At 38.8% G+C, this 1,153,433-nt stretch overlaps 1 protein-coding gene, 1 long non-coding RNA gene, 1 other non-coding gene and 1 pseudogene across 5 annotated transcripts; 2 read left to right on the top strand and 2 right to left on the bottom strand.

Moving 5' to 3' along the window:
- The first annotated feature begins 116,753 nt into the window (after nt 1–116,753).
- On the top strand, nt 116,754–117,524 carry LOC135971892 (glutathione S-transferase P pseudogene; annotated as a pseudogene).
- Nucleotides 117,525–202,770: 85,246 nt separating this feature from the next.
- AGBL1 (AGBL carboxypeptidase 1) lies at nt 202,771–1,150,552 on the bottom strand. Of its 3 annotated transcripts, none has more exons than XM_065548375.1 (23): nt 1,150,149–1,150,552; nt 1,087,075–1,087,138; nt 1,085,300–1,085,446; nt 1,075,031–1,075,162; nt 1,070,799–1,070,892; nt 1,001,074–1,001,111; nt 978,420–978,628; nt 969,311–969,476; nt 968,306–968,373; nt 963,453–963,569; nt 961,488–962,068; nt 959,898–959,981; nt 959,268–959,354; nt 956,291–956,439; nt 954,660–954,747; nt 946,584–946,728; nt 930,767–930,920; nt 816,521–816,701; nt 687,595–687,724; nt 660,382–660,513; nt 651,949–652,125; nt 538,321–538,484; nt 202,771–202,882 (listed from the first exon to the last, which is right to left on the bottom strand). In XM_065548375.1, exons 1-23 carry the CDS (start codon nt 1,150,197–1,150,199, stop codon nt 202,786–202,788), a joined length of 3,255 nt encoding a protein of 1,084 aa, XP_065404447.1. In that variant the 5' UTR covers nt 1,150,200–1,150,552; the 3' UTR covers nt 202,771–202,785. The 3 variants fall into 3 exon arrangements, with proteins under 3 accessions (XP_065404447.1, XP_015308829.3, XP_015308830.3); XM_015453343.4 differs by lacking the exon at nt 202,771–202,882 and adding an exon at nt 299,155–301,779; XM_015453344.4 differs by lacking the exons at nt 202,771–202,882; nt 1,150,149–1,150,552 and adding exons at nt 299,155–301,779; nt 1,124,512–1,124,658.
- LOC135971890 (uncharacterized) lies at nt 263,314–276,062 on the bottom strand. The gene is made up of 3 exons (XR_010588248.2): nt 275,974–276,062; nt 273,745–273,855; nt 263,314–263,463 (listed from the first exon to the last, which is right to left on the bottom strand). It is a non-coding gene; the product is annotated as an uncharacterized lncRNA (long non-coding RNA).
- On the top strand, nt 1,056,457–1,056,527 carry LOC123574979 (small nucleolar RNA SNORD74). The gene has a single exon (XR_006700152.1). It is a non-coding gene; the product is annotated as a small nucleolar RNA SNORD74 (small nucleolar RNA).
- Nucleotides 1,150,553–1,153,433: the final 2,881 nt, after the last annotated feature.

Genomic DNA, 1,153,433 nt, shown 5'->3' with positions numbered 1-1,153,433 from the left:
TCAGATTTTAAAAATATTCCTAATAAATTATTATTAAAATACTTCTACTCTGGCACTTACTTCATTGTATCACAATTAATTATTTCTATCTGTCACAAACTAAATATGAAGTGGATATTCCCTTGAGTAAAAAGCCAAGTTCTTAGTTTTCATTTTACCATTCTTTCTTAGCACATTGTCTGGAATACAGTGTGTGCTTAGCAAATATTTGTTAAGGGTAACTGATTTTAACTCAATTCAGGTAAAAACAGCAAAGGTATGAGGTTTGAGTAAGAACAGTCTGACTTTTGGCTGGAAGCGGTGGCTCACACCTGTAATCCCAGCACTCTAGGAGGCCAAGGTGGGTGGATCACCTGAAGTCAGGAGGTCAAGACCAGCCTGGCCAACATGGTGAAACCTCATCTCTACTGAAAATACAAAAATTAGCTGGGTGTGGTGGTGTGTGCCTGTAATCCCAGCTGCTCAGGAGGCTGACACAGGAGAATTGTTTGAACCCAGGAGGCAGGGATTGTTGTGAGCGGAGACGGTACCACCGCACTCCAGCCTGGGCAACAGAGTAAGACTCCATCTTCAAAATTAAAAAAAAAAAAAAGGAATAGTCTGACTTTTGTGAGTAAATGGATCTTAAGGTATCATCCCAATTAAAAGAATTAGATTAAAAGGTAAAATGATTGACATGTTTAACTCACTTTAGGGAGTACTTTTATTCCAAATAATGAGTTTTTTAACTAAATAGCATAATACTCAGGACTATCCTAGGAGGGATGGCTTTTATGCAGACTCCTCTAGTGTTCTGTGTCCAGCCCAAAGAGCTGGCCCCATTTTTCTCTACTGATACTCCGCAGCAACTCATTTTTAGGACTGTGACTAAATGAAATCAGTTGCCCAAGCAACAAACTACTGGAAACCCGACGTTATCAGCTTTGTAAATGATTCTAATCTTACAAATGTCAGTCAATGTTGCATCACAGCTGGGTTTGAGAGAGGCTCTGATATCTTTTAGTCTCATCTCATGAAACTGATTGAAGATGGAAGTTTGAATCAGACCCCTACAAAGACTGCCTTCACATTCTTTAAAAGTAGAAAATATTTCAATATTTAGCATAGTCTTACTGTAGACTATAGGATGTTATGAACAGGCTGAGAAAGTGAGTCATGCCTACTGTCCTCCAAGTACTAATGAGTATGAGTAATATGATTCCAGAAAGTAACATTTTCTGAGTGCCATTCTAAGCCCAACCTAGTAAAGGACACATGCATCTACTTTACCATACCTAAACCTCAGAACAATACAAATAAGAGCATATCTGTAATCCCCCATGTTTCAGATGAGGAAATTAAGCTGATAGTGATTAAGTAACTTGCCTAAGCTCCCATCACTAGAAAATTTGAACTTAGGTTTGTTTGATGCTAAAGTTTACTCTAACTTGGTTTATGCTCAAGTCAGAACAAGGCAATAATTAGAATGTTTAAGCCAGGGAACTGTAATGGTAGGTCCAGGGCCCATCTGCTCCATGTCTCCTGCAGTTTCTCTGGAAGCAGCTTTGCACCTGAGTGTTGAAGGATCCATCTGGGACTCCAGAAGTCATATCTTCTAATCTTCCCCAGTGAACTGAGTGAGGCTTTGGCAGATGGTGATTTCTATGCCTCTGCTACAGGTGATTGCACTGACAAGGTTCCTTTACAGAACCATGCCAAGCCAATGCCAGGCGCTGCCATATGCAGACCTCCAGCCTTTCAGCTCTGTGCTCATCAACTTATCCAAAGAGCCATTTGGAGAACAGGCCAGTGGAAAGACTTGGAGCCCTGACTAAATGCACTCCAGTTACAGGTCTGTCTTCCACCTGTCAGTTTGCATTCAGACAAGGATGATAATCTGATTAGGTGAATTGGGAATTATCAAGATTCACTCCCTCTCCATATTTCCACATAACAGACAGATCTAGAGATTGCTGGTAACCAGTGAAGCACATGTCGAATGGCCGATTAAATTCCCCAGGCTTCGTTTGACTTCTCAAATTGAAAATCTAATCCTCAATTTCTCCTCACTGGTTAAATCAGCATAAATCTCTCTTGGCATGTGACCTACTCTGACCTAGGAAAAAGCTCCTTCAAATCCCCTATTATTAGCCTTGATCTTATATGATCCAAGGTCTTTCATTAATTTTCAGGGTGGCAGATGTAAGTCACTCAGTCCCTAAGAACACAATTCAGGGTCTGGAAGGACAATAATGGAATATCAGGGATATTTAGACCAGGAAGCCTAATCTTTTGAAGTTGACAAAGAAGGAAATTCTCTTGCTTTCCCAAAAAATGACTCTTAGGGCTGCTGTCAAAGAAACAGCATTAAGCAGTCTTTGATTTAAGGTAGGAAGACATTTCCTCCATTATGACCTCACAAAAGTCAAAAATTATTGCATCAATGTTTAAGCAGTCATGAGGCCATCAGGACGTTACAGACATTGACCATGCCTCATGTTCACAGTGTCATTTCTCTGGACTTTTCCTGAGTTCTCCCAGTTAGAGAGCAAAAGGTCTTTCTGATTTCTGATCAACATGAGTCAACATGGCTCAAAAACTAAAATAGTTTCCCAGAGCCCCCAAGTTATATACTATGTCAGCAAAGGTAAATTTTCAGTGAAGTTAATGAAGGATAAATTTCAGCATCCTCACCTGCATGAGTTACTTCTGAAACCCTAGGAGGGGGCCTGTGATGCTTTAACTTGATTATATATTTTCACAAAATTTGCAAAATTAAACAATCTAACCACAATCAATTAAAACAATCATAGTGTTCTACTCTGATGCTACCCTCCATAATACTTTCTCTCTTGTTGCATGGTACTGGAGTGGCTGCAGGCATGTTGGGACTCAGCTAAGTTTAGGTTGAGTTTAATGAGATATATTTATGTGATTTGTGGTTATGTATATAGCCAGGTGACTGTTAGCCAGCTTCTAATAGGAATGGCTTCTGGGAACCCCTCTCCTGTTCACTATGTTGACTCATGCAATATTGTGGCAGAAAGTTGTGGGACCAGGGATGATATTAAAATATAATCCCAAAGTGTTCAACACCAAAATATATGGTAAAGAAAGAGAAACACGGTTGATATTTAGAGAACCGGAAGCTAGTCTGTGGAAAATTCTTCCAATCATCATGTATGTAAAGCCATGGTTGAAATGAGGTTCTTTTCCATACTTAGTCAAAACAAAAGTTCCCTCTTGTCAAGAACATAATTAATAATATAGCACATACATTTATAAACTCATCAGAAATAAGTTTTGTGATTGCTTGATAATCCAATTGATAAAAATAAGTTAATCATTTGAACACATTGGAAAATAAACATAATGTTCTTGTTAATATGACATGAAATACTGACGTGGACAAAATAATATAAAACTTATACCATTATAATTAGAATATCAATAATAATTAGGACAAAATGGATAGTGATTTGCAGCAATTGAAAAAAATATTTCAGATGATTTATTATATAAGAAAACTTGAAATTCCCTAAAATCTTATAGTTTGTATGTGACAGAATCCTGACTGTCTTCTCAAGTTTGACAATAATCTACATTTTAACAATAATGTCTTTTTACAAACAATAATGATTTGTAAGTCTCAAAAAAAATTCTGGACTATAAAAAATTTAAAACAAAAACAAATTGTGATCAACTACCAGATGATATGTCAATTCTATTCCATCTTTAGAATAAAATGATACCAAAACAGTGTCTCATGACAAGTCAAATGAATAGGCAACAAAAAAGCATTATATAAAATATTAAAAGTATTTTTTTATATTTAGATTTTGTAAGGTCTGTGACATTTGTCAGTCCTTTACAATTTATACTTGTTATTTATTTTCAATTTCTTAACAAATAATTACTTTCTATCTCTTTCTTTTTATGATTTTGTACTCATTTCTTAAAAAGCACATCCCAAATTGTATGAGCCTCAGGCTACATGAAACCTGGATCCACCAGTTGAAAGTTGATAAAAACCCAACTCAACATAGACAAAAAAAAAAAGTATGAAAAATCAAACACGGCTAGATCCAGCATCTCAAATGATGCTATTATTAATATATCACAGTCTTATACTTTTAATTGCTTTCTTTTTTTCCCCCCTTCTAGGTTAGTTCCATGCTCAGTCCAGCAGTGACAGACTCTCCTCATCCTCACTGTGCTCCCAACACTTTTGACCAAAGTCCTGTGTGTACCAGCTAATAAGTCTATCCATGAACAAATGCCAGGGAACTGAAAGACTTTAATTGGCCAGAGGTATCACAAGTGCTAACCCCTCACCTGCTATATGAACATCCTGGAATAAGAAGGTGAGAAAATTAATTCCCTGAAGAAAACCAGGGAACTGTTATTAACAGAAGAATAAATGGAAGCTGGTTTAGCAAAACAGCAGAGCTCCATGACACATGCATATTTTCTTCCATATATTTTATTAAGACCTTCTTAAGTCTCCAAGTATCCATAAAAAGAAGCATATACCTGGCCAAAGAATGAAAATGAAGAAAGAAAAAGCATGATATTTGTCTTCAAAACTTGTGTCTATACTTTAACGGATTTTAAAATCATAATTTTAAGGCGTAGTTGTGCTTAAATATAAGTGCTAGATCTGGAAGGGAAACAATAGGACCCAAGATTCAACATGAATATTGTTTGACATGCACTAGGACTTCACTTATATTTGGGCACGACATGACCTACCATTATTGGACATCTGACAAGTGCCAATAGTCTGGTAGTCTCCTCTGGTGCTAATTTATGCATGCATTTCTAATCTTCACAGCCACCAAAAATGTATTTTTATGTATACTGTAAGGGTGAAAAATGTGACCCCCATCAGATTACCTAAATAGTTGAAGATCACCAAGATTGTATGTAGAAGAGCCAGTATTCAAACTTCCTAATGAATACTTTTTGTATATCATGCTACCTCTAAAGTATTTAACCATACTTCAAACCTAAAGCATTTTATTTATGCCTTTGTATGGTTGTATGTTATAGAAGAAATCTTGCTAGAACATACCAGATTATAATCCTCTTCCTTAAAACATACAGATTCTCCATTTTCAGCTCGAATACACTGCAAATGTGGGATAGAGTCCATCTCCTAAAGAACTAGTAGTCTTGCTAGATCAGTTTCATCAAAGCCCCTGGTGTTGGCAGCAGGTGTCATATCAGGTTAATATGACAGAGAGCCTTTGTAGGCTTTGATGTGCTAGAAAGAAAGGCCAGCACATTCTGGAAGTTACCAGGCATGCTTAGTCTCTATGCTGTAGCCTTCAGTTTGGGCAGATATTTGTGCAAGCTTACTCTGCTTTCAAAGACTTTATTAGAAATGTCTTGAGTTTCTATGACACTTTACCTTCTGTGAAGCAAATTTAAATAAGTTAAAGTTGAGAGAGAAGAAATTCAGCTTCTCTGTTCCCCAAAAAGTCTAGCAAGGAAGAAATCAGAGCAAGTGTAAGTAAGCCTGTATAAGTCATAGTAGGACTTCTAGGTCTTTCAGGCAGGCTTAGCCCTTCTCAGACCCTATCTGGCGCCCATCACAGGAATGTGAAGCACTTATCCTGGGCTCTTCCAGTGAAAGGGGAACTAGCTCTGCAGCATAAGGCAGTCCTGTTCCAAAATGGCAGGCTCAATCATTAGAGTTTACCCTCAACCACTCTAGAGGAAGGAGGCTTCACATAAGGGAGCGGATAGTGTCAAACTATCAAGGGGAAGATGTGAGAATCCCAAACTCTGCAAAAAAAAAAAAAGTGTGTGGCCAGGGGGGACCTCGAATAGCAGTGATGGTGGGTGGTACAGTTCCAAGAGCTTTGAAGGGCATATAACACATATCTTGCAAGAGTGTATTTTTCAATGAAGCTGACTTGAAATGGTCTCTGGCAACGACTTACATGGTGTGACTCTGGGAAATGTGTGAGGCATAGCTTTTCCAAGACAGGAGTGTTTAGACTTTAAGAGGGGCAGCAAACCCTGTAGCTACCTTTCCCCACCTTTCCCCACTTCCATAGGCGAGTCCCACAGACACAGATAACTTAAAACTTAATGAAGATTTACAAGAGTTATTAAAAAATAAATGTGTTGTTATGAAGAATGTTAATAAAGTGACTTATCTGTGAATATCAGATTAAATAGAATACCTATAAATTTGAGAAAAAGGAGAAACCTCGCATGCTTGGTAAAAACAGATGACCTCATCTACTGGTGTATTGTAGTGACCACTGAGGGCAGAAACAGTCTGTGCTTGGATATTACACTTAGATCCCTTAATCCATTTTTATCAGCACTTACATCTGTTTTCCTCCAGAGAAGCTAATCAGAATGATTTGAGAGGTGTTTAAATAATTTCTCATGGACAATGATGAGAAATAGAGCCACTACAATCAAGGAAGATTTTATCATTTGTCTCTGTCTTGGGTTTCTTCACACATCAACACTTTTCTTTCTGGTCATGGATATATTAGGATGTGAGCCTAGCATGGCTGTGACCATCAAGCACACTTTTAAATTTTATTTAAAAGGTTCATATATTGCATTATAAAGATGACTTTATTATTATTATTATTATTATTATTAATTATTTTGAGACGGAGTCTTGCTCTGTCGCCCAGGCTGGAGTATAGTGGCGTGATCTGGGCTCACTGCAACCTCTGCCTCCTGGATTCAAGTGCTTCTTCTGCCTCAGCTTCCCGAGTAGCTGGGATTACAGGTGTGCACCACCATGCCTGGCTAATTTTTGTACTTTTAGTAGAGACGAGGTTTCCCCATATTGCCCAGGCTGGTCTCGAACTCCTGACCTCAGGAGTTTCCCCATGTTGGTCAGGCTGGTCTTGAACTCCTGACCTCAGCCTCCCAAAGTGCTAGGATCATAGGCGTGGGCCACCGTGCCCTGCCCCAAAGATGACTTTAAAGTTAAAAATATATATACAGAATCATCTGAGACCACAATAAAAGAAAATGATACTTAAAGACAAAGCCAGAGTACACGCCGAGAACAAACCCCAATGGAAACTACAGATTTTGTGTGAGAATGAAAAGTCAATGTGGTTTCATTAGTTGTAACGAATGTTCCACTGTGGTGGGAAATGTTGAACATGGGGGGATGGTGCTTGTGTAGGGGGCAGAGGGGCTATGGGAAAGCTTTGCACCTTCTGTTCCATGTTGCATCAACCTAAAACTACACAAACAAGTGAAGTCTATTTTTTTACAAAAGCTGTTAAACAACAACATGTATTCAACTAGTTTTTAAACTTATTTTCTTGAATCTGCATAGGCAATAAAGACCTACAATTCCTGAATATATTCCTGAGTATATCAGTGATGAAATCATTACATATTAAAATTTATAGAGTTCACTGAAAGCCATAGACAGAAATAAGTTCATGGCCTCAAAGATTTTCATTACTATTAAAAACATGACAAAAATTAAATGAATATCATACATTCAACTAAAGAAGTTAAAAAAATCAAAATATAATCAAAGGGTTAAGAAATTCATAAATATAATAGTAGAAATTGGTAATTTAGAAGAAAAAAATTAAATATTTTCTTTAAAAAAATGAAATGGAATCAAAAAACCACTGCACCAATGAGTTTGTATTTTTGATTCATCTCACAACTAGCTGATGGAAGCCTTACAGCAATTTTTTTTTTAAATATATGAAGTATTTTGTGGACCCATACATATCTGAAAATAGCTGCTTCTTGTAATCATACATGAAAATAAAATGTTAGCTGGGAACAGAATTCTTCAATAGCAACAATTTCTCTCTTAAAGTTTAATAGATATTTATTAGCAGCTGACATTGCTATAAACAAAAGTCAAATGCTGGTTTCATTTTTTTCTTTTTTAAAACAATATTTCACTGCTTTATCCTTGCAATATTTTTTAACTGATGCTTTAAGTTTTCTTATTTTGTTTTTCAGTAATTTTAGATCATGAAGCAATAGTTCTTTTTTTGTTTAATAATATTTTCTTCTGCTAGCTTTTTGGTGATTACTTTTGTTCAGTTGTTCTAGATCCTTCTTGAGGATGTCACTTATTAATACATGAGTATTTATGTCCTGTCATTCTTAATATTTCTTTAAAAAAATAGTAAGTGACTAGTAGATGCTCAAGAAACAACAGTGAACAACATACAAAGGATTTCTAACTTTCGGCGCATACAATCTAAGATAAAAAATAAATGAATGAAATAAACATAAATATGTAAACTGTTTAGTCCTACAGCCATTTATTTTCTTTTGTCTTTTTAGTTTTGGTTATTTCCCCCCTCCATTCTTAAATCTCTAGTTTATCATCTACATTACTGCCTGAAGTTTCCACTGTGTTAATTTTATTCTTTACAGTTCTGCACTTCAATATATCTTTTAATTATATTTTTAAAATTTTCACTTACTATTTAAAACCTTCCTGTAGACTTCTTTTTTCTTGCAAATTGTATCTCAACCAAATCTCATCTTCATGCTGCTATCACATAATTCATGATTTTTGGCCTTTATCAAAAGCACCAACAAATGCATTCTAAAATAGTTTTCCATAATTTTTTCATAAATATGATTTTGTTCCAAATTTTTCAGGACATTTACCCTCGTAATGTTACAGAATCTTTACCTCAATTTTATTTTGTTTCAGTTTACCTGTCTTCATTAAAGAGAGATCTCCTTAGATCTAATAGTGTGCATTTTCTCATTTTGATCCATTTTTTCTGTCAATCTAAGGATTTCCTAAATGTCCTTGCGAGTACAAGTACGAGCATATGTGTGTGTCACCTAAACAGACTACTAAAATCTTAGAGACATTAATCTAACAGTACTATTGGAGTAAGGCAGGGCAATCTGCAGCCATCTCCATCTGTTCTTTTGCAAAACAAGGTGTATAAAGTTACAATCCACAGCTCCCTACTCCCACTGCTCTCCTTTCCTCTGTCCTGACCTATGCAGGGCAATGTGCCCTTGCCTATTCCCTTAAACACCCCATGTCTTTCATACAAAATGGACATAGAGGTAGACATGGTAATGGCAACTTTATGTGGAGGATGATGACATGATGGGGGTGTGACTTCCAGGGCTCCTGTTTGCTGGCACAGATACCAAGTTATCTGAGACTGCGGTTCCAGGAAGAGTAGGTGCAAACCATGGCTTACCTCTCGAGTCACTGGCTGTGTGGCTGTTTAAATGGACTGGGCTTAAGCAGGAATTTTTGAACTAATCTGTGCTCTGGTACTGTAAACAGGAGTAACTTCTGCTGCAGTGTAAGAATTTTCTGATTACTGTCTTAGTGCCTTAGGATGCTGTGAGGTAGTTTTTTGTCATATGGAATTTGAAGGGAAGGTAGGAAAAGCCAAACACTATGCCATAATTGCCATCTAGATACTGGGTTGGTTCCTTCCTTCCTCCCTTCTTCCCTTCCTTCCTTCCTTCCTTCCTTCCTTCCTTCCTTCCTTCCTTCCTTCCTTCCTTCCTTCCTTCCTTCCTCTCTCTCTCTTCTCTCTCTTTCTGTTTTCCTTTTTGTATTTCATTCTCAAGGTAATGCTGTATTTGTTTTCTCAACCTTTCTATGTCAAACGCGTGATAGGAAAGGTTTCCCAAGCTTGGGGTAAATACCTGGTGGTCTTCAAGTTCTTCTTTCCATTACAGCAGTGGTCACTACATCGACCAAGTGGAGCAATGATTTGTAAGACTTTGGAAACCAGAGAGCATGACAAAGTCAATGAGGCATTATCAAGGAAGATACATTCCATGTGCAGATACATTTTAGAGCACAAGTTATCAAGGATGGTCCCAAGACCAGCAGCATCAACATTCCCATATAACTTGTTAGAAAAGCAAATTATCCAGCCCTACCCTAGAACTACAGAATCAGAAACCCTGGGGCTGGGGCCCAGTAATCTGTAAGCCCCCGAGGTGATTCTGACACTTGCGAAATTTTAAGATCTGAGGTTTCAGGTTTCCCAGAGGTTGGTTAAGGAGTACAAAATTGTAGCTAGACAGGGGGAATACATTCTGGCATTATATAGCACGGTAGGCTGACTAGAGTTAGCAATAATCTATTATATATTTTCAAATAGCTAGCAGAGAGGATTTTGAATGTTCCCAACATGAAGATGAGAATTGTTTGAAGTGATGGATATGCTAATTACCCTGATTTGTTCATTACACACTATATGAAGGTATTGGAACATTATACTGTACCCCATAAATATGTACAATTGTTATGTGTCAATGAATTTTTTTTTTTTAATTGAGAATCATTGACTTAGTGAATAAACCATGTTGTAGTCAGTTCACTGAGAGAATGGGCTCTCAGTGCAGCATATATTCTATCATCCTGACAATTGAACTGAGAACAAATTATAATAAAAGTAGCAGGTAGTTTCATTGTTTATTTATTCACTCATTCAACTTCTGCATCCAGCCATGCACCCAGTGCTGAGAAAACCATGCAAGATCTCCCAGTCTGGTATTAGATGAAAACAAATATAAACTCCTAAATTATAAAGTAGTTTGGTAAGCCCAGTCCAGGAAAGAATGCCATGACATCACTCAAATTGGCTTTGAGGATATAGGGAAGACTTCCTAGAGATGAGCATATCTGAGAAAGCAGATATGGGTAGAAAAAAGTCAAGGATCATGCAAGTTAAGGTGAAATGAGGAGCAAATGGGGTTAAGTGAAATTTCTAGAAGAACAAGTTGTGGAAATGTGATACCAATGCCAAGAGAGGTCACATTAATAGGTGCAATGGATTGCAGAGTCAAAGAGAGATGGGAATGGGGTGGTATCCAAGGTTAAGAATAAGAGTCATGACTCCAATCAAAGTGCAGGGAAGAGTCAGGTGAGTGATCCTGGCAAGTTGTCTTGGCAGTAAGAGCCCACTTAGTCTGTTCTTAAAATGGCAGTTGGATGTGACATCTCCAGAACCATGTCATGAGATCTGATACCCTGGTCCAACTCCGAGCCCTCCAGTAGGTGGAATCTTCTCTAGGAACAGAGAAATTGTGAAAATTTGCAGTGTGTCAGGGAATTTGGCAGTAGAAACTGGAATCTTACATTTGATGTATGGTGTCATTATAGATTCCAATGTATGAAATTTGGGATCAGGCTATTTTTGATATAAGGGCCTAGCATAGCTTGAAGTATAAATTAACTCTTCCTTGAAGCCAAATTTTTTGAAACTTGGTGAGCAATAAACTTGAACTTGTCAGATGCATTGGGATTTTTAAAATGCACTTCTTTAACTGAAGAGTTATATGGCAATCGAAATGGCAGAAGATGCTGATGCCAGTGCCAAGAGGGCAGGGAATATAAAAGAAGCTGGAGTCTATAATTCTGACATATGGGTTGTAGGGAATTGGGGGAAAAGAAAGCTCAAAATCTGAAGTATTGGACCAGAGAGTTTACATATGTTGAAGTCTCTGCAGAACTAAATGTAACAGCTCTGGGAGGTATCAGGAGAAAATGAACCTGTCTTGAATGTCAGGCATTATTCTAGAAACGTTTCCATCTGCCGGGCCATTTAATCTTTACTCAACAAGGTTAGAGGCAGGGATTTGCATCACAACATTCAGTCGAGAGAATGGATGATCCAAAAGATTTGGTAATTCACCCAGACTCTCACATCGCTAAAAGAAGGCAGATCCAAGATTGGAGCCCAGCCCTTCAGGGCACCAATATCTTTCTCCTACTGAGTCCCACCAGGATCTCTTTCAGGAGACCGTGTCTTCTCTTGCCTTCTCCAAGAGCTCCAGCCTGCCGAAAGGGCCCCTGAGTGTCTCTGTTGATGTGGTTTGGGAGCCTGAGTAGCAGGCTTTAGTAGTTTCACAAAATACATCTGAATCAGGTTTCAGTGATTCAAGTAGAATGAGGCCAGATTTATGAAGTTAAGAAACATTAAATCCTTCTTTTCCTGGGGTTCAGGGAGAAGAAAGGTCTTCTTGCTGCCAACCAAAAAAAAAAAAAGTGTTTTCTTATTTCTCCAAGGCTGCATTTGGAAGCTCATGCTTCCAAGATATAGGAAACACAGATGAGCAAAGTTTCAAAGTTCTCACCACGTGGAGAGAGCAGACTCAGCAGTCATCCAGGGCCCACCTCACTCTGAATGGGCAAGTTTCCCAGGCCCTGAAGCAACATCTGGAATTGGACATACAGGTAAGGGGAATCATCAGAGGAGGGGGCATTCGTTCAATCAGACGTTCATTCATTCAACCAATATTTGTTTTGGCAGGTTCGTAAACCAGAGTAAATGTAGCCAAAGTCTCCATTCTACTGCAAGCCCAGAAGTTCCATAAAGCTGGTCAGGGGCTAATATCATAAGACTGATGAGGCATAAGCTTAGGCTGAGGAAGTGGGAAGTGGGGAAATAGGAAGGCAAGTCCGTCCAGGCAGTTGGGCAGATTCAGGACCTGGTAGGGTAGCCAAGGAGAATCAGGAATGCAAAGGAGACATAATGGTCGGGGCAGGGGCAGGAGCAGGGGCAGGGAGAAGCCAATAATGAGCTTGAGGTGTAGATGCAAGAAAGGGGTAGAGTCTGAGCTGAAGACTTTCTGAAGCCCAAAGGCTGGATTCTTCACGTATTTCTGGCCCAGGACCCACACATTTCTCAGTACATATGCAAAGCGGATCCCATAGGCAAAGACAAGTACAGTCTCCTGAATGATGTAGGTTGGGGAAAAGAAAGGAGCAGTGAGCCAAACAGTTTTAGCAGCTCTGTAGGCAGCTTGGGCTTTGGAAGGTGCAAACTCATTGTTCTCTTGCATGGTGAAATGCAGATACACCATCCCACAACATCCAAACCAACACACCAGGGTTTTGTGAAGTCTGGTCTAATCCATACTAGGGCTCAAAAAGATTAACAGGTTTATATTGCATGAGGTAAGCCCTGCTGAAAAATCCTGCCTGCTAACACATCCTAAACTCAAACACTTCCCATTGGGACCAGCTTTCTTTTGAAAGTAAAAATCCGACTGTCCATTTTCACGAGGGGAAAAACAAAGATTTAAAAGCAAACCCCAACCTTGAAGGTTTATTTTAAAAATTTACCAGGCCAGAGAGAATGGCTTTTCACCTATTCATTCTTATCCAGGGTTTGAAAATTAGGAGCATTTCTATGTGTGAGTTGCAAGTAAAAATTTCACTACATTCTAGGAATTACACAAAACTTACAGCTCCTGTGTAATTAATACAAATTATAAATAAATGCAAGTACATATCCCTTCAGATTAAGCTAATTGGGATGGTGGCTGCTTCTGCATCTGGCAAGGGTCCCAGCAGTGTTGGTCAAATAGAAAGACCACAAGTACAGTGCTCAGAGATGGCTGAGTTGGAATAATCTCTGGCCCACCAAGCATTAAATACCTACCATCATGTCTGATCCATGGTGGTACCCACTAAGTTTAAATCTCCCTCCTTTAACTTCATACTCTATTTGGGTTGCCTCTTCACTCCATCTCTCTCTCCAAGGAGGATGTTTATTTTTGAGTTTGTTTGTTTTTGAGGCAGAGTCTCACTCCATCGCCCATGCTGGAGTGCAGTGGCGCTATCATGGCTCACTGCAGCCTCGACCTCCCCAGGCTCAGGTGATCCTCCCACCTCAGCCTAAAGGGTAGCTGGGACTACAGGCATGCACCACCATACCTGGCTAATTTTTTATATTTTTTGTAGAGGTGGGGTTTCTCATGTTGCCCAGGCTGGCTGGAACTTCTGGGTTCAAGCAATCCACATGCCTCAGCCTCCTAAAGTACTAGGATTATAGGTGTGAACCACTGCACCTGGCCAGGATATGTGATAGGTTCCTTCCCCCAACCACCCCCACCTGGCCTTTCCTAGTTCACAGTGCATACCTGAAGGCAAGGCTCAAGGAATTGTAACAAAGCTCAGAGAAGCCAGGCTTCAAGGCTCAGTGGGAATCCCAAGTCTTACACTACACAGCACCTCCAGAAGCCAATTTGTCCAGCACACCCTTGCACACAATGAAACATAACAAGATAATGCCCCACACAATGTCTATCACCTTTCCTCCTCTTCTCTGCCTGCCTTCCCCAACCACCTGGCATTCTCCCTATCAGGCACCTTTGTTGACCCAGTGTGGGAACCTTCTCAGGGCCCTTCCTCCACTCCCTTATCTCCTGTAATAGGAAGGACTCCAGAAAGCAGTTAAATGGACTGGCAGGATGAAGAGGCTCTGCCTCATGATAGAGCACCCAAACCAGGGGCTGCTTTCCTGCCCCAGCCTTGCCTAGCGGTTAGGAGCACACAGACTACTGAGTCACCTCATACATTGTTTCAAATGAGTTTTTCTTTCCTGTTAATATACCATGGAAGGAGGAAGGGTAAGGGGAAGGATGTTGAACAAAGAGAGACAGGGTTGAGAGGAAAGGGCTCGGGGAGCTGGAGGGAGGGAACATAAAGGGATAGGATTTAGATGCCCACTCTGCGGTGGCAATCAATTTCAACTGTAATAATAAGAATGCAGAAGGGAAAAAGCGACATGCCAGAAGTGACAAAATGGAAATGAATCCTTATTACCTTGCTGATGAGAAAGCCACAGCTGCTGCCACTGCCTCATCACTTGGCAAGGGGGCATCTCATCCCAGTGTTTATCATGTGGGTCTGGGCAAAGAAGAGGAGAAGAGAGAAACATGTGCAATGTTACACTGCAGAGCAGGGAAACTCAGCCACATGGTCACTAGCGGTCTCAGAGGCTCTCAGCAAGTCACTCCCAACCTCTACTCCAATCAGCAAGCCCCTACCTCTGGCTGCGGGGAAGGTGCCTTGATTCACCCAACCGAACCATTTGAGCCCTCAGAGGTGTATTTGGCTTTCAGTTCTCCAGCAGAAACACCTGTAATCTCCAAACACCTGAGCATGGCAAGGGTGCAGGCAATGAATTGGTGCAACAAATGCCCTGCACATAAGCTTGTGTCTGGAGCTGGTGGTGACAGTAGAGGCCATGGCACATTGCAACAGGCAGCTCAGAAGACTCCTTGTTGTCCCACAGACCACACTGCTCAGCAAAGTTTAGGGAAAGATATATTTTGCCTTTGGCACCCATTACTCTTTAGTTTGTCATTCAGAGCCTCTCCATTAACTGACTCCAACCCATTGCATTCACTTTGTTAAGCTCTCTGCCAGATTCTAGCCTTATTGGACTACTAACCATTCCTAGAACATGCCTGTGCTTCCTGTATGCATTGGTTTCCAGATCCCCCTCTGGCTATTCTGCCCTTTCTTCCTGCTTTTATTGTCTGAGTGTTAGCATTCTTAAAGACAGGTGCAATGGTTGGTAATGTCTTCTCCATTATGTAAATCTCCTTTCTACCTGATTTATATTGTTTTATCAACTTTACTATTTCATATACTGGACAAGAGTTATTTGTACAGAGTTATTTGTACAGTTATTTGTACAATCTAATTTGAACCATTAGACTTTAGAAAGATAAACATTTCTGTCTGGTGCAGTGATTAATAGAGAGCTATCCACATAGTGGGTTCTCACTGTCTTATTTTTGTTTTGTGTTTGATGTGTGAATGAGAAGAGGAAAGAGGAAGGTTAATAACTTTTTCCCCCTCATAGCCATTGCTAAGATTTCTTTTCCTCCAGTTCCTAACCCTCCATGGATCCTTGGAATGTCAGCTGTTGTTGATTTCAGACTTGCTGACAGACTCAGCCTGCAGCCTTTCCGGTTTTAGCTGGTGCTTCCTTCCATGAGTTCCTGGATGAAGTGTGTGCTGGCAGGAATCATAAGTGTCGTGACACTTATAATTGTACCTTAAAATGGACACTAGACCCTGTTTGCTTGTATATTTCAATAGTTTGATTCCCTTTAGAGCAGGCCCACTTTCCTGCTGACCCTGACCCTTTGGACACATCCTAGTTGTTGTGTAAGGCTTCTTCCCTCCTTGCATCAACATTTGTTCTACCTATAATAAGGGCCACCTCCTATATGAATATGGTCAAATGTGGAAGAAATCTGTGTCTAAGATGTTATCCCTGCCTTTTAGGATATGCACTACAGAGTACATATCCAACAGTTGTCAAGATCTCTCAGGATGAACACATGGCAATGACAGTTTTATCTCAACAGCAAATGTTGGACCAGCCAAGACAAAATTGCTGTTATGGACCAAATGTGTGTGTCTCCCAAAGTTCATATCCTGAAATTCCAATGCCCAATGTGATGATGTTAGGAAATGGTGTGTTGAGGAAGTAATTAGGTAATGAGGTGGGGTCCTCATAAATCAGATTAGTGCTCTAATAGGAGAAAAGAGACAGCTTCCTTCTTCTTTCTGCTTTCCACCATGTGAGGATATAAGAAGGCCTACAAACCGGGAAGAGGGCTCTTACCAGAACCCAGCCATGCTGGAACCATGATCTCAGACTTCCCAGCTTCCAGAACTGTGAGAAATAAATGTTTGTTGTTGAAGACACACAGTGTATGGTATTTTTGTTGTAGCAGCCTGAACTGACTAAGACAGAAGACCACTTGCTTGCGGGCACTGAAGTTCTTCCTAATACGTCTCTCTGAACATGTGGTTCACATCTAGTTGGCAGTACTTTAGTTTTCAGCTGGCACCTAGGCAAGAAATTAAACACTATGGAATCATGTACAGATAACTACTTCCCTTTCAATTATCTTTAATTCTTCTGACTATAACAAAGAGAAAGACTCAGTTTGGTGCTAGATGTGAACATCATCAGAAACTTACTAATATTACCTTTTAACAAAAATAGAATAAGCCTGAGATCTGCAGCCTTTGAGATCACCACTCTCTGGCCAGAATTTAATAATAATGGCTTATTTTTATAGTCTTGACTTATATAATTACCTTTCATTTAAAGAAGGCGATTTTGGTTTTCCACTCATGTACTACTGATAACGATATGTAACAGTTCTTGAATGTTCATCATATACAGGGCACTGATGTGTTTGTCATGTTTGGCTCTAACCTTCATGGCAATCCTTTTAGTTTGGTGCTATTATTATTCCTTTTATATGAGGAAACAGAGGCATAGAGAGGCAAAGTAAGTTACCTGAGATCACATAGCTAGTTAAGTAATGGACATAGGATTTGAACCCAGTATGTGCTCTTAGTCACTATTATTGCTTCTGGTAATGATATAAAATGCCTTTTTGGAGCAAAGTTATTTAAGTAAAACTAAATGTTAAAGGAACTTAAATATTAAATAATAATAAATAATCCTGAGGGTAGAATATAAACACTTAGACTTTTGGAAGCTCAGAATTAGAGTTATTCCCTTATGGTCTACACAGTGAGTGCCCCTTCTTTGGCTTGTAACAAGCCAGATAAGGGAAGAGATTGAGCAGAGACTGGGTGGCCAGCTGTCCAGATTTCCTTTACAGAGTAGACTGGGTGGGGAGATTTTTCTTAACCTTGTATGGGGTAGTAGAAGCTTGTGGGCTCTGAAGTAAACCAGACTTGGCCATAAACCCTAATTTTTCTACTGTGGACCTTGTGCAGTTTTCTGGGTCTTTTTTTAATTTCAACTTTCTAATCTGAAAGTATGAAAATAATCACACATCAGAGGATTGTTGTGGCAGAATAGGGTGGCATACACAAAACCACTAGTAGAGGACATAGCCTAAACGAGATTTCTAACAAAGATCTGTTTCTCACCCCATGATTTTTTTTTAATTGTGACAGATGCCAGGATGTGCTCAGAGATACTGGTGTGACCAGATTCACAGTGTCAGAAGTATTTCTGAACTGGGAATTTAAAATATGTGTGAATATTGCTGTTTAGTCTTCAACTTCTAATAAACCACTAGATCCTACCCAAACCCCACCCCATTTCCCATAGTAGACTCTTAACATATTTGGCAAAAGTCTTTGGGTAGAAGCCTGCATATTGAAGACGTACAAAAGTCATATTCCTTGCAGCACTAGCAATGACCAACGTGTCCAGCCTGCACACAGAGGATGGTGAAAAGACTCAAGGACCACCTGCAGCAAAGTCTGAAAAACATTTTTCATCACCACCTGAAGAGCTTCTTTTTTTATTCTTTTTCTTCAAAAAAAAAGTTTATAAGAATTGACCCTAAATAATTTCAGTAAATACTGAACAGTAACAAAAATAAGGATTTTATTGCTGGGAAAGGAGAGAGATTCTGTCCTGCAGAAACTTGGTTTAATTGGGGAGAACAAAAAGTAACCATGCAATGAATCAATTCAATTGAAAAAAAAATAGACTCCTACCGTTCAGTGCCTAGAACTATGCCTGGTATACAGCAGAAATTCGATATTTGCTGAATGAATGAATGAATGAATGAATGAATGAATGAATGAGTGAGTGAATCTTAAGGTCAGAACTAAGCCTGGTATACAGAAGAAATTCAGTATTTGCTGAATGAATGAATGGATGAAACTTAAGGTCAGAACTATGCCTGGTGTACAGCAGAAATTTAGAATTTGCTGAATGAATGGATGAATGAATCTTGAGGTCAGAAAACTTGCTTATGGTTGGAGCGTAAACATGAGCTTGCTTCCCCTGGCCACACTTCCATGCTCATTCAGCACCTGGTACCTTAGCTTCTTTCTTTGTTGACATTTGTGTCATTATAGTGAAGGCCCCTTAGCAGGGAATGTGTTTTTCATGTCTATATGTCCTAGAGCCTGGCACAGAGAAGACACTTAATAAAAGTTCTTTGAATTAATTTTGATATGAGCCCCACTTCCTGGCATGATTTTCTTCTAAACCTGGTACATCATGCATTAGAAACATGGGGTGAAAGCACCTGGTGCTTACAGATCCTACTAAATTGACTATCCAGCACAGGTATGGAATAAAATGATTGAGGTCATTTTAATAAAACTTCAGTTTTACCCTCTGGTTATTTTGCAACCAGCTCTGTAGGGTTATATTATCCTTAATCAGCTTATAAATCAGTTTCAGTAAGTTCCTAAATTTTGTATTATGTGCCACAAGAATTTGACCTTGACTTGACAACACTGGTTGTGTTGATTAAAATCCAGGCCAAAAACTTCTACTCAGGCCAGGTTTGAATCTGTCTTTCTCATAATGACATCCTCAGTTTTATGCAGTTTTGTTAAATTTAAAAAATGCTTCCTATGAATGGATCATGGATTTACACCAAACTAAATTTGTAACTGAGGAAGAAAATATGATATTATGATCTCATCATCTGGTGGAAATATTTCTAAGAAAGAGGAAGATGGGAGGAGATGAAAAGCCAACTAGAGGGAATTAACCTCAACTATGTCTGAGTTTCTCCGCTGGGGGCTTTACATATGTGGAAGCTTAATATCCTCACTACAACACTACAAGGCCTGTGTTATTAGCCCCTTTCACATAGGAGAAAGCTGTGTTCCAAAAAGAGATTTCGGTCAGCCCACGGTTATGCAAAATTGACAGAGCTCAGGATTTCAAAACCACTACTGAGTTCCCAAAAGCCAAAGGTCTTTCCACTGGTAAATGAAAACAGGCCAGGGAAAACCAAACTGATTTAGCTGTCTCTGTAGAAAATGGATTATGAAGAGAACATCTTCCATGAATATCCACAGAAATAACTCTCATTATCAGAGGAAGCCATTGAATACGTACATCTTCATCAGTGTGCTGCGATGAGACTAGGGCATCTGAGGATGGTCCGAAATGAGGACGACTCAGGCCAACTCTGGTGAGGGTTTAGAATATAAGTATTTTCAATAGGGTCGTTTATTGTTGTTTGATTTGGCTTGGTAATTTTGCTTAAAAGTATATAAACATTAAAAGAAATGAATTAACATTACAGAAAGAGAGACACATACTTTTTTTTTTTTTTTTTTTTTTGAGACCGAGTCTTGCTCTATCACCCAGGCTGGAGTGCAGTGGCACGATCTTGGCTTACTGCAGCCTCTGCCTCCCGGGTTCAAGCAGTTCTCCTGCCTCAGCCTCCCAAGTAGCTGGGACTACAGGTGCATGCCACCATGCCCAGCTACTTTTTTTTATTTTTAGTAGAGACAGCGTTTCACCATGTTGGCCAGGATGGTCTTGATCTCCTGACCTTGTGACCTGCCGGCCTTGGCCTCCCAAAGTGCTGGGATTGCAGGCATGAGCCACCGTGCCCAGCCAAGCACATACTTTTAAATGCTGCAAGGCTTCTTTTGTTTTTAGTGGTATAAGTGCAAACTTCTCACAGCTTGCAAGGACTTTTCACTTTCTGGCCCCAATTCCCCTTCAGCTATTTCTCTTCCGCAGCATATGCTCAGCTAAACAGCTGGACTTGCAGTTCATCCAATCCTCTTTCTCTCTCTGTGTCTCTCTTTGAGAACAGCTTTCCTGAGGTATAATTTATAATAAAGCACACATATTTAAAACAGACAATTTGATAAGTTTTGACATCTGTATACCCCTGTGAAACCGTCACAGAGAGTGAACATACCAATTATCCTGAAAAGTCTCCTCCTGTTCCATATTCTTGCCTTCTGCCTGTCCTTCTATCCCACACCGAGAAACCACTGGTCTGCTGGTTGTCACTATAGATTAGCTTGAGTTTCCTAGAGTTTTATATAAATTATGCATTTGCACACCTTCATTGTCTGGCTTCTTTCACTCAGCATAATTAGTTTTGGATTCATCCATGTCATTTTGTGTATCAGTGTATCATCCGTTTTTATTGCTGATAGTATTCCCTTGTATAGATATACTATTATTTATTAATCTATTCCCCAGTTGCTTTAAATTCTGGAAAATTACAGATGAGGCTGCTTAGGAACATTTGTTGACACGTCTATGGACACATTCTTTCATTTCTCTTGACTCAACATCTAGGAGTGGAATCACTGGATCCACTCCTAGATGTATATAGATTTATGGTAGATGTATATAGATTTATGTTCATTTTTTTCTGGCTTAAAAAATGCAAATATATTGTCTCAGTTTGGGAGGCTGAAAGTTTAGAGATCAAGGTGTCAGGAGTATTGATTCCTTCAGAAGGAGTCAGAGAGTGCTCTGGTGTCTCTTCTAATAAAGACACCAATCCTATTGGATCAGTGTCCTACCCTTACAATCTCATTTAAACTTGATTACTTCCTTATAAGTCTCATCTCCAAATGCAGCCATACTGAGGATTAAGGATTCTACATATGAATTTTGAGAGGCACAAACTCTCAGCCCACAACACCAGTGTTTTTTAAATTTTGTAGATTGTTCTTTTGGTGTACTATTTGAAAAATTATTTCCTAACGCAAGGTCACAAAAGTTTCCTTCTGTATTTTATTATTTTAGATTTTACGTTTAGGTCTATGATCCATTTTGATTTAATTTTCATATCTCTGTGAGGTATGTATTGAAGTTCGCTTTTTTATGTGGATATCTGATTGTGCCAGCACCATTTATTAAAGAGTATTCCTTCCTCATTGAATTGCGCAACTTTGGCAACTTTGTTGAAAATCAGTTGTCCATATATGTGTTGCTTTATTTCTGTTCCATAAACTGATTTCTCTAGCTTTATATTGATACCAGACTCTGTTTAGATAGTTTTATAACTCCTGAAATCTGGTCATACTAGTCCTTCAAATTCGTTCTTTTTCAAAGTTATTTTAGCTATTTTAAAATCTATGCATACCCATAAATTCAGACTAAGACTTTCAATTTCTACTCCTCCCACACCAAAGTAAAACATTAATGGGTAATGATTCTGACTCATAAATGCTATATATATATCACAATGTATTTAAGTTGTCTCTGAAGTCTGTCAGCAATGTCATAATTTTAGTGTATATGCCGTATATTTTTGTTAGATTTATCTCTAAATATTTTATATTTTTAAATGTGAATGGTATTTTTAAAAATTTCAATTTCAGATTTTTTGTGTTTTATTGAAACATGATTGACTTTTGTACATTGATCTTGTATTATGCAGCCTTGCTCAACTCAAATATGGGTTCTAACAGTGATTTTGAAGGTTCTACTATATTTTCTACATAGACAATCATGTTATCTGTAAGTAAAGAAAATTTCATATGCTTCTTTCCAGTCTGGGTACATTTTATTATTTTTCTTGCCTTATTATACTATATGTTACCTACAATTAAATGTTGAGTAGAAAGTTTGAGAGCAACCATTCTTGTCTTGTTTTCAATAAAATATTCAGTCTTGCACTATTTTGTATGATGCTACCTATGTATTTGTTTGTTTGTTTATTTATTAAATGTCCATTATCATACTGAGGAAGTTTCTTTCTATTTCTGGTTTTCTGAGAGTTGTTGTTGTATTTTGTAAAATCAGGAATTTCTCATTTTCTTTTCTCTTAATTTCTCATACTCTTTCTTGCCCAGAATTTACTGAGATAATCAGTTGCCTTTTTTTTTAGTTTATGAACATGGAAAAGTGCATTGATTAATATTTGAACATTAAACCAGACCTTACATTCCTGGCATACATCCTCACTTGATCATGATATACTATTATTTTTATATATTGTTGTGTTGATCTACTGAAATTTTCTTTAAAACACTTTTTATTTGTGTAGATGAGAAATACCAATCTGAAGTGTTATCTTCTTGTAAGGTTTTTGTCTGGTTTGAGTGTCGGAGCAATAGTGGCCTCATGGAATTAGTTGGTAAGGATTTCTTCAGTTTTCTAGAAGAGCTTACATAGAATTGGTATTATTTTATCTTCAAATGTTTGGTAGAATTTATCACTGAAGCCACCTGAGACTGGGGTATTCCTCAAGGGAAGAATGAGAGGAAGGAGAGAAAAGATGTATTTAACTACACATCCAATTGTTTTTAAATGATATAAGGCAATTTATATTATTTACTTTTTCTTGAATGTGCTTAGGTAATTTGTGTCTTTTATGGGATCTATCCATGTCATCTAAGTTGTCAAATTAATTTGTAAGTTTATAAAATATTTTCTTATTATCCTTTTAACATCTGTAGAAACTGTAGTGATGCCAGCACTCTCATTTATGATATTGTTAATTTGTGTTCTTTCATATTTTCCTGATTAGGCTGGCCACAGTTATATCAATAGTCTGATCTCTCTCTCTCTCTCTCTCTCTCTCTCTCTTTAAATATATCATTTGTCTGCATTGATTTCCTCTATCTTTTTCTGTTTTCTATTTCAATTATTTCTGTTTTTTTATTATTTCCTTATTTACACTTATTTGGAATTAACTTGCTTCTATTTTTCTGATTTCTTAAAATAGAAACTGAGATAATTGATTACGAATATTTTCTTTTTTACTAATAAAGTCATGTAGTGCTATACATTTTTCATAAGCACTGTTGTGTTTTCAGTTTTTATTCATAAAAAAATACTTTATTTTCTCTTTTGCTGTCTGTAGCCCAAGAGTTATTAATAAATATTTTATTTGATTTTCACATATTTGAGAATTTCTCAGAAACTTTTGTTAATTATATCTAATTAAATTCTATTACAGTGTGTATACTAAATTCTTTTCGGTGTATTAAGATATTTTATGATCTAGAGTATGATCTATATTTGTAAGTGACCTCTGTATGCTTCAAAATAATATGTATTCTGCTGTTGTTGGGTGTAATGTTCTATAAATGACAATTAAATTAGTTGATAGTGTTATTCAAATCTGTATCCTTACTTAGTTTTCTGTCTATTGGTCTATTAAATATTAAGAGAGGATGTTGAAATCTTTGAGAATAAACTGTAGATTTGCCTTTTTTCTTTGAAATTCTAAAAAGATTTAGGATGATTATATACTCTTGATGAATTAATACATTCATCATTATGAATGACTCCTTTGCCTATGGTAATATTCAGTGCTATAAAATCAACTTTCTCTAGGCCAGGTGCAGTGGCTCATGCCTGTAATCTCAGAACTTTGGGAGGCCAAGGTGGCAGGATCACTTGGGCCTGCGAGTTTAAGACCAGCCTGGGCAACATAGTGAGACCCTGTTTCTAATAAATAAAAAAAGAGCAGAGCATGGTGGCTCTTCCCTTTTGTCCCAGCTACTTGGAAGCTGAGGTGGGAGGATCACTTGAGTCCAAGAGGTCAAGGCTGTAGTGAACCACACACTCCAGAGCCTGAGCAACAGAGTGAGGTCCTATCTCAAAAAAAGAAAAATAAAATATTGACTTTGGTATAATATAGACATTCCATTTTTCTGGACCAGAATTAGCATTATATGTTTTATCATCCTTTTGTTTTTCATCTATTTGTGTTTTTATATTTAAAGTGTATTCCTTTTAAGAAGCATATAACTGATACATTCTTTTATATAAAAATAAAATCTGACAATGTCCACCTTTTAATTGGGATTTTACCCTATTCACCCTTAATGTGATCATTGATAAAGTTAAGTTTAATTTTATCATCTTGCTATTTGAATTACATTTGCCTTATCTGTTCCTTGTTCTGTTTTGGTCTTTTTTTTGTATTATTTTCTAGTATTAGGTTTTTTGGTTAATTCATGGCTACAACTCTTGATTTTGTTATTTTAATGATTTCTTTAGAATATACTGTATGTGTGTGTGTGTGTGTGTATACACACACACACATATTTAACTTGTAACTTCCTACTTTCAAGTGATATTATACCACTTGATATATAATAAAATAACCTTACAATGGCATACTTCCATTTTATCTCTCCTGGCCTTGGGATATTGTTGTCTAGCATTTTACATATATGTGTGTGGATGTGGGTGTGTGTGTGTGTTTGCATTTTAAATACCATATTATTATTTTAATTTGAGCAGACAATGTAAAACATATATATTAACATTTTTTGAAAATATATTTTCTCTTTACCCATGTAGTTACCATTTCTAGTGTTCTTCATTTTTTGCAGCAATCCATATTTAATCTGCTATTATTTCTCTTCTGCTTGAAGAAATCTCTTTAACACTTTTTATGTTGAGAGTCAGTTGGTGTTGAATTCTCTCAGATTTTGTATGTCTGAAAAAGTCTTTATTTGCCTTCAGTTTTGAAAACTATTTTCATTGGATATAAAATTCTAGACTGACAGTTTTTTTATTTCTTTTAATACTTTAAACAATATTGCTTCATTCTCCTCTGCAGTGTTTTTGAAGATAAATTAGCTCTCATTCTTTTCCTTGTTCTTCTTTGTTTTCTCTGCCCGCTATGAAACTTTTCTCTTCATATTGGTTTTGAGCAATTTCACTATGATGCATATGCATATCTTTATTTTTCTTGTGCTTCTAGTTTGTTGAATTTCTTGGGTCTGTGGTTTATAGTTTTTACCAAGTTTGAAATTTTTCACCCATTTTCTTTAAATACCTCCCCCAGTCTGCTCTGTGAGGGACTCCAATTGCCCTGTATTAAGCCGTGTAAAGTTGTCCCATTGTTCAATAACTACTTTTATTATGATGTCTTATCTTATATCTGCCACTTCTTATCCAGTGTATTTTTCATTTCATGCATTTTAGTTTTCATATCTAGAAATCTAGTTTAAATATTTTTAAAAATATATTTTTATGTTTAAGTTTTAGCTTATGTGGAATATAATTATTATAACTATTTGTGTTCCAAGTCTAACAGTTGTTTCTCTTTGGCATCAATTTTGATTTATTGATTTTTTCTCCCCATTATGCACCATATTTTCCTGCATTATGCCTGATTAGCATTTGTTTGGATGCAAGACATTATGAATTTTGCTTTATTGGGTGCTGGGTATTTTTATGTTCCTATAAATATTCTTCAGCTTTCTTCAGAAGAGATAAAGTTACTTGGACATAGTTTAGTCCTTTAGAACTTGTTTTTAAGATTTGTTGATAATGGCCAGAATGGAATTTAGTGTAGAGCTAGCTATTTTCCACTACTAATACAAGATTCTTCTGAATATTCCAAATAATGCTCGATGAAATAAAAGGCTTTCTAGTCTGCATATTTCTGGCTCTGTGGGAGCAGTCAGTACTGCTCCCTCTAATTTATTTAGGTAGTGATATTCCCGGCCTTGGTTAGTTTTTTTACACGCATGTGCTAACCAGTACTCTGCTGCTTCCTTAAGGAGACACTCTGCATATCTCTGTAGTTCTTTCTTTCTGGGCATCACTCTCCTCTCTGGTACTCTTTCCAGTGAACTCAACCCACATTAGCAACCCTGGACTCTCAACTGTGACTCCTCAATATGGAGTCTATATGTCTCTGCCTTGTTGTCCCCTCCCTTTGCTAAAATAGTTCAAGGTCATAAACTGAGGCAATTGCATAGTTTTTCTCATTTGTTTCTCATTTCTCAGGGATCACTGTCCTTTGTTGCTTGAGGGCCAGTGTCTTGCAAATTATAATTTCATATATTTTTCCAGGTATTTTGGTTGCTTCAGGTAGGAAGTATATCTAGCACCTAGCCAGAAGTGGAAGTCCCCCTCTGATTCTCTTTTGTTTCTGCCTTTTGCACAATCTATTGGCTTTACCTGAAATAGTGTTTCCTCCATTCTTGCTATCATTTACACATATTTTGGATCTTTATTTAGTCATTTCTTCTCCTGGGTGATTTCCCAGGCTACCTTTTCTTAGTGCTCCTAGAGCACCTGAGGCCTACCCTTCCTTAACACCAATAATATTGAATATAATTGTCAGTTCTTAGTATCTTATATTCTACTAGACTAGGGGCATCTTGAAGGCATAATGAGAATGAGAATTACTTTCTTTTCACCATTACACCCTCTGGTCCTTGCACTGAACTTTGCATATATTCTTCAATATTTTTGAAACTGCAAATAAATAAATGGGCTAACTCTTGATTGATTCCAACACAATACATAAAACAGAGAAAATAAAAGAGACACATTTTGCTAAGGATATTTTACTTATATAAATTTGGCCATACATTAGAATATTTGTATTTCCAGATATGAGGTGTGCATTCTCTAGCATGTTTTCAGACTTGCCAATCCCACACTAAGGTACAAGGATTGATGTGTGCCCAAGAGATTGCCTACTAAATTGTCAAAAGCAAGAGTAATTCAACAAGTCTGTGGATTGCTCCTTAGAAGAACTGACTAGTCTATTGATGGCTGTAGGACTTCCACATACCCAGAGAGTTAGAAATCAGAAACCCAAGCATACGCACTCTGAAGAACTATGTTAGTTTCCCGTTGCTTTGTTCAGTGACAAGATGACAAAGGGAATGAGAGATGTGGGGAGAAACAGTCTGATATAAACTGAAGGAAGGAAAAGAGGAAGCATCAAGATAGCATCAAAAATGAGATGCAAAACAATTCCTGTTGAGAGTCATCTCTCCAACATCAAGAAAAGTTATATAGACAAGGGATTACAACCTGGCTCCAAAACAGTATAGAAGTTTGGGATTTCTCTCTGGATAGCAAACACATAAACCATCAAGGCTTACTACCTGTGCAATGCAGAGCTCCTAAAGTATACTTGTAAAGAATTACCAGGTATCTAGTGAATATGACCCCAATTGTGAAGAATATATGGACTCAAAAGGCGACAGTCCAAATTTTAGTAGTTTTTGTTAAACAGAGCCCCAAACCCTGTTTCCCTGCATTTTTCAACCACTAGTAGTGGCATTTTTTTTCTCTTGGATCTATAGAGTATTTATGCTATTTTCTTTATATGACTACTTTCAGTGTTGTTCTAGAGCCAACTTACACCCACTTGTATGAGCCAATCTTCACAGTGCCATGTTAAGTGCCTTCACATTGGCAGTTGGAAATTAGCCATGATGAAAGTATCCACACCATAGAAATCAGGTACACAAGTCAGGGCTCTCTCCACAGAGAGTCAATTGTTAAACATTTATCAGCATACCACTGACTACATTTTAAATATTTCTTGACAATGACGGTTTTAAGAATGACAACCTCAGGATCACCTGCCCACATTGAGCTGAGCTCTGTATTGCAGGACAGCTGACACCTTCAGCCTGTGTTCTCCAGGCTTCTATGCCAGTGAATGTCTGGCTTGATTTGGTCATTTGCAGACACTGAAGAGAGACTGGGGTAGCCAACAGAAGGAAGACAGATCTTTCTACCCCCTTGTTTCTGTCTGTGTCCCTTGCAGTGTCTACATCTCTTCTTTGGTTTCAGCTTCTGACAGTGAGACCTACCATGGAGCCAGCTTCTGAAATAATCCTAGTCTTCTAGCTGTAGCATCACCACTCCCTCCCTCTATTCCCTCTGGTCTAAGAGAGTGGTAGTTCCTGCTATTGCTAATGTCTGAATTGCTATCTTCTATTAGGCTTCTAAGCTGCTTCATCACCTGTGTAAATTCTGCATTAAATTCATTCTGCTTAAATATTCACATGGCATCTGAATCCCAGTTAGGTCCTGACTAATATAGTGCTTGAGTAATTGGCCAAAGTTCACATGGCAATTAGTTAAGCTTGGATTTCAAGCCTTATGTTTGACTGTGGAAACTCTGCTATATACAGTACTGTGATACTTCCTTCTAATCTTGTCCTGGTTTTCAGATTCTTTATTCAGGCTGTCCCCTATGGCCTACTAAGAATGAATAATTAAAACTCCAGGTAAGTCCTTCAGGCAAAGGTCCTGGAGAAATGTCCTTACTGATGTCCACATGGAAAGCTTTCAGTTATTCATCTCTGTTTCAAATTGGAAAACAATGAAGATTAGATGAACTTTCCAAAGCTCTTTTCCTATAGGAGTATATAATCTTGCTGTGTCTAAAAGCAGTGCTATTTTATGTTTTTGGCCACAAATACAGACTTAATGTGGTATATAATAAAACATAATAAAATATCTGACATATTATAAGCTCACGCTCCTCTGTTATATTTGTGGTTGAACTAGAACTATGTTATATGGTTACCAGGGAATAAGAAAACACTACAGACACTTGCACTTGGTCATCAATACCCTGTTTTTCTGATCCCTTGTAACTCACCCTTCTTAGCTTTCTTTGGTCAAAATTGTGCCCAGCTTTCTTGTCTATTCTGTTGACAGGTGCAGACTCTATCACTGTCTCCAGTTCTGCCAAATCCATGATAGTTATCATCTACGTTGTTTTGCCCCATCAGATGCTCTGCTGATGAATATAAAGACAGTCCCCTGAGAAACCAGGGTTTTAAATTCCTGCTATGAGACGTCTATGTGTGTCCCTGTGACAAATTTGATTTTGCCCTCTTCTTGTTTTTGTTTCTACAGGGTTTATTGGAGTTCAGGGTGGTAGGGTTGTTGCTGAGCCAGTGGGTGGAAATATTGTTCTCAACAACAACAACAACAACAACAAAAATGTAGGTATTATGTGCCAGTACCATCCACCCCTGCATTAGAAGGTTTCATCAAAGAGGCTTATTTCACAAGGTACTATTTTTCCTTTCATAGCATTTGCCACAAATGCATTTTATTTATTCATTGATTCCTTGTTGTTTCTCTCCCTTCACACTGTTAACTCATGAGGACAGAGTTTATTTTCTCCACCTCTGTATATAGGAGAGTGTCTGGCATAGTAGGGAGGCCAGAGATATTTGTTGCTTGAACAAAAGTAAATGTGTAAGCTGAGTGAACAGATGGCTGCAGGTCAAACATTATACAATATTGAACACCTTCTCTCTGTGCACTTCTGAGCCCTCCCCACCTTTCCTCAGACAGGAATGAGAAGCATAGGCAGTCCCAAGCAAGTCTTCAGCCATAGTTTGATCTCTGCCGTATACTAAGCCATGTTGCTTCTGACTTTTCTTTGGGAGCCCTTATGATTCATGAATTCTAGATGAAATGAAATCTGGAAAAAGAGGATTGTTTTTACATTTTAGAGGTAGAACAAATGAAAAAGGAAAAATATTCTGTATTTGGAATAAACAATGATAGCAACAATGGTGGTATCTCATTCGCCCTGGGTTTAGATCAATTGTTAATCACTTATAAGCTGTGTAACCTAAGACAAGACATTTAGCTGCTCCAACTTCCATTCTTTTTCTCACATGTAAAATGTCAGTGATAATTGTACCTTCTTTTACTAATTCATGCATTTCTGAGGGATTTAAAGGTGGATTTTCCAGGCATGTTCTCCCTCCCAAATGACCCCTTTTTTCCCTCACCTTTGTCTCTTTTCTCACAAAAGCTCCAGGTTTCTAATACATTGCCCTCACCCAACTTACAAGAAATGTCACTTTCTTTCAATGATGGGAGTGACTGGTGATTGATTTACGTCCTTCCCAGGGTAATTTATATTTTTAAATTGGACAAAGGGATACAGTTTCAATGGTGGAATTTCAGGCTGGGTTATAAACTCATTGGGAAGTTGTTTGTGTCCTGGGAGCATACATACAGTCTCTCAAATTAAATCACAAATAGCTGCCTTTCTCATCTGTATCTAAGGCCAAGTCTGCTCAGTTGATCAACCTCTGAACATGTGACATAGCAGTCACCAAAGGTGCTATTGATATGGTCTGACATACACTGCAAATGTTTCCTGAATAGATAAAGTACAGGGCATGTGATATGAGTTCTCAATAAATAATAACCCATGTCCTTCATGGGGCACAGGGTCCCATTGTCCAATCTGGCTGCTTGAACAGTAAACTTGAAGAAAGTTATAACTCGTAAGAAAAGCAAAATAATCTAAGGTTAGACTATAGGCCTCAGATGACAGCTAAGGGCAGAGCTTTTCCAAGAAAGGATTATTCATAGATTAATAATTGATTTAGGATTCCAACTGTAACACCTCAGATAATTTATTCAAGTTTATGTAATTTAAGGTCTGGAAAGCACATTATTGATTGTATTGTTTACAATCGTCTCGACTTTGCTGTGGTATCACATTCACCCTCCAATCTAGGTGACTTAATAGTATAAGCTGTTTTTTCTTTAAATAAAGTTATTTTTGTTTATATTTAAGGTATATGACATGCTGTTTTAAGCTACACATATACTACAGTGGAACAAATTAATATGCCCATTATCTCATACATTTACCCATCACTGTCCTCCATGTCAAAAGCAGCAATAATCTGGTCATTTAGCAAACATCCAACACAATACACTGTTTTGAACTATAGTCATCATATTATAAGTTAGATTTTTCAGCTTGTTTGTTCTATATATTTGCTGCCTTTTATCCTTTAAACTGCAACTCCCCATTTTCTCCCCCAACTGTGGCCCTAGTCAGGATTCTCTATATTCTCTATCTGTGTATATTTGACTTTTTTTCTCCCTTTCCTTTTCTGTTCTTTCTTTCTTTTTTAAGATACCACATATTAGTGAGGTCATGCAATATTTTTTCTTTCTGTGATTTGCTTATTTAAGTTAGCACAATGTCCTTCAGGTCCATTTATGTTGGGGCAAATGTCAGCATCTCCACCCTTTTTAAGGCTGAATAATATTCCGTTGTATATCTGTACCATAGTTTCTTTATCCATTCTTTGACTGATGGACAACTAGGTTGTTTCCATATCTTGACTATTGTGAATTTTGATGCATTGTGGGTAAGTTTATGAGATGGCGATTTCATTTCTTTTGGATATGTACCCAGAAGGGAATTGCTGGATCATAGGTACTTCTGCTCTTAATTTATTTTAGAAATCTCCACACACTTTTCCGTTGGCCACACCAAGCTACGTTTCAAACAGTGTACAGGGGTTTCCTTTTCTCTACATCCTTGCCAAAACTTTATATCTGTTCTTTTTTTGACAATAGCTATTCTAACAAGTGTGATGTTGTAGCTTGTAGTGGTTTGATTTACATTTCTCTGATAATTAGTGATATTGAAAACCTTTTCATGTACCCATTGGCCATTTTTATGGCGTCTTTAGAAAAATACATATTCAAGCCAATTGCCCACTTTTTAATCAGGTTATGTGTTTTCTTAATATTGGGTTTTATGAGTTTTTATAAATCCTGAGTATTAATCCATTATCTGATATATGGTTTTCAAATATTATTTTCCAATACATGGGTTGCCTTTTCATTTCATTCTTTACTTTGCTGTGCAGAAACTTTTTAGTTTAATGTGGTTCTATTTATTTATTTTTGCTTTTATAGCCTGAGATTTTGGTGTTGTAGCCAGGAAATCATTGCCAAGGCCAATGTCAAGGAGATTTCCCTGTACGTTTTCTTCAAGGAGTTTTATGGTTCCAGGTTTTATGTTTAAGTCTTTTATCCAACCTGAGTTGAGTTTTATGTATGGAGAAAGTTTCCGTTTACATTTTGCATGTAAAATCTAGTTGTTGCAGCATCATTTATTGAAGAGACTATGTTTTCCTCATTGTGTTTTTCTATGCCCTTGTCAAAAATTAATTGGCCATATATGTTTAAATGTACTTCTGGATCTCTATTCTCTTCCATAGTCTATGTGTCTGTTTTTGCTATTGTTTTGATTACTATAGCTTTGTGACATAATTTTAATTAGGAAGTGTGATGTCTTAAACTTTGTATCATTTCTATTTTCCTTCAGAATTTCATTAGCCATTTGGAGTCTTTTGTGGTTCCATATGACTTTTAGGATTGTTTTTTCTATTTCTATGAAGAATGCCATTGGAATTTTGATAGGCATTGCATGGAATCTACATATTATTTCAGGTGCTACAGACATTTTAACAATATTCCTTTAATACACAAACATGGAATATATTTTGATTTATATTTGTCCTTTTTAATTTATTTCATCAATATTTTCTAGTTTTCAGTGTACAGGTCTTTCACCTCCTTGGTTAAATTTATTCTGAAGTATATTATTTTTTGATGCTGTTGTAAATGGGATTGTTTTCTTGATTTTTTGGCTACATTGTCATTTGTATATAGAAATGCCATGGATTTTTGTATGTTGACTCTATATTCTGCAATGTTACTGCATTTATTTATCAGATCTAACATAACAGTTTATTTTGGTTGAGGCTTTGGGGGTTTTCTAGATATAGGATTGTGTAATATTATCTGAGAAAGATAATTTTACCTCTTCCATTCTGTTTTGGATACCTTTTATTTATTTTTCTTGTCTAATTTCCCTTCATGGTATTTTAGTACTCTGTAGACTAGAAGTTCAAGAATAGGCCTTCCTGTCTTGTTTCAGACCTTATAGGACAAGTTTTCAGTTTTCTCTATGATTATCATGTTAGCTGTTTTTCATAAATGGTCTATATTATGTTAACAAACTGTTTTGGTCCATCTAGTGTCACTATAAAGGAATAGCTAAGTCTAGGTATTTATGAAGAACAGAGATTTATTTGTCTCATGGGTCTCGGGCTGTACAAGAAGCATGGTGCCAGTATCTCCATCCGGTGAGGGCCTCAAGCTGCTTCCAATCATAGTAGAAGGGGAAGCGGAGCCAGTGTGTGCAGAGATCACATGACAACAGAGGAAAAACAGAGAGAGAAGGGAGAGGTACCAGGTTATTTATAAAAAACACCTCATAGGGGAATTTACAGAGCGAGAACTCATTCACCCCCTCCTCAAAGGAGGATATTAATCTATTTTTGAGGAATCTGCCCCTGTGACCCAAACACCTCCCATTACGGCCCCACCTCCAACACTGGAATCAAATTCAGCATGAGGTTTGGGAGAACAAACATCCAAACTATAGCAGAAACTATCTATACCCAATGTTTTAAGAGTTTTCACCAAGAAAGTATGTGGAGTTTTGTCAAATGTTTTTCTAAATCAATTTGATATCATCATTTGATTTATGTCTTTCAGTCTATTAATGTGATTGATTTATGTTTGTTAAGCCAGTCTTGCCTGAAAGGGCTACATTCTACTTGATCATGATGTATAATCTTTTTTAATGTGTTGTTGAATTCAATTTGCTGATTTTTTATTGAGGACTTTTGCAACAATGTTCATCAGAGGTATTGGCCTAGTTTTCTTTTCTTCTGGTACCTTTGTCTGGGCCTAAAATATCAAGGTGATTTGTTTCTCACAACATATGTTAGAAAGTATTCCTTACAGCTTTATTTTTTGAAGGAGTTTGAGAAGTATTGATATTAATTATTTTTTGAAAGTTTGGTAGAATTCAGCTGTAAAGCCATCTGGTCCTGGGTCTTTCTTTGTTGGAAGGTTTTTAAATTACGACTTCAATCTGCTTGTCATTCATCTGTTCTGGTTTAAGATTTATTTCTTACTATGTTATTACCTATTGTGGATTAGCAGGGCCTCTGTTCCATGTAGTTACCCAGAAGCCCAGGCAAACATATTCAAAATGCACAGCTTTGCCTTGGAAGTGACAGATGTCACATGTGCTCATGGATTACCTCCCAGAATTAGTTACATGGCCTTCTTGACTACAAGGGGGGCGAGTAAGAAGGAGAATTGAACCAGCTATTAATTGTAGTATCTTCCTTAGATATCATCTAGTTAGTGTTTTTTAACCCATTTGGGACCATGAACTTATTACATGTCTCATGAAAATTACGGGCCAGCTACACAGAAAAATGTAGATGATTATATACAACTTTTGTATTGAATTTCATTGAGTTTATGGATCCTACTACAACTCAGCCAGGAGGTCACTACCAGAAGTGTGGTGGAGCTGTCTTATAGTGGACAACAGGAGTCTGTTGTAAAATTGTTAAGAATTTTGCAAGACAATTGATGTGTTGCTAGCTCGAAATAGCCACAGTGGGAATATTGACACAATGGAAATTGGCAAATGCTACCAAATCAGCTCTGCCTAGTACTTCTTTTTCTGGAAAATTGGTTGCTAAATATTTCCAGTAACACCAATGCCACGAATGACCTCCACTTGTTTGCATCTAAGCAACTCCTCCTGTAGATCAAAGATCTCAGATACACATATTACATGTCTATTCTGCTTGACTGGTAAGCAATTTATTGAAGCATTGTCTTGGGAAGGAATCTGAGATATCAAAGTGTACTAGCATCAGATAGCAATATCTCACTTAGACATTAGAGTCCAGAGTGGCAGCAAAAGTGTGTAGTAATTCTTTCTTTTTTAAAACAATGGCCTTATTATACATATAGAGGTACTAAATCCCAACAGGATTAAATGAAATGACCTGCTTCAGCTCAATTAATGTTGTCAACAACTCTGGATTTCTATACTGTATGCAACCCTGTCTCTGAATCAGAACTGAACAACTAGTTTCAGGAGACAGTGATTTGAGATGGTTATCACTCCTCTACTGAGTTTTATTGTCTTGGCCTTTGAATGTCATAGCTTTTTCTGTGGGTGTGCATTATTTCTAGTACCATTTAGCTGAGAAGCATTGAGGTAAGTCCTCTTCTGGGAGAAGAGATTGTGTTTGATATAACCTGGACATCTGAGATTTCCATCTGAACTGGAGATTAGATTTGGAGATCAAAGAACAGGGCCAAATCATTCTTTAAATTCGTAAGCACCTGTTGGCATGACAACCCCTTGGCACTAGCCAACAAATTAGGGGTGATCCATTTTATCACCTATGCACTTTAAATTAATTAAATACATTAACCTTGAGTGTTTGCATTTTTCTAATGCACAATTATAAAACATACACGAAAAGATTAAAGTTGAAGGAATAATTTTAGCTAGAGACCGGTTAAGGCAGTGCCCTGTACATGGCTCCCAGATTATCTAAAATGAGGCAGCCATGGATGCTTCTTATGTGTGGCAACATGATTCCCAAAGTAGTTAACATACCAGTGGGAATGACCTTCTCATACATTGGGGTACACATGTGTCAGCCATTCTGGGTGCCCAATTGAAGGCACACTAAATTAGTCTCCTCCCACTGTTTACCTGGTGTGCTCCTAATTGAACTATGACCATCAGAGCACACAAGAAAGGACCATAAAGGCATAAAGGCATTGTTGCATTGATTAATGATAGTCATCTACGAAGTGTCAAGTCATTACTGCTTGAACAACACAGGACACAGTACCTGCCCTCCAGCAGCTCATAACCTGTGGATGATGTCCTTGTTCTACATGCAGAGAGATGGGGAAACCGTGATCTACTCTGGTCCCCAGGATTCCCAGTCTCCCTGCAACAGATGGCCCATGTCCCAGACAAAGAGGATCTTGCTACTCCTCTTATTTTACATCCTAGAAGGAGCAAGTATGGGAGAGTTAAAGAATGGTGTTGCAATGTCTTCATTCTTCAGAAAAATTAGAGGGGAAATAATCTTCCCAAGAATGCACAGCTACTTTATTTTACACAAGTCAATGCAAACACCCAGTTTTCCCAGCTTCTAGTCCAGTGTGCTAATCAGTGGCATTTTAAACAGAGTTGAAATTATCTAAAATTTTGTTAAAAAAAAAATGGCACACTTATGCCAATTTTCATACTACTCATTTACAATCAAATAATCACTTTGTTTATAAGAAATGTGTTTTTTTCCTGATGATTTCTATTTGTTATTGTTGATTCAACTGCTTTGCATTTATGTTTTTGACTTGGCCGTCTTTTTCTTTAATATTCTGGTTTCTACTAGTTATTACCATGAAAGAAATTAGGACAGAGACTGAAAGAATAATTAACAGCAAATGCACATTCATGCTTATGATATTTTTATTTTTCAAGGAATTTTCCACTCTCATTTCCTCAGTTCATTTTCAAGCAACTTTATGATGCAGATTGACTATTACGATGTGACCCATTTTAGATTTCATTTAAGTGGGCACAGGAAAGTTAGGTAGCATTCACAGCATCACGCAAGCATTTAGTAACCAAGCAATGACTAGGACCAGTTTTCATGGCTTCCAGTCCAATGTTCTTTCTATGATACAAAGGCATAATATCTGCTCTAATATCTGAGTTATACCACCAGCTGAAATATTTAAATGCAGGTTCCCAGAAGAGGTCATTAAAGTCATAAACAATAATAATAAAATCTCCTTTTGTTATTTAGAAATATGTTTATAAAATTCACTTCCTACTTATTTGGGGCTCTTTTTTTTGTGGAAAGAAATCTTTTTTATTTTTTTAATTTTTTTTAATTTTTTAAAATTATTATTATACTTTAAGTTCTAGGGTAAATGTGCATAACGTGCAGGTTTGTGACATATGTATACTTGTACCATGTTGGTGTGCTGCACCCATCAACTCGTCAGCACCCATCAACTCGTCATTTACATCAGGTATAACTCCCAATGCAATCCCTCCCCCCTCCCCGCTCCCCATGATAGGCCCTGGTGTGTGATGTTCCACTTCCTGAGTCCAAGTGATCTCCTTGTTCGGTTCCCACCTATGAGTGAGAATATGTGGTGTTTGGTTTTCTGTTCTTGCCATAGTTTGCTGAGCATGATGGTTTCCAGCTGCATCGATGTCCCTACAAAGGACACAAACTCATCCTTTTTTATGGCTGCATAGTATTCCATGCTGTATATGTGCCACATTTTCTTAATCCAGTCTGTCACTGATGGACATTTGGGTTGATTCCAAGTCTTTGCTATTGTGAATAGTGCCGCAATAAACATACGTGTGCATGTGTCTTTATAGCAGCATGATTTATAATCCTTTGGGTATATATCCAGTAATGGGATGGCTGGGTCATATGGTACTTCTAGTTCCAGATCCTTGAGGAATCGCCATACTGTTTTCCATAATGGTTGAACTAGTTTACAATCCCACCAACAGTGTAAAAGTGTTCCTATTTCTCCACATCCTCTCCAGCACCTGTTGTTTCCTGACTTTTGAATGATTGCCATTCTAACTGGTGTGAGATGGTATCTCATTGTGGTTTTGATTTGCATTTCTCTGATGGCAAGTGATGATGAGCATTTTTTCATGTGTCTGTTGGCGTATGAATGTCTTCTTTTGAGAAATGTCTGTTCATATCCTTTGCCCACTTTTTGATGGGGTTGTTTGTTTTTTTCTAGTAAATTTGTTTGAGTTCTTTGTAGGTTCTGGATATTAGCCCTTTGTCAGATGAGTAGATTGCAAAAATTTCCTCCCATTCTGTAGGTTGCCTGTTCACTCTAATGGTAGTTTCTTTTGCTGTGCAGAAGCTCTTTAGTTTAATTAGATCCCATTGTCAATTTTGGCTTTTGTTGCCGTTGCTTTTGGTGTTTTAAACATGAAGTCCTTGCCCATGCCTATGTCCTGAATGGTATTTCCTAGGTTTTCTTCTAGGGTTTTTATGGTATTAGGTCTAACATTTAAGTCTCTAATCCATCTTGAATTAATTTTCGTATAAGGAGTAAGGAAAGGATCCAGTTTCAGCTTTCTACTTATGGCTGGCCAATTTTCCCAGCACCATTTATTAAATAGGGAATCCTTTTCCCATTTCTTGTTTTTCTCAGGTTTGCCAAAGATCAGATGGCTGTAGATGTGTGGTATTATTTCTGAGGACTCTGTTCTGTTCCATTGGTCTATATCTCTGTTTTGGTACCAGTACCATGCTGTTTTGGTTACTGTAGACTTGTAGTATAGTTTGAAGTCAGGTAGTGTGATGCCTCCAGATTTGTTCTTTTGACTTAGGATTGTCTTGGCAATGTGGGCTCTTTTTTGGTTCCATATGAACTTTAAAGCAGTTTTTTCCAATTCTGTGAAGAAACTCATTGGTAGCTTGATGGGGATGGCATTGAATCTATAAATTACCTTGGGCAGTATGGCCGTTTTCACGATGTTGATTCTTCCTATCCATGAGCATGGTATGTTCTTCCATTTGTTTGTGTCCTCTTTTATTTCACTGAGCAGTGGTTTGTAGTTCTCCTTGAAGAGATCCTTTACATCCCTTGTAAGTTGGATTCCTAGGTATTTTATTCTCTTTGAAGCAATTGTAAATGGAAGTTCATTCCTGATTTGGCTCTCTGTTTGTCTGTTACTGGTGTATAAGAATGCTTGTGATTTTTGCACATTAATTTTGTATCCTGAGACTTTGCTGAAATTTCTTATCAGCTTAAGGAGATTTTGGGCTGAGATGATTGGGTTTTCTAAATATACAATCATGTCATCTGCAAACAGGGACAATTTGACTTCTTCTTTTCCTAACTGAATACTCTTTATTTCTTTCTCTTACCTGATTGCCCTAGCCAGAACTTCCAACACTATGTTGAATAGGAGTGGTGAGAGATGGCATCCCTGTCTTGTGGCAGTTTTCAAAGGGAATGCCCCCAGTTTTTGCCCATTCAGTATAATATTGGCTGTGGGTTTGTCATAAATAACTCTTATGATTTTGAGATACGTTCCATCAATACCGAATTTATTGAGAGTTGTTAGCATGAAGGGCTGTTGAATTTTGTCAAAGGCCTTTTCTGCATCTATTGAGATAATCATGTGGTTTATATGCTGGATTACGTTTATTGATTTGCGTATGTTGAACCAGCCTTGCATCCCAGGGATGAAGGCCACTTGATCATGGTGGATAAGCTTTTTGATGTGCTGCTGTATCAGGTTTGCCAGTATTTTATTGAGGGTTTTTGCATCAATGTTCATCAGGGATATTAGTCTAAAATTCTCTTTTTTGTTGTTGTGTCTCTGCCAGGCTTTGGTATCTGGATGATGTTGGCCTCATAAAATGAGTTAGGGAGGCTTCCCTCTTTTTCTATTGATTGGAACAGTTTCAGAAGGAATGGTACCAGCTCCTCCTTGTACCTCTGGTAGAATTCAGCTGTGAATCCATCTGGTCCTGGACTTTTTTTCATTGGTAGGCTATTAATTATTGCCTCAATTTCAGAGCCTGCTATTGGTCTATTCAGGGATTCAGCTTCTTCCTGGTTTAGTCTTGGGAGAGTGTAAGTGTCCAGGAAATTATCCATTTCTTCTAGGATTTCTAGTTTATTTGTGTAGAGGTGTTTATAGTATTCTCTGATGGTAGTTTGTATTTCTATGGGGTCGGTGGTGATATTCCCTTTATCATTTTTTATTGTGTCTATTTGATTCTTCTCTGTTTTCTTCTTTATTAGTCTTGCTAGTGGTCTATCAGTTTTGTTGATCTTTTCAAAAAACCAACTCCTGGATTCATTGATTTTTTGGAGGGTTTTTTGTGTCTCTATCTCCTTCAGTTCTGTTCTGATCTTAGTTATTTCTTGCCTTCTGCTAGCTTTTGAATGTGTTTGCTCTTGCTTCTCTAGTTCTTTTAATTGTGATGTTAGAGTGTCAATTTTAGATCTTTCCAGCTTTCTTTTATGGGCATTTAGTGCTGTAAATTTCCCTCTACACACTGCTTTAAATGTGTCCCAGAGATTCTGGTATGTTGTATCTTTGTTCTCATTGGTTTCAAAGAACATCTTTATTTCTGCCTTCATTTCATTATGTACCCAGTAGTCATTCAGGAGCAGGTTATTCAGTTTCCATGTAGTTGAGCGGTTTTGATTGAGTTTCTTAGTCCTGAGTTCTAGTTTGATTGCACTGTGGTCTGAGAGACAGTTTGTTATAATTTCTGTTCTTGTACATTTGCTGAGGAGTGCTTTACTTCCAACTATGTGGTCAATTTTGGAATAAGTGTGATGTGGTGCTGAGAAGAATGCATATTCTGTTGATTTGTGGTGGAGAGTTCTGTAGATGTCTATTACGTCTGCTTGCTGTAGAGATGAGTTCAATTCCTGGATATCCTTGTTAACTTTCTGTCTCGTTGATCTGTCTAATGTTGACAGTGGGGTGTTGAAGTCTCCCATTATTGTTGTATGGGAGTCTAAGTCTCTTTGTAAGTCTCCAAGGACTTGCTTTATGAATCTGGGTGCTCCTGTATTGGGTGCATATATATTTAGGATAGTTAGCTCTTCCTGTTCAATTGATCCCTTTACCATTATGTAATGGCCTTCTTTATCTCTTTTGATCTTTGATGGTTTAAAGTCTGTTTTATCAGAGACTAGTATTGCAACCCCTGCTTTTTTTTGTTCTCCATTTGCTTGGTAGATCTTCCTCCATCCCTTTATTTTGAGCCTATGTATGTCTCTGCATGTGAGATGGGTCTCCTGAATACAGCAGACTGATGGGTCTTGACTCTTTATCCAGTTTGCCATTCTGTGTCTTTTAATTGGAGCATTTAGTCCATTTACATTTAAGGTTAAGATTGTTATGTGTGAACTTGATCCTGCCATTATGATATTAACTGGTTATTTTGCTCGTTAGTTGATGCAGTTTCTTCCTAGCCTCAATGGTCTTTACATTTTGGCATGTTTTTGCAATGGCTGGTACCAGTTGTTCCTTTCCAAGTTTAGTGCTTCCTTCAGGGTCTCTTGTAAGGCAGGCCTGATGGTGACAAAATCTCTAAGCATTTGCTTATCTGTAAAGGATTTTATTTCTCCTTCACTTATGAAACTTAGTTTGGCTGGATATGAAATTCTGGGTTTAAAATTCTTTTCTTTAAGAATGTTGAATATTGGCCCCAACTCTCTTCTGGCTTGTAGAGTTTCTGCCAAGAGATTTGCTGTTAGTCTGATGGGCTTCCCTTTGTGGGTAACCCGACCTTTCTCTCTGGCTGCCCTTAAGATTTTTTTCCTTCATTTCAACTTTGGTGAATCTGGCAATTATGTGTCTTGGAGTTGCTCTTCTCAAGGAGTATCTTTGTGGCGTTCTCTGTATTTCCTGGATTTGAATGTTGGCCTGCCCTACTAGGTTGGGGAAGTTCTCCTGGATGATATCCTGAAGAGTGTTTTCCAACTTGGTTCCATTTTCCCCCTCACTTTCAGGCACCCCAATCAGACGTAGATTTGGTCTTTTTACATAATCCCATACTTCTTGCAGGCTTTGTTCATTTCTTTTTCTTCTTTTTTCTTTAGATTTCTCTTCTCGCTTCATTTCATTCATTTGATCCTCAATCGCTGATACTCTTTCTTCCAGTTGATCGAGTCGGTTACTGAAGCTTGTGCATCTGTCACGTATTTCTCGTGTCATGGTTTTCATGTCTGTCCGTTCTTTTATGGCCTTCTCTGCATTAATTATTCTAGTTATCAATTCTTCCACTCTTTTTTCAAGATTTTTAGTTTCTTTGCACTGGGTACGTAATTCCTCCTTTAGCTCTGAGAAGTTTGATGGACTGAAGCCTTCTTCTCTCATCTCGTCATTCTCCATCCAGCTTTGATCCGTTGCTGGCAATGAGCTGCGTTCCTTTGCAGGGGGAGATGCACTCTTATTTTTTGAATTTCCAGCTTTTCTGCCCTGCTTTTTCCCCATCTTTGTGGTTTTATCTGCCTCTGGTCTTTGATGATGGTGACGTACTGATGGGGTTTTGGTGTGGGTGTCCCTCCTGTTTGTTAGTGTTCCTTCTAACAGTCAGGACCCTCAGCTGTAGGTCTGTTGGAGATTGCTTGAGGTCCGCTTCAGACCCTGTTTGCCTGGGTATCAGCAGCAGAGGCTACAGAAGATTGAATATTGCTGAACAGCGAGTATACCTGTCTGATTCTTGCTTTGGAAGCTTCCTCTCAGGGGTGTACTCCACCGTGTGAGGTGTGGGGTGTTGGTCTGCCCCCAGTGGGGGATGTCTCCCAGTTAGGCTACTCAAGGGTCAGGGACCCACTTGAGCAGGCAGTCTGTCTGTTCTCAGATCTCAACCTCCATGTTGGGAGATCCACTGCTCTCTTCAAAGCTGTCAGACAGAGTTGTTTGCATCTGCAGGGGTTTCTGCTGCTTTTTGTTGTTGTTGTTGTTGTTGTTGTTGTTGTTTAGCTGTGCCCTGTCCCCAGAAGTGGAGTCTCAGTTGAAAATGCAGAAATCACCTGTCTTCTGTGTTGCTCGCGCTGGGAGCTGGAGACTGGAGCTGTTCCTATTCGGCCATCTTGCTCCGCGCCCCTGGGCATTTTCAACATTGGGCTCAAAGGTAAGAATCTGACAATATGCGTCAAAGAGTTCACATTGCAAAATCATGCACTTTTTTTTTTTCCATAGAAGTTTATCTCAAGTTCTCATTCATAATATGACTATTTAAACATTCTATGCATATTTCTAATCAGTTGCCAAACCTAGAACAGATTAGGATTGAATGGAGGATGGGAGTGGGAAAAGGTAGGTAGAGTGATTACACTGCAGCAATGACTGTGAGAACAGTACATGATAAGTGGGAAGGTAACAGCAAGGGGGAGAATTTTTAAAATTTGGGAAGAAAACGAAACTGAAAGAAGGTAGTTCCTCTCCAAATAGCTAGTAGCCTGGCTCCATTTTCTGAACCTTGTTAGATCCTCCAATCCTACAGATAACACTGAACCATTAAGAGCAGTTTCATTTAAGTTCATTAAGATTAATAAAACACAGGGAGGTAGATTGTCACCTGTCGTAGAAAAGTTTCAATCCCACTTACTCAAGACTAAACCAAAACAAATATGTTTGTGTGTGTGTGTGTATGTACGCGTGTGTATATATTTGATGCTTTATGGAGTATAAGCAAATGAAACCAGTGTGTCTTTTGCTTTTGTTGCTTTTTAATTAGGAGGCAGAGGAATAAACTTCTGTTACCTGGAATTTCCCCCTATGTGGAAAACATCCTTTGCCTGCAATGGCAGATACATAAGGCATTAGTATCTGTTCTATTCTATATTCTCAAAGGCTACTTTATCTCCCAGGATACAAGGAGATGGAACCACAGAGCCTGAGAACTTTGCCCTCCTGTCAGAGTTGGAACCATCACTGTCACAGTGCACACATCTGGTGCTTTATGCCCAAATACAGATTGGTCATTGTCTGTGGTATTTCCCAGAGCAGAGGATGACATTGCCAGCTGGTCCTGTAAGAGCAGAGAGCCCGGAGGCTAGGGGCATAGGGCAGAAGGAAGGAGCAGTTCAGAGGGTCACTGCATGACGCCAAGGCCCTTAGGAGCCTGGCAGCCATCAGGGTAATTCGGAGAGTGCAGTCCTGAGGTTGACTGCCACAAACGGTGACTTCCCACTTGGGCTTGCTCAAAAGAGGACTTACTGGGTATTTTTGCTCTTTTTTTTTTTTTTTTAATTATACTGTAAGTTCTAGGGTACATGTGCATAACGTGGAGGTTTGTGACATATGTATACTTGTGCCATGTTGGCGTGCTACACCCATCAACTCATCAGCACCCATCAACTCGTCATTTACATCAGGTATAACTCCCAATGCAATCCCTCCTCCCTCCCCGCTCCCCATAATAGGCCCCGGTGTGTGATGTTCCCCTTCCCAAGTCCAAGTGATCTCATTGTTCAACTCCTACCTATGAGTGTGAACATGCGGTGTTTGGTTTTCTGTTCTTGCGATAGTCTGCTGAGAATGATGGTTTCCAGCTGCATCCATGTCCCTACAAAGGACACAAACTCATCCTTTTTTGTGTCTGCATAGTATTCCATGGTGTATATGTGCCACATTTTCTTAATCCAGTCTGTCATTGATGGACATTTGGGTTGATTCCAAGTCTTTGCTATTGTGAATAGTGGTGCAATGAACATACGTGTGCATGTGTCTTTATAGCAGCATGATTTCTAATCCGTATTTTTGCTCTTCTGGTTGCTATTTGTGGTTGCATTAACTTCAATATGCCTACCTACCACAACCTTGTTTCTGGGATTATTAACCACCAGTGGCCACTTGGGGTACTACAGTAATTGCGCTAGCTGCAATCACTGCAGATCTTTGCCCGTCTAGTTTCTTCTTGGTACTCCAGGTTGATCCCAAACACTATTTATTAGAAGAGACTGATCCTGATGATGCTACCTAATACTGCCTTCACCTTGCAGCCCAAACAATGTCCTAAGTCCTTGATGCTCTATGTTTTTTTCAAAATAGCATTTGAAATTATCTTATTGTTTATATACTTCTTTACTGTTTCTCTCTTCTTCCATTAAGATAGAACCTGTCTGTTCTGTTCACTGCTGCACCACTGTGCAAAACACTGCTTAGGACACAGCAGGTACTTGATAAGCACATGTAGGAAAATGATGAATGAATAAATGGCTACATTAGGATTACTGTTGTTTTTCTCACCAAGTTTCTTTTAATTAACATTTGTAGAGTACAAGACATTGAGGATGCCACTGTGAGTCACAGGGAGGCTACGGGACTGTCCCAGTTCATGCAGCTTCCTTGCTGTGTGCGGGTCCATCTTAGGACGACAAAAACAACTATCTGATACAAGAAGTCCTGGTAATGTCAGTGACATGCATGGGGACCTCTTGTCTTTAGTGAACACTATTTGTACTTCATCATCTGTGCACGGGTCTTTGATGGAACAACAGAAGAGACAAGGCTCATCTGACTGATCCAAGGAGCTAGGAAACCCAGGACTTATCTTTAGATCTCACCTCACCTGCCTGAGCAAGGAGGTGAGAATGGGATGTAAGGAGTCAGCTCTAGTGGCCTAAAGAATCATCTAACAGGGAAAGCTGAACGTATGGACATTATGGGGTCTTCTGCAACCCAGAAGTACAGGGCAAGATGTCCAGAATCTGGATCCTGTCTCTGACCTTATCCCCTTTTTTCAGTTATTCTCAACAGTCACTTTTTTGCTTGTAAGTGTAGAGATGCTCACCTTACTCATAACACAATCTAAAGATCTCCCATGACCTCTCTGACCTGCAGGATGTCCCTCTAATGCCTCTCTTACCCTTCCCTTCTCTTGAGCTTTGCTGGACATTCCCAGTATCCTCTCCTCCCTGAGCACTGCCTGGCTCACTCCTTCATTGAACTTTCACTTTGACTCAAGTTACCATGTTTTCAGAGATATTCGCATACACTTCACAAATATTTCTACTTATGATGGTTTTTTGTGTATCAACTTGACACGGCAAAGGGATGTCTAGATAGCTGGTAAACCATTGTTTCTGGTTATGTTTGTGAGGGTGTTTCTGGAAGACATTAGCATTTGAATGACTAGACAGAGCACTGAAGATCCACCCTCACCAGTGCGGGTGACCATCATCTAATCCCTTGAGGGCTGGAATAGAACAACAACAACAGAAAGAAACCAGAGCAAATTTATTCTCTCTGTTTGACTCAGAAACTCTGTCTCCTCCAGCTTGAGGATACTGGTGCTCCTGGTTCTCAGGCCTTTGAACCCAAATCAGTGGGGCTTACAACATTGGCTGCCCTGGGTTTTGGACCTTTGGATATAGGCTGAATTATGCCAATGGCTTTCCTGGTTCTCCACTTGGGGATGGCAGATCATGGGACTTCTTGGCCTCCATAATTAAGTGAGCCAATTCCCAAGCTGAAGAGTAAAATTCAATAGAAAAACTTGACTTTTGCACCATTTTCTTTTGGCAGCTATTCTCAGACATAATCTCATTTTATCCTCTTTCTTCAACAAATTCCTCCTCTGATGTTGCTGAATACTTATTTTCACAATTATACTGTAGAGAAAGGAGTCACCTCAGAGCATCCATTCAGCCAATCTTTATTCTTCACTTTTTTCATTCCCAGGTCAAACCTTCAATCTATTCTCTGATTCAGTTCAGAGGAAGGTAGGCATGTGTTTACCTGCAGCTGAGAGTTAAGCAGGAAGCAGGGCAGTGAACTGCCTCCCTGTTGTTACACCTAAGCTCTTTCTGCACTGGGTACTATATGGAATGATTCATTTAAATTAGTATTTTGCCGTGGTATTGACGGACATCTACACCATTAGTGTGCTCAACCATGACACAGAACTAATTTATATATAACTATTTATATATAACTTGATGGTGTGTTCTTCCAACCTCCTTGCTCAGCAGAAAATTTTAGGCTAATTCTTCTTAGTTCCACTTTGGTGTTAAAGGAAGTCTTGGGAATTCCACTAGTGCTACCACCTCCAAAGAAGATATTCAAGACCAAGTTTATGTTTCTACATGAGTGGGTGAGGGCTTACATTGGTCCAAACCATCATATTTGTGGTTATTCATGGAAGAAGGGTTTGCTGGGGTTGGTGGTCAGTTACATCCCCAAGAGCAGAGTTGAACATCATTTCAAACTGGACACTTCGTGAGTAATGGGCTTCCCACTGTTGGTGGATAAGCTCCTCTGGAGGGCAACGGGGGGAACCATCTGTAGTGAGACAGCTTCCTAATCATTGTCATTCTTTCCCCAGAGATGGAGGTTTATCTTGTCCTTATACTCTTATCTCCCCAGTCTCTGTGCATCTACATGTCTCCTTCTTTGGCCTCTGTCATTTATCAGTCTCTGCAAATGGAGGCTTGTATCTTCCTATCTAAAGCAGTTTGCAGAGTATTTGTCATTGTTTCCACAGTGAGTCACTACCCACTGTCTATATGGAGAATAGAAGGAATGAACCCTTAGAGTATAATTGAAATAATTTCATGGGTGTTGGGGACAAGCTGTTTGATACTGAAGAATACTTTATATGAATAATTTTAGTAATGGAAGATGTTGTTCTCAGAGTCAAAATTAGAGTGGTTTAGACTCTAATGAGCCTAACAAAGTGACATTACTGTGAAGCCCTGTCCAGTACAGTAGGATCCCATCTAATACTGAGTTCATGGAAAGCTCTCAACAGATGAAGGCATCACGCCAATTGGTCAAGTCAAGAAACACTACCTGGAGAATTACTGTTTACCTGGAATTGTTTGTGTTTGAAGAGATTATTTGAAACATAATATAGAACCAGACATGATGGTCCACACCTATAAACTCAGCTACTCAGGAGGCTGAACCAGAAGGATCCTGTAAGCCCAAAAGTTTGAGGATGTAGTGCACCCTACTATGCCATGAGTAGTTCCATGACCTGACACCTTTGCTTTCTGAGTTCAATGTTCATAAACTTTGTTTCATAAATACAATTACTAAAAATGTTGTATATAATTGTTGTTATGGTATGTATATGGGATATGTATGAAATATAAATGAATTTCACGTTTAGATTTGTGTCTCATCCCCAAGATATCTCATTATATATATGCAAATATTTCAAAATTCAAAAACATCCAAAACCCATAACACTTCTGGTCCCACGTATTTCAGATAAGGGATATTTAACCTGTATTTCATTTAGACAATGGGTACTACTTTAAGACACCTGAAAAATCCCTCAATTAATTTACATGTTAGGTTTCTTCTAAATCTATAAGTCTGTTATAAACCCTCTCTGGTTTATATAGACTAGAGGCTAGGCTGGTCAAACGAGGTACTTTAAAGACATAAGACTAACAGGCTATCACTATCAGAGTTCTATGTCAGCAATGGTGCAGAACTAGAGGGCACTTTCTTTGGAAGAAGCTTAGGAGTTTGTCCATTGTCTAGAATCTAGCATTTTAATGCTCTAGTTTAGAAAGCACATTATACGTGTTAGCCTTGATGCCACATGGGAATATAGCAAGAGTGAGAAAGTACACAGATGGTGGGAGGTGTAAAATACTTTGTGAAGACCTGGTGATTTGAACTTCATTTCCACTCCAGAGAAATCAAGGGCCAGTGTCATTATCATTTCCTTAGGGAAGATGCAGATGCATTTATTTTTGTAATAAATTAGATGATTTCATTGCATCCTGCAAAGTCAAAGGACTTACTTTCAAATTCATTTTATCACATGAAAAAGCAGACTATTGATTAATTATACAACCAGTAAGGCTATTTTCCCTAAACCAAACACAAAATTCCTTCAGCACTGATAACACGGTTTTCAACTCAACTCTATTTCACTAACTATTTGAGCACTTATCATGTGCAAAGAGCTGTTTGTTTCCAAGCTTGGTCCTAGCGAAGGGATTGTTAGAAGTTGCAGAGACTGTCATCTGGAAATGGTAGGCAGTGGAAAGCTACAGGAAATGGGAAGTGGGGAAAAGCCTTACACCTCACAAGAGGAGCAAGACAACCCAAGTTGTATGCCCACAACCACAGCAAATTCAGCACTCAAGCCTGAGGGTAGTTGTCAGTATTTCAAAGTCAGGCAAAGGTAGGGTGAGCATGAGCAAAGACCATGTCCCTGTGAATTATGAGATAACAGACATCTTTGCAAAGATTTTGTATTTCAGGCAAAATTCCCCCATAAAAAGTAATATTTTGGATGGATACATAGACACTAAGAAGCCCCCCAAGGAAAAGAGGAGCTGATAACAGCTTGGGTACAACCAGTAGATATTAAAGAAGAGCTACTTGTCACAAATGATCAAGCCAGTGCCTATCACAACCTGTGAGCTCTTTCACTACTTGGTGTAAACACCTCTGAGACTTGAGAAAGGGACTTTTGTTCTATTTCCTGACAATTTATTTTCCTACTGTTTTCAGGAAAAGAGGTGAGTAGACTGCCATCACCTGGCTATTCAAGAATTGTTAGGGGCTAGGGCAGGAGGTGGGAGAACTGGAGAGAGGCATGGTCTTTGCCTTGAAGGAGTTGGCGGACAATTAGAGATAAGATACTGTTGTCCAAATAACTACCTACGTATAGACTAGTCAAAGAGAGGACTTGTGCAGAAGTTTAAGAAACCTTCCCCTGAAGACTGAAGATGAATGTAACAGAAAGAGTTGAAAGAAAGGGCACAGAGATGGGGGAATAACATGAGCAAATATAGTAGGGAAAAAAAAAAAAAAAGCAGACCCTTCAAAGCTTCAATGTGAGGTTTATGAAATTAGGTAGGAAAGGTGGCAGGTAGGTGGCGGTGTTCCAGGTCCTGCTTCCCTATGACCTCCTCCTCATGCCAACATGACCCTTACTTCTCACCAAAGCCATGTGTGGGTAGAAAGCCCACCAAACTAAAAAGAAGAAAGTGCAATCAAAATGAGCCTCAGAGACTGTGAGCTCACAGGTGGCCCCAAACTGCAAGAGTAGTCTGACCAAAAACACTTCCTCCACACTTACCCTTATAGTCAGTCCCTTACTTTTGTGGCTCCAGACTCAGACAAGGCTTCATTTTTTATTGGAATTTCATTACAGGAAGTAACGAGGGGACTGCATACTAACCCAGTACCAGGAACTACCCACAGTCCTTTAGCACATTATTATTACAGATTTTCTGTTTGTTTGTTTTAATACATGCACATGACCTACACACCATTTCAAGAAGTGCTTGTGGTCATCAAGAGAGGAGGTGGCTTGTGCCACATCAGGTAGGTAGAGAAAAATGACCTGTAACACTCAGATCACAGCAGATAAGGAGACTGAGGAGAAGATAAACCTTCTCATTGGACATTTCAAAGCCTCTCTAAAATGGATGCTTCTGACATATATTTTTTGAATGTTAAGTGAAACATTTAGAATATAGAAGTAGGTAACAGTGTTAGGGGTCTTTTTATAGTTATTATTTTTAATTTTTAGAAAGTGAAGGTTTGTTGATGATAGAAGTGCTGCTTTCTTCATTAGTAGTAGTCCTATCACCCCACTCAGCCAAGTGGAAAACCCCTCCTTCTTTCTGTGACTTCTTATGCCACCAACATGAGGCTGCATTTTTATATCCACTCTTTAGCCTTATGATGGAAACTGAAAGCTAATAGTAGTTTGAGGCTAGACTTTAGAGGACCTCAAATGTTATGGTAAGGGCATTGGGTGTTATTTAATGAGCCCTTAGAAAACATCACAGAAGGAAGAGTTAAATAACCAAAGATGTCTTTAAGGAAGATAGCTGCAACAGTTAAAGAGAATGAACTGGATGGTAAACTGGAAGCTCTTGCAAGTGGAGGCCATGCTAGGAGCTGTGATCTGATCCAGGTGAGACAACAAAAAATTAGCTGTACTGGGGGCATTGCAATGAAAAGAGAGCATAGATGCTGCCAGTTTCTAGATTTACAGCAACCTTGACATGCAATACTAGAAATAGACACCAGCTTCCCTGCACTGCTGCAGACATTATTAATAAAATATAAATAGTAATAAAAATAATAGCTAGTAATTACTGAGTACTTACTATGTATCAGGCATCATACTGAATCCTTTATATTTATTAGCTTATAGAATGAATAAACTTCTCAACAACACTCCCAAGCAGGCCTATTATTATCCTGCTTTGTAGGGTAGGTAAGGATTTTGATGCTTCATGATGCTAAGTAACTTGCTCAAGTATTAGCATCAGGTAAGCAGAAGAACTAGGCACCAAACATAGGTCTGTAGGACTTTATAGTTAATGCCCTTCATAAAAGATTGCCCGTCTTCTCTACTGCATAAAGCAATTGCCTGCCACACCCAAAGAAAATGGTAGGAAACGTGTCTCTCTTGCAATGCTGTGATTCATTTCCATTTTGGATAAGAAGGAGTAGAAAGGAGATTCTAGGAGAAGACTTTGGCTTAGAATGAGGGTTAGAGAAAAAGTCATTTGTTAAATTAAAATTTTAAAATATATCTTAATATGTGAATTGAGAAAATGGAAAAGAAAAGGGGCAATGCCTGCCATGCGCAAGAAGGAATATTTTAGGGCAATATACCAGTGTGTGCCAAAGAAAGGTAAATTGAAGGGAGGAACAGAAGAACTCCATAATTAGGTTTCCAATTCACTGAGTTTGCACCACACATCCTTGAGCATGTCTTTACTGAAGGGATTGTAAAAGACAGACAAGGTGGTTGGGCTTTTGAAGCCTGTATGTTGGGAAAACTTTGTTACTGGATGAGAGACTGATGTTAGACAAAAGTGACATGTCAATAATGGGGGAGGTGAGTGGGTGGAAATTGATGCCTCATGGTAAACCCTGATGTTTTGAAACTCTTGGATTAGATTACTGGCTCCATTTACTGATCTTAATGGTGAGTAGAAGGAATTGGTATGAAATTTAAAAAGAAATTTACAATTGAGGGTCGCTTTGGAAGCACCCAGGTAACAGGTTTTGTTCTGTTTTTGAGACAGGGTCTTCCATGTTGCCCAGGCTGGTCTCAAACTCCTGGACTCAAGCAATCCTCCCACCTTGGCCTCCCAAAGTGCTGAGATTACAGGTGTGAGACACTATGCCCAGCCCGAGTAACGGGATTTTGTGCAAACAAATCAGTAACCAACTGGGGTGAGTTCAAGTTGATGACTTTAGCAGATTCTGTTATGTGGACCTTGGAATTTATTGGAAGATGGAAATGTGGCATCCTCAGAGTGTTTTCCAAGGGACTGTCTCATGCTAAATGCACTATTTAAAGCTTCACGTTTCCCTGGAAGATATTTAGTGTGCATTTGACTTCCATTTAGGAATAAATAATTATTTACAAAAAGTTTTCCCCTAATAAGAGCTTTGATTATTTAGAGAAGGTTTGTCCTTTTTGTGATAAAAATGCTTATTGCAGTGCTTTAAATTAGATGCAAAGCATCCTCATTAACACAGCCTGTCTGGTAAATAACATGTCTTAGGGAAATTGTCTTATTAAATAATAATTAGAGCCCTTGCTCAATAGAACGTTAGAATCCTAGTTTCATAAATCAGACCCCCTTTGCCATTCATTCTTTTATTTTTTGTCTGTATACCTGTAAAACTAGTAATGTAAGAGAATAACAAAAATAAATCCAAGTGAAGTGAATTCTTCTTGGTTCTAAGCTTTGCTTTGGTAGTTATCTTTGCAGTTTGAGTTCCTCCTTGGTGTAATGGCAGAACAAAGCAAAAACTTCTTCGGTTATTTTTATTTTTATTACTTTTAGAGACAGGGTCTCTCTCTCTGGAATCTATGCTGGAATGCAATGGCAGCATCATAGCACACTGTAATCTTGACCTCCTGGGCTCAGGCAATACTGCCACCTTAGCCTCCCAAGTAACGGGGACTACAGGTGTCCACTGACACTCCTAGATAGTTTTTTAAAAATGTTTTTGTAGCGACAGGGTCTCACTATGTTTCCTAGGCTGTTCTAAAACTCCTAGCCTCAAGTGATTCTGCCTTGTTAGCCTCCCAAAATGTTATGATTATAGGCAGTAGCCACCATGCCCAGCCTGGATCTTTATTGGTACTTACTGTATTAGTTTTTCATGCTGCTATGAAGAAATACCCGAGACTGGGCAATTTATAAAGAAAAAGAGGTTTAATGGACCCACAGTTCCGCATGGCTGGGGAGGCCTCACAATCAAGGTAGAAGGCAAAGGAGGAGCAAAGGCACATCTTATGTGCCTGCAGGCAAGAGACTGTGTTCAGGGGAACTGCCCTTTATGAAATCATCAGATCTCATGAGATATATTCATTATCATCAGAAAATCATTGGGTAAAACCACTCCCATGATTCAATTCGCTCCTACTGGGTCCCTCCCATGACACATGGGGATTATGAAAGCTACAATTCAAGATGAGATTTGGGTGGAGACACAAACAAACCATATGATTCTGCCCCAGCCCCTCCCAAATCTAATGTTCTCACAATTCAAAACACAACTATGCCCTTCCAACAGTCCCCCAAAGTCTTAACTCATTCCAGCATTAACTCAAAAGTCCAAGTCCAAAGTCTCAACTGAGACAAGGCAAGTCTCTTCCACCTAGGCGCCTGTAAAATCAAAAGCAAGTTAGTTATTTCCTAGATACAATGGAGGTACAGGCATTGGGTAAATACACCTGTTCAAAATAGGAGAAATTGGCAAAAACAAAGGGGCCACAGTCTCCATGCAAGTCCAAAGTCCAATAGGGCAGTCATTAAACCTTAAAGTTCCAATATGATCTCCTTTGACTCCATGTCTCATATCCAGGGCATGTTGATGCAAGAAGTAGGCTCCCATGGCCTTGTGCAGCTCCACCTCTATGGCTTTGCAGGGTACAGCACCCCTCCTCCCAACTGCTTTCACAGCTAGCATTGAGTGCCTGTGACTTTTCCAGGTGCACAGTCCAAGCTCTCAGTGGATCTGCCATTCGTGAATCTGGAGAACAGTGTCCCTTTTCTCACAGTTCCGCTAGGCAGTGTCCCATTGGGGACTATATTGGGGCTCCAGCTCCACATTTCCCTTCTGCATTGCCCTAGCAGAGGTTCTCCATAAGGGCCACACCCCTGAAGCAAACTTCTGCTTGGACATCCAGGCATTTCCGTACATCCTCTGAAATCTAGATGGAGGTTCCCAAACCTCAATTCTTGATTTCTGTGCACCTGCAGGCTCAACATCACGTGGAACCTGCCAAGGCTGGGGCTTGCACCCTCTAAAGCCACTGCCTGAGTTGTTCTTTGGCCCATTTCAGCCATGGCTAGAGCAGCTGGGATGCAGGGCACCAAGTCCCTAGGCTGCTCACAGCAGGGGAGCCCTGGGCCCTGTTCCATGAAGCCATTTTTTTTCTCCTAGGCCTCCAGGTCTGTGGTGGGAGAGGCTGTTGTGAAGGTCTCTGATATGCCCTGGAGACATTTTCCCCATTTTCTTGGTGATTAACATTCGGCTCCTTGTTACTTATGTAAATTTTTGCTGCCAAGTTGAATTTCTCCCCAGAAATGTGGTTAACTTTTCTATCACATCATCAGGCTGCAGATTTTCCAAACTTTTATGCTCTGCTTCCTCTTGGATACTCTGCCACTTAGAAATCCCTTCTGCCAGGCACCCTAATCATCTCTCTGAAGTTCAAGGTTTCACAGATATATAGGGCAGGGGCAAAATGTCTCCAGTCTTTACTTTACTCCAGTTCCCAATAAGTTCTTCATCTCCATCTGAGACCACCTCAGCCTGGACTTTATTGTCCATGTCACTATAAGCATTTTGGCCAAAGCTATTCAACAACTCTCTAGGTTCCAAACTTTCCCACATTTTCCTGTCTTCTGAACCTTCCAAACTGTTCCAATCTCTGCCTCTTACAAAGTTGCTTCCACATTTCTGAGTATCCTTATAGTGGTAGCACACTCCCAGTGCCAATTTACTGAATTAGTCCATTTTCACACCGGCATGAAGAAATACCCAAGATTGGGTAATTCAAAAAGAAAAAAGGTTTAATGGACTCAGTGTCGTGTAACCTCACAATCATGGCAGAAGGCAAAGGAGGAGAAAAGGCACATTTTACATGGAGGCAGGCAAGAGAGTGTGTGCAGGGGAACTGCCCTTTATAAAACTATCATATCTCATGATACTTATTCACTATCATGAGAACAGCCTGGGAAAAACCCAGCCCTCTGATTCAATTACCTCCCACTAGGTCCCTCCCACAACACGTGGGGATTATGGGACCTGCAATTCAACAAGAGATTTGGGTGGGGATACATCTAAACCATATTAGGTACTATGCATGGAAATGTTCTTCAGGTGTAGATGACTTTAGCCTTCATTTAGTTCAGCTTTCTATTTATATAAGGCTGTGTTATGTAATTTCTCCAATTCACAATTATGCATTGTTTGGTTATTTGCATTCAGTACAACTCTATTACAACTTTGTGCTATTTGCACTATTGTCAGACTGGTCAAATTAGCAAAAAGCTCCTGCTTATTTTGAGCCAAAATGAGACTGCTTAAATTCTATTTACTAATCCTAAGTTTAAGGATTACTCTTATGTCTGGAGTAAGTCTTATACCACGGTTCCCTTGATGTGTTCCAGGACAGTGCTTCACACATCTGCAGGAAACTCTGCTATAGCCCTTTAGTCCATTGTAAATGTAGCAGCTTCCTTCATTCATTCTTTACATGATTCATTTTCAAACATTTTTTTGTGTGTGTGCTTCTATGGGGTAGCATGGGAGAGGCAAGAGAACCAAAACCCTCCTCTCATCCTTCAATTTTTAGTGGAAATTAGAAATTCTTCCACTTCTAACACCTAAATAGATAGGTAAATAAGATAATTTCAGAGAGAGAAATGTAAAATGAAGACCAGCCTGAACAACGTGGTGAAACCGCATCTCTATTAAAAATACGAAAAAATCAGCCTGGCATGATGGCACACGCCTATAATTCCAGCTACTCAGGAGGCTGAGGCAGGAGAATCGCTTGAACCTGGGAGGTGGAGGTTGCACTGAGCCGAGATTGTGCCATTGCACTCCAGCCTAGGCAACAGAGTGAGACTCTGTCTCAAAAAAAAAAGAAAGAAAGAAAGAAAGAAAGAAAGAAAGAAAGAAAGAAAGAAAGAAAGAAAGAAAGAAAGAAAGAAAGAAAGAAAGCTGAAGGAAAAGTAAAATAGGTTAAGATAATAGAGGGTGATGAGGAATGGGGAGTCAGGTGGTTAATTTTGATAATGTTGTTAGAAGAGTGCTCTGAAGAAGTCTCATTTATGTTTAAATCTAAATTCCAAAAGGAATTCACCCAAAAGGGTAGATTCCAAAACTACCAAATTTATAAGGCAGAACCTTACAATTAAAAGGAGTAGAGATAAAAATGCCCTAAGCAGAAATAGCATAAACACAATTGGATGACTGGGGGCAAACCTTCCTCTGAACCAATTCTACTTTTTCCATATTGCTCTTAAATGGTGGGGCTCAGAACTGGAAAAAATGGAATAGGTGAGCTCTGATCAGTGCACATCACAGGTGTCTCCATAGTCTCAACTGTCAAGGTTGCATTTAGTAACCTATGACACCGCAGACTTGTTTAAGCTTCTGACAGCTTTGATATTGAGAACCCACATGAACTACCTACCCTTCAAGACCATGTCCTCACACCTGTATTCATAAAATCTATAAAATTTTAATGTAAATGTAGAATTCCCATATTTTTCATTTTATTTAATTCTATTTTGGTTTATATAGAGTGTAACAACCTTGAGGCATTTTGAACTCTGTTTTGGTCACCACTGTAATCTAGCCATCCAACAGTAATTTGTTAAACACATTGTATGTGCTTCTATTAAACACTTACGTGAAGATGTTCACCAAAACAAGACTGAAGGTTGAGTCCCCACAGCCGTCCTCCAGAAAACGTTTTCTCCATGTTCAGAACCACCAATACATCATAGGATGGATATAGAACCAATTTTATTTTCACATAAATAATACAATATCTTAGTCTTAATTCAGCATGTTTTTGTATGTCATGAGAGATTATGTCCAATGCATTCATGAAGTTGAGATAAAATAGCTTTAGCACTATTTTATTAACTAAGTAACTAAACTGAAAGAAAGGAAAAATAAGCAAAAAGGAAAGAAAGAAAGAGAGTGGGAGGAAGGAAGCGATGGAGGGAAGAAAGAGAGATGGATGGAAAAAAAGAGAAGGAAAGGAAAGGAAAGGGAAGGGAAGGGAAGGGAAGGGAAGGGAGGAAAGGAGGAAGTGAGGAAGGGAGGGAAGGAAGAGAAGGAAGGGAGGAAGGAGGGAAACCTTGACTAAATTTGACACAACGATCTACCTAGTCACCTGTGTTGTTTTATGTAATCTTGTTTTCAATGTCCCTGAGCTACCTGCATCATAAGAGTCTGGAGAATTTTGACATGGTGGACATTGCCTTACCTGTTTTTGCTGAGGAGGTAGAATGCTCATGTTCTTCTCCCTGATCATTGCAGGACTGATTCATTTTCATCCTTCAGCTTTCAGCATTGATCTCACCTCCTCGAAGATGACATATCTGATCCCTCTGTCTAAAGTAAGCCCCATTCACAATATCATTTTATTCTTTCTCCAAACATTGTTATGGATATACCATAATTAATAATGACATATATTTGTTTATTTGACTTTTATTCTCTCTTCTACCAAACAGTAAGCTTCAGTAGGGTTGCCTGGTGCTTAGTTAGGTCACCGCTGGAACCTCATTTCCTGGCATGGTCAAATGAATTAATGAACAAATGAAGGCACATGTAAATGTAAGAATAAGATATTAATTAAAACTTGAGTTTTATAAGTAGGCAGACCTGAGGTAAAATTCTGGCATAACCATTTACTAGCTATATTCCTTTTGGAAAGTCACTTAGCCTCAGAGATTCCTCCTCCTATAAAAAAGATTGTTCTGAGATAAAGAATGTGGAAATGACTGCTATGTGGTAGGTTCTTACTGAATGCTAGTTTTCTTCTCTCTCTTTCTCTCTCTCTCTCTCTCTCTCTCTCTCTCTCTCTCTCTCTCTCTGGACACAGTCTTGCTCTGTCATCCAGGCTGGAGTGCAGTGGTGCAATCTCAGCTCACTGCAACTTCCGCCTCCCAGATTCAAGTGATTCTTCTGCCTCAGCCTCCGTAGTAGCTGGGATTACATGTGCCTGCCACCACGCCCGGCTAATATATATATATATATTTGTATTTTTAGTAGAGATGAGGTTTCACCATGTGGGCCAAGCTGGTCTCAAGCCTCTGACCTCAGGTGATCCACCCTCCTCAGCCTCCCAAAATGTTGAGATTTACAGGCATGAGCCACCATGCAGGACCCTTGTTACCCATTTCTGTAAGCTTTTAGCACTTCTCACATTCTTCCTGCATTCTCAAAGATTATCGACATTGTCTCTAACTTGCCTGAAGGTTTTTATCAATAGCACTAAATTCTACTTGGGTGTTTTTCATTTTAAGTTTTCAACTTCCTCACATGATTCTTTCACTTGCATATCCTTATAGGATGTTTTCTTTTAATTTTCTAGTTGGAGTCCCATTTCTTCTCCAGAAGCAATCTTTACCCCCTCTACGTTATCAAACATCATAATTTTCTAGGTAAGTAACTTAGATACTCAGGTCATATTTACATATTAGATATCAAAGATATATTTGTTGATGAGTAAACTGGCTAATCAGGGCCTTACTCTTGGTAACTCTGTCTTCCATCCCCACAGAGTAGAATTCTTCTATAACATGGAGGTTTCTTTGGTTTTGAGAAACTCTTAAATTCTTAGAATTAAGAAAGGATCTTAGTAGACAAATCAAAAAGAAAACGGCTAAGAAACCTTAGTGAAAAAAGTCAAGAATATATCCCATACATCCAGATCTTAGGCCAGTTCTCTTTCTCGTAAGATTAAGAACCAGCATTTGATAAGTAATACTACCATGTGCTGAGTAACTAATTCATTTAATTTTCACAATAACCCTAGGCAGAAAGCAAACAACATTATCATCTCCATATAGAAACAAGCTAATCACGATTGGTTAACTTGTCTAATTTCTCACTACAGAGTGCTTGTCTGACTTTGTTGTGACTAAACATGGAATTGTGTTGCTTCCTTTAGTTCACCTTAATGGCAGAGAAAAGATGACGTCAAGAAAATATAGCCTGCATTGAATCACTTTCCCTTTACTGGGTTCTAAAGAACAGGAATTCTTAATGGATTCCAAGCATCCTTGAAGAAAAATTCAGCAGCCAAGAAGAATCTACACTACTCTGTTTCTAGAATACTATAAATGGGGTATAATTGAAAGATTATCATGAAATCCTTGTCTAAGCCAATGTCTAGAAGGGTTTTTCCAATTTTATCTTCTAGAATTTTTATAGTTTCACATCTTAGGTTTAAGCCTTTAATCCATCTTGAGTTGATTTTTGTATAAGGTGAGAGATGAGGATCCAATTCCATTCTCCTACGTGTGGCTAGCCAATTAACCCAGCACCATTTGTTGAAAAGGGTGTCCTTTCCCCACTTAAAGTTTTTGTTTGCTTTGTCAAAGATCAGCTGGCTGTAAGTATTTGGGTTTATTTCTGGATTCTTTATTCCATTCCACCAGTCTGGATTTCATGACCAAGAACCCAAAAGAAAATGCAATAAAAACAAAGATAAATAGCTGGGACCAAATTAAACTAAAGAACTTTGAATGGCAAAAGGAACAGTCAGCAGAGTAAACAGAAAACCCACAGAGTGGGAGAAAATCGTCACAATCTATACATCTGACAAGGGACTGATATCCAGACTCTACAACAAACTCAAACAAGTCAGTAAGAAAAAAGCAAACAATCCCATCAGAAAGTGAGCTAAGGATTTCATGACCCTCAATCTTTCAGTTATGCCCCATGTATAGTATTCTAAAAACAGAGTAGTGTAGAAAATTGAATAGACAATTTTCAGAGGAAGATATACAAATGACCAATAAATATATGAAAAAATGCTCAGCATCACTAATGATCAGGGAAATGCAAATCAAAACCACAATGTGGTAGTGGTAGTAACCACTACCTTACTCCTACAATAATGACCATAATAAAAAAAATCAAAAAACAGTAGATATTGGCTTGGATGAGGTGAACAGGGAACACTTCTACACTGCTAGTGGGAATGTAAACTAGTACAGCCACTATGGAAAACAGTGTGGAGATACCTTGAATAATTACAAGTAGAACTACCATTTGATCCAGCAATCCCACTACTGGGTATCTACCCAGAGGAAAAGAAGTCATTACTCGAAAAAGATACTTGTACATGCATGTTTATGGCAGCACAATTCACAAGTGCAAAATTGTGGAACTAACCCAAATGCCCATCAATCAATGAGTGGATAAAGAAACTGTGGTATGCATATACGATGGAATACTACTCAGCCATAAAAATGAATGAATCAACAGCATTTGTAGTGAACTGGATGAGACGGAGACTCTTATTCTAAGTGAAATAACTCAGGAATGGAAAACCAAACGTTGTATGTTCTCACTGATATGTGGGAGCTAAGCTATGAGGATGCAAAGGCATAAGAATGATACAATGGAGTTTGGGGATTGAGGGGAAGAATGGGAGAGGGGCGAGGGATAAAAGACTACAAATATGGCCCAGTGTATACTACTGGGGTGATGGATGCACCAAAATCTCACAGATCACCACTAAAGAACTTACTCATGTAACCAAATACCACCTGTATCCCAGTAACTTATCAAAAAATAAAATGAAATAAAAAGAAAGGTCGAGGGGAATCAGAGGTAAGAGGTACACATGAAATTGACTTCCATGGCCATATTTTCCATTGGAGCTTTTGGTAAAGCTGCCCGATGACAATCTGGTATTTATGAATTTCCTCCCCTAAAAAAAACCCCAAAACTAAGGTGTTCTTAAGGTTAACAGATCTATTGGCACACCCCCAGCCCCCATGAAATGATTTTACTATACTGTTGTAAAACTATGACTGGGAAGTTTCACGATTTCCTCTAATATAAAAGTACCAGGGAAAGGTTAAGATGAACAAACTGTACAACTTAGTATTTCTTAATTGTAATTAATTGAGGCCTGTGATTCAATCTATTATGGATATCATTTTTAAACACATGCTATGTACCAGGCATGATATTAAATATTTCATGTATACTAACTTTATTCCATGAAGCATTCTACAAGGGGTTTATTATTCACATTTTACAAATGATGAAAATGGCTCTAAAGGCTGGGCACGGTGGCTCACGCCTGTAACCCCAGCACTTTGGGAGGTTGAGGTGGGAGGGCTGCTTGAACCCAGAAGAACTGCTTGGGCCTGGGAGGTCAAGGCTGCAGTGAGCAGTAGGTAAAGTGGTAATTGTGTCACTGTACTTCAACCTGGGCAACAGAGCAAGACTGTTTCGAAAATGGAAAAAAAAGATAAGAAGAAGAAAGATAAGAAGAAGAAGAAGGTAGCTCAGAAAAATCTATTGGATTTGCCAAGACCAGATTGCAAAGCCAAGACCCAGGATGCCTGCCTCCACAGTTTCTTCCACTATCCTTCTTATAGCTGGTATCAGTGTCAATATTGTTAGCAAAGTCCTATTAGCAGAAAAGTAATTAGGCTCCTGAAAGGGAATATGAACAAATGGAGAGAGCTGTAACTGGGGACTCAAGGGAACCATGAGGAAGTAGTGCGCAAAATTTTAGAGGAGAGGGCATAAGGAAGTGGAAAGGTAGGAAAATGGAATACTTCTAAGACCAATTTCCATCTTCTATTATTGACTTTCTCTTTCTGTGCAGTGTCTCCTGTGAAGCTTAAGGTAGCAGCACACTGCAACCAGGAATCTCTATGAACATGAAAAAGAATAATATTGCCTCTTCTGAGCACAGTGGCTGAAACAGAATTACTGACTAAAATTCAAAGTGATAAGTGATCCTATCTTGGCAATGCTTTTGAGATTTCCCTTTCATCTTTCAACACTAGAGCTGGGCATTATCACCTTCCAGTTGTTTTCCAGCTGTTTCCCTTGGATCTTAGGGGACCACAAAAGACAAAATTGGAGGCCGAAGGGCAATGCTTAGGCCATAATGCCACCTAAACATCAACAGATCTTAATTTATATTTTGTTAGGAAATCATTTGAAAAAAAGTAGTTATTCTATTTAGAAAATAAAAAATAAAGAAGGAAAAAAGTTACTTTTGTATTTTATGGGATAGCAGTCTTAGGCTCAAAGAAACTGTAAATAGTTGAAAAATTAGGTTGCCTTGAATATGAGAGTGAAATTTAGACAGTAGATCTTCGTACACCCACATCAATGCTAATTCCACATATTAAAAAAATTTATTTTTCAGTATTTAAAATACTTCTTAAAATTTAACATAATATTTTTTAGTATTGCATCAAATATTAAAATCAGTTTTCTACAGCATCCCTAAACAATGACACTTCATGTCATATTGCAAACCTACAGAAACTGTCTTTGACCAATTGAAGCTGGCTTCTTGGAAAAGACCTGAACTCATACAGTATTTTGATTGTAATTGGTTGAGACCCATCCTGCTGCTGAGTGAATTTGTTCAATCCTCTCATTTTCAGAGGAACTGCTACAAAAATCATTTTTTCTCTTGGTCATTGTTTTTCACATTGTGTATGCTTCTTTGATTTATTCTATCCCAGGCAAAGGGACAGACTAATGCTTCTGCCTAGGCTGTTCTGATTGGTTGCTTTGTGATATCATAGAGAAAGCCCTAAGGACCAATTCTGATCATGCACGTTTGAACTAATTTAAAATGCCACTGTTATTGCATTTAGTCATTATTTTTATTGAGGTATAATATGCAAACAGCAAAGTTCACAGATTTTAGTGTATGGCTCAATAAATGTTTACATATAAATGTAATTATGTAACCAACAACCCAGATAAAATAAGATCATCTCCAGCACCCAGAAGGTTTTCAGTCTGCTTCAGAGTCAATAACTGCCCTCTGCTATGAAGTAACCAATTTTTTATTTCTATCATCATACATTTATTTTGCCTGTTATCAGTTTATTAGAATCATGGAATATGTGCTCTGTTGTGTCTATCTTTTTTCATTCATCATTATCTCTGTGAAATTTATCCATGTTATTGCATGTATCAATAAACTGTCTCTTTCTATTATCGCTGAATAGGTAACATTCCACTGAATGATTAAAAGATAATTTGTTTTTCTATCTTCATGTTGATGGGCATGTAACTTGTTTCTAGTTTGGGGCTCTTATAAATAAAATTATTATGAACATCCTTAAATGTATGTTTTGGTGGGCTTATGCACTCATTGTTTCTTGGTAATATACCTAAAAGTAAAATTAATGAGTCATAGTTTAAGCTACTGTTTGACTGGAGTAGATACTGCTTAATAGTTTTCCAAAGTATTTTAACCATTTTACATTGAACCACATACTTTTCAATATGTATTTTTATTTTGCATTATAGCTGTTTTATTTTTATTTTTTCTTTTTAATTTTAGAGACTGGGTCTCTTTTAATTTTAGAGACTGCACTCCCAGGCTGGAGTGCAGGGGTTATTCACAGGCATGATCATTGTGCTCATAATGCACTGACATGCTGGAACTCCTGGGCTCAAGCAATCCTCCTGCCTCAGCCTCCAGAGTGCCTGGAACTACAGGTATACACCATGGTGCCCAGCTTTCTGCACTGTAGTTTTGATTTTATTTTTATTTTTTTGAGACCGTGTCTTACTCTGTCACCCAGACTGGAGTGCAGTGGTGCAAGCATAGTTCACTGCAGCCTCGACAACCTGAGCTCAAGTGATCCTCCCATCTCAGCCTCCTGAGTAGCTGGGAGTACAAGCAAGCATCAAGATACCCAGCTAATTTTTTTTTTTTTTTAATATAGAGATGAAGTCTTACTTATGTTGTCCAGGCTGGTTTTGAACTCCTGGGCTCAAGCAATCCTCCTGCCATAGTCTCTCAAAGTGCTGGGATTAGAAGTGTGAGCCACCAAGCCTGGCTTGTAATGTAGTTTTGATTTGCATTTCCTTAATGGCTGATGGTTTGAACTCCTCTACATATGCTTATTGACCATTTGAACACTTTCTTTTGCTAATTGCCCATTAAATTATTTTGTCCATTTTTTTATGGGCATTTTATCTTTTTATTATATTCTTTATTCTAGTCTCTTATGGAATATATGTACTGGAACTATCTCCTCCCAGTTTACGGCTTGCCTTTTTAAATTTTTAATGAAATCTTTGGATAATTCGAAGTTTTAAATATTATTGAAGTGCAATTAATCAATTATGGGCTTAAAGTTAATGCTTTTTCTGCTGCGTTTAACAAAATTTCTCTACTTAACACACAAAGAGTCTCCAATGTTTTCTTCAATGTTTAGGTCTATAAATTATCCTGAACAGTTGATTATATGATTTCTCTATTGTATAATGTAGTGGTCAAGTTTCATTATTTTTTTCATATTAGTATCCAATTGCCCCATATTATTTATTGAAAAGACCACCATTTATTCACAAAATTGCACTGGTACATCTACTGCAAAGCAGGTGACTGAATATGTGTGAGTCTGTTTCTAGACTTTCTGTTCCATTGGGAGATTTGTCTTTACTTGCACTAATACATCCCTGTGTTAATAGTTACAGTATTTCAGTAGTATTTCACAGTCTCAGTCCCCAAGCTTTGTTTTCTTCTTTGCAATTGTCCATTTATCCTATGTCGTTTGCATTTTTATGAATTGCACCTTTAGAATTACATCGCCAATTTATATACCTCCATGCATATATGGTCTGTGGTATTGATTGGAATTATATTAATTTTAGAGATCTATTTGGGAAAAATAGAAATCTTAACAACATTCAGGGTTCCAATCCATAAAAACAATTTATCTCTTTGCCTTTTTAATTCATCACAGCAATATTTTTAAATGTTAAATTAAATACCTTGCCCATATTTTGTTGGATTTACTTCTAGATATTTAAAATTTGATGCTATAATAAACAGTATTAAAATATGTCCTACAGAAAACCAAACACCCTGCATGTTCTCACTCATAAGTGGGAGTTGAACAATGAGAACACATGGACACAGGGAGGGGAACATCACACACCCAGGCCTCTCAGGGGTGGGAGGAAAGGGGAGGGAGAGCATTAGGACAAATACCTAATGCATGCAGGGTTTAAAACCTAGATGACGGGTTGATAGGTGCACCAAACCACCATGGCACATGGATACCTATGTGACAAACCTACATGTTCTGTACATGTATCCCAGAACTTAAAGTAAAATTAAAACTATGTATATGTTCTAACTAGTTCATTGCTAATGTATGCAAAGGCACTTTCTCTTTGCCTTTGGTGTTCAGAAGTTTGACCATAAAATTATTTGGTATGATGTTCTTTACCTTTATTCTGCTTGATATCTGTTGATTTTTTTGAGAATAAGTATAATTTTCATAATTAAAAAATTATTAGTAATTCTCTCCTTAAATATTATTCTGCTCTCTTTCTTTCCCTTCTGAGACTCCAAAATACACATTGTCAGACCTTTTCAGTATGTCCCACATATGTCTTCTGCTCTGTTCTTATTTTTCAATCCTTTTTTTCTCTACCGCACTTTATTCTTCTTTTCAAATTATTTTAATATATTATCACATTTGCTCCTTATGTCAATCTTGAAGGGTGAATAGGCAGATGTCACTATTCCTTTTTTACAGGTGAGGACACTGAGGAGTGAGAAATGTAACCAGTATGCTGATCACCGCGCATCAGATTAATTATTGAGCTGGGAACTTTTAACTTAGTATGCTGTCCAATAGACCAAACCTCGTTAGAATAAATTCTAAACTCCTAAGCAAAAAAACATCAGAAGGGTCCTCAATTAAGAAGCAATTCCCTTCAAGATGTAATTATTTGAGCAGTATTTATCCCATGATAAAATCTCAAAATTTCCTTTATCAATAGAAATACAAAGTGGCTCTTCTATATACCACATCAATGCCAGGAGATTCAGAGATTATAATCACAGTAACTAATTTTATACTACAGAATGGTGTTAGGACACGATGGTTCATTACATAGTATTGCATTCCTCAGGTGACAGCTTTTTTCATAACTAAGTCTTGGGTTTGAACAAGTCTCTCCCTATCCCTCCCTTCCCCCTACCCTTCCCAGCCTCTACTATCCTCTGTTCTAATTTTTACTTTTATGAAATCAACCATTTTTTAGCTTCCACATATGAATGAGAATATGTGGTGTTCAGTTTTCTGTCCCTAGTTTATCTCATTTAATGTCCTCCAGTTCCATTCGTGTTGCTGCAAATGACAGGGCTTCCACCTTTATTATGGCTGAACAGTCTTCCTACCATGTACATATACCACAATTTAAAATCCATTCATCTGTTGTACACTTAGGTTGATTCCAAATCATGACTATTATGAATAATGCTGCATTAAACATAGGGCTGCAGATGTCTCTTTGATATACTGATTTTCTTTCCTTTGGATAAATTCTTAGTAGCTGGATTACTGGATTATGCAGTAGTTTTATTAATACTTTACTGAGGGACTTCTATCATGTTCTTCATAGTAGCTGTACTAGTTTAAGTTTACATCCCCACCAATGTAAATAAGAGTTTCCTTTTCCCTGCATCCTTGCCAGCATTTGTTATTTTTTTGTCTTTCATATAGTAGCCATCTTTACTGGGATGAGATGATACCTCATTTTGGTTTTAATTTGCATTTCTCTGATGATTAGTATTTAAAATATATTTGTTGGCCATTTATATGTCTTCTTTTGGGAAATGTCTGTTCAGATCATTTGCCTATATTTAAATCAGACTTTTTGTTTTCTTCCTGTTTTGATGTTTGAGCTCCTTGTATATTCTGCATATTAATTCTCAGTCAGATGAGTAGTTTGCAAATATTTTCTCCCACTCTGTAGGTTAGCTTTTCACTCTGTTGATAGTCTCCATTACTGTGTAGAAGCTTTGTAGTTTAATATAATCCCTTTTGTTTATTTTTGCTTTTGTTGCCTGTGCTTTTGAGGTTTTATTCATAAAACATTTTTCCAGACCAGTGTCCTGAAGCATTTCACCTATGTTTTCTTCTATCTCTACTACACTTTCAATATTTTCAATTGATCTGCCTTCATGTTCACTGATGCTGTCTTCTATTGTATCCAGTAGATGTTAAACTCATCTGTGGTAGATTGAATGCAAACATGGTCTCAAGTTTCCACTCCTCCACGCGTTTATATCCTTTGCAACGCAATTTGGAAGTTTCTTTTTTCAAGAAATTGAGTCTGTTTTCCTATACTTCCATCTGGATTGGCATCTCACAGTTGTTAAATTAGCAAATGCCTTGAGGGGGAGACCATGTGTTTGTGTAACTTACCTAGGCAGTCACAATCTTACAGTATTTTCTTCATCTTAGAAGACATAATATTGTAAGCCTTTTTGATTATGTGGGAGATTTCATTCTGTCTTTTGGAAGACAGATGATATTCCCAGTATCCCATCCCACCAAAATTCAACGACTTACCCATGAGAAAAACTGACCATGTTTTGGGACTCTTTTGGCTTTCAGTCCATTAAACCAGTGCCATACAACCACCATGATTCCCACTAGTTTCTTTCCTCCCAGTAGCATCTGTTTATCCTGATCTGGCTTATACCCAGAATTAGAAAATGACCCTGGGGAGGTAAACATTTGGTGATCTGCTCACCAAAATAGAACTCTTCCCTTTCTTTAATTTTAGTTGATCTAGTTTCTGTTGCTTCAATAGCTCTCCAATGCATTTTGAAATGTGTTTTGCAATTTATCTTTTTTTCCTTTAGTCATTGCAATGGAAACATCGGTCTGTTCTGACCTTTTGCATGTTACCTGAAATGAGCTAAAAATGCAATTTTTAGAAAGAAATGTCAAAGCTTGGGGGGAGACAATCTTAGGAAGAACATAAAGAATAATTATTACAGTATGCTTATAATGTGACCCTGTAGACTTCAGGGCATTGGGAGAATGCATTTTTCAAAGAAAGCAAGTAAGGATTAGGTTAGCTCTAACACTACGTAATTTCATTTAATGGTGGGTGCTGCTATACATTTTTGATGAGATAGTCTCATCCCCATTAAGCTTTTCAGATTCCATCTCCCTGTCAGTCCTGCCTTTTGCACTATCCATTTTGCCTCCAAAACCATTCCTTTCTGAGCTTTGTGGAAATGCATCCCTATGAGTCATATGTTTAGATTTTCTCAATTCAGAGAGAGCGCCAGTTTAATTTATAGTTGGTTTTCAACTTTGTTCATATGGCTGGTTCATTTCACCAGTTTGACACTCTTTGTCTACATAAATAATAGCTTAAAACATCATGGCTAATTTCTCAGTTTTAAAAACCACCTGGCGAAACAATCACTATCCTTTGTGTGGATATGCCTTCTTAGGGCATAACACAGGCTTGTGTTCTAATAGTTGGTTCTGTGGAGTAGGAAAGTGACTTCTACTTTCAGGTAGGATATGGAAGGTCATAATCAACCACTGTTCCCTCTTTTACAGATTAGAAAATTGAGACACAGTAAAAGTCCTCAAATAATATTCCATTGGAATCTAATTTTTTAAAGAAATATTTATATGTGGAAATTATAACTTTAAGTCTAGAAAATTGTCTCAGAGATAGGAAATTTATCTCAGTTAATAAGTGCCAGAACTGCTATTTACAACCAGGACTATAGGACCCCAATCTTGCTCTTTCTATTATGCTAGGAGAGGTTTTCAAGTTGACAAAAGACAAAATCAGGTTCCAATAGCACATCTTGCTACTCTAAGACCAGTATACTTTATTCCATCTTGCACTGGCTTCTAAGAATGCATTTCACTATTCTTAGATGACAAATTTTCCAGGTGTCAGCAGAGGCAAAAGACTGGAAAAAAAGTGAAGAAGATAGTTGTTGATAGCATCTATTTCTGATGCCTGTGAATTATCTGTTCCATGCAAAAAGGAAAAAAAAAAAAAAAAAAAGAAGAAGAAGAAGAAGCAGGATTTGCAACACCAGGACTTTCTGATTAGCACTCTAGCCAAAAGGCAGTACCATCTGACATTGTGCAAACATGCTCCATCTGTCCAATGTTTGGATAGGCATGGAATGGGAGAGGAAGCAGAGGAAGTTATCTCAGATGTAAGTAATGGCTGAGCTGTCTGGCAGAGTCATCCCTGAACTACAGTCACTGCTGCTGGGCCAGCCTGATTGATTGATTTCAAAGTTTGCTTTGCACAAGGCTTTTTCTAAGCCACACTATTTCAATTTCAAAGCCTATATAAGAAAAGAGGATGAGAGAAAGTGGAGGAAAAAAAGAGATGTCCTAAAGGCCCCAAGAAAATTAGAAATAGTCATACCTTCTGGACAACATAAAATAAGCATCATAATCAACATCTAAAGTAGGAAATGCTAGGGCTGAAGATACCAGCCAGGGACCTCCCTGAAGCCTGAGAAGGCTTGAGCTTCCATAAGGAAATGGACAAAATTGCTCTGCAAAGTGCACCCCAGATCAATATTTCATTATCAATCTGTTATTGTTTGTAAGAATTTCCACTTCAGACTCCTAACGGCAGTCAGTAAATCTTACTGATCAGTGCAGTCCTCTGAATGAGGGCAATTTTTCACCAATCATCTTTCTCAGATTTGGTAAAATGGGTAGCAATTCGTGTTCCTTCTCTGGTTCCCAGCCTATAAGTAAGCAAGCTCCTTTTGATTATCACAGGCCACTCACTACCTTTTGGCTTTCACACAAAGTCCATAAATGTTGATGTCCACACACTGTGACATTTTTAAGTAGAAAAGTCAAATAGTAGTACCTGGTACACCAGGTGTCAAAAAATCTAAAAGTAGAAAGAGATATTTAAAGTCATCTAATGTATCTTTTAAATTATTCATTCATTGATTTGTTAAATAATTATTGTTTTCTGCTATTTGTCATGTACTGTGCCAGGGACTGGAAATTTAGCAATAAATGAAAGAGGTAACTTATATGAATAATTTACATTAACAATACAGATTTGGGAAATGATTGGGCTATAAATTGGGTGGATACCTGATTAAATAGTTACTTTTTGGGAAGACATTACAATTGAGTAGAGAGAGACTTGCATGAACAGCAGGAGCCAACCACATTAATAAACAAGGGACATATTCCAAATGGAAGGAAATAGAAAGGTAAGTCTCAAAGTCAAGAAAGAGCTTAGTTTTGTCAAGGACAGATAGATCAACATGCCTGGAAATATTTATTCCATGATGTCTCTGGTTTTTATTTATAATTTAAAAATATAAAGAATTTATTTTTACTAAGATACTAAAATCCAGGACTATCTAAAACAAAAGGCCACTGTGAAAAGAGAATGTATTATTCCAAATACTTATTAGGGCCTTTGAATATCTCAAGGAGAGTGAGATATTCAAAGAAATCTTTGCTTTTTGAGGGCAGCTGCTTTTCCTGGTGAGCTCGTTGTGTTAACATGGAAAGTACCACCAAAGTGATGGATGCACAAAGCAGTGGACGGGGCACTTTTAAAAGTCTCTGCTAATCAGGGAAAAGTGTACTTACATCTTATCAGTACTCAACCTTTTTTTTCTTCTTTTTTTTTTTTTTTTTTTTTTTTTTTGAGACGGAGTCTCGCCTGTTGCCAGGCTGGAATGCAGTGGCGTGATCTCGGCTCACTGCAACCTCAGCCTTCTGGATTCAAGCAGTTCTTCTGCCTCAGACTCCCAAGTAGCTGGGACTACAGGCATGTGCCACCAGGTCCAGCTAATTTTTGTATATTTAGTAGAGACATGGTTTCACCATGTTGGCCAGGATGGTCTCGGTCTCTTGCCCTCATGATCCACCCACCTTGGCCTCCCAAAGTACTGGGATTACAGGCTTGAGCCATCGCACCTGACCCTCATTACTCATTCTTAAAACTCATTATATATCTGCCATGTGCCAGATCTTATTAAGCCCTCAACATATTGCGATGAATAAAAATGGTCAGGGCCATCATGAAGCTCATTCTAGTCACAACTGTCCAAACTGCACCATGCATCATTTTTGAAAGGTAAGAAAACTCCTTTAGTTTTGTAAATATTCCTAGAGTTCTTGGGCCATAGCAAATACTTCAAATTATTCAAAAGTTGTTAACCACTAAAACAGTAGGTAGGAGAGAACTGTGGCCATACCAGCCCTACCCCTCACAGAAAGAAAAGTCTCCATGGCTGGAGATGCTTCTGCTGCTCAGCTTCCAAGGCCAACAATTGACAACCCAATTTCTAACACAGAAAAATGAGTCCAAGGCATTTATATGACCATGCCCAAACTGAGTAAGTCGAAGGGATATGACACCTTTCACCATGTGTGAGTCATGATGTCCTGATATTTAGAATCATCATAATAAACCTGTATTAGGTATTTTTGTGACATTTACCAAAAAAGAGGACTCAGAAAATTTTAATGGTCTGTTCCTGGGAATAACACAGAAGAAAAAAAAGAAAAAGAAAAAAGCTCATTAAAAAAATTATTTATTGCAGAAGGTGAAACATTCCTCATAAAGTTAATAAAAAGAAACTGCTAGGTTTTTATCAAAAGGATGAGCTTTGAGTAGAACCATAGCTAAGCATTATCTAGCTTGCCCTATGAGCCCACTTTTTAAAATAGCTGCTTACTGCTTAAAAGTCACATAGTCCCTGTCACAAGGTCTTAACTTCCCTTAATTGCTTCTACAGATAACATCTTTAACATTAAGAAATCTCAAGTTTTCCATTTGAGAAATCTTCTGGATTCTACATTCCAGTGGTTCCACTGAAGCCAGTAGGGCTGAACACCCCACCTACGAACCAACTCAGCACAAGAACGTAGGTTCTACATTCTTATAATTTCATTCTCCATGCCCTAATCAATCAGTGATCCCAATTCCTCAGCCCACTATTCTCCAAAATTTCCTTAAATATCCCCATCCAAAACCCCTCAGGGAAGCAGATTTGAAGTTCCCTTCAGTTCCCTTCTTTGGTTGCCCTATGATTATTAAACTATTTCTCTACTGCACCCCTCGCTGTTTCAGTGTATTGGTCTGTTATCATGCTATAAGCCATCAGACCTGGTGGTCCTATAACAGTTGAAGGCCATTTTTGATAAAATACACAAAAATTGGCATTGCAAATATATAGCAAAGATGCTAATGGTGGTTTGTAATATGCTTAACATTTTTATGTTGTTTGATTTTTATTGTTTTTTACAAGTGGCAGGAGTCAAAGCTGTTTGTCCTTCTGGAAGTTTCTATATTAGAGTTAATTATAAATGAGTCAGTCTTTTCCTTGAATTTGACATTTTGGGGAACAAGAATTGTACTGTTTGTAGTCCTGAATCGTTAATAATTAGCATAGTGACGACGAATAATGAAAAATAGATGGCTACTGCATGAATGAATGAATGATTGGATGCATGAATACATGTGGTGACCCAAGCCTTGAAGTTTATTGGTTATTACTGTAGATCTAGCCTCAATGGAAGTTCTGTGTCTTGTATCCTTGCTTTAAATTTTTAGTAAGGTCTTCATAGATTCTTAGCAAAGGTTAAAAAAAATTAGAAAAAGGAGATGAAAGGGTAAAATACATGCTATCATATTTCTTTCAGGTTACACTATGTTTTCAAGACCCATGCCTCTTTCTCAAAGCACTGAGCATGTTTCAACTTTCCAAGTCGTTAGTAATAGGAAAGAGGCAGGAGAAAATGCAAATCAGCTCTTGGCTTTCTAAAGGAAAGAGGTCTTTGATTTGCACATTGTTTCAATTCTTTGATTATCAAATTCTAAATAATGCCTGAAATAGCAGCTCAGAACTAAGCTTCATTCTGACCAGCAGCCCAGACAAGGTGGTCATTGAACCAGACACCACTGCAGCCATGTGCAGAACCATTTAGAATGAAGGTAGGTTGAGCCAAGCCTGTAATCACCTAGCTTTACAAAGAGGAAACTTCACTTGAAACACACATTGCTTCCTGTGTGCCAGCTATTTATTCCTTTTGTTTTCAACCAGCCAGCAAATCAGAAGAATTAAGGGGATTAAAAAGCAGAGGAACTCATGACTTTATGCATCAAAATGGGGATAGTGTTGAATGAAACCATTTCTGGGCAATGCCACTGCATAGAAATGGACTGTGGAAAGCAGCCCAAGGTGAAGAAATACCTCAAGTTTGTCCCCTCCTTCCACTTTTGCTCAATACATAATGCAAGACCAGATCCGTTTCAGGATGAAAGCCCAGAAGAGATGCTAGTCAAGTCCACTTAGGTTTAGCAATCTGCAGGGTCTCTGCTGCAGAGGGTGTGGAGAGGTGCATTGCTGGCAGGCATGCAACTTGGTACAACAGTTTTGGAAAGCATTTTGGCAATATTATTAAGAGCCTTAAAAGTCCTTTGATCCATTAAATCCACTTTGGAAAGCAATCCTGAAGAATTAGCTCATAATTCACATAAAAGCTTGTGTGCATGAATGTAGATCAAAGCTTATCCATAATACAAAAATATAGAAAATAATTTAAATATTTGCCAAGTGAGAGAATATTTAGAAAATTTGTTAAAATAATATTTAACCCTTAAGATTATGTTTGCATAAAAATAGGTAGTGAACCATGTACAATTGAAAAAATATGTGGAATTCAAAGATGAGCTAGTAAAATTTGATTGTTTATTAGTATGGGAACACTATAATCTATGTAATAGAAAACATCAAGTACCTTAATGTTAAACACTTTATTATTTGCATGAATTACTGAATGCCTCTTTGTTAATGTTAAAATCAAGGTAGCTAAGCAATCAAATTATTTGGTGTTTGTGGTTTGTCCTAAATTGTGTCCAGAAAATGTGCAAGGGAAAATTTTTGGTATTGGGCATAGATTAAGTAGAAAGAGGACATGGAATTTATGTCATCTCCCAGCATGTGTGTGTGTGTGGGGGGGGGGGGGTGTATCTGGTGTAGTATGTGTGTCTGTCTCTGTGTTTTGTCTGATAGTGTTAAATGAAATTGTGCACATTTGATTTAAAAAAGAGCTTGGAGAATCCTAAGCTGAGACTATTTTCGTCTGATTTTTGCTAATGTGTAAGCATGGGCAGCCTGAAATAGTAAACCACTGGGGCGTGCTACCTATCATTAGAGGACTTGGCTCTTGCACTTTCTAGAAGGTGTTGAGGTATGATATTTAATATTTCTTAAGTTTCCTTTTGTCTTTAAAAAAATAAAGGCTAGGCTGGGTGCAGTGGGTCACGGCTGTAATCCCAGCGCTTTGGGTGGCCGAGGCAGATGGATCACCTGAGGTCAGGAGTTCAAGACCAGCCTGGCCAACATGGTGAAACCCCATCTCTACTAAAAATACAAAAAATTAGCTTGGTGTGGTGGCGTGTGCCTGTAGTCCCAGCTACCCAGGAGGCTGAAGCAGGAGAATCGCTTGATCCCAGGAAGCGGAGGTTATGGTGAGCTGAGATTGTACCACTGCACTCCAGCCTTGGCAACAAAGCAAGACTCCATCAAACGAAAGAAAAAGAAAAAGAAAAAGAAAAGAAAAGAGAAGAGAAGAGAAGAGAAGAGACGAGAAGAGAAGAGAAGAGAAGAGAAGAGAAGAGAAGAGAAGAGAAGAGAAGAAAAGAAAAAAGGGAGGGGAGGGGAGGGGAAGGGAAGGGAAGGAGGGAGGAAGGGAAGGAAGGAAGGAAGGAAGGAAGGAAGGAAGGAAGGAAGGAAGGAAGGAAGGAAGGAAGGAAGGAGAAGGGGAAGGGGAAGAGGAAGGGAGGAGGGAGGGAAGGAAAGGGAAGGAAAGAAAGGAAAGGAAAGGAAAAAAGAAAATAAAAATAAGGGCCAATAATATATAACCTTGCATAACCCATTAGTTTTGGGGATCCAAGGAATATGTGGAAGAATTTCACAAACTTAATAATTCTAAGGCTGCATTTTAAAAAACCATTTCAGTTTGAAGTGACAGAGATGAAGAAACTTTAAAAAATTAATCACAATACCTGTATTCAACTTAAAAATAAATAATTTATGTCAACACTCAAAATATATAGTGTAAAATCCTATCAACTGTGCCATCAATTACTTCACTTGGTTTGAAAATCAATATCTACATGATGTCCACATACTACATTTGACTGCTAAGTCTCTTGAGTGTCTTTTAATCTATAAAATTGCCCCTCTCAGTCTCTGTCTATTTTATTCTTTTGTTTTCTCTCTCTCTTGCTCCTTTCACCACCATCCTCGAACATTTCTTTGTTGAAAAAACTAAGTCCTCTTTCCTGTCATGTTTCTCACATTCTGAATTTGGCCATATGGTGTCATACAGCATGTTCTTCTATCCTCTGTAAACACTGAGCCTTGACGAAGACCTAATGAGATTCATGTTTGATTTTTTTTCCTCAAAAATACTTGCCTACACTTCATTGCTTTAATAGTCATGTATTATCTTGTTGCCTCTCTTTTATGATGTTAATATTTATCAATAGGTTCAGGAGTTGTCAATTCAATTTGTCCATTTTTAAGTTCTCCATTAGCCTTTCATCAACTAGTTTTAGTAGCCACTAAGGATTATTGTCTAGATTTATAATTATATTAATAGATGGCAAAATGATGATATCCTTCCATTCTTTCTGCTCTTGTCAGCTGTGGAATTTTTCTATAAAGAAAATCTTGTACTTGTCTACGATTAAATTACTCTGAAACCTAATTGGCATGGGAAAGGCAGGATAAATGCATGTGTTCCCCTGCCCCCACTTTTTTGCTACCAGTTTTAAAAATACTGAATTTGTGCCTTGAAAATTTCCTCAAGTGATCAGTGAGATGTATTTTTGTGTCATTATGAACTCAGAAATGATGAACTTGAATCTTTTATATCCAAATTTATTTTTGATGCTCAAATTGTTTATTCTTTTTCAGGGGAGGTCTTTCAGAATGATGCCTATGTCCTTTTATGGCATAACCCCAATATGCATTAAAACTTTATTTTCTGGTAAATATGATCTTTTATGATTCTTTTTGTAAAGATTTCCATGATGTGGACATCATGTAGATATTGATTTACAAACCAAGTAAAGCTCATTTCCTGTCCTGGATCTGGAATAAATCATTTTACCAAAAATTATTGGTTCCTTTTAGTGAAAAATAGTATTCTGAAATTAATTTTCAATTTTCAAATCTTATTATTGCTATTGGATATTGTTATCATTGTAGACCATTTTACCAGACAAAGTTGGTAAAAAGTAATTTATTTTTGTAAGGACAAAATACATTATATGTTCATAAGAAAATTTCCTATTTGAATTTAAGATAGCATTAATTTATTTGATTTTATAGTTTCTCCTCTTTCTTTGCATTACAAATCTTAAATTGAAATATTTTTAAGTAATTACACAGTTCCTTTATGTTAAAATTATGTATCTATATGTATCTAGTTATAGAAACAATAGCATTGTTACAAAAAATACTAGAGTTCTATAATTAGTATTTAATATTACTAAATTCTAGTTACTCATAAAGCTTGGATAATCGAATAATATTTTTAGGCCAGCAAATTTATATAAAGTTAGAATAATTTGCTTTATTTTGTTTTTGATTTTTAGGCATCACTTTTATTTTATTTTGACTTAAATTTATTTTATAATTTTGAAATCATTTACATATTGCCAGAGAAACACCTGTCACACAAGGTAGAGTGAGATAACTCCAACTTTTATTCCATCCTCTTTACTCTTTTCCATCCCTTCTCCCATATATAATAATTCTTATTAAATTATCTTCATCTGTATCTATCTATCTATATCTATATCTCACACACTACAAGCAGTTGAAGAAAATATTACTGAATTGGAAAAGTAGTATGAGGAAGTTATCCAAACATACTATATGGATGGTAGATATATAAAAAAAGAACATTTATATCCTTAAATTTTTATTTTAGAAAGCAAGAAAGATTGAGAAATAGTGAGCTAAAACTTCTATTGGGGAAGCTAGAAAATAAAACCAGAGTAAACACAAAGAAAATTATAAAAGGAAAGCTATAATAAAGTTAGAAAACAGGCATTTGCAAAGTAAAACACAGAGAAACCATAGAGATAATTAAGAAACCCAAAATTGTTTACAAAAAAACTAAAGCAAAGCAACAGAAAAACAATACTTCCTGGAAAACAAGTAAAGGTCTAGAAATGTTTATAGAGCAGAGGGGACTACGGAGATGAGACAATTAAACTCAATGTATCCTGGATAGAATACTGAAACATAGAAAGAGCATTATGGGAAAACTAATTACTATAAATCCAAATAAAGTGTAAAGTTTTAGTTGAGCAATGTATCAAAGTTTGATCATTAGTTGTGACTAATGTACCATAATAAGGTAAGATATTATCAATATGGGAAAGTGGGTGAAGTGTCTATGAGATCTCTCTGTACTATATTTGAATCTTTTCTATAAATCTAAAACTATGCTAAAATTAAAATTATATTTTAGTAAATAATTATTGTGTGTGTATATATATACACACACACACATATATGTGTGTATGTGTGTGTGTGTATATATATATATTCTCTATCTGTAGGATAGGTATGTTGGAGGCCCTCAAGACAACCTCCATGTTCAGAGATCTTCTAGAAGAATGAAGTGTACTCAACATATAATTGTACTCACAGCTAAGATTTATTGCATTGATAAAGTAATAATATACCTGGATCATGAAGGAAAGAGACACAAGTGGAGTCTGGAGGAGTCCAGGGGCAGACTTCCTCATGCTTTCTCTCTCCCACATATAGCTTTCTTTTGTCCCACAGAGATTTCTTTTGTGTGTTATGGTTGTGTCCGGAGTAGCTTACTCAGTGCCCAGTTTCTGGGGATTGCTTTTGCAGTTACCCTTTTCCTAGCATGTACCAACATTCCAGACACCCATAAGGAAAGCAAGTATTCATCATAAACCATATTGTCTGCGCAGTCTATAAACAGTGAACCACTTTTATCAGTTATGGAAAATTTCATTTCAGTGTAGAGAACTATTTACCAGCCAGGTTCTCAGACACCAGCCAAGGGCAAAACTTGGATGGCGGCATTTCTAAAAATTGCATTCTTAGGTTTGCTATATTAATTCTTTTCTGCACAGTAAGGCACAAATTTTTAGTTTTGTTTTGTTGTTGCAAATATGTTTCTACATATATTAAGCTGAGTTTCTTAACTTAGTACTTTATATTTGTGATGGTTAATTTTATATTTCAAATGCCTAGGCTATGGTACCCAGCTGTTTGATCAAACACCAGTTTAGATGTTGCTGTGAAGGTTTATTTATTTTTTTTTATTTTTTATTTTTTAGATGTGATTAACATTTATACAAGTAGACTTTGAGTAAAGCTCATTACCCACCATAATGCTGGTTGTTATCCAATCAGTTCAGTGCCTTCAGAGAAAAGACTGAGCTCCACACACCCACCCTACAAAGAGGAAGGAATTCTGACTCCAGATTGCCTTCAACTCATGACTATAACACATACTTTTGCCTGGGTCTCCAGCCTGCCAGCCTACCAGCCTGCCCTGCAGACTTCAAACTTGCCAGACCCCACAATCACATGATCCAATTGCAATTGTTTTAAATCTCTTTCTGTCTCTGTCTCTCTCTCTCTCTTTCTTTCTCTCTCTCTGTATACACACACACACACACACACACACACACACACACACACACACACAGATATGCATATATATATATATGCATTCTTTTTGTTGTTGGTGTTTAGTTGCTTATAATTCCATTTAGTGAAGATATCATAGTTTACTTCACCAGTTTCCATAATCGAAATCTGGGTAGTTTTAAATTCAATCATTTGATCATCACAGTGTTTCAATGAATAATCCTATCTTATGTTATTTAATATTCTTGTCTATCACTATGTTTCAAGTAGATTCCTAGAAGTGAGATTACTGCATCATATGATTTCCCTTGGCATTTGTCAAGCACATTAAAAATTACTATAATGAATGACCTCACTTACCCTTGGGCATTATTTATTCTTTAGGTCATCCTTTGAATCCAGAACATAAATCATTTTGTATATTTCAAATGTGCCATTGTACATTTTAAAGGTTCATATGTGAAAATAAGAAAACATTAAATAAAAGATAAGTTGTATCTCAAAATGTATGGGTTAATTAAGGTAGGTAGGGTGTGGAAACATATTGGTTTGAAATGGAAGGTGTGTGCATGGAGAAGCAATAAGATCAGAATTCTAGTTTAACTGCAGGCAAAAGTATGGATCTGTAAAGAGAAACCATACTTTTTGGGAAAATGAGGTCAAGGAAAGTTAAGCTGAGAGACAGTTTAAAACAACTCCTTGAAAAATGATAAACAAAATGCATCTTCTGCTTCAAATTAATGTGTGTATACAAAATAATTGTCTCTACCAGAGTAACTAAAATATAATTGGATTTTAGATATCCTATATTTTTTATGTTAATTTATTCACCAAGAAGATAATTGAAGCAGGAACTGCAGAAATGAGTACTTTGTCCCCCAGGTGCCCTGATGACTTCAGGCTGATGGAACGTATGTGAAGAACATGAGTCTTTGGGAAAGAGCGGGTTTGGAGGGCAGGAGAGAGATTAGGGAATGGAGACCATGCAGACAGATTTTTCTCAGGCCCATGTCCTGGGGGTATATTCAGGAAACATGTCCTATTTTAGAGATATTTTATAGATACTATTCAGGAGAGTTACTGGCCTAAGACTACATTGAAAAGTATTTTAAGCAGTAACACTGAAATAGATCCACAGATCCCATGGGAAAAATAACCTCTTAAGAAATCAAAAGAGTGGGCTGCGCGCAGTGGCTCATGCCTGTAATGCTAACACTTTGGGAGGCTGAGGCTTGTGGATCCCCTAAGGTCAGAAGTTCGAGACCAGCCTGGTCAACAGGGTGAAACCCCGTCTCTACTAAAAATACAAAAAAAAAATTAGCTGGATGTGGTGGCACATACCTGTAATCCCAGCTACTTAGGAGGCTGAGGCAGGAGAATCACTTGAAACCAGGAGGCGGAGTTTGCAGTGAGCCAAGATGGCGCCACTGCACTCCAACATGAGTGACAGAGTGAGACGCTCTCTCAAAAGAAAAAAAAAAAAGAAAGAAAGAAAAGAAATCAAAAGAATAGTAAAATGTCACCAAGCTAAGTCATGAAGTTAAGGACCATGACTGCTTTTGTTCATGGTTATATTCTCAGTGCCTAACACAAAATAGATATTCAGGACAATTGAGTCAAAAGAATGAAGAAATGAATTAATTTAAAATATACTAGAAAATAGAACTATAGGTTTTATAAGAGGCTGATCCTTAGCTTAACATCTTGCTGAGTAACTCATAGACTTGGCACACATTAGCATCTTCATAAGCATTCTATGAGTGAATATTCACCTCCATCTCCATTTTCTTCCAAGGAGCTGATCATTCTGGTGTAAGTCTGTGGGCTCATTTCCTGAGTGTGGCTGACTTTCTGTTTTATAAGGGCCACCATGCTATATCCTTTCAAACCTTTTTGAGACACAGCTTTCCCCTCCTCAGCAACCACCTTCTTCAGCTACATTCAAGAACACCCACAGAAAAGCCTTTGGCTGTGAGGAATCATTTGTTAATCAGCACAGGAACCAGAGGAACAGAGTAAGAAATACACGCAGAGGGAAATGGTGTTCATCTTCTCAGCGTTTTCCAGTCTTGGTCCCTGCAGTCTTTGTACTCCCTTTCTCAGATGGGATCTCAATATTCCAGTGGTTTCCAATCATCCTTGTATCTCAGATGGCTTTCACCAAACCTCTCTTCTCCTGCACTGTCCTCTACAGCTTGGAGTCAAGCTTACATAGAATAACTCTTTTTACCAAGTGTCCTCTTTCCAGCATAGTCCCCAAAGTACAATGAGAATGAAGCAGCAGGTGAGCACTGTCATTCACTTACCTGGCCTGACTTGTATTTTACATTTGTGGAGACCTCCAGGCTGAATAACCCCCATCTCCTGACTCGCCACCCAACTTCCCGTGTCTTCAGAAGTGAATGTTTTGTGCCATTTTAAGAATTCCTTCTTTTTTCTTTTGGTTTCTCTTCTCGCTTCATTTCATTCATTTGATCCTCTATCGCTGATACTCTTTCTTCCAGTTGATCGAGTCGGTTACTGAAGCTTGTGCATTTGTCACATATTTCTCGTGTCAGTATACATATGTAACAAACCTGCACATTATGCACATGTACCCTAGAACTTAAAGTATAATAATAATAAATAAATTAAAAAAAAAGAATTCCTCTGACAAGTTAGAATTAACAATAAAACTATTTTAAAATAACCTGCTTAAAAGCTAGTGCCTGAGTTTTCCTATGTTATAATGTCAGTTTAACATGCTATGTAGTTGACTTGAAATTCAAGCATTCAAGTCAAAAAAGCCCATATTTAAGAATAAGATAGAGCCAAGTATTCAATTTATGAATTAATCGGCTTCCTGTTCCAAAACCCTTTTAGTGATCATGCTAGTTTCCCTTCAACTTTGCCTCTTTTACACTTTAATTCTTATTCCAGGCTCTCTACCTTTCTCATTCCACATCAGTTCTTTTGGTATTTTATCCACATCATTCTTTTATGGTCAGTTAAGTGCCAATGACAGTCAAATGTACCCTCCTGAGCTTGGACTGCTTCTAAAAGTTCCTGGCCTACAAGTATGTGTATCTAAATGCCACAAGCGTTCCAATACTGAACACAAAATATCCACCTGGCAACCATGATCCTCCTCCAGGATTCCTTATCTTGGTAAATGACAAAAACAGCTTTGTAAGTCAGATATCTAGGGCTCATCCTTGTAAATGTATTTTCCCTTCCTCCCCACCCATATCCCATCTACAAGGAAGTCCAATCAGTTTTGCCACCTAAATGCTTCTTGAACCCATCCATTTGTCACCATCTCTTTCTTAGCATCCTACACAAAATGACTGTCTCCACCTAGACTATGGCAATAAGCTCCTAACTCCTCTATCCATGGCCATTCTGCTCTCCCATTCAGTCTATCCTCTGTGCTGTAGCAAAGGACATCTATTTTTTTTAATTAGATTTTAAAAAAATCTACGGGATACATGTGCAGGTTTGTCACAGGGATATATTGTGTGAATGTTTCACCCAAATAGTGAATATAGTACCCAATAGGGAGCTTTTTGACCTTTGTCCACTTTCTTCTCTCCTCTCTTTTGGGACCTCTGGTGTTCTATTGTTCCCATCTTTATGTCCATGTGTACCCAATGTTTAGTTCCCGCATACAAGTGAGAGCATGCAGTATTTGGTTTTCTGTTGGTTTTCACTTAGGATAATGGCCTCCAACTGCATCCATGTTGCTGCAAAGGACATCATTTCAGGGTTTTTTATGGACATGTAGTACTCCATGGTGTATATGTACCACATTTTGTTTATCCAACCCTCCATTCATGGGCAGTTGGAAGCCACGTTTTTGCTATTTTAAATAGTGCTGCAATAAACATGCAAATGCAGATGTCTCTTTGGTAGGCCAAAGGGATCCTCTTAGGCACAAATTTTTAGGCACGAATTGCTTTATGACTTGTCTCTCAACTCTACTTTAAAAATAAAACTTCGGCCGGGCACGGTGGCTCAAGCCTGTAATCCCAGCACTTTGGGAGGCCGAGACGGGCAGATAACGAGGTCAGGAGATCGAGACCATCCTGGCGAACATGGTGAAACCCCGTCTCTACTAAAAAATACAAAAAAACTAGCCGGGCGAGGTGGCGGGCTCCTGTAGTCCCAGCTACTTGGGAGGCTAAGACAGGAGAATGGTGTGAACCCGGGAGGCGGAGCTTGCAGTGAGCTGAGATCCCGCCACTGCACTCCAGCCTGGGCGACAGAGCAAGACTCCGTTTCAAAAAAAAAAATAAAAAAATAAAAAATTAAAAAATTAAAAAAAACTTCAAAAACTCCAAACCCATCTTTTAATTTTTTTTTTTTTTGCATTTAAAATAAAGACCAAGGCATATTCTACTCCCTGCCTCTGTCTCCAGTTTCCCTTTATTATTTGTCCTCCCTGCATCCCTTGTACTCTTTACATTATGTTTTGTTTCATTGTTTGATTGTTTGGATTTCTTTTTCCTGTTGTGTTCTTTTCAGCCACAGGACCTTTGTACATGCTATTCCTTATTACGTTGAAATTTTTTCTATGTTCTCTTGTCTAGGCTAACTAAAGACCCTACTTACTTCCTCGCTTCTTGTAGATGAAAAGTGATTTAATGTACATCATAATGTTATGTATATTATGAGCTATGATGATCATTACAGCACTATTTTACATAGTAAAAAATGGAAAACATAAATATGTCCTCACATTGGAATAATTAAAGAAGTTGTATAACCTATGTTGGAGTATCATGCATCAATTTCAACATGCTTTTAAAATTTCAATAAACTTGTTTTTCTAAATTAATCTTATTGTGTGTATTTGAGATTTACATCATGATGTCATGAGATACATATAGACAGTAAAAATGGTTACTACAATGAAGCAAATTAGCATAACTGCCATCTTACATTTTTACTTTTCTAGGGACAAGAGCATTTAAAATCTGCTTACTTAACAAAAATCCTTAATACAATATAATTTTATTAACTATAGTAATCATGTTGCACATTAGATCTCTAGACTTGATCCTATATACCTGCCTGTTAGTATTCTCTGACCTACACCCACCCTGGTCCAGCCCCTGCCCCAGTACTCATTCTCTATGTGCATATATGTGACCATTTTTTAAGATTTCAAATATAAGTGAGATCACTATGCAATATTTTTCTTTCTGTGTCTGGCTTATTTCACTTAACACAAAATATGCTTATAAAGTAAGATGGAAAAATAATAATACATAATTATATTTTCTATGAAATTTTAATTTTCTTAAAATCAAACAAATATGTATGTTTTTATATGTGTTTGTGCATTTATGCACACAGATAAAAAGCCTACACATATATTCACAAGTACATAAATGGAAATGTCTTGGAGGTGAAATCATAGTGGATATTTCTCTTCTTCACATTTTTGTTTTCTATATTTTGTACGTTGCATATGGTATTGCTTTAGCTGTTCTAAGCATTAACGTTGAAATTGTAAAATGTAAAGCAATGTTTTAAGAGATCAGTGACACACACGTTAGATCTGGAAAGAATGGTGTCAGAAAGTCCCTCCGACTTATTCACACTAGGGTAAGAAGGATGGTGGGATCTCATGGCAGGCTGGGCAAGTGCAAATGCTGTGTCAGGAGTGTGGTTGTTGTCCTGATCTCCATCCAGCACACGTTTTGATAATGACACCAGGAAACCTTCTCTGGGCCATCCTGAACATGTAAAAATGACTGGCCATTAAAAACATGACAAGTAAAAAGAAAGTTGGAGACTACCACTTGGTTCTTTTCTGCTTTTGGGCCAAACTCTGCATTTGCTTCTCTTAGCCCTATGATCCAATAAACCATTACTCTATCAGACGTGAAACCTCCTCTCCTCTGAAACTGGATTTAAAAAATCAGGATTATGTGTTATGTTTTTCTGGAGTCTTGGACAGGCTTTGTAAAATTAGAGGAAAGGGAGATGGAGGGAGGAAGGGAGAGAGAGACGAAGAAAGAGAGAATCTCCTTTTATAATCGTTGCTCCACTTTAAGACCAAAATGAGTCATAAAGGTTTTGGAAAACTGTACAAATATTTTAACAAACAACACTGGTTTTTAAAAAATCCAGAGGTGTTATAAGCACTTGTCAGGAAGTGAGCCAAGGTGGATCCTCAGCATGGCCCACTGAGCAGCCAGTGTACATCTTATTGCCTCACACAGCCAGAGACACATGAGTTTGAAATCTGACCCCTCTAGACACTTGGTGACTTTGGACAAGTTACTTAAATGCATTTATCTATGCCTCAGTTTCTCTATCGTACTTACTTTGTGGGGTTGTTATATATAATAGAAATGCTGTATGCAACATACCTAACAGACAGAGTACTTAATCATAATTATTTTTATCAAAGGACTTTTAATGCGAACTTGAATGTTTCGTAGTTTGGACTGGATATTGCTGGAAGTAGGAAATAGTGACATTCTGGTAGTCATGAGGTATTATAATCTCAAACCTATGAACCATCAACAATTATCAAGAGTTCTGTTGGACTTATGAGAGAGTTTAGGTCTCTTAGTTTATGGAAAGTTATCTGAAAGATGTGTAGTTTATGCATCTGGTTGTTTAAAATTCATCCTTTTGTTAAGCTGGACAACAGAGAAGCATTTTGTGTCTTCCTCTCCCTCACCCTTTTGATTCCCCACCATCCACCCTTACCACATAGAATGCTTTATTTTTTTCTTTTTATGAGCCAGCTTAGTCTTACTCTGTTGCCCAGGCTGGAGTGCAGTGGCATTATCATAGCTCACTACCACCTTGAACTCCTGAGCTCAAGGGACCCTGCCTCCTAAGCCTCCCAAAGAGAATAGTTAGGACTACGGGCATGTAGCACCATGCCTGGCTAATGTTTCTCTCTCTCTCTCTTTTTTTTTTTTTTTTTAAAGAAACAAGATCTTCCTATCTTGCCTAGGCTGGTCTCGAACTCCTGGCTTTAAGCAATCCTCCTGCCTTGGATTTCTAAAGCCTTGAGATTACAGGTGTGAGGCACTGTGCCTGGCCAAAATGCCTTTAAGTGAAGCACTATTTGCCATTATGACAAACGCTCATGTGGAGGAATATTAAAATAAGCATTCTTATAAAAGTTGTGTTTTTTGCAAAAGTTTGTGGAAAACCGTGTCTACAACAATCCATGATATGTTCTCCTTATTTCTCTCCAGCCCCAAGACCAGCAGCAGTCATGCTCCTCCTGATCAGCAGGTTTGTTTTTAGCTTGTAGAAATGCTGAGGCATATAATTCCTTGTTTTTCCTCTTTTTCTTGCTATTATAAAACACTTTCAACATTCTAGAAAGAGTGTTAGGCATTTGCTAAGCATTTTGTGTATTTACCTCCATCCTCTATTCCTCATATCCTTTATGAATATACTCTATCACTTTATATATCCTATATCCTCATATTCCTCATATTGTCTAGGCATAGACTCCATTGTGTGCTTATCCTAGGATCATCTCACTTTTCCTTCTGCCGTAATTTCTTTAGTTAAATTACACTTTTTTTCTGTGCCTTTATGTAAAGCACCTGAAAGCATTTTTGGAAGAAATGTTGTGAAGAAAGAAGAAAGAAATATAGAGAGGGCAGAAATACGGAAGGAATGAAGCAAGACAAGAAAGAAAAGCATGGAATATATTAATAAACAAAAGCCAATGAATAAATAATAAACAAATACAACCCTTCAAGGTAAGTATCATGGGGAAACTGTGTCTACTAAAATCATATATGTGGCAGAGCTGTAATAAAAATATTTTGATTATAATCAATCAACAATTAGGAAATAAATGTTCAAGAAATACATTATTTGTGGAATGTAAGGGTCATTATCATGGAAAATGGATTTCCAGCAAGGCAATGCATCTTTCCTAAGTGAGTGAATAGCAAAGCTTCAGAACTTAGACCTTTCAATAATTAGTTAAGACTTTTTAGGCTCAGCAAAAGCAATTCTTAGTATTGTACTCTGCTGTGGTATCAGAGTTTGTGAATGTCCCATCTTTTCCCTTAACCTTGAGTAAGTACGGAGAGTAGGGAGTGAGGGTGCTGTGACTGTCTGCAGGGCCCTTCACCATCCTGAAAGCCTGCAACCAGTTTGATGCTCTAACAGAGGGTAAAAAAGCCAGCTTGCAAGCAAGCAAATAAAAGATACTAGATCAAAAAGATCTTTTTAAAGGCAGTACATACACCAGCCCCAGGGTATTTCAAATATTTATAATTCTCTACATATTTAATCTTTAAGAGTTCTTGAGACGCTATGTTCAGAATCTGATGCTAACATACCCAGCTCAGTGCTGATATTATCAAAGTCATTGAAGGAACATAGGAGAGAGATGAAGGAAATATATGAAAAAGACAAAATAATCAAAACTCCTAAGGCTGTCCACAGGACTAGAGTCATAGAATGACAAAATTGAAAAAGACCTCGTAAATCTCATCCCTCCCTTTCAGAAAAGTAACACTAAGGCATAGAGAAATTTCCCAGCATGTTCGTATTACTCAGAACTGGATATATTTGGGGGAAAGAAACTTGGTGCTTTCAAATGAGATGAGCAAACAGCGATTCACAAGAAATGCAGAATATTATTTATAATTCCACAGGTCAGAAATGTGACAATTATGACATAAGTTAGGCTGGCCCATACTTTAGCCAATGGGGTAAAATATTAGCTACATAAGTTGACAATTCCAGCTATCAATCAGTTCATATTTATTAAGGGTTTTTCTCTGAGCCACACTAGAAGGAAAAGAAGAAAGTTAGGAGAAGCCCAGGATAAGGACATTGTCTCTGGCTTCAGAGAACATCCACTTTGATTGGGAAGATGAGGAAATCACAGAAAAATATGATGATTCAGGATTATCCAGCAGTATGTAGGCTGTGTAGCTTTCATGTCCATGCTACAGTTTCTCTTGTCCAGCCCTGAATTTTTTGAAGGCATTAATCTCTTCTATGAAGCTCTAGAGGTGCTCATCCAATATCTGTTACATTTGTTGACTGCCAACTCATTTTCCCAATGAAGCTCATTCCATTTAAGAACATTCCAATCATTCCACAAAGTATGCATAATTCAAAACATCGAATTGTACATGATAAATATATACAAGCTTTTCTGTCAATTATAGAGATTTAAAAAGAACATTCTAAATGATAAAAATGTCACATTTATTTTTACCCTGGACTCCTTTCAATTTTCTTTTTCTTTTTTCTCTCTTTTTTTTTTTTTTTTTTTTTTTTGAGACTGTTTTTGTCTCCCAGGCTAGGGTGTAGTGGCATAATCACAGCTCACTGCAGCCTTGACCTCCCAGGGCTCAGGTGATCTTCCCACCTCAGCCTCCCAAGTGGCTGGGAATACAGGTGTGCAACACCATACCCAGCTAATTTTTCTATTTTTTGGAGAGACAGGGTTTTGCCATGTTGACCAGGCTGGTCCCGAACTCCTGGGCTCAAGTCATCTACCCACCTCAGCTTCCCAAAGTGCTGGGATTATAGGCTTGAGGATAGGAAAACTCTGATTCTCCTTCTATTCCACAATCATTGGATATTTTAAGATACTCATTGTGGCTTTCTTCTACCAGACCCTGAGTTCCTTCAATCACTTCTCACATAACATGGATCCAGGTCCCCCCAACTACCTGAGTGCTCTCTAGACCTCAACCCAACATTCCAAGTGTGATTTCACTGGCTCAGAATCAGTGGGATGATTGCCTCTTGTTCTGCAAAGTCTATGCTATTTCTATTCTTTTTGCCTAAGATTGCATTAATATTTTGGCATCTACATCACATAGTTGACTCATACTGAGCTTAAAGTCAATTAAAACCCCTGCATCTTTTTCACATGTGTTATTGATAAATTCCCCCCAATTATTCATGTCTGCAATTGTTAGTGGTTTTCATTTTTAAATTTACATTTGTCCCTGTTAAATTTCACCATGTTACATTTAGCTCATTGTTGCAGCTTTTGGAACATTTTTTTTTGGACTAATTTTTAGCTCTTTTTCCCAGCTCTGTGTCACGCATAGGTTGATTTGGCCATATGCACCATCCAAGTTAAGAACAAAGTTATTAATTAATCTTAGGCCAAAGCCAGGATTCAAGATTGAAATTCTTTTAAGGTAGAACCTATTCATTAGCTATAAGTCTTTGGGTCTTGTCAGTAAAAGTGGATTTGAATGTGAGGCATCCTGAGATTGGATAGCAGTGATCATAGATGAGAATTTCCTTGGAACCATTGATGACATGAAACCAAGCAAATCTATGTCATGCTTTAAGATATATTGTTGTTGTTTGTTTGTTTAAGAGAGAATCCTCTAATGATAATTCATAATACAGGCCAGGTTTCAGCTTTTTTGGGAATGGTAACCGGCAAGAATGATAAGGATTCAGTGTAGCAAATTAGAGTTGGAGAGGAACTACAGTTATTGATGGAGAGTGGTTAAAATAAATATAAAAATGTAAAGAAAGAGGGATAGATAAAGCCCATATGGGAAATCCTGAAGAGTCTACATAATACTCAGGATTAATCTTTGGGACTGTGGCTCCTGAATCCAGAAGGCAGTGCAGTGTCAATTACCACCAGATGATGTGGCTGAATATATCTCTTGTCTCTAGGGATAAAGTTGCAATTGGACCTATAGTTAGGATCCATTAGATCCAGATGTGAACAGCTGGGGAAGCCACCAAAAAGACAGCTCAATCAGAAACAAATTCTCTATACTTAATTAACATATAATTCCACATTTTCTATATGTTTTAATAGAAACGAATTATAAGGAACCTAGTGAAACCTATATATATAATATATAAATATACATATTTAATATATAAACATATATATATATATAAACTTAGATTTTCATAGCTCTGATCTACAAACTTATCAGTTTTATTAAGGAGGAGTGGAAGAAGGTTGTATAATATTAGTTTTTCTTTATTTATTTTTTTCAATGAACTTTGTGACCCAAAACAAACCATTGAATTTCTATGAACTTCAGTTTTCTTATCTGTCAAGGGGGCCTAAAATGATCTACTTTGCAGTATTTAGTAAAGATCAAAACCACAAATCATAGTCAGCAGGCACATCATGGTCACTCAACTCATGATAGCTCTTACAAAAGAAAAACGGGAGGGGGAAGATCATAAAAATGGAAAAATCAAAGATCGCTATGATTTCAAGACTGAATGACTAAAAGAATGAATTAAAAATTATGTAAGAGAATTGTTTTCAAAAGTCCTCCTAAAGCCAAATTTTTACCAGCCATTGATGTAACAAGAACCTTCTAAAAAACGATGTTCAATCCAATCCCCCCGTAGGGTTCCTTTTTGGTAACACTTAACCGTAATTATATGTCACTGTGTATACTTGAAAGAGTTATCCGTAGATTTCTTTAAGAATATTCTGAATTTGGGCTTTCCACCCATCTACACTGACCTTCACCCCTTCATTTTAAATCAGTGAGGCTTCACTGTGTTCAAAGCATCCCACGTCCTCTCTTTTTCTGTCGCATGCTAGAGCTAGGGAGAGCGTGAGCACAGGCCCCGCTGGTCCCAGGGCAGAAAGCCGGCAAGGGAAAGGCATCTTCAGGGCCTCCAATAATTCTTCGTCTGCTCTTTTAGTGTTCTGGGATCTGTGTGATAAAGGATGGCGCCTGTGTGGGCCGTACCCCTTGCTGCCTTCCTAATGATGAATAACCTGGCTCAGATTAATAATTAAAAGTGCACCGGGGAGTCATTCGTACGATGAGTCGAGGTTTGCCTTGTTCCTACCCTTTCGAAGCGATGTGCAGAGCTCAACTGTGCGAAGGAAGAAAAAGGACAGAAAGTGCGCTTTGGTGATTAATGCGGAACTAGTGTCCAGGCGAGGAGCTTTCCTGCCACTGTGATTTCCTCTGCAGTCTTGCTATGTTAAGCGGGGCGCAAGGCCACACCCTCTCCACTCTGGTGCCACCCTACTCTTTCGCATCGTCCAGGCTCCATTGAGTTTAAAATGAAATTACGAATCACTGCAACGATAGCCCCACTACTGCATTTTAAGTACTTGGCACTCCTTATACTGTTGCTGAGATGCCCATGCTAATGTCTTACAAAAGCACATAAATTAGTGAAGACTTGCAGGTTCCTCAAGTCATGCAGTCCTCCAGGGTCGCCTTGCTGCTTGGCTTTCCAGTCTGGCGAGTCTAAATACACTACTGCCTTCCTGACCCAGAATCCTTCTTCCAGTCTGGAATATGATTGGTAAGCCAGGCTTACTGGCTGATAAACGCAACTGACAGTCTGGATTGCAGGGCAGCATAGACCTATGGGAAAGGCCACACTCATATTAAAACATGTCAGAAAGGAATGGGCTTGGGTGGGGTGGGCGGGAGGCAGCACCGAGTAAGCCGAGTCCTTTTTCGGACTAGAAGGATTAGTCTGTGACTTTTCTGTGGTGTTCTGGAAGGTACAGCTTTGGCGAAAGGGGCACAGCTTGGGACCCGAGATGGGGCTATAACTCCTCCTTCCTCCAGATGGTTTTCTGTGCCATCCCTGCAAGCAACAACCAAGGAAGAGAACCCCTGTTAGCAGGGCTCCATTGGTGTGCTGGAGCAGTTGCAGCTCTATCACAGTATTTCCCATTCACTCCGAGCCAGCGCTCTGTGAGGCAGCCAAGTGGAGCTGCCCACTTTGCTCTACCCACTCATTTGACTTATTAGCAAGGTGGTAATTATTTTGGGAAAAGATGAAGAGCAACGAGGGGGAAGCAAAGGAAGCAATTTGTTGGCGATGGGATGACAGCCTCCAACCACCTCAGCGAAGGTGACTAGGAGAGAGGGGAGGAGGAAGGGGAGGAAGGTGGACAGTAATCAGCAAATCTGCAATTGTGCCTGAACATCTTGTGTTCCTTTTTGGAAACTTGCTTACAGAGAATGGCCTCTACAATCAGGCCATCCGCCCACTCATCCTTATGAAACAGTTACCCAAGCAAGGCCCAAAGGGGCCCCTTTTAATAAGGAGAGTGCACTTGCTTCTTATGGGGTGTTTTTGGGGACGGTTATAGCTGCCTATTGCTTTTAACTAACGTAATGGTGTCTCTTTCAAGAAAGTTAAAGCTAAGTGTGTGTTAAATTTAAGAAAGCCTGTGTAGTCTTGTCCACCAGCCAGGGCAAGTTATTCAAAATGAGAAACGGCCTTCACAGGGTCATTCAAAAATATTTGCTGAAGACCTATTATGCCCTGGGCACTGTCCTAGATGCTGTGACACAGCAGTCAAGCTAGCAGATACTCCTGGACCATTTACATTCTTGTATTAGTGTAGAAAATAAATAAGTGAATAAATATTTTAGATAGTAAAAAACAATGTGAGTGATTAAGGGGTGTGTGTATTTTCAGTTGTGTGCTAAGTAAACAGCTCTGTGAGTAGATGGTGGCAGGAGGGCAAATCACAGGCCATGTGGAGTTGCTTACATTTTATTCCAAGAAAATGGGAAACTATTGAAGGGTCTTAATCAAAAAGATGGCATGGTCTGGCTCATGTTTTCAAAACATACCTCTAAATGCTGAATGGAGAATACATCAAATAGGGGCAAGAGAGAATGTGTAGTAAATGGGGGAGAGGGCTGGCTGTTGAGCTAGGCAACAGATACATAAAGTCTGGCACTCAAAACAAAACAGGTGGATTACAAAGGAGGTGTCTCCACAGCTTAGAGGTGCTAGGACTAAACAGCTGCTGTACATGCCTGTTTCACATTGGCCATTGGCTGTGCACTCTAACGTAAATGCTGCTTTACTTATTGCCTACCAGGCTCTGTGAGGTTGGAACCCTCATTTTATAGACGGGGACTCAAAGAAATAAAGTGACTTGTTTTTCATCCCATCTAATAATAGGTAGTAGAAACAGGATTTGGACCTAGGAGTCACATCTGAAATTCATGTCATCCCCATTATATCTCACTATCTCTAGCCTGGGGAGCTTAGATGCTCATGTTACCAGGCACCAGAATGGACTGTAAGCACAGGGCTCTAGTCTGAGTTACTGTCTCCTAAATCTAGGATAGTTCTTGGCAAATAACAGGCATCTAAAAATGTGTCTGAGTACACAAATGGCTGAATAGACAAATGAAGTTCTCAGGTATTAAATTCAATTGCTTAAACAACAACAACAACAACAACAAATATCTTTTTCTGCATGCAGGAAATATTGGTCCCCATAACCAGGCTGAGTCTGAAATGCGAGTTGACTAATACCAGATCTTTACGAGGAGAGATGCAGAAATGGGAAAGAGGGCAGAGACTGTATCATTCAAGGATGATATTATTTCATCATATATCCTTCAATTTGTTCTAAATATTACTATTCTATCCAAGCAGAAGTATGTAATTTACTCAGAATTCTGAATCTTCTAAAAATATATACCCTTGAGAAATGTAGCTTGGACAGTTTCTTTGGAAAATCTACTATTCATTAATCCATATAAATTCATTCATACATTTGTTAATTCAATAAGTATTTTTAAGCATTATACAAATACAAGATAATTGATATTTTGACTGACTCATGAGAACACAGGGCTGAGCATTGAGGATCCAAAGGGACACATATTCACAGGAGTCTTTGATGTCTTGGAGTATAGTGTGAGATAGGAAAAAAAAAATGTATGGGTAGCAAGAGGATTGTCTAAACCTAGTCCAGAATGATGGAAAGTCCTTATCTGTTGATGGTTATTTTTAGCTTGCAGTGATCATTGCCCAAAGTCTAAGGGTCAGTGCTTTCTTTCGTGTTTTCCAGATGGTTCTCAGGGTGTCAGAGAGAAAACGGTCAGATGGCCCTCCTAAGGATGAATGTGCTGACTATACAGTTTCCTCACTACTCTTTTACTTGTATGAACTTCTTCCCAAGTCCACTATAAATCCTTTAGTAAAAGCACCAGATCTTCATGTGTTTATTACTGATCATGTTTATCACAGTTAAATATTTACTGACACGAACGAAACGTCAACTAGGATGCCTCCTTATGCCTAAAAATTTAGTGAGATTGGCTTGAAACCCCATTTACACATCCTCTCGAGGTTCAAAGCCCATCCATCTCATTATTTTATTTTTTAATTCCTGGAAAGCTTAAATTAAATCCTGCTTGTTTTCTTGCTTGTGATCCCTTCAGTAAGCCATATTGTTTCAGACAAGAAACCTGTATCTTTACTAATTTTCCCAGAAGAAGATCTAACCTCCCATATAAATAAACAAGACTGCAGAAGACTTTTTGAAGGAGCTGAAAAGAGAGTTTAGAGAGGGGGCAAGGGGAGAAATATTTGCCCAGACAAAGCAAGCAAAGCAGTAGAATTTTGTGATAGTCTTTTTCTCCAAAAGTGCTTTTTGTTTTCTCTGTCATTTGGAGTTCCTCTCTTAGCCCTTTGCCCTCGAGGTCTGCTATGCTACCACCGACTGATCGCTTACTCTTCTTCCTGGCTATCCTCTACTCTTCTACATCCTTCCAGGGTAACAGACGAACTTACTTTCTGCATCTTACTTAACGTAGCTTGCCTGCTTCTCTGTGACTCTTGCCACATCCTACATACAGGCTTTTGCAATCTGGTTCTATACCAAGTGTTCAACAAGATACTGTTTCAACCAAAGACATTGTGTCTCGCCCTCACAGGAAATCAGGTGTTATCTATCAAAGTACTTGTTGGATTAACATGGAGGTAGGTTCTTTGGGAGTGGCTCCAACCACCCCCTCTACCTCCACCTCTTGTGTTTCTGTCCCTTTATGTTCCAGTCATAATGAATTATCTGCAGCCGGTGCTCATTGGCACTTCCATATCATTGCACATTCTTGTTTCAAAGCCTGGGAACGTCAGCATCTACTTTGTATAGATAAATCCTGCTTAATTTTTAAATCAGCTTAAAAGTGGCCTGCTTTAAAAAGATTTTTCCATCACTGAGCAATGTCATAGCCCCCCTCCCCTCAAAAATTGGGGTATTTCTGTCACATCTGTGTTAACTTCTGCAATTGGCCTTATTGTTTATATTTTAACAGTTTGACCACTATCTTCTGATCTCTGCACCCTATATCCACACACTGTATGTATAATTCATACAACTTAACTAGCTGCTAAATGAACAAAAGAATAAGTGAATTAACTGACAAATAAATCAATGATGTCATCAATGACTATTTCTTTCATTGTTTCTATAACAATATCTATATTTTTAGATGAAATAAAAATGAGAACACAACACGTATAACATTTTTTTGTTTTTCTTGGATTTTAAGTTTTTTTGAATTGCCACAGCTTTAACAGCAACTGGATCCTTTGATTGCAAACACTATGATGTGTTTTGGCCCTTGAATCCTATATATTATGGCATATGCAAAAAAGTCATAATTTCAAGATGATAATTTGAATGGAAACAGATGGTATTTCAGTAGTGGCACACATAGATTCTTGCATCTTGCAGGTCATGTTCCCCACCCCCCTTGGGAAAATATTAAATTTGCCATGTTTCATTCCCCACCTCCCTGTCTCCACCCCTCTGGCCATATGTTTCATAATGAGGGCACTTAAAATATCATAGAATTGGCCTGTCCTCATGATATTTAAAATGTGAAATGTGACAATATCTTAAACACATTTCAAACACATGGCTGCAAAGAAGGAGGAAAAAGAAGCAATGAAAAAAGTTCACACCAAGTTATTTTGAGGGAAGGTCGGCTAGGAGGGAAGGGGTATCACGTTAGGGATTTCAGATAGAAAAACTGGCTGCTCTGCCATAATGCATGAAAGATGGTATTTGATGAACGTGTGATCGATGTTTCTGAGAAACAGACCATCAGTCAGAAAATATATATTTTAATTTATAGAAGCAAAGGGGCTGGGCCACCCAAAGAGTTTGGCTATCTGTTCTCTAGTCTGGAGAGCAGGCGAGAGAAAGGTCACCCATCTGCTTCCCTGGGTGTAATTCTGCTTTGTTGGGATCATCTGCCTGCAGGCCAGCCACGGACGAAACTTGGCTGGGCTTAGCTGTGTTGGCAGCAGGTGAAATATCAGATGGGAAGACAATAAATAATAAATGGGCCCATTTTTCATATTTGGATAGAGGGAAATGTTAATCGAGTTAGCGAAAGTTTAGATCCCTTGTTTCAAACAGCTAGGCTTTGATTAGTTTAAGATTGACCATTCAGTCTCCAAAGGCCTTGGTATTTCTCTCCGCCAGAATGCAAGGAAAAGCTGACCATATTCAAGGGTCTGTATATCTCAGTTCCGTTTAGAGGTTCAGCATGTACAGGCCCATCTGGTCTTTTAATTCTCACTTGTCCTTAGAGTGAGCTTGGTAGATATGAGATCTGCTCTCTTTCCACACTGCCTGCTTCTGAAAAACAAAAACTTATCCTACTCATGCTTCCACAGGTGTGTGAGTACTCCAGGAATGCACAGTGATCTGCAGTGAACACATATGTTAAAAAGAATAACAAAATGCACAATAATTCTAGAAATCAAACATAAAACATTAAAGAAATGTCAAGGCTTTTAGTAGGCCTTTTTACCTACACCTCCAGATCCTTGGGAATATTTTTTTAGCCTTTTCTGTCATCATTCCACTTGGGAAATTGTGGCAGATGGATACGGGGGAGCATCCTTCTATAAAAGCACTGGCTGGTCTATCAGGCTTAGAAAAGCAAATAACTGCTCACTTCATCTCATTTCTTTCCCTTTAAATATCTGTAGTACAAAAGTCATGTGATGCTTCCTGTATTCAAGGAATGGCATTCATTCAGAATTGGAATTTTGTAATGGATAGATAAGATCTCAAGTGGAATCAGAGGAATATCTCTTGGACATCCAACAGACTAGTGGTTTGTGGAACCAGTGCTGGCTACTGTGTTCAGAGAAATGAATTCCTTTGGTGGCAATGGAATATTTAGTGAAGTATGCTGCAGTTGATCATGAGCACTGATTGCAAATGTGGAACCTGAAAAACATCTGCACATGTACCTCTTTCCATGTGTCCTTTACACTGATGCCAGAGTGATTCCAATCTGACCACGGCAGATTATGATCACAAATGGCTTCCTTCGGTGGCTCTTCATTGCCTATCAAATAAAACTTTAACTCTTTTGCTTTGCTTTCACCATCTCAGTAACGCGTTCTTATCTTCGTCACTCTACTCAACACAGCTATCTCCAAATTCTATCCTCCAAAGTGCTTGCTCTACTTTACCACCTGCCTTTTCCATTTATTCCTCCCAGAGGACCCTCTAATACTGATTTTACTTATTACCATCCTAGAGGCCTCCAAAGACCACTTCAAAGAAGTCTTTTCTGATCTTTCCCTCCCGCAATGCCTTGATCTTCTCAGAAAGTTTTCAGTGCTGTAGGAATGACCACCGTATAATGCCTTGAGTTAGAAACATTTGGTCAGTTCGTTGATCTCCCCAGGTACATTGAAAACTCTAGGGAGGCAGAGACCTTTCGTTTTGAAATGTCCCAGTGCTTAGTGGAGTGTGTGTGTTTCTTTGTTCTTTTGTTTTGTTTTGTTTTGTTTTATTCTATTTTGTTTAGTCAGGGTCTCATTCTGTGGCCCAGGCTGGAGTGAAATGGCACAATCATAGATCACCGAAACCTGGAACCCCAGAAGGGCTCAAGCAATTCTCCTGCCTCATCCTCCTGGGTAGCTAGGGCTACAGGCACTCACCACCACACCTGGCTAAATTTTATTTTTTATTTTTGTACTTTTAGTTTTTGTAGAGATGTATTGCCTAGGCTATTGAAGTGTTTTGAATATAGTAGATGCTTAATAAATATTTGTTAAGTGAATTAGTGGATTTTAATTTTGTAAAGAAAATGATATAAACTTCCATGATGTTTATTAATGTTCTAAGCAACATGCTATCAACTACAGAATGAATTGTTTGCTTTTAAATGCTTCCTGGAAAAGAGATTAATTTCTCTGGTTAAATTAACTTGCATAGCTGATAGGTGAGATTCCAGATACAGGAAAGAAAACTAGTATAAGCTCATAAATTTAACATTCTGAATAACAAATGTTGCTTTTTGGAAGAGATATACCAGATTACAGCCAGGTTCAAGCCCTGTATCACAGATATCTATCAGGAACAATATAGTTTCACCATGACAACTGCAGAAGGCAGTTCTGGCCTCCTTTCCTAGGTTGGATTGAGGACTAGTTTCCAAGAGGCATCAAATTGAATTTCATATGTAGAATTCAACTGGCAGGTTAAAAGGGTTTGTAGATCTAATTTGATGTGTAGAATTCAACTGGCAGGTTAGAAGGGCTTGGTTTTCCTGTGAGGTAACCACATAGTAACCACATAATAGCTGATAGGTGAGAAAGGTGTTAGTGAAAGGCACTGAAAACAAAGTACAGACAATCTCATTTCCAGTATTCCAAGGCAGCAGGAGAGGTGTGGATTGAGGTTAATTCACAGCCGATGATGCAACTAAATAAAAATAAACAGATGTGATGAGTGACTGTTGATTGAAAGCAATTTTTAAAAATTAAAGTTCATATGTTTATTCAGATTAGCTTTGACCTAATGCCCTATTTCTATCCACCCAGGACACCACAAGATGCTTTGCCGTGTCTTCATAGTCCTCTCTTGGCTGTGGCAGTTTCTCAGATGTTTTTGATGACCTTGACAGTTTTGAGAATTAATGGTCAGGTATTTGGTAAAGTGTCCCTCCTTTGGGATTTGTCTAATGTTTTGTAGGCTGAGGTTACGTTTTTGGGGAAGAAGACTCACAGAGGTAAAGTACCATTTTCCTCCCATTACACCAAGGGTTTATACTATCTGCATGGCTTAACATTGTTGATGCTAACCGTAATCATCCGACTGGGAATGTTTGTCAGGTTTCTCCACTGTGAAGTTACTGTGTTATATTGCTTTCCACACAGTACTCTTTGGAAGAAAATTACTGTGCACAACCCACATGTAAAGTGTGAGGAGTTATGATTCACCTCCTTGAAGGTAGAGTATCTACATAAATTATTTTGTATTCTTCTACAGGAGTGATTTGTCTGTTCTCCACTATTTATCTAATCATTTATGTATTTGTTCAATCATTTATTTATATCAGTATTAACTCATGTATAATTACTTTATAATTTAGGTTATCCAATACTACTTTATTTTCTTACTCAAATTGTTCTAGCTTTGGGCAATGGGACCTCTTTCCATTCTTCTCTGTATACCTTTGATGTCTCCCTCCATTGCATATGCATATTTAACTTTTTTTTCAGCAGTTCCTTACTTTCTGGTACTACAAAATGGTCCAGGTTCATTTTGTATATTTCCAGCCCTGGCCCTAGAACTGAGACGGGATTGTTCCCTTGACCCCATTCGCGGGTAGGAACTGGAGTGACTCATTTCATTCCGCCCATCACTGGCCGCTCCTCATAGGAGGGACTGTGCGGGCGAGTTAATGTGGGAACCAGAACGAACAAACGCTGGGGCTGACTTGTTGCTCCTCTCTGGAAGGAGCAGGCTTTGTGCCGGCCCCACAGCAGCATCAGTCAGTGGCAACAAGGATACTTACCATCCAGAGATCTTGGTTTCTATGCCATTCTCCGATCAAAGGAATGGGAGCTCCTTGGAGAAATTGGCTAATTCTGATACAGAAGGGCTGGGCTCCCGACTAAACCCCACCCTTAAGCGTGGAACCGTGGCCCTAAGTGAAAACAGTTAACCCTGTTTTTCTACCCAAATGTTGCCTTTTTGGCTCGCCCCTATCCTGTGCCCATAAAAGACTTCAGGTGGTAGAGCAACGCAAGCAGCTGAGCATCAAGGCTACAAGTGACTGCGAGGTGAGCAGAGAAGCTTCTGAGCAGCATCCAAACGTGTTAGAACCAATGCTCTTTCACCTCTGCCATCCGGGGACAGCCAAGTGCCAACCAGCTCAGTGGAGGGTCAGAGTGGCAGCCCCATGCTCTCTCGGCACCCAGGTTTTTGTCTAGCGTCCAGGAAGAATTAAGTCACAAGAACCATTTGAAAGGTGATGAATTTGAAAGATTTTATTGAGCAGTGGGTGACTCTCAGCAGAAAGGGAGGCTGGAAAGCGGATGGGAAGGTGATCATTCCCTGAAGCCTGGCCATCCCCTGCTGGGTGCCTCCCAGAAACTGCACCATCTGAAGTTAGCAGTGTCTATCCGTAATCTCCGATGCTTCTCTGCTCACCACTCAGTCACTTGAGGCCTTGATGCTCAGCTGCTTGCGTTGCTCTACCACCTGAAGTCTTTTATGGGCACAGGATAGGGGCGAGCCAAAAAGGCAACATTTGGATAGGAAAACAGGGTTAACTGTTTTCACTTAGGGCCACGGTTCCACGCTTAAGGGTGGGTTTTAGCTGGGAGCCCAGCCCTTCTGTATCAGAATTAGCCAATTTCTCCAAGGAGCTCCCATTCCTTTGACTGGAGAACAGCATAGAAACCAAGATCTCTGGATGGTAAGTATCCTTGTTGCCAGTGAGTAAGGCCCTCTCAGTAGGCAAAACAAGGAAACGTAGACGTGTATGCTAACCTGTGTGTATATATAAATACCTATAAATATTTCAATGCATAACCATCTCCATTATGCTAAGCTAATTATGAGCTCATACTGATGTGTCCAGCTCAAATATATTATCATCTGGGTCATTCTAGTCTTATCCCCTTGTTTGTCTGTAACTACCATTCCCATAGTGAGAACCCTGCCTTACATAATCTGCCATCCATTTATATGATTGTTCAATGCCAGTATTTTGTATAGCGCTTTCAGAATTATTAACCCATATTGCCATGAGAAACAGCTTTATTAATTAGATTACATTGCTGTGTAAAAGTTATTTTGCCTTTAGTTTTACAGACCCTGCACATTTCCAAAATTACTTAGATTAACACCTTTTCCTGAACCTCATTTGGTGAGGTTGTTTCATATATCTGTAATACAATTCGATTATTTTACCAGAGTCTGCCTTCCATTCTAGAATCCTCCAACAACCTAAATGCCTTTATACACACACACACACACAAAATATATCCATATTTACTTTGCATACTTTAAGATTTACTCATTGCTATATCTCTTGCAACTATTGATCAATTACCATCTTTATTGATTTGTCTTTTGCATGATGTCATATAATTGAAATTATACGTAGTTCAGACTGGCTTTTTTCACTTAGCAACATGCAGTTGAAGTTCAATCTTTTTGGTGTGGTTTTGATAGCTCACGTCACTATATTACTGACTAGTATTCCAGTCTATAAATGTACCACAATTTAATTATCCATTCACTTATTGAAGAATGTCCTTTTTTTCAGTGTTTTTTTGTTGTTGTTTTTTTGGTTTTTTTTTTTTTTTTTGTCATTATGAATATGGCTTCTATACCCATTCATGTGCAGGTATTATATAAATATATGTTTTCTTATATTTATAGAAACTAGGTAAATAGGTGTACAATTGCTGAATACTATGGTAAGGCTATGTTTAACTTTGAAAGAAACTGCTAAACTGTCTTCCAAAGTAGCCGTATCATTTTGCATTTGGATTAACAATGGTCCCTGCTGCTCTGCATCCTCTCTAGTATTTGGTACTGCATTTTTCTTAAGCCATTCTGCTAGGTATGCAGTGGTATCTTATTGTTCTTTTAATCTATGTTTCCCAAAGTACAAATTATATCAAGCAGCTTTTCATGTGTTTATTTGCCATATGTGTATTTTCTCTGGTGAAGTATTAATTCAGATCTTTAACCTATTTCCCAAAATGAGAATTATTTTTCTTACTAAGTTTTGATAGTTTTTATGTCTTTGTATATTTTGGATACAAGTCATTTATCAGACGTGTGTTATGTAAATATTTCTCCTAGTCTGTACCTTGTCGTTTTACTCTTTTAACAGTGTCTTTCCTAGAGCAAAAGTTTTAATTTTAATAAAGTACAACTTATCAATTTTTTTCATGAATCATACTATTTGTATTTTATTTGAACACTTATCACCAAACCCAATATAATTTGGGATTTTTCTCATGTTTCCTTAAATAAATTTTATAATTTTGTATCTCACATTTAGGTCTATCATCCTTTTAGAGTTTACTTTTTTGTAAGGTGTAAGGTTTTTTCTTTTTTCATTTTCTTTTTTTCTCTTTTTCTTTGTTTTCTTTCTTTTTGCATGGGGACATCCAATTGTCCTAGCATCCTTTGTTATAAATATTATACTTTCTTCATTGAATTTACTTTGTTACATCATCAAAGATTAGTTTACTATATTCACACGGATCTATTTTTGGGCCTCTTTGTTCTCTTCAAACTACCTGGCAATTTTTTCCCCAATAGTACTTCTTAATTCCTATAGTTTTATAGTAAGTCTTGAAAAACTGGTTCATACAAGTTTTACATGTTTCTTCTTCAGTATTTCATTGGTTATTCTATGTCTTTTGTTTCTCCATATAAACTTTAAAACTAGGTTGTTGACACTTACAAAATAACTTGCTGAGATTTTGACTAGGGTTGCATTGAAGCTATCAATAAAAAATACAGGCTACATATTTTAATATTGAGTCTTTCAATCCACGCATATGGACTCTCTATTTAGACACTCTTTGATTGTTTTCATCTGTATTTTGTCATTTTTCTGCATATAGATTCTGTACATATGTTTTAGATTTGCATGTAAGGGTTTATTTTGGGAGGAGGAGTTTTATTGTAAATGGTACTTATGAAAAAAATAACATTTTGTATTAACCTTGAAGCCTGCAGTCTTGTTATTCTCACTTACTGGTTTCAAAAGTATTAATGTAGATTCTTAGAGATTTTCTAGAGTGACAGTGTTGCCACTGGTAAATAAGGCATTTTTATTTCTTCCTTTTCAATTGGTATACCTTTTATAATTATTATTCCTATCGTTGACTAACTGGAATTTAAATATTTTGAACAATATTGGTAAGAGATGACCTCTTTGCTTTGTTCTCAATTTTAGGGCAAAAACTTCTGGTGTCTTATTAAGTATGAGGTTAGTAACTGGTTTTTGACTTGTCCATCAAGTTAAAGTAGTTTCCCTTTATTCCTAGTTTGCTGATAATTTTTATCATGAATGAGTATGGAATTTTCTAAAATGCTTTTTCAATGTCAACTGATAGAATCATATGATGTTTCTTCCTTAACCTGTTGATACGACAGATTACATCGATGTATTTTCTAATGTTGAATCACTTTTACATATCTGGAGAAAAATTTCATGTTACCATGGTGCATAACTTTTTTCAGACATTGTTGAATTTGATTTGCTAATTTTTAAAGAGATTTTTGTGTTTATGTATATGATAGATATTGTAGCTTCTCTTCCTCCTCCTCCTCCTCCTGGTTTCGGTTTAAGGGTAATGCTAGCCTCGTAGAATGGGTTAGAAAAAGGTTTTCTCTGCTTTTATTTTCTGCAAAAGATTGTGGAGAATTAGAATTATTTTTCCCATATGTTGATAGAACTCCCCAGTGAAACAAGATGGATGTAGTGCTTTCACTTATGTGCAAGTTTTTATAAATTTGCATTATTCAAGGAATTGGTTTATTCCACCTGTGTTATCAAAATTTTGCTAATATATTTATTTATGGTATTTTTATAGTATCCTTTCAGTGTCAATGAGCTCAGTTTGTATAACCTCTCTAATTTATGATATGAATAATTTGTCTTCTCTTTCTTAATTGATTAGCCCAGCCTGATGTTTACCAATTTTACTCGTCTTCTCAAAAATTAGCTGTTAGGTTTTTTTAATTTTCACCATTCTTTTACTGTTTTCAATTTAATTGGTTACTGTTCTATTTTTTTTTATCTGCTTGCCTTATGCTTAAATTTTCTTCTCTAGTTTTCTAACATGGCAGCTTAGAGGTATTGATTTTAGATCTCCTATATGTTTTAATACAGGCATTTAATGCTACAAACGTCCTTGTTAGCAATATTTTTCCTGGATCACATAACCTTTGATAATTCAAATTTTAATTTTTTGATTGATGCATAATATTTGCACTTATTTATAGCATACATGTGATATTTTGTTACATGCATAGACTGGGTAATAATCACATCAGGATATTTAGGGTATCCATCACCTCAAGTATTTACCATTTCTGTGTTGGCAATATCTCAAGTCCTCTCTTCTAGGTATTTTGAAATATATAATACATTGTTGTTAATTATAGTCACAATACTCTGCTATCAAACATTAGAACTTATTTATTCTATCTAATTGTATATTTGTACCCATTAACAAACTTCTCTTTATAACCACACCAACCCACACATCCCCCACCAGCCTCAATATCTATCATTCTACTTTCTACCTTTATAAGATCAAATATTTTAGCTTTCACATATGAGTAAGAACATGCAATATTTGTCTTTCAGTGTCTGATTTATTTCACTTAACATAATGCCTCCAGTTTTGTCCATGTTGCTGCAAATGACATTATTTCATTCTTTACTATGATTAAATAGTGTTCCATTGTGTCTATATGCCATGTTTTCTTTGTCCATTCATCCATTGATGAACGCTTAGATTGATTTTATATCTTTGCTATTGAGAATAGTGCTATAATAAACATGGGGGTGGAAACGTCACTTTGATAAACTGATTTCCTTTTCTTTGAATAAATACACAGTAGTGGGGTTGCTGGATTACATGGTAGTTCTATTTTTACATTTTTGAGAAATCTTCACGCTTTTTTCTGTAGTGGCTATGCTAATTTACATTCCCACCAAAAGTATACAAGAGTTGCTTTTTCTCTACATCCTCTCCAACATCTGTTATTTTTTGTCATTTTAGTAATAGCAATTCTAACTGAGGTAAGATTGTATCTTATCATGGTTTTGATTTGCATTTTCCTAATGATTAGTTATGTTGAGCATGTTTTACATACTTGTTGGCCACTTGTATTTCTGATTTTCTGACATATCTATTCATGCCCTTTGCCCACCTTTTAGTGAGATTGGGTTTTTTGTTTGTTTGTTTTGTTTTTTACTGTTAGGTTGCTCAAGTTCCTTGTGTACTGTGAATATTATTCTCTTGTCAGAGGAAAAACTTACAAATATTTTCTCTCATTCAAAAGGTTGTCTCTTTGTCTCTTTACTCTGTTGATTGTTTCCTTTGCTTTGCAGTGTTCCAAGTACCAGAAAGCTGTCCTTTCTCCAATGCATGTTCCTGGGGCTTTTGTTGAAAATCACTTGGCTGTAAATATGTGGATTTATTTTTGGGTTTTCTATTTAGTTCAGGCTGGTCTTGAATTCCTGGGCTGGAGCAACCCTGCCCCTCCACTGGCCTCTCAAAGTGCTGGGATTACAGGCATGAGCCACCACACCAAACCCTTGTAATATATTTTGAAGTCAGATACTGTGATGACTCCAGTTTTCTTCTTTTTACTTAGGATTGCTTTGGTTCTTTGGGCCCTTTTTTAATTCCATACACATTTCAGAATTGTTTTTTCTATTTTTGGGAAAAATGACATTGGTATTTTGATGAGATTGCATTGAAACTGTAGATTGCTTTGGGTACTATGGCTATTTTAGCAGTATTAGTTCTTCCAATCCATGAGCATGGGATGTCTTTTTGTTTGTATCCTCTTCAATTTCTTTCATCAGTGTTTTGCATTTTTATTTGTGGAAATCTTTCACCTCCTTGGTTAAATGTATTTTAAGATACTTTATATTTGTAGCTATTATAAATGGTCTTGTTTTCTTGATTTGTTTTTCTCTACTAGTTTATTATTGGTATGTATAAATGAAAAATAAATTCAGTAAAGTTAAAAAATATAAAACCATATGACAAATAAAAATTTCTGTTAATAAATTTTTCATATGATCTTATATTTTGCAACTTTACTGAATTTATAAGATCTATGTTTTATTTTTTCTGGTGGAGTCTTTAGCTTTTTCTAGATATAAGATCATATTATCTGTAAAGAGGGACAATTTGACTTCCTTTTTTCCAATTTAAATGCCTCTTATTTTTTTATCTTGTTTTATTTCTCTAACTAGGACTTCTAGTGCTATTTTGAGTAGAAGTGGTGAAAGTTAGTATCCTTGTCTTCTTCCAGTTCTTTAAGACTTTCAGCTTTTTCCCATTCAGTATGATGTTAGTTGTGGGTTTGTCATATATAGCCTATATTATGTTGAGGTATGTTTCTTCCATGCCTAATTTGTTAAGAGTTTTTATTATGAAAGAATTCTAAATTTTATCAAATGCTTTTTCTGGATCTTTTGAGATGATTACCTTTTTTGTTCTTCATTGTGTTGAGGTAATGTATCACATTTATCGATATTTATTAGTGTACATTAGACCATCCTTCCATCCCATGTATAGAACTCACTTGATTATGGTGTATTACCTTTTGGATGTACTGTTGAGTTCTGTTTGCTAGTGTTTTGTTAAGCTCATTTGCATCTATAGTGGCCTATATTTTTCTTTATTTGTTGCATTCTTGTCTGCTTTTGGTATCAGAATGATGATGACCTCGTCTCATAGATGTAGTTAGAGATAATTTCTTTTTTTTTTTTTTTTTTTTTTTGGAGAGGGAATAGTTTGAGAATAATTGATATTAATTGATATTAGTTCTTTTCTGTAAATTTAGTAGAATTCAGCAATGAAGCCATCCAGTCATGGGCTTTTCTTTGTTGGGATTTATTTTTTATTAGTGATTCAGTATCATTACTTCATTTTTGTCTCTTCGGATTTTCTGTTGCCTCCTGATTCAATCTTAGTAGGTTGAATGTGTCCAGGAATATGTTTAGTTCCTCTAGGTTTTCCAGTTAGTTAGCATACAGTTGTTGCTAATAGTCTCTGGTGATCTTTTGTATTTCTATGGTATCAGTTGAAATGTCTCCTTTTTTATTTCTGATTTTATTTGGTTTTCTTCTTGGTTAGTCTAGCTAGCAGTTTATCACTTTGTACCAACTTCTAATTTCATTGATCCTTTGTATTTTTAGTCTCCATTATGTTTAGGACTTCTCTGATCTTTATTATTTCTTTTCTTCTACTAATTTTGAATTTGGTGCTTTATTGCTTTTCTTATTTCTTGAGGTAGATCATGAGATTGTTTACTTGAAATCTTTCCACCTTTTGTTGTAGGCATTTATTGCTATAAATTTCCCTCTTATTGTTTTTGCTGTATGTCATAGATTTTGGAATCTTGTGTTTTAATTTTTGTTTCAAAATTTTTTTTTGATTTGCTTCATTGACCCACTGGTCACTTAGTAACATCTTGTTTACTTTCCATGAATTTGTACAGTTTTCTATGGTCTTATTGTTATTTATTTCTACTTTTATTCCATTGTAGTCTGAGAAGATACTTGATATAATTTTGATTTCTTAAAAAATTGTTGAGACCTGTTTTATAATCTAACATATAGTCTATTGTAGAGAATTTTCTATGTGCTGATGGGAAGAATGTGTATTGTGTGGCTGTTTAATAAAATGTTCTCTAAATGTCTGTTAAATCTGTTTGATCTAAAGTGCAGTTTACATCCAATGATTCTTTGTTAATTTTCTTTCAAAAATGTTCTGTGTAATGCTGAGGGTGGTGTGCTAAAGATTCCAATTGTATTGCATTGCTCTCCCTTTAGAAATAGTAATATTTGCTTTATATATCTAGGTGCTCCTGTACTGGATGCATATATTAGAATTGTTATACTTTCTTGCTGAATTGGTCCCTTTATCATCGTATAATGACATTCTTTGTTTCTTTTTACTGTTTTTAACTTTAAATATGTTGTATCTATTATAAGTATAGTGGCTTTTGGTCACTTTTGGGTTCCATTTGCATGGAGTATCTTTCTTGGTCCTTTTTACCTTCAGTTTTTATGTATCTTTATTAGTGAAGTCAGTTTCTTGTGAACAGCATATAGTTGGTTCACACTTTTTATATTCATTCAGCCATTCTATATCTTTTAAGTGGAAAGTTTAATCTATTCATATTCAAGATTATTATTGATATGTTAAGGCTTATTCCTGTCATTTCATTAACTGTTTTTTTTATTGTTTTGTATATCCTTTGTTCCTTTTATTCTATCTTATTGTCATTGTGGTTTGGTGGCTTTCTGTAGTGGTAATATTTGAATTCTTTCTCTTTTTCATTTGTGTGGTTGCTTGACTAGTGGGTTTTATGCTTGTGTGTGTTTTCATGATGGTAAGTATTGCTTTTTTTCTTTGTGGTATAGGACTCTCTTAAGCATTGTTTGTAGGTCTGGTATAGTGGTAATGGATTTCCTCAGCTATTGCTTATCTGATAAATACTTTATTTTCCCCTCATTTATAAAGGTTAACCTTGTTGGGTGTACTATTTTTGGTTGGCATTGTTTTGTTTGTTTCAGCATTTTGAATGTATCAACCCATTCTTTCCTGGCCTGTGAGGTTTCTACTGAGAAATTTATGGTTTGTCATATGGGGATTATCTTACAAGTGACTAGATGCTTTTTTTCTTGCTGTTTTAGAATTTTGTCTTTATCTCTGACTTTCGACTGTTTGACTGCTCCATGCAGTGAGGAAGACCTTTCCAGGTTGTATCATTTTGAGGATTTCTGGGCTCCCTGTATCTGTATGCCTAAATCTCTTGGTATGCTTGGGAAATTTTCAGCTATTATTTTCTTAAATAGATTTTCCTTTGGTCTTTTCTGCACTTTCTAGAACACTAAGAATTCAAATATTTGGGCACTTTATGGTGTCCCATGTGTCATGCTGGTTTTGTTCATTCTCTTTTATTAGTTTTCTTTATTTTTGTGTGACTGTTATTTCAAAAGCCTTATTTTAAAGTTCTGAAATTTTTTTCTACTAATTGATCTAGTTTATTGTCAAAGCCTTGAATGTATATTTTATTTCATTCATTGAATTCTTTACTTCCAGGATTTCTGTTTGGTTCTTGTTTATGGTGTCTTATCTCTTTGGTAAGTTTCTCATTTATATTGTGTATTACTTTTCTGATTTCTTTTTATTGTATATTTATGTTTTTATCTAAATGAGCTTTTTAAGTATCATTATTTTGAATTTTTGTGGCATTTTATAAATTGCTTTTTCATTAGAATCTGTTGCTGTAGAATTATTGCATTTTCTTGCAGATGCCATATTTCCTGGCCTTTTCGTGTTCCCTATATCCTTACATTGACATCTGCGCATCTAATGTAACAGTCATGTCTAAGTTTTTGGATCTACTTTCATAGGGGAAAACATTTTCCTGAAGATACATCTATGACATTGGTGGATTAGGGCACTTTGGCTTTGGTTCTGGGTGCAAGCAGTAACATTGTCTTCATATATTTTCCTCAGCTATAAACAGTGTCAGTGATATCTGTGATTTCGCCGGTAGCTTAGGGTGCAGTTATCATTGGAGACTGTGGTGAAGTTTTGCTGAGGATGGAGAAGCTAGGTAAGCCAGTGCTCAGGCCCCAGTGAGGATGGGGAAGCTAGGTAAGCCAGTGCTTAGGTGGCAGTGGCAGACTAAACATGCTAGTCTTTTGGTCTGAGGGTAGCATATGCTGGTATCAGTGTTAGTGGTTGTAGGTTGGCCAGTTCTTAGGCCTCCAGGTACCTTGCTTGAGTGTCAGCTGTGACATGAATAGGTCAGATTGGTGAACAGGTTCTCAGATCCTTGGGAAATAGGCTTGGTGTGGTTGATGGCAACAGCAATGATAGGGCAAACATTTGGCTCCCAAGCTGTATGCACTGGTGTTAGTGATGGTTTCAACAGGCTAAGTGGGTTAGTATAGTATCTGTGGATAGCTCAACAATTCCAGTAGTATATATGGGTATTGGTTGTGGTGGGCAGGAATGAGGTGATCTTCAGGTTCCCCCTCGGATGGAGGCAGCAGTGGTGGTGGTAGATGGGGGAGCCTCTCTGCAGGACACATGCAAGTCCCCTGTGGAGCTGCTACTCTGGAAGGTAAGGTTTCTGTCAGTGGCAGCAGTGTCACCGGGGCTGGTGTCACTGCCAGTAGCTTGCACTTCATCTATAGCAGCAGCATCCAGCAGCAGTGGTGGCTGCAGGCAAAGGATGTCAGTTGGACTTCAGGAATGTAAAGATGCAGGGGCTGTTGAGCCCAGGGCAGGATATAGTCTTGTGTGGGCTGGGCTCTCAAAATGGCACTGCAGTGTAGCTACTTAAGTCTCAGCAGGTGTTTAAGACTCAACATGAGCTTCCTCTCTGAAGTAATGTTTCCAGGCAACTACCTGTGTTAGTCTCAGGGCCTGCGAGCGTCAAGGGGCTCTCCTATGGCTAAAATTGCAGGAGTCCATGGTGGGAATTTAGACTAATGGGAGTCTTTCACTTACACTTTCCCCACATTGAGGAGCCTCTCCAGGTTCCCGGCTGATCTTGGCTGAGCAGGCTGCCTAGCTTCCCTCTCCTTCCTTGCCTTAGGTATTTTCTGACACTTTTCTGTTGAATTTCAGTATTCTCTCTTAAATGATACATTCAAAGTGTGATTATCTACTCACTATTTTGATTTTTCTTCATAGAGGATGCGAGTGTCAAATGTCCCTAGTCAGCCATCTTGAAACCCCTTCTGAATTTTTATTTTCATTCTGTCCAAAATATATTTTAATTTTTCTTGAGAAATATATTTTTGATCTGTGTGTTAATAAGTATATTGTTTTGGGGCGGAGCAAGATGGCCGAATAGGAACAGCTCCAGTCTCCAGCTCCCAGCGGGAGCAACACAAAAGACAGGTGATTTCTGCATTATCAACGGAGGTACTGGGTTCATCTCACTGGGGAGTGCCAGACAATCGGTGCTGGTCAGCTGTTGCAGCCCGACCAGTGAGAGCTGAAGGAGGACAAGGAATCGCCTCACCTGGGAAGTGCAAGGGGGAAGGGAATCCCTTTTCCTAGCCAGGGGAACTGAGACACACAACACCTGGAAAATCGGGTAACTCCCACCCCAATACTGCGCTTTAAGCAAACGGGCACACCAGGAGATTATATCCCACACCTGGCCGGGAAGGTCCCATGCCCACGGAGCCTTCCTCATTGCTAGCACAGCAGTCTGCGATCTAACCGCGAGGCAGCAGCAAGGCTGGGGGAGGGGCACCCGCCATTGCTGAGGCTTAAGTAGGTAAACAAAGCCCTGGGAAGATCAAACTGGGTGGAGCTCACAGCAGCTCAAGGAGGCCTGCCGGTCTCTGTAGACTCCACCTCTGGGGACAGGCCACAGCTAAACAACAACAACAACAACAAAAAGCAGCAGAAACCTCTGCAGACGCAAGCAACTCTGTCTGACAGCTTTGAAGACAGCGGTGGATCTCCCAACATGGAGGTTGAGAGCTGAGAACGGACAGACTGCCTGCTCAAGTGGGTCCGTGACCCCTGAGTAGCCTAACTGGGAGACATCCTCCACTAGGGGCAGACCGACACCCCACACCTCACACAGTGGAGTACACCCCTGAGAGGAAGCTTCCAAAGCAAGAATCAGACAGGTACACTCGCTGTTCAGCAGTATTCTATCTTCTGCAGCCTCTGCTGCTGACACGCAGGCAAACAGGGTCTGGAGTGGACCTCAAGCAATCTCCAACAGACTTACAGCTGAGAGTCCTGACTGTTAGAAGGAATACTAACAAACAGGAAGGACACCCACACCAAAACCACACCAGTACGTCACGATCATCAAAGACCAGAGGCAGATAAAACCACAAAGACGGGGAAAAAGCAGGGCAGAAAAGCTGGAAATTCAAAAAAGAAGAGCACATCTCCCTCTGCAAAGGAACGCAGCTCATCGCCAGCAACGGATCAAAGCTGGATGGAGAATGACTTTGATGAGATGAGAGAAGTAGGCTTCAGTCCATCAAACTTCTCAGAGCTAAAGGAGGAATTACGTACCCAGTGCAAAGAAACTAAAAATCTTGAAAAAAGAGTGGAAGAATTGATAACCAGAATAATTAATGCAGAGAAGGCCATAAACGAACGGACAGAGATGAAAACCATGACACGAGAAATAAGTGACAAATGCACAAGCTTCAGTAACCAACTTGATCAACTGGAAGAAAGAGTATCAGCGATTGAGGATCAAATGAATGAAATGAAACAAGAAGAGAAATCTAAAGAAAAAAGAAGAAAACGAAATGAACAAAGCCTGCAAGAAGTATGGGATTATGTAAAAAGACCAAATCTACGTCTGATTGGGGTGCCTGAAAGTGAGGGGGAAAATGGAACCAAGTTGGAAAACACTCTTCAGGATATCATCCAGGAGAACTTCCCCAACCTAGTAGGGCAGGCCAAATTCAAATTCAGGAAATACACAGAACGCCACAAAGATACTCCTCGAGAAGAGCAACTCCAAGACACATAATTGCCAGATTCACCAAAGTTAAAATGAAGGAAAAAATCTTAAGGGCAGCCAGAGAGAAAGGTCGGGTTACCCACAAAGGGAAGCCCATCAGACTAACAGCAGATCTCTCGGCAGAAACTCTCCAAGCCAGAAGAGAGTGGGGGCCAATATTCAACATTCTTAAAGAAAATAATTTTCAATCCAGAATTTCATATCCAGCCAAACTAAGTTTCATAAGTGAAGGAGAAATAAAATCCTTTACAGATAAGCAAATGCTTAGAGATTTTGTCACCACCAGGCCTGCCTTACAAGAGACACTGAAGGAAGCACTAAACTTGGAAAGGAACAATCGGTACCAGCCATTGCAAAAACATGCCAAAATGTAAAGACCATTGAGGCTAGGAAGAAACTGCATCAACTAATGAGCAAAATAACCAGTTAATATCATAATGGCAGGATCAAGTTCACACATAACAATATTAACCTTAAATGTAAATGGACTAAATGCTCCAATTAAAAGACACAGACTGGCAAACAGGATAAAGAGTCAAGACCCATCAGTCTGCACCACATCATACTTATTTCAAAATTGACCACATAATTGGAAGTAAAGCACTTCTCAGCAAATGCACAAGAACAGAAATTATAACAAACTGTCTCTCAGACCACAGTGCAATCAAACTAGAACTCAGGACTAAGAAACTCAATCAAAACCGCTCAACTACATGGAAACTGAATAACCTGATCCTGAATGACTACTGGGTACACAACGAAATGAAGGCAGAAATAAAGATATCTTTGAAACCAATGAGAACAAAGATACAACATACCAGAATCTCTGGGACACATTTAAAGCAGTGTGTAGAGGGAAATTTATAGCACTAAATGCCCACAAGAGAAAGCTGGAAAAGATCTAAAATTGACACTCTAACATCACAATTAAAAGAACTACAGAAGCAAGAGCAAACACATTCAAAAGCTAGCAGAAGGCAAGAAATAACTAAGATCAGAGCAGAACTGAAGGAGATAGAGACACAAAAACCCTCCAAAAAATCAATGAATCCAGGAGCTGGTTTTTTGAAAAGATCAACAAAATTGATAGACTGCTAGCAAGACTAATAAAGAAGAAAAGAGAGAAGAATCAAATACATGCAATAAAAAATGATAAAGGGTATATCACCACCTACCCCACAGAAATACATACTACCATCAGAGAATACTATAAACACCTCTATGCAAATAAACTAGAAAATCTAGAAGAAATGGATAATTTCCTGGACACTTACACTCTTCCAAGACTAAACCAGGAAGAAGCTGAATCCTTGAATAGACCAATAGCAGGCTCTGAAATTCAGGCAATAATTAATAGCCTACCAACCAAAAAAAGTCCAGGACCAGATGGATTCACAGCTGAATTCTACCAGAGGTACAAGGAGGAGCTGGTACCATTCCTTCTGAAACTATTCCAATCAATAGAAAAAGAGGGAATCCTCCCTAACTCATTTTATGAGGCCAACATCATCCAGATACCAAAGCCTGGCAGAGACACAACAAAAAAAGAGAATTTTAGACCAATATCCCTGATAAACATCGATGCAAAAATCCTCAATAAAATACTGGCAAACCGGATCCAGCAGCACATCAAAAAGCTTATCCACCATGATCAAGTGGCCTTCATCCCTGGGATGCAAGTCTGGTTCAACATACGCAAATCAATAAACGTAATCCAGCATATAAACAGAACCAAAGACAAAAACCACGTGATTATCTCAATAGATGCAGAAAAAGCCTTTGACAAAATTCAACAGCCTTTTGTGCTAAAAACTCTCAATAAATTTGGTATTGATGGAACGTACCTCAAAATCATAAGAGCTATTTATGACAAACCCAGAGCCAATATCATACTGAATGGGCAAAAACTGGAAAAATTCCCTTTGAAAACTAGCACAAGACAGGGATGCCCTCTCTCACCACTCCTATTCAGCATAGTGTTGGAAGTTCTGGCTAGGGCAATCAGGCAAGAGAAAGAAATCAAGGGTATTCAGTTAGGAAAAGAAGAAGTCAAACTGTCCCTGTTTGCAGATGGCATGATTGTATATTTAGAAAACCCCATTATCTCAGCCCAAAATCTCCTTAAGCTGATAAGCAACTTCAGCAAAGTCTCAGGATACAAAATTAATGTGCAAAAATCACAAGCATTCTTATACACCAGTAACAGACAAACAGAGAGCCAAATCATGAATGAACTTCCATTCACAATTGCTTCAAAGAGAATAAAATACCTAGGAATCCAACTTACAAGGGATGTAAAGGACCTCTTCAAGGAGAACTACAAACCACTGCTCAGTGAAATAAAAGAGGACATAAACAAATGGAAGAACATACCATGCTCATGGATAGGAAGAATCAATATCGTGAAAATGGTCATACTGCCCAAGGTAATTTATAGATTCAATGCATCCCCATCAAGCTACTAATGAGTTTCTTCACAGAATTGGAAAAAAACTGCTTTAAAGTTCATATGGAACCAAAAAAGAGCCCGTATCTCCAAGACGATCCTAAGTCAAAAGAACAAAGCTGGAGGCATCAGGCTACCTGACTTCAAACTATACTACAAGGCTACAGTAACCAAAACAGCATGGTACTGGTACCAAAACAGAGATATAGACCAATGGAACAGAACAGAGTCCTCAGAAATAATACCACACATCTACAGCCATCTGATCTTTGACAAACCTGAGAGAAACAAGAAATGGGGAAGGGATTCCCTATTTAATAAATGGTGTTGGGAAAATTGGCTAGCCATAAGTAGAAAGCTGAAACTGGATCCTTTCCTTACTCCTTATACGAAAATTAATTCCAGATGGATTAGAGACTTAAATGTTAGACCTAATACCATAAAAACCCTAGAAGAAAACCTAGGGAATACCATTCAGGACATAGGCATGGGCAAGGACTTCATGTCTAAAACACCAAAAGCAACGGCAACAAAAGCCAAAATTGACAAATGGGATCTGATTAAACTAAAGAGCTTCTGCACAGCAAAAGAAACTACCATCAGAGTGAACAGGCAACCTACAGAATGGGAGAAAATTTTTGCAATCTACTCATCTGACAAAGGGCTAATATCCAGAACCTACAAAGAACTCAAACAAATTTACAAGAAAAAAACCAACAACCCCATCAAAAAGTGGGCAAGGGATATGAATAGACATTTCTCAAAAGAAGACATTCATACAGCCAACAGACATATGAAAAAATTCTCATCATCGCTGGCCATCAGAGAAATGCAAATCAAAACCACAATGAGATACCATCTCACACCAGTTAGAATGGCAATCGTTAAAAAGTCAGGAAACAACAGGTGCTGGAGAGGATGTGGAGAAATAGGAACACTTTTACACTGTTGGTGGGATTGTAAACTAGTTCAACCGTTATGGAAAACAGTATGGCGATTCCTCAAGGATCTAGAACTAGAAGTACCATATGACCCAGCCATCCCATTACTAGGTATATACCCAAAGGATTATAAATCATGCTGCTATATAGACACATGCACACGTATGTTTATTGCGGCACTATTCACAATAGCAAAGACTTGGCATCAACCCAAATGTCCGTCAGTGACATACTGGATTAAGAAAATGTGGCACATATACAGCATGGAATACTATGCAGCCATAAAAAAGGATGAGTTTGTGTCCTTTGTAGGGACACGGATGCAGCTGGAAACCATCATTCTCAGCAAACTATGGCAAGAACAGAAAACCAAACACCGCATGTTCTCACTCATAGGTGGGAACTGAACAATGAGATCACTTGGACTCGGGAAGGGGAACATCACACACCAGGGCCTATCACGGGGGTGGAGGGGGAGGGGGGAGGGATTGCATTGGGAGTTATACCTGATGTAAATGACGAGTTGATGGGTACTGACGAGTTGATGGGTGCAGCACACCAACATGGCAGAAATATACATATGTAACAAACCTGCACGTTATGCACATGTACCCTAGAACTTAAAGTATAATAATAATAATTAAAAAAAAGAAGTATATTGTTTCACTCTTGAATATTTGGTAATTTTCGGGTTTCTTTTTGTTAATTTTTAGTTTTATTCTATTATGGTCTGAGAACATATTTTGCATGATTTCAATTATTTTATATGTTAGTGGTATCTTATGGCCAAGAATGTGGTCTATTTTGGTAAGTGTTTCATATGAACTTGTGAAAAACGTGTATTCTGGTGGTTTTAGATGGATTGTTCTTTAAATGTCAATGGGATCAAGTTGGTTGATAGTGCTGTTTAGGTCATCTATGTCTTTACTGATTTTCTACCTGGTTGATACATCAATTACTAATAAACTCTGTTGAAGTCTCTGACTACAATTGTGGATTTGCCTACTATTAAGTTTTTTCAGTTTTTGCTTAATATGCTTTGTTTAGGATATACACTTTCACATTGTTATTCTTTTAAAGAACTGACACATTTATACAGTGTTTCTTCTTTTTTCCTGACAATCATCCTTGCTTTGAAACCTGCTTTGTCTGAAATTATCAAAGCTCCTTCAGCTTCCTTTTAATTAGTGTTAGCATGGTATATCTTTTTCTGTTTCTTTATTTTTAACTTACAGGATTAGTTTATTATGTTAGTTTTCTATAGATTACATAGTTTGGTTTTAATTTTTTATTCATTCTGATAAATCTTTGTCTTTAAATTAGTAAAGTTATACTATTTACATTTAAAGATATTATTGATATTCTTGGTTTTTATTCATTGAATTTTTCTTTGTTTCTTATTTTGCTTCATTTTTCTGCTTTTCTGGTTTTAATGGAGCTTTTTATATTTCCTCTCTTAACATATCAGTTGTATTTGTGTTTTAAAATATTATTGGGTGCCTAGAGTTTTCTGTACAGTTATAACTAATATAATTTCACTTCAAACAATACTATATTGCTTTCAGACGTAGTACCTTAGAGCATATTCTCCCCAAATTCTCCCTTCCTACCTTGTGACATTGTTTTTATTCACCTCATTTATTCATGTGCTATATTCACCCAATATATTGATTCTATTATTACTTTGTATAGTAATCATTTAGATAAACTAAGAATAAAAATGATAATTTTCCTTTAATTTCATTTATACTTCCTTTTATGCTTTTTTCCTTTACAAATATCTAAATTATTTACATATAACATTTTTTCACTGACTTAAAAATGTCTTTTAAGAATTTCACTGCATATGGAGTTTCGTCGTCGCCGCGGCCTCGTGCGCCATCATGCCGCCCTACACCGTGGTCTACTTCCCAGTTCGAGGCCGCTGCGCGGCCCTGCACATGCTGCTGGCAGACCAGGGCCAGAGCTGGAAGGAGGAGGTGGTGACAATGGAGACCTGGCAAGAGGGCCCTCTCAAAGCCTCCTGCCTGTATGGGCAGCTCCCCAAGTTCCAGGACGGAGACCTCACCCTGTACCAGTCCAATACCTTCCTGCGTCACCTGGGCCGCACTCTTGGGCTCTATGGGAAGGACCAGCGGGAGGCAGACCTGGTGGACATGGTGAATGACGGCGTGGAGGACCTCCGCTGCAAATACGTCTCCCTCATCTACACCAACTACGAGGCAGGCAAGGATGACTATGTGAAGGCACTGCCCGGGCAACTGAAGCTTTTTGAGACCCTGCTGTCCCAGAACCAGGGAGGCAAGACCTTCATTGTGGGAGACCAGATCTCCTTCGCTGACTACAACCTGCTGGACTTGCTGCTGATCCATGAGGTCCTGGCCCCCGGCTGCCTGGATGCATTCCCCCTGCTCTCGGCATATGTGGCGCGCCTCAGTGCCCGGCCCAAGCTCAAGGCTTTCCTGGCCTCCCCTGAGCACGTGAACCTCCCCATCAATGGCAACGGGAAACAGTGAGGGCTGGGGGGACTCTGAGCGGGAGGCAGGGGCTGCTTGCCTCCCTTTCTCCAGGACCAATACAATTTCTAAGAGAAAAAAAAAAAAAAAAAAGAATTTCACTGCATATAACTCTAGGTTGATTTTTTTCCTTTCAACTATTCAGATATTTTACCAACTCTCTTCTTGCTTGCATGATTTCTGATGAGGAGTCTGTCATAACTCTTGTTCTATTCTTATTTCTCTATAAATAAAGTCTCCTATTCTCTCTCTCCCCTTCTCTCTTTCTCAAAAATTTCTTATTGTCTCTGCTTCTTAAAATTTAAATATGGTATGTCTGTGTGTGTGTGTGTGCGTGCGTGTGCGTGTGCGTGTGCACATGTTTTGGTAATGTATCTGCTTGTTATTCTCTGAGATTTTGTTTAGTCTATTTCATTAATTCTGGAGAGTTGTCAGCCATTATTATTTCAAATATGTCTCCTCTTCATCTCTTATTCTTTTTATCCTTTTATCCTAATTACATACATGTTACATTTTTTTTAATTGCTCCAGAGTTCTTGAAATTTTGTCCCTCCTCTATCCCCAACATACACTCGTTTTCTTTGTGTTTAAGTTTGGGAAATTTTTATTCGCCAGTCTTCCAGCTCTGATGCTTTCCTCAGTCATTTATAGTCAATGGATGACCCCATCAAAGACATTGTTCATATTTGTTATAGCTTTTTTTTATTTCTAGCATTTATTTTTTATTATTTTTTAGTTTTTCTATTTATCTCTCTCTATTACCTATATGTTGTTACATATTATCTACTTTTATGTCTGGTATAGCCCTTAACAATTCAACTGTAGTCATTTTCAATTCCCTGGCTGCTAATTTTATCATTTTGTCATATCCAAATCTGGTTCTAATTATTGCTTTGTTTCTTCAAATGGTGTTCATTCTTGCCTTTATGCATGCCTTGTAATTTCGTTAGAAATTATTGTATCAGGTAATAGGAACTGAAATAAATAGAAATATAATGTGAGGATATTTGTTTATCTGATTAGGATGTGGCCTCTCTTTGAGGTTTGTTATAGCTATAGGTACCAGAGGCTTCAAGTTGCTATAGCATCCTTGTTTTAATTCCCTTTCAACTTTGGGTGTCCCTAAGTCGTTCTAGTCAAAGTTTGTGTCTTGTATTTCTTTCAGACATAATCAATGTATTTATAAGGTAGTCTTTTTTCAGTCATGTTTGTGGGATGGGGAGTGTTCTATAATCTTCCTATTAAATCACAGTCTTTAGTGGGCTTGCATATCGGCGCTGTGTTCTCCACAGTTGTTTCTCCAGTGGTACAGCTTGTTCTCAACAGTCCCTAATTCTTTCCTTGACTGGAATGTTCTCCATCCTTTTCCTTGATATTCTGACTTCTGTTGGATATCCTGTCCCTTTAGGAGAATTGGGAAGACTGAATGGTACTGAATGAAAGAAATTTTCTTTCTTGTAGAAGCTTCTGGCAAAGACTTACCCTTGGAGAGTGGGATTTGCTTATATAGAAGGTTATGAGTATATTTCACAATGATTATTTTTCGCCTTTCTCTGTTAGTAAAAAGTAAGGATATTTATCAAATCTTCACCATAAAAACTGGTCGGAGTTTCTGGGGATAAAGCCCATGAAAATTTGGGACCCCCTCCAAAAAAAAATGATTTTCAATAGTTTCTGTCACTTTGTCTACACTCAGTCTCCTGCAATTCATCAAATTTAATATGTATTTCTATGGGAGGTCAAGACCACCCCCAGTTTTAATGATTTAGTAAGATGACACATAGAACTCAGTCCATAATCATACAGTTATAATTTTCTATAGTAAAATGATACAAAGCAAAAGTATCAAGGGCAAAAAATGTATAGGATAAAGTCTGGTGGAAAACAGGCTCAAGCTCCCCAGAGTCCTCTCCCAGAGGAAGCACACAGCCTGCTATTAATTCCTACAGCAATGAGTTGTGACAATGCATATTAAATGTTACCTACCAGGAAAGCTTATTAGATACTCAGTGCCCAAAATTTTTATTGAGGTCATCCTCTGCATAGCACATACCAAAATTCCAGACTCCCAGAAGAAAATAGGTGTTTAGAATAAACTGCCTGGTTTGTACAAACAGTTTAGGCAAAGTGAGCCCTGTTATTAGGCCTGGGAATGGTAGTAACTCCCCTGAAATCCAAGTTTCCAAACATCAGCCAAGAGCCAACCTTTCCAGCAGGTGTTTCTTTTTTTATTTTTATTTTTCACTTTAAGTTCTGGGATACATGTACAGAACATGCAGGTTTGTTACATAGGTATACATGTACCATGGTGGTTTGCTACACCTATCAACCCATCATCTAAGCCCGCATACATTAGGTATTTGCCTAATGCTCTCTATCCCCTTGCCCCACACCCCCTGACAGACCCCAGTGTGTGATTTTTCCCTTCCTGTGTCCATGTGTTCTCATTGTTCAACTCCCACTTATGAGTGAGAACATGCGGTGTTTAATTTTCTGTTCCTGTGTTAGTTTCTAAGAATGATGACTTCCAGCTTCATCCATGTCCATCTGGCAAGTCCTTCTAAGGACAGCATGTACAGACCTGCTATGTTGAGTCAGGTGCATCACGTTTCTCCCAGTTTATGGCTCCAGAGTCTTCTGCTACAGGGAAACAGATTTCAGTGGCTGTATCTCTCCAGATGTACCTGTCTCACCTGGATTTCAGGGTAGTAACTTATCCTGCAACCTCAGTGTTTTAAAAGGTCCAAGAGAAGTCATTGCCTTTTCTTTATTCTAGGAATTTCTTATTGAAAGAATGACAGTGATGAATTCTATGCTCTTTATATGTCAGAATTGAAATAAGAAAGCCCAAGGGGCAATTTTAATATCGCAAATTCCTTTGGGAAAGTTTTTATCTAAGTCTAGTGTAGTTTTAGTAACAATAAACAAGCCTTTCTCTTATTCCTGGAGAAAAAAGAAAGAAGAAGAAAAATAAAGAAAACAATGTCCAGAGGGTAGGTGTGTGTGGGGGTTAGGGGATGGGGAGGATGGCTGGGAGGGTGAGTGGTTGGGTGCAGCCAAATAGCAATACCCATCAACTCTGCAAAAATTTTGAGGGTTTGGAGCAATAACTCTCAACTGTATACATACTGAAATATTAGGGGTGAATATTTGTAGGATACTGTCGTTTGAGCCCCATCCAAGACCAATTAAATAAAAATCTTTGTGACAGAACTCAGGCAATGGTATTTTTAAAATATCAACTAAAAACACTGCTAAAAGAAATAAAATATGACTCAAACAAATGGAAAAAAATTCCATACTCATGGATTGAAAGAATCAATATTATTAAAATGTCCATACTGCCCAAAACAATCTGCAGATTCAACACTATTTCTATCAAACTACCAACATCATTTTCCACAGAATTAGAAAAAAAAACTGTTCTAAAATTCATATGGAACGAAGAAAAGAGACTGAACAGCGAAAAAAAATTCTAAGCAATAGGAACAAAGCCATAGGCATCACATTACCTGACTTTCAACCATATTAGGCCATAGTAATCAAAATGGCATGGTACTGATACAAAAACAGATGCATAGACCAATAGAACAGAATAGAGGATCCAGAAATAAAGCCACACACCTACAGTCATCTGATCTTTGACAAAGTTGACAAGAATAAGGAATAAGGAATATTTAATAAATGATGGTGGGATAGCTGGCAAGCCATATGCAGATGGATTTAAGATTTAAATACGGCCAGGTGCGGTGGCTCACACCTGTAATCCCAGCATTTTGGGAGGCCAAGGCGGGTGCATCATGAGGTCAGGTATTCAAGACCAGCCTGGACAACATATTCTACTAAAAATACCATCTCTACTAAACATCTCTACTAAAAATACCAAAAATTAGCTGGGCGTGGTGTAATCCTGTAATCCCAGCTACTCAGGAGACTGAGGCAGGAGAATCGCTTGAACCCAGGAGGCAGAGGTTGCAGTGAGCCGAGATCACACCACTGCACTCCAGCCCGGGTCACAGTGCGAGAGTCCATCTTAAAAAAATAAATAAATAAATAAATAAATAAATAAATAAATAAATAAAGAGATATAAGACTACAAACTATAAAAATACTGGAAAACCTGGGAAACAGCATTCTGACACAGGTCTTGAGAAAGAATTTATGGCTAAGTCCTCAAAAGCAATTGCAAGAAAAACAAAAATAGACAAATGGAACCTAATTAAACTAAAGAGCTTCTGCACAGCAAAAGAAACTACCAACAGAGTAAACAGACAACATACAGAATGGGGGAAAATATTCACAAACTATGCATCTGACAAAGGGAAAGGGCTGAGAAACTACCTGCTGGGCACTATGCTCACTACTTGGGTGACAGGATCATTCATATCCCAAACCTCAGTCACACAACATGCCCATGTAAAAACCTGCACAATGTACCCCTGAACCTAAAATAAAAGTTGAAATTTAAGAAGCAAAAGAATCATGGAAATAAAGGGAGCATTAGCAAGCTTGAGATGGCTGGATTAAATCCATAGAGTGGAGCTTAAGTATATAACAGATTTCTATACCTGAGAGCATGTGATTTGGGCAGATTAGTTGCATGTATATATGCTAGTGAAAGGATATTGTCCAACCCAGCTTTTAGGAAGTAATCCTAAAGAAACAACATTAAAAAAGAGATATGTATTAAGTGATATATACAAAAATGTTTACTGTAATTGTGATAGATAACACTCTTGTCCCAAATTTTTCACCCTTCTCGGTATCCATGCTTTTTACTATGTCATCTTGGGGTTTTTCTTTAGAAAAGTTGGAGTACACTTTGAGCTTGGTCATATGATTTGCTTTGGATAATGTTTTTATGGGCAGCTGTAATGTCACCAAGGATTCAGAATGTGCTTGAGAAGTCAAGCTTGTTCCTGCTGTTGCCATAAAATATCATACCCCAGATAGCCTAAAGTTTCATGGAAGAAGAGAGCCACATGGAGGAAATCCTGAATTGCCAATTTATACAGGGAACCACAGCTGCCATGGCTGAGCAGTAGATCCACGAATATAAAGATTATTATTTTAAGACACTGAGTTTTGTAGTGGTTTGTTACTGAACATTATTTTCACAATAGCTGACTGATGCAATAGTACAATTTACAATATCAAAAATTCAGAAACAACTTAAATGTTCCATAATAGGATCGACTAAGTGAAATATGGCATATGCATGCCATGGATATGTAGTTACTAAAAATAATGTTATAGAAAAATATTCACTGACCTGGAAAATCCCATTAGATACTTGATAAATGAATATATAGCTATCAAATGCTGTATATAGTATGCTTTTTTGGTAGAAAATATGAATAGATTTCTATATATATCTATACATTTATACATAATAACTTTAAATTTTTGCATAAGAAAGATTTAAAAACTAAAGACCAAAATATTAAAAGTGGTTATTTCACAATATTGAAATAATAGTTTCTTTCTAGCTTTATACTCTTCTGTTTTCCAAATTTTAGAAATGTAAATAAGGACAAAGGGAGATTTAACATTACTAAGTATTCCAGACAGCTGCAGATTTCCCTTCCATATTACAAATTTCGAGCTGGTCTCGCTGCATGCTAACATGATTGGAAACATCTGAGAGAGTGTCTGCACATCTCAGTCAGTGTTTGTAAAATCTGAATGAATGAGAATCTGAATGAGGATGCGTAGTTTATTGGTGTCAATAAATGTTTTCATCATCACAGTATATCATTTGTAATTTGTATCAACTCTTCCTTCTTGATTCAGGGTGAAACTTTCTGCAAAACAGTATTGCTGATACAATAGGCATTTAGTGTCTCTTTGAGTGTATGAATGGGTGGTTGAAAGATTGAGTCAATGATGGAATGAATGTCAGGTGGATGAGAGATTATAAGCAAAACAGCAAAAAACCCTTGTCCACTTCCACTTGTTTGGCAAGGAGACCAGGCGAGAGGCAGGACCAACTGCAACTGGGGTTAAATCTATTTTTTAGTGTATAAAAGATGACTCTATACACTGTATCTGTGTGAGTGTCACCATGGTTTTGTTCTTATTCATAACCCAGTAGTCTTTTTTCTAAACTTGTTAACCTCTGTGTTTCAAAAATACATTTAACATGGGTAAATGACTTCAATAATACATTGGCAAGATTCTTTAAATCTTTGTGCCACCAAAGAACAAGGGCTTTCAGAATAGTGAATGTCTTCTTTAAATGCATGCCTGAATATGAATAGGTTTGGTGTAAAGCTTTGGGATTAGATCTATATGTCATATAAAATAAAACGAATAACCCAGGAACTGACAACAAAATCTTTCTATATCCAGAAATGTGCCCACATTATGACTAGGAGTAATCTGAGTTTGAGCTGCACCATAATTTTAACTCAGGACCTCAAACAATCATAATCATATAGTCTTCCCTTAATGAAAATATTAGCTAATGCTGACAAAAGAAACCACCTCATTTCAGAGTGATATGTATGTAGTAAACAGTACATTTAGATGTATTTGTATATATTTCAGTTTCATTACACATTTCAGCTCTTCCTTACTGTGTGATTCAGGAAGGCTATCTTAGTGCATTTGTACTATTATGACAAAAAATATCCTAGTCTTGGTAATTTATAAGAACAGGCCAGGTGCAGTGCCTCACACCTGTAATCCCAGCACTTTAGGAGGTTGAAGCAGGAGGATCACTGGAGACCAAAAGTTTGAGACTAGCCTGGACAACATAGTGAGACCTTGTCTCTGCAAAAAAATTTAAAAACTAGCCAAGTGTGGTGGTGTGCGCCCATAGCCTCAGCTACTTGGGAGGCTGAGGTGGGAGGATTGCTTGAGTCTAGTAGGCTGAGGCTGCAGTGAGCTGGGACTGCACCACTGCACTTCAGCCTGGGCAAAGGAGCGAGATCATGTCTCAAAAAATAAAAATAAAGAAACGTATTCTTCACAGTACTAGATGTTGATAAAACTAGAGGCACAGTACTAGAGGCTGGCTTCTCCAAGATCAGGACATCAGTAAGTTCAGTGTTTGGTGAGAGCCTGGTTTCTGCTTTCAAGATGGCACCTTGTTGCTACATCCTCTGGAGGGGACTAATGCTGTGTCCTCACATGGCGGAAGGGATGGACAGGCAAAAAGGGTCCCACAATAGTTCCTTCCAGTTCTTTTATAAGACAGTGATGAATTCCTGTGGGCTTTAAGACTATATGATTATGATTGTTTGAGGTCCTGAGTTAAGATTATGGAGCAGCTCAAACTCAGATTACTCCTAGTCATAAATGACAGAGCCCTCAGGAATTCATCACTTCCCCAAAGGCCCTAACTCTTAATATTACCACAGTAAGTATTAAATTTCAACAAGGATTTTGGAGGGGGCACATTGAAACCATAGCACTCTCTGACATTTCTGAGGTTACCTGTACATAGAACTATGGAAAGCTCTGAATGAGATAGAGATGAAGAAGCCTAGTCATGTTCCACAAGGTAGAAAATGCACTCACCAGTTTGGACAACTCAATTTATGTAAACTCTTCTCTACATATGACACTAACAGTACCTAGTTACTGTGAGAATAAGTGAGGTTAGTCATACACAGTGCCTGGCATGGGTATTTGGTACATATTAAGCACTCAAGAATTATTAGAGTCCTCCCTGCTTCTTTCTCTTTTAATGTTATTTTCCTCTGTCTTCTATTCGTTCTGTCTCTCTATGTTCTCCTTATTTTTCCATCTCATGTGCTAGGAATTGCTGATTCAGTGCAGATGTTTGTGACAGGATATACCCCACTGCATTAGACCCAGTTTCTCTCTTGCTTCAGCATACATCTACCTGCTTTGAGTGAACATGTTCTGATTCTAAGTTTGAAAGATAATGGTGGCAATTCTTGACATCAGATTCTTCCAGATTCAAGTCAGATGGAAATAGAGAGATTTTAAGGTCTCAGCAAAAATTAAATTGTATCTCACATGCTTTGATTGAATCAGAATTTTATCTCAGCAGGGTGAATGTTCTGCAATTGATTGGCTTAAGTCTGGGTCACACACTCCAATCCCGGAGTCAAGTGTCAGGACTCCACTTAAATCACAACCTGCAAGTGGGTTGAATTGATGCTGAGAGGCTTAAATGAACACATTTAACTTACACAGTATTTTATTTTATTACCAGCCTTAGAGTCTTCCCATTCATACAGCAACAGCTCCTCAGGTAATGTATAGGAGGCATGGACTGGTTTATATCAAAAGGATTAGGAGAAGTTTTAGCCTCAGGATACCATTCCATAGGCTTTTATTTTTTAGAAAAAAAAATGTCATTAGGAAAAAAAAAGTCATTAGGAACTCTATCGAATATTGCAATATCTTCACCAGTCTTTTCCCAATTTGACTCTTTCCTATTGTTTAAATTACCCAATTATTCCATAATTAAAGAAGGAGACCAGGAAAGAGCTTTTTCTGTTTTATTTTCTGTGTCTTACCTTCTTCTTTGACATTCCACCATCTATAGCATCACCAACCTGAGCCTGAGTCTCCAACTATTGAAGAATATTTGGTGCCAATATTCTTGTGCCATACTTTTTATGTGTTTAGATGTATTCCCAAATGCCTAATGGCAGCCATTAAGCTTCAAATTTATTTGTATCTCACATGCTTTGATTGAATCAGAATTGAGATTTGATTGAGAAAGATTTTTTGAGGCAAGAGGCATACAATCCTGTAAATAAGTAATGTAGAAGGAGAAATGCACACACACACACACGTTACCATGTGTGCCAAGAAACATGGTATCTAGGGATAGGATGGTAGTTTGTACATATTCATGATTAGAACCTAAGAGTAAAAGAGAGGAAAAATAGATTATAAAGCTTTCTTTTTAGCACTATGCTTCAATTCCATTAGAGTTTTAATATCAACAAAGTATTTCACCAAACACTGTTATGAATTTGGCCCACCTATTCCTGCTGCTCAGATATGGGAGCTGAAGCTTAGAGAAATTTGGTGTCCTTCTCACTTATTCACTGAGGACTCAGTAGACCTGGCCTCCATTTGCAGTGTGGGTAGACATCACCCTTACAACACACACACACACACACACACACACACACACACACACACAACTACAAACAAAATTACTTGGATGAAACTACAATTTTTAATGAAACAGTTCCTATATGTAATTGATTCTATTAATTCAGTTTACAAATCAATTCATTTTGTTAAAAACAAGCCATAAAATTGACTGAACCTTTCACTTTTCCACCGGTCTGATGACTGCATATACAATATAAGCACAAACACCTCCGTGTGTGGTTTCAGGGATAATAGACTAACAAGAAACAGGAAGGAAAGGCAGAAAAAAAATAAAAAGTAAAGGAAGACCAATGCCAAGGAGTGAATATAAAGGGGAGCAGAGAGGAATGCCAGTCTACAAAGGACACAGCCTGTTGAGCAACCAGAATTGAGATGCGTTGAGAGAAGCTGTCAGAGTAAGCTGATGGGACGACTGACACTCTGGGAGCTCTTACTATGATCCAATAACTAACTGTTATAAGGTCATTACATGACCTTATGAATTTATTTAGCTCTCCCCTGACCTGAGGAGGCAGGTACTGTTACTATTATCACATTTGCAAAAATGAGAAAGCTGAGGGACTAACAGGTTAAATAACTTGCCCAAAGTCATAAGGTGGTAATAGATGAGAAGAGTTTGTGACTCCAGACAGCACATGGTGTGGTCCTGAGCACTGCTTGTCACAGTGACTGGGAATGAACCTAGAGGGGTGCACAGAAGCCACGGGGCAGTGAGGCATTGTGAACAGGGATAGTGTTTAGCGCAAGACATGCCCAGTATATGTTGTATGTGCACGGAGGGGATTCAGGTGATTAACAGTGGTAGAATAAAATGTGCAGGTAGATGAAAAATGGACTCAGCATAAAATGCACAAGGGGCAGGGAGAATGGGGAAGTCAGGAGAGAAGAAAGAAAAATACATGAGTTATTAAGGTAGCCAAAGCCTTGAGCTGGACTGAAATGCCAGCCAGTTGCACAGGGGCCAGAGCCAGCCAACCATAGGCCCGTCCTCAGAAGTGGCCACTGTCTTTATAGCCGGGACCACGGAAGTGTGGTGGTTCCAAGGAGTTGATAACGTCTGCAGAGCTAAGCACTGTATACAACAAAGAGTAGACCCTCAATCAAAGTTAGCCCTTTGCTCCCAGTATTACTCTCAATACCTACTATGTACTAAGTACATACTACAGGTTAGATAGTGGTGATACTAAAGAAGGCCTTATAAACTAGGGTTTGGAGTCAGGCAGTTTTGAGTTTGAATCCCACTTCTGTCACTTAATGTTCATTGGATCTTTGACAAATGTTCTTATTTGCATTTCTCTTTTCTCTGAATTGTACCTAGTAGTAATTAGCATGGTGCTCATGGCATTGTGATGGCTCAGAAGTGGTTAGGTGTTGAAGATATTTTGACATTATTACCAGTCAAAGTATTAATTGCATCCCTTGTAGATGATGGAGCTCACAGTTTAACAGGAATGAGAAACACGTAAACAATGGATGCTCTGGTGAACACAGGCATGACCTTGAGAAAACAATGCACTCCTCCGCCCGCCTCCCCCACCCCCCAGATTGGAGACTACCTCCTCATTTTCAGGAAACTGCCCTTGGGGGTATCAACAAGGTCAAGGTGACAATTCAGCTGTCTCAGCAAAGCCTGAAAAATAATAGAAAGATTCCACTGCAGCATTTAAAATTGACTAGTAAAAGTATACAGGAAAATGGCAAGGTTGCATTGTATGTTTAAATATAAATTTCATCAGAAGCCTGGGAAATATTTCTGAGGTTTAGAATTCAGGCCACACACCTGAAAGCAAACCTTTGTCAAACCAAGAACTCCCTTACAAAGCAGTTCTTCACATTATTTGGCATTCGTTTGTCACATAGTAATTATCCTATTAATCCAAATTAAACCCTTATCTTAGGCTCTTTATCCAAAGTGTGAATATAACAATCAGTTGGGGGGTGGGGTGCGTGCTAAAAAGGAGGAGGATTTTAGAATCATGCCTTGTCATGAGAGCAGACATTGTATTTTTTTGGCAGCAAGAAAGAAATATACTTTTAACTTATACAGTGGAAGAACTAAGACGCATGAATGTAGTTAAGAAATATGATAAATTATAGGTTTTTAAAGGTCTTCAAAGTTCATATAGTGATCTTCAGGGAGATTATAAAATCACAAGCAGTCTCAGTTAGTGGGCACACCAGATACTTCTGGCACTTTATATCCCAAAGATTTCTATTTATGTAACCAAAGAGCCCTATAAAAGACCGTCACTTAATACAGGATCCCATCCCACTGATCCAACGGGCAGCAGCAGTGAGATCCTAGGGTAGGACTTCCCAAATGCCACTGAGGAGCCCTGCGCAGCTGCTTTGTAAGAACACCCTCGAAACCTCGATGACGGGTTGATAGGTGCAGCAAACCACCATGGCCCATGTATACCCATGTACCAAAACTGCATGTTCTGCACATATATCCCAGACCTTAAAGTAAAAAAATAAAAAATAAAAAGAACACACTGAAGAGCCTGCTAAGAGACATATTCTTCTGCTCCACTTTAGAAGATTCTATTCAACAGATCTGGAGCATGGTTTCAGGATCTGGAGATTTTATCAAGCTCTCCATGTGATACCGATAGCTAAGAGTGGAAAATTACTGTCAAATGCAAAGTGCAAATCACACCTGATAGAATCTCCTGGGCTGTTACATAAAATACAGATCTCCAGGCCACACTCCAGACTCATTGTATCTGAATCTCTGAGTTCTGAGCCCAAATGCTGTTTCTACTACCTGCAGATGAGTCTTAACCTCTGGTGTAGTATGAGCTTATGCATCAGTGCTCAATGTCTCTAAATCCATTTTCTAACAATATCAGTCAGTTCAGAACTGGAGGCAGCTTTGAGTTTTAATTCACCTGTTTTACCTACTAGACCTGTGACTCTGGATCAGTTCCATAACCAAGAAAACTCTCTGGTGACTCATCTGTGAAATAAGCACAGCTTATTGTGAGGATTAAAAAGTAGTGAGTATAAAATCTCTAGTAAACTGTCTGGCAGGTAGTGAGTATTGAATATTTATTTCTCACCAACATGACTTTATTTATATTTTCAACATAAATTCACACATTTGAGTAAGTCTAAAATAGAACATTTTGGTGGAGGAATTATGATCAGAACAAAAATAAGGTCACATTTTGCTTTTGCTAAAAAAAGAAAAATGAAAAAAAACCCCACCAATTTCTGATGAGGTTGAAATGAAACTAGTACATGTACACCACCATAGGCAAGGGTAAATTGACAAGTCTTTTGGAAATTTGATGTGTTTTTAAAATTATAAAAATGCTCAGATATTCTGACTTAACCATTTTCCTCCTGGAAAATTTTCTAACGAAATTGTCCCCAAAGATGGAAAACACTATTTTGATAAAGATGTTCACTTCAGTATGTCCAACAAGACATTTAAGACCAGGTACATTCATTTAGATGTAATATCATGAAGCTTCTAAAAGCAATAGTATATATTATACAGCAACAAATAAAAGTACCCACACTGTAATGAGAGAAAATCAGAGCATAAAATTGTATCTATTCTATGATTATGAGTTTAAAGTATTTATGTATAGAAGACATGAAAAATGAATAAGTGACTACAGGTCTGAGATATGATTTTTTTTAATTTAATACTATTACTATTATAATGCTGCTGCATGTTTAATGACTACTTTAAAATATTGCTCATCCTTTTTATTATTTAGCAGAAAAAGACAGCATCCACAGAGGCTTCTGACATAAAGCCACCTTGAATATCTCTGACAATTAAAGAAGAATCTCATTTGTATTATAGGCCCCCCTGGTTAATCACCAAGCCCTAAGCAGAAGGAGATCAGGCTCAGTGATAGGAAAACAAAAAGGGTAACCCAACAAGGGCATGCCAAGCTGGACACAGGAATATGAGCTAAACTCAGAATGGATGTCCAAATTTAGGACTGGAAGGGAATGTTGGTCCACAGGATGGCTGCCCCTGGAGGGCGTCAGAGGTATGGATGCCTCTGTGGGTTTGTTAGGTCCTGAGGCATGGGAAAAGCAGTGGAAGTACATTTTTCACATATACTGAGTGGAGTCTGAGACAAGAGCTGAGCTGAGTGTTAGCTGGGATGCCCTAGAGAAGGGATTGGTTCTCTTTTCCTATGCTCATTCTCTTCTCCATATCCCTATGTGCTCCGATGCCATGCCTGATTCTATGGGTGCAGTTTTGACCCTATTATATTGTTGGTGTATTCATTTGCTAGGGCTACACTTTGCTTAAGAAACAGAATTTCGTTTTCACACAATTCTGGTAGCTGGACATCCAAGATCAAGATTTCAACAGGGTTGGCTTCCTCTGAGGCCTCTCTCCCTGTCTTGTAGATAATTGTCTTCCCCTCCCTATGTCCTCATATAGTCTTTTCGCTTTACTTGTCTGTGTCTAAATCTCCTTCTCTGTTAAGGATGCCAGTCAGATTGGATCAGGGACCACCCTAATGATCTTATTATAACTTATGTGCTTCTTTAAAGACTCTCTCCAAATATAGTCACATCCTGAGGTACTGGGGCCCAGGGCTTCAACATATGGATTTTGCAGACGGCACAATTCACCCCACAACAATTGCTATGCTTTAGCTCAGAACATGGAAAGGGTCCCTGGAGAACCAGGTAACAAGTCACATGTGCAATACAAGGTGTGCATGGGCAGAGAGACTCTGTGTGTTGAGAAGAATCTTGGAGATTAAACTTGACCTAATCTTGGAAATTACTTGATCTTCACTTTATGGAATAGGGGGAGATTTGGGTGGGTTAGGTGGGTTACCTGGGACTAAAGCAGGCAAGTTCACCTTCGTCTTTGGAGCCTCTTGGTCTTTTTGAGACACCATGCAAGTTATCACTTTTTTTTTCCCTCCTTCTCTTCCCTGGACTTCACCTTCTTCCCTTGAAGTAATCACAGCTAATTGTGTCCCAAGCCTGAGTCCACAGATACACTAGCCTTGACAGAGGGGGATTCTGAGTCAGGGTCAGAGGCTATATGAGTCTCCCTTTCCCCTTCTGAGATGTAGTTCTGTCGGATCCAATTGCAGGACAAGAATAAAAAGGCTCCATCCTATTGCAGCTGAGACTTTTTATCTGCAGGCTTCTGGAACAGGAGGAGTAGGAAAAATGGTTCCCATCAGAGGACTCTACCTCCCCACCAAGGAAGAGGAAAACCCCAGCCAAGATGATTCCTGATGCTGAAAAACAGTTGGGCTTTCGATCTATTTCTCTGTGCCTCCCTCTCTTTCTCACCTCTTCCCCTCCAACAGTGGCCTCCTTCCCATTCCTCAGACATGCCAGACACCATGTTCTCTCCAAGGACCTTTGCAGTGACTGCTCCCTGTTTGTGATGATCTTCAGATCTTCAAGTATTCACATAGCAGCTTCCTTCAAGTTCTCTCACTGAAGCCTACCCTGATCATCCTATTTAAAACTGCAAGCCACTACACCCCCCAGTCCTACACCTATTACCACCTATGTCTTTTCTTTTTCTCTATAGTAATTGTCACTTTCTAATATATTCTTTTTTTATTTTTATTTTTTTAATTTATTTATTATTATTATACTTTAAGTTATAGGGTACATGTGCATAACGTGCAGGTTTGTTACATATGTATACTTGTGCCTTGTTGCTGTGCTGCACCCATCAACTCGTCATTTACATCAGGTATAACTCCCAATGCAATCCCTCCCCCCTCCCCCCTCCCCCTTCCCCCCTCCCCCCTCCCCATGATAGGCCCCGGTGTGTGATGTTCCCCTTCCTGAGTCCGAGTGATCTCATTGTTCAGTTCCCACCTATGAGTGAGAACATGCGGTGTTTGGTTTTCTGTTCTTGTGATAGTTTGCTAAGAATGATGGTTTCCAGCTGCATCCATGTCCCTACAAAGGACACAAACTCATCCTTTTTGATGGCTGCATAGTATTCCATGGTGTATATGTGCCACATTTTCTTAATCCAATCTGTCACTGATGGACATTTGGGTTGATTCCAAGTCTTTGCTATTGTGAATAGTGCCGCAATAAACATACGTGTGCATGTGTCTTTATAGCAGCATAATTTATAATCCTTTGGGTATATACCCAGTAATGGGATGGCTGGGTCATATGGTACATCTAGTTCTAGATCCTTGAGGAATCGCCATACTGTTTTCCATAATGGTTGAACTAGTTTACAATCCCACCAACAGTGTAAAAGTGTTCCTATTTCTCCACATCCTCTCCAGCACCTGTTGTTTCCTGACTTTTTAATGATCTTAATTTATTTACTTATTAGGTTTTTGTTTATTGTCTTTCACCCTCCACTAAAACACACACAAGTCAATTTTTTTTTTTTTTTTTAAGAATAACAAATTCCAAGAACTAAGAAGGCACTCAAGAAATAGCTATTGAATGGATGAATGATTGTCTTCTACCCACAGTTTGGGGTGACTAAGCATTCTCGTCTCTAGCCAACTTAAGTCTCCCAGTAAGGAGATTAAGAGACAGGGAGAAGGAGGGAAAAGGATGTTGGCTATCCCTCTGTGTACTGGTTTGGAGAAGCATAAAAACGTCAATTCTAATTATATAATAATAATAGTGGAAGGATCTTATGGTTATTGAAAATCTATTTGGCTGCACTCAATTCAATAGTTATATCATACAACAATTCCACTTTAAAGATCCAAAAATTCAAGTTCAGAAAAAAAAATAGGTCACTGTTTTAAATAAGACAGAAAGTAAAATAAATCAAATTAACAATAAAATACAGATCGCCCTGGATCCCACATTCATTGCTTTTGGTACACCATCACTACAGTCCTTTGTTTAGTGATACACCAGGACATATTCATTTCCCTCTGTTTTCCTAGAGGGCATATTTGTCATGAGAGAAAATTAGTTCCCTAAAGATTCTGAGTGAGACATTGCCTGACCTCAACTTTATGGCTGCCTGAGTATCAAACCAAGGCCCCCTCTTACCTAGTGGATTCCCATTTCAGTGTTACAATACATGTGGGTATTGATTAACTTGGGAGTGTGTCCTCTAGCATTTGTTACCTGCATTAAAGTACTGTCTTATATGACTGATGGAATTTTATAAAGCAATAATGATTCAATGTTTTCTTTACAATAGCATCACTACAACTGGTTTGTTTTTCCATATTCTTTCTTAAGTGGAATAAAAATGGATAGAGTCACAATTACCTTGCCCAGAATTGCCAGATACACCAAAGGAATGCGCATGTTCATGATGGGTTGGGTCTGCTCAGCCAGTGGCTGCTCACATGAGATCTGTACATCCGGGCTGGGACTGGTCTTCTTGAGTCACACATGTCTGCAGGAGGTATTAATGTTCACATCACAAACGCAGAGTGATAGAATATCTCTGTTTTTCCTAAAGTGTATATAAAGATATGCTATAAACTCCCATTTTAAAAAGCACAAAACTTTAACCTCAATAGATTTAGGGAGACTTAGTCAACTGGCCTATGTCTTAGGTATTATGGGGGAGCAGTAATGAGACACCAAGCTTTGCTGGGTATGAGGGTGAAATAGATCTTCAATTATCCATCTGTGCACATCAAGGCTCCTCATTCTGAAAGCAGGCATCAAGGCCCCTTCATGTTCACTGCCATCCTCATCTGTGATGCTCAATCATACATGTCAGTTTGACTGGACTAAGGAATGCCCAGATAGCTGGTAAAACATTACTTCTTGGTGTGTCTGTGAGGATCTCTAGAGACATTAGCAATGGAATCAACAGACTGAATAAAGATGATATCCTCCACCATGTGGACCAGCATCATCCATTCTGAGGGTCAGAATAGAATAAAAGACCAAGGAAGGACAAATTTGCTCTTTGCTTGAACTGGGACATCTAAATTTACCTACCCTCAGACATCAAAGCTCCTAATTCTTGGGTCTGTAAACTTGGAGTGAGACTTCCCCCTCATATATATATATATATGAGAGGGAGAGAAGATAAATAGGTAGGTAGGTAGGTAGGTAGGTAGTTAGGTAGGTAGGTAGATATATAGATAGATGAGAGAGAGAAGATGGATGGATGAATGGATGGAAGATAGATGGATGAGAGAGAGTAGATGGATGGATAGATAGATATAGATAGATAGATAACTATTCTATTGGTTCTATTTCTCTAGAGAACTTTGACTAATACATCATCCATTTTGTCATTTTTCTCTTTTTGGAATTTCAGAGTATCCTACTGCCTTTGTGTACCTGGGTACACCAAGAACTCTCCGTTCCTATTAAGAGCTCATGGAAACCTGAAACAACCCAGGAGACAAGGGCCAAGTCTTCTCTCACAAATCTATGGGGTGCTAAACCTCAGTCTAGAATTCAGGATATAGGGTATCTTATCCAGGACTCATAATCATCCAAGTCCTCCCTTTGGTCTCCTGACTCTCTTCTCCATACCACCCATGGACTTTTTATCTAATCTAGAAATGAGGTTGCTTGAATTTTTGTCTCTTCATCCCAACCTACCACTGATAGCCTGAGGTTTGTGCCTCCAATTCTTTGTGGCTCAGAATTTTGAAGATTAAAGCTTCTGTTCCTTAACTCCCAAAGCATACCCCTTCAATTTCCATCTTGATACTCAAAAGACTAGAACTGACTTTTTTGTTTTCTGGGCTCTGTGGTAAATAATCTAACCTGAGGCAGTAGATCCTTCATTGTCTCTTTTGAATGGAGAAGAACGATGAAGTTAAAAAAATTACCTAACATAAAAACTTACTGTCAAAATAGTATCTTGCTAGACATCTTAACTGATGAGGGAAGCATGTGGTCAGACTCATCAAAAACCAGTGTTGCTAAATGAGAATTATGAGCTGATAGGCATCATCTCTATTGCACAGGACAGATAAATGAGAATTCTCAGAATTCTCAGGATCTTCAGCTGCAGTTGCCTCCTGGCAGGTTTCTGTGTGTCAGGGACTGGAAGCTTTTTAAAAAATTTTCATCATTTTCTAAATAATCTGTCAGATATTGGGTGCCCTAGTCCAGTGCTTCTCAAACTCTAACATACATGCAAATCACTTAGGATGGTCAAAATGCAGATTCAGATTCAGTGGGTCTGCAGGGAAGCCTGAGACTATGCATTCCTAAAGAGCTCCCAGGGGCTGTTGATGGTGCAGGTTCATGGACCAAACTTTGAGTACAAAGTAGTAAGCTGATTTCATCTGCAACTTACTCATATGAACCCTATACTCCAAGCCTGCAGAATACCCATAATTTTAAAATTATGTTTTGTCTATGTTGTTTGTCCTCTGTCTAAAAGAGCTACCCAGATTAGCTGCTTGTTTCTGTCTTTGTGGTTGTCAATCCTCAGGCCATGCTCTCCTGATCCCTTGCTTCATCCATGTCCTACACGGGGGGTTTGATACAATTGTCATGTCATAACACATCATGCTGCACTCTAAATTTAGCTTTTTTTCTTGTGCAACACATTATGAGTTCATTAAATACAGGGATTGTGTGTGTCCTTTCTCATTACCTAATACAGTATGTGGCTTAAACCAGATATTAGTGATTGCTTGAATGGATGACTAAATGAATGAAGCTTAATGTTTGACAGGTGAGCAATGGCACAAATTATATGAACCACATATAGCTATATGCATAGGGGGGAAAAACCCTCCCAACCTCATATTCTGACAAGGACAGATGATCAAGTCTGTGTGTAGATTGGTAGGCCTGTTTCAGAAGAGGGGCCAAAGACATTGAGATTTTATTCTGTCACTAATGAGATGAATTAATCTCTAGGACTATCTGTGTAAAGCGATTCATTCACCTTATACCTCCAGCACTCTGGGTTGGGAGCAGGGCAACCAGGAAGAGGGGAAGAGAAAGATTTCTCCTGTTCCTCAAGGCTCCAAGGGAAACCTCATTGCATAGTGGAGATCACAAGGGGAGGCCCGTGGCGATTATTACCTTTTGAAGATGGTAGATTCATTTCTGCAAAAGCCAATTTCAGGTTTGTTCCCATTAATCCCCTGCTTGACGAGAACGGCGGGGTGTACTGCTAATGCTTTCTGGTTGCTTTTGGGCTGATGTGAAGTGCATGTGATAATTAGCTAACTAAATTAGTTCTGTTCTGTTCTCATTACTTTTTATATAAAGTGGTTTCGTAGGGATGGATTTTTACAACAATGTCTGGTCTAATTTCTCATTATCACCATTGGTTAAAAAAACCTGATAACATTCTTCTCCCCATTTTCAAGGAAATCTCTTGTACTCACCACTCTTGGTGATTTTCAAACATTCTTATGTGTGTATGGCCTACTACATACGAAAAACACTAAAATCCTGGAATTGTCTCTGTCCTCTGTCTTTTCTTTGGGTTCACAGGACTGGCCTTACTGTTGGATTTCATACTGAATATTCACAGGTCAGTGGTGATTTTCCTCATGGCTCTAAATGCAGAGAGAAGCACAGGATTTTCTGCTACTGCAAGCACAAGGACTTTCCACCCCAACATGTTAACATCCCAGATGTATGACATGAGCCACTCCCTGGGACTTGCCCATCTGTTCTAAGTCTCAGCCACCTGGTGATTATGTAGAAAGAGCAGAATGCATGGGGCTTTTTGTCCTGACATGGCCATTAGGTTTTAGGGCCTTACAAATCCCTGCATATACAACCTGCTCTGCAGAGCTCCCTGTAGGGTTTTTGATAGTGCATTATGTTGAGTTTCTTGAAATTAGTTGAATTTGTACCTCCTTCTTAGAGGTAGTTTCTTATTTTTGAACAAATCAATTCTGGACAGTCTTATATGTAGAAAAATTCTCAGATAATATTGTGAATTCAATTACATGACTTTGCCTATTTGGGACTCAGCTACTGCATCGGCTACATAAGATGTGCTCTAGGGTTAATTTTCCTAAATGTGATGTGGATGTTTTTAAATGATATACCAAGATTTAGTTCTCATACTAATTGGGTTACTATGGTATAACTTTTTAAAAGATGACCATAGATCCTGTGATACTCTTCCCAGGGACAGATGGGGTCTAATTTAGCTTCCTGTGCCTGGGCTGGCCTAAGTGAATTGCTTTACCAAGAGTGGTGAGCGGCATACTAAGACTTTTTTTTTTTTTTTTTTTTTTTGAGACAGTGTCTCACTCTGTCACCCAGGCTTGAGTGCAGTGGTGCTATCTCAGTTCACTTCAACTTCTGTCTCCCAGGTTCAAGCGATTCTCCTGCCTCAGCCTCCCGAGTAACTGGGATTACAGGCCTGAGCCACCACGCCTGGCTAATTTTTTGTATTTTCAGTAGAGACAAGTTGTCACCATGCTGGTAAGGCTGGTTTTGAACTTCTGACATCAAGTTATCCGCCTGCCTTAGCCTCCTGAAGTTCTGGGATTACAGGCATGAGCCACCATGCCTGGCCCATATACTGAGACTTCTGAGGGCAGGTCATAAGAAACCTTATAGCTCAGTCTGGAGGATAACAGCCACCATATAAAGGGTCTGACAAGCTTCCCACTGCCATGCTGTAAGGAATCTCAGGTTTCATGTGGACAGGACACATGGAAGGAGGAAGAGAGAGACAGACAGAGAGAGAGAGAGAGAGAGAGAGACTCAGCTAGGCTCCTGCTAATTAAAACATCTTAGCTCAGGTGCTACACGTGAGAATAATGATGCCATTTTGGATGTCCTGCTCAGTAGAGTTTTCAGATGACTACAGGCCCAGCTATGCAAAAGAAAGCCCAAGCAAAAACCTTCTAGTTGACCCCAGTCAACCCACAAAGCCATGAAAGGCCATAGTAAAGTATTTCTTTTTTAGTCACTAAGTTTTGGATGATTTGTTTAGTAGCAACATAGAATGTACAAACAAATAACTCAGTATTCTCATCTATAAAATACAGATACTAATGCCTATCTCCTGTGAACACTCAAATTTAAGTATAAATAGGTAAATCCCTTAGCACATTACCTGCAGGAGGAGATTCTTAATAATTCTCACTTCCCCTTCCTTTCCAGTTCTAATCATTTATAAATTTGTGATAAATTTTTGTAGGTCTGTATTTGCCTTCCAAAGTTCACTTGTCTGAAACATTCTCAGAAAGACAAAACACTTATAACCATCAATTTATTTCATCAGTCACTAGTTTCAATAATAGCTGAATCTTAGCCATCCAGAAACACCAAAGAAATAATAATCTGGATAGTTAAGTTTTATGGAGAATTCAGCATACATTTTTCATAATTTTCAAAAATTTATTTTAAAAATCCTAATTTAGATGTAAATCTTGTTAACATCTATTATACTTTTTTATACTATTAAAATACCAATACACTCAACATGATGTTAATGTTCACTGGTCACTTAGTCACTGGGATAAACACTAGTTATTATATTTTATTGTCATCTAATTATTACATAACCATTTGTGTGTACATTACAGATCCCTGGTTGCTATCTTTTTATTTTTTCTTGTTTAGTGAGTTCTTACCCACGCCTTTCTGCTAATAGGTTAGCTGTCACATCCTGGAACTGACAATATAATTGTTTCTGGGAAACTTCTCAGATACTACCTGGGCCACTGGCCAGAATATAGATGTGTGCCTTTAGGTCAGGTGTCCACTCATGGTCTGTCAGCTGTTGCATGTTTGGGTGACGAGACAGAAAACATAATGACTACCGGGGGGAAAATGCTACAGAAATACAAGACAATCACCTGGAGGTCCTGGGAGGCACAGCCTGATATGTAGACCACCTGAGGGTTCATGGAAGTCTACCTAATATCTAATAAGCTGTAGCAGTAAGGTATTGCTCTTACTGCTCCCATATTAACCTGGTCTGTAGAATTTAATTTCCTGATTTACTGTCTGCTTTTTCTGATGAGATGGTGGCTCTTCTTGTAACTTCAAATCATCCATTTGCTGCCTTGACAATTTTTCAGGTCCTTACCAATCCCAGTCCCTTCTTTTTGGGGTTTGGACTTCGTCCAACTAGCTGCTGTTTGGGGCCTGAATTCACATTAAGAAATAGTGCCTGGATCCAAAATGCCACCATCATAGAGTATTATTCCCTGGAGATTAATAAGAAGAAAGAAACAAAATCAAGCCTTGAATAACAGTGCAGTTCAGAATGAGCCAAAGGTCATCTCCCTCTGGACAGTACTGCACATTTATTAGCATTACCCCAATAACTGTAATGATGATTGCTAATATTCTGAGAGCAACTCAGCATGTCCCATGCATCATACTAAACTTAATCTTATGAGCTGGATATTACTATTATGCATGCTCCATAGAGAGGAAATAAAGGGCAGAGAACTTGAGAGAATTCCCCAAAACTACAGAGTGAGCAAGAAGGAGAGGCTGAATCCAAAGCCAGGCAGGGAGTGTGCTCCCTTACCCACTGCACCCCAGTGCCTCTTGCAGTGCTAACCCAGGCCTGGCCTTGGCAGCCTTACTTTTCTTACTTTTGCAGCTCAGTGAAGACCGTCTGGAATGCATCGTGGCACAGACTGTGTGTGTTATCACATTGTCTAGTGACCATTTTGGGGCTATCTTCATTCAGATTGTGCATCAGCCTAATTAGAGAAGCAGTGACGACTTACTGAAGAAATTAGCAACTCTCGCTACCCAATGAGATCCATTACAATTTTCCTGTCCAACGTTGGCTGGATTACATGAGTTTAATATTTCATATTCCTTAAAGAATTGCATCTTGGGAACATATCTCAAAAATTCCATATTGCTTGACTATATTGTTCTTGTTCTACCCTACTTTGAAATTTAATTCCTGATGGGAAAGAGCATAAATTTTTGTTACTGCTACCTAGAAACATAATATTGTTTCTTCATCATAACCATAAATCTTTCTCATCTTTCATTCTCCTTAAATTTAAGTGGAAATTATTTGATAGATTAGAAAAGTCTATAAATGGCATTCAGACATACTGCTTTTTTATAATTAATTTCTATTTAATTTTTTAGCCTATGTTTTTAACAAGAGCTCTTTGTCAAGGTCTTAATTAAGCTTTAACTGTTTCAATGTCTTTTTTATTTCTTATCAATAGGGTATTTAAAATTTTTCCTAGTCATGTCATGTTTAGCTGTGATCTATCCTTTACTGCAGTAATAAATAGACAAACCAGCCTGTATTTCTAGTTTTCATTTATTGAAGCAGTTAGTAACTCAGCTTCTCAGAGGATCCGAATGTATCCCTAGGGGAATTCAGTTTGCCTCTTTGTTGTACATATGACATTTGTAGAAACCCTGGTCTAATAACTTTATTATACAAGTAAAAATAAAAAGATAAAAATGTTGATGGCCTTAACAGTGTGACTTTAGAGCCAAGGATCCTCTAATTTTTTTCTCCTGTGGGTTCTAAAAAATAACAAATAATAAGATTATTGTTGGTTTTGAACTTCAGACACCCTAATTAAGATGGTGGAAAAACTTCCCTTGGAACATCCAGTTCTACCCCCACAGCTACTAAAGAGATCACAGACAAAAGGAGTGTCAAGGCCTTTTAAAAATGTTTATTTCCTTTCTCAAACTCCATTACCCAGAGAAAAACAATAAATAGCAACTACAATGAGTAACAGGGAGGTGGGAAGACAGGATAAATGATGCATAGTCATGCACCATGTAACAACGTGTGGGGGAATGATGGAGCACAGATATGATAGTGATACCATTGGATCATAATGAAACATATCTAACAACTTGATATATGGCACTTGACATTGGCATTTCAGATCAAATAGGATAAATAATTAATATTCAGTATAAATAAAAATGTATACATCATCTGGGTTTCTGTAACTGTACTCTATAATGTTTGGACAACAACAAAATTGCCTAATGACACATTTCTTAAAATGTATCCCCATCCTTAAGTGATGCATAACTGTATATATTTTGAAAGTCTTAACTCTAAAAATAAGAGGCACAGTTGAAAATGTGGCAAATAAAAAGTCACTTTCTAGAACCCAAAGACAGGTAAGGAAATTTCTCATTGAATTTTCAAGTTGAAGGAATCAGCCTAAATTCCCATTAATGAGAGACTGGCTAAAGAAAATGTGATACATATATACTGTGGAATACTATGCAGCCATAAAAAGGAATGAGGTCATGTCCTTTGCAGGGACATGGGTGGAGTTGGAAGCCATTATCCTCAGCAACCTGAGGAACAGAAAACCAAACACTGCATGTTCTCACTTATAAGTGAATGATGAAAAGTTATAAGTGAAAGCCGAATGATGAGAACACATGGACACAGAGCGGGGATTAACACACACTGAGTATCTGTTGTGGGAAGGAGAGCATCAGGAAGAATAGCTAATGGATACTGGGCTCAATACCTGGGTGATGGGATGATCTGTGCAGTAAACCGCCATGGCACACATTTACCTATGTAACAAACCTGCACATCCTGCACATGTACCCCTGAACTTAAATGTTGAAGAAAAAAAGAAAAAGAAGTCAGAAAAGCAATCCATTTTGAAGTGGGTGTGTTTAGGATTCTTACCCCCTCATTTGGTATAGTCTGATGGGCCAAAACCTGAACCATTAATCTCAGCTTACTAGATGAGAGCCCTATGCTTGCCCATAGGTCTGTGTGTTTTTCCTGTACTTTGGTACCAATGACTGGAGATGGTTTTACTTGGCATTACAGGTTGCCACTTAAGGCTAAATTATACTTGTCCTAACCCACTCCATCCTAACTAACCACTACCTTGGAAGTGGGGCCAATGAGATTCTTCAGCACTGACTGTTAATCTTTCCTCTAGTTCCTCTGCTGGAGAGGTATAGCCTAGTTCTTTCCATTTCCTCCTGTAGCATCAGGTATATTCCATACACTATTTTACCTTTCAATAGTATGCTATACTAATTATATCTGACTATTCCATAAGTCATGACAACAAAAAGGTCATTCCTTAATCTTTACTGTTTCCTATGTTCTCACTGTTTAGTCTGGATCAGCTGGTCAGCTTGAGTTAAAAGGGTTGGAGGAATTCAGAATAATTTTTTCCTTGACCAGCCTTCCCAGGGACAATTAGAATATGTTTCCATATGATGCTGTGGGAACGATAAGTGGCAGGGCTGGTGAAGGAATATTGTAGGAAATCAGCAGGAGGGCAGAAAATATCTACAGATCAAAGCAGTAGTCCCAGAGAAGCATCAAGAGATACAGATCATCCTGAACTAGGACCACGACAAATCACATACATGTACTTGAAGCACCATAGGATTCTATTCTAAGAGAGGGAAATAGGGCTCATGTGAATATTTGCTGAGATGTGCCAGGCAAAATAGGACTTGCTCCCAATTCATACTATGAGGCCAGTATTAGACTGATGCCAAAACCAGAGAAAGATGTCACAAGGAAACAACAGGAAATATCACTTATGAATATGGACCCAAAACCCTCAACAAAATACCAGCAAAATGAATTAGAAACAGATTAAAAGGATTATGCACTGTGACCAAGAAGGATTTATCCTAGGATTACAAGGCTGGTTTAATACCCAAAAATCAATACTATGTTTATAGCATGAAGAGCAAAACCTACATGATCATCTCAATAGATAGTGAAAAATTATTTCACAGAATTCAATACCCTTTCATAACAGAAAAAAAAGAGTCAACAAACTAGAAATAGAAGAAAATAAGGGAGAAACTGGATACTTTTCCCTTAAGCTTGAAAATGAGGCAGATACATCTTCTCTAACCACTCCTATTAAACATGGCACTGAAGGTTCTCACGAGCGTAATTAGACGATCCAAATAATAATAATATTAATAATAGACATCCCAATGGAAAACAAGGAAGTAAAACTATCACTATTTGCGGATAAAAAATCTTGTACATAATTTTGTTAAGCCAAAGACAGACTATTAGCAGTAATAAGTGAGTTCAGCAGGGTTATAGGATAAGCTAACAATATTCAGTATTTTTATACCTTAGCCATCAAGAATCTGAAAATAAAACTAAGATGCAATTCCACTTACATTTAAATTTCCCCTAAATTAAAATGCAAAATAAAATACTTAGGAATAAATTTAACCAAAGACATGTAATAATTAATTATATACGGAAAATTACAAAGCAATTGTTACAATTTCAAGGAGACAGGAATAAATGAAAAGTTACCCCTTGCCATGGATCAGAATATTTCATGTTGTTAAAATAGCAGTAACACCTAAATTGATGTACAAATTTAATGCAGTGCCTATCAAAATCCCAGCAGCCTTATTTTCTTCTAGAATTGACAAGATGATCATACAAGTTATATGGAAATGCCAGGGACTGTAAATACCCAAATCGATATTGAAAACAAGGAACATAATTGAAAGACTCCAATACTTGATTTCAAATATGCCCCCCAACACGTACACATACAGTGGAATATTTCTATGACACAAATAGAATGGAATCATGTCTTTTGCAGCAACATGGATGGAACTGAGGCCACTATCTTAAGTGAAATAACTCAGAAACAGAAAGTCAAATTCTGCATGTTCTCATTTATAAGTGGGAGCTAAATAATGTATATATGTGCATGGAGAGAGTGTAGTACTGGACATTGAAGACAGAAAAGTGGGAGAGTGGGAAGAGGGTGAGAGATGAGAAATTACTTAGTGGGTACAATGTCCATTATTTGTGTGATGGTTATACTAAAAGCCCACACTTCAGAGCTAAGTAATATATCCATGTAACCAAACTGCACTTGTACCCCTTAAATTTATATGATCTTTCAAAAAGGTATTTCTAGTCTCACCAAGGATTTCTGCATTGCTAAATCCAGTGAGAAACATTAAGGTAGTCTCTTTCCTGCTATTTCAGCAGCACTTAAGGCCAGTTGATCCCTCTTCCTTCTTGTGTAAACTCTCCTGCCTCGATTTCTGCCACAGTCCAGAGTTCGCATTGCTCCTTTCCCTTCCTGTTTGCATGCTTAGCCTCCTCTACTGAGGAATTAAGTGTTGATGTCCCTCAAGATTTGACCTTAGGTTTGCTTCTCTTCGGGCTCTGTCCTTTATAAAAGTTGGTAAAGATGTGGCTTGCCTATTGGTCCAAACACTAAATACATAATCATTTCATACCCACAGTAGCTGTGTAAGGTAGAGCATTCAGGCAAAACCCACACATGTCCAAGGCCATGTGCTAGGTTTGTAACTCAGGCAGTCCAAAGGCTGGCAAAAGCACTGTCCTACCTCTGGATGATTTCACCTGCTTCCCTTACTTCACATCATATCTGTAGGCTGATAACCCAATGTCTTATCTCCATCCCTTCTCTTTCACTCAGTTAACTGCTAGTCAGTCACCAGGTCTTATCTCAAATGTTACTTTTCCATAACTCCCAAACTAGGGGATCTCCTGTTATGTTTTCTCATTTCCTTAATGATGCTTAGAAGTATTGTTATTTTACAGATATAGGTTTATGCATTTAATTAATAACCCTCCCTCTGATCCACAAGAGAATAAATTCCATAAGGGTAGAGTCCAAGCTACTTTTGATACTGTTTACAGCAGTATTCAGGACAAAGTAAGCATGGCATAATAATTTAGTAAGTGAAGGAATGCATGTGTGAATAACTAGTCAAACAGACCTTTGTTGATACCCTATTTCTTCACTGCTGCTGACGGGACTTTAAGTAAGCAATTGACTCTCCTACTCCAGTATTCCGTATCTGTAAAAGGGGGATCACAATATTCCAAGCCATGCAGGTTTTCTGTAAGGATTACATAAGGTAATATATTTTAAAAGCTTCCAGCATAGTTCCTGGAATATAGTAAACGCTCAGCGTTCTGACAACCTGTAGTACAAGAGTTTCATCTTAGAACAACATCCAGAGAAGGACAGGATTTGCCCAACATCCCATAGCTTGTGGCAAAGGCTGGATTGCATTTTAATCACCTTCAAGCCTTTGTTAACTCATTGTTCATCTGTGTGACATACTCAAATTTCCATTTTGGCAAGATTACTCTTGTTGCTCTGTGTGTGTGTGTGTGTGTGTGTGTGTGTGTGTGTGTGTGTGTGTGTGTGTGTGTGTTGGGCAACAGCCACCTTTCCTTTCTCAGACCATAGCTTTAACAGCACTTTCTTATGATAGTGGAGTCTGATGCCCTCACAACTCCATAACCCCTAAATCCCCTGGTAGGAAGAATTACAGGATTCAAATGCCTTCATTTGTAAAGTAGGGGGAACATTACAATTCTAAACTCACTGTACTGCCCCTTAAATCCAGTCAGATGATTTCCAGTGAATTGCTGCTATATAAGATGAAACATTATCTTTGTGTTATATTATTATTATTCTACCAAGACATTCAAGCCTCTGAAATGCATTTTGGAAATGCCTTAGGGTACATGCCGTTTGGTAAAAGGCATTGCTTCTGCACTGATACTTGTGTGCAGTGGTTTAGTCAACCGCTTGTTTTTGCGCCCCTCACAACAAGGGCTTCTGAACTCAGGGATGTTTAACAGGAATCTGAAATAATCAGAAAACAATGAGAGAGGTCCACAAGGGAGCAGCTTTGGCAGGGAGGAAGGGAGTCCGTAATTCACAATTCCTAGTTCCTGTGACAAAAGCAGCCACCTGACTGACAGCCTGGGAAGAGAGCCTTTTTCAGCCTCGTTCCCTGGGCTTCACGCCTTGCCTCTCCATTTGCTCCTGTTCTCTAGCTGCAAAAGGGAGAAGAATATGTGCTCTGAGTTGCAGAAAGGGGTTTGAGGAAGCTTTTCCACCAGTGCTGAAAGCTGCTCACAATTACAATTATCAGTCATGAAACCTGCTTAACTGAGTGAAACCAGATAACCAATTCTCATTTCTTTGCACAAGTAGGATTTTTCAGGCACAGGTCAGGCTTTTCTCTCTTATTCTATTTTTAAAGGGAAAGGAGCAAGATGCTTAATTCAATCAAGGGTCAGTATTATGGACTGAATAGTTGTACTCCCTTTCCTGCCCTGCAAATTCATGTTAGAAACACTAACTCCAATGTGATGGTCTTTGGAGATGGGGCCTGTAAGAAGTAAGTAGACCTATGATGGGATTAGTGCCCCTATAAGGAGAGATGTCAGAGAGAGAGAGAGAGAGAGAGAGAGAGAGAGAGAGAGAGAGATTTCCATGATCATGATCCCAGGAAAGGCCACTTGAGGAAACAGCCATAAAGCAGATGTCTACAAGCCAAAAGAGAGTCCTTAACAACAATTGAATCAATAGGCATTTTGACCTTGGACCGCAGAACCATACAAAATAAATTGTTGCTTAAACCAGCTAGTCTATGGTATTTTCTTTCTATCTTCTTTTTTTTTTTTTTTTTTTTTTTTTGAGATGGAGTCTCACTCTGTCATCCAAGCTGGAGTGCAGTGACACTATCTTGACTCGCTGCAACCTCTGCCTCCAGGGTTCAAGCAATTCTCCTGCCCCAGCCTCCCAAGTAGCTGGAATTACAGGTGCCTGCCACTATTCTCGGCTAATTTTTGTATTTTTAGTAGAGACAGAGTTTTGCCATGTTGGCCAAGCTGGTCCCGAACTCCTGACCTCAGGTGATCTGCCTGCCTCAGCCTCCCAAAGTGCTGGGATTACAGGCGTGAGCCACCGTGCCTGGTCATATATGGCATTTTCTTATGGCAACCTGAGATAACAAAAGACAGTCGGGGCCACCACGCAATGAAACGGGTATCAAAAGATGCCACTTTTGTGACTTCTAGGAAGCTATGGCTACTTGGTGTGTCAGGTTCAAGTTTTTTTTTTTTTGTCACCTACAGTGTATGCCTAGAGTCAGAAGAGCAGTTTTTCTTTAGTTAGCATTTCTCTCAGTAGGATTCTGCCTTGCTTTCCAAGCACTCTTGATTCAAAGTCCCCCTGGCCTTGTTAATAGCATCAGACTGCAACAGGGGCTGGCACAGTTCAACATTGATTTTGCCCTTTCTAACCCACTGAAGGTGGTAACTTTTGTTATTATTAATTCTGGCCTCCCTGTCATTCAGGTCACCCTGGGAACAGAAGCTTGGAGCACATGGACAAGTGGACTGAATATTCCCTTAGTTGCTTGTGGTTAATTCCTGAGTCCATCCTTAGACTCAGCTCTCTAAGGCTGTCAGGCCAGTTGGAGCTAAAATTCCCTCAGTATATACGTAGGGGTTTTGTGGGCTTTTTCGTTTGTTTGTTTTTCAAAAATAATTACATAATTCTCTTATTTTCTTAAACCTGGGACCTTGAGGAAACCTCAGCAGCTAAAATTTGTCAGCAATGAGAATTAAAGATCCACATCCAAAGTCAGAATAGCCAGATAACTCAGACCTCATTTACCCACTCCAGAACTCAAGGCTTACTGTCTTTAAAATGAAATGATTAAATAGTCTTATACTTAATATATGTATGCTTTCTCTAAAATAAGTGTGACTCTACACATTTTCCAGGCTGTCTATGCTGTATGACTTGGAAAGGGATTTTTGTATACATGCTTTCTCCAAAGCATAGAACCAGCAGCATCAACATCACCTGGAAATTTGTTAGAAATTACTTAACTCTGAGGACCACTGTTCCATCTTAGCCATACTTTTTTCACTAATCCTATTTTTAAGCGCCTTTACCAATACCAAAAGTATGAAGCCAGATAGTGAAGCCTCATCCTCTTACTGAAGTGACTGGCACAGGTTGGTTCAAATTGTCTGAAAGCTTATGACTTTTGATCCCTAATTGGTGAACAAGATACCTATGTATGCATAAGAAATGTGCCTTTTCCTTTTTTCAATTTCTTCATTTATGCCTCAGTAGAGTTTCATCATTTGCTTCCAACACACACTGAACATTTTTCCAGTTTATTCCTAGACAATTTATCTCTTTTGTTGCTGTTGTAAATGAGATCTTTCCCGCATTTGATTTTCTAACTTTGCTGTTTGTGTCTAGGAAGCTATTTAATTTTACATATTAATTTTTTAACCAGCCGATCTATAAAATTATCTTACCATTAAAACAGTTATAGGTGGGGCACCGTGGCTCACACCTGTAATCCCAGCACTTTGGGAGGCCGAGGCGGGTGGATCACAAGGTCAGGAGATCGAGACCATCCTGGCTAACATGGTGAAACCCCGTCTCTACTAAAAATACAAAAAATTAGCTGGACTTGGTAGTGGGCACCTGTAGTCCCAGCTACTCGGGAGGCTGAGGCAGGAGAATGGTGTGAACCCAGGAGGCAGAGCTTGCAGTGAGCTGAGATGGCGCCACTGCACTCCAGCCTGGGCGACAGAGCGAGACTCCGTCTCAAAAACAAAAACAAAAACGATTCTTCAGCTGATTCTCTTTCCAAGTATACAATCTTATCATGTGCAAATAATAATACATTTACGTAAAAAAAAAGTGCAATATTGATGATAAAATATGACAATAACAAGGTCAAATAGATGATAAAAATAAAAATAGATTTTTACTAACTTTTTTCCAATGCAGATAATACATAAAAGGTCCAAAGAAAATTTACAAATTCCCTAGGAAAATATATGTATTCTGATAGAAAATACCAGGCAAAAGCTACAAACAAGTCACAAAAGAATGTACTCAGATTGCCATCAAACATGAGACACTCCAATTAATAACAAGAGAGAAATGTGAATTTAAATTGTGAGATGTCTATTTATAATCATCAGACTGACGAAATTTAAGAGGAATAGCAGCATTGTGTCTTGTGTAGGATGCAGGTAATAGGCTTTGCTATATTCACTGCAGGGATGTGGATTGCTTCTGCTTTTGAGGAAAGCAATCTGGCGGCATCCATCAAATTTAAAACCATGTATTCTTCATTCTAGCCATTTTAATCCTAGGAATCACTTTCATTAAAATAAAGCACTAGTACTATAGTCAGATGTTGTGTTGTACCACCCAGATCTCCCCTCAGGACTGAGTCGCTAATGCCCCAGGTGTCAGGAGTGTTGTATCATCTTCAATTAGAGAAGCAGACCTGCTATGGTTGACACAAAACAAAGAATATATTATAGAGACAAGACGTGACATGGTGGTGGGAAGTAGTGGAGATGTCTGACCCTACATCTTCACTGGCGTGAAGTCACTGTAGGTCAGCCAGACCATCAGTCAGAAAGGAAAGCTGGGCATGGACAAAGGAAGAACACACTGAAACTGGGACAATGAACTGCAGTGCATGAAGACTAACTGGAGCCCAAGTCTCTCACCACCCCCAACCTCAATGCCACGGGAGACTTTCAGGAGCAACTGGTACCATTCACCACAGATGTGCATACTCACGCGCACAGGGTCAGAGAAGCCAAAAGAGTAGATGTGGTGGGAGTTGGGGAAATTATAGGCCCATCCATTAATCAGTCAGGTGAGCTAGCAGATTAGTGAAAAGGCGCAAAGCTGTGTCTGGCATCCTGTACCGATTTTTTTTTAAATTTATTTATCTGTTTAATTTTGAGACAAAGTCTCACTCTGTTGCCCAGGCTGGAATGCAATGGCACGATCTCAGCTCACTGCAACCTCCACCTCCCAGGTTCAATGTCTCAGCCTTTTGCGTAGCGGGGATTACAGGTGTGTGCCACCACACCCAGCTAATTTTTAAAATTTAATTTTATTATTGTTATTATTATTTGTGTGTTTAGTAGAGATGAGGCTTCACCATGTTGACCAGGCTGATCTCGAACTCCTAACCTCAAGTGATCCACCCACCTTGGCTTCCCAAAGTGATGGGATTACAGGCGTGAGCCATACCACCCGGCCTGTAACAACTTCTAGACATAGCAAAACAGCAGTAACTTTACCTCTGCCTTCGGTTATCTCCCACCACTTTCCGTTTTGTCCAAAAGGAACCTACAGCAATACAGCGAAGGGGATTCTGGGAAATGTAGTTCCAGCCTAGCTAAGATGATAAGGAAAAACACTCTGCAATCACTCAGCCAAGTTGCTCTCCAGGAATTACCCTAGGTCAAAGTAAGCTGCCCCATCCAAGGCTGTGCCCCCTCTCTGGGGACAGCAACCACTGCGGAGGTACAGAGGCTTAGCCTTCTTGCATCAGTTGGGACAACTGCCAGCACCTGATTTCAGAGCCACCCAGACTCCTCAAGGCCTCTGATACAACTGTATTGCAATTCAGCGGCTCTTTCTGCACAATCCTGGTCCTCTCACCCCTCATAGATGTTCTTCCTGGGAATTCCTCCCCAAAAGCCTCCTGCAGCAACTCTCAGAAACTCAGAATTCGTTTCCCAACTTACTACAAGTATATATGGATATCTTATGATACATTGTTTGTGGTAACAAAATGAGTAGACAATGTGAATTTCAATTATTGGCTGAATATATTAGGTATCTACATCATAGACTACGTGCCAGAAAGAATATGTAGTAGTTGCTCACTCAGGTCTCCCTTTTGAAGTGCTCATAGGGAAACGCACTTCCTCAGATCTGGGTGAGAGCTCGCAGTGCCCGCAGGGGCCTCGCAGCATCTCCCAATCTCATCAGTGTGGCTGTGACTTGGAGCAAAAACTCCCCAGGACTAATCTGTGGTGTATTTTGATTTCTAATTTGAGGTTTTGTTTTTTTTTTTTTTTTTGGAGACGGAGTCTCACTCTGTTGCCCAAGGGGGAGTGCTGTGGTGCAATCTCAGCTCACTTCAACCTCCGAAGTTCTGTCTTCAGGGTGCGAGCGACTCTCATGTCTCAGCCTTTCAAGTACCTGGGATTACAGGCATGTGCCACCTATGCCCATCTATTTTTTTTGTAATTTTAGTGAAACAGGGTTTCTCCATGTTGCCCAGGCTGGATTTGAACTCCTGACCTTGGTCTTCCAAAGTGCTGGGATTACAGGCGTGAGCCACTGCATCCAGCCTCCCTTTTTTACTTTTTAGTTAAAATGTGATTTTTAGAGTTTCCACTATTTTTTCTAACTTTTAATTCACTAATTTCTGCTTTTATTTAAATTCTCCCTACTCACCTTCAATTTATTTTGTGTTCCTTGAAAGTATAATTTTCACTTTTTTCTAATTTAGTAAACATGAATGACTTTTTTTTTAGTTTAGTTTTAGTTACAATCTATTGATTTCCTGGGAGTTATTTCATAATTCCTGATTAATGTTGTAAAATGTTGGTTTCGATTTTTTTTAACACAATAGAGGGATTTTTAAAGTTTCTAGATTGGAGGCTTTTTAATTTTTTATTTCTATGTTGGGAATTATTTAATAGTTTTTATACAAATTATTTTTTAAAATATGATCTATATTACTTTTATTTGAGAATTATTGAAAGATTTCTATTGCCTAATATATGGTCAGTGTTTCCAAATGCCCCATAGGTATTTAAAAACAAGTTACCTTCTGGGTATACAGTAGGGAAATGTTCAAGAACACATTATTGAGCGTACTTTTTAAATTGCATTTAAAAATCTCTGTTATAACTTGGATTAGTCATGCAATGCAAGAGAAGTTAAACTCTGCTAGTTACCATGTTTCTATTTTTTCTCCTTTTATTGCCCACAATTCTTGGTTATGCATTTTAATGTTTTATTTGATGCATGACGACCACATGAACACTTAGATATGTATGCGTCTCTAACTTTTATTATTATACAGATCCTTTAGTCATTTAAATTTTTGTCATAGATTTAACTTAAATATCAATGTTGTGGGCCATGATTTATTTTTTGTTTGTGTTTGTCTGATGTGATTTTGTTCTATCTTTTCACTTTCAAACTTCTGAGTCAATTTCAGATATGTCTCATATATATGGCATATAGTTAGGTTTTATTATCTGATATAATCTGAGTCTTTTTCTTTTAATAGGTTAGTTTATCCCACTGACATTTGTTGCTATAACAGATATTTTTGTTCTGAATTCTGTCATTTGTGTTATTCCATTTGTTTTTAATGTTTCCTATAGTATCTGTCATTAGCTCGATGGTTTGTGTTTTCTTTTGCTTTGTATGTATGATTTGGGTTTTAGTTTTGATAGTCTGTAATGTTTATAGACTCTATTTCTTATTTCATTGGCTTTAGTGCTACCTTTATTACTAACATTGCCCTTAAAATATATAAGGTCTAATCTATCACTTTCAAATTGTATCAAATAAAAAAACAGGAAAGCAATATTTTTACATGTTCTTTCAATATCTCCTTACATATGCCACCACATTTTTGTAATTATGATATAATCTTTAAATTATCAAGATTAAAGACATTTATATTTTGCTGTTAAAATGGCCACATTTGTCCACAGTTATACATTTAAACAAAATTAAATTTACCAACTTTCACCTCACAGCTTTTCTGACCCTAAGCTTCTTATTTTGTTTAATGATTTGTTTGATGGAATGTTAAACTCACTCCTCATTCTGAACCAATTCTCTCCACTCCTGAGCCTTCCATATTTTCCATTTTCTGCAGGTTAGAAGCCAAAATTCTTAGAATTATATTAAGTCCCTCCATGTACTTGTTTCTGCTTGCTTTTCTAGCTTTATCCCTCATCAATTCCTGCCTCCAAGTTTTCGTTTTATTTGTGGAGCTGCTTATAGTTTATATATGTATCATACAATTTTATGTTCCCGGACCTATAGTCACATTGCCAAACACTTAACTCTTCCTGCCTTATTTTATGCTAATTCTAATTTATTCATAGACACTAAGGTCAGAATTTATATTTCAAGTAAAAATTTATGACTGTATAACTTGAACATAGAAAGTTACAAATCCTGAGTGCGCAGCTTGGTGAATTTTTACATATAGATATACAAAATCACACCTCCGTATCCAGATGAGGGAACAGAAATTAATCTGCAGGCCAGAAGCGCTGTTTATGCACCCATAGTCACTATCTCCTTCACCCAAAGAACCACTCTGCTGATTTCTTGACATTAGTTATTTTTGCATGTAAGTCTACATGCATGGAAAAATATTGTATGAGTAATTTCGTGTTTGATTTCACAGGCCCTGCAGTTTTTGGTCACTTCCTTGATCCAGTTTTGGTCACCTCTGTAGCCCCAACCTCTCAAGTCTTACCAGCTCCCATCTGTCCCTTCAGCCCTGTCGGCCTTTTTTGTTCTAGATGCCCCCAGCCTGGCCAGTCCAGGTCATCTCTGAAGACTTGATGGCCTCCTCAGTCAGGATCCACTGGCCCTGATCACTTAGGGAAGAGAAGCAAAGCCATAGCAATAGAAGACCAAGAAAGGGAGAGATATAGAATCATTTTATTAAGAAGCCAAAAATTACGAAGGGAGAAAAAAGGAAGAGAACATCTAGGGCATTCCTATTTTTAGGTATTGAGATTTTCAAAAAATAGGCACACAACTAAATACATATTTGTCAAAGAAAATATGTGGGTTCTAGTAAACTTTTCTATGTTTCTATCTATTTTTAGACAAATTATACATTATTATTATTATTATTATTATTATTATTTGAGATGAAGTTTTTTGCTCTTGTCCCCCAGGCTGGAGTGCAATGACGCGACCTTGGCTCACTGCAACCTCTGTCTCCTGTGTTCAAGTGATTCTCCAGCTTCAGCCTCTCTAGTAGCTGGGATTACAAGCACCCGCCACCATGCCTGGCTAATTTTTGTATTTTTTGTTTGTTTGTTTTTGGTAGAGACGGAGTTTCACCATGTTGGCCAGGCTGGTCTCAAACTCTTGATCTTAGGTGATCTGCCAGCCTTAGCCTCTCAAAGTGCTGGGATTGCTGGCAAATTATATATTATTTGAAGTCCATGTCTGATGACTTAAATATATGCATCATCTGCAGATAGGTTTATTTTTTTTATTTCTTATTTTGGTCCTTTTTCTTGGAATTCCCGATAATTTTTAAAAGAATGTCATGTGCCAAGTACGCAAAGATGCCATGCCCTCTGCATATAAAGTCTCTGGATGACATTTGCTTATTTTAGAGAATATTTTCTTCTGGTTATTATTTGTAGTTAGATTAGTAGTAGATCACCAGTCTTGTATTGCGACAACTTAAGGCTGATTTTAGGCTTGGTAAGACATAGGCCATGTCCAGTTGACTCCCCTAATCTGCCAGGAGTCCCTACATAAAATTATGGGATGCTTATCAGGGTCTCTTCACCTTCAAGTGCTCTGAATTATAATGTTTATCTCTCTCATACCATAAGGTGGCTGATAGCTCAACTCCTGTTAGCCCCTTATGACCTACTTTCTACTTGGCTTCTCCACCTCTCTGACAGCACAAAATACACATCAGAGAATTTATCAAGAGGAAAAGTTGGTCTCACTTCTCTTCCCTTCTATTTGGGATCTTGGGTACACAAGAAATAAGGTCTATACACTCCAATTTCTTCTTTTTTTTTTTTCCCTGTGAGACTGCCCAAAGCTCTGCCTTGTTTTTAACTTGGTTATCAGCTGGCGCAACTGTTTCTAACTAGGTTCTTAGACTCGCCACAAATCTTGTTAATGATTCAATAAGTTACTAAAGTACTAAAGTGAAAAAGTAGAGTAGAATGTCATACTTACCTCAATACCTTTCCTTGGGGACTTTGGCATTTTATATCCTGCCTGCCTTGGTAGATATTTAAGGTCTTTACCTAGATTTTTTTCTGTAATATATGTTATCCAGTTTTGTAGTTGTTCTCATGGGAAGGATTGGTCAGCTATGTGCTAGTACATCATAGGCATAAGCAGAATTCAGGAAGTAGTTTTAAAGCAAGACAACTGCTAACTCTCTCCACACTTCTCCCAGATTCATTTTGAAATGACCAAATATGAAAATAAGAGTCACTTGCAATAGTGTTCAACACTATACATGTATATAGTTCCCATGCCTGAGATCTTGACATTGATCGATACAGTAGATACCTGTCTACTGGATGGAAAGAAGGGCTCATCCAGAGTGTCCTTTTATCCAAAGACAGATTTCCCAAATCTGAAATAAGGAGCTGCAGATGATATAATCACAAGTCTCCGATAAAATCCATTAATTTAGGAAAGGTTAAGAGCTTGATTTGAGGGTGTTCAGTGGTGAAAATAGGCAACACATTTAAATCCTAACAATGATCTAGGACAACAAAATTATATTTTTGCATGTCTGACTCCATCACTAGAGGGTAAGCTTCCCGAGGGCAAAAAAGGGGCATAATTTTTCTTCTCCAAAACCAATTTTTCAGGAAATGTTGGTTAAATTGTGTACTGTAATGACCCCCTCAATGCTTAATTTAGAATTTGCTTTGTTCACTCATTTATTCATTTATTATTATTTTTTTTTTAGCAATTCAATGCATATTGGGAATGAGCACCCTCCCTTAGGGACATGGCAAGGAACACAGAAGCTAGGGCCTAGGCTTTGTGGGACTTACTATCTAATCACATTTCCACTCAAACACTGATTGTTTGGGGATTGTGATCTCTTATTCCTTGATGATAAAGACCATATGCCTAAATTATAGAAAAAAAAAAAAAATAGGAAACTAGAGAGAAAGAAAATGGAGATGAAAGTCATTTGTTATTTTTTTCATCTGAATTTGACCAAGGTAATGCCTCCTGCTATGTTCCTTCATGCATTCTCTTATAGATACAAACACTTATTCACAGATATTTTCACATATGTAAAATAAATAGTTTTATACCATATATACTAGCTTTTTAAAATCCTATCAGAGTATCTTGAATAACTTTCTACCTGTTTCCTTTATATTTTCAACTATTATATACATATATAATGGTCCACAGAGTGACAACATAACCCACCCACCACAAAGTTTAAGAAAAAAATTAAAATATTTGCCTTTTACTTCATATACTTCTCTCCACTGTATTCTTGTGTCTACCTTTCCCTTCCTGCACCATGAGGCATACCCAAAGATAACCATTATCCTGATTTTTCTGTTCATCATTTATTTGCATTTTCTTTACTTACTAAATACTTATGCATGCCTCTATGTTGTATAATTAAGTGTATTTGTAAATTTTATAGAAAATCACATTTCTGAGATACTTTTTTGCTTCTCATAATTATAGTTGTAGGATTTATCTCTAGGGAATCATGTACATCTAGTTTTTTTTATTTTAACTTTAATATAGTATACCACTATTTAGTATAGGTTTTATCACTGTCTTCTTAAACATTTAGGGTTATTTTCTCTAATTGTTCACATTTCACTCAAATGGGTGAAATGAACATTCTAATTCATGCTTTCTTAGGTACCTATGTAAGAGTTATAGCCTGAAAGTAAAATTGCTAGTTAAAGGGTTCATGCAATTTCAGCTTAAATAAATATTGCCAAATGTTTCTCTAAAGTAGTTACACCAATTAAAATTCTTAATTTCAATTTACAAGTGTATATGTTGCTACACATCTTTGCCAATACTTAGCATTATCAGGCTTTATACTTTTTAACAATTCTACGGCTATGGAATCTGAAATTTCATCATGGCCTAAATTTGCAAATCTTTCCTGACAAGTGAGGGTGAATATTTATATTGATTGGTCATTTCAGTTTACCCTTCTAAACTGTTTATTTCTTCGGCCTATATTTTAATTGAATTATTTCTGTTTAACTTACTTTAGGGATAATTTTGTACATTTTGCACACTAACTCTTTGTTATCTAAATGCAATACAACTTTGATGTATTTGCAGGTTTTATATATATTTTTGCTATTTTCATTATCTGAAGTTTTAATTTCTTCATAATAATACTGATTAAATTTTTCCCTTATGGTTTATGAAAACTTTGATTAAAAGGTGCCTGTCTAGATATTATTTTTGAAGTTTAAAGTTTGGCTGTTCACTTTGAGGTCAATATTTCATCTGAAAATAGTTTTCTTTGTGGCATAGAAGTAGAGTGTTTTCCCTGTAGAGATAGTTGCCACAACATTGCTAATTACAAGTGTGTGATTTCTTTTTCAATATCTGTCATATATCAATTTTCTATAGATATTTTACATTTGTATCTAAGATCTTATTCTGTTTGTTCATTCTATTTTTCTATCCTTGTGTCAAGACTATATTGTCGTAGTTACCCTAGCTTCTAATAATTCTTGGTGTTTCTTATAATATGTCTTTCTTTATTCTCAGTTAACTAGGTCATTTAAGAATTTTGCTCTTTGAGGCATATTTTAGAATACACTTTCCAATTCCATTATAAAATTGTTTTGAGATTTTGAGCTGAAATGTTTAAAATTTTTATATTAATTTTTAAAAATTCAATGTTTTATATCATTTCTGTATCCATAGCATGACCATATGAATTATCATTAAGTATATAAGAGATATGTATAAATGTGAAATGTTTATGTATTGCTTAACAAGCATTATTATATTGGCAAAACCATAAAATAATTCTCTTCCCAGTTTCAAAAATTAAGCTCTTCCAAAGAAAAAAAAAGTAACATTTAACTGTGTAAAAAAAGACAAAATGAAAAATTATCTTGTGCACTTGATTATTAAAATATAACATAAGCAGAATAATTATTCTTAAGACATTTATAAATTTCATCAATTTTTAGTTCTGTCTCTAATAATCTGACATTTTTCTAAATAATTTTTGATATGTCTTTATTATTTTTAATTTTTCATAAATTGACCTCAAGTGCATTTTATAATTAGTAAACTTGAACTTGCTGACACCTTAAACCTACTCTATTCTGTATATTTTCCCTTCCTTTAAAAAAAATCTTTATAAACCCATCCAGTAAGTTGCTATATGATTATTTTCAATTTTTTTTTAACCAATTTTAAAAACCATGAAATCATACATTTTTAATGTTATTTCATTTTAGAGTAGGATAAATGTATCTACTTAAAAATAGAAATTCCACCAAAAATATTTTTCACAGAAGTCAGGATGTTTGAAAACACAGTTATAGAAATTTGACATTTAATCTGGTATGCCATTTTAACTCTTTTTATTTAATTTATTTAAGACCTTTTTAGCTTTGTGGTGCATGAAGTTTATTTATGTAAGGCACACATACAGAGAAGTTTAAAAATTCCAATTGTGTAGTTATGGTAACTAGCATCATATTAAAAAGGAAAAAATCATTGTGCTCTAAAAGCTCCCCACCATCATGCCCTCTTCCAGTGATTACACCATCCTCCACAAAAGACACCACTGCTCTCATTGCTAACACTATTAATTAGTTTGGCCTGCTTGTGTACTTTATATTAATGGTATTATATGGAATGTAGTTTTTCATGTCTGGCTTCTTTTATTTGATACTATGTTTGTAAAATTCAATCATATTTTGGAGAATAGCTGTAGTTCATTTATTTTCATGGCTAAACATTTTATTTTGTATATGTAGGTTATATTTTATTCTGTATCATAGTGATTTTCAATTTCAAGCTATTGTAAATAGTGGTGCTATATACATTCTATTATGCATCTTTTTTATTTTTTTGAAATGGGGTCTTTCTATTTTGCCCTGGTTGGTCTTGAACTCCTGGGCTCAAGTGATCCTTGTGCCCCAGCCTCCTGAGTAGCTGGGGTTAATTACAGGTATGTTCCACCATTCCCAGCTACACATCTTTTGATGAACTTATAAACACATTTCTATTGGATATACAGGTAGGATTTGTACTTCTATTCCATAGAGTGTACATGTGTTCTCTTTTATGAGAATCCCAATTGGCCCACATTTTTACAAACCCTCGTTGTTTTCAGTCATTTTTACCTTTAGCCTTTCCAGTGGAGAGTAGTGGTATTGTGTTGTATTTTAAACTTGAACACCATTCATAACTATTGAGGTCAAGTACCTCTGTATACATTTGTTAACATTTTGTTGATATTCATTCATGAAATATTTGTTCATACTTTTTGTTGTTGGTTTGTTTGTTTGCATGGTTTTTTGGCCAAATCTTCTACTGGTGGTCTGCCTTTTGGTTATTGATTTGTAGGAATTATTCCATTGTATTGAATACAAATCTTTGTCAGAATTTTTTTCCCAGATGTGTGACGTGTCTTTTTCCTCTGTTACTAGTGACTTTTAATGAACGAAGATTTTAAGTTTTACTCATAAGTAGAAAAACACTTCGTATTTTAATTGAGAGAACATTTGCTCTGTAGATACTGGTATTTCTATTGAGCTCAGAAAATAATGTTCTAGAACGAAGATACTAACTTCGATATTTTTCATGTTTGTAGGTATAAATATTTCAGCCTAACTATGTAAACTTGTAAAATAATTTACCTGATTCTGTGGCATGTCTTGGATTCTAAGATGATATTATGTGCAAGGTTAGAATTTTCATTGTCTTGTTGTGGCTGCTATTCTCACGCTCACCCATTGCTTTGATGGGCATGAATTTCCATGTCCCCTTTTGTGTTCAAATTTTGTTTTCAATAACTACATTTAATTAACAGCGTCAGCTACTGAATAGTTTGACATTCCATTTGTTAATTACTTTAAATAAAGATTTCCAACTAAATCTACACAAGATACAATTAAATTGAGAAGAATATTTTATTTTAAAAAATGTCCAATAACATCGTAAGCCATGGTGTTTCATTTCCCAAATAGTTTTTCAAAAGCTCAAGTATTTGTAAGCTTTGGTGATAAGTAGCAAAGAAACAGTGCTACTTGCATGGGCCCGGTAATCTTGTTTTGCCGATTTCTTCCCTTTGGAATGGCTGCATTTACTCCCATTGTAACCAGGAAGTAACTTGCTTTTGATTTTTTCAGGCTCATAGGCAGAAGGGACTTGCCTGTCTCAGGTAAGAGTTTGGAAAGTGGACTTTTGGGTTATTTCTGAAATGAATTTAGACTTTGGGGGACTGTTGGGAAGGCACGATCGGTTGTGAAATGTAAGGACATAAGATTTGGAGGGTCTAGGGGAGGAATCATATGGTTTGGCTCTGTGTCCCCATCCAAATCTCATCTTGAATTGTACTCCCATAATTCCCATATGTTGTGGGAGGGACCTGGTGGGAGATAATTTGAATCATGGGGGCGGTTTCCCCCATACTATTCTCATGGTAGTGAATAAGTCTCATGAGATCTAATGGTTTCCATAAGTGGTTTCACTTTTGTATCCTTCTCATTTTCTCTTGCCATTGCCATGTAAGAAGTGCCTTTCACCTCCCACCATGATTCTTAGGCCTTCTCAGCAATATGTAACTGGAAGTCCAATTAAACCTCTTTTCCTTCCCAGTTTCAGGTATGTCTTAATCAATAGCATGAAAACGGACTAATATATTAACTAAGACAAAAAGAGAGAAGACAGTTATTACAAATATCAGGAATGACATATGTAACACTGCTATAAATACTACAGACATTAAGTGGATAATAAGGAAATAATATAACTTTATATATGCCTGTAAATTGACAACTTGTATGAAATAAACCAATTCCTTCAAATACATAAACTTTCTAGCTCACTCACAACACATAAACAGAACAGATCTATTTCTGCTAAATAAATTGAACTTGAAATTGGAAAAAATTTAACAAAAAATTTTTTTTCCAGATAGCTTCATTGGCAAACTGTATCAAATATTTAATTAAGAAGAAATAACAGTTGTACACCAATACTTCAAGAAAACAGAAAAGGTTAAAAAAAGTCCCAACTCACATTATTATGCCAGTATTACCATGAGGCCAAAACAGTACAAACACAGTCTAAGAAAAGAAAGTTAACAAGCAGTATTCTTCACGAACGTAGATGTCAAAGTTCGCCACAAAATATTAGTAAATAAAGTCCAAAAATATATGATGAAGTAGGGTTTATCCTGGGAATGTAAGCCTGATTGAACATACAAAAATTAATCAGTTGTAGCTTATTTATTATTTGTGCCTGGAAAGTATGTTTCTTCTCTTATTTTTGAGATCAATAAAAGGTTATATAAATTGAGAGACTTTCCAGAGTCTTGAGAGATAAAGAGGAATGTTTTCTCTAAACTTCTCACCCAATTAATATAGTAGTATTCTGCAAACTTACTACAAAGGGCAAATGATATTTTTAGAAGACATTTAAAAACAATTATAATAAGAACTAGAAGTACTACATGTACAGAAAAAAGAGAGATAGAGTAACATTAATGAAAATTTGTATTTTTCATTTAAAATATTTAAATATTTAAATCTGTATTATTTAAAAATATTTTCAAATAATAGTATTCAATTTGAAACTGGTACATTAATAGACTTCTATAGTAAAGGAAGTCCATCAATTCTTCAAAGCTATTCCACATCTCAGTTTTCTTTGCAGTTGATTCATAGTATTCACAGATAGCTTTTCTCTCTCTAGATATATTTTGGTTTTTGTTGTGGTGGTGGTGGTGGTGCTAGTGGCGAATAGACAAAATGTGTTGTCTTTATTGTAGCAATTTGACAGCATCTTCAAACTGCCTTTAAAATAAATCCAATCTCTTACAACAAACATTATTTTTAGGCCATTTCATTTCCTTTTTTAAGTTGGGCTAATTTTTATGTTTTAAGACTGCTTTATATTTGAAGTCTGATTATTTATTTTCATTGCACTTGTGATATAACTGCATTGTGCTTTGATTCTAAGTCTGGTTCTTTTTGGTTCTTTCTTGGATTCTTTTTTCCTTTGATAATGAGTTATCTCAAGATATTTTTCTCAAACAATAAGTACATGGGAATTTTTTTAAAGTTCTAGCACATTTGAACATATTTTAAATTTTCATTTACATTTGATTTGTATTTCTAATAGATGTAGCATCCTAACTTCAAAATTATTTTCCCTCAAAATCTATTTGCCTCAAAATATTAAAAATATCAATTGATTGTCATTTGACATAGAGTGTTGCTGAAGAGAAGTCTAAGTTCTTTGCCATTTTTTCCTTTGTCAAGAATAATATTTTGTTTTGTTTTGCTTCCTGTTTTTCTTTCCAACTTTTATTTTAGCTTCACAGGGTACATGTGCAGGTTTGTTACACAGGTAAATTTCATGTCACAGGGGTTTGGTGTACAGATAATTTTGTCACCCAGATAATCAGCATAATACCCAATAGGTAGTTTTTTTAATCCTTACTCTCCCCCAACCCTCTACCGCAAGTAAGCCTTGATTTATATTATTTCCTTCTTTATGCCTGTGTATATTCAATGTTTAGCTTCTGCTTATAAATGAGAACATACAGTATTTGGTTTTCTCTTCCTGTATTAATTCACTTAGGATAATGGCCTCCAGCTCCAACCATATTGCTGCAAAGGACCCAATTGTTTTATGGCTGTGTAGTATTCCATGGTGCACATGTACCATATTTTCTTTATCCAATCAACCATTGATGGGAATCTAGGTGGATTCCCTGTCTTTGTGACTGTAAACAGTGCTGCAATGAACATATGTGTGCATATGTCTTTATGGTAGAATGATTTATATTATTTGTGGTATATACTCAGTAATGTGATTGCTGGGTGGAATGGTAGTTCTATTTTGGGTCTTTTGAGAAACTCCAAACTGCTTTCCACAGTGGCTGGACTAATTTACATTCCCACTAGCAGTGTATAAGTGTTCCCTTTTCTCTGCAAGCTCACCAACATCTGTTTTTTTTTTTAACTTTTTAATAATAGATATTTTGACTGGTGAGAGATGGCAACTCATGGTTTTGAGTTGCATTTTCTTAATTATCAGTGATATTGAACATATTTTCATATGCTTATTGGCCATATGTATGTGTTCTTTTGAGAAATGTCTGTCATGTCTTTTGCCATTTTGCCACAAAATGGGGTTGTTTTTTGCTTGTTGGTTTGAGTTCCTTATAGATTCTGGATATTAGATCTCTGTTGAATGCATAGTTTACAAATATTTTCTTCCATTCTGTACGTTGTCTGTTTACTCTATTGATAGTTTCCTTTGCTGTGCAAAAGCTCTTTAGTTTAATTAGGTCCTACTTGTCAATTTTTGTTTAGAGTCTTTGTCATGAAGTCTTTGCTGGGGCCAATGTCCTGAATGGTATTTCCTAGGTTTTCTTCTAGAGTTTTTATAGTTTTAGGTTTTATATTTAAGTCATTAATCTGTCTCAAGTTGGTTTTTTATATGGTGAAAGGTTTAGTTTCAATCTTCTGCAAATGGCTAGCCAGTTATCCCCACACCATTTATTGAATAGGGAGTCCTTTCCTCATTGCTTGCTATTGTTAGTTTTGTTGAAGATTAGATGGTTTTAGGTGTGCTGCCTTACTTATGGGTTCTGTAAACTGTTCCACTGATCTATGGGTCTGTTTTTGTACCAGTACCATGTTATTTTAGTTATTGTAGTCTTATAGTATAGTTTGAAGTCAGGTAGTGTGATGCCTCCAGGCTTAATCTTTTTGCTTAGGATTTCTTTGACTATTCAGGCTCTCTTTTGGTTCCAAATGAATTTTACAACAGTTTTTTTCTTTCAAATTCCATGAAAAAATGATGTTAGTAGTTTGGTAGGAGTAGCACTGAATCTGTAAACTGCTTTGGGCAGTACAGCTATTTTAACAATACTGATTCTTTCTATTCATGAGCATGGAATACTTTTCCATTTGTTTGTGTCATCTCCAATTTCTTTCAGCAATGTTTTGTAATTCTCATTGCAGAGATCATTCACCTCCTTGGTTGGCTGTGTTCCTCGGTATTTTCTTCTTATTTGTGGCTATTGTGAGTGGGATCACAGTCTTGATTTGGCTTTCAGCTTGGATGTTGTTGGTGTACAGAAATTCTGCGGAGTTTTGTACATTAATTTTGTATCCTGAAACTTTGCCGAAGATGTTGATCAGATCTAGGAGCCTCTGGGCAAAGAATATGGTGTTTTCTAGGTATAGAATTACATTGTCTGCAAAGATAGTTTGGCTTCCTCTCTTTCTATTTGGATGCCTTTCATTTCTTTCTCTTGCCTGATTGCTCTGGCCAGGACTTCTAGTACTATGTTGAATAGAAGTGGTGAGAATGGGCATCCTTATCTCGTTCCAATTCTCAAGGGAAATGCTTCCAGCTTTTGCCTATTCAGTATGGTGTCACCTGTGGTTTTGTCGTAGAGAGTTATTATTTTGATGTATGTTCCTTCAATGCCTAGTTTGTTGAGGGCTTCTTTTTTTTCTTTTTTTGAGACGGAGTCTCGCTCTGTCACCCAGGCTGGAGTGCAGTGGCGTCATCTCGGCTCACTGCAAGCTCAGCCTCCCGGGTTCACGCCATTCTCCTTCTCAGCCTCCCGAGTAGCTAAGACTACAGGTGCCCGCTAATTTTTTGTATTTTTAGTAGAAACAGGGTTTCACCGTGTTAGCCAGGATGGTCTCAATCTCCTGACCTCGTGATCCGCCCATGTCGGCCTCCCAAAGTTCTGGGATTACAGGCGTGAGCCACTGCTCCTGGTCATTGAGGGCTTTTAACATGAAGGTTGTTGAATTTTATCACAAGCCTTCTCTTTATCTATTGAGACAATCATGTGGTTTTCGTTTTTAGTTCTGTTTATGTGATGAATCGCATTTATTGATCTGCATTTGTTGAACCAACCTTGCATCCCAGGAATAAAGCTTACTTGATCATAGTCAATTAGCTTTTTGATATTCTGCTGGATTTGGTTTGCCAGTATTGTGTTGATAATTTTTACATCGATTTTTACTTAGATAATTACATTTTTATTTTTCTCTGATTATTACTTTCCATAACATGATGTTAAATCACATTTTAAAATAATTAGCTCTTTGATCCTTCTGATTAAAAATTTTATTTAAAGGTCTGTTCTGTTACCTGAAAAATTTATTTACTTTCAAGTTCAGATGTTCTGCTGACTTCTAATGGTCGTGTGTGTGTGTGTGTGTGTGTGTGTTTATGCACCTGCATGTTGTTGGTTTTCTTTAAGTGCCAAATGATCTGACTTGTTATTGTTGCTATACAGAAAAACTATTTACTTTTAAATATTTACTATGTATGTAACCCAATTGTAAAATTATCACTATTTATAATAGATGTTTTCAGTTTTCTCCTTTTGATTTAGGTAAAATTGTCATTATCTGTGAAGAATTATCTTTTAAAATATTCCTTATTTTAATTAGTATTATTATTTTTATTCATTTTTATTGTATTGGTTGTAACTACCAGAAAAAATTTAAGTATAGTATTATAATATATTTAATGATACTTATTATATAGATAATACATAACATTTCATATATCATAGCATATGTAGTTCTTCTAGAATGTAATTATATTGATATCAGCTAATGGTTTTGAAATCATGTAAAGTTAGTGTACTTCACTTGACAGTTTGCTCAAAGCTTACATTTTATGTTCTTAAATGTAAAAAATTATTATAAAATTTTTTGAAATTATTTTCAACATCTATTAATATTTTTTCTTCTTTGCTTATTAAAGTGACTAATTATGTTAATATATCCTTTTGTTGAAATAGCCTCACATTCCTTTCTATACTTTATGCACTTAGACGTTATTATTTTAACATGCTGGTTTCGTTTATTAAAACATTTTGCATTTCTATTCTTGAAAAATGAGTCAATTTTCTTGACCTATCTTTCTGATTCATTATGAAAATTATACTTGATTTATAAATTTAATTGAGAAGAAATGTGCTCCTTTCCACAATGCAGAAAAATGTAGAGAGCATGAGTGTTACCTGTTTCTCACTGATTTTATAGAATTTAAAGCTCTCTGGACCCACAGTTTTAGTGGAAATCCTTAACAGCATACTAGATTTATTTCCCCATTTAATACATTTATTAAATTATCTCTTCTATTTTAAGACAAAGCATAGAAAATAACCCATTCCATATAGATTTTCCAATGTATTTGTCGAAATGTATAGAGTATTCTTTTAAATCTGTCCCATGTTTGTGCCCTCTTGTTTAAGGATGGATTTTTGTATTTTTAGTTTTCTGAATTCTGAATTTTGCTTGATTACCTTTAAAAAAACTTTGACTATTATTAGAGTTTACTCAGAAAACTAGTTCTTGTATAAATTTATCATTTTTTCAATTCTCTAATATATTAATTTCTAGTGTTATCTTTGATTTATCATACATATTATCATCAAATAATATGCATCTTTGCAGGAGAGGAGGCAGTTTGTATTTGAAAAATTTATTTTCTTTTTATAGTTCAATAACTAACATATTTGAGACAATGAGTATGCTTCTAAAGACACGTTTTTTCTGCCTTAAGTGTTCACGTTTTTATTATTCTAATTGGCATTAATATCTAAGGCTGTAACTAGACATATTACATTGTCTTTGATTCTGGAATTATTTAGTGTACTGTTTTTATCTTCTTTCTTTTCAACTTAAAAATGAGTCTATATTTTGTAAGTATTATTACTTGTTTTTTATTATAGAGTTATGTCAGTCCCATCTTCTGTAATATATCTACCTTCTCATTTGCCAATATTATGCCATAGTCCTTTTACTTAGCTGCTGTTATGATGTTTATCAGTAAAATCATATCCTGAGTTCTCAGAGTTATTTCTAGTGTGATATAATCTGAGCAGGGAGATATCCAGCTTATGATATTAGTATCTAAATCAAGATACTCAGGAGAAAATGTAGGATTTTTAAACAGCTCCTGAATTTAGAGGCCAAACTCTAAATAAGATCCCATAAGATTCCATTTGTTTAAAAAAAATCTTTTGCTCTCCTTACTGCAAAAGTAAACCACAATTCAATTAACTTTTCAAATATCAAGCCATTTGGACTAGAATTAATAATGTGGTATATTAGGATAAATAAGTTCTGACAAGAATTCTGTTCTTTAATCCTTCAAAACAAGTAAATAATCAGAAGGGGGAAATGAAGCTTAGCAGAGGCTGATAGGAATTTTTGAACATATCACAAATACAAGGAAAGTCTATAGTGTTTCAAGTTACTCTCTATTGATTTTTCTTTTGTCCTTTCCATCAGAGAAGGCTCATGTTCATCACGATGTGCTCTAGACTTGGAATAGGATGTCCCTGACAGCTGCTAGCAGGGATCCTGGGATGCGTCAGAAGATATCCAATTTCCTTTGAAACTGGACATTCTAAAGAGAAGTTGCTGTTGTTTTGGATATTAAAAGCACAAATGCAAAAACAGTCCAAATTACTTAAGGTCTTACTAGTGTGGGAGGATATATCTGTGAGAAGAGCCTCAAAACATGCATGACTTTGGCCATAGAACGTGACTTTAGCCTTCACCAGGTTAATATGTGAAAAGTCAGGCCCTCAATTCTTTTCTCTAGATTGCCAAAAATCCTATATTATCTTATATTTGTTTCCAAGGAGTCACAACTGACCTTTCTTCTCAACTTTTAGCAACTGTTTCTACTCTATTTCCCATCACTATATTTTTGTTTGTGTTTATATTTAGGCACTTGGTCCATATGTGAATGTTTCTTTTATTATTTATGAATGCATCTCTTCATACCTAGATAATGTCAGTTCTTGCTCTAATATTCATTACCATTTTCAGAAGCCTCCATGTCTTTCTTCTGCAGCAGCACGGAGTATGCTTAACTATTCAGAATCACAGAAAAACTCCATTCAAATAGAACTAAGAGACCATGATTTTGTCCATCATCTTACAGGTACAACGTTAGAGCATGACCTTCATAAGTTCACACACAGTTTATCTGTAAAAGATATACGAGTGGAATCTAAGTTTCCTGAATTTAGTCCTGTGTACTTTCATCTACAACAGTCATTTTCTAACTTTTTAAAGGCTCAGAACACTTTACATGATATATGCCATTGAGTTAATAATATAAAAGAGGAGCTAACTTAAGAATGCTGAGGATCTAGACCCTATCTATTCCACCGCCCCACCTCTTCCCCTTCAGCAGGTCATGAAGCAACCCTGCAAACACATAATTTGAGAACCACTGCTATGAAAAAGAAAAAAAAATAGAGAACAGAAAAGACAACTGGGAGTGTCAGAGCCCCAGGGAGGCAGCCAACGGTGTAGGAAAATAATTTATATTTTAAATAAAACAGTCAAGGCAAACCACAAAGAGATGGTGACATTTGAGCAATAACTTAAAGGAAATAAGGGAGCAATGCATGTGGACATCAGGGTAAAGAACATTCCTGGTAGAAGGAACAGCCATTGCAAACTCCTGGGCATGTCCAAGGCCCAGTGAGAAGGTGCATTTGGAAATACAAGAGAGGAAGGTTTCATCTGCTAGCCAGCCAGGTTAAATCAGAGAGCCCTGAGGAGACTTCTGGTAACATGTGTTGCAGCTAGACCATCTTTTGTATCATTGCTATAACAAGCACTCTCAACCTTCTTATAGGACAAAAACTTCTAATTTGAACCTTCTTAAGTGTGGGTTTGTGTGCATGTGTGTTTAAGCCATTCATATATATTTTTATATATACGCACACATACACATATATAGGAAGCTTGCCAAAGAGCTTGTTCTAGAAGATATCACTAACTGTTACTATTTGTAGACATCTTATTACACCTATTTGATACAGCATCTATCATACTGAGAACATGGAGCTACCTGGGCAAAAACATTACATGCATATGGGGTATAACATAGCCACATCTAAGCAAGTGCTTCTGTAGAACAGTCCATCATAATTAAGTGAGTTGTCTTGGAGTCTGAGAAGGCATGTGGTTTCTTTGACCAGAGATTCAGGGAGACCTTTCCCAAGAAGTAAGCTTTATCAAGCTATTCAATATTCCATGAAACATTGTGTTCTAGTCAAAGTGCCCAGTGTCCCTCGACCACTTCATTTCTTTTCCCATGAGGTCTACTCTGCCCAGAATGCTTTTCCTCTGGCCTTTCTTTCATTATCACAAAGACTACCTGGGAAGTATCTGTTCATCCTCCAGGAAGAAGTTCTTATCATCTATTCTGCAGCAAGCAGAGCCTGTGGCTTCTTTCTCTTTGCTCCTTCAGCATTCTACTCCCGGCCTCCTTTGTAACACAAGTTGCATTTCATCATTGCTGTGTATATTTGCACAGGTCTTTGCCTTTTACCACATTGTGAGCTCCTTAAGGACACATAATGACAATTGATTTATTTCTGCATCGACAGACTGGACCCAGTATCTAATGCACAGTAGACTCTTAATAAATGTATATTTAACACATGTGTAAATGAGTTCTACAAGTTCAAATCTATTATGTCGGTACACATGCGAACTAACATTTAGAACATCTATGGACAAAATTTCCATGTTGAAAATCAAGAAGCTGAACTCTGATATCAGTAACACTTTATATGAAGTTTTTCACTGGGATTAAAAACATATATCATTTTATGGTGCTTCACTTTATTGTTCTTCACTGATGCTGCTTTTTTTTATTTTTACCAACTGAAGGTTTGTGGCAACCCCACATCAAGCAACTCTATCGGCACCATTTTTCCAACAACATGAGTTCACTTCTTGTCTGTGTCATATTTTGATAATTCTTGTAATATTTCAAATTTATTATTATTACTATTATAACTGTTATAGTGGTCTGTGATCAGTGATCTCTGCTATTATTATTATGGTTTGGGGCACCATCAATCATGCCCACGTAAGATGACAGACTTAATCGATTAATGTTGAGTGTGTTCTGATGGCTCCACCAACCAGTCATTTCCCCTTCTCTCTCCCTCCACCAGCAAAAAGATTACAACTTGCTGAAGGCTTAGATAGTCTTTAGCATTTTTCAGCAATAAAGTATTTTTAATTAAGAAATGTACATTATTTAGGCATAATGCTATTGTACACTTAATAGGCTACATTTATATGTACTGGGAAACCAAAAAGTTCCTGTGACTTGCTACATTAACATATTCACTTTATTGCGGTGGTCTGGAAACAAACCCACAATATCTCAAAAGTATGCCCGTGTGTATAAAGCAAACCTTACTGGGTCTCACCCAACATGAACTGGATTTGCACTGAACCATTTTTTATTATGCAGGTAACACGTCCTGGTAACAAAAATAATCATTCCCATTCAGAAGATGAGATTTCTATATCCGTGAAATAAAATACCTTAAAAAAGATGCGCCGATTCCTTTAATTATTCCACACATGTTTACTGAGCTTCAAGCACTGTGTTAGATACATCAGTGAAATAAAAGACCAAAACCTCTGTCCTTATAGAGCTTGCATTCCATTAGTAGTTAATAAAAAATAATTCATTGATTTAGCAATACAGCAGAAACAGGAGGATCAGTAATACAAGGGATTCTGGAGCAGGTTTGAGTATTAATAGGGTTGTCTGGGTGGGCCTAATTAAGAGAGGTAAGCTTTGAACAAAGATTTAAAGGAGTAGAGACCTCATAAGAGACCTCAGCCCAGCAGGATCACCTCTGAACTGGAATTTCCTGTAGCAAGGACCCCAAGAAATCAACCTGAATAGCTGAGCAAACCCAACAAACATTCCTGGCACCATTTGTTAAGTTCTAGTACCAGTAGCCTGCAGAAATGGCATCCATAAAATATTCTAATAGGATAGCCATCTCCAAGATGAATCTGGTCTATGCATTTTAAAGATAAAATGTTTCCATCACCATGGTGCTTTGAAATTATTTTTAAAGAGCAAGGAAATGGGCCAGTTTGGATGTGTTTAAAATGGAACATGTTTACATCACCTTATATGTTACTCACCCTTTAACAGTGTATTCTGTGGCTATACCAGGGGTACAGTTGTGTCCCCACCACCTTGTGGAATAAATGGGCTAAATAAATGCTGCTGGTAAAAGGCTCAGTGATGATAGATTCATGGCAAGTTCCCTGGAGGTAGCTGTGCTTAAGATCGGCTGATGTTTCCTTACTTTGCCAGTGCCTATCAGACTTTGCCATTTGAAGAAAATTGACTAGGGCAGAGCTATCATTATTATTAATATTATTTTATTCTTGCCAGAAACTGCCATTTCAAAGTGTGTTCTTTTCTGGACTGAAAAACAAAATAATGAGCCTGTATTTTTATTTCCTGGGAGGCCACATTCATTTGCATTCATTTACAGTTTAGACTCTCCAGGTCCTATAATTTGCACAATGCTTCTAGAGCCAGGCATATAATCACAGCAGGGTAGAAGCGAGTCCCCAAAGTTTAGATATTGCAAGATGCCTAGGTTGTGCTTATGCTGGCTCAGGGGTCCTAGTGCTTTCAGCACCATATCCATGTATGTATGGGTGGAGACATTTTATAGAGAGAGATTTGTGTCCTAGCTATTGTGCTAAATCTCTGATGGGTCTGAGCCTGTCTGCTGATAAGTCTGTTTGCACAGGCCAAGCACCATAAATGCTCTCTGTTGAAGAATCAATCAGGTCCCTGACTTGTCATTTTCTTTCTTTTGTGGTTGTAACACCAACTTGCATGTATACAGCACTGTTAGGTAAGTGGTCCCTGGGACAAACCTGATTAGTGATAAAGAGTGACTTTGTGACAAGACACTATTTCTAGTGTTTGACCCCATCTACTCTTAAGCATCCAGACTTCTAGCCCACCTAACTCTAGGAACCTGCAAGGGAATCTCATAGATATTTCCAGCCTTCCAGCTGCTATGTTTCATGTTATTCTCTTCCCTGCTATTTCCTGTCATGATTTATATCAGCTGCTTAAACCATCAGAGCATCCACAACAGACAGGGCTGGTTTCTGTTCTGGTTTCCTATTGCTACCTAACAAACACACTAAAACTTAGTGGCTTAAAACAATGACCATTTTATTTGCCCATGATTCTAGTTTGTGAGCTGGGCTCAGCTGGTCTTGCCAGTGATCACTCGTGTGACTGCATTCAGCTGGCAGGTCGTTTGGGAGCTGGGATGCCAGTAAGGCTGGGCATCTTCCTCTGTTCCTCTAATCTCAGAGCTTCTCCCATTCCATATGAAGTGTCCACTTTGTATCTCCATGTGCTCTCAACAGTGGTATGACTGGACTTCTTAGAAGACTCAAGATTGCCAAGAGCACAAAATAGTGGCTTCTAGGCATTCATAAGACTTAGACCCAGGACTAGCACAGCGTCACTTCCAACACATTCTATTTGTTAAAACAAATCGCAGGCTGAGAACAGATTCCAGAGAAGGGTCAGGATTAGGGTGAGGCAAATAAGGTGCCTTGGACACATCTCTAAGCGGATCCGTGTATGTGGATCTCACTTATATTCTGTGCCATAGGCACCTAGCTGGTCTCACTCTAGTCCAGGTCCTGCTGAAGAAAAAGGGACAAGGGCATGAATCTCAGCAGCCAGGATTTATTGGGGACCATCAAGGTGACAATATAACATAATCTGGTTCAAAATGATTCACATTCTTTCCAGATGAACAATGTTCTCACTCCCCACCCCACAAAAGCCGAAAAGTATGACCCTATTTTAACGTTATGCTTGGGCTTGAGGTCTAGGATATTGTCTTCTAAATCAGACCCAGCGTGGATGAGGTTCATTGTCTGTTTTTCCTCAGGGTCAACCAAGTGAGTATACATCTTCTCAATCTGAGGGCCTGTAAAGTTATCTTACACACCCTAGGGTATAACACAGAAGTAGACATAGAAGTAGAATAACTGCAATGGACATGAACATGCAAAAAGTAGTTTAAAAAATAAAGATGCATTTCAGTCACTGGTTTGCAGAAATTCTATAATCTACCAGGGCACATATCATCAATTGTTTATTCCAGGTCAAAAAATATTCCTTGATTAAGGCTCAATTTTAGTCCTTGGAAAATGTGTGTGTGTGTGTGTGTGTGTGTGTGTGTGTGTGTGTGTTGGCTCTGCTCTTTGCATCATCCTTTTAAAATCAAATTGGCATGTGTTTTGTACCTAAGTGGTTTTCTCATCCTACTGCCTGTCTGTAGGTGTCCAGAAGCCTGTTATTATTTTGAACTGTCCTTGGTCTTTTTAGTTCAAGCTGCTAGTGCTTCCATCAATATAATTATATTTACAAACTTTGTAGGTTTTCTATGAGTCATATCAGTGTTTACTTCATCAGACAAAAACCACACCTTCAATTATCTTCAAAAGAAGTCACGCTCCACTTGGGGCTGCTGTGATATAATGCCCTTCAGATTCTTAGAAGTCTTTTGGCCTAACTGAGTTCATAAGGCACCCCATTAAACTCTTCTGAGATCCTATCACAGGATTTACAGTTGCATTTCTCATTTGATATTGACCTGACCCTGAGGCCATCTTTTATTGACAGAACCCTAGATTTGGTCCTTGCCCTGAGGCTAATTCTTATTTTGAGAATCTTTATTTGCTGGAGAAGCTAGGTATGAGAAAGTGTTTAATTTTCCATACTATCACATTCAAATTTGGGTTTTCTTTTCTCTAGCTTCTAATAATACTTGAAAACTGAACAGCTTATCTCTTAGTTCATCTCTATCTGTATATTATGAAACAGACAAACACAACTGGTGCTCATACCATTCAGCCTAGACATATCCTTAGCTAGAGGTACAAACTCACTGAGTAAATTTTCTGTTTTCTAAGTCCATGGTCCCCAATCTTTTTGGCACCAGGGACTGATTTCATGAAAGACAATTTTTCCATGGACGGAGTGGTGGCGGGGATGTAGTTTTGAGGTGAAACTGTTCCACCTCAGATTCTTACACATTAGATTCTCATAAGAAGCTTGCAACCTGGATCCCTCACATGTGCAATTCACAATAGGCTTTGTGCTCCTATGAGAATCTAATGCCCTGGCTGATTTGATAGGAGGCAGAGCTCAGGCAGGAATGCTTGCTTGCCCTCTGCTCACCTCCTGCTGTGTGGCCCAGTTCCTAACAGGCCACAGACCAGTACCAGTCCACAGCCTGGGGGTCAGGGATCCCTGTTCTAAGTCACCTAAGATGACAGTGTTTCCAAATATTCTGCCATTACATAACATGAATCATCTTTCCTCCAACCTTTATTTACAATTTTGTACTAGTTCATTTTCTGTTACTTATAACGGAATACCTAAAACTGGGTAATATGTAAAGAAAAGAAATATATTTCTTATAGTTACAGAGGCTGAGAATTCTGAGACTGAGAGACTGCATTGAGTGAGAGTCTTCTTGTTGATTGGGACTGTCTGAAGAATCCAAAGGCAGCACAGGATGTCACATGATGGGGGGCCGACTGTACTATCTCAGGTCTCTCTTTCTCTTCTTATGAAGCTACCAGTTTGTCTCCCATGATAACCCATTAATCCATAAGTGGATTAATGAGGTCAGGACCCTCACGATACAATCACATCTTAAAAGATTCCACTTTTCAATACAGCCACATTGGGGATTAAGCTTCCAACACAGGAAATCTGGGAGACACATTCAAACCATAGCAAATTTACTCATGCCTTTCTAGCACCCAGTCACAGGCTTCTTATTGCCCTTTAGGTACCTATTCTCCACTAAATCCCAATGGCAATGTCACATATATTCGATATTTGTTATGGCAGCACCTCATGTATAGGTACCAATTTAAGTTTTAGTTATCTATTACTGCATACCAGAGAACTACAAAACATAGTGACTTAAAACAACACCAGTTTACTTTCTCATACCCTGTGCATCAGAAATTTCCACAGGGTTCACTTTGGCAATTCTATTATTTTATAAGGTTTTGGCTTGAGTCATTCACTTGACTACAGTCAGCTAGTGTCTGGGCTAGTGTAAAGATACAAGAAGGCATTTGGATAGCTAATTTCTCCAGCACCATGTTTGATTCTATTCTCTATCTAATTGCATTGGCACCTTTGTCACACTCAATAAACGATATTGTTTTATTGATCTAAGTGTTTATATTTTAACAATACCATACTGTTAAAGTTGGTTTCTTATAGACAGCACTATAGCAGTGACTTTTTCATATCCAGTCTGATAATCTCAATATTTTGATTAAAGTGTTTAAACTCTTTACATTTAATGTAAATATTAATATGGCTAGATTTCAATTGGTTATCATGCTATTTCTTTTTTATTCTCTCATCATTTATAATATAGTCTTTTTCTCCTCTTTTATTGAATAATTTTGTGTTACTTGAATATATTTTTCTATTCCAACTTACGCCCACTCTTGGCTTATTAGATTTATCTGATTTTTAATTTAATTTTATAGTTATTGCTCTGTGGTTTAAAATGTCCATTTTTAACTTATTGCATGCTACCTGTAAAAATATTATACAACATCCTATAGCGTGTAAGAAACATACGACACTATGCTTCCATATTTCCCACCTGACCTTTGTACTATTGTTAGCATACCTTTCATTTCTATATGTTAGGAACCTCATGATATATAGTTATTATTTTTACTTTAGATGTTAAAATATTATTTAAATAAATTTTGTAAACATGAAATAGACTTTTATGTCGACCCACATACTATCATTTCTAACACTCTATTGTTTTCTATATCCAAGTTTTCATGTGGTATAATTTTTCTTTGGTATGAAGAACTGCTCTAAACATTTCTTGACTACAGGACTGCTGGTAATGCTTATTGTCAGAAAAAATCATCATTTCATGTTCATTTTTGAAGAATATTTTCATTATCTACAGAATTTTATCTTTGCAATTACTTTTCCTTCCAATACAGAAAGGCTGCTGGTCCTTTATCATCTGGTTTGCTTTGTTTCTGACATGATGCCTACATTCATTTTTATTTTTGTTTTCCTACACATAATATGGTGTTTCCCCCTCCTAGCTGTTTTTATTTTCTTTTTATTACTGACTTAAGACATTTGGTAATGATTTGCTTTGGTGTCACATTTTTTTTCATTTTTCTTCCTCAGGATTTGTCAGGCTTCTTGAATAAAGAAATACATACTTTTCACAGATTTGAAATTTTTAAATAATTTCTCTAATATTTTCCTGTTCATTCTGCTGCTTTTCTAAGAATCCAATTAAGCATGTTAGACCTCAATAATGTCTGCAGTTCACTGCTGTTGTGTCCAGTTTTTCAGTGTTTCTTCCCTCTGTGCACTTCAGTTTACTCTGTTCTGTTTTCAAGTAGACTGGTCTTTTTCTCTGCAGTGTTTATTTTTTGCTAATTCCATCTCTTGCTGAACTTTTAATTTCAGATAACATTTTTAAGTTCTGGAGTTTTAACAAAAATGTTGTTCACTTGTTTACTCAAAATTTCCTTCTTATTCTCCTCTTAATTTTTGAACATATAACAACATTTTAAAAGTGCTTACATGCTATTTCAATCATCAGTTGTGTTTAAATCCGTTTCTGTTGACTGATTTTTCCTCTGGTAATAATAGTTCACATTTCCCTGCCTCTTCACTCATCCAATATTTTTTATTTGATGTCTAGTATTATGAATGTTACGTTGTTGAGTATTTGGATTTTGTCGTCTACCTTTAAGGAGCATTGCAGTTTGTTTTGACAGTTAAATTTCTTGTGGATCAGCTTGTCCTTTCCAAGGCTTGTGTTTAACCTTTGTTAATGTGGATTTGGATTAGCTTTTGTTCCAAGGCTAGTTTAGTCTCACTGCTTCAGTAACCTACTTGAATCTCTACTGAATGTGTTCAGAATTCAATGTCTCTCACTGTATTCATCAGTTTTCAAACTGCTATAAAGAAATACCCAAGACTGGGTAATTTATAAAGGAAAGAGGTTTTAATTGACTCACAGTTTCACACAGCTGGGGAGGTCTCAGGAAACTTACAACCGTGGCAGAAGGCAAAAGGGGAGCAGGCACCTTCTTTACAAGGTGGCAGGAAAAGAGAATGCAAGCAAAGGAGGAACTGTCAAACACTCATACACCCAACAGATCTCGTGAGAACTCACTGGCTGTCATGAGAATGGCATGGAGGAATCCACCCCCATGATCTAATCACCCCTCCCTCCCCTATCAGGTCCCTCAACACAGTTTGGGAAGAGAGTTGGGTGGGGACACAGGGCCAACCCATATCACTCACTGTGGCTATTAGAAACTTCAATGTCTCCCAGCCCTGAAGAAATCTGGAAATTGTTAGCACATAGTTTTCTGGCAATTGTTCTTTTTAGGTTTCATAGAAGATTACTCTTTCCCTGTAGAGAATAATATTTAGCCAGAGACTCAAAAGGGCCCCTGCAGTTTTCTGTAGCTCTCCCTATGAGTAATAACTTGCTCTCTGGTGCTTTACTTTCACCTATTCTAGTTACCCCCGGCTTCACAAGATTCTTTCTCTGTCTTCTCTTGTCAGCAAAACCTCCAGGCTCTGATTAAATTTCCTCTTCCTTTGCTATGGTCAAGAAATGGACTCTAGGCAGAAAACTGGGATAATTATTTAGACCTGCTCCTTAATCTCCATTTTCTTAGGGATCACAGTTTTATCCTACCTGTTGTCCAATGTCTGAAAAATATATGTGTGTATAGATGCATGTATGTATGCATATGTATGCAGTGTGCCATTTTAAGTTTTTTCTCATTGCCATCTGTGTGTATTTTAAAAGATATTTTCTGAGTGGTTCCAGTAGGAATTACAATTAACATCACAAATGCGCAACAAATTAATCTGAATGATACAAATATAGATTCAAAGTTTTGATAAAAACTATGCTTGTATACAGCTCCTCCCTCCCCCTAATTTATGTTATTTTTGTGGCAAGTTGCATCTTTATATAGGATGTATCCATTAACATAGATTTATATTGTTTTATGCATTTAAATCATATAAAAAATAAAGCTATCAAAAACTAAAAATACAATAATGTCAGCTTTTATCCTTATGTGATTATCTTTACCAATATTTATCGTTTATGCATATAGCTTTGATTTTCTGTCTGATATTCTTTAATTTAAGCCAAAGTACTCTAATTAGGATTTCTTGCAGGGCAGATCTACCAGCAATGAACTCCTTTAGCTTTTGTTTATCTGAGAATAAGATTTTTGAATGTGTAGATAGTTTTTTAATCAAATTTTAGAGTTTCTTCAAATATTCTTTTCTCTCCTATTTCCCTTTCGTCTCCTTCTGTGATTCTCATTATGTGTATGTTTTTATGCCTAATGGTGTCCAGAAAATCCTTAGGCTCGGTTCATTTTTCTTCATTTCTATTTTTCTTCTGTTCCTCAGACTGAGTATTTTAAATTGTTCTACCCTCATTTTCTCTGATTATCTTTTCTGTTTGCTCTAATCTGCTATTAGTATCCTTTAGTGAGTTTTTACTTCAGTTATTATATCTTCAGCTTTAAAATTTCTGTTTTTTTATAATTTCTATCTCTTTGTATTTTTTATTTATTCGTATGTAATTATTCTGGTTTCCTTTAGCTCTTTAAGGTGTTGAATTACAGTTATTTTTCTAGTAAATTAATGCCCACTTTCTCAGGAATCATGCCTATAAATTTCTTCTGTGAATAGACAACACTTTCTTGTTTTGTTTTATGCTTCGTCATTTTTGTTGAAAACAGACATTTTTAATATTAGAGTGTGATAACTCTGGAAATCAGACTTTTCCCCTTCCTCTGCAATTGTATTAGTTGCTTGTTGTAGGCTGTAGCCATTTGTTTAATAATTTTGCAGAACTAATTTTGTATTGTATATTCTTCTTCATGTGTGATCTCCAAAGTCTCTGTTCATTTAGTTTGTATTCAGCAAGTATTTTGGCAGATACTTCCTTACATGCCAGGAACGTCAACCTTCAAAATAAGAAAATAATTGACAAAAAAAGAGGAGGAAACATAAATTTTGATAATAATAATACATTTATCCTGGCCTTTGCAAGATAGGAACAGCTCAGCCTTCCAACATCAGATTAATTTCACTTTATTCTGCAAAAAGAATGTACTATTCTCTGACTTCTGTCTTCCATGTTTTGAAGCTTATGTTTGAAGCTATTACTTTGTGTTAATGATTCTTAGTTCACAATCTTAAAAACAAAACAGACTGAAAATCTGTGTCTTTTATGGCAAAGAAAGAAACAAGTGGTGTTGTATTTATTACCCTTTCAAAAGGAATAGCCAATGTACTATTTGCAGATTGGCTATGTGCCGGGTCACTCCTTCGATGTTTAGCCTTAGTTTTCACTTCCTGCTTGTTCCAAGCCTAGAGATTAGCCCTAAGTGAAAGCTTAGGGTTTTCCCAGGTTTTTTCTGAGCACGTATCATGTCATGGACATATGTGCACCTTTCTAAATCCTTCGGTATACACAGGTGTTTTTGAGTAGCCTACCTTCCCAAAGAATCTCTCTTCTGAGGTTTTTCACTCATGCTTTGGGTATTCTCCTGTATGCTTCAGCCATAATCTTTTGCCCCAGGTGACTGTGGCTTGTTCAGTTGATTTACAATGTTCTCAAGGATTGCATGCTGTTTTTCCACCCTGTGTGAGTTCCAGATTAGACAAAACAATCACTAGCAACTTGTGTCAGTTCTTCCAGCAGCCCCCAGACAGATTAGAACAAACAAAATTCTTTCCAAATGAGGTGTGTAATACTCCCTCCAGAATCAGGAAATGAGGTTCTGGGAAAGTGGGCTGCTGTCTTCAAAATCACTGCCAAACTGGAGAAGGGGTAGAGCAAGGGTAAGTAAAAATGCTACGTAACTTTTCTACGATTTTTAAATGGCCTTTTTCTTGATTCAGCGTTTGCTTGGTTATTATAATTCTTTTATTGATTTCCAGGGTTCTGACAGTTGATTCTGACAATTTTGCTTGATTTTTCTGTTTCTGTTTGAAGAATAAATTGTTAGAGTTGCCTACTCCCCCACTTTTCCTGACATCATCTCTATTTTTAATTATTTGTTTTCTGGACATTATAGTAGACAACAAAAGAGAAATAGAGATGAAATACAGAACAAAATCCCTGCAATTCTTTCCTGCTCCCGGAATGCACTTTGCAATGGGCAACAACATGAACTTTTACAAATTCAAAGGTGAAATCCAGGTAAAGGTGTCCTGAAGGGATTTGTGGTCATGCTGTTGCTAGACTTGAGTACTTTCGTTCCTTTTACATATCTCCATTCTAATGAGAAGACCCTACCTTTTCATAATTAGTGTGCCAATCTTAGCAACAGAAAGAAGACTAAAAATAATTTTGTCCCTGCAGTGTAGCAATGTGCCCAATAAATGTATTTGTTTGGATCCTCAGACAATTAATTTTGGCATTATGTGTTCATTATTCATCCATTGATTAATTTACTCAATATATAAACTCTCTCTCTCTATATATATATATATAATCTATATATATTTGTATATATGTATCTACATGTGACTCGGGGCTGTTGCATTGGACAGCATAGATCTAGCTGGTTTCTTGAGCTGTTATTTTGGGCATTACCAAGTGGTACAGTGAGAAAAATTAATGTTTTATACTTAAAATAATTTGTTTCTATACTATACTACATATGATACAATCTGTAGTGTAAACTGCACAGTTCTTGAACACACACATATATATATATGTGTTGTCATTTAAGTGTATATCATTTTATTCATTAGTGGTATGCATAAATGGAAAAAAAAATCCCTGACCTCATGGAGCTTATATTTTAGTGGTGGAAGAATTTTTAAAGTATGTAAATAAATAGACTTAATAAATGCATATTACAAATATATATTATATAATATGCAAATATAGGCTATATAGAATTTTAGTTTTTAAACCATATAGTAAGGTTAGAAGATTTTGGTAGTGATGCCAATGAGAAAGGGTTATAATTTTAAGAGAATGATGAGATTAATCTTTATGGAGAGGTGACGTTTAAGAAATATATCAAATATGGTAAAGGAAGTAAGCAAAGAGTGGTTCAGATAAAGATTCAGTCAATGCAAAGGCTTCAAAGTGGGACTTGACATACGAACCACAAGAAAGGTATTGTGTGGAGTGAGCAAGGAGAGGCATAGTGAGAAATAATCAGAAGGATTTTTAGAAGCCAGATGCTGTTGGCCACTATGAGTCATTTTAAAGACCTTAGCTATCTCACACTTCACACTTTGGTTAAGTGATCTCTCACTCAGGAATCATTAGAATATTTTGAAAAGGGGAGTGATATGATTTGACTTAGGTTTTAAAAGAATCGTTATAGCTACTGAGTCAAGAATAATCTCTGGGGTAAAAAGGACATAAACATGAATTTTCTGTATCTCCTTCCCACTAAATTATCCCGTCACCTTGTCCTGCTGCACCTTTCCGGGGTTTCTAAAGAGGAATTACATGCCGTGATATGACATATTTAAGTTTTATATCCAATTCTCCTAAATTCTGATCAACAAGTTCCATTGGTCTAGTTTTCAAGACAGTGAACATCAATGTCATTTTATGGCCTATTGTCTTCCCAGTCCAGCATGGACAAGATTCATTGTCCTTTTCCTTGATGCAGTCCGATTCACAGTGTCTCTGCACTTCCAGTGCCTATTTTCATTATTAGTTACGATTCTTTCACTTGCAAAACAACTTAATAAAGAATTGTTTTATATTTACAGTCATATTTCACCAAAACCAAGGGCAGAAATGAAGCCAAGCTCCGGAGAGTGCTGGAATCCGTAAAGCCACTGGGAATGCACCCAATCTTTTAAGAAAGTGAATATGATTGACCCAGCTTGCATCAGGTCTATCTTGATTAAACAGTTGTGTCCAACTGGACAGTCACATTGTACGAGGGTAGCCATAAGGGGCCCCCTTGTGGAAGGAGGTGAGATATTTTCAGAAAACATAAAATGGTTCAAGAACTGTGCAGTTTATACTATAGATTATATCATATATAGTATAGTATAGAAACAACTTATTTTAAGTATAAAATATTAATATTTCTGACTGTACCACTTGGTAAATGCCCAAAATAACAGCTCAAGAAACAGCTAGATCTGTGCTGTCCAATGCAATACTCCCTAGCCACATGTAGCTATTGAACACACTTGAGATGAGACTAGTCCAAATCAAGATGGACAAATAGTACAAAATACACATTTGATTATGAAGACCAAGTACAAAAACAGAACATAAAATGTCTCAATATTTTTTATTAACTACATGTCTGGATACACTGCATAAAATAAAATGTATCCTTGATATATATATACATATATTTTTTTACTTTTTTAATGTGGCTACTAGAACATTTAAAATTACATATTTGACTCACATTATATTTCCATTGGACAACACTGAGCTAGATTCATAACACATTTTAACACTCAATGAACAGCATATAAAATATATGCAAATATGTTGAGATGTATACATGATATATAAGTCAATGCTCTTTTAAGTTTCCCTTGGAATCCCTTAATCATATTCATGCATTCGTCTCCAGCTTCTGTGAACTTTGCTTCTAATGACTTGTATCTGCAATGCTCTTCACATAACTTCCTCTTGGCTAGGAGAGCCACCTTTTCCTGCATGCCTTAGAGCTCACACCCCTCCGGGGCAGATTGTAGCCAGTGACTGACTTATAGATCAAGAATGCCCAGCTCCTGTGCTTTGAGTTTTGATGAACTGTGAGGTGCAAACTATACTCCAGAGTTCCCCACAGGATCAGCTAGAGATTAGACTTTGCCTGAAATCGCACCCTTGTTAACTTCTTCCCCTTCCCTGTCTTACTTTCTCAATTCTTTTACCACTTTATCCTGGGAGTGGTACCTTAAACTATTTAGGTTGGTGCAGAAATAATTGTGGTTTTTGCCACTAACAGTGAAGGCAAAACTCCAATTACTTTTGCAACAACCCAGTACTTGCACATGAATCTTTATCTCAGGCTTTGCTTCTGGAGAACTAAAACAGGCACTTGGTAATTTTCTTTAAGTGGCAGCTTGGACAGATTTTTGTAATAAGGCTATGATTCCTGATGAGCCATATTCTCTCCCATGCTGCAAAGAGTGTTTCCTCGGAGGCACAGAGTCCACAGAAATCTACAAATGCAGAGTTTTAATCAATATCTCAGTTTTCAAAGAAGGAAAAATAATAAATGGATATGGCACTGAAGGACAGTGTGTAATTGTGAAAGTCTTTTCTTTGGTTACTGATAAAAGTAATTTTATTCCAGAGAAGACCAAATTTATCTCAAAAATCTCCTTTGGCTCAGAGGAGAGTATGTTTGGATTGTTCCTTAAAAGTCATGTGGAGACATGTATAAGGCATGAGTGGTGTGCAATGGTACATCTTTGAGCAATTAGCTAAGTACCCTAGGACTTGCCAGGACTATCTGTCAGATTAAATATGGAACAATGCCCAGCTTCAACTCTGGCAAAAATAAAACAAAGAAAAAAAAAAACACACACACACACACAAAGAGGTTAAAAACAATGTAATAAACCATGCTAAACTAAGTACAAAAAAATGGAAAGTATTGAAAAAGAATAAACTTTAGTAAAGAGGCTGAAGGGCAAAAAGAAAAAAATACAACAAATATTAAAAGTCTATTTCTTTTCCCATGTTAAAGAAAATGTTATTTGACATGAAGATCACATTTTTTATTTGCACTTAACACTGGTCTGTGTTATCTTAATACAATAAGGGAGCCACATATTTATTCCTTTTGCTGTAAATGTATATTTTCCATGAGAAATATCTCTCTAAAATTCTGTTAATATGTCTCCTTTTTCCAATTTTGTCATTGACTAATCTTCCATTTTGTAATTTTGGTTACATCAGGGTATCAAAGATGTTGGTTTTAAAAACTGAGAGAAAAAAAGAGACAAAATATCAGTGATTTCAGGATATGTTTGAAAAGTTGCCTTCTTCCATACACAAAGCTGACACATAAAAAGATAAGGGAAGGTTGAATTTGTTCTGGCTTACAGAAAGCCCAAGGTATTGTAGTCAGAATTGAAGAAGTAGGCAAATATGTTTGCCTAAAAATGAAAAATGCTTTTTTTAAATAACAGCAAATATTTGCCTTCAGTTGAGAGCAAATCGATGTCACTCATCTCTGAAGGAGTGTTGGTTGTATTGGAAATATCAGGACCTACGATGCCACCTCTGTCATTCCTCAGCTCAGCAGCAACATCCTACCAGAGCATAGACTTGTATGGACTGAGTGAGAGGCTGTGGCTTGTTTCGAGTAGAGTAATAGAGTTCAAATACACTGATAATTGGGAAAAACAGACCCAGTGAAGGCATTGGGATAGTTTTTCAATGGAGAAAAAAGTGGATTTTATTCATAAGAAAGTAGCAAATTGGTAAATTTGCCCAATATAGTTAGCAAGGCAATATCACAAATAAATTTATTTAGAAAAAGATGGGGGAAAGTGCTCAAGGAAGCTTAACGTGTGTCCTTAAACCACCAGGAATAATTTTGCTGGTCTTACTTGCAATTACATTGTTTTCTCTACTCTTTCCTTAGTTATTTGCCATGTTGGCAAAACTCACTTTGATTATTCTTATATGTTAAACATCAATGATTTTGTTAGTGATGTAATCTACGGCCAAGCACAGAGTTGTACGTAGAATGAGAGAATAGAATAATAAAATCTGCTTTTATTACTACTTTTCAATAAGAAATACTTATCTGTTCAAGCTATCCCAGTAGAAATAAAAATTATATCTAAGAATTTGGTTCTTATAACCATTGGGTATTTAAATATTTATATTTAAAGTTGAGTTTCACTCAGTCTTAAGGATAGAATTGGCTGCTATTTTTTATTTTTAATCTCTTCTATTAATTAACCTTGTGTGCATATGTCTACCATAAGATTTCTGAATCCTTGCATAGTATGCTAAAATGTAATGGGTTACAGTAGACACACAAAGTAATAGTGGTAATAGTGACTTCAACTACAGCTATGAATGAGCTGTTTAGTATAAGCAATTTTTCCAGATACCTGAAGTTTAGTTCAAGTATCCAACATTTTAATTGTAATAATCTTGCTTAGATGTATTTCAAAAATATAGATAGTTCTTTCATTTATCCTTGGGCAAAAAGAATCAATGAAATTTCACTTTTACTTCATTATTCAGAATTTTCTTTATATATCTTAATTAATATCCTAGGAGCCATCGAGGGATGAAGGATTGTTTGCCTTTACAACAAAATACCCAGAACTGTTACGCATTTTTGTTTTGTGGCTTTTGTGTGTGCATGTGTTTGCATGTATACATGTGTGTGTGCATGTGCGTCTTATACTATGTCTCCCTCCATTTATTAGCTATTGTGAGTTATGAAATCAGATATTTGAGGGCAAAGAGTATATTCTAGAGAAATACAAACATAGAAAAACATTAAATTTCTTGTTTCCCTACAGATTTTTTGACATTAAAAAATAAATATTCTCTAAACCTTAGTTTCCTCATTATAAAGTGGACATATAACTATAGTCATCTTATAGGGTTTGTAGGAGGACAAAATAAGAAATTATACATAAGTATCAAAGAAGGGGTAGTGGTCATTACTATTCCTAATGTTGCTGTCATTATTATTATTATTATTATTATTATTAATAGAGTGCTGGTCCTTTGAAGGAGAATCTAAGAACAATGCAAAGAATTAAGTATTAGCATATCAAAGCATGCATGAACTAGGGACATTGTGCTTGGTGGTTAGATTCACTTTCTTCTTGATTACTAGTTTTGGTCTGTGTTTAAGTTGATGGATGCTCCGGAAAGTGATCCCTGGATAAATGAGTTGTATCAGTATTACGTAAAGGATATTGAGACCCTGATGCTAAAAAAACACTTATGGCTCTTTGAACTGAGAAAAAGAGGCACTATTTCAAATATGGAAGCTGCCTTGGTAAGAGACATTTTAGTGCTTGAGTAGAAAACTACCTATGTGAAGTACCTTTGCAATTCTTTCATTCATTTAGTTAATGTATATTTATTGAGTGTTAGTTCTGTCCTGTTCTAGGTTCAGAGAACTATGAACCAAATAGGTGGAGTCTATCTTTATGAAGATTGTCTGTCCTTATGTTTTTTTTATGGAGGGAGATATACTAGGTAAGGGAGTGCAGGGATGATGAAGCAACATTTTCCGTAAGACATGCACAACATCTTACAGGTTTCAGATATTTCCTCACATAGCCAGGAGGAACTGGGCACATGGCATGAACTTCAACACATGCTCATTTGAAGGGAGCCTCATCAAGTGTCTCAAACTCAGAGAAGGAATAAGAAGTATATTAATTATTATGCTTGAAGCTGTGTAACTTCTGGTTTGTGCCACATGTTTAGCAAATTGACCTTTTAGAGATATGAAATTCATTTTCCTCATCTACAGATTATAAACAATTATACTTAAATTTAGATTAGAGATGCAAGAGATATTCCTACTCTTCAACCAGAATGTGAGAATGTGAGGGCATGAATTCTTATTTACTGCTTTATTCCCATTACACTGAATAGGACCTGATACCTAGAAAATTCTCAATTTTTTTTTTAATGAATGGATGATTTAAAAATATAAAGTCGTTAGGTAAATTCCAAGAATTAATATTATTGATATTATCATTACTACACTTAAAGTATTATTGTTTACACATGAAATTAATCTTTAAAAGTTCTATATGAAATTTTCCACTTGAATAAATTTAATTCAACTCACAACCACGTTTGAGTCTATATGGATCAGATATCCTATTTTGATACAGATACAAAAGCAAACAGGAAATACAATGCCTCTGCCTGCATTATAGTTGTATTATAATAGAGCTTACAAAATATTTCCATTATTTTTCCAATAGAAAGACATTCTCATCGAGAAATCTCACAGCTTACTGAACTGAATTTTATAAGGTTGATCAATAAGCAAATGGCACTGAGATTTCTCACTTTCCAGTTAATATTGAAACAGAAGTTATTAGAGAAAATGGAGACATTCCTCTTTTTTTCTTTTGACCATCCATTTATATATTTTTTAATTTTTTTATTTTATTTTAAGTTTGGGGTATGTGCACAGGATGTGCAGGTTTGTTACATAGGTTAACATGTGCAATGGTGGTTTGCTGCACAGATAATCCCATTACTTAGGGATTAAGCCCAGCAGCCATTAGTTATTCTTTCTGGGGCTTGCCCTCCCATCACCCACATCCCCGAGAGGCCCCAGTGTGTGTTGTTCCCCCTGATGTGTCCATGTGTTCTCAAAGTTCAACTCCCACTTGTAAGTGAGAACATGTGGTGTTTGGCTTTCTGTTCCTGCATTAGTTTGCTGAGGATAATGGCTTCCAACTCCATTCGTGTCTGTGCAAATGACATAATCTCCTTCCGTTTTATGACTGCATAGTGTTCCATGGTGTATATGTACCACATTTTCTTTCTCCAATATATCATCGATGGGCATTTAGGTTGATTCCATGTCTTTGCTATTGTGAATAGTGCTGCCATGAACATAAACATGCATGTATCTTTACAATAGAAGGATGTATATGATACAGATACATCTATATAATATACATCTATATAATGTATTATATAATACATAATACATCTATATAATAGAATGATTTATATGCCTCTGGGTGATGGGATTGCTCGGTCAAATGTTATTTCTGCCTCTGTCTTTGAGGAATCACCACACTGTCTTCCAAAGTGTTTTAACTAATTTACATTCCACCAACAGTGTAAAAGCACTTCTTTTTTTTCTGCAATCTTGCCAGCATCTGTTGTTTTTTAACTTTTTGATAATACCCATTCTAACTGATGTGAGATGATATCTCATTGTGGTTTTGATTTCCATTTATCTAATGATCAGTGATGTTGAGCTATTTTTCATATGTTTGTTAGCCACATGTATGTCTTTTTATTTACTTTTTTTATTTTTATATGTTATTGAGGAACAGGTGGTATTTGATTATATGAGTAAGTTCTTTGGTGGTGATTTGTGAGATTTTGGTGCACCCATCACCCAAGCAGTATGCACTGCACCCTGTTTGTAGTCTTTTATCTCTCACCCCCTTCCCACCCTTTTCCCCTGAGTCTCCAAAGTCCATTGTGTCATTTTTATGTTTTTGCATCCTCATAGCTTAACTTCCGCTTATGAATGTGAACATATGATGTTTGGTTTTCCATTCCTGAGCTACTTCACTTCGAAACATAATCCCCAATCTCCTCCAGGTTGCTGTGAATACCATTAATTCATTCGTTTTTATGACTGAGTAGTATTCCATCATGTATATAAACCACAGTTTCTTTATCCACTTATCAATTGATGGGCATTTGAGTTGGGTCCACATTTTTGCAATTGCAAATTGTGCTGCTATAAGCATGCAAGTGCAAGTATCTTTTTTGTATAATGACTTCTTTTCCTCTGGGTAGATTACCAGTAGTGGGATTGCTGGATCAAATGGTAGCTCTACTTTTAGTTCTTTAAGGAATTTTCACACTGTTTTTCATAGTGATTGTACTAGTTTACATTCCCACCAGCAGTGTAGAAGTGTTCCCTGTTCACCACATCCATGCCAACATCTACTATTTTTTTGATTTTTTGATTATGACCATTCTTGCAGGAGTAAAGTGACATCGTATTGTGGTTTTGATTTGCACTTCCCTGATCATTAGTCATGTTGAGCATTTTTTCCTATTTGTTGGCCATTTGCATATCTTCTTTTGAGAATTGTTTATTCATGTCCTTAGCCCACATTTTTATGGGATTGTTTGTTTTTTTCTTGTTGATTTGTTTGAGTTCATTGTAGATTCTGGATATTAGTCCTTTGATGTAAGGACTGTTAGATGTACAGATCGTGAAGATTTTTTCCTACTCTGTGGGTTGTCTGTTTACTCTGCTACTGTTCCTTTTGCCATGCAAAAGCTCTTTAGTTTAACTAAGTCCCAGCAATTTATCTTTGTTATTATTGCATTTGTGTTTGTGTTCTTGGTCATAAAATCCTTCCCTAAACCAATGTCTATAAGAGTTTTTCCAATGTTATCTTCTAGAATTTTAATTTTTAGGTCTTAGATTTAAGCCCTTAATCAATCTTGAGTTAATTTGTGTATAAGGTGACAGATGAGGATCCAGTTTCATTCTCCTACGTGTGGCTAGCCAATTGTCCCAGCACCATTTGTTGAAAAGAGTGTCTTTCCCCATTTTATGTTTTTGTTTGCTTTGTTGATGACCAGTTAGTTGTAAGTATCTGGGTTCATTTCTGGGTTCTCTACTCTGTCTCATTAGTCTATGTGCCTATTTTTATACCAGTACCATGCTGTCTTGGTAACTATGGCCTTATAGTATAGTTTGAAATCAGGTAGTGGGATGCCTCCAGATTTGTTCTCTTTGCTTAGTCTTGCTTTGCTTGCTTTGGCTATTTGGACTCTTTTTTGGTTCCATATGAATTTTAGATTTTTTTTTTTTACTAATTTTGTGAAGAATGATGGTGGTATCTTGATGGGTATTGCACTGAATTTGTAGATTGCTTTTGGTAGTATGGTCATTTTCACAATATTGATTCTACCCATCCATGAGAATGGGATGTGTTTCCATTTGTTTGTGTTATATATGATTTATTTCAGCAATGTCTCACAGTTTTCCTTGTAGAGGTCTTTGACTTCCTTGGTTAGGCATATTCCTAAGTTTTTTCATTTTTGTTTTTTGTTTTTGTTTGGCAACTATTGTAAAAGGGGTTGAGTTCTTGATTTAATTTTCAGCTTGGTAACTGTTGGTGTATAGAAGAGATACTGATTTGTGTACATTAATTTTGTATCTGGAAACTTTGCTGAATTCTTTTATCAGTTCTAAGAGCTTTCTGAAGGAGTCTTTAGGGTTTTCTAGGTAAACAATCATATCATCAGCAAACAGCAAAAGTTTGACTCCCTCTTTACCAATTTGGATGCCCTTTATTTCTTTCTCTTATCTAATTTCTCTGGCTAGGATGTCCAGTACTATGTTGAAGAGGAGTGATGAGAGTGGCCATCATTGACTTGTTCCAGTTCTCAGAGGGAATGCTTTCAACTTTTCCCCATTCAGCATTATATTGGCTGTGGGTTTGTCATAAATGGCTTTTGTTATATTGAGGTATGTCCCTCGTATATCAATTTTGCTGAGAGTTTTAATCATAAAGGGATGCCGGATTTTGTCAAATGCTTTTTCTGCATCTATCAAGATGATCATGTGCTTTTTGGTTTTATTTCTGTTTATGTGGTATATCACATTTATTGACTTGCCTATGTGAAACCATCCATGCATCCTTTGAATGAAACCCACTTGTCATGGTGAATTATCTTTTTGATATGTTGTTGGATTCAGTTAACTAGTATTTTGTTGAGGATTTTAGCATCTGTGTTCATCAGGGATATTGGTCTGTAGTTTTCTTTTTTGGTTAGGTCCTGGTTTTGGTATTAGGGTGATACTGGCTTCATAGAATGATTTAGGGAAGGTTCTCTCTTTCTCTATCTTGTGGAATAGTGTCAATAGGATTGGTATCAATTATTCTTTGAATGTCTAGTAGAATTCTGCTGTGAATACGTCTGGGAATCTGTCTGGTCCTGAACTTTTTTTGCTGGTAATTTTTAAATTACAATTTCAATCTTGCTGCTTGTTATTGGCCTGTTTAGGGTATCTAATTTTTCCTGAGTTATGCTAGGAGGGTTGTATCTTTCCAGGAATTTATCCATTTCTTCTAGGTTTTCTAATTTATGCATGTAAAGATGTTCATAGTAGCTTTGAATGATCTTTTCTATTTCTGTGGTGTCGGTTGTAATAGCTCCTGTTTTGTTTCTTATTGAACTTATTTGGATTTTCTCTCTTCTTTTCTGGGTTAATCTTGCTAATGGTCTATCAATTTTATTTATCTTTTCAAAGAACCAAATTTTTGTCTCATTTATCTTTTATATTTTTGTTGTTTTTGTTTGTTTCATTTACTTCTGCTCTGATATTGGTTATTTCATTTCTTCTTCTGGGTTTGGGTTTGGTTTGTTCTTCTTTCAGTAGTTACTTGAGGTGTGAACTTAGATTGTCTGTTTGTGCTCTTTTAGACTTTTTGATGTAGGCATTTAGGGCTATGAAACTTCCTCTTAGCACCACCTTTGCTGTGTCCCAGAGGTTTTGATAGGTTGTGTCACTATTGCTGTTCAGTTCAAAGAATTTTTTAATTTTCATTTTGATTTCATGTTTGACCCAATGATCATTCAGGAGCAGGTTATTTAATATCCATGTATTTGCATGGTTTTAAAGATTCCTTTTGGAGTTAATTTCCAGTTTTATTACACTGTGGTCTGAGAGAGTGCTTGATATAATTTCAATTTTCTTAAATTTATTGAAGCTTATTTTGTGGTCTATCATATGATCTATCTTGAAGGTCCATGTGCTGTTTAATAGAATATATATTCTGTAGTTGTTGGATGGAATGTTAAGTATATATGTATCTGTTAAGTCCATTTGTTCTAGGGTATAGATTAAATCCATTATTTCTTTGTTGACTTTTGTCTTGATGACCTGACTAGTGATGTCAGTGGAGTATTAAAATCCCCCACTATTATTGTGTTGCTGTCTATCTCATTTCTTAGGTCTATTAGTAATTGTTTCATAAATTTGGGAGCTCCAGTTTTAGGTGCATATAATTTAGGATTGAGATATTTCCCTGCTGGAAAAGACCTTTTATCATTACATAATGTCCTCCTTTGTCTTTTTTAACCACTGTTGCTTTAAAGTTTGTTTTTTCTTAAAATAACTGTAGCTACTCCTATTCACTTTTGCTCTCCATTTGCATGATGTGTCTTTTTCCACCTCTTTACCTTAAGTGTGTGTGAGTCCTTATGTGTTAAATGAGTCTCTTGAGGGCAGCAGATAGTTGATTGGTGAATTCTTATTCATTCTGTAATTCTGTATCTTTAAGTAGAGCATTTAGGTAATTTACATTCAATGTTAATATTGAAATGTGAGGTACTATTCCATTCATCATGCTATTTGTTGCCTGTTTACCTTGGTTTTTCATTCGTCTTATATAACCTGATGACAATGTGCCTAAGTGATGATCTTTTGTGATGAATTTCCCAGGTGTTCTTTGACTTCTTGTATTCGGATGTCTAGGTCTCTAGCAAGGCCAGAGAAGTTTTCTTCAATTATTTCCCCAAATATGTTTTCTAAACTTTTAGATATCTCTTCTTCCTCAGGAACACTGATTATTCTTAAGTTGGTCATTTAATATAATCTCAGACTTCTTGGAGGCTTTGTTCATATTTTCTTATTCTTTTTTCTTTGTCTTCATTGGATTGGGTTAATTCAAAGACCTCTCTGATTAGCTTAATAGCTAATGTCCTGAATTCTTTTTCAGGTAAATAAGGGAGTTCCTCTTGGTTTGGGTCCATTGCTGGTGAGCTAGTGTGATTTTTGGGGAGTGTTAAATAACTTTGTGTTGTCATATTACCAGAGGTGGTTTTTTGGTTCCTTCTCATTTGGGTAGGCTCTGGCAGAGGGAAGGTCTAGGGCTGAACACTGTTGTTCAGATTCTTTTTGTCCCATTCAGATTTTTTTGTCCCATGGGGTGTTCCCTTGATGTAGTACTCTCCCCCTTTTACTATGGATGTGGCTTCCTGAGAGCCTAGCTATAGCGATTGTTATCTTTCTTCTGGATCTAGCCACCCAGGAAGTCTACCAGGCTCTAGGCCTATACTGGGGGTTTTCTGCACAGAGTCCTCTGATGTGAACCATCTGTGGGTCTCTCAGCCGTGGTTACCAACACAGTATTTGGCATGTCTCCCAGGTCCTTCTGGAGCAATTTGTCTCCTTCGTGGATCTGTGGGTCCTCTCAGGTTTCCTGATTTGTTCCTGCAGTGATTCTGGAGCAGAAATTCGTAATGCAAGCCTCCACATGCTGCTCTGTCTGTCCAAGTTAGAGCTGCAATCTAGTCCTGCCTCCTGTCTGCCATTATTCCCTAGGAGTTGAAAACATATGTCTTCTTTTGAGAAGTGTCTGTTCATGTGCTTTGCTCATGTTTTAATGGAGTTGTATGTTTTTTTCTAGTAAATTTGCTTAAGTTCCTTATACACTCTGGATATTAGGCCTTACCCACATGAATAGATTGCAAAAATTTTCTCCATTTTGTAGGTTGTCTGTTATCACTCTGTTATCACTCTGATGAGAGTTTCTTTTGTTGTGCAGAAGTTCTTTAGTTAGATTCCATATGTCAATTTTTGTTTCTGTTGCAATTGTATTTGTGCTTTTGTCATGAAATCTTTGCTCATGCCTATTCTTTAAACCATCTTGAGTTAATGTTTGTATATGGCATAAGGAAGAGGTCCAGTTTTAATTTTCTGCATATGGCTAGTCACTTCTTCCACCACCATTTATTAAATAGGGAATCCTTTCCCCATTGCTTGATTTGACAGGTTTTTCAAAGATCAGATGGTTGTAGGTCTTATTTCTGAGTTCTCTATTCTGTTCCATTGGTTTATATGTCTGTTCTTTTACCAGTACCATGCTGTTTTGGTTACTGTTTGGTTTGTAGTATACTTTGAAGCCAGGCAGCAAAATGCCTTCAGCTTTGTTCTTTTTGCTTAGGATTGTCTTGGCTATATGGGCTCTTTTTTGGTTTCATATGAATTTTAAAATAGTTTTTTTTTTTCCAATTCTGTGAAGAATATCAATGGTAGTTTAATGGGAATAGCATTGAATCTATACATTACTTTGGGCAATATGGCCATTTTCACATATTGAGTCTTCTTATCCATGAGCATGGAATGTTTTTCTGTTTGTTTATGTCCTCTCTGATTTCTTCAAGCAGTGGTTTGTAGTTCTCCTTAAAAAAATCTTTCACATCTCTTGTTAGCTGTATTCCTCAGTATTTTGTCCTTTTGGTAGCAATTGTGAATGAGAATTCATTCATGATTTGACTCTCTGCTTGCCTGTTTTTAGTGCACAGGAATGCTAGCAATTTTTGCACATTTATTTTATATCCCCAGACTTTGCTGAAGTTACTTATTAGCTTAAGAAGCTTTTGGGTGGAGACAATGGAGTTTTCTAGATATAGGATCATGATATCTGCAAACAAAGATAATTTGACTTCCTCTCTTCTTATTTAAATACTCTTTAGTTCTTTCTCTTGCCTGATTGCCCTGGCCAGAATATCCAGTACTGTGTTGAATAGGAGTGGTAAAAGAGGACACCCTTTTCTTGTGCTGGTTTCCAGGGGAATGCTTTCAGCTTTTGCCTATTCAGTGTGATATTGGCTGTGGGTTTGTTATATATGGCTCTTATTATTTTGAGGTAAGTTCTTTCAATAACTAGTTTATTGAGAGTTTTTAACATAAGGGGATGCTGAATTTTATCAAAGGCCTTGTCTGCATCTAATGAAATAATCATGTGGTTTTCGTCTTTTGTTCTGTTTATGTCATCAGTGACATTCAGTATAAATGGTACCAGCTCTTCTTTGTACCTCTGGTAGAATTCAGCTGTAAATTCTTCTGGTCCTGGGCTTCTCTTGATTGGTAGGCTATCTATTACTCCTTCAATATCAGAACTTATTATTGGTCTCTTCAGGGATTCAATTTCTTCCTGGTTCAATCTTGGGTGAGTGTGTGTGTCCAGGAATTTATTCATTTTATCTAGATTTTCTAGTTTATATGCATAGAGGTGTTTATAGTATTCTCTGATGGCTGTTTGTATTTCTGTGGGGTCAGTGGTGATAACCTCCTTATCATTTCTGATTTCTTTGATTCTTCTCTTTTTTCTTCTTTATTAGTCTAGCTAGTGACATATCTATTTTATTACTTTTTTCCACAAACAGGCTCCTGGATTTGTTGATTTTTGAATTTTGAGGGTTTCTGTCTCCATCAGTTCAGCTCTGATCTCAGTTATTTATTGTCTTTTGCAAGGTTTGGGATTTGTTTGCTCTTGATCCTCTTGTTCTTTTAGTTCTGATGTTAGTTGTTAACTTGAGACCTTTCTAGTTTTTTAATGTGGGCCTTTAGTGCTATAAATTTCCCTCTTAGCATTGCTTTAGCTGCATCCCAGAGATTCTGGTACATTGGCTCTTTATTCTCATTAGTTTCAAAGAATTTCTTGATTTCTGCCTTAAGTTGATTGTTTACCCAAGAGTCATTCAGGAGTAGGTTGTTCAATTTCCATGTAGTTACATAGTTTTGAGTGAATTTCTTAATCTTGTATTCTAATTTGATTGCATTGTGGTCTGACAGACTGTTTGTTATGACTTCAGTTCTTTTGCATTTGCTGAGGAGTGTTTTACTTCCAATTATTGATAAATTTTAGAGTAAGTGCAATGTGGAGATGAGAAGAATGTATATTCTGTTGTTTTGGGTGGAGAGTTCTGTAGATATCTATCAGGTCCACTTGATCCAGAGCTGAGTTCAGGTTCTGAGTATCTTTGTTAATTTTCTTCCTTGATGATCTGTCTAATAATGTCAGTGGGGTGTTAAAGTCAACCACTATTTTTGTGTGAAAGTCTAAGTCTTTTTGTAGGTCACTAAGAACTTGCTTTATGAATTTGGGTGCTCATGTATTGGGTGCATATAGATTTAGGATAGCTAGTTCTTGTTGAATTGAATGCTTTACCATTATGTAATGTCCTTATTTGTCTTTTTTTCTTTTTCTTTTTTTTTAATCTTTGTTGGTTTAAAGTCTCTTTTGTCGGAAACAAGGATTGCAATCCCTGCTTTTCTCTGTTTTCCATTTGGTAAACTTTCTTCCATACCTTTATTCTGAGCCTATGTGTTTATTTGCATGTGAGAAGAGTCTCTTGAAGACAACATACCAATGGGTCTTGCCTCATTATCCAGCTTACAATTCTGTGTCTTTTAATTGGGACATTTTGCCTATTTACATTTAAGCTTTGTATTGTTATATGTGAATTTGATCCTGTCATCGTAATGCTAGCTAGTTATTTTACAGACTTGTTTATGTGGTTGCTTCATAGTGTCACTGGTCTGTGTACTTCAGTGTGCTTTTGTAATGACTGGTAACAATTTTGCTTTCCATATTTAGTGCTTCCTTCAGGAGCTCTTACAACGCAGGCCTGGTAGTGATGAATTCCCCCAGCATTTGCTTGTCCAAAGCAGATTTTATACTTCCTTTTCTTATAAAGCTTAGTTTGACCAGATATAAAATTCTGGGTTGGAAATACTTTTTTAAAGAATGTTGAATATTGGCCCCTAATATCTTCTGACTTGTAGAATTTCTTCTGAGAAGTCCACTGTTAGTCTGATGGGCTTCCCTTTGTAGGTGACCTGGCATTTCTCTGGCTGCTCTTAATATTTTTTCTTTCATTTTGACCTTAGAGAATCTGATAATTATGCATCTTGGGGTTGATCTTCTCAAGGAATAACTTACTTGAGCTCTCTGCAGGTCCAGAATTTGAATGTTGGTCTGTCTTGCTAGGTTGAAGTAGTTCTGAATGATATCCTGAAGTATATTTTCCAATTTGGTTCCATCCTACTCATCTCGTTCAGGTACCCCAATCCATTGTAGGTACAGTGTCTTTACATAACCCCATATTTCTCAGAGGTTTTGTTCATTCCTTTTCATTCTTTTATTCTATTCTTATCTGCCTGTCTTATTTTAGAAAGATATTCGAGCTCTGAGATTCTGCTATTGATACTTGTGATTGCATTGTAAATTTCTTGTGTTATGTTTTTCAGCTCCATTAAGTTGGTTATATTCATCTGAAAACTGACTGTCCTGGCTATCAGCTTTTGTCTTGTTTTATGATGATTCTTAGTTTCTTTACATTGGGTTACAACATGCTCCTTTAGCTCAGCAAAGTTCATTATTACCCACCTTCTGAAACCTAATTCTGTCAATTTAGCCATCTCAGCCTCAGTCCAGTTCTGTGCTCTTCCTGGAGAGATGTTGTAGTAATTTTGAGGAGATAAGGCACTCTGGCTTTTTGAGTTTTCAGGGTTTTTGTGTTGATTCTTTCTCATCTTTGTGGGGTTAACTACCTTCCATCTTTGAAGCTGCTGACCCTGGAATGCGGTTTTTGTTGTTTTCTGTTTGTCTGTTTTTCTTTTAACAGTCAAGCTACTCTACTGTAGGACTGCTGCAGTTTGCTAGGGGTTCACTGCAGACCCTAGTTGCCTTGTTTTTTCGTGTGCCTTGAAGTATTATCAGTGAAGGCTGCAAACCAGCAAAAATTGTAGCCTGCTTCTTCCTCTGGAAGCTCAGTCCCAGGGAAGTACTGACATGTTGCCAGCCCAAATTGCACCTAAAGGAGGTGGCTGGAGACCTCTGTTGAGGAGTCTCATCCAGTCTGGAGGAATGGGATCAGGGACCTGCTTTAAGAAGCAGTCTGGCTGTTTTTCGGTAGCAGAGCTGTGCTGTGTTGTGGGGGACCCTTCCTCATCTGGGCTGTCTGGACTCTCCAGAGCTGCCAGGCTGGAACAACTGAATCAACCAGACCACAGAATAGCAGCCACCCCTCTCACCAGGAACTTGGTCCTTCTCAGGCAGACTCCAGCCTATTGCCACTGGCTGGCTAGAATTCTAAGCCAGTAGGTCTTATCTTGTGAGGTGTTTTGGAAGTGTGTCCTGCAGAATGATGCTGCTCAGTTCCCTGGACTTAGCTCCCCTCCTAGGGGTATGTAGGGATAGATCTCTCACCTTGCCAGAAATTCTGGGTCCAGAGTATAAAAACTCCTGGGTCTTTGTGTGTGACCCAGCAGCTGCTCTGCAGGGACTTCACACAGCTCTCTGTATCAGACCCAAGGCCCTGGGGGTATGGGCTTAGAAGGGGACCTCTGATCTGCTGGCTGCAAAGATCTGTGGGAGAAGTGTGATTTCCCAGGTGGGGTCACACAATCACTCACCACTTCCCTTGTCTGGGGGTGGTGGTTTCTTTGGCATTATGCCACTCCTAGGTAGGCCATCACCCCATCCTGCTTCTCTTCATTCTCTGTGGGTCGAGATGTTTGCCTAGTCAGTCCAATGTGAGAACCTGGATATTTCAGTTGAAGGTGCTGAATTCACTCACCATTTTCATTTCTCTCCATGAGTGTTGCAGACTGTAGCTGCTTTTAACTGGCTGTCTTGGCCCAGTCCAAGGCTTTCTTTTATAATGTCCTCAGTTTATAGATGAGAAAATAAAAGCCTGAGAGATGACTATTTTGTTGAGACTTCCTTTGTTGGGAACACCTTTCCACCTCTTCTCAGCCTAGCAAGCCCCCACTCATTCTTCAAGGCACAGCTCAAATGTCCCTTTGTCTGAGAAGATCATCCCTAACTCCTCCAGGATGAGTCAGTTGCTAAGCCTGCACTTAATTCTTGTCTCTATTATAGCAATCAGAACAATGATCTGAAATATGGCTGAACCATAAAAATCACCTGGGACACATTAAAAATCCCAATTCCTGGGCCTTGTCAGTCCTAAAGGGTCAGATTCTCCTTAAGGGTTACCTGAGAGTTTGTGTTTTAAATAAGAATCAGAGGGGACTCTCATGATCATGTGATATAGAAAGCATTAAATTAAACTAGCATTCAGCTAGGATGGTTCTGGTTGCAAGTAAGTAAAAATTTATTTCAGACTGGGTTAAGCAATGAAGTAATTTATTAGCTCAGATAACATTAAGTCCACAGGCAGAGCAAGAAGTCTTCAGTTTGCTTAAACCAGCTGCTTATTTGTATCACCTAGGACACAGTATCCTTCCCATGCTCTACTCTGTAGTTGGCAGATTTAACATCATTCTAAGGTAGTGTACTTAAGGGCATTAGATGACCTCTTCAGCCCAAGAGGGCATTTTTCCCATAAGTGTTTAAAATTATTCCTAATGTTTTAATTTTCAATTTAGCTTAGACTTAAAGCTCGATCCCTGAATTCATCAATAGCAGGGGTCTGGGGTGGTGGAATGAAGGACAAAATAACTGTAATTGGCTAAGAATAATCAACTATGGTAAATAAGCCATAAAATGCTTTAGGAGATAAATAGATTTATTTATGTACATCTGGTTCCCTCCACTAAACCAGTTTTAACTGAAGTCAAGAATCATGTTGTATGTATTTTTATATCTGTAACTCTTAGCACAGTAGGCACTCAGTGTTTACTGAATGACTGTTGTAATGAATCACATAGCTTGGTGGAGCTGAACTGGTAGACCCAAGTGGTTTGACTCCCATATCCTTGTCCTTACCTATACACATGGTATATTAGTCAGGGTTTTCCATAGAATAAGCCAATAAGATAGATAGAAAAATAGATAGATAGATAGACAGACAGATTAGATAGATAGATAGATAGATAGATAGATAGATAGATAGATAGACAGACAGACAGACAGAAAGAAAGATAAGGGACTTATTAGGGGAATTGGCTCCCATGATTTTGGAAGCTGAGATGTCTCATCACAGGCTGTCTGCAAGGTAGAGAACCAGGGAAGCCAGTAACAGGGCTTAGAAAAAGTCCAAAGGCCTGAGAACTAAAGAAACTGATGGTGTAATTCTCAGTCCAACACCAAAGACTTGAGAGGCCTGGGAGGCTAAGGGTGTAAGTTTCAGAGTTCAAAGCTTGAAGAACCTGGATTTCTGATGTCCAAGGACAGGAGAAGAAGAGTGTCCCTTTCCTGAAGAGAGAAAGAGAAAATTGATGCTTTTTCCACCTGTTTGTTCCATCAGGGCCCCAAGCTGATTGAATCATGTCCATTCACATTGAGCACAAATCTTCCCCACTCAGTCCACCAACTCACATAACAATCTTCTCTTAAAATACCCTCAGAAGTACACCCAGAAACAATGCTTCACCGGCCATCTAGGCAGCCCTCTATTCAGTGAAGTCTAAACCTAACATTAATCATCAAGTATGGTTACAGAGAGGAGTTTCTTTAAGCAAGCTTCTAATGTAGGCAAAGTAGGGACATAGAAATAGTATTCAGGGCAGGCCTCCTTGTTCAGTTATTCCCCCACTAAGCCTGGCAGTACATGTGATAAAAGAACTTCTCCATTTAAAATGTTCAGGAATAAAATTCATTGAAATATCAGGGTACTCATCTGTACCTCTTCCTTCTGATTCTGCCTTTGCAACGGACTTTATAATCACGTATGTGTTAATCCGAACACTTCTTAAGAGGTAATCATAATAACTCGCCTAGATCTAATGTTGTAGAGAAACATTTTATGGCCGTAGGATACATTTTCCCAAGTTATTAAAGCCCAATTACATCATGTTTTCTTCCAAGGAATGCCAAGTACTTGAGGGACAATATTGCAGTCACTCTCACTCGTGTCTTGGAAATAATTACACAGATATAGCAGATAAAGTCCTCTGCCCTTCCTCTCAATGAAATGGAAAATTGTACTTACTTGCCTAAGATCACACAATAGAATTAAGAGAGGGAAAAATTGGGATGATAATGCAATTTTTCTCTTTTGCGTTAGCTAATACACATAGCCTTCTTTATGAAAACATTAGACCTATATATTGTGCTTTTGATTAAGAAACTATCATACTGAGTGGTCAAGGGAGGTAATGAAACTTAAGACTTTCTAAATAAAATTCCTGGGCTATATTATGATTCATATCACAATTGTTAGCCTTAAACCAAGCAGTGTGTTGGAATTAATACAAGCAATAATAATAATAGGTTTATTATTTATTATTATTGATTATAATTTGGGTACATTAAAGGTATTTTTTGATAATTCATATCAACCCTATAAGTTGGACTCTATTTTGCTTTTTAGAGATCTGATACTCAGAGACTACTAAGATGTAGAACGATGTACAGCTAGGAAGGGGTAGCTCCCAGCATCAAATCAAGTGTGTCTATGTTCAAAGCCTATGACTTCTCTGCTACCCCATGCTGCTCTGGAATAGATGAGCTGGGAATTCAGCATAACTCCACTTTGTTAAATTTAAACAAGTCATTAATGTCTCACTGAGTGAACTTATTTAAATGAGGACAATATTTTCCCCTCCAAATTCTGCAGTCGGGTAACCTCATGTAACTCTTCTAGAAGGCATGCGTAAAATGAGGGGCAAGCCCTTGTAACCAACTGGACCCAGATCAAGTGTCTAATAATTGTCACAAGATCACCTGCATGGGTCTTGGAACCCTTCCTACTTATTTATTCAACCAGAATAAATCTTCAAGAGTCTTGTAAAAAATAAAAAATTAAAATTAAAAAAAACTTCAAAAACAAAATAAAAAATAGTTTATTCTTTTGCTCTAATGAGGTTAGGTATTTTTAACATTGTTAAAAATATTTGAGTCACCTCTAAACAGCAGCAATTTCAGCTTTAGTTGCTGAAAATAAACCAGGACCCCAGTAAGCACACAGCTTTAAAGCTCCATAAAGCCCTGGACTTGGGATGTGCTCAATGCCAATGGAAAATTCAATGAAAAATAACAGAGACCAGGGCTGGCTTCGTTTCATCTAGCCTCCCTGTCTTGCCAGACCTTTCAGATAACAGAGCAGGCATATTTAAATTTGAAAGTTTTTTATGATTATTTAATAAAATGAGGATGAAGTAAGCAAATAACTGTTGAGAAGTAACATTTAATTTCCAAGAGTGCCCTGAGAGACATATCATGGAGTGAAGCCATTGCAATTACTTGGAAATTGATTGTCAGAAATGTTAAACTGATTCAGGCTACAGGAAAATACTCAACAGTATTATGAAGTAGATATCAGTAGCCCTGGTCAGAAAATAAGCATTGTTGCAACTGCATCAAGGACAAGGTTGAAGATTTGAAATTCCAAGTCAAAAACAAAACATTGAGCCAATTATCTCTCAACTCAGAAACTTACAGCATCAAAGAGCAAAGCTGGAAAGAGATTTTTGAGATGTCCTCAAGGGCAATCATCTCTCTCTAGGTAAGGATATATCTCAGCCATACGGAACTGATGGATTTTGATGGGTATTTAATTTCCGGTTTCACTTTTTATTTAGCTTCTAGCTCCCTATCTAGTTTGCTGTACTGCTCCAGATGCCAAAAATAATTTTTTTTATTGACCACACTGGACATATTTAGGATGGGATTTAAAAGTGGCTCCTCCTCCATTTAGCACCAATACTATAATGGAGAAAAGGGCAGGATACAGCCCAGATCACAATCAGTATTCCTTCCCTTACCACTCAATTCCCCATCATTCTATTTGCATCAGTGGTACATAAGTTCCTCTCACCAGCTGACTGTGAACATTTCCTTCTAGTAAAATGATTGTGTCTTAGTTAATGTTGTATCTTTACCCTTTTCCCCACTGAACCATACATTCAGTAATTGAGGTTAAATATATTTTCTTAAACATTTACAAGTATAATCCTTTGTATTTTACCCTCCAATGTAGGAAAGTACCCCAGAAAAAAAATATGGAAATGAGAAAAATGAAGGAATTAGCTTTATGTTACTACATTCTTGTTGGTTTTTTTTTTTTTTTTTTTTTTTTTTTAACCTTGCTTGGGTGGAATAATGAGCAGATAAGCAAGTGTGTTTGTGTGTGTGTGTATAAATTTGTGTATACACATACACACACATATACACACAAAAGTACTATAAGAAACTAACATGAAGGGTCACCTTTATGTTAGTTTAGCACAGCAATTTAGCACAGCATACCTGAGCCTATTCTCCTTCTCAGCATTTATATTTCTAAATAGTTATCTCTATTAAGAATTAGAGATAGTAGCCTCCTTTTATAAACCTCAACAGAGGAAAAATAAATTGGCTATTTTTTTCTTAGGTTTCATGGTGAGATAGCTCTATGGAAAGTAAATGGAATACGTACCAGCTTGTTCTCATCTTCAAAACTTTGATGACTCTTTTTATATATTTTCTGCAAAGTAATTAAAGTCCAATTAATTGGAAAAATATACACAATGGGCATTCTGAATATAATATCTCCAATGTAAGCAACTTTTATTATCTTAAACAAGTAGCTAAGCCAATGTTGCAAGTTTAAATTTTGACCTCCTAAGCAAATATCTCAGAAAATACACTCTTGCACTTTGTTGACTACAAAATAAACTCCTCTCCAGTGGAAAGCTATCTCACCTCCTTTGGGAATCCATTACAGTGCAGTCAGTTTGGGTAGCATGCTGGTATATCCCTTTTTCCTATAATGACTGTACCCACAAACATGCTGAAAATGCAATATTTTTAAATGGACAGTAGAAGCTGACCACTGACAGGAATGCAAGGGGAATATTTTAGTGACATACAGAATTACCAAGTAATTTATCTGTTCTTTAAATTTGGACATTCACTTCCTAAGTGTACATAAATTTAGCTGTTGTTACACAATGTTCCCCATCTCCCCCCATTCATATTCTACTTGTAAATAAGGCTGGCTTCTATTACCATTTCATATTCTCAATGAATCAACACAGTGAAGGTTTGTTTTCTATTTACTCCCTAGTCCAAATTTAGATCGTGTGGGAGTGGGCCTCTTCTCTGTGCGGCCATTCAGGGACTCAGGCTCCTCCCATGTGGTAATCTCCTTTAATACAGTTAGGGGTTGTCCTGACATCACCTAGCTGGCAGATGGGAAGAAGGGAGTGCAAAGACAAGGCAGGTTCTTATGTAACTTCTGCCACTGAACTGCAAGTGACAAATCACTTTCATTCATTATCTATGGCAAGAACTGCTGACATGGTCTCTCATATATATGAGAGAAGTTCACAAAATTTAGTTTATCTGCACTTACAAGAAGAGAAAAAATTGGTTTGGTGAACATTTAGCCAGACTCTGCTGCATTTTCTAGGCTTTGTCTCTGTTTGATCTTTGTATCTTTTGATAGATGTATTAGTCAGGATTTTCCAGAGACAGAATCAATAGGATAGGTGGATAGATAGATGAACAGATAGGTAGGTGGGTAGGTAAGTAGGTAGGCAGACAGATAGATGACAGATAGATTGATAGATAGATAGGAGATTTATTAGGGGCTTGGCTTATGTCATTATGGAGGTTGAGGAGTCCCGTGATAGGCTATTTTCAAGCTGGAGAACCAGGGCAGCTGTAGCATAGCTTAGTCCAAGTCCCAAAGCCTCAGAACCAGGAAAGGCAATGGTGTAATTCTCAGTCTAAGGCTGAAGGCCTGAGAACCCAGGATGGGGAGCAGGAGGGTGGTGCAAGTTGTGAAGTTCAAAGGCCAGAGAACCTGTAGTTGTGTGGTCCAAAGGCAGGAGAAAAAGAGTGTCCCAGCTCTAGCAGAAAGAGTGAATTCACCTTTCTTTTGCCTTTTTCTTCTGCATGAGCCCTTAGCTGATTGGATGCACCCATCCATGTTGGGTGGTGTATTAGTTCATTTTCACCCTACTGATAAAGACATACCTGAGACTGGGCCATTCACAAAAGAGAGGGGTTTAATGGATTTACAGTTCCACATGGCTGGGGTGGCCTGACAATCATGGCAGAAGGCAAGGAGGAGCAAGTCACATCTTACATGGAGGGCAGTAGGTGAAGAGAGTTTGTGCAGGGAAACTCCTTATAAAAGCATCAGGTCTCATGAAACTTATTCACTATCATGAGACCAGCATGGGAAATACCTGCCCCCATAATTCAATTGTCTCCCACTGGGTTCCTCCCACAACACATACAAATTCATGATGAGATGTGGGTGGGGACACAGCCAAACCATATCATTCCGCCCCAGCACCTCCCAAATCTTATGTCCTCACATTTCAAAACTAATCATGCCTTCCCAACAGTCCCCCAAAGTCTTAACTCATTTCAGCATTAACTCAATAGTGCACAGTCCAAAGTTTCATCCAAGACAAGGCAAGTCCCTTCCACATATGAGCCTGTAAAATCAAAAGCAAGTTAGTTATTTCCTAGATACAATAGCGATGTAAGCATTGGGTAAATACAGCCATTTGAAATGAGAGAAATTGGCCACAATGAAGGAGCTACAGGCCCCATGCAAGGCCAAAATCCAGCGGGGCAGTCAAATCTTAAAGCTCTAGAATGAGCTCCTTTGACACCATGTCTCACATCTAGGTCACTCTGATGCAAGAAGTGGGCTCCCATGGCCTTGGGAAGCTCTGTCCCTGTGGCTTCACAGGGTAGAGCCTCCCTCCCAGCTGCTTTCATGGGCTGGCATTGAGTGTCTGTGGCTTTTCCAGGTGCACAGGGCAAGCTGTCAGTGGTTTTATCATTCTGGGGGCTGGAGTCCGGTGGGCCTCTTCTCACAGCTCCACTAAGCAGTACCCCAGTGAGGACTCTGTATGAGGGCTCCAATCCCACATTTCTCTTCTGCACTGCCCTAGCAGAGGTTCTCCATGAGGCCCTGCCCCTGCAGCGAACTTCTGCCTGGGAATCCAGGCATTTCCATACATTATCTGAAATCTAGGCAGAGGTTCCCAAAGCTCAATTCTTAACTTCTGTGCACCCACAGGCTCAACACCATGTGAAAGCTGCCAAGGCCTGGGGCTTCCACCCTCTGAAGCAATAGCCTGAGCTGTACATTGGCCCCTTTTAGTCATGGCTGGAGTAGGTGGAATGCAGGGCACTGAGTCCCAAGACTGCACATAGCACAGGGACCCTGTACTGGGCCCATGAAACCATTTTTTCCTCCTAAAGTACCTCTGTACCTGTGATGGGAGGGGCTGCTCCAGAGGTCTCTGACATGCTCTGGAGACATTTTCCCCATTGTCTTGGTGATTAACATTCAGCTCCTTGTTACTTATGCAAATTTCCATAGACGGCTTGAATTTTTCCTCAGAAAATAGCATTTTCTTTTCTATCGCATTGTCAGGCTGCAAATTTTCCAAACTTTTGTGCTGTTTCCCTTTCAAAACTGAATGCTTTTAACAGCACCCAAGTCATCTCTTGAATGCTTTGCTGCTTAGAAATTTCTTCTGCCAGATACCCTAAATCATCTCTTTGAAGTTATTGTTCCACAAATCTCTAGGGCAGGGGCAAAGTGCCATCAATCTCTTAGCTAAAACATAACAACAGTCATCTTTGCTCCAGTTCCCATGAAGTTCCTCCTCCCCATCTGAGATCACCTCAGCCTGGATTTCATTGTCCATATCATTATCAGCATTTTGGTCAAAGCCATTCAACAAGTCTCCAGGGAGTTTAAACTTTCCCATATTTTTCTGTCCTCTTCTGAGTCCCCAAACTGTTCCAACCCATGCCTGTCACCAAGTTCCAAATTTGCTTCCAAATGTTGGGTATCTACAGCAGTGTTCCACTTTATTGGTACCAATTTACTGTATTGGCCTATTTTCATACTGCTGATAACATCATACCTGAGACTGGAAAGAAAAAGGTTTAATGGACTTACAGTTCCACATGGCCGGGGAAGCCTCACAATCATGGCAGAAGGCAAGGAGGAACAAGTCATGTCTTACATGGATGGTGGCAGTCAAAGAAAGCTTGAGCAGGGAAACTCCTTCTTATTAAACCATCAGGTCTCAAAAGACATATTCATGGTCATGAGAACAGCATGGGAAAGACCTGCCCCCATGATTCAATCACCTCCCACTGGATCCCTCCCACAACACATGGGAATTCTAGAGGAGATCTGGGTGGGGACAGAGCCCAACCATATCAGGTAGAAGCAGATCTTCCTTACCCAGTCTACTAATTCAAATGCCAATCTCTTCTGGAAGCACTCTCACAGACGTACTTAGAAATAATGCTTTACCAGCTTTCTGCATATTTCTTAATCCAGTCAAGTTGACACCTAAAATTAACCATCACATCTTCCCTCCTTCACTCACCAGACAAACCTATCTTGAGCAACGAATAATCCAAATTTTCTTCTTTATGATTTCCATTATTTCTCCTTATAAAGGCTGCAGAGATTTAGTTTCAGATTCAACAAATATCATTCAGAGTCCACTATCATGGCAGATTGTTACAAGGAATTGCCATATACATTAGGCTATTTAATATAGAAACAAGCATTGTAATGCCAGCTTTAAGATGAGAAATCTGAGGCCCAGGAACTGACTAAACATACACAGAGGTAATCCATACAGTCAGCATTCCCATTTGCTCCTGTGATGGAGTCACTTATATATCTAACTGAACTGATTCTTCCACCAGCAAACATTTTATATCTTTTTGGTGCCCAGTTATTTTCTTTTATTATTATTATTATTATTATTATACTTTAAGTTCTAGGATACATGTGCACAATGTGCAGGTTTGTTACATATGTATACATGTGCCATGTTGGTGTGCTGCACCCATTAGCTGGTCATTTACATTAGGTATATCTCCTAATGCTATCCCTTCTCCCTCTGCCCACTCCACAATAGGCCCCAGTGTGTGATGTTCCCCTTCCTGTGTCCAAGTGTTCTCATTGTTCAATTCCCACCTATGAGTGAGAACATGCAGTGTTTGGTTTTTTTGTCCTTCCGATAGTTTGCTGAGAATGATGGTTTCCAACTTCATGTCCCTACAAAGGACATGAATGCATCCTTTTTTATGGCTGCATAGTATTCCATGGTGTATATGTGCCACGTTTTCTTAATCCAGTCTATCACTGATGGACATTGGGGTTGGTTCCAAGTCTTTGCTATTGTGAATAGAGCCACAATACATATACATGTGCATGTGTCTTTATAGCAGCATGATTTATAATTTTTTGGGTATATACCCAGTAATGGGATTGCTGGGTTAAAAGGTATTTCTAGTTCTAGATCCTTGAGGAATGGTCACACTGTCTTCCACAATGGTTGAACTAGTTTACAGTGCCACCAATAGTGTAAAAGTGTTCCTATTTCTCCACATCCTCTCCAGCACCTGTTGTTTTCTGATTTTTTAATGATTGCCATTCTAACTGTTGTGAGATGGTATATCACTGTGGTTTTGACTTGCACTTCTCTGATGGCCAGTGATGATGAGCATTTTTTCATGTGTCTGTTGACTGCATAAATGTCTTCTTTTGAGAAATGTCTGTTCATATCCTTTGCCCACTTTTTGATGGGGTTGTTTGGTTTTCTTCTTGTAAATTTGTTTGAGTTCTTTATAGATTCTGGATATTAGCCCTTTGTTAGATGAGTAGATTGCAAAAATTTTCTCCCATTCGGTAGGTTGCCTGTTTACTCTGATGGTAGTTTCTTTTGCTGTGCAGAAGCTCTTTGGTTTAATTAGGTCCCATTCGTCAATTTTGGCTTTTGTTGCCATTGCTTTTGGTGTTTTGGACATGAAGTCCTTGCCCATGCCTATGTCCTGAATGGTATTACCTAGGTTTTCTTCTAGGGTTTTTATGGTTTTAGGTCTAACATTTAAGTCTTTAATCCACCTTGAATTAATTTTTGTATAAATTGTAAGGAAGGGATCCAGTTTCAGCTTTCCACATATGGCTAGCCAGTTTTCCCAGCACCATTTATTAAATAGGGAATCCTTTCCTCATTTCTTGCTGAAGTTGCTTATCAGGGTTGTCAAAGATCAGATGGTTGTAGATGTGTGGTATTATTTCTGAGGGCTCTGTTTTGTTCCATTGGTCTATATCTCTGTTTTGGTACCAGTACCATGCTGTTTTGGTTACTGTAACCTTGTAGTATAGTTTGAAGTCAGGTAGCATGATGCCTTCAGCTTTGTTCTTTTGGCTTAGGATTGACTTGGCAATGTGGGCTCTTTTTTGGTTCCATATAAACTTTAAAGTAGTTTTTTCAAATTCTGTGAAGAAAGCTTGATGGGGATGGCATTGAATCTATAAATTACCTTGGGCAGTATGGCCATTTTCACGATATTGATTCTTCCTATCCATGAGCATGGAATGTTCTTCCATTTGTTTGTGTCCTCCTTTATTTCATTGAGCAGTGGTTTGCAGTTCTCTTGGAAGAAGTCCTTCATATCCCTTGTAAGTAAGATTCCTAGGTATTTTATTCTCTTTGTAGCAATTGTGAATGGGAGTTCACTCGTGATTTGGCTCTGTGTTTGTTATTGGTGTATAAGAATGCTTGTAATTTTTACACATTGATTTTCTACCCTGAGACTTTGCTGAAGTTGCTTATCAGCTTAAGGAAATTTTGGGTTGAGATGATCGGGTTTTCTAAATATACAATCATGTCATCTGCAAACAGGGACAGTTTGACTTCCTCTTTTCCTAATTGAACACCCTTTATTTCTTTCTCTTGCCTGATTGCCCTGGCCAGAACTTCCAACACTACGTTGAATAGGTGTGGTGAGAGAGGGCATCCCTGTCTTCTGCCAGTTTTCAAAGGGAATGCTTCCAGTTTTTGCCCCTTCAGTATGATATTGGCTGTGGGTTTGTCATAAATAGCTCTTATGATTTTGAGATACGTTCCATCAATACCAAATTTATTGAGAGTTTTTAGCATGAAGGGCTGTTGAATTTTGTGAAAGGCCTTTTCTGCATCTATTGAGATAATCATGTGGTTTTTGTGTTTGGTTCTGTTTATATGCTGGATTATGTTAATTGATTTGCGAATGTTGAACCAGCCTTGCATCCCAGGGATGAAGCTGACTTGATCATGGTGGATAAGCTTTTTGATGTGCTGCTGGATTTGGTTTGCCACTATTTTATTGAGGATTTTTGCATCAATGTTCATCAGGGATATGGTCTAAAATTCTCTTTTTTTATTGTGTCTCTGCCAGGCTTTGGTATCAGGATGATGCTGGTCTCATAAAATGAGTTAGGGAGGATTCCCTCTTTATCTATTGATTGGAATAGTTTCAGAAGGAACGGTACCAGCTCCTCCCTGTACCTCTGGTAGAATTCTTCTGTGAATCCATCTGGTCCTGGACTTTTTTTGGTTGGTAGGCTATTAATTATTGCCTCAATTTCAGAACCTATTGTTGGTCTATTCAGGGATTCAACTTCTTCCTGGTTTAGTCTTGAGAAGGTGCATGTGTCCAGGAATTTATCCATTTCTTCTAGATTTCTACTTTATTTGCATAGAGGTGTTTATAGTATTCTCTTATGGTAGGTTGTATTTCTGTGGGGTCGGTGGTGATATCCCCTTTATCATTTTTTATTGCATCTATTTGATTCTTCTCTCTTTTCTTCTTTAGTAGTCTTGCTAGAGGTCCATCAATTTTGTTGATCTTTTCAAAAAACCAGCTCCTGGATTCATTGATTTTTTTTAAGGGTTTTTTGTGTCTCTATCTCCTTCAGTTCTGCTCTGATCTTAGTTATTTCTTGCCTTCTGCCAGCTTTTGAATGTATTTGTCCTTGCTTCTCTAGTTTTTTTAATTGTGATGTTAGGGTATCAATTTTAGATCTTTCCTGCTTTCTCTTGTGGGCATTTAGTGCTATAAATTTCCCTCTACACACTGCTTTAAATGTGTCCCAGAGATTCTGGTATGTTGTGTCTTTGTTCTCATTGGTTTCAAAGAACATCTTTATTTTTGCCTTCATTTCTTTATGTACCCAGTAGTCATTCAGGAGCAGATTGTTCAGTTTCCATGTAGTTGAGCGGTTTTGAGTAAGTTTCTTAATCCTGAGTTCTAGTTTGATTGCACTGTGGTCTGAGAGACAGTTTGTTATAATTTCTGTCCTTTTACATTTACTGAGGGGTGCTTTACTTCCAACTATGTGGTCAATTTTGGAATAAGTGCGATGTGGTGCTGAGAAGAATGTATATTCTGTTGATTTGGAGTGGAGAGTTCTGTAGATGTCTATTAGGTCCATTTGGTGCAGAGCTGAGTTCAATTCCTGGATATCCTTGTTAACTTTCTGTTTCGTTGATCTGTCTAATGTTGACAGTGGAGTGTTAAAGTCTCCCATTATTATTGTGTGAGAGTCTACGTCTCTTTGTAGGTCTCTAAGGACTTGCTTTATTATCTGGGTGCTCCTGTATTGGGTGCTTATATATTTAGGATAGTTCGCTCTTCTTGTTGAATTGATCCCTTTACTATTATATAATGGCCTTCTTTGTCTCTTTTGATCTTTGTTGGTTTGAAGTCTGTTTTATCAGAGACTAGGATTGCAACCCCTGCCTTTTTTTGTTTCCATTTGCTTGGTAGATCTTCTTCCATCCCTTTATTTTGAGCTTATGTGTGTCTCTGCATGTGAGGTGGGTCTCCTGAATACAGCACACTGATGGGTCTTGACTCTTTATCCAATTTTCCAGTCTGTGTCTTTGAATTGGAGCATTTAGCCCATTTACATTTAAGGTTAATATTGTTATGTGTGAATTTGATCCTGTCGTTATGATGTTAGCTGGTTATTTTGCTCATTAGTTGATGCAGTTTCTTCCTAGATCGATGGTCTTTACAATTTGGCATGTTTTTGCAGTGGCTGCTACTGGTTGTTCCTTTCCATATTTAGTGCTTCCTTCAGGAGCTCTTGTAGAGCAGGCCTGGTGGTGACAAAATCCCTCAGCATTTGCTTGTCTGTAAAGATTTTTATTTCTCCTTCACTTAGGAAGCTTAGTTTGGCTGGATATGAAATTCCGGGGTGAAAATTCTTTTCTTTAAAAATGTTGAATATTGGCCCCTACCCTCTTCTGGCTTGTAGAGTTTCTGCCGAGAGATCCGCTGTTAGTCTGATGGGCTTCCCTTTGTGGGTAACCCAACTTTTTCTCAGCTGCCCTTAACATTTTTTCCTTCATTTCAACTTTGGTGAATCTGACAATTATGTGTCTTGGAGTTGCTCCTCTAGAGGAGTATCTTTGTGGTGTTCTCTGTATTTCCTGAATTTGAATGTTGGCCTGCCTCCCTAGGTTGGGGAAGTTATCCTGGATAATATCCTGCAGAGTGTTTTCCAACTTGGTTCCATTCTCCCCGTCACTTTCAGGTATACCAGTCAGACGTAGATTTGGTCTTTTCACATAGTCCCATATTTCTTGGAGGCTTTGTTCATTTCTTTTTACTCTTTTTTCTGTAAACTTCTCTTCTCGTTTCATTTCATTTATTTGATCTTCAATCACTGATACACTTTCAGTTGATCGAATTGGCTACTGAAGTTTGTGCATTCATCACGTAGTTCTCGTGCCATAGTTTTCAGCTTCATCAGGTCATTTAAGGACTTATCTGCACTGGTTATTCTAGTTAGCCATTCATCTAATCTTTTTTCAAGGGTCTTAGCTTCTTTGCGATGGGTTCAAACTTCCTCCTTTAGCTTGGAGATGATTGGTCATCTGAAGCTTTCTTCTCTCAACTCGTCAAAGTCATTCTCTGTCCAGCTTTGTTCCATTGCTGGTGTGGAGCTGCATTCCTTTGGACGTCCTTTGGACGGTGCTCTGATTTTTAGAATTTTCAGCTTTTCTGCTGTTTTTTCCCTATCTGTGTGGTTTTATCTACCTTTGCTCTTTGATGATGGTGACGTACAGATAAGGTTTTGGTGTGGATGTCCTTTCTGTTTGTTAGTTTTCCTCCTAACAGTCAGGACCCTCAGCTGCAGGTCTGTTGGAGTTTGCTGGAGGTCTACTTCAGACCCTGTTTGCCTGGGTTTCAGCAGTGGAGCCTGCAGAACAGCGAATATTGCTGAACAGCAAATGTTACTGCCTGATCATTCCTCTGGAAGTTTCGTCTCAGAGGGGCTCCCAGCCATGTGAAGTGTCAGTCTGCCCCTACTGGGGGGGTGCCTCTCAGTTAGGCTACTCGGGGGTCAGGGACCCACTTGAGGAGGCAGTCTGTCTGTTCTCAGATCTCAAACTCCACGCTGGGAGAACCACTACTCTCTTCAAAGCTGTCTGCAGACATTTAAGTCTGCAGAGGTTTCTGCTGCCTTTTATTCAGCTATGCCTGCCCCCAGAAGTGGAGTCTACAGAGGCAGGCAGACCTCCTTGAGCTGCAGTGGGCTCCACCCAGTTCGAGCTTCCCGGATGCTTTATTTACCTACTCAAGCTTCAGCAATGGCGGTTGCCCCTGCTCCAGCCTTGCTGCCGTGTTGCAGTTCGATCTCAGACTGCTGTGCTAGCAATGAGCAAGGCTTCATGGGCATGGGACCCTCTGAGCCAGGCGTGGGATATAATTTCCTGGTGTGCCGTTTGCTAAGACCATTGGAAAAGCACAGTATTAGGGTGGGAGTGACCCAATTTTCCAGGTGCTATCTGTCACAGCTTCCCTTGGCTAGGAAAGGGAATTCCCTGACCCCTTGTGCTTCCTGTGTGAGGTGATGCCTCGCCCTGCTTCGGTTCATGCTCGGTGGGCTGCACCCACTGTCCTACACCCACTGTCCAACAAGCCCCAGTGAGATGAACCCAGTACCTCAGTTGGAAATGCAGAAATCACCCATCTTCTGCATTGCTCACACTGGAAGCTGTAGACTGGAGCTGTTCCTATTCTGCCATCTTGGAACCATCCTGGTGCCCAGTTATTTTCTTAATTCCTTTCTCCTTTATATTCTCCCTCCCAACTTGTTAACTAGTTATCTCTCAACTGAAACACCTCATCCTCTCTGTGTTCTTATCCATGTCCATTATGAATAAGACTCATGCTAGCAACACATTTGTATCAAGGAAAAGTATGTTGCTTTGTAAATAAATTAGAAATACCAATATTAAACTGGTGATGTCAATTTTAAAGGTCATACGAAAGTCCAGAGTACCCACAAATTTTCTATTAAAATTGATTTTCTTGAGGAAAGAGTTGAGCTAAAAGCAATGTATTTTTCCATCTTAGTGGGGTTTATTTTTCTGCTATATCTAATATGGATCATTTTAAGAGTCCAGTATTTTTTTAGTTTCATTGCAAACATGTAGTATTTCAGCTGCATTATGGTTATATAAATATATGTGTGTATACATATATGTGTGTGTGTGTGTATATATGTGTGTATGTGTGTGTATATATATGTGTGTGTGTGTATGTGTATGTGTATATATATATAACTAGCGTAAGTACCTGGTCTTGATGTAAAACATTTCTTTCCTGGGAAAAATGTACTATGTATTTTAAATGATTACCAAACAAGTTTTCTTCAGTGGTTTGTTTAAAAAGACATAATTCCTGTGATTCTTTTTTGAACCCTTTCTATAACTTCACTTGATTTTTACCCAATACAAGAGAATTTAAACTAATTTTCTACCTTCTTTGGAGTATTATCCAGATAGAGCATGACTTAATGTTTTCCTGCTTTGTTTTACTTTCTGCTGCATTTTGGGGATAGCAAAACCCATCCTACTTAAAGCTCAACCCCCTGTCTCACTCCCCACCCATGAAACAGGACCCATGTCAGATCCTTTCCTTTTCTCTCATTCCATTCTTCTCAGGTTGTAGTCCAGTTTTAAAATCTTGGCTCCATATCACCATGGGCAGGTTGAGCTAACTAACTTGTCAGAAGAGTTTTTTTCTGTATCTGTGCAATTTAGAGTCATGACTATATCGCAACCAAAGCCTTAGTTTGCAGAATGATTGTTATGACCAAATGAGATTCTGCATATCAGCTGCCCATTCCCTTGATGAGTACTGGGCATGCACTCCACAAATGTGGCCTTTATTGCCATATAACAAATTAACAAACTTAGTGGAGAAAATAAGGTGTGATTATTATTTTCAATTTCTCTAAGTCAGAGTCTAGGCATGACTTATCTGGGGACTCTATATCAGAATCTAAGAACCTACAATTGAGGCGTCAACCAGGGCTGCAGCCTCATGTAAGGCTCAGCTAGGAAACTATCCACTCCCAATTGATGTGTCTGCTGGCAAAATTCAGTTCTTCAAGGACTGGTTGGATTGAAGGCCTTAGTTTCTAGATGGCTGCTGGCTAGCAGCTGCCCTCAATTTAATGCCCCTTGGATCTCTCCAGATGGCAACTTGCCTTACTAAAACCATCAAACGAGAGAGTCAATTGAGAGAATCTACTTGAAATACAAATGTTACCGTCTTCGGTTACAATCACTGAAGTGGTATACTATCACCTTTGCTATATTTTATTACATAACAGCAAGTCACTAGACTAGATCATACTCAAGGGGAGGGAATTACACAAAGCAAATATATCAAGAAGGTGGAAATTCTTATGAGGTCATCACAGAAGCTGCCTACCACAATCCCCAATCCTATGTGTTCCTAAGACATCATAGAAGTTCAATCTACCATATATACATAGCTCAATGTGTTACACATCTAGTTCACTTACACAGACCATACAAAGTATAAGAAAGGAAATATATAAAATACAAAAATAGGCAAAATGTGTGTGTGTGTGTGTGTGGCTTCTACAAGTTTAGTCAATATATTGGGTTTTTAGTATATAAGGAGTTATGAAATATGTCTTCCTCTCATGAAAGAATGCACAGTTCAGGTGTTTATATTAGGTTTTCCATTAAGTCTCTTTAAAAAAGGAGCAGAAATATTAAGAATGTGGGCTTTACAAACACGCTTAATGGTTCTTTCTGTGTAATTTAATAATCAGATGTTGGGAACCCAGGAGGAAAAACAAAAAGAAACCTAGCAAGCCAATGCATCATGAAATCATAGACTCTAAGCCTAGAAGACACAGTCTATCAAGTGATCCATCAATATCTATTGTGCTTTTTTCTGTTTTCAAAGCCTATCCTAGTTGCCAAAGTCCAAAGTCTAAAGGGGAAAAAAGCCACAATTGAAAAGGAGCTTGATAAACTGAAGCTGAGAATTAATTTAGTCTTCAATTATTTTGACATGTAAACAAATGTTGAAGCAGTCTCCTTAGGGCCAGGGAAATTTGAAAGGATACTTCAGGGAGAGAGATGGAAAAAATGAAAACACAAAAGTGAAAGGATGCAGGGAAGAGAGGGCACTGCAGGAGGCCGCCAGGACCTGGTGGCTGTAATTAGGGAAGTTGACCATGCATTTGGTTATCTCTGAGACACAATGTATGGAAATAAGAGACCAGCATGCACAGTTAGACTCTAGAGTGTCATGGGACCAGGAAATATGATTAGACCACATACAAATCATTTAAGTTCAGAAGAAGGTTAGTGGATGAGGGACTAGATTTATTTAAAGATGCATAATTGAACAAATACAGATCAAAACAACAGGAAAGGGAAAAAATGCTATTTCTCTTTTTTTTTCTTTCTTATTTTTTGTTTTTAACTGTAGCATTATAGAGATGGTTAAGATTCTAGAAAAATAAGTTTTATAATGGATATTTTCTGTGATGGTCTCTTAAGCAAATTTTAAAGCAAATATACATTGGAGTATTAAAAGGGAGCAAAACAAAATCTATGAGTTTTGTCATTGTTTTTAATGGTGATGAACTCAAAGTTTTCTCATTTTGGTTTAAATAAAAATTTTTAAAGTGTAAGCAATAGCATTGCTATTGAATTGTAAATGATTCTTATCAGTCAAAACCATGCTTTAGGCTTTCAGGTAAAAGACGGCAAACAGATCTAGTGTGTTTATATTTTGTTCATTCCAAAGCCTATTGAAATGACAGAGAATATGTAATAACAAAATAAATCAAAGCCAGCAATTCTACTCCTAAATTCTAGGTACATGCTTTGAGACAAGGTCTTGCTCTGTTGCCCAGGCTGGAGTACAGTGGCACCTTCCTGGCTCACTACAGCTTTGACCTCCCGGTTCAGGTGATCCTCCCACCTCATGAGAACAAATAAAGCATGGTTACATGCAAGAACATGGGTGAATCTCCAAACACAGATTAAAGAAGCAATGCACAAAGTGTACTTTGAGCTATGCAAAGAGACATGAGCATCCCCAAAATGCTCAGGATACTGTAGAATCCTGCTTACATAAAGTGCAAAACAGGCAAATTTAATACGGTGCTAGAGGTCAGGATAGTTGACTTCCTTGGGAGGGGGGCTTAGTATCTGGAAAGGTGCGGGGGGTGGGTTTCTGGAATTCCTGGCAAGAATCTGCTGCTTGATCTGGGAGATAGTTACACAAGAATACTCTTTAAAAATTAATCAAGTTATAGCCTCACAATATGTTCACCTTTCTGTATGTATAGACTTCAATAAAAAGTTGGATATATGAACAAATGAGTAAATGAATAAAAACTCCATAGCAGGGCTAGGAGGCTGGGAGGGGTGTCATCAGCCCACATGATCATTATGGGGTTTGTGAAAAATGCAAAGCCAATGGGAACAGGGTAAATAGTGATAAAATACAATGAAGAAGCTGAGAAAATTGCAAACTCATCCAGGTAAAGAAGAGTATCTCTAAAAAGTGATTTTTTCCATTAGTGTTTTGAATAATTTCAGAATGATAGGCAGTGGTGTCATAAAATTAGAACCCAGAGGCTGGGGAAAATGTACTCCTGTTGCAAAGACTGATCAATGCAGATTCTTATTTACAAATATGAAAAGACGACTAAAAATTCTCAAACATTTGAGGCAATCCACCCTTGTGAGAAAAAGCATCAAACCAAACATAGAACATTCAAATCCAGGAGGAAAAATTGTTAAAATTAAAAACTGAAATCTTAATGTAACAGACAATAATTAATATATCAGAGACATTGGTGGCAAAATGCTGCCTCTCAGGTCAGGTGAATTTTCTACCACTGTATTTTCAAATATTTTCTTTTTTCTCCTCTGTGCCTTCCTTCTGGAAATAACCTTCAGAGCTTTTTGAACTTTTGACACATTTGTATGTCTCCTAAAAGGCTTTCACCTCAGAAGTTTCACTGGCGTAAAATTGTATCTATTTGATTGAGAGCTGTGGGCTCTGTAACTTAGACACGTTGGTTAACTTCTATGTGCCTTAGTACCCTTATGTTTGTTTGTTTATTTATTTATTTATTTTTGAGACGGGGCCTCACTCTGTCACTCACCCTGGAGTACAGTAGTGCCAACCTGGCTCTCTACAGCCTTGATCTCCCACACTCAGGTGATCCTCAGACCTCAGCCTCCTAATAATTGGGATTACAGGCATGCACCACCATGCTTGTCTAGTTTTCAAATTTTTTGTAGAGATGGAGTCTCTCTATGTTGGTCTCAAACTCCTGGGCTCAAGCGATCTTCCCACCTTGACCTCCCAAAATTCTGGGATTACAGGTGTGAGCCACAGTCTAGTACCCTTATTTCAAAAGCACAATTTACTATCTACCACATAGGATTAGAGTATGGATTAAAGGAAATAATGTAACACGGTTTCTATCATCGTGCCTGGCCAAAGAAACATAAAGCCAGCTCAGTACCAACATAGCTCTATGCTTGGTAAACACCAGGTTTTAAAAAATAGTTCATTATAGCCTCATATTTTAATGTATGGTTCAAATATTTTACTTCACCCTACAGTATCTGTTTCTTTCGACCATTATAAGGTTGAGAAATAAAATGAAATTAAATCTTACGTATACTTTATATTCTAAAGTCAGCTTGTAAGATGACTAATTGGAACGTTTAAATTTACCCTTGGAAAGCCTTTTACTGCCTTATAAAATATAGAAGGGTATGTTTGATTTTTAAATACAACTTTGAATGCAACATTTCTTTAAGCATTTTTTTTCCCTCTGATCCTCATTGAATTCTTCAAGCCCTTTTATGATAAAGAAGCAAACTGATCTACTTGCCTAGAAATAAATGTATCACTTTGTCACTGTCTGGGAAATTTGTAAAATCATTAACCTATTTTCCATGACCACCAACCATTGCAGAATTGCCTCTTTCCATGGCTTGAGGGACAGTGGTATGCTGGAGAGTCTTTTAGTTATTTCCTCTTTTTTCTCTCTCTCTTTTCTAACTATTCATAATTGAATAGCTACCCAGTTGGCATCTAACGCTATGGACAGTCCATGGCCTGCTGTGTCCATCTGACCCCATTCTGGGTCATAGAGAGAGCACAGGCCAGGATATATATACAGATATTCCCTTGCTGTTTAGGCTTTTCAAAGTTGTTCAAATGAAATTCTGTGCTCTAATTTCTGAGGGCCATCTCAATTCTAAGGCTGGGCTATCCATAAGCATTCCAATCTACTGCTTTGAATTTGAAAGACATATTTCCCACCAAAACTCACTTCCTGGTTACTTTCTTTCCTGCGAGAAGGTTCCTCATTCGGTGGTCTCCATGGGACTGAAGTTCAGTTCTTCTTCAGAACCTGTGTCATAGAATGAATGTAATGTCTAATGAAGCGTCGTGACGCCGAATGAAAATGTCACATCGCGGTTTGGCAGGATGGGAAAGGGTCCCCTGTAGAACTCAGATTTGGATGAATATCTCTAATTCCTCTTATCCCTACCCCTCGAGAGGAGTCCTGGTTTCCGCCAAGAGCTCTCAGTAAAGAAGGGTCTGAAGAGCTATCCTTGCAAAGCAGGCCAGTGCTAATAAAATGACAAAAAGCATACTAAGAAGGGGATCTGACATTTGAAGTGGAGATTCATTGAAATCTGGCTTCAGGCAAAGGAAACTGTTAGATTTAGATAGATTTGCTTCTTTCCCTGCCCTTGGAGTGAGCTGTTATTGAAGAACAACATACATAAAGAAAAGTTCACATAGCACAAATCATAAGTGTGAAACTCACTGAACTTCAACCAATGGAGCATACTCATATAACCAACCACGTGAGAAAGACAACACCAACCCCGCCCCTCAGAAACCTCCCTCAGACTCCCTGCCAGTGACTACCTCACCCATAACTGCTTTCATATTTGTGACAGCAGAAGTAACAGGTATATTTGCTTTTGAAACTTTGTTCAGCTGCCTATTCATAATACAGCCTAGGAAAACTGGGTTAACGTGTTGGTTTCCATATCAGCCGTGTGGGAGATATTAATTCTTATATTATTGCCTATCACAGTGTCTGGTGTGTAGCTGGTATTCAATAGAAGTTTCGAATATAGGGCTAAAAGGAAAACAAGAGTTGATGTAGAAAATACCTTAGGAATAAACTGGGGTTCCAAGGAGAAAAGTAAGGATCCGGCTGCTTAGGACAGTATGTATTAAGTGAACTGTCTCTGATCAGTCACAAATTTAATTTGTAGCAGTTTATTATGCTTTCCTTTTATATTACTGTTAGAGGACAATATTGATACTCTGAAACTATTTATGTCAAATATTATATCACCTTTGCTTTTTATTTTAGGATAATAAAGGAGAAATGACAAATATTGGTCTAAATGGGAAGTGTTGATTCCAGTTAGATTGAGGACCTCTGCTTTATTCAAATTTCTCTTCCACACACTCACCACACTTGAGACATTTTGGGGATGCTCACGTCTCTTTGCATAGCTCAAGTCATTCCTGCCATTTAAAACAGTCACCCACAAGGAAACTATGACTTGATAATGATAGCTTTGAAAAACCAAGCTAGGAACTGAAGTTATCTTTTAGTATGCACCAGATAGCCATTGTGTCATATTTAGCAGTTTAGGCATTTTTGATATTGAGTAGGCTTAGCATTAGGCATGGAGATGAAAATAATTACAAAAAAAAAAAAAATCCAGACTTCCTTGCAATCCTGGTTGGCAAGAAACACTCAGACTCAGGGAAACAGCAGCCCTGAACCCATGGCCATCTGTCCATTTATGGCAGTGCACCCTGATGAAGGAGGCGACACTTAAGCTAAATGCAGTGCCAATACCTAGCCAATAAGACTGCAATTAGGAAGGGATTCTGGTTCCAGCGAATAGCTGGTCACTGAGAAATAATTTTAGTAATGTATCTAGTACTGTGTTCAGTGCAATAGATCAAACTATGTGGCTTACTAGAGATGGAGCGTGCAATTCTAAAGATTTCAAGTTAAATGGGAATGTATTTTTTCATTAACTAAACATTTGCTAAGTATCTTATACAGTTCGGATGTTTCCCTCCAAACCTCATGTTGAAATGTAATCCCCAATGTTGGAGCTGAGGCTTGGTGGGAGGCGTTTTTGTCATGGGGGCAGATTCCTCATGAATGGCTTGGTGTCCTCCCGGCAGTAATGAGTGAGCTCTCGCTCTGAGAGCACATGAGATCTGGTGGTTTAAAAGAGTGTGCCATGTGCTCCATCCCCTTGTTCACTCTTGCCATGTGACACGCCTTCTCCTACTACCCCTTCTGCCATGAGTAGAGGTTCCTTGAGGCTTCACCAGAAGCCAAGCAGAGGCCAGCACCATGCTTCCTGTACAGCCTGTAGAACTAGGAGCCAATTAAACCTCTTTTCCTTATAAACTGTCTGGCCTCAGGTATTCCTTTACAGCAGCACAAAAGCAGACCAACAGTATCTACTATGTACCTGGTATAGGGAAGATACAGAGAAAGACAAAGTTGACAGCCTTAGTCTATCCCCAGCTAATACAACCTTTTCAGGAAAAGCTTGATTCCAAGTCCTTGGAAGAAGTAAAGCTGAGGTTGAGATTTTGGGCATCCTTGGTGATTACTGAGGGAATTTCTATTGACCAGAATGTGTGAGGAAACCATACACAGTGCTGTGGCCTAAAGGCAGAGAGAACTGACACAAGTGCTCATAGGCAGGCATCCGTGTCCCTCTCTACCTGTGTATAACAGACAGTATTCACATCCAGGCTCAAATCCTAATTCCTCCTCAGAGCCCTCCCTGGTCCCTCAGTTAAGTCATTCTCCTTTCTCTGAAATTATCTAATTGTCTAGATCATCCTTATGGATTTTATCCTGCATTGCTTTGGTTTGTAATGACATGTAGGTATCTTATTACGCTATCTTTAATGTGAACTCCTGCAGAGCAAGCGGCATTTGTTATAACACTGTTTACTCCCTCACAACACAGCACCTGCCATTGTTCTCTACCCATGACAGGTGTTTTGTAAGTATTTGTATGTTGATTAATCTGAAGCACCAACGCTTGGATTTGTCTGTTTTACATTCTGACCTAGTCCTTTCTGAATACTTAGACTTGATTTTTCAGCCTATCAACCAGTTATCTCTGGGTACCAAAAATCATAATTATACACCAAGATCCAGGTATCTGGCTCTCCAATATATGCTCTCTATGACTTTGAAAAATTCTTAATTTTGTATACAACATATATTGCATCATATATTAGAATACATAAAATCACATAAAATATGTGATATTGTATGCAATTATATACATTAGAAATAGTAATAACATAATATAAATATATGCACATGTACACACATATGTGTACACATATAGTATATTATATATGACATATGAATATTTTTATGCATACATATATGTAAATAGGTATGTATGAAGTTTTGTAAATGTACAAACACACAATATTTTCTTTTGTACTTTCTGCTTTCACTCAATCTCTCATATTTTGGTTTCCTAAGCAATTTGCAAACCAAAACAAAAATAACTAAACATAAAACTGAAATGAATAAAAAGTACTTAAGGGGCCTGAAGAACTTCACTTTTGGGGAAATGATGGAAATGGGCAAATGTATGTAAGCAGTTCAGATGCTGAGTGAATTTTAGAGACATATGGTTGACAGTTTTATGCAAGGAAAAATGAGTTGGTATTCTGTGCCATCACACTAAGAATGCGCAGAGCTTCATTTCAACAAACAAACAAATGAACAAAAAATAAGAAGAAAAAGACTTTTGTATCATTTAGCCAGAGAAAATTCAGATCCAGTATTAAGGACTGATCATGGGAGAAGATAGCAAGAATGCTAGACACTCTACTTCTTTCTCTTTTTTGTCTATTATAAAAAACTACATTGCAGCTCTCAGGATCAGAGAGCCTAGGTACTCTTTTAAAATGTAATGCTAACAGTAACAAAAGAATAAATTACATAATCCTACCCCTCCTTCACTATTACCAATAACAGAATCCTCTTGTATCCACAGCCAGGGTGGAGATTTCTATCCTAAGAAACACACCCTAGAATCATAGCCAGGTAAAGCATTCATGCTATTCTAAAGTGAGGCCCCAGACAGCCTGTAAACCTCCCGCTTCTGAGTTTCCGTATGCCAAGGACTCTCCCTCCCTGTCCTTGCTCCTGGTGACCTTGAACCACCTTCAGAGGTAGACCTTGTTTGATGTTCCTGGCCTCCAATCTAACTCCCTGAGACTCTTCAAACATGTGCAGGTATTTTACCTCTCTGTACCTCAGTTTCTCCATATAAAATGGTGGTAATAATAGTATCTACCTGTTGAAGCTGTAAAATGGGTACATATTTATAAAGCTCTTAGAAGAGTGCCTGGCAGATAGTAAGTGCTATAAAAGTATTTGTTGTCAGTATGGATATTCTCCATTTGTCCAGAATCCAAACCTTTTTTTTTTTTTTTTTGAGATGGAATCTCGCTCCATTGCCCAGGCTGGAGTGCAGTGGCATGATCTCGGCTCACTGCAACCTCTGCCCCCCGGGTTCAAGCAGTTCTCCTATCTTAGCCTCTCTTCCAGGTAGCTGGGACTACAGGCACCTGCAACCACACCCAGCTAATTTTTGTATTTTTAGTAGAGACAGGGTTTCACCTTGTTGGTCAGGCTGGTCTCAAACTCCTGACCTCAGGTGATCCACCTGCCTCGGCCTCCCAAAGTGCTGGGATTACAGGAGTGAGCCACGGTGCCCGGCCCCAAACTTTTCTTACTTGACCAAGCCCCTATCCTCTCTCATCTGGAGTTACACAAGAGCCCTCTAACCATTAGTTTGCTTGTAATTTTGCTCTCTTATACACTATCTTCCACAAATAAGCCAGAGGATCCTATTAAAAAATAAGTCATGCTCTCCGAGTTTTATCTGCTTCAGAATAAAACTCCAAAGTTCTAGCCATGGCCCCCAAGACCCTGGAATGAAGCATCTGATTATTTAGAACTTGTCTGGTCAGACATGCTGCTGTGTTTTTGACTTTGTAGAACCCCACTCACACTGTTACTTGCCATCCCTTCACCATTCTGACCAACTTATTTTTGCAACAGGGCCTTTGCACTTGCCAATTCCATTGCCTGGAGAGTGCTTCCTGCATGTGTCCATATAGCTCATTTTCTCACTTCCTTCTGATGCCTACCTAAATGTCATTTTGATCAGATAGAACATTCTTAAACATATTCTTTAAAATAGTAGCTACCAATCTCTATCTTGTTCCATTTTTATTCAAAACATTGTCATATGTCATATTATTTATTTACTTAGTTTTAAAAAATATAATAAAAACTTTATCACTATTCTTACTTTAATCATTGCTACATACTTCTCAGATGCTAGCAGAACACCCAGCACAAAGTGGGCAATTAATAAACAAATTTAATGTTGGCCTAATTTTAGAAAACATTTTAATCATTTCCCATCTTAGCAGATTAAAAGGGGGAATCCTTATTATCTCTTAAAGAGAAGGGGAAAAAAGCAGTTGAAAAAATTTAGCAATTATTTAATAATAATAATAATAAAACACTTATACACAGACTAGAAGGAAACGCTACTAACCTAATGAAGATGATCTACCAAAAATCCATCAGACTTTACAGTAAAAGCTTAGAAGCAATGATTTAAAAATCATAAATGAGGGCTGGGTGTGGTGGCTCATGCCTGTAATCCCAGCACTTTGGGAGGCTAAGTTAAGAGGATAACTTGAGGTCCAAAGCTGGAGACCAGCCCAGGCAACATAGTGAAACCCTATCTCTATAAGAAATAAAAACTAGACTTGGTGGCAAACACGTGTAGTCCCAGCTACTTGAGAGGCTGAAGCAGGAGGATCATTTGAAGCAGGAGGATCAAAGCTGCAGTTAGCTATGTTCACACCATTGCACTCCAGCGTGGGCAATAGAGCAAGACTCTGATCTTAAAAATAAAAGGGAGGGAGGAAGGAAATCAGAGACAAATAAGTATATTGGCAATCACCATTTTCACTCAATATTTTATTCAAAGTCCTAGCCATTAAAGTAAGAAGAATAAAATGAATAAATACTTGTAATAAATGGGACAAAAAAATACCCTGTCAATTCTGGGATGATATTAATATTCATGTAAAAGAAGCACGGGAATCCATAATCAAACTACTAAAATTAATCATCGAAATGTATCACTTGATTTCTAAACATAAGACCAAAATTTGAAATAAAGTGAGTTCTTATACACTAGCAATACACAGTTACAAAGTATAATTTGAACATACTATTTGCATTGCCAAAATATTAAGAACTGAATAACTTTGAGATAAATCTGACAACAGAAATACAAAGAGAAGGTGATAAATCCTTATGTAATAGCATTAAGAAAGGTAAAAGCAAATTGTTTTTTAATAGGTCTCCACACAATTATAAAAATATACTTCTCAAATCTATAAAATGTAATATCATTGCAGTGTACCTCAAAATGATATGAATAGGTATTTTAAAGAATAGAAACAGGAATCAACAACAGGCAAGACATTTACCAATTAAACCTTGGTGTATATTTACCAACAGAACCACAAAGGGATCCACCAAACTGAGATCAACATCTACTGGCAGATGGTAAGTACTGAATTGTATGCATACGGAACAACCAGTAAGCGTATTCATTTGTGTGAATGTAATTTGCTACAACTAGTTTGGAAAAGAAGTTGGCATTGTCTTACAAAGCTGAAGGGTAGGTTGTTTTTTTGTTGTTGGCCTGCAGGTTTACTTTCTCTTTGTCTAGTCCCAGGGTAGTCACATGCAGGGTATTTTATCCAGCAATCCCCCCCCCAAGAATGTACAGTCAGGAAACTAACATACTCACTGGGAGACATGCAGAAGAAGGTTCCTCTTGAAAAAGTTTGTAATGGCAAAAAAGTGGTAAGCAAACCAAATATGCTTTGATAGGAAATTGGATGATTTTAATCTGTAATGTTCACAGAAATGAATGGCACAGATTGGTGAAAATAAACCACAGTGTCACATATTATTACAGATGGATTTTAAAAACGTTATTGAGTGGGAAAAACAAATTTTAATAGGATATATATATAGTAGGATACCAGCAACATAAGGCCAGAAACATATAAATATTTGTAATATATTTCTTATTAAAATATACATAATGTGTGTTAAAATATAGGGTGGTCCAAGAATCTGAAAAAATTAAGAGTGATTATCATTGTCAGGAATGTGTGGTACCGTAGTTATGAATAAAGGAGAGGAAACACGATTATATCATTGGATGCAGAGAAAACATTTGATAAATTCCAACACCTATTAATGATAGAAACTATTAACAAAATAGTAAAAGAAATGGAAAGGAAACTTTCTCAACCTGATAAAACTATTTACAAACAACCAAATTTCACCACTTTTGTTTAATAATGTAAAAGGAGGACTTGACCAGTGCAGTAAGTCGAGCAAATAAATGAAAGGCATACGATTTGGAAATAAACTCTTATTTGTAGTTGATAAATCATGAATATAGAAAATTCTAAAACATCTACCTAAAAGGTTTTTAGAAGTTTTTAGAACTACTAGATACACTTATGTATGCAAAACAATATACAAAAATCAATTGTCTTTTTATATACTAACAATAACAATTGTAAATTTAATGCAGTAACACCGTTGACAACGAGGTCAACAAAACAGAAAACACTTAAATATAAATTTAACAAAATAGGTACAAGATTTGGACACCGCAAATTACCAAGCATTAATAAAATAAATTAAACACAAATAAATGAAGAGATGTACAATGTTCATCTATTGAACATTAATATTATTAAGGTATCTGTTCTCTCAAACTGATCTATAGATTCGACACAAGCCCAGTCTCAAGCGCAGCAGACATACTACTCCTCTACATCTTCCTCCCCTTTTTCCTCCTCCTCGTTCTTCTTTTTGCTATTGTTATTATTACTATCATTTTTGTAGAAATGGATAAGCTGATTCTAAGATGTATATGACATGAAAAGGCTATATAACGACTACAACAAGTTTGAAAAAGAAGTTGAAAGACTATCTGACTTCAAAATGTATTATAAAGTAGTCAAGAAAGTACAGTAGTGTGTGTGTATATGTGTGTGTAGATATATATGTATATAGTTATAACAAGCTGGGAGTCCAGAAATAGATACCCACATATCAATTGTTTTCATAAATTTTACCTAGACAACAGAATAAATAAACGTTTTTTTATTTGATTCTTTACAGATGGTACTCTAACAATTGGTATCCTGGCCGGGTGCGGTGGCTCACGCCTGTGATCCTAGCACTTTGGGAGGCCGAAGCGGGTGGATCACCTGAGGTCAGGGTTTCGAGACGAGCCTGGCCAACATGGTGAAACCCCTTCTCTACTAAAAATACAAAAATTAGCTGGGTGTGGTGGTGGTTGCCTATAATCCCAGATACTTGGGAGTCTGAGACAGGAGAATGGCTTGAAACCGGGGGACAGAGGTTGCAGTGAGCCAGGATCCTGCCAGTTCACTCCTGCCTGGGCAAAAGAGGGAAACTCTGTCTCAAAAAAAAAAAAAAAAAAAAAAAAAAATTGATATCCATATGAAAAAAAGATAAACTTTGACAATTCACATTGCATACAAAAGTGAACTCAAAATGGAACATGGGACTAAATACAAAAGCTAAAACTATAAAACTCTTAGAAATAAATATGGAAATATTTATAGTTTAGATACAACAGCAACAATATAAACCATAAAAGAAAATGTTAATAAGTTGGACTTCATTACATTAAAATCATTTTTCCTTTGAATACCACCACTGGGACAATGAGAAGGTAAGTCACAGAGTGGAAGAAAATATTGGCACAACACTTATCTGATAAAAAAAAAAACTGGAACAAAAAATTTTTACAAATCCTAAATGAGAACACAAACAATGCAAAATGGGTAAAATCTTGAATTGACACATCACCAAAGAAGTTTTAAGGATGGCAAATAAGCATATGAAAAGCTGCTTAGCAGCATTAGTCATCAGGGGAAAGCAAATTAAAATCATAATACGATGTCACTGCATACACATTACCATGCTAAAATTAAAAAAGCTGATGATGCCAAATGCTGATGAGATATAAAGCAACTGAAATTCTCATACATTGCTGGTAGGGGCATAAAATGATACAACTATGAGGAAATCATTAGGCAGTTCCTGATTAAGTTAAACATAACCTACCGTATGAACCAGACATTTCATTACCAGATATTTACCCAAAAGGAATGAAAATAGATGCCTGCACAAAGCATTGTACATGAATGTCCATAGAGGTTTTATTCACAATAAGCAAAAACCAGATATAATCCAAATTCCCATCACTAAGAGAATGGAAAAACACAATGTAGCATATCTACACAATGTAATACTATTTTGCAATAAAATTAGGATACTACTAAAACATGCAACCGCATAGATGGATCTCCATGAATGAATCATTATGCTGAGTAAAAGAAGTCAAAAATAAAAACTTTATGTTTCAATTTATAAATTGAAAAACCTAGAAAATGCAAACTGACCTATTTTGACAGAAGGCAGATCATCAGTTGTCTGTGACCAGCCAGGAGTGAAGGCAGGGATGGAAGTATTTTGTATATATTGTGGTGGCGGTTTAACTAGTGTTTGTATCTGTCAAAACTCATTGCATTGTGAACTGTAAATGGATTTTTTTTTTAATGACACCATTAAAATAAAAAAGCAAGCCACTAACTGGGAAAAGTATTGCACCTCTATGTACATGAGAGAGGTCTTGTCTCCCAACTATATGAAGGACATTTTTAACTCAATCATAAAAAGAAAACAGACTGGGTGCGGTGGCTCATGCCTATAATCCCAGCACTTTGGGAGGCTGAGGTGAGTGGATCATGAGGTCAGGTGTTCAAGACCAGCCTGGCCAAGATGGTGAAACCCCATCTCTACTAAAAATACAAAAATTACCCAGGTGCAGTGGCAGGCACCTGCAATCCCAGCTACTCGGGAGGCTGAGGCAGGAGAATCGCTCGAACTCTGGTGGCGGAGGTTGTAGTCAGCCGAGATCATGCCACTGCACTCCAGCCTGGGTGACAGAGTGAGACTCCGTCTCAAAAAAAAAAAAAAAAAAAAAAAAAAAAGGAAAAAAAAAGGGAAAAGAAAAAGAAATCAATCTACTTTGAAAAAATTGACAAAATATGTCAATAGACACATTTCCAAGAAGATATATGAATGACCAATAAGTATATAAAAAGATATTGAACATCATTAGTCCTCAATAAATATCTATTTAAATAATAGTAGCTAAAATTAAAACTTTGAACTAAGCCTACCTAATGAATGTGGATTATCTGAAACATCCCTACATTTCTGGTGGGAATGTACATGAGTACTAACACATTGGGAATGTTTTAAAGTTAAACATAGGACTTACCATACAACCCAACAATTTCTCCTGGGGTACTTACCCAAGAGAAATAAAATGATATGCCCATATAAAGCATATGCCTATATTTATGTATAAATATTTTAGGATCCAAATTAATAAGAAACAATTCAATTGTCCAGCAACAGAAGAGTGGGTATGCAAACTGTTGCATACAGTGGAATACTAATCAGAACCCAAAAAGAACTACCTATGTACACAACAACATGGATAAATCTCAAAGCACTATATTGCACAAAACAAGCCAGAGACACCAAGTACTTTTGTATAATGTATGATTATATTTATATAACATTCTAGAACACTCAAGACTAACCTATATTGACAGCTGATACTGGTTGTTTGAGGCTGGGGATTAGGAAAGAGACTACTTGCAAAAGAACGCATGGGAACTTTTTGGAGGTAACAAGCTGTGTTCTCTGTCTTGATTATGGGCATATATACTTGTCAAAAGATATCAAACCATATACTTAAAATGTATGCACTTATTGCACATAATTACATCTGAGTAAAGCTGAGTTTTTAAAAATTCAAAAGAGGGGTTATCATAGTCAGGAAAGACAAAAGAACATCCAGAGACCTTCAGAGGTGTTGTGATATTTCATCACCAGGTAATAATGTAAGTGTTTGGCATAAGGATTTTTGTTTTATTATATTTCAAGCCTTATATACTCATCATATATGTTCTTTGTGCAAATGAAATATTTCATAATAAGAAACAGATTAGCCATGGTCTGGGAGATGACAGTAGCCATGCATATAAGTGACAAAGATTAATATACCAATTATAATAGAAAATCTTGCAAATCAATAAGAAAAAATAAACACTGCAGTAAATATTAAGCAAGATATGTTAGTAAGCAATTTGAAGAAGAGGAAATATGAAGATCAATATACATACAAAAAGAAGGTCAACTCAATAGTAATCATGGAAATACTAATTAAAACCATAGTAAGACACCAATTATCACAACCAAAACAAAACAAAAACAAAACAAAAAAAGGTGTGATAATAGTAAATTATGACGAAAAATGGAAATTTAAATGTGTAGAACCACTCTGAAAAGCAAATTCCAGCCAACTAAAAAATGGGCATATTCTGATCTAGACAAACTCTCTCACAGGTTCTCAAGAATATACAGCTGATCCTTGAACAGCATGAAGATCAGGGGTGCCACTTCCCATTTGGTTAAAAATGCTTGTATAACTTTTGACTCCTCAGAAACTTAACTACTCATAGCCTACTGTTGACCTTTGTCCCAAGGCAACTTTCATTTTTCTGGGCCTACAAGCTGGCTTAACAGGGAGATACTTTGGTCATAGGCATTCAAAGAAAAAACTATTTAAATCAAGCAAGGACCATCATTTCAAACTCAAAAAAAGGTGCAACTGTATTAAAAGTTTCAAAAGCATCCTGCATTTCTGTGATGAATAACAATCAAAATCTATGTCAAAGGTTTACACTAGAACTATGTAAAAAACACAAGTCAAGGAGAGAAACCAAGCAGATACACGGACAAAGATCATGACTCATACAATAGTGACAAAGAGCTGAGAAACATATAAAGACATTTCTTATAAGTAATTAATGAAATTCGAATTAAACAAAAATTAGCTTTTCTGTCCATCAAACAGGCAAAGTTTGAAAAACAATGACCATGGTGTTGCACAGACTGCAGTAAGAATGAGACTCTACGATGCAACTAATGAGAACGAAAATTGATAAATTATTTCTGAAAGCACATGATTAAAATATACTAATAAATTTAAAATATTCATACATTCTGTTTAAATAATTAATATTGTGGAATATTCACTAAGGAGATAGTAAGAGATGTGAACAAAAGTACACTTATAAGAATGTCTTTGTAATCCCAGCACTTTAGGAGGCTGAAGTGGGTGTTATCACCTGAGGTCAGGAGTTCGAGACAAGCCTGACCAGTATGGTGAAACTCCATTTCTACTGAAAATACAAAGTTAGCTAGGCATGGCAGCATGTGCCTGTAGTCCCAGCTACTCAGGAGTCTGAGACAAGAGAATTGCTTGGACCCGGGGCAGTCGTGAGCCGAGATCACACCACTGCACTCCAGCCTGGGCGACAGAGCAAGACTCTGTCTCAAAAAAAAAAAAAAAAAAAAAAAAAAAAAAGGGGGTGTTTTTGAAGCACTATTCATAATATTTAGTAGCTAAAGCTTCAATGATCATGAAATTAATTATATTCATATAATCATTGTGGTTTTAAAATAATATATAATTTGAGCTTTTAAAATATTGAGAGACATGAATGAGAACTCCATATTTAATGAAAAAACATGATGCAAGACTCTCTTTAGTATGATATCATTATTGTGTGTGACTGGTGGAATCTATGTTTTTGTCCATTTATGAGACAAATGAAGGAGGCATATTTTCTCAGAAATTTCTCTAATATCTCTGCTGCAGCCCACAACGTAGGAGAGAAGTTTACGATTTCCTCAGAGGAGGAATGGAAGTTACTTTTTAAGTATCATTGACAGAGGATTAGACTTCCCAGGTAAGATGCTTTCACAGAATTCTCTGAGCCGTTTGCCACTCACGAATTCTGCAACCCCTTTGCAGTATGAATCTGACTCTGACATTCATATACACAACAGCCAATGCTATTTTTTGGAATACTCCCCCAGGTGGCAAAATCTCCCATTCAAATAGAACATTAAATATAGTTTAAAATCACAATAACATAGAAAAAAGCAATCAGCAGGCAGCTCTAACTTCTGGCCACTATCTATAAACAGGTGGTGAAATTCTTGTACCAACCAATTATTCAAAGAATATTGGATAAAATCAATGGCTTAAACTATACTTCTGATTTAAAACTAGGTACTGATTACTGAGTTGAGTTGCTCTAGGAGAGTGAAAAATTCAGGATTGAGGTTAAAATCAAATAAGATGACAAAGGTTTTTTTTTCTTTTAAGAAGCTCCTTCTTAGATTTCAATCCCAACAATTTCTCAGGCCATATTTGGAGATAAGGGCATTAGGGGAGAGGAAGGGAAAAGAAAGTGAGAAATTGCTCTCACCTGTTAAAAAGTCTGTTAATGGATCCCAGTAAAAATCACTTGGTGGATTTCTCTCTGTTGGTATGGGATGGGAGAGGGAAGAAGTGAGATGTGTATGGGATGGGGCCAAGGGGGGTCCTTCACTCTAATATTGTTTCAAGTTCTTCAAGAAAGTGCCTCTACATTGCTTTTAATTATTGGCTCACTTACCTGTGTGTTTTCAAATAATCATGAATATATAACGACTCTTAAATTGTATCATATATTAAATATAGTAAGATAACTGTGATTTTAGGACATTGGGGGAAACAAATTTAAATTATAATTGAGGATAGTTATTGTATTTGAAATAACGTACACCCGTATTTCTGTTTGCATTTTCAATATTGCCCTGTATTTCCCAAATTGTCATAATGGATTTTTCTTAAAGAACGGCTTATTCTTCATGATTTACATTTTAATTGCTCAGATACACACATTTTTAGCATTTTAATACTTTAAAGACAAGTGACCAAAATATATAGAAATAGTTAAGTTTTAATGACAGATTAGATGAAAGCATCACCAAGCATTACAAGTAGGATTTACCTCTTCACACTGTGTCATGCCAACGAATAGGATAAAGGTTTTCTGAAGCCTGTGCCTGCACCAGTTCCAGAATGCTCAATACAGACATGTTAATGTCTCCTTCAGTTTGAGTGTGAATTTGAAAAGCAAGAACTCATTAAATGATTTCTGTCAGCTTTCTGCCTCAATTCTCCAGCTCTTACGGGTTCCTCCGACTGGGTCCACTGGGCTATGTAAGTTCAGATTTATTTCCAAGGAGAAAATAGGCTGATGACAAGATGTAGTAAGAGGCTCCATATCTTGCCAGTCTGAGAGGCCTTAATATTATTTGTTCTTTTAGATGAACTGCAGTGACCTAGAACTTATCTCTAAGTTCTTCCCTACTGCCCGGCTCACAACTTGACCCCAGAGGTGCTAATGTGACCTGATTCTGAGGGCTTCAGTAACCACATGTTCACTCCTTCACCCGGCATCCTTTTGTGGGGTTAGGGTTCTGAGCTGGTTTATATTTTGGTCCTACATCAGTTTTCTGAGTCACTCATTTTCTGTTAAGGAGCACTACTTGTTTTACCTTGCTGTAGGGACTGCACGAGTCCTTAAACCCCCAGCTTTGTAAGTCAGGCTCTGCAGCTCATAGACATTTCCCAGAAGCTATTTGTCTAAATCTTCATTGCTAAATTCGGTCTGCCTCCTACTTTTAAAACTTGTGAATATTTATGACCATCACTAATATGTGTGCCCTAACTGAAACTTACAATCGCTTTGTGCTCTCTATCTGGTCAATTCCATTGACCCTATTCCCCTAACTAGGAAGATCTACTTTCATTCTCTGAACGTTACTATATTGTTTTTTAGTCTTGTTGTAAGACTGTATATGACATTTCAGATATGAAAATTTCAACCTAAGTGTGTGTTGACTTACAGGTAAAGTAAACAGCCAATAGTGGTTTGGTAATAGTCTCTGAATTTGGCTGATGGAATTACTTATAGACGGTTTTAACTGTATTAGAAAAGTTAACATTAGTTCAAAATAATACTGCTTTTATCCAAAAAAAATTTATAAAGGACTACATGATAGTCTTAGAAACATGATAGCTTAGAAGATAATTTTGATAAAATGTAACATTTCTTTAAATATTTTATTTAAATATCCTTATTTTATTTTAAATATCCTTAGTAATTCAGGAATAGAATGATTATTCTGGGGCCCCAGAATCAACTAAATAAACAAGCTAAAGAGGTATTCCCCTTAAATTTGAAAGTTAAGACATATTTGCTTATTCATTAGTCAATATCGATCTAAAAGTTTTCAAGTAAGCAATAAGAAGATAAAATAACATCAGAAATAATCATACAAAAGTAGGATGCAAATTCATAATCATTTGCAAGAAAATAAAATTTAGTAGACTTAAGTAATTAATTACATACTAAATTCGTAAAACCCAATAATTTTCCTATCATTGTAATAACAAGTCAGAAAAATGTAATGACAAGAAATAAATCTCATCTATAATTTCAATAATGGAAATATAATGCTTAAGAATGAACTTGACAAATATTATATTGGAGTTAAGGAAAATAAACAGCTTTTTTACAGTATATAAAAAGATTTGAATAAAGACATAAATTAATCTCTAATTTTAATGTGCAATGACAATCCAATGATATTTGATGAGTTCTTTTTATCTATAAAAATAAATGTATCAAAATAGCAAAAGAAAAAAGCTTTAATAAAGAAAAAGGAACAATAAGGAACTTACCATACATTACAATGTATTATAAAATTAATAAAGTAGTTTTCTATTAGCTTAGTAGATGGTTAAAACTGCATACAAAATCCAATGCCAAAGTCAAATATATATAAGAATTGCTATGTGTTATGAGTGGCATATGAAAAAAATAAATTTTTATATAAGTGATATTTGATGGAACAACTGAAAATTTATTTGGAGAAAAAAATGGAAAATGTTACCTCATAACTTATAGCAACAGAAATATGAAATCTTTATATAAGATGTAAAATGCAAACACACAGAATATAAAATACCTGAAGAGAACAATGAAAGAAGATGTAACTTTCATTATATTAAAATGTGTCACTTTACGGCAAAACGATGAGTCAAAATTAAAAGGCATCAACAAATTCAGAAAATATAACATGCTGCAAATGTAATATAAGTATCTTTGAAACATACATGAAGACATTTATAAATCACTAAGAAGTAAGACAAACATCTTGAGTGAAGACAGCAACAGATCCATACACGATATAAACAAAAAAGTTGTTTTTAAATTGGTGAATATGCATACATATGAATAAATATATGAACATATCAATCTGTGTTTATGTATAAATTCAACTCTATTTGTAATAAAAAGATACAAATTTTTAAAAACTACAAATTTTGTCTATCAACTTTGAGGTGTTTAAAAGGAGTATAGGAATAATATTGTTGAGATGAGTATTACATCTCACTAGTGCAAGAGAGCTTTAGAATTACATTCCTTTTAAAGACAATTTGGCAGTATGAATCAAAATATTAGACTCAGTAATGCCACATTTAGAAATATATCCTAAGAAAAAGGCATGCAAAATTTAGCAAAACAGTTGTTTATTCTAGCATGTTTATAATAAAATATTTAAAATCGTCCAAATGCCAACAATAAGCTTAGTTAAATAAACTGGGACTTGAGACAGAAACAAACAAATGCAATGCTATTTAGCAATTAGAAATGATTTTGGTAAAGAACATCTAATGACTTGAAAATTTTTTTATGATATATTTCTAAGTTGTAATAAAAAACTTACGAACAATATATGCCTTACCATCCAAAATTACACATGGATACATATTCACATATACATACATATATACTACAGATATATAAGCATATATATTACTAGAATAAATTATAATATCTTAAATAATATTTATTAATACATAAATAAGTAAAATAATAAAAATATAAATGATTTTTCCTATGTGATAGAGCTAAGATTTTTTATCCTATTCATACTTTTATAATTTTAAAACTTTCTGCAATGAATATGTGTAACTAATATAGTAATTTTAAAGTGTATGTTTTTTTGCTTGTTTACTCATTCATTCACATACTCAGCAATCATTACTGAGCAGCTGCAGATAGTTTATTAGGTAGGAAGTTAAACTGCCTCTGCTGTCATGGGGCTTGCAGCCTAATGGGATAGCCAGGCCAAACAATCATGCAGAAACTCCATGATTTCAAACATTTTGGCTCTCTAGGAAAAGAACTGACCAGGTGTTCTTGAGAATTTATAACTGCGATAATATTTAGTTTGAAGACCCAGAGGATGCTTTCCTACAAAACTGACATTTAAACTGAAAGATACAGGTTGAGTGTGGGACAATTAAGCAAAAATAAGGAAAGAGGTTCTCAGACAGAAGGAGCATCATTTGCAAAAGTCCATTGTGTCAGGAGGGAGCCTGGAAACACTGTGCTTTAGAAACACTGCAAATATTTGCCGATGAGGTTGGAGCATGGAGAGCAATGGGAATTTTTGGAGACAGGGTCTTTAGTTGTAAAATAAGGGAAATACTTTGTATCTGATATGGCTTGACTGTGTCCCTACCCAATTCTCATCTTGAACTGCAGCTCCCATAATTCCCACGTGTCGTGGGAGGGGCCCTGTGGGAGGTAATTGAATCACGGGGATGGGTCTTTCTCGTGCTTTTCTGGTGATAGTGAATAAGTCTCATGAGATCTGATAGTTTTATAAAGGGGAGTGCCCCTGCACATGCTCTCTTGCCTACCACCATGAAAGATGTGACTTTGCTCTTCCTTCACTTTCTGCCATGGTTGTGACACCTCCCCAGCCATGTGGAACTGTGAGTCAATTAAACCTCAATTCTTTATTAATTACCCAGTCTCTGGTATGTCATTATTAGCGGCTTGAGAACAGACTAATACAGTATCCTTAGAGCAATGGGAAACCACTGTGGGACTTTTTATCTTATTGCTCCTCTCAAAAAAGCTCCAGCAAGTTGGGGGAAGGATTAGTTGGTCCTATCTCCAGAACCTCAGAGCTAATGAGAAATGAATACCAGGAGTCCTCCAAAACCACTTCTTTTAGAGACCTCTTAGCCCCTTCCCTAAAGTCCCTAACACCAAGAAAAAGCTCCAATAATCCCCCTGCAACATTATTCAGCTTTGTATCTCCACTCAGGAGCTTCAAAATAATCACCCAGAAGTGTGGTTTCTCTGCTATCAATTCACTACGTTGTTACCTCTAGCCAACATAGAGTAAATTCCACCATATCCCCAACTAACTTGCTTCAGATTATGTTTTTGATCTGGCCCAGAGTGGAAATCAAAAACTGATAGTCATAATTAGCTAGTATTGCTCACGTCCTCTCTGTTCTGATCACTATTTTTTTACTCGCTGTTATTCCTTTTGATCTTTCTTCTCATCTTTTTTTTGCAGAAAAGTTTATATATATATCCGTGGCACATTACAAACTTTTTAAAGGATTAAATGCTGAGGGTAAGCAGATTTTATAATTCTGCTTTTCAATGAAGAAACATATTCAGAAATGTAAAATGCATTGCTGAAGGACAAATCTGGGGAAGCCTGGTCTCTTAGCACAAAAGAATGCTCCTTTCACCACAGCACCACTTAATAAAAAGTGGTAACTTTTTATTAAGCACAAAGATCCTTTCTCCTTCTGCCTGGAGAGTAGAAGTTGCTAGATTACTATGGCTATGTCTGTGTAACGTAATTTGTACAGTAGTTAGCATAACATTATGCCCTTTCAGGTGCCGAAAATGTGCTTTTGGATGATTGACAGCCAACCTGTGATTTTTTTCTGATCATGCAAGGCCAACCTGACATGAGAAGTCTTGGGAGGAATTCGTTCCCTGAAGAGGAGGTAGGCTGACACTGAGTGACTTGGAAATGACAGGAAGTCAGTTGAAATTGCTGCTATAGTTAAAATGTCCTTTTAAGTAATTCTACATAAAATAGATTTCTCACCATCAAGAAGCTTCAACTGTTGATGGTGTAGCAATTTTAAGTCACAAAAGTAAGTTTAGGTCTCATGAGCATAAAATCATTAGGAACACGATACTATTCACATGTCACCATGCTCTTCATGTAGCAATTTAATGTCAGTAGAATTTTAAACAAGGAATAATAACAACTAATAGATACCAAGTGCTAATGAACAGGACCCCTGACCATATCTTTTCATCATTTCATATAATCTTCACAACAAGCTTACAGTATCACAAATACCTACCAATACTACTCTTACACAAATGCCAAAACTGAGGCTTAAAGAGGTTTTGAGATTCACCAAAGGTCACACAACCAGAAGTTGCAAAAATCCAGTTTGTCTGATCCAAATTATTTGTTCTTAACCACCCAGCTATACTGCTTACACCAAGATTATAATAAAAGAAACAGATGATTACTCAAGAAAGTTGATTCTGGGCAAAGGTTATTGAGACTCTGGATTGTCATTGTCAGAAAAAAAAAAATCAGAAAAATTATTTGTCAGATTGTGAAAAACTAAGTTTTAAGGGAATGAAAATTATCAGACTTGCAATAGATTAGCATACAATGAAAGAGAGAAATAGAGCTTTTGTAAAGCAGAATGGCCACATTAGCATGATCAGTACATTCTCCCCCTATAAGGAAAGGAGAGCAAATAAATATGCAAATATGTGGTGATCATTAAATCAGAAATGCAAGTGAGTTTCAGAAGTCAAACATTTAATGGTATCTGGCCAAAAGCTCGATGCATCAATGTAATATAAAGATAGCCTTGACAATAATGCCCATATGATAAAAGCGCAATGGATAAGATTCCTATTTTCAAATCAGAGGTTATAAATTTAATAATTTCAGTAAATAAAAAAATGCTTTGTTTGAAATACATATCTTTATCTGCAATAGACCATTTATCATCCAAGCCTGGATGAAGTCTATGTCTTGGTCTGGAATGGCACCAAAAGGTGCCACCATTTCCTCAGACCTACTAGAATTTCACCTCTTAGTTGTATGTTGGGCAAATTGCTAGTCCTATTTCAGGAATGCCAAATATTGTATCTGTGAAACTTCTTTCTCCTTCTCTCCTCAGATCAACAATCTATGACAGAATTGGCAACTAGGGCTCACAGAGTGATAATCATCTATTTGGCATGACTTTCTGACATAGTGTGTTAAGATGGATTCTGCGGTCTTATCCAGGGTAAATGGAAAGAGGTTTAATTGACTCACAGTTCAGTATGACTGGGGAAGACTCAGGAAACTTAGAATCATGGCAGAAGGTGAAGGAGAAGCAGATCCCTTCTTCACAAGGCAGCAGGAAGGGGAAATGCCAAGCAAAGTGGGAAGAACCCCTTATAAAACGGTTAGATCTCCAGAGAACTCACTATCATGAGAACATCATGGGAGAAACTGCCTCCATGATTCAATCATTTTCACTTGACACATGGGGATTATGGGGATTATGAGGATTACAATTCAAGATGAGATCTGGGTGGGGACACAAACCCTAACCATATCAATTAGTTAATTCAACTGGCCAAAGAATGAAGAGAGGGAGCTGCAATGTTTCCAGATACCAAATTACCTAAGTTATTTAAGTTATGCAAATAAGAGAAGAAATCATATATTTTACTTAGTAACATACTAGATGCTAGAATAGCAGCCATTCCTCTTTTTTCTTTTATCTTTCTCATAGAGCTCAGTGTTTTGTGTTTTTGACTATTTAATTAAAAAGCACGTCCCCTCTCCCCATATCCACATACTTGGGTTAGTAGGAATAGTATAAACAAGGCAGTATTTAGAACTAATATCAACTGGTAACCTTTATGAATAAGCCATCCCTTACTATAGTATGTTGTTTAGACCATGGTGCTAAGGAAACACACAGTAGATGGCAATTATTGCCTCACCACATGTCACAAAATACAGCTCTTAATGGAAACATACTCACATAAGGGCATAAGAAACATACTTCTCTCATGTTTGAAGATTCCTAGCATCTCTAGGTTTCGTCTACATCCAAGTATTACAGTACAGTTGTCCCAAGTCTGCAAACAGGAAGAGCTAATAGGTGAAGTGAGCCATGCTCATCTCGGATACTTGAAATTCTAATTTGGTTGGAACTGTCCTGAAGTAGAGTCGTCCCTCAATATCCTTGCAGGATTTGTTCCAGAACCCCTGCAGATGCCAAAATTCACGAATGCAAAAGTCTCTTATATAAAATGGTGTACTATTTGCATATCATCTACATACATTCTCCTGTATACTTTAAATTATCTCTAGATTACTTATAATACCTAATGCAGTGGAAGTGATATGCAAATAGTGGTTAAATATATTGAATTTGTTTGTATATTATTTTATTATGTTTTTTCCAAACATTTTAAAACCTCAGTTGGTTGAAACTGAAGATGGAGAACGCATAGATATGGAGGGCCAGTTGCACACTGTTCTGCAGTTCGGATATCTAGGGGAAAGTTTCAGCTGACTTCCATCTGATATGCATATGGAAACTGAATGTGGTAGAAACATGCTGAATTTTGTAAGTTGCTTTGTAATGTTTTCCCTTGCTAGGATAAAGAGAAGAATTAGCTGTCACATATTGCTTTTGCATTATCAAATCAAACCTAGGTACCATGATTGTAGTTTAGAAAACAAACTCTGAAAATAAAGACAATTTGTAATAGGCCTGCATTCAAATCATGGCTCCACCGCTGTGACTTTGAGCACATAGCTTAATGTCGTTGAGCCTGAGTTTCTGCCTTATTAAAACTGACTGATTAATATAGACTGCAATCAGTTGTTATGAAAATAAATGTGAATGGAATCATATCTTTAATGCACATAGTGAAGTGCCTCATATACAATTGGCAATCCATAAATAACAACAATAAGCAATAATGACTTTTAAAACTCTTTGAATGGTGCTTGCTCATAGTAAGTACCATATAAGTGTTTGCTACTATTATTAATATTCCTGTATTGAAATTGGGCTTTCTTTCTTTTTCCTGCCTCCCAGTATGTTGGGATCTCATTCAGAGGTTGTTCTGAGAGCTAGAAGGAAAGGATTAACCCAATATTTCCAATGCTGCCTTGGTCTGGGCTCCACTTCCTCCACAATTGAAAGGCAGAATAAGCTACTAGAGTTATTGGGTAGACTTTTGGGTTCCCCATGCCTTTATCTTTTACTCTTATTTTGCTTATTCTGGATACAACCCTTCCCCATAAAGCAGCTTCCCAATAAAGTGACCTACCACCCAACTTCCTTATAGTTATAAGGAAGCCCCACGTAGCTGGAGAAAATTCAACATGAAATCCAGAGTCCAAATAACTCTATTTTTGCTGATGTTTAAATTAATTTCAAATGTGTTCTTCCCACATTCCTCAGTGAGGTGACTGTAGACCAGCTCCTGATTTGGTTAATAGCACGCTGTTTCCTTAAATTCCCACTGTCGGTTCAATGAGAGAGAATTTCATTCTATATCCATTTTCTCCTTTTTCCCACTTCTACCCTGATGACATATTCAGAAATCTGTGCATATTCAACCAACTAACAAATATCTGCAGATATACATGTACATTTATCCTTATATCCACACCCACATATACCAACACATGAATACACAAACTAAAATGCACATATGCCCACATACACATTCCCATGCAAATAGTCACATGCATACATATGCTTGTGCAGAAACACCCACATGCAGACTGATGAATATACTTGCCTATGTGCATACATGAAGGTGAATATGCACATACATATGCATGTATCCTCACTGACTGTGGTCTGGGACATGGCAGAGAGTTAAGGTTTTTCACTTCCTACACTTCGTTTCCTTGTATCCCCTGATTACTAGTTTCTAAAGGAGAGCAGGTAGTATCTTGCAACAACTCAGGTTGGAGGGAAAACATGTCTGTTTTTTGAGTTAAGTTAGGCCAGTGCTGAGGTCTGAATGTTTGTGCAATGTGTTGTGGAAAGCACATAACTTGTTTGGTTTCACAGGCCCACAGCTGCAGCAGAATTTGCTCTCAGAATGGGTTGTACCTTGAGTCTTACCCACACCTGATTTAGATGAGACTTTGGACTTTAAATTTTGAGTAGATGCTAGAACAAGTGAATACTTTTGATGCTATTGAGATGGAATTCATATAGTTTGCATATGAGAAGGACATAAATTTTGGGAGGCCAGGGCAGAATACTATGATTTGAATGTTTCTCCTCAAAATTTATTCATTGAACTCTAACCCTAAAGTGATGGTATTAAAAGGTGGGGCCTTTGTGTGGTGACTAGGTCATAAGGGCTCTGCCTCATGAATGGAATTAGTGCCTTTATAAAGGAGGCCTGAGGGAGCTTGCTTGCCTCTTCCACCATGTGAGAAAGCTACACGGAGTCTCCATCTGTGAGTAACAAGCCCTCACCAGACACTGAATCTCCTGGCATCCTGATCTTGGACTTCCCAGCCTCTAGAACTGTGAGCAATAAACATTTTTGCATATAAATTACTTAGTCTAAGCCATTTTGTTATAGTAGCCTGAAGAGACTAAGGCACAGAGATATTTAATCCATTATCATGGTGTGGGATAAAGGAGGTGGCTGGAGAGTTAATTGAGTCTGCTTTCTCTCATTTTTATGCCAGGGTTAGATGAAAATCAGACTAAATTTAGTTACATGGTGTAGGCATGGGGCCTAAGATTATTTTGCTTCCAAGAATCTTAATTTGATAGAAAATTTTGAGAGAGCATTGTGTTATTTTCCTATGGGATAATCCCATTGGTCATTTCTATCCATTGCAAAATGCAATGTAAGCAATTACATGTAAGTTTTGGAGCAATCAAAGCTTAATGTTTGAAGCAATATTTGTCCTTAGAAGTCTTTCTTTTTCCATCGAACATTCCATCTAATCATTACGTTAGCTCTATGAGATACAGACTATTAATGCAATTATACAAATCTGAGGCTCAAATATGAAACTCAGAGACTATTGGCCCCCGGAAGGTCAAAGAGATGGTGATCATTTGAGGAGGTAATCTAGGCCTTCTTTCTGACTCCAAATCCAATGTCATTTCCAGTACCCCAAATGATTTTTGGTGACCCTCTTTCTGCATGTTTAGGAAGAGACTCTCCTCACCTTCGAAGTTGGGCAATATTACCAAGCCCCATTCTGCAAAATAAAAGAGAATCTGATATTTTGTTTGAAATGGTTCAATCCTGCACCTAAATTCAGACTGGATCTTAAGCTCTGCTAGAGCTGTTTTCAAATTTTTGTTTTGTTTTGTTTTATATTATAAAATACTAGAGTCCCTGATATCTTAGCCCTTTATTGCTATTTTGAAATGGCATTTTCAGTAATATTTGTGAAACAAGATCCAGATGGGCAAAATTAAAGGCCTTCACTTATTGCCGGTGACCTCAAAAACAAGTTGTCAAAGAAAAACTGTCCATTATTTCTTCTTTATTATTATTATACTTTAAGTTCTGGGGTACATGTGCAGAATGTACAGGTTTTGTTACATAGGTATACATGTGCCATGGTGGTTTGCTGCACCCATCAACCCATCATCTACATTAGGTATTTCTCCTAATGCTAACCCTCCCCTAGCCACCCACACCCTGACAGGCCCCAGTGTGTGATATTCCCTCCCTGTGTCCATGTGTTCTCTTTGTTCAACTCCCACTTGCGAGTGACAACATGTGGTGTTCGGTTTTCTGTTCTTATGTTTGCTGAGAATGATGGTTTTCCAGCTTCATCCATGTCCCTGCAAAGGACATGAACTCATCCTTTTTTATGGCTGCATAGTATTCCACAGTGTATATGTGCCACATTTTCTTTATCCAGTCTATCACTGATGGAAAGAAACTATCATCAGAGTGAACAGGCAACCTACAGAATAGGAGAAAATTTTTGCAATCTTTCCATCTAACAAAAGGCTAATATCCATAATCTATAAAGGACTTAAACAAATTTACAAGAAAAAAACCCATCAAAAAGTGGGCAAAAGATATGAACAGATACTTCTCAAAAGAAGACATTTATATGGCCAACGAACATATGAAAAAAAGGCTCATCATCACTGGTCATTAGAGAAATGCAAACCAAAACCACAGTGAGATACCATTTCACACCAATTAGAATGGCGATCATTAAAAAGTCAGGAAACAGCAGATGCTGGAGAGGATGTGGAGAAATAGAAACACTTTTACACTGTTGGTGGGACTGTAAACTAGTTCAACCATTGTGGAAGACAGTGTAGTGATTCCTTAAGGATCTAGAACTGGAAATACCATTTGACCCAGCAATCCTATTACTGGGTATATACCCAAAGGATTAAAAATCATTCTACTATAAAAACACATGCACATGTATGTTTGTTGTAGCACTGTTCGCAATAGCAAAAACTTGGAAACAACACAAATGTCCATCAGTGATAGACTGGATAAAGAAAATGTGTCACATATACACCATGGAATACTATGCAGCCATAAAAAAGGATGAACTCATGGATGAGGTACATGGATGAAGCTGGAAGTCATCATTCTCAGCAAACTGTCACAGGAACAGAAAACCAAAACCTGCATGTTGTCACTCATAAGTGGGAGTTGAAGAGTGAGCACACATGGACACAGAGAGGGCAACATCACACACCGGGGCCTGTCAGGGGGTGGGGGGCTCGGGGAGGGATAGCACTAGGAGAAATACCTAATGTAGATGACCGGTTGATGGGTGCAGCAAAACACCATTGCATGTGTATATCTACATAACAAACCTGCATGTTCTGCACATGTATCCCAGAACTTGAAGTATTTTTTTTTTTAAAAAAGATTTCTATTTCTTTTAGAAGTAGAAGTGACTACAGGCAAGCCCACTATGCCATCTACATTAATAAGGTTGTGTCAGTGGTTCATGTTCTGGAGGTGATTTACTGTAACATGCTCACCTTAAGGATCCTACAGACCTATTATTAATAGAACAGTGGTTTCCAATCAGGGATGATTTTTCTCCCAGGAGATATTTGGCTATATTTGGACACATTTTTTGTTATCACAGTGGTGGTAGGGGTGGGGTAGATGTGTTTCTGACATCTAGTGGGTAGCAATCAGAGATGCTTCTAAACATTATACAATGTATAGCATAACCCTCCACAACAAAGAATTATCCTACAATACATAGCATGACCCTCTGCAACAAAGAATTATCCTATAATACATAGCATGACCATCCACAACAAAGAATTATTCTGCATTAAATGCCAATAGTGCTGAGGTTATGAAACCCTGGAAGAGAGTGATTGAAGAGTCCTAGTTTTACAGTCAGGCAGAGCCAGGTTTGATTCCTAATTCCAGCACTGACTAGCTGTGAATTGAACCTCTCTGGGTATAACTTTCCTCAACTGTAAAATTAGTATAATAACACTGAGTCTTCCAAATTGTTTGAAGACACACACACACACACACACACACACACACACACACACACACACACACTTTCCTGGCTCAGATCTTCCATTAGTCTGATTGCTTGCAGAGCTGGCTTTCTATTCTTAAATTATGCCAATGTATTACCCTTGAATCACTCATAATTCTTTCTTCAAGATCTCTTATATCTGGCTTTACAAGTATGAACTCTGAGCCCAGCTCTGTACTAGGTAGTGCTGGGAAAAATCAGACACTCGTCCACTAGGAAGCTACTGCCTTCAGAGGACCATTGTTCAGAAAAATCATTGAACAGTGGTTCAATGAGAAAGGCAGTAACTCAAAAAGGACTGACACAGAGACTTTGGAAGAGAGGGAGTCTCTTACTCCACCCTCTAACCTACAGACTACACTAACTCTGAGTGATGTGATGTGAGGATACACAGATAAATAATGAGGTGGAGGTTTTTCCAGATCCTTAATCATATTCTGGCACCCAATATTTGTCATGTATGTTTCCTACTTGTGAAACTTCTTGCTATAACTTTGTAATATGTGTGCTTTCAATATGGTAGATTGTTTATAATCCATCCAATATACTAGATGATGTGCCCTTTGATTGGAAAGTTTCATGTCTAACTGATCTGAGGACAGCACTAATCCAAAGAAAGCATTTGTGAAATGATATAATTAACCAGTGATAAATGAATGTTAAATAGATATTTTCAAACTATTACAATATTTCTAAACTTGACATTTGGCACTATTAGAAGAGTGTGAGTAAACTGAGGATTCTGTATACTACGTGTCAGTGTAGCTGTGGTGCATGCATGCCATTAAATGTGTTTCTCTACTCAGTAGCAAATTATTGTGTGTTAATCAAGCGAGAGTTGTGGTTTTATGCCAGGATGTCCATGGCTTTTGTCATTCTCCTTATTTCCTAATATATGCGTATCCAGTTATTTGGATCCAGGTCTGAAGCTGATATATATGAATTCAAACTGGTCATTTATTCAAGGCTTACGTGATATTTTAATATCGTTGTTTATGCTTTGCAATTAGTTAATGTTCATGTTTTAATCCTCATGTTTTAAGAGATAAGTGCAATTAACCTTAATTATATGTTTCTAGTTTGTGTTTTCTAATTTACATGCAGAACTGTGTGAAATTCATATACTTTAGAAGTATGAGTCTTCTACAATAGACTTTCTCAAACTTTTTGTGCACAGGAATCACCCGGGGATGTTGCAGATAATGCAAGATTCTCATTCAATAGCTCTGTGGTGGGACCAGAGTTTCCACATTTCTAACAAGATCCACAGTGATGCTAACCTTCCTTTTCCAAGAGCCATATTTTGAATAGCAAGGTCCTAAATAGACCTGCCTCAAAATATGTTTTATAAATGTTTTTGGCTTTTCATGGAAAGAAAATATCTTATGGTGTAAGTCTTATATTCAATGGTATGTCCTGCATAACCTGAAATTTATTTACTCTGCATCATCGTCTCCCTAGGAGAGCTTTATGAAGCAAAAGTTCCAAGAAGTATTATTAACAAGAATTATTTTAAAAAGTGTTTTGTGGTGAAATGAATATGTGGCATGATAGTAAACAAAGTAAAAAGATTTTTTTCTTCTAAAGACATATGATTTTAAAAAGATGTTTCTTTAAGAATTTTTGGAATCTTAGACACATTAATGCCTTGTGAATGGTAATAAAAATTTTGTCCTTCCTGGAGAATCATTTGGAAATGCTATTCCAGAAAACACACAAACCCAGGAGTCTCTTATGTCTCTCCACCAAAAATCCTCTCCCCCACTTCTGGCCCAATCTGAATCTAGAAACTGTCCATTTCAACTTTGCTAAGGCTTACATTGAAAACTTTTGTGTCTACATGTGTATTTATAAACCCGAGTGCAACTTGTCTTTCTTTTCAAACACTGCTAAACTTATTGGTTGGCTGTCTCCAGGATAATTGAATTTGAGAATTGAATTTGCAATTTGTAATAGAAAATAGTAACATCATATGACTGCAAATAAGAACCCGCCAATACATCACAAGAGATTTGTTTAGTGTTTTGTGGGGAGAAATGATTATTTATCCTCACATCCAGGCTTTTCGGACATTACTCTATAAAGTCAGTTTCGGGCCCTTCTATTTAGTAATCCTGGCTGTTCTACTGACTTCACTGCCCTCTTCAGGAATGCTGAATCAAGATTATCTTAGGTGATGGTAAATGCACCTGAGAGGCAATAAGGAATACCCTAAGAATGGCCCATATGGCAGATGAACCTGAATGTATGTTCTGAGCTAGGGAATCCAGGAGTGGCTAAACTAGAGATTCGTTCCTGTCTATGAAAAACATCTGAGACCCCGGCCTGACCCACAGAACATGGGAGATACAGAGGATCGAGGTCCTGAGTTTTGGGTTGAATGAATATTGCCAAATGGAGGTGGTCAGGGAAAGGGTTCTAAGTAAAAGTACTGTATAAATTGCATGCATTTCTAAGTGGTGGCAGTTCTCCTGTCCAGCCCACTGCCACTGGACCCTCTCCCCGGCTTGTAAGCATCAGTGCAGTCCCAGGTCTCGTTTGCTGGCTCTGGGTCTCTTCTTCATATTCTTGAATCTGGTGCCCTCCCCTCTGAAGTCGATACAAGTTTGGCATAGCACTTAGTCTCCACAGTGGTAGGGTTGTCATTATACTGACCAATTTTTCAGAAATCCTACAGTAGAGCTGCAGAGTGGACCCTCATTGGCTTTTTTTTTTCTTTCCTAAAGCCTGGGTAGATTTATAAGTACTCCCAAGAGAGGTTGCAGCAATGACTCCTTTTTTTAAGCTTTATTAAATATTAGTGACAAAAGTTATAAATATGTAAGCATGATGATTTGATAACACATACGTGTTGTGAAATGATTACCACATCAAGCTAATTAACATGTCTATTACCTCACATAGTTACCATTTGTCTATGGGGGTGTGGGGGTAAGGACACTTGAAATCTACTTTTTTAGCAAATTTCAAGTGTACAATAGAGTATTATTAACTCTGGTCATCATGTTTTACGTTAAGTCTCTGGAACTTAGTCATCTTATAACTGAAGTTTGGACCCCTTAACCAACCACTCCTCATCTCCCCCAACCTCCAGCACCTGGCAACAACCATTCTATTCCATGTTCCTATGAGTTTGACTGATTTAGGTTCTACATACATGTGAGATTATGCAGTGCTTTTCTGTCTGGCTTATTTCACTTAGCGTAATGTTGTTCAGGTTCATCCATGTTTTCACACATGGTAGGATTCCTTTTTTATGGCTGAGTAATGGCTAAGTGTCCATTGATAGACCCTTAGATTGTTTTCATATCTTGGCTATTTTGAATAATGCTGCAATGTACATGGGAGTGCAGATATCTCTTGGGGATGGTCATTTTCCTTCTTTTTTTGGGGGGGGAATATATAGCCAGTATTAGGATTTCTGAATGATTTTGTAGTTCTATTTTTAATTTTTTGTGGAACCTCTATACTGTTATCCATAGTAGCTGTACTAATTTACATCCTCACCAAATATATAAGGGTCCTGTTTTCTTCACATCTTTGACAACACTAATGTTTGGACTTTTTGATAATGAATTTCTCTTGTGTCAAGCTCTACTAGAATCTGATCCTTATCCTATGAAAATAAAACAAGAGTGGTGGATTTGGCTCATTTCAACCACATAATTTATATTTCTTAATAATATGCAATTACCTGTAGTTTATAGATATGAGCATAAGTTGTACAAGGAAAGAGAAGCTATAAAATAGAGTGATAAGAGCTTGAATGGGTATGAGATCTAGAAGTGGCTCCCTAATAGAATAAAAACTAAGAACCCTCAACTATGAACTCCAATCCTGTGTCTGCATCTTTTTAATGACTACAAAAGTGTTGAGTCAGACTTTGTGGAAAGCAAGATAAATAGTACCCTGTAATTTTTATTATGTTTTCTTTTGTTTTCAAGTCAACATAGAAAGGTTAAAGAAGCAAAAGGCCTTCAGTTGAATTATTTTAAAAATATTTTGAAATATTATGCACTGTACATTTCCCCCAAACCTTAAAAGAGTTGGTGGGCATCTTTAGAGATGACACAATTGAAGAAGAGCTAATCCCATTACCCCTGAACAAGACAAATGAACAGAACAATAATGATCCAATGTGGCTGTGTAAACATCCAATCAATGATTCACTTGTTAAGCTAAATCTGACCTGGAAATAGGGAAGTGGAGAGAAACTCAGATAAGAATAATGTGCATCATTATTTTGGCTTTGGAAGAAAAAGATAAGCTGGTGAAAGGGCATTCAAGCAAATGAGCACAGAGATGAATGTGTTGAGGAGAGAAAAAGAAGGAAAGAGTAAGAAAGGAGAGAAAAGGAGAGAGAAGCTCATTAATAAACAGGAAAGAAAAACAGAGTTGATTTACCAGTTATCTGAAATAGGAAGCTTAGATTTTAATTCATCCCTGCTGACAAATAACAAAATGAAGAAAAGAAATAAGACTTTGAGTGTTTGTGTGTGTTGTAATGATGATATCATAAGCAAACACTCTTCAAAGTAAAAAATAGAAAATGGAAAGTGCATATTGCAAGTCAGTCCATATTAGAAACGTGAAACCACTTCTGGTCAAACCAGAGAACACCGATCTCCATGCAGGGACATTTTGTAGGAGAAGCATGGAAATGTAAGGCATGCATTTGGGTTCTTACGTACAGAACTGGACGATGAACTACTCATTTTATTGTGTTTGTATAAGTAGACTTAATTTTATTACTAAATATTAAAATATCTTTAATCAGACAAGCATAATACCATTTTTATGAACACACTTCCACATATAAAAATAGAGAGCAAAAAGAAGATTATTATGTTTGATGAACAAAGATTAATAAATACTAAACTATTGCTACATTAGCTTAAGAACTCTTGTTTGTTCTTATTACAGACTTAGGTACATCTGTAATTGAAATCTCATGTCATTCTTTTCTGTCCCTCCCTTCCCAGGAAGGGAATATTTTCTGTGTACTTACTTCATTTATAGGCAACTATAAACAGTATATATTATTGTTTTTGAGTGTTTTAACATTTTAAATATATGGTACCTTACTGTAAGTATACTTTGCAATTTGTTTCCTTCCTGTGGTATTATATTTTTGAGGCTTATTCATATTGATATTTTTAAATCTAGCTAATTCATTTTAACAGACACATAGTATTCCATTGAATTAAACATAAAGTTTATTTATCTTAAAATGGATAGTAAAATTGTTTTCATGCTTTTGCTATTACAATCTGTGCCAAAATGAATATTTTCTGAACTATCTCTTTGAATACATTTGTGAAGCTTTTCTAAGGATCGATTTATAGAAAGTGCTGATAAAAATTATATACTACTTTAGCTTTTCAACTGGGTCTTTACATTTAGTTTTTTAATCAATAGATTTATTTATGTGTATAGCACAGAAATCTATTTCATTAATCGTTTTCTATAAACAGCTAATTGTTGCAGAACCTTCTACTAAACTTTTTCCTGTTAAATTTACTACATTGCATGTATGCCAAATTTGTATGAACGTAGGTCTGATTCATGTTTCTTTTTCTTTATAATTATTTTTCTTGCTATACCTATGCTAAAATCACATGGTTTTAATTAATTTAACTCTGTGGTTTTCAATGGAGGAGATTTTACCTCCAGAGGGCATTTGGCAATGTCTGGAGACATTTCGATCATCACACCTGTAGAGGCAGAGGCCAGGGAAATTGCTGAATATTCCATTAATACAATGCAAAGGAGAGTCCTACTCTACCACAATTAGTATTTTTTTGTTTTGTTTTGTTTTGTTTTGTTTTTAAGAAACAAGATCTTGCTCTGTCACCCAGGCTAGAGTGCAGTGGCACAACCATAGTTTACTGCAGCCTCCAATTATTTGGCTCCAACAATTCTCCTGTCTCAGCTTCCCAAGTAGCTGGGACTACAGGTGTATGACACACATTCGGCAACTTTTTTATGTTTATTTTTCAGTTATAAGGGTTTTGCCATGTGGCTCAGGCTGGTCTTGAACTCCTGGCCACAAGTGATCCTTCTGTCTTGGCTTCTCAAAGTGCAGGGATTACAGGTATGAGCCACCGTGCCTGGCCTCAAATATGTTTTTGTTTAGAATTATATTGACTGTACTAGGATTTTTAGTACTCCATATGAATTTTAGAGTTAAGCTCTTAAATTCTAAGAAAAAAACCTTTCAACATTTTTATTGAATTAACATTTAACTTATAGATTAATATGACAAGAATTGATAGTTCATTATATTCATTCTTCTCATTTATTAAGGGATAGATCTACATTTGTTTTGAAATTGGAAAAGGTTCTTTAACTAAATTTGATATTTTTACTCTGAAAGATCATTCAAATTTTTGTTAAATATATTACAGGATGATTACCTGATTTCTTTCTTCTGTTTTACGTGTAATTGATTAAATTGTTTATCTTATTGTTTGCTGCTGCTATATCGTAATGTGATTGTTATATATTGATATTTTACATTATATCATATTAATCTAACTTTTTTCCAAATTCTTACAGTATATCTAAGATTTTTAATGGATTCCCTTAGATTTTACTTTGTTGACATACCTCTATCTGAGAAAAATGAGAAGTTTTTAACTTTTTCCCAAATGTTACCTATCATATTGAAATTTCTTCTTCTGCATTAGTGGCTATGCCCCTCACTACAATGTGATGATAGAGGTAATGGCCGAACTCAGCATTAGAGAGTAAAATTTTCTGTAGGATTTTAGTAGATATATTTACCTATCTTTACCACATTCACTGAATGTCCTTTAATTTCAAAGTATTAAAATATTGAATAAAATGTATAAAAATAGATTATTTTTCAATGTGTTGAATTCAGATTTTACACTTGATTTCAGATCCCACATGCACAGAACTGAGACAATCATACTGCTTAGTTCCTAATTACTAGATTGATTGCCCTTATCATCAGACCATGTATAACACCTCTAATGTTTCATGTCATTTTTTTCTTTTTGTGCCCGATTGCCTTTGTATTGTTCCTTCGAGACATCCACTTTATTTTCAACAATCTATACCATTTTAATTCAATCTGTATACACACATATGTGCATATATATGTTCAGTGTTATATGCTGCATATGTTTAATTTATATAAATATTATTTGCTATTCCATTTAATTTCTTAATTATTTCACTAACATTTTTGAAATACTGCTAAATTGCTATGAAAAAGTAGCTCTTCTGATTGCTAAATAGTAATCTTTGGCATATGTGATGGTTAATTTTACGTGTCAACTTGGTTAAACAATGGTGACCAATTGTTTGGTCAAATACTAGCCTTGATGTTGCTGCAAAACTATTTTTTAATGTGTGACTAACATTCACATCTGTTGACTTTAAGTAAAACAGATTACTCTCTGTGACATGGATGGACTGCATCGGATCTGTTGAAGAGCAAGGACAGACGTTTCCCAAAGAAGGAATTCTGCCTCAAGTCTACAATAGAAATTTTGCCCGAATCTAGTTTTTACACTCAAATATGAAAGAACTCTTACTTGAATCTCCAGCTTGCTGCCTTGCCCTGTGGAATTTGGACTTGCCAGTTCCCACAACTGTATAAGCCAATGTCTTATAATTTATCTCTTTCATTTTCTCTGCCTCTCTCACTCTCTTTTCATCTATCTATCTATCTATCTATCTGTCTGTCTGTCTGTCTGTCTGTCTGTCTGTCTGTCTATCCATCCATCCATCCATCCATCCATCCATCCATCCATCCATCCATCCATCTATCTATCTATCTATCTATCTATCTATCTATCTATCTATCTATCTATCATCATCTATCTATCATCTCTATCTAGCCAATCTATCTATGTGTCTGTCTATCAGTCAATCAATCCACCTACCTACCTACCTACCTACCTACCTACCTACCTACCTACCTACTTATATCTAAATCCTACTGGTTCTGTTTCTCTAGAGAACTCTAATACAGAATTTATAACTTTTTCCTTATCTATTTTCCTAGTTAATGGACCCATTAATAGTCTATAATTTCTTGCTACTATAAACAATGTTGCTTGGGATAATTTTGTAACTTGTTTCTTATAAACTGTATAACTCTGTTTACCCAGATTTGATACAGCATGCACATGTATACTTAATTTGATTCCAAAATGCTAGACTATTTTATAAAACCATGGCTTCAGGTCTCACTCCCACTGGCAGGATATGACAGTACTTGTTTCTCCATGGTCACAATAACATATATATAATTGAATTTTTCATTTTTACATGTTTGATATAAAGTCATATCTCCTAAAACCTTTCTTCTATGGGGGAAAAGCCTTGGAATCCTATTTAAGTATATTAAAAATATAGTCTAGTTGATTTTTAAGTTTTCTTCTTCATAATCCAGTTGTTAATTTATTTTCAGAAATTAATTCATGTCATATAACTGTATGCATTTAATCATGTATATTTCATAGTACCTTTCCAAGACTTTAAAAATCTCTGTTGATTTTATCACTATAGCTACTCTAATCTTTCTTTTCTCTTAATCATACTTGTCAGAAGTTTGTCTATCTTGTCTTTGTAAACCAAGCTGTAGTTTTATTTTTACATTTTTTTATTTCTTTCTCTATTCTGTTCATTTTTGATTACATGTCCATCATTTGTGTCTGGTTCTTTTTAAAAAATTTACTCATTATTTCCATTTCTTCCATCTTGAGTTGAATTCTTGGCTTCTGTGTTTCAAAACTGATTTGTTTTCTGATAAGGGTAGCTAGGGCCGTTGATTTCCTTTAAGTACTATTTTGTTAGCAACCCACTCATTTTAACCTGTAGGGTTTTCATTGTGATTCTATGATTCAATTTTAAGTATTTGCTAATTATGCTTAAGAGTTTTCAAAAAATTTCATTACAATATTTAATAACATTTATTTTAACTTTAGATATATATGATATTAAAATTTTTATTTTTAGTAAATTTGTACTGGAGTAAGATTACATATAAATTTGTACAAATCTTAAATCCAAAATGATAATGAAATTGCAGGGTTTCTAAAATATGCAATAGTGAAATGTACGACAGCCACAGAACAAAGTTCCGGAGGGGACAAATAGAAGTATATTTTTGTAGGATTCTTATACTATATGAGAAGTCATGTAGTACCACTTGACTTACACTCTTACAAGTTAAAGATATATAAGTAAAGATATGTGAACTCTAAAGCAACCACTAATGTAATAACATAAGTTATCATGACTAATAAGTCAAAAAAGATATAACCATAAACTAATATTCAATTCAATTAAAATTCAGATGGAACTTTTTTAAAAATTTCAATGTTTATGTTAGATATAGAGGATTCATGGGCATGATTGTTACATGGGTATATTGCATGATGATGAGGTTGTGGAATAGATCCCATTACCCAGGTAGTGAGAATAAGACCCAAATAGGTAGTTTTTCTAGCCATGCTCCCCTCTTCTTTCCCCCTTTCTAGTAGTTCGCAGTGTCTGTGTTCCCATGTTTATGTCCATGTGTGCTCAATGTTTAGCTCCCACTTAAAAGTGAGAACAGGTGGTATTTGGTCTTTTGTTCCTGTATTAATTCACTTAGGATTATGGCATCCAGTTGCATCTATACTGCTGCAAAGGACACGATTTCAATCTTTCTATGGCTGCATAGTGTTCCATGGTGTATATGTATCACATTTTCCTCATCCAGTCAATCATTGATGGACACCTAGGTTGATAACTTGTCATTGCTATTGTAAATAGGGCAGTGATGAACATACAAGTGTGAGTGTCCTTTTGGTAGAATAGGATAATTTATTTTCCTCTGGATATATAGACAGTAATGGGATTGCCAAATCGAATGGTAGCTCTATTTTAAGCTCTTTGAGAAATCTCCCAACTGCTTTCTCTAGTGGTTGAACTAATTTTCATCCTCACCAACAGTTTATAAGTGTTCCCTTTTCTCTGCAGCCTCACCAGCATCTGTTGTTTTTTGACTTTTTAATAATAGTCATTCTGATTATTATTGTTTTGACTATTTAATAAAAGCCATTCTGAATTTTAGTAATAGCCAGACTGGTGTGAGATGGTAACTCATTATGGTTTTGGGTTGGTATTTTCCTGATGAGTGATGAAGAGCAGTTTTTCAAATGTTTGTTGGCTGCTTGTCCATCTTCTGTTTTTAGCCAGAGTGACACAGCAAGAAAAAGAAATAAAAGGCATCAAAATAGGAAGAGATGAAATCAAACTATTTCTTTTTGCTGATTATATAATTCTATACCCAGAAACCCCTAAAGACTCTTCCAAAAGGCTCCTAGAACGAATAAACAACTTCAGTAAAGTTTCTGGATACAAAATCAATTGTACAAAAATCAGTAGCATTTATATACACCAATAACATCTAGGCTGAAAGTCAAATCAAGAACACAATCGCTGGCCAGCCATGGTGGCTCACACCTGCAATCCCATTTCTTTGGGAGGCCGAGGTGGTTGGATTGCTTGAGCTCAGGAGTTTGAGACCAGCCTGGCCAACATGGTGAAACCCTGTCTATACAAAAGATACAAAAATGAGCTAGGCATAGTGGCATGTACCTGTAGTCCCAGCTACTTAGGAGGCTGAGGTGGGAGGATTGCTTCAGTCCAGGAGGCAGAGGTTGCAGTGAGCCAATATCGCACCACTGCACTCCAGCCTGGAGTGAGATGGTGTCAAAAAAAAGAAAAATCCAAATACAGCTTACCAAGAAGGTGAAAGATCTCTACAATAACTATAAAACACTACTAAAAGAAATCAGAGACTACACAAATAAAAGGAAAAAATATACCTTGCTTGTGGGTAGGAAGAATCAATCAATGTAGTTAAAATGGCCATACTGCCCAAAGCAATTTATAGAGTTAACACTATTCCTATAAAACTACCAATGTCATTTTTCACAGAATTGGAAAAATATCTAAAAATTACATGCAACCAAAAAGCAGCTGAAATAGCCAAAGCAATTGTAAACAAAAAGAACAAAGCTGGATACTATACTTTTATCGTTTATCAAACGATAAAAGTATAGTAACCAAATCAGCATGGTATACTACAAAAACAGGCAGGCACATAGACCAATGGAACAGAAAAGAACAATCAAAAATAAAGCTGGACACCTATAACAATCTGATCTTCAAAATGGCCAGCAAAAACACACAATGGGGAGAGGACTCCTTATTTAATGAATTATGCTTTCATAATTTACTAACTATATGCAGAATGAAACTGGACCCTTACCTTTCACTATATACAAAAATTAACTGAAAATAGATTAAAGATTTAAAAATTCTAGAAGAAAATCTAGGAAATATTCTTTTTTAACATGGGCCTTGACAAATAATTTTTGGCTGAGTCCCCAAAAGCAATTGCAACAAATACAAAAAATTGACAAGTTGGACCTAATTAAATTAAGTAACTTCTCAGCAGATGAAGCTGTCAAAAGGGTAAACAGACAACCTACAGGATGGGAGAAAATATTTGCAAAAACTATGCATCTGACAAAGTTCGAATATCCAGAATCTATAAGAAACTTAAATCAACAAGAAAGAAAGAACCTCATTTAAAAAATGGGCAAAGGATACAAATTTTTTACAAGTAGCAAGATACCAGTTTTAATTACAGTTATATCAATAATCACATTAAGTGTCAATTATCTAAGCACTTAATTAAAAAGTAGAGATTGTTAGATTGGATAAGATATCATGACCCTATTAGATATTGCCAACAAGAAGTGTGTTTTAAATATAAATGAGCAAATAGATGAAAAGTAAAATAATCAAATAATGAAATAATTTATGTGCTACTAACACTGACTAAAAGAAAATAGGAGTGACAAAAACAAATTTTTTTTTTTTTTTTTTTTTTTTGAGACAGAGTTTCACTCTTGTTGTCCAGGCTGGAGTGCAGTAGCGTGATCTTGGCTCACTGCAACCTCTGCCTGCTGCTTTCAAGTGATTCTCCTGCCTCAGCTTCCAGAGTAGCTGGGATTACAGGCACCTGCCACCATGCCCAACTAATTTTTGTATTTTTAATAGAGACGGGATTTCACGAAGTTGACCAGGCTAGTCTCGAACTCCTCCTGACCTTGTGATCCGCCCGCCTCGGCCTCCCAAAGTGCTGGGATTACAGACGTGAGCAACCACACCTGGCCAGGAGTGATTATATTAATAGCAGACAAAGTTGATTTCATGGCAAACAATGTTACCATATATACAGTCATTTCATAATGACAAAATGGTTATGAAGAAGACATAGCAGTCCTAAACATGTGTACACTTAACAACAGAGCTTCAAAATATGTAAGAAGCAATAAATAAAAATTGCTCAAATCATAAGTGTGGAGCTCAATAAATTTTTACAATTTTTCAGATCAATAAATATGGTATTATTGGCGTTCCAAAAGTTTCCCTTTGTGTCTCATCTTACTAACTCTTTTTCTCAAATAACCACTCTCCTGACTTCTAATCCCACAGACAAGTGCCTTTGTTAACATTAATATAAATCAATTAATATGATCTTTTGCATCTCCCTTCTTTTACTCAACATTAGATTTATGAGATTAACCATGATGTCATGTACAGTTGCACTTTGTTCACTTTTATTACGATATACAATTTTTTTGAATTATTTTACTAAAATGTCTTTACAGTAATTTTTTTGAATCAACATTTGAATTGTTTTCTTGTGAGTGCTATCAGCAATTGGGCAGTCGTGAACATTCTTATATTTGACTTTTGATGAACATAAGTATGTATTTGTCTTGAATATAATAGCAAAGAGTAGAACAGCTGAAAAATTAGGGTATGTGGGTACACATTTAGTAGAATATGCCAACATATTTATCAGGTGGTTGTGCCAGTTAGTACTTCCACTAGCTTCTTATCCTCACCAACACTTAACATTAGATCCAGGAGTACAATGAGGCAAGTGAGGCAATAAAGGTAGAAAAATTTAAAAGGTGCACACACTCATTGACTTTTGAACCTAGCATGACTTGCATGAACCTAAGAGGGTGTCTCTCTAAAAATTAGATGCCTCGGACACAAAATTTAAGAAGGCACTCAGTTTGAGGATTTCGTAGAACTCTGCATTTGAGCAAACTTGAGAGTAAGTGCCTTCTTAAATTCTGTACCATAGACACACTTCATTTATCTCACTCTGCCTTCAGCCTTGCTTGATATAGTGTTTTTATTTTATTTTATTTTATTATTTATCTAAGGGGAATGTAGTGTTATTGCATTGTTATTTTTACTTACATTTCATTGGTGATTAATGATGTTGAGAACATTTTAATGTATTGATTAACCATTTCGACGTCCTCTTTTTTGAGTTGCCTCTTCAAATCTTTTGTCCAATTTAAATTGGATTAGCTGTGTTTCTTATTAATTATTTGACATTCTTTTTATATATTCTTCATGAATCCTTTATTGGATTTTTGTATTGCAAGTACATTTCACTCTGACTTTCCATTCCGTCCTCCAGTGGTTTCTAATAGTAAATAAAATATCTTAATTTTAATAGAGTTAACTTATAAATAAATATGTATATTTTTTTCTTTTTGGTTACCGCTTTTCTGTCCTCCTCATGAAATCATCTTTCTTATTTTCTTTTTGTATATGTAAAATCTATGATTATGTCTCTTTTACTATTCTTGATATGAGTATTTTTTTAACTCTTAGTTGAATTCTATAAATCTAATTAGTCTTTCCCAAATGTAAATTTGATTTTACTTATGTTGTTTATTTTACATGTGTTTTTTATTCCATTAGTCTATCCTATTTTTTATTGTTTTCTTGTTTTAACTTTATTTGGGTTTAACTGATTATTCTTTCCTTAGCTTCTTGAGCCGGTTACATAAGTTACTGTTTTTTGAGAATTTATTTTTTAAGTTACATTTATTTAAAATTATCTTTCCTTTAGGTAATTTCTCCTCTAAACAGGCTTAACAGATATATTTTTATAGGGCATATTTTTATTGTCATTTAGTTCAAAATATTTTCTAATTTCCAGGTTAATTTCTTTGACCCTTGTCTTATTTACAAGTATATCTTAGTTTCCAAACAGCTAATAATTTACTTTTTGTTATTGATTTATAGCTTGATTCCACTGTGATCAGAGAATATACTCTGCATACAATCATTCCTTAGAAATTTGTTGAGCTCACTTAAAGGCCCAGTATATTATTAATGATAAGTGTCCTATGTCCAATGAAAAAATATGCATTTTGCTATCATTGAGTATTGTGAGGTTCTATACGTGTTCATATACAAGGCTCATAAATTACTGTCATTGCGAATTTGTCTATTTCTCATTTTAATTTTTTAATTTTTACTTTACATATTTCAAAACTTTTTTAGTCTTTTCTTCTAGGTTCTAGAATGGAGAAGGATCAAAGCATTATTATACACATAAAACATTAGCAGTTTTATATGATCTTTGTGGATTGACCCTTTTGTTATTATGTAACCCCTTTGTTTTTCTTTAGCAGTATTTTTTGTCTCAGAGTCTACTTTATTATTAATATATTTAAGTCAACTGTCTTTTGATTATTTGACAGCCTGAAATATCTATATTATCCTCTCTATTCTAGGAGTTTTGATTTTTTCGTCTAGTTTATTTATATCTTAACAGTGGCCTTCTTCCTGAATTGGCTCCAAAAGTTTGAAAATTCCTTGAAGGGTGGAGCAGTTACAGAACATGGGCATACCTCTCTACAGTCTCTCCTTTATGAGATCTTGGTTCCTTGATTCTAGGAAAACTCCTGCCTGTTTCTGATGGTCTTCAAACAGATTTTAAATTTCATCTTGATTTTGTAAGTTTTTCCTAATAGGAACATTGGTCTGCTGCAATCTGTTCCATCAAAAAGAGAAACAAAAATCTCAATGGGTCATTGATTTTTTATTTTTTCCATTTAAGAAAAGTATCTGCCATTATTCTCTACAGTATTTCTTTTTTTCTTCTAAATTATCTCCTGTTGGAACTTTTACGTGACTTTTTTGGTAGTTTTGGTAGTTTTTTGGAGAAATTCTCTCCATTTCTTTATTACGGGAGACATTTTATGTAGGCTGTATGGACCACACAGTTCCTGTCACTACTATTCAGTTCTACTACTGTAGCACAAGAGCAGTAAGAGGTGTTACATAAATGAATGTCTGTGACTGTATTCCATGATACTTTATGTACAAAAAGTGGTATCCAGGGCCTATAGGCCTTAGTTTACCAATCCCTGGGCTAGGTTATGCTAGTGTATTAAACATTCTCAAAATCTCACTGCTCCAAGATATCAAATAGTTATTTTATTTTTCTCTTCTTCATGCTACATGTTAATTTTAGATGTATCAAGGGGACTCTGCTTGTTGTAGTTTTTCAGGGATCCTAGCTAAGGGATCTTGTTGGCATTCAAACAGAAAAGAATGTTCTGGCAATTAAATATTTACTTTGGAAGAGATACTCATCACACACATTCAATCACTCATTGGCTAGAAATATGATGGACCATGCATAATCCTGTAAGTGTATGAAGTGAAGAGGAAGGGTAATCTTAAGGCAATCAAAAAACAGACAAATCAAATGAGTGGCTCTAGTGTCCACTTATGTGAGTTTTAACCTTTTTTTTTTAAACAGTTTCATTTCCTTTTCCTTCTGATATTAATATTCTTATATTTATCTTCTAATTTACCAATTCTTGTTCCAGATGTGTCTACGTTTTAATTTTAAATGTCCATTTAAAGGCCGGGTGCGGTGGCTCAAGCCTGTAATCCCTGCACTTTGGGAGGCTGAGATGGGCGGATCATGAGGTCAGGAGATCGAGACCATTCTGGCTAACACGGTGAAACCCCGTCTCTACTAAAAAAAAATGCAAAAAACTAGCCAGGCGAGGTGGCGGGCGCCTGTAGTCCCAGCTACTCGGGAGGCTGAGGCAGGAGAATGGCCTAAACCCAGGAGGCGGAGCTTGCAGTGAGCTGAGATCCTGCCACTGCACTCCAGCCTGGGCGACAGAGCAACACTCCGTCTCAAAAAAAAAAAAAAAAATCCATTTAAATTTTAATTCTAAAGACTACTTTTTATTTTTTAAAATACTATATGTTCTTTTTTAAATCTGTCATTTACATATATTGTTTTGTATTTGCTTTGGTGTTTTCTAGGTGCTCACTGGTGTATTTCATCACTTTAACAGTCTGCAGCTTATTGCCTGGGTGTGTATTTGGTGGTGTTTGGTCTAAATTCACCTACTTTCCCCGAGTCAGGGAGCCTTAGTGCCATTGCACATGCTAACTCATGGGGCTCTTGATTCTTTTTTTGCTTCTGTCACTCCAGAAAATGTTAAACCAGTATTGCAGAATTGCAGAATTGAAAGGCCCTGTTTCATCTTTTGAGGTAGATGACAACATTAACATCATGTTAATGGGGGAAATTTATTTGGATAATGTAGAGAAAAACTTCAGCTAAAGCAGATAATTACATGTTTCTCCTAATGTCCATTATCATCAGTATAGCAGATTCAATACTATATTTTTAATGTAAAATCTAAAGGAAAAAACAATGTCAGATAATCTGTATGAGTTATTTTATATACTAATCACAACAACTTCACAAATTTGGTATTTTTAAAATGAGTAATAAAATAAGAAATGTAAGGCTAACTTGCCCTCAGTGATTCAGCTGCTACATGGTGAAGCTAGGATTTGAACCCTGGATCTCACTCAATGCCTGTACCTTTTGACCATTTCATGCACATTTTCTTCCTTCAGTGTTGTAAAACAGTCATATAATTTACAATTTGATAACAAAATTACAACAAAGTTTGACATTTTCAAAATAAATTAATAAAAAAATTTGCTGGAATTGGCTCAGCAATCCTTTCTGTTTTCACCCTGAAGGCATGATCAGGCAAACATTTCAAAGTTCCACAATTTATCTGCAAATGATTGAGTCATAGAACAACATAAAATATGAAATATCTGACATAAAATCTACCTAAAGCAATTTATGAAATACCTGAAGGAATACTAAATTTTAAAAACCAACAATATAAATTTAGGTCAGGTCAATAAGACAAGTTTGCCAGGTTTCAGGACTAGAAATTACGCTCATGTGAGTAACTGTCCCTCAATTCTGGTATCATTCAAAACAATTACTAAAATATGAAATTAAATGGCTGATCAAATCCAAGCATATCCTTAGTCAACAGGAGCCAGGCAGCTTTCATTATTCATTATTCATTAAGATAAGCCAGTAATTCCCACCACCCTTCTCAAATTTAGCATTTAATTTTCAGAGAAGCAGCAGAGACGATCTTCGAGTTTCTAGCTGATTAAGTCGGTAGTCCCTGGATGGGTTTGTGTGCTTGCAGGGAGTATTGCCACATCCTTAAAAGGTTCCTTGAAGAACTTAAAGCCCAAATGCCATACAGACTTCTGAGTAATGGGCAGGGGACATGCAAAGGGAAGAATCAATTCTCAGCTCTCATCTCACCTCCCCGTAGTATTTCTTTTTCTTTCTTTTCTTTCTTTTTTCTTTTTTCTTTTTTTTTTTTTTTTTTTTGACTGAGTTTCACTCCTGTTGCCCAGGCTGGAGTGCAATGGCACGATCTCGGCTCACTGCAACCTCCACCTCCTGGGTTCAAGTGATTCTCCTGCCTCAGCCTCCCAAGTAGCTGGGGTTACAGGCATGTGCCACCACCCCTGGCTAATTTTGTATTTTTAGTAGGTGAGTTTTCTCCATGTTGGTCAGGCTGGTCTCGAACTCCCAACCTCAGGTGATCTGCCCGCCTCAGCCTCCCAAAGTGTTGGGATTACAGGCTTGAGCCCCTGTGCCCAACCTCCTCATAGTATTTCTTAGCATCCCCCATTGGACACCTCAACAGAAATAATCATAGTGAGTCTATTAATAAATGAATAAAAGGTTTATGGACTCATGCTCATTTGTGGAAAGGATAAATTAAGTAGATTACATATACTATATAAACTAGCACTGGAATAAATTCCACTACAAAAAAAGAATCCTAAATGTTATATCCTTAAACTCAGTGAAGTATTCAAATAGCAGAATGGGAGTTTGAATTTGTATTAATTTCAGTGTTGTTTTAATTTTCTGGCCATCAGGCAAGATCCAGTCTGCTCAGCACATCACTTGTGCACATCACTCTTCAACAACTTTTCCAGAGGCTTCTTAAAACCAAATAGTAGCCCCTTAACACTGTCTGTAATAAAATATTGCATCATGATTAGTGACCCGGGATGAACCTAGGATGCTATCTTTGAAAGAAATTTGAACTTAGAGTTGGGAGATGTGAGTTATAAATCTCACCCCATCTTAAAATATCTGTTTGACTTTGGGCAATTAAGTTAATCTTTCAGAAATTCTGATTCTGAAACTGTAAAATGAGAATTATAATACCTGTCTTCTGTTGAGTAGATGAAATCAGATAATGCACATGAAGGCACTTTAATGTGAAAGTGCTATACATTTGGGAAGAATTATTATTCTTTGACTCTGAGCTGTCCTTCAGCTGAATCTACCTGTAAAAACTTTGGTGAGGTCCAAAAGTATCCTTTTAAAGTGCCGTATCCCCAGACTGCTGACTAATAATAATGAATCAAACTAGAAAACATATACACATGCACACACATATGCGCACACATATCATTCTACTATTCAATGAGTCAAACAATTTTAACAAGTTGTAACAGTTTTTTACTTTTTTTTGTTTGAGATGGAGTCTCACTCTGTTGTCCACAATGAAGTGCAGTGGCACCATCTCAGCTCACTGCAACCTCTGCCTTCCAGGCTCAAGTGATCCTCCCACTTCAGCCTCCCAAGTAGCTGGGACCACAGGTGCGTGCCACCACACCTGGCTAATGTTTTTGTATTTTTTGCAGAGACAAGGTTTTACCAGGTTGCCCAGGCTGGTCTCAAACCCCTCTGCTCAAGCAGTCTACCTGCCTCTGTCCCCGAAAGTGCTGGGATTTACAGACGTGAGCTACTACACCCGGCCAGTTTTTCACTCTCTTTTCCACCACCACCACACATTGAATGGAAATAAATCTGTAAACTTTTTTTCTCTATCTTTACATATCATGAACTCTTTTCATAATATCAAATATTTTCTTTATAACTGTTTTTTTTTTTTTTTTTTTAGTGATGGGGTCTTTCTCTGTTGCCTAGACTTGGGTGTAGTGGTAAGATCATAGCTCACTGTAACCTCCAACTCGTGGTTCAGGTGATCCTCCTCCCTCAGCCTCCCGAGTAGGTAGGACTACAGTGTGTACCACCATGCCCAGGCTTAACATTGTTTTATCAGCTGCTTACTATGTCATCATTTTACATGATAATTATAATTCCTATTTATTACTATAACTTGTTTATTTACTGTGACATTGTAAACAATGATGTGACAAATTTCATAATGCTTATATACACGATGACCATACATTCCCGTTTGCTCAGGAAAGAGCCAGTTTACAGCTGTTGTCCTATTGTAAGTATTTAGAGAAAACCCTTTTTCCTGCAAAAGTCTCCTACTTTGGTCAATAAATTGTATTATCACTCTATCTTGAAGATTCTTATTTATTGCCCTTAAGAAAATTGAAAATAGAGAATTGCTGAGTAAAATATAATAATTGATTCTATTTGTTTTCTAATATGAAATACATATTCATTTCTGAAAATGAATTGAAGGCATTAAAAATTTGCAGATTACACGAATGAAGGCATTAAAAATATTCGGATGACATACATAGGTACTACATATTCTTGGACTATTTTAAACACTGTTATTTTTGTCCCTTCCTCTTTCAGTTCTACTGTGCATCCCTTATGACCTCAACATTGCTAAAGTTCTGAGCAAAGGGATGTCCAGTCCAATGTTCTGTCTCTCCATCATCAGGACTGACTTTGAATTGGTCCCCTATGTTCCCCGAATGGTGCCATGCTTTCCCTGCATATGCTGGTCAGCCATCCTGAAACATGCCTGCCCTCATTATTATTCTTATTATTATTTTAGATAGAGTTTCACTTATTGCCCAGGCTGCACTGCAGTGGCACAATCTCAGTTCCCTGTAACCTCCACCGCCCGGGTTCAAGCGATTTTCCTGCCTCAGCCTCCGAAGCAGCTGGGACGACAGGAATGCGCCACCATGCCTGCAGTCAGAATAGGACTCTTCAATTGTATAAATAGGACTCTTCAAATTGTATCAGACTTAGGTTAACTGAGAAATAATCCTTGAATTATTTTAAGTACCTGAGATTTTAGAGCTTTTGTACTGTAACCACACATGTTAACTATCCTGACTTATAGGAATCTTGGTTCCAAAAGTAGGGTAATGACATTACAAAAACCTAATTCATGTGGCATTGAATAAGGAGTTAAGCAGTAAACAGTGAGGCAAAGAAGATGATGATCCATTTTTTACAGTGAAAACATTGAGAACAGGTGCAATATGCCTGCAATGCTAGAAGAGAATAATACAAAATTTAAAAGGCAGTTGTTACTAGTGAGATATTAGCAACTGCTGGTGGATTGAAAAGGTATTACAAGAAAGACAGGAACTCAGTAATTCATTAGCCTCCTTATAAGCAGAAATGAACTGGAGTGAAATAGAGTCCAGAAAATTGGGTCCTTGCAGGGTTGGAAAAGCCAACTCTTTCTAAAGCCCAAACTGTAAGAGAAGGGATTAGAAAAGGCTTTGAATGACAAGTGCTCAGTAAGATAAAGTGATTCCAGGCAAAGATCAGATTGAGTTTTAAGGTATTTTAATTAAGTTGAGAGAGAGAGGTGTGAGGGATAAAATGAAAAGTAATAAAGTGGCTCTAAAGTCTGTGTTTCTTCAGATGTCTACGTGTGGTTGCTGGTACCTGGAACTGAGTGAGAGTCCATGAATCAGAATCTGATTAACTTTTTGAGACAATGAATAACCTAAGAAGCCACAAGCTCAGAATTTAAAAATATCTTTTACTGAAACAATTCTAAAACCCTCGGAAGAAACTTCCAGACAGTAGAGCCAGGGAATCTAGAAGAAATGTCAAATGAGCCCTTCCAGGAGTAGAATTATGACTTCCTCTTGAGTCCCCCTCCACCTTAGGGGATGAAAACTTCACAGTCCTCCCAGCAATTGCTATGGCTGGTGCTTGTTGCTGTCTCCATCACATTCCTTTTTTAAAATGGGTGTGTTCACTACAGTTATCCTATTCTGGTTACACCACTGTGTACTGAATGTTTTGTGTATGTGTGTTTTTGTGTGTGTAGGTTTACGAGGGACGCAGTTAAGGAGAAAAGGAACATCTTAGTTCCCAACTCTCTGGATCAAGAGTTGACACTTCTGTCCTAATGGAGAGAATACCGTATATTGCCTGGTTCGAGTTGTATGCGTGTGCTATTCATCCATTGCCTCTCGCTTCCAATATCACCCTTTTACTGCCTTATTTAAATAAATCTGCAATCTTAACTCTTTTTCTTCCACCAGCTAGCACTAATTCAGTACAAGGCACTGGAGAGAGATTCCAGCAGTGAAGAATTTTGCCTCCTGCTTCTGGCATGTTCCCTAGGCCTGCTCCGGCAGTGTGCGTGGTTCTCCTGCATCAGGCTCTGCATTGCATGGTGGTCAGCAGCTCCCAGTGGCTGGCACTTTGCCTGGCAGCTCTTCTTTGAGCACTTTGTAGTAGAGTGCCTCCAGTAAGAAAGATGCCTCCTAGTGAACAGCTTTCCTGGAGGTTAGTTTTCCAGCAAATTCCAAAGGGCCTATTTCCAGCAAGGTCTGCCAGGATGGCTTCTCCGCATATATTATCTCTATATACAGTGACTTCTCTGCCATCAATGAGCCACAGAGTGGCCTCTCCAGCCAGACTGGATGTCAGCTTTGCGTGGGGAATGGCCACTGCAGAGGGCTCTTCCTTGGGTGTGATGTCTCGGTTCCATAGCTGTGACTCTTCCTCATATTTGCTATTTCTATGTTCTTTAGAGTTCTCTTGACTTCCAATGACCTAATCCCTGATTACTCCAATTCCCTATTAGAATAGTTATTTATGTTACCATAACTCTGTTAAAGTACTGTGTAGTTTTTCTCCTGACTAGACCAGACATTACAATGTCCTGCTGGTTTGAGCTTTAGGTTTTCTTCCTGGGGAAGGGTGAATACATTTCAAATGTAGAGAAAAAGAGCCTCAGAATATTTAATAACAAAAAGCCAAAGAATTCGTACTCTTCAAATATATCCATTCCTCTTGTATATGTTATAGTCTCCTTTGTAAGTAGATTCCATGTTACTTAGCACCATTTTTTTTTACTTCATATCACAGCACGTATAGCATCAAAGAGTGTGGTTTATCTACTGATTTCTCTTGCCAAAAGACAATATTACAAGAATTTCATTTAAATATCTAAGTTGGCTTTGTTTGAGGTTCTAGAATTGGGCAACACTTCATTTCATAAAATAGAATAAGTTCCAGTGAGCTGAGCAGTGGACATTGGTTTTATAGGCAGAGCAGGGCTGAAGAAAGCAGAAACAAAGAACAGGAAGTGATTGGTCCTTTCAAATTTATATTTCTTGTAAGGTAGGAAAAGGGAAACAAAACAATAGAAAACTGATTGGTTAACATCAAGTTACTTCAGGTTATTTTTTGTTTAAGAGTTAAAGGCAGAGGGAACTTCATTACCATGCCAATTGAACTGGCCTGTTTGGGAAATTTGCCTATCTCTCCCTCCAGATTTCTCAAGTTAGATAACTCAGTTTTGGTTTGGTGATGTGGAGCCTCAGCATAAGTGATTCCATTTTGACTTTTAGTTTGTTCTGTTGGGCTCTTGTGTGTGCACTTAGTTTGTAACAATTTCCTTCTATAATTTTTAGTCAACACTCTTATAAGTTCCCTGAAGGTAGGGACCATGGCTTGGTGGTCAACATTATATGCCAGGTATTCAGCACATAACCAGTACTTAATGAGTATTTGTGATAAAATGAGTGAGCACCTGATCACTCAGAGAGGTTAAGTTTCTTGAACACTTACGGTGTGCTGGCAATCTTCTAAATAGTTTGATAAATTTTCTTTTTCTTTTTCTTTTTTTTTTTTTTTTTGAGACGGAGTTTCGCTCTTTTTGCCCAGGCTGGAGTGCAATGGCGCAATCTCAGCTCACCGCAACCTCCGCCTCCCAGGTTCAAGTGATTCTCCTGCCTCAGCCTCTTGAGTAGCTGGGATTACATGCACCACCGTGCCTGGCTAATTTTTGTATTTTTAGTAGAGACGGGGTTTCTCCATGTTGGTCAGGCTGGTCTTGAACTCCCGACCTCAGGTGATCTACCTGCCTCGGCCTCCCAAAGTGCTGGGATTACAGGTGTAAGCTACCACACCCGGCCAGTTTGATAAATTTTCTCAGCTGAAACAGCAACTGTATGAGGTCTATATTATTATTATCTCCATTTTACAGATCAACAAATTAAGAGGTTAAGTTTTTCTAAAAGAAAGTGTGTTTCAAACAAGACATACCAAATCAAAGGGCTCCATTAGAAACAGTGCACTTGGCTGGGCACAGGCTCATGTCTGTAAGCACTTTGAGAGGCCAAGGAAGGTGGAGCACTTGAGCACAGAAGTTCAAGCCCAGCCTGGGCAACGTAGAGAAACCCTGCCTCTACCAAAAAAAAAAAAAAAGAACTACAAAAATTAGCTGAGTGTGTTGGTACGTGCCTGTAGTCCCAGCTACTAAGGAGGCTGAGGTGGGAGGATTGATTGAGCCCAGGAGGTCAACGCTGTGATGAACCAATAATGGTGCCACCCTGGGCAACAGAGTAAGACCCTATCAAAAAAAAATACATATATATTTTTTTTAAATAAAAATAAAAAAGAAACAGTGTACTCCATTCTCTCCCACGGTTATCAAGATTCTGCCCAAATTACTGGTGCATTTGGCTGACTTTTTTCCTTATTCCAATTTTCTGCTTGTTTGCCACTCAGGTGATCAGCAAAAGCTCAGGAAGAGTGGTACTGACAGAGAGGATAAATTCTTACCCAAAGTCACATAAGTTGGCACATCTGCAGGGAAACATCACGTTAGCCTTTGAGGAGAGAGGTAAGTTCTTAGGCTGTATTAGGATTCTCTATTGGGACAGGAATAATAGATAGATGTATATATGAAGGGGAGTTTATTAAGGGGTATTGACCCACACGATCTCAAGGTGAAGTCCCACAATAGGCCATCTGCAAGCCTAGGAGCGAGGAAGCCAGTCCGAGTCCCAAAACCTCAAGAGTAGGGAAGCCGACAGTGCAGCCTTCAGTTTGTGAAGGAAGGCCTGAGAGCCCCTGGGAAATCACTGGTGTAAGTCTAAGAGTCCAAAAGCTGAAGTTCTCAGAGTCTGATGTTCAAGGGCAGGAAGCATCCAGCATGGGAGAAAGGTGAGGGTCAGAAAACTCAGCGAGTCTGCTCTTTCCATCTTCTGCCTGCTTTATTCTAGCCTTGCTGGCAGCCGATTAGATGGTGCCCATCCAGATTGAGAGTGGGTCTACTTCTCGAAGTTCATTGACTCAAATGTTAATCTCCTTGGGCAACACCCTCACAGACACACCCGGGAACAATACTTTGCATCCTTCAATCCGATCAAGTTGACACTCAATATTAACCATCACACAGGCTGTGCAGGGATCCAAACAAGAAAATGTGTAACAATTTCAGAAGTGGCAAGAAGCAACAACAAGATGGAAAAAGATGTGAAGGATGTGACAGTGAACATGGGTCACCCCCAAGGCTCTTTGTAGCAAGACAACACTGGAGCTCCTCTTTTGCATAAGACTGATTTATGCTGCAAGGTCCTGAAGGAAGACAGATGTTTTTTGTTTTGTTTTGTTTTAGTGCAGTTCTCCAGTAAAAATAAAACCCAGGCGGTGAATAAATTCAGTTTTCTCCTTTGGGAGAAGTTCACTTCTACTGGGGCCAGAATCTGCTTTTACATACCCTGGACTAGATGGTCAGAGTATTCTCAAAAGGCTTTCGTGGTACTTCAACTCCAATATCCACCCATCCTTAGAACTACGGCTGCTGCTCCGAAACATCATACGTTGCTTTCTCCAACCCCCTAGAGAGAGATATTGGCTTGGGTTAGTCTCAGTTTTGTTATGTATCCTGGACTAGGTGCTTGGAATGGCTGAGTGTCCCTCCAAGCAGATGGAACAGCCCCCATGCCATTCTTCCATATTAGTAAGAAATATGTTCAGCTGCCTGAATTAGAAAATCCCATGACAGAGGCATTAGGGAACAAAGCTTTGTTTTTCTCCAAAACAAGAGCAGGGAGGTAGGCAATTACTATGATTGTTTTAGTGGTTCCACCATATTAGGTCCAAAGTCTCTTCCATTTTTGTGGCCTTCCTCTCCTGGTCACAGCGAGGATGCTGCCACTCAAGCCATCATATCTGTGTCCCGTACAAGATGGGAAGAATATAAAAGGGGAAAGGGCTCTTGGAGGCCATTCTATTTTCTACAATCAGGAAAGCAAATATTTTCGTAACTTATCTCTTCACACCCACTTCCCAGCAGACTTCCATGGGCAGCAAGTCTTGCCACAGAAGCAAGGGAAGCTGGAAAATTAGAGACCACGTTTATCAGAAGTGTCCCTGCACAATCATGCTTTGGAATAGATATGTTTCTGCACCCCAAAAAAAGTAGTGTGTCTCAAAACAAGGAACAATAAGAGACTAAACACTTGAAGGGCAACCAACTGTATTGGCCATTTCTTCCATTTAATTTAATATATCAGACTTTACTCTGCTTCCCTTAGCTGTATGGTCTCACCTCTTGTAATTTTACTTTGAGGTCCCTGCATGCTTTATGTTTATGTCCAGACTGTAGAAGGATTGAGCCTGCTGAGGCTATGCAACAGGGTAGTACATAGCATGTGATATTTTACAGGTTGAAAGAAACTTTTTTTAACTTTTATTTTAGTTTTGGAGATACATGTGAAGGTTTGCCACATAGGTAAACTCGTGTCTTGGGGGTTTGTTGCACAGATTATTTCATCAACCAGGTATTAATCCCAGTATCCAATAGTTATCTTATCTGCTCTTCTCCCTCCTTCCATCCTCCATCCACAAGTGGAACTCAATGTCTATTGTTTTATTCTTTGTGTTCGTAAGTTCTCATCATTTAGCTCCCACTTTTAAGAGAGAACATGTGATATTTGGTTTTCTGTTCCTATTTTAATTTTCTGATAATAATGGCCTCTATCCATGTTCCTGCAAAGGACACTATTTCATTCTTTTTCATCGCTGCATAGTATTCCATGGGGGGTATATGTATTACATTTATCCAGTCTACCACTGATGGTAATTTAGGTTGATTCCATGTCTTTGCTATTGTGACTAGTGCTGCAATTAACATTTGTGTGCTTGCATCTTTACGGTAAAATGATTTATATTCCTCTGGGTATATGCCCAGTAATGAGATTGCTGGGTTTAATGGTAGTTCTGCTTTTAGTTCTTTGAGGAATCACCATACTGCTTTCCACAATTGTTGAACTAATTTACATTCCCACTAACAGTGAATAAGTGTTCCCGTTTCTCCACAACCTCACTAGCATCTGTTACTTTTAGACTTTTTTATAATAGCATTCTTACAGGTGTGAGATGATATCTCATTGTGGTTTCCATTTGCATTTCTCTAATCATCAGTGATATTGAGCTTTTCTTCATATGCTTGTTGGCTGTATGTATGTCTTCTTTTGAAAGGTGGCTGTTCATGTCCTTTGCCTACTTGTTAATGGGGTTGTATGTTTCCTTTCATAAATTTATATAAGTTCCTTATGGATGCTGGATATGAGACCTTTGTCAGATGCATAGTTGGCAAATATTTTCTCCAACTTTGTAGGTTGTCTGTTTACTATGTTAATTCTTTTTCTGTGCAGAAGCTCTTAAGTTTAATTATATCCCACTTGTCAATTTTTGCTTTTACTGTGATTGTTTTTGGTGTCTTTGTTATGAAAACTTTGTTTGTTCCTATGTCTAGCATGGTATTGCCTAGGTTGTCTTCCAGGATTGTTTACAGTTTTGGGTTTTACAGTTAAGTCTTTAATTTGTCCTGAGTTGATTTTTGTTCATGGTATAAGGAAGAGGTCCAGCTTCAATCTTCTGCATATGACTAGCCAGTTATCCAAGCACCATTTATTGACTAGGGAGGCTTTTCCCCATTACTTGTTTTTGTCAGAAAAGAAACATTTTAATAGTCCTGATAACATTCCCCTATCTTGTATGTCCTGCTAACGTTCTCCTATCTACAAAGCATAGCACCCGGGGTGGTGTTAAGCCTGGATTCCTTGGACGTGTCAATATACACTAGATAATGACCAGTTTTCCACAAGAATATAGATAGCTAGAGTTTCCTGTCACAATATCTGGCACAGTGAGTAATTTACTTTGGTTTTTTCGCTTATTTGGTTTATCTGTTGTTCTCTCTCTTTCTCTCTCTGTCACACACACACTGCTGTTTACAATTTGGCAATGCATTTATTGTCCATTCGAAAGCACTCATTGACAAAGCTGGGCTCCCTCGAGTGTGGCTGAGATGCTGTGCACTTAGTGGCACTGCAGAACCCCAAGGCTTGGGCACCAGGTCTGTACCTGTGGAGCAGCCCGCCTGTGATTCCCATCCTCACTCGCTCTGCTGCTCAGCGGTGGTCCCTGCCTTGCCTGCTGGAGCAGGGCTCTTCAGCCAGAAAGGACAGGGTAAGTCGCTCCTTTATTCAAGTCTTTCACTGAGCTCCCAGAGCGGCAGTTGCGAATCTTTTGTTTATATTTGTAAACTAAGTGAATTTGACATGGAAGTCACCAAAGGGGAATACATTTGGAACATTGAAATGCCATTTTTACAGGCACATTTCTAATCATAGCTGCCCTTTAAAACCCACATAAAATTGTCGCCTTGAGTTCCCCTGTTTTCCAGCCTCAGTGCGGCTCTCTTTGCAAATCCCACAGCATGACAACAACAAGATTTCATTTTTAGTCAGACTTGACACTGGCTAAACACTAATGTGGGCTCTTTATGTTTCCATAAACTCTCCTCACAGAGCCACCAGTAGAGCATGGGAAACTGGAAAATAAGTTCCAATTAGAGACTGTGTTGGCACGCTCAGGGTGATATGGTTCCCAGTGTTTTAGAGAGGGAAAGAGCATAAAAGAAGTAGGTTGTGTGCCCCAGCTTGCCCCTGGAGGAGCTGTGCCCACTATGGTGGCATGGGGAAATGTCACTCATTAGCTGGCTTGCCTGCTAGCCTAGAATTTGCTTTTACTTTCTCTACCTTCTCCTAAGCCATCCCTTTCTCTGAGTAAATCCAATGCCTTATAGCGCCGCCAATGTATTCAAGTGTACAATTTTAATGTCACATGTACAATCATACCTCCCTGTGGTGACTCACAGTGCCCACATTATCCTCTTTGCCAAGTAAATGCTAAAACACTGAACGACCCTCTAATTGATCTCCGGGGTCACACAAGACCTGACAACGGGGCTCACCAGGCACAAGGACATGATGGAGAAGTCTGAAAAGTGAAAAGGGAGAGGAACCGGGGAGAAAACCAGCTGAGTTCATTTTCACTCACATAATGAAAAGAAATCTGGTTCAGTCTGGAGGATTACAAAATAGGGCAAGACCAAGGTAATTCCAGCTGCAGTGTAAATTTATTCTATGCTTTTCACATTTTACTTAAATTCTACATTTGTCCCATTTATTATGGCACAAGGTTAGGAAACATGGTGTGATATCACAAAGAGAATGGATTCAGAATATCTGGAGTATGTCTTATTGTCTACCCACAATTTCCCCAAAATCAGTGTTTAAAAAATATTTATCAATATATGTAGAGTTTATTTTGGCAGTCCATGGAAAAAGGGAACTTTTATTATTTTCCTCACTGTGTATCTGGTACCCAGAAGTAACCGCAATAATAAATAACTACACTATTAAAAGGCAACATTTATTGTGTGCTTACTTTGAGCCAGATACTGCTTTAAGTACTGTATTAACCAGGTCCAGGGGCTATAATCTTAATCATGACATTCTATTGACCCCCTAACTTATAAATATAACATAGTACACAGTTAATAAATATTTATTTTAGCCATCTCCAAGAACTTTGGGAGATAGTTTTGTTTTGCTATTTATTATTATTTTTTTAACCTATATAAGGTTAGAAATGGAGAAATAAGATAATAGCAAGGAGGAAGTCTGTAAGCACAGAACATACTGGCTTGTTTATTCTGCCTCTCTTTGGTCCAGCTGTGGGAATATAGTTGAAGAGGCACACATTCTGGTCTATTGTTCTAAATGGATGATCCCAAAGACTTATTAATTCTTGGCCAATAGGGAGCTATTAGACCTTTTTCTTGCTTTAACAGCTTTCTGGACACTTATAGAGATAAAATAAGGAATAAATCATTTGATGCCCCTACTTTGCCACTGGAAACATTTGGTTAACAGCACTCACAGGCTGCAGAACAAGTCTCCTTGGAGAGGTGAATTCACTTACTCCCCTCCCCAGCTCACAGTAGCTTTTAGCTGTTTATCATAATTCTGACCTCTGAACATAAATTTTAAGAGATAATGGATGAAAAAACACTCTTAAAAATATAGTGCAGGAAACCAGTGCTCTCTGATGACTTTATTATTTTGTTTCTATAACTGAGATTCATCATAGAATCCACAGAGAACATTAGAGATGATCTTGCCCAACTTGTTCAATTTTTAGATGGAGGAATTGAAGATGGAGAAACTTAATAAGGCCACAGAGCTTGTACTGGGCAGTGTTAGAACCTCAACCAAGATCTCCTGACATCCAAACTAGAGTTTTTTTCTGAAAGTGGCAATCCCTCCGGCAAGGGAGCCTACGTTACATGCATTGCATAAGGCACTGGGGAATACAAAGAGATGGGTGTAAGAGAGGACTTGTGGTTAGAATAGAGCTATTCTTTGAGGGAACCAGATACACAGAAAGTGGGTAGAGTGAAATAAAACACAGGTAGGCAGATAAAACGTAATCATTGTGGAGGGGATGTACTCACCCAGCAGGTTCTTCCTGCCTGCTGCACAGACAAATCCAATTCCCTGTAACTGTGGTATTGCAGTCAAGAAATGAGTTTAACTGATGCAAGGCCAGTCCCACAGGATAACTAGAGTTGATCTCAAGAGATCAATCTTAGGTTCTACAATAGAGATGAGATCTATGGGAGCAATTGAGGAAGTCACAAATCTTGTGACCTCTGGCCACATGACTCCTGAACTGTAAAGAGTTATAGAAATTATGCCTATATTTGAGCAGAATTCAGGCCCCTTCCATATCACTTATTTTGTGGCCTTTCAGTTTCATCCCCCAAACAAGGAAGGGATCAGTTGTAGAGAGGGACTATTATCATCCTTGCTTCAAAGTTAAACTATAAACTAAATTCCTCCCACGGTTATCTTGGCCTCTGCCCAGGAATGAGCAAGGACAGCCAGCCTGTAAGGCTAGAAGCAGGATGGAGTCAGCCACATTAGATTTCTCTCACTTTCATAATCCTTGCAACGGTGGTTTCAGAGAAACTGTTAAGGTCATGTTTAGAGACCAGTTTGAAGACTAGTTATAGACTAGTGTATGAAAAGTCTCAAACACCAGAATTAAAGGCAGTCTATCTTGTTGATAATTCTATTATTATTTATTCAACTGCATATTCACAAATTATGCCTCAATATTTAGAAGATTGACTTACACTTGACCTTAAAAGATCACCATGGAGACGACAGCTGACTAACAATTCTGTTTCCACAAGGAAGGCTCTCATAGGCAGTCAAGACCAGACATTTTTTCAAGCACTTAAAACATTGGTTAAAGTCTTCTCATCAGAAAGAAAATCAGTCCAGATTCATGTAACTAGACTTAATGGGATAAAACTTCCTTAAAACATTAATTTCTGCCTTCAGCAAAACATTCATAACGGGCCATTATATGGTAAGCAGTGAAGCAGGAGAATGGGGAGTGAGCCATAGTTGATGTCATTGCAAAGCGATTTTGGAAAAAAATACAAGACTCAGGACCAACCCCTGTCCTTGCTTCATGGGGTTGACTAAATGTGACCTAACTGATTGTCTCTGAAGACTGATGATTTGATTTATTCTCAGCAATTCTCTCTCCAAACAATTCTCTGGCTTCAACACCCATGCAAAGCTCTTACACGTAGCAAGAAGGGAAGGAAAGAGTTTCCACGCACCCTTTGAAACAGGTCCTATACACTATCAAATCAGCTTATCCACACAGCAATCCATTTTAGAACCTGAAAGATCTGAACCGTTGGTATTAATCAAATGACTTGAGTGATGCCTGAACACCCCTTCTCCACTTTTAAATGTGTTGACAGAGCTTAAAGTTAATGGTCAGATCTATCCTTGCAGTAATATGTTTAGAAATTACTTTGCTGTTTATATGCACTTAGGGAATTTTACATTATACATTAACAATAGTTGATATAACAGGGTTCTTCAAGGAGAGGGTGTTGGAAGGAGTCCTGTGTTAGGTCTTGGGAAACCTGGGTTTGAGTCCTGTCTTTCCTAGCTGAGTGGCCTCAGGAACGAATTATTTTTTAGCCTCACTTCCTCCATGAGTAACCTGTACAAGCTAGATAAAATAAATTTAAAATTCCTTACAGCTTTATAACTCTATGATTCCACAATTACATTCATTTTGTCCTTCAGAATATCAAACAGAACCACAAGTAGGCATTTAATAAACATTGCTAGATAGCATCACACTTGATTTTTTTTTTTTTTTTTTTTTTACTGCTTGCATGTCTTCCCCTAAACCATTCAAGAATTTTAAAGTATTCAAATAAAGATTCTGCAAATTATACATTTCATTTTGCTTGTATATTTAGGCAACCATGATGCCTTCAGGGTTATGGTTATAAATGATGGCATTGGCTTGTTTTAAGAAGCAAATAACTCTAGGAAAATGTATCCCAATAGAATTCAGAGTGTTTCTACCTAAGGTCCCCCCTCCACCTCACACCACACACATACCTTAACATTTCAGAAGCGTATCAAATGAAAAAGACTTGTTAGCATGGAATTGATCAATACAACAACCAGTAGCAGCAGCAGCAGCAGCAGCAGCAGCAGCAAAAACACCACTAATAATTTGGTTGCTGTAATTTTTCAGTGAAAGAATATATATATATATATTTTTTAACGTAGATTCCCATTGTTACCTAACTGAACTGGGGCCCACTTGCCCAGCATGGTAAGGCCAAACATTCCTACCCAGGTTCTGCAGCAGGAGAAAGGTGGGTGTTTATCTGCAAGGCACCAAGCAAGGAGAATCGGGTACCTCACTCTGAAGACCTGACCTCTCTGATAGCTTACAAACAAGTGTTGTTAAACACAGGGGTAAATTTCAAGGAAGCGGAAGTTACGGGCAAAATTGTAAATCAATACATGGAGGTTATCCTTTGGTTTGGCCTATAAAGGTGAAATATCTTGAAGCAAAGGATAACACGTCATAAGTAGATTCAAAGATTTTCTGATTTGCAATTGGTTAAGGAAAGGAAGCATTGTGTAAAGACTTCGGGTCAACAGAAAAGGATGCTAGCTTTGGCTGCTGAGCATGACTCCTTCCAGGTCTCCGAGGAATAAATTTGGAGTAAAAGACGACAGGCAGTCAGAGTCTAGTCCTCAGCTCCTCCTTATCTGAGGTCTACATGCCAGCAGATCTGTTTGGTGGGGGTCTGGGTTTCTGAAAAACAACTAAGGGACTTATGTTAAGATGTTATCTTTAGTTTCTATAGGGAATCAAACATCTCGCAACTCTAACTTCCTTGACTATAGTTTTAAGCCACTATTACCTTTTTGCTTATCAAGTTGCTCATTTACTTCTATGTGCCTGGAATTCCCCTTGAAGAAACTCAAGATTTTCCTTTATATTCATGGTTCAGGGCCTGGCAGGGTTCTAAGAGCCTAATCTATCTCACTATGAAAATAATTGAATTATTCTGAGTATTTTCTTTTTTGTCATTTTTTTCATAGACCGTTAAATCCTATAATGAACAGCTAGCACATAACAGATAAATGTATTTTCTTTCACTCATATGCTGAAAATGATTGTTTATTTTTAAGGGAGCTATATACAACCAGAGAAAATATTTGTTAAACAACAGTCAAATTGAAAGGACAACCTCTAAGTAAGCATCTCAGAGGTCTCCCTTGCTTATTGTTAATTGCAGAATAAACAGATCTTCCGAAGCAGTGCCCCCAACAGAATGGACCTCCTCTTACCACTGGCAACTGCTATCCCTCCCCTGTCCCTCCCTGCCTCAGGCTGACCCCTTATATTTATATAGTAGTGATAAATATGTTGTCACATGCATCACTTCATCCTGTTCATAGTTGCCCTAAGTGGAAAGTAGGACAGGATTTTTATTTTCACTCTGGAGGGTTTTTCAGAGTTGGTGACTTGCCTGAAGTCATCCTATCAGCAGTTAACTGGAACAAGGATATAGGTCTCCTAACCCTCATTCCAGTGATATTCGTTATATTTTGTGGCATGGGGAGGAATGAGTCATTGACGATAATATTCATCATTTATTTGTGCCCTTTTAAGTAGTATCTGGGGGAAGACAAATACCATGATTTATGACATGTTTCCTTGGACAAGCAAGCATGGATTGTTGGAATGCATGATAGCCAATTTATATACACCTATCTATCTGCCTATCAAAATATTAGCCAGCCAAAGGGCGTTTATAAATGAGAACTGGAATAAAATTGGGGAAAGGCAGGTAGGCAATCTCCCTGGAGAGGCATCTTCTAGTTTACCCAGTTTAGGGATCATGCCCTGTTCATCTGTGAATATGATATATAGGACTTCAGTTGGATGCCAGTGATGAATGTCAATGATCATAAAGCTATTACTGGAAGTTTTTCAGTTATAGTCAAAGCCAAAACATGCTGGCTCTCTGGAAAGCCTGGATTCCTCTGAAGATCACCAGGCTGATTGGTAGTGCAGTCCTGATATTTTGAAAACTGGATGTTGAATTGTGTATCTGAAAGGAACCTCCCGGCACTGCTTTTTCATTATTTTGTGACTTGTTAGACTGGGAATCTCTTTATTCCAGAGCATTAGTATTACTTGGATGCCATTCCCTAAGATGCATCTACCTGGCCATGTAGGCAAAGGTGGTGAAAATTCACAGGTAGATTCAGGCCTCTTAGTTGATATCGGAGGGGAACGTGATCAGTTGCTGGAATTGTGAGACTTAGCTATCCCATTTTGTGTATTGTCCAGAGGTTGAGGAAAGAGTATTAAAAAACTGTTTCCTTGATAATAATATTGATAGTCTTTTTGTTCAGAGCCACAAAGGCCAGACCTTGAAAAAGGTATCTCAACCTTCAATCTTTCCCCATTTAAAAAAGCTAGACCAGGTGTCACTACTACTGCTATTTACATCAGATTCTTTCTTATTAAGAGAATGTTTCAAGACCTGACCCGAGGAGACTGAATAGTGGTAAATGAAAACAGAATAGGAAAGATCATAAATGAATGGTGGACGGAGGAGGAGGACATGGCAGACAATGGAAGAAACTGCAAATAAACAATGCACTCCAGCCTGTCGACAGAACAAGACTCTGTCTCAGAGAGACAGAGAGTTTGAAAGAGTTTCAGTATGTAATGATAAAAAAAAGTTCTGGAGATAATAGTTGCAGAACAGTGTGCATGACACTAAATTGTACATTTTAAATGGTTAAATGGTAAATTTAATGTTATGTATATTTTATCACAATAAAAAATAAAGTTAAATTATTAAAATGTGAAAAAATTATAAGTTAACACAGCTTAAGTTAACATCCAGCAACCTCACCTGTAAAATAAACAGGTAAAATATGAGAGACAACTTTATTACTTTCATTCATTCAAATGAAATGCTTTATTGCCAGAAACATTGTGGTTAGAAGAGATTGGGATAGAAGAGGCAGAGGGGCACATTCAAAATAGTGAAAAGGATATAATTCATACACATACACAAAACATGCACGGTACTTGGAGAAAAAGACATGAGTGATAGAGCATCGTTGTTGTTAAGACTCATATATTTTTCCACGTTTGTAGAAGCTCTGTAGCACACGATAGTGCAGTGGAAAGAGCAAACAGCCCTATACTCAAAAAACTGCTCCAGTCTGTATTAGCGCACCAGTTTCAGGAAAGGGGCTTCACATCACTGAGCCTCAAGGAAAATCAGGTTCATTGTCAGGATTGATTTGGACTCAGATGGGACCTGAAAACCTTTCTGCAGACAGGGCCTCTCTTAGGCCAGGTCCTCCCTGGTCCCTTCTGCCGTGAGCTGTGTGTTCTCTGCCTTTGCTTCTCTCTGGGCCTTTGACCTGGTCGGTCCATTCTGTTCCTCTGCCCTCTCTTTTCTCTGCATCATAGATTCTGACAGCCCAGGGGGGTCAGCATCCTTACTTGAGTTTGTATATTGTTCTTCATGCCATCAATTGCCTCATGACTTTTCAAAACCTTTAATTGAGCTAATGAAGTCATTATCTTGAGATTCTTAGTTTAAATGGCCCATACAGGGATCTGATTGGCCTAGCTTATCTTTCCTTTTTTTGTTTTATACATTTATTTCTATTTCCTCGGACATTCCTTACATAAAGTACATTTTAAGTGCATGACTCATCATACATGCACACATACTCATAATATACATACACATATTTGTTTTATATATATAACATATATATATATTAGACTATGAATTTTCTGTCCTTGAAGAAGCTGCACACCTTTGGTCTAAATATTTAAATGGAAGGGTGAGGTCATGTAATACACAATATTGCAACCTAGGTTTGTCCTTCCCTCAGTGGTTTTGAGAGGAACAGTTGCCCTAGAGGTCTATGTAGGCAAGCAAACACAATGGTTGACATTTCTAGTATGCTGGTGCATGGTAATTTTTTTTTTCAATAACTGCTACTGGTCATGATTATCAATACTGGATTATATTACTACTACTTCCTCTACTCATTATAGCCTTCTGCCTAGATCTTAGCCTAAAGTAACTTTAAAAAAAATGTATTTATTTCAAAGATGGGGTCTTGCTTTGTCACCCGGGTTGGAGTGCAGTAGCATGATCATAGCTCACTGCAGCCTGGAACTCCTGGGCTCTAGAGATCCTCCTGCTCAGCGTCTCAAGTAGCTAGGACTATAGGCATGTGCCACCACACCTGGCTATTTTTTTTTTTATTTTTTGTAAAGATGGGGTCTCCCTTTATTGCCCAGGCTGGTGTCAAACTCCTGGCTTCAAGTGATCCTCCCACCTCAGCCTCGCAAAGTGCTGGGATTCCAGGAACAAGCCACCACAGCTGGCCTAAAATAGCTTTCCTTATTATTTATAAGTTGAGCTTCTTTGAGACATAAGAAACAGAGATACTCAGTTTATCCTAAATAGATTTTTACAAGTATACTCAAGTAGGATTCCTAGAGTGGAGATTTTATTTTAATTTTATTATTTATTTATTTATTTATTTAGTTTTGAGATGGAGTCTCACACTGTCACATGGGGTGGAGTGCAGTGGCGTAATCTCAGCTCACTGCAACCTCTGCCTTCTGGGTTCAAGCGATTCTCCTGCCTCAGCCTCCTGAGTAGCTAGGATTACAGGTGCCCACCACCACACCTGGCTAATGTTTTGTATATTTAGTAGAGATGGGGTTTCACTATGTTGGCCAGGCTGGTCTCAAACTCCTGACCTTGCGGTCCACCCACCTCGTCCTCCCAAAGTGCTGGGATTACAGGCATGAGCCACCACACCTGGTCTGAGTGGAGATTTTATTGAGGTAAATGCAGTAGTTCTAAAAGTATAACTCCTTCTCTGATGATGCATAGAAATTCTGGTAATTGCCCTGTGGCATCCAATCCTCCAGACTCTGGCTTATATGACTTGGCAATTTTTTACCTCTATTTCTATTATTAGCACAGCTTTTGTATAATTATTCTACATGTGTCTCAAACTCAAACTCTTCAACAAAGAAAAATCTAATTGGCTTGTAAAGTCTCCATCCAATCGATGGCATTCCTATTAGAGCTTTCATACCAAGTCACTTCATAGATCAAAGGAATCCCTATAAATTGACTTGCTTCTTTTGGATTGGGGGTCAAATCCATCGTGTTCAAGGTCGTGATATCATTGAACACAAATAAAATGACCTATTTGTATGGAGTCTCTTAAAAGGAAGTTGTTTACATGGCAGGTATACTAAGCTATTCAAAAGTCACTGTGACTGGCTAGCACCTTGCCTGGCCTGAATGGTTCAAGGTCTCAATAAGTTTCTAGGACCAGAATGAATGGCATTCATTTTGTTCAGAAAAGATTTATGTAGTGAGGATACTGTAAAACGATGTAAAGTCATGGAGATGGAAGTTGGCAATGCAGACTGTGATTAACTCACCCACAGTAACTTCTTTTCATCTGCAGTGGATAGAAAGGAGAGGATAGACAGAGGCTTACAGACCTAAAGAGAAGAAAGTGACAGGGGCAAAAGGAATAGGGGAGAAACATGAAAGGAATGTGGAGGGAAAAGGTAATGCAAGGAAAGGAGAGGAGATGAAGCAGATATTGATGTTTTCCTTCTCCTATAGGTTAGTGTTCTCCTGCTTTCCCTGATCTAGCCTCTCCTTTTCGCACCTGTAATTCCAGCATTTCGGGAGGCCAAGGTGGGTGGATCACAAGGTCAGGAGATCGAGACCATCCTAGCTAACATGGTGAAACCCCGTCTCTACTAAAAATACAAAAAATTAGCCGGGCATGGTGGCAGGTGCCTGTAGTCCCAGCTACTCGGGAGGCTGAGAGAGGAGAATTGAGAGGCTTGAGCCCAGGAGGCGGAGCTTGCAGTGAGCCAAGATTGCCCCACTGCACTCCAGCCTGGGTGACAGAGCAAGACTCTGTCTAAAAAAAAAGAAGAAGAAAAGAAAAGAAGAAAAACTCCCATCAATGAGAGGAAGCCTGTCAGCACCTATTTGGTGGACAGCTACTTTGCTTACATAAGAACAAGGCTTGAGATAGTAATATGAGCACCTGTGTAATGCATAGAAGTTCTCTACATTCTCTGAGATACAAAGGAGAGTACTGACATTGGAACAGAAGAAAAATACTTAGGACTGGTGTTATTAATAGAAAAAGCTTCCTGATTATCAGTATCATAATATATTTTCTTGAAGGAACCTAATGCTTCTATGCCCTGTAATTACACAGCATGTCTGTAAGGATAGTGGTTCTCAAAGGGTATTCCATGGACCAACAGTATCAGCATGATTTATGAACTTCTAAGATATGCAAATTATTAGACTCTACCATATACCTCCCCAATCAATCTCCAGATGTGGGGCTTATCTCTCTGTTTTAACAAGCCACCCAGGTTATTGTTATTATCATTATTATTAGAGACAAAGTCTCACTCGGTCACCCAGGCTGGAGTGCAGTGGTGCGATCTCAGCTCACTGCAACCTCCGCCTCCTGGGTTCACGTGATTTTCCTGCCTCAGCCTCCCAATTAGCTAGGACTACAGGTGCCTACCACCATGCCCAGCTAAGTTTTATTTTTTAATTTAATTTAAATTTTTTATTTTTAGAAGAGACGGGGTTTCACCATGTTAGCCAGGATGGTCTCAATCTCCTGACCTTGTGATCCACCCTCCTTGGCCTCCCAAAGTGCTGGGATTACAGGTGTGAGCCACTGTGCCCAGCCACCCAGGTAATTTTTATGTGGCCAAAGTTTGAGAGACACAGAGTAGCAAAATGTAATGGACATGGAAACTTTCCATGCACATGGAAACTATCTGCTGCCAAAAAGTGATGTCCAAGTTATCAAGGGAACCTACGAACAATCTTGTGGTATCTTCCCCACCACAGTTCCCTCTCTGCTTCCCGCTTCTGAAAGATTACAAGTTTCAGAGCTGTCATGCCTTTCTCTCCCAAATAGAGAATAAGCTGAGAACCTGGACAAACAACATACCTGCTGAGCACCCTCTGCATTCATTATACTTTCCAGGTCATGATTAACAGAGGAATTGACATAGAGCTTTTCAATAGCTAATATTACAACTAACAGGGCTGTACTTCAAAGTAATATGCTGACTATAAACCAAATCAATGAGCTCTGGGCATCCTTGCAATAAAATTGAGCCTTGAAGCATTCTGCTAAGATTACACACCTTTCTACCCTAAATGGGATTAAAAATCCTCTATGTCCTTGCCAATGAGACCATTCATTGTGCCATTAGGATAGCAATGTCCTTTCAGGCAGAACTGTGTGTGGCACTTACCAGCCAATCTATCATGATGCAAACGGTTGTGTGTATGAGCATGTGTGTATGCATCCCTGTGTGTGCACATGTATGTGTGCATGCATACATGTGTATCTGTGAATATGCATGAATAGATATTTTATCTAGGCTTTCCATTTAAAGATTCCTTCATAACTTAAAACTTGTGGGCAAATGAAGTAAAATAGTTGACACGTATTTATGGAGACCGCTTTTATACGTATATATGCTATGAATATTTTATTTTGATGTATTATCTAGAGTAATGGCTCCAGGAAGGTGTAATGATATCATGGCCTCATGGGAAAAGTAGAGGATTTTTGTCCAAATCACATGGCTTAAATCTTGATTCTGTCACTTATTAGCTGTATGACTTAGGGCGGGTTTTTAAACTTATTTAAGCCTCAATTAGGTTGTTCATATAATGAGGAAAATAATATTTAATATGAAGTTTTATAGGGAGCATTTTGTCAGATAATGTCCGTAAACAAACTGAAATTGGAATATGGTAAATGATGAATGATGTAAAAAAGACATAGCCTTGCTTTCAGGGGATAAATAGTGTATTTGCAGAGAGATGACAGTCACATGTGAAGTACTGAATCACAACAAAAGAGATAAACAGCCAAATAGCCAAGCATGAAAGGATATGGTTAATTGCATAATAAATGCTTTCGGCATTCATGGACGGAAGCACAGAAAGAGTAGGAGTTACAGAAGATACTCAGATCAGGGGTGAGCTGAGATTTGAATCGGTCCTTGAAGGGAGGGAGGAACAGCAGGAAAAGGTGAGGACGTGATAACAGGCAGGATAAACTTGGGAGATGGGGAATAGGCCACTCTAGCTGAAAAGCTGGTCCTGGGCCCTGTGTATTGAAGACAATCCCGGCAAGGCAGGCAGAGGTGGGCTAAATTGTAGAGGCTTCTGAATGTCAAGCTAATGCATCATAGGGACAACTGAAGGAGACTGTCTTGTCAATTCACTTTAATCTGTCCTAAGCCCACATAATTCAACAGATCTGTTTACCCCTTCTGCCTATTCATCATCTGTTCAAAGTTATCTGGTGTAAGAGAGAGAGACAAAGGATGAGATCACAGATAGACACATCACCACGTTACTGATATCCAGCTCCAGCGATTGCATCCCTTCCACCACCATCCCTTGGGCTGGATACCTGGGCTCCTTCTTGCTGCAGTGCCCTGGGTGGGATCATTGTGCATTTTTTGTCTCCTTATTTTTCACACGTTCTCACAGTCAGATTGAATGTCTCCTCCTGGTCATCATGACCTTCTACCACGGCTCTGATAATAAGCTGATTCCTATTTCTCCTAGTTTCCTAAACCAGTTCCCTTACCTAAAGTGTTGCTTCAGAACTTGAGCTTGCACTTGTAATTCTTCTCATTGGTAACTGCTCCCTAGAAATAATTTCATTGCCTCTTTTCCACCTGGATTGTTTCATTATGAGTCTGTTTATTTTGTTATGTATAATGAATGAAAAATAGTATTATGTTTATTTCTTGATCATACTTGATATTCTGTGTCATTTAGTGGTATAATTTATAGCATTTAAATTATAGCTACAATTATGAAATGTCAGTTTTCTGCCTTCTGTTTAGTTTTTTAAAACGTTTCTGGGCCAGGAGTGGTGGTTCATGCCTGTAATCCCAACACTTTGGGAGGCCAAGGCAGGTGGATCACCTGAGGTCAGGGGTTCAAGACCAGCCTGGCCAACAGGGTGAAACCCTGTCTCTACTAAAAATACAAAACATTAGCTGGGCATGATGGTACGTGCCTGTCATCCCACCTACTTGGGAGGCTGAGGCAGGAGAATTGCTTGAACCCAGGAGGTGGAGGTTTGAGTGAGTCGAGATTGTGCCGTCGCACTCCAGCCTGGGTGACAGAGTGAGACTTCGTCTCAGAAAAATAATAATAATAACATGTTCCTGGATTTTGTTTTTCATTATGCTGGATTTTGTTTTTCATTATGCCTTTTGCTGTATGCAACAACGTAATTTTATTGATGAAGTTTCTCTGTTAATACTATTACTAATAATATTAAGGCATTGCAAAATACTATTTTTGAAATCAACTTTGTTTCATATTTATTAGCCTTTTTTCTTCAAATTTATGATTATAAACTAGTTATATCTTTAAGGATATATCTTCGTCCTCCTACATAAGCCAAAATAATGCAACCAAATCAATGAAAGACTGAAAAATTATGAATAAGTCCATATAGAGGAAGCATTGGTTAGGTCCCTTTTTTATACAGACCTGAGCACCTGCACAGCACAGACTTCAACTCAAGTAGGAAGCAGAGTTCCAGGAGGTGGGATATCTGTTTCATGAAGACCTCACTTTATTCCTTGAACATCTCAAATATCATTACTAGATCAAGTGCTCCTGAAGGATATATGCGAGGGGAAATGTGTGCTCTTTATAACTAAGTAAGACTCTGAGTACAAAATGGTGAAATTAGAAGAGGTGGACATGCCACAGGTGCCTTGACATTAAAGCCTTGGCCACAGACAGTTTGATCCATGCATGCTGTGCTGCCTTCTACTGCATCCTATTCCTGTCCCACTAGACAACTCCAAACCTCATCGAGAGGGAGCAGGGACTCCTCTTAGGGGCCTCCTCCTCATTCTCCCTTCCCAAGCATGGAAATAAAAGAAAATATCGAGTTCCTTCAAGGGAAATTCCAGGCACCTAGTTAGCCTTGAGAAGTAAATGAGCAACTTGATAAGCAAGAAGGTAATAGTCGCTTAAAACAATAACCAAGGAAGTTAGAGTCATGAGATGTTTGGTTCCCTATAGAAACTAAAAATTACATCTTAACATATGTCCCTAAGTTTTTTCAGAAACCCGGACCCCCACCAAATGGATACATTGGCATGTAGACCTCAGACAAGAGGAGACTGAGGACTGAACTCTGACTGCCGTTTTCTGTTCTAAATTTCTTCTTGAGGAGCCTGGAGGAAGTCACATCCACAGGCTGGAACTCACCATTCCTTTCTGTTGACCCCCAAATCATTAGACAAAGCTTTGTCTCCTTAACCAATCACAAATCAGAAAATCTTTGAATCCACTTAGGACCTGCTTCAAAATGTCCCAAATTTTTAGATCAAACCAATGTATAACCACCATATATTGATTGATGACTTTGCCTATAACCTCTGCCTCCCTTCCTTTAAAGACCCTTACCTACAAGCTGCTGGGGAGGTCAGGTCTACGTGTGAGCTGCCCAGTTCTCCTTGCTTGGCACTCTGAAAATAAATGCCCTCCTTTCTCCAATTACAAAACCTCACAGAGGATGTTTTGCCTTAATGTACCAGGTGAGCAGCTCCCTAGTTTGTTTTGGTAACATCATGTTCACATCCCAGCTCAGGCAAAATGAAGGAAAAAAACTATGTCTAAGAGAGTACATTTTAGATAGAGCCAAGAAATCTGGCATAAACCTGGAGCTGTACTTGTCGAGTTCAAATCACAACTCAATCCCAGGCTAGCTGTGTATACTACATCAACACTTTGGCCTCATATATAAAGTCAGAATACTAGAATGAATATACCTACATTATAGGATTGTTATGAAGATTCATGTATTAATGTATGTAAAATGCTGAAGCTGTTCCTAGCACTTGGAGAGCATTACATAACCCTTGATAATATTGTCGTTTGTGGTAAGCAGAATTATAAAAATGAAACGAATGAAATCTGCCCTGTATAATCCCCTTCCCTGCTTTTGATCATGGATAGAGGCCCTGACTATGATGAGATTTCACTCCTGTGATTGTACTAGGTTTTAAGGCAAAGAAGAGATGATCAGGTTGGGTCTAACTTAATCACACTAGCCTATTAAAAGAACAGGGTTTTTCTGGCTAGTAGAAGTAAAAGAGATTCAAAGCATAGGGGAGGGGTGGTGGTTAAACCCACTTCGCTGGCTTCCAGAGATGTCACAGGCCGAGGAATGGGGGCAGACTGTAGGAGCTGAGAACAGCCCCTCTGACAGCTGGCTAGGAAGTGGGGAGCTCAGTGCCTACCACCACAAGGAACTGAATTCAGACAACAGCTTGAGCTTGGAAGCAGATTCTTTCCCTGAGCTTCCAGACAGGAGTCCAGGTTGGCTGATGCTTGGGTTTCAGTTTTGAGGCATCTTGAACAGAGAACCCAGGGAGGTTCCCTGTGCTTCTGACTTACTCATCCTAAGATAGTAACTGGATGTTGTTTGACAGCACTAAATTGGTAGTAATTTGTTTCCCAGCAATGTAAAACTGAGGCACAGGTACTGATATCCTTCCCCCATGAGCCTGCCCTTTACTTCTGAGGCCCATTGTAGAGTGGGCCAAGCAGCCCCTGCCTACTCCTTCTCCCTTGTCCCATTTCAGCCCCACTGGGACTCCAGACACTGTGGGTGCTTTACAGGCCGGACACATTCTGCCACACCATCTTTCTCATATCATCTGGCCCAAGGTATTACAACACCAATTATAAAACATCGTGAGAGAGCTTGCTGCAGTCACTTCTATTTATAATCTTCTTCTTAACACAGAAACTGCTCTCTGCAACAGGCACCAGATTAGTGTCCTTGAAGGCTCTGGTTTTTTCTTCATTCATGTAAGAGTTTTTCCTTAGGTAGTAAGGTGTGTGTGTGTGGCAACAGGGAGTGGGAAGCTAAGCAGCTAGTCATTGACAAGCCCTAGAGATTTCAGTGTTAATTCATTCTCCCATGCTGGGCCCTGTTTTTCCTTACATTAATTAATGTCATGTGTTTCTGGTCTTTTCATCTTGTAGCCACTTCAGATGAGAAAAAAGCAAAGCAAAACAAAACAAAACAAAACAAAAGAACTATTCAGAAAAAGAGAAGCATGGCTCAGGTAAGCTGTCTTTCTGGAATATCACTGACTTATGTCAAACTACAGGAAAATCCATTTCAACAGAGACAGGAAAAGGTAGAGGACAAAGGTCCATTTCTCCTGTTGCTCTGTGCTGAGTGCCCTTGTTGAAGTGGCCACTCACTTATAGCATTAATTTTTAGGTTGAAGTTAAGTGAAGCTGAGGAGCAGTAACAGTTTAGGATTTAGAGAGTATAGATCCTTTCCTAATAAAGTAAACTGAGTATCACTTGAAACTAGCTGATGTTGATGTGGTGCATTACAGACCTCTGAGCGTAAGTCTGCAAGGTATCCCTAGCGTTCCTATGCCACAGCCTTCAAAGTAGTACTCTGACAAAAATAGAGTCACCAGGGAACACGCGATATTGTTCAGAACACGCATGGGCATGACAGACAGACACCCAGGAAGAACCATTTCCTGAGTCAGAGCAGACACCTTAAGGGAAATCCTGCCGATCCCAATCCAGACCTGATTTTGTTGGGGACATATTTCTCTATGATGTTTACTTAACCTCTGTTTGAAATTCATGTTGTTCATCTTTAAAAACGCTGCTCTGAGCATTTGCTAGGGGAAGCTTATAGTGCGCTTCACGTATTTCCCGTACACATCACCAACTACCACCATCAACCCATTGGAAGATTTCTTTAAAAGGTCACAAAATATTTTTGTCTAGAAATGTGGAAAAGGAAGCTGAGCAAAATTAAGATTAATAGGTACGTGGGGGAGAAAATAGGTCTTGACTAAGTCTGAAAATAAGACTCTGAAAATTACAGATCTCTTTTCTTTTTCTTTTTTTTTTTTGAGACTGGGTCTCCCTCTGTGGCCCAGGCTGGAGTGCAGTGGTGTGATACAGATCCATTTCTAATTGACTTTGAAGAAGAAAGTATGAAGGCAAGTTTGCCTCAAGGGAAAAACGAAGGGAAGAGATGTCCACCGCCACTGAGGAACATTTCGTTTTCAGTGGTATTACACCATGAGGAGAAAGGGAAGAGGATGCAAGCTCAGTTCAAACCCAATTGCAGCCTCTGCACTAACCACTTACTTCGCACAAGCTGCTAAATATCTCCCAGACTTTGTTTCTTTGTCTGTAAAATGGATATGATAATAGTTATTTACCTCAAAGGGGTTTTGTGAATAGTAAACCTTCAGCCCAAGGACTGGTTCATGGTCAGTGTTTATGGCAAGTTGATTATTATCATTACCATCATGTTCATGAAGTATCCAAATTAAGGAATATGTAATTTCCTAGAAATGAATTTTGCAGATATCCTGCTTCTGCTGAATTCTCTTTGGTGGCTTCTCCCCCTGCTTTTATCCCGAATGAACAATTGAACTGGTGGCTTCTCCCCATGCTTTTATCCCAAATTAATAATTGAACCTTTCATTTACTCAAAATATAATGAGAACCCAGAATCCCAAGTCTACTTGGGAATAGTAGACTTTTACTAGGGATTTGAGGGTCTAGGGATGGAGTGAAATGAGATCCCACAGAGCAGAAAACAACTTAAAATTCAATCCTAGACATCACTTTTTTATGAGTCAGGACGTCTCAGAGGCCCTCTTTGCTCCCCTGCCTTGAGTCATGCTGGGAAGTCCTCATCCTCTCTCTTCTCTCTTCTTCTCTCCCAGTGCACACCCCGACCCCACTCCCTGAATCTTTGGTACCATTTAATGCACAGCAGAGCAGCTTTTCTTCCCTCACCCCAATAATGGTTGCTCACATTTGTATATCCCCAAATTCAAGAAACTGCCTCACCAAAGGAAGTCTCCATCTGCTTTGAATCTCTACCCTTCACAATGACAAGGCATGGAACAAGGTTGTAGAGGTGATCTGCGTTTGTTTACTTGCCCTGTGGCTGCTGCTGGGTGACTGCTCTCTGTCTCCTTGCATGTTGCATGTAACTGTACAGCGGCCGGAACATTCAATGTGCTCAGTAATAATGAGCTCCCTTCCCCACCCCTCTTGCACACATCCTCCCCTAAACGACCAGACTCAAAAGTCATTTTGATTGAAATCCTGAGTGTGTGCAAAGAGGCCAAGAGGAAGCTGGGTCCCAAATGCTGAGAGACAAGGTCGATGAGGGCAGCTGGCCCAGGCCCAGGCAGAGGCCAGGGACAGGAGAGGGACTGTGAAAGAACTCTCTCTCTCAACAACCAACAAAGAGTCAGTGAGGAGTGGGCGGGCCAACTGCACAGCGGGGAGGAAATGGGCCTGAGAGAGCAGCCACACCTCTGCCCCATCTTCTGTATCTTCTCCCATGGTGGCGTCAAACTCCCCCTTCCAAGAGCACTTTAAACACCAGTGCAGCACCTAGCAGGCCAAAGCACGCAAATGAAAACGAATTAGATTCGTTTTCCCTGCCCCACCCCAGCCCCAACTTTGCTGACTCAATTCATTCCCCCTCCTTTAGGTCTTCCTGTTTATGTTGTCACTTTGTTTTATTATTTATTTTTAGCCCTGATTTCAGAAGCTTTTATTCTGCTGGGCATTGGCAGGGTATCAACGGCACTGCTCTGCTCTCTGCTCTGAAAAGATCATTGTGCAGGCCTGGCCTCAGTCCCTGCAGAGACAGAACACTAGTGTGAGCCACCTCACGCTGCCTCTTCACCAGCCTGGCCAGCCCTGGGCCTGCTGGTGTTCTCTGCAGGCCCCGCCAGCACAGCATTCATGTTCATGAATATTAGAAATAGAAGTGAGCTTAGATTTCGTGTGGTCCAGCCCTTCACCCTCCAATGAAGAAACTGAGACCCAGAGGAAACAGTCAGCCCAAAGCCATACATTGAAGTAACAGAGCCAGAGCCTAAACCTAAATGGTCTCTCAACTTCCGTTATAATGTTCTGTTCCATATGCTAGGGAATCACTTAAAGAACAAAATCATCATTTCCTGAAATTCACAATATGTGAAGACCAGAGTGCCTGATCCATTTTTATTATTTACATATTTTTTCTGGACTCTGAATATACTTACATTCACACACACACACACACACATATACACAAAGTCTAGGATATCAATAGGAGCTCCTCTCATCGTTCCCACAGGTTCTTCTCTTTGTTATTGTCCTTCTTTAAAAAATTTAAAAAAAAATTGCTGTGAGCCGGTAGCAGCAACCTGGTGTGGCTTGCCTCCTTGGACAGGCTGCAATAGCAATGAAGCAAGGGACATGCTTCAGTTCCCAGGACAATGGTCTCTTTGACTGGGAATATACCAAACCAGAATTACAAGTGTGCAAGAATAAACAAGGCTGGAGTCAATCTAAAGTTGTTTTACACTCTGTTTTATTAAAGTCAATGCATTTCCGTTCCTATGTGCCCAGCTTAGGCTTGCTTAATTATAGACACCCGGGGTGAATGCTAATGTAGAGAGGACAGTCGGTGATTGGAAAACAAGGCCCTTTTCTGACCTCTACAGGCCATTTGGAGGAAACAAGAAACTGCTTCTGGAAAATTACCGACCAGGAGGCACCGCAAACAGGGGGCTGACGGAGGTTTCTCCTGGACGCTTCTTTGAAGCTCTGAGTTGGCTGGACTCAGGTGTGTCCTGCTTTCCTGCAGCTCTGCTCTCCATGTGTAAGAGGTTACTGAGGCAACGGGTAGGAGGTCATTCTCAGGAGACCTTTGTAACGGAAATTAAGATCTCAATCATTCAACACATATTTACAGAAGTCCCACCACATCTTGGGCACGATGCTAGGACCTTAGGATGTATCAGTGAGCAAAATTGTCTTTGTTCTCCAAGATATTACAGTCTTGTGGTGGGGCAGGGAGGGGGGTGGTGGAGAAGGGACAGCAGAGTCCACAGGCAATGCCATACAACAAAAGCTGTGACTGGGTTTCTCCAAGACGACTGTAGGAACTCAGAATCAGATCATGGGAGACTTCTTGGGGGAGGCTACACCTAAGAACATAATGGATAGAATTAGGCACATGGATGGAAGAAGAGGGAACAGAAGAGTAAAGTGCTTTCTGAGAACTGAAAGTAAGTTTTTATGACTTTAACAGGGGCTGGTGTCAAGAGAAGAGACCAGAAAATTACATAGTGGCTGGATTTGAAAGGCCTCAAGCACTAGGTCCTATTTGCATTTTATCCTTAAGACCATGAGAGGTCACTGACAAGTTATAAGCAGTGAAAGTAGAAGCCGGTTTTCCTTCTCAATACCATCAGGCTACGCAGGGATGAAAGGGTTGGAAAGGAGTCACAACCAAAGGTGAGAAGAGTAGTCAGAAAAATTCCTGAAGTCCAGGTGAGAAATGGCCCAAGAAGAGAGAGAAGAAAGAACAGTGTTGTTGAGTGTGAGTCTTAGCTTTGGTTTGAGTCCAAAGCTAAGAATCACACTCGCTAACATTGCAGATTCATCCATTTAGTGAAGATCGGAGTGCCAGCCTCGGCTAGACAGTGAGCTATGCATCTGGCAAACAAAGAAATCAAACAACACAGGTTTACTATTGGCATGATCAAATTTAGGAATTTGAAAGTACAGATTTTGTTGGAAGGAGATTTTGACTTTAAACCTGTTGAGTTTGAAGAGAAGCAGGATATTATGCAGAGATGTCCAGTATGAGTTACTTATATTTCAGTCAAGGACCTATAAGAACAACACACTTTCCTAGAGATGGAGAGTTGCTCCATAACCTCTCAGAGGGCCCCCAGGGGTCTTTGAAGAAAGATGCTTTTCCTTGGAGAGCAGGTTTAAGAGTCCAATTGCCTGAGTTAAGGTTGTGATCTGGTACTTACTACCTGTATCATCTCAGGCTAGCCCTTACATTCTTAATGCCCTCATTTATAAAGTGAGCATAACAACAGAGTATAGCTCATCGGACTGAAATTTTATGCTTAAACATGATGACACCTGTGATGGTCTTAGACTGTTATACATACTAAGTGTTGCTAATTACCACATTAGCTGTAACTGTGTTATGGTTCATGTTCACCTCCTCTGGGGAAGTGGAAGGAGCATGAGTTGGGAAGTCAGATTTCCCTGGGAACAGATTCCAGCTCTGTCATTTACTAAGCATGTCTCTTTAAGTATGGGTGCACTTCATTTTAAAAATGACAATCATAATGTCCATTTATCCCACAGAGCTGGTACTGAGAGTGAAATGAGTCACCATGTGATTGTCTGAGCAGAGTAGAAACATAGGCAGATTTCTCCTCTTCTAATACCTCCCAAAATAACTTCCTCTTCATACTGAAGTGTGGATAGGGTGTGGTTGATAGTCTATCCCAGGACATTCATTCATTTAACCCCATACCCTGGACGTTTGGATGGCAGACCTGTTGGCCTCTCTGCTTCCTCTCCCGTCCTACAGCCAGTAGAGACAACGGAACTCAATGCCATGTCTTGCCCCGCCCTTCAAGACCAGGGCCACACTCACTTTAACGGAATAGCTCCAAATAATTGTGCTTAAGTGTTATTTATTTTGCCAGGAGTTGGTCATAATACTTGTCTGGTACTAAGAAATTATTTTAACCCCATAAGAGCCTAGAGACTATAAAAGATCATTGAAATCCCCCCATGGAGAATCATCTTTGCTTCAGCCTTTTATTTATTTATTTTTAGACAGAGTACAGGGTCTCACACTGTCACCTAGGTGGGAGTGCAGTGGTGCGATCACGACTCACTGTAGCTTCAACCTTCCAGGTTCAGGTGATCCTCCCACCTCAGCCTCCCTAGTAGCTGGGACTACAGGCATGCACCATCATGGCTGACTATTTTTTTTTCTTTATTTTTGTAGATTCAGGGTCTAACTATGTTGTCCAGGCTGATCTCAAACTCCTGGGCTCAAGGGATCCTCCCAGCATGGCCTCCCCAAATTCTGGGATTACAGTTGTGAGCCACCACACTTTGCCTGCTTCAGCCTTGTAAACAGTCAGTGCTCTCCTCTGTTAAGCTACTTGTCATAAGACCTAAATGTGGCTCATTCGGTAATTCTCTCATAGTCTGTATTCTCTACCAATGATACTGAACCCATTTTACTTTGCACTGGAACTGACCCAGAATATATACACACTTCAAGTTCAGTTTATGTCACGTGCTGATGAGAGGTGAGTCCCATCTTCTACCCAAAAGGCCTTCATCTTGACTTCTGTCTGACCGTAGAGCCTAAAATCATCAACTAGCTACCCCTCACCTGTCATGTGTCTGAGAATCAACCTTCCCTCACTCATTGTTATGCTTAAAGCCCTGTGCCGTGTGTGTGTGTGTGTGTGTGTGTGTGTGTGTGTGTGTGTGTGTGTGTATGTGGTGGGGAACTCAAGCTCAGTTTCAGCTCCATTATGTTGAATTGTGTGTGTGTAATAGATGATTTTAAGTTATACGCAATTGTATCTTTTTATTATTAGGCACTGAAAGGTTGTATATAATCCATTTTTATCTCAAAATTCCCTTTTACCACTTTCTTTTTTCTTTTCTAAAGAACACTTTTTATCAAACATTGGTAGCATGAAGACAAAATGCAACACAAACAAAAGAGGACATCTGTTGGGAAGACAGCAGCAGGCTCCAGACCTGATGAATTATTTTTGCCCAGAAAATCCCTCCTGGTGAGCACCAGGCTACTATGCATGTCTTTCCAAGACTAGAGCGTTTGGGGAGCTGGGGTGAGCTGTACCAGCAGGGCAAAACAAATCCATCATTTTAATGCAAATCCAAATGCTGAGATCCACCATGAGGGTCATTCTTCTGAGGCCCTAACAAGGATGACTTATGTCAGGCATTTCCTGGGAGCCCCTTCTCTTGGCATAGGGCAGAGGCTCCCTTTGGAATATGAAATCAACTCTACAGCACCATTTTCCAGGCTCATAAATGGAAGGGTGTAATATGACCTTCCTTGTGTTGGCAACCCTCAAGGTGAGCTTGTAACTTAGGGAGCAGGTTAATTTCAAATGTTCTTGGTGGCTCTGAATCCTCTTTCTGGAAGGAGACTGAAGTCAATGGATGGAATTCTTGGATGCTGATTCTTATTGATGGGATTGCAAGGAGGGCCCAGGCAACCAAGTTAGCATGATACCTATGGAGCTGCACAGCCGGTTCTCACCAACGGGAGCATAGGAGCCAGAGCACCTGGGTAAATATGGCAGCTCCGGGGAACCCTTGGAGATGCCACCCCTCCATTATCACCACTCTATTTTAACATTTGCACAACACAGGTCAGGACAAGAACACTCTGCCCCTTGTTAAGCTCGCCTCACACTCGGAAGTCTTCCATGGCAACCACCAGCTTGAGAGGCCAGGCTGCACTTGTGCTAGACGTCCTTTTAGTGAAACCAGTTTCCCTTTCTATAACACAAACTCTTCTTTGAGATGGAAAATGGAGGGATTTAAGGAAAATAAGTGAGGTTTTATTGAGACATTGGATGTCCAGGTTTGAAGCTGAGGGGAAGACACATTTTTGAACACTTGCAATGTGTTAAGAACTATGTTAGGTACAGGGACAGATGCCAAGATAATAGTAGGTTTGTGCACTTTAGAGCTCACTATTCAATGGTGAATGGGGGTGTGGGTGTAAAAGGTATATATATCAAGTTAAAAATAAGCATAGTATAAAAGAGATATATAAACAGGGCAACAAGGGCATGGAAGAGAGATTATATATAACTTGGCATTGGGTGATGAGGACAAGTTTTACAGAAGAAAGATGATATTTGAACTGGGTTTTGGTATTCACAAATGGAACGGGAGATTCTTATCAGAGGCAGAGGAAAAATATGAAAATGTTAGAAAAATCAAAGAGGACATTTAGGGAGCTGTGTGGCATAAGAAGTGTACATGCATAAGTGTGGCTTAAGAACACACACATGCATAAATGCATGAGAGAGAACATGAGGGTATGCTCAGTGGCAAATTGAAGAGAATAAAGAGTGGCAGAACCTGAGGCTGTCAAGGAGATTGGGGCCAGACTATAAAGGGATCTGTTGAGACATTTAGACTTCCTTCTAAAGGAAATGTGGAGCCACAAAGCCTCTTATCAGAGGAAAGTGTTATGAACGGTCAGTAGTTTCCACCCTCGGGAGCTCATGGGTGGCAAGTCTTGGGCTTCTATTCTAACAATGGAACTATCCTAAAGGTGAAATCAGAGAGCTCCCAACCTTTGCCCATCAAAGTTTCACCAGGCTGTCCCAGGAAGCTGCAGGCCCCCACAGCCCTTTAGCCCCAGTTCCAGTCCTGCATGCAGAGCACCGGATGACAGCTGGTACAGGACAGTATGCACTTGGCCTGGCCCCAACATCGCCTCTCTGGACTGTCCTCTCCTCTGCACATTTTGGACCACATTTGCTTCGCATTATGGCCTACAACTCCTTGGAATTCTTGGGTCATCTTAGTTTGGCTCTGAGTTTGGTAGAACACGTTTTTTTCCGAACAATTCACTGAAGTGGTCCAGCCAGCAAGAAAAAGTCCTGGCTTGACTGGAGGAATGGCTCTTATAACTATTGAGAGTTAACTCTCAAGTAAGTACTCTCTAACTCTGGATGGAAGACTGGTGAGATGTGACACAGAACAGCCTTCAGTCCTAGCAGGAAGGGAGAGAGGTCTGCTCCCAAGTCCCCTCTTCCCTCCAGTCAATTGCCTTCCCAACTCACTGGCACCTGGGCTTAGGTGCTCAGGACCTTCACCTGGGTCCCCAACATCACTAGGTGTTAGGTACACCTCTCCTTGTTCTCCTTCTGCTTCCTGATGTACCTCTGATTTCTAGGAAACCTTCCAAACTGGCTATCATGTAGGCCACCAACATTCAACATGTCCCCAAACTGCAATTATTATCTTTCACCTGAATGCAAACCTTCTGCTCTTCAAATATAGTAATTTCACACCTGGGGCACTCCTCAAACTACTGAACAACCAGCATAGTGGGAGCACCAAACCCTCAGCCATAAACAAGGGAGCAGTGGTGCTGGTACAGACATGCTGATATCAGTCACTGGCATGCCTCTGCTGAAAGCTCTTTAAGTCTCCCCTGTTACATTCAGAATTAAGTTCAGCCTCTTCATCAAGGAATGCCAAATGCTGCTTTATCTGACTGCTGTCTTTTTCCGTTTCATCTCTTGTCACTCTCCTCCTTTTCTCACATACAAATACATCTTTTAAACCAGTCACACTGAACATTTTATTTCAAGCTCTAACTCTACCACAGAGCCTTTGCACAAAATCTTTCCACTCCTTCGCATGTCTTTTCTCCCTCTGTACCTGAAAACTCCTGCATATTCTTCAAGAATCACCCAAATTATGACCTTCTTTTGGTAGACTTTTACCACAACTGCCACCCCCATTAGATTAGGTGTTTTTGTAATATTCTTTGCATAGTTCCATAATGGCATGGGCCACACTGCATTAAATTAGAATGTTTATTGTTCTTCTTTCCCTGGTTACTGAGGGCACAAAATGGGTCTTTCTTATCTGCATCCATAGAGTTTAGTTAAGTGCATGATCCATAGTTGGTGGTTAAATATACATTTGTTACATAGATGGATCAACAAATACTTCATGTTCCTGACTTTTTCTGAACATGCCACACAAAAACTTATCTGTCACAGTCACATTTTTTCAGAAACATGCTGGATGACCAGAAGCTAACCCCCAAAATTAATTTGGGCTGAAATAATAATTAATAAGCTAGCATCATTCCCACCTCTCTCAGCAATTACATTTCAATATTATCTTCTTGAATCCTCAAAGCAAAGAAAAATCAGCACTATTATGCTAGCCTTTATTTAAGAGTGGAAAGATTAAATATGGGAGGAGTTAAGAGATATATAGTGTTTGGGTTTCACTTTCAGTGTCTTTGCTGATATTCTTCAAATTTCTTACATATGTTACAGAAACATACATGTCTTAATATGAAGAATAGATGTACAATTTCTGAACTACAGCACGGAAATTTGGAAAAGAGTTAAAAAAAAATAAGAGACTATTAATAACACTGTCAACTCCCAAAATCATGACACAGATGCCTTTCTTCTATTCCTTGGAGTTAATCTAGTTTTGTTCTGTGGCTTTCTGCTGGTCAGGAGGTGTGTGCTATAAGTTTCATCTGAGATTATTCTAATATATCCAAAACTCCCTTGGTGGTATTTGGAACATCAGGAGAAGTCTTTTGGCAGATATGTAATCCCCCAATAGGTATTATCATCTTTTCCCTTAGTATTCAGACTTTTACTTCAAACTTCAAATTTTAGCTGGGCCCACCTCAAATAAAGACTATGTTTTCTAAACTCTCTTGCAGCTACCTATGGTTATAGGCCCATTTTTTTTCCAGCTGATGGGATTAAGAAGAAATATTATATATTGCTTTTGGAAAGATAGAAAACAGGCGTTTCTTTTTGTGTTCTTCTTGCTACTGTCTGGGATGCAGATGCAATGACTGATGCTTCAGCAGCCATTCTAGACCAAGAGTAGAAGCAACACACAGTAGACCCAGACAACTGCAGAAGCCAGGTCTCTGACACCATGCAGCCATGACACTAGGACTGGTCTTCCAGTGTGTAAAATTCCACAGGAAAGAGAACTAGACTTATGCCTTATGAAAGCTACTACTATGATACGTTGTCCATCTCTTGCAGCTAAACCTAATCCTAACTAAATACATATGACATCTAAAACAGCCTAAATTTGACCTAGCATATTCTATCTCTCACTCTACCACTGCCTTTGTTATCCCTTCTTATCCTTTCTTCGCAGGTCTTGTACACTTCATTATTCAAATAACTAAGTTACTTCCTTCTGAATGCTGAAAGGCCTTGCTCCATTTTCATCTGTTTTAAGTCAGTCCAACCTCCTAGATTCTGCTCCTGTGTAATCTCCTTCCCAGCTCCCTTCCAGTAAGAGGGCATATTTCCTACCATGTGACTCCAAAGAATTCTGGATTCTGGGTTTGTTGTTGTTGTTGTTGTTGTTGTTATTTGAGACAGAGTCTTGCTCTGTCACCCAGGCTGGAATGCAGTGGTGCGATCTCGGCTCACTGCAACCTCCACCTCCCAGGTTCAAGCGATTCTCCTGTCTTAGCCTCCCAAGTAGCTGCGATTACAGGTGTGTGCCACCATACCTGGCTAATTTTTGTAGAGATGGGGTTTAGTAGAGATGGGTTTCACCACGTTGTCCAGGCTGGTGAGAATATTTTTTTAACTGTCAGAATTCTTACATAGAATGTTCTGTTGTGTTATGAAGAAAAATAAGCCGATGTTGTTGTGTACCAAATGCTAAGCTATACTTTTATAGATTATCTCATTTCATCCTACAATAACTTTATGATATAGATATGCTTATCCACATTTTATATATAAGAAAACTGAAGTTTGGGAAAATTTAATTACTTGCCTAAGTTGTCATAACAAGCAACTGCCAGATCTAGCATATGAACCATATCTGTCTGATTCTGAAATGGATAAATTTTCCAGTAGGTCTTGCTACTTCCTAGCATTATGTTTGGTGGTCTGAGTACATATGATCTTAAAATCTGTGAAGATCAGTGACCATGTCTTATTTCTTAGAGTCTAGTGCAGCTTCTGGCCTGTACCACATATGTAAAATATATGCTGCTTGAGAAGATCACAGATGAAGCCTGCAATTACTTGGATGCACAGTTTTTCATGTTCGAGCACCCAGCACCTGAAAACCCTGCCAAGATCCCCAGAGTCTCAGTGGTTTGTTCTGGGGAGCTCAAATGCTATGGTGGGGAGATAACAGTGGAAGATAATACTCATATATGGAACAACTTAAATAACCACTTAGAATTCTGACTGAGAAGCCAAGAAGAAGCCCAACTCTTCTACTTCCAGCTTGCTCCAGTTCAAGCACAGGAATGGAGAATAACTCAGAACAATCTTGAAAGGATCCATGGTAATCTTGAGGCTACCCATGAGTCCCATTCTAAGTACAATGGCAGCTTGCATAGGCCTCAGGGGTGACCTAACTCTACATATAAAATGTTATAAAGTGGCTAGCTTCTATGCATAAGGAAACTAAAAATCTGGAAATGGGGTTGCTGAGCTCACATAGGCTGGCTTTTTTCTCTGACATATACACTCTGTGTGTCTGATGATGAAGCAGCAGTAGCATAGCTGCTAGTCCAATCCAATGGTTGGAGACACAGAACTTGCTGTGAACCTCGGGCCTATGGGATGGCTTCTCCTTCCTGCCCTGGTGTCTCCTCTTCTTCCTCTCCCTCATCCTTATTCGAGGCACACTCCTGGATCCTCCGGTCCAGCTCGGACAAGCTCCCTTCCTGGTCTGAGCTGCTGTCTGTACTGTAATCAATCTCCTCCATGCAGGCAGGTTCATCCTCCAGTTCCGAAGGGGCGCTGCCACTGCTGCTGCTGCACCTGCCATTGGGTCCCAGGAAATATGGAGAAGAAAGGAAGAAGAGGAAGGTAGACAGGGAAAATGTACAAAGGGAAAGGGAAATAGAAGGAGGAAGATGGGGAAGAGGAGAGAGAAATGAAAAGAGAATTTAGCCAAAAAAGGGAACACATTCAATTGGTTGGAACAGGAGAGTGGAGAGTGGAAGTTTCCTGCTCTGAGTTTTAATCTCAGGTCACTGCTCCTTTAAATGTGTCATATGCACACTCCCCTGTGTCCTCAACCTTGAGGCTGGGGGGAAAGTTGTATACAATTTGCAGGCTTCTTTCTTCCTTTGCCAGCAGAGTCTGCATTTCTTAGCCCTATTTCCAATCAGAAGATGTGCACAGCCTCACATATTTAGAATTTTTCAAAGTAGTTTAGGCTTTAAGTGAACAATCAGAGAAGGCCATCCTTGAGTGTCTGAGAATGCCATGTCATTTTCTTCCAAGAGAGAGTGGGATTGGAATGCAGGTAGACAGAACTCAAAGCCCTCATGTTTCCTACTCCAATAAACAGCACTATGAGTCATATTGCATGATTCTCCTTCATCATGATGAATGATTTATAGGAGCTGGAAAATTAATCCAGGTTGAAATTAACACATGAGAGAGTAAGTGGGCAAACAGCACTCTGCTTCTACAGTGTTTGTGCTTTCTCACTTATGCCCTCTCTCCAGTTTATTAACAAATGGAAGATCAACAGGGGTTGACCAGCAAGAGACAGAAGAGGACAGTAGAAATGAACAATAACAAAAACTTTACTGCATATTGTGAGCAGGGGGAGTTTCCTCCCAAGGAGCTGTATGTCTCCCTCATTTGCATGAGGCACCTTCGTTCCTGAAGACTTTCTAATCACTCCCTACTTAGGACTTAACCAATTAGGATTAGCAGCGTGCTGGGTTTCTACTCCGTGATTTATAGAAGGCAAGCACTTCATAAATCAGGCAGAGCTGTTCATCCACCTGCCTCTCCATAAACAATGAAAATGGGTAATCAGCGGCATGGTTACATGTTAGCTCGGGAAATGAATCAAAGACCAGTGTCTTAATTGTCTGCTGACTGATGTGAGCTGGTTCTGTGCTCTCCAGGCTGCGGTACCCGGAACTGAAGGTCTGGTGGGACATTGCCTGAATGGAGAGGAAGGGGAAGAGATATGAAACTTGTTTCTACAGCACCACAACATTAAATTGTTATCATATTTTACAGGCTGACTTGTGGGTAATAAAGTAGCTGAGTAAAGGAAGGCAAGAGCTGCCCCAGCTGCAACACAGGCTCAAGTCATCAAGAACCCTGGGAGCCTGTGCCTCACCTGCCATCATGCTAGGTATGGAGGTGTCAGTGTCATGCAATGTCAAGAGCCTGTGTTTAAATATTGGCTGTGGGACTTTGGAAAAACTGCTTAATCTCATAGAATGTCAATAATAATACCTCAATAGTTGCATTGAATACTAAATGAGAAAACACATGGATGTTGTCTAGCAGAGTATTCTGTGAAATAAAGACAATCACCACATTTTAATTCCATTTCTCTGCTGTCAATTCTGAAGAACATAGTGAAACATGGTGTGGAAGGAGAGCATGCATGTAGATTTGTTGCTTCACACCTGGGTTACCGCAATAACTACTGCAAAACCAGCCAAATTGGGACCACTAATAATTTATCTAAAACATCATTTTTATTATGCCACTTTCAAACTGTAGAACTCGCAATGATGCTCCCTTGCCTATTAGTGCAATGTGAGTATTGATGAACAGGGCTTTCCTACAGTGTCCACTGTAGGAACAGTGTAGGAACAACAAGGCCAATCTTGCTTAAGTAAGGTCCTGCCTTACATCCTGCACAGTTGGCTCTAGTCACTCATGAACTTGCAGTTCTCCTGCTCATCAAGTTGTCAAGTTGTACTTGTTGTGATCATTTAGACATACCAGACGTAATGTTTTCCCAAGCCTTCACAATTTCATAAAATGGTCTGCCAACCCCTCAATGTACAACCAAATGCAGCATTTTTTAAAAGCTCATTTTAATTTCTATGAAATGACTATTTTGATAACTCCATCTCTTAATGAAATTTCCATTTTCTAAATATGAGCCTTTACAAATTAATTTATTTTTATCATTAACATGGTTATAGTCTTATTGTCAATAAGACCCATGCCTCTGTCAGATTTATGTTTATTTTATACTATAGAACACCTAGAATGTAATGAGATCATACTAGACATGCAATAAAGAGTTCTTGAATTGAACATATAACAGGGGTATATATAGAATAACCCATATTTGAAACATCTTTTGTGGAATTACTTTTTTATTTATTTTTTAAAGATTTTTATATATGGATTATACCACAATTATTGTGTCTGTGAATTTTAGTGATTTATAACAAATATGGTTTTCTTTGTCATTTATATAAAACACATGTAATATGTTTATATATAATAATATACATTTGATATATATAATAAAATAAATATAATAGATTCCACAAATAGAATATATAATAATTATTACATATGATATATTATGTAACATAATATATTATAAACATATATATAAATTTAGGAGTCTTAAATCATTTAATTTTATCTCTCACTCATTTGCCCAAATGCAATGTAAGCATTCTAATAATTAAGGAATTAAGATATATATTCAAGGACTTTCACTTCTGAAAAGATGAAGAAGTATTTCTACCTTTTCCTCTTCCTAATTTCCTTCAATATTATAGATTAAAATATTATATATTAAAAAAATAAGAAGACACTGTAAGGTGGATGGAGTGGGGAGAGAAAAAGGCAGACCATATCAGGGCCTCAGGACCAGCAGGTGGAATTGGCAATGATCTGTCTGGGTTTCCTTCAGACCTCATGTACTCTAGACTTGGAGCTAGAACAGCTGAGAGCTAGAAATGTCAATAGGTGCAGATGATTAAAAGCCCCAACAAGAGCTTGTTTCCTCTAGCCACACGATGAGGAAGGGGGCAGCTTATCAAGAAAGAAAAGTTTGTTCTACTCCAGGCAAACACTACAGAATAACCAGTAGTCCCACCCCCATCCCCACCGACAAAAGCAGGGGGCCTAGGCTTCTACTCTCACCAGACTGTTAGAACATGCCCCAAACCCCCATCTCCCTCATGCTGATGAGGAGGAGCAGGGAGAGAAGGCGGGGCGGGAGCCAAGACTTTTATCCCCACTGGGTAATAATGTGGCTTCCTCTCTTTCAATATCAGTAGAGGTTGTGTGGGGAACCTGGACCTCTACACGCAATTGTTGGTAACAAGACTGTCCCCTACCATTGGAGGGCATTGAGGAGGAACTCCTGCTGCTTCTGGCCAGAGTGGGATCAGCAAAGGCCTAGTGGGGAGCTGGAATTCCCACCATGGCCCAGCAGTAGCAAGGGGCGTCTCCCCACACTGGGTGCCCCTGGAGGCCTAGTGGGGAACCTAGACTTCCACCCAACATCTGACAGTAACAAGCTCCCTTTTTCTGTTGTCTGAATGGTGTCAGAGAAGATCAGCTCAAACAGAAGTTTTAAATAAGATCCATAGCCTCATAGAGTAATACTCAAAATATCCAAGTTTCAACAGAAAATCACTCATCATACCAAGAATCAGGATAATCAAGACATGCCAACACCAAGATGATACAGCTGTTAGAATTATCTGACAAGGATTTTTAAAGCATGTAAGTGTTCTCATGAGTAATTATGGACACACATGAAACAAATGAAAAAAATAAAATGTCTCAGGAAAGAAACAGAAAATCCCAGCAATAAAGGTAGGGAAAATGAAGAAGAATAAATGGAAACTGGAGAGGTGGGAAATCCAATAACAGAATTATAGAACTCAGTAAAAAACACAATGTCTCAGCAAAGAGATGGAAGCTATAAAGAAAAATGAAATGAAAATTTTAGAATGAAAAAATATCAAAAGCTAGATAAAGGAAACTCAATAGAGGGACTCAACAGTAGAAAGGAGAAGGCAGAGGAAAGAATCAGTGAAGCTGAAAGTAGAAAAGTAGAAAAAAACCCAGTCTGAACAAAAGCATGAAAATAGACTTAAAAAAAAAATAGAACATTAAGACCCTGTAGGACTATTATGAAAGATTTAATCTTCATTTCACCATTGTCCCAAAAGAAGAGAGTCTGTGAAGGTATCCAAAGAAATAATGTCTGAAAATGTGCTAAACTTTGCAAAAGACATAAACCTACAGATACAAGAAACTTAGAAAACCCCCAAACAGATAAAGCCAAAGAAATCAAGGCAAAGACAGATCATAGCTAAACTTCTTCAACTAAAGACAAACTTAAAATCTTGAAAGCTGTGGGAGAAACTTTAGGGGAACAATGACATAGGGAAAAACAATTAGAATGGCAGCAAAGTTCTCACCAGAAACCACAGAGGCCAGAAGAAAATGGCACACTATTTTTCAAGTGTTGAAAGCAAAGAACTGACAACCGAATACTCTAAAACTAGCAAAGATATCCTTCCAGAATGAAGGGAAACTTAAAACATTCTCATGGAAAGTAAAGTTTTGATAATTTTTCGCCAACAAATCTACCCTAAAAGAATGGCTAAGGGAAACTCTCTAAACGTAAGTAAAATAAAAAGAAATGTTTAACCGAAGCAGGCAGAACAGGCAACAAAAGAGTAAAAATATGAACAAATACAGATTTTTTTCCCTAAGTTATTAAGATGATGTTTAACAGTTGAATTAAAATTTAGAAAATTGTGTGGTGTTTTTTACTATATAATATAAATATTTAAGATGTTCAACAACACTGGCTGTGAGGGAAATGCAAATTAAGACTATGATGAATATCACTGCCCACTTATGAAAAGAAATACAATTTTAAAGTAGTCACTATACCAAATGCTGGAGAGCAGACAGATGAGCCAGATCTCTAATACATTCCTGGTAGGAGTGTACAGCTGTTCTGGAATATAGTTTGTTAGTTTCTTTAGAAACTCAAAACACACTTTGCAAAATGAACCACAGTTACACTCTTGGACATTACACCCAGATGTCCACACTGACACCTGTACATGATAGTTTACAGCAGCTTGATTTGTAATAGCCAAACCTAGAAACATCAAAATGTCTAAAAATAGGTGAATGATTAATGAACTGTGGGACCTGCATACCAGGGAATACTACTCAGCCACAAGAATAAATGTATTATTATTAATATTGATATTAATAGTTTTGCTGTTTGAACATTAACCAGTTAAAACTTTAATGTAATAATTTAAAAAAATTCATCCACAACAGAACAAAGATATGTAAAATGCTTAGTCATAAAGGCAATAAAAACTATGTAGGTTTACATGAAAAAAGGACCAAATTTCAGTATGGGTGATAAAGTGACACTTAAATGCATACAAAGAAAATTATAAACTATTTTGAAGTAAATATTTTACTCAATTATTAAAATTTTTGAAATTGTTTGAAATGTAACTAGAAGACCAAATCACCAACAAAAACATGGAATTGGGTTAAAAGAAAAAATTATTTAAAGAAAGGGTCATGAGGGGTTACTTGCTCTATTCATGTTAGGACTCTTTATAAGCTAGTCTAACAAAACATAGTAAAGCTAAAGAAATAAAAATATAGTGCAATAGAAGAGAAAGTTGGAAATGAAAACATCATTATGTATACAAGCTATTACACTATAAGAGGGTTTTTTTTGTTTGTTTGTTTCTCCAAATAGAGCACCTGTGCAACAATTTTGGCATGAAAACAAGTTATAACCCTATCTCACACCATGATAAAAATGTAATTCTAAATGGCTTGAAAATATTAAGAAAATACATTTAAAAAACCAAAAGAAAACACAATTAATGTTTTCTCAAACTTATGATGGAATTCTTTCTAAATTTGACACCAAAGTCAATTGAACTCTTTAAAAAAATCTTTTAGAAATGAAACAGAAATCTAAAACCTGGTCAACATATTTGAAAGCCATATAAAAAACCAGAAAAGTTTTGCAATGTGGAAAACCATCGAATGGTCATTATCTGGAGTACTTAAAGAATTCTTATAACTTGGCCAAACAAAATCCTCACCAATGAAAAATGATCAGGGGTATGAAGAGAAAACTTACAAATGTAGAATACGGGAATTAAAAAAATAAGGAAAAAATTAAAAAGTGAGGCTTACGCTAAGTAAAATAAGAATAGTTACTATAATGGGATGTCACTGTTCATGTATAAAATTGACACTAAATATGTAAGAAGATTATTAAGTGTTGCAGTAGAGAGGGTCTAGGTAAACTGATACCTTTGCAAGTGCTGAATGGTGGCACAGTCTTTCCAGAAAGTGATCTTCAAGAATTATCAAAAGCTTTTAAAAAAAGACACAATCTTTCACCCAGATATTCGACATCTTATTAGTAAAAAGGTTGGGCAGAGATATTTATTTTGCATACCAGGAAGTTCATTCTAGCATTGTTTACAGAAGGAAGAACACACAAGCAAACAAACAAACAAAAACAAACAAAAACAAACAAACATTCTGATATAAGATAGTTGGTATAAGATACTTGTCTTTTCTGAACTCTCAAAAAATAAAAGTCCAAAAAAAATTCAATTACACTGAAATTAGAAATCAGCTTTAACCTCAAACTATAGAGTATGAAAAATATGTGCTAAATATACTTAAGTTTGGAAAATTTAAAGAAAGAACTAAGAATGGATAAATTATTTTCCAGTATGTCAAGCAGGCTGAGGAGTCTTCTGAAAATTACTAAGCATTCTGATAAGACCAACCAAAAATCTCTCTGAGGAATTTTAGGTTCCTGAGATTAAACTAGGAAAAGTAAGAAACATACGTGTATTAGTCAGGGTTCTCTAAAGGGACAGAACGAATAGGATCGATGAATATATGAAGGGGAGTTTATTCGGATAATTGACTCACATGATCACAAGGTGAAGTCCCACAATAGGCTGTCCACAAACTGAGGAGCCAGAAAGCCAGTCTGAGTCCCCAAAACCTCAAAAGTAGGGAAGCTGACAGTGCAGCCTTCAGTGTGTGGCTGAAGGCCTGAGAGCCCCTGGCAAATCACTGCTGTAAGTCCGAGAGTCCAGAAGTTGAAGAACTTAGAGTCCGATGTTCAAGGGCAGGAAGCATCCAGCATGGGAGAAAGATGAAGGCCAGAAGACTCAGCCAGTCTAGTCCTTCCATGTTCTTCTGCCTGCTTTATTCTAGCTGTGCAGGCAGTTGATTAGATGGTGCCCACCCAGATTGAGGGTGGATGTGCCTCTCCCAGTCCGCTGACTCAAATGTTAATCTCCTTTGGCACATCCAGAAATAATACGTTGCATCCTTCAATCTAATCAAGTTAACACTTAGTATTAACCATCACAATATGTATCAGGCGGCAATGTTATCACCAAAGCACAGTGTGCATGGCTAGGACTAAAGGGACATCAGGCCAGGATCATTTTTCCATGACATGCACAGCTAATTCAGATGAATTGTCTTCATGTGAGGTAAGATGAAGAACAAATCAAGACTTGATATACCCAATAAATATATACAAGTATTACCGAATATAAATTTTAAAGAATTTTAAGATTTTAAAATATAGAATTTCAAGCTACATTTTTAACATTTATTTTAGGTTCAGGGGTACACGAGAAGGCTTGTTATACAGGTAAACTTGTGTCATGGGGGTTCATTGTACAAATTATTTCATCACTCAGCTATTAAGCCAGTACCTAAGAGTTCTCTTTTCTGCTCCTCTCCCTCCTCCCCGCCTCTACCCTCAAGTAGATTCTAGTGTCTGTTGTTTCCTTTTTGGATTCAAAAGTTCTCATCATTTAGCTCCCACTTATAAGTGAGAACATGTGGTATTTGATTTTCTGCTCTTGCTTTAGTTTGCTGAGGATAATGGCCTTCAGCTCCATCCACGTTCCCCCAAAAGACAAGATCTCATTCTTTTTTATGGCTGCATAGTATTCCATGGTGTATATGTACCACGTTTTCTTTACCCAGTCTATCATCGATGGGCATTTAGGTTGATTCCATATCTTTGCTATTGTGTATCATGCTGCAATAAACATTCATGTGCATGTGTCTTTGTGGTAGAATGATTTATATTCCTCTGGGTATATACTCAGTAATGGAATTGCTGGGTTGAATGGTAGTTCTGCTTTTAGCTCTCTGAGGAATCAGCATTGTGTTTTCCTCAAAGGTTGAACTAATTTACACTTCCACCAACAGTATATGCGTTCACTTTTCTCCACTACCATGCCAGCATGTGTTAGTTTTTGACTTTCTAATGATACCCATTCTGACTGGTGCGAGATGGTATCTCATTGTTGTTTTCATTTGCATTTCTTCAATGATCAGTGATGTTGAGCTTTTTTTTTTTTTCATATTCTTGCTTGACACATATTTGTCTTCTTTTGAAAAGTGTTCATGTCCTTTGCCCATTTTTTAATGGGGTTGTTTGTTTTCCTCTTGTAAATTTGTTTCAATTCCTTATAGATGCTGGATATTAGATTGTTGTCAAATATATAGTTTGCAAATATCTTCTCATTCTATAGGTTTTCTATTTACTGTGTTGATAGTTTATTTTGCTCTGCAGAAGCTGTTAAGTTTAATTAGGTCCCAGTTGTCAATTTTTGATTTTGTTTCATCTAGGACCTTCATCTAGGATCCTTGACAAAGTGGACAAAAATAAGCAATGGGAAAAAGACTACCTAGTCAATAAATGGTGCTGGGATAACTGGCTAGTCATATGCAGCAGATTGAAGCTAGACCCCTTTTTTGCACTATATATAAATACTTCAAGATAGATTAAAACCTTAAATGTAAAACCCAAAACTATAAAAACTCTGGAAGACAACCTAGGCAATAATACTATCCTGGCCATAGAAATCAGAAAAGATTTCATGACAAAGACACCAAACACAGTCCAGCTACTTTTTAGACAACAGAGCAGAGTTGAAGAATAAAATAGTAAATCTCCAAAAAATATGTATCCTGGTGCTTTAATAAAACTCTGGAGAAGTTTTTTCCTGTTATTTTGTGCTTCTTTCTTCATCCATTTAATAATTTATTTACCAAATATTTATTCAGGACCAGGTGCAGTGGCTCATGCCTATAGTCTCAGCACTTGGTAGGTATACAGGGGCAGATTACTTGGGCCCAGGAGTTCAAGACCAGCCTGGGCAACAAGGCAAAACCCCATATCTACAAAAAATACAAAAATTAGCTAGCCATAGTGTCATGTGCCTGTAGTTCAGCTAGCTACTCAGGAGGCTGAGGTGGGAGGATCACCTGAGCCCAGGAGATCGAAACTGCAGTGAGCTGAGATTGCGCCACTGCACTCCAGCCTGGGTAACAGAGTGATTCTGTCTCAAAACAACAACAACAACAAAAACCAAAGAAAAACAAACAAAAAAAAGCACCTACCATGAAATTAAAGATAAAAGATGAGAAGAATACATTATCATAGTTCAAAAAAAATGAAGGTGATTAAAATTTATGGAAACCATAATCATATTTGAAGCAACAAGAATTAGGGTAGAAACCACTGGGGGGAAAATCAATGACAAGAAAATCAGAGTTGTGAAATTTATGTAAAATATACTGGACATATCCAAGGAATAAAAAAATAATAAATATGAAAGAAACATTGAAAAAAACCAATGTAGCAGAGAAAATTACAATTCAAATACATAGTATGTAAGAAAGAAGTTAATAGCAGAGAAGATAACAGATGTGAGAGTAAAACAACAAAGAATCAATGTAATGGGAAAATATATTGTTTAAAGACATAATAGAAAAAAGACTCAAAGACAGAAAAAATTACTTGTAGCTCAAAATGCTGCATCATATGCCAGAAATAAGAACAGACTGAATGATCCACAGCAACATATAATCTTACTTATTCAATCATCCATTCAATCCTGCAACATTGAGTACTGTTTCTATGTCAAACAGGGTGCTTGGAGCTGAGAAACACATAAGGCACTATAGCAGTTTCAAATTCAAAGATAAAGGAAAAAAGTATACAAACATGTAAGTAGAAAAATAAATCTTCTAAAGTGAGAAACATAGACTGATTTTAATGTTCTCTACTGTGGGGTAAGTGTCCCCAATGACGGAAAAGGCCAAAAGAAATTAAAGTCTGACCAAATAGTTTTCTAAAAAGCCAAGTTGTTTTGCAAAAGAAAGACACTGTCTAACATGCAAGACCTCAAGAAATATAAAAGCTATTTGCTTTCCTTGGGAATGGGCATGTAGAAGGTAGAGGGAGACAGTACTTGAGAAAGTCTAGGAAACCCAAAGATTAATAAAGTGAAGATCTCAAATGGGGAATGCATGGTCAGAAAAGTGTTGATGAGCATAGAACTATGTTATAATAAATATATAACTAAAGATAATCTAGAAATGATATTTACAAAACAGAATATAAATGCTATCAATCTTGTCAATGGAAAGTGATGCTATAACTAATAAAAATAAGAAGGTATGCATGAGAAAGAAAAGGCATATTGTAATAATTTATCTTTTACAGCAGAAGTCAATAGACAATATGTTAATTTAAGAAAAACACACAAAACATAGAGATTTAAATATGGGAAAATAATGTTAGCAATGCAACAAAGTTAGAAAATCTAATTACCAGAAGGGGGAAAAGGTTGACAAAATGTAGACATCATAGGTTATACAGATGTAGAGTTGACAATTACATTTGTGAATCATAAACTGTGTAATTCTTGTTGGTGAAAACTTGAGGCCGCATCAGAAACAAATACAAAATTACCATGCAGGTATTTTTTTTTAAACCCAGGGTATATGGAACTCTCTTGAGATGGGGTGAAGACTACAGTGTGCTGAAGATACACTCACAATAACAAATCATAAGTCAAATAAGGAAATAATCCACCTTGAGCAAGACTCAGCAGATACAAAAAGCAGCAAAAGCAGACACTCACAAACTTGAAATATTATGACCATTTGGAAAAGACTATAGAATGGTTATATTTGAAATAATTAATAAATTAGAATAAGTTCTGGAAGCATATTGAAAGAACAATATATTTTTTGGGGAAAAAAGTAGATTTAAATATTAAACAGATATTTCTCTAAATGAAAAAATATTTTAACAAAAAGCTTAATAGAATGGTTAAATGTCACAAAAGACATAGTTCAGCAATGATAATAAACAAGAAGGAATTTTTTAAAAGTAGTGTTTAGGGTAAATTGGTAAGAGTTAATATTTAAAAAGATAATAGTTGAAAGATGATCATCTTGAAGAAATACTCTAGAAACCAGAAAAAAATAGGAAATACATGAAGTTCATAATTAAATGCATCATAATAAACATCAATAAAGAAGGGCAAATCTTAGAAAACTTGAGAAATAAAGACAGATTATCCTTAAATAAGTGACATTTAGATCAACAATAAATTTTCCATAAAGACAAATTAAATAAGGGAAACTAGGTGAAAGGAACTTTCTGTGGTATCTTTGAAATGTTTCTATAAATGTAAAATTATTCTAAATTTAAAGTTTAATTTGCAAAAGCAAAAACAAACAAATAAATAAAAATGTTAAAGCCAGGCAGAAAAAAGAAATTAATTAATGTCTTGACAATGCTGAGGGAAAATGAACCCCAAACTGCAATTCTATACTCAAAAAAATCCCTTTATTTCTTTCACATGAGGATGAAATAAATACATCTTCCTATGGAGGAACCACTGCTAAAAAAAAAACTACTATAGTATATAGCTCAGTAAGAAGAAAATGGAGCTCAAGAAATACACGCAAATGCAAAGATAATTTTTTAAAAAACAAAAAAAAAAAACTAAAAATGCCAGATAAAGACTGGAAAGTATACTCTTGTAGGCTGACAGTGGTTATAACTAGAGAATGAGAATAAGATGATATAAGGTATAGGTTATATTTTTATGTATCAATATTTTCTATATTTTTCTCAAGGCTTAAAATGAGTATTTTAATGAGAAAAAAGAGAATATTATAATGTTTTACATGTAAAAACATAAAAGAAAAGCTAGGAAAAGAAAAGAGGGGGAAAAAAGAGAAAGAAGGAAAGAGTAAAAAGAGAAAAAGGAAAAAGTAGAAGGAAGAAAGGAAGGAAAAAAGAAAGGGAAGGAGGGCCAGAAGGAGGGAAGATAAAAGAAAGAAGGACCAAAAGGGGATGGATACAAAAAGATGAAACACTGTTGTTAGGTGTCCCTGGCAAGTGGTCAGAGTCACTGTGTTCTGCCACCACTTAACCCATTATCTTATTCCCTTTGAACAAAGTCGTTCAGATCAAGCAAAATGCAATAAAACTGCCTTGACACTCCTGCCAACCTTTCCATCTTGAAGGCAAAGTTTGCATCCAGCTCTTTGAAATCTTCCTTGAGAACTTCAGCCTCTCCCTTCTTTCACTTGTCTGAGCACTTCATTGGAACACTCTCTTTGACTGGATACTTGTATTTTGTTTAACATGACTGGCAGTGGTAAGAAGCAATTCTGTGTGTGTTGACCTCCTACTGGTTTCACGACTGCTACTTGCACTGCCCTTGTGCCCAGGGCAGTGTGGAATACTTAATAGATACCAAATCGCCTTCAATCTCATTAACCATTTGCTCATTCCAGATAATTCCCCATTCTTATAAAGAGCCTCACCCTTAAGTTAGCCTAGCAGACCAGAAGAGCAACACAGCCCTGGTGTCCAGGACAACCTTCTTCTAAGGGCAGCGTTCTACATGCCAGAGAGCAGACAACAGCTTCTAAAATAAAGCTCCAACATCATTCGAAGTTGCTCTCTCTGCAGCTCACAGATTCAGCTCTCTCAGGATGAAATACATATGTTAAGGCATGGTTACAGTAACTTCAGCAATAGTAGATGTTAGCTATTCTCTCTCTCTCCTCCCTCTTGATTTTTCAAAGCTGATGAATTCAATTCATACTCACCATTTGCGACTGAAATTAAATATAAATAAAAAGGAACAGCATTATAGCATCATGCATAAATCAAACAGTAGTTCCATTGATAGAATGGGCTTTAATATTGAGATGTGGGAAATAAATGGAGAAAACACCTGAAAATCGATTTTATTTCCTCCTTTCACCAGGAAGCTTTGATGTCCTGTGAACACACATTCAAAAGTAAAGTTACTTTGGGTGGTATTGGAGAGTCATGGTGTAGGGGCGAAGTATAAATCAGAAACAAAACATAAAATTGGAGTCAGATAAGTAATTGTGGGTTTGAATCCTTCTCCAAATACCAAGTGAGAAACAGGAATTTGCGTTCTCTGAGCTTTGCTGTCTTCATCTGTAAAATGGGAATTTTATTGTTTTTCTTCTTGAAATTATATACATAGAAATGAATGCCATAGCATAAACCTCTTCTTTTTGAAATGAAGCACTTAGAAACAAATGCCATAGCACAAAACCTCACACATAGTCACTCGACTGAATTTTTATTCTCCTTTCCTTTCTACACTTTGGACAAAGTATGAAAATAATTTTCTCCTGGCAAGTTCACCATCCTCATCCTCAAACATAAACCTATATAAATGCAGCTTTCAGACAGTCTCTAAGCAAAGCCATTAAGAAGACTCTATCCCTTGCCGTTCTTCCAAGCCAGGCTATACAGCAATTTGCAACTTTATGATGTGATAAATAGAATTTCTTTGTTTTGATTTTTCATTTGCATATTTATTGAGATATGACGATCTTAATTAGTTCTGCTTTTTTTGTTTTGTTTGTTTTCTTGGTTGGGAAAAGACAGCTTCCTATAGTGAAAAATAATTCTGCATGCTAACAGGGTGAACAAAACCCAGCCTGTGGCATTCCTTGATGTTAATGCTGATTTAAACGCAGCTTCATGGATTCTTTTTCTCACTTGTTTTCTCTTTAAATGCTGAGGTAATGCTCAAGACTTGGGTGAATGCCAGACCTCAAGAGGCAGCCACCCACTGAGAAGCAAGAGGCGAACACTTAAAATTCCAAACACTCAGATTCATCCAGCATGCTCTCCCAGCTACCTGTCACCCATCTCCCTCCTGAAAAAGCTGAGCTCCACCGAATGCCTCCTTCTAATGAAACACAACTCTGGCTGCATCTCAGTTTTTGCAGGCTAGAAAAGAGCAACTCTGAATTCTCTGGGTGAATGAGTCCTGGAAGCAGTATTTAGTGGTGTTGCCCACACCCTGCTATTCTCCCTTGACCTTCTATCTACTTTCTCCAGGAGCAGAGCTGTGTGAATGCTGTGATCCATCTAAGAGGCATGAGCAGCCTATTACACAACTCATCCACACTTACAGACACACTGAGTATGCCCACCACGAATGTCTCACCATCATCACCTAGGACAATTAGCGTGGTTCCCTAGGGTTTTGTGTTTGTCAGCTTCACACCATCGCAAAATTTGTCCCTGAGTTAACACATTTAAGAGGAAGGACATAATTTATTATTCCCCGTTTTTTCTTATTAACTCCAGTAATGGAGCATTTTCTATGTACAGAGAAAAGCACTAGGCACTGTTGAGAAAAGAATAAGAATAAACATTGCCAGTCACCTACTGTGTGCCAGGTGCTTTGCCATTGTTCTCTCTTGAAATATAAACAAATAAACAAATCTATGGGTTATATCTTATCAATCCGACTTAACAGTTAGAAAAAGAGGTTTAGAAGTTTAGATAATTTTCCCAATATCTTAAAGCTGCACATGGCATAGAGAATGTGTGATAATTAGATAAGACCAAGGATTCCTGTATTCCTTGATTCAATCAACAAATATTTAGAAATAAAGTCTAGTTTGCCTAAGGAAGAACTGGAATGAGGTGTTCATTCAGCCCAAATCAAAGTCATGAACTCTGTTACATGACCTAGAGCTCTAGAAAAAAATCCAGTCATTTCCACATAAAAAGTCATGGAAATAAATGTCCTATTCCTTATTGAACAAGTGTACCCTACATAGTATGGGGAGATGTGGTCCAAACTCTTTATGAAAATAGAAATGTAGAATAAAACAGGAAGGAAGTGGGAGAGAGTGGGTTAATGAGGAAATGAATGAAAGCAAAAGAGAGAGAGAGGAGAGACGGTGTTTGACGTGTTTAGTAAAACTTGCTGAATCAATTCATCAGCAAGTGCTTTTCTCTTAAGTTCTCATAACTTATGAAAAAATGGGTTGACCTAAGTGGTCTAAAGGAAAAGATACATAAGAGGCTGGTTCATTGAGAGTATGGTCAATAGTTAAAAGTTTAACATTTATATGAGAGGACCTCTGAGTATTGAGTGGCCCATTGATGTTTCAGACATGTAATTCAAACTATTTACCTAATTAGCTGATGAAACTCCACTGAGCCAAACCACATTCATTTGCTCAGTCCTTCTGTTTAGAAACTTATTCAGTGTTAAAATACAGCTGGGCTTTGGCGTGCATGGTTGGCTGTACTGTGTAGCTAAGGGACCAAGAGAAGTTAACAAATCTGTATAGGTATCAAAATCAAGGTCATAATGACCCATGCCACTTGAGTAGAGAAGGTGTTTGTGGGCAAGCCAGTTTGTCACTTTAGCAATGAATGATGATGCTGTAGCTCAAGCTACTATTGTTTCAGCATTCAAAAGATACCCACTCCCATGCTTGTTTTCTTTTTCCCCATTATTTCTTGTTGAATGGTGTCAGATACATTCTACTGGGTATCTGTGGATCATTGCTAAACTGATACAGTGTAATCAGGTATGGCTAAGATATTTTACCATTTGGTATAATACATTCCCTCAACCAGTGGAACACATGGTGCAATGTCAGATCTAATGGGTCAAGGAAAACACTTCACAGGGAGATGGGATCATCTCACTTAACTACACTGCTGTAAAGCTCATCAATGTCTTTCTAAAGTTTACAAAGGAACATTTTCTCATTGTCTGAAAAGAAATCAAAGCATCCAACCCAAATCTTCTTAAGCTGATAAGAAACTTCAGCAAAGTCTCAGGATACTACATCAATGTGCAAAAATTGCTAGCGTTCCTATAGACCAACAAGAGGCAAGCAGACAGCCAAATCATGAATGGACTCCCATTCACAATTGCTACAAAAATAATAAAATACCTAGGAATAACACAGCCAGCGAAGGAAGTGAAGGACTTCTTCAATCACTGCTCAAGGAAATCAGAAAGGACACAAATAAATGAAAAAACATTTCATGTTCATGGATAGGAAGAATTAATATTGTGAAAATGGCCATACTGTCCAAAATAATTTATAGATTCAATGCTATTTCCATTAAACTATCATTGACATTCTTCACAGAATTAGGAAAAACTATTTTAAAATTCATATGAAACCAAAAAAGAGCCCGAATAGCAAGGATAATCCTAAGCAAAAAGAACAAAGGTGGAGACATTATGCTACCTGACTTCAAACTATACTACGAGGCTAACGTAACCACAACAGCATGGTACTGGTACCAAAACAGACACATAGACGAATGGAATAAAGAACGCAGCAACAAGACCACACACCTACAACCATCTGATCTTCAACAAACCTGACAAAAATAAGCAATAGGAAAAGAATTCCCTATTTAATCAATGACTCTGGAAAAACTGCCTAGCCATATGCAGAAATTGAAACTGAACATCTTCCTTATGCCTTACATAAAAATTAACTGAAGATGGGTCAAAGGCTTAAATGTAAATCTCAAAACTATAAAAACCCTAGAAGAAAATCTAGGGAATACCATTAAGGATACAGGCATAGGTAAAGATTTTATGACAAAAACACCAAAAACAGTTGCAACAAAAGTAAAAGTTGACAAATGGAGTCTAATTAAACTAATGAGCTTCTGCATGGCAAAAGAAATGATTATCAGAGTGAACAGCCTACAGAATGGGAGACAATTTTTGCAATCTATTCATCTGAAAACTGTCTAATACACAGAGTCTACAAGGAACTTAAACAATTTTATAAGAAAATAAAACATTAAAAAGTGAGCAAATGATATGAACAGACTCTTCTCAAAAGAAGACATTTATGCCGCCAACAAACGTGAAAAAAAAAAGCTCAACATCACTGATCATTAGAGAAATACAAATCAAAACCACAGTGCGATACTATCTCAAGTCAATCAGAATGGTGACTATTAAAAAGTCCAGAAACAACAGATGCTGGCAAGACTGCAGAGAAAAAGGAACATTTTTACACTGTTGGTGGGACTATAAATTAGTTCAACCATTGTGGAGGACAGTGTGGGTGATTCCTCAAAGATCTAGAGGCAGAAATACCATTTGACCCAGCAATCCCATTACAGGGTATGTACCCAAAGGAATATAAATCATTCTATTATAAAGATACATGCATGTGTATGTTCATTGCAGCACTATTCACAATAGCAATGTCATGCAATCAACCTACATGCCCATCAATAATAGACTGAATAAAGAAAATGTGGTACACATACACCATGTGTATGGCTATGCAGCCATAAAAGGAATGAGATCATGTCCTTCGCAGGGACACGGATGGAGCTGGAAGTTGTTATCCTCAGCAAACTAATACAGGAACAGAAAAGCAAACACCACACATTCTCACTTATAAGTGGGAGCTGAACAATGAGAATATGTGGACACATGGAGGGGAATAACACACACTGGGGCCTGTCAGTGGGGGCTAGGTTGGGGAAGGGATAGCATCAGGAAGAATAGCTAATGGATGTTGGGCTTAGTACCTACGTGATAGGTTGATCTGTGCAGCAAACCACCATAGCACATGTTTACCTGTATAAGAAACCTGCACATCCTACACGTGTACTCGAGAACTTAGAATAACAGTCAATGAAAAATAAAACACAAATACCCTCCACTCGCCCCCAAAAAGAAGATCAGAGCATCTGGAAAGAAGTATAGATTTGCTGAAGTCACTTAGATTTCAGTTTAATTTGTGGTCAAACTTTCTATGGTAACTGGTATCACCACCCTAATTTTCTATTAGAAAGACTTTTCTATCTTATATACTTCAAAACAACAAAGAAATAAAATGGGTTACTGGGTGTAAACTAAGCCATATAAGGATAAACTATGGCATGGGAAAGGTCAGGAATGACTTTTCAGTGAATGGAAAACAAATTATAAACTTTTTAAAAGTAAATATAAGATTTGAGCCTTTGAAAAGTTAAAAGATAATATGCATTTATTTTCTGACCTAATTTTATAGATGTCTTCTTTAGTGCCAGTCTTCACTTTTTATATAACTCTTACTATTATAAGTGCTTATATATTGTTAGTCTTGTCCCAGAAATGAATGCCATCTATTGCTCCAGCCAATGAACGTGGCACGCACTTTTCTCATTTCTAAAAGTGCTCATTTTTAACTCCTCTGCAGCTTTCTCTTTCTGACATTATTTTATGTTCTGATTAACAGTTTTGACTCATAATAGTTCCTGAAAGACATGCAAATAATAATGCTAGAGGTACCTAGACATGAATGCTATGTTTTAAAGCAGCTTGAGGCCACAAGCACATTTAAGGAAATGAAGGGTAAGGAAACAGATGGAAAATGTCCAAGGTCAGTGTATATCCCCAATGAGATCTCTGAGAAATCCCCTCGCGCTGAGCTTTAGGACCACCCCGCTCCCTCCCTCTCATCCTCAGATAACTTCATTTTATACCTAGATCTTCTTTGGTTACCATTTTCTCCTCAAATTATTGACACACATACATCCTAGATGTAATTCTGGCTAACAAACCTTGCAAAGAATCGACAGTGAATTTCAGCATCACTGTTACCTTTAAAATACAGGTATATGATTCATCTGTAGCTCTATAGTTTATATGGATTGGTGCATTCTTTATTTCTTCTTCTTCTGAAGAGAGCTCTAGTCTTCTGAATACTTAGTTTCCACTGGACAGTCTAATCTCTTTCTATGAGGTAGCCCTAAGGTGAGTGGTGCGGCCAGGTCACTTCTCATACAATCAGATCCATCATCGGGCTTCTTAGAATGAATGGTGCTGAGGATGCCTCAACTTAAGGCAATAGAACTGGTCATGGTCCATGTAGTTCTCATTTCTCTGCTGGTCCCAGGGACTGAAGTTATTGATCTCTGTGGGCCCAAAGGAAAAGAATCCAGCTTCCCAAGCCTTGATGCTCCCACAAGATACACCTCCTTTTTCTCATCTTTGGCATGTAGAGGCAGCTGGAGTGGTGTGAGATTGTAATTCTAACCTCTTCTTCATTGTTACATTTTTCTCATTCTTCCCCAGAGGGTTTAGAGTAAATGGAAGGCAAATTAAAGCTTCCTGGGGCTTATACACATCATTATGAATCCATACCTCTGTGTAGCGATCCCCTTTTCCAAGGGTCCAGAGAGGGGATATGTTTTCTTTCTTTTCTTTTTTCTTTGCTTTCTTTCTTTTCTTTCTTTCTTCCTCTCTCTCTCTCTCTTTTCTTTTCTTTTCCTTTCTTTCTTTCTTTCTTTACACTAATTCAGTTGGAAAACTGCAGAAGTCCTTTGACATTATAACACTCTCTCCTGTGAGGTGCATATTCCTAATTGTATGATCTGTGGCTAAAAGAATCTTGGTGAGGTGCATGGAACCATGTCAGGGAATTAAAAGACAAATGACAATTATAAAGTTCAATGTCAGAAACTCATCTCTATAAGGACTATGTTTTAAAGATTTGTGTAGCTTTTATTCAAACAGTATTTCTATTTTCACAAACACTTCCTCCTCACTCAACTCAGAATGCCTGTATATGCTAGGAACTAAAAGTTTAAAATGAAAGCATAGCAGAAAATGGCTTGAGAGAGATGCTTAAACAATACTAGAGGTGCAAGCATAAACTATGCAAAAGCCCTGTAGAGCTCAGTGAAGTCTGAGTTCAGGTGGATGTGAGCAGTTAGGCAGGTGAGTGTTAATGAAAGAGATGCTTATCCTTAGAATTGAGGTCTATAGTTCAAATGATAGAAAAAGTTTAAAAGTAACAGTCAAGATGGATAGATTAGATAGACAAATGGTAGATAGGTAGGTAGATAGATAGATAGATACATAAATAGATAGGTACATAGATGGAATGATAGAGGATAGATGGCAGAATGATAGACATATATATCTTTACACATATACCTTTACATATATGTACCTTATTATTTCTATTTGTTTTAATAAATTACATTTATGAATCAGAATCTTTACATAAACAGTCTAATTAGAATTTACTGAGTGTTAATATCTTAGATACATATTATGAGCAAAGCCTTCTCACTGTGGGAACTCTGTAAGCACTCCACTAACCTTGGGCATTCTCTGCCCCTTAAGTTAATAGAGCTTTGATCTGTGTCATCTTCTATTTTGGAGACTTGGTATTACATGCTTGGTGAGAGAAATGAGCTTCCAAAACCTTGTCTTTGCTTATTTCTTCATCTGAGTTTTCAACTATATGCTCCTACCTAATCCCTTCATTAGAATTAACTTGGTCTCTCGCCTCTCCTCAAGTACGCTTGGGGCCTTGCTGTTCTCTGACTGGGCCCAAGCTGACTCTACCTGGAATGCCATCCTTCTTGCCACTGCTAATTGAAAACTCTATCATAGCTTAAGATAAGCCCCATGTTACTTCCTCCATTAAAACATCCATGATCATGCAAGATTAAAAATAATTACCCGTTTAATTTTAATGCATTTATTCACCATATGGTCCCTTAGAGGCCAGAGACATATTTTTATTAATTCATAATCGTCATGGTTCTTATCCTTTGTCTTATACATAGAATATGCCCCAAACAAATGCTAATTAAAGAAGGGCAGAATAATTCTCCTTTTTAAACTTCAGAAATATACACTCCACCTCCAGATTAGGGATAACCAAATATCTCTGCTGCTTTCATTACACCATACACAGAAATGGAAGGGGCAGGAGCGTTTAAGAGAATTCATACCTTAAACTGTTAAACTGCAAAAGTGATAGTGCTAATGTGGGCCATTTCTTCCCAAAATAACTTGCTCTAACTTCAAGTTAATTGGCAATTTTATAGGCGATTTTAGTACACTTGGCATAGGAAAATATACTAATACAAAATACAAATATTTGTATTGTATTTTACTGTTTGTTCTATCTTTGTGTTTTATTTTGCTTCTTACTTCATATGAAGTATGAGAACAGGATGTTTACAGTTTAGATAAAGAAGTACAGATGGATAAAAGTCCACAATTTGCAGTGGATATTTAAGAGCCTATATGAAAAAAACAAAAATCAGCAACGCTATTTAAAGACTCTATTTTGTTATCTTGGAACTGTCTCCCAAATTCTGTTTCTATCAGGCTCTCAGGTTTCAGATAAAAAGATTTAGTGTTGCTATTGTTACAGACTAAAAGAATTCTTTACACAGGCCTTTTTGTTGTAAGAGCAAAATCAAATCTCCTTGCCTTCTGAAACACCCAGGGATTCTAAGGAGTTTACAGAGCAATGAATTTCGATCTCAGTTGTAGGAAGAAAACCAGATGGCTCTTCGTCTCAGAGCATGGAGTAAGTTATGCTACCACCTACCACTGACTCTGGAGTAAAGCCACAATTCTGTGGATGTCTCATTCTATTTTAGTTAGAAGTAACACATTTACAGTTACCTGTATCTTATTGCTTTTTCACATACATTTTTCCTGACAATGAAATTACATTACAGTCAGGTAGCATGGCCATGGATGCAAGTACTATAAATATCATCGGGAGAAATCACTGCGTAAGTGAAATAAGAATGAAGGATTTATGTTTAGTAAATATAATACGATATAGAGAGTGTCACTCTTTTTTACTTTCAAGTAGGTAAATAATCAACATATGGTATTTTAATAGTTGTGAAGTGTTTAGAATGGACTCCCATATTGTTCAAGTCAACTGCCAAGAAACCTTGTCTTTTCACAAGATGTGTTAGCGAAAGCTTCAGTACCTTCAGAGGGAGGTTACCCCAATCCGATAAACCAATTTTAATTTATCCCACATTCAGTTCTATAGTAATTTCATTAATGGGAAATTAATTTATGTAATCAATTTTACTATAAATATGACTATTAACCTTCAAGGAGACATTTTGATTTGAACAGTTGAGAAGGCACATCTCAAATTGGGTTAGCCAAAAAAAAAAGAAAAGAAAACAAGGATATATTTTCAATGACAATTGTAAGCTTTTTTGAATATCAAAATCTTTAGTAGAAAGGAGACTCAGGATCATAACAATGACAGGACATAAGAACTGAGAGTGTTCTGTGAGAAGTAAGTCAGAGAAGTTTGTCACAGGGAGTCAAACAATAAGTATTACTGTAGGAGGGATTGTGGTAAGTTATTATAGACATCATAATAAGATATGCCACATACAAATGATAAAACAATTTAAGATAATGCATAATATGTTACAGCAACTTGGCATAAGAAAGAAGTGAATTAATGTACTTAACAAAACCATGATACTGTATTACAAGAATCATAACAAAGAACAGTATATGTGTGTGTGTGCATGTAAAGTTATTTTACACATTACATATAATTAAACTAGGTTATATATTATAATTTATTTCAAAAGCTTTTTAAATGTAAATAAAAATAGCATTGTAAAATAGATGTTTCAGCATCATCTGGTAGCATATGTTCTATTAGGTAGTTCTTTTTTATTTACTAATTACTGAACAACATAGCAGCCACAAGAAGAAGCACAATGCACAGTAAAGCACATCTTCTGTATCCGAGAGCTCACTGAGAGGCATTTTGTGAGACATTTTAAATAAATTACCTCATTTTACTCAATGGCATTGCTTTATAGTGTTTGTTTGTTTGTTTTTTACACAAAGTCTGGCTCTATCACCCAGACTGGAGTGCAGTGGTACAATCTCAGCTCACTCCAGCCTCTGCTTCCCAGGTTCAAGTGGTTCTCCTACCTCAGCCTCCAGAGTAGCTGGGATTACAGGCACACACCACCATGTCTGGCTGATTTTCGTATTTGTGGTAGAGGAAGGATTTCACCATGTTGTCCAGGCTGTTCTCTAACTCCTGAACTGAAGTGACTGCCCGCCTCAGCCTCCCAAAGGGCTGGGATTACAGGCGTGAGCCACTGCACCTAGCCTATAGTTTGTTTTGAACTTTTTATTTTAAAACGCAGTAGTCGCCTTTTATCCACAGTTTCACTTTCCAGGATTTCAGTTACATGAGGTCAACCTCAGTCCAAAAACAATGAATGGAAAGTTCCAGGAATAAACAAATAGTAAGTTTTAAATAGTGCACAGGTCTGTGTAGCCTGATGAGATCTTGTGTTGTCCCACTCCATCCTGGCCTGAACATGAATCCTCCCTTTGTCCAGCAAACCCACCCTGTGTACACTACCTGCCCATTTGTCATCCAACCATCCTGGTTACCAGATCCATTGTCATTATGTTGAAGTACTTATGTTCAAATAACCCTTGTTGGACTGAATAATGGCCCCAAAGTGCAATAGTGATGCTGGTGATTCTGATGTGCCAAGAGAAGTAATAAGGTCAAAAGGTGAAAGTTCTCAACTTAATGAGGAAAGAAAAAATATGCTGAAGTTTCTAAGATCTATGGTAAGGATGAATATTCTATCCATGGACCTAAAGAAGAAAAACAATTAGTGCATAGTATATATAGAGTTCGGTACTATCTGCAATTTCAGGGATCCACTGGGAGGTCTTATAACTTATCCCTTGTGGAAAGGAGGGACTACTGTATACATATTCTGGTTCTGATTTGTTACTCAGTGTGCCTAGGCCATATAAATCCTAAATGCACTAAAATTCTTACAGTCACTAATTCATTAATTCATCCATTCATTCAACAAATATATATCATTCGTCTACAAATTTTATTTATCTACTCATTAATTTAGAAAAAAAAATGGAAGAAGGAAAGAAAAGCAACCTTTCTTCCACCTACCTACCATATGCTAGGGGTATTACTGGGCACAGCAATAGAAAAGAGCCTAGAAGTGGAGTTGGGGGTGAGATGGGCTTGGAGATCAATTACAGTATTGTTTGGTGAATGTTCAGGCAGAGGAACAGGCAATGTACCCTGGGAGCTCAGCAGATGGAATCGGTAACTCTGTCAGGGGGAGGCAGGAAAGGTGTCTCTAAAGGGGAACATGTGAGGTTTTCTCCAGGTTCAGAAGCAAGGAAAGGACACTACAGGGAGAAGAATCCCACATACAAAATCCAGCATTATGGGAGACCATAGTGTGCACAGTGAACGCCGGTGTTGGAAGTGTAAGCTGTGTGTGGATTCTGGTGGGACTTGAAGCTAGGAAGATGGAGGCCTGAAGCTGAGGAGCTGGTTAGCCAGGGAAAGAAAATCAGACTTCATTTTACAGGTCATTTTATGTTGTGTTTCTAAAGAAGATGCTGAAGCACACTCCATTTTATTAGCATTAGATGTAATTATTTAAATATAACTTGTTTGAAATTAGCTGTTTAATTTAAAAAACATAATTAATTGAAGCAATGTTTTAAATAATAATATTTGACATCTATTAATGAGGACATAATTAGATGTGCTATTAAAAACTTAATGCAATACCAATATTTTCTCATAAAGTAAAGTGAAGAATACTAACTACCATGCAACTCTGCAACTTTTCTAAATTCATTTCAAAATCCACATCTCTGGCAAGAATCACTCATATTTTAAAAATCTGTTTGAAATTTCTCCACATAAACTTATGTAAGTGTAAGAAAATTCTAGTACTATTTTCACTGGAAATATGTTTTTTTAAAAAAAAAGAGAGAGAAAAGATTTCCATTAGGTTCCTGTCCAATTTTTTTTAAATAAAGACCTCCCTCTCCTCTCAGACTTAGGATGATTTAGAAAAAATGCCTCCAGTGAGTTTTCAGAGTATCAGAAAGGGTCCAGATAAGATTGATTCTAACAGAGTTGGCCTTGAATTGATCCAGAAAAATAATGCCAGCTCAACTCCATGGAGAACTTAGTAGGTGCAAATCACCCTATAGACCATTTTATATGCATTTTTACTTTAATTTTCAGACAAGCCCAATTAGTTAACTATTATTAATATATCTAAATTTTATATGAGAAAAGTGAAGCTTAAAAAGGTGGGTGATTTGTCTAGGGTCACTCAACTCAAAATTAGTAGTGTCAGAACCAACTCTGAGATTTTGTAGACAATTTTTTACTGGGAGAAATGGTGTAGTGACTTCAGAAGGATAGAATTCAATTGATATGACAAAGAGGCATAAAATGTGTACATAGAGATGTTTTACTATTTGATTTGAACATTGCATTTCAGAAGTAAATATCTGATCTTCGCTACTGCTTACCCAGGAAATGACATCGATGGGGCATGAGATTCTGGATTCCACCCCAGTTATTTAATTCTGTGGAAGTGATTAGGAAACAAAGTACAGCAAGTTCTTCTCAAAAAACCATTGTCATGAGAGGTCAACTCAGACTAAAGAGCTAGGTAGCAGTGTCATAGTGACCTGTGTTAGACTGCAAACTTTTGTAGGTCAAGAGAGGTTGGATATTGGCAATTTCATAATTTCCCATTTAATACAACTAGATCTTCTTATTGAAAGGTAACTGATATGGTTTGGATCTGTGTCCCCACCAAATCTCATGTTCAGTTATAATCCCCAATGTTGGAGGTAGGGGCTGGCGGGAGGTGATTGGATCATCAGGGCAGTTTCTCATGGTTTAGCACCATCCCCTTTTGGTACTGCATAGTGAGTGAGTTCTCATGAGATCTGTTTATTTAAAAGTGTGTAAGCCTAGCCCACGTGGTGAAACCCCATCTCTACTAAAAATACAAAAATTAGTCAGGCGTGGTGGCACACAGCTGTAATCCCAGCTACTCAGGAGCCTGAGGTAGGAGAATTGCTTAAACCTGGAAGGCAGAGGTTGCAGTGAGCTGAGAGCACACCACTGCACTCCGGCCTGCATGACAGAGTGAGACTCTATGATAGATAGATAGATAGATAGATAGATAGATAGATAGATAGATAGATACCCCTCTGCCATCTTCCTCCTGCCCTGGCCATGTAAAGGTATTTCTTTATAGCAGTACAAGACAGACTAATACAGTAACCTTGGCAAGGTATACAGAATGAAGTGGGGGAAACGGAAAAAGAAACCAAGTTAGAACTTTTGTGGTGACACAGGCAAGGAAGAATGACGTTTTCATAAAAGCAGCTTTACAAGGAGAGGTTGAGTATGTTCCTGAATCATTTCCAAACTAAAATGACAGATTGCCAAGTGGACATGAGAGGCGAGAACATGAGAATCACCAGGAGGTTGCTGGGGTTTGCAGTAAAAGACACTGAGAGAATTCCACAAGATTCGGTTCCTTCCAATGTCAAGAATTTTGAAAAAAGAAAAGCTTCTTCACATTTCTATAGACTTTATTCTATATGCCATAATTGAGTCCATGCTAATTCAAAAAATTGCATTTCTGTCTTAAAAACAAAGGATCAAAAAACAAATGACAAAACCTAGACTCCCCATGTTGCAAAATGGAGCTTAGCATGTCTGGTAAGGAAGAAGGGGAGATGAGACCTGCCCGCCGTGCACACTAACTGTCCCCCATCCCATCAGTGTGGGGTGCAGTTCCACCTCTCTGCAGATACTGAGCTAGCACTTACCAGGAGGCAGGCTCAGGGCTGGGTGTGCAGCTGAAGAACACACTGCCTCCCCCTCCCCTGCCCTCCTAGGTGAGGAGGCGGTCAGTTCAATGGGAATCTACAGTAAGAACCACGGAGGTTGTAAACGGCCAAGGCTGCAGGAGAAGAGTAAAGGGCTCTTACCTTATCTAGTGTGTTTTGATGTCCCTATACACACACACACGCACACACACAGAGGCACATACACACATGTACACCCACATACATATGCACACACACCCATACCCAGCAACGCATATGCAAATGCAGATATGCACACATGTACACACTCACATCCACACATATGCATAAACACATGCACACAATTCATATCTGCACATACACAAATGCCTGTGCACATGTGTATGCACACACAGTCACTGCCACATACACATACCACCCCTGCGCATACCTAGACACACAGGACCACCCGCAAGCTCACTCCTTCTCACTGGGAACCTTCTCACTATTATTGAGACTCAAAGAATGTTTTTTTTTTTTTCTGTCAGCCTTCCTTGGCCCTCCTGACATAAACAATTGTTCCTAAGTTTCTCCATCCCCTGATCCATGCCTGAGATGTTTACAAGTTTGCTCCCTGTTTCCCCTTTTGTCCTGATGATTTTGTTAACAGTTATGAACAGCATTTCACATGAATGGCAACTCCCAGCGAACGGTCTGCAACTCTGAGGCTGTGAGTCCTGTAAATGAGCTAATTTCTTACTTTATCACTGATACAATTTTATAGTGTGCTTTTCAAATGCATTTAGGTCAAGGAAAGCCTTTATTGGTACCTAAAGCTGAGATTCAGCAAGCTCTGAGATTCCATTGTCTGTTGATAGCAAAAAGAAAACAAGAAAAGAAAAATGTAAATGTCTGCATTGGGTTTCTTTTCTGACAGGCACTGTTGCTGAGGAACGCTCTAGTGATCCATCACTTAACACGACTCCACTAGTCTCAGGCCAAGGTTAACACGTTGCTTCTCTTTCCTTTTTAAGCATGTCCTGCATCTGCTATTTGCTTTCCTTTACCGGAACTCCAGATTTTTGCCCAAGGAAACTGAAGTTTCTCTTGGTGGTGGAATGACAAAAAGACATGGGCCCATGAGTATTCTGGCAACATCCCCAATAGTGGCAAAAGATGATGTGGCTGCTGCCCAGAGCCCTGGCACGGAGCCCGTGGCCACCTCTGACAAACACCCACAAACACACAGCAGAGCTAAATAAAGAGCCGCTTCGTGAGTGTCCCTGGCAGGGATGAGCAACACTCTTTCTCTGCCTCCTCAGAAAACAGTTTTCTGGAACATCAAGCCAAGGAAAGGTGTAATTTATTGTGGGGATTGCGTGTTACATAATTAGTTTTTGGGAGTTCCTTGGGTAATTACAATCTGTAACATTTGTAATTGATTTGGTCAGATTAAAAATGGATGCGTTGGTGCATCTGTGAAACTAGCAAGAGGCCAAGGAGGAGTGGGAGGGGAAAATGTCTCACTGAAGGAGACCAAGAGCAACATGGACTCAGGCCAAGCCCCAGATGACACCATTTCTGAAGCCAAAATTACAGCAGGCCTCTAAGATGCACACTCAGCAGGTAAGTTCTTTCCCAAAAAAAAGACCATGTGGGGAGGCCCAACATCTCCTGAGAGGCTCTTTGTAACTATCAGAGGAGCTGTTGCCCCAGGGGCTTGTGAAGTCAGACACTTACCTTAGCCCTGCGTTGACCTGGCTCTGTCAAGTAGATTGGCATAAATGAAAATCAGTCATTTTGCAAAACAGGAGAAGGAGTCCTTCTCTTGGAACAGATGAGGGCCAAAGAGAGGATGACAGGGGCAAGAGTATAGAAAGGAAGCTGCCACCTGCCAGACGTCCTCTTGGGTGGAACACCTCTGACCCCAGCCCTATGCAAGGCCTTCTGCCTTCTGGGACCTTCACCGAAAGGCTCTTGTCCCCTCTCGGTCTGACTCATGCTCCTGCCAGGGCTCCTTTGTTCTCCTGTCACAACCAGGTGTGCTGTGAACTAGAACAACAGCTCTCTCTTCAGGCAGGGACCAGCTGCTGAGGGTTCTTGGACTCAGAGAATCCCATCCAGGTGGCTGTTCCCCCAACAATGAGAGCTCCAAACAGAGAGGAGGAGCTGTTCCTGAAACACAGCTGCTGTGGAGGTTTTGGGGGGAAGACCAGGCATTCAGGAAAAGGAGAAAAATATCCCAGTTGAGCAGGCTTATGAGCTAACATTGACCGAGCACCTACTGCCTATATTATATCACAATGTGGTGGGCAAGTGCTTTACAAGAAAAACAGAAAGAGATTGAAGATATAGAAGAGAGAAACAAAAAAGGAGCAGAGAAAGAAAAGCAAAGGAGAAAGGAGGAAAATGGAAGTATCGAGGAGCATCCACATTGGGCCGTAAACAAGAGGCCTGATGCATAGGAGGGATGGCCTTGTGGAGAAAAGAGTATTTTTCTCCAGAACAGGTGTCAGCCAACTACATTCTGCAAGATAAATCTGGCCCACTGCCTGTTTTTGTAAATAAAGGTTTTGTTTTGGAATGCAGCCATGCCCATTGGATTGTCTGTGGCTGCCTTTGTGCTACCAGGGCAGAGTTGAATGATAGCAAGACAGAGCCTATGACTTGCAAAGATTAAAATATTTACTACTCTTTGCAGAAAAACTTTGTCAAGTCCAGCCCAGGAACAAAACCCTACTCACAAAATCATACTGCATATTTCATTCTCTCTCCAGAGTCTCATGACACAAAAGCAGACACAGGATCTGCTTTTGTGGGTGGCATCGTTGAGTTACTGAACTGCATATGGAAATCAGTCCCTCTTGGAGGTATTTTCTGTTCCAGAACAGAAGCAGTTCACACTTTCCAGTGTTCTTTGTTTTACCTCAACATCAGCATGAGGTGGATGTGGAGGTGGGGTTATCCATGATGGGGGTAACTCCATTTTAAAACACAGACATGTGTCATTAGAAATGTCACCATTTTTAGCTTTGACCTTGGGGACAAAGAATAATGTGAGAAGAGAGAACAGGTTGGTAAAGACACTTCATGAGATGGGGAGGGCGTGGTATCTTGGAAAAAAAAATGCAATTTAAGTAATCCAAAGCAGTGTCCAAAGAGAAGCTGCTAAATTATGGAGCAGTAAGTGGTCCTTGGGCTTCTTCGTCTGGGTGTATTTCTAATCACTGATGGTTACAAGATGTAGATCAATCTCACTGTCTCCCAGGGTCAGAGTGTGAGCCGGCTAACAGTGGATGGCAAAGTTCTAACTGGACTTGGAGATGCCTAGTGTGTTTCCTTCCTATGGGAGGGGCTCATGCTTCATTACTTTCTACCTATCCCTTCCCCAGTGGTAACAGGAAGGAGAGATTCCAAGTATCCTTTGACAAGAAAGTCTGTCCTAAGAGGTCAACTGAGTTCATCCTCTCATTTCCAAGAACACAACCTAATTTCCTCCAGAAGAGATGGTTACCTGCCCAATCTCTTCTGCATGGAAGAGCATGCCAGCCAAGACTAGTGACACACTGTTTAGCAATCCCTTCAGTTTGGTGCTATCCACTTAGAAAATGGGGCAGGGCTGGGCACCTGTCATCCTCTTTCCATCCAGGTTGGGGTATTATGACTCAGGTTTTCTTAGCAAGTCCATTGTTGAGTGGCAGCCAGGATGCCTAAAGAAGAGTGAGCTAGACAAGACCTCAGTGAGCACAGGAAGAGTGGGCAGGGGATTGGTTATGGGGCTTTTATGCATTTGAACAGAAAAAGGTTAGAATTCGATAATTGACCCATATACCCTGTCTTATATGGATCTGAGAAGAAAGCTCCTTAAGTGCAGTGAGTGGAATGAGTGGGTAGAATTGATTTCTGAATGCTTTTTCCTAGCCCAGGAATGGGAAAATAATAATAATGACAATATAGATTGTATTGTTATTGTTATTGTTATTATTGTGCCAGGCATAGTGCCACAGGATTAGCATGCATCCATTCATTCAAACCTTTCAACAACCCTAGAGATAGGTATCATTATTCCATTTTAGAAATGAGGAAACCAGGACTTAGGCAGCCCAAAGTACACGTGCTCAGCCAACTACATTCTGCAAGACAAATCTGGCCCACTGCCTGTTTTTGTAAATATATACATTTTTTGTTTTGGAATGCAGCCATACCCATTGTTCACGTATTGTCTGTGCCCGCTTTTCTGCTACAAGGGCAGAGTTGAATGATAGCAAGACAGAGCCTATGGCCTACAAAGCTAAAAATACTACTCTTTGCAGAAGAACTTTGCCAAGCCCAGCTCAGAAAGAAAGCCATAATCAGGCTGGTCAGCCACAGACTAATCTCCCTTTCACCCAGAACCCATGGCAGCCATACCCAAGAGGAACTTGTTCCCACAGGAGAGGGAGTTCCTGAGGAGTCAGTTTTCTTTTGTCAGCAGCATCTAGTCTGAACATCTTGGGGAGTCCGCAGCAGCATCAACTCCAGTGCCCTGGCTCCCGATTCTGAGTGCACTGTGTTGGTACAGCTTTCCCTCCACCTCACCTCTGGTTTCTAAGGCCCTCTCTATTCATGGGTCTGGAGTCCTGCCCTGAAGCATGGACCGGGTTACTGGGTCGTGATCTTCCCACTTAACCCCCGCCGCCTTCCCTTGTGGTTGAGACTCTCGTTGTTCTCATCTGCTTAGAGGGGCCTCCCGAGTTGGGGCTTCAGAGTTCCCCTGGGATCCAAGATGGCAGCTGACTAGAAACTGAATTTAAATGCTCCACCCTTCAATATTTTTAACGTAAATGTTGGCCTGGATCAAACTGGAGGTGGCTACACCCTCTTATTTTAGTGACAAAAGGACCCCCAGCATTTATGATAAATGAAATTCTGCCACCTGCCTGATGAAGCTGTTTGGATGTTTTATGAGTCAGAGGATAACTTTGTTTCCTTCTTTACCAAGTACCTGCTAGTCCGTATGGATTACCTGATGCTTGAGGATTGAGCAATGGGGAGGAAGTCGGGTCTCACATTGAGGTGAGCTGATATCTCAGCTTTAGTCCCCTAGTCTAGATTTCATTGATCTCTACACCTTTCTTAACGGTTAACTTTCATTGATCTCTACCCCATTCTTAATGGTTAAATTTCATTGATCTCTACCCCATTCTTAATGGTTAACTTTCATTGATCTCTACCCCATTCTCAATGGTAATAGGAGCCTCTTTGTAATCTTTATCTTTAATCCAGCCTTTGAACATGAAGGCCAGAAAGTTGGGGAAAAGCCAGGGGTTCAATATCCTATGCAAGCATTAATTTCTTTCTTATGGAAAACAATCTATATGTCAGTGCTGTGCTAACATTGCATCTTTAATATTATGGCTATAGCTTTAGGCCAGTAAGCGTTAATAAAACAGACCTACTTGAACAGATGCAAGTCAGACACTAAAGAGAAAGTTATGAGGCTCAACGTTGATGCCAACCGCTCACTCATCTGTTCCTCTTCTATGGAATCTTCTGTTAAAAAGTTTTTTTTAAAAAACTCCTATTACACTGCAGCAAGGAATATGCTGTGTGTCTAAGGGAAACTGGCACATTTGTCAACCACACTCTGGATAGTGAGATGTGATTTGGCTCTGGGCTTGTCCCAGGTAGCAGACACGTTTGTAAGACTTAGATCTTATTTATGGCAACAGTGGCAGAGCATGATGAAGTCGCTGCCCTGAGCAGGGTGTGGGGGGCCTAAGATGGATTTCACCCTTTTATTGCTATTAAAAGATTATTAGCGTTTATAGGGAAGAGAAATTGTGAGACTTTTTCTCTGGGGGTCATGAACAAAGCATCTAAGAAAAACAAGATATATATTTTTTTCTGTTCTGTATTTTTTAGCTCTTCTAAACCCATAGTTCTGGTTATGATCTCTTTGTTTTCAGAACTGCAAAACAATTAATAATTGGCTTTGTCACTTGTCAGGTCCCTAAGGACATACCTTAGGGAGTGCCCAAAAAAGTTATGAGATTGCAGGTCATGCCAGGAGACCTTCTACAGTGGCATTTTTGAACTGTTAGACTGCTACCAATTAGTGTGTCCTAAAATTCTATTTTTAAAAGTAATAGGATTAAAAAAATAGAAAGTAGCATATGTCTGTATCATATGTGTTGTGCTGTTTATATATAGTGGGTCACTGCATAAAAAGTACTCATAATATGGGTTGCATTTAAAAGTATTTAAGAAATTCTGTTCTAAAAGTTAATCCCAGGTCAGTGAGGGGAACAAAGAATGTCCCCATTTCTTCTTCCTCCTGTGACTTATTCCACATAGAGGGATTTTCCTAACTCTGGATCACCTGGTGCTCAACTGGCAGCCGGTATTTCCCAGGTGCTATGACAGGGGCTCAGGTACCCACTCTGGTACTCCTTCAGTAAGAACCAGGGCCTTTGCTCAAACTAGGAGTGAGCCAGATTGAGCGAGGCTCTCAGCAGTGTAGAGGGGAGAAACTAACATTAATTTAGTATTTATTTTGCATAGGTCACTGGCCCCAGGGTGTGTGTGTGTGTGTGTGTGTGTGTGTGTGTGTCCCATCCACAACAATCTTAGGGCAGGTCCTTTTACTACCTTTTGCACATAAAGTAATTGAAGTTGAGAAGCATAGCATCATAAATTTTCTTAAAAAATCTGACTGTCTAGATTGTTTTGTTTATTTTTTTCCTTTATTTAAGCAACTCTTGGGACGGTTACCATGCCCTGCGGAATGGATTGGAAAATATTGACATAATTGTGGCTCTCCATAAAAGCATTTCACATTATTTTATAGGAAATAACACATGCAGTTATATTGGGTTTTATGATTAACAAAGCACTTCCATAGTTGAATATGACTTGACCATCACCTCATATGTGTCAGGTGGTTATGGGAAGTATTGTCCCATTATAGAGATTTAAAAAGTGAGAACAGATGAAGCAAATGACTCACAGGCTTAATAGGCAATAGAGCCTAGTTTTGAACCTATCTTATCTCCAAGTCCACTGTTCTTTCTATTACAACTACTACTGTTAAGATCATAAAGACCATTGTATCTTGAGTTCCATTCTATAGTTTATATTATGCTGAAGGCAAAAAATATTACTACCACCAAAAGAGGTAGTAGTCTTTAGTTTCTTAGTCTGTTCAGAGAGCAATAGCAAAATAACATGAATTGGGGTGCTTATTAAACAACAGATATTTACTTCTCACAGATGTGGTGTTTGGTGAGGGCTCATTTCCTGATTCATAAATGGCACCGTCTAGCTGTGTCCTCACATGGTGAACAGAGCAAAGGATGGCTCTGGGACCGCTGTTATAAGAGCACTAATCTACTAATCTCATTCATGAAGGCTCCACCCCCCAAAGGTTCTACTTCTCTATACCATCGACTTGGGGCCTGGAATTTCAACATGTAAATCTTGCGTGGGGACAAAATCTTTCAGACTATATCAGGGAAGAAAACGGGACATTATCATTGTGGAGTGGAGATTTTTCAAACACCTTTAAAAGCGCTGAACAAAAGTGGATTCTTAAAATTTGTATTCTCATTAATATCTTATGGCACTCAATGGTATCTAACCAGATTACTAACCCCTTTATATAATACTGAGAATTTGCTCAGGAATCAACTCATCTGGCTCAGCAGGGAAATAGGAAAAACCAATATGCCTTTGCTCCCACACTGTCTTCCCCAAGCTCTTCAAGTGAAAAGCAAAAGATAAAGAGTTTTCTCTGTCATTTTAAACAGGAAAAATTAATTGCTCCTGCAGAGATGAAAACTTTACCTTTGAAAAGAAACCACCAGTGCAAAATGCTTTTTTTTTTCAGTTCCCACCTGTGGAGACCTAGGGTTTGGCAGCAAATTAGGGCTTAAAGAGTATATTCACAAAGACAAATGTCAGATTCCTCTCTAATTAGAAATGACCTGTCTGGTAGACACTGTGACTGAAGGCTGACAACAGGTAGAGGGAAGAAAGATGACGTGTATAACATTTGCATGTTTAAGAATGAGTGTCTTCACATTGGCTGTGTATATATAACTAAGTCTGCTATTGAACTTCTGAGAAGTAAAGGATAAATAAACACGGCTTGCTAATCATATCATTTTGGATTTGTGACTGGCATAGAAAGTACTTTCTTATTTATTTATTTATTTATTTATAGACAGAGTCTTGCTCTGTTGCTCAGGCTGGAGTGCAGTGGCTCTGTCTTGGCTCACTGTAACCTCTGCCTCCCAGGTTCAAGCGATTGTCCTGCCTCAGCCTCCTGAGTAGCTGGGACTACAGGCGTACACCACCATGCCCAGCTAATTTTTTGTATTTTTAGTAGAGACAGGGTTTCCGCATATTGGCCAGGCTGGTCTCAAACTCCTGACCTCATGATCCACCCACCTCGGCCTCCCAAAGTGCTGGGATTACAGATATGGGCCACCGCGCCCACGGCCTCATGTATATACTTTTAAATTTTTCTCTGCAATAATAGTAAGCGGGCTTGCAATACCATTAGCAGCAGAATCCAATACATTGATTTATGAAGGAGGAAAACTTGGTCTAAGATTCAGGACTTGGGGCTTCTATTTTCAAATTGTTCCATCAGCTTGTGTCTCAGTTTTCTCCACCTGAAACAATGAAATGTTGCCTATTTGACTTCATAAACTCTATTAAGGAGGAAAATGCAAGGGGACTTGATGAGAATTCGCAGGCACTGCTTGTGATTTATGCAAGAAGTTCTTCTGTCCTGGCCATCTGACTACTACAGCTGTCCTGACAGAGCTCCCAAGTGTGCACGGGGCTGCACAACAGCATTGGAATCTGCTCTGTGTTTGAGTTCTAGATATGCCTCTGTTGATCGCCAGGAATTTGTGAAATTCATTTCAGCATCACTTAAAGCATTTTCTCAACTGAATAAGAGAGTGGAGATATTAATACCACAGGGTTTTTGTAGTATCAGATGTGAACATATGTACCAAAGTATTTTCTAAATGTAACTGTATTTTAAAGCTAAATGTGTCATGTGACAATCATTCAAATAAATAATTCAACCAATCATTTTCTTTTCATCTGAGGCACGATGTAGAAAGACAAAGTAGTGGTGTCCCAAAAACTCTTTTGGCACAAGTAGGTCTCTGGAGTTCTTGGAGTCAAGATGATTGGTGTGGAAGGAGGTCAGAGCTGTGTTATTTTGAAGAGCATGAAGGTAGAGGTGACCCAGCAGTCCAGGCGTATGCAATATCAGAATAAAAACCTGAAGATGAACCAAAGCATCCAACCATTGGAAGAGGCCAGGGGACCCCAAGTCTGAGGCAATGAGACTGTTAACCATCTTAAAGCTTAAAGCATGTGTGAAGGGAGAATGAGGGAAGGGGATTCTGTCTGTTTAGTCTATAGAGATCTAATAATACTACAGAGATCTAATAATACTATGACTCATGGCAAGTCAAGGAGTTCATTTAGGCTTGTTTTGTGAAGGTATCTGGGTTTCCTATTGAAACAGTTGTCAGGTTGACAGGTTGAGGTCAAGCTTGATCCTTTTGAGGGTCTCTACAGATAGATATTCCCTTTGAAATAGCAAGAGCCATATCTGAGAGATGGATGTCTCTAGGGACCATGGATACTGGAGACAATTTCCTTTCTGTTCCCATCTCCTGCCCACAAATCATGAGGAAGAAACGAAGCAAAATGACAATGGCTTTTCTGATTTGATTTCTTAAGCTGGCTTCCTGGCTAAGTCACTCAGGTATGTTGTCTAATTTCATGGAATGTTTCCAACAGCAAGGCATCATGTGGGTTGAGGGAGATAGTGAGCGAGAGATAAGAGTTACTATCCCTAAGCAGTTAGTTGCTGGGCACCAAAGGCAAGCTAGCCAATCTCTCTGTCAAGTCGACTAAAGAAATCTATAATTTAGATATTCATTTGAGCTAAAATTTTGTTTGGAAAATTCCAATGTTGTTTCTGCAGCCAACTGGCCAAATTGAAAGATCAGATCCAATATCATCTTTGATGAAATAGTAATCTCAGTATATCTGATGTATTCCCTATAGTATAGACAGCACCAGCATGCCCGTTTATCCTGAAAGAAATCAGGGCCACAATTACACTGCATTTCTTTTCCTCATGGTTTCTCCCACTCATTTATTCATCAGATGCTTTTTTTTTCTCTGCTCCTTTCTTGCTTTCCATATATCTATTTGAAATATGTCTGAAATAAATCTCAAGGCTCCCAAGAATATTTCTGCTCATGTAAGCATGTGTACAATTTTCATCCTCATGTTTTCACACAAGCAATGTTTAAATGCCAAAGGGAAAGGGCTTTTGCTATGTTTGTTTCCTTTTTTTTTTTTTTTTTTTTTTTTTTTGCAGTATGCTTTACTTTTTTCTTGCCACAGTTGGATGCAGGCTATGGATTCTCTTTTAAATGTTCTTTCTGAGGCAGAAAGAGGAAATAGAAAAGCCTAAATCCTGAATTTGCCACTTACTCATTATTTGACCTTCAAGATGTGACTTAAATTCTCAAAGCTTCAGATTTCTCCTTTGTAAACTGAGGATGAAAAATAGAGATAAAGTATTTATCTTAGTCTATATAAAGCATTAAGTATTAGTGGCTACAAATTGGTTCCCTTTCCTTTCCTTTTTCAATTGATGATCTTAAGACAATTTAAAGAGAAAGTTCATGTTGTTCAATTATAAACATGAATCTCTTCTAATCAAGGTTATCTGTGTGTTAGAATAGGGGGTTTCAAAGGCCCTGCAGTCTAGATAGAAGTGGGGTGATGCAGTTGAAGGAAGGAGGGAGATATGACTTTGATGCAATGCTTTCAAAATGGAAACTTATGGGCAATGGATTAGCCTGTTTTGCAGCTCTGCTGGATATAAGCCCAGGTAAGCAACCAGGTACTGTCAAGTAACAAAATGATGCTTGTCTCCTCATAAGCTTCCTAGGAAAATGAGAATTCAATTTAATATGACTGTTAAGGTAGAAAGGATCTCAAGAGATGATCAAGCTTAGACTTGGGCCACTTGGGATAAAGTATGCAAAGTGCTTAGCCAAGGGCTTGGTACATGGCTGTCTTTGTCACCATATGTAATAGTTGGGGTAGTAGGGATGGTTAAAATGATTATTATTGTTATTTTATTATTAACTATTATTAGGAAGCATTTGTCTAGAATCAAGTCATGCAAGGTTTGGTAACACTTTCTTCTCTGTCTCCAGGCTTTATCCACATATCAGATCTACAGGGTCTAAATAGACATCCTATGAAACATGCCCCTCGTGACTTCTAGACAGTGCCCCAAGTTCTCCTCTAAGAAATTGAACACTAGTGTGTCATTTAGCTTTCCCATATCTTAGATTAAAACATCTACATGTTTATTGCTAAAGAAGGAAACCAAAGCCCTGAAAATGACCATGATTATTGATCCAAGGATGTTCAGGGGCTTTGGGGCAGAGAGGAGGAGAGACCTGCAGCTGGATTCTCTGTGGTGGGTGGGAGCAGCCGCACCATTGTGCATTCAGGGGTGGGCATCACGTGGACCACTGGAAAGACATGGTGGTGGGTGACTTTTTCATACTTGTGTCTCTGTCTCCCACCTCCATGATAGTTTTCCCCTAACACACCTCTCTGTCTTATCCAGTGGGAATTTTAGAGAATTGACCATTAGATAGTTTATCAGTTGTGCAAGCACAGTTTCATGCAGTTTAGTCTGCTTAACTCAAATTCAGAAGTATTTGTCACCCTGCCACCAAGGCAGTTGACAGCTAGTATATAAATACCCTAAAAATTCTTTCAAAATGATGCCTTTGCTTGGTCCTTGAAGCTGTTGATTTAAAGGCCTTGAATTGGGAATGTCCTAGCTGTAAGCCAAGGTGGACGTGCCACTTTCTTTCATTATCTTCTACTAAAAGCATAGGCAGTTTAATTCATACCTGTTGTTGCTATTATTTTTTTCAAATTTTGAGATTGCTTTTTATTTTTTCAACATCTGTTGCATGTCACAATTCCATTAATTTCTGTCACCCCACCAATATCTACTAATGGTTCACAGGCCTTACTTTTTAGCATTTTTGTTGGACATAAGCCCAGATGCAAACCAGACAGTGCGAAGTCACAGAATGAAGCTTTTCTTTCTTTAATGAACTCCCAAGGTGAGTGGAAATCAGTTTAATGGGGTTCTAAATAGTCATATTTCCTTAAAACATCCTCTTCGTGAATCCTCTACACACCTAGGTTTTTAAAGCATTAGTGCCCACTAGATTCGAAAGTACTTAGAATCATGTGATAGTTGAATGTGTCCCTTGTGCGACACCTCTTGGGGAAGGGGACCTTTCTTCCATGGTTTCTAGTCACTAAACCTGAAACAATTCCCTTAGCTCGGTGCTAAAAGAAAAGTCATAAAGGATTTTCTAATTGCTATATAAACAAAACTTCTCATCCAGAAAGACCCAAGAGGTTACAGTCTTGTGTGGCTTGGTTAGCTATATGCAAGCTTTGTGCTGTACAGTTAGTGCCACATATAAATAGTCCTCTGGTGACTTCACAGGGTTTGAAGCTTTTCTTGTAACCCATTAAACCAAATAATCTTCACTCTGTGTCTATAGCTTTTCCTTTGCTTCTTGCTTATTTTTTATTTTTATTATTTTCCTTTTCGTGTGTTTCATGTGTCTTCAACCCTACCTGATAACTGATGTTCAACTTCATCTGATGTTACATCCAGATCTCTCACAGACCAGATTAGCCACATTGATAATTCCTTATTTTGAAAAACTGTAAAATATACACAATCTGATATCTCTTGGATCAGTCCCCAATATATGATCTGGATCCAGGCATTTATGAAACACCAAAATAAGGGCTCACCTCTCTGTGATGATTGCTATTTCCTTTCTTCCCTATTATGAAACAATCTGGGTTCATTGGGATCTCTGTATATAGGACAGCCACGGATAAACTTAGAAATTTGCATTTAAGGAGACAAATTAGTACCTCAGATTTAAAGTCAATCCTATCCACTTCCTCTGCTTTAAGTTACAGCTGCTAATTGATTTCCTTCTGCTTTTATACCAACGTATATCCTACTTCTTTTAAATGTCTATTTATTTTTGCACAGTGCCATGAACAATAAAATTGAGCCTAAAATACCTAGCACTATAAGCCCCACCTAGTCCGGGTGCATTTTGCCATTTTATTGTTCTCCCCCTTCACAGTTTCACTCACATGACATGTTTCTATTTCAAGTACAACACAATGAGTCTTCACCAAAACATCAAAGCCTATTACTGAAAACAAAATAAACATGTCCAGTGTAATTTAACACTTAATTTTTTTAAAAAAACTGTTGTTTTCACGCCTGCCACATACAGAATCCCTCATCCTTGGGGCAAGCAGTAAGTAGAAACATATACAACAAAACACAGAAAGTTATTCTCTCCTACCTAGTAGTTGAGTTGATTTGTAAAATGTAAAGTTAGCATAATTCCAACTCTTGGCAAGAAGTACCAGCACATCAAGTGTGGTTTTGAGGGAAGTGTTATGCTGTGACCAATGTGGGTAAAGAAAAAAAATGAAGGCTGAGTAAACCTTCAATGAGTTCTATAATTGTACCTACCGTTTATGATTGTGAAACACAATTCCCCCACCCCCAAGAAAAGGATAAAACTTAAGTCCTGACAGCATGAGATGCAAGTGTGTTTATGACATGACCCCTCTCTTCCTCATTACTCACTCCACTCCCAAACTCTACGTCACAGCCACACTGATATGATAGATGTCTCCCAAGAGTGTCTTACCATCTCAACTCATGCAGATATTAGTTAATCAAATGGGAGCTCTGTTCTGCACCTTGCCTAACTTTAATCCATTCTTCCAAATGCTCTACTTATACTCTCTTCTCTGGGAAGCTTTTCTGACTTCTAGTCTCTGTCAGATGGGCAAATAGTGGACCAAGCATAGTTCTATTTAAAAAATGCTTGCCTGTATAATGGTCTCTTATCTGTTATTTAAAATAACTCCTTTTCTACAATGAGTTCCTTGAGATAAGAAATAGTATTCTTTTTTATTCTTTTATTTATTTATTTATTTTGTTTCTTTTTGTTTTTTGTTTTTTGAGATGGAGTCATGTTCTGTCCTCCTGCAACCTCTGCCTCCCACGTTCAAGCAATTCTCCTGCCTCAGCCTCCCGAGTAGCTGAGACTACAGGCATGTAACACCATACCTGGCTAATTTTTGTGCTTTTAGTAGAGATGGGGTTTTACCATGTTGGCCAGGCTGGTCTTGAACTTCTGACCTCAAGTGATCCGCCCTCCTCAGTCTCCCAAAATGCTGGGATTACAGGCTTGAGCTACCACACCTGACCAAAGGTAGTATTCTATTTATTGTTGATTTGCCAGCATCTAGAAGAATGCCTCTTTTGGAAAAGAGTAGGTGCTCAATAATTGTTTTCTGAAAGACTTATGCAAGAAGTAATGACTGTTGTATTAGCCACCATTCCCCCAACCTGGTTTTGTCTGCAGAAACAAGATCACAATTGCATACTTCCTTTGAGTGTGTGATGAATGCCATAGTGACATGAAGTAAATATAGCTCAGGCTATCAGTGGAACTGAAGCCCAACCAACAATTCAGGAATGGTACACGAGGAAGTGGTATATAGGCAATGATAATGGTCACTATTAAAAAATCCATTGTCCTTCATTTGCCAAGATGACTTTTCTAATTCCTTCAATGGAATGTTTCTTTTGAGTCATAATCCTGTTATGAGAAGAAAAATGATCGTATTTTTATATTCAGAGTTATGGTGACAGGAAATTGTGGTTTGAGAATTTAGAAGGGAGTTTAAAAGAATGGCAGAGTAGATGACAGAGATGTTTCTTACAGTGCAACCCTGGGGGAGGGAAAGATGGCTGAGGCAAGGTCATCTGGATGTTAGAATAATAATGAAAATGATAATGATAACAGCTAAAACATACCAAGCGCTTGGTTATATGCCAGACCTAGAACTAAACACTTCATATGCATTAACTCATTTAATCTTCTCATAAACCTGTGAAGGATTGAAGCACAGGGAGTTGAAGCAACTCATCCCCAAGCTGCAGAGAAAGGAAGAGGTAGAGCTAGGATCTGAACGCAGACAGGCTAAACATAGACTCCATTTACTTCAGATGAGGAACTGGGAAAAAATGAAGGTGTAGGTTGACACAGTGTATAGCACTCTGTTGAGTTATAACATGCTGTGACATCAGGTGTTAGTGGATGAAGCTAAGGTTGTGCTTTGGGAAGAAAATGGAACAATTAGCTCTGCAGACATGGGATTTTTCTCTCAGTTATACTGAGTTAAGAAAACTAAACATGGTTTATCTAAACTTGTCATCCACTTAAACTATTTTTATTTTCTTTAGGACTATCATAGAACTGAGAAGGTAGAAGTTGATTCTTTCTGCCTATATTCACTCCTCTGGTCCAATTATGCCAAGGGCCTGTGTTTCTGAAGTGCTCAGTTTCATGAAAGGGTACCTCCAAAATGTTGTCACATTTTCATTTGCAAACTTGCAGAATACAAAACATGGGGCTTTGAGTCAAAATGGTTGCAGTTTTCACATGTGTAACTCTGGATAATTCAAATAACCTCTTTGATTTTTCTGATTCCTCTTCTGTAAAACAAGGAGTGCAAGTTATCTCTCCCACGGGGCTGCTGATAAATATCAAATGAAATATTCTATCTGCAAGCATTTCCTAAACTTTAGGGAAATGATGCAAAGTGTTATACTAGGGTGTATTGTTGTTGTGTTCATTCACTGTTCACTCAACAGCTATTTATGTAACTCCCACAATGGATCAGCACTCTTAGGGGTGCCAGGGATTCTACACTGAACACGTAAACAAGATCGCTGCTCCAGGGAGAACAAATACTCCCATCGGGATGGTAAAGGGGAAGAAGCCAAGAAACAAGAAAACAAATGTAATAATTTTTGGTTGTGATAAGTGCTCTGAAAAATCAAAATATGGAGAGAGTTTATAGTTGTTTTTGCTACATTATATTCCAACCGATATGGCTGATTGCAGAATGCTTTCATAGACATCCATAGCACAGTGGCATGAAATCCAGGGCGACTTGCTGCACCGTTGATTGTGCATTGTAACTCCTGATCCTAGCTCTTGCTAGGCTCTTTGAGCACGTGTTTGTTGAATGCTCCACTAAGTGTATGCCAGTGACTTAATTTCCTGATGCCTTCCTACTATAAAACATTCATGAAAGAGTCATGACATCTGTAGTTAAAATGGAACTTAAAGCTTCAGTGATATCAACATCTTGATTGTGGTGGAGGTAGCTTAGTGGAGGAGTATGAAGGCAAGCTCTGGAGTAAAACGACCCAGGATTTACTCTCAGCTCTAATACCAATGACCATAGCCAAGTTGCTTCAACTCTGCACATCCATTTTCTTTTCTATGACATGAAGGCATTAAAATTCTCTTAACTCCTAAGATTACTAATAGTGTGATATGAACTAATGCAAAAAGTGCTTACAATCGTGCCTGAGTAAAGCAAACTTTCAATACATTTTTTGGCAGATGGGAAAACTCAAGGCTTCAAGGTATTTTCCCACGAGTCAATGCAAGTTAGTGGAAAAATAACTAGAAATCAGAGTAGTGCTGTTTAATATTTATTTCTACAACTCACAGCCATAGGCTCTGGTGTCCCTCTGGGCTTGGATTATGTTTTCAAGCAGGTCAGGCTGACCTGGGGAGCAAGTATTGCCTTCTTTCTTACATTCAACTCAAGAGAGAGAGCGTCTGGCAGCTATTTCGCGGGTGCTTTGGCTTCTTTTTTATGCAAAGCTGTGCCACCTAAGTAGTAAAAAGTGCTGTGCACACACGTATGCCTTCACTGGGGACAAGCAGTTGGGACTTTGCTCTTCTGGTCATTGTTAATAATTGTATCAATTACCTTTTGTTGAAATTCTACCATCCCCTAGGTGCTAGGCTAAGTAGTTTGTGTATACTGTAACATCTACTTCACACATAACAAACCTATGAAATGGTTCTTACAATCCCCATTTTAAGACTAAGGAAAATAAGTTGTGTAACTTCTTTCATATCACACAGTTTCTGGTCCATCTGACTTCAGAACCCATGTGTTTTCCTTTAGAAGCTGTTGCATACATACGATCACATTCCTGCTATTATTACTTTGTTATGCCGATGATCCATACAGAATGTTCCAACATTTAAAATATGAAATGCTTGCTACTCACAGGGAAATTCCCATCTAACAAACAATAGGAACACTTCCCAATACCTACACAGATCAAATCCTTTGCCTCAAGTAGGAGATGGTGACTTCCCCTACTTATCACAGCAAGGAAAAATGAGGGCTTTTTTTTTTTCCAAAGAAAACTGAGCCCAGTAGCAGGCACTGGTGGTGAGCTTTCTCACCAGCGATTACTGTGGCTTCCTGGCCATGCTGTAGAGGAGACATCCATTAGGCCTCAAGGGCTTGAAGCTAGAGCCTGAGTCACAGTTGCAGCTGCTAACACGGTGTGAATGTTGAAAGCTCTAATCAGACATCCAGTCATTGGCTTCACGGTTGCTTTTCTCTTTGATGAGGAAATATGCAGTTCCTTAGGGGTGAATGTCAAATGTTCAAAAATAGAGAAGCATTGGAAATATCTATGAGCAATTCTTATTTATAGGAATCATTTATCCAGAGTCTCTATATGCCTTTCCAGCTCCAGTGTTTATCTTATGGCATTATCTATCACCATGCAGCACCCATATATCCACATGCTCTTTCTATTTATATGCATGGAATCTATCTTTCTAATTGTTTTCTAACCTCTAACTAGTGAGTAGAATAATTTACCTCCTGCAGCATGGTAGCCCGTGCTTCCCCTGGACTGCTAATTCTACCCTCAGCAAGCCTATTGGCAAATCATTTGTCCATCCTTTCATAGTTTTTGCCCACATTCATCAGCAACTACCTGTGTTTCTAGCTACCATTTTTGGTCCAATTAATGTAGGACTCTTTTCCTTACATAGTGCATTTTCCACATCCACCTTCTTACTTTCCTCTTCTGATAATTTCATAGATGTCCTCATGTATGTATATCCTTAGCACAACCAATAACTGTTACCTAAATGCTTGTGGCCAAAATGATAAAAAGAACATTAACTTTGTTTTTGTATTTTTGTTTTTGTTTTTGTTTTTGTGAAATGGAGTCTTGCTCTGTCAACCAGGCTGGAGTGCAATGGCATGATCTCAGCTTACTGCAACCTTTGCCTCCCAGGTTCAAGCGAGTCTCCTGCCTCAGCCCCCCAAGTAGCTGGGACTACAGGCATATGTCACCACGCCCAGCTAATTTTTTGTGTTATTAGTAGAGATGGGTTTTCACCATGTTGGCCAGGCTGGTCTTGAACTCCTGACCTCAGGTGATCCACCCCCCTCAGCCTCTCAAAGTGCTGGGATTACAGGCATGAGCCACCATGCCTGGCTGAAAAGAACATTCACTTTGAATTAAGGATATACAAATTCAGATTAAATATCCAATCTTATAGGTGTGCACCCTTGGGCTAATGTAATAAACAATCTGAGCTGCCTTATCTGTAGGACTTATTAGTAATACTAATCTTGTAGTTTTGTTGTGTTGTAGTTTTTTAAGTAAGTTATAATTTATGTGTTCTGCCGATAAATGCTGGTTCTCTGTGCAATACACTTTCCCAATGACCTATAAATAACATTCCTTAAGCAGTTACTCTACATAGAGACTATGGTTTGTGTTTTTCATGTCATTTAACCCCCAAATGATTCTAAGAAGTAGGTACTGTTGTTATTCCAATTTCATAAAATGAGAAAGCAATGCTATAGAGGTTGGTAGCTTGGAAAAGAATATACAAGTAGAAGAAACAGGAAGCAAGATTCCAACCCTAGTTTTTCTAAATCTGAAGTGCCATGTAGACTCTTAATTGAATATCCTCAGCACCTAGGACAATATTCATCTTTGCAGATTTGACCTGATGTCTATGAGCTATTGCTATCTTCAGAATTATGTTTATTTTTTGTGATACCTGATGACATATTGTTGGTATGACTCTGTGGATAAACCTGACAATTAACCCATGAATACAAATAAATAATTTAGGGTTGGACATTTCAAACACATCAGTCTCTTAGGAGTATGGGTGGCATACTGAGGACATTGATGAAGCAATGATTTAAAAAATAGCTAACATTTTTGGTGTGCTCACTATATGCCAGCACATGATATTAAATACTTCATATATTGTTTTATCCTTACAATAGCTCTAGGAAGTAGATAATATCATTATGCAATTGTAAAAATGGGAAAACTGAGTAACAGAGAACTTTAAATTACCAAGGTCACACTCATAATAACATTTAAAACCAGGCTCTGAATGTTGATATTGTTGTAATAGTTACTAAACCTTTTTGAACTTCATTGAACATATTAATAGAATAGGGATAATAACATAACCTAACTCAAAAGATTGTAAGAATTAAATGAGAAACTGTTCTTGAGACAGTCCTTAGAACATAGCACATTGAAGAATGAGCTCAATACAGGTTAACATCATCATTTGTAGCTGCTGGATTTCAAGCTCCCTGAGGGCAGGTATCATATCTAGTTCACTTTTGTTTTCCCCACAGCACCCAGACAGTATGTTATTGCATATGGTTGGTACATCATAGACACCTTTGAGTGAAACTGAAGACAGAATAGATACCTTCAATGGGGATCAGAATTCCCTAGAAAAAATTTGGGAGCAGTGACCTTCAGGAGTGCATGGGAGCTTGGAAAAAGGTGAAATAACTTCATTTGTGCCCTTTCATCCACCCAATGAAATAAACAGACCCCTGCGACCTCCTTAAGAAGGTCCATCACTTGGAACTGCATTGATCTAGGGCAGGTGCAAGACTGACACAGCTTCCCACATCCTTGCTGCCCCCTGTCTGGACTGGGGAGGCACAAGAGCAGCCAGAAGCCAAGGAGTAGGTAAACAAGGAGCCTCTTCCTCAACTTCTTTCACCTCCTTATTGCTTCCTGCCCACAATAGGTGCAAGCAGAATATAGATTTCCCTGTGGTAGGTGGTGGCTCTGTTAACATTTTCAGAAACACAGCAACATGTGCTCATTCAGACACATGTATATCTTCATAAGCACGCGTGCACGCGCGCACACACACACACACACACACACACTTCCTCACAGAGGAAAGGAAGGATCACTGATGGCAGGAACTATCAAAAATCAAGCTCCTTGGGCTTGGTTGTTGAACAGCAGCCCCTGCTGCGGGACCAGGCACCAAAGCATAATTTGTAGTCATGTAGTACCAACATGCCTGGATGACAGCGTAAAACATTTATAAATCAGGCTCTAATGAACAGCCTCTGTGCTTTATGACTGCAGTTAACTCTTTCTCACTTCTCAGCAGATAGGAAAGAGGAAGAAATTGTATATAAATATAAATATATATGAAATTGTATATCATATATAGGAAATATATATATATATATATTTTTTTTTTTTTTTTCCAGGAGAAAAAGCAAATTTGTGACACAAAAGGAATGAAGGGGGGCTGGCTCTCTTGATGTAGTTGTTATAGTCAATAATAATGATAATGGCTATGGCTAGTCTATTCAGAAGTCAATATGTGCTGGGCACTGAACTCAGAGTCATGCATGCATCATCTCCTATAATCCTAAAATATGGTACAGGGGAGGCTTAATTGCCCTCCCTTGACAGATACAAAACTGAGGCTCAGAGAAGCTTGGTAATTTGCCCTAAGTTCATAGTTTTTACAGTTGGTGAATGCCTAACATAGGTTTGTAAGGCTTTGAGATATTCAGCCCCCAAATCAATCATTAAGGTATAGCAAAAGATATTACTGAATCAGACTAGACCTAGGCAAAACTTGGGATCAGATGCCTGAACATGTTCAATTAGTTTTGACTTCAGATTTAATCCTCTGGCTAACAATCGTCAGTGGGAAGGAAGTCTTATCATCTCACTTTGTATAACAAACTCCGACAGTATCTTTAAGTTGTCCAAGGTCACACAGCTGATAAGCACTGGAGATGGAATTAGGAAGCAAGCATGTCTGACTTCAAAGCTGTGCCTTGTCCCTAGAACACCAAGGTGTTGAAGTGTGAGTATTCTCCTTCCCCATATGTGCACTCATGCCTCTGAGTGCTCCCCACCACACATGAACACTTCTTGCATACTCTCTCCTTCATGATTTCTAAGGCGACTCATCAGGACCTGCTGCAGCTGGCCAAGCCTCTCATGACAAGCCCTGTGTTCTCGGCACGCTTACAGAATGACATTTGTCCAGACAGCAGAGTGCCTTACCAAAACTAAAAGCTTTAATAGTAGCAACCTTTGACCCCAAAGGACAGCATCCCAAGTAGCATGGATTTATGGGACAGTACTCTTCATGGGAGATAGATTTAAGGGGAAGAGGGTTAAAGGCAACTCTCAACTTCACACTACTTCTGTATGATGACAACATTCTTTTATTAAAAGAGGAGATTTAACCTTAGCTCAGTGGCCCTGCCCTGTTCATGTTTGCACCCTAGTGCCTGGCACACTAATGCTCAAGTAGTGCCCATGAATAACCTTTGCACAGATGTGAACGTCTAGGTCATCACTGCCTGTGGGAAGCACCTTGCCCAGGGTGAGGCTAGAGCTGCTCTGGCATCCAGGGTGATCAGTTGTACTGGAAACATCTATCCATGGATTTATCACAGCTAGACTCATATATTAGTTCCTCTGAGAAACATTCTCCAATGCAATAATTAGGGTTAACGCTTTCCTATTCCATATGCCTTAGAGCATGCTTCCACTAATATAACAGCAGCACAGCAAAACAGGCAAGTGCTGAGCTTGGGCAGCAGTTGAGCCTAGTCTTGAGCATTTGTCCTACCATTTGAAAGGTGTATGAGCTTGGGAAATGTAAGTAGCCTTTTTCGAGGTTCTAATTCTTCTCTATAAGGTGGAGGTAATAATATTTAACTTTTAGAGTTTTTTCAAGGATTAAAGATAATACAACTGAGAAGCAGACCTGATAAGAAAGACCCAGTGGTCTGGAGTCCACATTCAGTAGTCTTTTAGACCTATCTTGACCACCTTAATTCACATACAAGTACACACTCCATCCCCCTACCCCACCCAAGTTTCCTGATTCTTCATGACACTTAGCGCTTTCCAACATTCTGTAGATTTTACTTATGTTTGTTCTTGAACCTGTCCCTGTCACCCCAACTCCCTCCTGAGCATATAAGCTCTTAGAGAGCAAGGGGGTTAGTTTCTTTGTTTACTATTATGTCTCAGTGCTTACAACAGTGTCCTGGACATAATAAGTTGTCCATGAATGTTTGGTGAATGAATGGATGATTATTACCATGTTGTAGTTGCCAGTCTCCTGCTCCCGACACACATACACACACACACACACACCACCTGCAAGGTGTGAACTGAGAACTGCTTGAAGACAGAAACTGTCTCCTGTTTTTCTCTGGCCCCAGGATTTAGTCCTGTGCCCAGCATAGTCTTAAAGTAATAAAGCTTTGGGCTGGTAAACTCCCAGTGATGTTCTCCAAGGCCCAATGGCATTGAGTTTTAAGAGTCTCTATTAAATCAATTTTCTGATACTTTTCTTCACTCTAGCTGCTTCTTCTGAGCATTTCTTTATTTTCATTCCAAGCTTTTGCCTTTTTTCCTTGTGATACCCTCTTATAGCACTGAACAGCATGTCTCCCTCCGGGAGGTTTATGTTGAATCTGTGCTACAGATACTGTATCCCCAGCATGGCCTTACATAATATTTGTAAAAGTGGTCTCAGGGGAGCTTAGCCTGTGTATAGTGGATATAAGGCGTTACGTGGGCAGAGTGAAGAAGAGGAACTAGAAAGAATATTCTGGAAAGAAAGAAAAATTCTGGTAAGGGCTCATAAAAGCAAGAGCCCAAGACTCAGTGTTTTAAGTTCAAGAAAGCATTCGTGAAAGAAAAGACTCAGTTGTGGGATGTGGGAAAGAGCTTGTGGAATGTAGAAGACACAAAAAAGAAATAAATGAAAGAATGGATTCCAGGCTGTCTGGGGTGGATTAACTCATTATGCCAGTCAATATTTTTTGAGACCTTCTAGATTCAGGCTGCCATCCTGGGGACCAGGGATGTCCTGGTAAATGAGACGGACACCATCCCTGCCCTCCTGCATCTTAGAGCCTAGTATGGAGCCAGGTCTGAATGAAAGAGTCACATGAGTATATAAACAGTGGATGACTACTATCTGTGATGGCATGAGGTTCTGATCATTCAGAAGGGTCAAGGAAGGTCTCCCTAAAGAGATCACTCTTGAGCTGAGATTCAAAGACAAGGAATAGTTAACCAGGTAGAGGCAGGTGGAGCGAAGTGAAGAACATTCTATGCTGAGGGAGGCATATGGGAAAAGCCTCTGTTTAGAGAGAGACCATGTGAAAACAGATGAAAGAAAGCCACATGGCTGGAGCAAGGAGGCATGGATGTGGGCTCGAGATATGGGATGGGTGAGAATCCTGTATTGAAAAGTGATGCAGCCCATGAGAAAGATCGTGGCCTTTACTGGAAGGATGGGAAACTGATGGATGGGTGTAGCCAATGAGTGACATGACCACATTTGCAGTTTTTAAGTTCACTCTGGTTGACACATAGGGAATAGATAGTAGAAACAGGGTGCCTGGTTGGACAGTAATAGCTGAATCCAACTAGGAGATAATGGTGACCTGGACGGCATGCTGGCCAGGGGATGGATAAACTGGAGAGGGATTGAGCACATAAAATATACAGAAATTGGTGATAGAAACAATGAGACAGGTGACAGAGGTTTTCAGTCTGGGGTCTGGGTTTCTGGATTGTTCAGCTAGGTGGCTGGTGGTGCCACCAGCTGGGATGGAGGACCACTGGAGGAAGACCAGGTGGGCACAGAGGAGAGCACATGGGACTTTGGGACAAAACTAGGCTTCACCACTCTCTAGTCATGAAAATGTCTGCCATTAGCTTCACCACTTGGAACTCATTTGCCACATTTGCAAGGTCAGCATAGTACAGTGATGCCTAGTCCATAGGATTGTTGCAAGAATAAGAAGAAACAAAATATCGAAGCGTGTATTGCAGTTCTGGCTCTAAGCTTATGTTCCACAGACAACTGGTCATTGCATTACTCAGGCTAGGTAACTAATTTTTTTGCATATCAGTTTTCTCATCTGTGGAATGGAAATAATAATGGTGACTACACTGTGCTTTGCTGTGAAGGACAATACATACACAGTGCCTGCCACAGAGTGGGTGCTTAATGACATTATTTATCAATAACAAAGTTCCAGAAGTGTATCCATTTCCATTTGGCAGAAAGTGTAGGGAGTAACTGTGTGAAGGAACCAACTAACCACAAGCAATATAACTGCTTCACAAAGACATTTGCCTGTTTCTGTCAGTCTGTCTTTGCTAGCATAGCCTTAGATCTAGACCTCTACTTTCCAATCCATAAAATGGAGATAAGGTTTGTTTCAATTTTATCTCCCAGTAACCATGGAGAAGGTCATTGAAGAAAAGACTTCCCAGCAATTGGGGATATTTGTGCTATTATGGGTACAATAGAGCCCTGCTTCTAAGCACACTCAGACAAAGAGGATATTCTCCTTCAAAAATCTCACAGATAGTATCTCAGCCTCTGGGGAGGCAGGTACAGAGAAGCCAGGAGATAATGAAAGAGAAAGGGAGGAGGACAAAGACATAGCCTGGAGCTAACTGTGAAAGACAGTCGGCCTGCCTGCTGTCCACCCCTTTGCAGAAATGTCAAGTCAGGGCCCATCAGCACTGATGAGAAATCAGATATACGGACTGTGAGAGGGTACATTCCAAGGAGTAATTTATCTCTGGAGGCTGAACCTATGTAATGTCCTTACTAATCTTGAGCTCTGGGGTTATAAAGCCTGCCATTAGGGATGAGTTATATTTTCAATAAGTCATTCTAGCTAATCAGACCCTCTCATCATGAGCTGCTAGAGAAGACTACACGATGAACCCCTCTGCAGATCTGAGCAGGGGTCCCACATGAGGAGAGAATCCTTGGCAAAGGCCTCTACCCTAAATGGATTCTGCTATCTCCCCTCCCCTTGAAATTGAGCAGAGGGAAACACAGACTTTGTGAGCACAGGAAGATGATGGGATCTGTGTTTGATAAGGTTATGATTAAATCAAGGTTTTTGCTCTAATTACACTGCATTTAAATAAATGCAGTAACTAATTGTAATTGATGTGCAATTAAACATGTATTTATATCACCATTGCCTTTCCCTGTGCAGCTGTCTATTCCTGCTTCTCACTGTGGCTGGGGATACTGAAATCTGCCTGATAGGAGGAGGAAGCACCACTTCTCCCACGTGGATGCCATGTGTCAGTGGTTCAGCAGGAGATCTAGTGGGACAGTGAGTAATAGCTGGATTGCTTAACCCCAAATCTTTGAGAAAGAAGACCCACACATGTCATTCAAGCTCTGGAACTCAAGGGGAACTCTTAGAAATGCCATTATATTCATAAACATATGGTGCTCTGGCTCTCCTTGGCTTCATACTAAGCTATTTGAGTTTTTTATTTATCAGATTTTCGTATTCCTCAGTGTCTGCCCCCTCCCCCTGTGTTTCACACATAATAGCTGCCCGATAACATTGTGGAAACAGACTTTAAATATTAGGGTGGAATCTTCCACTGAATAAATATAATTTATGTTACTGAATTTAAGACTTAGACCTTGACCCTTTATTGGGAAAACTGGTAAAAATGATCAGTAACAAGAGCATCACAATAAGATCACAGGTCCTTCCACCCCATATTTCCCTGTCTCTGTGTGCCCTTAACCTTTGAGTAGAAGACAAGTTTCTCATCTCTGCATGCCAGATGGGCCATTAAACTAGGACCCAGTTGGGGGTGTAGCAAATCACAACTATATAAGATATCACTGAAGTCATCAAAAAGCAGTGATGGAGATCAAGGGCAGTTAAGGGGAACAAATTGCAACTATGTAATATTTTTCATGAGAATCATCAAAAATCAGTGATGATCTTTGAGATGCTAGGTGGAAAGTCTGAGAATTTCTATACAGGAGACAAGACCCTGATACTGCAAGATGGAGAAAGAGGAACAGGTAAGCAATTGCATGAAGATTCAAGTTCTATTTATATTTCAGTGAGCATTTATCAATGGCCTTTGCTAGAATAAATTATAAGGCTGAAGAAGATACACCCTTAGGATGTTTCTAGTCTCCACTACCAAAAGTTAGAAAACTGACTCAGGCAGAGGATGCAAAAAATGGAAATAAAATCAGGTTGTGTGCATGTAACACTGAGCTCCAAATTGACTGTTTATTTGGGACCTAGATGAACATCATAATCCTTTGGCTTGACTCCCCTGCAGCCCTGATGGAACACATCCAGTTGGGCCTCTTGTCACCCATCAGAGTGCTAATTAAGGAGCCAGAAAAATACCACAGTCCACCTCATCTGTTTGTGTTCTTCTGCTGAAAGGACACCATGCATCTCCCTGACAGCTAGTCATTACAGGAGCATATGGGCACATCAGGCTTCTGCCAGGGACAGCTAAGCCCCTAAGAACCCGAGCAGAGCTCTGAGTTATGCTGGCCTGTGTGTGTCCACTACCACTCCAGTGATACAAAGGGATGTACACCCCCATCAACTAAGATGGCTAGTGCAAGTTTTGATCTCCCAAAGGAGTGTGAGTCACCATGAATGGGGTGACAAGAGTTGGTAGACGGGGAAAATGCAGAGGAGGGAGAAACAGCTGGATTTGTGTTATTGCAACTCTCTCAGTTCCATTTCAGACCCAAGGTACTTGGAAGGTGCAAAATGACTTTCTGCATATTAAAAAGAAAAAAAAAATTGCTGTCCTTTCCACTTTCAAGGCTCTTGGGTATCGAGCATTTCCCTATGCAATATTTTCTTTGACCTTTATCTTCTGGCAGAAATGATTATCTCTAAGTGACTAATTAAAAAAACACGGAGACCCAGAAAGGTTAAGGAATTCTTCAAGGTCACAGTACTGTGTAAATGACAGGGTTGGGAGCAAAACCCAGGTTTTCAGACTTTTGGTCCAATGTTCTTTAAAAGCCAGTCAAATAAATGGGCACAAGGGATATTTTAAGAGTGACAGAAATGTTTTAAAACTAGATGTAGTGATGGCTGCACAACTCTGTAAATTTTTTTGAAATCATTTCATGCTTTAAAAGGTGACTATTATGGTATGTAAATTGTATTTCAATACAACTCTGAAAAATAAAGGCAGCCAAGTGTAGTAAGTAGAGCCCAGGCTTTGGTGCCATTATTCCACAGTGCAGATCCTGATTCTAGCTCTTCTGCCCTGGGCAACATTGGGTAAGTTCTTTAATTTCTTTAAATATCAATTTCTTCATCTGTAGAATTGGAATAATATTATCTAATTCCTAAGATTGCTGTGAGGATCTAGCACTAAAGCAATAATAGCTAATTTTATTTCTTTTATTTCTGATGACTAGAAATTGAGATATAAAAAATAAAGTAATTAGCTCTCTACTGCTTGCTTAATTGCTAATGCTTATTTGTGGATCTTGTATGAGCATTAGACATGTAATACTGTTTTGATTGTTTTGGTCAAAGGTCTAAATTGGTGCTTTTAATTGGCATTCAACTATCAAAAAAACAGTGATTTGGCATACCAAGGAGAAATAAATCTTCGTTTTCTCCTAAACTACTTATTTTAAAACTTGACTGGTCATCTAGGGAGTTATCAGAATTCTGATGCCTTGGCCTCACCCCAGATATTCTGATTTAATTGGTACGGGGTGTGGCCTGGGCTCTGAGATTTTTGGAACTTTCCCATGTGATTCTAATTGCAGCAGAGTTGAAGAACAAAGACTCATTGGCTTTCAACTCTGACCACAAATGATTCACCTGGGAAGCTTTAAAAACAAGGATGCCTGAGTCTCATGACCAGAGATTCTGATTTAAATGGTCCAGGGTAAAGCCTGTGCGCTTTAAAAGTTCCCCAGGTGATTCTAATATGCAACCAGGACTGAGAGCCACTGCTTCAAACCTTTGCAATAGGCAAGATGCCTTCTAGGTAGGAGATAAGGGATCTACTCCACAGCAGCCTGCCTCATTCCTCTTCCCTCCTTCCAGGAAAGAGGTTCACAGGATGGCATGTTGAGCACTCCATTAGATGTTGACCTGGGGTAACCAGCCATAGGCCTGCTCCATGAAACAAGCCCTGGGGCATTTAGAACCCCTCAAGGAATGTAGGAAGGGTATTTTTAAATGAAGATAATGTATCTTGCAAAAAGGGGCATTGGGAGAGTAGCTTTAGTGTTAACTCACATAATCTATGTAGTGCCTGGGGGCTTGCAGGTGGATCAGAATAGAGTTTTCAGATGGGGGGGGGGATGTCTTAAAGTGATTTAGGAGACTCTCAGGAAATGGACTGATATAGTTTGGCTCTGTGTCCCCACCCAAATATAATCTCCAATTGTAATCCACATGTGTGGAAGGAGGGACATTACTCTCAGTGAGTGGAGAGAGGGAGGTGTTTGGATCATGGGGCAGTTTCCCCCATGCTGTTCTCACAATAGTAAATGAGTTCTCAAAAGACCTGATGGTTTTATAAGTGTCTGGCATTTTCTCTGCTTGCACTTCTTTCTCTCCTGCCCCTTGTGAAGAAGGTGCCTGCTTCCCCTTCCACCATGATTGTAAGTTTCCTGAGGCCTCTCCAGCCATGCAGAACTGTGAGCCAATTAAACCTCTTTCCTTTATAAATTACTCAGTCTCAGGTAGTATATTTATAGCAGTGTGAATGCGGACGAATACATGGACCATTCATTCATCCATCCAACAATGTTTATGTAGTAGTTCCCCTGCAGTAAGTACCATGACAGTGGTGAGCAAAACAGATGCAGTTGTCTTTTTACAATTAAACAATAAAAAATAAAAACAAAAACTTGCCACTGCTGCAGGCAAACCATTCACCAAAATGAGTCTGAACTTCCCATTACCTCCCTCTTTCCATCTGAAATTCAAATTTCTGTTTGCCATTCCAGCAGCTCGCGGAGTACGTCTCCTACATCCTTCATGTGTGCACACTTCTCAGGGACCCCACTGCTCATCATCCCCATGTCATCCCCATCCAGGTTCAAGTTAATACCGTCCCTTTCTTTCCTGCTACTGCCCCTGTCCAGGCCCAGATTCTTGATTTTTCAAGCTAGTTACCACTCTAGAGACTCTGAGGATGGAAGAATTTGAGGGTTTCTGAGTCAGATAGAACTAATCTTTGCAGATTTTGTTGGAAAAACTTGCTCTTATAATAAAGATGTTTTCAGGAAATTCTGGGGATACAGAAAGTTGTGCCCACTAAATGGGTTTGATATATATCTTATCACTTCAAACAGATCTCCTGTTTTCCATGCCCAGGGAAGAGCAATGATGCTGTGTCCTTGACCAGGTGGTGGACCTTTCTGTCCTCACTGTTTGCCCCCATCAAAATTGTTTAAAACCCCTCTCCTACAGGGTTAGGTGGGCAGAGTGAGCCAGTTCTAGCAGACTTAGCTGTGAGATAGAATCAGCTCCCGCCCCAAATCCTAGAGATTTATAGTCTCAGGAATCAGAGAACCCATAGGTTCAGCTCTCAATTTTCTCCCAGGGCTTTATAGGCAGCACTCCTTTCTTCCACTTCTTGCTGTCTTTCCCAAAATAGTAGATGAGGGTGATGCTATCAGGAAAGCACTTAGAAGGGATAAGAGTAAGTGATCCTTCCATTGCTGTGATTGGTGACATCACTCACCCTTAATCAGATGGTCTAAAGCAACTTATAAATCTAGTTCCTTCAATAATTGACCAAAAAGCCTCTCCAAACGCATTATAGAAGTGATGGCAGAAAATTATTATTGATTTCCTATACTCCAGTTTCTTTATCAATAAAATGGGCATGGCAAATAATTAAATATTATGCTTCACACAGTATCAAAGTAAAATAAATATTACTATTACTATCAATGTTGACTGGAAGGAAACTATCTTTTCATTTTCTTTTTGTTTTAGCTTTTGAAATGATTACATGATATGCAGCATAATAAGTAAATACCTGCTATGTGACAAGTATTTTTTTCAGCATTTCTATTATCTCATTTAAGTCATACAACAATATATAATCCAGGTATTCTTATCCCTCCCATTTTATAGTTAAAGGAAATGTTCAAGGTTAATTTAGGTAACCATATCAATAATGATTCTCTGTGTTAATAAGAATGTTTGGCAGAGCCCAGAGGAAATGAGGGTGGGGAGAAGATGGGTTTTGATGCAGAAAGAATTATCTAAAACAGGAGCAAACAAAACAAAGAGAGGCAATATGGGTGCAGTGGAGCACCCATGGTATGAGGACTGTTGGGTACTTGGTTCTTGGGCAAAGATGTGTTTATAAAATGGCATGTGATCAGTGCTATAGGAAATGTGTGAAAAACAGGAAGGGAGCGGGAACAGAGATAAGACTGGGAAGTCAAATAAAGCAATGCATATTGGTAATTTCTCCAACATTTAATCCATGCCATGTACAGACACTTTTTAATGAAATAATGGATGAAGAAATGAATAAGTAATGTCCATAGCCTAAGGCAGCAAGAATGGTGACATCTTGCTACTTATCAAGCCCTGAAAATGACTGTCCCTTTTGAACCCAGTTATCAGTACCTTTCAGCTCCACTAAATAGGTGTTTTACACATGGGAAACAGCTGAACAGAGTTCTCTTATCATTTCCATTGAATGTGGTTGTGTTGAGGGAGATTGAGCACCACACCAGCACATAGGTGACTACCTTTATGCTATGGAAACTACATAGCAATAGCATTAAAGTTCCTAGGCCAAAATGGCTGAACAGCATAGCAATGGGAAGATTAACAATTTTTTTCTTATTTTCAAAATTGTAAAAGACCAAGAAGAGCAGCTTCTTCTATGACTTCTCATTAAAATTAAAGCATGATGTCGACAGAGGCCTCACTCCCTCTGCTTCTAAACAAGCACAGTGTTGACGAGGCAGGAGATCCTTGCTGTCCTGAATGCTACCCAGCACACGCTGCCTAGGATGAGAATCTGGGCACAGAAGCTAATGGGAATCGCCCCTGCAGAGCACAGATACTATGCCTGGCATAATCTGTGCCATGCCTGTCACTTCTGGAGCCTGTGAAGGGAATTGGCCAGAGCTGCTACTCTCTCTATTCTAGGTATAATTTCACTTTTATCCATAATAAGGTCCATCAGGATTTAGGCAATTTTATTCTCACATGATTTGCTATTCTGATATTTTCCTCGTGATTGGCACAAGATCAGTCAAAAAAAAAAAAAATAGAAAGCCATCACCTTATTTTCATAGCTCTTTGTTCTGCTTAGCAAATGCCCTCAGACTCAATAACTGCTAGTAATTCTTATTTGAATTATCTAACCCCATGCTGATTTGTGTGCAAGTCTTCTAGTAGAAGGAATGGCTACTTACTATTCCGAATGTGATCCCAGTGTGCATAGCAGCCTGGCTGCTTCAGCAGCCAGAGGAACTGCTTCTTAGGGACTCTTCCCAGGGACTTGCAATTTGCTGAGGCAAAGCAGAGAAAGCTGCATAAACTGAAACCATGCAACATTGAAATGTGCTGTAGGATGGAATCATTTAGAAGTTTACAGCACCAATCTTTTCTCAATCTCCTTCAGAACTGGTGATGGATAAGCAAGGCATACTCAGATTAGCTCTCAATGAGAAAGCTTTCCTCACTAGACAGTGACTAGCCCTGCATATTCAATCAACACCGAGCTTTGAATCCAGAGGATCCCTACTCAAACTCCAGTTTGGCCACTTAATAGCTCTGTTATTTTAGGCAGGTTGCTTTATTACAGTTGCTTTCAGTTTCCTCATCAGTAGGGTTACAAAGATAAAAGGGGTGGTAATTTGTAAAGCACCTAAAATGGTATCTGGAGCATGGAAAGTACTCGAGAAATATTAGCTATTATGGATATTATTATAATCTCCTTTTCCCCTATGTATATTGCTACCATAAAAAGTTTGAAGATAAATATATTTATGATATTAATTTCAAATTTCTTCCATGGAAATTTAGTCTAATGCTTTGTCTCACTATTTTTCTACCATGGATCGTCAGCCTGAGCCCAAACAAAATCTATTAAAATGCTCAACTCTTACTGTTGCCTATTAGAAAAAGGATGATATAGTTTCAGGTAACCCATTCTACAGAGATAAGTTACAACTGCTTGAATGACTGAGACCATACTTGCAGTATTATGTTTAGTTCTTAGGACCATGTATTATAAAGGGGTATAAGTAACCAAAGATATGGATCAAGATGATGAAGGGATATGATACCATATAACAGAAATGAGCATAGAATTTCATGTCTAATTTTTTAATGAGGAAAGTATGATAGCTACATTCTCATTAATTCTTTCACTTATTCCTTCTTTCCAAAATAATTTATTGAAACAGGGATTCTAATATGGCACAGTTTTTAGCTCAGCAAATTTCTTCAAAATCAGCTATAAAACTAGAAAAAAGCAAAAACTAAAATAAAAATAAAAACCATTTTCAGGCTTTGGAAATCAACCAAATGCATACACAAAGTTGAGGAGCAGTTATTTAAAAAAAAAAAAAAATACTGACTTTCTGGTGGGAAAATGGGAAGTCTGGCATTCTTGCTGTGGTTAGCTCCCACTTTCTGTCCCCTACTGAATTGACATAATAGTTCTAACAGAGTGGGTCCAATTTGTGAAAAATAGAAGCTTCGCTGAAAAAGAGGGTTGACCTGTTTTGTAGCAAGCAGGAAAAAACACCCCACACTAAGCAGCATTGTCAGTATTTATAGTTATCTCTGTCATGAAGGAATGAATGAATGACCAGTCTCTTGGCAAGCCTGAGGTGTGGACCTAGTGTGGTCAAGCAATAAAGTAGCAGACCAGCAGAAACTGAACAGGGAAACCTGGGAGGCAAGACAGCTGGAAGGGACCTTGGTAAGCTTTCTACCAGTCCTCAGCTGACTGGAAAGCTGTGCACACATTTAAGATAGACTGAAGATAATCTAAGTTATCCACACATCACTGCCCGACTCCAAGTCTGCATATTTGTGCAAGAGGACATCCAAAAAACAAAATCTGGAGCCACCTTAAAAGATGGATGGGTCTGAGTGTGCTCCCCAACACATACACAGATCCATTGGCAGAGGGTAGAGACTTGTTAGATTGAGAGGTTGCTTGCGACCTCTCAAACATCATTGTTTAATTACAAAGTTATGCATAACTGTGTGGTCCTTAAAAATCGATGAATAAAATAAAAACAAAAATTTTCAAAACTTGAGTAGAAACAACAGCAGTCACCTACAAGGGGAAACAGATGAGATAGACTTAGTCAAAGCAAGTTACCAAAAAACAAAACAAAAGCAGCAAAACCAAGTATCACTGGACAAGGAAGACATATCAGAATTCAGGGTTAGTACAATGCATTATCTACAATTTTCCAGCTTTCAATAAGAATTATGATACAAAGAAAGAAGAAAGTATGACCCTTATTCAAAAGTTAAATAACAAGCAGTGATTAGAAACTGTCTTTGAGTAGGCCTATAGATTGAACTCAGCAGGAAGACTTCAAAGTAGTCATCATAAATATGTTCAAAGGACTAAACAACACTGTGCTTAAATAAAGAGAAATACGATGAATTATTTCAATGAAGCAATAGAAATTATGAAAAGAACCATATAAAAATTCTGGAGTAGAAAAATATAATAACTAAAATAAAATTTTATTAAGGAACTCAATAGTAGAATTAAAATGCGGGAAGACGTGATCAGAAAATTTAAGGATAGATCAATAGAAATTATTTAATCTGAAGAACAGAGAATAAAAAGTAATAACAGATAAAAAACAGAAACTTAAAGGGTGTCAATACATACCTTTTAGAAGATTCAGATAAAGGAAGAAGAAAAAGGCCAGAAAAAGAATATGAAAATGTAATGGATACAAACTACCGAAATTTGGCCGGGTGTGGTGGCTCACGCCTGTAATACCAGCACTTTGGGAGGCCGAGGCTGGTGGATCACTTGAGAACAGGAGTTCGAGATTGGCCTGGCCAACATGGTGAAACCTCGTCTCTACTAAAAATATAACAATTAGCCAGGTATGATGGCGCATACCTGTAGACCCAGCTACTCAGGAGGCTGAATCAGAAGAACTGCTTGAACCTGGGAGGCAGAAGTTGCAGTGAGCCAAGATCGCACCACTGCACTCCAGCCTGGGTGACAGAGGGAGACTCCATCTCAAAACAAACAAACAAACAAAAACAACAAAAAACCACCCAAATTTGATTAAAAGTAGTAATCTGCAAGACAATGGAATGCAATTCTAAGTAAGATAGACACATAGTAACCAAAATGTTCACAGCCAAACACAAGTAGAATTTCTCTTTATGCACCGATAAAAAGAATGTAAAATTAATGGCAGACTTATCAGAAACAACAGAAGTCAAAACAGTGAAATGACATGCTCAGAGCAATGAAAGCAAAACAATCACACAAAAAACTGTCAACTGTCCAGGAACACTATCCTTCAAAAATGAAAACAAGACATTGCCAGACAATCAAAGCTTGAGAGAGCACTTTTCTAGCTGAGATGTCATACAGGAAATACTGAAGAGTCATTTAAGTTGAAGAGAAATAACACCAGATGGTAAAAATCCATATGATGAGACAAAAAGCAAAAGAAAATCTAAGTATATGTGTAATTGTCATCCAAAAGACTACCAGGCTGGTTAAATAGTAGAAAAGAGAGTTTTATTGGCAATATCAGTTTGCAAACTGAAGGAGACAGTCTCAGGCATGTGTCGAAGGTGCTCTCTCTTTTAAGAGGGAAGAGGGTAGGCTGGCTTTTATGCTTCATTGGGTCTGTGTCACACAATAGAGTCATATATATTTAGCAGGTTTGGGAAAAAAGCTATACATATTTATGAGGGAGGATTGAGAGCATGCACAATGGCTAAACATTTACCAGATTTACCAAACACAATTTACCAAAATAGATTAACGAAGAAATAGAATATACAAATATATCTGTAACAAGTAAAGAAATTAAGTTAGTAAATATGTATTCTTTTATCAAGAAAACCCTGGGCACAGATGGCTTCACTGGTGCTCTATGAAAAAAGAAGAAATAATGCTAATCTTTCACCAAGTCTGTCAGATAATGGAGATGGAGAATACATTTCTCAATATATGAGGCCAGTATCACTGTGCTAACAATGCCAGACCAAAAGAATAAAGTAAAATATAGATCAATATTCTTCATGAGTATAAACACAAGAATGCTTAACATATTATTTGCAAACTAAATTGGGCAAAACATTTAAAAAAAGGATTACACATCATGACTAAGTGAGATTTATCCTAAGAATGCAAGGTTGGTTTAAAATTCACAACTCAATTCATATAGTAAACAATAGAGTGTACAGTGTATTGTGTATAGTGCATAGCATAAAGGACAAAGAGCACAGTCATCTCAATCACTGCATCAAAAAAGGATTTAACAAAATTAACCACCCTTATTCATGTATTAAAAAAATCAATATTATTAAGATGACAATTTTCCTCAAATTGATTTATATATTCAAAATGACCTATATCATAGTCCCAACAGACCTTTTGTAGAAGCTGACAAATAGATTTTAAAATGTATATTGAAATGAAAATTACCAAGAATAGCCAAAATTATTATGAATAAAAAAGTTGGAGGACTTTGATTTTAAAACTTACTATAAATCTACAGTAATCAAGACAGTGAGCACTGCATACAAGTGTAGACCAATCAAAGATTAGAATAAATTCTTACATATATGCTTAACTGATTTTTGACAAAAGTATGATTCAATGGGGAAAAAGATAACCAATAAATGTGATACTAAAGTCATTAGATATCTACATGTAAAATAAATAAACAACAATTAACTTACACTCTTACCTCATACCATACATATAAATTGACTCATAGATCTAAACATAAGAGCAAAAACTATCAAACTCAGATGGAAATATAGGGCAAAATTTTCATTACTTTGGGCAAGCAAAAATTTCTTAACTACAGTACCAAAAGCATGACATATAAGATTAAAATTGTTGTTTTGAATGCCATTGAAATTAAACATGTTTGTACTTCAAAAATACCATAAAGAAAGGAAAATGCAAGCCAGACACTGGGAGACAATATTTGAAAATTACACATCTGATAAAAAATTTGTATCCAAATATATAAAGAATTCTCACAACTCATTAATAGGTAGACCAAAAATCCTAATTAAGAAATGGGCCAAATATTTGGAGACGGATTTCACCAAAGAAATACATGAATGGCTAATAGGCATAAGAAAAGATGCTCGATATCTTTAGTTGTTAAGGAAATGCAAATGAAAACCACAATGTGATACTACTATACAACTCATTAGAGTAGCTACGGTAAAGACAGACAATTGTTGACAAGGATGTAGGAAAACTGGAACCCTCATTCACTGCTCATGAGATTGTAAAAGGTACAGCCACTTAAAGATGTTTGACAGTTACTTAAAAGTGAAACATTTTACCATACAACCCAGCAATTTCACTCCTAGTGAAACTGAAACGTGTCCACACAATGATTAGTACATGAGCGTTCACGTCAGCATTATTTATAATATCCCCAGTCTGTAAACAATCCCAGTGTGTATAAACTGGTACATAGATAAACAAAATATTGTATACCCATACAACAGAACACTATTCAGCCATGAAATAGGAACCAGCTACTGATAAATGCTATAAGATAGATGAATCTCCAAAACCTTATATGCCATGTGGAGGAAACCAGAAGACTACATATTTTATGATACTATATATATAAAACTTCCAGAAAAGAAAATCTGTAGGAAAATACAGATTAGTAGTTGTCTGGACTGGGACTAAGAGGAGGGTAGAAGGATTAGCTCCTGGTGGACACAAGGAAAATAGGGATGATGATAATACTGTATTCTAAAACTGGATTCTGGTGATGATTTCATTACATATGGTTCCTAAAAATCATTGAGCTTTACACTTACCATGGATGGAAATTTACAGTATGTAAACTATACCTCAATAAAGCTAAAAAAAACTTCAGTATGTGATTCTTGAGGTCAAGGTCTAGCCATCAAATTCAGTTACAAGTCTTTAATCAAGCAGACATGTAATTAAGGTTGAAAGGAGAAATCATTCTAGGTTGTCTTATTTCCCTACCTGGGGGACAATGTTTGCAGTACCTCCTTCTGGATAACTTCATAAAAAGGACCAAACATACAAACAAACAAACAAACAAAAAACTGGGTCTTGATTTGGTTAATCTACCAGTATTAAATGCTCATTAACTAGCCTTACCCCGAAGGTTATGTTAAAATCCAACCCCTATCTCTTTTTCTTACACCCACCCTTACCCTTCTTGCCTTAACATCCAGACCTTTCACCATTTGCAAATTATTGTGAAAAAAAAAAAAAAAAGTCCTGGCTTCAGTGTTGCCTGCATGAAACCTATACTATTCTTGCTGCTAGAACATCCATCACTCCCTCTATAGCGGGGCCCTCAAAGCTGAGTGAAGTCTTGCTGATCCAATGTGCCCATCCTTTGAAGATCCTTGTGAGAAGCATCAGGCTGTGGTGAATGCAGATACATGACCTTTAAGCAACTTGCTTTTTCTGTTGTTGCCCATTAAGGATGCTATCATTATTTACCCATCTGTAGTTTTGAGTGAGAGCCACTCACCCAAAGTGCTTGGTAGACGGCCCCCAAATCTACCTTGAATGTCCCAAAGTATGACATCTGACCTGTTTGAAGGAGCCCTAAAACCCCACCTTGGGTGCAGTTGCTGGAGGACTTGTAAGTATTTTCCAGATTGAATTGTCAAATGAGATCATTAAGGAAGCAAAGCGGAGGGAGTGTAACCTCTCTAAAGGCAATTAGGAAGGCTACACCTCTGACTGAATTGCAGGCATCACTAATCCAGCAGGTCTAATCACCAGGCCCCATAGCAGAGCTGAATCCTCTGCTTCCAGTTGGAGAGAAAGAATGTGTTCTCCCAGAGAGTATTTGGATAATTGAAAGAATTAAGGAAAAATACATTATTCCATTTGGATTCAGTGCTAATTGGAATGAGCCAAAGGATCAGCCCACCAGCATGAAGCATACTCCTCACTCTCCTGCTGCAGAGAGGAGCATTTCCCTATATTACCATCAGCCCATGTGCTCTTCATCAATGGTTAGATTGCCTGTTCCTCCAGAGGACCAGTGGAATGTTTCCATACCATTTTTCCTGCCAGCCAGTTTCTAATTCAAAGAAAGAAAAGCTCCTAATTACACTAAAATAGAAATGGAAGACCAGCCCCATGGCTGGGCCGAACTCTGCCTGCCGCAGAGCTCAGGCAGACATGACTGCAATATCACAGAGCAGGTTTCAAAGGTTTGATTTATTAGAGTGAAATTGATCTATCTGAGGAGCTCAGAGTCCAGTATAAAGGTTTTCAGTGATTCCAATACCGCCGCTTCAATAAAAGCTTTCCAGTTCTTAAAAGCAAAAACACTCAAGGCAGGTGAAGTTGCACTTTTTTTTTAATATTGATGGCTGAGGACTCATGCCCTTCCTGAAGAATGAACACTTACTTCTTTCACACTGTCAATGAGAACTAGCAAAGCAAAGCAGTTTCCTCTAGGTAAGAATTTAGATTATATTTTTCCTTCGGCTAGATCCAGAGTTTCAGAATCTTCTACCACCCACATACTCATCCATCCATCCACCTTGATGTGCCTTGTCTTCATTGTCTAATATAAGCCAGACTCTGTTAATTGGTTTATTCCACTTTACAGATGAAGAAATGTAGTCTGAGAATTCTTAAATAACTTGTTCAGATCCCATATTTAATAAGTGGTAGAGCTGGTATTTAAATCTGATTTGTCTGACTCTATTTTTATTTTTATTTTTTGAGACAGAGTTTCACTCTTGTTGCCTAGGCTGGAGTACAATGGTGCCATCTTGGCTCACCAACCTCCACCTCTCTAGGTCAAGTGATATTCCTGCCTCAGCCTCCTGAGTAGCTGGGATTATAGGCATGCACCACCACATTCAGTTAATTTTTGTATTTTTAGTAGGGATGGGGTTTTTTCCATGTTGGTCAGGCTGGTCTCTAACTCCCGAACTCAGGTGACTCACCCACCTCGGCCTCCAAAAGTGCTGGGATTATAGGCATGAGCCACTGCACCCAGCTGATTTGTCTGACTCTAGAGCTCAAATCCTGAGATGTGTGTTGGGAATGCCAAATTTTAGAGAGAGATTGATTAAAAGTAAAGTAAAAAATAAATTAAAAAACATTCATAGGTTTTTCGAGACTAACATCAGAGCAAAATATTTTCTGAAATTCTTACCTGTATTTGGCATGTGCCTATAGGGCTTGCATTTTTCCAAATAGAATTATCTACCTATTTCATCATTTTCCCTCACTGCCCCTCAGTCCTTATACTCCATCTCCTCTCTCTTCTTTGCTAACAAAATCCCTCTGGAAAAGATCCAGTCAATCCAAAATGAATGATACATGCCTGGGTTGTCTCAGCAATACTTGTATTTTATCTGTTTGGCCAAATGCCGTCTTTCTTCTAGTTAAAGGGGAGCTGACAAAGAAATGCTGAGCTGCCTGTAGGGGCTGAGTGTGGAAAAATACTGTCATTCATCCTTGCTGCTCTATTCTCTCCAAGTGTAAGCATCACTGGGCTTATCCTAGAACCTTCTGATGGTAGGGAAGAAATTTCAAAATTATTATTGAAAAAAAGTAATCTTGTAGTCTCATTTTTCATAGATAGCTTTTTTTGGCATAGGGCTTTTGACTGTTGTTTGTGAGTTGCAGTAAAAAGATTGTGCACTTTCCACTGAGGAAGCTTTTTGTTTAAGTTCTGAAGAACTAGCATGGTTGGAACATAGCCTAGGGAAAAACAAAAACTGGGGCATAGTTGATTCAAACATGTTGGAGGAAAAGAGGAAGCAAGACATACAAATAATATGAGAATAAGATAATATACCTGTCTAAGAATAGAACATGCATTTGGGCCGGGTGCGGTGGCTCACGTCTGTAATCCCAGCACTTTGGGAGGCTGAGGTGGGCAGATCACCTGAGGTTGGGAATTTGAGCCTGGCTAACACGGTGAAACCCCATCTCTACTAAAAATACAAAATTAGCTTGGCATGGTGGTGCATGCCTCTAATCCCAGCTACTCAGGAGGCTGAGGCAGGAGAATCGCTTGAACCACAGAGGCAGAGGTTGCAGTGAGAGGAGATCATGCCATTGCGCTCTAGTCTGGGCAACAGAGTGAGACTCTGTCTCTAAATAAAATAAAATAAAATAAAAAGAACATGCATTTGGACAGAGCATCCTGGGTTGCATCTTTTGGGAACTTAAACTTGGTCCAATTGCCACATGGTGTCATCTTGGAGCAATATGAGTACTTCATCTCTCAACCTACTGAAATGTTACCTCTACCATTGAAGAGAGATTTATTTGTCTGTGACTTGCCCTCGTGATAAAATGAAAACTGCTTAACTCTAGTTAAAGTGTTAAGAGAGAGAAGAAAACAACAACCAAAATTCTGTACCCTATGCTGACTAATGCAAAGAATTGATGAACCCAAGGAATTTAGAATTCACATTAATTACATTTCAGAATTGAAGCCACTCATTTGTATTGACAGATACTGTGAATACCTCAAATTTTGAAATATGTTTCTCTCCCAATAAAAATATGATGCTCCGTGTAACTGAGCAAAATTATTTACTGAGCTACTATAAACCTTCTGCCCAATCAGATATAAGAAAATTGTGACTTGCCTGGAAAGGTAGACATGCATAAAAAATTCATAGAAAGAAATCTGAGTTAGGATTTGATTTGTATAAGCATCTTGGTTATGGTAAGGGGAATCTCAGAGGAATAAAAGTAGAGGAGTTAAATGATATGAAGCTGGAACCCAGCTTGACTGGGTTGAATGGTTTTTGCCCTAGATGCTTGAAAGGAATTAGAAGGAATCCTCTCTTCTTTTCACCTATCTATCTTATATACCAGAAGTCCTTGACAGGAGGCAATTTTGATACCCAGGAGACATTTGGCAATATTCAGAAGCATATTTAGTTGTCATATCTGCTAAGGGATGGTGGGTGGGGAGGCTTCAACTGACATATAAGGGGAAGAGGCCAGGGAGACTGCTAAACAACCTACATAATCCCTAATAACAGAATATTATCCCACCCAAAATATCAGTAGTGCCAAATTTGAGAAACCCTGATAGATATGGATAGCAAATAGAGACGGCAAGAGAAACTCCAGAACTTTGTGAGTCAAACTGATAAATTTAACATGCAATGGATCCAATAAGAAATATGCAGACATCACCTTCAGAGGATGTGGACCCTATGGCAGAGAGCAGAAAGACTAGGATTTGATGAAATAGTTCCTTGTCTGATGATTACTAAAGCAAGACTTTTTCACTAGAATGTATGTAGAAAATCAGCAGAGTAGAGGCCAATATAGGAAGTGCTCATTCATGGCTTTTCAGAGAACAAATTGCTCTGTCCCAGAATTTGGTTTTCTTGTCTTTTGATGTTGCAACTCCTACATGAGAGATGAATGCAGCTGGGTGTTCATTTATTGTCAACAATGTAATCTTCTAACCAATATTTCTCCTCCCTCTGCTTAAATTCTACACTCACCAAACAACCTTTTCATTATAATATGGCTTCTCATATATGTAGGTTCTCCTGGAAGAAGAGAACGTGTCACCAGGGAGATTAAATCATTCTAGTCTCCTCTGCTGCTACATTTCGTTTCTTTCTTTCTTTCTTTTTTTTTTTTTTTTTTTTGACAGGATCTCATTCTGTTGCCCAGGCTGGAGTGCAGTGGCCATAGCTCTAGTTCATTGAATCCTTGAACTACTGGGTCCAAGCAATCCTCCCACCTCAGTCTCCCGAGTAGTTGGGACCACAGGCATGCACCACCATGTCCAACTTTTTTTTAACTTTTTTTGTAGAGACAAGGTCTCACTATGTTGCCCTGTCTGGTCTCAAACTCCAGGGCTCAAGCAATCTTTCTGCCTCGGCCTCCCAAAGTGCTGGGAGTACAGGCATGAGCTACCATGCCTGGCTGTTGTATTTCTCATCATGATATTATGAACTGACATTTTGATTTCTTTATCAGATGAAACTTTGTCAATTTGATGTGAGCCAGTGAGGCACCCCAAAATCTGAGAACCCAGCCTTAGATCATGGTGAACTTGCTAAGATAATGCCACCACATTATCTGTATAAAGACAGACAGCCAAACATTATTCCTGGGCCATCTATTTTCCATAGACTAGAACTTGCAGCAGCAGAAATGAGAAAGAGTTGAAAAAATGTAATCTAATGTCCAGTCCTTCCACACTTTAAAAAAATTATTCTAAAGGAGGGCTATGAAAAAGAATAAGGGTGTATTATACAAACACTCTATAGCCTCTTATATAAGAAGCTTGGTGTATAACACACTAACTTATAGGCCAGTGATTTGTCTTTTTATATAAAGAGCACTGTGTTCAGAGTAGGAAGAGAATGTAAAATCTTTCAAAGGAAAAATATAAAATAAGATTTTTTTTTTTTAGGTTACAGAGAAATTAGGGCTAATTTGGTCAATCAGCCAAAAAATTCCCAAATGGCAAGGTAAAAATCTTCTTGTGGGAATGCCTTGAGGTAAAGCCAATTCAATTAGTTTCCACAGGATAATTCTCAGGACCCAAAAACTAGGTGAAATAATGAACTGATTAAAACCTGTAATTGCAATTCAATGGAGGAAATGATTCATCACGAAGATGGCAGTGTTCCCTACATTCCAGATTGAACAGAGAACAGATGCGAACAAAGGTAGGAAGAGGGGGCCCAGTGTGAAGTGGAAGGGAACTAAGTGTCTCTTAGCAAGATAATACAGAACTAGCCTGAAAGGAAGGCTGGTCTTCAGCCAGTAAACTTCTGATTTCTGAGCTAACCACTGAAATGTAAGCTTCTCTCTCACGCTCTAATCCAAAACCATTTTGAGGATACACTTCTAATTTGGTCACTATCAAATTTCCTGGATTTTACCCAAAGAAAACATCACTCAATGCTCTCATTTTCCCCCTGACATTTTGCAGCTCTTTTTCTCACACAGTTTCTATTTTTGAATACATATTCCTGTATATCAAGAATCAGTAAACTTTTTCTGTAAAGGGTCAGACAGCAAATATTTTCAGCTTTGGGGGTTATACCTTCTATGTCGCAGCTCCTCAGCTCTGCTTTTTTGACATAAGAGCAGTCATAAAAATATGTAAACGAAAGGCTGTGGCTGTGTTCCCATCAAAATGTATTTATAAAAATAGGGGGTGAGCCAAATTTGGCCTGGAGGTTGTAATTTGGTGACCCTTGCTTCATATACACAACAATAACTCAGAATTTGTAAGGCAAATAAATAAAATAAATGACCAGCATGCAGTAGTATTCAATTGGTACTAGAACGTCCTTGATTTCTTGGAAGGCATAGTAGTCATTTTGTGCTAAATGGCATTTTTTTTTTTTTTGATAGCCAGGAAGTCTTTTGGAACAGGCTGTAATAAAACAGTAATCTTGGGGATGTATATGCAGGGATCCTGAAGTTGTATAGACTGTGAAATGTGCTAAGAATATTTACTTTCATGTATTCATTCATTCACTCACTCATCAATTTTTATTTGGGGAAAGGAGCATGTGTGGCTGTCTTCCAAGCCCTTTTCTAGGTGCTAGAAGTGTAACAGTGAACACTGCAAAATTAGTTCTTGCTCTTTTGAAGATGATATGTAGTATGAGGAAGCAGATAATGAACAGATAAATACATAAGCAAGATAGTTTCCGATAATGAAAATTAACATAAAAGAAACAAAAGAGTGATGTTATAGGGACAAGACATAGGAGGAATGGCTACTAATATCTGGGAAGTTGCAGAAGGCCCCTCTGAGATGGATTCTTTCAGCTGAGCCCTAATGATTAGAAACCTCCTGTAAAAAGATTAAGGCACTAAACAAGAGAACAAACGCTAGTATGACTGGAACATGTGGTGAGTGAGGGGGAGGGTATCCATATGAGGTGAGAGAGACAGGCTAGAGCTAGGTCGCTGGGACCAGGATAAAAAGTTTGAATTTTATTACTAATGCAAAGGGGAGGTATTGCATGGCTTGAAGGAGAAGATAATATAACTAGACTCTTTGAAGGAGAGCTCATCTTGGAGTATAAGAACAGACTGTTGGAGGACCTGGGAGAAAGTAGAATCTGAGAGGTAAGTTAGGATACTGTTGTCTGATGTCAGCATGTCTGGAGTATTTCTTTCATCCATGCCACTGTGTTAATTAATTTAGAGTTGAGATAGAGTAAATTGGTATGCTAATACCTCTGAAAAAATTACTTCTACTGAAAGGACCAAGATCTGAGAGCTGGTTCTTTGTTATCTTAACTCTTAAGTCACTGACCTTCTCTACTTCTCCGCCTTGATTTCATCAGCTTCTATTTTCAGGGCTACCCATGTGGCCTGTTGAACAAATAAGCTATTGGACTTCAGAGAATAATCTCCAATATTTTAAAGTCAGTGAATATTCTTTTCATCCAGTACCAATTTCCAGATTTTTCTTTAAACAGGCAATCTCTGTTTAGCTGCATGAAACTGAACTTCTGCCTCTCATGCATAAAACTGAACTTCTGCCTCTCATGTTTTTGAGGGTAGGACAGGTTTTCTTTGTAAGACTGCAGAATATAAATAAATATAGTTTAGTCAAGGAATAAGCTAGAAGCAGCCTGTTCTTGTTCAATAGCAGACTTGATGAAAGATAAGAAACTGTTTTTCCTTCACTTTGTGGGTGGGATCAGGCCTATAGACCTGAGTGAATGAAAAAGATGGACTTTTCTTGATAGGAGCCAATGGATCTTACATATATGGATCATACACATATTTCTGTGCATGATGGCAGGTCCAGCTTCTGATATCCGCTCCACACCTACCTCCTTCCCAGCTAATGCCCTGCACCCTTTGTTCCCTGCCCAGGTTTCCTACTATAGTCCATTTATATCCCAGTCCTTGTAAACTTTCAGCTCAGACCCTAACTATTCACCACTTTTACCCTAGCCATATATTTCACCTACTAAGTTGTTAGGGAAATTCCCTCACCCTGTGACCAGGTCTTAATTTTTTCCTTCTACTTTTTCTCCCTATCTCTCTCTCCTCCCTTCTTTTGAATCTGCTTACCAGAAACACTGTAGACTTCTCTTACAGAATGCTTTTTCTACAGAATTTCCAAATGGCAGAATAGTGTCCCGACACTGATTTATGACATGCTAGAAGACAATAGCCTTTTATTTACTCCCACTGAGTAAATAAAACCTCTCCTGATCATTTATAGTTCAAGACTCCATTATGCACCGCCCCATTCAAACCATTACTGCTAATCTGCAGGATTGATTTTTACCATCCCAACTGTTTTCAGCAACTAGATCATGTCTTCTATTAAATACATTAATTAAGATCTAGATTGTAAGCCAAGCTGACCTAGGTATGAAAGACCTAGATATGTGACCCCAGAGAGTTGCTTCACTTCTTTTTGCCTCAGTTTCTCATCTATAAAATGGGGATAAAATAGTATACACCTGTCTTAGCCTGAACTACCCAGAAAAAAGAGCCTGAGGCCACTAGTTAACCCTTAAATGTAATACTAGGGAAGCACGAGCCTGGGAAAGGGGAGTGACTGAGACAAGAGAGTCCATATGCAGGTACCTTACTAAACTGGTCACTGCATGGTAGCAAGCGAACACAATTGCTAAATATCACGGGACTGTCTTTAGAGTAGTCTTAAGAAGTACTGCTCCTCAAGACAGTCCATAGGAAATGAAAGAAGAAGAATCTGTCCTCTGGATCCCATGTTTCATAGGGTTTTCCCCAAAGGAAATTAACTTCCCCACACCTCTGGCTTGTGCATGCTACGTAGGTCTCATGGCATCTCATGCTTTAGGGTCAACAGAGAATCTCTAGAGTCAAAGGTGACAGTGGCCTGGCATGGGCAAGGTCTATTGGGTTGTATCCATGTGATGTGGGTCAAAGTCCATGCAGAGTTGGCTGCCTAGTGGTAACTGGGTAAAACAAGCAGCCTAGAGACACATAAGGTCAAAAGGATCAGAGAGGTTACATAAGGAGGTGCCTGATACAGTGTTCCCCTAGCGGCACTCAGATCCACACGTGCCCTTTTATTATTCCAGTCTCTCACAATACAGAGGTACTTCTATTTTTATGAGCAGATCCTAATTTATCCCTAAGAGGGCCTGTAAATTATTCATGGAGCTCTCTTTAGCTGGTGGCAGCTATGATTTCTGAGAAGAATGAAGGAAAGAGTGCTTATGAAACAGGCTAAATTCCCTGGTGCCATAGAGCTGATTCTGAGACCATGACATTCATGATCTCCCTTCTCTACTTCCCTTTTGTGATTTCTTGCACACTGAGCTGGTCTGGGTTTCTTGCCTGATGGAGTGACTCTGAACTTTATCCCTATAGGGACTGAACCCTTAGTTGCCTTGCATCTATTATTGGGATACCGTAGTTGCTGCTGACACTTGTTTTTACCTTTGTTTTGGGGTATAGAAGCACAAAGAGATGCCCCACTGAATCCTCTAGTATGCCGACATAGGGCTTCCTTCTCTCCAATGTGTAGGAGAAACTATAGTGCCTCATAGCGAAAGCACCCACCTCCAGTAGAGTAGCTCTTTTCTTGTTTGCTGGCTCATAAGCCCAATATGGGCTTATGAGAGTTGTAGCTTTCAGTTCTGCAGGAAACTAAATGTGTCCCCTGGCACCAGACTTCTTTTTTGGGAACCTTAGTATCTTTAATTAGGAAGAAACTGAGTTTTCAAGGGTGAAAAACAAAATAGAAATTGAGTTGCCAGGAGTGAGGCTGAGATGTGTAAATTCTATTTTTACACATTGATTTCTGGACCCATGTTTCTTAGCTACTGGGGACATAGCACTATGTACTCTTGTTGATTCTGGGCATGTTCTCAATCAAAGAAAATAGTGTCCCAGTTGTTTGGGATGTTGTTCTGAGATGCTGTGCTATTTGAGCTTTAGCAGGCTATTCCAGCATTCTCTTAGGTCTGAAACATGGTGATGGAGTACTGTATTAGTTCGTTTTCAAGTTGCTGATAAAGACATACCTGAAACTGGAAAGAAAAGGAGGTTTAATTGGACTTACAGTTCCACATGGCTGGGAAGCCCTCAGAATCATGGCTAGAGGCAAAAGGCATGTTTTACATGGCAGCAACAGGAGAAAAATGAGGAAGAAGCAAAAGCAGAAACCCCTGATAAACCCATCAGCTCTCATGAGACTTATTCACCATCACGAGAACAGCACAGGAAAAACCAGCCCCCATGATTCAATTACCTCCTGCTGGATCCCTCCCACAACATGTGGGAATTCTGGGAGATACAATTCAAGTTGAGATTTGGATGGGGACACAGCCAAATCACATTAAGTACGTTACATGATTTGTGAATCTCATGGGCATGTGCCCAAGGACATACTCTTTTTGCCATTAAACAGGTGATATGGTTTGGCTGGATCCTACCCAAATCTCATCTTGAATTGTAGCCCCCATAATGCCCACGAGTCATAAGAGGAACCCAGTGGGAAGTAATTGAATCATGGGGGCGGGTCTTTCCTGTGCTGTTCTCGTGACAGTGATTAAGTCTCACAAGATCTGATGGTTTTATAAAGGGGAGTTCCCCTGCATATGCTCTCCCTTGCCTGCTGCCATGTAAGACATGACTTTGTTCCTCCTTTGCCTTCCATGATGATTGTGAGGCCTCCCCAACCATGTGGAAATGTGAGTCCATTAAACCTCTTTCCTTTATAAATTACCCAGTCTATGGTAAGTCTTTATTAGCAGCATGAGAACAGACTAATACAGTAAACTGGTACCAGTAGAGTGAGGTACTGCTATAAAGATACCTGAAAATGCAGAAGTGACTTTAGAACTGGGTAACAGGCAGAGGTTGGAACAGTTTGAAGGACTCAGAAGAAGGCAGGAAGATGTGGGAAAGTTTGAAACTTCCTAGAGCATTGTTGAATGGCTTTGACCAAAATGATGATAGTGATATATGCAATAAAGTCCAGGCTGAGGTGGTCTCAGATGGAGATGAGGAACTTTTTGGAAATTGAAGCAAAACTGTGACTCTTTCTATGTTTTGGCAAAGAGACTGGTGGCATTTTGCCACTGTCCTAGAGATTTGTCAAACTTTGAACTTGAGAGAGATGATTGAGGTCATCTGGCAGAAGACATTTCTAAGCAGCAAAGCATTCAAGAAATGACTTGGGTACTGTTAATAGCATTCAGTTTTATGTATTCACAAAGCTATGATGGTTGGAATTGGAACTTATGTTAAAAGGGAAGCAAAATATAAAAGTTCAGAAAATTTGCAGCCTGATGATGGAGTAGAAAAGAAAAACTCATTTTCTGAGAAGAAATTCAAGCCAGCGGCAGAAATTTGCATAAGTAACAAAGAGCCAAATGTTAATCACCAAAACAAGGGGAAAATGTCTCCAGGGCATCTGACAGGTCTTTACAGCAGCCCCTCCCATCACAGGCCTGGAGGCCTAGGAGGAATATATAGTTTTGTGGTCCTGGCCCAGTGCCTCGCTGCTTTGTGCAGTCTCGGACTTAGTACCCTGCATCCCAGCCATAGTTAAAAGGGGCCAACATAGAGCTCAGGTCGTTGCTTCAGAAGGTGCAAGCCCCAAGCCTTGGCAGTTTACATGTGGTGTTGGGCCTGCAGAAACACAGAAGTCAAGAATTGAGGTTTGACAACCTTTCCCTAGATTTCAGAAGATGTATGGAAACACCAGGATATCCAGGCAGAGGTGTGCTACAGGGGTGGAAACCTCATGGAGAACCTCTGCTAGGGTAGTGCAAAAGGGAGATGTGGGGTACAAGCCCCCATACAGACTTCCCCACTGGGGCACTGCCTAGTAGAGGCTTGAGAAGCAGGCCACCGCCCTCCAGACCCCAGAATGAAAGATCCATTGACAGCTTGCACCATGTGCCTGGAAAATCTACAGACACTCAACGCCATTCCATGAAAGCAGCCAGGAGGGAGGCTACATCCTGCAAAGCCACAGGGGCACAGCTGCCCAAGACCATGGGAACCCACCTCTTGCATCAACATGACCTGAATGTGAGACATGAAATCAAAGGAGATCATTTTGGAGCTTTAAAATTTGACTGGCCTTCTGGATTTCAGAATTGCACATAGCCCCTTTGTTTTAGCCAATTTCTCCCATTTGGAATGGGTATATTTACCCAATACCTGTACCCACATTGTATCTAGGAAGTAACTAACCTGCTTTTGATTTTACAGGTTCATAGTCAGAAGGGACTTGCCTTGTCTCAAATGAGACTTTGGACTATGGACTTTTGAGTTAATGCTAAAATGAGTTAAGACTTTGGGGAACTGTTGAGAAGGCATCATTGGTTTTGAAATGTGAGGACCTGAGATTTGGGAGGGTCTAGGGGTTTAATGATATGGTTTGGCTGTGTCCCCACCCAAATCTTATCTTGATTTTTGGCTCCCATAATCCTCAAGTGTCATGGGAGGAACCCAGAGGGAGGTAATTGAATCAGGGGGGCAGGTTTCTCTCGTCCTGTTCTCATGATCATGAATAAGTCCCATGAGATCTGATGGTTTTATATAGAAGAGTTCCCCTGCACACACTCTGTCTTGCCTGCAGCCACCTAAGGCATGACTTTGCTCCTCCTTTGCCTTCTGCCATAATTGTGGGGCCTCCCAGCCATGTGGAACTGTGAGTCCATTAAACCTCTTTCCTTTACAAATTACCCAGTCTTGGGTATGTCTTTATTGGCAGCATGAGAAAAGACTAATACAATGTGTGTCTTAATCTGAAGCATTGTTGTATGAGATGCCATGCAAGCATTTTATAAGTACTCTGATGGTGGTGTGGGTGGAGTCCTTGCTGACAAAAAAGACAAAATCATAGCCTGGAGTACCTATTAAGTCCAGTAAGGACAAATTAATATCCTTTCAGGATAAAAGGGGTTCAGAATAATTGGTCTGTCTGCTAATAATGGCTGGCCTTTTAAATAAATGGAGCCACATGGAGGGCTCAGTGTATGTTGCTGACAAGATGGACACTAGGCTCTGACAGTAGCTAGATCAGGGACAGCTTATGCTGTTGGGCTTTTGTGTAGACTTCATCTTTACCACCATGACCCACACGTTCATGGACTGATTGCACCAACACTGGGATAAACTGGTCAGAGACTAGTTCATATGCCTGGATGAGTCATTCTGTCCACCTGGTGACTGAAGCCTCCTTGGTGGTAGATGCTTTCTGGAAGGATTAAAGAAAGATAGAGATCTGAATGCTTTACTATGATTCTTTTTTAAAAAAATAAGCTTCAAAAACAGGCAAAACTAACATACGGAAATAGAAGTTAGATTAGAAGTTACCCTCTGAGAGGAGGTTGATTGAAAAGGGTCATAAAGATTTCTGAAGTCCTAAAAATATTCAACATCTTAACCTGGAGGGTGATTACATGGGCATAATATGTAGGAAAAAAATTCATCAAATTGTATTCTTCAAAACTTAATTCTGAGAGTAGAGTCTGTGTGTTATATCGCAAAAAAAGATTTAAAAATATAGTAATAAAATAATTGAGATAATTTAAATACATCTAACTTTAAAAATTGGAAACATAAAATTACTGTATTTTAAGAATCATACCTGGTGGTAAGTTTTTATGGTATTAAATCATTCTCAAGTAGAATGAGAACTAAGTACCCTCCTGGGGGTGTGTGAAAATGTGTAGCAGCATTCTTGGCTATTGCAATAAATGTGGTATACTATGGGCATTTAATCCTTAGCCAGGGTGCTAAATATTCTGCAATGAACTGAACAAATGCCCGCAACTAGTTTTTCCAACCAAAAGTCAATAAATCTATGTTATAAAATAGTAATGAAATTTAATAAATATTATAACTTTTTTTAAATAAAAATATCTGTACGCTTTGGGACCATTCCTATAGGTCTGTGACTATATCTCCCCCTCAAATCTACTTGTCTCTGATTTTCAGGTTTAATTTCTTCCAGAATCCTATGCAACAAGCTCAGCCATTCCTCAAAGCCCAGAAGTCTGTGTGTCCTTATCTCAGATCACTTTTCTTTCCATTTGAAATGACCAAGTAGCTCTATTGCTGTTTTTTCAAATGACAAGCGGTTCTCTTCCATAGAAGGCCTGATCTTGCTTCAGAAATCTGGCATGTGAACTGTGACTCTCTAATTAGGGCTTGTCAGAGAAACAACACATCATCATTCTTTACCACAGCAACATCTGACACCATCATATTTACAGGGTCATATGGCATGAGTGGAAGGGCAGCCTGCATTGCATTCTGAGTCTGTTGAAGAGGCTTCTCTTTATCACAGCCCACTTGACCCTTACGGTCTTCCAAGTTGGAGCAGTATTCTCATATGTGGCACATGTTTCTTCTAAAATTCTAAGAAGCCCACTAAGGGTTGTGCCTTTTACTTAGTGGTACAACTTATCCTTAACTTTAGACAGTCGCAGCATATGGTAGAGACTGCATCCCTCCGAACTTCACCAATGTATCACCCCATGAGTCTCAGTAGAGATTATCTTCTACTCTCTGGCAACATGTAATTATCCAGGATATCAGTAATATTTGCCATTTCCTACTCACTGGGTCCAATCAACATCATGTCATCAATTTAAGGACAATAATACATTCAATCATGTATATACTATATACTACATAATATTTATTATGCTGTATACATACACAGTATATATAATTTTGAACTTTATGACCATATGAATTATATATGACTGTATATATAATTTTAAACTTTATCACAGCCTTGGTGCAGGCAGTGAGTAACTTGCACTGTTTTAATCCTTTTTGCTGGCACTAATGGTATATTCCTTTCCTATGGCTATTGCAACAAATTACCACAAATTTGGTTTCTTAAAACAATACAAATGTATTCTCTCATATTTCTGAAGACAAGATGTCTATAATTAATTTCACTGGGCTAAAGGCAAGGTGTCAGAAGGGCTGGTCCCTTCTGGGGTTTTAGAGGAAAACTCATTTCTTTGCCTTTTCTAGATCTTCTACTTTCTACTTCTAGAGACCCCTGGTGTTACTTAGCTTGTAGCCCCTTCCTCCATCTTCAAAGTGTATCTTTACAGTCTCTCCACCTGTCACCACATTGCTTTTTTCTGACTCTGACCCTTCTAATCCTATTTATAAGGACCTGTATGATTATATCTGGCCCACCGGAATAATTCAGGATAATCTTCCCATCTCGAGATTCTATACTTAATCACATTTGCAAAATCCCTTTTTTCTGTGTACATTAAAATTTATAGATTTCTGGGATTATGACAAGGACATATTTGGGGGTTATTATTCAGCCTGCCAGAATGATCAAGAAATCATTTGCTATAAAAAAGTTGTACAACAGGCTGGGCACAGTGGCTCATGCCTGTAATCTCAGAACTTTGGGAAGCTGAGGCAGGAGGATCTCTTGAGCCCAGGAGTTTCTGAGACCAGCCTAGGCAACAAAGTGAGACCCTGTCTCTACAAAAAATGTTTAAAAATTAGCTGGGCAAGGTGGCATGTATTTGTAGCCATACTTATTCAGGAGGCTGAGGCAGCAGGAATTCTTGAGCCTAGGAGTTCAAGGTTGCAAGTGAGCTATGATCATGCAACTGCACTCTAGCCGGGGTGACAAAACAAGATACTGTCTTAAAGAAATAAAAAAAAAGAAGCCCTACATCAAGTGCCAGAGTCAACTACGTTAATTGTCTGTAAAAATAACACACCCAGCAGGAAGGCACAGATAGGGCTACCATCTTTTATGTTATGGTAGCCACCATAATCCACCACAATCCACCTGGCTTTTGCAGGATCTAGACATATTAATGGGAGAAAGGAAGAGGACCACTGCCCCTGCATAATTACACATCCTTTGTGGTGGCAGTGGTCTCAGAGTTTCCTCAAAGAAGACAAATATTGCCTCTGATTTGTATCTTAGCTGAAAGGGAGAGGAGGTAGGGGCTTCTACTTAGCCATTCTCACCATAACAGCCATTGCTCTACACATCAGATAATCAACATGGCTGGCTATGAAGTAAATCTATGTCCATCATACATTCAGGACCCAGGAAAATAACCACAGGCTAGATATATATACCTATTGGGCCCACTATGAGATGTGCTTGAGTCAAATCCTATTTAATAACTGGCTTTCTTTTTTTGAGACGGAGTCTCACGCTGTTGCCCAGGCTGGAGTGCAGTGGCGCGATCTCGGCTCACTGCAAGCTCCGCCTCCCGGGTTCCCGCCATTCTCCTGCCTCAGCCTCCTGAGTAGCTGGGACTACAGGCGCCCGCCACCGCGCCCGGCTAATTTTTTGTATTTTTAGTAGAGACGGGGTTTCACAGTGGTCTCGATCTCCTGACCTTGTGATCCGCCCGCCTCGGCCTCCCAAAGTGCTGGGATTACAGGCTTGAGCCACCGCGCCCGGCCTTAATAACTGGCTTTCTTATACCCCAATTCTAGAGAAATGTGAAGGCATTTTAGGTGCCCTGGTTTTAGTGTCAGCTTGGAACATCTATCTAACAGCCCTCAAATAGTCTAGTTATTTCTTACTCCTCATACATAGTAATCCTAGCACAGGTCCGTTTGGGAGGAATCAGAGGGATCTTTACCACATCTACTTGCAATGACATTGCAGGGCCCTTCCTTATGGGGTAGACCTTTGCCTTTAATGAAAAGTCACCTTGACCTCAGACACTACTACAAACCTCTGCAGGTCCAGACATCCAGATTACTATGACAGTGTTCTTACACACTGTAATAATTATATCAGGTATAGTCTCCTTGTCTCTGATAGTTAAGTGCTGCCACCCAACCTCAACCATTCTGGAATCTCATTATCACCATTTGTCTTAGGGAAATTATTTCCATGTTAAGAATTCCCAGGTCAAATCTAGCCTACAGAGGACACCCACCACTGAACTTCTCAACAGTGCTGATGCTCCCTTATTCCCAATGCATTTCTTGCTGTCTTAGTGCAGAGTTCTCTCTCAGTGTAGACCCCAGAACAGTAACATTAACAGCACCTAGGAGCTTTTTAGAAATGCAAATTTTAAAACCTGAAATTTTAGGGTCTACTAAATGAGACTTTGAGGATGGGACCCAGAAATCTGTATCTAACAAGCCCTTCTGGAGATTTTGATCTCCTCCTGGAAACTCTGCAGTTCAAATGTAAGGACCACAGACTTAATGAAAGGAGTGTTTTCTGGGAATTCTAAGAAAATATTATCAGATGGTAAATTTTAGATTTGGGTAATAAATCAATTCTAATATTTCCACTGCCCTGACTCTTCTGACTTCATTCTCAATATTCTTCAGGTGGCAGACACTGCATCCCTCAGACTTTACCAAGCATCATCCTCAAATCTCTATTGAGATTATCTTCTACTCTCTGGCAACAGTTAGTTCTCCAGTACATCAATAATATTTGCCATTTCCTACATAGGCAAAGGGATCTCTATCTCCTTAATACAGGGCTTTGATGTGTAGAAGCTTTAAGGAACTACTCTGAAGGTTTTTTTTTTTTTTTTTTTTAACTTTTCTTCTATACATATATACACACACAAATAAATACAAGCAAAACTGGAGAAATATGATAAAATTAGTGGATTACATCAGTGTGAAATATTCTGATTGTAATATATCATCTTTTTACAAGAAGTTACCGCCAGGCCGGGCGCGGTGGCTCAAGCCTGTAATCCCAGCACTTTGGGAGGCCGAGGCGGGTGGATCACGAGGTCAGGAGATCGAGACTATCCTGGCTAACATGGTGAAACCCCGTCTCTACTAAAAATACAAAAAACTAGCCGGGCGTGGTGGCGGGCGCCTGTAGTCTCAGCTACTTGGGAGGCTGAGGCGGGAGAATGGCGTGACCCCGGGAGGCGGAGCTTGCAGTGAGCCGAGATCATGCCACTGCACTCCAGCCTGGGAGACACAGCGAGACTCCGTCTCAAAAAAAAAAAAAAAAAAAAAAAAAAAGAAGTTACCGCTGAAGGGAACTCGGTGAAAGGTACAAGGAATCTCTCTGTATTATTTCTTACAACTGCATGTGTATCTACAATTTATCTCATCTATCTGTCTGTCTATCTACCTGTCTGTCTATCTGTCTATCTATCCATGCATCATCTGTCACATTTCTACCAGGAATGAATGAGTGATCCAGTTTCTCTACATTCTCATCAATATTTAGTGTTATCACTTTAAAAAAAAAAAAGTAGCCATTCTAATAGGTATCCCATTATTGTTTAATTGTTTTTCTTTCTTTCCCTCCCTCTCTCCCTCCCTCCCTTCCTTCCTCCCTCCCTCCCTCGTTTCCTTCCCTTCCTTTCCTTCTATCCTCTCTTCCCTTCCTTCCTCCCTCCCTTCCTTCCTTCCTTTTTTCATTTTCCTGATTGTTAATAATGCTGAACGTATTTTCCATGTGCTATTTGCCATCTGTATACTTACTTTGCTAAAATGTCTCTTTTTTGGGTATTTTATCCATTTCCTAAGTGGACAGTTTGAACTTTTACTGTTGAGTTGTAAGAGTTTTTATTTAGTATATTCTTGATAAAAGCTCTTTCCCAGATATCTGGTTTGCAACTTTTTTTTTTTTTTTTTACAGTTTCTACCTTGTGTTTTCAACTCCTTTATGAGTCTTTTACAAAAAAAAAAGTGTTTAATATTGATGAAACCCAATTTATCAATTTCTCCTTTTATGGCTCATTCTTTTGGTATCAAGACTAAAGACTCAGCCAATTATTGAATAAGGTGTGAGTTATAGGTCAAAGTTCATTTTCTTTCCTATGGAAGTCTAATTGCTTCTACAGCATTTGTTAAAATGACTTCCTCCCTTCAACTGCTTTTGCAACTTTGTCTAAATTAGTTTAATATATTTGTGTAGGTTTCATTCTGAATTCTGGGGTTTTTTTGTTTGTTTTTGTTTTGAGACAGAGTCTCGCTCTGTCACCCAGGCTGGAGTGCAGTGGCACAATCTCAGTTCATTGCAACCTCCACCTCCTGGCTTCATGCCATTCTCCTGCCTCAACCTCCCAAGTAGCTGGGATTACAGGTGTGTGCCACCACGCCCTGCTATTTTTGTATTTTTAGTAGAGATCAGGTTTTTCCATGTTGGCCAGGCTGCTCTTGAACTCCTGACCTCAGGTGATCCACCTGCCTTGGTCTCCCAAAGTGCTTGGATTTTAGGTGTAAGCCACCATACCAGACCTGGTTCTGAATTCTCTCTTCTGTTCTATTGATCTATATGCATCTATTCCCCTGCCAATATCATGCTGCCTTGATTACTATGGCTCTAAATTAAGCTCAAGTGTCAGGTAGAGTGATTCATCTCACTATATTTTTTCATCAAAATTGTTTTAGCTACTCTAGGATGTGTATCTTTTCATATAAATTTTAGAATAAGCTGTGTTCATGAAAAAGGAAACTTCGTGGGATTTTGATAGGAATTTTATTAAACCTATAGATCAATTTGGGGATAAATATCACCTTTATTATACAGAGTTTTCCAATACATGAACATAGTATGTCTGTCTGCGTATTTAGATTTTCAATTTCTGTCTTCAGCATTTTGTAACTGTAATCACACCATTCTTGTACATGTTTTGTTAAGGGTATATGTGGGTGTTGTATTTTCTTTGAAGCAATTATAAATGGTATTATATTTTAAATTTTAGTTTCAGTATGCTCATTTTTAGCATAGAAACATGATTGGTTTTTGTGTGTTGATCTTAGATTCTACAATCTTCATAACCTCATTTATTAGTTCTTAAGTTTTTGGGGGGTACTGGGTAGGATAGATTCCATGGAATGTCTTACATAGGCAATCTTATGTGCAAATAGGTAGGATTTGATTTCTTCCTTTCTAATATGTGTCTTTTATTTCTTGTTCTTGCTAGAGCTTCCAGGCCTGTGTTGAATAGTAACGGTGAGAGTGGACATGCTTACCTTGTTCCCAATCATCAGGGGAAAACATTTAGCCATTGATTACTAAATACAATATTATTCATATACTATTTTTGTAGATGCCTTTTATTGTTGAGGTAATTCTCCACCATTTCTAATTTTCTGAGATGAAAGGGTATAATGAAAGGGTATTGAGTTTTGTTAACTTTTTTCCACATCAATTCTATGAGTATAGTTTTTCTTCTTTAGCCTGTTGTGATGGTACATCCAGCAGACTTTCAAAATTTGCTTTAGGGTCTTTGATGAAACGTTAAACCTAGATTCTCAGGTGATTTCTCCTATGTTAATAAATTCTCCCCTGTCCAGTCTTATATTTGCTTCTCCCTATCCCAGTCTCATCTATTTAGGATGCATTCTCACACAGATTCTCCTGTTTCTCACTCAAACACATTAGCAAGATCCTGCAATTTATTTTAGTTTATTATTGCATGTAGTCTATATTTCCTAGAGCAAGGCTGTATTTTCCTGATTGGTCTGTGCTAAGACCTAACCCTGATTATTAGCCTGGAGGCAATGAAGAATACGAGAAAGACTCTTGAAGTGTGTAAGCATTATTTTGCAAGGCTCCTTCTTCAGGTGAAGATACTGCATATTTCAAGGCACTGACAGACTGTTCTCCTGCAGAAATTGAGAGGGGGTTACTTCTACTGGCCTCAGGAATTCAAGGGAATTTGGAGATTAAAGATTCTCAGACACATTCGTCAAATGTCCACATTTCAGGTCGTATGTCCCACCCTTTCTCTCAAGGCCTTAATTTTTAAAGGTGAGTATTTAAGTTCATTAGCAGCTCTGTTACCCTTATGATAGAATCTGTGCCTGATTTTCAGTACTGTATGCCTTATAGTTACAGAAGATTAGGGTATTACTAAAAGCTGTTATAAAGCAACTCCAGGTTTCATAGCATGATTTAAGCTAGCAGTTGACCTGAGCCTATCATTTTCTATTGTCAAGGCTACTAACATTGTTAACAAAAGCCATCTATTGAGACTAAAGCAACTCCTTCTTCGCTGCTAGTCCGCCATGTTGACTTCTGTTTAACCCCAGTACCAGGAATGCCTCTAAGATTTCTATATTATCTACTCTTCCTTGTGTAAGGGCATGTACTTACCATAAATCCTGTCCTTAGGTCAAAACAACCCTGATGTTATTATACTTACTGTAAATCCTGCTCTTCAGTAATTATCCTACACATGTCTTTCCCTACAGTTTAGCTAGGTCTGAGGCGTAATGGTGTGGGAATCCACCATCTTGTCTTGCCACCGTCCAAGACACAGACATGACTTCTGTGGTAAGTCCCTGTTAGATGTTTATCTCTTTTTTCTTCCTGAGAAACTGCCTATGTAAGCCTCTTTCTTTGACTTCTCAGCTTCCTTGGACTTTTAGGGGTAGGTTCACATAGACCTGCTAACCACAGAACACCACCCTACTCCACAATTCCTATACTTGTTATTGTGCCCATTTTCTTTCATCACCACAATCACTGCGTATCCCATGCTCTGCGTTCCACCTTCACCTCATCCCAGTTATGCACAAGTGAAGGTCACAGAGATGGTGATGCCACTGCAGAACAGATATTATAAAACAGCCTAGTTCTGGTGCCATTGTCTTAGCCTGGGTTCTTAAAAAAGGCACAGGCTGGTGCTATACAAATTTATTTGGAAGAGAAATATCAAAGAAGCAGGAATTTGAGAAGGGGTTAATGAAACTGAGAAGAACAGGGGATAATAGAGGCATGTCATTGTGGTGGCTATCACGTGTGATCAAGAACAACCCATTGCTCTAACTTAGGAGATTCTCCACTGAGAAGTCTTAGGAAGCTATTGCATCACAGGAAAATTAGTCCAGGGGCAAAAAAGGAGGCAAATATACTCACTAACTTCCATTTTTCATTGGTCATAAGTTCATCCCAAATGGCAATAAATCCCTGTACTTCAGGGCTGTGCCCACAGGGACACTGAACAGGTACTGTGGCACTGTATCTCTCAGGGAGTGTGAGGAAACTCAGACAGGAGCTGAAAGGTGACCAGCACAGGTATGAGGTAAGGTGGGTTGGGTTGTGCCCATGCAATATTGGTTAAATCCCATGCCTAGTTAGTTACTGCAAAGGCAACTGGGATGGAACAAGTAGCCATGGGGTTCCAGAGATAAGTGCAGCTGAGCAAATCTGAAGCAGCACCTTAGAGGTATGTGAAACACTACCTCAGAGGATTGATTTAAGAATTATACAAAATGAGACTCATAGTACCAACAATACTACCACACGAAAACAGTAAATGCTCAATAAATAACAACTATTACCATTGTCATTTATGCTGATGACATTATTGACATGTTTACACTATCCATTGACATCTATGACCATTATATAAAAAGGCAAAATTCATCAACATAATATACCTTTCTGTTACACAAATGAGTCATTGTGAATGCTTCATTTTCAACAACTATATTTTTTATCTATTATCTTGCTTAAAACTTGGTCTTGTATTTCATTCCCTCTCTGTTATCTGTAATTACTTTTAGCTTTTTCACGAAGACCACAATGTTGTTCTTCATATCAAATGAATTTATTCTTAGCCTTGGATTTCAAATTCAATGTTATTCTCTCTAAGATATTTAACATGCTTTTTTGCTGTTGTTTTTATTTTACTTATTTTTTTATTATACTTTAAGTTCTGGAATACATGTACAGAACGTGCAGGTTTGTTACATAGGCATACACGTGCCGTGGTGGTTTGCTGCACTCATCAACCCATCAACTACATTAGGTATTTCTCCTAATGCTATCCCTCCCCTAATCCCCCAACCCCCAACAGGGCTCAGTGTGTGATGTTCCTCTCCCTGTGTCCATGTGTTCTCTTTGTTCAACTCACTTACGAGTGAGAACATGCGGTGTTTAGTTTTCTGTTCCTGTTCGTTTGCTGAGAATGAAGGTTTCAAGCTTCATCCATGTCCCTGCAAAGGACATGAACTCATTCTTTTTCATGGCTCCATAGTATTCCATGGTGTATATGTGCCACATTTTCTTCATCCAGTCTATCATTAATGGGCATTTGCGTTGGTTCCAAGTCTTTCCTATTGTGAATAGTGCTGCAATAAATATACATGTGCATGTGTCTTTATAGTAGAAAGATTTATAATCCTTTGAGTATCTACCCAGTAATGGGATTGCTGGGTCAAATGGTATTTCTGGTTCTAGATCCTTGAGGAATTGTCACACTGTCTTCCACAATGATTGAACTAATTTACACTCCCACCAACAGTGTAAAAGCGTTCCTATTTCTCCACATTCTCTCCAGCTTTTGTTGTTTCCCGACTTTTTAATGATTGCTATTCTAACCAGTATGAGATGGTATCTCATTGTTGTTTTGATTTGCATCTCTCTAATGGTCACGTGGTGATGAGGTTTTTTTCATATGTTTTTTGGCCACATAAATGTCTTCCTTTGAGAAGTGTCTGTTCATATCCTTCTCCCACTTTTGGATGGGGTTGTTTTTTCATGTAAATTTGCTTAAGTTCCTTTTTGATGGGGTTGTTTTTCATGTAAATTTGTTTAAGTTCCTTGTATATTCTGGCTATTAGCCCTTTGTCAGATGGATAGATTGCAAAAATTTTCTCCAATTCTGTAGGTTGCCTGTTCACTCTAATGAAAGTTTCTTTTGCTGTGCAGAAGCTCTTCAGTTTAATTAGATCCCATTTGTCAATTTTGGCTTTTGTTGACATTGCTTTTGGTGTTTTAGTCATGAAGTCTTTGCCCATGCCTATGTCCTGAATAGTATTACCTAGGTTTTCTTCTAGAAGTTTTAGGGTTTTATGTCTTATATTTAAGTCTTGAATCCATCTTGAGTTAATTTTTGTATAAGGTGTAAGGAAGGGGTTCAGTTTCAGTTTTCTGCATATGACTAGCCAGTTTTCCCAACACCATTTATTAAATAGGAAATCCTTTTCCCATTGCTTGTTTTTGCCAGATTTGTCAAACATCAGATGGTTGTAGATGTATGGCATTATTTCTGAGGCCTCTGTTCTGTTCCATTGGTCTATATATCTGTTTTGGTACCAGTACCATGCTGTTTTGGTTACCGTAGCCTTGTAGTATAGTTTAAAGTCAGGTAGCATGATGCTTCCAGCCTTGTTCTTTTTGCTTAGGATTGCCTTGGCTATATGGGCTCTTTTTTGATTCCATATGAAATTTAAAGTAGTTTTTTCCAATTCTGTGAAGAAAGTCAATGGTAGCTTGATGGGGATAGCATTGAATCTATAAATTACTTTGGGCAGTATGGCCATTTTCACAATATTGATTCTTCCTCTCCATGAGCATGGAAAGTTTTTCCATTCGTTTGTGTCCTCTCTTATTTCCTTGAGCAGCGGTTTATAATTCTTGAAGAGGTCCTTCACATTGTTTTGTTTCATTTAATTTAATTTAGGAGAGCTAAATAATTAAACATGAGGCCAAAGTACATAAGAAAGCGGCAGTCCTTTATTGCAAATATACACACACTCTCGGGCGAAGTTCTCTGGTCCTCAGGTGTGCGGGGCCAGGGAAGTCGCGCCAGCGCTCTCGGGTGATGTTCTCCAGTCCACAAATGTGGGGGGCCGAAGAAGTCACGCTGGCTCCTGCCAGTGGCAGACTTTTATGCATTGGTACTGGAACGGGGAGGGCAGTGGGTGGGATAAGGGTGTGATAGGGGCGTCTCCATAGGCGTGGCCGGGTAAGTTTCAATCTCTTCGGATTGACATCACCTGGCGCATGCTCGGTTGATCTGCATCTTCCCGGGGCGGGCTGCATTTTCCCGCGCGCGGGAAAGTTGTTGGGGAAGAACCCAGAAGCAACATGGATTATGCCTTCTTGTTCACCTTCCTCCATCTTGTCCTTTCTCCTTCACCCAAACACACATCCCTTCTAAGTTGTGTTCCTAGGTATTTTATTCTCTTTGTAGCTATTGTGAATGGGAGTTCACTCATGATTTGGCTCTCTGTTTTTCTATTATTGGTGTATAGGAATGCTTGTGATTTTTGCACATTAATTTTGTATCCTGAGACTTTGCTGAAGTTGCTTATCAGCTTAAGGAGGTTTGGGGCTGAGACAATGGGGTTTTCTTATTAGTATATGCAAAGCATGTGAGAAATGTCTGGAACATGGTAATCACTTAATAGAACCACTGTCCCTTTTTCCCCTTATCTTTGTGCACCTCCTCCTATTATTGCTACTACTATTAGTACTACTACCAACCTACTAGTAGTACTTCTGCCACTACTAATAGCATCACTACCAACCTCAGCATCATGGTGCCCTTTACATACAAACAAATATCCTTCAGTGTTAGACTTTTGCCCTCATTACTTTCTTTTTCTGCTCCCTGTGGACAAAAATGCTGGCTATACTTTAGAAGTATTTTGTCTGGAAAGACTTCCAGACAAAAATGCTGTTAGGAAAAGGCATATAATGGTAAAGGCATAAACAACAACTGTAACTATTATAACTACTAGGAACTCACCTCACTTTATTGAGCACTAAAAGGCACTGCGGCAAGCACTTTACATGTTTCATGCCATTTAATCCTCATCATAATACCATGGTGTAGGAACTATTACATCCATTTTGCAAATAAGTAAACAAAGCCTTAGAAATGTTAAATAACATTCTCAGTGTCTCCTAGCCTAAAAGAGGCAGAATAATGATTTGAACCCATTGGTGTCTGGTTCCAAAATTACTGTGGTGAGCCATGATGTTGTATTAATGGCCTGCAAATATTTATTCCAGAAATACATTTCCCGCTTTGTCAACTCTCACTATCACAATCCACTTTGGTCATTCACACCTTCTCTTTTCTGGACAAGTTTTCACCAAATCCATCTGGGTGATATCCTCCCATATTAGTTCTCTAGAGCAGCAGTCCCCAACCTTTTGGCATCAGGACCTGTTTTGGGGAAAACAATTTGACAATTTTCCAGGGACCAAAGTTGAGGTTCAGGGGAGTGGTTTCTGAATGAAACTGTTCCACGTCAGATCATCAGGCATTAGGCATTAGATTCTCCTCAGGTGCGTGCAACCTGCATTCCTTGCATGTGCAGTTCACAATAGGGTTTGCACTCCCATGAGAATCTAATGCTGCCACTTATCTGACAGGAGGTGGAGCTCAGGTGGTCATGCTCACTGGCCCACTGCTCACCTACTGCTGTGTGGCCTGGCTCCTAACAGGCCAAGACCAGTTCTGCTCTAGAGCTTCTATAACAAATATCACAAATTAGGTGGCTTAAAAAAACAGAAATGTGTTAAATGTGTTATCTTATAGTTCTGGAGGCCATACATCAACCCATGCCATCTCCCAACACTCTCTCTCTCATGTGGGGGTGTGTGTGTGTGTGACACACACACACACACACACACACATACTTGCCTTATTTAATAGCTTGAGGTGGTAGCAGAGCCATGCTCCTTCTGGAAACTGTAGGATAGAATCCTTCCTTGCCTCTTTGATGTTTACTGGCAATCCTTAGCTTTGCTTGACTTACAGATTCACCACTCTAATCTCTGCCTCCATCATCACATGACTGTCTTCTTTCTATGTGTTTGTCTCTGTCTCTTCTTTTCTAAGGACATCAGTTATATTAGATAAAGGGCCTACTTTTACTCCAGTATGACCTCATCTTAACTAAGATCTTAAGTAACATCTTAATTACATCTGCAAAGACCCTGTTTTCAAATAAACACACATTCACAGAGAGCAGGAATCGGGGCTTCAGCCTATCTTTTGGATGACAATTCAACCCATACCATCTCTCAACACACTCTCTCTCTGTCTCTTTTTTCTCTGTGTGTGTGTGTGTGTCTGTCTGTCTCTTCCTCTCTCTCCTCTGTGTGTGTGTGTATCTGCCTGTCTCTTTTTTTCTGTGTGTGTGTGTGTGTGTCTATCTCTCACACACACACACACACACACACACTCACCTTATTTAATAGCTTGAGTCCACAACTCACAGCATCGCTGTCATCTTCTTTGGTCATATTCTAACATTGGTGTAGACAAATGTGATGAGCATTTAGAAGGCCTGGCCCATGGGTTAAGTTTGGTGGTGTTTTTTTTTTGTTTGTTTTTTTTGTTTGTTTGTTTGTTTGTTTGTTTGTTTTTGAGATGGAGTTTTGTTCTTGTAGCCCAGGCTAGAGTGCAATGGCACGATCTCGGCTCACTGCAACCTCTGTCTCCCGAGTTCAAGCAATTCTCCTGCCTCAGTCTCCTGAGTAGCTGGGATTACAGACACCTGCCACCCTGCCTGGCTAATTTTTTTGTATTTTTTGGTAGAGATGGAGTTTCACCATGTTGGTCATGCTGGTCTCGAACTCCTGACCTCAGCTGATCCACCCACCTCGGCCTCCCAAAGTGCCATACCTTGTTTTAGGTTTAGGAGATCTGAGATTTTGTCCTAACTCAGCCACTCCATGTATATGGGATCTTGAATTATTTCTTAACCTGCTCTGATAACTCATTTATATAATGTAAGATTAATGTAATAATGCCTTTCTTACACAGTGACTGTGAAGGTTTAATGACCTAACGAAAAAAATATTTAGATAAAAAACTGCACTTACAGTCTTGTAAGCTAGGAAGTATTTTCAAAGGTAAGATGACATGATTATCATTACACCCACTTACCTCTTCTGGTCACTGACCTCAGAGAGGGGGCCAGTTTCCCTATTGTGCCAAGTCTTCTCTCTGCCTCCTGAGGAATTTCTGTTTTTGTTTTTTGGTTTTTGTTTTGTTTTGTTTTTACTATATCTTTCCATTGTAGTATCTCCAGGTTTTTCCCCTCAACTGAATTGCTTTCAAATAAGGTGTTTTTTTCTCATACTGAAATGACTTTTAAATGACCCTACTCACCATTTTTACCTGTCACCTTCTCCTCACAGCCAAACTTCCAGATGAATGTTCTACAACTATGCTTCTATTTCCTTTTAACCTATCATCCTGATATTTCTTTGGTGTCGATGTCACCTGTCAACTGAACTGCCTTTTTGAAAGTCACAATGGCATTAAAGAATCTTGGCACTGAAAGGAAATAGCTGGGTGCAAATGTGTCTTTTCTTGGCCTCCAGGCCTCCTCACTATTCTGCGGTGCATCCCAGCTGGCCACCTGCCTTCTTCACTTTCTCTTTATCTTGACTTCTCTGATATGACAGAAGGCTCTCTTGGTCCTTTTACCTTTGTGAATAAGACCTCGCCATTCTATTTGCTACTACACATTTTTTTTCTCTGTCCTAGAGGTGGGTGTTCCCCAGTTCTCAGGCTTTTATAATGTGTCCTGTCTTTAATTCCTCTGGAAGACCTCATTCTTTTTATGGTTTTAACTGACACGTCTTATCCATCTTCCTGCCTTATCTTCTTACTGTGTCCTTATCCCATATTTCTGGCCGAAAACACACACTACTCACCAGGACTTGAAATATATGCTTGTTGAGCTTACTACCACCTCAGACTCAGCAGGTCTAAAGCTGAGTCTAAAATTAGAACGACAAGCTTACTTTGTGCTTCCCTGCCCTTGCCTTCCCCAAAGCATCCTTTACGAAAATCTCATTTGCTATAAATGTTCTGTTTATTTTGTTTGTTTGTTTGTTTCAAAATTCTGGAATCACCTTCAAACACTTTGAAGGTGATTCATAGTCTCCCTATTCTGACAGGTAGAAAAGGAGGGGAAGGGGATAGAGTGTTACTTAGAGCAGGAGTTGGGATTTTGCTTCTCTCTAAGTATATCACAAAGATTGGAGACTCCTCATCTCCTCCCAGTCCACAGACTGAATCCACCAAAACCAGAACCATACTACTTATCTCCTGGGTGCTTGTCTTTCCTCTTTGCTCCAATTAATCTTAAAAGTGCAGTGTGCTGCTTCAATAACTCCTGATAATGTGCAGTTTTCATCAATGTGGTGATGCTGACCAACTTCTTAAGTTTTCATGACTTTCTAAATATGAACATTTTGCTAGAAATGATTGGTCTCTTTAATCTCTCGTACACACATTTTTACCCCCACTCCTTGCAGTAAGAAGGAATGTCTTAGAATGTTTTGCAGAGAAGAATACCAACACCATGCTAGAAATTGGTGGTGGACCCTATAAATTTCTGTGCACTGATATGACCTCATTTACCTAATTCTGGCAACCTATTTACTTTAAATATCCCCCAATTTTAAAATTAAATGAGTAAAAGTTTAAAAATATCTCCTAAGTCATCTAATACATAAAAATGTTTGGAACCTCTGCTGAGGGCAAAGTACTTAAGTCATTACTGTGGGGAGATTAAAGCATAAGACAGTTCCTCAGTCAATTACCTCACAAATAAATGTCACTTATTTACAGGTACACAAAATATTATATTATGCTGTACCATAATTGTTTCCTCAGATTTACATTGGTGGTCAACTGCCATATTTAAAAACAAAAACAAAAACAAAAAAAAAACCAGCCCAGTATCTGACTACTCTACATAAATTACACAGGGACACAAGAAACTAAAGGAGAGAAGTAAGCCAACATTTATTTGCACATTTCTACTAAGAGGGCAGGAACTCTGTTTGAAATTTTAATGCATTTAATCAGGCAATTTCCACAAGAACATAGTAGGTATTTTTAACCTCTACTTTACAGAGGAGGAAAATAAGGCAAAGGCAATAAAAGTTCCAAAGAATTAACTTGTTTAAGAAATCAACAAAAATGAACCGTTTTCTATGGTGAGTGTTGGGCTACCTCGAGGACTAAAATAAACTTAGACCTTGCCCTGGATGATGACCTGATATGGCAGCTCCAGACCATTAACCATGATAATAGAATCATTTGAACCAGATAATCCAGACCTCAGAGTCCCAACTCTTAACCAAGTAACACTTTATCCTCTTCTGCTCCTCTCTACCTCCTGGAATATGGAGACTATCCCTTTTGAGATCCAGAGAATGTGTTTCTGTGACCTGGATGCTTCTGTGGGCAAGCTTTTATGTAAATCAGTAACATATTAATAGTCAAGGCTCATTGTGACCATGCTATATAGGTTCAGTCTCTGCCTGGCCACCAAATTCCTACCCATCCATCTAAAAAGCAGTCCCCAACCTTTTTGGCACCAGGGACTGGTTTCATGGAAGACAATTTTCCACGGATGGTAGAGTGGAGGGAATGACTTTGGGATGAAATTGTTTCACCTCAGATCATGAGGCATTAGTTAGATTATCATAAGGAGCGCTCAACTTAGATCCCTCACATGCACAATTCACAATAGGGCTCGTGCTCCTACGACTCCAATGCTGCCACTGATTTGACAGGAGGCAGAGCTCAGGCAGTAATGCTCGCTTACTTGCCGCTCATCTCCTGCTCTGGGGCCTGCTTCCTAACAGGCCTGGGACCAGACTGGTACCAGTCCGCAGCCCAGGGGTTGGGAACCCCTAGACTAAAACATCAGGCTTCTCAGGCCATAAGCCAAGGCAGACCAGAGCAGTTGGCAGATGAGACTTGGATCTAGATTCAGTTTCACAGTCCTAAGTCTGGTATCTATTCACTTCTAGTCAGGGTTCAGGGCCAATTCCACATGGAAAAAGAAGTAATGTTTCTCCCTAGCTCTTACAGCAGGTGCAAAGTTTATGGGATTTGCATTGATGATGTTCGTATCTCTAGTAAGATTATTAGTTTTCTCCAAAACTGGAGCTCAGTCCTGAATGCTCTGTAGTTTGAATAGCCCTGAATCCTCTGCCTGTTTGTTACAAACCCTGTCTCTGGATTGTTATTCCCTGTGCTATAACTGACTCTGAGCTGGTTTCAATGTTAACAGGTCTTAGAACAATAATGCTGCCACCCACAAGAAATGAGAGCCAGGTGAGGACTCCAGAGGATCTGTTTGTTGGCCTGAGAGGGATGAAGGGCAAAAGGGCCTTAGGATAACATCTTTCAGTGCTATCCTTTTTGGAAAACAGCAAAGGAAAGGACAGAGTTTCCCGCTTTGGAAGACTGGAAAATAATGCTCCAGAAAACATGTATGACTTTTCTTACAAAAGGAAGACAGAAGAGAATGTGATAGAAAAACTTTTTGTCAGAACGTCCCCTCTGATTCAGAAATGTTAAGAATATTTCTTTACTTGCGATTAGATGTGTATTTTGAAATATCATTCTCATTAGGAAAATGAGAATGGAGAGCTATGCTGTATACTGGGAATAGCACAGCGGAGCTCTATAGCATTGCAATCAAGTCCCTTTGGACTGGCCCCTGCTGACCTCTCCCTCCACATCCACTGAGCGCCCCCGCCACCCTCAAAGGTGTGACCCATCATTACTCCCATCACCCTGAAGGTCCCATGTGTTCCAGGCTGTTTCATGACTTCTTGTATGCACTCCCTCCTCTTCCCAGAATATCTCCCTTCCTTCTTTCATCTCCCACCAGCTACCTGCTCTCCATTTCTACTGGCTTGACCCACTTTCTTCCTCTTGGACAATTCTCACTCATTCTTTAAATTCTGCCCAGAAATTTCTTCCCCTGTAAAGTCTTTTCTTTCCCACTCCCCTCCAGTGAAAAAAAAAAAAAAACAAAAAAAAACAAAAAACTCCCCTTTAATATGGATTTCAGCATATGTATATAAATGCAAATATTATACTTACATTAGGTTTACTTCTTTACCTGCCATGCATACCCTTAGAATGCCTTCTAAGCAGCAATTGTGTTCATTCGTGTTTTTATGTAGCATAGTGCAATATAACATGGGTGGGGATTGTGGGTCCGAATGGGTCTGCATGCTGTGCATTTCCAGCAGAGCATGGAGGAGTGGCTGTGAGGTGGAAGGCAAGGCAGGGGGATCTGTGTGCATTGCAGATCTATTGTGCTCTATGAACTTACATGTCAGAGGTTGTGGGGGTCAACTATCCTCCTAAGCACATACCAGGATCACCACTGTCCATTTAGCTAATTTCATGTCTTGGGGTTCATTCATTAAGGGAAACACAGGACATCCTGATTCAAGAGCCTTGTGGAGCTCAAGCACCAAAATGGTTTTTTGTTTCGTTTTGTTTTGTTTTAATTTAAGAACTCTGTAGGTGATTTTAATGCCAAAGCAAAGTTGAGAATTCTATTAGTCATTTTAAGGAAGCAAGTTATTAAACACCTTTTTTTTTCTTTGTAAATTCTTCTAAAGTAAATTGTAGCCCACTGCTTGACGGAATCATTCTAAACACCATATTGGGGTATCAGAATTAGGGAGACAGTATAATGTTTTACACACACACACACACACACACACACACACACACACGACTTAGTTTGCTACAGGAAAAGAAAATATTCAGGCTTAATTCTTTTTGAAACTCAGTAAAGTGCATACAGGAAAATATGAAAAATAAAAAGTACACAAATTGTCATACTAGGCTAGAATGGGTATCAGGAGACCTTTTGTCTTGGCTCTGTCACTAATCAGTACTTACTCTTACACATTACAACCAAAACCATTTATTCTGACAGTACTTTAAAGTTTACAAAGTGTGTTCTTATATATTGATTGATCTGAAAAGTGAGTGAGATAGGCATTTTTCTCTGCTTTTCAGAATTGAAGAAACTGAGGCTTAGAATGCACCTTGAACATGGGTATAACCAATTAAAATGAATTAATGTACATGGTAGATGTGAAGTGGGTTCTAAACCCAAAAGTTGACTTGTGTGTTTTTTATAACTCCTTCCAAATTTAATGACAGGTGTTACTGTGTCAGTTTAAGAAGACTCACAACACTTGTCACATCTTATATCAAACTGTAACTTCCTTTTTGTTATTGTATTTACAATGGTAGTGCAAACATCTTGGAATTTGGGACCGAGCCTTCTAAAATCCTAGGAAATTCAGATTATTCCATGATTGCTGATTGATAGAAGTATCACAGTCTTTAATATTCAACTGCAATGAAATAAAACAGAGGGGAATTGGGAGAGCTCTTTACGCAGGGCCAGGAAGAGCAAAGAAATCCTGTTGGAACATTGGGAATATATTTGTCCATCATAGATAACTGTTTTTACTTTTAAATAAAAGAACAAGTTACAAGGCCAGGAAAGAGAGCCGTATCTCCAAAAAGAACCACAGTCACATCCATAGACCCAGATCTTACTACTCCAGCTATCTCATATCTGAATTTTTCCAGTAGCCTTCTGACTGTTCTCCCATCTTTCATCCTCCTCCAAGTTCCATCCTTTTATTCTACCAGAGTGATCTTTCAAAAACTCAGCTCTGCTAAAACATTTCTGATGGTTCTCTACTACCAATAGGAAGAAGACTGAGTTCCTTGGCCTATTGTATATGACATTTCTTTATTTAGCTGGTCTTGATGTTCATTCTTTTCCACCACTTCACTTGACTCTCACACTCTAGATACACTGAATACCTTCAGCTCTAATAAGTGGGGCAAGAATTATCCACATATTTGTGCATCATCTTCCTTCTGTCTCTAATAATCTTCCTTGGTCCATCTGCTTCACAAACAATAACCAATCCCTCGAGACTAGGCTCATGTGTTGCTTCCTCTGCGACTGTTGGCAAAGCGAAGCACTTCCTCCTCTGTGTGTCCACAAGGCCTCCTAGTGAACAATTTTCCCTCCAGTGCTGAGAGCTGCTTGAGGTGAGGCCTGAATCTTGCTCCGTTTTGTTCTCACCAGCACCATGCACTGTGCCTAGTCTATACCAGAAATGCAATCATCTGTGTTGAGCTTAGGAATGTTTTGGAGACAAAAGCTGAAATTTAATACTAAGGACAACCCTAAGGCAAAGAAAGCACACCAGAGATGGAAAAAAAATTTCCCTATGCACTGGCCACGCACGAGCTTCAGTACAGACAGAACTCCGAACTCAAGGATTCTGAGAAATGGGGTTAATTAATCAAAGAAACACTGGAGACTGAGATGACTTTAGGTCATTTAGTCCTGCCAGGACTATAATATTCCCCACAGTATATTTCCTAGTGTATTATCCTGTCATACTTTAAATATTCTCAGTAATGGGGCCTTTCACAGGTGCTGATTAATAGGGTTTAGAGAAAAATGGCAAGAAGAAAACTGCATGCCAAGGAGCAGAGGAAGAGAGAGTGATGGGCAATTTCATGTCTTTAGACCTAGAAGGTGAAAGGGTCATTCTCCCCATAGACTGTGTGTTGCAGACAGGCAAGAAAATATTTGGTCATGTTGTAGCTAAATAACAGATCAGAAAACCCCCACTCACTCAAAAGGATAGCTTTGAGCCAAACCCCCAAGAAGGTTATATTCCAGGGACTGTGTTCTTGTCTTTCCCTCTCTCACACATTGCAGCAGAACTAAGAATCTACTTAGTCCTGAGGAAAGGAAGACTGATGTGGTTTTTGTTGTTGCTGTTTGTTTTTACAAAACCTTCCCATGTGTGAACTTATTTGAGGCATACTGACCAAGGCTGCCAAATCTCTCACTTCAAGATGTAGTGAACCCAGGGCTGAATTACTGTAATGTTTTAATGAGGTTTTTAAAAAATCTGGAACCAAATGTTTCCATTCCAAATAGTGTGTTCAAGGTAATCATTTATCCTATTAAAAAGCTAATGATCCAACAGAGCTTTTATCGGCCAAACGACATATGAAACTCATACCAAGGAAATCAAAAGCCAGGTCCAGTGCTGCTTATCTCCTCAGAAATTTTTCAATCATTCCTAGATGGCCTGAATTTCAACATTACATTGAAAACGTGTGATCTACCAAATAATATAGATGAATGGGTTCTTAAATGTTGTTCATTTCAGTCAAATTGAGCTACATATCTCTAGAAAGAAACCCAATATCATTGGAAGTTCCCCAACTTGACACATTCTTCCCTTCATTCCAAGGACTGCCTGCATTTCCTAATCAATACCTTCCTGAATTAAGGCAATGAATCCAAAATGTTCCAGCCAATGAAGTAGTTCTAACACTAATGGCTACTCACAAGTTAGGACACAGGGCTAGTATATCAAATCGTGTGTTTCAGAGGACATGGATATAAAGGAATGGGACAAATACCAGACACAGTTTGCTAGGAGAAAAAAAATTCTGGTTATGAAATGACTCAGCATATATATATATATATATGTGAGGGGAGTGGAAATGGCTTTTAGAGATGTTAACTTTTAAGGACAGGGATTTTTGGGGGTAGAAGGAATCATCAAAGTAAGACTTTCCTAACCTCATATTTGTCTGGGGAAGACTTTAGTAGTAAAACTTTTAAGTAACCTGTTATAAACGTAGAAAAATGAGAAGAGCTATAGAAATTATTTCACTGCACATTCAAATTAGAATGAATCACTGTGCTTCAGTGAAACAGATCTTGGATTGAATTTTGAATCTGTCACTTTCTAACCAGTGACTTTAGGCAAGTTTATTATTTTTTTCTAATCCTTACATTGTTGGAAATGGAATGAGACAATGTACATAGCAAGCCTCTCCTTCTTTAGATACTCATATAAAATTGTTTTGCTAAATAATGGTATTTTATGAAAGAAACCATAGGATTACACTTTTTTCCATTCATCAGTATCTCACATATTATCTGTCAGGAATGCTAATAAATTACTATTGAGTATATAATTGAATAAATAGTCCATAAAAAAAGAGAAAATCCATCCATGAAGTCAAGAAGAATTGCAAGCAGTTAAAGAACAATGATCCAGATGAGAATGGAAGCAACTAAAGAAATAATAGACAGGAGAGAAGGAAGGAAAGAAGGGAGGGAGGAAAGAAAGAAAAGGGAAGAAGGAAGGAAAGAAAGGGAAGGAAGAAAGGGAAGGAAGGAAGGAAGTAGGGGAGGAAGGAAGGAAGGGAGGGAGGAAGGAAGGAAGGGGAGGAGGAGGAGGAGGACAGAGGGAAGGGGAGGGGAGGGGAGGGGAGGAAGGAAGGAAAGGGAAGGAAGGAAAGAGGAGGAAGGAAAGATTAAAGAGAAGGAGAGAAAATTTATAAAACTTAGTAAAAATCAGTTTTTCATCTTAGCAGATGTGGGAGAGTTTTATAGCCATTTTTACATCTCTCATTCAGTTCCTATGGGACATTATGAAAAATGAGGGAAAATTAATGAAATTTATGTGCAATAACTTATTTGCTATGCCAAGTCAATGACATGCTAGTAAAAATCTTGGTTAGCTCCTCAGGTGTTTCTGAAAGCTGTTTTCTGAAGTTTGTGCAAATGCTATGTAGAGAACACCATCTTCTCTATGGGAAAGGAATGGGTAGCATGGAGAAACACCACTTCTAAAATTCTCTCAACTAAGAAGCATGGAGAATACCAGGGGTCAGCCACAGTTTAGAAGCCTTATTTCTCAGAATGGTCATTCTGTATAAGATTTATGGATTGAAAATTTATTAGAAGTAAAAACTAAAGGGAGAAACAGGAGGGAAATCACATCTAATAATTGCTCCTATGGAGTAATTTTCTTTTTTAATTTAATCCTCCTCTAACTCATCAAGGTTGGTATTATGAGTATTGTTTTACAGATGATAAAATAGAAGCTCTGAAATTTTCCACAGCTTGCCCATGTTTATGCAACTACCAACTGTGAAGCTTATATTCACACTCTGATGCTTCTAACTGGAGGGTGGAACGGGTGGAACAGAGCAGCTATAACACTTGTTTTACTTCGATTATCTCTCACATACTGTATGTGCCATTTTTTATTTGGTAACAAAAGTGCTACAAGTCAGGATTTGTTTTCCCTACTTGACAATAGGAAAATGTAATTCGGAGAGGCCAAGTCATATATTCAGAGTGAGGATTCACTTCTAAGTACAGAAAGTCCCATTACACAGAAATCACCTCATTCCTAGGAAACTGGGCCAGCTGGTCACACCCTTTCCACAACACTCAGGACTTCCAAGGTACACAGACCAAACCTATAGGCTGTGTGGCCTCTTTAAAGTAGTAATATTGTGACAGGTTCCAATTCCACTTTTGCTAAGAAACAAAACAATGACAGAAAAAAAAATTTCTTTTCTGTCTCGTCTTCCTTGCACTGCCACTGTTGTCATCACCAACCACAAAAGGAAATATTTTTGGTGCACCTGCTATGTACCACGTCTGGTACTCAGTGCTTCCAATGCAATGTCTTTCACAGTTCTCTCCAACAGGTTTTTTATTATGAACCCAGAGAAAATAATATTTGTAGGGCACACTGGAGTAAAAGGACAGTTGTGGTCAGAGACAATCAGGCAAGAGCCCCAATTAACCTAGACCCTGGCTGTCTATTTGCAAGGCTAAAGTGCTCACTATCTGGCTTACTTGTAATGAATGTATGGCACATTGACTGAGCAGCTCTGTTCTATCTTATTTAAATCTTTACCCGCCCCTATTTTCAAGATCAACTGACTTGGACTTAGGGAGGTTTGTCATAGTTCCACAGTTAGTATATGTTAGAGCTAGTTTTGAGCCAGATTATTTGAAATGTTTCTCAGGAAATCTAGAAAGCAGTTACAAGTTTTAAGGAATAAGCATAGATGTAAAATATAAATTAGGGTCAGTTCTGCAATGCAGATGTAGTCACCAATAAATAATATATGTACTATATGATACATGATGTATCATGTATTGTATATAACACAATATAATAGATGTAAAAGATAGAATAGTTATTATTTATAATATTTATATAGTGTACAAATAAGCATCATTATATATTATATGCATTATGTATATTATAATTAATATAAAATAATAATGAGCATTTATATGCTACTTTATAGGTAGCAGCACTCTTATGAGTGCTTTTATACATAAATTAATTCATTTTACCTTCATAAGAACCCTCTGAGATAGTATTATTTCTCCCATTTTACAGATTAGGAAGGGAAGGAACAGAGAAGTTAAGAAGCTTGCTTAAGTTCATATAACTAGTCAGTGTTAGAACCAGAAGTTGGACACAGCCAGCTCCTCCGAAGTCCTTGTCTTGAACTACCCCACCATCATGGAATGTGAAACTAGTATGAGGTCCATCTCCTGAGATTTCCAGGCACAGAACATATATTTCGTATGGCATTAATTGTTTGATACTTCTTTTGGGAGTTTCAGTTCTGCTCAGTCACTGTTTAAGTAATTTCTCCCTAATTTTTCTCTCCCATGTCATGTTTCCTCTGCTTATTCAGAGTTTTGCACCCTCTCAATCTGCTTAAGACTGATCTGGCAGAGTCAATCCGAAGTGGTGGAGATCATTCCAGTTTCCATCTTGACCCCATTGATCTATAGTATGTCTATGTCCTCATCATCTGAATCATAGAATCCCAAATGCATGACAATGTATTGTCCCTGAAGGAAGTGCTGGCTCCAAGTTTCTGGAATATGTCTTTGTGTTCTGGAGGCCTCCCACCTTTCCTTCATTCCAGTCCCGAATCCCCAGCAAGCCTCCAAACAGTGAGGCCAAAGTATGAATATGCTGGGCCTTGAGCACTGATAAATTCTTGGCAGGAAAAAGTCTCTGGGGAAGGAGCCCCTGAAATCAGCACAGACCCTATTAGTATTTTCTGGAGTTTGTGCTGTTACAGAGCTCTAAGTGGAGTGTTGTAGACTGTTTTGGTTTTCCCTGCTTCTATTGGGTCTGTCACAAACTGATTAGGACTTACTTGTAGTACGAGTTGACTTTGGGGGATTACAACTGGGTAGTAAATGGTTGTGTGTGTTGTAGTTGGTTGTAGAAAGCCTGTCAATGTCTGTCCTGTGCATTTTGGGCAAAATTAGCAATTTATTTAGGAAAAAAATACTTTTTACACATGAAAAATTATGAAAATAAGCATTTCAGAGAAGTGAGAAAATCAATGAGCATGTCCCACCAACCCCAAGGGGCTATGTTAGGTCCACATATCTTCAAAACAGCTAAAAATCATTCCAAGCAATTCATAATCTTTTATACTCTGAGATACATTTCTAGCCCTCTTCCTACTGTGCACATGTCTACAGCACGGAGTCCTACACATTTTTATTAGCTCCCTTGTTGGAAGGCTCAGCAGAGAGGGCTAGATGCTGAGTGTTTGGCAGTACTGAGGAACTCTCATCTCACACCAAGTGGCAGTTTTGGGCAGCGGGCAGAGTGGGCAGGGGAACAAGGCTCTTGCAGAAAGTCTTGTGACGTGCTGGAAGAACTCACAGAGGAGACTCTTGCACCACTCTTGCTCAGTTAAGTCACTATTTGTGTGTTAATAAAAAACTTCAGCCTCTAGGGTCTATTTGTCTGATGCTCCTTACAGACATAAAATTTATTTTGAGCAATAGAAAAAAAAAAAAAAGAAAAGAAAAAATCCTCTTTTCTCCTTTTTGAAAAAATAATGGATTGTTATAATTTGTCATTGGCTCATGGGTGAGACAGCTCTGCTCAGCTAACCAATCATCTCCTGGGGTCAGAAAAGACCACTTGAGTCCTTTGCAATTATTTTATCCAATATGCACTAGAAACTTGGCACTGGGAGTCCTTCAGCTTTTCCCACGGGACCCTGCTCACTCCCCGATGGCTCACTCCCCGATGGCTCTAAACAGCATCTCCCTTATTAGCTAATCTAAACTTTTCCTACCTTAGCTTTGAGTTCTTGGTTTATATTCCATGGTTTCTGGCCACCGATGCTTCTTTTCTTTGCAGATAGTGAATTTGGAAAATAATTCTTCCAAAGGAACTTTGGTATTTAGACAATAAAATCCTCTAGGGCTTTCCTTTTATGCAGACAGGGCCTCATACTCCACCTACTCCTTCATATGGCCTTTCCCGTCCCTTGTTATACCTTCCCCAGGAATAGTGATATAGCGATTTCTGTGTAAGCGAAAACAGTATAACCCAGGTTTTTGAAGTATGTCTTGGGCCAGAGCCAAGAGAACTGGCATTGCTTGTCCTCCAGTTTAGGATAACATTAAATTGCCATCAGGACACATGCGTAGCATTCACATTTGGCTTCGCTTCCTTCCATTTTGCATTTTTCCTGAGGCCAGATTTGTTGTTGTTATTATTTTTGATTTGGGTTTTTTTGTTGTGTTTCTGCCTCCACCATTGGCTTGAAACAGAGAACCAGCTAAGAAGAAAATATGATGAATTAGAAACGCTTCAGAAAGTTCTGTATTAAATTCTGATTCTGTCATTAACCAGCTGTATGTTTAAGAACCCAAATTTCACAACAGTCAGTAATACTACTCACCTGAAGCCTTTTCTAATGATAATTAACATGACATATGTTGAAAGCTTGTCAGAGAACATGCACTTAACAGATGGAAGTCTCTTTCCCGCTTTCTCAGGTTCACGAATGTTTACATGAATTTCAGGGAAATTATGGTGCTTCTTCCCACTCTTTTAACATTTACTTTTAATGTTAAATACCAAATGGCTGGAATTTCTGTCACTTCCCATGATCCCTTTGTCTTCTAGCCCATACTTGGCTTTCTTAGGGATTGGTTTTTTTCATGTCTCTTTTCCTGAAATCTACTCACCAAACCATTGGATAACGGTATTGTCTTTCCTTATGCCAAGTTAATTAACTACAGCACTATTGATATAATGAGCCAGGTAGTTCTTTATTGTGAGGGGCTGACCTGTGAATTGTAGGATCTTCAGCAGTATCTCTGATCTCTACCCACCAGATACCAGAAGCAACCTCCACCCCTGTGCCAAGTTGTGACAACCCAAAATGTTTTCAGACATCGTCAAATGTCTCTTACACACCACAGTCAGTCCTGGTTGAGGACCACTGCACTATGTCCTTCCCAGTCTCTTTCCTTCAAGACTTTAGGATGAATTTTGTCCTTACCAAGAAGCAACAGCAATATTGCCACATCATTTAGGAGATTCCAAACCGCCATGAGATTAGGTAAAACTCAAAGGAGAGATGCAAATAACCTGACATGATTTAAATGGATTGCCCATGAGATACCAGAGTTGACTCTTACCTTTTCTGAAATGAGGCAGGATAAATACTAATTGATATACATATTAGTGTTTGTATTAGTCTGTTTTCATACTGCTATAAAGAAATAACTAAGACTGGGTAATTTATAAAGGAAAGAGGTTTAATTGACTCACACTTCCACATGGCTGGGGAGGCCTCAGGGAAACTTACAATCATGGCAGAAGGTAAGGGGAAGCAAGGACTTTCTTCACACGGCGGCAGGAGAGAGAAGAGCATGAGCAAGGGAAATGCCAGATGCTTATAAAACCATTAGGTCTCATGAGAACTCACTCCTATCACAAGAACAGCAGGGGAGAAACAACCCCTATGATCCAATCACCTCCCTCCCTCAACATGTGAGGATTAGAATTCAAGATAAGATTAGGGTGGCGACACAGAGCCAAACCATATCAGTGCTCTACATGATGCTCCTTATGAAACAAATCTAAATTCCTCACCATACTATGGCCCCTCATTTGGATGCTGTTTCCAACAAGGTAAATACAAAAGAACCCTCACTTCCTTAGGAAAACTATCTCTGATTTTGGAGTAATGGTTAATAGCAGTCCAAATAATGGATCACACATAGTACTTTGCTTCTTACCTATCTTACGTCATAAAAAGTTTGTGACAGTCCTGTACTGAGTGTCGTATTATCTTCTTTTTGTAGATAAAGAAATTGGAGCACAGAAAGGTTAAGGGACAATTGCAATGTAAAGTAATTAGTGGATGACTGAGGCTCAGTTTAAATGCAGGTCTGTCTGACCACAAATGCTTATAGCTCACCTTCACCTCACCTTTATGTTCAGTAGCTCCATGAATTGCATTTATAGCACAATATTGAGATTTCCTGTTTGTTTACGTATCCCTTGATTACTAGACTGTGAGGTCAGAAACAATGATATGCATATTCCCAGCTTCCCCTTAGATATAGAAACTGAATCTCTTGATCTGTTTTTATGTGTTAACATATTTAGTATATTATATATTAAGTAAATGCTAGACTAGAAATAAAGAGGGTAGAATTATATTACCACATTGGGCTCTCCAGCATTGCAACATGGTTCTACTTTGTGATTTGAGGAACAGGTGCATGATAGAACTTGAACATTTGTCCACTGGAAATGAATCAGGTAAGGAATATTTGAGTCCCTTGCAAGTGCCAGGCTCTATGCTAGGAACTGGGGTTACAATGGTGAATCAGGTTAACATTCCCTGTCGTCATGAACACTACAATGCAGTTACTGAAAACTGAAAAAAAAAAAAAAAAATGAAAACCTCATTAGAAAGCATCTGGCTCATCTGAAAATGGGAATAATAACCTAAAGTCTAAAAAAAAAATAATTCAAAGTTGAGAGCTGATGAGTCAAACTTGAAAAATAAAATGCTGCCCACTGTTTCTGTATATGGAATCATTCAGAGAGACTCATAAAGTTAGTCTCCCTGTATAGCCACAAAAAGAACTCGGCAAATTTAAATCCCTAACTATCATCAAAAATGTTTTCAAGATTTATTCCCACCATCTAGGGAGCTGTTTAGTCTCCAAAGGATATAAAGTTTAATTCTTCCCAAGTATAATAGCATCCATAAGTTGTTGTCGTGGCTTGATCATTTCTCATCTTCAGCATAAACTGACCAGATTCTGACTCCCATTCCCTTTAAGTCTCTGAGATCTCCAAGTTCCTCTGCAGCTCTCTCCAGGGGGCACATGTAATAACCACAGCAATGATCTTTTCTATTTACTAGTATTTGCTTTTTCTCCCAGAGCATTCCAACTGGTTTAATCATAACTCCATCAAATTTTCATGTAAAATGTATTGGTAGAATCTAAATCTGTACCGTGATGGAGAGATCTCCATGTTAAAGTTAAAAAAAAATCTAGATATAGTTATCTCTATGTTGAAGGTTAAACAGATCTAGATAGATAGTTACAGAGATAGACACAGATACAGATAGATATATGCCAAGAGAAGTTCTTGGGAATGTAGTATCTTCCATTATGAGACTTCATAGAAGTAGGTAATATCTCACAAAGGGAAATAAAGTATGATGTAACATGATTGAGGACCAGGGTCCATGGGCAGATAAAATACTAATAAACTGGAAATCTCTCATCATGAAGCAACATAGTAAGTAGCAGGCACAGAAGAGAATGGCATGAGTGAGTTTCTGAAGGACTTTTAAGAAGGCTTTAATATAGATAGATAGATAGATAGATAGATAGATAGATAGATAGATAGATAGACAGACAGACAGACAGATAGATAGATAGATAGATAGATAGATAGATAGATGTAATCATCAATGGTTATAAGCTAAGAAAAAACATGTGTATTCTCTTTTCTGCTTCTCCCCAAAATTTATCCAAGAAAGAGTTTTGCTTGCTGATAGAATTTAGAAGAAAAACTTAAAACAACTAAAGGAACCATGATGGTTGCTACTACAGAAAGAGGCAACATTTGAAGCTGTAAGATGGTGAATGTAAGGATCATTTTGAGGATGGACCATTAAAAAAGTGTTATACATGTTAAGTTTGAGTTTTTTTGTCTGAAGGCAAAGATGTGCTAAGAAGAGACACCTATTTAAACTCAACGACCTTCTGTTGGATAAATTTGCTTTAAAAAAGTTTCCTAACACTAATCTTTAGTTGGTGTTTCACTCATCTCACCCCTTAAAATGTCACCTGCTCTATAACCTAACTCAGCAACTGCTACTTCTGATAAGAAGTCATTGTCTTCAATCAGATAGCTTAGTTCTCTTTTCTGGGCCAGTCTCCATTTCTTCATTCTCCATTTCTACCTTTGTAAGTGACCTTCTTTTCTTCAGGTAGAAAATATTAAAGTAAATATTTTCAAACAGGATATACAGCATCCCAAAACTGTTCTGCAATGAACTTGCCAGGTGGTAGTTGCTTGCTAGCATATGGCTCATGCTTGAACTTAGTACCGCTTGCCAAATTCAATTTTTAAATTATGTCTTACTTTAAAAACTCTCCTAAAAACATAAGAGGCCAGTTTCCTAAGCCAAATTTGTACACCAGTTATGCAAAGTGAGAAAGGTACTTGGAAATACATTAGGGAAAGTGTTGAACACCAAACAGACTTATGGAAAAAGGATTCCTAGGTTCCATGTTTCTGGTTTCCTTCTGTCCTAGAGGCTCTTAAAGGAATTCTGGGCCTTTTTTCTCACTTGTCTTCTAAGATGTACTATTTGCAAGGATATGGAAAGGAGAAAAAACACAAATACAAAACTATCCTAATATAAATTAGTCAACTGAAAATTATCTTTACATGGCTTCAAACATTTTATAGTTTTGTGGCATACTTTTTGCTAACTACAGCTCATAAATATGTCCCAAAATAATATGTACAAATATGATGTGTTGGTTAATTGCCAGAATCTATGACAAAAAGAGTAATATCCTATCAAATGATCTGGTTCTAATTATTTCATGGTGATGCAGGTGTTCTTGCTAAATGGAAAGTGGCCATTACTTATTAGTAAACAAGCATGATATTGGCTGCTGTAAGATGAAAAATGAGAGTAATGAAAAATAATGAAAAACCACTTGATGCTCTCAAAAGGGACTTGCTATTTTGAGAAGCCTGGGTTCCAGAAGGTATTAAGCTGCATTTTATACCTGGGTAATTATATGGATATTTTTTCAGTTCTTCACTGGAACCTTAATTTTCCGATCTAAACACTGCCAGTTACATTGGTAATTAATCTTTGAACTTTTTGATGACTTCAAGTATTATTAAGCAGTAACTTGCAGAACCATTTCATTACAAGGTAATGATTAGTTTTATATGCAATTCCCTAGAACTTTTCAGCTAAGAATTTCAAAATGGCTTGCAGAGTCAAATGAAGATGTTAGGGGGGTTTCTTTTTTCTTTTCTTTTCTTTTTTTTTTTTTTTTTGGTACAAAGTCAACAAAAAAATAGAAGTGAAATTCAAATTACTTATTCAATTTCTCCAACTTCCTGTAGATCCTTAGAGCAAGAATTCTAAAGTTTACATAATTCCATCACAATGTCAGACGCCATTTTTTAAATAAGATGAGCTACTCTGAAAACGAGTGAGAAGGAGTGTTAAGAAATAAATGTGGAATAGCCGTGCCTTAATTATTCCCAAGTATTGCTCTTACTTAGTGTGGATTCATCTCTTAACACCCACCCTATTCGCCCACACTTTGCAAGGGCAATTTCTGTGTGCTTATGCATTTTTCAAGAAATCAAGGATACATTTATTTAATGTTACAGAAAAAATTGCCTGAAGATTCCTGCCCACAACAAGGGGCCCTAGAAAATTACAATTGCATTCAGATACAAACAAAAGGAACCGGAGAGAACTGTCATACTAGATAGGACTCTGAATTTGGAGTCTGATTCCTACCGAGACACTGAGTGCTAATAAAATGCCCTGGTATTGAAGAAAGATATTCTCAAAAAGAAGACTCGCCTCAGGCAAACACATTTATTATTTTATTTTAATTTTCCTCAGAATGCCAATGAAGACTGCCCCAGCAAACCAGCTTCTTCCCCAAATCTTCAAGTCAAAGTCTCCTCATTCAGAAGGTTCACTTCCAACAAAAATAATCAAAAACAGACAAACAACAACAACAAAAACTCCACCACCAACAACTAAAGATTTTGTCTCTTGACTGTGGTTTCTTCAGGCTCTCTAAAAATATGGGACTTTGGGCTTCTCAACCTAGCAGATCTAGTTGCCAGTCCTGGATATCCAGATGTACTACCCAGCATGTATGTGGTATTAACAGGACAAGTTACTAAGTTTGTCTTCTTCCCAGTTTCCAAGAGGAAAGTTGAAATGAATAATTTTTATCAAACACAGTTGTTTAAAAAACTAAATAAATCATGCCAGATAAAGTGTCTAGTTCATTGCTATTACGGTAGTGGCTCATTCAATGGGTTACTAACCAATCTTAGTAACAAAGGAAAGCAGAGTCTTCTCAATTCAAATTTCTAAGAATGTCCAGGGATTGAGGGTACTCTTAACATAAAGAGACTCTTTTAACAATCCCATGTAATTTGTTTACATAATTCTTAAGATGCAGACATTATAGATTGATTCACCCAACCCTATCCCAACACCCTTGTAGCATGTGTCCCAGTTCACTTAATGCTGGAGAGTTAAAGTCTAAATTTCCCAGACTCCTTGGCAGTCAGGGTTCCACGGGTAATCTGACTGTTACCAAGTCAAATCTGTCACTTGAGATTTTGAAGGCAAAGGTAAATGTGGTGGAATTGGCTGTTTTTGTTGTTTTGTTCTGTTTTCCTGTAGAAATTGAAACCGAAGTTCTATTCTATGGTCTGCAGTCTAATGGATACCAAGGGACTGCAGTGACAGCCTCAGGATTTCAATTGGAACATATGTACCAAGTGGTCGGCCATTTCTCCTGGCTGCATTGCTTACCGCTGGACAGGGCCCAAGCTTTAGCTGTATGAACCTCCAAGACATTCTGTAACTAATTGCCCTTAATACATTTCTTTCTGCTTAAACTAAAACCCTGACAAATACATTAGCAGAATATCATTTGACAAAAAGGTCATGTCCACAAAAAGAAGTAATTTTACCTCATATCAAACTTCTGATTTTATCCTAAGGTCTCCACCCCCATGGGTTTCCTTCCCTTTGCAGGTTACTCCAAGTCCTTCCCTCTCCATTTTGCTGATGGATCACCTCCCCACCACCCCTGCCCCATGCTTTAAATATGTTACAAAACTCTTAACTTGAAGGTCCTTGACTCTTGAAATGCATTTGTACCTTTTTTCCTGCAGACACTCTGTCATTCTTCCATAGAAAGATTTAAGCAGGGCCTCTTTGTCCTGACCTATTTCAACTGTGATTAGCTGGAAGGATCACTCAGTAATCTGAGATGTTTGAGCCAAATGGAGAGATCAACAGGTAGAGAGCTGTCAGCAATTAGCAATTGCCTGGTGCATTTTTTATTTCTCAGAGTGAGCAAGTTGAGATACCTGCAGGATACCAAGTTCTGGCATGAGGAAGACAAACTAGGAAAGGAAAAGAAGAGTGGTTTCTGCTCCTTTTTTTGAAATGACCATGGTTTTCCATTCTATTCTTAGAGTATGAAGACACAGCCTCCTGTGGGTCGCTTGTCACTGGGATGTGAAGAGGAATCTGTCATGCTGGAACAGCCCAAGGATAGTGAGAGCCAGTGTGCATACCCACAAAATATCAGCTTAACTGAGGTCTTCATGATGTGGGCATGCAGTCCTTTGAGAATTATGTATAAAATATCATGGGGTGAGGACTACTATGTGTCTGACATTGGGCAAGGTGCTACAAATATCCCGTCCAATTTAATCTTCAGAGATCCTGCAAGGTCAGAATTCTAATGGGAACTTCACAGACGAGGTAACTCCGAGTAGTTAAGTGACTTTTCTTAGTGCACAGCCAGATAGTTGTTAAAATTTGAACTCAGGTTTGTCTAATGTTCAGAGTCCATGTTCTGTACCACTGCACCACCTCTTGGAGTCAGCACAGCTATCTCAGCCCTGGACAGTTCATTCTGGTTGATTCTGAGAAATAAACTTTGTAGCGAGAAAGCCCTTTCTTCCTAATTCATAAAACAGGGCTTGAAAACATTTTTGTATAAAGAGCCAGACAGTACTGCTTTGTGGACTAAACAGTCTCTGATGCAAATAGTCGACTCTGCCTTGTAGAGCAAAAGCAGCTACAGACAACATGTAAATAGATGGGTATAGCTATGTTCCAATAACGTTTTATTTACAAAAACAAGTGGAGGACTAGATTTCATCCTGTGCCATAGTTTGCTGACAATTGCTGCAAAACTAAACAAATCCATTTCAGTGTTGCATGAGCTTCTAACTGGTATGAGCCAGAATGACTATAGAACTCTAAAGCCATACCTACATCTTGGGCTATTATTAAAGATTCTTGTCACATCCTGGGTGTGACTTACATTTGGTCAGAAGTGTTTTGGACTGTGGCATCCAAGAAGCAAGCAATACAGTTTTTATCTTTGACCCTTGCACTTGTTTGATGACAAAGAATAGATTGAGACCAACTACTTCAAGTTTCAGAGAGTTTACTTGTGTCCTTTGAGGCTTAGGGACAATCCTTTATGACAGAAATGAAAGGACAGAGTGTATTATGTTCAAAGCCCAATAACGCTTACTTTTCTGACAAAACAAATGTCTAGTCATCCAACTCATCTCTTCACTTTTCCCAGTGTGAGGTGGAACAAATGTGGTCTTTGCATGAGAAAGAATGAGAAGAGAATGCTGGTACTAACAGTTAATTTTTTATGTGACCTTGAGAAAAGCATTCATTCATCTGGGCCCAAGTTTATGCATTTTTAACTTGGTGATAATTGTACCAATGGGTGCCTCATACAGTTGGTGTAAATTTTTAGTTGGTTGACACACGTAAGAAGACAGCTGCATAGTCCTGAGTGCCTCATGTACACGTGCCGGGTTCTTAACGCAGTGAAACTGACATGCCATGTCTCCAGGAAGGCAATCTGGTGCTTTCTTCTTGTGTGCCTTCTGGGCTATAAGATCAAGCAGAAACCAGCCAGGCTGGATGGCTCACGCCTGTAATCTCAGCACTTTGCAGGGCTGGGTGGGTGGATCACCTGAGGTTAGGAGTTTAAGACCAGCCTGGCCAACATGGTAGGAAACCCTGTCCCTACTAAAAAGAATACAAAAAATTAGCTGGGTGTGGTGCTGGGCACCTCTTGTAATCCCAGCTACTCAGGAGGCTGGGGCAGGAGAATTGCTTGAAACCAGGAGGTGGAGGTTGCAATGAGCTGAGATCGCACCATTGCACTTCAGCGTGGGTGACAAGAGTGAAAATCCATCTCAAAAAAAAAAAAAAAAAAAAAAAAATCAAGCAGAGAGCAAGGTGTTTACTAGTCAGATGCCTGTGCTGAGGGGCTGGATGAGGAAGGGCAGTGCCACTCAGATCGGAGAGTTGAACTCCTGAACATCACATTGGATCTAACTCTCAAGCAATTGCAGAGTCATGCTCCCTAGCCCAGGTAATGGAACCCTCAGGGAATGCTCCCAATGACATTATTTCAAGGACGAGCATTTCTGAGTGTTCCACAAAATTCCATTCCTCCTCTTCATTCCCAGAAGGCTTTATAAAAGATTGGCTGCCAGATATCAAAACAGGGCTCCACCAATCAGCCTCCATCCAGGCAATGATTTGTCTATCCCCATGTCTCCCTTTCACAAGGCAGGGATCCAAGCAAGAGCAGATAGTCAATGGAAATTGACGATCTGGCAATTAAAGCTGAGGATTCCAATTGCAGCTGAAGTGCCAGGGCTGGGCCTTATAGCCCTCAGAGCCATGGAGACTAAGTTTCAAATTTTGATAGCCACCCTTTTCAGCTGACCTTTAGCAGATGGCCCTGAGCCTGAAGCTGTTTAATTGATTATCCCCCAGGGTGCTGGGTCTATTATTTTCCCCCTTTGGCAATTTTCTTGCTTTTGACAGGTGCCGGTCCCCCCAGGTGGCCTTCTAATTAGGAACTTTCTGTGATGTGATGGCACAGTCCATTGTGTCCACTTTGGGACTTTTTCTACATAACTAGAAAAAAATATAAAACTAGCAGTTCCATAGCTTGTATACAGCACTGTGCTTAGGACTGAAAGACTAATGTTACTTTCATCCAGCTACCTAAGAAATAGTGAAATATTTTTGCCATATGGATAGTCATGAGGTATGTATCTAAGGGCTGTCCAGTTTCAGAACATCACTGAACATGGGTTGGGGGAAAGTACACTGATGTAGAAGTAATAAACATGAGACCCCACAGGGTTTTTTTGTTTGTTTGTTTCATTAAAGTAAAATTCACATATCATAAAATTATCCATTTTAATCATCGTAATGTGTACACTTCAGGGGCTTTTACTGCACTCACAATGCTTTGCAATTATCCACCACTATCTAATTCTAGAACATCATTACCCTAAGGAGAAACCCTGTACCCATTAAGCAATCACTCCCCATTGCCTCTTTCATCTAGCCCCTGGCAATCACTAATCTGCTTTCTGTCTCTCTGGATTTGCCTATTTTGGCCATTCCATAAAAATAGAGTTATCTTATATGTGGCCTTTTGTGATTGGCTTCTTTTATTTAGCATAATGGTTTTGAGGTTCACCCATGTTGTAGCCTGTATCAGTACTTCATTCCTTTATGTGACTGAATAACCTTCTGTTGTATAGACACACCACTTTTTATTTATCCATTCATCAGTTGATAGACATTTCAGTTGTTTTCACTGCTTGGCTATTGCAAATAGTACAGTTATGAATATTCCTGTACAAGTTTTGTCTGAACATATGTTTTGCATTCTTTGGGTATATTTCCAGGAGTGGAATTGCTGTATCATGTGGTAATTTTATGTTTAATTGTTTGAGGAACTGCCAAACTTCTTTCCAAAGTGGATACACTATTTTACATTTGCACCAGCAATGTATTACGTTTCCAGTTTCTCTGTAACCTCACCAACGCTGGTTACTTTCCATATTTTTTATTATGGTCATCTTAATGTGCATTCAATGGCATCTCATTGTTGTTTAAATTTGCATTTCTCTAATGACCAGTGATGGTGAGCATCTTTTCATATACTTGTTGACCATTTGTATATCTTCTTTGGAGAAATCTACTCAAGACTTTTGTAATTTTTAACTGGGCTGTTTGTCTTTTTGTTGTTGAATTGTATATTCTGGATACTAGACCGTTATCAGACATATGATTTGAAAATATATTTTTCCATTTTGTGGGTTGTCTTTTTACTTTCTTGATAGTTTCCTTTGATAAACAAAATTTTTTTAATTTTGATAAAGTCCAAGTTATCTGTTTTCTTTTGTCACTTATGCTTCTGCTATCATATTTTAAAAACAAAATTGTGAAATCGAATGTCATGAAGATTTTTGCCTATGTTTTCTTCTAAGAGACATATAGTTTTAGCTCTTAGGTCTATGATTCATTTTGTCTTAATTTTTGTAAATGCTGTGAGGTAGGGTCCAAATTCATTCTTTTGCAAGTTGCCTTGAACCATCTGTTGAAGACTATTGTTTCCCTACTGAATGATCTTGGAACTTTTGTCCAAAATCAATTGACCATAGATGTATGAGTTTATATCTGGATTATTAATTCTATTTCACCGGTTCATATGTCTAGACTTATGCCAGCCTTCCCTAAATATTCTTTTGGTCAAGTTAATCCATTCTTTGAACATCAGATTTCTCATATCTAAAGTGTGCGTATTGGGAGGAAGGAGGCAGATGGATGAATGATAGTCTATGGTGCTTTTCTAACTCTCAAAACAAATGTTTTACAATGAAAATTATTTTTACCATTTTTATAAAGAATGGGAAATTCTATAGGCTCCTTTCTGTACCTTGAGGATGGCATTAAATTTAAAAATATTAACTAAGGTTACTGTCTAATTTTTTTAAGTTATCAATAGGCACAAAAGTACAAATACCTGTGTAGTTCTAAAAGATGTATAGAATGGGACTGACTTGACAATGGAAGAGACAAATATCTATATTTTTGTTGATAATGTTACTGGAAATCATGAAAATACAGCTTTGACTTCTCTAACCTTCTGTCATAATTTCTGGATGTTGTTAATCGTTTTCTCTTTTCTCTTTTATTTTTACAAAATAGAGATGGGGTTTTGCCATGTTGTCCAGGCTGCTCCTGAACTCCTGAGATCAAGCAATTCTCCCATCTCGGCCTCCCAAAGTTCTGGAATTGCAAGCATGAGTCACCACGCCCGGCCAATATTGTTAAGTTTTAAAATAATTATTTTAAAGGTATAGACCGAGTAGAGGTAGGTCTGGATGGATGGGTAATGATTTCAAAGTCTATTTAACCACTTTATTCTTTCCAACAAATTTCTTCATAATATGAACCCACATTATTCACATAACTCATATGAAACTCCCAATAAAAATCTTACAGGCCACTCTCAATAATTTCCACGCTGAACAGACCATGTACATTCCTTGCTTGACATCTTCGCTGTCTAGTATTTGGAATGACATTTTCCAAATACTAGACAATGAACAGGTTATATCAGAATTACTGGAGTACTCCTTGCTAATAAACAGATTATTATAGAATCTACCCAGATTAATCAAATCAGAACATGAAAGGAAGAAGGGGACTAGAGAAGAAAGGCACTGAACAAACACCCCATGGAATTCTGATGCAGAGCAAAAGTAAAGTACTCTTTTCTAATGCATAAGGGACAGCTGCACATAGTATATGGTACTGAAAGTTAGGACAGGCCTACTTCAGAATAGTTGTGGGTGCTGGAGTTAGATATAGAATCATACAATGTTAAGCTTATAAAATCAGCTATGTGTTGGGGCAAGGAATTGTGTTAGAAACTATATAAAACAGGCTGGTGCAGTGGCTCATGTCTATAATCCCAGCCCATTGGGAGGCCAAAGCGGGCAGATCACTTGAGGCCAGGAGTTCAAGACCAGCCTGGCCAACATGGCAAAACCCTGTCTCTACTAACAATAAAAAATTAGCGAGGTGTGGTGGCACACACCTTTAATCCCAACTACTCGGGAGGCTGAGGCATAAGAATTGCTTGACCCCAGGAAGCGGGAGTTGTGGTGAGCCAAGATTACACCACTGTACTCCAGCCTGGATGACAGAGAAAGACTCTGTCTCAAAAAAAAATATATATATATATATAAAAAACAAGGAAAGATGAGTTCAGAATTCAGCTGATACTATGGCAAAGATCAGAGGAAAAGATTCAATGACTGCTGTTCGTATTAAAGATTTAGGTACCCAAGAAATTGAGGTATCCAAGAGAGTTTCAATGACATTAGCTTGTAGAAAAGCAAAGTGAAGATAGGCAACATTTCTGTGTCTGAGTTCCAGCTGACTTTACTTCCCTAAGGAATACTGAGCTTGAAAAAGACTGAGACCATTGTGGCCAGCTTTCCTGCCTAAGGATACAGGTGGGCATTTACTGAGCACATGCTATGGGTGAGGTGAATTACTTGTTTTAAATCTGAAATGATCATGCAAACTAAAGTGCATCCGTAACAGGCAAAAGTGAAAATTTACAGAGTTTGAATACTTATCCAAAGTCATACAAATAATAAATGGAAGTACTGAGATTCATATATAATACTACCCACATTTGATATACACTACTCAGAAAGTGTAGCCTAAGCCTTATTGGGAACTTATCTTCAGACCTAAATAGCTTACTAAAGTGACCAGGTCATCCAATCTAACGGTAGCTAACTGGGAGGATTCATCCACTGTGGCAAATCATTTTAGGTTCATGTGTTTTCCAGATTAAGGATGTGATCTCAATCTGAAGTCTGGATTTTCATATCTTTCCAAATATTCTCCATCTTCCAATGCTACCTCTTACTTGATGATCATCTGACAGTTCTGAAAATTCTGACAAAGATTGATCTTTCTCCTTCCTGTCATCTGCTACATGGATTATTTTGGTTATTTTGTCTGTAGATTTTACAACTTATTATTATTCTTGTTTTAGTGCTTGGGACTAATTACAACTTCTTTCATGCAATTGCTTCTTGGGGGTTACAGAAGCCATACAGTGTGGTCCAGGAGCTGCTACCACATGGAACTGTTACACATTTTCTAAATGCTTGTTGAATTAAATTCAAAGTATAGTGAATCTCTATGACAGGAGGGACTTTTAGGCACACAAGATGAAGAGCGAGCAGTCCTGAGAGTGAGCTGCTAAATTCCTAGATTCCATTACATGCTTCATGTTGCTACCCCATTAGTATTCCAGTGGAAATCATTTCCCATAAAATACATTAAAAAACCATAGGAACCCTAAACTAAGAGACCAAGTGGTCATCATCTATATCTCAGTATTCTAGAAAAGAAGTTCAAATTGCAAGTTTGCCACAGGGCACTAGCTTGCAGGTCCTACAGTGATGCCGACCAAGCTCTGAGGAAGCCCAAACACCTATTAAGATACAGGTATGTGAGATGGGGGAGAGAAAGCCTTTTTAAAAAAGATACAGGTGTGTGTGTATGTGTGCATATGTGTGTGCATGCGTGTGTGTGTGTGTGTGTTTGAAGGACAAAAATACACCCATGGCTTCCTTTCTATTCAGCTGGTAAAATTAATATGCTACACAAGTTCCTTCCCTCAGGTTGACAGTGTTACCCAAATGCCTTGATGAAATAACATCTAGAATGTCTTTCTTCTGGAGAAACACAGTACTTTCCTCACCTGAAGTTTCTTTCTGTGGGCTTTGTGATTAGAAAATGATTTCCAAGTGCAAAATGCAGCTCTATGTACCTTCTTCAGAAAGTTTTTCAGATCCTGGGATGAGAAATAAGTAATGAGAATACATCATCATGTTACAAATAACAACAACAAAAACACCCTTATTTTATAATACTGCTGAACTTCAAGAAATCAGATAAGAGAAGGAGCAAAAGTAGTGAAATCAAGGATGGTGGTGGTTATGTTACTGATTGAGAGGTGTGGAGTTTCCTAGTTTCTTGGTGACTATTTTCATCACCAGAAACAATTCAAATGATTGGAGTCATCTAAGCTGAACTGACAGTCATACAGATAAATTTGACAAGACTTACCAGGGCTAGCCCCAGGGAAGGGTGAGGTATCTTATGCCCCCTATCATCAGAAGCACTCACTTGGTCAAGTGAATATTCCCCTACTCTTTCAAAAACATTGGGGGTCTGTAAGTATCACAAAGACTACTAAAACTTACACGTGTTTCCAACCACTCTCTGGAGTGAGTGACAATTGAGAGCCACTGAAATGGGGGTTGTGGCAATCCAGGTTGGCAGGGGCTGGATTGCAGTTTTACTTAGACCTGGATCATTGGCCAGGAGGTATAATTTAAAGGCTCGTTACTCACCTCCCCCTTAACTTTCCAAGAGGGTAGAATCAAGTCCATTTGTATTCAGCTGTTTGTCCCCCTCAATGGGATCATCCATAAACCCACATGAAATTTCCAGCAAAGAAAAATTTAAACAATCTGGCAGCAACTACCAAAGCCAAAGTACAAGCTGCAGTGATGGGAATTTGGCTGAAACTTGTCTCAGATGATCCCTATCTCACGCTCTTAACTCCAGTTGATAATCCGAGTCTGCACTCTGCTACTTCCCTGGGGGAAAACATATTCCATTGTTGCATGATCTGATATTCCTTGCCTAACTATGGAGCCTATGGAAGTGTCAGGATTCCAGATTAGGAGCACAAGTGTACAGGCAATTGGGCTGAGCACAGACATCTTGAAACATTGTAGGCAGTGGCTTGTAGGACCTTATTTCTGACTCTGTAATTAGATACAGTAATGGATTTAGAAGCAAAAGCTTTGACCTTGCATGTGTTATTTCCTCTAGCTAGAAGGTTCTTTAGCTCATTCTCCATCCTTCCAGATTTTGCAGTGTGATCTACTCTGCAAAGCCTGACTTTAACCTGAAACCCTACTGCCTGCCAGCAGATCCCATTACTTCTTTTTCTACGATTTGTGCTTACCTGTGAACGCCAAACTTATGCTTGCTTTGGAGCCTTGCACTTTGCACTTGCTTTTTTTGGTCTGTGATATTCTTCTTCTGAATTTCATATGTTTGATTCTTTCTCATCACATATAGCTCACTCAAATGTTTGTACCTCAGAGAGGCCTTCTCCGACTATGCTGGATGAAGCAGATCCATTCCTCGACACTTTTCATGACATTATCCTTTTAAAACTGTTCAGCACAACATTTGTCACTGTCTGAATTATGTTACTTATAAATATATTTAATGATCACTAATTTATGGCAGTGATTTTGTATGTTTATTTACTAACTGCTTATGACTATCTCGCATCTTTAAAATATATGCTCCAGGAGGTCTTGCCTCTCTTGTTCACTGCTATATCCCTAGACCCCACAGTAGATGTTCTATAAGTATTTTACAAATGAAGAAATCAATGGCCCCAATATTGTCCCGTACTTAGTGCTATTAAAACTCTTAACCACATTTTCTTACAATGACTTCATTAGAGATGAGTCCTTTAACAATCCTGAACTCTCTTGAAGGTCAAGTTCTGTGTCATCTTCCTGTGTATAATACTAGAAACTTGGTGCACAGCCTGGCGTATAGTATGTGTTTACTAAGAATTTGCTAAATAAAATAACAACTTGGCTATGCAGTCTTTACTTTATTCATATTTTGTTCTGTGGCAATAGGTTTGCTCAAACTCACAAGCAAGAGACCAAAGAAAGCATCTAAGTCCTTCCAAGGGCTTGACCTCAATGGGTGCTGTGCAGAGCCGCTGCCTCAGACTCCAACTCCACCAACTGCTAGATCCTGTTCTTTGCCCTCTGGCCTTAGCAACTGGCCAGCATCTCCCACTTCCTCATCCTTCTACTTTAGAAAAAGTTGATGCACATTTCTTTGTTCCCTTACTTGACTTTCTTATGTTCAAGAAGGTGGCCTTCAAAAAGATGCACCACAGTTTGATGGAACTTATTTTCAATGCAATTGAAAGCAAGAATTAGTGTTCAAAATACAGAGACTCTTTGAAACCAACATTTAACAAAATTAAAAATTAAAAGAAGAAAAAAACAGATATAAGTATTGTCAAAACGTTCTTGGAAGAAGAAACCTAAGTGACTACAACCTCAGTAGTAACTGAGAAAAATGCAAATTATCCATATGACCCAGCAATCCCTCTGCTGGACATATCCCCAAAAGACATGTAATAAGAACCTCAAAAGTATATCTGTGCTGTCATGTTCACTGCAGGACTATTCATAATAGGCAAAATATGGAAACAACCCAAGTGCCCATATACATATGTATACAAAGGAATATTATCCAGCATTAAAAAAGAAGATCCTGACATTTATGAATGAATCTGGAGGACAATATGCTAAGGGAAAAAAGCTAGACCCAGATAAAAATACTGCATGATTTCACTTACACGTGGAGTCTAAAGAAAAAGTTGAATACATGGAAACAGAGAGTAGAACAGTGATTGCCAGGGTAAGGGAGGGGAGGAAAATGAGGGGATATAGATTTAAGGGTACAAATTTGCAGAGTTAGAATGAATAAGTCTAGAGTATGTAGGATGAACAAGTCTAGAGATCTAATGTACAGCATAGAGACTATAGTTAATAATACTGTATTGCATACTGAAAATTTGTGTTGTTTTTTTTTTTGAGACGGAGTCTCGCTCTGTCGCCCAGGCTGGAGTGCAGTGGCGCGATCTCGGCTCACTGCAAGCTCCGCCTCCCGGGTTCACGCCATTCTCCTGCCTCAGCCTCCCGAGTAGCTGGGACTACAGGCGCCCACAACCGCGCCCGGCTAATTTTTTGTATTTTTTAGTAGAGACGGGGTTTCACCGTGGTCTCGATCTCCTGACCTTGTGATCCGCCCGCCTCGGCCTCCCAAAGTGCTGGGATTACAGGCGTGAGCCACCGCGCCCGGCCTAAAATTTGTTAAGAGAATAGATTTTAGGTGCTCTCACCACACATACACACACAAAAATGGGTAACTATGAAAGGTTATGGATGTTAGTTTGCTTGACTGGAGTAATCATTTCAGTATACACACACACACACACACACTATGTTGTACACTTAAATATATGCAATCAAATTCATTTTATAAAACAAAGAATACCCATTAAATACTTGAGTAGTACAAAAGAATCAGTAATAACCCTTCAAACAACATCATTTAGGCAAACAACACCAAGTGCTGACAAAATGTGGAGCATTAAGAAATCTCATGCACTGTTGGTAGGAATGTAACTTGGTACCACCAGTTGCAGACCAATTTGGCGATATCCAGAAGCTGAACATACCTTTTGGCTCAACACTCTCCATACTGGCAAAACGGTAGTACAAGGGTACAAGGAGATATGTGTGATAATGTTCAATGTAGCACAGTGTTTAATAACACATGCATAAATTCTAATGTGTTTCTAAGACAACTAAATTAAAGGGCTAGATCTACATGTAGCAACATGCGTATGTCTCAAGAACACATGCTGAAATAAGAAAGAAGGATTCATAAAGCATGACAACAATTACATGAAAGTTGAGATGTGTCAATAAATGATAGTCAGGTAGATGGTCCTTAAAATGGTAAAAGCTAAATTTAGAATAATAGTTATTTTAGGTTGCAAAGAGGAAGATGCATTCTGACATGGGTATAGAGAGGATAACCATTTTATTTGTGATATTTTATTGTTTAAGCTTGTTAGTAACTATTTATGCATCTATTATATTTTTATTTTAATACATAAATATGCCCTAAATATCTTATTAAATATTTTATTAAAAATAATTGTACCCAATATCCTTTGTACGTATTGATGACTGCACAAGCCACATCCTGCCACACTCTCTTTCTACAACCCAGAGCCCCTGGCATTCATGTGCTTTCAGAGCCGAGGGTTTGACACAAGTGTTAGTCCCAGAAGAATCAGTAAAAACTTTCAAAAAAAAAAAAAAATCCAGAAAACCTTTCAAAAATTCCAGAAAGCCAAAAGTCACTGAGAAGAAGCCAAACACCTTCACAACTATTTACCCAGTGGGTGTTTGTACACAAACTACCTGATACATTCCTATATCCTAGGTCACCAGCACTAACCTAGAACACTAAAATCACTTCCCATCTCCAGTCATAGTTTCTGCCTCTGATGCAGTCTCAGCTCTCCTGTTTGAGTTTCTGTAACTAGACACTAGCTCTTACCCTCTGTACCCCCCACTAGAAAGAGCTCTCTGACTACTCAGTTGCCCTATAACTCAGTTCTCTTGGGGTTCAATTACCTGCATTTATTTCTTGTGATTTTCTCCTAACTTCTGCTTCATTGCTGATATCTGTGGTTCCCAAACTGGGCTGCTCATCATAATCACTAGTGACCCTTTAAAACATGCAGATCTCAGGCCAAGCTTGGTGTCCCGTGCCTGTAATCCCAGCACTCTGGGAGGCCAAGGCAGGTGGATCGCCTGAGGTCAGGAGTTTGAGACCAGCCTGACCAATATGGTGAAACCCCGTCTCTACTAAAAATACAAAAAAGTAGTGGTGACGTGTGCCTGTAGTCCCAGCTACTTGGGAGGTTGAGGCAGGAGAATCACTTGAACCTGGGAGGTGGAGGTTGCAGTGAGCAGAGATCACACCACTGCACTGCAGCCTGGGTGACAGAGCGATACTCCATCTCAAAAGAAAAAAAAAAAAGAACATGTAGATCTCTGTGCCTCTTCCCGGACCTTTTGAATCAGAAAATGTCCTAAAGGATTCCGATGGTCAGCCAGATTTTCCAAACACTGACCTTGATCGTGCTTCCTCTTGATTCTCTCCCTGCACCTCCTACCCAGACACCTAAGCCCCTTACTAAGCGCTACCTGGATGTGCTTCCCTACAGCTGTGCCCTGGCTCTCCTTTCTCCTATTCCTCCTTAGCTTCAGGGATGGAAAGGGCAGAGAGTGCACCTTAGGAAGAGAAGTTTTATCTGCAGTAACAACAATTTATTTGCATTCATTGTAGGAATTTGCCTGAAAAAGTACAGCCTTCCTCTTAATTTATACTGATAATTATTACTATTATTTGTAATCCTGTGTTTGAAAAGGCACTTGATAAAATATGAACTTACAAGCTAAATTTTTAAATAATCTTATTTTGAAAAACTTCAGATATATAGAAAAGTTGCAAAGATAGTAGTACAAAGATTACCTGTTCCAGTGATGTCAAACTCAATTCGGCCAATGAGCTATAAACTAGAAAGAACCTAATGCCTTGTAGGAACTCGGGCTATAACTACTGAGCAATATTGTATTCGAGAGTATTCTATAGGCCAAGGCAGTCTGACTAACCTGTCTCTATGGATAATTTATAACGCACTAGAAGCCAGTTACCTTTGAACTGTGGCTCACATAGTGGTGGGAAACTATGTAAGAAAAGTAAGCTTTATCAAGCAATAGGATCAGCCTGAATCAAAGCCCACTGCAGCAGTTTTTAATATATAGTCAGTGAAGACACCTGGGGTACTCCCTAGAAAGCAGAATCATGAACCCAAGGGCAAATAAACTAAAACCTCTAAGGATAGAACCTGGGTCTCTGCATTTGTAACAAGCTACTCAGGGATTTTTATTCACAGTAATATCTAAAAACCAGTGGGGCAGAGAATATGCTCTGGCAAGCTGAAATAAATGTTAGCTATTATTTCTGGAATTTGCATAACCACATCTCCTGTTTTCATTCGACCAGTTCACAAAGCAAATTAACTTTCTGGCTATATTTTTCCTGAATTCCATCAGTAGGTTGCCTCTGTGGGGAACAGGACTTTCTATGCTCCAACATTATTAATATCATTATTAATATTTAACATGGCATTAGGAGCTTATGATGTGCCAGCTCTGTCCTAACACTATATAAGTTATCTTGTTTAAAATTAACAACACTCCTTTATGGCAAGTATTATTATTCACATATTAAAGACAGGGAACTGAGGTTAGGAGATTGTGCAAAATTGCACAGTAAGTAAACATTAGGGCAGGGATTTAATCTCACGTCACTCTGACCTCAAAATCCACGTTCTTACTTCTACTCCAACACCATGCCTCCCCTAAACCAGCAGTTTAAAAATTTTTTTAAGAAAAATGGGGGCTGGGCATGGTGGCTCACACCTGTAATCCCAGCACTTTGGGAGGCCAAGGTGGGCAGATCACCTGAGGTCAGGAGTTTGAGACCAGCCTGGCTGACATGGTGAAACCCCATCTCTACTAAAAATACAAACAATTAGCCAGGTGTGGTGGCATGCGCCTGTAATCCCAGCTACTCGGGAGGCTGAGGTGGGAGAATCTCTTGAACCCAGGAGGCCTAGGCTGCAGTGAGCTGAGACTGCCTCTGCACTCCAGTCTGGGCGACAGAGTGATACTCTGTCTCAAAAAGAAAAAAACAAACAAACAAAAGAAACAAATAAAAATAAATAAAAATGGGTTAGAGTCCCACAGAACCTCACAGTGTGTTCCTCTAATTATAAGTTTCAAACAGTGATGCTAAGAAAGCCAGTGGCAGGGAGTCCTGCACCTTGGAGACAGGACCACTCTACCATGATGGGAAGACATTCTTGGACACACAGACCACACATTCTTCCTGTTCTCATGCTGTGAAGAAAAGGAAGACGATTTCTATTCCCAAAGAAAAATAAAGGGTAAAAATAAGTGAAAAAGTTTGCTTTAAACAACAGACTTTCTGGAGATCACCAGAGATTAGGAAATTCCATAGTAGCTGATAACATTAACTATAGAACAGGTGCATGTCTTTAGTAGAAGATGAGAAAGAAAACAGAATAGAGGACCAGGACCTATTCTTAGGACTCATGGTAGAAGAATAAACATGCATCCAAATGGATTAACTAGAAGGGAAAGGCAGTACTGGGGACATGGAAAGCAGGGGGTAACAAAATAGCAATTTCATTTGGTGGAAGAACTTCTTATAACAACTGGAAAGCATAAGCAGTTTGGAAGGTGTAAAACAATTTCATGGATATGGATTCCCCTGGTATTCGGCTGTTTTTCTCAGCCTTTTAACTAATTATATGTGTCACTGGAGAGATGGAGCATCACTTAAAACAAACAAACAAGGAAAAGTGGTCAAAGAATTTGGTTAGTGCAAGTTAAAGCTAATGTCCCTTCAATCAGACGTTGACACAGAAAGTAGTTAGCTCTGGGGCTTGTCAAACTTAACAAAAATAGCCCCACTGTCTTTAATTCTTAAAACATTTCACTGCTGACCTTCACAAGAATAAAATATTTGCTTTACTATTGCAAGGCAAAGTTTCAGCAAATCTCAACATGTATAAAAATGCTTTCTAAGTATATGTAGATTTTTCTTTCTTCCCTATTGCCACCTATCCCTACCTTGATCGATCCTGAATTTGATTGATATGCCCAAACTTTAAGTTGACTGATGTCAACTTGAAGCAAAAATTAATGCAATTGTTAGAGTATTATCCAAGATTAGTTTCACTCGCATTTTTGTTTCTAACCAGTCTCATCATATCTTTGAAGAACGCACACAAAAGTAGGAAATGGTTATTTTTGGATTTTGCTTCCAATGCCCCAAATAAGATTAGAGCAGATTACATAGCATTTCAAACACATTTTAAAAATGAGAAATAGTAAAATCCTATTGTCTCTCCTGTAGAGTTTACACCTGAATTGTCTTGTCTGCTTTTGCAAGGGAATAATACGTATCTTGGAATGGGAGATAATATCTACCGGGTAGATAGAGTCAAATAATGACTCAGACATTATATATGGAAAATAGTATTTGTTCATTGTTTTATAAATACTATTGTCAAATAATCCTTAAATGTAAAAAATAACAAAGATTTTGAAATGAGTCAAGGCCCTTTGAGAGTCAAGGCTCTAATTATTTAAAAGAGAAAAAAATAATACAGAAATAACAAACAAATATAATTTTTGATTCCTAAATTGTGTTAGGGCTGATATTTGAATGAGTGGGGTTTTGAGATTGTGACTTTTGAGTCAGAATTTTTGTAGATTAAAAGACTATAAAGTCCAAGATCTGTAACTCTGCCTCAGATCCAGAAGACCATAAATTGTGATTAAGAGGGAAGGACAAAGAGAAAACTTCCTGATAGGAAGTGAAAGCCATGATTCTGTTAATAGCTATAACAAGGCCAATTAAAAAAAGGGGGGGGGCAAAAACCCTTTGTGTTTGTTCTTCCCAGTAGATGATTAGAGTGTCACCATAGCCAACTTTTAACAAGATACAGGTAGATGAGGTGGAAAAAGCATGTTTCAGCTTCCAGCCTCATAAGCCTCAAGCTGAGGCTCCACTATTCTTGACTATACTGTCTTTGGTAGCCTAAACATCCCTGGAGATTTTAGTGACTTAATTTTCTTCTTACAATGAAATAACTCAGATATAAAAGTTCTTTAAGAATAGGTTTAATTTCACTGCTTAGTCCTAGAAAGGTATGTAGAGAGTGATACAGGGAGATATACAAACAGAGAGGTAAGAAAAGATGATTTTTGTATCTTAAAACTATCTCTAAGAGTGCTAAAAATCCTCATAATGATAATTACTGGTTTTGAGCACCTGTCATGGGTCATACACTCAGAATACATTGTGTCATGATCGCTACTAACTTCTTATATCCACTCCCACAAAGGAGGTGTTACATTGAAATATTAATGGAAACCTATAAACAATTAGAAGCATAATGTGCACTTTTCAAAACAGTAAAGAGGAACATGAGAATAAATAAAATTGATTAACCCTATGGAAGGCAGGAAATATAGAGCTAAAACTAAAGGAAAAACATAATAAGTTGAAAATTCAAAAAAGGTGGAAGAAAATAAATTAACACATATCAGTAACACACATGGGCTAAACATGTCGGGTAATGACAGAGAGAGCTTGAAAAACATTCATCTCTATGTTATTTCAAAGAGAAATGAACATAATACAGAATTAACAAAGACAAATATCTTAAAAGGGTGCTATTTACAATAACATCAGAACATGTTAAATATTTAGGAATAAATTAAATTAATAAAAATTATAAAAACTTCAAAAATGAGCAATTCAAAAAATTAAAAGAAGTTAAAGTCCAGGTACAGTGACTCACAACTGTAATCCTAGCACTTTGGAAGGCTGAGGCACGTGGGTAACCTGAGGTCAGGAGTTCAAAACCAGCCAGGCAAACATGGTGAAACCACGTCTCTACTAAAAATACAAAAATTAGCCAGGTGTGGTGGCACATGCCTGTAATCCCAGCTACTCGGGATTGAGACTGAGGCAGGAGAATTGCTTGAACCCAGGAGGTGGAGGTTGCAGTGAGCCAAGATCATGCCACTGCACTCCAGCCTGGGCGACACAGTGAGACTCTGTCTCAAAAAAAAAAAAAAGAAAAAGAAAAGAAGTTAAAGAAGACCCAGTTAATTGAAAGATATTCTATAGCCATAGAATGAAAAACTTTATGTTGTCAAATTCCAAATCTGTTCTTGTGATAGTTTGCTAAGAATGATGGATTCCAGCTGCATCCAAGTCCCTACAAAGGACTCAAACTCATCCTTTTTTATGGCTGCATAGTATTCCATGGTGTATATGTGCCACATTTTCTTAATCCAATCTGTCACTGATGGACATTTGGGTTGATTCCAAGTCTTTGCTATTGTGAATAGTGCTGCAATAAACATATGTGTGCATGTGTCTTTATAGCAGCATAATTTATAATCCTTTGGGTATATACCCAGTAATGGGATGGCTGGGTCATATGGTACATCTAGTTCTAGATCCTTGAGGAATCGCCATACTGTTTTCCATAATGGTTGAACTAGTTTACAGTCCCACCAACAGTGTAAAAGTGTTCCTATTTCTCCACATCCTCTCCAGCACCTGTTGTTTCCTGACTTTTGAATGATTGCCATTCTAACTGGTGTGAGATGGTATCTCATTGTGGTTTTGATTTGTATTTCTCTGATGGCCAGTGATGATGAGCATTTTTTCATGTGTCTGTTGGCTGTATGAATGTCTTCTTTTGAGAAATGTCTGTTCATATCCTTTGCCCACTTTTTGATGGGGTTGTTTGTTTTTTTCTTGTAAATTTGTTTGAGTTCTTTGTAGGTTCTGGATATTAGCCCTTTGTCAGATGAGTAGATTGCAAAAATTTTCTCCCATTCTGTAGGTTGCCTGTTCACTCTGATGGTAGTTTCTTTTGCTGTGCAGAAGCTCTTTAGTTTAATCAGATTCCATTTGTCAATTTTGGCTTTTGCTGCCATTGCTTTTGGTGTTTTAGACATGAAGTCTTTGCCTATGCCTATGTCCTGAATGGTACTACCTAGGTTTTCCTCTAGGATTTTTATGGTATTAGGTCTAACATTTAAGTCTCTAATCCATCTTGAATTAATTTTCGTATAAGGAGTAAGGAAAGGATCCAGTTTCAGCTTTCTACTTATGGCTAGCCAATTTTCCAAGCACCATTTATTAAATAGGGAATCCTTTCCCCATTTCTTGTTTCTCTCAGGTTTGTCAAAGATCAAATGGCTGTAGATGTGTGGTATTATTTCTGAGGACTCTGTTCTGACTATCACAAGAACAGAAAACCAAACACCGCATGTTCTCACTCATAGGTGGGAACTGAACAATGAGATCACTCGGACTCAGGAAGGGGAACATCACACACCGGGGCCTATCATGGGGAGGGGGGAGGGGGGAGGGGGGAGGGATTGCATTGGGAGTTATACCTGATGTAAATGACGAGTTGATGGGTGCAGCACAGCAACATGGCACAAGTATACATATGTAACAAACCTGCACGTTATGCACATGTACCCTACAACTTAAAGTATAATAATAATAAATAAATTTAAAAAAAAATTCCAAATCTTCCCCTAAACTGATCTATTGAGTCAATGCAATTCTAATAAAGGTGATTCCAACAAAGATCCAGAATGTCCTTTTGGTGGAAGTTTACAAGTTGATTCTAAATGTTTATACAAAAATGCAAATGGCCAAGAAAAGGCAAAGTAATATCAAAGAAAAATAAAAATGAAGGAAATACCCAATAAGATATTGAGAGCTGTTAAAAATCTATATTAGTGAATACAGTGTGATATTGAGATAAAGAGGGAAAAATAAATCAGTAGAACAGAAAAGAATACAGAGATAGTTTCTGAAACATACAGTTATCTGATTTATGACAAAACTGACATGGCAATGAAGGCAAAAGTGGCCTTTTCAATAAATGGTATTGTGCCAACTGGATGCCAATGGCAAGAGAATATGTCTTGTTCCTTACATCTAACTATATACAGAAATAACTAGAAGTGGATCATCAACCTAAATGTGAAAGGTAAGACAATGGAGGTTTAAAAACACATAGGAGGATGGCTTCATGATCTTAGAGTAGGCAAAGATTTCTTAAATAGGATATGAGCAGCACTAGCTTTAAAAGAAAAATAAGTTATAGTACATTAGATTCAGAATTAAAATATACTGACAAGGGAGTAAAAAGTGTAGTATGTGTGTGTGTTGGGGGAGTGTCCAACACATACTTTTCCAACTCAATCAGAAAAACACAATCAACTCAATAGAACAATGAAAAAAGTTTGAACAGACTCTTTACAAAAGAAGAGACTCAAATGGTTAATAAAATATGAATATAAAATACTCTACTTTATTAGTCATCTGAAAAAATGCAAATTAAACCACAGTGAAATCCCACTATTTCCCCATTAGAATAAATCAGTGAAAAAGAAAAGAGATACAAATGGTTGGTAATGTGGATCATCAGAATTCTCCATACAGTGCTAAAAATTTCTTCGGCAGTATTGACTACAAGTTGAATATATATACCATATGAGTCATTAATCCCACACTTAAATTTATACCCAAATAATTAGATGCATATTTTCATCAAAGGACAGGTACAATACTGTTCATAGCAGCCCTGTTTATAATGGTCCCCCACTAGAAACTATCCAAATGCCCACTGAGAGTTCAGGGAATAAATGATTCCAATGGATAAATAATATTCACACAACGGAATACTGTCTTAGTGCATGTGGGCTTCTTTAACCAAATACTATAAAGTTGATAGCTTATGAATAATACAAAGTTATTTGTTAGAGTTCTGGGGACTGAGAAGTTCAAGATCAAGGCACTGGCAGATTCTGTGTCTGGTGAGGCCTGTTTCCTGGTTCATAGATGATGCCTTCTCCCTGTATCCTCACATGTGGGAAGGGCAAACATCCCATTCATATCCCATTTTTAAGAGGACAAACTATTCAATGATGTGTGATAGTAAGAACAGTGAACGATCCCTAGGAAGGGTGATGAGTCAAGGAGGAAAAGGAGACACCAGAAGACTTCTGGGATGTGCCTAATATTCTCTTTCAAGTTTAACTTTAAAAAATTTCTCTTTATCTGGGTGACAGTTTCTTGATTATGACCCCTTTGTAATTAAGACTTACTATTATGATTTGGTCACTTATCTTTATATATGTTAAATGTGAATGAAAACTAAAAGAAAAAAACAGAAGAGGTAACATGACTGTTGTCAAATGTAAATGGACAATTATTTTCAAGATGAAACATATTCAAAATAAAATTTTTCATGCAAAAAACATTTTTGGCCTGAATGTAAAATTTTATTGAAGACTAAAAAGAAATGCTATAAACAAACACAGATATATCTACATGGATGGTAATTATAATGTCATAAATATCCCAATTCTCCCTAAACAAATCTGCAAATTGAATGTGGTTATAGTTAAAATTCCAAAAAGATCTTTCAAGAAATTTGACATAGAGATTCTAAAATTCCTATGGAAACTGAAAATTAAATAATGACTAAGATGACATTGTAAAGGAAAAATATAGATGGAAGAGGCAACTGTAATAAGGAGGAGGAAGGAGGAGGCACAAGAGAAAGAGTATGAATTTATAGGAGTAATATTTTTATTTTAATATAAATATGTAATATATAAATATATATTTCACCCATAAGTAATTACAAATATTAACTAAATGTCAATATTTTAACCTGGATGGTACAAGTGCAGGAATAGGAAATAAACCAAGAGAACATAACATGGAACAAAGAAACAACCCCCTCATGTACACGAGAGTTTGGCACATAATAGAAGTAGGTTTTTATAAAACTGGTGATGGTGTTGGGACCATTAATTGGCTGGCCATATGGAAAAAGACAAAATTAGAAACACTTCCTCTACCTATATACAAAAATCAACTTCAGGTAGATAAAATACTTAAATGTGAGCAGTAATCCTCTAAAATGTTTAGAAAAATGTATAGAAGAAAAAAAATAACCTTATTGTGTTTAGTTAGGAAACAATTTCTTAGAGCACAAAAGAAACATAATATGCAATGAAGAAAAAATCACGTATTTTAACACATATTAAGTAAAACTAACAAGAAACAATATGTACCCCCATGCCTAAAAGTTGAATTAAAAAAAAAACTGTTTTATTAACAAATTCCACTTAATTCATATATATATACACATACATATATAATTCTAAGCCATGGATTCACAGGAATAAAATATGAATAAGGAATGCTATCCATTCAAATAAAAGCAAAACAAAACAACAGCAAACATCTCTTTTCCATAAATGAAAATAAAACCCACAAAAATGAAAAGACAAGTAACAAACTGGATAAAAATATTACAATCCCTGGAACAAAGGACTAAGTTCTCAAGATATAGAATGAACTTCTGCAAGTCAATAAGAAAAAAAAATAACACAAAGAGAAGCAACAAATAGAGGAAATGGACAAAGCATGTTAATAAGTGACTTATAGTGGAAGAAACTCAAATAAATAAAACATGAGGGGTTGAGCTCAACCTCACTAATCAGAAACATGAAGGTAAAAGCAACCATGAGATTCTATTGCTTTCAGATTGTCAAAAGGCAACTACATGGATATCAGCAAGTTATGATAAGGAAGTAGCTCAGCAATTCTGCTTCTCAATTGCTGACTTAGAGAAACTTCTCTATAAGGCAAAGGACAGAAAGGTACTGTCTCTCAGTAAAGAAAATGGATCCATAAACTGTGATCATCCATGCAATGAGTATATACAGCTATTAGAATGAAAAAACTGAGTCCACTTTTATCCACCTGAAAATCTCAAGCGCAACATGTTGAGTGAACAAGAAGAGTTGGAAAATGATCGATAATCATTGAACAATCATCAGAGAAGAAATTGTCAGCTACAATTTAGGCTGGATTGTTAAAGAAACTATGTGTTGTTTGTGGATCCACTTATGTCCAGTAAAGGTAGAAAAAGAAGTATATAGGATACTATTTATCAATTTCACAGTGATTCTTTTCTCTAAGATGTTAAGGATGATGAGATGGAAATGGTGATTTAATTATATTTTAACCGCTTAAATAAAAATAATTTTACTTAATATTCGTGATTGCTGAGTACATAGGTGTCTGTTATAATATTTTCTAAATTTTATTTTTTTATTATTATTATACTTTAAGTTCTAGGGTACATTTGCATAATGTGCAGGTTTGTTACATATTATGTGTTTGAAATGTTCATAATTAAAATTTAAACAATTTTAATATAAAATATACTAATAGCTTGGAAAAAAATCTTCTGGCATGAGTTAAAAATGTAAGAATTTGCCACTGGATGAGCTCTGGCTCAAGAAAAGGTCCAAGTAAAAATTTTAAATGGACTTTTGAATCTTAACCTGTACTAAATCTTTTTCATGTTAGCCGCCCAGAAACTAGCCATGCCAAGTGATCTTCTGTAGAGAGTATGAGATATTAACAGCTCCCTTCAAATATCAGTGCTTCCTGAAATTCTATGTCATCTCTCACCACCACAGGATTTAACTCTAAGATGCACCAATAGATTTTGCAAAATTTGAGCAGATTCCTTTTTCTTCATGGAGCAAACTAATCCTGAGCATGATATTTCATCAATAGAAGTGTATGGTCACCAGGAGATCCCAGTTGTTGTTTGCATTCTTCTTCATATATTCAGTCATAGCATCCTAGGGTTTCCCACTCTTTACCACATCTGGAATTAATCTATTACTCCCAACCCTGCTATCTTCCTTGGATTGAGCCACCATCACTTTCTGTCTGGTTTATCACCACAGGCCTTTAAGTCACCTCCCTGTCTCTAGCCTCTTTGTCTTCATGCTCCACACTTATATCCCACTGACCCTTCAAATCATTTGTTTAACATCTGTCTTAGAAGTGCTACAAGGGCAGGAATCATGCCTGTTTTGAACACCACTATGTTCCCAAAGCAATGTCCGCCATACAACGGGGTTTTCTGTGTATTTTTTGGGATATGAATAAACTAATGAACATTTTCCAAAGTACGAACATGAGTTTGCTTCCTTTCCAGTTAAAACTTTTCTCTGGTGACCTAAAGGGCAACATCCTCACTCTTTAGTATGTGGCATTTTAGACTCTTAATGACATAGCCACTGCTTACCTCTCTTCCTCTCCACTTCATTTCTATCTCAGTCCTCTAAGTCCCAAGCCACAGTGAACTATTCATTCAACAAATATGCCCTGTTTATGTCTCCTGGCCTTGATACATATTGTAGCACATCTCAGAACACCATACTTTCTGTTTTCCTCAATATAGATCTTAATTTTTCTCATACTTTACCTCCCATTCTTAACTTTCCATGAGCCCTCAATGATAGGGCTACTTCTGTCTTCCAGGAGCTCCCTGTACTTTGAGCTTCCTGCCCTGAGAGCTACCTGTTGCAGTAATTATTTCATTGCACTGAAATTACTTTATTGATTTATTCCCACAGATTTTAAATTTTTGAAGGCAGATACTCTGTTTGTTCAATATTGTGCCCCCAATATGTGAAAAATGCTAAATAAACATTTGCTTAATGTATAAATTGAATAAAATGTAAGTATCTATTAAAGGCTCCATTGTCCTTTTTCTATATCCCAACCATCCTGCAATAACTCTTAAACATTGTTTAATATTTTTATTTGAAACCATTCACTATTGTAATCATATGCCAGATAAAAAAGCCATACAGATTTTTAAGTTAGTGAGGGGAAAAAGATTTTATTTTAAGGACTGTGTTGGTCTGTCAGAAACTCCTGATTTCAGTGAGGGAAAAACAGGGGCACAATACAGCATCGGGCTGAGGTTCCCGGCCTTCTCTTGCTACCATGCACATCACTCTTATTTCTCCCACTTGAAGCTCTTTCACAGGGCTGAAGTTGCAGATGGTCTTGGTTACTGTTGCTAGACAAAGCCTTCTGGGATGGAACCACCTGCCCTAATTAATAGACAAATATTTCTGAATGTGGGTCATTGGGGCTCGCCAACACCCACATCCCTAAGAATAGATTTCTATGGCTGTGCTATCCCTCTCGGAGCCAGCCTATTCATTTTCCATGGCTTGTTAAATAGGTTCCCATCTGTCAGAGGCTTCCCTGTGGAGCTGGTATATTTCATTCTGAAACCCCATGGAGATAAGAAGTCTAGGAGAGATTCTTTTCTATACACACCTAGCTGCTCTGCCCTTTTCTTTTTCAGTGGATACAGAGCCAACTAGCGGTGGCTGGGCAGCATCAGGGGTCTAAAGAAACAGGCTTCTGCTTCTCTGCACATTTATTCCACTGAGTGCATGAAGGCTAATTGTATTGACATCCACTTTCTATTGGTTGGCTCCATATATAGAATAGTTAGATTTCCAAAGAGAGAAACTTAAACCCTACATATCCTTCAAGGCTTGGTTCAGCTATCATACCTCTTCTACTCAGGAGCACCTCCTCTGTACCCCATCACTGCATTAACATGTTGAATTCAAATATTCTTTTTGCAAGTCTTTTTCCCCATCTGGATAATCAGTTTCTCAAAGCCAAGAACCAAATTCTGTTCTTCTCTACAACACAACGTCTATACTCAATAAATGTTGGTTGAACAGAACTGAACCATGGACAAAAAGCCAAGAATCAAGAATCAGGGTCCATAAATATGCCCTTGATTCTGAAAACTCCAGGCAAATCTAACCCCAAACCACAATTTGTCATGCATGTTTCCAGCTGCCAGTGGTTCTGTTTTGCACTTTAAGGGCTCAGTGGTTTGGTAGGGTTGTCTATGATAACTCATCTCCATTTCCTCCCTCTTCAGTCACTTCTTAACCCACTCCCTCTGGCTTTTGCTCTGATCACACTACTGAAATACCTCCAAAGGTCACCAATGGCATGCATGTTGCTCAATTTCAAAGTATTTCTCTGTTCTCAGCTTACTACGTATCAGCAACTATCAGGATTGCTGATTACAACATCTGAATCTTTGAAGATCTGAATCTTCAAACATTTTCTTTCTGCCTTAGTTGACACAATGACCTCCTTGATTTCCTCCTACCTTTATGATTATCCATTCTCTGTCTTCATTTTCAGGCCCATTATTTCCTATTTGGCCATTAAACATTGGAGTTATCCAAGGCCCGGCCACATGCCCTCTTCTCTGCTCACTCTTAACCTTTGACTCTGTGATCTCATGTGTGCTTATGAATTTAATTACCACCAAGGAACACATGATTTACAAATGTTTCTCTCCTGTCCACAGCTCTTCTCTGAAACCTAGACTCAACTTCCCAGCTGCCTAATTGACATTTCTATATGAATGTGACAAAGACACGACAAATAAAATGTAAACTCATGATCTTGACTTCACCTCCAAATTTGTTATTCTTATAGGTTTCCAACAAAGAAACATCTTAGAGATTATTCATACTGGTGCTGCTTGGGTAATATGCTCATTTCTATAACAGCTACTGTGGCTGGGATCAGTAGAAGGTAATGAGGATTAAATCAAGTGATGGGCCAAGTCTGGGTCAGGTTCCCAAACTAGGAAGTAGAAGGTGCTCAACCCCAATTTAATTTCAAAGACTAATAATAGAGGAGAGGTGGTTTCCCAAGGAGAAGCTGAAGGAGAAGCTGGGCAGACTGAAAGCCTGAGAGCACTACAGTGACCTCCCAGCCTCATGTCTTACACTTCCACTCTGAGATCCAGCCACATTGTTCTTCCACTTGTTTTTCATATGTGCCCCATCAAATATGTACATTCTGCCCCTCTCAGGCCCTTACCTCATTTCTATCCACATAAGAACTGCCGGATCTCCCAGGGCTGCTATATGTAAACACCCATTTCCCTTAATGACTCTGTCTGCCTACTGGCAACTTCCCCATCCAGCAGCCTTAGGGGCCAATAAGCTCTCTAACTGGAAAATAAAACATGGCTTCCAACAGCTAAGAGAGGCAGAATGGGCCTTTGCTTTATGTACCTTTTCAGTTCATTGGAGAAAAAAATAACTAAGGAGAATGACAACTACATTTGTGAAAGTTTTTTTTCTTTTTTTAAAAATTCATCCCTGAATGTCTGACAAGCAATGTACCACTTATACAAGTGCAGTTTCTATTTACCAAACATGTTACCAGTGGACCAAAAATTTTAGGTGATGAGAGCACTGCACTGGTATATTAAACCAGGCATGGAAATACGGGGGTTGGGGGTAATGTTTCCCCCACACCAAACCAGAAGAAATACAGAAGAATTCAAGTCTCTATAGGAAAGCTCCTCTCCCTCCAAAAAGTCATCCGGAGTCATTCAAAACTAGCTCTTGTAGAGAGAGAGAGCACATACCATTAAGTGCATTGGAAAGAGCAAGCATTTGATCCCTGATTCACTCCACTTAATAGCTTTTGTTGCTTAACTACTTTGAGCCCTTTTTCCTTATGTTTAAAATATGTAGAATAACATCTGTATTGCAAGGTTATCAAAAGGATTAGGGATAATGTAGCTAATGTACCTGGCACTATTTATACTTAGATTAATTATAGTAACACTTCCTACTATAAGAGATAAACCCTGAAATCTCAGTAGCTTAACATTGTAACAACTTAGTCTTTGCTCTAGTGAAGTCTGGTGCGTAATCTTTTATGCAGTGATTCAGGGACCAACTTCCTTCCATCTTTGACACCTCCCTCCTCAGGGCCTTAGAGTTTCTCTAGACTGTGGCTGAGGAAAGAGAGCAAGGACCACACATTGGAGGCTTTTATGAGCGAGGCCTGGAAGTGGACACCTCAATCCTGCCAATAGTCCAGGACTGCACTCAGTCACATGGCCACATCTAACTATGAGTGTAGCTGAGATAGGTAATCTAGCTGTGTGCCCAGGTTTGAGAAGGACTGGCCAGTCTGCCTCTCTGCCCTTAGCACAGTGTAGATGTCTGAACAAGGTAGGTTGTTATTACTCTGTGTAATCCTGGTTATTTCCTACGTACTACTCCTCTGTGGTCTTCAGTAGCCTTGGGGAACACAAAGTTCTCTAGCAGGAAATCAATGCCCCATGCCCCAGCCCATGAGGGAGCTTGCTCCTACAATACCCTCCTACATCTGCTTGGAAAACTCCTAATTGTCCTTTAAAGTTCAGCTCAAAACTCACCTCTTCAGGTACGTCTCCTGTGACCAACCCTGCCATCCTTCGGTGAGACATTCAATCCTCCATCATGCAATCACGTTGTCTTTCTTAATTTCTGGTTCGGCTTGGTTACCCTATTGTAGGGTTTCTAAATCTTAGCAATACTGACATTTTGGACTGAATACTTCTGTTGTAGGAAACTGGCCTGTGAATTCTAGGGTGTTTAGCAGCAGCCGTAGCTTCTACACAGTAGATGCTCTTAGTAACCCCACCTTCCCAGTCATGACAAAAAAAAACACAAAAACTGTGTCCAGACATTGCCAAATATCTCCTGTGTGGGGATGCAAAATCAACCCCATGTAGGGACCACTGCACTGTGATAGTTATTTCTATGTCTGTTCCACTAGATAGTGAGCTTCATGAGAGCAGGACCCAGTCTTATTCATCTCTATAAACTATAGTGCCAGACACATGTAGATTATTTGCCAATGTTTTTATTTGTTTAGTTTTTCATTTATAAAGGAAATAAGAAATAAAGAAGAACAGGAAAACCAATAGGGACTCTTGAAAAGGAACAACCTGGGCAGAATATTTTAATCCTATTGCAGAGGTAAGGAGTCAATATACAGTATTAAAGGATTAAAGTAAGAGCCTTTAAATTGGGTTGAGGAGCCCAGTGGAATCTTCTTAATGCTTGGTATATAACTGGTCCTTTGTTCTGGGATACACACTAGAACCCAGTCATCTTTAAGCCTTTCAATCTGCCCTTCTCAGAAGCTGTCCCTAGATTTGCATTTGTGACTTTAAAAGGGTGGCAATGAGATGAGGGGGAGGGAAATATACTCATCCCAAACATGTCTCTAAATGAGCCTTGCATTTCAAACTTCTGCTACTGGATGACTATTATTTAACTTGAGCTATATTACTCAACCTGCTAGTAAAGTCCAAGGAAAGTCACCATTAACACCAAATGCTACCAATGTCGACGGGGATGGTGAATGAACAAGTGTCCTTAGACTCAGATACCTTGGGTCTAAGCTCTCCTGCAGGTGGCCAGGCCAGGGCACCAGTCAAACTGGACAATGGAAAGGTTTCCAGAGTTCTTGAACAAGATTGCTTACAGAAGGTAAAAGTAAATACAACTCAGAGTCCTTAGTTAATGACATGGAAACTGTGTGTTGAGAAATCATTTTCTATGAGTATCTCATGTTTATACAGGGTCTCAGTCCTCCGAGCAAAGGCATTTATAACCAAATTAAGAATATTTACATAAGGAGACATTCCAGGATCGTAAAGCATAGAGAAATCTTCCTTCCTAGAGATAGCCCGGGATAATGAAGATACAGACCTCTCCTTCCTTTTCCCAGGAAATGTTTGCTTATATTCTGGAGTAAAAATGGAATATCTCTTCCCTCTCCCTTCCTCTCTCTCACCCTCTTTCTCTGTCTGTCTCTCTCTCTCAAAATGAGAAGCCCACCAACAACTTTAATCTTGGGTTCCTCTCCTGTAATGTATCCCATTGCATGCACAGGTCCCACCAAGCCCTCACTGGATCCAAGGATTAGACACTGGCAACTGATGCAATATATTCCTTTGGCTGCTGCTTTTGTTATGAGTAATAAACTGTTTTTGTCTCTGACCCAGGGGTCTGTTATCTAGCAAGTAGGTTAAAAACCTCACACCCTTTACAGTGTCTGACATGACATTATGTTCTAAATATCTAATCTCTTCAAACATTTACTCATTCTACACATTATGTTTTAAAGGGTACCTATTATATTTCAGAGATTCCTCTAAGCCCTAAGGCACAGCAATTAATATGATATAAGAGGCCCCTGATTTGATGGAACTTACATTGCAAAAAATTAGTAAACAATAAATTACTATACATGTTAAAAAGTTAATTTCATATGGTTTAAGTTTTATAACTCCCATAAAGAAAATCTAGAAAATGCAATGTGGTAGATAGTGACCTGATGTGGCCAAGAGCCAGCTGACCACTAGGTTGTCAGGTCAGGCCTCTCTACGTTGCTGAGACTTGAAGCGCCTACAGGAAATGAGGCATGCAAGGGTCAGGGGAAGGGCATCCCAAGCATAAAAAGCAAGCACAAAGACCTTTACACCGGAGCAAATGCAAAATGTTTGAAGAATTTAAAATAAGAGACCAGTGTAGCCGGAGGACAGTGAGCAAGGCAGAAGGTGGTATAAGATAAGGTGGGAAGGGGAATCAAAACTGGGTGGATCACACTTGGGGGCTATAGCAGTAGATGTTATGTTGTGTTGTTATGAGTGTGTTATGCTATGTTATGTCATGTTATGTTATACTATGTCATATGCAATGGGAAGGATATGGAGATGTTTATGTCCAGAAATTTGGAGTAAAACTAAATTGGAGAAGAAAGCCAAAGGTGTAAAGTTAGACTGAATAAAATTTGTGAGCAAATCAGCAGGGTCTAGGACTATTCACATCAGTTGAAATGCAATGTTCCCACGTTGACTGGATTGACTGTGGAGCAGTGATTGAGGATATGGCTGGCTTGAAGCAACATGATCAGGGCAGACACCTTGCAGTGATGAGTTCTTTCTTTAAAAATGAAAGCAATCTAAGAAGGCCCTTTCATCATGTCTGTGTAGCTCTGATTCTACTCAACTCACGGTTTTCATGGTTTAATCAAGGAAAATAAAATCCAAAAAGGTTGAGTTATGCAAATTTTCACATTTGAATAGAACACAAGCTTGTTTGACTTCTCGATTGTGGTGTCTTGCATTATCAGAGAAAGAGTGGCATGCTTTACAGAATGCTACCAGTAAGAACAACAAGAAGAGGAAGTAGTTTTGGTCATCGCATCAGAAAATCTGACTTTTAAAATCTCTATTCTTACTCTGGTGAACTGTGTGACTTTAGAAAAAAGCCTCAGAAGCAAATCTCAGTTTTCTCAACTATGAGACAGGAATATTAATAAATCCATGGGAAGGTTTGAAAGAAATAAGTCAAATGAGATAACAAATATAAAACTGAAGCTCAATAAATGCTATATTATTCCCTTCAATTCAAGGAACAGAATTCTTTGACTGCCTCTGAAATATTTGCTACCTCCTGAAACTAAATCCATGCTTTGGGTAACATGCCTCCTCAGCATTTATTATTTAAGGAATTTAATAATAAAGTTCTTATTGTTGAAGTTCTTAGAGAAAGTGAAATTCAAACAAGCAAAGAGGGAAAAAGTCTACCTTTCCCTAGCTTAGCTTTACTTATTTTAGAATAATTTATAATGACACCAGACAAAGGCCCATTAGTCTCTGTCCCTGGTGCCATGGACACATGATCAGACTGCCTGCATTTGCTGCTAGAGTGATGACCGGAGGTTAAGTTTAGGATATCTAGTTCCATAGATTCTCAGGGTTCACCTTTGAGCAGTATTGCATTCTTTAGAAAATAGATTCAAAAATCTGAGCTTCACTTATATAGCTAATCATGTTTTTTAAAAGTTGATACTTATTTAAGCAATACTTAGGAATTAAGTGTTAGACACAACTGGATACTTCATCATTAATTCTTAAACATGATTACTATTTAATACAACATAAATTTCCTACTTAAATTTTAATCTAATCTTTTACTAAATTACCCTAAATCTTTATGTCAGAGTTATAGTTCCTCCCTCTATTCCAGCCAGCCAGATTTTTAGAAATGGGGTCTGTAGGTTGTCTTGTTAATTCTCAGAGCAGAGGTGTGTGTGTGTGTGTGTGTGTGTGTGTGTGTGTGTGTGTAGATTATTTTGTCAAGAAGGAATTCTTTCATAAAGAATTATTTCTTGTTTCCCTGTTTCTTTCACTGTGGACAGCAGAAATTTGATTAGGCTCAAATGACCAGATCTTTGAGGGTTAGGACTGTGTCTTCTTTTTACAATATCTCTAGTGCATAACCATAATCCAGCATTTAGTTGACACTCAATAAATATATGTCAAAAGAGTAAATGGACAAATGGATGAATAAGGGAATCTTGGCACTGAAATAAAACTCACTATGACTTTTCCCTTATAATTATATAGAAAAAAATGATATGACCATCCATCTTTTCACATAAATTTTGTATTTCTTGTAATTGATGGGCCTAGGATGAAATAAAAATGTTGAATGAAATAATTTCATTATCAATGAATTTAATGATAACATCAATTATTAACGTGTCTGGGACATAGGGTTAGACCTACAAAATCCTCCATTTATACCATAAGTAGTTTTATAAAGAGTCCAGTATCTGGTAGAAAGGAAACAAATTCTAAATAACATGTATAAAATTACAGGAAAAATAGTGGAGTGACATTGTAAATTGCATTAAACATAAAATGGTCTTAATCTAGGAGGCGATACACCCTGGGGGACAGAGTATGAACTCTGGAGCTCCACCACTTGGGTTTGACTCCTGGCTCCACTCATTTGCTGACTGTGTGACCCTGGACAAATTACTAAACCTCCCTCTACTTTATCTGTAAAATGGGACACTACTGTAACCTATCTCACTGGTTGTTGTGAGAGTTGAGTGAATGCAGGTGAATTATTAGAACCATGTAGGGCACATTGTAAACACTCAGTAAATATTGGTTATAATTATTACTACTATTATTATTATTATTAACTGTTAGAAATTACAACCAATCTGGGCGATGGAGAGCTAAAGAAAATAGTTGCTGACTAAACTAGGTTCAGCTCTACCTCTTTTAGACATCTAGAGACGTTTTCCAGCTCGGTCTACTGAAACCACCATATGTCATATCAGGTCCCGATAATCCTAGTTGTGTTTTATCTGTCCTTTGGTTATAAATTATTTCCCAGCCATAGATATTTTTCTTCTTCAGATTCATACTCCAATAAGATAACATCTATACTGCCATAACAGAGATGTTTTTAAAAATTTTTTTTTATAAAGAGAAGTCTAGTCATTCTTCACCTCAAGATACTTCAACAGCACACTGAGACTTTTGCCTGTACTTGGAATTTTTTTGTCATGTCTCTCCCTGCTGAAGCTCCAGGGATTCGTAAATGCTGTCCCTACCATGTGGAATGTGTTCCCCATCTGTTTCACTTAGCCAATGTCTGCTCCTCTGCAAATGTTCCTTTCTCCACGATGTGTCTTCTGAAACACCAGCTGCAAAGTGGGCGCCCTTTCCTGCCCTCACTGTAATACACTAAATGTCTCATAGCAGAGCTTGTCAGTTGGGATTGCAGTTGTCTGTTGACTTGCTTCCTTCCTCACTAGACTGTGAGGGCCTTAACAAACATATCTGGGTCTAGCATAGCTCTGTGTCTCCAGTGACTGTCATGGTTGCACTTATTAGGAGCATAGTAATTATTTGTTGGAAAAAGCATATTTTTTTGCAAGAGGAAAAAGGCAAAGAAACTGAACACTGGGAATTTCCACTGTTATAAAAATACAAATCAGGTGCCTCTCTGCTCCTGGGTCTGCATCATCTTCAAATATGGAAAACCACACATGTAATCCTAATACGGATCTGCAGTGTGATGTGGGGTAGAACCAGTTAAAGTTCATTCCAGTCATAAACTATACACAGTGGATTTTTCCAAGCTTCTTCTCCCTCTAGTTTCTCCGAGGAACACAAGCCTACTCTTCCCATCTATCTACCTGCAATGGAAACGCCTCTCTTGGGGAATCAAAGAATCCTAGAGCAACAGATTATAGAGGATCAATATTCTTTATCATTGTCTAGAAAATAGGTTCATTAGAGATTAACCAAGTGCTTTCTGTAAAATCTACATTCACCCAGCTCAAAGGTGGCCCAAATTAACAGGAAAATTCATTTTAATGTTCACCCGCAAGATGTTTAAAAATTTCGTAGTCATAAAATAAATTGGACATGTCATCTCCTAATAACTTTAGCATCTGAGGCAAAGTGGGCTTAAGAAATTTACATTAGAAAGGGAAGTATTTGCAGAGTTGACCATCAAATCTATAACACTATTATTAATATTCTTGTAGATCATAAACAATGCCTTTATTATACTTTTATCCTATAAATAACTTTAAAATGTAAGAATATAGAGGATATATAATAGGCACCCATGTGCCCATCTTATAACCTGTGTTAATATTTGTCATATTTGTCTCAGATCCTTTTAAAATATGTAAACACACATCCATCCACCCACACAGAGCATTAGACACACTCAGTTAATTACTTTGGCCAATACTCCTATCATATTTCTATCTTGCCTCCCTGATAACCCCATCTGACAAAGTCATGCTTCTACACTATCATTGTTTTTAAACTTTCAATACATATCATTGTACCCACACACAGCTTACATTGTATCATCTGGTACTTAGCTGTACTGCTACATGTATTATCTTGCTTCTTTCTCCTTTATCTCCCCTGCCTTTCAATCCCTGGTTTGTTTCTGGAAGCATGTATATTGTAAGGCTCAATGGTTCCAAGCAGTGGCAGCTGGACTTTCTAATCCAACCCACTTTCTCCTCAGAGAGATCAGAAAGGTAAAGCAACTTCTGTTTTTCCTTCTGTCTTTCTCCATTAGAAAAGTTCTTTCACTTGTAGCCAACCTGTTTGTCTTCACTTTCCCTACCCAATAATCTCAGGAAAATACTTGTCCCTCACTTCATTTCATTTTTCCATCCCACAATATTATTCTATCTCTGTATCTCCAGATAATCACAATAGAATTTCTGTTCCATCACTTGGATGCAGTCTCTTTACAATACGCTCAACTATTCCATAAATATTCCACAAGAAGGAACACCAAAGATAGGTGGAAAATCATGCACTGTTTGAGTTAGAATCAAAGAATTCCAAAGCTACAGTAAAACTCTGGTTTCACAGCTAAAGAAACCAACTGTAACTCGTCTGAAGTCACAGGGCTCATCAGCAATCGTGCCAAGGCTAGGACACAGTCCTTCTGATTCCCATTTCCTGTGATTGACAAGTGACAATAATCTTGGCCAATAAAGGTGAGAGCTGTGTTCCTTCAACATAAAAGGAACATCCTAGATTTAAAGTCAAATAATGATAAGCAATCGGGAACCACAATCTCCAGAGTCCTATAGATCTCCCCGATACTCATAAAAGAATATCTGCCCCATCATCTATCTCCCCATCATCTTTAAATATATATATTTTTCACTAAAGTGAGTATAATTTTTGTAATTTTTTTCCTAATTTGTTGAGCACAAATTATCAACATTTTCTACTGCAATTCATTGAGGATACAAAATTCTCAGCCACTTTGTGAGTTAAATAGTTCTTCAGCGATACATCCTGAGAACCCACAAATAATCTAAAATATTTTCTCTATGGGAAAATATTTGAGAGACTGCCTACATGAGCCATCTTCTGAGTGTCCATGTGCATAAGTCATAAATCTCACAGTCAATACATATCTATAGTATTATTGTTCTAGTTTTTGTTGTTGCTGTCATCCTTGTGGTCAGTGGAGACTAGGTAAAGGAGTGTGATTTGGAACAAAAATGCACTTACAGTAATGCAACTCCAAACATCATGTGATCAGCAACTGTTCTCATCTTCTACTATTCAATCTAGCTTTTCATTTACACAAAATTAAGCAACCTGAATTGTGTGTGATATATATTGGACTCTATTTTTAGTACAGTGCTATGGTGCTTTCCCTTCTCTGTTTCTGTCTCTACTCACCCTAGGCAAAGCAATATTTTCCCTTCTCTCTTCACTTCCACAATTCTCTTGGGGGTGGCCTCTTTACAACACACTCAACTATCCCACAAATATTCCACAAGGAGGAACACCAATGACAGGTAGAAAATAATGCATTCTTTGAGTTAGAATCAATGAATTCTGAAGCTACAGTAAAGCCCTCTGGTTTCACAGATAAAGAAACCAAATGTAACTTCTCTAAAGTCACAGGGTTTATCAGCACTAGCATCAGGGCTAGGACACAGTCCTTCTGACTCCCATTTCCGATCCCTTCTCCACAGATTGGCTCCTTTGTAGAGGAATGGAGGGCCTACCAGTCAGGGCTTCTTCCCTCAGAGCTTTATAGTAAGGAGTAATAAATTCCTGAGCAACAGAGAAAACTCCATGATTAATTTTTCACCTTCCCTTAAGCTTTCCCAAACTTCTGCCTTAAAGTCTATTGGGATATTAACATCACTCTTTACTATTTCACATTTGGATTCAACTTGTTAGGGCACTCATCCTTTCGCGGGGGCAGGGGGTATTTTTTATTTTTTTTAAGTTCTGGGGTACATGTGCAGGATGTGGAGGTTTTTTACACAGGTAAACATGTCCCATGGTGGTTTGCTGCACCTATCAACCTGTCACCTAGGTATTAAACCCAGCATGCATTAGCTCTTTCCCCTAATGCTCTCCCCACAACACCCTTCCCCAACAGGCCCCACTGTGTGACATTCCCCTCCTTGTGTCTATGTGTTCTCATTGTTCAGCTCCCACTTATAAATGAGAATATGCAGTGTTTGGTTTTCTGTTCCTGTGTTAGTTTGCTGAGGATAATGGCTTTCAGCTTCATCCATGTCCCTGCAAAGGACATAATATTGTTCCTTTTTATGGTTGCATAGTATCCCATGGTGTATATGTGCTACATTAACTCAAGATGGATTAAAGACTTAAATGTAAAACCCAAAACTATAAAAACTCTAGAAGAAAATCTAGGCAATACCATTCAGTACATAGGCACAGGCAAAGATTTTATGATGACATTGCCAAAACCAATTGCAACAAAAGCAAAAATTGACAAATGTGATGTCATTAAACTAAAGAGCTTCTGCACAGCAGAAGAAACTATCATCAGTGTGAAAACACAACCTACAGAATGGGAGAAAAATATTGCAATCCATCCATTTGACAAAGGTCTAATAACCAGAATCTACAAGGAACTTAAGCAAATTTACAATAAAAAAACCATTGAAAATTGGACAAATGATATGAACAGAGTCCTCTTTTTTATATGCTAAATTTCATTGCAGTTGAGATATCAGGGAGACCAGAGTCAGATTGGCCTCTTCTGCCTCTAGCTGAATGGAAGCAAATTTACCACAGAGCTGTTGAAGTTTCAGCTACAGTGCCCCTCCCTTTCACATGCCCTTTCTGCAGCCCTGTACCTACATTTGTATTCCTGCATTTTACAAACAGGCTAGTCAAATAACTTTCAGGACCTACAGAACTTAGGTCTGCCTTGTCTCAGATGCATGAATTTAGAAACTTACAATCACTAGCACTAGGTTTTTCACCAGTAAAATTAAATACTTACTTTGGAGTGCAGTTGTGCAAATTAGCCATTTTTAGTGTATGTCAGGTTTCTTGTTACAGTCAGTGCTTGGCGTATGGTAAGTTCTCAATGAACTTGTTATTGTTATTCCTGACCTTCTAGTCTTGCCTGGAAAACAGTATATGAAAGCTGAGAGTGTCTAAGATCCATGACCAAAATTAATTTGGGAAACAATCAGAGACAAAAAGCTGGGGTACTTGTCTAAGGAAAAGGCTCCTAAAATCCCTTTGTGTACATGAATTAGCATCAACAAGTATATTCTGGGAGAAGACAAGGCTAGAATACTGTTTCCCTCTATGAATTGCTGAACAGATCTGTCTACACATCACTATTGGATTAACCCTTTTAAGGGTTCTTACCAATGTATTTAGAACATGAACCACTTCAGTTTTACTGAACTGTCCACTTCACTTTTTTGCAGACCTTACAGAAACTTAAGTTGTGGCTTTTCCTCTCTAGGGTGGGGCAGAGGGCAGTTTGGGAAGACACAATTAATTTCCCAAAGCTGGTACTCCTTCGAGAACCAGCCAACGTCCTCACTTTCCTTGTCTGTCAGACGTTACGATAATGAAGAAAAGAAAGAGCTGTCTTTCACACTGCCAAAGGAAAGAAATCTAGGTGGGAACCAAGTTATTTCTTTTTGCAGAAGGGAGAAAAGGAGGCAACAGTTTCTTTAGCTCTTGCGGCAGCAGCTGGCTGACCAAGTTATTGATCATTTGGTTTTTACGTAGGTCCATTTACATTCACAGGAGCAGGAAGCAAGCAGCAGAGACCTCTCTCTGTTGTGTGTTTCCATAATGTCCCTCCATCCCTCACCCCTTCTGTGGTTTTTCTTTGCATTTAGAAAGTCATTGAGAAATGTTAATGGTCTAGGAGAAAACTAGGGATTGGGGAATGACGAATGGGCAAGTAGTGGAATGAGGGTGTGCAGCTAATGATTTCCTATAAGTGATGATTAAACATCATTCCTCCATCTCTCAGCACCTAATTCTCCCCAAGGCTGATTTATGGAAGACACCCTAACGTACAGTTCCCGCAGTTTTATTAGCCAGGAACAATTTAGTCATGAGGTGGTCTGCCCCTGCTTCTCATTTTCTCCCAGTCCGGGAAGAAAGAAATGATAAAATGTAAAGAACAACCAGGGCCTCATTCTCTTAATACTAAAAAGACAACATAGCATAATACAAAGACCACTAAAGAGACAGGTAATCATCAGTGGGATAAAATTCATGATGGCAAAGTCATTACTTCACAGAAGTCATTACTGTGTCCCAGACATAGGGGAAGGTTCCTACAGTTCCTATAAATGGAAACCTGCTGCTGCTGTTTCAGTAAGTCTAAAAATAACCACACACCTCATTTTTCCAAATGTCAGAATGCCTGCCTTTACTCTGCTCTAGGAAAGGTGATAAGGTTAACATAAGTACCAGAAATAATGTGGGAGTGTTTGCAATTTTTAAAAATGATTACAATAAATGTTTCCATGGTTGCCAAAGAGAATTAGAATCACGTGAAGATCATCGAGAAGAATGAAGAGTCATCATCCTGTTTTCTTTCCTTAAAATAATCTACTTGCATGTTTCCTGTCAAAGATTTTAATGTCCTTCCATATTCTGTATCCAGATTTTCAATGAATGTCTACATGTCATCTCAAATCATAACTTTTTAACAATGGCTACCTCACCAAATGCTACAAAGGGAAATTGGTTGTGTGATTTGGGGAGGAAAGCCAAAGCAAGTCAATTAACATTGATTTATTCTTAAATAATTTGATAATGTGTTAATCTCTTAATAATATAAGAACATTTTCGGGGTACTTCCTTGATGCCCAGCACTATGCTATGCACTTTGCCTAGATTACCTTAAGCCTTTTCAACTGTATGAGGAAGTTTCTGTTATTACTTCTATTACACAACTAAGAAAATAGACTAAGAGGGCAACTAAATAATTTGCATAAGATCACATGCCTACTAAGCAGAATTTTATCTTAAAAAGCCTCATGCTAGAACTTGAACTTACAACCACTATACTACTCTAATTCCCTAAATGCTTTCTGTGTTAACATTTACTTTCTACTGGCCAACTGGCTTTAAAAAGCATGAATTAATCCTATATTATTTTGGATCTCTGAACTAAACATGAATCCTGCAATACTTTGTATTAAATACAGAGTTCAGAACTGATGGGAATACGAAGAGATCCATATTAAGAAGTTACGGTTTAAACTCCTTTGATTCAAAGAAATCTATATCAAATATAATCATGCTCTCTACCCTCAGGAGGTAGAAGTTTAAATTCTTTTTTTTTTTTTTCTTTTGAGACAGAGTCTCTCTGTCATCCAGCCTGGAGTGCCATGGTACAATCTCCACTTACTGCAGCCTCTGCCTCCCAGGCTCAAACAATCCTCCTACCTCAGCCTCTCGAGTAACTGGGACTCCAGGCATGCACCACCATGCCCAGTTAATTTTTGTATTTTTCTGTAGAGACAGGGTTTTTCATGTTGCCCAGGCTAGTCTCAAACTCCCGTGCTCAGGCAATCAGCTCACCTCAGCCTCCCAAAGTGCCGGGATTATGGGTATGAGCCAGCACACTTGGCCAGGTATCAGTTTAAATTCTAACAGAAGTGAGTCCTGGATCAGAACAATTCAGATGGCAATTTAGTCACCCGTAATAAAATTGCAGAGCATTCATGCAAACTTTCAACAGATACTTATCGAGCACCTAAGTCCCAGTTACTTAGACCACAATGGTTTGCAAAAGCAGACTTGGCCTCTGTTATTATGAGGCTTATAATCCAGTGAATGAAATAGATATTAATCAATTAATTACAATATAAATAACAATTTGCATGCTATGATACATGGTACTATGGAATGCATATAATAGCCCAAACTACTCTAGGGGCTAGGAAATACTTCCTTGAGGAAGTCACCATCGATTAAGATAATGAGTAGATATGAACCAGAGAGGTGTTAAGAAGTTTTCAGGCAGAAACTATGCAAAGACCTTGTAGCAGGAAGGAGCTTGGAGTGTTTAGGAAATGAAAGGACAGCGGTGGAAATGGAGCACAAGAAACAAATAGTCTTATGGTATCAGATGTGTTAGGGGAAGGCACACGAGAGTGGATATGGTAGGCTTTGAAGGCTATGGTATAGTTTTGGGATTTTACTGTAGGAGAATTGGAAAGTCATGGGGATCATTGACTTGGACTCAGAATAAATAAATATATATATATATAAAATGAATAGAACTTCAAAGGCCCTGACAATTGTTTGTCTTGAGATCCCCCCATGCTTTAAATAAAGAGGAAGAATTGCTGTTGTCTATGTTAGAGATGGAACCACAACAAGCTCTACAAAGTGGAATAAAATGTATCTAGAATCACATGTCTTACATTTTAAAATCAGAATCATTCAGAGAATCTGGGATTTTCTGTTCTACTATGGTTAAAGAACCAAGAGCCAGCCATGGCAGGAGTACTCATAGTTCAAGGCTAGAAACTCCAAATCCACTTAGAGAGGCATAATGGGCCAGCAAAGAGGACAGGTGTGAGGAAAGAAAGGAAATCCCTATGAACTAAAAGAACATGGCCAAGATAACTTTCTGGAATGGAGAAAATGACAAAAAAGGGAGGAGAGACAAGACCATTTGTCATTTAAACATATCCATTTTCTTTTCTGTTTTCCAAGAACACTCTAGAGCTATGTTAATCTTGAACAAGTCACTTAACCCCGCTGAGCCTTGGTTTTTCCCTCCGTAAAATCAGAGTTAATAAATCCTTCCCAATAGTGCCATTGAGAAGATCAAAAGAAATGGCAACAGAAAGTACTTTTCACTTTAGCAGTTGCTCAGTAAAAATTAGGTCACTCCTCTAGTTCACAGGAGGACATTAAAGTTGATAGCTAAAAAAGTGATCCATTTCCCCAAGCGTGACAAGTAGAATACAGTGCTACCTACTCATCCCACCTGTAGCAATGCTGTGAGGTTAAAATGAGAGAATGTAGAGAAACCTTTGGTACTCTCTGGCTGCTTAGATTCAGCAGGAACAGCAACATCAAGGTTATACAAGAAATAGCAAGGAGGACCATGCTTTTTCTACATATCTTCGGAAGTCAGCATCTAATGTTAATCATGAATAAACTTGTCTAGACATCCAGAGATGATACGAATTTATAAATACCCAGAAAATCTTATACTGTTATTAGTTATAGATAAATTCTCTGCCTAATGAACAATTTGCAAAAGCCAATATAGCAGTCTCTGGGGATCTGGGAATCTCTAGGTAAGTAGTTACAAGTGGAATGAGTAGAGGATGGGGAGGGGAAAAAAAAAAAAAAAGACTTGTTTATTGGATTCCAATTTGGTCAACACAACCAAACCACAGCCAGAGGGAGCTATTTGAATTGCCAATATTCTTGCTTAAAAGCCTTAAGTGTTTTCCAATTATCCTCTCGACAACCTCTAAGCGACTTACAATTATTTATAAGACAGGCTCTGTCTATTTTTTCCCTCTCAACAACTTTTGTCTTCAATCTACACTTCAAGATCGGCCATATTGAACTTCTCTCCCAGGATGCTCCAGGTCTTACAAATGCTGCACCCTCTACTTGGCACAGTGGCTCCTGGTTATAGACGCTCCACCCCAGACCCTCCTTCTCTCACCCTCGGAACTCCTCATCTTCATTTAGGAATCAGCTACTATGGGAAATCTTCCCCATTTCCCTTATTCTAGGTTAAATTCTTTCCACACCGGCCCCGACAACCCTGCCCTTCCCTTCTTAAAACACCCATGGTATGGAACGGCAGCGTCTCTGTCCTCTTCTGCGTCTTTTACTTGGTCAGGAGCCAACAGGCAGGGCCTGTGTCTATCTTATGAACGGATGAGTCCCCACTACCCAGCACATGGTAGTTCCTTTAGAAAGTTCATGCATGAATAAATGGACTCTAGAAAAGAGATTTGACGATTACATAGCAAACCTCACTTGGAATCTGAAATTTTTCTGAGAAAATGGCCATGTAGTCTTTTTCTTTTTTGGGGGGAGGGCGGAAGTGCTACTGGAATTTTGTGGGGACATATGTTTTTCTGTGAGCCATTTTTGCATATTTCAAGATACTCGTTTGGCCTGATCCCTGGCATTAAATGCTAATATTACCCATTCTTCCCTCCAGTCAGTATGACAACCTATAATTGACCCTACTGCATTTCTGCGTGCCCCTTGGGGAATTTGATAACCTCAACTGAGAACCAACAGAAGAGCATCCAAGCCATCTGGGCTCTTGGCTAAGCAGCATGGGGAAATTCCAGCCTCTAGCCACCTTCTTTCATTGTCACTTTAATGGATATCTTTTAGGAACCAGCTCTTGGGAAAACAAATCCAGCTGTGCACAATCTGACTGATTGCCCTGGTAGAGTCTCCTCCCCAACACTGCCTCATCCTTCCATCTTAAGGGTGAAGCAAGATGTCCTGTGCTAGAGAGAAGTCAGGTAACAATAGTGCAAGGCTGCCTTGTCTAATAGGAAAGAATAGCTGGGAAGAACTAAAATGAAACCACTCAGTGTTTACTCTTAACAACCTTGCAGTCAGGCAGGAAAGCACACGAAGGAACAGAGGCACAGGATGAGAGCTCAACACATTCACAAAAGTAAGGTAGAGGGGCAAGTGAGCATAGAGGTATACAGAGGGTGGTCAATCAGGCAAGAATCCTTGGAAGAGGGGGACTTTGAGGTCAACCTAAAATGAATGGTATTTTATCTCTGAAAAACAGAAAAGACTCTCAGGAAACGGCAGTGGTGGACATTGCTCCTTGAAGAAGATGGGCAACTTATTGTTCCTGGTATTTTAACTTTATCTGTATTTTTCACCCACCGCTCTAAACCTAACACAGAAAGCTTGCCTTCTCAGGACTCTCGGTGTTCCTGGTTTGTCTGCTACTCAGTTATAATAATAACCCAGACTTAAAATGAAATATAGAATAGAATTTCCACACTTTCCATTCTATACTGTATTGAGTGTTTTCATTTTAATTTTGAGCATGGATGGGATGAACCAGCAGCCAAAAACATTAGGTCATCCACCCCTACTTTTATTTGCCTTCCTTAATTTTGCTCCCTCCTTTCCTTTTTCCTTTTGGTCTTTTCCAGAGAGCAGACACAAGTATGAAAGTCCGTCATATTGTGGAAATATTTTCTCCATCTGGCCTATCTTTCTCACATATATGGATGGTGCAATTTCCCATGCCATCATTTTCCAATGAAAGGTTTCTGATAAATATCAAGCTCCACATCATATACCCCCTCATTCTTTCCAGTTAGTAAGGCTCCAAATGTGCTACAGGGAAGAAAATGAAATCAAAAGGCTGGGAAAGGAAAGGATGGATAGAAGAGAGAAGGGATAAGGGGAGAGGAATGGGGACAAGCTACAATTGCCACATGAAGGACAGATTGGGTTTTCTCTCGGCCTGGCAATGCATGCAAGCTAAAAGGTCAGTGCCTCTGAACAGGGAATACAAAAGGATAAAAGGGTGGGAACAAAGAAATCACTTTACGCAGGAATATTAGTGCCATCAGCAACAATAAAGCTGCAGAGTCACAATTGAATATCGGAGGAAGATGTCACTGAGGAGAGGCCAGGCTGATGCTTTCAGGACATGAGGCGCACTTACTCACTTCAGGGGGTATACACGTCAAAGCCCTGCAGGAATCTCTGTCAGGGATTAATGGGATCAGGAGCCCTCTGCACTCATGCACAGACACAATAGAGTTGACATGTATACCCTCTTCTTACCAACAACCCCATCCATGCACCACTCTCAATCCTTAAAAAAATCCAGAGGAAAATAAACAAAACCCAGATATCAGAACCCACCTGGTGACAAAATCATTAATCAATCAATATTGTTTGAATGTTGCTTAAATTCCTTGATACCCTTGGGTTCCAAAAATAAAGTGACTCATGACACCTATCCTCAAGAATTTTATAATCTAGCTGGGCAAGCAAGACATATATGCATGAAAATAAAACAGCAGTACTAATTAAGTCTATGCCTCCACAAACTTGGAGTAATCACGAATCCCCTTTAAATATGAATACTCCCTTAAATTTGTTGACAATTTTAAAATAATAGTGTTTAAATCTGCACAAACTTAAAATATATTACATTTAGAGCTCTTCTACTAATAAAATTTCAATTAACCATTCTAACTTAATATGATAGATGCTGTTGTCTGCTTGAAGCTAATTCTTTGATTCAAGTTTCCTGATTTAAGTTTCTTTTCTGTGGAAGTGTTGTCACTGCATAATATGATGAGCAAGATTCTCAACATGCTTAGGACACAGGAGATGTGGAAGTACAGTGGCCCTACTCTCAAGTCACTGATGCCTAGCTCTAAAGAGTAAGTGGGACCTGACAAAGCAGTGGGATAGAGGAAGATCTGCATCTAAGCAAGGGAGACAGACTTGTGCTTCACATGTTCAGTGTTCAGTGTTCTGACGTTCTGAGTTTAACATGGACAAGGGTTTGCAGGTGAGATAAAGGGGCATCTCTCCCCTCTCTCTTGAGACCTAGACAAGAGTTACAGTTAGAAAGACAGCCTTGAGTCCAGGTACAGTGGCTCATGCCTGTAATCCCAGCACTTTGGGAAGCCAAGGTGGGTGGATCACCTGAGGTCAGAAGTTCAAGACCAGCCTGGCCAACATGGTGAAACCTCATCTCTACTAAAAATACAAAAATTAGTCAGGTGTAGTGGTGGGCATCTGTAATCCTAGCAACTCGGGAGGCTGAGGCAAGAGAATTGCTTGAATCCGGGAGGCAAAGGTTGCAGTGAGCTGAGTATCATGCCACTGCACTCCCACCTGGGTGACAGAGTGAGACTCCATCTCAAAAAAAAAAAAAAAAAAAAAAAAAAAGAAAGAAAAGAAAAGAAAACAAAGAAAGACAGCCTTGATTCCTGCCCCAGGTTACTCTTGTGTGTCCCTAAGCAAGTTTACTCAAAATGAAACTCCTTGAAGCAGACATAAAACTGTACCTGGTGCCTCATTATTGGCCAGAGTCCTTGGCTAACAAAGCAAGAATAGAGATTGAGCCAGAAAAACCCTGGATCTGACACCACCCAGGGCCAGATTGAGACCACATAATATAATCATACACATAAGATATTAACTATATAACATAGAGACACAGTCTCTACATGCATTTGTCTCTGTTTTTAACAGGTTTAGATAGAAGGGTAACAAATTTACAGAACGAAGTGATTTTAAAAGAAAGGAGTTGTCAAGGAGGACAAAATAGGACAGTGTCTTATAAACAGTGCCTTGTTTTTAGAAGGATTGAAGAAAGGGTGGGAGGAAGGAAAAATAAATGAACTGGTTATTCTGTACCAAGGAAATTTTGTACATGAAAATTGCAATATTCTGGTCCATTAATTTAGCAATTAATATCCCTCATCTAATCAAGGATCCTTGATTTTTGGTTCAGAAAATGCATCTACTAAATAAATAGCACAATTATAACTACTCCTTTTACGAGCAACAAACAACAAAAAGGTTTGGTCACAGAGAGTTTGGTTTCCTCTCTTAACAACTTTTTCTCCCAGAATATAGCTTCGAAGGTATCTATTCTTTGGAGGTGGTGTAAGGCTGTCATCCTTAATGTCAGTCTTCAAAATATAGATGACAGTAAAGAGAGCATAGGGAGCCTTCCTGCCCAGCCTCTGGCCCCTGGAAATGGGGTAGAGCCTGCAGCAGAAACAGGGCTGAGTTTCTGTGCTCCTGCATTCTCCCTAGAGCATGGATCTGGGAAGGTGGTGACAGACATGGAAGAATCTGCCTGCATCTCCTGTCACCACAACACTGGAATCAAACTCATTACCTCGGGACGAACCTAGAAATCCCTTTTGTACCAGATAAAAGATGAATGGCTTTGTCTTTAATATCTGGACGGATTAAGACACATTTTAGAAACACATCTGTTTTGCTTCAGGACCCAGCACATCACAAACCCACAGGCTAAAAATGCTGGTTCCAATGAGACTGGAAAGATGGATACACCGAAAATCAGAAAGATTGGAATAGATCAGATAGGAGGGATAGAGCTCTGAGCTGATGGAGTAACTGCTGCACAGTCTGAGGGCTTCATTTAGCCTTTTGGTCTCCATCCTGGCATCACGGCACAGAAACAGATAAGTAGAGGTTCTAGAATGTCCACCTTCGGGACATTAACTCCTACTAAGATGGGCCATTGGGAGGGGTGTGTGATTTACAGAATGGCATAAGGTGAAAGTTAATTTATTCCATATATAGAACAAATTGAACCAAGGTAATAAAGTGATCCCTACTAAAGATCATTACAGAACAACTTAGATTAATATGTGAGAGTGGTTTATAAATAGAACATCAAGCTTTAATGTCGATGAACATCTCTCAAATTCTGGGACCTGTGATTAAAACATGTTTGTTTGTTTTTTTCTCCTAAAAGGGCTTTACCATTGTCTGTGTAAACCTGTGTGTATTTAGGATGGCTAATAAATAAATAAACCTTTTCATTTCTAACTGATCTTAAGGCAGCATCTTAAGAAATACACATATCGATAAGCAGACCAAAAATATGCAACCTCACTTTAAAAAATATTTAAATAAGATATGTAATACATTTTTCATCTATAAGATGGACATTGAACATTGCTCAGGAGGCTGCAAGAAATGAATCTACTCCTACACTGATCACTGTGACTTGGAGGGTAATTTAGCAATATCTAACAATATATAAAATGCCCTGTTAATAGTTTCTTTTTCTGTGCAGAAGCTCTTTAGTTTAATTAGATACCATTTGTCAATTTTTGCTTTTGTTGACATTGCTTTTGGCATCTTAGTCATGAAATCTTTGCCCATGCCTACATCCTGAATGGTACAGCCTAGGTTGTCTTCCAGAGTTTTTATTGTTTGGGGTTCTATGTTTAAGTCTTTAATCTATCTTGAGTTAATTTTTTATATGATTTAAGAAAGGGGTCTAGTTTCAACCTTCTGCATATGACTCAGAGTGGCTATTATTAAAAAGCCAAAAAATAACAGATGCTGGCAAGGTTGCAAAGAAAAAGGAACACTTACACACTGTTGGTAGGACTGTAAATTAGTTCAACCATTGTGGAAGACCGTGTGGTGATTCCTCAAAGACCTAAAGACACAAATACCATTCAACCCAGCAATCCCATTACTGAATATATGTCATTCTATTATAAAGATACACACATGTTTATGTTCATTGCAGCACTATACACAACAGCGAAGACATGGAATCAACCTAAATTCCCATTGACAATAGCCTGGATTTTAAAAAAGTGGTACACATATACCATGGAATACTATGCAGCCATAAAAAATAATGAGATCGTATCTTTTGCAGGGACATGCATGGAACTGGGATCCATTATCCTCAGCAAACTAATGCAGGAACAGAAAACCAAATATCACATGTCCTCACTTATAAATGGGAGCTAAATGATGAGAACAAACGAACACATAGTGGAACAACACACACACTGGGGCCTGTCAGAGGGTGGAAGGTGAGAAGAGGCAAAGGACCAGAAAAAAATAACTAATAGGTACTAGGCTTAATACCTGGGCAATTAAATAAAATGTACAACAAACCTCCATGACACAAGCTTACCTATGCAACAAATCTGCACTTGTACCCCGAACTTAGAGTTAAAAAAAAAGTAAAAAATAAAAAACAAAATGCTCACACATCTTTCTTACAAGTAATCCCATTGCTTAATACATATTTTACAGTTACACTAGAAGGAAAATGCCAATGAATGCTCCTGCCAGCAATGTTTTTCAAAGCAAAAACAAACGACCACAATTGCTTGTTAAATAATTGATGATCTAGCCATAAGACAAAAGACTACACAGCTATTAAAACGAAAAAGGGAATTCTGTGTTATTGTTATATAGAAATTACTAGGTTCTATTTTTCACTGAAAAATAAAATGTGAATTACCCTGATTTGATCATTACACATTGTATACAGGTATTGAAACACCAATCTGTACCCCATAAATATGTACAATTACTATGTGTGAATTTTTAAATCTTATACTTAAAAATTAAAAATACAAAAATACAAAACAACATTGTTGTAGGACTCCTTTTGGTATTAATAATAACTATATATATACACACATGCACACACACAGTTATTTGACTAGAAAACCTTTCTGCAGGGAATCTTGAGTATTCAGAATTATTGCCTCTGGCAAGAAATTTCACTTCATGGTTTTTAGACTTTCATACTTAGACATTTTGCAATTTTGTATGTTTTATTATTTTTATTTATTTCAATTTTTGTCTGTCAGTTTAATTTTCTAGCTATGTTTGTATATTACTTTAATCTACAAAATGTCATCAGCAACCCTCTTGAAAATGGAGACATGGACCATAACTGTTTTCTTTTCTTTTTTATTTCTTTTTTATTATACTTTACGTTCTAGGGTACATGTTCACAATGTGCAGGTTTGTTACATATGTATACATGTGCCATGTTGATGTGCTACACCCATTAACTCGTCATTTACATTAGGTATATCTCCTAATGCTATCCCTCCCCCCTCCCCCCTCCCCCCACCCTACAACAGGCCTCGGTGTATGATGTTCCCCTTCCCATGTCCAAGTGATCTCATTGTTCAATTCCGACCTATGAGTGAGAACATGCGGTGTTTGGTTTTCTGTTCTTGCGACAGTTTGCTAAGAATGATGGTTTCCAGCTGCATCCATGTCCCTACAAAGGACACGAACTCATCCTTTTTTATGGACTACTATGGTATTCCATGGTGTACGTGTGCCACATTTTCTTAATCTAGTCTGTCATTGATGGACATTTGGGTTGGTTCCAAGTCTTCGCTATTGTGAATAGTGCCGCAATAAACATATGTGTGCATATGTCTTTATACAGCATGATTTATAATCCTTTGGGCATATACCCAGTAATGGGATGGCTGGGTCAAATGGTGTTTCTAGTTCTAGATCCTTGAGGAATCGCCACACTGTCTTCCTTTCAAATATTTTTACAAACTACTTAATAAGCATTATTTGAGGCAGGAAAATACTCTTACGTTCTCCTCTCATGGCCATGGATTCTAAGGAACAGTAGCATGAAATCATGGCCTATATTTGGCGCCCATGCTCTCCTAAAGGCAGAAGGGCAAAAGTGCTCCCTCTAGAGTCCTGGGGTGCATATGCTCGGGGAGGCTGTGAACCTAAGACATTGGTGGTTACGACCCTATTCACTTCCAGTTTCCATTATGCAAATGAGCATGCCACTTAATTGCTGAGTTACTGAATATTTTTTCATGTGATCTTATCAATTCCTTAATAGTTAAACAATAGCACAAAGTAATCTATGATTGAAAAAGTGTAGGTCACCATGTAATAGGGTCTCTTGTAATGTTTACATAGGATATTTATCATAATTTATAGTTATATTGTTTGTGTGTGCCTATGTTGTTGCATAGTTACATATGTTTCTGCCAATAGACTCAAGTCTTTAGGAGGCCAGTGTCATACTAATTTCCTCTCCATTTAATGACCAACACTAGATACAGTGGCTGCCATAAAATACACTGAAGAGAAAGGATGTGTTCACAAAACATCCAGTAAGTGCTTCATTTAAGAAATATTTGTTTGGTACCTATTTTGTTCTGGGCCTTTTCCTAAGCACTGGGGATATAATGTAAATCAGACAAAATGGCTACCAGCTCCTGGGACCTCATAATCTATGGGTAGAGACTGATGTGCACAATCAGGGAATTATAATATGGGGTGAAAAGTCTAGGCCTGAACTCTGTGCAAGGTATGTTCTGAACCCAAAATAAAAAATCAAGGGTAAAATTACTGAGTTTATACTGAGACCTCAGGAATGACCAGGACTTGGGCTAGACATACAAAGAAGATTTAGGCACTGGGAATAGCAAGGTTAAAGGCTCAGAGGCAAGAGACACATGCCATGTTTGAGGAAATAAAACCTTTTCCATATGGATGGGTTTATAGAACAAGAAACAACCATTTCTTCTGAGGTCCTGCCTAAGTCGTGTGAAGAAGGATGTGCAGAAGGAGTCTACTTCATCTTGTCAGGAAGAGTGAAACATAACCAGGTGTGTTTTGAAAACTCTCTTGGGCTACAGTGTGGTGAACAGACTTCAGAGAAGAGAGAAAAGAGGCAGAGGGGAGGCCCTTACTGGGATGAAGTACTGAGTGAGAGGCATAATCACAGGAAGCCCCAACAGGGACCAAATGGGTCACTATCCTGCACTGCCCTGGCTTGTTAGCACATCAAAGAATGGGAGCTGTATTCTCTAATTGAAAGAGAAACATCAGAGTATCTTGGACCAGATGTGTTCTAGTGTTCATGGTGTTGGGCTGTGAGTTTCTGTCTCAAATCCATTGCTGACAGCCTGTGTGAGACAGAGTGCCTGGGGTTCTCCAGGTGTCATGGTGTCATGGGAAAGATGAGCTAAACAGATCTTACTGCATTAACAAGATGTTTTAACTGCCACCAAATAATGACTGGCTACCAGTAGGAGAGGCTTATACACCACAGACCTGAGTTACAATTTTGGCTCAGACTTGGACAATCCATTTTCCTCTTTAGATCTGTTTCCTCACAGATAAAATCAGGAGGTGGGATTTAAATACATTTCTGAAATCTGACACGCACGACATAGTATTTTAAAACACCAGGCCCTCAATGCCATCTCACCCTGACTAAGATTTTGGTCCAAAAACTGGTTCCCACATAAGGTCCAGAAAAAGACTGAGCTTTTCTGGGCAGTAGTTCCCACTTCTCTTTATCTCCCTTTTAGACCATTTACTGACAACGTTTCCTGTAGCATAGATGCATGCTTAAAAGAATGGACTTTGGGGTCAGACAGCCCTCAATAGAATCTGCTTCACTTAATATTTTCTACACTTGTGTGACCCAGAGCAGGTCACGCAAACTTACAGCCTTTATATTCTCATTTTTTGAATGGGGATAATAATACTCCTTCTTCAAGGTTAATATATTTAGAAAGATTGGGGACAATGCCCATCACCTACTAAGACCTCAGTAAATAGCAATTATTGCTATCAAAATTATCTATATGTTTATTATTAATATGCCAGACATCATTCCTTGAATTAAACATACTCTCTCCTTTGTTTTCACTGGTATATTATGGTGCTACCTAGATCAGAAATGGATCAGCAAACAGCAGTAGGCCTATGGGAAGACATACTGCATTACCTTGTCTTCCCCCAATGGTCCACCTGCCCCAAACACTTGCTGGCCCCGCTTTTAGCCCCATCCCTGATAGGTACTTCTCGAGAGAGATCAACGGTTTCAGATGAAAACCAACAGCAGCATAGAGCTGCTCCACAGATCAACAGAAGTTTGCAGAATGACACCAATCTGGCACCTGGGTCTAGCACTGAATTCACACCAAAAAATTATAATCAGCTAAAGACAAAGACAAACAACCCATCTCTCAAAACAATGTATTAACTCAATTGATAGAAAATAACAGCCAGTGAGACATCCTGTGAAAGTGTGATTTTCTCCTATATTAGTCTCAGGACTCAGTGCAAGGAGGGAGGGTGGGAGAAATACAGGGAAGGGAGAGCTGATCTCTTTTAACTCCTCCCCTCTCTGGGGTTGAATGTCTCCCTTCTTGCCTTAGTCTTATGTTGATCTATAAAGAAAGGTGCCTCTGCCCTTTGCTTTCTGAATTGATGGTCTTGGACTCCACTGTTATTGCCCGGATTCCCTGAAATGTCCCTTGATTTATTCCCTTTATATTAGAAAACCATATCTGCTCATTATCTAGGAAGGTCACTGGGAGGGAGATATTTCTTCCAGCTTCAATAGCAGATCACTTGGCCTTTTTTCATATCTCTCTCGGCACGGCAGGAGCTCTGTGAGAATGGGGGAGGCCAGGACAAACCATAAAGGCAAATTTATTCCTGAGCAGAAAGCACAATGCAAAGATATGGCAGAATATATAAATATGCAAAGTGGGCTCATCAGCTAGCATCCTCTGTTTCTATTTTCACTTTTTTTCCAAAGTTAATTATTCCTGTCAATAGGAAGTCCTGCCTTAACTAAGGTGGCAGGAAACCATTAGTCATTAGAAATGTTTGTGTTTTAAACTACAGTTGATCTCCCATTTCATTCATTTATCAGCAAGAATCTGGTCTCAGCTAACATTTGCATTTATCAGCAAGAATCTGGTCTCAGCTAACATTTGGAAGGGTGGACACATATGTATCTATATCCCTTGAAAGTAAATATATAGGCCGGGCGCGGTGGCTCAAGCCTGTAATCCCAGCACTTTGGGAGGCCGAGACGGGCGGATCACGAGGTCAGGAGATCGAGACCATCCTGGCTAACACGGTGAAACCCCATCTCTACTAAAAAATACAAAAAACTAGCCGGGCGAGGTGGCGGGCGCCTGTAGTCCCAGCTACTTGGGAGGCTGAGGCAGGAGAATGGCGTAAACCCGGGAGGCGGAGCTTGCAGTGAGCTGAGATCCGGCCACTGTACTCCAGCTCGGGTGACAGAGCGAGACTCCGTCTCAAAAAAAAAAAAAAAAAAAAAAAAAAGAAAGTAAATATATATATTTAAATAAGATGGCATTGTTCTAAAAAACATTTTCCCAGAAAATTATGATTTATTTTACTCATAAGTTATTTTTTCCTAACTTACTCATATCAACTTGTCTTTGCTTTTTGTCAAAAATAAAGATTGTGTGTAGATGTGTGTATGCTGTGGGGGTGGGGTGGGGGGGTGTGATTAGACACACTGGAAAGGTCATGTTAGGTAGTTAAAACTAGAACTGGTTAGACTAGGGCAGTCAACATTTCCAACTCATAACCATTCTGATATTGCTATAAGGTCATTCAGAAGCTCTCAGATATTTTTCAGGGACCATCTGCATCAGAATCCCCTTGGGGGCTTATTTAGCATACAGATTTCTTGGGCCTACATTAGCCCTCCAGAAGCAGCCATTTGGAAAGTGAAACCTGGGAATCTTCACTTTAAAAGCACACTCCTCTAATGGAGGTCCATTCGATTATTCATGTTAAGAACTCTCCCCAGTGTGTATAGGTGAAGATCCCACATGCACTATGGCCACAACCTTCATCTCACAACCCGACACCAGGGGGCGCTCTCTTGCCAGAAGTCCAGCCTACTAAGAAGGAAAAACAGCCCAGGTGGTTCTGAGAAGCTGTAAGGATGAAAAGAAGATGAAGTGGATTTGAAAGATGTTCCCCAGAACCTAGGGGAATGACAGATTTGATGATAACATTTAACCCCCTGAGGCTCCCCTACAGTTTCAATCAGAGAGATGCTCTTCCTTCCTTCCATTATAACAAATGTTGGGTCAAGAATGATTGCAACGTCAATAATAGCCCACATAAGTGGATGAATTTTAAGATATGTAAATTACACCTTAATAAAACTGTTGAAATAAATAATTTTTTAAAAAATACTTTTTAAAGAAAACTATAACTTGGGTGTCTTGAGAAGCTATATGTTCAAGCCTTTAATATTGCTGTGACCACGTCCTTTGGGAGTCTTCAAAATGCATCCATTCATCCAGCTTGCAATTATTGAGCCCTGATTTAATCTAGGTGCTACAAAATAAAATAAAAATTTTTTGAATAAATTATATATGATAGTATTATCCCCACAGCGTCCACAGAATTTATCCATATAACAAGCACTGAAGTATGTTGATTTTCAGTTTGGTTTTCTCATTATTTGCTGAACCAAGCTACCTGTAGGTTTCTGATTCTTTCCAATGCAGAATTTAATTTGGTGACTAACAGACCAAAGCAGAGAGAGTGGCAGGGACCGTTTAATCTGCATAAGGAGACTTGTATTTACCGAGATTCTATCAGAGGAATGAATAGAGCACTGAAGGAAAGAGGTTATTTTCTGACACTGCTAATGGCGATGTTGTTAGAGTCCAACTCCCTTTCTGTGGCAAAATAGGCAAATCCTTGGGAAAGCCACAGCCCTGAGACTGGCCTACAGGGAGGTAACTTGGAGAGGCAGAGGCAATTGACAGAACATACGGACAAACAGAAGATGAGGCGTAGGTGCTTCTTTTTCCTTTCCTGCATCCCATAATCTGATCTCATGATACTCCAAGCCCATGGAGCAAGCTAAAGAAACTCTCATTGGTAAATAAGGATAAGGTCAGATTAAAAGAGAAACAACTTTTGGTTTTTGCCAAAGTGTAAGTAAAGAAGAGTTTAGTCGCTTCTGTCATTTATCTCTTGACAAAGGGACTCGACAAAAGCAGAGGGCATTGTTTTATCTGTAACTAATTTTAATCAATCTTCCTTTATAAAATGTCTGGAAAAGCCATGCCATCTGATTCCATTTGTAGGTGCTCATAAAAAGTACAAAAAGGAAATCCTCTAGGAAAGAAGCTGTGACACAATTGGTCTTTTGCAGTCTGGGTCACGTTTCTTTATGTATGCCCAATAAAAAGAATAGCCTTGTCATCAGTACGTATAGATGGCTCAATGCCTCACTGCTGGTTCAGAGTCACTGCCGGCCTCTCAACCCTCCTCTCCATACAAAAAGGCTTACCCTTCCCTTTCATCATCTTTAGCCTGGCATGAGTTTTAAGCCACTTGTAGTTTAAAAAAAAAAAAAAAAACTCCAGTGGATAAAGAGAATTAATATGGACCCAGATCTAAAGAGGAATAGAGAAAAACATGAAATTAACATTTATAAAACACCTGCCATATACCAGACACGATCCTAGGCACATTGAATTAATCCTTAAACTCTTAAATGTGTAAGCATTGTCCTGTTTTGCAGATTGAATAACTAAAACAAGGAGAGGTTAAAAAAAATGCTAGCAAATATTAAAGCTGAATTAGAAACTTGAGCTGAGGATCTTTTTCATCAAGCTGTGGTGTTTCAAAATTCAATAAGGGACTAAATTCTTTTCCTGAAGGTCAATTAGAACAGTATATAGAGTCATTCCTGTTTGATTGCCTCCTGATCGAAATTTTAAGAGACTTAATCAACATGCAGAACTGTGATGTCTTATCATAGTTCAAGACTTGACATTGTCCCTACCATATGGTCAAAATCCATTTTATCCTATTTATTTACATGATCGGTGCTTATTTTCTTTCTAAACATTCATCATGTCCTTGAATTTCAAAGCCATGCTTCATCTAGCTGAATTCTCTTTTTTTTTTTTTTTTTTTTTTTTTTTGCTTTGACTTAGACCACTATTCACTTGGGCTAAGAAATTATCTTTACAAGCTCAGTGTTTCAGCCCCTCATTTTCTGTAACCTGCTGTGACACCTTACACCAGCAGTATTGTTTGTCTTCCTTGTTGAGGAAACTTTTCCTGCTAATATAAACAGTCCTGCCTGTAGCCCTTGGAACAAAAAGTCCTCTGTATGATGTGACCCTACCCCTGGGCATAGCTGACAAACCACAATGGTCCACGAACTTGGGAGCATGCAATCAAAAGGCTGGTTAGTGGCGAAAGATGTGTAGTGTTCTGCCCACATAGAGGAGTTTTACCATTCGGAGGCTGGAGCTGCCATCTGAGTGTGGTCCCAGGCAAAACAATGAATAAGCAGTCGTTCTTCCATGTGTCCTCTGAGAGAGAGGAGGTTGGGCAGGTATACTTGAGGATCTATAAATAGTCACCTGTGTATCCTCTGAGGGATGGAGAGGGTCTCACCTCTGGATCCTGAGGCATTCCAGCTTTCAATTTCTATTCACCTAAAATTTAGCTGAATTTTCTTTCCTAACTGGAATTCACAAAATTACCTTATCGTTGTATTAAAACTTGATTTTTACTTGGGATACCTTAAGTCAATTCCTTATCTTTGCCAGTAAAAGGATCCTGAATAGAACATCTTTTTCTTGATCTGTCCAACACTCATTCATCTGTCTCCCCAGCTCCCCATGAAGCCATTTCTGAACGGATGTAATCACACTGGCTACTAATCTTCTACAAGCACTTATAAATTGTGTGCCATAATTATCACTCAACTTCACACTGACTGATTGTTTTCTATTTTAGTCTTATGTCCCCAATTAGACAGCAATCTCCTTAAAATCAGGAAAAATTCTGGATCAACTTGAATCTACTTGCATGTTAGCAGCAGAACTCCCAATTTTACTCCTTCCCTCAGGCCTTCAGACTAAAAGAAGACGAGAGTGTGAGGCATACTCGGCAACAATTTCACGTCAAGAATCTTAGAACTTTCTGGGTGGGCAAGCTGGAGCAAAAAATACGTTAGCCTCTTCAGTTTACATATACAGAGGTTCAGAGCAGTTAATGGCCACCTAGTTAATGAAATTCAGCATAAGCTCCCATGTCTGAAAGGTCTGGGGCAATCCCAGTATGGAGGAGCCAGGGAGACAATTTTCTTCTTTATACTTTATAATAAAAGAGACAAAACTGTCCAACTCTTCCCTGATAGAAGACTGTCTGAGTTGTAGTGAATGAAATGTGCTTGCTGGGCTTCTATTCTCTAAATTACTAAGGCTCTAGCCAGGTCACTTTTATTCTTTAAAAAAAAGTATTGCCTCTTTAAAGTGAGGTTATTTTTATAGCTATAGAACTCCTGGAACAGTAAACAGGAGGCAAATGTATCAGGCTTTAAAGGTGAAAGGGGTTATTTAAGAGTGTTATCAGAACTAGCCAGCTGCAGTGTCAGAAAACCATAAACCTTTCTCTTCATAGCAGGGCTCAGTTATTCATTAGGCCACCCTTCTGGAGGGGGAGGGTCTTTAGAAACTTAGTGTCACAAAACCCTGGAGGTATCCAGTCCTCTCTGCCATCCTGCTGTTTAAGGAGTGAAAATTATCTTTCCATCCTCCCTTGTTCCCAGTGCATTAGGGTTTTGAAAGTGACAATGATAAAAGTAATAATGATAGGTGCTGCCATTTCCTGTACTTTCCAAGTGCCAAGGTAAGTCTGTTATTCTAAGGGTGGACAGATTACTTATGGGAGGTGGTACAGTAAGTTAGTTGGCAGAGGTGGGATTTGAACCCAGGTCTTTTCGAGATTGCAAATCATGGTTTTCACCTGTTACTCTGACATTTCTAATTTCTTGTTCCCCCCAAAAAAACAATGAATCTTGATGGATCCTATGAAAATTTACTTTTTCTTTTTCTTTTCTTTCTTTTTTTTTTTTTTTTTTTTTTTTTTTTGAGATAGAGTTTTTTTCACTCTTGTTGCCCAGGCTAGAGTGCAATGGCACTATCTTGGCTCACCACAACCTCCACCTCCTGGGTTCAAGCGATTCTCCTGCCTCAGCCTCCTGAGTAGCTGGGATTACAGGCATACACCACCAAGCCTGGTTAATTTTGTATTTTTAGTAGAGACAGGGTTTTTCCATGTTTGTCAGACTGGTCTCAAATTCCCAACCCCAGGTGATCCACCTGCCTCAGCCTCCCAAAGTGCTGGGATTACAGGCATGAGCTACTGCACCCAACCTATTTGTTCATTTTTGAAACAGAGTTTTGCTCTGTCACCCAGACTGGAATGCAGTGGTGTGATCATGGCTCACTGTAGCATCAACCTCCCAGGCTCAAGTGATTCTCCTGCCTCAGCCTCCTGAGTAGCTGGGACTACAAGCATGCAACACCATGCCCAGCTAATTTTTTATTTTTATTCTTTTTTAGAGAGGAGGTCTCATTTTGTTTCCTAGGCTGGTCTCAAACTTCTGGGCTCAATGATCCTCCTGCCTTGGCCTCCCAAAGTGTTGAGATTACAGGCGTGAGCCACCAAGCTTCGCTGGGATATTTTTTTAAGTACATAGAAGTGGCTTCATGGTCAAATTATCTTCTCCCACACAACTTCTATCTTGTGGAGCCTTATAATGCACTCTAGCATATTAAAGACTCTTCTTAGGCCTGCAATAGAGATATTTATTTTTCTTGTATAACATAGATTTCCCAAATTCATTTGACTTCAGAGCCCCATTTCATGTCACATGAGACAATATTCTATTGCCAGAATATTGGTAATAATGCGTAATGGACAATAATGCATAATGGGTGAAGAGAGCCAGAAAAACCCATGTAGTTAAAAATGGTATCTTTGTATGTAAATCTGTATTTTGCCAGTTTACTGAATTTGTTTACCATTTCTAAGTTTTTGGTGGCATCTTTAGGTTTTTCTACATATGAGATGATATATCTGCAAGAGGGACAATTTGACTTCTTTTTTTTTCCAATTTGGATGCCTTTTATTTTTTTCTCTTGCCTGATTGCTATGGCTAGCATTTCCAGTACTGTGTTGAACAGGAGTGGTGAGAGTGGGTGTCCTTGTCTTGTTCTAGTTCTTAGAGGAAGTGCTTTCAGCTTTTTCCCATTCAATATGATGTTAGCTGTGTATTTGTCACATATGACCTTTATTAAGTTGAGGTATATTCCTTCTATGCCTAAATTATTAAGAGTTTTTATTATGAAGGGGTGTTGAATTTTATCAAACTGATAAATGAATTTAGTAAACTTGTAGGATACAAAATTAACATATAAAGATTCCATATTTTCATCTTAACAGACGCAGAAGGGATTTTTTTTTTCTGTGTTCTGTTGAGAAGAAAATATGGTTTTGGTCCTTCATTCTGTTGATGTGATATATCACATTTATTGACCTGTGTATGTTGAACCTCCCTTGCATCCCTGGGATAGATACTAGTTGATTAAGTTGTATTAACTTTTTGATATGTTATTTTATTTTGTTTCATAGCATTGTGCTGGGGATTTTTGCATCTATGTTTATCAGAAAAAGTTAATTTCATGAAGCCCATTTACATTTTAAAATACTGCACATTTACACCAAATGCTTTTGACAAATGTTTTCATTAATAATAAAGCGAAATGTGATCTTGAAATTAAAAGGGGTCACATTTTCCCTTATGGAGTATTATAAAAGGAGCAGAGCAGCAGTAGGTGGGATCCTTACCATTGAAACCCCACCTAATAATGCTCAGCTGTGCTCATTCTCCCAGCTGTCATTCTCCCTGAAACACACCCTACGTAGGAGGAAATCAAGGCTCAACTCATACTGCACAGTGTGCTTATAGCAGGAAGAACCTGGCTCCTGAGTCTGGCTCATACTCTCACAAGCTGAGATATCATAGGCATTTTATTAAACTTTTGAAACCTCCATTTTCTTGTCTGTGAAATGGTGATTTAAAAGAAGACTAAACAAACTTCACTTTGTAGAGATGTTGTGATAACCAGAAATAAAGTGTCTAAGACACCTGGAATAAATCACCATTGTTTCAGCTCTCATTGAACAAAGAAATATCACCTTTGCCTGGAAATTGCATCAGGTGTTTCTCTCCTCAGCAAAATTCTTTCACCTGATCAGGCCCAGCTCAGCTATCACCTCCTCCGTGAAATTTTCCAGGCCCTACTACTTCCCCAGCAACCTTGCAGCTCCCTTCCCCCAGTCACTGAAAACATGCCTTGTTTTCCATTCCCGCACCATTCAGCACCTCGCTTCAATAATATTCTGTATGTATTTGTCTCCTCTATCAGCAATTTGAAGACAAGGTATGTGTCACAAACACAGTGTCTTCTACACATAGTGTTCAGCACAGTACAGGGAATATGAATGCCAGTAAATATTGTGAGGAAGAAGACATAAGGGGAATTGTTACAAGCTAGGATCCTTGCCTCCAGAGAACTTGACTTCTAACTAAGAAGCAAATACACATACAAGAAATGACCAATGATGAAACAATAATTCATGACGATTCCAAATGCATGATACTTTCTTGACCTAGGAGTTTAGAGATAAAAAACTAAAAGGCTGAAGGGAGCTAAAAATGTTCAAAGCGTACCCTCATAAGCATGTCTAAAAGCCAGGTATTAAAGTCACAGGTCTGTTGATACTTCCAACATGCATACATATGTCCTTATCCCCATGGAGACTATGCCCAATTTTACATGAATATTAAAGGGAATGATGGATGAAGCAGAGTAGTTTATGGCTACTGGAAGAGCCAAATTGTTTCACAATATGAGCAAGGGTGTCTCCTTTGCTCTGCTGAGCTCTTTGAGGTTACAGAGGTTATAGAGATTACATGAGAATAGCCTTGAATGCCAGTGACATCACTTATAGTATTGGTGGCCTCGGGCAAGCTACAGAAGTTCTCTACGTCTGTTTCCCTTTCTGTAAAAAATAGATCATGGAGCCCACTCATAAAGCTGTTATGTGAATTAAATGGGAGATGCTACACAGAAGTGCACTAGGCAGAGTATCTAGCATAATGTAGGTGCTCGATAAATTTTTTTTTTTTTTTTTTTTTTTGAGACAGAATCTCACTCTGGCACCCAGGCTGGAGTGCAGTGAAACAATCTCAGCTCATTGCAACCTCCGCCTCCTGGGTTCAAGCCATTCTCCTGCCTCAGCCTCCTGAGTAGCTGGGATTACAGGCATGTACTACCACACCCAGCTAATTTTTGCATTTTTAGTAGAGATGGGTTTCACCATGTTGGCGAGGATGGTCTCGATCTCCCGACCTCATGATCTGCCTGCCTTGGCCTCCCGAAGTGCTGGCATTACAGGCGTGAGCCACCGTGCCTGGCCCAATAAACTTTATATATTCATAATTAATATTTATCTCCTTTGCTATGCTGAGCCCTTTGAGGTCATAGACCTTGCCCCAGTAGACTCGGTATCCTCATTGTCAAGCACCACACCAAGCACATGCTGGCACCTCCATAAATATTTGCTGTACAATGAAAAGGAATAAGCAATGAGAATCAAGAGCAAAATGAGCATGAAAGTCATATATCATTTCTACTTTATTGAAATTCTAGCAGCCATACCTGTGAGGTATGGCATCCCTTCTACTCTTTACAGACCGCTTGCTACATGCCAGGCCATGAGTCAAGCTATTTACATTTTAAAATATAGCACACTTGTGCCAAGCAATTTTATTCATTTTTTAAAATTTACCCTCATTTGACAAAATAAGATATTTGAAAGAGACCCAGAAAGACAACTATGCAGACAAATAATATATATATGTGTGTGTATATATGTGTATATGTGTGTGTGTATATATGTGTGTATATATATGTAGCTCTCTGTAACAGGAAATATATACACACACACACACACACACACACACTGTATCTCTATATCAAAAGAAACAATAGAAGGTAGTAGTAAAATGTGCAGTAGTTGGAGGAAGAGAGAAGACTTGATTTATAGATAGATAGTTGTTCTAATGATCTTCAATATATATGTGTACATTTTCCTTTTAAATCTGCCCACTCAGCATTAATGTGTTGGTTTTTTTTCTTAAATTGTGTGTGTGCAATGGCTTTAATCTAATTATAAGCCAACTGGGTGCCATGGCTCATGCCTGTAATCCCAGCACTTTGGGAGTCCAAGGCGGGTGGATCACCTGAGGTCAGGAGTGCAAAACTAGCCTGACCAACATGGTGAAACCCCATTTCTACTAAATACAGAAAATTAGCTGAGCATGGTGGCGGGTGCCTGTAATCCCCGGTACTTGGGAAGCTGAGGGAGGAGAATCACTGGGACCTAGGAGGCAGAGGTTGCAGTGAGCCAAGATTGTGCCATTGCATTCCAGCCTGTGCAACAAGAGTGGAACTCCATCTTAAATAATAACAATAATTATTATTATTATATGCGAAGAAACAACATCTTTATTTCACACTGAGTATGATGCCTATAAACATATCAAGGGTTGAGCACAAAAGAAGATAGAAAACTGGATGGAAACACATCCAGTCTGAGTCTGGGGCAAGTGTACATTTGTGGGAGGGAACTATGGGTTCCTTCCTGTTCCCTTATTTTTATCTCACAATTCTAGAGCATATTCCCCATCAGCTCACTCAGGGAACAATGGCAGAAATGTAAGGAAAGGCTTGCTCTTTTGTCTTCTTTTTGGTTTGTCTACAGAGAACCAACCTAAGAACCCCAGAAAACTAAAGAGGCTGTGCCAGTGGGAAGGAGTTGACTGGCCTCCTCATGGAAAGAGCCAGTGTTGTCTCTTCCTCATTTTTCCTGAGGTCACTTCATCGTTTTGCTGCAATAGAGAAGTATAGGAACCACCAGTGACACTGACTCCACAGCATAGGAGTTGGCCGGCAGTGGCTCTGAGCAGGCGGGAGAACCAGCATGGAGAATGTAGTGTCCATTTCTACATAGCTTTCCTTCAGCACTCATCATATACCTCTTGCAGACCTGAGGCATGGCCCACACCTCTCTTTACTCTCTTAAATCTTCTTACTCATCACTTCTCTTCATATAACAGTTTTTAGTCTCTGCATTTTTTCCAAGTGAAGATCTCCTTGTCATGCCCTGCCATAATCTTTATGAAACCCAGCATGCCATACTTCTTCCTATAATTGAATTACTATTTCATTACCACTCTAGTCATGTTTCTTATTGGAATACCCCGCTCATGGTTATATTACAAAGAAATATATAAAGTTACACAAGCCTGGTTTTCAATCTTGACTGTACTTCTAGGTCACTATGTGACCTTAAGCAACTTTCATAACATTTAAGAACCTAAGTGTCTTGGGTCAAAATAGATACAGCTGTATGTCCCAGGGTTGCTTATAGCCTGAGCATTTGAAAAGAAAACATAAGCAAACTGCCTAGAACAGGGTCCAGTACAAAGAACGGCTTAAATAAAGGTCACTCCCCTTCTCATGAGGGTATCAGAGGGGATCAAATTTAACCTGTATAAGGGGTCGCTGGAGATGTTATAGACCTAGGGAAAGGAGGAGGAGTTTAGTTACTGAATGGTGAGAAGGACTGTGTTGTCTCATCAGCAGTAAGCATATGAATGTGGAGTGTTCTGGGTATATACGACCCATGCAAAGGGACTTTACTCTTCCCAAAGAAGGTCCCATGAAGGATAAAGACACTTTTAACCAGGATAAAATACTCCATTTGCCAATTCCTGTTTATGAGATCCTGGGAAAAGATCTTTGAGTTTTCTGAGCCTCACTTTTCTTTATAAATTGGCTAATGATAGCTCCTCATAAGATTGTTATAAGCACATACAGAATGATTAGTACCATGACTTCCACATAGTAAACAGTCAATGTGTGTTAGTGATATTTAAAAACAACAACAACAAACCGCTGGGAATAATCGTAGTTAATGCTTATATTGTAGTTACTAAGTGCCAGGTCCCATTCCAAGCGGTGACTATTCTCATCTGGGACAGTTAATTTGTGTCAACTTGACTGAGCTAAGGGATTCTCAGTTAGCTGGTAAAACATTATTTCTAGGTGTCTGTGTTTCTGGATGAGAACAGCATTTGAATGATTAGACTGAGTAAAAAAGATTGCTCTCATCTTCACAGTGGTTGGCCATCATACAATCTGTTGAAGGCCTGGATAGAACAAAAAGGAAGAGGAAGAGAAAACTTTTTATCATGCTCTCTGTTTGACCTGGGGCATTCGTCTTCTGCCTTCAGACATCAGCACTCCGTGTTTTTGGGTCTTCAGACTCAGTCCAGGAGCAAGCTCTACCCCCACCCCTTATCCCTAGTTCTCAGGCTTTTGGACACAGACTGCTTGGCTGTGTATATATACCATTGGCTTTTTGGTTCTCCAGCTTGCAGATGGCAGATCTTGAGACTTCCTGGATACCATAATTGTGTGAGTTAATTCCCATGATAAATCCCTATGTATAGAATACATATATATAAAAAATATGTACATATTTATATATATGATTTATATAGGATATATATGGATATATATAGTATTAATATATAGAGACATTATGTATAAGATATATAGCCATCTCCTGTATGTATGTATATGTATATGTGTATATATATTTCTCTCTATATATATCTATAAATATATCTATCTACATATATATACTTGTAGATATATATATCTCATTGGTTCTGTTTCTCTGGAGAACGCTAATGTATCTTCTAATGCTCAGAAATGAGGATATGAGACAGATGCTATCATTATTCCTATTTTAAGATAAAGAAACTGACAGATACATACTTGGCTTACCTCAGCCACAAAGGAATTTGATTCCTCAATTCCAAGCAGTCTAGTCTTAGAGTCTGTATAGTGAATACTATACTGCCTTCAAAATGAGGAAATATGAACTCCTTGTCACATACCCCATATTCAAGAACTTAATTTTCAAAAGAGTACTATCTTTCTTAATCTCCACATTTAAAATCAATCATGGTTCTTAACTACAAAGAACTAAAACAAATCTGCCTAATTTAGAAATGAATAGAAAGAATATAAGGGGGCTCACAAAATAAACAGAAAATCTGGAAAACCAGGATGAGAAAAAAAGGCATTGACAAGGGCAGCTACATAGTTACAAACAGTTGTAAAATCACATCACAAGAAATTTCAATTTCCAGCTATGGTGGAATAGATTATATGAGATCAACCTATTACTAATAAAATGTATAACGCTGGGAAACATCACATAAACAAATATATATGCATACACCTGCACGTATCATTTATTTTAATACATGAAATTATTATTTTTTCAGACCACTCAGGTATAAAAGAATAAATTAAGTTTATTTATTGTTCTCTAGAGCCCCACTGCCTGCATTCAAAATGTTGCTCTGCTATTTACTGTCTGGAAATTCTTGTGCAAGGCAATTAATCTTGCTGTGCCTCAGTAGATGCCTTTGTAAAATGGGGATAACAGTAACATCTGTCTCATAAGACTGTTATGTAAACCTTCCTCTCAATCTTCATGTGATAAACAGACAAAGCAGAGCAACTGCAGACTAGTGCCCTTGAAGAATGCCACAGGAGTAAATGTAGAAAGAAGAAGATGGTCTTTAAAGAACTGAGTTTTTATCTTGTTCAGAATCAATGGTCAAGCCAGTTCCCTGGGGCACGTTTCAAAGGCTTACTACCCCTCAAGACACCCCAAGTTCTGGCTTCCAAAACTGCTGCCTTACACTTAAGCAACCTTTACTTCAAGACATCTGTAAAAATGCAAGCTACTCTGTTATCTTAGGTTAGCGACTTACCCAGGAACTTGAAAGTCAGTCTGGTTGTTGGAAAAAATTCTAGGTGAAAATGATAGCTTCTTCCTCTCTATATCTTTATGTCTTGTTGGCTTTCAAGTCTCATCTGCCAGCATTACAGAAGTGGGAAAGAAAACCAACAAGATTTCCTTCCTGTTAGCCTTGCAGGATCAGATGGAACCCCAGAAGAAGAAGGCTGGAGACTTCGCTGCTTGGCAAATCATCACCTGAACTGTCAGCTAAAATCCCAATGCAGAATATTTATTGTTAGTGATAATATAAAAAGCAGAAAGATCGCAGCACGATTTGGAGATCCCTGGTGACATTTTCTATTTTCAACAATGGAGGAGAATCTCTAGTCTTAGGATCTGAGAATGCTGGATGTGCATATGAGAGTAAGAGAATCACACAGTGTCCCCCCATGAAGTCAGTCTCGAGAGACTTTCAGGTACATGAGACTTCTTTCTAGGTCGGCCAATGTAAAAAAAACAAAAACTCAACTGAGCTTAGTATCATTCCAGAAAGGCTACGAACATAATTCAATAGTTTGGACATAATGCATGTCTTTTCTCTTTTTGACCCCTGATTTGTTTATATATAAGGCTGGGTGCAGTGGCTCACACCTATAATCCCAGCACTTTGGGAGGCCAAGGTGGGCGGATCACCTGAGGTCAGGAGTTTGAGACCAGCCTGGCCAACATGGCACAACTGTGTCTCTACTAAAAATACAAAAAAGTTAGCTGGGCATGGTGGCATGAGCCTGTAATCCCACCTACTCGGGAGACTGAGGCAAGAGAATCACTTGAACCCAGGAGACAGAGGTTGCCGTGAGCCCAGATCATGCCACTGCACTCCAGCCTGGGCAACAGAGTAGGACTCCATCTCAAAAGAAATAAAATAAGTACAAATCTGAAGCTTTTGCTTTTGCATGGAATTTGTAATTATACTCTCTGAAATTTGTGTGCTCTTTACCACTTGTAAAGTTCATTCCCATGCATTCTTATTTAATTTTTTCCAAGCTGTTTATAGTAACTATCATTATTGCCAGATGACAAATGAAGAATTTTATGTCCAGAAACATGGGGACACATAGTCAAGGCTACCAAGAAAGCAAATGGCAGCCCATGCACTTAACTGTGGAAACACTAATAGCAAGAGACCCTACATTGTATCTGAATAAGCCTGGGATCATGGAAAAAAAAAAAAAAAAGAAGCCATGGACCTAAAATAAAATGTTCTAAAGTTTAACAGTGATTACAAAGTAAATATTTCATGTCCTTTGCCCGTGTTGAATGGAGTTGCTAGTTTTTTGCTTGTTTGATTATTTAAGTTCCTTATAGATTCTGGGTATTAGATCTTTGTTGGATGTATGGTTTGCAAATATTTTCTCCCATTCTATCTGTTGACTCTGTTGATAGTTTCTCTTGCTATGCAGAGGCTCTTTAGTTTAATTAGGTCCTACTTGTCAATTCTTGTTTTTGTTGCAATTGCTTTTGAGGACTTAGTCACAAATTTTTTGCCAAGGCTGATGTCCAGGTTTTCTTATAAGATTTTATAATTCGAGGTCTTACATTTAAATCTTTAATTCATCTTGAGTTAACTTTTGTATATAATGGAAGAGTCCCGTTTCAATCTTAGGCACTTCTCAAAAAAAGGTATACATGCAGCCAACAAATATATGAAAAAATATTCAACATCGCTAATCATTAGAGAAATGCAAATCAAGACCACAACGAAGTACCATCTCACACTAGTCAGAGTAACTATTACTTTAAAGTCAAAAAATAACAGATGTTGCTGAGGTTGTGGAGAAAAGAGAATGCTTATACACTGCTCGTGGGGATGTAAATTAGTTCAGGCATTATGGAAAGCAGTGTGGAGATTTCTCTAAGAACTTAAAACAGAGCTACCATTCAACCCAGCAATCCCATTACTGAGTATATACCGAAAGGAAAATAAATCATTCTATCAAAAAGACACATGTACTCATATGTTCATTGCAGCACTGTTTACAATAGCAAAGATATGGAATCAACCTAGATGCTTATCAACAGTGGGCTGGACAAAGAAAATGTGGTACATATGCACCAGGGAATACTATGCAGCCATAAAAAAGAACAAAGTCGTGTCTGCTGCAGCAATATGGATACAGCTGGAGGCCATCATCCTAAGCAAATTAATGCAGGAACAGAAAACCAAATACTGCACGTTCTCACTTATACGCAGGAGCTAAACATTGAGTAAAGAGGGGCATTAAGATGGCAACAGTAGACACTGGGAACTACTAAAGGGGGAAAAGTGGGGTAGGTTGAAAAACTACCTATTGGGTACTATGCTCACTACCTGAGTGACAGGATCATTCTTACACCAAACCTCAGTTACGCACGTAATAAACCTGCACATGTGCCTCCTGACCCTAAAATAAGGAGCCAAAGAAACAAAGAAAAAGTGAAGATTTCAGAAAATAATCATTTGAGCTATTTTTTCAGTTAAAACCTAACATTAATTAGTGGCTTGTTTGAAAATCACTACTGTTCTCTTTATCTATTTAGAATACTCTAGAGACCTGGCAAGACAGAGAGCTCAATTCCTAAAAACTTGAAAGAAATTGATTATGGGCCTAGAAGACTCTATTGGAGGGAGCTTAGATAAATGTTAACAGGTCATAAACAATAAAAACTGTAGAGTTTTATTGCATTTATTTATTTATCCAATGAATATCAATTTGGTTTCTACAAACTAAATGTACTGAACTCTGTAGATACATCAGAGAATAAAAACACACAAAATCCCCGCCCATGTGAATGGCTTCACAAGTCCATTTCTTAATGCAAACTAAATCTGGATGTGCAGGTTAGAATCATCTGGAAAATGGGTGGAATGGGCTCATTTTGTCTATATTTTAACACAGTGAAACCAGAGGCTACAGCAAGTCAAGAGAAGCCTGGAATTCTATCCCATCGAGAACTCCAGGCACAAAATTTTAAAAGGTGTGAACAAAAAAAGAAAAGAAAAAGAAAAACCCTCAGTAGTGAAGACAGGTAACGTCTTAATGTAGTATTTTAAAAAACAAAACTTAATGCAAAACAATCCATGATGAGTATAACATCAAAATTTTAAATAAAGGCAAGGTTTTTCCTTTAGCCCAGGCTTCAGTATGGCTCCACACAGCTCTGAGTAACAAGGCAGCTGAAAAGATGCTGGAGGCAAAAAGGTAGGCTCTGCTGATACCTATGGAGCCACCTATCTGACTGAGGACTGGGAATGCCTTGTTCTACCCTAAGTCTGGGCAGTTGTGGACAGGCTCGAAAAAGAAACTTGTTGACTTTTATGAATAGAATTTCTTTAGAAGCTCAGGGCCTCATGCAAATAGGAACTCATTTTGTCAACTCTAGTTTGCTTCTATTTAAATAGTGTCACATGATGAAATGGAAAGAACTCTGCAGCAGGAAGCCAAAGGCCCCAGGTCCGCCGGCACTTTGTATTCCCTGGGTAACTGTGGTGCAGTCACTTAGTTTTGCTGGGCCTCACTTATCACATCTATAAAATAGATACATCCTTTCCAGTTCAATGACTGTTAGACCCTTTGCCAGGCTGAGGTTTCCAAGAAAGGAGAGGGAAATCTACTTGACTTTCTATAATGCCTTTGAAACCAAGAATGTAGACCATTTTGTGTAGGTTCATTGTATATGCTAGAAGTAAAGTCTAAACAATGTTTTCCTGTATTTCATTTGCATAAAGGGAGATCAAGGAACTTGCTTATTGCAAAAGCTTCACTTACGGGTACACAGTAAGTCACTGTAGAAGCTAATTATATATCCAGATATCCTCATCCTAAGTGCACCTGTTCTTATATTTCCCAGTAAATTCACTGGATAACCAGTCACTGAACCTTTCTAGACCTCAGTCCTTTCATTTATAAAATGAAGGAATACACTCGATGATATGTGGGATTTTTGCAACTTAACATTCAGTGATTCTCTGAGTCCATAAATTGATTTCTCCTTAGAGTCTTTAAATTGAGAAATCAGAAAAAAGCTTCTGCCTATGGAAAACATCCCATTATTATTAGACGAACTCTATTTTATTTTTCCAGCTTTAATTGCACACGCTTGCTTCTGATGCTCTTTCTCTACATTTGAGTTTGAAAAGATAATGAAGCTTAAAACAATTTAGTTTTTTTGTCATTGAAAATAAAACAAGGTATTGGGGGAGAACTATCCCTATACATTTCTTTTATCCAGCAAGGACCATGTTCGTTAATTGATAGTCCAATGTCAGGGCCATAAAACATGGAATGGGAATTAAACTAAAATTTAAAAAATTAATAAGGTCTCTTTCCCAAGGCACCTTTTTCGGAGCAAAATAGTCTTCACCAGTCCATGTGTGATTGCTTCACATCTCAGCTGACACTTCTGAATTCACACATTCAGCCAGTCTCAGGGCCAAGATTGCTTCACATCTCAGCTGACACTTCTGAATTCACACATCCAGCCAGTCTCAGGGCCAAGGAAGTCTCCCTAAGTCTTAATTTTAGTGTCACCTTTGTGGTGTGGAAGGTCCCTGAGTATGGCAGGATATCTCACACCTTCCTGATAAACATTTAAATGGTGCAATCACATTCCCTCTTTGGCCATCATGTCACAGGTTTTGCGCTTTGGCTTAGTGTCATTATCACTAGAGTCCCCATCATCCCAAGTACTGCCTGACACTTTCTTTTTCATCTCCTCGATACAACACAATCCAAAGGGAGTTTAAATGTGTTCTGCATTTTAATATCCTTTTCCTCCCACCGACTTCTCAACTGTGCCAAGATACACAAGTTCCCCATGTGTATCTGACCAATGAGAAAACCACGTTTCTACCATTCATTGTAGCCTTGTCAGTAACTAACTGCCACTAAAACACAGTGCATCCAGTGATAATAATGATACATAGTATTGGCTGGGTGTGGTGGCTTACACCTGTAATCCCAGCACTTTGGGAGGCCGAAGCAGGAGGATCGCTTGAGCCCATGAGTTTGAGACCAGCCTGAGCATCATAGTGAGAATAGAATAAATAAAAAAATTAGCCGGGCATGGTGGTGCCCTCCTGTAGTCCCAGCTACTCAGGAGTCTGTGGTAGGAGGATTGCTCGAGCCCAGGAGGTTGAGGCTGCTGTGAGTAGTGATTGCACCACTGCGCTCCACCTTGGGTGACAAAGCAGGACCCTATCTCAAATAATAATAATAATACATAGTATCCACCAATTTTAAGAGCCTAGTATTGTGCCAAACACTATAAATATTATCTTGCTCAATCCTAGGTTAACCTTCATCTATTGGTTACAATTGCTTTCTTTATATAGATGGAGAAACTGATCCTTACAGAGTGAGTTCACTTGCCCAAAGTCACACAACTCAAGTTTCCAGAGCTGTGATTTGGATCCAGTTACGCCTGACTTTAAGGTCCACTCTCCTCCCACTGTCCCATATTGGCAGCCCAACTCTCTCATGCAGCCCAAATTGGCCCTGACTTTCTTGTTGCTAAAGCACACTGCCTTTTCCAGATCTTGCATCTGGCACTGAACTATGGACAGAAAACAAAAGAGTTAGTCACAGCTCTACCAAGTAATTGAGAAGGTTTTTTGCTAGGTAAAGCAGAATTTGATAAGCATCTCAGCGCTTTGTTTATGGCATCTAATAAGTCAATGTATATTCAAAAGTCTTAAAATTGACAAAGCACAATGTACTCTAAGCTAGCACTATTATATCCTGTGACAGTATTGCTAGATGATTTCTCATATTTATCTGTTCTTTGGCTTCATTGGTGAAGGTTGAACAAAATACCATCATTTTTTGGCCATACTGTATGCCAGATGCAGAATTCAGTACTGGGAACACAATGATTAATAAGATATGGCTCTGTCCTTTAAGAACTCATAGTCCAGTGGATTCTTCCTTCAATCATAGCTATACTTAGAAGGGCTTTAGTGAAATCTGCAACCATCACTGGTATGTGTCTGTGCATGCCTTCGTACTCAGTGTTGATTCATCCAGAATGATAACACACATATGCATATAATGTATACCTACCAGTGGCATCAGATCACAGCTCACAATGTCACCTTGCTCTTTGACTTAGTGGTAGCTCACATTTCCCCATGTTCTACCTACCAGTAGAAAGAAACCCTACTTCACAAAGGAATGTTTCTGAAAGAATTCCATGGGAAAAACTGCCACACACATGTTCACACACACACACAGGCAGATTCACAAATATGAATGAATTTATCTCAGACCTTTGTCTGCTGATACAACATTGGTAAAAGAGGCAGCCACAACTTTTCAACTAAGTCTGGTACCCCTAATGTGCTCTCATACCTTTCAGACCTCACCCATGCTCTGCTAAACTGACCCCCCAGGAATTACTTATCTTTAAACCACCCCTTTCTCTAGAAAACCTCCCCTGCCCTATCCCAGAGATCTATACCACCCTGAAAGCATTACTTGATCATTTTCTGTGTTCCCATAACATCTAGACCGTGTCTCTACATTAGTTTCATTGTACATGATTTTCTTGGAAATACGTGAGACCCAGAGCTCCTGTGAGCTCCTCGAATAAAAGAATGTATTTTGTTCTCCTTTAGCTTGTCATATATTGGAAATTTAAAAGAAACATTATAATAGTTATTATTCATTCATATATTCAACCCACATTTAATTTTTAGCTCTACTGGCTGCCCTTCAAGAATGCTACCTCCTTTGCATCCCTCACAAATAGTGGCTGCTTTTTTTCTCATGCTTCATGTACCATTGTATTAGGCCATTTTTGCATTGCTATAAAGGAATATTTGAGGCTGGGTTATTTATAAAGAAACAAGGTTTAATTGGCTCACGATTCTGCAGGCTGCACAGGAAGCTTTGTGTCAGTATCTGCTTCTGGTGAGGACTTCAGCAAGTTAACAATCATGGCAGAAGGTGAAGGAGAAACCAACATGTCACATGCCAACAGTGGAAGTAAGAGAGAGAAGAGGGAGGTGCCACACACTTTTAAACAACCGGGTCTTACAAGAACTCACTATATTGAAGGGGTAGCACCAAGCCATTCATGAAGGATCAACCCCTATGACCCCAACACCTCCCACCGGCCCTACCTCCAACACTGAAAATTACATTTCAACATGAGATTCGGAGGAAACAAACATTCAAACTATAGCAACCTTTCATACTAAAAATGGAGCAAATATCCTCCCTGTTCCTCATTGTCACCACCAGGTCACTGTTCTTTTTTTCTCCCTTTCTTCTACCCTTTCCCCCTGCTGCTGTGATTTCTGGGCCAAAAGATTATACCTTCACTATTGCTATTCATCCATGGTGCAATCACCTACACACCTCAGGTCACTCTTCTTCCTTCCTTAAATATTTTAGCACTGAATCAATCTAACACTTGTCATAATTCTCAAGGACTTCAAGATCCACATGGGTGGCCCTTCTAACATTCTGGCCCCTCTATTCCTTGGTTTCCTTATCGTCATTGTTCTTGTCATTGATTTTAGCCATTCACTGTCATGGTTATACATAATACCTTTTGATTTAATCATCTTACTCTCTCATAATCTCATTTTCAAGCTTTTAAGTATCCAAACTTTGATTCCAACAATTCCCATTCTGCCAGCACTCCCACTACATTTGGTCCTGTCACCTTTTCACCCCCCCTCATCTCTTTCACACACTCACTTCCTTTCTTATCTTCTTGTCTTTCTTATGTCCCATGGCCCGTGGGTACACTCGCCCCTGACATTCACTCTCAACAACTCTACATTCTTTCTTTCTATCATACTTGTCTGACAGCAACAATGGCTACAGGTAACTTGGCCACTATAGTCCTGACCAGAGCAATGAAAAGCTGAGGAACTCATCACATGTCCCACCTATGGTCACATATCTCAAGTGGCCCCGTGGGCAGGGAAGTAAATTCCTTCCATCGGTGGAGTGGCCCTACATGTTCTATGGTAAGAAGAATGAATACTTGAGAACTTTAATACAATCTACAGTGGTAGCATTAAGAACAAAAATAAGTTGGTTATTCAAGATATATTTTGAGGCTAGAAAGACAGAAAATAAACATAAATGAAGAGAAGAAATCAGGGATGACCCCCAGGATTCGAGCCTGGTAACTGGGTAGATAGTAGTGGTATTCATCCAGGTGAAAAAAACTAACAAGGAATAATGTACACGGTTAGGAGGTGGAGAAAAAAGTCTTTATCATCATCAGTCAGGTTAAGTCTGAGTTATCTAAGTGAAGATGTCAAAGAATTGATTGCCCATGTAAGTATGGGGCTCTGTGGAGAAAAGTGAAGCCTAGAGATATTAATTTGACAGTAATCTGTATATACTTGTCATTTAAACCTAAGTTGATCACTTACAGATAGAAGACAAATAAGCAAAGATCTGGGAAATAAGAGTTAAACCCTGAAGCCACCCAACATTTTGTAACTAGATGAGAGAGCTACAGAAAAATCAGCTAAGGAGCTTGAGAATCCGTGACCAGAGAGGCTGGAACCGAAGTGTCATGGAAACCAAGAGAGCACTAACATGTGCTGGACATTTAACACACATTATCCTCATCCTTCCACCTTGCTAAACAGGCACTGGTATTTCCATCTAACAGAAATAAATCAATACCGAGAAAGACTAATTACCTCATCCAAGTTCACACAAGTGATACATTTTAGTGTTGGTAATTAAACTGAAGTTGGCTAACTTAAAAATTCCTGTGTCTTCCATCACCCTTTACTATCTTAATTGAGGATAAAAAGGAAAGAAGGAACAAAGAAAGGAAGGGAGGGGAAGGCAAGGGGAGGAAAAGGGAAGGGGGAAGACAGGATGACTGAATGAATGACTCCTAGTGATCTGAGAGAAAGCTTCAGGATGGAGTCTGGTTTTACTGGGAAGCTCACCATGCTCCCTGTGCATAGAAAGGAATGCAAAGAGGGCTTTACTCCTAATGAAGAATTTCAACCTTCATTATAAGGATGCTGTGTCTTTCCTTTTTTTTTTTTAGATTAGTGGATGTTTTCTCTACCCCATCTTTAACTCACATGCCTACTCAGAACGGGTATTAATTAACTTACTATTGTATGTAAAGTGCTTGGAGGCAGCAGAAAACTGGGGCTATATAGATTTAAAAACAGAGTTGTCTCCTATCTGAGTGCTGCTGACTTTCCCAACCCCAGTTCTTATAGGTCAATTGGGGGAAGAAAAAGCCATCAAGTGAGTGAAGCCCGATTTCTCCCCCATAGACTTGAAGTTTGTCTTGCTAAACACTATCCCTCTATTCTCAAATGCTTATATATTTTTTCTCATTATATTTGCTCTATCACTTACTAAATTTTGATGGTATGTTTCCCAGGGAGCCATTCCCATGAACTTTTTTTTTTTTTCTCTTTGGAGAGAAAAGGGAGACTATTGAATGGAAGGAAAGCAGTGTTGAGGGATAGATCATTTATTTCATTAGGTAGTTAGACTAGAAGCCAAAACTTTTAGCAGTACCAGATGCAGGGATTCCAATCAAATTTATTCAGAAATGTTTAGATTTAAGGGGGGATAGGACTAATATTAATAATTAATTTGGTGGAATCACCATTGTTCTCTTGTTCCCTAGAAAGACTTGCTTCACTTGTTTCTGTTCAGAAAACAGACTTATAAAATATAATTAAAAAAAAAAAAAGTCCTTCATTTCCTGGCCTCCTGCACTTACATGGCTACATACCCCTTCTCTGATCAATAACTTCACCTCAGATTTTTCAAGCACTGTTTTTCCTTCATAGCTCCAACTAGCCAAACTCTTTCTCATCGGATGCCTCCATCTCCCCTTGGTTTGGGGTATGATATGTCCTTCTGACTGCCCATTTGTTAAGCTGCACTGTTTGCTTCTCCATCAACACAGGATAGTTTTCTAGCTGGGCAGTGATCAGCCTTACTTTAATGGCAGGGTCTCTGACTGTTTTGTTCATACACAGACAATATTAATAACATTTTTTCTCCTGTTTCTGGTTTTTTTTGTTTGTTTGTTTGTTTTTTTTGAGATGGAGTTTCGCTCCGTCGCCCAGGCTAGAGTCTGGAGTGCAGTGGCATAATCTTGGCTCACTGCAACCTCCACCTCCCGGGTTCAAGTGATTCTCCTGCCTCAGCCTCCTGAGTAGCTGAGATTACAGGTGCACGCCACAATGCCCAGCTAATTTTTGTATTTTTAGTAGAGACGGGGTTTCACCATGTTGGTCAGGCTGGTCTCGAACTCCTAACCCCATGATCCGCCTGCCTCGGCCTCCCAAAATGCTGAGATTACAGGCATGAGCTGCCATGCCTGGCCTGAGTTGGGTTTTAAATTCTCCCAAATCTGCCATTTCAAAGGTGGCTGTGATACTATAATCCCATTTTTCTGGGAGGTATCAATGGGGCAAAGAATAAAGACCCCTGAAGTCCAGATTAATCAGAGGCAGTACAAACATGCTTCCAGGGAGCCCAGCCTTTGCTTTTCAACTATGCTAAGGCTACTTCTGCTCCCTAGGGCAACTGGTCAATCAGTGAAATGGGAAGGTTCTGGGAAATGTCTGCAAAACATTGAAAACTTCAAAAGGAGGGGCTACATAAGAATTGTCATGGAAGAACTAAATGTTCTTATTATCTTTACAATGATCCATAGAATCTAGCTTCTGGTCTTGTTAGAGTCCTTCCTTGTTGGATAATGGGGCACCCTATTGCTTAGCCTAGCAATCTGTTTAATAATGTATTCTCCCCTGGGTTTAGTAGGTCAATCAGAAGAGATTGTCAAGTTCCACACTGACCATATTAGGCCACTGCTTTTGCCCCTGATATACGAATTTTATTTGCAGAAATTGAGGTTACAAAATGGAAACTAATACTTTTCATTATGAAGTGCTACCCCACTCCTTCTCCTTGTTCTAAGCTCTTATCACATTTCATCTCAAATTCTCCTTGTCCTGCCCTTCGCTTCCCTTGTGGCTTTTTTCATCTTTGCCTCTTAACCATTTTGTCGCCTAAGACATATTTCCATCTTGCTTTAACTAATAGTTAATATTTGAGCACTTAACCATACACCAGGCAATTGCCTGAAGCACTTCATATGAATGAATCCACAAAATATTTTTTGAGTTAATTTATATTATCATCTCTGCCTTAAAGGTAAAAACAAAACAAAAACCTCTGAAGCATAGAATGATAAAACAACTTCTCCCAAATCACATATCTAATAAATGGCCAGACGAGGATTCCAATAGGCCCTTAGAGTCAACCCTTGAGCCTGAGCTTTTAACCTCCCCAGTTCATTTGGATTCCTAATATACCTATGAAGTTCTTTATTTAAAATTTAACAATTTGTAGACTAAAATAAATTTGGTTTATGCATCTATTCCAAATCTTAGCAATAATGGCTTTGGGATAGTTGACATCTAAGTTATGACCTCCTGAATCAAATGTCTTAATTGTCTCAGGTGTGGGTGTCCTTTCTATTCTGACATCTGAAAGCTGAGTATTAGCTGGAGATAGCCATGAGCTTTTTTCTTACTGCTTTTTCCATTTTCTTGCTCCCTTCCAAGTCTTGGTCAGTTGTTTATCTTTAATATCTTGCTGGGATCTTCCAAGCTGTAGAAATTATAAGCAGTGATTACCAATGATATGTTTAGTTCAGCTACAGATCAAACTGGAAAGAAAGTCACATGAAATGGAGGTGACATGTACCCTACTTGATTCTGGGAGAGATGTTAAAATATACACCATCAACTGAAGCCCTCCATGGGACCCCACTACACTTCAGCATCTTTCAGATATCCCCCATGCAGCATGCTAACTTAAAAAAAAGTGGACTGGGTTGAGTATTTAGCAGTCACCTTCACTGTAACACTCTGCAGTGTATAGCATCTTCACTGAAATCCTTTTGAGAAAGACCTGGACTGGGAGTGGTAGGGAGATTCCAGGAATGGAGGAGAAATCCCTAGCACACTTCAAAATATAGACATTACTCCCAATAGACTAGCAAACTAAGATGCAACAGAGAAAATAACCGACTTATATTTCAATAACCACAAACTAATCAATTAAAACTCATTAATTATACATTTTCCCTGTGCTTTTCCTTCATCTTTCTTTCTCTTTCTTAAAATTCCAATAGCCGTCCCTACTTAGTAACATAATCTTGCAGATAAAACAACAGACCCACCAAGCTATCTTCTTCCTCAAAAAATTTCAGAGAATAAGTTTACAGTTTTCATTCCAAATTATCAATTCCACATCAACCAGTAATTATTCTATTTGCTGAAGACAAAAGAAAGGTAAAATAAGACTAAATCACCATGAAAATGAGATCAGTTCAGTTATGAGTTAAAGATCTGTGAACTGTCATTTCTTGGTATTAAATACTCAGGTATAAACACTTCTACGAGAAGACCACAGATCGTTGCTGTGTGAGGGGCATGAGCTGCAATACCAAAGAGCAGTCCATCAGAGCTGCTTCCTTTGTGACTTCTCCACTAGGTGATAAGGATAATTGCCATTATAGAAATAGTGAACAGCAACAATAACAGCTACATAGGTCTCTGCCACTAATTCACTGTGCAGGATTTAGATTATTTTCCCTCATTCTCTGACTTCAGACCTAGCAGGACAACTCCATTCTCAGCATTCAGCTTTGCAGGCTTAAATCAGTGAAGTTGCTGGGCCAGGTCAATTTCCTACATCTCCCCTTCCTAAAAGCAGATTACGTTCCCAAGTCTGGGCCAGCAAAAGTGCTGGGGTGGGGAGTAGAGAGGCATGGTGGGATGAGGAGGCAAGGCCATAGGGAAGATCATTAAAGTACTTAACTTTATTTGAGCAACCCTAAATTTCAATAATCCAAAAATTTAAAGTGGTGAGCACACTGCTTAAAACACTTGGAGTGCAGACTGATTGCATGCCTGCTGGGAGACATCAGACAAGGAAGCTCCAAATAGGAGGGATGCTGAGCAGGGGCCCCTCCCTCGATGCCCCCTGCCTGTTTCCCCTCAGGGGACCCTTTACATCTTGGTAGACTGGGGATGCAATGAAGCCTAGAAGCATCAGGAAGCCTTCTTCTCTTTTTGGGAGCCATGTTGACTTTCAGAGGGTTGTTGACAACAAGGTCACTACTTTACTCCACAGTAGAGGACTTTGTCATGAAGGCTGAATCATGCCTGCTCTGAAAAGTTATGCTGGCATTTGGGGTCTGCAAACTTTTTTTTTTAACGTTTGAATCTTAGTCGTTTCTGTTTCTTATAGACCTCACCACTCCCTGATGTCTCATACCACTTAGGCCCCTGATTATCTGCACACACTCATGGCTTTGATAAGGCAGCCATTGCTCCAAATTCCCTAGAGTTTAAACTGCTTCAATTCCTTGCTTCCAGACTAATTTCCCACTGATAGTTTACCTACATGATCGGTTTGAGTCTTTGCTGTGCTTCCTGTCCTTGTGTTCTGCCATTCCCTCTCAGCTCAGCCCATTGACATTCAACTATACTTGAGTTCTGATCCACATATCACCTGAGCCTTGAACTCCTTTATCCCTGTCACCCTGCCTTTGCCATCCTCTGCAACTTAATGGCACATGGGTTGTATTTCTTGGGCCCCTTATCATTGCCTCCTAATTAATTCTGTGTTTATATGCACCCCTTTCCCTAACACTATATATTCTTTGGAGGAAGTGGTGGTAGCAATTATAACTCCTATGCCTCATAGCCGGTGTCCAATATAAATGTGTTGCCTAGACAGAGTAAAAGTTCAGCTATCGACACAGGTTATTCTTCCCTCCTGTTGTCTATGCCTTCAGCCTTTGTGTGTGCATTCAAGGAAAGATACACATAGACACCCATCATGCATGGCATAATTTCATTCTCTCTAATAGCCACATGCTCAACTTGAGCAAATGCTCATTAATTAGTAAACTCTAATCCGAGTCTACATTACAGCTCTTTCATGATTAATTTAATTTTAGTGGTTTTCTTTTAGTAGATTCATGTGGAAAAAAAGAAAAATACACTCTCTAGCCTGTTCACTTTAGCTTTTGGGCTGACGGAGCTCCCAAGGCATGTCCTGGTGAGTTATGTACCCTGAAGGAGCAGCGCTTCAGGCTCCCACCACTAATTTCTTATGCTGACTTGAAACATTTTGAAGAGTGTTGGGACATAGTTCTGTCTTCTATTAGATCACTCCCTAGTTAGCATCACCCAGTTCTTTTCCCTCTTGTTCATTCATTTATTCAAAACATACTTTAATTTCCACAACTTGTCTAGCGCTCTATGGGCCCTGGGGATACCAATGTAATACTTATAATTCTAACAACCATGCAGTCCAGACCAAGAGTGGGATTACGTTTAAAGCAACACACTGCCATAGTCATAATTAATTAAAAATCAACTTAAATATGTATTTATATATTTTAGAAAGTAAGAAGGCCCCGTTTGCAATCCACAGCAATGTTTCATAACATACACATTTTTCTAATTCCAATGCTCCCTTCTGCTCCACCCCCAGCATTTTTTCCCCAGTAAAAACTCTTCTATAAACACGCTGCCTGAATTTTCTATCTTTGTCCTTCCCCAAACTCTTTCATAATTAATGATGTAGCTATATTTAGCCTCCCTTTCTCTTTCAGTGGAAGAAAAGGAGAAAGGGAAAGGGCAAAAATAAGATTCTATGTGGTAGGAAAGGGAGTGTAGGGTCCAGTAATGCCAATGCCTGTGTAAATAAGACAAAGACCGCAGCCTCAAGGAGTTTGCTTTCTCCTGGAGTAACAGACACACAAGCTTAATTGTCCCTTCTGTAGGATGGGTTATAGTGCACATCATTATCACATAGGAAGGGGGTGGCAATTGTTAAAATTGGATCATGCAGACCAGGAGAAGAGGGAACCATGGAATGAGGCTGGAGAGGGCAGGAGCCCCATCCCAGGGCTGAAGGCTTTTGTTCAGGAGGCTAAGATTCAGTTCCAGCCCTTGCTGCTATCCTCACTAATCAAATATCTAGTTCCTGGAAACAGACTCCTCATCTTTTTTGTTACTTAATGAGTCTGGAATTGGACCAGATGCCTTGTTGCATTCCAATCAGCACCTTACAAAAGGCCCGTATCCCAGGACTAGTAGAATAGCCCTCCGAACACAATTTGACAGCATTTTAGCTCTTTCCATCACTGCGGCACAGTGAACCCAAAATGTAAATGTTCATTCTCAGAGTACAGGCGAATTTTTTTTTCTGTCGTATCAACTAATTAAGCACCATTTAAGTTGTACTTAGCCTGGGCATTATTTCTACCCAAGTGCATCACTTAGCCACATTAAGTTTCATATTCCACTTTAAGCCCAATTGCCTAATCTCTCAGAGTTTATTCTGTGAAATGGTTCTAGCTGGGTTTCTTAACCTTCTATTTTAATGTCAGTGGTAAATAAAAAAAGAAAAAAAATACACATCATCTCTGTAATCCCTTCTACTAAGTACAAGCAAAGAAAGAAACAGAGAGTGACAATTTATGTTAACAAACTTACAAAACAAGGCTGGGACATCTTTGTTTATTGTTGCTTTTTTTGTTTGTTTTAATTATTTCTACTCTAAATCCATGATAAACAAGGAAATGGAAACATGAAAATTTTAACAATATTCTCATGATCACTTAAAATGTCTGTGCTAAAAAGTGTTAGTAGCTTAAACTAGTATAAAGATCAAAGGCTGTAGAGTCAGAAAAGTTGAGGTGGAGGGTGGGGGGTGAATTTGAGCTCAGATAGCACTCAGCTGTATATCTATATAGAAGTGACTTCTCTGGGTGTCAGTTTCCTCTTTTGCAAGGTAGCAGAAATAAGACCCACCTTGCAAAGGCTGTTAAGAGAGCAAATGAAAGTACCTAAAATGTTTTGTCCATATAAGACATTTGTGATAGCTGCTCTGATGATGGTGATAATATCACATTATTGATTTCTATCTTCTGAATCAAGAGTGGACAATCCTTTTTCTCTAAAGTGCCAGAGAGTAAATATTTAGACTTTGTGGATCAGGAAACATACTCTGCCACTGTAGCAGGAAAGCAGCCACAGGCAATAGTATGTGAATAAGCATGACTGTCTTTGTAGGCCATTCAAAACAGGTCATAGGCTGGACTTAACCGGTGGGCCATAGTTTGCCAACTCCTGTTCTTTGCCATGACCTATTAATTCATTCAACAAATATTTATTTGGGTGCCTACACAAAGCTAACAACTGTACTAGATTAGCAACTGTAAGGGCTAGCAATTCTTGGAAAATTCATATTCTTGTAATACCTACCTACATTCCTGTGAGAGGAGGCAGTGACTAAGCAAGTACACAAATGGTATAAACAAGAAAAGCAGCCAATAATGCTGGGACAATGCAGAGAATTAGAATAGATGTCAGTGACAGGGTGGATACATGAGGCTTCTTGCCATATCTTGCCACAGAGAGGTTCAGAGTACTGCAGAAGTCATTTACCAAAAGGCTTTCAATGATCTTGTTGGAGCTTTTACCTTAGGATTTTTGTAAAGATTTTCAACTTTCTCAAGTTTCTTGTTTCCAAAGAACTAAGCTGGGCTTTACAGTGCTGATCTCTTGGACAGGTGTTTACAGAGAGGAAAATACTTGAAACATATATAAGGTACCAAGGGCTCGAGAGTACAGCAGAGCTTGGACCTCAGTATTACCCACAGTCTTGACAGCATATTGAAGTATTCCCTTCCCCAAACTTCCTAGAGTCCTATGTGATTAGGGGAAGTCACCTTGTGGCATGGGGTCTAGATCTAGTGAGAAAAATCATGCCATGGATACCTGCTGTATGTTGAGCCCTGAACTTTAAAACCATTGGATTTGTTCTTCTCAAGAATTCTTATTTTATAGATGCAAAATTTGAGGTTTAAAAGACTGTATCTTGTCACCAAGTCAGTAATTGGCAGTGCTAATATTTGACTTTGAAACTGTCTGCTTATAAATCCCTCCATTCCTGGCATTTTGTGCTTTTCCAGCCATTCCAAAGAACTGCTATGTTTCTTTCTAGATCTTCAACCTTGGCACCCATTGTCTATTGCCACTTAACTGTTACTTATAAACCTACCTGAAACCTATCCATATGCATAACACTGATAAGTAATGTTGCCAGGCGACTTAAAAAAGAATTCAGTTGTATCGCATTTACTTGTTTTCTCTTCTAGCTAGTCCAATAGCAATTTAATTTTAAAGAGTAATCAAATGTGTTTGACATGATTTATTTTCACAAATCTATGCTGCCTCACACCAATTAAATTTCTCTTTTCCAAACGTAATGCTGAGCAGAGCCTTAAGTATCAGCTCAAATTATCTTTCCATTGGAAATAATAGAACTACCTTGGTTCACAGTCATTCATTCTTTATTTTAAAAATAATGGGATGCTATTTGCAGTTTTATAATCATTTATATCTCCTGATTCAAAAGACTATTAATAATGGTTCTAATAGGTGTTACTAAGTAAAACGATGAATTTTCTAATCAGGTGCATCACCCCAAGATGCAATCCATCGATACTTGGTATTTTGTCTAATTATATCTTTCCCAAAGCATTGTAATGCATCTGAAGGATTGGCTGTCTCATTTCTTTTCCCTTTAAGTTTCTGTAAGGGATGATGGTATGATAAAAAGTGATTACACACAATCTTTCCATTTAGTGCTTTTGTTCTAGCACACCCCTCCAAATTATCCGCTCCTTGCCCCATTAAAAGTCAGACTAGGATTTCGGACATGTGTTAGAACCAGCTATGCATATTGCTCATCCTTGAAGCAGGGAAAAGTTGGGGCAGCAATAAACATAAAAAGAGTACAGTTAACAGGATAACAAGGCTCTCTATTTAATGATTTTCAATGACCACAAATAGCAATTAGGAGATTTAGTACATTTCATTAAGCATTTACTATGGGCCAGACTCTATTATGGAAACTTTAAATACAGAAACTATGATTTAGAAAAGTTTAATAATTATCTGAGAGGACAAAAGGACAAAGTAGATGGAGATAAGATTTAAACTCAGTTTTGTCTAATGTCCATATGGTTTCCATCACACCATGCTGTCTTCCCATATATCAAATATCTACCCTAGTCACAATTCCTTATTGGTGTTATTGGTGAACAAAGACAAGATTGTGTTGGCTATTCTTTGGTTTTCTAGCACATAGCAGCAATATCACTGTGTATTTCATAAGTTGTCCTGTCATTTGTTGAATGTCTTTGGACCATTGGAATTAGCCATGAAATACAGAAATAAAAATATATTCTGAGCCAATGCCATTGAGTTTTGCAAAGCCTAGGTCACAGTAAGTGCTCAGTAACTATGTATTGATTAGATTCCTTGGCTGCTTGATTGGTTGGCTAGATAGTTGAGCATGCATTCAGAGTTTTTGTTCCCCTGCCTTCCCCACCTGCTTTTTGAAAAATTCCTCCTACACATAAGACAGCTAGGAAATAACACACAACCCAACCTCAAAAAAGAAAGAAATTGCCCAAAGAAGTCTGGAGAGTTTTAAGCAGGAGATCACTATAGACTGATGTAAGAAAAGTTTTATACAAGCGCCTGGATTGAGTTTATCTTCAGATTATGAGTAGAATTTTTGTGTGTGGAGGGGTGAGCAAAGTGTTTTCCAGGAGAGGGAATACCATAGACAGGATTATAAATACAAGAATGAAAATGTAGTATAATCTTGACACAGTGAAGTGAATTGGAATTTGACATTTGAGCTTTGAGAAAATAGTCATACATTTTAGTTAAGTGGGCTCAGATCTTGAACACACCTTAAAAGGCCAGTTAAGGATTTGGACCTTGTCCTGGGAACTCTTGCAGGTACATTAAATGAGCTTGAGCAGTGGAAGTGAAGCAACAAAATGGATGATTTAGGACTTGGCAAGTGTGCAAAATTAACAAGAGTGCTGGGTAGCTGTAGGGAGATGCTGTTAACCAAGTAAGTCACTAAACAAGGAGGGTCTGCCTCAGGGTGACAATGTCAATAGTAGCATGAAGGAAACATGCTTGTAAAATAGAGCAAGGTTCAAATTGTAGTTCCTACATCTTTAAGCTCTGAGTTCTTAGAACTCAATGAATTAAACTCTTAGAACATCAGTGTCTTCATCTATAATAAAACCTCATCCACATAGGGCTTTTGCAAAGATTTTTTGAAATATGATGTAATATATAAATAGCTCTAATTCTGGAATATTGTAATTAACCTTGTCTTAAACAGCTCAGGCTGTGATAACAAATACCACGAACTGGAAAGCTTTAACAATAGCAATTTATTTTCTCACTTTCTCACAGTTTTGGAGGCCTGAAGTCCAAGATCAAGATCTAGCAGGGTTCTGCCTCTGGTGAGGGCTCTTTTCCTGACTTGCAGATGGCCACCTTCTCACTGTGTCCTCATATGGCCTTTCTCCTTGTGTGCACCTGCAGAGAGAATGACCTCTCCTATGTCTTTTCTTACAAGGACACTAACCTTATGAGATCAGAATCCTACCCCTATGATCTCATTTAACCTCAATTACTTCCCTTAAGACCCTATCTCCAAATATTGGGTCTGATCCAATATTGGTCAAATATTGGCTTCAACTTTAACCCCCAATGTAACTATATTCGGAGATGGGGAGCACAATGAAGTCCAAAAGCAGTACACATGTGTTAATGCCTGCGTCACTGAAAGAAATAGGAATAAAAATATTAAGAACAGGAATTGTCAAGATGTAGCTACGGACTACAGAAGGAAAATGAAGGAAGGGAACAAGTTTAATGGAATATCAATGTTTTGAGCCTGGGTAGCTAAAAGAATTGTGGTCTGTGTTGGACCTCCCTGCTCCTTCTATTAACCCTCCCTTTCCAACTATGATTTCCAAAGAGCTGTCATCCATGGTCTAATCAAGTATGGCCCTTTAAAGATTGGTTAACATATATCTATTTGTTCATCTCCATTGAAAAAGGAAGTTCAGCTTCTACTTCTAGGAAAATCCTCAGAAGATCTCATGATAACAATAGTCTTTCAGAAACAGTTTTTGTCATGGAAGGAATTTAACAGCCTCCTCATACAGTGTTGCTTCAATATTTTATAAAGAAAATCCAGTAAAAAGGAATTGTATTGAACTTATGAGGCTTTTCTTTTCTTTGGTGAGGTTTCTGTAAACTCTACACATTTGATTTTGTCTTTTTTCCAAATTATGGGGAACGTATTGGAGGAAAGCATGCAACAGTCAATTACATTTCTACAATGAAGTATCTTTAGAACATGAGGGATGTGGTGTGTGCAAATGTGGCAGAGTATGTTTTATTTAATGCTTTCTCTATACAGAACTGGGAAAAACAAAAACAGAGCCGAGATATGCAGTTTCATGAAAACATATTCTTTCCTCTTTGCTTGACTGGAAAGTAATATTTACAGAGTAACCTCCAACTGATAAAATGGGAGTCATTCCCATGACACCATCGAGAAAAATAACTTACTATATACTTAGATTTATTTTTATTCCAATTTTTGGATTTATTGGTAGAGTAGACCTTTGTTCCCTATTACAGTATTGTGCACAGATGTAAAGGTGATGTAGTGTTATGAGAAGAGAGAGCTGAAAAGGGAAAGGAATCCCTGTATGTCAGGTACTTGCTGAGTAAAGTGCTCTGATAGGATCTAGCACATAGCTAGCAAAACTAGAGAGATGAACAGATAAAGAGACTTATAGCTCAGGGACAGAAGGTTGAGTTGTTCACATTCTTTGATTCATGTTGCATCATCATCAGTATATGCAAAGTCCCTCTCTTATTATATCTATTCATTTTTCCCTTTTGACTACATTTTCCACTCTTATCCCTTTTTACTCTCCATAGGAAAATGTGTTGTGTCATAGATGAGTAACTGGTTGAGAAAAGTGAAGTAAGCTAGGTTAAGTAGGTATTTCTAATGTTCCACAACAAATTAGTGCAAGTGCCTTGATTTAAATTTGGGGCTAGTTAAAATGTATATTCCATTGAATATGCTTATTTTGCAAAATCCTCAAAGACAGAAGATAAAATATGCCCAAAATTTGGAACAAACAATGGGATGCATTTGTCTCGTAAGGAGAACAGTATGTTGTTAGGCAAGTGTGTTAACTGTCTACATACACCACTTGTTTAAATTTAATAATTTTTTCTTATAAAACAAATTGTGAGCCTTAGGGAATTGTGATTACTAGCATGTTGCAGCAAGTTTTACGAAGTAAACTTAAATCTTTCCTGAAGAATATGTTCTCTAGGAGATCAGCACAAGGTTGTGGGAGAAGGTTAGCAGTGATTACCATAATCAAACTCAAAAGACTGGCATTTCAATTTTTTCTCCAAATTAACAGACCAGGTCCAAGAATCTGAGTTCTGCCTCTACGATTTTTATTAGAGATTTTCTGAGCTTTTTTTTTTTTTTTAACACATGAACTTATTTCAAAATCATATATGATTTTGTAAAAATCCCTTGGGATTTTTCAAAATATTTTGTAAGTTTTTATTGTGACAATAAAAAATGAATTAAGGTTAAAAACAATATTTTATCTTTGATCAGTAAACTATGATATATTATAATATATAGTTAATTTAGCATAACCTTGAAGAGTATTCATAATCCATACAGACAAATTTTACTTTTTCCATTTACAATTGGCACATGTTATTTAATAATTGATTTCAGATGGAAATTAAGCCATGAAATTAAACCTTAACTTTTAGATCTGATGTCTGGAATTATTGCATTTGGGACTTTAAAAACTATTTATCTATTTTTAAGGTTTTATTTTTTTCCAAAAGATAAAATAAGAGAGATGGTTTCAGTATTCCATTTGCAAGTACTTCTCCACATATAACACCATGTTGCTTGTGAAGATAGTGTTTATTTCTCCAAAATGAAAATCAAATTGGATGTAATCATCACTGAATTTTATCTTTCTAACATGGGTTTTCAAAGCACTATAGACACCTTGATGTGCTCTGTAAGAGTTTTGATCAGATGAATGCATCTTAAATATCCGGTGAAAATTCATGCACATCAATGCTCCTTATGCTTCCTGTTTCCAATCAACAGTAGGAGTATAAATTTAAAAATGTCTGACTTAGAATAAGACAATTTAAGGCTGTAAAATGCTTACATCCCCATAACCACAAGCAGTCTCAACTGAGGAATGAACCGAGTGGCTGGCTCATTTAACTCCAATGCCAAATAATAAATATACTTCCTAGTAATTCAGCCAATATATATGGAGGGCTTGCCATGCACAGAACACTTTATGTGGATTCTCTAGGTTGATTTTCACAATAATTCTATGAGTTTGAAATTATTTATTATGCTTTTTCAAGTGAGGAAGCAGAAGTTCATGGAATATGTATTAGTTCATTCTTACATTGTTAATAAAGACATACCCGAGACTGGGTAATTTATTTTAAAAAGAGGGTTTTTGTTTTGTTTCATTTTGTTTTGCTTTAAGTTCTGAGACACATGTGCTGGACGTGCATGTTTGTTACATAGGTATACATGTGCCATGGTGGTTTGCTGCACCTATCAACCTGACATTTAGGTTTTAAGTCCCGCATGCATTAGGTATTTGTCCTAGTGCTCTCCCTCTATTAGCCCCCGACCAGCCCCTGACAAGGCCCAGTGTGTGATGTTCCCCTCCCTGTGTCCACGTGTTCTCTTTGTTCACCTCCCACTTATGTGAGAACATGCAGTGTTTGGTTTTTCTGTTCCTGTGTTAGTTTGCTGAGAATAATGGTTTCCAGCTTCATCCATGTCCCTGCAAAGGACATGAACTCTTTCCTTTTTGTGGCTGCATAGTATTCCAAGGTATAAGTGTGTCACATTTTCTTTATCCAATCCATCATTGTTGGGCATCTGAGTTGGTTCCAAGTCTTTGATATTGTAAATAGTGCTGCAATAGACATACATGTACATGTACATGTGTCTTTATAGTTGAATGATTTGTAATCCTTTGGGTATATACCCAGTAATGGGATTGCTGGGTCAAATGGTATTTCTGGTTCTAGAACTTTAAGGAATCACCACACTGTTTTCCACAATGGTTGAACTAATTTACACTCCCATCAACAGTGTAAAAGCGTTACTATTTCTCCACAGCCTCACCAGCATCTGTTGTTTCCTGACTTTTTAATAATCACCATTCTACCATTCCAGTATCTTATTGTGGTTTTGATTTGCATTTCTCTAATGACCAGTGATGATGAGCTTTTTTTGATATGTGTATTGGCCATATAAATGTCTTCTTTTGAGAAGTGTCTGTTCATATCTTTCACCCACTTTTTGGTGGGGTTGTTCATTTTTTTCTTGTAAATGTGTTTAAGTTCCTTGTAGATTCTGGATATTTGACCTTTGTCAGATGGGTAAATTGTGAAAATTTTCTCCTATTTTGTAGGGTGCCTGTTTACTCTGATGATAATTTCTTTTGCTGTGCAGAAGCTTCTTAGTTTAATTGGATGCCATTTTTCAAGTTTGCCTTTTGTTGAAATTACTTTTGGTGTTTTAGTCAAGAGTCTTTGCCCAGGCCTATGTCCTGAATGGTACTGCCTAGGTTTTCTTCTAGGGTTTTTATGGTTTGAGGTTTTACATTTAAGTCTTTATCCATCTTGAGTTAATTTTTGTATAATGTGTAAGGAAGGGGTCCAGTTTCAGTTTTCTGCATATGGCTAGCCAGTTTTCCTGGCACCGTTTATTAACCAGGGAATCCTTTCCCCATTGCTTATTTTTGTCAGGTTTGTCGAAGATCAGATGGTTGTAGATGTGTGGTGTTATTTCTGAGGTCTCTATTCTGTCCCATTGCTCTATATATCTGTTGTGGTTACCAGTTCCATGATGTTTTGGTTACTGTGGCCTTGCAGTGTAGTTTGAAGTCTGGTAGCATGATGCCTCTAGTTTTATTCTAAAAAAAGAGATTTAATTGACTCACAGTTCCACATGACTGGGGAGGCCTCACAATCATGGTGGAAAGTGTAGGGTAAGCAAGACACATCTTACATGGCAGCAGGCAAGAGAGCATGTGCAGGGAAACTCCCATTTATGAAACCATCAGATCTCATGAGACTTATTCACTATCACAGGAACAGCATGGGAAAAAAATCACCCCCATGATTCAATCACCTCCCACTAGGTCCTCCCACAGGGATTATTACAATTCAAGGTGAGATTTGGGTAGGGACACAGAGACAAACCATAACAGAATAACAGTCACTAGCAATTTACTTTATCATACTGTTCTAGGCTTTTCCAGCATATTTTCTCATTTAATCTTTAGATCAACATTATGAAAGAAGTACTATTACTATTCCTATTTGATGGACTCAGAAACTGAAACATAAACAATGTAAACAACTCACCTAAAAGCACATCATCTGCTTACAAAAAGAGCCAGAGTTAAAGTCAGGCCATATGACTGCAGAGTCCAAGCTCTTAACACCATGTTATGCTCATTAAGAGGCAGAGCCAGGATTCAAATTCAGTTTACCCAACCTGTTTTATTCATATATATCTATTTGTCTAGGCATTTAAAAAATAACAAGTGAAACAAAAATGCTATTCCACTTGTAATAATGTGAATTTACCAGAATACTACAACTATGTTTGGAAATATTGATTCATTATCACCACTCACCCAGTTGATAAAAGCCTTTCAATGTTGCTCCTTAAAATTATTATCTTGGCTTCTGAGACACTACAATAACTGGATTTTCCTCCACTATTATCTGGCCATGTATTCTCAATCTTCTTTGATAATTCATCCTTGTCCTCCAATCATTTAAAAGTTGAAGTGTCTCAGGGGTCAGTTCTCGAATTATATTTCTTTTCCATCTACACTTACTTCCTTGAAAGAGAATTTTTTTAAGCACAGAGATCAAAGTCCAAGTCATGGAGGTTGATGTAATTACCCCAGGAGACTGGGCAAGGAAAACAAAAAGAAAAGGAAGCTAAGGAAGTCCTGGAAACACCAGCAGATGAAGACAACCAAGTGAACTATACTAGCAAGTACTTAGACTGTTAAGAGGAGACCCACAGGAGATGCAAGAAAAAGAACATGTGAAGGAAATAAAGGGAAAAAAAAGTTTAAAGGTGGAAAGAGAAATGTACTACTTACTACAAAGAGGACAATACAATGAGGACTGGAAAGAAGAAAGGGAGAAAAAAGTTTAAAGGTGGAGAGAGAAATGTACTACTTGCTACAAAGAGGACAATACAATGAGGACTGGAAAGAAGAAAGCGGATTTTACAGCAGTGTGGTGTCCCTGTTGAAAGTAGTTCCTATGGAGTGATGCTGCAGTGAGTTAGGGAGTGGATGGGAAAGGAGGAGTCAAGTATAATTTTGAAAGGATAGAAAAGAGAAATAAGTGATGATAAAATAATGCAAACCCTTTGATTCATTTATCCATTCAGTATTTATTGAGCACCTACTATATATCTAGAACTATTGAAGGAACTGAGTACATAACACGGAAAAAATCAATAAGGCCATCTCTGCCTCCTAGAGTTCCACTCTAGTGGACTTGATGAAAGTAAAATATTTTTATTAGTCTATGAGGAATGATTACAGCTATAATATTCACATTGCTTGTCAGTTCTTTTTTATTATACTAATTTAATATTTGTCATGGTTTATTTACTAGATTTAAGTTTTAAAAACTAAAAAGTAAACCTCTCTTTACTCATGTTTACATTTCTTTGTAATACTCTGATATTTACATTTGTTTAATATGAGCTATGGATTGGAGAAAGGAGTGATAGGATTTAGTGATAATTTGTTGTAGTAGATCAGCCACAAGGGAAGGGGAGGGGAAGGGAAGAGGAGAGAAGGGATGGGGTAGATCAGTCACAGGGGAAGGGGAGAGAAGGGAGAGAAAGTGAGAAGGGGAGTGGAGGGAAGGGATAGAGGAGGGGAGAGAAGGGAAGGGAGGAAAGTGAAAGAAAGGGAAGGAAAGAAGAAAGAGAAGGGAAGGGGAAGGAAGGGATAAAGGAGAGATGGGGAACAGAAAGGAGGAGAGGCAGGGAAGAGAAAGGAGAGAAGGAAGGAGAGGGGAGGAGAGAGGAGTGAAAGGAAGGAGAGGGGAGTGGAGGGAAGGGAGTGGAAGGCAGAGGAAGGGAGGAGGAAGAGAAGAGGAAAGGAACGGGAGGGAAAAAAATGGAGAGGGGAGGTGAGAAGGGAGGGGAGGAGAGGAGAGGAGACATGTTTTACCACTCGGTCTGGTTCTCTTCACCTGCTTTCTTTTCCTAATTTCTAGAGACCATTCAAGAGACAAAGCAAGTCTTAACCTTTGAGTATACGCCTCTTATTGTTTCACAATTTAATCTTGATTTACCCACAATTCTGATGATGTGTATCTTTGGACACACTCAGCACAATTCAGCTGGGATTTGGTAAACAACCATGTGGATTCTATCACCTATTTATGAAGGATTTCCAGAATTATTAACAATTCTAGATTCAGAATTATGAACACACACAACCAGAGTCCCCATATTTTTTTCATCCTTCACCTCCCCTCTCCAATGAAACCTCCAACACACACCACTCTCTAAAAGCACCAAATGTGAAAATCATAGCCTCTCTTTTCTCTTTCTCAGTGATAATTACTGCATTTCCTTACTTTATAAAGAGCACACAGGCTGAAATTCTCCCAGCAGAATGTCATCATTTACTTTCCAAAGCAGGCACAAAATTAAAAGGCATTGTGGGTAATGGAATGCAAATGATCCGAGGCTGACACTTTCTTAACAAAGTTAAACTGTTAATGTGCACCTGGAATTCATCCGGGGAATGAGCACAGGACACAGCTCTGGAGCAGCTCTCAGCACTTTATTCCCTCAGCATGACTGGGGAGGATGCTCAGATTCACAGCATTTCACATGATTCTTGATCCTGCTGACTCCAACTGTTTCTTGGGGTTGTATGTGGAGACCACATGAACACCACCCCAAACACTAATATTTTCACTTGGACGAATCGATGTAACCTACACCTGAATCTCAACTTTGATGATATCAAGTATCTTGGTAATAAGCTAGATCTCATGAAGAAACTTCTCTGAAAATGGGAAAGCACAGAAGAAGAAAAGTTAGGAGCACTTGAGGCACAGAATAAAATGAAAGGCAGCAAAAATCCTTGCCTATATCTTTAGTATATCATTTCTATTTTTTGGTCCTAATTTTCGGCAGCTGAAAATTGCAGGTTTTGATTATATCTTGAAAAGTATTAATGCTATATGTTTACATCTTTTCTAAAGAAAGGCACTACATTGTTGCTTAAACTACTTCTTGTCAACAGAAAGACCACTTCAAGAGAAATTTTGTGTGTGTGTGTGTGTGTGTGTGTGTGTGTGTGTGTGTGTATTAGTCTCCTGAAAAAGTAAACATGAACAACTAACACCTACATCTTGGTTTATAATACTTCACAAAAGGACTGAGCAATCTTTATAAATGGATGATTCTAGAGATGAATTGGGGAATGTATGAGATGAACCTAGAACATACTGCTGTGCCAGAAAATAAAGACATGTTCAGAGAATGATGGAGATGTATCAAAAGGATATAAGAGCTAACATGAGGAAATTCCCACTATCAACATTTAGGACAGTTTGAGCATCAAAATAAATAATGGTAATAATGAATTGTAAGTCATTGAAGAAAAAAGTAATCCTTGAATCCATAGAGATATACCTAAATACATAATTAAATGGGGAGAAGAGGGAAGGAATAGCTCTTCCTTACCACAGAATTCCAACTAACAAATGTAGAGGAAATAATGGAATTGCAAAATAACAATTTGGTATTTATTGACCATAATAACAATTGTTTCAGGCAAAAAAAAAAAAAAAATCATCAGTGGATGCTAAAACCGGTGGGTGCATAATTTAAAAAATGGAACATTTATACAGTCTCAGGGTAGCATCTCACAAAATAGCTATTAGTTACAAAGGCAAAACAGAAACTATACAGTGGGGAAGCGTGGCAGACACCACTTTAAACAAGCGGTCAAAGTAAACATCATCTGTAATGGGACAAATCAACCACATGTGCTAAGTATATGAAGCACTAATAAAGACAAAAACACCGTCCCTGTGGTATTCTTGCCCAAAGTGGATAAGCTAAATTTAATCAAAAGAAAAAATCAGGAAGACCAAAAATGAGAGACATTCTTCAAAATAACTGACCTAAAATCTTTTAAAAAACATAAAGGTCATGAAAGGCCCAGAAAGATCAAGCAACTGTTCTAGATTAAAGAAAACTCAATAGATTTCACAACAAAATGAATCTTATTATTTTGATTGGATCCTGTAGCCAAGGTATTTGTCCCCTTTTGCTATAAAGGGCACTGCTGGAACAACTAAACATTTTCAGTAAGATTTGTACATTTTTTTACTTTATTACTTGCCATTGTTTTAATTATACTCCACTGGTAGGCAGGAATATATTTTTTTAGGAAATGCACACTGAGATATTAAGGAAAAAAGTTGAATTATATCTGCAACTTATTTTTTTTTTCAACCACATAATAGGCTGCTATTTATTGAGTGGATCATGTACAGGAGTGCTATACAAATTATTTATGACCCAGCCGGACAATGTGCCCATCATTAGCCTCCTCATAGAGGCTAATAGAATTTATACTCTTCAGAGAGTATAAACAACTTCCCCAAGGAGGCCGGGTACAGTGGCGCATGCCTGTAATCCCAGCACTTTGGGAGGCTGAGGCAGGCAGATCACGAGATCAGGAGATCGAGACCATCCTGGCTAACACAGTGAAACGCCGTCTCTACTAAAAATACAAAAAATTAGCCAGGCGTGGTGGCAGGTGCCTGTAGTCCCAGCTACTTGGGAGGCTGAGGCAGGAGAATGGTGTGAACCAGAGAGGCAGAGCTTGCAGTGAGGGGAGATTGAGCCACTGCATTCCAGCCTGGGCGACAGAGCGAGACTCTGTCTCAAAACAAAAACAAAAACAAAAAACGGCCCCAAGGCTGCTCAGTGAACTGGGAATCCAATCCAGATGTGCCCAGTGGTCAAATTCATGCTCTTTGCTTTACATTCTGCCACCTCTTAGGACCTTCAAAAAGATACTGTCTGGGCCGAGTGTGGTGACTCACACCTGTAATCCCAGCACTTGGGAGGCCGAGGCAGGCAGATCACCTGAGGTCGGGAGTTCGAGACTAGCCTGACCAACATGGAGAAACCATGTTTTTAGTTGGTACAAAAAATACGAAATTAATTGGGTGTGGTGGCACATTCCTGTAATCCCAGCTACTAGGGAGGCTGAGGTAGGAGAATCGCTTTTATTTTTATTTTTATTTTTTTTATTATTATACTTTAAGTTCTAGGGTATATGTGCATAATGTGCAGGTTTGTTACATATGTATACTTGTGCCATGTTAGTGTGCTGCACCCATCAACTCGTCAGCACCCATCAACTCGTCAATTACATCAGGTATAACCCCCAATGCAATCCCTCCCCCTTCCCGCCTCCCCATGATAGGCCCCGGTGTATGATGTTCCCCTTCCCGAGTCCAAGTGATCTCATTGTTCAGTTCCCACCTATGAGTGAGAACATGTGGTGTTTGGTTCTCTGTTCTTGTGATAGTTTGCTGAGAATGATGGTTTCCAGCTGCATCCATGTCCTGGCAAAGGACACAAACTCATCCTTTTTTATGACTGCATAGTATTCCATGGTGTATATGTGCCACATTTTCTTAATCCAGTCTGTCACTGATGGACATTTGGGTTGATTCCAAGTCTTTGCTATTGTGAATAGTGCCACAATAAACATACGTGTGCATGTGTCTTTATAGCAGCATGATTTATAATCCTTTGGGTATATACCCGGTAATGGGATGGCTGGGTCATAAGGTACTTCTAGTTCTAGATCCTTGAGGAATCGCCATACTGTTTTCCATAATGGTTGAACTAGTTTACAATCCCACCAACAGTGTAAAAGTGTTCCTATTTCTCCACATCCTCTCCAGCACCTGTTGTTTCCTGACTTTTTTATGATTGCCATTCTAACTGGTGTGAGATGGTATCTCATTGTGGTTATGATTTGCATTTCTCTGATGGCCAGTGATGATGAGCATTTTTTCATGTGTCTGTTGGCTGGATGAATGTATTCTTTTGAGAAATGTCTGTTCATATCCTTTGCCCACTTTTTGATGGGGTTGTTTGCTTTTTTCATGTAAATTTGTTTGAGTTCTTTGTAGGTTCTGGATATTAGCCCTTTGTCAGATGAGTAGATTGCAAAAATTTTCTCCCATTATGTAGGTTGCCTGTTCACTCTGATGGTAGTTTCTTTTGCTGTGCAGAAGCTCGTCAGTTTAATTAGATCCCATTTGTCAATTTTGGCTTCTGTTGCTGCTGCTTTTGGTGTTTTAGACATGAAGTCCTTGCCCATGCCTATGTCCTGAATGGTATTACCTAGGTTTTCTTCTAGGATTTTTATGGTTTTAGGTCTAACATTTAAGTCTCTAATCCATCTTGAATTAATTTTCATATAAGGAGTAAGGAAAGGATCCAGTTTCAGCTTTCTACTTATGGCTAGCCAATTTTCCCAGCACCATTTATTAAATAGGGAATCCTTTTCCCATTTCTTGTTTTTCTCAGGTTTGTCAACGATCAGATGGCTGTAGATATGTGGTATTATTTCTGAGGACTCTGTTCTGTTCCATTGGTCTATATCTCTGTTTTGGTACCAGTACCATGCTGTTTTGGTTACTGTAGCCTTGTAGTACAGTTTGAAGTCAGGTAGCGTGATGCTTACAGCTTTGTTCTTTTGACTTAGGATTGTCTTGGCAGTGTGGGCTCTTTTTTGATTCCATATGAACTTTAAAGTAGTTTTTTCCAATTCTGTGAAGAAATTCATTGGTAGCTTGATGGGGATGGCATTGAATCTATAAATTACCTTGGGCAGTATGGCCATTTTCACGATATTGATTCTTCCTATCCATGAGCATGGTATGTTCTTCCATTTGTTTGTGTCCTCTTTTATTTCACTGAGCAGTGGTTTGTAGTTCTCCTTGAAGAGGTCCTTTACATGCCTTGAAAGTTGGATTCCTAGGTATTTTATTCTCTTTGAAGCAATTGTGAATGGAAGTTCATTCATGATTTGGCTCTCTGTCTGGTGTATAAGAATGTTTGTGATTTTTGCACATCAATTTTGTATCCTGAGACTTTGCTGAAGTTGCTTATCAGCTTAAGGAGATTTTGGGCTGAGATGATGGGGTTTTCTAAATATACAATCATGTCATCTGCAAACAGGGACAATTTGACTTCTTCTTTTCCTAAATGGATACCCTTTATTTCTTTCTCTTGCCTGATTGCCCTAGCCAGAACTTCCAACACTATGTTGACTAGGAGTGGTGAGAGAGGGCATCCCTGTCTTGTGCCAGTTTTCAAAGGGAATGCTTCCAGTTTTTGCCCATTCAGTATGATATTGGCTGTGGGTTTGTCATAAATAGCTCTTATTATTTTGAGATACGTTCCATCAATACCGAATTTATTGAGAGTTTTTAGCATGAAGGGCTGTTGAATTTTGTGAAAGGCCTTTTCTGAATCTATTGAGATAATCATGTGGTTTTTGCCTTTGGTTCTGTTTATATGCTGAATTACGTTTATTGATTTGCGTATTCTGCAAATTATTCTTAAATGATTTGGAAAAATTGACAGTGTGTGTTTATATGGTGTGTGTGTGTGACAGAGAGAGAGCATAAATGTAATAAAATATTAACATTTGATAAATCTCAATGAAGATATACAAATATTTTTTTGAAATTTTTGTGAGGTTAAAATTATTTAAAGATAAAAGGTTAACATTAAAACAGTAAAAAAAAGTATGAAAGGCATGTTACCTGATATTGAGAATACTTTATCTTCCTGCTTTTTATGATTTAATACTTTGACCTCTTCATCTTTATTATTTGTAAAGAAAGTTATAGAGACTTTAATGAAGTCTTAAAAACTGATATTTTGGTCTCATCTTGCTAAGAGGAATCCACAAGATGTCTAAATTACATATATATCAAATGAAAACATTGAATACATCTTTTATTTTTTCAGCAATGATCTTAACCTTCACAACCTACAACCTTCACAATACACCTTCAAAATCCATTTTATTAATGGCAGCAGGATCTCAGAATGGCATTTTAGGTCTTGCTCCAGAACCACTGGCTCAAATTTCTACTGTCTTTTTTAGGCATCCCAGAAAAACTGCAGCACTAGATAGGCATGGTAGGATAGCGGGATTGAGCTTCCTTGTCTGAGAGCACTGATCAGTTACCTCCAATAATCCTGTTGGTCTCTTTTTTTTTGTTTTATTTTTGAGATGGAGTTTCACTCTGGTTGCCCAGGCTGGAGTGCCATGGCACCATCTCGGCTCACCGCAACCTCCACCTCCTAGGTTCAAGTGATTCTCCTGTCTCAGCCTCCCTAGTAGCTAGGATTACAAGCATGTGCCACCACACCTGGCTAATTTTGTATTTTTAGTAGAGACAGGGTTTCTCCATGTTGATCAGGCTGGTCTCAAACTCCCGACCTCAGGTGATCCACCCACCTCAGCCTCCAAAAGTGCTAGGATTACAGGCATGAGCCACCGCGCCCGGCCTTGGTCTCTTTTTTAAAAACAACGATCAGCACTATATACAAATGGAATTCCAATAAAAAGGAGTGGATATAACAAGATATTGTTTTACTTCCATCGATTATCTCCCCTAAAGAACATCATTGGAAACAGTGTGTATGGGGGTGCAGGGTGGTATGCAGCATGGTATAGGGAAGGGAAAGAACATGGAATTTGAAGTCAGACAAATCTTTATTTATATTGGGGCAAAGTGTTTAACCACTCTGAACCTCAGTATCCTTTACTATAAAAACATGGAAACTAATTATTTGGGGGGATAGTTCAAAGAACCAATAAACTAACATGTGGAATGTGATGTTTACTCTTCCTTTTCCCCTCAAGGTCTGTTCATCATTTTTCTGCATCCCACTCTATGTCCTAGGTAACCAACCCTAAAGACTACTTTAACTAGTCTCCCTTGCCTTTAGTTGGGTTCAGACAAATTGTGGCATAAACAAATTAGAAGTTACTAAGAGAAAGAAGGGGTAGGAAAAAATGGCAGATAGGAGGCAGGACTAAATTGCAGCTCCAACTCAGATGGTCAGAGCAGCGTGTGGAGACTCACATTGTGAACTTTTGCTCCAAGAACTACTGAAGGAATATACTAGGAAAGCTAAGAAAATTCACAGACTCTTTGAAGGAAGTGGATTGCTGTTGCAGGACCTGGGAGACAGCCCAAATACTGTGCTGGTATTCATGGCTGAGAGACCTGAAGATGGTTCACATCCCAGGACTCTGTGCTAGATCCAGAAGAGAAATAACAATTACTACAGTTAAGTTCTCAGGAAGCCACATTTCTAGAAAAAGAGGGAGAGTAATGCATCAGGGAACATCCCATGGGTCAAAAGAATATGAACAGCAGTCTTGAGCCCCAGATCTTCCCTCTAACATAGCCTATCCAAATGAAAAGGAACCAGAAAAACAATTCTGGTAATATGACAAAACAAGGTTCTTTAACACTCCCCAAAAAATCATACTAGCTCACCAGCAATGCAGCCAAACCAAGAAGAAATCCCTGAATTGTCAGAAGGTTGATTATCAAGCTAATCAAGGAGGCACAAGAGAAAAGTGAAGTCCAACTTAAGAAAATTAAAAAACAAAATGATACAAGATGTGAGGGGAGAAATATTCAGTGAAATAGATAGCATAAATAAAAATAAATCACAACTTCAGGAAATAAAGAATACACTTAGAGAAATGCAAGATGTACTGGAAAGTCTCAGCAATAGACTCGAACAAGCAAAAGAAAGGAATTCAGAGCTGGAAGACAAGGTTTTTGAAATAACCCAATCCAACAAAGACTAAGAAAAAAGAATTTTAAAAATTAACACTGGGAGGCCGAGGCAGGCGGATCACGAGGTCAGGAGATCGAGACCATCCTGGCTAACACAATGAAACCCCGTCTCTACTAAAAATACAAAAAAATTAGCCGGGTGTCGGGGCGGGCACCTGTAGTCCCAGCTACTCGGTAGGCTGGGACAAGAGAATGGCATGAACCCAGGAGGCAGAGCTTGCAGTGAGCCGAGATTGCGCCACTTCACTCCAGCCTGGGTGACAGAGTGAACAGCAGTCTTGAGCCCCAGATCAAAAAAAAAATAATAATAAAAAAAAAATAACAAAGTATCCAAGTTTGGGATTATGTTAAATGACCAAACTTAGGAATAACTGGCATTCCTGAAGAAGAAGAGAAATGTAAAAGTTTGGAAAACATATTTAGGGGGAATAATTGAGGAAAACTTCCCTGGCCTTGCTAGAGGCCTAGACATCCACATACAAGAAGTTGAAAGAACACCGGGAAATTTAGCACAAAAACATCAACACCTAGGCACATAGTCGTCAGGTTATCTAAGGCAAGATGAAGGAAAGAATCTTAAGAGCTGTGAAGCAAAAGCAAAAGGTAACCTATTTAAAAAAAAAAAAAAAAAACTATCTTATTAACAGCAGATTTCTCAGCAGAAACCCTAAAAGCTAAAAAGGATTGGGGTCCTATCTTCAACCTCCTTAAACAAAACAATTATCAACCAAGAATTTTGTATCCAGTGAAACTTAGCTTCATAAATGAAGGAAATATACAATCTTTTCCAGACAAACAAATGCTGAGAGAAATTTGCCGCTACCAAGCCAGCACTACAAGAGCTGCTAAAAGGAGCTCTAAATCTCTAAACAAATCCTGGAAACACATCAAAACAGAACCTCTTTAAAGCATGACTCTCACAAGACCTATAAAACAAAAACACAATTAAAAAAAAAAAAAAAAAGATATTCAGGCAACAAATAACTAGATGAATGGAATAGTACCTCATATCTCAATACTAATATTGGATGTAAATGGCCTAAGTGTCCCACTTAAAAGATACAGAATTGCAGAATGGATAAGAATTCACTAACCAAGTATCTGCTGCCTTCGAGAGACTCACCTGACACATAAGGACTAACATAGACTTAAGGTAAAAAGGTAGAAGAAGACATTCCATGCAAATGAACACCAAAAGCAAGCAGGAGTAGCTATTCTTATATCAGATGAAACAAACTTTAAAGCAACAGCAGTTTAAAACGACAAAGAGAAACATTATATAATGATAAAAGGCTTTGTCCAACAGGAAAATATTACAATCCTAAATATATATGCATCTAACACTGGAGCTCCCAAATTTATAAAACAGTTACTATTAGACATAAGAAATGAGATAGACAACACCACAATAATAGTGGGGGACTTCAATACTCCACTGGCAGCACTAGACAGGTCAAAACAGAAAGTCAACAAAGAAACAACAGATTTAAACTATACCCTAGAACAAATGAACCTAATAGATGTTTACAGGACATTCTATCCAACAATCACAGAATACACATTCTATTCATCAGCACATGGAAATTTCTCCAAGATAGACCATATGATAGGCCACAAAACAAGTCTCAGTAAATTTAAGAAAACTGAAATTATATCAAGTACTCTCTCAGACAACAGTGGAATAAAATTGGAAATCAACTCCAAAAGGACCTTCATAACCATGCAAATACATGAAAATTAAATAACCTGCTCCTGAATGATCACTGGGACAATAATGAAATCAAAATGGAAATTAAAAAGTTATTTGAACTGAACAATAATAGTGACACAACCCATTAAAACCTCTGGGATACAGCAAAGATGGTGCTAAGAGGAAACTTCATAATCTTAAATGCCTACATCCAAAAGTCTAAGAGAGCACAAGTAGACAATCTAAGGTCACGCCTCAAGGAACTAGAGAAACGAGAACAAATCAAATCCAAACCCAGCAGAAGAAAGGAAATAACCGATATCAGAGCAGAACTAAATGAATCGAAACAAAAAAAAATACAACAGAACAAAATAAATGAAATAAAAAGCTGGTTCTTTGAAAAGATACATAAAATCGATAGACCATTAGCAAGATCAACCAAGAAAAGAAGAGAGAAAATCCAAATGAACTCAATTAGAAATGAAATGGGAGATATTACAACTGACACCACAGAAATACAAAAGATCATTCAAGGCTACTATGAACACCTTTGTGCACATAAACTAGAAAACCTAGAGGAGATGGATAAATTATTAGAAATATACAACCCTCCCAGTTTAAATCAGGAAGAATTAGATACCCTAAACAGACCAATAACAAGCAGCAAAATTGAAATGGCAATACAAAAATTACCAACAAAAAAATTCCAGGACCACATGAATTAACAGCTGAATTCTATCAGATATTCAAAGAATAATTGGTACCAATCCTATTAACACTATTACCCAAGATAGAGATAGAGGAAATCCTCCCTAAATCATCATATGAAGCCAGTATCACCCTAATGCCAAAACCAGGGAAGGACATAACAAAAAAAGAAAGCTACAGACCAATATCCCTAATGAACATAGATGCAAAAATCCTTAACAAAATACTAGCTAACCGAATTCAACAGCATATCAAAAAAATAATCCAAGATGATTGAGTGGGTTTCACATCAAGGATGCAGGAATGGTTTAATATATGCAAAGCAATAAATGTGAGACTCACATAAACAGAATTCAAAACAAAAATCACATGATCATCTCAATAGATGCAGAAAAAGCATTTGACAAAACACAGCATCGTTTTATGATGAAAACTTTTAGTGAAACTGGCATATAAGGGACATACCTTAATGTAATAAAAGCTGTCTATCATAAACCCACAGCCAACATAATACTGAATGGGGAAAAGTTGAATGCATTCCCTCTGAGAACTGCAACAAGACAGGAATTACCACTCTCACCACTTGTATTCAACATAGAACTGGCAGTCCTAGTCAGAGCAATCAGACAAGAGAAAGAAATAAATGACATCCAAATCAGTAAAGAAAAAGTCAAATTATCACTCTTTGCTGATGATATGATCATATACCTAGAAAACCCTAAAAACTCCACCAAAAAACTCCTAGAACTAATATATGAGTTCAGCAAAGTTTTGGGATACAAAATTAATGTATACAAATAAGTAGCTCTGCTATACACGAACAGGGACCAAGCTGAGAATCAAATCAGTAACTCAACACCGTTTACACTAGCTGCAAAAAAATAAAATACTTAGGAATATATCTAACCAAGGAGGTGAAAGACCACTACAAGGAAAACTACAAAACACTGCTGAAAGAAATCATAGATGACACAAACAAATGGAAACACATCCCATGCTCCTGGAGGCATAAAATCAATATTGTGAAAATGACCATATTGCCAAAAGCAAGCTACAAATTCAATGCAATTCCCATCAAAATATTCCTACCATTCTTCACAGAAGTAGAAAAAAAAATCCTAAAACTCATATGGAACTAAAAAAGAGCTTGCATAGCCAAAGAAGACTAAGCAAAAAGAATACATCTGGAGGCATCACATTACCTGACTTCAAACTATACTATAAGGCCATAGTCACCAAAATAGCATGGTGCTGGCATAAAAATAGGCACACAGACCAATGGAATGGCATAAAGAATCCATAAATAAGCCCAAACACTTACAGCAAACTGATCTTCAACAAGGCAAATAAAAAAATAAAGTGGGGAAAGGACATCCTATTTAACAAATGGTGATGGGATAGTTGGCAAGCCACATATAGGGGAATGAAACTGGACTGTCATCTCTCACCTTATACAAAAATCAATTCAAGACGGATCAAGGACTTAAATCTAAGACCTGAAACTATAAAAATTCTAGAAGATAGCATTGGAAAATCCCTTCTAGGCATTGGCTTAGGCAAAGGCTTTATGATCAAGAAACCCCCAAAAAAGCAAATGCAACAAAAACAAAGATAGGTGAGACTTAATTAAACTAAAGAACTTCTGCACAGCAAAAGGAACAGAGTAAATAGAGAACACACAGAGTGGGAGAATATCTTCACAATCTATACATCCAACAAAGGACTAATATCCAGAATCTACAAGGAACTCAAAAAAATTAGCAAGAAAAAAACTTAACAATCCCATCAAAAAGTGGGCTAATGATAGGAATAGACAATTCTCACTAGAAGACAAATTGCCAACAAACATATGAAAAAATTCTTAGCATCACTAATGATGAAGGAAATGCAAATCAAAACCACAATGTGATACCACTTTACTCCTGCAAGAATGAGTGTAATAAAAAAAAATAGATGTTTGTGTGGATGCAGTGAAAAGAGAATACTTCTACACTTCTGATGGGAATGTAAACTAGTAGAACGATTATGGAAAACAGTGTGGAGATTCCTTAAAGAACTAAAAGTAGAACTTCCATTTGATCCAGCAATCCCACTACTGGATATCTACCCAGAGAAAAGAAGTCATTATATGAAAAAGATACTTGTACATGCCTGTCTATAGCAGCCCAATTCGCAATTGCAAAAATATGGAATTAGCTCAAATGCCTATCAATCAACAAAAGGATGAATAAATTGTGATATATCTATATGGAATGGAATACTACTCAGCCATAAAAAGGAATAAATTAATGGCATTCACAGCAATCCAGATGGAACTGGAGATTATTATTCTAAGTGAAGTAACTCAGGAATGGAAAACCAAACATTGTATGTTCTCTCTCATAAGTGGAAGCTCAGCTATGAAGATGCAAAGGCATAAGAATGATACAACAGACTTTGGGGAATCAGGAGAAATGGTGTGAGGTGGGTGAGGGATAGAAGACTGCAAATTGAATTCAGTGTATACTGCTCAGGTAATGGGTGCATCAAAGTCACAAATCACTACTGAAGAACTTACTCATATAACCAATACTACCTGTCCCCTCCAAAATCTATGGAAATAAACAAAATTTTAAAAGAAGAAGTTAATAAGCGAAAGAGATGTGGAATTTATTTCTCAACCTCCCTCCTTGCAAAGCCATTGTTTGATAGTAGCTACGTGACCTAAGGCTTCAGTTCCTGGTGGTTAGTCCTTCTACAGCACCAGCTCTCACAGGTGAGGGCAATTCGCAATTCTTCACCAGTTCTACCCTCTTCCTCACTAAGGGTGATACCAACTTCCCACTGCCACTTTTCCCAAGGTGCCTCATCTTTTCTTTATTGTTTCCCTGATCTTGCTTTGTAGAGTTCCTTCATTGAAGTTTCCTCAATTACCCCTTTGCCATGTGCCATCCGCTTGATGGTAGGATGTGGACTGGTTCAAGAAAAATTCTGGCACTCAAAAGAAGTCAGTTTTTTGTTTTGTTTTGTTGAGATGGAATCTCGCTCTTCGCCCAGGCTGGAGTGCAGTGGTGCAATGTCGGCTCACTGCAAGCTCTGCCTCCCAGCTTCACACCATTCCAAACGAGGTCAGTTTTACAACCCCTTACCTCATGCAGCAGTGTTGTCGAGCTTAAGAAACCTCGTAGTAAGAGAGGGACAAGCCCCCAAATTGCTCTTTGAAGTCAGAGGGATACTATAATTATGATGCTTCGACTTCTTAATAACAAAATTCTTTTTAAGAACCACCTTAAAGGTTGATGATTGGACATGGGATCAGGCCCCTAAAAAAAGAAATCCAGTCCAGATTTTATCAACATGCAGTCTGGTGGCCCTTGTGTAGAAAAGATAAGTTGGATCATAGTTAATGTACCATTTATTATGGATTAGCAATAATGTTCCTTAATATTTTTTTATAATAGCCTCAGGCAGAAGGGGAAAAGAAAAGGAGTAAATTGGTTTAATATAGTAAAACTTTATCATTATTGACCTTCCAGAAGGATTTCATGCCTATGATCTTATTTGTTTTCTCAGTTTTTACATAAATAGATTTTATAATGTCTGAAACCCACCTCAATTTGCTCCTTGTTCCTGGCATGGTTCCCTCTCAGGCATCAAACATCTGGGAGCATTTTATAAGACTTTCCTGTAGTCTGCCAAACTACACACACATGTGCCTTTCAGGAGTCCAATTTTCCCCTCCCAGTAATTGGCCAATGCAGGGAAACAAAGTATCATTTTATTTTACATAATGGCACTATGTAAAATGATTCACTAATTCAGTACTGAAAAATAATAATCACAAGTTGGAAGATTTAAAAACACATGTGAGAAGACAGCACCCAGGGAAATCTAAGCTGTCAGTGCTTACACAAGCTCGCTCTTGCCCCCTGCAGTTTGCTAAAAGACAAAAGAATATTTTATAATTAGCCTTGTGTTTTGCTTGCAAACTTTAGCCAAAATGTTCATTGCCTTATAAGGAGCTGTCAGTACCTCCAGGAATACACCACACATTATTATTTAGAAACAATTTTGCTTCCATATCACGTAACAAATATGTCTTTGTTCTTCCTTTGTCTCCACTTCTTGTTAATAGAGAAAATTGTCTAGGAAAAAAATGTAACCTACTACTTAATATGAATTAATATGTTTTGTTCCTCTTACAATTTAAAATAAATGTCCACATAAAAGAAAAATACATCAATAGCTAATACATTTCCCTGATTAATAATACAATTATGAACAACAGAATTCATAAATAAATAAATAAGACAAGCTTATCTTGTCACCTGCAGTTTCATTCTACTAATGAGATTGCTGAGAAAACTTCCCTTCAAGAGACTAACAATTCAGCACCCTTGCTATTGGACAGTACCCTCTCAGCAAGCATCCACACGAAACCATCCAACCAAACAGAAATTGAGGAATGAAGAATAATTTTCTGTGATGACTAAGATCTCCATAACTCAGCGCCTTCAACATCACCTTCCAACACCCTACCACACACTACTCTTCTGTGACTTAAAACAAACAAATAAAAACTTACTCTCCTTTGTCACCCTAATGATTCAAGATAAAATTTCAAACAAATCCCAGTTCCTTTCCACTTTTCAAACCTACCTCTGCAGTAGATTACTCATATTAATAAAGAATTTAGGGAAGAATTAAGCATTTTTGCCCGTTTAAAAAGATGAATGGACTAAATCTCACCCCAAATGAATAAAAATGAAAGGATTTCTTTATTAAAATGATATGTTTTCATTTATATTTCAGAGTTGGCACAAATTCCATATGCTATCAATTCCAAGTATAAATTCATACTTTTAAGTTTGTCCTACAAAGCCTTTCCAAACACTGTATAGACCTGAAGTCAGTAAGAGTTCATTCTATCTTGGGGCACCTATGATCATCAGACAGGTCTTTGTTGTATCAGAGATTGATAAGTCTTAGTTCCTTGCTATAAGCAAGACTGTTTAATTTCATTACAGAGCTATTTGAAGACAGCTAACAAAATGAACACTGCCTATTTCTTATAGCATTCCTTATACGTATCACTCTTTACTTACCATTATGCATTCAATCCACTGAACCCATTTCCATTTCTGTAGCTCAGAAATGAACTATAATATTCTAGGTTTTGTGGTGACCACAGCAAAACAGAAACCATTCCCTATCTAATTCTAGACATTATGTTTCTACCAAAGTTGCTAGCTGCAATAAGAACTTTTGCAGGTTTAGCACACTGAGCCTCAAGCTCACTGCCAATTACAATTCCCACATACAGAACTGTGTATAGGTGGCGTGCTCTTGGCTGGGAACACTTTGAGCAGAATTTATCCTTATCCACTTTTATCTTTTTAGTATCATCCATCATTTCAATCTGTAAAGATTTTTTAAAATATCAATTACATTATCCTAATGTGTTATAGCATCACATTATACAGGAAGGGACAATTGTTTCTATAGTTACAGCTAAGTGTTTTCTTAATACATAAAAGTTGTTTAATAGGACAGGATTTGAGGTAATGTGTGGGTGTAAATCCCCATCAAGGTTAATAAATATCCATTAATCAGCATATCTTGAATATATTCCATCAATGAACATCAATTGCATGGAACTATACTGTTATTTAGCCCATAAGTCTCCATATCTTCCCATAAATACAAGATGAGAGGCTTGGCAAAAGATTTGTTCATTTATTATATTCATTGATTACCTCCTATGCATCAGGCATTATTCTAAGTGCTAGGGATTCAGCTTTAAATAAGACAGATAACATTCTTCTCCCATGGATTATACATTCTACCTGGAGGAGGCAGATAATATTAAATCAGAGGCCTTATAGTAGGAGTGGCTAGAAATGCTACTTTAGGCAATGTGGTCATGAAAAGTCTTGCTGAGATGGTGAAATTTAAGCTGAGATTATGACATTTAAGCTGAGACTTGAATGTCAAAGAGGAGTCAGCTATGCAACCATCTATAGAAAATGCATGCCAGGCAGAGGAACAACTGGTGACAGTTTTTAAGTTAGAACTGACTCATCTCAGGCTAGTAGAGAAACAGAATATCTGGTCGACATTCAGGTAAACAAATTCTGCCTTCTTTGATCCACTGACCATTAACCATATAAAAATAAAATGAAAACAGATTAGAATACAAGTAACTCTAAAATTATTATGCTGAGTGTAAAAAGCTAAAGGGAAAATGAGTACATACCATATGATTCCATTGACATAAAATTCTAAAAATGCAGGATAATATTTAGGAACAGAAAACAAGTCAGTTGTTGTCTAGGGATACTGGAGTAGAGTGATGAATGAATTACAAAGGAACTTGATATTTGGTGGGATGATGGGAATGACTGTGATCATGGTGATAGCTTTATGCATAGCTATATAGATATCTATATGCCAAAATCATCCAATTAGTGTTTCAAATATGTGCAGTTTATTATGTATCAATTGTGCTCGCCTCGTTAAAGCTATAATAAAATCAGGTTGGTTTGAACATTTCACTTCATAGGGAAATATTTGGTAGTTTGAGTAATGTTTGATTCATTTTCTAAGTACTTAATAAACCTCCCTTGATAATCCATCCCATGCCCTCCTGACATCTGCATCACACTCACTTGTGTATATTTGGGAGACTATACCACTTTCTCAGTTTTGGACAGTAAAAGAACATTTGCTCAACTTCAGTTTGCAAACAAGCCTCCTCAAAGATCTTGGACAAGAGTTAGATAACTTAATTTGCATATGATTCCAGAATTGCATTTTAATTCAGCCAGTTTGAAAACCCTGAATTCATTCAGAGTTCCCTCTCCTACCTTGACCTCCGTTCCTTCTTGGCAAGTTTCTTCTAGTCTCCTCCTCCCCTTGTTTCTCCTCCCTTGTCCTCTCCCTTCTCCTCCTTCTCTTTCTCAGTCTAAATATCATTCTTTATGTTGTGAAGAAAGCAGCATCCAGGGGGCAGAGAGGACCTCCCTCCTTAAGCATCAATCCCTTGCAGCACCAAGTGGTGTGCCTTCCCCTGTAGCTGCAGTCATACATGAAACAACCACATGCGCTTGTTGTTTCTCCTGGGGTTAGTTTTATAAATTCTAGCTTTTTAAGAAAGTTTCATACTCTTGGCCCTGTCAGTGCTTCTACTGCTAACAAAAGTTAGGGTCTTGGGGAAGACAAAATCTCTGTTTTGCTGATGGAATTAGTAACAACTATTTTATTGGATATAGGGGAACTGTGCCTGGGACATGATTTCCAAATGCTGAGAGGTGATTGTACAGACCTGGCTGCCAGTGTGTATGGGTCTCTCAGACTCTCAATATTTCAGTGTACACCTGAGGACACTCATAGAGGGGCTATAAATAGAAACACCTGAACATAGTGAAGAATTACATAAATTAAAATTATTGCAATCATTATATACACTTTGGAAACTCAACAAAAACGTGCAGATTTAAGAACTCCCATAAATCTACTCCATAACACCTTGTGTAACTAACTTAGCCTATGCTTTATTCTTAAGGCACTCATACTTCTGCTTTGAAGCTATAGATTCGTCTATTCACAGGCCATGATTTTTGAAATCACTCATGACTACATTAAAATATTACATAGTACTCAGCCGTATAATCATCCTATCATTTCACTTTGGTTCTCCAAGGTTTCAGGTTAGATTCTGTCAATCTATTTGTTGGAATTTGGAAGCAGAAGAGGAAAGGCCATTGTTCTTGGGGGGCGTTTGTGGCAGATGGATGGGCAGGCAACAGACTTGAGGGTCTAATTAGCTTTCAGGCAAGCTTCAGCCAGACACCTTCTTCATGGCTACTGGCTACAGAAGCAGGTGAGGGCAGTTACTTCAGAGGTTCTCCAGCCAACTTTGCAGACAGAGGTGCCTGACAAGAGTGTCCTAGAAGTTCTTGAGACTCACAGCAGCTTCTAGGTGTGCTCTTGAAAATGGCCAGCTTCTCTACTGAAGGTAAATTGGCCACGGAGTTCTTGCCTTTGTTTCCATATATAACTTTTTCAATGGATTATAAACTTCTAATTCCCTTTTTACACCATTCATATTTGGAATTCATAGAGCACCTTGTTTTCCTGACAGAACCCTGACTGGTGTCAAGGATAAGTTAGAAACAAGAGATGAATGATTTTACAAAACCACATCCACTGTTCAAATGGGAGTAGTGGTTAAACATTCTGGTCTTAGAGTCTAACTGCCAGAGTTCAAATCCCAGCTTCATCACTTACTAGCTGTGTGGCCTTAGGCAAGTTATTTAAACTCTCTGTGCCTCAGTTTCATCTCTGTCAAATGGGAATATGTATAATTATATTATGTATCTCATGACTATTTGTTGAGAGAGATGATAAAAATTCATATGAATAAAAATTTAGAGGCCAGGCATGAGGCATGGTGGCTCATGCCTGTAATCCCAGCACTTTAGGAGGCTGAGGCAGGCAGATCACGAGGTCAGGAGTTCAAGACCAGCCTGGCCAACATGGTGAAACCTTGTCTCTACTAAAGATACAAAAAATTAGCTGGGCGTGGTAGCGCACGCCTGTAATCCCAGCTACTCGGGAGGCTGAGGCAGGAGAATCACTTGAACCTGGGAGGCAGAGGTTGCAGTGAGCTGAGATCATGCCATTGCACTCTAGTGACAGGACAAGACTCCATCTCAAAAAAAAAAAAAAAAAAAAAAAAAAAAAAAAAAAACCTTAGAATATGCTAAGCATTCAATAAACATCAGTTACCAGTTACTATTATCAGTAGTGCCATTAACTCCTATTTTTCTGATGGGGATACCAAATTCCCTGGTGTCTATTTCTTCACACACTAACACCTGAGTGGTTAAAAACTAGCTAAGACTAGAATGCAAATCACTTGTAGGTCCTCAGCACTTCATTGATAGGTAATGGAATAACTCAAACTGTCCAGGCCTTCTTTAGAAAAACTAGATCAATCCTTTAAAAAGCAAACATTCAATAGCCAATATTATGTAGACCTAAAAAATAATTGCACGTCCTTTGCTGAGAGTGGGGAGGAGAAGTTTCTTTCACTTTTTCTAGGCTGTCCACAAGTAATTAAATACACGAAGATCAAGAACAACAACAAACGCTGTCCAACTAGTTTTGCTTCCTGACCTTGAACATCTAGTGGGTGAAAAGGTTAGAATGTTGGGACTTATTTTCATGTATGTTTCCCTGTAGCAGAGAATATTACGATCTTTGTACTAAACTTACAGGAGGTCAGCTCTTTGATAAAGAACAGTGATTTATATAGATCACATTTTATGGCCTAATTTTTCCACTTCATCCTGGAAACTGTTTTATGAATATATTTTCAGAATCATTTACAATATGTTTCAGAAATAAAAGAGAAAAAACTTTGATTCAGTGACCAGCATTTGAATCACTGATCAGCCATATAATACTGATTTGACTTTTATGAAACATTTAGCATCATAAGCCTCCTTTTATTTATCTATAAAACAATAATTAGGAGTGAGGAGCAAGATGGCTGAATAGGAACAGCTCCAGCCTCCAGCTCCCAGCGTGAGAGACACAGAAGACGGGTGATTTCTGCATTTTCAACTGAGGTACCGGGTTCATCTCACTGGGGAGTGCTGGACAATCGGTGCTGGTCAGCTAGTGCAGCCCGACCACTGAGAGCTGAAGCAGGGCGAGGCATTGCCTCACCTGGGAAGCGCAAGGGGGAAGGGAATCCCTTTAGAAACTGAGACACACAACACCTGGAAAATCGGGTAACTCTCACCCTAATACTGCATTTTACCAAGGATCTTAGCAAATGGCACACCAGGAGATTATATCCTGCACCTGGCCGGGAGGGTCCCACACCCATGGAGCCTCCCTCATTGCTAGCACAGCAGTCTGAGATCTAACTGCAAGACAGCAGCGAGGCTGGGGGAGGGGCGCCTGCCATTGCTGAGACTTAAGTAGGTAAACAAAGCCTCCAGGAAGCTCCAACTGGGTGGAGCCCACCAAAGCTTAAGGAGGCCTGCCTGTCTCTGTAGACTCCACCTCTGGGGACAGGGCATAGCAAAAAAAAAAAAAAAAAAAAAGCAGCAGAAACCTCTGCAGATGTTAATGACCCTGTCTGACAGCTTTGAAGAGAGCAGTGGATCCCCCAGCACGGAGGTTGAAATCTGAGAATGGACAGTCTGCCTGCTCAAGTGGGTCCCTGACCCCTGAGTAGCCTAACTGGGGGACATCCCACACTAGGTGCAAACCAACACCTCACACCTCACATGGTGGGCTACACCCCTGAGACGAAGCTTCCAGAGCAAGAATCAGACAGCAGCACTCGCTGTTCAGCAATATTCTATCTTCTGCAGAGTCCGCTGCTGATACCCAGGCAAACAGGGTCTGGAGTGGACCTCAAGCAATCTCCAACAGACCTACAGCTGAGGGTGCTGACTGTTAGAAGGAAAACTAACAAACAGAAAGGACACCCACACCAAAACCCCATCAGTATGCCACTAGCATCAAAGACCAAAGGCAGATAAAACCACAAAGATGGGGAAAAAGCAGGGCAGAAAATCTGGAAATTCAAAAAACTCAAAAAATCAGAGCACATCTCCCCTTCCAAAGGAACACAGCTCATCGCCAGCAATGGATCAAAGCTAGACGGAGAATGATGTCGACGAGTTGAGAGAAGAAGGCTTCAGTCAATCAAACTTCTCAGAGCTAAAGGAGGAACTCTGTACCCAGCGGAAAGAAACTAAAAATCTTGAAAAAGAATGGAAGAATGGATAATTAGAATAGCCAACACAGAGAAGGCCATAAACGAGCTGACAGAGATAAAAACCATGACATGAGAAATATGTGACAAATTCACAAGCTTCAGTAACCGATTCGATCATCTGGAAGAAAGAGTATCAATGATTGATACTCAAAAAGCTTATCCACCATGATCAAGTGGGCTTCATCCCTGAGATGCAAGGCTGGTTCAACATATGCAAATCAATAAACGTAATCCAGCATATAAACAGAACCAAAGACAAAAACCACATGATTATCTCAATAGATTCAGAAAAGGCCTTTCACAAAATTCAACAGCCCTTCATGCTAAAAACTCTCAATAAATTCGGTATTGATGGAACGTATCTCAAAATAGTAAGAGCTATTTATGACAAACCCACAGCCAATATCATACTGAATGGGCAAAAACTGGAAGCATTTCCTTTGAAAACTGGCACAAGACAGGGATGCCCTCTCTCACCACTCCTAGTCAACATAGTGTTGGAAGTTCTGGCTAGGCAATCAGGCAAGAGAAAGAAATAAAGGGTATCCATTTAGGAAAAGAAGAAGTCAAATTGTCCCTGTTTGCAGATGACATGATTGCATATTTAGAAAACCCCATCATCTCAGCCCAAAATCTCCTTAAGCCGATAAGCAACTTCAGCAAAGTCTCAGGATACAAAATCAATGTGCAAAAATCACAAGCATTCTTATACACCATTAACAAACAAACAGAGAGCCAAATCATGAATGAACTTCCATTCACAATTGCTTCAAAGAGAATAAAATACCTAGGAATCCAACTTTCAAGGCATGTAAAGGACCTCTTCAAGGAGAACTACAAACCACTGCTCAGTGAAAAAAAAGAGGACACAAACAAATGGAAGAACATACCATGCTCATGGATAGGAAGAATCACTATCATGAAAATGGCCATATTGCCCAAGGTAATCTACAGATTCAATGCCATCCCCATTAAGCTACCAATGAGTTTCTTCACAGAATTGGAAAAAACTGCTTTAAAGTTCATATGGAACCAAAAAAGAGCCTGCATTGCCAAGACACTCCTAAGTCAAAAGAACAAAGCTGGAGGATCACGCTACCTGACTTCAAACTGTACTACAAGGCTACAGTAACCAAAACAGCATGGTACTGGTACCAAAACAGAGATATAGACCAATGGAACAGAACAGAGCCCTCAGAAATAATACCATACATCTACAGCCATCTGATCTTTGACAAACCTGAGAAAAACAAGAAATGGGAAAAGGATTCCCTATTTAATAAATGGTGCTGGGAAAATTGGCTAGCCATAAGTAGAAAGCTGAAATTGGATCCTTTCCTTACTCCTTATATGAAAATTAATTTAAGATGGATTAGAGACTTAAATGTTAGACCTAAAACCATAAAAACCCTAGAAGAGAACCTAGGTAGTACCATTCAGGACATAGGCACGGGCAAGGACTTCATGTCTAAAACACCAAAAGCAACGGCAACAAAAGCCATAATTGACAAATGGGATCTAATGAAAACTAAAGAGCTTCTGCACAGCAAAAGAAACTACCAACAGAGTGAACAGGCAACCTACAGAATGGGAGAAAATTTTTGCAATCTACTCATCTGACAAAGGGCTAATATCCAGAACCTACAAAGAACTCAAACAAATTTACAAGAAAAAAACAAAGAACCCCATCAAAAATAGGCAAAGGATTTGAATAGACATTTTTTAAAAGAAGACATGCATACAGCCAACAGGCACATGAAAAAATGCTCGTCATCACTGGCCATCAGAGCAATGCAAATCAAAACCACAATGAGATACCATCTCACACCAGTTAGAATGGCAATCATTAAAAAGTCAGGAAACAACAGGTGCTGGAGAGGATGTGGAGAAATAGGAACACTTTTACACTGTTGGTGGGACTGTAAACTAGTTCAACCATTGTGGGAAACAGTATGGCAATTCCTCAAGGATCTAGAACTAGAAATACCATATGACCCAGGCATCCCATTACCGGGTATATGCCCAAAGGATTATAAATCATGCTGCTATAAAGACACATGCACACGTATGTTTATTGCAGCACTATTCACAACAGCAAAGTCTTGGAATCAACTCAAATGTCCATCAGTAACAGACTGGATTAAGGAAATATGGCACACATACACCATGGAATACTATGCAGCCATAAAAAAGGATGATGAGTTCGTGCCCTTTGTAGGGACATGGATGCAGCTGGAAACCATCATTCTCAGCAAACTATCACAAGAACAGAAAACCAAACACCGCATGTTTTCACTCATAGGTGGGAATTGAACAATGAGATCACTTGGACTCTGAAAGGGGAACATCACACACTGGGGCCTATTATGGGGAGGGGGAGGGGAGAGGGATAGCATTAGGAGTTATACCTGATGTAAATGATGAGTTGATGGGTGCTGACGAGTTGATGGGTGCAGCACACCAACATGGCACAAGTATACATATGTAACAAACCTGCACGTTGTGCACATGTACCCTAGAAGTTAAAGTATAATTTAAAAAAAAATTAATAATAATAATAATAATAATGACTTTCTGAACTTGCTTTAAGATAATGCCTATCAAATCTTTATCACACTTCCAGGCACATGGTATTCTATATCATTATCGTCTCTTCCTTCTACTTATTTTATTACTCACTGGCAAAGCATAGGGAGCTAGTCAGATTTTCTGATTCAAAGCCACATAATAAAATGATGAATGCCAAGACATCATAAACATATTGACTCTAATTTAGTTTCCATTCCTATTGTACTGAAACAATATTGGCTTATGCTAAGTTATCTTCATTTTCCAATAGGCTCATCTCTCACCACGAACAGTCAGTAAGTCTATAATGAGCTCTCACATGATAGAAGATATTTTTTCTGGCTTACTAGAACATACTTGAGGTCTGAATTGGACAAACCTGTCTAAAGAAACTAAAAGGACCAAGCAGAGGTAATCACTTCTTTCTCCTGAAGTGTCCGTGTCCAGAAACAGAAAATAGTACCTACTGAGATTCCTGGTAAGAACATTTAAGTCCCTTGTAAAGGGTCATCTTGTATCAGATTCTACTTTGGATGCTGGATGTTGGTTTGACATCATTTTCCACATATCTTGACGTCCATTTCTAAACATACCTCGTTGTTTCCATCTCTCTTTTTCTCATTACTTGTTTACAACTCCTTTCTGTTACCTATGCACTAGTAAGCTTCTGTTTATCATCTATCCAGTCAACATAAAAATAAAATTTAGGCCGGGCGCGGTGGCTCAAGCCTGTAATTCCAGCACTTTGGGAGGCCGAGACGGGCGGATCACGAGGTCAGGAGATCGAGACCATCCTGGCTAACACAATGAAACCCCGTCTCCACTAAAAATACAAAAAAATTAGCCGGGCGTGGTGGCGGCGCCTGTAGTCCCAGCTACTCGGGAGGCTGAGGCAGGAGAATGGCGGGAACCCGGGAGGTGGAGCTTGCAGTGAGCCGAGATCACGCCACTGCACTCCAGCCTGGGCGACAGAGCGAGACTCCGCCTCAAAAAATAAATAAATAAATAAATAAATAAATAAATAAATAAATAAATAAAATTTAATTTTTATTCAGTCAAATACAAGCTGTTTGCCACTTAGCATAATTCAACTGCTTTGCCTTTTGTATCTTGAAGTCAGAATTGCAACCCTACTGCTGATGTTAGAATGTGAGGATGCCAGTGGCTGTACCTTTGAGAGTAAATGTACGATATTAGATCTGAAAGGAGATTCCCTAATGTTAAAGCCAAAAAATCTGAGACTAAACAAGTTAAGACACCTCCATAGATTCTCAGAGCTTGTCATCCCAGAAATACTTTGAATCAGAATTAAACTTCCTTGAATTTAAGCCACGTGCCTATGATCTAAACTATGCTAGGGGTCAGGTGTGGTGGCTAACATCTGTAATCCCAGCACTTTGAGAGACCAAGGCAGGAGGACTGCTTGTGCCCAGGAGTTTGAGACCAGCCTGGGCAATGTGGTGAGACTCTGTCTTAAAAATAAATAAATAAATAAATAAATAAATAAATAAAAGAAGAGAAAAAAGGAGAGAGAAAAAAAAAAGAAAACTATGCTAGGTACTAACGTGAGAAATTCATGGAAATTTACAGGACAGCGAAAGCAATGATAGACTATTTCATCTTGGGTACAGTAGAATGTAGCTAGGGTTCTTTACTTCCCTCCTTCCTGAGAGAGGGCAACTTGGCAATTGGCTAGGATGAAGAAATCAGGTAAAACGTGGAAATGTTCACAGAAACTTTAAAAGGCACTATCTTTCTTCTAAATTAGTAATCTAAGTTCAGGATCTTTCAAACCAAAAATGTAAACATTCTATGATGCTTTTTATCCCCATAAGGATCTCTTAGTTCAAATACCTTGATTTCTTTTCCTGTTCATTAGCCTCCCTCCCTCTCTCCTTCCCTCTCTTCCTTCTCTCCTTTGCCTTCACTGTTGTATTTACACTTTTGTTTTCCTCTAGCACATCTGGTAGATTAGCTCTCGTAGGTAAATGGCTTTGAACTAAAGGACTAGCTCTGTTATAAGAACCATAGGTGTCACAGGGTACTTAATAAAAAGAAATAAGAATTAGAAAGAAGAGAAAGGGGTAATGCTGTAAATATTAATGAAAAGTTATTGAGTTAACTTAGACCACCCATGCCAGGCTATTTGAAGCCTTCTTAAATGAAAACAACCGCTCCTGTTTGGGAAAACTTCAAAGGTTTTATTTGCCTTCAATTTTTAGAATTAACAACAAAAGACAAGGGCTGGGAAGGGCTGCAGTTGCTATAGAGAGTGGTAAGAGTGAGTTTCTTGATTGAAATCCTTTTCCAGGGGCTGGTAGCCTATTCTGTTTTCAGGTATTTATAGTTTCATAGGCAAGAGACCTGCAGTTCATTTGGTTGAGCCTGAGGCAGAGGCGAATGAGATCCCCCACGTTGACTGGCAATGTGTAAATCACTTAACTACACCTAGCAAGTCACTTAGATTCCCTGGGCTCCCATGGAGTCACTTGTAAAATAGGAATTCTTTTAGGTTAACTTTCATGGTTGTTATTAGGTGGTAACATTTTGTAAGCAGCAAATGCAATATGAAGAAAATGCACTTTCACTCCTTGGTGTCTGCAATCTTTTTCTCTTTTGTAATCACCATGGGTTACGACGCATTCAACCTATAATGGTATACAATAATCTTCCCTGAATAGTATTAAAATAATCAAGGGATATTTATGGTCCAAAATGAACCCAAGTCTTTTGAATTTTAAAAGTTACCAAGAAACACACACAGATATACATGCACCCAACATATACTTTAAGGAACTGTAAAGAGAAAGAAATTAATAAAACTAAATTAAGTTTAGATTATACATTTAATGCCCCCCCACCCCTGTCAGTGTCGTATGTTGCTGAACTCATAATCAGCATGCGTACACCATTAATTATTCTGCTTTGGTTTTCATCTATTATTTGAAAGGCTAAATATAATAAAGGATAAGAACTTGAGCCATGGAGTTAGTCAAAAGTAGATTCAAATGCCAGCACAGTCTCTTAAATATATTCATGACATTTGGCAAACTTCTTAGCCTCTATAAAACTTAATTTCCTTGTTTGTAAAAGGCAATGTTAATGATAGCATCTACTAGATGGGATTATTTATAGGATTAAGTGAGATAATATTTATAAAATGCTTAGCACAGCATCTGGTTCAGGGTAAGGCCCTAATAAATGTTTGCTTTATTATCTTATGTATAAATTGATATACCTATTATTTACATGGTAGTATAGTAGTCCAGAAAATTATCAATAATGTTCTTTTTTTTTACTGCTAAGAATTTGAGTTATTTAAAATTATGTGGAGAAATAAGTACTATTTATATAAATATGTACATATTAAATATTCTTTTCTGTTATGTTTATTGTCTTGAGTAATATTCTGTAAGCTGAAAACATAGGATCAAATGAGAGATTTTTATGGGCCTTTTTACGAACTGCCAAATTGCTCTCCAGAGAAAAGTAAACCAATTTACCAATAGCTGCATGATATTACTAAACCTCTTTCTTCACAGACACATGAACACTGGGTTTTCACTATTTTAATTTATCTATTATAGAAGAATCAGCATAAAATCATACCAAAATATATTTGATTTTGCTTTTCTTTAACAGCTAGTGAAAGAAGGTTTTTGTTTGCTTGCTTGTTTTGTTTTTGCTATTGTTTTCCCAGCCTAAAATTAGCACTTCTTCTGGCCAATCAGTTCATTTGCCTTGATCAGTTAGGGAGCCATTTAATGTTTTAAAGCAGGACGTGATACTCATAATCTATAATGACTCCCAGGTGGAGTTCCATTCCAGCATTTCCCTGCATGTAGCATTTATTTGCCTGCAACTATAGAAAGAAGCTAAGAATATTCTCAGATATTTCCTACTATGGGCTAATTTTTTAAAATTTGAATAAAATTAAGATGACAGCAGACAATTAAAGAGTGTTATTACCAGAATAGTCATGTAGCATTAATTTGGAATTGATGGAAATAGAAAGTTAACTTGAAACCAAAGATTCTACTAAGACTCCATCCTTTGCTTTACTCTAATGGGATCTTTATGGGAACCATTGTCTCCAATCCCAAATTTCCCATTTTGGCCCATAGATATTAGTAGGGCATTTCCCATCTTCATTCACTTCTCCATGCCCGCTTTCCTTAACCTCTCCAACACAATCACCCCAACCTTGTACTTTCAAATAAAAGCCAAAATACCATGAATTACTGAAGAGAAAGCACCACCTAAATAAGGTTACTTTCTATTAAAACAAGAGGACCTCTCTACATCCAGCTAGACCACAAAAGGGTTTAAAGAACATATAAACTCTTCATTATTGAATAATTGTAAGTCATGGCAGAGCTCTCGTGATTCAAAATGAATAAACAAAAAAATGAGGAAAAGAAGTTGGAAGAGCAGGAACAGGTAAGAAGCACAACCCAGAGGTGGTGAAACATCCTGCAAAAGTACAAGGAGGCCAATGCCTTTCCAGAAGCTTGGCAGTGGTGCACTTCAGGGGAATGACTAGCCGTAGGACACAGAAACAAGCATCATGGAGCCTGTATGAAGGTATCTGGAAAGTTGTTTTTCAAAAAGGAATCTATGGGACGATAAATGAAGAGATAACTGATCCAAATGGAAAGTGAGCTGGCAATAGTACAAACATGAATAAAAGGAAACTCATGAAAGATGAGGAATGGGTGCAATGAAACCCAAATGTAAATTCACCAAAATTAAAATATGTTATCAGCAAAGAATAGAGAGTCTATGCTGCAGAAAATTGAATGTGTGAGGGCAAACTTGAGACAAACTTCCAGAATTTGATGAATTGGGGCAAGGAGGTAAAAAGGATTAAAGAAGAAGAGATAACAGATAAGAGGTTAGAAAACAGATACCAAACACTTCAGAGGAAGATAATGAAGACGTCAGGTGGCATCACTGATCCTTTATAATTGAGACATGTTTCAAGGGAATAGAATGTCCATAATTCAAAATCAATTAAAAGGAACTAAACCACACACACAAGAAAAAAGAAAGAAGGGAGGAAAAAGGAAATATTTTTGATGTAGTAGAAAAATAATCTTTGTGTTAGGGAACAAAGAGAAACTACTACAACTATGAAGGTCGAACAGACAGGGTGCGGCCAGGTGCAGTGGCTCACGCCTGTAATCCCAGCACTTTGGGAGGCTGAAGTGGGTGGATCACTTGAGGTCAGGAGTTCAAAACCAGCCTGGCCAACATGGTGAAAACCCGTATCTACTAAAAATATAAAAATTAGCCAGACATGATGGCAGGCACTTGTAATCCCAGCTACTCAAGAGGCTAAGGCAAGAGAATCCCTTGTACCCAGGAGGTGGAGGTTGCAGTGAGCTGAGGCTGCCCCACTGCACTCCCGTCTAGGGGACGGAGAGATACACCCATCCCCCCCTCCAAAAAAAAGAAAGAAAAGAAAAAGAAAAAGAAAAAACAGGGTACATAGAAAGAAAGAAAAATTAGGCTGGCTACCATAAGATTACACACCAGAATAAATTTGGACACGTCTACACTGTTTTAATGTGTTACCCATAAAATCTCTAGGCAGGGAATGTAGAATTCCTAGGCAAAGGGAAGAGAAAGATATTCACATATGTATTAATATGCAAAAAACTCCATTGATTTACATTTTAAAAAAGAAAAACTATTTTTAAGGTGTTCTCTGAAAAATGTAAGATGAATCAACATTGAGAAAAAAGAATGAGGACATGATTGCATAGAATGGGTAGAGATGAGCAATGCAAGTCATTAAACACAAAGTTGAATTTTAAAATGATCTGAACATGATTATAAGACAATTTAAATGCCATAGGTAATTCTTATTTGGGAAAATTAACATTGGAAAAATTATATTTTTGTTTCAAATAAATAGAACACAGATGATTTTATAAGCAGTATGTACATGCTCAAGGTGCAGATGTATCCTAGGACATTTAAAGTGCTCCAGGTCATAGAACAATAGAGACCAAGTACAGACTTCACTCATTCACAAATATAGGCACAAAGCTCCTGAGTTCACAGTACGTAACATCACTGTCTACATTAAAATAATATTTTAGATCACAGCCAAATACATTTTCCTTAGAAATGTAAAGTAGCTGAATATTAGAAAATCTATAAGATTTTATTAATTCAAGTAAATAGTTATTTTTCTAGATACTAAGGAAGTTTTTGATAAAAGTAATCATCCAGTCTGGACTTTGTTAAATTAATAAGCTAAGAAAAAATAGTAATAATGAAGAAGATATCAACTATTAATATCAAACCAAGAGCCATTTCACTTAATTCTTAAGTGCTTAGAGTCATTCTCATTTTGAAGTTAGGTTTATGGTGAGGATGCTCATAAAATCCTCAGCCTTAAACCCTGGTCTCAAAACTCTAGCCAAGATCATAAGATAAGAAAAAGAAGTAAGCAAAGCTGATGGTCAAAATTTATAAATGATACTGTTTTCTATCCAGACAAACAGAAAAATCCATGGAAATACTTTTAGGTATAACTAGAGAGTTCATTGAAGTTGCAAATAAATATATAAATAACCCAGAAATTTCCTATATAACTAAAACAAGCACTTAGAAGCAATGTAGTGAAAAATACACTTTTTAGATTAACAAAACTTTTTTAAATATTGAAATGAAAAGTTTTTGATGATATATTCAGGAACTACATGAAAAGGATACAAAAAGAATCCCTACAATACTTTACTGATGAACATCAAAGCAGATCTGAATAAGTGAATAAAAATATCAGATTTTATAAAAGTAACATAGACAAGCAGTCCATAAACCAAAAATATCTGTAATTTTAATATTGCCTGAGTTAAAATCCCAGTGGCAGCTAACAACTCATTATAGAGTGCATCCGTGAAAATAAAGAAGGGAATGTAGCAAAACACATTTTTAAACAAATACTAATGAGGTGGTGTTTGCAACATCATACATTTAGATTACAAAGCTACAGTATTAAAAACTATGTGCTCTTGGCAGACAGACTAATGGAACAGAATATAAATCCAAAAAATATACCCAGGTACATGCATGTGTATGTACTATGTAATAAACTGGCATTACTCATCAGTAATAAAAGGTGGATTATTTAAAAATACAAAATGATTCAATAGTAAAAATGTAAAAGAAATTATAATATGTAAATATACTCACTATAAAACTATCTGCCTACCTTGGTTCAATAACAGATAAACAGTGGGTGTGAATTTATCTGTTATTAAACTGAGGTAGATAGGTTTATCCAAGGCAAGAGAAGCAAAGAAAAGAATTGATAAACATAATTACTTGAAAGCAAAAACATTCAATGTCAATAAACCATATAAAAAATGTGAAAGGTAAATGACAATTTGGGGAAAATATTTGCAGCATACAAGACAAACAGAAGTTGAGTACCTTTAACACAAAAATTAAAATTAAATGTAATATAACTTCTTTAAAAAAAGGAATGGTTAACAGAATAATGCACAAAGACATGATTAGGAAATTTATAAAACAGAATACTCATGATATAGAAGGATTTTTATTTGCATCAGAAAACAGCAAATTCTAAATTAAAACAGCACCCCATTTTCTCCTAAAAATGGCAAAGGTTTTAATATAGAAACAACCAGTGTTTATAAAGCTGCAAATAGAAGAACTATAGTACATTGTTTTTGACAGTACTGTATGTCTATTTATCTATAGGTAAAAAATATAACCTATGAATAAGTTCAAATAATTTATTGTCAGCATGATGAATGTAGTTAATGACAATATATTATATTCTTGAGAAATGACAGAAGAGTGGATGTTAAATGTTCCCACCACAAAAATGATAACTTTGTGGGGTGATACATAGGTTAATTACTAGAATTAGCCATTCTACAATGTATATGTGCTGCAAGGCATCATATGGTACACAATAAACACATACAATTTTATCTGTCAATTTAAAACAATAAACTAAGTTAAAAACGAGAAAAATAATTTAAGATACTTCACCAAAATGTTGACAGTAGTTATCAGGATGATGAGACAGGGATAGGGGCGCTTTTGTCTGCCTTCCTAATTTCATTTTCTCATTCTAAAGAACGAAATCATACTTTTACAAATGAAAATCAAGCGCTTTTTAAATTATTAAACATTTTTTTCTAAGATCTATGTAGAATTTTTATTCTTTTAGTGTTATCCCGTCAAACAAACCTAGTTTATGTAGATACTAAGGTGAGCCCAGGCTAAAGCAACAGGACTATAATTTCGGAGAACATGAGAGGTATTGAGCCATTGCTGAGGCACAGCTCTGAAGCTCTGAGCTTTAGCTTTCTCTTGTTATTAGTGGAGGGACAAATGGAGGGTGGGGGGCTCGGCTGAGAAGAGCAAGAGGCAATGGAGGGATACAAATCGAGAAGAACAGTGGCTGACTCGGCAAAACTTAAATGACTTTGCAAAAGACCTGTCACAATGGATAAACGGCTCCTCCTGAAGAAGAAGCTTAGCATTCCTGCAGTGCACACACAATTATTTCCAGGGATAAGATTGAGAGGAAGGAGAAAGCAAAAGGAAAGGAAAGATCAAAAGATGCTTTCATGAGTATGCAGACATTTCTGAAATGAGCAACTGGGAAGAAGACGACTGCAAAAGGAAACACATAACAAAGCATGCATGTACTTCATTTTAAGCGTCAGTCACTAGGCAAACATCCGCTATCTCTGCTCTTCTGCTCTTGAAAAATGGTGAGTTGCTCTGTGGATATTGACTACACTCTAATTGTTTTTATGGTAAATGAAGCATGAAACCTATTGTCAGAAAACACGATGTCCACAGTGTGCAGCCACACTTTGTCTTCCTGGCTGATCACTCCCCAGGAGTTAATGCTGTCTGTGTGCCTAGGAGAGGATGCAGTACCACATCCTTCCATTTTTTTTTTTTTTTTTTTTTTTTTGAGACAGAGTCTCCCTCTGTCACCCAGGCTGGAGTGCAGTGGCACGATCTTGGCTCACTGCAACCTCCACCTCCTGGGTTCAAGACAGGGTTTCGCCATGTTGGTCAGGATGGTCTCGAACTTCTGACCTCGTGATCTGCCCGCCTAGGCCCAAAGTGCTGGAATTACAGGTATGAGCCATGGCACACAGCCATTCTTGTATTTCTTTAGGGCAGATCTTTGGAGAAGAGCCCCCTCACCCACCTTGTTATTCATAATTCCTTCCATGCAACAACAACACAAATCTTCTTGTGGGATGCTGGAAACCCTGTTATATCCAAGGAAGAGGCAGGAGGGGAGGAGGGTGGTAGAGGTCTCCTCTTTAAAACATACACAGATTTGTGTTGACAAACATTGGTTACACTCTTTGTATTACAATAAGAATCCTGACACCAACAAAAGTTCTAGGTTTCACTCTGCTGATTATTACATCTCAGGATTTAACTTTATTCTTCAGAAACTAATCAAATGGTTCTCAAAAAACCTATTGATGGTTTGAAACCAGTAGATTTTATAAATGTTCTCTCTGTCATCTTTTTGTGACCATAAGCTTATCGGCTGGAATATTTTGGGGGTCAAGAAATGCTCAGGGTGATCTCCCTCACAACCATGTAGTTTTCAGGTCCTTTTGGCAAGAATCACAATCTGTGTGGTCAACTGCTTCGTAACGAATAGGAAAATATATTACCATACAAATGTCTGGGTGAAATAGGTAGTTTCCCTCCTGCTGATCTCCACCAAACTCCATGTCTGCCAAACTTAATTCAAATCTATTCAAAGTAGACATATTAATCACATCCTGTTTTCAGGTATCCTGCCCTTAAGGAGCTGCACCAGCCTAGGAAAGGTCAGAGGTCATGGAAGGACCTCTAGCTTCAATCCCCTTGGTCAGGATGCAATTGAAAAACTAATAGTTGTGTGAAATGGTGTGGAAAGGTAGGGGCAAATAATACTATCTCCTTATAATAACCTATATAGCAGCCATTGTATTTGAAGCCTGACATCAAATTCTTTAGACTTGAATTAGAAAAGGCATTTCTTTGATAGATTTCTTTTTGTTCCAGTTTGCAGGCAACTAATCCTCACTGCATTGGATCAAACAGATGGGCACAATCAATTTGACGAAAGCAAGCAATGCCAATTCTGCTCAATCTTCCCTGAATGAGCAGCAGAGGAGAGAGGGGGAAAAAGGGAAAGAAGGAAAAAAAATCCAGGCATGCCTACACCCAAGATAGCTTAGTAAAGGAAAAGATGAAAAGACAAGTTGAAATATATATGCTGGCAGGTGGAAGTGCTTGCTGTCAGAGGGAGAGTCTGAAAACACCACAATGATACCAAACACACGAAGCCTTCAGACACTGAGGGGTGTTGAAGGGGCCAGGGCAGGCGGAAGCGGTTGTGATGCCAAAAGAAATCAGCAGCAGCAGCTCTATGGAGGAAAGAGCCCTGCACTTAAATTTAAGTTTCTGTAGTCTATGGTCTATAGCCCAGTGTGGTGAGCAAGTTAATTACTGCATTTAGATAATCAAGTCTCAGAAAACCAGAGCCTTCCAAAGCAGTATTAAGGCATACTGCTACATCTTTCTAGGCTTCACTGGCCATTGGGGAAGAAGTCACACTGCAACAGTCGCCCAACAGGAACAGGAGGAAAATTCATGAAAATGAGCTAGAAATAAGATGGTCCCAGGATGAATGGCTTTCTCTCTACCTTTGGATGTGAAGTGCATGACCAGATGCCTCCTCATTTAGCAGGAAACACTTTCCCAACAGCTCAATTTTCCCATCCATTCTGACACTCAAAGTGTGGGCAATGACTTAGCTGCCTTTGGCTTCTTGGACTCCCCTCCATCCTCTCTCCTCTCATATGCCCATTATTTCTTCCCCTCTTGCCCCCTGAATTTGTTTTGGTCAAATCTAAAATATTTCTCAACAGGAAAGAGCATCAAAAGGGCTCATTTGGATAACGGTTCTCCTTCCCTTGGCTCATTAACAATCCCCACGATTCTCAGAGATCCAGCCTTTCCCTGCTGTGGCTGGGATCCTGGTTCTCTGAGCCAATGCGTTAATCATCTTCAAGTGGTTCCCTTCATCTTCCAAGAAGGAACTATGGTGTTTGAGAATGGCAAGAGAGTAAAGCATTTCTTGTCTCCAAGTGCCTAGATATTGCCAATGAGATTGCCATTGTTGTCTTCTGAGTAATGGCTCAAAAATGTTAACTGTATACATATAAACACAGAACTGGAAAATATAAGTGTATGTAGATATCCATGTGTGTCACCAAGCCACATCTTCTTTATCATAAGTAAAATGCATTACCTAGAAATATGTATAAATACATATAGTTTTAGATTTGCATATATGTGTATGAACAGGCAGCATCCTCTTTATCATCAGTAGGAAATGATATGTCCCTGGTTTGGGTCATCCAATAGGGCCTAACTGCACCTACCTTCACTTGGCAGTTCTCCCGTATTTTGTCTGTGTAAAGACCCCTAGGTCCACTCGACTTTCATTACTGAGATATTCAGCAATGGAACCACCAAGGTCCAAATTTCTCTGAGCCCTTGGGAGCATCTTACCGCTGGAGGTGCTGGTCCAGAGCCTCCTCCTCAGCACTCAGCAGGGTTGCAGCTCGAGCCAGGAGCTGATGGCTGCAGCTGGCAGATTTCAGCTCCAGGATGAGGAGGCCCAAGCAGAACATGGCTCCCATCTCCTCCAGTTCTCTGGTACCAAACTGTAGACCCTGCAAGTTAAACAAAGCATTAACCATGACAATGTATAATGGGAGCTGAGTGGAGACACATGAAGATTGGGAAGAAGGACTCCTACACACAGGCCTTTTTCAGACAGTGAGAATTAATTATATTTGTCAGTCGCTGTCCATTGTGTTCTGTTGTGTGCATTGTGGATTGGTGGTGATGTCAACATCCAGGGCTCCCCAGAAATACCCCCATGACAATAATGAGCTGGTAGGGATTATAAAGGGAAGTGGGGTGCATGGAGATCCAGGAGTCTGTCCCCTTCCCACACCATGGTCAAAGCAGCAATGCTTTTATCTGTATTTTTACAACAGTTTTTCACTGCTGAAAAAAAAGTTCATAAACAATCTTACTAAGAGATGCCTTTTCCTTCCTCTGAATTTATCAGCCAATGGAGAAGAGTAGGGGAAATCTTTCATATATAAATACTGAACACTGAAACTTTAAAAAAAAAAAAAAAACAGCATTCATTTAGAACCCCCTATTCAGCTGTACTCAGATATCCATGAAAGCAAAATCATGACATGTACTCTATAGTATAATTCATGAAGAAACAGATAATAATAACAATTGACAAAACTTAATTGATCACTTACTGCATGCCAGATAACCTTCTGTGCTTTTTGATTTGCATTAACTCAGTGGATCCTTACCAAAGCCCTATGAGGTAGAGATTGTTCTTTTTTCCATTCCACAGATAAGGAGATGCAGACTTATCAATACAACTAACTTATCCAAGGCCTAGCATCTAGTAAGCACCAGAGGCTAACAGATAAATTCAGGCCTGACTACTCAACATAAAAAGCTGTGTAGCGACTATAAGAGACTCCATTGTGGTGAGCTAGAAAGTGTGTGGTTTTTGAAGTTAGATCAGACTTAAGTGTGAATCCTAGTTTCACTAGTTTCTAACTGTGGGGGCTTGGGCTCAGTGAACGCTATTTGCCTTGATTTTCTCATCTGTAAAATGGAATCATAATTCTCCCTTTCATACCTAGGCATCTGGTGATAAGGAATATTTCACAGTCACAATATTGATCAAAATTAGCTCAATTTATCTTTCTCTCTTCCTATAAAGATTTTTAATACAACAGAATTCAGTGTGGTCCTGAGGTCTTCCTGTTTATAAAGTACATTTGACCTAAATAAAAAGTAATCGATAGTGAATCATTTTTTTGCAAATAGATTTTCACATCCAAATAATAATGATTTATTATGGAAGACAGGAATGGAGCAATAAGAATGCAAAAGGATTGCTCAAAAGCACCCCAAGGAGAAACAAAATTCCAAATTGGGAAATTGTAAACCTCACAAAAGAATTCCTGGCTAAAAGCACTAAAAAGGTAGAAAATCCTCAAATTTATTTCAGCTGTTTGAAAGTTTGATTCGCTGCATGTTTTGACACCTGTTTTCCTAAAGAAAGGAGACATTACTTCGGAGTTAAGGGAAGTCAGTTCCTCCTTAAGCGACAGCAGCCAGAAGGGAAAGACAGATGTTGAACAAGTTGTTTTTTTTCTTAAGTCAATAGAAAAGATCACTTTTTAAAGAGAGAGAAATCTCAGTCTCTTTTCTACAGCTCCAAGGTCTGATTCTTTCCCCACCCCTTTTTCCAGGTTACTTTTATAAAATTCTAGAATGGCTGGCTTGGTTGGAAGAAAGTGAAGGTCACACCCTCCTGCTCAGTCAGTCACCTCACAGATGGCAAAGGAGAGGCGAGGAAGACTCTCCTTTGTGAGAGTAAGACTCTGGCCCTCAGGGGCAGGAGCACTCACAGACACATTTGCAACCCCAGCCTCCAGCAGACACATAACAGGTGCTCTGTAGAGGTTAAAAGAAGGAGTCCTTCGGGAAAATAAACCTCAGAGTGTATGCCATACTGGTAGGTTAGGGAGAGTTCGTCATACCAGACAACTTCTATACAATAACAACTAAAATGATAGTATTTTATAATGTAAAAAAATTTGATGCCCCAGATGATGGCCCACATATTTCAGGTCATGGTTGCCATTGTAACAAGTAGCCCAGAAGACCTTGATTAAAGGAACTTGTACCACTTTATTGGCTGTGGAGACTTGGGCAAGGCCCTTATATTCCATTTTGCACTTCACTATTAATCTCTCTTTACTACTCTATTTTTTTCTTTTTACTCTCACATGGTATAAAACATATTTGAGTATTGTATTTGTTTTTGATTTGTTTTGTTTTAGAGAAAGGGTCTCGCTCTGTCACCCAAGCTGGAGTGCAGTGGCGCTATCACAGCTCACTGCATCCTTGAACTCCTGGGCTAAATATATTTGTTTATGTAGATGACCTCCCCTCACACCCCATCACTGGTGTGGAAGAGAGCTTTTCAAAGGCAAAGACTGAGGAGTATGTTTCTTCCTTTACATCCCTGGCATGGAGCACACACCTGTCAAATGTCATATCCTCAGTATGTGATAAATGGATAAATAACGACTCTAAATGAATGTACGTGGAGAGGCATGGATGGATTTTTATCTCCCAGATGCATATTGTATCTGTCAAGTAGAACTTGACTTCTCTGGGTTTGGGCACGTGAGTGCCTTTAAATCTTGCTCTCCCATTGTCAAATGTTGTGAGCATTAAAAATAAAATTGATTTTATTTTGACTCCAGGAGACTTACTCATATCTCTGGATATAAACTGGGAAACAGGTAAATAAAATTTAGAAATTTTGACCTCCACTTTGGTCAGTTATCATAGGTTCACAGTAGAAAGTTGATGAATAAAACTGGCTCTGGGTATGTTTAAAAGTGAGTATAAATAAAATAGAGATCCAATTCCCTTCTCACCCAGCTCAGATGTCTTAATTAGAAATTTTTTCCACAGATGATAAAACAAAGTCTGACTATAGTGACTTAAACAAGGTTTTATTTTGCACAAAAATAAATTTGAGGGAAAGGTAGGAGGTTCATGGCATATAGGTCCCTATCTCTGCACAGTGTTAGTAAGCAAGGCTAACCAGCACAACCCTCTCTGTGTTTTTTAACAGCTTTTCTTGATAACTCACCACAAAAGAAGAATAGTTATGTCAGATATCTGTAAGACAAACATCAGGTCCAAAAAAGATGTTTAAATAGCACAAATACTGATAATTGGTGTGCAAAAGAGAAAAAACTAAGCAAATGTGGGAAAATGTTCCATTTCATTATTTAAATAAAAATGCCTTCTACACTCTGCAAATTGATAGACTATTACATATATAATATATATACAATATTCTCTTACTATATTATATAAGCTTGCTATATAGTGTGTGTGTGTGTGTGTGTGTGTGTGTGTGTCAGAGTTTCGCTCTTGTTGCCCAGGCTGGAGTGCAGTGGCATGATCTCGGCTCACTGCAACCTCTGCCTCCTGGGTTCAAGCAATTCTCCTGCCTCAGCCTCCCGTGTGGCTGTGATTACAGATGCCCGCCACTACGCCCAGCTAATTTTTGTATTTTGAGTAGAGACAGGGTTTCACCATGTTGGCCAGACTGGTCTCAAACTCCTGACCTCAAGTGATCCACCCACCTCAGCCTCCCAAAGTACTGGGATTACAGGCATGAGCCACCGCACCCAGCATATATTTTAAACTTAATAATACTTAGTGCTGACTCTCATGCTGAAACTGGCACATATCAAAATACCTGGTGGAAGTGTAAATTGATTGAGACCTTCAGGGCAGTGGCCCCGTAACATTTGACATGGTAATGTCACTTCAGGGAACCCTTCCTAATAAACTGAACCAAAATAAAAGGGAAGCTATAGACATAAAAATGTATATTATGACAGTATTATATATAATAATCCAAATTTGAGGGAAATAAAACCATAAGTGTCTAATAGGGGAGTAATGACTAAGGAAATTGTAATGGAATAAATTTGATGGACTATAGGGAAGCTATTAAAATGATAATTATAGTAACCATTTAGAATATGTAAAATGCTTATGATTTAAATAAAGTTGAATAAAGTCAAGGTACAAAGCAGGCAGTCATACAATTTTTGCCAAAGGTTTGGCAATGAAAGCAGAGGTGATGATCCTCAGACCCCACTCCCCTCCACCCACACTTTCAGACTTCATTGCTATAGTTTGCCAAGAAAACGTAAACATTTCCAGGAGAAGAGGCTCCATAATATCATCAAGAAAATATCCACATAGTTCAGAAATTTTAAAGAATACTTTAAGAAATTATTGCAACCTGGAAAAAATGTTTTGAAGATTATATATGCATACAAATGAATGATGGAATTCAGGTTAGCAGTTTGTAAAATCTTCTCTTTATCTTGGATTTTCTGAAGTAGATTTAAATTTATTTTCATTTCTTTTATTTGGGATTTATTGATAGGATAATTAGTATGTTTCAATAATTCTAGAAAAATGTCATCCATGATCTTTTTGAATATTGCCTCTCCCTTATCTCTGTCAAGGAAATCAAATATAAATTAATATTCAATGTATGTTTTCTATTTTCCCTTTGTCCTCCACATCTTTTAACCTTACTTTCTTATTTTCTATTTCTTTGTTTCACTGTAGTAAATTCTGATTTTTCTCATATTTTTGTTCCATATTAATAATTCTTTCTTCAACTAGATTGAATCTACTTGTAAACTCATTCATCTCAAAACCATTTCTAAAAAACATATAACCGTGGTCATTTTATATTACCATAACTGATTATTCCTGCATATGCAGTGTTGATGGGCATCATTCATTAGTTTGATTTTTCTGTTGAGTGTCAATAGTATAGGCCTGTTTTCTCAATTATTTTATAATTTTTAAAATTCTAAATGTATTTTTTTTAATATTAAAGTCTGTTTTTGTAGATTGGTGTTAGTGCTCTTTTCTTCATCTGGAACTTTTGTTTTTCTCCCCTAAGTACTTGAGGACACTGCCAATCAGAAACCACTACAGACAGCATTTTTGGCTTGAGGCCTGTTGGGCTACAGGGACATGTGAATTATGATTCCAAATCTGCTTGAAGGAGGGCTGTGTTTAGAAATTATGAATGAAGACTTTGCCCGTTTTTACTGCTCTACCCAAAGCCATGGCCAAGAAAGTCAAATACGCCCACATTGTCCCTTTGCAGATTGCAGTTTTACTAATTCATTGACCACAGTTGTCATCTCTGGAGGTCCTGGCTTTGTGTGACGGTCCCAAATCAATCCTCAAACCTTGCATGGGTCTCTGCCTTTGTTACAAAATCCAAGTTATAAGTGAATAAGGTTTAGTATCTGCCCCCAAAGTCTTACAACAACCTCTGGTAATCACTTTTTATAAAACAGAGCATCATTGAACATCCTCTGTAAACATGCACAGAGAAAAGATGTTAAATCTATGAAGAAATATTGCAAATAAAAGGGGTCCACTCTGAAGATACCAAACAAATGTCTTTTTGTGAAATAGATTTACTGCCAGAAATGATAAAAATCTGGGAAATCTCTTGTTTATATTTTCTAAAAGAAACGAGTATATTGCATTGGTGAAAGTACATTAAAAGGCACAAAAAGGAAACAATAAGCAATTAGAAGTGACAGCACTATTGAGATGAAAATTCAATCCCTAAATTGAAGGCCAAAATCATGAGTTAGACTGTTCAATGTAGAAAATAAAATCTATTACAGAGAAGACAACTTCAAGAAGTTTTCCAATATCTCAAAGGTAGATGATATGAATTGGATATTTGTCCCTTCCAAATGTCACGTTGAAATATGATCCCCAATGTTGGAGGTGGGGCCTGGTGGGAGGTGTTTGGGTCATGGGGTTGAATCCCTCATGGATGGCTTGGTACCCTCCCCATGGGAACGACTGAATTTTTAGTTCAGGCAAGAGCTGGTTGTTTTAAGTGCCTGGCACCTGCTCCTCTCTCTCTCTTGCTCCTGTTCTCACCATGTGACATGCCTGCTCCCCCTTCACATCTGCCATGAGGAAAAGCTCCCTGAGGCCTCACCAGAAGCTGAGCAGATGCTGTGACCATGCTTGTACAGCCTGCAGAACTGTAAGCCAAATAAACCTCTTTTTTAAATAAATTACTCACTCTCAGGTATTCCTTTATAGCAATGCAAAACTGACTAACACAACAGATTAGATAAAAATGATCAGCTAAATATATAAATAGGAATTTTAGAAGAGATTAGGAAAAAGCGATATGCTCCCATTCGGAATTTAAAACTCAGATAGTATGGTAGTCATAGCAGAAGCCAAGAAGAAAGAAAAGGAAGGAAAGGAGGTTGAGGAGAAGGAAGAGAGTACTCACCTACGGTACAAAACATATCTGAGTTTACATATCAAACAGGGTCTCCAAGTATTTGAAATATGATTAAAGAAAAGAAAGAAAAAAGGATCAAGATCCTTATAAATAACTAAAATTAAACAATCTAATATTTATTCATACTACTAATACCTAAGACAATGGAGCAAGATACATATAATTTTGAAGAGAAAGTATTGTACCTCAAAATGTTATGGGTAGGAGCCTCAGGAAGACAAACCTAGAGAAGGGAAAACATTGAATGCAAGCCACATCATAAACAAAAAAAAGTTTCATAATTTGTTTTAAAATATTAACATAATCCTAATACCAAAAACTGATTATTGTATTACTAATATATAAACAGGGCAGCAAGCCAACCTCATAGATAGATACATAGAAAGATATATAGATACATAGATACATAGATATCTCAATTTAAAAAAAGTAATTTATGTTCAGAAATATAATATATAAAAAATATACATGATTTAGAGAGTATTTTTCTAAGAATGGCATGATGATGATGATGGTATCATTAGGAAATCTGCTAGTATAGATGTTAACATACCAAACATATCAAGATAAAGGGCAGAGAACAGAAGAAAATAGCAGGAACTTCTAGATGGATGCATCTATGTCTGAAACAAGTCATCTCATATGAGCCCACCAGGATTCTTTGTAAACCTGAGAAGATAGCCTGGCATGGTGTGTGTAAACACAGGCCCCAAGACCCATATCGCTGGGGTTACAGTCCTCGTGCTTCCACTTCTAACTGCAGGGTTCTGGGGAAGCCCTTTGACTTTTTGGTGCTTCGGTTTTCTCTATATAATGGAAATAATAATTATAATAATCATAATAATATCTAATTCATGGAGTTGCTGAGATAATTCCATGAATTAATATATAAGTTGAGATCAGTAGTTGGCCCATTGCATATTATATAAGTACTTATTATTATCAATAACAGCAGCAAATGCTTACGTAAAACCAATTGTCAAAATCGTACTTGACATTAACACAGTCCTTGTTAAAACTATCACCAAAACTATGGCCTGCTTTCACCACTGTTATTTACTATATTTGGCAAGACCCACACAATTCAATAAGATAAGAAAAAATGAGTCATACATATTAGAAAAGAAGAATCATATTATCTTTATTTGAAGACTGATTATATCCTAAAACAAACCAAATAAATCAACTGAAAGACAAAATTTATTAGAGATAAGGCCACAGTTGAGTAAATAGGTTACAAATATACAAAAATCCATTTTCTTTGTTTAAACCAGCAAAATAAATTATTAAGTATGATAAAAATTCCATTCACAATAGTCACAGAACTATAAAATACCTGAGAATGAAATTACTAATAAATATCCCAAGAGTTATGTGATAAATCCTAGGACAAAGAGACAGCAAGGAACATCTAAATAAATTCTGGGAAAGCAAGGCCCAGGACCATGCAATATGAATTCTCCCCCTATTAGTCTATCAAAGCATAAGAAATCAGAATGCCACTGGGGATTTTCAGACTTGGAAAACAAATTCCCCTCTGGAAGAATACATGGCAAGAATATCCCAGAATAAAAAGTAAAAACTATTAACGAGGGTTTTCTCTTACAGATAAGAAAAAGCTGTTGTACGCGATGATGATGAAAGGTTTTGGTATTGATATAAAACATGGCAGGCAGATCAAAGGAAGAATACAAAAAGCACAAAAATCTTGGGATAAATAAAGGTTTGCAGTTGACAAAGGAGCCCTTCAGGTACCAGGAAAAGGACTACAATAAAGATAAAAACTCAAAAGCAGTTTGTAATATTTGAGCGAAAAATCTTACCCCAAATATAAAAAAATAATTATTTTGATTAAAGAGTTAAATGATCAAAGAATTTAATGATAAAAAGGAATAGAATATATTAATGTTTTGTCATCTCCAAACCAGGAGAAGGTTTTTCAGTGCATATTTTCAAAGGAAGAAATCATAAAGGAAAATATTAATGATTGGATATATAACATTTGAATATATCTAAATAGCCTGAAATACCACAAACTAAACTAAAATGGAAACAACAAAATAAACATAATTCCAATAGAGAAAAAAATGTGAATTTGCTTTGATATAAAATGTAAATTAATGTAACAATAAAATACTATGATTCTCTTCTCGTCTCAGGCTTACCTTCAGCCTCAAATCATAATCATCTGCTGGAAATGGACTAGAAACAGTCACTGTTACATTCTAGCATTGGCAAAAGCACATACCACCACATTCGTTCCAAGGAAAATTTGGAAGTGTATTTCAAAAGCCTTAATAGTGTTTAAACTCTTGGAGTTAACAGTACAAATTTCAGAAATTAATATTAAGGAAATAATCGCAAAATGAGCAACAGAGAAAATCCAAAATGTGCACCGGTCTATTACTAGTCAGATAAACTTGAGTGAATTCACACTGTGGAAATATTGACATCATAATGTATTTCAAATTGGCAACGTCATAGGGATATAATCATAATGTAAATTACAATTGACTATAGTGTGCTATATTCTTTATTATCCCAATTTTACTTTAAATTTTTAAAATGATATATGGGTACAAAAATGTTAACTGGTTAGAAATGCATGATGAGGTGGCATGATTTAAATATTTTCTTTGCGCATTTTCCTTATTTTTTTTAAATCCACAAATTACGTAATTGCTTTTGCTAGTCATTCTTTCCTTCGGCAATGCATGTAAGCCTGAAAGAAGTATATCTGAATTAAGATGTTGTTTTATGTAATATGTGATTTTAAATCTATAAATAAAATTAAATTTAAAATTAACTTTTATAAATCATTAAATTTAAATTTAATATTTTAATTTAAATGCTCAATAACAAAAGGCAAAGGAATAAGCTGGTTAGGCCTATCTAGTTTCTAAGGTTCCTACTTTTTCCTTCCCATGAACTACCTGGTATCACCTAGATTCCCCTTAACTTTTTTGGGGTCATTAGGCTTGTGTCTACTTGGCAGGGGAGGTAAACACCCAATGAAAAGGTCTGGTGAAGAAATAGCAATGAGACATTTATTTCCTTAGCATTGTCCCTCCAAACATTCTCAGAACCTTTACAAAGAGCCAGCATGAGTTGAAAGACAGTGACTTTTGGAGTTTTAAACAGGTTTGGAGAGGCTCTGAACTTGAATTAAGTGTGTATATCCCCTGCCTCGACATGCACCCAACAGAGATGTTAAAACTGAGTCAATCCGGCCATGCAGATCTGTGAACTCTAATAGGTAGCAGAGAAGAAAGCATGAGGACTGGCGGATGGGCTCTGTGGCTTCTCCACTTATCGACCTGATCAAATGGACTCTAATGCTTTCATGCTGAGGACTGGATCAATCACTAAGCATGTTGGTGTCTCTGCCAGATTTCATCTGATGGGCTCCTCCGCACAAAGCCCCCTCTGTGTGTGTCCTTTCAGCCCAGGTTTCCTAATCCATTACTGACAATTGTTTCCTCAGTAACTGCAAAAAAGGCCATATATTCACTGGCATAGCAGGGCTGAAGGTGTGGGCTAGACTTCAAACGTGTCCTTCATTTCTATGCTGGACCTTCCTTTGGGTCTTTTATTGGTGAAATTGTCCCTACACCATGAATGACCAGAGCAGACCACTAGACCCTCTGTGATTACATTTCCATGTCTTTCTTGAGGATGCATATAGAGGGTAAATGTGAATCAGAGACTGTATCATTAGATAGCCTAGAGTCTGATCAAGCCAAACTCTGTTTTTTAGATGCATAAACTGCATTTAAAAAGTTATGTAATTAAGTAGCACTAGAGCCAGAGTGACAGAAATAGTCCCCTGACTCTATTAAATTGTCCATTTCAATAGAGGCTTTACACTTCATGTATTTGTTTACCAAGAGCTTTTGCAGATCTGGAGACCAGCTTTTCTTATAAATTATGTTCCCCCTAAGTTCCAGATTCCCTCTCTCTTTTCTCATGTCTTCACTAAAAAACTCAATATGGCACCAGAGACATGCACAAGCCCAGTATTGTGCAGCAACAGCCTGCCTCCCTCCCCTTCACTGTGGTGACCACTGTCCCCTGTACTCATCTTCTTTGGCCCTTTGCTCTCTGAGCTCCACACCCTGGCTTCTGAAACCTACCTGCAGCTACCTTGTGTGGTGACTAGCAGGAGTAATCTCTCTAAACCTGGGTCTCTATGGGTTCTCTCAGACCTAATTTTGCACTTTACTTCTAAGACCACAGATTGAGGGAAGGAGAAAGGTGCTGCTGTCCCCATGGTTACATACATCATTTTGAGAAACTCAAATGAAAAGGACAACGACCAATTAGAACAGAAGCTGGACACAGCAATGGAGCTGAGTTCTGCTTTGTTTGGCTTTAACCCTTCAGTTTCTGAATCTCAATAAAGTCCTGGGGGATCATGGAAGAAGTGTGGGGAAGAACAGGATAGTGAAGTAGTGGGTAGGGGATTCGCTTGGTGGGTGCGAGCAGGCGCCATTAACCCACAGGTGTGGAAGTCTTGTAATGCACTATCAATTGGTATAGTCACGCCAGTTAAAACCAGTGGAATATCAATCCTAACCTTTACTTAGACCTCCAAGCCCTACAGCAGCTCATTCAAGTCCATCCAGTATTCTTGGAAGATGATGGGGATAAGACACAAATCAAAACTATTTTCAAAACGGTGAAATAATATTAATATGAAGCTGTACCTCCCTAATCTTCCATATGGTGTCTGCCAAGAGAGTGGTCCACTAGGCGTATCTTCACTGGTCATGCTGAATGGCTAGTAGTTTTTGTTGGGTAAGAGGACCATAATAGTCAAGTTCAGGGCTACACAAAGTGTGGTCTGCAGATTAGCATTTGCCTATGAAATAGTTATGAACTTTTATTTGTGATAAAATAAGAAGCCTAAGCCAGAATATAAATCAATCATGTAACTAAGTATCTGTTTTTAGTTCAGCTGATTTTGTCAATGAAGATGGCACTGGGATCGTGAGTACAGGCTCCTTATATCATTGCAGCAGCCAATGAATCAACAGCTCATAGACCAGATACTTTGAGTAGCACTGCTCTGAAATACACTCCCCAATAAGATCTCTCTAAGTAGCAAAAAGGGAGTATTTTGGTAGTCAGCTCTCCGGGATCTAAATTCCAACTTTCTGTCCAAATGACCACTTTCGAGTTACATAAGCTCTTTAAGCTCAATGTCCTCTTCTTAAAAATGGGAAAATATTATCTACTGCTTGAGTGCTTCTATAAAGATTAAATGAGATATAAAGTGCACATGCCTTGCATGGAGGCACAGAGTAAATGCTCCATAAAAGTGAATTTTTTCAGACACTTTTTTCCTATGCAATATGTAATATTACACACAGAGGCATAGCAGAATCTGCACAGATCACAAATATGTGTGTGTGTGTGTGTGCACACATTTATATGGATATATAAATGCCACTCATCTTTGCTTAGTTTTGCTTCTGTTTTTTTCAGCTGAAATCTTTATTTTTCTCCAATTTTACCTGGTCATTTGATGTGGATAAAACACAGAAAGGCCAAGTATTCAGAACTGACATTCAAGGGAAGCCAGAGCTTTTATTCCTCTACATAATTGAAGTTGTTGAATGAGGTAAGATAAAAGATTAGTATTCCCATTATACATAATTTATATGGAAAGTGGAAGTTGAATTGAAGAAAGAAAATTTAGAGCTTAGAGCAGAGAATAGAGAAATTGTCCCCAAAATGATTCATTTGACTAGTCAGATAAATTGGGCAGAACATGAGATGAAGTAATGTGGCATTCTCAGAGCCACGAGAGTAACTTGGTATGGAGCCCTGTACCTGGATGAGGTCTTAGCATGGTCACCACACTTAGAACCATCTCTCAGCTCCCTACCTCCAGTTTCTCTGTTTGCCTGCTGTAGCAAAAAGGCTTTTAACTGGGTTTCACTGACCAATGAGGGTCCATGGATGTCGGTAATTCTCCTATTATTGCATGTACATTTGTGCATGGGTATCTTTTTAAGAGGTGTCCTTGGCTTCATGAAGAATTACAGTGTTCTTATAATTATTTGCTGGAGATAATGATGCTAACCCAGTCTAGTTCTGCTAACTGGACTGGGTGAGCATCATTATCTCCAGTAAACAATTATGAGAGCCCATTGTTCATTCGTTCATTTAATGGCCATTGAATTAGCTCTTACTACGTACATGACTCTGTTTTAGGAGTTGGGAAAAAAAGCATGGTCCCAATTCTTGAGGGTGACGCATGTGCCTGCCTCCAGTCTAACAACTGCCTTTATTTCTACATCTCTAGCACAGTGTTTGGTACAGGGTGTCATTTTAGCGTCCAGGGTGGACATTTAAAGGATCATTGACGGGAATAAGAAATGTCAATCCCCAAGGATCTTATGCCCAAGGATCTTATCCCCAAGGTAAAACATACACTGAAATAGGATTTGCCTTTAATGTCTGAAGCTTCTCTGCGTTAGGACTTTGGGACGTGTATACTTACAGACATCTTTTGCTTGCTTGTCCCTGCACAGTGTCTTAAAGGTGAAAGAGCTAAGTAGGTGTAGCAACATAAGCAGTTAAGTACATACTGTTTTACACTTTCTCAGTCCCTGAATTTACATTACCTGCTTGGCTCCTGTAGGCATTCAAGTTCTGAGCATTTTTAGTCACTAAAACTCTCCTTCATTGATACTATTATTATTTTCCTTCAAGTTTTGCTTGACTGAATAATTTGGAGAAGGAGAGACTCAGAACAAACAAATATAAACAGGAAGAGAGGCTAATACGCATTAGAGTCTGCAGATTTATGTATGGCTAGAATTTGCTGTTATGATCTAAAAGATAATATCTGACCAAAAGCATATAACAATTCTATATTCAGTTCAGTAAATGAGGCCTGACCAAATGCAGAGAAAATAATAATTCAGGTCTTAAAAGCAATGAGATTGCTGTATAAAACTCATATTGAGTCTACAAGTAAATTAAAAAATAATGGTTAATTTTAAAATGTTTGAACTTAAAAAATCAGTTAAAAAAAAACATGTATTGACTATATTGGATTAGTAATACAATTAACTTTAAGGGAAAAAAGATTGTTTCTAAAACTTTACTCTGTTTTTAAGCAAATGTCACCTACCAAAGTGCAAGTAGATTTGAAGAGAGGATGAGACGTGTATATGTTACCTTTTGAAACACGAGCATGCACACAAGAATGCAAAGCATTCTGATTGCTCTAACGGGTAAATTTATTTATTTGTATGTTTGTTTATAAATGTATTTATGTATAGCTGTAGCAATAATGGAAGTCTAGGACCCAAACAGTTTAACAATGAATATGTCTCTCTGCCCATTGTCAGGCAGGAAGTCCCGGTCAATTGGCCCCCATAGATCTTTTCAGATGAAAATGAAGATACTGCCATCCCTCCTTTCTGCTCCTTGCCTGGAGTGGAAAACTGACATTTTCGGCAGGAAACCCTCTTCCTTGTGGGAGTTAAGTCTAAACACATCTACGGTTCTGCTTACTAGATAAAGGGAATGTGCTAAATTCATATCAATCCAAGAACTGCCAAGCTGTGGCTAAAAATGTGCCTGTGGCTTTGTGATTCCCCAGGGTGTGCATCTGTGTAGAGAGGCCCCCAAAGTCCATGAGCAGGTAAGTAATAACAATAGTAATAAAAACAGGAACAGACCTGAGCACTGTCAGGCAGTAATTGCCCTGGCAACAGAGCAAGCAGTCCTACCATGGGCCCATACAACTTTGATACTCAAGTGCTCAGGAGGGAACAACTGGAAACCCCACCAGGCAGAACACTTGTTAGCAGACTTTGTTCAGTTCAAATGAGGAGAAATGTTTTATTTTTTAATGAAACCTTTTCCAATTAGTCCTGTCTTCTTCCTGCCTGCCTCCAACCTTGTTTAGCTGTCTCATTCTCACTTACAAAAGGGGGAGTGTTCAGGTTAGATCCTGTGGTTGGCAAAAGAACTGGGATGTATTGTCAAAGAAAGAGACTTGGAAATTCAAGATGCTGCGGCAGGTAGCAAAAGATAGGAGCATACTGCTGAAATTCTGCAAAGGGACAATAGTTGCTATAGACAGAAAAGAAAACCTCAATATTGGGCACGTAGATGAGGTTATATTAGATCCACCTGCAGGTCTAGATTGTATGACCTTTACCTTCACAGTCCTCACCTTTGGCAGAGTCTTATCTTATGGAAGCCAAAAGTCTCCCTGCTTCAAATCATCTCATCCATCAATCTGACAATTACTGATACTCTTTTTATTAATGGCTCTTTAAATAGTATCCATTAATAAGCAAAGTAACACCAATTCTTGCACTGTTTATTAGTGCATAACTGCTACACAGCCATTCAGTGGAAGTTCAAGGCCAGATGGAGTGAAATATGGAACAGGTAGGTAAATTCTGGAAAAAAGATCAAGAATCTAGAAATCTTCAGGCCTTCTATGACCCTTTTTAGGAAACGGATGTGGAGGGGGAACAAATAGGAAATAAATGAAACAGGAACTTTTCTTAATTAAAAGATCATGGCTTACTTCTGTCTTTGTGAATACCCGCCTTTGCTCTCTGTGTAGTACAGCCAGCCAACACACATTCTGCATAAATGAAGGGAATGTTACTATAACCTCCATTGAATCTGCATGATGTCTGGTGTTACATCCCAAACAGCTTTCCTCCAGAATGTTCTAACATTCTATGATTTATCTCTACCTGCCAACATGGAGGATTGCTCTCCTTAGTGTTTCTGTGACCACATTTTTTCGCTAAATCAAATCCCAAACGCATGGCCTAACAAGTGCTAAATTATTAATGGGGTGATGGGCCAAATATCAGAAACCTCCACCAGCCTAGGAACTTTGGCTATGACTTTATGTATCCACATGTTCATATAAGATTTGCAATCCTGAGTGTTGCTGATACCTATGTGTCAAAGTAAGAGTCAGTCTACAGATGAGAAACACTGGCCAAAACCAAGGTCCAGGAGGCTGTAAGAATCACAGCTATAAAATAGGGTTCATATTTCCATTTTGCTAGATGGTTAAAAATTAAATGGGCACCTAGGATACTGTTGACTCTTACTTAATCCAGAATGAAAATAAAGCAGACCAATAGAGGTGTCAATGTCCATTAGTCACAGAAAATCCTTAATAGAGTTCATTTCTATTCAGACTTAAGAAATATTAACATTTACTATTCATTCATTTTTGCAAAAATATATAGTAAGTTCTTTCCAAGTGTCAGACATTGTTACATTGTTCTCAGGCTAAAGACAAAATCCCTGTACCCTCATAGAACTTAATCTAGAGGAGTCATTTTAATAATTGTCTTAGTCTAGAGAGGCATTACATTATTAATTGTTTCATTACAGTTTTGAAAGTGCTGTGACCAAAAACTATAGGATGCTATGAGAATACATTAAGGGAATCCAACCCAACCTGGATTATTATGCTGATCATGTTCTTTCATTATACATACATAAATGCATGAATATATACACACATATATATACATATATGCATATACAATGTAGTATATACACATATAAATTATATCTACTTATGTGTGTATATGTATATATTTTAACTTTTACAACAGTCCTAATAATGAGTTTGAGAGAAATTGAGCATCTTATCTCTATATTTTCAATAAGCAGGAGAGTTGCACCCCTAACTTAGCTCCCCTAAACCTAAATCCAGGGTGCTTCGCACCAAGACACCATGACTGCTGGCCCATCAGAAGCCCTTGCTCCCTATTTCCTGTTCTGGTCTACCCCAGGTCAGTAGCCCATTTTGTCAATCTCAGAAGTAGGAGATTTACGAGGGATGTGTCCTTCCTTATGATGTGAGATTAGGCCACCACCTCAAGTTTGGACCGAGCAAGTCCACTCATAAATGATACTGTGATTATCCATAGAGGACACAGCATTTCTAGGGAAAACCATCAACCAGGGTTTGAAAATGTGACCTCCATTAGCAATAACACCAAATCTTTCTCTGGCATTTTTATATCCCACTGTGAGTCACTTTCCAACCCATGGGGCAATGGATTTCCACTCTAAACGTCACCTCCAGTCAATATGTGTACATACAAACACACACAGAGTATTTTCTGCATCTAATAGCTTTACCCACACATGTGGTTCTGCCCTGAGGCTGGGTATAAATAAATTGACAGTCTGATTTCCCACTAATGCCATCAGAGAAAATTCTTCCCGAATATTAATCAAAAACTCATGAAGTGAGGAAAGCTTGTGTTAAGGATCAGGAGGAAATGAGCTCTTACCCGGGCTGGAAGACTGATTGGCCAGGAGGTACACACTCAGCCCATGGCACTTGTTCAATTGGCATTGTCCCAGGTCAGCTCCCCGTTCACAAAATATTTCTGGAGGACCAGAGCAAAGGCTGCTGAAGGCTTAGTGGAAGGGGCATGGTAGACAGTGAGCATATTAGCAAAAGTAATCACACTAAAAAATGAGGAAGGTGAGGGTCTTGGAAGCAGCAACAGTTAACATGAAAGAAATCTAATGATCTCAAAAAGAAACAAGGGCCAGAGAACCAACATGCCTGAGACAAGATGGAGGGCTGGGGAGCAGGTAAAAGCCAGGGCAAAGAAAAATACAATTTCCTAAGGGAAGGGAGCAGAGAAACCAAATCTGTGACATGAAAACTACTCTCAGTTTATTTGCATTTCAAACCTCCAGTGGAGATGTGGATTCCTTTTGTTAGAGTTCAGGTAAAAGAACAGATCCTTCTCATGTTAGCTAAGGAGGCAAAAGAGCCACTGAGTACATTTAACCTTCTTCCATGGATGGTAAACAATGGAAGATAAGGGAGCTCAGGGGGTGGTGAAGGAAGAAGTTCACAAGAGTTCTGGCCAGGAAAAGGGAGAGATCTTCAATAACTAAGGAAAAAAGAACAGAGAGAGGCCAGATTATCAACATCAGTGGTCAAATTAGACTATGTCATATTTTAAGAGATACTTTATTACTTTTTGATGCATAAAGTACTTAGGAGTGCACTACCAAAGTCTGGCTACACAGAGGCCTGATGGAGACTCCCTTTAATGAATAAACAAGAGTGATGTGTAATTAGAACCTCAACAAGCCGTAAGTTACTTCCTTCAGAACTCTACAACATTGGGTTAGGAGTGAAGTTGTTTTCCTACGTAATGCAGGCAACCCCCCTAAAGCCCCAGGGTGATATCTAAGCACTTTTTAAGCATCACTAATTTTGTCAGCATGCTCTTTCTTTCTACTAGTGCTAGTTCTGCTCAAATTAAGAGAAATTTCAAATAATCCAAGTGAAATTTAATATCGTACATAGTTTCTCACCCTCTGCCACTTGTAAGATGGTTGAAAGTAGTTTATGTGTATTTAATATAGAATAAAGACTGCCTATAAATCACAACTTTCATCAACAAAGACCAGTAGAAATATGTCCAAATTCATCACACAAAGACCTCCATGATTTTATCTATTACACTGGAGGTGCAGAAAAGGGCCTGGCTGCATGCTTCATGCTCTGTACATTATTTCATTACTTATTTCACTTAATTGATAGCATCTCAATGGAGGTAAGCATTACTATTCCCATTTTACACATGAGAAGACTAATGCTCAGGGAGGCAAACTAACTTGCCCAATATTTCAATTATCTGTCAGTCTTTCTGCTAACTCACACTAACTATCTGTAGTAACGTAGTGTAGCAGCAAAACTACTACAAAGCACATAGCTAGATTTTCCTCATAATGTTTACCCCAACTCCACCTCTAACTCCCTCCCCAGGTATTTCTCCTCCGAATGTATCCAAATTGTACACTTTCTTAAAGTGTTTCCTGACCACTACAAGTTAGCAGTGACTTCCCTTCTCCCAACAAATGACAACAGCAACATTTATTGGACATGTAATAACACACCGGGGTCATTTCTAGTTTTTTTAATTGAATGTTCTTTTTGTCAACACATATGAATGGAAAGTCCTTTCCTAGAGGTACAATGTGCCTAGAATTATGCATAAGATGCTTTACAAATATTTGGAGGAAGAGGAGGAGAGAAAAGGAAAGACAAGAGAAAAGAAAGTAATGGGAAATTATTGATTACCTACTTCCAAAAATTAGTTTGGAGATACTCAAATAGTGTTTATTTATATGTTTACATATTTTCCACCAAATACTTACTAATGAGGACATCATTGCATGTATTGGTAGTTAAATAGAAGCTGGAGTCAATTGGCTAATCCAGTTTCTATTTTTCTATTGAGTATTCAGCTGTGCTTCAATTGTTGGGGAACAATGCGAATGCAAGTTGTTAATAGATATTCACAAAAATTCAAACAGAAGTAAAAGGAAGGTCTGTTTGAATGCCCTACTCACCTGTCCCTCCTTGCTAATAGTTTTCCAGGGAAGAATGCATTTCTAGAGATTGCAGTCAGCCCCAAAATTGTCCCACCAGATGCATCTGGAATGATTGTGCCAATGGATAGAGTAAGCTCTTTCCTTACCTCGCTTATAAACAGATGCATCACCTTTTCTGGCAGGCTGTGAGTGTGAGTTCTTGGCTAACAGAAACAGACCTCCAACTGCTTTTCTGCAAGGCTGCTCTGAAAAGTAGGAGCTGCTGAGAAGATGTTACATTATAAAAGAGCAAAATCCTACTGAGTGAGATTCCAGAGTGGCAATCTCTCGATGCCTGGGGCTATGTGAAGCTCCCATTTGACTTTGATGCTCACTGGCATCTTTAGTCAGGGAAGCCTGTGTGTAATCTTTGTTTCTCCATGGCTGGCTGAGTAGGCAGGGCCCATCATCAGAAAAGGCTTACCATGAAGGGGATTGGGAGGTCAATGACCACAGCCCTCCCCAAAGGAGAGCATCAGTGACACCTATAGGAGAAGGTTTGAAGCAAAAGCGGACACCAACACATTACCCTAACACCTGCCATCCACCTCTTTCCATGAATGTATGTGGATTCTAAACATGAAACTTAAAAAATACAACAATGTACTCTGTAAAGCCTTGATTAGGGTCCTGGTACTAATGGACATTAACTATTAACTTTATTTTCAAGGAGGAGACATTGAATACAAGGCCATGGGTAAAGAGTGGTGCCAGCCTGGTAGCTTGCAGCTATTAATAGATTCAGCCCATAGATATATTTTAGTTTGTTTGTTTTGGCCCATGCATTTTTTGTCTAAATGCAATTACTTACCCATATGTAAAAATTGGAAGCTTTTACACTCAAAATAAGTCTTCATTATATAGCTTTGAAAAAAAATGGGAAGATATGAAAAAATATTCCTACTTGCTAACTTGGCAGAACTCTAGGGGAGGAGGGGAGATTATAGACAAGGAATATGTATCCAGATGACCAAAGACTCCTCTTCTCACTTTTCCCTTTATCTCCCCCTTTTCACTCATGTACGTGATCTGCTTGGCCCATAGAGACATCTGAATTTGTGGCTCAGAATAAAATCTTGGCGTTTTGATTATCAGTGAAACCCTGCAGTCATTCTACCAGAGTTTTTCCTGTGAAGAACATTCTAACTGTGGTTTCCTCTTACCTCTGCTTTGGGGCAAGCTTTTTATCAAACGACTCACATTCTTCTGCTCTAATCTGCTTTCACTGATGGCATAGACTAATTGCAGCTCCTTCATAAAGTTGAGAGTTTGAAAACACAGTTAAAAAAATGAGCGCCAGGATTGAGTGTTGTGTTGTATTTGGTCTCTGGGAATATGAGACATTGGCTAGTTCCATCCCAAGGTGATGGTATTTATTTCTCTGCAGCTATTAAGCACCAAGTGGAAAGCCAACATGATGAAAGGCATATTTGAAATGAGCTCCTCCTTCCTCATACCCGATGTGCTGGCTTGTATGTCTTTCATCTGGGAGTAGAGACATCCTGTGGTCACTAGGGAGATGGCATAGGTAGGGTGAATCAACCCATTAGGAACAATAAGGGGAAGGCCTTGGTGCTTTTATTAGCTTTGATTTGTGTTGCCTTCAGGGCTCGAGTGCAGGGTTTATAAAAAAGAACCAAGCAGTTATAGATTGTGCACTGCTCGTCACTGTGGTTTATATCCAATGTCTGTGAAGCTTTTACTGGATTATTGGTAGCATGTTTATTTGCCTGAGCACAAAAAGTCCTGCTAGGCCTTGAGAATAATACAGAGAGCAGGGGCTTTGTGGTATTATAGGATTTAGGGAAAAGTCTGCATCCTGTACTCTGGATGGCAGGGAGAGGGGAAAGGAACAGGCACTGAAGGGTAGGCACAGTGTATGGACTATAATTTAAGATAAGACTATTGAGTAGGTGTGGAGGGAGCCCGGCAAGTCAGGGCTAACTATTTCTTATTTGTGGATCAGGATCCCCTGGGATATTTGTGCTGACACAACTCATTTTGGTTTGCAGTTGAGGAGGTTATGGAAGGACAGTGAAAGAAGGCTACTCGGCAATATCCCAACTGGTTGATGGGTGAACTAGTCTTTCATGAAAATAAAATGAATATACATTCTCCTGGATAAAATGGATTTGTTAGCATCTATAACAAGGATTCTCTACATCAGCACTATTGACATTTGGGTCATAAAATTATTTGTTATGGGGACTGTTCTGTGCATTGCAAGAAATTTTGTAACACCCCTGACTTCTCCTCATTTGATGCCTATTGTATCCCTACCTAGTTAGGACAACCCAAAATGTCTCTAGATACTGTCAACTGTCTCTGGCAGGGGAAGGAAAAAGGGGGCAAAATGTCTCCCTGCTTAAAACTACTGCTTTACACACACTAAAGTGTGTGTATACATACATTTTTGGGAGATGTAATGTAGTTATTCATGAAATTTCAAAGAGAAAACTTCAAACACAATACTTTTCATTAACTTAATTTCCTTGAAATAAGTCTCAGAATAGGGTTCCAGAAACAAATGTTGGAAGATTTTTAAAGAAGGAGAGTAAATGGGTAGTACACTAGTTTTAGGCAGGTCTTACCCCAACAAATGTTTAAATCTACAACCTGAGGTAGGAATCTACATAACTATGAAAAATAAAGCAGCTAAACCACATCTCAGTGTGTTAATATTGATCTTTGTACAACATCCTTCTATAATCGATAAATCAGGAAGTATAAAAACCTTCAGTAGCCAGTCTTTCTATTCTGGCCTTGAACATTAAAGCCTAGCTCTTATCTTTGGATCTTCAACAATAAAAACATTAGGAGGCTGAGATCCCTGTGCCTCTCTGGAAGAACCACAGAAATGGACATTGATTTTATCCACTTTGTCACTAAGTGGAAGTCGTGTCACAGCCGCAAAGCTCCCTATGATGCTTGAGTTGAAAGAGAACATGAGGAAAACTGGTGTACCTCCATATATTGTCTGCCAATCTTTTGACCATAAAATGACATTTAAATTGAGAGTGTACTGAGAGTATAAGCACAGGTGTCACCGTTACTCTTTTGGCAGAGGTTTCCTTTTTATTGTATTGGGGAAAGAATAGATGAAGACAGTGAAGATTATCCATTTGTTAAACAATCTTAGACAATGAAAGGCTTCTGAGCATCCAGTAGAGTCGTTGAATTGTAGAAAAGCAAACAAAAACTCCCCAGACTTTTGAAGTATCCCCATCCCAATGATGCTTTATGCTGGTGGAAGTAGGGCAACCACATATGGGACCACAGCTCAAGAGACAGTGTCTCAGATGGGGCAACCAGGACTGACACCAAGCAGCGGACCAAGGAAGACAATACTTTGTCAGACATTCAGGAAGTCAACTGAACTCAGTGTTAAGAGCTAATGTACTCAGTGGCAGGTTTAGCAAGATATCAAAACTCGGAGAGATCAATAGTTGGAACTTATTAGCAATCAATGGAGGGGTCAAGAAGTTTCATGTAACTAAGAAAATGAGAAGAAAGAGGAGTGGGAAAACAGGAACACCGTCCTTTACTGATGAACGTCAATGCTCCAGGAGCCAGGCTAGGCATTCGATTCCCGACAACAGCATCGTGGATGAGGATTGTATAGGCCACATAACTCATCTAAATCACTTAGCCAGTAAGTAGCAGTGCTGGAATTATAATAAGATCTATACAATTCCAAATTCACACAGCAAGGGAAGCCATGTCATTTCTTGTGTGTTTCTACAGTAAGAGAAGTTTTAACCAGAATCTAATCCTCTTTGAATTATGTCTTTGATAGACAAGTGTTCTTTCCTTTCAGCATGAGCCTTAGAAGTACTAGAAAATTATAACTAGTTAGATTGTCTGAGTCAAGACCCATGGAGGCCTCTCTGCAATTTCTCAAAACGTGATCCCTGTGGGACCCACATCAGAGTAACGGAATAACGTTGGTTAAAAATAAAAAAATAAAAAAATAAAAAAAAGAATAATCCTGGGCCTCACCATGATAGCTACCAAATTAAGAATTCTGAGGCTGTAGTCTGATGAGATGCATTTTTATCAAGATTTTATGCTGATTAAAATTTGAGAACTATTTAATTAAGTTGTATGTTGGGAGAATATAGGAAACATAGGAAAGGGTGTCTTAAAGACCCTTGAGTGAGTAATATCAGAATTTCCTTCTCAGATGAAAGCCTATTTGAGGATTTGAACCAAGAAGTGCTAAGGGATTTACTAACTACAAAATTTTCAAGAATCACTGCTCTGCCAATGAACTGTGAAGTCAATGAAATCCCCAAATCAAACCTACTTGGAATTTGTCCTTGGCAGAGAGTAGCACGGGTAAGACTAGCTGTAGGCTACAAAAAAATTACACCTATATTCAGAATCCATAGGTCTGCGAGATGAGGGAGCTCAGGAAAGAAGCCTCTAGACAGTGTGCTGATGTTGTATGCCTGCCAGTCTGCGATTCAAGGATAGTTGCTGGAGGATCACAAATATGTACTTTACAGACATCTTGCCCCATAGTTTTTAAATTCAGGGTTTTTTTTTTCTTTGTCCTTTTTTAAGTAATGCTTTTTATTTTGCTCTTACTTTCAGAGAGTCTCATGTGGACTAAAGAAAAACAAGAAATAGAATGCTTGGCTTAGGAAAAAAAAAAGTATGTTGTATTTTTGTGTTATCAGATGGTTGCAATTCATCTGTGAGGCCCAGAAAAACCCACAATAACACTAGCTTATAAAATAAGTTATTTTTCTTTCATAGTCATTTTGACCAGGAGTATGTCCCCCATAGTGTCAGAGAAACAGATTTGTTATACCTTATAAATTTATATAGCTTCCATTGTCAAGATTGTGGTCCCAGATGACTGATGACTGAAATACCACTTTCACTTTCATCTGATTGGCCAAAGATGGTCACATGGCCATACTTAGTAATAAGGAAGCTGGCAAACTTAGTCCTCATTTCAGGTGGCCGTGTACCAAGCTAAAAACAGGGGAAGGGATTCTATTACTAATGAAGAATGGGAGAAGAGAGTATTTTAGAAAAACTGCTAGTCTCTTTCACAAAACTAAATGCTGCCCCCACCACCAAAAGAACTAAATATATATGCTGTAGCTTATTAAGAAACTAGAGTATTTTTAGATGTCCACAAAAGAATGTTGAATGATACTTTTAAAGCTTATCCCAGTTTTTTTTTTGGTCCTATGACTTAATGCTTATCAGACATATGGCATGAGTCATTTTCATAGTTAAACTGATTGGTGGGTGAGTTATTGATAAGAATGGGTGTTATAACCATGAACTGACATGTAGTTTTAAAGGACAATACAATTAGGTAGCTTTACAATAGTGAAAAAAAATTAATGTAATCCTTAATTGTATATAACACCACACATAGGCATTATATTGTAAGCAAAAAAAAAAAAAAAGTGTTTTCTTAAAAAAAAGAATCTTGAATAAAATTCAGAACAATTGTTTTTATATTAAAAAAAAAACACAAATAATCCTGTGCATTAAAAAGATAGAAGGAAATGAAACAACATATCAATTATGAAAGTAACCATTTTTCTTACACAGAATTTGGACTGATATGATCAGCCAATCAAATCACATATTTGCATATATTCTCAGCTTCTGTTGTCTTACCACCTACGTTCTTCCAAGTAACTGAATATAGGTAGGGAGAAACACATCACTCTCCTGACTGGGCTCACTTCAAATTCATGACTGAAAATTTCCAGTGGACTCAGTGCCACCACCTCATCACAGTATGTTTCTTTTGCCCATTCATTCTCCTAGTCTCTGGTTGAACAATTACTTACCTCTCTCTTCCCCCTGAAACCTTCAACAATTCTTCCCCATCTTCATTCTCAATGATCTTACTTCCAGTTTCACTGACAAAATTGAAGTCATCAAAGGAGATCTTCCAAAGACTCCCACAATTTCTACCCATCTTCCAGAATCTATTTCCATATACTCTGCCTTTCTCCTGTTACTGTAAGTAAACTACCCATGACACTCTTTAAGGTCAATTCTTTCAGGTATGCATCAGGTCCTATTTCCTCATCCTCACTGATGGACAGTCATCCAGCAATTCTTACCTCTCTTCCACACCATAAGCTTTGCCTCTCTGCTAGATCATTCCCATCAGCATTCAGACATGGTATCATTTCTCCATCTCTTAACAAGGGTCTCTTAATATCACTCTTCCTTCCAACATTGGCCCCATTTCTCCATTCCCCTTTGCATTAAACTTTAAATTCTTCTTTTATTATCTCACACCAATCACTCTACTGAAACTTCTCATGCCAAAGTCAGCAATGGCCTTCATTTCATTAAATCTGATAGCCAGTTCTTACTCCTCATCTACTTCACTTTAATTCATGCAGAGAATCAGTTATTCTTCATTACAATATTTTCTTCACTGGGCTTCTAGGACACTATACTATGAGTTCATCTCCTGGTTTTCCTTCTAACTTGTTTCTCATTGTCTTCTGTTAGTCTCTCTACTTCAATTCTTAATAACAAAGGACGCAGGAATAAGTCAAATTTATTTATACAGCCCAGACCTTTCCAGTGAACTTTTGGCTCATTATCTAACTAAGGACTTGACATTACTACTTGACTGTCTAACAGAAATCTTAAAACATTTGCAGAACCGATTGTTTATATTGACCCCACCTGCTCCAAACCTATTACACTCATAGTTTCCCCCATCTCTGTTGATGGGGAACTCCATTCTTCCAATGGCTCAGGTCAAAAACCTGAGAACACTCCATGATTGTTGATTTTTCTCCCACCCACTGCCTCCAGTCCATCATAAAGTCCTATTGGCTCTGCCTTCAACATATATTCAGAATCTGATCCTCACCACTCTCAAGTCTAGCACCCCACATAAGAAGTCATCATTAGCCGTCACCGAGAACTGCAATAGCCTCCTACCTCATCTTTCTCTTTCCCCTTTCTATCCTCCCCCACAACATCCCAGTTTTCACAAAGTGTAGTAAAAGTGAGACCTTCAAAATGTAAGTCAGATTATGCCACTAACTTCTCATTTCTCTCAGAGAAAATTCCAAACCCCTTATCATGACCTAAAAGGCTACAGGTTCTGGTCCTTGAACAAGTCTCTGACTATTTCCTAACACTCAACTCATTCCTTATTATGATCAGTCACACTGGCCACACTGTTGTTCCTTAGAAATGCCAGACATGCTTCTACCCTGGCTCTGACTCTTCCTCCCTCTAGAAGGTTCTTCCACTAGATACCTGCATGGTTCACTTCCTCACATATTCAAATTATCACCCAAATTTCATCTTCTCAATAACACCCTTACCCTACTTCCGGAATTTCCAAACTCTTTTCCTTGCATTCTTTTGACAACATTTATCACCGTCTAGTAATCTACGCGATTCATGCATTTATTGTGTATTGTATATTGGAAATTTTACATATTTTCTTTATGTATTTTGAGACAGAGTCTCGCTCTGTCACCCAGGCTGGAGTGCAGTAGCGTGATTTTGGCTCACTCCAACCTCCACTTCCTGGGTTCAAGCAAATCTCCTGTCTTGGCCTTCCGAGTAGGTGGGATCACAGGTGTGCACCACCACACCTGGCTAATTTTTGTATTTTTAGTAGAGACAGGGTTTCACCATGTTGGCCAGGTTGGTTTCGAACTCCTGACCTCAGGTGATCTACCCACCTCCCAAAGTGCTGGGATTACAGGCGTGAGGCACTGTGCCCGGCCAGATATTTAACATATTTTCTAAGTTGCATGAGAACAAGGATTTCTGTCTGTTTTGTTCATTGATGTCTTATTGGCCTTTAAAATAATAGCTAGCATATAGTAAATAATCAACATTTATTTAGATCGGTAACAAATATAGGACACAGGTGATTTTTTTATTATGTTCATGTTTTAAGCATTTCTACTTTACAAATTATCTTGGATGCATTATTTTACTACCTAGGCAGTAAAAAAAAGTCAGATTGAAATTAAGATTTTTAAACTATTAATTCTAGCTCAAATATGTTTGATTGTTATATAAATCAATTAATTTGCTAAGCTTTCATTTGTATATTTTAAAAATGGATTTTAAAATGTTAGTCTTTTATCTGAGCTAGAGAAGATCACATAAGAGAAGACAACAAAACAATGTGTTCAAATACATTAAGTCATACCAGAATAAGGAAATATCATGACACTTTAAAAAACTAAGAAAAAAATTAATTCCACTCTTCCTGGATAATTAAGGGTTGATTTTTAAAATATATCTTTTAGAATGTATTTTCATATATAATTTAAGAATGAACATGTATAATCTAATTACTCACCACCTATCAAACACATATGAAGCAGAATCGTTCCATTTTCTCAACATTAATTATTTAGTGATGAAAATAGTGTGATCAAGGTCATAGGACTGACTAATGGCAAAATTGAGATTGTGACCTCCTGACTTTCAGTCCAGAGCTCTTCCTATAAGAGCATACAGGATTCTGTGGAAAAAAAGTTATTTATAGTGGGGCAAAGTATACTATTGTTGAAGTATACTCAATAACTTTAAAAAAAGAAAGAAGTGTAACCCAAACTCAGGGCACAGTGTCTTGAGTGTGGGAAGGGAATATGAGACACATGCCTTTCCTCTCAGGTTAGGCAGGGAGCCAGGAAAAGTAAACAGAAAGATGAGGATAATAGAAACAAAGAAATTGAAAACAAAACCTTTTCTATGAGAAGAGGATAAATGAGACTGGAAAGTACTCTCAAGTTCAAAAAGGACTGTCTAGGGTCCAACATTCCTATTTTCAGGAAACCTGCTAATAGCCACTAAACTGAAATTAACAAAACCAGACACGAGGAAGCCTTCCGTTTAGAGTTGTTACTGCCGCCATGCAAATCAGCATGGCTCTCTGCAGAACCATTTACACGGAATTACCCACAATGCTTGACACCATAATAATTCCCTTCTGCCCTGATGCATATTCTACTGACAGCATTGAAACTCTGTCAAAGGGAAAAAGTAAATGATTCAGCAAACTGTTGATGTAAGACGGGGAAATAAACACTCAGAAATTCTGCTACATGCCAAGATACACTCCAACCCTGGCTGGGAAAGAGAGAGAGGATATTACACATTCAGATTAATTATACAAAATGTTCCCGATTCAAGCCGAAAACAATGCCTGACTGACATGTGGTCAGAAGTCAAGCTTAAACCTGAAACGCAAGCCGAGGAATTTGAGGCTTTGTTTTGGTTTTTGATTTTGAACTTTGTTGTCCTAATGTTCCATGGCCCAGAATTCTATCTGCTTGAAACATTCAGCTCATTGGTGGTGCAGTAAAAATAATATGAATTTAAAAATTAGAAAACCAAGATTGTAATGCAGGCTCTGACATTTCTGACTCATTCTGTGAACTTGGACAGAGTACTTGACCTCCTTGACATTTCTAAGATTAGAGAATCTGATTAGCTGATCACTGTAGTTTCTATCTACTCTAAAATTCTAGGATGTTTTATAGCTTTTACCTTTCTCAACTGTCAGTCAACAGTGTCCTTGTGGCCTTCACGATAGGTGCACGGGAGATGGTCAGCAGACCCAGATCACAGAGTCATCAGGGCCACACTCTAGGCAATGTGCCAAGCTCCACTGAGCCTCAGTTTCTATATATGCTAAATACAATCACAGGAGAAAATCTACTGCTCAGTTATTAGAAATTAGGATTAAATAGCAATGTGTGCTTATTCTTCCCATTTTTTTAATTTAAAAATTTTTCAACCCCCACAGAAAAGCTGAAAGAACAATACAATGGACACCAATCTGTCCTTGCCCAATTTTTAACATTTTGCCACACTTCCCTGCTCTTTTTACACACACAAGTATATGTGTATGTATATTACTTTTACCAAACTATTTTAAAATGGCTTACAGACCCTAAAACATTTGACTCCTAAATATATGTCTTCTGAGATCAAGAATATTCTTCTATATAACCACACCATTTCACAATAAAAGTTTTAACATTAACAAGGTAATATTAACATGTTGATGTTCAATTTTTTCTAATCAAATCATATGTTTGGTCATCAAAGTTTCTCCTTTATTTTTTTCTTTGTTTTTGTTTTTGCTTTTTTTGTTTTGCAGACAGTCTCATTCTTGTCACCCAGGCTGGAGTCTAGTGGCTTGATCTTCACTCACTGCAACCTCCGCCTCCAGGGTTGGAGTGATTCTCCTGCTTCAGCCTCCTGAGTACCTGGGACTACAGGTGCATGCCACCATGCCCAGCTAATTTTTTTTTCGTTTTTGGGTTTTTAGTAGAGACGAGGTTTCACCATGTCAGTCAGGCTGGTCTCAAACTCTTGACCTCAGGTGATACACCTGCCTTGGCCTCTCAAAGTGCTGAGATTAGAGGTGTAAGCCACCACACCCGGCCACTTCTCCTTTAATGTAGACAAGCCCTTCAGTTTTTTGTTTGTATGCTTTTCTGGTCTTTCATAATTTTTTTTTTTTTTTTGAGTTCAGGCCAATTGTTTTATAGAATGTATCAGACAAAACACATGACCAAATCTAATGTTGAATGAAAGATGCCAGACATGAGGCATTACAAAAACAAACAAAACTTATCTATGCTGTTAGAATTAAGGATAGCAATTACCTGTTAGGGTCAGTGACTCAATAGGAGCAGGAAACTGAGCTATTAAGGTTTAAGTACTGACTTAGGTACTGATTATGTGAGTGTGTGCTCACATATTACACATGAAATCAATTTTTTTTTTTAAATTTTGTAGACAGGCTCTTGCCATGTTTCCCAGGCTAATCTCAACTCCTGGCCCTCAAGCACTCCCCAAGTGCTCCACCATTCCCAGTCTGAAACCAATTGTTTAATCAAGCAATTATTTGTCAAAATGATATTAAGAATTGAGATAAATATGATTGCAGTTGCTTTAATTCCCTCCTTTCACAATATAATGAATAAAGTAGTCAAAATGTATAGAAATAGTGATGATTGGATTAATATAATATGATTAATATAATCAGCATATAATGTGAATAGACATACAGTATATTTAACATTTATACCACTTAAATGTTAAACTAAACTTTTTTAAGTCTCAAAAGAATAGTTTAAAATTTTTTGTTTACTGAGACACAAAACTGCAATAAGTCACCCAAATTAGACATTGTATAGACTGCATTATTTATTCAAGATTAAGGAGTAAAAATAACAAAAATAACTTTACAAGGTCCTAAAAGTTGAAAGCTGCTCTTCTCTAAGAACCTGTTGAGTTAAAGAGTAAATGCATAATAAAATAGTAAACTATTTAGATATGTCCACATAACAAACGTAAACATGCATAAATAAAATCCTTAAATTCTTTGTCGTTAAATAATTTTTATTCTTAAGAATTTAGAAAAAGAATACAAAATCAACTTCAAGAAAAAAAGAAAATAAAAGGCAATAAAACTGATTTAATGTATTTTAAAATGTCAAACTAATTACTGAAAAATATGTAAACCAGCAGATATAGTAAGTAAATCTAAGAACCAGTTCTTTTCAAAAAATAGACAAAACCCCAACATTAAACAAGTCCTATAAACCTAATTAAGAAAAAAAGAGAAGTTAGCAATAAGTTAATATATGTAAAATTTCTTTCAAAGTATTTAAGCCAAATTAAGTCCTCAATATTTTGCATATTCACAAAGAAAATCAAGGCTATGGCAGCAGATATAGGGGCATATAGGAGATTAAAAATAGAATACCAAGTAGAATGCTGGAAAACACATTTTAAAATCAGGATAAAATAAATGTTATCTTTGGAATAGATATAAATTACAAAATAGATTTCATAAAACATGTGAAACCTAAGTTGATCGATAAACATGAGAAACTATGTGATTAGATATATATTCTAGGACTATATATGTTAGAATATATATGTGTGTACTTCTCAAACTAAGATACTTCTATTTTATATGAGCTTATAAGGAGCCAGCCCATCTTTCTCTTTATGAACAATGTACTACAAAATGTGACGCCTGAAATTGCTGCAGCCATTTTGCTTCCAAGCAGGGAGCCAGCCTAAAAAGTTTGTCATCCCAGAAGTCAGAATTGAGATGTAAAAAGAAACCAAGTCATTGATGTCATATGATCATTGATTTAAAGCAATCTCAAAACCCCAAACTCGCTCCACCTCTTTACCATCCTGGTATATTAGCACATAAACACATTTATTTATTTTAACAGTATGAGTTAGTTTTTCTATTGTGTATAGTATTAAAATAAAATAAAATAAAATAAAATAGTTCTCCTAAAGCACAGAAAAAGATGGTCCTGGTAAAGGTAACTCCTGGTAAAAGTGCTCCTGGTAAAGGTGGCACAACACTAATTACAAAACTTAAAGAAGAAAATAAAATGAAATTGCTAACATAGATGTGAAATCTTAAATAAAAAATAAGCAAGTAGAATCAAAAGGATATAAGGAATAATTCACAATCACCAAATAGGGTTTATACTCAGATTGTAAAAGTGGTTTAATTTAAGTAACATTAAATATTAATATATTTCATAAGTAAAAATTTTAGAAAATATCCCAATAATTTCAGAAGACAAAAATTGCATGTTGCTTAAAATTCTTAGTAAATTAGAAATACGAATACTCTTTAACACAATTTTTTTAAAATTCACTTTAAACTAACAGCCAATATCTTGCTATAGTGAAACACTGGAAGAAAAAAAATGATAATGTAATATCTATTAATTACCATGTCTCCTCAATTCTTAAACACTTAATTGTAAAGCCATAAACTATTAACTCTAAACTATTAACTGTAAAAAGAAAAAGGGAATGAGACGCATGACAATAAATTGAGCTATTGAGTAAAAGATATATTTCACTTTAGGAAGGCTAAAATGCACGGCAGATCTCATTATTGTTCCAAGTTCTTCAACCCTTCTCATTATAGTTTTGTATAGCTTACATCATACTGGTTTCCATATGATTTTACAGTCACCACTAGAAGTCCATATATATTTCCCTATTTCATTGAGGTTGAGCTTGTGTGATTTGCTTTGACCAATAGATTATTTGTAGACATGATGCAAGCAGTCATCAAATGTGCATATAAGGTAGGACTAGTCTACTCTTACACTGTTGTCATTACCATGAGAACAAGTTCAGGGTAGCAATCATGTAATAAGAAAAGACATATGGCGCAGGCTTGAAGTCCTATCACAGTCTGAAGTGGACCTGCCCACCCAAGCCTAGCCTAAAGCACAACTGGCTAGCACATCCATGAGCCTGAAAATGAATGCTTGTTGTTTAGGTTACTGAGTTACAGAGTAGTTTGTTACACAGCATCGCTGCAAAAATAGTTGACTGATAAAAGCTGTGGGGTTTTTTAGGTCTTTTTTAAAAATATAGAAACGGAGTCTCACGATGTTGCCCAAGCTAGTTTCAAACTCTTGACTTCAAGCACTCCTCCTGCCTCAGCCTCCCAAAATACCAGGATTACAGGCATGAAATACCACTCAGCTTTTTGTTCAACCCTTAAAATTGAAGACCTATCTTTAAAACATTTCTTGAATATTTTACTAATGCAAAAAGACAGGATACAAAAATAACAGTTACAACTTTTGCAAAGAATGAAACAAAATGAAAGTCTACATGTAGGTATAGACATATGTATCTAATCTATACATTATTTTAAGTACAAATCTATATATTTAAATACAAATATGTGAGACAGAGAGCCTGGTTCTGAACATTAACTATACCCCTGGTTGTTTCTTCACTGGACAAGGAGGATAATAATGGTACTAACCTCACAAAGTTGTCAGGAGAAATGAGTGAGTTAATATTCATAAAAGACTTAGGACAATGTCAGTTAAATAACACTGTGAAATGATTGTTAAAAGAAAATTTAAAAACCCATATAGTCAAAATAAAATATTGAAAAAAATTTAATATTAATAAAAATGTTCAAAACTTGGGCAGATGTAATTTCAAATGAAATTCCAAGTTTTAAAATGCAACTTTATAAGTGGATTCTAAATGTATATGAAAATGCAAAGGCCTTGCAAAATCAACACACTTCTGATGAAAAAAACAGGATGGAGTGTCCAAACCTACCATTTGTCAAGGTCAATTACAAAGTCACATAATAATCATACAGTAGTACTAGTCATGTGTAGCTATTGAGCACTTAAAGTGTGATCATGTCAAAATTGAGATGCGCTGTAAATATAAAAGGATATAAAGTATAAACTATTTTAAAGATGTGATATAATAAATATAAATTAATAATTTTATATTGGTTACATGTTTAATATTTTAATACATTGAATTAAAGCATAATAACATGAATTCCATTGCTTTTTCTTTTTCCTTTTTATTGTGGTCATTAAAAAATTTAAATTATATATGTGGTTTTCATTTGTGAGTCACATTATATTTCTATTTGTTACTGCTGGTTTTAATAATGGGTGCTGTGGAAAAAGACAATTAGATGAAAGGAACAGAATGGAGAACAGGAAAAATATACCAACTTATATACAAACATGTCTCTGATCAAGAAAACATTCAGATCATTGGGGAAAGATACAAGACTCTGATACAATTGTTTATCCATATGAGAAAAAAATTGAATCTGATCCTTTCCTCATATTCTAAAAAGGAATTAATCATAACCATTTCAAATGTCAAAGTTCAAACCATAAAATTTTTTTAATGTAAGGTAGAGAGAGTCTTAATGACTTTGAGGGTAAGGAAGAATTTTTTAAGACAAGACCCAGAAAGAACAGATCATGAAGGCAAAGATGGATAAATCTGCCTATGTAAAATTTCAGTATTTAAGTTCATCAGTCAAAAAACATGAAAATAGAATATGAAAAATCAAGCTATAAACAGAAAGAATATTACAATATAACACATAATTTTACATAGGCAAATTTATATTATATAATATGTCATATAACAATGTATTATAACTTATAATGCCAAAAACTAAATGACAAAGAAAAAAAAACTAAAAAGTAGAGAGTGAGCACCGGGAACTCAATTAGGAAAAAAATTTTAAAAACAAAAAAATGGGCAAATAATTTGAACGAACGTTTTTAGTAGACAAAACTTGAATGATTCCTAAATGTGTGAAATATGCTTGACCTCACTTAATAATTAATAACATTATCATTACAACCACATTGAAATAATATTTCATATCTACCATGTACATGAAACTTACAATGTCAGAAATCCTAAATGTTGCCCAGTAAAAGAAGTGGGGAAAAGTCATCCACTGCTGGAGGGAAGGAAAGACTTTAAATACTTTAGGAAGCAGACTGGCACTTATCCAGCAGAATTGTATACATGCATATCTGGAACTCAACAATTCGACTTCTTGATAAATTCTCAGGAGACATTTTTGCAGATTTGTACGAGGAGACATGTTATGTACAAGATGTTAAAGCAACACTGTCTGTAATGAAAACAACAATAACAACCTGAACACAATCCAATATCCATTAAGGATAGAATAAATAGGCAAGTTGTGGCATATTCACTATAGGGCAGCGAAAAAGAATTAGAATGACAAGTGTCAGCATGAGTGATTTAAAACTGCATGTATATTGTTGAATGACAGAAGTGACACAAAAATATACACAGTGTGATTGCATTTATATAAAGTCCAAAGACAAGAAAAACTAAAACTAAACAATATACTGATTAAATACTAAATATATACAATTCACAAATTTAGGAAGAAAATGATTCTCATAAAAGTCAGGAGAGTGGTTAACTTGGGGAAATAAAGGAGAATTGTGTGACTAGGGAGGATGCAAGGGGGCTGCCAGGTAACTACTGGCGTTGCTTTTTTTAAAAAAATTGAGTGGTAGGAACTAGAACTTTCATTTTATCAGTATTCTTTAAACAGTGCACATATATTCTATACATTATTTGCATATTATTTTTGTGTATTTTATATATTCATTTGTGCATAAAATATTTTACAATAAAAATAAGTGATCATAATAATTTTTGGAAAATAGTTCAATATAGTACACAAGCCCAAATATTACTTAAGAAATTAATATATTTAGATGTCAAAAATATCATACACAAAGTCTTAAAGGCAAACAACTGCAAGGAAATAATTGTAATATGATAGCTTAAAGGTGAAAATAAGCTATTAAAGATCTTTTATCAATTAAAAAGGAAAACATTAGGACTTATTCAAAGTCAAGAGGGCAAAAGAGGTAACTAAGCTACTAACAGAAGAATAAATGTGAATGGTCAAAAGGCACATAGAAAAAAATCAACCTCAGCAATTAAAAAATAAAAACAAAACTAAATGTGAATATTTTATATCAAATAATCAGAAATTTTAAATTAATATTATTCAATACCATTGAGAGTGGGATAAGAGAGGCAATCTTGTCGACTCTTGGAAAGATGTAAACTGGCTAATTCTTTTCAGAAAAATGCCTTGCCAGATTTATAAATATATTTAAAAAGTCATACCATTGACCTACTAATTAAACTCTTAATTCCTCAGTAAGTAACTAGAGCTGTAGACAATGACTTATTACAAAATCTTAATTGAAATCTTATTCATATTAGGAAAGAGAATCTTAGATCTCTAAAAAGTAGAGAAATGGTTAAACTTGTTATTACATATATTTGAGTGGAATATTATTTTACCAACAAAATAATACTTTCAAATGTATTTAATGACATAGGAAATTGCTCATGAGAGACTATAAACACAGCAACACATAAAATCTTTATACCATAACCACATATACACAAATCTATGTATGCATGTATTATATATTAATACACACACAAAAGGATGGAAAGAAATGTGGCAAAATATTAATAGTGGTTTCTTCTATTTTATTATTGAATTTCTATTTCTAAATTTTATAAAATATATCTGATTGCTTTTCCAATCAGAAGAAGTGTAACATTTAGAAATATTCATGCCAAAATATGTTATATTCCCATTCTTATATTTATAATTCTGGATTTTAAAAGCACAGGAATGACACATAAATATACCTTTGGAAGGAATTTGTTTGTTTTGCTGAAGCTTAAATCCTAATGGCCTAGGTGGAGCATTCATCTAGGAAAAAGCCTATTTTTGCAGATGGTACATAAAAGATGTGCTAGAGGATGATGATGATGGTGCTGATAGTAACAATAATAACTATGACATGTATATAGAGGGTTACAATTTATAGTGCACTTTCAGACACATTATCTCTTTCAATCACACCAGTCCACTGGAAAAAAGTGTCACAGCCCAGTACACACACCATCCATTCAGCAAACCTCAGTCCCACATATGCTGTTGGGAAATACAAGAAAGCAGAAGATAAGGACAAGCTTTCAAGGAGTTTGCAGCCTGGTGATAGAGATAAAACCCGCACCCAGTAAACGTAATGTGATGAGGCTCAAAATATTAATATACGTGGGTTTCCCAGCTTTCCTCCTTCCCTGCCTGCTAAAGAGAACTTGCTTTTCCTGCTCAGGTCATTGCTCTCCTCCACTCCCCAAAGAGGGATCAGCAGTTGCCAGACCATTTCTGTGCTGCAGCCAGACTTTGTCAGTGGACATTTGTCACCTAGAGATGGAAGAAAGGACAAGAGACCCGAGAAGTTATTTAGGGGAGGCAGGAAGAGAGCAATTTCAGAGCAACCCTAGTGTAGTTTATGAGTTAAGTAGAGGGGAGGGACAAACTAGAATTCAGAGGAGATGTGGTACAGAAGATGCATGATCTCCATAATATTTTTAAGAAATAGTAGTAAATTATTTGAGTCCACTGAAATCACATTTGGCTACCAGACTCTTTGACCACCATATTAATCTAATCCTGGATCAGAGTTATACCAGAGTAACACTTTGGAGTTGCTGCTATGTAGAAGTGAAGGTACTTACCAAAGAACACTTACCAAAGCAACTCCTGCTCTTCCTTCACTGTACCACAAAAGTTTTAATATTTGCAAGCAGATCTAGTGCAAGGTCATTGTAGTAGACAGACTTCCAAGATGACCCTCAGTGATCTCTATCTCCTGTATCTGTGCCGTTGTGTAACAGCCTCTTTTTGAGTATGGGCTGGAACTAGTGACTGGCTTCTAACCAACAGAATACAGTAAAGGTGGCAAGATGTCAGTTCTATGGTTCTGTAACAGAAGACTGACTTCCACCTTGCTCATACTCTATTGCCTTCTCACTTGACTAGATGGATGAAGTGAGCTGCAGCATCAATGAAGCAAAAGGCCCACCTGGCAAGGAACAGAGGGGCCTCCAGCCAACAGATAGTAAGAAACTGAATCCTGTCTACCAGCACAGAGAGAGCTCGGAAGTGGATCCCTACCAAGTTGAACCTTGAAATGACTACGATGAGCTGACACATGGATGGTAGCCTGTGAAAAGTCCGGAAAGCAGAGGCCCAACTGAGCCACACTCAGACTCAGACCCACAGAAACTATGAGATAATATGTGTGGTGTTTTATGCCTCTAGGTTTTGCAGTGATTTGTTACTCAGCAATAGCTGACTAACACAGTCCTATGTTTGCTTACCTCTTCTTTCATTTTCCTCTTTCTCTCAGAAGTTCCTCATCTCCCCTGTAAGTCATCCTGGCCTCCTCTTCAGGCAAGCTCTCTATTTGGATTGCTTAGACACTGAAGCTGCATGTGAAGAACAAAGCGTGGGGCTGACAGGAGTCTTGGAGAATGCTGACTCAGCTGTGGCCGTCCACCAAGTCCAAAGACCCCACCAGAGCAACTGCTTGGTCCTCAACACTCACTACCCACATCTGCTTCCCCACAAGATAGAGTGACAATATGATAGCAGCCCGAATGCAGCACTCCTGATCCTGAAATGGACCAGGTCATACAGATGCAAGTGAAAATGCAGCACGTCGCTTCCTTGGAAGATCATTACAAAGAGCCAGATCCCACACCATTGTCACTGAAGTATCCATAGAAAATTTCAAGAGGCATATGAAGACATTTTAAAGGCATATCCGGTCTGGTCACTACACAAAACAGAATGATACCAACTGTTGTATTGCAATATTTTTTTAACTCGACTGGGCTACCAGCTTCTACTATCTTGAATAGCCCCTTTAAGATGGCCACCATTGTAGGATTTTTTCAAAAGGGCAGGAGCAGTTCTGGGTCTCTAGCCTGTGCCAAGTTGAAAGAGGATGAGAAGTAGTCCTGAAGTATGATGTATAAAGGATTTTTTTCCTGTTCTTCTTCTGAGGTCCTATCAGGAAGCAAATACACAGTGAAAGAAAGAACAAGAGATCCCTGAGGAACAAAAGGATAGAGAAACTAGATTTTCTACCTGGTAAAACAACTTACAAATTAATATTTTCCAAACACCATTTCCCTCTTTGATGCTATAAAGAGCACAGATCAGGCAGAAAGCATGTCCACTGCCTCAAAGAACTTACGGTCTCATGACAAAGTTCAGATTACAATATAAAAGCAGAGTCTAGTGTGTTCCTTCTCTTTCATTCTCCCTGTTCAATCCATAATCAAGTCTTGTTGATTCTACCTGCAAAATCTGAGTGCTTCTTACCACCACCACCCCTGCCACCCTCATTGCTTTTGCCCTAGTCCAAGCCACCATCTTTCCCTGGGATGACCCCAGTAGCCTTTGCTAGTACTGCTTTCTGCTTCCAATCCACACTTTATATTGTACATAATATTTTTGTAACTCGAAATAATTCCCATAGCGCAGAATCATTAACATGTCTTTAAGTTCCTTGACAATTTAGCTTCTGCTCCTCCTCTCTAAACTATCTTCTGCCACCCTCACTCACTATAACCCAGCCTCATTCACCTTCATCTGTTCTTTAAGCTCATCAAGCTGTCTTCTTCCTTAGTGCCTTTTGCACTTGTGTTTCTCTCTGCCTGAAACATTCCATGTTATCCTCCTTCACCCAGGTCATTCTTCCTCAGCACTCAGCTCTCCCTGACATGCCACCATCTCACACTTTTCATGACCCTCCAATCCTCATCAGGACCCTCTTTCATTGCCTCTTACATCTATTTTTTCATAACACATCACAATTTATAGGTTACATATTTGTGTATGTCCTGTGTTGTATAATGTGCATCTTCCTCACTAGATTGCAAATTCTATGAGAGTGGGTACCAAATATATTTTGTCCATCCTCTACCATCGAATAAATGATTGGATGGTGCTCCCACACTTCAGAATTTTCACAGTTCTTTATATCTACTTGTCACCCAGCATTTTTATGATAGTTACTTGTATACATACCTGGTTGTGCCTAAAAAAATATCTGAGCTCCTTGAAGATGAAGTCTGTGTCTTACAAATCTCTAAATCCACCTTAAGTCCAACAAGAGCCCTATATATAATTGGCACTGATAAATATGTAATGAACGGATGAAACAATTGAATTGTGCCTATGAGTCATCATAGGTGGTGTCACAGTGTTTCAGTTAAATGTATTACAGAAGGAAATCTTCTCCTGCCATTCTGTATATATATATATATATACGAGTGGTGGTTCCATGCAAAGTTATAAGCCAATATGATAAGGTTAAAAATTTCTGACTCACAATGATTCAGTAATCTAGTAATACCCTCACAGTGAGGATGTGATGATGAATTTGTTTTAAAATGTAGTTTACAAGGGAAAATGTTTTACTCTCTGTCTTACTAATAGGAATTTTTTTAAATGTAGGAGATGTTCCAGAAAAAAAAAAAAAAAAAAAGAAAGAAACTATCTTGATGAATTAAAGAATATTTTTTCTCATGTCCCCTCTTCTCCTGTCTTCTCTGTATGTTTGAAATCAGAATGTTTCAAAATGTCCTGTGAAATCATTACTCCTGTAAAATTGTCCGGATGAAATGGTGAAAATGGACTTGTTTGACTAGACAGCTATAAAATGTCTCTGAAATAGAGCATCAGTGGAGATCTATTTATTGAGAAACTAAAGAAGGTGAGGTTTCATGGGCCCTTGCTAACAGGCTCCTTCCAGGGCCCTACTGTTATAAAACTTGCAGAAATGGGTATTTTAGTAGCAATGGATTAACACTGTGCTCTCTCCCCTCTCTGATATTGCCGCTTTTCCATTCCCCTCCATCATATTTCCCCTCATGTTGTGTGCTAAGGCAGTGTTCCTGGACATTTTGATCATCATACTTAGGAGGAGATGATTTAGGGATCTATTTAGTTAATAGTGAGTGGTACCCATTTATGTGGTTCATAGTGTATTCGATGTGTCATTAAATCATGGCTACCATCCCACTGTAAGAAGAGCTTTTAATAACTCTCCTACATCCAACTGTGCTGACTCACCCAATGTTGGGACACAAAAGTTAGGGCCAGGAGTTCTATTGACATAACTCCTTTGGCAGTTGGCACTGAGAGGAGAGAGGAACGAGACACAATGCTTGAAAGAAATTATGTTTTTTAATCTCATGTTGGAATGTGGCAGCATGTTTACCTATGTGATGTGTGGTATCTTTCGTCACTCTAAATAAACATTCATTTATGTAACTATTTTTATATTTGTAATATGTAATCTTTTTCTTATAGAGGAACTCCCAAATGTTATCAGATGAAAGCCCCACAAAAGCTATATTTACTCCTAGACCCAGCACACCTACTTTTTCTCGAGTAAGAACACAAGACAACTCTCAAATACATCAAGATCCTTAAATGACCAGCCTGGCAGGAATATCACATGTTGATCTGAGTCTGTTACATTAGCCTTCGAACAGAGAGCCAAAACAGTGAGCTGTTCCTCTAAGTTACCTTCACAGCAACCTGAATCACAGTTGAAGGCAACAGTACTTTGCCCTTGATAATTACACAGCAATGAGAAGAGAAAGAGGAAGAAGAGGAGGTGGAAGAGGAGGAGGAAGAGGAGGGGAGAGGGAGGGGGAGGAGAAAGAAGAAATGATTATATCCCCTGCCACCCCAAAATAGGGCAAGGCAAGAAATTATGGGTAAACTCTAGTTCTTTTAGTCTTAAGAGAAGAAAATATGAAGCACTCATTCTTTTCTCTTCTCCACAGCCTCTTAAATGAGAATATATCATTACAAATCTGATAAAAATTACTTTTATCCTAATTCATAGAACAATTTTATCAGTTTTGTTTATGCAGAATGTCCTAATTTTTCAATATACATCTAGTGGTGTTCCCTTTAGACACCATGAGGGTACACAAAATGTAACATGCCATCTCTTGTTAAGTCAATGCTTACAGAGATAATTTAAAGAAAAAAATGTCTTTTAGAGATTATGCTATTTGGAAGAGACAGAAAACAAATGGGGCAACATAATGCAAATGAAACTGAACATTTTTATTGCCAGGGTCTTTTCAGTTATATTAGCTTCATCAAGTTTGTGTGAATTTATCTAAAGTAGTGGTTTCCTAGCACATTTTTCTTTTTAATGATGGTTTTATTGAGAACTAATTTATATATTAGAAAATTCACCCTCTTAGATTACACAAGTTTGTTTAGGATATTTACAGAGTTGTACAGCCCTCACCACTATCTAATTTTAGGAAATTTTCATCACCTCAAAAAGAAACTCCACATACATTAGCAGACACTTCCCATTTTCCATTTCCTCAGCTCCAGGCAACCAGTAATCCACTTTCTGTCTACATAGATTTTCCTATTCTGAGCATTTCCTATCAATAGAATTGTACTTTATGTGGTCTTTCGTGATGGGCTTCTTTCACTTAGCATAATGTTTTCAAGCTTCACCCATGTCGTGGCATGTATCAATACTGCATTCCTTTCCATCAAATCCACTCCATAGATATACCACATTGTGTTTATTCCTTCATCAGTTATCGGGCTTTGGGCTTGTTTCTACTTGTTGGTGGTTATAATAGCACTACTATAAATACCTATATACAAATTCTTGTGTGGACATATGTTTTCACTTCTCTTGCGTATACACCCAGCCACAGAAGAGTTGGGTCATATAGTAACTCTATTTTCAACAATTTAAAGAATTACCACACTGCTTTCCAAAGTGATTTCACCATGTTACACTCTCACCAGCAGAGTATCAGGGCTCCAATTTCCCCACGTCCTTGCCAATACTAGCTATTTTCTGTCTTTTTATTTTAGCCATCTTAATGGGCGTGAAGTGGTATCTCCTAGTGATATTGATTTGCATGCCAAACACTTTTGATTTTGCATGCCTATTAGCATTTGAGCATTCACCTCATTTTATATGTGGTGGATTATTTATAAAGTTATATATATATATACACACATGATATATATACACATATAAAATATTGTATTTATACATATTACTGTATATAATCCAGTACAAAGATAGCATATAGTATAAAACATCCCCTAAAATATGTTTGAAATGTAAGACAGAAGTTCTAACATTTTTTTCCAAATATTTCAGAGAATGATTTTTTACTCCCTTGGGATTAATTCATCCCACTTAGAATATACCTATATTAAGAACCATCAAAATTTAAAATAAAACTTCTGCTAAGAAGCAAAGATTCTAATATTCTTTCAGCAGTATTTATTTATTGAGAGTTCACTATATATGAAGCATTTTAAGTACTTCCCAATAAACAAAGTACATAAAAGACAATCCATGTTGTCGAATGTTACAGTATATATATTATTTCATAAAGAGGTCCTGTTGATCGAGATTTTTTTCTTTTAAGTTAGTAGCAGGTGACCATATTACATTAAAAAAATTCATGGTGCAACCAAACACAGCAAAACTAATCTGATATGTCTTAATGATATAGGCAATAATTAATGTGTGTGCAAGAAACCATAAAAGCTAACATTTGCCTAAGTTCTATCCATTCATTATCACACAACACAGCTTTTTTTTAAGAGCTGCACCACTTTCTTGTAAGTATTAAATGGTAGTCAGACAATCTGTGTTTTCTCTGTAGTTGCTTTCGAGATACTTTGTCTTTATTGTTCTGAATTCTTACTACTTGTCTAAGTGTAGATTTATTTTTATTTATCATATAAAGAATGGCTTACGTCTACCTAATGTTACATTTCACAATGTTCATCAAGTCTAGAAAGTTCTCATCCATTTTGTCTTCAAATATTGCTTTTGTGTTTTTGTAGGCTTTTTGGTAGGTAACTGAACTATGCAAGTGAATGGAGTATGGTTATTTTGAAGCAAAAATTATCCATAATGACAAGAAAGGTAAGAAACAAAAATGGCAGTAGCATTAGCAAAACCTTTTTTGCAAATTAACTGAAAAAACAAACAAACAAACAATAAAACTATGCTGGCAGAAGAAATCCCTAACACTACACATGTATCTGAAGAACAGTGGCAATGAATACACTTGCTCAGAAGCCCTTACTTATAGGCAACACCACCTAAAAATTACATGGGTTACTTTGAGCTCACAAAGAAGGAAGCCTTTGTGAAAAAGAAAAAGAAAAAAAAAAAAACAAACATGATGAGATTGAGTTATTGTCACGGTAGTAAGGTTGGAAGTAAGGGAATCTTGATGAGACATCCAGAAGCAAGATCTGAGCAACCTGAATAGTACGGTGGTCTACAAAACTCCCTCCCCTTCTTATGAGTGGCAACTACATAATTCAAATACACATAATTAACTTTTTTTGTTGTTGTTGAGACGGAGTTTTGCTCTTGTTGCCCAGGCTGGAGTGCTATGGCGAGATCTCAGCTCACTGCAATCTCCACCTCCTGGGTTCAAGCGATTCCCCGGCCTTGGCCTCCCAAAGTGCTGGGATTACAGGCATGAGCCACTGCGTCCGGCCAACTTTTTTTTGTTTTTTTTGTTCTTAGAGAAAGGGTCTCACTCTGCCACCCTGGCTGGAGTGTAATGGCATGATCATAACTCACTGCAGCCTGGAACTCCTGGGATCAAGTGAACCTTCTCCCTCAGCCTCTCAAGTAGCTGGGACTACAAATATGAGTCATCACACCTTTAAAGTTATTTAAAAAAACAAAAAAACAAAAACAAAAAAAAACTCCTGGTTTCAAGAGATCCTTTTGCCTTAGGCCTCTCAAAGTGCTGGGATTACAGGTGTGAGCCACAGCACCTAGCCAACCTAATTAACTTTTAAAACTAGTAGGAAGCAGGGAACCCAATGAGAACCAAGGAAAGAAATCATCAACAAAAGGGGATGGAGGCAGAGGCAGCAGCAGGAGGCTCTCGGCTCCATTCAGATAGGAACAGATTCAGAACCTGGGGTTGGCTGAGAACCACTGGACCCTCTAGCTACCCTAAACAGCCTTTTTCTGCATCTCCCTGGGAACTCCCATGAACCAGAGCTCCCATCAGGCAGTGTATTCATCCTTCCAGGAGGTTCCATTAGCAGGCTGCCCCATACATCTGAGAAATGATGCAAGAGATAAATAAAAGATGCCAGCAGGTCCCAACTCAAACTACAGGTCTCAAAGAATTAATAAGTCAGAAACGTGTTTTTTAGAAATAAAGGAATATGGGCTTTAGGTCTTCCCAGTAAACTTGGCTCTTGGCAAGTCACACAATCTCTCTGAATCTCTCTCAGCTCCTCTGAGTTCCTTTATCTTTGAAATGTGCTATTACTGACCCCTTAAGGCTGTTGCTACGATTAAAAATCAAAATGTTTGTTAAGCATAGAGCAAAAAGAGTACTCAATGAATATGACTCTTTTTTTTCTCCCCAAACCTACGTCTCCCTCTAGGAAGCCGTGACAAGAGGAAGCTGTAAGATTCTCCCCGGGAATTGAAAGCTTAAGGAGATGAATAACTCCTCCCTTCTCAGGCCTAGTCCCAAGGCCCAAGGCCACTTGTGTCAGCCAGCGTGCGTCAGCAAGAGAGCAGAAGCAGGAAGAGGGCCAGACGGAAGACACCTACCCTGGTTGGAAGACACCCCTGAAGATGAAGAAAGAGGTCATCCAGGTACAAGGTAGCAGTTACTTCAGACTAGGACACTTCCTGTTTACAGGAGACTGTAAAACCTTTGCCCCGTCCTCACTTGGGGCTGACTCCATTTTAGGCCTCAGCCCGCCTGCAGTCAGGCGCTCATTAAAATAGCATGTTGCTCCACACCTCCTCGTGTTATCTGTTGGTGTGCTCCCAGGGTTCAAACAGATACAAGAATCTTGCAGAATCCATTCCTAAAAACTAATAATTAAGGTTAGGATGAACAATGAGACATACCCCACTGGCATCATTGAACAGTGCTTACTGGTTCATTTGCTTTTACTTACCTCTATTTTTTGAAAGGAAAAATTAAGGGGCTTTTAGCAATCCTACTAATTTACTTATTTATTTACTTATTTGTTACTTTGGGAAAAAAATAGCTATGTTGTTCTCTGGAGCCATCTGAGCAGAGCTCACGTTGTTCTTGTCACAGAAGACAGAAGGTTAAATTAAAGAAGCTGAAATGCACCGCTCGCTCAGGTGAGAGAAGGGAAGGGAGTTAAGATAACTCAACGAGTGGCTCACGGACCAGCAGCACCTGCATCCGTGAGAGCTTGTGGATCCAGAATCTGCTTTTTAACACAATGCCTAGGTGATTCTTTGCATAAGATTAATGTTTTGAGAAGCACAGCACTCCCTCTCTTGCATCTTAGCACTTACTGCCCTTAATTTCCCTCCTCTAAGTGTGGGAGTCAGCCTATGGAGTCTGTTTTGCACTCTGGGTCTCCATTCCATTATTAACGACAGAGCCATTCAGGTGTCCCTGTTAGTACAGTGACACAAGTGATCAACGCTGAGTTCCACAGAAACTATCATGGAACAGGCTGGTTCTTTTTGTCAGTGCTGGGGCTACTGTCTCAGCAACAGCCAAGTGGCGAGCAAGATTAGAACGTGAAGGATCTGGATTCATAATGCCTGAGGGATCGACACAAAGCATAGTTATCAACCTTGTACACAAAGGAAGCTGGACAGACATGGCCACTTTGCCTCACCCTATGACTTGCATCCTGACCACATAGAGGAAAGATTCATATAAGGAGATCCTTTTCATCCTCTTCAAAGCACCACATTGCAGAATTAAAGATGCTGAATTTAACAAGCAAATGGCAGCAATGTATCTGCAATTGCAATAAGCATCTGCTTCGGCTGCTGTATCCTCTATTCTTATATTTATTAATGTAATGCTAATTAGTTCTACTAATGAGAGTTATAACAGAAGGGTAATGACCAGAAGCCCCATACAAATTGTTCCTCTTCATCTGTTTTCTTCTCTCTCTTTTTTCCCTTTTAGCAATGAATTGATTAGGGCCTGAAATAAAGGAAATGCAGTATCTGTCAACTCACTATAAATATGAACGGGAAATTCTGAGAGGGTTTTTTTTTTTTCCTGTTTCTTTGGCATTTGTTTCAATGCTGCCTAGATTTATTCAGAAATGAGCCAAGAAGCCAGTACTATAAAAATGACTAAATGCAAACATAAAAAATTAAACCTTTGTACCTTGAACGAAGCTGATGGTTATCTAGCTGCAACCTCATCTCCATTTTTATTGGAAGCAAATTACACATCGATGTATGATTCAAAGGGTGCATTATTTTATTCTTATTCTGAAAGTGTGGGGTTTGAGTGCTATAGTTAACTTTGTATGTGCAAGATGATAAAGCTTGCCTTTAGGCTTTGTATGTCCTGTTCACACAGACAAACTGACCGATATGCAGATAATCATAAGACTCATGCCAGCTCTAAAATTAACTGCTATTCCACAGAGATCCATTAGTTCAGACTAAATCTTTGCACAACAAACACGCATTTGCCATGCATCTTGGCATTTCTTAAATAAGCAAAATAAACACATTTTTTTCCTTCCTGTTACTTTCTCAAGCTCCAGCCAATCTTTATCTTCTTAAAAATGTTTATTGGAATGTAAAGAAGTTGAACTCATAGAAACCAAGTACAATGGTGGTTAGCAGGGATCAGAGGGTAGAGAAAAAGGGAAGATGTTAGTCAAAGGGTATAAACTCACAGCTATAAAATGAGTAAATTCCGGAGACCTAATGTACAGCATGGTGACCATAGTTAATAAGAAGCTATGGTATACCTGAAATTTGCTGAGACCAGATCTTAAGTGTTCTCATCAGACACACAAAAAAGTTAACCATGTAAGGTGACTGACATATTAATTAACTTGATTGTGATGATTCTTTCCCAATGCATATCAAACATCATGTTGTATACTTTTAATACACTGTATACATTTTATTTGTCAATTGTACCTTTGTAAAGCTGAAGACATTTAACAATAAAATTTCAAAAAGTTTTTTAAAGAAAAAAATTAGTTCAACAAACATGTTTCAGACAAGTACTGAGATTTCATTTAACGCGCCCATCAGTGCTATGTTCTAGGTAAGACCCTCATCTTGCATATGAGAAAAGAGACGGAGAGAAATACCTCAAGGCAAAGAGCAAATAAGGAGTTGGGATTCAAACTAGGTCTTCTAACTGAATATACAGGGATATTTTCACATGCCCAGGGGTTCTCAAAGCATGATCACTGAACCAGTGGCCTCCACACCATCCAAGAACTTGTTAGAATGGAAATGTAGGGGCTTCACTTCAGACCAATTATTACAAATCAGAAACTCTAGGGGTGGGGCCCAGCGACCTACATAACAAGTCTACAGGTAATTTTGATGCATGCTCAGGGTCTGGAAGGACTGCACTAGTCCAGAACTGCCTTCTCCCCAGAACTATCTGGAAAGACAGAGGACACCTGCAAGACTCAGAAGGCACTCCCTCTTTAACACCTTTGTTTCCATGCCTACAGCTCTCCTAAACAGCCCGGTGTCTGTGTTTTCCTTTCTCCATTCAGCAAACATTCATTGAGCGCCTTTGACGGGCGGGACGCTGTGTTGGAGGCTACGAATACACAGGCACAGACAGAATTTCTCTGTGTTCAGACAAAATGGCAAAGATGTGAAAACAGCACTATCACAGCACTTCCAAAGGCTTTGTCTCAATCTTCCTCAATCCCTAAGGTCCCTGCAACTACTGACCCTGCTGCTTTCTTCAAGGAACTCTCTCTTCCTTCCTTAGTGTATACCCTGGCTGTTGGGTTCTCTTTTTCATTAGCTTTACTCTCTTTCTTTCACTGCAACACATAAATCCTTCCCAATGTTGCATTTGTATACTTCTTTTCTCTTTATCTATTTCCTCTTGTAAAATTTTTGGAATTTGCCACTCATTATGATATTTCTGCTTATCCTAATAGCACCTTCATTTTCCCACTGAGGTTTAAAATCTCCACCAACTCTTTGCCCTGTCTCCAATACTCCAGAACCTGTGTTTAATCAGAGGCCAAGTCTTCACATTTGTACCTTGGTATCTCTAACACCTCCTCATTCTCACCTCTGTCACCAGATTATTTTAAGGACTCTTTTATTAACCTCTCCTCTGGCATCCCATCTCCTGTCTCCAGCATCCATCCCCAGATAATAGGCAAAAACTTCTTTATAAAAATTATATCAGGCAGGGCGCAGTGGCTCATGCCTGTAATCCCAGCACTTTGGGAGGCTGAGGCAGGCAGATCACCTGAGGTCAGGAGTTCAAGACCAGCTTGGACAACATGGTGAAACCCCATCTCTATTAAAAATACAAAATTAGGCCAGAAACAGTGGCTCACACCTGTAATCCCAGCACTTTGGGAGCCCTAGGCGGGCGAATCACCTGAGGTTGGGAGTTCAAGAGTAGCCTGACCAACATGGAGAAACCATGTCTCTACTAAAAAATACAAAATTAGCCAGGCATGGTGGTACATGCCTGTAATCCCAGCTACTTGGGAGGCTGAGGCAAGAGAATCGCTTGAACCGGGAGGCGGAGGTTGCAGTGAGCCAAGATTGTGCCATTGCACTTCAGCCTGGGTAACAAGAGCAAAACTCTGTCTAAAAAAAAAAAAAATTAGCTGGGCATTGTGGCAGGCACTTGTAGCCCCAGCTACTCGGGAGGCTGGGGCTGGAGAATTGCTTGAACCTGGGAGGCAGAGTTTGCAATGAGCCAAGATTGCACCACTGTACTCCAGCCTGGGGGACAAAGTAAGACTTTGTCTCAAAAAAAAAAAAAAAAAAAAAAAAAGTATATTCCTCTTGTATTGGTTCTCCATTGTCCACCAATCTCAAAATTGTCTTTTAGGAAGTCTCTCTACAATATGATTTCTGATGAACTTTTCCAGGCCTATGTGCCCTACACACTCACTTCAACAGAATAGACTTCACTGTTCTCCAAATGTAACCCTTCCTTTTCTTAAAAAAACAAGTTTTATTTTAAGTTCAGGGGCATGTGTGCAGGTTTGTTACATTGGTAAACCTGTGTCATGGGGGTTTGTGGTACAGATTATTTCATCACCCAGGTATAAAGCCTAGTGCCCATTCGTTATTTTTCTTGATCCTCTCCCTCCTCCCATCCTGCAGCCTCCAAAAAGTCCCAGTGTGTGCTGTTCCCCTCATGTATTCTCACTATTTAGCCCCCACTTAAAGTGAGAACATGCTATGTTTGGTTTTCTGTTACTGTATTAGTTTACTAGGGGTAATGACCTCCAACTCCATCCATGTTCCTGCAAAGGACATGGTCTCACTCTTTTTTACAGCTGCATGGTATTCCATGGTGTATATATACCACATTTTCTTTATCCAGTCTATCATTGATGGGCATTTAGGTGGATTCCATGTCTTTGCTATTGTGAATAGTGCTGCAATGAACATAGATATGCATGTGTTTATATAATAGAATGATTTATATTCCTTTGGGTATATAACCAGTAATGGGATTGCTGGGTCGAATGGTATTTCTGTCTTTAGGACTTTGAGGAATTGCTACACTGTCTTCCACAACCAAATGCAATCCTTTTTTTCCTGACTTCTGTTCATGCATTTCTTTCTTCCAGCTAGCTTATCCCTTGTGTTATTACCTGTTGATACTCTACTATTTTTTATGACTCAATTGAAACTTTCTCCCTGGTGCCTTCCAAGTTCCACCAATGGGATATGGTTTCTTCATTCAATTCTTCTTTGAATCCTGCAGTACTTTGCTTGTCTCTTTCCTGGCTTTTTCTTGCCTTTATTTGCATTTGGATATTGGCATGGCTGGATTCTCAGCTGCCTCAAGGGTTGCATGTCTTTTGCTGCCCTAAACAATAACTTTTTCAGGGGAGAAACTTAATAAATATTGGTTGAGTATTATTAAAATGTGTTTCTCTTCTGTTTATCCTTTACCTGCCATTCTTGACCCATTTTTCTACTACCATTTGATTCACAAATATCCCTTAGCTTCTATCCCAAAGATCCAGAATTTACTTTTCATGAGCCTTATTCAAACATATTCTCTGTGTCTTTCATCTCATCATGTCTAAAACTCAGTTACCAGGAGTCACAAGAGGTTTGTGTGTAGTTTGTAAATGAACCCTAATTACAGTGAGATTAATCTGGACAGATCTGGATTAAAATGTCTCCTCTGTATTCCCTTTTGATTACCTTTTTTTAGTCTCACAGGCCCTCAGTTCCTGTGTTTGTTAAAAAAAAAAAAAAAGAAAGAAAAAAAAGGATAATTTCTTCTACCTTGGAGGCTGACTGCCAGAGCCAAAAAAAGAGAAAGAAATTGAAATGTCTAACTAAATAAGACATAGCCAATCCTTCATTAATGTTTAGAAGTTGAAAGGATCCACCTTCATTTTACAGATGGAGAAACTGAGGCGCATCTCTGTGGATTCAGTGGCTGAAGGTCCCCAACTTGACGGGAGCAGAGCCAACATTAAAATCATTGTCTCTTGACCCCCTTCCTGGTCCTTCTCCAAATAAATGATGCAGACCCGTCCAGGAACAAACCTGGTCCAATGACTGGAGGCCTATGAGGAAGCCAGTGTTGCGTGGGTGTGGGGTTGTCACCAGTCCCTCATCTCACTCTCGGGCACTGCCAAAATGTCGATCCCCTCCGTTAGACCGAGAGCCACACAGAGCCTGGTGAGCAGCTCTGAAGGCATTCGGTCAGGCCCTGGCAGCCGTGACATTCTGGAGGATTTTTGCGCAGCTAGGCTGACTCAGGGCTGACTCACTTGGCGATGTGGGCAGGAGAGGGAGCGACAAGCTGCTGACGTCTGACCTTTCAGACCTTGTCTCCCTCCCGCGTGTGTAGAGGAGTCCCTGGGGCAGTTGTGACACCCTGTGGCCAGGTCGGCTCATCACAGCAGTGTCCCTTAATAAAACAAAGAGTGCACTGGGCATTTGCCGGGGAAGAAAGGGTGCTCTCCTGAGTTTGTGGAGTATTCCACCTTTTGGCTGCAGCTCAGGCTCACTGCTCTTCCATTGTCTAGCACCACTTCCAGCCTTAATTAAATTTATTTGCAACCTTTGGAGCCTTAATTGAGAATACCTTCCAAGAAAGTAGATATGAAGAACTGAAAAAGTGAAGGCCACAGGAAATGACTCAGAATCGATACTGAACACTTCCAGAGGACAGGGGATATGTCTTCTATTCCATGCAGCCTTACCCAAACCAAGGACACTGTATACTGTAGGTGCCCAATAAATGTTACTGCATTTTGAATGTGTTCCATGCCCAATAGCTTGACCAAAAGGCTAATAAGTATCACATACTGTTGTATTACATTTCATCCTATCAATATCAGCTAGACTCAAACTTTAACATTCAATTGACTTGCTCTTGATTGTGACTTCCCAATAATGAGAACTAGAATATTACCTTCCTCTGCCTGCCTAGAGAAGTTTACAAGAATTTGACAGGCATGCTGTGACATAGGATAATTCATTATAGAACAATTAGATGATGCTATTCACATATGTGTGTGCTTCTTTGACTTTCCATGCTTTTTTCCAGCTTTTCTTCACTCAGCATCCCTTCCTCCCCTTCCTCTCAATTTCTATTCTTTCTCTTATGGAAAGAGCCCTAGTTTATATTTTATGCTGGCTTTTATTCTTTGAGAAAATAGTTTTTAATGAAAGTATTTAGCATAGCAGTTTGTCAGACTAGAATGAGATTGCATCTAATTGCGCCTCTTGTAGGTGAACTGCACGACAAAGCCCACCAGAATTTAGTTTCAGGTGAATAGACAGTAAAATCCACAGAAGTGCATGCACTCACTTAACAGGATTTAATGTCATTTGTGTTGGGGGAACAGGATTTGGAATTATTACAAAATTATTTAGAAAAGCACTATCATGTCATTTGTCCTGGAGGAGCTGACAGGGTGAAAAGCATCTCTTGTCATATACTGGTTCCTAGAAGTATCTCAGAGTATTACTGTCTGCTTCTATCAGATAATAAAAATAAAATAAAGACAGCAAGAACAAGCATCCAGAGCTGATGACATTCCTATGGTTGGAGGACAGTTTGGATAGTGAACAAAGAGAATGGCAGTAGAGAGAGCCGAGAGTTGAAAAATGAGGCAAAAGTTCTGCATATCCTAGACAACTGTCCCAGTGTTTGGAGAACCAGCCACAGTGGTCTCAGTTCACACTGCAGGCTGCCTTTCTGAATTACAGCTAGCAGCAGCCGTTGCCCTCAAACACTGTGCTCTGCCAGCCACACTGGATCCCATCCAGCATTTATGATGGCCCCATCCCAACCCTGGCTAACCAGGCTCTACATGATTAGGCTCCTGCCTCCTCCAAACCCTTCCCCATACCCCACTGCCTTACACACCCTGACTGTCCTGCTTTGCACTTGCAATTCCCTCTGTCTAGAACGGGGGTCCCCAACTGATACCGCTGCATGGCCTGTTAGGCAGAAGGTGAGTGGAGGGTGAGCGAGTGAAGTTTCATCTGTATTTACAGCCACTTTCCATCGCTTGCATTACTGCTGGAGCTCTACCTCCCGTCAGATCAGTGGTGGCATTAGATTCTCATAGGCATGCGAACCCTGTTGTGAACTGTGCACTCGAGGGATCTAGACTGCCTGCTCCTTTTGAGAATCTAATGTTTGATGATCTGTCACTGTCTCTCATCACCTCCAGACCTCCAGACGGGACTGTCTAGTTGCAGGAAAATGAGTTCAGGTCTCCTACTGATTCTACATTATGGTGACTTGTATAATTGTTTCAAAATATATTACAATGTAATATCGATAAAAATAAAGTCCATGGTAAATAGTGCCCTTGAATCATCCTGAAAGTATGCCCCACCCCTTGTCTGTGGAAAAATTGTCCTCCATGAAACCAGTCCCTGGTGCCAAAATGGTTGAGGATTGCTGGTCAAGAATGTGTCCCACAGTCCCTTGCATGGGATGACCCCTCACTTTATCCAGAACTTGCCTTAAATGTTACCTTTCCAAAGGTCATCATTTCTCCTGCCATTCAAAGTGCTCCATGCTTTCATCCTGTTTCATTCGTCTCTATTTTATTTACTATTACTTGAAATTATATTTCATAGTTTTGTGTTATTGTCAATTTTACATCTTTCCATGATGACTTGTCTCTTGTCTCTTTTGGTCAGTGTTTAGTACTTAGTAGTTGCTCAGTAAATATTTATAGACTAAAAAAATAGTTAGGCTTGTCTGGTTTTTGTGTAGACCCCCGCTCCTCACCGCCCCCCCCCCCCCCCCCCGCTTTTTTTTGAGATGGAGTCTCAGTCTTATCACCCAGGCTGGAGTGCAATGGTGCCATCTCGGTGCACTGCAACCTCCACCTTCCGGGTTCAAGAGATTCTCCTGACTCAGCCTCATGAGTAGCTCGGATTACAGGTGCCCAGCACCACACCCAGCTATTTTTTTTTTTTGTATTTTTAGTAGAGATGAGATTTCACCATGTTGGCCAGGCTGGTCTCGAGCTCCTGACCTCAGGTGATCAGCCTGCCTCAGCCTCCTAAAGTGCCAGTATTACAGGCATGAGCCACCACACCTGGCCGACCCCTTTCTTATCAAAGTTTTCAACTTTGTCTTGAATTATTCAGAGGGAAGCTGGTTTCCAAATTGCATATAGTGATGTAGCACTAGATCTTTAAAAATGTCCTAGTCTGTAAAACAAGATTGTATTTGTTTTCTAAAAAGTCCTACCAAAGGAGTAATAGACATTTTGGAAAACGGAATTAATATTCATTGATCACTTACTGTATGCCCGCCATGATGCTAGAGGCTTTCCAAACATTTTATGATTTACTTCTCTCAACAACTATTCTGGAAATTGAGTGTGAGAGAGAATAAATAACTTTACTAAGGCTGTATTGGGTTGAATAGCATCCCTCCAAATGGTATCTCCAAGTCCTAAATCCCAGTTCCTATAAATGTGAGCTGATCTGGAAATAAGGTATTTTTAGATGTAATTAAGGATCTCAAAATATACTGGATTTTAGTGAGTCCAAGATCCAATGACTATTATCCTTTCAAAAAAAGAAGAGACACAGAGACACACTGAGAAAATGGCCCTGTGAAGATGCAGGCAGAGATTGAAGTGATGCAGCTACAAGGCAAGGAATGCCACAGATTGCTGGCAACTACCAGAAGCTAGGCAAGAAATGTGGAATGGGACTTCTGCCCTCCAGATCTGCGAGACAATAAATTTCTTTCAAGCCATCCTGTTTATAATAGTTTGTTACAGTATCTTTATTTTACTAACACAAAATCTTGGGCTGGTAATGGCAGAGCAAGGATTTGAACCTGGATCTGTTGACTCCAAAGCCTGTACTCATTCCACTATCCCAGTTCGCTTCCCTGAATTCTATAGCGGAGGAGCCATCCTTGATCGACATATTATAACAATATAGAAAGATGTAAATGCAGAGCCCTATAACCAAACGAAATCTGCAAGCATAGTTGTTACCTTTGGTCATAGTATCGTCTATATTCATGGCCAAAGTGCAAAGAAGACCTCACAAAAAAGAAACTCTCAGCTGACTCCAAATAGAAAGGCTTGCAAATTCCAGGAAAGTGAGAAGAGAGATGCAGAGGAACTTAGCAGCAATAGCTATGAGAGTAGAAAATAATAAAGAGAGATTTAACTGGAGGGAAAGAGCAACCCCTCCCTTTGAAGAGAAACATTCAAAGCACACAGCTGACTTGAAAAGGAGTCATGAAGAGAGACACGCAGGCGGCAAGTCGGATTTAGACCAGTCATGCAATGCTATAGCAAAAAAAAAAAAAAAAAAAAAAAAAAAGGAGCTAATATCATTTCGAAGTTCACTTTCAGAGGTGGAAAAAATCACATAGCTGGCAGGTTGCAAAGTCCCTTTTTACGAGGCTCTAATGAGAAGATAGATTATTTCCGAGTCGCTTCAAACCAGAAAGTAGAAATGCACCAGGGTAAGGTAGGAAATTGATGAAAGGGTTAAACAAAAGTAATGCATGCAGAGGACAGATTGATTTCTGGGGACAGATTAAAAGCACTAAATATGTATCCTTGATGAGGTGATAATTAAGGTCACTGGGGAAGCCAAAGGAGCTGTCTGGGAGATGAGAGGCCAGTATGCAGGCAAGTGTGGAATAGCATACAAAATCTTACACAGGCAAGCAGGTAAGTGGGAGTGATGGGGTGCAATCCACAAAGGATCATTCACAAAGTCTCAGCGCAACCTTCTGACAGGGTGAAGTTTATTGCTTCTCTATGTAACTCAAATTTCAGATGACCTTTCACTGTTCCATGAGTGAAGTCATTTCCTTTGAGGAAAGGTGCTATATAAATGTAAACATGTAAGTCTGAGCTGGACAGAGTGCTAGAAAATAAATACATCCTGGAATCCTCCTGCCCTGATCCTCCAGAGACAGACTGGATGTGACCTCATGGATCTTTCTTTTCATCTTCTACTTATGGGAATTGTACCTGACACCACCAATTTTGTGGACCTTTTCTATCTGGGAAACTTACAAATAAGTGATATTACTGGAGACCACAGTGTTTTAATAAAAACGCTCTGAGATCCGTCTTCACCCAGCGTTTCTGGAAGAATAGTTACATGGCTAACACTAGTGAGTCTGGAAAGCCCTTCAGCAGGAAAGACTGGGTCCTGATAGCAGAAATGTGACTTAACTCTGTTACAGGGATATCCAGGAGTAGACTCTTGTAGAAATCAAGTTTGCCCACTCTCTCTGCGTGTGCATGTACATCTCAGTTCCTTTGAAGTTTAGTCATATATTATTTAAGGTTCAATCCAAATGTTCCTTCTTCTGAGAGGCCTTCCCTAATTCCCAGGTCCTCAGTGAGCCTTCTCTGCCCTGGGTATTGTATCTCTATTTCACCACTTGTCACAGTCTGAGTTGTCGCTTACTGATCTTTCCTTTACTGGCCCCTGTGGCCCAGGGCTTGGGAATCAGAGGTCAAAAGAATGAGTGCCATATTCTGCTTCTGTTCACCCCCTGAGTACAGCCCACCTCATAGGACCGCGCTGACCAGCAGGGTCTAATTACCTATTAACAGAAAAGACACTAAGGGTGATTTTCTCCCAGCTGTGAATTAACTAAAAAGGTCACCCAAAAATGTGATTTTTCTTCCCAAGGAAAAGTGACATCAAAAGCTAATGAAATCTGAACTTTATCATTTCCCACTGAACTTTTCATTTTGTTTTAGGATATTAAAAGAGAGAAAGAAGCATGCAGAAAGGGAAGAAGTTGAAGTCAGGGGTAGATCTTAAAAGGCTCTTCCACATTAGTAAGTGATCTTTGACCTTAGGCCACACACCAAGTGTAGATGGGTCACTGGTAAATTGAAGGCATTGTAGGAGGTTCAGTGTCATGTCTATTTAAAAAGATATATTGAGTGCTTATTATATGCTTGACATTATAATTGATAATAAGTATCTCTTGGGCTAGTATGGTGCCTCATTCATAGTAGGCAGTTGAGATATATATATATATGCTTTTAAATGAATGAGTGAATAAAGAAGTTTGAACCTCAGCGCTGTGGCCACAGACCCCTGGGGGTCCTCATTACAGAAGGGCCTACAAAATTTTCCGAACTGAAAGTCATTTTTTAAAACATTTTAGAACCTAAATGATCTCTAATGATACTTACTGCCTACATTTGTTCTTGGTTCTAAAAGGAGGAGCAACTACAAAGTAGAATAGAACTTGTAGAGCAAGAGAAAGAGTTAGTGCCAGAGGGTCCAGCAAAATAGGGACGTGCCTGAGACAGCAGGATCCACGGAGGGTCTGCAATGAGGATGGCAAAACAGGCATCTTAGAAAAACTCCATGCCTTTACTAGAGATTTCAGTAGATCAATTTATGATCCACTTTCCCATTTTTTGGTGCAGTAAGGATGGGCGTCTAGTATCAAATGAATCTGCATGTCTTACTACACTCTCTGGTTTAGCAGTTCTCAAATTTGAGATGCCTAAGAATTATTAGCACTATACATATGACATAACTATTCATTTACATAGCACTAACAAAATTCCAGGCATTTGGAAAAGCTAATTAAGTGCAGATTGCCTAGGCCCCATCCCTAAGGATTCTGATTCAGTAGGTCTGAAGCTGAAGCCCAGAGATCTATATTTTTAATAAAAGCCCCAAATGAGTCTGATGAGGGTGGCCCTGGGACGAAACCTGGAGAAAGCTATTTTAACTCCGTTAGCTTTATCACCTTAATAGACCTGCCTGTGTCCTCATGAATGTAATGAGCCCCATCTAAAGTGGGGAGAGGTCTTTCCATCATCTTAGCCTTATCCTAATGGGTTGCAAATAAGAACCCGTAGCACCAAGAAGTTAGTAATTCTTAACCAAAATTGCAGTTATTTAAAGGCGAGACTAGGCAGACATGGCTTTTGCCTCCCGTTTCTTCATTTAAATTATCTTCTCTGATATCAAACTTAGTAGCATCCTGCACAGTTTGGAATTAAAGAGTATTTCTGTTCGTTGGTCATAATTAGGCCCCTCTAATGAATATTCCATCAAGACTTCAGTTTCCAAGATACGCATGAGAAATGTTAAATCTTAGGCAGAAGTATAATATAGTGAGAAGCCCTGCTCGGTTTCTACCTTATAGAAATGTGATGATTAATTAAAATATTTTACCCATAGGAAGTCCTCAGTATTATTCCACAAATATTGTATAATCATTGATCCAATAGCAATAATACATTTTGTTTTTGAAATGGCAAATCAACAGTTTCCTATCAAACTTCTGTTGTGAAGTACTTGCATTTTAAGAAAAAACCTCTCTTTCTCTCTGGCTGTGTGTGTGTGTGTGTGTGTGTGTGTGTGTGTGTGTGTGTGTTTATAAAGTTGAATCATACAGAATTGCCATTATTAACAATTTCTGATCTATGAAACAGCAATCTTAATACTGTCTACCTAGTATATTATATACTTATGTCACAGCCCAAGAAGTGAAAAAGTTTTTAATTTAAAAATTAAAAAATAAAAAATATACCTATAATCACAGTTTTGACAATACCATATTCTTACCAATTGAACTAAAATTTGACAATACCACTTGTAGCTCCAATTATCAGAACTTATCATAAATTACAGAATATTTACATACATACAATCGATTAGTAGACAGGAGGAATTTCATGCTCAATTCTGTACTAGAGAGTTTTCTATTTTTAATGTAAATCATTCTGACTTTAGTCAGAGGCATCATTCCTCCCACCAAATGGAAGAAAGCCAGTTTGGGCTGTTCTTTCCAATCTCATGTGTCTAGTCCTTAAAGCAGAAGAAAGCATTGACTCTGAAAGGTCACAAGAATATTATTGTTGGCTATCGACTCTGAAATCCAAACAGCTGTCAGATTGCAAAAAACATCAATTCTGTCAAAAGACACTAGTCCAAATTCCCGTTAAAGGGTCAATAAAATTGTGTAAAAGCAGGACCCCTTATAGAATGCAATTAGAAATCACAGATCAAAGGAGAAGTCAGGCCAAAGGTAGTTTGCTAAGTCTAAGAAGGGACTTGAGGAATAGATTCTGACATGTGAGCAGAGAGTGAAGGTTAAAGGAGGCAAGATAACATTTAAACTGGAAAGGTGATCATAATGTTTGTAAAGGCAAAGGATTACAAAGCAAATTCTGTCCTATCAGCAAGCAATCGCTCCTGGTGACAGAAGAGGCAGAAGAGACAGATGAAGTAGCAAAGGTCCCTTTTCACAATACTTACTGTCAGCTAAAGACAAAGGACTAGCCCTTTTGGTTTGTTTCTTCCCTTCTTCTTTTTGAGTCAAACTTACTGAAGTGTAATTTACAAAAGGAGGAGGAAATTGAGAGGTAGAGACGGACAAGCAATGTATATGTCTGAAATGTGACAAAGTGACAGGCGAATGGTAACAATTCATTAATCAACCAAATATTTTGTCTAGTTGAAGCCCAGTATAACAATATTTTCAAATCTATGACTCTATAGAAACATCAAGTGACTCAACATTATGTAGGCATAGGATAAAGCTGTGCCAGGGTGAACAGCAAGTTAAATCAATAACAAAATCAGATTAGAGGTGTCTAGTTCTATATTTACCCATTGATCAGGCATTTTGAAGACAGTGTCCTCTATTTGCTCATTCTTTTCACCTTTCCCATTTTGTCACTCTGCCCTCTGCAATTTGTACAGTCCAACCTCTATAGTAACATCACAAAATGATCACCAATCTAATCCAATGACAAGTTTTCCATCTTCATTTTTTTCTTTTTTTTTCTTTTTTTTTTTTTTTAAGGTGGAGGAGTCTTGCTCTGTTGTCCAGGCTGGAGTGCAGTGGCACTATCTCAGCTCACTGCTACCTCTGCCTCCCAGGTTCAAGCTATTCTCCTGCCTCAGCCTCCTGAGTAGCTGAGATTACAGGTGCCTGCCATGACGCCTGGCTATTTTCTGTATTTTTAGTAGAGATGGAGTTTCACCATGTTGGCCAGGCTGGTCTCAAACTCCTGACCTCAGGTGATCCACTTGCCTCAGCCTCCCAAAGTGCTGGGATTACAGGCATGAATCAATGCGCCTGGCCCATCTTCATTTTCATTTTATTGTGTTGTGACAATTGCTATCCTAATCAGCTTAATCTCCCTGCCCCAACCTCCTGAAACTCTTTTCTTCTGTGGTTTACCTTCCACTTCCATGAGAATATTTTTTTTAATTCGTATTGACATCTTTTCTTACATTGATTCCCCCCATCAATGTATGTATAGCCCCAATACTGTCATCCCTATTAATTAATTTTTCATTTTACAACAGTCTTTCCCTGAGTTTCCCTCTGCTTCCAGGACTTTTATATATGTTGTTGACTTTTAAATCTATTTTTAAACCTCTCTCCATGATACAAAACCCGCATTTCTAACTCTGTGGCTTTGAGTAGTTTTGAATCTTCTTAACATGTCAGTCAATGTCTTTCCACCCACTCCAGCTGTCCAGAGGTGAACCAGAGCCCCAGTGCTCTGTTACATTCAGATCAGATTGCCTCAAAGTCCACAGAAGGTTTATTGCCTTCTCCACTGTGCCATCTCCACCTGAATGGTATGTGGCATTCTCAGGTTCAGCATATCACAAGGAGTATTTTTCATTTCCTCTACATCTGTTCTTGCAATTTTTGTTGCCTATTTTAGTTAAAGCCATGGTAACCATCAAATCATCTCATAATCATCTTACCTTCTTCCTCCTTACCCCAGATCCCATTGGACACCACCTGCATCAAATCTACTCCTGAAGAGTTCTCAGATTTGTTCCCATATCTCATTCCTCCACTCTAGTCTTTACCACAGTCCCTCATCACATCTTTTCCTAGACTGGTTTTTAGTCAATAGTCTGTTTTTAGTCTCCCTGGCCCTCTACTCTACTTCCAAGACTAAAATTAATCTCCTGCATTCCCGGCAGAGGCATCTGGAAGGCATATCTGCTAGAATTATTCTCATTTTTAGATTTCGTCAGTGACTCTCCATCACCCTCAACATGCTGCTTTATGTATCATTCAAGACATTTGACATTCTAGTCCTAACCTCTTCTAAAAGCCCATCCTCTTGGCATCCTAATTACTTTATCCAAATTGCCCTGCCATGAATTCTCACCACTCTAGTTTTCTTTGCTCATCTTAGAACAACTTTGCTCATTCTCTATAAACCACCTTCACCCAGTTTGGTTGTCACCTTCAGAAAGAAGCCTCCAATAGGCCATAAAGCTACTGTTAATTGTCTCTCCTCTTTGCCTACAAAACACTTTCTTCTTGCTATCAGTAGATTATATGACAATCTGTTTTTTCCACTTCCTTCCTTCATTAGGTAAATGAAAAAATATTTTTTGAGCACTTACTTGGAGTTGACACTGTTCTAGGTAACAGGGACCAATTGTGTGATGGGAGCTGCTCAGGCCAGCTCACAAGAGTCAATTGTACACATTTTTCCTAATGTCACATTCAGTGATGTCACAACAGTAGCTTGAAACTGGCCACAATAGGAATATTTACACCAGAGGGATTGGCAAACACTACAAATCAAAGCTTATTTCAAACCTGTTTTATCAGTACTCCATCAGGGTTCCACCATACCTAAATCTTCTTACTAATGGAACACATAATTCTAGTGAAAGAAAAGCAGACCACACAAATGCTGAATAAGAAAATAATTTCTAAAAGTGCTTGAAGTTGCTAAGTACTAAGAAAACAATAGAATGAGGTGGACTATTCCAGCGTATTGGGTACTCATGTGAACAGCAATAGTATCAAGAATTAAGAGCAGGGCTAGAAGAAAGTGACAATGAGGATGAGCTAAATTCATCCAGAAATAAAGGCAAGAGCCCCAGGGTCAGTAAATGATTTCAACCATTAGGGGCAGAGTGTAACAGTTTAATACATAGAGCTCGATGCATATATTATTCATTTTGTTTTATTCCTAGTGTCTGGCAGAGCGTAATAGATGCTTAAAGTTAAACTAGATAGAATCTTCTTGTATCCAGAGCCTGGTAACTAGTTCTGGGTTGCACGTTCTTCTGCTCTTAACATTTATTTTTATTAAAACCAACGACTCAGAGGGATAAGTTTCTTCCCTTACTATACAGAGTTTGCAGCAGCACATTACCCCACCTCCCTTAGGAGATAGAAGGGAATCCAACTAACCATTAATTATTTGAACTATTTTGAATAACATCCCTAGAGTTTGGTCTTTTCACTCAGGACTTCTCAAACATTAACATGTATATGAATCACTCAAGAATCTGACTGTGCTACATATTCTAATTCAGTAGGTCTGGGATCGGGTCTGAAATTCTGCATTTCTAATAAGCTCCCTGGTGATGGAGATGATGCTCTTCTGAGGATCCTACTTTGAGTAGCAGAGTTTGGGCTTTAACCAATATTTGTTTTAATCCCTCAACGGAAAATGCCCTCTTTCTGGGAAATGTCATGCCTTCTTTAGGTAGCTGGTAAGTACTCGTGACTTATTTTCTGTGATCTGAAGTCTGGCTCAGGTAATTTCCTATTTTACGATTCCTAGTTCTAGCTCTTATAAACACACAGAATAATCCTAAACTCTCTTTCACATGGCCGCCTTTAAGTACTTAACAGCAAGCCTTCTCTGTCTAAGCAAAACGCCCACAGCTCCTCCTGCCACTCTTCTGGCTAAGCAGCTTTGAACATGCCAGTCATTGTCTTCTCACCCATTAACTGTCCAGGCACCAACCAGTGTCCCACTGCCCCATTAGATCCAGTTAAAGTCACCTAAAAGTTCATGGGACCTCGACTGCCTTCACCATGCTGCAGTTCTCTGATGGTTTTGGATATCATGTTCCAAAACCAACAAACTTCTCACTCCGATTCCTGCTTTAATTTGTTTTCTTCTTTAAGGTGCTTGTAAACCAAAAAGTATCTGAGACAAGTCTTAATCAATTTAGAGATTTATTTTGCCAAGGTTAAGAACCATGGCCTGTAATACAGTCTCAGGAGGTCCTGAGAACATGTGCCCAAAGTGGTTGTTACATCTTGGCTTTATACATTTTAGGGAGACAGAAGTTACAGGCAAAGACAAGAATCATTATATGTAAGGTATACATTGGTTTGGCCCGGAAAGGCAAGACATCTTGAAGCAGGGAAGCTTCCAGATCATAGGTGGATTCAAAGATTTCTTGATTGTCAATTGGTTGAAAGAGTTGAAATCAGCTTGAGTTAAGTTAAGTTAAGGGGAGAGGGATATTGCAGAAGCCAAAGTTCTTGTCATGTAGATAAAGCCTTCAGGTAGCCAGTCGACTTCAGAGAGAATAGATGGTAAAATTCTCTTATTGAACATTAAAAGGTGTCAGACTCTCTGGAAAAGACCTATTAAGAAAGGAGGTTCTCTACTAAGTGCAAATTTTCCCCACAGGAGACAGCTTTGCAGGGCCATTTCAAAATATGTCAAAGAAATATATTTGGGTGTAAAATACTTTGATTTCCTTCAGGGCCTGCTGTCCTGTGATGCTGTACCAGAGTCAGGTTGGAATTTGGTATCTTCTTGCTATAATGAGTCTGTTTTGTCAGTCTAAAGATTTCTGTTTTAATGCTGGTCACTTTTGTCTAAACTCCAAAGGGAGGAGGGTGTGATGAGGCATGTCAGACTCCCATCCTTCCCCTCCCACAACCCCATCATGGCCTGAACTTGTTTTTCAGGTTTTTTTGGAATCCCCTTGGCCAAGGCAGGGCCCATTCAGCCTAAGTTTATTCAGGAGCTTAGAATTTAATTTTTTCTTAATATGCCTTTAGTTAAAAATTATCCCCACGTGAAAGTGGCTAGCATATTTTGGGGTGGTATATTCTGCTACCCTTCATGTGCTTCTATTTGCATATTCAAAGACTTATCGAGGTGATGCATCCTGCTGCTGGTCAAAGGCAGATCTCTTAGGGTTTCACCCTTGCTCTTCCGCCCCTCAATCTCCCCAAAAGTGAAGAGCACTATGGAGGTTTTATCTCCAGCTGATGCTGATGGTTCTCTCTTTCCCTCACAATTACTAGGTAGAGAAGCTAGAGTCTGATTTGGGTTGAAAATTTGGGATTTATTTGTTAAATTCCTTTGAACTAGGCTCAAAACAAAAGGCAATGCTCCAGGTGTGTTCTGACCTCTACTGAACGGAACACTCACAGGCTGCCGCCATTTTAAATACCAGCCACTTGTGAATGCAGTGCAGGATCAAATTAACTTTCTTGGCAGCCTTGTGGTTCTGTTGACTCACCCTCAGTTTACAGTAAACTCGCGCCTCTGAGGTTTCCTCATGTAGCTGCTGCTTTCACAGTATCTTACAAATGGGCTTGTTCTCCTAATAAGAACCACTTCTCTGGCCTCTGTTGGCTGTCGAATATCATGTTTTAAAAAAATCCCACAGAAATGTATGTTGTCTCTCTGATTAGATTACCAAGGGTGAAAAAAATACCTTGACAGAAAAGGCTGCAATAAATCAGCAAAGATTTCCACATCCTGTTGCACATTGCAACAGGTTGCAATTCACCTTGCAGGATCTGACATTAACTCTTTCTTCCCGGGATTGGTGGATATTCCTCCCTCTAAGTCTTTCTCCTGATTTGGGGTTGAGTTCAAATTCTAGGCCCCAGAAAAACTGAATGGCTCTGCAGACAAAACCATTAAAGGTAGGTTTCACACCATCTATATTGAAAAATTCTCAAAATGGAATTTGATTTCCTCCTGGTTTGGTGTTATGGATCACCAGTGGTTGGGGTGTCTGCTAATTTAAGAGAGCTGCACTCGCAAATATGCAAATATACAGGTGACACTCTTTGGACAAAACGTTGCTGAACTTAAAGTGTCATATAAGTTCCTCTAAAACATTGATTTGTATTTTGATGCTCTTTCTTTGTTCATTCACACACGCTGAGCATATCTATATCATATAGTTTATCATAAACTAATAATTTAATGCAGTGCCCATTATCAAATTGCAAGCTACCAAGAGCAGATACAAGATACAAGTCCCACTCAATTTTGCAGTCTAGGTTAGTCACAATTTCAATCTTGAGCATGCATCAGGATCACCTGGAGGTCTTGTTAAGACATAGATTCCCAGATCCCACTCCTGAGTTTCTGATGCAGCAGCTCTGAAGCGGATCTAAGCATTTTCACTTTTAACATTTCCCAGGTGACACTGAAGCTGCAAGTTCAAGGAACAGACTTTGAGAACCACTGATCCAGAGCACACGACAGTGTGAATATCATGACCTTGGCAAATACTTCATAAAAGACAAAAGGCAAGAACATGGTAAGAAACACAGAAGGAAAAAAAAATATGTGATTAGGGCAGCAAAACATGCGATTAGGGAAGGGAAATTAAGTACTGATTTTGGGCCTACCTGGGAATGTCTCAACAAAGTGTGAAGCAGGGTTTTTGCCTTCAAAGTCTAAATCAGAAACATTCCTTTTATTCTTCCCCATAGATTTACTGGAAATGATTTGGATTTGGTTGCTTCCCATTTTAAACTCTAAACTATATTGTCTAGTTAGTCTAGGGAACTCATTTGTTTATCTGTTTCTCCCTAGGGCAGAACAGTGAGCAGCCCCAGGCTGACTTTTTTAGCTATCGCCCAAAGTACATTCCACATTCACATCCCAGAAAGTGTCTCTTCACAACTAAGGGCCCCAGGCAAGCATTTCAAATCCATCATTACATGCTAAAAATTCTAATTTTTCTTAAAGTATTTGATGTTGCTTGATCTTAAACTTTTGTTTAATATTATGTGGACCAGAGAACCACTGGGTCGACTAAGTTTTTCTCTTTTTCACTCTGCTGTGTTGAAGGTTTGGCATTAACATAACAGTATGGTGGTAGTGAAATTCAATTATCCACATATATCACAACCACAGTGCTATCGTGTCAAAAGAGAAGAAATGACTGTCTTCCATTGAATTTATTATGCTATAGAAAGAGGAGATGACCTTTTTAAACCAGTAGTCTAATTAAATCCCTAATAGAACACAATGTTTTTGCCCCTAAGAGACATTAAAAGTTTGATGTTCCATTGGTGGAGATTGGGGCCGGGGGGCATGTAGTCTTTCCAGACACATAGCTCTGCTACTTGTTTGATCTGTGAACTTGCACAAGTGATGTGTTCACAGAAGTATGGCCTCATCCATAAAATGGGTACAATTGAAGTTAAGATAAAAACTTGAGAGAGGGTTAAACAGAACACAAAACCTCAGCATATGGTTGGCATTTAATAAGCAGTCGAGGGAAATCTGGATGAATTGTTATGAGCACCTGGGTTGTTTTGCTTTGCTTTGTTTTTCCTACAAGAGGACGTCATTTACAAATCTTTTTCCCCTCTAACTTGTTGAGAGAGCATGCATTGTTCACCTGGCTGTTGTAACAAATCTCACATGATCTGTTTGTTATGCCAAGTTATTTGTTAGAATAAATGGATTTTTTAACAAGAAGCTTTTCATGAGAATGAGGTGTTTGGGGGAGACAATGCAATATGTCGTATGATTGAGTTCTATAACCCGGGTCGACTAAAACGGTATTAAACCCAAGAATAGCTCAACACAAATTAACTCCTAGAACCACACATACCTTACCCCACAGGTGTCAATACTCCCTACCACAGCTACTGATATAGAAAGCAGTAAATGAAGAGTGCATCAGCTCAGGCACCAGACTTCTCTGCCCTCAGTTGTGATTCTCAGCTTTGGTATCTGAAACATCATTTGATAGCTGGTGACCTTTGGGTCTCGGCAATCTAGCAACATCTGCTTCCTAGGATTTCTGGTGTGAATTCCTCCTCCTTTCTGATTTTCTTGTGTGTCTTCTCTTTCCATCTCTTCCTGCTTTGCAGAGACTGAGATCTAGTACTCCTCAAGTGGAAGTCTGGTTTCATCAATCTTTATCCATATACAGGCAGTAACACCTTCAAGGATGTATCTCTCTGGGTTTGTGTGGGTTGGATCAGACAGCAGGTAGAAAGGGAGTGTAATATGACATTCACAAGAGCCAACCAGCACAATTTAGTTAAATATGTTTGGAAGCAAAAAAGTCACGTACTTTAAAATTATGCAGTGTGCTTCCTGTGTCATATTCCGTATAGCCACCTTGTTTTTGCCAAGATGCAGTTTCTCATCAGCAAATCACTAGCAATGCGAACCCAAGTGGAGCAAAAATCACCAACCTGGAAGCCCTGTGATAGGCCAGATCTCATTCATAGATACGTTTCATGATGTTCACAGGGTTCAAACTCATTGCCAGCATTTGAAAATTAGGAGAGTTTACATTAAAATCAGATTTCCAGCTTCCCTTGAAAAATCAGAAGATCTGACTTGAGCGCACATTTCAGAACGCAGCAACTGACTGCCACTGAGTAGCAGCTGCTCTTTTCAATGGGCAGAGCTCTCCAGTATGCTACCGTCATCCTGCCTGGATGCCTGCCAGGTCTCTGCTGGTGAATCCTGCAGTTCAGCATCATGTTGTGTATAGTGGTCTCTCAGGGAAGGCAGTTCAAGGCCTTCTTGGCTCTGCCTCTACCACTTTATGCCTCTCAGGACCCAAGCATTTTACTTTTTCAGTGAGAAGGTTGCAAGTCTATTCAGTTTGAGTCACATTTCTCTGCATAGTGTCTTATCAACATGGGAAAAAAGAAGGTTGTGTTTAGGCAAATATTCTTGTTTGCTTTTGCATTCCTCTACTTTAAAAATCTAAGATTGGAAAGTGAATTTGGGGAAAAGGACAAAGAGCAGTCCCTCTTCTCTGCTTTGGTTCTAGCTCAAGCCTGTGTCTAACCAAGGCAAAGAAAGTCTTACCCTAACATAGTAGAGATTATTGTAGTTTGTGACCAAAACCTTGTAGTGATATTTCTGGTGTTTCTCTCCAGAAACACATGAACTTCAGAATGAGAAAGGGATAAAGCTGTCCTGGATCTCAAATAATATATCCACATACTAGCAGGATTATAAAATACTGGTTTTAAAAATACTGCATTAAAAACAAATGATTTCACTGTTGTGTCATTACTTGGTGTTAAAGCAATTGTAAATGTTAATGAAAATGCAGGTGCAGAAAGCAGATGATAAGACTTGGTTACAAAGTGGCCCTCCAGCTTAACAATACATGTTTCTTTTATGGTTTATAGATATCATCTCAAATAAAATAATAATTCATAAACCTTTGGCAATATGTCCATGCACTGACTAGACTTTTCTTACCCCAACTTGAGAAACACAAAATTTGCATAACAACAATTATTCCTCTATAGCACATTCCCTCTGAGATATCAGAAATCAAAAAAGCAAAGCACATCTTAAAACTCAACAATAAGAAAATAACCCAGTTTTTAAAAGGGTAAATGACCTGAACCGGCACCTCACTAAAAAAGATGTATAGATGTCAAAAAGGGTTACAAAAAGATGTTCAACGTAGTAAGTCATTAGGGAATTACAACTCAAACAACAGTGAGATACCACTACACACCCAGTAAAATGGCCAAAATATAAAACACCAAATGCTGGTAAGGATATGGTACAGCAGGAACTCTCACTCATTGCTGCTGGGAATGCAAAATACCACAGCCGCTTTGAAAGACAGTTTGGTGGTTTCTTACAACATTAAACATACTCTTACCATAGGATACAGTAATCACATTCCTTGCCATTTACTCAAATGAGTTGAAATTGCATGTCCACACAAAAACCTGCTCACAAATGTTTAAAGCATTCATTCAAGAGGAGGTTCATTCAAGAGAATGAGCCAAGTACATCAAAGATTTGGAAAGTAAAAAGGGCTTGAAATAGAAACCCTAAAAGCCTTCCAATCCCCGGTTGCACCTGATTCATGATAGCTAAAGCTTGGAAGCAATCAAAGTGTCCTTCAGTAAGTGAATGGATACATAAACTGTGGTACCTCCAGAAAATGGAATATGTGGTACAAAAAACAAGTCAGCTATCAAGCCATAAAACGAAATGGAGGAACCTTAAATATATATTGCTAAGTGAAACAAGCCAATCTGAAAAGGCTTCATACTGTATCATTCCAACTATATGACATTCTGGAAATGGCAAAACTATAGAGACAGTTTTTAAAAATCAGTAATTTCCACCAATGGTTTGGGAAGAGGGAAGGAAGGATGAGCAGGGGAAGCACAGGGGACCTCTAAGACAGTAAAACAACTCTATATGACACTACAATGGAGGATACATGTAATTATACATTTGTCAAAAGCCATAGAATGAACAACACAAAGAATGACCCTAACGTAAACTATGGACTTTGGTTAGTAATACAGATATTGTATTATCCATTGTTACAAATGTACCACACTTATGCAAAATGTTAATAATAGGGGAAGCTGGGAGGAGACAAAGGGGATAGATGAGAACTCTCTACTTTCTGTTCAATTTTTCTATAAATCTAAACCTGCTCCAAAAAAAAAAAAAAGCCTGTTAATTATCTTTAATCAAAGCATGCTAATTTCACAGAGTTCAAGAGAGGAGGAGTCAGGACTGGTTCTATGTCTTATCTCTAAACACCATTTTACTCTCACTTTATTCTTAACAAGATTTCAGAACAAAACCAGATTAAATTCTGTTTAATGGTGAGTTGTTCAACAATTATCAGGTGTCCAATAACGTCAGATACTAATAAACAGCGTCTTTATATCCCTTCCCTGAAGTGTAACTTAGACGAAGATAATTTTGGCCATCTCTCTGTCTTTACTGAATATTTTACTCAAACTAATTCACACAGAAAACTCAGTACTGTTGAGTGTCCTTGCCAAATTTACCAGGGAGCTCTGTTTCTAAGGAGATTGTAGAAAGAATGTTTTCACTCCCCCAAATATGCCATTTTGCTTAAACAGAACCACAGTAGCCAAATCTCAGACCACAGTCTGTAGAAGAGAAGCTGATTAATTCAGTAACTAGAACACTTTGTCACTCAGACTCCTTTCTTCTCTACTTTTTTTTTTTTTTTTTTTTGAGATGGAGTCTTGCTCTGTCACCCCAGACTGGAATGCAGTGGCACCATCTCGGCTCACTGCAGCCTCTGCCTTCTGGGTTCAAGAAATTCTCCTGCCTCAGCCTCTCAGGTAGCTGGGATTACAGGTGCCTTCCACCATGCCCGGCTAATTTTTGTGTTTTTAGTAGACACAGGGTTTTGTCATGTTGACCAGGCTGGTCTCGAACTCCTGACCTCAGGCAATCCACCTGCCTTGGCCTCCCAAAGTGCTGGAATTACAGATGTGAGCCACCATGCCTGGCCCTCTTTACTCTTTCAACCAATGCTGCCTCCTCTAACCCAGCCCAAACCACACAACATGCACACATACACAGACACACACACACACACACACACACACACACACACACTCACTCACACACAGCCTGAGTCCAGGTCAGTAAAATATGAACTTTTTGCGATATGCTGAAAAATCAAAACCTGGCTTCAACTGGAGATTGGACTAGCAAAATCAATGTCAATGTCTTAGCCTCTAAGGGCAATTTCTGTATTCCATGTGATGTTAAGAATGAACGAGGTACATCAAAGATTTAGAAAGTGAAAAGAGCTTGAAATACACAGCCCAACTTGCTTCCAATCCCCGGTTGCACCATCATCCTCCATACCAATTAAGTTAATGCTTACTGCCTGCATTGTATCGAAGGACAATTTTTAGCGGCTGCACAGATTTGTGCAATAAATCCACAAAGAACTAGATTGAAAAGAAAGCGACATCAGAAATCAAAAAGCAAAGCATGCTGATTTCACAGAAAACTTAAAGATGTAAGATTCTCTTTTTTTTTATTTAAAGAGTCACCAACAGGACAGAAAACCTACAATGTCTCGTTTGTAATGAAAAGGACATTCCTTTAAAAACAGGCTTGTTGCTAAAAGCTGAAGGAATGTTAGCTGTATTTCTTTCAAACAATGTTGTTTACTATCTTCAACTTCCAAATTTGTTCTTTTAAAAAAAGATATTCTTCATGTCACCAGTTTTGACTGCTACATATGAAAGAAAGGTGAGCTGGGTGCGGTGGCTCACGCCTGTAATCTCAGCACTTTGGGAGGCTGAGGTGGGCGGATCACCTGAGGTCGGGAGTTTGAGACCAGCATGACCAATATGGAGAAACCCCATCTCCACTAAAAATACAAAATTAGCCGGGCATGGTGGCACATGCCTGTCATCCCAGCTACTCAGGAGGCTGAGGCAGGAGAATTGCTTGAACCCAGGAGGCAGAGTTTGCAGTGAGCCAAGATCGTATCATTGCACTCCAGCCTGGGCAACAACAGCAAAACTCCATCTCAAAAAATAAATAAACAAAATAAAATAAAAAAAGAAAAAAAAAGAAAAAGAAAGGTGAAAATAGCAATCATTGCAATTCATAATAATTTATACATAATTTTAATTATTGGGCTCATTCACCTGCCTATCCAACCTACTAAAAAGTAGAAAAGATAATTTTGTTACCTGTTAATTGAGGTTGGTATATGTCAACCCAACTGTACAGGTATTATTAAAAGGTAAAGCACATAGAAAATATAGCACAGGAAAAGAAGAGGCAGATAAATGTGTGGTGATCCACAAGCTAGTTCAGCCACTGTGTAATCGAGAGTTAACTGAAGAGTAAATATTGCCTGGCCTCAGGATCAGAAAACATGGATTGAAGTTTTAGATCTGTTTGTGATTAGATGGGTAACTTTGTCCAAGTCCCATAACCTCGACGAAAATTTAGCTTTCTTTGAACCTATTAAATGAAAATATTACCTTCTTTCACAGGGTTGCATGAGAAATAATTATAAGTGTGTAGATCTGACATATGGTAGGTAATCGATAACTGTTGTTTAATGAGAATGTTAATTATCATATAATTGCCTAGAATTTCATATTGCAACTTTGTAATTTTTATTTCTTTGCTTGTTTGTTGAGTTTTTGTTGCTCGCCTAAAAAAAAAAATCTATTTTAATATCTGCTGAGGTGGCCCCGATGAGTTTGTTAGAAATGGATGTAATTTTAACACAATTTGTATAGGTGGATGGTCGATATGATAAGGTAATGGTGTAAGAAAATGCTTGCCTGAAATTTCACATTGCGTGAATCTTAAAGCAGAAACATTTGGGGATGGCTCAGTAGTTCTGTCTCTAGTGGCAGAATCTGAAAAACCCTTTTGAAGTCTCTGAGGGACAATCTGTCCTCGTTCTTCTCGGAAAAGAAAGTGGAAATTTGCTACTCAGGGGCTACAGAAAAGCAAAAAAAAAAAAAAAAAGGCAAAACAAAAACACACACACACAAAAAAAAAACAAATGGCAAACAGACTGCTGCAAATGTCCACAGGGCCCTCTGGGTTCCTTCCACTAAAGGATAAGCTTTCGTGTTTTTTTGGCACTTTCAGTAGAAGTAATTAAACTTTGGCAACTTTCGAATTTCACTGTTTCTCTTCTCTTCCAGATGGAGTGGGTGGGAAGGGAGGGAAGGGGTCAGGCTCCCCTTCTGAGAGATTCGATTCAATACTTCTCTCTGAAAAAAAAAGATTTATTTTCTGGTAGGTAGTGTGCCAGCTTTATCCCATTCTCAGGCAGAATGCCCATCTAGGAAGTAAAATGGATGGATATTAGAAAATAGGGGGCTAAGCAGGACAGGAAGCATGTGTCATTGCACTAACCTTCAGCCAAGTGCCCAGATGCTTGAGATGGTGGGGGGGCAGGGGGTGGGGAACAACAATATTAAGATAAATCTTAAATGGATTTTATATCCCTATTCTTAAGTCAGTTTCCAACTATTTCCTAAACAACCACATACTTAACACATAAAAGTGGGATGTTAAAACATGCATCAGATACTGGGTCCTTTGGAGGGGAAGGTTTGTGCTGTAACCAAGGAAATCTGTATTTGGAAAGATACAGTCCAGAAAGTCTACAAAGTAATGTGGAGAAATGGATGATGGTGGGGGTGGCTGAATGTTGAGGGGTAAGAAATCTTGAGTTCTGAGAATAAAAGGAAACCACCTCCTCTGGTTGAGAGATGCCAGAAGTTGCCCACATTCAGAATGCATGTGGACCTATACTGCCTTTATCCTCTCATTGCTTTCTTCTGAACTGTAATTGAACCATTTGGCATAGGGTTTCATCTACAATTGCAAGTCAGGTCTACACCCAACAACATGTCAGCAGCCAGGGTGAGAGGCCTGATTTAAGATGTGTCACTATTATGAATGAGGCCTCCACTGGTGCACTGCTGGAGGAACAGAGATCCTAGCATTCCACTTAGAAGGAAGGCTTTTGATATCGACTCCAAGAGATGAAAGCCATAGCTGAAGTCTCTCTTCCCTCCAGGCCTTATTTTTTTTTCTACTAATGCTTTTAACTTCAGAATTCTCATTTTCATAATCCAAAGACATTTCCCTAGTTAAGTCCTAATCTTTAAATAAGTTCCCATCTTGTTTATAAACTAGAAACAACCCATTCCACTAAATCATGATTATGATTTCACAATCCTATTGTTAACTAGATCATTCATGTATTCCCCACTAGCTGGGTATTTTTCAACCCATTACAAATCTTTTCATACGCAAGGACTATATTAAACTTGACTGGAATTTGCCCAGAAATAGCCCTAAGTAACTGAGAGCATACCCGGGTTTCATCTCAAATCAGGGCTATATATTTTATGACTCTATTTCCCTCTCTTTGAAATGAGGATGAATTTCTTTTTATCAATTTCAATTTCATTGTTACTTGGTGAGCATACAACACCACAGCATCAACAGCTACCTTTTATTGAGTACTTAATCTCTCAGTGTATTAGAAGTCGTGCTGAGCACTTCACATAATAATCAAGTTTAATCCTCAGAATAATTCTATGAAGGAGGAAATTTTTACACCAACCCCACTCCCACCATACAACATATGATAAATTAAGAATCTAAAACTCAGACTCATTGTTAGTGAGGATTAGGTTTTCTGTGGCAAAGGGATTACTAATGTCTGCCAATGTCATGATATTTTAAAGAAAGAAAAAATGGAAAGTAAAGAAGACAGGGAAGGATAAAGGAAAGAGGAAAAAGAGAAGAAAGAGAAGGGAGAGAAGAAGGAAGAAAGGGAGAGAATAATTAAAAAACAGTAACTACTGGTCGTTTACATTTAATGGAGATAATTCATAAATTTTGCTTGTCCAGGTAATCTAGTGGAAAGAGTATGTGGTTAAGCCAAGAGCCCTGGGATCTGGCCTCAATCCATTTATTAAGCAGCTATGTGACTGTAAGCACATATTTATCCTGTCTGTCTCCATTTCTTTATCTATTGGATGGAGTAATGATGATAATTTGCCTAAACCACCTCAAAATAAAATAACATGGTGAATGTAGAAGGGATTGGAGAAATTAAAACTGTTATTAAATGGAATGTGTCATTACTGAGGATTCTGCCTAAAACACCAGTTAAAAATGTCTCCTTTTCTTTCCCTTTGTCCTCCATAGCTCACCACTTGTGCCTTCTTCTTAAGTCTTAATTGGCTGGGCAGAAGCTTGTCTGTCTTTTCAGAAACAGAAAGAACCTTACTCATATCTCTTCTAAAAATCATCTATTTATTTGTTTATTCATTTATTAATTCATTGAATTAATTAACCCACTTGCACTCAACAGAAACTTGATTAAAGCTTAGCTTTAAAGTCACATTTTTGTGAAACGCACTACCTATTTTCAAGACCTCAATTCTAATTCAGAATATTTCCAGCAAATGCAAAATAATTGTATTATCAGCATAAGCAACACATAATTGGAAAGGTAAATATATTAAAAACAAAATCAAATAATGTACCGCCCACTTTCAAAATTCCAGGCTGAGGATTTGATAACCTTCAACTGAGTGTTAGCTAAGTCTATAGAAGAATCTGCTCATTATTAATTAAATCTGTGTAACTTTCTTTTGACAAAATGACTATCAGAGAGCAGACTTTTTCCCTATTATTCCCACTATCTACTTTGACAACAAACGACCCTGTCAGCTGTTTGCTCCATAAGGGTCTGGCTGGAGGTTAATGCAAACAAGATGAAATGGAATGGTTGTAGTTACCACCAATCCTAGGGTATTTTAATATCCAGGAGGGTTTTGCAAAAGGAAAAGTCTGGAGAAATTACAAATGGTGTCCAGCAGGCTCTGGACCCTTGGAAAATGTCAGAGCTTACAGGGAATACTGTTACAGACTTCCTCCTCTGCCTTGATTAAATTAGCATCAGCTCTCCCAGGGGTACTACAGTAGTATTTAGAATGTTTAAGATTTAAAATGCTTTGGAACTGTGCCACTGAAAGAACAAGTCAGCTCACAATTTTCTCTCTTTTATATTATCTGAATTTGATACTGTTTAGCCATAAAAGTAGATTCAGGAGTTGCTTTGGAGGTGAGGGTAAGGGTAGGAAAAGCAGGGCTCCCCACCCAGATTCTTTCTGGTTCAGCTTCCTTTCCTAGGAACCAGTTTCCAGGCTATAGGGATCTCTCCTAATTAATCTACCTAAGGTGCCTTCTGTAGGAAAACAAAAAGCAGATTGTTTGAATGATACAGTTAACCCATCCCATACTGCCAGGGGATGACCAGAGCACAGTCTAGGAGGTATACACAGAGGTGGCTTGACAGGTAGGTTGTCACATGGCAGTTATCAGAAAACCACCTCCCGTAGAGTCCTTTCGCAAGACCTTTAAGATATTCTGGGCACTTGATGAAGTATATTTTGGTACCATGAACATGTACCACCTGTCTGATAATATTTGTGTTTCTGGAAGACTCCGTATGTGCACAAGGTTTAGTGCACAGTGGAGAAATTAAAGTCTAATATTTGAAAGAAATAACCATGTCAGTTTAATCACTTTCCAGACTAAGCATTCATAGCTCCAGCAGTGATAGGCAACACACTTTCAAAAGTCCTCACAAATTTGTTAACTTCCTCCGAATCTATTTCACTTTGTTGACATCCTTCTCCAAAGATGTTGCCCAGAACTGGGCACATTATATACATGCTCAGATCAGTAATAACCAGAAAGAAGCAATCACTTTTTACTATTCAAAAAATTAATTCAAAGTTAAATCTAAGATGGCAAATCAAGTGTACCATCATTTTGGGACTAAATGTAGTGCCAATTTAAGTAGTCTGTATATAATTCAGGGGGTATTTTAATAAGTTTTGTTTTCAATATGGGGGCTTTTATTATTAGAAGCACATTCTTTTATATATCAAGCACCTACTGAACCCTAACTATGATATGTAAAAAAGGTCTAGGATATTGTCACCCAGTTTGTTATTAACCAATTGGATCTCAAGCCAAAAAAAAAAAAAAAAAATAGTTGTTTACCACAACTGTTCAGAATGAGCATAGAATTGGGGCTGATGATTATCCAAATCATTTGGGGAATCTATTTGGGGAATAAGAACTTGGATATTGGGTAAGAATGAAAATTACTGGCAAGGATAGGAATTGATAGCTTACTAGGCCATTGTGGAAAATGATAATATCACTGCTTATAAGCACTTACCCAAAGAAACACCAATTTACCACGCCATTATATATGCATTCACTTATCAATCCATTCATTCACTTCCCATTCATTTCCCAAAGGATTTGAGGTACTTAGAAGAATGCATAGCATAAGTAAATTCAAAACATAAAAATAAAGCCAGAGACAATGTCATTTAAAATAAGAGACTGAGACCAGGAAGAAAAAGCATAAATGCAGAGACAATTTGACCCTACATGGTTAAAATGTTCAATGGCAAATTTGTCCCCGGGCTTTATAGCAGCTAAAACAAAAATGGAAACATCTTCAGTTACATGATTCACATAGTCTTTAAAGAGGAAATACAACAAATTATTAGGGGAAAAACATATGACTATAGAATATTCTCAAGGCAGATAAAACAACATAATGCTAGTAAGTGTCCCTTTGTAACCTTTGTAACTCTGGCTTAAAAACTTAGTAAAATTTTTAAAAACTAAATAAAACTAGGTAAAATAAAGTCAGTTCAGTGTGAAACTAGTCACTATTCTCCCAACAGGTTTATCAACATCTCTCAAGAATCATTCTGAGACATAGACTCTTAGCATTGAATTAATAATCTATTTCAACCTCCCCCTCAAAGCTGCAATATTATACACCCTCCTATTACACTTGAGAAATGGCTAATCACTCTGGAAAACATTCAGTAGCCCACTACTTTCTCAGGGCAGTCTGCTCCATTTTCAGATTTCTTGTTAATATCAAATTCATCCTTACATTGACAATTCAACAGTTGGCCCTAATTTTACTGCCCACAGAACAACAAAATCTAAGTTGAATTTCTATATTTAAATACCATTAACATATCTACAGTGAGTCATCTCAATGTAATATCCTTAGTATAGGTGCAGCCATGTTTTAAATTGACCCACTGTTTGTGAGGACAGTCACAGCAGTGTTCCCAACAGTGGGAAGCATACATACAGACGTAAAAGCTCTAAAAGAGTGATCGCTAACTCTGGCAGAAGTCATTAAGGATACTAACTCTGCCCTAGATGGAATACAAAACAGTGTCATTGTTGACAAGAACAGTGATGGACAATTGCATTGCTCTACATTCCTTTTGGGCTAGTCATGGTGGCTTCTATGTCATTGCTAATATTGATTTTGCACTTGGATCAAACAGGCAAGGTAGAACTGGCTATATTTTGTATTAGGGAAAAAGCTACTTCGATCACTAAGGTCAATCTCCATAGCCTCTGGAATTTGTTGTCTTGGCAATTGGCGTTCTTGGGTCCAAAGCATCTTACATGAACTATCAACTGTCATTTTATTCATAATGTCAAGACTATGGTCCATTGCACTCTACTTGGAGTTTTAAATGCTTCTTCACAGTTTCTCCCTTATTATATGATTACCATGATGATACAACTAAAAAGTCAGTATTTCACAATACAGTTGACTATAGTGGCAGTCCTCTAGCAGTGAATATATGAAACCATGGACTTCTCTGAATGGGTCAACCCCTCATAAGCAAGAAAATGACAAAACTGAGGACCAAAGAGACCGAATTTACAGACAACAGTCAGACAAAATATGATGATAGAACTCTGACCCACATAGGAAGTCCAGAAACCTATACCACAACCTCCAAAGCAGTCAGCTCAGGATGATCAGGACTGTATCAACAATGGCAAACTTTCTTATTTTTGTTCCCTCTCTTTTATCTGTTTCAGAACAGACTAGAGAAAGCTAAAATCCTCCCCAAACCAATCACATAAGTTGCCTCACTTCTATTTATCCAGTTTCCCCTTGCCAACAATCTCCAATTAGATCACCTAAAGTTTTCCCCTTCTTTTCACTTACAAAGCTTTCCAACTACCTAACTGCTTCTGCATCTCTGCCAAACACAAGTGATAGTAGCTGACTCCCTTGATAAAGCAAGCTCTGAGTAAGTAGCCTCTGTCTATTCTCATTTGAATATTCTTCATTTATTTCCACAATACATGAATACTGCAAGTCCATCTTAAATATCCTCTTGAGTTCTATTACATACTATATTTAGGAGCCATATGCTTAGGAGTTTAATTGCTTTATGGCAAAAGATGTCTTATAGTTCCAGTGATACACTGGTAAACTGATTCTGGGGTGGGGTGATGAAGGGAAAGGGCAAGAGAAGCCCTGATTTGCAGAATTTCCCAATTTCTCTGGTATAAATACCCATACCATGGCCAATTTCAAGCTACCACTATTTTAGAAGCCAGCTTGTAAAATGTCTGAATATTGAACCATCAGTTCCTGTAAGCTGGTGTGAGATGCTCTAGCACATCACTGCATGTTTATTTCTTCCAAAGCTTTTAACATTGTTCCTGACAGAGTAAACACAGAGTAAATGCTCAAAAACAGATAGATAGAAAATAGTATGTAAATAGATGGATACCTGGCTAGCTAACTAGATAAGAGAGATGGATGGATAGATGGATGGATATAGGTAGATCAGATAGACAGATCAATAGATCAATCTATCATGGATACATGGACAAAGAAACAAATGGACTGATGGATGGATGAATGGATAAACACATAGATAAATCCATCTTACTGTGGAAAATGAGAACAACCTATCTAATTTATTCCATGTGAATTTATTAAATATCGGTCACATGTTGGTCCATATTTTAGGTACACAATACTAGTGAGCCAAACAGACAAAGATCCCTGCTCTTGAAGATTAAATTTTAACAGGAGTACAGACAATAAATAATAAATGTAATAAGTAAATTTTATGATATTAGAAGTTGATGAGTAATATGGGAAAAAGAAGAAGGAAAGCAAGGTAAATAGATTCAGAAACTTTGAAGGTGAAGATGAGATATTTATTGTTTTTGCCAGAACAGTCAAGGTAGGATTTAGGAACTCTGAAGGTGAAGGTAAGATATTTATGGCTTTTGACAGAACAGTCAAGGTAGGCTACATTAGGAGAATGAAAGTTGAGTGATGACTTGAAGATAGTTGTTAGCCAAGTATATCTCTGGGAAAAAAAAAATAGAGAAGTCCACCAGGTGTTTTCCAGGAATTGCAAGAAAACCACAGTGTCTGGAGCAGTGAATGGGGAGATGTACTGGGAGAAGATCACATAGGTGTGGGGGCCAAGGGCCCTCTGAAGGACCACTGAAAAATCAGTTCTCAGAAAGAAGATTAATAGGAGAAAAGGCACACAAAGTTATTTAATCTGTATACATAGGAGCCTTCTGAATGGAGATGTAAGCTCCCAGCGAGGAACATAAGTTTATATATCATCTTAAGGTTACAGAAAGAATGGGGACTCGGATCCTAGCAAAAGAGGTTATGGGAGGGGGTGGAGAAGAGGACTTTAGTTGAAGGGCAATAAATGATCACTACGGAGGACTCAAGCGATCCTCCCACCTTGGCCTCCAGAGTAGCTGGGACTACAGGCACATGCCAACATGTCCAGCTAATTTTTTATTTTGTGTGTATGTTTGTAGAGATGGAGTTTCCCTGCACTGTCCAGGCTGGTCTCAAACTCCTAGGCTCAAGCAGTTGTCCTGCATCCGCTTCCCAAATTGCTGGGATTACAAGTGTGAGCCACCACACCCAGATGCCTAAGATTGGTCTTTTGAGATGTTTTTCAGACTTTAGCTTTCTGGCAACTAACTCCACAGAGATGCATGATTTATAGCTAACTGGCCCTGTGGCTCCCACCCGGAGACCAACTCAGTAAGCGAAGATCATTTTCCAGACCCTATGAATTCATCCCCAACCAATCAGCAGCACCCATTCCCGTGCCCCCTGCCCATCAAATTATCCATAAAAATCTTAGCCTCTGAGTTCTTGGGGAGGCTGATTTGAGCAAAAAACTCATATATATCACTTGTCTAGCCCTGCAACAATTAAACTTCTTCTACTGCAATACTACTATCTCAGTAAATTGATTTTATCTGTGCAGTGGGAAAGACGAACACGTAAGGTGATTATAGTCCAAGAAAGAGGTGATGGTCCTTCAGACTCAAAAGGAATGAGAGAGACAGGAGAGGGTTAGAGGAGATAATAGTTGATAATATAATAACATGGTGAAAAGTGGTAATTTTCTTGATTTATTAGAAATGTAAAGACAAGAGAATTTGAATTTTGATCAATATAAGAGAGAAAGAAATTCATACATGAAGCCAAGGATTCTCAACTGAATAACGAGAAAGACAAAATTGACAGCAACTGAACTTTTAAAAGGTTAAGGAGTAGGTTTTGGAGAATGTATAAGTAGGTGAGAGGAGCAAGTTTTGAAGTATTCAGTATGGAACATGATGAGTTAAAGATGTCTGTTAGACTTTTAGGTCTGGGGTTAGAAAAGAAAGATCTAAGCTGGAGATATAAATTTGGAATTAACGAGATAGAGGTGACATTTTAAGTTATGAGACTGGTTGAGATTACCAAGGGATTGAGGGTATAGAGAGAGGAGAAGATGACCAAGAACAGAGCTTCATGGCATTTCAACATTAAAAGTTCAAGGACAAGAAATGGAACCAGCAAATGACATCAAACAATAGCAGCCAGAAAGGTCAGGGAAACTCAAGAAAAGGTGGCGTCCTGAAAGCCAAGTGAAGAAAAAAGAAAGTGACCAACTTAGTCAAATGCTGCTGACGGATCAAGTGAAATAAGGATGAAAGACATACCATCTGATTTAGCAAAGTGGAGGCAATTAGTGAAGTTAGCAACAGTAATGTTATTTGAGTAGGCATAAAGGCCTCAATAGAGTGGGTTTAAAGAAAAGGAGAGTGAGTATACAAGTAGTGAAATCAGATAAATAAATCTTCATGTGTTTATAAAATGAAATACTCTGTAGTATTCAGGTGTATTTGCTACTGTAACACTATGTTCCAATGTATGATTGAGATTTTTAAAAATAGATTTTACTTTGTACTATTCTGGTAGTGAAGGAATATCATGTAGCATACTAACATGCTCTCAAATTACAAATTTTAACATTGACATAAATTTGGAAAACAGAACAAAACAAAGATATTTAAAGGCACTGAAGAGTGACCAATAACCTTATATCATTATAAAAAGCATTCCCACAAAGAAAACTCCAGGTTAGATGGCTTCACTGGTGAATTCTATTAAATATTTGAGAGATGAATAATAGCAATATTCTTCAGGTTACTTAATAAAAAATACAAGAACATTTGTTATTACATTTTCTGAAACTAACATTACTATGTGAGCACAACCTGACAAAGATGTTACCAAAAAAGAAAATTACAAATATACCTCAAAATCAAGGATGCACTAATCTTTAACAAAATATTTGCAAAATGACTCTAGCAACATATAAAAAGATAATAAATCATAAACAAATATGTTTTATCTCAGGGATGTAAGCTTGGTTTAAAATCAGTCATGGCTAGGTGCAGGGGCTCACTCCTGTAATCCTAGAACTTTGGGAGGCCTAGGTGGGAGGATCACTTGAGGCCAACCTGGATAACATAGTAAGACTTCATCTCTATTAAAATAAAAAAATAGCCAGACATGTGTAATGGAGTGCACCTATATCCCACCTACTCGGGAGGCCTAGACAAGAAAATTACTCAAGCCCAGGAGTTATAGGCTGCAGTGAGCTATGATTGCACTACTGCACTCCAACCTGAGTGACAGAGCAAAACTCTGTTTCAAAATTTAAAAAAAAATCAATCAGTGTCACACAAGATAAAGAATCTCAAAAACATCAAGAAGCAGAAACAGGAACACATATTGTATGATTCCATTTATATGAAATTCTAGAAATGAAAAATATAATCTGCAGTAACAAAAGGAGGTTAGTGGTTGCCTAGAGCTACAGATTAAGGATTAACTACAAAGTAGTATGAGGGAACATTTTGGAATATTGGAAATATTTTATATTTTTATTATGGTTGGTGATTTCAGTGGTATATACTTTGACAAAATTTATCAAACAGTACATATAAAGTGGGTGAATTTTGTTGTATATAAATTACATGCCAGTGAAGTTGATATAACAATTAGTCAATGTAATTTATCTATTAACTGAATCATGCAGAAAAATAATTATTATCATGCCAGGTTTCTCAATTCCTGGTTGTTGAAAAAGACATTTAAAAATATGAAAAAGAGAAAACTTAGAACAGACTCTTTAGTGTTGAACTGGAGATATCCTCATGCTCTCATGGTTAAATAAATGCTATCTATATCTCCTATCTCCTAGGTCTGTCTGATGAGACACATCAGTAGCAATGAGCACACCAAATCCACAGATCTTGGCTTCTAAGTTCTTTTCTCCAAAGAAATATATATATATATATAAGGTTCCTTGGGACAAAAGCTGATTCCACAAGTTGGACAGAGAAAGTACAAGGTTAGTAAGAAACATTTTGTGGTGCCAAGAACTAAAAAAGTGCTCACAGAATAAGGACATGTCAAAAGGAAAAAGCAGCAACATGAAGGGCCTCCCTGTGACCACACTGGGGCAACTTGAACAATAAAATAAACAACGACACTGGTAGACTATAATCCATTGATGAATCCATGAATCCATACGGCAGAGAGAGAGAGCAAGAGAGAAGATAGAGACTGAGAGAAAGGGAGAGGGTTTTCCTTATCATAGAATGCTAACTAGTAAATATGAAGTAATGATGAAGTTAGAAAATCCCAACGGGATGTTAAACCAGTGGTTTTGTTAGAGCAGGTAGCTAGGCAGATATGAGCAGGGCATGAGATGGTCCCCCACTCCAGGAATGTCAAGCAACCATTTGGTGTCAGTCTGGCAGTTGTTATATTGTTTCTCTAAAATGGTAATTAGTTATAGCTGGCACCAAGGTAAGGCAGTCTCCCAAGATATAAAACACCTGAAGCCAGTGATCAGCAGCATCCCAATAAGATCTCAGAAGCTGGGTGAGTGGGCTCACGCATGGGTACTAAGAGGCAAAATAGCAAAGTTTAACTATTATATGACCTTCCTCCGGGAACACTCAATTGGTTTAAGGGAAAAACGTTTCTAATGAGCATGCGCACAACTTCAGTAAACACACTGCATACAGGGCCCCTCCCAAGTGCTGGCAGGCCACTGTGCATGCACACAGCTCACCCCAAGGGAAAAATCAAGGTAAGAGAAACGGAAACTCTGGAACCATGCTAATGTATAAAACAAGTCAAGGACCAAACAGCACACTTGGATCTCTCAAGTCTCCTGCTTGGCCCTCTTCATTTCATTCCTGCTCTAAAACTTTTTTTAATAAACATTCACTCCTGCTCTAAAACTTGCCTTGGTCTCTCCCTCTGCCTTATGCCCCTTGGCTGAATTATTTTTTTCTGAGGAGGCAAGAATCGAGTTTGCTGCAGACCCATTGGATTTGCTGCAGCTAACAGTTTGATAAGAAATGGGACATTTATGTGGCCCCAGAGTATTTGACTCATTACAATGGGGGAAAATGACTCATTACAATGGGGGAAAACAGTAACTTTACAGTTTAGAAACCCGGCAGACAACACTTTAACCAAGTGATCAAATTTAACATCACCAATATTGGGATGACCAACACTATGTACCTCCTGATGTGATGCATTGAGATGGGTCCACATTACTTCTGTGGTATTGTGATATCGTAAAATATATATTTGGTCTTTGACCCCATTTCCTGGCATACAACTTCTAAAATCCTTAGAATCTCCAGTGATGTTTTTGTATGTTAATTTTTGACTGGTGGCTGGCAGCCCCTGGTAGCTTCAGGATGGCAATTGGTCACCCAAAAGACCAAGATACAATTAGGGCATTAGGATTTTCAACTCCACTCCTAACTTTTAGAAAGAGGAGAGGGGCTAAAGGTTAAATTAATCAACAGTGACTAATGGTTTAATCAATTGTGCCAATGTAATGAAGCCTCCATAAAAACCCAAGAGGATAGGATTTGGGGAGCTTCTAGATAGCTGAACATCTGGAGGCTCCTGGAAGGTGGCCCACCTAGAGAGGGGATGGAAGCTCTGTGCCACTTCCTCCATACTTCACCCAATGCATCTCTTCATCTGTATTCTTCGTAATATCTTTTAAAATAAACTGGTAAACACAAGTAAGTGTTTCCCTGAGTTCTGTGAGCCACTCTAACAAATTAACTTAATTTAAAGAGGTAATCATGGGAACTCTGACTTCAAGCCAGTGAGTCAGAAGTTCTGGAAGCCTGGACTTGTGACTGGTGTCTGGGAATGCAGAGGCAGTCTTCGGGACTGAGAGAGCATTTAACCTGTAGGATCTGGCACTATATGTAGGTAGATTGCATCAGAACTGAATGGAATTGGAGGACATCCAGCAGGTATCCAGTGATTGGTGTGTGTGGGAAAAACCCTTACTCATTTAATCACAGAAGTATTGCATTGATTGTTGTGTTGGGAAAGAGAATAGGAAAAGGCTCTGAGTTTGTGTTTTTCTCCTCAGAGGTACACTTATCAAAGATGCATAAAATGAATCTAACAATGAGAAAGCAATCACACAAATACAAATTGAGGGACACCTTCTTTAAGTGTCAAGGTTAAGACAGATAAATGATGAGTAACTATTCTAGACTTAAGTAAACTAGAGGCCAAACTAAACTTTAAGTGGAATCTCAGACTGGATTCAGGACAAGGAAAGTACAGCCATAAATGCATATTATTGGGACAATTGAGAAAAGTTGAATACGGACTCTGGATTAGATAATCATACTGTATCAATGTATATTTTCTCATTTGATCATTTCATTGTAGTATGTGAGGAAAACAAAAGTGTTTTACACCAGAATATATTTCTTTGACATATTTTGAGATGGCTGTCAGAGAGCCAGCAAATAAAAGTAGCTCTGTAAAGCTGACTTTCCTGGGGGAAATTTACATCATCTATAGGGAATCTGCATTGATACTGCCAGGCCTTCTCCCTTGTCTGGATCCAAGAAAGATCAACTGAGAGTCTGACACCTTTAAAGGTCTGAAGGAAACATTTACCATCTATTCTCTCTGAGGGTTGCTACCTGTGAGGTTTCATCTACATAACAAGACCCCCTTTGCAAGCTGTATTAGTCTGTTCTCATGCTGCTAATAAAGACATACCAGCGACTGGGTAATTTATAAAGAAAAGAGGTTTCATTGACTCACAGTTTAGCATGGCTGAGGAGGACTCAGGAAACTTACAATCATGGCAGAAGTGGAAGCAAACAGGTCCTTCTTCACATGGTGGCAGGACAGAGAAGAATAAGAGTGAAGTGGGGAAAAGCCCCCATATAGAACCATCAGATCTTGTGAGAATTCACTATCATGAGAACAGCATGAGGGTAACCACCCCTACGATTCAATTACCTCCCACAGGGTGTCTTCCATGACACATGGAGATTATGGGAACTACAATTCAAGATGAGATTGGCTGGGGACACAGCCAAACCATATCACAAACCAAGCCTCCTCTTCTCTCCCTCTTATAATTTGTTTTACCACTATATCCTATTTTTGGCCATTGTCCAAGCTCCCATTCTGTGTGTAGCCTCAAGATGTACATAAGCTTTTGCAGCCCACTGGGGAGGGCAATCACTGTGGTTCTCCCTGTGCACACAGTAATAAACTGGATTCCTTTTATTTTATTAATCTGCCTTTTGTGAGTTAATTGTTCAACAAACCCTCTGAGGGCAAAAGGGAAGTTTTCCCTTTGCCCCTGCATATGTAAGAGAAATATGTTACTGTAGCTATTATAAGAAAATGTCCTTGTTTTTAGGAAACGCATACAGAAATATACACTAAAAGGACATGATGTCTCCAAATTACTCTCAAATGATGACAAAAACATATATGTGGACAGATAGAGAAATGATAGATTAGATAAAGAAGTAGACTAATAGGTAATAGATAGGATGGGAGGGAGGAAGGGAAGGAGGGAAGGAAGGAGGAAAATTATAAAACAAATGGGGCAAAATGCAAACTATTTGGCAAATCGAAGTGAAGAAAGCAAAGATCACCTGGTGATCATCAAGCAGGCCACCCAGAGGCAAAACTTTTTATCTGAGGAATTTGAAGTAATTGGACTTCCCTACTATCTAAAGCAGGCATCTGGTTCCAGGTTTTTCTACCCAAAGTTTATAAGTAATTAGAATTTCTATACACCTCCAGAATGCATGCGTATCGAATCTTATTGTGCAACCCTTGCTGACATTAAGGCACAGAAATGTCTACATATTTAACCATTTATCATGACTTATGTGACTGACATGATCCAAATTATCCGTAAGGTCCCACTTTAAGTTCCATAAATACCCCTAAGCAAAAATTCATCATGGGGCAGTCAGCCCTCTCTTGCTGAGATACCCCACTGCACTCTTCTGCAGTATACTTTCTATCTATAATAATAAAACTTTCCTTTTCAAACCTATACTGTCATCAGTAAATTCTGTAAGTTGATCACTTTCTGATGCCGGGGCTCTGACACCTCACCCAGCACTAAGTAATCAGTACTTCATTCTGTTCTAAAATGATACCCAAAAACAGTATATTTCAAATCAACCATCATAAGTTATTCATATTAAAAAAGATTTTTGTCCTTCTGTGTCCATGCTCACAGTGTATCTATCTATATATATATGAAGATTCTGAAAAGATATACATAAAACACTGTGAAAGATACATGAATGGGAAATATTTAATATTCTTTAGATCTTTTGTGATCAGCATATTCTCAGTCTCCTCAATAAACATTGATAACACATATTTGCCTTCAAAGAAATAATAAAGGCTTAACAGAATTCAAAAGACACTTGCTTCAATTTCCTCTGAGGAAGAGTCACTATCAATAAATATGGTTTTTGTTCAGTTCTTGCTGCCTCCTCTTAAGGTCAGGTTTAATTCTTCCCCAAGAGGGGAACTAAAAACAAAGCTTAGTCACACTGCAAACAGAAGATTCCAGAGTCAAACTCTGCTTCAAAGGTGAGCCTGCTGTGCTCCATCACAGGGGCCCTGACACACACTCCAGGGATTGGATTTGATCAGGTTGTGGTTGCCGTGGTGTCTGACCCCAGGCAAATGAATTCTATATGCATATGAGCTTCAGCCTTATTAAAAATGTTGAAAAGCCAAATCCCAGATCCCAGCACTCCCTGCAGCAGCTTCTCCCTTGCAGGACACAGCAGGCAGGCCAGTCCTCAATGGTTACTGCTGCCAGGTTTCTTCTGGTAGGGGCAGGAGTAGGGAGGCATATCTCATTGTTTAGGACAGCAAATTACTACTGGCTGCATCCTCTCAGTCAGTGATAACTGGAAGAGATCAACTGTGTAAGAGGGCCTTTGATAAGACCTTTAGGTGATCAAGGCTCCCTAAACATAACTTCTTTATTCACATTCACATTTATTCCCACTCTGTAGAGTAGCCAACCCAGGCTCATTCTGATTTCAAATATCATAATATTTTATTAATGAAGATATAATGCATAATTTTAAAATTCTCTTTATGAACTTTATTCTTAAACCCACAAGTAATTTTCTAACTGTGCAATTAAACATAAGCATTACTTATACCTTTACGTAAGTTTATATTTAGGATAATGAAGAATAGTGTCAGCACAAATGTAAGTTATTAGTAGTCCTTTCCATGTAAATGCACACATATACAAAGCAGTTACTTTTTCAGAGACAGGTTGGTGTCTAAAAGACAACTCTGGGTTCACAGTGAGTCGCTGGAGCCTGGGGAAGAACTAGAAGCTTCCTACTGTGCTATGATTCTTGCTTTGTGATTTTTATCCTAATGGTCCCCACCTCTGGATGTAACACAGCCCAGCCGCTGCTGTGTGATTACTACATGGATTCTCACGGCAGCATCTTCCCTGTCTTGGTCACTCTCTGTGGTTGTCTGCGGGTGTCTGACTTTAACCAAAACTTATTTTTTCTGTCTTCTGAGTTTCTCTGAATTACTGTACTTTTAAAGAAAATATATACTAAAAGGTACACACCCTCACTGCTCTAAACTGAATGACAACTGAACATTTCCTTCAGCAAACCCAGTGCCACTTGACGTTTATGCCTTTGCTTAAGCTGTTCCTTCTTCCACGAAAGCCCTCCTCCCACTTGCTGCCTATGGAATTAGACCCACTTTCCCAAACCCTAACCAACACAAGCCCCTCCATGAAGCCTTTTTAACACCCCCAAGCAACCAAATATAATCTCCTCTTTCTCCAAACACTGAAATCATGCTGCCACATGTGAGCTCCGATTCCAGCTACCTTGCTGCACAATTGCTTAGTACAGCATATCCTTGTAGCACTCGGAGAGGAGGCCAAGGAGCATAGAGGTCAAAGGAAAAAGAGACAGCAACCCAACTTAGTTTGAATCCCTGATTCCTCACTTCCTTTCTGATTTTAGATAAATTATTCATTCTCTCTGTGCCTCAGTTTCCTCATCTGTAGAAGGAAGCTAAAAACAATACCTGCTCATAAGCTCATGGTGGGCGTAAGCTAAGACCATGCCTGCAGTGTGCTCAGTGAAGCAGAATAATTTAGCAGTAAGAAGAGAAGCCTCAGTTGCAAATCTGATGGGTTCTAGTCCTAGCTCTTTAAACATACTGAGAAATGAACTCTGACCCTTTTACTTGCTCAGATTCCTTGTTACGGGGTCTAGGGAGTCATGCCTCACAAACCCTTAAAGCTCATTAAACAGGTTTTTTTTTGACTCAGTATATTGTGGCTTACTTTTCAATCAGACGCTAGTATGGCATCACATGACAAATAACGGACCCCACTTAACTTAGGCATTCCTTTCTATTGACTCCAAGTTTTTAAACGAAGCTTAACTCTTTCAACCAATTGCCAAATAAATAAATCCTAAACCTCCCTATGTCTTATAAGCTCCCACTTCGATATGTCCTGCCTTTTCAGACCAAACTATTGTATACCTCCCATGAATTTATTTATGATTTTACCTGTAATTCTTATCTACCTGAAATGTATTAAACCAAACTGTAACCCAATTGCTTTAGGTGCACTTTCTCAGGACCTCTTGAGACTGTATTCCTGGGCTACTGTCACTTACATTGGCTCAGAATAAAACACTTTATATATTTTCACGGAATTTGGTTTTTCTGCCATAATTACTCTCTGTGTGACCTTGGACATGTTACTCAACTGTTCTCTGCCCTAATTTTCTCATCCTACAAGGTATATGATAAAAATAGCAACTACCTTATAGGTTTATATTGACAGTAAATATAACACATGCAAACATAAGAACACATAGTAAGTTCTAATAAATATTATGATTTATTATAAGAGCCACGCCGAGCTAGGTAAACTAATGGCAACACTTAAATAACATTACTTGCTATCATTCAGTTATGAATGTTTATTGGGTGTCCCTAGTACCTCGTCCAGATAACTTCGAATTACAGACTAGGAGAGAAAGAGAGACAGAATGAGAAAGTAAGCAAGAGAGAGGGGGATTTATTATTCCTTTCTCTTCTCCTTTCTGACTCATTTTTTTAGAGCATAATCTCTCAGATGAGAATGTTCTTGCCTGTGAAGCTGAATCTGAATTCATGGTTCCATTCAGTGCAGGGGCATGCCGACAGGCAGCATGCCTGTATGTCTAAATAGACACTGAACGTCACCAAAGCCCTTGTCACAGTGAAAGCAGTGGAATGTGGAACATATGGCTAGGTATTCTTAATCATTTTCTTCCTGCTTCATCCTCACAGTCTGTCTAGAACTTTGAGCTCCTTGTCTCACCACTGTTCTGAATTTGCTAATTATTCCTTTCAATCTACTTTGAATGTAATTCCTGGATTTCACACCTAGTCTCCGGTCTGTGCAACTTAACCAAGTGATGACAGAGGAAGCCTTCCAAGAGAAAACAGTTCTTGGACTCCTTGAACCTTTATTTCTCTGACCCTTTGTTTATTTTATGTTTAAAAGGAGTGGTGTCCAAATAGCTCAGTCAGGTGAAGTGGCTCGTGCCTTTAATCCCAGTGCTTTGGGAGGCTGAGGCAGGAGGATTGCTTGAGAACAGGAGTTCAAGACCAGCCTGGGAAACATAATGAGACCTATAAAAAAATAAAAGTAAAAAATAGCTGGGCATCGTGGCACACACCTGTATTTCTAGCTACTCGGGAGTTCAAGCTTATAGTAAGCTATTATCACACCACTGCACTCCAGCCTGGGCAGAGACAGTGAGACCCTGTCTCTAAATAAATTAATACATAAAAATAAAACAATAAAAGGAGTTCTGTGTGTATTTGCACACTTGAAATCTACTGATTTTACCTTCACTCCGGTTTTACTCTTATCTTTGGCCAGCATTCTACCTTCTGACTCCATCACACTCCAGCCTGCTTCCAATCTCCAAATTCTGGGGCATTTGCACAAATAATACTTCCAGTTCTGAGGAAGCACTAGCCAGAGCAATCAGGCAAGAGAAAGAAATAAAAAGCATCCAAAAACGAAAAGAAGAAATCAAATTATCTCTCTTCATAGACAGCATGATTCTATATCTCTTCCATTATATACAAAAGTTAACTCAAGATGAATTAAAGATTTAAGTGTAAGACCTCGAATTATAAAATCTTCTAAGAAAACCTGGACATCGGCCTTGGCAAAAAATTTATGACTAAGTCCTCCAAAGCAATTGCAACAAAAACAAAAACTGACAAGTGGGACCTAATTAAACTAAAGAGCTTCTGCACAGCAAAAGAAACTATCAAAAGAGTCAACAGACAACCTAGAGAATTGGAGAAAGTATTTGCAAACTATGCATCCAACAAAGGTCTAATATCCAGAATCTATAAGGAACTTAATCAATCTAACAAGCAAAAACAACCCCATTAAAAAATGGGCAAAAGACATTAACAGACACTTCTCGAAAGAAGACATACAAGTGGCCAACAAACATGAAAAAATGTTCCACATCACTAATCATCAGAGAAATGCAAATCAAAACCATAATGAAATACCTTCTCACACCAGTCAGAATAACTATAATTTTAAATGTCAAAACACAACAGATGCTGATGAGGCTGTGGAGAAATGCGAATGCTTATACACTGTTGGTGGGAATGTAAATTAGTTCAGCCACTGTGGAAAGTAGTTTGGAGATTTTTCAAATAACTTAAAACAGAACTACTGTGTGACCCAGCAATTCCATTGCTGGGTACATATCCAAAAGAAAATAAATTATTCTAAAATGATCAGTCTAAAAGACACAAGCACTTGCACATTCACTATAGCACGATTCACAATAGAAAAGATATGGAATCAACTTAAGTGTCCATCAGCAGTGGACTGGATAAAGGAAATGTACATATATACACCATTGAATACCACACAGCCATAAAAGATGAAATCATGTCCTTTGTAGCAACATGGATGCAACTGGAGGCCATAATCTTAAGCAAATTAACACAGGAACAGAAAACCAAATATTTCATGTTCTCACTTATAAGTGGGAACTAAACATTGAGTACCTATAGATATAAATATGGCAATAATAGACACTGGGGAGGGGGTAGGGAGGGGGCAAGGGTTTAAAAACTTAATATTAGGTACTATGCTAAGTAGGTATATACCTGCTAATATTAGGTACCAGTACCTTGGTGGCAGGAGCAATTGTACCCCAAACTTCAGCATCACTCAATATACTCAAGTAACAATCCTGCATATGTGCCCCCTGAATCTAACATAAAAGTTGAAATTATTTTTTTAATTCCAATTCTCATATCTAAAAATACTTATTTTCCTCTTAGATAAAATAATAGCTAATCATATTTATATTCCCCAACTAATAACACCATGGTGTTTTTTTTTTAAATTCAAAATATTGTAACTTCTAAACTTTAGGAACTACAAAGGCTAGGGCTTTAAAGATTATATAGACCAGTAAATGTATTTCCCTGACCCAGGAATGTTCAAATACCATTAATGTTGTATGGTAACTTAGATAACTAAGTCATTCTTTTGATTTTTCAGCTAAGGAAACCAAGACTCAAAGAGTGAACCTGAGAAACTAAGCCTTTGTAACCAAGCAATGGTTCTCAATAATGGGTGATTTTGATCTACAAGGGGACAACCGGCAATGTCTAGATATATTTTTGGTTGTCATACTATAGAGGTGTTACCTGTATCTAGTGGGTAAAGGCCAGGGATGCAGCTAAATATCCTACAATGTCAGCCTATACTACCAAGAATTACCCAGCCCAAACTGTCGAAAGTGCTGAGGTTGAGAAACTTTCCAAGCCAGAGAGATCACCCTTGCTTAAGTAATACTTTTAGGATCTCATTCCTGTCATATATCCATGATTATTACATAAGATCCTCATAATTAAAAGTAAACTCATTTCCCATGTCCTTGTTGAAGACAGGGGTTTGGCTTGTTTCATTTCACCACCTTCCTTGGTAATTTATTTTGTATTTCCTGACCGAGACTACAAATGATCTCATTTTTGTACCTATGTTGAGCCAGCAATGAAGTAGCTATATCCGAGAGATTGGGTGGAGAGGAAGATTTGATTTCTAGGTAACATTTGGGGGTTGCTCATGATAGCTGTACTCAACCCATTCATGGGTGACTGAAGAGTGCCTAAGGAGTGTTATGACACACAAATTGATTTGTTATGGAAACTGGCAGTGGGTGCCAGTGGTAAATGAGATTTCAAATGAATGATAAAATGATGATCCAATTTGGAAGTCAACATAATGGTTTTTGCAATGGCCTCTTTTAGGATATCATTTCATAAGCACTAAACAAAATAAACAACCCATCCTTTGAATTCCTTTCTATGATAATTTATCTGAATGAGAAAACTTTTAAGAAATGTTGCCACCAGATCTTGTCATTAGCCAATGGGGGAGGAGGGGAAAGTAAGAAGGGACCTATCAAAATCAAGAAATGACAAATGTTGAGAAAAATATTTAAGATAAAAGTGGTCATTTTATTCCTATTTTTCCTTCCTTTCTTTTGCCTCTCCACTAAGCTTAAACGTCCTGTATATTGTTGAACTAAAAAGCCCAAGTGGAAATACAACTTCTCATATTGACTATGAGCAAGGAGTCAAGACCACCCAGGCTTTAATTTGTTGAATAATATTTCATAACATCAAGTTCCATAATTTTTTTCCAACACTTTGACATAGTAATAACCCTTTTGGAACTCTCACCTACTAATTCAAATTATTGGAGTAAGTGAAGGAAAGTTTACATATGAAGATCTTATTTCTAGGGCTGCACAATACAGCAAAAATTTGGATGCAACCAAAATGTCTAACAGTTGTAAGTAAATTTTACTATAGTTAATGTAATATTGGAACAAAATACAAATATTAGAAGCAGGAAGTCTTCAAAGCAAAGTGGAAAATTCTTATTATATTATTTAAAAATAAGTGGTTCCAAAATTACAGCTAGATAGGAAGACTAAGTTCTAGTGTTCCACAGCACTATTGGTTGAATATAGTTAACAAAAATGTCTTGTATATGTTTAAAAGCAGTGAGAGGATTATGAATGTTATCAACAAAAAAATGATAAATGTTTCGGCTGATGAATGCCCTAATTACCCTAAATTGATCATTATACATTGTATACATGTATCAAGATATCACTCTGTACTCAGTTAAGTATGTACAATTATGTCAACTAAAAACAAAAGGAAAAAAATTAATGATCCATAAATGTATGTACAGATTGAGTATCAGTCTATAAAAATGTGCATGTAACAAAGTCTAGAATAAATACCAAAATAACAAAAACAATGATAAAAATAAATTCATACATTTATGGTCCACATTGCTTTTCTTATTTTTTCCTGGGCTTTTCTATAACATAGTTAGAAATATATGCATATATAGTTAAGTTGACTCAGACTCCCTGTTTTCAGCCAAAAGTATACTTTCAATACTAAAAGTACAAATTTGCATTTTTAGCAAGTTAGTAGTAACAAGGAAAACTATAGTCAGAATTTTGGAGTGTATAGAAGAATAAGCATTATAATTTAAATTAGGCTGCAACAAGGATAAGGTCAGCCATGTTGAAGCAGTAATGAGTGTATGTTAGAAAGTCCCTCCTAAGGTTAACTCAGAAATTTCACATTCTCTTCCATTAATGGTCTGATTATATACTCAAGAATTTCACAGAAGAAATTGGCCATAGACTTTATCTATCAAGTCAAACACAGCTTCTTTTCTTCCTTAACATCAAAATAAATTGGTAGTTCGTCTGCCTATGCTTCACTTTCTGATGCATATAATCATCCAAACATGCCACAAGACAATTGTCCTTCTTACATTCCCAGTATCAAATCCAGTCCAGAAACCTGGGAGCCATCATAGACTTTTCCCACTTCCTCCTCCCTCACCACCTCAACCACCCAATTATCCAGTCCGGTCAGTTGCACCTTCTGAGTATCTCTTGATGTATCTATCTTGTTTCTGCCCTCCCTCCAACCATGAGCTTTACAAAAGCCTTCTGACTGGTCTCCCTGCCCTAAGTCCCGTTCAACGTTCACTTGTTAACAGGCAGCTATGATCGATCCCATTACTCCTCTTTTTAAATCTTATCAATAGATTCTTACTGTCTCTGAAGTAAACTCCATCCCCTTAGGATAGCTCATAAGGCTCTTTTTTTCTGACCATTGCTTGCTTCTGCTATAATTCTCCAATAAGTGCCCAAAATCAGGTTATATTTTGGCATGGAACACATTTTTCTCAGTGCATTGAGACTGATGTGGAGAAAGTAGAAATATTAGCTTCCTCATTTTAGTCACTATGATAATTTTAATATAATCTAATATCACATTCACATTTTTAACAGTAATAATTCACATTTAATTCATATTACATTAAAAGTAAAATCTCTAAATATTTGTTATAAATTTTGCAGTTGAGTGATGCCTTCTTGTTTTAACCAAAGTCAAGACTTCCCAATTAGCCATTTTAAGTTCTTCTTTTGAGATTTTGCTCAGGATTCCATTTTGCTAAGATCTTTTTAGACACAAAATTTGTAACATAATGCAGTAGCTGCTTGTCCCAGCTTTTTGACATCTGAAAATTTCATCAACATTAAGACAAAGCAGTATAATTGAAGAACACTACTGACTAGTTGTCAAGCATTTAGAATGCCACTGAAATATTCTTCATCTAGGTTTTCACATCTAGGCTTTTACAAAAGTCTTTTGTTATACCCTAGGCTGGGTATAACAATATGCAAGCAAGATGAAAGGATGATGATGGCGGTGAAGATGAGGATTAGCTAGTATTTTGTGTCAGGCACTGTTAAATTAAGTTTAGTCTAAAGCTGCCTGTATTAGTCTGTTTTCATGCTGCTGATAAGATACACCCAAGACTGGGTAATTTCAAAAGAAAGAGATTTATTGGACTTACAATTCCACATGGCTGGGAGGCTTCACAAACATGGGGAAAGGCAAGGAACAGCAGCAAGTCACGTCTTACATGGATGGCAACAGGCAAAAAGAGAGAGCTTGTGCAGGGAAACTCCCCCTTATAATAACCATCAGATCTCATGAGACTTACTATCACAAGAACAGCACAGGAAAACCTGTCCCCACAATTCACTTACCTCCCATTAGGTCCCTCCCACAACATGTGGGAATTCAAGATGAGATATGCATGGGGGCACAGACAAACCATATCATTCCACCCTTGGCCCCTCCCAAATCTCATGTCCTCACATTTCAAAACCAATCATGCCTTCCTAACAGTCCCCCAAAGTCTTAACTCATTTCTGCATTAACTCAAAAGTCCACAGTCCAAAGTCTCATCTGAGACAAGGCAAGTCCCTTCTGTCTATGAGCCAGTAAAATCAAAAGCAAGTTAGTTACCTCCTAGATATAATGGGGATACAGACATTGGGTAAATATAGCCATTCTAAATGGGAGAAATTGTTCAAAAGTAAGGGGCTACATCCCACATGCAAGTCTGAAATCCAGCAGAGCAGTCAAATCTTAAAGTTCCAAAATGTTCTCCTTTGACTCCATGTCTCACATCCATACCATGCTGATGCAAGAGGTGGGTTTCCATGGTCTTGGGCAGCTCTGCCCCTGTGGCTCTGCAGGGTATAGCTTCCTTCCTGGCTACTTTCACAAACTGGTGTTGAGTGTCTGCGGCTTTTCCAGGCACATGGTGCAAGCTGTCAGTGGATCTACCATTCTGGGGTCTGGAGGATGGTGGCCCTTTTCTTGCTTACTAGTAAGTAAGTCCCCAGTAGGGACTCTGTGTGGGGGTTCCAACCCAACATTTCCCTTCCACACTGCCCTAGCAGAAGTTTTCCATGAGAGCCCCACCCCTGCAGCATCCAGGCATTTCCATACATCTTCTGAAATCCAGGCAGATGTTCCCAAACTGCAGTTCTTGACTTCTGTGCACTCGCATGCTCAACACTACATGGAAACTGCCAAGGCTTGGGGCTTATACCCTCTGAAGCCATGGCCCAAGCTATATGTTGGCCCCTTTCAGCCACAGCTGGAGTGGTTGGGACGCAGGGCACCACATCCATAGCTGCACATAGCACGGGGACCCTGGGCCCACCTGGCCCATTAAACCACATTTCCCCCCAGGCATCCAGGCCTGTGATGGGAGAGGCTACCATGACACCTCTGACATGCCCTGGAGACATTTTCCCCATTGTCTTGGGGATTAATATTTGGTTCCTTGTTACTTATGCAAATTTCTGCAGCTGTCTTGAATTTCATCTCAGAAAATAAGATTTTCTTTTCTATCACATTGTCAGCTGAAAATTTTCCAAATTTTTATGCTCTGTTTCCCTTCTAAAACTGAATCCCTGTAACAGTGCCCAAGTCACCTCTTGAATGCTGTGCTGCTTGGAAATTTCTTCCACCAGATACCCTAAATTATCTCTCTCAAGTTCAAAGTTCCACAAATCACTAGGACAAGGGAAAAATGCCACCAGTCTCTTTGCTAAAACATAACAAGAGTCACTTTTGCTCCAGTTCACAACAAGGACCTCATCTCCATCTGAGACCACCTTAACCTGGACGTCATTGTCCATATCAGTATGAGCATTTAGGCAAACCCATTTGACAGGTCTCTAGGAAGTTCCATAGTTTCCCACATTTTCCTGTCTTCTTCTGAACCCTCCATAGTGTTCCAACCCATGCCTGTTACCCAGTTCCAAAGTCGCCTCCATATTTTTGGGTATCTTTTCAGCAGCACCCCACTCCTGGTACCAATTTACTGTACAATTTCATGCTGCTGATTAAGACATATCCAAGACTGGGCAATATACAAAAGAAAGAGGTTTATTGGACTTACAGTTTCTACATGGCTGTCATGGTGGAAAGCAAGGAGCAGCAAGTCATGTCTTACATGGATGGCAGCAGGCAAAAAGAAAGAGAGCTTGTGTAAGAAAACTCCTCCTTTCAATAACCATCAGATCTCATAAGACTTACTCACTATCACAAGGACAGCATGGGACAAACCTGCCTCTATGATTCAATTACGTCCTATCAGGTCCCTCCCACAACACATGGGAATTCAAGTTGAGATATGGGTGAGGACACACCCAAACTATATCACTGCCTCCTTACATATTTCAAGTTCAGCCTAAAGACCTCTTTGTACATAGTGAACTGTAACCTAACTGGATGTGGAAAGAGACTATAACTTACTCTTGTGTCCATCACTTTGACTGGTTTCAGCCAATCAAAGGCAGCCAACTATTCAAACCATGTTCAAATAAGGCAAACACCAAGCTGCAACCAATCCAGCTGTTTCTGTACCTCACTTCCATTTTCTGTACATCTCTTTTTTCTGCTCATAATTTTTTTTCAGTGAGTGCCTGTGCTGGAGTCTCTCTGAATCCATTCTGGTTTAGGAGCTGCCCAATTCCAAAATTGTTTTTCTCTCAATTAAATTTTATTAAATTTAATTAGATGTTTTTCTTTTAACAACACTATAAGTGCTTTATATACATGTACTCTGCAGGAGGTACAATCATTAGCCCCCTTTTCTTTCTGAAGACTACACTAAAAAATTAAAAAGCATAAATAATTTACCCAAAGCACAGTCAATAAATGATGGAGTTAGCATGTAGAAATGCTAAAGTCCATGTAAATATTAATTATCTTCTTCCTTCTCTCTGAGTCATCCATTATTCAGACAATTGTTTATTTCACTAATTTTCTACTTATGGGAGTTAAGCTTGTTTGCACATTTTTATCTCTAACAAGCAATGACATTCCTGTATATCTATCTTTGTGTAGTTCTGGAATTAAATTTCTGGAAGTAGATTTCAGAGTCAAAGGTCCTGAAGGCCCATCATGATGGGTCAAGACGTAATCCAAGCAATTTGAGAGGCCAAGGTGGGAGGATTGCTTGAGCTGAGGTGTTTGAGATCAGCCTGGGCAACATAGCAAGACCCTGTCTCTACAGAAATTTTTTTTTCAATAAATAAGCCAGATGTGGTGGTGTGTACCTGTAGGCCCAGCCACTTAGAAGGCTGAGGCAGGAGGACCACTTGAACCCAGGGAGTCAAGACTGCAGTGAGCCATGATTGCACTACTATACTCTAGCCTGGGTGACAGAGCAAGATCTTGTCTCTAAAAATAAATTGTTTTTTGTTTTTTTGTTTTTTTTTTTAAGTTCATGAATTTTAAAATTTGAATATGGCTAGTTTGTGCTTTAGCTTTTATTTTCAAATTTTTGTTTATTTGTTTACTTCTTTTTTTGAAACAGGGTCTTTCTCTGTTACCCACGCTGGACTGCAGTGGCACAAACATGACTCACTGCAGCCTCAACTTCCCAGACTCAAGTGATCCTCCTACCTCAGCCTCCCTTGTAGCCAAAATCTCAGGTGGGTCCAGCCATATCTAACTAATTTTTTGATTTTTTGGTAGAGACAAGGTTTCACCATGTTGCCCAGGTTAGTCTTGAATCCCTGGGCTCAAGCGATCCTCCTGCCTCAGCCTCCCAAAGCGTTGAAATTACAGACGTGCACCACCACACCCAGCCCATGTGCAGTAACTTTTTTTTTTTTTTTTTTTTTTTTGAGATAGAGTCTCCCTCTGTCATCCAGGCAGGAGTGCAGTGGCATGATCTTGGCTCACTGCCACCTCCGCCTCCCGGGTTCAAGTGATTCTCCTGCCTCAGCCTCCCAAGTAGCTGGGACTACAGGTACCGGCCACCACGCCTGGCTAATTTTTGTATTTTTAGTAGAGACGGGGTTTCACCATATTGACTAGGCTGGTCTCAAACTCCTGACCATGTGATCTGCCCACCTCAGCCTTCCAAAGTGCTGGGATTACAGGTGTGAGCCACCACGCCCAGCCGTGCAACAACTTCTATAATTAAAAACATTAGGACCAGGTGCAGTGGCTCACATCTATAATCCCAGCACTTTGGGAGGCCAAGGAGGGTAGGTCATTAGAGGTCAGGTGTTCGAGACCAGCCTGGCCAACGTGGTGAAACCCTGTCTCTAATAAAAACAAAAAAATTAGCTGGGAGTGTTGGTGCTTGCCTATAGTCCCAGGTACTCAGGAGGCTGAGGCAGGAGAATCACTTGAACCCAGGAGGTGGAGGTTGCAGTAAGCCGAGATCACGCCATTGCACTCCAGTGTGGGTGACAAGAGCAAAACTCCATCTCAAAAAAAAAAAAAAAAAAAAAAAAATTACAAATTTTGAGAATTGTATAGAACATATGTTATGTGTGTCCTTAGATTCCTTCAGGTATGTCAGCTCCTGGATCCCCAGTTGTGAACTTTGCCTTAGGTGCCACCAGTTCTTGTTGGGCCCTTGTTGCACCCCTTGGGGTTGACCAGTCAAATTCCTAAAAAGACCTTCTTCTTTGCTGCTACTAGAGAGTCAAGCCAACCATCCTTCCACCTCAAGTTTCTGGCTTCTCCCACCATTTCTGGACTTGGATGAGTGGCTGCAGAAGGGACCAGATGGTGCAACCTTAACATGTCAGTTTAACCTTCTGGGTACACACTTGGACTAACAGGAAACAGGAAGGTAGGGTGGTACACAGCATGCAGATAAATGCTCTTGCCTTCCTTTTCAACGATGTACAGCCTATCCAGCAACAGCTCACATAGCTGAGTGGACCTCCTTGACTGCTTTGACCATTGTAGCAATGCAACACTCTGCATTCCTTTCCATTGCCCTATCTCTCACTTCCATTTTTTGTTTGTTTGTTTGTTTGGTCTCTGGTAGTTTTCTGGCTCATCTGAGAAAATACAGTTTATGAAAATGTTTTATAAATTATATATCATTTTGAAAAGGGAAAATATTTTGATTATTGTGATTTTTGTTATTTTTCAGGAATACTTAGGGGTAGATAGCCAGAATTTCATTTGGAAAAAAATAATTAAGATGGCCCCAATTTAAATTTTACTACTCTTTATCAGTCTGAGGAGTTTGAAACATTTTTTATCTTTCCGATTCTGTCTGCCTTCGGGGAGGTGTAGTTAATTATAAGCTTCATAGAAATACCAGCAGTACATTTCAGTGTGCTCCTAAAGAGGGCACGTTGGAATAAGGAGGAGGATCATGTGCTTGCATACTCCAGTGGACTCAGATCCAGCAGGATGTATACCCTAGCATGCAGTTCTATGGTGAGATTAGAATACGAAAGGAGAAGGAAGTAGGATGAAAGACAACTAGGATGAAAGAAAAATCAAGGACTTTCTGACCCTGCCCTACTTTCAAAGAATTATCTTCTATTTTACCAGATGTTACCTTTTCCAGTTTCATAGACACACGCATACACAACCAACATTTCTGGAAGCGTAAATCATCATCTCCTTCTTCTGTGTTCCCTTATGGCACCACTTCTTTCCATACTCTGCTGTCATTGCTTACTTAATTATCTGCCTTTGTGGCTGGACTGTAAACTGTAGAAGACATGGAAGTTGTCAGTTCTACTCCCTGTCATATTCTTGGCACTTAACATATTGCAGTATTAAAAAAAAACAAAAACATTTCTTGAATGGTTAATTAAAGAAAGAATGAATGAAGAATGAAGATGAAATGACTACTGTCTGCCTTTGGTTATGTGCTTTTAGTTGTATATACATAAACCCAGTAACAAACTTCAGCTTAAAACAAAGTAGATATCTAGTAAATATATGTTGACTAATTGATGAAACAAACATTTAAATAAAAACATCTAATTATTGGCTTCTAACAACAGGATTCAAGGTTTTCTAAAATATTCTCATTTACATTCAGGGAACACAGGCATATATACAGAATTATTGCTTAAGAAAGAGAGATGATTCTTAAGGCTGCTCTACTAGATTGAAGAAATGCAGAAGAATGTTGAAGACTTGAACCATCATCTGCCTCTTATAGTGAGACATAAATAATACAGGGTAGTCACAGGAGAATAGAAAATTCCAAGCAGCAGTGCCGCATTTATGGCAGCGGCGGGCCTTCCAGAGCAGCCACTGCCATCACGCTGGCTGCAGCAGGGAGGCGCAGGCGATGGCGGCAGGAGAAGCTGCGGGAGCAGCAGTGGCGATGGTGGGACTCCTGTGCCCTGCATCCCCGAGGCAGCTGACTGCACCGCCCCCAACATTGCGTGACTGGGCAGGACCAGCTCCCAGGCCCAGAGCCTCCACAGCTCCGGGCCCTGGCCCCGTGTTGCTGCTCTCACCAACCACTATTGTGGGATGGGTGCGGGAAGGGTGCAGGCAGGAGGTGGACAGTCTCCAGAGCCTGCACCTGGGAGCCTCCTGGAGCCCGCCACCCCGGCAACTGCCACGATGGGGTCGGGCTGAGCTGCCAGCCGGTAGGAGAGCAGCACGGTATGGCACAGAGGAACTTGCAGAAAGGGGCCCAGCGAGGACCTGGAGCCCCCGCCCCAGACTGCAAGGAGGTGTGGCCTGGGCTGCACACTCCATGGAGCTGGCGGGAAACAGGGACAAGTGGGAACCTTGCCCCTTCTGAGCTGGCAGAGCGGGAGCTCCACAGGTGCAGCTGCAGCCTCCCTGTCACGGCTCAGGACCCGGGCATCTCTGTGCTCTTGGGGGCCCAGGAAGGGAGCAGGCACTTCCCCCTGCGGGCTCGGAAGTGCCTGCTCCCACTCCCTGGCTTCTCACCGCTGTCAATGCCCACTCCAATCTCAGAGCAAAGTCAAGGCTGAGCCTGGGCACTGTCACAGCCTGGCCAGATATGCACACACTCGGGGTAGCACTGACACGCAAGACGCCTGCCGGCTTGGCCCCCTCAGAACTTTGGGCACCAACAAGCATGGAAGGGAGGCTAGGGGGGTGCTGAGAACAGCTGGTGCTGGCCTTCAGGCTCCCCTTAGCATGAACAGCCTGGCTGTCATGAACAGCAGCAGGAGGCAGACAGCTTCCTGGTTGAAGGAGGCAGATCCCTAGTGAAGCCCCACCTTCAAGTCAGGGAGGGCCTGAAGCCTGGGGGCTGGGCCACCAGACCCCCAGACCAGAGGGGGAGCTTGTGGTGCTTTTCCCTGGGTCAACTCATGGCTGCCCATGGATCAATCAGCACCTACTTCCTCCCTTCTGAGGCCAATAAACACCCCCTCCCTTGACTTGAGCAGAGGACAGAGAGGATAGAGAAGCAATGGGGAGATGATGGGATGACCAGCTGCAGAGAAGAATTACCTTCTCTGCTGAGAGCTGGACACTCATCAGGATGACCTGCCTAGCAGAGAGGAGCTACCTTCTCTGCTGTGAACTGAAGAAATGATGGGACAACCAACTGCAGAGAGGAGATACCCTCTCTACTGAGAGCTGCACAGTTGTTGGGACACCCTGCCTATGGAGAGGAGCTGCCCACTGTGGGCCCTCTGAGCTGTTCCATTGCTCAATAAAGCTCCTCTTCATCTTGCTCACCCTCCACTTCTCTGTGAACCTCATTCTTCCTGGGTGCAGAATAAGAACTTGGCACCTGCTGAATGGTGAGGCTGAAAGATCTATAACACAAATAGGGTTGAAACATGCTCCTTGCTCACCATGTTGGGGGTGAAGAGTAGAAGAGAAGAGCTGCGGCCCTTCAGGGATCTCAGACCTGGGAGCTCCCTGGTCCAGGGCTGTGACTCCATCTTTGGGGCCCCCTGCAGTTCCTGGCATCTCCAAACTTCAGGGTGCCACCATATTCCCCAGTGCCAGCCAGCAAAGCTGCTTGTGGTGCACCTGTTCCAGCCGCAGCTTCACCAAGAGCCAGTGTCCATGCCAGCACCTGGAGCCGCCCACCCTACAGCATCAGCCAGCATGTCTGACTGCAACAGCCAGACCACATGCTGCTCACACACCCCTCACCACTCCGTGCCTGACCCTCCCTTGGCAGGCATAGATCCAGGCCAGTAGCAGGAGCCAAGTCCAGCCTGCCAGGTCAAGTGAACGGAACAAGCCCAGAGAGCCCAAGCAAACCTTGGGCAAATGCACCTCCAGCCACAGAGATTTCCAGCCAGAAAAGTGACACCCCCAAAATCCCATAAAAACACAACTAGCAAAAGGAAACTGTTGAAATAGCTGCACAAGCTGGGGCTGAAAAAGACCCTGAAAAAGAGTTTGTGGACCAAGCTGGCTAAGACCGACTAGATCCAACGTGGTGCTGGATTTGACCTACGTTTCTCCTAGAATGTCATTATATGCTCATTAACGTACTAACACTCATGGGCACCATGACAGTTCGGGGAACACCCACATTTGGTGTAAAAATGGGTGGCATCACAGTTCTGAGAAATCCCCACTTTTTCCCAGAATCTTTACGAATGTTCTACCCCTTGATTAAAGAAAGCCATAAAAGTAGCAGCTGCAAATGCCTTTGCACATGACTCTCTCTTGAATGTGCCTGTACTCCCCTTTCTTGAGTGTGTACTTTTCACTTTGCAATAAATATCTGTACTTTCCCTATTTTCTGACTCATCCTTGAATTCCTTCTCACGATGATGTCAAAAGCCTGGACAACAGCCGGGGTCAAGGTCCTACCAGTGTTTGGGGACCTCCCCCAGCCCACTGGTATCAACAGTCAAAGAGGATATTATGGTTTGGGATCCACTCCATTTTATACAGAGAGAATACCCCATGACAACTCTTCATATCCTGGACTCTGCCCTTCTCAGTATGGAAATGCTACTCCAAGCATCCCAGATTGAGTCCATCCTTTTTCACTACAAGATAAATAAAACTCTGGATTAAGTCAATGCTTTCTTTGATTTTGTTTGTCTGTTCCTTAAGAGTATCTGGCTTATTGCATTTACAACAGTCACATGGGAGAGTAAGATTTACAGAGATAAGCCATCTTTTCTTCTTCTTGGTCATTTGAAACCAAATTATTTTTAAAAGATCATAGGTCCTTTAAGGCTCATAGGATTATCCCAAGTGCCAGATTTCCTCCTCATTTTACATGGAAGGAACAATTTTCTACAATGGGCATTTAAATTTCATGGTTCTCAGGGCTTTTCTAATCCCAGGAAAGATCCCTGCTGGCAGCCTTATTAGCATCTCTGCCTCTTGATTTTTATTTAATTCCTTTTAATATTCTATCATGATGCTGACAGACATTATAGAACTGAGGGCAACAGAATGAGGACAATATTTTACTACATAATTAAGACTGCAGTGAGTTAATAAACTGCTCATAATGTGCTTTGAGGTCATATCCGAAGCAGTTTTTTAAAAACAAAACAAAAAAGACAACAGCAAGGTATCACTTGAATTGTGGTTAATAAGGAAGGACAGAGCGTCAACATAAATGGCCCAAATAGTATTTCTACTAAAATGATAGATTAGCATCTGGCTTGCTTTCTTTTTTTTTTTTTTTTCCTTGTTTTCTTTTTCTTTGAGACAGAGTCTTGCTCTGTTGCCTGGGAGTGCAGTGACATGATCTCAGTTCACCATAACCTCACCCTCCCAAGTAGCTGGGACTGCAAGCACTTGCCACCATGGTCAGCTGATTTTAAACTTTTTTTGTAGAGATGGGTCTGCCTATATTTCCCAGGCTGGTCTCAAACTTCTGGACTCAAGCTATCCTCCCACCTCGGCCTCCCAAATTGTTGGGATAACAGGCATGAGCCATCGTGCCCAGCAGCATCTGGATTTCATATTTGTATTTACAAAGAAATAAAATGGCATTCCAATGGCAAAACAGGCAATTGGAAAATTGTCCTCTTTTCCAAGACTTTGAGAAGGGAAAGGTATTAGAGAATATGGGAGTGAAAATAAAACAAAACAAACAGTTTATGTAGCATTAAAATGTTGGCATAGATCAACAAAGTATCTCATACTAGGAATTACTTATTTTCAACTTTTAAATCATATTTATGATATATACAGCATCTCATTGTTGTTAAAAATATTTCTGGGAACAATATCCTTGCCTTAACAGAAAAGTTGGAGTTCCCCAACTTCTTATGCTTGACCCTTCACTCTTTCCAATCTATCTCACCTCTTTGACCAAGGGTGTTCAAAATCCATGTTTCTCAAATTTATGGGAAACATAGATCACCTGGAGATCTGGTTAAAATGCAGATTCAGTAGGGGCCTGGGAGTCTGCATTTCTAACAAATCCCAAGTGCTACTGATGCTCTGCTCCAGGGCCTATACCACCACTTGTGAGACAGAGCATCCTAAGAAGATTAGCATCCCATGCAGTCACAGAAGATTTAGACTGCTTAATCCAATACACATTTAATGAGATGCTTCATTGTTCTTGTGCTAATTGATAAGTAGGCAGAAACAGTCAGGGATTTAAAGCCTCCATTTGATTTTCACAAAGTCAAGCCAAGCACTTCTGGAGCTGATTTAAGAGCAAAAACTAGGAGACTGTAAAGGACCCTCTAGAGATCCTGGAATCAGTAAGTTAGGGCATGATCTCTTCATCTTTTTGGAGGCGTTGCTCACCCTTTTAAGAATAACTTTAGAAATACAGGTATTCTCCCCAGAAAACTTATACATAGCAAACAAATAATTTTGTATGTATCTGTTCTTAAACTCTTGAAAGTCCACATAAGAAGATTGTTCAAAGATACCGATTTAAAATACCCTGACCTGGGAGTGTCCCAGGAGCTAGAGAAAACAAAGAAACAAAGACATCTTTAAACTCTCAATGGGATATTAGACAGTTTCTTGTAGTAGAATTAAGCTAATTACCTAAAAGCATGGATGAAGAAAAAAAAAAGTAAAAGTGGGAGCAGGAATAGACTTTGAGACTTCGTGACAAAAGCCATTGGAAATTTTCTATCCCAAAGAAGATCAGAAGCAAGAGAAGAAAAACAAAAACTTGTCTCAAAACATCTTACCGTTTACATCTGGTCTGACTATCCTGCCTCAGTCTCTCAGTAACTGGTTTCTGGGAGCTAGGCTCTGAATGTCCAGGGACACTTGCAAAAATGTAGATTCCTGGACCATGCCCCAGATCAAGAAATCTCGGGACACAGAGTTCAGACATTCTTTCAATTTAAACATTTGCAATTTATAAATTCCCCAAGTGATTCTCATGCACATTAAGTTTGAGGTGGTCCTCAAACTCTCCTCAGATTACATTAATGAAAGTAAGACACCTCCTCCCCCAATTCAAAGATCAAAATTATATTCCTTTATAGGTTACCTGTAAAAATGATTCTGAGAATAGTGATCTAAAATATTTTTGCATTGTGCTCATAATTAGAATAGACTTTTAAATTCAGCAATCTTGGGGAAATTTAAATCTGTTTCCTGCCCTGCCTCAACTCCTCATGCCTTTCTTTCTCTTCTCCTAGAAGAAGGCTCACTAATTGTCCTCTTCCCCTTCCCTTTTCTGGGACTTCACATACAAATTAACTATAATATAGATTATGTAGCACAGGAACTTTGATAGATAGAATAAATGAGTGGATAATAAAGGAAATGTCTAAATGATACATACAGACATTACTTGGATGTAGCTAAGCCTATAAATATAGGTATATGGATATTAGTGTCTATGAAAGCCAAAATCTGTGGTTCTCAACCCTGGCTGCATATTACACTTCATAAAATCTCAGAGTCTTAATCTCAGACCCCAAAGTTTCTAATTAGGAAGGTTGGAATAAGATGATTATGGTTAAGAGTTGGAGCCTAAGTGTCTTTATCTAAAATAGAAAAAGAAAACCACCATTAATGATCCTAATAATCAATAAAAATACAAACAGTAAACATGTATTGAGTTTTTACTATGGAAATGGTGATAAACGTCTTATAGGCAGTAGCTCGTTCAGTCTTTACAGCATCTCCATGAAGTAGGAACTATGAGGAATACCATGTTTACCACTAAAGCTCATAAAAGTCAGGAACTGTCTCAAGGTCACAACTGTGAAATGTAGAGCTCTCCCTGGAACTCTACATCTGATGCAGGAGCCCGTACTAAACAAAAAACTCTGCTTTCTTGTATATATCTATGATTAAAAACCATTGATATGGATGCATGTTTGTGTATATATGTATGATATATACATATAGCTGTGTGTTGGAGAGAAAGAATCTGTGTGTGTGTGTGTGTGTGTGTGTGTGTTTGTGTGTGTGTATCCTGATACAGAGGCAATTCTGCAGCTCAGGACACTCTTATGGAGGAGAAGTGTCCCATCTGGGCTGTGCAAGTCCAAAGAACTGTGTGAGAGCAATGGTTGTCTGATGAGACAAGGAGAGAAGTCAAGAGGAAGTGAAATGAGAAAAAGAAGCAACCTAGGAGGTTCCCTGATATAAACAAATTGGCTGTTTCACTGAAGGTCTACTCTGCTCCTTATTCCCCCTGCTGATGGAAATCTGCCACTTCGTGTGTTACATTCTTCTCAGCCCTCTTTGGATACTCTGGAAAGGTGAAATAAAGACCAGCCAGGATAAAATGAAAAGAAGGGAAATAGTGGATAGAACAGCCAAAGTCACTTGACAACTAGCTAATTCGTGCTAAAAGCAGAGCGCTTTCTTCCTAGAAAAACATGCATACTCAAGAAAAATTGCAGAAGATTTTTAAGGGCTTCAACATTACACTGGGTCACCCTGGTCTGGGTGATCCATAAGTCCCTTGGATACCCAGCAAAGTTAGACTTGGTCAACATAATGTAGCAGAAACCATACCTATCTTTTAGTTCCAATTCTGTCTTCCTATTATAAATAAGAAAACTGTGACCCAGAGAGGTTAAGTGGCTCACCTGTTGCTGCAGAGCTGCTTAATGACAGCCAAATGCGGAAGGTGGGTCTTCTGCCCCTTTTACCAACCACGTTCTACTAGGCAGAAAGCATGAGGTAAAAGCAAAGATCCCAGCAACTTATCTGTCTGGCTTCAAATTCTGGCTCGAAAACTTCTAGTTGTGGGACCTTGAGCAAGTTACTTAACCTCTCTGTCTCAGTGGCCTCATTTGTAAAATAGTAATAATGAGAATAATAATAAAACTGATTTTGTAGTGCTTTGTTGTACAATAGCAGACATGAAGTAATTTAAGAGATGTAAAGGGCTTAGCACACAATAAGTATGATAGACGTGTTTGTTATCATTATTGCTACCTTCACATTGTGTATTATAACACTGGAGCAGCCTTAATCAGCACTCATACATGCCATGAGTCTCAAATTTATCTTCTAAGATGTTCCAAGAAAGTCTGAAACTTTTCATTTTCCTTAACATGAGGTAGAGAGAATATGAGAACTGTTATAACACATTTAGGGCTTCACCGCATGGCAATATGGAGACAGAAATAAAACCCTTCCCTAATTCTTGGAAAGAATTTTATATTTTCTTGTGTGACCCAGTTTATTAGGTTGAATGGTATCTTGCCCAATGCCCAAATTTATCTCCTTATCAGAATGTCAGAATATGAGCTTATTTGGAAATAGGGTCACTACAAATATAATTAACTAAGTTAAGATGAGGTCATCCTGGAGTAAGGTGGGCTCTTATTCCAATATGTCTGGTGTCCTTATAAGAAGAAGAGGGGAGACACAGAGATAGAGGCTCACAAGTAGAGAAGGCCATGTGATGATAAAGGAAGAAATTGTAGTGATGTATTGACAAACCAAAAAACACCAAGGATTTCTGGCAATACAAGAAACTCAAAGAAATGAATGAAACAGTTGCCTTTACAGAGAACATAGCACTGTCAACACCTTGATTTCAGGCTTTTATCTTCCAGATCTGTGAGCAAACAGATTTATGTTGTTTTAAGCCATCCAGGTTGTGGTAATCTGTTATGGCAGCTACAGAAAATAAATATATCCAGCCTACAGTCTGGGCTACTGCAAGAAACCCTGCTCTGATCTGCAATCTCTAGTTCTGTAGTAGAGCGCTTTGTTCCCTAAACAGCTAAGGCAAGTGGAGTGAATGAAGGGCCACTGGGAGCCTTGAACATGGAGTTCCAATGATTGAATTTCCTATATGAAATTAATCCGCACTAAACCATCTCCAATAATTTAAGTGCCTATTTCCAGCATGCGTGTTTTCTAATCTAAGCCTTTTTGAAATACTGTTTTAAGTTGTTTACAGCAGGAAACAGCCTCGGAGATGCTGAGATTTGCATATAGAAGGACTTTTGGGGAGTGCTTACTGTAACAATACCTGTGAGTTACTAGGGAAACAAGGTTGGGCAGAAGGGGAGGTTGAACTACAAGGGAATTGCAACAGAGGTGCCAGCTAATCCTATAGGGAGATCTAGAGCTGGAATGGCCCTTTGGAGTCACCCCAACTGAGGCAAAGAGATAAGGTTTTTGTATCCCCACAGATCAGCTATTGGATGTAGGCTGCAGGTAGGGAGGAGCCATACCTTTTGGGCAAGATGAGGTCCTTTAGTTACAAGCAATTCCTGGTTATAGACACAGCTGTGAACAACCAGGGGAAATGAGTGCCTGGGTCCTAAGGAGGGATCTCAAGGGTGGACCACAGCATCTACTATGTGTATGGATGGAATTCTTTCTGCCTAATTATCATCTGTTATTAGAATGTGGCCATAAGAGATTCCACACCTGAACTAGAATTGCCTTACTCTGGGATATAATCCATTGGGTGCTCTCAAATCATATCTAGTGGCAGGTCTGAGAGGTCTCAACCCTGCATTCTTGTGTCTTTCCTTCTTTCACCCACACATTTTCCATCTCTGCCCATTGCAACGTCTCTTAAAATCTCCATTTTAGAATGGCATCTGATCACATGTGGACAACAATAATTTTGTCTCTTTTTCTACTTACCCAAGGACAGTGAGGATAATCATTTAAGGGCTTGGAAATTGCCATTCATTTACTTGTTCACTTATTTACTCACTTGTCAGCCATCATTTTTAATACCTACTTTATACTACACTAAGCATTGAGTATAAAAAAATGAAAGAAGAGATTGTAAAAGGCCTTACTCATGACGATGAGGAGTTGAATTTTATCGAGACACAAAGATACTTAGAAGGATTATGGGCATTACTGTGACTTGAATAGATTTGTGTTATTAAAGGAGCCCTTGTGGGTGGTAGAGTGGATGCACTGCAGGAAGGTCCCACAATACAAGGATGTAACTTGCAGGTAGAGAATTTAAACACAGGTTGAGTCACTCTTCAAACCTCAGCTGAGTTACCATCTTCTGTCCTTCTCTAAGATCCACTTTGCTGTCCAAGTTAGCAATGTTGCAAGGAGTAAGTCGACAGCCTGCTTGGGTAGAGGGACTCACATCCTCCTCCTAAGCTACCAGCAACCCGTGGGGCCCAGCCACATGCCTTTGTGTATGCAAACACACCACATATGTGACCTCAGGTCACAAACACTCAGTGTAAAGCCCACAGCTGTCCACATAGACTGGATGCCTCTAAAAAAAACAAACCCCCAAAGGATGCATCATTCCATTTTGGCTTTTTCTTCAACAGCCTCAATAGCTTTGGGCCCGTCCCTAATAGGTAAAGTAAATCTCTCAGTGGGTGGGATTTCCACATTAAATACAAGTTATAGATCTAAGTGTATGACTTAGCAACAGAGACTGTATCCCAAAGAAACAAAAGCAGGATAATTTTTTTTCTAATTAGCCAACTATAGACTGGAAAATAGAAGAGAAAATATCATATTAATAATCATTATTTTAAGGTAATAGCTTATGTTCTTTAATGTAGTTCCAATATAAATGTCACTGTAAGAAATTATATTTCATCTCAATACTAACAAATCAGGTACTTAGTGTGCTGGGGGAGAAATGATTGGAGCTACTTTAAAGCTGCATTAACCAGAGAAACTGCAAAAATATTTATATTCGTATGAAGGAAGGAAAGAATGCCCCTCACGGGTGTATTTAAGTATCCTCCATCTTTTGGATAAATGGTAACACTAAACAAAAAATGGAAAGATGACCTTAGAATAATAACCTCAAGGCTCAACTGGGACTCAGCTTCCCAATGTACAAAAAGCATTTGCAATATGTTCAGGATGGAAATTTCTATGCTGCTTTATAGCTCATAGACTGCATTGTGTACCTCACACAAAAATCACCAAAACACCCAACTCTGGACTGGCTTCCTTCCCATGGGGTGGGCCCTCCCATATGTAACATTACTCACCATGCCCTTGCTCACTGCCTGTGATTCTGTTCAGTTACTCAACAATGTTTGTAAGGACAGGAAAACAAAGAGAAGGAGAAAACTAATACATTCGGAGAGGTGTTTCATATAGAGAATGGGATTGTTAAACCAAAACCAGGTCTGGCACTATTAGGGCTTTCTCTAGCCAGTTCTCCCTCCATTCTTCCTTCCATGCAAAAGCCATTTGGAAAATTTCACGGGATAAATGCTGTGCCAATACCTGAAGGCCATCCATTGGGCGAGCCCTTACATTCTTTGTCCTCTCCAACAGCCTCTATGTACACTGCATGGTAGAGAGTTGGTGAGGGCCTGGACCGATGAGTCATTTAGTTTTCAAACAGCTCCAGAGGACTCTGAGTTTCCAGCTCTGAGTTTCCAATGCCATCGTTGATACTTATGTGACTAGAAGCTGTTAGTTTGAACTGGTGCTTGGAGAAACAAACTCAATGAAAGTCACGAAGCCAATAAATCTCTGAAGAGTTACATGGAGTTGTCCTTAAAACAAATGACAGGCCCCTTCCCATCAAGACACATACACAGAGAGAGACAAAACCTATGTCCATAAGGCCTGAAAGTCACAATATTTCAAGTTTTCTTTTTTCCAATCTTATATGCTTTGAAGAACAAGGGAGTGAACAGATTCCTGATTATATAACCTCCAAGTACATTCACATATATGTTTTCTTTTAGTCCTTACAAAATCTTGTATGGTAGGATAAAAGGAGTCCTTATTAAAATCTGCATTTGATATATGAAAAAAAAATAGGTTCCTAGAAGTAAGTAGCTTTCAACACTGCTGGTAAGTGAAAGAGTGAGATCTCTTGATGACCAATCTCATGCTCATCCAATGATTTCAGCTCTTCTTATTCTTCATTTACATTAATGTGGGTGAATAGGATTAATTCAGTCTAAGAATTTATTAATTCAGTAACAAAACAATTATTTGAAGCAAGTCTTTAGACTAAGTGGCTATTTGACAGAATTAATAGTCAACATGGGTGGTTTGATAGCCCTGAGTTAAAAAAAATCTTCGACCATGTGAGAAGTTAGATAATGTGCATCGCCTGTCACACCCTGTACTCTCCTCGGTAACTAACAGATTTCTACAAGCTCGGGATTGCCTAGGTGCCAAGTGCTTCCTAGCTGTTCCAGGAGACTATCAAAGCTAACACAATGAGCTCAATGCTGGTGAGGTCCAGGTATTCTTGGGGTTGAATGGAAGTCACTGAGGAGCAGTCTGTCAGCTTGCCTAAGAAATTTACAAGAGTCTATTACCCTGGCACTGTCAAAATATCCTTTATTTATGCTTCTCTATGGGGGAGTGGGAAAAGCAGCCAGAACAGCCTGCTGTAGCAGCTATCCAGCTGCTCATGCAGTTAATATAGCTGTAGAAAGAATGTGATTTATACAAGAGCACTTTCTCTCAACGCTAGCATATGAGTCTGAAACCCACTCATTCTGGGAGACCCACGCCGTGCACACACTTTTGTGTGCTCTGGAGACAGCAGGATAACAAAGAGAGCTACAGATTTAGATCAGCACAGAAGATGGAAACACAATAGATATATGTACCAACAATATCTACAGACTGACCTATGCTCTTTATGATGTATATAGAACTAGTCCACTTGCTGCAGAAGGCAAGAATTTTGTGCATAAAACAGAGTCAGGCAGGCAGAGGTTCTGTAAAAGTTGGGGATGCACGTCAAAGGCTCCTTGCTGCTTTCTGGTGAGGGCAGCTGATTGAAGAACTAAATTGGAAAGCATGCACTCATTGCTTCCAGGATCAACATAGATGATCCTGCAGGTGAAAGCAATTGTTGAACCAGTTTTTCAAGGCAAGGGAGCAGGACCAGACTCTATTTGGAGCCTTCTCTCCCTTTTAGGCGAGAAAGCAGGAACAAGCTGTCTGTAATTTCTATGTATTGCTGCTGGACAGAATGCATGGGTGTCCTGCAGTCTCACATACCTGATAGGGGCCCTGGTTGCAACCACAGTAGCTGCTTTCCATGGTGTAGCTTCTGGACACCCCCATCTCTCTCCACACCACCACCCGGGCCGTGGAGGCTCGAGATTTCTCCACAAGGAAGCTGCAGCTGCTCATTGTGAATGCTGGTGCTAGTTTATCAAGGATTTTGGGAAGAGTCTACAATTTAAAAAAAATCAAACTATGATTAGTTGTGGGTGACTAGGGATAGTCATCATAAAAATAGCTTCTCAACATTGTTAAGCGTCTATCTATAAAACACTTGTTACTTTAAATCATTTATTAACCCTAAGAAATGACTATCACTTTTAAAAAATCATTTTGCAGATAAGGAAACAGGCTAAGAAAAGTTAGAAATAGGCCAGGAGCGGTGACTTATGCCTGTAATCTCAGCACTTTGGGAGGCTGAGGCAGGTGGATCACCTGAGGGCAGGAGTTCAAAATCAACCTGGCCAACATGGTGAAACCCTGTCTCTATTAAAAATACAAAAATTAGCTGGGTGTGGTGGCAGGCACCTGTAATCCCAGCAACTCAGGAGGCTGAGGTAGGAGAATCGCTTGAACCCAGATGACGGAGGTTGCAGTGTGCCGAGATCGTACCACTGCACTCCAGCCTGGGAGACAGAGTGAGACTGCATCACAAAAAAAAAAAAAAAAAAGTTAGAAATAAATAGCTGAAGTCCAGAAAACTATAAAGTTGCTGGAAAGGAATCCAAATACCAACTGGCCAACTCCATAATCTTTCAGTTCCACTTTTCTGCATTGCTATGGACCAAGGCTTGCACACATACACTTGGCCTCATACATGAAAGAGTTGAGACTATGGAAAGCCTCAGATTTCACAGGGACTTGAAATTTACAGACTACATCCAGCCTCACTGTTACTTAGCAGGGTCATACTTGGGACTGTTCACTTATTTCACAAGGCCAAAAGGGCCAGTGATGATTCTAGAGAAGAAGCACACATAGTTCACTTCTTTCCTAAGAGTGTATAATTGCCAAAATGAACTTTTCATCTCATCTTCTAAGCCAAAAATCTGAGGCTTGATCAATTACAAAACTCTTGAAAATCCATCCTCTCTGGGTTCATATATTCCACCTTTTCTTGGGGTAAAAATACTTTATTTATGACTACTTAACCTCCATTTAGAAGGCATCTCTAGACACTTGACACCTCGATTGACAGAAAGGGATCTTCCAGCCACTGGACCTCCTCCCCAGAGGACAATGACTCAGAGTTGATAGTATACACAGTCCTGAGTCAGCAGAAATACTGCACTTAGTCCCAGAACTTTTATGACATTAACAAGAAGGATTCTCTCATTTTAGTGTTGGCGGAATATGCATAAACTAACACATAATATAAAAAATTACATACATTAAACAATAGTGAAACCTTAGACTTTTAGACAAATTACAGGGAGAAAGTAGAGAAGCATAACAAGTTAATGAGAATATAAATGAAAGAATTCTTTTTAAAGAGATGTAGTTTTGTTAATTTCTAGAACATTGAGCAAATCTCTTACTATCTCTGGTACTTACTGTCCTCATGTTAAATGTAACTGTTAACTATAATTATTAATTATCTTATATATTATGTTATATAAATATATTAGCATAATTATTAATATAATTTACTATGATCTCTAAATCCCTACATAGCCTCCAGACTTACAGATCATCTAAAAAAAGGGAGATAGAATGCTAATGTTGTCTTCACTTGAGTGTCTACAATTGTCTCCTAATTGATTTCATCCTATCTACCATTGTCCCTCCCTTCCTATAATCACTCAATCTATTTGTTCCTTCAAAATGCTCATTACAATTACAACTGAATTATTGTGTATATATTAGTTGTTTATTTTCTATCTCCCCAGAAGCCTAGAAGTTCCATGAGGGCAGGTCTGTGTCTTACTCAGAGGAAAATCCCTACACATCGAGCAGTATGTTGCTCATAGAGGGTACTACATAATTATTTGCTAAAATAAATAGAATCTGCTAGTCCAGAGCCCTGGGGATCTGGTCAAATAGACGTAAATATATTGTTTCTATATCCTACAAGTAAAGTGATCAATAATACTTGCAAATAGTTTTAATTTATCATTAGCGTACTATGTTGCAAAAGTTTACTCTTACATTGTTTAAGTGACTTCACCTTTTTTACTTAAGTGAAACTATTTTTTTCTTCCGTAGGTTGTGTTTCTCTCTCTCTCTCTCTCTCTCTTTCTTTTATAAAGACTTTATTTAAAGCAGCTTTAGGTCCACAGCGAAACTGAGAAGGAAGATGCAGAGATTTTCCATATGCCCCCGACTCCTGTCCATGCATGGACTCCCAATCATTGACATCCCTCACCAGAGTAGTAGGTTTATTGTAACTGCTGAACCTACATTGAAACATCATCACTCAAAGTCTATAGTTTACATGAGGATTCTCTTCACTTTTGGTTCTGTACATCTTACGGGTTTGAAAAAATGTATAATGATGTGTCCTCAATAGTACAGTATTATCTAAAGTAGTTTTACTGCCCTAAGAGTCCCCTCTGCTCTACCTATTTATCCCTCCTTCCTTCCAAATTCCTGGCAACCCCGATCTTTTTAGTCTCCATAGTTTTGCTTTCTCCAGAATGTCATACAGCTGGAAATACAGTATGTAGCCTTTTCAGGTTGTTTTCTTTAACTTAGTAATATCCATTTAAGGTTTTTCCATGTCTCTTCATGGCTCGATAGCTCATTCCTTTTCAGCACTGAGTAATAATTTATTGTCTGTTTATAACAAGTATTAGGCTGGAGCTGTCTTTTCTTGTGATGTCCCCATTTTGGCTTTGGTATCAGAGTAACACAGGCCTCACAAATGAGTTGGCAAGTGTGTCTCCTCTATTTTATGAAAGGATGTTTTTATGATTAGCACTATTTTGTTCTTAAGAGGTTGATAGAATGTATCAACAAAGCCATTTGGGCCCAAACTTCCATTTGTGGGAAGAGTTTTCATTACTAATTCTACTTTTTTCCACTTAAAATAAACCTCATCAGATTGTCCATGTCTCCTTGAATCAGTTTTTGTAGTCTGTGTTCTCCTGAGAATGTATTCACTTGTTGGCATTTAGTTGTTAATGATACTCTTTTTTACTTTGTAAGATTTGTAGTGATGTCCCTTCCTTCAATCCCAATTTTGGTAACTTGTATCTTCTTTCTTTTCTTTGTCTGTCTAGCTAAATGATGATCATTTTGTTGATCATTTTAAGAAATCAAACTATGAATTATTGAATAAAAAGCATGTTATTTATGGATGCTCTATTGTTCATATGATTTTTATTTCATTGATTTTACTTTGGCTTTTATTTTGTTCTTTCCTATACTTAGGGATTTATTTGCACTTCTTTTTCTTGTTTCTGAATGTGGATGCTTAGATTATTGATTTTAGATCTTTCTGCATTTCTAAATATTCTAAATTACAAAGTTCCCTCTATGTACTATTTGTGCTGCATACTATAAATTTTGATATATTGAGTTTTTATTTTTATTCACTTAAAGATATTTTCTAATTACCCTTTGGATTTCCCCTTCAATCCGTAAGTTAATTTGATACACATTGTTTAATTTCCAAATATTCACAGATATCCCAGATTTCTTATGAAAGTTAATTTATAATTTAATTCTGTTGTGTAGGTGAATATTCTGTGCATGTTTTCCATCCCTTAAAATATATTGAGATTTATTTTATAGCCTATTATAGGGTCTATGCTGGAGAAATTTTGATGGGCACTCAAAAAGAATATATATTCTTTTGTTTTGAAAAGAACTGTTATATGTAAGTTAGATCAGGTATTCTCTACACTAATTTTCTGTTTGATTATTCTATCACTTACTGAGAGAAGATTACTAAAATATTCAACAATTATTATTAAATTTTAAATGCCTTCTTTCAATTTTTTCTTCTTGTATTTCAGAGTATATATATTCACATACATTTATAATTGTTATACCTTGCTGATTAACTATTTCTTTCAGTATTATGAATTGCACCCTTAGCCCTAGTAATATTTCTTCTTTTAATGTATATTTTGTCTTATGTCAATATAATCATCTTTATTATGGTTACCATTTGCTTGGTGTATCTTTTTGCATCTTTTAACTTTCAACCTGTTTGCATTATTGAATCAAAAGCATGTCATTTATACACAATATATACTTGATCCTATTTTTAAAATCTGGTCTTACAACCTCTGCCTTTGGAATGAAGGGTTTGTTCATTCGTATTTAATGTCATCATTGATATTTTTGGATTTACATTTGCCATTTTGTTGTTTGTCTCTATATGTCTCATATATGTTTTGTTCCTCCTATACTATCTTCTCCTCTCATTATATCTTCAAATTTTTTTTTACACATTTATTTTCCCCTCCTTTTGGGCCTCCCATTACATGTTGGTTGATATGCTTTATGCTATCCTATAGGTCTCTACAGCTCTTTACTTTTCTTTAATTTTGTTTGTCTGTTCTTTGAATTGAATAATTTGGGATTAATCATCAAATTTACTGATTCATTCTTTACTATCTTGCCATCTCAAATCTGCTGACAATCCCATCTAGTGAATTTTTTATGTTGATTATGATACTTTTCAACACTATCTCCTTCCTTCCTTCTTTCCTTCCCTCCCTCCCTCTCTCCCTCCCTCCCTCCCTCCCTCCCTCCCTCCTTCCTTCCTTCCTTCCTTCCTTCCTTCCTTCCTTCCCTCCTCCCTTCTGTTTTTAATTCTCTATCAAAGTTCCTTATATATTGAGTAATGGTCATCATATTTTGCCATTAACTTTTGAACGTCATTTTCTTTACTTATTTGAACATATTTTAACAGTTGCTTGGAAATAATTATAAATCCACCATGTTGGCCCACTCTGTTTCTACTGACTGCTTTGTTTCCTAAGGATGGATTTCACGTTCTTGATTCTTTACAAAATTGTAATTTTTGCTTGAAAACTGGACATCATAGATTATACCTTTTTTTTAGCATCTCTGGATTCTATTTTTTAAATGTTTTTTAATTTTTAACTACTTTCCTGGATTAATCTGCAGAATATTTATTTCTTTTTTCTTCTGCAATGTGTGCCACTGATGTCTCTATACAGTTTCTACATTCTTATTTAAATTATTTAGCTTGACATATGTGGCTGCTTAGCATAGTGATTATACAATAATTTGGGCAAATGTAGTACTCAAATATCTTGAGTGCATAAGACTTCCACTCTCTCTTGATTGATTTGTAGGTGATTTGGGAAGACATTCAAAATTGTGGCAGTTCTTAAGTCTCTTTGGGCTTCATTTCTCACTGGGCTCTCTTGGGTCTCCTCTGAAGAGACACATATTTTTCCATAATCCATGTGATACAGTTTAGATATTTGTCCCCACCAAAATCTCATGTTGAAATGTAACTCCTAGTGTCAGAGGTGGGGCCTGGTAGGAGGTGACTAGATTACAGAAGTGGATTTCCCATGAGTGGTTTTGCATCATCTTCTTGGTGCTGTTGTCACAATAATCAGTGAATTCTCATGAGATCTAGTAGTTCAAAAGTGTGTGGCACCTCCCCCTGACTCTTTTTCTGACTCTGTTTTCACCATATGAAGTGCCTGCTCCCCTTCACCTTCTACCATGATTGGAAGCTTCCTGAAGCCTCCCCAGAAGCAGATACCAGCATTATGCTTCCCGAACAGCCTGCAGAACATGAGCTAATTAAACCTCTTTTCTTTATAATTTATCCAGCCTCAGCAATGCAAGAATGGCTTAATACACCATGTATTTACAGAGAGCTTATCTTAGCTTTTCTATGACTCTCTCATTTCTAAGGTCTCCCTTGTAAATTTCTGGCTCTGTGTGTGTGTGTGTGTGTGTGTGTGTGTGTGTGTGTGTGTGGCTGTCCTTTTGTTGGTAAAACTGCATTGCTTGATGACCAAATAGAGTGGAGTCACGAGCAGCCCCAGTCAAAAAGGTTACAGACCCCTGCTGTTCTTACATGAAGTTCCAGCAATTTTCAAGAATAAATGCTTCTCAATTTATCATCTGTATTTGGTCAATTTCCAGAGTCTTAAAAGGGCTGCTTTTCAAAATTTTCTTCTGTTTTATATTTGCGTTTTGCAGAGAGGATTCACTGACCTCTTTATACCAACATAACTAGAAGTAGTACCATTAAAGTTGATTAATAAAACTGAATAAATCTTGCAGAGTGAATTTGAAATATAATAGGGCGCATAATTGTCTCTTCAATACTAAGGGTGAATGACCAAATAAACCTCTTAGATAAGTTTAACATGTTTAGAATTGTTCCACTTTCGATGGTAATGAAGGAATCAGCCTCTCAGCATCAGCAGGCTGCTGACCACTGGCAGATATCATGATGATAACATTAACCTGTCTTACAAGGACACTCTTCCCTGAGTCTCAATTTTTCCATCTGTAAAATGAGTGGGTCCTTTCAATTCTGAGAAGATCCATTTGTATACACAAGTCTTTTTAGGCAGATCACCAGTGTTAAGATAATTATTTACAGATCATTATGTCCTAGATTTAGAGTGTCAGTGATAGAGGGAGTTATATAATATGTGGGACCCCAAAAAGCAAAGCTATTTGGGTTGAAAGCAAGGGATGTGACCAAACCATATTCACTTCACTACTTCCACATATGTCATAGTAGCCCATGAATTGCCTTTAAGGAAGCCCAAGGCACCAACAAACTCGATGTAATAAACTATGTAGAAAATATAACTTCCTCATTTCACAAGGGAGAAAAGTGAGGCTCAGGCAACTGACCCATTCACAGTTAAAGGACCTTATAGGTGAGTATTAATGTATAGATGGATTAATCTCTTCAACAGCATTGCTATTAAATACCACTGTGCTTATTCTCAGAGGCAGAAACTGGCATACCTATCTCTGTAATGTTACGCCTTTTACCTTAGCTTATGCTAATCTGGGCCTCAAAATATTTTTTGAATTTATTAATTAAACAACATGAATCATACACAAAAATTAAAATACAGTTAATAAGAACCCATGCTATCATTCCCTACAATGTCTGACTTCTGCCCTATTTCATGTCAGCTTCATACAGGAGACTTTTTTAAGGTTCTGTGTCTTATACCTTTTCCTGTGTATATAGGGAATTATCTATTAATATTATTACCTTTTCTTGGAAAAAGAGAAGTAAAAAACACACTGACTCTACATTTAAGATTGGACCATGGTAGATTTTTTTGATTCAAGATGTATCACACATAAGAGATCATTTTATATGGGTTGGGTCCACAGGAACTGCCCAGATGAATGCTTTAATTTACTAAACTAGTTTCCTAAATAAGATTAAGTTATTAAGCTTGTTATGGTTTACCATCATTACTCTGGTTGAGCCTTACAGCAAACAGATTATTGAGGATAACTGTTGATTCTGCTATAAAAGCCTTGGGGTGGTTGTATTGATCAGCGGCAGTCTATTTTTGATGGACTGGGTGAAGAAGGCTAGAGAAGAGGGGATGTATTTCCAGGTGAAATGGTGATTTGGTAGATTTTTACCTCTTAATACTATCATTAACCCTGGGAATGAAGCTATTTTGCAGATAGTAAATTGCATACCCAGAATAACAGACTTAGAAGAGGCAGATACCATCATAATTTTCTACTTTTTCTACATAAATTGTAAACAAAGACCAGTTTTCATTTAGTGTTTGGGCAATTTTGCTTCTCTGTTTCTTCTTGATTCTCACTATGCAATAGCTTGTTGCCTATATCCTGATGGAAAGATGTACTCTTTTCTTTACCCCTCCCTAATTTCCTATGTGGTTTCATGGAGGAACAGTTGAGCTCTAATCACTAAAACTAAGGTAAAATAGAATTATGGTCAGCGGATTACTGCTCTGTTTTTTACAGAATGCTCAGGCAGAGAAATATGGATGGTTTCATGGCTTATGTTTGTTCATCCCTTCCTATTTATTTGAAGTCCTTTTGTATTCAGTATCATTCTGTTCCTTCCATAAGCTATGAGAGGCAGTATTTTTACTATCCTCATTTTACAGATGGGAGAAGGGTGGTTCAGTGAGGTAATGTTAATGACCTTATAATCACACAGTTAATAATTGAATAATTGCCAAGTCAGGCATTAAGATGAGTTCTTTTGTCTGTAGTTCTCATGCCTTTTATACAATATGAAACCATATAGAAAACAGAGGCAAAGCAACGAGGAAGTAAGTCATAATTCAACAAAAATTAGGAGAGGTTACACATGCCTCCAGCCTGCTTGTATTACAATAATCAAAATGCTTATTTACCAAAAAAAAAAAAAAAAACTTAACAAATGAGTGGGGCATGATCTTAAAGGTAAGAATAAAGAATATGGACACAGCATATCTGGTGTCATTCCCTACAGCGGCTTACCCTGTAGTTGACATCCTCTAGGATAGTAGATGTGCCTACAGTGCATGCTGCTTGCCACAAGGTTTCCTTGATGCTACAGCCATAAAGGAACACATTCTTCTTTTGGGAGTGGCCATGGAAGTCACAGAAAACCTACAATAGCCCAACAAAGGAGAAAATAAAACCAGGTCAGGTCAGTGGTTTCTTAAATCCGCTTAAATCATATCTACTAATGTTCCATTGCTCAAAGAAAGTTTAAAATGTCAACTTTCTCAGATGGATGTTGTTGAGTTAGCAGAACCAGCCATGTGGGGATCATTGATGTCTTTGGCAAGAGTGGTATTGATTGTATTGATGGAGTTATCAGGGGAGAATGTAGACTGTAAGGGTCTTAGGAGTGAAAAGAATATGAAGAAACACAAGTCATGTATAGCTCTTTTGATAAATTTACTTGTGACTGGGTAGGAGGCATGGGCAAACCTGGAAAAGAAAATAGGAACAAGAGCATTTTAAGATATCTATGAGCATTTGAAACAATTTGATGAGAACACATGGACACAGAGGAGAAAAACATGTTGGGGCATTTCAGAGGGTGGAGAGTGGGAGGAGGGAGAGGATCAGGAAAAATAATTAATGGGTACTAGGCTTAATATCTGGGTGAGGAAATAGTCTGTACAACAAAGCTCCATGACACAAGTTTACCTATGCAACAAATCTGTACTCATACCCCTGAACTTGAAGGTTAAAAAAAATTAAAATATAAATCAAAAGGAAAGATCCATCTAAAAGGAATCGGTGAAATATATTAAAACAGAAGCTAATCAATCACCCTAATTTTTCTCTAGGTTCCAGCGTGGTAAAGAATGACCACCAAAACACAAAGGGCTTATGAAACAAAGGATTACTTTTCATTCATACTAGAGATCAGCAATGACTCTGCTTTGTATGTTTTCTTCATTCTAGAATCCAGGCTAAAAAAGCCCTAATTTGAAACATGCTATTCTTGTGGTAGAGGAGAAAAATGGTCAAAGGTAGAATCAGGTAATGGCCATTAAAGCTTCTACTGAAGTGCAGCAAACATCATATCTGCTTACAGTACACTGATCAAAGAAAGTCACGTAACCAGTTTTATCAGTGGTATGGGAAAGTACATTCCTCTTACAGGGAGGTTCTGCAAATCATATGACAAGTGCAGTGATGCAAAATCTTGTTATAAGGAGAGATGCTAATAATGGAGAAAAATAATAAAATCTAAAAAATGACCACAACTTTTTTTTTATTCTTGCATGCATGACCGTTTGCAATAGACTACGTTCCATCTTCATCAATAGGTGAAGTACATTTTCTTCCCCTCTTGAATATGTGCTTAGCCGTTGATATGGTTTGGCTGTGTTCCCACCCAGATCTCACCTTGAATTATAATAATTTCCACATGTCAAGAGCAGGTCCAGGTGGAGGCAATTAAATCATGGGGGCAGGTCTTTCCCATTCTGTTCTCCTGATAGTGAATAAGTATCATGAGACCGGATAGTTTTATAAAGGGGAATTCCCCTGTATTCGCTGTCTTGCCTGCTGCCATGTAAGATGTGACTTGGTCCCTCATTTGCCCTCCACCACAAATATGAGGCCTCCCCAGTCATGTGGAACTGTGAGCCAATTAAACCTCTTCCCTTCATAAACTCCTAGTCTCACATATGTCTTTATTAGCAGCATAAGAACAGACTAATACAGCCATGTAGCATCTTTTGGTCAATAACAGTGAGCAAATATGATGCAAGCTGAGGCATAGTAAGGGGTTTGCTATCTTGCTGTTCCCAGGAACCTTGCATCAACAGTCATGTGAGTAAACATACGCTGGGCTGCTGGATGATGAGAATCTCTGCAAAGTCATCCTGATTGACCCAGCTGACATGTCAAGCCAACCACCAGGTATGTGAATGAATTTATCTTAGACCATCTAGTCCTATCCAACCTGGCTCAGAGCAGAGGAATCATGATGCATAGCTTTTGTTTAAGCCACTAAGTTTTGCTGTGGTTTGTTATACAACAAAAGCTAAGCGTTAGAATAATCTCTTCTCCTAGTCTAAATATTTGTTTCCCTCCCTTCCACATACAAAATATATTTACCTATTCCCCAAGGAAGATACCCCTAAAGAGCCCATTCCATCACAGTATCAGTCTCAGCCCAAATTCCATTATAGTTTCTATATCCTGTGCACGCCTTCTCCTTATCTATGAACAAAAAGGCAAGTCATCTGTTTTCTGTTCATCTACCTACAATGGTTGAATGAGGAAACAATATCCCCAGTAACACTCATGTTTCAAAGGTGATGAATAAGATGGGTATAGCAGTCACTGGTTCATAACAATTCTGTAATGCTCTCATCCAGGCATTGTGAAATGCCTGCATCCTTTGGGTAGGGTTAGTTGGTTGATTAGACCCTTGTTCTGCTCCCTGTCAGTAGCTGTAGAGTATTATTTTTTCTACAAATATTTACTCTTTCCTTGGGAGGTACTTATTTTTCCTGTATCTTTCTTGGCCATGCATGAAAAGAGCATTCGACAATATGACCCACTTGAAGGCAAAACTGCTAACTGCTCCAATTCCTGATGTAGAAGTTTGGGGTCCAAAGATCATTTTGGTCTCAAAAAATCATAGTCTCTTTGAATCAAAACATTAAAAGAATGGAAATGAAACACATGACAGTAAAAGAAAATATTTTTCTTTTTTTCTTGACTTTAATTTCTCTAAAACACAACTGACAGTCTAAAAAAAATAGTAGCAATACAGTGCATGTTTATAGCATATATAAAAGTAAATGTATCACAATCATATTATAAAACATGAGAAAAATAAATGGTCATATACTGTTATAAAGTCCTTGTAGTAGAGATGAAGCAGTATGTTATCTCAAGGTAAACTCTAATTAATTAAAGATAGATACTGTAAACAATAGGGCAAACGCTAAATTACTTTTAAGGGGCATAAATAATAATTCAAATATGGATGTATATTGGGATCATAAAAATGCTCAATGAATAAAAGAGAAAGCAGAGAAGATAGAAACCTCTAAGAACACATGAAAAAACAGAAAACAGCAAAATGGTAGATTTCAACCCAAACATATCAATAATCTTACTTATTGTAAATGGTCAAAACACACTAATTAAAAGGTACAGAGTATCAGATTGGATAAATAAGAAAGATCAAATATATTCTGCCCACACAAAGTTCATTTTAAGACACAGATAGGTTGAAAGTAAAAGGATGTAAAATATACTATGCAAATACAAAACAAAAGAATGCTAGAGTAGCTATATTAATTATCAGATAAAATAGACATCAGAACAAGAAGAATTATCTGGGATAAAAGGAGATACGATGGCTGATGTGTCCCTGCTGTCTTTGGTGGTTAAGTGTTACCACTTGGCCTCTGTACTCTGGGATTGCATAATCTCCATGAAATCAAAGACCCCCATCTCGCCGGGCACAGGGGCTCACTCCTGTAAATCCCAGCACTTTGGGAAGCCGAGCCACGTGGATCACCTGAGGCCAGGATTTTGAGACCAGCCTGGCCAACATGGTGAAAACCCGTCTCTACTAAATGTCCGGAGCTGCACGCCCCGGCCATAGCGAATAATAACTGACGATTAAAAACGCCTGAGCTCTATTCATTTCCACCTTCTACCTCCTCCCTAGATTTACCTTTTTCCCTGTATTAATACCTCATAAAAGATGGCGCTCTTCCTGCTGCTTCTTCACCCATTTTTCCCGCGCCCGTGAAAATTACTACCTGACAGCGCAGGTGCAACATGACGTTCGACCAGAGAAACCAATACCTATCTGGCCACGCCTCCACTATGAGATCATTTTCACCTTGGCCCAACCCCTTCCCCTCCAAGTGTATATAAGGCACTGCATTACCGCCATTAAACGAGACTTGATCAGAGCACTGTCTTGTCTCCATTTCTCGTATCTCTTGTTCCCCAAATTCCCACCCCCTCCTCCAGGGCCTGCTTCGACTATCCCGCGGGCTGGGATAACTAAAAATATAAAAAATTGGCCAGGCGTGGTGGCAAGTGCCTGTAATCCCAGCTACTCAGGAGGCTGAGGCAGGAGAATCACTTGAACCTGGGAGGTAGAGGTTGCAGTGAGCCGAGATCGTGCCATTGCACTCCAGCCTGGGTAAAAAGAGCAAAACTCTGTCTCAAAAATAAATAAATAAATAAATAAAATAAATAAATAAAAATCTAAATGGTGGCATTCCCTACAAACCTGGCTTTCAAAGGAGAACAACTGCAGAGTTTGTCAAGGATGAAGACGCTAATGTATTTCTCATTGCTTCATGGAGGGAGTGTCTTCTGAGCCCTCTCACAGACAGGATAAACTCAGTATACATTTCTATCTCCTAGAGACTTTGCATACTCTCCCCTACATTATGCCAGCAAAGCTCTGGAATCTTGACCTTACTAAACATAGACTATTGTTGAGCACAACATTCATTCAACCAACCAATTAAGCTATTAGATCCATTTCCGGCTGCTCAAGCTAACAAATTAAATTTAGAATCTCTAGATTGCATGAAGTCAGACAAATCTAGTGAATTTCTGCCCTTATTAGAATACTCCTACACATGTTGCCCAGGTTTCTAATGACATATATTATCAAATCTTGTAATTCTTTTGTGTGCAAGCTATTTCTTTTTGGGTAACGGCATGTACTTATCTTCTAGGATCATGCTGATAATTGATTCTAGTTAGGAGATCAGGAGGCAACAGGAGGTAGTTGTTGTGGGTCTTGAAAAAAACGGGCTCCCTCTCTAGAGGCATCTGTTCCAGGTGATGTTATTACAGAATTTTCCAGCAGGGGAAAGCTAGTCTCCTCAGTTGCTAGTGCTATTGATATGTGGAGGCCTACATGATGTCCTATTCTAGACTTTAGAGGAGTGGGTTTCTCTCTCTCTATCTCTTTTTTTTTTTTTTTTTTTTTTTTTTGAGACGTAGTCTCACTCTTCCATCCAGGCTGAGAGTGCAGTGGTGCAATCATGGCCTACTGCAACCTTCGAAATCCTGGACTCAAGTTATCCTCCTGCCTCAGCCTCCCAAGTAGCTAGGACTACAGGCCAGTGACACCATACCTGACTAATTTTTAAAATATTTTTGTAGAGACAGGATCTTCCTATATTGCCCAGGATGGGTCTCAAATATTAATATACATCAGAATAACCTGGAGGTCTTGTTAAAGCAGACTGCTGAGCCACACTCTGGCAATCCTGTGATTCAAGTACCTCTGGGTAGAGCCCAAGAATTTGCATTTCTATCAAGTTTCCAGGTGATGCTGATGCCCCGGTCCCAGGACCTTACTTTGAAAGCCTCTAGTCGAAAGGAATAAATAAAATAATTGTTTGCGGTTTAATCCTCTACAATCATTAATTTTCTTTTACTTTTAACTCTTACATCTCAGTTTCTCTCTGTGAATAAACACTCACCATTCTTATGAAAAGTGTGCAAACAAATTAAAACTGTGTCTTAGCAACAGACTTCTCAATAAAGCCAGAAGCTATGCCTCCTTGGTGACAAGCACTCCTTAAATGCTAAATTCAACTGGAGAAAATAGCTTTTCTTCCTCCCTGATCCTTATAGACTCTGAAAGAGGAAGTAAATGACAAATTATAGAGCTATTCACCTGCAGGAATAAACACGGTTAAGCCCTGTGAGTTCTAGTAGCCACAGAAGATTCAGAGTGAAGGAGAAAGAGACATTGTTCTGCTTATTGCTCAAATGATATCCCTAAAAATAAATGCCTGTTAATTCTAAGAAACATGTGTTTCTCCAAATTACAGGGTGCAATTACAAGGCAATTATCAAGTTATTTAAGTTGAGGAAGTTTTTTTCTTTTCTACCGTAAGATTTCATACTTAAACTTCTTTTCAGCAAAATTCTTTAATAGGTAAGCAGAAACTGTTCCCAATACAATATTTACAGGTTAACAAATAGCTCTTTTTTTTTTTTTTTTTTTTTTTAAGACAGAGTCTCACTCAGACTGGAGTGCAATGACCCAATCTCAGCTCACTGCAACCTCTGCCTCCCAGGTTCAAGCGATTCTCGTGGCTCAGCCTCCTGAGTAGCCGGGACTACAGGCGCCTGCCACCATGCTCAGCTAATTTTTTGTATTTTAAGTAGAGACAGGGTTTTGCCATGTTGCTCAGGCTGGTCTCAAACTCCTGAGCTCAGTCAGTCTTCCCACCTCAGCCTCCCAAAGTGCTAGGTTTACAAGCGTGAGCCACTGCTCCCAGCCTCAATAGCCGTATCTTGTTATCGATCAGTTGATTCAACAACTGTTTACTGGGTACCTGCTATGTAACAGGAGAAGTTAAAATTTTAATATAACACAGCACTGCTCTCCATAACAATAATAATAGCAACAATAGTTAATTTATTGAAGACTCTAAATAGCATGCTAAAAACTTAATCTAGATTATCCCATGATGAAGTAGGTGCTATTATTATGCCCATTTTGCAGCCGAGAACACTGAATTCCAGATAAAATAAGTAACTTGCCCAAGTTTGTATTGTTATTACGTGAATAAATATTGGAGCCCCAGTTTGCCCTAACCCAGAGGCAATGTTTTAAAACACTTTTCATTTCTATATTACCTCGTCTAGAAGCTGATTTGTTTATATTATACCACAAGCCAATAGGTAATTGTATTACCATGAGAGAAGAGCTGAAGTAGAGATAAGCAGAGTTCTCTGGGAACCCAATAAGAACAGTTGCACACTTCTAGTGGGCAACATTCACATTGCACTCCAAGGGAGCAGCACCTTGGAAGTGTGCTATGTGATGCTTCTGGGATTCTCAAGGGAAGTTATTCATAAGATGAACCTTACTGAGTGAGAACTATCCAAGCAAATGACAAAAGAGTGAGAAGGATCCATGGATCTGAGGTATTACAATAATTAGGAATAAGAGGGGAGAGTGAAACGAGAATAAATTAGGTATCTATAGCAGTGGGCTGTGGTCAGATCATTAAGGCACTTGTACATCATTCTAGGATGTTGAGACATTTTCTTGAAAGTGGTGAAGGAGGCTTTAAACTATTTAAGCAAGAAGGAGCAAGATGATCAGATCATTAGAACAGAAGTGTTAAGATGGGAGGGACTGAGACAAGGCAAGTGAGATGAGAAGGGCCTAGCTTAAGGCACCAGACATAAGTATATAAAGAAAAGAAGTTTTGTGAGAGTAAAGAAGTCAAATCTACAGGAGTTGGAGACTAAATGGATTTAGAGGCTAAGAGCGGAAGAGGTTAGGAATAACCCCAGATTTCCAGATTAAGTAAATAGGCAATGATTGTGCTTTTTCCCAAAGGCAAACAACATAGGAAGAAATGCAGAATTGAAGACTTGGTCTAGTTTCATCTAGTTTCCTTTGAGCTGGAGTGTTTAGTTTTGAACTTTTGGCCTTTGGCTAAACCAATTCCCCTCTCTGTGTCTCAGTTTCTTCATCAGGAAAGTATATGGTATGGATTGGATTATGCACCTCTCTAGGACCTTTTCCAAAGCATTCTTGTCTGAGCTAAATTGCAAGGTTAATTTAGTTAATGCAAACATGAGTTCCATGATTTCTTGCTCAGCAAAGAAGTTGATGAGGACCAGATTGCCATACTCCTCACATGCATTCCTCATCTCCTTCTTCCTTGGTCCCATTCTGGTTCCTCTACAAGTTAATAGGTCCCCCTTGTTCAAGAGGTTATCCTCTCCCTCTCAAACACCTCTGCCTTAGCCATTCCCCTTTACCCCAGGGCTCACCTATTCCTGATTGTGTTTACTGCTCTGCTTTGCCAATGTAAGCTGCTGTGTTTTCCATTCCTGACATCTGGGTCTCATTCCTACTTCCCAGTATCAAGACATTTGCATTATTTATACCATTGCCACAGGAAAATGAAGGCAAGGCTGAAGCCTAGAGGAGATATATTCTGAAGAATATGATGGAAACCCAAAACAGCAATGTGTCCAATTAAACCAACCGAGGCTCACTAAAGCCCTGGAGGTTCCAGCTTGTGCACAATATTGTGCAGATGGCATTCAGCCCAAGTTCCTAAATGGAGTTAACATCTCTATGAGGGAAATGATATTGGTGACGTGTTCAGCTACCTTCCAAGAGGCCAATTTGCAAGACCACATTTCCCAGTCTTATTATTGATAGCCATACTCTCTCCTTAGTAAGTGCTTCATCTGAGTCATCAGCAACATCCAGTCCTAGCTGAGGTTAACCACAGTAGTCACGTGCAAAATTTATTCCTACAACCACCTGAAAGGGGATTTTTATGCTCTGTTTCCTTTCCCAAAGTGAAAGACCGAGACTTTCACTTAAATTGGGCCATTATGGGCCAAAGTTTCTATATGGCCTTAGAAAAGCAGTCTTTACTTACAGGTCAGTCTTGGCCCCCTCCAATGGTCACTTACGGGAGAAAAATTTCCCATTAAACTCAACAGAATGTATCAATAACCAACTGTTCATGAGACTGCCCAGAGTGGGACCCTTTACACTGGGGGAGGTTTTTGGCCATCTCATCTCAGTATCATGTATTATAATGTTCTTCTTTCCAAAATATTTCAGTTACATTGAAAGAGCTCTTGTAAATCAACCCCAAAACATACAACCTAATATGTGGCTTTGTTTTGCATCTAATGCCCTTCTGATAAGTAATGATTTTAATGTCTATTATTTATTTGAATGCCAGATATGTGCCAGTCACCATGCTGAGATTTTACACTCCTCTATAATCAGTATAAGAAGTCCTAAAAGGAGGATATTATCCAAATATAGAGATGAGGTTCAATTTCTTCTAAAGTTAAAGGAGGTTAAGCAACTTGCCTGTGGCTACCCGTTAGAAAGTGATGTGTGATATCTTAAACTCTAATCAGCATGGTTCCAAAAGTTTTCCAAACAAAACATTTAAAGCATTTGATGGATCAGTGATGAAGAACAATATAACAAAACCCTCCATTAGCGTATTTGAAAGTGAGTGGTCTTGCGTTTTTCCACTCTCTATCTCTGGCCAGCCCTCCCTCCATGAGCGGTAAGCCTATCGCCCTGAGAAGGCACTTATGCAGTGAGTTCCTGGTAGATTCCTCAGGAGTTAAATCTGTTCCCTTTCCCCAGTTTCAGACATTGAAGGGAGAGAAGCAGCACTCTGGATGTCACCTTTCTATACAATCCCTGCAACCTATCAGCCTGAGAGGCCTTTGCCATCTGTCTCTCTCAGTTGCAGGTACTGAAGTTCTCGAGGCAAAAGTGTTAATCTATTTGGTGTACCAAGCTCAATCACAGCAGATTATTGGGACCTCTGCCTTCACCATAATGCGGGATTCAGACTAGTCTTTTTGACCTATAACAGGGCTTCTATGTTGTCTGGGTAAACCCTTGGGGTAGGCTGGGGACTGAATACTGACCTAGCACCACGCCTACTCAGTCCTGGTTTGCCTTGGTTTTTGCCTCTATTTCTGATTCGCTTTCCTATCTGAGAACTGTTGATTGCCTTGACCCCAAAGGATGGACCGTGCTTTGCTCTGGGCAATGCTCACTGTCTGGGATGAGAACTTTAAGCCCTATGTCCAACGCCCTTGGCCATGATCATTGCTACCTTGCTGTGTTTACCAGATTAGTTTTCTTCAGACATGCACAAGTCTCTTCCGTGTCTTCATTGGAAGCCTCTGTTTTCACTTCTGGCCTTCACGGAGAGCAGCCTAAAGGCAAAACTAGTCCTTCTGGCCCTGTCTCCATGTGTTTCTTGCTTTCCCCCATTTCCATCAGCTCTGGGCAGAGGTACCTTCACAAAGGCTGATGAGGAACATGATCCAAGCAGTTACCCTCCTATTTTCCCCTCCCTTCCATCTCCTCACTTCATTCCATCCCACAACAAATAAAACATAAAAAATTTGTTTAGACTTCTTTGAAAATCCTGACTTGTCCTTCCTCTAAGAATATCCCAGATTTTTGGCCAGGCACAGTGGCTCACGCCTGTAACCCCAGCACTTTGGTAGGCCGAGGCGAGCAGATCATGAGGTCAAGAGATAGAGACCATCCTGGCCAACATGGTGCAACCCTGTTTCTACTAAAAATACAAAAATTAGCTGGGTGTGGTGGTGCGCGCCTGTAGTCCCAGCTACTCAGGAAGCTGAGGCAGGAGAATTGCTTGAACATGGGAGGCAGAGGTTGCAGTGAACTGAGATCGCGCCACTGCACTCCAGCCAAGTGACAGAGCAAGACTCCATCTCAAAAAAAAAAAAGGAATATCCCAGATTTTCAGCTCTTGTGTTACACAGAAACTACATTGAAGACACTGTTGACAGCAAGAGAAAAAATGCCCTTTGCTCTTCACTAAAATTTATCAAGAAACTGAAGCAATTAAATGTAAATTATTTGTGTCAGTAAAAATATACACAAAACTTGGTTTCTGGTATGGTAAAGATGACTTTTTAAATCTTTATTCTGATAGCATGGGAACAATTCCAAATAAAAGAATATGGAATGAAACTGAAATATTTTTAATTCAGGACCTTTATGGGTATTCTGTCCCTCTTCCTGACTATGGAACAGGAGTGTTTCTTCTTTTCCTACCATATCCTCAAATGCAAAAAATAAAAAAACAAAAAAAGGGAAATTCTAGATGTGGTACCTTAACATGAGTCATGAAAATAAGCAAAAATAACACTTGTTCTTCTGCTACTGCTAAGGAATGAAGTGGAAATAAAACAAATCATGTGTATAAAATATCTTGAGGCCCTTGGCGACAAGGGTTATACAAATTAATATGCCATCCTTATTTTCCTCCCCTTTTGCGCTTCTTTTAAAAAAAGCTGATTAACCCAAAACATATGCCAGAGGGACAAAATAAAACAAGAAAAATCATTTAAGTAGCTAAAAATTCTATTCCATTGGGCCCCAGAGAAAGACAAAAGCAAAATATGCCCACCCTGTCCTCTGGCAGAATGCAGCCCAGTTTGTGTGAGTTATAAACAGAAATCAATGCGCTCTTCAAAGAGCACTGAAATCCCTTTACCAAAATGCACTCACATAGTGAGAGCCAAGAGGATAGGAATCGATCCCACTCCTAATTCCAAAGCCCCAATTACTTGAACAGCACAGGGGCCAGGCCAGCTGCAACATGGCAGCTCAATAGATACTGTCCACCTGCCTCCCCAGGAGCTTGCTGTAGTAGCCTAAGAGCTTTCTTGCACTTCCAAGGATGTCCCCGACTGTCCTCATGTGCCCCCTTGGTCATGAGCCTCTTGGCTTTTAGGGGGAGCTCCACAAAGGGGAGTTGGTTCAATGCCTTCTGCTAGCTGATTGTAGAGCTTGTCTGCTTCTTTGGGCTTCTTTGCTTATATGCCTTGTCTCTGGCTGGATTTTTCTGACTTCTAAACAGACCTTCTTCTACAACCTTTCTGCTCTGTCCTGGGAAAACTGTTTTCCTTGACTCACATGTCTGTATGCTAGTCAGCTTCATTTAGGGGAGCCCCCTTTGTCTCCTCATTGCATTTTAAATCTCTGTAGCTTTGCTTTATTTTTAGTTTTCTGTATTTAGGTAAATGTGTACCTAGAGTGAAAAACACAGATCCTGAATATATAGTTCAATGAGTTTTTGTGTAACTGGCTCGGATCGTGATATTGAACATCTCCACTAACCTATAAAGTTCCCTCCCAGCCCCTATTATTCAATGCTCTTCCTCAGAGGCAACCACTGTTCAATTTATGTCCTCATAAATTACTTTTACTGATCTTATACTTTACATAAATAGATGCTTAGAGTATAGAGTATGTAGTCTTTAGTGTCTAGCTTCTTTCACTCGATATAATGTTTTTGAGATCCACTCATGTTATTGACTATATCATAGTTCATTTTTTTCCGTTTGGTTCTGATTTTGGTTACTGAATGATATTCCAATGTATAAATATATCAAACTTTGCTGTGTCTGTATCTAACATCTGGACTCTCTAACAAACAAAAGAGACAGAAAAACCTGGGTTAAAGAAAATGGGGTCAGGTATCGTGATGCCTCCAGCTTTGTTCTTTTGGCTTAGGATTGTCTTGGCAATGCAGGGTCTTTTTTGGTTCCATATGAACTTTAAAGTAGTTTTTTTTCCGATTCTGTGAAGAAAGTCATTGGTAGCTTGATGGGAGTGGCATTGAATCTATAAATTACCTTGGGCAGTATGGCCATTTTCACAATATTGATTCATCCTATATATGAACATGGTATGTTCTTCCATTTGTTTGTGTCCTCTTTTATTTCACTGAGCAGTGGTTTGTAGTTCTCCTTTACATCCCTTGTAAGTTGGATTCCTAGGTATTTTATTCTCTTTGAAGCAATTGTGAATGGAAGTTCATTCATGATTTGGCTCTGTTTGTTTGTTACAGGTGTATAAGAATGCTTGTGATTTTTGCACATTGATTTTGTATCCTGAGACTTTGCTGAAGTTGCTTATCAGCTTAAGGAGATTTTGGGCTGAGATGATGGGGTTTTCTAAATACACAATCATGTCATCTGCAAACAGGGACAATTTGGCTTCTTCTTTTCCTAACTGAATACACTTGATTTCTTTCTCTTGCCTGATTGCCCTAGCCAGAACTTCCAACACTATGTTGACTAGGAGTGGTGAGAGAGGGCATCCCAGTCTTGTGCCAGTTTTCAAAGGGAATGCTTCCAGTTTTTGCCCATTCAGTATGATATTGGCTGTGGGTTTGTTATAAATAGTTCTTATTATTTTGAGATACGTTCCATCAAGATCGAATTTATTGAGAGTTTTTAGCATGAAGGGCTGTCGAATTTGGTCAAAGCCCTTTTCTGCATCTATTGAGATAATCATGTGGTTTTGTCTTTGGTTCTGTTTATATGCTGGATTACAGTTATTGATTTTCGTATGTTAAACCAGCCTTGCATCCCAGGAATGAAGCCCACTTGATCATGGTGGATAAGCTTTTTGATGTGCTGCTGGATTCGGTTTGCCAGTATTTTATTGAGGATTTTTGCATCGATGTTCATCAGTGATATTGGTCTAAAATTCTCTTTTTTTGTTGTGTCTCTGCCAGGCTTTGGTATCAGGATGATGTGGGCCTCATAAAATGAGTTAGGGAGGATTCCCTCTTTTTCTATTGATTGGAATAGTTTCAGAAGGAATGGTACCAGCTCCTCCTTGTACCTCTGGTAGAATTCAGCTGTGAATCCATCTGGTCCTGTACGTTTTTTGGTTGGTAGGCTATTAATTATTGCCTCAATTTCAGAGCCTGCTATTGATCTATTCAGGGATTCAACTTCTTCCTGGTTTAGTCTTGGGAGAGTGTAAGTGTCCAGGAAATTATTCATTTCTTCTAGGTTTTCTAGTTTATTTGCGTAGAGGTGTTTACAGTATTCTCTGATAGTAGTTTGTATTTCTGTGGGGTCGGTGGTGATATCCCCTTTATCATTTTTTATTGCGTCTATTTGATTCTTCTCTCTTTTCTTCTTTATTAGTCTTGCTTAGCGGTCTATCAATTTTGTTGATCTTTTCAAAAAACCAACTCCTGGATTCATTGATTTTTTGGAGGGTTTTTGTGTCTCTATCTCCTTCAGTTCTGCTCTGATCTTAGTTATTTTTTGCCTTCTGCTAGCTTTTGAATGTGTTTGCTCTTGCTTCTCTAGCTCTTGTGATTGTGATGTTACGGTGTCAATTTTAGATCTTTCCTGCTTTCTCTTGTGGGCATTTAGTGCTATAAATTTCCCTCTACACACTGCTTTAAATGTGTCCCAGAGATTCTGGTATGTCGTATCTTTGTTCTTATGGGTTTCAAAGAACATCTTCATTTCTGCCTTCATTTTGTTATATACCCAGTAGTCATTCAGGAGCAGGTTATTCAGTTTCCATGTAGTTGAGCAGTTTTGATTGAGTTTCTTAGTCCTGAGTTCTAGTTTGATTGCACTGTGCTCTGAGAGACAGTTATAATTTCTGTTCTTTTACATTTGCTGAGGAGTGCTTTACTTCCAACTACGTGGTCAATTTTTGAATAAGCGCAATGTGGTGCTGAGAAAAATGTATATTCTGTTGATTAGGGGTGGAGAGTTCTGTAGATGTCTATTAGGTCCACTTGGTGCAGAGTTGAGTTCAATTCCTGGATATCCTTGTTAACTTTCTGTCTCTTTGATCTGTCTAATGTTGAGAGTGGGGTATTTAAATCTCCCATTATTATTTTATGGGAGTCTAAGTCTCTTTGTAAGTCTCTAAGGACTTGCTTTATGAATCTGGGTGCTCCTGTATTGGGCGCATAATAACCAAACAGCATGGTACTGGTACCAAAACAGAGATATAGAACAATGGAACAGAACAGAGCCCTCAGAAATAATACCACACATCTACAGCCATCTGATCTTTGACAAACCGGAGAAAAACAAGAAATGGGGAAAGAATTCCCTATTTAAAAAATGGTGCTGGGAAAATTGGCTAGCCATAAGTAGAAAGCTGAAACTGGATCCTTTCCTTACTCCTTATACGAAAATTAATTCAAGATGGATTAGAGACTTAAATGTTAGACCTAAAACCATAAAAAACCTAGAAGAAAACCTAGGTAATACCATTCAGGACATAGGCATGGGCAAGGACTTCATGTCTAAAACACCAAAAGCAACAGCAACAAAAGCCAAAATTGACAAATGGGATCTAATTAAACTAAAGAGCTTCTGCACAGCAAAAGAAACTACCATTAGAGTGAACAGGCAACCTACAGAATGGGAGAAAATTTTTGCAATTTACTCATCTGACAAAGGGCTAATATCCAGAACCTACAAAGAACACAAACAAATTTACGAAAAAAAAAACCAAATAACCCCATCAAAAAGTGGGCAAAGGATATGAACAGACATTTCTCAAAAGAAGACATTCATACAGCCAACAGACACATGAAAAAATGCTCATCACTGGCTGTCAGATAAATGCAAATCAAAACCACAATGAGATACCATCTCACACCAGTTAGAATGGCAATCATTAAAAAGTCAGGAAACAACAGGTGCTAGAGAGGATGTGGAGAAATAGGAACAGTTTTACACTGTTGGTGGGATTGTAAACTGGTTCAACCATTGTGGAAAATAGTATGGCGAATCCTCAAGGATCTAAAACTAGAAATACCATATGACCCAGCCATCCTATTACTGGGTATATACCCAAAGGATTATAAATCATGCTGCTATAAAGACACAAGCACACGTATGTTTATTGCGGCACTATTCACAATAGCAAAGACTTGGTATCAACCCAAATGTCCATCAGTGACAGACTGGATTAAGAAAATGTGGCACATATACACCATGGAATACTATGCAGCCATAAAAAATGATGAGTTCGTGTCCTTTGTAGGGACATGGATGCAGCTGGAAACCATCATTCTCAGCAAACTATGGCAAGAACAGAAAGCCAAACACCGCATGTTCTCACTCATAGGTGGGAATTGAACAATGAGATCACTTGGACTCTGGAAGGAGAACATCACACACCGGGGCCTATTATGGGGAGGGGGGAGGAGGGAGGGATGGCATTGGGCGTTATACCTGATGTAAATAATGAGTTGATGGGTGCTGACGAGTTGATGGGTGCAGCACACCAACATGGCACAAGTATACATATGTAACAACCCTGCACGTTGTGCACATGTACCCTAGAACTTAAAGTATAATAATAATAAAAAAAAAAAAAGAAAATGGGAATGGAGTCACAAGGAGGTCTTTGTGATATCAAATGAATCTCGCGACCCATCAAATGAGAAGCTTCCTTTCCTTTGCTCTGTATAGTAGCCCCAAGCACAGAAAACTCCCGGACTTTCAATTTCACAAGGCAGAAAACCCAAGAGATCATAGGCCTACAGATTCTTTGAGGAAAGAACATTTCTCAGTCTTACTAGAACAAAATCCAAGGGAAACTCTTCTTCATGCAAGCCCAGCTCAAATGGTACTTCTAATCTCTGGCTTTTCCATAACCCTGAAAGAAAATGACTCAACCCTTCATCTATGTTCCTATAACAGCTCACATGGGCCTTTGTTACAGTACTTACTATTTTCTACCACTCCAGTTTCCCTGTAGACCTGACTCTACTTTCTACCAAAGTAAAATGTGGGTTCCTCAAAGAAAAAGACAATCTTAAATAAAAAAATTTATTTGTATCCCTGACACCTAGCACCATTATACTTGTATGATGTAAGTGAATGAAGAAATGAATGACTGCCTACACTGGGTGGATGAGTGGGTGGATGGATAAGTGGTTGGATGGATGGATGGATGGATGGATGGATGGATGGATGGATGGATGGATGATGGATGACTAGGTGAGTGGATGGACAGATATATGGATGAGTGGAGGAATTACACAATATGTGAATATTGCCATATTCACTATAAACTGAATGACTTGTCTGGTACTTAGCAATGCTCAGCACTCTCAGGGTACTGCTTTTTCTCATAGCACCACATTATTTTTGGTCCTGGGAGTTTATATTAATCCACTCACCAATAGGCAAATGGCTGAATAGTATCTAGAACAGGTGGAACTTCCTAGCCACCGTAAAGTGGCTTCCCAGTGCTTCAGAAAACATTTTCATAAGAGCCAGGAGTTGGGCAGAGTCAGAGTTAATCTTGTCGCAGTGGAAATCTTACCAGCACAGGACAGGCCTGAGTGCTGAGTGAGTGGCAGTGCTTCTGCTGCCGGCAGGAAACTCATTAAATATAGCCTCCTAGGTAACTAAAAGGTGATGTTGAGCCCATTAGAGAGCTTTGTAACACTGTGAACAGCATTTAGTGCTCAGCTGTTTCTCACCCACCTCTCAGATGGTCCCAGCAGGAAGCACGTCTGTGGCTGTCATGTTTATAGCTAATTAATGTTTATTTATATTTTTAAACAAGCCTTTCACCTGTCATGCTTTAAAATAAATGTTCTGCTCTTCAATTAGAGGTTGTCAGAGCAGAGAGGAATTCTGTTTTGTTGTGGATTGAATGTGTGTGTGTTTAAATGTGTATTATATAGGGAGTTCTTCCTTTTAAGTCTCACTCTCTGTCTCTCCTCTTAGAAGCTAAAGCTTTCTACTCAGAGAAACATACTTTTTTCAAACTTTGACATGCTATGCAAGCCATATGCTTGCTTCCAGAGAGTAGACTGCAGAGATTACAGTGCCTTCTAAGACTGGAGGAGGAAGGTCAGAATGAAAATATTGTACATTTTCAGCAGTGTAGAACCAGTATTCTTGTTTTTAACTTTGTAATTTCTTTTTTTTTATTATTATACTTTAAGTTCTAGGGTACATGGCACAACGTGCAGCTTTGTTACATATGTATACTTGTGCCATGTTGGTGTGCTGCACCCATCAACTCGTCAGCACCCATCAACTCATTATTTACATCAGGTATAACTTCCAATGCCATCCCTCCTCCCTCCCTCCTCCCCATAATAGGCCCCGGTGTGTGATGTTCTCCTTCCAGAGTCCAAGTGATCTCATTGTTCAATTCCCACCTATGAGTGAGAACATGCGGTGTTTGGTTTTCTGTTCTTGTGATAGTTTGCTGAGAATTATGGTTTCCAGCTGCATCCATGTCCCTAACAAAGGACACGAACTCATCATTTTTTATGGCTGCATAGTATTCCATGGTGTATATGTGCCACATTTTCTTAATCCAGTCTGTCACTGATGGACATTTGGGTTGATACCAAGTCTTTGCTATTGTGAATAGTGCTGCAATAAACATACGTGTGCTTGTGTCTTTATAGCAGCATGATTTATAATCCTTTGGGTATATACCCAGTAATAGGATGGCTGGGTCATATGGTATTTCTTGCCCATGCCTATATCCTGAATGGTATTACCTAGGTTTTCTTCTAGGTTTTTTATGGTTTTAGGTCTAACATTTAAGTCTCTAATCCATCTTGAATTAATTTTCGTATAAGGAGTAAGGAAAGGATCCAGTTTCAGCTTTCTACTTATGGCTAGCCAATTTTCCCAGCACCATTTATTAAATAGGGAATCCTTTTCCCATTTCTTGTTTTTCTCAGGTTTGTCAAAGATCAGATGGATGTAGATGTGTGGTATTGTTTCTGAGGGCTCTGTTCTGTTCCATTGTTCTATATCTCTGTTTTGGTACCAGTACCATGCTGTTTTGGTTACTGTAGCCTTGTAGTACAGTTTGAAGTCAGGTAGCGTGATGCCTACAGTTTTGTTCTTTTGACTGAGGATTGTCTTAGCAATGCGGGGTCGTGTTTGGTTCCATATGAACTTTAAAGCAGTTTTTTCCAATTCTGTGAAGAAAGTCATTGGTAGCTTAATGGGGATGGCATTGAATCTATAGATTACCTTGGGCAGTATGGCCATTTTCACGATATTGATTCTTCCTATCCATGAGCATGGAATGTTCTTCCATTTGTTTGTGTGCTCTTTTATTTCACTGAGCAGTAGTTTGTAGTTCTCCTTGAAGAGGTCCTTTATATCCCTTGTGAGTTGGATTCCTAGGTATTTTATTCTCTTTGAAGCAATTGTGAATGGAAGTTCATTCATGATTCATGATTTGACTCTCTGTTTGTAACTGGTGTATAAGAATGCTTGTGATTTTTGCACATTGATTTTGTATCCTGAGACTTTGCTGAAGTTGCTTATCAGCTTAAGGAGATTTGGGGCTGAGATGATGGGGTTTTCTAAATATACAATCATGTCATCTGCAAACAGGGACAATTTGACTTCTTCTTTTCCTAACTGAATACCCTTGATTTCTTTCTCTTGCCTGATTGCCTAGCCAGAACTTCCAACACTATGTTGACTAGGAGTGGTGAGAGAGGGCATCCCTGTCTTGTGCCAGTTTTCAAAGGGAATTTTTCCAGTTTTTGCCCATTCAGTATGATATTGGTTGTGGGTTTGTCATAAAGAGCTCTTATTATTTTGAGATATGTTCCATCAATACCGAATTTATTGAGAGTTTTTAGCATGAAGGGCTGTTGAATTTTGTGAAAGGCCTTTTCTGCATCTATTGAGATAATCATGTGGTTTTTGTCTTTGGTTCTGTTTATATGCTGGATTACAGTTATTGATTTTCGTATGTTGAATCAGTCTTGCATCCCAGGGATGAAGCCCACTTGATCATGGTGGATAAGCTTTTTGATGTGCTGCTGGATTCGGTTTGCAGTATTTTATTGAGGATTTTTGCATCAATGTTCATCAGTGATATTGGTCTAAAATTCTGTTTTTTTGCTGTGTCTCTGCCAGGCTTTGGTATCAAGATGATGTTGGCCTTTTTCTATTGATTGGAATAATTTCAGAAGGAATGGTACCAGCTCCTCCTTGTACCTCCAGTAGTATTCAGCTGTGAATCTGTCTGGTCCCGGACTTTTTTTGGTTGGTAGGCTATTAATTATTGCCTCAATTTCAGAGCCTGCTATTGATCTATTCAGGGATTCAACTTCTTCCTGGTTTAGTCTTGGGAGAGTGTAAATGTCCAGGATATTATGCATTTCTTCTAGGTTTTCTAGTTTATTTGCGTAGAGGTGTTTACAGTATTCTCTGATGGTAGTTTGTATTTCTGTGGGGTTGGTGGTGATATCCCCTTTATCATTTTTTATTGCATCTATTTGATTCTTCTCTCTTTTCTTCTTTATTAGTTTTGCTAGAGGTCTATCAATTTTGTTGATCTTTTCAAAAAACCAGCTCCTGGACTCATTGATTTTTTGAAGGGTTTTTTAGTGTCTCTATCTCCTTCAGTTCTGCTCTGATGTTAGTTATTTCTCACCTTCTGCTAGCTTTTGAATGTGTTTGCTCTTGCTTCTCTAGTTTTTTTAATTGTGATGTTAGGGTGTCAATTTTAGATCTTTCCTGCTTTCTCTTGTGGGCATTATTGCTGTAAATATCCCTCTACACACTGCTTTAAATGTGTCCCAGAGATTCTGGTATGTTGTATCTTTGTTCTCATTGGTTTCAAAGAACATCTTTATTTCTGCCTTCATTTTGTTATGTACCCAGTAGTCATTCAGGAGCAGGTTATTCAGTTTCCATGTAGTTGAGCAGTTTTGATTGAGTTTCTTAGTCCTGAGTTCTAGTTTGATTGCACTGTGGTCTGAGAGACAGTTTGTTATAATTTCTGTTCTTTTACATTTGCTGAGGAGTGCTTTACTTCCAACTATGTGGTCAATTTTTGAATAAGCGCAATGTGGTGCTGAGAAGAATGTATATTCTGTTGATTAGGGGTGGAGAGTTCTGTAGATGTCTATTAGGTCCACTTGGTGCAGAGTTGAGTTCAATTCCTGGATATCCTTGTTAACTTTCTGTCTCGTTGATCTGTCTAATGTTGACAGTGGGGTGTTGAAATCTCCCATTATTATTTTATGGGAGTCTAAGTCTCTTTGTAAAGTCTCTAAGGACTTGCTTTATGAATCTGGGTGCTCCTCTATTGGGTGCATATATATTTAGGATAGTTAGCTCTTCCTGTTGAATTGATGCCTTTACCATTATGTAGTGGCCTTCTTTGTCTCTTTTGATCTTTCATGGTTTAAAGTCTATTTTATCAAAGACTAGGATGGCAACCCCTGCTTTTTTGTTCTCCATTTGCTTAGTAGATCTTCCTCCATCCCTTTATTTTGAGCCTATGTATCTCTGCATGTGAGATGGGTCTCCTGAATACAGCAAACTGATGGGTCTTGACTCTTTATCCAATTTGCCAGTCTGTGTCTTTTAATTGGACCATTTACATTTAAGGTTAATATTGTTATGTGTGAACTTGATCCTGTCATTGTGATATTAGCTGGTTATTTTGCTTGTTAGTTGATGCAGTTTCTTCCTAGCACTGATGGTCTTTACATTTTGGCATGTTTTTGCAAAGGCTGGTATTGGTTGTTCCTTTCCATGTTTAGTGTTTCCTTCAGGATCTCTTGTAGGGCAGGCCTGGTGGTGACAAAATCTCTAAGTATCTGCTTGTCTGTAAAGGATTTTATTTCTCCTTCACTTATGAAGCTTAGTTTGGCTGGATATGAAATTCTGGGTTGAAAATTCTTTTCTTTAAGAGTGTTGAATATTGGCCCCCACTCTCTTCTGGCTTGGAGAGTTTCTGCCGAGAGATCTGCTGTTAGTCTGATGGGCTTCCCTTTGTGTGTAACCCAACCTTTCTCTCCGGCTGCCCTTAAGATTTTTTCCTTCATTTCAACTTCGGTTAATCTGACAATTATGTGCCTTAGAGTTGCTCTTCTCAAGGAATATCTTTGTGGCATTATTTGTATTTCCTGAATTTGAATGTTGGCCTTCCTTACTAGGTTGGGGAAGTTCTCCTGGATGATATCCGGAAGCATGTTTTCCAACTTGGTTTCATTTTTCTCCTCACTTTCAGGCACACCAGTCAGACGTAGATTTGGTCTTTTCACATAATCCTATATTTCTTGGAGGCTTTGTTCATTTCTTTTTTTTTCTCTAGACTTCTCTTCTCACTTCATTTCATTCATTCGATCTTCAATCATTGATACTCTTTCTTCCAGTTGATTGAGTTGATTACTGAAGCTTGTGCATTTGTCACGTATTTCTCGTGTCATGGTTTTTATCTCTGTCAGTTTGTTTATGGCCTTCTCTGCATTGATTATTCTAGTTATCCATTCTTCCATTCTTTTTTCAAGATTTTTAGTTTCTTTGCGCTGGGTATGTAGTTCCTCCTTTAGCTCTGAGAAATTTGATGGACTGAAGCCTTCTTCTCTCAACTCGTCAAAGTCGTTCTCCGTCCAGCTTTGATCCGTTGCTGGCGATGAGCTGTGTTTCTTTGGAGGGGGAGATGCGCTCTGATTTTTTGAATTTTTTGAATTTCCAGCTTTTCTGCCCTGCTTTTTCCCCATCTTTGTGGTTTTATCTACCTTTGGTCTTTGATGCTGGTGACATACTGATGGGGTTTTGGTGTGGGTGTCCTTTCTGTTTGTTAGTTTTCCTTCTAACAGTCAGGACCCTCAACTGTAGGTCTGTTGGAGATTGCTTGAGGTCCATTCCAGACCCTGTTTGCCTGGGTATCAGCAGCGGAGGCTGCAGAAGATAGAATATTGTTGTACAGCGAGTGCTGGCGTCTGATTCTTGCTCTGGAAGCTTCGTCTCAGGGGTGTAGCCTGCCATATGAGGTGTGAGGTGTTGGTCTGCACCTAGTGGGGGATGTCTCCCAGTTAGGCTACTCAGGGGTCAGGGACCCACTTGAGCAGGCAGACTGTCCGTTCTCAGATTTCAACCTCCGTGCTGGGAGATCCACTGCTCTCTTCAAAGCTGTCAGCAGGGTCATTAACATCTGCAGAGGTTTCTGCTGCTTTTTTTTTTTTTTTTTTTTTTTTTTTTGCTATGCCCTGTCCCCAGAGGTGGAGTCTACAAAGACAGGCAGGCCTCCTCGAGCTGCAGTGGGCTCCACCCAGTTCGATTTTCCTGGAAGCTTTGTTTACCTACTTAAGTCTCAGCAATGGTGGGTGCCCCTCCCCCAGCCTCACTGCTGCCTTGCAGTTAGATCTCAGACTGCTGTGCTAGCAATGAGGGAGGCTCCGTGGGCGTGGGACCTTCCCAGCCAGAGGTGGGATATAATCTCCTGGTGTGCCGTTTGCTAAGACCCTTGGTAAAGTGCAGTATTAGGGTGGGAGTTACCTGATTTTCCAGGTGTCGTGTGTCTCAGTTTCTAAAGGGATTCCCTTCCCCCTTGTGCTTCCCAGGTGAGGCAATGCCTCACCTTGCTTCAGCTCTAGCTGGTCGGGCTGCACCAGCTGACCAGCACCAATTGTCTGACACTCCCCAGTGAGATGAACCCAGTACCTCAGTTGAAAATGCAGAAATCATCGGTCTTCTGTGTCGCTCATGCTGGGAGCTGGAGGCTGGAGCTGTTCCTATACGACCATCTTGCTCGCACCCCCCGCAGCTTTGTAATTTCAATAGCTTTAGTAGTTTTTGGTTACATGGATGTATTCTATAGTGGTGAAGTCCCCTTTAAGTGTACCTATCACCTGAATAGTGTACATTGTACCCAAAAGGCAATTTTTCATTTCACTCCTCTCCTACCAACCCCCTTCTCTTTCTCCACCGTCCATGATACCAGTCTGTATGCCTTTGCATCCCCATTGCTTATCCCACTTAATGAGAACCTGTGGTATTTCATTCCTGGTTTACTTCACGTAGGATAATGGCCTCCAGTTTCATTCAAGTTGCTGCAAAAGATATTAATTCATTCTTTTTTACAGTTGAGTAGTATTCCATGGTATATGTATATATGTGTGTGTGTTTTTACATATATATATTTATACACAGACACACATATATGTGTATGTGCATATTTATATATGACACATTTTCTTTTTCTTTTTTTTTTCTTTTTTTTGAGATCGATTCTTGCTCTGTTGCCCAGGCTGGAGTGCAGTGGCATGATCTCGGCTCACAGAAAGCCCCACCTGCCAGGTTCACACCATTCTCCTGCCTCAGCCTCCAGAGTAGCTGGGACTACAGGTGCCCACCACCACGCCCAGCTAATTTTTTGTATTTTTAGTAGAGACAGGGTTTCACCTTGTTAGCCAGGATGGTCTCAATCTCTTGACCTTGTGATCCACCCACCTCAGCCTCCCAAAGTGCTGGGATTACAGGCGTGAGCCACCGCACCCGGCATACACCATATTTTCTTTATCCACTTATCAGTTGATGGGAACTTAGGTTGATTTCATATCTTTGTACAATTATGAATTATGCTGTAATAAACATACATGTGTAGGTATCTCTTTAATATAATAACTTTTTTATTCCTTTGAACAGAATCCCAGTAGTGGGATTGCTGGATCAAATGGTAGATCTCCTTTTAGTTCTTTGAAAAATCACCATACTGTTTTTCACAGAGGTTGTACTAATTTACATTCCCATTGGTAGTGTATAAGCATTCCTTTTTCACTGCATCCATGCCTACATCTGTTGTTTTTTGACCTTTTAAAAATGGCCATTCTTACTGGGGTAAGGTAGCATCTCACTGCAGTTTTAATTTACATATGCCTAATAATTAGTGATGTTGAGCATTTTTTCATGTTTCTTGGTCACTCATATATCTTCTTTTGAGAAATATCTGTTCATGTCATTTGCCCACATTTTAATAACATTATTTCTTTTTTGTTTTGCTGATTTGTTTGAGTTCCTTGTAGATTTTGGATATTAGTCTTTTGTCAGATGTATAGTTTGCAAATATTTTCTTCCATTCTGTAGGTTGTCTATTTACTCTGTTATTTCTTTTGTCATGCAAAAGGTACTTAGTTTAATTAGGTCCCATTTATTTATGTTTCTTTCTGTTGCATTTGCTTTTGGAGTCTTTGTCATAAATTATTTTCCTATGCCTATATCCAGTGGAGTTTTTCTTAGGTTTTCTGCGAGAATTTTTACAGACTCAGATCTTAGATTTAAGTCTTTAATTCATCTGAGTTAATTTTTGTGTATGGTGAGAGATAGGGATCCAACTTCATTCTTCTACATGTGGCTATCCAATTTTCCCAGTATCATTTACTGAACACATATTTTTTTCTACTTGGTCGAAGATCAGCTGATTGTAAGTGATTGGCTTTATTTCTGGGTTCTCTATTCTGTTCCATTGGTCTATGTGCCTACTTTTATACCAGTGCCATGGTGATTTGGTAACTATAGACTGGTAGTATAACTTGAAATCCAGTCATGTGATGCCTCCAGATTATTCTTTTTGCTAAGGATTGCTTCAGCTATTTTTTGGTTCCATATGAATTTTAGGATTGTTTTTTCTAATTCTATGAAAAATGATGTTAGTATTTTGATAGGAATTGCATTAAATTTGTAGATCGCTTTGGACAATATGATGATTTTCAAAATATTGATTCTTCCTATCCATGAGCATGGGATATTTTTCCATTTCTCTGTGTCATCTCTGATCTCTTTCATCAGTGTTTTGTGGTTCTTGTTGTAGTGATCTTTTACCTCCTTTGTTAAATATATTCCTAGGTATTTTATTTTTTGTAGCTATTGTTAATAAAACTGAGTTCTTGATTTTATTCTCAGTCAGTTGTTATTGGCATACAACAGCGCTACTGATTTGTGTACATTGATTTTGTAACCTGAGACTTTATTGAATTCAGTTATCAAATGTAAGAGTCTTTTGAGGGAGTCTTTAGGGTTTCCTAGGTATACGATCATATCATTAGCAAACAGAAATAATTTGATTTCCTCTTTTCCAATTTGGATGCCCTTTATTTCTTTCTCGTGCCTGATTGCTCTTGCTAGGACTTCCAGAATGAGGATTCTTAAGGGAAAAGAAATCACTTTGCTCTCTAAGCAAAAAAACATTGACGATTGACTCAGCAAGCCTAGATGGTTCAAATCCTGCACACTCTGAAATAAGATCTGTCCCTTGAATGACTCTCGGAAAATACACTTCACACTCTTGGAATATTCTGCTGGATAACAGATCTTTCTTTACCTTGGGACTTGGGCCATGCCAGATGGTTGATGCTAAAAATGTGACTTGTGTTAGGGCCCTAGGACCATGAGATATCAACTTGACCTCTAGAGAGATGAGAGACTGAGTAAGATCAGCCGTGTAGGATATTTGATGGCTACATAACTGACCCCCCAACAAAAACCCTGGACACCAGAGCTAGGTGACATTTCCTGGTTGGCAACCCATATTGTTGCTGGAGAGTCAAGCACTGTCCATATATCTCTACCGGGCAAGGATACCTGGAAGTTTGTACCTTGTCTCTCGTGGACTCTGCCATGAATGCCTTTTACCTTTTCTGATTTTAATCTGTGTCCTCTGAAGGTAATAAATGGTAATTATGAATATAACTGCTATTCTGAGCCCTGTGAGTCCTTCCAGGGCATCACTGAGCCTGCAGATAGTCATGGGGCTCCCCAACACACGCTTTCAACAGTAAGGAATGAAGAGAGGCTATGTTGCAGGGTAGAAAAACATATCAGAACTGAATCCCCACTCTGCCATACACCTCTGGGTGATCTCATTGAAATCAGTTTATTTGTTCATCTCCTTTGAGATTTAAATACAATTCTACATTATATATTCATCCATTTTAAAATTAAATATTCATTGAATGTGCCACCTTTTTGTCACATAGTAGATGTTCAAAAAGTGGCTAAAGGTAGAGATGATTAATTGATGTGGCCAGTATGTGAGCTTCTTCACTCTATTTTAAGTTCGTTAGGTTAGGTAAGGACTCTAAATTTGGACATATGTCCCTCTACAAGTTTGTAGACAGGTAAGTTCACAGTTTGTAGTTAATAAATGAGCATTTTCATATGGTTACTTGGCTGTCATTTTCTCTTTATTATCTTGAGCCAAGTCCTCTGATTTCAAACAGTGTTTTTTTAATCAATTGTATAGTACTAGAGGCTTGGGAAAACAGCCTAGATATAAAAATCCCTGGGACAGCGCCAGAATACTATTTGGAATATAGTAAGTGTTAGTTGAACATAAACACCTAGAGGATTTTGTTCCAAACACTATTGAATAGGTATATACATTTTCTTTCTTATGCAATAACTGAAATACCAGAAAAATGAAGACTCAGGATATGGAATGAAATATAATTTTTTGCCCAATTTTTAACAATGACTACTACACTGGGGGGATGCCTTTGTTGTGGGGTGAATTGTGTCCCCTCAAAAGATGTATTCAAGCTCTAATCCCTGGTACTTGTGAATGTGACCTTGTTCGGAAACAGGGTCTTTGCAGATATAATAAAACTATGATGAGGCCATACTTAATTAGAATAAGCCCTAATACAATGACTGATGTCCTTATTAGAAGAGGACAACTTGGACACAGAGGGAAGATGGCCTTGTGAAGACAGAGGCAAAGATTAGAGTTATACTGCCACAAGCCCAGGAATGCTAAAGATTGCTAGCAACCACCAGAAGCTGGAACAGACAAAGAAGGAGCCCTCCTTAGAGCCATCAGAGTGAGCATGATCCTCCCAACACCCTAATTCCAGACTTATGCCTCCAGAAATGTGAAATAAGTTTCTGTTGCATTACACAAAGCTACCCAGTTGTGGCAGTTTGGTACAGCGGCCCAGGCAGCCAATACACAATGCATCCCCCATTCTATCTTGTCATACATAGGTTTTTGGTCATTGTCTATTAGTGCCTTGACAGAATATAATCTGCTCCCTGGAAGGTAGAAGGAAGCGGCCAGGAAGGTGGAGGCAGAAGGAAGTGACTCACCACGGGACTTCGGCCAATGCTGCTCAGGTGGTAGAGGAGGCCTTTTGCATGGTAAATGGTTGGCTGCAGATGAGCACTGGGAGAAAGCCATTGTCTGTTCAAATCTTCCCCACTCAGTGAGCATCTGTGGCTACAGGAACAAACAATAAGCAAATAAATACACATTCAGAAGAAAATAACTTGAGAAAATAAAGCTCCACAAGATAAACAATTAAACTAATGAGTTCAAAACTTTCCTCTGATTTCTGCCCAATTGGCATCAATTTCAGATGTCCAGAAAGCTGTAGATCTGTCCTTTAAGCTCCAAAGTATCATAATTATTCACAGCCCCCAAATGAACTAGAAACCATATTTGACTTGCTGTTGGATTATCAGAGTTTTAAGACAAAGTTGGAAAATGTAGTTCTCTATTATATACATCCATGGGGAATAAATTTAATAAATTTCTCTAGGCTATGGATTCTTCAGTTCTACAGATAATTAAGTTGTATTCAATCTATCATACTGGGTGTATTACATATGATATTTCCAGCTGGCTCAATAACTCTGCAAGGTAGACATTAGAGCACCCCAATGAAGAGACTTAGGCTTAAGTATGATTAAATAAATGGCTGGAGATCTAGGTCATAAGAAATAGCTAGGTTTCCCCCCCCAGGTTTATTTGCTTCTAACTCTTATTCTCTCTCTTTTATTGCACTGCTTGACATTTACCAAGAGAATCAGAGTACCTTTTTCAAATATATCATCATGGTATGTTAGAGCAAGAATGAGCTCAAAATCATACATTCCCTCATTTGGGGAATGATGATGTTCGTATTCAAAAGTGCCAAGTTACTTTACAAAAGTGACCCAGCTGGTAGTGAGAGGATTGACCGCCATTCACAGTGAGGAAACTGAGATGCTGAGTTGTCAGGTAGAGTGATCCTAAAAACCCACAACCACCAGAGATTACCAAGGGCAGCCCCTGCACAGGACATGTTCCCAGTAGTCCTGCTAAAGTATTATTTACTCAATAGTGTCAATGAGCTAAGTGCCACAGATTGGGAGGATCAGTGCAGCATCTCCAAAACCTCCAGCACCCCCAGATCCTCCCAAGCCCTCCACCATTGTCCTTCTGCACCCAAGCTCAATGGAATTACTAACAGTTCACACTCGACTTATGGCCTCCAGAAATGTGAGATAAATTTCTGTTGTTTTAAGCTACCCAGTTTGTGGTAATGTGCAGCAACAGCCCTAAGAAACCAATACACAATACATCGTCCATTCTATCTTGTCATACATAGGTTTTCGCTGGGGCTCCTCCATCCTCATGCACCCTTACCTCTTCAACATTTAGGGGATCAATCTTCAGGGGAATTTTCTCTGATTTTCCAGACCATTGCATCCATCTCCTATTTGCTGCAATAACATCCTGAGGCCGCCTTGATCAGAGTCCTTATGAAACCATTTTGGATGGATTTTTATTTTTATGTCTCTTGACTTCCCAATAAGACTAGGAGCTTCCTGGGGGCAAGGACAGTGATAGTCTCTTGGTCACCATCAAAACTCTAATATAGTAACTCTGTCAGAGTTGATATTGGGTAAATAATTTGGAAAGAATAAATTTACCAGCATTCATATGCATATTCAGATATGATTTCTGTTTTGTTTTGTTTCAAACACACGGTTTTCAATAAACATTGGAGGTAAAAAGAAGGTTCAGTCTTCAGTCTTCTCCTTTTACCACTTATTCATTTCCATGTTCCTGAAATTATCTTTAAATATTAGCTTCCTGCTGGCTGTCAGACCCTCTTACAACTTACTGGAAACTGAAAATCTTTAGATTAATCACTTATCCTGATTTCTCCATTAAAATATTTTGACTTGATAAATGGCAGGTCTTGTGCATGTTCCTCTCTGGCTTTTTTTGTTCTTTGCCTGCTTTTTTTCTCCCTTTCTCTTTTTAATAGCAATAACATCTAGAAATAGGGTTTATCAGTTCTGCCTGATGACCAAGGATGAAGGTAAAATATGAAGCAGATTTTCAATGCCGATAGCAACAGAAAGGAACAGGCAGCCCAGACTTGCTCTCGAGCACATTTGCTGTGTTTAAATGAATTTCTTTTCTCAAATCAAGGTACTTGCAGGCACAACATCCCAGAGCCCCAGGATTCTCTGTGATTTCTCTTTGCCTTGACCTGGATTCTCATCAACACTGGGGATTTGTTTTTTCCTTTGTAACACTGACTATGATGAAATTAGTTGAGGCCCTTTAAAAGCATTTCTGCTTGTATAAATGAAAATGCAAGCATTACATGTGTCCAGCAGCCAGCCATTCTGTATGAACTCTCTCTACGTCTTCTTTCCCTATGCTCCATGGAAACCAAGTTCAGGGGCAATATCTACATGGAGAAGACTCATGTATTACCACCTTGCAGAAATACTATTTTAGATCACAATTTCCAAGAACAAAAAAATAAAGTTTTGTGCTGAAGCCAGAAACCCAAATTTGAATAAGAAGACCTAGTTCCAACTCCAAGTTGCTACCAGATATAGGATTTGAGACCTCTTTGACAGTCAGCATTCTCATGTGTGAAATAAATAAGTCAAACATCCCCCTAGGTTTATTTTGAGGATCGAATGAAATATCTATTTTAGATATCCCTATAGAGAAATACCATATACTTCTATCTCTACCTATGTCTGTGTCCATTACTATATCCACATCTGTATCTACGTCTACATCTTCATCTACATCTAAAATGCTCTAGGATGCATAGCACAACTTTGACTACATTCACTGGTTCCTTACCTCATCCTAATTTTTTTTTCTTATAAAGAATGATCAGATAGCTATATGCAGGGTGAATGGAAGGGAAAAGTGTCTTGACTAGGAACTCCAGGCAAGACGCTGTGATCAGTTTTAAGTAACAGTTTACTTGGACACATCTAAGGGTAGGGGCAGGAGGCTGAAGAGAAAAAAATTTAAGAAAAACTGAAAAGAAATAATCAGTAGAAATTGCTGATTGAAATTTGGATTGTTAAACAGCGCACAAAGGAGGACCACATCTAAGATTATCTAAATATAGAGATTTGGAGAGAAATTGGGAATGTAAGACATACAGAAGAAAGCTGTTATTTTGGGGAAAATTTGGTTTGTTTGTTGTCTATTTTGGAGAGGTAGAGGCAATGAATCATTCCATTTGTGTAAATAGATTGTGTGGATTTGGGAAACCCATGTGATTTTATTTGTCTTCAGGACTCTATGGTGGTTATGATTTGGAGAGTATCTCTGTGTGTGCCTAGGGTTTTGGCAGTCCCTATATGTATGCAATTGCAGGTTATTATAATATGTACAGCACCTCGAGTGCTTTTCCTTTTAAAGTAAATCCATTTGCTTCCAATCTCTGAATCCATTTGGCATTTTGTGTTAATAATATCAGAGATTCGTGTAGTCAGAGGAACTGTTGCTGCTCTTCCCAGGGATTTGTTTCAAGCATTTGAAGATAAAATGCACTCCATCTTCTTATCTACTGTAGCATTTCTGAAATGACAGCTGCTCCTTCTATGGGGGGAGAATTAGCAGATGGACAGCTATGACTGACTGGCAATAAATTCAGTGTCTCTAATCTGAAAAGGGGTCCTCTCTCAAATAGTTTGAAGTTCTGCTTTCTTTATAAGAATCATAAAATGGTGATTATTGCTACAGTTGGCCCTCCGTATCCATGAATATGGAGGGCCAACTGTACTAAGCCATTTTATATAAGAGACTTGAACATCCACGAATTTTGGTATCCATGGTAGTGGGTGTGGGGAAGGTGTCCTGGAACCAATAATCTGCAAATATCAAAGCACGATGTTATTTTTCCCTCCACTAAAAACTGCAAAGTTAAAGGAAAAAATTATCCACTTCATTTTGTTTTTCACAAATAAAGACATTTGATCTGACTTGTCCTCCTTATTTTAAAAAGCTTTAGTTTAAATAGCTAGTTTAAGATAAAGTTTATATGCACTAAATATGCCAGATCTAGGATGCTCAGATATCCAGTTTGTCTAGGAATGTTGCATTTTTAGCTTTGAAATGCTTGCATCCCAGTGACTCTCTCAACAAATGCACACCAGAAATGTGATAACCTTGCCTAGATCCTTAATTTTAGAAGGAGGTGCAGAGCTGGAATACTTGACCAAAACTAGGCTGAATTATTTTGCACTGATTGAATGTTTTTAGGCGGGACTTTCACACTCCACTGAGGCTCAGGCATCCTTATCACCTATGTTTTCCTAGATTGTTTCCCACATGCATTATCTTCCTGTTCTTTTCAGGCATTTGCAGCCAATGTCCGGAAAATTCCTAATCCTTAAAACTGAGGTTTTTTCTCCAGCCTGGGCGATAGAGAGAGACTCCATCTCAAAAAAAACCAAACCAAACCAAAACAAACAAACAAAAAACTGAGGTTTTTGTGGGGCATATCTCTTTCCTTAAGAAAAGAGAAGAAAGCTTCTGATCTCCAGAAAATATAGTCATTTTATGATGAAACAAAAGCATCTCAACTGAAGTTATCAAAGAGTCAATCAGCAGCACTAGTCCTAACTAAAGGGTCACTGAATAGAAGCCACCAGCTGCACGATATTCTGAGTAAAAGGGAACTTTAAAGGCTGGACAGTTTCAAGGACAATGATGTCACTAAAAATAATTCTTTTAACATTAATTGTGGATCTCGTTTATCTGCTGAGAACAGGGATCATCCAGAGGTTGGGAAACAAGTAATATAACCAAAGGCTTTAACAACTAGATCCTGAACTACCAGGACTCCTAAAGCCAAGAAAGGACCACAAGCAGAGAAAGAGTAAAAGTGAGTCACTTTCTAAAAACGAATCTATAGAGCTGCCTTCAGAATACAAGAGGATTAAAAAATCTCCCATCCGTCCACGACTAAAAAGTAGAGGGACAGAGTCCATCAGACTGAATAAATGATCTCAGGCTCGATAATATTAGTGCCTGCAGCACAGCAAGCTCTGGAGCCTAAAGAGAGGCAGCATGTTTGAGATTTAGGCAGCAGCTTCACCATTCACTACACATCCTAGGTGCAGAAGGCAGCCAAGGGTACAAGAGGAGAATATCTATGAAGGCAAAGAGATACATTAAAGCTTCAAGAACACGATGAACAGCATGGGGGACCATCGGCCAGACACTGCACCCAGAGCTTTCCAAATAAACATGTTTGGATGGAGAAAAGGAAAAAAGAGGAAAAAAACAAAAGACAACTTCATTTCAAAGCTACAAAACAACTAGAGTTGTCAGCGACATATTATTATGTTCAGGATATTTTTTGTCACGCAAAATGCTCAGGAGAGTCAATAATCCAGAGAGCAAGGGAAGATAAGAGATCTAACACAGGTGTTCCTCCACACCTCCAGGAACCCAGGAACGGGTTACCAGAGGTATGATCACCCCAGAGCCCAGAAATGGGAAAGCCAAAATCTTTAAAGATAGGCCAGAAGAACTGACCTGGGTTCAATTGTCATCTTTGTGAAAGAAATTACCCATAGTTAACATTTGAACTTTGGTAGGTCTAAATATAAAATAGTTGTTCTTTATGTCCTTGTTCCTCCAAGGCTAGTCACAAAGGAGGGGCAGCAACATTACCTGGCAGCCTGTTAGATATATAGAAACTCTAGTCCCAACCCTGAGTCTGCATTTTAACAAAATCCTAACGGACTGTGTATGCACATTAAGTGAAAGAAGCAGTGCTTTCTACTAGACTTTAAGGAAAGAAAGAAAATTAACATTTGCAAAGGAATTATTACTTTATAAAGGGATTTATTGCCACAATGCTTCCGGGAACTAGAACACATATTTAGGATTTTTAGCATCTCATCTGGAGCAGAGCCAATTCCAAAAGCTTGGAGACACCCCTACTTACATACTTGCCCACTCCATTTTTCCCACCGTTGTGTTAGTCTCTTACATATTTTAATTTGAACATCAATAGAGAAGATTAAAATGTGGTTTTTACTTCTAATTTATTTTCACAAGTCTGATTTCATAATATCATTTGAAAGATCACAAGACCAGGACAACTTCAGCTGAAATCAGCTCAGACCAGATTAAGCGATGAGCCAGATTAGCTGCAAGTATAGAGAGAGCCCTACAGCATCACTTGCATCAATCAAGAGCACGTGATCAGTTAATTCACATTTCTTTTAGTGTTTTTTTTTTTTTTTTGGAATGGAATTTCACTCTTGTTGCCCAGGCTGGAACACCATCCCGGCTCACTGCAACCTCCGCCTCCTAGGTTCAAGTGATTCTCCTACGTTAGCACCCAGAGTAGCTGGGATTACAGGCATGTGCCGCCACATCCGGCTAATTTTTTGTATTTTTAGTAGAGACGGGGTTTTGCCATGTTGGTCGGGCCGGTCTGGAACTCCTGACTTCAGGTGATCCGCGCACCTCGGCCTCCCAAAGTGTTGGGATTACAGGTATCAGCCACCGCGACGGGCCAGTTAATTCACATTTCTACACAGCACTTGTTCCCACATACAACTGACTCAGTGAAAATAAATATTACTCCCTATGAAACAGCCCTCTAAGTTGAAAGTTTCTTTCTTTTTTTTTTTTTTTTTTTTTGAGACGGAGTCTCGCTCTGTAGCCCAGGCTGGAGTGCAGTGGCCGGATCTCAGCTCACTGCAAGCTCCGTCTCCCGGGTTTACAACATTCTCCTGCCTCAGCCTCCCAAGTAGCTGGGACTACAGGCGCCCACAACCTCGCCCGGCTAGCGAAAGTTTCTAAAGCTATGTCATCAGACTGTGAAAGAAAAATACATCTCGGGACCCCAAGATCATTAAGCCAAAGGGAAAAGTCAAGCTGGGAACTAATTATTACTTTTATAATAATTAAAGCAAATAGAAACCTTTGAAAAATTCCATACCCACTCCTGATAAAGGCAATCAAGAAAATAAGAATTGATAGATACTGTGTGTGTATGTCTATATATATACACACACACACACACACGCATACAGTCCTAAAGCCAGGAATTCTAAGTCTTAAAGGAAGAATTTTATTTAATGGAGAAACTCCAGAGGAATTTCCACTAAGAGCAGGCACAAGGTAATGAGGATCACTCTCTCCACAACTCTTCAACGTATGATTAGAAGTATTACCCAATGAACCTAGACAAGAGGCATCATTCAGAAGAATGCAAATCAGTAAAGAAGATGTGAAACCATGTGTACTTGCAGATAACATTACAGCATACCTAGAAAACCAACTATTAACTCAAACAGTAAAGGAATTCAGTGAAGTAGCAGGATACAATATTAGCATACAAAAGTAAATTTCCATATAGGAGAGTAGTTGAATAATTTGGTGCAGTCACAAAATGAGGTATTATGCAACTATGTAAAAAAAGAGGAAAATCCCAATGAGATGATATGGAGTGGTAATTTTTAGGATATGGAGTTAAATGATAAAGTTGAATGAAATACAACTTTTAAAAATAAAAATATACAGTTAAGGGATAACATAGCATAACTAAGAATGAAGGAGATGAACAATATACATGCATTTATTCCTTTGTGCAAAAAATACAAGAAAGATAAATCAGAAACTAATAAGACTGATTGCCTAATGAAGGCTGGTGGACATGGGGTATAACACATAGAGAATAGGTAACTGGGAATGGGGTAAGAAGATTGAGGGGCAAGTGACATTTCCCTGAACACACCTTTTTATCTAATTTCAACTTTTAGAACCAAGTTATCACTTCACATATTCATATCAATCAATAAATAAATATAATCAAACACAGGAGCCATGGAGAAAACCCAAATGGGTTACAAACATTTATAAATAAACTCTGTCACAAATGACTAACACTAAAGGAAGTAAGAAGAAAAGAACTGAACTGAGTAACTTTAGAAAATAAAATTTTGGCTTTAAATGATAAAGCTAAGGACAAAAAGAATGATACACGAATTTGTTTTTCATAGCAGTATACAATTCTGAGCTAGCAATTCTAAAACTACTTTATGCGTATTCTAGGATTGAATAAATAAGTAAATCAATTATGAATAAAAACAACCAGGTTTCTCATAGTTACAGAAAGGAATTACAAATAAGGAATTAACACTGTGATGTTGTACTGAAATCAGAGGTATCAGCATGAACTATGATTTTATATTTACAGACAGATGGATAAAGAAATAGATGTGTGTGTGTATTCAAACATCTATTTCCTAGCTCTGTCTACTAGAAGAACCAAGAAATACTAACACCCTATTAGCAAGAAACATATCTAGTTCCCAGATATCAGGTTCTAAATACCATTAGTCAATAAAAGAAATCAGGGCTGCTTGAAGAAATGCCTGGTTTCAGAGGTGGGGCAGAAGAAAAGAATATCCGTCTAGAACAGCATATGTAATGGTGCCAAAAAGTAAGGAAGTATTTTTAAATAATGGGGACATGTTGAAATGATGCAGAGATCAATTCTAAGGGAACCACAATGGCAAAATTCAGTAAGATTTGACCACAAACAATAGTAGTATGTTATAACCCATAGAATAAATTAAATATTCATAAATTCATAGTGATATAAATAAATAAGTAGGGAAGAAGAAGCAGCTCTTCATTTTAGTAGAATTCCAATTAGTACATAGAGAAGTGGATTTATAAATTTAGAGAAAAATTTTAAAAACTTATCATTTGACAAACATCACAGTAATAATTGATACAAGCAACAATCAGCAATGTAGCTAAAGTTAGTGGGTAAAAGTGTGATGAGCAACGGAAGATTTACATAGACTCAGAGTATCTCCCCACAAGACACTTACTATTCCCAAAGGGAATAATAGTAACTTTATGATGGAGAAGTCTGGAAGACAGCACTTTATTCAAATGATCAAAGTTAATACCACCATTTGTGAGGCATATCAACATCACACACCCCTGATATGATACAACTGAGAAGGGTACAACATCACCTGTGTGACAACCTTGCCAGAAATACAAAGTCACTATTTAATAATGAGGAAACATGAGACAAACCCAATTCAAGGGATATTCTATAACTCACCAGTACTCTTCAAAAAAGTCAAGATAAACAGAAAAAAAAAACCCTGAGGAACAATTTTAGAGGAGATTGAGAAGACACAACTACTAAATGCAATATATGATCCTGAAAAAACAGCATTATTGGAATGATTGGTTAAATCTGAATAATGTAGGTAATTAATACTAGTGTATTAATGTTAATTTCCAGGTTTTAATCATTATCTTACAGATATGTAAAATGTTAGCATTTAGGTAAGCTGGGTGAAAGATATACAGGAATATTTTTATACTATTATTATAACTTATTTGACAGATATAAATTATTTCAAAATAAATACTTAAAAGAGTTTTAAAAGTTATAACTTGAAAAAAGGAAAAAATCTATAATTTATAAAAAATAAGAATTAGAAAAACTAAAAAATCAGGTAATAATAAATGGTTAAAAAAAGGAAATATCGTTTTGTAAATAAAACCTAGTGTAGAAAGAACACAAACATGAATAAATAAGACAAATAATGCCTTTAGAGAAAAATGTAAAATTAAAAACTTTGTTTTAATTCTATAGAAGGGCAGAAAAAGATAACAAGGACTCAAGGCAAAGTGACAAATATTGAAGACAGGCAAAGAACACCTAACATAGTAGTTTCTGAAAAAGAAAAACAAAGCCAAGGATCAAAAGAAATACTAAGACTTCAACCAACACCAAGAGATAATCTAGTGATATTACTGGATTTTAAAGAAAAGAAACTCATTGGAAATCTAGGTAATAACAGGATAGGACTTACCGAGGAAAAATTAGATTACCCCTTTTTGAGGACAATGCTTCAAAAGAAAATTGAACAGGGATATTCAAATAATTAAATAAAAATATTTAAAGAAAGAAAATGTGAGACAATGATTTGAAGTCCAGAAAAACTGATTTTTCAAATATAGAGGTATAGACAAATTATCATCAATATTCAGAAACCTAGGAAATATCATTCCCCATAAGCCTTGTCCTTAAAAATATATTAGAAAAACCCAGATAAACAAAATGAGCAGAAAGATATGGACATTTTCAATTTTTGCAAAAGTAATTTGAGGACACCTCTGCTACAGACTTGATTTTACCTTATTATAATGGTTTCTTCCACTAGACATTCAGCACTTTGAAGACAAGATAGTGTTTTGTGCACCTCTGTGTCCCTAGAGCCTGAAAGAGTAACTGGAACACAGATATTATTTCATAAACATATATTCACATGAATTAAAATGGCATTTAATTGTATATTTTAATGCCCTAAACTGTGCTCAAAACCTTTTTGTTAAACCTAAAAAGCAAAATAAATGCTTTCTGACACCACAAAAGCAAGAACACATTATTCTCTACATTTATTTATATCTTGGTTGTTATGTCTGTGATGTAAAATGAAATGGATAATTATATATTTCATTTAATATTGAAAGCTCCTATCACACGGGAAAAATAAACGAGCCCTACTTCATCCTTTTGTTTTAAACCAGGTGAGTATCAAAAACTGTTCTTCCTCCCAATCACCATTATCTCAATCATCATCATCATCACCACCATTATAATTCACATTCATTAAGCACTTATTTTGAACCATGCCTTTTATTAACTGCTTATATGTATTCTCCTCATTGATCTTCACAACCACCCTAGAGGCATTTGTAATTATAATTTCCATTTTGCAGATGAGAAAGTTGAGATTTAGAGATGTTAAATAACCTGCCGAAGGTCACACAGATAGAGTAGCCTCTGAATAAATAGTAAACTATGTAAAAGAGAAGACAGTTACTTATATGATGCAAAAATGTCTTAACCATCTAATTTGCATGATTTATCCAGTGTTTGCAATGGATGAAAAGGGATGGGGAAGAAGCCCACGGAAATGAAAGGTGTCTGCTTCCCACACCTCTATGAACCAATGTGTCTCAGCTTCTGTCTGATTTGCCTGTTGAACTTTGGAGTCCAATTTTGTTTGAAGAAAGGATTGCACTGCTTAATATTTTAAAAATAGATGGGCTGTGAGGCCAATGCTGTCATCTGACCATAAGCCTTAGAAATCTTTTGACATCTTTGTGGTTTTCTTCTATGTAAAATTAATATTCCTATTCCCATTTGACAAGTTTGTATCAGGTACAAAATTATATTCAAAAGACAAAAATGTCATATAAAAAACATTTTATTCACTAATTCACCATACATTTGTTGTTCAACTAGAACACCTACTATGTGTCAGATACTATTCTTATTCTGAGGATTCCAGCAGTGAATAAGTCCTTCCAGGAATTTACATTCTGGGGATTATTATCAAGTGCCAGCTCCAAGCACATATCATGTCTCTCTTGTTCTGTCGGTTTCTCAGCACCAACCCATCACAGTGGTCAGAAGGTGACAGACAATGAATTCACCTTTATCTGAGGAATCAATGAAAGTCAACTCCCCATTCTACTGCTGTCAGAATATTCTTTCTCTGGACTGTCAATCTCTAAATTAAAACTGCAGCTTTATTTTTTACTGTGAATTCAACAGATTTAATTATGAAATATTGATAGTTCCTGATCATCTCCATCTCAGCCGAGGCTTCCCCTAGGCTGCTACAGTCTGCTTTGGATTAAAAGTCATTGTATGTTCTTTGTTGGAGAGAAACCTTTAATAGAAAAATATCATGTAATGTTCAAAATCATTAACGTTAAGAAAAATAGACATTGTTTTGTATAAAGTTGCAATGGAACTTCTAGTCTCCTAGCCCTAATGCAAAAAAAGTTGATAAAGAAATTAGAGTCCTGTGATGAACCATAAGACCCCATATTTATTTTCCTAGTTCAAAGAATGCATCAGGTTTTACTTGTTCTTTTTTTCTATGCCTAAGAGCCTTCCTCATATTCAGATAAATTTTCTTTACAGACCAGAAAGGAATCTCCCTGGTGAGTGGATCAAGTCCAAATGTGTCTGTAGAGAGTAACAACTCTTCTCTTTCCAGATAACTAGTAGATGTAGAAAAGAAGGTGATTCTTATGCTTTCTTCAGAGGATGTCAATGTGTCTAACTCTGGGTGTATAATAAAATCCTCATTCATCTCTTAGGACAAGGAACACAGATACAGAAAAATAATTTCTGCTGATTGGGTCTTTAAGTAGCTAGGAAACATTTATCCCATTCCCTGAAAGCAATGCTGACTGCCAATACCATCCTAGGTAAAGGAATGGCAAGAGTCATCTTGGAATTCTGGAGTTCCTTTTCCTGGATTTCTGGTAGGAGAAAATGGATAGCACTCAGTGCTGAAGAAGAAATCAGAAAAGAAAAAAAAAAAAAATAGAGCTTTAGCCTTGGTTTTGACACTTGCTACGATGTAATCCTAAGCAAGTTCCTTAGTTTTGGTTGGCTCAGAGATGTTGTTTTGTTTGTTTTGTTGTTGTTATTGTTGTTTTTAAAGCAGAAAATTAGAACACATGATCTCTATCCAAGGTGACTTTCTCCTTTGAAAACGCTAATTCTAGGTAAAGGCATGCAAAAGAAAAGACAAAAGTGACAGTGGCATACATAAGGTGAAGAGAAAGAGAGGGGAGGTAGGTTAAAAGGTTTTATCTTTTGAAATCCAAATTCATAAGGAGAAAAACTGCCTATGATTTATTATCTCCCATATAAACTGCAGCTATTGCCTCCTCACTGTTTTTCTCCTCTCCTATCTCTCATAATGTTTCTCCTCCAATTTGACATAATTCCAAATGTATATTCAAATTCTTTCACTGGCTCCTGTTACCTAAAAAGGAATGCATAAACTACTTTGGCTGACATTCAAGATTTTCTACAAACTGGTCTCAGTTCACCAGTCCAATTCAATCTTCTATTGCTGCCCAACACAAACCCAGTGGTCCAAGCAAACCATATTTCCTTATTGTTCCCAGGCCACTACGTGCTCTCCTAACTCTCAGATCCTCTCACCTGCTGATGGAGCCATGTCTGAAGTCCCAATCTTTTTCTTCTCCATCTCTTTCTTATCCTACTTGTCTTTCAGGAAACTTATCAAGCCTTGCCCCTTTTATGAGACTTCCTTTGACTACAATCTATAGCAATTTCTCCAACCTCTAAAATTCCTTAAGAAAACAAAAATGGTGAAAAGTTTATGTGTATATCACCAGATTCTGGCTGTGTGCATTCTAGTCTGGATCTCTTGCTGTATAAATTTGGCCAAGTTATTTCACTTTGTTAAATTTTGGAGTGTTCAATATCAGATAACAAATACTCCTGTCCTTTGATTTCTACCTAAGGGTGATATCAGTATTTAACTCACAGGATTTTTGATTGTTTGTTTCTTAGGCTTAAGTGTCATAACACACTTAAGGCACTTAGCAAAATGCTTCATACATAATCAGTGATGAACAAATGTTTGCATTTTTTAAAAGCAGTTCTTTTTAGCATTCACATTTGCATCACCATCAATACTGTCCTGAGATTTCGCTTAACTACAGATTTAGATTATAAATCATTTGAGGATAGTACTGCATCTTGTATGTTTATTGAATCCGCTTCAATACTCATCATCATGTCCTACATTTAATGGATCTAAGTAACTACTTGTAATATACAATCAGAGACTAATTGGATCATCAATATAGGGCTTTTTTGAGACTTTCAGTAAATCATAAGCATAAAATGAAAATAAGAGGAGAAAAAGCTATATTTATCATTTAATCCTCAAAAAATCCTATTTTATATTTGAAGAAACTGCAGTTCAGAAGGTTTATGTAACTGTTCATAGACATGTATTTCAAGCACAAATTTGATCTCAGGTCTTTAGCCAATGAAAAATAGGTGTCCTGGAAAAAGTCTGGAAATTTCTTTACCTAAAACACAATCTTTTTCTAATCCCTTCTTTTTTCTCACTATTTTCCCCCTCTCTCTCAACACACTCTACTATTTTGTCACAGAAAAGCTTTTATGTTGGTTTGAATTCTATCCAGATCTTCCACAGCCTGTTGATATGGTTCAGCTGAATCACACACACAAGTGGTTCCAGGAAATTAAAAAGCAAATGACAGGCCGGGCACAGTGGCTCATGCCTGTAATCCCAGCACTTTGGGAGGCCAAGGCGGGCAGATCACGAGGTCAAGAGATCAAGACCATCCTGGCCAACATGGTGAAACCCCATACTAGGCTTCCTAAACAAAGAAGGAAGGAACACCAACTACCCTCTCTCTATTATCATTAAATGGCTCGCCTAATCACTGGCTGCTCAGGTCAAATACATTACAGTCATCTTTAAGGCATCCTTATCACATACCCGTAATCCTATTTAACAGCAAATCTTACAGACTCTGTCTTCAAAATATTTAATATATCCAGAAACCAAGTACAACTCACCACTTTCAACACTACCACCCTGCCTAAGCCACTATTTTCTTTTACCTGGACCACATCAAGGGTTTCTTAACTGCTTTCATTCTACCTGGCAGTCTCTTTCCCCAAATATCCATGGTTTACTCTCTCAAGTTTCTGTTCAAATGTCATCTCATCATAGAGGATCTTCTTCCCACCTTTCACCTGCTTGTTACCCTTTATTTTCCAACCTATATTATTTTCCTCACTACACTTAACACTATCCATCATTGTATTACATATCTACCCTAGTTTAGTTCATGTTCCCTCTTCCCCACTAGAGTGTAGGCTCAATGATAACATGAGCCTTACCTATTTTGTTCAACTACTGTATCCTCAGCCCCAAAAAACAATTCGTGACACATAGAAATCAGCTTATCAATAAAGAATGAATGGATGAATTCTCCAGTCTCTAGTTTCTGGGAAACATATTTTTATGGTCTGAGTATATTTTCCTTTTAGAATAGTTGCAGGTTGAATACAGATATGGTATTAATGGATCTTCCATGAAATGATTAGATCTTCATCTTTCTTACTGATAAGTAAGCTTGATTCTTTTCAGTGATCTAGCTCCTTCAAAGATATTGCATTAACATTTTAAAGTTATTTTACTTTAATTTATTTCCACTAAGATCCAAGGAGAAAATCAGAGGGCTTTATCATTAGGAGTTTGGCTGCATCTTTTTATTCAGGGAGTCATTTTTGCAATATGAGAAACCAAAACATCTTTATAGTTAGATCTTATGGATCAGAAAAAAAAAATGTTATCTTCAGTTCACTGGGTATTTTAAACTAAAATATACACTTCGAGCTAAACATAGTCAATATGACTTTTATATATATTTATAAAAGAAAATAATTCTCACAATAATATTCCTTAAGAAAAATTATCCTACATGACATGATACCTGCTTTCCTTCTTTGTTGCTCTCCCTTAAAGGTGAGAAAATCTCAAATAAATCTTCAGGAAATAAAATGTACACATTTATTTATTCCATGCCAATCCTTTTAGTACAAGACTCTAGGTGCTACCTCTCCCCCCCCCTCTAAGGCTCCAAATTGGGTAACCACAATTATCAGGAAGGGGCTGTTTGCTCCTTTCACTCTGTCATCAGTTCTGAATTTATATTTTACTGGGCTCTGTCAGGTATAGTGCAGCAGATGGCAAGTGGAATCCAATTAGTGATGTCTTGCAAATTGTGTCAAGACTCTTCAATTAAGGTTGTTTTCTTGAAAAGCTATTGGATGAGTGTTAGCTCTGTTCACAGGCAAAAGGAATCAGCACTGCACTGGTCCTTATTTGACATGACTCAAAGCTTCCTGAATGGAAACAGACTTTTTTCCAGGGGCATTTGTTGAAAAAAATTAGAGGCAATTGCTAAACATCATGGATCTCCAAGACAGTAGAAAACAGTTGGACAACCATTGGGCAAACCACCAAACTTAAAACTAAAAGGTGGGGAGAAAATGTCCACAGGGAGATTTTGAAAGCTCTAAAATATTTCGAGAGACCTGCGTGCGTAGGATTGTGTGTACACTCGGCTATGTGCGTGCTCAGGAAAGACCTAAAAAGGCCCTGAGCTCTCAATTGTGACAAACTTTGAGGCTCTGAACAAGCAGGAAGTGAAGATTAAAGAAGAGATGTAGACTGTCTGACTGAGTGTTGAAGACATGACCAGACATCAACAGTAGGTTCCCTATGACACTTACTGGTTACAGAACACTAAGAAACTCTGTCTAATCATTAGAAGACCACTAAGCTAACCAAGCAAAGACTTTAATGGCCACACATGACAAGAACATAGACTTGACAGATTAGTTCAAGAAGTCACTAAACAAACAACAACAAATCCTGGGTTTGGAGAAGAATCTGATTTCCAGAATTGCAACATTATGTATTTAAAATTTCTACTTTTCAGTAAAAAATTTATGAGATATTAAAAAAAAGAAACTGTAGACCATATACAGAAAATATAACAGCTAGTAGAAACTATCCTTGTGGAAGCCCAGATATTGAACTTACTGTCTAAGACTTAAATAAGCTATTATACATATGTTTAAAGAACTAAAAAGAGAGAGAAAAACAGGTCTGAAGAACTAAAAGAAAGTGTGAGAATGATGTCCCAGCAAATAGAAACTATCATTAAAAAACAAAAATTATACAAAATAATCAAATATAATTTCTGGAATTCAAAAGTACAATACCTGAAATTTAAAAATCACTATAGATACTCAACAGAAGTTTTGCGCAGACAGAAAAAGTATTCAGTGACTGGAAGTGGGGGGTCAATGGGATTATCCACTTTCATAAATAGAGAGAAGAAAGGACATAAAAAATTAACAGAATCTCAGAAACCACTGGGACACCATCAAGCATACAAACATACATCTAATAGGAGTTCCAAAACAAAAGGGGAAAAAATAGAGAGACAAAGAGACAGAACAAATAGTTAAAAAAAAAATGGCTGAAAACTTCCTAAACTTAGTGAAAAACATTAATTTAATCTACACATCCAAAAATCTCATTAAACTCCAAGAAAGATAAACTCAGGGTCCATACCTAGACATGTAATAACCAAAATATCAAAAGAAAAAGAGAATTTTGAAGCAACAAGAGAGAATTGACTAATGCTATACAAGAGACCTACAATGAAATTAATAACTAATTTTTTTTCAGAAACTGTGGAGGCCAGAGTCAGTGAGATGATATACTCAAAGTGCTAACACAAAAAGACTGGACATCAAGAAGTCTATACTTAGCAAAACTATTTTTTAATGGAGAAATTAATTTGTTTCCTAATGAAGAAAATAGTAAGAGGATTTATTGCTATGAAATCTGCCATACAAGACACACTGAAGGGAAGGTTTCAGGCTTAAATGAAAAGACACTAGACAGTAACAAGAATCCACATATAAAAAAATCACTGATAAAGTTAATACATATGTAAATATAAAAGGCATTGTAAGTGTATTTTTAATTATAACATTTCTTCCCTGATTTAAAAAACAATGGCATAACCTGTAATTATAAACTGTGCTGATGTGTATACAATATATGAAGATGTATTTTGCATGATAATAGCACAAAGAAAGGGGAAGGAAATGAAGCTATATAATAACACATTTTGTATACTATTGCAATTAAGTCTATTTTAATCTGACTAGATTGTTAGATATCAATATTATAAATCCCCAAGGCAGTTACAAAAGAATTCAAAAAATACTATAAAACTAACGAAAACAAATTCAAATAGTACCTTGAATATTTATTAACTCAAAAGAAATGAGAGGAATGGGAAAACAACAAAAAACACATAGAAATATAGAAAACAAATAGCAAAATGATATACATAAAACCTTTTTTAAAATCAGTAATCATATGAAATGTAAATGGATTAAACAATTCAATCAAAAGATTTAGATTAGGATGGATTTTTTAAAGTGTTCCAACTACAAGCTGGCTATAAGAGATATACTATGAATTCAAAGACACAATGGGTTAAAAGAATGAAAAGAAAATACCATGCAAACAGTAACCAAAAGAAAGATAGAGTGGCTATAGGACTATCAGATATAATGTACTTTAACTCACAGTTACAAGAGACAAAGAAGGACATTAAATAATGATAAAGTGTTAATTCATCAAGAAGCTACAATTGTAAATATGTGCACAACTAATAACAAAGCACCATAATGCATGAAGGAATAACTAAAAGAAATGAAGTAAATAGTCAATTCACCAAAAGACGTTGGAGATTTCAATTCCCCACTTTCAGTAATGGAGAGAATACACACAGAATAAAAAAGGAAACATAAGATTTGCATAACAATATGAAACAAGTAGATTAACAGACATCTATAGAACACTTGGTCCAACAAAAACAGAAAGCACATTTTTCTCAAGTGCACACATTCTGTAGAGTAGATCACATGGCTGGCCATAAAACAAGTTGTAATAGTAAAGCAAGTAAAAACAAGATTAAATCATACAAATATATTATTTGACCAAAACCAAATTAAATTAGATATCAATAGCAGAGGGAAGTTTGGGAAATTTATAAACACATGGAAATTAAACAATGCACTCCTAAATAATGAATGGGTCAAAGAAAAAATTACAATAGAAATTAGAAAACATTTTGACATTAATAAAAATGAAAACACAGCATATCAAACCTTACAGGATAAAGCAAAAGCAGAAAAAAATACGTATTTGTAAATGCCTATATTAAAAAGAGATTATTTTAAAAAAGAACAATCACAGTTCAATAATCTAGCCTTTTATATTAAGAAACTAGAAAAGAAGAGGAAATTAAACCTGAAGCAAGCAGAAGAAAAGAAACAATAAATATTAGAAGAGAAATACATAAAATACAGAATAGAAAAACAGTAGAAATGTCAATGAACTAAAAGTTGGTTCTTTGAAAACTGATAAACCTTTTTGCCAAACTGACAAGGAAAAAAAGGAAGAGAAGATACAAACTATTAAAAGGAGAAATGACAGAGGGAACATTACTATTAGCCTTACAGAGGCTGTAAGGAAATACTATGAATAATCACATGCCAACAAATAAGAAAATCTAGATGAAATGGACAAAAAGTTAGAAAGACACAATTTACCAAACCTGACTGAAGAAGAAATAGAAAATCTTAAATTCAAATAGACCTATAATAAATAAAAGCTTGAATTATTAATCAACAAAGCTCTCACAAATCAAAGCTCAAGGCCAAGTATATGACTTCACTGGTGAATTCTGCATGGCCTCACTGGTGAATTGTACCAAACTTTTACGGAAGAATTAAAACCAATCTTTCACAAAACTTTCCAAAACACACATAAGAAGGAAACAATTTCCAACTCATTCTATGAATCCAATATTAGCCTGATAGCAAAACCAAAGATACCATGGGAAAAAAAGCTACAAAATTGTCCCTGATAAATATAAGCCCAAAATACTCAAGAAAATACTAGCAAATCAAATCTAACCACTTATAAAAAAGATTATATATGTTGTTCACGAACAAGTGAGATTCATCTCAGGATTGGAAGGTTCGTTCAATGTATGTAAATCCATCAGTGTGATATACCATGTTAATAGAATAAAAGGTAAACACAATCATCTCAAGAGCTACTGAAAAAACATTTTATAAAATCCAGCATATGTTCATAATAAAAACACGTTTAAAAAAAAAAACTAAGAAGGGAACTTCTTCACTCTGATAAACCCACAGCTGTTATTTTATTTAATGATAAAAGACTGAAAGTTTTCCTGCCATGATTTTGAATGAACCAAGGTTGTCTGCTTTTACATCGAATCAACATTGTATTGTGGATCCTAGCCCAGAGAAATTACTCAAGAAAATGAAATTAAAAGCATCCAGATAGGAAAGGAAAAAGTAATACTATCTTTATTGGCAAATGATACAATCTTGTATATAGAAAATTCTAATTAATTTACAAAAAAATAGAGGTAATAAACTAGCTCAGCAGGGTTGCAGAATTAAGATTAATGCACAAATATCAATTTTATTTACATACACCAGCAATGAACAATCTAAAAATAAAATTTAAAGGCCAAGTTTACTTACAATAGCATTAAAAAGAATAAAATACTTAGGAATAAATTTAACCAAAGAAGTGTAAGGCTTTTACACCACAAAAGACAAAACATTATTGAAAGAAATTAAAGAGTACTTCAACAAATGGAAGATACCCTGTATTCATGAACTTGAAGACTTGATATTATTAAAATGGCACAACTTCCCAGACTGATCTACAGCTTCAACACAATCTCTATTATAAGTCCGTCTGGGTTTTTTAATTTTCAAAATTTGACAAGCTAAGCTTAAAATTCAGATGGAAATGAAAAGAACAAGGAATACATAAAGCAGTATTGAAAGAGAATGAATCTGGAGGACTTACACTTCCAAATTTCAAAATCAGTTACAATTATCAGAGCAGTATGATACTGTAATAAAGATAGACATAGATCAATGGAAACAGAAGTGAGAGTCTAGAAATAAGCCCATGTATTATTGATCAAATCATTTTCTACAAGGATGCCAAGACAATTTAATGAGGAAAAAATAGCCTTTTCAACAAATGGTGCTAGGGGAACTGAATATCCACACATAAAAGAGTACACTTGGACCTTCACCTCAAGTAATACATGAAAATTAACCCCAAACCAATTATAGATCTAAATGTAAAAGCTAAAATTATAAAACTCCTAGAAGAAACATGACAATAAATCTTTGTGACCCTGGGTTAGGGTATGGTTTCTTAGATATAACATCAAAAGCAAAATTAAAAACATAGATAAACTGAATTTCACCAAAAGTAAAAACTATTGGGTATCACAGGACACTATCAAGAAAGTGAAAAAGACACCCTGCAGAATGCGAGAAAATATTTTCTTATATTCAATAATACAAACAACCCAATCAAAGGCTAGGTGAAATATTTGAATAGACATTTCTCCAAAGAGGATATACAAATGACCAATAAGCTCATTACAAGATCTTCAACATCATTAGTCATTAGGTAAATGAAAATCAAAATTACATAAAGATACCATTTCATACCCACTCCAATGACTAAAATAAAATATAGAAAATGACAAGTGTTGGAGGGAATGTGGATCAGTTGAAACTCGTATATGTAGATGGCGAAATATAAAGTGGTTCAGCCACTTTGAAGTAGGTTTGCAGTTCCTTAAAGTGTCAAACATAAAGTCCCCATCTGACCCAGCACCATATTATCTGACAGTTCTACTCCTGGATATATATCCCAGAGAACTAAAAATACATGTCCACATAAAATCTTGCACATGGATGTTTATAGCAGCATTACTCCTATCAGTCCGAAAGAGGAAACAAGCCAAATGTCCATCAACTGATGATGAATAACAAATGTGGTATCCCCATACAATGGAATATTACTGAGCCATAGAAAGAAACAAAATAGTGATGCATTCAACAACATAGATGAAACCTTGAAAACCTTGTGCTGAGTGAAAGAAGGCAGACACAAGAGGCCATATATTATATGATACCATTTTTATGAAACATCCAGAATAGAAAAATCCACAGACATGGAAAGCACATTAGTGATTGCTGGGGACTGAGAGGAAGGGAAAACAGGGAAGAATGGCTAACAGCTTTCTTTTGGGGAGGTGAAAATGCGCTGGAATGAGACAGTGGTTGTACCACTTTGTGAATATGTTAAAAACCACTTTACCCACTTGAAATAACTGAATAGCATGGTATATGAATTATATCCTGATTTTTAAAATGTAATTGCAAACATTATGAAAAATACATTTCGTATTCCAAATAGTCCATTCATTAGCCCCTTAATTACCATTTACTCTTTCAGCATATGGCTACCTATTTCCATACTAGAACTTGGGATAACCTATTCTTAACTTTCCAGTTTCTTGTGTGAATCTGCAACTTTCATTTTTAGAAGTCAACCACAATTTATTAGCAAGTTATCTAAAACCTAATGATTGTCAAGAAGCCATGAGACAAACATAAAGACTCCCTCCACAAACATATGCATCATAAAAGGAATTTCCAGGGCTGACTTCAACAGCCAGCCTCATAAAGCTCTCAAGTCCCACCTCTGTGATGGACAGGTATCTGTCTATTCTTTAGAAGAAGGAAATAGCACTATTTTCTTCAGTTGTCCATTTTGTCCGGCAAGTCAGCATGACTACAAACCCAGGAATTCTTGAGCTTTCACACAACTAACATAAAAATAGCTCAGATTGGCAACTGACAAGCTCTTTCAGTAACCAAGGGAGTCACACCTGTAAAGCTGCTAGGTATTCACAGGTGACTTCCCTGATGCTATGATGTGATGTTTGTTAATTTGATCTCTCTGAAGAAGGAGGAACAATTCCCTGCTCCCTCCATTTATATAACAATAGAATGTTTCTGCTGCTTATTTGAAACTATATCTACTGACTGCTAACCAGGTCACTACTTTCACTTACCTAGTTGGCAGTTTAAGATGGCATAATGATTTATTTACAATTTACAACTTTAGCTTCCTTTAATGCATTTAAAATGCATACCTCCTACTAGCTGAATCCATGCTCAAAACCTCATTCTATGGGATCAGTCCAGAATTGAACTGTAATACCAATTAGTAGAGGATGCATTACCTGTTTGATATTCTGCAATAAATAACTTCAATTCAATGTACAGTCCTCCTTTTCAGACTGAATCAACACACTTTATAGCTCCTACCAGGCAATCTTGCTGTGGTAATCCTTTCCACAGATTTGGTTCTTGCTTTGGAAACTCTTCCTCAACTTCTAAAATATTTCTTTGTCTAAGTCCAGCTTTCCTGGTTCCATTATACTTCATTCATAATTGCATAGCCACAGACCCCAACCCTTCTCAAACCCATATTATTCTTTTCTCCTGGAATCCCAGCCTAGCCAGAATCATCAGGCCTCCTGCTTCTTGAGGAGAGATTAGACAATTCTCAGAATTAACAATAGCATGTCTTTCTATGCCAGGCAAAAATTATCATTACTCCCTTTGCTGATAACTGTTGGTTGTCAAGTATCTATGTGGTTATAATTGTGTCTAACTATAATAATTTTACTAAATAAGAACTTTGTTTCTCTGCATAAGGAGAGGTCCCTCTGTTCCTTCCATTTAAAATATTAGAGAGGATGAGCTCAGAGCTGTAGTCCATTTCTGGTCAGAATGTGGAATTGGGTAAAGAAGTATATCTGTGTCACTCTTCATGGACAGGCGGTCTAGTACACAGGCCATTTCTGTAGATAGATACATGTTTCACCAAGTCACCTTTTCTATTTCTCTTCAAAAAGCAGGTGTGTGCTAACTGCCTCATGGTCGTATTCCTTAGGAGAAGAGTAATACAGGAAGAAAAATTCAGGCCTCTACTTTGGCAATTGGCAAGTGATCCTTACATTTTAAAATTGCTTTAAGAAGCCCTTTTCCTAATTTCCTGCCTTCACTCCTCATAGTTTTACATAAAACGTTAAATATGGGAATTTCCTTTGTTTTCCTAAATTGATGATGATTATTCTCACCAGATCTTGTAAATAGGCCTTGCAATTCTCCAAAATTGCAGGGATGTATGAAGATATTTTAAAATTATGGGTATAGAAATATCTTAAACAATAGAAGGATTACACACATACCAAGTAATATTGTCATTCCATTATTACTGGGTTTCCATCTACTCACAATGTCATTTTCTAAACCCAGTAATCAATCAAATCATGTGACAAATCTGGGAGAAAAGTATGGTAACACAGTGACTATCTGGTTCAAATTTCTTGCCAGTGGATGAGAAACACTCTTGTCATAGATGAAGCTTTTTGTATTAATTCTGATGTTAAATCACTCAGTTTTATTGAAGAAGCATGTATGGTGCAACCTCTGTACCACTCAAATGTATATTTAGTACCTGTCATGGCACTAAGATATAATCCCAAGAAGTCTACCGTCTAGTTATTGAGGCCTGTCAACCAAAACCATAAATATGTGAAAGAGATAAAACCGAGGTGTGGAAGCAATTAATTCTGAATTGGGGGTCAATTATAAAGAGGAAAGCAGACAGCCATTTATAATTATAAGTTAATGTGTTATGTCTCCCTGGGATATTTCTAATTATGAAATGAAGGACCCTATCTTCTGTTAATAGAATTTCCAATGTCTGTAAAATCTTAATGGAAAAAAATTTTGTTTAAACACAGAAGATTGAATATAGGCACTCATTCATTATACCTCCAAGACACCCCCTCCAACATTACTGTAAAGAATTTTAGAAATATTTATAAATCTTCAGACACAAAGAAAATAGCAAAGAAGGATGATAACAGACTAGAAATATCTAAATATTGAGAGATTGAAAGCAGATGGTCTAGCAGTATGTGATTTAGCAATTCAGAGATCCCTCAAACTTATGTGCCAAAAGGAAGCAAGCCAATTTACGTGAGAAACAGGTCAGGAACTGGGTGCACCAGGTAGCTCTGAATGTGAGACTTACAGAAAATGTCCAAAGACAGAAGGCTTGGTTGAAAGTCTACATTAGGAAACTCATTGGTAGCTTGATGGGGATGGCATTGAATCTATAAATTACCTTGGGCAGTATGGCCATTTTCACGATATTGATTCTTCCTATCCATGAGCATGGTATGTTCTTCCATTTGTTTGTGTCCTCTTTTATTTCACTGAGCAGTGGTTTGTAGTTCTCCTTGAAGAGGTCCTTTACATCCCTTGTAAGTTGGATTCCTAGGTATTTTATTCTCTTTGAAGCAATTGTGAATGGAAGTTCATTCCTGATTTGGCTCTCTGTTTGTCTGTTAGTGGTGTATAAGAATGCTTGTGATTTTTGCACATTAATTTTGTATCCTGAGACTTTGCTGAAGTTGCTTATCAGCTTAAGGAGATTTTGGGCTGAGACAATGGGGTTTTCTAAATATACAATCATGTCATCTACAAACAGGGACAGTTTGACTTCTTCTTTTCCTAACTGAATACCCTTGATTTCTTTCTCTTGCCTAATTGCCCTAGCCAGAACTTCCAACACTATGTTGAATAGGAGTGGTGAGAGAGGGCATCCCTGTCTTGTGCCAGTTTTCAAAGGGAATTTTTCCAGTTTTTGCCCATTCAGTATGATATTGGCTGTGGGTTTGTCATAAATATCTCTTATTATTTTGAGGTACGTTCCATCAATACCGAATTTATTGAGCGTTTTTAGCATGAAGGGCTGTTGAATTTTGTCAAAAGCCTTTTCTGCATCTATTGAGATAATCATGTGGTTCTTGTCTTTAGTTCTGTTTATATGCTGGATTATGTTTCTTGATTTGCGAATGTTGAACCAGCCTTGCATCCCAGGGATGAAGCCCACTTGATCATGGTGGATAAGCTTTTTGATGTGTTGCTGAATCCGGTTTGCCAGTATTTTATTGAGGATTTTTGCATCGATGTTCATCAGGGATATTGGTCTAAAATTCTCTTTTTTTGTTGTGTCTCTGCCAGGCTTTGGTATCAGGATGATGTTGGCCTCAAAATGAGTTAGGGAGGATTCCCTCTTTTTCTATTGATTGGAATAGTTTCAGAAGGAATGGTACCAGCTCCTCCTTGTACCTCTGGTAGAATTCAGCTGTGAATCCATCTGGTCCTGGACTTTTTTTGGTTGGTAGGCTATTAATTATTGCCTCAATTTCAGAGCCTGCTATTGGTCTATTCAGGGATTCAACTTCTTCCTGGTTTAGTCTTGGAAAAGTGAAAGTGTCCAGGAAATTATCCATTTCTTCTAGATTTTCCAGTTTATTTGCGTAGAGGTATTTATAGTATTCTCTGATGGTAGTTTGTATTTCTGTGGGGTCGGAGGTGATATCCCCTTTATCATTTTTAATTGCGTCGATTTGATTCTTCTCTCTTTTCTTCTTTATTAGTCTTGCTAGTGGTCTGTCAGTAACCAAAACAGCATGGTACTGGTACCAAAACAGAGATATAGACCAATGGAACAGAACAGAGTCCTCAGAAATAATACCACACATCTACAGCCATCTGATCTTTGAAAAACCTGAGAGAAACAAGAAATGGGGAAAGGATTCCCTATTTAATAAATGGTGCTGGGAAAATTGGCTAGCCATAAGTAGAAAGCTGAAACTGGATCCTTTCCTTACTCCTTATACGAAAATTAATTCAAGATGGATTAGAGACTTAAATGTTAGACCTAATACCATAAAAATCCTAGAGGAAAACCTAGGTAGTACCATTCAGGACATAGGCATGGGCAAAGACTTCATGTCTAAAACACCAAAAGCAACGGCAGCAAAAGCCAAAATTGACAAATGGGATCTCATTAAACTAAAGAGCTTCTGCACAGCAAAAGAAACTACCATCAGAGTGAACAGGCAACCTACAGAATGGGAGAAAATTTTTGCAATCTACTCATCTGACAAAGGGCTAATATCCAGAACCTACGAAGAACTCAAACAAATTTACAAGAAAAAAACAAACAACCCCATCAAAAAGTGGGCAAAGGATATGAACAGACATTTCTCAAAAGAAGACATTCATACAGCCAACAGACACGTGAAAAAATGCTCATCATCACTGGCCATCAGAGAAATGCAAATCAAAACCACAATGAGATACCATCTCACACCAGTTAGAATGGCAATCATTCAAAAGTCAGGAAACAACAGGTGCTGGAGAGGATGTGGAGAAACAGGAACACTTTTACACTGTTGGTGGGATTGTAAACTAGTTCAACCATTATGGAAAACAGTATGGCGATTCCTCAAGGATCTAGAACTAGATGTACCATATGACCCAGCCATCCCATTACTGGGTATATACCCAAAGGATTATAAATTATGCTGCTATAAAGACACATGCACTCGTATGTTTATTGCAGCACTATTCACAATAGCAAAGACTTGGAATCAACCCAAATGTCCATCAGTGACAGATTGGATTAAGAAAATGTGGCACATATACACCATGGAATACTATGCAGCCATCAAAAAGGATGAGTTTGTGTCCTTTGTAGGGACATGGATGCAGCTGGAAACCATCATTCTTAGCAATCTGTCACAAGAACAGAAAACCAAACACCGCATGTTCTCACTCATAGGTGGGAACTGAACAATGAGATCACTTGGACTCAGGAAGGGGAACATCACACACAGGGGCCTGTCATGGGGAGGGGGGAGGGGGGAGGGATTGCATTGGGAGTTATACCTGATGTAAATGACAAGTTGATGGGTGCAGCACACCAACATGGCACAAGTATACATATGTAACAAACCTGCATGTTATGCACATGTACCCTACAACTTAAAGTATAATAATAATAAATAAATTTAAAAAAAAAAAAAAAAAAAAAAAAGAAAGTCTACATTAGGAACAATCAGATCCTGAGTCCCATACTCCAGGTTATAAGACTAAGCAATATCCCCTCCCACTCCAGGTGAGAAAACGGGAGATTTATTCCCATATGATTGGGCCCCAGGTCCCTAACCTAGGGGCATGAAACACAGCTGAGGGAAGGGTGAGGTCCCATAATAGAAACAGGAGGACACATTTCAGTGAAAATAAACAGAAATGTTTTGAAAGTTTAAACATTCCCTTCAAAGCAATGGCAATGATATTGTGAGAAGATTTAAGAGTAGTAACGATAAATAACTGAAAGTAGCAAAGAAACATTTCAAGGAGCTGAGGGAAAACAATTTTTAAATTAGAATTTTGTAACTGGATAGAGTATCATTCCAATGAAGATGAAATAAAGACATTTTCGGCCGGGTGCGGTGGCTCACGCCTGTAATCCCAGCACTTTGGGAGGCCGAGGCGGGCGGATCACAAGGTCAGCAGATCGAGACCACGGTGAAACCCCGTCTCTACTAAAAACACAAAAAATTAGCCTGGCGCAGTTGTGGGCGCCTGTAGTCCCAGCTACTCGGGAGGCTGAGGCAGGAGAATGGCATGAACCCGGGAGGCGGAGCTTGCAGTGAGCCGAGATCGCGCCACTGCACTCCAGCCTGGGCGACAGAGCGAGACTCCGTCTCAAAAAAAAAAAAAAAAAAAAAGAAATAAAGACATTTTCAGACATAAAATGAGGTTTAAAATTTACTTCTCGTAAATTAGTAGTAAAGAACTACTAAAGGATGTATTTTAGAAAGCAGCAAAAAAAAGGCACAGAGAAGGGAAGCGAGATGCAAAATTTACATAACTACTGAATAAAATAGCTGACTTTCTTTGCTTCAAATAAGTGATATTAAAATTAAAAACAGTATCATGGAAGATGAGAAAGAGTGTTTGATGGCTAGTTAAGTCAGCGTTGCTAATGTCCTCATCTCATTTGGGAAGGTATTGAGATACTGCATATCTTTAGATAATGTAAGAAACAAAATTTAAATTAAAGATTTATTTTAGATTGTGGTACTCATTTCACAATGTATATGTATATCACAACATCATGTTGTACACCATAAATATATTCAATTTTTATTTGTCAAATATACTTCATTAAAACTAGAAGGGAAAAGATGCATTTTTAAAATGCATTAATGCTCTATACTGTTGAAATACTGGAAATGTTTTATTTCTTGCACGACAGTTACATGAATGTTCATTTTGTGATCATTCATTTCTGTCATGTACAATTTTATGTATGTATATTGTATTTTGTTATTTTTTAATTAAAGCAAAATAACCAAAATAATAAAATATAATTAGTAGCTTCCAAACCTGCAAAAGTAAAAAAAAAAAAAAATTGTTAAAAAATTTGTAATCCAAGGAAGCTATCAAAAATGAATTTTAAAAGGAAGTTAAAAAATGATGTTAAATAGCACAAAACAAGATGGAAAAATTAATCCAAATAGAGGAATGCTCACAATAAACATAAAATTAATCTATTAAAAGACACTACTATATATTGGATTTTTTAAAAAAGGTATATGATCTCTGCTGGATGCATACTTAAAACAGCTTATCAGGAAAACATTGTGTATTAATCAATTTTCACATGCTATAAACAATACCTGAGACTGGGTGATTTACAAACGAAAGAGGTTTAATTGACTCACAGTTCCACATGACTGAGGAGGCCTCAGCAAACTTACAGTCATGGCAGAAGGCAAAAGGGAAGCAGGTACCTTCTTCACAAGGTGGCAGGAGAGGCAGCAAGTGTGAAGGAGGAACTGTCAAATATTTATAAAATCATCAGATATTGTGAAAACTCACTCTTATGAGACCAGTATGGGGGAAACTGTCACCATGATCCAATGACCTCCCACCAGGTCTGTCCCTCAACATGCGTGGATTATGGGGATTACAATTTGTGATGAGATTCAGGTAGAAACACAGAGCCAAACCACATCAGGTTGAAAATAAAAATTTAGAAAAAAAAGACTCAGTAGGCATATTTTTACCTGGTATAGCAATACTAGTACTGGGGGGAAAATAGAATTGAGGGCAAAAACATTGAACAGGATAAAATAGTTCCAAGGAGATATAATATTGGGATTTTTTTTATAGACATCCTTCAGAGATACAGATCAAATAGGAAAAAAAAGAAAAAGCAGGATAAAAAAATCTATATAATACATCAAAAAAAGCTTGATCTTAAAGACTTATATCCCAGAGAAGATGCATACTTTTATACCATATATAGAATATTTGTAAAAAATGTTCTCATGCTATGTCAAAAAGAAGACTCACTATATGTCAAAAAATTATTGTAGAGGCCAGGTTGTTTAATCATAATGGAATTGAATTAGAAATCAAGCATCACCTTAAAAGTTATAAGAACAGCGTTCCAACGATAATAACCTCTACCATGACCTTCTGGCATCAAAAAACATAATCTATCAATTTATGCATTAAAGAAACAATGGAATAAAAATGTAGAAATATAAGAAAATAATGCTTATCAAATTTATTTTATAAGATTTTTTTAAAAAAACAAAAGATAGTAAAAATAAAATGAGTTTGTTCAAATCTAGGAAAAATTATTGGTGTAAATCCAAGGAAAGAAGAATCCGTGGAATACATGGAAAAAGAAAAGCAAATTATAAAATAGAAAAAATAGAAATCATCAGCAAATCCGAAATAATATTAAGAAAGGGACTAATGAATTAGATAAACATCTAATAGCTACTGGAAAAAATTATTTACAACAAAATCATTAATCAAGTTAAAGGAGGACACCATGTAAGTATTTAAGAAACAATGCACTAAGAAACTCTCACAACCATGAAAGTGTATACCCCTAAGAACATCACTTCAGAATACAAAAGCAAAAATAATTACAAGGAGAAATTGACAAAATCACAATCATAGTGAAAGTTAAAAAAAATACCTCTCACAGAAACTGATAAATCAAGCTGGAAAAAAACGACATTAGAGTTTCGTTTTGTTTTGAATTTTAGAAATTTTCTTGGAATGGGGTGTGTTTGTGTGTTTGCTTTTAATTAAAGAAGAATTCAATAAAAATTTTCTATATAAACATTGTAAATTAGCCATATACAAGCATTAAAAGTTGACCAAAGACATCAAAGAAAAAATATAAAAGCAGAAAAGGAGAAAGAGGGAGAAAGAAGGAGAAAGAGAGAGAGAGAGAGAAAGACCGGAGTGGGAGGTACAATTGATGCCAGGTTCAGGACAGTTGCAATTTTGGAGAAGCAAGGATGAAAATTGGATTGTGAATGGATTCAAAGGGGCCTTACATCTTTATCTACAATACGTTATTTATTTAAAAATAAAACCCTGAAGCAAATATGTAAAAGTGTTAAACTTTGTTAAATATTAGCATTAAGTGTAAGTGTGTTCCTTATATATCATTTGCACATTACTTTATGTCTGAATTATTTAATAAAACAAAACAAATGCATGAATAATAATGGCTCCTGATATACCTGTATAAAATGATAACTATCTAGACTTATTTTTTAAAGGTCCACGTTCTAGAATAAAAGATGACATTTTCATTTAAAGCAAGGGTAGTTCTAAATAAAAGTACTAACTGAAAAATCCTGAGTCAGAGTTTATTATTAAACAAAAGTAAATAAATTGCTTGTGTTTCTAAGTCATGATGTTGATCGGTAGGTGATAATAAGTTAGGTCTGAAGAGACTGTCAAGATTAGGTTGACTGAGCAGAAAGTTGAGTTCCTTATCCCAGACTGGAGACATCACCCTCTAAGCACACCACTGTCCTGCAGAACATACAAAAGCAGCATGGGAAGAGCCAGTGAGGAGAAAGAATGATGATACTCAATAGTCAACTTTCTTATGTTGAGGTGTGACCATAAGAAAGAACAGAACCACCTACAAAATTCTACTCTTTATAAGAAAAATCTTCTAGTAGGAAGGAGATTAGCTGTAACCATAAGAGTAATTTAATGTACAACAGACATGTCAAATGAAACTCGTCTAAAATAAAACAGGTCACCTTCTGTTACAAACATGACCCCACATCAACCATGCTTCATATTAACCACATAATAAAGTGGATAGACTAGAATCACTTTATAGCCAGTACCTCAATGATCTTTGGAAGAAAATACTCTTGATAAACACTTAGAGTAGAAGGTGACTCGTCTCCCACCTCTTACCTTGTGCTCCAAGGTCACAAGGGCTGAGATGTCAGTGAGCATCAAGGGTTCAGAAATGAAGGAAGAACCAGTCTGCCTGCAAAAGGGAGAGGTTTGGAAAAGAGATTTGTGGCTCCAGAAAAGGAGTAAAGAGATGAGAAAACAAAGGAGAATGGAAGGATAGAGTGAAGAGAGGAGCCATGCATTGATATGAAGCTATATAGTCCAAATAGTCGGGGCAGTCAGAGGAGGGGGAAGTGGGCAAGGGGATGTTTGAGTATAGGACTGTAAAGGAAGTAATTTTTCAAGCTTTCTTTCGTGGTACCCAAGACCACCATAAACTCTTCACTGGAGTCTATGATGTTTAGAGATGTGTCTGTGTATGTTTTGCAGGGAAAAGTGAAGGCAAGTTTTACATATGGATAAATATTGTGCAAAAACCCACAGCATTACAGAAGAAAGGGTGTGGACTCAAATAATGAGAACTTAAGCTTCATGAAATCTTGAAAATACTGGGAAAGCCTCAGACCTCCAAAAGTGAGGAATGTGAGCTCAAGACCCAATTATTCTGGCTCTCAGTGGGCCAAGAGACTCCACCTGACAAAAGGTTGTCCTCCTCTGTAAATGATGCCATTGTCCTTGGGCATGCTTGTGGCATCCACAATTTCTCTCCCCTTCATCTTTCACATTTTATCGGTTTACCTTCTCCCATGTGTCTTCCAAATGTCTCTCTACTCTCTTCCTTCAACCCCTTTTCCTCCCAAATACTCCTCCTCTTGTAGCCTCCATCTACCCAGCCCCCAAATAAGAAAGTGAGTGGCATTTACATCCATGTCTTTCTAAAGCCCCTGATCACCATGTTGTCTCTCTTCACCTCCTGAATGTTTTTGTGTGTTTTTTTGGTTTTTTTTTGAGATGGAGTCTTCCTCTGTCACCAGGCTAGAGTGAGTGCAGGGCATGATCTTGGCTCACTGCAACCTCCGCCTCCTGATTCAAGAGATTCTCCTGCCTCAGCCTCCTGAGTAGCTGAGACTACAGGTGTGCACCACCATGCCCAGCTAATTCTTGCATTTTTAGTAGAGGTGAGGTTTCACCATGTTGGCCTTTGGCCAGGATGGTTTCAATCTCTTGACCTTGTGATCCACCTGCCTCAGCCTCCCAAAGTGCTGGAATTACAGGCGTGAGACACCATGCCCAGCCTATATCCATCTCTTTCTAAAACCCCTGATCACCACGTTGTCTCTCTTCACCTCCTGAATGTTAGTCCTACCACATCTCCACTTTCACCATACTAGTTCAAGCTTCTACCTCCTCTGACCTTGAAATTGCCTTTCCCTGATCTTCTTCATCCCCTCTATACTACCCTCAAAATAATCTTTCTTAAGTACTTATTTTATCTTAACACACATTTGCTTAAAACTCATCAATGGTTTCCTATTTCTTTTATCATAAGGCCCAGTCTTAGCATATCCTACAGTTTCACCTTTTTTTTTTTTACTTTTGTCTTTTTTTTTTTTTTTTTTTTTTTTTGAGACAGAGTCTGTCACCCAGGCTGGAGTGCAATGGCACGATCTCAGCTCACCGCAACCTCTGCCTCCCAGGTTCAAGCGATTCTCCTGCTTCAGCCTCCCATGTAGCTGGGACTACAGGCACATCACCACACCCAGCCAATTTTTGTATTTTTGGTAGGGATGGGGTTTCACCATGTTGGCCACGCTGGTCTTGAACTCCTGACCTCAAGTGATCCACCAACCTTGGCCTCCCTTTGCTACTACTAGGAGCCATACTGATCCATTTGCAGTTCTCTGTTCATAGTCCTTCAAATTTTGTATATGTGGCTCTGTGGGCTGCCCCCTCCTACCTAGTGGACAAGTCACAATCACCTTACAGATGCTACCACCTCTGAGAAGTTCCCTAAATACAGCTCAGCACTTTTCTTCTATATGCTTGCATCACTCCATGTTCATCTTCATCATAGCTTCCCTCACAATGAGTTATAATTCCATTTACACAAATTTCCCTCACTACCCTAGGAACACTTTGAGGGTAGGGATTGTGTTATCTTTAAGTCTCCATCTCTCATCCAAAAATGAAGGTAAAATCTACTTCCAAGGGCTATTGTGAGAACCAAGATAAATAATGAATGTGTAGTAATAGGCCAGTGCCTGGAACAAAATTTTTTAGAAATATAATTTCCCTTCTATTTTCTGTACTCCCATTCTTCCACTATGCTCCACATCCCCCGCCGCCCCCCGTCCTCCCCCCCACACACACACACATACACAGCCGGAACTTACCCTAGGGCTTAAAACTGAGCATATCGTCACTAAATATGTTTGGAAGAATGACTAAAAGTTTCATTAATTTTGTCTAGTGCTTAACAGTTTGTGCAATGTTTTTACTCATATTAGCTGGTTTCATCATCAGTATAAACATATCCCCTCTCTTCACCCACCCTATCCAATCAACCTCTCTACCCCTGATGATTTCTTTACTGATTCTAAAAACCACACCCCTTCTGGCTGTCTCTTCTGTCGGATCTAGTCTGTCTCTTTCCTGGAAGCTGTAAGAATTCTCTCTTAACTTTAAAACTCTCTTCTGTTGGACTAGTGCCCTATACAATAGCCAAAGTGATCAAAAGTGCACTGTAATTGCTGGACCACATCCCTGCCTGAAAGCCTCACAAAATTCCCAGAGCTCTCTGGATAGAGTGAGGAAAGACCCTTTAACAACACCTACAAGGCCCCTCATGACCTGGTCCTCACATGCACCTCCAGCCACATAGGCTACCACTGTATTCTTGTCTCTCTATGATCAAATACTGCTGAACCTTTTGGAAATTTCCACATATACCATGCTGGTTCACACAGCCTTGCTTCCCGTCATGCTGTGGTCACCATCTGGTTAATCCTTCTCTTCTACCCTGGCTTAATGACATTAATTTCCCTGGACCCTCAGACTGAGAAAAATACCCCTCTTCTGTGTCCCTGTAAAACTCAAATAGAACCCCACATGCTCCATATCAAATTATATAGAACTCAGTCTTATATATGTCTGACTTCTCAATTCACCCTAGCCACTTAAGGAGAAATAAATCTATTTTTGTATAACCACAGTGCTAGACAAAGAGCCTAGAAAGAGTAAGTGCTCAATAAAATTCTGTCAGTGGAAATGGAATAGAAGTGAATTTAGTGAGACTGGTGATACAATCATCATCCAGATTTCCTAGAGGAAGAGACTGAAGCTCAGAGAAGTTACAGAACAAATTGGCCAGAGACTTGGAGTCTGTTAAGTGGTGGAGCTGTGGCTGGAATCCACGTTCTCTTATTTCTAAGTCTATGCTGTTTTAATATAGCAGATGCCACTGAGAAACAATATTTCAATATTCTCTTTATTTACATGATTTCACTTTAATCATGAAGTCACCTAACCAGTTTGCAATCAGTTTCCTTTTCTATAGCTCAGTGATAAAAACAGTAAGGCTAAATGGCAGCTGCCAAGATAAAGAGGCAGATTTCAAATCCTCACGTTGGACTTGTTCTAGAACAATGGTGTTGTCATGCAGATAAATTAAAAGTATCTGCCTGTAAAAAAAAATTCATCTCAACTTATCAAAGTAAATAAGCATCCAAAAGCAAACATTTCCCCACAACTAACCAGATATCTCCTGACCTCCTGCCCGTGTGAATGACAAAATCTTCCGAGGCTGCAAAAATGAGAGGAACCTTTCAGTGTAACTTAGCAGAGGTTTACAAATGGATTCATCAGAAGAAATTGCTAAAATGCCTACAGGTACAAGAGGTCCCATATGTTCCATCTACTTATGGATCTAGCAGGGAAAAATTAAGTTCTCAGAGTGAAGGCAGCCTGCACACACTCCAGGGATGATGAAAGAGCGAGAGGAGGCACCCATACCTAATTATGTTAATTTCAGCAGAGCTGCATCTGGAGTAACTTCTCAAGTGTAACGGTAATAGAAAGTATGAGATAAGGAAGGAGGCTAAGATGGCTCAGTGGGACCTCCTAGCTGCCTTGTGGGACAGTGGGCCCTCCGAAGCACTTTATGTTGAGCTGTTTGAGATAACACAAGGCAATCTGAGTGTGAATCCCTGGGTACTCCAGTATGCCTTTACCCATGCATCCACTGAAGAGGATAATTTTATGTTTTATTTACTGTTTCACTTTTCTTGCCTGTTGTTTCTTTTTAAGCATATAACTTAGGTCACCGATCAGAAAATACCACCCAGCAATCAAGAGAAGTTTCAAAGGCAGGCAGACTTTCTCTAGCTTTCTTGGCATCCCTAAAAGTGACATGTGCCCCATGCTGAACGAATGCTTCTTAATCATCTAGACCACAGCTCAGCAAACTTTTTCTGTCCAGGGCAAAACAACAAATGTCTTGGGCTTTGTAGGCCTGACCATCTCTCGTAACTAGTTAGCTCTGCTATTGTCGAGATAAACCAGCATCATGAATGAGTATGGCTGTGTTCTGACAAAACTTTATTTACCAAAATAGCATCAAAGGCCAGATAGAAGATAATAGATCTCATCATCTATGTCATTGCTCCCTCTGGTTTTATTCTCAGAATTAAATCAGTTGCTTATTTGTATGTTTTTTGGCTCATTGACAAAAGTGCAGGAAAAAAAATGACAACTTACCAATAGTCACATCAAGTCAGATAATGTATATGGAAATACTTGGGAAAATTTTACAAATATAAGGCACTATCATTAGCACTAGCAGATCCAACCAGATTTGACAGGAGTTCATTCATTCACACTTTTCATTGCCTAGGTATATTTTTGTGCCAGGCACTGTGCAAGACCCTGCGAATATAAAAGCAAATAGAAGGCCTCTTATCATAAGGAGATTTTGATCTAGTCCCAAAGGCAAAGAAGCCAGGGCAGTGCAATGCCAGGGCTTATCACTGTAGCCAAATAATGGTTTAGACTCTTACAGATGTACTTTCCTTTCTTGGCCTCTTTTATCAATATCTTCTCTCCCCCAACTCCTGAATTCTTCTGCTATGAAGACTAGTTAGTCCAAGAAACTAAAGATCAGTACCTCATGATAAGGGAACAAAGAAATCATTGCTCAGCTCTTTAAATCCACAGTAAAATGATAGTCTTGAAAGCCAGATTTCAAGCAGAAGAAAACTAAATTTGGTTATTTTTTTTTCCTATCAAGAGCAAACACTTGGTGGATTAATCGTAAAGACAGAAGAATGAATATTTGACTATAGGGAAATTCCTTCTGCAAAGGAAGAGGAAAGCCCTTCAATGCTTGTGAGAGAAGTTCAAGGAAGATGAACGTTTCCCCATCATTAGAAAGGACCTGGTAGAGAGGGGTGATGAGTCGTAGCAGTTGTTTGAAGCAAGGAGGACAGGTATGTATATATGTAGGGAGGAATAGAAAACAGGGAGGTAGAAGACGGGATGAGGGGAGTGAGGGGGATGTGTCAGAAGGCTGAAGGGAGGAAACAAGAGGCTCTGCTCCCAATCATGTGTATGGCGGTGCAGGTGGTGCTGGATTGGAGGGCTGCCTTTGTGACCCCATAGATTTTATCTTAGGAACGCATCTGAGTCTTATGTCCTGGTACTACCTTACCATCATGTCACCCTCAAACTCTAATTGATCTATCTCCCTGGCTCAATCCATGGCTAGATTTACAAGACTGGAGCTGGGTCAGCTCCTGATAAGAAGCAAACATAGTTTGGGAGCTGGAACTGGACTTCACATTTTGGCAGCAATCTCGGGGGTGAGAAGGAAGGGAAATGCTTTTCAGTTGGGATAAACTGCATAGTTGCTGGATTACAACACAGAATATATATCTTCGGGTGACTTCCCAGCTGCCGAATCCTGGCTTCAATTAGAGACCTATATGTCTAACCATTTTATCATTTTTATACATTTAGGAGCTCAAGTGTTTGCTCTAGCAGGCTGCAGCTGGGTTGCCATCAACTCCCAGCTGTTGTTTAGCTGAAACACCACAACTAAAACTATGGGCTAGTATGACTGGAAACCAAATTTGGGGCTGAGTAGAAAAGTTCAGGATGAGTTAATGATGTTTAGTGCTTTTATTGTTTGCTTCGACCGGGTACACCCCACTCATTGAGAAGAAAGCAAAGGAGGGGAACTTGAAACTCATCCAGACACGTTTGAGCATCCCTGATATAAAACAGGCATGCCCTGCAGACCAGTGTTCTCTCAGCGACGTTCCATTATGCAGGCTTCTGGTTTTCCAGACTTTCCCAAAGTCACCAACTCAGAGACTTAATTCCAAATAAGATAGGTTCGACTGCTTAGAGAAAATATGAATTCAATACTCAACATTCAGTGCAGTGTTGTTGGACAACTGAAAGAAAAATAATATTAATCATGCAGTTGATTCCTTAATAGATAGGATTTAGGGGCTAACTAAATGCATCAAGCTTGCTGTCTGGCACTGGTCTCAGCCTTCTTGCCAACAGAGCTTCCATTTTCCTTTAGATTGAAGCTACTTTCCTTTAAAAAAAAAAGTCAGGGGACCTTTTCAAATTTTTAGCTCATTTCATTACCAGAGGTATCTCGATTCGTAAGAAGCATCTTTATGAGGCCCATATTCTCCATTGATTCAGCCTAGTACGAAGGTGTTCCTGAGTTAATAATACCCCATCACTTATTAATTACTATTTTCACCATTGTTCTGCACATTGGCAAGGAGTCCACAGTATTTTCAGCACCACAGGATTAGGGCTTCACTTCATCTTCCATGGGCTGGGGGGCAGCTGCCTTTGGAGGATGGAGCTCCTTTTTCAAGCAAAGAGTTACAATAGGGAGAGAGAAATTTTCATGTGGACTGAGCTTGTTTCTGGACGAATGCTGCACCCTGTGGCCATCTCCTTGTGACGTTACCTTGCCATCCCTTTATTCCTGATTATAAAATGCTCTTTGTTGCCAGTTCTGGAAGGACAGGAAAGACTGAAACAAAAAAGAGCTGACAAGCCCAAGGGCTAGCAGGATGGTTAGAACCTGAGAATATTGGGCGACTACAGATCCTGGCCAGTTTTATAGCAAGGAGCGTGCAGCACCATTGGACACCTATGGGCTGAAATGAAGAGGATAAGCATCCAGCGGGTTACAGAAAGAGTAGAAGCTGGAAAGCTATGCATGCAGGGCTGGCATTCAAGACTCAAGCTGGGAACTCAGTCACTGATCAGGAATCCGTGTACAGAGGTCCAAGTCGAATAAAAGTGCATAGGCAAGAGAAGGGCAAATGCATGTAGATGGGCACAGCTGAGACCCAAGTGTCCATAAGCAGGGAGACATAAAAAGAGAGAGGGAGCATTTGCGCTCCAAAAGACACATGGAGATTCACTGTATTGGTCAATATCTCACAGGAATGAGGTTGAGAAAATAAAATTATAATAAAAACTCTGTAATATAAAAAAGGTAATTTCATCACAATTCTCAAGTTCTTTGCTCATGACAACTACTGCATGTATCTCTTTAATTCATGCAGCTGTTGCTTGCCTGCTCTGGGAAATGGAGCTGTGCCCAGGTGCCTGGGTTCTAAAGCCCAATCAGATCTCAATGTCCAGCCAGTGAGGCAAACATATACATGACCATGCTAAAATGTGACAGCAAATGTAGTGATGAGATTCACAAAGCAAAAGCATGGAATCATTACTTTTGCCTAAGTACGGATTGGCATGGTGGAATGATTTAGGAAAGATTTTAGAAGAGAAGGGACTTATATCCTGAACCTAGAAGAATATGGAAATAGAAGGGACAAATGAGGGAAAAGTAAACCGGGCAAAAGGAGCATAAACCAAAGAATCGAGAGCTAAATATTCACAGCATGGATCAGGAGTCACGAAGCCTTATAGAAGATTTGTCACATGCCAAACATTGCGCTAAGAACCCTCATACTTGATCGTTACTTTACGAATAGCACAAAACTGTCAGCCAGACATTATATAATTATCTCCAAATTAAAGATGAGGAGACTAAGCTGTGTAGAGGTTAAGCATCTTGACTAAGGTTCACATAGTTAGTAAACACAAGAACCTAAGTGTCAACCCAGTTACAGGTGATGCCAGTGCTCAGCCTCTTAGCTGCTATGCAATTCTACCTTTCTGAGTGTCTAATGTATTGGATTTAAAAAGAGGAGGAGAAGGAAAGGAGAGATGTGGTCAAGGTTTGTGAAGAGTTTTGGGTGTGATTTCAAAGTTTAAACCTTTAGAGTGGGATTTGTCAAGGGTGTTTCTACAGGCCACCTGCATCAGAATAAGAATAAATTTTGAATGAATATATCTACAACACAGAATGAAAATTAAACATATCTCAATATGTTTTAGGAGTTTGCAAACTATGGTCCACAGGCCCCATCTAACCCATCATCTGCTTTTATATAGCCCTTGAGCTGAGAAGAATTTTTACATGGTTGAGCAGAAATCAGGAGAAGTATATTTTGTGTTATACGAAAATTATGTAAAATCTAAAATTCAGTGTACATAAATACAGTTTTATTGTAACATAGCCATACCCATTTGTTTAGATATTGTCTGTGGCTGCCTTTGCACTATAACAGCAGAGCTAAATAGTTTCATCAGAGATTGTGTAGCTGCAAAGCTTTAAATATTTACTATAAGCCCATGACAGGATTTGTTTGATCCTGCACGCGTATTAAAAATAAGCACAGTTGTTCATATATAAGCAGTGAAAAATCATGGGTGGAATTATGCTGGTATTGGCTCTTAATGTCTTTTCTTTATTCAGATGTGGCTTTGAGCAGCACTCTTCAAACTTTGCACAAAGATCACTGATGATTCTGGTAAAATGCAGATTTGAATTTCACAGGTTTGGCATGAAGCCTGAGATTGTGCATTTCTAACAAACTCCAGGTGATGCCAATGATACTGGCCCATAGACCACACTTTAAGTAGTGACAGCTTAGCGGATCTTCTATTCCCTCCTATTCAGGTGTCATTTAGACTGTTCAGGGATGGAGATGCTGCTTTGGCTAGATGTGCTCTGCTCTTCTCTCTGCAAGGAGTTCTCAAAGATGACTGAGGTTCAAAGGTAGTTTTCCAAAATCTTTACAAAGCATTAGCAAATGCTAATGGGAACTCGTAAATACAGTGACATATTCTAAGTAAAGTGGGGCATGCAAAAAAAGTAAAGCAGAGTGGAACAATCCAGGAAACTATTTCAAGTGTTTTCAATCACCTCCAATGATTCTGATCTGGCCTGATGTAAAGTTTTGAAAAAGTTCTCATAGCAGTTCTCTAGAATTCATCTCAGTTGAGTAACACAGCTACAGATTTGGAAGGAAACAGACCCCAACAGAGGAAAGAGATGTTTTGGAAGTTCTTGATAAGATATGGAATACACTGATAATAGGATCTCTTTTAAATGCATTTCATATTCGGGCAATAGCATTTCAGTGTGCCAAGGGTGAGAGAGTACTCAATCTCAGGCGAACTAAATGTATCGAAATGTGGAAGAAGCCAACCTGTTTCTATTTTAACACAGGCTTCCTTAAAGAATACCTTTGAGCTCAAGAGAGTCTTAGTCATAGAATCAAATACCACTCAGATTCATAAATGATCCCTTGCATTTTCAGTTTGGGAACATATTAAGGCTTATCTGTTTTTTCTTTATGTTCATCTGATTAAAAAGTGGCCCAGGACATTATGAACACATGTTACAATAACTCCTCTCTGCCGGCGCACAGATAAAAATGATTCGTTGCTCTCCTCTGTGCAGTTCTTTCCACCTCACACTCCCTTCAAAATGTACAAAACCTGCCCTGCTTCTTTCATCTCCTCTCTCAGCTTCCCCTCACGGTTTCTCCCAAAGTCTGTGCGTTCTTGCAATTACAGGTTCTCAATTACACACACTTGTTACTTGCTTGAGGGGAGAGAAAGTATACTTCCTCTTTCGGCAGCTGCTTAAGCCAGATGTTGCACTGGCAGGCTGTGATTGGCTGGCAGATGAAAGAGAATGGCTCTTCATGGATAGATAAGAGGAGAGAGGTAAGCAAACCTATTTCAGCACTGAATCAGCAGGTCCTCATTAACCTGATTGGAAATGTCCTTCAAACTTGAACTAGAAAACAGGAAGGATATTGTCACAAGATCATTCAGCTGAATACTGACTGCTCCCTCCCTGGCTAAAATAGCAAGAAGCTTCATTTGGGGAGATCATAACAGTATTCAAGATGAGCTGGGATTCATTTAAGCTGCATCTGCATTGGCAAGCAATAATTGTAGGGATGCAGAAGTTTGTTTATTTTAACAGCTAAATGTTTGTGTCTCAAAAACCAATGAAACTTTTCTGTAATCACTTTGGAAATGTGCTTGAACCATTTCATCTACCCAAATCTTTCCATTGTGTTTCTCAGGCAATGACAATAGACAGTGATTGGGGCAGAGTTAAGTAATCATCAACTTTTCCCCCTGCCTCCTTGGAGCAAGCCTGAAACTGAATGAGAAATAAAAATAAAATTTTAAGCTCCCTAATGGACTGAAGGGACACCCTCTTGGTCAAGAGGAACTGCAGAGAAACCTCGGAAGATGAGTTCCTGGCCATGATGGGATGGGAGGTAGGACAAGCCTCATTATACCTCCCTCACTAACTGCCATTAGGCTTTTTTTCCTGGGGGTTAAATAAACCAGCCTTTTGGAAAGACCGGCTCCACCATCAATATCAGCCAAACCCCTGACATCAACCACTTTAAACTGCCCCTCTCTTTTGCAGTTTCAGCCCAACCACCAACTAAGATTCCTTCCTGATAAGAGGCCATCAACCATGAAGTGGTTCTGGCCAGTCTACAGAGGATGCACAGTAAGGGTTTTCATGTTCTTTGCTTCACATTTTTATGTCAGAGGACTGAAAACTGCACCTGCAGATCACGCCAGTGCTGCCGTATTTTGAACATGGGCCCCATGGAGAGGCATGCAGCTCAATTGAGCATGTACATGTTTCTCCTTTTATACATATTCATGACTCCTCCCCTAGCTTATAAATACATATATTCAGCCACCCCTCTCAGCATAAATTTTTGTTCCCTTTTCTTCTCCCTTGAAGTGCCTGTTTCTGGCTTCTGGCTGGAGGCTATGTTTCCCAGCCTGTCAGAGTGGCCACCCTGCATATTGTAATTCTTTATGAGAAATACAGCTCTCCTTTCCAAATTTATGAGCCTTGTCATCCTTCATTTGACATGATGAGACATACTTTGCTTGGCTGATGAAGCTTTTGTTGCAATGATTAAGAGCATGTAAAGCAAAATGATTGAAAAAAAAAATTGATCTATGTTGACTGTGTATAGACCCAGTTTGGACATTCTGGGTGGCAAGAACATGACTATAAGACACGAAGTAGGTGAAATATGCCAAGGTTACATGTAAAACTACATTTCATTTGTTTTCTCTTCTCCTGTTATGCAGGTGAGATGAATTGAAGTAGACGGTCTTCACACTGCTTCTTAATATAAAACATGAAGGATCCAGCCAGGGTTTCAGTGCAGTTTGTTTTAATTACAGGTATCAAAAGTCACCAGATGAAATAGGAGGAGAAAAAAGCATCTCATTCAGAATAGATTATGGGAAATCATTATTTTTTTAATCCAATGTAGAGTTAATCCTTCTAAAAGATTAGACATTTATGGCATACTGGCCTGACATCTGCAGCTACACTCCTGGGGATAAAGCATGGCAGAGGCCATCCATCTCCATGCTCTGGGCAGGAGTCGATAATAATAATAATTAATAACCATTTGTGCTCCCTAGCTCCCTTCAACTGGGATCTCAGAATATTTTACTGACACAAATTCATTAAGCCTCAAACTGCACCTGGGCATTCAGGAAGTACTTGAAGGCTAGCCTTGTTATTATTTTATATTCGTATTGCATCTTTCCTCCAAGGAGCTGAAAAGGATTACAAATATATTACCAAAGTAGGTTAACTCATCAGAGTTAAGAGTCAGGAACACATTGCTTCTGTCTCCTTTGCGCAGGAGTTCCTAAGCTGTGAACGATGAGTAAGGCTGGGAACACAGCGGACTACTGGACTTATCTCTAGCAACATCTATACATTACTCTTTCTATTCAATGTTTAACCTCTCCAGAAGCAAACATGGCTTTCCTCTGTCATTCCACTTCTCAGCTATATTAAATGAGTCATTCAAGTAGAACACAACCCCTTCTACTTCAGTCAAGTCTTGAGTCAGAAAATATCTATCAGAGATGCTAGATGGGGATTTCAGAAAGGTGAACAATAAATGAGGTGACCGCCAAAGTTCTCTCTAGTTCTAAGATGATGATTTGGCAGAATCTGAAGAAAATAAAGTGCAAAACAGGTAACTCTGAGTTACCATTCCATTATAGGAATTAATACTGAATGAACAATCAATAGTATAGGAAAAGATTGGCAACAGTGCAACAGTTCATGGCACTGTCGTTCTTAAGACTGGAAAACTGGAAGCAAGTAAAATTCCAAAAACAGCACAGTCATGCCATAAACATAAGCAACACAATTTGGGAAATTATTAGTATGCACTCATTGCCTATGCCAACCCAAGCTCAACATGCCTTAGGAGTCAGAGATAGAAGCTATAAGAATAATAAAAGAACCCAGAAAGTCCTGCTCCCAGAAGGTCACATATTCAATACAGGGCAGTAGTAAGAGCATGGGATCTGGAAGCAACTATTTTAAATTTTATTCTCAGCCCTTTGTGTAATCCAGAACAAGGCACATGACCTTATTAGACTTTGACTTCCCTTTTCATAAATGATGGTTTAAAATATCTACCTGAATTGTTCAATGAAAGGTTAGGAAAGCATCTAGCACACAGTAGGTACTCTTATTCTTATTGTCATGAAACCCTCAAGAAATCCTCTAAACATGGCAAGGCACTGAGACAGAAAAGTGACTTTTCTTTTTTTTTGCTCTGTCCTTCAACTGTTATGTTCAAATTTCATTTCATGGGAAAGATTTTACTCCTTCTTCTTCTTCCTCTTTTGTTCTGCTACCTCCCTCTTAACTGATAAATCCTACCCACTGAAAATAGTAACCAGCCTTAAATGGCAGGAGGAAAAAAAGTCAAGAATACCCAAGAAGTACTTTTGCTATTGGAATAAGCTTCCAAGTTCTTAGCATGATGGTCAAAGCCCTTCACATACTTCCCAGGCTTCAACCAGACTAGAATGTTCACCATTGCCTAGATATTCTTAGCTTTTCTGACATTATGTTCTTTCTTCATGCTATTCCTATGGCCTTACAATCTCCAACTCTTAAAATCCTGCCTAGCCTCAGAGGGCAATCTCTTTGCCATACCTTCCAAGAAAACATGATCTTATCTTCCTTTCTGCTTGAGTCTGTATGACAGTATATAGTACATTCTTCCCTCTCATATGTATGTATATTTATTCATAGGCATTTGTAAGTTTTACTCCTCTGTAACACTGTGTACTTTTTAAAAGGATGACATCATATTCCTCTTTTCATAGTACTAGATTCAAATAAATTCCTATGCTCATGATTGATGTTCAATGAATGTTTATAAAATAGAATTTAATTGGCTCATTTCTGGTGCAAGTTCTCTTGATAAGATTTTTCACCACTAATTTCCATTAGCATGGCAAAAACAGCCACAAACCTGAACTCTAACATAAGCACTTAAGAGAAAAAAAAATGAACTTTGATGCTTTGAATGTTGGCAAAACACTTTTTTAAGTTGTGTATATTTAAGGTATATAATATGTTGTTATGGAATACATATAGATAGTAAAAAAAAAGTTATTATATTGAAGCAAATTAATATATTTATCACCTCACATAGTTACTCATTTTTGTGTGTGGCAAGAGCTGCCAAAATCTACTCATCAAACATAAATACCAAACAGTGCAGTTTTATTACTTGAGTCCAGCAACACATACTCATTCTTACGAAATTCAGACCAGTCATCTAGATGGGGGTATTCCAGCCCACTACATGTAGAAGTTCAAGTCAGGACAATTCTCCAAAAGAAAATTTGGCACAACTTATCAAAAGCAAGAAAAATGTCCAGAGGCTCAATCCAGCCACTCCATTATGGGAATTAATACCAAGTTAATAATCAATGGTATAGGCAAACACTGTCAACAGCAAAACACTAGAAGCAACTAAAATTCCAAAAACAGCATAGTCATGCCATAAACATAAGCACCACAATTTGGAAAAATTATTAAGATCAAATAAATTTTTTTCCATTCCTATGATAAAATGTCTTCTATGTAGTCATTGAAATACCGTCTCAGAATAGTTTTGATATGAAGAAAATACATACATTAACACAAAGTATGTACTATATGACCTTTTTACAAAAAAGCAGATAGAAAAAAATATACATACTACATACACATAGAAAATGATGAAAGTTTTTACGCTAAAATATTAACAGTTATTAACTCACCAAAATAAAATTCTAGGCAATTTGACTTTCTTCTTCGTGCTTTTTTTAAACTTTAACTTGTATTTATTGGAAATCAAAGCTATTTAAATAAAAGACCAATAGAGAAGAATTTTCCTAACAACTGACCAAGAATTTTTCACCTGCATTATCTCCTTGAATACTTAGAATGGTTCTGGGAGGGGGCCTCACTCTTCCTATCACATTCAGTCTTTTCCTGGGAAGCCTCCCAGACTGGATCGGGGTCCCCGTTCTGGGTTCCTAGAACAAAATCCAGTACCCAAACCTATTTTTGTGTATAGAAGAAATTAGTATGAAACCTAAATGCTACAAAATTAGAGAACAGTATTCTCTGTAAAGGATTTATAAAGTCATTACAATTATATTTTAAAGTAACATTTCATTTAATCTAATGTTAGAGTAAAGTAATATATACTATTGTAGTTACAAGAATATTTATAAAATGGGTTGAAAGAAATCCATTAAAATATTAACTGTGATTAAACTTTGATTCTGGGCTAATGGGTTGTTTATTTTATTGTTTTGTTTTTTGTTTTTTGAGATGGAATCTCACTCTGTCGTCCAGGCTAGAGGGCAGTGGTGCGATCTCGGCTCACTGCAACCTCTGCCTTTTGGGTTCAAGCAATTCTCCTGCCTCAGCCTCCCAAGTAGCTGGGATTACAGGCATGTGCCACCATGCCTGGCTAATTTTTGTATTTTCAGTCGAGACGGGGCTTCGCCATGTTGGCCAAGCTGGTCTCGAACTCCCGACCTCAGGTGATCCACCCACCTCAGCCTCCCAAAGTGCTGGGATTACAGGCCTGAGCCACGGCACCCAACCTATTTTATTGTTTTGTCTTTCTATATTTTCTAAATGTTCTCCAATTAGCATGTTCTCCAGTTGGAATATTTATACTCAGATTAAAGAAAATTTAACAAACATACATAATACTGGTCTCTTTGCATTACCTGTAAAATTGTACAATGTTAGGAAGTGCATCTACTTACCACAAAGCCTACCACTGTGACTAAAGCACAGAAAGATGTAATTATAAGCTTGTTGAGGAACCAATTAATGAATTATCAATTCACTGGCCAATCAGATGTCAGAGAGGATATCTTAGCCTAAGGCCATAGAAGCAAAGGAGTAAAAATGCCTGAACCTTAACCAGGTCCTGTAATCACCAAAGCCTATGAACTTTGTCACTTTGCCTTTCTGATATGAATCCTCTAATCATCTGGACTAGTTTCCTAGGGCTGCTGGAACAAATTACAACAAACTTGGTGATAACAGAAATGTATTCTCTCACAGTTCTGGAGGCCGTAAGTCTGAAATCAAGGTGTCAGCAATGCCAGGCTCCTTCCAAACTCTCTAAGGGAGGATCCTACCTTGCTGTTCCCAGCTCCTGGTGACTCCAGGCTTTCCTTGGCTCATGGCTGCATCACACCAGTCAGTGGTTCCATCTTCACATGATCTTCTTCTTTGTGTGTCCTCTCTTGTGTGCCTTATAAGCACACTTGTCATTAGATTTATGGTTTACTCAGATAAACTAGGGTAATCTCATTTTGAGATCTTTAACTTAGTTACATTTGCAAACACCGTCTTTCAAAACAAGATCATATTTACAGGCTCCTATAGTCAAGACATGCCAATATCTTTTTGGAGGTCACCATTCAACATACTACATCACCTTAAATGACCCTCAGTTTTAAAAACTTGAATTTCCTCTATTTTTCACTCTAGTATACATTTTACTTTGAACATAGAAGCAATGGAATGCCCTGAAGAGCGAAGATTTACAAAGAGAAGCCAACACCACTGTAATCCTCTGTCCTCACCAAATATTAGAAATGTGATTTAAATATCAATAACATACAAAAAAATTGAAGAGGGGTGAGTGCTTCCAAACTCATTTTACAAGGCCTGTGTTGATCTGATACCAAATCCAGATGAGGACACTAAGAGAGAAAAAAAAAAAAAAAAAGGCCAATATCCTTGATGGACATAGATATAAAAATTCTCACAAAATGCAAACAAAGTGAATATAACAGCACATTAAAAGAATCAAACACTGAGATCAAGTGGAATTTCTCCCTGAGATACAAAGATGGTTCATCATGCACAAATCAATAAATGTTATACACCATCTTAATAGAATGAAGGATGAAAATCATATGACTATCTCGATAGATGCAGAAAAAGCACTGACAAAATTCAACATCCTTTCGTGATAGAACCATTCAACCAAGTAGGTGTAGAAGAAAATTATCTTAATATGAAAAAGGCCACATATAATATTTAAAAGCCCATTTATGTCAATCCTACAACTAACATCATATTCAGTGGTAAAAATGTGAAAGATTTTCCTCTTAGATCAGGAAGAAGGAAAGGATGCCCTCTCTCACTACTCCTATTCAACAGAGTACTGGAAGTCCTAACAGGAGCAATTAGGCAAGAAAAGGAAATAAAAGGCATACACATTGAAAAAGAATAAGTAAAATTATCTCTGCTTGCAGGTGACATAATTTTAGATATAGAAAACCCTAAAGATTCCACCAGAACACTGTTAGAACTAATAAACAAATTCAGTAATGTTGCAAGACACATAATTAGCATACACAAATCAGTAAAATTTCTAACACTAACAAAGAACTATCCCCCCCAAATCAAGAAAACAATCCCATTTACAATAGCATAAAATAAAACACTTAGAAATACATTAAACTGAGTTGAAAGATGTGTACACTAAAACTATAAAACATTGATGAAAGAAATTTAAGACACTAATAAATCGGAAGACATCTCATGTTTAAGGATTAAAAAAGTTAATATTGCTAAAATGTCCATGCTATAAGTGATCTACAACTTCAATGCCATCCTTATCAAAATTCCAATGGTATTTTTCATAGAAATAGGAAAAGCAATCATAAAATACATATGGAACCACAAAAGACACTGACTGGCCAAAACAATCTTGAGCATAATGAACAAAGCATACCACAAAGTTGTAGAAATTAAAACAGCATGGTACTGGCATAAAAATAGACATACACCAATGAAATATAATAGAGATCTTAGAAATGAATCCATGCAATTACAATCAACTGATCAGCAACAGTGCCAAGGACAGACAATGGGAAAAGGACAGCCTCTTCAGTAACTGATTTTGAAAAAACTAGATCACCACATGCAAAAGAATAAAATTGGACCCTTATCTCATATTATATACAAAGTCAATTCAAAATAAATTAAACACTTAAAATCCAGATCCAAAACTGTAAAACTATTAGAAAGAAACATAGGCAAAAACTTATTAACATTAGTCTGGACCATGATGCTTGACTATGATCTCTAAAGCACAGGCAATAAAAGCAAAAATGGACAAATGGAATTGTGTCATACTAAAATGCTTCTGCACAGCAGAGGAAACATCCAACAGAATGAAAAACAACCTACAGAATGGGGGAACATATTTATATACCATACATCTGTAAGGGGCTAACATCCAAAATATATAAGGAACTCAAACTAATAGAAAGAAACAAGTAACCTGTTTTTTAAATGGAAAAAGGACCTAAATAGACATTTCTCAAAAGAAGACATACAAACAGCCAACAGGTATATATAAAAAAAGTTCAACTTCAGTAATCATCAGGGAAATGCAAGTTAAAATGACAATGAGATATCACCTCATACCTGTGAGAATAGTTTTGAACAAAAAGACAAAATATAACAACTATTGGGGAGGGTGTGGGGAAAAATACCCTTTGTACACTGTTGGTAGCAAGTAAATTGGTACTAGCATCCTGGAAAACAATATGAAGGTTCAAAAAATACTACAATGAACTACCCTATGATCCAGCAATCCCACTTCTGGGCACATATCCAACAGAAATGACATCAGTATGTCTAAGAGATCTCTGCCCTTCCATATTCAGTACAGCACTATTCACAATAGCCAAGATACAGAATCAATCTAAGTGTCCATGGAAAGATGAATGGATAAAGAAAATGTGATCCATACATGCAATGAAATAGTACTCATCCTTAGAAAACAGGGAAATCCTGTCAATTCAGGACAAGATGGATGAGCCTAGAGGATATTATGCTAACTGAAATAAGCTATGCATAGAAATATAAATACTGCATGGTCTCATTTATATGTGGAATCTAAAAAACTTCTAATTCATAGAAGCAGTAAGTCGAAGGTTGATTACCAGAGGCTGAGGGAACAGGAAAAGGAAATGGACAAAAAGCTGTTGTTCAAATAGTACAACGTTTCAGTTAGACGGTATGAGTAAGTTCTGGAGACTTGTACTTCAAGGTGCCTTGAATATATATATAGTTAATAATAATGTATTGTATACTTGAAAACTGCTATCAGAGATCTTGAATACTGTCATCACAGAAAACAAACTATGTGAGGTGTTGGATACGTTAACTAGCTTGACTGATAGGTATTTCACAATGAATGCATATATCCAAACATCACATTGTGCACCATAAATATATACAATTTGTATTTGTTAATTATACCTTGATAAAGACAAAAAGTCAATCACAGACCACTCTGTCTATCCCACTTCATTTAGGTTCCAAGAGGGGAGATAAAAATTTCTATTCCCCTTCAGCTTCAAGATGAATAGTTCCTCTCTCCTAATTTCTGTACATCCTCTCTCATGTCTATCGTACACTCTTTTAATACCATAATTGCTGAATTATTAGCTAAGGAATTTACAAACTCTACTCATTATTCATTGGTGATGAAGAGAAATGCCATGAACATGAACAACACAATTTTAATAAGCACAGGAGCCTTATTAGTCAGTGTTTAGTCCAATTTAATAAATCTGATAAAAATGGAGGCTCCAGCAAGGGCTAATAATGAGATCATTTTAAGACATATCAAACAATTCTCTCCTCAGAAGAAGAAGAATGGCCAAGTCTGTCCGTAACAGGTGTTTCCAAGTTCCTCTGGGAATGTGACCTGCCCCTGGAATTAGCCTGAATCAAAACGAGAGAGCCAAGTGCCCAGAATGCAGATTCCATCAGTGGGGTCTGGGAAACTACACCCCAAGTTTAACAAGGTTCATTCTCTAGGGAGGCTCAGTAATTTAAGCTTCAGCATGCCAAAATTTTGTGCAATGGACAGGGTTTCTAGATTTCCATTCTGAAAGACAGACCTTGCAAAGTTTGTCTAAAGATCCAACTCAGGACCAGTTAGAAAAAGGTGGCTAAGGAATTGAATGCCTTGTCTAATGCTTTCTTCTTACCCGACAGGAGGAAAAACAGATATGCAATTTTTGTTCAAGGGCTTAGTGTGAACTATCCAAGTATTTGCAGGTAGGAAGTTCCCTATCTGTCCCCATACTCTCATTATATACTTGCATGTCTAGGAGCAGGGACACAATGATTTAAGTCATATTCCTGCCCTGAGGAGTTTCCAGTCTAATGGGCAGAAACATGTAAGTAAAAGAAAATGAAGGAACATCTGTAAAGGCGAAATAAACAAGCAGAAATGATGCAGCAGGATTCCTGGGCAAGATCGCCGAATAGAAACAGCTCCGGTCCGCAGCTCCCAGCCAGACCAACACGGAGGTGAGTGATTTCTGCATTTCCAACTGAGGCACCCAGTTCATCTCACTGGGTGCATCATCACAGTGGGTGCAACCCATGGAGGGTGAGCAGAAGCAGGGTGGGGCATTGCCTCACCCAGGAAGTGCAAGGGGTCAGGGAACTCCCTCCACTAGCCAAGGGAAGTCCTGAAAGACTGTGCGATGAGGGACAGTGCATTCTGGCCAAGATACTATACCTTTCCCATGGTCTTTGCAACCCTCAGACCAGGAGATTCCCTCAGATGCCTATTTCACAAGTGTCCCGGATTTCAAGAACAAAATGGCAATGCCATTTGGGCAGACACAGAGCTAGCTGCAGGAGTTTTTTATTCGTACCCCAGTGGGGCCTGGAATGCCAGCAAGACACAACTGTTCACTCCCCTGGAAAGGGGGCTGAAGCCAGGGAGCCAAATGGTCTAGATCAGCAGAACTCACCCTGATGGAGCCCAGCAAACTAAGATCATTGGCTTGAAATTCTTGCTACCAGCACAGCAGTCTGAAGTCGACCTTGGACAATCAATCTTGGTGGTGGGGAGGAGCATCCGCCATTACTGAGGCTTGAGTAGGCAGTTTTCCCCTCACAGTGTAAACAAAACCATCAGGAAGTTAGGACTTAACAGAGCCCACCACAGCTCCCCGAAGCCTCTGTAGCCAGGCTGCATCTCTAGATTCCTCCTCTGTGGGCAGGGCATCTCTGAAAGGCAGCAGCCCCAGTCAAGGGCTTAAAGATAAAACTCCCACCTCCCTTGGAGAGAACCCCTGGGAGAAAGGGCGGCTATGGGAGCAGCTTCAGCAGAATTAAATGTGCCTGCCTGCCGGTACTGAAGAGAGCAGCAGATCTCCCAGCACAGTGATCCAGCTCTGCTAAGGGACAGACTGCCTCCTCAAGTGGGTGCCTGATCCCCATGCCTCCTGACGGGGAGACACCTCCCAGCAGGGGTCAAAAGATACCTCATACAGGAGAGCTCTGGCTGGCATCTGGTGGGCACCCCTCTGGGATGAAGCTTCCAGAGGAAGGAGCAGGCAGCAATTTTTGCTGTTTTTCAGCCTCCACTGGTGATACCCAGGCATACAGGATCTGGAGTGGACCTAAAGCAAACTCTCACAGACCTGTAGAAGAAGGGCCGGACTGTTAGAGGGAAAACTAACAAAAAGAAAGCAGTAGAATCAACATCAACAAAAAGGACAACCACACAAAAACTCCATCTGAAGGTCACCAAAAGTAAACACCAAACGTAGATAAATCCATGAAGATTAGGAAAAATCAGCACAAAAAGGCTGAAAATTCCAAAAATCAGAAAGCCACTTCTCCTCCAATGGACTACAACTCCTTGCCAGCAAGGGAACAAAACTGGATGGAGAATGAGTTTGATGACTGACAGAAGTAGGCTTCAGAAGGTGGGTGATAAACTCCTCCAAGCTACAGGAGCATGTTCTAATCCAATGCAAGGAAGCTAAGAACCTTGATAAAAGGTTAGAGGAATTGTTAACTAGAATAACCTGTTTAGAGAAGAACATAAATGACCTTATGGAGCTGAAAAGCACAGCAAGAGAACTTCATGAAGCATACAAAAGTATCAGTAGCCAAATTGATGAAGCGGAAGAAAGAATATCAGAGATTTAAGATCAACTTAATGAAATAAAGCATGAAGACAAGATTAGAGAAAAAAAGAATGAAAAGGAACAAACAAAGAAATATGGGACTATGTGAAAAGAGGAAACCTACATTTGATTGGTGTACCTGAAAGTGACAAGAAGAATGGAACCAAGTTGGAAAACACTCTTCAGGATATTATCCAGGAGAACTTCCCCAACCTAGCAAGACAGGCCAACATTCAATATTTAGGAAATACAGAGAATACCACCAAGAAAAAGAAAATTTCAGGCGAATATCCCTAATGAACATTGATGAGAAAATCCTCGATAAAATACTGGCAAACTGAATACAGCAGCATGTTAGAAAGCTTATCCACCACGATCAAGTGGGCTTCATCCCTGGGATGCAAGGCTGGTTCAACATACGCAAATCAATAAACGTATCCATCACATAAACCAAACCAACAACATAGACCACATGATTTTCTCAATAAATGCAAAAAAAAGGCCTTTGATAAAATTCAACACCCCTTAATGCTAAAAACTCTGAATAAACTAGGTATTGATGGAACATATCTCAAAATAATAAGAGCTATTTATGACAAACCTATAGTCAATATCATACTAAATGGGCAAAAGCTGGAAGCATTCCCTTCGAAAACCAGCACAAGACAAGGATGCCCTCTATCACCACTCCTAGTCAACATAGTATTGGAAGTTCTGGCCAGGGCAATCAGGCAAGAGAAAGAAATAAAGGGTATTCAAAATAGGAAGAGAGGAAATCAGATTATTTCTGTTTGCAGATGACATGATTGTGTATTTAGAAAACCCCATCATCTCAGCCTCAAAACTCCTTAAGCTGATAAGCAACTTCAGCAAAGTCTCAGGATACAAAATCAATGTGCAAAGATCGCAAACATTCCTATACACCAATAACAGACAAACAGAGAGCCAAATCATGAGCAAACTCCCATTCCCAATTGCTACAAAGAGAATAAAATACCTAGGAATGTAACTAACAAGGGATGTGAGGACCTTCTTCCTGGGAATTACAAACCGCTGCTCAAAGAAATAAGAGAGGACACAAGCAAATGGAAAAACATTCCATGCTCATGGATAGAAAGAATCATATTCTGAAAATGGTCATACTGCCCAAAGTAATTTACAGATTCAATGCTATTCCCATCAAGCTACCATTGACCTTCTTCACAGAATCAGGAAAAAATCTACTTTAAATTTCATATGGAACCAAAAAAAAAGCCTGTATAGCCAAGACAATCCTAAGCAAAAAGGACAAAACTGGAGGCATCATGCTACCTGACTTCAAACTATACTACAAGGCTACAGTAAGCAAAACAGCATGGAACTGGTATGAAAAGAGAACTGGTATGAAAACAGAAATAACGCCACACATCTACAACCATCTGATCTTTAACAAACCCAACAAAAACAAGCAATGGGGAAAGGATTTCCTATGTAATAAATGGTGTTGGGAAAACTGGCTAGCTATATGCAGAAAACCGAAACTGGATCCCTTCCTTAAAACTTATACAAAATTAACTCAAGATGGATTAAAGATTTAAACATAAGAACTAAAACCATAAAAACCCTAGAAGAAAACCTAGGCAATACCATTCAGGACATAGGCATGGGCAAAGACATCGTGACTAGAACACCAAAAGCAATGGCAACAAAAGCCAAAATTGACAAATGGGATCTGATTAAACTAAAGAGCTTCTGCCCAGCAAAAGAAACTATCATCAGAGTGAACAGGCAATATGCAGAATGGGAGAATATTTTTGCAATCTATCCATCTAACAAAGGACTACTATCCAGAATCTACAAGGAACTTAAACAAATTTACAAGAAAAAAAAAAATCAAACAACCCCATTAAATGTGGGCAAAGGATATGAACAGACGTTTCTCAAAAGAAGACATATATACAGCCAACAAACATATGAAAAAATGCTCATCATCACTGGTCATCAGAGAAATGCAAATCAAAACCACAATGAGATACCATCTCACGCCAGTGAGAATGGTGATCATTAAAGTTAGGAAAGGACAGATGCTGCAGAGGATGTGGAGAAATAGGAATGCTTTTACACTGTTGGTGAGAGTATAAATTAGTTCAACCATTGTGAAAGACAGTATGGCAATTCCTCAAGGATCTAGAACTAGAAACACCATTTGACCCAGCAATCCCATTACTGGGTACCCAAAGGATTATAAATCATTCTACTATAAATACACATGCACATGTATGTTTATTGCAGCACTATTCAAAATAGCTAAGAATTGGAACCAACCCAAAAGCCCATCAATATTAGACTGGATAAAGAAAATGTGGTGCATATACACCATGGAATACTATGCAGCCATAAAAAAGAATGAGTTCATGTCCTTTGCAGGCACATGGATGAAGCTGGAAACCATCATTCTCAGCAAACTAACACAGGAACAGAAAACCAAACACCACATGTTCTCACTCATAAGTGGGAGTTGAACAATGAGAACATATGGGCACAGGGAGGGGAACATCACACTCCAGGGCCTGTTGGGAGGTGGGGGCAAGGAGAGGGATAGCATTAGGAGAAATACCTAATGTAGATGACGGGTTGATGGGTGCAGCAAACCACCATGGCACGTATATACCTATGTAACAAACCTGCACATTCTGCACATGTATCCCAGAAGTTAAAGTTGAAAGTAAGAAAGAAAGGAAGGAAAGGAAGGGAGGGAAGGAAGGAAGGAAGGAAGGAAGGAAGGAAGGAAGGAAGGAAGGAAGGAAGGAAGGAAGGAAGGAAGGAAGGAAGGAAGGAAGGAAGGAAGGAAGGATGCAGCAGAGGAAACAGATCCTGAAGTCTCCCAGCAGGAGTCAGTGAACAACTTAAATAAAGGAAAGAGCTTGGGCTGAGACCGAAAGGCTTGTCTGTGTAGATGACAGATGCTAATAAGGATGTCATCATTTATTGATCATCCTGCCGCAGATATGGCCCTCCATACAATACATGGTTATCTCAATTAATCCCCACCGCATCCCAATAACAGAGGCTCAGAAAGGTCATATGCTTTCTGGAAATGGTAGAATTTGAACCCAGATCTCTGACTCCTAAGTGTATATTCTTAACTCCTATAGTATTCTGCCCTTTGAAATTCATGCAGGCAGGCACAGTTGCCATTTTTTTTATTGCCCAACAAATGAAGCTACTCATAGTTTGTAAGTAATTGTCAAAGGAAAAGGAATACCACAGAGCTAAGACTTTCTATGGGCTGCGTGAGGCAGGGAGGGGTTGTATGGTAAGATTTGAAGCAACAGATGTTGCAAGCAGTTTGGTCACCATGATCCGATTGCCACTATGAGCACGTGGAAAATAAGCAAACACGGTGGGTGAACCAACCATAAGTTTAGCCATAGGAATTTCAGCAATAAAGAGACATGAAAATTCTTGCAAAGGGAAGGAGAAAGAAAATATAGGGCACCACAGAGTAAAAGATGGAATTGAAAAGAAATGTTGATCAAAGTCAGCACATTTGAGGGTTTGTGTTTTATATATGTTTTAGATATTTTCTGGGTTTTATATACACCCATCTATATAAATGTTTATGGAATGTAAACACTAGTTTGAAAATTACATGGCATTTATATATTTTTTAAATTGTGTTTTCAGCATTTATGTATTGCTATGATACTCCTGTGAAATCTTAAAGGAAAAAATCTGTGAGGATTAATGAGCTCTTAAAACATATCTGCATGGTATGTGTGCTCTAGGGAGATAAGCGCTACATAAATACAATATTATAACACGTTCTTCTCAGATTGGGTCCAGGGAAGACTGGTGGCTAGGTATAAAAGGGGCTCACTGAAGATTTTTCTCTCCTTGAAAAGAATTTGGGTGAGCAATATGCTACTTTGGTTGATTCCTTCAAAGATAGCCCAGAAGGATTCTATACCTAAAGCAAACATTTTTTTTGTAAACCCAGTCCCACTCTCCTAAAAATTAGTAGAGTGGTTGCAGGACTTTCTAGAGTGTTGATACCCCCACACCCTGCCACCGATGAGGCATGGTAGAGGCAGCTGGGGCCTTTGAAGCCCTGATCCCAGGCTATAGCCCAGACCAATGACATCAGAATCACCCAGGGTGGTTTGTAAAGCTCCCTGAGGAGCTGAGCCAAGGTTGACATCCACTGACCTAGAATGTATTTGCTTAGCTCACATCCAAAACAAAGAAGAAAATAAGATCATATCATTCTTTGAACTTCTGGGCTGGAAATCATTTGTTTGGGTACTGAACTGCCAGTTCTCTCACATGGGTCAAATTTGACAGAAACAAAATGCAAGGTTAATAGTAGAAAATAGCAAGTGGTTGTGACCCAAGAGGCAGAGTGGTATACAGACAAGAACTGGAGCAGCTGCTAGGAGCCCAGGAAAGGATGCGTAAGGTCAAGAGTCAATGGCACAGAACTAGCATTAAAGGAACTAGGAAATCAGAGACAAGCATTTAAGGAAAAGCGGCAAGGAAGGCCAATTAATTCTGCCAACCTTCATCTTCTTTGCCTTGGCAGAGTATCTCAGACTTCTCTGATGGTAAGGATTTCCTGGGGTATATGTTAAACTTGCAAATTCTCAAGTTCACCTCAGGCCCTCTGAATTCCTGTCTCCAGGAGAGGTACCTGGGAACCTGGGAAGCTGTATGTTTAACAAGAACCATTGTTTTTTGTTGTTGTTGTTTGTTTTGCTTTTTTTAAGACACAGGGGATTGTTCCATGTGTTCCCCAGACTGGTGTGCAGTGGCTGAATCATAGCTCACTGCAACCTCAAACTCCTGGGCTCAAGGAATCCTCCCGCCTCAGCCTCCCAAGTAGCTAGGACTATAGGTACTTGGTATACCTACCACTATGCCTGGATTTTTTTTTTAATTTATTTTTTTGTAGAGACAGGGTCTTTCTATGTTGCCCAGGTTAATTTGTAACTCCTGGGCTCAAGCAATCCTCCCATCACGCCTCCCAAAGTGCTGGGATGATAGGTGTGAGATGCCTATCATCCAATAGCCTCCTTTTACTTTTGTAATGGTGCAGTTTGTCCCTTGACATCTAAGAAGCTGCAAGTGACACCTAAGACCAGGAGACCAAATTCAACCAAGTATCAAGTAAACACTCTTCTATTGCTGAATCTGACCAGCCTGGCCCTGACAAAAAAAAAAAAAAAAAAAAGGCCCAATTTACAAGCTATTCTCTCTACTTGTTTCAGAAGCAGGAAGATTTTGCCATCAATTATTCTCAAGCCTTGATCCTAAATTTTTCCTCACTTTTAAATTCTCTGGAGTTTCCATCATATAGCAAATCACTAGGCACTCTAGCTATGTAAGCTGATTTCATCATAAGAGTAGCTCTATCTGTTGGGCAATAAAAAATGGCAACTGTGCCTGCCTGCATTAATTTCAAAAGGCAGAATCCTGTAGGAGTTGAGAATATACCCTTATGGGTCAGAGATCTAGGTTCAAATCCTACCATTTCCAGAAAGCATATGACCTTTCTGAGCCTCTGTTGTTGGGATGTGGTAGGGATTAATTGAGATAACCATGTATTATGTGGAGGGCCATCTCTGGGACATGATAAGTTATCAATAAAATCATATAATGGAATCAAGACCTAAACTGGGAAAACTTTTATAAGATCTTAAGTTTTTCATTCCCAAATCTTTTTTTACCCAAACTATTTATGAGAATAAAAATTATGAAATTTATGACCAATGTTTGATATAAGCATGTTGAATAAAGATTTAATCACCACATGTTTTTAGGCAAGCTGAAACCAGAGAAAGCAGTACTGTTATTCCAGTCTCAATCCTGGGGACAAATGAACATTTGTCACTGACTGTGGCTTCGGTTTCCCTCAAGCATGTGAGTGTATGCTCCTGGTCTAAATGACAGGAGGCCAGAGGAAAACTGGTAGTATAAAAGTGCGATTCCTATTGATCTTACCACATTGGCAGCAAGCTCTATAAATGTGCTATTACACTGAAAACAATAACACTGCAGCTGTTCTCCTTGAGGTGGGCACTATTCGAGGGAGGCTGTTATACTCACATGATTACTGCACATACACATGCTCCATGTCAACACATGTGAATATAAGCCAGAGAGAAGCAGAACCATCTAGTTTCTTGGATTCAACTATAATTTGTAAGCAAGCATACAGAGGAGCAGTAGTTCATTTGAGGATATATATGACATTTTACCAAGCTTTAAAGGCAAAAGGTGAGTACAGTGATACGTTAGTAATTAATGAGACATGCAGCATATAATTAATTCATAAAGACTTTGAGCAGTGCACAGTGGGACCTTGATATGCCTATTTGCCTCACAAATCAGCTGCAATTTCCATTCTATTTTCTTAGCTGCATTTTCTTCATAGCACTTAACTACACAGGATAGCCTGCAATAAACCTAAAAATTATCACCTGGGTCTGCAACCTAGGGTTCTCCCTCTGCAGCGGGCACTTAGTGATGGTGTGCCTTTGGTGAGCTCTATAACCTTCTCTGCCTTAACGTTCTCATCTCTTAAATGGGACAGTAAACGTATTGCTCACATACAACTATTGAGATAAATATGTTAGAAAATTGATATGGCCAGACTATTTAGAAAGCAGAGTTCAGCTTGTTCAGTGACAAATGGTGTTAGTGTAAGCTTTGTTCTCCATTCACAAAAAAGATAGCTCTGATAGAAACAATGTAACAGACTGACTACAGTGGAATGAATGGTATACATGCTTCTATATATTAGATCCAATTGTAACAGAATCAGTTTACATTAAATCTGTCATTTGGTGAAAAAAAAGAGAAAGAAAATTGATGCAAAATGGATAGCTCAATTCTTGGCACACAAATGTAAATTATTATAATACATCATCATATAGATTATATATGGCATAATATATCCATTACAAGATTATATTTCATATAATAAAATTAATTTTAGTTATTTCATTTTGTAGTCTACTTCTTAAAATTTTGATTTTTATTTAAAATAAACTCTCTTCCAAATATTGGAAAACACAGGCTTGATTTTTGTACATTTCTTCAGATTGTTACTTAGTCATACTAGTCGACCTCATTTAGGCCAGCCTTCTGAGCTTCTGAGTTTTTTTAACTCATTTTTTTCAAGTGGCAATATACGAGGACAGTCTATTTGGCTTCCAAAATGGAAAGTAGGACAATCTTTTCTCCCTATTCAACCTGCATTGTCTTCACTTTTATTCCATCAGCCTTCTGTTTATACTAGACTACCCCTATGATTGAAAGCACTGAAAGTCGAAAGAGGCCAAGGGCCCCACATGGAAGAATCTGGGGCACTCACTAATCCCAGGCCCAGAGAGGTCTAAGAGGAATTATGAGAAGCAATGACTGAAGTATGTGTGTCTAGCATTGCCCTCTCTTTTGCTGGTAGATTATTAATCTTTATCTTTAACTTTGTCAAAGTGGACAATTTATATAATCCCTTGACATCCTCTCAACCAACAAAGCTGTATCATCCTGTGTAATGTGACTGCTAGGAAGACATATCCTGGACTTCTTCTCCAGAGCACTTCTAATCTGGTTTCATTTTAAGATTATTTGGTCTTAAATCTTTCTACAAGATATGAAGCTTAAAGCATAGTGGGGACACTTTTCTCAAGACATAGATGCTCTAATCATACTTTCCTAACTCTAAAATCCTCCTGAATAGATTAAGACAAAACTTTATGACAATCACTCTTAACGTCAAGTATTCTCTGGATGTCCTGCCCTCTTCAGAAAGCAGACAATATTTTGGAATTGGCTCCCAGTGGGGTCCTGGGTGCAGAGGCTACGACAAACCTGTTGAGTGAACCTCCTCTTTACCAGAGGTAAAAAACCTTAGTGTGTCAACTATAGCCTGATTGTAAACCAAATGCACATTTGAAGTGTATTCTTAAATTTTGAAATTTTTTTTTGAATGTGGTAATATTAGCTAGGCTGCATAATGAAAGGGATTTTGTCCATTTTGTTTACTAACAAGGCAAATAATGGTGTGTTCTTTCTCTACATATATAATTTTTGAAATGAATCCATAAGGAATACCTAATAAATGTATCTGTCTTCAGAATGTAGGTAATCCTTTTTGAAGATATTCAAATGTTGGTCATTCCACCTAGTCAACACAATAACAAAAGTTATAAAGTCTGAATAAGAGAGCATTGTAGATATGCTCTATTTTATAAAACCAATCCAGTAAAGCTGACATTTCATTAAAAAAAAATCACAATTCCTTTCTTAAAATGAAGCATCAAAACTGACATGAAATACATAAACTGTATTTGCTCTAGAGACATGTTTAATCGCAGTTTCCTCACTGAAATGTTCTAATCAATGTGTGGCTTTTATCAGACTTCTTCTGAACTTATTCTCCTTGGGGACTGTTGCCCCAAATGTAAGATCCAGCCCACAGACACGCATGTCAATCTGAAGAATAAACCTCTCTGGACCTTTAAAGGCTTTTCCTCTGAATACCACAATGGCTAGAGGTTTTTCTTCTCAGCTGCTCTCAAAGGCATCATCATCTACTGTGCCCATGCTGCCTGGTCACTGGGAAGAATACTAATGACTTTCTGGCCATGAGCCCTTAAATATTGAATTGAAGAGTCAAAATTTGGAAATCCAATGCTAGATTTTTCCAACATATTTTCAAGAGAAGGAAAAGAGAAACAGTATGGATGGAATAGGTAAGATAGCTTTCTAGAGTAATGAATCCTTTGTGTCTTTTTTCAGTTTAAGAGAACATTATTCAGATAAATGTGATGGGACTTATTAATGCAAAATTTACCCAACTCAGATTGGCAGCAATAAAAGACAAGCCATGCCATTGTTTTGTTTGTTGTTATTGTTTTAATCTAGAGGAACAGTTTCTATTCTGAATTTTAAAATGGATTGAAATTTCAACTGACATACAGAAAACTATACATAACTTGCAGTCTGTTCATCTATATAGAACACCAAAGTGAATGACAATGAGGTGAAGGTATCACTGAATGAACATTATTTGCCAGATGTGTTGCAAGGAAAAATGCTAAAAACTAGTGTTGTGGGGATGGAAGGATGGAAAGATGGATGGATGGATGGATGGATGGATGGATGGATGGATGGATGGATGGATGGGTAGGTGGATAGATGGATGAGAAAGTATAGGGTAATGGCTATGAGAGATTTGAAAAAAAACTATTTGGATTCAAATCCTAGCTCTGCCACTTACTACCTCTATAACTCAGGGAAAAAAATTGCATGAACTCACCTATAAAATGAAGGTGTTGAAGACAAAGATAAGACAATGATGATGATATGTACCTCAGAGAGTTTTTGTGAGAATTAAGTGATTTTATAGACTCCACAGCACTTAAACAGTGTGTGTATATTTTAAGCACAAATGTTAGCTTTTATTATGTTAGGAAAAAAGAAAGCCAAATTTTATGCTAAGCCATATTGCTTATATCTTGTTTTTCTACAAAGCTTTGGAGTTTACAAAGATTGTTCACATATTTAAATTATTTGATTGCCAATACAGGCATATGATTTAGATATAATCACAACAATTTTACATTAAAAAAGCAACGCAACCAATTTGGAAGCAGGATATCTTGCATTAAATCACAGTTTAATTTAATGGAAAACCTAATGCTAGAGACCTGGGCTCAAAAAATGGCTTTGAAATCTTTTACCTCAGATTTTGGAAAAGTCACTTAACTTCTCTGACCCTGGGTTATTTATCTATAAAATGGTGATAAAATGGTGATACATTCATTGTAACATTGTTATAAGTTTTGTTCTTTTATCCAATAAATATTTATGGTGTGTCTCCTATGCACCAGGCACTGTGCTAAGAACCAGACACACTGGCACAACACTACAAATGCCAGGTATTTCAACAAATCAATAAATAGTCCCACTGTTTTCATTGCTTTTATCATCAGTTGCTATTCTCCCAGGGAGAGGCCAGCAAAATCAGATCTTGAATCAGAGCTTGCTCTTTGTAATAATTTAATGAAGTTTCTTAAAATTTTCCTGACAGGTAAATGGTCAGTAGTGTCTTAAGGAGGCAACAGTCTGCTGTAGACAGACGGCTTGACCACTGAAGATTTCATTTGGAATTGACTTCAAACATCCATTATTTTTGCTTTTTTGTTTTTATTTTAAATTAAGATTATTGAGGTTCAATTTACATACAACAAAATGCACCCATCTAAAGGGTAGTTTGATGCATTTTCACAAGTGGGTATGTCTCTGTAATCACTCCCACAATCAAGATATAAAATTTTTTCATCACCTCAAAAAGTTTCCTCACTCCCCTTTTCAGTCAATAGCCCACGCCTGTTTTGAGAAAACCATCAATTTAGATTAGTTTTGTCTATTAAAGGATTTCATAAAGTAGAATCATTCCATGTGTAGTCTTTTTATGTTTGGTTTCTTTGGCTAATCATGTCATTGAGGTTCATCCATGTTGTAGCATGTACCAATATTTTGTTCCTTTTTATTGCTAAATAGTATTGTATTGCATGGATTTGCTGCAATTTGCTTATTCATCCATCTGTTGATAAATATTTGGTGAGTTCTCAGTTTGGGGTGATTATGAGAACAACTGCTATGAGCAATCATGTGGACATGTTTTATTGCTCTTGGGGAGACAGTGGAAGTCACTGAATCATATGATAAGGGTATTTGTAAACTTAACTTCAAAAATGTTTTCCAAAGTGGCTGCATATGAGTTCATCCCCACTGGCCATGTAAGAGAGCTCCAATCGTTCTATATTTTTGCCAACAATTGGGTTCATTTTTAATGATGAAATAGGCAAAAATAGTAAAAGGAATTCCATGTGGACAGGCACAGGACTCTCAGAAGCCACCACAGTGTGCACTTCTACGGGGACTTTTCTAAGGTTCATCCAAAGATTCAGAAATAACAAAGTCTTCCATACGTAGTGAAGAGAGTCAGAAAAAGACACACAGATGGGTGAGGGCAATTGAGTAAAACAAGAAAGAGTGAAAAATAGCAGACTACCCCAAAAAAGGCAAGTTATATCTGTCAATGACTAAGGTGGAGAAGAATGGAAAGAGAAGCTCCATAAAATTTACAGAATTATTTTAATTGTCTATTCACAAAACAAATCTATCGTATCTATTATAAAATATCATATTTTAAAAATACTACACACACAAAAAAAGCCTATTTATTTTTCAATGGGTAAGGCTGGGGTTTTGTTGGTGCTTTTATTACAAAGCTTTACTCAGATATCCAGGGGTTGGCAATAGCTGCCAAAGCTTCTTCATTAGCCCACCTCTAAGAATGTAAACACTGAAAACAGTTATTTTAGGGTCAGGCACTGGAAAAGATGCTAATAAAATAAATTGACCAGCTTTCTACGGATGAGAAAACTCTAAAACCTGACGGCTTTCTGCTGGTAACTGCAGCAGTAAATTCAGGCAATTCTGGATAAATGTCAGGCTGCTTTTGGGAAGAAAATGCCTCCATCAAGCTACCAAAATATTATGAAAAGTGGTATGGAATTGCTGTAGGGAGAAGTGTTCGGGCTGTCTCCTCTCTTTTCCCAATCTCCTTCACAAAGCAATGCTAGACATGATGTATTTTGTATTATTAATACCATTGTGCCTGTATTAGATTTGAAGATTCCGGAACATTCATCTATATTTAATTTAGGTATCTGTCTGTTTCTGTAGAGAAGGGAATATGAATGGCTGGTGGGAATAGCTATCTATATTCAATAGTGCCCAACACAATTATTCTACATGTTTTGTGTTCCCTTACATCCTTTTATTTCTTTAGCACGTATTCATTCACTTAACAAACAGTAATTGAGCACCTACTGTGTCCTAGGCATATTCTAGAAACTAAGGATAGAGTCGCAGACAAGACAAAGTCCCTACCCTCATGGAACTACCATAGAGAAAAGGGCAAAATGCAATAAACACACCACTGAACATATATCGTGTAACATAAGGCTAAGGGCAGTGGAAATGATTAAGAAGGGTAAGGCATATAGGATGTGCTATGTAGAAAGCACTTTATAATATCAGATAATCAGGGACCTAATTAGGTTATTATGGAACAGAGCAGACCAGGTACATACCAGGGGAAAGAGCAATTCCAGCAGAGGGAACACTCAGGGCAAAGAGAATGAATCTGGAACACACTTGTCACTTTCTGGGACACTGGGATGTCTCAGAAAGAGCAAGGAGGCCAGTGGGCAGAAATAGCAAGGTGTGTCAGGGACAGTGTGAGGAGATGTGGGCAGAAAGGCAGCAGGATCGCATCTTAGAGAATATTTTGTTTCATTCAGTAAGAACATTGGTGTTTACCATGATTGAGGTGGAGCCACTGAAGTACTTCTGTGTTGAGAGTTTCCTTATGCCCCATCTTTCTCTGTGCACTAGGATGTGACAAGATGTGAATAGGATAGGTAAGGTTTGCACCATCCCTGAGCCTCTACACTAGCTAAGCACGTGCTAAGGACAGGTGATAAAGATTTGGAAGGCTCAGTTTTTCCATGAAGGAGTTCCTGGTGTAGTTGAGACAGGGAGAGTAAATGGAAATTACATTACAGTGTCATAAGGTAATATTCAGTGCATCATGAGGTTACAAATGAGAGGCACCTCCCACTCACTAGGAGAAACCAGGAACAATTTTTCTGAGACAAGTGTCCAGGTGATAGTGGTCAGCACTGGAGAGAGATTGTGGAATGACACTCAAGAAAGGGAATACCATGTACTGAGGGACAAACATGTGACCACTTGGCCTGCCCGAAGACCTGTGAGTTTTCCAACATGATGGACATACAGAGCATGCCTATAATAGGGAATGGAGAGAATTCCAGGAATGTTAGGAGATGAGTCTAGAGATTACGCTTAGATTATTCCTAAGATTTCTAATGAGTCTATATAATGTGTCCAGGCAAAGCTACTATGGCTGGCATAAAGCTCCTCCACCAATCCATGGAGGCTATCTTTAGGATATAAGAGCCAATTCATTGAACAGCAAGTTCAAGTAGAAATTTCTGAATAATAAAATCATCAACGTTAGTAAAAGACAAGATTTTTTTACAATCTTTAATGCCAGGCAGAGGAGTTCAAACTTTATCTAGTGAGGATTAGAAATGACTGAAGGTTTTAAAATATGGTAAATGTACCTTTTGGGAAGTTTAACTTTACAGATGTGCAAATCATATAGAATTGGGAGAAAACAAAAAGGAGATAGGAAAGCACATTAGAACAGTGGCCAAGGCCTGGAGAAAAAGGGAGACATGGGAAAGACATTGAGAAAGTGGTCTCTGGTAGGTAATGGAAAATGGAAAAGGGGACATGAACTGCTCTTGCCTTCCATTACTCATTTCTCCTTTTGGTAGGTAGCAGCAACTGGGTTTTCCTTTGGAGGAATTACCTCTATCCCATGGTATGCCAAATTAATACAGCTTTTAATCAGAATTCCAAGCCCTCTCTGGCCAAAGTTTGGTCATATGACCACAGGTGAAAAGCAGGAACTAATTAAATATTCAGAAGCCTAAGAAAGGCTGTTTTCTGAGAGATTCTGGTAAAGAAGAATTATAACACAATTTCAATTAAACAAGTATTTCTTTTAAACAACTATTATAAGTATACCAAAATGTAAAGAACAAGGTCTCTATCCTCAAACTTCCTGCATTTTAGATGTATCTAAGGTCCTTCTTTCCCTCTGCCTTCATATACACTCCTTCTCTTCTTAGCTTGCATGACCAGCAGTGTTAGAACAAAATAGCAAAGGCAATGGGATGCCCAAAAAGTACTGAGAAAGTCACACATGCTGAAATTTAGTGAGTGGGAAAGAAAGTGTCTAACCAGTTCAGGTATGGTAAAAACATAATCTCAAGGTATACAAAAATGTTCCATAATGAGCCTGTATATTTAGTAAGTCAATAACAAATTCTTTTGAGTATGTCTGTACATATGTATACATGTCTAAATTAACATGTTCAAACAAAGAATGGATATCCATGAAAACATATCCCAGAAGACATTATTAGCTGATGACAAACCCCAAGAAAAAATATCAACTTAAACCTATAAATATCTGGAATATTATAAGGATAGTGCAGTAAGAATATCTATTGATTAATCAGTAACTAATGAATGTAAATAAAATATTACTAACAATGGCTCTATTTAAAGCATATTCCATGCCTAGGTACTAAGCTATAGAATTTTTATGCAGCATCTTCTTTAACACTAACCACAAGCATGTTATATGGGTGTTGCCTGCATTTTATAGATGAGGCTCATAGAAGTGAATTAGCCTCTTCAAAGTTACAGTCAGTACATAACTAAGCTAGAATTTGAGTCCAAATGTCTCTAACCCCAATTCTATTATTCTGACCCTCTTCTTAAATAGTAGTGGTCAAAAAAGTTAGGTTTTGGATAAGAAAGTAGTCATTCTCCAGTCTGAATACACAGAATGAATACTGTTCAAAATTTTTGTAGGTTGAGTATAAGAGACAGAAAGCATGTGGCCCCAAACACTTCATTCCAGAGCAAACAGCCAACCAACAAATCCAGTTCAACTTTTCAACGACTTCTCCCCTTAAATGTGTGATTTTACCACTGTCTACACATCCAACTCAGTTAGGGAGCCTTATAAAAATACATATGTCCCAAATTCATACCTAAAAATTATAATGCATCAGGTCCAGGGTAGGGATTTGACAAGGAAAAAAATGTGGAATAAAAAAAATAAGCCTCTCCTGGGAGAATCTAATGGATAGTCAAGGATAAGCATTACTGCCTTAGATAACTAACAGTCAAATCCATCAAGAAATGTACCCCAATCATCACGGGAGGCAGTTGAACTGAATGGCTTTATGCCACAGTCAATTTATCAAGATAAATAGAGACATGATTTTTATCAGGCCAATGTTCATGGAGTCAGAAGTCACTGGTATTGATGGCAGGGGTATTTATGAGCTGCTGGAGTAAGCTGACATGCAGGGCTACGGGTAGGTGAACAGATGGCACACAAAAGGGAACTTTGAAATGCCACAATTTACTGTTAACTTTAAAAAAAAAATAGGCCAGTGAAAGAGAAAGGGGGTTTATTTGCAGCTTGTTTCTCGGCATACAGAGCCACGGATGTCACTTACTATCGTAGCAAACCAAAGTATGGCTCTCTTGGGTAGAAGGATTGGACATGCCATTCCTCAGTCACTCCACTCACAGGCATGCATGCAACAACCCAGAATCTGCCTCACTGAATACCAGGAGGCTGCCCTAGCTGGACACATAACAGAGTTCTGCTGCCTAGTCCCAGCTAAGGCTTCCTACCTCCTCCACACTCTTAACAGACATCTTACGCTGAGCACTGTACCAGGCGGTGGTCCGGATGCTTTATGTGCTATTCATTACTTAATCCTTGCCATGAGCCTGTGTGGTAGGTAAAATAGTTCCACATTTTTACAGAGGAAGAAACTGGGCCACTTGGCCAAGAATCCACACAGATAGTTAAGTACAGACCAGGGTTTCAATCCCAGGTCTTGCCATCTCCATAGAATAGACGTTCAACCACTGTACCACTACTGAATATGCTTCTCAAGGACAGAACCCCATTCTACCAATTGAAGATCTCACAACCCACTTCAAAGACAGCCAGTATGAGTTGCCTTGAATTTTTCTGCAATTACATCTGTCCTCTGATCCTTTTTTCTTTGCCTGGGAGAAAAAAAAATGCCTTTGATCCTTCTAAGATATATTTTTGCAGTGCTTAAGCACAGTGTCTGGCACTTAGTAAATTAGTTATCACTGTGGCTGTTGTTTTGTTGTTATTACCATTGCCTCCTTGACCAGCCTATCTCTATTAATTTTCTGAGTTCCATTTCCTCCTTTTGCTTTAGAAATGTACTCATATTTTGGCATTGATCCTCATATTTTCTCTCTATATACTCCTTACGGGGCTTTGTATCTATTCTTCCAGCTTTAACTTTTTGTGTTACCCTCAAAAAACTGCACCTGTAACCTCGACTTCCCTTCAGTGCACCACATCCTTATTTCTCATGTACTCGCCACAAATATCTCCATACAAATATCTTGCCAGCCAATGAAATTCAAAGTATTTGAAACTGAAAGAATTATATTCCTTCTGAAATCAGTTTTTTCTTTTGAGTTAAATTGTAACGGCACACTATGTCCCATAGTAACTCAGGTTAAACATTTCATAATTACATCTAATTCCCTCCTCTCCCTTAAACTTCATAACCAATCAATTACTAAATATTCTTGAGTCTACCTGGCCTCAGGCCTCTCCCTGCCAATCTGATTGCCCCCACATTCAATCAGAGACTAAAGAGATGTTAGCCTAGATACTTGAGGGACGTTCCTTTCTTCTGATTCGCCTTCCTCTAAGACACTCTAGACACAACTGTCATATTAATATTCCCAGATAGGCCAGGTGCATCTCTCTACTGTTAAAAATCCAAAGTGTTGTTCCTTAACTGACAATGGGTGGGGAGTTGGATCTTTAAGTAATTTTTAGATCAGTAATTCATGTAACCTCTTCTTTGTACTAGTCACCTAGACATGGCTCTACCCTCAATGATATCAGCATGCTTAACTCATGAGTGGGGATTCCTGTCTGACCTGAGATAATTGATGTCTTATCTTCTCTTTGGTCACAGGAGTTACCCAAGAGAAGCCCTATAAAGGAGACAGGAAATGGTGTTCGTAAACAATGATGGCTAACAAATCCAAATACTACCTTCTCTACATCTCTGGCCCATGATGAGCTTTGGTTCTTACTCCTCTAACTTCCTTTCATTTATTGATCGCATTTATTCTATTTTGATACTTCTTTTTTTGTTGTTTTTGAGACAGGGTCTTGCTCTATCATCCAGGCTGGAGTGTAGTGGTGTGATCTCAGCTCACTGCAACCTCTGCCTCCCAGGCTCAGGTGATCCTCCCACCACACCGTCCTGAACAGCTGGGACCACAGGCCTGTGCCACCACCACTGGCTAGTTTTTGTATTTTTTGTAGAGTCGAGGTCTCCTTATGTTGCCCAGGTTGATCTCGAATTCCTGAGCTCAAGCGATCCTCCCACCTCAGCTTCTCAAAGTGCTGTGATTATAGGCATGAGCCACTGCACCCTGCCCTGTTTTGATATTTTTGTATTGCCTTACATTATTAGTTCTGTTAAAAAGCATACTGTCCTCTCTTTTTATTCAGAAAATCTCATAAAAACTGGCCTTCTCAACTCCAGATATTCCATGCTGGCCTTAAATAGTGCTTGGCCCTACCAGACACTCAGTAAGTATTATTAGAATCTAGTGTATTGTTGATGCTCATTTTGGATTACCTAACTATTTGGAATGAGATTTTGAGCAAGGTTTCCTCAGCATGGCTATTTGTATCAGGTGGCACTTTTTTGGTTTTGAGTGATTTAAAACACAACTCATCTTGACTTAAACACTTTGACTGATGTCGCTGAAACACCTAGACATAGATTTCAAGTCAGACAAGCCTGATCAAGAAGCTCAATTGATACATAAAGGATGCAGTTTCTCTCCATCTCTCGTCTCTGCTTTCCATGGTGTCAGCTTCATTCTCAGGCTACACACAGCAGTGCCCAACAGCTTAAGGCTTTCCCTGGCTATAGCAAACAAAATGTCCACTACAATTCTGGGGCTTACATCTTTATCCACTGTCTTCAGAGGAAAAGAGTCATTTGCAGTACTTCTAGGTTTTAGGATTTACTCTCTACCATTGGCCTGAATGGTACAAATGTGGATCTATCTTTTTAAAATAACCACACGGTGGAGAGGATGCAAATATTAAATACACAGAAGGAAATTTGGGTACTGGTGGCAGGAAAAGGGGAAAATTAACTTTAGGTTAAAACCAATAACTTTACTACACTGATCATCAGAATCACCAGATAAACATAAAAATTCAGATTTATGGGCCCTATATCAAAACTTCTGAATCAGAATCTTGTTCTAAAGTATAGGATCTGCACTTTATAAAACCTACTCAGGTAATCCAGACTGTGGGATCAAAGCATCTTGCTTCTGTCTCTTCCTTTATTGGTTTCTGTAACACAGAACAACAATCTGGATATATATTTAAAGGATATAAAATAATGCTTAGAAAGAAATATGAGCACCAGGGAAACCAACTCTGTAAATATAACAGTGTAATTATTTTCAAAAACCACTTCTGCTGTAACCTCATCTAAAATAAAAGCATATGAGCTGCAGGGATGTCTGATTCTGATCTTTCAGACTCACTAACACAGATTTATTTTCTTAGATGGCATGATGAGCAGTTGCATCTTTGAGGGGAGTAGAAATCTATCCTCCTGGGTACCCTGGCCCCATTGTGAAAGTCACAGGTATAATATCACAAACAGAAATTCAATATAAATGGAAGTTTCCTCTGATGATACAAAATAATCAGAAACTTTACAGGCATTTGCATAAGTGTGACAGGAATGTTAGAAGGATGAAGTGCTAAGAAATCCAAGTTCTCTCCTGGCACAAAACCTGCTCTCAAGCACTGGCTTCAGAGCATTCACTTGAGCAATTCTAATACTGCTTGCCATGCCAATGAAGTTGCAGAATGCTCCGTTGAGCTTGTCTGGCCCAGGAGAGATCGTATGCAATACCAGAGCAGTGCGTCTGGAGAGGGAAAGGAACACAACAACTGCAGCCAGCTCCAATTCCTCACCTACTGGAATGAAGGTTTAATATGCTCAACTGATTAAACTTGAAGAAACAAATCAACATGCAAACATAAAGGGAAGACAGATGTGAGGGACAGGAGAGTGACAGGTTGCTGGAGGGACTCACTTTAGCTCATCCTCCTGAATCATGTCTGCTCTCTTATGGTGAGCAGGTCATTTTCCTATCTTCTCCCAGCTGTATATAGTCTTACTTCCTTTTCATTCACCCACCTCCCAGGCACTCTCTACCAGTCTCTCTCTCTCTCTTCTTCTTCTTCTTCTTCTTCCTCCCTCTCTCTCTCTCCAAACCAAGTGCTCTGAGGAAGCCAACATGATGGATAACAGATGTTCTTTGACATATTGTGTCATTTATCACACAACAGCCCCAATCCTGCTAACAGGGCCTTTCCCATATGTCACTGTCGACTTTTACATGGCCCCAATGCATCAAAAAGAAATGGTTTAATACAACGTGCTGTAATTCCTGAGTCACAGCTCAATGGAGGGGTTTGGGACACCGAGCTCCCTTTCCTTTCCACTTTACTTATTTGTTTCAACTGGCTTTTGTGCCTGATAAATGGATGAATGAACTCATCTGAGGTCACATGGAGGGAAAAAACATCCACAGAATTGTGCTTCAGGTTGGAAGAAAAAGGGAAGGTAGGTCTGGAGTGAAAGGCAGGAAATGCAGGCTGCACTCTATTACCACACTCCCTAGCAGACACTTGCTTATTTTCTATGGAGCAGGGCATCTGCCATGCTTAATAACAAGGAGTGCTCAGTGGTGAAATTCTATAAATCCAGACTGACAAGGGAGTGCCCCGCTGTGTCCCCACAGGGAAGAGAGTTGACTACATCAACTGCAAGGGAAGTTCCTCTGACCAAGCCTTCACTGAGGGCTGCTCCTGCTTTGGCTGAAGCAAAAGGGTTTTGAGGTATTTCCTGTTATAACCCATTCATCCCAGAAGCATCGCTATAGCAACAAGTCACATCTTTGTAAGCACCAAAGGCTATCGCACGTTCACACTTTATGGATTTCTTTCTCTCCAGATCCTCATGGCCGACTTGCTACTCCCGTCAGCTTGCCAGTGGGCTGCATCTCCCCCAGGGTGATGGGCTTCAAGTCAAACTGAGTGCCAATGTGATTGTTCTTGAAACCATCTGAGGCCTTTGATGCAAGCCACGTCCATTCCCATGGGAAGGAGATAGGAAGATGCACACAGTAATAACACAGATTTTTTCACACCCCAACTCAGACAGGCAAAGACAACGTGGTTTCCACCTTTTTATATATATGAGCACCTACCCCACTGGATAATGAAAATCTTAAATTCACATTTTAATGTATCTCAATTTATTTTTTTGTTTGAATTGTCTTTGGGGTTAAAACAACTTTGTGGGAAACCAAATTAAGTGAACTCAGAATTTAACTCAGTTAAATTTTCTCCCCTCCTTCCTTTTTCCCAAGATGGGATGTGGTTGTCCTGGGACTGTGATGGCATGGGGAGCAGGTGGCCCCTTGTCTTGTGCTGGTCTCTTGACTGCAAAGGGCTGGGCTGGCCTTTAGGTGTGGGCGGCTGGCCCTGGTGCTGACCCACAGCACACTCTCCCTTTCTGCCGCTGGATGTTACTGCTGGTTTTCTTGCTGTTATTCATTGCTCTGCTTTTGCTGCATGGACAATGCTCCCAAGGATCCTAAGAGCCACCTTGGTTCTTAGTACCTGGGATTCCCATTCAGGCCTTAGGCAGGATGGCGTGTCCCCAGATAGCTTTTGGCCCTAGGCTCACTCTACCCCTGTAGTGAGCCCTTCGGGCAAGCTCTCCAGCTGGATTTCCAGGAACTCTTCATTTCTGACAGTCATGTGAAAACTTTCAAGTCCTTTCTCACCATGCAATAGCTGAATGAATCCGGGTAGGGCTAACCCCAACTCTCCTTCTCCCTGAACACTAAAGTAAGAATTCCTATCCAAGTGACTTACTGGGGCGGGATATTCTTTGAAGAAAAGTGGAGTGAGGAAAGCCAGCAAGAGGGGAGAAAAAAAGCCAGTGAGATTGTGTTCTCTGACAGATATATAAAAAGGAAATCCCCGACACCACTAATTAATCATCAGGGAAATGCAAATCAAAACCACAGTGAGATATCATCTTACCCCAGTTAGAATGGCTATTATAAAAAAGACAAAAGATATCAAGTGCTGGCAAGGTTGTGGAGAAAGGGGAATGCTGGTACACTGTTGGTGGAAATGTGAATTAGTACCACCTGTATGGAAAACAGTACAGATATTCATCCATAAACTAAAAACAAATCTATCATATGATCCAGCAATCCTACTACCGAGTATTTACCCAAAGAAAAGAAAATCAGCATATCAAGGTGATACCTGCACCCTTATGTTTATTGCAGTACTAGCCACAATAGCTAAGATATGGAGTCAACCCAAATGTCTATCAATGAATGAATGGATAAAGAAAATGTGGCCTATATATACAATAGAATACTATACTGGCAAACCGGATTCAGCAACACATCAAAAAGCTTATCCAACATGATCAAGTGGGCTTCATCCCTGGGATGCAAGGCTGGTTCAACATTCGAAAATCAATAAACATAATCCAGCATATAAACAGAACCAAACACAAGAACCACATAATTATCTCAATAGATGCAGAAAAGGCTTTTGACAAAATTCAACAGCCCTTCATGCTAAAAACTCTCAATTAATTCGGTATTGATGGAACGTACCTCAAAATAATAAGAGCTATTTATGACAAACCCACAGCCAATATCATACTGAATGGGCAAAAACTGGAAAAATTCCCTTTGAAAACTGGCACAAGACAGGGATGCCCTCTCTCACCACTCCTATTCAACATAGTGTTGGAAGTTCTGGCTAGGGCAATCAGGCAAGAAAAAGAAATCAAGGGTATTCAGTTAGGAAAAGAAGAAGTCAAATTGTCCCTGTTTGCAGATGACATGATTGTATATTTAGAAAACCCCATTGTCTCAGCCCAAAATCTCCTTAAGCTGATAAGCAACTTCAGCAAAGTCTCAGGATACAAAATTAATGTGCAAAAATCACAAGCATTCTTATACACCAGTAACAGACAAACAGAGAGCCAAATCAGGAATGAATTTCCATTCACAATTGCTTCAAAGAGAATAAAATACCTAGGAATCCAACTTACAAGGGATGTAAAGGACCTCTTCAAGGAGAAATACAAACCACTACTCAGTGAAATAAAAGAGGACACAAACAAATGGAAGAACATACCATGCTCATGGATAGAAAGAATCAATATCGTGAAAATGGCCATACTGCCCAAGGTAATTTATAGATTCAATGCCATCCCCATCAAGCTACCAATGAGTTTCTTCACAGAATTGGAAAGAACTGCTTTAAAGTTCATATGGAACCAAAAATGAGCCCGCATCTCCAAGACAATCCTAAGTCAAAAGAACAAAGCTGGAGGCATCAGGCTACCTGACTTCAAACTATACTACAAGGCTACAGTAACCAAAACAGCATGGTACTGGTACCAAAACAGAGATATAGACCAATGGAACAGAACAGAGTCCTCAGAAATAATACCACACATCTACAGCCATCTGATCTTTGACAAACGTGAGAGAAACAAGAAATGGGGAAAGGATTCCCTATTTAATAAATGGTGCTGGGAAAATTGGCTAGCCATAAATAGAAAGCTGAAACTGGATCCTTCCCTTACTCCTTATACGAAAATTAATTCAAGATGGATTAGAGACTTAAATGTTAGACCTAATACCATAAAAACCCTAGAGGAAAACTTAGGTAGTACCATTCAGGACATAGGCATGGGCAAAGACTTCGTGTCTAAAACACCAAAAGCAACGGCAGCAAAAGCCAAAATTGACAAATGGGATCTAATTAAACTAAAAAGCTTCTGCACAGCAAACGAAACTACCATCAGAGTGAACAGGCAACCTACAGAATGGGAGAAAATTTTTGCAATCTACTCATCTGACAAAGGGCTAATATCCAGAACCTACAAAGAACTCAAACAAATTTACAAGAAAAAAACAAACAACCCCATCAAAAAGTGGGCAAAGGATATGAACAGACATTTCTCAAAAGAAGACATTCATACAGCCAACAGACACATGAAAAAATGCTCATCGTCACTGGCCATCAGAGAAATGCAAATCAAAACCACAATAAGATACCATCTCACACCAGTTAGAATGAAAATCATTCAAAAGTCAGGAAACAACAGGTGCTGGAGAGGATGTGGAGAAATAGGAACACTTTTACACTGTTGGTGGGATTGTAAACTAGTTCAACCATTATGGAAAACAGTATGGCGATTCCTCAAGGATCTGGAACTAGAAGTACCATATGACCCAGCCATCCCATTACTAGGTATATACCCAAAGGATTATAAATCATGCTGCTATAAAGACACATGCACACGTATGTTTATTGTGGCACTATTCACAATAGCAAAGACTTGGAATCAACCCAAATGTCCATCAGTGACAGACTGGATTAAGAAAATGTGGCACATATACACCATGGAATACTATGCAGCCATAAAAAAGGATGAGTTTGTGTCCTTTGTAGGGACATGGATGCAGCTGGAAACCATCATTCTTAGCAAACTATCACAAGAACAGAAAACCAAACACCGCATGTTCTCACTCATAGGTGGGAACTGAACAATGAGATCACTTGGACTCGGGAAGGGGAACATCACACACCGGGGCCTATCATGGGGAGGGGGGAGGGGGGAGGGATTGCATTGGGAGTTATACCTGATGTAAATGTCGAGTTGATGGGTGCTGACGAGTTGATGGGTGCAGCACAGCAACATGGCACAAGTATACATATATAACAAACCTGCACATTATGCACATGTACCCTAGAACTTAAAGTATAATAATAATAAAAAATAAAAAATAAAAAATAAAAAACATGGTAACTGGGAAAGACTTTGGAATTTTAAACAATTTATAAATACATATGTGTATATATGTGAGAGTGTGTATATATACATATGCATATGTATAGTTATAGTGAGTTCTTTGACAATTACATGATATTAAATACAAGAATTGTAAATAGTGTTATATTCAATAAATTATGTAATATAATACATTAACATTTTAAAAATAAATTACTACAATTTTAGTGTTGTTTAAATAAAAGTCTTTCAAATTGTAAAAAAATAAAAAGAGTGAAATCCTGTCATTTATGGCAACATGGGGGAGTTTGGAGAACATTATGTAAAGTAAAATAAGCCAAGCACAAAAAAAGAAATACCATGTTTTCTTTCATATATAGAAGCTAAAAATGTTGATCTCATAGAAAGAGAGCATAGAATAGCAGTTACTAGAGGCTGGGAAGGGTAAGGGAGAAGTGGGGAATGGTGAGAGGTTTGTTAATAAACACAAAATAAAATTTGATAGGCGGAATAAATTCTGGTGTTCTGTAGCACTGTAGGGTGACTATAATTAATAATAATTTATTGTTTGTTTTTAAATAGCTTGAATTTTGAATGTTTCCAACACAAAGAAATGATAAATATTTGAAGTAATAAATATGCTAATCACCATGATTTCATCATTACATGTTGTATACATGTATCAAAAATCACATACCCCATAAGTATGTGCAACTATTGCAAATCAATTAAAAATAACAAAAAGGAAAAAAAAAAAAAGAATGTTGTCTCAATAGGAGATTCCCATCCATCTGATCATACAGGGAAACTGAGAGGACAAACTGTACCCACAGCAGCCATGAGTCCCATCTGGAGATCCCTGGTGCCCTGCAGCAGCTGGTCATTGGCCAAAGGCCACAGGGGCTGAGTGGAGAGAGAGCCGCTAGATTTCTCTGGCTCAGTGACTTCTGTCTAGCTGAGGGCAACGTCAGAAGAGAACAACAGTTTTTCCTTGTCAGACAATATAGCATCCGGGGAGGGATGCACAGGCTGGTACAGGAGATCCAGACAGAATAGCAGTAACACCCACGACACTGCCACCATCACTTTTACTTCCCTGCAGCCACCTTGCCTTGTGGGTAGAAGCAGGGGGTTGGGGGAGAGACCCTCCTGCACAGCAATTGCATCTCTCTGCTTTTTCTTCACTAGAGATAGTCACATCTGTCTCTTCTGCTTCCTCTTCACCCTTCTCTAACACATTTTCCCCAAAACACTTCAGCCCTGACAGTGGAGGCCAGGAGGCCTATGACGAAGCGCTTGCTTTTCTTGTTGTTGTTCTTTTGCTTCCCATAATCCACCAGGGCTATAAGAGGTAGCTTTTTACTTCTCTCTCCAGCACTGATTCTCCTGCTATTAGATTTAGTTCTTTCTCAAAGTTAATTCATTCCAGTCATTTCCTTGAGCCACACTGGTGCATTGAATGAAGGAAGAGAAAGTGGCTTACAACAATGACAGATCTAAAATGATCCTTTATTAGGATTGTTATCGTTATTAAAGGAAAGATTAAAAATATACTTTGAGTCAGGCTCTGGGGTTGACATTCCCAATGAAATTTTGAAAACCGTTGTGAAGTAGATACGATTAGATTCACTTACAAATGAGGAAGAGGCATCTAGGCCAGAAAAGTAAATGGCAGGCTGGACACAGGTAACAGGGAATGAAACCAGAACGTGAAACCAGCTCTGTCTGATTCAGTGGCTCAGGCTCATTCCGTTATACTGTAGCCCTTAGAATATTCAGAGATGGGGGAAATTTCTCCTTCACTCTCAGCCTGATCCTCAGATTCAAAGCCAGGGATTTTTGTTTTATTTTTCTGACCTGACCGTACGCCTTTAAAACTGGCTGAATACCACACACCACATAGCTGGTGCCCAGTGACAAGGCACAGCCTCCCAGTTCCTTGCAAACAGTTGTCTCAAGCCAGGCTTTGCTTCTAACTTGTCTCTCGGCTCCCTTCTCAGTTCCTGAGGGTACTGGGCTCGTAATGTTCTAAATTTCATCAGTTGTGTTATCATCTACCCCACCCCTGTAGATTTGGCAGCTTTCCCTTTGATATGCAGAGCTCTTTCAAGCATGACCTTAACTTTCCTTAAGTTGTTCTGATCCTTCCCTGTCCAAGAACTGATCTCAGTCCAATACCTGGGAGGTCAACTGCACAACAGGCTGCTGGGTTAGCATCTCTGCTGGGCTTGTCTCTTCCCTGTGATCAATGCAGACAGAAGATTCTGGCTTAACTCCTGCTGCCAACTCCATATTATTACATTCATCTCTTGTAATTGATCCTTTGGCTGGACAACAGCTATGGTTAGACTCTGGAGAAGGGAAGCTACGCAACCTCTTCCAGTAAGAGGGATACAGTGCCCCCTGCCCAAGTGCACACAGTTATTTAGTCATTTAGTCCTTTTAGGAATAATGGTAAGGCCTTGGCATAGGCCTGCTGTCACAGATGCCTGGATATTCTCCCAGAAGCATATCCATGTCATTGGCACACCTACTCTCACACCATCTTCAATGGTTCTCAAAGTCATTTACTAAACAGAATGAATCAGTAAAAGCAGTCCATTAGGTGTGTTCTTCACTTCTTAAAAAGTGATAAATTTTGTTTGAGCAGGAATTGGAGAGAGCTGCTCAAGAATTTTTTTCTTTTCCATAGCATGAGATGTTGAAGATTTAGGTTCCAAAGGAAAAACATTAGGTCAATTTTTTTTTAAAAAAAGTAAGATTTGGACTTCACTAATTTAAAGGGTTCTTCAATGACCAGTGATAATTACATCCATGCATCCAAATTTGCTGTAAGAACAACCATCACTCTCAGGGCTATGTAATACAGTCACATGGCACAATAACTACACCAAACATCCTTTATAATACAGCTCTTGCCAGCAAGCCTTCACCTGCCGGATTTGAGAAAATCATCTTTCTTGAGTCCTTATAGTAGAATGGATGGTTTCTGTCCTTGTTCTTCAACTGTATTTCTAACTCTAAAGGTTAGGTCTTTACTCCATCTGTCCTGACGCTTGCTCTAATATATGACTCTCACCCCAATGTCCACTCCTGACACTGTGTTTGATCTTTTTGTTTCTTGAGCTTGTTTCCCATGCCTGATTCTGATTCTGATGCGTGTGCTACTCAACTTTTGTATCTCATGTCCCAATAAAAGGCACCTTACTTCAACTATGTTCCGTTGGTTCAACTGCACCTATGAGAATATTCTCGAGTTTGATGGCAGCTCCCTGGCTTCCATTCCTACTGTGTTTGTGCTGCAGTATTACAGCAGGAGACCATGTCAAAGGCACAGTAGGTACATACTCTATCTTGGATTAAAGCATCAATGATATCATTCACAAATATGTGTCTTGGAGCTAACTACTGGGCTCATTTCCTTGTCTAGTAAGAAAATCGACCTCATAGAATGGTTATGAGGAATAAATGAGATTGTGTCTATGAAATAGTAGGCACAGTGCCTGGAATAAATCGGTTAACTTCCATTACCTATTGTTGTTGTTGTTGTTGTTGTTGTTATTATTATTATTATTATTCTCCATCCCATGGCAGGGATAGGACAATCACACATGTCAGTTTAGCCCTTGAAAACAGATTCTTGATCATAATTTCAACTTCTCCTTTCTTGATGATCTAAAAAGGCTTTTACAAAGATATCAACTTCTGAGTATAGCCAAATAATATATAAACCAACCATAAGTGATTATGTATTCTTAAGCATTTCTCTGGTTAGGCAGATTCCCTTATTATTTTTTAAATTATTCTACCCATCCCTCATGAAAATAGCATTAAAAGTTTCCTGACCCAAAACGTCTTAGATCCCAATGAATGATTTTCAAAGTATCATTTGCTCTTTTTCTTTCATTATTATTCAGCCTACAGTGTTTCCATTTCATAAAAGCACAACATGGCAGCACAAGAATCAAACACAAATTATGGTGGAAAATTAGTCAATAAACTTTTATTGTATTAGTTCTTAATGCTGTTATTAATATTGAGGGACTTAAAATTAACTTCTATCCAGGGAAAAAATTATGGCTAAAACTTCAGATATAAGGCTGGCTAGGGCACTGATGAAGACCACTTCAGGAACCCTCTGGCTGCTCTCCCTGGGACTGTGTGCTCTGACATAAGGATTCTCCCTGAGTAAACTGGGAATGCTTCTGTTTACACAGCCTACCTGCTGTAGGCTGTTTGAGCGATTGAGGCCTGAGGAACAGCAGCTGTTGGAGAGAGGAGGAATATACTCATTTCATAACACCTCAAGTAAATGTATTTATTGGAGAACCACAAGGAAATGCCACAATGGGATGAAGTTGTTGTTGCCTGGTCATGGTTTGAAAAGTGTTGGATTTCTGTGCTTTGCTCAATATTGCCTTGTCTTACTCCTGTTGTTGACCCTGTTAGTGATCTTTGCTGACTCCTGCTGAATTGAAATGCATTTATTCATTTATGCATTCCTTTATTCATTCTTTCAACTGATAATGCATTAAATACTAAGCCTTGGAGAATAAAAAATGAATGAACATTGTTTCTGCTGTCTTCAAATTTATAGTCTGCTTGGAAAAAATTAAAATGTACCATACTGGGCAATTAATACTGAGCCATAAGAATACAGCTCCCTATAGGGAGTTCAGCTGAACGAGATGTCATCTCTAAGTGTGGGATATCAAGGAAAGTCATGTGGGGGGAAATGTAATTATCCCAGCTGGAGTTTTCAAATTTGCGACCCATCAGTGATTTTTAAATTAGTTTCAACATTTAAATATTGGCAGATAACACACACTTAATTTTTTGAATTTCTGACTACCCTTAAATATTGGGGACACTAGCAGCACAAGTTTTATGTTCACACATAGAAACAAGCAGGAGATGAGATGCTGCTACCCTGCATACACTGCCCAGTTATGACATCCTCACCAGGACTCTTCCACCCATCAGCATTCCCCACCTGGTCGAGTTTGCTACCCACGAACAAGATTTTCAATAGCAGATAGGGCTTGGTAGGCAGGAGACAGTGGAGGAGGGAGAGGTGCCAGATAAAAATATATACTATTAGGCCATGCACTGTGGCTCATGCCTGTAATCCCAGCACTTTGGCTGAGGTGGGTGGATCACTTGAGGTTAGGAGTTCAAGACGAGCCTGGCCAACATGGTGAAACCCCGATTCTACTAAAAATATAAAAATTAGCTGGGCGTGGTGGCAGGTGCCTGTAATCCCAGCTATTTGGGAGGCTGAGGCAGGAGAATCGCTTGGACCCAGGAGACAGAGGTTGCAGTGAACTGAGATGGTACCACTGCATTCTAGCCTAGATGACAGAGCAAGACTCCATCTCAAAAACAAAAAAAAGACTATCAGTTATCTATGAATTTAGATAAGTAGATAATTTTTTAGGATAAGCATAATCCATTAAATATTGCATGGGACATACTTGTATGAAATATGATTGGTTGTTTATTTGAAATTCAAATTTAACTAGATGTTCTGTATTTTTACTGGTTAAATTTGGTAACCCTGGATGGTGATAGAAGAATTGAGGGATAAGGAGGTCATTTCTGATAAAGTAAATGTTATTTTTAAAAGTAGAGAGAGAGAGATAAAGCATATTCCTGAGAAAAGGAGTATTCCAATCTGCTCAGAGCATGTGACTGGGGAGAATTAGGAGATAATAAGATAATAAAAATAAGAACTTAGGTATATTGAGCATTTCATGCCAGATCTCATGCAAAACAGTTTACCTAGATTAGCCTGCCCTTTGTCTCAAAATCCACCTATAACATTCACCGTTTTATAAGAAAACTGAGACTTGGCCGGGTGCAGTGGCTCAAACCTGTAGTCCCAGCACTTTGGGAGGCCGAGGTGGGCAGATCACGAGGTCAGGAGTTGGAGACCAGCCTGGCCAACATGGTGAAATCCTATGTCTACTAAAAAAATTACAAAAATTAGTCAGGCACAGTGGCACGTGTCTGTAATCGCAGCTACTCTGGAGGCTGAGGCAGGAGAATCTCTTGAACCTGGGAGGCAGATGTTGCAGTGAGCTGATATTGCACCATTGCACTCCAGCCTGGTCAACTGAGTGAGACTCTGTCCAAAAAAAAAAAAAAAAGAAAAGAAAAGAAAAAGAAAAAGAAAGAAAGGAAAGGAAAAGAAAGGAAGAAAGAAAACTGAGGCTTAGCTGGATCATGTGCTTTGACCTGTGACATTTGGTTGGCAAGTGAGAGAGGCTGGGTTTGACCTCAGATGGCATGAGCTCATCCACTCTACACAACCACCCATGATAGAAACAGAAAAGTGGGAGGAGACAGAAGAAGAGAATGGGAGCTCATAAGGGTAGGATTTGTACTTTTTAAAGCCTAACCTCCATCCTGAAGTGCTCACTCCGTGTTACTTGAAATTGCTGATGCTCTTGTAAGAGGCTTAGCACTTTAGTCACCAAGCAGGATTAGGATCAGCTGAGATTGTGACAGACTAGGTGGCAGGACCCAGCTGAGTTGGGGAAACTGCATGCATATTGGGAAAAAAAGGAAATGAAAGGTTAGGATAAGGTAGTTCCTTAAGAGCACCAGACTGTGAAGAAGGGACTATATCTTACTGTGATTTTTAAAATTATGGTGCTCAATAAATGTCTCATAATGGTGACATAATGGAGCTCTGAAGCAGGAGCAGTGCCTCCTCAATCTTATTTAAAGCCCTTTCTCTTTTCTCTATTGGAGAGAAGAAGTAGTTGATCATTGGGCTAGTGCTTCACAAAAAGCCAAAATTACTTCTACAAATACCAGGACTCAGGGAGGGGAGTTTTGGTCATAGCACCAAGATATTTAGAATTCTATCTAATATTTGACAGCAATATTTATTCTCAGTCTTTCTTATTTAGCTTCTCTAGTACATACCTTCATACATACCCTCAGTGTCCTATTGACACTGAGCTAACTTACAAAATTATAAAAACCACTCTCTCTGGCAATAGCAACTAGGGGAGAAGCTGTTTTAAAAATAGTTTCAGTGGAAAATTCCCAAGAAATTTTGAGTCATTTTATGAAAAAAAAAAAAAAGTCCTACTCAAATCCCTCTGCACAATGATGCTTTTTCAAGATTTGGCAAGGCCAGTTTGTTTTATTTTGATGAGTTACAGAGTCTTGAAACATACTAGAAGTCCCAGCTTTTGTGATTACTTACTCTTTATTGCCTCGTAGTTATTTTCCAGAACCAGAAGCAGTTCTTTAGGCACTCTCTAAAAAACCTATATAAACTTCCTGAGTCTTTCCTCAGCTAATCCATTAAACTAATTAACTTTTGGTCCCTATTCCTTATTAACAGCTGCTGCTCTGCCTATTTGCAAAATAATAAATTTGAAATCATGGTTGTCAACTAATATTATTACTAATATAAGTCTTCCCATTAACTTAGTGTAATTGTTATGGCAGCAAAGGTCATGTCTCTGGTCTTTGTCACTCTATACACAATGCTTAGCACAGTGCTTGTCACCTAGTGGGAACACATTAACTCTTTATTAAATGGATGGCATGAGCTAGAGCTTCCTGGCCCTGACACTCTTCTTGCACATTAAGCTAATCCTGGATAAGACCATCATTCTGAACAAGAACCTTGCTCCCACACACCCAACAGACACACTTATCCCATTTTTACATCTATTTTTTTCCTTAGCTTAATTTTATTGTTCTCCATATTTACCTACTTTCATTATTTATTTTAAATCTCTTCTTTGGTGCATCATTTGTTGCAGTCTTGCCCTTTCTCCCCCACCCGACTCCAGCAAGGCACAGTTCTGGGCAGGAGATGAGACTTTCTCTAAGCTTAGCCCTCAATAGGATGCTACTAGATCTCCCTACATACCCTCTCCAACACCACAGAGAGGGGTAAGACAATAATTTTCTATATGCATGCAAGGCTTAGAATTGAGGATTTCACTAAGAAATGGGGGGAAATAAAATAGAGAGAGGAAAGGGATTGAAGTGAAAGTTAAGAAGCTCCATTGCAATCACCCTGAAGTACCATCTTAGGGAAAGAAAACTGAATTTAAATATTCCTTTAGACTATTGAACCACTGTGAGAAGAAATTTTAGTTAATATAGGATTAAAGATAGTTGTTAATAATTGTTGTGTTGCTATATATTGGTAACACATTAGTAATTATAATAACAATAGCTAAAGTTGTATTGAGCATTTACTATATGCTAGGAACATTGTTAGGCACTGTACCTTATTATCTCATTGAATTAACGGGTTCTATTATCTTCATGACTTTACTGGGAAGGAATCTGAGCCTCAGAGAGATAAACAAATGTACCCGAAGTTACTAGCTAGCTTGGGAGTTTAAGAATTCTGGCTCCAGAGCCCATTTGCTTCACCTATATACTACACTGGGTTAGTGACCAATCTGAAAATTAACTTCAGATGCTCCAAATTCTAAAGAAGCTCATTGAATTTTAATAAAATGACACAGAACCTTAAATCTCTAATTTGGCTTGAACTTCTGATTCACATGGAGGTGATTCTTTTAAAATTAGCCTAAATGGAGTGCCTTTCATGGCTTAAAACATAGGATTCTTCAAAAATGTAAATTTACCAAAAGTCTGATTAAAGTGAAAATATTGACTCTCATCCAGTGATATCACCCTGGTTCTTATCTAGTAACAATAATCCTCACAATACTTAGTAGAAAATCTTCATAATTCACAACTTGTCTTCTCCCTGCCTGATCTCAGTCACCCCCAACTGCCTTCAGCATAACCTCAACTCAGAGCTAAAACAGTGAAAACATCAAGAACATAAAAGGTAAAAGGGACAGAAAATTTAATATGCAAATATTTTAATGTGGGACTCATATGTCCTTATGTAGAGATTTACTTGGTAGGTTAATGACAAATATGTATTTCCTTCCCTTTCTAGTCCTTTCCTCCTAGAAATTATGAAAAGAACCATCTGAGTTGTCCGATCAGTGCTTCTCCCTGTCCTACATATTTCAGTTGAATGGATTTACAATAGCTCAAGGATCTTTCAGCTCATATATTCAATAGAAAATCTTACTATTGGACACACACCCTAATTTGTAAGCTTTAGTAATTGCTGTGGCTATGTGAGCAAACCAAATTCAGAACAATAGGACATATAAGCCCTGAATGTTCTGTGTTCATTTCTTCTACATCAATTACAGCTGGACTGTAAACATCTTCTGAGAGGAAGCCATGTCCATTTAATCAAGCTTTACATACTACCCTGGATGAGTCCAGAGACACACCTGACATTAGCTGCAATGCTACAGATATAGTTCCCTTATCAACTCTGACATCCTCTGGTGTCAGATATTTTGGCAGCAGGTAGAAATGTAGCAGAGAGAAGACCAACTAATTGATTCTATTTAAGGACGTTTGATGAAAATGTTGACTGGCCCATGACCGATTTTATTCTTAGTGCTTAAATGTTAGTTAGTTAGTCAATTTGAATGTTAATTAGCCATAATGTCAAGGAGTGTCTCTTTTTATGATCCTCTTAAAATGTATCCAGGGGCTAATAAGTAATGGGTGCATCCCATAAATATAATAAGTAAATAAATTAGCATCAGTTAATTTAAATGTAAGCAAACTGCACTATCTGCTCTCCCTGCATTTCAGTTATTTTCCTCTCAGCATCTCTTCTCGCCTCATCAATTTCACGATCTAAACAATATACTCTACAGCTGAAGAGCAAGGTCAGACATTACTGAATTCAGTGTAAAGCAAGTGGACCTTTTTCACTTTTTAGCCACATGTTGTCAGATAACTGGGTGGTTAGAATAAAGGTCAAAGGAAATGAGACTCGTAAAACTCTGTGTGTGCGGACAACTGCTTTCACCACAGTGATTAATCCAGATGGTTAGCACAGTCATCAAAAAGGTTAATTTGGTCAAATAACTACCTAGACTCAATTTTTTGAAAGCTGAAATGACTAGGTAAGTGAAAACTGGGTCTCAATAGCTTTTGTCTCTGTAAATTACTGTCTCTTAGAGGAAAAGGCCACAGGGACACATTCCAGTTAGAAAGGAAGAGAAGAGAGTTATTTGAGAAAGATGCTGTTATTTCATCCCTGCCCCTGCTTACTCATTCACTTGTTCACTCAGTATTAGCTTCTGGATTGCATTAGTGGATACATTAACAAATTTAGCACATCTAACAGAGACAGGCTGATGCTTGGAGACTGAGTGGGAGTAGACACTGGAAGCTTAAATTGAGGGGCACCCTCCCTGGAGGTACCAATTGCCACACAGTGCATGCCAGAGTTCTCATGGAACATCCCTACTGGGCTTTAAAAGTAGAGACCTTGACAAATTTCTCTCTACAAGAAATGTGAATGGCAGTCGAAGTTGCTGCTCTATCAGTCAAGGGGCAGGATTTGGGAGCAACTGATTTTCTTAGATAGATATATTTCATTGAATGTTTTACTCAGTCTTCCTTGCAGTAGAAACACCAATGTAATTTCCAGGGAACAGCCTGAACAGGGGCCTTCACCTTCCTCCTTCTAGAAGGGGCTAAACAAGTTCATTTGGAAAGATGCAATCATCCTGGTTCTATTTAAATTTCCTCTACCCATCCATTAACTATGTGGCTAATGCAAAAAAAAAAAAGAAGGAGAAGAAGAAGAAGAGGAAAGGAACTTCATCTTCTTCTAGGAATTTATTCAGAATCTTCATCTTTTCAAGGCCAGCAAGTGGCTTCTTCTCAATCCTCCCAGGCCACTGACCTTTGGCTTTAGCTCCTGCATCCACCCTGCTCCACCCTAACAGACTTGCCCTGACTTGAGCACAGCTGAGTCATCCTTGGGCACTTTGTTCTTAGATCTTGAATGTGCACGCTTTCCCTGATGTGATCACCAGGACTGGACCTCAGCATGACCCCTAGCAGCCCTGCAGCCAGGCCCTGCCAGAACCCTGAGGGAGACCTGGGGACAGGGGCCACTCCAGTCAGTGCCACCTGCCCCTGTGCTGACACACTGGCTTACAGGCATCTGCCAGGGGCTGCTCCTCATTGTTCTCAAAGTGAAAAAAACCTCTTTCAATTTTTCACACCACTGGACCCAAGAAAAAAATTAAACCCAAAGCAGAATAGCCTCAGGCTTTAGATCTCCCTACCTCCTTCAGGCTTTTATCTAAACTCCTTTATCTCTGGTATCCTTGGTGGTGACCTGATATTATTTAAGTGAAAAAGGTTGGTCAGCAAGAGTAAAGTATAAAATGAGAGGGAAAAAGAGTAACTCTACAATACAGAAACCCAGCAAACATTACCTCAGCAAGGTCAACATCAATAGTGATAAGTCGTATTGATATAGCTCTCTTAATAGAATACAATAAAAATGGCACTTTACACCTATGGTCTTCTTCCCAAAAATACACACTAACACAGGCTAATCATGAGAAAAACATTAGCTGAATCCTAATTAAGGGTCATTCTACAAAGTATCTGACCAGGGCTCCTCAGAACTATCGAAGTCATCAAAAACAAATTCCAAGAAACTGCCATGGCCCAGAGTAACCTAGGAAGATGAGAGGACCAAATGTAACATGATGTCATGGATGGGATTCTGAGAACAAAAAATACCCTAGGTAAAAACTAAAGACATCTGAATAAAGTATGGGCTTTACTTATAGAAATGTATTAACATTGGCTTACATTAATTGTAGTTTGACATGTACGTAGTTGTTTGTCAGGAGGTCAGATCCCAGGGCAAGCTGGACTCAAGCCCTTATGCTAGGTCCTTAGCAAACAGAATCCCAAGCCACAAAGTTAAAACCTGATCCTGGGAACTGGGGTGCTGAGAATCACAAGGGCCCCACCTTAGCAGAAGGATGGGAGGATAAGAGGTGAGTCCCTGGATTCTAGGGCTGACTGGTGGGAGAGGGGATTCAGAGCTATCGTGTTGCCAGTACACAGCCCAATAGCCCTGGGGTGTTCAGATCTGCTGGAGCGAGGGGAAGACTTTGAGATTATTTAAAACTGACTTTCCCATATCACAGCAACCAGGAGTCTCAACCAAGTAGAGTCAAGGAAGGTAGAAGGGTCAGATAAGTCAAAGAGGGGATAACATCATTAGCACTGTAATAGGGTCCTAATAAAATGACCACAAATCAGTCCAAAAGCTGATACAGTGTATTAAGTAAGCATTAACATTTGGAAATGCGTGTGGAATCCTTTGGCTTACCAGACATTGCATAAACACTCAGGATTACTAACAAAGTAAAATAAAAGCTTATAAACCAAGACTAATTAGCGTGAAAGTCAGTCTAAGTTACAGAAATATTTTACACATAGTTCTTTCACTTTGTCCTACAGAGACAAAAGCAGACACTATGGGTGGCATTAGTGCAAATGTTGGGATACTCTGAATTGCCCTATTGCAAATTACTCAGAAATGTATGTGGTAACAGACACATTCATGAACACCATATTATGTGCCCTGTGCTTAGCACTGTATGTTTAGCCATCCAGGTGTATAGGTTAAAGGTAACCCTACTAAATACTTCATAATGGAGGGAACGTTATATTCATTTTACTTATAAGAAAGTAGGGCTATTCAATTTTATGTAACTTGTCCCAAGACCACTTGAGTACTGAAACCGACACTGAAAGAAACAGAGAATCCCCAGATGCCAAGTCAGGCACTAATCTCTCCTGTCATGGTTTCAGGTCAAGTTCTGGACAGCGAGGTTCATCGTGGGATCTTACGAGGGGTTAGCAAATTAATAAGGTCACTGCTAACAAGCAAATAGGTCCACTAAAATACTGGGACTTTGAGCCAGGTAGACCAGGTTCTAATCCCAGTTCCACCACTTGGTAGCTGTGAGAACTTGAGTAAATTACTTAACCTCTCTGCTTCTCAGTTTCCTTATCTATATAAGGCATTTTAGTATTACCTCTCCCATAGGATTGTCACAAGAATTAGAAGAGATTTTGTACTATAAAATGCTAGATACTATTTACATAGTAAACAACCAGTTTAAGAATTTATTTTAAAAATATATATGTATCACAAAGGTACACTGTAATACAACCTACATTCTCAAAAGTGAGTGCTGTGAAGTCTTTGTTCTCTCAAAGCCCCACTCAAACCTCAGTTATCACCTGTGGACTGTTATACCTTTGTTGTCCTTCCAGAGCAAAGTTAAATCTCAGTGTGCTTCTTCTTTGCTTCCACAACAAGTTACTGATGCATCTATTAAAACATCTATCCTATGTGCAATGGTTAGTTCTTCTGGGTCTTTCAAGCTTGACGTGTGCTTTGAGAATAAGATTATATCACTGCTTCTTTAAGATCTAGAACAGTGTCTAGCACTTGGCAAAAGTTACACACACCCACCCACCCACCCACCCACCCACCCACCCACACACACACACAGACACACACAGAGAGAGATATTTCTTTAATCACTGAATTCTCCCTCAGGGTGCTTAGTAAATCCTATTAAGAAAATATTATATATCACAACTAAAACATATGCACTGAAATTATGATTTACCTTTTCTAAGTATACTCTCCAACATATAACATTGATTTGATGCTTTGATTTGCAATGTCTTAGAAATTCATAGATTGGCTACATCAATGTAGACACTCTAAAATGTTGGAATTGAAATAGGCTGTATTCCATTGTGCTACCCCCCAGAAAAGCAGCTCCAACCTTCATCATTGAAGGCTAAAGAGCTGACTGAACTCCAGGCCAGTGTGGGCAAGGGTAAGGAATATTTATCAAAGTCAATGCATTGTTGCTATTTGTTTCAACTACGAATTTCTCTTGGGTTCCTTTTAATGTCTCTGGCTATCTTAGAATTACAAGTGGCAATGCTCAAAGGCCATGATAGGAAAAATGCCTGATTTCACATACAACATGTCCTTCAAGGAATTCATTTGCCTGAAATAAAATGAAAAATGCAGACATGGTTCAAGGTTGTATTTACCTACATGGTGAGAACAGAGCCTGAAATTATAGGGGCATGAGTATTCAGGAGAGTAGACCTTTTATGTTGATTCCTCAGAGATGAATTGAAGTTATGGTCCCAGGAGGCATTTGTGCAACACTTCCCTGTTGCCCTAACTGTCAGATTTACATTGTGAGTCTGCTGGGTCCAGCTATAATTTTAAATTTGATAGCATGGCTGACAGTCTATTATGCTCAACGCATTTTTTTAAAACTTTTACTTTCAAAGAAAAATCACAGCTTTCTTATTCTTTTCTCCTCATCATACGTCCATGTTGCTAAGGTGCAGTCTTGGAATTTTCTTGGTCTCAGTGTGGTAGAATAGGCCCACCCCATGGAGCTTTGGCACAAGACTGGCCCTGGAGAAAGGCAGAGGCCAAGATCCCACATGTGGCATGTTTTAAACCAGTTCTGAGAAATACCATTGCATATCTGTTTTCTTACCATGCAGAGTATGATAGGAACCTCCTAACAGAGAGAGCACTCTACTTTCTATTCTAGACCTAAGGTCTTCATGACCTGGTGATCCAAGGAATGGGGTCTTTGTGACACTCTTTGGAATGTCTTTGTGAAGAGGCAGAGTGAAAGGAAAGGATATTAGCTATGTGTTTCTGGAATCTTCTGTGAAACAAGCAGTCATATTTTCCCACCTGTGTCTATTCTATTTCTCAATATTCACTTGTCAGTAGCACTGGTCCCAAAGACACCATCTTGTCAGGGACACGCCATGGAATCAGGAACTTCTGGGAGATAAACATTTCCATTATTTTTTCTTTCTTGCTGTAATAGATGAGAACCTGAGTCTCCAAAAGGGCAAAGTTATTTAACCACAAATCAAGAAAGGGTTTCATGTATTCCTTTGCTTTTGGAAAGACTCAGTTTATTCCTAATTTATTCCAGGAAAGTAGAAATCCAAGTTAAAATTAATGGCCTTCAGATATTATTCTGCAAAATCTATTATTAAGCCATTCTCATGATTGACAGCCCCAGTGGTCAATATATAAGTCCTTAATTCTAGTCATAGTGTTCCCTATTACAGAGTTCCTCTTGCTTGGTTTTCTCAGAGGAGAGGTATAACTCAAATGAACTCATAAAATAACAAACACATATGAAAAATGCAATGCATATCTTTTACTGGATTTGTCCAATAGACAATAAGGACTCTGAGGAGTAGATTATTTCTGATTGGAAGTTAAAGAAGTCCGTGTATTTAGAAAAAAGATGGGGGAAAAAATAGGACTTCCCTGAAGTATTCCTCTCTACTATATTTCCCCTACTTTGGGATAGTTAATTGTGCTGTCATAGGAATGGTTCCTTGAGCCCAGGTACTGCAGGTGGCACCCTACAGTAGCAGGAGCTCCATCTTGTGTCTTTGTTTAGGAGTCTTTCTACCCAAAGCTGCCTTGCTTGAGGATTCCAGATACCCAGGGTTTCATTTGGATTTGTATAAAGTTCCACCTTCATGTTGGCTTGGTTTTTCAGATCCCTCCCTTTTAGTGAGTTTATTTAGGACCCTTTTTAAATACTAATTAAACTGAAAAGCATGGTGGTCTAAGAGACAAGCCATCCATGGGCTACACCCATTATACCCTCTTTGAATCCCAGTTACACCATCTACAGAATGGAGGGTCAGAGACACCTGAAGAAGTATTTGAGATCTATCCCATTTTGTATGTTACTTCTCTCTACAAGGTCAACAATAATAAAGGAAAAGGGAGAGGGTATATGTCCGTAAGCTTTGCCAACTTCTATCATGTTCACAGTATTTGGATCCCAAGGAAAGACTGGGAACCTGAGCCTTAATTCCTGGAGAAGACACAGCTGGGAAGAATAGGCCTAATCAAACACAAAAACCACTAGTGTTGAAGTCAAAGTAGTTGTGACTCCATTAACTACATTAAGAGGTGCCACATAATAAATCATCTACAGTTTTTGAGAATAAACTGGTATACTATTAAATAATTACACTGGAAAACCAAATATAAACTGGGGCTGTCCCATGAAAACTACTATAAGTGGTCAAAACTTTATGAATGGTCACTTTGTTAAATGCCAATAGGTGTCCTTTTTTTTTTTTTTTTTTGTAACTATGCACTAAAATTGAAGAATGTATTTTATCATGAACTGTGGGTCTCAATGCTTCAAACAGACTGAACAAAATAAAATAGCATAAAAGACACTGAATGGCAACATAAAGCTGGAAATGTCATTTAGGACTCTGGAGATGTCCTAGTTTCAAACTCAGAAATATTGCCTAATTAATGACACACAGTATGTACTAAAACATCTTATGAAAGACACTAATATTCATCCTTATGCAATTTCTGTTTTTTGGCTGTGGATATTACAAAAAGGTCTAGCACATTTGTCATCACCCTTATAAAAATGAAACTTATAATTTCATTTCATAAATTGTTCCTCTTTTTCCCTCCTGCCTATAAAAAAAAAAAATTGTATGCAGTGTCTATCCCAGTAATTCAGTCAAAAACAAAGTCATTTGGCGACAAAGAAAACATGAAGTCAATTTTTTTTTCCTTAGGTGATCTCCATTTGTCTCAAATTGAATAAAATAAGGTCAGGTGCAGTGGTTCATGCCTGTAATCTCAGCATTTTGGTAGGTTGAGGCAGGCGGATCACATGAGGTCAGGAGTTCAAGACCAGCCTGGCCAACATGGCAAAACCCCGTCTCTACTAAAAGTACAAAAATTAGCTGGGCGTGGTGGTGTGCACCCATAATCCCAGCTACTTGGGAGGCTGAGGCAGGAGAAACACTTGAACAGGGAGGCGGAGCTTGCAGTGAACCAAGATGGTGCCATTGCACTCCAGCCTGGGTGACAGAGTGAGACTCCATCTCTTAATAAATAAATAAAATGCAAAATACATAACAAAGTGCACAAAATAAATATCTAAGCAGCCCTAATTGGGCAGCTATAGGATATGATCCACAAAGGATTTCAACTGATATGTGCATTTATATTATAATGTATTCTTACAGCAGAACAGCGTAGGGCTACGTTTAGACAGGGCCTCACTCACGTCCACTGCTCACTTTGGCCACCATGTTTGAGGCTTCAGTTGTTGGCTGGTTTCATCTGGCTCAAGTTGATACTTCCTGAAAGAACCTTCGTAGTTAGAACCAACGGTGTTTAGACAGCATTGTCCCTTTGTGAATGAACCCACACTATGGAACCATATGCAATTTATCTTGGTGCTCACTTAAGCAAATAGCTGATAGACAAAAAATATATGTAAAATCATTTGACAGACCTGGGAAAAGAGATTTTCTTTGTCCTGGATCTGCCAGAATCCCTTTCTTTGGTGACAAAGGTTCTAGGTTTTCCTTTACTCCTTTTGTACATCATACGAATTTGTCTTAGACCCACCCATGGCTAAGCTGGTATTCCTTTGTATGCAGCCTTTTACATTAACTTCAGAGAATTCTCAGTCTTTCAGAATACAAATCTTCAATGTTCAAGTTCTAAATATAGAGTTTTAGCTAGCTTTATTTCTATATTGGTTCCTGTTTTCTACTATATGTGTTCTGCTATGTATGTTTTACTATATAGTAGAGAAGTAACAATACTCCAGCTGATGCTTTGAAAAAAAATGTTTGCTGCCTCTCACATGGAGTTGGCATTTTTCTTCCTGTTTCTCTTCATGAATTATCTCTGTGTGTTATTTTTATATATCTCTCTCTCACACACACAAACACATGTCTTTGTCCATCCATACCCACAACCTCTCTCCACAATCATCTGTGTGACAGTCAAAACGATTATACAGATGAAGAGCACAGAGTTGGCCTACTTTCAGAATTGTCTAGTATATTAAAAATACAGACACCTAGACCCCACCTTGCTCCCTTGAATCAGATATCAGAAACAATAGCAGATTGGCCCTGAACACCACTTTTAGAAAGCTCCTTGGGGTATTCTGATGATCAACCATATTTGGAAATCACTGATTAAAAATTACCAGAATTTTAACTGAAAAATAAAACACATTTTATTGAAAATGTCTTCTGCACTCTACAGGAATCGTTGACTTTAACTTGCTTCCCAATTTCTATTAATAGTCTGGAATGTTGCTGGGTTTTTTTATTATTATTATTATACTTTAAGTTCTGGGATACATGTGCAGAACGTGCAGGTTTGTTGCATAGGTACACAGGTGCCATGGTGGCTTGCTGCACCCATAACTTGTCATCTACATTAGGTATTTCTCCTAATGCTATCCCTCCCCTAGCCCCATACCCCGCAACAGGCCCCGGTGTGTGATGCTCCCCCGCCTATGTCCATGTGTTCTCATTGCTCAACTCTCACTTATGAGTGAGAAGATGTAGTGTTTGTTTTTTTGTTCCTGTGTTTTTCTGTTCCTGTGTTAGTTTACTGAGAAAGATGGTTTCCAGCTTCATCCACGTCCTGAAAGGGACATGAACTCATGCATTTTTATGGCTGCATAGTATTCCATGGTGTATATCTGCCACATTTTCTTTATCCATCCTATCACTGATGGACATTTGGGTTGGTTCCAAGTGTTTGCTATTGTGAATAGTGCTGAAATAAATATACATGTGCATGTGTCTTTATAATAGAATGATTTATAATCATTTGGGTATATACCCAGTAATGGGATTGCTGGGTCAAATGGTATTTCTGGTTCTAGATCCTTGAGGAATCACCACACTGTCTTCCACAATGGTTGAACTAATTTACATTCCTACCAACAGTGTAAAAGTGTTCCTATTTCTCCACATCCTCTCCAGCATCTGTTGTTTCCTGACTTTTTAATCGTCGCCATTCTAACAGGCATGAGATGGTATCCCATTGTGGTTTGATTTGCATTTCTCTAATGACCAGTGATAATGAGTTTTTTTTTCGTGTTTGTTGGCTGCATAATTGTCTTCCTTTGAAAAGTGTCTGTTCATATCCTTCGCCCACTTTTTGATGGAGTTGTTGGTTTTTTCAATTGTAAATTCGTTTAAGTTCCTTGTAGATTCTGGATACTAGCCCTTTGTCAGATGGCTAGATTAAAAACATTTTCTCCCATTCTCTAAGTTGCCTTTTCACTCTGATGACAGTTTCTTTTGCTGGGCAGAAGCTCTTTAGTTTAATCAGATCCCATTTGTCAATTTTGGCTTTTGTTGCCATTGCTTTTGGTGTTTTAGTCACGCAGTCTTTGCCCATGCCTATGTCCTGAATGGTATTGCCTAGGTTTTCTTCTAGGTTTTTATGGTTTTAGGTCTTATGTTTAAGTCTTTAATCCATCTTGAGTTAATTTTTGTATAAGGTATAAGGAAGAGGTCCAGTTTCAATTTTCTGCATATGGCTAGCTAGTTTTCCCAATGCCATTTATTAAATAGGAATTCCTGTCCCTATTGCTTTTGTCAGGTTTGTCAAAGATCAGATGGTTGTAGAATTGTGGCATTATTTCTGAGCCCTCTGTTCTGTTCCATTGGTCTTTGTATCTGCTTTGGTACCAGTACCATGCTGCTTTGGTTACTGTAGCCTTGTAGTATAGTTTGAAGTCAGGTAGCTTGTTGCCTCCAGCTTTGTTCTTTTCGCTTATGATTGTCTTGGCTATATGGGCTTGTGTTTTTGTTCCATATGAAATTTAAAGTTGATTTTGTAATACTGTGAAGAAAGTCAGTGGTAGCTTGATGGGGTTAGTATTCAATCTATAAATTACTTTGGGCAGTATGGCCATTTTCACAATATTGGTTCTTTCCATCTATGAGCATGGAATGTTTTTCCATTTGTGTCCTCTCTTATTTCCTTGAGCAGTGGTTTGTAGCTCTCCTTGAAGAGGTCCTTCACATCCCTTGTAAATTGTATTGCTAGGTATTTTATTTTCTTTGTAGCAATTGTGAATGGGAGTTCACTTATGATTTGACTCTGTTTGTCTGTTATTGGTGTATAGGAATGTTTGTGATTTTTGCATATTGATTTTGTATACTGAGACTTTGCTGAAGTTGCTTATCAGCTTCAGGAGATTTGGGGCTGTGACGATGGGTTTTCTAAATATACAATCATGTCATCTGCAAACAGAGACAATTTGACTTCCTCTCTTCCTATTTGAATACTCTTTATTTCTTTCTCTTGCCTGATTGCCTGGGCCAGAACTTCAAATACTACGTTGAATAGGAGTGGTAAGAGAGGGCATCCTTGTCTAGTGCTGGTTTTCAAAGGGAATGTTTCCAGCTTTTGCCCAGTCAGTATGATAGAGATACGTTCCATCAATACCTAGTTTATTGAGAGTTTTTAGCATGAAAGATTGTTGAATTTTATCTAAGGTCTTTTCTGCATCTACTGAGATAATCATGTGGTTTTTGTCATTGGTTCTTGTTTCTGTGATGGATTATGTTTATTGATTTGTGTATGTTGAACCAGCCTTGCATCCCATGGATGAAGCTGACTTGATCATGGTAGGTAAGTTTTTTGATGTGCTGCTGGATTCAGTTTGCCAGTATTTTATTGAGGATGTTCACATCGATGTTCATCAGGGAAATTGGGCTGAAATTTTCTTTTTTGTTGTGTCTCTGCCAGGTTTTGGTATCAGGATGATGCTGGCCTCATAAAATGAGTTAGGGAGGAGTCCCTCTTTTTGTATTGTTTGGAATCGTTTCAGAAGAAATGAGATCAGCTCCTCTTTGTACCTCTGGTAGAATTCAGCTGTGAATCCGTCTGGTCCTGGGCTTTTTTTGGTTGGTAGGCTATTAAGTACTGCCTCAATTTCAGAACTTGTTATTGGTCTATTCAGGGATTCGACTTCTTCCTGGTTTAATCTTGGGAGGGTGTATGTGTCCAGGAATTTGTCCATTTCTTCTAGATTTTCTAGTTTATTTGCATAGAGGTGTTTATGGTATTCTCTGATGGTAGTTTGTATATCTGTGGGATCAGTGGTGATCGCCCCTTTATCATTTTTTATTATGTCTATTTGATTCTTCTCTCTTTTCTTTTTTATTAGTCTGGCTAGCACTCTATTTTGTTAATCTTTCCAAAAAACCAACTCCTGGATTTATTGACTTTTGAAGGGTTTTTCATGTCTCTATCTCCTTCAGTTCTGTTCTAAGTATTTTCTTGTTTTCTGCTAGCTTTTGAATTTGCTTGCTCTTGCTTCTCTAGTTCTTTAATTATGATGTTAGCTTGTCAATTTTAGATCTTTCCCTCTTTCTCCTGTGGGCATTTAGTGCTAACATTTCCCTCCAAACACTGTTTTAGCTGTGTCTCAGAGATTGTAGTACATTGTGTCTTTGTTCTCATTGGTTTCAGAGAATTTATTTATTTCTGCCTTAATTTTGTTATTTACCCAGTAGTTATTCAGGAGCAGCTTGTTCAGTTTCCATGTAGTCGTGCAGTTTTGAGTGAGTTTCTTAATCCTCAGTTCTAATTTGATTGCACTTTGTTCTGAGAGACTGTTTGTTATGATTTCCATTCTTTTGCATTTGCTGCAGAGGGTTTTACTTCCAATTATGTGGTCAATTTTAGATTAAGTGCTATGTGGTTCTGAGAAGAATGCATATTCTATTCTGTTGATTTGAGGTGGAGAGTTCTGTAGATGTCTATTAGGTCCACTTGGTCTAGAGCTGAGTTCAAGTCCTGAATATCCTTGTTAATTTTCTGTCTCGTTGATCTAATATTGACAATGGGGTGTTAAAATATCCCATTATTATTGTGTGGGAGTCTAAGTCTCTTTGTACGTCTCTAAGAACATGCTTTATGAATCTCGGTGCTCCTGTATTGGGTGCATATATATTTAGGATAGTTAGCTCTTCTTGTTGCACTGATCCCTTTCCCATTATGTAACGCCCTTCTTTGTCTTTTTTAATCTTTGTTGGTTTAAAGTCTGTTTTATCAAAGACGAGGATTGCAACCTGCTTTTATTTTATTTTATTTTATTTTATTTTATTTTATTTTTTTACTTTCTATTTACTTGCTAAATCTTCCTTCATCCCTTTATTTTGAGCCTATGTGTGCCTTTGCATGTGATATGGGTCTCCTGAATACAGCACACTGATTGGTCTTGACTCTTTATCCAGTTTGCCAGTCTGTGTCTTTTAATTGGGGCATTTAGCCCATTTACATTTAAGGTTAATATTGCTATGTGTGAATTTGATCCTGTCATTATGATGCTAGCTGGTTACTTTGCCCATTAGTTGATGCAGTTTCTTCATAGTGTCGATGTTCTTTACCATTTGGTATGTTTTTGCAGTGGCTAGTACTGGTTTTTCCTTTCCATATTTAGTGCTTCCTTCAGGAGCTCTGGTACAGCAGGCCTGGTGATGACAAAATCTTTCAGCATTTGCTTGTTTATAAAGGATTTTATTTCTCTTTCACTTACAAAGCTTAGTTTGGCTGGATAAGAAATTCTGAGTTTTTTTTTTTTTTTTTTCTTTAAGAATGTTGAATATTGGCCCCACTCTCTTATGGCTTGCAGGGTTTCTACAGAGAGATCTGCTGTTATTCTGATGGCTTCCCGTTATGGGTAACCCGACTTTTCTCTCTGGCTGCCCTTAACATTTTTTCCTTAATTTCAGCCTTGGTGAATCTGACGATTATGTGTCTTAGGGTTGTTCTTCTTGAGGAGTATCTTTGGGTTGTCACTGTATTTCCTGAATTGGAATGTTGGCCTATTTTGCTAGGTTGAGGAAGTTCTCCTGGATAATATCCTGAAGAGTGTTTTCCAACTTGGTTCCATTCTCCCTGTCACTTTCAGGTACACCAATCAAATGTAGGTTTGGTCTTTTCACATAGTTCCCTATTTCTTGGAGGCTTTGTTCACTCCTTTTCATTATTTTTTCTCTAATCACATCTTTACGTTTTATTTCATTAAGTTGATCTTCAGTCTCTGATATCCTGTCTTCCACTTGATTGATTCGGCTATTGATACTTGTGTATGTTTCATGAAGTTCTCCTGCTGTGTTTTTAAGCTCCATCAGGTCATTTATGTTCTTCTCTAAACTGGTTATTCTAGTTAGCAATTCCTCTTTTTTCAAGGTTCTTTGCTTCCTTGCATTGGGTTAGAACATGCCCCTTTAGCTCAAAGGAGTTTATTATTACCCACCTTCTGAACCCTCCTTCTGTCAATTCATCAAACCCATTCTCCATCCAGTTTTGTTCCCTTGCTGGTGAGGAGATGTGAGCTTTTGGAGAAGAGGCATTCTGGTTTTAGGAATTTTCAGCACTTTTGTGCCGTTTTCTCCCTTATCTTCATGGGTTTATCTACCTTTATCTTTGATGTTGGTGACCTTCGGATGGGGTTTCTGTGTGGACATACTTTTTGCTGATGTTGATGCTATTCCTTTCTGATTGTTAGTGTTCCTTCTAACATCAGGCCCCTCTGCTGCAGGTCTGCTTGAGTTTGCTGGAGGTCCACTCCAGATGCTGTTTGCCTAGGTATCACCAGTAGAGGCTGCAGAACAGCAAAGATTGCTGCCTGTTCCTTCCTCTGGAAGCTTCATCTTAGAGGGGCACCCATCAAGTGTCAGTTGAAGCTCTCCTGTATGAAGTGTCTATCGACCGCTGCTAGGAGATGTCTCCCCATCAGGAGACACACGGGTCAGGGACCCACTTGAAGAGGCAGTCTGTTCCTTAGTAGAACTCAAGTGCTATACTGGGAGATCCACTGCTCTCTTCAGAGCCAGCAGGCAGGAATGTTTAAGTCTGCTGAAGCTGCACCCACAAACAACTTTTCCCCTGGGTGCTCTGTCCCAGGGAGATGGGAGTTTTAACTATAAGCCCCTGACTGGAGCTGCTGCCTTTCTTTCAGAGATACCCTGCCCAGAGAGGAGGAATCTAGAGAGGCAGTCTGGCTACAGCAGCTTTGCTGAGCTGCAGCGGGATCTCCCCAGTCCAAACTTGTGGGCGGTTTTGTTTACACTGTGAGGGGAAATCAGCCTACTCAAGTCTCAGTAATGGCTGACACCCCTCCCCCAACAAAGCTAGAGCATCCCAGGTCAACTTCAGACTGCTGTGCTGGCAGCGAGAATTTCAAGCCAGTGAATCTTAGCTTGCTGGGCTCTGTGGGGGTGGAGTCCACTGAGCTAGACCACTTGGCTCTCTGGCTTCAGCCCCTTTACCAGGGGAATGAATGCTTCTGTCTTGCTGGCATTCCAGGCACCACTTTGGTATGAAAGAAAACTCCTGCAGCTAGCTCGGTGTCTACCCAAATGGCCACCCAGTTTTGTGCTCGAAACCCAGAGCCTTGGTGGTGTAGGCACCCAAGGAATTCTCCTGGTCTGTGGGTTGCAAAGACTGTGGGAAAAGCATAGTATCTGGGCTGTAATGTACTGTTCCTCATGGCACAGTCCCTCACAGCTTCCCTTGGCTACGAGGGAGTTCTCTGACCTCTTGCACTTCCCATGTGAGGCAACAGCTGCACCCACTTTCTAACCAGCCCCAATGAGATGAAGATGAGCCAGGTACCTCAGCTGGAAATGCAGAAATCACTGGCCTTCTGCATTGATCTTGCTGGGAGCTACAGACCGGAGCTGTTCCTATTCAGTCATCTTGCCAGTCGCTCCCCAAATTTTGCTGTTTAACCCCTGAAAGCTTACCATATGTGGACAAAAGTGCCTAAGATATGCAGGACATATCTTAGTCACGTATCTTTGATAGTATGTCACACTATAAAAAAATTTTCAGTCTTTGCCTTCTAGGATCTACTCATATCCAAGAGGGAACTTGGTTAGTACTACAGAGCATTAAGTCAATGGAAGTAAAACAATGTAGTGTCATAAAGCATTTTCTAGATTAAAATACCTGAAGTCACAATGATTTGGGCCCATATGTTACATGTCAGTTCAGTGAACCAAGGTCAAGGGAATCGCAGTTTCACACCCCCAGACTAAATCATCCAGATAAGCTTGATGAATGATCTATTCTGGGGACAGGAAAGACTAAGTGCTGCAAGTTCTCAATTATGAGAGGTGCCTGTGGGAAGTCTGAATCATCCTAAGTCAGGAGTTGGGGTCTCCTCTTCACTCTTCAAAGGCAGTGGCTGAGCCCACCCTTAGCTTGAGACAATATCAGTAATCTATGGAAAATTATCAAGACTAGGGATGGGCAAATATCTCTCCATTTTTGAAAAAGGAAAAAATGGCAGATGAAACCAGTGAACTTGACACTGATCTTCAGCAAAATCCTGAAACATATCAAAGGGGAAATATGGGATCTCTTAGAAAAGGAAGTAGAACTCATAAACCCAGCACCTGTAACCAAGAACAATTTTGTGAATTGTTCCAGCTGTGCCAGCCCAACTTTGTTTCACACTTTGACAGGTTATTAGATAAGGAGACAGAGTTTAACAGGCCTTCAGTGAGGAATTTGCAAAAGTTTCTCGAGATATCCTTGCAAGTTTTATAAAGAAAGATGGGTTCAGTGGCAGCACTAAAATAGATTAAAAAGTAGTTGAATGATCATAACTAAATGTACATGTGCCTTTGGTGACATGTCTTCTAGTACTGTCCTTGGTTCACTCAAGTTCAACAAATGCATCAGTGACATGATAAAAAGATAAAAGAAATTCTTGTCAGCTCTGAAGTTTCCATGTAAATTAGTAGAAAGCCAAATAAAATGGATAGGAGATTCAAGATCCAAAGTGGTCTCATAAGAATGGAATCTAATTGGATGAAACAGGGATGAGTGGGATTCAAGACTTGACCCATCTAGATCAATTATGGACTGATACAGCAAGAAACCTTCAGGTTAATGGCAATTAATATAAAAAATAAATTAGAGGCTTTGACAATAAGCTGAAAATGAGTTAGCAATAGGATTAGGCCATCAAAAGAGCTTAAGGCTTCATGCTTCAGGCTTCATGAATAGCAGTTGGATTTTCAGAATAATAGTGGTGGTCATCTGGGAATTCCATCATAATAAAAACCTAGATATTCCTGGGGTCTGAACATGCCGGTCTCCCATGTAGACCGGCATGCTCTGACACCTCCCTGCTTCCACTGCTCACACACTCTTTGCTGCTGGCTAACCCTTCCTTCAGCTCTCAATGTAGATGCTACAGAAGTTGTCCCAGACCTCAGGACCAAATTAGGCCCCCTTTCTCTGGACATCTGTATGGCTAACAGTCATCAGACGATGTCTAACGCTGTATGATACTATTTTGAATTGTCTGTTTCCACCTCTCTACTGTAAACAGCTTGCTCTGTTCAACATTACATCCATAGGTTTACCAATGTTCCTTATTTAGGATATGTTCAATGAACATTTATTGGATTAATGAGTGAGGTAATTCAGATAACAATAAGGATGACGGAAGAATCAAAAAATACATCCCAAGACAAGTGATTGAAGAAACTACAGATTCTTACTCTGGAGAAAGGAAAACGTATGGGAGTGATATGAGTGCAGTCTTCAGTTGTGTGAAAGTATACTTATTCTACGTGGCAGGAAGGATAGAAGCTTTGAGAGGAAACGTATTAACATGGTTTAAGAAATGACTTTCTAAGAGGACCATCAAAAATGAAAAAAGTTTGCATGAGAGGAAATAAGTTCACACACTATAGACATGCTAGAGCACAGGCTGTTTGGCCACGTGTCATGAATGCTATAAAGGAATTTTAAGTGCAACTTGAAAAACTGGACTAGATGTTAAGTTCTCCAAGATTCCATGGTTGTATGATCAAGTCACAGTAATATATTCATGTAGAGCTCACACTGTCTTCCTCTGTGGAATAACAGGGATAAGATCTTTGTCCAAGAGAAACTGCATATCACTGGAATGGAAGAGTCCATTGTCTTTTGACTTGATCTTATCTATGTCAGGAAACTGGGTAAACTTTTTACATAGCATAGAATCTCTAAGCTTATTTCTTTTTCCATACAATGAAAAACTAGGTTGAACAAAATGATTCTGAATACTATTATGGATATATAATCTATTTTATGTTATTCAATGCCTTTAAATAACCTAGCCAAGGAGAACAACTTGTTGTTTCAGATGATATCCATTACATTACATGCATTACGGCTGAGTCTCTCAGTGACCATCAATAATGCAATTAGAACACTCAAGATGGCTAGATTAATAGCTAGATATTGAATTACATTTTTTTTATAAAAAAGTGTTCCCCACATGAGATCAGATGGACTTCAATGGCCCTGATTACTGTTGAAAGGAGTCTTGCTGGCTGAGTTTCCACAGTTACTATCACAAATGACAGGTACTAATGTGCTGCAGTCTCCTTCTAGACAGAAGCCCAGCCTGATGAGGACTCATAAACACTCGAATTTTTTGCCCTGACATTGGAAAGCACAGTCCAAGCTTTGGACATTTTCATTTAGTGCTGCACTTAGGAAAATAAAGGAAAAATTGATCTCAGCTTTGCTAGCATCAAATCTCTTGACATTGTATTGGAATAGGCCATCTCTTCCATGAATACAGTTCCCTTTAGGTCACGTCAAAATCACAAATCAACTTCTTAGAAACGAGTCAATATTTAGTCATCTCTACTCAAATTAGATCTTGGCCTGGACTGAACTTTGTTTGTTTATCAAATACATAAACTGTCTGAGGGGGTGCCTTCTGAAAGAGTGGACCATTTTTAGCACAGAGATATCTACATTATTAGGGAAAGAACACAGCAGAAAATGCAGTAATAACCTCTTTTTCCAAGGCTAAGAAAAAGCTACGAAAAAAAAAGTCGTGTGAAAATACTATGACATATAGGCACTTGTTTTTAATACACTAGGAATGAAGGATATATTTTCTTTGTTTTTTCAGTTTTCATTGTCTTAACTATAAATGTGAATAATCATAACATTTATAAGAGCTCTACTTAGTGTATGAAATGGATGACAGATTAAAGATCCAAAGTGGTCTCAGAAGAATGGAATCTAATTAAATGAAATTGGGATAAGCATGGTTTCAAGACTTGATCCATTTAGATCAACTACAAAGTGATGTACCAGGAAACATTCAGGTTAATGACAGTTAATATTAAAAAAAACTTAGATGCTTTATTTGACTATGAACTAAAAATAACTTAGCAATATGATTAAGCCATTGAATGAACTTAAGGCTTCATGCTAAATACACTATTTAGTGTATAGTATATTAGCTAAATATACTATTTAGTTTAATAGTGATTTTTATAAGTGTTAAAGTATAATAACTGTTCTTATAAGTGTTATTTACTTTAACATGTATAAGAGCACTATTAAGTATCAGGCTTATTATATAGTAACTCACTTAACTCATAATGGCCTTATTAAAAAGGTCATTACTTGCTATTATCCCCATTTTACAGATGAGGAAACTGAAGCACAGCAGATACTGTGGTGTATCCCTCAGAGTACTGTTAGGACCAAGGAACTCATTCCTCAGCTCGTTTTGGTTGCTGAGGCTCACAACTGAGTACTTCCCCTAGGAATTGCCCTCAGCCAAAGGGATCTTCTTTTCCTGTGGTTGTATCCCCTCCTTAGGAGAAGCCCATACTCAAGAACTGATCATTGGTGCGGAGTACAAAGTAAAGGCTCAGTCCATTTGTCTTAATTCCAGACATTGAAAGGCCATTGGGTAAAGAGGCATCCCAGCTTTAGAGGTACCCACTGATCATCTGAAGCCTTTGTAATAGCAATTGCATCAAAATTCAACTGTACTCTATGCCCAACCCAGCTTCCCTTATGTTCTCATAGGTGTTATTCCCAAGAACACAACACGATTAATTTCCTACAGCAAGTCTCCATCTTGGAGACTGTGTTATAAATAACCCAACCTATGACAAGTTTCTTGTGCAAGGTCACACAGCTAATAAGTGGCAAACTCAAGCAATACAGCTCCATTCTAAGTGTTCTTAGCCATGATGCTAATATGCTTCTTTTTAAGTGGCTTAATTTTATGTCTGCATCTCAGTTAAAAGCCTGGGAAAATATTGCCCAAGTTGAGTGATCATTAATGTTCCTCTAGACAGTTCAGGTGTACTTCAACAAATGTGACCCTGATCAAGTAAGTTCAGGAAATGGCATATATTTTTTCCCATCTTGGAGAGTCTCCTTGCATGTAATATTTTAATGGCACTGAACATTTCTACAATTAAAAGAAAACTTGTTTACCCAAAATTTTTTGAACTTTTCAAGCCATAGCACCCTCTTGTGTGAAACATCTATTAGCACCAACCTGCTAGTGTCCTGCAGAAGCCATTAGGAAAATGCTGGTCTGGAGATACTATCACTCTTCTTCCAAGGGTCTTCTGTCTCCCCTTTTAAAGCACCCTCGGACTTCTAACTGCCTCTGGAAAGCTATATTAGACAGGCTAAAATATTTCTGATATTTTAACCATCTTCATGCAGAGCTTTTTGCATTCTCTCTTTTTTATGTAAATTTAAGGGGTACAAGTGCAATCTGGTTACATGAATATATTGCAAAATGATGAAGTCTGGGTTTCTAGTGCATCCATCACCCGAATAATGTACAGTGTACCCATTAAGTAATTTCTCATCACCCACCTCCTCCTCACCTCCTTATCGAGTCTCCAGTGTCTTTCATTCCATACTCTATGTTCACGTGTATACATTATGTAGCTCCCACTTATAAGTGAGAACGTACAGTATTTGTCTTTCCATTTCTGAGTTTTTTTCACTTAAGATAGTGGCCTCCAGTTCCATTAATGTTGCTGCAAATAACATGATTTAATTCTTTTATATGGCTGAATAGTATTTCATTGTGTATTTATATCATATTTTATTTATTCAATCATCCATTGATGGACACTTAGGTTGATTCCACATCTTTGCTACTGTGAATTGTAAATGGCAAAAGTAAACCAAAAAGCTTCTGCCCAGTGAAAGAAATAATCAACAAAGTGGACAGACAACCTGTAGAATGGGAAAAAAATATTTTCAAACTGTCCATCCAAAAGTGACTAATATCCAGAATTTACAAGGAACTCAAACAACTCAACAAAATAAATAAATAACTCCATTAAAAAGTGGGCAAAGGATATGAATAGACATTTTTCAAAAGAAGATATACAAATGGGCACAAGCATCTAAAAAATACCCAACACCACTAATTATCAGAAAAATGCAAATTAAAACCACAGTGAGATAATATCTTATACCAGTCAGAATGGCTACTATTAAAAAGATTTAAAAAAAAAAGATGTTGATGAGGAAACAGAGAAAAGGGACCACTTATAGACTGTTGGTAGCAATGTAAACTGTTATCCCTATGGAAAACAGCATGTAGATTTCACAAGGAACTAAAAATAGAACTACCATTCAATCCTGCATTATCTGTCTTAATGTCTTAATGAAGAACTTATCTTTACTTTGCATTCCCAAATGTCATAATATTATGCATAATAGTTTACATAAATGTCTGCCTAGGTTGCAAATACATTATCCTTGCATGTAATGGAGATTCAGTGGGGAAAGTTTTAGGCCTGGACTTCAAATTCAACTCTAACATTGTGGAGATTTAAGAACCTACTGTCACCTTACTGAGCATCTTTTATTTTTATCTTCTATAAAGAAAGGGTGGGGGTGGTTTGTTGAAATGTAAGATGCCTTTCACCTCTAACATTACAGAATTCTATAACTTCTGATTTCATATATAATGTAGTGGTAAGGGCAGGATCTAGAATCAAAACAAAAAGAAAAAAGAAAGAATACTGAATTGAATATTCTTTTTATCCAAATACTATCTGTGTTCTGAATGCCCTGGGATACTTATTTTGCTCTTAAAATATTACTTTTTTCATTAGTAAAGTCAAGATATTATTAATATTTACCACAGAGGGTTGTGTGAGAATTAAAAGACAATATATGTAAAGTGTTTAGCATTGTCAAGCATGTGTTAAGTGCTCATTCAATATTTGCCATTTTCTTGTAATGTCATTGATGGTGATGGTGATAGTAGAGATGGTGGTGATGGCAGTGGTTGAGGGAAGAAGTGTTACAGTAACTGTGTCTAAATTTTGTATTTGTCCTATATTTCAAATGTGTAGATGACAAGGCCACTTGTTTAGAGCAACTTAGAAGGGCACACGGTCACATGAATTAATAAATGCATTTGAAGTTTAAGGATGGTGCTGAAGAAAGATGCTAAGAGGCATGGGAAAGCCACTGTGCTGCACCATCTCATCCTTCCACACTCAAGAGCAATTTGGAGAAGGTTAAGGAAACCAAACACTGACAATTAGAGTTAAAACACTGTGTATCGGGACTAAACACTGAACATATGAGATTTAGGATAAAAAAAAAAAGACAAGCAACTCAAATACCAAAATAACTTGGAAAGATGACTATCAGAAATAGGATAATAGTCATGATTAATGAAAAAGAAATAAGTATTCCACACTTCCTCTGTGGCCATATAAAAACAAATGGACATAAATTGCTTTTGGATAAAATTAGATTGGCTATAAAGAAAAATAGTTTAACTCTAAGATTGGTCAGCACCAGCGTATTCTACAAAAGGGTGTACTGTGTCCTCGACTTGGAGATCCACAGATGATGGGGTGAATGCATGTCTGTGTAGACTAGTTAAGAGAATGTTATCTACAGAGGGAAAAATGCCAAGTAATTATTTGCAATTCCCAAGCTTCAATGATGATGCAACTTAACATGCTAAATACTGCTGTTTTCCAACATTGGGCTGCTCACGAAGAGATTTTTCAAGGGATTCCTTGGGCCAAATTTCTCCTTTTAAGACCTAAGGGATAAGTCAGCTAGGAGTGGGTATTTCCAAAGAGCAATAGCAGCCAATCCCTAATTAGACACAATCTCCTAAGCAGGGTATGAACAGAGTGGCAGAGACCGGCACTAGTAAATTAAAATTTTAAAATCCTGCTGTAATCACTCCCCTGCTATGTCCCCTCCTTTAAGCTCCACTCTCAGTTATTTTTTATTTATTGTAATTAGTTTAGTAATAAGATTTGTTTCCATATATATTGTTTCCATATATATGGAATATATATAACTCTGCAGAGTAACAAAGAAAAAATAATGGGCAAAAAGAGTTATGTTTCTTATTTATCTCCCTGGTCGTTAGTTATTGGACCAGGGGAAAGGGTGGGGGGCAGAAAGAAGCTGGAAATAGAGAAGAAAGCATTTTCTGTGGAGTGAAGATGTATGGGAGCATATTTGCAAGATGAAAGCTGGGTAATGAAGAAGTAAGGCTAGTAATCCAAAAGGGCTAGGTGGCTCAGAGAGACGAATCGCCAAGGAAAAGGCAACCTGGAAATTGGGGCAAGGAGGTGGATCTGCGTTATCAAAGTGTATGTGCTGCCTTTGGCTTTCCTGCTTATAAACTCTGGACTGCCAGGCAGAATAATCCAGAACAGGGACCAGAAGGCTCTCAGGCAATTTTCCAATGCCAGCCTTTGAGGTGCAATTCCTTCTAGTTCCTGATAGGGTGTACTTTTCCAGGAAACTGGGCTTCTGTGATCTTGGGGCTTGGGTACCCACCCCAAGGAGGCAGTCCCCAGGCTGGGGAAGACAGGCTCCATGGACCACAGATGCTGCTCATTATAGACACCCTGAAAAGCTCTTGGAGATGCCTTGATGGAGGCTGATGATACGATAGCTTCTGAAGGCAAGAAGCCAGGGTTTTTATCCATTCCAAGGTGCCAGTTAAATCTATTTGATGAGTAAGCATGAGGAAAAAAGGTGTTAGCTGAACTCCCCAGTTCCAAGCTTTCTCTGTTGCTGAATTTTTTGTACCATCTATTCAGTTCTATACTTGTTCCATAATTTTAAAATCAAAAGGATAACCAAAACTTTAACAAGATCTCTCTATATGAAATATATATATATTTATTTATTTATTTGACCTTGTCTCTTCCTCTGCAAAATTTAGAATTTCTAGCCTATTGCCATGGCTTATCCTGGATCTCTTTGCAAAACTAAAAAATGAAAAGCAGGAAAAAGATTATTAAGACTGCTTGGCCTGGCCATTGAGAAGAGTGTAAATGTCCTACCGTTGAAATTTAGGCATCAGAACACAATAAAAGGAACGATTACCTTTGTTCAGTACTTAATAGTTTTGAAGTACTATGGTACTTGATTGTGATATTAATCAAGTGAGGTGCAGTGGTTAGGGCTTACTACTCCCCAAAAAGCAGAGCAAACAGGGGCAGAGGAGTTAAGTACATTGTCCAAAGCCACACAGCTATAAAGAAGCTAATTTTGACCTAAAGTGGGTCTTCTTCTGACTGTCTTGTGGGAATTTTTTTAAACTACATCACTACCACAATCATCACAGATGAAAACAAAGCAAAAGCCAGGGAGAATGAAAGAGAAGTAAAAATTGTTTCTCCTTGAGAAAAGCAATAAGATTGCATTACAGTTCTGATAACACAGGGACAGGCTTTTCCTCTTCCTCTGCAAAATCAGAGCACCCCTGAGAGTAAATACCAAAAGAAAAAGCTTCCTCAGTTTTGGCGGGGGTTGTCAGGGCTATGCTTCCTATTTTCCCATTATAGACTTTCATGTATTTTAGGAAGCCATGTATAACATTCATCCCTAAATACATGATAGATGTGATGGAAATTGAGAAATAACACATCTATATTATACCCAAGGGTTTGCTTTATAAAGACTTCTAAGTTTATGTTGAAATAAAGTGTTAGAAGTGGGGATGCTAAGAAGAGAGATGTCTAAAAGAGAGATGTCTAAATTTAGAATAAAAGAATAGATGCTCATCTACCTCCCTCTATCCCTGCATCCCCGCCCGGATTTCTTCCTCCTATAGGAGGACCAGAGGTGGGGAGGAAGGAAAGGACAATGCAGACAGACATCAGAAGCTGCCCAACCAATGAAAGAGCAAAGCATTGAACAAAACAAATGCATTTCCCGAGGAGCCTCAGCCCCAACTTGATCAATGATTCTGTTACACTGAATCATTTTTAATTTAATGCTTCTGGGAAGTGAGGGGGGAAAACCCATCAACTACAGGCACAGTTGGCAAGAGCTGAGTATTAGAATTTGGCAGCATTTATTATTGCTGTTTATGACGGCATAAATTAGGTTTATGCTGATATAATTAATAACTCTAAATTCGGGAATAATAAATAGTAATATTTATTCAAAACTGCAATGTCTGAGGAAGGCAAATGGAGTCCTCAAGCTCCTGACGCCTTCTGTGTATGCAGGCGGTGGTGGGAATGGGGTGTCAGTGAGGAAGCCCTTGGGAACACACTCCCAGAACCCAGTCCCAGCACTATGCATCATTTAACACTATGCAAATGACTTAGCAGCAGGACCTTAAGAGTTTCCAGAGCAAATAATTTCCATTTTGATCTCTATGAACAAGTTCATCAGCAAGATTGAGTGTGTTGCCTGCTAGAACAAGGGCCCTCAGTGCTCTCTGAGTCCATACTATGTCTGTGGTTTACGGACAGAGGTTTGGACAGTTGCACCAAGTGCCATGTTCTTCATGGGTCTCTCCACCTCCTTCCATTTGTCTGAAGACGCATTGTGGATGCCCTGCAAATTCCCTACAGACGATGATTTGGGAATTACTGACAGAAATTTGCCAGGCAGGAATTTAAGACAGAAAACAGTTACTTCTGCATATTTTTTAAAATTTAAATATGTGTCTTTCATCTTATAAAGTTGTAAACAAAAGCTGTGAGATTAGACTATTCCTATAATGTTCCTTTTTTTTTTTTTTTTTTTTTTTTTTTTTTGTCTAGGAGAATATCTTCGCATTCAAAATGGCTGAGACCTCCACCCCTACTTTTTTCCCAGTGAGGGCAGGAGAAAGTGAGGAAAAATTACAGTTCCTCAGACCCCTTCTGAATCAGAATAACAATTTTCCCCATTTTTAAATATAAGGAAAATAACACGAAGGAAGATTAAAAACCCTTTTGCCCATCTCCCCTTAGAGCATCTTGACACAGAGATGAATAAACAGGATAGAACCAGAACCCAGATTGACATTTTCATCCAAACACTCAGTCTCTGCTTCATGTCTCAAAATTCTTAAATTTTTCTAAAAACCAAATAAAGCAAAAATTTCCATCCACCAATAATTCTGCTCTATTTCAAACAGTACAAAATAGCAAAGCAATCTAAATTAAAATGTGAGGAATGAAACTCAGGAATTAAACATGATTGCAAGTTTAAGCTCCTTTGTCAGCTCCCAGGAAGAGCAGTTGAGTTCCATGTGGAAGGAACAGATGACTGGTAGAGGTTAAGCTTTAACTGCTAAGAGATTGTGATTTTTGGATAGAAAACATTTCACAGAGAGATGTTACAGCAGGAGCTTCGAATTGCCCTGGCCTGTGCCTGAAAGGAGAAGTTTGCAGCTGAAACCTTGGAATGAGAATTCACAAGGGAGTCAGGGGAATATTACTCCCCCATCTTTTCATTAGCATCATTTCTACAGAAAATATCAACAGAATTATTCATTTCCCAGAGGCCACAGAACATGTAGAACTTTCTCCTACAGGTTCTTCAGCTTGTGATCATGTAAGCTTTCAGAGGGGATGCAATGCCTTGATGAGTTACAGATTGAAAAATATTGAGAAACAGAGATAGAGACAGGGAAAGAAAGACAGACAGAAACGCCTGCTGGGAGCTCACCCTGTGACAGCCAGTTTCCCTCTGCCTTTGCGGGTCTCCCCTGCTTCTTCCTGTTGCTCCTTCTCCCTCCTGCAGAGGAGTCCTGGTCCTCTGTCTTAGCTTTGAGGGTGAGCACTGCAAAACTCACACCCATAGGCATACAGGGAATGTGCATTTCAGAAGCCAAACATGGACCAGTGAATCATGGGAAAGGGAATCATTCCCCCACATGATCCAAGAGTGCCACAGTCGTAAATCCAGCTTGGAAGGATCCATGGACCCCATGCTTATTAAACCTTAGCCTATTGGAGAATGCCCAGACATAAAACAAGGCTCCCCAGTATGTCTTTAGTAATTCTTTCAAGACAGTAAATGATGACTAAAAGGAGAAAAAGGAAATTAAAAATGCTAAGCGATTGTTATGCCCACAAGTACAACAAAACCATAACTTCAATGAGTAGTACACAAACTTTATCTTCCTATCTGACCTACAGTAAAACATTTTAGAGTCCTTCTGTTCTGGAATGACCTTACCTGGAGGGCCACATTTTCAGAGACTTTAGAAAGATTAGGTATACTCAGAACTAGATTTACAAAACACATATTGGGCGCTTACCACTTCCCAAGTTCTATGCTGGAAACACTCAAGAGGAAAGACACCAGGATGATTGTCTAGAAGCTTTGACGTAGTGGGGCTGTATAGCCCTAATGAAAAGAACAAGAGCTTTGCAACCAGATGAACCTGAGTTTAATTTCTGAATCTGAAACTTATTAGACATGGGACTGACCTTGAGTATGTCACTCAATCTCCTTTTGCCTCAGTTTTATTTTTTGGTCTATAAAATGAAATTAAACTATTTACTTTTTCAGGTAGTTGCAATAATTAGAAATTATAAATATAAAAAATAAAAATTAAAAATCATAAGTTTATCCAATCAGATTGACAAAAAATGAAAAGGTTGATAATGTGTAGTGTTAACAAGGATATGAGGACCAGTCACTTTTATCCATTAGTACAAGGAATATAAACTGTGAATTTTCTAAGGAGGGTAATCTGGCAACAATATGTATCAAATATAAAATATGCATAACATCTGACTCAACTGACTACTTTAAAACTTTATCTTAAGAAAATAACCAGAGAGGGGGGTGCCCAAGATGGCCGAATAGGAACAGCTCCAGCCTCCAGCTCCCAGCATGAGTGACACAGAAGATGGGTGATTTCTGCATTTCCAACTGAGGTACTGGGTTCATCTTGCTGGGGTGTGTTGGACAGTTGGTGCAGGACAGTGGGTGCAACCCAACGAGTGAGAGCCAAAGCAGGGCAAGGCATTGTCTCACCTGGGAAGTGCAAGGGAGAAGGGAATTCCTTATCCTAGCCAAGGGAAATCATGACACACAACACCTGGAAAATCGGGTCACTCCCACCCCAATACTGCGCTTTACCAAGGGTCTTAGCAAACAACACACCAGGAGATTATATCCCACGCCTGGCTCAGAGTGTCCCATGCCCACAGAGCCTCCCTCATTGCTAGCACAGCAGTCTGAGATCTAACTGCAAGGTGGCAGCAAGGCTGGGGGAGGGGTGCCCGCCATTGCTGAGGCTTAAGTAGGTAAACAAAGCAGCCGGGAAGCTCCAACTGGGTGGAGACTACTGCAGCTCAAGGAGGCCTGCCTGCCTCTGTAGACTCCACCTCTGGGGACAGGGCACACCAAACAAAAAGCAGCAGAAACCTCTGCAGATGTAAATGTCTCTGTATGACAGCTTTGAAGAGAGTAGTGATTCTCCTAGCACAGAGGTTCAGATCTGAGAACGGACAGACTGCCTGCTTAAGTGGGTCCCTGACCCCCAAGTAGCCTAACTGGGAGACATCCCCCACTAGGTGCAAACTGACACTTCACACCTGACACGGCCGGGTACACCTCTGAGACGAAGCTTCCAGAGCAACAATCAGACAGCAACATTTGCTGTTCAGCAAAATTCTCTCTTCTGCAGCCTCTGCTGCTGACACCCAGGCAAACAAGGTCTGGAATGGACCTCAAGCAAACTCCAACAGACCTACAGCTGAGGGTCCTGACTGTTAGAAGGAAAACTAACAAACAGAAAGGACATCAACACCAAAACCCCATCTGTACGTCACCATCATCAAAGACCAAAGGTAGATAAAAACACAAAGATGGGGAAAAAGCAGTGTAGAAAAGCTGGAAATTCAAAAAATCAGAGTGCCTCTCCCCCTCCAAAGGAACACAGCTCCTCGACAGCAACGGAACAAAGCTGGACAGAGAATGACTTTGACGAGTTGAGAGAAGAAGGCTTCAGTTGATCAAACTTCTCAGAGTTAAGGGAGGAAATACAAACTCAGTGCAAAGAAACTAAAAACCTTGAAAAAAGATTTGACAAATGGATAACTAGAATACCCTAATGCAGAGAAGTCCATAAACAACCTCATAGAGATGAAAACCATGACACAAGAACTATACGACAAATGCACAAGCATCAGTAACTGACTCGATCAACTGGAAGAAAGAGTATCAGTAATTGAAGATCAAATGAATGAAATGAAGTGAGAAGAGAAGTTTAGAGAAAAAAGAGTAAAAAGAAATGAACAAAGCCTACAAGAAATATGAGATTATGTGAAAAGACCAAATCTATGTCTGATTGGTATACCTGAAAGTGACAGGGAGAATGGAACCAAGTTGGAAAACACTCTGCAGGATATTATCCAGAAAAATTTCCCCAACCTAGCAAGGCAGGCCAACATTCAAATTCAGGAAATACAGAGAACGCCACAAAGATACTCCTTGAAAAGAGCAACTCCAACACACATAACTGTCAGATTCACCAAAGTTGAAATGATGGAAAAAATGTTAAAGGCAGCCAGAGAGAAATGTCGGGTTACCCACAAAGGGAAGCCCATCAGACTGAAGCTCTACAAGCCAGAAGAGAGTGGGGGCCAATATTCAACATTCTTAAAGCAAAGAATTTCAACCTGGAATTTCATATCCAGCCAAACTAAGTTTCATAAGTGAAGGAGAAACAAAATCCTTTACAGACAAGCAAATGCTTAGAGATTTTGTCAACACCAGGCCTGCCCTACAAGAGATCTTGAAGGAAGCACTAAACATGGAAAGGAACAACCAATACCAGCCATTGCAAAAACATGCCAAAATGTAAAGACCATCGATGCTAGGAAGAAACTACATCAACTAACGAGCAAAATAACCAGCTACATCATAATGACAGGATCTAGTTCACACATAACAATATTAACCTTAAATGTAAATGGACTAAATGCTCCAATTAAAAGACACAGACTGGAAAATTGGATAAAGAGTCAAGACCCATCAGTTTGCTGTATTCAGGAGACCCATGTCACATGCAGAGGCACACATAGGCTCAAAATAAAGGGATGGAGAAAGAGCTACCAAGCAAATGGAAAACAAAAAAGGCAGGGGTTGCAATCGCAATCCTAGTCTCTGATAAAACAGACTTTAAACCAACAGAGATCAAAAGAGACAGAGGAGGCCATTACATAATGGTAAAGGGATCAATTCATGAGGAAGAGCTAACTATCCTAAATATATACACACCCAATACAGGAGCACCCAGATTCGTAAAGCAAGTCCTTAGAGACTTACAAAGAAACTTAGACTCCCATACGATAATAATAGGAGACTTTAACACCCTACTGTCAACATTAGACAGAACAACAAGACAGAAGGTTAACAAGGATATCCAGGAATTGAACTCAACTCTGCACCAAGTGGACCTAATAGACATCTACAGAACTCTCCACCCCAAATCAACAGAATATACATTCTTCTCAGCACCACATCACACTTATTCCAAAATTGACCACATAGTTGGAAGTAAAGCACTCCTCAGCAAATGTACAAGAACAGAAATTATAACAAACTGTCTCTCAGGACAATCAAACTAGAACTCAGGACTAAGAAACTCAATCAAAACCTCTCAACTACATGGAAACTGAACAACCTGCTCCTGAATGACTACTGGGTACATAACAAAATGAAGGCAGAAATAAAGATGTTCTTTGAAACCAATGAGAACAAAGATACAACATACCAGAATCTCTGGGACACATTTAAAGCAGTGTGTAGAGGGATATTTACAGCACTAAATGCCCACAAGAGAAAGCAGGAAAGATTTAAAATTGACACCCTAACATCACAATTAAAAAAACTAGAGAAGCAAGAGCAAACACATTCAAAAGCTAGCAGAAGGTGAGAAATAACTAACATCAGAGCAGAACTGAAGAACATAGAGACACTAAAAAACCCTTCAAAAAATCAATGAGTCCAGGAGCTGGTTTTTTAAAAAGATCAACAAAATTGGTAGACCATTAGCAAGACTAATAAAGAAGAAAAGAGAGAAGAATCAAATAGACGCAATAAAAAATGATAAAGGGAATATTACCATGGACCCCACAGAAATACAAACTACCATCAGAGAATACTATAAACACCTCTACTCAAATAAACTAGAAAACCTAGAAGAAATGGATAAATTCCTGAACACATACACTCTCCCAAGACTAAACCAGGAAGAAGTGGAATCCCTGAATAGACCAATAACAGGTTCTGAAATTGAGGCAATAATTCATAGCCTACTAACCAAAGAAAGTCCAGGACCAGACAGATTCAAAGCCAAATTCTACCAGAGGTACAAAGAGGAGCTGGTACCATTCCTTCTGAAACTATTCCAATCAATAGAAAAAGAGGGAATCCTCCCTAACTCATTTTATGAGGCCAACATCATCCTAATACAAAAGCCTGGCAGAGACACAACAAAAAAAGAGAATTTTAGACCAATATCCCTGATGAACATCGATGCAAAAATCCTCAATAAAAAACTGGCAAACCGGATTCAGCAGCACATCAAAAAGCTTATCCAACATGATCAAGTGGGCTTCATCCCTGGGATGCAAGGCTGGTTCAACATACAAAAATCAATAACCATAATCCAGCATATAAACAGAACCAAAGACAAAAACCACATGATTACCTCAATAGATGCAGAAAAGGCCTTTGACAAAATTCAACAGCTCTTCATGCTAAAAACTCTCAATTAATTCGGTATTGATGGAACATATCTCAAAATAATAAGAGCTATTTATGACAAACCCACAGCCAGTATCATACTGAAGGGGCAAAAACTGGAAGCATTCTCTTTGAAAACTGGCACAAGACAGGGATGCCCTCTCTCACCACTCCTATTCAACACAGTATTGGAAGTTCTGGCTAGGGCAATCAGGCAAGAGAAAGAAATAAAGGGTATTCAATTAGGAAAAGAAGAAGTCAAATTATCCCTGTTTGCAGATGACATAATTGTATATTTAGAAAACCCCATCACCTCAGTCCAAAATCTCCTTAAGCTGATAAGCAACTTCAGCAAAGTCTCAGGATACAAAATCAATGTGCAAAAATCACAAACACTCTTATACACCAATAACAGACAAACAGAGAACCAAATCATGAATGAACTCCCATTCACAATTGCTTCAAAGAGAATAAAATACCTAGGAATCCAACTTACAAGGGATGTGAAGGACCTCTTCAAGGAGAACTACAAACCACTGCTCAATGAAATAAAAGAGGACACAAACAAAGGAAGAACATTCCATGCTCACGGATAGGAAGAATCAATATTGTGAAAATGGCCATACTGCCCAAGGTAATTTTTAGATTCCAATTCCATCCCCATCAAGCTACCAATGAGTTTCTTCACAGAATTGGAAAAAACTGCTTTAAAGTTCATATGGAACCAAAAAAGAGCCCGCATTGCCAAGACAATCCTAAGTCAAAAGAACAAAGCTGGAGGCATCACACTGCCTAACTTCAAACTATACTACAACGCTACACTAACCAAAGCAGCATGGTACTGGTACCAAACAGAGATATAGACCAATGAAACAGAACAGAGCCTTCAGAAATAATACCACACATCTACAGCCATCTGATCTTTGACAAACCAGACAAAAACAAGAAATGTGGAAAGGATTCCCTATTTAATAAATGGTGCTGGGAAAACTGGCTAGCCATATGTAGAAAGCTGAAACTGGATCCCTTCCTTACTCCTTATACAAAAATTAATTCAAGATGGATTAGAGACTTAAATGTTAGACCTAAAACCATAAAAACCCTAAAAGAAAACCGAGGCAATACCATTCAGGACATTGGCATGGGCAAGGACTTTATGTCTAAAACACCAAAAGCAATGGCAACAAAAGCCAAAATTGACAAATGGGATCTCATTAAACTAAAGAGCTTCTGCACAGCAAAAGAAACTACCATCAGATTAAACAGGCAACCTACAGAACGGAAGAAAATTTTTGCAATCTACTCATCTGACAAAGGGCTAATATCCAGAACCTATAAAGAACACAAACAAATTTACAAGAAAAAAAACAAACAACTCTATCAAAAAGTGGGCAAAGGATATCAACAGATACTTCTCAAAATAAGACATTTATGCAGCCAACAGACACATGAAATAATGCTCATCATCACTTGCCATCAGAGAAATGCAAATCAAAACCACAATGAGATACCATCTCACACCAGTTAGAATGGCAATCATTAAAAAGTCAGGAAACAACAGGTGCTGGAGAGGATGTGGAGAAATAGGAACACTTTTACACTGTTGGTGGGACTGCAAACTAGTTCAACCATTGTGGAAAACAGTGTGATGATTCCTCAAGGATCTAGAACCAGAAATACCATTTGACCCAGTCATCCCATTACTGGGTATATACCCAAAGGATTATAAATCATACTGCTATAAAGACACATGCACACGTATGTTTATTGTGGCACTATTCACAATAGCAAAGACTTGGAATCAACCCAAATGTCCATCAGTGACAGACTGGATTAAGAAAATGTGGCACATATACACCATGGAATACTATGCAGCCATAAAAAAGGATGAGTTTGTGTCCTTTGTAGGGACATGGATACAGCTGGAAATCGTCATTCTCAGCAAACTATCACAAGAACAGAGAACCAAACACCGCATGTTCTCACTCATAGGTGGGAACTGAACAATGAGATCACTTGGACACAGGAAGGGGAACATCACATACTGGGGCCTGTTGTGGAGTCGGGGGGTGGGGATAGCATTAGGAGATATACCTAATGTAAATGATGAGTTAATGGGTACAGCACACCAACATGGTACGTGTATACATATGTAATAAACCTGTACGTTGTACACATGTAACCTAGAACATAAAGTATAATAATAAAATAAAACTGAAACAACAACAACAAAAATAACCAGAAAAAGATCGCTAAGAATAAACAAAATATTTATCTCTCTACAGTTTATAATGAGGAATTGTTTACATTAATTATGGCCCCATCTTACTAAAAGATGGTTATTTTTAAAACTGATCATTTAATTTGTATTTTGCCATAGGAAGATGTGGTTAGTTTATAAATTATACTACAAAATATATTATCTTATGAAAATCAAAATAGAATATTATCTTATGAAAGTTAAAATAGAACCATACTTAAAGATTTAGCTGATATACCTAAAGCTGTCAATTTATAGACAAATGCCTAAAATATCTCCTTCAACTTGCTAATAATGTTTTTCTCTGGGCAGCTTGACTCAGGAAGACCCTCTATGTTACAAAATTCCAGAGGCACTGTGTAATTATAATAGACTATAATGTAAATGATGCCCTTTGGAATTATACAATGCAATAGTTGTGAATTTAGGTGCCTTTAAATTTCTTCCTTAAGCTTTTTCTATACATACTGAATTGTTTATAATAATGATGTGTCATTTTTTCCCACTGGAAACAATAAAATCATTTTGTTTTTTTGAAAACAATGAAGTCACATAGACACAGTGCTAAGAACCATACTAGGGCATGTTGAGCACTCTGTAAATAGATATTTTGCACTTATTTTCACCTGTTGCTAAAACTCTGCAGTCTATAGTGCTCAGATGCCCTTGACAGTTGACAGTAGGTTCTGCCAATGAGAAGCCCTAGAGAAAAATAGGAAGGCAAGTTGAGAAAGAAAAACACACCCTTTCTGTTTCCCAGTTCCAGTTACAAGGCCAGAGCAACTGCCATCAAATGTGTCAATGCCTACTCCTTCAGCTCCCACAGAACCAACATTGCTGTACTCCATCAAAGGCATTAGCAGCAGGAAGAACCAAATGGTTCTTTGCTATTTGGATACAGGCCACTCTAAACTCCTTCACCCTCTAGGCTGTGCCTGCTGTGCACTGAAGCCCTAGCCAGATCAGTCTCCCTTCGCAGAGTTCCAAACACCAGCCTCATGGAGCCCCTCAACCTGCTAGGTTCTGGTAACTCCTCCTCTTCCATTTGTGTCCTCCATTATTACAGGCGGTAGCTGCCTCTGCAGTTCTGGTAGCTGTCTCTGCAGCTCTTAATCTCCTGGGTTTTCTTTGTTTGTTTGTTTGTTTGTTTTTGCATCTCCTTTTGAACTTAGACTTCTACCACTTGCATGAACCTTGTATTCGATTTGTACTAATTCCTTATATTAGTTCTTATTTTTGAAACACCTATTATCTCCGCTGTATCATGTATCATTTTTATAATTAGAAAACAAATCTATTTTATTTTCTTAAGTGTTCTCATTTTACTGAGTACAACTCTTAAAATGTATTAGCCATTGTACTGTTCCCACTGTTCCCTTAGGAATTTCGTTAAGTATTAGTGCCACTTTTCCCCTTCACCAATCTTAGGCACAGGCACTTTCTTTAAAGCCCAGTAGCATAGCTGAAACAAGACTAGAAGACTGATTAACCCTTAAATAGTCAATTATATAGCAACAGATAACTACTCAAAAAAATTAAAACTGATTATTAGTACAGCTGTTCTCATTCTCAAGAGGCTACTTGTCTCCTCTGGCCTCCTCCATAGGGCAGATGCTGTCTTTCCTCTGTGACCTACAGGGACCCCGTGGTTAGACCTGAGTATTCCCAATTTAAAGCTCAGGAGCATTGCTTCTTTCCCTTAAGGGCCCATTTTTCAGGCACCTTTTCCTGTTCCAGAATTTTCTCTGTTCCTGGAACAGGATGATTAACCGTGAGAATAACTAACATACTCATTGACTACACACTTCTTCCTGTCCACAGAGAAGCCTTCATGGGTACCAGCAGCATGGATTATAGTGAACATGGCAAGTATGCTCATTGCCGTGATCTACAGGCCCAGCATCACTTGCTCCTGGATTATCTGCATGATCCCATGTAGGAAAGGCAGCAGCCCAAGAAACAAATGAGACTGAAACTTTCCCCAGTCAATTCTTTGGGGTTTCAGAGAGTATCTTCTATTCTTACTTGTTCAAATCAAAAGTGACATACTTACTAATCACTCCTCTGTTTATTTAAATTCAACAGATCTGTGAAATCCAAAAGTCTGAGGACCACTGATGCATGTTATTATATCAAAGGACTTTAAATACATTCAAAAGTAGAGCTGAGGTCAAAATGGGAAGGAAAAGGCATGGTCCAGCCCAGAGGTGGCAGTCTAAGTCCCTGGTGATCCTGGAGAGTTGAGTGAAAGTGGGTCATGGAACAGAAGCCCCATGACAATAAATATTCACAGTCAGTTGCATGGTGTTTGCAGCCAAAAGCTGGCAGTGACAGGGAAGGACATGGCATTCTCTAGTAGAGAAAGCTGGAAAGTCAAGGTAGAGTATCCAGGATCAAGCCAAGCTAGGAAGTGAGGATGAACCAATTCATTCATCCTAGGCAAGAGCGACAGAAATCTGGGCAAGGCTACGCCATGGCTTCTTCCAGGCACCCTGGATATGAAGGTCTGAGTCAGCAAGACGAATTTCAGAACCAACCAGGTGATGGGGCTGAGACTCTATTTATTAATCTCCATCCAAGGTTGGGAAGACCTGATAGACCAAAATAAACAGGGATTTGAAGTTAGCTGTCCCACAAGCTAGTCATATAACCTTGGGCATGGGTGTGTGTGTGTGTGTGTGTGTGTGTGTGTGTGTGTGTGTGTGTGTTTTCATTACCTAGACGATTTCTTATACCAGTTCCACCTTGAACTAGCTATGTAATTGTGGATAACTCGTTTACCTCTTTGGTCTGTTTCCTTATCATTTGAATGACGGGGACTAAATAATATATAAGAATCTGCCCTGCAAGAACATATTAAGGTTATTACATTCTAATTCCCTTAAATAACTACAGCAAAGTAATGTAGGATAGACTTAAATTCCTGATTCTGTAACACCAGCTGTTTAAACTGCACTCAAAACTGAACCCCTGTGTGCTCCAGTTTTCTTATCTAGAAATTGCATAGAAGACCTACATTTGTTGGGCTATAGTGATGACTAATAAGACAATATATGTAAAAGAACTAGCTTCTTTCTTGGTCCATAAAAGGTGCTGAATAATTTTTTAGATAGATTCTGTGAGTGCTATTATTGTAAAGTCTTCACAACCCACAGTGGAGTAAACACTACTGGCACTAACTTTAAATGGTCCCAGATTGTTAAAATGGTCAAGATTTTTTATCTGATTTTTATAGTTTGATTTGTTTCCTCTAGTGCATTCAGCTATTATGTTTTAATACCTTGGTGTATTTACTTATAGTAGAGTCTTTGCTCTTTATTGCTGTTTGCTTCTGTTCCACAATGGTCTTGAAAGAAGATAATCAAGTTTTTAGAGTTGTATATACTCTAAGAATCAATATGCCCTGGTTATCCTGTAAATAAAATGTTAGACTGTGTATTGGCTTTATAAAAATTATTTTGTCACTACTGCCCAACAACCAAGATAAAAAGATTGGGAATCATGCTTGAATTTCTTCTCCCTCACCCCGTGCTCATTATATATCATGTCTACCTTTGATGCAGTTCAGGAATCACCTGTCTTCACCCCACTTACCACTCTAATCCAACCACCAATTATCACTTCTGCTCTAACAAAATCTGTTGACCACCCATTCTATTTTTACCCCACCTTGGGAAGATTTTTAAGTGTCAAGGAACCGTTGGATCAGTCCTCCTGATTTACTTAGAACTCAGCCCAATTCAACACAAACTTCCAGGCCAGAAAGATGACAAAATGTTTGTTTGTTTGTTTTTGAAATTAACATAACCTTCCATATTTGTATTTTCTTTTCCTCTTCAGACAAGTTGCTAAGAGATCCTTGGCTTGGCAGGATTCCCTAAATTTTGCTGGGAAATCATGCCTTTATTTCACTGGCCACTCTTACCAAAAGCTATCAGCCACTCTCAGAAGTTCCATCACCATCACCACAAAAGGAAACTGGTCTACTTTTACTCATTATTGCAAGCTCCATAAGGTCCATTTTTATTTGTGAGAGAGAAGTAAAGCTTTGTAGGTTAAGTGCCAAGTTCAGGTTTTGCTTCTCTAATCTTTATGCAAGGATTGCCTCTTTGCTGATCAGACAACACACAGGACAGTTTTTTCACCTTTAAGAAGCCTACTAAGAATGTCCACATTAATCACGTCTATTGAACATAGTACTGGAAGTCCCAGCCACAGCAATCAGACAAGAAATAAAGGGCATCCAAAGCAGTAAATAGGAAGTCAAACTGTCACTGTTTGCCAATGGTATGACTGTATACCTAGAAAACCCTAAAGACTCATCCAAAAAGCTCTCACATCTAATAAATGAATTCAGTGACGTTTCAGGATACAAAATCAATATACACAAATCAGTAGCACTGCTATACACCAACAGCAACCGAGCTGAGAATCAAATCAAGAACTCAGTCACTTTTGCAACAGCTCTAAAAATAAATAAATAAATAACCTAGAAATACACTTAACCAAGGAGGTAAAATACCTCTACTAGGAAAACAAAACACTGCTGAAAAAAAAAAATCATAGGTGACACAGACAAATGGAAACACACCCCATGCTCATGGAAAGATAGAGTCAATATTGTGAAAATAACCATGCTGCCAAAAGCAGTCTACAGAGTAAATGTAATTCCCATTAAAATACCATCATCATTCTTCAAAGAATTAGAAAAAACAATCCTAAAATTCATATGAAACAAATAAACAAAAAAAGAGCCCGCATAACCGAAGCAGTACTAAGAAAAAAGAAAAAATCTGGAGGCATCTTTTTACCTGACTTCAATTACACTATAAGGCTTTAGTTACCAAAACAGCATGGTGCTAGCATAAAAATAGGCATGTAGACCAATGGAACAAAATAGAAAACCCAGAAATAAAGCCAATACTTAACAACCAAGTGATATTTGACAAAGCACACAAAAAAGTATAAAGTGGGAAAAGGACATGCTATTCAATAAATGGTGCTGGGGTAATTGGCAAGCCACATGTATAAGAATGAAACTAGATCTTCATCTCTCACCTTATACAAAAATCAACTCAAGATGGATCAAAGACTTAAATCTAAGACCTAAAACCATAGAAATTCCAGAAGATAATATTGTAAAAACTCTTTTGGCACTGGCTTAGGCAAAGAATTCATGACTAAGAACCCAAAAGCAAATGTAACAACAAAATAGATGAGACCTAATTAAACTAAAAAGCTCCTGCACAGCAAAAGAAATAATCTGCAGAGTAAACAGACAACCCAGAGTGGGAGAAAAATCCTTGCAAACTATGCATCCAACAAAGGACTAATATCCAAAATCTACAAGGAACTCAAACAAAATAGCAAGAAAAAAACTCCCATCAAAAAGTGGGCAAAGGACATGAATAGAAGGTTCTCAAAAGATTATACAAGTAGCCAAGAAACATATGAAAAAAGATGCTCAACATCACTAACTATCAGGGAAATGCAAATTAAAACCACAATGAGATATCACCTTACTCCTGCAACAATTACCATAATTAAAAATTCAAAATGTAATAGATGTTAGCGTGGATGTGGTGCAAAGAGACCACTTTTACACTGCTGATGGGAATGTAAACTCGTACAACCACTATGAAAAAACAGTATGGAGATTCCTTAAAGAACTAAAGGTAGAACTACCATTCGATCCAGTAATCCCACTACTGGATATCTACCCAAAGGAAAAGAAGTCATTATATGAAAAAGACACTTGAACATACATGTTTACAGCAGCACAATTCACAATTGCAGAGATATGGAACCAACCTAAGTGCCATCAACCAATGAGTGGATAAGGAAAATGTGATATATATATGTGTGTGTGTGTGTATATATACATATATGTGTGTGTGTGTGTGTGTGTGTATATATATCTATATCACCATGGAATAAAATGGAATGAAATAATGGCCTTTGCAGTAACTTCGATGGAGTTGGAGACTATTATTCTAAGTGAAGTAACTCAGGAATGGAAAACCAAATATCGTATGTTTTCATTTGTAAGTGGGAGCTAAGCTATGAGGACGCAAAGGCATGAGAATGATATACTGGACTTTGGAGACTTGTCGTGGAAGGGTTGGGGGGTGAGGGATAAAAGACTACATATTGGATACAATGTACACTGCTCAGGTGATGGGTGCACCAAAATCCCAGAAATTACCACTAAAATAACTTATCCATGTAACCAAAAAAAATCTCTCCCCCCAAAACTGTTAAAATACATTACAAAGGACAAAAGACTACAGTGTCACAAAAAGGAGCCTATTAATAAGAATATACTCAGAGAAAATCAGCGAAGATGAGAACATCAGAAAAAATACCATATACAGAAAATTTAGGTGAACCGCCTCAAGGTTGGAGAGAACTTCACATGGGGAAGTTCAGGCATGGATGAGGGGGATTAGATTTTATCCATGGGATATCCTAAGGGAGGAATGATTAAAATGGGTGAAGCTCACAGGACAAAGATGAAAACACAGTAAGACACAAATCCACCTGATTATACACAACAGAGTGGGCATGCCCTGAAGTAAAACATCAATCACAGAACTAGTTCAAGCAGCAATTAGATAAACCATGTGTTAGGTATGTTCTAAGGAGGGCTCAGGCACTGAGACTTTTAAGCTCTTTTATGATGAGACATTATATATTCAGGCAGTCTCAAGTTTTTTCATAATGTTGTGCTATGACCTGTGGATTTTTCCATCAGTAGAATAACACTATGATTTCCAAGTCCCTTTCAGCCAAAATTGTTTGGGTAATCCAAGTGATTTACAAAGTGCCTTGAGCTCCATGATGAAAGATGCTATATAAATAAAAAGGTAATTTTAGTCATAATAAATAATGGTAATGATGATAAATGCCAGTGTCACTAAGAAGAAGCTGGCCTTCCATTTGGGAACCCAAAGCAAGCAGCTATGAGCTGGAAATAATGTGTGTCCAGGCCAGGATGATACTCAGTGACTGAGATCACATTAACCTTTAAACCAGAGATCTGGATAAAGCCCCTGATTTGGAGGTGTAAGCATTTAAAATTGAAGAAACTACAATACTTAATCCCTGAGCTTGAATATTGCCTTGGGCTTCTGAGACCTTTTCCAGAATGGTCAACAGGGAGCATATTGTCTTCCTCTTCTAACAGAAGAGAAAACTGATTAGGGCAGGAGAAAAGCCAGAATTCCCAATGAACCTTATGACTCTAGATCCAGGGCTCTTTCCATTCTCTACTGGACCTCAGACAATTCCAGCGAAGGAAAGATTTCGGAAAAGAGCCAATTTGGATGAGAAAATGTCAAAATGGGATCATGTCCCTCAAGATGCCTTGCATAACTGTTTTTCATCCGTTTAGGCTGAGAAAGCTTGCTAGTCAAATCCTTGGCTGCTCAAGCAGGGAGGAGCCATTCACTGATGTCCCAGAGCTGTTCTCTGCCGTTAAAGGAGCACAGAGCAAGAGCCGGCTGAGTTCTGTTTGACCAGGAGCGAACACTGCTTTGGGGCCTTTCAAGCTTGAGAGCTCAGAAGGCTAATTGCTTTCCAAGGTCTGATCGAGTTTCTTAGTGAAGGACTTGGCCTCCCATTTTCCCATGTGCTTAAAGGCCAATCAGTCACCACAGAGAAAGAGAAGAAACCCTGCTCTCTGCCCAACATTCTCTGTCCTCAAATAATCACCATAAAAAAATTAAACAAAATGAAATCCGGCAACTGCTAAGCTGGGAGGAGCTCACCTGTGAAGAACACATAGGTGTCTTATCTGTGTGTGTGTGTGTGTGTGTGTGTATGTGTGTGTGTGTGTGTGTGTGTGTACTGAAATATTATTTTTATGATCTGTAGTTTTTATTTGCTTTCCTTTAGCATAGTTTAACATATTTCATCATTTGGAATTTATGCTTTTCATCTTTTTGTAATTTATCATCTTCATAGTTTTAACCTTTTTAATTTATCTATCTTTGGTGCTTATCTTTTGAAGCTAGTCTATTCTCGGCTGTTGAACACTTAAATTTTTTCTTAAAAAATGAATTATTTCATTTTTCTTACATCATTCTTATTTCAGTCATTTTCATTTTATCTCTTTGAAGTTTTTGGTTTTGTTTAGTATTTCTTTGTAATTCTCATTTTATCTCTTTCATTTAACAATTTTAATATTGCTATATTTTATAGTTGTCTAAATTCTTTTTTGCTTCTTTGATACTAATTTTTTTATTAAAAATACATTTTCCATTTGTAGGTTTTGAATTTTTTTCCTTCAATATTTTCAGTTTATCTTGTATTCTCTTTTTCTTATAGCATATAATGTCCATTCCTATAGTAAAAACAATCATCTATTACCATGGCAAGGGGCTTTATCGTTTGCCCACAAAGTTTGAAAGACGTCTTTGTGGATGTTAATCCTGTCACCCTCATGCACCACCTGTGTGACTTTGGGTGCCTCATCTGATGTCTGGGCCTCAGCTCACAAACTCTGAGAATGTGACCCATTTCGACGGAGCTCACCAGGCATGGAAACCATCTTTCCCATCATATATTTCGAAGAGTTCTGTAAGGGCTAGGTAAAGAGAAGAATGACCTCAACCTTCTATTTTTCAGCCAACATTTTATTTAGCTAGAGGGACACCATTATTATAACTGTATCCTATTATATCTGACTGAGAATAAAGATTTCTCTGTAGTAAATATTAGTAAGTAAATAAAAGCATTGGTCTTACTCTGAAGAAATCACAGTTTGAGCCCTGACTTTGTCATTAACCCACCATGTGATTCGGACAAATCATTTGATTACCTTGGACACCAGTTTCCTCCTTTTTAAAAGAAAAATGTTAAACTAGATTTTTCCTCTGCTATTAATTGCCTATGATTCTATAGCTTCCTATTTTTTTAACTTATTTATTTTGAAGAGACCAGTCTCACTGTGTTGCCCAGACTGGTCTTGTACTACTGGTCTCAAGCGATCCTCCTGCCTAGGTCTCAATTCTATACTTTTCTATTCGGAGAAACCATGAGACTGACATCAGTGTGTATGGAAAGTATGCTGTTATTTGTACCAGAAAACGGAAAACCAAGAGTTTATTCCTGGCAGAGTACCGAGGCCTCTCCAATCACGCCCACTTGGTGAAATGACAGTGTTACTATGGTAGCATAAATGCAGCTGGGCTGAGCCAGGTGCCTGACATACTTGCCGTTGATGACACCGTCTGGGTTGAGCATGGGTATGATCTTGAAGATGAAGTTTTCCCTCAAGAGCCTAGCCACAGGGTCACTGCTGACCAGGAACTCCAAGGTACCCTTCATCACCCAACTGGCATTGCTCTCTCCTGGATGAACTCGAGCGGTGATCACCTGATATGGACGATGTCCTGCAGAAAAAGGGACATAAGAAGATTAAGCCCAAATTTGCTTTCCATTTCCATCAAGATGGTCTCCAGGGGACCAGATTTTCACATGATTGGCATGAGGTTTTAAATAGATTGATTGTTTCTAACACATATCTGATCTACGTTTACCCATTTTCCATCTGCCTCTGTGGTCTGCAAGACTCAAGAAAGTATGAAGGTACAGCTCAAGGCTGTCATCAAAAATGTAACTACTTGGTGGTATGAAAAGAACCCAAGAAGCAGATTTTATCAAGATCACAAAAAAACAACTAACTCTCCAGAGTTCAATAGCATGATGCCAGATGTCACAGATCTGAGATTAAATATTATCTTCATCCCTCACCACCTCTGGGATCTCAGGCAAATGAATTAATTTCTTTGACACTGTCTCCTATCTATAAAATGGGGACATAATACTGACCTTATGTGGTTGTTATAAAACACAAAAAGATGTAAATATAAAGCACTCACTATATTGACTGCCATTCAGTACGTGTTAGCTATCTCCCTCCTCATTTGTAAAGTCGGTGGGTGGGATGATCCCTCTCATTCCTTAGCAGAAATAGAAATCAAGTAACAGAAGCAGTGTCTTTGGAACTCCATGATTGTAAGACACTGAACCCAATCCTTGAGAGAGATTTGACAGAAGAGTTAAATACGTGGAAGCTCAATCTTGGAGTCACAATGCTTGCTTCACTTTGCAAAGGGAGTCAGGAAAACATTCTCCACCCAGTTACAGGTAGTGTATTGACATGAACAGTCTTTATGGAGAATGCACTGATGAGGGAAAGATAGGTATGTCTTCCCTCCTTTGTTTATAGAAGATAACTGGAGTATTGTACTGCTGAAATGCATTCTAAAGCCATGTCTGGGCTCAGGTGAAAAATGTGTTTTGATTGATTTAGTGATGTCTGTCTTCCATATACTCAGGGAAGAAAGGGTAAGGTTGTAGCATCATCAAGAACTCACCATGTCTACTCTAACCCTTTGTTCAATTTTGTGGTTTTTTTATGACTAATTTTTCCTTTTGTATTCTCATCCAATTCCCATTGCTCCTAAACTTCCTCTAATGACAAGTACTAAGTATTTGCTAAATATAAATACACCAGCCACTGAACAACTTAAAAGTTAATAAGCTAGTAAATTATTTCCATATTATTCAAATCACTTTAAGTTCAAAGGTCTTTTATTTCCTTAAACAGTAACATTTTTATTAATTTATTTATAATTGACATACAATCATTAGACATATTTATGTTTATGGGATATAACGTGATGTTTCAGTGTATGTATACATTGTATAATGACCAAATCTGTATAATTACCATATTCATTATTTTAAATAGTTATCATTTCTTTGGAGTGATAATATTCAAAACATTCTTTTTTAGCTATCTTGAAATGTGCATTACATTATTATTTGCTCTAGTCATCCTATTGTGTAACAGAAAACCAGAATTTATTCTTCCTAACTGTAACTTTGTACACATTGACCATCTTCCCCTGTTTCTCCCTTGCCACTACCTGTGCCCAGCTCCTGGTAATCACTATTCTACTCATTATGGAGGTCCCTCAAAAAATTAAAAATAGAACTATCATATGATTCAGCAATACCACTACTGTGTATACATCCAAAGTAAATAAAATCAGCATTTTGAAAGATATCTGCACTCCCATGTTTATTGCAGGCACCTTGATCATGTTTACTGAATTTCTGTGTTATTCACAACAGACAAGATATGGACTCTACCTAAATGTCCAACTACAGATGAATATGTGTATGTGTGTGTGTGTATATATATATTTTATATATCATTGTATGTGTATGTGACTATATATGTGTGTGTGTATACATATATACATACATACACACACACACACACACACAGATAAAATGGAATACTATTCAACCATAAAACAAAATGAAATTCTGTCATTTTCAGCAACATGGATGAGCCTGGAGGACACTGTGTTAGGTGAAATAAGACACACACAGAAAGACAAACATGATATGATCTTACTCATATATAGAATCTAAAAAACAGTAGCCTTTTTGAGGATACAAACTGTGTCTCAAATTGTGCACAAAGAAAGAAAAAATCGAATATCTCTTGATAACAGAGCTAAAGAATAGGCAATGGAAGATATAAAGAAAACACCTTTAAGTTACTGAATTATGTTATTATCATCAACTAAGACCAAAAAAAAACTCAACACTATCTGTCTCTTCCATATTTCTGCTGACAGCCAATAATCCACTGAGGTCTAGATTTAAGGGGTGTAGATCAGTGCATTTTTACTGACTATGGTGAAAACAGGTCACTTCAGCTCCTTGTAGGTCACCTATACACTGGAGGTGACACTCAGCTATATTTTCCCTTAAGCAGATGTCTTGAGCATATTCCAAGAACTGCAGGAGCACTGGGTAGAAAAAGTTGAATAAATCATAGTCCTTGTTCTCTAAGAGTCCATAGCGTATGTCAGTAGTGACAAATATGAAAGAAAATAATTACAAGTGAGCTAATGGAGGTGTATACAAAACACCAAAATCGATATGACTGAGAGAGTTAAGGCCATTTCCAGAGATGTGATGGTATTCACACTGGGTCTTGCAGAATAAGTATTATTTACCAGCTGGAGACGGTGAGGAGGGTCTTCTGAACAAAGAAAGGGACATATGCCAAAACCAGTGGCGCAAAGGTCGGTGAATTAAAAAACGAAGACAAGTTACGTGTGACTTAAGCAAAGGGCTAGAGAAGGTGGAACATAAATTTTAAAAAGTAGGCTAGTATTAGACTGGTAAGATACTTTCTTATATATTTTGTTTAGGGATTTGGACTTCATCCTGTAGATCAGACACTCTCAACCATAGAGTCAGTGTCTCACTGATATCCTGTGATAAGTAACAGAGTATATTGCAGAGTCATCAGTTACCAATAAAAGTGCCAGTGTTTGCTTATGATATTACATACATGGCACAAACTGCCAGTCACCTGCCTTTCTCCCTTTCTTTCTTATTACCAGAGCCCTGATTTTTGAAGGGGAAGGAATTTGCCCATATTAAAATACTAGCTTCATGGATCCTTTTGTAGGTAGGAGTGGCCATATGACACAGTTGTGTTCAGTGAGATTTAAATGTTACTAGACTGTGAGTCTTTTTGGAAAACTAATTAAAGGGGACAGTTTCATCTGGTAAATGTCTACTTGGTTTTTGTGTCTTGTCCTTTGCCCTTCTTCTTCCTCCATTTTTGCACATAGATGTGATACCTTCAGATGAGAAAGCCAACTTGAGAATCAAAGTCACATGCTAAAGATGGCAACCATAAAAGTAGAGGGAGCCAGGGTTCCTACCAAATTCCTTAAGCAGCTATACCACATTTTCACCAGCTTCTTCATTACTTCCGGATATTTGAGAACAGTAAACCACTATTTGGTTAGGCCACTGTACTCAAGTTTTTGCTACACCCTGTCAAATTCAATGTAAGATCAGATTTAAAGTTATATATAACATGCATTCATGTGTGCTTTCTAGATTGTGGAGAAGAGAGTGATATAGTTGTAGGGAGAATGATATTTGACGTGTGTGTTTTAGAAAAGAACAATTGAGAACCACTATCTCAAGAAAAAGGGAGTTGATAAATTTTCATCTGAAGCAATATATGCCAAAGACTGCTTTATAAAATTAATTCTGAAATTATTGTAGATGACACGTTTACCCAATCAGAGACAGTACAGCATAGTGAATTAGAGAACAACTTTAGGAGCCATATTTCCAGGGTTCAAATTCCAGCCTCACCATTTTTAACATGAGATGAGTTATGTAAGTTTCTGAAAAAACTGAGCAATGGATTTGTCTTACTTTTTCCGGGCTTCCATAGCAGAATACCATAGACTAGGTGGCTTATAAACAACAGAAATTTCTTTTTCACAGTTCTGGAGGCCGAGAAATCCATGGTTAAGGTGCCAGCAAATTCTGTGTCTGGTGAGGGTCCGCCTTCTGTTTCTTAGATGACCTTCTTTTTACTGTGTCTTCACATGTGGAAGGGACAACTGAATTCCCTCAAGACTCTTTTCTTAAAGTACTAATCCCATTTATGAGGGCACTACCCTCATGACCTAATCAACTTCCAAAGGCTTCACCTTCTAACACCATCACTTTGGGAATTAGGATTTCAACAAAGAAATTTTGGGAGGACATACATATTCAGTCCATAGCAGATTAGGTGTTCTGTACATAGCACTAATGACTCACTAACTGAAACTTTCTAAAAAAAATGTTGGAAAGAAGGAGATGTACAGTTAGCTAGCTGGGCACAACTGAAATTAACTGGAGGTCAACTTTCCTACTATATCATTCGCTCACAGTTGCTTTTGCTTTTTCCAAAGCAAGCTGTGTTGGCATGCCAACAAAAAGCTTGTTTTGAAATAAAGAGGCTTGATGAATTTGTACCCAATCAGTATCCTATTTTCAGTTCTATAACTCCATATCACTCTCTTTGTGATTTTTGAACTATGTTCATTTGCAGCATATTGGACAACAATTGTAAGTGCTTTCAGCCCAGCAAGAAGAAATAAAAAATTGCTTAAGCTCTTGTAAATTTTTTACACTAACAAAACACTTCCATTGTCTGGGCCAGTTGGCTTCCATTGCCTGATATACCCAGTACAACGCAGTACATTAATCAATAAACCAAATGCAAGCTCTAACAGAGAGCCATCAACAATGTGTTTCTTTCCATTGGAGAGTCAAGTTGATAATCTGCTGTATTGTAATACACCATAAGATCTTGCAGGCTGTTCTAGTATCCTGAAGAAGCAAATGGGGAAAACGATGGATTCTCATGAAGACATAAGCAGTATTTTAGCCAGTTCTAGTTGGCTTTCCTCTCTTCCCCTCTGTGATTTAAGACAATTTTGCAGTCATGTTGGTAAGTTAAACTTACAAGACCATTCAGTTGTAGCAGAAAATGGTACTCCAGAGAACTCATAATGGCCGACAGCCATAAATAGTATGCATCACACATACCATGTGATTTTTTCTTGCAATTGACAATCTCAGTCTTAGTAACTCATGTATCCTTAGTGTCAGGCAAAAAGTGCCAGATATTTGCATTTTTTTCCTGCAATTAATAAAATATGTTTCAGAGCCCACCATAGTCTATGGGGGAGTCATGGTTTGGACAGATTTTAATTCTTAAAGCTACATATTGAATTTATAGTGGTAATGACATCTGTAAAGAGAGATTAGGAACAAGTAGGGGATTGAATAATGCCTAAGAGATATCCGGCCTTTAGGCCAATGAAAAGTTGAGTAAAAGTTGAAGACAAGTATGATGATAAACATGTGTACCCAACTATATAAACATCCATTCATTTATTTCTTCTTTCTTTCAACAATGTATATTAAGCTCCTACTGGCACTCTGCAGGGTTCTGTAGATTACAAGATAAATAACGGTTTTTTTGCCCTCAGGAAGCTAGTAACAGTCTGGTAGGAAAGACAGGCACACAGATAATTACAATCCAATGTGATCAGGGACATTCATCAGGATATTTTCAAACACAGTGGAATAATCATTGTGACATCATTTACACTAACGCAAACAACTGCAAATGACTTAAAAACACATTCATAGGAAAGTAGTTCAGGAAACAATATGCAAAACAGACTGCTATGCAGCCATTAAAAATGACACATAAGTTTTTTTCTGTCAACACAAAAAGATATCTGTGATATAATGGTGACTGGAAAAAAAAACAGAGGATAGAGTACATCACAGAAGGATCCTGTTTGTATGCAGCTGTAAAATTTATCAAAAGGTATCTATATATAGAGACAGCTGCAAGTAGAGGTAATCTAGGTGATTTTTAGGTCATCTTTATCCCTATCTGGAATGTTTGCTTTTTTAGAGAATAATAATCATATGTCAATTTCACAAAGGCAAAGTATTTTCAAATACTAAGTAAGGCACCACAGGAGAGGAAGAGTAAAAAAATGAATTTTCACAGAAAAGGTAACATTTGATCTGCTCTGTCCAGTTTAAGTGTTTGCCAAGTAAAGAAAAGAAAAAAGAAAGGTAGTAGAAATGGCTTAAGTAGATCTATTTGCAAACAACTGAGGTCATAAAGTGCATAATATCCAAGGAAAAGTGAAGTGGTTTAATGTGACTAAAGCACAGGCCATTTGGAAGGCAAGAGAAGGAATGAAGGTACAAAAACTAAGTTTGTGTCTGCTTCTGCAGCCCTTTCTGGGGCATACTAAGGGTTTGGGAGCAATCTTGTATGCTATGGAAGCACCACAAAAAAAACAAAACAAAACAAAACATAAAAAACATTATGCAAAGGTATGATCTGATGGGGCTTCTTGGAGTTGAAGAATTAGACAGTGGAATTAAGGGGCAGAGGAAATGGCCAGGAGAGCAGGTTTGATTTCAAGGTGGAATCATGCAGCTAACATGAAGTCCAGCAATCCTAGAAGAGAGTGTATATGGACCTGATAGAAGGAAAACAGGATGAGGAAGGAAGGAGACAGGAAATAGCAGTGGAAAAGGAAGTGGAAAGATTCTGAGAAAAAAAAATTAAAATGAGAAAAATTTGTATATATAAGACACATGCTACTATGTTTTCCAAAAAAAGGTATATACTATGCACATTTTATGCACTGTGCATTTTTCATTTACCAATATATCTTGGAGATGTTTCCGTATCAATATTAAAAGATGTTTCTATCTTTTTTATTAGTTTTATTGTGGTATAATTTACACAAAATAAATTTTACCAATTTTAGTGTTACAAGTCAATAAATTTTGACACATGTATACAGTGTCGTAAAACCAAATAAATTATTATCATCTCCAATATTCCCCTCATTTCACTTTGCAGGCAATCCCTTCACCCCACCCCTAGCCTCTGGCAACCACCGATTTGCTTTTTATCACCATAGTGCTTTCTTTTCTGGAATGTCATAATAATTAAATCATACAGTGTGGGTAGTGATGGCTCACACCTGTAATCCCAGCACTTTGGGAGGCTGAGGTGGGCAGATCACCTGAGGTCAGGATTTCAAGACCAGCCTGGCCAACATGGCAAAACCTTGTCTTAACTAAAAAAATACAAAAATTAGCCAGGCATGGTGGTGCACACCTGTAATCCCAGCTACTCAGGAGGCTGAGGCAGGAGAATTGCTTGAACTCAGGAGGCGGAGGTTGCAGTGAGCCAAGATCGCACCACTGCACTCCAGGCTGGGTGACAAGAACAAAACTCCATCTCAAAAACAACACAAAACAAACCAAAAAAAGCATACAGTATATAACTTTTCTGCCTGGCTTCTTTAACTTAGCATAATACTTTTGAGAGCTATCTATGTTGTTGGATGCATCAATAATTTCTTTTAATCACTGAGTTGTATTCCAGAGTACCACACAGCAGTGAATATGCCACAATTTGTTTATTCTCTCACCTGTTGATAGACATTTGAGTTCTTTCCAGTTTAGGGCCATTATGAATAAAGTTGTTATGATCAAAGAATGTTGTTGGGTACAATGTTCCATATACAACAATTAGGTCAAGTTTGTTAGTCATATTGTCTATATTCTTACCAATATTATATCTGCTTGTTTTGTGAATTATTGAGAGGGGTATATTAATATCTCCAAAGATGATTGTGGATTTGTCTATTCCATATTATAATGTTGTCAATTCTTTCTTTATTTTTAGGCTATGTTATTCACTGCATGCAGATTTAGAATTATTATATTTCCCTGCTTAACTGAACTTTTTATCATTATAAGATATCTCTCCACTTCTCCTAAAGCGTTGCCTTAATGTCTCCTTTGTGTGTATAAATATAGCTTTTCTGGCTTTCTTTTGGTTAGTATTTAAAATACATATATTTTTCTTTTTTTTTAATTTATTTATTATTATTATACTTTAAGTTGTAGGGTACATGTGCATAACGTGCAGGTTTGTTACATATGTATACTTGTGCCATGTTGGTGTGCTGCACCCATCAACTCGTCATTTACATCAGGTATAACTCCCAATGCAATCCCTCCCCCCTCCCCCCTCCCCATGATAGGCCCCGGTGCGTGATGTTCCCCTTCCTGAGTCCAAGTGATCTCATTGTTCAGTTCCCACCTATGAGTGAGAACATGCGGTGTTTGGTTTTCTGTTCTTGTGATAGTTTGCTAAGAATGATGGTTTCCAGCTGCATCCAATTTTTCATCACTTTACTTTCAGTGTTTCTATATCTTTACAAGTATTTGTCTTTTGAAGCACCATATAGTTGTATATTGTATTTTATTTAGTCTAGCACTGTTTTATTTTAATTGAAGCATTTAGTCAATTTCCATTTGATATAATTAATGATTTATATTGGCATAATGCTATCAATTTACTATTTGCTCTCCATTTGTCCTAACATACGATCAATTCTTTTTCCCATCTGACCTTCATTTGGATTGATTGTTTTCTTCCCATTGTTTCTTTTTTCTCCTCTATTAGCTTAAGTTATATATCCTTCTATTCTTTTTCAGCAGTTACCTTAGAGATTACAAGGTACTTCCTTGATTTATTATAGTGTAATATAATCTACTATATTTTAGTTTCCACTACATATCCTAAAATCCATAACACATTTACATTTATTGTGTAATAAAGTCAATATTGATTTAAACCACATATTTACCCTTTTAATTACTCCTCACTCCTTGCTGCATCTACAAACTTTCATCAGGTTTCATTTTCCTCCTGCCTGAAACTCACCTTTTAGTGTTTCTTCTGATATGAATCTGCTGGCAGTGAACATATGCACGTCTTGTTTGTCTGACAGTGAACTCATTTTATCCTCAGTTTTGAAAAATATTTTTGTTGGGCATAAAATCCTATCACCCCTGCTCATAACCTCTCCATTTTCCACATCTCTCTCTGTTTCTTCCAACATGATTGTGCAAGAACTTGACAGCTTTTAACAGTCTTTAGGTACCTGGAAACTTGTCTCCTCATTTTGCAGAAATAGAAATGTGTCTTTTTGTTTTCTGTTGTATGTGTTCTTTTTCATGTTTTCCAAGATAAGAAAAAAAAAACTTTTATTGAAATTTCCAAATTATGGAACTTTCTTATACTCCTTATTTTTTTATTGTTTTCTGTTGATTCTCTTAAAGTTTCCAGGAAGATAATCCTAACACCTGCAAATAATAAAGTATTTTCTTCTCTTCAAAAGCTGTATCAGTTATTACTGATACCTTTCTAATTTCTTAGAATTTCCTCAATACCGCAAAATAAAAAGAACCCTTTAAATTCATGCCATGTTATTACAACTGGTAGATATATGACATAGTAACAAATAATTCTGACTAGCTCTGTTCAAATGTGTGGGATTGTATGTAAACACATTCATGGCATTTTTATAGCACCTTGCAGCAGAGAAGGCGTTTTCACCTGTATTATTCCTTCGGGCCTTTTCACCTGTATTATTCCTTTGGTATTGCGAGTAAATCTGTGAAGTAGGCAAGGCAGGAATTATCACTCTCTTGCTTATAAGGCAAGAAAAGAGAGAAAGCAAGGGAAAATCTTAGGTGTTCTGAATCCAAATCCAATATTCGTTTCATTTCATTATGTATTCTTTTGCCTGTATACATTTAAGAGGAAGGCCAAAATGAATCTTACTGAGACAAAATATGATATAGTGAGGAAACAAGTACCATGTAAATCATGAATTGGAAGACTTTGGTTTGAGATCTGGTTCTGCCTCTTACTGATTGAATGGATTTGGGACAATTAAAATCTTTTGAAATCTCTGTTCTCTACTCATAAAGCAAGGCTCTCTTAAGTCTTTGCTGCACTAAATTTAATGATTATCAATGGCAGTGTGAAACAGGGTAGATGAAAGTCAAACGTTTTAGCCAATGGTTTCAATCTGCTTTAATTCTATTGGTTCCTTCAGTATTCTTTTAATCAAGCTGCTAACAGGAAGCAAAATTACATGGAGCTCCTTCATCTCTCTTTTGTCCTTTTCCAATATTCAGATGCAAGTGCTAATAAGCAGAAAAGTGGTCCAAAGTTGGGTGGTAGCAGAAGAAAATAGAAAGTGCAGGAAATCACAGCTAATGATCGGCTTCAGAACAACCAAGTGTGAGCTGGCTTTCTCTTGCTGGGACACAATTCCTTCCCAGTTGAGCATGGTTTGTCTGCACCCAAGCTGTCTTTTACAAACTCTTAAGCTACGATCTTTCTGACCCATATACCACCGGAATAAGAAACTGACCAGATTATCATTTCCAAACCATTTACCTTCGCCAGAAATTGTTCATCTTCAGCCCTACCCACCTTCCAGTGGCAGGAAGTGGCCCCAGACCCTGTCCTTCCCAGAACTTTGCACTCTGCCTTTTCCCCAAAACCTGACATGTGACCTTCGTTACCTCCAGATGGCAAGGAGCACAAGAAGCTGTGATGTCTTTGTGTGATGGGATGGATTTGCTTAGTTTTCACCAAAAAGGTGTGGGGATTCATGCATTGGCAGAGGGGGTAACAGAGATTCTGATGGTCCCACTCACCACACTGGGGATTCTTGGGGGCAGCAGGGAGGAAAGCATGGAGGCAAAGGCTGACCACAGGCCCTTTGTAGCTGATAAGCTTTGGAAACTGATTGAAGGATAATGAACATTCTATTGGCAGCCTCCAAATCTTTTTCTTAACTCTTTTCAGCTTCTTCACAAATTGTAAGTAATACACACATTTTCCTATTAATGTCCAAGACCTTCAAGCCCCACCCTCTCTCTTTCCTTCTCTCTCAAACATATATCCCCCTTTCTTCTTCACTGCATTACTACAACCTCTTCCTTAACATCTGGTCCAGCCACACAGCAGCCTATGAGGTGTAAAAACAAAAACCTAAAGCTGATGGCATCACTTTCCAGGTAATACACTGTAGTAGGATCCACAGTCCTTAGTCTCCTCATTGAAAGTGTACCCCATTCCAGCTGGCCCAGCCAATTGGTCTCATTTTCTGTCACTCCTGAACCAAATACCCATGAAGAAAAGAAGAAGAAGGAGAAAGAGAAGGAGAAGGAGAAGGAGAAGGAGGAGAAAAGGTAACTTTTAAAAGTCCAGATAGGAAAACCAGTTAGGATCCTAACATATGAAAATAAAACACAGTTCTGTGCTTCAAATATCCGAAGGACGCACACATCACTTCAAATTATTTGGACTGGATAGTGGTCACCCATCAGGACCCTTCCCTTTATGTGACCATTGAGAGTCTTCATCTATGAAGTGGCAGACAGGACCATGTGTCCATTAATGTATTTAACATTTATTGGATATCATCTTCTGTGTGCCAAAGACTTTACCAAACCCTGAAGATGTCAAGGAGTGTTAGACAAAGTTTCTGTCCTCAAAGAATTCCCACTTTCCCCATGGGAAACCAATAGGTATTTATGGGAAGTGAAAGAATTTAAGCCTTTCATAAATTTTCCTCTACTAGAACGGTTTTTCTCAAACTCCACCATGTGTGTGAACCTCTGGAGATCTTGCTGAAATGCAGATTCTGCTCCAATGAGTCTGTGGTGGTGCCTGAGACTCTGCATTTCTACCAAGCCCCCAGACGGTGCCAAAATTAAGGAATCAGACTTTTGAGGAGCAAAGCTCTCCCTGTTCAACAGAGATATAATACAAGCCGCATCAGTAATTTTATATTTTTTAGTAGCCACATTTTTAAAAAGCAATGTAAGGTGAAATTGATTTTAATAATATATTTTAACCCAATAGATAGTAAAAATGACTATTTCAATATGTTATCATATGAAAAATTATGAATGAGATATAGATATTGAGTGAAACTTTTTGGTGCTAGCAGACTTTTGGGGTGTACTTTATACTTGTAACACAGAGCAATTTGGACTGATCGCTTTTAATTACTCAATAGCCTCAGATGGCTCATGGCTGCTGGATTGAATGATACATCCCTAGACCCTCTGCCAACTTCCTAACTAAAGCCCCTCACCACGCTGAATAGTAAAAGTTTATTATACCCCAATGGAACGGAGCTGAGACATTGAGAAAATGAATAACAGAATAAGGTTTTTTCCCCTCAAAATATTCTGTTTTGTTGCCTTCTTTCTCACAAACCTATCCAATTTCAAAATATTACAAACTCATATTTCTTTGCAAAGGGTAATCTTGGCTTCTTATTTTGTACCCTCTGTCTCTAAACTATAAGAAAGTGAGCTCACATAATGGGGATAAATGAAAAGAAAATCAGCAAATCTATTCCTGGGCAATTTTCAGATAACCAAGAGGAAGTGGTGTAATCGAGGCTGAGATAACAATTTTAGACTCTGCATAAAGATGAGCCAATCCATCTGCATTCCCTCATCTGCATCAAACCGTACAGATTTTTCTGGAAATTTTGTTATATTATAATATGCTTAGAATAAAAAATAATACATCTGTGCTATAATGATACATAATATATACACTATAATAATAAAGTATTTGGATTGGGTTTGAGAAATTTACTACACACAGAAATGGCAGTCACTTGGGAGAAGTGTGTAATCGCATCAGGAAAATTGCAGACAGATGCTGTGCACCCGCCCCCATCAGTCTATCAGCTGATTTCACTTAGGGATGTTTGCAACTGTGCCACAGACCTGCCGGCTGGCTCACTTGTATCCCACGCTACTAGCTCCTTTGCCCCCAAATCTCCCTGGTAGAATTAACATTGCCAGGAGGAAAGCATTAACCGCTTCCCTCAAGCTTCAGGAGTTCTCATGAAAGCTCCTGACACCTCAAGGCTACCAAGGGTGGGGCCATATCACTTCTGTTTGGCTGTTCATGGCCAAGTCTCAAGCAATCCCCTTCCAGAGCTCCTGCCCTGAGCACTACCTCAATGGAGCCACGTGGTACAGCAACCTCTAGACACACAACCAAAATGAGATGGGAAGGGGACCGTGACATGCTCCACAAAGATTCATTCAACACATCCCACCCTGTTACGCTTTATTACATTTCGCCAGGCTTAGACATATTATAAAGCACTGAGAGATAAGAATCTTGAAGAAAGAGAAAGCTATTGATTTAATTCAGAAAACTTTGAAATACATTCTAGTGAATAATTTTGCTCTCAGGTCAGATACGTTTCTTGCTCTGCTCTTTCCCACATTATTTGCCTGAAAAAAAGTATTAGAACAGAAGGATCCAAAATCCTTGAGGAAGCAGGCTCTGGGCTCCGGGACAGAGTTTCCTCTAGAAGCAAAGTATCTTCCCCTGCGGCACTGCAGTGGGCTGAAGTGGGTCAGCTTTGTTACAGGATGCCATTACATGTCAGCAAAGAAGGGCAGGGAATAGGTAAGAGGAATGAGAGGAAACAATGTGAACTCATGTGCAACGAAATGTTTTATTATTTTTATTTTTTTGAGATGGAGTCTCACTCTGTTGCCCAGGCTGGCGTACAGTGGCACAATCATGGCTCACTGCAACCTCCGCCTCCCAGGTTCAAGAGATTCTCCTGCCTCAGCCTCCCAAGTAGCTGGGATTACAGGTGCCACCACCATGCCCAGCTAATTTTTCCCTTTTTAGTAGAGGTGGGGTTTCACCATGTTGGTCTGACTGGTAACCCACCCATCCTAGCCTCCCAAAGTGCTGGGATTCCAGGTGTGAGCCATTGCACCTGGCCCAATGAAATATTTCAAATAAGCAAAGAGGAATTTATTTATTTATTTATTTATTTATTTATTTATTTATTTATTTTACGTACTGAACTCCTACTCTCTTCAGTGCAGCATCTCTCAGGAATCTTGCGCTTCCCTCAAACCCTTTCCAGCTCCAGCTATTTAAGACAGCTGACATCTAGACAGCAGAAAAACCACCACATGAGAACAGCACGATGAAGAAATGACAGTCCTGAGCCATAAGGACCAATAAGGTAGAAGGTGAAAATGTAAGAATCTGAAACTGAAAAACAGATGTCACCAGCTGACACCAGAGCAGAGCCATTCAAAATGGAAACCGTGCCAGGAAATTTCTGTATCTAGGTTACTTGCTTTGAGAGGTGGATTGTTTTACTCTCACGAAGCTTAGCATGGTTCAGGTCGTTTGCGGAGTTCTGGAGGTGTTCAAGGAATGATGGAAAGTCAGCAATAGGGAAGTGGCCTTGCTGCTTTGTTACTCCACAAACAGAATTATGAGCTGTTATGGGCTTATGTGAATTTAAATAGAGCTATTATATTTTAAAATTAAGGCTGAGCTGCTGGTTTATGGTAAGAAATGGAAGGAGGGAGCAAGGAAAGAAATCAGAAAAAAATAAAAAGAAAGGGAATGAGAATTATTATTATTGTTATTGTTACTGCTGCCACTGTTCCACTCAAAATAACTACAGTGGTGGCCTGCCAGTTCTCCACTTGCATAACCTGACAAGGGTATTTCAGATTCCCAGTTGCTTGGCAACCTGCCTTTTATGTTTAAGCCATTTAAATATATTCACTTTTTGAATTAGGTATATTCACAGATGACTGGGCAACAAGAAAGGGCCCCTGGCAGGCAAGAGCTCCTAGGATGTGTGGAATCAACAGAGTGTGTGGGGAGCAGGTCTGGTCAGAGAGCCTGACGGAGAGTATTAATGACACATTTAGGCCTGAAAGTGGGAAATTGAGATCCGCATACAAAGTCTTTTGCTGCTTGCAAACAGTCTCAAAGACTTATTTCTGGCCCCTTCTTTTCAAAGTTTACTTCTGCCATCCTGAAACCTTCTTGCGGGTCTGTGTGGCATACCAGCAGTGACCTAAGACAATGGCTTAAAAACCCAGCACTGAGATGGGTGGGTTACTGAAGGTCAGGGAGTTCAAGACCAGCCTGACCAACATGGTGAAACCCCACCTCTACTAAAAAGGCAAAAATTAGCTGTGCATGGTGGTGGCACCTGTAATCCCAGCTACTCGGGAGGCTGAGGCAAAAGAATCTCTTGAACCTGGGAGGTGGAGTTTGCAGTGAGCCGGGATTGTGACACTGTATGCCAGCCTGGGCAACAGAGTGAGACTCTTTAAGCCATTCTCTGTTATCCTTCTCTGTTAAGGACTGTCCAAGTTCAGGCGTGTCCCCCGCTTCCCCACCCCCCCCCCCCATTCTCCTGGGCCTGATGTGGGGAAGGTACCCTGCATCGCCACCCTTCTAGTCAACTCTTCTGGAAATGGGGACGGGGGTCCCACAAGACAGCTACATCACAGAGGTACCTGGCACCCAGAGCAATACTAAGCCCTGTCATTTCCATCTCCTAAATACCTTTTTGGGTATTTTCCATCCTCTCCATTCCTATTTCTTCCAAATATTCAGTGGCTACCCATTGGCCTCAAGATAAAATCAAGACTTCTTATTGAGGCACAAGGCCCTTCATGATCTGCCTTCCCAGTAGGGAGATGTTCACCCCATGCCACAGACTCCCATCTGCACCCCCACAGTACAATTTGGTTCAAATACTCTGTTCTGCTCCTGATCTTTGTACAGGCCCCTCCTTCTGCAGGAAAGCCCTCTCATGCCCTCTCTTCTTGACCAGCTCCCTTGGACTTCGTTTACCTCACATTTCACCCATTCTGGGATTCCTTTCTTTCCTCCTTTAGAGACTGAATTAAGTACTCCCGTGCCTGTGCTCCTACGCTGTCTGGCCCTGATGTCTACCATGGCGTGGGTCATTTCAGTCGATCCGGCCTTGTACTTCTAGATTTCCCTGTCTATCTTGAGCAAGAACAAGCCTCAAGGCAGGGAAGACACACAGGGTCCTTTACCCCTAAGTTTCCGGTCTGCCTGGAGCCAACACACTTTGTAAGATTCAGAAAAATATTTCAGATCTGAAAAAAAAAAAAATGTATTGGCTCCAAAATATGAAAAGAAACTATTAAGTTGAAATAAACATTTAATTGTCAAAAAAATAGAATATTATGTCAACTTCATTAATTGTTAAATTTAGTATTCATAAGAATGTCATTGACTTTGAAAGCAATTTGTAGGTAAGATTTCCATACTTCACAAGAATTCCCAATTACAGACAATGATGGCAAAATAATCACTCATAAATTAAATATCATCCATAACCAAATAGTTGTAAAAACAAACATGAGATTATTTCAAATTCAGCGACAAAAAGGATATTTAATGTGGATTGTGATTGCATTTTATTATGTTTAATATGCTATATGATGGGCCCTCCAATTCTTAAAGTATCTCAGGCCTAAAAAAGATTTTAAAAGGGCCCTGAGTATATGTGTTTAATTCAATTTTGTTTCCCCAGTAATTAGAAACCAGCACAGTGACTGGTACACACACACACACACATGCACACACATATTATAAATAATGTGGATTAGAACAACAAAGAGTAGCGAGTAGAATATTACCCTGTCTGAGAATAAGGCAGACATTAAAGGCAAGAATTTTAAAAGTTCTACTGTGTAGCCATTAAGAGACGTGGCTCCAGAGAGGATTCATATGGGAATGAGTAGCTTTCAAAGGACACAGTTTGAAACTTGGAGCCTAATAAAACAGATTTTTAAGCCATGCATGGGCATGAGTGGCCTTGTAAATGAACAGGAAGTTAATGGAAATACTTCTCTTTCAGGGTTTAGAGACAGAGAGAAAGACAAACACCAAAGAAATAGAGAGAATGACACAGATGGATGGATAGGGTATAGGGAGGGAGAGAAGGAGGGGGGAAGGAGAGAGGGAGGGAAAGGGAGGGAGGGAGGGAGGAGAAAAGGAAAGAAGGAGGAAGGAAGGAAGGAAGGAAGGAAGGAAGGAAGGAAGGAAGGAAGGAAAGGAGGAAGGAAGGAAGGAAAGAAGGAAGGGAGGGAGGAAGGGAGGGAGGGAGGGAGGGAGGGAGGGAGGGAGGGAGGGAGAAAAGAAAGGAAAGAAGAAAAGAAGGAAGGGAACAAGAGAGGGAGGAAAAAGGAAAGAAAGGGCCAGGCCCAGGTGGCTCACACCAGTAATCCCAGCTACTCAGGAGGCTGAGGCAGAAGAATCACTTGAACCCGGGAGGCAGAGGTTGCAATGAGCCGAGATTGCACCACTGCCCTCCAGCCTGGGCAACACAGCAAGACTCTGTCTCAAAAACAGGAAAAAAATTAAAAAGGAAGGAAGGGAGGGAGAGAGGGAGGCAGGTAGGGGAGGGAAGGAGAGAGGGAGGAAGGGAACTCTGGGCCCAAAGTATCTATCTGTGTGACCAAAGTTGTCTATCATGTGAGAATTTTTTGGTCATCAGTTTTTCCTGAGCAGTATATAGATTTAAAAGTCCCCAGGAAGTCATGTAATACAATCCTAATGACATCCTTCTAGTGCCTTGGTTTAAAACAATCCCCTAGACCATGCCAAAGGATTGTGCCAGAGATAAGACTTACGGATTGCATGTAAATGGATATTTTACAAATCAAGTCATCATTTAAATTTACTTTGAGAGCTCCCAATTTTGAAGCACCCTGCTATGAATCTTTTTGAAAAGTTAAGAGTTCTCACAGTTATTTTCTAAGTGAGACACAGCTACATGGTTAAGATTGGACTGCTCTGCTGCAAAGACCTTGAAGCCAGCTCTGAAACTCTGAAGAGAAGGGCAAATAAGCTGTGTTGCAATCACTATGTCCTGTGTCATTGAGTAGCCTTGACTTGGGTTAGAATCTTGACTGCCCACTCTCTATGGCTAGTCATTGAAGTACACTGAGCTTTACAGCTTTACTCACAAAACTGGGGAAAATAATGGTCCCTATCTCATGGGATTGTTGTCAAAATTAAATATGATAATGCATGTAAAGCATTTTGCAAAGTATATGCCACATATTAATTGCCAAATCAATGCAATTAGTTAAGTTGTATAATTACTGGCATTATTATTAAGGAGAATTATATTATTATTATTCAAACTGTACTCAATCAAATGAATGAGTGAATACATTATTGGTGTGTCCATATATAGTTTGAATGAAAACCACTCAAATTTGAATTTAAAGTTTTCTATATAACATAAAAATTTAGAAAGATGGAAATAATGAAGAGTGGATATTATCATATTAATTTATGTAATATTATCATATTCTGTTCCATGTGGGTAAGGCAGTATCCTTAATGGTTAAGAATAAGGGTTTTCAGGTAGTCAGATGGACTGAGATCTAAACTAAAGTGACCAACCAGGCACGGTGGCCCTTTACTAAAAATACAAAAATTAGCTGGGTGTGGTTGTGGGTGCCTGTAATCCCAGCTACTCAGGAGGCTGAGGCAGGAGAATTGATTGATCCAAGGAGGTGGAGGTTGCAGTGAGCCGAGATCGCTCCATTGCACCCAGCCTGGGTGACAAGAGTGAAACTCCATCTCAAAAAAAAAAAAAAAAAAAAAAAAACAACAACAACAACAAAAAAACTGAAGTGATCAACTATCCTTCTTTGTTAAGGACTGTCCAAATTTTAGCCGTGAAAGCCCACGTCCAGGTGAACTCCTCCATCCTGGGAAAACTGGAACAGTTGGTTGCCCTGAACCCTCGCCCTGCCACTGAATTTGTGGCTTGACTTTGTGTGTTACTTACACCCGGCCTCAATTTGTTCAGCTGTGAAGTGGGTATAATAATAATAATCCCATCTCACTGCATTGTAAAAATTAAAGGAGACAGAATAAAGAGCTTAGCCTGAGCCAAACACATAAGAGTAGCACCTATTTGTAAGGCCCTGTGAAGTCAGCATCGCTCTCAGAATGGCCCAGTTGGAAGTTGAAGCTACTCAGTGCTTCTGTGAAAAACAGCACTGGATTACCAGGGCTGGCTGAGTGATTGTATTTCCTCTGTTCTGCTGAGGCAAAGGGGTCTCTAGAAGACTGGCCCCTGGAGACAGACCCCCAAAAGAAAGTGGCAAGAGAGGAAGGCTGATGAGAAGGGAAAAAATTTCCACTGACACAGAAATATCTTCTGTGGTAATCAGCATTGACGGGAAAGGGAAATAAAGGGAATTTATGTGACAGTTTAATAGGGTTTTGTGAAATATGGTATTATTTTAAAGTTTGCCTGAGTGGGGCAGACAGCACATTAAGGTAACTCCAGCTCTAAAAAGATGACAATACTGCATTTTAAACTCTGAAATTTGCCCCACTCTTTCTTTGCTGTATTATGCAGAGTTTTATATATTTGCATTATACATACATATGTACACACTGTGGTGCGACCAGTTTTAGATGCAAAGTTGGCAAAATGAAGCATGAAGCCCAGGTTTGTAATGCCTGGATGTTACATCAGGACTTAAATTCCCATCCAGATATTACAATCTATCTTTTTCCTACCACTGTTATTTGTTTTAATGGTCTCTATTCTACCATGGGAAAGAGGAGAGGACCACAGCAGATATGTATCTTATGAGCATGAGATTTTTTGTTCAGGTAATCATACAAATAACACCTGCTCACGTTATCTCTAGAGGATAAAAATAGAGAAATCAAAGATGACCTCCAAATCACCAGGTCCTGGAATCCCCGGTGTAGGAAGGGGCTGGGAATATCTGGCTCCTGGACCTAGTGAGCATGGCAGCCCTCAACTGAACGATAGCAGCCCTAACCTACTCCACATGGTAACTTAGAGTTCGCTTAGTGAGATTAAAGTACTAGGAACTAATTACTCTGAGATGTCACTTATATAAAATAAGTTTGTAAATTATAATACAAAATAAAGTAATGAGAGAAGCCTTTGGGACCTGATAAAAAGTAATGAAAATGGAGACTTGGAAAAACAGGACTTGTTAGCACTGACCAGGAAAAATTGTGCTCTCATTTTAGGAGTCTGAAACAGTTATTTAGAGCAAAAATGCTGCTAGAATAAGCAAGGCCAGTCTTCAGGCTGTGAGAACTACCATATCTTCAACAGCCAGCTCCCTCTGCTCTGATTCTGTGCTGAATAAGCTGCCTTCTGCGATGTATTTCAGTGTCCTGAGTGGCTCACCTCAACGGGACTGAGACATACCATGTGAGTGACCTCTTCTAGTTCTTAGTAAAGGTATGCACATATGTGAGTAAATATTTAATGATAAATTAATAGATTTGATTGTGATTTTTAAAATCCACCTCTTGGGACATTGGTCCATAAAATCCAAACCACCTGGATGAATGGATGAAATCAAGTATCTGAGACTGCAAAGAGAAGGCTAGGGCTGGGTCCATGGTTGTTCTGCACCATTAGGCCCAGCCAGAAAAACCTCACCAGCATAATCCTGACTTACAATTACCTGGCCCACTCTATCTAGCTTTCCCATATAGACAGGATCATGAATTAATACGGTCTAGCTCTGTAGAGTCCCTATAATCTGCTTTGCCCTGTGCCTCCATTTGCAGGATAATTTCAGAAAAGGGGAATTTAAGAGTTACTAATTATGCAGTGAAGCATCAGTTTGACCCAAAGATAAGTCTGACCTTTGCCTTTGGCTACTTAGAGGAGACTCACTGTGCCCCTAGAATGCCCTACCTGATTGGAGTATATTTGCTTGGGTGCTTTGGCATCAGGACTGTCTAACAATGTGACTTAGATGAGAGCTTGAGTCATGCCCTAGCCCTAGCAATTCTAAGCTCTGGAGGAACTGGAGACTAAAGGTATTAGCCCAACCTCTGCAAGGAAAGAGACCACAGGTCAGCCATATAAGCAGTATGCAGTCAAGCCCCAATGTAAACTCTAGACACCAAGAATTGGATGAGCTTCCCTGGTTGGCAATACTTTACACCTGTTATCACACATCATGGCAGTGAGGAGGTAATGCCAACCAGGATTCCACAGGGAGAGAGGGAGCAGAATCTCCGCATTTAAACTCCTCCTGGACTCTGCCCTATGCATCTCTTTCTTTGCCTGGCTCTAATTTGAATTCTTTCCCTATAATAAATTATCACTGAGTGTAGCAACTTTCAGTGAGATGTGCAGTGCTCCAGCAAATCATGGAAACTGAGGGTGATTCTGGGAAGTTCCCAAACTTGCAGTTGGTACAGAGTGAGTGCAGTTTTGCAGGAACTGTTCAGATGTTGAAGTTGGGGTAAAAATATATCCCTAACACTGACCTTCTTCTCATCTAGCTGATAACTGTCTCTGATTCTGACATCAGTGACATCCTTCTGACATCTTTCTCCTTTGTCCCATTAAGTCTCTAACTTGGCAGGAAGGTTTAAAACATGTACCATATTCTCAGCTAAAACCTTGGCACCTCTCTAGCATAATTCTGCTCTCCATATGCTCATATAGCCATGAACTATATTAGATAAATGCCTACTCAGATCCAACTTGATGTAAGGCCCACCAACTTGTCCGTAGCAGTTTGGCTGCCTGGCTCACGAGACTCTGAGAATGTGAATGTGTCAAATAGGACTCAACCCTTCCTTTCCCAACATGAGCCCTGCCTAGCCATTGGCAGTGGCCCAGAAGAATGCATTTCTTTATGGTATTCTTTGACTTCTCCTTCACCCATGGCTCCCACACCTAGGTCTTCTACCCTTTGCTCAAACTCAGTAAACTATAAAGCAACTGAACACAGAAGAAGCAGCAGTACAAAGTACGGATTTTTAGGGCCAGTTCAGGGCTACACAAAAGACTGCGTTTCTTCCCTGTATGTACTTGCTCATGTGGTCAGCACATGCCGAGTACCTTTTTTGCATCAGGTACCATGCAAGCCACCAGGGATGGATTAGTGAAAAGGCCAACATAACATGAGAACAGGAGAATTCAAGGAGTTTAATATGATGCTACAAACGAAGATCATGAGTTCTGTACCTGACATGGTTAGGCTCTGCATCCCCTCCCAAATCTCATCTTGAATTGTAATTCCTATAATCCCCATGTGTTGAGGGAGGGACCTGGTGGGCGGTGACTGGATCATGTGGGAAATTTCCCCCATGCTGTTCTCATGATAGTGAGTGAGTTCTCACAAGATCTGGTGTTTTTATAAACGTTTGGAATTCATCCTTCGTGCTTCTGTTTCCTGCCGACTTGTGAAGAAGGTGCCTGCTTTCCCTTCTGCCATGATTGTAAGTGTCCTGAGGCCTTGCCAGCCATGTGGAAATGTGAGTCAATTAAACCTCTCTTCTTTATAAAGCCAGTGTGAGAATGAACTAATATAGCCCCTTTCAAGGCAAACCCATACCCAAATATCGTCTTACCAGGGGTCAGATAGGCTGCCTTGGGTCTGACCAAAAGGCAAGGGAAGAGTTGAACCCAACTGATCAAGTAGAGAAAGAGTGTGACAGATTCCACAAAGGGAAACTAAGAATCTGTAGCTTTAGGACCAGACAACAAATTAAGAAACATTTACTATGTGTCCATCATTGACTAAGCATTGTGGTTCTTTTGACCCAAATTATCCTCAGGATAGCTCATGATGAATATGATACTGTAAGCACCATTTCACAAATCAGAATACTGAGACTGGGAATAGTTAAGTGACTGGCTCAAGATAATATGAAGAAAAAGTCCTAAAGGCTGTGTTCCAAAGCAGGCAGTCTGGTTCCTGTGTGCCACATTCTTAATTAAGCCCTGCTACATTTCCAAAGAAATAGTTTCATGAGAGATAGCCATGGAGCAAATCAGGAGCTAAAAGCAGAGTCAAGAACTCTGAGGTTCTTTTGGCCAGATAGATGCATGAGGCAAGTGTGTGACTGATGATCCTCAATTTACCAGTTTTAGACAGACAACCTAGCTCACTCCATTCCACAGACTGTGCTCTAACTCCAACCATTGTTGTCATGGCCAGAGAGACTGGGAGGGAAAGCAGATAAATCAAAATGATCCATCACCACCAGTGTATACACAAGACAAGTCACATGCCCTGAAGAAGGTGCTGCCTGGTTCTCATCATCGCCTTCATATGGTCTTCCTATTACTTTTATGATATTTAGACAAATGCAAGCACTAAAGTCAAACATGCAGACCTGTAGGGCATCCATTAAGATGTATCCATGAAACATAAAATAACCCTTATCTTCATAGGCTTTGTAATAAATCCACAGACGTTTCCTCGCCAAGATACAAATCTTATTTGGCTCAAAATATCAATGGATACCTGTAAGTATTTACACGCTTAATTGGAGAGACCTACGGATTAGAATTTAGAAAAGCTGAGTTACATTTCTGGGTTTGTTTCTAACAATTGCTGGAACCTTCACCAAGTCAAGTAAGCACTCCAGACTTGAGTTTCTGTCTAAACATGCAACCAAGTCAGACTTAGGTAGGAAACCCACAGGAGTTCCTCACCTGCTAACCTCTGTATGATGGTCAACTTTCATTCATACAGCTCATGCCACAGCACCTTGTCTAGGGCAGGGGGTAGTGAATTAAGTTAGTAACAGCTCCTATACAGCAAGCCCTGTATTTAGCATTTTACACACATAATTTTACTTATTCCTCACCATAACAAAGCAAAGGGGTTTTATAGGTTCCACTTTAAGTAAAATATAAATGGCTACAGATGTTAATTATGCTCATGGAGAAACTCCTTGTAAACAGAACAATAACTTGAACCCAGACCTAATGTGAGACTTAACCCCTGGTCTTTCCAGCATGCTGTGCTTTGCCTACAGTTTTTCCTCTGTTACCTTTGTCTTTGTCCAAGGGCTCTTGACCTTGTTATCCCCACAATCTCCACCTGAATCTTCAATTTTCTTTGCCTGGTTCTCTGGTCTGGATTCACACTCTGGTGCCTGCTCTCCCTGGACTCCTGGCCACTGGCCTGCCTAGTGTACCTTCTCCTCAGATCTGCTAGAAGACTTAGATTTCATCTCTGGCATATAGTACTTTCTAAAACCCTCATCCAATACAGCTAACCTCCTGGTCCTGGCCTTTAGAGCAAGCCTTCTATGGTTCCCATACCCTCCACCATGCTGAGCCATTCCTATTCTGTCCCTGCTCATGCCCCAGCATGTCGAGGTGATTTCTCTGCCCATGAGAGCAGAGCTTCTAAGTTGAAAGGGTGCCAAGACCTCTTCCGGGGAAAAGTAATTAATTACATTATAAGAGGCACACACTCTAGAAGAAAATTGCACATAAAAATTCAGACTAGAGAATTTCAAGCAAAATATCACCAACCTTTTCCTAAGGATATGTTGATTAAACCACAAGGAGTTATTTAGGTGAGGGTCAATGAGGTATATTTGTAAAGGTAATGACCCATTAGGCTGCATGCTATTTGAAGGGGATGTGGGACTAGTTTCAAAACCTCCTATTGCTTTGACCATTTAATTACATGCCAGAAATTATAAACAAAAAGAAGGAAGAAAGAAAAGAAAAGAAGAAAAGGAGGTGTTACAGGGGTAGATCAGTTCTTCCCAGCACTTTAACTAAAATTGACTCTTCTGGAATTCAAATTTCATCCTTAACACCCAGTAACAGCTTGATTCCCTGCTCTGTAGCAGCAGCAAGGGCTGGAGGGACCCCTTCCTCACTATAGCTACCTTGATACCTTCTGCTCAGAGCCCTATATGCCCTACCCCTTGTCTTCTTAATTTTTCCAGAGAAGCCGTTGTAGCAACTAGAATCTAGCCAACCAGCCTGGGGTGAGACAGAGAACAACCTCCCCGATGGAAACAGTTTCTCAGGTATTGGTCCCAGGTGACATTGTAGAGGTAGCCAGGAAAATTACAACCATAAGAGAAAAAAAACAAGTCTGTATTCCAAATCGGAATGAAGTATATAAGCATATATTTGCATTTATGCAAACATGTGCATATGTATGAATGGAGAGAAATAGAGAATGAATGAGAGAGGAAAAGTGGCAGGCAAAAAGACAGAAAGGAAGACAGAGGAGACACTCAAAGAAAAGACACCAAGGGAGGAAATAAGGGGTAGAATGAATGGGAGGAGGGAAAGAAGGGAAAACAATCTACATTTGACCTTAACTTATGTTACATTTGAGGCCAAGACTAAGCCAACCAAATGGGTGCTACTCTTGGCTGAATTGGGACATTCTCATTCCAAATTCTGGAAAAGCACAACATGGAGTCTGCACAGAAATCATATGCACATCATGCCCAGGCATGCTGATGAAGGTGAGGATCTGTCCTATCTACCATCTCTGCCTGGCCCCAGGCCACATTATACCAGGATGAAAAGCCCAGCAGCTATGGGTCCATTAGCATTGCATTTTGGGGGAAATGCTGGGAGGGTGGGGAAGCAGAAGAGCATAAGATATGTCTGAGGGATGCCAGGTACCCCAGCCCCAGATGGAAGTGACCACTGCCAGGAATGCAGGCAGATGCTGCTCTGACAGTGGCTCTGCACACCTCACCTCCCACCTACAAGCAGCCGCTCTCTACCACTTTACCACAGCCAACCACAGTTGTGCCAAAACACATTAGAAATGGCGGAAAGAGGCAGCATTGTTGCCTTAGCCTCTCCCCTCACCACACTACCCGCTTTGTGGGTCTCCCACCCGCCTAAAAATATTTTGCATTAAGGGAAAGATAACACACTTCTGCACACGGTGTTGGAAACTGGGACACACACATAAATGGTCTTGACCCCAAAACCTCAGATTCTCAGCCAGGGTGAGGTATGGGAGTCCGCACACAAAGAATGATGATGTATTGTGATGTGTAGTAGTAGAAATGTATGTATATGTGTGTATGTTATTTATATCTTATATATGCAACGTGATTATTATATATGTATAACTGTATATAATAAAAATATGTGATATATATGAAGTACATGCAGAGGACAGGTTGTGAGCCAAGACTTGGGGGTGGAAGAAAAGACAGTCCAGGCAGAGCTCTTCATGCACAAAATTATGCAGGCAGCTCACTCTAATCTCATATCCAACTCCACCATTTCCTTAAAACTGACTTTGCTCCAGGCCCCAATGACTGCCATTGTTTTTATTCCTGTGAACTCCTTTCAAACCTCTTTATTCTTTGCCTACCAGTCGCATGGAGCACAACTAAATTTTTTTAAAAACACTCTTTTATCCACATTTGCAGGCACTTAACACCCCTCATTTTCCTCTTACCTCTTCAGCTAGCCCCATCTCCAAATCTGTACTGGACTATGCTGCCATTCCTTTCTTCTTGAACCTGGGCTTTCTTTGCTCACACCAGTCAATGCCTAAGTGATCTTATCCATTTCCAGGCTTTATATATCATCTGAATGCTGGTGATTCTCAAAGTCAGGTCTACAGCCTTGAGCACTGCTCTGAACTCCAGACCCATAGACCCAAGAGCCTTCACATGCTTCACATGCAGAGGCACAATGTGTAGGTGCCTTCTGTGATCACTCTGGCATTCAACTCAAGTCTGTGAACACTTACTGCACACCTACTATGTACAAGTCTCTTACATCGAACAGGGCATACACAGATTTCTTCCCTCAAATAGTTTACTGCTAGTGGAAAGAGGAGAGAGGATTAAGCAAGGTCACGGATAATGCTACACTAAGAAAGATGGAGATGTAAGAGCAGATAAGTGGAGGCAAAGTAGTATAGACCGGCTCAGGTTAGATATCACGGACTATGCTCTGGGCAGGTGTCACTTGTGCTGGCATTAAAGAATAGAAACAGGTCAGGCGTGGTGGCTGAATCCCAGCACTTTGGGAGGCCAAGGTGGGCAGATCACCTGAGGTCAGGAGTTCAAGACCAGCCTAGCCACATGGTGAAACTCCATCTCTACAAAAATACAAAAATTAGCCAGGCATGATGGCGGGTGCCTGTAATCCTGGCTACTCAGAAAGCTGAGGCAGAAGAATCGCTTGAATCCAGGAGGCGGAGGTTGCAGTGAGCCGAGATTGTGCCATTGCATTCCAGCCTAGGCAACAGAGTGAGATTCTGTCTTATTAAAAAAAAAAAAAAGAAAAGGAAACAGTGGGAATGAGGCTTACTAGGTAGCTGCAGATGTGAATCCTCACTCTAAGACATGAGAATATTACCCAGGGTGGCTAATACTGGTTTAATGTTCAGAAAATTTTTTCTAATTACCGATTTAGCTGCACATCATATGTTTTTATATGTAATGTTTTCATTGCCCTTCAGTTCAAGACATTTTTAAATTCCAGGGTGATTTCTTAATGAAAAATTAAGTTTCTAAATATTTTTTATGACAGAGATGGAAGTAAATTGCTCTCTGCTCATAAAACCGGTGACTGATTTTTTAAATTGCTGATAATTTTTTTCTTCTGTGACCCAGAACATGGTTAGATTTTGTAAATCCATTTGTTGGGTGTGAAATTCTATATATGCCAATGAGACATATTTGTTTAAATCATCCATTTTATATGTTTGTTACCTACCTCCTTGTAATTCTATCTGCTTTTGCTCTGTTGATAGGGGCTTGATAGACCACACGACTGTATTTTTTATTATGAAGTAGCCCTTGTTATCCCTATCATTAGATTTTCCATAATTTTTTCTCATTTAATATTAATATTACTGCACAAGCTTGTTTGGTGTTTATATCTGCAAACCTGCTTTGAGGGTCATCTTAAGTATGTCTCTTGTTAGCAGAGATGGAGATCGATTTCATTTTTCTCAAACTGTCAATTTTAGCCAAAAATAATTTACTTTTTATTATTAATAACCCAATTATTTTTATTGGTGTTACTGGTTACGTACGTACACTCATTTCAACCAACTGATTTTGTGTTTATCCGTCTATTTTTATTCCTTTTCCCCCCTACTTTCCAATCATGCCTAAGTTGATGGGGTTTAACGTATTCTACTCTTTGATTTAGCTATTAGTGTCAAAATTATAGATTTTATGTCTTGACTTTAGTGGTTTTCTTTAGCCTATAACTATTCTGAACAAAATTTATGTATTTACAATGTATCTGCACCCCCAAAATATGACAAAAATTTTAATGTATTTTAAGTACCCATTAAACTCAGTCTTCCATATTGGCATTGCTGTCTATAGTTTGCTTTATCAAATTAAACAATAAATTAGTTTTTGTAGCCAGTCCTTTCTGTAATTTCTTATACAATGTATCAATTTCTATATTCATCATCATTCCTTGTATAACATGCCTGTCATCTCTTGTTTACTATTCTTGTTGCTGAAGTGCATCCACTAATTGTTCCCTTATTGAGGGTCTTGTTGGTAGACTTTTTTCATCTTCAATGACTGAAAACATCCGCTTTTAACTTCATTCTTTTTTTAAAGACATTGTGCCTTGTTGCCCATCCCTTTCTTTCAGTCTAACTGTTTTCTCTTTGAAAGTCATCTGTTTTATTACCTTGTGTAGATTCTCAAATTTTCTTTTTATCCTGTTGTTCTGTTGATTCAATATGATGTTTCTAGGTGTGGATGAATCTTTATTTCTTTTGTTTGATATTCAGAATACACTTTTGAAAGACAAATCTTTCCTCTATTTTACAAAAATTTCAGCTATTACATCTTATAATACTGTTTCTCCACCATTCCCTTCATTCTCTTCTGGAAGTTCTATCAGATAAATGTGCGAGCCTCTCAGTATATCCTCATGTCTACTAACTGTGCTTACAGAGATGTTTTATTCCATTCTTCTTGTGCTACCTCTGAGTAGATTTCTTCCACTTCATTAACTTCTTCTTTAACTGTGTCTAGGATTAAATTTATCCTATTTACTTTTTTTGAATAAACTGTATTTATTTCATTTACAAGATTTCAAACTAGTTAATTCTCACACTTCTTAATTGACATTATTTCTTCATTTATCACTTTGAGCACCCTAAATGTAGTAACTTTAAAATCTTCATGTAAAATTTTTACATATTTGATATCACATAGAGTGAATTTGTGGTTTTCTTACTGGCTTTGTTGACTGTCTTTCTCATCACATATTTTGGAAGTTTTATTTGTTATAGGCTCATGTTGAAAGTGGGTTTTCCTTGGTTGTTGTTTCTCTCTCTCTCCCTCCCTCTGTGATCATCATACCTATCTAGTGGTGCTGTTTTTGCCTTCCCTCACCTTCAGACCCCCAGTTCAGAAATACGAGGGAGCTCTTTACCCATGGTGATATTAGGACTATGGCATCTTGGTGTTATTCCTGGATGCATCTTTACCCTCCTGACTTTGTAGGTCCATTGATTCTGAAAAAAACAAATTCTCAAGTCCTGAATCAGCACTTATTTATTTTTTTCAGTGTACTTCTCTTTGTGGGAGGGGAACTGAAACCAGTTCCAGCTTCCGACATCAAATAGTGAGGCTTACTCTAGAACCCTAACCCATGTGTATTAGTTTTAGCAGAAATAGCCCAGGAGTAAAATGCTAGCTACTATGTCTCCTTCTAGTCTTAGAGTCCAGCAGGCCACTGACTTAAGCCTTCCTCAGCAGTTCAAATTTCTGGTCTATTTGTGGTCATAACAACTTATTTCTGAACTTATGTTCTTTTCACATGTTTAAATTATTACATTTTATCTAACAATGTCATATGTTTGGATGACAAAGAAAGTATCCTAAAAGCCTCTTTTTCTGAAATCATACTTGTAAATATGGGAGAAGGAGGCTGAGCTTCACATACTATGGATTACATATCTAAGTTTTTCCTGCCTTCCTCCCTACCATCCATCTCTTTTCTTCTGGTAAAAAAAAAAAAAAAAAAAAAAAAAAAAAAAAAAAGGCTATTTTTTTTTAGTTAACATTTGCTTCTCCACTTTCAGCCTACATGGTTCAGGAAAGTATGATCCCTAGGTTTTGGGCACAGGAAACTTGCGTATTATATCATCATTCCTCCCACCACCACCACCACCACTCTGCCTCCAGCAGACTGACTGGTAAAAACTGGCACCAAAATCAGTCTTCTAAGAGGTAGTTCTAGGACTTGTATTTGACCTAATAGGAAAGATGCTTCACGCAATTTCCTTCATACTAGAATTGCTAATTAGTAACACATAAACTTGTATCTCTAGGAGTAAACTAGGCTATTAGAATTCCCTGACAAAATACATTCCACACAGAGGGGAGCACAGCAAAAGACTAAATTCTAAGGGCATTGTTTAGTTTTTGGATAAAACCATGTTTAAGGATTCCATTTTCCCAATCTTTTGATTTACATGAGCCCATAGATTTTTCTACTTTGCTGAAACCATTTTAAACTGAGTTTTGTCACTTGGTTCTAAACAGTTCTTAACTAATGGTCAGGCTTCCATGGAACTAAATGAAATTAAAAGATACATATTCACACATATAGAAACATTATTTCAGATTTGGTGAAAAGTTTGAGCTGACCCAAGTCGGCCCACCCCTAGAAGATAGACTGAATATGAGACATATTTCTAAGCATAGTCCACAAGCCCCGGTGTCATAGAGTATGGGGTCAAGGCTAACACCTTATTGCTGGAACAAAAGCAATCACTTAGCCGAGCTTCATCTTATTTTATACATGGACAAGAAAGACAGTAAAGGAACTTTTTTCCCCTCGAGATCATATAGTTTGTTTCGACAGAGCTGAGACTGCACCTCTGAGGCAGAAGTAATTCTGGGATTTGGGAGTCTGGACATCTCCTGAATGCTTCTGGCATAACTTGTTTGGGGAATGTAAAGAAATATGACTGGTAACATCCTTCCAAAGAGTAGTTCAGAGACTGAACAAATAATAATGGGCAAGATGTCTGGGAGAGACAGGCAATGCCAGGGTAGATGCACACCTAACTGAACAATTTAATGTGGAGGCAGCAGAGTAGGTGATTAAGAGTATCGATCCTGGCTGCATTTGAATCCTGGCTTTACTACTTGCTGGTAACTTGAGTCATTGACAATTAATCTCTCTTTGCCTCAGTTTCCTCAACCATAAAATGAGGATTAAAAATAGGATCAGCATCATAGGATATTATGACCATTAAACGAATTAATATGTAAAGATCTCTGAAGTGTTGCCTGACTCTAAGTAAACCCTTTATGGGTCTTCATTAAATAAGTACTACTTTGTTCCTCTCTAGCCTTAACCAAATTCTAGTGTGTTAATTTAAAAGGTCAGTTTTCAGCCATTGTCTCAGATTCCTTAAGTCTTCCTTCATTTAAAAAATGGAGCTGAATGAAGAATGTAGGGGAGGATTGTGTCACAGCCTTTTCTAGACAAATTTCTTGGCGACAACCAGAGATTAAACCAGAAACCAACACATTTAATCAAGAACCTGAGCAACTTTATGAAAATATTTGCTGCCAGACTTGGGGACACAAAGGGCTAAAGAAATATCAGGTGCCTTTCTTCACTATGTGCACAGAATCCACTCTGCTTTGATTCAAGTTTCTCAGGGGGAAAAGAAGATTTTTTTCTAACAAATTATGAAAAGGCACTACAATCAGAGTCTTCCATTATCACAGGGATAAAATATCAATTTTTGTCAGGATAAAATGAAGCACAGATTGGCCCTGATAGGGAAAATTAAATTTCTAGCCTCCACTTGATTTGATATTTATCATTCCCTTACCCCAGAAATGTTCTGTCACAAAACATTTTTAAAAATGTATTCATCACACACCAAACAAGCTTAAAGGCTCTTGGAAAGCAGAACTGAAAAATAATGTGTGTGACTGAGAAAAAAATCAAAGGTTTGAGTGAGAAAAAGGGATAAAAAATCAGAAATATGAATAATTTCAGGCAGCTCTGTAAAGAGGTAAATGGGTATAGAGAATGTAAGAATAGGTTTCACATAAGAGAGGCAAAAATTCAATCACCCACTCTCTGAGACAGGGCTAGCAAATGGTAAATTTCAATTTATTTTTCCAAACAGTTGTTGAAACAGTTGCACCCCTCCATCTTGGGTAACAAAGACGTGGAGATCTACAGCAAGCAGTCAAGTGCCCATCACATCCTTATTGTCAGTTTCTCCCAACCAAAATGTTAAGATCAGAAGAATTCAGATAACTCTAAATTAGTTCTTACAGATGAACTTCTCTGTAGAAAAATTTCAGACTACTACACATTGACTTGAATAGCTTAGATGAACCTCTTCTGACTAATGTAGGAGATCAAAACTAGGCTATTAATTCTAATTAATCCAACTTTAAAGTTTTTTTCTTCTGTCTGGACATTGCTGTGACACCTTTTCAGTTACTACTGCTTGTCTCTTGTGGAAATGAGACTTTTCTTTCCCTCAATTAGCAGGGCAGTTCTTGAGATGTAAATAAATCAATGATATATATATACATATATGTGACATATAAATCAATGTGACTCCTGCTGGCTGTCTAAACACTAATGCAAGAAGTAATAATCATAAAAGCATGGAAGGTGCATTGTAAGGAATTAGGACAAGTTCTGATATTCAGTTAATGTGCTACCAGCCAATTTAATTCAAATGAAGACCCTACCATGTTGAAGGTAAGGTGCTCTTCTAAGTAACTTAAAGAATAAAAAAAGGGATTGAAACATAGTTTCTGTCTCTATGGAGATAATAAATATTAAAACTGAAATGCTAAGGGCACACATTACTATAAGAAATCAATACAGTTGTATGTAAATGTACAAAGTAAATAATGTGGGATTTCAAATATGAGGCAGTGGTCAGGAAAGAAGATATTTTCTAACACAACATGTGTAGAAAAACATTCCAATCAGTGGGAGATAGGGCAGCAGTCAATGGCAGACACATTAAAATTCCAGATTAAAGCTTCATGTGGTACAAGTAGGTGATAAGCCAATAAAACACCAAAATGGTAGCAAGATCTGGAATCACCTCACCTAGGCTCAAATGCTTACTAACTCTATGACTATAGCACATAATTAACATAATTATCGAATTATAATAACAATACCTACTTCATTGGGTTACTAAAATCACTTAGCACAATGCCTGGCCCACAGTGAGCTCGCATTCATGTTCACTATTATTAATGGCTGCTATTCGTGGTGGTGAAAGTATGTAGAGAGCTGGGTCCTACATTGTGGAGGATCCTGAATTTCACACTGTATTTAATTTTTTCAGTGAGGGAAGCTAAGTGATGGTGTCTGAGGAAAACAGTGATTAATCCAGAGTATGGAAGTTATGACGGAAAAGAACAGAGACTTTGTGCATGGTGATTATGAGTGAGAAAGTTTCAGACGAGAGGTAATAGGCATCGCACTAAAATAGAGATGGGGGAATAGAAAAGCAGGATGCTCACCTGAAAGAAATCATAGTAGAATATAAAAGCTGGGCACTGATTATGGAGTAAGAGAAAGAATCAACTCTGATTACTAAATTTTGAGCCTGAATAGTGTGGATAATGGTGATATAAGGATAAGCAAGTCAAGAGGGAGTAGGAGTTGCCGAGTGGGATAGGGGGAGGGTTATCAATTGGGTTTTCACCATGCTGGCTCTGAGGTTTTTAGGGGAACCAAGGAGAGCTCTCAAGCAGGCATTTGGAAATATGAATCAGGGATTTAGGAGATAAGTCAGGCCTAAATTAATGAATTTGAGAGCCATTTGCACACAGGTCTATAGCTAAAATGGAGTAATCATAAACGTGCCTGAAATACAGAGAAATAAGAAAAATAGGTGAAGATCGTTCCCTGGGGAAACTACGGTTAGAAATGTGAGAGAGAATAGAAAGGAAATCAGTATGATCCTGCCATGGAGGTCAAGGGAAGAGAGGGCTTCCAGAGGGTGAGGAAATATATCATCCATACAAAAGGGTCATGAAGAATTCAAGTGGAGACAAAGACAGAGAAAATGTTGCTTGATTTGACAAGGAAGAGATCCTGGAGAGGCTTATTATCATGAGAACTATTTTAAACCAGAAAGTAACAAAGAATATGAGAACAAACCTCTAAGTACCCATCACTCAGTAGAATGATGATGGAAGAGTAGTATATCTAAATGACACCAGTAAGATAACAGAAGAGGAGGTGCCCAGTTTGCATCTGCCCACACAAAAATTGATCTGGCAATCATCCACAGACAAAAGTGCCTTTGTCTTTAGGATCCAGATAAGAGACTGAAAAACCCCTGGCAATGCTCATAACCAGGGAGATCCCCTTTGAGAAAGCAGGCCCCTGCCCCAGTGGCAGTCTTACCAAGCCTGGCCACAGCTGCAGACCAAAGAAGCCCCATTCCCCTGTAGACTCAGCTCTGGCCCCACTTGACCACCATTCTGCAACCAGCCTGATGTGTCAAGAAACTCCGGAGAAGCCACACCTGTCCATGCCCCTGGTATTAAACCCTTGGTTAAAACTGCAAATCCTGAGGCAGTCCTGTGACTCATTTCTAGCTCCAAGCTCCACCCTGCCAGTCCAGGAGCAGTCCTGCCCACCCAGGGAACTGGGTGAGGGCAGCAGACACATCCACCTCAACTCTTGGTAGCAATCCAGCTGACTTTGGTCCCTACTGCAGATCCTGAAGTAGCTCTGTGACTCAGCTCTAGCCCTGCCCTACCATAGTCCAGAGTCAGCCCTGCCTGCCTGGGAACCCAGTGACTCACATCCATGCTTCTTGTGGCAGGCCCTCCAACCTCAGTCTCAGCTATGGAGCCTTAAGCAGCAGTGAGATTCTGTTTCAGTCCTGCTATGCTGCAGTCCAGGGCCAGTGCTATCTGTCCAGGCATCCAGGAGACATGTCTATCCCTGTCCCCTATAGTAGGCTCTCTGAACTTAGCTGAATTATGGATCCTCAAGCAAACCTATGACTAGGTTTTACATATATGTATATATATCCATCCTAAGGGAGTCCTTTGAGTTGAAACAAAAGAACATTAATTAGTAACATGAAAATATATGCAAGTGTAAAACTCACTGGTAAAGATAAGTATATAGTCAAATTCAGAATACTCTAAAAATGCAATGGTGGAATGTAAACCAGTTTAACTCTATTATAAAAGTTAAAAGACAAAAGTATTAAAAATAACTAGATATAATAATTTGTTAATGGATACAAATATTAAAAGATGCAAACTGTAACTTCAATAACATAAAATGTATTGAGAGAGTAAAAGTATAGCTTTTGTGTAATTGAAGTTATTAGCAGCTAAAAATACTGTTATAACTGTAAGATAATTTACACACATTTCATGGCAGCCTCTAATTGATACACAAAAGAGAAAAAGAAAGGAATCAAAGCATACTGCCCCCAAAAGTCATCAAATACAAAGGAAGACAGAAGCAAAGAAGAAAGAAAGAAACCATGAAACAGTTGGAAAACAATTAACAAAATGGCAAGACTAAGTCCTTACCTATCAAAAAAAGTAAATGGATTAAATTCTCCAATCAAAAGACAGAATGGTTGAATGGATTTTTTTTTTTTTAAGATGCAACAATATGCTGCCTATAAGAAACTCACTTTAGCTTTAAGGACATACATAGGCTAAAAGTTAAGGGGTAGAAAAAGATATTCCATGTGAAAGTAACCCAAACAGATCAGGGACAGCTATACTTATATCAAACAAAGAAGACTAATACAAAAAATATTGTTACAAAACACAAAAAAAGTTATCATATACAAAAAGTTCCATTCAATAGAAAGATAAAACAATTAAAATTACATATCCCCCCAATATCAAAGAACCTAAATATATAAAGCAAACATTGACAGATCTAAAGAAGAAAATAGACATCAACACAATAATAGTAGGAGACTTCAATACTCCACTCTCTATAATGGATATATGATCTAAACAGAATATCAGTAAGGAAAAAGCAGAACTGAACAGCTCTGCAGACCGAATGAACCTAACAGAAACATACAGAACATTCCGCCCAACAGCAGAATAGAAGACTTTCTTCTCAATTGCATGACAGATCACGAGTTAGGTCACTAAACAATTCTTAACAAATTCAAGAAGATTGTAATTATTCCAGATATCTTTTCTGAACACAATGGAATAAAACTAGAAATCAGTAACAGTAAGAAAAAGAGAAAATATATGGAAATTAAACAACATACTCTAACAACCTTTGGGTCAAAAAAAAATGTTAAAAATATTTTGAAATGAACAAAAACAAAAATGCTACATAACAAAATTTAATGGGATACAGGAAAAGCAATACCAACATAGAATTTTGTAGCTATAAATGTCTACATTATAAAAGAAGAAAGATCTCAAATAAATGTTATACCTTTAAGAAACTAGTAAAACAAAAATAAGACCAAAATTATTAGAGGAAAGAAAATAAATATTAGAGAAGAAATAAATAAAATAGACAATAGAAAAACAATTTAAAAATTAACAAAACTAAAAGTTTGTCTTTTGAGAAAATATGCAAAATCCATAAACCTTTAGATAAGTTAAGAGAAAGAAGACTTAAATACAAATTGGAAATTAAAGAGGCGACGTTACAGTAGATATCTCAGAAATAAAAAGGATTATGAGGGACTATTATGGGCAATTGTATACCAACAAAATTGATAAATTCCTAGAAACATACAACTACCAAAACTAAATTAATAAGAAACAGAAATCCTAAACATACCAATAATGAATAAGGAGATTGAATCAGTAATCAAAAACTTCACCAAAAAGGAAAGACCTGGAGCAGAAGTCTTCAGAGTTGAATTCTACCAAACACTCAAAGAATTAAAACCAGTCTTTCTTAAACTCTTCCAAAAAAGATAAAAAGAGGGCATATATCCAAACTCATTTTATGAGGCTAGCATCACTCTGATACCAAAGACACAAAAAGGAAAGGAAACTATAAACAAATATCCCTGATGCACATAGATTTTTAAATCCTCAATAAAATACTAGCAAACTGAATTAAAAGGCATATTAAAGGGATCATGCCCAATGACCAAGTGGGATTTATCCCTGAGATGCGAGGATGGTTCAACATACACAACTCAATCAATGTGATACGACACATTAACAAAAAAAAAAAAAGAAAAGGAAAAAACCCTACATTATTATATCAGTAGATGCCAAAAAAGCATTTGACAAAGCTCAATATCCACTCATGATTGAAACTCAACAAAATAGACATAAAAGGAGCTTACTTCAACACACTAAAGCCATATATTAATTGCCCACAGATCACATGATAATCAATAGGGAAAACCAAAAGGGTTCCCTCAAAGATCTGGTACAAGGCAAGGATGCCCACTCTTACACCTCTATTTAGCATATACTGGAAGTCCTATCCAGAGCAATTAGACAAGAAAAATAAATAAATAAATCACATCCAAATCAGAAAATAAGAAGAAAAATAATGTCTGTTTGCATATGATATATGATATAGGTAGAAAATCCTAAGCATTCAGCAAAAAACCTTTTAGCACCAATAAATAAATTCAGTAAATTTGCATACAAATATTAGTCACACTTCTATACACAAACAACAAAGTATCTGAAAAGAAAATTAAGAAAGAACCCCACTCATAATAGCAACAAACAATAAAATATTTAGCAATAAACTTAACTAAAGACTTAAAAGACTTGTACACTTATTTTATAATTACATATAATTACAAAATATTGATGAAGGAAATCAAGAAAGACAGAGATTAATAGAAAAACATTTCATGTTCAAGGATTGTAGGAATTAATATTGTTTAAATGTTCATACTATCCCAGTGATCTACTGATTCAATACAATCCTTATCAAAACCCCAATGACATTTTTTACAAATATAGAAAAAAATAGTCCTAAAACTGATATGGAACACAAAAGAACTTTGAATAGCCAAATGAATCTTAAACAAACAAACAAATGAAAAGCTGGAGGCACTACACTTCTAGGTTTCAAAATACATTACAAAACTACAGTAATCAAAACCACATGATAGTGGAATTTAAAAAAAAAAAAACCCATATGGATAAAAAGAATAAAACAGAGAGCCAAGAAATAAAGCTGAGGAAGTACAGTCAATTGAATTTCAAAAAGTGTGCTGAGGACACTAAATGAAGAAAATACAGTCTCTTCAGCAAGTGCTATTGGAAAAACAGGATACCCACATGCAGAACAATGAAATTGGACACTTATGTTAACCACACATAAAAATCAAATCAAAACGGTTTAAAAACTTAGACATAAGGCATGAATCTAGAAAATACTAGAAGAAACTAAGAGGAAAAGCTTGTTAATATTGGCCTGGGTGATGACTTTTGGATATGACTCTTAAAGCACAGTCAACAAAAGCAAAAATAGACAAGCAGGATTACACCAAACTAAAAATGTTCTAAATAGCAAAGAAATCAATGGAGCAAGCAACCTACAAAATGGAAGAAAATACTTGCAAATCATACATCTGATAAATGGTTAATATTCAAAATATATAAGGAACTCAAACAACTCAATAGAAAAATTAAAACACAGCCAAATTTAAAAATAGGCTAAGGACCTGAACAAACATTTCTCAAAAAAAAAAAATACAAACAGCCAACAGATGTAGGAAAAGATGCTCAATGTCAATAATCATCAGAAAAATGCAAATGAAAACCACAATGAGATACAACCTCATGCCTATCAGAATGGCTATTATTTAAAAAAGATAAATATTAGCAAGGATGTGGAGAAAAGGGACCCCTTGTACACTGCTAGTGGATATGTAAATTGGTAAAGCCATTATGGTAAACAGTACAGAGATTCCTCAAAAAATTAAAAATAAAACTACCATATAATTCAGCAATCCCACTTCTAGCTATATACTCACAGGAAAGGAAATCAGGCTCTCGGAGAGATATCTGCACCCCCATGTTTATTGTAAGATAATTCACAAAAGCCAAGATATTGAAACAACCTGAGTGTTCCCCTACAGATAAATGGAAAAAGAAAATGTGTGTATATATATAAAAGAGAATATTATTCAGCCTTAAAATGAGGGAAATCTGCCATTCATGACAATATGGACGAACCTGAAGGATATTATGCTAAGTAAAATAAGCCAGAGTCAGAATTACAAATACTGCATGATCTTACTTTTATGAGGACTCTAAAAATTTCTAACTCATAAAAACCAAAAGTAACATGGTGGTTTTCAGGGGGTAGAGTTTGGGGGAAATGGGGAGATACTGATTAAAGGATACAAAGGTTCAATTAAGAGAGATGAATAAATTCTGAATACCTACTGTACAGCATGCTGACTATAGTTATTAACATAGTTATTAATATACTGAGTTATTAATATACACTTGAAATTTGCTAAGAGAGTTTATCTTAATTGTTCCCACCACAAAAAATTGTAACTATGTCAGGTGATAGATATATTAATTAGCTTAATTGTGGAAATTATTTCACAATGTATCTCCACATCAAAACATCATGTTGTATACCTCTTAAATATATAGAATTTTAATTCATCAAATATACGACAATAAAGCTGAGGGGCAAAAAGAGTCATACATTAAGAGTTTAAGGCCTGTGCATGAATTGGGGAAGCAGAAATGCCAACTTTTTAATTTTAAAATTGTTAACAAATTATTACTTCATGGAAAGATTCAGATTGGAAATGTAAGGAGTAGCAGAGTTAAGGGACTATCGTTTTAGTAAAGAAACACGCTATGTTAAAGCAAAGAAAGTGCCCTGGAGAAGATATTAGAAAGGGAAAGGAGGGAAGTAGATAAATGTATGAGTAAATCAGACAGAAAATGAAAAAGAGAGGACTGAATCCAGGAAGGTAAGTTAGACTTTGCCAACCACAAGGTCCTTTTTTACCCTACATAGAAACAAAAGTTTAGATGGAGAGTAGAAATCAAAGGCAAATAGGAAAGAATAAAGAGAAGTTCAGGTGGAATTGTTTTAATTTTGATAGAAACAGTGAATTTTAATATTTGGGTTATCAAGCACAAGCCCACTTCACTGTTGTGCCAATTCTGTAATTCTCTGTACAGCATCCTGGCAAATGATCATTCAGTTTTGACTTAATTACTTCAGAAGACATAGAATTCATTATCACACAAATTAGCTAATTCCATTTTAGACTCTTCTAACTGGAAGAAAATTCTTTCTTATCCTAGGTTGAAATCTGCTTTCCTGTTGCTACTACTGCTTAATCCTGCATCAGCCCTCTGGGACCACAGGGATTTAAGTAAATCCCTCTTTTATGTACATGACTCCCTGTTATGTGAAGATAACAATCATATTCCAACTGAGTTACTTAGTCCATGTTAAAATATTCTGAGTCCTCAAATGTTCTTCCATTCACAAATAAGCTCTACACTGGTAGTGCCAATGTTTGCCCAACAATGAACACGAAACAGGAAACAAGGTTATTCTCAGGCAATATGGGAATAGAATTGTTTTAGAACTTGAGAAAAATGGAAAGTATTTGTATCAGTTGGTATGGATGTTGCTAAAATGTTGGACAATCCTGGTACCCATGTGGGACTCAGCTGACTCAAATGTAAAATGAGAATCTGCATCACCTTGCTTCTCCAGCATGCTCCACAGAAGAGCTACAGAGCAAATTGCCGGAGATATCACCAAAAGGAATACCTCCTCATTTGCCCATGGTAAAGACAGCCTTAACTCTTGCTCTAACTCAAAAAAAAACTTGATCTCCGGAACTGTAGCCCTGCTTCTCACTTCCTTCCAGTACAATTCTCAGGGTTAAAAGCCTCAGAAGATCATCAAACTCGTGGGACACAGCATGGCATCTGTGCTGAGTCCATCTGATCCACTCTAAGACATCTGCTTAGATTCTAGCCTAAGACTAGCAAGCTAGCCTCTCATTTCCTCTCACCTTCAGAAAAAACAAGGCCACCCTTATTATTTCTCAGGATATAAACTCAAGGTTTGGACATTAGCTGATCTTTGAAGAAGGTATTTAACTCCCTTAGCTATTTTTTGTTTCATTTTCCCTATTCTCTAACAGACACATGCGCATGCGCATGCGCACCCCCGCCCCCCCCCGCCCCCCCACCCCACACACACACACACACATGTCTGTCTTCCTAGATATAAATCCAAATAGCTTTTTCTAAGTTATTCTACTAAGCCTCTCTCTGGGTTAACTCTAAACCATTCTATTTTTAACCTTTTTGATTTTATTCCGATCAGTCTATATTTCTCACTTCCATTTCCATTACCCCTTCCCAGCCTCACCAAATGGCCTCTCCCTCTGCTGTGTGCTTCCTGTCAATCCAGCTCTTGCTTACCATAAATTAGCATTTTCTAGTATCCACACTTAGATTTAAAAAACAGAAGATAGCTCTGTTGACTACATAAGGAGTGCACACGTACTGCCCAACTGCCTAGGGGGACTGTCCATCCCAGTCTGGTGCTGAAAAGAAGACAGGCAAGCAGAGTGGTGGCTCCCGTGAGTGCATCATTAAATTCTTATAATCAGGATGTTTGCAAAGAATGAAGTAGGAGCTGTTTTCTCTGGGTAAAGTCATGGGTGAGCTTTCAAAACACGGGGAAGCACAAATAAGAAAAACCTCCAAGAGATGTCACTGTGGGAAAAGGACAGGCCCAGTGTTGATAGAAACCAAAGCCTCATGCCCCCTTCACCTGCTGTTCCCCAGCCCATAGAAAGCAGACATCTCAGTGTTTCAGCAGGACCAATTTTCTGTTGTATTCTTAACACATTATAAAATTGCTTTGAAAATGGCAACTATATATCTGCATGTATATACACTGTAGACACATAAACACAGACACACACATATATATTGGCTGGAAGATTTGTCAAGTTTGGCAAAAGCTTGGGTGAAGGCTGAAGATGGGTTTGAATTTCTGACAAAATTTAGGAGCCAGCAGCCCTCAAAAGTGGATAGTACGATAATTTCACACATGGAATCTCTCTTCTTAATTTATCATGGAAGAAGTTTAAAATGGTCAAAATGCATCATGCTTCCAGACCAATCCTTGGTGGTATGTGCCAGAAGCAACTGACCATAAAGCTATGTATACCTGACCCATGAACCATTTATTTACTCTAATATGTTATACAGTATGTGATACTTTTCCTGAAATATCTATGTATGTTCACGCACCAAAGAAGAACATATATACCTTTATGTAAACACAAATATGTGGATATGTTAGTTTTCTATTGCTGCCATAACAAATTATGACAAATCTAGAGACTTAAAACAATACCCATATATCTCACAAGTCTGTAGACTAGAAGCCAAACATAGGTCTTACCAAGCAAAAAGTCACCTGGTCTGGGCTCTTATTTGGAGGCTAAGTGGAGAATCTTCTTTGAGCTTATTCAAATTTCTTTTTGCTGTAGGGCTGAAGTCCCCATTCCCTTGCTGGCTGTCAACTAGGAGCCTCTCTCAGCTTCCTGCCTCCATCTTCAAAGTCTGCAACAGCACATCAAGTTTGTTTCATGCTTTCAGCGTTTCTGGCTTCCACATCTCTTCTGCCTCCTTTTCTACCACATCTGATTCCAGGAACAAAATGGTCTGTTTTTAATGGCTTGTATGATTATATTGGGCTTGTTTTAATAATCCACAATAATCTCCCTATTTTAAGATGTGTAACCTTAATTATATCTACAAAGTTCCTTTGCTATGTAAAGTAACCCATTCACAGAATCAAGGGATTAGGGCAAGGACATCTTTGAGAGACCATGATCTGACCTCCACAATGGATGTATCACCTGAATTCCTTGATATACTAAACTTCAACTGTCATTTCAAAACTATTGGCTGATTATGCAGATCTATGCATATCATGTTAATATGTCTCTCCTCTGTTTTCATATTTCACATGTTTGTAAATCTGCTTAACCTTATTTAATTGTTGGTTATCATTCCTATTGATGTCTTCTACCTCAGCCCCATTCAATCCCTGGTCCTTTTCTGACAATAGCAAAGAGTACAGGTTTGTGGTTTGTGTTACAATCTAACCAACATGAGTGGGCCATGCTAATTGGTCTGTCTCTTATCCAAGATGTCAAAGACTTGTCTTTGATTTTCATCCACTCTCAACAATCCTACCATAAACCATCTAATGCCTTAGCAGCTGACTGCACTGGCCCTCCACTTATATTTGCCTATGTAATCAAATGAATTTCTTCTTACCTATGCCTACCTGAACCATACCTTGGAGCAATTTTACCTTAACAGTCTATGGAGATGCCCTCTCAGGGACCAGTTTCTGGGAGAAAGGATCTGTTGTTCCATGTACAAGGTGTGGGAATACCCCTTCTCAAGTATATGGAAGTCATGACAGCCATGCCATTGAGCATCTGCATCTATGGGGAAGTGCAAATCACTTGCCTCATTAGTGTCCTTCACAGAGCTACACTCTCTGAAATTAAAGTATTGTTCTGTAATATATCAGCACGCTGTGTCTTGAGCCATGCATGAAAGAAAAAAAGCACCAGTTTTTTCAAGGATACATCAAGTTTATTATAACCACAACACTACTCTAGTTTCTTATCGTCCAACATAACTCAATGACTGGGTTCTCATACGACTCTCATCTCTCAGGTGTTTTTTGAGACATCTGCTCCCTTGTTTCTAATTTTACTTCCAGTCTTCCCTAGAAGTCTGGACTCTGTTTTTGGGCATTCTTTCTATCAAATCTGTCTGTCCAAAAATGAATTCCAGTAACTCATCCAGATGATATGTCTTGTGGTTTCCAAGATAAACCTCTTTTATATCTACATTTCTCTGCTACTTTCATTTCCCTTATTCTTCAAGTGATTTTATTGTAAAATCACACACACTGCAAAATAATTAGGAAATCTTTCTAAATGTGAAGAAATTGGAATGGCATGTATTTCATTCTCCTGGAAAGGCAGGGCCTTCCACTTTGGAATCATGATGGGTTTCATTAATGTTCTCCACAGTCCTCTCTTTTCCTTTCATTAGGAAATGAAACTTGACCTAGAGCTGACCTCAGTGGCAGCCCATTAGATACATCCTCGCTATTAAGAACATTGCTTTGTATTGATGGTCTTTGTTTATAGTCATGCAACCAAATTTAAGCTGCAAGACTATCTTGGTCCTGGCCAATTTAATTTCACAAATGGAGTTTTGTGAAACTCTGTCTTACTCTTTTCCTGGCAACAGCCTGAATATTTTCTGATAGCCCACTGCTGATCCAACTCACTTCCCTCACTCAGCTTTTCTGCAAAGCATGGTAGAAAAGCTACAATGGATATACGAATTGTTGGACCAAGGAAAACTAATTGGAAATCACATCTAAACTTTTTGGTCAGCCATCTTTCCATCCTCTTGAGTTTCATATATACTGCAACAGATGCTTTATAAAAATAACAACATATTCTGCAATAAAAGAGATTTTTAATATCTTTTTATATCATTGAAACAAAAACTTTTTATTTTTTCTGACATATAATACACAATCCAAAGCATGATCCTCTTAAGACTATTAAGCTACTTTCCAACTTAAGAGGTTGTCATAACCTGAGGTCTCTAGAAAATAGAGACACAGGCAAGAAATAAAGTGCTAATTCTTTCTTTGAGAGGCCCAAACCATGGGCCTAAAGAGTAAAGAAAAAGTTGCCGGGCATGGTGGCTCACGCCGTAATCCCAGCATTTTGGGAGGCTGAGGCAGGCGAATTACTTGAGGTCAGGAGTTCGAGACCAGCCTGGACAAGATAGTGAAACCCCGTTTCTACTAAAAATACAAAAATTAGTCAGGTGTAGTGGTGCACACTTGTAATCCCAGCTACTCGGGAGGCTGAGGCAGGAGAATTGCTTGAACCCAGGAGGCAGCGGTTGCAGTAAGCCGAGATGGCGCCAGTGCGATGTACCCCATCCTGGGCGACAGAGCAAGACTCCATTCCAAAAAAAAAAAAAAAGTAAAGAAAAAGTAACAGGAGACAAGGAAAGATGCAAAACTGTGAAAATATTGCACATTGATTCACAACATTCCATGAGTAGATAGAACAGATCACTCGGCACATGAATTGTCTACTGACAAGTTGCAAAGATCAACCATGTTTCTAAGAGGTCAATAAAAGGAAGAAATGGGGAATAATTTCTAACTGTATCTTTCCTGTCTTCTGTTTCTAGTTGGTCAGAGTTCATCTCCCAGGGTATTAAGCCCTTCTATATATCATAGTTGCCTTAGTGACTCAAGATGCCACAATCCAAACCTTCATTGTGTGGTTCTGTTCAAGTCTAGAAATGGCTGTTAAGAACCAGGAACTGCAGTCTTGCTACTGGTCAGCCTAGCCACTCAGAAGCAGCATTAGAGCAGGAGTCTGGCCTTCCCAGAACAAGTGACCTGTAATGTTGCTCGGGCATTGGGCAGCACTTCCCACAGGAAGGAGGTAGAATATCTGAGGAGTTCTATAAATCATGTGCCTGCTACACTAGATGTCGCTTTTAATATAAGTTAAAGGCTCAAAGAACACCCTTGGTCTATGTTTTGTCAAAACTAGGTAAACCAGAAAGGAAGGATATGTGAAAATATTTCTAATGTCATATTTATACAGAAATAAGTGGTCTCAGCTTGTAGAGAAGACAGAAGGTGAACAGAAAGACAGAGAAGAATCCCAAAGTTACTTGTCTCCAGTAGAAATAGATGTGGAAATGTATTTTATATTTGATCTTCTGGATGTAAACTTATAAAAAAAAATCCAGAAATGTGAAACCTATGAAGTGAGTCATTAGTGGCTGAATTATTATTAATCTGATAAAAGGGTAGTAGGAAGCTAACCTTTCTTCCTCTAATGATCAAATATCTTCTCTTGTAGCACCTTAACAAAAGAAAAATACTTTAAAACATTTTCAGTGATGATTACCATAAGTTCATTCCCCAACAGCCTTTTAAAAGGTATACAAGTGTTACCTTGAATATCCATACATGATCAGATTTACAGATGCCACATTACCTAAGCTGGGTCTTCCAAAGGCAAGACTTAAAGCACCATGTGTGCAAAGAAGTGGCCTTCAACCTTCAAGGGTACCATTGGTACCCCACCAATGGTAGAGGAACACCATGCTTTCTCTTCATGTGGGCTTCTGACATAAATTCTCTGGATAGTAGGTACTATCATTTGAATGTCTGTCCCCTCCAAACCCATATTTAAATTTAATTGCTATAGTAACAGTATTAAGAGGGGGGACATTCAAGAGGTGATAAGGCCATAAGGACTTTTCCCTCATTAATGGATTAATGCTGTTATCATAGGAGTGGGTTTGTTATCTCAGGAATGGATTTCTTATAAAAGGACAAATTCAGCCCCCTTTGCCTCTCTCTTACCTACTCTTTGTCCTTCCACCATGGGATAATGCAAGAAGAAGACCCTTGTAAGATACTGGTTTCTCTATTTTGGACTTCCCAGCCTCCAGAACTATGAACCAATAAATTTCTGTTTATTATAAATTACCTAGCCCAGCAGCACAAAACAGACTAAGACAGCAGGTCTGGCATAACTATGCACAAAGTGCTTAGCTCAGACGAGTGAAATTTAAGACAGGCTTTTCCTTGGCCTGATTCTGGTCTCTGATACAAAAAGTATTCTCTTGTGTATCACTTAAATGCACTTACTTTTTAATTTACTTTTTCTTTGGATTGTTCTGTTGAAAACTCTCCAATGGATTAACATAATTTCCATTAGGGCATAGGCCACCAGGGCATAAACAGTTTCACAGAGAAGCTGCCAGAGTATAAATTCCTAACAGAAGCATAACAAGAGGCTTTGAAATATTCTTCTGGATTACCATGTAATATCCTGATATGTTTTCCAGACCTTTAATCTTGTCATTCTCTAGCCCTGATAGCCAAACTTCTGAAACTAGCTAACTCAACAGAGTGCCTTGTAGGACTCCTGAGACCATAGCCCATCATCTTCTCTCTAGCCCGTGTCAGTAGATACCACTATTAACATATTACAGGCAAATCCTGGAGCCCAAGCACATGTATAACTTACTACTACTACTAGAGAAAAACAGCCCATGTATATGGCACAGCAAAGTCAGAAACATTGTCTCACACAGAGATGACACCCTACCAGCACATGCTCACTTCATATTATCTTCATATATCTTCTGTTCCAATACAACACGGGTTCATCACCTTTCTTTGTCAAACAACCACTCAAGACTTCACATCAGCTTGAAAAGCAACATGTTCAGTTGATATATTTTGGGCTTTAATATTAAATCAGAGTCTGTCAATACTGACTGCAGCTCTTTGTGAGATTCTTTTTGTGAGTTTCACCTCGCTCATATTTCCAAATTGAGAATAGCAATTGCCACCTCATAAGGTTGTCCTAAAAATTAAAGAGAAAATGTGAAAACATCCCTGGCACACAGGAGGTGCACAATGTTAAGCATTACTCACTCATCCATGATTTCTATTTCCCAGGCAAAACTCACAGCTCCATCATGCACACATTTATGTCTCCTGGTATGTGACACTTTTATGAACCAGGAGAAGATGCTTGTTCCAGTTTTTGCACGGTCAAAAATTAAAAGCTTTGCTTAGTACTTTTGTCAAGCTCTTTATGTTATAAGCTGCTCGATCCTCACAACAACTCTATAAACTAGGTTCACTATTTTCATTTCATGGAAAGGAAAACTGAAGTTCAGAGAGAACATGTGAGTTGCCCAAAGATATATAAATTGAACCCTTTTCTTTCCTTCCAGAGCCCTTTCCAATAGGCCATGCTTCTTCTATTTCTTGTTCACATCAGAACTTCCTTGCTGAGTTGACAGGATTTACACAGACATCTCAAACTTAAGGAACATCAATCACAACTTGGAAAAGTACAGCCTCAAGACCTCAGAATATGCTCTACTGACAGAAGTGAAGACAGGTTCACTGCAACTGGCTTGTGTGTTAACAGTCTCTGTTCATTTATTTAGGAAGCATTGATTGAGTTCCTACTATGTATATATCAATTAGCATTAAAGAAATCAAAGAGGCAAACGCATGCCCCCGGTCTTCCAAGAGTTAACAAATGAGTTGACATACCAACACACAAAGGCCCAAAAAGTTAAATAACATATAGGAATCAGGTGAGAAATTGCAAACATAGAAACACCTCAAAGCATATATAATTAAGTATTAAGGAGACCTATAGACTTAAACTCTACAGCAGGGTTTTTATATCTCATCATTCTCAACATTTTGGATCATATTATTCCTTGTTATAGGTGGTTGTCTTGTGCATTGTAGACTGTCTAGCAGCATTCCTAGTGTATTAGCTTCCTAGGAATTTGTTTCCACATGAATCAAGTGGCTTAAAACAATGGCTTTATAGTGTCACAATTGTGGAGGCTAGAAATCCAAAATCAAGATGTTACCAGGCCATATTTCCTCCAAAGTCTCTAAGGAAGAATACTTTCTCATTTCTTTTAGTCTTTGGTGGTTCTTGGCAATCTTTGGCATGCTTTGGCTTGTAGCAGCACAATCCCAATCTTTATGTCTGTCTTCACATTTCATCTTTTCTCTATGTCTGTGTCTCCGTGTCCAAAGTTTCCTTGTCTTAAAAGGACAGCAGTCTTTGGATTTGGGCCACCCTGATTCAGTATACCTCATCTTATCTTGATTACATCTGCAGAGACCTCTTCCTCAACATGGTCACATTCATAGTTTTCTGAATGGACATGAATTTGACGGGGAGGAGCACTATTCAACTCAAGATACCTGGCCTTAACCCACTGCAGCATCCTCCTCCTGTTCTTTTTTTTTTTTTTTTTTCTTTTGAGATGGAGTCTCGCTCTGTCATCCAGGCTGAAGTGCAGTGGCATAATGTCAACTCTCTGCAACCTCTGCCTCCCGCGTTCAAGCGATTTTCTTGCCTCAGCCTTCTGAGTAGCTGGGTTTACAGTCACGCACCATCACACCCAGCTAATTGTTGTATTTTTAGTAGAGACGGGGTTGCACCATGTTAGTCAGGCTGGTCTCAAACTCCTGACCTCATGATCCGCCCACCTCGGCCTCCCAAAGTGCTGGGATTACAGGTGTGAGCCACCGCACCCAGCCCTCCTCCCTATTCTTACCACCGGTGGTGATCATCAAAAGTGTCTCCAGACATTGCCAAATGTTTCCTGGAGGAAAAATCACCAGTAATCGCGAAGCAGTCCCCTGCAGCGCTCAGAAGAGGGGGATACTTTTGTAAGCTGCCTATTCAGTAAGGTGAAAACACAGTAGGTGGGGGTTAAGGCGGGGCTGGTTTCTTTGACTTTTCACAATTGCGTCTCCCTTTCATTTTTCTTTCCCCTTTGTTGCTATTTATTTCTTCTGTTTTTTATTTCCTCCTTTTATTTTCTTATTCTCGCTGCCTCTTCTTTTCTCTATTTTTCTTTTCCACCCACTTCTCGGCAAGTCCCTTCCTTTCCCCTTCCTTAAGAAGATGCTGTGGACTAGTGACAGGAGGAAAGCCAGCACGGAAGGCATCAGATTCCAGCTGGGAGGTGAAAGAGAGGTAGGGGTGAATTGGAAAGGCATGGAGACAAAACAGACTCACTCCCTTCCCTGTCACCTTGTGAAGAATGGCTCTTACCCAGCCTTTTCTCATTCAATAGTTTATTAAATTAAAGCAATGAGAAAAAAAGAAGAAGAAATGTAAAAGGAATTGTGAAGTCTTGAGGAAAATTACATTTTTTAAGGTTAAGTAGCATGACAATGGCAGCTGATAGAGCAAATTAAATTCTAACTGCACCAGTGATTTGATAGATACCATTTTGCTAAATGTTACTAAGAAAATGCCTTCTTGGGGATATGAAGCTCAAATTCAGAATGAACTCTTGTCAGTTGTGGCATTTGATTCAATTAGGTGAAATTCATTAATATATAGAGGAAAGGGTCAGATGGAAAATTGAAATTTGTAAAACATATTCAGAGCATTTTTACAGAAAATATACATGCAACATCTTCAGGAAAGCATGTATTTATTTCAGAACCAAGAAGGAAGGAAAATATTTTACCTTTGTATCAGTGAGCAATTATAGCTGTCACTAGAAAAAGTTCATTTCTTGCGACATTTGAAATACTTGCATAAAATAGGCTTTGTCTCTGTGAACCCAAAACAAAGCTTGCCAATGACTCACCCATTGCAGGAAAACATGCTCAGTCTACTAGGGTATAACCCTGTTGCTACAGGTAGCAAGATAAATCCAGCAATGACTACAATTACTTTGGACCAATCCTGCACATCATGAATTTTGAACACCAAAGACAATTGCCAACTGGGAGCTTCCGGTAACCATCTAGTTATCCTTTAAAAAATTAGTAAGATGGCTGTTGTAAAATACTCTCCATGAAATATTTATCATCCATTTAGTAGATCACTTCTCCTAAGGCGTTCACGCAGGGCTAGCTAAAAGAGTTACAAAATCTTACTTTGCCTAGATGAAAGCAAGTCTGCCTCATTAGTAATCAATTACCAGCCAGGTCAGCCCTAAGAAGTCATTAATATATACCTTTTACTGTCAAATCCAGTAATTGGGCACCACATATTCAATAAACCGTCAGACGCTATTATTAATAAAGCCCTCAAAGCTCCACCAGGATCCATATTGTGTAAACGAAGCATCAGATGGGGTAATTTTTCATTGCCTTCCAAGTTGGCCTACAATAGATCAACACAAAACAGCCAGTGCTTGGACCCAAAGGCAGAGTCTTGCTGTATGGCACACTGTGAGCATGGATTCTCAAAGTTTCCAACAGAGGTATACAAGCACAAGCTTTTTCCTGTGGATGTTAAGCTATGACTAATTATAAAAGGTCCATTTTTCAGAAGTTCCTGATTCCTCCTCTTCAATGTGCAAGATTTCCAGGTCAGCAGTGCTGCTATTCCCTTGATCATAAAGAATGAGCTTTCACTTGACCACAAAGAATGAGCTTGGCTGGGCGCGGTGGCTCACACCTGTAATCCCAGCACTTTGGGAGGCCGAGGCGGGCGGATCATGAGGGCAGGAGATTGAGACCATCCTGGCTAACACGATGAAGAATATTAAAAAATTAGCCGGGCATGGTGGCGGGCACCTGTAGTCCCAGCTGCTTGGGAGGCTGAGGCAGGAGAATGCCATGAATCCAGGAGGCACCGCTTGCAGTGAGCCGAGATCATGCCACTGCACTCCAGCCTAGGCAACAGAACTAGACTCCGTCTCAAAAAAAAAAAAAAAAAAAAAAAAGAATGAGCTTATATCCTATATAAAGTAAATACTTTTTAAAAGGAGGAGCTATGGGCCGGGCGCGGTGGCTCACGCCTTATAATCCCAGCACTTTGGGAGGCCAAGACAGGTGGATCATGAGGTCAAGAGTTCAAAATCAGCCTGGCCAACATGGTGAAACCTGTCTCTACTAAAAATACAAAAATTAGCTGTGCATGGTGGCATGTGCCTGTAATCCCAGCTATTCAGGAGGCTGAGGCAGGAGAATCATTTGACTCCGGAGGCAGAGGTTGCGGTGAGTCGAGATCATGCCATTGCACTCCAGCCTGGGCAATAAGAGCGAAACTCCGTCCAAAAAAAAAGAGAAAGAAACAGAATGATCTCATATGCTATATGAAATAAGTACTTTTTAAAAGGAGGAGCTATGGGCCAGGCACAGTGGCTCACACCTTATAATCCCAGCACTTTGGGAGGCCAAGACAGGTGGATCACGAGGTCAGGAGTTCAAAGTCAGCCTGGCCAACATGGTGAAATGTGTCTCTACTAAAAATACAAAAATTAGCTGCATATGGTGGCACATGCCTCTAATCCCAGCTATTTGGGAGGCTGAGGCAGGAGAATCATTTGAATCCAGGAGGCAAAGGTTGCAGTGAGCCGAGATCATGCCATTACACTTCAGCTTGGACGATAAAAGCGAAACTCCATCTAAAAAAAAAAAAAAAAAAAAAAAGGAGGAGCTATGTATGTCTAGTGAAAAGAAAAGAGAGAATTTATTAAAGAAATTATAGCAGCCAAAAATCAGCAAGAAGGCAGCCAAGGAGTAAGAAGGATGGTAAATAACTCTCTCTCTTTAACCTATTAAAATGCCAATGACCCTGATCCAGAGAATCTTCAGGATTTTTCCTAATGCAAGACTTTATGTATTCAAGCATTCACTCATTGAAGATGGATGATCTATCCATCTATTCATTCTGTCATTTAACAAACATTTATTAACCAATCAATTGTCAAGCCCTAAATGGGGAAAAAACTTAACTAGAAAAATGACCCAACATCTTTATCTTTTAGAAAAAGTTAGATATTTCAGAAGCTGCTCTCCCTCTACCTGCCTTTCTCCTGCAACTCCTGGTCATCCTTCAAGTCTCAGTGTAAATGTCACTTCCACAGAAAAGCTTGCCTTGACTGCTTCCTCACAGTTAGAGGTGCTTCTTTTGAACATTTACTATTAGTTAAGTAATTACTTTCAAACTTTCTTTAATGTCTATGTTCATAAGAAACTGTAAATTTCAAGATGGCCGGATAGGAACAGCTCCAGTCTCCAACTCCCAGCGCGAGCGACACAGAAGACCGGTGATTTCTGCATTTTCAACTGAGGTACTGGGTTCATCTCACTGGGGAGTGCCGGACGATCGGTGCTGGTCAGCTGCTGCAGCCCGACCAGCGAGAGCTGAAGCAGGGCGAGGCATTGCCTCACCTGGGAAGCGCAAGGGGGAAGGGAATCCCTTTTCCTAGCCAGGGGAACTGAGACACACAACACCTGGAAAATCGGGTAACTCCCACCCCAATACTGCGCTTTAAGCAAACAGGCACACCAGGAGATCATATCCCACACCTGGCCGGGAGGGTCCCACACCCACGGAGCCTCCCTCATTGCTAGCACAGCAGTCTGTGATCTACCTGCAAGGCAGCAGCGAGGCTGGGGGAGGGGCGCCCGCCATTGCTGAGGCTTAAGTAGGTAAACAAAGCTGCTGGGAAGCTCGAAGTGGGTGGAGCTCAGAGCAGCTTAAGGAAACCTGCCTGTCTCTGTAGACTCCACCTCTGGGGACAGGGCAATAACAAACACAGCCAAAACCTCTGCAGACGCAAACGACTCTGTCTGACAGCTTTGAAGAGAGCAGTGGATCTCCCAACACGGAGGTTGAGATCTGAGAAGGGACAGACTCCCTGCTCAAGTGGGTCCCTGACCCCTGAGTAGCCTAACTGGGAGACATCCCCCACTAGGGGCAGTCTGACACCCCACACCTCACAGGGTGGAGTACACACCTGAGAGGAAGCTTCCAAAGCAAGAATCAGACAGGTACACTCGCTGTTCAGCAGTATTCTATCTTCTGCAGCCTCTGCTGCTGATACCCAGGCAAACAGGGTCTGGAGTGGACCTCAAGCAATCTCCAACAGACCTACAGCTGAGGGTCCTGACAGTTAGAAGGAAAACTATCAAACAGGAAGGACACCTACACCAAAACCCCATCAGTACATCACCATCATCAAAGACCAGAGGCAGATAAAACCACAAAGATGGGGAAAAAGCAGGGCAGAAAAGCTGGAAATTCAAAAAATAAGAGCGCATCTCCCCCGGCAAAGGAGCGCAGCTCATCGCCAGCAACGGATCAAAGCTGGACGGAGAATGACTTTGACGAGATGAGAGAAGAAGGCTTCAGTCCATCAAATTTCTCAGAGCTAAAGGAGGAATTACGTACCCAGCGCAAAGAAACTAAAAATCTTGAAAAAAAAGTGGAAGAATTGATGGCTAGAGTAATTAATGCAGAGAAGGTCATAAACGAAATGAAAGAGATGAAAACCATGACACGAGAAATACGTGACAAATGCACAAGCTTCAGTAACTGACTCGATCAACTGGAAGAAAGAGTATCTGCGATTGAGGATCAAATGAATGAAATGAAGCGAGAAGAGAAACCAAAAGAAAAAAGCAGAAAAAGAAATGAACAAAGCCTGCAAGAAGTATGGGATTATGTAAAAAGACCAAATCTACGTCTGATTGGGGTGCTTGAAAGTGAGGGGGAAAATGGAACCAAGTTGGAAAACACTCTTCAGGATATCATCCAGGAGAACTTCCCCAACCTAATAGGGCAGGCCAACATTCAAATCCAGGAAATACAGAGAACGTCACAAAGATACTCCTCGAGAAGAGCAACTCCAACACACATAATTGCCAGATTCACCAAAGTTGAAATGAAGGAAAAAATGTTAAGGGCAGCCAGAGAGAAAGGTCGGGTTACCCACAAAGGGAAGCCCATCAGACTAACAGCAGATCTCTCGGCAGAAACTCTCCAAGCCAGAAGAGAGTGGGGGCCAATATCCAACATTCTTAAAGAAAAGAATTTTAAACCCAGAATTTCATATCCAGCCAAACTAAGTTTCATAAGTGAAGGAGAAATAAAATCCTTTACAGATAAGCAAATGCTTAGAGATTTTGTCACCACTAGGCCTGCCTTACAAGAGACCCTGAAGGAAGCACTCAACATGGAAAGGAACAACCGGTACCAGCCATTGCAAAAACATGCCAAAATGTAAAGACCATCGAGGCTAGGAAGAAACTGCATCAACTAACGAGCAAAATAACCAGTTAATATCATAATGGCAGGATCAAGTTCACACATAACAATCTTAACCTTAAATGTAAATGGACTAAATGCTCCAATTAAAAGACACAGACTGGAAAATTGGATAAAGAGTCAAGACCCATCAGTCTGCTGTATTCAGGAGAACCATCTCACACGCAGAGACATACATAGGATCAAAATAAAGGGATGGAGGAAGATTTACCAAGCAAATGGAGAACAAAAAAAAGCGGGGGTTGCAATACTAGTCTCTGATAAAACAGATTTTAAACCATCAAAGATCAAAAGAGACAAAGAAGGCCATTACATAATGGTAAAGGGATCAATTCAACAGGAAGAGCAAACTATCCTAAATATATATGCACCCAATACAGGAGCACCCAGATTCATAAAGCAAGTCCTTAGAGACTTACAAAGAGACTTAGACTGCCATACAATAATAATGGGAGACTTCACTCCACTGTCAACATTAGACAGATCAACGAGACAGAAAGTTAACAAGGATATCCAGGAATTGAACTCATCTCTGCAGCAAGCAGACCTAATAGACATCTATAGAACTCTCCACCCCAAATCAACAGAATATACATTCTTCTCAGCACCACATCATACTTACTCCAAAATCGACCACATAATTGGAAGTAAAGCACTCCTCAGCAAATGTACAAGAACAGAAATTATAACAAACTTTCTCTCAGACCACAGTGCAATCAAACTAGAACTCAGGACTAAGAAACTCAATCAAAACCGCTCAACTACATGGAAACTGAATAACCTGCTCCTGAATGACTACTGGGTACATAACGAAATGAAGGCAGAAATAAAGATGTTCTTTGAAACCAATGAGAACAAAGATACAACATACCAGAATCTCTGGGACACATTTAAAGCAGTGTGTAGAGGGAAATTTATAGCACTAAATGCCCACAAGAGAAAGCAGGAAAGATCTAAAATTGACACTCTAACATCACAATTAAAAGAACTAGAGAAGCAAGAGCAAACACATTCGAAAGCTAGCAGAAGGCTAGAAATAACTAAGATCAGAGCAGAACTGAAGGAGATAGAGACACAAAAAACTCTCCAAAAAATCAATGAATCCAGGAGTTGGTTTTTTGAAAAGATCAACAAAATTGACAGACCACTAGCAAGATTAATAAAGAAGAAAAGAGAGAAGAATCATATCGACGCAATTAAAAATGATAAAGGGGATATCACCACCGACCCCACAGAAATACAAACTACCATCAGAGAATACCATAAACACCTCTACGCAAATAAACTGGAAAATCTAGAGAAATGGATAATTTCCTGGACACTTTCACTCTTCCAAGACTAAACCAGGAAGAAGTTGAATCCCTGAATAGACCAATAGCAGGCTCTGAAATTGAGGCAATAATTAATAGCCTACCAACCCAAAAAAGTCCAGGACCAGATGGATTCACAGCTGAATTCTACCAGAGGTACAAGGAGGAGTTAGTACCATTCCTTCTGAAACTATTCCAATCAATAGAAAAAGAGGGAATCCTCCCTAACTCATTTTATGAGGCCAACATCATCCTGATACCAAAGCCTGGCAGAGACACAACAAAAAAAGAGAATTTTAGACCAATATCCCTGATGAACATCGATGCAAAAATCCTCAATAAAATACTGGCAAACCGGATTCAGCAACACATCAAAAAGCTTATCCACCATGATCAAGTGGGCTTCATCCCTGGGATGCAAGGCTGGTTCAACATTCGCAAATCAATAAAGATAATCCAGCATATAAACAGAACCAAAGACAAGAACCACATGATTATCTCAATAGATGCAGAAAAGGCTTCTGACAAAATTCAACAGCCCTTCATGCTAAAAACGCTCAATAAATTCGGTATTGATGGAACGTACCTCAAAATAATAAGAGCTATTTATGACAAACCCACAGCCAATATCATACTGAATGGGCAAAAACTGGAAAAATTCCCTTTGAAAACTGGCACAAGACAGGGATGCCCTCTCTCACCACTCCTAGTCAACATAGTGTTGGAAGTTCTGGCTAGGGAAATTAGGCAAGAGAAAGAAATCAAGGGTATTCAGTTAGGAAAAGAAGAAGTCAAATTGTCCCTGTTTGCAGATGACATGATTGTATATTTAGAAAACCCCATTGTCTCAGCCCAAAATCTCCTTAAGCTGATAAGCAACTTCAGCAAAGTCTCAGGATACAAAATTAATGTGCAAAAATCACAAGCATTCTTATACACCAGTAACAGACAAACAGAGAGCCAAATCAGGAATGAACTCCCATTCACAATTGCTTCAAAGAGAATAAAATACCTAGGAATCCAACTTACAAGGGATGTAAAGGACCTCTTCAAGGAGAACTACAAACCACTGCTCAGTGAAATCAAAGAGGACACAAACAAATGGAAGAACATACCATGCTCATGGATAGGAAGAATCAATATCGTGAAAATGGCCATACTGCCCAAGGTAATTTATAGATTCAATGCCATCCCCATCAAGCTACCAATGAGTTTCTTCACAGAATTGGACAAAACTGCTTTAAAGTTCATATGGAACCAAAAATGAGCCCGCATCTCCAAGACAATCCTAAGTCAAAAGAACAAAGCTGGAGGCATCAGGCTACCTGACTTCAAACTATACTACAAGGCTACAGTAACCAAAACAGCATGGTACTGGTACCAAAACAGAGATATAGACCAATGGAACAGAACAGAGTCCTCAGAAATAATACCACACATCTACAGCCATTTGATCTTTGACAAACCTGAGAGAAACAAGAAATGGGGAAAGGATTCCCTATTTAATAAATGGTGCTGGGAAAATTGGCTAGCCATAAGTAGAAAGCTGAAACTGGATCCTTTCCTTACTCCTTATACGAAAATTAATTCAAGATGGATTAGAGACTTAAATGTTAGACCTAATACCATAAAAATCCTAGAGGAAAACCTAGGTAGTACCATTCAGGACATAGGCATGGGCAAAGACTTCATGTCTAAAACACCAAAAGCAACGGCAGCAAAAGCCAAAATTGACAAATGGGATCTCATTAAACTAAAGAGCTTCTGCACAGCAAAAGAAACTACCATCAGAGTGAACAGGCAACCTACAGAATGGGAGAAAATTTTTGCAATCTACTCATCTGACAAAGGGCTAATATCCAGAACCTACAAAGAACTCAAACAAATTTACAAGAAAAAAACAAACAACCCCATCAAAAAGTGGGCAAAGGATATGAACAGACATTTCTCAAAAGAAGACATTCATACAGCCAACAGACACATGAAAAAATGCTCATCATCACTGGCCATCAGAGAAATGCAAATCAAAACCACAATGAGATACCATCTCACACCAGTTAGAATGGCAATCATTAAAAAGTCAGGAAACAACAGGTGCTGGAGAGGATGTGGAGAAATAGGAACACTTTTACACTGTTGGTGGGATTGTAAACTAGTTCAACCATTATGGAAAACAGTATGGCGATTCCTCAAGGATCTAGAACTAGATGTACCATATGACCCAGCCATCCCATTACTGGGTATATACCCAAAGGATTATAAATTATGCTGCTATAAAGACACATGCACACGTATGTTTATTGCAGCACTATTCACAATAGCAAAGACTTGGAATCAACCCAAATGTCCATCAGTGACAGATTGGATTAAGAAAATGTGGCACATATACACCATGGAATACTATGCAGCCATCAAAAAGGATGAGTTTGCATCCTTTGTAGGGACATGGATGCAGCTGGAAACCATCATTCTTAGCAAACTATCACAAGAACAGAAAACCAAACACCGCATGTTCTCACTCATAGGTGGGAACTGAACAATAAGATCACTTGGACTCAGGAAGGGGAACATCACACACAGGGGCCTATCATGTTGAGGGGGGAGGGGGGAGGGATTGCATTGGGAGTTATACCTGATGTAAACAATGAGTTGATGGGTGCAGCACACCAACATGGCACAAGTATACATATGTAACAAACCTGCACGTTATGCACATGTACCCTACAACTTAAAGTATAATAATAATAAATAAATTTAAAAAAAAAAAAAGAAACTGTAAATTTCTGTTGTGTTCATGACAGTATTCTTTGTGCCTAGCGCAGTGCCTGGAACATAGTAGGTGCATAATTAATGTTGCTGGCTGATGGACTATTGGTGCCACAAACTGTGGGAGGTTAAACACTAGAGGGATGGCTTAGCAGCAGCAGAGTCTCCTGAAAAAGAGCACAGAGTCAAGGCCTTTGAATAACAGTTATAGCTTTACTTCCAATTAAAAAAAAAAAAAAAAGTCTTCTCTAAATGTTCTCTCTCTCCTAAATATATGTTCCCTGCAGGTAAAATGAGATGGATAATATAAAGCTCAAGCAGGCCAGTAGAGGCTGTGTAAAGAATTTTGACATGATTTGTTTATTATCTTCTTTGTTCACTGCTGTTCCCCAAAGTCTAAAACAGTGCCTGAAAAAGAAGAGGTGCTCAATTACTATACTTTAAACAAATGAATAGATTGATTAAATAATTAATTGCAGGAAAATTATGCTTCTCTGTTCACTGATGACATTATATGACTCTGGAAAGGAAAGGAGTCAAGCACAAACAAAGGGCCCTGAACAGGGCATGGCAAATCAAGTTCCCTTCCGTGTTTTTCCGTTAATTACTATCATTTCTGACAACACTGGGTTCTGGGGCTCCAGGAAGAGCCTACATTTTAAGTAACCAAACATTAATAGTTAACATTGTGAAATTACTTATCATGCTGAGCAAGGTGCCTTATTTGCATTATCTGATTTTGTAATCAAAATCACATATGGAGGTATTATTACCATCATTACTTTTAATGATGGGTACCAGAGAGGCTCAGAAAATTTGAAAGATATGCTCTAGTTCATACAGCTAACAAGCAGAAGACCTGTGATCCAACCCAGGACCATCAACCTCAGAGCCCTTGCTCTTAACCCCTGGACTATGTTGCCTCCTCCTAAAGCTGTGGTGTTATGAACTCAAGGCTATCCTACACGGCTGCACAGCCAGTACACTGCACAACTCTAGGGGTCTCCATTCACATAGATGTTGACGGGAATGGTGTCCTCTGGATCTTGGCAATGCATAGCACTGCTCAGACATGAAGGGATAAGACCTCATGACACCAAGCTATTGGCTTCAACCTTGGCAGAACTTCAATACTCACCTCCCAAAGAAGTTTTGGAAAAGAATGCGGCTGCCATTCATTGTCTCATCACACTATTCCAGTGATTACTCAGTGTGACAATAACAGTGGTTCTAAGGCCCATGGTACAATTCTGCTTTTTGTCCAAATCTCCTTGGCACAAGAGCCATGCCCCTCCAGCCCATGCTATGCCCATCAATACACATTTACAATAGATTGCATTCAACTCAAATGGCCCTACAGTTAATTTACACAGTGGCAAACTGACCTTTCCAAATGTGTCCCACAGCACAGGGAGAGTGAGGGAAATTTACTGCCAGGAACCAAAAACATGCTACCTTGTGAAATATGGGTTTTTTCATGGCTTGATTTGAACTTCATATCAGAAGCTGTGGAGTGGTTCAATGATTATTCACCATTTAAGGAAGGGGAAAGGCAGTTGAGAGGCCTTCAGGGGCCATATTTCATAGCCCTATCAGACGTTCATACAGGTGATTAAAAGCCCTGCGAGCAGCGGCAACAGCAGGGCCTGCTGGTCACATTCTAGAGAAATAGATGGATTTCTCTAAAAGGGAAGAAACTTAAGAACCCACAGGCACTGGAAAAGTTGGTACGAATTTCCCCAGTGAATTCATTTGAGAAGAAAAATTTCTCAAGCCTTCCCCTCCTCTCCCAATCTTTTGTTCTTCCATGAAAATCTATCACAGTCCCTTTAATCCATGCTTTTCTGCGCACAAACATGATTTCAATGCCATTTGGATTGAATCCACTCTACCATGAGGCATCTTCCCTGTGAGGAGATGCAGGAGCAAGAATAATTTCCAAGCCGACTGGGGCATCATTTCAAGCATTGGCAGGAAACAGCACATGAAACGGGAGAAATCAGCAAGGGATGGTACAGTATCCCGGGGCTAGCTGAAACACCCCTAGCCTCAACGCACAAGGGGAGGGAGCCATTACAGGTACTTAGAAGCAATGACAGGATGAAGGGGACCCCACCAAAAGCTGGAATCTTAAAGAGGAGGGATTCATAGCCAAGGAGGAAGCTGGGAGAATAAAAACCATGCTGTCACTCTTCCTCCCTTTATCTAATCTTTTGTATTATCTTCCATTGGCCAAACCCAATCAAAGCCATTCGAGCAAAGATGTAGGTCATAAAGATTAGCCTCCCAATTCATACAGTCACTCTCCAGGACTAGAGAATAGATATGGGATATTGGGGAGGTGGGTAACATGAAAATGTCCAGCACATCAAGAAAAATGTAAAAACCCACCTTTATCCTTGACCCCCAAACCTGTCTCTAAGTTAGTGGAGATCATTCGTCTGTATATGCCAATCTGAATGGTGTGCAGCAATACAATTACATTTAAGTTATATAACCCATTGCCAGTTTGATGTGAGCTTTCTTCGTTGAATTTTCAAAATGCTGCTCTCATAGGAAAATCTAAAAATGTTCTAATTACTTTGAACATATTCTTCCTCCTCTACTATACTATAAACTCCTTTAAGGCAGAGAAACATATTTTGTTAATAGCCAACATAAATCTAGTACCTACTTACATCAGGTATTCTATATGTTTGTTATTTCATTTAATCATCATTACAAACATACAGAGCAGAAAATCAAAGCTCTGAGAAGCTTAGTTTCACGGCGACACAGTTAGTATGGGGCAGATCAGAGATCCAAAGTCAGGTCTTTCTGACCCTGAAGTCCAAGGTATTCAACATCCTGTCCCTCTGTTTCTTTTCATTTTTGAAATCTGTACAATGCTTAGTAAGGTACCTAATAAACAGCAGGCATCCACATGAGAGTTTGTTGGATGGATGAATGGGTGAGTAATATAATTTAATAAAAAAAACACACAATACTCAATCTCTATTACTATCGTCTAAGCCAGATTCTCTTTACCTCCTTCATTAATTCATTTCACAGTCAGTTATTAGGCCAGCATTTTTTCATCATCCAAAAACATAGGAAAGAAGTAGGAAATATAGCCTTGGGTCTCACACAGTGTATAATATTTCTGAGAAAAACTAGTCCAACACATATAAGTCAAGGAACATAATTGAGTTCATAATCAAATTATATAGGGAAGACCAGAATTTGGCTATTTCCCAAATGGTCATCCTGTGAAAAGCTTAGACAGTGCTCATGAACACAGTGAGTACTGGGCAGGCAGAGAAGTAGCAGTAAAGAAAGGATGTTAGATAACAAGAGGAGAAACATACAGAACTGAGAACAAAATTGAGAAAGGGTTCATTTTCAGAAAGTAGCCTTGATTAGCACGAGAAAAGCCTGAGGGAGGAGAACACTAGCCCACTGCCTTTCACAAACCAGTATTTCAGAAAGTAATTACTTATTTTAACATCTGGATTCACGAAATATTCATATAACCTGAATAATATCTTATTCACTCTGGAAGGACTAGCCTTTTTTGATAAATTTTAAAGTTAAATTCTAAAATGAAGGCTTTTTGTAAAAAAAAAAAAAAAAAAGTTACTATTAATGTTCCTTCCTCCTTAAAGCAATGACTCAAGTGGCCTACTCACAAGTAATGAGGAAGAACAAAGGACATTTCTGACCAAAATCCCATCAAGGTTCGGGGCCCTCCTGAGTTTGGGGAATTCGATTGGTCTCTAGCTCATAGTTACATTTCTAATCTAACAGGATCGCCTAGATCTTTGTAGTGCCCGAGAATGATACACATGAGGAAAGGGCATAAAATGATAAATTCTACAATCTGGCAAGAATGAAGACATGAGGAATCTTTAAAAGGCACCTGAGGAGTGCCATTTCTGGTAATATATGGTAGACGTACCCTTCCTGATTCCTTCCGCTAAGTACAGCTAAAATCTCTGGTCATTACATAGAAAACAAATATAAAAAGTATCTGAAAAGTGAAGAGAAGCAGGTGGACCAGCTCAGAATCTCAGGACACATGAATGACCTCAGGGTAGGTTGGTTGTTGTTCTTGTTTTGCTTCCTACATCCTAAACTTGGAGCTGAACAAGTCAGCAACCCAGAAATGCCAATTGTCACAAACAAAAAGACCCCCATAAAAGCCTGTTCTGTCTAGTCAGGAAAAGGGCAGCCTAGCAAATCAGAAAACTTTTACGTAACATTCCAGTCAAACACTACACAAAAAACCCAGGGAGATTAGACTTCCACTCTGGCCAGGTCCCCGTGAGGCACCCTAAGTGGGCCACTTCCCAGCACAGAGGTGTGTCAGAAAAGGTCAGGTAGGGAACCCACAGTGTCAGCAGGGAGACCTGGACTCTGCACATGAGAAGCCTGGACTCCCAATTCCTACCTCAACAGTTAACGAGGAGCCTAGCCCTGCTCCCCACTGGGGTGGTATCAGAGGAGCCCTAGTGAGCACAGGGACTTTCACCACCATTATTACTTAATGAGGTGTCAGAAGACACCATGTGAGGAGTAGTGGTCTGCACCTTGCCCTCCCAGCCAGAGTGGTACCAGTGCAGGCCTAGTGTATGGAGCCAGAATCCTCACCCTCAACCAGAAGCAAGGTTGAGGCCACCTCCCTTGGGGATCATCAGAGGGTTAGTGGAAAACCTGGATACACAATTCTGGCAGTAACCGTGGCATCCCCACCCTTCCTCTGCCAGAGAGGTATAGAGCCACTTTGTTTCCTAGGACTACCATAAGAAATTACCACCAATTAGTTGGCTTGCATCGACATTAAGTTATTCGGTCACACTTCTGGAGGCCAGAAATCTGAATCAAGGTTTCTTTCAGGTCACACTCATTCTGAAATTTGTAGAGGAAATTTTTCCTCACCTCTTCCAGCTTCTGGAGCCTCCAGACGTTCTTGGCTTGTGACAGCACAGCCCTAATCTTGCGCTCTGCATTCACATGTCCTTCCCTGTGTCTCTTTGTATCCTCTCCTCTACGTCCAAGGAAGGATTTAAGGCCCACACTAAACCCAGGATGACTCCATCTCAAGACCCTTAGTTAATTTCATCTGCAAAGGCCCTATTTTCAAATAAGATCATATTCTGAGGTTCTGAATAGACATGAATGGGGGGCAGTGGAGGCAATATTCAACCCACTACACTAGCTAGAACAGAAGGTTTAAAAAAGATCCAAAGTCTCATAATATCATAGCTCAAAATTTCCAGGTTTCCATCAAAAAATCACTCATCATACAAAAATAAAAAATAAAAAACAGGAAAATTGTCCTGAAAAAGAGCAAGCAATAGAAGCTAACACTGAGAAGACAGAGATGTCAGAATTAGCTGACAAAGATTTTAAGCAGCTCTCATAAAAATGCTTCAACAGAAATGAAAATCAAAAAGATCCTTAGCAAACAAGTAGAATATACAAGGAAGGATGAAATAAAACTTTAGAACTGAAAAATACAATTACTGTAATAAAAAATAATTAACGAATAGGCTAAACAGCAGAATGGAGGGAAAGAAGAATCTTTTAACTTGATGATAGAGCAATAAAAATTACCTAATCTGAACAACAGAAAAAATTCACTGAAATAAAAGAAGAAATCTCAATGACCTGTGAGACAAAATAGAAGATTGAACATTCATATAATTGGAGTCCCCAAATTCTAGGAGAAAGATGGTGGAGCCAAAAAGGAAACTAAAAGAAATAATGGTTGAAAACTTGCCAAATTTAGCAATAAACAACCTACAGATTCAAGAAGTTGGGCAAACACCAAATAGGATAAGCTCAAAGAAAGCTAGAGCAGGACATATTATAATTAAATTTTGAAAAATGAAGAAAAAAATTCTTGAAGACAACAAGAAATAGGTAACACCTTACCTATCGGGGAAAAAACTGAATGGTAGTGTATCTCTCATCAAAAACTAGAGGCCAAATGAAGTGGCACAATATTGTTCAAGTGCTGAAAGAAAAGGACTTTCAACCCAGAATTCCATATCTAGTAAAAATTTCCTTCAAGGATGAAGGATCAATAAAGCAATGTAATATCTACCATATTAACAAATTAAAGAAGAAAAACCACACAATCATATTAATGCATAAAAAGCACTGACAAAATTCAACATCCACTTATGATAAACATTCTCAGAAAAATAAGAATACTTATAACCCTCTAGTAGAGGGTTACATCCTCAACTTGATAATAATCATCCACAACAAACCTACAGTTAACATGACAAGACAGGAATGTGCTTGGTGGGTTCTAATCAGGAGGTCAGGTGGCTGACTGGGGAGAACAAGATGGAGAGGCAGAGGTAAGTTCTGAGAGGTGACGAGGGCAGTTTCTGTGGACACTGGTAGCAGTTGTAGGGATGGTGGCTGGTAAAAGACTGAGTGCTGTCCTCCTAGCATTGAGAGCAGAGCAAGGAGATCCACTCTCACCACTCTTTTTTAATGGTCCAGGAAGCTCTAGCTTTACCTGGATGGCTGAGAACAGTCTCTACACCGGTTTTCCTCCCTTCTGGGCAGCCCATTCAAACCATTTAGCCTGGGCGTCATCCTTGATGACTTTCTTTCTTGTACATCCTTCGTCCAATCCAATAGCAAAATCTGTTGTTCTGCCTTCAAAATGTGTCCAAAATACAGCCATCCTCCTACCTTTGTGGTTCTGTTCAATGTTACCACTATGCTTTCCTGGATCAGGGCAAAGGATTCTTCTGGGGTCACTTTTATCCCTACACAGTGCCTTCATAACAGCCAGAGTAATTCCTTTAATAAATAAAACATACCATATCACTCTTCTACCTCAAGCCACCAATGGTGCCAAGTCACTCAAAGAAAAAGCCAGCATCCCTACAACTGCTACCTGTGTCCGTAGAAACTGCCCTCGTCACCTCTCAGAACTTACCTCTGCCTCTCCGCCTTGTTCTCCCCAGTCAGCCACCTGACCTCCCTGATTAGAACCCACCAAGCACGTTCCTGTCTTGGGGCTTTAAAACATGTTGTTTTCAAATGCACTTCTGCAATTGCTATTTTCTTTGCCAGGAAGAGTTATCCAAGTCTCTCTCCTCCAACTGTTACCTTTCACAGAGACTTCTCTGACCTTTTCTCATAATTCAGAGCCCATGTCCCCCTGGCACACCTTATCCTCCATTTTGCTATTCTTTCTTCCATTTCCTTTAGAACCATTTCAATTAATCTGTTTATGTGTCCCTTCACTAGAATGCAAAGTCAAAGGGCAAAACCTTTTCTTTTTTGCTTCCTACTTACAGCTGTCTCTCCTGACTAGAAGTGTCTGGCATATACCAGATACTTGATAAATATTTGGTAAATGAATGAATTAAAATAATACCCTACATGCATCTTTCTTATTTTTAAAATGCATGTTTTGTTTAGCTTCCAGGGTACATGTGCAGGATGTGCAGGTTTGTTACATAGGTAAACACGTGCCATGGTGGTTTGCTGTACCTATCAACCCATCACCGAGGTATTAAGCCCAGCATGCATCAGCTCTTTTCCCTAATGCTGTCCCCACCTTCCACCCTCCACCCTCCCCCGACAGGCCCCAGTAAGTGTTGTTCCCCTCCCTGTGTCCATGTGTTCTCATTGTTCAGCTCCCACTTACAAGTGGGAACATGTGGTGGTTGATTTTCTGTTCCTGCATTAGTTTGCTGAGGATAATGGCTTCCAGCTTCATCCATGTCCCTGCAAAGGATATGATCTCCTTCCTTCTTAATAGCTGCATAGTATTCTATGGTGTATATGTACCACATTTTCTTTATCCAGTCTATCATTGATGGGCATTTGGGTTGATTCCATGTCTTTGCTATTGTGAAGAGTGCTGCAATGAACATATATATTCTACATGCATCTTTCTTCCTCTTTCTTTCCTTCCTTCTTTTCCTCCCTACTTTTTTTTTTTTTCTTTTCTAGAGCTAACATAAAAAAGCCTACTGGTAGTACAAGACAGTGCACTGAATTCTTGCAAAACATGAGTGACTAGGTTTGTCTGTTTTCTGCATAAATCTGTGTATGTAAACAAAATATCACATGAGAATCAAATAGCAACTCAGTTTACAAAAAGTGTACTGGTGTAATTCTGTGCAAATCATTAGATGAACATAGGAAAGAAAGAGAGAGGCACTGGGAACACAAATGCTCCCAGGATTTCTAAATTGTTTTCTGTGTTCACCTAATGCTTCACCCTAGAGAGTGATGCTAATTCTTGTCCCCATTCCCTGACAGCCAGAGTCCTTAGGAGTGCTTCCTAACACTCTAGAAATACAGAGTCTGATGCCCCCTTCACTCACTTAGACAATCTTCCTGTGCTAGAAAACTATCAACACATGAAGAGGTAGATGGCAAGGTAATTTTTACTTAGGTTGGGTATGCAAAGATCATGTGTCAGCATAGGAGCTTGCCTCTAGCACCTTTCATTTATCTCTTTCTTAAGGCAGCAGCCAGTCTGGAACTCACTATCAGAGCTATGAAAAGCCTCCATTAAGTCTCCTCTCTAAGGGATTTAGTGGGATAGGTTTGTGTCCATAAGCAAAAGCCCTGATAATGGGCAGTGTCTTGCTTGCTGTTCCCATCTTGGTATAAATTATGGATCAGCGCTGGAAAGTGTCCAGCCAATCCAGCAACCCTACACAGATGAAACACCCCTCACCCCTCCTCATGCTGAAGTCAGTCCTCTGGATAATAAAAGGCAATCAAATGCCAACTCGCACGCAACAGTTGTTATTCCAGACAAGTGCCTTGTTCCAGTCTGCCCAAGAAGTAGGGAAGATTATTCACTTAGCTCCAAATGCAATTTATTTTCTGAGCTTGTTTCAGTTTGATTCTCTCATGCTTTATGCTTCATAATAAGTTTATATTCTGCTCTACTTGAATCAGCAAAACCTCAGGGGCATCTCTTGCAAGTTACAGAGAGTGATGATTAGCAACTCAAAACTGAAGCATGTTCAAGACTTCCAGAAACAGAACCCAACCCCATGGAGTAAAATGTAAGTCACAGCCCGGAGCAGATGTAGCAAGAATCTGGTTTGAGACATCAAATGGGCACCTCTGCTCTGTGCAAACCACTTCCTTGCTGGCCTCAAAGCTTCAGTTAGTGCTAAATGCCTAGGGCACTCTATCACAGGTAGAGGTTGAGTTTTGGCTGCTTCTTTGAATTCTGGATTTCTCTACCCTTTCTTTCTGCCGGACAGGAAGCTAACTTCATGCTTTCTCTCATCTTTGTGTCTAACACCTTCACAATACAGCACGTTGGGCCTACTTTCAGTGGAAAATAAAAATCACTGTGCAAGAGGGGCTGATTGCTGATGGTTGACGCTTATCGAAACAAAACCAGAGCACATGCATGTTCTTATTCAGAGAAGGTAGGTAACTTAGGCAAATTCTCACAGGTAGTAAGTGACAAACCAGGAGTAGAGTGTCCTGAATCTAAGTGCTGTGATCTCCCCTATTTAACAGTCCTGAAACTGTTTCCTTCTTTCATTTCTTACAGTTTCCTCTCTTTTTTTCAACATTTTCCTCTCATAGTTTTCTCCAACTTTCCTATAACGACACCTTATTTTACTCTTGAGTTTGAGAAAACAATAATCAAGGACTGTCATTTTATGTATTTTCTGTTTGGTTTCTTCCAAGCATTTCCCTCAATATTTGGCATTCTGCAACTTCATTTTGGTGTGTTCAAGTGCAGTTAATCCCATCCTCAACTTCAGGATTCATTTCTTTTGTACTCCTGGAAAATTATTAGCCAATATATTTAAGACAGTGTCCTCTTCTTCTTACTCTCTATTGTCATTCTGAAGCTTCTTCGAACTTCTCAATCTAGGCCAGGCGTGGTGGCTCACGCCTGTAATTGCAGCACTTTGGGAAGCCAAGGTGGGCGAATCACGAGGCCAAGAGATCGAAACCATCCTCGCCAACATGGTGAAACCCCGTCTCTACTAAAAATACAAAAAATTAGCTGGGCATGGTGGTGTGTGCCTGTAGTCCCGCTACTCGGGAGGCTGAGGCAGGAGAATCACTTGAAACTGGAATGAGGAGGTTGCAGTTAGCCGAGATCCCGCCACTGCACTCCAGCCTAGGCAACAAGAGCGAAACTCCATCTCAAAAAAAAAAAAAAGCACTTCTCAATCTACCTTCCACGTCTCTCAGTCATTCTTCTGTAGTATCCATTTCTTTCTCTAGGTCATAAATTATAGGTTATGGTCCCAAATATGTCCTTCATTTTCTTAAGTTCTTCAACTGTGTCTAAACTGCTGCTTCTCTGCCATGGTTTTGATTTCAATGGATATATCTTTCATTTCTAAAAAATGTCTTTTTCTTAAATACGGCTGTTGATTTTCATAGTTTCTTATTCTGTCTTCATAATTTTTTCCTTCCTTCATCATCTTGGTCAGTGGTATTATTTCTGGGATGTTATGTTCCATTGGTCTATGTGTCTATTTGTGTACTGTACCATGTTATTTTGGTTACTGTAGTCTTATAGTAGAGTTAGAAGTTGGGTAATGTGACGCCTCCAGCTTTGTTCTTTCTGCTTACGATTGCTTTGGCTATTCAGGCTCTTTTTTGGTTCCATGTGAATTTTAGAATAGTTTTTTTCTAGTTATGTGAAAAGTGACATTAGTAGTTTGATAGGAATAGCATAGAAACTATTAATTGCTTTAGGCAGTATGGCCATTTTGAAATTGATTCTTCCAATCCATGACCATGGAATATTCCTCCATTTGTTTGTGTCATCTATGATTTCTTTTAGCAGTGCTTTGCATTTCTCTTATAGGGATCTTTCACCTCCTTGGTTAGATGTATACCTAGGTAGTTTTTAGTGGCTAATGTAAATGGGATTGTGTTCTTGCTTGGGTTCTCAGTTTGAATGTTATTGATGTATAGAAATGCTACTGATTTTCTGTACATTGATTTTGTATCATGAAACTTTACTAAAGTCCTTTATCAGTTCTAGGAGCCCTGTAGTGGAGTCTTTAGGGTTCTCTAGGTATAAAATCAAAAGTGAAGAGAGATAGTTTGACTTCTTTCTTTTCGTATTTAGATGTCTTCTATTTCTATTTCTTTTTCTTGCCTGAATGCTCTGGCTGGGATTTCCAGTAGTATGTTGAATAGGAGTGGTGAGAGAGGGCATCCTGATCTTGTTCCAGTTCTCAAAAAGAATGCTTTAAGTTTTTGCGCATTTATTATGATGTTGGTTGTGAGTTTGTCATAGATGGCTCTTACTATTTTGAGATATGTTCCTTCAATGACTAATTTCTTTAGGGTTTTTATTATGAAAGGACGTTAGATTTTACTGAAAGCTTTTTCTGCATCTATTGAGATGATCATATGCTTTTTGTTTTAAATTCTGTTTATGCAGTGAATCACATTTATTGATTTGCATATTTTGAACCAACCTTGCCTCTCAGGAATGAAGACTACTTGATCATGGAGAATTAACTTTTGGATGTGCTTTTGGATTCAGTTTGCTAGCATTTTGTTGAGAATTTTTTTTGTCTACGTTTATCAGAGGTATTGACCTGTAGTTTCCTTTTTTCATTGTGTCTTTGCCAGCTTTTGGTATCAAGGTGATGCTGGTTTCATAGAACAAGTTAGGAAGGAGTCCCTCTTCTTTGATTTTTTGAAATAGTTTCAATAGAATTGAGACCAGCTCTTCTTTGTATGTCTAGCAGAATTCTGCTGTGAATCCATCTGATTCAGGGATATTTTTGGTTGATAAGTTTTTCATTACTGATTAATTTTTGGAACTTATTAGTCTTTTCAGGGTTTCAACTTCTTCCTTATACAATCTTGGGAGATAGTGTGTTTCCAGGAATTCATCCATTTTTTTCCAGATTTTCTATTTTGTGTGCACAAAGATGTTTATAATCATCTCAGGATCTTTTGTATTTCTGAGGGATTACTTGTGATGTCACCTTTGTTAGTTCTGAGTGTGCTTATTTGGATCTTACCACATTTTCTTTCTTAACCTAGCTAACAGTCTATCAATCTTGTTTATCCTTTCAAAAAATCAACTTTTGGTTTCATCAATTCTTTGTATGGATTTTGGGGTCTCAATTTTTTTCAGTTCTTTTCTGATTTTAGTTATTTATTTTCTTCAGCTAGCTTTGGGATTAAATCGTTCTTGTTTTTCTAGTTCCTCTAGGTGTGATATTAGATCATTAATAGGGGATATTTCTAACTTTTTGAGGTAGGTATTTGTCTCTATAAACTTTCTTCTTAATCCTGCTTTTGCTGTATGTCAAAGGTTTTGGTATGTGGTATCTCTGTTCATTTATTTCAAAGAACATCTTGATTTCTGCCTTAATGTTATTGTTTACTCAAAACTTATTCAGGAGCAAGTTGTTCAATTTCCATGTAATTGCATGGTTTTTGAGAGATCAGATGATTTTTATTCCACTGTGGTCTGAGAGTATGATTGGTATAATTTCTACTGTTTTTAATTTATTGAGACTTGCTTTATGGCAGAGCATGTGGTCATTCTTGGAGTATACTCTGTGTGCAGATGACAATAATGTATATTCTGCAGTTGATGGGTGGAGCATTCTGTAGACATCCGTGAGGTCCAATTGGTAATGTGTCCAATTTAAGTCCAGAATTTCTTTGTTAGTTTTCTGCATCAATGATCTAACACTGTCAGTGGGGTGTCAAAGTTCCCCCACCATTATTGTGTAGACGTCTAAGTCTCTTCTTAGGTTCAGAAGTATTTATTTTATAAATCTGGATGTTCCAATGTTGAGTATTTAAGATAAGTCTTCTTGCTGAATTGAACCCTTTATCATCACATAATGTCCTTTTTTGTCCTTCTTTACTGTTGTTAAAGTGTTTTTATTTAATACAAGAATAGCAATCCCTGCTCTTTTTTCCCCATTTGCATGACAGATTTTTCTCCACTCCTTTACTTTGAGGCTATGGATGTCATTATGCATGAGATGAGTCTTTTGAAAACAGCAGATGGATGGGTCTTGTTTTTTTATCCAACTTGCCACACTATGCCTTTTAAGTGGGGCACTTAGACCATTAATGGTTACTATTGATATGTGAGGCTTTCATCCTATTGTGAAGTTGTTAGCCTGTTGCTTTGTAGTTTCTATTGTGTGATTGTTATTGTGTGATTGTTTTATAGGGTCTTTGGGCTATGTACTTAAGTGTGTTTCTGTATAGCAGGTATAGTTATGTTGTTCATGTTTAGAACTCACTTAAGGAGCTCTTGTAAGTCTGGTCTGGTGATAACAAATTCCCATAGCACTTGCAATTCTGAAAAATAGTTTATTTTTCCTTTGCTTATGAAGCTTAGTTTGGCCAGATTTAAAATTCTGGGTTGGCATTTCTTGAACAATGTTGTAAATAGGCCCCCAATCTCTGCTGGCTTGAAAAATTTCTGCTGAGAAGTCTACTGTTAGCTTGATAGGGTACCCTATGTATGCAATCTGACCTTTTTCCCTAGCTGCCTTTAAGGTTTTTTCTTTAGTGTTGACCTTGGACAGTCTGGTGACTATACACCTTGGTGATTTTCATCAATGTAGCATCTTGCAGGTCTTCTCTGGATTTCTTGTATCTGGATGCTTACCTCTCTAGCAAGATTAGGGAAATTTTCTTGAATTATTCCCTCAAGTATGTTTTCCAGGTTGTTGCTTTTTTCTTCTCTCTCAGGAATGCCAATAATTCATAGATTTGGCCACTTTACGTAATTCCATATTTCTCAGACTTTGTTTTTTTTGTTTTGTTTTTGTTTTTGTTTTTGTGAGATGGAGTCTCACTCTGTCACTCAGGCTATAGTGCAATGGCACGACCTTGACTCACTGCAACCTCTGCCTCCTGGGTTCAAGTGATTCTCCTGCTTCAGCTTCCTGAGTAGCTGGGATTACAGGTGCACACCACCGTGCCTGGCTAATTTTTGTATTTTTAGTAGAGATGCAGTTTCACCATGTCGGTCAGCCTGGTCTCGAACTCCTGACGTCATGATACACCTTCCTTGGCCTCCCAAAGTGTCAGGATTACAGGCGTGAGCTACTGCACCTTGCCTGTTCATTTTTTAAAATTCTTTTTTCTTTATTTTTGTTTGACTGGGTTAGTTTGAAAGGCTGATCTTCAAGCTCTGAAATTCTTCTGATTGGTCCAGTTATTATAAAGTTTTCAATTGTATTTTGAAATATTTCAAGTTTTTTTTTCTAATTCCAGAAACTCTGATTGATTTCTTTTAAAGATATTTATCTCTTCCTTCATTTCCTGGATTGCTTTAGAAGTTTCTTTGTTTTTATTTTCATCTTTGTCTTGGATCTCATTGAGCTTCTTTGCAATCCACATTTTGAATTCTTTAATCTATCATTCCTGAGTTTCCATGTTGGTTAGAGACCACTGCTGGAAAGTTAGTGAGATCCTTTGGTGGTGTCACTACATTCAGATTTTTCATGGTGTCAGAATTATTGCACTGGTTCCTTCTCATCTGGGGATGCTGGCACTTCTAATTTGTGTAATTATTTTCATATAAGTAGAATTTTTTCTTTATCTTTCCATATAATTTTTTTCTTTCCCTTTCCCCTCTTCTCTATGGAATGTGACTGTAGAAAATGCTAGGCAGAGTCTTTTGGGTTTGCCAAAAATAGCCCTATTTATTTGTCAAAAATAGCCCTATTATGCATGTCTGTCGGCAGGTTTATTGGGCCATGCAGTTTCACCTAGAAGCCAGTAGATGTCACTTATGGGTTAGAGTCGGCTGTGGCCAATGCAGCTGGGTATCTACTTGATCCTTGTTTACTGGCAAAATTCTCTGTTGCCTTAGGAAATGGGCTGACTTACGGAGTACACAGTGGTCTGAACTCCCTGCTCAGCTACCAGGGAGGCAGCAACCACAGTGAGTGAGGCCAGGCTGAGCCCGCTCACCTACAGGTCTCTTGATTGTAGGCACAAGCATCAGTGCCAAGGGAAAACCCCATGAGCAGCCACCAAGCACCCAGACGTGTGCCTAAGTAGGAAACTGGAAAACCTCCTAGGCTCCAAGTCCTCTGCACAGTGATGTAGGGGGAAGCCTAAATTCCTAATTCAGAAGAGTGGCTGCTCTGGATGCCTGGAGATCTGCCTGGGCATGGAGCAGAGAAGGTTCCTCTCCACTTGGATCTCTGTACAGGAAAAGTGGGGCAGTTCAGGCTGCTAAACCAGGCAAACAGGTGCTGTGAATGCCTAGAGATCTGCCTGGGCACGAAACATAGAAGGCCCACATTTACCCAAATCTCTTCACAGAAAGGGTGTGGCAGCTCAGGCTGCCAATCAGTGTAATAAGGTGTTTGAGTGCCTGCAGATCTGTCTTGGCTTGGAATGTAGAGGTCTCCACTGCACCATGATCTATGTCCAGGAATAGTGAGGCAGCTCAGGCTGCTCGACCAGGGAGCAGGCACTCCAAATACCTGGAGATCTGCCTGGACATGAAGTGGAGAGGGCCTTGCTACACTAGGATCTCTGCACAGGAGAAGGGGGAGGTGACTTAAGAGAGTAGGTGCTCCAAATACCTGGAGATTTCTCTACATGTGGAATGGAGAGGGCCCCACTGCACCACAGTCTATGCACAGGAAGGGTGAGACAGTTCAGGCTTCTAATCCTGGTGAGGAAGTGCTCCAAACACTTGGAGATCTACCTGGACATGGGGCAGAGAGGGCCCCACTGCACTATGATCTATGTCCATGAGGGTGGGGTGCCTCAGGCTGCTGGTCCAGGCAAGTGGGTGCTCTGAATGCCTGGATTTCTGCCTGGGAGTGAAGTGGAGAGGGCTCTGCTGGACCATGAACTCAGGGGAGCAGGCTGGGTTAGGCACCCAGCAATTACACATGCAGACTGATTCCAGTCTGCCAAGATGGCCCTGGCTGCAAGTCCCATCACCTAGGAGAAATCACAGCTGTAGCAGTTCTCCTTCCACCCCAGGCCTGCAATGAGGAAGACCACAATTCTAACACCTACTGCTGAAGCACTTTCTACAGTTCTGGCTGTTGATGTCCCTAACCCCTCCAGAGCAGGTGCTCTAGTCTCTGGCCCAAGACTAAAATGCTTGCACAGCTATGCAAGTTGCCAAAGTATGACTGACTTTGTACGAGCCCAAATTAGAAACTGTGTCCTGTTCTTGGTCCTGAATCTGGGAAAATGCCTGCAGCTTTTCCCAGTGTCTTTCCCTCACAGTGTCTTCAAGCCTCATTTCAAGTTAGCTCTAGGGTTTGAGAGAAACAAAATGCTCTCTCTCGGCCTCAGTTGCTAGGATCCTTAGTGGAAACATGAGTCACAAAGGGTGACTCTCTGCCTCTCTCAGGTACTGGGACTTCACTCAAATTTTACAAGACAGACACTGTCACAGGGGCTGTTTGCCCACATTGTCGTCCTCGGGATCTGGGGTGTCCTTCATGATTCTGGTGGATTCCTGTTTTTCTTCTTGAATTAAGGCACACAGAGTTTAACTTTGTGCACTATCATGCTATTTCCAAGTGGCTGAGGCATGCTATAAGCCTCTAATCTGCCATTTCGGGAAAAAAAAATTTAAAACCGTTTTGCTTATAAATTGTAATTTTTTAAAGTTTTACTTTGAAATAAAAAGTTGCAAAAATAGTTCAAGAGATGTCCTTGTACTTTTCATCTAAAATTTTTCAAATACTTTCCACCATACTTTCCATATCATTCTCTCTCCATTTCTCTCTCTTGTTCGTTTTCTCTCAATTTATTTATAATTGTTAAGTTGGGTTATTTTGATCCTGTAGTTTTTGCTCTTGATGTGGGAGAAGAATCACAGTCAGCATTAACGTGATCTCCTACGTTTAGGAACTGGAAGTTTTGTAGTTGGGGGAAGCAGGTAGAAAATGAGAAAAACAAATATCCATAGGACCAGGAGCTAAGCTCTCTGCTTTAAATATTTGTTGACTCGTCTTCAGAATAACAGAAAATTATGTATTATGAGCTCCATTTTTAAGAAAGAGAAAAACAGAGGCTTAATAACAAAGCTTGCTCATATAGGCATGGGGTCCACATAACTATGAAGCCAGGATCCTAAACCATATTCTTTTCTTTCCTCTACAACACACTGCCTGGAGCATCTCAGGACATACCCCAACACACCCCTTCTGGCAGTTGCTGAGCCTCTTCATATCATTAGAGTGGGATGTAAATAAATTAGAATAGCTGTGTTTTTTCCATCAGCAATTAATTAGGCAAGTCACACCTGCCTAAGGTTCATTTGTAAATACATTCTGATCCCTTTCTGAGTTTTATACCTGTCTCTTTGGGCAATTAACAAACTCAGTTGAATTTCTTATGACTCACCTCAAAATGCCATATGCTCACAATGGTTCGTGTATAGAAAAACCAGCTGAGACCTCAAGGAAAACATAAGCAAACATTACATATACAAACACTTCTGCTGGGCACATATGCCTAGGATTTATTGTCTCTTAGGTGGCTTTCATTACTTCTTAAAAGAAATAAGCTAAACTAAACTAATTTCTGGAGACATTTACATTCAGACCAAAATTTCTACATCCAAAGAACACATTTTATTATCAGAGAATGAATGAGTCAGAGATGTTGTAACTTTCAGCATCCTAAGTAAAGGACAACATATCTAGCTAATGTGTCAAGAATGAAATCATTACCTAGTGTTTGGAATGCCACCAGTTTATCAGATAAGAACTTAACTGGGGCTCTAACTCCACAAAACAAAGAGTTTATGACCCTAAGCCTTCTTTATTCCCCAATTTTCCATCTCCCTTTTCATACACACCGTCCACATTGGGTCAGTTTGCACACTGACTATCTCAGCTCCATCAGACCTGTTGATCACTGCTGGGGAAAAGTAACCATCCACATAGGTTGAAACCACAGAAATCCATAGTCTTCCTTACCACTGATCTTTTAACCTCTCTCTGTCACTCTTTGCTCTATCACTGGTCAGTTTTTTCTTCCATTCCCTTTAATGACTGTTCCTCCTTTATTATTTCCCTCAAATCCTTCTCCTACTCTATTTCCCATCAGCAGATGACCTCATAATGCTCTGTGCAAAAATAAATAAATAAATAAATAATCAAGGATATGGGGGATAACATCATTCTACCTCCTGCTCATGGATAGAATCATGACTAATCTATTCGGACCCCCTTCTAGCTTCTTTTAGATACTTCATCAGTTGTTACCGGTGTTGGCTGCACTTCCGATCTCTTTTATCTCAAGACTGGCTTCTGCTCCAGACAGACATTTAAGGAGCTTGCTCAAATGCTGCTGTCTGTAAACACAAGTGAAATATCAACAACAAGCAGCATATACATCCCTCAATCCTGAATACTTTAATTATTGCCCAAATGGTCTATTTCCCTTAACAATCAGGTTTCTTTAAAAAAAAAAAAAAAAAAAAAAGCTATAGACATTGTCTTGTTTCCCACCAGCCAAACCCCTCTAGCCAAAGGAATGAATCATTATTTCTTCTGCATCCTCACCTTGGTTGTCTTTGTTATAATATTTGATGATTTTATTTACATTGTAGAATAAACTGAAAATCATTCTCTATACTCTTCTCCTATGTATACTTATATTTAGAAGTAAATACATAAGTAAAAAAGAATTTAATGAAACTGTTTTTCACCCACTCCAGATGTCTAAGAGAGATACACTCATGGCTAGTGTAGACTGATAATTCTGCATTTCTTGTTTCACAAGGAGGCAGGAAAATATCTTCTAGACTGAAAGGGTATACATTATGTCTACGAGACTGAACTGTGCTGTCCTGAACAAAATGAAAAAACAAAGTTTGCCTTAATAAAGTGTGCTGGCTTCATAGTAGTGAAAAAAAATCAACTACTTGTTGATGGAGAGAATGAGTGAGAACTGGAGCATCGATCTGCCTTCACATATGGGACCAGAGCTGCACTCTTCTCAACTGAACCTTTAGAAAAGTTATTTCACATCTATTAAAGACTTACATGATCATATTTGGAAGATACAGGAGGGGGTAAGGGAATAGAACTTCCTGCTCATGGATATGAGGGCTTGAGTGTAGGAGGTCTGAGAGAAAATTGAAAAACTTAAGAAGTGGGAAGCCCCATTCCCACCAGCCCCCACGTGCACAGACTGCACCACTCTGAGACCTATATGACCCGTTGTAAAAATAGCAACCTATATTTCCAGCATAGTCCAATGCTTTGTCTGGTGAAAACAAACCAGGAGTTACTAAGAATCGGAAAAAGGGAGATTAACTGTTGTATGCTCACCTTGCCAGGGGGTTGGAAGATGGCCGTGCTGGCAGATACTGATCGGTCTCTGGAGCTGGCCCACTCAGTGATATAACAATGCCAGGCTGGCAGCAGAGGTGAAGACTCCCCGTGTGTGAAACCTGACTCCCTATTGTGTGGGTTAGCAAGTTACAGAAAAGGAGAGGCCCTGCCAAACCTGCATTTATCTCTAATTCAAGTCCCGATTGCTCCATAAGTTCCGAATAGAACTGCATTCCCCAACTCCAGGCTGTTCTCTTATCTCACGCTCTTAAAACCTCAAAAGTTACCCATTTAAGAAACTTGCCTTCCCACTGCAACATAGTTCCTCCTGCTAAATTTAGAGATTTGAAAAATGACACCATCATCTACTGATTACCCATGGATGTTATCTGCCATTCTTCCTCTTTTCTTGCCCAAATATTTTTCATATATTTATTCCTAGAATTCCCCATTATACTCACTATTTTCTGTCCATACTATTACAAAAATCACTTCGTGTTTTCCTTGCCTCTTTCTCTAGTCTTCTAGGCCTCCATCCTATCCTGCCTACTGATGGAAGAGTCACATTTCTAAAACCCAAAACCCTTTAAAGATTCACCACTGACTATAGAATGAAACAAAACTCCTACTTAGCCTGGTCTATAATGCCCTCCAAGATCCGTCCCCTGTCTATCTCTCCAATGTCACTTACTTCAACTCTCTTCCTTGCCCACTTTACTCCAGTCACCCTCGCTTCTTTTCCAATTCTGAAACACACCAAACTCATTCCTGCTACATGGCCTCCTCACATGCTAGTGAGCTAGGGAGATGTTGGCTCACTTCCTCTAACCCTCTTCCTCGAACTCCATCCCACTTCACCCACCTTCTCAAATGGCAAATTCTTGTGGTTGGGGTATTGGCTTAAATGTCTTTTCAAAGAGGTCATCCTGTTCTAAATGATTTTCCACTACACTCTACCGTATTCTTTATTACTACAACCCACTTTTTTTCTTATGGCTACTATCACATTATGTGAATATTTACTTAATTGTTAACTGGACAGTTTATCGTCTGTCTCCCATTAGCTCCAAAAAGTCAAAAAATCAGAAACTTTGTATAAATATTTTAGTCCCTGGTACCTAGTAGATGCCAGTACAAATTGGTTGAATGAATGCCATATAAACTAATGAGTGAATGCAGGCTATGAGATGTTCACAGCTGCCTTACATCAGTGGACCTTTACTCACTATGACTCCTCAGCCTAGAGAAGGCCCTTTGTCTACTCCACCGTACTGGGAAACACCTACCCATACAGCTTCCATCCCTTAGTGCTGTCATCATTTGCTCTTTTAAGTCTTATCTGACTTCCTCCCTTCACCCCTAGGTATAGTTTTAAGCTCCCTTCTTTATACTTCATCTCCAATTTGCTTCTATCATAGTGCTTACAACACTTACACATTCTATTTGTTTGTATATTTCCTCCTAAGAAAATCATTAATTCTTTAAGGATGAGGACTACCTTAGTCATCACTGTACCCCTAGTATCTAGCCCAGTGCCTGACACTAAAGTTATTTTTAAATTAACAAATAAATGGCTGAATGAGACATGCTTATGACTCTATTTTTTCTTGTAGCACATGAAACATTTCACTGTAGAAATTATTGACAATCTTATCTGTGCATATCACCATCCATTAACTGGGGTTCTGGGATATACAGCAGTGCAACATACAGGTTAATACTTAGTAAATTACATCCCTTCCAAAAGGCAAGACATGCCAGACTGCACAGAGAAAAGGAAAGACACCATGAAGAGAGGTCAGTAGTAGTAGGTCCATTAAGTTTGCAAAATACTGTGCAAAACTGAGCACCAATGGTCCACGACCTTAGTAGGGTAAAATGATAGTTTAAGAAGTCACACTGACAAGCAAGGTGGAGTCAGAGGAATTATTCCTTTTAGATTGTCTATACCTGAATATGAGGAGCATCACATTTAAACCCTAAGACCATTTAAACCACGTTAAGCACTAAAGGGCAAGCAGGATTTTGCACTGGCAGTTATTTAACTTTCAATGCCCTTGCCTCTAGTCAAATTGCCCTTAAAATAATCTGTCAATGAAATGATTATCTCTTCTGATAGTGGACAGACCATTTATATTTAGTTATTAACATGACAATGCATAATATTGAGGCTTACACAGCCACCTTAGAATGAAGTTAGTTCATTTTTTTCTTCAAAGTATGACTCTCCCTGACATGTTTTGCCTCAATTGATAATGTTATTTGGGTATTTGCATAATTATGGAAAAGCCAAGCACTTTGTCATATATAATTTTCCTGATCCCCACAGCCACCCTAAGAATAAGACATGAAAAATAGTCATTAAATAGACTCTTCCACTTCTAGCAACATGGTAAATGAGATGCCCTCATTCAACCTTCCCACAGAACCAACTGAAATGCTCGATAAAATACAAAAAAAAAAAACAAAAAACAAAAAAAATCACTATGCTGGCCTAAGAAGGAAAATGTGCTATACTCCAAAGTAAAATAAAACCAAAAATTTGGGGAATAAGTGACTATTGAAGTCATCTTTGAACCTGAGAGTTTCCTGCCAACCCCTAGAGAATTTGAGTTTTGGTTTGACAACTCCACAGGTCACAGGAAATAGGAGAAACAGCCCAAAGCTTGTCCACAGTGGGAAATTTAATAGACCACTGCAAAAGGCTGGTACTCAAAAAAGCCTCACACATAATACAAAATAAACCAGAAACAAAACACTTTTGCAAAGGGAATGGCAAGAAAAATGACTGGACTTGACTCTAGTGCTACTCTGGGAAAGTATCCATGTATATCCCCAAGCTGGTGTTCAGTACAAATGCACACTACTAATGTGGTTTGATAGCCACGAAGTAAATAATTTAACTTCCACTGGACTTGTGTTGAGCATGCTGCTGGATGACTAGCAGAAGAAATTCTCTCAGGAATATAACTTAACCCGTTATAAAGTGTTCCCCCAGATGCAGTTCCAAATAGTCACCTTACAATCAATATTCATAAAGCATACTAGTAATGCAGTATTACAAATAAAAACTAGCCAAAACAACTGACATTAAAAATAGACCTCCAAAGACATACTCTAATTGGAAATAGATTTACCAGGCATGTACTGGTCCCCTCAAAATTTAAAGCATAAATATTAATATCAAATTGCCCTTTAAGGTGTTTAAGGTAAAGAAAATCACTACATAATGATCAATGTTTCAATTCATTAGAAAAATATAATATAATAATTCTAAATTTATACGTACCTAACATCATAGTCTCAAAATAGGTAAAGAAAAACTGTTAACTAAACAAGAAAAAATTATCAAATCTATTGTTGTGTGGAAGATTTAACACAATTCTCTCAAACTGACAGATTAAGCAGTCAGAAAAAGAAGTCAATAAAGATATAGGAGATTCAAACAGCATAGATTCACCTAAATCAGCTATATGGAACAATGCACCCAATAGTTGGAAAGTACACATTCCTTTCACGCACACGAGATATTTACAAAAATTAGCCGTGCACTAAGCCATAAAGATAGCTTTAACAATTATCAAAGGATGGGTAACAGGGAGATGACATTCTCTGTTTACAATAAAATTAATTTACAGTCAACATGAAACAGATAACCTGAAAAACTTCACATACTTGAAAATTTTAAAGAAAATATTGAACAATTCATGGGTTAAAAAATGAACAATAATGTATATTAGAAAAAAAATAGTACTGACAGAAAATGAAAACATCACATAGAAAAGTCAGTGGTATAGAGGTAAAGTGTCATTTAAAGGGAAATAAATTCTCTGAATTTTTTGTTTTTTTTTTTTTTGTTTTTTTTTTTTTTTTTGAGACAGAGTCTCGCTTCATCACCCAGACTAGAGTGTAGTGGTGCACTTTCAGCTCAGTGCAGCCTTCACCTCCTAAGTTGAAGCAATTCTCCTGACTCAGCCTCTCAAGTATCTGGGATTACAGGCACCCGCCACCATGCTCAACTAATTTTTTTTTTTTTTTTAATATAAACGGGGTTTCACCATTTTGGTCAGCCTCGTCTCGAACCCCTGACCTCTGGTGATCCACCTGCCTCAGCCTCCCTAAGTGCTGGGATTATAATAATGAGCCACTGCACCCAGCCTCTCCGAAACTTTTATATCAGAAAAGAATAAGGTATGAATAAACAACACTAAGAATGAAAATAAAGACATAATTACACAAGCTGAAGAACTTGAACAGCATATAGTCAAGGTTAAAACTTAGATTAAATAGAAACATTACAGAAAAAATAAGGACAACTTGTCAAACTTGTTTCAAAAATAAATAAGAGAACCAGAAAGCATTATTTAATCAATAATGAATCTGAATTAACAGGTTAAATAGTTTCTCACAAGAAAACACCAGAACTATAGAGGCAAATTCTCCCAAACATACAAGGAAGAGCTCATTCTAATGTTACTAATGTTACACAAACTCTTCAGAGAATTTAAAAATAAAAGAATATTATATCACTTCATTTCAAGGGAAAAGCAAAACCTTGATACCAAAAGCAGACAAAGACAGCAAAAGAAAGAAAATTACAAGCCTCTCACAACCGTGAATATATATGCAAATCCTAAACAAAGTAAAAGCAAATTTAATCAAGCAATGTATAAAACAGATAATATATGATGATAAATGGATTTATTCCAGAACTGCATGCACAGTTTAATATTATAAACTCAATTAATGTGATTATCTCAATAGCAGATTAAAGGAGAAAAACTATCTGATAATTACAATAGATGTGGGAAGAAGCATCTAATAAAATTCAACATCCATTTATGTTAAAAATCTTCTAGCAAATGGGGAATAGAAAAGCACATCTTTAACTTCATAAATGAATACACACACACCCCTTCAGTAAATGTAATACTTAATGGTAAGATGTTAAGAGCATTTCTTTGAAGATCAGAGACAATACAAAAATACTATCACCACTTCTAATAAGCATTGTTCTGAATCATTAAAAAAAAAAGAATATAACAGAAGCAAAGGGGAAAAAAATCTGTCAGTTTCAAATGATATATCAACATAAAAAATTCTAAAGTTTTGCAAAAATTCTTTAAATTTTAAAAGTATTCCATTTTAAAATACAAAATAAATATAGAAAAATCCATCACATTTTTCTATACCAGTAGCAATCATTTTTGAAAGAAATTATTAAAGAATATATTATTTGTAATAGCCCACAAGTATATAAATTATTCAAGAATAAAAATATGATGTGAAAGCAAGGTCTTTATACAAAAAATAAATAAATAAAACTTTATGAAACCAATTGTAGAATCTTACCTAAATGGGGAAATATAACATGTTCTCAAAACCTTGGAGAGGAATATTACATATCATAGGAATGTCATTTTTTCCCTGATAAACGTATCATTTCAACAAAATCTGAATGAAAAATCTAATAGACACTTTGTATTTTTGTTTTAAAAGTAGATAAGCTGATACCAAAATTTGTTTAGAAGTGAAAGAGGCCAAGAATAGTTAAAATACTACCAAAGAGGCCGGGGGTGGTGGCTCATGCCTGTAATCCCAGCACTTTGGGAGGCCAAGGCAGGCAGATCACCTAAGGTCAGGAGTTTGAGACCAGCCTGGCCAACATGGTGAAACTCTGTCTCTACTAAAAACACAAAAATTAGCCAGGCGTAGTGACAGGTGCCTGTAATCCCAGCTACTCAGGAGGCTGAGGCAGGAGAATCACTTGAACCCGGGAGGCAAAGGTTGCAGTGAACCAAGACCATGCCATTGCACTCAGCCTGGGTGACAGAGTGAGACTCCATCTTAAAAAAAAAAAAAAAAAAAAAAAAAAAAAACAACTACCACAGAGGCAAAACAAAGTACAAGACTACAAGACGTCCCCACAAGGTATCAGAATTTATTTAAAGTGACAGACATCAAGCTAGTAAGATATGAGGGCAGAGATGGGCAAATAAAACACAAATCAGAACTAAGATAACAGAAACAGACCCACATCTATAAAAACATGATTTATGTCAGAACTGGTATTATACGTCAGTGACCAGAAGGATTCTATATATAACGTGAGAGAAAGACAAACTAATAGCAAAATGTGGGGGTAGGGAGGAGGGGATGAACAGAAACATCACAAAAGAGGAAATCCAAAGGGCTAAAGAAACATTTGAGAAAATGTTCAACCTTATTTATTATCAAAGAAATGCCAACTAAAACTACAATGAGATACCATCACTACTCATTAGACTGGCAAAAATTAAAAAGTTAGCCAGGATGTAGAGCAACTCTCACTCACAACTAGCAGGAAGTTAACTTTGTATAATGACTTCAGAAACCAGTGCAGTATTCCCTAGTAAAGTTAAATATCTGCCTATTCCTAGGTACTATTATTCCCTTCTAAGTATATACTCGGTTAGGAGAGACTTTTAATCACATCATAGCAGCATCTCTTGTAACAGCAAATATTCGGGAACAACTCGGATGTTATCAAAAGTAGATTAGATAAGTAAATATCAGTCTGTTCATACAATGCAATATTATATAGCAATGAAGAAAAACTATAGTGATAAATTGTTTGTTTCTTTGTTGTTTCTTTGTTTTAATGCCCTTGCTGGTAGCAAGACTGTAAGGGAAAACTGATAATTTAATCAACATATATAAAATTCACCCAGACTCACAAGAAAAATAAACTATGGCCAACTCAGCTACAATATACATCACAAACCATATAATAATACCACTTCATTCAGATCCATATATCCTAAAAGAAAACCACAAACAGACCTCTACATAGATTCCTGCATTCTAAAGATAACCCCATTGACAATTTCAGCAACTCCCTGGCTTGCAAATCCTGATCAGTCCGTGCCAAAAAAAAAAAAAAAAAAAAAAAAGCTATGACCAACTCTACCCTTCAAACCTTATAAATACCCTCCCATAACTCCCCTTTGAAAGGCAATCATTTTTGAAAGATTCTCCATTTTCTATTGCTGCAGCCAGTTAATAACTCTAACATTGTTTGACTACACATCTGGCCCTAGTGGTCTTTGGACCCAAGCTTTATTAATAGCTACACACATCTGTGTGGATGAATGAAAAAAAAAAAAAACCACTGAGTAAAAGATATATGTCAAAGGATAGTACTACATTATGGCTCAAATAATTTAAAACATCAGAGGCAAAATTAAGCTATATATTTTTTAATGAAACATTTAAATGATTAAATCAAAAAACAGACAAAAAAGGAAATAAAATATTCTGAAGAGAAGAGAAGGATAATGAGACCTGGGAGAGACACACTAGTGGCAGTATTCTACTTTATGTTAACATGGATAGTGGGCAAATAGGTATTTATTTATTATGTTTATGTACTACATAAATTGTTCTGTATATGTAATATGACTCATGATTTTAAAAAAGTACATCCCCAAAAGAGAAAGCTGGGACTGACTTGGGTAAAGGATTTGCCCAAGCTATACAGCTAATTAGGACATAAAAATTTTGATGACAGACATTTGTGTACTGCTGTATTCCCAATGCCCAGAATATTTCATGAAGCAGATTCACAATAAAGTTTGTTGAATAAATGAAGAAACTGGGACCTCAGTACCCATCTATTCTTTTTACTCATGACACTATAATCCATGGTCCAGAAGTCTCGGAAGTGCATTTGGTGTCCATACAACCATCAAGGACCTTTCCATTTAAATGTGAAACTTATATTCTATAATCTTCCACTTTAAAAATTTCATGGGCCACATCTGGCCCATTCCTATTTTATAAATAAAACTTTATTGGAACACAATTATACCCATTTGTTTATTTACTGTCTATGCCTGCTTTTATGTGACAAAGTCAGAGCTGAGTAGTTGAAAACGAGATCATCTGGCACATAAAGGCTAAAATATTTGCTATCTGGCCCTTTACAGAAAAAGTTTGTCAATCCCTGCTGTATTTCATCATTAATATCAACTCAATCCTCCTCCCAAAGCTAGTCTGTGACTTGCTTCACAGCCCTGGCAAATTCTTTAGCCTCCCAAAGTTTTATTTCCTCATTGTGCATGTTGTTCATTATTCCAAGGGAGTGGTACAGATTCATCATTCATACTGCCTGAAAGGAAACAAACATTGCTGGCAAGTGTTGCTAATTTTCACTCCTAATTTCTCTATTGCTGTTTGGAAAGGATTCTTCCTTTCTCTCACTGCTTCTTTATTTATCTCTCCCTTGCTCTTTATTACCAAAGAAATCTCTGTGCGGAGAGGATATTGTTTTCCTTTCTTCCTTTACAAAAGCCCATCTGCTCTCTTGCCACCTAATTCCCACCTCAAGTCATCCCCCTCTGTTTGTGACATCATGATTGGTTGCTATGGAAACAGATGAGCTAGAAACTAGGTTGATTCTAAGTGTTTTGTGGACACTTCCTTTAAGAACAGTACTGATAGACTGCCTTTATGCAAATCCCTTTGGAAGAAAGGAGGGAGAGGAAGAAGCTGTAAACAGATGAGAGGCAGGAAATACCCAATTGCATGTTTATAAATGCTGTGAAGGAATATGGCAAGAGGGGATGATACTAGACTGGCAGCCATGGAAACTGAAGTCTTCCTTTTGTTCACAGGACAGCTCATAGCCCTGAAAGTCCTAGTACAAGCTTCCACAATCATCCTACACAAGAGCACTGCTTCACTCAGGACTGTCTCAGCCTAACAGGATTCAGTCTCCTGCTCTGAGGGAAAAACAGGAAGTCAAGGAATAAGACCGAGTACTCATCTGAGATCAGAAAGGAGGACACACGGTCACTTGGCCAAATGGAGATTCACACAGTAGAGCTCAGACGAGTGCTATCAGCACAGCTGAGGAAAACAAGAGTCAGGGTGCGATGGAAAATGTGGTCTTGTCATCTTCAGACCCTCTGACCCGTTTTCTCCTTACCATGAATCTGCTCCTCCACCTCACAGATAAAATCTAGTCAGACAGGAAGAGCATTATTTTGGTGGCCTGAAGAAAGTCAAGAGACCCACTGATTACTGAATCCTCTGAAGTGGGGTCACCTCCACTATGACTGACCTCTGGGCTTCTCAGAGGAGGAGAAAGATGCTCAAATTATCAAGTGGCAGAGCAGGCATGAGAGCCAGGGCCATCAGGCTTCCAAATCCACTCCATTCACTCCTGCATTTGACGGCTTTTGCCTGTCCACCCAGAGCATGAGTGGGTGTGGTTCTTTAGTATAAGCTGTATGTGAGAGAAAGAGGAGGAATACAACAAAAAATGAATCAAGCACAGCTGAAACTTCTAAGGAATCATTTGGGGCCTCTGGAAAAGCCTTTCACTCCAAGATGAGTTGGGATTTATTTCAACTCGGAAACAGAGTTTCAGTCATTAAGACAGGACACTTCTCCCCTGTAATTTCTTCTAAACCTTTTACACTACTGTAATGGGACCCTGTTGGCATCCTTCATGGGTCTATCTTTGGTAGACAAGCTGGGAATAAAGAAATAGGTAAGGGATAAAAGGAAATTCATTTGCCCAAACAAACATTAGATACATTTGGATTCATCTGAATAACATGAATGAGATAGTGTTTTAGTCTTTAACTTGGTGTGCTAAATATAGATAAGGTTTTTTTCCTGAGAGCTTTAGGCTGAAGTAGGATGTTTTGTAATGCTTGCTATTTCCTCCCCTCTGGTATTTTCTGAAACTACAAATGGGAAAGGCTATATCCTTCTCTTTGACCAGTGCCACTTTGGAGGTAAATGCTAGCTATAATATTCCCATGTGAAATAAAAGGAAGGTAGAGTACTAATATTTTATTGAGCATCTACTGTGTGCCTAGCACTGTGTTTTATATACATCCTTTTTTTTCTTTTTCTTTTTTTTTTTTTTTTTTTTTTTTTGAGACAGAGTCTCACTCTGTCGCCCAGGCTGGAGTGCAGTGGTGCAGTCTTGGCTCGCTACAACCTCTGCCTCCTGGGTTCAAGCAATTCTTCTGCCTCAGCCTCCCAAATAGCTGAGACAGGTGCCCGCCACCACACTTGGCTAATTTTTTTTGTACTATTAGTAGAGACAGGGTTTCACCATGTTAGTCAGGCTGGTCTCAAACTCCTTACCTTGTGATTCGCCTGCCTTGGCTTCCAAAGTGCTGGGATTACAAGCGAGAGTCACCATGCTTGGCCACACCATTTTTTAAAGCTTTACCATAGTCATATGTGAAAATACTACTGGTATTTCATTTTACAGATGATGAAACTGAGGCTTAAAGAGGTTGCCCAACAGTCAATACCTTTAGAAGTCTACCTAGCTACTGTGAGAGAAAGCCCAAATATAAGTGCAGATCAGAGTGACTCCAAAATCTATACCTGAGCTAGAACTCTTGACATTGCATTTCAGTAGCTTGCCTATCCATTTGAGTTTCACCCTTCAAAAGCCTTTCAGGTTATCCTGGGTGTTAAAATGGCATTGTATAAAATGGGCAATTACATTTCAGCTTGCAATAACCAAGGAGGGTGGAGTGAAAGATTATGTGTATGAGTATTTAACAAGCACCCTCTCTTTACGCTATGTTAGGAAAATATACCTTACCTCATTAATCCTCACCACAACCTTATGAAGGTGGGAATATTATCCCTATTTACAGATAAGGAAACTGAAGCTTAGACAGTTTAAGCCACTTTCCAAAATTCAGAAAATCCAGATTTCCAATCCAAGTCTGATGACAAGCCCATGTTTTACAACTCTATCAAAATGCCTTATTTCCTGGAAAGCATGCCCTTGAAAACATGACTTTCCATGGAATTCACAAGAAAAGACAGAGCCTGAAGGTTAGATCTCACTTCCTACATGGCTGGTTTCTGAGTGAGGTGCTCAGGATCAAAGGGGCTTCCTACGAGGAAGCAACATCTCAGGAAAGCCAGTCGCTGTTACGAGTGGGAGCTCCAATTCATTCCTGAGTGAAGGGTTCCTCTTGGGCTAAGAACCAGAGGTGGTGATAATGATGCCTCCCAGGGTGTCTTCAATAAAATTAAGCCTAGGTCCTTCAAAAATGTCTGTGCAAAGAGACTCATCATAGAGGAAGGGGCCATGGAACTTCTCCAATTGGTTCCTGCTCCTTAAATTTCATCCTTCTTTTGGATATCAAGTAGGAATTCACTGTGCTGCCATAACCAGGTTGGCCGTGGGGACACTGTGCCCTTTTTTAATGTGGATTCATTCCCAGCTCCTGTCTTGACTCTCCCGGCATAGACCAGGCTGACACTCTAAAGCAAGATCTTACTAGCCAGAAAAAATAAACAGAACTAGGCAAATTAAGTAGCATGCAATAGGCTATCCTGGTTTAGGTGTGGTAACTCCTCTTTGGCCAAAGGCCTGTCTCAGAGAGGAAGGCCATTTCCATGAATAGCTCCTACCCATCCTACCTATATCCAGGAGAGGTCAGATCCTTCTGCTAGACTCCCCAGATACCCTTGGGCATATCCAAACCTCAAAGATAGACTATAAGCACCAGGAGGGAGAGAAGGAATGATACGTGTTTACTACACATTCAGATAGCCTCAATAAGCAGAATCCACTGGCAGCAAGGATCTAGGTGTTTGTGATTCTGATATCACCCATCTCATTTAGTAGGGCTCATCATCTAACTTGTGTGTGGGTGCCTTCCAACCCTATATCTAATTCTTTGGACCTCAGCTCTAAAAATGCTAAATGCCTGCTCCCACTTAATGAACAATACAGGGTTGAAAAAGCCTAGCTCTTCTGACCGGCTCTGAACTAAAGATAATCTTGCTTCATTAAAAACCCCATCAGCTTTATCTCTAAAGTGATTCCAAGAAAGTGCTTGAGCATTTCATAATTAACATGTGGCAGCAGGTGCTATGAACAAAGCAGGGACAATCATAATAACTTGAAGTCAATAATTCATAAATGATAATGTATTATTAATCAATTATTGGGGTCTGAACAACAGTTAATGAGATTAAGCTGATTGCCAGACTGAACTGTTGGATACATATTGATTTAATCAGAGTGCTTAATTAAACTATGTAAGTTGCCCAGCAAATCATTACATCACAGCTTCCTTCAAAGGAAGACAGTTTCTATTTCGCTTTTCATTGTGAATTAGAAATTGTTATTGATTGAAAAGAAATTAAGATAAGGATTCTTGCTTTTCATAACAACTTAAGAAACTGCCAAAGCATCTGGCTACATTTCTTTTTAATCATAAGGAATAAATGCTGCTTGCGTAAGTGTGCTTAGACTGCAATTTTGTACGTAGGAATTCTTTCGTTTTTTTCTAAAGAGTTCAGAATCTGAATAAACAAGACTACATTATATACCTAAACAAAGAAGATAGTCACTTAAAACCCTCCATTTTAAAGACGAAGAAAATCGACCTCAAAGAAATAAGTCCTGCAAAATATTGAGATAATCCATGATTCAAATTCAGTTGTCCCCTACTTCTTTCCATGACTAAAGTGTTCCCAAAACCTCAAATGAAGCTTCCATCTGCAGAAAACCAGAGAAGCATATCCATTTTATTCTATGGGTTTCCAATAGCACCTTCCAGAAGTTGAAAGCTGCTTCCCCAGCAGCTTAAAGTTTTTAGAATCACTCATTATTTACAACAACGCATACGTCCTTTTCTTTTGACATGCAGGTCCTCCTTTCACTTGTCATGTTCCTAATGATGGGAGTTATTTTTGTTGAGCATTGAACAAAATGTTTTTTGCTCAGTGTTTCAGCCCGATGATCCTGCCTGAGGGGAGACAGTGACAGCTCTGTTGAAGCATCCTGGGGCACAGAGAGCCCTGCTGGTCTTTCTAATTAGGGCTTTACCCTGTCAGTTTCATGAATAGCCACTTCCTAACGGGATGTGCATCACTACATGTTGAGAATGCCCTTGCCCTATAAAATTCTGGGATGTCAAAATCCACAGCTGCCACCTGGACTCGTTGCTCAATGAGCCACAGAAAATCAGCTGCAGGGAAGATACACATAGGACACTGGGGTAACACCAATTCCCTCTGAGCTGCAGCATGCAAGCTCTTAATGCAATCATCTGTTACAGGGAAAGGCAACAATGCGCACAGTTGCTTAAGGGGAGAACTCGATCACTCGATCATTACCAAGGTGGCTCATAGACATACATTTTAATTATCACATTTGGGGCAGTTAATTTGCTCAATGACTCAGCTCATAACCTGTGTTCCTGAATCTCTCTTGTGAGGGGAATCAGTGAAGTCAGCTCCCAGCTACCGCCTCGAGAGGCTCCTATTGACAATCGCCTGTCTGGTCAAACAACTTCCTTTCTACAACTTTGTTTGGGGGAATGACAGTAGGAAAACACCACCAACAAATTGGAAATTGCCACATCATTCACATCATTTTTCCTCTACTAAATCCAATCCCTACTTTCAAGAAGAAAGGAGTGGTAGTACAATATGATCTCAGCATTCTAATCTGGCTTGAATGTGACTAAGTTTTGTTTTGGGGTAGGGGGAAGTCCCTGTGGCCATAATCACTCATCGCTAACAGAGAAATGAAGAATCCCACCAGATCATGAACATTCATTGTGGAAAAATAGCTGGATTCATCTCTGGGTTCTACTACATCACTCTATCCTGATTTCTGAGAGCGTGGAGAACATCGATCAGCTATGCTGAGAATTATTCACTGTCCCAATTATTCTAATTACACCCGCCCTATACGTTACAATTTAGAAGTTCCATCTTGGGACTGAGAGAATTTCCACCAGCTGCAAGGGAACAAGTTCCTTCCGCAGCTGAAGGTACCTCAAGTAAGCTTCACAGATCAGAACTGCTGGGTGTGGTCTATCAAATAATTCGTCTTTTTGAGGTTTCTGGTGTTGACGTTGGATACAGGTGACTAAAATCACACACAGGAGGTGCCTCTGGGTAAATTAGTCATCTTACAAGCAAAAAAATAAAAATAAAAATCACACTGTTCTGTTGATATTCATGATGTCAAAAAAAAAAAAAAAAAAAATAGGCAAGAAACCCTGGAGAAAATCTGGGTTTTGGTTGGAATCTTAATCCAGAAACTCCAGAATATTTCTTCACTAAAATTCTTACTGTCTGCTAAGGAAAAAAAATTATTCCAAAAATCATAAAAGAAAGCATATTGTTTTCAGCAGGAATAATGTCAATTCTAAACACAGAATAGCAGATATGCTATTTCAAATTACAAACAGACTTTCAAATTCATATTATCCATTATAGCAAACAAAAAATAGACTTTCATTTTTCTTTCTAATGGAAAAAGTATCATGTAAAGTGGAAAGATCAAGGGGGTAAGAACTTCCATTTTTCGCAGAATAATAGACTAAATATTCTGAACAATCTGCCAAAGGAAACAACAAAAATGTTGACTTTTTTTTTCAAAAGTCATTTTTGATGTATTGCTGAATTGGTCTGAAAGAATAAATCTGTAAGTGCCAAGAACAAAGTGAAACAAAAAGAAAACTTGGAAAATAAGCAAGCATCAAAGCATGTTTCTCCCCCTGAAGGTTTCAACCAAGCCTTAGAGACCTTGAGCTTCTGCTTTGAAGGCTGCACAGGACACAGGGAACCAGGAGTGAAGCATGGGGCTCACCCATGGCAGGGCATCCAGTAGGAAAGCCCTGCATAAAGCTAAGTGCCCAAAGGTCTTTACTCTTAATTCACAGAAGGGGAAAGCAGGAACAGTTTTTATGTCAAATTTTCCCTAGGAATTTATAATGATAAGCAAATCTTCATATACGTTTGAATTTCTGATCCACATGTGATCCTAAAAATCCATAGTAGAAAATATGGTCATCCCAGTTTGCTAGCACTCTCAATTGACTAACAGAAGCAAATACAAATGCTTTTGCCAGGCCAGCTTCTGTAGCCCCAGGCTTTAGGCTGGCCCTCACGGCTCCATGCCTCAGCGGACCCACAGTCCAACTCTGCCTCAGTAAAGGTGTTCAGCCCCTGAGAACACAGGCTCCAAGCCAGTCCCCGGAGATTGAGTGAACAGGTCCACCCCAGGGGCCCCCTGCACCAGGCTGACCCTTGGAGACCTAAGATTCAGGGCCACCCCCAGCAGATCCTAGCTTCAGGGTCCCCTCAGTGAATCCAGGCACAGACCCACTCACCTGCTGACCCTGGAACTAGCCACCTGCCCAAGGACTCCAACAGGAAGTCTGCCTGTGGATCATGCCAAATGCCCACCAATAATTTTTGGATCAATGAAATTAAGAGTTGCCTAAAATTGACAAACCTTTAGCTAAACTAAGTAAGAGAAAAAGAGAGGAGGTTTAAATAAAATTCTAAACAAGAGGCATTACAACTTGTACCACAGAAATACAAAGGATCATAAGAGACTACTATGAACAATTATGTGGCAACATTTTAGATAACCCAAAGAAATGAATAAATTCCTAGAAACATACACCTACCAAGACTGAATCACGAAGAAACAGAAAATATTAACAGAAGACCAATAACAAGTAAGGAGATTGAATCTGTAGTCAAAAAACTCCCAACAAAGAGAAGCTCAGGATCTGATGGTTTCACTGTTAAATTCTACCAAATATTTTAAAAATTAACTCCAGTCCTTCTCTAACTCTCCCAGAAAATTGATGACAAGAAAACATTTACAAGCTAATTTTACAAGGCTAGCTTTACTGAAGCTAGATAAGGATATTCTAAGAAAAGAAAATTACAGGCCAACATATTTGATAAACATAGATACAAAAATTCCCAATGGAATACTAGCAAATAAAATTCAAGAGCGCATTAAAAGATCATACACCATGATCAAGTGGGATTTATCACTAGACTGCAAGGATGTTCAACATATGCAAATGTGTTACACAATATGAACAATAAATATTATTGTGATATACAACCTTAACAAAATGAAGGATAAAAATCATATGGTCATTATAACAGATGCAGAAAATGCCACAAAATTCAACATCCTTTCATGATAAAAAAAAAAAAAATACTCTCAATAAATTAGTTATAGAAGAAACTTACTGCAACATGATAAAGGCCAAATATGACAAGCCCACAGCTAAATACATACTCAAAGACAAAAAGCTGAAAGCTTTTCCTCTGAGATCAGGAGCAAGACAAGGGTGCCTACTCTCACCACTTCTATTCAGTATAGTACTAGTGGTCCTAGCCAGACCAATTAGGCAAGAAAAAGAAATAAAAGGCATCCTAATTGGAAAGGAAGAAGTAAAAATTTTTCTGTTTGTAGATGATGTGATCTTATATATAGAAAACTCTAAAGACTTTCACACAAAAACTGTTAGAACTAATAAATTTGGTAAAGTTGCAGAACGCAAAATTAACATACAAAACTCAGTAGTGTTTCTATACACTGACAACAAACTATTTGAAAGGAAATTTTAAAAATCTCATTTACGGTAACATGAAAATACTGAGGAATAAATTTAACCAAGGAGGTGAAAGAGCTCTACACTAAAAACTACAAAACACTGAAAAATAAATTGAAGAAGACACAAATAAATGAAAAGATATCCCATGTTCATAGGTTAAAATAATGAATATTGTTAAAATTGCCATACTATCCAAAGCAATCTACAGACCCAATGCAATCTATATGAAAATTCCAATGATACTTTTCACAGAAATAAGTAAAACAATTCTAAAATTCATATGAAAGCACCAAAGATCCCAAATAGCCAAAACAATCTTGAGAAAAATAAAGAACAAAGCTAGAGACATCACAATACCTGATTTTAAAATATACTGCAAAGCTGTAGTAACCAACTCAGCATGGTACTGTCATAAAAATGGACTTACAGACCAATGGAACAGAATAAGGAGCCAGAAATAAATCCATGTATGTATGGTCAATTGATCTTTGAGACAGGTGTCAAGAATACACAATGGAGAAAGGACAGTCTCTTACGTTTTTGAGAAAACTAAATATACAGATGCAGAAGAATGAAATCAATCCCTTATCTTACACCACATACAAAAATCAACTCAAAGTGAATTTAAAACATAAATGTAAGACCTAAAACCATCAAATATCTAGAAGAAATATTATAGACTGGGTGGCTTAAACAGCAGAAATTTATTTTATCGGTTTTGGAAGCTGGAAGTCTGATAGCAGAGTGCCAGCAAGGTCGGGTTCTGCAGAGGGCTCTCTTCCTGGCTTGCAGATGGCCACACCTTCTCTTGGTGTCCTCATGTGGCACAGAGAAAGGGAGTAATCTCTCTTGTGTCTCTTCTTATAAGAACACGAATATCATCAGGGCCCCACCCATATGACCTTGTTTAACCTTAATTACTTCCTTACTTCAAATACAATCACATTGGGGGTTAGGGTTTCAACTTAAGAATTCTAGGCGAGAAACTGACCTAATTTCATACATAGGAATTCATTATAGAGCGATGAAAAATGAGTAACTCAGATGTCAACTCAAACAGTTAACATAGTTTAATCTTTAAAATATATTTAATAAGAAGCAATTATAAATAGAATTATATAATGCTTCTGTTTACATAAAGTCCAAAATGGGCAAACTCAATAGATTGTCAGAGATATATAAATATGTGATTTAAAAGTATAAAGAATAGCAAAAGACCATTTAGCACAGAATTCAGGATGGTAGTTACTCTGAGGCAGTAAGAGTGGAAGCCATTGAGCAAATTGTTATGGGAACTAAAATATAGGTAAATGTCATATTTCTTAAATTGGATTGTATATACATAGATGTCCATTTTATTATTGTTTTTTAATCTAGGTCTATGTGTTACATAAATTATTTTATAAGATACTAAAAACAAAACTATTTGTCTGATTAGAAAAGACCTAATTTTTTTTTAAGACAGGATCTCACTATACTGTACAGACTAGACTCAAATTCCTAGGCCCAAAGTGATCTCCCACCTCAGCCTCTCGAATGGTTGGGACTACAGGCACACACCACCCTATGCTGCTAAGAGAAGACCTAAATTCTGATTTCTCACTCCATATTTAATAGCTGTGCAACCACACACATCACTTTTATTCCCTATGTCTTACTTTCATCACCTGTAAAATGGGAAACATTTTTCCTAACACATTATGCTCACAAGTGTAAAAAATAGACTATTAGATTCCATGAAAATTAAGCAAAAAAACCTAACAAATTTAAAAAGAGGTGAGAGGGAGAAAATGTTCCCATATTTAGTAAAATGATCAATAATCAATAAATCTTTGCTAAATGAATGAATCCATGTTTAACAAAGAATAATATTCCTAATATTCAAAGAGCTCCTCATAAATCATTTATAGAACAACAAATCTTCTAACATAATAGACAAATCAGACAAATGATTTTAAAAATAAACAATTTAAAAGGAATAAATGAAAATAACAAACATTTTAAAATGTGGACCACCTGAGTCATGCCCCCAACAATACAAATTAAAATAACACTAAAATGGTGGGTTCTTTTTAGAGGGGGGCAAAAGACTTAAGATTTTTTAAAACTCCCCTCTGACAAAGAATTAATAGCCAGAAGATATAAAGAGCTTAAACAACTCTATAGGAAAAAATTGAATAATCCGATCAAAAAATGAGCAAAAGATTTAAATAGACATTTCTCAAAAGAAGACATACAAATGGCAAACAGATACATGAAAAGGTGCTCAGCATCAGTGATCATCAAAGAAATGCAAATCAAAACCACAATGAGAGATCATCTTACTCCAGTTAAAATGGCTTTTATCCAAAAGACAGGAAATAACAAATGCTGGTGAGGATGTGGAGAAAAGGGGACCCTTGTACACTGTTGTGGGAATGTAAATTAGTACAACCACTATGGAAAACAGTTTGAAAGTTCCTCAAAAGACTAAACATTGAGCTACCATATGATCCAGCAATCCCACTGCTGGATATATACTCAAAAGAAAGGAAATCAGTATATCAAAGAGATAGTTGCACTCCTATGTTCATTGCAGCACTGTTTTTATAGTAGCTAAGATCTGAAAGCAATCTAAGTGTCCCTCAACACATGAATGGATAAAGAAAATGTGGTTACATATACACAATGGAGTATTATTCAGCCATAAAAAAGAATGAGATTCAGTCATTTGCAAAAACATGGTTAGAACTGGAGATCATTATGTTAAATGAAATAAGCCAGACACAGAAAGATAAATATTGCATGTTCTCACTTAATTATGGGATCTAAAAATCAAATCAATTGAACTCATGGAGATAAAGAGTAGAAGGATGGTCACCAGAGGCTTAGAAGGCAGTAGAGGGTCACAGGGGGAGGTTGAGATGGTTAATGGGCAAAAAAAAAAAATAGAGAGAATAAGACCTACTATTTGATATCCCAATGGGGTGACTATAGTCAATAATCACTTAATTGTATATTTTAAAATAAATAATGTAACTAGATTATTTGTAATTCAAAGGATAAATGTTTGAGGGGACGGCTATCCCATTGTCCATGATGTGCTTATTTCACATTGCATGACTGTATCAAAACATTTCATGTGTGCCATAAATATATACACCTACTATGTACCAACCAAAAATTTTAAAAATAAAAAAAAACTAAATTAAGAAAAATTAAAGGGCCAGGCATGGTGACTCACGCCTGTAATCCCAGCACTTTGTGAGGCCAAGGCGGGTGGATCACAAGGTCAGGAGTTCAAGACCAGCCTGGCCAACATAGTAAAACCCCATCTCTACTAAAAATACAAAAATTAGCTGAGCATGGTGGTGCATGCTTGTAATCCCAGCTACTTGGGAGGCTGAGGCAGGAGACTTGCTTGAACCCAGAAGGCAGTGAGCCAAGACCACACCACTGCACTCCAGCCTGGCGACAGAGCAAGACTCCGTCTCAAATAAATAAATAAATAACTAGTAAGTATAAAAATGCAGAAGACAAATAAAATTGTTGACTGAGCCATGAAGGAAAATAATCTCTTATACTTTGTGGGAGTGTAAAGTGGTAGCATAGGATCTGGTGAGGGTGTTGAGTCTCAGATTAATGGGAAAAGAGATTTGGACTTCCAAACGAAGTCACAGACTTCAATTGTCAAGAAGGCCAATTTAAGTACATTTTACCTAAATATCAAGGCTCTGCACATATGTATTCATGCGTCAGTGTGTGAGTGTGCATGTGTGTGTGCATGCATCTGTATATTAAAGGATAAATTTAAAACTATTAACAGTAATTGTCTGAGGAGTAGTAATAGGAGGAATGCGGAGTTATTTTCATATTTCTAACTCTAATTTATACATTTGTTAGACAAGGATGACATGTTGGCACTTTTTAGCTTAATTTTTTAATTTTAGACATGAAATATAAAAATAGTTGGAGACAGAAAATAATATGACACACACCCATATTTAAAGTCATTAACATTTTTCCAGATTTTCTTTAGAACTCTTTTTCTTTAAGAAATACAAACTCCCCAATAGATGAGATTTAGGTTTCATTTCACTTTCCCTTTCTCCTTCCTCAGATGGAATCACTGTCTTGAATCTGACGGTAGTTTTTGTTCAGCATGGTTTTATACTTTTTCTACACATGTAAATATCCATGAACAATAAATTGTATTGTTTTGTTTTATGAAAACCACATATTTTATTGGGAATTTTAATAGCAAACTCATGGTCATGCCTGGCTAGCACAGCCTTCTATCCTGAGTTTGGGGAACTGACAAGGTTGCTAATTACCCAGTCCTCAGGACATGCAGGACATGTGTTAATAAGTATGGAAGACAAATCAGCTGTGTTTTTCTGCCTTAGGTGCAAGGATCCTGAAGGAGAAACACTGGTTGTGTTTTTATGCCTTGGGTATAAGAATCCTGAAAGAGAAAGGCATCTGAACCTTGGAGTCATGGGGTTCATCTCATCCTCATCCAGCCTGTGATGATGGAGCTGTTTTCACCAGAAACGTGGGGAGACTCATACCACTTGGGGTAGTGTGGATGTGTGGCACAGTTTTAGAGAGGGCTATTCCTCTACCTTTATATGGAATCCAGTAACTCTCTGAAAACACAGCAATGGCAAAAGTCCTTTTCGAGACTGCAAGGACAACAAACAACTACCAAGAGAAGTCCAAGCTTCAGGGAAAAAGTGAAGTGGTGTGGAGACCATAGCCAATAGCTGCTTTATGAGCACATTTGTGGCTACCCTTGGGGACCCAAGAAATAACCAGGTAGGAAGTAACTTTTCAAGAGAGGTTAAAGGTCCTACATGGTGACTAGAAGCAAGAACAGGTTCAGGGATTTGGCTTACTTGTTGAATAAACATGTGTTGTGCACCTGCTTTGTGCAGAGACTGTGTTAGTTTGAAGACATACAATAGAAAAAAAGTACAGCATATAGTCTGTGCTTTCATGGAGCTCAGTCATAGAGGCAATGAAGAAAAAAATAGCAAGGTCATGTGATAAAGAGATTCGGAGTAGGGGAACAACATTAGATATGATCCAGGAAGACTTCCGTGACATGGGCATGGATACTATATGACAAGGAGAAATCAATCATGCAAAGCTATGGAGAAAAAGTGTTGGACATAGAGGAAACAGCAAATACAGAGACCCAGTGGAGGTGGTTAGGTTGCTATGTTCAATACATAGAAAGGTTAGAAGGGTTGAAGCATTTTAGATATGGGTGGGAAAGGAATGCAGAGTATTGTAGAGGCAGTAATACTTAGCTTTTACTACAATTATAAGGGTTATTAGTGTTTAAATGACCACTGGAGAAGCCTAGAACATATTACTTATAGTGTAAACAATTATTCTGACATATGGGTGATTGTATCTTGAAGGTAAAGGATTTTCCTTCATTATTGCACAGCTGAAAGAGGCAGTCAGCACAAGAGTTACAATTACAGGGTTTAGAATTCAGATTTGGTTAAAATCCAAGCTCTACCTCCTACTTATTATATGTCTTTCTCAGGTCTCAATTTCAACATCTAAACATGGAGATAAATCCAATTCTTTCTTTTTTCTTACCTCACAGGGCTGTTGTGAGGTATTAGTCATATGTAAATGTTTTGTAAATAGTTAATGATCTTAAAATATGTAAATCATTATATCACATGAACAAATTTGTAGAACAGAACTTTCTGGGGTTGATTCTGTTGAAATATATTACATGTTTCTGCTGTAATAACTGCATAGAGTTAACTCTGATATCCTTGCTAATTGAGAAAATTTGTAGTACAAAATTTGTTTTATTTCTCTCTAAAATAGATTATATTTTATAGCATATTGGCTTTATAATTATGTTTAGCCTTAGTTCTTATATAATTTTCAGGCCTCTGAAAACGTATATTTCCAAAACCAAACTCATTATCCCCCCACAACAGTCTTACTCTTTTTCATACATTCTTTGTTGGTATTCAACTATCTACCGAGCAACCAAAGTGGAAATATTAATATTTCAACTCCCTACCCTTCATCACTACTCTCAGCCAGTCACCAAGGACCTCTCACTTCTGAGACACATCTCTTAAATTTAGGCCCCTCCCTCCCATTTCCCTAGACCTATCTTCCTTTGAAACCTCATCACCCACATAGTTGACCAACAACTGCTAGTATTTCTTGAACACTCACTATGTGGGAGATACCCTTCTAAGACCTTTACAATCTTCAAATTGCTCTATGAAAAAGTACTATTATCCACAACTCATATATGGGGAAACCAAGGCACAAAGTGTTTAAACATCTTTTCCAAGGTCATAAAGCTAACTAATGGCAGAACAAATATTTGAATCCCAGTAATTCTAAGTCTAAGATGTAAATGCAAGATGGTCGAATAGGAACAGTTCCAGTCTCCAGCTCCCAGCGCGAGAAACACAGAAGACAGGTGATTTCTGCATTATCAACTGAGGTACTGGGTTCATCTCACTGGGGAGTGCCAGACAATCGGTGCTGGTCAGCTGTTGCAGCCCGACCAGCGAGAGCTGAAGCAGGGCGAGGCATTGCCTCACCTGGGAAGCGCAAGGGGGAACAGAATCCCTTTTCCTAGCCAGGGGAACTGAGACACACAACACCTGGAAAATCGGGTAACTCCCACCCCAATACTGTGCTTTAAGCAAATGGGCACAACACGAGATTATATCCCACACCTGGCCGGGAGAGTCCCACGCCCACGGAGCCTTCCTCATTACTAGCACAGCCCACAGAGCCTTCCTCATTACTAGCACAGCACTCTGCGATCTAACCACAAGGCAGCAGCGAGGCAGGGGGAGGGGCGCCCACCATTGCTGAGGCTTAAGTAGGTAAACAAAGCCCTGGGAAGATCGAACTCGGTGGAGCTCACAGCAGTTCAAGGAGGCCTGCCAGTCTCTGTAGACTCGACCTCTCAGGACAGGGCACAGCTAAACAACAACAACAACAACAAAAGCAGCAGAAACCTCTGCAGATGCAAGCGACTCTGTCTGACAGCTTTGAAGAGAGCAGTGGATCTCCCAACATGGAGGTTGAGATCTGAGAACGGACAGACTGCCTGCTCAAGTGGGTCCCTGACCCCTGAGTAGCCCAACTGGGAGACATCCTCCACTAGGGGCAGACCAACACCCCACACCTCACACGCTGGAGTAAACCCCTGAGAGGAAGCTTCCAAAGCAAGAATCAGACAGGTACACTCGCTGTTCAGCAGTATTCTATCTTCTGCAGCCTCTGCTGCTGATACCCAGGCAAACAGGGTCTGGAGTGGACCTCAAGCAATCTCCAACAGACCTACAGCTGAGGGTCCTCACTGTTAGAAGGAAAACTAACAAACAGGAAGGACACCCACACCAAAACCCCATCAGTACGTCACCATCATCAAAGACCAGAGACAGATAAAACCACAAAGATGGGGAAAAAGCAGGGCAGAAAAGCTGGAAATTCAAAAAATAAGAATGCTTCTCCCCCTCCAAAGGAACGCAGCTCATCGCCAGCAATGGATCAAAGCTGGACGGAGAATGACTTTGACGAGATGAGAGAAGAAGGCTTCAGTCCATCAAACTTCTCAGAGCTAAAAGAGGAATTACATACCCAGCGAAAAGAAACTAAAAATCTTGAAAAAGGAGTGGAAGAATTGATAACCAGAATAATTAATGCAGAGCAGGCCATAAACGAATGGACAGAGATGAAAACCATGACACGAGAAATACGTGACAAATGCACAAGCTTCAGTAACTGACTCAATCAACTGGACTATCAGGGATTGAGGATCAAATGAATGAAATGAAGCGAGAAGAGAAATCTAAAGAAAAAAGAAGAAAAAGAAATGAACAAAGCATCCAAGAAGTATGGGATTATGTAAAAAGACCAAACCTACGTCTGATTGGGGTGCCTGAAAGTGAGGGGGAAAATGGAACCAAGTTGGAAAACACTCTTCAGGATATCATCTAGGAGAACTTCCCAAACTTACTAGGGCAGGCCAACATTCAAATTCAGGAAATACAGAGAACGCCACAAAGATACTCCTTGAGAAGAGCAACTCCAAGACACATAATTGCCAGATTCACCAAAGTTGAAATGAAGGAAAAAATGTTAAGGGCAGCCAGAGAGAAAGGTCGGGTTACCCACAAAGGGAAGCCCATCAGACTAACAGCAGATCTCTCAGCAGAAACTCTACAAGCCAGAAAAGAGTGGGGGCCAATATTCAACATTCTTAAAGAAAAGAATTTTAAACCCAGAATTTCATATCCAGCCAAACTAAGTTTCATAAGTGAAAGAGAAATAAAATCCTTTACAGATAAGCAAATGCTTAGAGATTTTGTCACCACCAGGCCTGCCTTACAAGAGACCCCAAAGGAAGCACTAAACATGGAAAGCAACAACCGGTACCAGCCATTGCAAAAACATGCCAAAATGTAAAGACCATCGAGGCTAGGAAGAAACTGCATCAACAAACGAGCAAAATAACCAGTTAATATCATAATGGCAGGATCAAGTTCACACATAACAATCTTAACCTTACATGTAAATGGACTAAATGATCCAATTAAAAGACACAGACTGGCAAACTGGATAAAGAGTCAAGACCCATCAGTCTGCTGTATTCAGGAGACCCATCTCACATGCAGAGACATACATAGGCTCAAAATAAAGGGATGGAGGAAGATCTACCAAGCAAATGGAGAACAAAAAAAAGCAGGGGTTGCAATCCTAGTCTCTAATAAAACAGACTTTAAACCATCAAAGATCAAAAGAGACAAAGAAGGCCATTACATAATGGTAAAGGGATCAATTCAACAGGAAGAGCTAACTATCCTAAATATATATGCACCCAATACAGGAGCACCCAGATACATAAAGCAAGTCCTTAGAGACTTCAAAGAGACTTAGACTCCCATACAATAATAATGGGAGACTTCAACACTCCACTGTCAACATTAGACAGATCAACGAGACAGAAAGTTAACAAGGATATTCAGGAATTGAACTCATCTCTGCACCAAGCAGACCTAATAGACATCTACAGAACTCCAAATCAACAGAACATACATTCTTCTCAGCACCACATCACACTTATTCCAAAATTGACCACATAATTGGAAGTAAAGCACTCCTCAGCAAATGTATAAGAACAGAAATTATAACAAACTGTCTCTCAGACCACAGTGCAATCAAACTAGAACTCAGGACTAAGAAACTCAATCAAAACCACTCAACTACATGGAAACTGAATAACCTGCTCTTGAATGACTACTGGGTACACAATGAAATGAAGGCAGAAATAAAGATGTTCTTTGAAACCAATGAGAACAAAGATACAACATACCAGAATCTCTGGGACACATTTAAAGCAGTGTGTAGAGGGAAATTTATAGCACTAAATGCCCACAAGAGAAAGCTGGAAAGATCTAAAATTGACACTCTAACATCACAATTAAAAGAACTAGAGAAGCAAGAGCAAACACATTCAAAAGCTAGCAGAAGGCAAGAAATACTAAGATCAGAGCAGAACTGAAGGAGATAGAGACACAAAAAACCCTCCAAAAAAATCAATGAATCCAGTAGTTGGTTTTTTGAAAAGATCAACAAAATTGATAGACTGCTAGTTAGACTAAAAAAGAAGAAAAGAGAGAAGAATCAAATAGACACAATAAAAAATGATAAAGGGGATATCACCACCAACCCCACAGAAATACAAACTACCATCAGAGAATACTATAAACACCTCTACACAAATAAACTAGAAAATCTAGAAGAAATGGATAATTTCCTGGACACTTACACTCTCCCAAGACTAAACCAGGAAGAAGCTGAATCCCTGAATAGACCAATAGCAGGCTCTGAAATTGAGGCAATAATTAATAGCCTACCAACCAAAAAAAGTCCAGGACCAGATGGATTCACAGCTGAATTCTACCAGAGGTACAAGTAGGAGCTGGTACCATTCCTTCTGAAACTACTCCAATCAATAGAAAAAGAGGGAATCCTCCCTAACTCATTTTACGAGGCCAACATCATCCTGATACCAAAGCCTGGCAGAGACACAACAAAAAAAGAGAATTTTAGACCAATATCCCTGATGAACATCGATGCAAAAATCCTCAATAAAATACTGGCAAACCGGATTCAGCAACACATCAAAAAGCTTATCCACCATGATCAAGTGGGCTCCATCCCTGGGATGCAAGGCTGGTTCAATACGCAAATCAAGAAACATAATCCAGCATATAAACAGAACCAAAGACAAAAACCACATGATTATCTCAATAGATGCAGAAAAGGCTTTTGACAAAATTCAACAGCCCTTCATGCTAAAAACTCTCAATAAATTCGGTATTGATGGAATGTATCTCAAAATCTTAAGAACTATTTATGACAAACCCACAACCAATATCTTACTGAATGGGCAAAAACTGGAAACCTTCCCTTGGAAAACTGGCACAAGACAGGGATGCCCTCTCTCACCACTCCTATTCAACATAGTGTTGGAAGTTCTGGCTAGGGCAATCAGGCAAGAGAAAGAAATCAAGGGTATTCGGTTAGGAAAAGAAGAAGTCAAATTGTCCCTGTTTGCAGATGACATGATTGTATATTTAGAAAACCCCATTTTCCCAGCCCCAAATCTCCTTAAGCTGATAAGAAACTTCAGCAAAGTCTCAGGATACAAAATCAATGTGCAAAAATCACAAGCATTCTTATACACCAGTAACAGACAAACAGAGAGCCAAATCATGAATGAATTTCCATTCACAATTGCTTCAAAGAGAATAAAATACCTAGGAATCCAACTTACAAGGGATGTAAAGGACCTCTTCAAGGAGAACTACAAACCACTGCTCAGTGAAATAAAAGAGGACATAAACAAATGGAAGAACATACCATGCTCATGGATAGAAAGAATCAATATCGTGAAAATGGCCATACTGCCCAAGGTAATTTATAGATTCAATGCCATCCCCATCAAGCTACCAATGAGTTTCTTCACAGAATTGGAAAAAACTGCTTTAAAGTTCATATGGAACCAAAAAAGAGCCCGCATCTCCAAGACAATCCTAAGTCAAAAGAACAAAGCTGGAGGCATCAGGCTACCTGACTTCAAACTATACTACAAGGCTACAGTAACCAAAACAGCATGGTGCTGGTACCAAAAGAGAGATATAGACCAATGGAACAGAACCGAGTCCTCAGAAATAATACCACACATCTACAGCCATCTGATCTTTGATAAACCTGAGAAAAACAAGAAATGGGGAAAGGATTCACTATTTAATAAATGGTGCTGGGATAATTGGCTAGCCATAAGTAGAAAGCTGAAACTGGATCCTTTCCTTACTCCTTATACAAAAATTAATTCAAGATGGATTAGAGACTTAAATGTTAGACCTAATGCCATAAAAACCCTAAAGGAAAACCTAGATAATACCATTCAGGACATAGGCATGGGCAAGGACTTCATGTCTAAAACACCAAAAGCAACGGCAACAAAAACCAAAATTGACAAATGGGATCTAATTAAACTAAAGAGCTTCTGCACAGCAAAATAAACTACCATCAGAGTGAACAGGCAACCTACAGAATGGGAGAAAACTTTTGCAATCTACTTATCAGACAAAGGGCTAATATCCAGAACCTATAAAGAACTCAAACAAATTTACAAGAAAAAAACAAACAACCCCATCAAAAAGTGGGCAAAGGATATAAATAGACGTTTCTCAAAAGAGGACATTCACACAGCCAACAGACACATGAAAAAATGCTCATCATCACTGGCCATCAGAGAAATGCAAATCAAAACCACAATGAGATACCATCTCACACCAGTTAGAATGGCAATCATTAAAAAGTCAGGAAACAACAGGTGCTGGAGAGGATTTGGAGAAATAGGAACACTTTTACACTGTTGGTGGGATTGTAAACTAGTTCAACCATTATGGAAAACAGTATGGCGATTCCTCAAGGATCTAGAACTAGAAGTACCATATGACCCAGCCATCCCATTACTGGGTATATACCCAAAGGATTATAAATCATGCTGCTATAAAGACACATGCACACGTATGTTTATTGCAGCACTATTCACAATAGCAAAGACTTGGAATCAACCCAAATGTCCATCAGTGACAGACTGGATTAAGAAAATGTGGCACATATACACCATGGAATACTATGCAGCCATAAAAAAGGATGAGTTTGTGTCCTTTGTAGGGACATGGATGCAGCTGGAAACCATCATTCTCAGCAAACTATCGCAAGAACAGAAAACCAAACACTGCATGTTCTCACTCATAGGTGGGAACTGAATAATTCGATCACTTGGATTCGGGAGGGGGAGCATCACACACTGGGGCCTATCACGGGGAGGGGGGAGGGGTGAGGGATTGCATTGGGAGTTATACCTGATGGAAATGACGAGTTGATGGGTGCTGATGAGTTGATGGGTGCAGCACACCAACATGGCACAAGTATACATATGTAACAAACCTGCACGTTATGCACATGTACCCTAGAACTTAAAGTATAATAAAAAACTAAAAAATAAAAAATAAATAAATAAATAAAGATGTAAATGCTTAAGAGTTCCTCTGTGCTGTACTCCATGACACCACTATCCTCCTTACCCCAAACTTTCCTCTACATTACTGCCACAAAACTTCCCTCTGAAACAAATCTGATCTTGTCATTTCTCTGCTTTTAATAACATCCTATTAGATCATAATTGTCTTCAATAAAAACTTTTTAACATGAAAAAGAAGGCCACCTATCATTTAGCCCAACTTACTTTTCCCACTTTATCTGCTGTCCCCATACTCAATCCACAATTCTGTAGTCCTGCACCCTGAGATTTTCCTTTTTTTTTTTTTTTTTTGAGACAGGGTCCCACTCTGTCACCCGGGCTGGAGTGCAGTGGCACAATCTTGGCTCACTGTAACCTCCACCTCCTGGGTTCAAGCAATTCTCCTACCTCAGCCTCCTGAGTAACTGGGAGTACAGGTGCATGCCACCACACCCACCTCATTTTTTTTTTTTTTTTTTTGCATTTTTAGTAGAGACGGGGTTTCACCATGTTGGCCAGGCTGGTCTTGAACTCCTGACCTCAAATGATCCACCCACCTCGGCCTCCCAAAGTGCTGGGATTGCAGGCGTTAGCCACCACACCCTGTCACCCTGAGATTTTCAAAACGCCATATCCAGGTCTCCTTGCTTCTGCATATGCTATGTTTCTACTTGAAAAGACATTGTCCCCATTTCTCTGCATATAGAAGTCTGACTTCGAAGTGTAAATCAATGGCATTGACACTGAATCTCAATTTTTATCATCCATAAAACAGGTGTAACAATTATTGTCGTTCTTAATTCATAAGGTAATTATAAGGACCAAATGATATTATGTAAAACTGTATAAGAATAAAATATTTACATGATAGGGTGTAAGCCAAGCTATTCAACTACCTTTAAGGTTTCATAGTCTTTCCCACCCCTTCAACCAGCCTTGGAAGGAGGAAGGATTCCTGCCCTCTTATTATTAGAGTAACTTGGCTAAAGTGGAAAGCAGAAAGGAGATATTCAACCATTCTTGATGTCATACAGTTTGAGGGTTTGTGTCTGAAGAGGGTAAGATTATGGTGAGTCACTATTTATGTGCAGGCAGATCAACAACAGTGAGAAAAATGAAGAAAAACAAATTTAAGATGGTTTTGATGTGTTTTATATATTTTACTTTCCATGTATTCTCAAGAAAGAGTCAAACTGTTATTCAAATAGTTTTTGGATTGCCAACTGAGCTTTCTTTGAAAGCAAAGCTGTGTCAATACAAGACCACCAAGCACGTGGAGTTTATACAGGTGGCCATGGTGAGTAAAAGTCCCCCTTTGATTTCACCATGAAGATACATCCTCTCTTCTCTGTGCTTCCGCTGAACTTAGTTTCACCCCTGTTCTGTTAAAACTTTCTGTATTATAATGACCTGTTTAACATGACACACACACACACACACACACACACGCACACTCTGTAGATTATGAGTACCTCAGTGACAAAGACTAAATAATACTTATCTATGTATTCCTAATATCTTCAGCCCTAGTTGCCTGAAAACATGGAAATCTCAAGGTAAGAAAAGGCAAGAAAAGGGCACAGTTCTCTAACTCCTTTTATTAAAGATTTCCATGGAGAGAAGTCATTATGCTTTTGTATCTAATTTTTTTAAACTGTACTATTTGTCAAAAGCATCACTTTCCAGAAAAAAAAAAAAAAAAAAAAAAAGATTGCCAAGAGACAAGAGGCTGAGGTCTAGAACTACCTCTGCCACCAACTAGACAGGTTACCTAGATAGTTCAGCTCAAGTCCCTCAGCCCAATCTCTCACCAGCAATTGAGACATCAGGACTCGATAGTCTTTATGGATTGTTAAGCTCTAAGATTCAGTAATCCCATAGTGATACTTGTCCCCACATGCCTCTTGGAGGTACAAAAACAGAAATGTCCAGAGTTGAGAGTTTTGCAGTTCACCTGAGTTTCTGTTTTCCTGGGACCAACCACTGTTGTCACTTCCAGCTCTCCCCAGTGGAAAGCTCTGTTCTTCACACCTGATCAGCAGGCTCAGAAAGACAAAGGCCAGAGAGAGTGGAAAATGATTTGCAAAGAAGCCAAAAGGGGAATTCTGTAACTGTGTATTTTTCCACTCCTTTCTAATTTAAAACCACTTACAAGTGACAATGCCCAACCTGAGGCAGGTGCCACGTGGTAGCTCATTACACCCTCGGGACCCCATGTAAATCTTTTTTCTGAGAACAGCTATTGTCTTCCAAGGAAAAGCTTTTAGCATAATGGCAGGCTGAATAGAACATTGCTTTTGTAAGAATATTTTTAAGAAAAAGAAAAAGAAAGGTATTCTTTAACAACTGCAAAAGCAGCCTCTTGCTTTCCCCCACCTCAGGCCCCCTGGAAAGAACAGTGTGTGAGCCATAGGAGACTGTGGCAGGGGAGTGAGATTATCTCACCTCCAGAGACATATAAAGGTTACGCTCTGCTCTTTTAGGCTACAAAAATGCAGGGTGGTGGTGTCTCAGATTGCAAAAAATAGCATATCCACCCCCCCGCCGCAGCCACCTTTGTTGTTTCTTGACTTCTCACCAGTAAATCAGTCCGTGACTATTCATTTAGAGAATGAGAGTTTCTAATAGGAGAATGACATTTTCCCTCCGAAAATTCCCACAAATTCGTTCCTTTTCTCAGATCATTCGTGAGTACAGTCAAGACAATGCTGTTACAGGTTCTGAATGTAGAGATGTCCAATTTGGCAATAAAGTTTCTAAGAAAAATGAAGCTTCTATCAGAGATGTAGCTCTCCAAACTAAAATGGGACTCGACTTTCTCTGGGCTAAAATGGTCATTTAGAATGTGAGGTTGTGAGAGAAATGTGGAGAAAATGGAGAAGTTGACAAAGTGATAGCAGCCTTCACCAAGCAGTGTGTTCTGGTTGTATGCATTTCTGGGTAATAGTCCAGTAAAACCAAAGCCTAAAGAGGGGTATCTGGAAATATGTTTGACGGACTCCATATGCAAAATGGAGGTAAGACAACAAGTATAGGAATGCCAAGAGCTCATTAGTAAGAGGAATTTCCACACAAAGGCAACTCGATCTATGTGAGAAGCAGCAGAAAGCAGGCATGGTTTTTGGGAAATGGCTGAGTCTGGGAAAATTCTTCTTTCCGGGATTAGAAAAATAATGACCCCCCAAGACTCTTTATTCTGAATTGCTCTCTAGTTCTACTCAAATTCAGCATCTTCTCCCAGTTCAAATTCAAAAAAGGAGATACCACACCACCCACCCACACATCCCATTCTGGAAGAGTATACAAACTAAAGATAGAAAACTTCTCAAATCTACCTGGAAGTTGCATATTCAAAGGGTATGCTAATCAAAGTACCTATTCACATATAATGTGTTAAAGGATTTAAGTAGGCTAAGTGGAATTATGCCAGACCACCATTAACCAATGGAGACTAGGCTCAGAAGGCACTGCAAAGAATTTCCTGGACTGATCGTGCCTACCAAGCCTATCCCCAAACTGCTTATGGGATATCTTCTGCTCCAACCTGTTGGAGCCCCTGTTCCATTTTATTGGATTCTGTGTGTTCCTCCTCACTCCCGTTCTGCTGTGCAAAATCCAAATGCCCTACCTGGGTTCCTTTAACATCCCAAATCCTACTAGTTAGGAAGGGCCTGGACTTTCTAACTGCCCAATGCCTATTCATCACTGAGAGTCCCTGATGCTAGACTGAGGTGTAGATCCTTTTGTAAAGGTTCCCTGCTATCGTCAATTTCTCCTTAAGCCCTCCTCTTCCACAATGACTTCAGTGACAATCTCCCAGAGAACTTCCCTGTTCACCGTCCCACTGAAAAGGGCAGAGAGTGATTTTGCTCTTGAAGACCTGCCAGCAGTTTGGCTCTGAGGGCTCAAATATCAAGGTGTAAAGTAGTAAGTCTTCTTTATTGGGAGCATTTCAAGAAGGGACTGTCCTCAATTCTCCAAATAGTGATAAAGTACACAGCTGGCAAATCTGGTGACAACTCAACTGAAAATATATTATCAAGAAGGTAAGGCTAAATGTTTCCAGGAATATAACTTTTTAAAAAGAAAATGCTTTTGAAAAATAAATCAAACCAATACTTTTGGAAGACTTTCTGGAGCTCAGACAATGGGAGGAACTAAAAGTAATCAGTAAGTTGTCCTCAATAATATTCAGGTCCAGGACTTTAGATCAGATCATCAAGGCAACCAGCCTTGAGAGGGGAGTTCCCCCAGAGTTCCATAGCCATGGTCTTATTTCCTGGGATGGTAAAGTAAGACTCAAGTAATAATCCCACACAATGGAAAGAAAACCTTTCTTTCCACTCATACCTCCTTATGAGGGGTTAGTGGCAGCTACTGAACCAGAAACTAGCTAAATTGCAACTAAATACAATCCCACACTGAAGCTACCTTAGTCCCTGAGAGGCAGGAAGCAGGTAAAACAATTTAATCTCACCTGAAGGGAGGCCTGGAGGCAGGAGAATCTTGAGCTGCAGGCTCATTTGCTGTTTTCTCCTTCTAAATCAATACATCACATTTTGTAGTTCAAAGGAAATTAAGTAGTTCCATTTCTGATTTACAGGCATGGTTAGTTGCACTTTGAAGGGTAGGTAGTATTTATACTGGGCTGAGTATTTTTTTTTAATTTTTCTTTTGGAAACACAGCAATGGCATGTGTTTATATATTCATATAAATATATAAGAATATATTCATATATATAGTTACTGTATATAGATACTATATATAGTCTATATATAGTTATATATATAAAGTAACTTTATATAACTATACACACACACACACACACCCCTACCTTGTACACTTTTTAATTATGTAGCCCTGCTGAAACTGTGCCCCAGCACTGTGGCTCAGGTCATGCAGTCTCAGCTCTGTGCTGGGATCTGACCGGTCTGAAGAAAGGCCTTCAGGCAGAAAGAGTGTTCTTTCTCCCTTCCTGCCACAGTATCTGAAGCATCCACCATGAAAATGCTTCCATTGGGTTAGGAAAGGAACATAAAATTCGTTGTGAGCAAGAAGAGAGTAATACACTTACTTGTGGTCAATTCAGCATAAATGCTTTAACAACTCAGCTAGTGTCTAATAATTTGAGGACAGAATGAGGAAGAGAGGAAGTTATGGCTCCAAGAGTGAAGCCAAAATGTTGATGCTGAACATGTGTATAACGAAGGGGTCAGCACATTTGTTGTGTGTGTGGACTCTGGAATCAGAATAACAATGTTGGTAATCTGTCACCTCTACTGATCATAGTGTTTAACCTTTCTGAGCTCCACTTACCCCATCTGCAAAATAAGGGGTCCAGAAATTAATCCCCATGATGAAAGATACCAATCAGCTACATAATCCATACAAATAATATTTTCAGTGAGTGGGAAAAATAGGATAAAACTTAAAACTCTTCTTGCATAATGTGGAAAGAGAGAAGAGTAGTATCAGAAAGGCACCGGCCTTTGCCACTTTCTACCTTTATGACCTTAGATCACATCCAGGACCAGCTATGCAATTTGCAGGGCCCAGCGAAAAATGGAAAGGTAGGGCCCCTTCTTCAAAACTTTATAAAGAATTTTATAAAGATAGTGACAGAAAAGCATTAAGCAGAGTTCATGGCCCTTCTAAGCAGGAGACCTCTGCAAAGGTATAGGTGACACACCTATGAAGATGGCCCTAACTAGCCCTTTCCTCTAGGTCAAAGCCTGGTTTCCTCAGGATCTAGCTCAATGATTGTCATTTGCAAGTGACAAAAAGAAAATACATAGCATTTATCTGATACTTCTTGAGATTAACATCGGATATGTTAGCATGTGTTGAAAAGAAAAAAAACCTGTTATGATCATAAGAGTGTACACTTACTATAACCCATCTTACAGAGCAAGCAGAAACCAGCCTCTTTTGATTCATATAAGGGTGTACTAAGAGATATTTTTTCTCTTTCTCTCTCTTTTTTCAACAAAACTATTTGTTGGAGTGCCAGAGTATTTAAGTGCTTTTGCATGTTTCAAGTCCTCTTCTTAAAGTAAGAGTACTCTCCATATTTATAACAGCAACAAAAACACCAATGTCAGCACAAAATACAAAAATGGAGGCACTTCTATGTCATAATGATACATCAGAGTTCTGCTCACCTCTTTTGTAGAAAAAGAAGCTCAGACTTACACAAATCCACTTTCTTAAGTAAATAATGGTTCAATGAAAGTTACCCTGGGAGGACTGTTGTCTCCAGCTCCCAAGCACTGCTCATCTGCCGAGGCGGGGACCCTATGACTGTTATGGAAATTGCTCTTAAATGCATAAAATACAGAAAATAATTTTTGGAAAATCCCTTATTATTCATTAAAGCATTTTAGGGCCTCATTAATCCAGATGGGTTAATCGGTTGTTGATTTGCCAGGTAGTTGAGTATCCATTGTCAGATGCTGATGGGGTGTGAGAAAATATAATTCTGACCCACCAAAGAGTCACCTGAATGAGGCTAGCAATTCATCAGGGAAGGCGGTATCTTCACCAGGAAGGCTGTATCTTCACCAGGAAGGCTGTATCTTCCTCAGGGAAGGCTGTATCTTCACCAGGGGAGGTTGTATCTTCCTCAGGGAAGGCTGTATATTCTGGGGATAAATTAAGCTGGGTGCCCAGTCTCTTCTTTAATCTTCAAAACTTCTCTGTATCACAAAACATTCTTCATTCTTTGGGTTTTTTTGTTTGTTTGTTTTTTGTTTTTTGTTTTTTTCCTACCTAAGTTCTGAAACGATGTTAGAAGTCATTTTCAAAAGCTAGTTGGTAACAGGTCAGTCACACATATGCACTTAGCACAGGAGCCCAACATTTAAAGACATGCATGTGCGTGTGGCTGTGTACATGTCTGTGTCTACGTGTGTCTATGTGTTTGTGTATGTGTCCGTATGTGTATATTTGTGTGTGTCTGCATGTGTGTGCATGAGTTTGGCTTCAACTTTGTTTCAAAGTTCTTAGCTAGAGCCTGTCCACATCTTCAGATACAAATACCTGCAGATACAAATGGTATTCAGGTCATCAAAGGGATTCTTTAGCCAGGGCTTAAAAACTCAACTTTCTTTCTTTCCAAACTTTGACTGAATGAGAGTCACATAACAGCAGTGAGCATAGTGAGAAAAGTCCCTGGATTAGAAGTTGGAAAATATGATTCAGAGTCCTGGTTCTATTTTAAGAGAGGAAGTGACCATCATTAGCAAACTGTCATTTCATCTCCCTGACAGTTCGAATTCATTTCATTTTCTTTCTCTTTAACAACAGAGCAACATTAATGTTTAACCTATGTGTCACACCAATAAAAGTCGGGGGTGTATTTCTACAAAGACAGACAGTCTCCAACCCTTTATGGAGATTTTGATCTAAAAGAGACAGAATGCTTCCAAGACTATAAAGGACACCCTTAGTCAAATCTTCCATGAAGAGGATCCCATTTTACTCACGGAACTGCTCTAGATGCTCATCACTGTTGGACTCAGGCATGGCCGTGATGGTCACCAAGGGACACGGATTCCCTCCCAACGTCTGGCAGAGAACATCTTGCCGGAAGTAGACCTCTTTGAGGTTGACACTCTTTTCCAGGATGTCAAGATGAGTCTGGAGCAGAAATAAAGCAGGCATGTATATTATCAATGTTTTTCATAACAACAGTAATAGAAAACAACAATGGCTTACATATAGTTTAAAAGTGTTGTTGTTAATCTAATCTGTCCTTTATGTATTGGGCCTTGAGTAATTAAAAGGGGGCTATTTCTACTGTCTAGGAGAAGCTCAGTGAGACTGAGCAGGAAGCATCCTACCTGCATGTTTTGGCATAATAGAAGACCTGTTTTCAAGTTGCCCTGAAAGCAAGAGGGAGGCGGGCAGGGGCATAAAGTCCTCTTCCTATCACTGTGGCATACAAGGAAATGATAGAAAATGGAAACTCAGAAGGGTCAGGGAGGGGGTGGAGGAGGATTATGAGAAGTGTGGTAACGGGTACAATGTACGTTATTTGGGTGATGGTACCCTGAAAGTGCTGGCTTGACCAACTTTACTCAATCTATGCATGTAACAAAACTTCACATGTAACCATAAATTTGTACAAATAAAAAAATAGCAATCAATGTAAAAAGAAAAGAGACAAATCTAAGCATGCTTTCTTTAAAATAAAATAAAATAATGTGGTTATCATGAAAATAGAACACACCCAGAACACTGGAGAGAATGAGACAGAAAACTTCAACAGCACATAGTATCACAAGGCCAAGTAATAGGGAGAATTGTGAGCACATTGAAAAAATAATAGACGTGATTAATCCAGGTGGACTGCTAAGCTAAAAGAACAAGTAACAAATAGCAACAGATTTTCCTACCATACCTCCCCATTTCAATACTCATTTAAAAAACAAATACAAAAATGGAATAGCCATTGAAATTAGGACACCTGGTTAACAATCTTTTTTTTTTTTTTTTTTTTTTTTTTTTTGAGACAGAGTCTCACTGTGTTGCCCAGGCTGGAGTGCAGTGGTATGATCTCGGATTATTGCAACCTCCACCTCCCAGGTTCAAGGGATTCTCCTGCCTCAGCTCCCGAGTAGCTGGGATTACAGGCACCCACTACCACACCCAGTTAATTTTTGTACTTTTAGTAGAGGGGGGAGGTTTGCCGTATTGGCCAGGCTGGTCTCAAACTCCTGACCTCAGGTGATCTGCCCCGCTTGGCCTCTCAAAGTGCTGGGATTACAGGCATGAGCCACCACGTCCAGCCCCTGGTTAACAATCTTTAAGAATTCTGAAGAAATTCTCCCTAATCAAAACAGGGGCACCAGTCATAAAGAGGCTAAGAGATTTTCCCCCACCCGCACTGCATCCCCCAACAGTGGAGACTTCAGTAACCAGAGGGAAACACTGCCCCTGTGCAGCACAAGAATACCACTGCCCAAAAATTATCCTCCCAGCTTAAAATTTAGAAAGTTTTTTCCACAATCAAGTAGGTATTAAGAGGTCCAAGGAGAAACCACCCACCTTGTTTCTTGACAAATAACTAGCCTGCTAGGTAAATGAAACAAAAAAACTTATGAATTTTTTAATAAAATGAATATGTAAATATATTGACAAATATGTAAAATATATGGAAAGGGAAGTAGTGTCTTCAAAAGGTAGAGGAAGTATTTACACGTGGAAAGAATTTACTACAGATGGTAAGAATAGTGGCCCCCAAAGATGTTCATGTTTTCACCTTCAGAACCTTTGGTAGGATACCTTACATGGTGAAAGGGACTTTGCAGACATGCTTAGATTAAGGGTCCACTTGAAATGGGGAGGTCATCCTGCACTATCCAGTTAGGGCCAATCTAATCACAACATGATTAAAAACAGAGACCCTTTCCTGGCTGCAGAGAACCATTGCTGGCCCCGTAAGACCTCAGTCTTCCCTTGCTGGCTTTGAAGATGGAGAAAGGCATCATCAGCCAAGGAATGCAGGTGGCCTCTAGAATCTGGAAAAGGAAAGGAAACGCATTCTGCCCGCAGAGCCTCCAGAAGAAATGCAACCCCAAAACCCTGGTCTTTGCCCAGTGGGATTCATGTCAAACTTCTAACCTAAAAAGCTGTACAATTTTTTTTAAAAGGACCTGTTCCTGTTGAAGCTACTACATTTTTAATAATTTGTTACTGAAGCAATAGACAACTATTACACAAGGGAACAAGAATGTCCTAAAGTAAGTACAAATCCCAACATCTGAATAGGAGTAGACTAAAACCTATTTGTACTCTACTGAAATAGTTGAATTGCAAGGAAAAAGAAAAAGAGACAAGAAAAGAAAAGATTACCAGATAATTATATGGCCTTTCTCTAGCCTCGGGGACACCTGAAAATTTGACCTTGAGTCATATTCTCCTTAAAACTGAGAACCAAAATCGTTTACCTACACACAGCTTACCGTCTACATTAACATGACTTTATTATTCCCCAACCTCCCCCTATTATTCCCCAGCATAACTTTACTGCTATGGGAAGACAGAAATTACAAATAAATATTTTTTTCATTTCAGGAATATCCCATCAACTCTTCAATAGAAAGCATCAACCCATCTTTGAGCCAAGATTCTTCGAATCCCTCTTCTCACCTCTTTTCAAAATCCTTACCTTACAGTGTCCACCAATCTTAAACCATTACTTCATGATCCTTACCCAATCCTAATCAATCCCCCCTACATTAAATAAATATCTGCCTTTAAGCCAGGCTTTAAGGTATCAGTAAATATCCCCACCTTGCCCTCTGCCCTTTGAGACACTAGTAAGATTCTGTCCCATTCTTTCTCCTTTAGTAAATTTGTTTCCTACTACTGCTGGAATCACCAAAAATTTTGTACGTTAAGACAACACAAATTTATTTTCTTATGGTTCTGAAGGCCAGTAGTCTAAAATGGGTCCCACTGGGCAAAATTCAAGGTGTCAGCCGGGCTGCATTCCTTTTGGAAGCTCTATACAATATCTCTTCCTGTGCCTTTTCCGGCTTCTAGAGGTCACCTGCATTCCTTCACTCATGGTACCTCCCTCCACCTTCAAAGCCAAAAATTGCATTACTGACTTCTGCTTCCATTAAGTCCCATCTTTTTCTCTGGCTCTGATTCTTTTATCTCATTCTTTTACTTATAAGGACCCTTGTGATTACCCTGCACCCAATCCAATAATCAAGGATAATCTCCCCATCTCAAAGTCCCTAATCACATCTTCAAAGTACCCTCACCATGTAAAGTAACATCTTCACAGGATTGGGATATGGAATTTTGGAGGTCCATTATTCTGCCTACCATGCTAACATGAGCAATAAACCCAACTGTGTCTTAGAAACAGGTTGTTCTTGTGATGTTCCAGAGAGCCAGGACTTGACACAATACTAAGTAAAGGAATTATAAGAAGCATGTTTATACAAGATTCAAGATAAATGAGAATCCAGCAGAGGCCCGTGTATCTAATCAAATCTTTGTACTTAATTGTTATGATTGTCCCTCAAGGAACGAGGATCAGGTATTGATGAGATGCAACTGCATTGGGGATTGGGAAGGAGACACATACCCCTGAGAATACAAGATGACTAACTACACATACACAAACACACACACACAACCTAGACAACTAGCTAAGCATGAAATCTGAAGGAAGCCCAAGGCTGATAGTATTCCTAGGCTGAGACGGTTATGTTCCACTCAACCTAATCTCTCATGACCATATAATTCCATAGTGAGGAGTTACTAGGACAAAGTAAGCTGTACCTGGGAGTCCAAAGACTCTCACTAAGCCCTTTCTATGTGTGCTGTTTTGTTTCCCTCTCTGTATTCTTTCTTATGGATAGTAAATTTAGTTCTGGATAAAGCCTAACCTGTGTGTTTGATTGCCAATCTTAACTCACTGCTCATTGTTGCATAGAATGACACTTGTACCCTACACTGAAGATTATTTTTAAACATGTATGTGTCTCTGTGTGGTGTCTCTGTGTGTGTGTGTGTGTGTGTGTGTGTGTGTGTATGAATAAATCCATTGTACATATATATATACAAAAAAATCATTCTTGGCTCATATTTATTCTGCAACACTACATCCTAGAGGAAATGAGTACTGCTTAAAGCTTGAAAGTAGAAGAGATTATAATCTAATAAACCTATATCCAACCAAGTTTTTGCTCATCAGCAAATGTAGCATACATGCTCAAACATGCAGGAGCTCAGACAAAATATCACCTTATCTTTATTGACAATAAGGACTTGGCCCAGGTGCAGTGGTTCACACCTGTAATCCCAGCACTCTGGGAGGCCGAGGCGGGTGGATTGCTTGAGCTCAGGAGTTCAAGACCAGCCTGAGTAACATGGTGAGACCCCATCTCTACTAAAAGTACATAAAAATTGACGGGCATGGTGGTGCACACCTGTGGTCCCAGTTACTTGGGAGGCTGAGGTGGGAGGATCACTTGAGCCTGGGAGGTCAAGGCTGCAGTGAGCCCAGATCAAGTCACTGCACTCCATCCTGGGTAACAGAGCAAGACCCTGTCTTAAAAAAAGAAAAAAAAAAGAAAGAAAAGAAGGACTTCAAGACACACTTCAGCTGCCCCCAAATCAAACAGAAAAGCAATATAAAAAGACTATAATAAAATCCAGTTAAACAAGCTTACATCTAAATGACTATATAAAAATATGGTTACTATATTAACATAAACACTAAAAAATCATTCTTTAGGAAGACAATACACATTATAAAATTTTGATGTCATCACCTAGCTCTAAAATGAACTTTAAAAGAGATGTACAAGGGAGGAAAAAGGTGGAACAAAATGTTAATGTTTTCAACTCACATAGATACAGAAATATTATTTAATTCTTGAAAATTGAAAGGCAGTACTTAGTATTGTGCCAAATGCAAACTCTCTAGAATATCACTAGAACAATGGGTCTCTAAAACAGAGTTGAGTTTATTGCTTATGTTGGTGTGGTAGGCAGAATAATGGCCCTCCAAAGATGCCCATATTCTAATCCCTCCAACCTGTGAAGATGTTATTTTACATAGTAAAGGAACTTTGAAGATGTGATTAGGAAATTTAAGATGGGGAGACTATCCCAGATCATCAGGTTGGGTGCAGGGTAATGACAAAGGTCCTTATAAGTGAAAGAAGGAGATAAGAAGTCAGAGTCAGAGAATGAGATGGGATGTAATGGAAAAAGAGGTAAGAGGCATGCCATTTTTGGCTTTGAAGGTGGAGGGAGGTACCATGAGCCAAGGAATGCAGGAAATCTGGGTTTACATTCTGGTTGTGTGGATTCTGAAAAAACTGATGTAAATTTTTTATTTAACCTCATTGTGACTTAGTTTTCTCATCTTTAAAAGGCACATAAAAATATCATTACCTATCTAATGCAGTGGTTGCTATAATTTAGTCATATAATGTATGTGAAGAGCATCTGTTATGCAGGAAACAATAAATGTTAGCTGTTATTGTTAATGGAGAAGTATAAGTTCAAATATACTCTTTTTAAGCAGTAAAAAGAAAGCACTAGTAAAATTATAAACTCTGAGGGTGAAAAAAATGAAAGAAATGATGGTCCACATTGCATAAGAAAAAAGAAAGAGAGACAACAGCAGTGAAGCATGGAAAATAGCATGAAACCAAAATGACAAGTAACAGTAAAAACTGTTTAAGTATAAACAGGCTAATCAGCCTTAATAATGACAAAAACTTGGATTACTTTTTAAAATCCCACAGCATGTTGTATATAAGAGGTACTTTTAAAGAGAAAGGAAAAAAAAATTATGTGTATGAGAAATGCTCTTATATTATCTCTTTATTTTGTTTGCCTCTGTTCAAACATTTTAAAGGAGAAATATTGAAACTAAAAGCATAAGCAAACATAAATTAAGGCAGGCATGGCAATAGTAATATACAACGAAGCCATATTCAAGATCAAGTGCATTAAATGGGATTTTAAAATCTTATTTTGATAAAGGGCAAAATTCACAATGAACATATAAAACTCATAAATCTTAAGAATCAAATAATATGGGATTAGAATATATAACACAAAAAAAGAAAGAGAAAAAAATTATTCTCAGAGTGGGAGATTTTAAGATAGCACCTGGGTCTTGAATAAATCAACTGCATAAAACTAATAATATAAGGTATTTGAACAATATTGTTTTTGTAGACATATGTCAAATTTTGTCTTTCCAGAGAAAAATTTTTTCTCAAATATTCATGGAAATGTAGCAATAATTAATCATATATACAGCTATTAAAAACTCATTAGATTCTTCCCCCCAAAAAAGCAGAAATTATACAAATCACATTTTCTGACAATTAAATGAAATTAGACTTAAATAAAAACGGTTTTCAAAACAGCAAAAATAAAATAACCACTAGAGAATAGAAAATACCCTCTTAAAAGAAGCTTACTGGAAAAAAATTCCGGTAAGGAATTTTTTTAGGTTACAAAATAGGTTTTGTAACCTACAAAATAGGTTACAAAAATCAATATTAAATTATTAACTAAAGCCCTGATATAAGAAGTAGACATCTGGGTATCCCAGGAGAGATGGCACAGAGGAAGAATGGAAATGTCTCCATCAGAATATCAGTCATGTTTCTAAGTCATCCTGGAAAAGGAAAATTCCAGCTCCTTAGTTAAGAAGGCATGGATAGTGCTGGATTCAGATTATAGTCTCTGTGATCATAAACAAATTACTTTTAAGATTTTTATAAACATTTGAGTGAAAGCTGCTCTCAGTATTCTTTATTACCAAAATCCAGACTAAATGTAACTTGCTTCACAATTACTATCAAGATTCCAGGGCTCTAAAGCCAGAAAGGGAAACTTGGTTGCAGCATTTCCCAAAATATATCCCGTAGTGTGTTAGCAAGTGCTGTGGTGTGAACAAGGAGATGGAGGAGGCAGGAAATTCATAGCCAAAGTGCTTAGAAAATGTTGAGTTAAAGAAAATGAAAATATTTCCGTGGATGCAAGATTTCTCAGATTCTTTAATATTTCAATATGCATTGTGAACTGGTAGAAGAAAAACTAGTACAAGTGCTTCATAAATTTAGATGACCATTAAACTTTTCTTCTCTAAACATCTCAAGAGACTGAAGTGCTACAGACTATGTTTTGGGAAACACTGTCTTGCTGAATTATCTCTATGAGCTTGCTCTCTCTCTCTCTCTCTCTCTCTCTCTCTCTCATTAAATCTGTTTGTTACATTTTATTGTGGCCACATGGGTCCTTGCCAATGGTGAAGCTTTCCCAACAAAAGGCCAAACATAAACTCAGACACCTCTAGTCAATTGATTTTTGACAGAGGTACCAAAAACACGCAATGGGGAAAGGACAGTTTCTTCAATAAATGGTGTTGGGAAAACTAAATATCCACATGTGGAAGAATGAGAATTGATCCCTTATATAAGGATCAACTGAACCTAAGCATAAGACCTGAAACTGTAAAGTTATGAGACAAAAACATAAGGAAAAAGCTTCATGACATTAGTTTGGGAAGTGATTTCTTAAATATGACCCCAATAGCACAGACAAACAAAGCAAAAATAGACAATAGGATTCCACCAAACTAAAAGGCTTCCACATAGCAAAAGAAACAATTCACAGAGCAAAGAGACAACCCACAAATTGGGAGAAAATATTTGCAAATCATACATCAGATAAGGGGCTAATATCCAAAATATACAAGGAACACAAACTACACAGTAACAAGAAAACAAACAACCCTATAAAAATGGGCAAATGGCCTAAATAGGCATTTCTGAAAAGAAGATATACAAATGGACAACAGATACACACACAAAAAATAATGTTCAACATCTCTAATCATCAGAGACATGCAAAATAAAACCACATGAGATACCACTTCACACTTGTTAGAATGGTTATTATCAAAAAGATGAATGACAGCAAGTGCTGGTGAGGATCTGGAACCCTGAACACCATTGGTGGGAAAGTAAATTAGCACAGCTATGTTGGAAAACAGTATGAAGTTTCCTCAAAAACTTAAAAATAGAATTACCATACAATCCAGCTATCTCACTTCTGGGTATATCCAAAGGAACTTAAATCAGTACATCAAAGAGATATCTGTCTACACCCCTATGTTCAGTGCAGCATTATTCACGAGAGCCAAGATATGGGAACAACCACAGTGCCCACTGATGGAGTGACACACACATACACACACACACACACATATATATATTATATATATACACATACACATATACATATATACATACATACACAATGGATAACCTTTCAGCTTTAAAAAACAGGAAATTCTATCATTTGCAACAACATGGATGAGCCCGAAGGACACATGCCAAGTGAAATGATGGGTGCAGAGAGACAAATATCACATGATCTCACTTATACATGGAATATAAAAAAGTCAAACTTATAGAAGTAGAGAGTAGAATAGTGGTGCAGAGCCTGGAGGAGCGGAAACAAAGGGGAGGAATGGAGAGATGTTGGAGAAAGGGTACAAAATTTCAATTAGACAATAGGAATAAGGTCTGGTCATCCATTGCATAGTATAGTAATCATAGCTCATAATAATATACTGAATTACTTCAAAATCCCTAAAAGAGTAATTTTAAGTGTTCTTACCACAAAGAAATGATAAATATGTGAGGTGATAGATATGTTTATTAGTCTGGTTTGATCAATCTGCAACATATACATGTATCAACACATCACATTGCACCCTATAAATATAAGCAAGTATTATTTGTTAATTAAAAATGAAATAAAAATCATAAATTAAAAAAAAGAAAAGAAAAAGAAAAAAGGGAAAAGGGGGAACAAATAAATGAAAAACAAAAAGCAGTAATCATCATTCTGTGATATTACAATTAAGCCGTAGCTCTTTGGTGCCTGATATCAAACTTTAAAAAAATAATAAAATCTAGATTTTACAAATCAGATACGGGGAAGCAGGTTAGGCAGAAGGTTGGTCTATAGAAGCCACCAAGCACTATTAGCTATGAGAGACAAAAAGTCAAAAAGGTATCATAGGGCACACGAACACTGTCCTTCAAAATAGTGTTGGCTGGACAGGCTCCCAAGTAGCAAATGTGGGAGAAGGCAAAGCCTGAAAGTTTTCTTCTCTCATGAGTTCTCTTTTAATTTGTTATTATTATTACATTTTCCACAATAATATTACAAATCAACAAATGCCTAATATTCTTTTAGCTTAAGCTCACTGTGTTAGTCCATTCTCATGCTGCTAATAAAGACATACCTGAGACTGGGTACTTTGTAAAGGAAAGAGGTTTAATGGACTCACAGTTCCACATGGCTAGGGAGGGCTCACAATCATGGCAGAAGGTGAAAGAAGAGCAAAGGCATGTCTTACATGGTGGCAGGCAAGAGGGCATGTACAAGGGAACTCCTCTTTGTAAAACGATCAGATCTCAAGAGACTTATTCACTATCACGAGAACGGCATGGGAAAGACCTGCCCCCGTGACTCGATTAATTCCCACGACATATGAGAATTATTGGAGCTACAATTCAAGATGAGATTTGGGTGAGGACACAGCCAAACCATGTCACTCATTTTCTGTAAACTGCAATTTTTCATGGATCCATCTCCCTGCACCCCTCAATGAAATCTCCCTCCTGTTGGACCTGCCATCAAGTCCAGCAAGTATCTAACACTTCTACTTTTAGGGGATTATTTTGGCTTCAGTCATATAAAAGATTGCTAGAAGTAAACCAAGTATAAATTTCTGTTGGATTTCCTTTTGCAAAAATGTTTTTGTCCTGTTCTCCTAAATATGATCTCCCATCTCAGGTCCAGAAAAGTTATGCCTAATAGGATATTGTGGAGATCATTGATGAGAAAAGTAGGACCTCTGAATGCATGTGCCAATTGACTGTAATTATAGCCCTGTGGAAGCCACATGGGTGGGTTTCTTTATAAAAATGTGAATGAGTTCAAGGCAATTGTAGAAACCCCCAGAGAGATTGACTTCTTAAAAGAAAATCCTGTCTGTGAACAATATCAAGCTGATAACTTTAGCCTGCGGCCTCATCCTGTGTCTCTCCACAGGAGTCCTCAGTCTCCCTTTCCTTTATCAACTACTCCCTTAAAACTTCGATAAAAGACTTCCTTGACCTCAGCAGGGTAAGCTGCTGATGTCTACTGATAAAGTGAGAAGCACTGTGCACTCAAAAACCATTCATTTTCTATTGTTATCCCCTAAACTTCTACACTCTCTGTTCCCCTAATTTAGAAGAAAGTCCACTCCGAAGGAGATAGCCTATTTTATTTGTCTCCTGCCTAGATCTCAGTTGTTACCTAACATACTCATCAGAGAATCAAAGACTTCTTATCACAAGACAAGAACAAATAACACATTTAAGCTAAATAAAAGCCACAAGAACATGCTGCAGGCATGTTCTGATGAGCTTTCTCAAACTGTCCCAGTCTGCCAATATTATGCTCCCAAACTTAAAGGGACTTAACTTTAAAAATGTGAGAAATAATTAGTCTCTACATAACTACTCATAGTTTTAATATTCCTTGTCCATTAAAAATAAGCAAAGCTATAGTATGATGATTTGGAAAAAAGAGTAAGAAAAAAATAATCATAATCAACTACTCCAAGAAAACCATCAGTATCCTTTGTAATTTTTGAGGAGGGGTCTTTCATTTGTATTTTTTTTTAATTTTAGTATGAATTATGGAATGGGTATCTTCCAATCAGTCCAACAGAGAAAATAATCACACGTCATCACAAAAAATAATAAACGCTTTAATGGTTACCATCTAGTATTGCTTACTAGATGTAGACACTTTGCTAAAACTTTCCAATTAGCAACTATTTAACCTTGAAAATAGCCTATGTAGTTCACTGCTTTTTTGTTTCCAATTTTACAGATGAGAAAACCGAGCTAAGAGAAGTTAAATAGCTTGCCTGTGGCTACACAGCAAGGAAACACAACACCTAGACCAAAATCTAGGTCTGTCTGACCTCAAAACTTTCTTTCATTGCGCCCAAGACCCTGTATTTAGGGAATTCAGACGTCCTTGTTGTCAAAGACTTTACCATTCATGCACATATTGGCTCCTTCAGAATGGTTTTCCATGCTCACCTCCTCACCATCAAGAATCTTTATTGGGGCCCGGCGCGGTGGCTCAAGCCTGTAATCCCAGCGCTTTGGGAGGCCGAGACGGGCGGATCACAAGGTCAGGAGACCAAGACCATCCTGGCTAACATGGTGAAACCCCGTCTCTACTAAAAAAATACAAAAAACTAGCCGGGCAAGGTGGCGGATGCCTGTGGTCCCAGCTACTAGGGAGGCTGAGGCAGGAGAATGGTGTGAACCCGGGAGGCGGAGCTTGCAGTGAGCTGAGATCCGGCCACTGCACTCCAGCTTGGGCGACAGAGCGAGACTCCGTCTCAAAAAAAAAAAAAAAAGAACCTTTATTGGGGTCTGTCATTTGTTTGGCCTATACAAGGATGGATCTCTGTCTACTGATTACCTGACAGTGCTGATTTATGACCTGTTCATTGCATCTTTGATCTGCCACATGTAAGTCAACATCTCCCACTTGACACTTCTTAAACTCTTCATTTATTCTGAGTCTTTTATAAGATACTGTGCATGTGACATTCTAATTCCTTTTCTTTTCTTTTTCCTTTCTTTTTTCTTTTCTTTTCTTTCTTCTTTCTTCTCTCTCTCTCTTCCCCCTCCCCCGCCACCCTCTGCCTCTGGAGATAACAGTATTCACATCTTCCACAGTGGGTATATGTGTCTGATAAAAATTCTACTCTATCCTTTAAGATCCTTAAGCTCTCCCAATCCATGGACTCTACTAATGACCACTTTTTTTGTCTGTTGTCATTTCACACAGTTATAAGTTCTCAGTGAGATCCCAATTTTTCACCTCCTAAAATATTCATCAGAAACTCTCTTGGGGCCCCATTTGCAACCAATACTACTGGCTACCTAGGGGCTATTTATAACATAATTCTAATACTTTAACGAGTATTGCTAACACTTTAACAATCATTACAATTACTGATAACTTGATACAACTGATTAAAATAGAGCTTTTTTTGTTTGCTTCAGAATTACAATAGTGTATTTCTTTCTTTTAGCTGTATTTTAATGCTATAATATGAAAAATTATCCAACAGACTTACTGGCAAGCATCTGGAAATATCCATTTGAAAGAACCAAATACTAATTTTCTTATTATAAGAGAATAATAAAATTTTGAAAGTTTCAAAATTGTATTCACATTGAAAAACATCCAACACACAAGTCCTTTGCTACAAAAATGTCTGTAATTATTAAATGTAATCCATATTATAAGAGTCTTGCAAATTATGAATTCCACATGGAAACGTATTTTCTACCCCTCACCATAACCCCCAAGTAACATACAGTTAATTCTCCCTGTGGGGTATCATTCACATTTAATTTATCACTGATCTGTTGGAAGAAAAACTGTTTCTCCTCAGGACATGTCCAAAAATAAAAATGACTAGTGTGCATTACAGAATGTACTCATTCTGTCCATGATGGGAGGAAGAGTTTTTTTAAGAGAAGTCACAGAGTCAATTATTGTCTTAAACCTAGAGAGGACAAAGACCATGAGTTATTGGAAATGTAAAACCTAAAATTGAGAATACACATTTGTCACTTTCAAGTAACAAAGTGTCTTTCTAACCCTGTTTTGCTCAGTTAGGAGAAATAAGTTATCCCTCTTTCTCATTAACTTTCCACAAACTTCCCTGGTGGAAGACATTCACAGTCAGCAAGCTCACAAGTAACAATAAAAAGTCAGAAGTAGTTATAGCTTATTGTAATTAATAGTAACAGTAATAGTTATTAATATTGTTAACAGTAACAAGTCAATAAGCATCAATTAACAAGGCCTCTCTTTCCCTCTCAGTGAAACTAAGTGATTGGTGCAGAGAGGGGAGTCCTCTTTTTTGTGTGTTTTTGTTTCCCTTTAAGATGAAATCATCTCCTCATTGACCTCCGACCCAGTGGTTCTTAGAGTTACTTACCAATTGCAAATTTTAGACGTTGTGTTCTGATCTGAAACTGTGTCCAGAAGGTAAGCAGGCCCAGAGGCACAAGGTCAACAACTAGGTACCATCAGGTCAAGGGCAGGTTGAAAGGGGTACACAATTTGAATCAGCTTGTAGGCGCCTAGCAAGAACCCACTGGAGCATCTTGGGGTAAGAATTAGACCATGTTTGGAAAGAGACATTATCCTTCAGGGGAACCACATCCACGGCACTCAGCATTAAAGATATAAACTGTGGGTTGGTGATTTGAATTCAAACATTAGAGATGTCTGTATCATCACACAATGATGACTACATGTACTCATAAAACGACTGCATGTGTTAGTAGCTTATGAATGTAATAGCAAGCGATGACACTGATCTGACCCCAGAGCAGAAATTAGGAATTTCTTCTACACTTTTCTACAGGAGAGTAGAAAGACCACAGGAATACACCTCAAAGGCTGATGTTCTGTCCCTGCATGGCTGCTAGCTAAATGTGGGACTTCAGGTCTCAGTTCTTGCATCTATAAATGTTAAGGGTGAATTAGACAACTTCACCAACCCCTTTGCGTTCTAATGTTTTATACGAATGGCCACCAGGACCTTATCAGAGTCCAAGATATTCTAACAAGTGAAAAGAACAGTGTCCTAGATCCATGATCCCTTACCCAATGGGAAAGGCAAACACATAACACATATTTAAAAAGAAATCCCCTCCCCTAGCAGACTTTTTTTGCTTTTGGCTTTTGTTTGTTTGTTTGTTTGTTTGTTTGTTTGTTTGTTTTTCCAGATAGGGTCTCACTCGGTTGCCCACGATGGAATGCAGTTGTGTGATCCTGGCTCACTGCAGCCTCAACCTCCTGATCCCAAGTGATCCTCTATCTCAGCCTTCCAAGTAGCTGGGTCTATGGGTGCATGCCACTAGGCCTGGCTAATTTTTGTATTTTTTGTAGAGATGGGGTTTCACCATGCTGCCCAGACTGGTCTCGAACTCTGGCTCAAGCAATCCTCTCACCTTGGCCTCCCAAAGTGCTGAGATTACAGGAGTGAGCCACTGCGCCCAGCCCACAGTAGACTTTTCATGTGCAGCGTTTCACAGGCAAGGCCGTAAAAACAACTGTTGAAGGGGGATCATGAATCTTGCCTGTTCTGTGTCCCTAAAGGCAACAAAACATGTTTTATAACAAATGTGGCTTGTTACAGCCTAGCTTGCGATGCACATTACTTGGATTAACTTCTTGAGCTCTCTGAGTGTGATACACAAATAATACTAGTTGTGTATCTTTTGCAATCTGGAAAACAGTAAAAATCTCTCTTTAGGCAAGACAACATATGGAGAAGAGGACAGATGCACTTACATGAAGCAGTGAGCCAAGTGGTGCAAGATATGCCTTCTCTATGCAAAAAATTCCCATTTATACCTGCACATTCCTTTTGAAGGAAAAGATGTTCTTGGTTATTATCTTTTCCAACTCCTTATCACAGCCTTAAAATGAAAATGCTCATCCTTCAGGCTAAGTGATACATATACTCATATAAACACATATGATTATAAATATGCTAATAACATTTTGCATTAACACAGAGGATGAAAGTGCTTTATAGAAGTTACTGGAGCTCATTTATCCTTAGGATATCCACGAAATGGTAGCAGTAAGGGATAGTTTGCCAGCTTTTTCTTTTTTTTTTTTTTTTTTTTGAGACGGAGTCTCGCTCTGCCGCCCAGGCTGGAGTGCAGTGGCCGGATCTCAGCTCACTGCAAGCTCCGCCTCCCGGGTTCACACCATTCTCCTGCCTCAGCCTCCCAAGTAGTTGGGACTACAGGCACCCGCCACCGCGCCCGGCTAGTTTTTTGTATTTTTTAGTAGAGACGGGGTTTCACTGTGTTATCCAGGATGGTCTCGATCTCCTGACCTCGTGATCCGCCCGTCTCGGCCTCCCAAAGTGCTGGGATTACAGGCTTGAGCCACCGCGCCCGGCCAGCTTTTTCAAATGACAGAAAACTGCATGGTTTAAGCAGTCCATTTGCTCACAATAGTCTTGCGAACTTTTTGCAGGGCCTTATGGAACACAGGAATCCTAACTGTGAGTCTGCCCTGACTTCTCCTACTCTCCCTCATAAAAAGATTGTGGTTGTCTGTTGCAATGATCTAGTGTTTTATTCTTACTCTTTTCTCTTCCACTCTGGATCCTGCTAGCCACCTCCAGCTCATGGTCATTGGAACCACTGGAGATGCTGGCATGGCTGCTTGCACACAGACTCAGAAGTTTCCCAAGCTCTACCTTCCTGCTTTCTCCATTCCTCTGAATGACTGAATTTTCTTCAGATTTGCATTTCAGTTTACTTGTATGGTCTTGCTTCCCATACAACTCCAACCTACTTCATACTTAACTTGACTTGTTAAACATAAAGTCTCTTAAGAAATGTCCCCATGTCCTGCCCCAACTTGCAGACCACTTGGGCCTTCTGAATGTCACTGATCAAGGCTCAGCCTTGTGCTCTGTCCAGGGAAGGAGATGGGACACATAGAAAGCCACCAAGTCAGTGACAACAAAACCTGGCTCCCTTAGGAAGGCCGTAGTTTCCCTACACCCTCCTCCGCCCCCAATCAGGATGTCAGGGTCTCCAAAACGTTCTCGGGAAAACATCAGAGAGCCCCTTCAGTCCTGCTGGAGTGATACTGTAAAGAGGAAGTTACCATGAGGGCTGTGTAGGTGTAGGGATAGTGGTAGGCCAGGTAGCAGACATCCTCATTGTGTGGGAAGGTGACAGCAAAGGTGAGGGTATAGTAGCACTTCCCAGATGCTCCGCCTGCAGCAGCTGTACTCTGGCGATAATGATTTCTAAAGAGAGAGGAGGAGAAGAGAATAAGGGAGAGGTGGGAGGGGGGTGCAGGGTCACTTAGGGTCCTAGATGCTATAAATCTTGGCGTTATATACTGTATTGGCACAATGGCCTTCACTTGAAACATTTCTGCAGGTGAAACTGAGAAAAGGGAAATGTACAAGTGAACTTACTGCCAGTTCATGAGTCAGTTCAGCAACATATAGCCTGGCCCATCTGCCTCCCAACTGTGCCATATATGCTACCAACCTTTCTTTGCTGTCTGAAAATGAGGGATGTCTAGTCATTGAGCTAGAAAATCGAGGAAAATGTGAACAGTTCTGTTTTTCCTGGGTTTACATTGGAGATATAAACTTTATCATCCAAATTTGGGTTCCCCCAATCCCTGTCTCTCCCCAGACCACATAGGGTACAACTCCTTCCTTTCCCCTCTACCTGCCAAGTAGATTTATCAGCAATCATAGGATATATCGAATTCCAATTCAACATTTAACATATGTTATCTTATGTTATTATTGCAGCAACCCATCGGGTGGATGACGAAACAAAAGCTTAGAAAAGTTAATTTGCCAAAGGGCTGAAAGCGAAATGGTAGATACAGGACTAAGACCCAGATCTCTCTGGCTACAAAGGCTTTGTTCTTTCCACTGTACAATGCTTTCTTCCCAAAGGAATATATTTGTCACCTCAAATGTGGTTCAGCTTCGTAAGGCTTGAGAGTGCACATTTTCCTTTGTCAAAGATGAAGAACCAATTTTGATACTTCAGAGAACAGTATCAAAGAAAATTGCACCCAGAAGTCCATTCCGAGCAATATTTTCCCCACACACTGCCAACTGATGCTCAGACAGCTGCGCAGGCTTTCCTGAGAAATGTTATCATCAAGGCTGCATTATAATGCAAAATACACCCGGACACCAAGAGATGTAATTCCACCTTTGAACATTTACAACGTTGGCTTACTAGTCCATTGTGCTTTTGGTTTTATTGGGGGAAAGGGAAGGGGAAGGGAAGAAATAGTAGGTAATTATTCTTGTGTGTTCTTGAAAAATATAAAAAACATAGGTTATTCTTTACTACTTTTTTGCTACCTTCATGCCACTACCTACCTAAGCAAAAAGCAAGCATAGAAGAAAGAGATAGAAAATCTATTATTTTATTTCTCATGGTTTTGTGGCTTTTCAATATTTATACACCTAGGAATGGGACTAGGGCAAGCTGGTAGCCCACTGACTATGGCCTGATACCTTTATCTTGAATCAGCTTCTGTCAACATAGCAACCTAGAACCTTGGTCATGCTAGGGAAAGGAGGGTACCCTGTAACAACGTCAGCCCCAAGTGGCTGTCACACCCAGGTTTTTGGCATTGTATTAATAGAATCCATTTCCTTTGTGCCTACAGAAATAGAAATTCCAAAAGAGTGTCTTCCCACATGGTGTGATATGGATCGCAATGCTTAATTGAGTCTACTTTGCCAGATTGCCCCAAAGTTCTGAAGCTTCTCCAAAAGCTATGATTCTGGTTATTAGAAAGTATGTAAAGAAGCAGATGGTAGCTCAGAAAGCATGCAAGTTACATATGCTCTACCTCTTATTTGCTTTCTGATTTCCCTTGTAAAGCCTCCATGCAAACATATACTCAGTTTACACCTTGCTGAACAAAATGCTAGTCAATTACTCCTCTTTACAGGAAACAGCAGTTGAAATCAAATGAGCCAGGGATAACCAATCAAAGGGTGGAAGAGTGCTTCACTTGTAAGCATATATGTGTGGGTGCACACACAGATGTGCACGTATTCATGAATGTAAAGGCAGATGGAAACACGCACATTTGTGCTTCACTGTCCCCAGTTCTTCGCCTGCAAACAGTGGAGACAGAGCCTGTATCTTGACTCAAGAATAATAGGTGTCCCTAAGGGCCAGTAGGGTTGGTCTTATTTGGCATGGGCCTTGCTTCTTTTTAGGTTCCCCACTGCAATATTAGTACACTAAAGTCATATCACAAGCCCATTTAGCCTGTGCAAACTCAACCTCACCACATTCAACCACAGGAGAGACCAAGAAAGACAGAGAAAAAAAAAAATCCATGTATTTATCTCTATGTCTTTCCCTCATTCAGACCAAATCTGGACTCCAAGGAAAAAACAGCTGCAGTGAAATGGAAAGAGAAATAAAATGGGCTAATCATTAGCTCTTGAGCTTCCATGGGCTCAAGATTTAAGGGAAGTGTAAGGAATTCAAATGGTAGATTTGATTATGTCAAATCTGCCTTCTCACACCACCAACATATATACACATACACACAGTCTCCCTCTCTCTCTGTTTCCCTCACCTAACACACTACCCCCCACAGCTTGGTGATGTTAGAGTCTCCTGATCAAGACTAAAGGCTCTCCACCGACAAGCCAGTCGTCTCCAGGATGGTTACACACTGCTGGAATTCCAAAAACAAAAATATTATTAACACCTTATTTAGAATGACTTTCAGCTAAAGGAAATTCTGTTACAACCCTCGCCTGGGGTCTAAACTCTGGCTGAACCTAAAGCAAATGTCAGGCATCCCCACCGGAGTCTCCTGGCAGCCCCCTTGTAGCAGGAGTTGTCCAGGAGATGACTCTACTTCCAGCATACCTTCCTCTGCAGAGGCCTTTAAACTTTCCCAAGATCATCTTCTTCAAAGCCAAGTGTTTGATAAATCTCTAAAGTGAAACATCTGGCTTGCTACAGTTCAGTTCATCCATGATAAACTGAGATCCCATCAACAAGCTCTTTTCTTTTCCCAGTTATGATGTGGACATATCGAGTGATGTTGGCAAGAAGCAATGTTCATCCTTCCTATGTTAAATTGTTCCCATGTTCTTGCTTTATATGGAAAGCCCTTTCCATCTTCCTTATTTAGCTAAGTCTCCTTCATCCTTCAAGATTTAACTCAAGTGTTTCCTCTTTCAGGAAGCCTTCCTTGATAGCCCCCTTATCACTCCTATTCTCATGGCCAATACTTTGTGGCAAGGACCATGCTTATTCATCTGTTTATCTTTATGCTTCCCACATTGCCTGGACATAGCAGCTGTTCAGTTAAAGTTTGTATAATAAGTGGACCCAAGACGCCAGGAGTAATAATTAGGTTGCTCAATGTATTTTATCTCCAATCCTAATGACACCCTTTCAAGGTGAGTATTATTACACACATTCAACAGATGGGAATTAAGGCTCACAGAGGTTAAGTGTCTAGAGCAATTGCACACAACAAGTATAGTAAACAGGATTTAATCCCAGTTGTAGGCTTAGCTCAAAAACTAATTTTTTTTTATTATATCACCTGCTTGTTAGGAATGGATAAAAAACGACAAGATGTCTTATGCCCAGTGTAGCAAGTAAGAATCTGAAGTTTTTATCTTCATAAATCAGAGCTGCCTATGAACTTACAGTCCAAAATAACAGAAAAAAAAGGAAAATAATCCAGCTGAGAGTTAATATGATCCATATACTATGACTTTTATATCATTGATATTTGATGCCACTAAGAAGATGTTTTTACTAATTATTTAAAATAATTGCTAGCATTCATTGAACACCTACTATGCACCAGACACTGTTCTAACCTTTACACATGTTTTATCTCACGTCATTTTATCTTCAGAACACTTCTATTAGGTAGATACCATTATTATCCCATTTTAAGATGAAGAATCTGAGGTTGAAAGAAGTTGGTATAATTTGCCCAAGGTCACGCCATTAATGAGTGGGAAGTCTGAGTCAAAGAACTTCCTCTCCTCAAGCTGTTCATCTAGATGGAGAAGCAGCCTGGTGAAAATCAGAAGTGATCTTGAAGATTAGCTGGATTCTATTGGTCATCTGGGGTCAAAGATGACCTGGGCTGGGTACATCCAGCAACTTCACAGCTAAAAGGCTTTTTGTTTGCTTTTCTGTTCCCTGAACCATTTATCTTTGGAAGGATCTGTACTTTTATAATCATAAAGACTTCAATGAAGCAAGGAGCAAGTACACGAAGGCATAGTTATGAACTCAGGTTATTTCCATTTGTATTTAAAAATATGCTGGAAAGTCATTGTTTCTTTTAGGCAGGGTGCATAAAATAAGCAAATGCCATGATGGAGAATGGATTAGATAATCTTATAATGACAATGGCTCTGTTCAACGAGCGTGCATCATTTCACTTAACAGGATCTAATAAGGCAGAGCAGTGAAGTTGCCAGGCTTCCCTGTGTCTGCAGCATTTCTAATATTCTATATAACACCAAATCTCTCTCCTGAGATCCCGTGGAAGGATGCATGATGGCAGAGCTCTTGTATGACATTCATCTTCATGAGTGAGCTGTTCCATCTCCTCTCATGAGCGGAGATAAATGTCAGAAGAGATCAGCCGTTGTGTATTACATGGCCACTCTAAGCGCACAGCTTCCCTCCCTCTGCCCTTCAGCACCAAAATTACTTTAGACCAGAGCAGGGAAAGAATTCAAAAAGGTGTGTGGCTGTGCACATCAGAGGAAGAAGCAGACCACAGGGAACTAAATAAAAGAGAAACTAAAAGGGCCCTTACTTACTTTTACTAGAGGCAGGGAAAAACGAATCTGCCCATTTCTGTTCCTCCCTCTCGAGGGGCATTTTTTATTTTCCAGCCTAGTGGTCTTCAAGGTGGGGAAGAGCAAGGGGTGGAACAGAAGGGGTGGGAGGTGCTCCATGGGAGGGGCAGAGTGATCAACTGACCACAGGCAGAAAATATTAGAATTTCTCCTCAAAATGATTATTACCTAGATAGTAAGAAAGAAATTAAGTCGTCTACTGTTTAATATGGGGATTGGCATAGCTGTCTCAATGTCAACCTAATGTGTCAAACCAGATGATGGTGCAGCAATCATATCCACTCATCACTGTTGTATTCCAGGTCTGGAGTATGAAAAACACATTATATCTGCTTCTACGGTTTTTACATGTTAGTTAAGCATTGATTGTTGCGTAGGAGAGGTCTCCAAAGGGAGAAGTGGGAACAACTAGCTCCCTTCCTTTTTCTTTTGCTTTTAGCTTCCGGCAAGGTATTTAAGTCTACGGAAGCATACTTTGATTTACAGATTGTATTACCTAAATTAAACTAAACCTCACAAAATAGACAATTACTTTTTAAAAGAAAATCTTCTTAGAAGCCATCTATTGACGTTAAAATTAAATTGCAATCAAAATGACCAGAAAATGGCAGAATGGACATGGCCTACCCCTTATCCTTAATATTAGGTCTTTCTCAGTAATTCTCATTTTTGTTAAAATAATCTAATCAGATCTAGAAAGTTAAACAAAATTTCTCAAAATTACCAAAAAGACTACTTATAACTACATCTAATGGTAAACTCCATGGCAAAATTCTAGTGTGCCCTAAGCTATAAATAGCATAAAGATGTAACAATTAGGTAGCTATAAACTATTATTTGTTTCATCTTTCTCTCCTAATTTAAAAGTCTTCATTTTTTGCATGGTTTCTTATATGCATAATATGTTAGTATAGTAACGCATATATACTTTTTTAAATGTATAAACTAATCTAGTAAGAACACATACAAATATATCTTATTGCTTAGTGGCATATTGTCAAAATAGTTTGGAGACTTTTCATTTTATGACAATTGGCCCTCCAGAGTAGTCAGCCCACATCCTCAACTGCTCATCATTGCTGTCAACTTCAACTTCTGAAGGAAAATGCAAATGCAAATCCCATTTCTTCTGAATCTCCTTTTTCCTTTCACCCTTCTAGAAACATACTCAGGTACCGCGGCTCACAGTTGTCCCCACAATGAGCACCCTGGCATCCTCTTAAAACATGGCACCAAATCTGGGACTTTAACAGCACAACAGAAATAGAGCAGAGTTTCTAAAGATATATGGGAGATAAGGAAATAGGGAAGTAAAGTTCTCCCAAATTAATATACCAGAAATAATAAAGGCAGAAGAGAAGCAAAGAACTCTTGTAAAGCAAATCAACTCAAAGATCAGGATGGGTAAATAGGGAGAGAAATATTGTATAATCTAACACATCATTTTACAATTGAGAGAGGTGTTCTAATTTGTGGGTGAATAGAGATTACACATATCTATCCTGTTGTTACATCATATTATTGGGAATATGTTAACACAACGTGGTGAATAATTATAAAACAAACTACATTACAATGTAGCAATCTTATCCATTCATCTCAGCTGTATTCATGGCTGGAATATGAAAAATTAATTACATTATACATTCATGGTTTTTTCTTATCCCTCTGTTGCTCTTTAATCATATAATAATTGTCTTGCTAATAGCTCTAAAAGCTATCAGAATTGGTTCTCCTTAGGTCAAGGCTGTGCTTTTGAAAGTGTGACTTCTTCCTTCTTTTGGGAAATACGTGGTCCCCTTCGCCTTCTTATTCCCCAATTCCAAGAGAAGCATCCTCCAACGGGACATTTAGACATCCCATTAGGAAATAATGCAAAATGTTATGTTTGTCCAATCTGTTACTAACTTTCAGGTCCAAGCCAGCTCTAAGCTGGGTCTTTCACATTTACTGAGAATAACTAGTTTCAGAGAAAACTAAAACTCATGCTTGACACACCAAGGTCCAAAAGTAGATTTTCGTATTTTTTTTTTTTCTGCAGTTGCAGACTATCACCTTGAGGCGATGTTTAATCTAAATCTCTCTGAACTATAAGAAAGGCCCTGAGAGTCTTAAGATAGGTGAGCCAGACAGTAGTTGCCATTTAGGTGAATGGAAAACCAACAAAGTCATAATATTGTGCAATTTTTCTAAAGGATATAAAAAATCCTCTTTAGATTCATATCCTAATAGATCAGGGATTGAATACCTCCAACTCTTTTATTACGGACTGCTAGTCAGCCTGGCTCTGTGTCTTGTAGACTACCATTATCTCCATGGTGATTTTTGCCTTTGTATCTGATACAGCAACAAGATTCTTGACCTTTCCCATCTATCAATACTCCTATCCTCAAAGTCTCAAAAGCCAAGAGGCACAAGGGCATATACTCTGTTTCCTTTCCATAGTGACAACTATCCTAAACTCCAGAATGTCTGATCATACTTTTTTAGATGGCTCTAGTAATTTCAGAAAGAGATGAAACTTACTTTATTTAAGAAAGTAAGTACTAGCCTCTCAGTTTTTATAAGAAATTAGCACTGAACTAATAATTATATATATATATACACATATATATATATATATTCTTCCTCTCATAGCAATTCCTATCCTTATTTTCTTATAAATTTGAATTTTATTTTTCATCTCAAGAAAATATACACATAAGCAATCTAGATGTCTGGAATGCATTTCTTTCATCAAAATATATGGACAATTTAAAGTTCATTGTAACTTTGCAGGATAAACTGATGAAACTGGAGACTGATCAAGGATTAAAGGTGAATTTTGAAACTCCTCTCTCTTTTATTTTTTTCCACAAAATTACCTTGCTATGGGGAGGAGTTACATATGTGTAACTGTCACATATTCACCCTCCTGTACTTTGGAAAACTAAACCACGGGGTGGATAGAAACAGGATAGAACATCTCAGACATTTCACTCTCTGGGTTCAGCAGAAATAAGTAAAGAACTAAGGCTTGACACACTAATCACAGGTAGAATCTCTACGACTTCTAATATCTGACAACAAGATTTAAAAGTTTTAATGTGTTTAAATGAAGATAAACTCTTTCAGCAAATCAAAAGGTATTTCTCGAGGTCTACTGTGGGTGCCAGTGAATATGCTTATACCTCTGAAGAGCAGGACATTGGCCATTAGGACAGAGTGACAAAAAATTTATCAGACAAGCACAGACTGCTAATGTTTCTAAGATCAATGTGGAAAAGTGGGAAATTGAGAGAAAATTACAGGACAGAGAAAAGGAAGCTAATAGCACTCTAACTTACTTGTAGTAACATATTTCATAGCCTGTCCGTATCCAGGTAGGTCTGCCAAGAAGGGCCTCCTTCACGGAATACAGGGTGGGCTGCATCCCTACACAAAATCAGGAAAGGAATTAATCTTTACATGAGGGAAAGAGAGTTGTTCTGCACCAAATAATGATCCTCAAAGATACATAGGTCTTAATCCCTGGAAACTGTGACTGTTAACCGTATATGGCCAAAGAGACTTTGCAGATATGATTAAGTTAAGGATCTTGAGATGGGGTGATTATCCTGGTGAGCCCTAAATGCAATCACAAATATCCTTATGAGAGGGAGGCAGAGGGAGGTTTGACTATAGAAGAGATGCAATGTGGCCAGGCATGGTGGCTCATGCCTGCAATCCCAGCACTTTGGGAGGCTGAAGCTGGCAAATCACGAGGTCAGGAGATTGAGACCATCCTGGCTAGCATGGTGAAACCCCATCTCTACTAAAAATACAAAAAATTAGCTGGGCATGGTGGCATGCACCTGTAGTCCCAGCTACTTGAGTGGCTGAGGCAGGAGAATTGCTTGAACCTGGGATGCAGAGGTTGCAGTGAGCAGAAATTGCACCACTGCATTCCAGCCTAGGTGACAGAGCTAGACGCTGTCTCACAAAAATAAAAAATTTAAAAAAAAAGAGAGATGCAATGTGACTGAAGTAGAGAGAGATTTGAGGATGCAACACTACTAGCTTTGAGGATGCAAGAATGGGCCATCAGCCAAGGAATGCAGGGAATGTTACTCTAGAAGCTGGCAAAGGAAAGAAAATGGAGTTTCCCCTGGAATCTCTAGAGGAAACATGGTTCTCCCAACAGCTTGACTTCAGCTCAGAGAAACTGATTTTGGACTTCTGAACCCCAGAACTGTAAGAGAACAGACCTGTCTTGTTTTAAATCACCGAGTTTGTGACAATTTGTTACAACAGCCATACAAAGTGAATATAAATATCAAGGTTCCCATATTTTCTCTTCTCATACCCACAAGAATCTGTTTAGTCACTACAAAATAGAGGCAGTATCCTGCACTTGGCCCTAGACACTGGGAATACTTATTCCTCCTTCAAAGTCACCCAGTAAATTAGTATATGATGCAGAAATTGTATGCAGAATTTCCACTCCTTGAAACATTCAAAATAAATACAGGCTGCTCATCAGCCTTTCTCTCTTGAATATCTCCTCCAAAATGGCCATGGGCATTCAAGAGAATTTCAACTTCCTCAAGAGCTTTCTAAGAATGTCAATCAGTATTGTGCAATTGAATTTTGTTATTCCTCTATCTTGAAGGAAAAAAAGCAGGTCAAAGCATTTGCTCCTATGGGACTTAGGAGATGGAGAGAAGGAATAAATGAGAGGGCTTACCAACCTCAAAAGATTCAAGGTAGAGTGAGGGAATCCAGAAGAAGTGGATGTCATGTGTGGCAGAGTGAGGATGCCCAGCCTCCCCTCTAAAGTAGCAATGTGCCACTGAGGGCCACTGCCTGCCTTGCTGCACCTGGCAACCCAAAACTCCACCCAACTTCAAACCCTCTGAACCCAAGCAAGGCTGTTTGAATCCAAACAGTCAAGAAATGTCATTCCTGGCATGTTCCAGAAAGCCCCTAGAGTTCATACCATAATTAAACTGGCTGTTGGGCTTCTCGCAGTTGATGATGTTGAAGTGGTAAGGGACGGCCGCCTGCATACCGCTCACTTTGAAATAGAACCACTGCTGGTGCTGGGTGCTGTTTACATCCACGTTGACCAGCAAGTCATACTCAAACCTGCAGATCAGAAGCAAGACTGGAGGGTTATCTGGAAAGCCTTTAAGGTAAACTTCAGATACTGAGAATCTACATGTTTCAGTTTCTGGGTTATAGATCTAAGACCCAGGATCTCAGCTTGCTGGTAAGTTATACTTATCATCCTGATACCACAATATTGGGTACAGATTTTGGAAATTCATGGAGGTGAGAAGGCTTCCTAGTATTATAAGAGTCAATTATGCAATAGTGCATATTTTTAATTTTTTAAATTATTATAGATACACAATAGTTGTATTTATTTATGGGGTACATGTGATATTTTGACACAATAATACAATGTGTAATGATCAAATCAGGGTAATTGAAATATCTATCATCTAAGCATTTAACACTTTTTTGTGTTAAGAAATTCCAGTTCTAGTCTTTTTACTATTTTGAAATATTAGCATATCTTTTTATTAAACTATAATGAAGTTTTTATCTAGCTAGAAAAAATGCAAATGTGTTATATACCAGAGAAAATTCAACCACATCTGGTTTGGATATGCCATTACTATTTGATGATCAACATTATTTTGAGCCTCAATTTCCACATATGGAAAATGGAAGTGTCTAAACCTGTAGTGCTGTTTATAAAAATCAAATAACCTAGTAAATATAAATCCCCCAACAAAACAACAAACATGAATTAGGCTAGCGATGCAGGGGTTGTTTCATTTTCATTGTGATATAACTCCCATGCTATAAAATACACACATCTTAAATATACAGCTCAATGAATCTATCTACATCTGAAATCACTTGTGTGACTACTACCCAGATATAGGACATTTCCAGCACCCCAGGAGGCCCTCAGCAATCCTCTCCCCATCACTATATCTCCAAAGGTTATTATTTTTCTGATCTCTAGCAACAGAACTAGCAATGCAGTTTTGACTTAAACATTATCAGGATATTTTATTTTAAAAAATATTGTTTCATCCTCTTGGTATTCTCTTTGAGTTGCTTTTATGAAAAGTAAAATGTTTTTGTCCCAATCCATTCATACTCTCCCACACCGGACCCCTGGTAAATGGCATTGTATGAGATTTATGAAAGGCTAGAGCTTGGTATAAGACAGATGAGAGCAGAGTAGAGCTCTCTGATGGAGTCCAGTCCTCACACTGTTGCTGTGGGCACGACACTCTAACCACTGGGCTCACCATACAACACATGATGTGTAACCCATGGAGTGGCACTCACAAGAACAATTCTGGAAAGGCTATGACCCTCAAATTGTCTGCTATTCCCACAGTGCTCTCTCCAAAAAGTAATCATAAAAATTCCTTACCCAATAGTAGGTTTGTTTACTGTTACTTGACTCTATTACCCTGACCATAACTGATGAGTTTAGGATTTTATACTCTGGTCCAAGGGAAATGGATAGAGAAAAAGACCTGAGCTGGGCCAGTAGCTTAGCCACATCCTGATCTGATAACTGTTCCACCAGGAGACTCATAATCAGGTCTCCTCTCCTGGATCCTTTGAATGTGATATCTGGAGAGAAGAAATAGTAAAAGCAGGAGCCACAGGAAGAAGTGGAAACTAAGCCAACAACACAAAGAAGGCTGATAAACAGTCTTGACATGATTGTCTTTCCTGTCTTCAGCCTGATTAGTTAAACTCATCTCTGTTTTATATGTTGGGCTTCCTTGAAACATTTTATGTGCAAAAAAAAGATCACCCTTCACCTCCCCCAAAAAGGAAAAACTTCAAAAATGAATCCTCAGGTGGATATAAAAGAGGTCTCAGCTATACTGAATTCCAAGCTCCAACCATGATGAATATGCATCCCTGAGTAAGAACGGATGTTGACTAAGGGCTGATCATGTACCAGGTACTACTCTAAGAGCTTTAAGTGTATTCGTCAGCTCTCATGAAATCCCTAAGAAGTAGGTGCAATTATTGTTCTCATTTTGTGAGTGAGGAAATAAAGGCATGGAGTGAGTTAGGAAACTTGCTCAGTCTCCTGGTTGGAAGGTGACGAATCTACCCTGGCACTCTGATTCTGATGTCTGTCTATGGCCACCACACCATTATCTGTTCTGGACTGTTTTTTCAGAAGTTCACCTATAGAAGATGAATCATATATCTTGCCTTTTGGTACAAGGGAAATATATCCACATTGCTATAATCGAAAGAATTTTAACATAGGGAGAACTGCAGTCTCTTCTGACACTGAAAAAGAAGTAAAATTCATGTGTGTTTTATTTCCTTTCTTTTAGTTTGTACAGCCCTAGACTTTCCTTGGCTAGGATATCCTTTTCTACTGAGAGCTCATCTGTAGGTTCTGCTAGAGAGGCATGGTACTGCATCTTCCCTTGAATGCAGGCTGGTTCACCTCTCTCTGGGAAGCTCATGATTTTTGCCACCTAAGTACACAGGAATGAGAGCAACAGGCATGGAGAAGTGGAGAAATAGCAAGCCCATGTACTCTTCCGGGTCAGCAGAATCAGCCTTGGCATCAAAGTATAAACATCCCAGTCAAAGTGCTCTCACACCCAAATATGGACCCATTATTTGAAACACAAGACACATTAGTAACAGTTCATCTCTACTGAATGGCTCACTTAGCTATGGTATCAGTGAGTTCCCTAGTGGTGTACTGGTAAATGTTTAACAAATGACTCCCTGAGAGGAAAAGCCTTCCCTTGTACTGTTTGCCAATTTTTAAGGTATAAATACTCCCACCATGACTGATTTCAAGTCACCAATGTGAGGTCACTGAACAGAGCATGGAGAAGAGACAATCACAGCTTGCTCTTACGAACTGCCAGGAGATACCCACTGTGGTTTTCCTTACTTACTCACGCACTTGGATGGCTTTGCGAAGATTTCCTGACTCAAATTTAGAGAAGAACTGTAAACAATTGGAAGCATTGTCTTGCAAAGGCCTACAATGAAATAAGGAACATGTGAACATATGTGTTATCACTACTCTTTGAAAACTGTGATGATTCTTTTTTTTTTTTTTTCATTGTTTATTATTATTTTTGAGATGGAGCCTTACTCTGTCATCCAGGCTGGAGTGTGGTGGCGCCATCTCGGCTCACTGCAACCTCCGCCTCCCAGGTTCAAGCAGTTCTCCTGCCTCAGTCTCCCGAGTAGCTGGGGCTACTGGCACCCACCACCATGCCCAGCTAATTTTTTGTATTTTTAGTACAGACAGGGTTTCACAGTGTTAGCTAGGATGGTCTTGGTCCTGAACTCATGATCCGCCTGCCTCAACCTCCCAAAGTGCTGGGATTATAGGTGTGAGACACCACGCCTGGCCAATGATTCTTAAAGGCAAACTTTTTCTTATAGATCTTTAATCTGAATTTTCATCATGCTATTTTAGGAGGAGGAGTGGATTATTAACAGGAAACATGTCTATTCTCATGCCATTAACAGAATTCTTCATGCCCCGCATTCCTCGGATGCACAAGACTACCTACCAAGGCTCATCTAAACTGAAGACAACTTTATTTATAACATCACTTGGCTGGATGAGCCTTCGAATATCCTCAAATATCCTGATCCTGAAAAAGAAAATTGAAAACATTTTAAGGGTCAGCCTTCTCTCCCTAGCTCACTCATCCTATGATCTCCTGGGAAGAACTTTGGAGGTCATCAGAGAAATATGAAAGCACAGAGAAGTTTAATAACACCTCAACCTTGAGCTCAGAGAGTGGAAATAGCCCTGCCCTCCTTCTTTCTCTTTCTTTATCAAAAAATAAACTGCATGAGAAGTAGGAATGTAGGAAGTAGTGATGTTAGATTTCAGTTAGAGAATTCTTGGCTTGAAGAATTTTATCAAAAGCACTTGTGTTGGGGGACTTTGGAACTTTTCTAGCTGTGGGAATAAGAGGGTAGTTTGCACTGAGAAAGTTTTGAGGAAGACATTAGGACTATTAGCTGCCAGCATCTTCAAGGTTTGGTAGGCTCCGATAAGCCTGTGTGCCCTTGTATAATTTATATTCCTTGGGCTCTGCCTGCTCCAGTAGGCTAAGGTCAGTCTTCTAAGAAACACCAAAATCTGGGATATTTAACTAAGAAAGAGAAAGAAAGCTTAGGAGGTCTTTCAGATTACCTTCCTGAATTTCCAGTCCAGTTCACAGGGGAGGTGTGAGAGAAGGGTGAAGAAAAGTAGACGTGAGGCCTGGACTCAGAGGCAAGATGTCCTATGCAGGGATAAGATGGTGCTAGAACAGCCCTTGTGATCTGTTTCTCAAAAACATGAGCAAGACAGATAAAGGCAGGGGGTAGGGTTGGATATGTCAGCCAGGACCCCAGGTGGGAGCAGTTTGGGGGATTTACCATCAAGAGAATAATTTACCAATGATGTGGATAATAAGAAAACTTTCTGGTCTGCCCACTTTGCTCCACTGACTTGGTATGTGCATAAAGTTTTTTTCAAGAAAAATAATGTTTTCTTTGCCTTTAGCAGTTTTCATTTTAATCTCAATATGCTGAGCCATGGGCAAAGCTCCCTTTCCTGCCTTCTGGGAATAATCTATCATCCAGTGTTTCTTCCCTGGAGAATGTCTTTTCCATCCCCTCCTCTGTGAAGCAGCAAAACTATTCTCTGAACTAAGCCAGGGTTTATAATACCTGGGGCTCCTCCTTTCTATTAGCAAGATATCCCATACCAATTTGTAGGAAGCAAGAAAAGAGATCCCAAATAATCAGTTCTTGATTTTTCTGAAAACCTACTTTTGAGGAAGGAGCCCAGTATTTGGGGAAACTAGATGATCTTTCTTTGTGATAGTGGTTTGCAATGGAGATAGGATAAAGAGTTGTATTAGAATTACTCAAGGAATTTTTCATCAGAAAATACATCCCTACAACTACCCCATACTTGATTGTGAAATGTCCTTGCAGGAAGGGAAGTTAGTATGTTTGGTCAGTTTGCCAACAGGCTTTAACATGTTCCTGATTAATGCTCACTTGCCTGTAGATAGTAGAATTATCTGTACAAACCATTTACTTATAAAATTATCAAAGAACAGAAAAAAAAAGAGCTGCCAAGTCAGTAGCGCCATCACCTTTGGACTCCACATTTGCGTTCCAACATAGGCTGAGTGGTGGAAGGGGGACAGTGTCCCCAGACATCAGGAAATGCCACCATCTTGAAGTCCACCACAGAGCTGGTTCTTCTGGCTTTGGCCATATAAAGATAGGGATCGTGGAAAGGGACACACTTCAGATGTGTCTGCAGAAGCTTATCTATTACTTCAACAGCCTCTCCAGTCCTAGTGGAATTAGAAAAGGAGGCACTCATCCTTGGGCAGAAAATTGCATCTATGTCCCAGGCATCTGCTTTCAGGGAAGCCTGAATGTCAGGGATTTCACTTCCAGAAGAATCTCTCCCGAGACTATTGGATTGCACATTTTGGTACGGGTTCACTCCAGGCTTTCTTTTGGAGCCTAGATGCACAGTGGACCTTTGTGTCTTCACCATGCACAGAAGGGAACTCCGGACAGAGTCTTCCCTTTCTTGTCCACAGGAGCTTTGGTCCTTGTTGTAGCAGTGCTGCTTTGAGGAGGCAGCAGTCAGAATGTGGTGGTGATTCGCATACTGAGTCGTCTCAGAGTTCAAATCACCTCCAGGTTTGGACTCCAGTTCCTTCATGTTCAAAATGGAATAGAATATGTTAGTGTGTCCTTCCAGGTAGAGAATACAATTTGATCCCTGTCCTTACTCTCTGGGCACAGAGTTAAGCATAAATCCTATGAATCTGGAAGCTTTCTCCAAGGTCAACTAAGAAAGACTAACCTTCAAGAGTCAAATAAATGACAGAATCATAGAAACTCATGTTTGGAAGGGCCTTTTGGTGGCTCTAGTCCAACGCTAAACAGTATTTGAATGTCTTCTTCAAGACCCCCACTAAATTACAATCTGGTTGAAAAACCGTATTTATGGGGGCCTCACTGCATCCCAAGGCAGTGCCTTTCACTTTAGGATAATTCTGTTTATTTGAAATAAATGTTTATACTAAACTGAAATTTCCTTCCCTGAAACTGTTATAACTGATCGCCTTCTGCTTTCTGAAGTCAAATAGAACGTATTAACTCCCTTCTGTACACGTGACTTAGCTTATACCCTTAGATTCAGCCAGATTCATGATTTATTACTAAGAGTCATAAGAAAACAATGGAGATCAAAAAGCAGGTCTAAAATATTGATGGCAGCAACAGTGGCAGTAGCAACTAGGCACAGAATTAGCATCACCAGGTGTAACATTCCCAATTTGTTTCTACTAACAAAGAAAGCCTGAAGTCAGGATGTCCACCTTCAAAAACCCATCTAGGACAACAGTCCCACTTGGCACGAGAACAATTAAATCATCATGAATTTTTATTTGCTTTTTTAGTGCATGGGGGCAAGGCACCCTGCCCACCAGACAATAGGTAGTGATATGTACCTTCATGCTACAGTCATGCATTACTTAACAATGCAGGATGTTCTGAGAAAGGCATCATCAGGTGATTTCATCATTGTATGAACATCATAGGGTGTGCTTACACAAACTTAGATGGCATAGCCTACTGCAAACCTAGGCTGTATGCCGTAGCCTATTGCTCCCAGGCTACAAATCTGTACAGCATGTTACTGTACTGAACACTGTAGGCAATAGGAACACGATGGCATTTATGCGTCTAAACATAAAAAGTTGCAGTGAAAATACAGTCTTATAATCTTATGGGACCATCGTGGAATATGCTGGCTGTCATCAGTGGAAATGTCATTAGGCAGCTCATGACTGTGTATCCATCCTAAGTGTAGGGTGTCAGATTGAAGAACCCTTGCATACATCCTAAATTTTTCCCATTTTTGACACCTTTTCCCATTTTTGTTTAACATTCTGCTCTTCTCTAAGGAAGAGGCCAGAAGCAGATGGCTAATGATGAGCAGTGCTTTCCATCTGGATACCCTGGTTTGGCCTCCCAGGGTCTGCAAAGAATCCATCATGCATCGTCAAAGATCAGAACCACAGCGTATGTCCTACCTCAAAGCTATAGGAAAGCTCAAGACACATCGCCTCATATTGCATCAGTTCCTCTTCAGGTCGGTCAAGACCAGGTTTGGAAGTTAGCTTGTTCACATCTGTTTCCAAGTCATCATCCTACATGGAATAGTCATAGAAGAGATTACAATCAGGAAATCCACCATGAGAAGCATCAAGACAAGATATGTATGTGCTTCTTCAGAATCTTAGGACGTGGTTTTCTTGCCTCCAAATTATAGCACTAGCCTATCCAGTGAAAACTTTGTTATGCTGGATTGTATTTTTAAAATGAAAAGAAAGAAGATAAACAACTTGTCTCAGCATTTATGTCAGTATTTGTCAGCCTTCATCAGAAATAAAAATTTGTATGAGATAAACTACATAATCAATAAAACATATTATAAAAGAAATTCTTTATCTCATTGCTACTATCATCAACATCATTGTAATTATTGTCCCTCCTTATCTATCTTTGACATTTAGGTTTAGTCAATCTTTTCACAAACATTTAATCAGTACCAACTGTGAGCAGGTACTCTTCTAGGTACTGAAGTTTCAGTCACAATGGAATAGACAAACATCCATGCTTCCACGGTTATTTGCCTTTTAGCGAGAGAAGAAACACAGTAAAGAAGAAAGCAAACAAATGAATACGTTAATTTCCAACAGTTATAACTCCCTTTGAAATGATAAAAGAGAGTGATGTGACTAAGATTGGGGAATGGGAGGCCGTTTGGATTGGGAGATCTCAGGAGGACTCATAAGGAGGTAATGTTTTAGCTGAGACCTAAATGGCAAAAAAACAAACAAACAAACAAAAAGCCAGCTATGCACAGGCCTAGCAGTAAATTATTAAAGAAGGAAAAACTTCAATTTGCTTACAGAAAGAAGGTGGCTGATGCATACAGAATAAGAGGAAGATTGCAGGAGAAGAGATTTGAGAAGTAGGCAGGAGAGAAATTATATCAATCCTTACAAGACATGGGGAGGAGCTGGTAGTCTCCTACTACATCTTTATCCTTTCGTACATTTAAAAATTTACCAAGGCACCACGAGTCTTTTATTTATTGGATTGAATAATCCCAGGCACTTTATTCTTGATAGATCATCATTTCAAAACAATTTAATGATAATGGTGACTCTCCTCTGAATACTTCTGGGTTTTCCAAGGGTTGTAGGGTCTTACAGAGAAAAGGCGCCAGGTATCAACCAGCCTAGTCTCTTCATCTTTCCATATCCTAGATTAAGTTTCCTTAACGAAATAGAGAAAAAAAAAATGCCATATGTTTTACAAGTATATTTCATTAGTTAAGGAAAAACCTGGCAGTCCTGAAAGGTTAAATCCAACAAACATAGAAAATAAATGTTTGTATTCCTGATCCAAGGGGAACAAAATGCAATGTTCCAGCTATGTTTCACAGTTTTTCTCCAAACTTCAAATTAAAAGAAAAGTAATTCCCATGAGTTTCATGTAATGATATTTTCAGGTACAGTATACACCATGACTAACTCCATGGCCACCACTCTTGTGCTTTGCAGCTTCATCCATCAATTCCCACTTGTCTCCACCCCCTCCGCTGCAACCTCAGCAATGGCCCAGGGTGGCACTAATGGAACCACCACCTGGAAGGCCATTGGGATGAATGTCCACAACAGCGAGTAAGGTTGTGCTCCAACTGGTGCATCTGAAGGGAGGAGAATCATGCAACCCATGAGCTGTAACCTAATTCATTCCACATGTGACTAGGCAATCCACTTAGCCTTAGAACAGGGGTTAATAAACTATGGCCCACTGGTTGTTTTTGTCAATAAAGTTTTATTGGAACAGAGCCACACCCATTCATTTGGTCATGGCTGTTTTCTCAGTGCAACAGCAAAGTTCAATAGTTGTGACAGAGACCATTTCTGCCTTCAAAGTTCTGGAGCTTAGTCTCTGAGAACCAGGCACTCAGCCAGGTTGCCACCTCCTTTTGTATTTCTTATAAATGGCATTTGTTCTTATCTGGAGGTGGCCAGCTTCTGTGTCCTCACAGCAGCCCAGGCAGTCCTTTACCAACTAGGATTCTGCTACCCACCTAATCCAGGTAATGCTTTCTGGCTCTTGTGCCATAGGTTGGAGCTCTTGGACATTGTCTTTTGGCTGCCTCAAACTTGAGTTCACCACTCCATTGAAGGTGGTGATTTGAACACTTAATAAGGACAAACTCCAAGTTCACTAGACTGCAAACTCTTTGAAGATAAAAACTATGTCTCATCTGTTTGTGCTTCATATTAACATCCCCAAGAATTTAGCATGTTGCATATGGATTATACCCAATAAAGCACCCGAAAGAAATAAAAAATGAAAAAGAAAGGAAAGGAAGGAAGAAGGAAGGGAGAGCTTGTTTATCACCCTCTTCTTCAGAGTTTTGCAGAATCTAATGCTTGTGTATGTGAAGACAGCCCACATCTAATACGTTGACCTTGGCAGTTTTCAATCAAGTCACGGCATCCTACTTTCCACTCTCATAAAAGATCCTCTTAATCATTCCTTCTAAGAGGCTGGTCCCAATTATTACCTAAGATTGTCAAATGGGAAGGCCACAGGTTAAAGGCCTGGGTCAGTGCTGTGGCCAGAAATAAAATATGCCTGACTTCTTGTTCATGCCTCTGGCAGCAAATGCTGCTGGTTTCCCCAGGGAAAATCCAGTTTTCTGGAGCAGTTTCCTTGCTCTTGCTGTGCCTCTGAATCAAGCCCTGACTCTCATGCTCCTCTCCTTCTCTACAACTCATCTTCACGCTGACTTCTCATCTTCTTGCCCTGGCTTGAAGTCTTTTGATGAATAGTTTTCAAGCTCTTACCAATTTGTCTTGTGTTTCTTTGCCAGTTGAGTTTATTTATTTGTTTAGGGTTCTCTCTACCCTACCCCTCCACCCTCTGCAGAGCGTGGGCCAAGGGAAGTATCTGAACGCCCTCCCTCCCATTGTGTGGGAAGTCAGGCACTATCGTACACCCAGTCCCTCCCCATCAGATACATGAAGCGAGTGACACTCTGCCTCAGACATTCAGTTATCAAAGAGCAAGCAAGAGGGGAGGGGAAAGTGACATTGATGAATGACTGCAGCAGCACAGTATTATTCAAATAATTCAGCACGTACTCCATAGGCCTGCACCACCAAGCCACAGCAAAGATCCAATTTGCTACTGATGACTTCAGAAATGATTCTATTTATCAACAATACCCAGAGAACACCAGACTGTCAATAGCAGTCTAAACCTACAGATGTAGCTTAAGAAGTAGTCCCTGTATGTCTGCTACTACCATCAGCAAGGTGAGTGATTATCATGATAGAGAACTCAAAAGCCTCTTTCTTTCTAAACAGATAGGAAAGAAGGAGAGAAAGAAAAGGAGGGAAAATTTTTGATTTTTTAAATTTGACTTTCATCCCCAGGAAATGTCATAAAAGGCAGCATTGACTTTAATTTACTGAGTCTTATTTTACAGACGACAAAATTAAGAAACTGTAACTTAAAGGAATTTGTCAAAGTCCATGTCCACCAACAGAAATGGAGAGAGAATTATAATTCACAGACAAATTCTTATTCTAGAGCAGTGATCCTCAACTAGGGGTGATTTTGGCAAGTCTTAGAGATATTTTTGGTTCATACTTGGGGGATAACGAGGTGGGTACTACTGATATCCAGTGGGTAGAGGTCAGGGATGCTGCTAAACATCCTACAATGCACAAGGCAGCCTCCCACAACCAAGAAGTATCCAGTCTAAATGCCAACAGTGCCAAGGTCTTGAAACCTTGTTGTAGAAAAACAGTAGTAAACTACGTCCCACTGCTTATTTTTGAAAATGAAGATTGTTTGGAGGCTGGGCACAATGGCTCATGCCTGTAGTCCCAGCACTTTGGGAGGCTGAGGTGGGCAGATTGCAAGGTCAAGAGTTCGAGATCAGCCTGGCCAATATGGTGAAACCCTGTCTCTACTAAAAATACAAAAATTAGCTGGGTGTGGTGGTAGGCATCTGTAGTCCCAGCTACTCGGGAGGCTGAAGTTGGTGAATTGCTTGGACCCAGGAGGCGGAGGTTGCAGTGAGCCAAGATCGCACCACTGCACTCCAGCCCGGTGACAGAGTGAGACTCCATCTCAAGAACAAACAAACAAACAAACAAACTTCTTGGAACACAGCCATGCCCATTTGTTTACAAATTGTCTATAGCTGTTTTGTGCTACAACGGTAAAGTTGAGCAGTTGTGACAAAGACTGTATGGTCCACAAAGCCTAAAATAATTACTATTGGACCTTTTATAGGAAGTTCACCAACCTCTGTTCTATAGGATAGGCCTTTTTGGGAGGGGGAACCAAAGAGCAACACTTCTCTACTGGCCAGGTTGTGCACTGTGCAACTTAAGGGAAAACAATTCAGAGTCTGATGTCAATGGACTTGTACGATGCAGCAGCCCTGTACAGAAAGGATAAGAAGAGTAACTTATGAAGACAGGTGAGATCTACTAGAAAGCTTCCTGGAAAATTTTTCTAGTGTCTTAAATGATCTTATTAAATATACCAACTCCAAGTATTGTGTACCTAAAGTTCATCTGAATAAAGTATTGGTGTCTTCATAATGTATAGGATAGCCTCTGACTTTACAATGAGACATTGTACCGGACCTACCAAGATGAAAATGACAACTGGGAAATCAATAACAGTAGCTGTCATTTATTGAGCATCACTACCACTGGAGTGGCAGTACTAAAGTCAGTTCTTAAAATTTACACTGGGCTTGGGCAAACATAGGAAGTGATGTTTTTCTGTGCATGATGTGACTATGGACATCATTAGAAGCATGAGCTGGTGTACCTACTTCCACTTTCCCATCTTCAGTATCAGAGTCTTTGTCCACCTCGTCATCGCCGTCATCTTCAAAATCCTCTGGACGGGGAAAAAGAGGTGAAATAAGTGAGGTCTCCTGTTTTTCTGGGATTTAGGATTTAGATGTTCACCACACAGTGGTTCTTTCTTCTTCCTCTCTCAAATAAGGGGCTCAATATTAATTGCACAATATTCCACCACACACGAATGCTTATTAGTCAGTACAAATGGTGTGCACGTAGGTATGTTGGGGCACTAAGTCATAAAGTTTAAACAGTTATCCCACATTGAATGCAAAATAAGTGCAGAAAAAATGACACATGAATACCATTCTGGATTCTCCCATGAAAGTCAGAGGTATTTATGCAACTAGCATAGCCAAAGTTTAGAGATCACACACGTACAAAATGTGTTATAACCTAAATATCACCTTGATTGAGCCCCTAATTTTTTGATTGAGGAAGTTATTTAAAACAAAATCCATAGAAGGCATCTTGTACCATTGTGGCAAAATCATGCCTATAGAAAATCTGTTCGTACTAGGATCTTTTGACAGGAAGATCTTCCTAGAGATTAAATAATAACACTTTCAAATATTCCAATATGTCTAGCCTAGAGTTGTAAATAACAAGAGTTTTATTTTAATTTCATCCTCAGGGCAAACTAATTCCACAATCAGTCAGTATGCTGCAGAGATTCGATCATGGGATTCTGAATAGACTTTTTTTTAATTAGCTGAGATTACTGTACAGGCATTTGATAGCTACTAGGCAAAGCAGAAACAGTTAATAATGAAGAACAAAATAAGTGAGCTTGGTATTTTCTCACCCTGTTTATGAAAATCAAAACTGCTTTTTCATGTATGTCTCTAATTAGCTTAATAGACAATTATGGTTGACCTATGAAACAACTAATTCTATTTTCATACACTTTCCTGGGAAACATTATCAAAATGCAAAAATTCATCTTAAAGGTCATAGTTACCCACTTATTTTACCTTCAGGTAGATCACATGGAGGTTCAGTGGCGATGTGCCCAGGGACCGGGAAGGCATAGGCACTGCTGGCTGTGACTAAGGGAAGTGGACTCTTAGGGTAGCACTGCCTCAGGATCTGAAGCACCACAGAGATGACGGGCTCCATGCTCTTGTCATCCAGGCAGTTCTGAGCAAAGGGAAGATTATATCAGACGCCAGCATCTGGGCACAGTCCCCTAGCTGTAACACAGCTAATAACACTCTCCTAGCTGTAACACAGCACGGTCTCCTAGCCGTATTTCAGCTAATGAATTATACACATGGACAGACCGTAAACAGCCTTAATATAGAATGTCAAATTTGAACGTTCTAACATAGAATTTTGTCTAATGTAGAATCTGTGCTTTTCTGTCTCTTGCTCATTTCATACATCATTGCAATGAATTCAGTCTGAATATAGACTTAAAATTCATTCAAGGGATGCTGTGCCTAAGGCAAGACATTGCTCAGGATAGCTGGGGGAAGAGGAGGCCAGTGTCTTTTCTCAGCCACCCATGTGTCACTGTGAATTATTGCCTACGTTAGGGAATGAGCAGCTGAATTGATGGAAGTCTTGCTTTTCTCTTTCAGCTGTCTTCTGCAGAGAAAAATATTTTTTATAAAAGATAAAATATGAAATCAAAGGGAAAGACTAAGTGAATCCCAAGTACCTAAATTAAATTACATGCCTCTTCTCAAAGCCCACAGTGTTGATCCCTCTTGGTACCTTCCCAAATCAGAGAAAAATTGGGTTTGCAGATGTAACATTTTGATACTGATGGAACATGACAAGACCCTTCTTTTCAGACACTGTGAAAAATGTAAGAACAAGTTCACTAAATTGAGAGACAGAGAGTTAGTATAGTTCAGTATCTCTTTGGCAAAAACACAACCATTTTCTTCAGTATCGTTGTAAATGTTTTGTCTACTGACTTGGTACAGGAAGATGACTTGTGGGGTCCTCCAGTTTGCTATTCCTAAAAGGTGCAACAAGCTCTGAGGCCAATAAGTTACAGAAGTGGAGATGGTGGATACCAGGTACCCACCACAGGGCAGTGTGAATGTCTGTGGTGCTGCTGAACTATGGCATCTCCAGACTCAACATTACAGGTACTTCCATGTGAAAGAACATGGAGGAAAAAAAAGTAATAAAAATTTATCCATGAATTTAAGCTACCCAAATGACTCCAAAATATAAGTAAGCCAACTTTCTTTTTTTTTTTTAGACAAAGTCTCACTCTGTCACCCAGGCTGGAGTGTAGTGGCATGATCTCAGCTCACGGCAACCTCCACCTCCTGGGTTCAAGCAATTCTCCTGCCTCAGTCTCCTGAGAAGCTGGGATTACAGATGCTTGCTACCATGCCAACTAATGTTTGCATTTTTAATAGAGATGGGGTTTCACCACATTGGTCAGGCTTGTCTCAAACCCCTGATCTCAGGTGATCCACGTGCCTCAGTCTCCCAAAGTGCTGGGATTACAGGCATGAGCCCCCGCGCCCAGCCTTAAGTAAACCAACTTTCAAAATGAAATGTGTTAATGCAATCAAGGATGCTCTCTCCCCTTCAGTGTGTGCCAGTCATACTCATCAGGTGTCCTGAATCAACAGCCTCAGAATACACAGTAGGAAATACTCTTGGTGGAAAATGAATTAGTTTTGGCTAATTCATTATGGAGGCTAATGAACAGTTGAAGCTATTTCACCCTTTGGTCTGATCAAATGGTCTCAAGTGTTTCATGAAAAGTATCAGGAATGGGACAAAAATAAAACAGACTCTGAAGGAGGAAGCGATAAGGTGAAAGAGATGACTTATCAGATATGATGTTTTAAGCTCCAACCTTGGTAGAGATAGAGCCAGCCCAAGCCAGGGAATTCAGTCAAAAAAGCCAACATTTTGGAACACAAGTATGTTTGTGATGGTCTTTGATGATAAAAGATAATCGTGTCTTTTTTGGTGGAACCGAACAAGTGAAAGGATGAAGCCCAGTTCAAATGTTCTGAAAAATTGGGCCATACCATGAACTGAATTTGAAGGCTGAAGGGAGTATTACAATCTATAAAACCCAAGGCCTTAGGAATCATGCTATATTTGCCTTCTGCTGCACTGTAGGGGAAATACTTATGAATGCAAAGATCGTTGGTTTCAAGGTAACAGAAATTCTTGAATTCATTTCTCAACATTTCCCTCATGCTAATGGATAGGTGCTGTGCAGGGCCGAGACTAAGGTGAGACTAAGGTGTGCAGGGTTGGTATGCGTGTTATGCATCAAAACAAGACAAGACTCCAGGAAATACGATCCTTATGGACCAATGTCTCAGAATTGGAGGCAAAGGTGAGATTTTAGGCTCCCTTTTCCCATCACTCTCCATAACACATTTGCTACCTGGAAGGGATGATGAAATACAAGAATGCATTCAATTAATATATTCAATGCTTCCATCACAGTTAACATCTTTGAATTAGCTTTGGCATAATAAATACCCTACTTCCACGATACATAGGCAAAGTAAAGTAAGAGCAAACTGCTCAGGTCCTGGAGCCAGACTACGTGAGTTTAAATCCTGGACTGAAGATTACTAACTTCATAACCCTGGCAAATTAATACACTTCTCTGTGCCACAGTGTCTTCATCTGCAAAGTGGAGATAATAACACAACCTGTCTCCTAATTTTGTGTACAAATTAAATGCATTAAAGTAGGCAAAGTGCCTAATAGTAAGCATTTAGTATTAGCCGGTGGGAAAAAAGAAGGCATCCTTAGTGTCATAAAGTCTCCTAGGAGTCTGCAAGAGGCTGCTAGGAGTCACTGCTTCTCAGAGCACAGTCCTAGTAATAATTCCCATGATAACAAAGCAAGGCATTTTAGTGGAAAAGGACCTTGACTAGGAGTATAAATTCCGGGGTTTAAATTCCAGCTCTGCTTCTATGTAGCCAAAGCCACTAACAGCTCCTGCCTAAACTCCTATCAACACTCTAATTCCTCCCCTTACTCTCCTTCCTTCTCCTTGTGCCCTCTGATAATCTGTTTTCCAAATGGCAGCCAAAATGGTCCTTTAAAAGCATAAATCAGTTTAATGGTTATAGAGTTTTAATTTTTCCAGATGAAAAGAGTTCTGGAGATGGATGGGTAATAGTGACAGTTATACAACAATGTACTTAACTTGACCAAACAGCACACCTAAAAATAGTTAAGATGGTGAATTTGGTTGCATGCATTTTACTACAATTAATTTAAAATTTTTCAAAAATAAAAAATGAAAAGCATAAATTGTATCAGGTCAGTCTCCTGCTTCAAACTTGATAGAAATAAAATTCTAATTTATTTTTATGCCCTAGGAAGTTCTACGTGATCTGGCCTTCCCTATCTCTTTAATTCATGTCTTCTCCTCCTTTGTGCCTGCTTACAAGTGGATGGAGGCCAGGCGCGGTGCTTCATGCCTGTAATCCCAGCACTTTGGGAGGCCGAGGCAGGTAGATCATGAGGTCAGGAGTTCGAGACCAGCCTGGCCAAAACGGTGAAATCCCGTGTCTACTAAAAATACAAAAATTAGCCAGGCATTGGGGCGCATGGCTGTAATTCCAGATACTCGGGAGGCTGAGGCAGGAGAATCACTTGAACCCAGAAGGCGGAGGCTGCAGTGAGCCAAGATCACACTACTGCACTCCAGCCTGGGCAACAGAGCGAGACTCCATCTCAAAACAAAACAAACAAACAAACAAAAAAGTTGGTGGAAATAAAATTCAAAGTCCTCATCATGGTTCAAGGAACTCTAAATGTCCTGGCACTGCCCATGACTCCAACTCAATCTCATGTCTTCCCCCTTACTCACAACACTCTGCCATATCTGTGTTTCTCAAGCTCACCCACCTCCCACTCTACTTCCCCACCTGAGGGTCTTTGCATTTACTTCCTTTTTCTCTCCATGGAACCCTCATCTCCAGACCCTCATGGCACTGGTTCTTTCTTATCATTCAGGTCTCAGGTGACACCACAGCTCTTCAACTATGCCTGCCTGGCATAACCCCTCTCTCCCTTCTCTTTGCAGTGATTCTTTGAACATAGATGAGAAATTCTAAGGCCAAGGGCAGATGTGACATAGCTTCAATATCAAAATATCTTAAATGGAAATGGCTTGATATCTTCTGGATTGTCGCCAAGATCTTTCCTTCTGCCTGACCCTCCAAAACGTCCTAGTTGTCCCACTCACTCTCCAATGGCTTCTACCAATGGCTTCTCTCTCTGTCTGTGCCTTGTGGCCACCTCCTGTGCTTCTCTGAACAGTTTACAAACCAAGTGTTTCTCTTAGACTTTTCAAAATACTCTCCTAGCCTCATTCAAATGTGGGTGCCTTCTTGGAGGCTTCTCTGGTCGGCAAGACCAAGTAGGGCCTCCTGTGCATGGTTACACGAAGTCTGTTATTACCCCCGCCTGCTGCCTATACTGCATTATCCATATCCTATTTTCCCATATAGGACAGTAAGTTTCCTGAGGACGATGAGTCCTCTATCACCTTCATCTTTGAACGCCCTATAGAACACAGCCCCAACATCTTTCACCAAAAAGGAGCTCAGAAAACATTTACTGAATCAATAGTAAATGATCTCAGACCAATCTGACCTTCAGGGTATCTAACTCCTGATTCCAACCTGGTAATATTTCCTTTAGGATTCAGTCCCTCCTTTCATAGGTCCACAAGGCTGAGGCCCTTGGTCTTGTTGGCCAGAGACGAGCCTGATGAATCAAGACTTGGCCTACTGTGCTTTCTGAGCAAATGGTGGCAACTGTGACTTTTAAAAGGCTGTATCACTCCTTATTCTAGTGGTTCTCAAAGTGAGATACCCAAACCAGTAGCCTCAGTATCACCTGAGAACTTGTTAGAAATGCAGAATCTTGCATCTCACCTCAGAACAACTGAATTAGAAACTCTGGGGTAGGATCTAGCAATCTGTGTTTTAACAATTCCTCTAGGTAACTTTGATGCATGCTCAAGTTTGAAAACCAGCAATTTTAGCAACCTTTCAGGCCCCTTAAGCTATTGTAGCTCCAAAGAGTGCTTCTTTTCTCTGATTATCTTATCTAGGTTTGTTCCTTCTGCAGTTACCTATTTCTCCAAATTGATAATTATCTCCAACTGTCTCAGGCATCCTTGTAGGAGTTTTTTTTTTTCTTTTTTTTTTTTAACCTTGCATTCAAATTGTCATCCTTCTTCCTCTTTCCTCATGCAAAGCGCCAATAAGATTCCATTATACTACATTATACAGCACCCTTGTTGCACTATGGGTGATCTCAGCCTTTGAACTTTTAGGGGATGTTTACAGAATCTGTGCAGAAATGTAAGACTCAGGAAACAAAGAGGTAGGGTCACCAAGAGAGAGACAATGCAAGCAGTGACCTCAGCAGAAAGGCAAAGAAGAATATTATGATGGCAAAGGTGTAGGAAGGACTTTTAAAAAGTTCCTTTACAGTCAATCTCATTCTCAGTAGGTTTGTAAGCACATCATACACATCCATAAAACTAATATAGGACAGTGGTTTTCCAAGTGTGATCCTGAATCGGTAGTATCAGCATCACTTAGGCAGTTGTCAGGAAAGCACATTCTCAGGCCCCACCACAGCCCTGCTGAGTCAGAAACTCTAAGAATGGAGTCCAACGGGCTCTGCTTTAGTGACCCCTCTGGGTGACTCTGATGCATGCTCAAGTTGGGGAGCTGCTGGTACAGTGGGCAAAAGCATGGGCTCTCAAGCGAGACTACCAGATTCCAATCCTGGCTCCAACACTTATGAGCTTTGTGAACTTGGGAAAATTACTTAACAGTTATGTGCCTCAGTTTCTTCATCTGTAAAAAGGGAGATAATAATAAAGCCTACCTCAAAAGCTTTTTAAATTATCAATATTGGAGAGTCTGCATAAATTGCTAACACAGTCAAGGGATATATTGATAGTAAGAGTTCAAAGTAACTGTCATCTCCTTCTCCTACTTCTTCTCTTCCTCCTCCTCCTCCTCCTGCCTCTGCTGCTGCTGCTGCTTCATTAACATTGTCATCACTATTACTGGCATCAGCAACAGCAACAGCAACAGCAGCAGCAGCAGCAGCATAATCTGCAAATGGCAACTGAAATAACATCACCAAATCCAAGGCCCCTGAGCTGACTATCCAGTGACTCCCATGCCTTCTCTAGCAGAAGGGAGAGGAGGGGTGATGGGCAGCTCTAACTCCAGTACACCTGCAAGGGCATCTGTGCTCACGGCACTCACCTCAGGTCTGGGAGGCTACTCAACACTGGTTATGACTGCCAGGGAAGAGTAACAAGCCATTTGGTTTCTAAGCCAGGACAGCCTATCTTTCACCCGCAAGGATCATTTTCCAAAAAACAGGAGAATGTCAAACATCAGACTTTGCACATAAACTTGATAACATTTCCTCTGGAAGAGCACATAATTTTTTTTTTTTTTTGAGACAGTCTTACTCTGTCACCCAGACTGGAGTGCAATGGTGCAATCTCAGCTCACTGCAACCTCCACCTCCTGGGTTCAAGCAATTCTCCTGTCTCAGCCTTCTGAGTAGCTGGGATTACAGGCACCTGCCACCATGCCCGGCTAATTTTTTGTATTTTTAGTAGAGATAGGGTTTCGCCATGTTGGCCAGGCTAGTCTTGAACTCCTGACCTCAGGTGATCCACCCGCCTCGGCCTCCCAAAGTGCTGGGATTACAGGCATGAGCCACCACACCTGGTCAAGAGCACACTATTTAAAAGACTAAAAGCAAGGGTGAGTGGTGGTGGTGAGGAATTCAACCTCTTGAGGCTGACATCCATACATTCTACACACTCTTCCAGGCGACAGGTGTGTCATGGCCTATTTACTCAGCACTGTCTCATGGGCCCCTCCTGGGCTGCTTTTCCATATGATTCTTAGAGAGATTATAATATAAGCTAGAGAAACCTCACTATAAAGTGCACACTCTGTGTGTACTCACATTCTGCTTCCATTCCAACAGTAATTCAAGGCTGGAAGCTTCTTGCTAATGTGCTTAACTGAGCAACTGAAGTCTTCATTGACCTGCTAAAGGAACTGTTTTGAAGAACCTGCACACAGGCTCACAGCCTCTCATGCTGGGCTTCGTTTGGTGTTTTCTCCACCATATTTCTATCATAGACATGTCCCTCTGTGGTTACCATCTTCTTCCTTTATTGCTCTTGTTTTTCTTGTTTGTTTTGTTTTTTGTTTGGTTTTTCAGCACAGAACAGAGAAATAGCCAATAACATGGAGGGCAGAGGAACATGGTGAAACCCTGGACCAGAGTGGGGGTCTGTTAAACATCAGCAATGCAGGAGGCCATTGCACTAGGACTGGGAGGGATTAGAGACTTGGGGGACCACAAGCTTACAAAGCAAGAGGGAGCTTGGAAAAATTCAAAGCCCTGCTTCATCCTGAGAAATAGAATGTAAAATATAGCTATTTCATGACTGAGAAGCTTTGAAAGCTGTAATGATGGAAAGAAATCCAGAGGTGATAGCAGATAGGAAATTAGATATTGGTTTGCAGCACTGTATTTTGTTATTGTTTGGCGGGGGTAAGGCCATTTTTTAATGAGAAATGTCTACAGATACAAACAACACTCTCATTGGGGGCTTCATTACCTCAGATGTACTCAGATAGAGAAAAACTGGAGGGTGTCCATAGAGGAGCAAGAAGGCTGAAAAAGGGAGTCCAGAGGTGGCATAATCTGGAGATAATAGGAACATAATGCGTGTGCAACATGGCTGCCTTGGCCCCAAGAGAAGGTGGGTGAGCAGATGATGGATATTTGGAACACTTATACCACCAACAGAGAGGGCATATGTAGCCTCAAACTATGGCATTTAAATTAGCCCTAATCAGGTGAAATTAAGGCATGTATTTAGGTTGAAATCCAGGAATCCCTAGAATGCATATTCCAGTGGGGTGCTGATAAGTAGAAACCTTTGAAGACACCATCCCCTTTCCCTGGGATGCTCTTCCCCTGCAACTTGGCCTGACCAGCATGACCAGCTCCTCCAATAACTCAGGTCTCAGCTCAGGTGTCACCTGCTCAGAGATGACTTGACCTCTCTCTCTAAAAGAACACCTGCTCCCTCTACCTATGGTGGCCCCTGTAGACCTATGCCCTTACTTCATTGATTTCACAGTGCAATATGAAATTATCTTCCTCATTGGATTCTTTGCTTACTTAGTGTCTGATTCTTCTGCTAGGAGGTTTTCCCTATAGGCTCAAGGGCCTCGTTTGTCATATCCACCACGAGATCCCACTGCTAATTATTCCAATAATGGCTCATCCTCAAAACGCAGTTCAGTCATGGCAAGCACTCTTCTGGGCATGTGCTATTTGTACAGTGACTTATTTAGTCCACACGACAACCTAAGTTTTGTTATTTCTGCTTTTGTTTTTCTTTTGAAGAATCTAGAGGCCCAGAGAAGTTGAGTGACTTTTTCAAAGTTTCACAGCTGTAGGCCCTAGAGCTGGGATTTGAATCCAGTTCTCTAGTTTTAGAGTCAACACTTACCACTATGCCATACTGCACTTCTGGTAGTGTGTATTCAACAAACATATGTTAAGTATATATGAATGAATCAATGGAATGAAGATTGTTTTGTTGTTGTTGTTGTTGTTTTGAGACAGGGTCTCACTCTGCCAGCTAGGCTGGAGTTCAGTGGCATGATCTCAGCTCACTGCAACATCTGCCTCCCAGGTTCAAGCGATTCTCCTGCCTCAGCCTCCTGAGTAGCTGGGACTACAGGCATGCGCCACCACACCCAGCTAATTTTTATATTTTTAGTAGAGAGGGGTTTCACCATTTTGGTCAGGCTGATCTCAAACTCCTGACCTCAGGTGATCATCTGCTTTGGCCTCCCAAAGTGCTGGGATTACAGGCGTGAGCCACCAAGCCTGGCCTGGAATAAAGACTTGAATCCGGAACATCTGCCCTTCGCAGGCAACAAGAAATAGATTGAGGTGTTCCCAGCTCTGTCTGGGATGATTCCTAAATGACAGCCTTCAGGAATCACCCAGCTGGCCTCCAGCTGCAGAGTGAATCCCCATGCTGCCTGCCTGTGTGGTGCTGAAGAGGATTTCCATGCCCTGTGCTGCCAGGAAGGCCTCCCTGCCGGACCGGAGGGCAGAAATGTGCTTGAGGCAGAGCAGCAAGCCCCGTCGGATCTGCACGTAGGTGTTGGCTGTGTCACGGCTGTGCCAGTCCTGGTGCAGCCAGAGCAAGCTGGTGACGTAGCCTCGGTTCACTGCCCTGCGGCCGTTCGACTCTGAAAACAAAGGGGAAGGCAGAGTCAATCACAGGCTCTCCAGCTGCACCTCTTTGAGAATGTTCCAGTGCATTTCCCACAAGATACTTATTAATCATCAAGGGAATAATAATGTTTTAGTATGAAAACTGGCAGATGTCACCTTAAACCAAGTAATCAAAGTTAACATCCCCAGTAATGGGACAGTCATCACGTGCCCCCGATATGATGCACTGAGAAAGATCAGCATCACTTCTATGGTGTTCCTGCCAAGAATGCATAACCCGCATTGGATCATGAAGAAAATCAGCAAAGCCTAAATGAAGGACATGCTACAAAATACCTGACCTACACTCCTCGAAAATGTCAAGGTCATGAAAGGCAAAACAAAACAGAACAAAACATGAGGCTAAAGGAAACTAAAAAGGCATGACAAGTCAGCATAATAAGTAATTATAGTTTAAACATTGGGCCAGAAAACAATTTTTTCTTTTGCTGTAAAAGGCATTATTGGGCAGTGGTCGAATTTGAATAAGATCTGTAGATTAACTAACAGTTTTGTATCAGTGCTTATTTTCAGATTTTGATAAACTGGGGTTATGTAAGAGGATACTTTTGTTTTTAGGAAATTCATAATTAGAGTGTATGGAAGTCTGTACCTTATTCTCGGAAAAACAAACAAACAAAAACATAATACTAACAGTGTGGGAGGAGAGACAGACACAGAGAGATTTCCACCAGATTTCCATTCCTCCTGTCTGAATGTCAGTGGACCCAGGAGGTTGTCATTTCGGTTGAGTTATCAGATTAGGTGGGGAAGGAGAGGATGCTGAGTGAGATATAGTATCTGAAAGGCTGCCATGTGTAAGAGATATGTTGGGTGTCCTTTCTAAAGAGAATGGAAGCTAATTTATAGATAATCAAGACTCATAAATTTGTTTCATATAGTTGAAGCCTCCACATCTGTTTTCAGGCACGACTTAAGTTGCTTGAAACCCAGTCGTACCCCATTGCCTCTGACCTACCGAAAACTTGCCCTCCCCACATGGTTGTTTGCCATGTGGCCTGCTTGTCCCTCATCCCATTGACCAAAAACCCAACATTTCCCGCACCTGCCGACCACAGTAAAACCCAATGGACAACACCAGAGTCATGTGAATAGGACCTGCTCTTCATATGTGTTTTCTTTAAACTGCCCAATCCACAACCCCTGCAGGAAAGCCTGACAGATAACGCCATGGACCTTAAGAAAGTCCCAGTCCCACAACAGGCCTCTCTCTCCCCAGACACTGTTTGAGCTCCCTGCCACCTCCAAACTCCCCAGCAACTCTTCTTATTCTCCTGGGTCTGTAACAACAGAAACACTTCTGTTATTTCACAGGTTTTGCTGTGCTGCCTCTTCTGAGTCTCACTTGACCCACACACCCCAACTAACTTTATCCCCTATCAGTGGCTTACAGCCACTCTTGAAAGAGACCCCAAGACCAAGTTAGAAAGAAATCATGGGCCGGGCATGGTGGCTCACACCTGTAATCCCAGCACTGTGGGGGCCTGAGGCAGGAGGATAGCTTAAGGCCAGGAGTTTGGAGACAAGCCTGAGTAACAATAGTAAAACCCCATCTCTACAAAAAATAAAAATAAGCCAAATGTGGTGGCTTGCACCTGTGGCCCCAGTTACTAGGGAGACTGAGGCAAGAGAATCACTTGTGCCCAGGAGTTCAAGGCTGCAGTGAGCTATGGTCCTAAGCAACAGAGTGAGACCCTCGCTCAAAAAAGAAAAGAAAAAAAAGAAAGAAAGATATTAAAACACACTAGGCTGAATTCAGGAAAGGAATTCTTCATACTTAAGGCTGTTCAACAAGAGGATAGACTCCAGGGTAGTGAGCAACAGGGCGCTGAAAACGTTCAGGTAAAGTTCGGAAGTCCACCCAGCAGGGATTTAGTATGGGGCTTTCTCATATCTGACAGGGACCTTTTCAACTCCTTGACTTCTCTGTGTTAGTTCAATATTCCTGTTTGGGACCTCCCATAAAACCCTATTTTATGGACCTAAAACAGAGGGAGAAGAACAGTCCAAGATACCTCTCTCAACAGTTAATATACGCTACTTTTCAGGTTAAGCTCCTTGGGCTACAGGGTTGGTGGACAAACACGTACTGGTTCAGATCTGTCCAGCAGATGCCTGATCCTCTCAGTTCCTAGGGACTAGGTGCATTGCAGGGCTCTAACCGGCTGACTCTCAATCAGAATGCCCAAATTTTGTAGCTCCGTTCTCTCACTACCGCATCTCTCCATCATCTAAGCCACTCACACTGGTGTATGAGACAGTATGTGCTTCTGGCTGAGTGTGTGCGAGGGAGAGCCCCTGAGGTGTAATCAGATAAGCAAAATTTCATCTCAAAGGCAGATTTCTCCCTAAGACCATGTAAGAGCATATGAGTGCAAAAAATAACATGGAAATATAATGCTTTATTCCAGAGGGATTTTTTTTCATAATATTAATAAAACTCCCTTTTTTTCTGCTTGTTTGTCAAATTCCAAATTGTCAGTTCGACTGAGCCCCACTGAAATTTTTGGCCCACTTGTGCAGTTTTTTTTTTTCTTCTTTTTTTCCCTCTCTTTACAACATGACCCTAAATTGAGAGCGACGAGCTTTACTCACCTGGTGCTGTTTGTGGAGGGTTTGAATTGCCTTCATTATCACCTTTAATGAATTACTCTTTTGTATCAAAAATATTTCACTCCCTGGCAGATCTTGGCCATAGAGCATGAGAGTTCTTTATTGCCTAAAGGAGTTTGCAGACTATTCAATATCTGATGTTTAAAAGAAAATTGAGAATTAAGTAGTAGGTATTAAAGGACAGTATCACCTGCTAAAAAGATGCCAGAACAACAGTTCACAGGGGCCCTATGGCAGCATAAGCTTAAGGACTTTTGTCTTTTATCTGTTTTAAGAGTATTAGATTGATAATGGGTTATCCCAGTGACCTTCATCTATGACATTTTTTGTGGGGGGAGAAAGATAATGAAAAAAAAAATCTTTAATTGTCTGGGAGAAAAATCCCTTATCAAATCCCAATGATTTTATTCATGATTTCCTGTTAATCCCTAACAAACTGTCATGTTTACTAACATTTAAAATAGCTAAACCTCCTTCCCCCGTGACCCTACACCCGTCAATCTTTCTCTGAGAATGTCTTGGGAAGTTGTGCAAAAGTCAATACGTATCTAAAATGCGACAAGAGGAGATTCATCAAACTGAGAAAGAGCAAATATGGAGAAGAACAAAGAATAAAATGAGGGTCACTGGGATCAGCAACTTAGAGGAGTTCTGGAAGATCTGAGAGGAAAGCACTGCTTCTCAGGGCCAGGGCAAACAGAGCAGAGATGAGGTGCGTTTTTGAACACTGCTGTGGGTGGGCTTAGAGTTAAGAGGTGTGGAGAGGGCTTCAGGTCCCCCTCTTTGGAACACACCAGCTCTGCTATAGTCTGTTTACATAAACAGCTTTTCCCTAAGATTTTCCTTGAAAAAAAAAAATCCTGTAGCTTAATTTTTTTTTTAAGTTTCTAAGTAGATTAGTGTCTTTTATTTTGTTTTTTATTTATCTACTTATCTATTTATTTTAAGACAGAGTCTCACTCTGTCGCCCAGGCTGGAGTACAGTGGCACGATATTGGCTCACTGCAATCTCTGCCTCCCAGGTTCAAGCGATTATCCTGCCTCCACCTCCCACATATCTGGGATTACAGGTGCACGCCACCACACCCAACTAATTTTTTTGTATGTTTAGTAGAGACAGAGTTTCACCATGTTGGCCAGGCTGGACTCGAACTCCTGACCTCAGGTGATCCACTCACCTCGGCCTCCCAAAGTGCTGAAATTACAGGTGTGAGCCACCATGCCCGGCCTACATTAATGTCTTTGAAACTGGTTGGAGGAGGGGGATGGAATGGACAGAGAGTTCTGAGGAGCTTTAATTTTAACACCTCACCCGCTCCTCTACCCCACCCTGAAAGCATTGACCCTGCTTCCTGGCACCCCCTAGCTCCATCAGGCCCTCGCTGCCAGCCTCATGCTGAAGATCTTTTTTTGGCCAGTTTTCCTTTGGCAAATCCATGAACAACAGGAGATTTATCTTTGTCCTTACCTCCCACTCACCCTTCTATATTCTTCTATTTCTACTTATCTCTCCGGGTTCTATCTTCCAAGGGCCTGACTTGTAGCTAATTCTCAGTCTGAAACAGGACCTAGTGATATCCTTATTTTAACCCCAAGTATTTCTTAACTGAGGTTCACGTGTGTCGCTTTAGGGCAGATCCCATTGATGCAGATTTTTACACTTAAAAACTGGAAGGGAATATGCCAAGGTAACAAGAACACTTAATGGGATCGGGGATCAACTGATGATTCTATTTGCTTATTTAGACTTTTCTGTAGTTTTATTTCTCATGCGTTCTACAACAAACTTTGACAATCTGGAGGGAAAAAAAAAATGGAGCCTTTTGGTGTTACAAACAGGTAACCCACAGACTATTAGCCACACAGTGTTGTCAAGGCGAGTGAGCAGGGGAAGCAATCCACAGGTTGACACAGTAATCAACTCATTTTTTTGTCTAACCCCAGCTCCTTCAGAAGTGAATTACCTGCCTAGCTCCTGAAGGCACTGGAGATCCCGACCATCTTTATAAAGATGTTTGTGGTCTAAAGAGGAAAGCCTAGAAACCTTCAAGACTCAAAAAATTGAATTTCTCCTGGGTAATGTGGGGCCCCACAACAGACTGGTGGGGAGAAATGGTTGGCGTTCTGGATAATTATACCTGCAAGCAGCCCACTGCTCTTCTTCTTTGGCAAAACTGAAGGAAGTTGTTATCACTGCTCTTTATTTCCCATATTTCGGAACTGCATCATCCTTTTTGGGAGCAGTGATGACCTTAAGCAGAGAAAATGTGGGAGCCTGCAGCAAAGTAATGTATTGGACACTTTAACAGCCACAGCTCCAGAAATGAGACGTACAGATGAGTGTAGACTTCTGAACTCATGTGCCCTTCACTGCCTTGCTCATCCTGATCTGTGGGCAGATCCTTCAACTTCCTGTCACTGTCTTTCTGAAATTCTTGCATATGGCCAGAAGCTCCACCGCTTTCTAGCTGTGTGACTTTGAGCATGCTACTTTACAGCTCTATCACTCAGTCTTTATCTGAAATAAAACCAATAGTAATCTCTCTTTTGTGAGACTGTTGAGAGAATTAAATGAGATAATACATATAAAGTAGATGGCTCAATGCCTGATATATAATAGGTACAGTATCTGTTGCCTGTGGAAACTATCACTATCACTATCATCATCATGTTTTTTTTTTTTTTATTCCAATGGCTCTCTATTGTTACAGACAAATGTATTAGTCTGTTCTCATGCTGCTAATACAGACATACCTGAGACTGGGTAATTTATAAAGGAAAGAGGTTTAATTGATTCACAGTTCCACTGTGAATTGTGAGGCTGGGGAGGCCTCACAATCATGGCAGAAGAGCAGGGGACATCTTACATGGTGGCAGGCAAGAGAGAGCTTGTGCAGGGGAATTCCCCTTTTAAAACCATCAGATATCATGAGACTTATTAACTATCATGAGAACAGCATGGGAAAGACCCACTTTCATGATTCAACTACCTCCCACTGGGTCCCTCCCATGACACGTGCGAACTGTGAGAGCTACAATTCAAGATGAGATTTCAGTGGAGACACGGCCAAACCATATCAACAACGAGAACAGAAGCTTCAGGGGCCCCTAGTTACTGATTTTACTTTTGGCTCTAGTGTTTACTAGCTGTGTAACCTTGGTTAAGCTACTCAATGTTATGGTTTGAACATGTTCCCTCCAAAATTCAGGTGTTGTCAATGTGATAATATTAAGAGGTGGGGCCTTGAAGACATGATTAGGTCAGGAAGGCTCTTCCCTTGTGAATGAGATTAAAGACCTTGTAAAAGAGGCTTCACACAGTGTCCTGCTAGCTTGCCCTTTCACCTTCTGCTATGTGAGGATGCAGCAAGAAGGCCCTCACAAGATACCACACCCTTGATCTTGGACTTCCCAGCCTCCAGAACTGTAAGAAAAAAAAAATTATGCTCTTTATCAGTTACCTAGTTTCAGGGATTTTGTTATAGAAACACAAAATGGACTAAGAAGGACACTTAGCCGTTCTGAACTGAATTTCCATCATCTGTAAATATTAAGCAATATAAAAAAGATAAAAATAATTGAAACATTCTTACAAGTCCATTATAATAATTGAAAACATAACTCAGCACCTGACATAAAGTATGTGCTCAATAAATGATCATTCCTTTCCCTACAAAGATGGCATCCAAATTTCACATACCTTTCACCGATACATAGCCAAAGGAAAAATTTCAAAATAAGTAAAACTTATAATCATTTTTTTCAATCCCCATGGAATGTAGATGACTTCTCACCCCAAAATAGCCACCAGTCCTACATTGCTGCCTCTTCTGAGACACTCTCATACATACAATGAAACACTCCTCTTTATGCATGCTGAAGTTCACACTCCATTTTATCCTAGGTGCCATTAAAGGCTATGTCCCTGATATAAACCTGCAAATTTCCCTCTCTGGCAAAATGTACATGTATTGAGTCTCATTACCCTAAAGGCTTTTTAGAAGATTAGTTAATCCTCTAAGATCCATATGACTGATAGCAGTTACATGCTTAATATGCCACCTTTACATTTCATAAGACATATATAAGAATAAATACAAGGACTCGAGGCCCTTCACCATTCCTGAGAACAGAAATCACCTCGAGCTATACAGAGTACCATGACATATCATACCCCAAACTATTCTTGCCCAGAAAAATTAAATAGCTCTACTGTTTCAGAGCCTTCCTGAAAATCCATTCATCTGAATTACTGACATTTAAACTAGTCTTTTTCAGGATAGAAACCCCCCTCTCAGAACAGAAGACCACATAACTGGGGGGATTAAACTCTTACTATCCAAAGTTTGCTTCCAAATCCCTTCCTCCCAACCTTGAGCAATTATATCACAAAACTTGCCTGATCCCAAACAGGACTCCACATTGAAACCCTCACTTCAAACCATGGTTCTCAAACCCTGCAATTTTCCACCCAAGAATTCCCATTTCTGAGACATTAGTAAGACTAAAGGTAGTGGTGTCCCTAACTATAGTATACAATACCCTTGACTTTGCAACAGATGATCTTAGAGGTCTTTTGAGGGAGTCTATTTAGAAGATGTTTCTGGATAAAGTAGTCTCTACTAAGTCTTCTAAATCATACTACACGAAAAGCAAGCTGTCTACTTTGCCATCAGAACACATTACAACATGAATATTTATTTACTAAATATTTCCTATGTGCTCTGCACTAGGCTAATCATCTTATATGGATCATCTGTCTTATGAAAATGCTTAAAGTATTACTTTCCCTCTTTTACAAATGAAGACAGTGGTTAAGAGAAGTTAAACAACTTATTTAAGTCTACAGAGCTTATAAGTGGCATATCTAGGATTCACATGAAATCTCCTCATCTGACTCCAAAGGTTAAACATCCCATGGTAGTCTCAAAGCCCCTTTTTAGTTTTACTTTCATTTTTAATTGATAAACAATGATTGTATATGTCTATGGAGGTCGATGTGATCTTTCCATGCCTATATACCTTGGGGAATGAACAAATTGAACTAATAAACATATTCATCATCTCACAAGGCTGTCAGCATAGTGTACATTCTTTGCACCTATGTAAAGACATTTAGTTCTTACCACTAATCCAGCTTCCTGGGGAAGATTTCTGAAAGGCTAATGGAGATACAGCCTGCAGTGCTTGAAGGGAGTGGCTTTTAGCCAATCCCCCTCCTCCAACTTCTCTGCTCTCTCTCAGGGCCCTAAATTGTGGTAAGAGTTGATTTTTCAGAGGAAACTTAAGAAGGTTTAAGGGCCAAATAAATGGCCTATGGTTCTTTGAGTCCCTAGAGAAGATGTTTTGAGGACTTCATGACATCCAGCCAATGACACAATGAGGCCAGCCCAGCAATGTCAGGCCCAGGTGTGAGTGCGGAACCACTGAGGAAAGGTGGAGTCAACTGCCCCTCCTCTTGCCCTGTAGCTGCAGGAGTGGCTGGTGCAAAGGAAAACAGCCAGATATGTACAAAAGCATAAGGAAGCCTAATGCCATCCATAATGGAAATTATACTTCATTATCATTTGCTCAAATAAGAATGATGGTTTTGAATTAGCTTACAGGTACTTTTTTCTTTTTGTAAAGTAGATACATTTCAAAAAACTTGGCTATAAAGTAAATTTTGGTTTCAAGCAAATCTTGTTTTCTCAATTGACTGCCTTTATAAAATTAAAGATGCTTTTCCTAAGCTCCAGAAATCGGAACAGGTAAGAAACTACACTTCAGATCATTGTTTTAAATCTAGATTAATCTACCTTTTTTAAATCCTCAACTCCTTCTAATAACTTTCCACAGAACTAGTCCCAAACCATAGGAATTTCTCTACTCTCAGTAAAGCCTCAGAATCCACACCTTTCTCTTCCTTACACATCTCTGCTCTTCTGCCACCCTCAGCACATACAATGTCTAATGAAGGACGTTAGGTTGCAATGCTGCACCTATTAAGAGAAAGGGGCACACCTGTAATCCCAGCACTTTGGGAGGCCAAGGCAGAAGCATTGCTTAAGCCAAGAGTTTGAGACCAGCCTGGACAACAGAGTGAGATCCCCATCTCTACAAAAAAATAAAAATAAAAACTAAACTTAAAAAATAAACATAGAAGGCGCCACAAGACTCGAAACTCTTCTGAGTCAATATTCTACATTCCATATGAGGAGTCACATCATACTTTATCAATCCTCAGGCATATGTTTATCCACATTTTAGCATTTCTGAAATTAAGGTGCTTCTTACCAAGGGTGATGTTTTCATTGTAACTGACAGCATTTTCTCATTCAGTGGCACATAAAAAATGGCATAGACCTCACAGTTGATGATAGACTTAGATTTGAGGAAAAAATGGTTGATTTTTCAATATTGCTAGTTTGAAAATTCTCTAACATGGTAGACTCTTGGAAAGTTTGCTTCTTAGATGCAAATAACCATATAGGCCTTTGTCTGGAAAGCCAGATTCTCCCTATGGCTAGGCAGAGAGTAAATTATAAACTAAAACCATGCTCACACACCCAAAACCCAAGGTACTACCCTTAAGCCATTCAGCAAACATTTATTTAGCAACTACGATATACCAGTTGTTCCAGGCACTATTATTGACAGCAGAGATGCAGCAGAAAATGAAATAGACAAAATCTCACCTCTTATGGGGTTTACAGTCCCATAGGAGTGGCGGGTGGAGGCAGATACCAAATATGCACACACAAAACTAAACAAGGCGATTTCACATAGAGACAAGTGATACAGAGAAAACAAAACAGTGGCAAGAGTGATGAGGTAGGGTGGCTGCTTTAGGTTGGAAGGTTGGATGATCAGGGAAGACCCTTGAGGAGGAGGCATTGGAGCTGAGACATGAGTGACAGGAAGGAGCCAGGATGCAGAGATCTGGGGATAGGAAATTCTTCAAACCTCAAGGGCACACAGCAAGTGGATAAAGCAAAAGCTTGGTGAGTACAAATAACGAAAAGTCCAGGAGCTAAAGCCAGGTGAAGAAAGCAAGGTGACAGTAGTAGCAGCTGACGGGAAAGGTAAGCAGGGATCAGGATGTGTGACCCCCCACCATTTTGAGACTCATCCCAACAGATTGTGCAAAAGTGGGGGAATCTGTCAGGCTGAGACTTTCTCACTCGCCTTTCTGTTGTGTTTGCATCTCTGCAAGAAGGCACTTCAGAATAATTGTCTTAGAAATAGGCCTAGAAACTTGTATAGGAGTTTTCCTATCCATGGAAAGTTTTATTTTGAGTCTAGACTGTGGGTGGGGAAGGAAGTACTTGCTAAACCCCAAGACAAGCCATTATCCTTTCCAGGTCTAGAAAATCTTCCACCTGATTTGACTTTGCTGTGTCCACTGTCAACTTATCAGAGGATGACACTTAAGGAGGAAAGCCAGGATTTACACCAAGAAGAAGAAAATCAGAGGCTTTCCCTCACCTTCCTTTCTCCCCTACTTGATATTTAAGGCACCTGTCTGTCCACCAGTGGTGCTGCCTGCTTCTGGCCAGAGTACAGACAACCAACATAGACAGCAGGAAAGCAAATCTGCCCTGTGTTGCAAGTATCACTCATGAATGGGTTCACACTGCATTGCCTCTAGGCCCTGAGTGTATGAGGAAGAGGCAAATAGCAAACGTTTCTGCACCCCTGAGCCTGCCACCCTTCAGCCTTCTGTCAGCCAATAGTGTGTCACTATTGTTATAGGAGTTAAGAAATTATTTTAGGCAAATAGAGAGGAAAGGGGGTCCTTGGGAAGTTTTTGTTTCTTTTAAAGGAGCTCCAGAACCAGAACGTTTCTTGTCTAGCAGGAGAGCCCCGGCTTTTAGAGCTGGGCTGGCCAGCTTTGATATGCAAATCAAGGCCATTACAAACTGGGTCCACCATCAGAAACTGGGTCCACCCATGTCTTCTTGCCCTTGCCCCAACATGTGCCTGGCAACATGGTCGCCCCCACATATCCCTATGTGTGTAGAACATCATGGCATCCTGCATTTGCATATTAAAAGGCTAGGGTGGGAGGGCCAGTCTTTTCCCTGGGCTATGTGAATGACACGTCTGGTCTAACCAACCCCCTGAGCCCAGTGCAAATCAGATACTCCCTCCTCCAGCCTCCTCATATAACTGGCTGATTTCTGCCGCACTCAGGGTTTCCTCTCTCGGCTTTGGAGCCCCCCTCCCTCTGTCTCTGTATGGGGAGGCTTCTTCCTTCTTTCTTGACTATTAAACTCTCCACTCCTTAAAAATACTCCACGTGTGTTTGTGTCGTTTTATCCAATTCGGCCCGAGACTAAGGACCCTGGTGTTCCTCCAGTCATCAGAGCCCTATCACTATGCAATCACAGAACCTTGAGCCGTGTTCACTCTCCTTTTAACTCAACTCCTACCACTCTTGATATGGCCATCCTCTCCTATCACCTGGGCTGCACCAGCAATCAATAGCCTCATATGTGACCCCAATGCTTCCATTCTCTCTTCCTCTGTGCAATGCATTTTATTGAAGCATAACTTGGATGCTTCATCCCCAACCAGAAAAAAAAAAAAAAAAAAAAAGTCGCAGTTCCAGGGACATATGGAAGGTCAGGGGTGCCAAGAGATGTCTGGTGCTCTATGTGCCTCATGGTCTGTGGGCAGTGGTTGCCATAGTGTGTGCCCCTGGGACTGGTGGAAGGAACTAAGAAAAAGGCTGAGCAGGATCTCTAACTTCCATTGTCCCCAGAGTAGCTTCACTGTCATCCGTTTATAGTCAGTGGCTATGCAAAGGATTTCATTCAAAAATAAAAATAAACATTCATTTATTTCAAAAAAAGTTTAAAACCCTGCAGTAGTGAAAGGAAGGGATAGAGGTTAGTCCCAACATGCCAAGTGCATATTACACAATCTCAGGCAAGTCAGCCAATCTCTTTCGGCTTCAGTGTCCTCTCTATAGAACACTATTTTTCTCAACCTCACACTGTTGACATCTTGGGCTGATATTACTCATTGTGTGGGTCCATCCTATGCATTTGTAGGATGTTCAGCAGCAACCTGGCCTTTACTCAGTTGATGCCAGCAGCACACCCTCTCTCACCACAGATATGACAACAAAAATGTCTCTAGACCTTGCGAATTGCTCCCTCTGGGGCAAAATCACTCATGTTGAGAACTACAGTTATTGAATAATTAAATATTTACCTGTCTGACAGGACCATGCTGAAGATTAAATGAGATTGTATATATGAAAAGGTGCTATTATTAGAAGGTGCTAGGAAACACCTGAGGTACATTTTGACATAAATAAATAATTGTACAGTCAATCCTGAAAGTGATGAGGAAGCCACGGTGTACTTTCCGAGTCACGAAATGTTTATATTTTTGTCTATCTCCTTAAATCTTTGTGATATTTATCTTCATCAATCCATAGCCAGTCATCAATTATGCCAGGATGATACATGTTCTAAAATTTAAGACATTTGGAACTCATCAACTTATTAACCTTTGATTCCCTGAAGTAAAACAAAGTAAGAACATGCGGATTGACTGAGTAGGGTTGAATCTGCACGCATTCACTTATTCATTGATTCCTTTGTTCATTTAGATAACTTACTCTGAGTGTCTGCTGTATAAAACACATTAGAGTCAATAGCTTAAGAAATAAGAATGAATGGAACAGAGTCCCCAGATCCGAGGCTCACATAGTCTAAAGTAGGGGGTCAGCAAATTGCCCACAGCCCATTTTCATAAAGTTTTTCATTTCTTTATATGTTGTCTGTTTCTGTTTTTGTCCTATAAGGGAAGAATTAAGCAGTTGTGACAGAACTGTGTGATCCACAAACCCTAAAATATTTACTATCATCTGGCGCTTTTACAGAAAAAGCTTCTTGAAAAAAAAAAAGACTCTAAAAACAACCAGATATCATTCAACCCTCGAGGAAGATCTTGGGAGACAAATTTACATTTCATCAGGCTTTATGCCCTTATATCATCAGTTCCTGAAACCTCCAGGACTTTTGAAATGGTGATGACAATAAAACAAGAGTTCATCTTTATTGAGATGTACTAAGATCCAGCGCTGTACTCCCACTCTTTTAAACATCACCTTGTTTAAATCTTACTAATTATCTTTGGAGCATGTGGTTTTCCCTGCTTTACAGACAAGGGAAGTGTAGCACAGAGTCAGTAAGAAACATGCCACAGTGGCCACCGTTCAGCTCCACACAGTCTCTCCAGAGCCTGCACCGTGACCACCGAGCAAGTGCTATTCTCCACTGTCACTTACCCTTTTTTTTTCTTTTTCTTTTTTTCTTTTTTTTTTTTTTTTTTTTTTGAGACGGAGTCTCTCTCTGTCACCCAGGCTGGAATGCAGTGGTGCAATCTTGGCTCACTACAACCTCCGCCTCCAAGGTTCAAGTGATTCTCCTGCCTCAGCCTCCCATGTAGCTGGGACTACAGGTGCATGCCACCATGCCCAGCTAATTTTTGTATTTTTAGTAGAGATGGGTTTTACTATATTGGTCAGGCTGCTCTTGAACTTCTGACCTTGTGATCTGCCTGCCTCGGCCTCCCAAAGTGCTGGGATTACAGGCGTGAGCCACCGCGCTCGGCCTTGTGACTCACTCTTTCAGAGTAAGAGCTCCGAGCTTACAGCAAACATACACCACTCTGCACACATGTCCCCAAGCCACCTTGAGCACTTTTATACTATGGTCAAAGAAAGAACATTGCCGAAACCTACAAGCAGATATACAGGTCAGAGGAATAGCCCTTGAGATAGAATTAAGTCTTGACAGGATCTCCTGATGAAAGTCAGCATCCTGCATGAGTGTAAGAACCAGGATTAGCAGCAATTGCAGCCCAACAATATCTTATGTGGCCAAGAGTTTTGTATCAAGCAAGAAAAGCTCAACACCACCATCCACGGCTTGTGTTGGACCCAGAATGAGTGCCTGGGAACACCCTGGCCACCTTGGGAACGTGGAATTATACTGCTCATCCTGCCTGCCAGTAAAATCCCAACTGGAAGCTGACCCTCCTCACTGAGTCAGGTCCAGTTCAATTGTTTAATTAGGTCTGTTAGTCCCAAGAGACTCAGAATTTACTTGACTAGGGCTGGAGGATGAGAACAATATTTTGGATCTTCCTCCAGGTCAAACTTTACTAGTTCTTCCTTATTGACACTGCATAGTAAAATTTAACACATTTTCAAACCTCCTAAGGAAAGTGTCAGCCCATTTTTTTAAGTTGTAATCTCAAACAACAGACCGGACTCTGGAAGAGTCCCTTGAGTATATCTATTTCAGAGGTTTTCAAACTTGATTTCTTCTGGCCCCTCAGGAACTTCTTTGGGTGTTTCTCAGTGTCCATCAAGAGCCAGGGAAAAGGGAGGGGCAAGGAAAAGCTCATGCTGTCGTTAATTGCCCCCCTCTTACCCCCCATTTTTTGCTTTATGCTTGCAATTTCCCTAACTGATTTTATTTTTAAAAAAAAAAGGTTTTGCTACTAAAGAATTCCTAATCTCCTCACCTGGGCTAGCCCTTCCATTTTTGAAAAATCAAACTGAAGTCAAGTGTAATGGCAACGAACTAGTTTAAGGTCACAGAGCCAATCTATGGCTGCACTGAACCCAGAGTCCAGTTTCCTGACTCCATGTGGAAGGCGGGAATAATCTTTGAAATATGAAGCTTTTCTCCTTTAGAAATGGTCACAACTGAGTTCAAATTTTAGCTCTTCATTTACCATGGGATCTTGGGCAAGTCACCAACCTCTCCTAATTACACCTTTCTTGCATGTAAAATGGGGATCATAATATTACAGGCTCTACTGAGAATGAGATGCCTTGTGTAAAGTGCCTAGCAAGTGCTGTGTTCCATAATTATTAGCAGTCATTATTCATTGCAGGTACTCTAATAAACAGTCATCTTCTCCCTACTTACTCCCTACCCTCCTTCCCACTTCGTTGAGGGCTGGCAGTAAAAGGATCACAAAGTATACTATGATACGGAATGAGGGCTACATGCAGGGCGGGGAGGCAGAAGGGCATTGTCCTTACGTGGTGTTTTCCTGACCAGGTGAGGAAGATAACAGATTATCAGAGAGCAAGAGGGAAATGGGGAGAAGTAACTACAAGATGTTCTAGGATTCACCAGAGGCAGCTCTGAAAAAGCAGCTCCGGGTGCTCTCGCCCTCCGTAAGTCCCGCTCCATCATGCTAACATCACGGAAAATGTAACAAATTCCATTGGCTGTTCTCACCCTGAGCTCTGCTCACTCTGCCTCCCCCTGACTCCCTTAAATAATGGCTAAGCAAATGCCTCTGAGACCATCTTCAGCTAATTTCCTTCAAGACATGCAAGCTGCTAACGCTGGGAAGCACAGATAGTGTGGAATAGCAAATATGGCCAAAATTAGATTAGAATAACCTCCTGATAAACAAATTACTCACCGAAAATAAATATTGGACTAGCGCGGCCAAGATAACTAAAAGAACAGCACCACCACATGGCCGAAAGAGGAAGGACATGCGCTGCTGTCTGTGGCTCAGTCCCAAAGATCTGCCCAACCTACTGGGTCTGACCGTCCCAATGGGACAGGGACGGGGCAACGAGGACAGGTAGTATCCCTTTAGCTTAAACTTTTTAAGCTCTTCTATGGACTTATGCAAAAGACATCACATTTTGGCAGACAGGACTGAATTTGAAGCCAAGGGAAAAAAGCCATATGCTAAGTTGAGCACAGCATGGCATATGAGGAGTCTGTAATTCTTCCGGCTCCCTTCCACTCTCTCACCCCACCATTCATCAGCTGGCCTGAGGCTCAGCCTCAGGGCAGCAGAAACCCTGGCCCTTTACACAGCCACAGTGGTGTGCTGGACACCTCTTGCTGGGTCCCACTCAGATGCTTACAAGGCATGGACCGTGTTCTTTTCTAACCTGAATGACAGATACCCCCTTCCACAATAATCCTTCTAATATTTAGACAGTATTTACTTTTTTTCAACTTCCAGTCATATCTTCTTTAGGCTAAATAAACCTAGCCTCATTAATTTCCTCGGTTCAGCACAGGGCTCAGGTCCCGGGGGTCTGGAGACTGGCAGATAAGCCCTGTAGCCCACTAACGACGTGAGTTACTTCAGCTTTCCAAACTTCAGTCCCTACACCTGTAAAATGGGGATTATAATACCTCCTTGACAGGCTAACTGTGTATAGAGTGCTTGACATACTAAGAACTCTCGATAAATGGTAGATATTTGGGTTGTCATTTCAAACCAACAGCGTGATGGATGTAGCTTGCTATGCTGTATTCCTACACACTCAATCACAGCCGTCCATCCCAGTGTGACAAATGCAAAAATCTATCAATATTATTTGAAGCAAATTTTTGGCTCATCACAGAAATATATTGCAGGCTTCTCCAGAAGTTATGGTGGAAGAAGAGACATCAGTTCTATAATCATGCCACAATTTGATTCCTTCTGGGGACAGGAATTAGGCTGTACTCTTCACCAAGGAAGAGTGAAAGCAAATGTGTGAGGCTTAAGTCAGGAACCTGGAATTCTTTCTTAGTCAACACTAATGTATTAGCAGCTCCTCTGGGTGTAGCTCAGTATGAGGTATAGGGGATCCAGTAGAATCCCAGTTCCTTTGGAGCTATACCCAGTAGGAAAAATATGCATACACACATAGTATGCAAAAAAAAAGATTCATCGATTACAGTATAGTTAGTTCTCTGAATTATAAACATAAGGTTCTCTGAACTATAGCAGTGCTATTTGTGCTGAGACCCAAAGAAGAGCTGGACGTGAAACATTCAAAGTCTCAGAGATCTAGGTGGATCATGCCCTCTCTCTCGTCCTCAGTTTCCTCCTGTGAAAATAAGGGGGATGGGGAAGGTAAGATCAATAGTTTTGTGGGTTCACAGGAGCCCTGTTTTTTGTGAATGTGTCTCAGAGGCCGCCGTGCAGGGAATTGATGGGAGCCAGGCAGACGTGGCTCTGAGCTCTCCACTCAAAATGTGTCATGTGTCAATTACCTCAATTCAGCCATCACAGTGTCTACATATTTCAAAGCATCATGTTGTGCACCACAAATATATACATTTTAATTTTTCAATTAAAAATGAGCAACAACAATGAATTTTTAAAAACAAATATTTGAACACCACTGGTTGAGACAGCCTTGAAGGTGTTTTCCAGTTCTCATAGTCTGACTCCATGGCCCTCATCTGGAAACTAAAGGAAGAAACACACTCTGTGGGCAGAACCCTGGGGGCATCATTCCTGTCAAGGCAGAGAAGAGGCAGGAGCCAGAAGAGCAGACCACAGGCAGTGTAGAAACACAGAATTTACATGCAAGTTCAGTGACAGCTGCATTGATCCACTGGTACTTGTGCATGGTCATGAGATCAAAAGATTAACAACGCCAACCATCCTAAAATATATATTGCCATTCTGGGGATTCCTTGGAGCTCTCCGAATTCTTATAAAGACCTGATTTGGGTGCCTATCAAAGATGGCCCCTTCTTTGACATTTTGTAGTAGAGCAGCCATTTGGCCATCTCCCATCTCTGCATTGCTGATTGCCAGGTCACAGCAGACGACTCCTGAGACCATGAGGCTGTCTGTTCCTGATCCGGCTCTCAGCACTTAGAATGCCCTCCCTTCCTAGCCTCCTGGAGCAACAGGCTGACGGGCTGTCCCCGTGAGCCAGCCAGACAGAGCATTAACTAGGAAGATCTGTGAGAAGTCTCGACTTCCTGCCAAACTTCCCATTAGCTCTCTTACATCTCTCCCTCCCCTCTTTTCTTCTCTCTTCCTTGCTAACTTGCTTTCCTGTTCCTATGCCCCAACTTCTGCAAACTTCCAGACTCCTCTAAATGCTAATTCTTAAATTGGAGAGTGTTCTGACAGAGATTCATCATTCCCTTATTAAGTTTTAGGGCCTGAACCAGAAGGTGTTTTCTTGTTGCAAGAATATGACCTTTAAATCTGGACAGCAAGGTTAATGCTAAGACACTATTTGAAGATTCATTTCTGGAGCCAGTACAAATCAGGCATAATCCCATTGCCACACGCTTACTCAAGTGCCACTTCCAGGGTCACAATTTTTCAAAAATGCATTTATGTCTAATGCTTATGGAAGGTAATTGAGAAAGCAAAAAGAAAGAGGGAAAGGTGGACAAGGAAATGAGAAACAGTGAAAAGGATGAGGAAAAAAGAGGAAAGACAGAGATGAAGGTAGGGGTAGAGGAAGAGATGAGATAAAGGCAGAGTGAAGGCAGATGACAAGAAAGGGTGATATGGTTTGGCTGTGTCCCCACCCAAATCTCATCTTTAATTGAAGGGACCCAGTGAGAGGTAATTGAATCATGAGGGCATTTACCCTCATGCTGTTCTGGTGATAGTGAGTTCTCATGAGATGTGATCGTTTCATAAGGGTTTTTTTCCCCTTTTCCTTGGCACTTCTCCTTACTACTGCCATGCGAAGAAGGGCATGTTTACTTCCCCTTCTGCCATGATTGTAAGTTTCCTGAGGCCTCCTCAGCCCTGCAAAACTGAGTCAATTAAACCTCTTTCCTTTGTAAATTACCTAGCCTCAGGTATTTCTTCATAGCAGTGTGAGAATAGACCAATATGGAGTGAAAAACAAAGGACATGTTGTTTTGATTTATTATATTTAAAAAATCGCCTGCAATAATAAGTAGCACTATTTCCTAAATAATGCTTTACTACATTTCAGGAATAAAAAGCTAAATGTGTTCAGGTAGGATAAAGCATAAAAAGGCAAAGCTTCCAACACAGGACAATTTAGGGTGGGGTTTGTGCATATGTGAGTGGAGAAGAGGGAACTGACACAAGGAAAGGCATAGGATTTGGATTAGGTCATTCCAGCCTACACAGACACAGAAAGGAACCTTGAGTAAGCAATGATTTTTAATTTGTAGGATCCCAAATTGCTGTGATAATTGGAGAAGAGGCCTAGGATTTCCAGGTTTATTTTGCCTGCTATTGCTCAGGAGAAAGAGATGGGAAATGTGTTTTGGTTCATTTCTCTTTTACCATCACCCACATATTCTACACTGGTTTTTCATGCAGTGGCTACTTGATAAAAGAGAAAGCTCAATAATGAGATCTTCCAAATGCAACACAGGTGATCTTCCCCTTGCTTTCTGTGGTTACTATGGGTGGACTCCAAGTCTCCCTGATCCCGCAGTTCTGCTTTTCCTGGGGATGGTCTCCGCCTGTCACTACTTGATAGTGCCACAGTGACCTCAGATTTCCAACCCACCCTAGTGTTTACTGTCACAGGACCACTGACTGCCCCTCTCCCCGCAAAGTAGTGGCTCTTTACTCCTGGCTTTACTTAGATCAGGGAATTCTCTCCCTTTTGTGATGCAATTACAGAGAACAACTACAGTGGCCAACTTTTATACTCACTGACAAGCAAAGATCAAGGTCATAATAATCACCAGCTAAAAGGAGTGTGCCTTTAGGAGCTAAAGGCTTACATAAACGCCCCCATGTATCAGTGTCAGATGGTGAAGTCTTGAATTTTAGACAGAAACTGATTTCCTGAATTTAAGTTCAGCTGAGGCAAACTCACTCTGGGATCCAAATTGAAAGACATTCCATATCAGGTCTTAACTATGCATGACATATAGGCAATGTAAAGCAAATAGAAAAGTCCACAACACTTGTATGCCCTGCAGCAACCCCTGCATCATCAGAATGGTGGTACCATCTATAACCTTCACACCATGCAATACTTTCGATAGGCTGGTAAAACAAAGATGGCAGCTGCCTGACATGCTGTTATTACTTCTCCCCAAATCCATGGACAGACTTTGCTATTTAAATGTAGTCCTCTTTCCTGCTGAGCTTAAACATGATCTCAGAATTCTTCAACTCACACATTGGACTTCCTACTCATTATGAAATCTATTTGCCCTCCTCATTCTCAGACCCTCAAGATCCTCTAGAATCTGTTTCCCTCCCAAGTACTTTGTAAAATGCTCACAATGACAGTCTGCCTTCAGTGTTCTTACCTCTTATGAACCCATATGAATGATGCTGATACTGAGGAATTTAACATTAATTATGCAAGAAGCACATTTCTTGGAAATATCAATAAAGGTATTTGGGAAGGGGTCTTTTGAAACTTTGAATGAGCTTCAGCTCATGTGTGTGCCCAAATACACATCAGTAATTCTCAACAAGAGGTAATTTTACTGCTCACCCCCCGGGGGGACATATTTGGCAAAGTCTGAAGATAATTTTGTTTGTTATAACTGAGGCATGGTACTGGCATCTGGTGGGTAGAGGCCAGGGATGTTGCTCCTGCAACAGACTCTTAACAGCAAAGAATCATCCTGTCCAAAATGCCAATGGTACATTGAGAAACCCTGATACACATTAAGGCTGAGTATTTAGTGTTAGAAAGAATGTTAGAGAACCTCTCATCCAACTCTCTTGTGTTATAGGTAACACAAGAGATGTATAGACAGCTCAGCACAATTAGCAAATAGGCTATACATCCGCCTAATGGGACACTAAAACCCGTTTTATATGAGGAGGACAGCAAGCTATTGCAGTTCTCCACTAACCTATTAGAACAGGTAAATAGAGATGAGAATGACGAATGTTTAGATCATTGGTTCTATGCATGGATGTTAGATTCAGGTAGTAGGGGGCAGTACTGCCATTTTTACACATGGGAGAAATCACAAATCATGTATTCATTTAAAAATTTAGTATCCCAGTACTTAAAATTATTTTTTAAAAAATGAAAAAAAAAAAAAAAAAATTTTGTCAACAAATATTTATTTTCAGGCTCTTCATTGTGCTGAGGCAAGTAATACAATGATCAATACAGATGACACTCTCCCTCATAAGCTTGCAATCTGCTGGAAGACACAGACAACAGCAATTTCATCATAATGTAATCAAGTCTGAGTTGGGAGAGCTTATAAGATCATTGAGGAGGGGCATCCAAGTTCTGGTAGTCAGAGAAAGGATTTTCAGAGGAGGCAATATCTGAGCTAAGCTCTGAAGGGAAAGAAGAAGTTAGAAATTCTAAAAGCTGAGCTCCAGCACCATATACTCAGCCTACTAGGCATGGCTGGTATGTTGAAAACCTAGCTACATGGTCTGAACCTGAATCAAGCCATGTTTGCACTGGCTATTGGTTTTTCCTGGGCTGAGGCATTATGTTTGTGATCAATACAGTTAACAACTGACATAAGACTACTTTCACAGGTTTACACATCTAAGTAGGTACGATTTATATCAAGATGCTCTACCCTAAGCTCAAGAGCTAAGGAAAGTGTGTGTGTAGAAAGTAAGCCAGCCTTAGTCAGCTCTCTGGGCTCCCTTCCCATGAAACATCAAGTCCTCCAGGCCGAGGCTGGGCTGGGGGGATTTGAGAGATAGCTTCTTTCCCAAGGCATGACATTTACAGGCTGGCCTACCAGGCTGCTCTCGGCATCTTTTCCTCCTGCAATTCAACACTCCCTCACCCTGCTGCATCAAACACTGGGTACTAGGGAGCAACCAAGGGAGCAGATAAATAATGAGAACCAAGATGCCAAACCTGAAGCAAGTTCAGTCTGAAGAATGAATGGCCCTCTCCCCAGAACCCACAGGTAACACTTTTCCATCCCTTCCTATCTCCAGGGCTTCGTAACCCCTTCCTCTTCACTCCCCCATCCTGCTCTTACCACCTCCATTCTACCTGCAGGTCTTTAAGCTGTGGACAGACTTGTGTCTCCTATCAAATTCGAATAAACTAAATGAATTCAAGCTTCAATTTTTCTAAGTCTGTAAAGGGAAACAGCATGTGATTTGGCTCTTTCTCTGTGCTCATAGTTGACAGAGATATATGAATGAGGGGGAAGAGAGTGTTTTTATTTTTATTTATTTCTTTAAAAGTTTTATTAAAGTTCACCTATTACCCACAGGCCTCAGGCTCCCTGTAGAGAAACAAATATCACAATTGAAGCAGCTGGTTTCCAAGGTGCCAAATTAAAATAGATGAAGAGGTAAGGAGGAAAAAATGAGTAAAAACATTAAGCTAAGACTTCTTCCCTCCCAAGTGCATTGTGCTTCCTATTATATTGCACACATGAAATTGGCTCCCAACGTAATTAGGCCAGGGCTACCAGGCAAAAAAAAATCCTCAAATTATTCAGAACCCCAGAGCTATTATTTTGCAATCACTCAAGTAACTGAGAAAAGAGTCAACTTTTAAATATAAATTTGTTATCGGCATCAACATTGTCTAAGCAATTCCCAACACTCCACCTGCCCAAGAATAATAGACTCATGAGCTGAGCTGAGTTGAGAACCAAATACAGGAATACTGCTCTCCATCCAACCAAAATCTTTTCTTCCACTGGAACCTGGAGGCAATCCCACTGGAACCTGGAGTTTATTCCAACAATCTTTAGGGACTACTGGCTCTGTTAGACAGAGGTGGAGGATCCACCAGGTCCACAGTAGACAATATATCCCCTTCAGGGTCTGTTGTCTTGGTGGCATTATGTATGGATAATATTTATTTTGTCTCTGTGGTCATGTACTTGGAACAACCATAATATTCGCTATCTTACCCCAAAGACCCAGGACATGACTTTATCGCTTTCAAGGTCAGAAATGAGCCATAGGTGCTTGAGAAATAGTAGTTCATGAAAAAAAAGAAAGAAAAAAGAAAGAGCCATGGGGACCAGAGGGTATCTTTCATTAAACCCAGAGGGGAAGGAAATAACCACCCTTCAAAAGAGGCGCTTACTGGATTTCAGCAACACTGCCAAAACTTCAGTGGCTGCCCTGGGGAAAGAGAAAGAAAAGTAACAGTCAATGTTCAACGGTCTTTTTGTCAGCCCATGGATCCCACAGCCAGCATGCCCATTGCCACCCCTCAACAGACCCATGATTAACCAGGTAACAGGCAATCTATTGATTGCCCTGCTGACCATTAAATAGGCATAAATGCAGAAATCATGCTGAGCGAAGTGTCCATCTTTTTTTTTTTTTTTTTTTTTGAGACGGAGTCTCACGCTGTTGCCCAGGCTGGAGTGCAGTGGCGCGATCTCGGCTCACTGCAAGCTCCGCCTCCCGGGTTCCCGCCATTCTCCTGCCTCAGCCTCCTGAGTAGCTGGGACTACAGGCGCCCGCCACCGCGCCCGGCTAATTTTTTGTATTTTTAGTAGAGACGGGGTTTCACTGTGGTCTCGATCTCCTGACCTTGTGATCCGCCCGCCTCGGCCTCCCAAAGTGCTGGGATTACAGGCTTGAGCCACCGCGCCCGGCCGTGTCCATCTTATAGATGGGTCTCTGAGGTCCCCTCTGCTGCTGAAAATCTCTTTCTCTCCCCTGCTTGCCTCCCATCTTCCACCAACTTCCTTGCACAGAGTGGTTCATTTTTCTATTATTCATATCAGGCAGAGCTCTTGTCAGTCTCTTGATTTGTTTCTGGAAACATGCAGAGACTCTGGAGGATGGTCTGGGAAGGAGTGGGGCTTGGGAGTTTAGTGAATGTAGCAGCACAGTGCAAACTTCTTGAAACACTCATACCCCTGGGGATGCAGTGGAAAATGCATTCACACATTGGAAAGAGAGGCTATTTCCTTAGGGTGGAAAATAGTTATGCTGGGATTTTTCTTCCAAATTCATCGCTTTCTTCCATGGAGGAATGTCACAGTCTTTGCAACAAAGGGACACATATGAGAATGAAAATTACTTTTTGACCCACATATTACTGATTTTTCAATCTGTTTCCTGTTTCTGAGAAGGTCACACAAAAATCTACCTACAGGGCAGAGGAAAACTTCACTGACATTGAGGGCAGTGTGGTATAATTATAGGGAGGGGAGTTGTGTTTGCTTTTTTCAAAAAATAGAAGATTCTGTATGGCACCAGTAACTTGTCCTTAAGGCCTGCTAAGCAGTAATCTGTTTCCACCACCTCTCTCAGGATTGGAGGAGCAGGACAAAGAGGCTGGATCACACTTCTAAGACTATACAGACAAGTCAGCAGAACTGGGATCCCAAACCCAGGAATCTCACTGCACACCTCTGCTTCCTCCCCGTCTGTTGTTCTCCAGAATCTCTCTCTCACTGGCCCTACCCTGGCCTCTGCCTGGTCAATGAAAGTTCATTTTGCAATATATTAGCTAATACTGAACAACAGAGCCAGCAGTAAAAAGGAAGATAAATGAATGAATAAATATAAATTAAAATACAATAGAAAAGCGGTATGTGTGAAAGCGTTGCTCCCTCTAACCTACAAGGCAGTTCTGCAAGAGCAAAAACCTGAAATTCACAGGCCCCTGTGCAAACCCACAACAGGGATGACACCCCAGCTCAGCGAGATCAAAATGACCATAGGGCAGTTATAAAGAGGGGAGGCTATCTTTCATGGAAGGACTACTTCATTTATCCTTCAAATGGTTTTCCTCTTAGCAACTTTCACCTTCTTCAGTCTCACTGTTGTTGAATCCCACAGAGTTTTGGCAATGGTGTCTTTAAGACAGAACACATGGAAGGTGTTTCTCGAAATTCAAGTTGTGTGAAAAATCTAGGCACCATAGTACATGGGGCCTGGCTTGGGCTGGGGCAAAAAGAAAATCAGTGTTTTGGGAAAAGCAGAACAGCCAAATTAATTTCGCCAAAATGAATTAACAGAGAAGGAAACCATGGAAACAGGAAAAGAATAAGGATGTTCCAAGCAAGGCTCCTAACCCAATCCTGGCTCACGGGCCAGGTCTCCAAGGACTGCATTTCTAATTTCCATTGCACTTTTGTTTTAGGAAGTTCACAAATGAGGTAATGATCCATTAGATAATAGTTTTATGAGACAGACTAGAGGTGGGGAGGGTCAGGTGGCAGACAGACCAGTTAGGAGAATAAGCAATAATAAGGTCTCAAACCCAAAAAGTGGCATGGAGGAAGAAGGGATAGGTTAAAGCCACATTTGAATCTTGCTACTCAAAGGGTGGCTCTCTGACCAGCAGCCTCACATTTTCTGAAAGCCAAATAGAAATGCAGAATCTCAAACCACATCCCTGACCTTCTGAATCAGAATCTTTATTCTAACAGATAATTTAAATGCACATGAAAGTTTTAGGATAACTGGTTTAGGGAACAGTATCAATAAGGCTTAGTTACTCTTTCGATGTTGAGAGGGCAATTCAGGTGACTCCCAGATCGCAACTCTCTAGAAACTACCTAATAACATGCTAAACTAAATAAATATTAATCCAAAAGGTGACATTATACAGCAGGAAACACATGATAAGTGTCACATTCATCAAAAAAAATGGAGGCTCATTCCTGAGAAACTAGGAAAGATTTATTTCTTCCTAGGGCATAAGTCGGGGATCAATATTTAGTGCAGCAAAGGGCACATTTAGGGCAATGAGGGAGATAAGATTTGAGGCCAAAGTCCCATACCCTAAAGAGTTCACATTCAATTCTGTAGGTAATGAGAAGCCATTTGGTTTTTTTTTTAATCGAGATGATGTGGTGCCAAAACTGAAAAGTGAGAGAGAAGTTGTGAGCATAAAAATAACAAGAGCTGAGGAAAGCTGAGCTGTGGAGGGCGAAGGAAAGTGAAGAGTCAGTGATAGCCTGGAATATTTAGGCTAGGTAGATGGGGGAACAAGAGAGCCATTAATAGACTAAGAAGAGAAGTTGCAGTGTTTAGACAAAATAATGATTTTGATTTTGATGCTGAGTTCAAGATGAAGGGTACAACAGAAGGCTACATGAAACTGTTTGGAATGCTACTGGAAGCATCATATAGAATTCAGGAATGCAACCACAGTTGGGAACATACATTTATGAATCACTACAGCAGCAATGATCGTCATAGCCAGGCAAGCAGGTGATACTTATGAGGAAATTCAATCAAGAGCAGAACAGAGGGCGGCCCCAGGAAAGCATCAACACTAGAGGGTAGGAAACCCCTAAAGGAGTCAGAAGATGTACATTTGAGGAAATATGAGGAGACCTTGGGATGATTAGTTTGAAAACTGAACGTCACTAGACTGTCTAGGCACACTGTTTTTCAAGCTGCAAATGTTGACCCACTAGTGCATTACAGCATTATAAAGTCGTTTTATAGGTATCAACTATATTTTTTTAATGAAATAGAAGAAAACAAAATGAAATTCAATATATCAGAGTCATCTCATGTAGCAAAGGTTAGCAGTGATCTGAGAAATTCTCATTTCAATGCACGAACATACACATGTGTACCTACTGGGAATGTGATATAAGAGCTTTCCTAAAAAAAAAAAAAGTTTGTAAAGATGTTGTTTAGGATATAGTGTCCATACAAGATCTGTATAAGAATAAACATCCGAAATCAACTAATGAGCAAACTGAAAGCACTTGATCTCCACACGCGGTGCCCAGGATCCAGACATCCAGTCACTCATGTGCATGTCACCAAGAGGCTCTTTATTTTTGGTTTATTCAGTGGTTACACATCTACAGCACTGGTCCACTCTAAGTGTTGCTGCTCTGCCATTTGTCTACTCCCACATCAAAGCATGAAGAAAGAAGTAAAACCTATCAGAGCCGAGGCAACTACTCTGTCAACCAACTGCTAAGTCTACAAAAAGCAAAAGTTTAAGCTGCTAAAACTTAAACAACTAAGAAGGCATTCAGTTACTTCCACTCCTAGGAGCCAAGCCCAGTGATTGAGTGCGTGAACTGGGGGCCCATAGTTAGTGCCTTTGGAGTGCAAGACTGCCTCCTGCTGGATGTGCGCATCTGACACCCATGGTTCTGGTAGCTGCACTCATTTTATAATTTTATAGAATAGGACTTCTCTCTTTTTTTTTTTTTTTTTTTTTTTTTGCAATGGAGTTTTGCTCTTGTACCCCAGGCTGGAGTGTAGTGGTGCAATCTCGGCTCACTGAAACCTCCACCTCTTGGGCTCAAGCGATTCTCCTGATTCAGCCTCCCAAGTAGCTGGGATTACAGGCATGCACCACCACGCCTGGCTAATTTTTGTATTTTTAGTAGAGACGGGGTTTCACCTTGTTGGCCAGGCTGGTCTCGAACTCCTGACCTCAAGTGAGCCACCTGTCTCAGCCTCCCAAAGTGCTAGGATTACAGGCATGAGGCATGAGCCACCGTGCACGACCTGAAGAGGACTTCTCAGGAGGGCACTGTTTTCTTAAAGTTTAAACTTATACCATCATCCCCCATTGTTTGAGCTTCCCTATGGGATGCACAGGGGAGATAGAAAATAGAAGTGCCAAAATGTCCTCCAACTGGGTGTTCCTGTGTTTACATCAATGAAAGAATCATTTCAGAAATTTTTGCAGAACATCTTGCTCCAAGAGAGTTACAACAACAGCCAAAGGCAAAGTGGAATGGCCCCCATCCTATCTATTTTCACACTGTAGGATACCTCAGTTAAGATTCTAGAGGTCACAGTTCACTTCCACTCTCCTCTTCAGAAAAAGCTAAGTTTAAACTACTGGCAAATTTGTAAATATCCTCTTAAGATTTTAGCAAAAATCCACAGAACTGCCACAGTTCAATTTACGTCTTCAAGTTGAAGTAAATTTTAAGAGTCATTAAAAAAGAGTCTTGAATATTTATCACCCCTATTTAGGGAGCCCCTATAAATGCCAAGCAGCAAGCTAAATGTCCCATATACATCATTATACATCACATTTGATCTTCACGGGAATGCTAGAGAGTGAAATTATTAGTCTTGTTTCACAAACAGCAATAATGCAGTTCACAAAGAGGTAAATAATCTTCCCAAGGTTCAGCAGCTAACAAGAGGCAGTATTGACTGGGCGCGGTGGCTCATGCCTGTAATCCCAGCACTGTGGGAGGCTGAGGCAGGTGGATCACAAGGTCAAGAGTTCAACACCAGCCTGGCCAAGATGGTGAAACCTCATCTCTACTGAAAACTACAAAAAATTAGCCAGGCTTGGTGGCAGGCACCTGTAATGCCAGCTACTCGGGAGGCTGAGGCAGGAGAATTGCTTGAACCTGGGTGGTAGAGGTTGCAGTGAACCGAGATTGTGCAACCGCACTCTAGCCTGGGCAACAGAGTGAGACTCCGTCTAAAAAAAATAAGAGGCAGCATTAGCTACAGGTCTACCTCTGGGTGAATTTAAATCTAGTGCTCCTAAAGTCATCTCTTTACTTTTAACATAATTCTAGAAAGAATCTAAAATATCTCTCTGTGCAATATTTTTATCTTGCAAATAAGGATTGTGGAGATCAAGAGGTTAGATGACTGGTGCAACGTCAGAGGATTCATACATCACAGAGCCAATGAAGCAAACAACTTGTCCAGCTTGAGTCCACTGTTTGACTCAAGATTCTACACAGCACAGTTTGGTACAGTTTAAGTGGGTTTAGATGTTCAGTGGTGGTCATGGAGACAAAGACAAAGAATTCAAGGAGAAGCAAGTCACAGGCATCTTTGAGTGGCAGGACTGAGTTGCTAAATTAGGAAGTAGAGGGCTTGGTTTTGAAACTTGGAGCAGCCTCTTTTCTGCTTCTGGGTTCTGAGTATACTTGATCTCTCTGAATCTCATAGGTTTCTCATCTATAAAGCAGGTATAAGATCTAGCATGGGATGGTGTGAAGAGTAAGGTAAAGTAAAATTTTTTTTATTATTATTATACTTTAAGTTCCAGAGTACATGTGCACAATGTGCAGGTTTGTTACATATGTATACATGAGCCATGTTGGTGTGCTGCACCCATTAACTGGTCATTTACATTAGGTATATCTCCCAATGCTATCCCTTCCTCCTCCCCCCACCCTATGACAGGCCCTGGTGTGTGATGATCCCCTTCCTGTGTCCAAGTGATCTCATTGTTCAATTCCCATTTGTTTTTCTGTTCTTGTGATAGTTTGCTGAGAATGATGGTTTCCAGCTGCATCCATGTCCCTACAAAGGACACAAACTCATCCTTTTTTATGGCTGCATAGTATTCCATAGTGTATATGTGCCACATTTTCTTAATCCAGTCTGTCACTGATGGACATTTGGGTTGATTCCAAGTCTTTGCTATTGTGAATAGTGCTGCAATAAACATATGTATGAAAAAATTAAAAGATGTGGGTGTGCCCAAAATGGCCGAATAGGAACAGTTCCAGCCTCTGGCTCCCAGCGTGAGTGACACAGAAGATGGGTGATTTCTGCATTTTCAACTGAGGTACTGGGTTCATCTCACTGGGTTGTGTCAGACAGTTGGTGCTGCTCCACGGGTGCAGCCCAACCAGCGAGAGCTGAAGCAGAGCGAGGCATCGCCTCACCTGGGAAGTGCAAGGGAGAAGGGAATTCCTTTTCCTAGCCAAAGGAAATTGAGACACACAACACCTGGAAAATCGGGTAACACCCATCCTAATACTGCGCTTTACCAAGGGTGTTAGCAAACAGCACACCAGGAGATTATATCTCGCCCCTGGCTCAGAGGGTCCCATGCCCACAGAGCCTCCCTCATTGCTGGCATGGCAGTCTGAGATCTAACTGCAAGGCAGCAGCGAGGCTGGGGGAGGGGCGCCCGCCATTGCTGAGGCTTAAGTAGGTAAACAAAGTCTCCAGGAAGCTCGAATTGGGTGGAGCCAACTGCAGTTCAAGGAGGCCGGCCTGCCTCTGCAGACTCCTCCTCTGGGGACAGGGCATAGCTAAACAAAAAGCAGCAGAAACCTCGGCAGAGATAAATGCCCCCATCTGACAGCTTTGAAGAGAGCAGTGGATCTCCCAGCACGGGGGTTGAGATCTGAGAATGGACAGACTGCCTGCTCAAGTGGGTCCCTGACCCCTGAGTAGCCTAACGGGGAGACATCCCCCACTAGGTGCAGACCGACACCTCACACCTCACACGGCAGGGTACACCCCTGAGATGAAGCTTCCAGAACAAGAATCAGACAGTAACACTCGCTGTTCAGCAATATTCTATCTTCTGCAGCCTCTGCTGACAGAACCCGGGCAAACAGGGTCTGGAGTGGACCTCAAGCAAACTCCAACAGACCTGCAGCTGAGGGTCCTGATTGTTAGAAGGAAAACTAACAAAGAGAAAGGGCACCCACACCAAAACCCTATCAGTACGTCACCATCATCAAAGACCAAAGGCACATAAAACCACAAAGATGGAGGAAAAGCAGTGCAGAAAAGTTGGAATATCAAAAAATCAGAGCGTATCTCCCCCTCCAAAGGAATGCAGCTCGTCACCAGCAATGGAACAAAGCTGGACAGAGAATGACTTTGACAAGTCGAGAGAAGAAGGCTTCAGTCGATCAAACTTCTCAGAGCTAAAGGAGGAACTACGTAACCAGCGCAAAGAAAGTAAAATCCTTGAAAAAAGATTTGACGAATGTCTAACTAGAATAACCAATGTAGAGAAGTCCTTAAAAGAACTGATAGAGATGAAAACCATAACACAAGAACTACATGAAAAATGCACAAGCTTCAGTAACCTACTCAATCATCTGGAAGAGTATCATCGATTGAAGATCAAAGGAATGAAATGAAGCGAGAAGAGAAGTCTAGAGAAAAAAGTGTAAAAAGAAATGAACAAAGCCTCCAAGAAACATGGGATTATGTGAAAAGACCAAATCTATGTCTGATTGGTGTGCCTGAAAGTGATGGGGAAAATGGAATCAAGTTGGAAAACACTGCAGGATATCATCCAGGAGAACTTCCCCAACTTAGTAAGGTAGGCCAACATTCAAATTCAGGAAATACAGAGAATGCCACAAAGATACTCCTCAATAAGAGCAACTCCAAGACACATAATTGTCAGATTCACCAAAGTTGAAATGAAGGAAAAAATGTTAAGGGCACCCAGAGAGAAAGGTCGGGTTACACACAAAGGGAAGCCTATCAGACTAACAGCAGATCTCTCGGCAGAAACTCTCCAAGCCAGAAGAGAGTGGGGGCCAATATTCAACATTCTTAAAGAAAAGAATTTTCAATCCAGAATTGAAAAACAAAGCTGGAGGCATCACGCTACCTGACTTCAAACTATACTACAAGGCTACAGTAACCAAAACAGCATGATACTGGTACCAAAACAGAGATATAGACCAATGGAACAGAACAGAGCCCTCAGAAATAATACCACACATCTACAGCCATCTGATCTTTGACAAACCTGACAAAAATAAGAAATGGGGAAAGGATTCCCTATTTAATAAATGGTGCTGGGAAAATTGGCTAGCCATAAGTAGAAAGCTGAAACTGGATCCTTTCCTTACACTTTATATGAAAATTAATTCAAGATGGATTAGAGACTTAAATGTTAGACCTAAAACCATAAAAACCCTTGAAGAAAACCTAGGTAATACCATTCAGGACATAGGCATGGGCAAGGACTTCATATCTAAAACACCAAAAGCAACAGCAGCAAAAGCCAAAATTGACAATTGGGATCTAATTAAACTAAAGAGCTTCTGCACAGCAAAAGAAACTACCATCAGAGTGAACAGGCAACCTACAGAATGGGAGAAAATTTTTGCAATCTACTCATCTGACAAAGGGCTAATATCCAGAACCTACAAAGAACTCATACAAATTTACAAGAAAAAATCAAACAACCCCATCAAAAAGTGGGCAAAGGATATGAACAGACACTTCTCAAAAGAAGACATTCATACAGCCAACAGACACATGACAAAATGCTCATCATAACTCGCCATCAGTGAAATGCAAATCAAAACCATAATGAGATAAAGTAAAATTTTAATTAAATTAAGTTAAAAAGCATACTACAGCCCCTGAAATGTAATATTATTAGGTTGGTCCAAACGTAATTTTTGCCATTTAAAGTAATGGCAAAAACCACAAATACATTTGCACCAACCTAATAACTTGAACGCCATTGTTGGATCATGGATGGTGGAATGGGTACCAAGTGAGGAAGTGGGTTTATCTCTGTATATGTGTTTGTAGGCAATGAGCCTGAAGGGTCGTCATTCACCAGTCAGGAGAGGTCACTGGAGAAAAAAATGTGCTCCTATCACTGGGCACATGGAGGAAACACAGGACTGAACTATCTCTTGGAAGTCAAATACTCTGCAGCACAGATGGCCTAAATATAGCAAGTGCCACCAATATTAGTTATCAATTGCAGTGTAATGTTGCCACAATTGTAGCAGCTTGAAACAATATTCATGTATTATCTCACAGTTTATGTGGGGCAGGAATCCACAGCTTAGGTGGATCCTCCGCTTAGGGTCTGACAAGGCTGCAATCAAGGCATCAGCCAGGGCTGAGTCTTCATCTTGAGACTCAGCTGGGGAAGGATGTTTCCCAGCTCAAACAGGTTCTTGGCAAAATACCTTTCCTTGCAGTGCCAGGGCTAAGGACACTGCCTGCTTGCTGTATCAACAGATAGTAAGACCTCTTTGCATTCCTAGAGGCTATGTGCAGTTTCTACAAGTCACCAACTATTCTTCACAATGGGGGTTTCCCCAACATAACTGCTTACTTCATCAATGAGGAGAGTTTCTATACAGAGTATGTATGCAATGAACTCTTATAACACAATTATGTAACATAATCACAGGGGTGACCAGGGATGACATGTCCTTACCTTGCCATATTCTGTGCATTAGAAACAAGTTGCAGCTCTTTTCCATCCTCAAGGGCAGGAAATAACATAAAGGAATAAACAGCAGGAGGTGAGGATCATGGGGGGGGGGGCCACCTGAGAGCTTGTCCCCCACCCAAAGCTTCTTCAATCTTTAGCATCCAGGTACCAGGAACCTAACATTCACTTCACCAAAACATGACCCTCTCCAGACTTCCCCTTTTCAGAGAGTGGAAATACTATCTTTCCAGAAGCTGAACATGCACCCTTAACACTACCTGCCCTTTCCACCTAGATCTCATCATTTCCTCAAACACCACTTCACAGCTACTAGAGTGCTCTTAAGTTGTCCATTCCCTTTGATCTCTGCTGTTGTCACCCTAGCCTAAGCATGTGAGGGTCTGGTACTTCAATGAGAAATGTAATTTCTGGAGCTATTGGTCATTGGTTGGAATATATATTTTAACTTCCTAGGTTACTCCTTAGGTATATTAGAAAATGTAATAAGGCAAAAAGAAATTAAATAAATTAAAATCACCCAAATATCTCTCATCCAACTACTACTATAGCCCCAAAACTAATCCATCCATATCCACTCTATATCTCCTTCAAGCTGTTCTCCAGTTTGCATCTAGAGTGGTCTTCTCAATCAGAAGCTCTGATTTGAGCACCCTCACATTGCTACCCCACATCCACTCTTGCTCTGGATGAAAATCCAAATCTGAAACATGGACCAGGAGGCCCTACCAAATCTGGCAGCTGCCACCCTCTCCAGCTTTGTCCCACACCACTCTCTCTTGCTGTCTATACCTCTGCCCCCTGCCCTTTTTCCAAGACCTAGAGCATGTTCCCATGACTTGTCCTTTGACCCTGCTAATGCTGCAGCCTAAAATGCTCAGGAATTTCTCCCCTTCTTTACCTGTATCTCATACTTTATCCTTTACATCCTAACTTAGATGTCATTTCCTCTAGAAAGACTCCTTTGACCCCTAGAGTTCTCTGTTAGGTACACTCATCCTTTTTTCCTCTTTTCTCATTGCACAATTTAGTTTGCAATTATTCACTCAGTTGTGTGATTGTTTTATTAATGTCTGTCTCCTCTTCCACTCTACAAGCTCCAGAAAATAGGAAACGTGTTTTGTTTTGTACTATTCTACCCTTACCACTTAGTCTTATGAACACAGATGACCATCAAATGTTTGCTTAACCTTTTTTAAAAGCTAGGCACTGGTCTAAAAGCCTTAGTAATATTATTCTTTTATTCAATAAATATTTTCTGAGCACTTCCTATGTGTCAGGACAAATTGATAAACCAAAGACTCTTACACTCAAAGAGCTTATGTTTGAGGGAATTAAAATGAATGAAATAACTAATAGACAAAAGTATTTTTGAAAAGTACAGTAAATTAGTATTCTTAGAGGTGATAAATGCCATGGGAAAAAAAGAAAAAACAATAACAAGGTAAAGAGATCAGCTGTACAGGAATGTGTTACAAGTTTTTAAAGGTTGGCTGGAGTAGATTTCATTGATGAAGCAACATATAAACAAAAATATGGAAAGGAAGTGGTTGTCATGCAATTATCAGGAGAAGTATCTGCTAAGCTGAGGGGACAGCCAGTGCAGACACTGTAAGGTGACAATAGCCCTGACCTGTTCAAGGAACAGTGAGATGGACAGGGCTGCTAGAGTTGAGGATGACAGGAGTGGAGCAGGACTGAGATGAGGTAGGTACTATAAGGGCTTTGGCTTCACTGTAAGTGGAGGATTCTCTACTGGACTTTGAGCAATGATTTAGCATGTTTTAAGAAGACTTCTCTGACAACTCTACTTTTTTTTTTTAAAGGACTCTAGGAAGACAAGAGTAGACGCCAGAGACCAGTAGAAAGCCATGTGGAGCAAACTAAACACAGCAACAAGTAAAAAGGATTACACACAGGAGTAAATGGGATTTAGTCCAGGAATGCAGGGTTGGTTTGACATCTGAAATTCGGTCAATGTAGTAACCCACCATATTAATAGAATAAAGAATTTGAAAATAACTGATCGTCTCAAAACACAGAAAAAGTATTTGATAAAATCCATCACATTTTTCTTACAAAATTATTCAATAAGATGGAATCAAAGAAAACTTCCTCAACCTGAAAAAGTGGCCTACAGAAAATCCACAGTTAATATGATACTTAATGAAGAAAGATTGAAAGTTTTTCCCCTAAGATCAGAAATAAGATGAAGACACATATTCTGCTACCTCAAAAGATTGAAAGCTTTTCCCCTAAGATCAGAAATAAGATAAAGACACATATTCTGCTACCTCTGCTTAACATTATACTGGAGATTGTAGCCAGGGCACTTAGGCATAAATGAATAAATAAATAAATGACATGTAGGTTAGAAAATAAGAAATAAAACTATGTCTATTTGCAGATGGCATGATCTTGGGTACAGAAAAATCTTAAAGTCACTAAAAACTATTAAAACTAATAAACAAGTTTTGCAAGGTGGCCATAACAGATTAATATACAAACATCAATTGTATCTCTATACATTAGCAATGAAAATTCAGAAATGATTTTGTTTAAATCCCACTAATCTTAGCAGCAAAAGAATACAATTCCTGGTAATCAATTTAACAAAAGACATCCTCTTATACTGAGAACTAGAGAACACTTTAAAAAATATTGTTAAAGATCTAAATAAATAGAAATCACACAAGTATCATTTTTCACCTATTGCAATAGCCGCCAAAATGATGTATCCATATCCACTCTAGGACCCCTTCACTTCAAACTGTTCTTCATGGTACAATTGGAGTGATCTCAAGAAGCACATGGATATGTTTTAAATTTAGAACTAATGGGATTTCTTGAGAGATTGCTGTGAGATTGCTGAGAAAAATACTAGCTCAGTTACTTCTCATAACAATCACCATTTTACAGATGAAGAGACTAAAAAAGTAACTCAACCTGCCTGAAGTAGCCATGTTAGAAAGCAGCAGATCTGGAACTTCACTGGGCATCTGTCTCACTCCAATGTCAGGTAATTCACACCTGCTGTCCAACACCACATTGAGCACTGGCACTAGTGAGCTTTTCTGGGGAGATTTCAGAAAGAAGGAAGAAGGTGGCCCTAGAATTTAATCTAGAACCTCACTAGAGTTTGCAGTGGGACAAGGGGTTGTTGCAGCGGAAGAGAAAGTGAAAACCCAAAGGAGTTAGCCAAATAACAGGTGGATAAAGCAGGAGGACCTTTACAAGCGATTGAACGTGTTGCTTAGAAAACCATTTGCTACAGGGCCGGCCTCCTGCCAGGATTGAGAGGGACTAGCAGGATGGATAAAAACCACACACACACACATACACACACACACACACACACACACACATACACAGCCAGGTGACCAAGGCAAGTGGTAACACATGGATCTTGCAAATCACCATTTTCAAGGGAGAGAGGAGAAAACAGAAACAGAAACTGAGATGGCTCCTGCATGCTACAAGGAAAGAAAAAGCATAAACATATGATGCAGAAATGCAACCAGATCCTGTGCCTAGGATGGAACTTGTCCATTTCTCTTTGGAAACCTCCTCCCCTACAACTCTATCCAGATGCTGTCACAGACAGATGCAGGAATCCTCATCAATCATGGCAAATTTTTATAAGGGAAAATGAAACCCAGATCTCAGACTGGTTTGGTTACAAACACTCAGCAGGGAGTGTGACAGAGGGTGGCTACTGCCTAAGATGGAATCAGGAGCAGAGCACCGCAATCGAGGCTGGGAGGACTCCATTCTGCCGGGCTTGTCACAAGCAGAGACTCTGCAAAGGAGAAATGGTTTTGAAGTGCTTCTGAATTCACAAGCAACAGCATCAGGACAAGCCTCACACAAAAGCATTTGGGAATCCCCAGCAGTGGGAAGGAAAAAGCTAATGTCTGAGGGGAAAGGAGCAGACTGGGATTGCAATAAGTTCTCACAAACAAGAGAGTCTCTTTCTACATAGAGGTGACTCTCAAGTTAGCACTTAAGGCAAACATACCCTTAAAATGATGTAACTTCCTTAAACAATTCAAAAAGTACATTATACATGGATGTACAACTATAATCCTATACTGTAATATGTATATATATAGGTATAATGAGTAAAGAATATAATTAAGCATATATATGCAAAATAGAATTATACAGAATGTTTGCTATTTGACTATAATAGAATATTTACTATATCACACATTTAGTTGAATTCTTATAAGTCAAATGTGCCTGTGATATAATCCACTCTTGAAATATCTGGCAGCACAAAAGAAAAGATGTAATATCCTATCTCAATGCACAGCACAGAGCAGGCACCCAGCAGACAGTTTCTGATTCAATAGATGAACAAAAACTATCTGATTTTGCTCCAGTTAAAGAGCACAGTAAAGACAAACCTGACTGTTATCTGTCCTGTATGACTGAGATGTAACATGGCTATATGTGGTACCAAGGCTTAGCACCTTCCAGCATGAATGCAACCAGCATTTCAAAATGTTGTCATTCACACAAAGACAAATATTGTGCAATTCATTCCACTTACATGAGCTACCCACAAAACGCTGAGGAATAGAGACAGAAAGTAGATTAGTGGTTACCAGGGGCTGAAGGGAAGGGGAGTGGGAAGTTACTGCTTAATGATTACAGACAGAATTTTGGGGATAACAACAAAATTTCGACAATAGATAGTGGAGATAGTTGTACAATATTGTGAGTGTAATTAATGCCTGAATTGTACTTTAAAAGGGTTTAAATGGCAAATTTTAGGTTATGTATCTTTTATAATAAAAAAGTAACAAAAAGAGTTGTTCTTGTATTTGATGACTAACTAGTCAGCCCTCTTTTAGAAAAGCTGCTTGGGTCTTTAGGAAAGAGGGGTTGAGTGTGGCAAACACCTACAAAATGCTCCCTCACTTGGCAAGATATAGAATAGCACAGAAAACTTCACCAGCAATCACTGAGACCAGTGATTCTCAAACTTGAGCATGCATTGTGCATCAGACTCCTTGGAAGTGCTTGTTAAAACACAGAGTTTTAAGCTCCGGCCCCAAAGTTCCTGACACAGGAGGTCTAGGGTGGGACCTGAGAAAGTGCACTTCCGACAACCTCCCAGGTGTTGCTAACGCTACGGTCTAGGAATTTCACTTGTGAAACACTGACTGAGACAGTGGATGCTCAGTAGATCTGGCCAAGGGACTTTCTCAGTAAGAAGTGAGGGGAGTACTACTAAGCCATTTTTATTTCAGGTCAAATACTCAAGATCCTCCATGATGCCTCCCAGCAGTTCCATGATTTGTGGAACTCCAAGAAAATATTTCATAAACTTTCTTCTTTCCTAAATAAAACTAAGGACTATCACCTATAAAAAGAGATCTTTGAGTTTTGAGGAACTCTTTCCTAACTAAGGTCTGCGGTTCCAGACAGGAAGGGCAGTTATTCATTTTTGTTCATATCAAAGCCTTGCAATGATTTGGTGATCTCTCCTTGATTGATAGGATTTATGATTCCTAGCATCCTTGGAGTGTTTAGAAATTAAGATCTTCATTAAAACTCAGATGATATGGGAAGACTTCAATAAAACTGTTGGCCAGGTACAGTGGTCCATGCCTGTAATCCCAGCACTTTGGGAGGCAGACGCAGGCAGATCACCTGAGGTCAAGAGTCCAAAACCAGCCTGGCCAACAAAGTGAAACCCCATCTCTACTAAAAATACAAAAATTAGCCAGGCCTGGTGGTGTACACCTATAATCCCAGTTACTTGGGAGACTGAGGCAGAAGAATCACTTGAACCTGGGAGGCTGAGGTTGCAGTGTGCCGAGATCACACCATTGCACTCTGGCCTGGGCAACAGAGTGAGATTCTGTCCCCCAGAAAAATAAAAAATAAAAATAACTGTCAATCCCACTTCTTTAAAGGATGGGATTTAGTACCAATAAAGTTCAACATTGGCCATAATCTCTCAGAGAACTCCAGGCACACTGAACTACCTGAAATTCTCATCAACACACCATGTTCTTGCATTTCTCCCCAAGGCTGAAAGGGAATTTCTCTCATTCTTTAGAAAGCCTTTTCTCCTTTGGCCCTTTCCCAGCTAGCAAACTTTTCCTCCCCTATCTACTCACCTTATATCATCCAGCTCAATTCCAGCTCCCCCACTTCCTGAGTTCCAGACTCCATAAAGTTCTTCCTTCTCTGAGTTCTCATCACACTTTCTAATTTTCTTTATTATAACATTGTTTACGGTAACATGGAAATTACGTATTTATGTATCTGACTTCACATTAGTCTAAAAGCTGTTTGAGGCAAGCAAATATAATCTTTAAAATCTGAGCACTTATCATAGCACCTGCTATACAGTAATTTACAAATACATGTTTGATGAGTAAATAAACTAATCATTGAATAGATTGCAACAGTTGTCTGCTAAACTTAAATATACCTCAATGTTAACTCCACACTACTAGAAACCACATGGAAAGTGTACTGCAAAGACAAGCCTTTTTTAAAAGAGAAAATAAAAAAGAGTTCCAGGAGACAACTCTTAAAACTCAACAGGATTCTGTTCCAAGGTGGCCGAATAGGAAGAGCTCCGGTCTGCAGCTCCCAGCGTGAACGATGCAGAAGACGGTGATTTCTGCATTTCCAACTGAGGTGCCTAGTTCATCTCAATGGCACCAGTTGGACAGTGGGCACAGCCCACGGAGGGTGAGGTGAAGCAGGGCAGGGCATTACCTCACCTGGGAAGCACAAGGGGTCGGGGGACTTCCCTTTCCTAGCCAAGGGAAGCCGTAACAGACTGTACCTGGAAAATTGGGACACTCCCACCCAAATACCACACTTTTCCAACAGTCTTAGCAAACGGCACACCAGGAGATTATATCCCGCACCCAGCTCAGCATGTCCCATGCCCACGGAGCCTTGTTCACTGCTAGCACAAGAGTCTGAGATCAACCTGCCAGGCAGTAGCCTGGTAGGGGGAGGGGCGTCTACCATTGCTGAGGTTTGAGTGGGTAAACAAAGTGGCTGGGGAAGCTCCAACTGAGCAAAGCCCACCACAGCTCTGCAAGGCCTGCTGCCTCTGTAGACCCCAGCTCTGGGGGCAGGGTATAGCTGAACAAAAGGCAGCAGAAACTTCTGCAGACTTAAATGTCCCTGTCTCACAGCTCTGAAGAGAGCAGTGGTTATCTAAGCACAGTGTTTGAGCTGAGAATGAACAGACTGCATCCTCAAGTGGGTCCCTGACCCCCATGTAGCCTAACTGGGAGACACCTCCCAGTAGGAGCTGACTGACACCTTATTCAGCCGGGTGCCCCTATGAGACAAAGGTTCCAGAGGAAGCAACAGGCAGTAATATTTGATGTACTGCAGTATTTGCTGTTCTGCAGCCTCCGCTGGTGATACCCAGGCAAACAGGGTCTGGAGTGGACCTCCAACAGACCTGAAGCTGAGGGATCTGACTCTTAGAAGGAAAACTAACAAACAGAAAGGAATAGCATCAACATCAACAAAAAGGACATCCACACCAAAACCCCATCTGTAGGTCACCAGCATCAAAGACCAAAGGTAGATAAAACCACAAAGATGAGGAGAAACCAGAGCGGAAAAGCTAAAAATTCTAAAAACCTGAGCGCCTCTTCTCCTCCAAAGGATTGCAACTCCTCACCAGCAACGGAACAAAGCTGGACGGAGAATGACTTTGACAAGCTGACAGAAGTAGGCTTCAGAAGGTCAGTAATAACAAACTTCTCCAAGCTAAAGTAGGACGTTTGAAACCATTGCAAGGAAGCTAAAAAACCTTGAAAAAAGATTAGATAAATGGCTAACCAGAATAAACAGTGTAGAGAAAACATTAAATGACCTGATGGAGCTGAAAAGCATGGCGTGAGAACTACATGATGCATGCTCAAGCTTCAATAGCTGATTGATTAGATCAAGTGGAAGAAAGGGCATCAGTGATTGAAGACCAAATTAAAGAACTAAAACAAGAGGAGAAGTTTAGAAACAAAAAGAGTAAAAAGAAATGAACAAAGCCTCCAAGAAATATGGGACTATGTGAAAAGGTCAAATCTACATCTGATTGGTGTACCTAAAAGTAACAGGGAGAATGGAACCGAGTTGGAAAACACTCTTCAGGATATTATCCAGGAGAACTTCCCCAACCTAGCAAAGCAGGCCAACATTCAAATTCAGGAAATACAGAGAACGCCACAAAGATGCCCTTTGAGAAGAGCAACCACAAGACACATAATTGTCAGGTTCACCAAGGTTGAAATGAAGGAAAAAAATATTAAAGGTGGCCAGAGAGAAAGGTCAGGTTACCCACAAAGGGAAACCCATCAGACTAACAGCAGATTTCTCAGCAGAAACCCTACAAGCCAGAAGAGAGTGGGGGTTGATATTCAGCATTCTTAAAGAAAAGAATTTTCAACCCAGAATTTCATATCCAGCCAAACTAAGCTTCAAAAGTGAAGAAGAAATAGAAGAAATAAAATCCTTTATAGACAAGTAAATGCTGAGAGATTTTGTCACCACCAGGCCTGCCTTACAAGAGCTCCTGAAGGAAGCACTAAACATAGAAAGGAAAAACCAATACCAGCCACTGCAAAAACATGCCAAATTGTAAAGACCATCAATGCTATGAAGAAACTGCATCAACTAACAGGCAAAATAACCAGCGAACACCATAATGACAGGATCAAATTCACACATAACAATATTACCCTTAGATGTAAATGGGTTAATGCCCCAATTAAAAGACACTGACTGGCAAATCGGGTAAAGAGTCAAGATCCATCAGTGTGCTATATTCAGGAGACCCATCTCACGTGCAGAGACACACATAGGCTCAAACTAAAGGGATGGAGGAAGATCTACCAAGCAAATGGAAAGCAAAAAAAAAGCAGGGGTTGCAATCTTAGTCTCTGATAAAACAGACTTTAAACCAACAAAGATCAAAAGAGACAAAGAAGGCCATTACATAATGGTAAAGGGATCAACACAACAAGAAGAGCTAAATATATATGCACCCAATACGGGAGCACCCAGATTCATAAAGCAAGTCCTTAGAGACCTCCAAAGAGACTTAGACTCCCACACAATAATAATGGGAGACCTTAACACCCCACTGTCAATATTAGACCAATCAATGAGACAGAAGGTTAACAAGGAAATCAAGGACTTGAACTCTGCTCTGCACCAAGCAGACCTAATAGACATCTGCAGAACTCTCCACCCCAAATCAACAGAATGTACATTTTCTCAGCACCACATCACACTTATTCCAAAATCAACCACATAGTTGGAAGTAAAACACCCTCAGCAAATGTAAAGGAATAGAAATCACAACAAACTGGCTCTCAGACCACAGTGCAATCAAATTAGAACTCAGGATAAAGAAACTCACTCAAAATCGCACAACTACATGTACACTGAACAACCTGCTCCCAAATGACTACTGGGGTACATATCGAAATGAAGGCAGAAATAAAGATGTTCTTTGAAATCAATGAGAACAAAGATACAACATACCAGAATCTCTGGGACACATGTAAAGCAGTGTGTAGAGGGAAATTTTTTAGCACTAAATGCCCACAAGAGAAAGCAGGAAAGATCTAAAATCGACACCCTAACATCACAATGAAAAGAACTAGAGAAGCAAGAGCAAACACATTCAAAAGCTAGCAGAAGGCAAGAAATAACTAAGATCAGAGCAGAACTGAAGAAGATAGAGACACTAAAAAACCCTTCAAAAAATCAATGATTCCAGGAGCTGGCTTTTTTAAAAGATCAACAAAATTGATAGACCACTAGCAAGACTAAGAAAGAAGAAAAGAGAGAAGAATCAAATAGATGCAATAATAAATGATAAAGGGGATATCATCACCGATCCCACAGAAATACAAACTACCATCAAAGAATACTATAAACACCTCTACTCAAATAAACTAGAAAATCTAGAAGAAATGGATAAATTCCTAGACACATACACCCTTCCAAGACTAAACGAGGAAAAAATTGAACCTCTGAATAGTCCAACAACAGGCTCTGAAATAGAGGCAATAAATAATTAACAGCCTACCAATCAAAAAAAGTTCAGGACCAGATGGATTCACAGCCAAATTCTACCTGAGGTACAAAGAGGAGCTGGTACCATTCCTTCTGAAACTATTCCAATCCTCCCCAACTCATTCTATGAGGCTAGCATCATCCTGATACCAAAGCCTAGCAGAGACACAACAAAAAATGAAAATTTTAGACCAATATCCCTGATGAACATCGATGCAAAAATCCTCAATAAAATACTGGCAAACCAAATCCAGCAGCACATCAAAAAGCTTATCCACCACGATCAAGTGGGCTTCATCCCTCGGATGCAAGGCTGGTTCAACATATGCAAATCAATAAATGTAATACATTCCATAAACAGAACCAATGACAAAAACCACATGATTATCTCAATAGTTGCAGAAAAGGTCTTCAACAAAATTCAACAGCCCTTCATGCTAAAAACTCTCAATAAACTAGGTATTGATGGGATGTATCTCAAAATAATAAGAGCTATTTATGACAAACCCTCAGCCAATATCATACTGAATGGGCAAAAACTGGAAGTATTCCCTTTGGAAACTGGCACAAGACAATGATGCCCTCTCTCACCACTCCCATTCAACATAGTGTTGGAAGTTCTGGCCAGGACAATCAGGCAAGAGAAAGAAATAAAGGGTATTCAATTAGGAAAAGACGAGGTCAAATTGTCCCTGTTTGCAGATGACACGATTGTATATTTAAAAAACCCCATCATCTCAGCCCAAAATCTCTTTAAACTGATAAGCAACTTCAACAAAATCTCAGGATACAAAATCAATGTGCAAAAATCACAAGCATTCTTTTACACCAATAACAGACAGAGAGCCAAATCATGAGTGAACTCCCATTCACAATTGCTTCAAAGAGAATAAAATACCTAGGAACCCAACTTACAAGGGAGGTGAAGGACCTCTTCAAGGAGAACTACAAACGACTGCTCAATGAAATAAAAGAGGACACAAACAAATGGAAGAGCATTCAATGTTCATGGATAGGAAGAATCAATATAAAAATGGCCACACTGCCCAAGGCAATTTATAGATTCAATGCCACTAATGGCATTCTTCACAGAATTGGAAAAAACTACTTTAAAGCTCATATGGAACCAAAAAAGAACCCACATTTCCAAGACAATCCTCAGCCAAAAGAATAAAGCTGGAGGCATCATGCTACCTGACTTCAAACTATACTAGAAGGCTACAGTAACCAAAACAGCATGGTACTGGTACCAAAACAGAGAGATAGACCAATGGAACAGAACAGAGGCCTCAGATATAACACCACACATCTACAACCATAGGAATTTTGACAAATCTGACAAAAACAAGAAATGGGAAAATGATTCCCTATTTAATAAATGTTGGGAAAACTGGCTAGCCATATGTAGAAAGCTGAAACTGGATCCCTTCCTTATATCTTATATAAAAATTAATTCAAGATAGATTAAAGACTTAAATGTTAGACCTAAAACCATAAAAACCATAGAAGAAAACCTAGGCAATACCATTCAGGACATAGGCATGGGCAAGGACTTCATGACTAAAACACCAAAAGCAATGGCAACACATGCCAAAATAGACACATGGGATCTAATTAAACTAAAGAGCTTCTGCACAGCAAAGGAAACTACCATCAGAGTGAACAGGCAGCCTACAGAATGGGAGAAAATTTTTGCAACCTACCCATCTGACAAAGGACTAATATCCACAATCTACAAAGAACTTAAACAAATTTACAAGAAAAAATCAAACAACCCCATCAAAAAGTGGGCAAAGGATATGAACAGACACTTCTCAAAAGAAGACATTTATGCAGCCAACAGACACATGAAAAAATGCTGATCATCACTGGCCATCAGAGAAATGCAAATCAAGGCCACAATGAGATACCATCTCACACCAGTTGGAATGGCAATCATTAAAAAGTCAGGAAAAAACAGATGCTGGGGAGGATGTGGAGAAATAGGAATGCTTTTCCACTGTTGGTGGGAGTGTAAATTAGTTCAACCATTGTGGAAGACAGAATGGCGATTCCTCAAGGATCTAGAACTAGAAGCACCATTTGACCCAGCAATCTCATTAGTGGGTATGCCCAAAGGATTACAGACCATGCTACTATAAAGACACATTCACATGTATGTTTATTGAGACACTATTCACAGTACCAAAAACTTGGTATTGTCCATCAATGATAGACTGGATTAAGAAAATGTGCCAAATATATACCATGAAATACTATGTAGCCATAAAAAAGGATGAGTTCATGTCCTTTGCAGGGACATGGATGAGGCTGGAAACCATCATTCTGAGCAAACCATCTCAAGGATAGAAAACCAAACACCACATGTTCTCACTCATAGGAGGGAATTGAACAATGAGAACACTTGGACACAGGGCAGGGAACATCACACAGGGGCCTGTCATGGGGTAGGGGGCAGGCGGAGGGATAGCATTAGGAAAAATACCTAATGTAAATGATGAGTTAATGGGTGCAGTAAACCAACATGGCACATGTATACCTATGTAACAAAGCTGCACATTGTGCACATGTACCCTAGAACTTAAAGTATAATAAAAATAAAATAAGATAAAAAACTCAACAACAAGAAAACAAGCAGACTTATTTTTAAAATGAGCTAAAAACCCTAACAGACACCTTATCAAGAAGACATACAGATGTCAAGATGCATATGGAAAGATGCTTCACACCATATGTCATCAGCGAAATGCAAATCAAAACCACAATGAAATACCAATACATACCTATTACAATGACTACAATCCAGATCACTGACAATACCGACAAGTGGTGAGGATGGAGCAACAGGAACTCTCATTCATTGCTGATGCAAATGCAAAATGGTAACAACCACTTTGGAAGACAGTTTGACAGTTTCTTACAAAGCTAAACAAACTTTTATTATATAATCCAGCAATTGTGCTCCTTTGTATTTACCTAAATGAGTTAAAAACTCATGTCCACACGAAAATCTGTACATGGATATTTATAGCAGTTTTATTCATAATTGCCAGAACTTGGAAGCAGCTAAGATTTCCTTCAGTAGGTAAATGAATAAATAAACTTTGCTACATCCAGACAATGGAATGTTATTCACAACTAAAAGGAAATGAGCTATCAAGCCATGAAAAGACACAGAGAACTCTTAAATGCATATTGCTAAGTGAATGCAGCCAATCTGAAAAGGCTACGTATATGTGATTCCAACTAGATGACATTTTGGAAAAGGTAAATCTATGAAAAGATCAGTGGTTGCCTGGGGTTAAAGGAAGGAAAGGATGACATTACCCCCAAAATAATAAAAGGTTCTGCCCTGTTTGACAGTGGATTGTTGAAGCACAGAGGATTTTTTGAGTAGTGAAATTACTTTGTATGATACTATAATAGTAGATTCATATCATTATAAATTTGTCCAAATCCAGAGAATGTACAACACCAAAAGTCAGCTCTGATGTAAACTATGGACTTTGGGTGATAATGAAGTGCCAATGTAGATTCAGAAATTATAGGCTGGGCACGGTGGCTCATACCTGTAGTCCCAGAACTTTGGGAGGCCAAGGCAGGTGGATCACCTAAGGTCAGGAGTTCAAGACCAGGCTGGCCAACATGGCAAAACACCATCTCTACTAAAAATACAAAAATTAGCTGGGCGTGGTGGTGCACGCCTGTAGTCCCAGCTACTCGGGAGGCTGAGGCAGAAGAATTGCTTGAACCCAGGAGGCAGAGGTTCCAGTGAGCCAAGAGTGTACCACTGCACTCCAGCCTGGGTGATAGAGTGAGATCCCGTCTCAAAAAAACAAAACTAAATGAATGAAAGAGAAAGAAAGAAGGAAGGAAGGAAGGAAGGAAGGAAGGAAGGAAGGAAGGAAGGAAGGAAGGAAGGAAGGAAGGAAGGAAGGAAGGAAAGAAGGAAGGACGGGAGGGAGGAAGGAAGGGAAAGAGAGAGACAGAAAGCGAGAAAGAAAGAAAAGAAAAGAAAGAAAGAAAGAAAGAAAGAAAGAAAGAAAGAAAGAAAGAAAGAAAGAAAGAAAGAAAGAAAGAAAGAAAGAAAGAAAGAAAGAAAGAAAAGAGAAAGTGAGAGAAAGAGAAAGCGAGAGAGAGAGAAAGAAAAAGCAAAGAGAAAAGACTAGAAAAAAGTAAAGAAAGAAGGAAGGAAAGAAGGAAGGGAGGGAGGAAGAAGGGAAAGGGAAGCGAAGGGAAGGGAAAGGGAAGGGGAAGGGAAAGGGAAGGGAAGGAAGGAGGGAGTAACCAATGGACCACTCTGATGGGAGACACTGATAATGGGTGGGGGGCTCTGCATGTGCAGGGTAGGGAGTATATGGGAAATCTCAGTATCTTCTTCTCAGTGTTGCTGCAATCTTAAAATTGCTCTAAAAATAATACTGAGCAAAAATAAAAGAATACCAGGAGTGAGTTGGAATGGTGTGAGGAAGGGCAGGGGGCAATGAAGGTACTGAATTGGTAGAAGAATATGGTTCTAGGTAGTTTTCTTGGCTCCACTGAGTATTGGTGCACAAAAAGCGTAGAATGAGGATTCCTCTAAGTGGCTCAACAAGCTTAGAGCTCTTCCTAGTGAGGCTTCAAGCACCACAAGTACAGTCCACCTGCTTTTTTCAGCCTCCCTATAAAAATCTTTGCTATTGTCCCAGACTCCTCATCCACTGTAAGTCTCATCCGTCACTCTTTACCTAGGAGTGTCATGTAAAGTCTAATGTCTTGCCAAGAGTGTAACATAAAGAAATTTTTCTTTTATTTTCAGTTTTGTTGCTTTTTCCTTTTGAATTATTGAACCATCATGTCTATTGGATCCTAATCAAGTCTTTGCATAAATAAATAAAGAATGAATGAATGAATGAATGAATGAATAATGTGAGAGACAGGGGCTTCTCATTCAAAGTGAAAAATAACATAAATTCATTTCCTTTCCTCCCAAAACCCCATTAATTTCAGAATGGAAATACGAAAATGAGTAACTCCATAACAATGGAGGTAATGGCAAGGGGAAGTCATCAGTCAAATACCTTAACAAATTTTTGGAAGAAAAGGCACAAAGGAAGTCTATTGACAGATTAAACAGAGTAAAGGTAGCTATGGTCCAAAAATAGCTGTGGTCAGGTAGCAAAGATGCTGAAGTCCAAGTAGGATTCAATCTGTCAGTGAGAAACTCAGAAAGTCTGTGAGTCAAAATTCTATCCAACTATCTACCCCTCATCTGAAACACCACAGTTTCTTATACTTGAGAATACACAGATACTGTGTATTTATAAAGACAAAAAATATTTAGGCCACCAGTTTCAGAAACAATGACCTTAGAAACTAGCCTTATAAAAATATTTTCAGCTATAAGTTATCAATGAAAAGTTTTCTATATATTTTTGGTAGGGTAGCATATTTGTGACTATCTTTAAAACATAAGCATAATATATAACATTTTAAAATTGTTATCAAGCTCTCAGACTCTTGAAAATGTGTCGGTCTTGGATTTGCAAAAACGAATCTGTACCATGAAGCATTTCCTGATCCTCTATCCAGATGTGAGCTCCCTACTTTTGGATTCCCCTCAGCAACTCAGTGACTTTTATGGTGATTAGCATCATCATCATCATCATTATCACTATCATTATTTTTTTCATTTTCAGAGACAGGTCTCTTACTGTCACCCAGGCTGGAGTACAGTGGTGTGATCACAGTTCACTGCAGCCTTGAACTCCTGGGCTCATGCAATCCTCCAGCCTCAGCATCTCAAGTAGCTAGAATTAAAGGCATGAGCCACTGTGCCTGTCCTTATCGTGATTATTAAACAGTAATTTGTGCAATTGCCTCAGCCTCCTTCTGCAATCTTTTTTTTTTTTTTTGAGATGGAGTCTCGCTCTGTCCCCCAGGCTGGAGTGCAGTGGCGCGATCTCGGCTCACTGCAAGCTCTGTCTCCCGGGTTCACGCCATTCTCCTGCCTCAGCGTCCGGACTAGCTGGGACTACAGGTGCCCGCCACAGCGCCTGGTTAATTTTTTGTATGTTTAGTAGAGACGGGGTTTCACCGTGGTCTCGATCTCCTGACCTTGTGATCTGCCCGCCTCGGCCTCCCAAAGTGCTGGGATTACAGGCGTAAGCCACCGCGCCCGGCTCCTTCTGCAATCTTAAACCCCTCCAGAGCAGGGATGTATCCTGATAATTCTTAGAGCACTTAGCCCCAGGGCTTTGCCTGTGATAAGCCACTACAGTTCTTATCTGAATCAAAAATTTCCACAAGTTTCATATGGGTGAAGTGGAGGGCAATTCTTCCAGTATGGTGGCCCAGCTCTTTTTTGGATTCTCGGAAATATTCTAGGAAATAAAAATATTGAAACTTTGGTATTTTAAGGACTATAAAACGTTACCCCCAACACAATGAAAGCTTTTGCCCTGTTTGACAAAGCATTGTTAGTCAGTGGAATCCACTGAGTATTTGCAATGTGGCAGGTGCAATGTCAAGGACCTTATTCACTCATTTCAATTGTTTTTATAACAAATCTGAGGCTGTCTCATTTTACTAGAAGAAACTGAGGCTTAAGAAGATTAACTTTTTCAGTGCAGGTCTTCTGATTTACATAGCACAAGGATGTTCTTACAAATAATTAAGAGAGAAAAAAATAGACAAAAGGAAGAAGTGAGAAAATAGGGTCATATGACAGAGTCCTTCCTCCTGTGCCTAACACAGGGTTTGCCTGTTTTTGTTTTGTTTTTTCATACAGAGTCCCACTCTGTCACCCAGGCTGGAGTGTAGTGGCACAGTCTTGGCTCGCTGCAACCTCCGCCTCCCAGGTTCAAGTGATTCTCCTGTCTCAGCCCCCAGAGTAGCTGGGATTACAGGTGCGCACCACTACGTCTCGCTAATTTTTGTATTTTTAGTAGAGATGGGGTTTCACCATGTTGGCCAGGCTGGTGTCGAACTCCTGACCTCAAGTGCTCCACCCAGTTGGCCTCCCAAAGTGCTGGGATTACAGGATTACAGGCATACGGTCCGCACCTGGCCACACAGGGTTTACTTGTTGTTGAACTTTCCTAACTGGTTAAATGGATGAACTCAAATTGGCCTTCTTTGTCTGCCAGCACCGCCCGCTACATGTGCTCAAACCTATCTGTCCTTGTGTGAGTTGCCTATAAAGACCCTTTAAAGAGAAGGAACTTCTAACCCATTTAAATCCATGCAGCCTACTGAAGTAGCTGACATGACAGATTCAAAGTTACTGAAGCTGCACATCAATGATGTTTGTCAATGAAAAGGATGCTCTAGATTCCCAAGGGGTCCTGAGAATTGGGCACATTAGTCTCTAATGCTGCACTGCCCCATTGCGCTCCCCTCTCCTCCCTCCAGCCACCAGGTTTTGCCCCATGGTGGGGTAGAGGTAAATGCTAGCTGCCATCACCCAATCTCTCGACTAAGCTTTCTCAGTGAAAACAACGTCATAGACTGTATGTTGAGAGGGAAAGGATCTGTCAACCCAATGAGTCACAGTGTTTTGTGATAACATCATCTCTGTGGGCTGAAAGACATTTTCTATTCAAGATAGCTCCTACTCTGCCTTCAAATGTCTCAGACATAGCTTCAGGACACTATTTGTGCTTGTTAGTTATATCTAGATTAAAAGACAAGAATGATGATAGTCAAATGATATCTTTAATCAACATCCTTCCCAAGGTTGCCTTCCTAAATATGAAAGTGCAAGAAACTTCTTTTTTTACTTAAGGGTACTGAGATGGAGAAGATTATCTTTCCTGGGTCTTGATTGATCTATAGATCCAGATCTGTTGATCCACAGTCGTTTTAAGACACTGGTAGCCTGGACTATTCCTATTGATTATTAAAATTATATTAACCAAGTAGAGTATAATGGTAATAATAGACATATTTAGCATATATAATTATACATATTTATGCATGGTGTATCATTGAATATATACTTTAATAAACTTATGATTATTAGTCTAATTGTACTTATCATACTATTACTATATGCCTTGCACTTTTACTATATGAAAACATTTGGATAGGAGTTTGAATAACAAGTCAATGTCATTTTCCAGTATAAAGAATTCATGATTCCTGGCCAGGTGCAGTGGCTCACGCCTGCAATCCTAACACTTTGGGAGGCCAAGACAAGTGGATCACCTGAGGTCAGGAGTTCGAGACTAGCCTGGCCAACATGGTGAAACCTCATCTCTACTAAAATACAACAATTAGCCGGGTGTGGTGGCAGGTGCCTATAATCCCAGCTACTCGGGTGACTGAGGCAGGAGAATTGTTTGAACCTGGGAGGCAGAGGTTGCAGTGAGCTGAGATGGCACCATTGGCACTCCATCCTGGGTGACAAGAAAAAAAAAAAAAAGAAAATCATGATATCATGATTCCTTAAAACAACACTACGATGGGAGCAAAAGAAAAAAAAAAAGTGGCTATTACTCTAGAATAGGATATAATGCAACTAAAAACTGCTATAAAGTAAACACTTTTAAACAATGAAGCATGGGAAACATTTCAACTTCCAGTATCTGAAATCTGTGATAATTTGTAAGTCACTCTTGTATAGAAAAATGCCATAGATGATATAAATGAGGTGCTAAAGATTAAGTGGACTTGAGAAAGATCTTTTTTCTAATAATTTGTGGAAATCAGGAAAGGAAGCTCATTAAAAAAATTTTAAGTCTCTGATCCATCAATTTAACGATGCTGGTTCTTTTTCTTTTTTTTTATGTATATGTGCTGTCACCTAAAATAAATCCAAGCCTAAATAAGGCTTTAAACATGAAGAAATGAAAAATTAAACTGTTATAATTTTAAAAAATTAAATTGACAAATCTTCCAAAATACAGCATCTGGACCTTCAAACAACTGAGTCAACAAACTGAGATATGTGTATAACAATTAACAGGGCTTGTATGGAAATCGGATTTGCAGAGTAATCTTTCTGTTGGAAATCAATTCAATCCCCAATGATAAACACAAGAATATCTTGGCTCTTGCAAACAGGACAGTTGTGCAAACTCACATGCATGTTAGAATCACCCATGTTTATCTTCACAACCCCATTAATAGGATTGGATGGCTTTAGGGATTAAATGGCTTTACTAAGGTGGGTTTTTGTCACTTTCAGAGTATTTGTTGATAAATAAAACTAGATTCAAGTAATATAAATTATGATAAATAATTTTCCTTATAAACACTAGGCAAATTTTTAAAACTTTTAGGGAGGCCAGAATCTTTTTATGTTGCCAAAATCTTGCCTGCTGATTCATTAGTCAGATTTACTCAATTCAAGCCACGTAGCTAGAAGGAGAGTTCATCCAAGATGAAATAAGTCAGCTACTGAGTAATATCACAATTTCCGTAACAGTCCAGTGTCACAAATGAAAGAACAAAGTACTTGGTCCCCTAAAGAATGGGAAGTTAGCCCTTTTGGGTGCATGAGGACCAGATGAGGACCATCCAGCACGTGGGTATTATTAGTGCCCTATGTTATCATGTCTTTTGAGAACTATCAGCCAATTACATTCTGCCATGGCCAAATGGCCAAATGTGTTGAGAACCTCAGGAAGTTACATCTTCTTTGAAGGCAACAAACAGATGCAGACAACCTGAAGTTCTAGAACAGCTAGTCCAAATTATATATTTTGGATATATATATATATATATATATATGACAAATATGAGATGTTTCATGTTCAGGTAAGTGTGGAAACCACTTCACGCAATATTCTCCCATACTAAAGTGGTTGAAGGAATTATAATACATCCACACAATGTATCTTTGTAACCTTTATAAAGAATGAAATAGGGCTATGTATTTTGTTAAATGGTAATACATAACTTGTATAACAGTAAGTAAAATATCAATGTTAAAAAATAAAAAGTAAACAAAGCATGTGTGTATAATGATTAATGTATGTATATATACACAAACATATGCATGCATTTGGTAAGTATTAAAGCGACTAGAAAAACTACACCACAAATTATTTTTAGCAGCAATCTTCAAGGCTCGAATTGTCATAGAGAGGAATCTCATTTTTTTCTAGAAACTTCTGTATTATTTTAATTTTTATCACATTGATGTAAGTATTAGTCTTCTACCACAATAATAATAAAATATCAAGACTAGGTGGCTTAAGCAATAGAAATTTATTTTCCCACAGGTCTAGAGGCTAGAAGTCCCACATCAAGACCTGGGATGGTCAGTTTCTGCTAAGGGTGCTCTTCTCGGCTTGCAGACAGAACTTTCTTGCTATATTTTTTCATGGCCCTCCCTCAACACATGCACACACACATACTCACACATACAGAAAGAGAGAGAGAAAGAGAGAGAACAAAAATCTTCCTCTTCCCATGAGGCCATCAGTCCTGTAGGATTAAGACCTCACCCTTATGATCTCATTTAATCCTAATTACCTCCTAAAGACCCTGTCTCCAAATACCATCACATCACATGTGATCATATCACATCACATCACATCACAAATCACATCACATTGGGGATTAAAGCATCAACATATGAATTTTAGGGGGACTCAGTTCAGTCTATAGCATTCTGCCTCTGACCCCTCAAAATTAATATCTTTCTCTCATGCAAAGCACATCCACTCCATCCCAACAGCTTCAAAAGCCTCACCTCATGTTAGCATCAGCACTAAAATCTCAAGTCCAAATTCTCATCTAATTATTGTCTAAGTCAAGTATGGTTGAATACAATTATATTCAGAATACAATCTATTCTGAGGCAAATTTCTCTCCAGCTGTGAGCTCGTGAGACCAGAAAACTTATGTGCATTGAAAATACAATATTAAGACAGGTAAAAGATAGACATTCCCATTCCAAAAGTGAGAAATCAGACCGAAGAAAGAGATGACAAGTCTCAAGCGTGTCCAAGACCTAGCAAGGCAAATTCTGTTACATTTTAAGACTGGAGCATAATCCTTTCTAGCTCAATGCTCTGTCACCCCCATGACTCTGTCAGACAGGGATCCGGCCCCAACACTCCAGGAAGAGGTGGCTTGGCCTCTTGAAACCAAGGCGGTGACCTCACCCAACCTTGCCTGTATACTCTGGTCTGTAATATGAGTGGTAACCCTGATCATCTCTGAATCACCTTCGGGGTCTTTCTTTCCTTTTTTTTTTTTTGAAGAATAGCTCATGTTTTCAGTGAAATAGCTCTGTTGTTCTGTCCTGAAGCATCCAAGAATCTGACAGCCTTTCTTCACTTAGTCCCTTTTGCTCTGTTCCCTGCAGTTCAAGCTGTTTTCTGCCCATATAATCTTATTATCTCTTTATCAAGTAATAGTCCAGCCATACTCTTGGTGTTCTCTTTAGAACATGCTTCCTCACTTTTTGCAATATGTACAGGCTGAGAATTTACTAAATTTTCAAGCTCTGGTTCCTTTTTGCTTAACAATTCCTTTGTCAATTTTTCTTCTCTAGAATTTTCTCTAAGCATTCAGGAAGAACATAGCCACATCTTCAATTTTGCTTAGAAATCGCCTCAGGTGGCCGGGCGCGGTGGCTCAAGCCTGTAATCCCAGCACTTTGGGAGGCCGAGACGGGCGGATCACGAGGTCAGGAGATCGAGACCATCCTGGCTAACACGGTGAAACCCCGTCTCTACTAAAAAATACAAAAAACTAGCCGGGCGAGGTGGCGGGCGCCTGTAGTCCCAGCTACTCGGGAGGCTGAGGCAGGAGAATGGCGTAAACCCGGGAGGCGGAGCTTGCAGTGAGCCGAGATCGCGCCACTGCACTCCAGCCTGGGTGATAGAGCCAGACTCCGTCTCAAAAAAAAAAAAAAAAGAAATCGCCTCAGGTAATTATCCAATTTTAGTGCCTGCCAGTTCTGCTTTCCAGGAAACACTGGAATACCCAAGTTCTTTGCCACTTCATAACAACGATGGCTTTTCCTCCAGTTTCCAGTAACTTCTTCCCCATTTCCATCTAAGTCCTTGCCAGAATGGCTTTTGATGTCCTTACTTCTACCAATATTCTGTCCATCGCGCTGCACATATTCTGTAAGCAGGTGGAGGCTTTCTCTGCAGCTCTCCTCTTTTCTTTTTCAGCCCTCACCAGAATTGCCTTTAATGTCCATATTTCAACCAATACTCCCTTCACAGCAACCTAGGCATTTTCTGGCATGCACGTCAAAACTCTTCCAGCCTCCACCCATTACCCAGTTCCAAAGTTGCTTCTACATTTTTAGGTTACAGCAGCACCCCACTTCTCAGTACCAAAATCTGTATTTGTCTGCTCAGGCTGTCATAATAAAATGCCAGAGACTGGGTGGGTTAAGCAATAGAAATGTGTTTTTTCACAGTTCTGGAGGCTGGAAGGTCTGGCAGGGTTGGTTTCTGGTGAATTCTCTTTTCCTGGCTCGCGTTTAGCTGCCTTCTCAGTATGTCCTCACATGGCCTTTTATGTGTGTGTGTGCACGTGCACACATTCGCATATTCAGGGAGAGGAAGAAAGAGAGAAAGGAAAATCTCTTTCTCTTCTTATAAGACCACCAATCCTATAGGATTAAGGTTTCATCCTTACGACCTCATTTAATTTTAATTACCCCTAGAGACCCTATCTTAAAATACAGTAACATTGGGGGTTAGGGCTTCAACATACGTACTTGGTGGGACACAATTCAGTCCATAGCAGTGTTTCTTTAGAAAACATTGTTAGTGATCTGCTTCACACTTAATCCCACATAACTCCCTCCAAGCAGAACCTCAATTTTGTGCAGGTATTACCCACCCCATGTGTATCCAGGTGCTTAAAGGAGAGCTCACCCCTTGTCCTTGCTGTTGATTAATGTAGGAATAAGGCTAATACCCAATTCTGTCCAAAGATACATGAGAACCAGTAGGTTTGGGGATTCTGAGACAAGTCTCTCCTCGCCTAAGAAAGGGCTCTAGGAACAAATGGCCACTCCTCTTCTTAAGGACATTGCTATTCTAGATTTTATCACTCCTTCTACCAGCCTGGGTATGAAATCAACACTGAGTATGGCAGAGGCGAAGATGGAAAAAACTAAGCCTGTGATGCCATCACTAAGCCACTGAATCAATCAACCCTGACGTCCATCCTACATCTGAACTCAGTTGCATGAAATAAGATTTCTTTCTGCTGAAATCATTTAAGTCAGAATGTGTACTACATGCAGCCAAAGTCATCATAAATGATACACTTTAGTTGAAATATTTAAACTAGATCTCTGAAAAAAACTTTAAAAAATAACTTTCTTAAAAATGTACAACATATATTAGTATGCTAAAAATCTAAGATATGTTACGGTTTTTAAAAAATGTCTTATGGCATTTGAACTGAAGCTCCGCAAATTTATTTGATCACAAAATCTTTTTATTTTCTCCTCAGTAAGTTTTATGATCCTCAACAAAAGAGAATAGTTGTTGAAAGATACCCCCATGGCAGAGCTTGGATAGACTTAGAAATATGGGCAAATAACAGAGCTTGAGTTGAACAAAAAAATAATAAAAAAGCAAAAATTCCCCAGGGAAGGAAATGTTTGAGGGACTTTTAAAATCTTGCATAGCCAATATCTTTATTTTTGCTATCCTGTCCTGTGGTTAAGCTGCCATTTAAACCACGTTTTGCCAAAAGTCTTCAATAAAAAATGCCACATGGACATTTATTGGTGAACACTGAGAGTGACAGGATGCTGAATTTCCCACCAGATTTGGAGTCAAATTTCACTTTAATCTGAAGTCATGGGAATCCCAGCAAGCCAGATGATTTGCAGACTTTTAAGAAGCTGTAATATATGTCCAATCTTTTTTTATTTTTTAGGCATTATTTTGATAGAAAAATTATGTTTGGGAGCTTTTTATTCCCTGAATCTGATGAACAAAATAATGTTAAATATGTGTTAAATGCAGTAAAAACTACCAAACCCTATGAAAAATAAACATTACAACATGACCTTACCTTCAGAACAGTTACAGCGAAGGGCACATGTGTATATGTGTGTCTAATTTAGTCCAGAATGACTATATGCAAATTCAACCAGTCAGAACACCCCCCAACATGCCCTTCACCAAGGTACCCTTCAACTAGGAGTTATCAGCACCACGATTTTACAAGGATTTGTGGGATGTTATGATTAACATCTGTCTTTCCTGTTGATCTATAAAACTCGGGACAGAGACCTATCTTTTTCTACTCATAGTCCTTCCCCAGCGCCCACAAAATACCCAGCCTATAGTAAGCTCTCAATAAATGCATGATGAAAAAGTGAATACATAAGTGAATAAGGCATTTAAAAACCTTCATAGATCAATTGAAGAAGTAAATCACTCATGCTTAGTGACTGTAATAAAAGAGTGAATTTATACCCATCATAAAATAGTGTCTACAAGTGGAAGAGAAATTGTCAGACAGTACATTTGTATCAGGTTCTACGGTAAGACCTAAATGACAAACCGTAGAAATATATATCTTTCCTTACATATGTCTTTTGCCTAAGACCTTGCTAGCTTGTTCCTTTCATGTCTAGTTTGATGAGGTTGGGACTATGATTAAATCACCATAGTGTAAATTTTCAGACTCTGGCACTCCTGTTGGAACAGAGGGCTACCTGTTCTTTGCCTGAGTACTGGCCCATCTTCCCTCTCACACTAACTACCCAACCCTGGGTCAGGAATTTATCCCATGATATGTCTTGTCTGTTGGCTATCACCAAGATTATCATAGGGAAATTAGTTACACAACTGGTGAGTGCTTCAGAAAGTTAGGTCTCCTAGTACACAGATACACAATCACAGAGAGCATCAATGTCCAGAATGCTCTACTTCTAAAACCATCATCATCGAAATCCTAAAGCACATTAAACGGAACAGCATTCTGGATCGGATAATGAAAGTAATGCTATGATCTAGCAGGGCTAGTGGAAACCAAAAGAACAGACATGGGAGAAAAGATCCCAAGACTTCTTCCACATAGACACTGTACTCTAGTAGCAGGCATCACTCTTTCTTTGAAAATGCTTAAGCATAGACCCAGATAGTTTGATAAATGAGTAGGATCAGACAAAACACTGAGGAAGATGATTAAGGGAGTAGAATAATTGATATATGAGGAGAGAGGTTTTTGAAAAATCTAATTATAGAGGAGCCCAGCCAAATGATGAGTTCGCTGAGAAAGTGCAGATGTACTCCTGGGTTTGCACTCCGAAGAATACCCCAGAGCAGAACAAGAACAAAATGAGTCGTTCCAACAGGATGTAAGTAGGAGTGAAAGGAAGAAATAAAAAAAATGACAAAGTCAAGAGCCAGTATCAGGACAAAATTCCTCACAGGAGAATGTATGACTCTACAAAGATTCTGCCTCATGCCTGGCAGTCCCATTTTCAGAAAGAGGACTCAGAAACTGAGCCCGGTTACACTCTGCTATGCCTCTCCCTTGGCCTGATGGGCTGGCCAGAGAGGCCCTGTCATTTCCAATCAGTATGATTGTTTAATGCAAACAGCCTTGTGTTTATGACAAGAGGATGATTAGAATAAACATAGAAAATATTCCAAAATTCAAAGGTTTTGAACAGCCTCCAAAATTTGACTAAAGGAGTAACTTTCTCCAGGAGACACCTTGAGAGAATGCTTCAGACACCATTCTCTACACACTGTTCTTCTCCACTGAATTAAGAAACACGATCCCCGATTCCTCAAGGATCTAGAACTAGATGTACCATATGACCCAGCCATCCCATTACTGGGTATATACCCAAAGGATTATAAATTATGCTGCTATAAAGACACATGCACACGTATGTTTATTGCAGCACTATTCACAATAGCAAAGACTTGGAATCAACCCAAATGTCCATCAGTGACAGACTGGATTAAGAAAATGTGGCACATATACACCATGGAATACTATGCAGCCATAAAAAAGGATGAGTTTGTGTCCTTTGTAGGGACATGGATGCAGCTGGAAACCATCATTCTTAGCAAACTATCACAAGAACAGAAAACCAAACACCGCATGTTCTCACTCATAGGTGGGAACTGAACAATGAGATCACTTGGACTCAGGAAGGGGAACATCACACACCGGGGACTATCATGGGGAGGGGGGAGGGGGGAGGGATTGCATTGGGAGTTACACCTGATGTAAATGACGAGTTGATGGGTGCAGCACACCAACATGGCACGAGTATACATATGTAACAAACCTGCACGTTATGCACATGTACCCTACAACTTAAAGTATAATAATAATAAATAAATTAAAAAAAAAAAAAAAGAAACACGATCCCTTGTTCCAACGTCCAACCACTTCTCCTCAAGGCTTTCCAGAGCCCTGAATGAGAGACTCAGACATGCAGTTCCCCACTCTGTGCCTGTGTACAAGTCTCAAGCACCCCAAGCTTGGCATTAAGCCAAAGCTATGAAAAGTGGAGAGGTGGCTTCGTCTCAAGTGAGCTACGGGGTCAAAATCAGAAAAAGACACAAGTGGGCCAGAGTGACACCTTCAGTTTGCCACGTTCTAATTTAGAAAAATGGCTAAATGGGCTCTATTGCATCATTCCAGTCTCCAAAGAAGTGAAAAATTCTTCACCCAAGAGACCGCATGCTCCCCTTTCTATAATCATATTCTTTGGTCTCCATCTTTGTGCCTGTACTCTATCAAGTCCATTAGCATTTCTTCTGGTCCTTTTGTTTCTTGGAAAAAATAATGCTTTAGAGAAGCTGGGTAAAAATAAGGGGCAAGTTCACCCTCCTGTCAGTGAAGTCTCCAAACAGAACCAAGGAAAATGTTCCCATCTGGGATGAAGAGGGTTCCCAAAGATTCCTTTGATGCCCATCACAGTAGCTGGTATGATCATATTTACTAATAAATTAAGGTGCTATCATTTCTGCATTTATATTTATTTTTCTAAAAAAATACATTTTTTAATATTTAAAAATCTTTTTGACAGAGAAATGTGAAATAAATTAAGTAGAAAATTAAAATCTCTTTTTGTTGCTTATGCGTGCTTTCAGTAGAGATGAATGGAATGGATGCATAATGGACAGATCACTAAATAAGATTATATGTGTGTGTATATTTCTATATAGTCGTGATCATACTATACAAAGTTTTATAACCTGTATCTGCATTTTTCACCTATAGTATATTTTCAGCACTGTATTATGAATCGCAAATTTTTTCCTGGCATCTGATTTTTAATGACTGAATAGTATTTGATTTTTCATATATACCACTACTTACTTCATGAACACGTGCTGTGGTTCAATTTTTAAATTATTTCTAATCTTTTAGTATTAGAAACGATGTTGTCACAAATATCCATGTATATAAATGTTTATTTTTAAATAAGAGTTTTAATAGTGAAATTTCTGGGTCAAAGGAATTAAACTCTTTTATAGCTTTCAATGTACACAGACAGCTTTAGTGTATGAACAGATCTGTTTAATCACAGCCTCAATACAGGTCAGGTTATCATTTTTTTAGAATGGCCCACGTGACAGACAAAATTTACATGTGCACATACACACACGTATGTACACTGCATTACTGGTTTCATGTTTTCATTAAACTAAATAAGTTTATAAGATTTATATTTTACTATTTATATATTATTGAAAACATTAATATATGTAATATATTTATATAAATAAATGTAATGCTCCATTTTATGTAAAATTATATATACACTATTAAAATGATCTATATTTTATATATAAAATTATAAAAGCATTTTACTATAAATTTATAAATAATAAATGTACATTATATGTTTGCATGTGTGCGCATGTGTGCGCATGTGTGCATGCATGTGCACATGTGTGCACACGTGTGTGTGCGCATGCGTGGATGTGTGTGTGTGCATGCGTATGCATGTGCATACATGTGTGTGTTGGGGGGTGCAGGGGTGGGGGACACAGGATCTCCATCTGCCGCCCAGGACAGAGTGCAGTGGAACAATCAAAACTCACTGGAGCCTGGAACTCTTCAGCTCAAGCGACCCTCCCACCTCAGCCTCCTAAGTACCTGGTACAAAGGCACATGCCATCACACCTAGCTAATTTTTTTGGGTTTTTTTAGAGACAGGGTCTCACTATGTTGCCCAGGCTTGGTCTTATACTCCTGACCTCAAGCAATCTTCCTGCCTTGGCCTCCTAAAGCTCTGGGATTACCTCACCCAGCCCATGTGTTCATATGTTATTATAAATAAAATAAATTACTTCCTCAATATTAGGTAATAATAGAGGAAGATTTCTCAACATATTTAAATTTTAAAAGTAATAGAAACATTTACAGCAGAGGCAAGTGAAGGATGCCTGACCCAGGATTTCTCAGGCCACTCTGGTAGAGATTTCTGTCATTCACAACTGTTGGAGTTCTTTCTCTTTCTACTTCAGAAAGACCAGTTGTTCTTGATAACAGCATCATCCCTGGCTTGTTATAAATTATTGTCATTTTAGTTGCATTAATCTCTTTAACTTTTTCTTCTACATTCAGGGTTATCATTACAAGCCTTTACTCTCTCTGTCACAAATTAACTCTTTTGCTCTATCTATTCTGCTTCTAGTCTGTTAATTTCATTTAAAAGCAGAATTTGTGTTCTCAATTTCTCTCTTTTTTTTTTTTTTTTATTTTGAGACAAAGTTTTGCTCTTGTCGCCCAGGCTGGAATGCAATGGTGCAATCTTGGCTCACTGCAACCTCCACCTCCCAGGTTCAAGTGATTCTCCTGCCTCAGCCTCCCAAGTAGCTAGGATTACAGGCGCCTGCCACCACACCTGGCTAATTTTTTTTGTATTTTTAGTAAGGAGCGGGATTTCACCATGTTGCCAGGTTGGTCTCAAACTCTGACCTCAGGTAATCTACCTGCCTCAGCCTCACAATGTTTTATAACCTGTATCTGCATTTTTCACCTATAGTATATTTTCAGCATTGTGTTATGAATTGCAAAGTGCTGGGATTACAGACGTGTGCCACCACGCCCAGCCTGTGTTCTCAATTTCTGTCTTCTTCAGTCATCTTTCTTATCAGCTCATTCTGTTGTTTTAGCATCCTACCCTTTGGATCTTGAGTCACTTAATTCGTGATATCCTGAAATTCTTCTACACTGCAAAGCAGTTGTAGGAAATTTGCATTTGTTTCTCGGGTAATGTTTTCCCCAGCTTAAATTATTCATCTGTCTTTTGTATACCTTCTTGCTTATCTCTTCTAGAGCGGTTTTGCCCCTACATGGTTACTTTCTGTTAACTAGGACAGTCCTTTCTATGTATTTTATTCATTCTGCATAAATGTGGTAAAATTATTTGTTAGTCCGTGTCCATGTTCTTTGATACCTTATTAGCTTCCCCTCAGATGTTCGGTTGGAGGTATGGGTATTGTAAGTTATGTCTGTCTTTACACAGCCTGAGTAAGTTATATGTCTTTTATGCAGCCTGTAGGAAGAGGAGGAGGGAACCCAGGTGGGCCAGGAGCTGGTTATGGTGCATTTACCTAGGTAGAATTGCCAACATTTTAGAAAGTCAATCCAAGACACAGCTGTACCAAACAAACAAAAATAATTTTTAAAAAATTACACAGACATGTGTTATTACTTTAACATAAAATATGAAGAAAAGATGTTTATTTGAAATCATACATTATTATTTGCTATTTACTTTCTATTATATAAATGCTAATATTTAAACAACAAAATAAGACTAAAAGTGGCAGTTAGTAATTAATAGTAGGTATAAATAAATATATGTGAGAAAAATGTAATGATAATTTTATAAGTTTTTTCTATTCTTTAACAGAGTAATTTATTTAAATCTTTTTAATTATCTTGGATATTAATGAGATGCTATATATTCATCATGCTATATTAATATGTATTTTTAAGGTGCATAATACTTTTAAAAAAGAGAACATAAACAAAACTAATTAAAAATGTATTATTACCACTATGCAATGAAAAATAAGTTTCTTTTAGTCCTATGAGACATAGGAAAATTATAATCTTTCTATTTACTTCTCTAATGATACGTCTTTCAAATGCCTACACCCTTTAGGACATCCTTCTTTTATGTAGGCAAAACTGACATAGCAAATATAACATTACTTTGTCTTGCAGCTCTGCTCTCATTGAGCCTATGTTACATGGGTGCCTGGTGTCAGTCCAGCATGGTAATGTCAAGGTGATATATATCCTCTCTACAAAAGCATTTGCGCCTGGACATCTTAGTCGGTTTGTGTGTTGCTATAAAGGAAGACGTGAGACTGGGTAATTTACACAGAAAAGAGGTTGATTTTGCTCATGGTTCTGCAGAAGCATGGCACAAGCATCTGCTTCTGGTGAGGGTTTCCAGAAGCTTCCTCTCATGGCAGAGGTGAACAGGAGCCAGAATGTGCAGAGATCACCAATGGTGAGAGAAGCAGCGAGAGAAAGAGAGAGAGAGAGGAGGGAATTGCCAGGCTCTTTTTAACAACCAGCTGTCATGGGAACTAATGGAACGAGAATTGACTCACTACCATGAGAACAGCACCAAGATGTTCATGAGGGATCCATCCCCACAATCTAAATGCCTCCTACCAGGCCCCACCTCCAACACTGGGGATCCAATTTCAACATGAGATTTCGAGGGGTCAAATATCAAACTATAACAATAGAATACTTAATATTTTATTTACTGGCAAAAGCAGGCTTTTAGATATGTAGGATTAGTTTTCACCCCAAAATCTCCACCCACTTTGTATCTACAGGCTTGTTACCATAGACCAGTTTGCTGCCTGTCCATCAGGTCTTTTGCATAAATTCTGTGTGTGCATAAGTTCTTCAGATCTAAAGTGGCCATGATTTTAAAACACAAAGTTAAACTTACCTCAGGGAAAATGGTTTTAAAGCACAGAAGTCATCTAAACTTATGAAATCAACATTGTACTCTAATAAATTACACATTTAGTAAGGAAATTAAGAAAGTTCTGTTTAATTTGGTTGCCCTTTTCATTGACATTTTCTGAAATCTGAAGCTCTTATTTCCAAAAATTGCGTCTTTTTTCCATATAATTGTCACAACCTAAAACTATTCACATACCATTAATTTATCCTTTTCTAGGATACTTAATGTCTCTTCAAAGATCAAACAGCTTCAGAAAAACAGCATATAAAACTCTGTTTTACTGTACTCTTTTTTCCCCCATTCTCATCTTCAATGTATTTCCAAATTAGAAGAGATTTCTTCTTGTCTCACACTTTGAAAATAGTTTACTGCAGGCCAAAGTTTAAAAATCTTTTCTGTGGCCAGCAACAGTATATCAAGATGTACCATCTTGTAGGCACATGTCTAAGAAGCTATCACTTTCCATTTTTATAAAGTCAAACGTGTTGTTAATTGCTTCTGCATGTTCTGAGGAAACTTCAAAGTGACCAGGAACTTTTATTATGAAAGCCTCGATCCACAAGTAAGCAAATCACACCCCTTTTCAGCAGTGTTGTGTTCAAGATGTGCAAGACATTTAGCAGGTAATATCTTTTATTTCCTTTAGTAAAAAGTTTATAGGCTGAATAGAATTCGTTACAATCTATATTAGTTATGTCTGCCAAGTCTGCAGATAGATGAGCAAAGTCTAATATGAATTTGGACAAGATTATCAACAATCTTTTGTTTTATGTTTTCTGTAGCTCCTTTAAAATCTTTACAGAAATAAAAATGATGATTTCAAACTCATTTTTCACATCCAAGAGCTAGGGGAAACTTTTTATTCCTGACACATTATTCAATACTAAAGAAAGCATGATCATTAATAAGAACTGACAGGATCAGCTCTATAGTGTGAGGGGCCAACAGATCAGTTACCAAAATTTCCCCTTTTTGTCAACCACAGAGTATTTTAATTACAACCTCTGAATCAGGAAATGTAAGTTCCTCGGTTTCACAGAAGAGTTACAGAAACAATACGACAACTGTGTATACATTCATGCCATGTGCCCAAGCTAATTCAGTAGCCACTATTTTCAAGCATTAGTATCATCTGAAAGATGAAGAACTTTAAATTATCTTAGAAGTACTTGTATCTTTTCCTAATCTGGGCCTTTCTGTACTATATTGATTAGAAATGCCTTGAAGAAATGCATGTGGATGATGCTTTACTTAATTTCCAACCCTGAATGCCTGACGTTGCAAGGAAATAAAGCAATGTAAAAGGAAGTAGCATTTTGAGCAAATGCTTAGGGAAGATGGTGACTTCAAATATCAATACAGATAGCTATATTTGCCAGCCAAAGGACAGGATTTGCTACACCTTGGGATACTGCATTGGTTGAACAGTGAAAGTTGTAGTTGCATGTGACCTGTATATCATCTGGACAGTTTAGAGAAGGCCTCTTGAGGGATGAAGGGTGGTATTTATTATTAAAATTTGTTAAATTCAATGCATTGTTCTGGGCCCTGATATGCATTATACCACTTAAATCTCACTACAGCTCCATAGGACAAGCACTATTATACCTGTTTTTAAGGTGTAAAAACTGAGGCTCAGCAGCATTAAGAAAGTTGGTTAGGGTCAATGAAAGAGAGGGAGCCTACTCTTGAACCCAAATCCATGGCTTCTGACCTAATGTTATTTTCAGTAGTTTGAGGGGCTTTCAGTACATCTTCGTTCAAGTCCTGGAATCCCAGAGAAGGTGATGGGGCAGGGAAGTTTCAAGTCAGAACTCCAAAGTTTTAACTATAGCTTCCAACAAGGTGGCTCTTATCTGTGCTGTAGTTTGGAATTTCATATTATAATTCATTTGAAAAAGTAAGCAGGGATCTTCCCCTTTAAAAAATCTTGTAAAGAAATCAGCCTGTAACAATGTAAAGCAATGTCTTTCCTTCTCCCCTACCCTTTTTTAATTGCTGATACTATGTACAACCTTGTTAACCGATTTGTGGATGTGGGTGTGTGTTGGTTTTCATTCCCACGTGTGAGTTTGCAGCATAGTTTGTATATTTTTGCTTAAACACAAAAACGAAGATGCAGTTACAAATGCTTTAACTTTGTTTGCTGTAGCATTAGTATCAATAATAGGCTAATGTCCTCAATTATTAATGGAAATAAGCATAGCCTGGGGCTGGCTGACTTGAAAAAGCAGTGTGCATTGTATATTGAAAAGAGTGTGGAATTTAGAGTCACACTCTGCCTTGAACTTCATTCTGGTATGACCTTGTGCTTATTACCAAATTTCTCTCAGGCTCTGTTTCCTCATTTGTAAAACAGCAACATAAAAACCAACTTCAGAGTGATGTGAAAACTAAATAAGAGAATGTACATAAAAAGATCTGACACATTTGGGGTTGCTAACTGATACTCCATTTTTATTGGTATTGATGGATTAAATTCTTGAAAGTAATGATAGCCTCTGTGAGATTTACCTACAGAGGCCTTTGTGGCAGCCAGAGCGCTCCGTGTCAGCCTGGCCCTCGGGAACAAAACAGCACTCCCATAGCAAACATTTTGACAGGCCCACAGCAGGTTTGCCCTCACGTTTAAGACTACACTTGAAATGGTGGCTTGAAAGTCCTGGAGCATCCACAGCACAAAAGAACGATCTTTACACTGACACTGAATTCTCCATTGTTCACTTTTATTGATCATGACATGAGGTCCAGAGACTCGTGTTGGAATGCATGACATTTTCTTTTTTTTTTCCTTCAACTTTTAAGTTCCGAGGTACATGTGCAAGATGTACAGGTTTGTTACACAGGTAAACGTGTGCCATGGTGGTTTGCTGCACAGATCAACCCACCATCTAGGTATTTAGCCCAGCATCCATTAGCTGTTTATCCTGATGCCCTCCCTCCCCATGCCCCGCCCCCTGCAAGTCCCAGTGCGTGTTGTTCCCCTCAATGTGTCCATGTGTTCTCATCATTCAGCTCCCGCTTATAAGAAAGAACAGAATATATTGTATTTTCAAACCCATTTTGGGGGACAGCAAATACACCTTCTCCCAAAGATGTCAACGAATTCAGTTGTTCAAGTTTTGGACACCCATAAATCAGTGCTAGTGATGAAATCCCACCCTATAGGAACTACTTAAAAGATAATTTTCAAATCAAAAGTTGACCTTGAGGGGAAAAAAAACAATTTTTTTAGAATCCCCTTTTTAAGAAACTGGAAATTATTTTAAGACTCCCTTTTTAAGCTGTTTGCCCCCTTGAGACCAAAAAAAAAAAAAAAAAAGAATAGAACGTGTGTAAAAGTCCATGGAAAATCAAAAGCCTCTTAACAATTGCCTTCCAAAATACACTCTTATATTTCTGCTTTAACAAACAGAATTTTTTATATTTTATATTTAGCCGGGCGAGGTGGCGGGCGCCTGTAGTCCCAGCTACTCCGGAGGCTGAGGCAGGAGAATGGCCAAAACCCGGGAGGCGGAGCTTGCAGTGAGCTGAGATCCGGCCACTGCACTCCAGCCCGGGCTACAGAGCAAGACTCCGTCTCAAAAAAAAAAAAAAAAAAAAAAAAAAAAAAAAAAAAAAACAGAATTACTATTGACCTTATGACTAATTATTCAATGAACTCATTTCAGCCTTCACTGCGACACTGATGAGAAAAAGAATACTAGTAGTATGCTACCTTGGAATGAACATTTGTCCCCACTACAAACAAAATTTAAGAAGTCAATATTTGGGTTCTCCTAACAATAGAAAGAAAAATCAGCAAGTTAAATTTTTTAAAAGCAATTTTCTTTGCATCCCTTGGAAATCACATCTCTATCAATAAGAAGACTTTATAACACTTTATTTCTTTCTGTCTTAAGGAATGTGTAGCCAGCTTATGGCTGTGGCGAACTGCAGTTGTAATACCCATGGCTACCAAGAGATGGTGATGGGGCACACCAGCGCTCAGGATTAGTGGGTGGCTGCCATCTGGAACTGACTCATGTTTCTTTGCCTCATTGACTCTTGATCTTGTTTCAGAATGATCATTTTCCACGTTCCCTCTTACCCTTTTATATTTTAGTTCTGTAGTTTAATTATTTAATTCCATAACGGCATCATCTAATTGAGGGACCTTGGTATTAGCTCTGGAAAGCATTTTTGGGGGATTCATTTGGCCTGAAACGCCACATAAAACGTGATTTTATTATGTGTGATGAGGATTACTATGATTAGGGTGGACCATTTTCAAAAACAAATTAGTTCAACGTCAAGGAAACAGAGGCCTGACGCTGGCTCTTTCCTCTTTAGAACCCTTGGGCTCCAGTAAAACCGTCCACTGCACATGTTTTATTTATTTATTCTAGTCATTTAATCATTTCTGTTTTTAAATTTGAGGGAAAAAGTCATCATGCTACAGCATGGTGTAGTTAAAATGGATTTGCATAGGACATCAGGAGACCTGGAGTCTTCTCTGAGCTTTTCTACCCACTATTTACTTGTGTAAATTATAGGAAATCACCTATTTTGGACTCATTATGCCTGTTTATAAAGCAAGGGTATTGGATTGAGTATCTTTTACTTTTTCATTTGCATAAAGCATTTAAAGATTCTATGGAATTAAAAAGCTTACTGCTATGTCATAGAGTCAAAAATTGTTTTATTTACCCTTTAGAAAGTCTCCTAGAAATATTCAAACTGCGGCCGGGCGCGGTGGCTCAAGCCTATAATCCCAGCACTTTGGGAGGCCGAGACGGGCGGATCACGAGGTCAGGAGATCGGGACCACCCTGGTTAACACGGCGAAACCGCGTCTCTACCAAAAAAATACAAAAAACTAGCCGGGCGTGATGGCGGGTGCCTGTAGTCCCAGCTACTCGGGAGGCTGAGGCAGGAGAATGGCATAAAACCAGGAGGCGGAGCTTGCAGTGAGCTGAGATCCGGCCACTGCACTCCAACCTGGGCAAGAGAGCCAGACTCCGTCTCAAAAAAAAAAAAAAAGTAAAGAAAAAAAAAGAAATATTCAAACTGCAAAAATTTTAGCAGTTTCCTGAGAAACAAGAATGGAACATGCCAAAGTAAAATATTTAGCAAAAATTTTAGCAGTTTCCTGAGAAACAAGAATGGAACATGCCAAAGTAAAATATTTAGAAGAGTCTCTGATAGCCAGAGATGGGACAGAGGCACAGTAAACACTGGAGAAATCCCCTATCCCAGAGAAACAAGAACTCAAGGTCAAAACCACGTAAGAATCTTTTGGACAAGCATGAGTTTGATTACCTTCCTCCTTAGCAAAGCTGCATATGAGAACTCCTCGAGGTTTGCTCTTAATCACACACACATGAGAATTAGCCATGATGGGGAGCATCATGTCAGTGATACTGAAATAAAATAACAACATCTGTTGCTATGGGTATATACCCGTTCCACTACACTCCTTCTCCAGGTTGCCACATGTAAACTGCTAAAATTGTACTACTAGGGTTTCCTTTTGCTTCTTTTATTCTGACCTTAGAGATCCTCCTATAAAATATTTGAGTGGAGACCTATATCAAACTCCAACATAATTCAATGTGACTTATTAATTAAAACTGAGAGAACAGCTCTGCTTCTGCAATGCTGAAAAAGCAAAGAAAACTATTCTTTAGTTCAAAAAAAGGAGGTAATCGATTTCCTGAATATTCAAGGGGTAACTTCTTGTGAAAGAGAGTAAATGTAATTTAGAAAAAAGGAAATTAATTTGGAAGTACTTTATTTTTATTCTTGAGAATATTCTAGGGGCCATTTGGGTCTATAACACTAGACCAAAGCTGTCATGAGACCATAAATCTAAGAATATACATAACTGAATATCTATATATAGAGAGAGAAATATATAGTTAGAGACTTTGTGGGAGACAGTGAACAGCAGACAGGATGTAGCAGAAAACTGAAACATTCAAGCTGTAAACAAACACAAGGAATTTCCCTAGCATGCAAAAAACCCAAGATGACAAAGGGAAAGGAAGAGAAGGGAAAGGGAAGAAGAGAGGAAGGGAGGAAGAGGAGCAGAGAGAAGTAAAGGAAACAAGGGAGAAAGTGGACAAGATATAGAGACAAGACCTTGAATTGGTTTATGCCTTTCTCTCCCATTACCAGCCATCTCAAACATTACCTTATATTAATATCCAACCAATTATTTGTCCCACCGAAACCAGCCGTTTCTTGCTTTATGCATTTTCTAATGCTTTTATTCTCTGCTCAAAAAACCCTTCTCTATTTTATTCCCTTCCTTTCTATCCCCAACACTGACAAGTTAAATCTAGTTCATCTGTCAAAACTCCCCTCAATTCCTTTTTGAATGAATGAATGCATGATCTAATTACTGATGATGGTGGTGTTAGTTACAATGCATTTGCCTGTAGCCACACAATAAAAAAGAATATATTTTAGACTAGATAGTACTGAAATTATTTTCATTTTACTTTTTATAATTATAAAAGTAATTTCTAATGTTATACAAAAAATAAAGTTATTTACTCCCCACCATTCAAAATAACTAGTTATTGGTATCCTTCTTTAAATATTTTACTGTGCATATTCTTTAAGATAAAGAGAACTTTTTTACTTTTTTGACTGACATATTGACTTATTATTGGCATGCAATAAGTTATACACATTTAAAGTGTGCCACTTGATGAGATTTCATGTATGTACCTTTGAAACATCACCACAATCTAGATAATGAATATCAATATCCTCCTCAAATTTTCCTCATTCTTCTTTATAATCCCTCCCTCCTACTCCATATTTACCTCCAACCCCCATCTCCAGACAGCCATTCATCTTCCTTTTCTCACCATAGTTTATTTTACATTTTCTGGAATTTAATACAAATGGTATAATACAGTATATACTTTTTTGTCTGGCATCTTTCACTCAGCATAATTATTCTGAGATTTATTCATGTTACAGCATATATCAGTAATTTTCTTTTTTTATTGCTGAACAATATTCTGTTGTATAAAAGCATTACAGTTTATCTATTCACCAGTTGATAGATGTAAGAATTGTTTCCAGTTTTTGGCTATTGCAAATAAAGAATGAAGAAATGAAGATTTATAAATGAGTCTTTGTAAGGATATATGCTTTCATTTCTTTTTTGTAAATAAATACCTAGAACAGGAGTGGGTGAATGATATGATAGGTGTGTGTTTAATTTTTAAGAAACTGCCAGACTGTTTTCCAAAGTGGTTGCACCATTTCTCCATTCCCACCAGCAAAGTGTGAGTGTTCGTGTTCTTCTTTGCCAATTCTCGTGATGGTCAGTCTTTTAAATTCTAACCATTCTCAAAGTATATAGTAGTATCATATTACAGTTTTAGTATGCATTTCCCTAATTAATTCTGATGTTGAGCATACTTTATGTGCATATTTGCTATCTGTATATCTTCTCTAGTGACATATCTGTTCAAATCTTTTGTCGATTTTTAATTGGATTTTTAACTGTTCTTTGTATATACAGAATACAACTTTTTTACAAGGTACATGATTGGCAAATAATGTCTCTCAGTGTGTACCCTGTGTCTTCATTCTCTTAATAGTGCCTTTTGAGCTACAGAAGATTTTAATATTGATAAAGTTCAGTTTATCAATTGTTTATAAATTGTGCTTCCACTGCTGTTATATAAATAACTTTTACCTAGCTGAAGATCACAAAAGTTTTCCTCTGTGTTTTCTTCTAGAAATGTTATAGCTGTAGGTTGCACATTTAGGTCTACTATCCATTTTATATTCATCTTTATGTTGTAAAGTATAAGCTGAAATCTGTCATTTGCATATGGATATCCAGAATTTCCAGCACCATTTATTGAACACACTATTATTCCTCCATGAAATTTGCCTGTGCCAAAAATTAATTGTTCATATGCATGTGGGTTTATTTTTGAAGTGTCTATATTATTCCATTAATCTATCTTGACGCTGATACCCCATTATCTTCCATACTGCAGTTTTATGATAAGTCTTAAAGTATTCTTTGTCCTCCAATTTTGTTCTTTGTTTTTCAAATTTGCTTTGGCTATTCTAGGTCCTTGGCTTTTCCATATGAATTTTATAATCAATGTATCAGTTTCTACAACTTACAGAAAGCCTTCACAATTTTCACTAGGAATGCAATTAATCTATAGATGAATTTGAGGAAAATTGACATTTTGCCAATATTAAGTCTTCTGAACCATTACCTCTAGTTATCTGTTTATGTCTTCTTTCATTTGTTTCAACGTTGCTTTGTAGCTTGCAGTGTACAGGTCTTTTGCATCTTTTGGCAGATTTATCCCTAAGTTTTTACGTTTATATTGCTATTGTAAACTATATTATTAAAAAATTTCAGTGATTTATTTCCAATAATTTGTTTCACTATGTAGAAATATAATTGTTTTGTATGTTACCTGGAACCTTGGTAAACTCACTTATTAGTTCTTGTAATTTTTTGTGTATAGATTCTGTTGGAATTTCTACAAAGATAATCGTCTGCAAATAGTTTTACATCTTCTTTACCCAGATGGATGTCTTTTAGTTCTTTTCCTTGCCTTATTTCACGAACTAGAATTGCCAGTATAATGTTAAATAGATTTAATGAGAGTGGACATTCTAGTTTTGTTTCTGATCTTACTGGGGAAGCATTCAGTCTTTTAACCACGAAGCATAATGTCACTTAACAATTTTATAGACGTGATTTATTGAGAAAGTTCCCTTCTATTTCTAATGTATTGAGTTTTTATTGCGAAATGGTAGATCTTGTCAAATGTTTTTTCTGGGTCCATGGAGATAATCATATATTGTTGGGTTTTTTAAATTTTTTATATAATAAATTATATATAATGATTTCTACACATTAAACCAGTCCAGGATTCTTGCAACAAATATCACTTGATCTTGATCTTGTATATATTGTCGATGTCAATTTACTAAAATTGGGTTAAGAATGTTTGCATCTCTATTCTTAAGAGATACTGATTGGAAGTTTTCTTTCTTAATAAGTATTTGCCTGCTTTTGGTATCAGGATAATGCTGGCTTCATTGAATACGTTGGAAAATATTGTCTCTTCTTAAATTTTCTCTAAGAGTTTGTAGAGAATTGCTATTATTTATTTTTAAATTTTTGGTAGAATTCATCAAGGAACCCATTTAAACCTAGACTTTTCTCTGTGGGGATAATTTAACCATACATTCAATTTGATTACTAAATATAGGGCTATATAGGTTACCTTTTTCTTCTTGGGTGAGCTTTGTTAGTCACGTTTCTCAAGAAATTTTTCCATTTCATCTAAGTTGTCCAATTTATTGGCACAAAGTTGTTAGTAGTATTTCCTTATTATCCTTTGCATATTTACAGAAATTGTAGCAATTTTGCCTCTCATTTCTGATACTGGCCATTTGTGTCTTCTTTTTTTCTTATCGGTCTGGATTAGATTTTTTTTTTTTTTTTCTTTTGAGACAGTCTTGCTCTGTCGCCAGGCTGGTGTGCAGTGGTGTGATCTTGGCTCTCTGCAACCTCCAACTCCCTGGTTCAAGTGATTCTCCTGCCTCAGCCTCCTGAGTAGCTGGGATTACAGGCACATGCCACCACGCCCAGCTAATTTTCTTGTATTTTTAGTAGAGACAGGGTTTCACCAGGTTGGCCAGGATGGTCTTGATCTCCTGACCTCGTGATCTACCTGCCTTGGCCTCCCAAAGTGCTAGGATTACAGGTGTGAGCCACCACGCCCAGGCTGGAATGGAGTTTTATCAATTTTATTGATCTCAATAAATCAACTTTTGATTTAATTGTTTATTGGTTTTCTATTTGCAATTTTATTTCTTTCTATTTTGATTTTTCTTATTTCCTTCATTTTACTTACTTTAGATTTCAATCTTCTTTTTCTCCTTTCTTATGGTGGAAGCTGAGGTTGTTGATCAGAGAGTCCATCTTTCTTCTTTTCTAATATATGCCTATCAGTCTATAAATTTCCTCCAAGAATGTGGCATCCCAGAGATTTTAATATGCTGTACTCATTTTCATTCTGTTCAAGATATGTTCTAGTTTCTCTTTTGATTTCTTCTTTGACCCATAGTTCCTTTAGAAGTACATTATTTAATTTTCAAATTTGGGGGACTCTTACAGAAACCTTTCTGTTGGTGATAATTTAATTCCCTTGTGGTCAGAGAACATACTTTTTATCATTTGAATTCTTATAAATTTGTTGTGACTGACTTTATGGTTCATAATATTATCTACCTTGGTAAAAATTCCATTGTAGTTGAAAAGAATGTATATTCTGCTGTAGGTGGGTAAAGTATCCTATGAATATCAATTAAGCCACATTAATTGATAGTGTTATTTAAATCATCTATATCCTTACTGATTTTCTCTCTACTTATTCTATCAGTTATTCAGAGAGGGTTATTAAAATCTCCAACTAAAGTCATAGATTTATCTATTTTTCCTTGCATTTCTATCAGTTTTTACATCAATTATTTTGAAGCTCTGTTATTAGGTACATAAACATTTAGGGCTTTTATTTGCTCCTAATAAACTGACCCTTTACTATTATAGAATTACTTTTTTTATACCTGGCAATATTCTATGCTCTGAAATCTACTTTATTTGGTATTAGAAAAAGCTTCCTAGCTTTCTTTCGATTAGCATTAACTTGATATATCTTTTTCATTCTTTTACTTTTAACCCACTTCAGTTTTTATATTTTTATACACAGCCCTGAGTGGAGAGACTTCAAGATGGCTACTTGGAGACACCCAGGGAATCTCTGAGGCATGGAAGGAGAGGGAAGGTAAGCATCTGGCCTGGCCAGGACTGAGAACAGCTCGGTGTCAGAAGAAACTCCCCAGTGCAGAGAAAAGGTTAGCAAAAGATCCCCGGGACTCCAAATTCCCACAGACTCCTGCAATCCTAGCCACAAGAGAGACCCTCAGCCCTCATGGTCCCTGAGACTAGTATATGAAGCTGCCTAGAGTTCATGCCATGGCATTGTTCCAGAGATGTCGTTCATGCTGGATCCCACACACTCCCCAGACCCAAGCAGCTGCAGCACACAGTCATTTTAAGAGCCCAGTCCCCACCAGATGACATCCTGCCCTGGGGCCCAACAGCCCCTGAATTTCCATATCCATGGAGCCCCACTGATATTTCCTCATGTCAACCAAGAAGTCTGGCTGGACCCAGCATTGCAGCCAGGTCTCCAGCATTCTAGCCCACGCGGTGTCCTACACCACAGGGAATGGCAGTGCAGTGCACCGGGGAAGCTTTCTCCAGGACAAAGGGAGCTGAAGCATGTACTCCCCAGAGCCTGAGAGCCAACTTCCTGGGGCTGCTGCCACTGACAGCAACCCTGCATCCCCAGACACAGACACTGTGAGCATGTATGTGCTTTCAGCAGGCTTGCAGACTGGTCTGTCTGGGAGCCTTCCCGGGGCCTGAGGACAAGCCTGTCCTCACCACTGCCACCACCATGACCACATCATCTAGGGACCTACACATCAATATTGCTTGCCTCTTTGGGTGCTTATGTGCATCATCAGCAGGCTTCAGGACAGGTCTGCCCCACCTGGCATCACTCTCCGCACTAGCACCGTCAGGGAACTTGGAGATTAATCTGCTCTACCCACCATTGACCTTACTGGAGAGATAGACTCCAATACAATGACAGTTGGGAACTTCAAAACCCCACTCTCCGCATTGGACAGATAATCTAGACAGAAAATCAGCAAAGAAACATTGGATTTAAACTGCACTTTAGAACACATAGACCTAACATTTATAAACCATTTCACCAAACAGCCACAGAACACACATCTTCTCATCAGCACATGGAGCATTCCCTGGGATAGACCATATGCTAGGCCACAAAATGAATCTCAGGAAATTTTAAGCATCAAAATCCTATCAAGTGTCTTTTCAGATCACAATGGAATAAAACTAGAACTCAATAACAAAAGGAAATTTAGAAATACGTGAAATTAAACAACATGCTCCTGAATGGCCATTGGGTCAAGGAAGAAATTGAGAAGAAAATTTTAAAAGTCTTGAAATAAATGAAAGTAAAAATACAACATACCAAAATCTGTGGAATACAGTAAAAGCAGTGCCAAGAGGCGAGTTTATAGTAAAAAAATTGCCTATGTCAAAAAAGTAGAAAGATTTCAAATAAATAATCTAGTGATGCACCTCAAGGAACTAGAAAAACAAGAGCCAAACCCAAAATTAGTAGAAAGGAATAATAAAGATCAGAGCAGAACTAAATGAAATAGAGACTAAAAAAATACAAAGGATCAATGAAATGAAGTTTTTTAAAGATAAATAAAATAAATAAACTGCTAACTAACAAAAAAGAGAGAAGACCCAAATAAATAAAATCAGAAATGATACAGGAGATATTACTCCTAATACCACAGAAATACAAAGAATCATACATACTATTATGAACAACTATATGCTGGCAAATTAGAAAACCTAGAGGAAAATGATGAATCCCTGGATACATACAATCTACCAAGACTGAACCAGGAAGAAATAGGAAGTCTGAACAGACTAGTAATGAGTACAAGATTGAATGAGTAATAAAAAGTCCCCCAACAACAACAACAAAAAAAAAACTCAGGACCAGATGACTTTACTGATGAATTCTACCAAACTTATAAGGAAGAACTAATACCAACTTTTCTCAAATTATTCCAAAAAACTAAAGAGGAGGGAATTCTTCCTAACTCATTCTACAAAACCAGCATTACCTTGATACTGAAACCAAACAAGGATAAAACAAAAAAAGAAACCTATAGATCAATATCCCTAATGAACATAGACGCAAAAGTCCTCAACAAAATATACCAAACAAAATACTAGCAAACCAACAACACACCAAAAAGATAATGTACCATGATCAAGGGGGATTTATCCCAGGAGGCAAGGATGGTTCAACATACACAAATCAATAACTGTGACACATCATATAAACAGAATGGAAGATAAAAACCATACAGTATTCTCAAAAGATGTAGAAAAGGCATTTGATAAAATTGAACATTCCTTCATGATAAAAACTCTTAATAAATTAGGCATAGTAGAAACAAAGTAAAACATAATAAATATAATAAAAGTCACATGTGACAAACCCAGCTAATATCATAATAAATTGAGAAAAACTGACAGAATTTCCTCTGAGAACTGGAACAAGACAACAATGCCCACTCTCACCATTCATACTCAACATAGTACTGAAAGTTCTAGCCGGAACAATCTTTAGCAAGAGAAAGAAATAAAAGGCATTTACATTGGAAAACAGAAAGTCAAATTGTCTCTCTTTTTATATGACATGATCTTACATATAGAAAAACCAAGACTACACCAAAAAACTCTTAGAACTGATCATGGAATTCAGTAAAGTCGCAGGATACAAAATCAACAAACAAGTATCAGTAGTATTTCTATACACTAATAAGAAGCTAGCTGAAAAATAAATCAAGAAAGCAACCCCATTTACAATAGCTACAAAAAATAACAAAATGCCTAGAAATAAATTTAACCAAGAGGTGAAAGACCTCTAGAAGGAAAACTACGAAACACTGATGAAGAAATTGAAAATGACACAAACAAATGGAGAGACACCCATGCTCATGGATTGGAAAAATTGATATTGTTACAATTAATCTTGAGACTATACTACTCTAAAGCAATCTACAGACTCAATGCACCCCCCATCAAAATACCAATGACAGTCTTCACAGAAATAGAGAAAAACTTCTGAAATTCATATGAAACCACAAAAGACCCAAAACAGCCAAAGCAATCCCAAGCAAAATGAACAAAACTGGAGGGATTACACTACCTGACTTCAAAATATACTACAAAACTATAGTAACCAAATCAGTATGGTACTGTCATAGAAACAGACATACAGACCAGCAGAGCTGAACAGAAAACCCAGAAAGATATTCACCTATTTATAGCCAATTGATTTTTGAAAAAAGCACCAATAACATGCTTTGGGGAAAGGACACTCTCTTCAATAAATGATGATGGGAAAACTGGATATCCACATACAGAAGAATGAAACTAGACCCCTATCTCTCACCACATACTGTAGCACACCAACATGGCAAAATTATACATATGTAACAAACCTGCATGTTATGCACATGTACCCTAGAACTTAAAGTATAATAATAAAAATAAAAAATAAAAAATAAAATAAAATTTTAAAAAAAAATCAATACAAAATGGATTAAAGACTTAAATAGAAAACCCAAAACTATGAAACTAATAGAAGAAAACACTGGAGAAATTCTTCAGAACATTGGTCTAGGTAGTGATTTTATGGCTAAGATCTCAAAAACACAGGCAACAAAAACAGACAAATGGGACTACATTAAACTAAAAATCTTCTGCACAGAAAAGGAAGCAATCAGCACAATGAAGAGACAACCTGCTGAATGAAAAAACAAATTGCAAACTTTCTGGCAGGGGACTAATAACCAGAACATACAAAGAACCCAACTCAATAGCAAGAAAACAAATAATTCCATTAAAAAGTAGACAAAGGCTTCTTATGAAGCCTATGTTGGTAGAGACATCTGAGAGTATTGACTAATGCCAACAGCTTAAATGGGGAAAATAATAATAATAAAGTAGCCAAAGGATCTAAATAGACATTTTTCAAAAGAAGACATACAAGTGGCCAACAGATATATGAAAAACTGCTATCACAAATCATTAAGAAAGCACAATTGAAAACCACAATGAGATATCATCTTGCTTTAGTTAGAATGGCTATTATCAAAAAGACAAAAAATAACAGATGTTGGCAAGGATGTGGAGAAAAGGGAACTTGTATACCCTGTGAGTCAGAATGTAAATTTATACAGCCATTATAGAAAACAATATGGAGGTTTCAAAAAAAACTAAAAATAGAACTATCATGCAATCCAGCAATCACACTATTAAATATTTAACCAAAAGAAAGGAAATCAGTATATTAAAAAGACACCTGCTTCCCGTGTTTATTGCAGCACTGTTCACAATAGCCAAGATATGGAATCAACCTAAGTGTTTATCCACAGATAAATGGATTTTTAAAATGTGGTCTATATCCACAATGGAATACTAGTCCACCATTAAACAAGAACGAAATCCTGTCATTTGCAGCAACATGGATGGATCTGAAGGTCATTATGTTAAGTGAAATAAGCGAGGCACAGAAAGACAACTACCACTCACATTTTTCTCAGTCTGAGTGTCTGAGTTAAAAAGTTGATCTCATGGGGGTGAAAGTCAAACGATAGTTACCAGAGGCTGGGAGTGGGGATGGGAGAAGAGAAATCAGTTAATGTGGGTACAAACACAGACAGAAGGAATAGGTTCCAGTATTCAATAGCATAGTGAAGTGATGATGGTTAACAATGATATATCTTTCAAAATAACTAGATCTGAAATATTCCCAACACAAAGAAATGATAACTGTCCAAGGTGATGGATATCCTAAACACTCTGATTTCATTACACATTGTACGCATGTATCAAAATATCACATGTGCTCCATCAACATGAATAATTATTATATATCAATAAGAAATTTTAAGTGTGTTTCTTATATGCAGCACAATTTTAATTTTTTTATTTCAATAGATTTTTGGGGAACATGTGTGATTACATGAGTAAGTTCTGTCCAAGGTGATGGATATCCTAAACACTCTGATTTCATTACACATTGTACGCATGTATCAAAATATCACATGTGCTCCATCAACATGAATAATTATTATATATCAATAAGAAATTTTAAGTGTGTTTCTTATATGCAGCACAATTTTAATTTTTTTATTTCAATAGGTTTTTGGGGAACATGTGTGATTACACGAGTAAGTTCTTTAATGGTGATTTCTGAGATTTTGGTGCACCCCTCACCTAAGCACTGTACACTGTACCCAATGTGTAGTCTTTCATCCCTCACACTCCTCCCACCCTTTCCCCGAGTCTCCAAAGTCCATTTTATCATTCTTATGCCTTTGCATGCTCATAGCTTAGCTCCCACTTATGAGTGAGAACATGTTTGTTTTTCTATTCTTGAATTACTTCACTTAGAATAATAGTGTCCGATTTCATCCAGGTTGTTGTAAATGCCACTATTTCATTCCTTTTTATGGCTGAGTAGTATCCCATGGTATATTTATACCCCAATTTCTTTATCCACTTGTTGAATGGTGGGCATTTGGGCTGGTTCTATATTTTTGCAACTGTGAATTGTGGTTCTTATATACAGCACAATTGAGTCACTGGTTTATCAATATGATTATATATTTGCCTTTACATAGAGTATGCAACATTGACATCTTATTGGTATGGTTAGGTTTAAGTCTACATTCTTGTTAATTTTTTGTCTATTTGTGACACCTGTTCCTTAATCACCTTCTCCTCTTTTCCTGCCTTCTTGTGGATGAATTGAATGTTTTTATAACAATTTACCGTCTTGTTAATTTATTAGTCATAACTCTTTACTTAACTGTTTTAGTGGTTGCTTTAGTATACATTTTCAAATTATCACAGTCTATCTTTAATTGTTAATGTACCATTTAATACGTAAGACAATTATAATAGAATACTTTCATTTCTCTCTTCTTGATCTTCATGCTCTTGTTGTCATATATTTTAACTTTACAAAAAATATAAATTCCAGACTACATTGTGATTACCTTTATTTAAATACTTAGCTATTTTTAAAGAGACTAAAATAATAATCTAAAGTCAAACATATTTACTCATGTTACCATTTCTAGTGCTCCTTGGTCTTTTGAATAGCTACATCTTTCCACCTGTATCATTTTCCTTCTGCCTGAAGTTTTCTTTTAATATTTCTTGGCATGACAGCCTGCTGTTGATAATGTCTTCTAGTTTTTGTATGTCTGAAAAGTCTTTATTTCATCAGCAGTTTTAAAAGCTATTTTCATTGAGCACAGAATTCCACACTTTAAAGATGCTGCACCATTGTTTTTTCACTTGCATTGTTTCCAATGAGAAATTTGTTGGATTCTTATTTTTGTTTCTGTGTATATAATGCATCTTTTTTCCTTTCCTGGGTGCTTTGAAGACTTTTTTTTTTTTTTTTTTTTTTGGTCATTGGTTTTGAGAAGTTTTTTGTTTGTTTGTTTTTATTTTTGTGGAGACAGTCTCGCTCAGTCACCCAGGCTGGAGTGCAGTGGTGTCATCTCGGCTCACTGCAACATTCATCCACCTGGTTCAAGCAATTCTCCTGCCTCAGCCTCCTGAGTAGCTGGGATTGCAGGCATGAGCCACCACGCCCAGCTAAGTTTTGTATTTTTAATAGAGATGTTGCTCAGGGTGGTCTCGAACTCCTGAGCTCAGGCAATCTGCCCACCTCATCCTCCCAAAGTGCAGGGATTACAGACGTGAGCCACCACACCTGGCTGGTTTTGAGAAGTTTATGATTTTCCTTGGAGTTGTTTCTTTCATGTTTCTTATGTACATGGTTTCCTGTGTCCCTATCATTTTTTTGTATTTCAGAGATTTAAGCCTTTATTTCCTCAGATATTTTTTTCTGTCCCTACCTATCTCTCCTCTCCCCAGTGGCTCAAATTATATGTATTGGGCTGCTTGAAGTTGTCCCATAGTTCACTAGTGCTCTCTTCTTCTTAAATCTCTTCTGTGCGTTTCATTTTGGAAATGTGCTGTTTCTGCATTTTTAAGCTTATCTCTCTTCTGCCACATCTAATTTTCCTTAATTCAATCCAGTGTGTTTATCTCTTACACACTGTAGATTTCATCTCTAGAGGTTCAATTTGGGTTTTTCTTGTATCTTCTATGTCATTACTTAATTTTTGAACATGTGAAATAGAGTTAGAAGAGCTCTTTAATGTTCTTGCCTAATAATTATAACATCTATCTCAGTTCTGGTTTTTTGATTGAATAAATTATCTCCTCATCATGGATAGTACTTTCCTGTTCCTTTGCATGCCTGATAATTTCTTCTTGGATTCTCCACATTGTGACTTCTACCTCATTTAGTGAATATTTTTGTGTTCCAATAAATATCTGAGGCTTTGACTTGGAATGCAGCTAATTTACTTGGAACTAGTTTTACGATTCCAGGTCTTGCTTTTAATATTTGTTTGACAGGACTAGAGCCCTGGTCTAGAGCTAACGCTCAGTCTAGAGGTAACAATAGTAAACTCTTTGTATTCATGGATTCCCCACACATGGATTCAACCAACTGTGGATCAAATATATTTTTTAAAATTGCATCTGTGCTGAATATGAACAGATTTTTCCTTATCATTATTCCCTAAACAACAGAGTCTAACAACTTATTTACATAGCATTTACACTTGTAGGTATTATAAGTAATTTAAAGATTTAAAAGCATACAGGAGGATGTGCATAGATTATATGTAACTATTGCAATATTTTATTTGAAGGACTTGGGCCTCCACAGATTTTGGTATCTACAAGAGGTCTTGTAACATATCCTCTATGAATATCGAGGGATGACTTTATTCCTCACTACTGAGGCAAAATCCTGTATACTTTATCCAATGTCCCATGAGTCATGAGGTCTTCCAGTCTGTCTTTCAGAACCAAGTACTATTTCCAGTCCTGTGTGTGTGTCAGATATCGTTCCCTCCATTTCCTTCAGGTGGTCTTTCCTTGGCTTTGTCTAATTTCCCTATAAGCATGTTTGCATATCCAGCTAAATACCTGAGGGTAATCCCTGCAGATCTCCAGAGTTCTCCTTCTGTGCAGCTCTCTTTCTAGTACTCTGTCCTACAGATGTTATGCACCTTGGTTTCTCCAGACCTTCAGCTCTGTCTCCCAACTGCTTCTTTAACTCAGGGAGTCTGCTGGGCTGCTAGTGGGTTCACTGTCCCTGCACTGCAACCTAGAAGCTCTCTAAGACAATGAGCTGGGGGAATTTAAGAACTTATCTCTCAGGAATCAAGACCTTTCATTGCCTAATGTCCATCAACATTGGTTTATATATTTCATCTCTAGTTCTTTTTTTTAAGGTGGAAACACTCTAATAGCTTAGTAGACAATAGAAGAATAGGAATATGTAATTCTCAAAGAGGAAATAAAAACAGAGAAACTCATAAAAATATCCAACTATCCAATAATCAGAGAAATGCAATTTAGATCAAGACAGCAATCTCACAAATCAAAGTAATAAAAATTTAGAAAAATGTTAATATTTATTGCTGGTGAGGATTCAATTAAATGGACATTCATATGCTGCTGGGAATGTAGATTATATCATTCTGAACTTTGAGACTTACTTTTTCTAGCCAATATTTTATCATAAGCTGCTTCCCACAACAAATATCATTCCTAACCTATTTTTGTGTGTTGCTTCATAATATAATGTGGAAATATATCACTTTTACCAAGCATTCCCTATTATTGAGCTTTTTCAGGTTATATTATTTCCAATTATAAATAACACTGTGATTGATATTTTTGCACATAAATTTAGTTCACATTTCAAAGTGATTTTTATAGGGTTTTTTTGTCTTGATACATATGACTCATTGTTTTCATGCTTTTTTGTCTTTGCTCTTGCTTCTGCCTCTGTCTAGAAGGTGGTGCTCTTATAAAATTAACATCCAGAAATTCCTTCCCTATTTCAAATCGAAATCTGCCCTCTCAGTGAGTTCCTCCTTGCTAATTCCTGAGCAGACTGAAATTCTCCCTCTTAAATATCCCCCCATGATCACATTTATCTTATTTGTTTACATGCTAATGTGCGCATGTATCTACAAGTTCCTTGAGGGCAAGGACTGTGTCTTTTCAACTCAAGCCCACAAATCTCTGACAATACTAAAAGCCCCACAATACTACTGAATGAATCAATGGATAGTTAAAAGAGTGCAACTCAGGCAAACCAAAACAACAGTGTTCATTCATTCAACTGGCATTTATCGAATACCTATGATGCACCATGTGAAAGAAACTCAGACCTGATTTATACTAATTCACTCCTTTTAAATAACCATTTATTGTTCTCTAGTCATTTTTCTCATTAGCTTTGTTGAAGATGACTAATGATCACATAGAGATCTAATATTAAAATAGCACTATAATTGAACTTAGAAAGCTTTCAATCTGTCCTCATTGTGCAATCTCTGCCTAAACTTTTAAAAGCAGCTAGCTTTCCATGGCTATACATCTGTGTGATGGCCTCCTTTTGACCCTTTCCTTCTCAGTCAACTGAGTTGGCTTGTCTCTGCTAAACAAGCACATCTCCAGACACTGCACCCACTCACAACCTCACAGGAAAACCAGAGTGTGTTTTCTTCCCCCATCTGCTTTATAATTTGTGGTGCCTGAGTGTGGAATCGGTCCCTGAAGAATTTAGAATTCTATTAGAAATATCAGTTCCTGGGCCAGGCACGGTGGCTCACACCTGTAATCCCAGCACTTTGGGAGGCTGAGGCAGGCAGACTGCCTGAGGTCAGGAGTTCAAGACCAGCCTGGCCAATATGGTGAAACCCTATCTCTACTAAAAATATAAAAATTAGCCAGACATGGTGGCGCGCATCTGTAATCCCAGCTACTTAGGAGGCTGAGGCAGGACAATTGCTTGAACCCGAGAGGCAGAAGTTACAGCAAGCCAGGATCATGCCACTGCACTCCAGCCTGGGTGACAGAATGAGACTTCATCTCAAAACAAAAAAAGAAAAAAGAAAGAAACTAAAAGAAAAGAAAAAAAGAAATAGTAGTTCCCTCAAAGTAAAAGGTGAAACAACAAGAGTCCCTCCTGATAAGAGTCTTTCTGTCTTTCTGACCTCCCCCCAGTTCCTCAAACTCCTTTTCCTCCATATTTGTAGGTGGTTACAATGTTGTGAGGAAGGTGTGATTTACAGGAAAATACAAATTTATTTGCATAAGTTCCTCACTGAGTCAGGCTGGGCTAGAAGATTAACTTCTATGACAAGTGAAAGTTCCTAAGAGCCTGCTTCTAGTCTCTAGAGGGAAAATTGAGGGAAATCTATGGAGAAGTGTGAGCAGTACAAGCTTCAGCAGATAAAGCTTCAGCAGATAAAGATGGAAATGCAATTTCTGTAGAGAACCCTCATCAGGGGAAAGTGGTGCATGTAACGCCTCCCCAGGATATGAAGGACCAAGGGAGGTTTGTTTTGTTTTGTTTTTGGAGGCCCGTCTGTGTAAGTTATTTGATCCATCCAATATCAACATATCAAGCACCCTTCTCACTGTCCAGCATGTCATCCTCAGGAATAAATACAGAACCAGCAATGGCAAAGATCTGCTCACCAGTCCAACACACCTCAACCAGGACAACCTACATGCATGATGAGTTCCTAAGCTCCTCCTCCTGAAGGAATCTGGTTCACCACCCAGGTGACAGGGTATTAGAGAACACCCCAAAGGGGAGAAACAAGGACTAAGCCCCCCTGGATGGCACTGCCAGACCAAGCCCTTCTCAAGCACCAAAAGAATACTTGAGATATTTCAAGGAAGACTCTCCAAAGTATAGGGTCACCTGAGGCCCAGAGCCCAAAGCAGAGGCCCTGTCTGCTCAGCTCTGGGCATTTCTGAGAAAGGCATTATAAAGACATTTCCACAGGATAGGGAGCTGGTCATTTCAGAAGCCCAAGACTGGGTCAGAATGCAAGGCCTTCCTCCCACACTACGTCATTCTTGTTGGCACAGGCTGTCAGCAACTTGAGGTCCCCAAGCAACATTTCTCCAGCACTTAACATTGAGACAGGCACATAGAATGTTGTCAAATAAAAGTCCTAATTCAAGGCATGTTTGTTTTGTAATATGCGGAAAAGTGTCTTGGAGTAATAAATGGTGCCTTGAAGTTAGGGTAGAAGGCTTGGTTCGGCCTCTCTGGGTTTCAGTGACCTCATTTTAAGATGAAGGAGATGATAAGAAGGTCCCTTAAGACCTTCAAACTTTAGATCCTACTACTTGAATGTCTATGGCTTGCCCTAATCTGGAAGAACTCAGTGGCTTCTTAAGAAGATGACAGGGCTTTAACCCTATAAATCTAGTTGCCAAGGCTTAATTCATGTAGGAAACTATTCATTCCCCATCAGCTACATGCTTGAAGTCAGGTTGCAGATGCAATAATCACTCTGTTAGTAAGTTGAGCTCATGGTGCACGCCCCCAATATCAGCGCTTGTGAGGCTGGGGTGGAATTTTTTTGCTCCTGTTCCAAGGTATTTGAATTAGAGTGCTCTGGAGACAAGGAACAAACAGGAAGTGCTGAGACATAGAGTGAAGCCCCACTGTGAGACCATGCCCTGGAGACCACAGACTCTAATGTTTAATGTAGAGTCACAAAGCCCTCAGGTGGGGCTGGGAGGGAATGAAAACCCAGGGGGAATTTAGTAACTATTTTAAGAAGCAGAAAAAATCACTGTTTCTTGTAACTTGGATTCCCATTGCCTCAGTGAAAAGTAACTGAGTCACCCAATCACTCATGATCTCATGGAATCCATTAGCTCTAGCTGAGTCTCACTCATCTATCAGCTACTATGATCAGATAAAGTGGAATGGTGTGATGGTTGGAGAAAGCCCAGAAGACCTGGCTTTGGGCAAAGGCAGTGAGTGATTTGGGGGCAGGGAGAGGAGAAGCAGGATATTTTTTCTAGCTCATAAATTGAAGATGAAATCACCAGAAAGGGCTGCCAATAAAGCAATGCCCAGTAATCCTGCACTCAGGCAGAATTCTAAGGCCAGGGAGGCCCTGGAAGATTGGTCCTTTGAAGGGAGAATATCACCTAACACTATTCCAAGCACAAGGAGTTACTAGGACAGCCAACAGGAGACTAAGGTGAAGAATTTGCTTATGAAGCTGGCTTGAAGACCAAACATATCCATCTCCTCCCGTTGCCAAGGTGTTTAAGCCCAGGTACTCTGACCTCCACAATCTCATAGCATGAGACTGACCCTGAAGGTGAAGAGATGTATCATAGCATGACCTTCCTGCTGAAAACCTGGGAGGGCATTAAGAAGGTGGGGATATTAAAGATGTTATCCTCTGTGAGGGTGAGACCAGTGTGGTCTTGAGCAACACACTTCCTGACTTCCTGTGTCCTTGGGGTAGCTCCAGAGAAAGTGAAGGTGAGGGGTGAGGGAGCCATCCCAGCCTATGGGCAGCCCCGAGTCCTCTTTCTCGAAGTGTGGAGCAATGGTCAGAGAATACAATGGGCTTCAAGACCTGGCCTCTGCTAGGAAGATCCAACCCATTTCCAATTGCCTATGATATTTATGAAGCAAGGCAAGCCAGCAGAGTCTAAAATCCTAGGAGACACACTGATGATAACATCTGATAACCCAGCTTCAAAGGTTAGGTTCAATATTACACTGTGAGAATACAACAGGATCAGAGGGGATGTGGCTGCGCTTTGGAAAAGGTCAAGTGCGTGGCCAGTGGAAGTGGTCCTTATCATTATCAAAACCCTCAGGCCTGTCCTGGGAATGAGAGCACAAAGGGACAGCCTCCAGAAGAAAGTGTTGAGACGTGGAGTAATCAGAAGCTTTCCTAAGGTCACAAGATGAGTCAGTTGCAGACAAGTCATCTGTCTTTGCCTCAATAAATTTCCCTACTTAGTGAGTCTGGACAGCTCAAAGACAGCTTTAGTGCAGATAAACAAGCTTGTCCACAGTGGAACAAACGAGCAAGAGGTAGCACACTCTGGCCCAGTGTCATTTCCTCCTCCCTACTTCTATAAAAAGCACCCCCAGAAATGTTTAAGCCCCAGCTGAGTTCACTAACAGACCAAACACTGGAAGCCTATTTCAAATAGATGGCAAAGTTTTAATGTGAATGCTGTCCCCACACGCCCCTCCAATTCAGATCTTTCCCTTCCCCAATCTCTGTCGGTTCCCCCAGACAACTCTAAATAATAGAAAAGACTCTGAACTTTTTTCTTCCCTCCAGTGAGAGTAACTCTGCTCCCTTTCAAGCCAGTGGCTGCTGCTTCGCAGTCTCTCAGAGTGAGTTCTCTCCCAGAAGTCACCTCACTCTCTCATGCAGTAGAGCCCTTGGGAGGTGTGCCAACTGATGTTTCACACATGTTTGGATGGGGCAGAACCCCGCATGTGCAGCCAGCCTGCAGTCGGGGGAAAAAGGTAACAAATATGAAGTGCCTAGCATAGCACCTACTCAGTACATTCAGGCTTTCATTCATTACTACATAGGGAATTCACCAATAATTTTTCTATTAAAGTATTTCTTTTCAATTTTAATTTTATTCATTTTTTTTTGAGACAGAATCTCACTCTATCTCACAGGCTGGAGTGCAGTGGCACGATCTTAGCTCACTGTAACCTCTACCTCCTGGGTTCAAGTGATTCTCCTGCCTCAACCTCCCAAGTAGCTGGGATTACAGGCGCCCACCACCATGCCCAGCTAATTTTTGGATTTTTAGTAGAGATAAGGTTTCATCACATTGGCCAGGCCAGTCTCAAACTCCTGACCTTAGGTGATACACCCACCTCAGCCTCCCAAAGTGTGGGGATTACGGGCATGAGCCTGTAATTTATTTATTTATTTATTTATTTATTTATTTATAAGACAGGATCTCAATTTGTCCCCCAGGCTGGTGTGCAGTGGCATAGTCATGACTCACTGTAGCCCCAAACTCCTGGGCTCAAGCAATTCTCCCAACTCAGCCTCCTGAGTAGCTAGGACTACAGGTGTGCACCACCACACCCAACTAATTTCTTATAGAGACAAGGTCTACCTATGTTGCCCAGGTTGGTCTCAAACTCCTGGCCTCAAGTGATCCTCCCGCCTTGACCTCCCAAAGCACTAGGATTACAGACATGAGCCACCATGCTCGGTCTCGTTTGAATTTAATTAAGAGCCTATTATCATCTAGGCACTGGGCTAGGAGGAATGGAAAATAACAAGATACATATAATTTGATTTCTACTTTAGGAAATATAGAATTTAGAGAGGAGAAAAGACACCCAGGCCAACATAGTACAGGGTTCAATAGAATGCACGTCCAAAGGTTGAGGAGAATAGATTCCTTTTCTCTGGTGAAATGGAGCAGGTGGCATCCAGTGAAGTCTGGAGACTGGGTAGGACTTCTACCACTGCACAAGGCAGCATGGCATTCCAGAGGAAGGGAGAGACGTGGGGAAGAAGAGGGAATACCACACTCAGGGATAGTTGGCTGGAAAGAGAGATGAGAGCAGGGATGAGAAACCAGTCTGGAAAGGGAAGCTGAGGCAAATTTCTGATGGCTTTGAAGTGAAGGGAGACCAACTAGAGGGCTATCGTAGCAGTCTAAGTCTGACCATAACTGCTCCCACTAGCATGGGACTCATGAGGAGCCAAAGGAAGGAAGTAGGCACAAGTCGACACAAGTGTGTGCAGCATGGGGGGGTATTTGGGAAGTGGAGGAGGCCTGAAATAGCTGCCTGCCTTGGGGCGAGGGCTGGCACAAGGCCACAGAGGGTTAGTGACATTGCTCTTCATGTCCCTTCTCTCTAGCAGGTATGTGGTTGGAGCTTCTGTTGTAAATCTTGCCCTGCGTACTATCTGGAGACAGGGCTTCATTGGAGGACAGCTGCACATCTAATTTTAGGTTCATGCTAGAGAAGTAGGGCAGGTTTAATCTCCACAGGAGGGAGGAGTCATCGTGACACAACACTGGGCATCTGCTCCCACAAAGACATCCCGGAATAACTCTCCCATAGCATGCTAGCATTTGGAGGATGATACGTAGTAGAGCTATCCATGTCCCTTGACATGCTATTTCATCCCCTCCCTGCAAGACCCCCCTCGAGCCCACAGGTTCTGTCATCCAAATGGCTTGAGTAGAATTCATCTGGGTATGTCTTAGTTACCATTCGTAGGATCGAGTTTGTGAAAGATGGAAATTGGCAGGAAGTTCTCATCTCCAGACTCTTCCCTAGCTTCTGCTGTCTGATCTGCAGCAGACAACCAGATATCCCACAGTATTTGTACTAATAATGATTAACAATGTCATAGCATGTCAAAGCGCACAATGTCTTTACACATTATTTTTTATTGCCCATGATAAACCTAGGAGGTAAGACTTGACATTCATGCTTTAAGAATGTCAAAGTTTAGTTAAGAAAAGTTAAATGACTTGCCAAGGAATCTGGTACAAGGAGGCTTACAGAGCAGGTCTTCCAATTTCATTACCTTTGTTCTTATCTTGCTGTTGATGAGTAAGGATAAGATAGAAAACAAGGTAACTTTGGGAAAGAATTCAAAAGCAGAGGGAATAGATATTTAAAACTGCTCTATCATTAAGCAAATTGTTCCACGGGTATAAGCCATTTAGATGGAAAAGAAATTTAAGCAAACTTTAACTACATATGATTGTCTTACATATGATGGTTGTAGAAATAAAATGCTGGCAATAGACTGTGTAAGATACGCCAGTGGTGGCTTAAGAGCTGAGGCTCATCTGTTAGACAGGGTTTAAATCCCAGCTCTCTCACCTAAAACTCAGCATGTTACTTAACTTCTTTCAGTTTCAATTTATTTTCCAGTAAAATTGGGGGCAATAATAGCACCTGTCTTGCAGAGCAGATGAGAGGCTCAAAGGAGGTAATGCATGCTCAGAGCTTAGCACAGTGCAGGGCACCTAATAAACACCATGCCAATGACAGCTGTATTGTAACGGTTGGTGGAAAAGCCTCTTTCCTACAGAGGTTTGGTTTTAATATGGCATTTGACTGAAGAAGGGGAACCACTTTGCCCCAAATTTACAAAACAAACCAGACATGTAGAAATATGTCTGGGGTCCCTGGAAGGCTCCTTTTGTTATTGGAAGCACCCTACTCCCACTCCATTAATCCCTGGTGTTACCTTCCCACTTGCCTCTGGCACTTTGATCAGATCTGTGCCTGAATTCAACTCCCTTTGCAGGAGGAAAAGAAAGCATTAAAAATGGCAACTAGCATGAGTCTCTGAGGAGGAGGTTTCTGTGCTTTGTTGATTTCTCGCCCCTACCCCACAAGCTTGGCCTGAATGAGGAAGACAATAAAAGCTCTGAGCACCCCAGAAAGGAGAGACCTAGTGCCTTGATACCCATGGTTATATGGGATGAGCTTCCTAGGGGAGCCTTCCAAACAACATGGTACCCAAGTGGCAAAGAGGAGAAGACTGAGACCCGTATGTGGATGAGCCCAGCAGACATCACAGAGATTTTCACATAATCTGAAGGAAGAAACCAGATATTCCTGACCTTCTGAAAAGCTGAATTATGACAGCATCAGATTAGAAGAAGCCTTGTGAATAGGGCAGAAAGATAAAGTTCATAGATTGGTAACCAAAGAACATGTTGAGATTGCAGATGTCAGCAGCAAAGGCCTGCACAGAATGATAAAAATGAGACATATCCAACTCATATATATGTCCAAATGGACATGAGATGATTGAGGACAGTCTGTGTTTTTCCATCAACACCCCGGCACTGCCATGGCTTCTTAGAACTCAGATATACCTCAGGAAGCGGCGGGAGAAGAGTGAAATCCCTGGATGAACCAAAGAATCACTAATTTGAGTTAGATTCCTGAAAAGACACTGGTTTATATTTCTTGTTATCTGGCATAAATGTAAATTTAAAACAGAGTGAAGTATAATTATAGAAAATAAATTTTTTGGTCCCTGAGTTTTTTATTTTGAAGTTTTTTACCTACTAGATGAGGGTTCTTAGTAGAATTTAATTGAATTTCACTTTGCAATAAATTCACACCCTAGAGAAGATGCTTCCAAAATGAGAGACATAGAACACTGACCCCCCCTCCTTCCCCTAAAAAAAGTGATCTCAAAAAAAAGAAAAAAAGACAGTTCCCCGACTAAATCAATTTTGGATCAGGGTATACTAAATAACAGATATTCTCAATATGTGTTGGCTTTACAAAGACTCTGAGAAGTCTTACAGTAAAGAAACCAGTATTCAATCCAGTATTTCTCAACTTATTGGATGAGATTTTTTTTTCACTGAGATATAATGTATTTCACTCTAGGAAATGCTTGGTGTAGAGAGCTGCAGGTGAGAATGGATGATAATGGCATAACTGTAGTGACCCAAGAGAAAAATAATCAGGTGGAACATGAGCCTAAGATTGATGCTAGGATGCAGAAAATATCATGGTTGGGCATGGAAATGTTACTCGCCAAATGACCCCATCTATCTTGGAAATTGGCTGAATTTCTTCTAATATTCTTTCAAGGTCCTCGCTGAGTCACTCCCATAAATGATGGATCTTAATGGTCCCGAATATCTCTAAAGCCTTCATGTCTAACCATCTCCCTTTTTAACTTGATGATTCACTCCACTCCAGCAAGCAGAGGCAGGGAGAACAGGCTGAGTTTCATTTTCCAATCATAAAAATACATCTGAAGACTAGCACATGACCATGATGGACTATTATAAGGCCCAGAACTCATGCCAGAAGTTTAACTGGCTGTCTCTTTAGAGACCCTGTCATTTCTGAAATGTCTTTTGAGGATTATATTTATTTATGGTAGAGTTGCTATGAGTAAAATGTATATACCTGAGGGCTTCAGGCAAAAATAACATGAGGTTTTGAGTCTGAAAGATCTGGATTCAAATCTCAACTCTACTATTTCCTAGCACGGTGACCTTGGATAAGGCTCTCGACACATTTTAACCTCCTCGTCTGAGAAAGAGAATAATAATATACCCATTCAGGGTTATCATGAGAATTAGAGGAAATGACTCATGGGTGTGGAGGGATGTAAGCTGGGAAGGGATAAAGACATGGTACCATATTTCCAAGGGAGAAATGATCACTAAACTGAGCTGGAAACATCATGAAAATATATGTGGGGCAATCTCCATCTCTCCGTCTGTTACAAAAAGGGCAGAAGTATTACATAGCACTCTGTACCTGATTGTTTGGGTGCGCTTTTGGGTATAAGGAGTAATAACCTTGAAAAGCAGTTCCATGGCTCCGTTAATTCCCAGCATGGCTCCCATGGAGACTAAGAAAGACAAAAGCACAGTAGTTATGGTCACAAGTGGATGAGTTAAGGCTCAATACCTCCTTTAAATCTTTAAGGGGCAACCTGATAAACAAGATAGCTCCCTTTCTTTTCTACCCTGGTTGCACGTTCCTCTACAATTTCATACTCGGGTCTCCCACATGACTAAGGTAATGACTTGACTATGCCCCAACTAGAATGTCAATGAAGAATCAGTTCTTCCTGCCCAGCAGTAACTAGACTGGGAAATTTTTGCCTTTTTGGCCAACTGGGTGGTTATAAAAACATTGCCATAGATCTGAATGATAGAAAGAAACTCAAAAGAGGTATCTGGTTAGATAAATACAACTTTTGGATGTTACTCTTGTCTCCAAGGATGCCCCAGCTTCTCTCCAATATTCCCAGGACCCTACTCCACTTAGATCACTTTAGGTAGAGCTCTGCTCATGTCAAAAAATAAGGAGTCCACAGGACACAAAATAGAGCCAGTAAGCAGGAGGACAAAATTTTCAGTGGTACAAGGAAAGAGGGTTATCTTTTAAGGTGTGACTCTTGTCTGTCTTTCCTCCATTGGACTTGTGTTTTTAAGACAAAGGCCTATGAATGCCTCGTGTTTTAGGCTAGCCTTGATCTGAGAAAAGTAGGAACAAGAAATCTTAGAGAAGCAAAGAGAGGGAAACAAGAGTGGCTGACACTGAATTGCTCCAACCCTCAGGAAAGGGAGCTAAATGGAAATCTGAAGACTCCTCATCCCACTACAGTCTTTCAGATAGGGACTGCGACTGATGTCTTTGCTATTGCAGAGTGCATGTTCCTGGAACATCCACTCTGCATATGTCCCTTCTGAGGCTAGTACATGAAGTAATTGCCTGGATCAAAATTCAGAGATTTGGCATCCTAGTCTGGTCCATCAATCTTCCACTCTTGTGGCTACTCACTCAGCTCTTGCTTCCGAATTGGGAAAACATACTAGAGAAAACTCTTGGCAAGTAATTCAAAAAAACTCTGGTATTGAGTAAGGGAAGAGTTAATTTTAAAAGCACTGATTCTAACATGGAAGATTTTAGGCTTGAAATTGGAAGAAGATAACAATAAGAAATCCTCACTGAGTTCACCTTTGTGGGTGCCTGTCCGAGGTTAGAGCTCTGGCAGCTCTGTAAACGTCCTCATTGGCCATCTGAGAACTTCTGAAGGGTTCATTGGCTCTCACAGACTCATTAGGGTTCCAGCCAACTCCTTCTGAAGATAGGAGCTGTTTAGAAAGCTTTGCTGGAACATTCAACAGTGGCTAATAATTCATGGAAAAGATAGTAATCTACAGGCTTCTTGAACTCTGCTCGCCTCTCATCAGTAAAGTCAATGTATAGAGAGTAACAGTATAATTTTTTAAAATACCTTATGGAACAGTGAGTTGGTATAATCAACAAAGGCTTAGAAGATGAATCAGATAGCCACCTCCTCATACCCACAGGAAAATCCCAGGACTTATCAGAACTCCAGCTGAAGGAATTTTTCTACATCTCCATAACCATTATATTTAAGGAAGGCAAGTTTTTCAGCCTATTTATGCTTTAGGAAACCAGGAAATGCTTCACATTTCAGTCTGCTGGCACACTACAAACATGGGGGGCACATCTTCTGTCTATTCGTTAATGAGAGTTGTCCTTTATACAAAGCCACAGTTCCTCTTTTCCTTTATTAGAGTTGGGTGTATATAAATCTACTCAGCCTTTCCCCAGTGCTCTCTGGTTTTCAGGTCAATATATGGGAGATGGGTGAGTAGAGGCTCCATCTGTGAACAAGGATTCAAGCGTCTATCCCGTTATTCCCCCAGAAAGACTTTCTTTTTATGAGTCCTCCATGTTTATTAAGAGAATTTACCAACGAAAATCAAGTTATTGTGGCCGGGCACAGTGGCTCACACCTGTAATCCCAGCACTTTGGGAGGCTGAGGTGGGTGGATCACCTGAGGTCAGGAGTTCAAGACCAGCGTGGCTCTGTCTTTACTAAAATTACAAAAATTAGCCAAGTGTAGTAGTGAACACCTGTAATCCCAGCTACTCAGGAGGCTATAAGGCACAAGAATCATTTGCACCCAGGAGACAGGCTGCAGTGAGCCGAGATCGTGCCACTACATTCCAGCTTGGACAACAGAGTGAGACTGTCTCAAAAAAAAAAAAAAAAAAGAAACAAAGGAAAAAAAAAATCAGGCATTTTAGTCATTCTTGGGGTAATTAGAAATAAAAAGTCACCTATTAACTCCCCATATCTGTACTCATTCTACTACTTCAAAAATGAGGCCATTAAGGTGGGCCCTAGTCTAATGTGGACTTATGTCCTTATAAAAAGGGGGAATTTGAACACACAAAGAAACATCAAGGATGCCCAAGCACAGAAGAAAGACCATGTGAGGACACAGGGAGCAGACGGTCATCTGGAAGCCAAAGAGAGGGGCCAGTAGAAACCAAACCTGCCGACATCTTAAGCTCCAATTTGTAGCCTTCAAAAATGTGAGAAAAAAAGCACACGGTAGCTCACGCCTGTGACCCCAGTACTTTGGGAGGCCGAGGTGGGCGGATCACCTGAGATTAGGAGTTCAACACCAGCCTGACCAACATGGTGAAACCCTGTCTCTACTGAAATACAAAAACTAGCCAGCCATGATGGCAGCTCCCTGCGATCCCAGCTACCCGGGAGGCTGAGACAAGAGAATTACCTGAACCTGGGAGGTAGAGATTGCAGTGAGCCAAGGTCACACCAGTGCCTGGGCAACAGAGTGAGACCTCATCTCAAAAAAAAAAAAAGTGAGAAAATACATTTCTTTTGTTTAAGTCACATAGACTGTGGTATTTTGTTAAGGCATTAAGGCAGCCCTAGCAGAGTAATAGTAATCATTATTACTACTATGATTTTGTAAAGGATGAAACTGAGATTCAACACGTTAAGTACTCATGCTTCATGACTCATAAGAAATAGAATCACAGTCAAACTCAGGTCTTTTTGGCTCTAAGCCCACGTTCTTTTCCCTATCGACTATATAACCTTAAATAACTGTCACTTTCATTTCATAGGAAGGGAACTCAGAAAGAAGAAATGAAAGTCTATGCTCATTACATATGAGATAGGAGATATAGGATCTAATGTATTAGTAAAAAGTTTCCATATGGAATAGAATTAACACGAGTTCTGGAGTTAGAAATTCCGCCCTCGTGACTTTTTATCTATATGAATTCAAGCAATTGCTTCACCTTTTTTTTTCTTTTTAAGACAAGGTCACCCAGGCTGGAGTGCAGGTGCATGATCACTGCTCACTGCAGCCTTGACTTCCTGAGTTCAAGTGATTCTCCTACCTCAGCCTTCCAAGTAGCTGGAACTATAGGCACATGCCACCACACCCAGATATTTTTTGTATTTTTAGTAGAGACCAAGCTGGTCTCAAACTCCTGGGCTCAAGCGATCTGCCCACCTCATCCTCCCAAAGTGCTGAGATTACAGGCGTGAGCCACCGTGCCTGGCCCTGCTTTGCTCTTTAAAGTTTCTCCTTCTAAGCTATAAAATTACGGGTCTAAATACAAAATTACTATGATAATTAGAAATAAATCAAATCAGGAGATAGCAAATAAGTATCAGCTGAGCTATGATGTTCCTAATAATTAGCTGGAGGACCCTGTTGAGAAGGATCACAGGTTTTTTTAAATCGTAAGGGATGTTGTAATCAATGAGCAATTTCAGGAATATGGTAGGGAGATCTGTGATGTGAGAGTCATTCTACCCAGATACAACACTTCAGTGTGACAAGGACTAAATAAAGTCTGCCCTTCTCCTGTCATATCTTTTTTACCTTGTAGTACTCATAGAAAAGCCTAGAATGCTGTAATGTGTGACTGTCAAGAAGAAACAATATTGAAGTCCATCTCTAGGAGCAGACTCAAGAGCTCTACCTGGCTAAGGATAAAATGAAGAAATAACTTCTCACCTTCACAGCCTCTGGATTGTCAGCCTCCTTTATTTATCTGGCTGGGACCATCATGTGAATCTCTCACCCATGCTTTTCTTCCAAGCAGACCCTCACGCAGTTTCCATGTGTCCCAGCCCTGGTTTGGAAGCCATCCCCGAGAGCCACAATAGAGTCACTTACCACTGGAGGCAAACACACGCAGAGCCCAGAGACAGTGAAGGAGGTTCTGGTCATGGGATAAGTTCTTCCTGGCCAGAATCAATGTCACATCAAGTGCTTCCAATTCCAGGGCCTTCCGTCCAATCTTTTTATCTAAGAACACAAATCAATCTATCTTAGCTGCACTTCACATTGATTCTGGATTGTACAATGTGTGGAGTGGAGGAAGGGGAAGATGGTGAAGGAGGAGGATAATCATAGCCAAAGACATTTTTCAAACCTAGTGACAAATGCTGCTAAATATGTCCCCACTAGAACCAAATGAATCAAAAGAGCTAATTCAGGCTACACATATTTACATGGAAGCTTGCGGGTTGAATAACTCTCAAGCCCCTATATTTAGGTTGTCCTCATACATTAACCACAGTTCAAATGGGAATAAAGTTTTTTCTTTAAGACAATTCTAGAATTGAGAGTATTTAATATTAATATAATTCTTGATATAACATTCAAATGTAATGTGTCAACTTGTATTGGATCTTGCTTTGAATATGTCTATAAAAGACAGTTGGGAACATTTGGAGAAATTGGAATGAATATAAATTATGCATGTATTTTTAATTTTATTAGGTTTGTAATAATGGTATTGTGATTATGTAGGGAAATGTCTCTTTTCAAAGAAATGCACTTGAAAGGATTTAGGAAGAAAATGCTACCTGCAATTTCTCTTAAAATATTTCAGATAAAAATAAATAGGTGAAGAAAATATGGCAAAATGTTAACAATGGTTAGAACTAAGTTTTATGTATATAAGAGGCCATCTTTCTATATGAGAGAAAGTTTTCATAATAAAAAGTCAAAACACATTTTTAAGAAAATAAAATTTTCCCCTCTAATATTTCTTTGTTTCATTTTTATAATACTTTAATTTCTAGGGTACATGTGCACAACGTGCAGGTTTGTTACATATGTATACGTGTACCGTGCTGGTTTGCTGCACCCATCAACCTGTCATTTACATTAGGTATTTCTCCTAATGCTATCCCTCCCCCAGTCTTCCACCCCTTGACAGGCCCTGGTGTGTGATGTTCCTTGCCCTGTGTCCAAGTGATCTCATGGTTCAATTCCCACCTATAAGTGAGAACATGCGGTGTTTGGTTTTCTGTCCTTGTGACAACTTGATAAGAATGATGGTCTCCAGCTTCATCCATGTCCCTGCAAAGGATACGAACTCATCCTTTGTTATGGTTACATAGTAGTCCATGGTATATACGTGCCACATTTTCTTAATCCAGTCTATCATTGATGGACATTTGGGTTGGTTCCAAGTCTTTGCTGCTGTGAATAGTGCTGCAACAAACATACGTGTGCATGTGTCTTTGTAGTAGCATGATTTATAATCCTTTGGGTATATACTCAGTAATGGGATTGCTGGGTCAAATGGTAATTGTAGTTCTAGATCCTTGAGGAATCACCACACTGTCTTCCACAATGGTTGAACTAATTTACACTCCCACCAACAGTGTAAAAGCATTCCTATTTCTCCACATCTTCTCCAGCATCTGTTATTTCCTGACTTTTTAATGATCACCATTCTAACTGGTGTGAGATGGTATCTCATTGTGGTTTTGGTTTGCATTTCTCTGATGACCAGTGATGATGAACATTTATTTGCATGTCTGCTGGCTGCATAAAGGTCTTCTTTGGAGAAGTGTCTGTTCATATCCTTTGCCCACTTTTTGATGGGGTTGTTTTTTTCTTGTGAATTTGTTTGAGTTCTTTGCAGATTCTGGATTAGCCCTTTGTCAAATGGGTAGATTGCAAAATTTTTCTCCCATTCTGTAGGCTGCCTGTTCACTCTGATGTTAGTTTCTTTTGCTGTGCAGAAGCTCTTTAGTTTAATTAGATCTCATTTGTCTATTTTGTTTTTTGTTGCCATTGCTTTTGGTGTTTTAGTCATGAAGTCATTGCCCAGGCCTATGTCCTGAATGGTACTGCCTAGGTTTTCTTTTTGGGTTTTTATGGTTTTAGGTCTAATATTTAAGTCTTTAATCCATCTTGAATTAATTTTTGTATAAGATATAAGGAAAGGATCCAGTTTCAGCTTTCTATATATGGCTAGCCAGTTATCCCAGCACCATTTATTAAATAGGAAATTCTTTCTCCATTTCTGGTTTTTGTCAAGTTTGTCAAAGATCAGATGATTGTAGATGTGTGGTTTTGGTACCAGTACCATGCTGTTTTTGTTATGGTAGACTTGTGATATAGTTTGAAGTCAGGTAGCTTGATGCCTCCAGCTTTGTTCTTTTTGGTTAGGATTGTCTTGGCAATGCAGGCTCTTTTTGGTTCCATATGAACTTTAGTTTTTTCCAATTCTGTGGAGAAAGTTATTGGTAGCTTGATGGGGATGGCAGTGTATCTATAAATTACTTTGGGCAGAATGGCCATTTTCACAATATTGATTCTTCCTATCCAGGAGCACGGAATGTTCTTTCATTTGTTTGTGTCCTCTTTTATTTCCTTGAGCAGTGGTTTGTAGTTCTCCTTGAAGAGGTCCTTCACATCCCTTGTAAGTTGGATTCCTAGGTATTTTATTCTCTTTGTAGCAATTGTGAATGGGAGTTCACTCATGATTTGGCTCTCTGTTTGTCTGTTAACGGTGTATAGGAATGCTTGTGATTTTTGCATGTTGATTTTGTATCCTGAGACTTTGCTGAAGTTGCTCATCAGCTTAAGGAGATTTTGGGCTGAGACGATGGGGTTTTCTCAATATAAAATCATGTCATCTGCAAACAGGGACAATTTGACTTCCTCATTCCCTAATTGAATACCCTTTCTTTCTTTCTCTTGCCTGATTGCCCTGGCCAGAACTTCCAACACTATGTTGAATAGGAGTGGTGAGCATGGGCATCCTTGTCTTGTGCCGGTTTTCAAAGGGAATGCTTCCAGTTTTTTTGCCCATTCAGTATGATATTGGCTGTGGGTTTGTTATAAATAGCTCTGATTATTTTGAGATAAGTTCCATCAGTACCTAGTTTATTGAGAGTTTTTAGCATGAAGGACTGTTGAATTTTGTCAAAGGCGTTTTCTGCAACTATTGAGATAATCATGTGGTTTTTGTCATTGGTTCTGTTTATGTGATGGATTACATTTATTGATTTGTGTATGTTGAACCAGCCTTGCATCCCAGGGATGAAGCCTATTTGATCATGGTGGATAAGCTTTTTGATGTGCTGCTGGATTTGATTTGCCAGTATTTCATTGAGGATTTTCACATCGATGTTCATAAGGGATATTGGTCTAAAATTCTTTTTGTTGTGCCAGGCTTTGGTATCAGGATGATTTGGGCCTGATAAAATGAGTTAGGGAGGATTCCCTCTTTTTCTATTCATTGGAATAGTTTCAGAAGGAATGGTACCAGCTCCCCTTTATATCTCTGTTAGAATTCGGCTGTGAATCCATCTGGTCCTGGACTCTTTTCGGTTGGTAGCCTATTAATTATTGCCTCAATTTCAGAGCCTGTTATTGGTCTATTCAGAGATTCAACTTCTTCCTGGTTTAGTCTTGGGAGGGTGTATGTGTCCAGGAATTTATCCATTTCTTCTAGATTTTCTCGTATATTTGCATAGAGGAGTTTATAGTATTCTCTGATGGTAGTTTGTATTTCTGTGGGATCTGTGGTGATATCCCCTTTATCATTTATTATTGCATCTATTTAATTCTTCTCTCTTTTCTTATTAGCCTTGCTAGTGGTCTATCAATTTTGTTGATCTTTTCAAAAAACTAGCTCCTGGATTCACTGATTTTTTGAAGGGATTTTTGTGTCTCTATCTCTTTCAGTTCTGCTCTGGTCTTAGTTATTTCTTGCTTTCTGCTAGCTTTTGAATTTATTTGCTCTTGCTTCTCTAGTTCTTTTCATTGTGATGTTAGGGTGTTTCTTTCCTGCTTTCTCTTGTGGCCATTTAGTGCTATAAATTTCCCTCTACACACTGCTTTAAATGTGTCCCAGAGATTCTGGTATGTTGTATCTTTGTTCTCATTGGTTTCAAAGAACATCTTTATTTCTGCCTTCATTTCATTATGTACCCAATAGTCATTCAGGAGCAGGTTGTTCACTTTCCACGTAGTTGTGCGGTTTTGAGTGAGTTTCTTAATCCTGAGTTCTAATTTGATTGCACTGTGGTCTGAGAGACAGTTTGTTGTGATTTCTGTCCTTTTACATTTGCTAAGGAGTGCTTTACTTCCAATTATGTGGTCAATTTGGGAATAAGTGTGACGTGGTGCTGAGAAGAATGTATATTCTGTTGATTTGGGGTGGAGAGTTCTGTAGACGTCTATTAGGTCTGCTTGGTGCAAAGCTGAGTTCAGGTCCTAGATATCTCTGTTAACCTTCTGTTTTGTTGATCTGTCTAATGTTGACAGTGGGATATTAAAGTCTCCCATTATTATTGTGTGGGAGTCTAAGTCTCTTTGTAGGTCTCTAAGGACTTGCTTTATGAATCTGGTTGTTCCTGTATTGGGTGCATATATATTTAGGATAGTTAGCTCTTGTTGAATTGATCCCTTTACCATTATGCAATGGCCTTCTTTGTCTCTGGTTTAAAGTCTGTTTTATCAGAGACTAGGACTGCAACCCCTGCTCTTTTTTTTTTTTTTTTTTTTTTTTTCGCTTTCCATTTGCTTGGTAGATCTTCCTCCATCCCTTTATTTTGAGCCTATGTGCATCTCTGCACATGAGATGGGTCTCCTGAATACAGCACATTGATGGGTCTTGACTCTTTATCCAATTTGCCAGTCTGTCTTTTAATTGGGGCATTTAGCCCATTTACATTTAAGGTTAATATTGTTATATGTAAATTTGATCCTCTCATTATGATGTTCGCTGGTTATTTTGCCCATTAATTGATGCAGTTTCTTCATAGCATTGATGGTCTTTACAATTTGGCATTTTTTTGCAGCGGCTAGTACCGGTTGTTCCTTTCCATGTTTAGTGCTTCCTTCAGGAGCTCTTGTAAGGCAGGCCTGGTGGTGACAAAATCTCTCAACATTTGCTTGTCTGTAAAGGATTTTATTTCTCCTTCACTTATGAAGCTTAGTTTAGCTGGATATGAAATTCTGGATTGAAAATTCTTTGCTTTAAGCATGCTGAATATTGGCCCCCACTCTCTTCTGGCTTGTAGGGTTTCTGCCAAGAGATCCGCTCTTAGTCTGATGGGCTTTCATTTGTGGATAACTCGACCTTTCTCTCTGGCTGCTCTTAACACTGTTTCCTTCATTTCAACCTTTGTGAATCTGACAATTATGTGTCTTGGGGTTGCTGTTCTCGAGGAGTATCTTTGTGGTGTTCTCTGTATTTCCTGAAGTTGAATATTGGCCTGCCTTGCTAGGCTGGGGAAGTTCTCCTGTACAATATCCTGCAGAGTGTTTTCCAACTTGGTTCCATTCTCCCCATCACTTTCAAGTACACCAATCAAATGTAGATTTGGACTTTTCACATAGTGCCATATTTCTTGGAGGCTTTGTTCATTTCTTTTTATTCTTTTTTTCTCTAACCTTGTCTTCTCACTTTATTTCATTAATTTGATCTTCAATCACTGATACCCTTTCTTCCACTTAATCAAATTGGCTATTGAAGCTTGTGCACACATCACAAAGTTCTTGTGCCATGATTTTCAGCTCCATGAGGTCATTTAAGGTCTTCTCTACACTGTTTATTCTAGTTAGCCATTCATCTAATCTTTTTTCAAGGTTTTTTAGCTTCTTTGCGATGGGTTCAAACATCCTCCTTTAGCTCAGAGAAGTTTGTTATTACCAACCATCTGAAGCCTACTCATCAAAGTTATTCTCCATCCAGCTTTGTTCCATTGCTGGTGAGGAGCTGTGATCCTTTGGAGAAGAGATACTCTGATTTTTAGAATTTTCAGCTTTTCTACTCTGGTTTCTTCCCATTTCTGTGGTTTTATCTACCTTTGATCTTTGATGTTGGTGATCTACAGATGGGGTTTTGGTGTAGATTCTTTTTGTTGATGTCGATGCTATTCCTTTCTGTTTGTTAGTTTTCCTTCTAACAGTCAGGTCCCTCAACTGCATGTCTGTTGGAGTTTGCTGGAGTTCCACTACAGACCCTGTTTGCTGGGTATCACCAAAGGAGGCTGCAGAACAACAAATATTGCAGAACAGCAAATATTGCTGCCTGATCATTCCTCTGGAAGCTTCATCCCAGAGGGACAGCTGCCTATATGAGGTGTCTGTTGGCCCCTACTGGGAGGTGTCTCCCAGTTAGGCTACATGAGGGTCAGCGACCCACTTGAGGAGGCAATCTGTCCATTCTCAGAGCTCAAACACCATGCTGGGAGAACCGCTGCTCTCTTCCGAGCTGTCAGACAGGGATGTTTAAGTCTGTAGAAATTGTCTGCTGCCTTTTGTTCAGCTATGCCCTGCCCACAGAAGTAGAGTCTAGAAGCAATAGCCTTGTTCAGCTGTGGTGGGCTCTGTCCAGTTCAAGCTTCCTGGCTTTGTTTACATACTCAAGTCTCAGCAATGGCAGACGCCCCTCCCCCAACCAGGCTGCTGCCTCACAGATTGATCTCAGACTCCTGCACTAGCAGTGAGCAAGCCTCTGTGGGCGTGGGACCTGCCAAGCCAGGCACAGGAGAGAATCACCTCGTCTGCAGGTTGCTAAGACCTTGGAAAAAGTGCAGTATTTAAGTGGGAGTGCCCCGTTTTTTCAGGTAGTCTGTCAGGGCTTCTCTCGCCTAGGAAAGGGAAATCCCCCAACCCCTTGTGCTTCTCAGGTGAGGTGACACCTCGCCCTCCTTCACCTCACCCTCTGTGGGCTTCACCCACTGTCCAACCAGTCCCGATGAGATGAACAAGGTACCTCAGTTAGAAATGCGGTAATCACCCATCTTCTGCATGGATAACACCGGGAGTTGCAGACTGGAGCTGTTCCTATTCAGCCATCTGGAGCTGTTCCTATTCGGCCATCTTGGAACGCCCCCCATTTCCTCTCTAATATTTCTAAATTACTGCTCCAAATAAACTGACACCTAGTGTTACAAATAAGTCCTCACTATTTTAATAATTAGAAAATAAGCATAGAAAAAGAAACACTTATTTTATGTTCCTTGTCCCCACTATGATACCAGTCAATGGGTGACGTCTAAATCATCATGTTTGTTTTTGCAAGAATACATCACTATCAGATTTATTGCAGGCAGAAATTAATAAAACAGAAAAAAATCCTAAACCTGGTTTACTGATACGTACCTCTGGACCAAAGGACAACAGCAAAGAGGTTGTAATTGAACCTACATAACCCATTCCCTTCATCAGAAAAGAGATATATCTATCCCATTCCTTCATGAGCAGCCAACCTCATTTCTGTTCTGTTCAGGTCAGCCCATGGCAACCTGAATGTCAATGTCAAGGACTATAACCCCTTGATGGCAGAAACTGTGGTGATGTAATCACTACAATAGTAATATCAAGGTGAATAACTTGGAAATCACTGGCCTGGTGTATCTCTCATGTCTCTCTTTCTCCTACAAAATCCATATGACCCTAGTTTGCCAGGGCCCTGAACCACATGATAAGCATGTGACATACAATACCTTGTTTAATCCTCACAGCACCCTAGAATTAAGTAGAGTCATCCCTCAGTATCCACGTGGGATTGGTTCCAGGATTCCCACGGATATCAAAATCCACAGATGCTCAAGTCCCTGATTTCAAATGGTGTAGTATTTGCATATAACCTACACACATCCTCAGACCTTACATCATCTCTAGATTACTATAATACTTAATCTAAGGTAAATGGTGTGTAAATAGTTGTTATACTGTATTGTTTAGGGAATAATGACAAGAAAAAAGTTTGTACATGTTTAGTACAGATACAATTTTTGAAAATATTTTCAATCCAATGTTAATTGAATCCATGAGTGCAGAACCCACAAAAATGGAGGGTCAACTGTACAGATAGCTCTATTTTATACATAAGGGCACAATGCTCAGAAAGTTTAAGTACTTTGTCCAAGGTCACATAGCTAATAAGTGTCAGGGCCAGGCCTGAAACCCAGGTGTGACTCCCCAGCTTATACCGTTTATGGTATATATCAAGTCTCTGTGGTCCTTTCCTGGAGTCCACCTGGCCCACTCTTTGCCTTACTGACTTCTCATTCTTGAAGTTTTAGCTCCAATGTCACCTCTCCTGACCAGACCAGTCTAGTGTAACATCACTCTTGCTTCCTCTTACAGCACTCATCATAGTCTGCTATCGCCAAGTTATTTGTTGATTTGCTGGCCTTCTCCCCTTGAACATAAGTTTCATGAGAGCAGGTCCTTAACTGCCTTGGTCATCATGGTGTCCCTAGTGCCTGAAGCACCTGGCCCTAGGAGATATCCAGTAAATATATCTGTTGAATATTCATTGAATGAATTGTATTGATTTTTTCTGGGACATGCTCATGCAGGTGTTGGCAAAAGCCTAGTTCTCCATCATTATCAGCAGAATGTTGAATAGACTTAGAGTAGAGATCCAAATATTTAAACGAAGAGTGCTCCAGAACCCCTGGGGCCTTGGCTGTCACTGATAGCACGGGACATCAAAGGTCCACCTTTCAGAGGATCTGAGCTTCTCAGCTGTGACCTATATAAGACTCAGCACACAATTAGAACTTAACACTTGCCACTCGTTTGCAATGTTTGTGTGAGTCCTGAGTGCCCATGCTTTTAAACTGTGCTCCAAGAACTTCTAGAGTTTTCAGGAAATGTTCCAGGGTTTTCCTTGGTGAAAGAGAAATGACTATGGAGCCAAAATGGAAAGAACTCTAGGTCCTTCCTCCATCTTCCCTTCCACTAGGAATGTTCCACTTCTGTGTGACTTGTAGTGGGTTGAATAGTGGCCCCCAAAAATTCATGTCCACCCAGAAGCTCAGAATGTTATTCTTTTGGGAAATAGAGTCTTTGTAGATTTTATTATAAATTAGAGTGGGTCCTAAATCCTATGACTGATGTCCTTACACAAAGAGGAAATGATACAGAGGAGAACACCATGTGAAGACGAGGCAGAGATTGAAGTGATGCATTTACAGTCCAAGAAACACCAAGGATTTCTGGCAACCCTCAGAGGAGAGAGGCATGGAACCGATTCTCCCTCAGAGCCTCCAGAAGGAACCAACCCTGCCAACACCTTGATTTTGGACTTCTGATCTCCTAACAGCCTTCTGTTGTGTTAAGCTAATCAGTTTGTGGCAATTCGTTATGGCATCTCCAGGAAACTAGTACACTTATGTAATAGACTTTCTTTTTTTAACTTTTAAGTTCAAGGGTAAATGTGCAGGTTTGTTACATAGGTAAACTTGTATCATGGGGGTTTGTTGTACAGATTATTTCAGCACCCAGGTATTAAGCTAGTACTCATTAGTTATTTTTTCTAATCCTCTCCCTCATCTTACCCTCCTGATCTTCAGACAGGCCCCAGTGTGTGTTGTTCCCCTCTGTGTCCATGTGTTCTCATCATTTAGCTTCCACTTATAAGTGACAACATGAGGTATTTGGTTTTCTGTTTCTGCTTTAATTTGCTAAGGATAATGGCCTCCAGCTCCACCCATGTCCCTGCAAAGGACATGATCTCATTCTTTTTTATGGCTATATAGTATTCCACAGTGTATATGTACCACATTTTCTTTATCCAGTCTATTATTGATGGGCATTTAGGTTGAGTCCATGTCCTTGTAACTGTGAATAGTGCTGCAATGACCAAATGCATGCAGATGTCTTTACAATAGAATGATTTATATTCCTTTAGTTATATACCGAGCAATAGGATTGCTAGATCGAATGGTATTTCTGTCTTTAGGTCTTTGAGGAATCATCACATTGTTTTCCACAATGGTTGAACTAACTTACACTCCCACCAACAGTGTATAAGTGTTCCTTTTTCTCCACAACCTTGTGATGCAACTTTTAGACATGTTCTATTTATTTTTAAAATGATTAAAAACTGCTTTGGAGTATCTCCCCTCCTTTCCCCCATATGATCCTTGCCCCATGTAGTCCATGTTTGTTCTGGGCTCTGTGCTGAGCACCACACCTTGGATGAGCTGACATCAAATTCAACAAAATTCCCTCTCCTATGGGGCTGCTCCTGCCATCACCATCAAGGTGTCCAGAACCTCCCTTCCACTTCCTCCCTGTGCTTCTCCACCAGAGCTTCCCAAATTGCACTCATGATAACAACCCTAGAAGTGCCTTTTCAGTCAGCTTTAGGTATTGGAGTATGAGTACCTCTCAGGCCAACTTTGGCCAGCAGCCGGAAGAGAGGCAGGAGGATGTCATAGTCTGGAGAAGCTGTCCTCGCTGTGTCTACCAGGGTCTGCAGAAGAGCCTCACTGCCACCCTTGCTGATCATGTAGTGAATTCTCCGGTCTGTGCCTGAGGGGAAGCCGGAGGAAAGATGAGCCACAAGTAATAATCCCCATTTTCCTTGGAGCAGAAGACAGACCTGACAGCTAGAGACAGAGTAAGAATTAGTTCATTTCAATACATAAAATTGTGTAGTTCTTGAAGCAACCTGTGTTAAAGTTGCACTATCAGTTAAGGAAAGAGGGTTGTGAAATGGGAAAATAGTGGAATATTTAAGAACCTAGTTGTGTTCGGCTACAACAGCTGTAATAAATAGAGCTTACCTGAGAATCTGTTGAATATTTGGTATATGTATGTGTATGTGTGTACATGTATGTAAATATGCATATACACTTTTGTATAATCATATACTTAGAAGAGGGAATCTCAGTATCCCTCTGCTATACATTTGAATCTTCCATAACAAGGATTGGGATGATGGCCTAATCTGGAATCATTGTATTGATGGCATAATGATTTTCTGATGCTGGCCTTCAGAAACTGATGGGAGAAAATTACAGAAACCACTGGAATAATCCCTTGAGAAAGAAACATCCAATCATCCTATCTAGGGAATTTTGAAGAGAGTCTAGAGCTATGATGAACTATTGATCTTTCTACCTAAGTACAATTTTGAACAGGGATCTCCTCCACCTTGCCCAAGGACAAACTCAAAAGCAACGATTTCATTTCAACTTGGCCTTGGTTGATTCTCTCTATGCACAGGGCAAAGTTGACCTAACAAAGGTGGCCAACAGGGTGGTGCGTTATCAAAGAAGACCACCTGATTTTTTATCCTAATGAAAAGTAGCATTCTCTGCAAGAGGCACAGTAATCACCACCTTATCAGAGGGAGAACTTCAAGGTTTCATCTTAAGAGTTTCAGACACCTCTGGACAAATGTAAGACAGCACTATCCCAGAAAATGAGTGACTTCACTTACACAGGTCCCACACAAAAGACTAAACGTAAGTCATCCTGCCAGTGGAGCATAGCACAAACCATGGTAAGACCCCAATATGATGGGCCCCTTCTCCTTGAAACCATAATCCTGAGGATCTACGGGTCTGGAGTGTCATTTATTTCTGATATTGCTTGTTTGGTGTTAGTATTTCTTTCTAAAGTAATGTGGCCAGCATACATAAAAATGCAAATTGAGTGAGAGTTAGAATGTTCAAAAATCTCAGTAAGAACTTGAGCGAATAGAAGCATGCTCCAGTTAATCCCGTTGATTCCAATGTAGTCGACTCTGTTATCTTATCTCTGAAAACATGATGCTTACATGCTTCCAAGTTCAGTTCCTGCCTGATATTCCTGCCTCTATTTGAAATAGCCAAGGTAGCTTCTGATACTCGGCTCTCTTAAATAGGTCACAATGGAAGTGAGCAGAGCAAGAAGAGGGGTAGAACCACGGAGGGTTACTACTAAATCTAATTTCACCCTCAATGTTAGGTGAGAAGACTGAGGAGTGCAAGTACAATCAGTCCAGGTTACTTGGGTCTTATTAACCTTACAGAAAAAAGATGGGCTAGTGATGCTGCCTTTCACAGGAAATTGAAGCAAGAGCAAACCCCCAGGTCACAGAGGTGCCTGGGAGAGATCACAGCCAGCAGGCTCCATGTCCACCATATGAAGGCATGAGGACATGGCCTACTCACCAACAGAAAGCAGATCTCCGAGGACCTTGAGGATGGTCAGGATAGACTTCTTGTCGGAGGAGCTCTGCAATGAGAACACAGGCAGCCATATTTAAGAATGCAAGAGGAAGGAACTGGATGATCAGGGATGCACATGGAATGGTAGAGCTCTACTTCCTGCCATAGAGAAAGACTTACTGCAGCAACAGGACAGACAAGGGGACTCACTTGGTAAGGGAACCAGGGGTTGTGCCTCCCTCCATATTTAGTCTTCAGAACCCCTCTTTGCAGACCTATCTTGTAGTAACATCAGCAAGACAAACAAAAGAATAAGCAATAATGATTTACACAGAAAACAAGGAAGTAAAAGGGACTTTGTGGGCCAGGATAGCACAGGTCTGTTATTTCAGTAGACTTGGCTTATTTTTATTTGAGATGAAGTCTTGCTCTATTGCCCAGGCAGGGGTGCAGTGGTGTGATCTCCACTCACTGCAACCTCCGCCTCCGGGGTTCAAGCGGTTCTCCTGCCTCAACCTCCCAAGTAACTGGGGCTACAGGCGTGTGCCACCACACCTGGCTAGTTTTTTTGTGTTTTTAGTAGAGACGAGTTTCCACCATGTTAGCCAGGATGGTCTCTATCTCCTAACCTCGTTATCCACCTGACTCGGCCTCCCAAAGGGATTACAGGCATGAGCCACCGCAGCTGGCTGGCTTATTTTTAAATACAGCACAGAGGAAAGAGACAGAAATCCACTAAAATGTTCTGATGAAAAGACTTCCCTGACTGACAAGAATGAACTCCTCCTTTTCTCAAGAGAATCCCAGGGTGGTGCCAAATCCTATTATGAAAAAACTCCAAGGAGTTTCTGCAATACTTGACACTTTATCCTCTGTTATACAGAAAAGAACCCTGAATTCAGAGACAGTGTGGACTTGCTGAGTCTCCTGAGGTAATACATACGCAAAGCCAGAAGTACCACTCAGTCCAGCCTCCCAAAATCAGGCCAGTGCTCTTTGCACTGTAAGATATTTGGAGGAGAGGATATTTTGTTTAAGGCAAAGCCTTAATCTTCTCATTTATAAGACTCATGCTCCTCATCTGCTTCAAAGGCCTCAATAATTCCCCATCACATATAGGATAAAGTCATAGCTCATTCATAGAATTTCCAAAGCTCTTTATGATCTTGTCCTTCTTATGTCTTCAGCTTCATTATTCATTACAACACCCCTGCCTGAAATATATGCTTTAGCAACACAGAACCTCTTGGAGTTTCCTGATCAAACCATGCCATTTCATGCCTCTGTAGCTTTGATCACACTCTTCCCTCTTCCTGCAGCACTTTTCCTTACCTCTCAGCCTGGTCATGCCAGCTCACCCTTCAAGTGCACTCCGGCTCCACAAGATCCCCATCCAACCCTCAAGCTGGGTCTGGAGTCCCTTCTATCTCCACATCACTCTGGGCTCAGCTCTGACATTGCACTTACAACATGGTGTTGGTATCATGGTATAATCTTGCTTCCCACTCCACCTCCACTAGGTATGAAGATATTTAAAGAAGAAATCAAGTTTTGTATATATCTCTTTCCTGCACCTGGCACAAGGATCTTCCATAAAAGGTGTGCAAATATTTGTTGAATGGAACCAAACCGAACCAAAAAGAACTACAAGGAGGCCATGAAGTCCAACAACATCCCCAAAGGCAGATGATGCCTACACTTTCTTCAGTCCCAGCTTTAAGACACCCCAGGGTCTTAAAGGGTTAAAATCAGACTTCAAAACTCCAGCCAGGGCTACTTGCTTCAGCACAAAATTTAAGAGAGCATAAAAAATTAAAAAAAAATTTTTTTTAAACCCACAGTAATCAACATAAATATTTTCACAAATCAAAATTAATTAATTGGCTGGGCACAGTGGCTCAAGCCTGTAATCCCAGCACTTTGGGAGGCCAAGGTGGGCGGATCACGAGGTCAGGAAATCGAGACCATCCTGGCTAACATGGTGAAACCCCGTCTCTACTAAAAAAATACAAAAAAAAAAACTAGCCGGGCGAGGTGGCGGGCGCCTGTAGTCCCAGCTACTCGGGAGGCTGAGGCAGGAGAATGGCGTGGACCCGGGAGGCGGAGCTTGCAGTGAGCTGAGATCCGGCCACTGCACTCCAGCCTGGGAGACAGAGTGAGACTCCGTCTCAAAAAAAAAAAAAAAAAAAAAAAAAAAAAAAAAATTAATTAATTAATTTAAAAAATCAACTAATTGGTTAACACCTATGTGCAGGTATTTGAGAAGCCCTCCCGAGGGTGAAGAGTTTGGCATCTGACTGCGCTATGACTCCCGGAGGGGCAGCCGCAACATGCACGGGGAATACCAAGACCTGACCACCACGGGCAGTGTCACCCAGTGCTACCCAGACATGGGATCCCCACACCATGCCCCGCCCACTCCATCTAGCTTATGAAGCTGGAGGAGATTGTCCCCAGCAGGTGCCACCAGCCCATAATCAAGCAGTTCCACAACTCCAAGAACAAGTTCCTGCTGCTCCACTGGGTCCTGTGCTGTCAAGGCAAGCCATGCTTCACCACCAGGAGACCCAACACCTTCTTCTAGGTGCCAGGCCCTCTCACCCAGGTGTGCCCCAATTAAACTCAGGAACACCCTGGTTTAAAAAAAAAAATCAATTAATTTATTTTTTCAATTAATTTTGATTTGTAAATTACTTGATGAACAAGGTATCAAAATTTAACTGTCTAACTCCTATTCTGAGAGGGAATCTCAAGATACTTGATGTCTACACTTACCCAGGAGAAAGACCTGGGTTTACTCTAACGTCTTCTCCACTGAGAGCTTTGGGCTAACAAGGGCAATCTTGGCATATGCTTTGCTAATGCCTCTCATCACATCTGCACTGAAGGTTAACAGATGATATCATTCTCTGAATCCCCAAGTCCACACCATCCCCTGGCAACTGTGACATATACGTGTACCAACGTGGGTGCCTCTCCCTCTGCAGTCTATGAAAAACTAGAAATAAGAATGGAGGAGCAGTCCAGAAACTGATCCATTATTTGGGGGAATTTTCAGGACTCTAGCCCTTTGAAAGTGAACCCAAAGATGGCTCACAGAAGAAAATGAAGTCTCTGGAACTGACTTCCTGATCAGCACTGACATTTCTGGATAGACCTGTAGCATACCTCATCTTTCTGTGAAGAGGAGAGGCATAAAAGACTTTGGAAAGGCTGTACAAATGTTGAGTAACTTTTAAAATGCCAAAGTCATTAGTTGATTATAAATAATGAGCAAGGAAAAGAAAAATAAGAGAGAAAGTGGAGAGATAAGAAAAAGAGGAAGGAGAAAAGGGAAAGAGGAAAACTAATAAGGTAAAAACTGATTAAAGGGGAATAAAAGATCCAGATATAATTTATTTTCATTCAATGATTCATGCATTCATCTCACAAACATTCATTGGGAATCATCTATATTCCAGCCACCAAGCTAGGCACTGAGGATAAAAATGGATGACGGCACAACCTTCCTTCATGAGGCTCCAGGCTGGCTGAAATGAACAGCTGGCAGACAGTACCCAAGACAGCAAGGGCTGTGACAAAGGTAAACTGGGAGAAGTAGAGAGAATCCTAGAAAGGAACATTGAACCCAGCCAGATCCATGAGTGATGACTCTTGAGAAACCTCTCAGAAGCTAAACAGGGTAGGTCTGGTTAGTACTTGGATGGGAGACTCTTGAGAAACCAAGTTGAAAGGGGAGAAAAGAGTGTTCCTGCTATGATGTAGCTCTGTGTGTTCCGAGGGCAGCATGACAGGGCACGGGAGGCTGGGGGATGAATCCATCTGCAGTATGACTAGATTGAATAAAGCAGACGATGAAGGGAATTGCACATTATTTGTAGGCAAGAACTAGGTCTTATTCATCTCTCTATTCCCACCTCACAAGGTATAATAGATAATCCCTATATTTTATTAAATTAATTCCTCAAGCTAAGGAATGGCCTGCTTTATTACAATGCCCACTGATACTCCCTGAGAACAAGCGTTGTCTTCTATGGTTCTGTTGGATCTGCCAGCACAGATATAGGACTGGGCATATAGTATATATTAAATCAACATCCTTAAATTGGTTTGACCTGTGGCCAACATCGTATGCCGCACACACATCAGCCATTCCTCTGGAGTTGCCTCCGAGAAAACCCCATTTGCTTCAAATGCAGGATGGTCGAGTGCTGATGGAGGATGTGGGTCTCTCTCCCCTGCCCAGGGAATGGGCCATGGCTCATCTCCTCTAAGCTTTTTCTCTTTCATGTGGTTGGTTTAGAGGAGAATATGAACCCAGATCAGCAATAGAAAACCTGAGAGGACATCTGCAGGATTTTGGAAAAAGATATTCTCCAGAAGTTAAAAAATAATTTAAAACAAAACACAAAAATATTTCCTGTGTTTGGATATTGTCATATGAAGACACAATTTTGGGTCCTCAGTGACTAGTAAGCCACCAGATGAACTCTATGGACCCCCCCCCACCTGTGAACTTTCAAATAAGTGAAATAATGAATATCTTCACTTATAAAAGTCACTTTCCGTAAATTCAGATGTGACAGAGAAAAGAAAATTTTGCACCTCCATGTGCTCTCTTCCCAAGTACTGTGGTCTTAAAAAATAGGAAAGAAATTGATTTCACAAACAAACCAGAGAGACAGCTCACCAGGAGAATCCTGCCGTCCCATAGAAACTAAGAGACAGTGCCGTCCTACAGACATTCAGTTCATAATGCCCTCACTCAGCGCTGAGCCAGAATAGAGCAGTATAAATGGTTTTACTTTAAGTAAAAATTATGGTGATCAGTGGAGAAAAACAATCTCAATTGGCATTAATTTATGTACTGCTACATTTACCAATAAATATTTTACACTATTTAGAAGAATAACACAAAGCCGTTATCTCACCCACAGTAATAATAAATGAGCAGTTAAAGAAGGCAGGATGTGATGTGCCTTGATTTTCCTTTAATGATCCTTTGAAATGAAACATTGAGTAATCCCCTGTTGTTGAAGACATTTCTATAAAAAAAAAGAAAAATGTATCTACCAAGCTTGCAGGGAGACGCAGGGAGTTGGAAGAACAGTGTTTTACGTAGTCTGCGGGGTTTTGAACTGCAATTTTCTCAAATAGCGTTTTGAATGTGTCACTCCCTGCTTTAAAATCTTCTATGTATCCCTGTTGCTTCCTCCTCCCAACTCCTTATCAGGGTATGAAAATGACGCCCTTTACATCACTCTGCCTCTGGAGGCTCAGCTGCAGCCACTCTTCCTACCCCAATGCTCCATGCCAATGATACAGAACCAGTTATTATGCACCAAGAGCATCACGGGTACCTCTGCTCTCAAGTCTGGGCTCAGGCTCACGCAGGCTTGAGTGTCATTTCTCCCCACTCGTTGTAGCATATGTTAATTCTCAGCTCCAGCTCCTTTTCTATATAGTTTTCCCAGCTAACCTACCTTCCCAGCCCCCATTACACACAATTGCCACATATGTCTGCTCATGTGGGGCTCTGCACAACTCCAGGGCTGCTGTTCACAACGACTACAATGTGATTGGTGCCCCACCAAGTGGGGCGCTGTGGCAGCCTGGCCTCTCCAAGAACACAATTATTTGTTCTAATTCGTTGTCCAACAAGGCTTTGTACACACCTTTTATTAAAATTCTTACTTGATCGTGGTTATTTTCTTACATCTCTGTTCTCATTGTCTATTTTGGGGGTAACAAACTACCTCAAAACTTAGTGCCTTAGAACAATGGCCTTTTAATTCTAACTGTGGATTTTGTGGGTAGGTAAATTTGGCTAGAACTTGGCTGGGAGATTCTTCTGCTTCCCATGGTATTAACTGAGGTCACTGAGTGCCACTCAACTGGCAGATGCACTAGACTGGAGGGTCTGTGATGGTTTCAATCACGTCTGGCACCTTGACAGGTATAGCTAGAAGACTGGGCACACTTGGACTACTGACCAGAATGCCCACATATGTATTTTTCAGCATAATAGTCTTAAGGTACTTGGACCTCTTCCACGGCAGCTGGCTTCCCCTAGATCAAGTATTCTACAAGAACTGGGTGAAAGTTGCAAGGCTTCTTTTGTCTTAGCCTCAGAAGGTCAAACATCACTTCCGCCACATTCTACTGATTAATCAAATCAATCTGGATGCTAGTCCAAATTCAAGGGGAGGGGAGTTAGACTCTACCCCTCAACTAGAGAAGTAGAAAAGAATTTTCAGCCACCTTTAATCTCCCACACTCACTTTAGACTGTGAGCTCCTCTAGAGCAAGATTTTTGACTCATTCCTCTTGCTCTCCCCTGATCCTAGCATGGGGTGTTTCACACAGTAGTCATTCAGGAAACTATGGAATGATATGAGATGGGATTCAAACTTAATATGCAATCTGACAGAGTCTTGCCATTCTGTTCTTGATGCCAAGATGTAAAGTCCATCCCAGTGAGAACATTGTTACAGAAGTTTACAAGGTGCACAGCTCAATTTTTCTGTCAATCTAGCAACTGAGCAAGCAAATATAGAGTGCCAACTATGTGTCAGTATTTTAGTATGTCTTTTGTGTTGTTATTTTTCAAGCTTAAGATTGGATAATTTATAAAGAAAAGAAGTGTATTTAGCTCATATTCTGCAGGCTGTACAAGAAGCACAGCCCCGGCATCTGCTTTTGGTGAAAGTGTCAGTCTACTTCCACTCACGGTGCAAGGAAAGAGGAGCCTGCATGTGCAAATCACAGGGTAAGCGAGGAAGTGAGAGAAGGAATGGAAGTGCCAGGCCTTTTCAACAACCGGTTCACGTGGGAACCAAGAGTGAGAACTCACTCACTGCTGCGACAATGGCACTCAGCCATTCATGGGGGATCTGCCCCTATGATCCAAACACCTCTCATTCCATGGTTTCCTGAATGCCTATTCTGTGCAAGGCCCCAGGGCCCCATCGGGCCCCAACTCCAACATCGGGGTTCAGATCTCAACATGTGACTTGGTGGGGGCAAACAAATCATATTCGAAACATGGCAGTCAAACACAGTGTGAAAAAATAGGCACCACTAGCCGGGCGCGGTGGCTCACGCCTGTAATCCCAGCACTTTGGGAGGCCGAGGCGGGCGGATCACAAGGTCAGGAGATCGAGACCACGGTGAAACCCCGTCTCTACTAAAAATACAAAAAATTAGCCGGGCGCGGTTGTGGGCGCCTGTAGTCCCAGCTACTCGGGAGGCTGAGGCAGGAGAATGGCGTGAACCCGGGAGGCGGAGCTTGCAGTGAGCCGAGATCGCGCCACCGCACTCCAGCCTGGGCGACAGAGCGAGACTCTGTCTCAAAAAAAAAGAAAAAATAGGCACCACTGGCTGGCACAGTGGCTCACACCTGTAATCCCAGCACTTTGGGAGGCTGAGGCAGGCAGATCATGAGGTCAGGAGATTGAGACCATCCTGGCCAACATGGTGAAACCCCGTCTCTACTAAGAATACAAAAAATTAGCCGGGCATAGTGGCACGTGCCTGTAATCCTAGCTACTCAGGAGAATCATTTGAACCCGGGTGGCAGAGGTTGCAGTGAGTTGAGATCACACCACTGCACTTTAGCCTGGGCAACAGAGTGAGACATCATCTTAAAAAAAAAAAAAAAAAGGACCTTTGATCTGTCATAGTCTTAAAGTGGAGGGGAAAAAAGGATCCTATAATCACCCTCTCAATTTTCTCCACGAGTCTAGACCCAATTTTACTAGACTGGGGAAAAACATAGTCCATCCCATTGCACTTTGAGTAGTGCCCCTGATCTCACAGAAATAGAGTGCCCTGCCAGATTGAAAGAACAAGCCCATAACATTCTATTTCTTAGCCTCTAAAGAGTAAGACAGAACCTTTTCCAAACTCATGAGCCGAGAGCACAGGATACAGCTCATAGCTCAAGAAAACCATATTGCCAAAAATAAATTTGTTCTTCCAGTCATGCAGTTTGAACACTCACTAGAGATGGTCCATTGGTTAAATAAAAGACATTATTAAATTTGAAGTTGGTAATGAATGACTGAAGGGAGCACTAATCACAAACTTCAATTACTAAAAATGGTTATATAACACCAAAAATAGTGACCAGCCACTCTGTCTTCACACAAGAGGGAACAGGCAGAAACTGCATGATTAGAAATTTAGTCTAAGTTGAAGGAAAACATTTCCTGGCAAGGTTGAAATGGGTTCGTAAGAAAGAAGTGTTTAAAAAGACTATGGGCTGAATAACTGTGATATTTGTTTCAATAATGATGGGGGTTGGTGTGGAAATAGTGAAGACATATAAGAAAGAAGTCTGCTATCACTACAGAAGCTGGGTGGTAGGTAATGTGGTTTTGTAACAAAATGTTAAGATATAAAATAAAACCAAATAAAATAAATGGCATATACTATTTTCTGACTGGAGTATCTTAGATGGAACCTTGAAAACAACCTCACCAGGATCTTTGCTCATAGTTCTCCAACCCCGGAATTTTACAAATGTCCCAATCATACATTGAGTCTTATATAATGAATTGTCAAGGATATCAGTGATCCTCCTTGGTAAAAAGGGTATTGATGGTCTAGCACAAGGTAAAGATAGAATGTGGTCTATTTTTCATTTATTTGGTAGATGTTTGTTGAGCATTTACCATGTACCAGGCACTGTGCTAGGTGCTACAAATACATAGATAGCATGTATATAGACAATCCTTGTTCTCACAAAGCTTCAAAGTTAGTTGGGGAGGAATGTATTGTGCAGAGTCACCCAAATATAAAAGTGCAACTGGGAATAGGTGCTGAGTTTATTGTGACATGTGAGCATAAAATAGAGTTATTTGATGTGAATCAGAAAAGAACCCCTTCAGAAGCAACACTTAAGCTGAGAGCTGAAAGACAAACAAAAGTAAACTAGCAGAAAATGGAAAAGAAAACTGCTCAGGGCAAAAGAGGCTAGTATGCAAAGTCCTGTGGCAAAGTTGAGGGACATTCAGAAGGCTAGTGAGGCTGAGGCACAGAAAGAGACAGGTAGAAGGAGACAGGGAGAAAAAGAGAGAAGAGAAAGGGTTAAAAATGTAAGTTTAATTCAGATCAACTTTAGGCTAATTTCCACAACCTCTATAACACCCAATTTCCTCATCCACATTATTGGACTAATACTTGTACCTAACTCTTGGACAGTTGGGTTAGAAATACCATAATAAATGTAGAAATGCTTAGCTTACTGCCTGGGTCACACTAAATGCTCAATAAAATGTTGACAGATAAATAAATAGGCTATGGCTATGACGGACAAACGGTGAATAATCTGAAAATAGGTCTGAAGATCCTTTGAGATACATCTTACCAGATCAACTTTCCACCAGGATCACAATGTTCCCAATTTAGCAGAATACTCTTAAGGAGAGAGAGAAAAAAATAAACAAAACATCTAAAAAGGATGAGATTGCATCCTCTGGGCAGAAACAATTTTGAATCCTGTGTTTTGTCAACAATGCCCGGCACGTTCGTGGTCTCTCTATAAATTGCAAAGTCTCCAGTCATCATAATAATGACGGCAATCAACAACCTCACATGCCTGAAAGATTCTCTGTTTTCTTTTAAATGATGCTGATCGGAAAGCAGGCTCCATCTCTATTTCTAGGAAGGCTGTGAAGTCTTTCTCAAGCACAGTTGACAAATTATAGCACAAAACTTGCAGGTTAGAATTAAGGATTACTGAAAGGAAGTGGCAAACAGTTTTCAGCTTTTCTAAAAGGATTCTAAACATAGCAAGTAAATAACACTTCCAGGTGTCTACCACCCAAGGCTCACACTGTCGTCAAGGAAATGGGTTGCTGCCTTCTTCCTTCAACCAGCAGCTGCCACTTGCTGCCTTCATCCCCTCTGAATGCACCACCTCCAAAACATACATCCGAGACGGGCGGATCACGAGGTCAGAAGATCGAGACCACCCTGGCTAACACAGTGAAACCCTGTCTCTACTAAAAAATACAAAAAACTAGCCAGGCGTGGTGGCGGGCGCCTGTAGTCCCAGCTGCTCGGGAGGCTGAGGCAGGAGAATGGCGTGAACCCGGGAGGCGGAACTTGCAGTGAGCTGAGATCCGGCCACTGCGTTCCAGCCTGGGCGACAGAGTGAGACTCTGTCTCAAAAAAAAAAAAAAAAAATGAGCATTCAGGACAGGGAGGCTTGTCCCTGCCTCGATAAGTCACCTCCTTTCCAAAAACACTGGGAAGATGCCCTTTTCTATGTCCTCTACCCAGCTCATTCTCAGCAAGCTAGTCTAAAGCAGAAGTATGAAGCAGGAATGATTTGACCCTGCTGTCTTTGTGCCTCTCATTTCAGGGACTCATGTTATGTCATGGGTACTCCACTACTTGGGTATTCTTTAAAGTAGTGGGTAATGGTCTTCCCTACCCCAATCTGAAGTGCTGTTTTCAGAGATGTTCTGTACAATTTGAGGGTAAAGAAATAGGCATCAAGATATGAACTGGCATCCCATGTAGACAACAGCATTTTATATATATATATATTTTCGAGACAGGGTCTTGCTCTGTCACCCAGGCTGGCATGATCACAACTCACTGAAGCCTCAACTGGATTGCAGCCCACCTTCCCAGGACCCTCCTACCTCAGACTCCCGAGTAGCTGGGACTACAGGAGTGTACCACCACACCTGGCTCATTTTTGTATTTTTGGTAGAGACAGGATTTCAACCATGTTGCCCAGGCTGGTCTCAAACTCCTGAGCTCAAGCAATTCACCCACTTCAGCCTCCCAAAGTAGTGGGATTAACAGGCGTGAGCCACTGCATCAGGCCAATATTATGATTATTACCATTCAGTGTCTACTTTGTTTCAGACACCATTTACTGCTTAATTCTTAAAACAAAATTCTCATCTTAAAATTTAGATATCATTATTCTTATTGTAATGTTAAGGAAATTGAGGCCAAGAGAAGTTGAATAATTTACTCAAAAGCAAATGTAAACTTTCTTACTATTTTACAAATTGAATTTTGAAATATAGCAAGTTTTAAAAAAAAATAGGACATTGTAAAATAGCCAAATTAGTATTTATTTAGTGGAAACTTTTTGACTCTAAAATCCAAACTGATGATTTTAAAACTTGTCCACAAATGTTTTGTCACGTGTACCACCAAGATATGGTATCTATGTCACCTACTCTTAAATCTTAGCCAATCTTAGTAACTCTCTTAGTACCAAATAGAATGCAATGGAAATAACATTGCTTACCTTTCAAGACTAGGTCATGAAAAGCAATGCAATCCTGGGGTACACTTTGAGGATTAAGAAATAGGCATCAGGTCACTGAGATACTTGCATCTGAAGCCCTAAGTCTCCATGTAAGAGGACTGACTACCATAAGGAAGCCATGCCATAACAAAGCCCAGGTCATATGGAAAGACCCATATGGTACTCCAGGAGACAGTCAATTAAGCTCTCAGCTGAACTGGGATCAATTGGCATTAAATGTCAACCAAATAATGGAAAGGAGCAATCTTAGATGTCCAGACCAATTGAGGCTTCAGATAATTGCAACCCCAGCCAATTTCTGACTGCAACCATACAAGAGACACCAGGAAAGAACTGCCCTGATGACTTGTTTCCAAATGTGTGACCACCAAAATGTGAGAAAAATAAAATGACTCTTTCAAGCCACTGAAATCAGGATAATTTCTTACCAGCAATAGTGACTAGAATGCAAAGCAATCTGAACAGGAGATCAACAAAAAGCATTGAAAATCTGGTTTCTAAAAACTGAATTTGGAATGCATGACAGTGAAAAAGAAAAAAACCTATACCAAGCATTTAAACTGCAAAATCTCCTAAAGATTTTAGCAAGTTTCTCTCTTACTCAGGTGTTTCTGCAAAAGATGACATGATAGAGATAGAGAAACATTAGACTGGGAGGTGGTAAATCCAGTTCTAATCCTCATTTTTCCATAATGACTTTAGATAAACCATTTACTTTCCCTTGACCCCACTTGCTTTCCTCATGTTTCAATTAAGAAAACAAGAAGACATGATTTTTCAGGCCTCTTCCTGTTCCATAACCTGATGATGTTCTATGATGTCAAACTGGAGTCAATAGAAGAAGATATTCATGCTAAGAAGCCAACTTTCCATTTTTGGCAGCGTGTCAGACTCTGAAGATGAAGAATGAGAGAGAAAGTGGTAGTGTATGTTCATCTGCTGGAAATATGCCCAGGAGTCTCACAGGACAGGTGTGCCCTCAGAAAACTCAGGTAAGGCATGAAGCTCTTCTAAAGGTGTCCCTCATGCTCCAGGATAGAGTGAGGCATATAAAAGAGGCCAGTGTGGACTTCAGTTCAAGATCTCTGCCCTTTCCCCTACCCACACCACTGCTGACCTTTGTTAAGACAGCACCATGACATTTTAAAGAACAGCTCTACAGTTGGTATATTTCCCAAGAAGGAGTAATTTTTTCCCTTTCAGTTCACATATGTTAGCCAGGAGCCTCTGGGGTGTAAAGGTATCCCAGCATTCATCCTCCCATTCCACAATTTTAAATTTATGTCTTTCTGTCCACCCCGCCCACTCTCTCTCAAAACCACTCTGTTAGCTATCTTCTCAGTAGAATCTATCGACGAATTGCTTCACCCTAATGCAGGGTTTCTCAAGCTCAGCACTATTGGTATTTGGGGGCAGATAATTATTTTATTAATGGGAAAGAGGGAGGCGTCCCATATATTGCAAGACGTTTAGCAGTATTCCTGGTCTCTATCCACTAGAGACAAGTAGCATAACCACCCCACCATTGTCAGCCCCAGTTGTAACAACCAAAAATATGTACAGATGTTGCAAAATACAAACGTGGCCATTAATTACTAATGCATTAATTACTCATACCTACGTAACATACTATTCCTACCAGTAAACCTAATGGAGATAATGAAATAAATCAAAAGAATAAAAGTCTCCTTGTTTCAGCGATCAGTTAAAGCCAAGTCAGGGAGATACTTTAGGGCTTGGAGCTTTATGGGGCCTCCCACAAATCATTCCTCCAAGACAACCGCCTACCTTCCATTTTCACTCAAAGCCAGGACTCTATTTTTCTGAATCATATATAAGACCAATCAGATTCCTATACACACAAATACACACACACAGAGGGCTAAGTGACGACCTAGTTAAATTTAGCAAGTTTTATTCTATAGATATATCCAGCATCTGCTCAATTATTTGAAAATAAATCAACAACCAGGAATTAAATTGAGGGTGTGGCTTTGATCTAGAATGAGACATTATATTCATTTTTGAATGATTATTAATTCATATTCCTGCTACAGTATTTGGTTCTATTGAAAGAAAGCATCCGCCACATTCTAGGCGATAAAGACTAAGATTTTCTTTTCGTTTTATTGTCAGTGTTCTCCCCAATTTATCCATGATTGGCTTCGTTATTGGAAGCACTGTGTTAATATAATCGGGAGATATTTATTGAGTGGCAATACTGTCAAGAACTGGAGATGCAATTGTAAATAGGTCAGTAAGGTCTCTGTTCTCACAGATATCTCGGCCTAGGAAGTGTCTGCTCAACTAATGTTTCAGGTATGGTAAGATTAATAGCTATAATTGTCATATACCCCAGTTCCCTTCATTCTGCTACATAAGTATAAATTAATTCCCCAGATCTAGTAAATGAGCTCCTTTGGCTAAAGAAAAAGAGATAAAGAAAGGGAACATAGATAAGTTAGCATAACTTACATGCAAACTTTCTTGCCTCCATTAATAAAATAAGGCACAAACACCGTAAGGTTGAACTGGGATGGAAGAAATGAGGTGTCACCATGCGAGGCAGGGCACCTGTATCTCAGAGATTGATTCTCTGCATCTGGGATCCAGCTTCCTCCCAAGCTACTCATACAGTAAGTTAGAACCAAGACATAAACTTTGCAAATATCTCCAGAATTCCAAGTTTTACCACGACATGTAATGTGGTTTGGCTGTGTCCCTACCCAAATCTCCCTTGAATTGTAATACTCTCCACCTGTCTAGGGGAGGGCCAGGTGGAGATCATTGAATCATGGGGGTGGTTTCCCCCATACTGTTCTTGTGGTAGTGAAGAACTCTCATGAGTTCTGATGGCCTTGATAAATGAGAGTTCCCCTGTACAAGCTCTCTTGCCTGCCGCCTTTGCTTCTCCTTTGCCTTCTGCCATGAGTGTGAAGACTCCCCAGCCATGTGGAACTGTGAGTCCATTAAACCTCTTTCCTTTATAAATTACCCAGTCTCCAGTATGTCTTTATTAGCAGCATGAGAACAGACTAATACAACATGAAACTAATTGGTAAATAGACAAGTAAATTTGTAAGGTATACAGGTGAGTTAAGATAATGTTACCCACTAAAACACCCCCCCCCAAAAAAAAACATATGAATGGCCCAATCACAAAAAAAAAGGTTTTTAAAAATTCATAGAAGGTCCCAAAGAGATATTCTTAATTGGTGGGCAGGGCTTCTGTAAGTTGTTATTCAATAACCCAGGTTCCTTCTATCTTGTGGCTTTCCTTTTCTCATGTACCCTCCAAGATCAACATGTTCATCTGCCTTAAGCTAACTGAAAAAAAAGTACAGAGGACCTCTCACAGGAGGATTTTATATGACAGGCCTGAAAATGGCACATGTCATTTCCTACCCCATCTCATTGATCAAAACTCAGTCACACGTTAACTATAACTGCAAGGGAGAATGGAACTTGTAGCCCAGCTGTTGTGTTAAAAGAAGAAGAAGAAATGGCTCTGGAAGAGAGCTAGCTTGGCTCTGCCATAATAGAATTTTCTCCTTTTCCACTTAGGGTTTCCCAAGAGGTATGATTTCCTAAGTGCCCTCGGCCAGCCTGCTTTTGGTGGATGCCTTCTTTCCCTTGCCACCTGGGATCACCTTCCATTGTATCCATACTTGCCACGCTGTAGGCCAAAGTAATCAAGATCCACAGACACTGGATTTCCTATCCTGTAGCAGAAGGCAATTTTCCAAGTTCTTATTTCTATAGGGGGATCCACGTCATTTATAAAAGCTTGACTCTGGTACTGATTACACTTTTTGGGATAAGCCAACCTTTAATCTCAATAATAAACACAATGTTATATATGAAAAGAAAACTCAAACAGTAACAAGAAGAGTCAGTAAATCATACAACCTTTGTCCAAGGTTGAAAACACAAAGCCCTTATACTTCTGAGTGAGTTACTTCATAAACATAATCATCAACAGCTAAGGTCAAACATACCAAGGATCAGAGGGTAAGTATTCCCGTAGTTTTCTCCCTTGCTTGAAGGCCAGATTATTGGGGACTACAGCTTCAAGTTTCTATGAAAAGCGATCACCCATCCTATCTGTATAGCGTAGCCTTCTCATCTCACGAGGCACACCTCAGAAGTATTTAAGTCATATCATGACCTCATTGGACCAGCTGGTCCACACAAGCACCTCTAAAGGACTTCAACTGTGATTTTCATCCCAGCAAATCTCATCTTCAAAGCAGAATGTTTCCCACCAAATATATCCAGGAATCTCAGTGCTATGTGGCCAGCTGCAATGAAAATTTGTTGCAAGATTTGGTATATCAATTATAACCACAGTGCAACAACTAAACAAGAAGCAGTTTGGAAGAAAATTAGGCATCCTATTTATCTTTTCCTATGCCCTAGGTCTTCATTTCCAAAGAATTCAATGTATTTTTTATCTGTATCTGTATTTAATTCCCACGAACCCCTTCTTCAGTGAATATGTTCAAAATTTTATCATCACTAGGTAATATATATGGATAAGAGTGTATGGATAATGTCATAAAACATTCTCCTAGAGAGGTCTCATTTCTCATCAACAGGAACTTGTGCTTGAAGCACTGTTCAATTCATACAGACTCTACCATCTATTTATGAATATTCTGTATATCTCTTTGGAAATATAAACATTCCATCCAGGAGCAACAAAGACCCACAGATGTCACCCTAGAACTCTGCCAAGGACACTGCACCTGCTTCAGATGGATTCTTGGTTGTCAATAATTTTATACCAGGTTCTTCAGTCTTTACCCAGATTATATTTCATGAAGTAGAGGAAGCAGGTAAGAGTAAACTGTTTTTAGGTGAAAATAAGGCTGAATACAAACTGATGATATTTTGTCGTTTTTACAGTTCACACCCCAAAAAAACAGAGATTCCAGAAAATCAGTATCAGCAGGCTTTGTTATAAAATTAAATTAGTTAAGAGGGTAAATGGGAAAGATAATAGAAAAAAAAAGAGCTTCCAAGGATGAAGGTGGTAGTTCCACTATGGATCAAGTCTTCAAGGATCAAAGATTACAGCAGGACACCGAGAGGAAAATAGTCTATTAAAAGCCATGAATGTTTGGCAATTAGCCAGTTAAGTCACAATTTTAATAGTCCATAAAAGCATCTGCAGCTGTGTAGGATCACATAACCCATAAAGAGGACATCAGGCATCTCTTCTCTAATTGCCAGGGCTGAATTCCAAAAACTAAGGAGATATTCAATGATCTCTTAGTTCAATGCTCCCACTTAAGGAGTACAAATTTGTTTCATGCCTCTTTTCTGGAATTCCACTTATGTTGAATTTTCAAGTAAATGTCATGATGATAGAAGTTGCTTTTGACTTTGATCCTTTCCATGAATCTGGGACACATGGCTGAGACATTAATACTGAGAGATCCCTGCCTAGGTTGAAGAGGGATGAGTTTAAAATTATTGATTGAAAGTCACCAGGACATACAGTCATAGAGAGTTGTGGCTTCCATCATAAGCAGTCACTTGACAGAATGTCCATTTGTCTGTCCTTCTATACATCCATTAATCAATTGTTTATTAGAACTATTAGATGCTCATCAATACATTTAGCCACAGATGAAGGGGACTCAAAGGATACCAGCAGAATGGGAGTTCTCAACGCAGCTGCAAAACAAGCTGAAAAGGACACAGAAATATTGACAAGTTACCATGATCAAGTGCAAACTGAATTCAGTGGATGAGGATGGTTAATGCAAGTTGAGGGAGAGGTATGAGAGGAAGGGAAAGTCTAATCACGAAAGGCTTCATCATGGAAATAAGATTAACAGTGATGGACAGTGAGGAAGTAGAGAGTCTTTCCAAATAGAGGCAACAGTTATCTTGGTTAACCATGGCTATCACAGGGTGGAAACCTCTTTCAAAAACCTTATTGATTATTTCTGACTCTGTCTTAAGTTTTGGCTCCCATTTTCTTCAAGGAAGTCAACCTATCATGTAAAGTAAGCACACATTCACCAAGATTGAAAACCAAAGTTCTTCACTCTCACAAAGTGGATGTGGGTTGGCTAGACAAACACAAGCAGAGAGCTCCTCATGATTCAGAGATGCTGCAAAGGCATTATTACACTTGGAGAGATATTTGAACATCTTAATTCTAAAAACCCCTTTTTATTAATTCCTCCACAAAATAAAGTCTACCATTCTAACATCAATCAGCTTTATGCCCATTTACTGGGAGTAACTATAATTGTGCCCTGCCATTATATAGACTGTTGTGAGTGACTGTACACATAATTACATAATTAGGTTAAGCATTTTGACCTTCTTCTGTTTGTCAGACTCTGTGGTGAATTGTCAAGCAGTTGATAATGAATGGCTACTCTAACCATTTACTCTTAAGAATTACATCCAAAATCTGGTGTTTGAGCCATATAATCAAAAATGTAGACTCTTTTTGTGAGGAACATTCTGATTTCCTTAAAACCACCTGATGGGTCAGTTTCAGAGGCATGAACCAAGTCCCTTAAGGAAACAGAAGAGAAGTCTGCATGGAGAGAAAAAAAATCTTTAAAATATTTTTAATAAACTTCTTAATTTAGAATAATTTTAGATTGAAGGAAAAGTTACAAAGATAGCACAAAGAGTTTCTTTATAACCGGTTGTTTTATTGTCAACATCTTATAATAGCCTGATACATTTGTCAAAACTAAAATACTGACATTGGTACATTATTGATTTTTTTGGTTTTAGACAGAGTCTCACTCTGGTGCCCAAGCTGTAGTGCAGTGGTGCCAACTCAGCTCACTGCAACCTCTGCCTCTTGGGTTCAAGCAATTCTCCTACCTCAGCCTCCCGAGTAGCTGGGACTACAGGCACCTGCCACAACACCCTGCTACATTTTGTATTTTCAGTAGAGATGGGATTGTGCCATGTTGACCAGACTGGTCTCAAACTCCTGGCCTCAAGTGATCTGCCTTCCTCGGCCTCCCAAAGTGCTAGGATTATAAGTGTGAGTCACCGCACCTGGCCTGGTACATTATCATTAACTAAACTCTGGACTTTACTGGATTTCACCAGCTTCACTAATGTCCTTGTTCCAATCCAATATCCCACCCAGTGTACCATGTTGCATGTGGTTGTTCTCTCTCCCCAGTCTCCTCTGGTCTGTGGCAGTTTCTCAGTCTTCCTTTGTTGATAAAAAGAGTCAAACTCTGTAAAATATTTGAAGAGATTTACTCTGAACCAAATACAAGTGACCAGTGGCCCATGACACAGCCCCAGGAGATCTTGAGAACATGCGTTTAAGGTGGTCAGGCTACAGCTTGGTTTTATACGCTTTAGGAAGACACAGGACATCAATCAATACATGTAAGATATACATTGGTTTGGTCCAGAAAGGTGAGACAACTAGAAGAAGGGGCTTCCAGGTCATAGGTGAATTCAAACATCTTCTGATTAGCAATTTATTGAAAGAGTTATTATCTAAAGGCCCAGGATCAATAGAAAGGAATGTCTTAGTTAAGACAAAGGGGTTCTGGGGTGGGCGTGGTGGCTCACGCCTGTAACCCCAGCACTTTGGGGGGCCGAGGCAGGTGGATCACCTCAGGTCAGAAGTTCGAGACCAGCCTGGCCAACATGGTGAAACTCCGTATCTACTAAAAACACAAAAATTAGCCAGGCGTGGCGGCAGGCACCTGTAATTCCAGCTACTCAAGAGGCTAAGGCAGGAGAATTGTTTGAACCTGGGAGGCAGAGGTTGCAGTAAGCTGTGACTATGCCACTGCACTCCAGCCTGGGCAACAGAGCAAGACTGTGTCTCAAAACAACAAAAACAAACAAAAGACAAAGGGGTTCTGGAGACCAAGGTTTTCTCATGCAGACAAAACCTTTATGTAACAGGCTTCAGATCTCTTACCAGACCTAATAAGGTGCCGGATTCTTCGTTAATTCTCTCCTGGAGCAGGGAAAAGATCTAGAAAGGAATAGGGATTCTCTATAGAATTGCAGATTTTCCCCACAATAGACAGCTTTTTGCTAGACCATTTCAAAATATGTCAAATACATATATTTTGGGATAAAATACTTTGATTTCTTTCACGGTCTGCTATCTGTTATGTTATGCTATACTAGAGTCAGGCTGGAATTTGGTGTCTTATTGCTATGAAAAGTCTATTTTATCAGTCTTAAGATCGGTTTTAATGTTAATGCTGGTCAGCTGTGACTGAATTCCAAAGGGAGGAGGGTATAATGAGACATGTTCAACTCCCACTTCCCATCATGGCCTGAACTAGTCTTTCAGATGAACTTTGGAAGGCTCTTGGCCAAGAGGAAGGGTCCATTCAGTTGGTTAAGGGGCTTAAAATTTTACTTTTGGTTTACACCTTTTTTCCACAACCTTGACAGTATTGAGGAGTAGTGAAAAGGTAACGTGTAGAATGGCCCCCAATTGGATTAGTCTGATTTATTTTTTTAATTAGACGAGGATGATGGACCTTCAGAGGTCCTTTCCATTATATATCCAGGGTTAGTGAGAAACACATGATGTAGCTGATGATGCCTTCACTTGGTTTATCACTTAAGTGATGCATGCCATGTTTCTGCACTGTGACGTTATTTTTGCTCTCTATACTCTGTTTCTTGGAAGGCAGTCACTATGTCTAGCCCACACTTGAGAAGAAAGAGTAGAATTAAGCACTATCTCTTGGAGGGGTAGTATCTACACATATTCTTTAAATCCTTGAAGTTTGAAGGAGAATTACATTTGGTTCCATCATTTGGTTTCATGGGGATATCCACATTCTCCTCCATCCTATTTTTCATGATCACACGCCCATTACTTCTTTTGGAACAGGACCCTGTACAACACTCACTCTGTCAAAACCTCCTGTGACCAAGTCGGGAAACGGACAATATCCTGTTGCTCCAATGACTATTTTCCATCAGCAGTGGATTCTGGCTGCTGAGAGGTGAAGGGGAAGAAACTTGGAGACAGTTCCGTGGAGGGAGAGCGCACATTCAAACGCAAATGTGTGTAGTAATTAGGTATGATGGGCTGTAATTTTCCGACTTCCTTGTGCAAAGCAAATTGCTTTTCGAGTTGAAATGTTCTCTGGCTTTCTTTCCCTTAAGTTTGGCCTTGTATGAAAGTCCTCCTTTTCAAAAAGCCAAATTTGTTTCATTTTATCTTATAACTAAATTAATGCTAATTGCACAATGACTACATTAGGCAACACTGAAGTACACCACATTGTGGAACGAAAATTCATCTGTCAACCTGAAAAGCCGTAAGTAAACCTAAGAGTGTGTTCAAAGATTAACCTCTGAGAGGCTGCCTTTCAGGATTATGCTGGTTGAGACAGGGCTGCAGAACACTAGGCCTTCTGGCTGTCAACACAGGAGACACTTTTAGAAATGTGGGTTCCTCTTAGAATCCATGAGGATTCTCCAAACAGATCAGAAACTCAGACTTTAGTTCTTTAATATGACTATTGTCAAATACTTGAATCATCCCTACAACTTGCAAATGAGGAAGTTTCTAATCTTTTTGGTTTTTTAAATACATCCAGGGACAAGGAACTTAGCATCTCCCAAAGCAGCGAACACTACTGTTTGAAACTCTAATCTTAAATAAGATCCCTTTTAGACCTATTTCTTTGTGATTTGTACATTTACATATTTGCCTAATCTCTATTTAAAGGGGATGATTAAATTTGTTTTAAAAATAACCCACACTGATGTATATTTTTGGCATAGAAAAATATCTGGGAAAGTAGATGTCAATAGTTGTTATTCCTTAATAGTAAAATGACAAATTATTTTTGCTTATTCAATTTTCAATTGTTCTAAAATGACCATAGACCCTTTCTATAATAAAAAATGATAAAAGCAGGCCAAGCACAGCAGCTCACACCTGTAATCCCAGAACTTCGGGAGATTGAGGCGGGCAGATCACCTGAGGTCAGGAGTTCGAGACCAGCCTGGCCAACATGGAAACCCTGTCTCTACTAAAAAATACAAATATTAGGCAGGTATGGTGGTGCATGCCTGTAGTCCCAGCTACTCAGGAGGCTGAGGCAGGAGAATCACTTGAACCCAGGAAGCAGAGGTTGCAGTGAGTTGGGATCATGCCACTGCACTCCAGCCTGGGCAACAGAGTGGGACTCCATCTTAAAAAAAAAAAAAAAAAATCCATAAAAGCAAAGAAGAACATAAAGGGAAAGGGAGAGGGAAGTAGGTAGTAGGAAATACATGAGCCCAAGATGTCTTATATCCTTGAGGCAGAAACCAGAAACACATTTATTATGCCAAGGAGATATTTCTATAGCAATTAATGTTCCTGTCTTATATTTTACTCATTTTTGCATTGAACCAAAAGACCTTTATTGAGAAACAAAAATGTGCCAAGAGTTCTGCTAGTCACTAGGGATCCACAATTAGTGAGAAACAATTTGTGCCAGTGGCACAATGGTGGAAACAGACCCACAAACAGAGAAGTACAAGCTGTTCTGTAGTGGAGGTGGCTCACAGCCACTGCATCTACCCATGCACCTTGTGCTCTTCTCCATGAGGCCAGGTCTAAGAGGGAGGGCACATCTACCATCACAATCAGTATTGATTTGCATACTTAATACAATTTTTTAGCATTTGACAAAGTGTCTCCAGGAGACACCATCTTCTCACTGACAGACAGGTATACCATAGGTTAATGGGCATCCTGAAGACAGGCTCACTGAGTACTATGGTAACATTAGGAGTGACTTAGCTTTGCATTAAGAGCAAGGAGAGTGTTGCAAAGACAAGGCTGGGGAGAGAATGCTGGAACTTTCCCTTAAAGCCAATAGGTGTTCATCTATCAAGTAAACAAGGTAAAAGAACACGGCAACATATCTTAGGGCCCCAAGTACATGCAGGGGAGAGCAAAAGATGACCTGGGAAGGCAGGCCTTAATGGGAGTTTAGATTTTATCCTATAGGCAATGGCAGCCTCTATATTTGAGGCTTTGTTTCTTGTGTTCAGTATATTAAATGAAAAATGAGTACTTGAATGTGTCAGGCCTCTGAGCCCAAGCTAAGCCATGTATCCCCTGTGACCTGCAGGTATACATCCAGGTGGCCTGAAGCAATTGAAGATCCACATAAGAAGTGAAAATAGCCTTAACTGATGACCTTCCACCATTGTGATCTGTTTCTGCCCCACCCTAACTGATCAATGTACTTTGTAATCTCCCCCACCCTTAAGAAGGTTCTTTGTAATTTCCCCCACCCTTAAGAAGGTTCTTTGTAATTCTCCCCACTCTTGAGAATGTACTTTGTGAGATCCACCTGCTGCCCGCAAAACATTGCTCCTAACTCCACTGCCTATCCCAAAACCTGTTAGAACTAATGATAATCCCACCACCCTTTTCTGACTCTCTTTTCGGACTCAGCCCGCCTGCACGCAGGTGAAATAAACAGCCTTGTTGCTCACACAAAGCCTGTTTGGTGGTCTCTTCACAAGGAGTGGGTGTGAGAATGAATGAATAATGTGTACGTGAATGAATGGAAATCGAGTTAGTTTATAAATAGTTAACAGACATTTAGATTTGATGCTGAGAACAGATTATGGACAAATTCTTTTCTTTCATGGCTTTCTTCAGGCAGCACGCAAATCCTTCTACTTTTGTCCCTTGTGGGGAGCCATCCACAGGGATAGAATTAAAAGTGATGTGTGGCAAATTGTGCAGCTACTAGGACCCCACAACCAGGAGATACCTGCAGTCTGCACAGTCATACTGGACAACTTTTTGTCTACTAGTTTCCACATACAGACAAACATGCAAATACATACACACATACACACACACACACACACACACACACACAAACTACTTTTCTGAGATATGCTCTTCCATTTTTCTACCACCTGGCCATTGTGGGGGCAATCATGTTTCTATAGTTTTAACCTCCCCATTAGCCCCAGTTAATGGGTCCAGGGGTGGGCAACTCATTTAAGCTGGGCCAATCATTATCACGACTATTGAATCTGGTGTCTCTTCAGGTGCCTTGACAGTATCATGCTGAACTCAGCAACTGTTGGCAGTATTGGAGCCAGAAGAAGGCCATCTGTAGCAAGAAGGAAAAGTGAACTGAGGTGTGCAAAAAAAAAAGCAAAGACAAAAATCTGGGTGAGTCCTACTTACACTTAAGCACTGGTTCCAGTTCACTCAGGAGACACAGACTCACTTTAGCGTCTGGTGAGAAAATTTTGTATCTCTGTAATAAATTCTCTTTTATATGCAAACTGGAATTGAATTATATTAGCTTTACTAAACCCAGAGTGTGGTTTAAGTTGAGTTGGTCGAAATTCAGAACTAGGCTTTAGTTACTTGCAACAAAATGAGTCCTAATCAAGCCAATAGTCCAAAGGAGCAAGCACTTTGTACCCTGTGGGTTTAAATCTTGGTATTGACACTTACTAGCTATGCATCCCTTGTGTGCCCTCTCAGGGACTCTCAGAGTATTACATAATACTCACCCACAATTTTGCTGTGGTAGCTTGAAATCATGTCTATGAAGTCCCTGGTACCCTGTCTGGTAAGTAGTGGATGTTATATAAATGGGAGTTGCTATTATTATGCTTATGCCAAGAGACCCTTTTTAGCACAATACATGAGAAATTGACAGGTTCATGGTTAATTATTTGCATAAATTTGCCTTCTAGTCCCACCTCCCCACCCCGCCCAAAAAAAGCTTTAGCTAAGTCTCCTTACCCTTGTTTGACTGCATTATAAACAGAATCCAAGAGAAGAAGAACTCCCATTTCCTGCCTCATCACCTCCCTTAATGACTGAGCCTCCAGGAAAGCATTCTTATTTATTATGAATGTAACAAAAAGACACTGGGTTCTAGATTTTTATGAGCATATTTTTAACCTCTGCACCTGCTCTCCAATGCTGTACTCAAACAGAAGTTCCTAGAGCAACCAAATAAAGGATATTTAAGATGCAACTTCTCATTGCCTTTGTTTTTGAAGTGTAATTATAATGTTGTCATTGGTGCTGATTTGCAGAGGGCCAACAGTGTACGTGGTGCTGTAGAGTTCTTGCGAAGACAGCCTTTTGTGAGCATAAACACAGGGGAGACGTGTCTTGAATACAATTACTTTTGTTCTTTGAAATCCTACCTGCCAATTTGAACTTTTAATAATTTTCTTCTCATTCTCCTCTACCAGCCTTTACTCCAGAGAAAAGCAAAGGGAGAAAGACAAGATGAACTAGGGCTCCCCTAGTTCATCTCAATGAGAGTCTGCTTTTAAAGCCCTTGGCAGCACCTTTAAAAATGGAACTGAGTCCACATAGGAAAAGGTGAGAGCAATCTCTTGAAAGAGAGAATTTCTGAGAAGAAACATTATATCGATACCCAGGAGAAAGGTAACAATGTCAGTGTAACAAGAAATTCAGAGATAGCAGTTTAATATGACAGCACAAACACTGGAATAAGGAGAGACTTTTCAAATCAAGAAGATACCAAACTAAGATCAGCAGAGCAACTCTTGACAGTTATTCTTCTTGTGCCAGAAGCTCACTAATGGAGTTATACATAACCTTTCTCAACTACAGACTCCCACACCCATCCAAATCACCAAATCACAGGTCCTGGGGTTGGATTGCAGGCATGTGAATTTTTTAAAACCAAGACATTCTTCTATCATCTCTAATCACATGAGGCTTAGTTGTTGTTGGTTTTGTTTTTTTTTTTTCTGTGAAAACCTAGATAAAGAAAAAAAATGAAGGATTGTATGTCCCATTTGATGATCAGGAGGGAAACTTGATTAAAACAAGTCAAGAAGAGTTTCGAATACCTCTTGTGCACACTTGAAGCGTTACTCATTGCATATTATACATTGTTTGATATGCACTAAAAACACATTCCGAGCCTTGGTTTCCTCATCTGTAAAATAGAGATAATTCTTACTTTGGAGGCTTTAGTGAGAATTAAATGAGATAATTGTGTAAAGTATCTAGGTCATAGAAGTTACAAAACTTGCTCAACAAAACAGTCACAGGGAAAATTGGAAATTATAGGTAGGTCAATCAGATGCCAAATAGACCTCATGTTAGGCTTTATTCCTTATATACTCAGACTTCTTCTGAAAAACAAATTCTCAAATAATGAGAAATAAAAGAAAACAAAGCCCGTCAGGAGAGCAGAGACTGCTGGTTTCTCCCCTTTTCCCTTAGTAACAGACCCATTTTAGTGGGGATTCCCAGCAGCCATCCCAGAGCCCAGTGTGTTCTTAAGGCAGGTAATCATGCATCACATTAGGATGGAAGGAAACCAGAGCCATGAGTGTGGAGCCCCAGAACACTCACCTCCAGATTTCTTTAAATAAAAAAATAGAATTCCTTTATTCTTAAATAAAGGAATAAAATAGTGATTTTAGTTCCCATCATCCATAGCCAAATCTAATTCTAATCAATACAATCACACAGGAAAACTCTTCAACAAGACTTTGATGATGACTATTGATAGATCACTAAGCAACTGGCCTAAGTAACACGAAAACATGTTAAAAAAAAAAAAAAAAAAGTGTTTCTGAGGCCAGATGAAGAAAGATGCTTGATTGTCAACTGTATTAGGGTTGTCTTGAGAATCAGAACCAGAGAGAGAGATTTATTGTGATAATTGGCTCATGTAATTATGGAGGTTGAGAAGTCCCATGACCGGTCATCTGCAACCTGGAGAAGCTCATATAATTCAGTCTAAGTCCAAAGTTCTAAGAACCAGGGAAGCTGACTGTGTAACTCCTAGTTGAGTGTGAAGATCTGAGATATTGGAGGTAGGGGTTGCTCTGCTTGTGTAAGTTCCAGAATGTGAAGGCCAGAGAACCAGGAGCTCCAATGTCCCAGCTCAAGAAGAGAGAGTAAGTTCATCATTCCTCTGTCTTTGTGTTGTATTCAGGCCCACAACAGATTAGACTATGCCCATTCACACTGATGAAAGTGGATCTTCTCTACTCAGCCTACTGAACCAAATGCTCATCTCTCCTGGAAACACCCCCGCAGAAATAATGTTTTACCAGCTACCTGGACATCCCTTAGCCCACTCAGGTTGACACATGAATTAGCCATCACATCAACAAAGTAATTGGAAAAAACAAATAATCCTTCGGCTTTAGCACTAGAGAGAACTAAGATTCAAACCCAGCTCTAATACTTAACTGGCTGTGTAATCCTAAGCAAGTTATTTTAATCTTTCTGAGCCTTACATTTTTGTTCTTGATTGGTTGGTTGCTTGTGTTTTGCTTTAGCTGAAATTGCCTAGAGCAATACTCACAAAACAGAGCTGAAATGAAGTTTAAATTAAATGAGAGAACAAATGCAAATAACATAGCACAATGGCACTCAATACCTTCTAGGTTTCCTGCCGATTTTAGTGATATGGTCCATTTTATTATTGTTCCCAACTGTTTACTATCCTTCCTATAAAAGAATTTTAGTTGGAAAAGTGACATGATCTGACTTAAATACCAACCTCGTGTATTTGGATGACATGACTGAAATTTTCTGAGAGAGAAATGAGTCCTACTAATAACAGGAGAGTAGGTATAAAGCAGAGCTGTCCCAGAAGGCCGAAATGCTTGGTCGTCCTGGATAGATGAGTCTGGAGTTTCATGGACAAGTCAGGACCAGAGATATAGCTGGGACATCATTGCTCTTGACATACACACGGTATGGGACTGAGGAAGATGCCCTAGGAAATTACACAGGGAAGAGAAGAAAGAGAACCCGAGAGATAGCCTTGAGCTTTCCAGTGTTGACAAGTCGACTGAAAATGAGGCGCCAATGAGAAGACTGAAGAGGAGCAGCAGTCCTTACCCCAGAGCACCAGACGTTGGAAGGTGACTAAGTGGTATCTGGGAGTAAGTATAAATAATTCTGAGCATTTCACTACCTCTGGCCTTCACAAAAATCACAATATTGTCATTCAAAGGTCCTTCATTTCAAACAACAGTGATCACAATGATATTTCTGATATGTTCTTCTTCTAAGTTACAGAGAACAGAGAATTTTTTTTTTTCTTAAGAGAAAGAAAGAAAGAAATAGCCAATAAAGTAAAGATTGGGCAGGAAACGCACATCGTGCTATGTTTATACTCTAGCACAACCTAGTGGTACTGTTTTTTAACAGGCAGGTCTAGACTAGAATAAAGTGGATGTTGCTGTTAAAATTTCATCTTCACAGTCACGATCCACCTCTGTGACTTTATGTTACTCCCCTGGATCATGGGATTAGAAGCAAAATGGATGTCACAATGCTACCTAGACGGCTCAAACATCCTTCAAGAGGGATATTTTTAGGAAAACAAAAGTGTCTGATTGTGTCATTTTGAGATCCCAGTATCTATTTTTTAGCTGTCAAGATATTACCTCAGGTCTTCCTCACTTGAGGTACCAGGCAGTGTTTATCCATAACCCAATGGTGAACAGTTAGCACCACTAGCAGCCACAATTTTTTCAACCCTTTTCACATGAGAGCATATCATGAAGTTCAATAAAGACATTCTGACAAAAGAGTCAAATTCACTGACAGCTCAGGCTACTCTGACAATGAATCTCATCAGAACGAGGCTCCAAGTGAATTCACTGAGAAACAGACTTATAGGGTTGGACCTCAGCATCTCGTGACAGAATACGAATTGGCATGCATGTAAACAGTTCTGAAGTGGGTAAGCGTGGTGTGCGTTGTCATTTGCACCAAGCTCAGCTAGCATACAGTTGTGTTATTGGCCACATTCTACTATGTGGAACCCTTAAGCCAGCAAGGCCTACAACTTCAACAGGATTCATATGCATGGAATTGTGACATCGGTGAAAAAACACCCTTCCTGGAATCTCCCAAACTTTTTGTTTTAGAGGTTAAAATCTTGGAAAGGGACTCCCATCATGGAAGTACGATATCTACATCATATTGATGTTGAGTCAGCATTTGGGCCATAAGGAGCTAAGTTCCTATTGTTTTTCACAAATGCAGGGCTCTTAGAGTCCCACTAGATCTACAACAGAGAGTGTCTTCTGCAGACAGGCACACACAAGCAGACCGGAGTAGATGACACAGGCCACCTCCCACAAGTTCAGTTGGAAGTGACACCTCTGAGTTCTTCCTTCTGGACCCCTTGCCAAGGCAGAGTGCAGACTCACCTCCCCCAAGGGTCCAAGGCTGAAGACACAGAGCCACTATCAAATAGCCAGTTGCAGGTTTTAAATATAACATCATCTTAATATTTCAAATGGGAAAATGGCAAACATCTTATATATAAAGAGTCCCTTAATTAGATTGTTCAATAAGACTAGAAACAGCTATTGGATTCCTATTTCAGACAGGTTGATAAATAATTTCTATTTGTTAAGCCTCAGTTATTAACAAATATAGTCCTTGAAATGTCACTGGTAACTCACATATTTTATTTCAAGTGTAGTTAATGACTTATGTGTAGAATGCTCTTAATTGTTTTTTAGCTCCACAGTAATTCCCAGTATTTTCAAAGAACCAATATAACACACAGCATCTTATAAACAAATATTACCAATCTTTCCTTTGGGGCATGGAGAATAAGCACTGTAAAGTTGGGTCGTTTTTCTTAGACTACCTAGCAAGTTTGAGGAAGGGCTAGAAAGCTCAATCTTGCCTAGTAGTAAAATGGTACTACTGGGAAGTGGCATTCCCTATTTGTTCACTTCACATAGTGAGCACCTGTGATGGACAAGTGACTGTGTTAGGTGTGGCACGGCATTATAGGGTAAAGAAGAAACTTTCCTTGCCTTTTAGGAGCTTAAAACCTAGGATGGGGCATGATAATGCAGGTACTCAAATAGCTCAAATGAAAGGCAGGTGAAAGAGGTGAAAGGTGGGCCGGGTGCAGTGGCTCACACCTGTAATCCCAGCACTTTGGGAGGCCAAGGTAGGTGGACTACCTGAAGTCAGGAGTTCGAGACCAGCCTGGCCAACATGGTGAAACCCCATCTCTACTAAAAATACAAAAGAGCCAGGCGTGGTGGCAGGCACCTGTAATCCTAGCTACTCGGGAGGCTGAGGCAGGAGAATCGCTTGAACCCAGGAGGCAGAGGTTGCAGCGAGCCAAGATCATGCCACTGCACTCTAGCCTGGGCAACAGAGTAAGACTCAGTCTCAAAAAATAAAAATTAAAAAATTAAAAAATTTCAAAAATAAAAAAAAAACAGAAAGAAAAGAAAAGAAAAAGAAAAAATAAAGAGGTGAAAGGTACTGAACAAAAACTAAGAAGGCTGAGAGCCAACTCTGAGGTAACAGCTGGGAACTGAAGCAGAAAAGCTAAAATCCGCCCCAGTCCCATTGCTGATAGACTCACCATTTACTAACAGAGACACCATTCCTCCTTTTAGATCGTTTCTTCATTTTTCCAGTGGGAGGCATGTTTTTGAAGAGTGAGAACAAAAGATAATGTTTTTAAAAATCTGACTCTAGTGTTTTAAGGGAAATTTTCCTAAAGTAAAACTTTCCCTTACCTAAAAGAAATAACAGGCAATTTACAAAAGTAGAAATTCAAATAGATAATGGGCTCATGTTTTTAAAAATTCAATTACATTAGTAATCAAAGAAATGCAAATTAAAATGAATTACCATCTTTCTCCTCTCAAATGGGGAGAGATTTAAAAGCCTGATAAAGTCCGGCCCTGGTGAGGGTGAGAAGAAATAGGCATTCTCGTACACTGCTGAAGAGAGTGTAAATTGCTACGACATTCCTGGATGGGTAATTTAGAAATACTTAATCAAAAGCCTTTAAAATGTGCAGACCCTTTGACCCAACAATTTTACTGCAATTATTCCCAAGGGATAGAGACAAACATCTATTTGCGAAGATCCTCATCACTTCATCACTGTTGCTAATCGTGAAAAATTGAAAACACTCTAAATGCCTAACATTAAACAAATTGCCATAATACAATGGAATAATGTTCAATCATTGATAATAATGTTGTTGTAGGACATTTTTATTAATGTGAGAAGATATTCATGTTATAGTGTTAAATATACAAAAATATATGTGTAGCATGTCCTTTTTTGTTTAAACATGCATATATATGGATAAATGCAAAGAACAAGATGTGGAATGACAAATGCCCATACATCGTTATCAGCCTTTCTATCAGTACAGAGCTCCCCAGCCTTTTTGACACCAGGGACTAGTTTTGTGGAAGACAATTTTTTCACTGACAGGGTGGGTGTGGGGTGGTAGTTTTGAGTAGATTCAAGCACATTACATTTATTGTGTACTTTATTTTCTATTGTTGTTACATTATAATATATAATGAAATAATTATACAACTCACCATAATGTAGAATCAGTGGGAACCCTGAGCTTGTTTTCCTGCAACTAGACAGTTCCATCTGGGGATGTTGGGGAACAATGGCAGATCATCAGACATTAGATTCTCATAAGGAGAGCACAACTTAAATCCCTCACAGGTGCAGTTCATGATAGGGCTCGTGCTCCTATGAGAATCTAATGCCACTGCTAATCTGACAGGAGGCAGAGCTCAGGTGGTAATGTAAGAGATAGGGAGTGGCTGTAAATACAGATGAAGCTCTGCTTACTTGCCTACTGCTCATCTCCTGCTGTGCAGCCTGGTTCCTAACATGGCCTGGTTCCTACCAGTCTGTGGCTCAGGGGTTGGAGACCCCTGTATCAGTGGACAGTCTCTATTTGCCAGCAGTTCCAGATTAACAAGTAAGTGCATGCCTTTTGATATTACACAAGTGTTTTCCCAACTTGATCTCCCAGGAAACTTCTACTGGGTCTTCAAAATGTAATTCAAACGTCATTTCTTTTCTGAGTACCTCTATCCCACTCATACCAAAGGTAGCAGGCCAAGGGAAACAGCCACGAGGTTTCAGCTTCAACAACAGTTGTTCCTTGCCTGTGTGTTAGCCTCTGTGCTTGGAAACGCAAAAGCTTTCCCCATCTCTACCTTGACACCCAAATTCCAAAATAGATACAAACATTCAGAAAAAGAAATTTCCTCTCTGGTCACTCTTCTAGCAGCTGAATTTATTCTACATAACACACACACATACACCAGAATCTTGGCTATTCCCAGGACTTCCTTGAAGCAGTATTCAAAGTACATACTGCCCAAGCAGGACTAGTCACTACCCACCTTTCTCCCATTTCCAGTCCATCCATCAAAGGAGAGGAATCAAAGGCCAAGAGGTAAAGAGAGAAGGTCATGGAATCCTCCCAAACTTACAGTCTGACTTCTAGGGACCTCAAAAACAGGAGATGCTCAGGACCAACCAGGGAATTGACCTGAGCCCAGCTGCCTCCAGGCAATTCTCCTCCTGCCCTAGATGGCTTTCAAAAGAGAAATGCCTGGGTAAGTCATTCAGACAGCTCAGTTCTCTACTCATGCCTCACCCCTGGGAGAATAAAAGATAGACCTGTCACATTGGTCACTGTAGCAATACTGGGTGGTACAGAGCTTTCATAGCTTGGCTGTATTGGGAAAACTCGGGATTTGTTTGCTAAACAAACCTCTGCTGGAGGAGAAAGTGGGAGGAGGGATGGTCCTTAATGCAGGAATAACAATTTCCTCTTGCTCTTCCCCATCTGCCCTGACACTGCTAGGCTTGTTCAGAAAGTGTTCACAGAATCACACATCGTTGCGGGTATCAGGAACATTACACATCCCCTAATTTGAACTTCTCACTTTAAAGATGGGAAATCCAGGTCCATAAAAAATAAAATGATTAACCTTAGGTCACACAGCTAGTTCTTGAGCAAGCTGGTGGCCCAGTTCTACTAGAGTTGGCCCTTGGATAGCATGGGTTTGAACTGTGCAGGTCCACTTATACATGGATTTTCTTCCCCCACTGCCACCACTGGGACAGCAAGACTAAACCATCCTCTTCCTTCTCCTTATCAACCTACTCAAAGTAAAGATGAGGATGAAGACCTTTAAGATGATCCACTCCCACTTAATAAATATATTTTTCTTTCTTCTAATTTTTAATAACACTTTGTTTTCTCTAGCTTACTTTGTTGTAAGAATATACTATGCAATACATATAACATACAACATATGTGTTACTCCACTGTTTACGTTATCAGTAAGGCTTCCAGTCAACAATAGGCTATTAGAATTTAAGTTTGGGGGAGCCAAAACTTATACATGGATTTTCTACTGCATGGGGGTCAGTACCCCTAACCTCCAACGTTGTTTAAGGGTCAACTGTAATTTTCTCCTCAGTGCTATTTGTCACTATCAGAGGTAGAGTTACCATAAATCTTATGCAGCTAAAGCTTTGGAGTCCCTCACTTGCATGGGATTCTTTCAATACCTGACGGGGTCCCAGTCATGTGTTTACATAGGCATATGATTTTGTACCACTAGCAGGAGGAAGGTATTTTAGCCACAATTAAGATTCCTGTGTGGGTGGTATTGGAGTTGAGTTGAGGATCTATTTAGCTTGGGTTTAATGAAATTTATTTGTATGATTTGCAGGAACTTTTGTGGATAACTAAGTTACTGTTGGCCATCTGATTGCAGCAATGGCTTCTAGGAGCATCATGACCTGTGCAGACTCACCAGCATCATAACACGAAGGTCCCATGATCATGAGCACATTGCCTTCAGCGTCTAGCACTGGATGTGAGCCATGGAGGAGAAATGCAGCATGCAATGGACAGAACTGGAATCTGCTTTATAAAATGCTCTTTCAAAACTCACAGCTCTTAAAAGAAGCTTGATAGAAGTTTTCTCAAATTTGACAATAATCCCAAATGTTTACTTGATATTACCCCAAAAAAACAAATTGTGGAGCTGAAAGAAATTTTTCTTTAATTGTCAGTAGCAAAAAACAAATTTTGATCAACCATGCTACAGAAGAGGTTGAATTATCCTTATTTTCTCTATAGAAAATGGTATTATATAAAATGTCATATGAATAGAGCAATCAAAGAAAATTCAGCCAAAAAAGATATGAGAAAAAAGGATTATAAAGCAATGCCAGGAAGTCAATTTAAAAATACATTATTTTTCTGATTTTGTGAAGCTTTGGTATTTGTCAGCTTTTTAAAAATCATTGCTTTGTAAAAGTTTCTTATTCTAGATAAGTGTCCTTATTCATACTTAATTTTGTATTTGTAGTTTTGTATTATTCCCCTTAAAGAGAGATCCAAAGTTGTATAAGCTTCAGGCCCCCCAGAACCTAGGTCTACCCCTGATTATTATTATTGCAGTACTGTATTTTACATTAATAGTAATATTTAATGAGTACCTACTAGGTATACCAAGGAGTTGTAGTTGGTTGCCTGAAAGTATAAAATGAAAGGAGTTCATTTATACTTTCAGACAATCTATATCCATTCTACAGCCAGAGATGTTTAATCAAAAAAGAGAAGGACCTTAAATATGATAGATATTCTCACTTCAACATGCTCCCCTTCCTTGATTTTGTTTATTTGTTTGTTTGTTTGTTTGTTTGAGATGGGGTCTCGCTCTGTTGCCAGGCTGGAGTGTAGTGGTGCAATCTCGGCTCACTGCACCCTCCACCTCCCGTGTTCAAGAGATTCTCCTGCCACAGCCTCCTGAGTAGCTGGGACTACAGGTGCGCGCTGCCATGCCTGGCTAATTTTTATATTTTTAGTAGAGACAGGCTTTCACTATGTTGGCCAGGATGGCTTCAATCTCTTGACCTCATGATCTGCCCGTCTTGGCCTCCCAAAGTGCTGGGACTATAAGCATGAACCACTGCACCTGGCCATGCTCCCCTCTCCTTCTTAGCTATAGATCTCGGAGCATTTTCCAATCATCTCTCTTGACCTCAATTTATTTGCATTTTACAAGAAGAGAAACTGAAGCACCTAAATGTATCCACTTGAAATTAATAGTGAGCTTCTGAGCCCCTGACTTCCTAGGTTAAGAATGCACCAATGTCCTGGGACTACAGGAGGTATTTGTACGGTGCACTCTAATTGCCTATATTCTGGCATACTGAATTATTCCTCAATGATTAGTCTAGCCTATATCTTTATGTCTTTAAGCAGTAAAGCTATGTCTACCTATGTATCTATTTATATAAATATTTTGAAGAGAAATTTCCCATGCCCTTAAACAGAAGACACTCAAAATCATCTCACCTTTCTTGGTGAGAATGAATGTTTATTGCTATGAAAATTACTATTATGTTCAACCTGTTCTGTGTGAAGTATGTAAACTTAAATCTCTGCTCAAGAGAACTGCCGTTCCTTGCTTTTGTCAAAGAAGCATCTTTAGTATCTTCCCCTTATTTTAATTTGCTGGTTGCAGCGAGATAATTGGCTTGCAACTTAGATCAAAAGGTTTAATTGTATGTAAAATAGGGTTATAAGGCAGCCCTGATTATGGTAGCATGAGGCTCTCCTCAAATGGTGTACAGATTTTATAGCATGATATCCATCTGGACTCTCCCTATGCATGAATTGGTTGTTGTCTTGGTTCTTATTCTATTTTAAGAGAGCTGATCTTCCTATAAAAAATGAGGAACTACTATGCAAGACACAAATTAGAACCCATATGGATGCACCAGGCTTTGAGAAACTCTCTGAGAGGGCAAAATAGCAGCCAGTCTATTCCTAGAGATCCCTGTTTTCCAATCCATGAACCTCTTGAATCATGTTTGGCATTCTTCCTCCTCCCGTTTCTCTCCTCACTGAGCCCTACCCAACAACAGAAAAACCCAGAACACTGTTAAATGTGAGTACAATTGTTTATCCTCCCACCCCCACCGAGGGATTCTAGATGGTGAATTGCACTCTGAAGAGCTTCCTAAACTTATAAGAAAGTGATTCTGAAAAGCTCAACATTTTGGTAGAACGGAGAGATTTGACGTTGCTTCTGCTCCAAGAGCAAAAGAGTTGGGTGAGTATTCTTCAAGCACCCGGGACATGCCAAGACTGTGAGAGCACATTCACAAACTCTATCTCCTTTCATCTTCACAACAGGCAGGTATCATTTTCCTCATTTTATAGATGAGGACACTAAGGTTTAAAGAAGCTAGATAACTTGCCTAAGAGCACATAGTTTATATGCAGTAGAACTAGGATTGCAACTCAGTTCTCTCCAAAGATAAAGTCACTTTCTGGCACTACATATGAAAATTAAGTTCTAAAATCTTTAGCCATGCTGCAGAAGAAATAAGAACAAAAGAGAAACCATGGAGGATCACAGTTGTTTGTGAAATTCTCCTGTTTTACATTGTCCTGTGGTCACCCACGAACTTGTAAACCGCAGGATGCCATATTCATCTTTCATGGATCTTGGTGTGCATACATCAGCTTGCTGGATGATTTTGTGCACTGAATGTTTCCCACGGTATGTTCTGTTTTTGATCTACTCTAATTGGTCTCCGTCTCCCTTTTGTGAATTATAATACTCTTCTCCTCCACGCATGTGTCACTCATGAAGTTCAACAATCCCTCCAGCCTTAGGAATACATCAAAGCAAATAACACTGATCACTGCCAGTTGGTTTTCAGGGCTCCACAGCACACTGCCTGCAGGAAGTTAGGAGATGACTCTGGAGAGAAAATGTTTGTCCTGAGATCCACTAGCCTGATCCTTCTACGAGCAACTCCAAGAACTAGCAAGTACAGCATCTCTGTCTCTATCCCTCTTAGAAAAATTATTATCTAGACAAAATTACACTGTGCTATCTGGTATTGTGCCATTTTAAATTTCAGCCTAGATCAGTAAAATGGATAAATGACTGATTGAATGGAATGGGGTTCTCAACTTTGGCACTGTTGACATTTTGGACTGTATAATTTTGGGTTGGGGATGAAGGACATGTTCTGTCCATTGTAAGACATTTAGCAGAGTAGGACGCTAAGTGTTGCAAGATGTTTAGCCAGTAGCATCCCTTGCCATTATGACAACCAAAATTGTCTCTAGACTTTGCCAAACATCCCCTGGGGGGAAAAATGCCCTAGGACAGCCACTGGAATTGAGTGAAACGAACATGTATTATCTGAAAATCAGATGGAGGTTTCCTCCCATTAGGACTCAAGGTAGGTCTAAAGATCTTCCACATTATGTCAACCCCCTTCTTCATGCACCCCCAGAATATCATACATGAATATTGCTTTGATCATAGGTACAGTGGGTACATCCAAATGCATTTTGTTCTAGGTAATGGGGAATTTAGCTTTCCTCAAAGCAATTCTATGGATCACATCTAACAAAGACCAAGCACATGTAATGTAAGCACATTTACTACCCTGTTACCTTTATATCCAAGCACTTGATAAATACAACAGCATACTAGTTTATATCATACCAGAGAGGTCGCCCACACATCAGATGGAACACACATTTACTTGCACATTATTAGTCATAAAAATTTTGTCCCTGTGCCATTTGCAGAATTAAATAACCACATGGGAGCAAAACATTTAGAAGCAAAGAGAAAAGTGATTTTTCAGATGTGATTGGAAGAAATGAACGGCTGAGTTATCAGGTCATTATAGAAATACTAGCGTAATTCCAGATAGTCCATGTAACTTGTAAGGCACACCAAATTAAACAGCACGTGTAAAACTCACTCACTTTCACAGACCTTGTTAAATTGGCCACAAAGTCTGTACACCAAGAAAAGATTCAAAGAGTTACAAAAAGAACTGTGACTGGGTTGGCCTAGAATAGAATAGAAGACACTTATTTGTGTAATCAAACCTGGACTTTGTAAATGAGGGATCGATTAACCACATAGAGGTTGTATTCAAAGATGTTTGTCCCTGCCCTATGACCTGGAAAATAGAAAAAGGGCTGAGTAAAGGCCTCTCTTTCCTGCTGCTCTCCTCTTCTTTCCCCTCACCTTCTTCCTTCTCTGTTATTAAGCTGATGGTTGTCATCTTATCACTATCTATTTATTGATATCAACTGGTTTTATGCTAGAGGCCAAGAGGCCTCACGGTCTGAATTCCTCAGGAATATTCAGAATGCAGATCTAACTAAATTAGTGATGGTGGCCCCACTAACATGAGTTTGTGCCTTTACTAGTCCCAGGTTAGGTAATTTGTATATGTCTTTCTAATTTATTTATTAGTACTGATATAAATTGGTACTTACATAGAATTCAGTCATCCTCTGGTTACCTAGCTTAGGTGATTTCAGCAAGAGATGTCCAGAGTCTCAACATTGGGTGACTGAAGAACAGAAAAACTGGGATGAAATATCTGTCAACATAGCTCAACAAGGAATCAGGAACAGAGAGTCTTCAAGATGGCTGACTAGAGGCATCTGGTACTTGCCTCCTCCACAAAGAAGAACCAAAATAGCAAGTATATTATTACACTTTGAATAGATCATCTAAGAAAGAACACTGGAATTCAACCAAGAAGTGGCAAGAAATACCTAAGGCAAGGAACGAGAGGGAAGTCAGGCAGCTTTCTCGGCCAGGATCAGCTGGGATCCCGGAGAGGCTCCCCAATGCAGGGAAGGCTAGGTAAGGGGCTCCCCGTGGTCTGCATTCTCACCATGGACTCATGCAGCCCTACCCATGGGAAAGCCCTTTGACCATTGTGGGCCCTGAAACTAACGTAGGTAGCTACCTGGAGACCGTACAATGGTATTACTCCAGAGAGGGAGCTCACACTGGGTCCCACAACCACCCCCACAAGTCCTAAGAAGCTACAGGAAGGTGCTATTTTGAGAGCCCAGCCCTCACCAGACTGCATTGTGCTATAAGGTCCAACAGCCCCTGTATCTCCACATTCCTGGAGCCCCACTGGCATCCCTAACCTTTAGCCATCACCACTGCTGGCTGCTGCCTCCAGGGCAAAAGCACGAGCCATTGGCAACAAGCCTGCCACTCCCAGTGGGACCTCTGTGCATTTTCATGTCCCCTGAGAGAAGACTCCCCCACACACAGCCACCGCCACTATTGGCTGCTGCACCCAGGGCCAAAGCACAAGCCACTGGCAGCAACCCTGCCACCTCAGCAGCAGAGCCACTGTGCACTTACAAGGGACCTGAGGACAGGCTACCTTACCTGCAGCCATCCACTGGGGTGAAAGCATATACTCCCCAGCTGCCTGTCTATGACTGCTGCCACTAAAAGCAACCCACCCAAGAGCAGGGCCATGACAGCCACTGCTGTCCTCATCCAAACATTCCACTGGGGCCCTAGGGATCACCCCACCCCTACCATAGCCAGCACCTGTATGCACTACCAGAGGGCCAGAGGACACACCTACCTGGCCCATCCTTATCCTCCCCAATACCAAAATGTGTTATCTGAGATCCTTGAGTTCACCCTGCCCCATTTACCACCATTGGCATCTGAGCACTCCTCTGACGGGATTGAGGACAGGCCCACTCAATCTGCAGCTACCAGCATAGCAGGCACCCACGTGCATGCACCACCTGTGTGCCTCAAGACTGACCCTCCTCACCCATCACAGCTGCTACCAATACCAGCACAGGCCACTTGGGAGCTAGAGGGTTGTCCTGCTATGGCTACTGCCATTACTCACGCCCTGCCCACTGCCCAGGGTCCTAAGGACCCACCCACCCACCTGGCCCACTGCCACCATTGCTGGCACCTGAGCAAGTCAGCAAGCCACCTGGCTACCCAAGAACCAAATTGCCTAGAATAGCTAACACCAATGCAATCATATGCCACCCTGAGGACCAAGGAAAGACACGCTCAGCCTTCAACTGCCTTCACTTGGGCCTGAGGATTGGACTGTCTGGTGTTTTCGTTCCCAGCAAAACTTCACCACAGCCTCCACTAACAACTGCAACCAAAGTCACTGAGAAAATCACAGACACCACTAACACCATTTACAGGTGAAGAAATTACATGGAGACTACTACTGCACACACCCAGAAGTAAAACCAAAGTGTCCTAGCTAACCAACACCACTGATACATCTTCAGGAAAAAGCCCTCACCTACAAAAGCAAATCCAAAAAAATGGGAGAAGTGACTGTTTTATCAGATGCGCAGATATCAACATAAGGACAAAAGAAACATGAAAAAGCAAGGAAACATGACACCTCCAAAAAAAGTCGTAATTCTCTAGCAACAGATTACAATAAAAAGGAAATTTACAAAATCCCAGGAAAAGAATTCAACATATTGATATTAAAGAAGCTCAGTGATTTTTCTTTTTTTTTTTTTTTTTTTTTTTTTTGAGACGGAGTCTTGCTCTGTCACCCAGGCTGGAGTGCAGTGGCCAGATCTCAGCTCACTGCAAGCTCCGCCTCCCGGGTTCACGCCATTCTCCTGCCTCAGCCTCCCGAGTAGCTGGGACTACAGGCGCCCGCCACCTCGCCCGGCTAGTTTTTTTTTGTATTTTTTAGTAGAGACGGGGTTTCACCATGTTAGCCAGGATGGTCTCGATCTCCTGACCTTGTGATCCACCCGTCTCGGCCTCCCAAAGTGCTGGGATTACAGGCTTGAGCCACCGCGCCCGGCCGTGATTTTTCAAATGTACAATTAAATTAATTTTTACTATAATCACCCTGTTATGCTAAAGAACACAGATGAACAATATAAATATATCACAAAAACAATTCAGGATATAAATGACAAATTTACCAAAAAGATAGATATAATTAAAGAGAACCAAACAGAAATCCTGGAAATGAATAATTTATTAAATGAAATAAAAAATACTTCAACAATAGACAGCTAGAACAGAAGAAACAATTTCAGAGCTTGAAAACAGGTCTTTGGAAAAAAACCCAGTAAGATAAAAATGAAGAAAAAAGAATGAACAAACCCTACATGACATATGAGACACCTTAAGGTGGCCAATTATTTAAATATTCAGTGTCCCAGAAGACAATAGAAAGACAATAGAATAATAGAAGGCAATAGAAAAATAGAAAACCTATTTAACAAAATAGTGGCTGAAAAATCCCTAATTCTAGTAAGAGTTTTAGACATCCAGATAGAGAAAGCTTATAGATCCCCAAATAGACACAATTCAAAAACATCTTCTCCACAGCACATTATAGTTAAACTGTCAAAAGTCAAAAGCAAAAAGAGAATTCTAAAAACACCAAGAGAAAAGTGTCTAGTCACTTATGAGGGAACCTCTATTAGACTAACAGGGAATTTCTCAATAGAAACCTTACAGGCCAGGAGAAAATGAGATGATATATTAAAAATGCTGGTGGGGTGGGAATATTATGCAAGAATGCTATACACAGCAAAGTTATCCTTATAAATGAAGGAGAAATAAAGTATTTTCAAGACAAGCAAAAGCTGAGAAAAGATATCACCACTAGACTGTATCTGCAAGAAATGCTTAAGGAAGTCCTACAACTGGAAATGAAAGAACAGTATCTACCATCATGAAAACATGTGAAAGTATAAAACTCACTGGTAGAGTAAACACACAAATAAAGAAGAGAAAGGAGACCAATGTGGTGACTCATGCCTGTAATCCTAGCAATTCAGGAGGCTGAGGTAAGCGGGTCACTTGAGGTCAGGAGTTTGAGATCAGCCTGGCCAAAGTGGCAAAACCCATGGCAACTAAAATAGAAAAATAAGTTGGGCATGGTGGCACGTGCCTGTAGTCCCAGCTACTCAGGAGGCTGAGGTGAAAGGATTGCTTGAACCTGGGAGGCGGACGTTGCAGTGAGCTGAGATCACACCACTGCACTCCAGCCTGGGCAAGAGAGCAAGACTCCATCTCAACTGAAAAGAAAAAAAAAGGAGAGAGACAGAGAGAGAAAGGATTCAAATGTTACTGCTACAGAAAACCACCAAACCACAATGATTAACAATGTGAGAAAAAGAAAGGAACAAAGGTTTCTTCATATATGCAAAATAACAAGAAATAAATTCATAAAATGACAGGAATAAGCCCTCACTTACCAATAATAATCTTGAATACAAAGGCATTAAATTTTCATTTAAAAGATATTGACTGAAATAATGAATTTTTAGAAAACACTGAACTATATGCTGCCTACTAGAAACTCATCTCACCTGTAAAGAAACATATAGGTTAAAGTCAGGGAATAGAAAAATACATTCCACATGAACAGAATCAAAAGCAAACAGCCGTAGCTATACTTGTAGCAGATAAAACAGACTATAAGTCAAAAACTGTTAAAAAAGCAAAAAAGACAAATGTCATTACACACTGATAAAGAGATTAGTTGAACAAGAGGACATAACAATTCTAAACATATGCGCACTCAACACCAGAGCACAAAGATTTATAAAGCAAATAGTATCAGATATAAAAGAACAGGTAGACTCTAATATAATAATAGTTGGGGACTTTAACACCCAACTCTCAGCATTAGGCAGATCATCAAGACAGAAAATTAACAACAACAACAAAAAACCACTGGATTTAAGCTGTATATTAAACCAACTTAGAACTAACAGACATTTACAGACCATTTCATTCACAAGTTACAGATATACTTTCTTCTCATCAGCACATGAACCATTCTCCAGGATAGACCAAATGTTAGGACAACAACAAGACTCAACAATCACAAAAATAAAAATTATATCAAGTATCTTCTCAGACTACAATAAAATAAAACTAAACATCAGTAACAAAGGAACTTTGGAAACTGTACAAATATATGGAAATTAAACATGATCCTGATTGACTATTAACTCAAGGAAGAAATTAAGGAGGAAATCAAAAAATTTCTTGAAACAAAGGAAAATTGAAACCCAACATACCAAAATCTATTGTACACAGCAAAAGTTGTGCTAAAAGTTTGTAGCAATAAATGCCTACGTCAAAAAAGTAGAAAAACTTCAAATAAATATTCTAATAATGCATGTGAAAGAACTAGAAAAGCAAGAGCAGAACAAACCCAGAATGAGTAAAAGGAAATGACTAATAAAGATCTGAACAGAGATAAATGAAATACTGACTAAAAAATAATACTAAGTATCAACAAAATGAAAACTTCATTTTTTGAAAGATAAGTACAATCGACAAACTGCTAGATAGACTAACCAAAACACCCAAATGAACAAAATCAGAAACAACAACAACAAAAAAGCTATTACAACTGAGACCACAGATATACAAAGATCATCAGAGACTATTATGAAGAACTATACAGTAAGAAACTGGAGAAGTTAGAGGAAAGGGATAAATTCCTGGACACATACAACCTACCAAGATTGAACTAGGAAGAGATAAAAGACCTGAATAGACCAATAATCAGTAATGAGATTGAATCAGTAAAATAATAATTTTTAAAAAAAAGTCTGAGATGGGAGACTGGGTTTTTCTTTCTCCCATCAAAGAAAAACCCAGGACCAGATGGCTTCACTGCTGAATTCTACTAAACTAACAAAGAATACGAGTTTTTCTCAAACTATTCCAAAAAACTGAAGAGGTGAGAATTCTCCCTAATTCATTCTACAAGGTCAGCATTACCCTAATACTAAAACCTGACAAAGACTCAACAGAAAAAGAACACTGCCTGCCAATATTTCACATGAACATAGACACAAAAACAAAATGCTAGCTTACTTAATCTAATACGCATCAAAATTAGAATAAGCCATGATCAAGTGACATTTATACCAGGGATACAAGAATGGTTCAACATACACAATTCAATAACTGTCATATATTGCATATTTAGAAAGAAGGATAAAAGCCATCTGACAATCCCAATACCTGCTGAAAAAGCATTTGATAAAATTCAACATCCCTTCACAATAAAAAAAAACTCTCAAAAAATTAAACATAGAAGAAACACTTCAACTTAATAAAAGCCATATATCACAAACCCACAGTTAACATCATATCAGAAAAGTAAAAACTGAAATCCCTTCTTCTAAGAATTGAAACAAGACAATGATGCCCATTTTTGCCACTCTTATTCAACATAGTACTGAAAGTACTAGGCAATCTGGCATGAGAAAAAAAATAAAAGGCATCTACATTGGAGCCAGGCACAATGGCTCACACCTGTCATCCCAGCACATTAGGAGGCCAAGGCGGGCAGATCTCCTGAGGTCAGGAGTTCAAGACCAGCCTGACCAACATGGTGAAACCCCATCTCTACTAAAAATACAAAAATTAGCTGGGTGTAGGATGCCGAGGCAGGAGAATCGCTTGAACCTGGGAGGCAGAGGTTGCAGTGAGCCAAGATCACACCACTGCACTCCAGCCTGGGCAACAGAGTAAGACTCTGTTTCAAAAAAAAAAAAAAAAGGCATCCACATTGGAAAAGAGGAAATCAAATTGTCCTTTGAAAATACCATAATCTTACATGTACAAAAGTCAAAAAACTCCACCAAAAAACTTTTAGAGCTGATAAACAATTTCAGTAACGTGACAGGATACAAAACCAAAACGCAAAAATCAGTAGCATTTTTATATACCAATAATAAAATAACCAATAAAAAAAACTACATCAAGAAAGCAATCTCGCAATAGCTACCAAACATAAAATACCTAGGAATAAATGTAAGATGGTGATTCTTAGCATTATTTTTTAGTCAGTATTTCATTTATCTCTGTTCTGATTTTTATTAGTTATTTCCTTCTACTCATTCTGGGTTTGTTTTGCTCTTGCTTTTCCAGTTCTTTCAGGTGCATTATCAAAATGTTTATTTGAAGTATTTTCTATTTTTTTGAAGTAGGCATTTATTGCTATAAACTTTTCTCCTAGCACAACTTTTGCTGTGTGTCATAGATTTGTAAGTTGTGTTTCAAGGCTTTAAGGTGGTGAAGGATCTCCACAAGGAAAACTGCAAAACATTGATGAAGAAAATTGAGGAGGACACTAAAAAATGGAAAGACATCCCATGCTTATGGATCAGAAAACTTAATATTGTTAAAACAACCATACTACCCAAAGCAATCTACAGATTCAATCCAATCCTTATCAAAATACCAATGTTATTTTTCACAGAATTAAAAAAAAATCTAAAATTAGTATAGAACCAAAAAAAGAGCTTGAAGAGCCAAAGCAATCCTAAGCACAAAGAACAAAGCTGGAGCATTACACTACCTGACTTCTACATATATTACAAGGTTACAGCAACCAAAACAGCATGATATTGGTACAAAAACAGATACATAGACCAATGAAACATAATAGAGAACCCAGAAATAAATCCACATATTTGCAGCCAACTAATTTTGGACAAAGGTACCAAGAACATACACTGGGGAAAGGACATCCTCTTCAACAAATGGTGGTGGTAAAGCGGAAAATTCACGTGCAGAAGAATGAAAATGGACCCCTATCTCTCAGCATGTCTAAAAATCAACTCAAGATGGATTAAAGACTTAAACATAAGACCCAAAACTTTAGGACTACTAGAATAAACCTTAGGGGAGACACTTTAGGACACTGGCCCAAGGCAAAGTTTTATGGCTAAGACCTCAAAAGCACAGGTAACAAAACCAAAAATAGACAAATGGGACTACGGTAAACTGAAAAGTTTCTGTGCAGAAGAGGAAACAACCAATAGAATGAAGAGATAACTTGTTGATCGGGAGAAATATTTGCAAACTATTCATCCAACAAAGGACTAATATCCAGAATACACAAGGAACTCAATGGCAAAAAATATATAAATAAATAATTTTATTACAAAGTGGTCAAAGGGTATGAATAAATCTTATTATTCCTCAAAATAAGACATACAAATGGTCAACAGGTATATGCAAAAATATCCAGCATCACTAATCATCAGGTAAATGCAAATCAAAACCACACTGAGATATCTTACCCCAGGAAGAATGGATATTATTAAAAAGACAAAAACTATCAGATGCTAGTGAGGATGCACAGAAAAATAAACTCATATGCATTTGGTTGGAGTGTAAATTAGTACAGCCACTGTGGAAAACAGTATGGAGATTTCTAAAAAAACTGAAAATAGAACTACCATGTGATCCAGCAATTCTACCACTGAGTATTTATCCAAAGTAAAGAAAATCTGTATATCAAAGAGATACCTGCACCCCCATGTTTACTGCAACAATATTCACAAGAGCCAAGATAGGGAATCAACTTGAATGTCCATCAGTGAATGAATGGATAAAGAAAATGTGGCATATATACATAATGGCATACTATTCAGCCATAAAAAAGGATAAAATTATGTTATTTGCAGCAACATGGATTGAACCAGAGATCATTATGTGATGTGAAACAAGCCAGGCACAGAAAGACAAATATTGCATGTTCTCGCTCATACGTGGGAGCTAAAAAAAAGTGGATCTCATGGAAATAGAGATTAGCTTGTTGGTTATCAGAGGCTGGGAAGGGTGTGTGGTGGTCAATGTGGAGGAAGAGTAAAGAGAGGTTGGTTAATGTGTACAAACACACAGTTAGAAAAATAAGTTTTAGTGTTCAATAGGAGAGTGGCATGCCTATAGTTAACAACAATGTATTGTATATTTAAATAGAGCTAGAAGAGAGAACTTGAACTGCTCCCAACACATAGAAATGACCAATACTCAAAGTGATGGATAGTCCAAATACTCTGAGTTGATCATTACACATTCTATATATGTAACAAAATATCACATGTATCCCATAAATATGTAAAAGTAAAAATACGATGTATCAATTCTAAAAATAAACATCAAAAAGAATCAGGAATAGCAACTCCAGTAACATTTAGAATACAGCTGAAGTCCTAGAGAAGACTCAAAGCTCTGCTCCTCATGGTGACCTACATATGCAGAGATAATGGAATTCTAGAAGTGAGTCTGCAGGTTTGAGCATCTCAGTACAGGGTCTGATACCTTCCAGGAAGATCACAAGAAGGACAATTTTCTAGGTCCCTCCTATTAATGCCTAAATGTTCCAAGATAAGTGGGCTAATGCCTGGTCAGCATGAAAAAAGACATCTGATTAAGAAACTGGTGATTTCACAAAGAGGGGATCCTAGAGCATTTGACTTCAGATCAGCCACTTCAGAGGAGGGGAAGCTGGGTCATAGGGTAGGACTATATTAGGTTTCTCAAGGAAGGAGGGTCTATTTTTTACGAAAGGCTGCTTCTTCCAGGGATATTGAAATAATTGAAGCATTGAATTCTCTTTACTATTTATCATGGCCAAATTTCAAATATGGCATGCTCATAATATTAGGAACCTCAGCCAATAAACTTAATTCCTCAAGCTTCTGGATAGTATTTAATAGATGCATGACCTGAAAAAATTATAATTCATATCTTTTCCCCAATACTCTTCTCACACAAGTAGCGAATCATGGAACAATATAATTTTACCCAAAAGACTGCCTAATCCAGGATTTTTTTGAAAGGTCGAAAAACTCCTACTGAGAGTATATGATCTAGATTTAGATGCCACAGGAGACACAGCATTAAATATCACTGTATCACGTAAAGAAAAATGTTTATTCTCAGTAAAGAGTTTATTCTTTTGGGAAATGTCTGTTCAAGTCTCAGTTATTAGTCTATTTCCAATACCTCTCCAATATTTGCTAATCTTTTTAGAAAACAGAAAGCAGACCTGAGGCTCAGAGACTGCACAGGCAACAATATCTAGCTGGATTTAAATAACATTATGTGTTTATATTACATTTATTTTTGTGGCTACTTCCTGTATGTGCTAAGTGCTACTGCTATACTATGGCTATGTAAAAAGTTTCACCTTAAATAATGTTAGGTTAAAATGATTACATTTTTGATGTGCAGTTCTAGAAAAAGAAACAAAAAAAATTTTAATGTACAGATTTCCTGGAAATAATAGTGTTAAGTAAACAATAGTCTAGTTGAACCAAAAATATGAAAAAAATTATAAAAGTAGTATGCAAATGATTAAAGTTTAGGAAAAACTGATCTTATCACTACCACTTATTTTACAGATGAGGAAATTGTTTCCTAAAAGGTTACATGGCTTGCCAAAGGTCACATAGCCAATTAATAGCAAATCCAAGATTTGAACCCATGTCCTATGATGCTCAGTCTTATCAATAATCATCTGTAGTGGATGCTGGGCGTGTTCCTCCAAGATCTCCCCTTCAGAACTGAGGCAATTATCCCCCCAACCCCAGAGAGTATTAGTGACCAACAGCTCTCAGCAGTATCTTCTGGAAATTGCTGTAAGGTTAAAAAAAAGTATCCAAGGTCATGTGACATTATGATATGGTAAAAAATATATATATATATTTCCATATATATGATATGGTAAAAAATATATATATATATTTTTCAAAATATATATATATTCATCCCCAGTTCCTGGCACAGAAAAATCCTTCTAATTTCCTGAATGATAGGAGTATCTTTTGTTATAATATTTGGTCTTAGTCCCTGGTCCCTGACACAAGAGCTTCTAAGACCCTTGGAATTTCCAGAGTGCTAAGCATGTCTTTTTGTATGCTAATGAGATGGCTGGTGACTGGAGGACCCTAGACAGATTCAGGATGGATTCTAGTTGCCAGAAAGACTAAGACATAGTTGGAGGGTTGGAACTTTCAGCCTCACCTCACAACCTTCAGGGAAAGGAGAGGGGCTGGAGATCAAAGTAACTGCCAAAGGCCAATGATTCAATCAATCAGGCCTATGTAATGGATCCTACATAAAAACCTCAAATGATGGGGTTCAGAGTGCTTCCAGGCTGTTGAACACATCGACCTGCTAGTAGGGTGGTGCACCCTAACTTCCTGGGACTAATGTTCCTGCTCTCAGGACCTTTCCAGACCTCCTCTATGTACCTCTCCATCTGGCTATTCATTTTTATCCTTTATCATAAACTGGTAAATGTAAATAAAGTGCTTTCCTGAGTTCTGGGAGCTGTTCTAGCAAATTATCAAACCTGAAGAGGGAGCTGTGGGAACTCCCTGGCTATGAAGCCAATTGGTAGGAATTTTCAGGTGATTGGCATACGAAGTAGAAGCAGTCTCATGGGATTAAGCCCTTAACTTGTGAGATCTGATGCTAACTCCAGGTAGTTAGTATCAGAATTGATGTTAAAGGTAGGATACCCAGGTGCCATCCAGGAAGTTGAAGAGTTGGTTGTTATTGTGGGAACCACCTCACACATTTGCTATCAGAAGTGCTATATTAATACAAACAGATCATAGTAGCCATGTCCCATATCTGGAAGCAGCCTTCATCCGATGACTGGCCAATGATGCAGGGGAGAAGGTGTACAGCCTCAACTCCTTTGCTGTAGGATGAGACAATTGCTGAAGGACCATCTAAGTTGCAGAGCTCAGTGTGGAATCATCTGGAGCCTCTGTTGTGACTACATTGCAGTTCAATCTCCCCTCTGCCCAATCCTACTTCCTTCATGATCCCACATGCGGATCCAGGCATTCCCCCAATAAACTTCCTGCATGCAAATCTTTGTCTCAGAATCTGCTTCCCAGGGAAGCTATAAAACATCATTTTTCTTCTCTATTTCCAATTAAAATATAAAGTTATCAAAATACCATGTCATTAAAGAGGACAAAGCAAAAGCAAGTAAATATTAATGTTTTCATTACCTGTGACCAGATTAGAATATTTAACTCAATGCCAAAGGCTGCTATAAAACTTACATCGTAAGAAATCAAATAGAGTATTATCATAGATAACGTATATGAATTTAGGGAGATTTTTGGTCAAAAATTAATCATAAGATTATAAATGAGAGCTTAAACTTGATAGTGTCAATTATAGATTTAGCTCTAATTTTTGAAGTAACAACTGCAAATATAGAGATTCAAATATTTGAACACATATCCACATCAGACAGTAGTTCACATTGTCTAATATTATTTTAAAGAATATGCTATTTTGAAAGAACTTTTGATGTAATTTCAAAGATATAAAACTAGATTAGAATATAATAGGAATGTTTCCTCACCTAACGAATTCAACAGACACTTAATAAAGGCTATATTTCAGGGAATATAGACTTCAGTAAGATGTTATTGCTATTAGAATATTATCAGCATATTGAAGGGCTAAGACTCTCTCATTGTCTCTTTAAATACTGTTGCTGCCTCATTCTCTCCTCTCCTTCCAGAACTCCAATTAAATGTATGTCCAACCTTCTCACTTTGTGTATCTTACCTGCCCTTCAGCATGTTCAATTATTTTGACTTTCTCTGCTTCATTCTGTATAGTCTCTTATGACCTGATTTTCAGCTCTTTCTTTGACCAAGTCTAATCTGCAGTTAAACCTATTGAGCTGTTCATTTGGTTTTTATATTTTTTGTTCAAGAACTTCTTCTGATTAATAGTTCCTCTTCAAATCTACTGTATCACTTCTTGTAGATTATAGTTCACTGTCCAAAATTTCAAACTTGGCTTCTATCTCTTTTACCACAGCAACCAAAGTTATCTTATATTCTATGTGCAGTATTTTCAGTTTCTGGGGTACTGGTGGGTCTAATTCTATCATCTATTATTTCTTATGGTGTTTATCCATATTAACTTATCTCCCTCTGATGCCTGGTTTTTAAATTACTTGTAGAATTAATATAGGGCCTCATATGACATTTTCTTCCACCAGTGATGTTTTTAATTTGCAACTAGCAGGTACTTAGGACTTTTAGGCATATGAGACCACCTTTTCAAGTCTTCAGATTTTCTGAGTCAGCCAGAAGAGTTGGAGAACGACTCTATGTGAAGACTAGCTTGTGTATGGTTCACTTTTACTTCTAGAGAGCAGTCCTTTAGGTCTCAGCCCTAAAGCGGGGAGTGGATCGCTAGTGTCTCCATTCCTGGAGAGCTCTATATTGTTCTTGTTCTCCTAGATGAGGAAAGTCACTGAATATACAATTCAACCTTTCCAACCACACCTTCCAAAACAGTAAATGCTTCCAAAGCTGCTATTATTTGAATGTGTTCCCCAAAAACCATGTGTTAGAAACTTAATCCCCAATGCAATTGTATTAAGGGGTAGAACCTTTAGGAGATAATTAGGCAATGAGGTTTCTTCTCTCATGAATGAATTAATGCCATTATTGGGGGAATAGATTTATTATCTTGGGAGTGGGTTTCTTAGAAAAGGAGGAATTTGACCCCCTCTTGCTCTCGCTCTCCCTCTCTTTGGCTTTCCATCATGTGATGCCTTCTATCATGTCATGATGCAGCACAAAGGTCCTGGTCAGATGCCAGCCCCTTGATCTTGGAATTCCCAGGCTCTAGAGCTATGAGTCAATAAATTTCTGTTCATTATAAATTGTCTAGTTTTTGGTAATCTGTTACTGCAGCATAAAATGGACTAAGACCAAGACAAAAGTACCAGAGTTTTGCTCTTTTCTCTGAATTTCTTGCCTCTCTTGACTTCAATCCATTACAAGCTCATTGTATCATTAGAACATTGATTTTTAGAATAAAAAATTTATATTTTATCCACATTTTTAAATTATCTAAAGTTCAATAGTTGGTCTGAAATATCTAACCTACCATTATTCAAGAGCAGAGGTTCATGGAAGGTTAGAGATCAACTGAGATCCCCCTTCTTTAAAAAATACACTGGGAACATTGCTACCGCTTCATTTATAATAATGCTTTATATTATTTGTTCATATATTTACTCAAGCAATCACATGGCATAAGTTCTCAATCTAGTTGTGGACAAATCTTCTGAGATTCATATGTTTCGTGTAAGTGCATATGTATGCTTATCTAGGGTTTTTAATTTTCTGGAGACTCTCAAATGTATATCTGATTCTTCATCTCTGGGAGGGCAAGAACATTATATTTATTTTGAGGCTCTCAATGCCTAGTAAGGGTTTGTTGAATAGATGAAGGACAACTATTTTTATAACCAAGTAAATCATAGATGATTCAAGAGAGAGGTACAAATGCTTGGGTGCAACTTTGGAGAAGGGAGATATGCCATCTACTTACATTGTCAGAAAAGGTTTTCTTCGAAAAGTAACATTTTAGTTGATCCATCAAAGGTACTTATGACTTTCACAAGTATAAATCAAGTATGAAAGATGTTGAAGACCAAGTGGGGATATAGACATAGGAAGAATATTGTGTCCAGTACAGATACATGAGAGATATATAATTGGAAAAAAAATTGTGAGATTTATTTCACTGGAAGTTGCTGTATTATCCTGACCTTTAAGATCTTCATTTGCTAAGACAAAGCCCAAGTAGTGTTTACCTGGAAAAACTTAAACCTGATCAAGTGGCTTATTGCCCTGAATTGTTCACAAGTTTTTATATATATCTACCTGGAGAAAGTGTCTTTAGCTTTCAAAGGGAATCAGTGGGATTAAAAAAAAAAAAACGAAAAGCTTATAACTCACCGCCTTGTAGTGTATGAATTGATAACCGCATAGGCAGACAGAAATGCATAGGCATAGCTAAACATGTTACAGCCGCTGAGTGTTTTGATCTTCCCCAAGAGACTTGGAGTAATGATGCTACTGTGTTCTCAGTTGGTCACCACAGAACAGAGAGGTCATAGAGCAAAGGGGGTTAAGAGTGACCACAGCATTCTGGATCTCTTTCTTCCTGACATCAAACATTAGCATTTGAAAGAATTTTGATAGGAAAGTGTCTGCTGATAAAATTCTGAAAAACTTTCCACCCACTACTTTCCACTCCCTGGCACAGAAAGGCATTTAATAAACATATGAACAATAACAAGAAAATAATAATATGCCAAAGAAACAGATTATATTACTAGGCAAATCTCCTAGCACTGATGTCAAGACAGAGAAGATACTGACCCATAGGATTCAGGTCAACCAGAAAGTCAGTGGCAGTACCCAAAATCAACTCTGGCTTTCCTAAAGCCCAGCCAAGAAACCTATATATGTTAATTTAAATAAATATGTACATCAGATTCAAACTTTCAAATGTTATCATGCAGAGCTCTATTGGGTGGCACAGAAATGAGGCCTTCCAGTAAAAGAAATTTTAAAGCTACAAATGTGTTAACTCTTGGCACAAGCGAGTGAAGAGTAGTATGGCAGAGAAGCTCTATGAAAGCAACAAGATATAAGGAAAAGGAAATGATATGGTGTGAAATTCAGACATCATTAAGTATAAAAGTTAGATCATGGGGGGAAAGCCTTGCAGCAAAAATAAACCACTAAAGAAAAGTTTGGTATATTTCACTATTAAAAAGTAACATATATAAAGTCAAGCCCAAGTGAAATGCTAGAAGAAAATATACTTCTATTTATTCAAATTATGGTACAACCTTGAACTAAAAAACTATGTAACTATCACACAAGATTAAGCTGGCTATATGTGTTGGCATGAAAAATGTTCAAGTACATTGGTATGCAGGAAAAGCAAATTGAATAATCGTGTGTAAAAATGATAAAGATATAGGTATATAATGATAGAAACATCTCATTGCTATATGTACATAAACATCTAGAAGAATACTTAGCAAGTGCTTACGAAGTTGTCTTAGGAAGTAGAATCTAATGGGGAATTTTTTCTCCCTATAATTTATAACTACATATTAATTAAATTTTTTACAAATAGTGAACTGGTATTACCTTTACGGAAAAATATGTTTAGTGGAGAAAGGACAGGTAAAAACAAAAGGGATGCTGTAGACTGGTGAATGGAATGTATTAGAATCTGGAGTCAGACTGCCAGTGTTTAAACTGCAACTGCTACTTAAAGACTGCAAGAACTAAAGCAAATGCCTGGTGTTCTTTATCTGTATCTGTAAAAGGGGGAAAACAGCCATATATTCCTCACAGGATTGTTGTGAGGTTACGTAACAGAAGACAGGAAAAATACTTAGGCTATTTCCTGGTACGTAGTAAGTGCTCAACAAATGTGAGGGGTTCTTGACAAAAACACTTCTTGAATTTTAATGCCCATTTTTCTTCAAATATTATCATCTTAACCCCTTCTAAAGTACAAAAATTTAGTTGTCATTTGGGTCCATTTTTTTTTTCCTTTTGAACATATTAGGTTGGTGCAATTAAAGTCAAAGAGAAAGTGGGATTTGCTTATAGTGTCCTCTTAATCTAAATATGAAAAGTAAAAGGTATCTGCATTCTCCTCAGGACTGGTTGGCTTAATTCTGTCTTCAGAGGGCTGGGATATGGATGCTCTGGGTCAAAAGTGTAGGCCATTGAGCTAGTACTGGTTGGTGGGATCTGGAGATTAGAAATGTTAACATGCATTGTTTTGCGGGAGGGGAAGGATGAGGGGAGAATTCATTGCTGACCATTCATTAGAGAAGTTGCTTTTCCCCAGGTCCCCTAGGAAAAGCTTCATCAGATGCTGTGACTGTGAAATCTGACCCTGCCTTTAATGTGAAACCTGAAGCTAAAGCTATCCTTATCGCCATATGGCTTCCTGATCAGAATCAGAATGGCTCTGTTGAGCCTGTAGAAAGAACCCTTCTCTAAACCTTCACATCTATTGCTTATATTATTTTATCCCAATCAAGTAAGGACCAGAATTCATGTCAATGCAAGGCCTGCAGACTGGTTGTATGGTCATTAGCTGGTGGTATTCACCAACGAGAGGAATGACCCTAGGTTTCTGATAGAACTAACTTCAAATCCACTCACATCATAACAGTTATAACATGCTGAAACCAGTTTCCAAACCAAGAGAAAGTCAACAGTCACAAGGCAGCAGAGATATAACATGGCATTGGTCTAAAACCATTATTTGCCAAATGTGTTCCATGGATCCCTAATGTCCTATGAAATACTAGTGGGTTTTGCCAAAAAAATGTTTATCTTATTTCCTAGATGGTTTAGAAATGCCATATATTATGTCTCAAACTTATTAATATACCATGCACATTCATTTTATTAGTCAATCAACAAACATTTATTGAGCACCTACCATGTACCAGACAGTGCTTTAGGTAGTATGGAAAAAGAGTAAGCAAGACAGATAAGATTCCAACCATGATGGAAGAAGAAAAGGAACACAAAAACAAATATTAGAGAACACGCAGACAGGAAAATGAGAGAGGTGGGGCATACAGTGACCAGATAGCTCATTGGGCTGTCAGAGAAATCCTCTCTGAGTAAAAGGTATTTAAACTGAGAATTGAAAGACATGAGTATCTTTAAAGATTTTTTTTTAATGAAGATTCTTTAGTAAAGAAATATAGTAAACGTATTTATCCTGACATTTCAAATCCATCTGTTTCCACAACCCTTTTTGAGTGGAATACCCATTGGCATCCCAGGGAACACTACTGTTCTTTGGAACCCAGTTTGAGAAGTTCTGGTTTTATCTTGGGATTCTAGTGCTGTTGAATGCAGACGATTATCTGCATAATAGTCCCCTATCACAAATAAATGCTGCTGAAATAACCTGAAAGCCCACCCCCAGTGGGCTAATGGATACAAGCACTTTCTCCGCCCATAGCCAGAAAAGCTGTGGCAGCAGTCGGAGACTCAGGACTCTGAACTGCATGTTTCAGGTTCTCCAAGACTTGCGCCCAGAGGCATGGTTTGATCTGTTGCTTTTACAGGAAGGGCAGCCTGGGAGTTGAGAACATCCACCACAAAGAGGTAAGTTACTACGTGGCAGTTTGCCACAGCAATTAGCCCCTCATGCTCCACCACTAGCTTTCCACTCCATCTCCCGCCCTTACACCAGGCTTGTAATTCAAAGGCCTTCAGGCCAGGGGCAACAAACTATGGCCTGTGGGCCAAATCTAACCCACTGCCTGTTTTCCAAATAAAGTTCCACTGGAACACAGGCATACCCATTCATTTGCATATTGTCTACAGCTGCAGTGGCAGGGTTGCGTTGTTGCAACAGGGATCCCCTGTATGGCCTACAAAGCCTGAAAACTTGCCATCTGGCCCTTGCTGATCCCTGTTCTGGACACCTGTTCTGCACCCTTTTGGCCAGTCCTTCCAGCCTGTGGAGACAGCTACTGTCCTTGCTGACTGTGCTAGGTGAGGGTTTCCATCTTTCCCCAGCAGACACTCACACCTGGGGAAATCTATTGACAATCTTCTAAATGCCTCTCCTTTTCCTTAGAGAGTTAATGCACCTGCTGAGGGAACTTCTGCTGGTATGAGATTCCCTCTGCTCAAATTCCAGCTATGCCACTTGCTCACTCTATGATCATGGAAAATTCACTAACCTCTCCAATCTTCCATTTTAAAGCTTTAAAATGAGGATAACATTAACTGCCTCAGGATTGTTGCAAAGATTAAATGAGGGTGGGGTGCGGTGGCTCACGCCTGTAATCCCAAAACTTTGGGAGGCTGAGGAGGGCAGATCACTTGAGGTCAGGAGTTCGAGACCAGCTCTGGCCAACATGGTAAAACCCTGTATCTACTAAAAATACAAAAATTAGCTAGGCATGGTAGTGCGTGCCTATAATTCCAGCTACTCAGGAGTCTGAGGCAGAAGAATCGCTTGAACCTGGGAGGCAGAGATTGCAGTGAGCCAAGATCATGCCACTGCACTCCAACCCGGGTGAAAGAGCGAGACTCTGTCAAAAAAAAAAAAAAACATTAAATGAGATGATGCATATGAAAAACTTTGCATAGCTCCTGACTTGCAGAAGTTGTTTCATAAATGTTAGTTATTATTTTAGCTATTATGAAAAGGACCAAGAAGGGGGAACTGAACACACAAGACATAAATGCTATGAGTAGTCCCTTGATGCAAAGTATCTCAAATCACTTTCAACTAACAAATATGTGTTAAGCAAGTTTTGGCATAACATCCAGGGCTTTCACTAGCTAATGGTATCTATGTGGCTAATAGATGTTTGTTTTGGAGCTACCACTTTTGAAAACCATTTGTTGTTATATATAAAGCTGAACATATGTGCACCCTAGCATCACACAACTTCATCCCTAGATATATACTGAACAGACATGCATACATTTGTTCATAAAGACATGCACTAGAATGTGCAAAGCAGCACTATTTCATTATAGCCCCAAACTGGAAACTACCCCAAATGTCACCAACTCCAGAGGGGATAAAGATATTCACACAATGGCATGGCATGCTATTGGGCAATCAGAACGAACCATCTACAACAATATACAGCAACATGGAGGAATCACACAAAGTTAAGCAACTTAAGTTATTTGCACAAATGTAAGCAACTTATTTGCTTAACTTTTGTGCGATTCCTCCATGTTACTGTATGTTACTCCATGGAAGTGGGAGTGAGGGGGCCCTTCTGGGATGCTGAGAGTGTACTGCTACTTCATCTGGGTGCTAATTACATAGATGCATTCAGTTTGTAAAAAGTTACCAAAAAACAGAAAGGAGAGAAAAAAGAAGGAAAGGAAGGAGGGAGGGAGAGAGGAAGGGAGACTTATTGAGCACATACTCTTTGCCATTCTGTTTTCTTTCATGCCCTCTATTATATTCATTCTTTTATTCCTAGCTCTTGACCTTGACTGCTCCCTTGTCTCATATCACCCTTTTCTCTAACAAGAACCTGATTTGCAGATCTACGACTTTGAAGGAACCACTTGCTCAGTGAAAAAGCACAGAGCCCACAAACTCTCCACTTTCTTTATTTCAGGCCTGGAGAAAGGAGATGGGACTCACACCCAGGAGGATGCATTTCCATACACCCATTTCTGAAATATGAAGATGTGCCCAGTCTGTTTGATTCATAGCTGCCTATTCCACAATTGCAGATACAGTAATTGATAAGCCAGACCAAGTTCTCTTCCCCAACTCCCAGGGCTGAAACTGGGGCTGTGTTTGGTCCTCATGAGATCGGTTCCAGTTTCAGAAACTGAGTAAATTGTGGAGTAAATATTGCCAAGTGATGGATTTCTGCTGTGGGCGTGGGTCTCTGTTGGCCATTTGTCTCAGCATATCACCAGCAAAGCACCTCATTGCATTGCATTTCCAATTATACCTCAAAGCCCCACTGGCCCCCTGTCCTTCACCCTCTGCCCTGCAGAGGTGGGTGCTCAGGGAGACAGATCCAAAATCTGGGCTCAGAAGATGGAAATGCCAACTGCTCTCAATTTGAGAGTGGGATGAGACTTTTTGACTCAACTCTGGTTAATTCAGTCATGCTATCAGAGCTGCTTTGATGCAAGGACATCTGAATGCTGCCCCTAAAATCACAAATTAAAAACAACAACAACAACAAAAATCAAGTGTTGTAGAACAGTTCTCCTGCCCCAATCTCCGAGCCTCAGTTCATCCCAACCCTTCCTCCTAGGGTTAGAGAGAGGCTCAGGATGAGTTGAGATACAAGGATGAGGTAAGTGACAGGAGGGGCTGAAGGTTGGGACTAAGAGTTGGGAACAGGCATAGGAAGAAGTCCAGTGACAAAAGCCTGGTCAGGAATGGGGAATTAGGACAGATCACATTACATGATAAGAAAAAACAGGGCTGCAGTCATGTTGAATGTTCCAGAAGAGCTCTGCAATTATCATCTTGGTTGAATGTCTTGCAACTCTACCACTCACATGCAGGGATAGGCAGCCATTACCAAGGGCATGGTTGGACCTGAAGCTTACCACTCAAGATCCTCCAGCATTTGGTCAAACTTCCATCTCCATCTCATTTCTTCCCCCTCATGAACTGTCATTTTAAATCAAACTCCATGCCATGACAAATCCGCACCCTCCAACACACCAACAGAGGGAAGATCACTAGGCACCCTCCTTATCCTGGTAAATGTACCTCTCCCTGTTGAAATCAGACCCATTTTCCAAGGCCTTGCCTGAATCTCTATTCAGGAGAGGTTTCTTCCCCCAACTTCCATAAAATTTTCTTTTGATGTTTACCTTTACCACAGCATTCATCGCATGCAAACTTGCTTTATGAATAATTTTCTTTCTTCCTCCTAGCTCCTACACTGCATTTTCATGAGGCCAGTGACTGTATTTCATTACAGTAAGTGCTCCTACTTATTGGGCATGTACCAATATGCTTACTTCTTCTCATAAATTTTCTCTAAACTAATAAAAAGTCTCTAAGTAGGTGTTATAATTCTCATTTTTACACGTCTCTTCTAGCACATAGAAAGCTATGTCTAGTTGGATGGATGGATGGATGGATGGATGGATGGATGGATAAAATGAATGGGTAGATGAGTGAATACATGGATGAATAGATGGATATTGAAAACATCCTATTGACCCAAATCCAAAATATTACCTTCCTTCATCAGGAGTTCCTTACCCACACGACAAATTAGGATGTGGAAGATGATATCAGTTCTAAATAGGCCTTCCTGAATTGTAGAAAATTCATTTCCCCCCAGCCTTCAGATTTAGTCAGATGAAAGTAATACCCTCAAAATAAAGAATAAGTGAATATTCCGTAGGTTGCTTAAGCAACGCAAACCAGTGAAAAGGCTGTAGGGGAACAAAACTTGCCTCACATCTCTTATCTCAGGATTTACTAAGTTTCTGTCCTTAAGCCTTGAGCAGCTTATCCTTTCCTTAACCATCAGTATCCTCATCTATAAGACAGGAGAACAACCACATCTTCCTCACAGGTGGCAGAGAGACGAAAGTTAGGTAGTGGAGGTAAAAGCCTGGCACAAGTGGACCTTTAATAATTGTTCATTTTCTCCAATCTCTAATTCCAAGAAATGTAAGAAACTGTGAAAGTAATAAGGTCTTGAAAAACAATACACCAAATAAAGGCTTCTCCCCACCTAAAGCTCAGCATACGCCTACACACCGTCATCATCCCTTCCCTACCCAGGTTGATTGTCACGAAGCCATTCCTTAGGCAGGCAGATGTAATTTCTTGCCAGTTTTGTTTCTTGTCCATTTGGCCCTTACCCTCATAGGGCTTCCTCTTTCTTTGTTTCTACTAATGCTTGAAATTAAGACAGTTTTCAGTTTGTTTCTATGTTTGAGTTGTGGTTGAAGCAGGCATCTCCAACAAACCCAGAAAGCCTCAAACTTCCTAGGGAACCTTGGAAAGTCTACACAGTGTTTGCTATCTAAAAGAAAATTCTACCCTTGATTGTCCAAATCCTTCTGTTTAACTCCAAGGAAAAAGCTCAGCTTCCATTCCACCTGCCCCAATGGATACAATAGATGGATGTTCCCATGTCCTCTATGGAGAGTTCTACAAGGGAAAATTTCAAACACATATTTTGGAAGCAAAACTCCCAAGTGCTATGAATGAAACCTATTAGTTGTCATTTTTCTACCCTTCTTCTATTTGTAGCCCAGAAGCTAAAAATCACCTGTTATCTTGGAAATAATCCCTGGCGGATTAAGTTCAATGGGGAAAAGCGGACTGGTAACCCCAGCTGAGGTTATCTAAGTTCCATGGCTTACTCGAGACAGGAAGCCCCACATCCTGCAGCCTCATTCATAATCCATAATAGATGTTCTTGGATCCCAAGTTGAGAAAAGAAGTTAACTATGCACATTTTGGCAAAGATGCAGACCAGGGTTTGATCTAGCAGCTATCACATAAAATAATAAAGTACAAATGGAAATGGTAAAAATGTGCCCATATCACAGCGCAGAATGTGCCAAAGCTGACTGAATAATTTTACATTTTTCATGTTTCAATAAAGGTACTTAACTGGCATTTTGTGGGACCCTGCTGGGTGAGAGCCTGTGGCATCAGAGCTGGCAAGGAGCCCATATCCTGCAACCCTGGCAGTTCCCCATCTTCTCCATTAGCTCGAACCACATGGAGAGACGAGAGCAGGACAAATGAGACACCTCTTTTTTTTTCCCAAGTATATTGGAGTCCACCCAGGAAAAAAGCAAGGCAGGTTGATGAAAAGTGTAGGCAAGTGTTCCCAGCCTCTCCACTGCATACTCAACTAGGGAAATCATAAAACCACAGTCATTCAAACAGCCGTTTAGAGTTCACAAGCGCTTTTCAAATGTATTCTCTTACTCCTCACAGAAAGTGCTGAGGAACTTATTTTTATGGCCCTTCTTTTACAGATTACATAAATGGAGGCTCAGAGAGGTCGAGGAACTTTCATGAGGATGAACAGGCTAGTAAGTGCCAGGAAAGGGATTGGATCCAGTCCTTTCTCTGCCTCTCGCACCTGTGCTGTGGGCTGCCTGCCTCCCGCTTCACCCAGACCCACATCAGTCAGTCTGATTTTCTGCCTCACATCCACACTGTAAAGGCCAGGAAGTTGGAACATGTCTGGGTAGAAATCTGATTCTCAGACCTTCAGGACCGAGATAAAGAAGCTGTTTTTAAATTGTGGTAAGGAAAACCACTTACCCCTTCCTCATGTGTGCAGGAACAGGTTAACACAGAAAACTAATGTTTCTTTGTGGCCTGTTTTATGCCCCTAAAGAGTCAGAAATGGTGATATGCTCAAGTAGGTAGACTTCCACAAACATAGCATGGGGATATTCTGTTATGCTTGTGTTTGCCTTTTCTGTCCCTCTGATCTCTTTCTTCCTTCCCTTGGCAACCTTTTGGGGTACTCCTAAAAGACATGGGAACTGAGACCTAAGCTGACATTTGGTCCTAACCTATTCACTGGTTTTCCCAAAGATTTAAGAAGCAAGTCAAAGCCTTCCGTCTGTCACCTTGTGCACAAGGAGAGACAGACTGGTTTGAATTGGTAAGATCTTTGGGATCCCCAAGCGAGACAGGTTCAGTTAACCCTTTCTCGGAAACAATGTGGGCTCGCCTAGTTCAAGTCCATGGGGAGAAGAATGGGGACAGGACATCAAATCCATCATGAAAGATTATTCCACAGAATATATGTTCTAGGTTCTCTTTTTTAAAAAGTGTTTCAGAGTTCTGACTTCTACCGTAGAGACAGAAACAGGGCTCATGGAAGCACTCGGTGTGGGCCAGGCCAGGAACCCAGGTCAATTCTAAACCAAACTCTGATCAACTGAGGTGTATACAGGAAGCATGCTCCTGTTATCATAATGTTCTGCTTAATTGGGAACTAAGTAGAGTCTAGTGAACATAATTAAATCTTTCTTTGATAATTGAGAATCTTGCAGTGCCCGGGGGTGATCATGCTAAACATCAATTATCAATTCTCACTGGTGGGAATACAGGCAATTGAGTTCAACCTGAAGTGACTTTGAGGCCAACTACAGGACATTCATTTTTACTGAACCCCTATTACCAACTTATTATTTTCCCTCTTTCCTAGACAGCTAGTACAAGGAAAATTCTGTCCATGAGACATTTTCAGTTGTTAGAATCACAGTTAATCAAGATCTCCATATAACTATTCAGAAATTAGAAGGGCTCTCAGAATGTCAGCTTATTGTACCTGGTTATTAAATCAAATAAATCTAGCCAGATACAAATAAATCCTTGGATTTATTTTGCAAATTTGAGGTCCACTCCCACCTCCAACACCCCTGGCCAGATACATTTCACCTTGCACGAATCAGATAGAATGAGTCAAAGGACGCCAAGTCAACTGAATATCGAAGTCCCAGTTCCCCTACTAAGTAACCATATGACATCAAGGAGCCTATTTCACTTCTGAGATTCCGTTTCCTTATCTGCACGCCTGAAGGTTGGATTTATTGGTTCTTAAACTTTCAGGAATACAAATCTTATTAAGATTCAGAGAAAAATGGCCAGGTATGGTGGCTCATGCCTGTAATCCCAGAATTTTGGGAGGCCGAGGTGGAAGGATTACCTGAGGTCAGGAGTTCGAGACCAGTCTGGCTAACATGGCGAAACCCCATCTCTACTAAAAATACAAAACATTAGCCAGGCGTGGTGGTGGGAGCCTATAATCCCAGCGACTTGGGAGGCAGAGGCAGGAGAATTGCTTGAACCCGGGAGGCAAAGGTTGCAGTGAGTCGAGATCGCACCATTGCACTCCAGCCTGGGTGACAGAGTGAGACGCTGTCTCAAAAAAGACAAAACAAACAAAAAGAATCAGAGGAAAATTAGGAACATTTTTCCCAACAGGGAAAAAGGAAAATACGTACAAAATGTTTATATTCTAAACAGGGGCATGGGGTCATGGACCCCCGCAAGCCCATCATCTTGCGACCCTTTCCATGAACTTCGGGCTTAAACTCCTGGGGTAGAAGACCCCTTGGGCCTTTTTCAATGCTGGCATCCTCTGAATCCAGCTAATCACAAGCATAGAGAGTAGTGGTTCTCAGCCTTAAATCTACATGGAGACCCCCGGGGAGTTTTCAAACTCTAATGCTCAGATTGATCCCAAGACCAGTTAAATCCATATCTTTGGGGGTGGGTCCCAAGCATAAGTATTTTTTGACCCTCTCCAGGTGATTCTAACATGCAGACAAGTTTGCAAACCACTGCTCTAGAACAAGAATTCTGAAAATTAGGAATGAATAGCATACCCCAGGGAGAAGGCAGTTTCCCAGGCTACTGCCCTACATGATTCAAACACCTGCTATTCAGATCCTGCCTGGGAAAATGCACTGATAGTCAGCATCTCAGGCCATTCTGATGTAACTACAATTTGGGAGCCCAGGAAGACAGCCATTTAGCAGGAGAAGCCCAGAAGGGTCCTCTCCTCATCCACCCTGTCCTCCCAGACAGCTCTGCATGCTCTCAGCAGGTCTCCAGCCTTGTTCAGGAAGAGCTTCAACAGGTCTCCTTCATTTGCCAAACAGGCTTTTTCTCCACCTTTCCCATTTCTAGCAAACTTGGATCTTTTACCCAGAGCCTCTGACCCCACCAGGATCAATAATTTAAGCAGAACAATCATCAACATCGTCGTGTTTAATATTTGAACTCCACAGCATCACTTAGGTCAGCTTCAAGGTGAGAGCCGACTCCTGTTCTGTTGCTGTTAGCAAACTGGGCCAGTGATTACCAGAGGGGACTGTGTGCAGAGCTCCCAAGCAGGCCAGCCCAGGCAAAGACCCAGCCCGCCAGATTCTGCACCCACATTACCCTTTCCTACCTGAAGTGTGTGCAGCAGGACCTGTAGCCCACTAGCTTCTTGTTCGGCCATCCTTTCCTCGGGTCCTAGGGAACCGCTGCCTGCGGCCAGATCCAGGCTGGTGAGGTGGCGGCTGCCAAGCTGACCTCGCTGCCCGCCTCGCAGGAGACGGCTGCACGGAGGCCTCAGCTGCACATGCTGCTGAGTGTGAAGTCAGTGCGGTGCAACCCTAGACCTCGGCACAGGCGTGAATACCCCCTGACTCCCACTGTGGGGATTAGGTGAGCCCCGGCTGTGGGGAGGGCTGAGCATTTGGGTGCAGGGGTGGGGAGGGCACCAGCATGAGTCACTCACCCACCTCCAGGCCCATGCAGGAGCAGAGCGCAGGAGAAGCCACCCTGGATGGCTGACAGGCATTCCCAGCTGACCTGGTCAGACTCCCTCTAGAGGCTCGCTCAGCCCGCCCCGCTACCCCACCCCACCTCTTTATTTTGGTCTGTTGCCGGCTCCCGGGTAACAGGAGACCCAAGAGTGCTTGCACAACTGTGGCAGTTCAGGCCACAGAAGCCCAGGGCCCCCTGAGGTCCCAGGCTTAGAAACAGGAGCTCTGGCTGAAAAGGAAAATAACTATTCTGGACATTTTTTATGGATCACGTCCCTTACATAATCTTTTAATTTTTACAGTAACCTTATAGAGGTGGATACTATTATGACTACCCCTGTTTTACAAGCAAGAAAACTGAGGCACTGAACTATTAGGCCACGAGAACACAGAGCTTAGGATTGCATGCCAGGCCTCAAACAGGCAAGCTGGCACCAGAGCACAAGCACTACCCAGTGCACCATCCTGCCTCTTGCTGCTGCAAACACTTCAGTCAAAGTAATGGAGGGCTGAAAGCCCTGTCCTCAGCCTCAGGGACAGCAGACACCTGGGGTGAGTTTCCTTCAGACCAGTGTAGAATCCATGATCCCTTTCTGTGTTTTCTGCTGGGGATGTGTGAGTAGAGTTTTAGTGACTAGCTTCTCCTCCTCCCTATATCAATACCCTTCAATGCTGGCTTCTCAAAGTATGGTGCTGGGGAGTCACCTGGAAGCTTGTGAGGCCCCTCCCCAGAGCTACTGTGTCTGAAGCTGCATTTAAACCAGATCCCTGGGGGATTTAGAGCTGGTTAACAAAATGACCAAAGGATGAAAGTTTGGAAATCTCCAGTTTCACCTATATTGATTACATTGCCTGCGTGATCAACAATTCTGACAATGTTTGACCCGATAAACTAGTACCCAGCAAGCTCAAAGCACAACTCTGCTGTGTTGAAAGCATGCTTTCTTGTGTGAAATTGGACAGCTGAGCTCAGTGGAGATTCTGACTGAGAGCACAGCCAGGTATTACAGAAGAGCCTCAGTCACTGGGGGAGTGAGCTCCCAGCCAACACCCCCATGCAGAGTTTAGGGAGATTCTGTGAGCATCAAAAGCATTCATCAGGCAGACACCAAGCACATTGGGGTGACTGAAGAAAGTTTGCATTTCCAGATCCTGCTTGGCCTAAGTGTTCTGAAGTCCCAGAGTCAGAGGTCAGGCCTGGCCAAACCCTCAATTCAAGGGCAAATTCATGTAGGTCCTGCCCTCAAGAAATTTCCACTTAATGGCTTTAAATATGAAGGCCTCCCATCTTGGGAAATGACTATAAGCGCTCACATTTATGAAGCTTGCGGGGTGGGGTTGACCCCGTCTACCCCCATCCACCTTTCTCTACATCTGGTGCCAGGAGGGTAAAATTAAAGGTTCCCCATGGATTTCTACAGGAGGGTGATGCGTTTTAGGGCATGTGCTCTCTGATCCCCTAAGGCCCAGGGTGAAGGGAAGACAGAACTGTCTCATGTGACTGTCTTAAGGGGAGATGATTTCATGGTTGTCAACTAGAGGATAAAGAAAAGAGATGGAAGAAAAAAACAAAACCATTTTCCCAACATAGACCTAAAAAACATAAAGATAAAAAGTAGTGAGAAGTCATAAAAATGACCTCAGAGGAAAGAACTAAAGATTTTGCAGGCACACTGCCTGATGTTAGAATTGAAGCAAAATTGTCTCCATTTTGAAGAGTGTCTTGGTTCAGCTTCCCAGAATTGCACAGGGCGGAGGTGAGATTAAAACCCTATATGTAAAGGGATTGCTCTCTTCTACTTAATGACACCTTTCCCCCCGCAGTGCCAGGAACCTGGTTTCCAGTAAACCCCTTGTGAGATAAGGTAAGGAGTGAGCTCCCTCTCTCTCTGGTGACACATCTGCTTCCCATGCCCAGCTTGGCTGCTCTCCCCTCCGTCCTCTGGAAAGTTACTGCCCATTTGGCCATGTGGATACACGTGGATGCCAGATAAGGAACAAAGTGCTGGTTTTCACCCTCTAATTTTTCTGACAAAACTAGGATGCAGGCCAGCTTATTGTCAGCCCTCCACCACACCTTCAGCACGCTCCTCCCTTGTGCCTCAACAGAGCCCTGTGGAGACCACAGCAGCTCTGTTTCCCTGTCTAGCAGAACCCTCTTCACTCTCACAGTTAGGGAAAGCCTCAGAGGTGCCCCCACCTGAACTCCCCCCTCCCGAATTCTATCTTAATGACAGCCCATTCTGTTAGTGGACTGATTACTTTAGCCTTGAGTAATGGACCAGATCCTACAGGATGAAATATAATGGAGCCAAGAGTGGAAATTCCCTCCCCCAGGTCTTCACTACCACCTGACAAAAATAAGGTTGGGAGGCTTGGCTAAACACTACTGAATGTGAAAAAAACTTGGGGGTTTATCCAGAGGTGAGACCAATATGAGTTTTCAGCACAACCCCATATCCCCAAAGCATCTTTTCAGTCTAATGTCATAAATGGGTGACAGGCTAAAGTATAAATGGGTGACAGCAGGGAATTATGCTCTTCCCTAGTTAACATGTGGATTTTAGCAGGGACTTTCCTGAAAGGCAGGCGAGTGTGGAGTCTGCCTGGGCAATACAGTATCCTACCCAGGGTGGACTGGAGTGAGTACTCCTTAAACCACATGGGACAGGCAAGAGGGGTTGGTCGGTGCCTAGGACAGGCCACGGGGGAGGAGGCTTCTTTGTGAAGCAGAGAGAGGACTTCCTACTCGTTTTACATAGTATCTTCTGAAGAAAAAATAAGGGGTTTAGGGAAGCTAGAGAGAAGGTTCAAGCAGAAGTTCAGGGAGATCTTAGACCTCTGGCTTTAAAGAAAGATACATTTAATGTAATCCAGAGATTCCCGTTGCAATTCAGGCATTCCCCCAGACCACCTTCCAGTTT

Source organism: Macaca fascicularis, chromosome 7 (genome assembly GCF_037993035.2).
Source record: "Macaca fascicularis isolate 582-1 chromosome 7, T2T-MFA8v1.1".
Classification (NCBI taxonomy): domain Eukaryota; kingdom Metazoa; phylum Chordata; class Mammalia; order Primates; family Cercopithecidae; genus Macaca; species Macaca fascicularis.
The sequence above is the reverse complement of the archived record's forward strand: the minus strand, read 5'-3'. Positions and strand labels throughout refer to the sequence as shown.

Coding starts and splice junctions, on each gene's coding strand:
- AGBL1 (XM_015453343.4), bottom strand. CDS start 1,150,199: ATGGCCGAACAAGAAGCTAGTGGGCTACAGGTCCTGCTGCACACACTT. Junction 1,070,893..1,075,030: donor GCGTGTGTTTGCCTCCAGTG/GTAAGTGACTCT, acceptor TGTCTTTCTTAG/TCTCCATGGGAGCCATGCTG. Junction 816,702..930,766: donor TGAGCATCTAGAGCAGTTCC/GTGAGTAAAATG, acceptor CTTTTTCTGCAG/GACATCGTCCATATCAGGTG.